General features: G+C 37.5%; 3 protein-coding genes across 23 annotated transcripts in view; 1 reads left to right on the top strand and 2 right to left on the bottom strand.

Annotated features, from left to right (window-relative positions):
• Positions 1–210018: 210018 nt before the first annotated feature.
• FSTL4 (follistatin like 4) lies at positions 210019–701456 on the top strand. 3 transcript variants are annotated; one of them, XM_087955317.1, is made up of 16 exons: positions 210019–210398; positions 231704–231839; positions 248490–248520; positions 385966–386214; positions 491255–491442; positions 503884–504004; positions 614641–614807; positions 650611–650731; positions 679711–679872; positions 681636–681770; positions 683591–683617; positions 687476–687594; positions 688445–688594; positions 690910–691017; positions 693409–693518; positions 697784–701456. In XM_087955317.1, exons 2-16 carry the CDS (start codon positions 231714–231716, stop codon positions 698484–698486), a joined length of 2517 nt encoding a protein of 838 aa, XP_087811443.1. In that variant the 5' UTR covers positions 210019–210398; positions 231704–231713; the 3' UTR covers positions 698487–701456. The 3 variants fall into 3 exon arrangements, with proteins under 3 accessions (XP_087811443.1, XP_087811445.1, XP_087811444.1); XM_087955318.1 differs by lacking the exon at positions 210019–210398 and adding an exon at positions 210791–210863; XM_087955319.1 differs by lacking the exon at positions 683591–683617.
• A 202887-nt stretch (positions 701457–904343) lies between these two features.
• On the bottom strand, positions 904344–1062233 carry RAPGEF6 (Rap guanine nucleotide exchange factor 6). Of its 16 annotated transcripts, none has more exons than XM_026687401.2 (31): positions 1061472–1062233; positions 1020695–1020765; positions 1019309–1019365; positions 1018932–1019015; positions 1008404–1008473; positions 1004814–1004953; positions 967791–967922; positions 955405–955585; positions 953105–953241; positions 952136–952294; positions 949567–949719; positions 946807–946971; positions 945491–945598; positions 944004–944207; positions 943464–943572; positions 942210–942453; positions 941059–941216; positions 938518–938532; positions 937258–937498; positions 936162–936545; positions 934231–934442; positions 933412–933535; positions 932679–932702; positions 928678–928898; positions 927279–927470; positions 925322–925456; positions 924470–924580; positions 918612–918837; positions 916673–917190; positions 911597–911893; positions 904344–909458 (listed from the first exon to the last, which is right to left on the bottom strand). In XM_026687401.2, the coding sequence occupies exons 5-31, from the start codon at positions 1008435–1008437 to the stop codon at positions 909433–909435; spliced, it is 4650 nt and encodes a 1549-aa protein (XP_026543186.2). In that variant the 5' UTR covers positions 1008438–1008473; positions 1018932–1019015; positions 1019309–1019365; positions 1020695–1020765; positions 1061472–1062233; the 3' UTR covers positions 904344–909432. The 16 variants fall into 16 exon arrangements, with proteins under 16 accessions (XP_026543186.2, XP_087811453.1, XP_026543165.1 ...); XM_087955327.1 differs by having other exon boundaries at positions 1004808–1004953; XM_026687380.2 differs by having other exon boundaries at positions 1004832–1004957.
• A 41510-nt stretch (positions 1062234–1103743) lies between these two features.
• FNIP1 (folliculin interacting protein 1) overlaps positions 1103744–1153433 on the bottom strand; it is a 95855-nt gene continuing 46165 nt past the window's right edge. For 2 of the 4 annotated variants that reach the window (XM_087955330.1, XM_026687412.2), the window contains exons 3-18: positions 1144096–1144239; positions 1140290–1140390; positions 1138549–1138623; positions 1138233–1138324; positions 1131924–1132007; positions 1130970–1131041; positions 1130169–1130304; positions 1128822–1129023; positions 1126715–1126800; positions 1115348–1115494; positions 1113148–1113317; positions 1110326–1111748; positions 1108704–1108872; positions 1106068–1106265; positions 1104784–1104899; positions 1103744–1103982 (exon numbers count right to left, since the gene is read on the bottom strand). In XM_087955330.1, the coding sequence (XP_087811456.1) occupies positions 1103904–1103982; positions 1104784–1104899; positions 1106068–1106265; positions 1108704–1108872; positions 1110326–1111748; positions 1113148–1113317; positions 1115348–1115494; positions 1126715–1126800; positions 1128822–1129023; positions 1130169–1130304; positions 1130970–1131041; positions 1131924–1132007; positions 1138233–1138324; positions 1138549–1138623; positions 1140290–1140390; positions 1144096–1144239 (3294 nt within the window). In that variant the 3' untranslated portion in view covers positions 1103744–1103903. The remainder of the gene's footprint in view (positions 1103983–1104783; positions 1104900–1106067; positions 1106266–1108703; positions 1108873–1110325; positions 1111749–1113147; positions 1113318–1115347; positions 1115495–1126714; positions 1126801–1128821; positions 1129024–1130168; positions 1130305–1130969; positions 1131042–1131923; positions 1132008–1138232; positions 1138325–1138548; positions 1138624–1140289; positions 1140391–1144095; positions 1144240–1153433) is intronic. The other 2 variants (XR_015747592.1, XM_087955331.1) reach the window with 2 other exon arrangements.

The following is a 1153433-nucleotide window of genomic DNA, read 5'->3' on the forward strand; positions in this document are numbered from 1 at the left end:
TAAATGGGTATATTAATATATGTATGAAATTATATAGAAAGGTATAGAGCAAGAAGTATATTATGAACATAAGACAAAAGAGTAGATACGACTTTAAATCATATGATACTTTTTAATATAATATTCTTAAGCCTTTATTATTCTGTGGGTTTCTTATAGCAATAAACTCAGGCTTGGTGTTTATACTGTTTCCTTGAATTCATTAAAGGAATTTAAAGGAAAAAATGCATATATAGATCAGGGTGACATAAATAAAATAAATTTAATTCAGTCCCTTGAACTAGTTGAATATTTTTCTTCTTAGCCCTAATTTCTGCCCTACAAGACACCTAACCTGACCTTGGCAGATCTTGAGAAAGTAGGACAAAGTGGCCTTGGTTAGTACTTGGATGAGAGCTCACAAGGAAATTGCGGAACTGAAGGCTAGAATGAATATTTTAAAACAACCAAGAAAAAGACAGTAAAATCATTTCTATATTCTCACCATAAGCATATGTCCACAAAGTCACCAGAACTGGATCACCAAAACTACATAGAACACTATTGTTCCATTAAAAGTCAACAAACTGTGACTCAGCTTTGAAAGTGATCAAATGATGTTAGGTGAACAAAAAATAGGTTGAAGGAAAAATGCATCAAAAAATTAGACGTTGTTGATTAGAGATGCAGAGGAATGAACTATTTAACAATGACTTCAACTGTTATAAAATGTTGAGTTTGCAAAGACATACTTTTGTCACTCTATCCAAAAAATAATAATAAAAGTATTTCCATAGAATGCAATGTATGTTTGAACTAGCTTTGCCTTCCTACTAATGTGGAAAAATAAATCATACTAAATTGGAGAAAATCAAGCCAGTTTTAGAATGGTTCATGGAAGTTGACTTTTGGAATACAGATAATTTTACCAATAAACCCCAAATGTTGGTTTCTTGCTTCTCTCCCAGTCCAAGAAAAAAACAGTAGCTGCTGATAGAAGGAGGGTGAATAAGAAGCTGAGGCATTATAATCTAGTAGCACTGATAGCTGTTTATAGCCTTTCATTCTAAATCAAAGATACATAATCCTAAATTGCATGTGGTTTTTGAAAGCCTTAGTTGAGATCTGTTTTAATTTGTGAAGGAAAAGAAAAATTATAAAACACATAACTGTTGAGAAACATATTTACATTTTCATAGACATTAGTCATATTTATGAAATGTATTTAATGTTTGATTACTATATACATGGAAAATGAAATCATATCCAACTTTTGTTCTAGGGTAAACCTACCTAGGTTTTGCAATGTAGCCCTCAGCTCCTCATTCAGTTTCTCATGACAACAACAACAAAAAGATTCTATCTTAAACAGACTCATTTGTAGTCATAGGTAAACCCAAGCCTGCTTGTACTTTCTTCAGTTACATTTTACTGGTGCTCTTTGAGGTGTCCAAAATGTCATTTCATTTTGATGCACTGATTTTGATTCATAAATCATTTGATACAGACATTTTCCATCTGAAATTTGTGGCTTGCCAGCTTGACCTTGATTTCCATAAAGTTATTTTAGGAAGCCAGTTTCAGGGAGTATGTGTATCCTATACCATACACATGGCTTTACCAACCTGCAACCTGTTCAGGTATGTTCTCCCCACAATTTTCCAAATTCTGAGTAGCATTGAGAAAACTGGAATTTGCATCACAACACATCTAGCATGAGGCTGTTGCAGTCTTAATTTTTGGTGGCCAATTGTATTTATTTTGTACTGTTATATTAGTACTTTTAAACATTTTACATAAGATAATTATTTATGCCAGGATAGAACACTACATATGAATATGCCTATTAAAAATATGCCTACCTACATGTTTTCCTTTTCAAATGGATATTTAATGTGTCACAAATCAAAATAGTGCTAAATTTCAATCTGTATATTAATGTAACTGATTCGGATCAAGATCATAAAAACAAATTCCTTGGTATTTCCTCCTATTTATTTATTTTTAGTATTTATTTATTTTTAATATAATCATTCCATCTTTATGCATTTTCCTTACTGTATTTGGGTATCTCCTATTTAATCTGACTGAAAACCCTAAATACAAAAGCACTTGACACTGCAGATGTGCTTGTTCCCAATACTAGTTGTGGTGGCTTCTTTCCTAGGGAAGATGAATATAATTTATCACTGTTGATATAGTTGCTAGTACTAGGTGTGATGGCTCTTTCTTAGAGAAAAGAGGTATAAATTATCACTGTTGATGTAGATGCTAGATGGTCCGTTGATGGCATTTTATGGAAAGAAACAGACTTTCAAGTTTTCTTACAAATAAATTAATGCATGTTTATAAAATTGGATTTTGTAACACCATAGGAATTAAAGAAGGGCATAGAACGCAAAGGATATCAAAAAGAAGGAAGAGTCTAAAGGGGCAATTTATAACATAGGGTTCTCTAGATAAAGAATAGAGCTAGAAGGACCTTTGGAGTATTTTCAACTAGAAGTCCCTATACCATTTCAGACAGGTGGCTGTCCAGTCTCTTCTTAAAAACGTCCAATGATGAAGCACCCACAACTTCTGAAGGCAAGCTGTTCCACTGGTTACTTGTTCTCAGTGTTATCCTTAATTACAGTTTGCTTCTCTCCTTGATTAGTTTCCATCCATTGTTTCTTTTCCTGCCCTTTGGTGCTTTGGAGAACAAGTCAGCCCCCCTCTTCTTTGTGGCAGCACCTCAAATACTGGAATACTGCTATGATATCACCCCAGTCTTTCCTTTCTCTAGACTAGCCAATATACATATAGCCAATACATATCTCTCCATATACATTCTTTCACTATTTTCACCATTTGCGATGCTGGTGGGAATTGGAATTCAGCTCATCTGGAGATTTACAGGCTGTCTGTTGAGGTAATTCCCCGTTAGGAGAATGAGCGCATACAGGGAGACGTATTTGAGAGGAGTGTTTGAATAATACACACAGAGCACACAGATACACTGTACAGTAAATATAGGTTTTTACTTCCAGAAAGGTTTAAGCAATCCAAAGTCATTCACAGAATCAGTCAGTTTTCATCCAGGGATAATCCAAATATCAAATTCCAGTGTCAAAAACAGTTCAGTATCAGACTTACATTAAATCCAGTAATATCAGTCAACTAGAAGAAATGGAGGAACGGCAATACTTTCCAACAGAAGGAAACAGAGATACTCACTCAGACACACTCTCTTCTGAGACTAAGACTAAACAACCCAGGTTTCTGGCTCCATCTTATGGCTGTCTGAGAAACCACACCCAATTGCATGCTCTTGCATTCCCTTAAAGATATAGTACTAAAATGTTTATCCTGGTTTATATATTTCTAACCCAAATAGCTGTTAGGTGACTCATATTCCTAACACTGTCCATATTGTGATGAAGGATGAGTGTTATTAAAAAAAATACTACGTTAAGTTACAGGAGAGTAATAGCTCATCAATGCTGAACAATTTGCAACTATTCGGATACATTGTTGCTTCTGGGATAATTAGAAAACAAAGTTCATTTAAAAAGTAGAAACACTCTTCTCCCCAAAAAGATCAATGGTTATTTAAAATTCCAAAAGAAAATATGTATTGATCAGATTGCAAAAACAGATGTCAATGGTTCAGAGCACCAAGGGAAACTATAGTAAGGATGTTTACATTACAAGAGAAGACTTATTGTGCCCCTCTGCAATATTCAACACATGCACCAAACAAACTGTCAGATCTTGAATTCAGGATAACAATAGCCTGCTGCTTGCAACAGATCTTTTGATCCCAAATACCAATCATACAAAAGCTCTGGAGTTATCATATGACTTATAGCAGAATAGTGAGTATATCTGAATAAAAATCTCTATAGATGACTTCAATAGACTAGCACATTAAACACGGGAGTAAAACTTTCTTCCAAGACATGTTAAGGAGCTATGCTGGCTGGAGAATTCTGGGAGTTGAAGTCTACAAGTCTTAAAGTTGCCAAGTTTGGAGACCTTGTAGTCCAAAAAGGGCTAGCAACCACTGAATATACCAGAATAATAGCATTTTTAAAATGACCATTAACTTCAGTCAGAAATAGTTGCAGAATTAAATGCTGTTTCTGAATAATCTTCAAAGAAAAAAAACCACATTATTAAAAGTCTAGAGGGTAAGAGCACAATGGTGGCCAGTGTATCTTTTTAAACTGAGCCTGCTTTGAAATAACAATATACTGGGATTCTGGACACAACCAAGTACTTCTACTATAGTAACTGAAATTTTTTGCCAATAGGCTTTCATCACTGGGCATGTCAGATAGTGTTGGGCTTCAGAGTGTAGTGGCTGTGATGCTGGCAATAGATTTCCTGACATTTTGGTATCTTCCAAGCTGAGTTGGTCTGCTGTGCTATGCTGACTACAGGCAACTGAGAAAGGTCTGACTGGGAACCTCCTCTTTATAGTCAGGTGTCCTGATTTCTAACTGGTCTTTAACAGAGTTGGTTTCTGATTGGTGTAGGTTGGTGAGGGATGATCTCTGCTCAGTTCTTTTTTTGTGCTTAATTCTGAATAGTCATTTTGATGGTATTGATTCCTGATAGGTGCTTTGTTCACAGTAGTTTTTATTGGTCATTTCTGGGGAGGGGGGATTAATTCCTGATTGGTTCTTTGTTTGTGCTAGGTTCTGGTTGGTTCATCTGAGAAGCCGAGTCCCAGTTGGGTCCTTGTCCAGGTAAGTTTCTGATCTGCCCATTTGGAGGAACTGATTCCTGCTTTGTCTTGCTTTTCAACAGGATCTTGGTGTGGCACAGGGCAGGTATCCATGAACAAAGGACCAGTCAAGAACCAAGACTACCAAAAGGATTGGGCACAAAGTGCCTCTGAAGATGATAGCCACAGTTGCTGATGAAACATCAGGAAATCTGTTGTCTAGTCCATGGCAATAAATCTTGAAGCCCAACACTGCTCAAGTGAGGGTTTTTTCTTATAAACATGATTGCTCATTTCAAATTTCTGGGACTGTAGAACTATTTCCGATGACTCTTCAGTAAAAAATATCCTTCCTTCCTTCCTTCCTTCCTTCCTTCCTTCCTTCCTTCCTTCCTTCCTTCCTTCCTTCCTTCCTTCCTTCCTTCCTTCCTTCCTTCCTCAACAATTCAGGAATCCGGTTCAAGGGAGACAAGATTGATTCAGTGCATGTGGGAAAATTTTTTACTTCTTTGTAAGCACTGTGCCCTTTTTATATCCTGAAATTGAGTCAGAAATAGTATTAGAATCCTTAATTTGTTTGGCTGCTGTAAAAACTTGTAAAAATGAGGTTGTGTTTTAAAACAAACACATTATTCTCCATGATATTTTTCATAGGGGATTATGCACTAGCAAGTGTGCACTGAAGCGTGAGCTTTATCCAGTCACAGTCCCCTGGTTATGTATATGACATACATATTAGGAAAAAACCCCAGATAATTGTTTTCTTGTAATATTTCTGGAAGTATTTTTTTAAGAGCAGATTAGTTATACAGTAAATGTAATAGTATTACCTTAAATAGCTCTTCTTCCTAGTTTACACTGAAAGTGGTAGTTGTGCCTTTTGTCCTCTGGGTGTCTATGCTGCCACACAGTTTTCAACATGTGAAAAGATGAGAGAGGTGATGAGAAGTTTGTTTTTCTTCAAGGTCAGAGATGCACCTGAAACAAAAGGGCTTACATAATTCTCCCATTCATAGTGTAATACTTTCTTGCTTTGACAAATATGGCCATTAAATTCAGACTACTTCAATCAGTGATCAGATTTTTATCGGTGACTTTGGCATAAATCCTTTGAATTTCCAGAGTACATACACGTACACACTATTTGTCATAAATGCTCATACATCCTTAGGCTTGGTGTATCTACCTTCTGCATACTAGACAACAACTAAAATAGTTTCTTCTCTTTCTATTCTCAGTATCTCAGTTTTTTGCTCAAGTTTCAAGTGGCATTTATGTATTTATTGAATTTATATTGCCATCTATTCGCCCATGGTGACTCAAGGTGGCTTACAGAATGTAAAACCACATTTAAAACAATAAAACTAATAAAAAGAATGAAATAAATAAATATAGTATAACATAATAAAATCATCCCCACCCCAGTGACAGCAGATCACATGAGACATTTAATGGGCTCCATCCTGCTCTGGGTTCCCCAGGCCCACTGGCAGAACTAGGTCTTCAGCGTTTTCCAGAAAAATGCTAGGGTGGGGGCCATTCTAATCTCTGGGCAGAGATTAGATGTTCCAGAGAGAGGGAGCCACCACAGGGAAGGCCCTTCTTCTGGGTCCCACCAGGTGTATCTCCCTTGGGGATGGGACCTGCAACAATATATGGAGATCTTCTCCTTTTTTATCCTTCAAAAACAACTCTGAGAGGAAAGCTGGACTGGAAGAGTGTGACTAGGCCACCATCACTCAGTATGTTCCATGGTCAAGGCAGAACTAAAACTTGGGTTGTCTTGATCCAGTGATTCACTAGCTTCTCCTGCTTTCCCTCTCTCGTTATCTTTGCTACAGATGCCCTTTTAAGCCTGCACATTCATGTGATTGGGATCAGAAGAGCAGATTGCATTTCTTAGCTGTGTCTGTTGATGCATGCAGTTGGTGATTAATATGGTGTGTGGAGGAAGATAAATCTGATTAAAAGGCACAACTGATTCCTCCCCAGAGATGGAAATTTGTATAACCAAGACTTTGCCTCGTCAGCAGAATGGAACTCACCTGAAGTGATGAAAATTAAAATACAAAAATGAAGGTGTTGCCAGTGGTAGTTGTTTTATTACATATGAACATAATCCCATGATAATGAAAACCTGGGAAATGAACAATGAAGAGTGTTCTGGGGATAAGCAGACAGATTCTGTAATGTCATTCTTCTCACAGGTCAGAGTTCATTACAGAACGGATGCTACTTCAGTCATACTCAACAATTTTCAAGTTTCTAAAAACATTTCCTTGAATGTTTGATTAACACTAAATCTCTTTAAGGACTCTTTTCATTGCTCAGGACTTTTGTTGCTCTTGCTTACCCTAAAATGGTTAAATTCTTTATTACCTTTGTCTGAATTCGTGTAACTACTCTAATGTTTGAATATTTGCCTCTTTCTTTTGCCTCCATCAATAGTATCTTCCTATTTTCTCATCTAGTACATGAAATGTTGAGTTTTAGACCATTCTGCATTATTCCTACCTATTGATGTGATGGCGACCCAAAATGGGGGTGGGGGCAGTGAAAAATTGGAAGGGCTACAAAAATTGGAGGAAAATGTTTTGGTTACTGATTTTTTATTTTATTTCTAGTTCTGCTTTCTAGTTCTTTTATTTCACTTGATCGATCCATTTACCAATGGAACACTTTGCCATTTGTGAAGCCATCAAAGCCTGGTTCTGTACCTACAGTAACAAGATTATGATTGCTTTGCTCTGCCAAAAAGGGTTATTGACACCTGATAGAAATTTTTGTGGAGAAATTACAAGTTGGTGATTGCTATGTAACTACAACTGTTAAGTCTTTTCAAATTTAGTTAACAACAGCTTTGTTGTGACCCAAATGTCCCTAATAAGAATTTAACCTCTTTTCCCATCTACACCAACCAGAGGTTGACATTAAGAAAAGTCCTTTTCTTGTTGAGTTGGACAACATCATTCTGAAAGAAACACAATAATCTTGAGATCTTTTAACCAGTGGTGTGTTTCAAATATTTTACCACTGGTTCAGTGGGTGTGGCTTGGTGGATGTGGCATGTGCGTGTGCGCACACACTTTGCGCAGGAGCAGAGGTGTTTTGAGTCACCTCCTGCAATCCTGCACTCTCCCTGATGCTTCAGGAGCTGCTGTGTGGCAATTGCTGTGCTGCGCAAAGTAGCTGCGCTTCAAAAGCAGGACATAAAAGTTAGTATGAGAGCCCGGACGGGTGGGTGGGTGAACCTCAGAGAGAACCAGTTCAGTCTCCACTGCTCATCGCCGCTACCGGCTCGGCAGAACTGGGCCGAACCGGTAGAATACCACCACTGTCTTTAACCTTGTCTTAATTTGAACTGAAAAAAATCAATGATGGTTATTATTTTTTTCCCTGCTGAGGGCCACATTCCTTTAGGGCAGCTGTTCTTAAATTGGGGATAATTCTGGAGACAATGGCCAATTTGCAATTACTTGTCTGTGAATCAAGGATCCAGTCACTGTCACTGCTTGTGGGATGGGGGAAGGGGGTAAAAACATTATTTGAAAATAAGGAAAGAACAATTGGTCAGTTTAAGGGCCTCTGTTTCTGCTAGCCATGAGGTCTCTGGCTGAAGCAAGCACTACTTAAAATCAGAACTATAAGCTGGGAAGACACCCAACATTTCCTTACCTTTAGCATTATTATACCTGATGTTTCCCTAATGTTTCTTTTTCTCAGAATTTATTAAATGTATTTTTCTGCTTGTGAGTTTCTTATATCTTAGTAAAGATTGTCAGCACCAGTAAATTGCTCAGTGTGCCAGTTGTTGGGCATTTTTCTCTTCTGTATATTAATATTTCCCCATGGATGTTTTATATTCCACCTTTATTATTTTTTATAAATAACTCAGGGTGGTGAACATACCTAATACTCCTGCCTCCTCTCATTTTCTTCACAACAACAACCCTGTGAGTGGGTTGAGTTGAGTTGAGAGAGAGAGTCCAGAGTCACCTAGCTGATTTATGTAAACATAATGAACTCATAAGTCGAACACTTCAACACTGCCTATAAATGTGTTATCTAAGTTAACAATTCCTTATCATTTATATCTATCATTGGATTATGGTATCTTCTGTCTATATATATTTTGATGAATAAACTAACAGGCTGATATTGTTCTACTTTACTAATGTGAAATTAGATAAATCTGTGCACCACAGCTTTTTGCAAAGATCCTTTCAATTATTTTTAAATGATAGACAGACAGGCAGATAGACAGGTAGAAACCAGTTTAGAAACTGGGAGACCATGATTTCTAGTCCCACCTTAGACACAAAATCAGCTGGTGACCTTGGGCCAGTCACCCTCTCTCAACCTAGGAAGCAGGCAATGGCAAACCATTTCTGAAAAACCTGCCCCCCCCCAAAAAAAAACCCTGCAGGGAGGGGACCAGGCAACCATCAAGGGTCAAAACTGACTTGAAGGCATTTTGTATGGGTGTATTTTAAAGCAACATGAACAAATGTTGGGTCAGCAACTGAGTCATAGGCTGTATGCTAAGAATCGGGACAATTGAATTAAGCAAGTCCAGATACCCATTTATGCTTTGAGGCATGCAATTAGTAATGCTTTGGGACTATTCAGTTTGTATGAAAAGTGTCAGAAACAGATGAACATGCTAGCATGGGTATTTACATTTATCCACATGGTCAGAAAACTTGCCTCAGAAATCTGAGTTAAGATGCCAAAAAGTATGGGTGTGTATGGGGAGAACAAAGGCTAAGGAAGGATAAGATGTGGAAAACATTGGCAAAGTTGTAATTTTGGTAAAACAAATCATAAAGTTAGTGTTGTGAATCAATAAAAGTGAATAACCTAAATGCAAATTAGGGGTTGAAAATCTGCACACTTGATTGGTCCTTATACAACAACTTGGGATTGGGCCAGAACCAGTCCCTGATTGGCCACTTTTGGGACTGTCCTTATTGGTCAGTAGTTTGAACCTGTTGCACATTTTCATTGGTTAATAAGGCAGCAGCTAACCCTATAAAAGGGTTACTGCTGCCCATAGCATTGCTCTGTTCCATTCTGATTCCTGTTATTATTAAAGAGTTGAAGTCACTGGTCAGATGTCTGGTCTCCGTTATTCTCCATACTTAACAGTTAGTGTGCTAAAAATAAAAATCTTAGCAGGAATCTGTTTTTTCTATAAAGAGAATGAATTTGCAGACTGTTGTGTCACATTCCAGGACCAAGAAACTCAATTATAATAAGTAAAGAAAGATCCTGACAAGATCTGCAGAAAGATCCTGACAAGGAAGTTACCCTGTGAGTATGTTGGAGCTTTAAAAGTCAGCTTTGGTCCCATCATCAGATGATATAAAGCTTGTGGCCCTGCCCTTGGGAGTCATTAATAGTTAATTTGTGAGATGGTTCTCCATTGTCCTCTAGCAGTTTTACCCACTGTGTCCCATTTATCCAGTGTTATTATGTAAGCCATACTGAGAAGTTTTACTCTTAATGATCATCTAAAAATATTTCCAATAATATGAACAAATAAAGATTGCTAAACTTTACCTCTTATTTTTATAGGAGCCATGGAAATGTACTCCAGTTTGACCAAATCCCAGATTCATTTTAGGTAGGAAGAGATGATGCTGATGGCCAGAGTAACCAATACTATTTTACCTTAGGAATAGGCAAGTTTGGGGTAATTGCATGTAAACAGTTGAAGGGCTTCAGAGACACAGTTGACAAGGTGATGATGCAATTTGGGCCATCATGTCTGTGAAATGAACCAGGATTTTCTCAGCTTCTTGTTTTGTTGAGAGAGGTTCCAGCTTTCCTAAATATAGATTAAAACTAAAGTTTTGATTTGCTTTCCATATCAATAATTCAGTGATGAAGCTGGAAGAGGCTCTAGAGCATGGGTATCAAACTCAATTGCGTCACAGACCAGATTGTGACATATTGTGACATTTTTTGCCTTTGCAGATCTGGGATTGGCATGGTCTGCATGTGATGTATCTGGTCCACGGGCCACCAGTTTGACAGGCCTGCTCTAGAGGTTGAAACAAAGGAGCTAGGACACTGTAGGTTGCCTACTCCTATTCCAGATGGTCAAATCATCTGACCAATTTAAAACAACTTCCCAGAATCACATCAGGCTCAGTGAGGAGCAAATTAGTGCCAGCCCTGAGCATAGCTGTTTCAAACAGCGGAATCCTTTTCTTTCATTGGACCCATTAAAAGAGACATTTAAAGCAGATTGTTATGCCTTCAAATCCATTAGTAGAACATATAAAAGCCAGCATTGGTTTAAAATGTTGCTATTTGAGGAAGCAATGAAAGGTGATTCAAGCTTGTCCTCTAGGTATCACTCTTCATTAAGTCTGCTCTTGATCTGTTTTGAGTTTCTTCTCTCTGTGTCCTTTACACTCATAGCCCTTTTCAAACAATAGGACAGTCTTAAACAGTTTGTTACAATTATGTGGAATAAATGTATTACCAGATTGAAGAAAGCCAAGTCCTTAACCTTGTTCTCCTTGGAAGAAAGAAGGAGGACAGAGATAGGACTGGTTCTACAGTATACGCAATTTCAATTTAAGATGCTGGTTTGATTTGGTCTCCATTCCCATCAGTCTCATAACCCAAGGTTGTCATATCTCAGTTAGAAAAAACCACTAGATGGCAGCAAAAGGATAGTGAAAACTCTAGCTCTTTGCTCCCATCCAATGGCTATTGTAATTTTTGCAGCCTATCTATTGTAAGCCTAATGATTACAGTTTTATTCTTCAATAAGTAAGCAAAAATATAAGTACATTATAATTTATCTATAAGGATTTTTAAACTATTGCTAATACATTTGTATTCACCAGAAGCTAAAAAGGGAAAAAGCCATCTCAAAGAAATAGCTGTTCTTCATTAAGAAATCACTGAAGACCAAGGGATTCAGTTTAGGAACCTTACAGTCTGGGAACCCACCACAGACAGACATGGATAACAATAGGCCAGTGATGGAAGTAGTGAGAAGGAAAAAGATAAGATTTTGCTTAGGGCCAAACAAACAAAAACACTCTTATAGATAATGGGAATAGATGGGTGACATTTATGGTAAACAAAATCTAGACATTTTTCTATAAACCTTGGCATTTTTAATGCTCTTTCCTCCTTGAGACATTGGTCTCTGCACAACAGTCAGGATGGACGTTTTCTCTACATATACATCTTCTGGCAAGAACAGTGTCTGGTTATAGATTTATACACAGATATAATCTTTAGAGAAAGCAATGCTGTTACAAGCAGTGAATGACTTTATTTCTTCAATTTAGTCTCTTATGCCTGTTTGTTTGTTTATTTATTTATTTATTTATTTATTTATTTATTTATTTATTTATTTCTTTATTTCTTTATTTCTTTATTTCTTTATTTATTTATTTGATTTGCCAATTGTTTACAAGATAATAAGTATAAGTGTATACATAGTTGTGAATACATGAAATGGGTACATATAAGAAAAATAAAAGAAGAATAAGAGAAACAATAGGACAGGGACGGTAGGCACGTTGGTGCGCTTATGCACGCCCCCTACAGACCTCTTAGGAAAGGGGTGAGGTCAATAGTAGACAGTCTAAGGTTAAAGTTTTTGGGGTTTGGGGAAGAAACTACAGAGTCGGGTAGAGTATTCCAGACATTGACCACTCTATTACTGAAGTCGTATTTCCTGCAATCAAGTTTGGTGCGGTTAACTTTGAGTTTGTATCTATTGTGTGCTCTTGTGTTGTTATGGTTGAAGCTGAAGTATTCATTGACAGGTAGGACATTGCAATGTATGATTTTATATACCATGCTTAAATCAGACCGAAGATGGCGTAATTCAAGGTTTTCTAGTTCTAGAATTTCAAGTCTGGTGGCATAAGGTATTCTACAACGAGTAGAGGAGTGGAGAACTCTTCTTGTGAAATATTTCTGGACTTTCTCAATTGTGCTAATATCAGATATGTAAAGTGGGTTCCAGACTGATGAACTGTATTCGAGTATTGGTCTAGCAAATGTTTTGCATGCTCTGGTTAGTAGTGTGATATTACCAGAGAAAAAGCTACGTAGGATTAGGTTAACAACTCTTAATGCCTTTTTGGCTATGTAGTTGCAGTGGGCTCTAGCACTTAGATCATTAGAGGTGAGTATTCCAAGGTCCTTTACAGAGCTTGGGTCATCAACAAGATCTTGACTATTCAGCTTGTATTTTATTTTCTGATTTTTTTTGCCAATATGTAAGACAGAGCATTTATTTGTTGAGATTTGAAGTTGCCATTTGTTTGACCATTCTGATACATAGTCAAGATCTTTTTGTAGGGTAGCAGTATTGTCTGTGGTATTGAACAACTTTACATCATCAGCGAAAAGAACGCAATTGCTCTTAATATGATCACAGAGGTCATTTATGTAGAGTATGAAGAGAGTTGGTCCTAGAACACTGCCTTGGGGACACCACTATTGACAGGTGCAGAATTTGATAGGACGCTCCCAATTTTGACCATTTGTTGTCTGTTTGACAGGAATGCTTCTATCCAGTTATTCAATTGTCCAGAGATACCATAGGATTTTATTTTTAGGAGTAGTTTGTCATGTACCACTGAATCAAAGGCTTTACAGAAGTCTATGTAGATTGCGTCTATTGCTTTGCCCTGGTCGAGTTGTGTCGTCCATATGTTTTTGCAGTGTAAGAGTTGCAGATTACAGGATAGTTTTTTTCTGAAACCAAATTGTTTATTGGAGAGTAGGTTGTTTGTCTCTAAGTGGAGGATGATGGATTGGTTAATAATTGATTCCATGACTTTACAGGTGACGCAGCATAAGGAGATTGGTCTGTAATTTTCAACTAGGCTTGGGTCTCCCTTTTTGAAGATGGGGATGACTGTGGCTTGTGACCATAGGTTAGGCAAGGAGCTGGTCCTGAAAGATTTTTCAAAGATTATGCTTAGAGGTTTGGCTATGGCAGTGGATAGCTTTTTTAAGAAGTAGGCACATAAGTTTGCTACTTATTGTTTAGTTATGATTCCAGGTCATATCTACATATAGACTCAATAGCTGGAAAACATTGTGCTCCTTCATGTATTTAACATACATCTGTTAAAATGATAAACAGTTTCTAATTTATTTAGGAACAGTGCAATATCAATATAATCCTAATATAATTATTCTGGTGGAGCTTTAATGCTACCCTATTTTTAGCAGCATTCATTACACTGCTGTTGTCAAAACAATAGGTGGAATAGTGCAAGTGTATATATACATGTGTTTATATATACAAAGATCAGAATCACAGGAAATGATTATGTCTGTGACACTTTACCAAAGCAAATGTTGGACTTTAAACAGGCAAAATAGAAAGAGTATTCATTCTTTTGAACTTTGATGGTGAGAGTTATTTGAATACACCAATAGCCAAGAAACAAACTAATGGATCATAGAATCAATCATTTCAGATTTCCCAGTCAAGGCACAATTGACCAGGGTGAAATTATCATAGTTTAGATACTATGCAAACCTTGGCTTCCTTGAGAAGACAATAACGCTGGGAAACAGAAGAGCATGAACACTGGCAAAGTGGATAAATTAATTACAAAGGTGACGAGTGCACTATTGGAAGACCTAAAGGGTAAAAGTTGGATAACTATCATCCAGAAATGGGTCTCTTATTCCCTAAGAGTTGACACTATTGTGATGGCACACAATCGAAGTCAGACAATGTTGAACTAAGTTCATGGTTGCTGATTTCCAAACATTAGGTAGGGGAAGCACTAATTAAAAAGCCATAACAGATAATATTCAAATTACAACTTATTCATACAAGGACTTTTTAAGTTACAATGGCACTGAAGGAAGGAACTTATGGTTGATCCCTGAGTTTCTGGCCATTGCAGTGCCCCATGGTCATGTGATCAAAGTTTGAGCATTTAGCAACCAGCACATATTTATGACCAGTTATAATGTTCTGTGGTCATGTGTTCACCATTTGTGACCTTCCCTGACAACTTCCCACAAGCTGTCAATAGGGAAGCTAGCAGAGAAGGTTGCAAGTCTCCCTCACTTCTGGTCTTTCTTTACTTGCATGCACCACTGCTGCCTCTTTGCATATATTCATGCCTTCAGGCCCCCTTTCCCTGACTTCCCTGATCTCATGCCATACCCCAGCATCCTCCTTCACTTTTGACATGGGATTCCATCCACTTCCTGCTTAATGACCCACCCATCTTGAGATACAACAGCCAGGGCTACCTGGACTGTTGTTGCTAGGCAACATAGACATAAGATGTCCACTTTACAATCACATTGCTTAGCAATGTCAATTGTGATCTCAATTGCAGTTGTAACTTGTGGACTACCTGTGTATGTTAGCTGTTTGTTGAGTATTTTAATAGCATTGTATCAATAGTGGGTTTCAAAAAAATTTATTACCGGTTCTGTGGGCTTGACTTGGTGGGCATGGTGTGGCTTGGTGAGTGTGGCAGGGGAAGGATGCTGCAAAATCCGCATTCCCTCCTCACTCCTGCGGGAAAGTTACTGCAAAATCCCCCTTCCCTTCCCACCGCATTAACCTGCTTTCCAGCTCCGTTCTCCTCTGCAGGGCAACCAAAGAAGAACCAGCCAATGAGCTGGGACTCAGGAGGCAAAGAATAGATGGGGCAGGGCCAGTCAGAAGTGGTATTTGCCAGTTCTCCAAATTACTCAAAATTTCCACTACCGGTCCTCCAGAACTTGTCAGAACCTCCTGAATACCCCCTCTGTATTGGATCCCAAAGGTGCTTTTTTTTTTCCAGAAAACTGGACTTTCTTGTTTGTTTCTTTGAAGACATTTCACTTCTAATCCAAGAAGCTTCTTACAGCTTACCATTTTTATTGAGTTATAAAATAAAATAAGATGCAAAATACAAAAGTAAAGAGGAAAATGGTGGGGAGAAAGAGGGAGAAGTGAGGAAGGATAAGAAAAAAGAAGAAGAAGAAAAAGATACATTGACTTCCGACTCTGTTGCAGTAAAATAAGGCAACTTTTTGTTTTTCATAATAATATGAACAAGTCATTTCGATAAAGATTTATCAATCTAATTGGTAAAACCCCATATCAAAGTTTTATTATTTTCCACAAGCACAAAGTTCAAAGCAGTCTCCATGTGGAAACAAAAATACTTGTGTTCTTTTCTTTAATCAAAATCGTCAATTTTGCCATTTCAGCCAACTCCATCAACTTCTGCAACCATTCATCCGTAGTAGGAATTGAAGTGTCCTTCCATTTTTGTGCATGCAATAATCATGCTGCTGTCAACATATACAGTAACAAAGTTCCAATTTTTTTCTCCAGGTCTTTTTCCATTAGGCCCAAAAGGAAATCCAAAACGTTTATTCAGCTATGACTGGATGGTGAGGAAATGGAAGGATTTATACTCCTTGAAGATAGCTGGTCATTTGCATTCTTTTAGAGAGTCATTGATGCCACTTGGAGGTTTATCTGTCTCCTCAGAGCCATCTGAGTAATGCAAATAGGTATGGAGCCATCTTGGCTGCCCTGTGACCCTTTCCAGAAGACAGAAGACAGGCGCAGACTGTTGAGGATGAGTCTGTGTTGTCTGCATCTCAAACTGAGGTGCAAATGATTCCTGTGGTCTGCAATTTTTCTGGAAATCCATTCATACTCCCATTTGCATGCACAAAAATGAAGGACACTTCAATTCCTACTATGGATGAATGGTTGCAGAAGTTGATGGAGTTGGCTGAAATGTCATTCAAAGGGTGTTCATCCCAAAGTGCATAGCTAAAAGTCTATGGAGATTCTCAGTCCTCTAGGTTATGGTTGTCAGACAACCATTATCTGGATGACTGAGAATCTCCATAGGCATTGGATATAATAGATGAGACAGCAGAATATTGTTAAAAAATGTTTTCTTTTAAAAACAATTTATCTGTTCCTTAAATATAAAAAGTCAACACTCATCTTCACACAGTACACAAACGGGCTACAGAATTCTGTTTGAGACAAGAGCTGTTTGACTAACTGACTGTTGTCTAAAAAACTTATAGAAGTAGTTTAGTACTGCATTTTCAGCTGTAGCGGTAGCCTTTGCTCCATGCCTGAGAGTGACTGAAAATCACTTTTCCAGTTTCAAGATATGCAGTAATTAAAGAATACATGTCTCTTTCCCCAAAATTATTGCTTACCCTGGCTCCAAAAAAAAAAAAGTGTTCATAAAAATTGTCTGAATGAAATGAAGAGGTGGATGAAACTTTCAAGAGTTCAGTTAAAGTCAGGTCAAGAGAATGTGGTTTATGCCTCAGTGGGCACGAATGGACAATTTTGAGACTGTAATCTTACACTTGGGGTGAAAACCTGCAGAAAAGAGAAGGGGGGAAAATGTATCCAGGGTCAGGTGAGGAAAGCAGGCTTATTTAATAGCAAATCCCACTGGGTTTCATGATGCTGATTCCAGGAACTGAACTGCACTCTAAGAATTGCTATTATTATGGTTCATTGCACAGATAGCAAGATGTTTAGACTTGATTTAGCATTTTATCTACCTATCAAGTCCTTTCCAGGGATCTAGAATAGGCAGATATGGATGTTTGATGATGCTAAAGGCATTGCCATGGGATATTATTATTATTACTATGGTTCATCGTACAGCCAGCCAGGTGTTTAGACTGGATTTGGCATTTTTATCTATTACTATTTTGGTTCATTGTACAATCAGCCAGATGTTCAGACTGGGTTTCTCATTTTTGTCTATCCACCTATTAAATCCTTCCTGAGGACCTGGAATAGGCAGATGGTAGATATTGGATCATGTTAAAGGTATTGTCAGAGGATGTAAGCTGTTTTAGTGAAGCTGCCTTTTGCAATTGGCCAATGGTTATTTTGTCAATGGTGATGCCATTGAAATCGTGCTCCAGTTCAATCATCTTTTGTCTGCTCCCTGGAGGTTGAATGCTTTTGAGGGGGATGTCTTGCTCTTTTTGTTTCTTTTTTGGCTTATTGATTGTCTCTATCAAATGGTAAGTAGATGCAATTTATGGCTGTGTGCCTATTGATGGCCGATTTGTCACTCCTCACTTCTACCAGCACTGATGATGTTACTTAGTAACATAATTCTTTACAATTTACTACTTCCTTTTTATTATTATTTTCTTGGATACTAACATCTATAATCATTGTTTTAGGAGTTCTCTTTGACACATTGCTTTAGCTCTTTTTACCTACTTCCATTAAAATGGCCATTTGGAAACCCACCCTCATTAACAAACAAGTACCTAACATGAAGAATGATACCAGACCCACACCCACGAGGGCCACACAAGATGCTACCACCACACTTCCACGTAGAAAGCAGACTCACACCCACACAGAAGATGAGACACGACCATGGACCAGAAGCCATACCGCAGCTGCATCACTACCCGCTTCAAACCCCTCCGACCCATACATGAAGCGAACTGACGCCCACCATGAAGATGCGGCACGACCACGAACGTGAAGCCAAACAACAGGATCACAGCTCACCAGCTCAAATCCCCCAACAACTAAGACTAACCTGAGCACAACCAAGCCCCCACCTGAACAGAACACACCCCCAGCCAATCAGAACACAGCCAAACCCCCAACCAATGAGAACACACCCCCACCCAATCAGAACACAGCCAAGCCCCCACCTAATCAAGTCACACACCCACTAGCAGTTAAAAGGAAGAAGCAGCTGCAAGCTCACATTACTCCGAGAAGCACAAAGCTGAAGACACAAGATGATGAATGAGACTTCATCGAAACGTCGCCTAGATACTTCCAATTTTGTGCAGGAGAAAACCCGAATAACCAAAGATCCATATATATAAATATATAAAATAAAGGGAACAGTTAAACAACACAATGTAACTCCAAGTCAATCACACTTCTGTGAAATCAAACTGTCCACTTAGGTAGCAACACTGATTGACAATCAATTTCACATGCTGTTGTGCAAATGGAATAGACAACAGGTGGAAAGCATAGGCAGTTAGCAAGACATCCCCAATAAAGGAGTGGTTCTGCAGGTGGTGACCACAGACCACTTCTCAGTTCCTATGCTTTCTGGCTGATGGTTTGGTCACTTTTGAATGCTGGCGGTGCTTTCACTCTAGTGGTAGCATGAGATGGAGTCTACAACCCACACACAAGTGGCTCAGGTAGTGCAGCTGATCCAGGATGGCACATCAATGCGAGCTGTGGCAAGAAGGTTTGCCGTGTCTGTCAGCGTAATGTCCAGAGCATGGAGGCGCTACCAGGAGACAGGCCAGTACATCAGGAGATGTGGAGGAGGCCCTAGGAGGGCAACAACTGAGCCTCATTTTGACTTGTTTTAAGGACATGACATCAAATTTGGATCAGCCTGTAGTGTTGTTTTCCACTTTAATTTTGAGTGTAACTCCAAATCCAGACCTCCATGGGTTGCTAAATTTGATTTCCATTGATAATTTTTGTGTGATTTTGTTGTGAGCACATTCAACTATGTAATGAACAAAGTAATAAGAATATTTCATTCATTCAGATCTAGAATGTCTTATTTTTGTGTTCCCTTTATTTTTTTGAGCAGTGTGTGTGTGTGTGTATGTATGTATGTATGTATGTATGTATGTATATATATATATATATATATATATATATATATATATATATATATATATATATATATATATATATATATGTGTTCGGCTTGGTTCGGTATTTTCCCACGTCATTGTAGTTCTTTTAAAGTTGTAGCAACGTTTCAGCAGAATCTCATCTGCCATCATCAGGCTTCTGTATTGTGTCCGTCTGTGGGTCAGACTTTTACAGTGGTTTCAGATTTAAATTTGGGGCAGCCTATTGCTGTGCCAGAATGGTTTTTCTTCATCCTGATTGGTTGGGAGTCTTGGTCTGTGTTTATTGGTCTCGGAGTTTGCTGTGTTCTGCTTGATGGGTGTTTCTGATATCTTCTGTCTGTTTTTTGGCTCTTTTTGTATCTTGATTGGCTGGCAGCATTGTGTTACTTTAATGGAGGCCTTTAGTGCAGCTTGGCTTCGGGTAAATGGACGGCTATCATTAGTTAGGAAGCTGGGTTTCATCTGGGTGCCTGGTTGGGGTGTGTTTGAGCTGGAGGTATCAGGGGATCTGTTTGTGCCCAGGTGTTTGCCTGGCTTGTGGTGTGGAGATTTTTGTTTGTGAGTGCAGGCTTCCAAATGATTGACAGCCTGGTGGAATCATCTCTTCTGTTCATGCTTTCTGGTCTTTTTTCAATCTCTATGGCTTCTCTGATGACTCTGTGGCTAGGGTTTTCCATAGTGGCCAGGGTTTTGGTGCCATTGAAGTTGATGCTATGACCTGTAGCTTCCATGTGTTGGACTAGTGAGGAAGTGTGTTCCAGCTTTTTGACTGCATTTTTGTGTTCATCCAGGCGGGTCCTTATTCTTCTATTGGTCTGTCCAATGTATGTGGCCGGGCATGATGCACAGGGACTTCGTATCGCCTTGGTTTTCCAGGTCAATTTTATCTTTGGGGTTGCTAAGGATGGCTGCTATTTTTCTGTCTGTTTTGAAGGCAGTCCTGATGTGATATCTGTGTAGTACCTTACTAATTTTGTCTGTAGTACCTCTTATGTAGGGCAGGGCAGCTGTTCCATAGGTCTGTTCATCTTCTGGGTCTCTATTATGTTTCAGTGTGTTTTTGTGGATCAAGCTGGTGATTTTGCTTTTGTGGAAGCCGTTGGCTGTCAGTACTTTAGTCAGGGTGCATAGTTCAGCCTTAATGTGTGTCTTGTCTGCCAGGCGTTTGGTTCTGGTAATTAGTGTATTAGCCACGGAGTTTATCTGTGCTGGGTGGTGGTGGGATTGGGCGTTGAGGTAGCGGTTGGTGTGTGTTTTCTTCTGGTATATGGTGTGTCCTAGTGTGCCATCTGTTTTTTGTAGATTAGTACATCTAGGAATGGTAGTTGTTTGTTTGTTTCTGTTTCCATGGTGAACTTGATTTTGGGGTGTGCGCTGTTTAGGTGTGTTAGGAAATTGTTTAGGTTTTCTTGTCCATGGGGCCAAATCACGAATGTGTCATCGATGTATCTTAACCATAGTTTGGGTTTGAGGATAGCATTGGCCAGGGCTCTGGATTCGAATTCTTCCATGAACAGGTTAGCAATGACAGGTGACAGTGGTGATCCCATGGGGGCTCCTTCTATTTGTTTGTATCTTTGTCCTTTGTATATGAAATATGTGTTGGTTAAGCAGTGTTCTGTTAGTTCCATGAGGTGTTTGGCTGGTTGGTATTTATTTTTGATGATTTCAAGGGTCTCTTTTATCGGGACTTGAGTGAATAGGGAAACCACGTCAAAACTTACAAGCAGATCTTCTTGCTCCACGTGTAGATCTTTGATCATTTCCAAGAAGTGGTATGAGTTTTGTACATGTGAAGCTGCTGTTTCAGCATGGGGCTGTAGCTGCTTTGCTAGGTATTTGGCTAGGTTTTGTAGTGGTGCTCCTCTGGAGCTGACTATGGGTCTGAGAGGTATGCCTTCTTTGTGTATTTTTGGGAGGCCGTATAGTTTGGGGCATCTGGAAGATTTCTCTCTGGGTATAATCGTGTGTGGATCTCTTTGCTTATGTGGCTGGTTATAATTTTCTTCTTGGTTAATTTTTCCAGATATGTGGTTGGGTCTGTGTTTATGGGTTTGTATGTGGAGTCTTGGAGTAGGTCTGTCAATTTTGTTTCGTAGTCTTTTCTGTCCATTACTACAGTGGCATTTCCTTTGTCTGCTGGGAGGATGATTATGCTGCTATCTCTTTTCAGGGTTTGTAGTGCTTTAATTTCATTTTTCTGTAAGTTGCTTTTGGGTGGTTTGCTTGTGCATAGGATATTGGTAACTTGGTGTCTTATTTTATCAGCTTCATCTGTATTTAATTTAGTTAGGCTGGATTCTACTGCACATATGATGGATTCTGTGGGGATTTTTTGGGGTGCTATAGCATAATTGAATCCTTTGGTTAGAACATCTGTTTCTGTTTTGGTGAGTTCTCTGTTGGAAACGTTGTGCACTAATTGTTTCAGGTGTTGTTGTGAGTTGTTGGGGTTTTCTTGTCATGTTCTAATTTCTTTAATTTTTTCAATAATTTTTCCTGTTTGTAAATACCTTCAGAATCAGCTCTCCAAGTTGTAAGTTGTTTTATCTTGTCCCAAAGTATCTTGTATTTTATCTTGTTTCAAAGTAGAAACAAAATTGACAGACCTACTCCAAGACTCCACATACAAACCCATAAACACAGACCCAACCACATATCTGGAAAAATTAACCAAGAAGAAAATTATAACCAGCCACATAAGCAAAGAGATCCAACACACGATTATACCCAGAGAGAAATCTTCCAGATGCCCCAAACTATACGGCCTCCCAAAAATACACAAAGAAGGCATACCTCTCAGACCCATAGTCAGCTCCAGAGGAGCACCACTACAAAACCTAGCTAAATACCTAGCAAAGCAGCTACAGCCCCATGCTGAAACAGCAGCTTCACATGTACAAAACTCATACCACTTCTTGGAAATGATCAAAGATCTACACGTGGAGCAAGAAGATCTGCTTGTAAGTTTTGACGTGGTTTCCCTATTCACTCAAGTCCCGATAAAAGAGACCCTTGAAATCATCAAAAATAAATACCAACCAGCCAAACACCTCATGGAACTAACAGAACACTGCTTAACCAACACATATTTCATATACAAAGGACAAAGATACAAACAAATAGAAGGAGCCCCATGGGATCACCACTGTCACCTGTCATTGCTAACCTGTTCATGGAAGAATTCGAATCCAGAGCCCTGGCCAATGCTATCCTCAAACCCAAACTATGGTTAAGATACATCGATGACACATTCGTGATTTGGCCCCATGGACAAGAAAACCTAAACAATTTCCTAACACACCTAAACAGCGCACACCCCAAAATCAAGTTCACCATGGAAACAGAAACAAACAAATAACTACCATTCCTAGATGTACTAATCTACAAAAACAGATGGCACACTAGGACACACCATATACCAGAAGAAAACACACACCAACCGCTACCTCAACGCCCAATCCCACCACCACCCAGCACAGATAAACTCCGTGGCTAATACACTAATTACCAGAACCAAACGCCTGGCAGACAAGACACACATTAAGGCTGAACTATGCACCCTGACTAAAGTACTGACAGCCAACGGCTTCCACAAAAGCAAAATCACCAGCTTGATCCACAAAAACACACTGAAACATAATAGAGACCCAGAAGATGAACAGACCTATGGAACAGCTGCCCTGCCCTACATAAGAGGTACTACAGACAAAATTAGTAAGGTACTACACAGACATCACATCAGGACTGCCTTCAAAACAGACAGAAAAATAGCAGCCATCCTTAGCAACCCCAAAGATAAAATTGACCTGGAAAACCAAGGCGTATACGAAGTCCCCTGTGCATCATGCCCGGCCACATACATTGGACAGACCAATAGAAGAATAAGGACCCGCCTGGATGAACACAAAATGCAGTCAAAAAGCTGGAACACACTTCCTCACTAGTCCAACACATGGAAGCTACAGGTCATAGCATCAACTTCAATGGCACCAAAACCCTGGCCACTATGGAAAACCCTAGCCACAGAGTCATCAGAGAAGCCATAGAGATTGAAAAAGACCAGAAAGCATGAACAGAAGAGATGATTCCACCAGGCTGTCAATCATTTGGAAGCCTGCACTCACAAACAAAAAATCTCCACACCACAAGCCAGGCAAACACCTGGGCACAAACAGATCCCCCTGATACCTCCAGCTCAAACACACCCCAACCAGGCACCCAGATGAAACCCAGCTTCCTAACTAATGATAGCCGTCCATTTACCCGAAGCCAAGCTGCACTAAAGGCCTCCATTAAAGTAACACAATGCTGCCAGCCAATCAAGATACAAAAGAGCCAAAAACAGACAGAAGATATCAGAAACACCCATCAAGCAGAACACAGCAAACTCCGAGACCAATAAACACAGACCAAGACTCCCAACCAATCAGGATGAAGAAAAACCATTCTGGCACAGCAATAGGCTGCCCCAAATTTAAATCTGAAACCACTGTAAAAGTCTGACCCACAGACGGACACAATACAGAAGCCTGATGATGGCAGATGAGATTCTGCTGAAACGTTGCTACAACTTTAAAAGAACTACAATGACGTGGAAAATACCGAACCAAGCCGAACACCATACATGTAAGTACCATAAAACTTAAGAAAACATATATATATATATATATATATATATATATATATATATATATATATATATATATATATATATATATATATATATATATATATACTGTACATAACAGCTATCTCCTTTCATTCATCATTAAAACTACATCTTCACAATCCTGCATGTATTCATCAACTCCACTTTGCAGTTCCATTTTCAATCAGAACTGTAACATCCTTCCTCTTTTTTTTTAAGATCAGACAGCAGCATATTTCATCCCATTCCTGTATTTATGCTCTGTAATTCTTAGTTCTCTTTTTTTCCAAACTCTCATATAACATGATAATCACTGGAATAGCCCACAGATATTGCTCTCTGATATTCATCATTGCTTTGTTCAAATGAAGGTTTCCCAAAATGCTTTTAGTAGCACAGACACAATGTAAACTAGGTATAACTATCCTATATTTATCATTGATATAGTACTGCAGTGTGTTTTTCCTGTGGTGTCTGGATAACACCTTGCAGCCTGTTATTGACCATGCCTAACAACATGAAGTTGCCTATTCCTTCCTTCCATTTTTTAATTTTGTTTGTTCCATTTGGGAGCATCCTCTTAATTCAAGATGACTTTCTTTTTTCTGGGAGAAGAACTGTATCCAGACCATGCCCTAAAAAGTAATTGGGGGTTCCAGAACAAAATCTTAATTTATTTCATGTGGATTTATATATAATTAAATAAACTTAATGAATGAATGAATTCTTTATTGGCCAAGTGTGATTAGACACACAAGGAATTTGTCTTGGTGCATATGCTTTCAGTGTACATAAAAAGAAAAGATACATTCATCAAGAATCATAAGGTACAACACTTAATATAGTCATAGGGTACAAATAGGCAATCAAATCATACTAGGAAACAGTCAATATAAATTGTAAGGATACAAGCGACAAAGTTACAATTATACAGTCACAAGTGGGAGGGGATGGGTGACAGGAGTGATTAGAAAATTAATAGTGATAGTAATGCCGACTTGGACATTGTTGTGGGAATTACTTGTTTAGCAGAGTGATGGTGTTCAGGAAAAAGCTGTTCTTGTGTGTCTAGTTGTTCTGATGTGCAGTACTCTATAGTGTCGTTTTGAGGATAGGAGTTGGAACAGTTTATGTCCAGGATGTGAGGGGTCTGTAAATATTTTCACAGCCCTCTTTTTGACTCGTGCAGTATACAGGTCCTCAACTGAAGGCAAGTGGGTAGTAATAGTTTTTTCTGCAGTCCTAATTATCCTCTGAAGTCTGTGCCTGTCTTGTTGGGTTTCAGAACCAAACCAGACAGTTATAGAGGTGCAGATGACAGACTCAATAATTCCTCTGTAGAACTGTATCGGCAGCTCCTTGGGCAGTTTGAGCTTTCTGAGTTGGCGCAGAAAGAACATTCTTTGTTGTGCTTTTTTGAGGATGTTTTTGATGTTAGGTGTCCATTTTAGGTCTTGAGAACTTAGTATTTTATCTCTCTGGTCATGCATTAATTATATTTTTTCCTTCTGCCACATTAAACATGACGGCATCAGCAATCAGTAGGAACACCAATCAAAGTGTTCCAAAGTTTCATGAGATGCCCCTTTTTCTTCAGAATCGAGGTATATCATTCAACCCTGGATTCATTTTTATGCTGAACAGGTAGCCTTCTCCACCTCTTGCCCATTGATTCTCAGACCATTTCTCCAGTCATTAGCAAATTAAATGAAAGGATGTAGCTATTCTGCAAGTGCAAGGAAAGTTAACATTTTATCCTATCTTTCTTTCATCCCGTCCTTTCTAACAAGTCATTAATGTTATTAAGTGACTCCTTCAATGGACTCCTTTTACTTCTAAAAATGACCAGATCATCAGGATGGGATATATATCGAGGTTCAGTCTCCTTTTTTCCCCTCATATTTCCTGACAAATCACTCTCCTTCACAGTTTTATCTTTATAATTGATGAACTGTATATGACATAATTTACAATCTTGTCAAGCAACCTTCAAAATTGCACACTAGCTTTTTCAATACTTTTAAGTTTGGCTTGCTCAAAGACTCATTCTATTCCTTTGAGCGGTATTTTTCTTCTTTTGGAGCTCAATAAAATAATGTGAGGTATTGCATTTGAGAGAAGAACAAAATTATATTACCGTCCTGGAATATATTTGGATTTCTCAGTTCATGTTTTGATGTGCAGGTCTAGAATCAAGATGCCGCAACTGGTCACAGTTTTATATTCTATCTTATCACACCATACCTACAGAGGGACAAAAGGTGCTTAATCATGCTTAATCTTCAGGCTAAATTGACATGACTAGAATCAAAGGGACATAGCCTGAAGGGCAATACACATAATCCTTGAAAACTTTGTGTATGACTACCATACTCCCACATATGCGAATTAGAAATGTTATGAAGCATGAGGCATCTCTCATTTTTAATTAAGAGCACACAGCAGCTCTAAACCTTTCATTGGAATGTTCTAAGTGATCTTATTCAAAACACAATTTAAAGCTGGTTAAACATTCTGTGTCCCATTAGGAAAAATGTAAGTGACTTCCCCTACCAACTTGGATTGGAGCATATTTTTTTCTTTGATTGCTGCTGTTTCTTGATACTGGTTCTTGCTTATCTGGGGGTGGCTTAATAGGTGTCTGATGAAGAGGAATGTGCTTGAGGTTATTTTCCCTTCCCTTCCATTTAGATAGTAGTTATTTTAATGGGATCATGCCTTGTTCTAATCTTTACTCTAAGTCATTAATGGTGTACTAGTATTTGTATAGTCTTAGGCGTTATCATTAGAATTTTTCAGCTCTTTTGTTGTTCTATTTTCTGTCCTACTGCGCACCTTAAACCGGCAGAATTCTACTTGTCACCCACACTGCTATGATAAGAGGCTAATTTTTAATATTTTTTGAAAATATTAAAATAAAATCCCAGACAGACTATTGAAACAATAGTTTCGAATATGAATTAGCATGTATTTAAATAAACTCCATCTGAAGCATTGAACTGGCATAAAGTAATTTGATCAATAGGCTTCTTTCCAACTGTTCTGACCCAGGCTTCATCAAACTTAATAAAACACAAACTGAATTTAAAAGTAAAACCTTTTTTAATGCAATGCTGGGAATTATTTGCATTCCCAGCCAAAACTCATTATACACAGTTCCTCCAGATAACAGCATGATTTTCAGTGCTGAAGAATGCTTGCCAAGAAACAGAAGTCCAATTAAGGTTTAACATAAACCAACCCAAAAACCTAGAAAAAAATCGACCAGAGTACAGAGCTTCACGAAGGACTCGGATTACTGAACTGCTTTGCTTCCTGCAAAGTTCTTCGTCATTGAGGACTGATTTTTATCCCATATGGGAGGGACAATCACCTCCCAGCCTTACTCCTGAGTTTTCCCTTCTGCTTCAGCTACTCTCGCCTTCTAGCAGCTCTGCGCATGTGCAGGCTCCCCGGGGTCCTCTGCTTCTCTGCTGTCAGACTCCGAAAGCTCCAAAGGCAGCACCCCACTCTCAGATGGTCCTGGCCCCATCCCTTCATCAGATGCAGGACTCTCATCCATGTCCTCACCAGATTCCCTGACTGGTTCCCTTTCGTCCACACTGTCTGATACCTCTGCCATCCACACCAGCTGCTGGCGAACCACAACACCAACTTGTTTAGCATCTTTAAGACAAAGAAGGTATAATGACTGGTGGGTTTTTAATATTGTATTTTCCATGTAAATAAATAAACAAGAGCTCCTTCACTAATTTTATAGTAGACTGATTCCAAATGACAGCTGGTTGGACACTGCTACATAATATGTTCAAATAACTATGTGTTTGGCATATTGTTGGGCTTTTTATTATTCCACATTGGAAATTTGGCACACTATCTGGCACACTATCTGATATAATAAAATGGCTAGACTTATAGCCTCCATTTCACTGTGATTGGAATGACTAGAATACATAGTACAAACTTAAGTTTATATATTTTGGCCAATTAAACTAGCAGAGAAAGTCAAATCCATTACATAACTTGTTCTAAAAAAAGACATACTGCAACATTTCTCATAATACAAGCCTTGTATATGAATATCTTTCGACAACCTAGCTAACCCTAAGAGTCTGCTAATATTAACTTAGCTTAACATCCAGAAAACAAATTAACTTTAATCAGCTGCTGACTTGTAGTACAAGCAATAGCACAAGCATAGCCATTCAATTAGAAATGTATAAGTGCTGATCTGACAAAAGGTAAAATACATATATGTTTTCTGCAGCAAAATGGAAGTAATATAGGAGGCACAAATATCTTATGATATCCTATGAAGAGGAAATATAGGGTATCCTCACTTAACAACCATTTCTTCACTGGCTGTTTGAATCTACAACGGCACTGGATGAGTGGTACTTATGACTGGTCCTCAAAATTCTGGCTATTTCAGCATCCCGATGATTATGATCTGGATATGTGATGACTGGCTCACAGTTACAATGTTACAATGTCCTGTAGTCATGCGATCACCATTTTCAATCTTCATTGCCAATGTCTTGACAAGCAAAGTCAATAGGGAAGCCAGCAGGAGGTCACAAATAGCAACAATGTAATGTTGTGTTTAACAACAGAGTGAAATTTGTTTAACGATGGCAACTAGAAAGGCCAGAACTGCCATTGTGAAGTGATACAGTCACATTTTATATTTGTGTTGCTTAGCTTGATAGAATAAAGTTCACTATATTTTTCCAGAGTCACAGCAGAAGAGCACAATAATCTTGCCTATCAGCCTTCAAATTCTAAAAGGACCTTTAATTCTGACCCCACACTCTCTTCACAGCAAAAACAAACAAACAGATCTTTGAATACATTCAAACTCTTATTTTTATTTATTTATTTATTTGATTTGCCAATTGTTTACAAGATAATAAGTATAAGTGTATACATAGATAGAATTTAGAGGCAAACTAGACTAAACTGATACCGTTTTTGCAGTAAATGCATCATGAACAGCTTCAACAGACCAGAAAATAAAGAACAATAAACATAAAAAAGCACCTCAACCATCCCAGAGTTTTTGTATTTTTAAACACTCTAAAGGCTCTGCAATTAACAGACTACAAGATTGTGCACATCGTGTGATAATATCGAACAGTTCAGCAAATCAACTCTAACCCCAAACTCTGATCTTTGCATTTTTAAATACACTGTGAAAGATGTATCATCAAATACTTAACTATCTAACCTAAGTATAGAAATGTCTTTTTGAAAAGATTATACACCCGCTTGTTGAACTCAGGCCTCCCTGCATACTCTTATGTGCATGTTCTTGTGATGGTTGATGCTGAAATGTAGAATAGATTTAAAAATGAAACAAGTTTTGATATTCAAAGGCAGTCTGAAAGTTCAACATCAGCAGGGCACAATAGCACCCCCAAATTGAATGACAGCATCATCTCTGCAGACCAACTTTGCATTTAGTTATGAATTTATAACACCGAGCACCAGTATTTGTGTGTAAAGCACACACCTTTGCATTTTACTGGACTGTGTCTGCATTTTTAAAACTTTGTTTTATAGAATACAAAGCAGTAAAGCTGAAGACTCCCTGGCCATTCCATGCTCAGGCCAAAGTATGCTAAATTTAATTCAACTTTGGAGTTCAATAACTTCTTGAGTATCACCAATTGTTGGAGAGAGATTGACTGAGCTGGGGGAAGGAGTCAAGTGGGGAACTAGTCTGGAATCATTACATAGGCACAAGAGGGTAAGGTCTGACCCCCCTCCCCAAATGCTGTTGAACCTTATCTAGTCTTGCTCAGGTGTAAACTACCAGTGTGAGAAGACTGCTGTGAAATAGGCATTGAGCAACATAGTAGTTAATTTGAACTCTTCATATGTGGGGGTTGGTTGCCCATGCCTGACACCAGTGGAAAACCACTATACCAGGAAGAACATAGTCCATGCCATTTGACTAGCAGCATGGTATTGAGCAGAAGTCCCCATTAGCAGGGTCTCCTTGTATCTTCTGAGATAAAGTGTTAGAAATGCTGTGAGTTGAATAAAAGTATCCAATTCATCTCAGATATCTGGCTTAGCTGAGGTGGACTACACATATCTTAACTTTCTCTCACTGTGCACTCACGGTACACATGAAAACAATGGAATATTTGCCACCATACATTTCATGCTCAGGTGCAAGCAGGTGACCCATTTTGAGATTGAATTGTGTGTACCTCCCTAATGTGCATCTGCCTTGGCCTTTTTTGAAACCTAATTCACTGTGTCTTTAAGTAGAGAGCAGCGAACAAACTAATGTGCATCTGCCTTGGCCTTTTTTGAAACCTAATTCACTGTGTCTTTAAGTAGAGAGCAGCGAACAAACTAATGTGCATCTGCCTTGGCCTTTTTTGAAACCTAATTCACTGTGTCTTTAAGTAGAGAGCAGCGAACAAACTTGAATAAATGTATAAAACTGATACAAACTGGCAGAGGTCTACCAGGAGCAACACCATGGGTGCTAGGAATCTGGGTATCGAGAGTTTGTAATTAACAGGATATAGAAAAAAGGTCCTGAATATCAAGGTGAATAGAAGAAATGAGTTCTAGTTAAATCCCAGGATGAGATAAGGGGTAGATGAAGTGGAATCTGAAAGGAAAGCAACATTGGGGACCTTCAGTTGGGAAAGGAAGGCTGTCTCATAGAATTGAGAGGAAAAACTGACATGAGAGTTTGGATAAAGAGCATGATACGGTGAGGTGCTTAGAAAAAAAAATCAAGAAACAAGGAGCGCTGGACTTAGGGATTTTACTTGATGCGCACAGGATTCTCCCTCTTTTGACACCTGAAATGGTAAAAGAGGAAGTAAAGAAGAATAAGAATAAGAGAAGACAACACAGGATTCACCCAACAAGACCACATCGGGAAGGAGGAAAGATAATGATTGCGAAAGAATAAAATCAGTTGTGTGATTGCAAAACACAAGGGTGTAAGTATAACCTCTACAACGCACTACAGAACTGTGAAGCAAGAATTATTCAAGACAAGCTTGATTTTATATCTACATACAGTGTCTGCAATGCTACCAACTAGCACCAGAAAATATGTGGGGCTTTTTTTGTTTATTTAATTCATTTGGAGAGTTGTATGCTACTCGAAGTTGGTTAATGGGAATGGTCTATAAGCCCGTAAATAAAAATAAAATAAAACAGAAAGAGAGAAGCTAAGATTATGTAATGACATTTTCCCTTTAATTGAATCTTTCCAATTTCCAGCATTTGTGAAAGATTAATTTTAAGTCCCTTTCCAATGCATATTTAAGTTTTCATGGCTGAGATAGTTTACCAGTGAAAAACAGAAGTGGCTCTTTTAGATGGTGTCATAATGAACATAATAAAGCAAAGTAGGCATGGCAAAATTATGCAGAGCAAGTACTCTGAAATGAATATTCCTGGAACTATCTACTCTTCATTCAGACAATGCTGTGCATTGCATGTTAATATTTTATGCAATGTTATATTGTAATTTTTAATGGAGAAATACTTAGGCTAATTTATTATTCAGTTGGAATGGATCCTTCAGACCAATGATCCGATTTGCTGCTGAAAGGAAATTTAAGCATTGTTAACAGTTAGTTGTTAACTTCTTTCAATGAGGAACCAACCACTCTCCTAGATAATAGATGACACTATAAATCTGTTATTCGAGGAAGTTTTTCCTAATGTTTAATTGGAATCTTCCTTCCTTTCTGCACGTATGTATACTGGCCACTTTAATACAGGTAGTCCTCAAGTTACAATGGCAATTAGGACTGGAATTTCCATTGCAAATACAAAGTGTGATGTCATGTGACTGCTTTGCTTAGGGACAGCATTTCTGGCAGTCCTAGGTGCCACTGTAACCCTAGAACAGCATGGGTTGCTAAGTGAAGACCTCATGGACCATGATGTGAGAAGAGGCAGGATTCCCAATCAAATGGGCTGGGTGGTAAGAGCGTTGGGTGACAACTTTATATAAGGGGGGTGGGTGCTGCAGGCAGGTGCTAGGGAGCATGGGCAGGGGGCCATCTGTTGGAGGTGGACCTAGGGAATTCAGACAGGTGAGTGCTGTTGCCCCACAAGGGAGAAAGGGAGCCAAGGCTACAAGCCTTCTACTCTATGTACCATGACTAGCCAGGGCCATTGTCCCATCAGGGACATTGCTGCCCCCCCCATGTGAGTGGCATGTTTGGCAGCAATTCCTGGTGGCTTCTCAGCCAAGAGCTTCCCAGGTAGCAAAGAGTTCAGAAGGGGAGGTGATGATGAGGGGCAGGGAGTATCTCACACTGCATGGACAACAAAGCCTCTGCACTGTAGGGCTTGAGGCCCATCTGTGCTGGTGATCTCAGCAGACAGGAGGCAGGTGAAGAAGATAAGATTGTTATTTGAGGGCAATGGTAGAGGGGCCATTTTGATAATCTGATCAGGGGGTGCCATGACAGCCAAAACTTTGAGGAATATAGAACATCAGAGTCGGAAGGAACCTAGGAGGCGTTAGTCCAATCCCTTCTCGAGCAGGATGCCATATACCATTTCAGACAAATGGCTCTCTAGTCTCTTCTTAAAAGCCTCCAGTGATGGAGCACCCACAACTTCTGAAGGCAAGTTTTTCCATTGGTTGATTATTCTCACTGTCAGGAAATTTCTCCTTGGGTCTAAGTTGCTTCTCTCCTTGGTTAGTTTTCATCCATTGCTTCTTGTCTTGCCTTCTTGCCTAGCCTGATTGTGTGATTGTGTGTGTGTGTGTGTGTGCTTTGAGGACCATTTACAAGTCCATTTTTTTAGCACTGTCATAACTTTGAGTAGTCACCTGTAAGAAACAAATTAGAATTGCTAAATTTAAAGCCTCTCTTTTTTTTTTCCCTACTGGCAACACTGATATTTATGCTCGCTGCTGAATACCTCTGACCTACTTCTAAATTTCTGAAATAAATACATTCCAGAAACTCAGTAGAGAATAGTTCCATACTGTTTTTTGTTCTCTATTGAGCATTGTTCAGCATTGTTTTCACAACTTCAAAGAACAGTGTAAAATCAACCCACACACACTTCAACAGGTGCTGGTCTTGAAATTAAAGTGCTCCGGTGAGAGAAAGAGCTTCAATTAGTGGAGGATCAGAGTGCCCTGAAGCTCTGTCAAGTTGTAGGGTTACAAGGGAAAAAGAAGAGATTTGTTATTATTTTGTGTACATGGCAGCTGAACTAGTAGTTCTCACTCTCTGGTAGCACTGTGGGAATGGATTAATCCGGAGCTGATTTCAAATTGCTGAACCTGTTTTTGAGGAAATGATTTTAGTAAAGAATAAAATGATTCCAAAATGTTGAGTTATCCTTTCTACCACAATGTTAATGTATTAATTAAATTCTAGATATGTGGAATTCTGAAAAAAAAAAAAAAAGCTGTCAATATACCTATGGGGAAGAAAGTCAGGGCTTCATTTATTTGAATTGCTGCCTTGTACTAGTGACAATTAGAATAATTAAAATAATTAGTAAAATGTGTGTAAAATGAAGGATGATTGATGCCCCCCCCCATGTTTTCCAGAGCAATGTCTCCTTGTTTTCCAGAGCAATGTTACCAAAGGTTAACATTGTTTTTAAGGCAAACAATTCAAAGTTCTCAAAAAATAAAGGCTTTGTTAAAAATTCCTCAATAAATAAAATGAATGAATCAAGATAATGTCTTTGCAAGTTGATCTGTTTAATGTGATCCTCTAATAAAAAGAGACTTCAGTGCAACTTAAGACTAATCAATTTCATTGTAAAGGAACAATATTGAGCCATTGTAGCGTGGCCTTCCTGACTTATGAGGCCACTTGGATTGTCTGATGTCACAGATGAGTTTGTATATTTTTTTAAAAAAATATTGGGATATTAAAGTTCCTCTGTTGGGTTATCAGTGCATACATATATCCTGTGTGTCATGTCAGTGCATATTCTGAATATGTGTCCTAAGTGAGCCTGGATACTAAACTTACTCTTAGTGGCATCTAGACAACAGCATGTTTCCAAGTCAGTTGGTGTACTGTGGTCTAATCTTGTAGAGATGAAATGGTGAATATATGCAAGAAAATAAAGCTATATATTTAATTTTAAATGAAAAGACTATGTGTATGTCTATATGTATGTGTGTGTGCGTGTGCGTATGTATATGTGTATATCAGAAAATATAATTTGGTGCTAAGCTGTGAGTGCATATGAAAATAGGAATACATACTTGTTGACAGTAACTTGATGACAGTAACTTTTTTATGTTTTTATGTTACATACTTGATGACAGTAACTTTTTATGCTTCAGGGAATTGTGATAATGGGAAAGTCAGGTAGGATTTGGGGAAAAATAAGCAACATTTTAAATGACTGAGATCCAGGGGAAAGACTTACCTTGTTAGGACATGAATAAGTTGGTGGAAATATAGAGTACAGAAAAAAGAATTGGTCTATTCAGATGTCCAAGAATGTATGAGAATGGTAATTACTTTATTTAAATACATTGTTTAGGCATACATTTAGAATACAGAATAAACTGAAAAGCACAATTCATTTGCTTGTTTATGATGAATGTTAAGGTTAGTAAAAGAATGAAATTGGACAAAGTAGTCATGGAAGAAAAGAAAGAATTTTTAAAAAGCTTGTTCAGTTTTATGCAGTTCATAAACTTATTGATTTATTTAAAATATTTATATAGTCGCCTATCTTATATTAAACTCTGGATGGCTCCCAATCAATAATTAAAACAACATCAATTAAAAACAGCATAATGCACAGATCTATCTGATAAACATTACATTTCCATTTTATTTCCTTTTTTATTCATTTTATTTTACTTTCTTAAATATCTCTTACAATAAAATAAAAATGTTCAAAAAGAAAAGAGTACAAAAAGGAAATAAATAAATAAACTAAGGTTAATGTACAACAGCTGCAAAAGAGGAAATTGATAGGCTTCTATATAAAAATATATTAGTAGTTAGATTGTTTTATTATATTATTTTATATTTTAATATTTTATTTATTTATTTTATTTTTATCCCACTTTTATTACTTTTATAACTAACCCAAAATGGTGAACTCCTTCTAATACTCTTTCCCCCTTTTCCTATTTTCCCACAAGAATAACCATGTGAGGTGAGTTGGGCTGGGAAAGAGTGACTAGTCCAAAGTCACCAAGTCAGCTTTCATGGTTAAGGCAGGACTCATAAATGAATGCATAATTTTCCCCAACAGAATGAAAAAAAGTGGATGCAATGAAAGATAACATGGAAATTATTTGAAATAAAATGAAAATAATTATATTAAACAGAATAATCAAATATTCAGAATTACCATAATTAGAAGTATGAAAAGGGACACTTAGAATAAAGTGAAAAGGCAGCAGAAAAAAAAATCATATAACAGAATGACTGCTGCAGAAAATGAGAGAAATGAAAGAGGTATTGCTTTGGAGAAGAAAAGAGTAAAGTTGCAAAGAAGAAATTGAAAAAGAACAAGCCAGAGAAAAAAAGAGAAATTGTGATGGAGGTTGGTGAAAAAGGCTAAACAAGGAGCTTCCAGCAGAGTGAATGAAATTAAAAAGTCATGAAATGATTTGGGGTAAAACAGAAGTGAGGAAATGCTGGAATGAGTATTTTGAATATCTGAATAGGAATGATGCTGATATGGGAAAAAATGGTATTGAAATAAATGTTAGGATAATGACAAGAAAAAAAATGAGAAGATACAATTAATGCTTTGAAAATGTTGAAAAACAACATCCTGCTGATGTAGATAGTGCAAGCTTGAGAAATGTTAAAATAATGGTGTGTTTTGCTTATGGAACAGTTGTAAGATTTGCTGTGTGTAAGGACTCCATTCATTCTGACCATTGGATGACAGTAAACAAAATTTAGGAAATGCAGTTTCTTACCAGGTCAGAGAGTGGGTGAGTGGAAGATGAAGAATATATTTGTTCTTCAGCAGAAGATCCAATAATGTATGCATCCAAGAAAGAAAATTTATTGTATGCTTAGCAAAAACATATAGTAAAATAGCAATAGCAATAGCAGTAGCACTTAGACTTATATACCACTTCACAGTGCTTTTACAGCCCTCTCTAAGCAGTTTACAGAGTCAGCATATTGCCCCCAACAATAATTTTACTGACCTTGGAAGGATGAATCAACCCTGAGCCAGTGGGCTTGAACTGCTGCTGAACTGCTCGCAATCAGCAGTCAGCAGAAGTAGCCTGCAGTACTGCATTCTAACCACGGCATCACTCTTGAGTAAGCTGGAATTGTGGAATGCTTTGGGTGAGTCTGAAGCAGGTGTGGAATTCTACCGGTTCGGACCAGTTCTATAGAACTGGTTGTTATGATTCTGTGCAGTTTGGAGAACCGGCAAATCGTGCCCCTGGCTGGCCCCTCTCCTCTCTACCCGCCCCTCCCCTCCCTTCGCCACCCAGTCAGTCCTTATTGCACATGCCCGACATCGCTGACTGCATTCTCCCCCGCCCAGTCACTCCTTAAGGTATTTCTTTCCCCCCTCCTGATGATCAGCTATGCTGGGATCCCCCTCACTGTCTTACTGCTTCACCCAGGAGGCTTCCCTGAGGCCCAGGAGTCAGAAAGGGGTGTGGGGGCTATGCCACCCTGCACTCCATTTTTGCCTTCCTGGGCCCCAGGAAGCTTCCTGGGAGCAAAATGCCCCCAAGGAGGCTTCCCTGAGGCCCAGGAGGCCCAAAAATGGAGTGTGTGGGGAGATGCACACCCCCTCTATTTTTTGCCTTCCAGGCCCCCAGGAAGCCTTCTAGGAGCAAAAATGTCCCCCAGGAGGCTTCCTGAGGCCCAGGAGGCAAAAAATGGTGGGGGGATGCTGCCAAAAAAAGAAGAACCCATACCTAGGTGGCCACACCCACCTAGCCATGCCCACCTAGCCACACCCACAGAACTGGTTGTTAAAAAATGTGAATCCCACCCCTGGTCTGAAGTTGAAGGTTGGTTGCTGAATATGGAACATGCGTACTATAGAATACAAAATAAAATATTTGAGAGAATAAAATGAAATGCTCAGCAGATGACTAGGATATGCATTCTCTCTTTGTTGTTTAATATATCTATGGATAAATGTATAAGGAAGTTAGAGGTGAACTGAAGAATAGATCTGGAAATTAACATATCAAAGACAACGATAGTTTTATTTGACAGAAAAACTGAGCAAAAAAATTTAAGCTATAGATAAAAGGCAAAAACAGAGCAAGTAGATGAATTTGTATACATTAGTCGAATGTTTACTAAGTATGGAAATAGGATTGAAAGAATTATGGTGTGCAAAGGGTGGCAAAAAGGTTTTGGATAGTGTATGATCAGAAAAATATGTTTGTTGAAAGAAGGAGAATTAGTTTTTATATAAATCCCTGTTCTTCATGTTTTAATATATTTGAAATAAGAGTTGAGAAGTCAAGAGAAACATAAAAGTAAGTTGAATTCAGTGTGAGAAAGTTATTTAAGAAGCATACAATGAAACAACACAAGAAGACCAAGTCTAAATGGATGGTGAACAAATGTGGATTTTACTGTATATAAAAATGAATGAGCAGTATAAAAGAAATACACTGAAATGTTTTCCTTATAATGAAAGAACAAATGAGCATCACATCGTAAAACAAGTACATAAACAGATCATTAGAAATGTCTGAGAAAGATAATTTAGCTAGTAGTTATTTCATAATTATTATAATATGAAAGATGGAATTACCCATGCTATGTTCGTTTTGGAAACATATGGGAGCGTACAAATGTATGTATGTAAAAATGATCAAGAAGAACATATAAGTACACAGACTTATAAACAAGGAGCAGCTGAAGACAGAGATTTACCTGACATCCAATCTGGCACCAGGTGAAGCTCTATTTAGTGCCAGATGATGATATATGAGGATTTTCTTCAGGTTTACCTAATCCCTGATGCTAATATTATGTTTTGCTGTACTACAAGTCTATTTTGAGATTTTTTTTTGTCTTTCCTGTTGTGTATATTTGCATATGTGTGGGCATTGGGGGGACAGAGGGATGTATACTGAGATTTTTGTTATCTGCAATCCATAGCTGTTCTTTATATAATAGAGTTAATGAGATGAAATGTGGTAAATAAATAAGCACAAGTATAATGGGAATGTACATGAACAGAGGTGCTACATACTTCCAAAGTATGAATATCTGGAAAATGAGGACTTTCGTATTATGCATTTATATATCTATTGGCTAGATCAAGTCAGATCATTTGTGATCTTAATTGGATTTTGGAGTCCTTGATGTCTCTGAGCTTGGTTGTTTTCTTGCAGATGTTTCGTTATCCAACTAACTAACAACATCAGTGCTAAAATGGAATGGGCTTTACTCTCTGTTTATATAGTACCACTTTATACTGCACTGGTAAGACCACACTTGGAATATTGCACCCAGTTTTGCTCACAATGATACAAAAAAGATGTTGGGGTGACATTATAGCAGTTCGAATATTTGAGGGGTTATCACAGAGAAGAGGGTCTCTCAACTATTATCCAAAGTACTTGAGGGCAGGACAAGATATAAAGGATGGAAGCTTATCAAAGAGAGATCCAACCAGTGACAACAATGCTGAGAGTATTGTTGTCTTCTTAGTAGATCATTGGTTAAGCTGTTGTTGAAGTATATGTTCTAGGAGTTCAAGGTAGGGAATTTCACTTTCCTTTCAATCTTTAGTTTTTATGATGTCTTTTTTAGATTGCTAATATTATAAAGGTCAATGTTCTCCTCGTACATACATGCTAGTTGTTTCTGGCTCTAGGGGACAATGCTCATCTCCGTTACGAAGCCAAAGAGCCAGCGCTGTCTGAAGACATCTCTGTGGTCATTTGGCTGGCATGACTAAACATCAAAGGCACATGGAATGCTGTTACCTTCCCCCCCCAAAGTGGTCCCTATTTTTCTACTTGCATTTTTATGTGCTTTTGAACTGCTAGGTTGGCAGAAGCTGGGACAAGTAAAGGGATCTCACTCTGTCATGCAGTGCTAGGGATTCGAACCACCAGACTGCTGATCTTTCTGATCAACAAGCTCAGTGTCTTAGCCACTGAGCCACCGCATCTATTTGCTAATATTAGGAGATGCCAAATCTGTCTAGCTTGGGCTAAAACTGGGATTTATGGATGTTATTAACAATCCATCCCACAAATTTCCTTGTGACATGGATACTGTATTAAAACAGAAAACACTTCTTATTCTTGGGAAGGAAATCACTGTTAATCATTGAGATTACATAGAACTATTTTAGGCTAGTTTGTGTAGTTAAATTGACAACATAATGGCAGAAAATGGTTTTCTTCTTCATTGGCTATAAATTGTTGAATATGTGGAATGCTGGTTACTTCAAAGAGAAATGTCATATTTAATATTCTCATTCATTTTGTACAGGTTTTCAAAACTGCCTAAATAAATTGTATGCTGTGAAGAAGAAGAAATGCTACCTAGTTTAAATTTAAATGCACATTTGGAACATTTCAAAAATTCATTTTCCCACTCGTTTGTTTTGAAAACCATCCCATTAAAATTTTCCCCAGATTAAGAATTTTGGATTTGGAAAGCTTTGCATTTAATTTCCTGTCTTGTTCTTGAGACTGCTGAAAAATTGCTTGCAAAACAAAAATGCTGGTCATATGCCCTAACATATGCCCATAAACATCATATTTAATATGCACATCATTCCTCACAATTGCCTGCAGGATTATGCCTATTTTAAAAAGCCTTATAGAGTCCACATAGGAAGGTACTCTGTTCATGCTATTAGGTTTTGATGGGGTTATAAAATGATAAAGATGACATCTCTTCCAAATGTTAAAAGTAAAAGTAATTCCTCTGAATTGTGAGAATGGCATAATTTGTTTTTCTTAAATCTGTGAAAGGAAGGATGGATAGCAAAGAGATCCTTGACACCTTGAAAGAAGATTTATTACTGTCAGTGGAATAAAGTATATTCATTAAACATTATTTTATTTCAGCTCCCACAAATAGGATGGATGTAAACTCAGGGCATTTTATATTGCTACTGCCAATAACCACTCTATTGTGTTTTCACTGGTCTATGATTCCATTTCTTCTATATCTACCCTTTTTTCAAAGGTAACTGAATGGAAAGCTGAGCCATACTCAATTAACTTTGACCTTGCTATCTTAGACATTCACATGCTGCTGGGTTAAAGTGTGATCCACTCTTCAGTCAGCAGAAAAGTATCGCTCAGTCCCTTCTCATCTCCCTCCCTTTGTTCTGAATCACTGCCCAACCAATATTGTTCTAATGTGGTGTGTGTGGCATGAAATAAACATAGTGATTGTTCTATTCCTCCAGCTTTCCTGCCCACCATTGTTTTGTACATCATCAGCTGGTGAGAAAAGTATCTTCCAACCATAGTCCTTTAGTAGAAATGGCTACCTGAAGGACTCTTATCTATCATTTCTAAGATCATTCCTTTGCCTTTTCAATTATAACCTAAGATGAATTTTAAAAAATCAAGAGTTTAACAAAGGGAGTTGAATTACAAGCAACAATTTTAAGATTTCCCTGCCATTCCTTTCTTTATAAGACAACAAATGCTGACTTCTGGATTCCTCTCTATCCAATTCTTTAGGGAAACAAAAGCAAAATCACAGCAGACAAGGCTTGCTGGAGTTGGGAAGAGCTGCCTATAACAAGCTCAAATGGCCAATAAGGACCTCTGATTCCACCCATGTTCATCACTTACTCTTTTTCTGATATAATAGATGATGAGACCTAGCAGATGTTGCTCACATTGCAGCAATCATTAAATACAATTGGCTTGAGGGGTGAAACTCTATTTTAACACTTGCTACAGCTCAGGCAAATAAAACTTATCTCAGAGACTGTAATAAGATGAAGTCAACATCATGGGAACATAGATGAAGAACAAGGTTGCCAGAGAATGTGTGACAAGTCCCTTATTTTGTTATGGCACAGGAGTGCCTCAAAGCACCTGATAAACTGACTCTATATTGAGAAGCCTGAATAAATGGAATTCTGCCTTCATTTCCCAGAAGAGTGTCTCCTCTGTGTTCCCATTTATATAAGGGCAGAACTGGTGAAAATTACATTGTCTTTTGTATCTCCATCACAGGTAATTAGGAAGGTGGAGTTAGTCCTATATATATTTGATTTCCTGTCTAGATCTTGGAATGCTTCATCAATGCCCTGGATTGACTCACTAAAGAATAAACCCTTAGAACCACAGTTATGACACGGCAACTAATCCTAACTTCAACAATCTGATTCCCTAGCATTCAGGTTGTTTCTCAAGATCATTCAGTATCATTTGTTTTCCAACATTTATTGAAGACCCCTGAGTTACACTCACACATTCAGTACGCTGGGAAGATGTGCCAAAAGAAAAGACAAATGAAGAAGAGAAAAGAAGGATCAAGATGGCCCTCTTATAAGATACATAAGAAGGAGGCTCAAATCACTCCAACCATCCTGTCTAAGATAAGCATGCAGTCCAATATTTTATATAATGAGGTAATAAGTAATTAACTTATCAAGCATAGTCTGTTGAGTTAATTTGGACATCTGCATGTAAGAAACAAACACATGTTCTCTGTTTCCCATAGCTTTCCCTTTCCCCAAATAAATTCTTGTTTAAGTCTGTGGATATGACTTCATCCATTTTAAAAGATAATTCCTCATTGCTGTGTAAAACTGCCCTCATGCAAGATTACATGGTTAGGTGTGTTTCAAAACTGGCCCCAGATTTGTTATATTCTCTATTTCTAGACTATGGACAAGAAAATCTAAAACTTGGAGAAGAAAGACTGAAGCTAAACACATCGGAGAAGGGGAAGCGAATCTGGTGGCACCTATTTTAATGATCTTTTACCATTAAATCTTGAAAAAAAAGGGTCTCCCAGGAACAGGTTTTGGTTTGTAAAAGTATATTTATATCATGTTTAGGATTAGGATTTAAGTTTATATGAAAGTGTTGAAAGGCAGCATGCCTTGTTAGATGGATGTCACTTCTAAATGATTCCTATTCAGGGATGTTACTGGGCCTGAAGAGATGTTTCAGGATGGAGGTGAATTAATGGCTGTTACTTTGAATAGAAGACAGAATATCTATCATTTGCCATCTTAGAGGGCTACTGCATTTAGGATAATATAATATGGTAAATAACAGGCAGATGATGGAGCCAAATTCTGGCTTAGCTCACATTTAGAAGTATCTCTGACTGGGGAGGTCAGCATGGCAGTGAAGAGGCCAGTATAAACTTTAGACCCTTGAAAATTATCTGCCTCCTGCTGCCTGTTCTAAGTGTGAAAGCATAGATCAAAATATTACAGTATCATATTGTATTATTTATAACAAGAATAAAAATATCCTAGGCAAAGCGCACAAATGTTACCAACCTCTGGGCTCACATTCTAACAAGCATATGAAAATGAGAAAGGAAGGCAAACCTTTTGTGCTTGCTGAAGAAGACACACTAAAAACAGAGAAATATTTTTAGAATGAAATCCAATCTCTGTCTCGTTCCTGCATTTCTAATACTGCTATTCCTTACTAAATGTGACATAGAAGCTCATTTTTCCTAGGAACCAATGGAGGAATGCTGAATAATGACTGTAATCCTTATTTTAATTAATAGGAGTGATACAGCTTAAACTGACTATGGAGAAACAAGTCCATTGATTACATTGACTTTGGTCAATTTTATTTGCATCCTGGCCAGGCTCACTTCTGCTGCCCTCACCCAACTTGACTCCTGCAGAAAGTTTCAGATGGCTCATGATCCAAAATTGTTGCAAGTGAAAAATTGCACACCATATTTTGAATGTTCAAAGAATGCGGCATCATTAAAAAAAACCCTACCATTCATTTTAAAAAGATGGAGCTTTATTGCTTTTTAAAACCAATTATTCCCATGTAATTAAGACAGTTTGTTTCTTTATGCTGCGCATTGCTCCGTACTTTTCCATATGCTACTAAGATCTGAACTATTGGCAACAATTCCCAACATCAAACTTTTAGCCATCTGTTTTCTCTTTTTTTATTCTTTTCTTTTTTCATCACTATATTTTAATGCTATTCAGTATGCACAGTTGATAACAATATTTTATTTTTGTCACAAGATGTTCTCTAAGCCTCAGTTTAACACTTGGTGCAATTTCAAAATTTAGCTTCTTGCTATTTGCCCTAGATCATGAATTAAATTGAATTATTGTTCTCTGAAGCAAGCCAAAGCAAATTAAAGAAGCAAACATCAAGGCTACAAAAAAGACAATAGTAATATATGAACGGAAGACAGAATAGCCCCATCTATTTCTAAAATGGATTTCTATATCAGAATTATGTCATTTAGTTTAGGTGGTATATTTTTATTGTGGTGATGTTGGCAATATATTCAATGTATGGGGGGTGGGGTAGAGAATAGATTGTTTCTGCTAATAAATAACGAGAACCATACCACCCTGTCAGATCCTTGATTCTGAAAATAATCTATTTCCCTTGAGTTGATCCAGAATGGAGCTCATCCTGATTTTGGAGCATGAATAAGGCTTTTTAAAAAATTAATAGACAGGTTTCAAGTTACCATAATTTTACTATCCATCTAAATATTACTCAGTGGAATCACTCTAGTCTGATTTTCTGATCCAGTATCGTTTCCTCCACCTTTCTATTCCTTCTTTTATTCCCTATAAAATTATTTCTCTTAATCATTAGGCAGGAAAGTTTTGTTCACTTCCTCCCCTGCCCCTGCCCAGAAAACTACCTCAGTGTGTGCACTACTTCATAACAGCCATGGAAACAGAACAACATGAAGGATTTTGAATGGGTGATGGGAGCAAATTGCTACCATGCCTGCCTGAGGCAATTAAAAAAAACAACCTGAATTAGCCCCTTGTATACTGAGTTGAAGCTCAACTCTTACACATATCATCCACACAACAGGATGACTTATGTAAAAGGAAGCCTTATTCCTTGTGTTTGTACAACAGTAGAGATTCTGTAGTAATCTATGGGTATGCAGAGACTTCATCAGAAATTACATTGTTAGTAATATAAAATGCAATTAACATGATAGAAACAGTACTGTGGGGTTCACTCAAAAGTGCATATAGCAATTGGAAGGCATAATCCACCAGTTCTTCTAAGGCAGGTGTAGGCTGAAATTTTAGATTGCAATTTCCAAAATATCTAATCAAACAATGGTTGTCAAGAATTATGAAAAACTTAAAAAGTTTTGCTTAATTCTAAGTGAATCTCCTTATATGAGGGGTAGGAAACCTCTAGAAGATTTTGAATCGTGATTCTCATCAATCACTGCCAGCATGGCCACTGATCAAGGATGATAACTTCTCTAGTCTAATAACATAGAAGGGCTTACTATTTTGCTCCTCTTTATCCACAGGAAACTTTGAAAATGACTGAAAACATTACTTGTTCTCTCATGAACGCCCATCTCCTGGCCAATTTTCACATGCTTATGATTTTAGATTTACATAGTAATGAACAATTTTCAGAAAGTTCATCTTAGTAAACATCTATTTATAAAAAAGACAGTGCCTGCAGTATAATTTTATCAGTTTAACAAATGAGCATTTTACACAGAGATAAAACTTCATTGCTACTTGTTAAAAGGTAAAATGAGGTAAAAACCAGAGTTAGTACATCTTCTTTCCTACAAATGGCCTTTCTCAAAATTATCTTCTTCTTCTTTTGGTTAAAGAACAGAATATCACAAAATTACAATAATTGACATTCACCATGCATGTATTCATGGTAATCCTGTAATTTGCATAATAATATCTTAAACCATCAAATATAATAAAATTGGGGGCCTAATCTATGGGCTAGATGTTTAAGGTGATAACTTGTATCAATATATTTGAAAATAATAAACTTCTATGTTATAACTTAATTAGCAATTATTATTTCTTCTATCAAAAATATTAACAACACACTTGTTCCAACACAAGGAGGAGTCAAATTCATTCAGTTGAAAAATTGATAACTCAGAAGCAATCAAACTTTATTTTATCATAACTATAAGCAATATGCCAGTTTGTTCAAGCCTAAGGAAAAGATGAAATTTATTATGTTGAAAAATGAATACATTCTTTTTTAAATTCATACTTTTAGAACCTATAAAGAAACATAATTAAATACCAAAATGTATTCTTTTTAATTTTGCAATGTAATTTGTAATTTTAAAAAACATGCAAAATGCATGTATTGTGGAAGAATGAATTAAATGGTACTCAGAAATCACAATTGGTGCAAATTATAATAACCAAAGTTGCTAATTTGTTTAAAGTACGGTGATCATATGATAGCTGGATTGAAAGAGTTGTATAGGCTCCCAGTTGCCTACATTTTTTTAAAAAAAATATTTATTTATCTCTTTGTCTGTCTGTGTCTGTGACTGTCTGTCTGTCCGTCTGTCATCTATCAACCATCTACGGAATTTATCTATTACATTTGTGTGCCTAACAACTCCTGATGAAATGCAAGGCTTTCATGCTGACCAATATAGTTTTAACTGGTTTAAGATCTCTCCTGCTATGAGTTTGTGACTGTCCCAAATTTACAAAAATGTCCCAAATTTACAAAAATGGCAATGAGGCAGAGGAAGCTTTAGAGTGGCAGTGGGATGACATGAAGCAACATGGCTGCTTGGTTTCACTCTTAAAAGCAAAAGGCCTATGTTACCCAGCACATTAGATCTGAGGGAGTGTTTGCTGGAGTCTTCATGGAGGCAAAGATATCCTTCCAGGGATCTTATAGCCATACTTACAGAGTTACAGATAATCAGAGTTGGAAGGAATCTTGTAGGCCATTTAGTCCAACTCCCCACCCAAGTGGGAGACCCTACACCATTTCTGACAAATGGCAGTCCAATCTCTTCTTGAAAGTCTCAAGTGATGGCACTCCCACAACTTCAGAGGGCAAGCTGTTCCATTGGTTGATTGTTCTCACTGTCAGAAAGTTTCTCCTTGTTTCCAGGTTAAATCTCTCCTTGTTCGGTTTCCATCCATTATTCCTTGTTTGGACTACAGGTGCTTTAGAAAATAGCTTGACCCTTCCTCTCTGTGGCAGCCCTCAAATACTGGAACACTGCTATCATGTCTCCCCTGGTCCTTCTCTTCACTAGACTAGCCACGCCAAGTTCCTGTAACCGTTCTTCATATGTTTTAGTCTCCAGTCCCCTAATCATCCTGGTTGCTCTTTTCTGTACTTTTTCTGGTCTCAACATCTTTTTTATAATGCGGTGACCAAAACTGAATGCAGTACTCAGGTGTGGTCTTACTAAGGCTTTATAGAGTGGTATTAGTACCTCACTTGATCTTGATTGTATCCCTCTGTTAATGCAACTTAGAATTGCATTAGCTTTTTGGCAGCGGCTGCACACTGCTGGCTCATATTTAGCTAGTTGTCCACTAAGACTCCAAGATCCCTCTCACAATTACTGCTATTGAACCTGTTTCACCCAGTCTATATGTGTACTTTTGGTTTTTCTTGCCTAAGTGTAAGACTTTACTTTTCTCTACAATGAATTTCATTTTGTTAGATATGGCCCATGTCCACAGTATTTCGCTGGTCTACTGATGTATTCAGTATGTTGAAGAATGAAATAAGATTGGTTTGGCATGATCAACATGTTCTTAACAAACCCGTGCTGACTGCTAGTTATTACTTTACTTGTTTCTAGATGTTGGCAGATCTGTTTTTATTATCTTTTCCAGTATCTTCCCGGGTATTGATGTTAGGCTGATTGGTCTATAGTTTCCTGAGTCTGTTTTCCCCCTTTTTGAAGATGGGAACACATCAGCTCTTTTCCAGTCCTCTGGTAGTTCCCGGTGCTCCAGGATTTTTGGAAGATATGGTGCAGTGATTCTGAGATGACCTTTGCCAGCTCCCTTAAAACTCAGGCCCCAGTGATTTATTTTCATCAAGATCAGACAGGTATTCCCTTACTATTTTTTTTTTGCTTATTTTAAGTTTTATTTCTGGTCTGTCTTTTACAGTTATGTTTTTGGTGGGTTGAGCTATAGTTTCTTTTTGTATGAAGACCAATGCAAAGAATGACTTAAGCAATTCTGCTTTCTCTCTGTTGCCTGTTACTTCCTTGCCATCTTCTCTCTTTAGTGGACTGACTGTTTTCTTGATTTTTTTTCTTGTTATTTATATGTTGGAAGAAACTTTTAAAATTATCTTTGACTTTTGTTGCAAGTCTTTGTTCGTTCTGAGCCTTTGCTTCCCTGACTTCGTCTTTGCAGATTCTGGCTACCTGCTGATATTCTGCCTTAGTTGTATGTCCCTCTTTCCATTTTTTGTACTTGTGCTTTTTTCTTTCAATTTGCCAGAGAGATCTTCTTGCAGCCATGCTGGTTTCTTCTTGGATTTCTTGTTTTTCTTTCTCAGTGGTATTGTGCTGGTCTGGGCTTCTATGACTGTACTTTTCAGAGTTTTCCAAGATTCTTGAGTTGTTTTCCCCTTTAGGATTTTTCATTCATGGAATCTTTCCCAAGTTCTCTCTGAGTTTATTAAAATCAGCTCTTTTAAAATCCAAGACTCTGGTGTCATTATGTTCTATTACTTGTATTTGTATTATGTTGAATTCTAGTATGACATGGTCACTCTCACCCAAGGTTCCTGCAGTTTCAACTCCTTCTGTCACTTCTTCTCTGTTTGTAATAATTATTCCAGTATGGCTGTCGCAGCTAAGGAGATTGGCCTGTAATTCCATCCTCTACCTTTTGAAGATGGGGAACTGTGGCTTGTCAGCTAGATTGGCAAGGAGCTGGTCCTGAAAGATTTTTCAAAGATTATGCTTAGAGGTTTGGCTATGGCAGTGGATAGCTTTCTTAAGAAGTAGGCACATATTCCATCCGGTCCAATAGATAGAGATGGTTTTAGATTGCGTAGTGATTTTTCGACATTGTCTTCTGTGAAATCGATATGTATTAGATCATTGTTGTTATCTGTGGTACGGCTAGGAAATACTGGGCATGATCCATTGCTGTTTACAAATACTGAGCCGAAGAATGTGTTAAAGATGTTGGCTTTAATGGTGTTGTCGTTGCAGTCTTTACCATCAGGTCCTATCAAGGGAGGGATGGACCTTGAGTCTTTTAGTTTGTTGTTTACAAAATTGTAAAAAGCACGGGTGGAATTGGTGCTTAGAAGGTTTTCCTCTTGTTTAATGTGATAATTGGTGCATTCAGTCTTTATCTGGTGGCATAAATTTTTGTATCGGTTTTTGAAATTGGCAACGTGACCAGATTTGTTTTTCCGCCAGAGTGATCTCTTTTTTGGATTGAAGTTTCCTTATTGATATGGGTAATCTGCTTTTTGTTTTGTTTTGGGAGTTGTTGTTGGAACATATAGTTTGATGACTCTTTTGACTTCAAGTAAAAATATGTTGTAATGGTCTTCAACGGTATTGCATCCAGTGAATAGAGATTGCCAATCAAGGGATGAGAGATCGTTGTCTATAAGATCATAGTTGCCTTTTTGAAGTTACAATAGGGGATTACATCATTGTGGTGATTTTTGTGTGGATGTATGTTGAGACAAAAGTCAATCATATTGTGGTCACTACTGGAAAAGGGTTCTTTAGTTTGTATTCCGTAAATTAAATTCAAACTGTTGCAGAAGATGAGATCGAGGCAGTTGTTTAGTCTAGTGTTGTTGATTACTAGTTGTTCCAGTCCCAGATTTGTAATAGCATTGTAGAAGGTTGTGTGTATGATTTCAGTTGTACAATCATTTAGGGTCCAGTCAATATGAGGTAGATTGAAATCACCAAGAAGGATAAAAGGGTATGGGCAGGATGCAGCCCATGTTAGTAATGTATTTAGCTTGTTTACATGTTCGATGTCATAATCAGGTGCTCTGTAACATAGTAAGAATCGAATTGTGATATTAGAGGATAGTTCACAGATGATGGTTAATATAGTTTTAACTGGTTTAAGATCTCTCCTGCTATGAGTTTGTGACTGTCCCAAATTTACAAAAATGTCCCAAATTTACAAAAATGGCAATGAGGCAGAGGAAGCTTTAGAGTGGCAGTGGGATGACATGAAGCAACATGTCTGCTTGGTTTCACTCTTAAAAGCAAAAGGCCTATGTTACCCAGCACAGTAGATCTGAGGGAGTGTTTGCTGGAGTCTTCATGGAGGAAAAGATATCCTTCCAGGGATCTTATAGCCATACTTACAGAGTTACAGATAATCAGAGTTGGAAGGAATCTTGTAGGCCATCTAGTCCAACTCCCCACCCAAGTGGGAGACCCTACACCATTTCTGACAAATGGCAGTCCAATCTCTTCTTGAAAGTCTCAAGTGATGGCGCTCCCACAACTTCCGAGGGCAAGCTGTTCCATTGGTTGATTGTTCTCATTGTCAGAAAGTTTCTCCTTGTTTCCAGGTTAAATCTCTCCTTGTTCGGTTTCCATCCATTATTCCTTGTTTGGACTACAGGTGCTTTAGAAAATAGCTTGACCTTCTTCTCTCTGTGGCAGCCCCTCAAATACTGGAACACTGCTATCATGTCTCCCCTGGTCCTTCTCTTCACTAGACTAGCCACGCCAAGTTCCTGTAACCGTTCTTCATATGTTTTAGTCTCCAGTCCCCTAATCATCCTGGTTGCTCTTTTCTGTACTTTTTCTGGTCTCAACATCTTTTTTATAATGCGGTGACCAAAACTGAATGCAGTACTCCAGGTGTGGTCTTACTAAGGCTTTATAGAGTGGTATTAGTACCTCACTTGATCTTGATTGTATCCCTCTGTTAATGCAACTTAGAATTGCATTAGCTTTTTTGGCAGCGGCTGCACACTGCTGGCTCATATTTAGCTGGTTGTCCACTAAGACTCCAAGATCCCTCTCACAATTACTGCTATTGAGCCTGTTTCACCCAGTCTATTTGTGTACTTTTGGTTTTTCTTGCCTAAGTGTAAGACTTTACTTTTCTCTACAATGAATTTCATTTTGTTAGATATGGCCCATGTCCACAGTATTTCGCTGGTCTACTGATGTATTCAGTATGTTGAAGAATGAAATAAGATTGGTTTGGCATAATCAACATGTTCTTAACAAACCCGTGCTGACTGCTAGTTATTACTTTACTTGTTTCTAGATGTTGGCAGATCTGTTTTTTATTATCTTTTCCAGTATCTTCCCGGGTATTGATGTTAGGCTGATTGGTCTATAGTTTCCTGAGTCTGTTTTTCCCCCCTTTTTTGAAGATGGGAACACATCAGCTCTTTTCCAGTCCTCTGGTAGTTCCCCGGTGCTCCAGGATTTTTGGAAGATATGGTGCAGTGATTCTGAGATGACCTTTGCCAGCTCCCTTAAAACTCAGGCCCCAGTGATTTATTTTCATCAAGATCAGACAGGTATTCCCTTACTATTTTTTTTTTGCTTATTTTAAGTTTTATTTCTGGTCTGTCTTTTACAGTTATGTTTTTGGTGGGTTGAGCTATAGTTTCTTTTTGTATGAAGACCAATGCAAAGAATGACTTAAGCAATTCTGCTTTCTCTCTGTTGCCTGTTACTTCCTTGCCATCTTCTCTCTTTAGTGGACTGACTGTTTTCTTGATTTTTTTTCTTGTTATTTATATATTGGAAGAAACTTTTTAAAATTATCTTTGACTTTTGTTGCAAGTCTTTGTTCGTTCTGAGCCTTTGCTTCCCTGACTTCGTCTTTGCAGATTCTGGCTACCTGCTGATATTCTGCCTTAGTTGTATGTCCCTCTTTCCATTTTTTGTACTTGTGCTTTTTTCTTTCAATTTGCCAGAGAGATCTTCTTGCAGCCATGCTGGTTTCTTCTTGGATTTCTTGTTTTTCTTTCTCAGTGGTATTGTGCTGGTCTGGGCTTCTATGACTGTACTTTTCAGAGTTTTCCAAGATTCTTGAGTTGTTTTCCCCTTTAGGATTTTTCATTCATGGAATCTTTCCCAAGTTCTCTCTGAGTTTATTAAAATCAGCTCTTTTAAAATCCAAGACTCTGGTGTCATTATGTTCTATTACTTGTATTTGTATTATGTTGAATTCTAGTATGACATGGTCACTCTCACCCAAGGTTCCTTCAGTTTCAACTCCTTCTGTCACTTCTTCTCTGTTTGTAAGAATTACGTCCAGTATGGCTGTCCCTCTAATTCCATCCTCTACCTTTTGGATAACAAAGTTGTCAGCTAGATTGGTTACTTGACAGGCACACATTACGTGTACCTTTATTCAAACCACAATTAAATGGAACTCACACATGACAGTCTTGTGCTCAAGAACAGAACATTTTTTTTTATTATAAGTTTTATTACTATTTTACTTTTCTCCAAAAACTGTTATGTTTTATTTCTATTGTTCTTCATATTAAGAACAGCGCAAATCTGGCCAAAGCATTTGTTGTTCCTTCCTAGAATTGATCCTGATTATTAACAAGAGGATGGTTCATTCTAGGTTTACCTTCACCTTTTTTTAGAGTGATCTAAGATTCCTTAAGAATCGATACAAATAACAGGGCAAAATTATGTTCAGAGAAATTCATTTAACCCATCTTATTTTTAAATGTGAAGAACAATCAATTAACTTAAACTTTCACACATTATTATACTGAGTGTCTAATTAAATATGCTTCTTCCTTTTCTCCCTCCCATTTTCCAGTCATCACTGAAGACTAAGCCTGCAACCTTTGGTCTTGATGTTTTGAACATCAAGAGTAGGAAGAAAGTGGTGTACATTAAGAATGGAAAAAATATCAGTCATTCTTTACAATATGAAGAATCATAACAAAGATTTTCCTTCTTCCTTAACATTTCTGGTAAATTCTTTATTTCTGCTTAGGTAAATACTTTATATGTACATTGTCTAACTGATTACATGCCTTCAACCACATAGATAGACCCCCCCTCCAGACAATCTGTCCTTAACTTGGTCTTTCAGGTCTTCCATTGGTATAACCATCACCATTTTAACTCAGTCCATCTACCTTGCTGCTGATCATCTTCTTCTCTTTCCTTTCACCTTTCCCATGCTAGAACCTTATTCAAAGAATTAGGTTTCCAAATCATAGATCTTAGGTGGGATAATTTGAGCCTGGTCTTATGTATCCTGAGTTTGTCCAATGATTGCTTTGTTTGTTTCAAACAGCCTATACAGATAAGGCTCACTTAAGAGAACCAAAATAATGTTGAAACAATAAAAACAGTAGAACCTGTACTTATTGATGTTTTATATGACAATCATTTCAGTCATGCCCCAATGCTAACAGTTTCAATGAGGACATTTTCTGCGAAAAATAAAAAAATAAAAAATAGTAACACCAGCATAAAGATCAGGTAGGATGGATTCAGACCATTCATCAAGCATTTTTACTCCCTTCAATAGTTTTTTTTTTAAATAAGTAAAAGGTTCCAAGAGCTCAAAATCCCTGACCTGAAGTTTATAACCAAAGTTATTGGGGTAGGTAAGAATAAATACCATATCCTTTTAAAGAAATGTAAGGAGAGTGATATCTTAGGGCAAAAGAGTTGCATATCCATTTTTTCCCAACATGTTGCACACTGCAGCTCCCAAGAATTGGTTTGAAAGGCATACTTGTCCTTGCAAAGACAGGTCTGGAGACCCACAAAAAACAAGAAAAAACAGTTTGGGTAAAGCTTTGCAGGAGAAAAAGGGTAGATGGTGGTATTTTTCCCCCCGCCTGACTCATATCTTCCAAATCCTCTTGGGTGAAATAGGAAGGGAGTTCATACATTGGTGGATCAAGTTGCCAATATAATTTTAAATTATGGTCATTTCTATATACTTACAAGCTTTGATAGAAAACTCACAAGGCAGTTAAACTGCCATTCTGCCTTTGCTTATTGATTGCTAGAAAATTCACAGTGCTGCCTGTCAAAAGCATATGTCTGGTATTATATAGATTTTCCATTTTACTTAATTGTTTCACTGCAATCACTATCAACTTGTAAAAGATTTTGTAGAACCAGAAAGGCAGATTAGTCAGTGAAGAAAAAGCATCGCTTTTGTTTGTGTATGAATCACCACGTCAAGGAAAAATTTTCAGTAGTCAATTATCCATGGGGTATCATTTTTAGCATTTGAATAGGTTTGGCCTCCCTGCCGTTCCCCCACCCACCTAGGAGCTCAGTGGGTTTAAAAAAAAAAAACTTATAATATTATAGCACTGAAGACTGCAAGCAGAGAAGACAATTGGTGAAAATTGCTCCCTCCCTTTCTGCTGTGGGAACTTCCTGACACAAATGATTTATCGTGTCTTCATAGATTCCCTACCATTGTTGTGTAATTTGACACAGTGATGTTTAGAAGAAAGATGCTGTAAGTTGCTAATGGGAAAATTACTTGAGGGAACGTTTGAGAAACACTACTGTCATCTACAAAACTTTTTCACCCAACCTAGCTGTCAGCTTTGGAACCCATATTAGCACCAGAAGCTTCCACATTATTGAGCATGGAAAGCTGGGAGGGGGGATTTTATGGAGCGTATGTGGTTAGACATAATAAAATTCTTCTTTGAAGTCAAGATCATGTTATTCCTGCACCTGGCTGAGGAGTGGTTGAGGGGATGTCTCAAGTTAGGGTGGATGATGATTGGAGCATGTGATGGAATGATGGGTGCAGGGGGTGGATTTGTAATTTTTTATTTATTGGAGAGAAACCCGGAACTTTCTGATTCGGGATTTCCCAGATGTGCCAGTATGCCTATTCTAATAAAAGGAAACTTTGAGAAAATGCTTGTCTCTGAGTTTTTAATTGGAATTGGGTTTTTCTGGAACCCTGACACTAGCCTGTTTCTCTTAAGTTACTTCTCATCTTTGAGTACCATCTCATTCACAAACAGGCAAAATAAAGACTTCCATTGAGACTCCTGATACTTACATGCAGAGGTGGTATTCAGCAGGTTTTGACCAGTTCTGGAGAATCGGTAGCAGAAATTTTGAGTAGTTCAGAGAACTGGCAAATACCACCTCTGACTGGCCCCCACCCCCATCTATTCTCTGCCTCCCATTGAGTCCCAGCTGATCGACTGGGTCTTCTTTGGTTTCCCTGCACAGGAGAACAGAGCTGGAAAGCAGGTTAATGGGGTGGGGACGGAATGGGGATTTTGTAGTAACCTTCCCCTGCCATGCCCACCAAGCCACACCCACAGAACCAGTAGTAAAAAATTTTGAATCCCATCACTGCTTACATGAACACATTCATGCAGTCAGCAGTGTTTGATCTGCAACCATATATTTACATAATCTGTATCTCATTTTATCCTAGTTAGTGCTGCTTGTTTAAAGTTTAAAATTTCTTGCATTTTTACCTTAATTTCTTATAATACCTAAAATGGTAGCTTTGAACTTGAGATCATAGGGATTTAGGAACAGAATGAGATAAAAAACAAAAACATTTCCTTATAAAATTGGGAGTAGGGATGTATCATGAGATGATTAAGGGTATATTACAGGTATTGGTCACTCGTTCAGAATGTGAGAGGGCTAAATGTGGGGTACTTATGACTCGTCTTCAAAGTTACAGCCATCCCAGCACCCCTGTGGTCACATGATTGCAATCAAAACACTTGGCAACTGGCTCACATGTGTGTCCCATAGTCATCTGATTGCCATTTGTGACTTTCCATGCTGGCATCCATAAGCAAAGAGTAGAAGGGAGGTCACAAGACACTTGGTGGTGTTCCCACTCCTTTTTCTTTCTTCCAAGGACTTCAAACTGCAGAGTATAAGATCCACACGTGCACTTTCATCACTCCAATATGGAAGGGTGTCCTCTCTGGGTGATTTCTTAAGCACTCTTCCGCTCAGCATCCTGGACATTAAGAGTGCCCATCTACAACTCTTGACTGTACCTGCAGTTGTAACTGGGCCACTGTGAGCCAAGTCCCCTCTGAGCTATTTTTCTTAGGGCTTGGATAATGCAACCAAGTGAGGTACACGTGCCACCCAGTCCACTCATGCCCATTTTTATACATCCCTTCCCCTACAAGTCTTCCCACATCCAGTAGCCTCTACAAAAATAAATAACAAAGAGGTCAGTTTTCCTCTTCTCACCATTAGCTCTTATAATCAAAACAGAAGAGCATTTTCAAAAATCAAAGAACTCTTCTGTTCTCCGTTTTCCTCTTAGTCAAGCAGTGACAGTTTTACTGCAGAATACAGTTCAATAAACCTAAATGAAATATTTCTTTTGATACTTATAGAGCCCAAAGGGTCATTTTCTCTCATATTTTTTGTCAGAGGAATATATCATTCTAGAATTAAAGCTCCCAATGAGCCAGAAATCTTTCAGTGTCCATGGCTGTTGTTATTGCTACTATGATTATACCACATTATTCTCTAATTCCCTTCTGTCCTCTCATCTCCACCTCATTTATATCAGTGCAGAAATGAACAGTACACTTTAAAATGTATTAGACAAATGGCTATGATTTAACAAGGAATAAATTGGCAGCTTTTCAAGCTCATTTTGAGGACTTATATTTCTCTTTTATGGCAGTAAAAAATTCCAAAGCAATATACAATAACAAAGTAAAGCACAACTGAAGGGGGGATAAAAAAACTAACTGCAAAAACAATGACAGATATAAGCATGCTTGCAAGCCAAGTCTAATAACATGGATGAGCAAGGATGACAGCTTATAAAAGATTCCCACAGATCAAATCAAGATTACTCTTCAGAGAAAAAAAGGGAATAAAAAACAGACTTCTGCGGCATTGCAAATTCTGAATGTGTTTCCTCTAAGGTTAAACCTCTTTTCTATTCAGCAGGTTCATAATTAAGTCATTGTTCCTCTTTATTCCACACCGGTCAGCTGTAGCTGGGATTATGTCTCTGCATTTTAGGACTGTGGTTGACATTGGAGCATGTCTAGAAGAGAGCAACCAAGACAATCAAGGGCTTGGAAGGAAAATCTCTCAAGGAATAATTGGAAATGTTGGGCATGTTTTGCTTGGATGGTAATTAGAGATGATATATACCTGAATTCATCCACTCTGTTGGAGTTGCACTAGATGATTTCCCAGATCCTTCCATCCCTAATATTATATTCATAAAGATTTGAAGACTCTACAAAGGATGAAGTACATTGTTTTTTTTCCAACCTTTCCTTATTAATGACATAATAACATTAAAGTTAGGAAGGCTGAGAATCTGGTGGACATCTTGGTCTTCCCAACATAGGATGAGACCCATTGCAACTTCTAAAGGTAAATTTTGTTATCTTCTTCTCATTTGCATATTTCTTTCAAGCCTTTCCTACTGAAAGCCTTCAACAGGATTTAGGAGTCACCTTTCTAACAACTAATAATGCTTTCTCTCCATTTACAATCACCATGTCATTCAAGACCTCTTACATTGGGTGTGCATGATCTGGAAAAATTCCAGTGGGAAACCCTTTACTGTTAAAGTGATATAAGGGTGTTCATCACTGAACAGCCTCTTCATATAGTCCCTCATCTTATCAAACAGATTATGACCACTGAAAGGAGAAAATGTTACTCATCCCCAAAGTGTCCGGTTTCACTAACCATGCTGGACAGATCCCAATCCACTGCTTGGAAGGACAGTAATGACTAACATGACAGATTTGTTAGTAAGTATATTTGTTCCCATCCATGAATGGTTAATAATTCACTCAGAGGACTAGTTATAAAAATGGGATTGTGTACTAGGGATCCAATTATGCAATCCATGAAGAATAATGTACTCTGAAGCTGTATTTTTATATTAGTAGATTGAAAAATGCAAGATGGAAAGGAATCCAGGGAACTTTTGTATTAAGAATATGTCAGTTTAGGTACATTTTGCATGAACTATTTCCTGCTATATAAATACATACATACATACACACACACACACGTTTATGATCTACAGTACATTCTAGTTTAAGCAAAATATTTGGATAGTGACAAATTTAAGTTACAGAAAGGCAGATCCTGTGATTTATTAGCAAGAATTTAGTTAATAGGCTGTGACTAGATTAAATACCCATTAATGGGCACTTTTTAATCTGAGGCTGCAATCTTATGGTCAGCAGAGCAACATTTTAAGGAACAAAGACTAGATTGGATTTCATCCTCTGAAAGTAGAGAGAGAACTCTGATTTTGAAAGGGAAAAATGTAACGTCAGAAAACTCCTCTTGCCTGGCCTGCTGGCTGATGAGGTTTAATTTCTTAATGTCAGAAACTCCAACGCTATGAACCATGGGAAAGTTGTGAAAGATCCGAGGGTAGGTGGGGCAGAAATGAATGAAGGGTGTGCTGAGATTAGTCATAGATTGTATATGACCAATGCCATTTCAGGGACACCATTTGGCGAATTATTTAAACTCATTGCTGAGTTGGTCTAATACGTTCTTTCTCAGAGATTCTGATGTCAAAACTCTTTAAGATTTTGATTGCTCGGTAAATGATTTTACAATGGCTGGTAATCAGTATCAGTATAATAGCCAGGTCAGATATGAAGAAAAACAAATTTCATGCCAGATTAAAGTTCATTGTGGAATTAATGATGGAGATCTAAGATACTTCTAGATTTTAAATCTTCTGTTTCATGAAAACTCCCAATGAAATACTCAATAGGTTAGTAAATAGATACACTATTTGTACTTTATTTCTTTTATACTGTTTATTCTTCATGAAACAATAGGAGGCCTGCCTGCCTCCCCTTCCTTCCTTCCTTCCTTCCTTCCTTCCTTCCTTCCTTCCTTCCTTCCTTCCTTCCTTCTGCATAGAAAAAAAATTGAACACATAATCTACTGTAATTAACTGAACCTTTTGCAGATTCAGAGCATCAATATGTTTTGGCCTTAACCTGCAGCCAAAGCATTGTAATGTTATTTGTAAACATGTCGATACAATGACATTTAGGTCTGCCTTGTTTTGCCCAGCATCTGTCCTTTATTGATCCGACTGGAAGCACAGCAGATAGGTTACCATCCTCTGCCATATTTTTGCATTATTGCCAGAGATAAGAGAGCATTAGTCAGTGCTATTGCTGATATACATCTTTGGCCCATTAAAATGCAAATGTTCAGGTGTATGACTGATAAGAATCTTTGCCTCTTAAAGCAGTGAAACGCCTGGCTAATTATAACTCTGAACTATTTTTCAGATAACCAAGCAATAAGTCATTATAAAAATGTGTCATGTAAGCCCTTTTATGTCTCTGTGTCCCTGACTGCTGGGCCAGAGATAATCTAATAAGATTTTTCCTTCTGTACAGGGTTTCCAAATTAGTTCCAGAGTATTGTCTTTTCTTTTTAATAAAATTAAAAAACAAACAGCTCTAAGAAATCAACATCTTGTACAGGTCACTGGGGGTACATCAGTATTAATTATTAAATAAGAAGTCAAATGATGCCTACTAATATAAAGCAAGGGAAAAATACTCTTGCTGAAGTTTGCTGTATCACCTCATTCTTTTTAAAGTCTTGACTGTATGATCATATGAGGCAGCATCAGATTGAGTTACAATGTACAATGTCTGGTTATATCTGTAGCATATCTGTCTGGTAAAACATTCTTGTCATACTTTTAACATTCTCTTTGTGGAAATTCACATTGATTGAGGTAGCTCATGAGAAACATACACTGAGAAGCACAAATGCAGAGAAGAGAGAGAGAGAGGAACTGCTTTAAAAACATCTCCCAGACTTGTTTTGGGGACACTGTGATTCTCAGATATATAACAGTGTCATCACAATCATCCTTACCATCACTGCAATGTCTACACCATTCTCTTGTCTAGTTTTTTAAAGTTAAGTTTGTTTCCACTGTAAATAGACAATCTGAATTTAATTTTAATTAAAGGACAAAATTTAAAATAGCAATCATTTGCTCTTTTATTGTAGGTTTTCATACAGTTGGGCTTATCTACTTCATATACTGGAGTTAGGCATGGTTTACTGTAAAGTTCCTTTATAGACTTAGCCTTCCATCCTTTTGAGGTGGGTAAAATGAGGACCCAGATTGTTGGGGGCAATATGGTGACTCTGTAAACTGCTTAGAGAAGGCTGTAAAAGCACTGTGAAGTGGTATAAGTCTTAGTGCTATTGCTATTGCTATATATTCATTTAGTCAAGAAGTCTTTCCTCCTAAAAGCTGCTTTGGGAGATCTCTGGCCCACTTTCAGGCACATTTTGAGGTTGCCGGATGGTGGGAAGGAAATTATGTTTGGTAAGAAAAAGATCATTAGATACCATTTCATTGCTTGTTTCTACTGCCTTTGACAAGAGATTAAATAGTGACAAACAACAGGTAGGAATAAAAATGCCACAGTGAGGAGAAAAAAGGGGGAAAAACAACCAAAATTTTCCTACTGCTTGTGGAACCAGCCCATCCTAAACATTAGCCCTCAATGGGGATGTTAAGAGTTACTTATACATGAGTCATGAATGAGGGTTTTAACAACAATATTTTATTGTGACAACCATTTTGTGTAACAGACTCCCCACTTCCAAGAGTGCCAGTTGGCTCTCACTTCAGCTTCATTCCAAAAAGCCATCAAAGTATCACTTTTTGGTAGGACATTTGAGATATGACTATTCCTGATATCCAGCTGGCATTTATGATTACTGGCTTTATCTTTGCACTGTTTTCCTATTTTGATTTGTCTGCTAGTAAACTGTCATGATTAGCAGTATACAAATAAAGTAAACATTTGGCTCCAGAACAATATTACTTGAGATGGGTAAAAGAAGGCAGTTGTACTTCTAGTCAAGATTGAACTGATTGGATTGAACTGAATCAAATCTAGCAGTAATAAAATGGGAAAAACAATGAACAAGGATAAGCTAGGGTATTTCAGTTCTGGAATTGTGCTCTGGAATTGCACTCTGGAGTTGCAAATTTGAGTCAAAACCTCCCTCTTGTAGCTCAGGTTGATGCACTGAATATAGCAAGATGGTTAGATAGGGTCCGCAACCTACATTTTTCGATGTTAACTTTTCGCAACATTTAGTGATTTATTTCACAAATTTAAATGCTATCTTAACTGAACACTCTGGGTGACTTAAGTATTTCAGTCAAATGCGCTGATTCTCTAAGAATTTGCAGTGAAATGATTCTGAAAAAAAGATTAGGTCTAGTGTAAATGTTTGGAAATTCCATCTTAGACCGTATAGTACTTTATGTTCTCTATCTAGTCCTCCTAAGACATTAATGTATGTTGATACCAGGAATAGATTAATTACCCTTCAGCTATTATTAACCCAGAGATGGCAGACTCAATATGTGTAATGTACTAACAGACCTGAATCTATCTTATCAAGTTAAACTTTTAAGTAAATCTGTTGAGACATAAAGACTGGGCAACTTACATCATTTCTGATCAGGCTTTACAAACATAGACAATAAGTCACAACTAGGGTTGTAACAGACCTAAGAGGGGTGAAAAATGAATGTTAACATGCATGCAGAAATGTATGTATGTGTTTGGACAATAACAACTTTAAAAAAAGAATGTTGTGCACAAAACAAGACAATTAAAGATAACACAATGACTATTTCCTTAAAAGATTTTTTTCTTCCAGTTTACTTCACAAATGGGAAAAGTAATTTTAGATTGAGAAAAAAACATAGCAAAGGAAGTAGATAAGAATGCTTTTTCTGTGTAGTTTTCCCTTTTTTTTTAAAGGGGAAGGATAATTTTAATTTCAGAGTTGTTTTTTTTTCAGTAGCTGTATGTCAAAATTGAAAAAACAAAGCACATTTATTTTCTAGACAAACAGAATGCTTCAGAATAACATGCAAAGAGAAATACATTAAACATTTAACATGTAATTATGGATCATTTGATAAGTTTTCTTTGGGAGTGGGATATTTTCCAAACCCCATTCAGTGTTTCTGATAGACTTAGATATCCTAACATCTAGGATATAATACCCTACAATGCTTGTGTACATCACAGTTTCCAGATCCATTTGAAAAACTCAGGAATAGGAATGCTAGGAAGGGACTTCCACATCTCCTTTTTGCAGCAGCCTTTAAACATACTAGATGTCCAAGGATTCTGAGTCCTTGAAAAAATGGTGGGCTATGAGAGAAGGTAGAAGAGGAAGCAAATACCCAAGAAAAGCAATTTTGCTGAAGGAAAGATTGGATGAAATCCAAATAGGAGGAGTTTCAATATTTTGGCCATAGAAAAATTGGGCTTTTGTGTTTATCCTTCTCAACATCTCTAAATTTCTAGAACTAATTCTGTCAAATTGTTGAATCCACCTATGTATATACATTATCCAGATGTATATACATTATACATCTGGGAGAAATAAAGATCAATTTATTTTAGAAAATGTCTTTAAAAAGTAAGACATTGTTCAAATCCTCAGAGAGGGTTTTTGTTCAATGAAGAACAAAGGTGGCCTTTGTAGAAGTTAACATTCCCAGGAATAATTTTGCCATAATTTTGTTCTTCATTGAACAAAAACCCTCTTTGAAGATTTGATTTCTAGAACAATGTCTTATTTTTTTAGACATTTTCTAAAATAAATTTATCTTTATTTCTTCCAGATGTATAACGTATATAGTCAAAGTTCCAGAAGTTCCATGTTTTAGAATTGCCAAATGTGATTAACTAGCAGTGTGTTGGTATCTAATCTGATTACCTGCTTATGATAAATATCAACGAATAGCTAGTAGTTCCTCCCAAATGCAGAGGTTATATTATTCATCAATGTTCTTTATAAATGTTATGTTCTAATGCAGGGGTCTTTAAACTTGACAGTTTTAAGACTTGTGGACTTCAGCTCCCAGAATTCCTTCTCCAGTCATGTTAGCTCAGGAATTCTGGGAGTTGAAGTCCACAAGTCTTAAACTTGCCAAGTTTGAAGACCCTTGTTCTAATGGCTAGTGGATGCTGTAAAAATGCAATATTCAAGCAACAATAAATATGTTCATTAAAAAAGTAGATAGAGAAAGCTTGAATATTATTATTTAACCTAACTTGTTTGGTATATATATATATTATGTATGCATATATGCTTTTCATATATCAGATTGTCACCAAATTTGAAATTCTGCTATTTATTATCTGAACATTCTATTATCAATAAAGTAAACACAATACATCTCCAGTTCATGGAACTTATTATGTATGGATTGCTGGGTCACCTCCTGGATCGCTCCAAATGTAGTGAAGTTTGCTTCAGACCTGTCCAAACATTATCTCTGGTGAAATCATAGGTTCACCTTCATGTTGGGCATTTAATGTTCCAAGTAACTTATTTAAAAAGAGAGAGAGAGAGAGACAAAGCCTTGCAGAAAGTCTGTGTGAGAATTTACAGTGGAACAATATTAATTCTGCCAACAGATTAAATTCAGCATAGAATATGGAAACAGTTTTACCATTAAGAGAAATAAAACTATGAAAACTGTAAATCCTGTCATCAGGATACTGGCCTCTCTTCAGTGTTTTTCAGTGAGAATGTATATACCTACCTCCTTAGCAAATCTTAGGCTGATAGGGCTGGAGTGTTCTCAGTACCAATTAGCAATGCTATTCACCATTCTGATGAGCTCAATAAGACCTGCTACTTTTTTGATCCTTGCCACCTGCTTTTTATAATAGATGGAAATCCAGCAATATCTCCTGTTTCTTCCTCTTTGTTCTCATTCTCTTATCTGCTATTGCTTCACTTGGTGGAAAAATAGAAGGGTGCAGGCTTGCTATGTCTGGTTCTCCCTTCCCTTATCTTCAATTTTAGAATAAGCCATGCGAGAATTAAAGCTCTCCTGTTCAATTACAGTGATTGCACCATTCTTTTTAAGGCAGGAGAGAATCAATTTTATTATTCATTTAGCTGCTTTGGACAGGGAGTGAGAGCTATGGTGAACAGGTAGGCCAATCACAGATTTATTAGGTATAGTGAACCTGCTGCAGTGGGAATTGGAGATAAAACAAATCCAAAGTTTACAAATGAGAACTGGCAGAAATCTTGGGAGAACAGCAATGGTGGCAGAATCCCTGTTATGCTCCTGAGTATTTCTAGATGGTCTCTCTCCACAGTTAAGGTTTTTTTTGGGGGGGGGGGTGGGGGTGGAAAAAGAAGAGTTCCTTGGACTTCTCACTTGGATATTTTCATCGCCATCTGTGATGGTATGTGGGAATGACCCCGGGTTACAGGAGAAAGATGCAACACTGAGCAATGATCAGATAAGAGGCAGTTCAGTCCACAGGTGGAAGAAAAAGCATGGAGTGCATTTCAGAAGGGGCCCTCCCTAGTTTTGCAGAGACAAGGAAGGGAGAGGGAGAGAAATACTTTCAGGCTTACAAGATTCTGTTTAAAGAAAATATATTGCTGATGCTCCTGGTTGTGCATCTTGTATGAACTACCTTGAAAGGCTAATACTACCATTCACAGCATTAATAATTCCTTAAAATTTAAATTTAGAAACTCAAAAACACTTTCCATCCATGCTAAAGGACTGAATGGTAAAAATCCATGTGAAGCACTCCCATGATGCAGGCAGGAACAAAATGCACACACGCTCAGTAGCTATATGAGCAATGCTACATGCTTCCCATGACTCTTCTCTTTTATGAACAAAAAGTTCACAAATTAGGAGGGTATAAGAGTGCTTCAAGGAAATACTCAGACAAATGGCAAACTTTCTTTCTGCCCACAACTTTTGGATTATTGTGCTACTTTCTTGGACTCTGCGCCTTTGCAAGCAAAGCAAATTGAACAACAAAAGCTCTACTTCCCTGTTGCTTTCCTTGTTCTTCAAACTTCCTGCAAAGCACAAACCAGAAAAGGATCTGGTCAAGCAGTAACATTCTCCCTCATATTTCAGAGCCACTTATTAGGATGGGATTAGACCCAGTGTCCTGCATCCACAGGGTCCTCTTAGATCAGGGGTGGGCAAACTACAGCCTGCGGGCCACATCCGGCCCGTTGGTCTTTTTAATCCGGCCGGCCGAAGATTGGGGCGCCCGATTGGAGCCGGGAGCCGGGAAACAACAGATCCGGGCTGGACAACGGCTTGGCGGCTGAGCGGGGCAGCCAACAGCAGAGGGGAATGGAGGACAGTCCACCTGCCGGCCGAAGGGAGGGAGACTCGCCAGCTGTCCTTCGAGGAGCCGGTGCACTCCCAAGGCGACGGGGGAACCCCGCTGGCAACCGCAGAGCAGCGGGCAGGCATGGGTGACTACGGGTGGGGACAGACTGATGGACGGATGGGGCGGCAGGCTCAGGAGCCTTGCGGGGTCTGCCTGCCTTCCTGGCTGCCTGCCTTCCACGCTGGCAAAGGGAGAGTTTGGGGCGTCCGGGTGCGGATCCCTGGAGAGCATCGAGCCCGGGGCAGCGGGCGGCGGCTTCAGCGCTTGCCGGGTGGATTTCTCCTGTATTCAGGACCGGTGCGGTGGTATCTGACATCCGGGGCTGGCGTGTGTGTTTTGGGTCTCCCCCTTTTTGCAAGGGGAGGTGTGTTACTCGGTTCTCCCGGGCTGACGACCAACCTCTTGCCTTTATTTACGGCAAAGGAAGTGGGGGGTTGGGGGGTGGGGAATGGTCTTGCCGTGGCTGGCTGGGGAGCATGTTTGCAGGGCTGCTCGGGAGGAGATCTGGGGGTGCCCGGCTCCCCAAAGTACCCTAGTTATTTCTCGTGTACATGTTTGTGTGTGTGTAGTGACAGCTCCGATGATGTCATATGCCGCTACAACCTCCGTTCTCTGCACATTTGTTTTGTCCCTTCCGTAAAGAATCTTTCGCTGTCAATCTGGACCGTTGGAGAGAATTGCGCTCGGATTTCCACAATTCCCACCCTTCGTGGACTGGGCTCTGTTTCCAGCCACGAACAGTTTTGTGAGAGCGTCCGCTTGACCATGCTAACCGTGAAAACGCACGGGGTTTACGCCAGGGTGCTTACCGGAAGAAAACCTCTCTTGATCGCTGTTCAAGGTAGGGTCTGACTGACTGACGGGGTGGATTCTGCATTGAAACTACCCCCCCCCCGAGCCTTTTCAAAGCATCTCAACTACAGTGCCCATGATCCCCAGCAAGAAGAGTTTGGGATAATGGGATAAAGTTAGGCATGCTTGGAAAGTACCCTAGAGCAAAGGCCTGCTTGACATTCTTATAGGACCTATAAGAAAAAAGGACCTTTTTTCTGTTTATGTTTGATATGTACTGTTAACAAATGCAGTTTTTTATGTGTATCGTATCTTGTGCTGACCCGGCCCGTCTGTCAAATTTTAAAAGTCAATGAGGCCCCCGAGCCAAAAAGTTTGCCCACCCCTGTCTTAGATCAATCAGATTAGGGAAGATTGTGCCAGGTGAGCATTAAAGAGGTGTATCATCCCTTCTCAAAAAACCCCAATGCAGCTGCACAAGACATAGTGCTTAGCCCCCCCACCCCAAATTTCACAGTATTGTAGATCAAAATAGATTCCAGTAGTAACTTGTGGTGGATTTTTTTTTTCCCTGATGTAAAATGTCATCACTGATACTATTCCAAACTCTTCCTGCCAAAAATCTAATTAGTAGAAATGGAGGAGGACAAGGAGACTAAACAAAAATTTTATAGCTCATGTGGCATGAAATGAAGCCGGCAAAAGCAGACTTAAGTTCCTGTCAAAGACCTCATTCCCTTAGCGTGGGGTGACATCAGAATTTTTATTTAATTTTGGGGTGGTCACCTTGAATGAGTCTTGACTCCTGGCAACAGCCTGGGATAGGTCTTTGCAGTTCTCTTGGCAAGACTGCAGAAATGGTTTTCCTTTGCCTCTTTCCTAGAGCTGAGAAACAGTGACTGACCCAAGGTCCAAACCTAACCAAGCAGGACAACAACTCACAGTCACCCAGTTTCTAGCCTAGTGCTTTAACCATATACCAAACTAGTTCCTGACATCACAATAGTAGGTGAGAATTAAGCAAACAGGAACTATCCAATGTCCAATCTACCTTTTATTATCTTTGTAATGGTCTCATTTCTCTGACCATGCAATTGACTAGCAGATAACTGTTGCCAAATATGCAACTTTTTAAATAGATGTAATAACAGAGTAACAGAGTTGGAAAGGACCTTGGAGGTCTTCTAATCAAACCCCCTGCTCAGGGGGTTTGATTACCATTTACACCCTGATCGTTAAATTAAAGTGAGGGCTTATGTGGTGTTATAGCTGCAGCTATCCTTGGTCTATGGCTTTTCGTATGTTTTGGCTGTCTTTATTTGCATCTTTCACATTAGACTGATGAGTACTTTATTCCATTTTACTGCTTGCTTCCTTTGTCATTCATTTCAGAAAACCATCCTGTTCCAGCTGATGTCCAAAATATGGCTATCCTTGAGCCTCTTTTTATTCAAAGTAACAAACACATCACATAGTGTGGTTATGCATGATGCACAAATGCAGTAAGATAACACGGGTTCTTAGGCAGGCTTTGGTTGTTACTACTGGAACTCTCCAGCTACCCATTGAAAACTGGCAAGTGCAAATTCATCCAGGCATGCCAGATCAGAGGTACCACTTGCTTCTCAAACAACAGTGATGGATGTGCTGTATGACAACTTCTTTTCTAAAACTGGGCAGGAAATTATTCTGGCTCCTTTCTAGTGACAGATTTCAAATTGCTAAATTACAGTGTGGTTTCCTTTCTCTGTGTCACCAGCATTTAAATGTAAACAACATTTTGGTTTCCCCCAGCTCATTTTGGTTTTTCAGTTCTGAAATCATGGGGTGCTCTTTGTAACATTTGGCTTGTTGACTATGGAAGTAAAATCTCACAGAGAAAGGAAGGTAGGCAAATTGAAGGGTGAAAACAACAAAATAGCCTTAGAGAGTTGGAAATGTTAAACTCAAGGCAGCTTACTTTTTCTTCAGAGTAAGAGCGTTTCTTAACCCAACTCTTAGCACTCTTTCTTCCTGTTTTGTTTTTCCGTAGCAGCCCTGTGAGGCATGTTTGGCTAAAGGCTGAGCCTGTTGGGACTTGACCTAGGCCTCAGTGATCCCAGGAGAAGAACCAAAATGTATTGGCTATAGATCTGTAGCTAGATTTCCTCAAGCTCAATCCTGAGGTAAATTAATGCACAACCTTTGTGTCCTATCAGTTAAAGAGCAATAATGTCAGTGGTTCACATGTCTAGTTTGACTCTTAATTACAGAAATACATGAGTTTCATATACAGAATGTGGTGATCTTTCTCAACTAGGCAGTTTTCATCCTAATGGCATTGTCCTGTCATCAAGTCCCCCCCTTCCCATGACTCCAAATATGCAATCATTTTATTTCTTATAGCTGAACTGTATCTGTCGTAAAATGAAAGTGACTTACCAAACTCAGCAGGATTGCTTTATAGAAAGGTGACTACTTCTATGTTTTTCTTTTAAAAATAACAATAAAAGGAAATGTGATATCTAGGAAGTAATACCCATGTGCTAACATTTCTATTCAGATCCCAGCGAACAGCAATAGAATTTGAAAAAGTCCTCTTCAAATTGCTATTCCAGAATTTTTCAAAATCTGGAAGGAGAGAATTGAAAACATCAATACCAGTTAGAAAGTTCTAGGTGGCTTTTACTTTGATTCCTAACATTCTATATTCATAACTGTCCATTTTCCCTCACCCACTCTTTTTCCATTCTTATGTAGTCCATCTAATTTGTGAAGCTTAATTATATGTTTTGAAAACAGCAATCCAAATGAAAGATTATTGTTGTTTTGATGTCGTTCCTGGGCCTGGAGACCTTGGGAACTCAAGTTATTCTTAATTGTTGAAATGCCTTTTCATTCATTGATTAGGAATAAGTACAAACAACAACTCCATTCTCAAAACTGACTCAATGTGGCTGTTTCTTTCATCAGTTCCCCAACTTACACTGAATGTACCATTTCTGAGCCTGCGTGAAAACTGCCTTTTTGAACCTGAGAAGTACAATTTGTTTTCTGTTAAGTAAAGGATGACAATTTCTTGATGCATTTACTGGGATAAACTGGGTTGTGTCCAGATGTCATTAGATTTAAATTAGGCTTACTGAAACAATTGAGACTTGAGCTAGCTGTAAAGTCCCATGGATTTGAATAAGTCAGCCTCAAATATGACAAACTCACTCAACTCAACTCACTGCAGTTACTAGAACACTGTGGACAATGGTGGGATAAAGGAAGCTGTGAAACCTTCAGTGCAAAAGGCTGTTCTCCAGGAGAGCTTTCTGCTGTTTATGAAATTTGTCACTTTCTATCTCCCACCTTCTCACCTCCAACTTGCCACAACCTGGTTGATGAGAAGTATTGGTGATCCCACCCTTGGAGATTTGCTCCACGTAAAGGAGAAAAAAAACCCATCCAAAGGATTCTGCCTCAAGACATGGAAATAGTGAGGGTTTTTGAAATAAAAATGAGGAAATCTTGCTCATCTCTGCAAATCACTAGAAGTGATGATAGTCTTTGAAGATGTTAGGTTTACTCTAACTGACTCTATTTGATATTCTAGAGAAAACCTTGATAAATAGTGTGAATATTTTCTCTATGTATTTGTGAATAAGACAAGATTGTCTGATTGAAATATAAAAAGAAACACAAATTCCCCCTGTAATCAGCGTCTGAACCTGAGAAATGGTAAAAACAAAAACAAAAACTCAGACACTTGCTTTTTAATGTCACAGAATAAAGAAATATAGGTGCAATCTTAATTTTGAATTTTAAATCATTTTGTTATAATCTATATAACAATTCTGGCAAATAGCATAAAGAGTTAATCTGCCTTTCTCTTGGTATCTCTTGTTCAGGCAATCCTACAACTTCCATTTTGTTGCCTTCTTTTGGATTTTCTTAGCTCGAAGACTAGGTTTTTTTTAAAATACTTTTTGGTCTGCCTTTGCTGATACTACAATAACAAAGGATGAGATTCTTCATTGCTAGCATATCTCTTTCTATGACCTTGACTGCCCAACACGATGTATCAAATGTGAATTTTTCATGATGTTTTCTTCCATTTCCAAAACCAAAAAGCTTCAGAGTACTATTGAAACTGCTGCAAGATTTGTCATATAAAGACAAGCTGTAATTCTCTTTTAATGAATAGTTTTGTGGAAAACACATCAATATGAGCAGCTATTCATATTTGTCTCCTTTCTGTTTTCTAAACCTGACACCCACACACTCTTGTACAACTCTGATCACTAGAAATCTTTGAATGGCTCTTCTGGAATACAGGAGCAGAACAAAAGTTTTAAAAACACAAGCTGACATCATGGTATATTTTTGCACATTATTAAAATATAGGTTGGATACTCTGAAAAAAAAAGATACATGTGTACAGGTGTGGGGATCCTCTGTGTGTGAGTCGGTCTGTGTTTGCACATGTATACCTGTGCATATTATATGAATACGCAATATACAATATACACAAGCATGTGTGTGTGTGTGTGTGTGCACGCGCACACACACACACAAACACACACACACACATGATCTCCATGCCTGTAATGTCAAGGCCATAGCTATATGAAGGCTTCCTCTCTTTCTTATGTTGCCTTACTGTAAGAAAATATTTTGCAGAAGTGAAAGTGAGCAGATATTGGAAGACTTCCAAATCTTTTTGTCTGGGATCTTGCTAACTTCCTTTATACAATGTTCATATATTAAGCTTTGCTCTTCAAATGCAGGGTAGACCAATTGTCTCTTAACCAACGTTTTTATTTATTTATGCATGAATACTATAAGATTCAGAAATACAAAAGAAAATAGTAGGAAAGATAAGGGAAGGGAAAAGGAAGGGAAAAGTGTGGGGAAAGGGGGAAAATGAATAAAAAAGGCATTAACTTCTGACTTCCTTTGGTGTGGTAGAATAAAATAATAACATCAAACCTCAACTTTTTAATTTTACATAATAATTTTATTTATTATAGTTCTGATTTATTGTAAAGTGTCTTGCCACCAGGAATCTATGATGGAATCTGCTTCGCTCAGAAAAATAACAAATGTAAGTATTAGGTCAAGATGGATGCTGGGAGTAGAGTGAAGGCATAAGGCAACTTTGGGGACCTTGCTTCCTGAGTGGTAGGCCTGGACCTTGTAGCTGGTGTTTTTATTGTAAATAGCATCTCTGCACAAAAGAGAACAACATTTCTCCAAAATTAAGGAAAGGTAGGCATCAGACTCAATCAGGATATCAAGATTCAAAATCCAGTAACAAGGATAGAACTGCTGCCCATTTAAATGGGTATCCTGTCCCAAGGCAGAGCTGTCCAATATCCAAGCCAATTGTCTCCTAATGTTTTGGCCAATTGCAATCAGCCATATAATGTGCTATCTGTCTTTGTTTTCTCTCCAAATCAGGCTTTCACCTGGAGATGTTTTAGCTACTCTATTTCAGTTTTACTCCTCCTGCAATGAAGACATAGCACATTTATCCTGCCATCTATCTCACAGCTCCAGTTGTCTCTGACTTCTTCCTGCTCTGATATGTTTCTGTATCCTTTGGGATTAATATCTCTGTTGGGGAAAATAACATTACTTAGAGTATCCATGAAAAGAAGACTGAAATATGATGGGTGGTATTGTTCCATGGAGGCACTTTTGTGGGGGGAGATGGGGGGAATGGCAACTGCTGAGAATTGGTCACCAGTAGCAGTAATTGCTTCCTGTGCTACCTTATGTGTGAAATGTTCAAAAATACTAGATTTATTTCAACAGAGGACAATCCTGAATTGAGTATGTTCTCCTATTTCCCCCTAAAAAAAAAGGCAAAAAAAAAAACAACAACAACAACAAACCAAGAAACAATGGGTGGAAACTAATCAATGAGAGAAGCAACCTGGAATTAAGGAGAAACTTCCTAATAGTAATGAAACAAATGAAACAGCTTGCCTTCAGAAGTTGTGGAGGTTTTTAAGAAGAGACTAGACAGCCACTTGTCTGAAATGGTATAGGGTCTCCTGCTTGAGTGGGAGTTGGACTAGAAGACCTCCAAGGTACCTTCCAGCTTTATTTTGACTGAAATTGATTACAAACATCCAAAAAGAGTACTTTTTGTCTCCATGGTTTCAGTAAGTCCATGAGGACCTGGTATTGTAAGGGGGAAAAAATGTTAAGAGAAACTAGGGGCACCATTTTGGTGAGTCATATATTTCCCAGAATCTGGTGATTATTTAGGGCATAATATAATTATTTTATAAAAGCTAATGTTCTGAGCCTTTGCTTGCTTGCTTTTGTTGATATATCTAAGTCTATCTGGCAGATTCATGTTAGGAAATATTGGGGAAGCAGGGACAGTATCCAATTAACCTTGGGAATACAGAGTGCTCAGTACAATAATTCAAGCAGGAAATAATTGAGAAAAAGATTTTTGAATCCAAGGAAGCATGAGCAACAGACTCAGAGTGACTCTACCTTTGTTTTACTCTAGGTGTAAATTGAGCTGGGAAATTATTTGGGGGACCTTTAAAAATTCTGTACATTGCCTTACTAGGCAATCAAGATCTTTCCGGAAATGCAAATGATTCTTGTTTGCTGAATTTGGTAGCCTCGTGGGATTTGACATATAATGTGACTCCTTGTTTTTGGTCTTCAGGGTCAAGTCCATTCTACCTTTCTCAAGGTTTTGCCAGCCTGATTTTGCAGCATATATAGCTCAAGGGGACAGGTAATTTTTGAAGTACACAGCAGTTTAAAGTTTTCTTCTAAGCCAAGGGGCAGTTCAACTAAATTGCCATTAAATAAGAAATAAGCATGATAGTGTGCTAAGGGTTTATGATAAGAAAGCTCTCTCTGTGAATGGATATATGTTTTCATTGGGAAACTAATTCCATGTAAAGTAGCTAACACAGCAGCCAACTAACAACTCATAGTTACCCAGCCTATACATGGTTTCATAGAATGAATGTCAAGAATGAGTGAGAGTGGGTGATTGAATGAACTTGCCCCAAGTTTCCATTATTATGTTTCTAATAATACATTTTTCAAACCAAATTTGCTAACATCTATAGCATTGAAAAACATTTATCAAAATGTTAGCAATAGAATGTAATTTCTGATTGAACAAGGGAGAATACATTAAAATTACACTGCAAGATGATGGGGGGTGTCCTTGGTCAGAAGAAAATAAACTCAGGTGGAAAATCAACTTGATGGGATTTTGTGTTCCTATACAAAAAAGAACAATGGTCTTGGTGTGTTTCATGATCCTCTGCTCTCACTAGATATATCCCATGTGACAAGCATGACAAACAGCGTTGGACAGTGCACCATATGGTATTGTACCCCAAATAGCTAGTTTTAGCTGTTTATAAATAAAACAAATGAAAAATCAGGATATAAATGGCATAAAAAGAGAAATATCAATCGTCTAAGTTTTCTTTTCTTTTTTTACAGATGTTCAAAACATGACCATCTGTAACCTAAAAAAAGTAGATGAAATATAAATGAATGTTTTTGAAACTTTTCCACATGGAGTCCTTGCTGTTCCCTGAGTTTGATTGTTAACTTACAGACATTTCATACCAAACTCAATAACATCATCAGGGCTAGTGAGTACAGAGTATGGAGTTTGTATAGAGGGGCTTTCCCTGCTAATGTTGATGAGAGTGTGGTATTCTCCTTGGTAGTTCTTTGATTAGGGCATTGTTTTCTGCTTGATTGTTTGACTGGTGTTAATCCCTGCTTATCTAAATTTTGGCTGCTGGAAAACGTGTATGTTCCGAATTTTTCTTTTGTTCCCTTGTTAGATTTGAAGAAGGTTGAACTTTTACCCTCTCCTGAATACTGCATTAGATTGCTACTCAGTTTTGACAACTCCAACACCCCAAAACTATTTTTCAGAAGAGGATCCCTGTTAAGATCCTTCGGCATTCTGCCAAGAAGAGTCTTCAAAGATATGTTGATTAAGCCACTCTTCAGTAATCGACAATTTGTGACTGGCAGGAGATTTATTGCCCCCAAAAGATCTTCAGCAGTACATATTAATGTGCCAACTTTGAATGCCATCTTGGATACTACATCACATACTAATTATACAAATTCCTGCAAAACCTCCAGTTGGCGTCCTCTAAGACGGTAGCCTGACTGTTCCTCCTACAACCGGTCAAATTAACCCCCCGCAGCGAGTAACATCTTACCAGGAAGCTTCTCTTGATTTGATCAGCTGGGAAGAAATGGCCCCAAAGGAAGCGACACCAGCCCAGGGCACCCAAGGTTCCTTAGTAAATAAGCCCCAGGTCAGTGCCTCTGGGATTCCATCTATTTATGAGACTGACTTATGTCAAGACAATTTCTGGAACCAGGAGGAGACACAACTCTTCGACTCCTTTTGTGCGCTTCCACAATCAGAAAAAGCCCAAATCATAAAGTGTCTGGATGCAGTCAAATCCAAGCTCTGGAGTCTTTCACTACCTGATAAAGATTCCCTTGGACTTCAGGAAGTCTATACTGATTTACCAATGGAAGTTCACTTGGCGCTCTCTCCAGAATGTCTAATTCGTAAATTTGAAGATCCGGGGCTACTTCAAACTCCGTCTGTTGATGCTGCTGAATACTTGCCAGCTAAGCAACCAATTAATGCCACAAGTATGAACTGGAGTGCACTTAGAGCCCTACAGCCCCATGAACAAGGCCCGCCTCCCCTCCCTCCTTCCCTGCCTTTGCCTCCTAAGAGGATGACCCTGCCACTTAACAATGGGTGTATCTTTTCGGATCCGAAGGGCGCTCTGGGAAAAATTAATCACACAGAATGACTATTAAATCTGGCACACACACCCCTGCACACTTAAGTGCCTTTCGTGGAACATAGCAGGCTGGGGTAGAAGGTGTGGTACCACAAAATTCACCAACTATATTCACTCATTTGATGTGGTCCTGCTTCAGGAGACCTGGGCATGATCCCTTACAGGGTTTATGGTTATTTCCTTGGCCGCCACCAGACAATCTACAAAGGAAGGCCTAAGGGTGGTCTAGCTTGCTTGGTCTCTACTTCTTTGAAAGTGGAGACAGTGGAGCTGCCCCCCTGTGGCTCTTTAGCTATGGTGCTCCTAATTAAGAGAGGATGCAGCAAACTGTTAGTGTTCAATGTTTATCTTCCCCCGATGATGAGGCAAGCTGATACTAAGGCTCAATGGGGCGTGCTGGAGAATTACATTACTTGTATGGAAACTACATTCCCAGCACTGTACATCCTTATAGGGGGCGACTTTAATGCCCGATTGGGAGTCCAAGTTCCCCCATCGATTGAGGCACTCTACTCCCAAGAAACACTCCAGGCCATAGGACACCTGATTTCAGCCAGACATTCTAAGGATGAATTAACAAATTTTGCTGGCATTCAGTTAGCCCTTTTAGCAGCCCAACACAATAAGATAATTCTTAATGGGAGTACCCTAGGTGATCTAGCTGGTGAGTTTACTTTTACTTCCTCACGTGGGAGTAGTGTTATTGATTTTGTGCTGGTATCCAGCTTCTTAGAAAGGCAGTCCGTGCTTCCTATGTGGACTGCCTTACAGAGAGTGACCACTACCCCCTGGTTACAATCATTGGGCTTTCCTCAAATATACATCTCCCTAGGGGTCCCCCGATATTAGATCCCTATGTGGCCTCGTATACAAGGAGGATCAAATGGTCTTCTACTACTGAAAGAAAGTTCCACTCCTTTTTATCATCTCCAGAGTGTCTCAACCTATACAATCAGGCCCTAACAAGTAGTGGCCCAGGAACAATCTCGGCCTTTGAATCACTAATTAATAGTGTTCAAAGGGAGCTAGGAGCCGTCCGTAGGCCCAGAGGCCCATATCATTCAAGAAGTAATTTTTGGTTTGACAAAGAGTGTCTGATGCTCAGGAATCAGATTAATTGGGTTTACCTGCTCTATCATAATCGAGGGGATAAATGCCCACCAGAGGACTACTATCGCTTGAAGAAGAACTCCCCCTCTGCTGTATTTCCAACAGAGATTGGGAAAACCATTTCTTGGCAATTTTCCAGGCGTCAACAAGTTCAACCGTGCTTGGGCCACAGCTGCCTCCTGCAGTTCCTGACTGGCAACCCGTGACTCATGCTGAGATTACCAAGCTTATCTCCAAACTCAAGTCAGGCAAAGCCCCTGGCCCTGATGCTATACCCCCTGATTTGCTAAAATCCAATCCCAAGTGGTGGATTCCTCTCTTAGCAAGGCTCTTTACACATATCAATACCTCTGGCAGGATCCCTACCTCCTGGAGCTTAGCAATTATTTTTCCAGTTTTTAAACGAGGAAATAGAAACACTTCAGCTGACTATCACCCCATAAGGCTGCTCTCTATCATAGGAAAACTGTATGCTAAATATTTCCAACGTAGGCTCCTCACTGGGGTTGAGGAGTCTAATATTATTGGTGCTGAACAGATTGGGTTTAAAGCGGGCTGTGTCACACTGGACCCATTTCTTTGTCTTAGCGCACCTGATTGATAAATATACTACCATGCCAGGTGGCAAACTTTTTACTGCTTTTATCGACCTAAAGTCAGCATTTGACTCAGTCCCTAGGGGACTGTTGTGGTCAAAACTGCTCAAAAGTTCTATTGATAGATGTCTTCTGTTCCTGATTAGATCCTTGTACAACCAGACCTCTAGTCAGGTCAGGTGTGGTTTGCAGGGAGAACTTTCAAAACCTATCCCAATTAAGAATGGAGTAAGGCAAGGTTGTGTTCTGGTTCTTCTTTTGTTTAATTTATTCTTATCTGACTTGGCCTTGAATGTATTGAGTCCCACACCCCAAAGGTGTCAACTACGAAGATCCCGCTTCTCCTTTATGCTGACGATGCGGTCCTCCTTTCATTGTCAAGGCCAGGTCTGAAAAGATTACTTTCTGCATTTGGGTCTTACTGTGCTGAGAACCACTTGTCCATTAATTATGACAAAGTATTGGTGTTCTCTAGAGCTCGGAAATTGTATAACTGGGCTATCAATGGTAATGCTGTTAAGCAGGTTTTCCATTTTAAGTATTTAGGTATTCAATTTCAGAACACCGGTGCTTGGACTAGACATCAAATCCAGATGCTGAATTCGACCTCCTGTAGTCACCAGCAGATTTTAAGATTTTTTTATACCCAAGGAGGTCAGTTTATTCCTTCTACTCTGCATATTTACAAAGCCAAAACTTTGGCTCAAACTCTTTACGGAATTCCCATATGGATACGGGGCTTCAAGGATTGTATTGAAAGAACCCAGGCTGTCTTTCTTCGAAAACTTATGGGTCTTCCTCCTTGTGTTGATTTTACTCCGATGTACCTGGAACTGGGCACTCAATCAGTCGAATGTATGGCATGGATTAACACCTTTAAATGGTGGTTTCGGGGGCTCTTCCTGGCAGTTCCTGGTAGCTACCTCTCCCTGGCATTTTCTGACTCTCATATTTCTTGTTGGGAGAGGGAGCTGATGAAGAAATTATACCTGCTAGGTTTTACGGGGATGCCCTGGGAGATTATGGCCTTAAGGACACCCAATTTAGGGTAGTCCAACGGCTTGTGGACATTGACTTGCAATATCTACGAGCCAGAGCTAACAAAACTTGCTCCCCTCTGATCTTCAGCCAATTTAATAATTGCAGACTGAGGATGGCTTCCTATTTTTATACTCTAACCATTCCCAAGTATAGAAGAGCTTTCTCCCTAGCTCGCTTTAATGTCTTGCCCTCAGCACTACTGGATAGGCAATTTAAGAGGCTCCCAATTAACGAGCGGCTATGCCCCTGTGACAGAGCTGAGGTTGAAACTGTGGAGCATGTCTTTTCATACTGTCCCATGTATAACGCAGGCAGATCTAAGTTACTGTCTCTCCTTGAAACAGACCCTTCTGGACCCAATATTACTAATTTGTTCTTATATTGTATAGGGGATGGCTCCTCATACATCACTTCTCAGGTTTCCATTTTGTTTAAAGAACTGTAACCATCAGAGGAGAACGCTGTAATTCCCCTTAGTTTAGTTTTTGGTGACCAATTGTTCATGACTAATTTTCCCATGTTCTTCTTTTGTTGTACTTGTGTTTTGGTCTGTGACCGCAAATAAAGTATTATTATTAAGTTTTTCTTTTAATTGTCTCTTTTGAATGATGTGTGATTGCCTCTGTGTGTCTATTAATGGCTGATTTCTCTGAAAGCCAAATTCTTGAATTTAGCTTGCTTTAGGATGTTCACAATTTCCCAGTTGAAACTAGGGTTGAGATTTTTCTAGTAAAGAAATATCTGCAAGCAAACAATCAGGCTTAGAGAAAGAACACCAAGGATTGCATGGTTCAATCCTGAGCTACAGATATTCTTTTCTGTTGGAACATTTCCATTCATTAATGAGTGCATTTTGCTATCAATCTATTACAAAGATTAATCAAACTATATTAAAAGTATTATTTGTGGAACAGCTTTTTTTTTTTTTTTTGCATAAAACATCATCCATAGAAAAAAAACAGCTCATGAGCCATGAGAGGATTTTGCTGTTGTTTCCATTGGGACCAGAGATTTATTTCTTAATAAACGATTTAAAGACTAAAATGATTTGACTGAAGAATCTGATGAGAACATGATTAAAATTCAGGAATCTGATATTTGCTCTTTTATAATAATTACATCGATTAATGATTTACAAGTTGCAGGGGAATAATTAGGAACATTCCCCTTCATCTCTCTTTCAGGCTAACAGATTTCCTTATCCTATATCTTAAAACTATTTTTTAGCATTAGAAGGTTGATCTGTTCTCCAAATATATGTCTTTGCACTGTCTTTTGAGATTCTACCCTGCATCCCATCCACATGTATTAGGCATTCATACTGTATTTCAGAAGCTAGATACCTTTAGATAGATTATTGAATGCTTTATGATATTTTGTTTGCTAAAAAGTGTTACATTTTGGCATCAAAAAAATCAGCCCAAAGCAATGAATGAAATAGTTACTGCGTTTCTAGTGATGCAGAAATAAGTAGGACCTGTTACTTTTGCTCAGTGATAACCCATTCATTTCCTGCTTGCTTTTCATAATGACTTTGGAAACCAGTTCAGAGTGTGAATTAGTTATGAGAAGGCCTCGGTGCATATAATAGATCTGCAAAGCTATCCAAGCTATCTGAACTGTGCTCAAGAGGGATTATAGGATGAACCTCTTCCTTAGCTTGATTAACCTCCTCTATATCCACTGGAACTCAGCCAACTGTGGAAGGGAAACCTCAAAACATCTAGGCTGAACCAAAGGAGAAATGTATTGAGAACAAGATATCAGAGATTGAAGTTAGGACTTTAGATAAAGGCAGGATGAAAGGAAAACTGGAACTTGGAATCAAAGAAATCAGGAATAAGAACAGGTGGACAATGAAATACAGAATTAAGAATTCTGAATTAAGGAAGAATTAAGGAAGAACCTATTGCTAAACAAAAGCTTTATTGGCATTGAAAGCCTCTTATTTCTTCCTATGTAGGAGGATTGGTTAGTTAATCATTTGTTAATTAAGGAGAGAACCAACCTAGAATTAAGGAGAAATTTCTTGACAGTGAGAACAATTAACCAGTGGAATGGCTTGCCTCCGAAAGTTGTGGGTATTCTATCACTGGAGGTTTTTTTTAAAAAAAAGATTGGACAGCCATTTGTCCAGAATGTTATAGAGCAGTGGTGGCTAATCTTTTTGGGCTCCGGTGCCAAAGGACTCACATACCAGCACCCAGAATGCAATGCACACGCCCCTCTCCACGCCCCCTGTACATGCACATGCAATCCCCCCCCCCATCTCCTTATCTGCACTGCTCCTCACAGCTGATTTTTCAGTTGGTTTGAGGCCTTATTCAGCCTCCCAGGGGCTTGGGAAAAGCCCCTGCAAGGCTTTTCAGGGTGAATTATAGGCCATTTCGTCACATTCCGGTATTACAGGAAGTGACGAAACAGGCCTATAATTCATCCTGAAAAGCCTTGCAGAGGCTTTTTCCAAGCCTCTGGGAGGCCAAAAAAAGACCTCAAACCAACCGGAAATGGCTCTGCGTGCCACTTGTGGCATGCGTGCCATAGGTTTGCCATCATGGGTATAGGCTCTCCTACTTGAGCTGGAGGTGGTCTAGAAGACTTCCAAGTTCCTTCCAACTCTGTTGTTCTGTTTTGTTATACAGTTATTCTTTCTATGATCACATAAAGACCAAATAAAATCTGGAATGGTATAAGGTTTCCTGCCATGGGCAGGGGCTTAGGCTGGAAGACCTCCAAGTTTTCTTCCAACTCTAGTCTATGTTCTATGTTTTGATTAGTTGAGGTGGAGTCATTCCAAGAACTGAATGTTTATAGAGGATGTAACTGGAATTTTGGTGGGACAGTTTTCCAAAATCCTTAATCTTTCTATCCAGTACCCAAATTAGCAAAAAAAAAAAAATGAATCAAATCACATTCATACCCTTTTCCATCCATATCCACTTCCTGAACTTCCCCTCTGTGTCTCCTCCACCCATCTCTCCTTTTAAATCCAATAAATCCAATTTTGCATTGGGGAAGCTATGTTTCATGGACTCCTGTGGCCTTTCTACCTTACCACAACTGCTTGTTACATCTGCCCTTACCAGGAAAAGATTTAAAGGGAGAGAATTTGGGGGACATGAATCTGGATAATATCTGGAAAGAATCAGTAAGCTGGGAGCTCGTACAATCAGAATGAATTTGACTTTGTCTTAGACCGAAACTAATTTCTTGTTTGAAAGAAGGGAATGGGAAGGGAATGGGTTTTTGAGCTATAGTCATTGTGAAGCATGGAGGGATCAATGATTAGGACCAATTTTTAACAAAGCCTGCATGTAACAAGTAAAAAATAAATAAGTTTTTATAAGTGCCATTTTTTAAAAAAGTATCTCTGATGACTCATCATAGATTACCTTCTTCATCTCTATTTTTCTCTCTCCTGCCCGTCTCATGACTTCATCTCTAAAAAACAGTGTGGCTCATGTAGATGCCTACTTATGATGTGGAGCCAAATTATGTAGTGTGCATCACAATGTTGGGACACAAACTACATGATTTGTGTCTGATGTTGAAATGCAAGAATCAAAGGTCAAGAATTGTGGCATGATGTTACAATGCAATCTTGGTCATTTTTACATCACTGTTTTGTTCCTTTGGTAGTGCTCTGATTAGAATGAAAAATGAGGATTGAAAACACTGGCTGGAAGTCTACCAGTTGTGAAATTTTGGGGGACAATATGAGCAGCCTACTATGATGCAATATATAAGATTTAATTAAAAAATGGGAAGTGTTACATTGTCTTGAAATTCTTGTAGGAAATACAAGATATAGATGTAGTAAATAAATAATTTTAATAATCTAAACTTGGTTCTCCTTGCTGCCTTTTCTTTAAACATGCATAGCATATATAGTAGCTATTCACAATTTCAAGCACATACACACTGAGATTCCTGAAATACTATATTGAAAATGTTTATACTGAACTAACTGAGGCCAATTATGGCATTTTTAAAAAGTTACAAATCTATAAAAAGACAAGATGAGCTCTAAACTATTTTAGAGCAGAAAACGAGCCCAAAATTATTGAACACATTAACTGTGCATGCAATTTTCTTAGCTCTGGTTTAAAACTTGGTTGCTGTGCAACTATTGTACTAAATTATATCTGCATATTTTTTTTAAAAAAACCTTCCTTCTAATCAGTTGCATATAGCAAGGAATGGGCCATCCCTAATACATTTCTGAAATATATATGCAGGTACATTGTCTCTAATCATAAGATGTTCATGATGATTTTAGACATGCGTTTTAATTTTCAGATCAAAAGATCCTTCTATAGTTATTAGATGAGTACAAAAGCACTTACAAGTGCACTCTGGCATAGACTGCAAGGAAGTAATAAGTTAACAGATTTGTCTTAAACACTGCAGCATGGAAGAAGAGAAAGAAAGAAAGAAAGAAAGAAAGAAAGAAAGAAAGAAAGAAAGAAAGAAAGAAAGAAAGAAAGAAAGAAAGAAAGAAAGAAAGAAAGAAAGAAAGAAAGAAAGAAAGAAAGAAAGAAAGAACACCAGGTGATCTGTCCTCTGTTCTCGCACCATGAAGGAAACAATTTGATTGATGAGAATTGTAATGTATGCAAATATAATTGGAATGAAATATTTCCTCTTTCCTGAAATGAATCCTTTCTGTCGGAATATATTTTCCACACAATTCCTTATATGAGAATATGCTGAACATGTTGATTTCTGGAAGGATTATCTTCCCTGATCTGGTTTGATTAGCTGCCTTTTAATTATATCGTCCCATGTGGGACTTTGTCTATGGAGAGACTTTCAAGGAATAGAACTATAGTGCCATCATCTGAGAAGCAGTGTAACTGAGAGTTGTTTGTGAATGTATTTATTCCCAAAGGGAAAGCATGAAACTATATTTGTGCAGAACATTTAAAGAAGTGTGAGGTGTACCCTTGGAAGTGCTGAACAGCCATGTCCCTGAAAGGTTTCAGTCAGTCATGTGAGACAGTTGCTAGAAAGATAAATGTGATTCTGGGCTGCATTAGCAGAAGAACGGTATCAAAAATTTATGAAATAAAGTATTTATTGCCCCATAGTCTGAACTGATAAAACTATAATAGAGGACTGTGTATAATTGGAGATTCCCCAGTTTCAGAATATTAGAATAGAATAGAATAGAATAGAATAGAATAGAATAGAATAGAATAGAATAGAATAGAATAGAATAGAATAGAATAGAATAGAATTCTGCATTGGCCAAGTGCGATTGGACACACAAGGAATTTGTCTTGGTGCAAATACTCTCGGTATACATAAAAGAAAAGATACATTCGTCAAGAGTCAAGAATCATAAGGTACAACACTTAATAATAGTTATAGGGTACAATAAGCACTCAAATCATACTAGGAAACAGTCAATATAGATCATAAGGATACAAGCAACAAAGTTACAGTCATACAGTCACAAGTGGGAGAGGATGGGTGATAAGGAGTGATGAGAAGGTTAATAGTAATAGTAGTGCAGACTTTGTAAATAGTTGGACAGTGTTGAGGAAATTATTTGTTTAGCAGAGTGATGGCATTGGGAAAAAACTGTCCTTGTGTCTAGTTGTTCTGGTGCGCAGTGCTCTATAGCGTTGTTTTGAAGGAAGGAGTTGAAATAGTTTATGTCCAGGATGTGAGGGGTCTGTAAATATTTTCACAGCCCTCTTTTTGACTTGTGCATTATACATGTCCTCGATGGAAGGGAGGTTGGTAGTAATTATTTTTTCTGCAGTCCTAATTATCCTCTGAAGTCTGTGTCTGTCCTGTTGGGTTTCAGAACTGGGCTAGAACCCACAAAGATGATACAGGGATTACAGGACATTCCCTATGGCAGGGCTGTCAAACTCAAGGCCCATGGGCTGGATCTGGCCCACCCTGGAAACAGCAAAGAACCATCCCGTGGTGCTTCTGCAAGTAAAAACAGAACTTGCGAGGACCACTTGCTGCCCCCACCAGCTCTATTTTTTGCTGGCAGAGGGTTGCAGAAGACCGTTGCAGCCGAAAATGGTGCTTAGGAGTCCATTTTCACCGGCAGAGTGCTTGGGCCTCCACAGGCGACTCCCCCAACATGAGTGACATCATGCTGGCCATGCCCACTCCAGTCATCCCCAACATGGCCCCCGAGGTCAAACACAACCCTAATGCGTCCCTCAATGAAATCCAGTTTGACACCCCTGTCCTATGGGGACAGACTGAAGGAACTTGGGATGGTCAGCATGGAGAAATTACTGAGGGAGGAACATAGCATCAGTGTTAAGGTACATGAAAAAAAAATGTATAAGGAAGACCAGGAACTATTTCCCCTGGCACAGAAATTAGGGCCAAAAATAATGAGCACAATTTGCAGATGCTAAATTTCTCTTAAATACAGGTTTGGGGGGGAAAAAACCTTCTGATTGTAGGATCTGTATGATAGTGAAACAGTTTAATTATGAAACTTGTGGGTTCCCCATCTCTCAAGGATGGCCTACCCGGGTGTCCTTTACATTGCAGAGGACTGATTTAGCTGATCCTTAATGCTTTGAGGGAGAGATGCTTCACTCAATCAAAATGCTTTGCAAAACACCCCTCCAAATAGTTTGCACAAACATATTAAACAAAAATGTCCTCATGTTAACAATATACCCTAAAAGTTGCATTGCCAAATATATTTTATCCCAAATTACATATTTTAAAATGCATTTTCAAGCCTGGGGTCACATCGCAAAAATCCAGGGATTATACGCCTTTTGAGAGATGAATGTTTTAATCTACACATTACTCTGGGAGATTGAATCCGCTCAGTTCACTGTGAAATAGAGTCTCAATGAAATCCTGCTGCTGCCTTCAGAGTTGCTGAAAGGAGAGAGCAGATTTAATCTTGGCTTACTTGACTGAAGCTGGGAAATAAATGGCATGATGAGAACTGATTATGAAGGATCCTTGGCAGGGCTTGATCCCAGATGTCGAGGCAGCTGAGAAGATGAACTGGAGAATTCAGGGTGTATAAAATTTGAAATTGCAGGCTAGTTTTTTTTAAAAAACAAAAACAAAACACCATGGTTCTTTTTATAACTTGGTGATCCAGAGAAGGTTCTAACTGAAGAAAGGGGTCATTCCCTAAGAAAACAACCCCCATTCCCATAACCTATGTTTTTATTGCCATAATCCTGCCTATAGATTGGATGCTGCCTGCAGTTCAAAATTTCACCTTTCTGTTGTTGTTTTTTAAAAAAACAAACAGATCAAGATTTCAGTATTTCATAATTGCACTTACCGCTTTCCTCCATCATTAACCAAATTACTAGTTAAAGCAGCCACTGAGTTTTCTTGGCCAGATACGGGTAACTACCATAAAATGGATCCAGCCATCTCAGTGATTTTTTTTTTTACTTTTGCTTTGTTTTGTAATTGACCTTATTGAGAAAGAGAACAAATTATTGATTGATTGATGGCCTTTTGTACAATAAAGATGATGGATTGCTATAGCATGGGATGCAATGGGAGATTTCCATTAGCTTTACTTGAAATGGAGGAGCCAGACTACTTGTGGCATCTTAGGCTAAAGCTCAGCAACAGCTGCCTGATTTCAAGGAAGCTACAATATGGGCTGAAAAATAAAAAAAAGACAAGGCCAGAGAGAAACCAGAGATGATTGTTAAATATGTAAGACACTTTGATCAAATTTCTCTTCTCTTTGTTTGAACTTAGTGAAAATCAAATCAATACCTCTGCAGGTGAAGCAGGGATATCATATCCCAGAAGTGTCAAACTCCCAATATGTGTGCTGGATGCGTCATGCGCTGGCCGTGCCCATGCCCGGTTTAGTGAAGGGGGGGGAAAAGTCATGATATGTCATGTGATGATGCCATGACGCTGTGAGTTTGACACTCCTGTCATATCCCATTCTAAGCAGGGTGCTATTTGGGGCTAATCTTTACTACTTTCAATTAAGTCATTTTCTTCTCTCTCTTCTCTTCTCACATACATATATGCAAGAAGGTCATATTTAAAGCTAGTCATCCTTTGCTGAACAGTCAAGACAAAGAATAGTAGTAACAGAAAAAAGCAGAAGAAACAACTCCTACTTACCTTTGATAGATAATTGAGAAAAGAGAAGATGCTGCTTTTTTGGAAAGGTGCCCATTCAATTAATACTGCATATTTTTCAGCTGTTACATAATTCTTGCTGGGTTGGAGCATCTGTGGCCCCTGTAAAAATAAATAGGTCTGCTAATATTATAGCTCCAGTGTGTCTTTTGTCCCCATTTAGAAATGCAGAAAACTGTTTTGCTACTGTAATCCAAAATAATTACAGTCCATTAACCATCATTCCTATTAGAACATTGAGTGATTTAGACTAGAACTCATTATTATGTCTCTCTAAAGAAAGAGTGTTAGATCTCACCTTTCCACCTTAACTGGATCCTGTAGGCTAATGAGTAAAATATCCAATCACCTGAAAATCAGGATGCTGTTGCTGTACCTATACAAATTATATTAGTATGTTTTTCACATCTTTTTCACATCTTGTTTCCCTAAATGAGAAAATGCAAATGTTGTACCAAGGATCATAGGTGTATAGCATATCTAAATCTTGATTCCCAGATGAATTTGTTTAGCATTTAAAAACCATATATATAGTATCAGTGAAGCATTTTTTAGTTTTGAGTTTGAGCATTCATTTTTTATTTTTAAAAGGATTTTTCCCTTTTGGATTATGGTCCATGGTTTTCTCTGATTGCTATTTCTGTTGAAAAAAAAAAATCAAGTCTACTTTGTCTAAACAATAGAAGATGCTTCCATGATTTTGGAAAATTGGATTCATGAATCAAATTTCTGGATTCATGAGAACCCAGAAAGTATAACAAGGAGTGTGTGTGTTAAATGACATTATGTACATCTTGATGTCCTTACACAAATGTCAGAAAATACATAATTTGCATGATTTTTCCAGTGACATAGCATATATGATGTTATGGCTTGTATCAGATGTCTTTGGGAACATTTTTGCATATTTATAGTATACTATATATTTGTAAGTGGTGCAATCAATCAATCCTAGGCAGCCACAGATGCTTCTCTATCAGGGTGCAAAGAGAAAATATCTGTTGCATACTCTGCGTAGGCATCAGGAAGGGCATCCGGCCAATAAACACTCAGCTCCATTAAATCACCCTGATTCCACCCCAGTAAAAGGGATTACAGCAGGGGTGGGATTCAGCCAGTTCAGGCTGGTTTGGGTGAACCAGATGTTAAATTTACATCTGGCTCACCGAACTGGTAGTTGAACTGACTGGCTGGCCCTGCCCACCCCTCCCCTCCCCTCCCAGGAGTCTCCACACAGCCCATTTTGGATATAGGTAAGTGCAGGGTCTGCATGGAGGCTCTGGGAGGGTGAAAGCTCCGGAAGTCCAGAAATGGGCCTGTTTCCAGCTTCTGGAGGGCTCCGGAGCCCAGGGGCAGCTGTTTTCGCCCTCCCAGAGGCCCAAGGAAAGCCTTTGGACTCTGGGGAAGGTGAAAAATCACCCTCTCAGAAGTTCTGGTAGGCCACGCCCACCATGGTCATGCCCACCCAGCAACCGGGCAGAGAACCAGTTTGTCATGTCCCTGTCAGAGTCTGATTCGGAGGGGGAGGCCAAGCAGCTGACAGGGAGTGGGAGTGTGGCTGTTGGCTGTGAAAGAAACTGGGGAAGGGCAAAGGCTGGCTGGGCAGAGCAGGGGAGAGGTAGAGCAAGAGAGAGGGAATTCAGAGGAAGACCCAGGCCCATCCCTTTTTCATCCTAAGGCATGCGGGGAGGAATGGAGAATAGAGCAACGTGAGTTGTGTGGCTTACAGGGGAGGAAAGGCCCTGATTCCCTTCATTAGCTGCAGCTGGGAACACAGTGTTTAAAAAGAGAGGGTGAGCACAGCAAAGTTGTTGGGAGCAAATTGTGAATTATCTGGTATCGTGGAGGCTTATCTGAGTTCCTGGCATCTTCTCAACTATGTGTGTTTTGTTGGGCTTTCAAGTCTGCAATTCCTTCTCCTGCCCTGTCAAGTTAATAAACCTGCAGTGTGGTTTGTGTGGATTTTTATTTACAGTTTGTATGTATTTTGTTTTTGGACTGAATTTCCTCCACTTAAAGACTGTTCTTGGGAGAGTTTTTTCTCCAGCTGAAGGTAATCTGGATATTGGGGGCAAAGTTGGAGGTATTAAAGGGACTTTTCTTACTTATGTGACTGTGTTGCCTTTGTGCCATGCCCCGGGTCATCCACGGTTGTTGGGATTTTGAATTCCACCCCTGGATTACAGTGTCATAAAATAAAAAGTACAATATATATTTAGAGATTAAATATAATATTAGTATTTGATATTTTAACTTCAGTGTAGAAAGTTGATCTGTAATTTTTTGTTAATAGATAACTTGAGCATTTCACAAAAAAATTCAAGTTGCTTTTTAAAATGGAATGTCCAATCTTCTAATGAATTTACTATTAAAATTGTCTATTTTGAGTATTATATTTATTCCATTTGTAAAGCATATAAAAATTTGCAGCTAAAGTATCTTCAGGAATGTGTATGGGAAACAGACTAAATGGTTTTAATCAAGCTTTTATTAATTTTGGAAACTGCTGAAAAAGAATAAACAGCTGCTTTATAGAAAGGTGCAACATATTTCCTTTCTTGTTAAGATGTAGATGTCTACTTTTTCCCACAATAGTTCCAACCAGTTTCTCACAGAATTGAAATGGAGAAAGTTGAAAGTGGTTCCGTGCTTTGGTGCACATGTCAGATATGAGCAGAGCTCTGCTTTATACATATGTCACAGTAACAGGGGACGCGGTGGCTCAGTGGCTAAGACGCTGAGCTTGTCAATCAGAAACCGCAGTTGGGCGGTTCAAATCCCTAGCACCGCGTAATGGAGTGAGCTCCTGTTACTTGTCCCAGCTTCTGCCAACCTAGCAGTTCGAAAGCACGTAAAAATGCAAGTAGAAAAATAGGGACCACTTTGGTGGAAAAGTAACAGTATTCCATGCGCCTTTGGTGTTTAGTCATGCTGGCCACATGACCACGAAGATGTCTTCGGACCACACTGGCTCTTCAACTTTGTAACAGAGATGAGCATCGCCTCCTAGAGCCGGAAATGATTAGCACTTATGTGCGAGGGGAACCTTTACCTTTACCAGTAACAGTATAATCAAGTTGGACAGGACTCTGGAGGTCTTCTTAACCCTGCTTAAGCAAGAGACCCTATCCCATTCCGGACCTACACATTTTTCACATACTGTCAGAAACAGTGGTTAAAGCTACTGAAAATGCTAGGATCTTTCAAAATGTCCAAAAGATGCTTCAATTCAACACAGTGACCTCTTCAAAGGCACATTGCAAATAAAAGGAATGATGTACTAGGCTACTAAGACTCCAATCAAGTAACCATAGATATTCAATAGATTGTCAATGGCTTCTGGTTTGTTATAGGATATATATAAGGGTTGCAGTGTCACTTCGGAATATTAGTGGCAGGATGGCTGCAGGTTCAGAGACTGGTTGCCAGTATCAGTGTGCCAATCAGCTGGTTCAAAATCAGATCTGTGTAGCAGAGTAGGGGAAAAAAGGGTGCTTTTAAAAGTCAGTTTTGACTCCTGGTGATTATTCCATGCAGGTGTTTTTTTTTTTTTTTTTTTTGCAGCATTTTTCAAAAATGGTTTGCCATTGCCTTCTTCCTAGGGCTGAGAGAGAAAATAAATGGCCCCAAGACACACAGCTCACTTTGTGCATAAGGTGGAATAAGAATTCACAATTTTGTTTCTAGCCTGATGCTTTAACCACAACACCAAACTGGCTCTCAATGAAGGGAAGGGGTTGCGTTTAAAATCTATCCGGGTATAAAATATGCTAGGTACACCACCATGTGATGAAAAGTGTGTTTGTGTGTGTCTCTGTGTCTCTGTGTGTACGTGCATGTGTGTACATATTTTCTGACACTTAGGACATCAATAAATGGCCAATGAACTCTATTGCATCTTTAAATCTGATCTGCCTATTAAAGCTTTGGACTTCATTATTAGATTTCATTGTTTTCTGATGTTTCTAGAATGTTATATTTCTGGGCCTATCTTAACCTGTGATCTACCTCTTAACACCCTGATAGTTGGCTTCAGAGCTCTATCAACCCAATCCAATCTAAAATCTTGGATCTAAACCTTACCTTTATTTCATAATTGGGCAGAACCGCCCAGCAAATTAATTGCATTTATGAATGGCAAAAATGGGATGAACTTGTATGAATAGCCACACAGAATATTTAAGCTTTCCCAGATGGTTTGCATCAAATGTAGCTGTAAAGAAATGTTTATTTGAAATAAATGTTGTACAGTGTTTGATGCCTTTAGGCCTAATGGTAATTAAACTACATTACGCTGATAATAAGACCTTATCCATCTGTGCTCAAGCCAATACTTAATGGAATAATAAGGAATGTCCATCTAATGATCTTGTCAATTAGTCTTACCAACTTGGTCCCAACACATCTGGAATGAAACAGAGCTTAAAGGCAATAGTAGCTGAATGATATAGTTCCAAGCAGTGACATCTACTGGCATAAGTAGACTAAATAAAAAATACAAAAATACAGAGAGCCAGTCTGGCATAGTAAAGCTCGAGGCTAGAAATCGGCAGGCCATGAGTTCTACTCTTAGTTAGCTACCCTGTTTCTCCAACAATATGGCCTCCCCCAATAGGAAGTCCCAGCATGTTTTATAGGCATGAAATGAAATTAAGCCCCTCCCCTAAATTAAGGCCTATATTAAAAATGTGAAATGGGGGAATGGTGGGGGCTTGCCGTTAGGAAGTACTTTTGTTGCACACCCGGATATGGTGCTGCCTGTGTTGACCCCGATACGAAGTGCCCCACCAACGCCGAGGTCAACATCCAAGCCATCGCTGCCCACCTACCCGAAGATGCAAGGGGGGAATTAAGTCACCCCGAAAAAACGGCCTAGCCATTTTTTCAGGGCTCAAAAAAAAAATAAGACCCGGCCTTATTATATGAGAAACACGGTAGATGATCTTGGACCAGTCACTCCCTTTCAACCATAAGATGTTAAACCCCTTCTAAATTCAAGAAAACTGCAATTATTAGAAAATGCTAAATTACATAACTGAGAAAGATTGTATAAATTCCCTTTTTCTGGAAATGTTCAAGCAGGGGCTAGGTTTGATGGTCTCCTGTTGGGAATACTTTCATTGGCATTCATGGATTGAAGAGGGGCTCTACGCCTAGATTGAGGAGATGGCCTAAGTACCTGTTTCAAACTTTATGACTCTATGATTAGAGAGTCCCTACACTTTTATCCTTTGTGCAATGAATTTGTTGTGGTAATTATACAGCTAATTTATAACTTTGTCACCTGCATGGATTCTCCAGAATCCATAAAAAGCAGTTTGAATTCATTATTATGAACAATGTAATTTTTGCTTTAAAAATCAAAATAATTGCAAACTCACTTTGGATTTTATCAGCTTGGATATGTAGCAGCCTCTCATTTAACATTATGTATTTGCTAGATAATGAATGAAGAAATACTATCCTATTCCATTCTCCAATTTTAATCCGATTATCAAGGAAGCTTCTACTATCACTATTGGGCTATCCATTGACATTTCTGCCTTTGTTATATGGATAATACACATTCATGTATTATGATAGCTTGTCTAGTGAAGCGTACACACAACCTGACAACCAGTCTACTGATGGATAGCACAATTGCTTGAAATATCTAATTTTTTTTCTTTCTTAAAGGTAATTGAAAGTATTTTATTATCTGCTAGAGTTCAGTTGCTTTTTCTTCCTTTAGAAAAACATCATAGTTAGATAAGAATATTTAGGACAACTCTGCTAGAGATAGAAGACACAACTTTTTTTTTTGCGCTGTGTAAGTTATACTGTGAAATTGCTCCTCTGACCATGTAACTCTACATCGGGGGTGTCAAATTTGATTTCAATGAGAGCCACATCAGGGTTGTGTTTGATCTCAAGAGTGGTGGTGTTGGTTAGTGGCCAGGGTGGGCATGGCCAGCTCGATGTCACTTGTTGAGGCTCCGTTTTCTGCTGTGATAGCCTCCTGCAGCTCTCTGCCACCAAAAACAGAGCATGCAGCCTCCCTGGGCCTCCATTTTCGATGGCAGAGACCATCACAGCCAAAAATGAAACTTGGGTGGGCCTTACGTGGCCTCCCTGAGGTCTATTTTCACTGTCAGAGGCACCGTAGACTGGTCCTTCACTGTTTCCAGGGCGGCACCGCAGGCCAGATCTAAGCATCCTGTGGGCTGGATCCAGCCCTCAGGCCTTGAGTTTGACACCCCTGCTTTACATGGTCAGAGGAGCAAATCACCTGGTTTACATGTGTATGTAAAATAAAATTTAAATATGTATACTTTTGAATTAACACTTCTTCCTCCTTCTCAAGAATGAGGAAAGAGGATGGAATGAATTCCAGGTGATTTGGCTTGTCTGTCCCTAATTACAGGTGGGTTTGTGTGGTCCACGGGAAGGATAAGCAACAGATGGTGCTCCAGATGGAGCTAAACTGTAATTGCCAGTAGCCTTCTTCTTAACTGGATCTGCTGAGAATAGCAGTTCAGTAATATCTGGAGGAGGAACACACTACCTACCTACTAGCATAATTCAAAGATAAATTAGTGAGGTACAGCATAACTAAATATACAATCATTTCACTATCTTTTACTGGAGTAAACAATTATTTGATTCCGTATAAACCTGACAGGGCTTCTGTCAATATATGGATCTTGGTTAAGGCAAGCTTACCTAATTAACCTTTCAATATGTGAAAGAAACCTTTTAATTTATTACAGTAGGTAAAACAAATGCCAAAAGACGTGCATTAGAGAAAAGTACACACTTACCTATGCCTACTTGTAAAATGTATATGCAAAAATACTTTCCATTATAATTTAGAAAATTGGGTATGTTAAGAACAATGTATGTATGCATTATATGAAATGCATGTAATAAATATCTGCAGTTTTGTGAGCATCTTTCCTTTTTAAAAAATGTTAATGTCAAGTTGGACTAGAAATGGAATGGAATGGAATGAATTAAAATTGAGTGAAATTGAAACTGGCAGAATTACTCACATGTACTTTTGTCTAGATGTCTACTGTCGGGCTGATAATAGTCAAGCAGCACTTAGTCCCATCACAAGAAACACGGTGCCAAAAATAAAATGGGGATGTGAATGAATACTGTGTCAAATAGAGTAATCTGATGCGTTAGGAGAATCAGTTGTTGGTTTTAGCTGAGACTGAAAAGTAACCACATATTTTAATGGAAAGTAGAAAAAGTACTTCACATATTATCTTATGCTGCTGGAGATGCAAAATACTAGAGATGCAAGACTATAGAATATGGAAAAGATCATTCTTTTTCTTCTATTTGGAGTATCCTTTCCCTTCTCCTCTCATCCCTCAGTTATGTTTTTATATTGGCAATGATGGTGCTTTCCAAAAAGCTAAATTAGACAAGTATAATTTGCTATATAAACCTGTTTCTAACCTTTTTTTAAAATTAAGAAATATATTTGGGCAAGAGAAAAGTAGAATCTTTCAAGGAAAAAGGAGGGGGAATATAGGATTTTGACAAATTATGGTTCATCTGCTAGATTGGGAGGGATAGTAATATTTTACTTTTTATAGTACTGAAACAGACAGAGGAACTTCTCTTTTTTCCTGTGGTAAGATACTGGAAGATCAAACAGAAGTATTTGAGTTACTTGAAAAGCAAAAATGATTATATAGTGATCATCAAATATATTGTGCATGTTCAAAGGATGCCTTTGCAATGCTGGGAACATGTTTTAGATCACTTGTGATGATACCATGTGGAAATTCAACTCACACTGCTGTAATTTGATTCACTCGTAAGAGTATGAAAGCTAATATGAAAGGACAAATATTTCAAAATAAATAGTAATTGAAAGATGGCAAAGATATGGTAAACAGTTTTTTTCTGATAAGTTCTTTCTACAATTCTCCTTCCTGAAAGAATATTAATTTGGAAAAAGAAGTTCTTCAAAATTGAGTTTTAATTAGCTAATCTGTCAAAGACTCTGACTTGTTTTTATATATGAGTATATACCTTATATACTAATGGAATGGAACTGGGCATGTTAAATATACCAGTCTGGATACCATTCAGTTCTAAAGATTCATCTCCCACAATTCCCCAGGCAATGGAGCCACTGTTGAGAATTCTGGTCCAAGTCCATACACGTGGAGCATGTCAGTAGGCAGAAAATGACTGCAAATTAAAGTCAATGGATTATTTTTTAGCACCATCATTTTCTATCAAAATAATGTTCTTTAAAAAATTCAGATTTGGGTTAATATATGCTAGACGAATAATACTTGAGGTATTGCGTTATAGTTCACCAGGGCACAAACTTAAAAGTAAACAAAACAATAAGATTGCCACATTTTAGACTTAGAATATACATTAAAATGATATTTCATTGCAAACAGCTCTCAAAGGGTCTTCACCTCTAATATACACTACATAAACATGACAAAATAAATAAATAAATAATTGTGCATATACCCACATATATTGTATGACATGGAGAAACAGCACAGTTTGCTCTGGATGTATACATGTACATGGCAAGAGAAATGAATCTTGTGAGTTTACCAATAGGGAATAAAGCGGTTACAGAATCTGGTAGTCCTGCTAGAAATACTTCAAAATCTCCTTCCAGAAGTGAGCAACAGAAACAGGCCGTGAAGTAGGTGTGTCGGGTCTCTAAGAATGTTTTGAGCTCTAAGCACATAGCTTAGATAGCAGTATCCTGAATATCAGGAAGCGAGCTGCCTATAATCTTCTTGGCTGTCCTTATCACTCTCTGAATGGACTTTCTCTCTGAGGCACTGCAGCTGCAAAATCAAACAGTGATGCAGTTTGTTAAAATACACTCAATCGTGCCTGTGTAAAAAGTGGCCAGGATAGGAGGACAAAGATGTGCTTTCCTCATCTGACAGAGGAAATGCAGGTGTTGGTTTGCACGCTTTACATCAATTTACTGGATTCTCTGTATTATCTTCTGAATTAGCAGTTCTTGCCATTTCCTTCTCAGGACCCACTTCCTATGACTTATTTATTTATTTACTTATAAAATTTATTGGCCACCCATCTTAACACTGAAAAAGTAACTTAATGACCAGTTTACAGCACCCCCATGGTCATGTTGTCATAATCTGGGTGCTTTGCAACCAGCACACACATAAATTTATCTGTATTTACTTCCTTTGTTCATGTTTATGTTCATACCTATACTTGTTATCTTGTACATGTTTGACAAACAAATAAAATAAATAAAAAAAACTGTTGTGACATCTCAAAGTCATGTGATCCTCATTTGCAAGCCAGCTTTTGACAAGCACAGTCAATTTTAGCAGTAAAATTGCTAATGCGAGTCTTGCTTAACAACCGTGTCATTTAGTGATGGAGTTGCCCCTCCCAATTAAAGTCATTCAGTGAGGACTACCTCTAGTTCTTCTGGAATCTGTCTGCTGAATGATACTACAATTGCCTTTTTTATGATGATTTATGGAGCCTGATTTATCCCAGCTAATTTGTCCTACTAACATTTCCCTCACAGAAGTAATATAACACAAACTCAATCCCCAAATTTGAAAATGCAGAATTTAGCTGAAATGCCACATTTATTTCTGCCTTGATACATTCAAAGACATTAAGATTAATTATTATACCTACTGTTTCCCCCCATGTTTCTGCTGTTTTTCTTCCTTATTCTTAAGGTGCTTTAACATTTTTGTGCTTATGTTCTCATGTTTGGTTTATTGTTACAAGGAAAGGGAAGGAGTTATGCTTTTGCAGGATCCAATCTAGGTCAATCACTGGGACTAGAGGTTTAATATTCTGAGCTTTCATCCTCAGAACTCTAGCACAAGTCTGAAAGCTCAGAGGACTAAACTTCTGGTCTCAGTGACCAACCCAGATTGCATCCTGCAACATTATCCTGGGACATATATGCATTTGCCTTTATTTTTAAATTATACTCTTATTCTGGCATATATTTCTCAATCATTCTGTCTCCATGGCTGTCAACGTTTCCTGTTTTGTAAAAGCTCCATGAAAGGGTTTTCCATTCTTTAGGATTTGCCCAAACCATGGGGAGACAAGAAAGCTGCAAACTTCCTGGTTGTGTGCAACATTCCACTAGAGATTGTGGAGCCTTGTTGATTATATTTCCTGTTTGAGGGAGTGTGTTTGCCTGGACACATGGGGTGTTGTGGAGCGGCTGAATAACCTGAGGCAAACACAGAGCAAACTTCAGCTTTTACTTTATTGTAGCAATAAAGGGTTGCTGCGGCTGCCACGCTAACAAGGTAGCCAGCCGGCAGACAACAGCTGATGCCGTTTGACAGCTCCCTTTTATAGCCGGCTGTCAAATGGCATCAGCCAATAGGAACGGTCCGTGTTCCCGCTGGAAACATGGACTGGAGTGAAGACTTTAGCTCAGTCTTTTCCGAACGTCACATGGGGATTTCTCCATATTGGTTGCTTTTTTATGTAAACTGTCCAGAGTCACTTTGGTGTTGGGTGGCTTGTAATTTTTTTAAAATAAATAAATGCTATTTCCTAACTAAATACATAAATCCCTGCTCTTTGTATTCTCTACTCTTTGCTTTATCATTATTTCCCTTCTTTCTCACCACAGTCCAAGACAGAAAGAGCTTAATAACTCATTGACCAAAAAAAACCTGATATTGTCTATTAAATAGAAGTAGGGATAAGCTTCATAAAAGATTGGTACAATTGCCATTCTGCCCTGGGGCATTAACTCTTTGCCAGTCTGCATTATGCTGAACTCCTACCAGCATGGAAAGCTCAAGCTTTGAACCCTGCTTTGAACCCTCTTCTTTAAGGCAGGATGAGGAGCTGCTGAAATTCCATTATGGCTTACTTAGTTTATCAGGAAAACAGATAATTTAAGCTGATGGGATGAATTTCTAGCCCTTAGAAACTGACAAATTATTCATTGTTAAAATTAAGTAATGTGCTAGCCTAGCTGTACACCAGCTGGTGTGAACCTATGATTGGGCAGAGGTTTCAATTCCCCAAGCTGATTTTCATAGAAGAAACATTTTGGAAAAAGACAGCTGCAAGAAACATGGTCTTTTAAAAAGAAAACTGTTTTAAACCTGATCAAAAGTTTCTTTAGCTTAGAATTCTTTTCTCATAGTGGAATACCAGGGGGGGAGGAGAGGAAGTTAGTTGCACATGAGTGAGAATAGCATCCTTATAATATTCTTCCCTAAGACCTGAAAGTGTTGCTAACTCTTATACTGGAGGTAATATATAGTCATCAAGACTGAATCTGTTGAGAATGATCTCCTCCTTCATGAATTTATTTAATCCCCTTTCAAAGCTGTACAAGATGGCAGTCTACATCTTGTTTAATTCAAGAGTTTATTTCAATGTTGAGGAGACTTTCTTAATTTTAATCTGTCTTCCACCATTTCTGAAATGCCCCAAGCTCTAGAATTAAGACAGAGAGAGAAGGAGAAAGGGGTAAAAAAATTATATCTGCTTTCTTCACTCTAGATCTAATCTAGGTACCTATCATTTTACCTCAATTGCTAAACCAGAAATAGTCCCAAACCTTTTCTCAGGGCTGCAGTTAGTCTTTTTCAACCATGTTTTTGAGATACACTGCTACATCATATCACTTTACATGTTTACATCATATCACTTTATATAGTCATTATAGTACTGACTTTTCTATTTCTGATTCCTTTCCTAATCACATCTTATTAACTGCATCAATTTTTAACACATTATATCTCATAGCCCTCAGCCCTACAATTGTCTGCCACAATTGATTCAGATTTCATCAGTTTAAGCAAAGTTTGTGGAATGTGTTATAAGCACATCTCTCAATTCAATTAGTTTTCTTGGTTTTTTTTTTTTTACTCTTTTAAGTTATCACTTCCTTGGCCTGGTTCTAAGCATTAGAGTATAACATAATTTTTATTAAAGTCAAAGGGAAGAGTTTAACCCGATTTAGGTTATACAATATAAGGTACATAAATATACACCAATAAGCATAACTCCTACTTGCTGTGGCAGCTTTTAATAAGAAGAATGGTAGACATATAATTCTCCATCTCATCTAAATTTAGATAAAAGAGTAAAGTTGGGAAGTAATACTGCTTTATTGTGTGGTTCCTTTGATTTTGAAAAAGAAAACCGTTTACATCTATCACTGTCAAAACACATGGTAAAATTCGCATCATTCAGCTAATTCTCTCTATTTGATTGTCATTTTCTTCTCAGTCATCAGGGAAAACAATATAGTATTTTAGTCAGATTCAGTTCAGAATCTAGATAAGATAGAAAGAGATGTGTCAGCATCCTTATGCTTAAAATATGTGTGTATCACACACTATCAGGAGGATCACTGCACCTTTTTATTGCACTATGTCCTGATATTACTGATTGGCTTAGACCAGGGGTTCCTAACCTGGGGTGCGAGACGATATTCCAGGGGGTGCGAGAAAAGTCCAGGTAAATAATAGGATATTGGCTATATGTTGGCATTTTTATTTATTATTTATTTCTGGGGGTGGGAGGTTCGAGTGAAATTTCTTTAGGGGTGCGGGGCGAAAAAAAGGTTGGAAACCACTGGCTTAGACCATTCATTCTTTGTAACAATGAGCAGTATGGATTTCTTCATAAGAAATTATTGTTATCATTCCTAAATTTGGTTATAGAACAGTTGTATTGATTTTTGCTGGCTTAGAGAGTTATTTCTGAAAGAATATGTCAGAAGATTCCCTTTGAACAGTGAGGGAATAATTGAAATGATGAAACATGTTGTTCTCTATTGCCCTTTCTATGCAGGTGCTCACCAGGAATGATTTCCATTCTTTAATAGATATCCTGGTTGTTCTGATTTATTTTATCTAAAGTTTTTATTAATAGATTAGTCTGATTTTATTTCCTTGACCACAGCCATGGGCTGTTCTATAGTTTGTACATTAAGCTGTAGTATTTCTTCTAATCCTTTTTAGATATTTTAGAAAAAATATTTTTTTCCTTTTTTATCCTAATTAATTGTGTTTTATCTGCTGGTCTATGACAGAATAAAGATGGAAGGATGGATGGATTGGATAACTTATCAAAAGAAAACATATTGTACATTGCAATTGGCACTAACATTCCTTATCACCATGAGAGATTACAGAAATTAGTGATTTTAAAATTGGGAAAGTAACTCCATCTTGTTGCTAAAAATACATTTTTATCCCAAGTTAAAAGGAGAAAAAAATGATGTGTGAAACAAAATGAAATAGAAACTAAAATAAAAAACATTGTTTTATAAAATGGATAATGTTGTTTCTTTTAGAATAAGGTAATTATACAAATTCTCTTGAGCAGAAATATGTATATCAATTTTCCAAGCATGGTTATTGGCAATTTGTTATTTATTTAAAATATTTATATGGCCATCCATCTTAGGAAACGGTGGGCAGCTCACAATAACAATAAAATCAATCAATCAATTAATCAAAAAGCAAGGCTTCCTGATCCAGAAAAATGTGCAATTAGTACACAAGACAGATCTGTACAAAGCCCACCCCAGCCACCACTGCCATCTGCTTGTCAAGTAGGAGCCATAAGTCCAAGAGGACCTCCAAGTTACACACAAGCTCAATTTTGGGGAGTGTAATCCCATGCAGCGTCAAAGATGACAAGTCATCAGAACTGGGAGACTGCAAAACCCCCAAGCCTTTCTGTCTTGCCAGGGTTGAGCTGAAGTTGATTCATCCCCATTCAGACCTTTACAATCTCCAGGTAATCAGACAGCACCAAACTAAACTGTATGTAGTTGTTTTACTTAGAATAGAATAACAGAGTTGGAAAGGACCTTGGAGGACTTCTAGTCCAACCTCCTGCTTAAGCAGGAAACACACCATTTCAGACAAATGTTGTGCAATCTTTTCTTTAAAAATTCCAGTGTTGGAGCATTCACAACTTCTGGAGGGAAGTTATTACACTGATTAATTGTTCTAACTGTCAGGAAATTTCAATCTCTTCTAAGTTGCTTCTCTCCTTGATTAGTTTTCATCCATTGCTTCTTGTCCTGCCCTCCGGTGCTTTGGAGAATAGCTTGACTCCCTCTTCTTTGTGGCAACCCCTGAGATATTGGAATGCTGCTATCATGTCACCCTTAGTCCTTCTTTTCAGGGTAAACTAAACAATCCCAATTCTACCCATCATTCTTTATATACTTTAGCCTCCAGTCCCCTGATCATCTTTGTTGCTCTTCTTAGTAATTGAGTTGATTGCAGATTTCCTGAAGAACTATGGAACTGAATGATTATCCAGTGACAAAAATTAAGGAAAAGATAAAAGTGTGCCATTCATTCTTCTGAAATATACGAAAAAACAATCCCTTGGCTGATAGGAACTGCAAGTATTTTTCAGAGATCATTTCTGAATATTGAATTTTAGTCAATAGACCATAGTGGTCAGAAGGATAACTCAATCATGTCAATGTGATAACATGATAATTTTGGAAGGGAATATTGGAGTAGAATTATTATCATCTTTTCTTTTGCACATATATCATTTCATTTTATCATAAAATGAAGGCAAAACTATTTGAAAAACGTTGAATGTTAGCTACAATTAGAAATGGACAGATCTGTCCAATATTTTTCACTTTGATCTTTTTCTGCAGCAGGTTTCAAATCTTTTTTAAAATTCCACACAAAAACAATAGTGCATCTCTAAATGAATTTCTCATCTCACGTTTCTTTATTATTAGTATTTATATCCCATCATCTTTTCTGCTATAAGCTGCTGAGGCAGCACACAGCAAAACTGAAAATAAGCAACAAAAATCAGACAGATGGTTGCTGCACACTAGCATACTGAAAATAATTTTTAAAAGTCATATTGAACTGATATGTTTTCACAAAATTTTAATGATGTATATGTTTTGCAAGTAATTTTCCTAAGGAAATGCATTTTTAACATATGGTTGGGAAGGTAACTGGGCTGGGTGGAGGAATTTCCCACTTTCAGTTCTATCAAAAGAAAACATATTTTGTACAGAAAAAAAAAATGAATTTCCTCTGAATTCCTCCAACAAGGCAAGAACAGGAAAACAATTAAATATTTATTTAAAGAATAATTTAAAGAATATTTAAAGAGCTTGCGCTCATATTCCTTTCCATATCTCTTTTACAAGCTTCCACATGAATACTCATCAATAATGTTTATCTTTAAATTGCTAAACAATTCAATGTTTTACAGAGGCATATATCTCTGCAGATATACAAATCTACCATTCCTGGCAAAGTTGTTGTTACAGAAAATGACATATTTATTTATCTCAAGTCTATTTATTTATTCACCATGCTACAATTAGGTCAGGTCTTTTCTTCTGTTGTGGTCTGTAAGCCTAAACCTGGAAAAGTTTTACTATTTAGCCAGAATGCAAAATCCTGCTAAAGAAAATAAGCCTTATTTCTATTTAACAAATATCTGATGTTTGTGATTAAACTGATGATCCCACCTCCATTTCCTAATCTCTCTTCTTTTGATCTTATTTAACCCTTCACATATAAACCCAATTTATTGAGTCACAAAGAACTTTCTAGAACAAAAAAAATCAAGGAATGTTTGTTATTCACAAAAATCTATACAAGTTAACAGTAGAACTACTTAGATTTCCTATGTCATCTCCACTTGCTTAAAGCATTCCCTGCCCATCCTGATGTTATTTGCCTTTCATTCTTTGTAGCAAGAGTAGAGCTTTGACGTATGTATGAACCAACATCATAGGGCTAAAGGAATAATCAGTCAAAACCTCAGGAGCCGAATGGCATATATGGTCTTTCTCTTCTTTTTTAGCCTGGCTCTTGGAAAGTAAAGCCCAGTTTTCCTTGAGTTGAGCTTGATTCTTGGTGACATGTCTATGAAGTTTCCATGACAAAAATAAGAATGTTTCCAATTTCTCAGTGTATGCCATATAATATAATAGCTCTGGTATTTCCATGAGGTCTTTCCATCCATGGACTAACCAAGGCTACTCCTGTTCTAGAGGTTACCACTATCTGAGTGGAATCATCTATAGCAGGGTATCAAACTCACATCGTCATGGTGGCATCATGTGATGTATCAGGTTTCCCCTTCACTAAATCGGGGCAGGGCCAGCATGTGATGCATCTGGCCCACAGGTCACGAGTGTGGCACCTCTGATCTATAGTGTATATATGAAGGAACAGAGAGTGACAGTGGCATCTGTGCAGAGGGGATGAAGTCAAAAGAATTAAGATGATTCTTACAGGAGCCCCACCCCTTTTGCACATGTGTTGATGCCAGCCCCACCCCTTTTGCACATGTGTTGATGTCTCTGGATAAAAATGCCACATCTATCAACTTGCTTATTTTGATCCTTCTGCAGATACTGTTGTAATGTGAATATTATCAGTACAGAAGCTTACAGGGAAGTGCAGGAAGATTTTAAAAATATGGAAAAGAACTAGAAGATGTAGGAGTTGACTAAAGAACATAAAGGGTTATATGAAGAAATTTTAAAACAGAGAGCAAAAAAGAAAAGGTGTCTTCCAAAATGAGGTTTTCTCAGGATAGATAAGGCAAAAGAGATCCAATGATGATTCAGCATCCAGGATTCATTAAAATATTTTCCTTTTGAAGTAATCTATTAAACTCCCTGAAAGGAAACTTCATTGAGTCTAAACAATACTATTGCTTACTTCTGAGTAAAACTAATTGCACTGCAGTTTGTATTATCTATATAATTTCATCCTAAAATATCCTTCACCTTTAGGGTGTTTTGTAGAAAATAATGAATCCAGCTTTTCTGCAGTGAGCTTGCATTCTTTTTATAATCCACCACTGTGCTGTTAGATATATGCTTCAGATTCCAGCATGTATCTAAAGATGGGTTGGAGTATAATAGAACTCTCATTCATATATCTGTGGCATGTAGAAGGTATAAAATCACCTTTACATAAATGGAGCTATCACATATTCCTGGCTATTCATGCATTTGACCATTTTCTGATGATCCTAATGGCATGTTGACAAAAAGAAATTTATGAAAATGAGCGGAGAGTAATGAACTGCATGCTTCTTTATTAACCGCCATAGCAACAAACAAACTAAAAGAGCTTCATGCATAGACAAAGAGCTACTGTGTAAAAATCAAATATAAAACTGAACCAAAGAAAATACTCTTTTTTTAAAAATCCAAATTTGTCCCCACCATTGCTCCCCTGCCATGAAGGAATATGTAGCAGTTTTTATTTATTTATTTTGTCAAACAATTATTAGATAACAGGTATAAGTATAAACATGGTTATAAATACATGAAATGGATACGAATAAGAAAAAAAAAGAAACAATAGGGCACAGACGGTAGGCACGTTTTGGTGTGCTTATGCACGCCCCCTACAGACCTCTTAGGAAAGGGGTGAGGTCAATAGTAGACACAATGTAGCAGCTTGGAACATGAAGCTGCCATATTTTTTTTTCTGATGCCCAAATAACCTCTTGAGCAGATTGTGGTTCCTGGCTTTTTAAAGTCCTGGGAGCTTCTAGTACAATCCAAAATTAAAGCACACAAATCTGAGATGTGCTTGGAAAAATGGCTCATTGTCACCCATGAATGGTGTCCATGTTAGAATATGGGAAATTCTTGCTTGGGAGGTTTTTTAGGGTTCTGCTCCACTGGAATAAAATCCAAGATCAAGCCTAACTGCTAGCAGGGGTGTCAAACTGGCGGCCCACAGGCCAGATGCAACATATGCAGGCCATACCCATCCCGGCTCTGCAAAGGCAAAAAATGTCACAATATGTCATATGACATCACGTTACACAACTGAGTTTGACACCCATGTGCTAGTATTTAAAAAGGCCTAACAATGAGGAAGGAATTAGACATCCCTAAATCACCATATAATTCCAATCCAGGGTTTGTGTGAACCATGATTTCGTAAAAAAAAAAGAAAAAAAATGGATAGTTTACACATAATACCACATAATCAAGAAGAGCAAATTATAACAAAGTGAAGCAAATGTGTAAAAATTGTGGATGATGTAAAACTATTCAACACCACAGACAATGCTGCTACACTTCAAAAAGACCCTGATTATGTGTCAGAATACTGTGAATGTATTCTATGTGTCAGAATACTGTGAATACTGTCAAACAAGTGGCAACTTCAAATCTCAACAAACAAATGCTCTGTCTTACATATTGGCAAGAAAAATCAGAAAATAAAATACAAGCTGGATGCACAAGACCTTGTAGACGACCCTCATTCTATCAAGGACCTTGGAGTTCTCATCTCTGATGATCTAAGTGCTGGAGCCCATTGTAATAACATTGCCAAAAAAACCATTAAGAGTTGTTAACCTAATCATGTGAAATCTTTTTTTCCGGTAATAGTATACTCCTAACTAGAGCATACAAAACATTTGCTAGACCAATTCTTGAATACAGCTCATCTGTCTGGAATCTGCACTGCATACAATTGAGAGAGTCCAGAAATATTTCATGAGAAGAATCCTCCACTCCTCTACTCACAACAGAATACCCTATGCCTCCAGAATTGAAATTTTAGGCTTAGATTACTTAGAACTACACCACCTTCGGTCTGACCTAAGCATAGTACATAAAATTATCCATTACAATGTACTACCCATCAATGACTACTTCAGCTTCAACCTCAACAATAGAAGAGCACACAATAGATACAAACTCAAGGTAAACCGCACAAAACTCGATTGCAGGAAAAACGACTTCAGCAACAGAGTGGTCAATGCCTGGAATACTCTACCTGATTCTGTGGTTTCTTCCACTAACCCCAAACACTTTAACCTCAGATTGTCTACTGTTGACCTCACCCCATTCCTAAGAGGTCTGTAAGGGCCGTGCATAAGTGCACCAACGTGCCTACCGTCCCTATCTTAATGTTCCATTTTATTCATATCTATTTCATGTATTAATAATCATGTTTATACTTATATATATATTATCAAATGCATGCTTGATAAAATAAATAAAATAAACAAATGCTTTGCTCTATATAATTATAATTCCATATAATGTACATTGTACAAACAGCCAATGAAAAAAATTATTTCAGGAACTTGTATTGAATTCTCTTTCCTAGCATAACATTGCACAAGCACATAGCTACTCCATTTCAATGAATTCCAGGGTATTTTAAATGTTGAAAATGGCCACCTGATAAGGGGATAATTGTAAAAAGGTTATTTAAAGTGCTTGTTTTTAGCATTTAATCCTTTGTGGATCTTGTGGTAGTAAAATGGCCTTGTTCACTCAGATCTCTGGCAGAAGTATTTTAAATAAACCAATCCCATAAATACTGTGCTGTGTTCATACACCCAAAGTGTCCCAAAGTGAATGTCTTAAAATACAGGCTTCTCTTCCCAATTCTGGAGGACTTTCAGGAACAGACAACCATTCTTAAACACATTAACTCAAGGCGTTTCTCTTCTGCTACATTTTTATCTTTCCAATGCATCCTTTGTATTGGCAGGGTGGAGAAATATAGACGAGTCTTCTGAAGAAAGAAACACTACTTTTATTTGTTTGTTTGTGATATGCAATGTTTATATTGTGTTGGTATCTTTTGAGTGGAGCATAACATAACCATGAATATTGGAAAGTTGGTTGCTGTGTAATGAGCTCAAGACAACTGAGGATATCTTAGTTATATGTTGCAAGCCTTCAAGGAGGCTTAAAGTTGACCATTTTAAAAAAAATGAAAAAAAGGGACAGTGAGAGACAATGAATTATTGGTGGAAAAAGACATGAAGGCAAACTCATGGCTGATGGAACTGAACTCACAGCTGAGAAAATAGCAATATTTGATTTAAGGGGAGCTTGAAATGTTGTGCTGATTATTGTAGAGAATAAGGAAATACGTTGTGAGGTTTTGATGGAAAACACAGCCTCAGAAATCTTTAAATACAGGGAATTTGGAGTAAAACTTGGAAGAGACTCAATAATCCAAAACGCCTTAGCAGATGGTGGCATCTAGCTGAGCTGAGCATATTTTGAAAAAAAGGAAGCAAAGATGGTTCAGATAAGGTTAAGGAGCTATCAGGAAATCAAAACATTTAGAATAAATTGGAGGTCCGTAAAATATTCCAAAGAAGGGAAAACCACTTCCATATTCTTGCTAAGAAAACTGCACAGATGTATCCATGTATCCAAACCAGAAGCTGACTAAGTTTTGAGAATTTTTCCTTTCAAGGAAACCAGAATTAGCTGGATATATAGCATTTGTATTTAAGATTAAATGATCAGCTGGGATATTAAATTACGGAAAACTGGTCAATCAATCAATAAAATCTTTATTATAGTCATGGACCAGCATAAGGAGGGTGGGATGCAAATTAATAATTAAAAACTTTTAAAAAATAGACAAATTTAAAAGTTTAAAAATTTTAAAAAACAAAACAAAACCTTGCTCAATTAAGTCCAGGAAAGGTCCCCAGAAACCTAATTACTGCAGAGATCATTAAAAACCATTTGAACTTCTATGCTCCTGCTTTCACCTCAGTCTTTACCTACATAGACATCCGTGGTTGAGCTGCTTGCCCTCATTATTCCCTTATGCAAAAAATGGGAAAGGGGTGATCCTGCTAATTATAGACCAATCGGCCTCCTCAATAAAATCAGGAAAGTCTATGCAAGATATCTATAATGGAAATTTCAGAATTTGCTGGAACAAGAAAATATAATTGCAGAGGAGCACGCTAGCTTTAAGGGATAAGTGATCCAAAGCAAAAATCATTGTGAGAGTTTATTTCTCTGGGTAAAACTTTCTTCCACATTTGTGATGGTAAGTAAAATATATTAATTTATGAGTAGAAAAAAAAAACTTTTTGAAAAGTTTTATTCTGTCCTTCAAGCCAGGACCCTTATTCATGCAATTTTAGTGATCAAATTTACACAGCTGTCCATGAGCAACACTTATGACTCATAAAAGAGAAGCAGACATGTACAGTTAAAGATATTGAACTCTACTGCTCATATTGAAATCTGTTCATTGAAACAGAGTGACCTGATAACTAAGAACAATATGTATTTAACAATACTATTTCATTTTCTTACAACAAGAATATTTTCCTAAGAAACACCTTAATGTTTTTGATCTCTTAACATTTGAATTTTGAAATTTTTCATTGGGTAGCAAGTTTAACTTTGATAACTAATGGAGCATTTTCTCAATCAAAATAAAAATTCATGTGATCAGACAACATGCTTACTAATGCCAGTTAAAGACCTAGTTGTTGCATTTATACAAGTTTAGCTAATTTCAGGAATTTTTTTTTTAAAAAAATGCCTTCTAGTCAGTGTTGGCTGGATAAGTCCCTGCAGTTTTCTTGGCAAATTTTGGAAATGGTTTGCCATTGCCTCCTTCCTAGGGCTGAGGGAGAGAACTGGCTCAAGGTTACCCTTGAATAGGATTAAATAGACTAATTTGAAGCTCTAATCCCCACCCCCACAAATTAGATAACTTTCTCTGTTTGCAGAAACTGAGCTGAGTTAGTGACATATTTTATCCTGAAAATGAAAATCACATGCTATGCTAAATCGAGATTGTTTTCACACATTGTTAGCACACTTCTAGATATATGCAGTGATAAGTGTCAATCTACCACTTACCTTGGTAGTTTTCACATATCCCTGGGGTTTTTTAAGATGCACACTGACTACAGATCAACATTGCTGTAATCAATTTAATTTTGCCAGAAATGACTTTAACTTAGTTTTCTTTCTAATGTGCACTAGGGGAAATATTGTAAGATAAAAGAGATCTTGTTAAAAATATTAATATGCATATGGGATGCATATTTAAGGAACCTTGAGGAATTCTGATTTTTCCAGTATCTGCATGAAGAAATCTGATCTATGCTTCTCTGACTTGACTATCCACTAAATAACACACTTATCTCAATATTGGCATTAAATCTTCAGCAGTTTAAATCTGTTGAAATACACATTTTGAAACATACCACAGCAATGTTTTAGATACATATTTGACTGTTTTTTAAAACATGCTAATTAATGTGAAAGATAAGATATAGTTCTCAGGAATGACGTTGTCTTCGGTTTAAAAACTCACTGTCCCTAGCTGGGAGTGAGAGCCATTAAATTTAATGGAATTTATTTTTAGATTGACAGAATGTTTGTACTATTATTTATATTAATTACATGTGACTCAAGAGGAGAATGAATAGCATTAATATTAAATAATGCAAACATGAAATATTACTAGTGTGATATTAATATTGCTATGACTCTGTAAACTGCTTACAGAGGGCTGTCAAGCACTGTGAAGCGATATATAAGTCTTAGTGCTATTGCTATGATACAAATATTAAGTATTAATCAAAAGTAAAATAACTCCCAAATAAGCCCAAATGTTCACAAAGTATATGGATTTCATTTTGTAGGCAATAGTTAATTCAGAATCATGGGATTTTTCTCCCTGAATTTACAGTTTCCCCCAAACTATTTCATTCCTGCTGTGTGAGGACCACAATTCCCAGAATGGTAGGCTCTGCACAGTAGGAGTCTGGAAGCTATAAAGTGTCAAAGGTGCTGTTTCCAAAAAGCAACAGGACTTTCTTGGTTTTATTTTGAAAACATTTTGCTTCTCATCCAAGAAGCTTCTTCGATTGAACTGAAGAATCAAAGAAGCTCCTCAGATGAGAAGTAAAATGTTTTCAAAGATTAAAACCAAGAAAGTCCAATTGTCTTTTGGAAAAAAGCACCTTTGGCACAACCATGACCTGGATGATTGAGACTCTCCATAGACATTTTTAAAGTATCAAATATCTGGAAGAAAGATGTCTACAAGAAAGGATAAAAAAAGTCAGGATGATAGTCGTAACCATGTGTTCAAAATCTCACCTATTTTTTTTTACACGTTACATTTTGGTTAGATAATGTAGTTGCAATTGACTTCTTGTTTCTTTCAACTTCCTCTTGGATACACATGGTCTGGAAACCACTTGGTTAAGGATGTATAGTATACACTGGAACTTTCAGCAGCCTACTCAGGTAATGATCTAAAAAAAGAAGAAGAAAAAAAAGGGGGGGGTTGGGGGTCAAGGACTGATTGCATTAAGGACCTGGTTTCAATGACACTTCATGTTTTATGATGTCACAAAACACACCACCATGATGGTGCATGATGATATCATGTAGCATGTAATGATATCTGCCTTTGTGCCCCTAAGGGGAATGCCTAAAGCTGAACAAGTAATTTTCATTGTAAGACTGGCTTCAAATAAGCAATGTCCACTTTGCAAATTGCCATCCTTGGCTACACGACATTTTTAGATAGGACAGTGCTGAGGGACAGAAATACCTTAGAAAATACCTAAAAGAACCCACCAAATGTAACTAGAGTAAGCCAGGTTTAAAAGCAACAATAAATCTTAACATTTGTTTTTAGCAGCAGGTGATTTCTTAATATTAATATTAGCAATGGAGGCTTTGGAAATCAGTCTGCAAGAGTGAAAGTAAAAACTAAATTGTCCAACATGCACAATTCTTGTCCCTTCAGAAATAATATCTGTCTACAACATGTCCCACTCTGTGGTTATCCAATTAGAACAGTAATGGATGCAGTATTCTGTCAAAGGAAACAGTGAGAATGAAGTTTTAGGTGAATGGACAAATTAGCTTTGAATTTTCCTGCAGTCATAAAAGCTTTTGCTGTAATTTTCCATTTCTGCTTCTGGCATATTTTCATTTTGCTTAACAATTTATCTCCAGTCATTTGTCAGATATTATCAATCTCTTGTTAATAAGTTAAGACAGCTTACATTAAGTCTTTTTAATATGCTAGTGTGCTCATTGTCTTAAATAGACTTCCTACAGCTCCAGCTGTGCATGAAAGCCATCTCCTGTTGCTTTCATTCACAAGAGGTCAGGAATTAGGAACGGGAATAAATCTTTCACAGGTGGGACGTTAGCATGAAGGATTGGGGTTGATATTATGATCACTCAGGTTGTGCACAAGCTACAGACATGCCACAAACACATTAGGTTAAGAAAAAGTATACAAGGACAATATGGAGAACGAACTTTTTAAAAAGCTATTCAGTGAAAGACATGACACTTGCATATCACTTGAGTACTTTACACTCTACGTAAGTGCCAGAAACTCTCATCACAACCCTGACAATATTGTCAATTTCACTTTTCTTGGGTGAAAAAAAATTATAAACTATTTCTTTTGTCACACTGAATGAGAATGATTAAAACAAAAATAGAAGATAATTTTGATACAGAAAAAAAGACAGGAGGAAAAAGATAATTTTAGTGCACATTCATTAATTCTGAGGATGTCATAGTGTTTACCAAAGTTCTGGTCTCACCCAACAATAATTATTTGGGAACAGAAAATGTATAATAAAACTCTTAAGGTAATGCCTTCAAGGAATGCTCACAAATGGTATGGTAAAGAAGCAACAATCGAATCTCTTTTAGAAGGAATTGCTTTTGCAATCATTAAGAAGACTGTGCGAGGCTGTGATGATGTATGAAGGTACTATTTCATCAGAGACAATTCAAAATATAAATCCCAATCTTGCATAATGAGCTAGAGGAAAATTGAGACTACACGCATTGTGTTATTTATCTAATCAAAAATTTTTCTATAAATGAACTTTCCTTCATTTCTTTAAATTTTGCATTCCATTTGCCCATTGATAATGCCATAATTTTTTCTGATATTGTGTTTAGCACCTCTTGCGGTTTGTCATAGAACATTTTGATGTTTTCCACAACTGGTGTTGCTATATTCTATAAAAAATCCTTACATCTAAAAAATATCCAAGTTACCCAGGAGCTTGCCCTTCCTGAAACCATCATCTGTGAACTATCCTTAAATATCACAATTCGATTCTTACTATGTTACAGAGCACCTGATTACGACATCGAACATGTAAACAAGCTAAATACACTACTAACATGGGCTACATCCTGCCCATACCCTTTTATCTTTCTTGGAGATGTCAATCTACCTCATATTGACTGGACCCTAAATAATTGTACAACTGAAATCATACACACAACCTTCTACAATGCTATTACAAATCTAGGTCTTGAACAACTAGTAACCAACAACACTAGACTGAACAACTGCCTCGATCTCATCTTCTGCAATAGTTTGAATTTAATTTACCGAATACAAACCAAAGAACCTTTTCCAGTAGTGACCACAATATGATTGACTTTTGCCTCAACATACGTCCACACAAAAATCACCACAATGATGTCATCCCTAGTTGTAACTTCAAAAAGGCAACTATGATCTTATAGATAACGATCTCTCATCCTCGATTGGCAATCTCTATTCACTGGATGCAATACTGTTGAAGACCATTACAACATATTTTTACTTGAAGTCAAAAGAGTCATCAAACTATATGTTCCAACAACAACTCCAAAAACAAAACAAAAAGCAGATTACCCATATCAATAAGGAAACTTCAATCCAAAAAGAGATCACTCTGGCGGAAAACAAATCTGGTCACGTTGCTAATTTCAAAAACCGATACAAAAATTTATGCCACCAGATAAAGACCGAATGCACCAATTACCACATTAAACAAGAGGAAAACCTTCTAAGCACCAATTCCACCCGTGCTTTTTACAATTTTGTAAACAACAAACTAAAAGACTCAAGGTCCATCCCTCCCTTGATAGGACCTGATGGTAAAGACTGCAGCGACGACACCATTAAAGCCAACATCTTAACACATTCTTCGGCTCAGTGTTTGTAAACAGTAATGGATCATGCCCAATGTTTCCTAGCCGTACCACAGATAACAATAATGATCTAATACATATCGATTTTACAGTAGACAACGTTGAAAAAGCACTACGCAACCTAAAACCATCTCTATCTATTGGACCGGATGGAATATGTGCCTACTTCTTAAGAAAACTATCCACTGCCATAGCCAAACCTCTAAGCATAATCTTTGAAAAATCTTTCAGAACCAGCTCCTTGCCCAACCTATGGTTACAAGCCACAGTCATCCCCATCTTCAAAAAGGGAGACCCAAGCCTAGTTGAAAATTACAGACCAATCTCCTTATGCTGCGTCACCTGTAAAGTCATGGAATCAATTATTAACCAATCCATCATCCTCCATTTAGAGACAAACAACCTACTCTCCAATAAACAATTTGGTTTCAGAAAAACTATCCTGTAATCTGCAACTCTTACACTGCAAAAACATATGGACTACACAACTCGACCAGGGCAAAGCAATAGACGCAATCTACATAGACTTCTGCAAAGCCTTTGATTCAGTGGTACACGACAAACTACTCCTAAAAATAAAATCTTATGGTATCTCTGGACAACTGAATAACTGGATAGAAGCATTCCTGTCAAACAGACAACAAATGGTCAAAATTGGGAGTGTCCTATCAAATTCTGTACCTGTCAACAGTGGTGTCCCCCAAGGCAGTGTTCTAGGACCAACTCTCTTCATAATCTACATAAACGACCTTTGTGATCATATCAAGAGCAATTGCGTTCTCTTCGCTGATGATGTAAAGCTGTTCAATACCACAGACAATACTACTACTCTACAAAAGATCTAGACTATGTATCTGAATGGTCTAACATATGGCAACTTCAAATTTCAACAAATAAATGCTCTGTCTTACATATTGGTAAAAAAAATCAGAAAATAAAATACAAGCTGAATAGTCAAGATCTTGTTGATGACCCAAGCTCTGTAAAGGACCTGGGAATACTCACCTCTAATGATCTAAGTGCTAGAGCCCACTGCAACTACATAGCCAAAAAGGCATTAAGAGTTGTTAACCTAATCCCACGTAGCTTTTTCTCTGGTAATATCTCACTACTAACCAGAGCATACAAAACATTTGCTAGACCAATACTCTGAATACAGTTCATCAGTCTGGAATCCTTATCACGTATGTGATATTAACACAATTGAGAAAGTCCAGAAGTATTTCACAAGAAGAGTTCTCCACTCTTCTACTCGCTGTAGAATACCTTATGCCACCAGACTCAAATTCTAAAACTAGAAAACCTCGAATTACGCCGCTTCGGTCCGACTTAAGCATGGTATATAAAATCATACATTGCAATGTCCTACCTGTCAATGAATACTTCAGCTTTAACCATAACAACACAAGAGCACACAACAGATACAAACTCAAAGTAAACCGCACCAAACTCGATTGCAGGAAATACGACTTCAGCAATAGAGTGGTCAATGTCTGGAATACTCTACCCGACTCTGTAGTCTCTTCCCCAAACCCAAAAACTTTAACCTTAGACTGTCTACTATTGACCTCACCCCTTTCCTAAGAGGTCTGTAGGGGCGTGCATAAGCGCACCCAACGTGCCTACCGTCCCTGTCCTATTGTTTCTCTTATTCTTTTATTTTTCTTATATGTACCCATTTCATATATTCACAAATATGTATACACTTGTACTTATTATCTTGTAAACAATTGACAAATCAAATAAATAAATAAATAAATAAAACTACAGTGTTGGTAGAGGTATATTTTTGTATATGTTAATATTCACTGGATATCCATCAATTCGAATGGATTTGTCCTGTTGTCTTTTGGGTTGTAGGTAAATGTATACTTAATAATGTCCTGTTTAAGATCATTACTCTTCATTTCTTCATTAAGATTCATGTCAATATCATACAATCATCTGGTTTCAAATGCCCCTTGCCTATATTGGCTTATTCCTAAAACAACCACATTATACACTTAATTTCTGCATTAATAAGGTTAACTATTTTCATGGTTCATACTTGACACATTCTATTTCTAGTTGTTTGTATCCCTCTAATACAAGGAATGCCTCTTTTAGTACTGGCACCATCAGCAAATAGACTTTCTTGCAGCTTTGGTTTGGCCACATCATTACTTCTAGATTGATTAAGGAAAGTTGAAGGTCTTTCCCAGTAATTTGAATGATTTCTGATAGGGTGATCTTATCACCTGGTGGCCTACCTTATCTAAAAGTTACACCCACATTCATATTATTTTCTCAGCAATGATTCCTGTGTCAAGGTTTGATTTGGAATTCCTTTATCTAAGATAAACTGCCTTCTTCTATGCTTACAAAGATCCATCTGTCACCATTATCCTTATCTTCACTTCTTCACTTCTCTCTCTTTGGATCTTTTTGGCAAGGGTATCTTATTAGAAGCTTGCAGTGGCCTTATTTTCAGGAACACTGACTCTGCCAAGTCTTCCCACCACATCAAAAAGGTAATATCTCTGTTGGATGTCAAAAATCTAATGGACATAATCCTACCTGAAAATGAATTTTAGCTGGATATTATTGCTATTGACAGAGAGAGAGCCAGTTTGGACTAGTGATTAAGGCACCAAGCTAGAAACCAGAAGACTTAACTTCTAGTCCTGCATTAGGTATGAAAGCCAACAGAATGACAATGGGCCAGCCACTATCCCTCTGTTAGACTTGGGGGACATGTTGATTGGTAGATTCCTGTAGCAACCAAATGGTTGATCTGAAAAAAACCCTGAACTCTACACTTGTGGGAAAACACTCAGAAGAAAAGGAAAAGTTGTTGCTATTGGAAAAGCAAAGACAGAGGAACCTTGTAAAGAAGCAAAACAAGGGTCAATTTGTCCTTAAAGCTTTATACATTCTGAAACAAGAGTCACTCAAGGAGCATATATAATCAGACTTTTGTATGGATGTTGCCTAGCAACAGATGGAATGTTTGTGAAATTATTTTATGAATTGTACACCGTGTAAATTATATTGTATGTTTAATGCTGCTCTCAAATATATACTAATTCTCTTCTCCTGAGAATACAGAGAATTTTCTTTAAGTTATTTTTTTTTCTCCTATCAGTCTTTTCAGACTACTTTATTTTTGAACAAAATAAAGTATGGGAAATTCTTGTATCATTGAATTTACCACATTTATAAAAAATAATGTGCTAATGTATCCAAATGTAGCTCCCCCCCTCAATATCATCTTGTGTCAGTCAACAGTGAGAGGTAAGTGAATCAGCAAATTCATCACTGAAAGGCACTATGATAGTGTTTCTACCATGGTGTTAGAATGTTATTCTATTTCTCTTCCCATAATCTCTAATCTAATTTATTGGGAGGATGGAACATTGTAGAAAATTGTTTGTGATGCTCATGTTATACAATAAACATAAACCCACATAGCACTGCCAATTCTGATCGATTGATTGATTGATTATGTACCATCAAGTTGATATCAATTCCTAGTGATCAGTGGTGGGATTCAAATTTTTTAACTACCGGTTCTGTGGGCGTGGCTTGGTAGGTGTGGCTTGTGGACGTTACAGGGGAAGGATACTGTAAAATCTCCATTCCCACCCCACTCCAGGGAAAGGATACTGTAAAATCCCCATTTTCTCCCCACCCCACTAACCTGCTTCCAGCTCCATTCTCCTGTGCAGAGCAACAAAAGAAGACCCAGCCGATCAGCTGGGATTCAGGAGGCAGCAAATAGATGGGGGTGGGCCAGTCAGAGGTGGTATTCTAAACTACTCAAAATTTCTACTACCAGTTCTCTGAATTACTCAAAATTTCAGCTACCGGTTCTCCGAACTACTCAAAATTTTCACTACTGGTTTTCCAGAACTGGTCAGAACCTGCTGAATACCACCTCTGCTGGTGACCATATAAATAGATATTCTCCATGATGATCTGTCCCTAACCTGGTCTTCCAGGTCTTCCAATGGTGCAGCCATTAGCAATGTAACTGTGGCCATAGTTTACTTTCCTTCCATACCAATTGTGAGTAAATACCAAATCATATACCATTGAGACTACTCCACAAAGTAGATAAAAAAAGAACAATTAAGAAAAATAACTTTCAGTCTTCAGCTCAGGCCTCTAAGCCGAACAATAATGTCAGAGTGCAATCTTCAGGAAGTTAGGTATGATAACAGTCATGCTAACAGTCTCTAGTAACAACTTTGCAGTTCTTTACCTCTCTGCACCTAATCCAGGAAAAGAGGAACAAATTTGCCCCTATTTACAGGTTCCAAATCAAATGGAAACTTTTCAGCATATTCAGGGTAAGAGTTTTGCCATTGTAATTTTTTTTCCTGCTGCTCAAGTGAGTCAGAAAATATGTCCTCCAGAGATATGCAGAGCGCTACTACCACTTCATTTTGTGTAAAAATCAGAGGTAGTACTGTTCCTTAGCATGTGAGATTAGGGAAAATCTCTGCAGTGAATTTTTATTCCTTCAGTCTGTAGTTTTCAGCCTGCATTTTATGAGCCACTTCAGTACAGCAACACATCATAGTAATTCACTGCATTTTAGGATGATAAGCCTTTCATTGTATTAGTATGCTGAGAGATAAGATCTTTTAAATCCATATTATCAAAAATGTCAATCTAGGCAGCTTACTTCTGACACAAGTCCTCTGAAGCATTCACATTTCTCCAGACTACCCAAAAGACACATGTCCAGCAATATATCTGTCCTCTCAGAAATAAAGTCCTATTGAACACAGCTGGGGGAATATATGACTGTAGTCTAAGGTTACTATCCCAAACTCCATCAGACAGAACAGAATTACTTCTGAATAAATGTGCATGGGGAGAAGAATGTGAAGAAAATTAGACATAACTAAATACAGAGAAAAAACAGATACTGTGGCTCTCAAAGTTTTGTTTTAAAAGAAAGAAAGAAAAGGAAATAATAATATTGTACTGGATGATGGATGTCTGCCTCTGAGATACAGATGATATTTTTGAGTACTAACATGTTGATGATGCGGCTTAAGTAAAGCCTTCCAGATCTCTAACTGCTAATAACGCCAGGCGGGGAAAGCAGACTCCGAAGCAGCAAAGGCAGAATTACAGTGGAAATATGGCACGTAATAAGAAACATGAAGATGGGAAAGCTCCACACAGTGAAAGATGAAATGCATTTACCACACGCTGGCATTGTAAGCGTGAGTGAACCGAAATGGATTGGAATTGGACATTTTTGATCATACTGCGTACTACTCAGAAGATGAAAAATGAAGAAGGCAGTGCTTTGCTTCTGCACAAGCCCTCTCTCTGCTATTTTCCATCACAATGGGGTAATCTTTCTTTAACATTGAGCCATCTTCTATAAAAAAAATTTTTATAGCTCTCTTCTCTCTTCTTGTGGATCACAAGAGGAACTTGGGCTTCAGTTCTCCCAGCTCAGGTTGATGTTTGCTTCAGATTGGCAATAGGCCACCTGAAAGAGTAGGACAGATATTACTTCTGCACATTTTGAAACCGACCTGCGTCCACCTGATTTCTTAGTTCTCTTACTTTTTGTGTGTGGGGGGAGGGTGGGGAGTTTATTATTGAATAAATAAATAAGAAGCAGAAATTGGCAAAGCAAAATGCCAACCTTTAAAATAAACGTACTGCACAAATCAGTCTCTAAAAAGTGAAAATGTGAGCAGTTGCGGTCCAGTGCTTTGAAAATGTATCGATCTGCCCAAAAATAAAAAATAAACATAATTGAAGTGTAGCCAACAACCTAGGGGCTTGAAATGACAGTGTTAAGCAGCCTCTCCAGTTTCCCTTCTGTTAAATTAATGCTTTGTTAATGGTTACATCCACTATTGCAACAATTTAGTGAAATTACTGCCAAAAATCCAACTGTTTCCTCTGGCCTGGGAAAATTCCCTTTCCATGGTCCGAAAAGTCTCCGCTGGAATTGATAAGTGCAATTTTTCCCCTGTAAAATTAGGGAATAACCTTTTTTCATTTTAGCTGTTTCATTCAAGCAAGGATGGGAAAAATTTAATGCAATATGAGACCATTGCATACACCTGAGATAATTCAATTTTGCATATCTCCACTCTTATATTCCTCTTGAAGCTAATTAAATTCAGCTTTGGGACTTAAACATTTGCTATTTTTTCTTCATCCTTTTCCCCTTTAGGTACTGCCTTTCTTGAATATTGAGCATTTTTGAGATCTCAAAAGAATTTGTCAGCGTATTTCAAGTTCTAGGGCAACTATTGGAAAAACTGAAATTAAGTAATAAAAATGAAGTACTGAAAGGTTACACGTTGTAAAAAAAATTAGCCATTTTTAGCCATGAATGTTTAGGTAAATACATCACACCATACATTATAAGAAATTATTGGTCGAGAAGAAGTGTATGTGCATCTGCCTGCCCATTATGTGAAGGAATTTTGAAATGCAATAATCAGAATGTATTTGTTTGTTTGTTTGTTTCTTTTATATTAATCAGTGGAATGATATCAATGAAGGAACAACTTGCGTCCAAAAGTTGTAGGTTTCTCTAACACGTTGGATTTTGAAGAAGAAATTGGATAACCATTTGTCTGAAATGGTTTAGGGTTTCTTGCTTGAGCAGGGGATTGGACTAAAAGAACCTCCAACTCTTCTAACTCTGTTATTCTATCAACAAGAGTGCTGATTTACCACCAGCTTATCAAGTACTTAGGAGCACAAAGAAACAACAGCCAATGACTTAATAGCCAGCCATCAACACCCCAATCAACATCTAAAAAGTCACATACAACAGGCACCACATAGAATAGCCCAAAGTCAGGGTTCACATACCTTCCTGGGCCACGTCCCACTACCGGGCTGTGGCCTGTTCAGAACCGGGCTATGGAAGCGCCAAGCAGCACATGCACAGTTCCACTAGCACATGCAGCATGGGTACATGTGTGAGCACGCATCTTCATTGCCACTTGCTCAAATGGAGCTGTGCACATCTCCTTGCCTTGACAATCCTATGGAACCACCCATTCTTCCTCTCCTGCTGGTCCACAAAGCCAGAAAAGTTGGAGCACACACAACTGATAGAGAGAAGTTCACCGAGGATGGGCTCCAGCAATAGTCCAAAAACTTAGAAGACTAAACCAGAAGACCAGTCCCATTGACTGTCCCAGATTGGTTTCTATTATCTATTATTATCTATTCTTAAAAGGTGAGGGGGCTGAAATCTCCCTATCAGCAGGTTCACTTTTTACTATTTTATCACACTTTGGCTGATTGAAGCCTGATTCAAAAGGAAGCATCTTACTGGCAGTTTGCTTTTTCTCTATTAAAAAGCTGTTAGCTGGGGAAAAAAAGAATTGTCCTGCAATAACGCTGCTACCAGTTATTTTACTGACAGCTGGAATACAGAATAGAATGAATGAAGGAATGCGTGGATTTCTATATCCATTTATAGAACACCAGCATGCATGTGATTACAGACTAGCATATGCCTACTTTGTTTTGTGGTCTGGCATAAGGAACAGATTTCCAATTCAGCAAAATGTATGAATGTGTGCCCATAACAGGAAGTGCTAAGAAAGACTACCAAATTCTCCAAAATACCAGACTTTCAAAACATTTTTTAAAAAGTTAACTCTTGGTCACTTTGTAAGCATCTAAAGGAAAACATACCATCATTAATCACTGGCCAATGTAAGCTTCTAATAAGATATTCTTGTCATCACCAAAGATTGTTGTTGGGGTTTTTTGGGGTGTGGTGTGGTGAGGGAATGATAGAAGTTACAAGTAATCCTCAATTTACAACCACAATTGAGATCTGAGTTTTCATTGCTAAAAAAAGGGAGTTGCTAAGTGAGCTGTGCCTGATTTTATGACTATTTTGCTATGGTTAAGTGATCGCTGCAGTTGTTAAGTGAATTGTTTGGTCACTAAACAAATCTGGCTTTCCCTATTGATTCTGTTTATTGGAAGTTGGCTGGGAAATTCACAAATGACAATCACATGACCCCAGGATGCTGCAGCCATTGTGAATGTATGCTAGTTAGCAAGTGCCTGAATTTTGATCATGTAACTGTGAGAATGCTGCAATGGTTGTAGGGCAAGGACTGGTCATAATTCACTTCCTCCCCAATGTTGCTATAACTTTGAATAGTTGCTAAATGAATGGCTCTAAATCAAGGACTACCTGTAGTCAGAGTTTGGTCTCACTAGCATTCATCTCAGAAAATGTCCACACCCTGAATAATATGTCATACTTCACTTAAACCTCCAGGGAAAGATTGAAGGCAAATGAGGTCCAAGAACATCATGGCTTCAAAATCTAAGGGACTGGTTTGGACAAAACTCAGCAGTACTTTTTCGTGCTGCTGTTAATAAAAATAGGATCGCCAACATGATCGCCAATGTCCGATGTGGGAGAAGAAGAAGAAGAAGAAGAAGAAGAAGAAGAAGAAGAAGAAGAAGAAGAAGAAGAAGAAGAAGAAGAAGAAGAAGAAGAAGAAGAAGAAGAAGAAGAAGAAGAAGAAGAAGAAGAAGAAGAAGAAGAAGAGGAAGAAGAAGAAGAAGAAGAAGAAGAAGAAGAAGAAGAAGAAGAAGAAGAAGAAGAAGAAGAAGAAGAAGAAGAAGAAGAAGAAGAAGAAGAAGAAGAAGAAGAAGAAGAAGAAGAAGAAGAAGAAGAAGAAGAAGAGCTACAACCTTATTACCATAGATTTAAAAAAACTAGGAATGAAAATATGAGTCCTGGGACTTCAAAACTGTTTTCATAAATCCTTCTTGTCCCAATGTTATCCATTAAGGGAAAGAATAATCCAAGGTAATGATCAACCATGCAAATGCTATCCATGGAGATAGCTATTTCATCCATCCCGCATGCACGAGGTGTGCTGCACCTTACAAAAATTGGCAAAAGTGTGTTTGGCCAAAGCATATAATCTTGATCAGGAAGGCTTTAAATTGGATCTTGTGGGGGTTAAGGAAAAATAGCACTAAACAAAGATCTTAGATAGACCCATGTACTTACAAAGGAGTGGGAGTATTGCCATGATGGAACCTATTAAACCTCACAATGAAAAAAATCAGAAAGAACATTGGCTCATAAAGTTAATGGCCTGCATTGTCTATTCACTAATACTCAGATATGGGAAATAAACAAGGCAAGCTTGAACTCTTAGTACAGCAAGGCAAATACTATTTAATAGCTATGATGGAAACCAGGTGGGATGACTCTTATGTCTTGAATGTGGAAACTGAAGTGTATAATCTGTTGAAAAGGAACAGAAACAATAGTAAGGGAGGAGGAAATTCACTGTATATAAAAAGTAGGTTATTAGCTCAGAAATTCAAATCAGAGATTTTGTAATGCCGCCGAGCAGAGTTTTTCATTTTCTGTGCAATTTTAGGGTTCCATGAGAATTTGAAGGGGTGCCTAAGAGACTAAAGGCAAAAAATAGGAAAAAAAAGTTCATTCCAAGAAAGTCAATTGAATACAGGCCTTAGATTTTAAAAAAATGGTTTTAATAAACTTAGAGTGATAGCAAATAAGCCTTCGGTGCAAGATAAGCTAATTGGAAAAGTTGCCCCAAGTGAGTGAATAATAGAATAACAGGGTTGGAAGGGACCTTGGAGGTTTTCTAGTCTAACCCCTTGCTCAAAAAGGAAATCCTATACCATTTCAGACAAATAGTTGTCTGATCTTTTCCTATAAACCTCCAGTGTTGGAGCATTCACAACTTCTGGTGGCAAGTTGTTCCACTGGTTAATTGTTCTCACTGTCAGGAGATTTCTCCTTAATTCTAGGTTGGTTCTCCCCTTGATTAGTTTCCATCTATTGTCCTGCCCTCAGGTGCTTTGGAGAATAGCTTGACTCCCTCTTCTTTGTGGCAGCCCCTGAGATATTGGACACTGCTATCATATCACTCCTAGTCCTTCTTTTCATTAAACTAGGTGTAACCAATTCCTGCAACTATTCTTTGTATGTTTTAGCTATTCTAATTAGTCTTAGACTTAAGATCAGTTACTTCGTGATCTTTCAAAGTTATGGCAGACACCCCTTCCAAAAAAAACCCTACTTATGACTCAGTGTTGAAGTTATATCTACTACAGCAACTCCACAGTTATTCACCTTTACAAATGCACTAGAGAGAGTAATTTGGTGTTATCGTCAACAATATCTTCCAAATATGGATGGGAAGACTCTCAAAATCTGCTTTTTATTGCTTGCTTTGAGAGCAGTCCATGTAAAAAAAAAACACCAGTAAGACAGGACTTCAATCACACTATTGTGACCACCATCATGTCTTTTTATGGACACCCCTCTTTGGGAGGGTCAGCTTCCCAGTTCATCCATTTCCTCTCTAATACAAGAGATGAGACTCTTTCTCTCTCTCTCTCTCTTTTAATCAAAAAAGGAGCACAAGATTAACAAGGTTATCTTCAAATCTCCTTTATTTTTTAAATAAATCAGCCTGGAGAGTTATATTTTTTTGTCTCCCTCTGAATCTTCCTATTACAACTCTGTATTTTAATATTGTGTCATACATAAAGAAAAACAACGGCAGAGATTCTAGTATACAACCTTCACTGGAAAAGTTCTTAAAAATCCAAAGAGACATTCACAGATGTACCTGCCTTGAAAATAGTCTATCTTAAATTGTGTAGCATGGTCAAGCACAAGCAGTTGGGCACAGGGAATACTTTGTGAATTTTATATTATTTCATTAAATGCTTTATGATCATTTTTATATCATGAGATGTTTTATAAAATTTGCCAAATCATAGGTCCTGGATTTTGGACACATTCTGTAAGTTAGCCCAGTTAAGGGACCTTAATTCAAAAATTGTTTCCCTATGATGCACTATTTCACTCAGTTAAAGATTGATAGATATGAGAGTCTTAGTAATACAGTGGTACCTGGTACTCCTTGGTAATTCATTCTGAAAGATGTGATGAATACAAAAAACACAGAAAACCACATGACTTACCACATGACCTGTTATTTTGGTCAGAAGAAATGGTGAGTCATGAGGCAACAGACATCAGCAACTTCTTCTTTTGTGTTGCCTACTGGGAGAAGACAAGTGCCGGGGGAAAGATTTCTGTTTCAAAACACGTTGAATACCAAATATGACGAGTTTTAAAGTGGTCGAGTATTGAGGTATGACAGTATATAGATAAATGCCAGCTTTCAAAGGAAAGGGGAATGCTAGGCAGACATTTTGTTTGTTTGTTATACATTTCTTTTTCTTATCATATATTTCTCTGGGACAAAAGTTGCAAATTGGAACTCAGAATAATTTTTGGCAAATAGTGGGTACTTTTCTAGGGGGGGAAATCCATAAATTATGTTAAATTTAAAATATGAAGTTACATGTCATGATATGTGATTCTGAATGCCAAAATTAAGGAAGAACATTTGCAAAGCCACTTTTCAAATAAGTAAGTAAGTAAGTAAGTAAGTAAGTAAGTAAGTAAGTAAGTAAGTAAATATTCAATAACACTGTGCAAAACTTTGAATGGAAGTTTCGTTTTGATTATGCTTGCAGTGAAATCACCTTTGGAAGCTATTTCAGAAAGTAATGTGTCTCCCTCACCATTTCTAATAGCAAAATGAAACAGCAAGACTGCTCATTTCACCTCTCTTCTGAGGCTGCTTTCAGGTACAACATCTTCCAGACAGCACACCAGGACAAAATGAAACATTGCACTGAGGATAATTCATTCATATTTCTGTGGATAAACAACTTGTGTTGCCTCTGCCTCAACAAGAAAACCACATCTCCTCCATGGAGGAAAGCCCCTCACTTAGATGAATTGAAGCTACACAGAGAGAGAGAGACACACACACACACACACATAGAGACAGACCAGAAGCACATTTTTGAGTGAAGTCCAAAACATTGAAAGTGACCCTGTCACTCTAAAAATGCTGATCCTTTAGTTCTCAAGAAACAACTCATTAAATGAACTGAATTTAGAGAGCCAGCCAAGTCTGGGAAGGCTCTGGAACGTGCCATGCTTGGAAGTGCAACATGATTAAATATCAAAGCTGTCTAGCTTATTGTCATTAAGCAGTAGTTGGAGTTTTTGTGAGCAGTGGCCCCAAACAAGATACCTTGACAATGTCTAAGCTGAAGATAAAAGCACAACAAAAGAACAATAGCTTTAGCTCATAGGACTTGACTATTAAGAACACATGTGCTTATTTAAATATGCAAATACTATTTAAATATAATTATATGTCCTTGTTTGTGAGAGACAGTTTAGTGGAATGGGATAAGGCACCAGGCTAGAAATTTAAAACACACACACACACACACACACACACACACACACACACACACATACTAGTCCTGCCTTAGGCATAAAGCCAACTGGGTACCCTTGGGCCAGTCCCTTTTTCTCAGCCCTAGGATGATGATAATGGCAAACCATTTCTGACAAGCCTTTACAAAAAGTAGTAGGGACTAAGCTAAGTAATTGCCATGGATCAAAAACTGACTTGAAAGTTCATACACAATAAACAAACAAACAATTTCCTTTGGGAATTGACTGCATATTATCATCAGGTATCAGATTATATTTATCTGTCTCCTAGTTTCTGCCTCAAATAAAACCTCAACAAAACTCTATTTAAGATCCTTTCTCACATATTTCCACTTGTGTGGTTGGGAATGATTGAGACACACTTGCTGGGCTTCTCTCTCTCTCAGGGTTCCTGATGGTCCAAAGTTATTACTCATATAGAGAGGCTGAACATATTTCTAAGGGATTACTCTCTACATTCAGTTTGAAGGTGGTTAGGAGGCTCTCTTCCCTTGTATTTGGAGTGAGAAGGATAGGCCATCAGAGATGTAGTGGAAGTGACCTGCCTAGCTGGTACATCCTTTATCCATACCTCCTTTTGTGCAACACAGGATGCTACAGATTTGAACCTCTGGAGAGAGATAGTTTGATTTGGAATTGGGCTATTAGTGAATTTGGGGTATTAAATAATTCCAAACCTCGTGTAAAGAATGAAGCAATATTAGTTAATTGTCCAGATCATGGGTGTCAAACTCACATCATCACGGTGGCATCATGTGAAGTATCTGGACTTTTTTTTCCCTTTGCTAAACTGGGTGTGAGTGTGGCCAGCATGTGACACATCCAGCCCACGGGCCAGGAGTTTGACGGCCCTGGTCCAGATGGTATGAAAGGATATAGAAAACTGCCTTTAGTGTAGGGGTTCCCCCCCCCTCCGGTCCAGAGTCCATTGAGAATTGGGCCACGCAAGTAGTGGATGAGCAAGGAAAGCTTCGTTTGTGCATGCACAAGATTAGGTTGCACATGCAAAATCACCATACACACACACACACACACACACACACACACACACCATCACTGCTGCCACTCCTGCTGCCAGGTCATGGAGCCAGAAAGGTTGGAGACCACTGTTCTAACAGACACCTAGATTTTCACAACTCTGAACTGTTAACCATACTCTGAAGTCTTTCAAACTATATCTCACAGCTATGAAAATACTGCCAGCTTCACTTGTACAACATGAAATGCTACTTTTAAAAAATTAATTGCTTAATTAATTACAAATATGCATGCTTTCATTTTAAAGCTTATTCACATTATCCTGAGCTTCATTCATTTTGTCATGTTAAGGCCAACAATATCCTGAGTTGCACTTTAGACATTTCAGAACCAACAGGGATAATGTCTGAAATGTACCTCCTTTTATTTCCCAGATTTGTGTATGGTTTTGTTTTGTTTTACAATATCTATCTGCCAGCCTTTGAGAGTTTCATTTTTCTTTTTGACTCCTAGGCTGAAATTCTTATGCACATATTTTAATGTAAGTCTCACTGCACAGAGACTTGTAGAACATTGTTCTGTAAATATTGCATTCATGAGTTCTTTTCTCTTTATCTTTGCTAATCAGTTACAAATAATTCACATGTAGGTTTAGATTTAATAGTAGATTTATGAATAGGGCATATTAGAAGAACAAGACATCCTGATTCTTTGGGGCTTTTTGGCTCAATGTAATATAAAGTAAGATATAATATAACATTTATTTTTACTCAAAGATAAATATTGCCATATTCAATGGGACTTTCTTCCAGAATACCTATGTTAATTAGACTGATAATAGACAGAAATCTGAATGATTGTGGATTTTAGCATGGTAGGATTGTGAGTTGTGATATTGAAAATCCAATATTTCCTAATTTGAATGTGTTTTCAGGTGTAGTCGACCCTTTAATTCCTAAATTCTTGCTGTATCCCCACTCTGTCTTTAGCATTGACCAGCCAACACTAAAATGATTTAAATGCTGTCTTATTTCTGTTATTTTGACACAAAGTTAAAAACAACCTCTGTCTGCATCTGTGAGGTGCTGTTTTGTATCTTGTTCTAGTTCCTATACCTTGGAGTTCTGATAGAAAGCCAAATAAATTAAAAAAGAAGAGTCAAAGAAAATCTTGCCAGATTAGAGACGAGGCTATTTAATATTGGCTCAAGTAGCCACTTTTCTTTCATTTACAATTACTGCTAGAATTCTTGACCTAAAGGAACAAAATTCTTGAATTTGAATTATTTCTCCTGCCAAACAAAGACCTTCATGAAATTTAACAATATTATGACTATGTTGCAGCCATGTGCCATCATGGTCCAGATTTTAACCTAAATAACATGTTTCTTGGTAAGATATTTCTTCCCCATTACCTAAGAATAGTGAAATTAATAGTACAGGTATCCTCATTTAACAAGTGATTTGTTAACAGGTGACCATTCAGAGTTATGATGTTGAAAAAGTAACTTTGTTCAGTCAAATGCTGGAAGTGCTATCAGACACCTAGACCATGTTACCATATGTGGTGGACATGTGCAGAAGCCAAAAATACTGGACAAAAGTACACATATGGTTGGAAAAAATGATAAAGCAACAGACAGACTTAAAACCTGAAATATTCCCTTTAGGGATGGTACCTGAAAGCTATCGTAAAGAAAAAGTATATTTAATTAACTGCAGGTAGAATTGTATTTGCTCAGAATTGGAAAAGCAAAAACATTCCAGCAGAAGGAAAGATAATTGAGAAAATATTAGAATGTGCAGAGATGAATAGATTAACATTGGCAATTAATGAAAAAGAAGAAACTGAATACTATATGGTATGGGGTCTATTTTATCAATGGTTGGAAAACAAAGAAATAAAGTTAAAATTGAGTAGAGGAAGATATAGAGAAATCAGTTAAGATAGTTATAAAGATAAAATATGTAAGTGACAATGTTTTATAAAGAAAATGTGATTACTGATATTTTGGCAAGGAAAGTATGCTAATTATAATTGTTGGAACAAAATTTATGTACCCAGTTGACACACTGTTTAAATGAAAGATGGACTTGTTGTAAATATATAATAAAAAACTTAAAAACTAAAACTAAAAAGAATAAAAAGATAACAAGTGATTTGTTAACAAGTGACCATTCAGAGTTATAATGTTGAAAAAGTAATTTTGTGATCAGTCTTGTTATTTATTATCTTCACCAGTCTATAAAACAAAGGAATGCGGAAGTAAGATCATAAGCATAGTTACGGTTTCACTCAGTGACCACTTCACTTATCAACCAAGATTCCGGTTCCAGTTGTGGTCAGTTGTGGTCACTAAACAAGAACTGCCTATATTCAAGATCTTCTTAACACATAGTTTACTTCACCACTAAGTGCACTAGTAGTTATGGCTGGTGATTTGAATGCTTATATTGAGGAATCTGATCCTTTTATACAAGCTCACTTTAAATGGTCTGTTCTCACACTTTGGCCTTTACAAGCTCACCCCACCCCCAAAAGATAATCAATGTAATTTGTCAGGTTTGCTATTAGCCCAGTTTATAGATAGCCTAGCTCTGCTTATATTAAATTACTCTGCTAGGGGAGACGTAAATGAGAAACTAAGGGTTTTGAGGTTCAAAAGACACCAGTGTGGTTGAATATTGGTCTCAACTTTATTCCCAAATTTATTTAACAGTCTCATCTGAGCAGGTATTATAGCATTTTCAGTCTATTGTCCATGCTCTCTAGGCCTCACTATCTAAAGTCCAATCAATGTGTATGAGATTCAACCCTTGGTTTGATGCTGATGTTTATAAATTTTTAAAAAGTCCTCATCTCTGCAGTATATATACTTTCCATCCAACAACTCATTAGGTTCCTTTCAATCACTCAAACAGCAAATGATCCATAACAATATTTTAAATATCTAAGAAACAGAAAGCAATGAGAGAGATTAATTGCAGCAAGCTTAAAATCCTGACTGCTTCTGGCACTTCACTGCTCTCTTCAGGGTAGACATTCAGGTCCTATCTCCTAAACACCTGCAAGTATTTGGAACAATTACTTTCACAACATTTCCAACATAGAATTATTAAAGGACCAATAATGTAATGTACTTTCTAAATGGTAAACTGTGAGTATATAGCTATGGTTAAGGACCTTGTTATACAGAAATTAGTTAGTTGGGATCCTAACTTGATTTACTCATATTAACAGCATACTATATTTTCCATCTAAGTGGAATCAGGCCATCGTCATCTCTTTCTAACAAAATGAGCAAGTTATATGCAAAATACTTTTATTTAAAACTATTGGATTGTATCGAAAGTCAAATATGCTTGCTGAGGAGCAGGTGGGATTCAGAAGGGATGTTCGACTTTGTGATGGACAGAATGGTGAGTTGGCCCAGCCAAACGCTGAATTTGTTTTTTTCTCTTATATAAAGTAGCCAATTGCTACACAAGGTGGAAAATTGCAACCTGTTTATTCTGTACAGCACAAAGAGGTATTATGATCTGGGGACTAAATCACAAATTGAGAACCCCAATACAGTAATTAACGTAGCTGTTATCCAATTTTGGAAAACAAAGGAATATGATCATTAGGAGGCAATATGCCACAAGCAACAAAGTATTCATGCCCCTGGCAGAGGATGGCTTTCCCTGAAGATGGATTCATTACTATAACATTATAGGCCTTGCCCTTCTGTCCCTAATTGTTATGGTTGATTGATCAAGTAACAAGTAAAGGGGAGTTAGCACATTCTAACTAATCCATTTAAAATAGGATGAAGATTCAGCCTTGTTTCCATTGTTATCATCCTTCAGGATGGTATATGTTCTTTGACAAGACTGTCACATAGCCTTCCAGGAATTTTAGGGCCAGGGTAGGAGGCCCAAGAATGAGAGCCCTCAAAGACAAAAAGAACTGAAGTGAAAAAAAAATGAAAGGGTTTCTCTGATTGAAATGATCTATACCACTCCTACACTTGGACCGTTGTCTAGTCTATTCAAAATACAACTCATCCCACCCACCAAAGGCTCCATTGATGTACCCTTTTGTCAATTTCAGATTGGCTTTTGATGTGATTCCAATGCAGAGGCTTTGGAGAAAACTTGAGGGAGACTTAATGCACAAAAGCTTGCTATGTAGGCTGCTTATTATAACACCACATTGACAGGTAGGTGTTGGGGCATCCTTCTGGAAGGGTTATCAGGTAGATAGCAATAAGGCAAAAGTGCATTTTATCCATCCCTATTGTTTAAACTATATGTTGATTTAATAATTCAGGCTTCAACTCATCAACTTTCAATGTTATTGGATCATGCAATTTCAACTTTCCTATATACAGGTGAAATAGTAATTTTGTTGGTCTCCCAAATGGGTCTGTCTCCCAGGAATGACGACGGCGTTGCTCCTTTTGCCTAAAAGAATAGCTTTCAATATATTATAAAAAATGAAATACTACCTCAAGGTCACCTGGCTGGCTTTATGCCTAAGGAGGGACCAGAATTCAAGGTCTCCTGGTTTCTAGCCTTATGACTTAACCATTACATCTATCTGGCTCTCACGTGACATGACTCTAGGATGCATAAATGAGACATTAATGGGACCCAAAAGAGCAGGTGCATAGTTACAAACATTTTGCGGTGCAGTTTCAGGCTTCTTTAACTTATAGACATTTGTCTAATTCACCAATGTTGCTCAGGCATATTTATTTATTTATCAATCAGTCACATTTATAAGCCTGCCCACCTCACAAAAGGCAACTCTGGTCAGCATGCAACAATCAATAAAGCAATAGTTACATAGAAAATAATCTTGATAAAGATAACTAAAACTCATATAAATAATAAATAAAAACTTATTATGCCATGAAACGTAAAATATATTCAAAAATTAAAATGTACAAACCAGTCAGAGAGAGTAAAGCAATCAACCACAATGGAGTCATTGAAGAATGCTTCTGGTACCCTGGGACACCTCCAGGCCTGTTGAAATATCCAAGTCCTGAGGGACTTTTGGAATAATAACAGGGATGGAGCTAACCTGACTTCAGGGGGTAGAGCAGGGGCCAGAGAATGTTCCATAGCAGAGAAGGGCTGACCTCCTGGGCCTACCAAATGTAATATGCACTCTCAGCCAGATCTAATAGGAGAAGCTGCTGCAGTTGGAGAGAGGTGGTCTCTCAAATAACATAGACCTTCACCTTGGCCAAGTTGGGTGTTCTACCTTCCACAGGTATGTGAGACTTTATAAAAATGTACAGCAGCATATATGGCTACTTGGGAACAACTCTGTGGAGTCCCTGAGCCACATATCCTTTGTTGTTTGAGCTACAGAGAATCTCAGATAACATTCTTTGTCGATTCCATTGCGAAGAAATATCCTGGCCATTAGTATGAAACCTACTTGTTTCCTCTCTCTGATCAAGGTTCTAATATATCCACCTTGCAGCTCAGTCTTGTGCCTCTATTTGTTTATCTCACTTAAAACAGAAGAGTAGTATTAAACTTGTTGATTACCACAATTTTTAGTTCTTAATGTTATTTTATCGAATTTCTTGTATTTCTGATTTGTATTTATAGATATGAGGAATATGTGTATGTATATGCTGTATGTATGTATGTCTGCATGCATGTGTGTAAGCATCTAGGCCTAATCTAGCCACATCATAAACATCATTAATTCTCAACACATCTTCAGTGCTTCCTCAGTAGCATGCTGTGTACTCTCCAACTTAAGGCACCCAACATCTGGTACTGTATAGTCAACTACCTTATCTTGTCTATACATATTTTTCAGGGGGTGTAAAATTTAGGAGTGTCATTGCCTGGTCCTGCACAGTAGGGAATGATTACTCTGTCATTGTCATCTGCCTCCAGCATCTTTGCTGCTAGCTGATAGAGGTGTCTGCTTGCTTTAGCTGGCCAGCTGGAAAACCCTTCATGCCTTGGATGATCCTATTGGCAGGATATACTGCAACATTCTTCACTCAACCCTCTGGGGAATGCCCACCCATGCTATGATGAGGAAGCATAGCAAGACTTGAGGGGGGACACTAACATTTGCCCTTAGTGAAAATAAGAGACTAAATGCACGTGGTTCAATTTGTTGGCCTCCTTTCTAAACTTCATTATTCTGCTGTAAATTAGCTTTAGTTACAAAATGCAATCAATAATACTTATCCTCTAAATTTCTGCTTAAGAACTTAAAAATTTATTTGGAGCTTGGTAGACAAGGAGTTTCATAAATAATCCTTAAAAAGATAATCTTTGAAAAGTTCAAATTTTGCAAAACAAAAAGAAATGTGCTTATGTTTTATGAACCAAAGAAACAAAACTATGAACTGTGATTGTACAACCAGAGGGAAAACAAGTGGGGAAAAAATAGTTATGTGCAAATAGACTCCATACCCACTGCCTGCATTTGAGTTATGATAAAATGGGAGTTATGATGGGAGATTCTTTCTTTCTTTTTTCTCTTTCTTTCTTTCTTTCTTTCTTTCTTTCTTTCTTTCTTTCTTTCTTTCTTTCTTTCTTTCTTTCTTTCTGTCTTTCTGTCTTTCTGTCTTTCTGTCTTTCTGTCTTTCTGTCTTCCTTCCTTCCTTCCTTCCTTCCTTCCTTCCTTCCTTCCTTCCTTCCTTCCTTCCTTCTTTCCAACTCCTTACTTATTTTAGGATCTCAAAAGTACTGCTTAATGGAATGCAGTAGAGTGGAGGCAGCAGATTTTGTAGCCCAGAGTATGCTTTCTGTCACTCACCCCAAGTATGCTTTAATAATTGTATGTTAATTTGAGAAAAATGGCAGAGATTGGTATTTTGAAATTAATATTTAGTGAAAAAAGGTTAATCTGGAAAGCAGCAGCCTAAAAAACATAAAAGCTAAGAGAAACTGCTTAAGGGTAAGCAAGAAGCAGAAACTAAAAAATATGAGACTTTTTCTTCCGGTAACATACTACCGAGTCAGAGACCAGAATCTATAGGCAATCTTAGATATGCAGCAGCTTACTGTCTTCCATCTTCCCTGTGTTTATTCACAGTGTAAATGGAAAATCTTTTCAAGTTCAAGAACTGCACAGATCACTGGAGGCACCGTATATATTTTCCTACGTACACATTTTTTTTCTTTTTATGAATCTGTAATCCTTTTTATTGGGGCGGATTCAGGGTGACTGAATGGAGCTGAGCCTTTACTGGCCGGATACCCTTCTTGATGTCTATGCAGAGTTCACAGCAGATACTTTCTCTTTGTTCCCTGATAAAGAAACATCTGCTGTTACCTAGGATTGAACTCTCAAGCTTTCTGAATGGAAAGCAAGTGTCTTCACCTCTAGGCTACATATTTCCTCTTATTTGCATACATTACAGTATATACTATACTTATTATATTTCTTTCTTATCTCATTTCTCTCCTTCCAAATAGAATCCACCAGAGACACTCACTGACTGACAGTGGCAAAACAGTAATTTGGTTGCTAGTAGTTAGCTGGTTAGGGGATCAGATAGTCTGGAAAAATTACTTTATTGTCATGAGTGGCAGCCAAAATCCAGCAGTTCATCTCTTTCCCAGAAAGTGAACATAAGCTGGCTAGTAGAAAAAGTAGGCACGGCTCTAAGGAGCGTGGTGAAAAGTTGCAAATATGTGGTAGCTATTTATGCTCTAGCATCTAGTTTATGCGTCTGTTATTTCTGGCTGGATCAAAGTCTGAATGTATTTTTCTTTTGGAAGCCCTTGAAAGCCCTGTAGCATAACAACAAGAAAGTTTATTTTCCATATAAATATTGTCAAGGATTAGAACTATTTTAAGAGCCATAGCTTAAAGCAGAGTTTGAAAGTATTGGGAAAGAATAGAGAGCTGAAATTTATAACAAGGAACATTCATGTGACAATAAGACATGCAATTCATTGGGCAGAAAAATAAGTAAGCAGATACTTTTAAAAAAAAATGCTCCACTGTTAAATACTTACATTTTTCTCCCCCGCAAAAGTCATGCATTGTCTGTTTACTGCTATTGCTTGTTTTTCTTTCAAGGAACATAGTTAGCAAGTCAAAAGAATAAAATTATTGTTTGCAAGGTAATTGTCAGTGGAACCAGCAGCAACAATAGCAGATACAGCACAATGCAACCTTCTTAAAGATTTTCCCAGTGGGCTGTTCAGAAATGGGTAAATTATGTGGAGGTCAGACATCAATACTTTTTCAGGTAGAGCACAAAACAGTATATATACTGTATTTATATTGGTTCAGAAGAAATACCATAGTATCTTCTGTTTATCTTCTATTACTCTGTTCCTCCAAAACATGTTTTTATACAATTTTCATCAAAGTGTATGTGAAATAAAGCAAGGAAGTGTTACTATAGGCCTTGTGCTCATAATAATGTACACATTTGCACAAATAATAGAGAATAAACAGATGTCAAAGCAAGGACATTGTCCCTAAAATGTAGTGGCTAGACAACAAATTTAAGCATATGTATGTATGTATGTATGTATGTATGTATGTATGTTTTCTTAAGTTTTCGTGGGTACTTAAATGTATGGTATTCAGCTTTGTTCGGGTATTTTCCCACGTTATTGTAGTTGTGCTTTTAAAGTTGTAGCAACATTTCGGCAGAATCTCATCTGCCATCATCAGGCTTCTGTATTGTGTTTGTCTGTGAGTCAGACTATCACAGCCATTTCAGTTTTAAATTTGGGGCAGCCTACTGCTGTGCCAGAATGGTTTTTTCTTCATCCTGATTGGTTGGGAGTCTTGGTCTGTGTTTATTGGTCTTGGAGTTTGCTGTGTTCTGCTTGATTGGTGTTTCTAATATCTTCTGTCTGTTTTGTGGCTCTTTTTGTGTCTTGATTGGCTGGCAACATTGTGTTCCTTTATTGGAGGCCTTTAGTGCAGCTTGGCTCCAAGTAAATGGATGGCTATCATTTGTTAGGAAGCTAGGTTTCATCTGGGTGCCTGGTTGGGGTGTGTTTGAGCTGGAGGTATCAGGGGGGATCTGTTTGTGCCCAGGTGTTTGACTGGCTTGTGGTGTGGAGATTTTTTTGCTTGTGAGTGCAGGCTTCCAAATAATTGACAGTCTGAAACATTGCTGCAACTTTAAAAGCACAACTACAATGACGTGGGAAAATACCCGAACAAAGCTGAATACTATATATATATATATATATATATATATATATATATATATATATATATATATATATATATATATATATATATATATTTAAACGAGATGACACCTCCCGCCTACCAGCCATTTGGAAACCTGCCCTCATGAACAGACGAGTACCTAACATGAAGAATGACACCAGACCCACACCCACGAGGGCCACACAAGATGCTACCACCACACTTCCACGTAGAAAGCAGACTCACACCCACACAGAAGATGAGACACAACCACGGACCAGAAGCCGCACCGCAGCTGCATCATTACCCGCTTCAAACCCCTCCGACCCATACATGAAGCGAACTGATGCCCACCATGAAGATGCGGCACGGCCACGAACGTGAAGCCAAACAGCAGGATCACAGCTCACCAGCTCAAATCCCCCAGCAACTAAGACTAACCTGAGCACAACCAAGCCCCCACCTGAACAGAACACACCCCCAGCCAATCAGAACACAGCCAACCCCTCAACCAATCAGAACACAGCCAAACCCCCAACCAATGAGAACACACCCCCAGCCAATCAGAACACAGCCAAGCCCCCACCCAATCAAGTCACACCCCCACTAGCAGTTAAAAGGAAGAAGCAACTGCAAGCTCACATTACTCTGAGAAGCACAGAGCCGAAGACGCAAGCCTGAAGATGATGAATGAGACTTCATCAAAACATCGCCTAGATACTTCCAATTTTACGCGGGAGAAAACCCGAATAACCAAAGATCCACATACAAATACCCGCGAGAACCTCAGAAAACAAATTTTACATACATATATATATATATATATATATATATATATATATATATATATATATATATATATATATGTATATGTATGGTGTTCGGCTTGGTTCGGTATTTTCCCACGCCATTGTAGTTCTTTTAAAGTTGTAGCAACGTTTCAGCAGAATCTCATCTGCCATCATCAGGCTTCGTATTGTGTCCGTCTGTGGGTCAGACTTTTACAGTGGTTTCAGATTTAAATTTGGGGCAGCCTATTGCTGTGCCAGAATGGTTTTTTCTTCATCCTGATTGGTTGGGAGTCTTGGTCTGTGTTTATTGGTCTCGGAGTTTGCTGTGTTCTGCTTGATGGGTGTTTCTGATATCTTCTGTCTGTTTTTGGCTCTTTTGTATCTTGATTGGCTGGCAGCATTGTGTTACTTTAATGGAGGTCTTTAGTGCAGCTTGGCTTCGGGTAAATGGACGGCTATCATTAGTTAGGAAGCTGGGTTTCATCTGGGTGCCTGGTTGGGGTGTGTTTGAGCTGGAGGTATCAGGGGGATCTGTTTGTGCCCAGGTGTTTGCCTGGCTTGTGGTGTGAGATTTTTTTTTTGTGAGTGCAGGCTTCCAAATGATTGACAGCCTGGTGGAATCATCTCTTCTGTTCATGCTTTCTGGTCTTTTTCAATCTCTATGGCTTCTCTGATGACTCTGTGGCTAGGGTTTTCCATAGTGGCCAGGGTTTTGGTGCCATTGAAGTTGATGCTATGACCTGTAGCTTCCATGTGTTGGACTAGTGAGGAAGTGTGTTCCAGCTTTTTGACTGCATTTTTGTGTTCATCCAGGCGGTACTTATTCTTCTATTGGTCTGTCCAATGTATGTGGCCGGGCATGATGCACAGGGGACTTCGTATACGCCTTGGTTTTCCAGGTCAATTTTATCTTTGGGGTTGCTAAGGATGGCTGCTATTTTTCTGTCTGTTTTGAAGGCAGTCCTGATGTGATGTCTGTGTAGTACCTTACTAATTTTGTCTGTAGTACCTCTTATGTAGGGCAGGACAGCTGTTCCATAGGTCTGTTCATCTTCTGGGTCTCTATTATGTTTCAGTGTGTTTTTGTGGATCAAGCTGGTGATTTTGCTTTTGTGAAGCCGTTGGCTGTCAGTACTTTAGTCAGGGTGCATAGTTCAGCCTTAATGTTAACTTAAGAAAACAAATATATATATATATATATATATATATATATATATATATATATATATATATATGTATGTATGTATGTATGTATGTATGTATGTATGTATGTATGTATGCATATGTATATGTATATGTATATGTATATGTATATGTATATGTATATATATATATTTGTTTTCTGAGGTTCTCGCGGTATTTGTATGTGGATCTTGTTATTGGGTTTCTCCCGCGAAGATTGGAGTATCTAGCAACGTTGATGAGTCTCATTCATCATCTTCAGGCTTGTGTCTTCTGCTCTGTGCTTCTCAGAGTGAAGAAGCACAGAGCGGAAGACACAAGCCTGAAGATGATGAATGAGACTTCATCGAAACGTTGCCTAGATACTTCCAATCTTACGCGGAGAAAACCCGAATAACCAAAGATCCATATATATATATATATATATATATATATATATATATATATATATATGTATGTATGTATGTATGTATGTATGTATGTATGTATGTATATGTATATGTATATGTATATGTATATGTATATGTATATGTATATGTATATGTATATGTATATGTATATGTATATGTATATGTATATATAGGTCTAGGTGTGTTCAGGTCTTTTCCCATGTAAGATTAAGAGTATCTTGGTGATGTTTCGGTGAGGTCCCACCCGCCATCCTCAGGCTGGTGCTTTCGGCTTCGTGTCAGTGCAAGCAGTGTGTGATCAGAGCTGCTGTCTCTCTATAAATACTGGTGGTGGGGGCTGGTGTGCTGGGCTTGTTGGCTGCGCTGCTGCCTCTTGATTGGTTGATGGAGTTGATGTTGGTATAATGGGCTGTGTGATGGCCTTGTGAGTTTTGTTGTGGAGATATCCTGGATCTTGTGCTATAATCTCCTGGGTCATTTATTTTGTAGTGATCTTTTTTCCATGAGCCTCTCGTGTTTTAATGGCTTGGGTAATGGGTTGTGTGATGGGCTTGTGAGTTCTTTTGTTGTGGTATCCTGGGTTCTGCATTGTAATCTCCTGGGTCGTTTGTGTTTTGATCTCTTTTCTATTAGCCTCCTGTGTAGTAATGGCTTGGGTAATGAGTTGTGTGATGACCTTGTGAGATTTATTGCTGTGGTATCCTTGGTCTTGTGCTGTGATATCCTGGGTCATTTGCTGTGTTGCAACTTCTTGAGTTTTTGTGGTGTAATTTCCTGAGTTTTCTGATGTGATATCCTGAGTGGGTGGCTGTGATGTAGCATTCTGGGTTTTAGTCTGGGTTCGAGTTTGGGGTCTGGGTCTGAGTTCTTGTCATGTGTCAACTTGTTTGGTTTTGGGGTTGGGGAGTGCAACAGCTGCCGAAGCAACCGTGGTCTGTTTTCTGGATGGTGGTTGTCCTTCGTTTATAGGATGGGCTTGGGCCTGGGTCTGATGAGGCAGATTGGCGGTGGTGTCCCATGTTGTTTTGGGTTTGGTGTTGGTTTTCGTGGCTGGGACTCATTTGTTGGTGAGGGCTAGCTTTCAGATGTCTAGTAGGCGGGAGGTATCGTCCTGTCTATTCATGTTATGGGGGTGTTTCTCTATCTCGATGGCTTCCCTGATTATTCTCTTGCTGGAGTGTTCAGTGTTGGATATTAATTTGGTTCCTTCGAAATTAATTTCATGTCCTGTGGCTTTTAGGTGCTGGAAAAGGGAGGAATAATTTTCTTCTTTTCTGACTGCATTTTTGTATTCTGTGATGCATGCATTTATTCTCCTGTTGGTTTGTCCAATGTATGTGGCTGGGCAATTGTTGCATGGTATTTCATAAACTCCTTGGTTTTCTAGCTGGGTCTTGTCTTTGGGGTTTCTTAGGATGTTGGCTATTTTTTGGTCAGTAACGAAGACTGTCCTGATATTGTGTTTGTGGAGAATTTTGCTGATTTTGTCTGTGGTGCCTTTGATGTAGGAGAGGAGTGCAATACTGTTGTCTTGTTCTGTGTCTTGGTTTTTTTGGGGTATCTCTTTTCGGATTAGATTGGTGATAGTGTTTCTTTGGAATCCGTTGGAAATTAATATGTTAGTGAGAGTGTGTAGTTCTGTTCTCAGGTGGTCTTTGTCAGCTAGGCATTTGGTTCTGGAGATGAGGGTCTTGGCTACAGAGTTGATCTGTGCAGGGTGGTGATGGGATTGTGCATTTAGGTAGAGGTTGCTGTTTTTTTTTTCCAGTAGATGGTGTGTCCCAGGGAGCCATTGAGTTTTTTGTAAATTAGGATGTCCAGGAAGGGAAGTTGGTTGTTGGTTTCTGTTTCCATGGTGAATTGTATTTTGGGGTGTAGGTTGTTAAGATGTGTGAGTGGGTTGTCCAGTTTTTCTTTCCTGTGTGGCCAAATTATGAAAGTGTCATCTACATATCTGACCCAGAGTTTGCGTTTGTGTTCGGATTTGTCTAGAGCGTTGGTTTCAAAGTGTTCCATGTATAGGTTAGTGATGACAGGTGAGAGGGGTGATCCAATGGGTGCTCCTTCTATCTGTTTGTATCTTTGTCCATTGTGGATGAAGTATGTGTTGGTTAGGCAGTGGTTGGTCAGATCTAGGATGTGTTTGGGTGGGGTTGTATTTGTTTTGGATGGCTGTCAAGGCTTCTTTGATGGGTACTTGGGTGAAGAGGGATATGACATCGAAGCTCATGAGTAGGTCGCTGGGTTGTAGGTTTTGTTTCTTTATTGTTTCTATGAAGTAGAAGGAGTTTTGTACATGTGAGGTGATGGATTCTGTGTAGGGCTGGAGTTGTTTGGCGAGAAATTTGGCAAGATTCTGTAGAGGTGAGCCTATGGAGCTGACTATCTGGGTCTGAGTGGTATTCCTCCTTTGTGTATCTTGGAGAGGCCATAGAGCTTAGGGCATCTGGATGATTTTTCTTTGGGGATGATTCTCTGCTGGATCTCGTCACTGATGGGAGACGCTTTTATTTTGGATTTGGTGGTTTTTTTCTAGGTAGGTGGTGGGGTCAGTATTTAGAAGTTTGTAAGCAGGGTCTTGGAGTAGGTTGGATAGTTTGGAGTAGTAGTCCGATGTGTTCATTACGACTGTGGTGTTGCCTTTGTCTGCTGGGAGAATGACTATGTTGCTGTATATATATATTTTGGTTACTGCCTACCCTTAGATTTATTCACCATAATGAGCAATATCAAGTTTTAAAACATAAAATAAAAAACAGTATTAACAAATAGCTTAAGAACCTTTCCCAGGACATTCTCATTTCCTAATCTGAGTGCTACAGCCATTGTCTTCAAATTATTTTTGCTTACAGCAACCACTCCCCCCCACTAATATTAGCCTGCTATTAGAAATACACTTCCAGAAATGTTCATATGAATGTGTGATCTACCTGGAGATTCCTGGAAATGCTGATAAAGAGAGACACTTCTTGAGAAAACTCATTATTTTTTCCATGCCAAGAAAATGAAGGTTAAAGACCAGTTGGCCACCCTGTCAATTTTTTGAAATTGTGGAATGAAATTTTCTGAAATGCAGTCCACTAAACCTGATGGATTTCTTTCCATGTTAAAATTAAAATGAAAGAAAAGAAAAAACAGGAGCCAAATACTGCCTCGCTAGGAAGTAGACTAGCACCTAGTGATGATTCATGCAAACCTTTTGTTCTTACACCTCTGGATTCTGTCAAACCTGACATCCCCTCCCCTTTGGCTCATCTCTACAAAGCAATTGCCTATTTTCTCTATTTCCCCCCATCCCCCTAACAATTCATGGCAGATGCTAACAAAGCTCTAAGCTGAAGATGGCAGAACTGACATAGTGGTTAAAACACCAGGTTAGAAGCTGAGACACCATAACTCCAGGTCCTGCCTGAAGCACTGGGTGACCTTGGATCAGTTACTGTCTCTTAGCCCTAGGAAGCAGGCAATGGGAGACCACTTCCAAAAACCTTGCCAGCCTCACAGTGACATGTTTACAGTCAACACTGATTCAAAGGCACAAAAAACAAGAACCCAAAAACATCCCTGCTCTTGAAGAGTAACCTTATCTCTGAAGAAGAGAGTGACAGCACTTTCCATTAGAGATGGATGCAGGCAGAACGTAAATTACAGTAGGACTTTGCTTTCTGTAATCATATTCTCCACTTGCCCACTTTAGCAGATCTGAAAATCTTCCATAAAATTCCTTCCATGCCTCATGATCTTCCTCTACCTCTAAATATCTGTGCTGTTCTTTTAGGCATGCCTACTACAATTTCCTTTGATAATACTTGAGTCCATGCCAGGCTATTACTGCTTCTGCTTAATGATCCTGTTCAAGCAGTTTTGGATGGCTAAGCCTCATCTTGGCGTCTCACCTCAGAGATTTAAATAGGCTTGTATATCAAAGCTAAGTCTTTATCTTCTATTTCTATCACCCTTCTAAATCACAAGGATATGAGGGATTCCTCTAAAGCAGCTATATGACTCACTAGCATTAAACAGTACCTACCACTATCAGAAATCTCCCTAAATATGCATGTTTAACTAGCAAATTTGTTCAACTGTAATGTTCCAGTTGCTAAGCAGTATTTTAACAGATCTCAGGAGATATTTCTTTCAGCACTGGTGAGAGCTTCTTTTTCTTTCTATTTCTTTTATAAGGGCTTCTGAACATGAATTTTCATAACAAGCAATCCCAAAAGCCTCCTCATGCATAGCCTTCAGAATTCTGCCTCTGATGTCTTTAGGCCAGCTGGATTCCAACTCAAAGAGCTGTTGTACTCAGGATATATTTACGGATATGATTACAGATCCTACATAGGGCAGACATGCACAATCTTAGACATTATGATCATGCAAAGTTTATGAACCTCCACATTTCTTGTCTTACATTCATCTATGAATTTACATATATACATAAATACAAACCCAACATGCAATTTCTTTTCTGGTTAAGCAGTATAATACACAATGAGAAAAAGAATAAGAAAGAGAAAGTAAAATAAAAGGATAAAAGTAAAAGAAATACAATTAAATATATTGACTGTACCTCTCCATATCTTTCTATTGTCACAAGCCATTAGCATAACCATAACTGTGAATTGCTCATTGCTTTTTTTCCCTTTAATCTTTTTCTATTTGAGGAGCTCCATATGGCAAGTCTTTTTTACTCTTCATATTTTTTAAAAACATTTTTACTCTTCCTATATTTGTTGGCAATTCTGTCCCATTTTATTCTCTTTATATGACAAAATCATAATTACTTCTGTAATAGTCATTCACCTTAGAATTCATTCCACATTCATTTAGCCTCCATTCACTTTTGACCATCTCTTCTTCTATTTGTCATACATGTTGTTTAAGAATCCCATTCCTGTCACATTTAACTAACTTTTCTGAAAATAACCATTTTCAATTGTTTGGGCAAATATTCATTCCCCATACAGGCCACATTCTAATCAACATCTTTTTATCTAGTAGTTTTATATGTTAAAAAAAAACCCTTTTCATCCATTTACCCATCTTTATTTAAACATGTTACCGAGGCACACAAATTCATCTGCTTGCTGTAGGGTTAAACCAATTATATATAACTTGCAATTGTTCACCCCATTTTCCCTGTCAAACAAAAGTACTTTGTTGTTCAATACAATCCAACAAATAATATACTATTTTTAAGATCCATCCTCCACATTATATCATAAAAACTTTCAAATGTTCACTTCAGTTTATTCATGTTTTTAGCAACTATTCAACATTATCTTTATACAAAAGTGCAAGTTGTTAACATTTTCCACAACATCTCTCAAACATCATCACAAACATTCCTTTTATATTGACCTAGAAATGCATTAAATAAGCACGGAGAAATCAAGCTTTCCTGTTTTAGTCCCTGCTCAGTGATGAACCATTAACTATTTCTTTCTTTCTTTCTTCTCTTGGTTCTATCATAGACTACCATTTCATATCTAACATCCAGGTTTTTGTCTATAATTGCATAAGTGAATTATGTTCCATGACGCAAAATTTCCCGTTTATACACTTTCAAGAATCCAAAATTTGGATCATGTGGTCATGGGGATGCTACAACAGCGGTAAGTGTGAAAAACATTGATAAGTCACTCTTTCCAATGTCATTGTAATTTTGAACTGTCACTAAGTGAACTGTTTAAAACCGAAGACTACCTGTACATGTTACGTACCATATATAGTGCTAAAGGATATTGAACAAACATATATGTGATATAGTGCAGTTAATCTGGTGAAAATATACAGAACTAAAGAACTACAAAAATTAAATGATACTATGAGGTTTTCAAATAGATTATTTAGGAAACCAAATTAATAGCTGAAACAGACTACTTGTTCAGTCCAGTTTAATGTACTTAGATCTTTAGTATTCAAGTAAGCTATTTCATGAAACATACAGAGCTATATTTATAGCAGAATAGTGATCATTATTACTAACTAGTCTGTTTCTTAATGTTGGTTTTTATAGTAATAAAAACAGAGCTTTTAATCAGGTGATCTGACAAATGTGCAAGAAAAATTATGTCCTGCTGAAAGTATGTATGTGGAGGTTGAAAAATCTTAGACACCCAGCTAAATGCCAATGCTGTGATCTGGATTATAAGGTAAGTAACAAAGACTCAATAATTATTTATACATTTTTTAAAAATAATAATAATTTGATTAGAGGGGAGCTCAAACCTCAAAATAGGAACCTGATGACACCGACTGGCCTTTGTCACATCTTAGCAAATGCTAAAACAATGCAGTTTTGACACAGAAGACAATAGAAGAGGATATTAATTCTACAAGGCTATGATGCTTCTATCAGACTCCTATGGGCAAGAAAGCTTGAGTTTAGCTCACCCTGTTGTCATTTTTAACATGCTAGATGGGGAAATGTTAACACAGCAGAATGGAATTTAGCAAATATGTGAGGTTTAATTGGACTAAATGTACTAATTTAATTTTAATAGAGGTTTTATTAAAATTAAATCAAACATAATGTAGGATTTTTTTTCCTGGCTTCACCTGCTTCTTGGTCCTAGCTCAGCCAACTCTTAGCAGGTACAAGTGCCAGCATGCACTCCTACCTTTGTTCAGGTATTAGAAAACCAGAGCACACATCAGATTAAAATGCTAACTAAGCTTCATTTCTCTAGCATCACTCAAATTATTTCCATCACCTGAAGACTGTTGTATGTTTGGCATGAATTGTTGGAATAGTACCTGGAACCTCATGAGACAAAACAGGGAATGTCCTCTAATGCATGTTTAAAACTAAGGGCAGCCACATACCAGTAAAATGTAACTCATATAAATATATTTAGTGCATTACTAATGACCAGCTTGATGATACATCATGCTAGAATAATCCATTCATTTGCAAACATAACTAATGAAAAAAAAATCATGCCAGAACGAACCGGAAGACAATTCCATTCCAGACCAGAATTATAATATCAAAGTTGGTCATAAAACATGTGGGAGGCCATGAGAAATACAATCTAGCAATTAATATGCAATTTTCTCATTTTGATGAATAATGACATTGTGGAATGTTCTTTAAAGGTGAACATGTGTCTCAGCATCTGCCTTTCCAGAAGATATTAAAATGGAAATAATGCCCAGATTTGAACTAATTGAAAATTGCTGTACAGAGACTAATGTATTATGCTATTTATGAAGAGAGGAGATGAGAGTTAACTCAGCCTTCTCTCCAGTGATGTACTCTAGATCTAAATATCTTCCCATCTACATTCTCCTCCAAGAGTGGAAATTGTGATGGTTATCCATTCCTATTATACCTGTACCAAGATGTAAATGGCTAAATCATGATATTAACTCTCCTAGTTTATTTTTAGTAGGAACATTTATACAGGATGTAAGTTTCTTCCTATAATATGTATAATCTGCAATTGTACCTATTGTTAAATAAACAAAAGTAATTATTATAAGTTGTGTCTTACTGGTGTGAATGATATCTGTGATTCATGAGTGAGAGAGGGTGAGGGTGAATTAAAGCTGACATAATGGTAAATGAGCAAAATATAGGCATAAACTGAATGTTAGGATTGAAGGAGAAAATAGTTATAATAAACTAAATTGAATTGAAGGAACACATGCTTCATTTATTGCAGAAATTTATTGCAGTTCTGTTTAGATCTTAGTGGTGGCTTGGCTATAGCCCTGCATAGTGTAATGATTCAAGGACTTAGTGGTTCCAAGGACAGTAGTGGCATATGGGTTTGAGTGGCCTGGCCTGGCTGCTGTTTTTCTGGCATGAGCTAGCATATCGAATAAATAAAGGAGAAAAAGCAGATCAATTCTTGCCTTGAAGGGAAGTAGCACTGTCACAAGGCATGATGAGCTGACCTGACTGCTAGCCCGGGCTGGTTAGATGAGATGTCACTACAGCAGTACCATTGATCCAGGCTGGAATAAGTGCAGTGCTGAGAGTATGATGATAAATGAGACCAGAATTTCCATTGCTAACTGATGAGATCATAAAGCGCAATGTCACACAACCACATCATTTAGCAATAGCAATCACAGCAGTTGGCCTCATAACACAGTGAATGGGCAGGTCATTAAGAGAAGACTTCATGTGACTGGAATTCTTGACAATAATGCCAGTAGGCAAGAGCTTTGTCTGGGTGGGTGAGTGCTGTGGGTGGACACTACTGAGTGCAGGCAGGCTGGTGAGGGTCACTTCAGAGTGGACTGGTGTGTATGCATGTGGGGTGCAACAGAGTACAAGATCCCTCATACTCCATAGCAGGGTTCCTCAGGAGAAAAAGTGGTAAGAGCGACTTATGGTAGTGACTTGTGACCTTCTTTGTTAGCTTCCCCATTGACTTTGAACAGCACAGGAACAAGTCTGTGCATGAAATACACTGAGTGGTTGCAGAGAACAGATTGACTAGACCAGGGGTGTCCAACCTTGGCAACTTTAAGACTTGTGGACTTCAACTCCCAGAATTCCTCAGCCAGCAAAGCTGGGAGTTGAAGTCCACAAGTCTTAAAGTTGCCAAGGTTGGACACCCCTGGACTAGACAGAGAAGTTAAGAAGAGAAGATGTCAGTCCCTGTTGGGAAAGGAAAAGGAACGGTCCAGGGATGATCTTCTTGGAAGAAGAGAAATACTCTGAGGCTTAGGATGTGGTAACATTATTTGTCAGAGGCAAGACCTAAGTAAGAGCCCAGTGACTGAATAGAGCTTCTTCCTTATTCAGCATTTTGAACTTGATAAAAAAAAGTGTTAACAACTTTTAATGTCAGCTGATGTGCTTCTATAGTAACTAATTGTTGGTCAATCTTTCTTAAGACTTGTAAATGGTACAAAAGAATTAACTACTCCCTCTTCCTCCAGGAATGATGTAATCAGTAAAAGAAAATAAAGAAGTCAACAATGGACAAAGAGACAGAAAGAGCTGACTATAGGTGTGCAACCATTTGTATTGGTAGCTTTCCTTTCTGAAAAATTGGATTTCAGAGCAATACACTCTTACTTTCTCTTTAAAATATCTCTTCATTTTGTAGGATAAATCTCAGAAATGTTAAGAGTATAACAGAAAAGCTAAAGTTCCAAAATATGAATTGCAAACCTTTTAAATTATAATTTGGAATCTCCATTAAACTTTACTTAACTATCTTACATATGTATGTGAATGTCAAAAAGCTGGAAGGCATAGGAAATAGGTTAGTAGCAAGAGGGGGAAAGAAACTTGGAAAAATGTCCAAATGAGATGAGTGAATGTTTTGGTTCACTTGTCTTATTTGGTATATATGAATGATAATAACCCAAGCTCTTCATTTTAAAGATTACATAAAATGTTTACCCCTTTTGTTTCCCTTAGTCATGTGATGCAATTTAATCTTCCAAACTACAGTAGTTTCCAACAGTCTGCAGTCATTCTTCTTGAATTTACTCAGTCTAATTTCACAATTCTTACACCTTAACTTGAGGTAATATGTTTTTTTATCTAGCATGTCAACAGCAGTTTACAAATTCATTTGCTTATCTGTTTCTTTCTGCCACTATAATGTTTGTTATCGATTTTTATTAGTAGTACTGTACTTCAGTTGTAATTCCTTACTTAAGTATTCTTTCTAATTGCTTACTACATATTTGCTTGCTTTTATTTTTCAAAATACTACTAAGGACAACAGAAAATAAACTCCCTGGGAGGCCATATTATACTTTTAAAAAATGGGGGAAAGCTTTAATTCTGTTTTAATACTTCTTTTAATTCCTTCTGCTTCTTCTCTCAGACAAGTGCTGTATCAGACTAAAGTCTAGACACCAAAAATATCTGCCTCTCTAGTTACATCTCTTCAAGGTTGTCTGGTTTGAAATCTCGAAGGCGATTATTTTGTTCCATTTAAGGAACAAGGGCATCTATTGTATTCTGAAGCTTTCCACATAGAAAACTATATTCCATCATTGTGCTGTGGCCACCTACAAAAGGACAGTGGAAAGTGAATGGATTACAGACTCCAAGAATAATCAGTCTTAAGTACAAGAACGTTTTCTAATCTTTATTGTCAGAAGGACTCTGGATCTCACTGAAGATTTTGCAGTGTATTAACACTGTTTATCTACAATGCAAATCTGGAAAGAATTTCTGCTTCAAACGTTCTACCATCATCCCAGTGCTAAAGAAGCCGTTCATCAAGGAACTGAATGACTACAGACCAGTTGCTCTAACATCTCTAGTTATGAAAATCTTTGAAAGGCTTGTGCTGTCCCACCTGAAAGCCATCACGGATCCTCTGTTAGATCCCATGCAGTTTGCATACCGAACAAATAGATCGACAGATGATGCTGTTAACATGTCTCTGCATTACATCCTACAACACTTTGAATCTCAAAATACCTACACAAGGGTCCTCTTTGTAGACTTCAGTTCAGCATTTAATACCATCATTCCAGACACTCTTCTAAGTAAATTAAACCAGCTTGCTCTATTATGTTTAGTAAACTCAGATTTACCATTAAGATACAGGATTTATTCTTTAGATGCATCACTTTCTTCTCCATTTTTTTCTTTTAAAATGATCCAATTGATTTAAAATGCTAAGCTTTTAAGAACATTTACACTTGGATTTTTTTAATTTGGGGGGGAAAGCCCTCTGATTGACAGTATTAGTTTATATGAAACTTCTTTTAAAATATGACACTTGAGTAATTCTTATTAATTTTTTAAACAATTGGCAGCCACATTTGAAGTGAATGTAGCATGGTAGGGATGGTAAAAAAACCTCTCAAAGCATTCATATCTTTAGCATTGCTTTTCATCTAGCACCAGGGTTGGGGGAAGAGCTTTTATGTAAAAAGATTCATATTAAGTCCTACTAGTACCTAAAATAATAGGGATATTTTATTTAGGAAGACTGAATAAGGTTTTTCTCAAATAAAGTGGAAAAGACAGTATTTGCTCTACATAAAAAATAGAATGGGTGCAATGCAGATAAAATAACATGCTTTGATTTTGAAAATTGTTAAGAGTACAGTCCAGAGAGGCATACCATCCCTTTGATATCAATGGGGGGCTGAGGATCTGTGATTTTTTTTTCTGTGAAAAGTGCTTTTCTTTTTCTTTTTTATGCAGAGCATGTCGATCATCCCATAAGCAGCTCTTTTGATGCAGTACTTGGAAATGATGAGACAGTAATTACAGAATGAATTTAGAACCCTGTATTTGAATTTAGAAGATTTGATTTGAAAGCTATTAAAATTATACTCTCAAGAACATGAATCACAATTTTAAACAACATTTTAATAGAGGGAGAGAGCTTTTCAAAACGTGCAGCAATTTATTCGGTATATTCTTACTGTTACCTTTTTCTTAAAGCCCGAACAGTGTGTTTTCATCTATTTTTCTAGGGATATAGTTTTAAGAAACAAAAGCAATGTACAGTGGCCCCCAGGTAAACTGAGCAATATCTTGTAACAGACAAAAGTCAATAACCAGTTGCCATGAGCACAATAGCCAAAACATGTCCTTCTATGTCAGCCTTTTAAGGTGAGCATAATGAACCTGAGCAAAGTTATTAGTTGAGGAACAAAAACATGGAAAATATTTATGCATTACAAAATGTTGCAATATCCTAATTGCATATGGGATCTCTCTGCATGTAAGCTCTTTTGTTAATGATTGAAAAAGGCAAATCCAAGGTACATATTGTATTCTTATCCATCCTCATGCAAAAGGGCAATGTTCGCTGTTATGATTGATTGATTATGGGCCATCAAGACAGTGTTGGCTGTTAGATAGATTTTCTCAAGGACCATCTGTCCCCAATCTGGTGTTTCAAATCCTTCAGTGGTATACCCATTGCTGTTATAATTGAATCCATCCCTTGCTGCTGCTAGTTTTTTTTTTTTTTATTACAGAAGAATGTAAAAATTATGATGGTTATCTAGGTTGTAAGACGCTGAGAATTTGCCCATAGGACAACAAATAAATACCAGGTAGAGACAAAAATAGAGATGTTTCCAGATGCCTCCAGATAGAGATGTCTCCAGACTCCAACACTGAAGGTTTTTAAGAAGATATTGGACAGCCATTTTTCTGAAATAGTATAGGGTTTCCTGCTTGAGCAGGTGGTTGGACTAGAAGACCTCAAAGATCCCTTCCAACCCTCTTATTCTGTTAGATGTGTGTGCACACATGCGCATACACATACTATCTCTCTTTCTCACACATGCAATCTGTCCAGTTAAGAGTTGGAAGAAACCTTTTAGACTGTAACTTTGTTGCTTGTATCCATACAATTTATATTGACTGTTTCCTCGTATGATTTGATTGCTTATTGTACCCCATGACTATCATTAAGTGTTGTACCTTATGATTCTTAACTCTTGACAAATGTATCTTTTCTTTTATATACACTGAGATCACTTCACACTTGGCCAATAAAGTATTCTATTCTCTATCCTATCCTCTGGGATAGGCAATTAATTTCCCAAGGAGCCACATATCCTGCCCCCTCCCCTTACCATCATTGCAGGCTGGACAAAAACAGCCAAAGAGCTCAATGTACCCCATGGACATAAAATGCCCATACAATTCAATGGCATATAATGCAATGAAGAATGGTTGTCTAGTGCACTTCCAGTTTGCAAAGCTTCGGCAGCGGCAGGAATCCGCGATTGTGCGCAGTTCCTGCTGCGCTCGCTGCTGGAGTGCCCCCGATCCTGCCAGATTTGGGGGCTAATAGTTACCCCGTTGAGGTAACTGAAGATAGGGGAGATCCAGCAGGGGTCCGGGGGAATCGCAACCCCCCTCCTCAGCTGGCTTAACTCCCTTTTCCGAAAGCGGTGGAGCAGCGGTCAGCAATGGCCGCCACAAAGGAGCTTTCATCCGGATAAGAATGTGCAGGAGGAAGCTGTGAAAGTGAAAGTTTTTGGCTGACTGGGATAATAAGTAACATTTAAATACCCTGGAATTTTAATTTCATTAAAGATACATCATTCCCAAAGAAGATCGGAAAAAGCAGCGGATGAAAGTTAAAAGGGAATTTTTTTTTTCTCACTGTCCTTCCTTACGGTGATAGCAGAAGGAAATTGGAAAAACCCGTTTTGGCACCAGCAGGTAATTAAACTTGAAAGTTAAAGCCAAGGGGACATTAAAGATTTCTGAACATTGGGGGAAAAAAGAAAAAAATTTTTTTGCTATAAGTGGGAAGGGAGAGGAAAAGAATTAAGATTAAGATTTTGCGGGAGGAGGCTGCTTGGAACTTATAAGACTAAAGTTAAATTGTAACAAGACTTCTAAAAGATATATTTTGGAACTTTGCAATTGAACTGTGCCCCAGGAAGAGAAAGTATAAAAAGAAGAAAGTGCTAAATGAAACAGTTTGTGTATTGGATTGCTTGGTGACTTTGGGACCTCTGGAAATTATTATTTGAAAGACTAAAAACATTTGGGTTGTTTAAAAAACTTTTTCATAATGGCATTACTTGTTGATGAACTGAAAATGGAATTTAAAAAGCTAAAAGAAGAGGAACAAGAAGGGAAGGGCTCTTCTGGATCTGTTTTTCACTTTTTAGAAATGGTGATTTTTACCTATCAGAAATTACAAGAACAAGAAGGTTGGGATGAAGAAGAAGAAGCCATCTTTAATGGACAAGCAACTTTAGCTGAGGAAGAAAAGGGAAAGAGGGGAAAGAGAATGGAGAATTTAAGACTTAAAAAAACAACCAAAAAAGGGAAAAATAAGGTGAAAAATCGATAAAATGTCAGAAAGCAACAGGAAAGAGTAATACAGAAGAGAGTGGAGATTAAGAGGGTGGAGATCAAGAGACAGGGGGGTAAAAAGGCTAGATTCGAGAAGAAAGGAAGGGAAAAAGGGAAGAGAAGTTACAAAGGTTTGAAACAAGATGTAAAGAAACAGGATTTATTCAGAGATAATGGGTAAAAATATAATTAAAAAGATTCTGCAAAAGTACATAAGTATTTGTATTTGAAATAATGTTAGAAAACTGGAACATTATATGATTATAGAATGGGATAAAATATTAAAAGGAATGTGTAAAATGCTTAAGACTTAATGATAGAGTTTAATTTGCTATGGATTATTGTTTTAATTATATTATAAACTTATTATTTTCCTATTTTAAAATATAGAACATAGCTTTAGAATGTACTAAGCAGAAGCAGAATGAAAATTATATATTATTTTAAGTGTTAAATTTAGGGGAAAGATATAAAGGCATCATACTTCAATCAGTGATTACAGGAGAAATTTTGTGTTAATGAGAAAAGATAATAGATAATTGAAATAGAACAGACAAAAGATACAAGCATAATGATTTAAATCGAGATGAAAGAAATAAAATAGAATTAAGAGAGTGAAAAGAGGGGAGAAGCTATACAGAAAATGTAGAATGGTAAATAAGATATGAAATGGTATATAAAGTGAGCATGAATTTGATTTATGTCTGTACAAAAAGATGTAACCCGGGACTAAGCCGCTTTTCAAAAAGAAGTTTTATGTTTTCATGTTTTGTGTTTTGTTTGTGTATGTTTGTTTATTGAAAATTAATAAAAATTTTATTTAAAAAAAAGAATGGTTGTCTAGTATGGCTGTATTACTATTATCCTTCTCATCTTTTCTATTAGCCCATCTTTAGGGAACTTCTCTCTAGTTTTCAGTTAGCAATAAATGTCTGTCTTTTTCTCTAATCAGAGGAGTCAATTTGGCCATCGCAGTGAGTTCCATCATGTTCATCAACCACTTCTCCATTTCGGTATGGCTGAATCTTTTCAAATTTTTTGCATACATTAATCTTACTGCAGTTATCATATGCAAAAGCAAAATGTCATGACTTTTTCCAGCTATTTGTCCATCAGTCCCAAAAACCCTCTTCCAATTTCAATCAGTGTTTATATATTTGAATCCAAAATTTTGTAGCCTTTTTACACTTCCACCAGGATAAAACATCTCTTCCTGTTTTTCACATTTCCAACCTATATTTGAAGTGCCTTTCTACATTATGGACAATTTCTCTAATGAAATATATACCAACAATACATCATTTTATTTTAAAAAATTCAAATACATACAATATATACATTATAACATAATGCAAATTTCAGTCCTTTTAAACATCTTTTCTCATATTTTCATCTGTATATTGTAACCAAAAATTTAGCCCATTTTGCCATACATTATTTCACTTGCTTATACATTTTAGCAATTACATGTTCATCATTTGTACATGCTGTAATTCCATTTTAAACTGACAATGTTCAAGGCCATAAACTATTTTGTTTATTTTAATTTTTTAATAACTATAAATGAGAAAACAATTGAAACTATCAGTTTGTCCTCAGTTCTTCTGCTTTTTTGCTTTTATTTTGTAGTCCCTTTGACAGACTTCTAGTATTTCACAATAAGTTAGTCATATGTATATATATTTTTTGTCTATGAAATGCTTTGTGTGCTGAGAACCACAACAGGTTTTTTTTGGCTCAGTCTTCTTTTCTCAAAGCTAAATATAACCCATTCCTTCAGTTGCTTATCACACAACTCAAATTTTCTGTTCCCCTAAATGTCCTTCTTGCCTATTCTAAAGTTGTTCTAATTTATCTGACTCCTTATTATATGGTGCCCAGAACTGGACACAAACATTGTGGACAGGAGGGGGTCTGTTAAATGTAGAATGAATTGAATTCACTGAGTGTGGCCAAGAGCTGAATTCCTCCTCCTCCCCCGCCTCCTCTTCGTGACCCATTCCCTCCCCTCACCCTGCCACTCCTCCTCTTCCTCCTTTCAATGTGCAAATTCTTCCTCTATTCTGAACAAACAGCACACATATACATATACGTAGGAAATTGTTATTGAAATATGAACTTTGAATGATATGCCAAATGTATATTATAGTTCTTCCATTCAAACCAGGTGAATTAACTTTATCAAAAATCTGAATGCTTATGATTTAGAATAGCTGTCTTTACCCACGACTGTTAGCCAATTACTTGTAAACAAAGCAGGTTTAATCTATGATATTTCTAATGATATACATTTGCTTGTTGGCTTTTGTGCCTTTGAGTCAATTCTAACTCTTGTTTCTTGACAGCCGTTTCAGAAGGGGTTTGCTATTGTCTGCCTCCTAGGGATGAGAGAAAGTGATTGTCCCAAGGCCACCTGGTGGGCTTTGGCTTAAGGCAAAACTGGAACTCATGGTCTCCTGATTTCTAGCCTGTTGCCTTGACCAGTACACCAAATTGACTCTCGGACATGGGATTAGGGATGTGCAAATTAATTTAAATCTTACTTGTTTTATAATTGCCTTGCAAGACTGATTTCCACTCTTTCAGTTTTATATTCAGGTTTTTAATTTAACAAAATCCAGCTATAAATGAACTGAAAATGAATTTAGGGACGAGTGTATTTCAGAAAACATACAAGATGGCCCTTGCATGGTGTACTGATTCCAGGAAGTGAAAGGAAAAGTTGCCTCTATGAAAGGAAAAGCTGTTTCTATGGGCTGCACAGCCCCCCGACATGCTTTCCATAAAATAGACAAAAGGTTTGTATGTCAACTTTCAAAACAACATATATAAAATCATTGTGTCATACCATCCAGAAAACCATAAAAAGTCTCTCTCTCTCTCTCTATCTTTCTATCTGATATCTATATATCTAGCAATTTATAGTGAATGAAAAGACTACAGTTTTAGGATACCTTCTCATAGCAACAAAACTATGCAATAAATTTATATTTTTGTAAATTGCTCAGGGAATGAATTCAATGATCGATGAATTATGAGCAAGGGGAGAGAACAGAAACTCTTGATGCAGTTTGCAAATCTATTCTTGGATTTCTGCCTCCTTAATCAAATTGCATCCTCCCTTTAGTTTTCTAAAAACAATTGCTAACAATATAATCCTATGCTTGTTGGTTCAGAAGACTTATAGTGTCCTACATAGGAGAAAACATTTTCTTAAGTGGTTTTCACCTTTTTATCACCAACGGATTGTTAAATAATAAATAGGTCAGTGCCATTGTTTGCTTTTGTGAATTGGATGCACTATTTTCTGTTTACTGAATTTTGTAAGTAGAATTTTGTAAATGTTGATTTAATAATTAGTGCTGTTTGAATGCGGCAACATTGATTTTAAAAGATAAATTTTAGAAGCATGAAGCTATTCAATATTTATTTGCTATAATTAATTGCTCCTTCCTTGTAATTGTATTTTAAACATTTTTATTTTTAGCATTTGCTCTTTTTTTAGGTTAGATCTAAAATATTTTAGCTACAAATAATATAAGTCATTGATCAAGAATAGTTCTTGGTAATTGCATTATTCCAGTATTCATTTAAGGTTGCGAATTACAATGGATCCTATATGATCATTGTGTTAATGTACATTCTGAGTTATCAGTGAGATGAATTTGTACATGTATAAACCACACACACACACACACATACATATACATATATACATACTTTTTATACATAAGCATATATACATATATATATTTCATCCATTGATAACTTAGAATGTACATTAACACAATGACCAAATAGGATATATATATATGTATATATATATATATATATATATGGATCTTTGGTTATTCGGGTTCTCTCCCGCGTAAGATTCAAAGTATCTAGGCAACGTTTCGGCGAGGTCCCACTCGCCATCTTCAGGCTGGTGCTTTCGGCTTAGTGCCAGTGCAAGCAGTGTGTGACCGGAGCTGCCATCTCTCTCTATATACAAGTGGTGGGGGATGGTGTGCTGGGCTGGTTGGCTGTGCTGCAGCCTCTTGATTGGTTGATGGAGTTGATGTTGGTATAATGGGCTGTGTAATGGCCTTTTGTTGTGGAGATATCCTGGATCTTGTGCTGTCATCTCCTGGGTCGTTAGCCTCTTGTGTTTTAACGGCTTGGGTAATGGGTTGTGTGATGGGCTTGTGAGTTCTTTTGTTGTGGTATCCTGGGTCTTGCGTTGTAATCTCCTGGGTCGTTTGTGTTTTGATCTCTTTTCCATTAGCCTCCTGTGTAGTAACAGCTTGGGTAATGGGTTGTGTGATGACCTTGTGAGATTTATTGCTGTGGTATCCTTGGTCTTGTGCTGTGATATCCTGGGTCATTTGCTGTGTTGTGACTTCTTGAGTTCTTGAGGTGTAATTTCTTGAGTTTCTGATGTGATGTCCTGAGCAGGTGGCTGTGATGTAGCATTTGGGTTTTTAATATGGCTTTGAGTTTGGGGTCTGGGTCTGTGTTCGTTTGGCTTGAGTTCGTGGTCGTGCCACATCTTCATGGTGGGGTCAGTTCGCTTCATGTATGGTTCAGAGGAGTTTGAAGTGGGTAGTGATGCAGCTGCAGTGCGGCTTCTGGTCTGTGAGTCGTGTCTCATCTTCTGTGGGGTGTGAGTCTGATTTTACGGGCGTGAGTTTCTGGCTGATTTCATGTTGCAGTGTGCTCTGGTTGCTGAGGTGTTCTCACTGTGTGGGCTTCATATAGGTGTCCTTGGCTTTGTGGATCAGGAAGAGGTTGGTTCTTCTTCAATCAAAAAGAAGAACCAACCTCTTCCCTGGTCCAACACCTCAAAGCCACAGGACATGAGATTGACCTTAAAAATACCAGAACTATCGCCAAAACTGAACACCACAGCAGCAGAATAATCAGAGAAGCCATAGAGATAGAAAACGCCCACACAGCATGAATAAAAGAGATGACACCTCCCGCTTACCAGCCATTTGGAAACCCGCCTGTGAACAGACGAGTACCCAACATGATAAATGACACCAGACCCACACCCATGAGGGCCACACAAGATGCCACCACCACACTTCCACGTCTCAGACTCACACCCACACAGAAGATGAGACACGACCACAGACCAGAAGCCGCACTGCAGCTGCATCACTACCCACTTCAAACTCCTCTGAACCATACATGAAGCGAACTGACCCCACCATGAAGATGTGGCACCACCACGAACTCAAGCCAAACGAACACAGACCCAGACCCCAAACTCAAAGCCATATTAAAAACCCAAAATGCTACATCACAGCCACCTGCTCAGGACATCACATCAGAAAACTCAAGAAATTACACCTCAAGAACTCAAGAAGTCACAACACAGCAAATGACCCAGGATATCACAGCACAAGACCAAGGATACCACAGCAATAAATCTCACAAGGTCATCACACAACCCATTACCCAAGCTGTTACTACACAGGAGGCTAATGGAAAAGAGATCAAAACACAAACGACTCCAGGAGATTACAACGCAAGACCCAGGATACCACAACAAAAGAACTCACAAGCCCATCACACAACCCATTACCCAAGCCGTTAAAACACAAGAGGCTAACGACCCAGGAGATGACAGCACAAGATCCAGGATATCTCCACAACAAAAGGCCATTACACAGCCCATTATACCAACATCAACTCCATCAACCAATCAAGAGGCTGCAGCACAGCCAACCAGCCCAGCACACCATCCCCCACCACTTGTATATAGAGAGATGGCAGCCCGGTCACACACTGCTTGCACTGGCACTAAGCCGAAAGCACCAGCCTGAAGATGGCGAGTGGGACCTCGCCAAACGCTGCCTAGATACTTTGAATCTTACGCGGGAGAGAACCCGAATAACCAAAGATCCACATACAAATACCCAGAACCTCAGAAAATATATATATATATATATATATATATGTGTGTGTGTGTGTGTGTGTGTGTGTGTGTGTGTGTGTGTGTGTATGTATATGCATATGTATATGTATATGTATATGTATATGTATATGTATATATGTTTTCTTAAGTTTTCACGTGTACTTACATGTATGGTATTCAGCTTTGTTCGGGTATTTTTCCACGTCATTATAGTTGTGCTTTTAAAGTTGTAGCAACGTTTCAGCAGAATCTCATCTGCCATCATCAGGCTTCTGCAGGCTTCCAAGTGATTGATAATGATTCCACCAGACTGTCAATCATTTGGAAGCCTGCACTCTAAACAAAAAATCTCCACACCACAAGCCAAGTCAAACACCTGGGCACAAACAGATCCCCCTGATACCTCCAGCTCAAACACACCCCAACCAGGCACCCAGATGAAACCTAGCTTCCTAACAAATGATAGCTGTCCATTTACTCGAGCCAAGCTGCACTAAAAGCCTCCAATACAGGAACACAATGTTGCCAGCCAATCAAGACACAAAAAAAGCCACAAAACAGACAGAAGATATTAGAAACACTAATCAAGCAGAACACAGCAAACTCCAAGACCAATAAACACAGACCAAGACTCCCAACCAATCAGGATGAAGAAAAAACCATTCTGGCACAGCAGTAGGCTAGCCCCAAATTTAAAACTGAAACAACTGTAAAGTCTGACTCACAGACAGACACAATACAGAAGCCTGATGATGGCAGATGAGATTCTGCCGAAACGTTGTTACAACTTTAAAAGCACAACAATAATGACGTGGGTACTTACATGTATGGCCTTCAGCTTTGTTCAGGTATTTTCCCATGTCATTATAGTTGTGCTTTTAAAGTTGTAGCAACGTTTCAGCAGAATCTCATCTGCCATCATCAGGCTTCTGTATTGTGTCCGTCTGTGAGTCAGACTTTTACAGTGGTTTCAGATTTAAATTTGGGGCAGCCTATTGCTGTGCCAGAATGGTTTTTTCTTCATCCTGATTGGTTGGGAGTCTTGGTCTGTGTTTATTGGTCTCGGAGTTTGCTGTGTTCTGCTTGATTGGTGTCTCTAATATCTTCTGTCTGTTTTTGGCTCTTTTTGTATCTTGATTGGCTGGCAGCATTGTGTTACTTTATTGGAGGTCTTTAGTGCAGCTTGGCTTCGGGTAAATGGACGGCTATCATTAGTTAGGAAGCTGGGTTTCATCTGGGTGCCTGGTTGGGATGTGTTTGAGCTGGAGGTATCAGGGGGATCTGTTTGTGCCCAGGTGTTTGCCTGGCTTGTGGTGTGGAGATTTTTTTGTTTGTGAGTGCAGGCTTCCAAATGATTGACAGCCTGGTGGAATCATCTCTTCTGTTCATGCTTTCTGGTCTTTTTTCAATCTCTATGGCTTCTCTGATGATTCTGTGGCTGGAATTTTCTATAGTGGCTAGGGTTTTGGTGCCATTGAAGTTGATGCTGTGACCTGTGGCTTCCATGTGTTGGACTAGTGAGGAAGTGTGTTCCAGCTTTTTGACTGCATTTTTGTGTTCATCCAGGCGGGTGCTTATTCTTCTATTGGTCTGTCCAATGTATGTGGCCGGGCATGATGCACAGGGGACTTCATATATGCCTTGGTTTTCCAGGTCAATTTTGTCTTTGGAGTTTCTGAGGATGGCTGCTATTTTTCTGTCTGTTTTGAAGGCAGTCTTGATGTGGTGTCTGTATAGTATCTTACTAATTTTGTCTGTAGTGCCTCTTATGTAGGGCAGGACAGCTGTTCCATGGGTCTGTTCATCTTCTGGATCTCTATTATGTCTCAGTGTGTTTTTGTGGATCAAGTTGGTAATTTTGCTTTTGTGGAAACCGTTGGCTGTCAATATTTTAGTCAGGGTGCATAGTTCAGTCTTAATGTGTGTCTTGTCTGCCAGGCGTTTGGTTCTAGTAATTAGTGTTTTAGCCACGGAGTTTATCTGTGCTGGGTGGTGGTGGGATTGGGCGTTGAGGTAGCGGTTGGTGTGTGTTTTCTTCTGGTATATGGTGTGTCCTAGTGTGCCATCTGTTTTTTTTTTTTGTAGATTAGTACATCTAGGAATGGTAGTTGTTTGTTTGTTTCTGTTTCCATGGTGAACTTGATTTTGGGGTGTGCGCTGTTTAGGTGTGTTAGGAAATTGTTTAGGTTTTCTTGTCCATGGGGCCAAATCACGAATGTGTCATCGATGTATCTTAACCATAGTTTGGGTTTGAGGATGGCATTGGCCAGGGCTCTGGATTCGAATTCTTCCATGAACAGGTTTGCAATGACAGGTGACAGTGGTGATCCCATGGGTGCTCCTTCTATTTGTTTGTATCTTTGTCCTTTCTATATGAAATATGTGTTGGTTAAGCAGTGTTCTGTTAGTTCCATGAGGTGTTTAGCTGGTTGGTATTTATTTTTGATGATTTCAAGGGTCTCTTTTATCGGGACTTGAGTGAATAGTGAAACCACGTCAAAACTTACAAGCAGATCTTCTTGCTCCACGTGTAGATCTTTGATCATTTCCAAGAAGTGGTATGAGTTTTGTACATGAGAAGCTGCTGTTTCAGCATGGGGCTGTAGCTCTTTTGCTAGGTGTTTAGCTAGGTTTTGTAGTGGTGCTCCTCTGGAGCTGACTATGGGTCTGAGAGGTATGCCTTCTTTGTGTATTTTTGGGAGGCCGTATAGTTTGGGGCATCTGGAAGATTTCTCTCTGGGTATGATCGTGTGTTGGATCTCTTTGCTTATGTGGCTGGTTATAATTTTCTTCTTGGTTAATTTTTCCAGATATGTGGTTGGGTCTGTGTTTATGGGTTTGTATGTGGAGTCTTGAAGTAGGTCTGTCAATTTTGTTTCATAGTCTTTTCTGTCCATTACTACTACACACACACACATATACATATACATACACATACACATATACATATACACACACACACACACACACACACACACACACACACACACAAAAAGCAGAACATTAACATATAAGCTAACATAAAAGGAAAAAGAGAAAAGGAATAATACAAGAAAAAAAGTTTTGTTGTATAAAAAAACACAACAAATTACAAACAAATGTATAACCAAGATGATCTCCAGCTTCATTTTTGTCCAGAGATAATATAATTCTATAACCTCCCTCTAAATTTAAGCAAATAATTCCAATCTCTTAAAATGCTAATAAACCTGGATAAATGTCTTGATTTTAAACATTGCTCTAACATTTAAGCTATTGCATTAACACAAGGATTCCAGCCAAGCCAAGCTAACATAAGAATGGAATTCTGTGAATTGTCTTCCTAACAGATCTGCCACAAGGTTAGGGAACCATGAATAAATATTGCTGTTCTCATTTTAAGTATGCAATTAGGACCAACAACTGGCAGCCTCCAAATCTTGACTTCTGCAGATGCTATTATCTTCTCACTGCACTTCTTGAAAACAACTGCAACAGGAGATAATTCAAACATATGCTCTGATGCTGGGTAACTGTGCCTTGAAGCAAAAAGGTGAATCTCTTCTGCTCATTTTTCTCTTTGACATACAAACATACAGCTTTCAGGCATACATTGACCACCGAGCAATAAAACAAGAGGACATAGGATAGTCTTATTTGCAGCCTGTCCTTGGGCATACTGCCATAAATCCCAAACTGTTATATGAGAACTGTAACACTTTGTTACTACCGTGTAAAATGTTATTGCACATTAATGAAGCATTGCGTAGAGATGAGGGTTGAGGAGTGAAAAAGATTGAATTAAAGATTCTTTTTTAAAACATATTAGTGAAACAGAATTCTTCAAGAGGAACAGAGAAGGACCTCTATTTATTCCCCTGGATGCCCTTTGCTTACATTTCAATTTTAATCAAGATAGTCAACCATATCTTGAAATAAGACTATTCCCTCATGTTAAGTTTAATGATCCTTTTAATACCAGTTTAGTTCAAGGGTTCCCCCCCCCCTCTAGCTATCTGCTATGTCTCTTCAGCCTGAAAGCATTAAATGTGAGATTTTTTTAAAAAAAGACTTTTTGGCATGGTTCAGAAATTAGTCAAAAGGTGAAATGGGATTGAATAATCATCCAACATGAAATAAGAAACTAAAAGAGATTAAGAAAGTAAATAATTATATAAATGAAAATTATTTAGCAAATGGTATTCAATGTAAGCAGTTTATCCTATACCTTTATCCTATACATTTTGTGTCCCTTTGAACCATTATACTGCTGCTGACTGCCTGGACAAGTTCCTGAAGTTTTCTTGGCAAGGTATTTTGGAAGTGGTTTGCCATTTCCTCCTTCCTAGGGCTGAGAAGGAGTGGCTGACACAAGGTCAGCCAGTTGACTCTGTGTCTAAGGCAGAACTGGAAGGCATGGTCTCTTGATTTCTAGCCTGATGCCTTAACCATTATACCAAACTGTCTCTCCAAGATTTAGTACATCTCAAAGGTGCTTTTTCAAGAGGCAACTGGACTGTCTGGTTTTTCCTTTGAAGACGTTTCGCTTCTCATCCAAAAAGTTTCTTCAGCTCTGGATGAGAAACAAAACATCTTCAAAGGAAAAACCATAAAGTCCAGTTGCCTCTTGAAAAAGCACCTTTGGGACAACCATGACCTGGATGACTGAGAATCTCTATACACATGTAGGATAGGTTCATCCAGTAGGGGGTTCAATTACTCCAAATGTATGTATGTATGTATGTATGTATGTATGTATGTATGTATGTATGTATGTATGTCAGTGTATTCAGTGAAAATGACATTGATATAATGTTAATGTGAAACATAGAAAAATTACACTGTAGTTATTAAAATATTTTAAATGCCAATTCTGAAAATAGTTTATCATTTTTCACCACATTTGTGATGGAATAATGCACATCTGCAGAGGGCTTTGCTTTCTTTTTTAAAAGGATTTGTCCCTCAAAATCAGGCACCCTATGCTAGACAAGCCTTTCTCAACTTTGAACCCTTCATATGTGTTGGGACAGAAAGTTCCCAAGCAGCTTAATTTGCTGGAAATTTTGCATTGCAAAGGTGATATTGGGTAAGTAGAGTCACAGAGAGCACAAGATTGGGGAGAGCTATTCTCTAAATACTTATTTGGGATTATCTAGGTAATATTACCAAGAACCTGTTATTTCAAATCAACTGTAAGGAAAGTTGGCTAGACAGATGGACATATAGAAAAAGAAAACAGTACTTCTTAAAGCCCAGGGAACACAAGCCCTTACAAAACTTTGTGAACTATCATCACAATCTAGGTGAGTTGTTTGACAAGCATATAATCTTAACATATAGGAAAAATACATTGCAATATATATTATACATTGCAAACTAATGCCAGAATAAAAAAATAAACATTATTTGGTAGATTGAAAAAAAAGGAAAAGTGATAATCATATAAATCTATCTATCTATCTACCGTGTTTCTCCAACAATACGGCCTCCACCAATAGGAAGCCCCAGCATGATTTATTGGCATAAAATCAAATTAAGCCCCTCCCCCCAAATTAAGGCCCATATTAAACATGCGAAATGGGGGGGGAATGGCGGGGGGGGGCTTGCCATTAGGAAGTACTTTGTTGCATGCCCGGATATGGTGCTGCCTGCGTTGGTGGAGCACTTCATATCGGGACACCTTCCGCCACCGTTGCTTTCCCTTCTCCCTTGCTGCCGTGGTGTTACAGCAATGCCGCGGCGTTTGGCACAGCCACGTGCGGCCAGTCAGGGCTCCTCCCTGCAACTGGAGCCCTGAGGAGACACTTGGCTTCAGGCGCTCCTGTTGCCGCCTTCCCTTTGCCTTTGAAGGTAAAGCGAATTATTTTAAAAACCTCCGCTCATCCCACCAGGGCCGCGCCGGAGCGGTGCGCAGAGCCAGGAAAGTGAGCCGCGGGTGTTTCTCCCTTCGCCAGCAGGACTGTGCGCGCCTGCTGCCCCTGCCGCCGCTCCTGAGGCCGTCTGGGGCGGGCAGGTGGGAAAGCAAGCAAGGTGGCTGCGCTGTCTTCTTCCCTCAGCGAAGCGCCGCCACTTGCTGCTGCCACCGCCACCTGCGATGGGCGAGGAGGCGGCGGAGGCACCCGAAATATCACCAAGGCAGTGAGTGCCTCCCCGCCGGGCCCTCCGCTCATCCCGCCAGGGCCATGGCAGAGCCGTGCGGGCTGGGCAGAACCAGAAAACACCCGCGGCTTGCTTTCCCGGCTCTGCCCAGCCTGCACGGCTCTGCCGCGGCCCTGGAGGCACTTCCTGTCAGCCTCAGCTAGAGAAAAGAGCCAGCCTCTCGGAGCACGCGCCGCGTCTTTCCCTCTCTCTCTCTCTATGTATGAAAGAGCTCGCCTCGCTCGGAGCGTTTGGCGAAGTACACGAGTTTCGCAGTCGGAGAGGGAGGCGGCGGTGAAAAGGACGCGGTGGCAACGGCAAAATGCTGCAAGTCAGGACCTTGCATTGAAGCAGCCCTGGGGGCACGTACCCACCTCCCTCCAGCCCACCTTGAGGATTTGCCTTTTGCTGTTGGTATACTTGGCTTCAGGCGCTCCTGTCGCCACCTTCCCTTTGCCTTCGAAGGTAAAGTGAATTATTTTAAAAAACCTCTGCTCATCCCGCCAGGGCCGCAGCAAAGCCGTGCGGGCTGGGCAGAACCAGGAAACACCCGCGGCTCGCTTTCCCGGCTCTGCCCAGCTCGCACAGCTACGGCGCGGCCCTGATGGGATGAGCGGAGGTTTTTAAAATAATTCGCTTTACCTTCAAAGGCAAAGGGAAGGCGGCGACAGGAGCGCCTGAAGCCAAGTGTCTCCTCAGGGCTCCGGTTGCAGGGAGGAGCCCTGACTGGCCACACGTGGCTGCGCCAAACGCCGCGGCGTTGCTGTAACGCCACAGCAGCAAGGGAGAAGGGAAAGCAACGGTGGCGGAAGGTCTCCCGAACATCCAAGCTGTCGCCGCCCGCCCACCCGAGGATGCAACGGGGGATTAGTCACCCCGAAAAACAGCCTAGCCGGTTTTTCGGGGTCAAAAATAAGGCCCGGCCTTATTATGTGAGAAACACATAATCTATCTATCTATCTATCTATCTATCTATCTATCTATCTATCTATCTATCTATCTATCTATCTATCATCTATCTATCATCTCTCAAAGTTAAGTTTCAGATTTGGATACCTCATTCAATAAGAATAGACATGCATGATTCCCTTAAAACACAAAATAGATTGATTCTTCCTGTCTTCCCATTCAGAAAAATGTTTCAGAACAATATTTCTAGAAATAGAAATTATATTTCTATAATTCAGCAAAAAAGTAATGTGATTGATAGCTCTATGTAGATTATGAGTACCAATAAATTTATCTTGAATAAAGTAAAGTTCAGTGGAGTAAATGATGTAAAATGCATAGCACTTTCTATTATACTACGTCTTGTTTGATTTATGCTTTCTTGTTGCCAATTTGATTTCTAATTAAAATGAAAATACATAATATTAATATTGCTATGTTAGAATGTCATTGGAACATCCAATTTGTTTACATTTATATAATCAGTTTATGTGTGTGTATCACATTTCATTTTCAGATAATACATTAATATAGAAATTAAATTGTACTTATTGTTACAATTACATCACTGAAAATAAACATAACCTTTCTCTCTCCCCTCCCTGTAGTTTTTAATACTTTTTCTCTAAGGAAAGAAGAAATAAAGAAACCTGTTGATTCTGCCTTTATTAAGAACAAATGAAACAATATATTTACCAGCTCTTGGTTGTCTTGCTTTGTTTTACAAAATGATTCGTTATAGGATGATCTAACACATGTATTTCAAACTGAGTCTCAGTGAGGTTTTTAGTGTTTTGTTTTGTTTCATTTTATTTATTTGTTACTGGACAAGCCTCAGTGGGGTTTTTTTTTGGGGGGGGGGGGGGAATGTTTTCAAAAGTGGTTTATCATTGCCTTCTTCCTAAAGCTGAGAGAGAGTGACTGGTCCAAGGTCATTCAACTGACCTTGTTTTTTCCCTTAACAGCCTTGCTGTCACCTTTTTGGCCCCAAGTTGTATTAGATCCATCATATTAGTTCTCTCTTCAGATACTCACATACCCAGAAAATGATAGCATGCACAGGCACACAGACACATACACACCAAGCCTGGTAAAACAAGTCAGCCTTCTTCGCCAGATCAACAGTCTGAAATTGAAGAACCCAAAGAAGCTGGAATGAGCTTTTTTATTCCTATGGTTCACCACCTGAGTCTGAAACAGGAATTTGCAAGGCAGGCTAAGTAGAGAGCACAGACACCTCTTCTTTCTGGTGATCAACATCTGGAATGGCAGGAGGGAGTTCAAAGAGACAAGGCTTGCCTTCAGGTGCATCTGATGAATTAGATGGACACACATGCATCCATACAATCTTTTTGTGTCAGGGTAGGCCTTTCAAAGGATTAAATATTCTAATTTCCTTCCCCTCCTGCCCACAAATTGATGTATTCCATTTTGTATTTTTGTTCCTATAAAACAGAATCAGGTAGGTGTAAAAGGAAACTGTAGAAGCTGTCCCTCCCACACAAGGAGAGGACCACAAAACTGGTATTTTCAAAGCAATAGTCAATTGCAAACAAAAGGCCACCAGGTTGATCTAAGCTGTCATGAGGAAGGGGCCAATCAACACTGAACCTATTTTCTTGGATAGATGGTGTTCTGTACAGTCATTTACATACTCGTAAGCGCCGCGTTGCGATTGGCTAAAGCGCGCGGCAACCGGATTGGTCGAGCGAGCCGCACTGATTGGCCCGTTGCGAATCCCCCACGATTGGTGGAAACTAATCGCGGGAGATTCGAAGCGGTGCCATTGGTCGCGGCCGCCGCGGCTTGGGAATAAAAAGCCACAGTTTTTCCCCTCCAAGTTTAAGCTGTTTACGGAGCACAATAAAGAGCAGAAACCAGTCACTGACTCCGAGCTTCCTTCCTGCAACGGACACGACACTGGCGACGAGGATGGGATCCAGGGAATAACCACCGAGCACGTGTCCCGAGGAAGACAAAGACCGACTAGATGGCCAGCATCACCCCGCCCGCGCCGTTCAATCCGGCTACTGAGGATTGGGAATCGTACACAGACCGATTCCTAATGTTCCTCGAGAGTAGCAACTTAAAGGATGCGAACGGGCAGAAGAAAAGAGCCGTCTTCCTGACGCACTGCGGGCCCGCAGTGTTCAAGATGGCCAAAGCCCTCGCAAAATCCGCGGACGTGAAGGTGATGGACTGGGGCGATCTCGAGCCGTTACTTCGAAACCACTACGCCCCCGCCGTGCCCATCCTCATCCGGCGGGATGAATTCTACCGGCGGAACCAGCGGCAGGACGAGAGCGTCAGTGATTTCATGGCTGACCTGCGAGACCTAGGGGGCATGTGTGAGTTCCGGGACTTGGATGATGCCCTCCGAGACCGCGTGGTCCTAGGCCTCAGGGACCCGGCACTGAAGAGCCGACTGATGGCAAAGGGCGACATCGACCTCGACGACGCCCTTGCAGAAGCCACCGCGGCCGAAGCAACCCGGAAGTCAGCAGCCCGGCTTCAGAAGGCAGACAACGGGGACTGCACCGAAAACCCTGAGGCAAGCCGACGAGAGACCACCACCCACCACGGGGACCTGGACTCCGCCTCCGACACCACGGAAGAGGAGGAAGACGTCCATCGGCTCCAGGCAGGACGGGACCGACGAGATCAACGAGGTCGTAAGTCGGGGCCCCAGTGCGCCGGGTGCGGGGGCAGCCACCCTCGATCAGAATGCCGTTTCATCGATGCGATCTGCCGGCATTGCAACAAGAGGGGCCACATCGCCCGAGTCTGCCGACTCAGAAAAACATACAGCCCCCGACGCCGAGACCAGAGCAACCGGAGGCGAGATGACACCCCCAGACCCAGAGACCGCCAAGCCGAAAATAGCTGGAGCCGGGATGCCCGGGGGCGATGAAACGGGGAAGGCCGCCAGAGGGAGGAAACCCACCAGACGGTCACAATCAGTCACGCCGAAACCACCGATGCCCGAAAAGTCTATGTAGAGAAGTGAACATCGAGGGCGAGCCATGCCGGATGGAGGTGGACATACCTCTCTATGGTCGCCTGGAAAGAAATCAAGCGGCTGGTGCCAACCATCCAGAAAGGAGGGCTAGAGAACCAGAAGTTGGTGATCAAGGACTACCAGGGGAACCGCATCCCCGTCATCGGGACCGGACAGTTCGAAGTGACCTTCAAGGGCCGCACCGCAAAGCTTCCCCTGACGATCGTGGACTGAAACCGACCCAGCCTCTTAGGGCTCCAATGGTTCGCACCACTCGGCATCGAGGTTACGGGCATAAACCACATCGCGGAAGCCGACTGGGAACAGCAACTGGCAAAGGACTTCCAAGAAGTGTTCGACGGCACCCTAGGCAAGTACCGAGGGCCCCCTATCTCTTTCAGTCTAGACCCCAGCATCGCCCCCATACGCCTAAAACCGAGGCGGGTACCTTTTGCGCTCCGACAAAAAATCGACGAGCAGATTGACAAGCTCGTCAAACAGGGGGTCTTGCAACCAATCGACCACGCCCGATGGGAGACCCCAATAGTCACCCCAGTTAAGCCAGATGGGTCAGTGAGAATCTGCGGGGACTATAAGGCCACCCTCAATTGCGCCTTACAACAAAGCGCCTACCCTGTCCCAGTAGTGCAACACCTACTACACTCACTGGAGGGGGGGGACAAGGTCTTTGCGAAGCTCGACCTGGCGCAAGCCTACCAGCAGCTGCCGGTCGATGCAGAAACCGCCGAAGCGCAAACAATAGTCACCCACCGGGGAGCATTTTGTTGTAACCGACTCCAGTTTGGAGTCAGCGTGGCCCCGGGAATTTTCCAGAGCCTCATGGACAGACTGCTGCAAGGAATAAAAGGGGTGGTCCCCTATTTCGACGACGTGCTAGTGTCAGCAGCCAACCGGGAAGAACTAGAGGGTCGCCTAAGGGAGGTACTAGAAAAATTCAAAGGGGCCAGGCTAAAAGTGAAGAGAGAGAAATGCCAGCTATGCACAGAGCAGGTCGAGTTCCTAGGGTACCTCCTAGACCGACATGGCATCCACCCAACCGAAAACAAAATCAAAGCCATCAAGGAAGCCCCCACACCCATGAACAAAACAGAGCTGCAGGCATTTCTGGGACTGCTCAATTTTTACAATGTGTTCTTGCCCCAAAAGGCGACCGCGGCGGAGCCATTGCATAGGCTCCTGGATAAGACGGCCAAATGGACCTGGGGGAAACGTGAGGACACCGCATTCAGGAAAACCAAGGACCCTCACCTCGGATGCCGTCCTCATCCAATATAATGAGACTCTACCCCTCGCCGTCACATGCGACGCCTCACCTTTTGGTGTCGGCACCGTTCTCAGCCACACACTCCCGGACGGAAAAGAAGCACCCATCGCTTTCTTTTCAAGAACACTCAGCAAACCAGAAAGGAACTACAGCCAGTTGGACAAGGAGGCCCTGGCTATCGTTGCAGCAGTAAAGAAGTTCTACGAGTACCTCTACGGCTGCCGATTCACCATTATCACAGACCACAAGCCGCTGCTGGGAATCCTGGCTGGGAACAAGGCCACCCCAAACATCCTATCCCCCAGGATGACAAGGTGGTCCGAGTTCCTCGCCGCCTACAACTACCGGCTCACACACCGACCCGGCAAGACGATCACCCACGCAGACGCGCTGAGCCGCTCGCCACTACCCGACCTAGACGCCGACCCAGCCCCCACGACGACCACCCTCAGCATAGAGGCATTGCCCGACCTACCCATAACCGCGTCAGACATTGCCCGAGAGACTAATAAAGACAAACGCCTGGCGTGGGTGTTACATTGGGTAGAAAAAGGGTGGCCGGAACAAGACAACGATAAATCATTCAGGACATTCCTGAACCGGCAAACAGAACTGTCATTACAGAAAGGTTGTTTGTTATGGGGGGACAGGGTGGTCATACCAGAAAAATTGCAAGGGAAAGTATTAAAATTGTTGCACGAAGGGCACCCGGCCATTGTGAGGACAAAAGCCTTGGCCAGAAGTTACGCTTGGTGGCCAGGCATGGACAAGCAGATCGAGGCTTGGGTGGCCAAGTGCTCACGCTGCCAAGAAACCAGACCAAATCCTCCCGCCGCGCCAATCCTAGAATGGGAAACCCCCAGGGGGCCATGGTGCAGGGTCCATATAGACTTTTCCGGGCCCACAAAAGGAAACACATTCCTCATCACGGTGGATGCTTACTCCAATTGGCTGGAGGTGAGCAACATGAAAACCACCACAACAGAAGCTGTCACCAAGGTACTCAGCAAGCTCTTCGCAACCCACGGCCTCCCAGATATCATCGTGTCAGACAACGGGCCCCAATTCACCTAGCTAGAATTCGAAAAATTCCTAGCGGAACGGGGCATACGACACGCACTGACAGCGACGGCACATCCGGTGGCCAATGGTAGGGCAGAACGGATGGTTCAATTTACAAAGAAAACCCTCCAAAAGATCGAACACAGGGAAATACAAGAAAAGATAAATAAAATGCTTCTGATACAACATATAACCCCAAACACAACGACAAACAAAAGCCCGGCAGAATTACTAATGGGGAGGAAACTAAGGCCCCCACTCGACAGATTATACCCCACATACAACCCGGAAAAACCCCCAGACTCATCAAGCAAGCACCGGGTTTTTGCACCAGGCGATGCAGTCTACGCAAAGAACCTTACCGGAGACCCACTATGGGTACCGGCAACCATAACCCAACTGACAGGCCCCCATTCATACCGGCTGCAGACAACTGACGGACAAACATGGAAACGCCACATCGATCAATTAAGATCAAGGACAAGAAACACAACCGACACGCAATCAAACACAGATGACCCCATTAACGCAAACCAAGAGGGGGGGGAATATACAGGGGATCAAGAAATAATAGAAAATAACCAGCAATACTCACCGGTTAACAGCCAGTTCGAAGCCTCACCAGGAAGAAACAGCCAGGCCAGCTCAACCAGCCCAGAAAGACTAGGCGGGAGCAGCGAGAGTCGCAGCTCGACTGACCCGGGTAGACCGGGAGGGAGCTGCAACAAGAGGCCCGGCGACACCTTCCAGGCAGTTCCATCAACGAGACCAAGAGAAACAGAGGACCCGACCGAACCGGCCGAGAGCCAAACAACAACTAACCTGCGCAGGTCCAGTAGGCAAGTACGGAGCCCCGCCTACCTACGGGACTACGTTACGTAGGGCCGAACCAAGAGGGGAGGGGTGTTCTGTACAGTCATTTACATACTCGTAAGCGCCGTGTTGCGATTGGCTAAAGCGCGTGGCAACCGGATTGGTCGAGCGAGCCGCACTGATTGGCCCGTTGCGAATCCCCCGCGATTGGTGGAAACTAATCGCGGGAGATTCGAAGCGGTGCCATTGGCCGCGGCTTGGGAATAATTTTCCCCTCCAAGTTTAAGCTGTTTACGGAGCACAATAAAGAGCTGAAACCAGTCACTGACTCCGAGCTTCCTTCCTGCGACGGACACGACAGATGGAAAGAAATAAAGTGAAAAGCCACCCCAAGTCTTCCAGCGCAATCCTGATGTCCTTCCTAGAGCATTGGCTCCCAATTTATATGTAGCCTTGACCAAATCGAGCTGCTCCCTTCAGGTGAGCTATGCTGCCTATCTCACTTGAAGAAAAAATGGAGGCAAACTGAATCATAAAATAGGAATAAAGGTAAAAGTAAAGGTTCCTCCTGTCATTTCTGGCTCTAGAAAGCAGTGTTTATCTCTGTTTTTTATCCAATGGAGCCAGCATTGTCTGAAGACTCTCCTGGAGTCATGAAGCTAACATGACTATGCACCAAGGCACACAGAACACTGTTTCCTTCCCACCAAACTGGTACCTATTAGTCTACTTGCATTGGCATCCTCTCAAACTGCAGGAGCTGGGACAAGTAATGGGACAAGTAATGGGAGTTCACCTCATTGCATAGCACTGAGATCATGAAGCCAATTTGTCAGCATTCCAGGTATAAGGTCATATGGGAGGCTATGAATGTGTGGGTATTAACCATAATTTCCTTAGTAAACAAATCTGGTGATAAAGGGATGTAAATCATTGTTATATGATAAACATATAATTTGACATATAATTCAACATCACCTTGACACCTTTAACATTCATAAATGTACTTATATATCTTAAAATACCATTCCCCCAAAATTAACAAGTACTCAACAGATAGATTGATGAACCTTCAAATACTTTACATCCAACAAATAAAATCTGATGTCCATCCTTTCAAGTCCATTCTTTTGGGAGCCCAATTCACTCTAAATATATTTTTTGATGAATCAAATTTAATTTCAAATCTGCTGATACCATTTTAATATTTTTAAAGAACATTTATTTATTTTTATTAATTACATGTTAAGCAGCTTAATTCCTAGCATTCTTAAGAATGAAGCCATTGATGGCAGAAGTGGTATTCAGCAGGTTCTAACCAGTTCTGGAGAACCGGTAGTGGAAATTTTGAGTAGTTCAGAGAACTGGCAAATACCACCTCTGACTGGAGATTTTACAGTATCCTTCCCCTGACATGCCCATTAAGCCACACCCACAGAACCGGTAGTAAAAAAAATTGAATCCCACCACTGATTGATGGGCATTATCAAAAATTCCAGCCATGCCAATTTTCTTGGATAAATGCAAAAAGTCCATTTTAAACTTACACTGACAGACTAAAGTTAGCAGAATGACTAATAAACTGTGTAATAAACATTTAATAATGAGAATTTAAAACATAACATAATGGAGAGAGGGAGAGAGGCAATCAATTAATTAACTAATTTGTTATTTTGCCAGTCTAACAACCAATGGTCCAACGATATTTCCTCAGATCAAGCCCAACTCCTTTGGACTTCAGGAAGACATCCATGATATTTTCAAAAGTCTCCTAGAATTAAAGCAGAGACAAAATATTTTGTAAAGTGATAGTCATGCAAAAAGACTAAAATTAAAAAGATCTTTTTAATTCCAAGCCATCTATAACAAAACAAAACTACCTTGAACAGTAATATTCTAGTTAACTAAATCAGCTGTCCAACTATGTAGGATTAGAAAGTTCAACAAAAGTTATACAAATGATGTTCCAATTATCTGTTCCAGGCAAAAATTGATAATAGAAAATATGGATCATAATATCATTTTCCTGTCAATCAGGTCAATTAAACTCACTAGTGATGTATAATCATACAACTTGAACAAAAGATAAGTCATCCGAAGACTCCCATTATTCCATTATCCCTTCCAGGCAATAGTCTGTATTTTGAAAAGCAATTCAGAATACCTACTTCTAAGTGAATCACCTCAGCCAAATTCACTACTTATCCTTAATTAGAGCCTTTGAGAGAGACAAAGACAGATTAAAAATGACTATAGTTTATAGTAAAGGCCTCCAAATGAGTAAAACCTCCAAATGAGTGTGATCATTTAGCCCTTTGTGGAACAACACTAAAAGAATAAGAAGCATAACATATTCATGTTATGCTTCTTATTCTTTGTAAAAGTCCATTTTTGTACCAAATTAGAGTCACTACATGCAGATTAAAAAGTAAATGAAAATAGAACATTTCTGTGTGGAATGGTTAAATTGTCAGCCTTGGAAGCCATTTTTTACTTGGAAGCTTCTAAGGCAGGGGTGGGATTCAAATTTTTTAGCAACCGGTTCTGTGGGCATGGCTTAGTTGGTGGGCGTGGCTTGGTGGTCATATTATTGGCTGGGCGTGGCCAACTCAATATCACTCACATTGAGGCATGCATCTCCTCGCCTGGGCTCTCATGACTGTGGGGATGCTGCAACAGTCGTAAGTGTGAAAAATGGTCATAAGTCACTTTTTTCAGTGCCATTGTAACTTTGAATGGTCACTCCACACATGCAAAGTACCAACAAAGGAGGGGGAAAAACTCCAGAGAAGTTCCTGAGGCAGGAAGTCTAGTCCTGTCAAGAATGTAATAAGGGTTAATGGAGAGGCAGTTTCTGTAAGCAACACCAGAATGTTTCCTTCCTGCCTTCCTTACAGGATTAGGCCAGTAATTTATTCTAACAACCGGTTCTCCGAACTACTTAGAATGTTAACAACCGGTTCTAGTGAATAGATGCGAACTGTTCTAAGGCTGACAGATATTGGCACATCTGGGGAAAACCTGGTGGGGAAATGGCTTCCGAAGCTGACATAAATACTGTTTTAATAACGGCTGTGGAATAACAGCAATAGAGCTGCTGAAACACAAGAATTGCATTATATGGTCCCCCTCCGATTCTCCAGAAGTCAATGGAGATGGGGAAAAAAAGGGAATAAATACAGCAGAATAAATAACTAGCTGTACCAACTAGGACTTTTCGCTTCTCCTGAGCTGATGTGTGTGTGTGTGTGTGTGTGTGTGTGTGTGTGTATGTGTGTGTGTGTGTGTGTGTGTGTGTGTGTCTGTCTGTGTGTCTGTGTCTGTGTCTGTGTCTGTGTGTCTGTGTGTGTCTGTGTCTGTGTGTGTCTGTGTGTGTCTGTGTGTGTCTGTGTGTCTGTGTGTTCTTAACTTTTCGTGGGTACTTACATGTATGGTATATATATATCTGCAAAATCCAGGATTGATCTATCTATCTATCTATCTATCTATCTATCTATCTATCTATCTATCTATCTATCTATCTATCTATCTATCTCCTGGAGTTTGCAGAAAGCTATATTGCAATGAAAGTTGCTTTACCTGTTATTAATCAGTATCCTACTTATGTTAGTTTAACTCCAGAATAAATAAGGATAATTTAAGGCTGTCTCACTCATGCACTGGGAAAGAGATGAAGGCAACATCAAAGGGATATGATATCATAGCAACATCTTTTTTGTTGCTATATTGTGTTAGTGGTTAGGAGGTAGTCAGGAAAAATTATATGTCTAAAAACATTTGCTGAAGCAAAATGACATTTAGCAAAAGAAGTTTTGTGGTTCTTAAAAAGCAAAAGGAAGAGGTACAGGCATATTTTCTGAGCAAAACAACTTTTAGAGCTAACAAACACACTAAATATGAGACATTCTAGGGCATATTTTGTCTTTAAAACATAGTTTAAAACATAGTTTGCACCATGACTTACATTGTAACCATGGTGCAATCTCCTGAAACTTTTCTAAAATCAAATTGTTAAGCTCTTCTGCTTCATCAGTGGTCCACAGAGGATAGAGGAAGAGGAGGAGATGGAGGAGATGGAGAAGGAATTATTTCCTTCCCCTGTATTCTGAAATAGGTTAATCTGTTTCACTTTAACTCACTCATACACTTACGATATTGAAATACATTTCTTAAAGAATTGATTGTAGGTCATACTATATCTGGAACAGGAGAAGGAAAGTAAGATTAACTTAAACTACTTTGAGGTACATCTAAGGCAATGTGTTAATATAAATCTTTTTTTCCCATTTATAAGGGTTTAATAATTGTTATGTTTTGCATAAATTGTGTCATGCTGTCTGATCCTGCATCTGAACTAAAGGAGAAGTCGTGACTTGAACATTCCCTAAGAACAGATACTTGTTGATAGATGAATTGGAAAGGAGAACTGGAAGAAGTATCCTGGAAACTTACAGACGAAGTCTTCTTTGAGTCGAGCTCAACTCCAGATGACTTTACAAACACTTCTACATGGTTTTGTTGGCAAAAAATGTGGAAATTGTTGCTTTCCTCTGGGTTTTTTTTTTTAATTAATTAATCTTATGGCTGTGGGATTTCTTAACAATCTCTCATCCAAGAGCAAACTGATCTAAGCCTGGTCAGTATCTCAAGATTAGGTAAGGTTGTTTTTGATGTTGCCACCTAGTTGGGCTACCTAAGCATATCAGGTATTATCCTGTTAGACTGTGTTCCTTTCCTATGCTTGTCTTTTCAGATGCATTCCTGTTGTGATTCCATATGAGCCCAAGTATGTATGATGTTCCTTATACCCAATTCCAAGAAAAAAAGAGGGGCAAGATTAGTAATTGGGGATGAGGGAGAAATCACACATTTGAGCCATTTCCTTCTGATATGGAAACCAGAATGAAGACTCCAATTTTTATGATATGGTTTTAATCCAAATGTGCACACAAAAATAGTATATGACATTATACTATATTAATGATTATATCACATTACCAATTATATTAGAAAAAAGAATATGAAAATGTATTATTAAATATGTGTTAAGAAAAGTATTGAAACTGATGGTTTTTAAAATGCAATGTTGTACAGAATGAGAAAATGTAAAACTGAAAATACAAGAAATTCCTTTATCCCTGTGAGTGACAACACACTGGCACAAGAGTGAAAGCACACAGACCTTGCAATCAACATCTACCTGTTCTTGAAATGAAGCCTTAGCATAGGTTATTAGTGCATCGGAGCAATGTCATTCTTTCCAAACCCTTTTCCACCCTCCATTTGTAAATTAAGCTTGGAATTTTAACTCTGTTTAGATTATATCAAATCATAATCCAGCTAAAGGCACTTTTTCCCCCTTTGCCTTGTTTATTAATATCAGATGCTTTTTATGCCAGATGTTTTTTATGTTCTGACCCAAACCTGGTTCCAAGAGAGCAAGCACAAGACAAAGGCAGCAGCACAATATTTTAATGTTTCATCTATGAATTCCGTTTCTTCACAGATCAAAGGCTGCTTCCAACTAATTCGCTCCGACAAGAAAGAGCCTTGCCAAGTTTTGGCAAGGCTGCCAAAAAACAACAGATAAGAAATAGTTTACAATACAAGAGTCTTCAAATTCCAACTGTAATGTCCACGAAGCTGAGTTTCAAAACGTCTTTGCTTCCTATAAAGAACGTTCACTGCATAGCTGTCTTTTATCTTCTTGAAGGAGGGGCCATTACCTTGCAGCCTTACTCCCGAGTCGCGTGTGCTGTTGTAGCTGCTCTTTCCTGCGAGCAATCCTGCATGCACGCGCACTTGGCACAGGCTTCTCGGGAACCTCCTCATCACTGCTGCCAGCCCCCACAATCTCTGAAGGAAGCAGTCCATTCCCTAATGGTCCTGGCCCCTCATCTGAGTCCTCGCTCTCCTCAGCCATCCGCACCTGCTGCCAGCTAACCACAACAGCCACAGAGAGATCAAACAGAACTATTAGGCAAGATTTGGCAAACAAATTTTATTAAATAAATTCTATTCAAATTTAAACCCCTCATCTACTCACCATCAGTTAGAATGGTTTCCAGCCAAGTCTGAGTCTGGACCCATCCCTTTTAGAATTCCCTAACCTTCCCTAAAAAAGGAAGGTTAGAAACACCCTAAATAGATAGTTGGGTCAAAGGCTGTTCCCATAAAGAAAGACCATACTAAGGCCCTTTTCAAGAATATCAGCATCTCACTTCTTGTAGTGAGCATAGAGACATATGTGGAGTCCTTGATGCCCTTAGCTGGGTGGTTTGCTTGCAGATGTTTCATTACCCAACTGGCTAACATCATTAATCATCTGATGATGCTATCTAGTCATATAACAGTTTGGTAATGAAACATCTGTAAGCAAACCACCAAGCTCAGAGAGCATCACATCTTGGTAGCACACATTGTGCACAGATGGTGCAAGGATGAGATGGCAGAGCTCATCTCACTAAGGACTGTCCATTTCCTCAGAACTAATAGGTTCAAGCTCTTTCCATATAAATCTTAGACATAACTCACAACAATTCTTTACCTTTTGTTTGTCTGGTGGATGCAAGTGATTTTATCTGAACCAACTCTTTATTCTTCTCCAAAAGGGTCCACATCACCATAAAAGGGGCACTCAAATTACTACAGACTCTTCCACTTCATCATTCATCCAAGAATCCTTTCTGGCCTCCATAAACTTCTGGGTCATTCAGCAATATAATTCTTTTTATTCTTTTGAGCAATGTTTACAGACTGCTAGGAAATCTATCTATCTATCTATTAAATGATAGATATATACATGTGTATGTATGTATGATAGATAGATAGATAGATAGATAGATAGATAGATAGATAGATAGAGTATAATATGCAATTTTTCTGAACCTATGGATTTTCAATTTCAAATGTACTTGAACTTCATACTTCATACTTTCTGATGTAATGTTAACCTTTTATTCATAATAAAATGTTTTAAGTGTTTTAATGGTTGTGATATTGATTTATTAGTTATGGTGTACTGCCCAGACTCAGATTCAGTGAAGTGGGTGGGCATGTAAATTTTTGCTAAATAAATAAATAATCTATACCTTTAATTTCATGCATGCATTCATCTATTCCCTTCCATAAATCTAGATTACCTTTAACTCAATCCATTGCACCTTCCCCTTTCTCTTAGCTTTAGACACAAAATATTAGTTGTAAATTTAGTTTAATCCAATATATTAATTTATGCTTTTTATCAGTTATTCCTCTTATGGCCCACATTGCAATTTTCCATATACTGCAGTCATTATCAGATAGACCTGCAGATATTAGTACACACTGTCCTTCATGACTTTGATCAACTGATGCTTTCAGGGGCTTTCTGATAAGACAGAAAGGTATAGTTTAGGCTTTCAGCCTTCATTATGCCTCTGTCACATGTGGGATTTCTTCCTAATGGTAAGGAAATTACTAGCCACTTTTGGTACATTCTGATCAGGATTCAGCCAAAGGACAGTTTCAGCCCTGACATTCTCACATTATTCTATGCAAAACTGATATCTCTAATACATAGCTTATTTTGCAACTGAATGTACTTTTGCTCAGATTAGGGGTATGTGTAGTATATGGGTACACAAGGTACATATACATTTTTGTATATTTTTAATTAGTATAGTTCTAATAAAATAGACAAAATTGTTTATTTGTGCTGGTAAGTGCCCTGTTAAACATATCAACATATCAGCAAATCTTGATAGTCTTCATACCTATTTCCTGAAGTTCTGATTTCTGCCCAACAATACAGTTGAAGAGCAGTAAGTATGAAAACTGTTGTTTACATTTTATGCACACACTAGCAAAAGCAAAGAAAGAAATTGCTAAATTTACTAAATAAATATATTTACTGAACCAACAGCAATGTACTCTAATACAATCATTTAGAGAAAAGAAGAACATCTCAAATTATATGTGAGCCTTTAAATTGTTTCAACAAACGCAGTGAAATTACAATGCCCATTAAAGCAGCTTTTCTGCATCCAAAGAACTAAGATGAAATCCTCTCATATTAAAGCAAAATAGCTTTGGGTTGAAAATGGTTTTGTCTTCAAAATTGAAAAGAAAACGTTTGTGATGGTAGGGCACTTTTATTTAAAAAACAACGATGCCTTTGATTTTGTTGGATAGATTTGAATTTGATGCATACAGACCCTGGTAAAGAAACTAGACATTTATGTAACATTTATGCTGCAATGTGAAATGCCTAATACTTCTTTAGATATTCTGCTAAAGATTATAACGGGACATTGAAACATGAAAGTTGTCAGGTTTCAAGTAATACAACCATTACAAAATGAACTCAGAGGCATTTCCATTCCTCCAAGAACTATTTATTTTAATTGTACATCTTGGCACAAACTGATGGAAGCCAATACTGAAAGTTTCCCAGGCTTCCATGTTCTTATTTTTCCAAAACATTTAGTCACACTGTCCAACCAGGATAGAATATAGTTTCAATGCAACTGTGCTCCTCTTCTCTCTGGCCGAGCAGCCTTTGGAATGCAGCTGACTCTACAGCCAGTTATGCTGCTTTGGCTGGAGCTTCACCCACCTCAAGTTTCTCCCCCCTCCCTTCCTCAAGTGTGTTAAGTTGAATTCATATGATTCCACCACCAAATTAAATTCAGGCTCGACTAAAGTTTAATTTACCTTAAAAATTATCAGAGCAGTGTTATGATGTCAAAAAAGAATCCAATGGTGGCTTAATGGATTTCCATCATCCTAAGCCGATATTTGAACTGCACGATGACAAAGTCAAGCTGGTTTTCCATTTGTTAAATTATCCTAATAAAATGGAGGAAAAGAAGGAATCAAGCTTTGTAAGTTAGAGCACAATGTTCAAATTATAGAAGGAAATCTAGAAATCCCAGCTTTATGAGTAGAGATTTGGAGGAAAAGTATCATCACTAGAGAACCACTTTGGTGCAGTGGTTAAAGCACCAGGCTAGAAACCAGGATACCATGAATCCTACCATAGGCAAAAAGCCAACTATGTGGCCTTGGACCAGCCACTCTCTCTCATTCAAAGGAAGCAGGCAATGGCATTTTTGATATCTTGCCAAGGAAACTCCAGGGAGTCATCCAGGCAGTTGCCAGGAGTCAATACCGACTCTTCTGTGTATCACATGAATCAGGAGATGCTATATAGTTTCTAGATCAATGATGCAGTGGTGAATGTGGACACATTTGCTAACAAAATAGAAGTATTATGATTACATAGCTCTCTTTTGTGAGAATGCGGGCAAGGGTGCCTGTTCTGGATGATAATCAGGGGGGCTGCTGGGGGTTCGCAGAGGCTCAGAAGAGCCCCTAGCTAAGATTCTGCAGGACTCAGAGAGCCCCTAATAACCTAAGAAAGATAAGCAGCATGGGAAAGCTCTTAATAGCTTAATTGAACTTCTGGGCATTTAGCCAAGAGCATTTCACACCACGTAAAAGTGTTGCAGGCTAGATAAACAATCCACTCAGTGCTTGCTAGGGAGAGCCATTGAGAAAATCAGATAGCATAACCATTAGCCTCCAAATAATAAGAATCATGTAACTCACCAGAAACTCCAAGACTCCAAGATCCCTCTCATAGTCACTGGTATTAAGCCTGGTTTTACCCAGTCTTTTATTTAAGTATTAAATGCACGAAATAATAAACAATTTTTTGGTATATATATATTTTTTTAGCAAATTAGGGCAAAGAAGCAACATCAAATTGGTCACACCCACCCAGTCACATAACCACCCAGCCACGCCCACCCAGAGTCATTAGGGCAGAGAGCCCCTTGCTAATAAATTTGAAGCCCGCCCCTGATGATAGCAGAGCACTTTTGTAGTCTGGAAGTGTTATGAAATCCATAATTATCCGTGAAAGTTCAAATAGCTTCTCTTACTAGAAGTTTTGGCTCTGGCTGGCCCACAGACAGAGACATGGGTGGGATTCTACCAGTTCGCACCTGTTCGCTAGAACTGGTTGTTAACATTCTAAGCAGTTTGGAGAACCGGTTGTTGGAAGAAATTACTAGCCTAATCCTGTAAGGAAGGCAGGAAGGAAACATTCTGGTGTGGCTTACAGAAACTGCCTCTCCATTAACCCTTATTACATTCTTGACAGGACTAGACTTCCTGTCTCAGGAACATCTCTGGCGTTTTCCCCCCCTCCTTGCTGGTACTTTGCTTGTGTGGAGTGACCATTTAAAGTTACAATGGCACTGAAAAAAGTGACTTATGACCATTTTTCACACTTACGACTGTTGCAGCATCCCCACAGTCATGAGAGCCCAGGCGAGGAGATGCATGCCTTGATGTGAGTGATATTGAGTTGGCCACGCCCAGCCAATAACATGACCACCAAGCCATGTCCACCCAGTCACATGACCACCAAGCCATACCCACCACCTAAGCCACGCCCACAGAACCGGTTGTTAGAAATTTTGAATCCCACCCCTGGACAGAGAGGTCTGCAAGGAAGATTAACAATGCATATAAAAATGGGGCCGGGCTTCAATCATGCAGTTACAAGTGCCATCTTGAGTTTTTTGACCACCCATCTGGAGACTCTAGAACAAAATGCAAGGACAAGTAATGAAAGAGAACTACTTACTATAAACTGCACATTTTGAAGGAATGCCAAAAGGTAGCTTAAGATGCTTGTATCAGTAAGTAAAGCTCTGCACAGCTTGAGACTTGGTGGTGTGTGTGAAGGATATCTTAAGGAGTTATACTTCTGCCACAATCCAAAAGACAGCTTGCTTTACATCAGTGTCCCATTTACAGAATTTTCTTCCTGAAGAGCTGAGATTGGAACCAAGTCTTTTTATGTTCACTGAGCTTTTTGAATGAACTTCTACTAATTTGTCATTTGGCATGCTTAGCTTCTGTTGTAATCCAATAGGTTTCTTTAATCTGAAGGTGATCTTCCAACATTTTCCTTGAGCAATCAGTTTCTTTAAACAAACCTGTTGTCAACTTTTCCCTGGAGGGTGGTGCAGGGTGTCTATACCCCGCCCCACACACCTTGTTGGGCATCCACTATGAAAGATATTAACTTCCAGTTATAAACAGTGAAGAACAGTGTTATTTTACTGTTTGCCTTAGTAAACCTATAATGATAGGCAAACACAGCACTGGTGTTCAGGACAAAAATAACTGAAACACTAGGAGTTCTGGAACCCAGTGGAAATGAATCCCCCCTGTGTAACCCTAATGGTGCTTGCTTTGATGGTAGCTGCAAGGAGTGGACTACCATCAGGGCTACTGCTGCAGGAAAAAAAGTTGTGTGCTCTCTCCTTTTTATCTTTTAGACAAAAGTAGACTCTGTATGTGTGTGCCTCTCCCTCTTGAAGGGATTGTTCCCTTATCCCCTTTTTCTCCTGGTTGCCCACTGCAGGCTTATCATCCCCTTTTATTTTTCTATCCCTTACTGACAGTGTCTTCTGCTCATGTCCCTTTTTCTTATGTGTTTCTGCATGTGACTTGCAACTACGACTCCATGGCTTTTAATAACTTTTCTAACTCATCTAATTTTCCTTCCTAACTTTCCTATCTCCCTTCTCTACTTTTGGGGGTGAACCCTGTTACTTCTGCATGTCACCAGCTCTGATTTCCTCATCGGCTCCATGCGGTCTGCCAAGTAGCTCCCTAACTTGCCCCGTGAGCTTTTTACCTCTATTTACTTCAGCCGCTGAAAATACCGTATTTTTCTGCTTCTGACTTCTTCCAGTTATAGATCCCTGACACTAATCAGATTCCTACCGGTCAAGTGCTGTATGTTGCTTCCTTGTCAGTTTGCAACAGAGTAATTTCCCAAGTCTGCTGCAGCTTTCCAGTTACAGATGCTGTTGAGCCCACAGTAGCATTACTACAAATAATAATTATGTAACATTGTAAATATACCTATTATTTATTATTTGGGGAGGTATTCTTTTCTTGTATAAGTGTGTGTGTGTGTGTGTGTGTTGTGTTTTCTGAACTCTTGAACATGTATGTCATTCAGCTACAATTAGTCAGGGAAAGTTGATTTTGGAACATCATGTGTAAAATTCATACGGTACTCATCTCCAGAAATATAAATATAAATTAAATCTCAAACCTATGTCTTACCCCAAAGGTTCAGAAGACAAATCCCATTCATCCACAGAAAATGAGTGCTTTAGGAAGAGAAAATATCTCTGGCCTTGTTCTCATAACATATTTAATTGGGTAATGAGGGGAAATTTATTTATTTATTTGATTTGCCAATTGTTTACAAGATAATAAGTATAAGTGTATACATAGTTGTGAATACATGAAATGGGTACATATAAGAAAAATAAAAGAAGAATAAGAGAAACAATAGGACAGGGACGGTAGGCACATTGGTGCGCTTATGCACGCCCCCTACAGATTGTGCCATGGAAACCAAATTGTGCCATGGAAACCAAATTGTGCCATGGAAACCAAAAGGAAAAAAAACTGGGACAGATGAAACAACCAATTAAGTCTAAGGGTAATTTGTAGCCCTATATAGCCCTCCTGTGAGGCAATATGGAAATAGGCCCTCTAGGCATTTCATTTCTATGACCACTGTTCATTATCTCATACATCTGTATGGCCACAGTAACCCTACTCAACTAAAAGATCTATCTACAATATTGTTAATAAAAATACTGACAGTGTTACTATGCTTCATTTCTTCGTGGAATTATAAATGTTATATATTTTTCCTAAAAAGAAATAAATAATTTGAAATGGTAAATTGAATGCTTTTGAAAAAGAGCTGCCTAGGAACTAGTGCTTGCTCAAAAAAGGATATGCCAATAAGTGTTCTTTAAAGAATGGATTCATTTGCAACTAAACTAGTGAGGGTGTTTATCAAACAGAAAAAATCTATTTTGTATGCAAACAAGAATGTAAATGTTCTAAATATTAGTAGGAAAAGATTCTGTCACCAAGAAAGAATGGATTCTGTCATACATAGTGTGTGTGTGTGTGTGTGTTAATGATTTTACTGTTCTCTTGAGCTAGTGCATTTTTTCAGCTTAAGCCAATGAGATGTCATGAATTTGCTTCTTTTTGTTCATTCTAAATAATGTTAACTGCACATGTTTTCTATTTATGAATAACTTTGTCTACAATGCCAATTTTAATCCTTGTATATTTATAATAAGCAAGCATAGTTTGGATGATTTCTTGCATTGACTTTAGACTCTCAATTAGAGTGGGTTTGTTTATTCCAAAAGCTCAAGAAAATGCCTATAGCATTGTATCATTCCGTCTATACAATTTAGGATGCTGCAGTTTTGTTTTGTTTTTTAAAAAAACCCTTTCTTTTAATTGCTAACATTTTAGGTTTCAGTGGTTCCATACAAGGCCAGTTTGAAAGTACATGGGGGGGATTTATATTCTGAGTCTTTCATGTATATCTAAAACCAGGGGTGGGATGCTACTGGTTCTGCCTGGCTCTATAGCTCTGAAGAGCAGCAGACACTGAACCGGTTTTGTATTTGCTGCTGTTTGGCCCACCTGCCCACCCAGGCTCTTACCTCTCCTTTATTTCCTGCTTTTTCAACCTCAGCTGCTTTGTGCAGCTGAGCTTAAAAAAGCAGTTAAAAAGTGGCTTTTAAAAAACTGTGTACCCTTATCAGCTGTCTGGGCGGCACAGCTTAAGTGTCTGGCGCAAAACATAATCACCGAACTGGTAGTAACCGGTTGAATCCCAGCCCTGTCTAAAACATATAATTGAAAGCCATTTCAGCCATGGTCCACATCACCACAAGTAGGAGAGGTTTTAAAGTTTAAATATGTTGGATGTAAGATCCCTGAAGACGTAATATTTGTACAAACACAACCACAAATATTTGGCATAGGCAATAAGTCAGTCTCATAAAGTAAAAGTTCAGTCAAGAGATGAGTTTTGCATAGCTTCTCATCCTTCTGCTGACTTTATTTTTTATTGGCTACCATCTTGAAACTGAAACTGCTTTTTCTAAGCAACTGTTTACAAGTAGTCCTTGACTTACACACCCACAATGACCCCAAATTTCCATTGCCAAGGAAGACAGTTATTAATTGGGTTTCGCTCCATTTTGCAACCTTTCTTGCCACAGCTGTTAGGTGAACCGTGACAATTGTTAAGTTAGTAATATGGTTGTTAAGTTAATCTAGCTTCCCCATTAACTTTGCTTGTCAGAGGGCCACAAATGATGATCGGACACTGCAACTGTCATAAATAAATGCCACTCTCTGAATTCAGATTATGTGACCATGGGGATGCTGCAATGGTCATATCAATTTTTTCAGTTCTGTTGTAACTTCGAACATTCACTAAATGAATGGCTGCAAGTTAAGGTCTACTTGTACTTATATTTGGCCAATTAGTCTCTCTCATACATGTATTTTATTAACTGCAGATGTTTCATCTCAATAAATCTTATCCTATCATTAGTCAACTAATCAACATCCACTGATAAAATAGCTATTGACCAGTCTATACAACTGAACAAAAAACAAATTCATGCTAGTAGCTCTGACATTTGCTACTGACAATAAATTATTTTTAAAAAGACAGGAAAAGCACAGTGTAGTGGTTGTTCTTGTAAACCAAGGTACATTTGAAAAAGACTTGCAATGTCTAAACTGTATTTATGTGTGCATGTTTGTGTGTGTGTGTGTGTGTGTGTGTGTGTGTGTGTGTATGAAGGTTCCAAACAAAGAAAACCAAAGTGGTTAATTGTGTAATGAAATTCAATTGCTTTTATATACTTGGAGTGAATTTAGAACAGATTCAAATTTCCTGTGTTGATGTCTAAAAAGCATATGTGATGGTTCTAACCTGAGATGAATTTTCAAAGCTAAAGGCTAGATTAAAAATTCAATTTTAATACAGTTGGTTAGATTGTCAAAAAGAAAACCATATGGTGGCAAATACATTGTCTGTATGTGTGATTAATTAGTCAATAGCTATTGCATGAAATAAATATGAAGTCATAATGAATAAGAGACAACAGTGTAACATTATGGCCAAGAATACTAAGGTAATCATAGTTTCCTACATTGCATTAGTAATAATACTTGGAATGCTACAATTATTTTAGACAGAATTGTAGATATGAATGATCCATGCAAGTCAAAATCTAGAGATGTTTATCATTATTAAGTCTCATGTGTCAAGACTTGTCAAGCATCACTATTTTAGGGTTCAATTTATTTTATCACTTCAGACTAGAGTCAATTTCTGTCTATAACATACAAAAAGCATAAAAGAACAATATCTGTAGGAGCCAGGGTGTATCCAAATGTTGATGGAGTTCCATTTCAGATGTGACTATTCTCAATAACATTAATGTATAAATGTTGAAGAAACTTGTAGGAGCCTGCAAAGAAAATATGGAGAACCTGAAAAAACACCTTGGGAAATAATGAACAAGATTGCATCTGAAACCAATGTCCCAGCTTAAAAAATAAAATGAAGAAAATCAGGTAATGTAAAAAAAAAAACTGTTATTAACAAAGTCCATTTGTTCCATATTACATATACAATATTCTTTCTTGAAGTCCACAACTAAATCAAGATTTCCCTAGGTATCAGTATACAAGGAGGGCAAGGCTTTTTTTGAGTTCCTATTATTCCCTTTGTCTGAACAGTAGAATTTTTTTGTGTTTTGTTCAGTGTGGAGTATTTGATTAGAGTTAATTGGTTCCATTAAAACATAGCCTAGCTTGTTTTCTCCCACACTGGGGTTTATTTTTTTTATTTTTTTCTATTTGATGCCTATCCAATCATGTTTTTTTTTTAGCAAAGCATCAGCACTAAGTAAGCATTCAAGATGAAAGCATGTAGACTTTCCATTCAGTTCACAAAAACACAGAATACTGAATGGTAAGAAAAGAAAAACAGTAAACAAGCCAAAATCAAATGAGATAGAAAGCAAACTTTAAAAGGTATGATCCAACTCAAAATGGAAGTGGCGATGGCAGTCATGCAACCTAGAGAGAATGAGAATTATAATTCACAGATCTGAAAGTCACTGAAGGGTGATCAAGAGGATATTGAAAAGCCAATTTCTTTGTTTCTCTTTCTTATTGGGAATATGCTTACTAAGTTTTTTGCCTTTGCTAGCTATAAATCTGGTCATCGCTGTTACTTAGATCTGCAAGTAAAAAGGAGAACTGGGAAGCTGGGAGCAATGCAAATATAGACTGGTGAAGTCTATATACTTGCTATATAGACTAGTCTATATACTTGCTATTCCTGGGAAAATACTATAGATCAGCGATGGCGAACCTTTTCGGCACCAACTGCCAAAAAGGGAGCATGCATGCGCTCGTTGGGGCCACAACCCGGAAGAGGAGCGGCCCAGGGGACATGCGCATGCTGGGAAATGAACTTCCGGTTTCCAGCACTCGCATGTGCACTGGCCAGCTGGTCTTCCAGTTTCTGGCATGCATGCGCAACGATTAGCTGGCTGGCACTCATGCGCACGCCAGAAACCAGAAGACCAGCTATTCCTGTTTCTGGCACTGCTACATGCATGAAGGCCAGCTGATCATTGTGCATCTATGCATGCCAGAAACCCAGAAGAGAAATGGGCGACACCACATGTGCCAATGGACATGGCTCCATGTACCAATTTTGGCACACGTGCCATAGGTTTGCCATCACAGCTATAGACCTTCAAATTAGGCATACAGAAACAAAAGAAATGGCACAATATTAGAAACTATTAGAAAGCAGCAGGGTGCCTGGAGTCTAATTAACAAAGATTCCTCATCAATAGTATTTCTAGTATAGGGTTTTTATGAATATTACAAAGCAATCATTTTGTTTATGAGTTTTGGGAAAAGCCAATGGAAAGAGAGGGTATAGGACAGATTAAGGCATCTTTTTAGCCAATGCAAAGTTTTACAAATGTATACAACTTGTATTAAAGACAAAATATTATTAACTTATTGCATTAAAAATGGTGTGGCAATGGACTAAAGTGATAATCTATGCTGAAATCAAGGTAGATCAACTCACTTTCATTTCTGCGCAGAAAGTATGGAAAATACTTAAAAATACTGCCTTTTCTCATGTCAAAATTATATACAACAAATTATGGCTTCTCCTCTGAATGTTGGAGGAGTTATAATATATAGAGGACTTTGGTTTGTACATATTTTCATTGCCCAGTTGTTACAAATCAAGAAGGGGAATAATTGAAATCCTTATCAGCAAATTTCTTCTTCCAGTCTGAAACACAGATGGCTGTCATACAAACTTGCAGGTAGTTTGAAAGAGAAAATCACTGAAGAGAATGCCATAGATATAAAAATATATTGAGAAAAGAAGATACAACTCATCTCTCAGAAACCAAAGAAGGCCTGGAACATCTGATCAAGAAAATCAAAGAAGAAACTCAGAATTTTGGTCTGTTTTTGGACAGCAAATAGACCAAGCTCAGGACCACTGCAAGGAATAGAAACGTTGAAATAGAAATTAATGCTGGAGAGATAAAATGCATGGAAAAAATCACTTTCCTAAGATTGCAGATGGCTCAGAGCAATGAATACAGCCCAGAAATGAAACATCAGATTACATTGGATCACACCACATTGATGAACATAAACCGAATACCAAAAGCAAGAACATCAGCCTTGAAACCAACTGTAAATTAATCTGCTCTACCATGTTCCCTGTAGCTACCTATGATTGTGAAAGTTGGACTTTAAAAAGCAAGACATGACAAAAATCATCTTGTTTGTGCTATGATGCTAGAGAAGGCTCCTGCATATTCTTTGAACAGCAAATGTGACCAAAAAGCAAGTACATGATACCAGACATGTCACTAGAAGGCAAATCACAAAACTATGACCCAAAATGATGCTAATTCCAGTGTAATTTGTACATACCAATGTTGATGTAAATTGAGAAATAATTACAAGAATGTTAATCGATACATAATACATCACACTAGAGAGAAGTCTAAATTTATTCAGTAGTCATTTTCCCAGCAGTGACCTTATATCTGCGTATCATCTAGAGCAGTGGTCGCCAGTGGGCTGTGAGAAAATTTTGGTGGGCCACAGAGAAATGTCACCCCCAGAGCACCCCCCCAAAGCAATTAATCCAGGCTGCATGGGAACAGAAGGCTGCGCCGCCCACATGGCCCTCCCCACCCACTCACTCTTTACCCGGCAAACTTGCCTGCTAAATTGCTATTTTTCCTTTTTCCAACCATCAGCTATTCTGCTGTGCCAGGAGATTTAGATTAGCTAGGAAGCAGGAAATGGTTGGATTTCTTGTTTTCTAGCTAATCTTTAGATCTTCGGCTCTGCTTTTAAGCATAGCCAAACCTCTCTTAGGACTGAAGGTTCTGTTATTCAGTGCAAACTCATGGCAAGCAAATTTTATGTGGCAGACTGAGCTAGCCAATGGCAGATAGATCGATCACTGAATGAATCTGTGAATCTGTGAGCAACTCAATCTGCCTGCCTGCTTTGCCTGATTTTGGGTAGTTGCTCTTTTTTATATAAAAAATTCAATATTTATATAAATATTTATAATATTTACATACAAGCCATGCCCAGCCAGTCACATAACCATCAAGCCACACCCACAAATTAGGCCACACCCACAGAACCGGCTAGTGGTCCCTGGGATTTAAAATTATGAGTTTGGTGGTCCCTGAGGTCCAAAAGGTTGGCAACCCCTGATCTAGAGTTATCCAACCAAGTTTATGCCAAAATAGTAGCAATGAGACTTGCTTTGTATCCTTAGCAATGTCTGCCACACTTTCAAGTATAGACAAACCATTACAAACACACACTTTAAACATATATGGCATTAATAGTCATCTTTCTTTAGTATAACCATATGTGTATTAGTTTTCCTTGTCAGATCCATAGCTATTTGTAAATTTTTAACTGCATAAACAAATTGCATGATGACTTTGAAATAGAGGGAGTGAGGTTATTTTTTTTCTCTTCTTTCTATTGAATGTCTCTATAATATTATGAATCTAATTTTCCCAACCCATAGTCATGCAAGATACTTATTACGAGTTACTTCTCTTTTGCTTTATATCCTGTCATACTAAAATTTTGGTATTCAAATCTTCTTAGCAGAACTCTCTTGAGCATTTTATATTATTTTTAAGGCAAATGTTTGGAATGTTTGTGTTGTGAATCAATAAAAGTTACTAGCATAAATGCAAATCAGGGTTTGGAAACCTGCACACCTGATTGGCCCTTATACAACAACTAGGGATTGGTCCATAAGTAGTCCCTGATTGGCCACTATTTTGACACTTCTCATTGGTTATAAGTTTGAACTTATTGCACATGTCATTGGTTAATAAGGTAGCAGATAACCCTATAAAAGGGTTGCTGTTGCCCATAGCCTTGCTCTGTTCTGTTCTATTTACAATTATTAAAGAGTTGAAGTCACTGGTCAGATGTCTGGTCTCCATTATTTCCCAAACCTAACAGTCTGTATGCTTATTTTTTTAAATTTGTCAGACTTTAAGCTTTTACATATTGAGAGAGCCCCCAAAATATAACCATCATTCACTCATTTTATGATGGTCCTGTTTTCCTTCCAGATATATATACATTTGGCCACTTAGGGTTGCTATTAGGAAAAACAAGTTTAAAATCTTGTTGATTGTTAGTGTCATTACATTGCCTGTTTATTATTACATAGTCACCAATTTGCATAACATTTTACAGAGTATCAAGAAGTATAAATATTGCCTTAAGAGGATTGTAATCTAAATTTCTGGAACTGGTGGAGGCAAAAGCTGCATTCATTTATTTTGGAATAAATGAAAAATCAAGCTGTACATGTTGCATTTGCGGGATCCAATCTGAGACAGTCACAGGAATCAGAGATTTGGCCTTTGAAGCTTTTGGACTTGTGTTGGAGCCCATCCTCAGGGAATTTGTGTGTGTGTGTGTGTGTGTGTGTGTGTGTGTGTGTGTGCAGACAAAGAGAGAAAAGTTCCCTGATGATGGGCTCTGACTGGATGGTGGAAATGGAAGGATTTAAACTCTTTCAATTTATACTCAAGGAATATAAATCCTTCCATTCTACACCATCCAGTCAGAATTGGAGAAGCTTCTTGGATGAGAACTGGAAGATCTTCAAACAAAAAACAAAAAGTCCAGTTGCCTCTTTAAACAACCATGACCTAAATAACTGAAAATCTCCATAGACATACAGATTGGGTGATTTTACTCAAAAAAAATCAATGGACAATTATAATGTTTTATTTAAGTTAGGTTCTTTTTATTTAGTTTTATGATTTGCATGAAGAACAGATCATATTTCCCTCACATATTTCTTTGTGAAGAAATATTGAAAAATCAAAAAGATTCATACACTTTTAAGTGTCACTATATCCCTCAACTAGGTTTGGTGGTGCTTTTTGACCTATTTCTTTCTGCTATCTATGTTCAAGTGTATGTTCTTCACTCAAGAATAAGTATATTCTTTTTTGTATATATACATTTCTTTTATTTTTACTATTGATAGAAACAGCAACAATTTCAATGGCTATATAAACAGTGTGTTGTCTGGTTACAATTAGGTAGTTTAAGAAATCATCATAATATGCGTTCGTAGTAATCATATAATGACAGCGATTTCTCATCATAACATTAATACTTATTGATTATTAATACTGATTAGCATTAATAATGATATAGTAATAAGCCATTATAATAAAATTAACCCTACTCTCTGGTTTTGAAAGTTCTAACTTCTGTTTCTGTCAGTTATCCATTGATAAAACAAGTCCCATATTTCAAAAAATTCAGTGTCTTCCTTCTTTTTAATTTCAAGTGTTAATCTATCCATTTCTATACATTTTAGTATTTTTTAAATTATCTTCTCTTCTGTAGGGATCTCCACACTCTTCCAATGTTGTGCAAATACAATTCTAGCTGTGGTTAACACACATAATATTAAGTACATATTCCCTTTATCATATTTTTCTGGTATGATACCCAACAGAAATATTTCTGGTTTTAAATCTATATGTTCCTTTATCATTTTTTCTATCCAAGTATGTATTTTTGTCCAGTATGCTTTTGCCTTTGAGCACATCTACCACATGTGATAGTATGAGCCCAGAATCTGATTACACTTCCAACACTTAGCAGACGTACCTTTAAACATTTAGCTAGTCTTGCTGATGGAAAGTGCCATCTGTAAAACATTTTGTATGTTTTCTTTGTGTGCAGTAGACATTGTTAATTTATAATTTCTATCCCACAACTTTTGTCATTTATCCAATTCTGTAGAATAACCAAAGTTTTTAGCCCACACTACCATTGTTTCTTTTATTTGCTCTTTTTCCATTCTAATACTCAGTAGATAGCTACAATTTTTTTAATTAGTTTCTTATCAGTTCCTGTTAGGATCTGGTCCAATTCTGTTAGTTCTTTATAAAAACCATGTGTTTTAGCATCTTTTTCATATCTTGATTGTATTTGTACATGTGGTCATCGTGCTAAATCTATCCCTTGACTATTCAATTCCTGTTTGCTTTATAATTCCCCTTTCTCATTCAAAATATCTTTATATCTTATGATTTTTTTTCTGTATCAACCACATTTGGATGTATCAGTGCCTCCACCATGAAGAGACAGACTGGTATTTTCAAGTAGTGTTTTTCCTTAATTTTTGCCCATACTAAAAACAAAGCATTTCTAATATAATGTCCTTGTAAATATTTGTGTATTTTATTTTTCCCATACCATAGAAAGGTATGCCACACCAGTTGCAAATTGTGTCCCTCCAAAGTTAATAATTATCTATGTCTCAAAGTTATCCATTCTTTCAGCCTCATAAGTGCAGATGCCTGGTAGTATAATTCCCAATCTGGCAACTCAAACCCTCCTCTATTACTAGAGTATTGTAGCAGTTTCAAACTTGGAATAAATATATTCTTAATATTACCTATTTGGGGTTTGGTTGCCACTGATAGGAAGCACTGTCAGAGCAGAGAGATGCTATTATGCCATGTATGGGGATTTAAATGACTTCCATCACCTTCTTAAAATGGAGGAATGTCTTTATTTTATACTGGCCTGGATGAATCACCGTTAAAATATGTTGGTGGCTATCTGCTAGCAAAATCATATAGAGTATTTGCCTCTTCTCTTTTGTTCTTTTTCACCACAAGTCCTTCAGTCATTGAAGTTAATAAAATGTGACCCTTTTAGCCACTGTTGGCTCATATTCTCTTTCCAATGGTTGGAGCAGTAAAAAGGTTGAAGAGTGATCATAGAAAACAAAGAAGGCAATGACCTAAATGATTAGTTCAGGGGAGCAGAACCTGAGGGACATGGGAAAAGCAAGCTGGCTAAATCAGGTCAGGAAGAGTCTTATAAGAAGCTACAGGAAAACCAAAAATTGTATGGAAAGCGGCTGATAAGGAAAGCACTAACTCAGAACAATCTCAGAGTCCTGCCTATGAAACAACACATGCAAGAGTCAAATTAATGAAAATATAAAAATATCAAACAAAAGGATTTTACCTTACCACATTATTGAAAGTTATTTCTAAAAAATATTATTTTAAAAAATATGAATTCTTAAAGAGTAAGAGTGATTTTTGTAATGACTTAAAATGTTAGATAGAAAGGAAATCTTTCTGTAGTAATGTAGGAAAATAAGAATAACTTTCCAACATTATTCTACATCAATAGCCAATTATTTTCCTCTGGATGTTCCGGCTGCCTGCTAATGGATTGACAGTGAATTATCATTTAAAAGAACCCTCAATTCAAAGACCATTTAATTTTGAACTATTACAGGAATTACATTCTTCACTTTTAAGAACTGTATATTAGCTAAGTCATTTGATCTCTCCTTGGACAAAGGTACCTCCTATTTCTAGTTACATTTTATAAATGTGTATTTTATAAACTGAGAACTTGCCGGCAATCCCGAGAGTGAGCAGAGAGAGTAAGAGAAGAGGCCAGGACACCATCCTGAGCGGAAAGTCCAAGACTCCATTCCGTAGGACGCCATTCCGAAAGGGTGAGACCTGAAAGAACTGGGACTGGCGGATAGCAAATAGGGTGATTCCGTGCAGAGAGAGAACAGCGGAAGTGATAAGAGCTGGGACGAGCTGTGATTAGATTAGAGTGGAGAGTGGAGAGCGGATAGAGATAAGAGCCAGGACGATCTGCAATTAGATGAGAGTGTGATTCAGACACTTACAGAGAGACTGATTCTGAGACAGAGCCATTCTGAGTGGCATAGATTGATTGGTGGAGAGTGTGATTCTGAATTGCAGAGAAAGAGACGGAACTGACAGAGGGTGATCCTAAACATCCGAAAAAGTATCAGGATTAGAGGAGAGCAAGAGAGTGTAATTCTAAATGGCCGTGAATTGCAGAGAACTGAGGAGACTCACAGAGAATCGATAGTCTCCATTTAAATCACCCAGCTCCATTTAAATCACCCAGCTGATTAGTCAGCCTGCATTTAAATTCCCACTCAGCCGATTGGACAACTTCCACTTAACCCCCACCTAAATCTCATCCATTCCAAACTCCCAAGTAGATGATTGGTGAGTTCATTCAAATCTTCTCCATACAAATCTATCAAGTAAAACCAAACAATGTGGTTTTAAGGAAAAACAAAGAAACTTTCCACTACAAATGTCCAATACTTCACTACCTCCACTATTTCAGTACCTCAAGACCAAATATTGAAAGATAATGCTTTGTCTAAAATAATTGATTTATCATCTAATAGTATAATAATTAATTGTTAAATGACCATGAATTTACTGATTCATTGAATTGATAGAGATTTAATATCATTGATTATCTAGTCGATTGATTGATTAATTGATTTTTAGTAATAAGTAACCTTACTTTTGATTTGTTCTCTAACATATCAATTAACATTTATTATACCAATGTTCATTAAGTAACTGTCTACCTATCACATTAATTAGCTATTGTAATTGTTTAGTGTACTATTGTCACTGACCATGTCAGCCAAAAACTCCAAATCCTCCCCTACCAAACAACAACAAAAGAATAATATCTCTACCAATGACCTCCCAGACTCCTGCACATGCTTCAGATGTCTTGAAACCATCAATGAAAGTCCAAATCACATCAAATGCCACCTATGTGACAAACAAGCCCACCTTGCCTGCTTAAACTTGAACAAAAGCCTGGGCCTATCTGATCTCCTAAAAGCATCAGATACATTCTCTTGTCTATGTCCATCATGTTTTCCTAAGCTAAACAAACTAAGTACCCTGCCTGACAGAGTTGACAGCACAGAATCACTCATTCACTCATAGAAGAATGCCCAGCAACACGTTTTGAAACAACTATACAAGCAAGCCTAATCTCTCTTGGAAAAAAAAATACAGCACAGATAAGCGAATACCTATCAGCTCAAAACCAAATCCCAACTCAACAACCACTACCACAACTACTACCTCAACTACAATCACAACTACAAGCAAAAATAACCCCTAAACCACAGCCACAAATAATTACTATCCCATCAAATAATTCCACAAATGATATCCCCTTACTCATCAGAGACATCATGGAATGTGATCAGAAATGTCCAAATGCCATCTTATTTGGTCTTGAAGACACCAACGAATCAGATGACATCTCCAAAGTTCGCAATATTATAAGCAACTCAAATACAACAAACATCTCTCCTGAAGATATCATTGAAATAACCAGAGATGGCCTTGAGTTCAAATACAATGACAGCTCGTTGGCCCCAAGAGTTTGTAGAGTTGTTTGTAAAAATGAGTCCAGCAAATGTATATTCATTCATACAATAAATGCCATTGCAAAAACCAATCCCAACCATAAAAATTCAGCTCAAGACTAGACTTATCCATATTGCAAAGAATCTGCTCCCGTAAACTCCACACACAACTCAAAAGACGTCTAGACAATGGAGAGAAGGACCTGTACATTGACTACCATACTGATTCTGTCAAAAGTAAGTCACACAACCCACAACTCCACATCCAACCCTACCTCATCCAACCCACCATCACTCAAAACTAAGCACGCATGCCCCTAACTACCTCAATTCCAACTACAACTGGCCTTAAATGCAAACTACTCAATGCAAGAAGCCTTGTAAATAAAATACCTGAATTTCTCCTCTTACCAAATACGGCTAAATTCGAATCATAGTTGTCTGTGAAACATGGCTTAACGCATCTCTCCTTGATTCCATCACCACACTAAGAGACTATCATGCTTACCGATCAGATTGTGAAATCCGTAGAGGAGGTGGTGTTGCTATCTTCTATAAAAAGTCCCTACATCTAAAAAACATCCAAATTACCCAGGAGCTTGCTCTTCCTGAGACCATTGTCTGTGAACTGTCCTTAAATATCACATTTCAATTCTTATTATGTTACAGGGCTCCTGATTATGACATCGAACATATAAACAAGTTAAATTCATTACTAACATGGGCAATATCCTGCCCACACTTTTATCTTTCTTGGTGACTTCAATCTACCTCATATTAACTGGACCCTAAACGAATGTAAAGCTGACCCCATACATGCAACCTTCTACAATGCTCTAACAAATCTGGGACTGGAACAACTAGTAATCAACAATACTAGACTTAACAACTGCCTCAATCTCATCTTCTGCAATAGTTTGAATTCAATTTATGGAATACAAATTAAAGAACCCTTTTCCAACAGTGACCACAACATGATTGACTTTTGTCTCAATATACGTTCACACAAAAATCATAATAATGATGGGATCCCCAATTATAACTTCAAAAAAGGCAACTATGATCTTATAGACAACGATCTCTCATCTCTTGATTGGCAATTTCTATTCACTGGGTGCAATACTGTTGAAGACCATTACAACATATTTTTACTTGAAGTCAAAAGAGTCATCAAACTATATGTACCAATAACAACTCCCAAAACCAGAAAAAACAAATTACCCATAATAATAAGGAAGCTTCAATCCAAAAAGAGATCACTTTGGTGGAAAAACAAATCTGGTCATGTTGCCAACTTCAAAAGCTGATACAAAAATTTGTGCCACCAGATAAAGACTGAGTGCACCAATTATCACATTAAACAAGAGGAAAACCTTCTACGCACCAATTCCACACATGCTTTCTACAATTTTGTAAACAACAAACTAAAAGACTCAAGGTCCATTCCACCCCTGAAAGGACTTAATAGTAAAGACTGCAACAATGACACCATGAAAGCCAACCTCTTTAATATATTCTTTGTCTCGGTATTTGTAAACAGCAATTGTTCATGCCCAGTATTTCCTAGTCAAATCACAGACAACTACAATGATCTAATACATATTGATTTTAAAGAAGACAATGTTGAAAAAGCACTACGCAATCTAAAACCATCTCTATCTATTGGACCAAACGGAATATGTGCCTACTTTTTAAAAAAGCTATCCACTGCCATAGCCGAACCTCTAAGCACAATCTTTGAAAAATCTTTCAGGACCAGCTCCATGCCAAACCTATGGTCACTAGCCATGGTCATCCCCATCTTCAAAAAGGGAGTCCCCAGCCTAGTTGAAAATTACAGACCAATCTCTTTATGCTGCGTCACCTGTAAAGTCATGGAATCAATTATTAACCAATCCATTATCCTCCACTTAGAGACAAACAACTCTCTAATAAACAATTTAGTTTCAGGAAAAAAACTATCCTGTAATCTGCAACTCTTACACTGCAAAAACATATGTGTACATACCAATGTTGATGTAAACTTGATCAAGGCAAAGCAATAGATGCAATCTACATAGACTTCTGTAAAGCCTTTGATTCAGTGGTACACGACAAACTACTCCTAAAACTAAACTCTTACGGTATCTCTGGACACCTGCATAACTGGATAGAAGCATTCCTGTCAAATGGACAACAAATGGTCAAAATTGGGAGCGTCCTATTAAATTCTGTACCTGTCAACAGTAGTGTCACCCAAGGCAGTGTTCTAGGACCAACTCTCTTCATACTCTACATAAATGACCTCTGTGCTCACATTAAGAGCAACTGCGTTCTCTTCGCTGATGATGTAAAGCTATTCAACACTGCCGACAATACTGCTACCCTTCAAAAAAACCTTGACTACAGATCAGAATGGTCAAACAAATGGCAACTCCAAATCTCAAAAAATAAATGCTCTGTCTTACATATTGGCAAAAAAAATCAGAAAATAAAATACAAGCTGAATAGTCAAGACCTTGTTGATGATCCAAGCTCTGTAAAGGACCCTGGAATACTCATCTCTAATGATCTAAGTGCTCGAGCCCAATGTAACTATATAGCCAAAAAGGCATTAAGAGTTGTTAAACTAATCCTACGTAACTTTTTCTCTGATAATATCACACTACTAACTAGAGCATACAAAACATTTGCTAGACTAATACTTGAATACAGCTCATCAGTCTGGAACCTGCATTATGTATCTGTTATTAATACAGTTGAGAAAGTCCAGAAATATTTCACAAGAAGAGTTCTCCACTCTTCTACTCGTTGCAGAATACCTTATGCCAGCAGACTTGAAATTCTGGATCTAGAAAACCTAGAATGGTCCAATCTAAGTATAGTATATAAAATCATACATTGCAATGTCCTACCTGTCAATGAATACTTCAGCTTCAACCATAACAATACAAGAGCACACAATAGATACAAACTCAAGGTAAACCGCACCAAACTTGATTACAGGAAATACAACTTCAGCAACAGAGTGGTCAATGTCTGGAATACTCTATCTGACTCTGTGGTTTCTTCCCCAAACCCCCAAAACTTTAACCTTAGGCTGTCTACTATTGATCTCACCCCTTTCCTAAGAAGTCTGTAGGGGGCGTGCATAAGCACACCAATGTGCCTACCATCCCTGTCCTATTGTTTCTTTTTATTTTTCTTATATGTATCCATTTCATGTTATATTTATACCTGTTATCTTATAATCACTTGAGAAAATAAATAAATAAAATAAATAAAGTATATGTCTGAATAGTTGTTATGCTCAAATTATTACTTTTTTCACTGTTTATTCATCAGTATGAATACATGTAGACTATGTGTGATTATTTCATAGCAATTGAGGGAACGTATAACTGGTGGCATTCTCCTCTAGCTACAACATAGACCATGCTTAGAAACATTAAAAAAGAACATGATACTGCCAACAAACTCTTAAGGCCAGTATTTTACAATACTGTTTGCAAGAACTAAAGCAGTATCCTATCATTTAATAGGATGGAATATAGCTCTGTGAAACTTTAAATGATTTGGAAGAAGTGCTTTGGTTTTTGTGTTTGAAAATTTTCTATTATTAAAGTAGACATCTATAATAGCTTGAAAAAAATGCTGTGTGTTCTTTAAGAGCCTTGCTTAAAATAGAGCTCCTTAAAGTCAAAGCAACTTTTTTTTCCAGACTTCTGTAGAAGCCAGAGAAGTAGAAGCATGTAGATGTGAGACAGGGAAAGGGATTCTTTTTAATGAACAGTAGAGAGATACTTAGTTCCTCTTCACATGAAGTCCAAAGCTGGATAGTCTTCTGAATTTTCTTTTTTTTAAAAAAATTTAAAAACAATTTTATTTATAAATTTAAAAACATACAAATTCAAAAATACAGAAACAATAATATGTGAATAACACATAATTCTTTACATTGGTTATTGAATTTAGTAAGTCCTAAAAATCAGTATTGGCTAGTACTAATCACATCTTCATTCATTATCACATCCTAAGTGCTAATTAATTCACAATATACTCTATTTATTTTCACGTTGGTTTATAGCTACTCTTCTGTTACGGATACATTCATGTTTTTTAACTAGTAAACAAAGAAATATTATAAATGGCTAATAATAATAATAGTGGCAACAAAGAAAAGAAGATTTAAACCCTTTAATTGTTTTTATATATTTAGTATAAACCGCTGAATATAATTTGGATCTTAGGTTCATTTACGTGTTTCCCCTTTTATTATCTACCCACTTATACCATTTATCCCATATCCGGTAGTAATCTGTATCCTCCTTCCCATTAATTTTAAGCGTTTGCCTCTCCAATTGGGCACACTCATATGTTTTCTGAATAGCAGCCTGTCTCAGTGGTACATTTGGGTTCTTCCAATATTGTGCTAGTGAAATACGTGCCGCAATAAATAAATGGATGGTCAGATATTTTTCTTTAGCGGGGTAATCCCCTTTGATCATTCCCAACAAAAATAATTCCAGAAAAACTTCCGGTTTGTCGGTTTCGCGAGCGGCAGGGATTCGCAAAGCTGCGCGATCCCTGCTGCGCTAGCTGCTTTTGGTGCTCCGATCCGGACGGGTCCGGAGCTAGGCTGCCCTGCAGGGGCAGCTGAAGATAGTGGGGATCCGGAGAGGGGTTTGGGGGTGTTGCAGACCCCCTCCCCGGCCGGCAGAACCCCCTTTTCCCAAGACGGTGCAGCGGTGGTCCGCAATGGCTGCCACAAAGAAGCTGGCAGCCGGGTAAGAATGCGCAGGAGGAAGTGGAGAAAGTTTTTGAAAAGAGAAAGTTTTTCTTGGTTCCCAGGACTCTAAGACATATTTAACAAAATTCCTGAAAATTATGACTTTCTGAATGATACCTTCTAGAAGAGAAAAAAAGCTGCAGTTTGGTGGTGCTGAAAGGAAAGTTTACTCTCCTTCCCTACGGAATTAATAAGCTGATATTAAGAAACCTATTTTTTTTAGGTAAAAACTGGATTTAAGTGATGAGTGGGAAGGGAGAGGATTAAAAAAAAAATATTCGTATGCTAAGACTTTGTTGGAGGAGATGCCTTAAGGATTTGAAGACTGAAATATATTGCAATAAGACTTTAAGAAACAAATTTGGACTTTCTTTTTTTCTGATTGATACTACCCCAGGAGGAGAAAGTGAGAACTCTGCCTTGGTTTGGACTGATTGATAACTTTGGGACTGGTTTTTTTTTTTTTTTTTTTTGGAATATTCTGGTTGTTGTAAGAAGAAAGAAGGGGAAAAGAAAAGAAAAGATTTATAATGGCTTTTTCTGTTGAGGAACTGAGAAAAGAATATGAGCAAGCAAAAAAAAATGGTAAAGATGGTTTGAAAGAAGCCTTCCTTTTTTTAGAAATGGCGCTTATTAACTATCAACAAACATTACAACAGATGAAGACAGCAGAAGAAGAAGGAGAGGAAGCCATTTTTAATGAATCTCAGAATTCGACCAAGAAAGAAGGAAGAGGGAAAGGAAGAGAAATAAAGGACTTAAGATTTAAAAAAACACTTAAGAAAGGGAAAAATAAGGTGCAAAATCAATATAATGATAGAAAACAAAAGGGAAAAGGAACACGACAGAGAAGGGAAGCCAGTAAGGCAGAGGTTAGAAGAAGGGGGGGTAGAAAGGTTTGTTGGGAGAAGAAAGGAAGGGAAAAGGTGGAGAAAAGCTACAAAGTTTTGAAACTAGATGGGAAAAAAGGAATCTTTTTTAGGGATAAAGGGTAAAGTATAATTTCTTCAAAAAAGATTTTGCAAGGTACATAAGATGATATTGTAGCATTGTATTAGAAATAGAAAACTTAAATGGTTTAAGAGTTGATAAGAGATTAAAATGTTGAAATGTTTAATAATGATTGGTTTTAAAATTTAATAATATGAGGGTAGGCTTAGAATATTGAGTTTTAATTAAAGAGTTTAATAAGATTATGGTATTGATGTTATTATAAAATTTTTATTATAGTATTTGTTTTTTGGAAAAGGCAATGGGAATGTTATAAGATGCAATATTTAGATCTATTGTTTAACTATGTATTTAATTATTTTGGATGTACTATTTAGATAGAACGTACCAAGCAGAATCGGATTGGGTATTGGGTGTTATTTTAAATGTTAATTTGATTAATTTAGGGGGGAGATAGAAAGGCATCATACTCTGATTAGTGATTTCAGGAGAAACTCTTTTTTTTTTTTTTTAATAAGGAACGAGACAAAGGGACAATAAAGAATGGACAAAAGATACAAATATAATGACTCAAATTAAGATGATTAATTAAGATAAAATTAAGAAGAGTGAAATGTGTGGAGAAGTTAATATAGAAGATTCAGAATGGTAAATAAAATAAGTAATGACATGTAAGATGAGCATGAATATAACTGAAGTCCATGAAGAGAGAGATACCTGGGGCTAAGTTACTTTCCAAAAAGATTTTTTTTTATGTTTTGTGTGTTGTGTGTATATGTTTTTTTTTTTTTTTGGGAGAATTAATAAAACCTTGCAGAAATATAGAATGAGAATAATGGTAACTAAGTCAGAAAGAAATAGATGAAATAATAATAATGAAATTGAATAAGAGTAAAGAGAAGTAAAGAGAAATTGGATAAGAGGTTTTTGTATGTTTATATGGAAATGGTTTAAAACAGAATTATAGTGTATAAAATAAGGTTTTATCTGACTTGTTAAATTTATAATGGAAAAAGGTTTAAGCATGTAATGGTTAATGATGATTTGTGTGTTTTTGAAAAATCAATAAAACTTGTTTAAAATAATAATAATAATAATAATAATAATAATTCCGGTTTCCACTCCAGCCCACACTCTATAATTTCTTCTATCCACATTTTTATTTTTAACCAATATTTCTTTATCTCAGGACAAGTCCACCATGAATGAAAATATGTACCAAATTGGATGTGAGGGCGATCTGGCTGCGACATCTGTCACCTCATTGATTGCCAGGGTTGATTTGGCTGATCTGGATGGCTAGGCAGGTGTCCCCTTCCTCCCTCACTGCTCCATGTGTGTCCCTCATGAAGCTGCGCACTCGGTGTAAGAGGACGACCATCCCAGATAGGAGTGTACCAATCTTCGGTCAAGGGTATATGATAGCTGCACTCCCCTGCTAGAACCTCCAAACAAGCTCAAAGTCTTCTGAATTTTCATTACAAGCCTTAAGAACAAATGCATATAAAGCCAGAATTGAGAAGACAGCAACAGATAGCAAGTGCCACCTATGCAAAGAAGCTGAAGAAACAGTGGATTACCTGCTGTAAGAAGATTACAGACTGACTACAAACAAAGGCATGACAAAGTAGCAACAATGGTGCATTGGAAGACCAACACAAAATATCATTTGTCTGCAAGTCAGAACTGATAGGACCATAAAACAGAGAAAGTCACAGAAAATGAAGAAGCTAAAGTGTTCTGAGACTTTAAGTGTTCTGTCTCTATTCAAAGAGACAGGCACCTGCCACTTAACATTCCAGATTTAACCATTGTCAATTGTTAATAAGAAAGATAAAAACAAGTCTGGATGTGACAGTACCTGGAGACAGCACAACAGAAGAGAAAGAAGTGGAGCAGATAACAAAATGCAAAGACCTGCAAATAGAAATAGAACGACTGTGGCAAAAAAAAGAGCAAAGGTAATATTGATAGTAATAGGCTCCTTGAGTGCAATCCCAAAACAACTGGAGCACCATATGATCACCATCAGCATTGACAAATTAACCATCAGTCAATTGCAAAAGGCAGCTTTACTTGGAACAGCTTACATCCTGCAATGATATGCATCAAACATTCACACATGCCCATCTTATAGGAAGGACTCAAAAGGAAGACAAAAATGTAAAATCCATTCTGAACATCTGGCTGACTATGCAATAAACCAATATAATAAATATAATATAATATAATATAATAAATATAATATAATATAATAAATATAATATAATATAATATAATATAATATAATATAATATAATATAATATAATATAATATAATATAATATAATATAATATAATATAATATAATATAATATAATATAATATAATATAATATAATATAATATAATATATATAATATAATATAATATAATATAATATATATATAATATAATATAATATAATATAATATAATAATATAATATAATATAATATAATATAATATAATATAATATAATATAATATAATATAATATAATATAATATAATATAATATAATATAATATAATATAATAATATAATATAATATAATATAATATAATATAATATAATATAATATAATATAATATATAATATAATATAATATAATATAATATATATAATATAATACAATACAATACAATACAATACAATATTTCCAATATGTTTTAGAAAATGTAGTAAATTACAGCAACTATTCCTCTAAATTTTAATTTAACCAAGGAAGTATTAGGTAACCAATTTTCTCAAATACATTTCCCAATAATATATATCTGAAGAAAATATTTATCTCTTAAAATATAAATAAATTATGAAGTGATATTCATTTTAATTACTGTAATTTTACTCATCAATTTTAATTCATTCTTAATACAATCTTCTTTAAAAACTTTTAATATATGTATTTAGAAATATTTTATGAATATAAAATCTGAAACAATATCTGTAATCTGTATAATCTTTACATTATTATAATGATATAATATATTAGAACCTAGCAGAAGTAAAAAAAAAGTACCCTAGTTAGTGTTATATTAATAATACAGTATATACATATATTATGCTGATCACATTATTACATTTTATCAGCATATAAAACAATTTCTATTCAAAATTCATTAATGTAATGCCAGTACTATCATTACAATGCCTAGTAGAAATGTCTACAGATTCAAAATTAAATAAAAAAATAACAACGGAGGGCAGCTCTGACAGGTACTATGCTGTATTTCAGAGGCCTGGAAAATCAATCAGACTGCAACAACTCTTGCACAGGGATGCTGATACTCAATAAAATACCCCTAATCTAGGAATATTTTGGAAGCAAGAGCTAAAATTAGCAGTCGTTTCCATTGAATAAGGAAGAAGTTTTCTTTATTTATTACAAATGATTAGCTTCATGGTATATAATTTGTTATGTAAATATTAGAATCAGTAGGAAAAAATATCAAGTTTAATTCAGGTGATTCATTATGGATCTCTAGGCTTGTTTTGGATCAACAAGCAGCTTTCTTGATATGTTTAAGTATATAACAAATAATTTCCTAACACTTCATATTTCAAAAGTTGCCCAATGGCTGGTGGTTTTTTTCTCAGAAATACTAGCTGTAGGTACATGCAAGGTGAATATCACTGTGCTCAGTATTTTGAGCTTAACATCTGTTATCCCATTCATATTCTCATCCTAGGCCCAATCATATCAAATTGGAAGCAGCAGTGTAGAAAATTACGAACAAATCAGAAAAGACTACAGCTGTGAAATGAATCAAGTCACTGTTTCCACATTTAGTATTTCCTTGGGAATAAAAGACTTTAAACATATTTTGGGAGCTTACAACTATTCAGACAAGAATGTGTTTCTTTAATTACAGACTAATGCTGGTTACACAGTAAAGCTCACTCATATTTTAATAACAACAGATGCATAAACATTTTAAAAACAATATTGTACAAAAATTGAAAGATTACATTGTTGACATAACTTAACATACAACTGTATTATGCAAAAATTGTAGTAAAAGATATTCTGCTACAGATACTGAGACTTACTCTTTTAGCAGATTCAATTGCTAATGTTCTTAGAAAATAAAATGGGTAGGGTTTGTTTTTACTCTACTTTAATACCAACTTCTTTCACTGGGGAACACACACACACATACACACACAAAACCCCTCTCTCCAGATTTTGATACTTTTCTCACTCTAACATATTGAAAAAATGTTTCTGTATGTATGTGTATGGTTAATGTGTATTCAAAAGTAACTTAAAAGAAAACTTATAGGAATTAGCATATATTGTGAGAAAAAATCCACTATCTACTTCTGTCAGGAAGACCTAAGAAACAAAAAACATTTCATTGTTTGAACTGGTTGTTATCCAATCATTATTTTGTGGTTTGTACAGCTAGGTGGCAGCATCAAACCAGCCTTGGCAACCTTGAAAAGCTAAAAAAGCTTAGAACAAGTTTGAATAGGAAACCACCAGGAAATCTCAGGTCTGATGGCTGGACTGAGAAGTTAAAAAGAAAATCCAAGGAAAAACAACATTTGTATTGTTGTCAAGAAAACTAAGAGGACATATCCACCAATATGAACATATTCCCATTTTTATAGTGGAAGAAGATTAGTGAGAACCATAGAAGAGATCTAGAACAGGGGTGTCAAACTCACGGACCGCAGGCCGCATGCATCACGCACTGGCCACGCCCACCCCCCTTTTAGTGAAGGAGAAAAAAGTCACAATACATCACGTGATGACAACATGACGTGAGTTTGACACCCCTGATCTAGCACCTTCTAAAAAATATGCAAGGGAATGGAGAACCAGATTAAATATTTGCCAGTGCGTAAATATTAAAATATATGCCCACCCTCTTCCCCTCTTTCTCCCTCTCTCTCTTATATCTTAGTTGATTATTGTTAGTTGGCTTAGCATATGGTATGAAATATGGTTGTTGTAAACCTTCCTTTCCTGGCTGAACTTCATGACAATTTTTTCCCCCACACCATATTTTTTCTGTCCTCAATTGTAATGGAAATTGGTGAAATGGCATTCATTATATCATAGGTAGATCATATTGAAGTATTAAGCTTCTCTTCCCTGGATGCAGAAATCTTAATAAGAATTCTTCTCAAATACCTTTCCAGGAATAATTTTTAAACAATCTTTTGACACAACTTTGAATCATGAAATTAATGAAAGTCCTTAATTGAAGTCCTAGAATTCACAGTATGCAGGGAGTGGCAACTTTTCTATATTTTTGAAAACAGAAACAAAAAGCAAAGATTTGAATGATTTCTTCTTCTTTCTATATTTCAGTCAGGGGCTTCACTATAATATAGCAAAATATTAAAGTGATTCCTATAATTTTTAAAATATCTAATACAAAATTAGTAAATTTGGAGGGGAGAAGAATCCACCTTCCAAATTAGCAGATTAATGTCAGCAATTAGCTTCAACATGTCTACTCACCTAGAATGATAGAATTGTGTTTAGCCTCATTAGTTAGGAGTACTTTTACATACTGACGCAATGTAAAGAATATTAGTTTTTACTGGTTAAAAATTCAGAAAAAAAAAATCCTATTGCTTGGCAATTCAGCATCCTTTCTGCGTAACATACAATGCTTTTGATTTTCCTTCATTTTTCCTTATTTAGGTCCGATTCCAATTCCCATTCATGATGGAACCTGACTTCTAGAAACTCACCCATAATGCAGGTATATGAAATTCCTCCATTATTACCACAATGAATTTCCAAGTTTTGAAATCTTGGTTGATGAATGATGTAAAGAGGGCATAAAAAATCTGATACTATGGTAACTAAAATCACTGTTCTTAGTAATATAATTGAGGTAGGCAGTAGCCATTAATTACCTTCTAGTCTAAACAAGAACGACACAAGGCATCTGTAGAACACAAGATGTTGAATGATTGATCCAATGCAGCAGGATTATTCATATGAACTACAGTCACCTTCTTGTCTGTCCCAATCACCACATACACATTTCTGTTAGGTGTTGCATGATGATTAATGGTAGTTCTAAAAATGTAAGTTCAGGAGATCAGACTTAGTCTAGACTCTAGATTTTCTTTCTTTGTATTAAGTCCTCCCCGCTTTACCTCAATGAACACTCACTCAGCTTCAATTTATTTGCCCAGTTATCCCTGCTTTAAGTCACCCAGGCATTGGGTCCTTTTCCTTCTTTTGGTTAGATGGAATATGAGAATAGATATTAAAAGTCAATAACAAATAAATACCTCATCTCACTTCTTTAGATTAACTGTCATCACTGCTTTCTTAACATCAGTGACTAAAATGTGACATATTACTGAATCATTTGACATGATTCCCTATCAATTCCTCTTATTTTTTATTTTTGTTTTCATTTTGACATTTATATTGTAGCAAATACCTTTGGTAGGATCAGTGTGATGGCAAATAAGGTCTCTTACATAATCTCACAAAGCACAGCAGTGATTTACTTTGACGATTTATGTAAGAAAAATGGCATACTTTATGTTGCAGCTGCTGAAGTAGATCTTGGCAGTTCTGCAAATATAATAATAATAGAGGAGAAATGAAAGGAGAAAGTGGCTTGATAAAATAATGCCTCTAACCTCTCTAAACATGCTAGAAAAAAAATGAACGATTCAGAATGGTGCTGTACAATTTTCAGCCAAATTATTATTTCACTGAAATTAAGGATTCAATGGAACATCAGAAATCTGCATGTCAAATACAGTATATTAAAATAATGCTCCTCTACATTCCAATCACTAATACTACTACTTCTAATGAGTGCCATGGTGAGCTAGACATCCCTGCCAAAGTGGAACAGCATGTATGGCAGGTAGATGCTTGAACCTGGCCAGCGAAATCTCTGGAGAAAAGAGACATCTTGGAATAGACCACATGCATTCCAAACAGTTGCTCTTCAGCCCATTTCTTCTGCAGCCAGCAAGGCTGGATCTATCTGGAGCTCTCTTATCGGCTAGAAAGGCCTTCAGGAAAGGCTTTTAGAAAAGGCCTCTTTAGCAGATAACAGAGCTCCGGATTGATCCAGCATTCTGTTATCAGCTACAGATGCCTTCAGGAAAGCCTTGCCAGCTGCAGCAAAATAAATGGGCTGAGGTGTACTAGACCTGGATGCAACTAAGTTCTAGGACATTATTTGAAGGGACTAAAAAGAGGTTGTTGAAAGTATAGGAAAGAAATATAGAGTTGATTTATTTGATCAAGGCTAAAATAGATATATAATTATTTTTGGTAACTCTTAATAGGCTTTTGTTAATAAGGAATAAATACCAATATGTTTAGATTTTGTTTATATGGTAGTTAACAGGGAGATCTTATCAGCCCTCCCAGGTAAACAGTAAATACTAGATGAGTTGATTCTACTTAATTATATGGATACGTTAACAGAATCTTGCATGTCTGAAGAAGTGATAAGATACTGAAATTGTTTATATTTGTGATGATGAAGGGAGTTATTTCTTTATATCTTTTTTCTTTTTCTACCCTATTTATTCATTTTTATTACATTTTTGTAGTTTGTATTAGTTTGTATTTTTTTCTAATTGTAATTTTTAATCAAAATTATCATAAAAAACTAATTGTGAAGTGTTCTTTTTTGGTGCTTCTGTTAATCTTTGTATAAAACATACATATATTAATATAAAATTTTGTAATAGTAAAATGAACTACTATTTATGCTATTACAGTTTGCCAATACACTTAAAAATTCCTGTATTATTTAGTTGAACTCACCATTCTATCAGTTCAGTATTAAGTATTAAGTTTTGAATAAGAAGTATCAAATATATTTTATCATTTCTTCTACAAACAGCAACTCTTTATTTCAAAACAATGTGCTGCCAAAATTCAGATTGTTGAGTATTTCTAAGAATATGTCTAAGAATCATTATCATTTACTTAAAAAAAATTCTTAAGAGTATAATGCAATCAATCAATAGAGTCATGGTATAGAATAGATGACTAAAACTTTACAGCTATAATTTACAAGAAAAGAGACATTCCTAATTAATTAGTAATAGTGTAGTACTTGGATTTACTTGTACCCAGTAAAAAAAAGTTGTATTTAAAATCTTCCTGTTTTCAGTTCTAGGGTTTTTAAAAAAATATGTTTTCTATCACATCCTTCCTGCTTTTGAAAACTATTTGTCTTCTGTACACTGAGCATTAATCAATATAGATTTTATCTAATAGCCATCTTTATTATAAGAGATAATGCTTCTTTAAGCTGAGCTGGAGTTTTCAAACAACCATATTTCTAATTTAAATGCAATCTAAAGCTGATTTATTGGGGCATACATGCCATTGACCTTAATGGGATTTGTTCCTGAGTAAACATTTATGTATTTACTTAAAAGATTTATATACCTCTCAGCAACACAATTTTCAGGATGGTTTATATAAAATGATACTGTAATTACTTAAGCAGCTGTTGTTCTGAAAACATTGAAATCATATTGTAGTGACCTCATATATGAGGTATTGAAATGATACTTTTCAAATATGAATACTTATAGCAATTATCCATATAATTATTTTACTACAATGAATAAATATGGACTGCTGTACACATATCATCATCATATCTGTATCTTATCATTCAATTACATATCCAAATGCCAATGATAATATTGTATATCTAACATTCCTACTTTGGCACTTTTTAAACATTTGATGTATTTGTTTACATTCTAAATTAAAATGAGTGGAAAGTTTTTGTTTTATTTAAAAAATATTTAGAATGCATTACATATAAGTAATGATCTGCTGCAGTTTTCTTTCTTTCCTCTCTCTTTCCCATCACCCTTTCTCCCTCTCTCCTTCTTTCTCTCCCTCTCTCATTTCTCCCTCTTTCCCTCCCTTTCTCTCTTCTTTTTCTTTCTTTTTTTTTTTTTCTCTTTCTTTTCTCTCTCTCTCTCTCTCTCTTTTTCTCTCTTTTGGCAGAGTTCTGAATATGAGAATCTCTTGAAAATGTAATTCAATGATCCCAATCTTCCATGTTGCACTTGTAACAAGTCTCTTGTCTGCTCATATATGATACAGTTCTAGGGATGAAAGTGGAGATTGCAAGGGTCAACTATATCATTAATATGTGCTCCCTGTAGGTGTCCAATCTCTTTGGTTGTGTAGCAATCAAGACGTTATTCAGCAGAGCAGAAGCAGGTCTTCTCCCCTGCTTTCTCAGTTGTCCTCTCTCTTTCTGAGTGATAAGCAATTCGGCTAGGGATTGGCTCCACTCCATTCCATCTAACAAGAGATTTCACACTCAAATGAGTATGACAAGTTAACAGTTGCTCTCTCCAGCTGAAATTCCTTGCTCAGCCTCTGCCTGTTAATAATAGGATCAGCCCTGGATTAACCATTAAGCAAACTAAGCCTAGGGCACCAAGGGAAAGGGGACAACACAGAGTTTTCCCCCTAGCTATCATGCCCATAACTCTTTCAATACCATACTTGCCTTTAGTTTATTAACCTTAATGTCTTGCCAGTAGACAAGACATGAACAATAGAAAAGATGAAGGGGCTGAGCTTAGGACATCAGTTGACCTTAAATATGTAGTAAATAGGATGGGACTATGAGTCCTCCCTGGTGCTAAAGGGACAAAGGAGTAGACTACCAAAAGTTGAGAAAATTTGCTTTATTTACTTTAATAATTTTCCAGAAGTCATAAAGTTACACATTCAATTAAACCTATCTCAAAACAATGCTATCCAATCCTGTTGTTTGGATGTTTACTATTTCATTTTTGTTTGAGCGATGCCAGAGTGTCAGCTTGCCTTTTAATAAGTTATGTCTAACAAATGTTGCTTCAAAATGCACAAAATGGTTTATAATCTTTGTGTATTTTTCAATTTATGAATTAGATGAAGAAAATATATGAAGCTGTTTATATCTTTACCAAAGCTTCTGCAAGAAGAGAGTTTTCTTAGCCAGTTTGGTCCAATGCTTAATGCACCAGGCTAGAAAACAAGAGACTATGAGTTCAAGTTATGCCTCAGTCATGAAAGCCAACTGGGTGACTTTGGGCCAGTCATTCTCTTTCAGCCCAATCCACCTAATTTTTTTTTGTTTTGCAAGACTCGGTCTTTCAAATTTGCTTTTAGTTGCTGTCAATTGTCAACAGTTTCACAGTCACTCTCAGGGGTCCCTAATCTTCAAGGTTACCCTGCATAGAGAGATGAGGCTTTCAACTTGCTCTTCCAGTACTTTAACTACATTACTCTTGCTGGATAATTCAGCTATTATGAGTCCATCAAGTCCAGTCTGTATTGGCCAGAAAAAAAGCAATTGATCAATCAAGAAAAAGCAATTGCCCCTTTCCGATATCTTTTCATTGCTGAGGAAGGACCTCTCAAATGGTCTCCATAACTTTTTTTATTTCAAAGACACAACCAAAAATCACTTTCCTTTTAAACATTTCAGCAATGAACCTTCCATTGCTTGGTTCCACCCTCCCCCCCAAATAATAATAATAATATTGGTGTTTAAACTAGGTTTAGTGTATTCTGAGAGGCAGTTTGGCATTAGGATTAAGGCACGAGGCTATAAACTGGAAGCTGGTTGAATTCTAGTCCTACCTTAGCCACAAAGCCAGTTGGTTGACCTTGGGCCAGTTTGTTCTTTTTCAGCTTTAGGAAGGAGACAACTGCAAACCACTTCTCAAAAATTTATCAAGAAAACCAGGGACTACTAATTCAAACAGTTGCCAGGACTCGACACTGGGTTGTAAATATATCGCATTCTACAATGATTTATTAAATACTGTAAAGCCCAGTTTAATAAGGATGCATTTTGATTATGCTGTCATTAAACTCATTGAAATCACAGGGGACAGTTATTAACACAAAGGGAGAGATGCAGCAACAGCTGGCTTCCCTAGGTCTCTGAGAGGCAGCCAGTCCACATCTGAGGGAGCTGGCACTGCTCTCTCTCTCTCTTGGTTGGAGCCCTACAGCTGCTTACTTATTAGTACTTAGGTTGGAGCCTGCCATTAGCTAGGATGAGGTGCTGAGGAGCAGGAAGTAAAGAAATAATAAAAAAAACTTTCCCTGGCCTTTCCTACTAGCATCCACCTCTGAGGCAGAGGGGGTTTAAGCAAGCTCGTCCAAGGAAAGGCCCAGAGCCAGGGTGCCACGAGTCACGCAATCTCCAGCTGGGGCCCTTTGGAAAGCTATCGGCCGCCGCCGCCGCCTTCTTTGCCCTTGGCCAACTGAGCCCGACTCCCCATCTTCCCATCTGCCTGGGACTCCCGCCCTTTTCCCTCGCCCTCGGCATTTATCCGATGTCCGCACAGGTGTCAGCGATTGGGTAGAATATGCAAATGCGCCGGTGACGTCACGCAGAGCTGGTCCAGACAGCAGAAATAGGGCAGGAATTCAGCAAAGCAGCATTTACACACCTCTTCGCGCCTGGATTGCGACTGAAGCTGCCGCTGCCTCGTCTTTCTTTTCCGCCTTTTTTTTGTTTTTGTTTTTTGTTTCGCTTTTCTTCCTTCCTTCTCTCTCTCCCCCTCCCTTCCATCCCTTCTCCCCTCCTCCTCCTCTCAATTCAGGCCACTACCACCCCTTCATGATCTCCCCTCGCCGCCCTTCCCAGCGCTCCCGCAGGCTTCGCGTTGCTTTCCTCGAGGACGTTTTTCTTTCGAGAGCAAAAGCGCCCCCAACTCTGACGTCTCCTTCCCTTCAGTCGCGCCGGGCTCTTTTCGCTGGAGGTGCGCCTGCCGTTCTCGGGCTACTCCAGGTAAACCTTCATCTCTAGCGCTGGTGGGAGGAAGCTGGGCGAGAGCAAACACGCTTGCTGTTCTCCCCCCTCGCCGCCCACCAGGGGAAGGAACGACCTAAGTGATGCGCTCATCTCCACTACCCCGTCCGCCCGCATAAACGGAGCAATTCGGGGGGTTGGGTGGCTGGGTGGGGGATGCTCTGCTCTCCTGTCCCCCCTTTTTTTTTGCGGAGGAGGGAAGAGCTCTGCACGCGAGACTTTCCAACTTAGGAGGCAGTTAAAGCTGCGCTCTCGGAATGCAGCGGGCGGCGGGTTGGGGGATTAGGTGTGAGTGTGTGTGTACACGCGAGGTGGCGGGGGGAGAGGAGGAATCCAGCGAGCAAAAAAGAGAGGGGCAAGCTGCGGGAGGAAAGAGTTGGCCCTAAAAGCAGAAGCCACAAGCTCCGGTGGGAGCTCGCTCTCCCTTTCCCACTTGCTGGGAAGGTAGGTGGATAGCTGGATCGGGGAGGGAGAGAAGGAAGAGGCCCCTGGCGCGGAAAGTCTCTTGCTGTATAGAAGAGCTGCAATTTCGAAACCCATTTATCTGGGCGCTTTTGCTTTGGGGAGGCGGGGGAGGCTGGTTGGAGAACTTTGAATTGAATGCGTAGCTTGAGTCCCGCGATTGCGCATTGCCAATGGCCCGTGGAAGAGACTCCAGGAATCGGAGCGGCAGGCTTGGCCGAGCGCTAGTTTGAGGAGAGAGAGAGAGAGAAGAAAGAGAGAGATGCTCTCCTTTAGGACGACCGGGGGTGGGGGTGAAGGATGGGGAGATGCTCGGCTCGCTTTTCGTTTCCAGTCCTGCCCTCTCCGTTAGAGACCTCCCTCGGAGTGGGAGAAGGGAAGCTTTTCCTGTCCCACGATTAACGTGGCGGGTTCTCGGCCGCCCAATTGTCAGAAGCAGCCCAGGTTGTCCTGCGGTGGGAACCCGGAGCCTTTGGGTAGTAGGATCTGTGAGCTTATATAAATGCCTGTCCATCGCATTGCGCCCCAGTTATGTAAATATGAGAAAGGAAGTTAAAAAACAGTGAGCCAAAGAAAATGCAAACGTGAAATAAAATGTAGTGAATATACCAGTAGTTAGTTGTACTGGCAGCAGTCCCTATACCCCACCACTCTTTTCTTTCTTTGCAAATCAGCTATGCTTTTCACCATTTCCATGCTCTGCTTTTCTATACCCAGCCTGTACTTTTCTCACTTTCTGATGGTCCCATCCATTGCATCCAGCCACAACTTTCTCCGACTCCTTGCTCTCCTCAGTTTCGTATATTTGATTTGCAATTCCATCCTCGGGCATACATCTTTTGTACGTTCAGGTCACATTTTTTTTATACTTCCATTGATTCTTGACCTTATCTAGATTACCACAAAACACATTTAAGTATTCCATTCCCAATGCATTCAACTTGTATGTTTCTCTTAATATACCCAATTCTCACATGTAACAAGAGAAGCATAAGTTTTATTGCATATGAAATCATACTGGCTTCTTACAACAAATGCCCCCCCCTTTTTTTTTTTTGGCAACAGACTCTAACTAGCAGCATTTATTTAAAAAATGTTTCCGTTTTCTCTCTTTGGTGACCATTATACCAAGGTATAACAAATTCATCTATCTAAATAAAATACTAGTTTTTTGACATTTATGTATTATCTTTCACTTATTCACTCTATTTTCCTTGTCAATACTGTATATTGTTGGCTGTGACATGAATTTCAGAAGCTTTGTCCCTGTTGTATCACATGTTGCATCATATAACCTATGGGAAATTCACTGCAAAACATTTGGATTCTCAGCCAACAATCTCAATATATACTTTATTCAATATACAAACCAATCCACCTTTAACATTGTTACAAACATTAGTTTTACATTTGTTCATAAATACATTACATAAGCAAAGGGTACATCTTACATTTTTAATTTCCTGCTAATTTACTATGTATTCTATTAATTTTCTTGCAGGTTTTCCCATCTGGTCCTCTTATATTAACCTTCAATTCAATATTAGCACAAAACATTTTGTAACTTAAACTTTTTCATCATGCATCTTTTCTAAACTAACAACTAGAGTCATCTTTCCTATTTTTAGACATTTTCCCAATGACTTTTTAGCCATTCCTCCCATTTTCTGCCTATTCTCTTTCCAATGTATAGTTTCATTGCTCTTCCCAGCTTTGGCTCATTGTCTTTTTAACTGTCTTTTTCAATCAGAATTCTGCCAAATGCCTTCCCAGATACAGTTAATGAACAATTACCCTTGAAGTTTCTGCCATCTGCAACACATTTGTAAAGGGATATATTCTTCCAATGAGGCACATATGTGATCTTCATATCCTTATTTTTCCATAATCCAGTTAGGTCCATCTTTTAACAGGTCTCCAATTATACCATCTACACCTGTAGCCTTACTTAATTTTTTTTTCAAGTAGCTTTTAGTTCCCTTCTTTTCCCTTGAATGCTTATATTCTATAATGTGTTGCTAATGTGTAGCAGTTGTTTTAATTCCACTTGTTGACATGTTGCTATAATGTCTATATAAATCTGTAAAATACTCTGTCCTGTTGTGTTGGCTTCATTTTGGATTATTTCATGCAGTTTTTGATTCCATTTATTCTTCTGGAGGCTTCTTGTTTAGTTCTTTTCATTCAGTCCAAAACGAGTACTTATTCCCCAAAATATTATATGCATTTTTCTGTTCTTAAAATCTCATTCATTATAACTCCAATTCATCCATTTTAACTCTGATTAGTTCATGGCGTTGCAAATTCTTAGTGGTTTCCATATATTTCCTTTTCTAAAATATACTTCATTAAATTTTTTCAAAAATTAAAAAACCGAAGAAAAGGAAAAAGAAAAATGGGGAAGGAGAAAGTGCAAAGGAATAAAGAAAAAAACAGAGTAACTTCCAACTTTCTTCAGTACAGTTACAAATATAAAATGCATTAACTTTTTGGTCTAAATTCAATATTACATTGTATTTCTGTAATCACAAGCCATTATAATAATCAAATCCAAAAATTAATAAAGCACTTCTTTCAGTTTCTAGCACAAAGTCCCGAAATGGTTTCTGAGTAAAAACAAAGCTGGTCAAAGTCCTTTAATAAAAGTAGTTAATTTCACCATCTCAGTGAGTGCCATTAACTTCACCATCCATTTTTCCTTTGTAGGAAGCTGTAAGTCTTTCCATATCTGCATACAAAAGTCTCATTACATTTATCATACAGAACAGTGGTTCCCAACCTTTTTTTTCGCCCCGCACCCCTAAAGAAATTTCACTCAAACCTCGCACCCCCTGAAATAAATAATAAATAAAAATGCCAACATATAGCCAATATCCTATTATTTACCTGGACTTTTCTCGCACCCCCTGGAATATGGTCTCGCACCCCCAGGGGGTGTGAGCACCCCAGGTTGGGAACCCCCTGATATAGAAGAACAAGACTCATTTTGTTTTCTTCAACTGCTTATTCATCAAATTCATATATTTCCATTCATTCATTCATGGAGATAAATCTGCATTTTTCTTATATTCCATTCCTTCAGTTTTATTTTTATTCTGATTTCTTTTGCTTGTATGTCCATTTTCCCTGAAGCCAACCTTGATGCTACCCAAAAATGATTTGTCCTACAGTTACAATTATTTATCTCTTTTGTACTCCAGACTAATTATCCCAGTCTTTCATCATAAGTACATCAGTTATGAATTTTGGATTCATTCCTTTGATAGGTGCTTGTTTGAAGAAATTTATATCTAAACTACATATTTGAAACAATGTTTTTCTGAAAGAGACTCACCTGTCTAATTTAATCTTGCATTTTCAAATTACTCAATCCTTTTTTGCTTCTTTTTTGTCACCTAGCTAGATTATTTACTGTCACATCATATTCATTCAAAACATTGCACTATTTTTCCCAATGGTTATCACAGAAACCCATGTTCATGGTTTTGGTTTGGCATATATGTATAAAATAGCTATAGCAACCATCTAGAGACTTTAATGTGTGATTATATAATATTGCAGGTTATACAGAGTACAAAAGACTTGATGCAGTATAGAGAAGTTCTAAAATATTTCAAATTCTCACTTCCCTTTCAAGTTCTCCTTTTTATTATTAAAAAATTATGTAAGAGCCAAGTTTCAAATGATGCAGTCTGTGTGATTTATAGTATCAGAGACTAAATACCATAGGGTTCAGAAGAAACTTATTTCTAAGTAAAAGCATATTGAAATATACTTTTTCCCCTTTTTAAAATGTTGGTAGACATTATATAACAAGTCACTATGAAATCTCTCTGATGTGTTGTCATGTAAGACATCTTGGTATTCATGGTAAACTTGTTTCTTGTCCTACTAGGTTACTTGGAACTTTTATAGCAAAGATGAGCTGTCCATCACTTGTAGTTCTGAAATCCTTGGAATTGCTGCTCTGATTTTCTCTTTATTTTGCCCCTAGGTGTCGCCTGTGCTGAATTTAAAATTCTGGAGAAAATGTTGCTTTATATTTTTATATATGTACGTGTGTGTGTGTGTGTGTGTGTGTGTGTGTACATACATACATACATACACACACACATACATACATACATACATAATCTCAAGTTGAATAGCAAGGATAGACACCTTTCAGTGTTTGTCTTGCCTTCCTTCTATTAGCATATTTTTTCTATTTTGCACTGATCATTTTAGACATGCTTAGTAATGAATATACTGTTTAAAATCTTACAGGTATTCATAGGGAAATCAGAAAGATAGCAGGACTTCCTTTTAGAGGAATACCATGGCTTATTTTTTTAATGGATACCTTGAAAAGATAGTCATATTATGTTCTACTGCCATGTATTTAATGAATCATGATAATAACTAACATTCATGTGAGAAAGCAGCTGATTGAAGTTTATGGCCTTGAAGTGTCAATTTTGCTTAAAACTGCATCTGAAAAAAGTCTTCTAAAATCCCTTTCACCATATTTTGTAAATAATTAATAGAACTATTACAAAGATTAACATTTGTAATTAGAGCAGATGAGATAAGATCATATGAGAATAACATTGAGTCAATTAATAGTCTAAAAAGCCTGATGAAACTTAAAAGGAAAAAAATTGGCTGCATTAATATATTAATAATTACTGTAACTTTTAAATATAATACATGTATTCTAAAGAAACTTGCCAGAAGAGATTGCTTCACAGATGGTGCACATGAAAACACTTCCTATAAATTACATTCCCTAAATTCAAAGGGCATCCAGAGAAAATGATTCAAATAGGAGATCATTTTATGTAATTATTATTTTTAGACAGATGTAGTATCTTCTAGAAGTGATTAAACATTACTTCTTTGTAATATGCTGCATTACGTTTTAGATCTGATGCTCAGTCCTAATATATCAGAAATGAGTGCATCAGTATGGTGAAATTCACATCTCTCAACTACCTCATTTTCTAATCTCTATTCTATTTTCTGTTCTTGGAAAGCATTTTATTTTCATTATAAATTGAGTATGGCTTATAGCTTTTTCTTCATAATTCTGGGAAGGCAAATCATGGATTTTTGTGCTAATATTTTCTTTTCCTTTGTCTTTTGCTATCTGTCCTGATCCATTAAGGAGATCATAAAGGTTCTTGCTGGTCCAACTAGTTGTAACCAGTGATTTTTCTAGCAGTTTTAAAATATGAAATGATTCAAAACAGTTTGCTCAAAACTGTCATGATGGCATCCATACCATAGTGTTGAAGAAAGTTTTATTAAACGAAAGCTGCAGTTTTTAAAAGCAAGATTAGTTTGACCTTTTAAAGTAAGTCATTCCAAAACTTTTCTGTAATACAGTTTTAATATAATTAGAACAGATTCTATGGACCCCCAAATTTGGGCAGTGAAAAGAAAAGCAAAAGTTAAAATGCAAAAATTAGGAGCTTTTATTGCTTCAAGGTCACTTTAATTATGCAAAATTATAAGGAAGAAATTATGAGGAACTATAATAAGTTCTGGCACAGAAATTATACAACTCCCATTGAATGCATAAATAAATGTTTTTTTTTATTTCTTCAAAAGCTTTCCCTATGGCAAGCAAAGCCATGATTTGTGATCTTCTAGTTATCTGGTTCTACTGACCATTTGTAAGTACAATAATAGCTGAAATGGAAAACACACTTATACTGTAGAAGGGAAAGCTTATTGTATTTCTGTTCTCCTAGCATATCCCTGAAGTATTTTTTTCATGGTTTCAAGAAACCAACAGTCTGCTCTTAAATAGGTAAAATAGAAAACATGAATTGGACTGTTACAGGACAACTGAATCAAAATTTGTCATAAGAAAGAAAAATGGATTTTTTTTTCTTCTGTTCCATTTAGTTTGCTAGAAGTTATTAAAGGTTACACCACCTGATCTACTGTACTTTTGTGCCAGCATGAAATATGCCTTCCTAATCTCTATAGTCTGGTTTGGCTGTAGTGTAACTCACTCAATTCCTTTTAAGTTTTCTCTCCCTCTTTTTTTTTTTTCCTTTTCATACTACCACTGATGATTTTTCAACAATTTAATACAGTTCAAATAACTTCACTGTTACAGTTCAGATGGCATGAAGTTTATAATTTTGTATTTAAATGTGAATTTATATTTCTTTAATAATGCGGTGACTCAGTGGCTAAGATGCTGAGCTTGTTGATCAGTAAGGTCGGAAGTTCAGCAGTTCGAACCCTAGCACCATTTAATGGAGTGAGCTCCCGTTACTTGTCCCAGATTCTGCCAACCTAGCAATTCGAAAGCATGTAAAAATGCAAGTATAAAAATAGGGACCACTTTGGTGGGAAGGTAATAGCGTTCTGTGCGCCTTCGACATTTAGTCCTGACAGCCACATGACCACGGAGATTCTTCGGACAGCGCTGGCTCTTTGTAACGGAGATGAGCACCGTCCCCTAGAGTCAGGAACAACTAGTACATATGTGCAAGGGGAACCTTTATCTTTAATAACATATATGGGTTTTTTCACTTGATTTTATACTGTTTATCTTTCCACTTAATTCTTAGCTATAATTCAGGACAGAGAGGGGATAAAACTTAATTTATTAATTTTTTTTTCTGTACTCAAATATAACACATTGAGACTAGGTGCAGTTAAGGCATCTCATCAAAATTGAAGAGATTAATCTGAGATTATATAGATAATTAAGTGCAGAACTAATGGTATTTTATAAAACCAACAGGCAGTAAAATTATTTTTGAAATTACCCAGCAATACAGCTGCTGCAGCAAAATGGCTTTTAGAAAATGTGCCACAGGCTGACTGTTTTTATGAAAAATATAAAGAAACTATTTACTAGAATGGTAGATCATGGAAGGGATATTTGAGGCATCAAATTCAATGTAAGGATCTACATTATAACATGCCTTTCATTTAAATGCATCCAGTGAAGGAATGTGTATCATCATGCATGAAAATTGTTTCTTTTATCCAACCGCTTTTACTGATAATAAGTTTCTTCTAAGATAGAAGTATCTACAGAATGTTAGCAGTGTCGCACCACAAGCTCTGACTCTTTGGCGCATAGGTATGATGCAGATAGAAAGGGGGTGTGGGCTTGCATTACAGTGGCATGATAATGGCTTGCTTTCCTCATTCTGTCTTTTCTATTCCGTGACTGCTGCCAATCCAATATTTAACTGGAATTTGCCTGCCTGTAAGTTAAATCCCTTAATCTCTATCTGGCATTTGGGATAAGTCAAAAACATATCTTCATCTTCTGCTGTGTAATGTCTTTTCAGGTCTTTGAAAACATTGTTTATATAGACATTAAAACTGTTGCTCTTTCTTTATATAGTAAAAATTAAAAAAATATTTTTAAAAAAGAAAACTCTATTTTGTATGAACACACACACGCACACACAATATAGGTAGTCCTTGGCCTACAACACTTCAGTTAGTGACCATTCAAAGTTACAGCGGCACTGAAAAGGGTGACAAATGACCATTTTTCACACTTACGATCATTTCAGCATCCCCATGGTCACACATTTTACATTTGGCTGCTTGACACCTGGCTCACATTTATGATGGTTGCAGTGTTCCGGAATCATGCAACCATTTTGCAATCTTCTGACCAGCAAAGTCAAAGTGGAAACCGGATTTATTTAACCACCACGTTACTAATTTAACAACTGCAGGGATTTACTTAACAAATGTTGCAAGAAAAGTCATAAAATGGGGCAAAACTCACTAAACAAATTTCTCACTTAGCAATATAAATTTTGGGCTCAATTGGGTTTGTAAGATGAGAACTACCTGTAAAACCTCAATTCCTTGTGTTTCTTGCAAAAGGGTTTAGTTTCTTATTCCAATCAACCACTTCATCCTTCTTAAAACTATATCAAATAATGAAACTTTTTAAAGTATGACCCCATACAGCTGCGTATGATATTAAGATAAGGTCTTACCCATATAAGGTAATGTAGAACCTTTGATGCCTTTTCTTTTCTTTCTGCATCACACTGGTGACTCATGCTTGTTGTGTCATTAGCTACTATTCTGAAATCTTTTTCATAAATATTATTACTGGGTTAGGTATTCTTATTGTATATCTCTACCAAAATAAGAATTGAATATGCTTTTATATTTTCTTTATTATCTGTTAGCATTTGGCATCATTAAGCAGCTGATATATTGATGGTCATTTTGTTTAAAGCAGCCCTTTTTGTTTTTCTTTTTGCTGAACTATCCTACAATTCTGGTATGCTCATCTGTACTTTCTGTGGGTCACTGTCCCTCTTTCTATCTCTGGACAGTCTCTCTCTCTCTCTCTCTCTCTCTCTCTCTCTCTCTCTCTGTCTCTGTCTCTGTCTCTGTCTCTGTCTTTGTCTTTGTAAAAGATTTTTGCAATCCCATTAACAATTTCTTTTATTTTTTCACTGTTGGCAATTGTGGCTTTTGGGTTTTTTAAAGAAACTTTCTTTCACTTTGAACTCTCTCTTCTCCTTCCATGAACTCTTTATTCTGAATTTGCTAAAATTCTCTTTCTTTGAAGTCCAAGATACGTGTTTGATTATATTGCGTTGGCTACATTGCTTTTGTATTAAAATCTTGAAATAACTCCAGTGTTACATGGTTTTTTTTCTTCCTCCCACCCCTCAGCCCAGTTTTTCTGCTATTCCCACTTCCCCATAAGAAATTTTTGCCTATGGATTAGTTTCAGGTTAGAAAGAGTCAGGGATAGCTGATCTTTCTCCACCCATGAAGAAGAAAATTGTCAGCAAGTCAGGGCAATAATTTATTGAAAAAATCATCCTTGGCAGTGTGTCTCCAACAGATATCAAGGCAATTAAAGTCCCCCATCAGTACTATTTCATGCCTATATGAAAGAACCACAATTTGCTTTAGGAAAGCATGAGCTATATATTTTATTTCATTGGGCAACATACCAACAACACCGTTTTTTTTAAAAAAAAATCTGTCCTCTATTTTAATTCAGATGCACTCTCTTAATGCCTATCCCATTCACTGGAATGCATGGTGGATATTTTTAACCTATTGTGGGACATATCCTTTCCTGTTTATTTATTAATCACGTTTATATGTCTGTCAATCTTACACAATGTGACTCTGGGCAGAAACTACTTTATTTTTTTTTAACAAATTGTATTTTTCACTTACTATATTTCAAAAAATTAAGTTCTATTTACATTGATTCTGTAAAATCACTATTTCAAAATAATTGAGAACAAATATTCTGATTTTTATTTTGTAAAAGTACGCATCTGCTAAAAAAAAAGGGCAGTGATATATTATAAATAGTAAGAAACAGTATTAAAAATAAAGATACAATAACTCCCTTATATAAATCAATAGTAAAACTGTATCTGGAATCTGGTGTACAGTCCTGAACTTTTTTTTTAAGGGATATAGTGGAGCTAGATAAGATCCAGAGAAGGGCAATTAAGATCATCAAGGGGCTGGAGCAATTTCCTGGACTTCTGGGGAAGAAATGATAATCTGAAGATGGTTCTGCGATAATCAAAGCCAATGATTGTAGTAGAATGAAGAGAAGACAGTCTCTTTGTAATTCCTCTCTTTACAAGGAGATGACTTGAAAGAAAGTGCTCCAGAGAGTTGCTGGTCATGAGAAGACTGCAAGACAGCAGTTTCTGGTGGGTTAAATGCTCTGGGAGCTGAGGGAATAGCCATCTTTTTGCTCAAATCATGGCCAGCATTTTCTAAAGGACACTGGCTTCACATATTTCCTTTTCTAATCGCTTTGGGAAATTGCTTGTTAACTGCTTTTTACCCCTTTACTTTATTGTTTTATTTTTTGTTTTTGTTTCTATTTTTCCTGTTCTGTACTTTTTATTAGTTCCTTTTGTAATACTTTTTATTGTGGCAATCTTAATTTTTAATAAAATTATTAAAATCCCATGAGGAAAAGTTGCAATATTTGGGCCTTTTTAGTTTAGAAAAGAGAAGAATGAGAAGGGACAGGATTGAAGTATGCAGAATTATGCATGGCAGTTTGACTACTCTGAAAGCCATTTGCTGGGAGACGAATAAGCTTCCTTGTGCAGTTGGTTGGCCACCATGAGAAGAGATGGGTAGAGTAGATGGGTCATCTGTCTGGTCTAGCAAGGCACTGCTTATAGTGTTATGATTTTAAAAGCTGACTCTTGTTAACACTATGCATCTATTCATGTTTTTTGTACTTTCCCTATAGAATAAAATGAAACTGATTCTCATACTAGTTCCATAGCAGAACACCATCAAAAATATCTTTTTAAAAAATAAATGCCTTTAATCTTTCTTACAAAATCCTCAATTTTGAATAATAGTTGACGGCTTGTTTTCCTGTATTATGAAAAAAAAAATCAAGACTAAACTCACTTCTGTATCAGACTGTTAAAATATTCCTCTTAGAAGCATTTTACAAAGAGTGGATCTTGCAATTGTATCTTAGGCATAGGAGAGAAGAAACGTAGTTGGTTCCAGGGCATGCATTTTAGTATAAGCTTAATACAAAATTAATACATGAAATGAAGTCATGTATTATTCCCATTTCCTCCAGAAGTACAAAGTACATATTCTCCTCCCATTTTTAATCTAACAACCCTGTCTAATAAACAGGGTGGAAAGAAATCTGGTGAGTTTTGGTGGTTAAGGGCAGAGTTTAACCTGAGTTTCGATTGAATTAGCCCAGGACTTTAACTACTACATTATACTGGCATAGTGTTTAGAATGAAATAACGAATTAAGTGTGGATAATTTAATACAAGTAGTAGAGGTACTCTAATGGTTAATGGAGTGGAATAAAATTTGAGAAACCCCCCTCCCCCCCACCAATCATCGGAAGACTACGGACTAGTCACTTTCTCCCACCTCAGCCTGACCTACTTCAAATAGAAGGAGGAAGCAGTTTATATGCTTTTCTCTTGAATGAAAGGCAGGATATAAACCATATAATATTTATTTTAAAATGATAATGGAATGTAGATTACTTACAAATTGGCAGTGGGAGAGATAACTACTATATATTACATATTTATGTAATATATGTATCTATTATGTATGTATCTTATGGATTTTTTTTCGATCAGATGTAGCCCAAGAATTCTGTGCAAACCAAAAGACTGCATGCCTCACCAAGACAGAGCTTACACTATTTCTATAATTAACAATTGGGATTGCAATTGGCTAAGTACCTAGGAAAAACAGGGAACTAGCTATATTTTAAAAAATTAAGTAGCACATAACTGAAATAAAGAACTAAAATAATGATGTCTTACGATCCACCCATGCCATGCAGGTCATACAATTTACTATAAAAACACCAAAAAATAAAATAAAATCACACAAACAGCAGAAAAGCCAAAGAATTCCTGGAAGCCTGGCACTCAAATAAATGAGTTACCAACCAATCAATAGAACTGGATACATTCTACAACCTAGCCAGTTACCTGATTCAGGCCACACACAGCAAGCAGATGAGGTTATTCAATCAAAGTAGTAACAACAGTCACAGCAATCAATTAATCAGCAACTTCCAGGAAAATTCCAATCATTCCCCCACCTCAACCCGACCCCTCATGTTCCAAACTTAACATGTCTACAAACACTAAAAGGCAATCCCCATTTTTGAACTGTTGTGCTGAGGAAATCTTCATAGGATCAGGGCAGAATCTATGATAATCTCACTATTGATCTCCCAAAGACCAGGCAATCCAACTACTTAGTATGAATATTGTATCTCTGTGGAGACCTGAAGGATCTATGGACCTGGCATAGGGCAGCGGTACCACTATCTGTCAGGGCAAGCTGGTTTTGTAGGAATAGAGATAAATAGCTTGTAAACATCAATGATGTTTCTAAAAAAAATAATCAAGAAAAATGGTACTTAAGTTATCAATGCATGCTTGAACAATGAACGCAAAATGATTTTGTATTCAATTGCAGTTATTTACTGTATTTACTCTTGCCTATGTTGTAGGTGTACTTATGAATGTTGATCAGAATTTGGTTAAAGTATTAAATGTTTGTAAGCTGATTTTCTAAACAAGTTTCTCAGGGAGCCTTGCCAAATTTTGAAAATATATATTTTTTTTCTGAAAGGGATTAAAATTATAGGTAAAGACAATAGAAATATATTGCATAAAGGACTATTAGTACAAAATTAAATATTAGGGCAATATACTAAAATAGGGGTGTCAAACTAAAGGCCCACAGGCTGAATCCAGCCTGTGGTATGCTTAGATCTGGCCCACGGGGCTGTGCTGGAAACAGGGTCAACCAGCGGTGCTTCTGCCATAGAAAACAGGCTCCCCGAGCTCTGTTTTTCAGCTGCAACAGCCTCCTGCAACTCTCTGCCAGTGAAAATGGAGCTTGGGAGGGCTGTTTCCTTTCCAGCTGCTCTATCACAGTTTCTTTGCCTGTTCCTGAAGCACCAATAGCGAAGCAGCAACACCAGAGACAGAGCCCTGTTCAGCCTGGCTGACTCACCAAGGCTGCCTATGCAGGACACCCGATCTGCTTTTGGAACACTGGGCAGCCATGTTGAATCTGAAGAAGCATGACATTGCATCCCCAAAGGCTGCCGGTCTCTGCATCAAAAGACTTTGCTGGGGAAAATGGAGGCCTGCAGAGGCGCAAGATCCTCTGCTCCAAAACCTTTTGCAAAGAGGATTGAAACTTTTGGGGTCACAATTTCATGCTACTTCAGGCCTCCATTCTCTGCGACAAAACTTTTACAAAGGTCTGTGGAGACCCAGTAGAGCAGGATAAATGGGGGAAGTAATTGTGGGGACACCAGGGGAGCATGAGGAAACTCAGTGGGTTAAGAGAGGCTTTGAGTAGTCTGAAGCACGTGGCCTGTTCCAGCATTGGGCCCCCTGGTCTCCCCCACCTGAGATAATTCAAGTGCACTTAACAATGCAGGGGAAAGTCACGGCAAATGAATATGATCCAATTAATGAATCCTCAAGTTAAGAATTGGCGGGCTCTATTACATTAGTAACTTGAGGATTATCTGTATAGAGAACATGGCTGCTGCTGCAATAAGTGTTTAGCATTTGCAGAGCTAAATGTGTATTAGAAACCGTACAGAGAAAAAAAGATAACTGATCAGAAGTGACAAATTAAAAGAGAAAAATAACAGATAGCTTACTGAATTTTTGTCTAAAACGTTTATAGTAAAAGTAGAAGTGGGGAGGGAGAAAAGTTCAGTTACCTAGGAGAAGAATAGTGAAATATACTATTAGCAATCTTCTCTTATGTACTAATGCATTTTCAGAAAGGTGCCTGACCATTCTATAAATTAGTATAAATATTTGTGTATATAAATTGACCTGTTTAACAGTGTAATTAATCCCATTTGCAGTTTAGTCTATTACTGCTTCGTACATGATGCTTATATGTTGTTATGATCTTTAATATAAGAATAGTCCTTGTCTTAATGACCACAACTGAGCTGAAAATTTCTGTGGGTAAGCAAGACAGTTGTTAAGTGAATTTTGCCTCATTTTATGGCTTTTCATGTTAAGTGAATCACTGCATTTGTAAAGTTAGTAACATGGTTGTTAAGTGAATCTGGATTCCCCATTGGCTTTGCTTGTTGGAAGGTCCCAAAAAGTGATTAAATGACCTTGGGACATGTTAACTGTCATAAATAAGAGTCAGTTGAATTTTGATCAATGTGAACATGGGAAGGTTGAAATGGTTGTAAGCATGAAAAATGGAGGTTGTAAGTGTGAAAAATGGTCATAAGTCACTTTTCCAGTGCTGTTGTGACTTCGAATGGTCACTAAAAGAACTGTTGTAAGTTGAGGACTAACCATACAGTCATTTTAATTACCGTATTTATCGGCGTATAACACGCACTTTTTTCCCCCTGAAAATAGGGGGCAAATGATGTATGCGTGTTATACGCCGATATAATGTTAAGAAGCCTTCGGTGAATGCTGCTGGGATCGGGGATCAAGGACACAAATGAAAGAAGGGGAGGGAGGAAGCAACCGAAGCCTGTCCTTCTCTCTGGGTCAGCTCTCTCAGTCGCTCTCTCGCTCCTCCACCAGCACAGGAAGAAACTGCTTCAAAGAAGCGGGGCTTTCCTGTCGCCGCAGCTTCCCTGAAGCGCCCGTTTCTCCCCACCCCACCCCGTCCGCCCGCCCGCCCGCCCGCAGTGCTCCGTTCTGCCTGCCTGCCTGCCTTCGTTAATGGTTGAATCGGAACAGCTTCGGCTGAGTAAAAGAGGCGAATAGTTATTATTCTCAGCCGAAGCTGCTCCCAAACAACCAGAAACTAAGGCAGGCAGGCAGGCAGGCAGAATGGGACACTGTGGATTGAAGCGCGCGCTGGGTGGGAGTGGGGGTGAAACGGGCGCTCGGAATAGCTGCGGCGACAGGAAAAGCTCCCCTCCCCGCTTCTTTGAAGCATTTTCTTCCTTGGATGGTGGAGCAGCGAGAGAGCGAAGCCTCCTTCTCTTCTCTTCCCCCCCCCCCCGGTCCTTGCAAAAATTTTCTGCTTGAAACCGGTCCCTGGTACAAAAAAGGTTGGGGACCACTGATTTACCTTATAAGTGGTAATAATATTAATTAAAAAAAAGTTCTGAGCTACCCTTATTTTGCTTCAAAGTTTTTATTTAGAAATTTAATTTTTTTTCCTGAAATTTCCCTCTTAAAATGAAGATGCGTGTTATACGCCTGTGCGTGTTATACGCCGATAAATATGGTACAACGGAGGCATGCATGCATCTGTAACTCGGAAGAGTTTTAAAAAGTTAGATGCTTGTGTTTATTTGGGTTTGGGAGTGGGTTTTTAAAATTCCTCTTCAAATTGTGCTCTCCAGCATTATAGCCAGGTAAGCAGAATAACTCAGATCTTTCAGGCTGGTAAGCAAAAGACATTAGCTGAGTCTACGTTCAGTAAAAATAAGAAAATAAATCAAGACTTTTATGTTTTTGAGTGACTATAATGAAACAATAGTCCTTCTGACACAAATGATTAAGTATTAAAAATGACCTTTGAAACAGAATGAATCTCTGTTCATTAGACTAGCAGTTCAATGACCCCTAAAACATTCATCACTCCAACCAAAAATGTAGTTACTTCTTAGAAAAATGCCTATCCCAATTCTGTAAATTTCTTCCAAGTACAATACACAGTCCTATCGGAAACCAAGGAACTGGAACCTGCCTACTGTTCTGAGATTAAATTTCTGATTGTTTTTTATGGATTGGGTTCTAGAGATCATTATTTCTTTATTCTTCAATATTGATATCATAGGTTTCCATAACATTTCCAAGGTGGTAAGAAATTACGGTGAAAAATGAATACATAACTATAAGGTGATTTTCAAAAACAGAGTGATGATTCTGGAGGAAGGTGATGATGGAAAATGTCATTCTGATCTTACGTATTACTGACAGTGTGATTATTTCAACAGATGTTATTTAAAAGATTCAACCTGTTAATAAAGCATTTGAATTTCGGTCTTGTAGAACATTCTCACAGTTTGAAACGTTGACAGTTGAATACTTTACTTCATGCCTCAAAAAAGCATTAGTATCCAAATTACCTCAAGCTTTATGCATTCTAAATATGCAAAAATTAATTATTTTTTAAAACACCAAATGTATGTGCCTGTAACATGTGATTATGATATATACCACTTGTTCTTCAGTGTTCATGTTTTCTCTCAGTGAAATGATTGTAAGAAAAATAGTGATAAAAGGAGACTTACACACACACACACACACACACACACACACACACACACACATATATTTTCTGAGGTTTTCGCGGGTATTTGTATGTGGATCTTTGGTTATTCGGGTTTTCTCCCGCGTAAAATTGGAAATATTTTGGCGATGTTTTGACGAAATCTCATTCGTCATCTTCAGGCTTGTGTCTTCGGCTTTGTGCTTCTTGGAGTAATGTGAGCTTGCAGCTGTTTTTTCTTTTATTTACATTACTCCAAACGTCGCCAAAATGCTTCCAATTTTATATATATATATATATATATATATATATATATATATATATATATATATATATATATATATATATATATATATATATATATATATATATATATGTGTTCGGCTTGTTCGGGTATTTTCCCACGTCATTGTAGTTCTTTTAAAGTTGTAGCAACGTTTCAGCAGAATCTTATCTGCCATCATCAGGCTTCTGATGGCAGATGAGATTCTGCTGAAACGCTACAACTTTAAAAGAACTACAATGACGTGGAAAATACCCGAACCAAGCCGAACACCATACATGTGGGTACCGCGAAAACTTAAGAAAACATATATATATATATATATATATATATATATATATATATATATATATATATATATATATATATATATATATATATATATATATATATATATATGTGTATTTATATGTATGGTATGCAGCTTTGTTCAGGTATTTTCCCACGTCATTATAGTTGTGCTTTTAAAGTTGTAGCAACGTTTTGGCAGAATCTCATCTGCCATTATCAGGCTTCTGTATAGTGTTCATCTGTGAGTCAGACTTTGACAGCCTTTTCTGTTTTAAATTTGGTGCTAGCCTATGCTGTGCCAGAATGGTTTTTTTCTTTATCCTGGAAGATGCCCCAAACTATACGGCCTCTCAAATATACACAAAGAAGGCATTCCTCTCAGACCCATAGTCAGCTCCAGAGGAGCACCACTACAAAACCTAGCTAAACACTTAGCAAAGCAGCTACAGCCCCATGCTGAAGCAGTAGCTTCACATGTACAAAACTCATACCACTTCTTGGAAATGATCAAAGATCTACACATGGAACAAGAAGATCTGCTTGTAAGTTTCGACGTGGTTTCACTATTCACTCAAGTCCTGATAAAAGAAACTCTTGAAATCATCAAAAATAAATACCAACTAGCTAAACACCTCATGGAACTAGCAGAACACTGCTTAACCAACACATATTTCATATACAAAGGACAAAGATACAAGCAAATTGAAGGAGCCCCTATGGGATCACCACTGTCACCCATCATTGCAAACCTGTTCATGGAAAAATTCGAATCCAGAGCCCTAGCTAATGCCACCCACAAACCCAAACTATGGTTAAGATACATCAATGACACATTTGTGATTTGGCCTCATGGAAAAGAAAACCTAAACAATTTACTAACACACCTAAACAGCGCATACCCCAAAATCAAGTTCACCATGGAAATGGAAACAAACAAAACAACTACCATTCCTAGATGTACTGATCTACAAAAAAACAGATGGCACACTAGGACACACCATATACCAGAAGAAAACACACACCAACCGCTACCTCAACGCCCAATCCCACCACCACCCAGCACAGATAAACTCCGTGGCCAAAACACTAATCACCAGAACCAAACGCCTGGCAGACAAGACACACATAAAGACTGAACTATGCACCCTGACTAAAGTACTGACAGCTAACGGCTTCCACAAAAGCAAACTCACTGGCTTGATCCACAAAAACACACTGAGACATAATGGAGACATAGAAGATGAACAGACCTATGGAACAGCTGTCCTGCCCTATATAAGAGGTACTACAAACAAAATCAGTAAGATACTACACAGGCATCACATCAAGACTGCCTTCAAAACAGACAGAAAAATAGCAGCCATCCTTAAAAACCCCAAAGATAAAATTGACCTGGAAAACCAAGGCATATGTGAAGTCCCCTGTGCATCATGCCCTGCCACATACATTGGACAGACCAATAGAAGAATAAGTACCCACCTGGATGAACACAAAAATGCAGTAAAAAAGCTGGAACACACTTCCTCACTAGTCCAACACATGAAAGCAACAGATCATAGCATCAACTTCAATGGCACCAAAACCCTAGCCACTATAGAAAACCCCAGCCACAGAATTATCAGAGAAGCCATAGAGATTGAAAAAAAGACCTGAAAGCATGAATAGAAGAGATGATTCCACCAGACTGTCAATTATTTGGAAGCCTGCACTCACAAACAAAAAAATCTCCACACCACAAGCCAGGCAAACACCTGGGCACAAACAGATCCCCCCTGATACTTCCAGCTCAAACACACCCCAACCAGGCACCCAGATGAAACCTAGCTTCCTAATAAATGATAGCCATCCATTTACTCGGAGCCAAGCTGCACTAAAGGCTTCCAATACAGGACCACAATGTTGCCAGCCAATCAAGACAAAAAAAGCCACAAAACAGACAGAAGATATTAGAAACACCAATCAAGCAGAACACAGCAAACTCCAAGACCAATAAACACAGACCAAGACTCCCAACCAATCAGGATGAAGAAAAAACCATTCTGGCACAGCAGTAGGCTAGCCCCAAATTTAAAACTGAAACAACTGTAAAAAGTCTGACTCACAGACGAACACAATACAGAAGCCTGATGATGGCAGATGAGATTCTGCCGAAACGTTGCTACAACTTTAAAAGCACAACTACAATGACGTGGGAAAATACCCGAACAAAGCTGAATGACATACATACATACATACATACATACATACATACATACATACATACATACATGTTTTCTGAGGTTTTCCCAGGTATTTGACCAGGTATGTATTGTGTCCGTCTGTGGGTCAGACTTTTACAGTGGTTTCAGATTTAAATTCGGGGCAGCCTATTGCTGTGCCAGAATGGTTTTTTCTTCATCCTGATTGGTTGGGAGTCTTGGTCTGTGTTTATTGGTCTCGGAGTTTGCTGTGTTCTGCTTGATGGGTGTCTCTGATATCTTCTGTCTGTTTTTTGGCTCTTTTGTATCTTGATTGGCTGGCAGCATTGTGTTACTTTAATGGAGGCCTTTGTGCAGCTTGGCTTCGGGTAAATGGACGGCTATCATTAGTTAGGAAGCTGGGTTTCATCTGGGTGCCTGGTTGGTTTGTGTTTGAGCTGGAGGTATCAGGGGGATCTGTTTGTGCCCAGGTGTTTGCCTGGCTTGTGGTGTGGAGATTTTTTGTTTGTGAGTGCAGGCTTCCAAATGATTGACAGCCTGGTGGAATCATCTCTTCTGTTCATGCTTTCTGGTCTTTTTTCAATCTCTATGGCTTCTCTGATGACTCTGTGGCTAGGGTTTTCCATAGTGGCCAGGGTTTTGGTGCCATTGAAGTTGATGCTATGACCTGTAGCTTCCATGTGTTGGACTAGTGAGGAAGTGTGTTCCAGCTTTTTGACTGCATTTTTGTGTTCATCCAGGCGGGTACTTATTCTTCTATTGGTCTGTCCAATGTATGTGGCCGGGCATGATGCACAGGGGACTTCGTATATGCCTTGGTTTTCCAGGTCAATTTTATCTTTGGGGTTGCTAAGGACTCACAAACAAAAAAATCTCCACACCACAAGCCAGGCAAACACCTGGGCACAAACAGATCCCCCCTGATACCTCCAGCTCAAACACAAACCAACCAGGCACCCAGATGAAACCCAGCTTCCTAACTTAAATGATAGCTGTCCATTTACCTGAAGCCAAGCTGCACTAAAGGCCTCCATTAAAGTAACACAATGCTGCCAGCCAATCAAGATACAAAAAGAGCCAAAAAACAGACAGAAGATATCAGAGACACCCATCAAGCAGAACACAGCAAACTCCGAGACCAATAAACACAGACCAAGACTCCCAACCAATCAGGATGAAGAAAAAACCATTCTGGCACAGCAATAGGCTGCCCCAAATTTAAATCTGAAACCACTGTAAAAGTCTGACCCACAGACGGACACAATACAGAAGCCTGATGATGGCAGATGAGATTCTGCTGAAACGTTGCTACAACTTTAAAAGAACTACAATGACGTGGGAGAATACCCGAACCAAGCCGAACACCATACATGTAAGTACCCGCGAAAACTTAAGAAAACATATATATACACACACACACACACACACACACACACAAACACACACACATACACACTTTTATTTACTCTAGTAAGAGACTGAAATATTTCAATTATGATTTAAAAATTATGCATATTTTCCACTCAGTTAAAATGAAGTACCTGCTTCATATTTTGGTGTTTTTTCTTGATGGGTAGTTCAAATAAATAATATTCAAACCATGAGTTCAGTTCTGTGTGTTAACTGTATCTGAAACAAACTAAGGTTCCTATGATTAAATGTAATGGGCAAATATAGTCTGTTCGTAATCACATCTAGATATGCCATGTCTGCTGAAGAAGAGAGGAGAAACAAAGGTATAGAAGTCTAAGGATTACTATATTATGACTTTTGAACTGGTCTTTAGTTTGCATCTGCAATTCAATATCTCTCTACTGAAATTTGTTTTACTAATCACTCAATTACCTACAGTAATATGTAAAGTATGGTTTGCAGCAAGATTGGTCAATCTTCAACCCTAATTGCAAGGAATCTCTGACCCTCTCTCCTCCCACCCCTGGAGTTTTCTATAGTCATGTTTATGTTAAAAATGATGCAAATTTCCATCTTCCTGCATGATTAAAAAAGTTGGATGTGTCCCCACCAAAAATTTAATATTGTTTCATAAATAATCATACCCAATAAAGCCAAGAAAGGGTGGTGGTAGGGAAGCCTTATCTACTTCTGTAGTGTGGCCCCACTCTGCAGTATTGCTAAGCCAGTTGTGGCCACATTGCTTGATTCTCTCTACTCCATCGCAATCTGCAGTGCTCATCTCTGGTTTAATCATTTGACATGATGTATAAGCATAATCAAATATGGCTTATTCAATAGGGAATAGAATATTAACACAAACCACCAAGTATTAATTCTTCATGAAAATGCTTTCTCATTTTCTCTAGAATTAGAGCAATGAAATCAAGGAGCATCTGGTTATTCCTCCTATTGCTGGAAGTTTTCATATCAGTGGCTTGTGGATGGATGGAATCAAACTGGAATGGACAATTTTATTCTGATTCTGGGAGATTAACACAAGAGGTAAGATAACATTTAAAATTTACATTTTGGGCAGGAGGGTGTTGTGCTTCAGTGTTCCCAATGTATATTTTCCACTTCAAATTGAGATTTTTTAAAAAAAATTACAAGAATTTTAATAATGTCAACAATTATTAGCAATAATTGAAAACCTGAGTTTCCATATTTTTCAAAAACAAACTTCCATACTTTTAAACACAAAAGATCAACTTTGTATTCTACACATTCTTTCTTTTATTCTTTATTCCTATAGAAGTTGCTGAATGTAGCACATAGTTAGCATGGCCAGTGGTGAGGGATGCAGAAATCTGCAATTCACCAAAATCTCCATCAGTGCTGTAAGAAATTAAGTGGAGCTTACACATGATTCAGTCTTGGCCTTTGTTTTACCAACCACAAATACATAAGGAAATGTTGCCTTCCACAATATTACATAGTATGGTTCTTAACTAAAAAATAATGACATTACATTTCCCATGTTTAACTCAGAAAAATCATAATATAGCATCTTGTAATCTTTGGTCCAGGACTGATTTTCTTACTTTTAAAAAAAGAAACCCAAATCCATAAATTCCCCAACTATAAATCTTGATTAGTAGTAGTGATAAACTGAGTTGGGAAATAATAAAATTCAGTTCAATATGCTGTTCTACAGTTTGGTGGAGTTCTCTCTGTTGTCCATTCAAGTATGCAGAGTATATGTGTACATCTGGTTCGCAAGTGATCCTTTATAACTATAATGTCACATTATAAACGTTTGTTAGGAAGTATCTTGTTGGGATAATGAATGTATTTATTGTACATATATGCAATACAGCTGCCAAATTAAATTCTCAGAAAAAAGGCCATCAGCTATTTTCCCCCTTTGTCACATGCATACATTTGTTTGTGCACACACGCTAATATACTAATGAATTGTTTAAATATTAGTGAAGGCTTTTCCAAGCTGGAGATAAGTAAGATAAAGAAGTTTAAACATGTTAAACTTATTTTTTTAAATCCAGATTATAGAAGGAAAACATCATATTTTTCCTCTCCCGTCTTCAATGTACTGTCCAGAACTCTAAACTAGCCATTCAGATTGGGTCACAGTCCTGAAACACATGTTCTATTCACTTATGTTCTTACCAATTATTTATGCTTATTTTAAAAATAATTAACAGATAACATATTGCAAAATTAGTCCTTTCAATGCTAATAAAAAGAGTGAGAGAGTTCTCCACCTTCTCTTTTGTGCTTAAGTAGCCACATGCTGTGATCTAAAGCAGTGATCCCCAACCTTTTTATGCAGCGGCCCGGTACCGGCATCAGCTGGCGCCGCGACCGGTGCCCGGCATCAGCTGGGCGCCGCCATCTTTTGATGAAAAAGTGCTTCCGGTGACCTCACCAGAAGCACTTTTTCATCAAAAAGATGGTGGCCAACGCTTCGATGAGCTTTCCGGGTAGAAATGGCTTTCTACCGGAAAAGCTCACCGGAAGCACTTTTCATCAAAAGATGGTGGCGCCCAGCAAGCCAGCGCCCGGTAGGACTTGTTCCGCGGACCGGTACCGTCCATGGACCGGTGGTTGGGGACCCCTGATCTAAAGGGTTACTAAAAACTACATAGGGCTGATGGCTTAATTAGCCTAAGATGGCTTTGCGTTCTCTCTCTCATTTAACAGAATAGATTAATAGAAATCCTAATGTATTAATTATGAATCTACTCCTAATAGCAGTAATAATACTACAGTAGTTAAAGCAGCTATATATATATTAGCATAATATTTTAAATTCTGTGCCTTGTGAAGGTAAAGGTCTCCCCATTAACAACCTGACATTTGAAAAAGAACACTGTGACTTGAATGAAATCAGTGGCTGAAATGCCTTGGTAAATGATTTAGCTATAGTTTTTCATATGAAAATTGCACAGAAATATTTATCCACTTGATCTTCTGCAACCCTAAAGTTATTATACAAATTACTTGTTTTGGGTTCATTAAGCATGGATGCACTAGTCCACACACTTAACTATTTAACAATTGGAAGTGTATGAAAATTTGCAGCTCTAAGTGACCAGTTTTATATTGGTATTGATAGAGAACTTCCCCAAAGCCAGCCAAGTTCTTCTCAATCATAGGTAGTTAGCAAATGCCATCTAAATCAGATTTCTCCAATCAGTGTAGAATTTCTAGTCTATGTGACTAATATTTCTAGAGGATACCATAGTGGAGAAAATTAAGTTACAGATTTATCTTTAACTTACTATATATGCTTTTTATCTACATCACAATTTACCTTTATCTTTAACTGAGGCTTTCCTGGAGTGTATTATAGAAATAAATAAGTTTTTAACTACCAGGTTTACAATTCAAAAGAGTGGAAAAGAAGGTGAGAACAGAGGCTTGAAAAAATGAAAATAAAACTCCTTTGTTTAATAAAATGAGCAGTACAACTGTTCAGGGAGAGAAGGAACCATTCTTTCAGCAGTTCTTAAAATAATCCTGCTTTCCTTCTTGTCTGCTTTAATCTCATTAGATTTAATGGATGCCAGTATTCTAGAAAGCTGAAACAATTCAGGCAGCTATTGATCTGATTTTAGCCTTGTGCTTGATATTTACTTCTTCACAGTAAGAGTTGTAGAATGGAGCCCACATTAGTAAGAAAAACCTAATATACAAACTGGTGAAGAGGGAAGCAGTGCTCAAGATTGGTTTGATTTTGAGTAAGGGAAAAATTGCTGAGTTCATGTATAATGAGAAATATTTAACTGGTTCTTATGTATCAAGAAGGCAAAATTGGTAGGTTCATACATCTCCCTAATGGCCAACGATGAAGAGGTACAAACTGGCACTGCACACAATGATGCGAATAATCACATAGTCTTTGGGAATCATATAGCTGGATCTTGTTATGAACAAAGACATTTCAAAGGCCTTCACAATTCCAGACAAAATGAGAGAAGTGAGGCTGTGGTGGTAGATTCCACATCAGAGCTGATATGGAATCCATCCTGAGGCACTTGCATTCAGCCCAGATGGCCAGCAGCTCCAAGGATGACCGAAAAAGCAATGAATGGATTGCCTGCATGACAGTATGCGAGCCATAGGCATATACCCTGCTGATACTGCAGACCAAACAAAGTGGCAGGCGAAATACAAAACTCTGGACCTGGTGATATGATGGAATAACACAAACAACAACAAGAAGAAGAAGACATATCTCACTAATTAAAAAAAACTTGCCAACCAGGTTGTGTATGATTTAGGGTGCCTAAATTGATTCTTACCTGCTAATTCTCCATTAAATCTACCTAAGTTTATTTCTGCAGAATACCAAGTTACATATAGGTGGTTAGCATGGGGGAAAACATGTCTACAGTAGAATGGCAATAGATTGGTTTGGCAGGAAAAAAATGTAGAAGTAGAAAGCAGAATATCTTTCCTGCTTTTAATTTCTCAAAATGGACTTTTATTTTCTGTTGAAAGCAGTCATTAGGCTTTTGTTCCCTTTTGACTGCTAGATAAGATCTACGGACTGAAAAATAAATCTCAAAGTCTTTGTGTGTTAAAATTCAGATTTGTGTTGTTTTCCCCCAAAGTGGGAGTAGGATTTAGTTCCTGGTATCTCTGTGGAACTGGAATTGGATTATACCTGTTTACAACTTATTTAGGCTAATCTTAAAGAGGATTTAAGTACTTTGTGCCGCATAGCCGTATGCAGATCAAACAAATGTAATTATTGGAGATAAACAAAGAACAAGTTGATTATCTTGTTAATTGCTGTAGAAAATCCTAATCCTTTTATTCTCCCTGTTTCTTTTCTGCCAAAAGAAAATATCTTCTATTCTGGTAAAACACAAAACAAGTGAAGGGTCTTTCTGTCCAAACTTTTTAATGCTTTTTAAAGCATAAGTAAGAGAAGGCATTAGTTATGTGTTTTGTTGGAGACTAGGGCTATTTATGTTTCAAAAATGATTTGGAAGAAAGCTTTGGAATCAATAGGGCAGGGTGACTTCTTTAAAAAGTCACATTTTTTTCAGACTCATGCAGAAAACTGAAAAAAGATACATTACTTAAAAGAAGTGTTGCAGGAGTGTCCTCAGGAGTTTCAGAGTGCCATTTCCAAATACATTTTGAAGCCTGCACAGTCATTATAGAAACTGTCTTTAGAACCTAATAAAATACATAGATAGTACAATGGATTTTATTTTGTAATGATTTTTGATTTTGGGAGATAGGACTAATGCTTAAATTGTTTAATTTAGAAAAAAGAAAGTAATAAATATGCTTACTGATTAAATAAGTGATTTATTAAGAGCCCCGGTGGCACAGTGGTTAAAGTGCAGTATTGCAGGAAACTCTGCTCACAACTTGGAGTATGATCCTGAACATGACTCAAGATTAACTCAGCCTTCCATCCTTCCAAGGTCAGTAAAATGAGGACTCAAATTGTTGGGGGTGATATGCAAATAATGCTTCTACATTGTAAACCGCCCAGAGAATGCTGTAAAGTGCTACGGAATAGTATATACTTTATGCTTAAATGCTATGCTTATTCAGTGTGGGTATTCTGGAGCACTGTCTATATCTATTCTCTCTTTCTTCCCCACCATCATTAATGCTAAAAATAGTTTATCTTAAAATTTCTGCAATTATTTTTTTAAAGTTAGGCTTTTCTTATCAAATGGTTGTGAGTTTATATTAGGCAGAATTTAAAAGCAAGGCCCCAAGCAGAGGTGGTATTCAGCAGGTTCTGACCAGTTCTGGAGAACCGGTAGTGGAAATTTTGAGTAGTTCGAAGAACTGGCAAATACCACCTCTGACCGGAGTTTTTACAGTATCCCCCCTGCCACGCCCACCAAGCCATGCCCATAGAACCAGTAATAAAAAAAATTGAATCCCACCACTGGCCCTAAGACCACATTAGTCTGTTATAGTAACAGTGCACAGATATTAGCTACATCAGGGGCCCTCAAACTTGGCAACTTTAAGACTTGTGGACTTCAATTCCAGGAATTTGGGGAATTGAAGTTCACAAGTCTTAAAGTTGCCAAGTTTGGAGACCTCTGGGCTACATCTATTGCCCAGAATTGAATGGGCAGAGAGGGGAAGTATTAACTTTAGATCTGAGATGGATAGGTGATATAAAAAAATAAAAATAAGTTTGAATTTTAAAGTTTGCTGCTTGTTTCCTTCATACCAACATTTTTCCAGTTTCTTTGCTTATGAATCCCAAGCTTCTGCTTGGGAGTCCTATAATTTCAATATTGGTCTGAGCAAAGCCTGTCAGTTGACCCTTTGTAATGCCTTATATTTTTTTAGCCAACAAACAGAAATGGGGATTTAATTATCATTGATCACCTCAAATTTACAAATAGTTTCTGTGTACCTCACTCTCTAAAATCCTAGCAACTCAACCTGCAGCTGTCACCATTTTGTTTGAGACTATCTTCTTTACCAATCAGAATAAGTATATTGTCCTTGCAGAGGATATAGTTTTTAATCTGTTTTGTTCTTTGTTGACATTGAAACTGTCATATTCTTCATGATCTTGTCTAGATTTTTCCTCCCCTTCCTCTGTTAATCTCTTTATTTTTCCAGCAAACCATTAATCTTTATTTACTCTTGAGCCCAAGGAAGAAAAAGCTATCACTCGTACTTATTTGTATTCAGTGGTAATATCGTAAAGCGTATATCATCATTTTTCATTTTTTTTACTTACATAATGTCTATTTCTTCCTTATTTTCAGTTAATGAAGTGTGTAATCTACATGTCTCAAATTCTCAATATTTCTAAAAAAATATTAAAATTTCCAGCTATTATTATTTCTTATGATTTAGAAATTGCATTCTGTGATGCTATTTCTTTTGAAGTTGCTTCAAACTGTTGCCTTATATTCCAACTGCCATTCCAAGATCATTTTCACAAGTGCTGTTACCAAGCCAAGTATCCCTATTCTACAGTACATACATGCATTTTACTCTTTTTCATAGATGATGAAATATGGACTTTTCTCTAGCAATTCCATTCTACTTCTTATACTTTGTTTTTAAGCTATGAAGATCATTTTGAATTTTTCTGAATTCTGGGGATTGCATCATTTGATAAACATTCATTCTAGTTTTTTGCCTTGTTTAGGAATTCTTACTATCTTGAACAAGCTCTTTTCCCCATCACTGTCTCTTGCACGTATCATTTTTCCAAATTTATTAAAATGTCCTTCCTTCCTTTCTTTGAAGTCCTAGCCATGTGTTTGATTCACTTAGGTCTAATTCCCCTTAAAATTAAGGATTATGCACTAATTTTCTCCATGTTTCTACTGCTTTGAATGCTCAACTCTATCTACCTGATAGAATTAATTAGCATCAAATCAAGGATAATGCCTTCTATCCTATTCTCTTCCTTCTGTAGACTGTCAGACTAGAACACTGGGCCGTATCTAACAAAATAAAATTCAGTGTAGAGAAAAGAAAAGTCCTACACTTAGGCAAGAAAAACCAAAAGTACCCATATAGACTGGGTGAAACCAGGCTCAATAGTAGTAACTGTGAGAGGGATCTTGGAGTCTTAGTGGACAACCAGCTAAATATGAGCCAGCAGTGTGCAGCAGCAGCCAAAAAAGCTAATGCAATCCTAAGTTGCATTAACAGAGGGATACAATCAAGATCAAGTGAGGTACTAATACCACTCTATAAAGCCTTAGTAACTAGAGTACTGCATTCAGTTTTGGTCACCACATTATAAAAAAGATGTTGAGACTCCAGAAAAAGTACAGAGAAGAACAACCAGGATGATTAGGGGACTGGAGACTAAAACATATGAAGAACGGTTACAGGAACTGGATTTGGATAGCCTAGTGAAGAGAAGGACCAGGGGAGACATGATAGCAGTCTTCCAATAGGGGAAAATTGAGGGGCTGCCACAGAGATGAAGAGGTCAAGCTATTTTCTACAGTGCCTGTAGGCCAGACAAGGAAAAATGGATGGAAACTGAACAAGGAGAGATTCAATCTGGAAATAAGGAGAAACTTTCTGACAGCGAGAATAATGGGAACAGTTTGCCCTCCGAAGTTGTGGGAGTGCCATCACTTGAGACCTTCAAGAAGAGATTGGACTGTCATTTGTCAGAAATGGTGTAGGATCACCCACTTGGGCGGGGGTTGGACTAGATGATCTATAAGATCCCTTCCAACTCTGATTATCTTTTATCTGAGAAAGTTATCAGAAAGTCAGCTCAGGAATTTCCTCAAAAGACTATGCTTCTCAGAGTCTGTCTCCCATTTGATGTTGTAGTAATGAAAGCCTTTTGTTATTATGACTTCACAAATCCCTGAAACAAAATTCAGATTGCTTTTGATTGGGAGAGCAATAGAAGACATCAACATCAGTATTATGTTTATTATTATTTTCCTCTTCATTTTCAGATTTTTTTTTAGTGATACTGAATAGTTCTAGTATATAACTCCTTCCCCTTTCTTAATGCTTTTATTTTCTTCATTTGCTATATTTCAGTCAAGGGAATATTTCCATCGTATTTCTGTTCTACCTATTAAATCTTATTACCATTCAGTACTGAAGGTTCAAATGCATATTTGTTTTCTAGTCTCTGAGCTTTAGTACTTAAATAGTTGATAGATACGAACTTTGTAGGTCAGCCTTCTTTTTGATTTTTCTTATGTCATTTAGGAGGCCCCATTTCATTGCCATACCTATTTTCTGCAAGATACAAATCTTTACATGAATCCTTCATTTTTTATTTGCACCTCTAACAAGATTCTGTTCACACACACATACATGCACTAACTTCACCATGATTTGTCCTAACACATTTTTAATGGTTTTTATGAGTGGAATTCATCAAGTGCCAGCATAATCTAGACACCCCAGACCATTAAGCCAGAAATTAAAGCTCTCCTGTTAACATAATTCCCATAGTCAGTCATTGATTTCAATATTTTTCTTTCTCTTTTTGTGTCATTGACTTGCCGTATGGATAGAATACCACTTGAATACTCACGGTCTTGAGTTCCCTTTCAAAATTTTCAAAGACTCTAGTAGTAAGGTTGCAGTTGTTTTCTGTACTTATCTTCACATGTATCAACAGGAAGGAACAATTTTCATTGACAGGTCTTATGTATACGATCTTCTTCCTAGCAGAGAGCATGCATTTATTTCATTTGCTTATAATAATACTAATACTTTATGAAGTAAAGGTGAATGTGTTTGAGAAGAACATGAATGTAAAATACTGTATATCAACAAACAATAAGGGAGTGATATAATTCATACATATATGTATTTAAATGAAAAAATGCAAAATGTGTAATTGAAGTATGTACCAATCATTCTGAGTTAGCTTTCGATAATTTACCCCAAAAATTCTATTGCTAAGCAAGGCAGTTGTTGAGGGAGTTTTGCCCCATTTTATGACCTTTTGCTGCAGTCATTAAATGATCACTGTAGTTGTGAAGTGAATCATCATGCAGTTGTTAAGTGAACCTGGCTTCTATACTGATACTACGAAGGATGGAATTGAAATGAATGTCATAAATATTAATATCTAGAAAAACCTGATTACTAAGATGTAGTAAGTTCTGAAAAATATGACTTAATGTGTGTAAAGAGTAGAAAAATGCCTGTTATTATTCTCCTATGCAAAGAGAAAGATAGCTAGAGAATTCAAAGAATCAGCTTATTATATGTTCCCAGGAATCTGTTTGGTAGCATTCTGAATGGAAATGTAGAAGAGAGGACAATGAACAAAGTTAAGAAAGTGCAATTCAATTTTATGCTGGGCAGGATCTGTACAGTTTTTGCTCTTCCAAAAGTGATCATGAAATGTTTGAATTTGAAAAAGTTTATTGTATATCATGGATTTAAAAAGAAGTCTATGATATAGTGGATAGGTTTAAATTATGGGATATTTTACATGAATATGGAGAGTATGTGACTTTTAAATATGGAAAGAATGATACCAAATAGAAGTAAATCATGTGTGAGCATAAATGGAATGCTTAGTGAATGGTTCAACACTGAACCTGAACACAAGGTTATGTGATATCTGCTTTACTGGTGTACTTATCGACAACTGTGTAAGAAATGATTGTGTTGATAGTAAATGTATGTGTATTGGATATGTGTGAGTATGTGTATATTTTTATATGCAGACAGTGATAAGTAGCAAGCAATCTGTTGTGTAGGATGAATGGTGAAAGGAAAGTGGCTGGAATATAAGAATTATGCTTCTGCATGGTTTGTTTTGAAAGTTATAGATTAGTATATCAATTTTCAATAAGTTGAAATGGAAATGATGTACTTAAGCAATCTGTATGATAAAACAAGAGATAGGGTCAAAAATGAATTGGTCAGAAATGAGTGTGAATTGATTAGAAAAGTGAATCACCAAATGGGTAGCCCTCAACATATAACTATAATTGAGTTTAGAATTAAAAGCGTCAAAAAAGTTCATAAGTAGCCTGAGGTAGCTCTCATCAATTTGAGTGGTTGTTTAGTGACTGGTTAAGTTGAGGACTACCTGTATGGAATAAGTATGCTGAGATGGCTTGGTCATTTAGAGAGAATGAATGAGAATCTAATCAAAAGGATCAAGAGAAATGGAGTGTAGACTGCACAGCAGAAACTAGTTAAAGCTGTGATTGAGTGGAATTGACAAGTTCTCAAAAGAGATGAGAACTTTAAAGGACAAAAAGAAAAGAATCGTTGCATGAATGTAGTGGAAGCAATGATGTTTTGCAAGGATAGAAAGATATGGAGATATATAGAGTAGTAAATGGCATTGATGTAAACTAGATTTAATTAGATTCTTCTCCCCTGTCTTTAATTTATTTGGTTCATTATATAACAGAGCAAAGTTTATTGCTCTGAAAAAGAATAGTGCATAGTGTGCATGTATGTTTCTTTCATAATATCCTGTTTTGAAAGCAACTTAGATCTTTCCCTTTTTGAAATGCTGTCAATATTTTTCTTGCTTGGTTTTTACAGAACCTTCCCATTGCTATTCATTTTCTGTTTTGCATAAATTAATCTGAAGCTGAATGGCCTTCTTTCATTGATCTAATATGCTGATTATCCAGGTTGTCTGCACCTACTCTCTTTACTTTTCTATATTTGATACTAATAATTCACAGTCTTCTCCACAATCTGCACTTGGAAATATGCTGATTGACTGTTGTACTTTTTCTGTTTCCTGTTTGTTTTTCTGTTTTCTGTTTACTTCTATTTCCATATTTGATTTCCTTCCTGTGTTGTTCAACAAGTGAGGTCCAAATTTAGAATCTCTGTTTAGGTTGCTTGAATCAATGTTGGCAACAAAGAAATAAATTCTCTTCACAAAACTCTATTAATGTCTCTCCTGCTACAAGCCATTCCTCTTTCAAACATATTGTATTGGTCTTCTTGGAATCCGGATAATTTAAACCTCGATAATTTAAGGGGTTGTTTGCCAGAGATAGATGTAAAAGTATGTATTTGGGAGAACTGCAAACTAAAACAAATGTTGTTAGGACAAATTGTGCATCAACGATGGTTTATAGTCTAGGGCTGTAATCATAAATGATAGGATGATACTTAACTATTTTATACAGAATGTAATATCTGAGAAATGCCATTTATTCAAATAGTTGAAATGTCAAATCCCTTTAATGCTAAGAGGTATATATTCTTCCCTGAAAAATGTATTGGTTTCACTGATACTTTTTATAAAGTATAAAATGTCCACAAATATAAGCAACATAGGAATTCCTGTTCATAGAAATGAAATGAATTAACGTTACACATTTAGTCTAGTATGCATGTTTAATACCATTGGTGAAATAGCCACTTTCCCCTCTAACTTACCTTTACATTTTAATTAATTTCATTATCATGGTGGAAGGTTTAAGTATGGTTTAAGTATGGTACAAAAGCTTATATTTTCTTTTTATAAAAGAAGCATCTTAGAAAATACTGATTGCGAGTTGCAAGTTTTCCTGCATGCACTATATTGGCATTTATTTTTCAGTGAAAAGATTGAGATCCATAATTGTCTTCAAAGTAGACTAAATACATGCAAGAATCTGTAATATGTTCTAATTCACTTCTGTACAGATAGTCCTCGACTTACAACTACAATTTCTGTGGCTGAGTGAGACATTTGTTAAGTGAATTTTGTTCCACCTTTCTTGCCACGGTTGTTAACTAAATCACTGCAGTTGTTAAGTTCGTAGCAAGGTTATCCAGTGAATCTGGGTTCCCCATTGACTTTGCTTGTGAGAAGGTCACAAAAGGTGATATCCTGACCTTGAGATGCTGCAAACATTGTAAATATCAGTCAGTTGCCAAGCGTCTGAATTTTGATCATGTCACCATTGGGATGCTGCAACAGTCATAAGTATGAAAAAAAGACCATAAGTCATTTTTCTCAGTGCCACTGTAAATTTGAATGGTCATTAAATGGACTATTGTAAATCGTGGACCACCTGTAGTTTACTTATGTGAAAGGATAATGACAGGTGCTCTAAAATTAAAGGGTTATAAAGATTAGTTCTTTGCCATTGTTCCTGATTGATTTGACACTCATTGATACTGAAACCCTCCAAAGAGTGGGAAGACCGATTTGGACAAGGGCTTAATGGATCTGGACAGATTCCAAAGGACACTTTGAAAATCTTTGATTTTCTGAGACACTCTGTCAGAAATAAATGATGTGGCAGAAATAAATGATGCCTAGGGCACTGGTGAAAGAAGGCCAGGAGTGAACTGGACTGGATGCAGGCAAGAACACAAGGACCAACTCTCTTCATACTCTACATAAATGACCTCTGTGATCATATTAAGAGCAATTGCGTTCTCTTCGCTGATGATGTAAAGTTGTTCAATACCACAGACAATACTGCTACCCTACAAAAAGATTTTGACTATGTATCAGAATGGTCAAACAAATGGCAACTTCAAATCTCAACAAATAAATGCTCTGTCTTACATATTGGCAAAAAAAATCAGAAAATAAAATACAAGCTGAATAGTCAAGATCTTGTTGATGACCCAAGCTCTGTAAAGGATCTTGGAATACTCACCTCTAATGATCTAAGTGCTAGAGCCCACTGCAACTACATAGCCAAAAAGGCATTAAGAGTTGTTAACCTAATCCTACGTAGCTTTTTCTCTGGTAATATCACACTACTAACCAGAGCATACAAAACATTTGCTAGACCAATACTCGAATACAGTTCATCAGTCTGGAACCCACATTACGTATTGTATTATATTATAACAAATCTAATAATCAAATCCTAAAATCAAAATGTCATTCTTACCCTTCTCAAGCAAAAAGTTCAAAAGTAATCTCCAATTAGAAACAAAGCTAAATAAGTTCTTGTCTTTCACTGAAGTAGTCAATGTCAGTCTCTTATCAGTTCCATTAATTTTACAATCCACTCTTCAGTTATGTATTTTCACCTCTGTGCATATAAAAATCTAGCTCCTGTTCTCATATATAGAAGTAATTCCCATGTTTTGCTAATATATGATACCTAAAAGAAAAGATTTCTGATTTCAATTTTGCATTCATTTTTAATATTTTCTGAATCAAATGAAATATATAATCCCAATATTTCTTGGCAGTCTTACATATCCACCAAATATGTTAAAAGGTACTTTTACACTGATTACATTTCCAACACTTATTTGAATTAAAAACATCATTTTATAAGATTTTTTTTTTCAAATTATAGTTCAATGAAAATTTCAGTCCATTAATCCAGATATTTTCTCATTGATCAAGCATAATGTCCAAAGGTTTTTTACTCATTTAATTATATACTCTTTCAGATTTATACTCCTGATTCATTTTCAACAACAATTTATATACCTTGGCAATGAAGTGTTTATCATTTGTACGTAATTTCCTTCCAAAACCTGTTTTTTTATCTGGAAAAACAAAATGATTTTTGTCCAATTTAAATCTTTCTGCTCATTGAGCATAGGCAAATCATTAACAATGGGCAGAAATATTTCCTTTTCTAATTCATATCTTGTTTTAATTTAGATTCTCAATAAAAACAATATAATAGCATTACTCAACCAAGTTTATGTAACTCTCAAAAAGGTTTCCTGGGAGTGACAGTGCTTTATCTGTTTCAAATGCTCAGTATGGCATGTTTAACAAAGTAATTTTTAAATTTAAATAGACTTAAGGTTAAGAAATGTTTTAAATTTTCTTAATCTTAAGCCTATCTTACCAAAGATAGCTGTTGTGCCACCCAGATCATGTCCCAATAGCCATTATGAAAGGCAATAAAGCAACCTAAACAGCCAATGTAAAGGGCTGAAGATCTACTTTCAACAATAGTATGGGCTTTTTTTTTAACCTAAGCCAGGGCTGTCAAACTCGCGGCCCGCGGCCAGATTCATCATGTGCTGGCCACGCCCATGCCCAGGTTAGCAAAGGGGAAAAAAGTCAAGATATGTCACATTATGATGCTGTGATGACATGAGTTTAACATCCCTGATCTAAGATGTTTTTGGAATGAGGTACACCTGAAATTTTAATTTATATTGTTCTCTATCTGAAAACATTGATAAAGTTACATAGTATATGTGAGAAGTGTATGATTAATCAGTTTTAAATATCTACCATAACATTAGCATTATTTGCGTTAGGCAAAAATCCAGAACTGCTGTATTGTGAATCTCGAAGGATAACAGTGGCATTTTAGAACAGCTTGACAGAGCTTCTACTGTTTTCCTTAACACTTTGTTCTTATAACAGCTGCCACTGCTAAGTGGCTAATGATAATTACAATATAGGTTAAGAATGATCAGGTGCTTAGATATGTAAAAATAAGATGTTGTGTTTTATAGTAAATACATTTAGTTCTTCAGTTCCTTTTGGTATTTGGACATCTCTGTGTTCTCACAATATTAGTATTGTTGGAGATGGTTGAAACTGCCATAAAACTAGGTTGTAGAGACAATTGTGAGATACAGTGTCTCCCATTATTACATTAGACTGGAGATATTTGTATGTATGTATGTATGTATGTATGTATGTATGTATGTATGTTTGTATTTAATTTTTATTTTGTCTTATCTGACCCCCTGGCTTCTGAACTTTAAGAAACACAAGAGAAACATGAGAGAAACACAAGTTTGATGGCTTTGCAAGTTATCCTCAGTAGGCTATATAAAATTAACTAGGGTGAAATTGACAGATGGGTAAAGTGCCAGCCCCTGGAATTCTTTTCCCCATTTGTGTAGAAATAAGATTTCTCTTGCTGTAAAAGCAATGGTAAATAAGAATGAGATATTTTGCAAAAAAAATTCAAAGCAATCAGATTCTCTGGATCAAGTATTCATTTCAAGTAAGCAGAAGCGAAAGCAATTGTGGATAACTTTTTGAAAGTTTGGGGATTAAAGACAAAAAGAATATAACAATGCCTTATGTCTGCTTAAGTGTCACATTATTATTTGATTTATACATTTGACAGCAAACTGGTAGCATTTCTATCTAGAATTCTCTAATAATTTGAAATTATGGGTAGCATACTGGCCGCAACTTGTAAGCATATTATATCTGTATCAGAATCAATAATAACATAATTAGAATGATGGTGAATGTATGTAATTATTGTAATTGGTCTCAATTTAATTTTTTATAGAATCCAGAATAAATCAACATGTTAATGTTCTAAATGTCAGTGTTCCAACTAATCAACTCCAAACCAATAAACTCTGAGACAAACATTCCCTCAAAGTTCCATTTTATTAAAACCCGAATTTGAGAGTTCCAAGTTTTTCCTTCCCAAAAGAAAATCAAAGATCCATTCCCTGCATCCATCAGTCCATCACATTGCCCAATCAAATCTTTGTCCCAACTGGAGACATCCCTCCAGTCACTCCCATCCATGTGCAGGGCAACATGTCCTTGACTCTCTGAGAAAGAATGTTGTTGTGTCTAATCTTCTACCTCACTATGAAATCCCCCCTCCCAAATTCCCAGGCGCTGAATGTGGAAGCCTCGAAGCTCTCAAGAGAAAAATGGCTTCCAAGGCTGACACTAGAAAGTGTTATAGCTAAGGAGCTGTGCAGAAAATATAACACAGCTGTTCTTTTCAGTTTAATGCTTCGTGGGTCCAGATAGTCAGATAGGTGCTTTGTATCATTTTCTAACACCATCATTACAGACCTGTTACGTGTTCTGCACATAATAGGAGACCTATTATTCAAGAGCTTACATGCTTAAATATTTGCTTCACTAAGTGTAGGTACATTAAGACAAATTTTCTGTTATATATATTCAACAGCTTTTATTAATGTTTTAGTTATTATGATTATATAATTTTTACTGAAACCATTACTAAATATTTCAAAAAAATATCATAAGACAGGAGCAAGAGGTATAAAAAAACTTGCAAGTTTATGACCAGTATTAATATGGTGCCAGGATATCTGAAGAATCACCTTTTTCTTATTTTGTCCACCAACCCCCATCTGGACTGGCAGGAGATGCATGTCCTGACTTATAACTATTAAAATACATTATCTAGAACAGAGGTCGCCAACCTTTCAGACCTCAGGGACCACCAAACTCAATTTTAAATCCCGTGGACCAGAGACCCTGGGAAAATCTCCCCAAAAGTCTGCAGGAAAATTCCCCACCTGGTTTTCCTAACAATCGATCATTCCTTATTTGGGATCGCAGGATACTGTCTCCAGCTCCATTCTCGGGGGGGGAGGGGAGAGAGAGAGACTGAGACTGAGACTGAGGCTTTTGGCTTCATGCAAGGAAAGCAGCAGAAGCAGCAGAAGTCTTTCTTTCTCTCCCCCAAACTCCACCAGAAACGAGTCTTTGTGAGACTTGTCATGCTGGCACAACCTCTTGGAGCAGGATGCCTTGCAAGGAAGACTAATTTCTGGTGGAGTTTGGGGGAGAGAAAGAAAGACTTTTGCTGTTTTCCTTGCGTGCAGCCAAAAGCAGAAGAAGAAAGAAGTGGAAAGAAGCACCCTGGTGGTCAGACGAGGCACATGGGGTGAGAGGGGCAAGTCCCCCCCGCCCTTTCCCCTCTCCCCTCACTATCTCATGTTCTCAATGCAAGTGACACAAGCCTTGTGTTTCTGCGCAGCCTGGATTAATTGCTTTTGGGGGGTGCTATAACATTTCTCTGCGGACCACCAACATTTTCCCACGGACCACCAGTGGTCCCCAGCCCACTGGTTGGTGACCACTGATCTAGGAGATCCCAGGAAGGGTGTCTTCCATTGTTGCACCTGTCCTCTGAATCACTATTTCCACTGAGATTAGGTAGCCCCTATCTAATTTTTAGCACCTGTCTGATTGTTCTCCCAGATATGGGAGATAAGAATTTAGGTGAGCCTGTGAAATGTTGTTAATTTATTGCTGATGGTTATCTTTCCTTTCCTCCTTCTTCTTTTGCTTTCTTTCTGTTGTGTATCTTGTTTCATTTTCCTTTCTCTATATTGTTATTTTTAACTGTGTCTACTGCCCAGCCATTTTAATAAGATGGGCAGATATCTAAATCAAATCATATAAGTAATATTAATATATAGTAATGATAAACTTTAATTACAAATGTATTTTGAAGTGATTGTCAAAAGTTGTCTGTTTTTAAGAAAAAAAATATAATAAAATACATATGTATATAATTTTCCTTATAGGAATCAAGAAGGACTGAAGTCACAAGAAAAGGTAAGCAAACACAAATTGTTATTTTTTAAAAAATTAAGTTTATGGTTCCATCAGGTACACAGTTCTTCAATGTGAGTAAACTTAATTTGTTGTTAAAGACTAAAATGAGTTATTTGGGTTTTCAATTATTTTTGGACAATGTATTTTTTTAAAAAAATGTTGAAATGGAAATGTTCCGCTGATGTTTGATTTTTTGGTATACCTTTATAGTATGCAGTAAATTTAGAACTTTGTTGTGGCATATAAAAGTCTTTAGAGTCTCTTGAAGATTGACATAATAGTAGTAAGTATTTTATATACTGATAAAACACAATCTTTTCAAAGTGTAGCTCAAGAACTGTATACAATGGTGTGTGCCTGATGTTTCTTTAAAGAATCTTTATTGAGGTTTTTTTTTTTAACAATATTGCAATATATCTTTAAAGTATCCAGTTTTAATAAATAAATAAATAATCCATCTTTGTTTAGTGTAGCCTTCTCAAATCTGGCAGTTGGGGATAGATATTCTGAAAACATAGTTACAGCACATTCAGATAGAAAGGCTGGACTAATGTAAATGACTAGTAGGTATAATTTAATTGCGTAGTTCAGATAGAAGAACAGGCTTCGTATTTCAGTCACAGCCAAGCTTCATTTTAACCATTTGCTTCACTTATTTTAACTTCGGAGTGAAGGAAGCAAGTGAAACTAGTATAGTGTAGCAGCTGCTCTGATTCCTTTTGTCAACTGCCTCTTGAGTTAAAGCCAAAAGGTTATTGGCAAAATATCAAGACTGTTCTGTGATTGGGTTTTGATTGATGGCTGTCTAAGAATGTGGAAAGAGTCTTGAAGTGCTGAAAAACAGAAGCCACCCCATTTTTTCCTATTCAATGTGCTTTTCTTCTCTTACAAGCAAGAGGTTGCAGTTGGTAGACTGAGAGTCTGTTATGGGGTTAGGGGAGACACAGTGTTTCAAATTTCCTTTGTACAAAACTATAGTCCTTTAATACTAATTGGTAATGGTCAGATGTTGGTTGAAAATCAGCAGACAATTTAAGGTTAATTTTTCAGTTGTGTTTAACAGATGTTCTTGTCAAGTTACAGGTTGAACAATATGTCTGTTTTTAGCAACACTTGGTTCTCAGGGTCAGGCTATCCCATTATTTATTTGTGTCAGAAGCACTTTCAAATTATAGACATAAAATATTCAACATTTAAAAATAGGTCATAGATATATAGCACATGTAAAATGCATGTAAAATAAATAGGGTAAAACTAAATTACATTCACCCAGTAGTGGGCCACATCAACAGCATTTTCTTTTGCCAGCATTAGATCTTCCTCCATACATGTTGAAGGACATCATAAGCACTATAGCATATGTAAGATGGATTGTTCTCCACATTCATACAGAAAATATCCCATACTTTAATCTCACAGAATACAATTATTTCATATTAGAAGCTTCTTGTAGGGCCCTATGTGCTTAGTTTCTACTTTTTTGATAGTATGGAGTAGTTCATGTCTACAAAGTTGAGGTTCATAAGTAAGCCAGAAAACTAGAATAAAAATGATATACACTACAGTAATAGACAAGTTTTTGTTAAGTATGGAGAATAATGGAGACCAGACATCTGACCAGTGACTTCAACTCTTTAATAACAGTCTAATAACCAATAAGAATAGTCCAAATAGTGGCCAATCAGGGACTAGTTCTGGCCCAATCCAAGTTGTTGTATAAGGACCAATCAAGTGTGCAGGTTTTCAAACCCTGATTTGCATTTAAGCTATTAACTTTTATTGATTCACAACAGTTTTGATACCACAGTCTGCATCTGCTGCTTTACATATAAGTACACATTTCCATTAAACCCCTTTCTTAGAAAAACTAGCATTGAACAATGACTGATACAATTACGTTTTATAATTGATCTCCTGGCATTCCTGAACTGCCTAATCTATCTCAATTCTTTATTAAATAGAGCAATACTATTTCCAGTTTTGTTTGCATAGCATTTTGAATTAAACCACATAGTACAATATTCCTTATAATTGAAAGGTTCCATCATGAAAAAAAAAACCCCATCATTTGCCTGTTCTTGCGAGAGGTACTAACAAGGAAGTGAAAAATAATAAACTATGACTGTTGTTGATCAGGCTTTTATTAATTTCAAGGGAATTTTCCAATCTTTTTTTAGAATGCTTTGCCGTACAGGATAAAAATGAATACTCAATAACTGAGAGCCAGTTTGATGTAATGGTTAAAATATCTAGTTCTGCCTTAGACACAAAGTTAGCTGGGAACCTGAGGAAATCATTTTTGAAAATCTTGTCAAGAAAACTGCAGACTTATCCAGGCAGTCTCCAGGAGTCAATATTAATTCAACAGTATACATACATGTATACACATACACATGAACATACATATAAATTATTCATTAATAATAGCATTTTAATCTGACACACTTATTATTGAAAGTCTGAAAGCTTACATATAGTTATGAGAGCATGCCTTTAGTATTGAATAAAATAATGAATCAAAAGAGGATGTGACTAAGTAGCAGAAATATAGGCATCCCAAAGGTGCTTTTTCAAGAGACAACTGTTTGTCTTTTTCCGAAGACATTTTGCTTCTCATCCAAGCAGCTTCTTCAGCTCTGAAATGTCTTCAAAGAAAAATGAAGAAAGTCCAGTTGCCTCTTGAAATAGCACCTTTGGGACAACTATGACCTGGATGACTGAGGCACTTTGAAAGTATAATTATGATATAGCCATGGTAGAGGCTATTGTGAGAAGGTACACTTTCATGTCTCTACTATCACCCTTAATATATTTCTGTCAGGTTTTTGTTGAACAATTAAAATTATTGTTTTTACATGGCTGTTTACAAAAATAAATGTTTCTTACCAATTCTTAAAAGCATTGGTATTATGCAGATGTCAGCCTCATCTGGGTACTGGATAGTCTTGCAAACAAACCATGTTACTCACAGTTTTGTTGGTGAATATTATGGGTTTATTTTCACAAATCCACCCCTGATAGGCAACAATGGAGATCCCAAGTATCTCGGCACTCTTTATAGCAGCAGCCCACCCACCAAACCTAACATTCGCACATTAACCTAATCATCCCCTGCGCTTCCTCCTTGTGCCTACATACGCTTAATCACAGCTCCTAACAGCCGTCCATTAACCTAATCATCCCCTACGCCTCCTCCCCGTGCCTACATATGCCTAATTATCACAGCTCCAAACTAGTCCACCTTCCCCCCTCAGCAAACATGCCAGTGTCAAAAACTCAATGCCAAAAGTAAACATAGATAACACATTGTTCTCCGACCCCTGTCAGCTTTGAAAATGCTGCGGAGCAGCTAATTCATCCTCCACCTGTCAGCTGGCTGTAGAAGAGGCATGTAGAAGCTCTCTGATAATGTGTCAGGCTGCAAGCATGTCCCACGGAACCGGCATACTGCCTGAGCTCGACAGCAGACCTTGTTCATGGTACTCAGCCATTATACATGCTGTGCTGTGCTCTTGGTTTTCCTCCACCTACATTCATTTTATGTAAAGTATGAGCAGTACTGCCTCAACAATCTACAGTGAAAGTACGTGATGATGTGAAAATTTTTTATATGTAATATAAAGTGCTTATTTGCTCATGTAATATATGAACAATAATAATTGGAGACCAACAGCTCCCTCAAACAATAGTCTTATTTCAGACATTTTTTTGTATTAGCAGTGTTAAGCCTTACTTGCAAAAACAATTAATAATATGAATAAAATGATTTAAAATCAGCAGTGACTGCAGATGACTAACTATAGTGGCTAACTAGGTCTCTGGTTCTAAATTCTTTATAAAGGAACCCCAGGTTCCAAAGAATTAAGAGGTTTTTTTTAAATTTAACAACAACTTCCAGAGAAATGAAAACACAGATTGTGAGCCATCAATAATTTTAGAGTAGGAAGCTATAAATAATGCTGTCTTTCAGCATTGAATTTTAATGATAAATACTAGCAAGGAAAGGAAACAATTTTCCCCCATCCTCAACATTTGCAGTTGTAAGTCATATTTTGCTGCATTGTGTTTGCTTCCATAAATCACTTTTTCCCAATACAATCTGTCAAAGTAAGCACTTTTGAATTGTAGACAGCAACACAAACAGTAGATTTGAAGAAATTCTTCAGTGCCAGTCTGAACTTTGCCTCTCTGTAATCAGAAAGTGTTTGAGGATTTACAAGCACTGGCACTGAAGTCAAGATTGGTAAATATATGGTTGATCACAGCTAATATCCCAGGGAATTTGCTAAAAAGATCAGGAGATACATGTTATATTAATAGACTTGGGTCACTTGTCTGCCCCTCAACTCTTCCTATGACAATATCCTATCTAAAATAGGCTGCATTTAACAAAAAAGCAATATAAACAAGTACAGGTAGTCCTTGACTTACAACAGTTGGTTTAGTGACTGTTCAAAGTTACAACTGTGCTGAAAAAAGTGACTTATGATCACTTTTCACATTTATGACCACTGTAGCATCCCCAAGGTCCTTTGATTAAAATTTGAATGCTTGACAACTGACTCACATTTCTGATTGTTGCAGTGTCCCAGAATCATGTGATCACCTTTTGTGACAAGCAAAGTCAACCGGGAAGCCAGATTCACTTAACAACTGTAGTATTAACTTAACAACTGCAGTGATTCACTGAACAAATGTGGCAAGAAAGGTCATAAAATGGGCAAAATTCACTTAACAACTGTCTCACTTAGCAACAGAAATTTTGAGGTCAATTGTGGTCGTAAGTTGAAGATTACCTGAACTTCATTTTTATATTGTTTCATATCTCAGGCTAACTTAAAATGTGGAGCATTCTTGGTTTAGTCAAATCAAATCACTTTTCTATATAAACCATGATATCAGACTCCAGTCCCGACAACGCCTTGAGGTGCGGCGCTCCGTCGTCCTGCTGTGCCAAGTGGAGGTGGCATTGCAGATGAATACTGGGCTGCCACATTGCGTTGCCTTCATACTGATGTCCTGCCTGCGTCCCCCTGGCTGAAGTTCTGTGCTTCCCTGGTGGCTCCTGTCCTTTCCTGACAGCTCCGTTCCTCCCCACAGCCGTCATGAACAGTGGCGGTGATGCGGCCGTGCTTATACGGCCATCGTGCTCATCTTCCCTGCTGGGGTCTTGCTGGGAGGGAGGAGCGAAACCAGATGCTGCAGACTGTTTAGAATATAGACTTGTTTCTTTAAGGCAGAGGTACGGGGTGGAGGAGTGTAAGGATGATTGCAGGGCGCGTGGATGTAATGATAGGGTTGTTATATGTTTATTGGATCACCTGGTGTAATAGGGTTATTGTAAATTACAGGGTTATGCTGTGTTAATTGTTATAAAGTCATTGTGGGGAGGTGCTTGCTCTCAACGCTGACTTTGAACAGATCATTGTTACTGTCAATACTGAATGTCATCTGGAGATTCTACATTAAACCTTTTTCATCATGTTTCACTGACTTGTGAATAACGTGATTTGTGGTAAATGTATCCAGTGCTTAGCAGGCTGTGACACATGACTTAGTTCAGTCACTAAGTCATGTCTGACTCTTCACAACCTCAGACCATAGCATGCCAAACCTCCTGTCCTCCACTGTGTCCCCAAGTCTGCTCAGACTCATGCCCACTGCCACCAATGACACTATCTAACCATCTAATCCTCTGCTGTCCCCTTCTCCTTTTGCCTCCAGTCTTTTCCAACATCAGGGTAGCTTGGTGTAAACACATTATGGTTAAAGAAAACATGACCTTTTCATGAGAATACAAGTTTCACATGAAAGTAACAGGTTTATTTTGTGTTGAATTTCAGGAGGTTTTGGGAATAGTAACAAAAATGATATTAAGTTGTGGTTGTCACAAAATCTAGTGACACTAAGCTCTTTCCTAAACTCTAGCATTTCACTCCTATACTAGGACTTATTTGGAATTAAGTCAGCTGGAATTAAACTGGCAGTTCCACACACCTTTTCTCCTGGTGCCAATATTATTCTAGGAACTTGTTTTGCATGACCAATATCTTTCTGTAATGCTTACTAAGAAATAAAACCCATTTGGCAAATGTCTATTCATGTGGGCATTGGCAAATAAGAGGTGGGAGGTATACTGTGGCAGAAAAAGATAGTGATTTAAAGTCCTGGTTTGTCTGATAATCACTAATTGACTGAGTTGAATTGATTGAATAAAAGGAGAAATAGATACATGTGCTGAATATGACATAGATACATTCCAAGTTCATGAAAAGGCTTGGGGCGAGGAGTCAGTGATATGTAGAAGGGGAAGAGCAAAAAATAGCTTAGACCTCAACCAAAAATTATATTCTTCCCCAAGATTTTGCTTGTGGAATCAGGACAGACTCCTCTTTTCTTAAACAATTCTTTCTGTATCATTGTCCAAGAAGTGATATAACTAATTAGGTATCAATGTGGATGGCCTCTAATCTACTTGCTCAATGTAAATCATATGAAGAACCAAGGTAGATACTTTTCAGAGTTTACTGAAATGTTAGATAACTGCAAGTTACCACTTAGATGTACTTAAATGTATTTTAGCTTTTTTCAAGAGTGGCAGATGGTCACATTATCCAATCTAATTAGTATTACCTTTTGTGTTCCTCTTGGTTGTCACAAATTCTAGTGACACTAAGCTCTTGACTCAGCAGTACCTGCTGCTATCCTGTCCACTGTTTTATTCAAGTGATTTCTCCTTTTGGAGCAGTTTTGCCCTTTTTATTTTCCTATATGCTGATTAGCAGTTTTGCCGGATTACTCATTATTATTCTGCCTTTAATGGGTGCTTCACTTATGTTCTGATTTTGCCCTATTTTTCAACTAGTGAAATAATCCTGTTTCAATTTTAGACTAGTCATTAATGTTTTTCAGAGTTCCATGGTTGCATAAAACTGAACCAGTTCCTCTTTGTGGTGTATCTGAGTCTAGGCTCATAGCCATCCAAGACATTTTATTGCTTCAGGGAGAAAAAAAAACCAAAAATCTCACCTTCAATAGATGGAATTCACTGGTATAATTCAAAGTATAGCATTCTTCATTGCACCTGGATGTTACAGGCTACCTTGGAGGCATATGATGTCTTCTCTGCTTTCCATTCTTTAGTAGTTGCTGCCTAGTGAGTCTGTATAATAAACCTGTCTAATGATGGGATTGGTTCCCACAGATCAAGTGGGTGCCATTTTCTACCAGGCTGTTTCTTAAACTCTAGCATCTCACTTATGTTCATTTTTTTTTTAAAAAAGGAAATCAATGAAATATTGAAATAGACAGGAATCTTTAAAATATTCAATTTACTTCCTATTGGATGAATTAATGTTTTCTGCTAAATTTCATATTTTAGCTTTCTTTTCCATAGTGCTTTGCAAGACATAGTGAGCCCAACATGCTATACCAATGGTGACCTATCAAAGCACCCATTCAGTTGACTTATTAACATTTTTAGTGTCCAGTCTGCATATTTATTGTGAATCTGAAAAAAAGTTACTGACTTTTTTTGCTGATGTCAATGGAGGGTATTTGGAATTCTAAAGGATGACCTGCACCTCAAACAAACACACAAACAACATATGGCTAAATAATTGTACTCAGTTTCTCAGTCTCTGCAAATTGCAGTGGCTATTTGTCAGCGAAGCTGCTAGATGTGTGACTCAGAGTCTTTGGGCATAATTATTTATTTGTTCTTATTTTGCTTGTAGACATTCAAGAAATTGATGTCAGAAGATGATTTTTTTTAAGCCAGTCAGCCAAGAAATGATCAAACCAATCTTTCCATTGCTACTTATCTAACTCTAACAAATTGTATTTATTTGTAAGTTTACCAGCAGCCCTTTTCAGACTGAACTGTGCTGCTGAATGTGTGGCTGACAGCTTCAAAGCCTGATTTCTTAAATATGTTTAAAGCCAGGAAAACATATGCTGCAATTTAACTGTTGAATATCTAAAATGAACACATGCCCATTTTAACAAGTATTTGTAATAAAGTGTTATTTGTTTTCTGGATCGAGTCAAGGGGATATAGGATGCCACCTGACCTTGATATCTCTAGTTGGCCTTGATGTCTATGACAGGAGGCCTTCCTGTAAGCATCTGTTGTATGGTAATTTCATCAGAAATGATGTGTGATACTCCCATAATACACACTAATTAAGATTTGAAAACACTAAGAGTCCAAAAGCTGACATAGTTAATTCCCTGCAACTGTTATGGGGTTGGTGATAGGGAATTAAAATGGGAAAGTTTTTTTTTTTAGGTGAGGAGAAAGAAAGGTAATGTTCTTTCTTCCAACATTGGCTCTAATGTTGAATGGATTGGATATTCATTCTTTCTTTTCTAAAATACTTCCGAACATGTATCCCTGAAGCCATGCTACAAAATTGAAGCAAAATTAATAATAGAGTAGCTTAAATGGAATAGAACAATGAATTGATCCACTTTGTTCATAAAACTACACCATATGCAGTCATAAATATTTCTTTTATTGAAAATGATATGTCATGCCTATTAGATTTTTCATTCTTGCTTAGAAATAAATATTGATTTCATCAAACCATTTCATCAAATCTTTGTTCTTGATATGCTGACATCTGCATATGATAAAATTCCAAATAAAACTCTTTTGCTCCAAAGAAACTGAAAAAGTAAAAAAAGTTTCAATTTTACTGTAAACCTCTTAGAATAAGTGTTGAGAGAATCCATTAGGCCATCAAGTTCCAACTTCTGCACAATCCAAGAATTTAAATTAAACATTCTTAATGGCTGGCTAGCTTGCCCAAACACATTCAGTAAAGCAGAGCACACCACATTTCTGGGTAATTCGTTCCACTGTCAAATTATTCCTACTATTTCTCTTAATGTATAATTGGAATCAAATGTATATATTTTTTGTAAATTAAAATCATTATTCCATGTCCAGTCATTGACCCTCTACTGCATAATACTGCATCCATGCAGGGAAGAAATTTCACATAAAAAGGTAATTGTAGTTGTGTTAGGTTTTTACTTAACATGGTTGAAGGAGGGAACACACTGATACCTGCAGAGCATTCTGAGACCACAGGAATAGTAGGATTGATGACATTCTGAATGATGGGTTGTTCCCAAACATAGCCTTTGGCATACCTATTATTATTAATACATACATCTATTCACATTTTCATTTGTGCATACAATACATATACCAATGAAATTTCCTTGAGATTTCCTTTAGGGGTGACACTTACACTCCTCAGTAATCCTGAACAAGGTTATTGTTTTCCACAACTTGAGAGTGGTCAATTCTCCTCATAGTAAATCTGAAAAATAATGCATAACAACATACTGTTATGATCATTTTAATTGATAGAATTTGTAGAATTCAGCAGGATAAGTTTGATATCTGTGGATCTGGAACATGAACTGAACTGACTGAATTGCTTTATCATGAGGCAGTTGCGCCTCCGTTTCTTTGTGGGGGCGGGGAGAGAAATCACTAATATTTTGTAAACAAGTTAGATTTGCTTAAATCATGATCAGAAGAGGTTTGCTGAATCACAGTATGGCTGCAGGAATGGCTAGCTTAACAAAATACCACTTTAAGCATTTTTTCTCTCAAAGTTTTTTATTTTTTTGTATTTCATAAATTGTCTCTTTTAGTGAACAGTTTGGTTCCAGATTTTTACATTTCCATACAAATATGACCTTAGTTACATCTTCACCTTTCATATTCAGTTTTATATTATATTATACATGTATTTTCTATTAATATCTTAATTTTTCCATTTTTCTTCAAATATTCTCTTATCTTCTTAATACAGATTCTTTATACAATATTTAAAATTATACATTCATTTCATATCATATCATTACATTTATAAATTCTATAAATTTTCTCTAATATTCTTCACATTTATTCCATATATTTCTATTCATGTCTTAACCTTTTCTATTTTTCTTCCAATTATTCTCATTATCCTTTTAATACACATTTCTTTATACAATTTTTAAAATTCTTATTTCTATTTCCTTGTACTTATACTTATATCTGTCATATTTGTAAATTCATCACATATTCTTCATTATTCAAAAAAATCCATTATAACTCCAATAATTAATAAATTCAAAGCCCTCTCCCTTTAATTACTAATTTGAGTGTGCCACCCCTTTATTTTACACATCATTCAATTAGTTCCCCTTGTTCATAATATAGTCATTATTTTAATTATCACTTTAAATTAATAATAATCTCTTAGTTATTACATAATGTATATATACTTTAAAAGGATTCCGCATGGTATTTACCATCTTCTCATTCAGTTATTCTTCCAAATATCATATCATAAAAACTGGTCTTAATTTAATTTAGTTTTTATAACAATCTTCATAGTACTTACATATCTTCCCCTTTTCATTTTTATTCCAATTGTATCTATGTATAATTTAAAATAGCAAATAATCCAATAACAATACAAAAAAAAAAAACATCAGTATAGCCACTTTCTAAATCATTTAACACTTCAAACATATTAATATTACTACCAATTACCTTGCAGAATCCCTTTTTTAAGTCCCTAGCTACCCATTATCTTTGTGTCTCATGACTAAACAATTTCTTTTCATTTTTTTTCAATTCCCATATCCCCTTTTTCTCTGGTTCTTTTTCTTATTGCCTCTTTTCCCCCTTGTTTTCCCCTCCCATTTCTTATTCTGACTTTTATCTCCCTTCCTCTTTAATGCTTTCTTCTGTAATTCCCTTTTTTGCTGTTTCCTTTTTCTTTGTTTGGCTTTCCAAACTTTCCCGTTTTAATTATCTCCTCAAACCTCCAGGGTTCCATTTTCCCCTTTCCACTTCAGTGTTTGTTGTTCCATTTGCTGATGGCAGCTGGCATTTTCTGTAACTGACTCCTCCCTTTCTGGCACTTCTTGTTGTTCTTTGTTCTCCAAAATAGCCATTTCTATACATTGTAAGGCAGTGCAGCACGTTTCTTCTCTTTCCTGTAATATTTCCTTTATATTTCTTAGTTCCAATTTTATTTTTAAAAAAGTTCTACCATTTTATACACTTCTTTTAGTCTTCTTTATTCCTTTCCTTAGTAATTAAGTCCAACTCAGTTGTCCAGTAATTTAATTCCACCAGCGTCTTTGATGTTTATTTCCAACATTAACTGCTATTAAATTCTTTGTTTCAAAAAATTTCCCCAGGTTGTTAAATAGTCCAATGTCCATAAATTCCATTTTAACTATAATTGCCAAACAGTCCTAAAGTATTTTCCCCCACTCTTCTTTAAACTTAGTATTCTTTGTTTCCACTTTCACTTTGCAGGATTCTATTTTATTGTAACAAAGCTCCTCTTATTTTGCAACAAGTTTAATTTTTTCAAGAACCAGACCTCTTTTTTAAAAAAAGGATCACTAATTTTCCTTTTACCATTAGATGGCGCTCTTTGTTATGTCCAATTTCCACCCCCTTTTTTCGTTTTCTTTTCTCCATTTAGGGCTTTTAAGTTTCAAAATTCTAATAAGTCCAAATTTTCAATTTTTAACACATTCAAGTTCAGCAATCTTTGCCTATTTAATGCCAATTCATATATTATCCAATTTAAACATATATTTTCTGACTTCCTCAAGTATAACTCCTTTCAAGGTTCAAAGCCACTTCAAGCTGTCAAAAAAAAAAAAATTCACTTTCACTGGTCACCGCTTTAACTATTTCTTGAAAAATTGTTAATCTCTTAATTCTGGGGTACCTTGTGTCCATTTATTGTGATTCTTTGATCCAGTCTCCACACTTTTCTCTCCTTCTTTGTTCCTGCACACTCTTTGTCCCAGTCAGCTCTTCCTCTTCAGGGTGGCCATTTTGCCACCACTACTGCCATCTTTGGAGGGGAGTAAAATGCCTAGCCAGGGAGGGGAGATGCAACTCCCCTCGACCCAGCTGGCAGTCTCCCCCTTCTTCATCACCCCTACCGAGTGGTTCCAGCCCCCAAAACAGATGGACTGGGCTCTCCAATGGGGTAACATGGTTCAAAGCCATGGATGATCGCAGTCTTCAGTCAGTCTTCGAGGATGGCGCAACCAGAAGGCCCACTTTAAGCATTGATGATGTTGTCCTTGTAATATAACCTATAGCCTCCAGCCACCTTCCTTGCCTTTATATTTTTAATTGGACAGTTGTGCAAATGAAACATTGGAGTGCAGTAGCTCAGCATTTTTTATGTTTAAAGAATGTGAATGAAGCCTATATGGACTCCATTGGCATTTGTGTAAATAGATATGATTGTTTTTCATTTTTATCATTCTGTTCTTTTAATTTTGTTTAAAATTAAAGAAACCAAAGTGTATGATGCTAGTCTCTAATTAGCCATATAGGATCCACTTGGTAAAGTACTTACCTTTTTTTTTGTCTACGGCTTGCAAAAAAAAAGGGTGGGGGGAGAGACAGCCATTTGTCTGAAATGGTATAGGGTCTTCTTGAGCAGGTGGTTTGACTGAAAGGTATCAAAAGTCACTTCCAACTCTGTTGTTCTTTTAACAATTTATTTTTATGAATTTGGCATCACAAATGGTACCATCAGTAACCCAGGAAAATTGCTTAGTAATTCAGGAAAGTAGAGAAAGAGCGAGAAAAGAATTGTTGTCCTTTCCTTACTGTGAGTTTTGCTGTTTCTGCCAGCAAACACAATATTGCTGGAAATCTGATAATGTTATGGTTGTAATGTAACCCATAGTGTGAAGTGTTCCTGAACAATATAGTCAAATTGTAGTATAGGAAGAAAAGGGGTGGGGATAAGATTGTGAATCCTATAGCCAATAGATTGTCTGAATCTCTTCAAGTGAAAAGCACACTCTGTTGCACTGTAAACCAGCCGTTCTTTTGGATTAAGGAACAGTTTATGCCGGAGTGATACCAGCCTCCCCAAAGAGAGAATCAAAATGTTTAAGCATTTAACAAGACAAATAGTACTAATGCAAAACTTTGCCATATACTAATTAATGCATTAATCATTCTGCCCACAAGTCAGGAAACACACACAACCCAGTGCAGATTGCTTTATCAAAAGGAAAAGCAATCATTTTTCTCATTATTTTGCAGCTGCTGTCACATTATAGCCACCCTCTTGGAGTTGCTATTTTAAAAAAAGAAAACAAAAGATTACGATTCAAAAGGGATATTTAACAATGACAAAATAGTAAGAAATAATGTTTACTATTTGAATGTGTAAAATATTGTAACTATTTTTAATACTCCTTATTTTATATTGGTTCATAACTCATAATTAGGCAATCTCATTAAAACCTGTCAAACCTCATGTACAAGTAAGGTCAGGTGCGTCCATAAGTATTTTTTCATTGTTTTTAACCTGAGATCATGATGTTGTGAACAGCTGTCGGTTTCTACCTAACCATCCATTCATGTAACCACCAACCAATGGCTTCTATTAGGCCTTTGAAGACTCCTATTGTATAGGATAATAACTAAGAAACTGGACGATGGATAAAAAAAAAATTCTGCGTGGGATTTTGTATCATTCATGGTTTCAGTAAACAGCTTTAGGCAAATTTATTCTTACTCTCAGATTCTCCAATTTGCAATAAATGAGATGATGATGAATATAATACAATTGTACATAATTGATAAATACATTTTAGGTAGATTGTATGCAATCCATTACAAACTTTACAAAACTTTATAGGAAAATAAATAGTTTTTACATTATAACATGTTAAGAGTGCTCAGTTGCTTTCCCTGGTGAGGACAACTTTATAGAATTCTAGGCATCACCACCACCACCATCATATCATCCAACTAAATTTCCTTTCTTGGTCATATAGAAATCTGATGTTTTTGTACCTTTTACAATTATGAAAACAGTGAGCTTCTTGACTTAAAAGTTATTAGAAAGGTTTTGAGAAAAATACTGAATGATGCTTCTCTTCATAAGAATATTGTGTACTACTCTAGGTACAATACCAGGTTTAGGATGTAGGGGGCTCCTAGGACAATACTGGCTGATGGTGCCACCTTCTGCTGATGTAAAAAATTCACATTTTTAGAATGATTTGGAAGAAGGGAGGAAAGTGGTGCCCCCAGAAGGCCCAGCAACCTAGGCCAGTGCCGGCTTAGTCTTAGCCTAAAGCTGGCTGTGCCTGAGTATATCAGGAACACTGTTTTGAAGATACCAGAGAGTCTGTTTAAAATCAGATTGTTCATACCTTTCCTTCATTTCAGATATTATGAGAAAAATTCATTTGGGATATTATGAGAAAATTTCATTTGCTTGATCAATAACAAGATGAATGCCTACAGCATAATACTTTCTTATACCTACACACCCTTATGAACAAGGAAGAAACTTTTTATTGCCTTTTTTCCTCGAGTGAATAGCTAACTTTTTGTTTCCACATTTCTTCTATCACTTCTAATCTTTTCAGGTCAGGTCTGGTCAGAGTTTCTTTTCTCTCATTGTTTCAGTCTCGCAAAAGGCTCTCACTTCTAACCGTGTGCAGCTGATTTGTGCATATTATGGAGTCCTTGACTTATAACCACAGTTGAGCCCAAAATTTGTGTTGCTAAGTGAGACAGTGATGTGAATTTTACCCCATTTTACTTGTTTTATGAAGATTCTGGCCACAGTTGTTAAGTGAATCACTGGAGTTGCTAAGTTAGTAATGTGGTTGTTAAGTGAATCTGGCTTCCAAATTGACTTTGCTGATCAGAAGGTTGCAGAAGGTTGACCCTGGGCTATTGCAACCATCATAAACATGAGTCAGTTGCTAAGCATCTGAATTTTGATCACGTGATTGTGGGGATGCTGCAACAGTTGTAAGTGTGAAAAACTCATGACACTTTTTTTCAGTGCCATTGTAACCTCAATCACTAAATGAACTGTTGCAAGTGGAGAACTACCTGTATTGACTTCTTCAGAAAAACCTATACATTCCTTCCTTTTGAAAATGAATCCATCTCTTTAAATATTCTTTATTTCCTCAGTATTAAACATTTAAATTCCCTACATTTGAAAGAGCTTTCTGTTACTGCAAAATTGCTCTGACTTAAATGAGAAAATTTTAACCTACTTATTGGAACTATGCTACCATATTTTTGTACAGGGAAGAACATAGTGTATTGCAGTTCTTACCTGATCTGCAAGATGATTTTTAGCATGAAGTTTTGATTCCCCAAGAGAAACCATGTTTGGATCTCAGCATAGAAATTTGAGGGGAGGGGGGAATTGTTCTTAAATCGAAGCTTACATTGCAAAAGTTAATGTCACTGCATGCTTACAATCAATTTAAATGCTATTTAAATTCATTACATAGCAGTAATAAATTTCCAAAAGCAAAACTGTCAAAGGAGCTTTCCAGACCACGAGCCCATCCATTTACCTGGCTTTTAAAATGCACATTTAAATGAATTAGGAATACTTCTGAATTGGTAGCCTTCTTCCCCACCTGATTCATTTATTTAAACAAACAAGTTTCAAGATCAAATCTAACAATCTTAGTTTGCCCTTCTACCCTCAATTCCCATAGTCCTGCAGAGTAATGTAATTTTCCAAACATAGCCAGGAGGTTGGATAAATTCCTTATCTTGCATTACAAGTTGTTCCAAAGAATAAGGATATATACTGAAAAGGCACACCAATGAGCCCCAATATCCCACAGCTCTTGCACTGTAAATATCCTAATTTTCCCCTCAATCACAGAAAATCATGGATGTCATTTTCCTGAGGTACCTGTACACTAAGTCATGTAGAGGTTTAAAGATAATACCCAGCACCTTTAAATCGACCTAGTAGCACATAGATAATAAATGCAGTGATTAATAGCAATAGCACTTAGACGTATATACCACTTCATGGTGCTTTACAGCACTCTCAAAATGGTTTACAGAATTAGCATATTGCCCCCCAAAATCTGGGTCCTCATTTACCGACCTCTGAAGGATGGAAGGCTGAGTCAACCTTGAGACGGTCAGGATTGAACTTCTGGCAGTCAGCAGAGTTAGCCTGCAATACTGCATTCTAACCACTGTGCCACCATGGCATAGGTGTCACATAGGTGTTACAATATTGAACGTACTACTCCCAAGTGGCAGGTAGGCTTCTAAATATTGAGCCAGCTATATCTCCAAGAACAATCTTATATAGAACATGTTACAATACAAAAGACAGCAAAGTTGTGCATCACTGTTGCTAAGGAACCTAGGTGGAAAAAGACCCACAGTTTGTAGTAGCAGAACTCCCAAATCTGGGATGATCCCCACGTTGCATATCTGCTGCTTTGGAGAACCCCGACTGAGACCTAAAGTTGGGCTTTAATCAAGCTGGATCCATCATTGGAAAATGATACTCATGTTTTGTGTTGCATGATTTAAAGTGAGCTTGTTTTGATCTTTACATCCATCAAGCACCAGGTTAGAATGTTTACAGCATTCCCTTTGTTATCCTGGGTGGAGATGTGGAGATGGTTATCATCACTCTGTATTGACAGATTTTATCCCCTATAAACTTCATGTAAATCTTAAACAACCTGTGGAAATCTACAATGAAGAATGATAATTCTTCTAACCCTAACCCATTCTTCCCCAGTCCAATAGCAGTTGGAAGGATTAGTGTCATTGCAATATAGTGCCTCTAAGTTCTAATATTTGCATATTATCAAGAAGGCTGAGATATGTCTGATAGGAGCAGGAAGGCACACTCTCTCTATACAAGACCCAGGAAGGCCGCAGTTTGTCCATGCCTAAACTATCCTGAGTGTAATAGGAAGAAAGGAATCACATTAAAATGGAGCATATAACATTACAATAAAAATTGTCTGCCATATTCCTATTTGCATTCAGCAGTGGTGCTATTCTACTGGTTCAGTCCAGTTCTGGTATACCGGTAGTGCTGAAGATCAGTGGAGACCAAACCAGTTCTGTCTGAGGAGCTGCTGTTGGGCCCATCTGCCTACCCTGGCTCCCATACTGACCTTTATTCCCTGCTTATGAAGCACAGCTGCTTTGCATGGCAAGCCGCACGTCAGCTGCTAAAGCTACAGGGGGAGTGCAGGAGGTGAGGAAGAAAGCCATTGTGAGAGTGCAAAGTGTGTGTTTGGCATGCACGAGCGTGCAAAGTGTGTGCACGTGAGCAAAGCACGCCCACCAAGCCATGCCCACCAAACCGGTGGTAACCTACTTTGAAAGCCACCACGGTTGTTCAGGTACATCTAACAGAAGAACAAATATAACAGTCTGATTGTTATCTTTGCTAAATATTTTTTCCCCCACATATAAGAGAGAAAGCATTTCTCTGCCCTGAGTATTGAACCAATGCATCTTAATAAAAAATTGATTTAATAAATACATAAACAGAATATAATATGCTTCTCTAGATGGTACTTTATAAGACCTTTTGTTAGCCATGTTTGTTCAAACATATCTGTTTCCTATGTAAATGCTCTCTCCAAGCTGTATTATTGCAAACAGGGTCCTGACTTAGTAATTAGAGTCTGTGTTTGTGAAGAAATTTTTAATAATTTAAATCTGTAAATGGTCTAGTCATTTTTTGGAGCCAAGGAGTGAAAAAAGTGCTGCATATTTAGTAATATAATTACTTTTTCAAATAAACTTCATGAGTATTTTATTGTATGCTTAAATACATATTTACTGCACCAAGGCAAACCTGGATGATGAATTCTTACTGTGTTGAATTAATACAAATATTGAAAAGTCCCAGAGTTGAACTCAATTCAATTTCATCATTTCCTTCACTTGTTCTACAAATATACACTGCTCAAAAAAATAAAGGGAACACTTAAACAACACAATGTAACTCCAAATCAATCACACTTCTGTGAAATCAAACTGTCCACTTAGGTAGCAACACTGATTGACAATCAATTTCACATGCTGTTGTACAAATGGAATAGACAACAGGTAGAAAGCATAGGCAGTTAGCAAGACATCCCCAATAAAGGAGTGGTTCTGCAGGTGGTGACCACAGACCACTTCTCAGTTCCTATGCTTTCTGGCTGATGGTTTGGTCACTTTTGAATGCTGGCGGTGCTTTCACTCTAGTGGTAGCATGAGACGGAGTCTACAACCCACACAAGTGGCTCAGGTAGTGCAGCTCATCCAGGATGGCACATCAATGTGAGCTGTGGCAAGAAGGTTTGCTGTGTCTGTCAGTGTAGTGTCCAAAGCATGCAGGTGCTACCAGGAGACAAGCCAGTACATCAGGAGACATGGAGGAGGCCGTAGGAGGGCAACAACCCAGGATCAGGACCGCTACCTCTGCCTTTGTGCAAAGAGGTACAGGAGGAGCACTGCCAGAGCCCTGCAAAATGACCTCCAGTGGACCACAAATGTGCATGGTCAGAAACAGACTCCATGAGGGTGGTATGAGGGTCTGACGTCCACAGGTGGGGGTTGTGCTTACAGTCCAACACCGTGCAGGATGTTTGGCATTTGCCAGAGAACACCAAGATTGGCAAATTCGCCACTGGCACCCTGTGCTCTTCACAGATGAAAACAAGTTCACACTGAGCAAATGTGACAGATGTGACAGGGTCTGGAGACACCGTGGAGAATGTTCTGCTGCCTGCAACATCCTCCAGCATGACTGGTTTGGCAGTGGGCCAGTAATGGTGTGGGGTGGCATTTCTTTAGGGGGCCACACAGCCCTCCATGTGCTCACCAGAGGTAGCCTGACTGCCATTAGGTACCGAGATATCCTCAGACCGAGATATCCTCAGACCCTTGTGAGACCATATGCTGGTGCAGTTGGCCCTGGGTTCCTCCTAATGCACGACAATGCTAGACCTCATGTGGCTGGAGTATGTCAGCAGTTCCTGCAAGATGAAGGCATTGATGCTATGTACTGGCCCGCCCGTTCCCCAGACCTGAATCCAACATCTGGGACATCATGTCTCGCTCCATCCATCAACGCCACATTGCACCACAGACTGTCCAGGAGTTGGGGGATGCTTTATTCCAGGTGTGGGAGGAGATCCCTCAGGAGACCATCCGCCACCTCATCAGGAGCATGCCCAGGCATTGTAAGGAGGTCATACAGGCACGTGGAGGCCACACACACTACTGAGCCTCATTTTGACTTGTTTTAAGGACATTACATCAAAGTTGGATCAGCCTGTAGTGTTTTTTTCCACTTTAATTTTGAGTGTAACTCCAAATCCAGACCTCCATGGGTTGCTAAATTTGATTTCCATTGATAATTTTTGTATGATTTTGTTGTCAGCACATTCAACTATGTAATGAACAAAGTATTTAATAAGAATATTTCATTCATTTGGATCTAGGATGTCTTATTTTTTTTGTTCCCTTTATTTTTTTGAGCAGCGTATTTTTCCTAAGTTTACAGATACATATTTATAAAAATATTTCCTAATTTTCCCTAATCTTATAGAATACACAGATACATACTCACACACACATAGACACAAATAAGCATAATTTTAATTGTATAAAATACAAAATCAACTAAAACATGACGAGAATACACCTGAGTAGGCCCGAGCTCACTTTTCAAAAAATTCCATAATAAAAAGAAAACCCAAAACTGAACAGGAAAAAAGCCTGCCTTGGATTGGACAATGGACTGAAAACTTAAGTGGATGAGACTAAGCAAATATTTGTTTACTGCAATTCTGTGCTTATTTACCTGTCTTTAGTCAGGGCAATTAGGCAACAATTGCCTAATTTTTAGCATGAAAATATTCAAATTAAAATGTGTGTATTTTTTTGGGAGAAGCTCATAGATACCTCTTGAATAGTTAAAGCCTGGCTTGACCAAAGATTTTAATCTACTTTTAATTCATTAAAAAAAGTTAAAATACAAAATTCCAATCTCCTTCAATGGTCTTAGGGAAAACCAATTATCACTTTTCTACTCGGTCAGTTTTCTGCTGTTGTGAAGAATTACAAGCATCAACTTTGGGAAGGCACATGCAATCCACTCAGCTAGTTCAAAGTTTGTAAGATCCATATTTCTTTCAATCTTCTTTACCAAATCTGCCACTTTTAAATCAAATTCCTTTTGTGAATCTGATTTATCTACACTTACCAGCATCTGAACAATTTTTTTAACCATTATAATTTCATCAAACTTCTTTTTAAAAAGCTTTCAACTAAAGATTGCAAGTTACCAAATGGGTTTTTTTTTTTAAATGCCAGCTACATTTGCTTGTCTGTAATCTGATAATTGTTGCTCTGTGTAACTTAGCAACAATAGATAAGAGAACATAGGAACAGAGGCCATTGAATTAATATTCCTCAGAGTGAAAAAATAGATAAAAAAGCAGGGAAGATATTTTCTGGATATTTCAATGCAAAACTAAAAGAAAAAAAATAAGCTTCAAACTTTTTGCAAGTTAATACAATGCAAAATTCCTATGGTGAGAGTCCAGTATAGATGTAAATCAAATGAAAACACTTTCATTATGCGGGAATATACAGTGATTTTTTTTCCCTTTCTGCGGAAGCAAAAGTTATTCAAAAATACAACATAAATCAAAAGGAAAGGTGGAAAAACAGATAAAGTCCAGCAGGGGATTAAAATAGATCAACGCTGAACCAGCCAGTCAATTTTTAAAGTTAAAGAGCAAAGTGAAACAGAAGATTGAAAAAGTGAAGTTAAAACCCACATATACTTAAGAAAACAAACTGCTGAGAGGAAAGATAGATGATTGGGGACTTTCTGACAGCTCCCACTGCAGTCTTCAAGATTCATTTTCCCAGGTGCGTCGATGACTGTCTGGAAGCCATCTTGGGTCTTTCCTAAATGCTCTCATTCAGATCCAGGGAGCGGCACTGCCAAAGAACCAGCTTTGGTAGTAAAATCAGCAAACCTTCAGCAGGAAAAAAGGAAAGTTCCTACTGTTTAGCAGTCATTTTGGGGAGGAGTCCTGAAAGCTAAAAGTTCTGACAACTAAACAAAGCATCCCTCATTACTAGCTATTTGTCCTGTTATCGGTCAAGATCATTTGGTATGTCTTAAGTTACCTACTCCTGAGATGCAGAGACTGCTAGCCTATGATTAGCACTGATGATGTTACGCAGTTGGTTAATGAAAAATCAGATAAAATCAGATGTGGATTGCTGCTTCTACTATAAATTTGTGTAAGATTGCATTCCCCACTAGAGAAAAAGGCATCTGTAGTCTGACTACATTACAGGTTTGATTTTTGTATGGTGTATCTTCTCTTGTGCAGGCAGATGTTAATCCGTGCTGGCACTGAGACAAAATAAGGAATGATTCTGTGCCAGAAATGTTTGGGGAAAGATAGCACAGCAGTTCATAAGTATTGGAAGGATGTATCAATTAGAAGGACTGCTGAGTGAATGCATAGTCCTCACTGAGTGAAAAGGAAGTTGACACCATGGTTCTAGGGTGTGCAATAGAGGGCTGCAGAATTTTCCATTAATTGTGAACATTAATGCAATGGTAAAGTCACTGCTTCAGCAAGCTCTTCTTTTGTTCATTAACATTGCTTTAAATATGATACCAAGAGCCCTTGCAGAGCAGAAGATGATATGTAAACGAGAAGCTTTTAGCCAGCTCCCAATGCAATCAAGTAGCCAAATAGTTTTGGCTTGAGCTGCAGATACTTGGTAATAAGGTTTACTGTTTTTGCATTATGTGTTTCATTCGGCAAATGGCAGGTAGAAATAGCAACGTGGACTAATCCAGTGGGATATTAAGTGCATTCTAGCAATAAGGAATCCTGGATTTCTCTGACTTTGAGCCTGTTGCCCAAAGTGGGCAATGAAGAAAGGTGAATTATGTTGTTTATTCTGTATGACATTAGCATATTATATGTTTGTTTCATTAATTTATATCTTTAGCCAGAGTTAGAGTAAGTATAATTCATCATGGCTGATACATTAGAAAGATTATTGTGTTTATTCGAATCCTCAATAGATTTACCACATCCATGATTTAATAGCTAAAATTCTGTAGGCCATCTTGCTAAACTTCTTGAATTTATGGGCATCAGAAAAAGGATGGTACTATATAAACTAAATGCATGTTCACAGTAGCTAAGAAGTTAAAAAATTAAAGAAATATGAGCAGGAGATAGGAAAGTTTTCAGAATTACTTTTAACCAGGTTCCTGTCTTACAATATACTTCAAGATTTCTGTTTTTAATCTGAGCAGAGCAGAACGATTTTTCCATTCAAAAACAGCAGTAACTAAGTGCTCTTTTTCAATGATATCAATTCATTTTTATTTCTCACTATCTGCATTCTATAAGATCAATAAATTGATAATTCATTACGAAAATAGCAATGCTGAAAAGACTGATCATATCATTTGCATGTGAAAGGAAGCTTTTCTGTCTTGGGAGGCACTGTTTATGGGGAAAAGGTATGTATGAAGAGGAGGTTATACAGTATGTACAGTATATGAGAAGGTGGTTTTTTGTAACTGTGTATATGGAGACTGAGCCTACCTGAACACTTGCATATATGTGTCAGGCTCACGATGGAGATGTTTTGGGAGCCTGACAATCAGGCGTGCTTGTCCTTCATGTCTGCTCCTCACTTGCCCACTGGGGGCTCCTCGTTGCCAGCTGGGGGAACAGCCATCAGCTGTTCAGCGCAGAGAGAGGGTGGACAACGTGCAGAGGATCGGTAGCAATGGACATGTCTGCTATTCTGCAATGTTAGAGCAATGATACTTCTAACTGGGCTTTCAGGGTGGTGGGGGTTGTAGATGATGGTTGTAGATAATGTTTGTTGACATTAGGCGTAAGTAGATGCGGAGTGGAGGCGAAGATAGTAATGGACGGGTGCAGGTCAGCTGGGTGGGGTTGACAAGCAACTATAATAAGCACTGAGAGGCAGTTGCTCTCAGTGCTAGCTTTACTTGGAATTGATCCAGTGTTGCCTTTTGGGACTGTTGTGAGCTTAACTGAGAAAATAAACCCTGATTACTGCGAGTTACCATCATGAGTATTGTGGTTGTTCAGAACAAATCCTTATCTACCCAGCAGGGCTGACATAAAAGCTGGCGCTCCCATTTTACTTAATATTGCTCTTTGAAGTTTGCTCTTTGTAATTTTTTGCTCTTTGAAGTTTTGAAGGAGTGGAAGTCATGGCAGAAGGTAAAGACCCTGGATGGAATGTGGAAGGGGAGGAAACTGAAGTGGCAGAGGAGGTGGTGGAAGATGAAAAGCAACAGTATGAAACGGAAGAAGAAGAGGAGACCATTGAGTCTAAGACTATGAGTAAACCACGGCAGAAGGAAGTTGATGGAATATGGCTAGCCACGCAGGGAGGAGGATGGAGGAGTAATGCCTGTTACCTCCCAGCCTGTAGTGAAGCCAAAAAGGAAAGAGATTAGGCTAAGTGAGCCATTAGGAAAAAAGGTTTGCATAAAGAGGAATGAGGGTTGCAGAGACAACAAAAGGTACAAGCACAAGATTGGAAAGTAGAAAGGTGGCCTAATTTTGAAGAGGGTCAATGGACAGCCCCTGGGAGTGAAACCCTGGAAATGTTGAGAAGACAATTTGGGGATGTTACTTTAAGAGAGACGTTACCTCCAGCCAAAGAAGAGTTGGACTATAGACGTAGTTATCTATCAGTTCGGGATCTTCTATTCAGTTCTAGTCCTATGGGGTTTCAAGACACAAAAGTAGGCAGAGGACTTAAACGTTCTGAGTTAGGAGGCCGGATATGGGGAGGGGTACTAACGTTACTCAGGTGGAGAGTCGTGTTAGGGACCAAGGGGATTATAAATTATATGACCCCTATGAGTGGACCCCAGGGCAGTCTGCTGAGAGGAGTCAGACTTCCCTTTGGTTAGTCATGCCAGACCACAATAGCAGAAGTCCTGTGGCCCTGGGGGTTGCCACCTTAGGGTGGGTGGGGGAGCCCCCCCCTTAAACACAACTTTTGATGAAAGTGCGGATAGAGTGGTCATTTTCCTGGGGCAAATACTAAATCATTTAGACCTGTATGGACACTATTATCCATCTCATTGGGCCATGGTGGCGGCAATAACAAGTGTGCTAGTAGGTGAGGAAGATGAATGGGCAGCCGACGTACACCTGCAAAGATCTGCTGAGCTGGGTGATGTTGGTCTCTTTCTCACTGCCTTATGAGTTAGATTTGAAGATAGGACAAGTGGATAACAAGCTGAGGAAGACGTATTAAATATTAAGCAAAAAGGAAGACCGGCATGTGATTATGTACAAGAATTCTGATGTGTTGCTGGTAAACTATCTGCTTGGCCTGAGAGACTGCTGATACATTTGTTTAAAGAGGGTTTGGACTATGACTTGGGGCAAGCATGTCTTTATCACGCTTTGGCTAAAACATTAAAGGATTGGTATCAGATAGCCATCCAACTTGATGCAGGATTAAGAAGATTAAACATTAAGAGAGGGGGGACCACAGGTATAAGGAAGACTACTGGTCTCATATGTCAACCAGGAATGAGGCGCTCTTCTTCTTTGCCAGTCCAAAGTAGACAAGGGGATTTCAGGTGTTTTTGTTGTAACATGTCTGGTCATAGAGCACTGGATTGTCATATACCACCATTGTCATTGCCACAAACACCACAAACAAGAACAGTTCTAGGTTGGGGTAGTGCCAGACCTTGGGTTTGGAAAACCCATGATGATTCGAGAGGTCTGACCCAGTTGCAAAGCAGTATTGAGACAGATGGATCGAGAGACTCTTCAGTCCCAACAGATGAGTGTGGACCAGAACCCCAACTAGAAGATCCGATGGTAAATAATCCTATATGCCCATTTATAATACTACCACCTCTTACAATACTAGACAACATAGTATCAACAGTAGAGACCTTCAAATTTCTAGGTTCTAATATATCACATGACCTAAAATGGACATCTAACATCAAAAACATCATCAAAAAAGCACAGCAAAGAATGTTCTTTCTGCGCCAACTCAGAAAGCTCAAACTGCCCAAGGAGCTGCTGATACAGTTCTATAGAGGAATAATTGAGTCTATCATCTGCACCTCTATAACTGTCTGGTTTGGTTCTGCAACCCAACAGGACAGACACAGACTTCAGAGGATAATTAGGACTGCAGAAAAAACAGTTACTACCCACCTGCCTTCAATTGAGGACCTGTATACTACACGAGTCAAAAAGAGGGCTGTGAAAATATTTACAGACCCCTCACATCCTGGACATAAACTATTTCAACTCCTTCCCTCAAAACGAGGGAACTGCACTGCACACCAGAACAACTAGACACAAGAACAGTTTTTTCCCAAAAGCCACCACTCTGCTAAACAAATAATTCCCTCAATACTGTTCAACTATTTACAAAGTGTACACTACTATTACTGTTAATCTTCTCACCACTCCTTATCACCCATCCCCTCCCACTTGTCTGTTTCCTAGTATGGTTTGATTGTTGATTGTACTCTATGACTATCATTAAGTGTTGTACGTTATGATTCTTGATTCTTAACGAATGTACCTTTTCTTTATGTATACTGACAGTATTTACATCAAGTGTGTCCAATCACACTTGGCCAATAAAGCATTCTATTCTATTCTATTCTATTCTATTCTATTCTATTCTATTCTATTCTATTCTATTCTATTCTATTCTATTCTATAATTTCAATTGTGGTGTGGAATACACATACGAATATTCATCATGATTCAAGAGGATACATCCTGTATTTCATAGCAGCCTCTTGAAACCCATGGATATGACTAGATTAGAACCCAGGCTTAGAAACAAGCTGGGCATTATGGATTCCTGAACAGGCTGGGCATTATGGATTCCAGAAAACCTTGCACTTAGTTAAGAGACAATTATGGTGGCCTTCTATGAGAAATGATATGGAGAAATATGTCAGAGGGTGTCCTATCTGTGCAACAACAAAAATATGTGTGGGGAAGTCCTTAGGGTTACTGCAACTGGTAGCTGAATCCACCCAACTTCTGAAGAAAAGCTGTTCCACTGTTTAATTGTCCTCATTGTTAGGAAGTTTCTCCTTAGTTCTAGATTGCTTCTCTCCTTGATTAGTTTCCATCCATTGTTCCTTGCCTTGCCTTCTGGTGCTTTGGGAAATAAATTATCCCCTCCATTTTGTGGCAGCCCCTCAAATACAGGAATACTGCTATCACCTACCCACCTCGTCCTTCATTTCTCTAGACTGGCCATATTCAATTCCTCCAACCATTCTTCATAGATTTTTGTCGCCATGCCCTTAATCGTCTTAGTTGCTCTTCTTTGCACTTTTCCCAGAGCTTCAAAATCTTTTTTGTAATGTGGTGACCAAAACTGGTGGTCTTACTAAGGATTTATAAAGTGATACTGATACTTCACGTGGTTTTGATTCTATGCCTCTGTTTATACAATCCAGGATTGTGTTAGCTTTTTTGGCTGCTGCTCCATACTGCTGGTTCATGTTTAAGTGATCGTCCACTATGACAGGGGTCCCCAACCACCGGTCTGCGGACCGGTACCGGTCCGTGGAACAAGTCCTACCGGGCCGCTGGCTTGCTGGGCGCCGTCATCTTGTTTTGATGAAAAAGTGCTTCCGGTGAGCTTTTCCGGGTAGAAAGCTCACCGGAAGCACTTTTTCATCAAAACAAGATGGCAGCGCCCAGCTGATGTCGGTACCAGGCCGTGCCATAAAAAAGGTTGGGGATACTGGGCCGCGGCGTAAAAAAGGTTGGGGATCACTGCACTAGGACATTGCCAACATTACAATACTGTCTTTGAGTGTATCAAATGATTTTTGTTAATGTTATTCATTTGAGCCAGAGTTACTCTAGGTGTCTGCTTGGAGTAATCCCTGCAGTTTTCTTAACGAGAATTTTGGAAGTGCTTTACCATTGCCTTCTTAGAATTGAGAGAGTGTGACTGGCCCACGATCAAGCAACTGGCTTTCTGCCTAAGGCAGGACTGAAACTCATGTCTAATCTCCTGATTTCTAGGTGCCTTTTATCTGGCACCTTAACCATTAAACCAAAGTAGTTCCCATCAAGTGAATATTGATCCTTAATTAATTAATTAACTAATTAATCCATTGCTCTTTTGGCCCATCTGTAACAGACAAAAAAGTCCTGAATGGGTATAAATAGAACAATTCTAAAAATGTATTCAGAAGAAACAGTTCTGCTACATGGTTCTTCCCTGTCTAGCACTTGAAATGACAATATATAAGTGAATGGAAATCTGAATAGCAGAACGTAATCTGGAAAAAGTGTTTCAGGCCCTTATCAGGCTCAAGTGGGAGCAAATATCCTGGCAACTCAATAAAGCATGCTGCATTTTTCTGCTCCCATGGGTGTCTGAAAAATAGGTATTGCTGGTGTAATGAGAATCTCCATTCTGTGTGAATCTCCAAACTCACACAGAAACAAAAAGAAGGACTGATTTAAAGAATTCCAAAGAGGTGCTGGGCTTACTTGCATTCTGAACAATCTTCAACCCACCCATAGTCATATAAAGAACTATTTTGAACACTGAAATTAAATAGGAGCCAAGTGTCCCACTGCTGTCTTCTGACCTGCCTAATTACATTCTGATTGGCAACGGCTTTTTGTCTTTTTAAAATACCTATATCTGAAGTGGTCTCACAATTTGTCACTCTGAAGCACTCTGAAGAGTGATGTTTCCAAACTTGGCAACTTTAAGACTTGTGGACTTCAACTCCCAGAATATTTTGTAGAAAATATTGTACTTAGCATCTCAGGGACTAGTAAATTATGATATCTTTTGATGCTTGTGATTAACTTTATAAATAAGCTAATTGAAATGTAATTTCCTCATTTAAGAAAGAACTGCAACAAAGTGTTAATAGCATACAATTTGCTCTGTAGTATTTCATGTAAGGAATTAGATACAGCTGGGTATGACAATGATACATTTTCCATTCTTAATTTATTTTACTGTAATGTCTTTAGATCTTTTTAATAAGCTGCCTTCAGAGTGTATTCCCAATAATGCTGGGAACCATAATAGTATTGCATTCAGAAAAGACTATTCTTTTTTTTCTTCCAAATGAGAGGTGTGGAGTTGACTAAAGTTTCTTGCATTTATAAGATCAGAGGCATTCAGAGAAAAACATTTAACTGCTTCTACAAGTTTCAGGAAATGAAAAAAAAAGAAAGTTTGTTCATTATTATATTGTATTGGTGTAATGACCATCTTGGACACTTGCATTGTCAATGCTGAAGCGATGGCTGAGGCCATCTTTGAGGCTTTAAGGTTGCCACCAACCTTAGGACCAAGGACATTCCAACAGGTGGCTGGAAAGAGGAGGAATGGGGTAACCAAGCAACTGGCCAGCACATCTATTGGGCAATGTAGCTGATGACTTGGGGGAAGGGGAAACTTTTTCTTTTTAATCTGGTGAAAATTGTGGGGACTTTCAGAGTTGGTTTTCACTAGTTGTGCCAATATGATGTATCCAATAAATTGTTCTTTGAGGAATCTACCTGCCTCAGAGTTCTGCTTTCTATGGGTGAATTACTTGGAACACTGACATGCATTGTGTATCATAGTCACTAGTTACCGGCCTCTCTGAGATTCTCTTGCTTTAAGCAGAATGAAATACAACCAATTTGTATTCATTTATTATTGTTTAGTTTCTAAGTTGTGTCTGGCATGCCAAGCCCCACTATCCTCTATTTCCTGGAGTTTGCCCAAATTCATGTTGATTGATGACACTATCTAACCATATCATTTTTCCAAATATCAGGGTCTTTTCCAATGAGTCATCTCTTCTCATTAGGTGGCCAAAATAGTTGAATTTCAGCTTTAGTATATGTCCAAAGAACAGTCTGAATATCTGAAATATAAGAATCAGAAGAGAGCTGGAAGAGACCATGGAGGTCTTCTAGTCCAGCCCCCTACTCAAGCAGGAGATCCTATACCATTTCAAACAAGTGACTGTCCAATCTTTTCTTGAAACTTCCAGTGATGAAGCACCCACAACATCCGATCAGGTTGATTATCTCCTTGATTAGTTTCCATCCATTGTTTCTTGTCCTGTCCTCTGGTGCTTTGGAAAATAAATTGACCCTTTCATCTTTGTGACAGCCTCAAATACTGGAATACTGCTATCATGTCCTTTTTTTCTCTAGACTAGCCAAACCCAAATTCTGCAACTGTTTTTCATGCTTTAGCCTCCAGGCCTTTAATCGTCTTAGTTGCTCTTCTTTGCCCTTTTTCCAAAGTCTCAACATGTTTTTTGTAATGTGACCAAAACTGGAGGCAGTATTCCAGATGTGGTCTTACCAAGTTTTAAAGTGGTACTAATACTTCATGTGATTTTGATTTTATGTTTCTGTTTATACAACCAAGGATTGTATTAACTTTTTTGGCTGCTGCAGTACACTGCTGACTCATGTTTAAGTGATTGTCCACTAAAACTCTCACAATTACTATTTTGGAGCCAGGTTTTGCCTAATCTATACTTGTACCTTTGATTTTTTTTCAGCCTGGGTGTAAAACTTTGCTTTTCTTCATATTAAATTTCATTTTGTTGGATAGGGCCCATTGTTCAAGTTTATCAAAATCTTTTTGGATCCTGAGCTTGTCTTCTGAGCTGTTGGCTATTCCTACCATTCAGTGTCATCTGCAAATGTGATGAGTTCTCCTTCTATTCCCTCATCTAAGTCATTTATGAAGATATTGAAGAGTACTGGGCCTAAGACAAAACCTTGTGGTCCCCACTGCTTACTTATTCCATGTGGATATGGTACCATTAAGGACTACTTGTTGAGTACAGTTTGTCAGCCAGTTACAAATCCATGACCACTGAATGGTCATGCTGTCTATCCCACATTTTTATAGCTTATCAAGTAGTAGGTTGTGGTCTACTTTGTCAAATGCCTTGCTGAAATCTAAATATATTATGTCCACAGTATTTTGCTGGTTCACTAATTCAATCACTTTGTCAAAGAATGAAATAAGATTGGTTTGATACGATCTGTTTTTAACAAATCCATGCTGGCTACTAGTTATAACAAGTAGCCAGCACAGATTTGTTAAAAACAGAAGATGCCAAACCAATCTTATTTCATTCTTTGACAAAGTGACTAAATTAAACAACACCAGATAGTTATAACTATCTATCTAGTTATAACTATCTCGTGCATTCACAACAGAGTTTTTTATATGTTCTTTGTAGAATACACAAAATGCTGAACATCAGTGTAGCAAATTGCCTCAGCACAAGGCCAGAAGAGAGAAGAGGCCAATCCAGACAATATGAAAAAGGAAGACCATAATAATGTATCTTCAAACAATGCAACCCCCTGCAGTCCTTAATGCCTTGCTACAACAATCAATTGGAATTCCCTTCATCCATCATTACATTTCTCTTGCAAACCAAACCTATAAAAAAGGAGATTGGACAACAAACACTGAATTATGTGGGTTGACCTCCTGAATAATATGGATAGTAATACAAAAGCTACCTTGAAGACTGGCAAGATTTAGTCCATCATCCATCATTCTGCTTTCTATAATGTATATAATGATGGACATCATCTATTTGCAATGTGGTGTAACTTTTTACAATGTTTAGCCTTGTAATCACTAGGATTTTTTTTTTATCAAGATCTAGGTCAAAAATATCACAGAAATTATCTCTTGCTTCTACCTTTACTTGTGGATACATAACAGCAATAGCACTTAGACTTATATACTGCTTTATAGTGCTTTACAGCCTTCTCTAAGCGGTTTACAGAGTCAGCATATTGCCCCCAACAATTTGGGTCCTCATTTTACCCACCTCGGAAGGATGGAAGGCTGAGTACTGTATATACTATTCTCAAATCAGATTTATAGTGGAAGTCTGTATCTCTTTTTGTTTTTTGAAGGAGGCAATGATAATTTCCTAAAAGGGAAACTTTTAAAAAGCAAACCCTTTTGCAGATAGTATGCCAATCATTGTTAGGACTTTCATTCATTGTCTAAAAAGCAGGATTGGATAGCACTTTGTAAGACAGTTTACATATGATCTGGGAATTGCTTTTTCTTAAAATAAAAGCTGAGAATTTGAGGACTGTGACTCATCAAAGAGACTGCTTCTACTTAAGAAAAGACATGATATATTTGTATAAGTCCTTCCATTCTGGCTATTTTCTTTTAGAATTTCTCTCTTGAGTACTCTCAGCTATTTACCCATTTAAGGGGAGTTTGTGTACTGAATTCCATCCTTTGGATGGAATATAAACTTAATATTCTAATTTGGTAGAAATAAATAAAAAAAATCTACTATACTGAAAGAGAAACAAACTAAAAGGCCTTGAAGAGAATAAAATACCTCATTTTTCACTTAAATTCATATTATCAAATATGAATCCACATACCACTGGATTTTTCTCTCGTAATTTGATGCAGGTCAATAGTAAATACATACATGTGATTTATTTTGTGCATGATCTTCAATGTGGATGTCTCTCTCTGCCAAATTAAGGTGAGATACATGTATTATCTTGCATCTTGTGTAAGATTAAATTGCAATGACGGTCTGAGGATGGGGTTTTTTTTTTGACACAGTTGAATTTAATATTAACTAAATTCTTCAAATATAAATTTAGCTTTGCTTATCATGGAAACTAACACAACTGGCAGTGTGGAAGTTGATGCATTTTTATTTGCAAAACTCTAAACTGAATAACATTAATTAGAATTGAGTAATAGCTAATTTAGGAATCAAATTAGATAAGTCTGATGAGTGTCAATTCTTGACTTTTTTTCCACAGCAGAGTCTGCTATAACTCCACCATAAATAATAACAAAACCTTAGAATAAATCCCAGATTTTCAAAGTTCCATGTGATGGTATGCATGGTGACCTGATATAAAAAGCCAATATACATTTGGTTGAATGAGTGAAAAACCATTCATATTTATAGTCTATGCTAGTGGAATTGGAGCAAATTCAATTTGTAACATCCAAGAATATGACTAAATTGTGGAGAACACTGCTTATAACTTTCTCCTCTTGACCTTGACAGCATAATTTATAATTTCTACCCAGGAGGTTGAAAGAGCTTAGATAATTTCACAAATGTCTAAGGGAACCTAAGAAGTTTCATGTTTCAAGGGAACAATTACTGGACTTTTGTTCTTACAAAGAATCCATTTGATATTTTTTTTTGAGTATGGGCAATTACAGTATTGGTCAGCTATTAATTACCTATGAATGGGAAAATTGACTGAGAGAGCATGGCTTCTCAACTGCAGGCAGTCCTATAGGAACATAACATTTTCTCATTTCATATTGGCCTCAGAATAGATTAATGGATGGAAACTGAGAAGAGCCCTCCAGAATGAGTAATTTTCAAACAGTGAACTGCTGGCTAGGAAGAGATTAGCTGCAATATCATTTTGCTTTAAAAATGAATTGAATACATTTTGAATTATCTTGTTTAAGAATCCTTAAGAATTAAATTATTCCTTGATGCCTTTATAAATATACGGGCTTATTGAGACATGTAATAATTCTACTTCTACTTAATATTTTTTTCCTGATAAATGTTTATGAATTTTGCTTTCCTCAAGAGCTTTTTGTTTGTTTCTGATAAATTTATGAGCCGATTGAACTTTTCTATAGTACTTGCTCTTAGGTGAATTTAACTCCTAGAAAGTGGTCCTTAATGAAATTGCATTTTAAAATGCAATATAACTATGTTTGGAAATTAAAAAAAAAAAGATAAATTACAAGTTAAGATAGAAGAAATATGTAAAGAACATGAGAAAGAATGAAAGCTGTATTGAGAACAGTATGTCAAGCCTATTTTTTAAATTATTGCTACAGAATCTTTGTGTGTGTGTGTGTGTGTGTGTGTGTGTGTGTGTGTGTGTGTGTGTGTAGGTGTTCTGTCTCGCCTTTCCTCTTTCCCAAAATATGAAAGAGTACAAGCTCATACCAACCCAGGCAGGCAAGCTGGCTCGGACTTCACAGAGTTAATTCTTTGGAACTGATAATATTCTTGGCATTCCCACATGTCCTGCCTGCCAAGTCCGAACTGATAAAGTTTTACTCACAGAAAATCACAAGGCAGTCCACAGAAATAGTCATTCACGAAGAAAATCTGAAGTAAGGTTAAACTTTGTCCCGTACAAAGTTTCAGGAGAAAACACACCCACTTTTATCCCCTGTGGGGTGTGGCTCAATGACTCAGCTCACTCTCTGACCCTCCCACACCTTCTACGTTGCTGCTCACGTTTCTCCCTATGACGCTGCTTAGGATCGAGCCAACACTCTTCCTCTTTACTCCCTGTCAGGGGCTGCTCCGATATGCCTTCCTCCTGATTAATCTCAGGCTGTTCCTCTCAGTTGTCTGATGGAACCTGAGGCATTATCAGGGAGGAAGGTCCTGGGGAGGAAGGCATTGCCAGAGAGGAAGGTCCTGGGTAGGAAGGCATTCCCAGTTCCTCCTCCTCATCTTCCAAGTCCTCTTCCTCTGACAGCATAGGCTCAGGAATCAGGGCCACAACATGTCGGTGTGTGTGGCAACGTCAATAATTATTTAAATATTAGCTATCCCACAACAGCTTGAGATATTGGGCAAATCCACATTGACTTATTTCTTCCCCTCCTTAAGAAAACGTTGACAACCATTTCTGGAGGAGAGAAATTGCTGACGTTGCCTTCTGTGCATTCTCCTATCAAAGCAATCTCAAGGCCCATTTTTCTGTTTAACTTCTGAAGTACCCTTTTCTGTGTGATGTCAACCTTGAGCATATGAATTCATTTTGAGTGATATGTTTCAGTTTGTTGCAGGTTAATCTTGGCACTTCATTGGCTATTTGGCAGAGAAGGAATACTCTTTCAGCTGTGTCAACTATGTCTCATACTTTTTAAAGCTATCTTCACTAGAAGAGTTGTGTTCATACTTGCCTTTTGGCTTTGAAATTTGTCAACTTTATTGTTTTTATTATTTTTCTTTCCTCGAGATTCTTGCTTTTCCCTGTGCTTTGTTTTAAGGGGAAAGGTCCAGTAGTGCACTCTTTGGCAACTCTAAAAAGACCATACTGAAAAGTTATTTTTCTAGTGTAAGCATTGTTAAAAGAGATATATTTTATTTTGATATTACATATTATAGTATCTCTAGATATGAGTCAACTACACACAAAGTTACTTGAGAGGTCATTACTTTATGATCATCAGTTGCCAGCAGAAATGAATCTAAAGACATAATATTATGTCTTGGGCTTGAGTTCAAGGTAGTGTCATATTTGGTCAAAATGACATATTTTTCAAGTTGAGAATATTGTATACTAGATACAATTAAGTATACAGAGGAAAACCAAGGTTTTTCTACTAAAAAAGCATTTATTTACTGAATATGTCACAAACCTTGAGAGTTTGGCAACACAGTTACAGAAAAAAAAGATCTGAGATTTTTGTCACAAAGCCAAAAGAGCCAATTCTTTCTTTATTGCTATGCTTAATTTTCCAAATATCCAGGTTTTTCACACTGTGGAGCTGATAACTATCTTGGGTTATTAGCAAGGTGGAATCAAAGGTAAAAAAAAAATGATTAGATTTCACCAACCAGGATTCTCCATTGGAAAGTATATATACTAAGCCTGGACAAATTACTAATTTTGATCAGCCTCTGCTTAAGCCCTATTGGAGAAGTGAGAGGAAATAGGAAACTATTCCAATCTTATCAAAAGGAACAGAAGTGCCAACCTTATCTGGATGTAACATCACTGACAGTGATTCTCAGTGTTACTCAGCTACAAGAAATAGGGCCATTTATTATGCGTTTGGCAATGGTCATGTAATGTGAAATCAAAGCATCTTTTCTAATTGAATTCTCTGTAGTTTTCAAGAGTCCTGCTGCACCTCAATTCTGAATGTGGACTGGATTTGAAATGAGATTCAGATCCATCCCCAGTGTTATCCTTTCTCCCAGGCCCTGCTTCCTAAGCAAAATTAACTTTATTAGTATTGGAATTACTGACATTGAGAAAGCCTTGGTAGTGATAGGAATATTACAATTATCTAAGTAATGGGATTTCAAGGGATTCAGTACTACTTCTGGGCTTTGCTTTCCTGTGATTGAGGTCACTCAAGAAGGCTTATGGCATTTTTATGACATACCATTCTTTACCCATTTAAACATTTGAATAAAGATAGAGATTAATACTTTAAATCCTCTGGCAAATATTGCTTTTCAATCAGATGTTGGGGAGTGGAGCAGAGGTACTAATTGTTGTAGTATCACTTAGCTTTCTTATCTGCAGCTTGACTCTTTGGTCAGATTTCCCACAATTGCAATGAGCTATGCTGTCCATTCTTTCTATTCTTACCTGAACTATTTAGGGAATTTTTATGGAAACAGAAATTTGTGGGGAAACTATCTCTTAATTTAGAACTCAGCCTACAGTAGTGGATTGCAGCTTTTTCTTCACATATGAGAACAGAGTCACAATGTGACTCATATCTCTTTTTCACTTCCTGCATTGATTGTTAGAAGGCTAGGACTTTCCATTATAACCGTGACTGAACAGGAACTTTCCAAGCAGAGGATTCCATATAGCCTAGGGATGATGGGAGCTCTAGTGCAGCATATCTAGACAATATCATATTGTGGATGATACTCTTAAATACCATTTTATTTTATGCAGTATGAAGACTCAGTCCATTGAGTTTTCTCATCCCTTGAATGGTGAATACACTCTGGAATATGGCTTACACCAGGGGGTGTCAAACTGGATTTCTTGGAGTGCTGGATCAGCATTGTAGTTGTCTTCCCCAGCCTGTGGGGAGTGGGGGAGGAGACAGGACAGATGCCCTCCTGCATCACCCTGCTGGCCAAAACAGTGTGCAAGGGGGCCACGGGCTGCTGCAGGAGGCTGTCCAGGCTGAAAATGGGCTGTATGTGGCGCCACCTGTGGCCCTCCCACACCCCATTTTAATTAGAAGAGGCACCATGGGCCGGTCCTTTACTATTTCCAGGCTAGCCCTGCAGGCTGGATCTAAGCACCCCATGGGTCGTATTCAGTCCATGGGCTTTGAGTTTCTGCACCATGAAGAAGGGAAGATGAAGTGCTGAGGAGATCTGAACAAGTAGGGTGATAATCTACTGAGGAAGAAGGGAGAGAGGATGCTATATGTGTCAGCGTCGCCTCCCTACCCCTCCGCTGAGGCTCCCTTGACCCTTTCCTTAGCTGCTATCACTGCTGATATTCTTGGCTCTCTATCATACTATTTTCCCTAAACTGTTTCTTCCTGATCATCCCCATTTTGTTATGCACACAATTCTGTTCAATAAGCCAGCTATTTACAGAAGTCCCAGGAGAATGAAGAACCGATGATCCTATTCATTTATAATGTTAAACTTAAAATTCAGTCAATAAATTATACTGTACTGTGAATTAGTTATGGTTTGACCCACATGCTGTCATGTTCTGCTTCTCTTTCTCACTTAGGCAAGGAAACAGGCTACTTTTATGTGATATCCAAATCCAGAATGTTGGCTAACATCTTTTGTCATGCTCACTCGTAATTTTTGTTTTTATATTTTATAATTTGGGAGAGTAGTTCTTATACTTTTTCTTGGTTTTTGTTTTTATCTCCATTGGCTGTTTCTTTTAAAATTCATATTGTATTCTAATTTGTCTGTTCTACTATAAGCCACCCAGAATTGTTCTAGAATTGGATGATGTCTAAACTGAATAAATTATTATTACTGATTTTTCAAAAACTGTTAAAAACTTGGTTGTTCTACTGTGCTTGGGATAGAATGGTGATTGAGCCCCTTTGGATTTTGTTTTTCTTTGGTATTTTTTCATATCCATTTGATCTTTTGGGTTACAGGCTGATCTTCTGGTTCTATTAGAGGGTAATAGTTGTAATTCAAGGTTGAAATAAGGGTTCTTAGGTGCTCTCTTCCTTCGCTATTTTCTCTCAGTCATTTCATTACCCAAACTAGGTAACATCATCAGTGCTGGTAGGGACTGGAGTTTGCTCTCAATTTATATTCTAATGGCTTGCCCCTGTCTTGGTGTTTTTTTGGTTGGGCTGTTTACTCTTAATTTGTTTGACAATTCCTTGATTGGGGTATTGTTCACTTCTTGATTGTTGGTCTGATGTTAATTTTGGTGTTAATCTGTTCATCTTGGTGTTGATTACTGGTGGGGAGGTGTTTTGGTCCTTTTGTCCCATTTTGTTGATTTGAATGGTATATAAATATTGCTTTATCTTTATGTGCTTATTGAGTGCTGGTTTGCTAGAGTAGCAGGTTTCCAGGAATTTTCTAGTGGATTTATAGCTTCTGCATTAAAAGCAAACAACAACAATGCAAATATGACAAGTGTCACATTGGTGAAATCACAAAAATCCTACTTTTACATACTTATGCCCTTATGAATACAAGTATGAATACAAGTGTGTAAGTCATCATATTTGCATCATAATGTCATGACATGCATTCTATCATTTCCCCATTCTTGCTGTCCACAAAGATGCCCATGGTTTATTTGTTATGTACAAGGTTAAGTCCTATCAATCCCAAATCCTACTAATCGCATGAACTAATTACTAATTTAGAAACTAAATAATGTCACATATATGATGAGACAGAACATAAATGGGATAATTGATAATGGAAGGACAAGTTTTAAGTCATAAAGAAAAATCAGAAATGAAGAATAGTATTTCCAGCCTATTTTCAGTATGTAGCCTTATCTGTTAACTAGATAAGATAAGATCAGGAGCTGATACAAAATGATGAGAGGCATTCTAGTTCTTATAATAGGCTGCTGTTTAAACAGGATAGCTACAGTATGCTCTAAGTTTGTATTAGCCTCCACTGACTTTCTCTTTAATTTATGGTGATATTTTACCTAATAGTTTCTTTCAATATGTCTCATAGAAAGACAACTCTTTAAGTTAAACTAGTGATAAGATCACAGGATTTATGGCTTCTCACATTACTTTTTCCCATGATTGCCAAAACTAAGTAAACAGTGTTATCATGCTATTTCATGCTATTTCCTAGAGATTTTCTGGATCAAATATCATCCCATTGCAATAGCATGGTTTATTTTTGTACCCTGCTCTCTAAATTTACACTATAAAGTTTGAAAGAACACTTAAAAACTCTCAACCGTGTAGCTGAATCTCCATTTGAAGCTGTCCTTTAGTGTTCCAGTCATAAGTAGATTTTATTAGCTCTATTCTGAGGGGTGATTTGAAATGTTATAGAATATTTACTCAAATTCAGCTATGCCTTCACAAACCACCATTCCATTATTATATTTTAAATGGATACCAATCAGGCTCCCAGACATAAATCTTTCCCACACTGAAAAATAGCAAAGAGAAAAATAAAGTCAAATTGCAATTTTATTAAAAGATCTAGGGCAGGGCTGTCAAACTCGCATTTCTTGGGCCAGATACATCACAGTCTGGCCATGGCCATGGCTGGTTTAGCAAAGGGTGAAAATGTCCTGATACGTCACATGACGCTGCCATGATAATGTGAGTTTAACACCCCTGATCTATAGAGTCTGCAAAGAACCATATTTTTATGATGCAAAAATCTTTTCTGTAACTGTTTTTTTCAAAATGCTTTTTCTTTTGAAATTCAATTGTTATTGCACTGGGCATGCAATTTACAGGGAGTAAAGTATTTTACATAAAGTTTTTTTAATAACACAAATCTGCAGGTGCTTGGAAAAGCTCCCTTGGAAAGATCTGATAATTTGATGCCACACTAGTATGGTCACGGGCTTCAGAAAAATGCAGGTTTATTGTTAGGAAAATTGCATTTGAAAATTGTAAAACATGCAGATTTCAAGATACGCCTCAATTTCCTAGAAAAAAGAAAAATATTTTCCTGCTGATGTTCACATTGTGATTTTTGATGGCAGGCTTAATTTTGACTGCCACATGCAAGTAGGCATTAAATAATACAGAGGAAAGCTGCAATTTTGGGATCTTGATGCATTTTAAATGACACAGTTTGGCAGAGAGCAATTCTGGAAAATCAATCTGTAAAGGGAAAAAAGCTTTTCCCTTGGATGAGAGCATTAGTTTTTGGTCCAAATTAGAAATTTGCCAAATAGCTAGTACATGCAATCTAACTTAGTAAAATTCACTTCTTCTAGTACTGAATGGATTTTTTATATGATTTGTGCAATCAGAATACATATTTCTATGGAGATTCCTCTACTTAAAAACATAATTCATTGCATCTTATAGACTTTTAAAAAATTGCTATTCAATAAACATGGGGGGAAACCATGTAAGCAAAACTAATGGTATAGCATCACCCATTATGGGATGAAGTTGGAATAGGAAGGAAATCTATCAGCACTTCTGTGGGCATAGTGCCTTCAAATAAACATTATATGAACTTTCTGGAAGGAGCCCAAGAGAAAGCAGAGTTGACATTACTGTAGCAAGTATGAATTATGCATAGCATTGAAACATGGCATTGTATTTTCTTTGACTAAGCTAGTTGTGCTTACAGGGAAAAGGAATGATTACAAATTATACACAATGGCCCAAAAAGTAGAAGAAGTTCATGAATGTATGTGCCTTTATAGAATGTTTACTAAAGATAGGTAAATGGATGGAGAATTTCCTTAAGATCTGCAAATGTTATGGGAAGTAGCGAGTAATATTTCCTCTTGTGCAAGAAATAAACATTTATCAAGAGAAGTCAAAATAACTGAGAGCATGTATCTGCCAACTTTGCTATATGGATGTGAGAGCTTGGTATGTCAGGAGAAACATAAAAGTGAGCTGAATATAGTAGAAATGGAATCTCAAAACAAGGAGAGATAGTATCAAGAGATAGGGTCAAATTCAGTTATGCCTTTTCAAGCCACCATTCCATGATAATATTTTATATGAAAACCAATCAGGCTCCAAGATATAAATCTTGACACAACTTCCATTCCCACACTGAAAAATAGCAAAGAGAATAATAAAGTCAAATGTCAACTTTATTTTAAAAAAAATCTATGCAAAAAGCCATATTTTTATGTTGCAAAATCTACTGGATGATTGTGGACTCAATGAATAAAAGTTGAGTGACTGGTACTAAAGAAATATGTTGAGTTGGTTAGGACATTTTATTCATTCATTCAAATACATATGGGTGTAACTCACAGAGTGTCACATACAGATGGTGTGAATGAAGATCAAATTCTAAAACAAATGGATGAAAGAATGGATGCAGAAGGAGGGGAATATCAATAAAGCCATGGTTGCTTGAGGTTGCTAAGATTGTGGAAAAAAAGAGAGGTGAGACCTTTACAAAAGACAACCCTTGAAGCAAGGTTAGACTTGCAAGATGCTGTTAATGTTGCATTACAATAAAGTAGAATTAGCCTGTCCTGTCTATTAGGAGGTTGGTATAACCATGCAAGTCTGTACTTCTTATCTCTTTCTGAGAAGAGAAATAAGAGACTGGACTGCCATCTGTCAGAAATGGTGTAGGGTCTCCTGCTTGGGTGGGGGGTTGGATTAGATGACCTTCAAGATCCCTTCCAATTCTTTTAATCTGTTAAATCTCCTGCCATCACTTTTTATTCCCCAATAAGTTAGGATAGATCCTTTCTAAGTTTTTTTTTCTCTGCCCATTTTTCAGGCTCCTTCTCCTCTTATCTGATTGTTCCCTAAGTAGCATTTCTTCCCCTCATTTTCCAAGGATTTTCCCACATGCAATTACATGGGCCTTCCCTCTTCAGCTCAGCCCATCACACATTCCCACATGCACTCCTTGTCTGTCTGCTGAGGTTCCACAAACTGACTGTAGCTCACTGTCTCTTACCTCCTGCAAAGCCTGCTATGGCTTGTGGCGTCTTTCCAACATGCTGAAGCTCGCAGACAAGTTTTCCAGGAGCACTTCCAGCATGCATTGTGCAGCTCATATTGGAAGTGCTTCTGGACATCTACCCCATGGGAACCTCAGCAAAGGTCCAACATGAATGAAGCCTACCTTCAGGCTTTCTGCCTGCTCTCTTTCATACCAGTTGCTTCATGGCATGAAGTTGCAGCTGCCCTAGTCCAACTCTGCAATGCAAAGCCCCAGCTGCCCCGACCCAGCCAAGAGTACAAAGCCGCAGCCATCCCAGTCCAGCAGTGCAATGTAAAGCCATAGTTGCCTCAGCACAGCACAGCACTCCGGCATGATATGGAGCCATAATTGCCTGCACTCGCCCTGCAGTCCCTCACTGGAGCAGATTCACTGTCTTGCTCCTTTTGCTTGATGAGACCACCCAGTCTGGCCCTCTGTGAGACAACTGCTGGCCAGATGAGATCCTTTTTCTGAGGTATTGAGTTAAAACTACACATGTGACCATGGGAAGAGGGCCTTGCATGTCCAGTAACTGCTCACAAAGGGCCAGGCCATGAGCAATTTGTCAGCAGTATGAGCAGGAAATGACTGGGCCATCAGAGCACCAGGCAGCAAAGGGATTGAAATGCAGGGGGGCCAAAAGGCAGAGATGAGAGAGAAGAAAGACAGATGGGATAGTTGAGGTGCCCCTGTGGTTGTAAATGCAGATGGTTATAACTTTGAGGAGTGGGCATAGATAGCTACCATTAATTCAATGCCACTGCAACTTTGAACAGTTGCTGAATGAATGAATGGTTATTAACCAAGGACTACTTATACTCTATAAATATTTAAATTTGTCTTATTTCATAATTATTTTGGTTCAATGTGACACTTGAAGGACTCTACACCAAGATGAAATTAATCCTTGAGTAGGTAGTATTTAGCAGTATATAGAGCAGGGGTGGGTTTCTACCGGTTCTGTCCACCTCTGTAAAACCAGTAGCTCTGAAGAGCAGCAGACATAGAACTGGTTCCATGTCTGCTGATGTTTTTGCCCACCTGCCTGCCCGGGCTCTTACCTGATCTTTATTTCCTGATTTTTCAACTTCAGCTGCCGAACGAGGCACAGCTGCAGTTAAAAAAGCAAGAAAAGAGGGCTGTTTCAAAGGCTGCTTCTCTGCAGGCAGCTGCTGAAGACGATTTACAGGCGCGCAGCCTGCAGGGAAGCTCATAAATCCCAAACTGGTAGTTAACCCTGTCGTATCCCACCCCTGATATAGAGCCAGTGAGGTGTTGTGGTTAGAGGTTGAATTAGCATCAGAGAGACCCAGTTCACTCTTAGCAATAAATGTTTATTTGGATAATTTGGGACCAATCTCAAATTAGCCCAACCTATCCCACAGGATTTCTGTGGGGAAAATGGGAAGAGGGACCATTATGAACATCGCTTTAAAGTTCTGAGGGAGCATTAGGCTTTCAGTTTAAGAAATAATAAGCATGAAATAGAACAATGCTTCTCTGGAATCATGTTTGTAACCACCTTTAGTACAGATTTTGCAGTTAAGGTGATTAGTGCTAAAACTGTGTAAAGGAAGTTATTAATACATGCAAAAAAGATGGAATCAAAGAATAATTGATTGGCAGGCTGATTGCTTATGTGCCATCAAGTGGGTGTCAACTCTTAGCAACACACAGCTAGATTTTGTCCATGGCAATCTGTTCATCTGATTCTGATCCTTTTCCAACAATGCACTTATTGCCACTATAACTGAGCCCAGCCATTTTGTTGCTTCATCTTCATTCCCAAAGAATTATAGCTGGAAAAAAGGTGCAAGAAATACCGTTGTTAGGTTCAGAGTTTCATGAGATCCACCAAAAATTCCTTTTTGAAGCTTCTTCAATAAAAAGTATTTGTTATATAGCAACTTACACAATATATTTTTTCTGTCATGTTTCAACCTAGAGGCAATAGCTACAAAGTGTGTTAGTGTGGAAAACTCAAACCTCTCCCCACCCATTCCTCAGGAAAAAAAATGGCCTGTAGAAAATGAGATTATCAGTCATCATAAACATGGACAAACACAACATTCGTAATTTTAAACCTTCAAAGTAGATATTTTATCTGGCAATAATGAGAGATTTGCCTTTGAATTATTATATTTTAAAGAGCGAAAAACATCTGCTGTCTCAAGGATTGGAGGATTAATAGCCCTTGTAACCAAATTTTCTCTTGCTTGTTTTGTAAACATATATTTAATTACTTATACTTGAAAACAATTCACTTTGCAACACTTCTTTGTGTAATACCCTTCAGTATTTCGGATAGCCTTTTAAGCAAACAAGTAAATGAATAAAGAGAGATTTATGTGAAAGATTTTTCATTAAATAGCCAAGGAAATTAATATGCTCAGTTGCAATCAATGTAATATTTTGCAAAATAATACTATTTGAAAGCTTTAACTCAAGTATGAGAAATCCATTTAATAAATTGTGACAGAACTCTGCAGCACAGTTTTAAATTGAATGCATTACATGAAGTAATATTTTGGTATAATAATATATATTCTGACAAATCAAAAGTTTGATAAAAGACTATTTGATTTTATTTTCTTTAAATAGTTCTGCAGGGACAGAAACAATTCTCGTAATGCAAAAGAACCAGAATGGTATAGTTGCTAGTTCTCAGTCTAATCTACCTCAGAGGGTTGGTCACGATTCATAGAATTAAAAAAAAAAAAAATTAACAGTAGCAGCTTCAGTAGAAGGCAGGTGAGAAAAGACCAGAGAGCAGTTGTAATTCTCCCTGGCTATATATACATCTACAGACTTGGCTTATTCATTGATTTCCACAATAGCCACCTCCAACCTGGGGTCTTCCAAATGCTTTGGGACTACATTTTTCAGATCTTCCCGTCCAACAGGAGAGGTGAAAAAGATATCCTTTGAAATATTTAAATTATCCTAAAATCCATCTTGTTCTCCTAAAGAGTTTGCTATGAAGTAGGAAATGCTGCAGTAAAATTGTTCTGATTATGACTGGGGATCTTAAACCAAGGAGGCTTTTCTATTACATATATTTCTGTTACTTATATTTTCCCATTTCAAGCTTTCTTGAATTACTGGAAAAATGAATAACATCAGTAATGTTTTTATGCTGAATATATGTTGAAGAGGAAAAACTGCTAAAAATGAAATGGTGCCTGCAGTCATTCTCTCTTATTTTAGTCCTCCCTCTGTTAGTTTTTTCATAGGATGCAGACAGTTAAAAAAGGAATACATTTAAAACAACCCCAGGCTAGTTGCTTATGAAATTTAGCTATATAAACTAAATTGCAATAGATCTGGGAAGTCCTAAAATTCATTTTGCTTTACCACTGTCACCTCAGAGATTATGTTTATTTTGTCATTTATAGCTTATTTCCCCAAATTCGTCCTGTAGGCTGAGGTGGGACCACAACTGAAATTATTTGGGAGGATTATTTTTTGCTTAGAAATAAGAAAGAAATTCAATACTGTAGTAGCTTTTTAAAAAAGAGTTTTACCATATAACTTTATATTCTCCCTCGAGCCGCTCGGAGCATCCAGACTGTGGGATGTGCTTCTGAGTCCTCTTCTTTCAGGCTGAGCTTTAGACGAGGAAACGCTCCGCCCCTCCCACGTGGCATCGCGCAGCGTCTCCCAGTCTTTTGCTCAGCCTCGAAGAATCAGGCTGCGTTTCAAAGAAGCTCCTTGGCTGTTTCATTGAATCCTCCGTCCTAATAAGGTTTGCTTCCTTCCTCCTCCTGCGCAAAGGGTCAGGACTCAAGGAAATTTTTTCCCTGTCCTCAGGGCGAGTTGCGGGCTCGCAGCGCGCTTCAGCGCCCCCCACCCTTATCAGAACGCGTCGCTGCCTGCGCGTTGCCTGTGGCACGCGCTCCTCCGCTGGATTCCCCCCCCCCTAAACGCCAACCGGGAGGGCTATCGCCCTAGGGCTTTAGGAGCGCCGAGCTGACCGGCCAAGCCTTCCTTTTCTTCCGTCCCGAAGGCGCCCAGGCAGTTCAGCTCGAGGGCCCATTTTGGCTCCACCTCGTGGCCGGGCGCTGAAAGTTTCTTTTTATTTAATATTCAGCTGCGGTGAATTAAATCTCCAGGCCTAGGGTTAAAGCCTAGCTGCCCATCGAACTGCCTGGCTAGTCTTGGTTAGTGCTTGTTGGCCTCCCGCAGCCCTTTGGGCGAAGTTGCAGCCTCCCCTCCGGTTTTTCTTCTGTTGTCTGGAGGCTGGCTGCCAGAGGCCTCCTATTCAACTCTAGGCCTCAGGCGTTATTCGACTGATTTGGCACTGAGAGATATACATCCAAGGAAATAACTATAATAGAATTTATATTTGATCCAAATACAAAAGGAATAATAACAAAAAGAAATAATATTTTTGGTACAGCAATTTTTCTCTTAAGATATTGGATATATCGGAGTACCTGTATATTCAGCTGATATAAAGAATATAAAAAGCACTACAGAAAGGAACAAAACAGGATTACATAGCTAAATATATATATATATATTTCTGTTATCTCTGTACAAGTAAAATTCCAAAAGGGGAGCGGGCCAGCCTCATCCTCACCCGGCCTTATCCAGGCCTGATCTGGGCGAGCCAACCACCCTTATTAATCTCTATTGTTCAATATGGCAGGCGACAATTCCTCTAAACGTCCTTCATTGAAGGCCAAGGCAAAGTCCCACTATTTGCGCAAGCAGGACAAAGGAACCTAAGGGCTCTAGAAAGGACAAGGAACCTTCCAAGGCCTCTCAACGTGACGCCTTAAGGCGCCACAAGGCGTTAGAAAAAGAGTTCGACAGGCGTTCAAGGGAGTCCCGCTCTGAACCGTCTCTACCTCCTCCTCCACCCCCTACCTCTATTCAACCTCTCCCCCAGGCCTTTCTTCCCTACCTAGGCGCAGTTCGCCCCAGGGTCTCCGACCCCGGTCCTACGATGAGTCTGACACCCGAAGCCACTTTTACACCCACGGCTGCTGGTCTGCGCCAGGATGAACCTTCTACATCTGAGGTGCCACCTCACATCAGGGCTTGGATGGAATCAGCCATCCGCCAGAGTGTTATAGAGGAACTACAGCACATGTCCAGATCAGGCTTCTCTCCTCGAGTCTCCGAGCACGACTCCTTGTCTATCAGATCCCTTCCACAACCGGTCCCCCGGTTGCTCAGGTACTCTCTCAGAGGGACAGCCCTCCTCCGGTTGGGGCCCAGGTTGAGGAGGAAGGGGACTTTAGGGATTTCGAGGAGGAGGATTCCCAGATGGGTTCCTCCCGCTACAGTGAACCTCCCTAGAGACTGACATCATGGAGGGGAGATGTCCGAGGACGAGGGCACTTCGACTGACCAACCCTCCTTTGGGGGCTCTTCAAACCACACATGTTCAAGTCCCTCCTTCTTAAGGCCAAGAATGTCTCGGGCCTTCTTTCCCAGGCCCCTGCTGACCTCCCCCATCCCAGAGGGCCCAGAAGATTCCATTTTCACCCAACCAGTGGTTGAAGCTGAGGTCATCCCTCCCCCCCCATATTCGTAGATCTGGTAGCGAAGCAACTATCCTCCACAGGGACCCCTCCCACACCCTCTAGCCAAGACAAGAGGTTCTTTAATCTCGATTCGGCACTGTCCAGCCTCCTGAACATTCCAGAGGTCGATGACCCTATTGTGGGTCTAGCTTCCTCCTCTACACCTAGTGAGGCCCTAGAGGCCTTGAAACCTGAGGATAAGCGGGTGGAGCTGGCCCTGCGCAGGGCCCACCTATCCGACGCCTGGGCCATTAAGTCAGCTACCGCCGCCTCTTTTTCACTAGGTCCTCTATCCGCTGGCTACGTCAGCTCAGGGAACACGTCCCTGCTTCCAACCTGAGGGCGCACCAGGACATCGCGAAGCTAGTGGCTGCAGCGAGTTCTCGGCTGACGCCACTTACCAGTCGGTGAAATTCTCTTCCAGGGCCATCACGTCCCACGTCACGGCTCGTCGCCTGCTATGGCTCAAACACTGGCAGGCGGACGTAAAGAATAAGGTCAAGCTGGCCACTGCCCCTATTACAGGAGACAAACTGTTTGGCCCGGCCCTCGAACCCCTGCTGGTCGAGGGTCGCAGCAAGAGGAAGTACTTGCCTTCCCTTCTTCGAAGATCGGAGACCAGGGCTCTCAGCCCTTTCGGAGGAGCTTTCCCCGCCCTTTCTACCAACCCCCTTCCCGCCCAGATTCCCCGACCCCCTTCCTTCCGATCCCAGGATCGCACGGACTCAGGCGACAGGACCAGGCGAGGGTGGTTATAAGAGACCCTTTCGGGTGGGCAGGAGGAAGGCCCTACCGCAGAAGGTAGAGCCTCCTTCTCCCTCCCCATTGGTGGCCGCCTCAGCCACTTCGCCGCCCAATGGGACAAATCCACTTCCGATGCATGGGTTAGAGACACAATAAGGTTTGGTCTCGCCCTCGAGTTCAAATCCACTCCCCTGATCGTTTCTTCCCATCCCCCTCCTCAGGGATCCCACCAAACGTGCATTAATGGATGCAGCCATCCATCACCTGCTTGATATTCAGGCCATTCAACCTGTCCCTCCGGCTCAGAGAGGAAAGGGATTTTACTCCCATCTCTTTGTCGTGCCCAAACATTCTGGGGCTGGAGAGCCATCCTAGACCTGAAACGGCTCAACCGTCACCTTATCCAGCACAAATTCAAAATGCACACCTTGCAATCCATTCTCCTAGGCACCAGGCGGGGAGACTGGCTGTCCTCCATAGATCTCTCTGAGGCATGCCTTCATATTCCTATCAGGCCCTCTCATCACAAATTCCTTAGGTTCTGTTATAATGGCCTTCACTATCAATCACGTGGCCCTACCCTTTGGGCTGTGCCTCGGCCCCAGGACCTTCACCAAGGTCCTGGCGGCCCTGGCGGCCCACCCTCAGGAGCATTCCCGTCCGCCTCCACTGCTACTTGGACGATATCCTTATCCTGTCCCGTCCAAGTCCCAGGCAGTCAGGGATACCAGGGTCACCCTTTCCGCCCCTACGGGCACACGGGTTTCTAGTCAATTGGCAAAAGAGCCAACTTACCCCTTCCACGAATCAACCACCTGGGTGCCATAATGATTCGGTCTCAGAGAGTTTTTCTCTCCCCAGAGAGGTTTCTTAGCATTCAAACCCTGGTCAAACAAATTAGGCGTTCTAGGAGGGTGTGGCCTTGCTTGACCTCTCTAGATTGTTGGGAAAAATGGTGTCATGCATCTCTATTATTCCCTGGGCCCGCTTACACAGCAGGCCCTCCAGTGGTTCCTGCTCCCGTTCCAAAGATCCGGAAGAAGCAACTCGAAGATCAGAGTCAAGGTCCCTCCAAAGGTCCTCACGTCTCTTCTCTGGTGGACCAATCCCGCCATCAACAGAGGCCACCTCTTTGCGGGAGCCTCAAAGACTCACCGTCACTACCGGCGCAAGTCTATCCGGTTGGGGCGCTCATCTCAACTCACTCTGGCGCAAGGCAAATGGTCCGACCGAACAAAGATGCAGCATCAACTGGCTGGAGCTCCATGCCGTCCATCTGGCTCTGCGCTGCTTCCCCCAGATCCGCAGTCGCCATGTTCTCGTTCTCACAGACAACGTCACGCCAAGGCCCATATCAACAGGCAAGGGGGCACCCAGTCAATTCAACTGATGAGGGAAGCCGGCGCCTTTGCCGCTGGGCAGAGGCCAACCTTCTATCACTAAAAGCCGAACACATCTCCGGGATAGACAATACCCAGGCGGACTGGCTGAGCAGGGCCCACGGTGGACCAAGCAGAATGGCGACTTCATCCATCCCTGTTCAAGGAAGCGTCCAAGATATTCGGCCTTCCAGTGGTGGATCTGTTCGCTTCCCCATCCAACACACAACTTCCACGGTTTTTCTCCCGGTATCCGTCTCACGGGCGGAGAACCACAATGCTCTGCGCTGCCCATGGCCCCCAGGGCTCCTATATGCCTTCCCTCCGCTCCCGCTAGTGCCCAGAGTCATTCAGAAGCTCATTCAGGAGAGGGCAGACCTTCTCCTGGTGGCTCCCTATTGGCCCAGGCGACCGTGGTTTGCGGACCTCCGCAACCTATCGGTAGCGCCCCCATGGTGGATCCCCGGACAGGGTCTCCCTCTCTCAGGGGCCCCTTCTACATCCGGAGCCTCAATGGCTACAGTTAGCCGTCTGGAAGTTGAGCGGATCCGTCTGACTAGCGAGAACCTATCAAGCCATGTCATCGACACTATTTTGGCCGCCAGGCGACCCTCCACTACACGAATTTATGATGCCACTTGGAAGGGGTTCTGCAAGTGGTGTAGTGGGTCCCAGGTTGACCCTCTCTCCTTCCGTGGCTCAGATTCTGGAATTTCTTCAGGAAGGCCTTCGCAAGGGGCTTGCACCTAACACCCTGAGACGACAAGTCTCTGCCCTCTCAACAGTGGTCTCCTGTGATAACTACGGCTCCCTTTCCCATCACCCCCGGGTTAGATCCTTCCTTAGGGTGCCACCAACCTGTGCCCTCCCACTGTTCACAGGTTTCCCACATGGGACCTCAACAAGGTCCTAGTTTCTCTTACACGTTCTCCGTTTGAGCCTTTGAGGGAGTCATCTCTTCAGTTCCTCACCTTAAGGTAGTTTTTCTAGTAGCCATCACTTCTGCTCGTCGAGTGTCGGAATTAGCAGCTCTGTCAGTCAGGAGCGATCTATGTGTGTTCCATGCAGACCGGGTCGTCCTGCGGCCTGACCCCACTTTCCTACCCAAAGTTAACTCGCCCTTCCATAGATCTCAGGAACTGGTTCTGCCAAATTTTTGCCCTAGACCCTCCGGGAACAGGGAGGTTCTTTGGCACACCCTAGATGTTAGGCGGGCCTTGCGTATATATATTAAGCGCACTCAGTCCTTACGAAGGTCGGAATCTCTTTTCCTGTCCTTTCAACCCAAGACACTAGGGCTCAAGGTTTCTTCTTCCACTATCAGCCGCTGGATCAGGCGACCATCGCCAGGTGTTACTTTTCCATTCTCTGCCGGCACCGGTGGAATAACTGCCCATTCCACCAGGAGTGCAGCCACTTCGGCGGCCTGGGCCACACAAGCCCCCATTGCTGACATTTGTAGGGCAGCCACCTGGGCCTCTCCGTCCCCGTTTATCAGGCATTACAAGATCGATCACGTATGCCTCAGCTGAGGCCTCCTTTGGCCGGCGGGTCTTACAGAGGGTTGTCAATGATCCGGAGGGGCCTTCGGGCCAGACGGAGTCCCACCCATAGGACAGCCAAGCTTTGGTATGTCCCACAGTCTGGATGCTCCGGCGGCTCGAGGGAGAATGGGGCGTTGGTCCTTACCTGATACGCCCCTTCTAGCGAGCCGCGAGAGCATCCAGCCCCACCCTAGCATCTCCGTCTGGTGGGGACTCCTGTTTTCAGCCAAGGAGCCAATAGTTGATTAGATAGGATTAATAACTTCTCTTCTCGTTATGCAAAAAACTGGGGAGGCTGCGCGATGCCACGTGGGAGGGGCGGAGCGTTTCCTCGTCTAAAGCTCAGCCTGAAAGAAGAGGACTCAGAAGCACATCCCACAGTCTGGATGCTCCTCGCGGCTCGCCTAGAAGGGGCGTATCAGGTAAGGACCAACGCCCCAATTTATATGGAACTATATATTAAACATATCCTTTCCTTCTTTGAAAGCCAAGTGAATGAACTTGGTAATGCACAGACAAAAACATCTGGATGAAAACAGCAGCAGCAACAACACATTTTGCTGTGTATCATTACCATCCCACTCAAGCCATCTTCTAAATGCACACTAGTTGGAGAGCTGGTAACAAGAAAGCATAAGTTCAGAATGAGGCTAGCAAAGGTTACTAATAAAAATGAAAAAAGGTTTACTTAGATACATGCAAAGTTAAAGGGAAGGAAAAATCATTATGCCTGCTGCTCCATGAAGAAAACACAATTCTAACAGAGAGCAAAGAAAAGGAAGATCTTATTTAACTGCTGTTTTGGTTCAGTTTTTAAAAAAGAAAAAAAAGCAGAAAATGTGTGTACCACCAGGAAATGATAAAGGCAAAAGTGAAGCTTGAAATGGATAGAAACAATGCAGGCAAAATTACTCATTTCAGAATAACAGAATAACAAAGGTGGAAGGGACCTTGGAGGTCGTCTAGGCCAACCACTTGCTCAGACAGGAAACCCTGTATCATTTCAGACAAATGGTTGTCAGTCTCTTCTTAAAAACCTCTAGTGTTGGAGCATCCACAGCTTCTGAAGGCAAGCCTTTCCACTGCTTAATTGTTCTGACTATTAGCAAATTTCTCCTAGGTTGCTTCTCTCCTTGATTATTTTCCATCCATTGCTTCTTGTCCTGCCTTCAGATGCCCCCTCTTCTTTGTGGCAATCCCTTAGGGTCAAATCAGTTAAATTTTCAGGACTGGATGAATTGCATACAGGGTGCTGAAAGAACTAGTAAATGATCTGGTTAAACACTTGTATAATATATTTGAGAAATCCTGGTGAGTTGCTTGATGATAGGAACAAAGTAAATATTGTCTGTATTTTCGAAAGACAGAACATCAAACAAACGGAAACACCAATGTCAGGCTATTTGGTTTGAACTCAGTAGAAGCTATCCAGACAGTCAACATGACATGGTTGAACATGGAACTTTATTGTGTGTTAGCCAGAAGAAACCCAAAGCAATTAATCTCCTTCTGTCAACATGAGGGTACAGTTCTGACTTATGCCAGCTGCAGTTTCAGCTGCTGGTTCCTTCCTCCTTTCCCATGGTTTAAAGAAGCTCTTGAATTGCATTTTTCAAAGTTAGTACTAGGTAGTTCTTGTGGACATAATTGGCATTCCTGCTCTGGGGAACTCTGACCATGTTTTCAAAATGTTGTTCCTCAATCTAGGGGAAAAATCTAGACAACAAAAAGCTGAAATCAATAAGCTTGCCTTGAATTGCTCACGCCTTTCTTCCCAGATTCACTATAATTTTGTTTATTTGTTCCCCCTATCCTCCCCCAGACATGCTTATTTGAGCATGGCGAAGACATTCCGAGTGAATCTGCATGCAGTTTGAGAGCTCAACTATCTGCATGCAATAAATTATGAATGTGTTTTTTCTGACAATATTTTGTGTTTAAGTAAATGGTCAGAAAAGAAGACATAGGGGGAAAGAAACTGTTGATCTTTTTCTAAAGTTGTTACGAGTTTGTTGTGAGCCTCTGCTAACTCAGTTTGTGTTGTTTACTTCTGTTTAAGGCAGGTATGGTTCCAGCAACCTCTAACTTCATAGTAAATTCCACTGAATCTAGACGAACATAGGATCCTACGGCACACAGTGGATGAGTTGGTATGACCTCCTCCCCACCACCCTGCCAAATGGCAGTCTGGAAGAACCAACTATTCTATTTTTTGTGGGGTTTTTTTTTTTGCTGAATGCTCTTTAAAGAGGCTATATTTGTAGGCATGTTTAGTTAGTATGGAAGAAGCTTCACCTGGGTATCCTATCTAGAGTCTTGGAGAGTACAACTGTAGAGATTTGCAAAGAATAGTGTAGTCACTTGCTTCCCTTTGTTTGCTCGAGTCAGTAATCCTTGTGTAGTGTAGATAAAGGAACAAGTTTAAATATCTAAAATATTTGACAGAGGAGCATAGGATTAGCCATCTAAACATTTCTCTAGATTTTTAAACTACCTAATAGCTGAAGTTCTCTGGGAAATTTACAATACTTCTTCTCTAGTTGCCTACATGAAGAGCATCAGGCTTGTACTATGTACTTTGTCTATTGAACATGAATTTTGATCTGGGTTAATTGTTTGAAATTATAGTAAACCTTGAATTGGGCACACTGCATTTTGTAAAACTAAATCTGAGTAGGTACCAGAGGTGCTATTCAGCAGGTTCTGACCAGTTCTGGAAAACCAGTAGCGGAAATTTTGAGTAGTTCGGAAAACAGACAAATCCCACCTCTGACTGGCCCCACCCCCATCTGTTCACTGCCTCCTGAGTCCCAGCTGATCAGCTGGGTCTTCTTTTGTTGCCCTGCAGAGGAGAAAGCAGGTTAGTGGGGTGAGGAGGGAATGGGGATTTTTCAGTAACCTTCTGCCAGGAGTGGGGAGGGAATGGAGATTTTACAGTATCCTTCTGCTGCCATGCCCACCAAGCCACATCCACCAAACCATGTTACGACCACCAAGCCATGCCCATAGAACCGGTAGTAAAACAATTTTGAACCCCACCACTGGTAGGTACGCAGACTAAAACCTTTTCAACATTTTCCTACTTCTGAGTAGACATGCAAAAGCATATCCAGGATCCTTGCTTATTAACTGTCTTTTTCTCCATCCCCCACCCCCCTTAATTTTGGCCTCAGCAAAGATGGAAAACATCTCTCCAAACCATTCCCAAAATAGGGCTGTAAAAACTCCTTTGTCTCTGATATAAAATAAAATAAACATTTGATTGGACCTATATGAACACTGTCCCAAGAAAGCCTCAGAAAGAGATTATATAGCTAGCAAGGGTGTGAAGTTCAAAAAATGTTTTATGCTATCCTATGTGAGTTAGATTAAAATAACTACCGTATATACTCGAGTATAAGCCGAGTTTTTCAGCCCATTTTTTGTGCTGAAAAAACCTCCCTCGGCTTATACTCGAGTCAGATTCCCCTCTGAAAAAAAAATGGTGTGGAGCTCTGGAGCTGGGCAGCCGTGTTTCCTTTGCAACTTGTAAGCATGGGGATAATCGGAAGCAGAAAAGTTCTTGCATGAGGATATATTGTTTTTTTCTTTTTAAACTGTTTTTAGGGGGGGGAAAGACCCACCATCATGTGAGAATGCTCAGACACAAAATCTATCCTCCCGAAAATAAGTGTGTGTGTGTGTGTGGGGGATTTTAACAGAGGGAAGATGTAGGGAGAAAGCAAAAGCAACGGAAGATCCTTCTGGGGAAACTGAGGGGGAGACTCACCCTTGGTCCAGATGAGCCCCCTTCCCCGCCCCTAAGGAAGCAGAGGCAGCCAGCAAGGGCAGGCAAGCCCCACTTTGCGGACTCCATCTGTCCTCGCTCCCACCCAAAGCCACGAAGTCCACCAATCGCGCAGCCCAGATTCGCCCTCCCCTCAAGGGGCAGCAATGACACCCGGTGTTTCCAGAGACAAGAAGCTCCGCCGTGCAATGAAAGCGCCCTGGCTCTAGGCTCACGGGCTCAGAAAACAACGCGAGCCAAGGTGGATTCAGCTCCGCTTGGCTTCGTTTCCTCAGCCCCAGCTGCTTTCAGTCCACTCGGGAGGGGGAGGAGGTGGTGGTGTGGTGGTGGCTCGCGTTTTCTGAGCTCTAGGCTCTAGGCTCGCAGGCTCAGAAAACAACGTGAGCCGCCCCCGCCGCCACCACCACCTCCTCCTCCTCCTCCTTCTCCCGAGTGGACTGAAAGCAGCTGGGGCTGAGGAAACAAAGCCAAGCGGAGCCGAAGGCACCTCGGCTCGCGTTGTTTTATGAGCCTGCGAGCCTAGAGCTCAGAAAACAACGCGAGCCACCACCACCACCACCTCCTTCTCCTCCTCCCGGCGGACTGAAGGCAGCTGGGGCTGAGGAAAAACCAAGCAGAGCCGAAGCCACCTCGGCTCGCGTTGTTTTCTGAGCCCGCGAGCCTAGAGCCAGGGCGCTTTCATTGCACGGTGGAGCTTCTCGGGAAACGCCGGGCATCGTTGCTGCCCCCTGAGGGGAGGGCGATTCTGGGCTGTGCAATTGGGGGACTTCGTGGCTTAATGCGGGGATTTCTGATTCCCCTTACACGCGCATGGATATGCCGCAGGGCATTTTCTTCCAAACGCCCCACTGGCAGAGAACACTGACTTTCATAGTGAGATCGTTTTCCAAATTAATTGATTCACTTATGATCTCTCTCTCTCCGAATAGTCAAGCCCTTTCCATACGCAATCCGCCGCCGCCTTTGCACCTTGCAAATGCAAAATCCCGGGGTTTTGCATTTGCAAGGTGCAAAGGGGCGGCGGCGGATCGCGCCTGCTGGAAAGGGCTTGACTATTCCGGGGAGACAGAGAGAGAGATCATAAGAACGGCTCTTGCATTTTTCTTGCAAGGGAGAGAGTGACTCCTGCCTCCCACTGTCATCATCGTCTTCTTCTTTTGGGTTAGTGAATCAATTAAACCTTTCATGATAGTGAGATCGTTTCCCAAATTAATTATTTTTATTTTTGAAATTTACCAGTAGCTGCTGCATTTCCCACCCTCGGCTTATACTCGAGTCAATAAGTTTTCCCAGTTTTTTTGTGGTAAAATTAGGTGCGTCGGCTTATATTCGGGTCGACTTATACTCGAGTATATACGGTATTTCCTTATTTCTGATTCTGCAGTGTTAGAGGATACATAGGTTCATATGATACAACAAGGCAGTTCTGTTTTTTCAGGCTAAGGAAGTGCCTGATATTTGAACTGAGGAAAAGAAATGGGAAGATTATTATCAGAACAATAGATAATCCTTGAGTCAGTCTTAAAAGTAGTTTTGGCTTTAGAAACATCAAATAAAAAGTGTGCAGGATTTATAAGAAGCACTTCTGAGGATTGTGGTGGAAGAAACATCACACAGCTTTCATGAAGGAAGAGATTTGTATGTACAAAAGTTCCCCCAAAGAAAATAAAGGTTTGTAGAATTGAAAACTTGTGGGATTTAAAAGGAAATATTTCACAGTTTAGGCCTGGATAGGGTATGTTAGGAAAGTTGGCAGTCAGGATTGCTAGGCTGTTCCCTAAACAGGAATAGACTTGGCTGAAGCTTCCCGAAAATTTTACACAGCTAGATCTTTATTTTATCTCAGGACTGAAAACCATCACAAATAACTGAAAGTTGCCGAGTTGTTAAACTGATACTAGAATTTATATCTCCTTTGGATTATAACTGAACACCATGGTTTCTTGTGTTTCCCTCCGTGTAATGGTAATTGAGCCTTTTACTTTTTTATAAGTAGCAGTTGCATGTTTATATTTTCTACATTCTGCTTCAGAAAATCTCTAGCAGCTGATAGTGACTTTAGAGTGATGAACTAAAGCAGAGGTCTTCAAACTTGGCACTTTAAGACTTGTGGACTTAAACTCCCAGAATTCTCCAGCCAGCATAACTGGCTGGAGAATTCTGGGAGTTGAAGTCCAAAAGTCTTAAAGTTGCCAAGTTTGGGAACCCCTGAACTAAAGGGTGGAAATCCTGATAGAAATAGAGCATCTCCTAAGATGGAGAGGGCAACATATATCCATAGATATTGGCTAACCAGAGTTATGGCAGTTCTGTCTAATTGTCACCTTATGCAGTGCTGTAAGCGGAAAAACAGAAACTGGCAGCAGACATCATGCTGCAAATGATTGAAATATCCATTACAATCAATGAGATTTGTGGCAACATAAAGCCCCATGCTGGTCAATTCTTATTGCTATCTTCTGTACTGGTAAAAACAACAACACCCAAAACACCAAAAATATGGTAGCAGGAGTAGTAGTGAAGAACAAAAGGCAATGTTTTAAGTAGTTTAAGGAGCAAAGATAAAAAAAAAAGCTTGGTTAATGTGTTCCTGATACATCTCTGTAAGGTATAATGCTGCCCCAAAATTTCACTGGGTGATTGTTCAACATAGTTCCACAGCCCATTTCTAATCAGTTTGTAGAGGTACTTCAGATGACTTTCTGCATGATGCACTGTAAAAAGTGGTATTGTATGAACTAGCAGTAAAAGTGTAAAAACATTTTAAAGAGACCCATAATTGATTACTAGCGATTTAGTTCCATAGCTTTCCTCCATAATTCACTAGAATGTGACACAGTGGCAATATAGAGCAGAATATACAAAAATGTTGATTCAGAAAGTTAAAAGGTGAAATAGCATCACTTAACAATTTTATACTGTGTCTGTTGACATCCGTCATTTCAATTTGTTGAAGTTTAGCATGAACTGTCAGCTCACAAGATTTTGGAAAGAGTACTGGGCATGCGTTAGTTAAGAAACTCAGCACACTTTTCTACCAAAACTGGATGTACATAAAAGACTGTGGGGGCTGAAACAATTTCCGTTCCAGTTTTTTCCAGTGTTCCGGAAACAATTTTCTTCCTCCCTAATGCAAAAGGACACAGTGATCAGTTTGGTTAGTTTCTTAGTCTACCTCTTTCTTTCTAGATTATTGCTTCTTTATCTCTTAATAACATGTTCACTCCTATGAGAACTCTCAACCTTCTTTTGGTTTGGTTGAGATAGGCAATCATGCAAGTGGAAAGGTCAACAAGATGCATTAACAGAAAGAGGTGGTAATGATATTTGTTTCCTAATGAGCAGCCACTTCTAATTAGAGATTTTGGAAACACTATATTATGCCAACGAATTTGTTTATTTATCTTCAAAGCTGTACACAAAAACATCTTCAATGTAGTGGCATTTTTATTATGTAACATTTATTGACAACCCACAGACCCTGTGGGCGGAAATGTTCCGTTACTTGATTGAATCACCATGCCCAGATTTCCAGCTTTAAACAAATACCTTCTTGCACATACCATAAACTATTTGCTTTCAGACAGCCAATCGTATGAAGCACTGAAAATGAGGGGAAAATATAAGCAAAAGGAAAACTCTATATAGCTTCTTCAAACACCATTCTCTAGGACCCACTATTATTTTCTATCTTTGCTCCTACCATATCCTTAAACCACTTAAAATATTGCCTTTTGTTCTTTCAACTTTTCACTGCTCTCTTTTTGTGGTTTCCATCTATTTTCCTTTCTTCTTGATCAATTCATTTTTGTGGTTTTGTGGTTCAGTTTTCATTCATTCCCTCTAAATTACCAAACTACTTCGCTATAGTTTTTTGTACTTGTCACACACTTCTGATTTTGGTCTATTATGCATTCCACACTCATATATTTTTGACCATGTTTCTTTTGCTTTGCCACACACACTTCTTATCCCAGTCTCGTTGCATTCAAAAAGGAACTCCATTGGGGAAAATATATATATTTAATAAGGACAATGCTCAACATTTCAAGCCAGTGGCTGGGGAAACCGCACTAATTAAATATCTGTTCGAAGAAATCATTTACCAGAATTCCAAAGATAGTCTGAAAGGCTAATGGAAAATAGAGCCAGGGATGGTGTAATCCCATGTTAGGATGCTATTGTGCTATTTACACACAGTTTCTTTACCTCATATCATTTATTCCTGATTTATCTTAATTCCAACCTTATGTAAATTCTGCCTTTACCTATAATTTTCTAAGAGCTTAGATTTTTTTAAGTGAACTAAATCCAGAGACAAACCCATAATCTCCACTCAGCATCCTGCTATACTTGTCAACAGTATTTAGGCCTATCTATTCTGGCTGCAGTTCCAGAATCATCTACATTGCACCTTGGCTTTTAGCTTGCTCTGATTGCCACTCAGCCTTTCTACTTCCTTAAACACACAGCTTGCTGGTACCTGAGCTGGACCAAGGCCACTTGCTAATGCTTCTCAGTGCTGGAGAGGGAGCAGAGAGGAAGAGAAAACAGAAAACTGCTTTCCTTCCTCTTGTTTTATCTAGGCTGCTTATGAGGGGTCACTGATGCTGCTCTCTGATGTGCCTTATCTCTTCAGTGTTTCCTGCTTTTTTTTCTTAACATTAAGCAATTATTTGTTGCAAGCTCCTAAAACTCTCAATCTCATGCTAAGACTTGTTTTGACATCTGACATTTTTCAAAGGGATTGGAGTGGTGTTTGTTTGTTCGAGTGAGGAGAGAACAGCAAAATGATAGGATTTGTGCTGCAAACTTTATCATTGGCTAGGTACAATTATCAACAGTTGGACCAAGAAAAATGTTTTATTTGGCCATGTACAGCTGAAATTTATCAGTACTGTGTATCATAAAGCCTCAATTTCACTGTTTTACTGGAATGGAGTTCCGAATGATATCACGAAAGATTAACTAGTAACATAGTTTATTATCTTATGTAGAGCTCAAAAGGATAAATTACATGCCCTACCTCAACTTCATTATTTTTATTGCAAGTTGGCTCTTTATCAAGATGGGATGCATGGATATAGATTTTTTATTTTCTTCTTATTATCCAAAGTTCTAGCTTTTTGTAACTCTTCACTGATAATTATATATGTTCTAGAATGCAAATTAAACTCTTTTGTTAATTGTTTTAACCATCTCACAATATTTTATCTGCTTTCTTTTTTCTTTTTCCTGTGGTGCCTGATGATTTATGTACTGTTCTTGCATGGTACTCATCCACAATCCATTATGAGCTGTTATTTGCTAGCATGGTCAATGATCAGGTCTAAATTGAACTGTAAAGTTTATTTGCTCAGACATGATAACAGTAATCCTCAATCATTAATAACACAGAAGTCTGAAAAAAGATCCTCTGGAATGAGGTTGCACTGAAATTTCACATTGACATAAATTTTTAGGGTCACAAATCTAAAATGGGTACTAAGCTCCAAATAAGAAGTGAGTGGAATAATGATAAGACATTATTAATTAAATGATTTGTGAGATGCCATGAATGCTGGAAATGAAATGATGTTTATTCGGACAGCCATGTTCTGAAATCGCAAATGCATATATGACAACATGTCCATGACAAATGCCTCAAGATTTCTGCGAGTCAGTTCAAATGATTTGAGGATATCTCGAGTGCTGTGGCCTCTTTTTCTAACTTCTCTGTCAAGATTGCAACACATTTTAATTTACAAGGAAAACATTGCCAGTGCAGCCTATATTTCATAAATATTAAATCAGCTGCTACAAGCATTGCTCATAGCTCAAAATGGAATTTGCATTTGGATGATTGATGACTGCATTGTCACAGATTAATTGCCTGTATTGTCACAGGTAAACAATTTCTAGGTGAGGGACAAATACGTACCTCATTTCATGTAGCAAAGCAAGACTGTCACATGCAAGAGGGGAACAGATAACAGAATAAAGATTAAGAACTAGAAATTAAAAGAAGATTCTAGTTCGATGTCTGGAAAAATGCCCTGACAGTAAAGCTGTTAAGTTCTAAAATCTTCTTAGAACAGTTGTCACTCCCTTTCACTAGAACTTTTCAAATAATGACCAAATGGTTGTATGTTGGGGATGAATGTGTGGACTGAGACATGATCAGTAAGATCTATTGATACATCTGTTTTATAATACTTGCAAAAGGGATATAAAAGATGTTAGTAAGGATTCCTGAAGAATGGAGAAAGTTATGGAGTGGAGAAATATAGCTACATTTTTATTCTTTTTTAAAATATTAAGTTCAAGTTAAAATCAACAATGGAAAGCAGTGTATCTTTAATGGAAAACCATACTTGCTGCAGAGAAGAGAAACAAAAAGATAACTACAGTAGTCAAAATTGTTAAAAACATCCCAGTATATATGTCTTGAAAATATGTTTTTAATGAAAGCATTAAAAACTTCAACTTCACTTTGCAATGAGCCTATTTTGTGCCATAGCACTGCTTTTTCACATATCCATGGAAAAACAGTTTGCGTTTGTTTTTGGATAAAGAGTTGAGAGTAGGGGGTTAGTTTCGATTCTTACAGTATTAGAAAATGGAATAGAGTCTGTTTACTTTCTGATTATTGATTACAATATGTGCTTAAGTTGGCTTAACTGTTATTCACTACCTAGATAGAACTTCTCTAGGACAATTTTCCCCCATATCTATCCATGTGCTTATACCTTCAACTCAGCCTTGACACTTGATGACTGCCTGGGCAAGTCTTTACAATTTTGTTGACAAAATGTCAAAAGTGGCTTGCCATTGCCTTATTTCTGGGGCTGAGAAAGTGACTGGCTCAACATCATCCTAAAGCTCATAGACTCCTGGTTTTTAACCTGGTGCTTTAACCATTACCCCAAACTGGCTCCCTAATAGAATATAATATTTTTTTTATTCCTTCTCACTAGCCATATGGATAATGTCTGAGTATCATCAATGATCATCTGGTTCCAACTTGTTTCTGTATCACTTCTACTTGATATAGGTAGCTTCATGTATTGGGTCACACTGATTGATACTCCTAATGTTCATTTCTCCCATCATCAACATTACTACTACCACTATGAGGCAGAAAAACAGTGTATTTGGCTTTGCTACATAATGCTAGAGAAGAGTAGAGAAATGAAAAGAGTGAAATCTCTTTAGCAATGCTGAAAAGTGGAAGAGCTGATTGCTGTAACAAGGTTTGGCTGATTACCCAAAACAATTATTTCACTCTGTGAAAACTAAATAAAATTTGTTGCAGAGAAGGGGGGGGAGAAAACTGGAACCTGTGTGGCCTTTGCCTGTTTCAATCAGATTCTTAAACCTGCGTACGTACCCTACAACCCACCTGCCATCAATGCTGAAATAATGAAGCTTGTTGGGCAGGGATATAATTATTGAATTAAAAGAGAAACACTATTCCTATGGAGGAAATGCTCAAGATCCATGAGGCAGTAGAATAATGTTTATAGTCTGAAAGATTGGAATCAATTGTTCAGCAGGCTGTGAGGAGCAAGATTATTCTAGGGAAAAAATCCCTAAGGAAAGTTGCTGGTGTATACCTTCTTTTACAATATAGTCACTACAATGCAACTGGAAAGCTTGAAGGGACAGCAAGGGTGGAAAGATAGGGATGTTCATGGTAAGCTACATTGCCATATATGCTTTACACTGTATTTTTATTAAATATTGTACATATTACAAGTTACAAAACTGAGCTATCGCATCAAATTAGCAAAACAATTGATTCCTTGAATGACTTCCATACTTTGCTGTCTGGGATTATAAATTCCCAAATGGTTATAGGAATGAAGTTAATGAGGTAGAAACCAACAATTCCCAGAGAAAACTTTTCTGCCAACATAATCAAGCTTCCAGTTCTTTGAAGAGAACCATAATCTGTTGACTTTGAAAAGTGGTAGGAAAGAGCTAGGATTTAACTCTGGGAGCATACACAGCAATAGCAGCCACATAACCCTAACCTTTTCTTCATTTTATTTTGTAGGAGCAAAGTAGAAACCCTAATTCATATTGCAGACCTGTAATGGATCTATTATTATTGTTATTATTATTATTATTATTATTATTATTATTATTATTATTATTATTATTATTATTATTATTAAAACTGAATTGTCAAACACTGATAACTTAAAGTAATTGGGGCTTCCTGCTTTGATTTTATTATAGTCACAATGTCATCTATTAGGATGATATGTCCATTACAGGCAGTCCTTGACTTACAATAGTTCATTTAGTACCTGTTCAAAGTTACAATGGTACTGAAAAAAAGTGACTTATGATCATTTTTCACAGTTATGACCATTGCAGCATCCCCTATGATCAGAATTTGAATGCTTGGTAACTGACTCATATTTATGACAGTTATAGTGGCCAGAGGTTATATAACCATCTTTTCAACCTTTTGACAAGCAAAGTCAATGGGGAAGCCAGATTCACTTAACAGCCATGTCACTAACGACTGGAGTGATTCAATTAACTGTGGCAAGAAATGTCATAAAATGGGGCAAAACTCAACAACTGTCTCACTTAGCAGCAGAAATTTTAGGCTCAACTGTGGTCTACAAGGACTACCTGTACTTGTATTTTGTCCCTTTGTATTCATTTTTAGATCCAGAAAATATTCATGTTTACAAAGCATCTTTCCTCCCTTTGTGGTAAGCAGATGAACAGAAGAAACATCTATTTCATTTCCTTCTCTTTCTCTCGTGTGCAGTTGCCATTGCAGTGTTCAGCACTCAAGGGTGCGATGTTTATTCAACCATATGTTTTCATTTTCCACATTACCAGAAGCAAAAATATGAAACTCACATGTTGTATTTATTAGATATCGGTTGTGTTTGAATAATTTTTAACCAGCCAACACCATATGTCTGTTTTCAGACTGTTATTTCCTACACTTTTCGGGATGGGTGGGTGGGGTGTTTTTCTTTAGAATAATGATTAAAAAGTAGAACTCTGCCAAATGATTTCTGCCTTTTTGACAAAAAATATATATTAAATGTATGGAATAATGAAAGAAACCAAACTCCTTTTTGTTTCTGACCATTTACCAAGGTAGCCTAGTCAATTATGTAAGAAGAATTTCTCTGCTAATAAGCTCAGAGCCAAGGAAATAGATTCTAGATCCAAGTCTAGATTTGCAATTGCAATTGTAGATGGAAAGGATGTAGGGGGATAGTTGGAAGACCTGCAGCCTAGGTGATGTTCTGATAAGGCAAGGGTCCCCAACATGTGGTCCGTAGCCTGGTACCAGACCGCAGGTCAGTTTGATAGACATCAATTGTAAATACCAAGTATTTTGTTCAGTCTCAGTATTGAATAATTTTTTTAAAAAATGTAGCTTTGATGGACACAATTTATGTATTAAATCTGTGCTTTTGATGTCTGCTTTTACTTGGATGGGCCTTACTTGTTTGCCCCTACAGTTCTTTGATTAGTTTGTGTTACCTGCTTCTCTTTATTCTTCTTGTATTTGCACTTTTTTCTCCCTGGATTATTCAGCAACTTTTCTGGTGATTTCCCCCTTTTTTGCATTCAGTTTGTAGCAGCTTGTTCAACTTGAATTTTCTTGTTGAATTGCAAAGTTCTGGGTTTTTAATGGGTTTTCCCCCTTAAACTTTTCTTTAGTTTATTTCCCATTTCATTAGCCTTTGTTTTTAGTTTAACGCCTCCCTTGAGTACTTTTGTTTTTTGTTTCCTAGTTATTATTCCTATTTGCTCTTGGGAATATGGCCTACTGTAGGCGATGAATATTCCACTTTTCCATTTATTGTTTTAAGCACCAATTCCATCATTGTTTGTAGTAGGTCTTTACACTCTGCTAAAAAGAATTTCGTCATGGAAATGTCCTGGGCCCAAGTGTAGGTTAGGCCAGGAGTGGGATGCTACCGGTTCTGCCAGTTCTAAACAACCAATAGTTCTGAAGAGCAGCAGACACCGAACCGTTTCTGTGTTTGCTGCTTTTTGGCCCACCCGCCCACCCAGGGTCTTACCTGTCCTTTATTTCTTGTTTTTTCAACCTCAGCTGCTTTGCGCGGCACAGCTGAGGTTGAAAAAGCAGGAAAAAAGAGGCTTTTCAAATGCTGCGCACCTGCACTCAGCACTTTTCAGCTGTCCAGGTGGCACAGCTTAAGATTTTTTTACACGGGTGTGCAGCAAAATGTAGTCACTGAACTGGTAGTAACACTGGTTGAATCCCACCCCTGGGTTAGGCTATTTAGATCCTGTTGTTGTTTGATAAATATGTCCGTTAATGTTAGCAAACTTAATTTTAATTATTCACTAAAGCAGAATTCTGGGAGTTGAAGTCCACAAGTCTTAAAATTGCCAAGTTTGGAGACCTCTGCACAAGCTTGGAGTTCCAGGGTCACTTATATTCTCAGTCTCCTCATCTCCCAGTACAGTCCAATTCTTTTTTTTTTTTAATATAAATTTTATTTGAGTTTTCACACACACAAAAAGACATAATACAAATAATACATCTTTTTTTGAGAGTAGCATGATCACGGGTTGTCACTTCTTCATACAGACACAAACTCAATTTCATGTTCATCTTTGTGTTCTATTCCATGTCTTATTACTGTTTAACATTTTCTACATAGTTTTTCCCCTCCTTTGATTTTCTCAATTTTATTTTAATTATCTCATATCTCAATTCAAATCATTATATTTGTACTTTTGTCTGTCCTGTTTCAATTTCATATTATCTTTTCTCATTAAACAAATTTTCCCCTGTAGTTACTAATTGGAGTATGACACCTTTATATCTTTTGGTTTTTTCCATTCAATTCTTATTTAAACTTCAATTTATACCTTTAAGATTATAACATTCAATATAATACATAACTTCCAATCAAATTATGCTTGGTACATTCTTAAAATACACACTATATCCTTATATATATATATATATATATATATATATATATATATATATATATATATATATATATATATTAAATAAACACTCATTCCATTCCAATTCAATTCTATCATTAATATTCATTAAAATCTTAACATCTTTTTCTTTTCAATTGAATATCATACTTCCTTGTGAACACTTATAAACTTTCCATAATTAATTCTTTTTTCCATATTTCTCTTCACTTATATTTTTATAAATCATTAATAATAATTAAAATGTTCCCATCCTTTCCTAATTTCATTCTCATTCTTTCTTTCATTTATTTATTAACAAACATTCCACTATATTACAATAAATATTTTATCCATCATTTTAGTCATCATATTTTCTAAAATTATTTCTTTCTAATATAACGATACTATCTTATGAACCTTTGCAGAATCCCTTTTTCAATTAAATTTTCACCCATTATCTCTGAACAGGTTTGTACTTTCAATCCTTATATCTTTTCCCTGTTTCTCTATATCTTGTTTGTATCTTTTATAACTTTTTTTCCCTTTCCTTCTTCCCCCTCTTCTTCCCCTCCCCTTTTTACCCGCTTGTCTCTCTACTTCTAATTCTCTCTTCTGTAATCCCCTCTTCTGTTGCTTTCTAATATTGTAATTATTTTTCAAACTATTCTTTTTTTGGTTGTTTTTTCAAATCTTAAACTTTTCACTTTCTTTCTCCCCTTTCCTTTTTTTCCCCCACATAAAATTACTTGATCATTAAAGATGGCTTCTTCTTTGTCCAGGTCTTCTTGTTCTACAAGGGTTTCTTGTTGTTTCTTATAGTTCCAGATCCCCATTTCTAGGAATTGAAATACGAAGCCAAAAGAACCTTTTCCTTCTTGTGCATCTTCTTTCTGTTTTTTAAGTTCCATTTTCAGTTCTTCTAGAAGTGATGCCATTTTAAACACTTTTAAACAACCACCCGATTGATTTTAGTCATTTAAATGCAATAGCCAAAAATCCAAAAATCACCAAGTAATCCAAATAATCCAAAGCTGTTTCTTCTTGCTTCTTTTTTCACTTTCTCTTCCTGGGGTTCTATTATTTTGTTGCCAGGTTCAAATGTATCTTTTAGGAATCTTGTTAAAGTTTCACTGTAAATTCCTTTTAGTTCCAGGCAGTCTCCTCCATTTTTCCAGATCCTGCCCTTTTATTCTTTTTTCTCCTTTCCTGCTTCTAAAAGTTTTTAAATATCCAAAAATCTTTATTATCCCTTTAACATTTTATTTTCAGCTTAAATGCCTATTAATATCAAAGTGGATTTTTATCAATTTCTTACTTAAGTCTCTTAGCTGTCATATAAGGAAGGGAGGAGAAAAAATCCCAAATCCTTTCCCTTTCCTCTCTCCTTCGCCGCTTCAAAATCTTCTTTGGGAACAATGTTATTTTTATAGTTTAAATTCCAGGGTACCTTATGTTGTTGCTTTTTCAATTTAACCAAAACTTTCTTTTCTTATCTTCCTTCTGCACTTTCTTTTCTGGTCGAGTTCTTCTTTGAGGTGGCCATTTCTGACCACCACTGCAACCACCTTCAGGAAAGGGAGTAATGGCCAGCTGGGGAGGAGAGATGCGGCTCTCCTCGACCCTGCTGGAGGTCTCCCCCCCTCTTCACCACCTCTACGGAGTGGCTTAGCCCCGAAACCAGCTGGCTCAGGTCTCTCCAGTGGTGAGCACAGATCAAAACCACGCACGATTGCGGATTTCAGTCAGTCACCGAAGGAGCTCAAACCGGAAGACCAGTCCAATTCTTCTTTATGGAAGTGTCATTTGTTGTTAATTCATAAGATTGATGTTCCTTGGGGGGGAAATACTATAATTAGGTTTACTCCAGTTTCAACAGGCTCTATTGTAAACATAGAGTGAGACCCTAATGACCATTCATGGGATGACTTCACCACAGTGCCTTCATTTGGGATAATTGAGCCATTGTCTAAAGAAGAGTTAGGTGATGGTCTTGTTGAAGAGAAAAAAACAATCTGTAATTTTGATTTGGCTTCCTTCTCTTATTCATGTTCTGCTACTCCAGGCTCTGGCTCTAATCCTAGTTTAGAGTAGCAACCTCTTGTGAGAGCCACTATACATAGTTAAATAATAATGGCCTCTCTTCTCATTTTGTTCTCAATCATTTTTCCATCTTCTTGCAGTAAGTAATCATCTTTTAGCTAAGATGCTTGGAATTCCACCTTTTAGTTAACATTTTTGTTATCAGCATACTGCACTTCTGCAATAAACTTAGCTTGACACAGTCAATCCACAGCTCATATTGATGCTCTGTGCTTCAATTGAAAAAATTCCTAAAGTGTATCAGATGGTGCTCAGGTTGGAATATAAGTCTAAATGTGTTTTGCTACTTACAGCCCCCTGTGTGGCCTTCTCACCAGAAATACTGAATGTTGTAGGTTGTGAAGCTCATGATACAAAAGTAGATCAACTTCCAGCTCACCTGCTTTTATCTTGCCTTCCTTTGGTCTTTATCTGTGTATGAGAATTAAGCCTGGTAATTGAGTAAGATTGAATAAGAGTTTCTTACCAATCTGATTTGCTGTGAGAAGAGGCTTTTTAAACTCATTATTGTTCCTTTGAAACTATAGTTTTATTGCATGAAAAGCACTGATTAAATAGATCAGGAGAAAAAAAAACATCTAGCGCATGGGTGTCAAACTCAATCCCATCACATGACATATTGTGTTGTATCATGAAGTTTGTGCCTTTGCGGAGCTGGGGTGGGTGTGGCCCATGCTTGATGCATCCAGCCTGTGGGCCGCTAGTTTGACAGGCCTGATCTAGAGTCAGTGGGAGTATTTGCATAGCAGAAGGAAGGAAGAACCTGGGGAGGGGGGGGTGGAGTGAAAAGAATACCTACGTAGCTACACATACTTGACTGTTCACCCCTCTCTAATTCTAACCAGGTACTGACCATTAGTTGAGATGATTCCTGTGCATAGGTTTTACTAATAAATCAGCTAATCTGAACCTAGTCTTTCATGCCTGACAGTTTGAATCACTGTTAAGGTGACTAGGGGTTACCTAAAATAAATTCAAGATAAAATTCTTGTTGGAACTGATTCAAATCACACAGACTAAACTTGTCGTCTTTAGCATGAATTTGGAGAGGCCTGTTGAAGGAATCCCTCAATGCCTGATGGTTTCATCAAACATATTAGGATGGAAAGGGGGAAGTTTATGACAGTTCTTGCTTCAGTCATGTCACTGAATTGTTGGTCTCTTGATTTTTAATAAAGCATTTCCTTTTCTTGTTAAACATTTTATTGAAGAGCTTAACAATACTAAAGTAGAATACAGATTGAAATCGGAAAGAAAAAAGAATAAAGAAAGAAAAGAAATACAAAGAATAAAATGCAAAAAAGAAAAAAGAAAAAAAGAAAAGAAAAAGGCTCTTGTCTCTCAGGCCCACAGATCAGCCACTGTCCTATATACACTCCCCTGAGCAGGAGCAACCATCTGGAGCACAAATTTATTTATTTTTATTTATTTATTTATTTTTGTCATTTGTTTACAAGATAATAGGTATAAGTAAAAACATAGTTATGAATACATGGATAAGAAAAATAAAAAATAAAAATAAAAGAAACAATAGGACAGGGACGGTAGGCACGTTGGTGTGCTTATGCACGCCCCCTACAGACCTCTTAGGAAAGGGGTGAGGTCAATAGTAGACAGTCTAAGGTTAAAGTTTTGGGGGGGTTGGGGAAGAAACCACAGAGTCAGGAAGAGTATTCCAGACATTGACTACTCTGCTGCTGAAGTTGTATTTCCTGCAATCAAGTTTGGTGCAATTAACCTTGAGTTTGTATCTATTGTTTGCTCTTGTGTTGTTATGGTTGAAGCTGAAGTATTCATTGACGGGTAGGACATTGCAATGTATGACTTTATATACTATACTTAGATCAGACCGAAGGCGGCGTAGTTCTAGGTTTTCTAGGTCTAGAATTTCGAGTCTGGTGGCATAAGGTATTCTGCATGGATGATCGCTCATCCCATCCTTGCATGGAGAGGCTCTGTTGGATCAAATATATTGCTAGGTCATTAGTTTGGGCCACAGCATGATCTCCATTTCTGCTGTGACATCTTACTCACCATTGCCTACAGTGATAAAAGCAAAATGTTCTTTAGGTCAAATCGATTATAACAATTGTGAGATGGACATACTTTCTTGGTAATAAACAAGCTTGAGTTATTTGTAAAAATAATAACAGTGGGATACTAATTAATTAATAAAAAATAACAATGTATCCTACTTTCATTATCATCTCTGAATTAAAATATAAATTCCTGAGCTGCATTGGCATCACCTACATCCTTTTAGTTTTATTCTTTACATTTCCTTTTTGACAGTTTCCATTACAATTTCAGTTCGCTGATTTTACTATAAAAAAGACCACTAAATAGGTTAATAATTTCTTGCCATATTCACCCAAGGCTAAAATATTTGTAAGGTGGTTCATATTTTAGCCAATCTGGCAGAGAAGAGATGAAAATGCATCTGCAGGAGCTCTTAAATTATGCCAATCCTTTTTTCTCTGGGGTTAGACCTGGGATTTGACATGTGATAAGATATTCTTGGTGACAAAGGGAAAAGCAAACCCTCATTAATGATTTTATAAACCTTGTCACCTTCCTAATTATCAGTTACTCTATGAATGGGTCAGTTAATGCCACATCTAAATTATCTCATTCTTTGGTTCTATAGGCCATCCCTCAAAGAATAAAATTGAAGCAGTCTAATGTAATTGTAACGTACACTCTGCATAGATTCATCCAGCAAGGATTTTTTTTGCTTTCATCATTATTTTGAAACATTTTAATGTCAGTTCTGCTAACCGAGCTTTAATCAAAACCCCTCTACTGTATGTCTTTCTCTCTCTCTAGTCACTTTTATCTAGTTTTCACTTACTAACATTTATTTATACTGGGGTTTTTATTTATTTCAGCATCATACATATGAGAAGTTTGTAACTTAAATGAAAACAGGCAGAGACTGGTATAGATATACAGTATTTCCCTTTCATGGTCAATTGGAAGGCTCAATATAGGGAGCTTAAAACTGGTAAAATCTTCTCATCAGCTCATACTGCAGCTGTGATTTTCAAAGTAACTGTTATAGATTTTATATCTTTTCAGTATAACTTATAGGACTGGGGTATTCAATTCCTTAGATTAGCAGAACACCAAAATTTAGAAAGAATAACTTTTTAAATGTCTGACACAAAACACTGATCTGAAACAATTTCTTGTAAGGAAAGATAATAAATCTTGTTCCTCTAAGAAAATATCCTTGTCTTTTAACTATTCTATGCTGTTCCAGCCATGGGTAATACCAGCACTTTTTAATGACACTATTTGTAAATATTAACCCACATCTTTTCTCTCTTGTTCAGCCCATCCATCTCTGTTTGGTCTCCTTATTTGCAATACACGGTTTGCAATACACATTTGTACCTTATTTTGTACATTAAACAAGCATAATTTTGAATTGGAGAATGGCATGATACAATTTAGACAAAGTGTGAATGCTAAATTATGATTGTTGGTTTAACAACTGTGAATTAGATAGTTTCTCATTAATATGTTAACATGTCTTTCTATTCCCAAACCAAGGTTTTTCTAAATGGACATTCAAATATTTGTCTGTAATTCTTATTATAGATTATGATATCCAGGGATTCTTTGGTAAATTGTAAGATGTAAGATATTCTGTTAACTAGTACAAGCCAAAACTGATGCTAATAACTAAAGACCTGTTTATTATAATTTTCACTATATTTATCAGTTATTCCAAACAATATTTCTATAATAATAACACTGGATATGAATAACTTATATAGTGAGGTTTCTCTGGACATTGATCAATGGAAGTTATTAAACTTTACCTTCTGAAGTAGGATAAATAATCTTAAAATAAATGCAATGCCCATGATAGTTTATATTTTACATGGAATTCCTATATACATATCCAGAACATATTTTCAACACTATATGTACTCCTTTTACATTCCTTTGGGGTTTCTGAATTCCAAAGTTATATGTGGAAAAGATACTATTAATCTGAACTATATAGAATGTAAAGTTAATAGAATAAACATTGAGAGAATTCTTCAAGGGACATAAACATTTTATTTTTTAACCCCTGCTTTGCAAGTTGTTTTGTTTTGAAAGCAAAATGTCCTATAGAGTAAAACTGATGTAATGTATTACAAACAGCTGGTAGAGAAAGACAAACAATGTGAAATGTATTAGGCTGGTCATATCTTTGAAGGGGTACTTTGATTCACTGAGGCACTTTCTCAAAGAAATCACAGAATAAAATGGTGCTGCAATTCTGGAGACTGGAGAGTAGTGGCTACATTACTTAGCTTCTTCCCATGCTCAGATGGATGGAATCATAGCAGAGTGTTTCTGCTTTAACCTTTGTCAAGATGGAAAAATAAACCCCCATAAAGCATTTTCTTCATGAAAAATACAACATTCACATAAAAGAAGAAAAAGGCTAACACCTGGAGTTTTATCTAAGAAATACAGGATGCAGATGAAAGAGAAAGATGGGAAGATTTTTTCTAAATATCCTATTTACCATCTCTCTTTTATCCTCCTCTAGAATAACTTCTTAATTTAACTTTCTTTACTTTAATTAACTTATACACTAGATAGAAAGAAGCATCATTAAATTCAGTGAAATCATGTAAATAGCCTACATTAATTGAATGCAGGTTTGATCCTTGGTTGCTTAAAGCAGATCAGTGTTAAATGTAACCTATTTCCATCCCAACAATATAGAGACCATGGAGATTGTGTTCCAACAGCAACATTAATTATTTTATATCTATGAATTGGGGAAATAATTATAAAAAGCAGGTGAAACAATTTATTTTCTAGCCCTTTTTGTTCTCAGTGTAGTCCTATAGCAGAAAATAGAGAATTAGCCACTTTAAAAAGGCTGATATGTATCTGAAAAATATTTTGCATTTTACACCTACATAATATAGATTTAAACTGGTAAAAATATTTTGCCTTTTACACCAACGTAATATAGATTTAAACTAGAGCAGTGAAATAATAGTGTTTTGAGAGCTCTTACTACATAATTCCTAGAATGTTTGGGGAAGCTTTGCTGGTTGTACAAACTCAATATAGATTGGAAAGGTAAATATGTCTCTTGTACAGGGGTTTGTGTCTTAGTCTGCAAACACTATGTCATGTGGAATTGCAAAATAGGTATTGATTAAACTAAGATTTGAAATTTACTCTCAATAGTCATATTAGTTAGGCACCATTAATTTAGAAGCAGTATTAATGATATGGCCCTGTTCCTTTTGGAACAATCTTCATTCTGTAGAGGGATGATTAAACCCAAATTGGAGGGGCAAAACACTTTGTTTTGGTTGTGCAATTGACGATAATCATTGAGCTGCCTGAGGTTTGAGTTAAGTCATTATTATTTTTTTTAACATGGGGTTTATCAGAAAGTCAATTCTTCAGTAGACATGGAAATTATTTTTTAAAATAATTACTTAGGCAATATATGCAGCCAAAATTTAAATTATTTTAGTCTTTCTTCAGACGACTCTATGAAAAACATCCATGCATGTTCCACCACTATTTATATCTTCTAAATGTTTGCAACTTTTGAGGTTTTTTTTTAAAAAATATTTAAACTATGGAGAATGTAGCAAAGAGACCAACATAAATTTCATATTTATTCCATTATAAATGTGTATTCTAAGATAGGTTGAGCCAATATTACTGGTGTTTGTGTTGGAGATTTTAAAGAGCAGGAACTAATTTTTAAGTGCTTCACTTAATTTATATTAAAGTAAGCTGTTCTTGAAATGCATCTTAAGTATTCTGAAAATTGCTACCTTATCATTTGAAGTCCAAAATACGTATGATATCAGTTGGTCCAGGAACTTATTTAAAGGGGGATGGGTTCTAAGAAATCGATCCGGGCTGTATGAAATATGGAAAAGATAAGGAAGATCCAACCCTTTCCCTCCATGTTGTTTTCACATTTATAAAGACCTCACCACCACCTGGGAACCCACAAAATAATGTGGTTTATTAAAAGGGAAATATTTAATGACATGTTTTAATTGTTTTAACTGTATATATATATATATATATATATATATATATATATATATATATATATATATATATATATATATATATATATATATATATATATATATTCAAAACAGACAGAAATATAGCAGCCATCCTAAGAAACCCCAAAGATAAAATTGACCTGGAAAACCAAGGCATATATATAGTTCCCTGATTTTCATCATGCCCTGCCACATACATCGGACAGACCAATAGAAGAATAAGTACCCGCCTGGATAAACACAAAAATGCAGTAAAAAAGCTGGAACACACTTCCTCATTAGTCCAACACATGAAAGCCACAGGTCATAGCATCGACTTCAATAGTACCAAAACCCTAGCCACTAGAAAAAACCCCAGCTACAGAATTATCAGAGAAGCCATAGAGATTGAAAAAAGACCTGAAAGCATGAATAGAAGAGATGACTCCACCAGACTGTCAATTATCTGGAAGCCTGCACTCACAAACAAAAAAATCTCCACACCACAAGCCAAGCAAACACCTGGGCACAAAGAGACACGCCCCCCCCGATACCTCCAGCTCAAACACACCCCAACCAGGCACCCAGATGAAACCTAGCTTCCAAATAAATGATAGCCGTCCATTTACCCGGAGCCAAGCCGCACGAAAAGCCTCCAATACAGGAAACACAATGTTGCCAGCCAATCAAGACAAAAAAAGCCACAAAACAGACAGAAGATATTAGAAACACCAATCAAGCAGAACACAGCAAACTCCAAGACCAATAAACACAGACCAAGACTCCCAACCAATCAGGATGAAGAAAAAACCATTCTAACACAGCAGTAGGCTAGCACCAAATTTAAAACTGAAACGGCTGTGAAAGCCTGACTCACAGACAAACACAATACAGAAGCCTGATGATGGCAGATGAGATTCTGCCGAAACATTGCTACAACTTTAAAAGCACAACTATAATGATGTGGGAAAATACCCGAACAAAGCTGAATACCATACATATAGATACCCGCAAAAACTTACATATATATGAATAGTTGTGTGGCAAAGTACCTTGTAGTCAGAGAGGTGGGGAGCTGACTCATGAGTAACAACAAATACTACACTTCAAAGATGCAGAAAACTTGCCGCCATTTATTCTTCCCAGACCCTTAAGCATTCAGGGTTAGGTGCTGAAAACAAAGCAGTTTCTTTGGAGTGTCAGGAGTCCAAACCATAACAAAAGAAAAATTATCAAACAAAAAATATCAAACCAAGAAAGAAACTGGAACAGGCAGCAGCAGCAGTTTGAGGCTTGTTATGCTCATTTGCAGCAGCAAACTCAAGGGAGCAGACCAAAAGGTTTCCTCCTTGTTATCCTCCTCCTCACCAGCTTTAGCACACAAGCAAACAGATAATTTCCTACTTGTGAAGACTCTGGCCTCTTCCTTATCTCCCATAAGGAATTCCAATAGAGGAATCAGTTCTATTTAATGAAAATGAGCTTGGTCCCAACTAGGTAGCATAGACAGCTCGGGAACCTGTTCAAAGAGGCCTTGTCAGAGAAATTTCTAGCACTTTTTCTGCAGGTTTCTCTTTGTCATGATGTTCAGGTATCTGCCGTCTTTCTCCCCCTTCTTCTCCAACCTCCATTTGTGCTCTTTCATCAGAGCAACCTTTAAGCTTAACCAGCGTGAATTCACAGGCACAGTTAAGAGCTCTGGCAATTCACTCCCTTCTATCCAAGACATAGCATAAAAGTGTTGCTTGACCAGGATCCGCAGTATTGTCTGGGACACTCTGTATCCTCTTCACAACCTTTTTAACTTGTTACCTTCTGGAGGAGGCTTGTGATATCTGAAGCAGAACATCCAGATTCAGCCACAGTTTTGTAAAATATCAATCTTATAAACTCTCAAGCTTCCTCTTTCTGCTATGTATTCAAGATAGTTGAATACCATCTTGATAGATAGATAGATAGATAGATAGATAGATAGATAGATAGATAGATAGATAGATAGATAGATAGATAGATAGATAGATAGATAGATAGATAGATAGATGAGACAGACAGATATAGATATAGATATAGATATAGATATAGATATAGATATAGATATGTAGGTACAGTATTAAAATGTAAGGGTGTAGATATTCACATATGTATGTATATAGCATGTATATATGTGTGTTATGTATGTGTACACTTGAGAGCAAGAAACAGATTTTCATTTTTAATCTGTGCCCACAGTAAAAAAAAAATGACAATAAAGATTCTCTTACATACAAAAAGTATTTTCCTTTTTCCCACCACCCTTCCGTTTCTTCTTCTGCTTTCCCAAACCTCAGACAACTGCTTGTTTAGAATTTAATATGCTCAGCACAGGATTCATAAAAGATGCTGAAAGTGCTTTTGCTGATTTAGACATCCTTACAAAATCACATGAGGGAGGTCTGATTTAGTTGGTGGGATTTAAGGAAGTTGCATCCTCTCTACCATGCACTTCATCTCAGTTATTCTGATTGCTTGGAGATCACAGAGAAACAAGTGATCTGATTTTAAATTTAATTTTCTGGGTTTCATTTGATCTAGCTGATGCAAAACCTTGGAAGAAAAATGTAGCCAACATAGTTTTGCATTGTTCTGATAGTCAGTGTCATTTTTAATCCACATTCATTCTATGAAAACAAGATTTTAAACTTTCTTCAACTGATAGCTTCTTCACTAATTCCTGAACATTATTTATTAATAGCATGATTTGACCATTCATGAAAGAGTATAGACAAGGTGAATGAGGTTATTAGCCTCATCATTTTCCCGCCATCTCTTAGAGAATTAAAACAGAATTTGAATCACATTGGATAGGACAGTATGCACAGATCTGCAGATTAGTAATAATGAATAGGATGAATTCAATTAGAGAGTTGATTATCTGCTATTATTTCATGAGATAGAATTATTTCTTCCAAAAATTATTCCACAGAAAATTCTTAATATCTAATTAGTATTAACTAATTTGCTCATATCATTTTGATGAAGTCTCTTGTAATATCATTGCTTCATAATGAAGTTATATGAATTTCCCTGCTAAATAATAAGAAAAAAAATTAATAGCTCCTGTTTTCAGATTTCATTTCAGATCTTGAAGTACAGTAAAATCCTCTGCTTCACTTAACAGAGCAGAACGAATGACCAATTAACCAAGTTTTTATGTGAACAAAGTAAATTACCACTTACAGTAATAAATAATTGTCTCCATTTATCCCAATGACGGTTAAATTGATATAATACTATAGAGCAATCTTATGTTGTACTTTCTTAACTTGGTGCCCTCTAGATAAATTAGATTTTGACTTCCACAAAATCCCTAGTCATTATAGGCAGAGTCTAAAGATTATCGGATTGACACTTGATATATCCCCACAGAATCAGGTTAGAGAACAGCATTAGAAAGGATAGACTGAAATATTTGTGTGACTTGATCTTAAGTCATCACAACAATTGTAATTCAGTCCTTAAGTATGTGAATTTTTGATATGGAGTTTACCTTAAAGAAATCTTTTTAAAATCAGCATTTAGGTACAATGAACGTGAAAATCACAATATAACATCTGAAAGTGTGAAATATCAGGTATAGTATTTAAAGTTAATTCAGTGCTACTATAAACCTGTTGTGAAAGTGAATGGCCAAATCTAGTTGCATTTCATGTTTTCCAATATACCGTATTTGCCGGCGTATAAGACGACCCGGCGTATAAGACGACCCCCCACCACCACCGGAAACGCCCTCCAGAAATCCCGGGGCTGCAGCGGCAGGGCAGAGTGCCAGGGTCCGTGGGAAGAGCGGGAAGGCTGCAGCCTCGGGCGGAGCGAGGCGAGCGGGATGAAGCGAGAGCGGCGCAGGGGATCAGGAAGCCAGGCGCCGCTCGCTGCGATCAACAAGCATCCAAAAGCCGGCAGTGGATATACACCGGCGTATAAGACGACCCCCACTTGGAGGCATGTTTTTCGGGCAAAAAGTCGTCTTATACGCCGGCAAATATGGTATGTTTCAAAAGGAAACTTTAATATCTCCTCTGCTCCTTCCAGAATAGATCAATGGTTTTAAATTTGAGATACCCAACAAATCTTTCTCTATGTAAACAATTGGTGCAGAATCTGTTAATAAATACATTTTATGCAATACATTTTATTTGAACAAAATGTTACAATTAAAATTGTGATCATGCATTTAATATAATATAAATGGAAGTTGTCTTTGGCAATCTCTGGATGATTCTCACAGAACCTGGAGGTTCCTGGAAACACAGTATTGTGCTTGGGACTAATAAACAACATGATTGGCATATAATTTTCTTTAAAATACATTTTAAAGATATTTGCTATCATCTGAAGTAAATTGTGTTCACTATCATCTGTAGTTAGATTATGGTTAGTTTTCAGAAATAAAATTGGATGAAATGAGGAATTATAGAGATGCATAATGAAAACAATTTTCCTCCAGAAAAGTTAATGAGTATTAAAGTTGATATTTTAAAAAATGCAATTAACTGTATAACGAAGTATTAAAGTTCCTCAAAAGGTCTTCAGTTAATAGGTAAAATGTCATATATCCATAAATAAAAGGTGTTCTGCATTTTCTTTTACTGATAACTTTCCCTTGTACAAAAATGAATATGCCAAGATCACTTTACTAAATGTTGTGAGATTTTTGTTCTTAGCATCAGAGATAGTACCTAGGATCAAACACATATATGAAGAAATAACTAATCTGTGTATCCTTGAAGCTAAAGCTGATAGACCCCCACATCTGTTTTAGGAGTTATATTAAACTGACTACTGTATTGGATTCAAGTTTTAATGTTCATTTCTATTCCCAGATTTCACTCTCTTAAAATAACCAGAAAAATCAATCATGTTAATTCTTCATTGAGAGGTAAGAAAATTGGGGAAGGAACTTTAATGAAATGTTTTAATTACTAGTCTGTTCTCCAATATGATTCCTACAGCTTATCTCTCTCTTTTTCTGTCTTGCACACTCACTCTCATTTTTATAAGCTTGAAATAGAATTTTTTTTAATGAATTTCTGCTTTGAACATTATTTATAGAATAATGGAAGAAGCCTCTAATAAAAGCCATCTGCTTATAAATTGCCTACTTATGAATATCAGAGTGTAATATAAAATACTCAACTTTTGGATTCTGTAACTTATTGAAAGTGATTTGGCTGAAAAAAATCCAAACAGGAAATGGGTTGAATGATAGGTGATTCTCCATTGTGGTGGAGATAGCATCCAGGATTGGGTAATCAGTCACCGTTTGCTGATTGGACTGAGTCTGTCAAATGTTTGAGGACACTCCCCCCTGTTGCTAAGGGTGTCTCAGAAATTGACTCAGTCAGCTAGCTGGACGACGTGTTAATTTCTGCTCCTAAAAGAATCAAATTCAAATCAAATCAATTGGAAAATTAGGAAAAATAATAATCCTGGATACTATCTCATCTGAGAACCGGGCAACCCATTTGACAGCTGTCAAAGACAGCGTGGTTGGGGCTTCGGCCAGTGGATCACCTGAGGGCCGATCTACAATGTATAGAGGTATTACAGTAGCAGGTGTGTAGAAATACCATCCACACCTTCTCTCCACATTTGGCTTGGGAGGGCTCTTAAAATGGCCATCACAGATGCCTTTTTACCGCGGCAGCAGTTAACGGGGGCTGAAGACAGCAACAAAGGCAAGAAAATCCCTTTTGCAGCCTAGTAGAATAGTTGGAGTGGTATTCTGACTAGCGTAGAGCTAGGGAAGCTGCAGTAGTATTTTAGTGAAGACCCCAGTTTACAGCGTCGGGGAGGAAAATGGCGCAATTGCCACAGAACGCTACCCACGCAATCAGGAGAGTGGAGGAGATGGCTCATAGGCTGTCAGGCTATCTCAGCCCACAGCCCCAGATCAGTTGTCTTCCTCTAACAGCCCCAAGTCAAGGGATAAGGCTGCAGGGGCTCAAAAGAGCTCCAAGGCAGCTGAGCGGGACCAGCACCAAAGAGATAAAGCTCTGGAGAAGTTGTGGACTAAGGGACATGAAACAGCCCAAAAGAGTTCAGAAATGGCACCCAACACAGTTTCCCATCTAAATGAGGAGCGACTGTTACTGAGAGGAGACAGGCATCTGCAATCTGACAGGAGAGTAGTAACAGAAATGGCCACGGGGGAGCAGAAGAGCAGGATTTGCTGCAGGAATCCCTTGAAGCCTCTGTGATTAGAAATTTCTTTTCAGTCTGCTCAGCAATAGGGCAACTTCCAGTTACAGCCCAGACTGGCCCCTGAGGCCACGTTTACTCCCATGTCAGCTGGACTTAGACCAGTGGGGGACAAGGGCCTGAATTCCAAATTAATATGTAGGCTCTTTTAGCTGAGGCAGTAAAGCAAGGTGTATCAGCAGTCTTGAAACAGACCAGGAGTTCGCCTTCAGAGGCTTCAATTTCATCCTCAAGACGTAGTAGGAGACACAAGTCTCATTATGAGGATGATCTTTCCCTGCATTCAGGGTCAGGTTCTTATGCTCATGCTGAAAGCTCACACTCCATCCCATCTGACATTGGGCAACTGATGGACAGAAATTACTCAGATGATGAAAGCCTGAATGATTCTGACCAAATCTCTATGCCAGGCCTATTCCAGCTGGCCATATTCAAGTCTCTCCTCTTCAAGGCTAAGAAGGCCACAGGGCAAGGCTTGGTTCTGAACCACAGGAGCCTACAGACAAAGTGATGGGATTCAAATATTTTTGCCACCGGTTTGGTGGGCGTGGCTTGGTGGGCATGCTTTGCCGTATGCACACACTTTGCGTGCAGGCACACACCAAACACGCACTTTGCGCAGCCGCAGAGGCGTTTGCTCAGGTGCAGAGGCGTTCTAACTCACCTCTTGCAAGCCTGCACGATCTCAAGTCGCTTCAGCAGCTGCCACGCAGCACTCTTTTGTGCTGCGCAAAGCAGCTGTGCTTCAAATTCAGCGGATAAAGGTGAGTATGGGAGCCCGGGCGGGCGGCTGGGCCCAACAGCAGAGCAGCAGAGAGAACCAGTTCAGTCTCCGCTGCTCATCACTACTTCTGGCTCACCAGAACCAGGCCGAATCAGTAGAATTCCACCACTGCTACACACCCTTTGGAAGACCCCAATGACTCATTGTTTTCTGAGAAAATAGTTACAGCAGATGTCATCCCTGCACCAAAGATGTTCACCACAGTCATCCAAAGGCAGTGGACATCTCTTGGGTTGGGTCCCAAGCCCTTCTTCCCTGGGCAGAAAGATGGGAGCTGATCTCTCCAAGGCCCTGGAAGTGCCCGCTGTAGAGGCCCGAGTTGTGGCCCTATAAGCCAACACTGATATTCCTGGGGAGCCTTGAGGATTCACTGAAGGCAGAGGACAAGAGGGCTGAACAAATGTTGCAGAGAACGCACCTGTCAGCAGCATGGGCAGTGAGGGCCTCCACAGCTGCATCCTTTTTTAACAGGGCCTCTCTCATCTGGCTTCAAGAGCTGCAAGAGAGAACTCCACTGGATGATGTCAGGTCACACCTGCATATAAACAAACTCTTAGCAGCAGTGGAGTTTTCTGCTGATGCCACCCTCATTACAGCCAGATTTGCATCTAGGGCAATAGTGGGGGCTGTAACTTCTCGCCTCCTGCTCTGGCTCAGGCAATGGCCATAAGTGGAGGTTGGCCATTGCCCCCTTCAAAGGGGAGAAATTGTTTGGAGAAGACCTGGACAAGTTGCTGGTGGACTCCAAAGACAAGGGGAAGATCTTACCCTCCAGATCCAGAAGGGGTGAATTCAGATCGACGCCCTATTTCAGACATCCGTACTATAGGACTCCCAAAGTAGGAGGAGGTTTTTCTAGGCCCCAGAGGCCTTTTGTCCCCAGGCAGGATCAACCCCAGGACAGGTAGAAATTGCCCATTCAGCAATAAGAGGTCCTTTCGAGGGGCTGGAGGTTGTCCCTTCCAACGCCCCAGATAAATCTGATGTCAACCCTCCCATTGGGGGACGTCTGGCCTTGTTTGCCAGACATTGGGAGGAAGTAACCACAGACACTTAAGTCCTGGAGACAGTCTGTTTGGGCCTTTCTCTAGAATTCCTCTCTATACCACCGAGGATTTTCATCCATTGTCCTGTTTCTAAAATCAGAGAGAGAAAGGTCCTCATGGAAACAGCTATTCAGCACCTGCTAGAAATCCAGGCTATTCAGCCGGTGTCTGAGGACAACAGGGTATGGGATTTTGTTCCATCTTGTTTGTAATCCCTAAAGCCTCAGGGGGATGGAGGGCAATTCTGGACTTGAAGACTCTTTAACTGCCGGGTGAAATACAGGCAGTTTAAGATGCAATCTATTCTGGAGGGAATTAGGGAGAGGGATTTCCTGACCTCCATAGATTTAACCGAGGCCTACCTTCATGTCTCCATTCTTCCGGCCCATAGACAATTCCTCAGGTTCTGCTATAACGGGAGGTATTATCAATACAAGACCTTACCCTTTGGGCTTTCATCTGCCCCCAGGACATTTACAAAGCTGTTGGCAGCCCTGGCTGCCCATCTCAGGGCCATCCCAGTTAGAGTCCAGTGTTATCTGGATGACATTCTGGTCCAATCATCCTCCCCATCTAGAGCAACAGAGGACTTGGAGATCACCATTCAGGCTTCTCTGTCAATGAGGCCAAGAGCCACTTCACTCCCACAAATAGTCTGTTCCATCTGGGAGCTTTAATAGATACCATTTCTTGCAAGGTGTCCTTATCCCAGGAATGTCAGGATAGTATCAGGGAGTTAATTGGGCAAGTAAAATCTAAACATAGAGTATCCTTGGCTACGCTTTCTAAGCTCCTGGGCAAAATGATATCATGCATTAATATAGTTCCGTGGGCTAGATTGCATGCAAGGGCACTCCAATGGTTTCTTCTCCCTTATCAGAAGACAGGTTGGAGTTGCTCCCTTTCACAAGTCAGATTAACTCTGCAGGTCTTTAAATCCTTGTGATGGTGGTCATCTGAGGCTCTTTCCCTGGGGCTCTTATTCAAGGACCATGAAAAGATTAGAACTGACCACAGATGCCAATCTTTATGGCTGGGGAGCCCATATCCAATCCAGGGTGGTCCAGGGACAATGGTCCCAGGCAAATTTGAGCTATATTATTAATTGGCTAGAGCTTAGGGTGGTCCATCTGGCCCTAAGGCACCTAGAGGACACAGTCTCAGATAAAGACATCCTGGTTTTGACTGACAATGTGTCAACCAAGACACATATTAACCGCCAAGGTGGGACACATTCATGGCCATTGATGCTGGAAGCAGAACAACTCTGCTTATAGGCAGAGAGACACCATAAGTGAGAGAGAGTTCTTTGCAGGTGTGGCCAATGGCTGACTGGCTTAGCAGAGCCACCATAGACCACGCAGAGTGGCATTTTCATCCTGCTTTGTTTCAGGAGCTGTCGGAGCGTTTTGGAGTGCCAGCAGTGGACCTCTTTGCTTCCAAGAACAACACACAACTCCTGAGATTCTGCTCCAGGTTTATGGTTCTGGGGATGCCTTACGCAGCCCTTGGCCCAGGGAGCTTCTTAATGCCTTTCCTCCTCTGCCCCTCATCCTGAGGGTGATTCAGAAACTGTTGGGGGAAAGAGCAGAACTCATTCTTGTAGCCCCTCATTGGCCAAGAAGACCATGGTTTGTGTACTTAGTAAACGTATCTGTGTCCCACCCTTGGAGGATGCTGGAGGACAGAGTGTCTCTTAGCCAGGGACCAGTATTTCATCTGGAGCCCCAGTGCCTTCAGTTGGCTGCTTGGAGATTGAGCGGGGATCTCTGATCCAGGACCATTACTCCTCCAAGGTGATAAGAACCATCCAAGCCTCTAGGAGACCCTCCACCAATTGCATCTGTGATGCAACCTGCAAGGCTTTCAGCGAATGGTGCTCTAGAGCTGACAGGGATCCTACTGGGGCCTCGATCACCCAGGTGATGGATTTTCTCCAAGATGGCCTAGACAAAGGACTTTCACCCAACACTTTGCGGAGGCAGGTGGCAGCTTTGTCATCGGTTCTCTCCTTGGGGGGAGTAGAATCATTATCTAGGCATCCCACTGACCACAGGTTTCTGAAGGGAGCTACAAACCTGAGACCTCCAGTGGTTCAGAGCTATCCGACATGGGACCTCTCTAAAGTACTCCATTCACTGACTGAGGCCCCATTTAAACCATTGAGATCTACTTCCCTGCAATTTTTATCTTGCAAGGTGGCCTTCCTAGTAGCAATTACTTCTGCCAGAAGGATTTCGGACTTGGCAGTCTTATCCGTCAGGAAGGACCTTTGTGTGTTTCACACCAACCGAGTTGTGTTAAGACTAGACCCTTCGTTCATGCCAAAGGTGAACTTGTGGTTCCACAGAGCCCAGGAGCTAATCTTGCCTGATTTTTGTCCGCATCCTGTACATTCCTTAGAAAAAAGATGGCACACTCTGGATGTTTGAAGGGCCCTATGTTAAGAGGACATCTCCCTTCCGGAGGTCTGAATCCCTCTTTATTTTCTTTCCAAGCTTCTACTATGGGCTGCAAGGTTACTCCAACAACTGTGGGGAAATGGATAAGACTGTGCATATCCAAAGCCTACCAAGCCCAAGGACATCTTGTTCCTCCAAGAATAACATCCCATTTGACGAGAAGTGCAGCCATGTCAGTGGCGTGGGCCACTCAGGCCTCTCTGGAGGAGGTTTTCAGGGTGGCAATCTGGGCCTCACCTTCTCCGTTTATCAGACACTATAAGCTGGACTCTTTTGCTTCTGCAGAGGCAGCATTTGGATGGAGAGTTCTTCAAAAGGTCCACCCTGTCTAGGGGATTGGGACAGCACCAGCCCCACCCATAGGATGGCCAGCTTTGGTATGTCACAATCCTGGATGCTATCTCCACCACAATGGAGAAGGGTCATTGGTTCTTACCTGATATGACCTTTCTCTTTGGGTGGAGATAGCATCCAGTCCCATCCTAATGTAGGTCTGTTCCGAATCTAATGGAGCAAGTTATTGTTACAGGAGAGCATGTCAGTCTGTCACTATTCCTTTGCCAATTTCTGGGACACCCTTAGCAACAGGGGGGAGTTTGACAGATAAAGAATTTGACAGATAAAGTCTAATCAGCAAGCGGTGACTGATTACCCAATCCTAGATGCTATCTCCACCTAAAGAGACCTACCAATGTGGCTTGACTTCAGAATATCCAGCAGAAACTGGACTGAAACCATGACAACAAATGACTTTCTGTACCCAAGCATATCCAGTGTACAAGTTTGTTTAGCAACATGTACTTCCTGTTCCAAAATGTCTTCTTAGTAAGTAGTAACTGTTTCTAGAAACCACAGATGACTGTGAATGAATCCTATGTTTTTTTTTTGAAAGAAATTATTTTACTCATAAATAGCAATAGCACTTAGACTTATATATCGCTTTACATTGCTTTATAGCCCTTTCTAAGCAGTTCAACATATTAACAAATAACAGATAATCAGAGTTGGAAGGGACCTTATAGGTCATCTAGTCCAACCCCCTGCCCAAGCAGGAAACCCTACAACATTTCTGACAAATGGCAATCCAGTCTCTTCTTGAAAGCTTCCAGTGATGAAGCTCCCACAACTTCCGAGGGCAAGCTGTTCTATTGGTTGATTACTCTCACTGTCAGAAAGTTTCTCCTTATTTCCAGGTTAAATCTCTCCTTGTTCAGTTTCCATCCATTATTCCTTGTCTGGCCTACAGGTGCTTTAGAAAATAGCTTGACCCCTTCCTCTCTCTGGCAGCCCCTCACATATTGGATCACTGTTATCATGCCTCCCCTAGTCCTTCTCTTCACTAGTGATGCCCAGTTCCTGTAACCGTTCCTCATATGTTTTAGTCTCTATCCCCCTAATCATCTTGGTTGCTCTTCTCTTTTTCTAGAGTCTCAATGTCTTTTTTATAATGTGGTGAACAAAACTGGATGTAGTACTCTAGGTGTGGTCTTACTAAGGCTTTATAGAATGGTATTAGTACCTCATTTGATCTTGATTGTATCCCTCTGTTAATGCAATTTAGGATTGCATCAGCTTTTTGGCGCTGCTGCACACTGCTGGCTCATATTTAACTAGTTGTCCACTAAGACTCCAAGATCCCTCTCACAGTTACTGCTATTGAGCCTGATTTCACCCAGTCTATATGGGTACTTTTGGTTTTTCTTGTCTAAGTGTAGGACTTTATTTTTCTCTACATTAAATTTCATTTTGTTAGATATGGCCCAGTGTTCTAGTCTGTTCCAAATGGATCTTGAGCCTATCTTCTTGGGTGTTAGGTATTCCTGCCAGCTTAGTATCATCTGCAAATGTGATGAGTTCTCCTTCTATTCCTTCATCTAAGTCATTTATGAAGATATTGAAGAGCACTGGGCCTAAGACAGAACCTTGTGGCACCCCACTGCTTACTTCCCTCCATGTAGACTTAGACCCATTAAGGACTACTCATTGAGTATGGTTTGACAGCCAGTTGCGAGTCCATCTAGTGGTGATGCTATTTATTCCACCTTTTTCTAGCTTACCAAGAAGTAGGTTGTGGTCTACTTTGTCGAATGCCTTGCTGAAATCTAAATATATGATGTCCACAGTATTTCGCTGGTCTACTAATTTAGTCACTATGTTGAAGATTGGTTTGGCATGATCTATTTTTAAGAAACCTGTGCTGACTGCTAGTTATTACTCTACTTGTTTCTAGATGTTGGCAGATCTGTTTTTTTATTGCCCCCAACAATCTGGGTTCTCATTTTAGCCACCTCAGAACGATGGAAGGCTGAGTCAACCTTGAGCCTGGTGAGATTTGAACTGTCAAATTGCAGACAGCTGGCAGGAAGCAGAAGTAGCCTGCAGTACTGCATTCTAACCACTGCACCACCATGGCTCAAATATTTGTATATCCAGTAGAGCTTAGTTTTTAAATACTGGAAATACCGGAAGTGATGAAACAGGCCCATTTTTCGGCCTCCAAAAGGCTGCAGAGGCTTCCCACAAGCCTCTAGGATGCTGAAAAAGGTCTCAAATGGGCTGAAAATCATCTGGGAGGCACGCACATGCACAGTGCAGGGAAGGGGGTGGTGGTGGTGGGAAGCATGCATACATGCAGAGGGGGAATGGGGGGGGGCACACATTGCCTTCTGGGTGCTGGCACATGAGCACAGGAGCCCAAAAAGGTTAGCCACCACTGACCTAGGCTTTAGAGTGGCATAATTACTATTGACGTGTTCTTTACATAGGTATTTTGGTGAACTACTTTTGGTGAACATATATTTTATGTATACTTCCATTGTAGATTTGTCTGTGTAATAATGTGAATGTGTGCTACTTTTGTACATCTGGATCTTGATTAAAAATCACAAATTAAATGACCAAACATTTTGTTCTGTTTTGAATCCTACTGCATTCTGTTGAATAGAAAATAAGCTTGAAAAGTCAAGATACGCTGCACAGTATATACTGTATATATGACTCATCCTTTCAACCAGTCTTGCTGAAGGAATTCTTACAGCTAAGGCACTTTGTGCTGTGATCTTGTCAGGTCCAATAAGCAACATGAGGTTGAAAGCACAAAGTATTTTGAGAGAAGACACTGCAACAAAATTAAAATGCTCTATATGAAGGAATATAGATTTCAAAGCTAGGGACAACTATCTCCAAGCCTCCCTATTTGTCCTTTGATATACATGCAAATAAATTGTTGCATTCATAAGAGTTTCTTTTAGTATAAAATGAATTCAATTTGTGCTTATGGTAACATCTGCAAATAGACACCTGAAGGCTTTCACCTAACCACATCAAAAACATCATTAGCACTTTGAAAGATTCTCTGTAGTATGTTGGTACTATCCAACCCGAGGGGGGCCATCATTCAGCACTATATTATCAATCATTTCATATTTTCTATCAATGTGGTTTTAATGGTAAAACTACTGGAGTAGTTTGCCATTGCCTTCTCCCACCCAGTATGAATTGATGTCTTTACAATTCTTGCTGAAATGATTGTCTGCCTTTGGCATTTTCTTATATTGCTTCTGCCCAATATGAGTGCTGCTTGCTTTAGACCACAAATGCACACACACCTGCCAGGATGAGGCAGCCCAGCATAATTTGTGGGTTTGGGTGGTTGGTTGTGGATCTTTCAATTAACTTCCCATAAACTACTGGATTAAGAGAACCCCTCAAGGGAATTGTGTGAGAATTTGCAGCATAAATTCAAATCCAGAAAACAGACCTATGACTGATTTTTCAGGATTCATTAACTTCTTTATATACATAATAACATATTAAAGTAAAGTTTACAATACCAGCAAAACACAAACAGCAGCTTCAGGAGCTCAGAACAGATTACTAGTTTCACTTTCACAATTGAGAGCATGGAGCTAAGCCACGCCCAAACTCTCAGTCCCCAATTCAGCTCCCATTGGCTGACTTTGTTAACCATGTCTCTGCCAGTTCATGAATATTCTGAAAAATTGTCCTTGGTGTCAATATTTACATAAATCCTAAGGGTGTCAGCCCTTCAAAGTGATTCAGATAGGACTTTTATCCATTTCATAGTGGCCAGAGTTTCATGTATTCCAGACACCAGCTTGAAGGATTACATAATCACTACAGTAGGTACAGATAAGCAATTCATTTTAATGAAATGTCAAATAGGATGCCCATGAAGATGAATTTTCTTATGTTTTATCCCTCAGCAAAAGAATTGACAAGATCAGAAAGTTATGACAGAGATCTATGATTTAAATTCTTCTGCAACTATTGAAGAGAATAGGTAAATCATAGGTAAACCTAAATGACATGTTTACTGATTTCTATCCCCATCTTACTCTTCTGTTTTAGAAAAATATAAATTTCTCAATATTTTTGGTGCTGAAGTTGATGTAGTTATATTTTAAAAGATCCACAGAATTGTATTTTAAGGTAGCTTTTTTGTTTTTGTTTTTAATTCATTTCCTATTCTACCTTTCTTAGTATAAATGAGAAAAACAGAACTAATATAGAAATCAGAACCGGATCACTATAGATTCAGACTTGTTTACTATAACCTGGATAAATTAGAATCTGTTCTGAAGTAGCATCTTTCATGTATCCTAGGCTTTGGCAAAAATCTGATAGTAATGTATATTATGATACCAATAATAATGGGTGTTATGTGCACTATTAAATTGTTCCAGATTTAGTTGCTTTTGGTGTGTTAACTTTTCCACAACAAAAGTTATTTCTGAAGAGGAAAAATTGCAAAAGTCAGTACGACTAATTCATGGGATAAAACCACTTTAGAAAATGCTTCTTACATTACATATAAAATGCTTCTTATATTTGGCCAAAGCCAAAAATGATCTCTCTCTCTCTCTCTCTCTCTCTCTCTCTCTCTCTCTCTCTCTCTCTCTCTCTCTCTCTCTTTCTGTTACAAATAAGCTCCTTTACTGTTTCAGAAACTGTTTTGGAAAATACCCTCAAATCTAATAGCAGTTTGACATTTGGTATTTGCATTTTTAAAATTCTAATCAGTATTTTTGTATTAAAAAAATATCTTGCCTTAACACATTTACAGTTCCATAGTTTGAAACATGTAAAATAATGAGGTAAGAAATTACATTGTTCTTTTTTTTAAAATTATAATTTGAATTTGCATGCACTAACCCAAATGAAAGAAATATAGTACACATATACAAAAATATCAATCCTGATATGTTGGGCAGAAAAACCTTTTCAGAACATTTACAGTAGGTACAATATTAGTAAGTTATAATATACAATTGTGCTGAGCAGGGAAGGTTAAAATTCTTAATAACAACCAAGGGAATATACAGATCTAACAATGGTTCTGCTAATGCTTCTGCTCTGCTTTTTCTCCAAAGTATTCTTTTACTCCATGTATAGAAGTGTAAGATCACATCTAAAGATTTAATATAGAGTAAATGAGTCCAAGCAGAATGGAATATCAAAACTATTCTAAAAATCATAAGAGGAACTCAACCAAGCAACACATATTACTTCCTTAATAGCTAATTAGGATTACTTTGTGCTAAAATAACAACAGGCGCAGTAAAAACCCTAGCACAATTATTTATCTCTTTATTTAAATGTATCTGATTGCCCATCTTATATACAGGACTCTGGGTGGCTAACAATTACAAAACAGAATAAAAGCATAATAAGAAACAAGTTTAAAAACAACAAAAATAACACAGTAGCCAAGAAACTCAGTTAATACAATGTTAATGACAAGCAAGAAAGGGGCTCTACATGCTATCAGAGACACAGGCTTGATGACAAAGCCAAATTTTCAATGCCTAGGAAAAGGCCAGCTAGGTCTCAACAAGGCTCTGGGGGAAAGATGTTCCAGAGGACAGGTGAGCACCATGACAGAAAATACTCTCTTCCTGGGTCCCACTAGATGGCATTCTCACAGTCAGGAATCAGAACCTTCCCCTTGTGTCTCACGTGATAGGAAGACACCATTGACGAGAGAAGGTCCTATATTAGTCCATACCAAGCCATGAAGGACCTTAAAGGTAACCACCAGCACCTTGAATTGTACCCAGAAGCATACTAGTAGCCAATGCAGCCCACAGAGCAGATATATCACATGTGCCAGGCAACTAGCATCCACAACTGCTCACGCCACTGCATTTTGCACCAGCTTTTGAATACTCTTCAAAGACAGTCCCATGTAGATCACATTTCAATAATCCAAGCAGGAGTAAGGCATGACTGACTGTGAGCAAGACCACTTGGTCCAGGAATGGTTGCAACTGGCACAACATATTTATTTATTATTTATTTTTATTTGTCAATTGCTTACAAGATAATAGGTATAAGTAAAAACATAGTTATGAATACATAGATACATATAAGAAAAATAAAAAAAAATATAAAAGAAACAATAGGACAGGGACGGTAGGCACATTGGTGCGCTTATGCACACCCCCTACTGACCTCTTAGGAAAGAGGTGAGGTCAATAGTCTAAGGTTAAAGTGTTTGGGGAAAAAACCACAGATTCAGGTAGAGTATTCCAGACATTGACCACTCTGTTGCTGAAGTCGTATTTCCTGCAATCAAGTTTGGTGCAGTTTACCTTGAGTTTGTATCTATTGTTTGCTCTGATGTTGTAATGGTTGAAGCTGAAGTATTCATTGACAGGTAGGACATTGCAATGTATGATTTTATATACTATACTTATACATAAAGCTATGCAAAAGCCCTGTTGACCATAGTTATCACCTAACCTTTGAGCAGGACCCACAAGTATCCCCAAATTGTATATAGAATCTGTCTGGAGTAGTGCAAGAGGTGGAATGTTCCTAAACTAGATGTCCCCAAACCCAAATCTACTTAGTCTTACTAGAGTTGAACCAAAGCCTGTTTTTCTCCATCCAAATCCTTACTGTTCAAGGCAATGAGACAGGACCTCAATGACAGTGATTTATAGCTGGGAATCATTAGTATATGTACTGATTATACCTCCCTCCAAACTGACAGATGATTTCACCTAGAAGCTCCAGGTAGATGTTAAACAGGAGAGGAAATAGCATCAAACCCTGTGGAATGCAACATAACAGAAACTGCATGCTGGACTTTCTTCCCCTATCAACATTGATTGGAAACAGCCACAAAAGAAGTAAAAAACCAGCACAACAATATGCTGCCCACCCCAAATTCAAAACTGGTTCAGAAGGATATCATGATCAAAAGTCCCTGGGAGGTCAGGAAGATCAAGAACAGGCACATCACTTCCATCCTGCTCTTGTCAGGAATCACCCAAAAGTGCAATCAATGCTGCTTAATCCTATATGTGGACTTGAATCCTGAGTGAAAGAGTTAATTCATTAAGACCAGGGTTGGTACCTCCTTCCTTAAATGTAAGATTGTCTATGTCCTAGTTTAGACTTGAAGTATCAATATACTCAAAATAAAGTTTTGACATCAGGATCCAGAACAGTGTCAAAAAAGTCAAGATGCTAATCACAGCAGTGCAAGAAAATCTTGTTCCTTTTTTGTATATGCATCGATTCACATGTCAAAAGAGTAGGTCTTCAATTGCACTGCTGCAACCACCATCTTGACTTTTTGGCCTCTCCCTGAAAATATTGCTGTTTGACATACACCAATTTCTTCCCCAGAAAGCTTTTCTACAAAAAACAAAAGCACATTTAATTGTGCAATTAGAAAGCAGGATATTTTTTCACTTGTTGCAGGATTGTTAGGCACTGATACCTTCACTGAGAGCATAATTCCTCAGCCATAAGGGCTGCAAAGGACTGTTATTACTATATCATATAATATATACCTGTATCATGATAGATGCAGGTATATATATTACAATGTTGTATTGAAATGTTGTGCTGAAAGTACTACTTAAGTGAGAAAATAGCATAATTAGATACACGTGAACAGTCATAATGTACTGTATATATCACTCAGTCTTATTGGGGACCATATGTCTAGAACATATAGCCAAAGTAATTTTTCCCTTAAGAGGTTGGTTGCTTTGTTGGGTTTTAAGTTGCCACCTTCACGTTTAGCCCTCTCAAGACAACAGTGAGGCTGATAAGTTGAAATCTTACTTTAGGGCATCTGTTAAGTCAAGCAGACAGGTGTGATGTTTTCACGGAGATGCTGAAGTCAGGAAAGGATTACTTCATGCTGTAATGGAGCTAATGGTGTTATGCTCAGGACAGCTGTGGGTACATCTGGTGTTAAGCTACCCTTATTTAAACTTTATGATGTGAGAGACTGCCAGCTCTTCTACTTGCAGCATATAAATTATGTTGATTGCTCATACACTTTTCCTAACCCTCATTTCTCTTGAATTATGAATGATAGCAGGGCAAAAGTTTGCTTTTAACATTCCCATGTGTGGTCTGAGTGCAGTGAACAGCCATCATCTCACTGTACTCAACCAAAAGATGCATAAAATTGTGCAGGCTATGACCATGTAATGTGTATTTGAACCATGATGGTTCTTTTTCATTTCCAAACTGACACGACGTTTGGAGATACTGTGTGTTTATTTTCTCAAAAGAAAATAAGTCAGGGCCTTAGTTTTGTAGAAAACACCTTCACGTAGGATAAGAAATTCAGCTTTATGAATACCACATATAACAATAATAATTTATTTAACTTCTTTACCACCGAACTCCCAACAACTCTTTTGGCCTTGATTGCATCCATTTCTGAAAACAGAGATATTTTCCTTGAAAGGAAAAATATACATGACCAGAAACAAAGCAGATAATTCAGAAGCTCCCACCAATGAGTTCTAGAACTGTACCAAATACAGAGATGCGCAGAATATTTTATATATTTTGTGGATATTTCATGATTATATTCATTGGAATATATTATATTCTGGGAAGATGCCATTATTGTTATGATCCTCCTCCTCGTGATGATGATGATGATGATGATGATGATGATGATGATGCTTCCTAATATTAAATTCTATCATTCTTAGCTCCATGACCAAAACAGGACCTGAGAGCAGTTTTATGACAGAAAGAGTAGTGAACTTACTGGGATTTATTTTTGACTTAATAATAAGTTACTGTAGAAGACATGCATTCAAACTTCATCCCATATAAAAACATGTCAGCATAGATACCAATTTAAAAATTGTAGTCAATTTAACTACAATCTTATACAGTGTACATCTTATATATGTACTGTTGCCTAAAAGAAGATAACAAATCTTATAATTTAGTAAATTACAATCCTAAGAAACAAAGAGTATCCATTATCATATTTTGTTCGGTATTTTAGTAGCTCATCTTGATAAAGTAAGTATATGTTTTTTAACCAACTTTCAGTAATAGTGTACTAATATTTCAGTGTTCTGAGTCAGAGCTTCTGAAGAAAGATGAATAGTTGAGGGAGAAGCTGATATATTTTATATATACTTTTATCAGCCTGCTGCCTTGGAAATTGTACCTGAGTAAAAAGTTGGCTGCTGCAAGTGCTTTGTAATGACTGAAGGAAGAATAGCACTCTGCTATTTCAGAACTTTTTAGTTACTTAAACTGGCTATATTTGACTGCTCTTTGTTAGCTATTGGAGACATAATCATCACTTTTCCTGACTGAGGGAAAATTGCGTGCATATCATTTGAACTATCATTGCAATATATCTTGCAGATGAATATGTAGACTGCCTTTGTTCAAGCTTATTATCTCTGTGAATCAGTGCAGATGTTGATTAACCTTTCTAAAATAACTAGAGAGGCTGGTAAAGTTCATTTAAGCTGGCACCCCAAAAAATGGGGGTTATAAATGCCCACACAACCGAGAGATGAATGTGTAAAATCCTTCTTCCTCTCATGTCACAATTCAGGCTAATAATCAATTCCCTGTTCACCACCATTGCCCATTTCTGTCCTCCCCCCCCCCCGCTTTCAAATCCCCCAAATCCAAGTCTCAAATTCCCCTTCTCATTCTTTTAGAGCAGTGAAGTTGTTTACTCAGGCAGAAAGGAAGTGCTCCTCCTTCATTTCAAGCTATTTATTTACTCAAGTTCCCTTGAAGAGTTGTAGAAAAGGCTGCAGAGACTGGCAGTTAATTTTCCTGTTCCTTCACTTTGACTTGGGGGGGAAATGGCAAGAGTTGTGATTTCTTTTCTTCTTTGCAAATTATCTAATGAAGAAGAATATTCCATGGCTTGTTTCTTCCCACGTTATATTACTCATACGCTTGACACTACAAGCACTTGTTTTGCTTGAATAACAGCTGCCTTGTTCTCACTTGAGTGGAGGTGAGATGAGCATTTTACAATACAATTTGATGTCTAGGGACATCATAATTCATAAACCAATTCTTAAGCTATTTTTCAGGCTGGAATGTGAATTAGTTTGAAAGAAAAAAGATCAGGGACCTATGCTTTAGTTCCAAATATAAATGCTACTAAATGTTGTGTGTTGTGTCTGTAAATATGTCCAGTTGTATTGTGTATTGCATAAAAGAAAGCCAATTTGTGCAATGGTTAAAAGCACCAGGATAGAAACTGAGAAACCATGAGTTTTAGTCCTGTCTTAGGCACAAAGCAAGTTGGGGGACCTTGAGCCAGTCACTGTCTTTCAGCCTAGTAAGCAGGCAATGGCAAAGCACTTCTGAAGTCATGTGAAGAAAACTGCAGGAACTTTTTCAGGCAGTCGCAAGCACTCAACACTAACTTGAAGGCACAAAAAACAAACAAAAATGAAACCATAAAAAAATGAAAATGATTGTAAAATATAAGCAAACAGTTAATGATAGATTTTTAGATTATTCAGGATTAATTTTAGTTAAGCTTCTTTGGAGTACAGTCTAATTAATCAATATATCAATATATAACTTTAACAAGCTGAAAACATGCATAGTTATCTCTATCCACAATGATATAGATTTAAAATCTGCAATCCAGAAGTTTATTGGTAATTTAGCAAAGATGAAGGTGCTCTAATAAAACCATACTTTTCTTTAAATGGGAAACCTTTTTCTTTTTTGGTATTGCAGCAAATCAGATTTACTTGACCAGCCCAGAGACTCCCATTCAAGTAAAAACTACTAAATAAAAAGTCTGCACTAAATTTTAAAGGTTACACTGGTGAGTTTAATATAAAATGCCTTGAAAAATGAATAATCAATTTTCCATTTTATTGCAATGACTCATCAGTTTCAGTTTTCATTTCCTTATACCGTTTGGTACATTTGCAACTACGCCCAATTCTACCACCCAAAAGTGATGACATTATGAATTGAATAAACCTATCTAATGTTATTAACTGATAACAAAAGAAAATAAATTCTGCAATGTCAGGAACAGTGAGTACATGACGTTATTTAGTACAGAGGTACTGTACCTCCTATGGCAATCAGTCTAAGTGCAGAATGTAGCAGGATCTTTCCAAGAGAAAGTCTTCTATTTCAACTCTTATCACCCTGTAACTCATTTCTTGCTAGAAAATTTCCTTTCTATGATCTGTATACAAGAGATGTGGCAGCTAGGCCAAAGAAATTCATTTCTATCTTTTATAGCACTTGTAGGAGCTTGCTGATTTCCTATAGCTCTGTGGTCTCTTTTGCTACTTAGCACATCAGCAAAGGTCATTCCTGCATTTAAAGCAGTAGAGAGAAATAGATTTTTTCCCTACATAATTAAAAAAAAAACTTAGTTCACATGCAGTTAAGCGAAGATTGACTTGTATGAGAATGCAGAGGAACTTTGCAAAGCTTCTATATATTATAAAGCCATGCTCCCTCTGTCAACATCACAGCAACACATGTTTGGCTTAAGGCATGCCCACCTCTTTTCAATTTGAAAATGTTGTCCCCTTTCCAGCTATGTGAGAAGTCAGTGCAGTACAATGCATTGCCTTTTTATGACTTAGGGAGGCTTAGATGGATATAAATTTAAACTTCCATGTGCCCCTCACTGCACATTCATCCTATATTATTTTTATGTGTGTATTATTACTTGCCCATTGAACTCAGTGAACAAACAAACCTTATGATTTCCTTTTAATAAGTAACTTCTTTTCCAGCCCCTCTGCTGTGAGTCCTGAAGAGGGCAAAGATTAAGGGATATTTTCCTCACCCTCCAGCTCCAATGGGAATGCATCTTTATTTTTTTTATTTTTTCCATAACTGAAGATTGCATTAAGCAATATTAGCTATTGAACTCAGTAGAAAGGAATCCTTTCCTCTGCCCCCTGGTCTCAAAGATTTGCTTGGATTATGTCTCTGTCTTTTTGTCATCCAAGACCCAAGTAGAGTGTTTTTTTAAACAATAAATGCCACATTGTAGAATTATTGGTGCCCTCTGGCCTTGGTTATTGCTGGCAAATATTTCATTACCTGATTCATCATTGCCAGGACTGATAATGACTTGCATTGATGATGTTTTCTAGTCTGGCAGTGAAACATCTGTAAGCAAACAACCAAGCTCAGAGAGAATCAAGGGCTTCACAATTCAGTCCTGAGCTACATCTATTATCTTCTATTGCAACTCAGGGTGTCAAACTCATGTTGTCATGGTGTCGCTAAACCGGGCATGGGCATGGCCAGCACAGGATACATCTGGCTCGTGGGCCGCAAGTTTGACAGCCCTGTTCTATTGGAATCATGTTCACATAATTTGACAACCTTATCTGTATTGCAAAAACCCTATAGGACAGTTTCCTCTCCCCTCTGTTGGCTCTTGAACCAATTCTGCTTGCATTTTCTTTCACAGACCGCAATCCCATCAGCTGGTCATTGTTTTGTTTTTTCAATCCCAATCCATTCCCCAACTGTCAAACCCTGACAGTTCCTTACTAGCCATCTTCCCTACAGTGCGAAAAGCAGTCATAAATGTGGGTGGGCCTGAATTTTGTTTATGGGGCAAGGCATAATGTTGCAGGGGCAAGGCAATAGTTGAACCCTTTGTTCACTGCTGTTGTAAGTTCAAATGGTCGAATGGACTTTAATCAAGGACTATAGTATAAACAGTGAATATTTCTTGATAACTCTTGATAGAGTTATCTTTCTTGATAACTCAAGAAAGAATCATAGGGAAGCTTGTGTACCAATGGATCTTTTTTGTCCGGCCTCTTCTTTCTTCATCCAAAATGTTATTTATGCAAATATGAAAGATTATGTTACTTAATCAAATGAGATAGGAATCAGAATATTGTAACTTCTGATCCATACAGATAGGTAAGTAGGTATTTAGGTAATAGGTAGGTAGAAGATAGATAGATGATAGATAGATGATAGATGATAGATAGATACATAGAAAGATAGATAGATAGATAGATAGATAGATAGATAGATAGATAGATAGATAGACAGACAAACAGACAGATAAACAGACAGATAAACAGACACATATATACTATAAAATAGTGTGGTACGTTTGTATGTAGTTGTTTTTATATGTTACTCTATCATGCAGAACAGACTTTATCACTCTTCTTTATTTGAGAAACACAATCAGCTGAGTAAAAATGCACCCCCCAGGGTTGCCCCTGGTTGTTCAGTGAAGAGTAAATGGGGGACAGAAATCCATGCATTGACAACCTAATTGGATTTCTGACTTAGGGAGAGAATTCCTTACTAGCCATCTTCCCTACAGTGGACATATTAGACTGATTCCCTTCATGGGTGGAATTTCATCTAACTTCCTTGTACTCAGATCGTAGGCAAGCAACTCCTATGGGGCACACAGCAAAGATAAAACTTTTGGTGTCCTCCCTTAGTTCTTTTCATGAATAATCTTTGTTATATTTACTCTCTTAAGTGAAAGGCTTTGTCTATTATCTTCCTCTTGTCATATTAAACTGCATGACCCATGAATAAGGCTGTATTTATCCTTTCTCCCTTATTTTCAAGTTTTTTTTAAAAAAAAAACTCACTTCAAACCCTGGAATGCTAGCCACATACAGGTCATCCTTCATTTACAACAGTTCTCTTAGTGACCGTTCATAGGTTACTGAGAAAAGTAACCTATGACTATTTTTCACACTTATGACTTTTGCAGCATCTCCATAGTTGTATGATTTACATTCGGATGCTTAACAACTGACTCACATTTATGATGGTTGTAGTGTCCCAGGATTATGCGATCACCCTTGCAACCTTCTGATAAGCAAAGTCAATGGGTAAACCTGATTCATTTAACAACTGTGTTACTAATTTAACAACTGCAGTGATTCACTTAGCAAATGTGGCAAGAAAATTCATAAAATAGGACAAGACTCACTTAACAAATTTCTCATTTAGCAACATAAATTTTGGGCTCAATTGTGGTTGTAAATTGAGGAGTACCTGTATTTTATTTTTCCCTAGTCATGGTTTCTAGGCTTGGTCATTTTCTGCTTAAACTTTTTTTGCATTAAATCCCTAGGTCTTTCTGTGTGCCTATTCGTCTCCTGCATGATTTCATGTGTATTTTTGATACATTTTTTTCTGGCCCCTTTCATTCTTTCACCTTCATGGGTGCCCTCTCACTCTTATCAGAAAGACCTGATTCATGTTTCTTGGCAGGATCCCAAGAGTCTGATCATAATTTCTTTATATTATCCTGTAATAATCTGTGAAATTTACCTTGTTTACCTCTGCATTCTCTGTTCGCTATTCTGCTTCTTGGTAGTAACAATCCCTGTTCATCCAGGTTCTTAGCAGTCAGATGATTTCCTTGCTTAGCATAGTCTATCCCTACCAGTTCACATCAATTTCATTCATTTCTCCAACTATGCTGCAATCCCTTAGGTTACAACTACTTTTATGTTTATAGCCAGATAAAGGATCACCAGAATTTTTGTAATTAAAATACTGAATGTAGACAATTTCCTGACTCATAAGTGTCAGAAAAATTATATTATATAATATATCATAAAATTATATTATCTTGGTCAAAGGTGTAATTAAGAATGCAAAGCATGAAGGACCAAAGCAAAGGTGAACAATAGTTACTGGCTCAAACCCAATAAGTTTAAACAAAGTGAATAACCAGATGAACTGGATGGCTGGATTTGACTGATTTCTAAACAAATATTAACATGCTTTACTTCTCAGGAAAGTCTTCTGAGATATATTCAGATTCAACTACATGGAAGACAAAGGCTCATATTGTGAATTTTTATCCTTTTTTTCACTGGTAATTTTTTCATGCTTTTTTCTTTTGTTTTCATCCATCTGGAATTCTTGCAAGATATACAATTATCCCCTCTTTGTTTCTCCAATGGCATTGCTGGCTGTGATTCTTGTTTGCATCAGTATGCTTGTTATGCAAACAATGTGTTCAAGGTAATATAATGCATTCTGATTTTAGTATATTAGGTGGTAAATGCATGTTGGGAATCCATTATTGTGATTAAATCCCAAGGACCTTGTATCATGTAAAATGATGTATGCTGCTGAGATTAATTAGTGGATAAATAAAACCAAGTTGTTTCATCTGACACAAAAGATACATTGCCTATTTCAATCACAGCCATAGAGAATACTCTAAAATTATATACCATTATTTAGATAGGAAGACATTCTTCTGCATTATTTCAAAATCTCATGCTGCTGCTTACTCCTCAGGTAATTTATTCCTGAGAGATAGATGGTTTATTCTGACCCAGATTTAATCATCTTTACAATGTGTGAAAAGTGTACGGATTGAATTATTTTTCATAAATCCCTTTGTCTTCCAGGATTTAGAGCCATGAGGTTTACTTCACAAATCACTTTGATTTCTAAATATGTAGAATGAAACTGCCAGAATTTTCAGCAATCATCATGCTGTCTGAGTAAATTCCGAGTATTGAATTCCACTTAAGCAAGGGAAAATAATCAAGAATTCACAGATTCTTATAGGAGGATCTGTGTGTGAGAGGAGTGAGAGGAGAGGTGTGAGAGGAATTGTGGTGTGAGTTCAGCACCCTCAATATGAGGGTGCAAAATGCAGGGAGGCTGTAGTAAAGAAGGTATGGGATACATGTGTGCAATTGCATGAGTGTGGGGTGCATGTATCCATTTGTGCAAGTGCATGGAAGCCGGGCACAGAAGATACAGGGTGTGTGTGACTGAAGAAAGGGACATTTGGTGTGGGGGGGGAGACTTACCTCCATGATTTGTCACCTTCCTTACCAGCTTTCTCATTGACTTTGTGGGAAGCTGCCAGGAAAGGTCAGAATTGGTGATCACATGACTGCATGGTATTGCAGTTGGTCCTAAGTGCAAACTGGTTGCCACGTGGTTTTCTTCATGTGACCATGGGGGGATTATAAGAGCAAGAACTTTGAGTATCGGTCATAAGCTCCTTCATTCAGTGCTGTCGTAACTTGAGTGATCATACTTTGAAGACTACCTGTATTAGGTGGCTTGAATGAAAAGAAGCTTGGGAAAATGAAAAAAAAAATACTTGGGAAATTGATAGAGTTTTAGCCTACAACAAGAAAGCACTTCAGAGGGAAAGCCAACAAATGTAAACTATTATCATGAGAAATCCTACATAAGATGTATTTCATTCCAGTGGAAAGTGACAACATAAACTACCTATTAGCCTCACAGGTGCAGATCACATAAAATCATTCTAAAATTTCCAGATTTCTCAGTCATTGTTGCTCAAGTTCCCAGGCAAGCTTCAGAACTAAATAGCAATTTGAATCCTGGTTACTTGGCTTTAAATTAAATCCTCTGACTACTGTATGAAACTGTATAAATTTAGAATTGTTATTATAAATAAAATTGAAGAGCAAACAAAACTGTTGAATGTGAACAGTTAGACAACCTGACAGGAGTTTTTCTGTTCTGCAGATGTCTGCAGGAAACAAGACAGTCAGCACAAAGACATTAATCTAATAGGTCCCCTGTTCCTAAAGTGCATTAACAGATTGATTTGATTGTGCATTAGAACTAAAAATCTACCATTCTCTCCCCCCCCCCCCATCTTGCCCCCCAAGAATTATATGGAGGACAACAAAAGTGCAGCAGCATCCTAAGAAAGAGCAGGAACAGGTCAGTATAAGTGTGTGGCATGCCAAGCCAAATCAAAGCAGTCAGGCAAATATGGAAGAAATAGACTTTCAGTCCCTAGGCTCTTCATGAATTTAAGTTTCCTTGAAGTGAAGTCAACCACTTAATACCTGAATGAACAAATGTGATGCTAATGCCCTGTGCTTTGTTGTGTGTGATGATCTAATTGAGAATTGATGCATTCTCTTTTGTCCCTTGAATGAACTTGCCTGCACACTCCCTTTGGACAATGCAATACAACTTTATAACAGCAATTTGCTTTTTTAGAACCTTTTCCCCTCCAGCTCAATTTCCCCACCTAGATAGACATATAAACTCTTGTGACTTGAAGTACAAGCTGGGTGGTGGTGGTGGGGACAACAGATAATGTTCTATCGGACAAAAGATTTTAGATTTGAAATAGGGATTGCTAAAATCACATTTATTTTAAAATAGTTCATTTAGCTGTGAAAGTTGTGTTCAGTTTTACCGTGTTGCATGTTTTGCATTTAGGTTATCTAAGTAGCGACATTCATTAACTGTGCCACTGTTTAGTGTACTGCCTTCTCCTTTTTAATAGTTTTTTTTTAAAATGTGAACATTTTTATATATTTTTATTTAAATCAGGGTTGTATGCCACCCAGGGCCACTTTCAAATAAAATGGGCAACAAATATAATAAATAAGCTCCAATGTGTGAATGAAAGAATGAGACTTAAGCAAGACAAAGTTAAGTTTCTGGAAGTCTAAAAACACTCAAAACAAGGATGTTGAATAAGAAGCACAAGATAAAAAAGTTGCAATCTGGAACATTAAAATATGGATATTTTAAGATATAAGATCTATATCTTATTTTAAGATATAAGATCTACTGAGGAAAATAAGATCTTGGAAATGTGCTGCTTAGCTCCTAGAACCAATAAGAAGCAAGGAAACAGAATATGAACTGAAAATGTGATAGGCATAGCCTATAGTATGGGCAGGGAACCATAATCTAGTGGAAGAATATAAGCAAAATATTTGCATGGATGTTGGATAAAGGAAAATCATCAACCCTGGAATGGGATCACTTCTGGTCTGTTTTGAAGGGAATAGAGCCTATTGCTTTGTAAAGAATTGTCTTAGGATATTGCAGAAAGAGGGAACAGTAAAACAATAAAACATAACATTGGAAGGCTTTAAAAATTTGGCTATGTACCTGGGCTAAGCAGCACATTAAGGGCCCCATTTCTTGGCTTTACTGTTAAAAACTTTAACCTTAGACTGTCTACTATTGACCTCACCCCCTTCCTAAGAGGTCTGTAGGGGGCGGATAAGCGCACCAACGTGCCTACCGTCCCTGTCCTATTGTTTCTCTTATTCTTTTATTTTTCTTATATGTACCCATTTCATGTATTCACAACTATGTATACGCTTATACTTATTATCTTGTAAACAATTGGCAAATCAAATAAATAAATAAATAAATAAATAAATAAATAATCTTGGCTGCTGTTTGTATTTATTTTGTTAATGTTTTTACTGTTTTAATGTTTTTAATTGCTTTAATTGTTTTGTAATTTTAGATTTGTAAGCTTCCCATAGTCACTTGGTTGAGTTGGGTGGCTATAGAAATTGAATAAATAAATAAAAGAAAAATAAATAAATACAATGTAGCAAAACAACAGTAACTTGCCTTGGACAACAACCCCAAAATGTGAAACAGTGCTCATTTTCAGACCGTACTCACTTAATTGAACATAATTGCGACTGACAACCCAATACCTAAGTGATCTGGTCATTAAGCAAAATGTCTCATAATTATTCTGCTTAGTGATGGACATTTTTGGCAATCCCAGTTACTGTCATTGAATTAACAGCAGTCATTAGGTGAGGACGTAAGCCATTCTTGAAAGATAGATAGTGAAGTGCCTCACTTCAACTCTCCTCATACACATAACTTCCTCCCCATCTCTACCTTTTTGGCTTCCCACCTACCCACTGTTTCCAGCTGTCTTTCTCCTGCCTACTACCACTGAACCCACTGTTCCATGCACCTCTATTGTACTGGCTGGAGCCTGCACTCATAAAAGGAAGACCTGACCAGCATGTGAGAGAAGGCCCTTGCATGAGAAAAGTTGACATGGAAAAGGGCTCCAGTTAGTAATGATGCACAATGCAGTGCAGCAGATCCAGGCAACTGGCAGCAGTGAGTAGGTGGGCAGCCAAAAAGCAGTCATAAATGTGGGTGGGCCTGAATTTTGTTTATGGGGCAAGGCATAATGTTGCAGGGGCAAGGCAACAGTTGAACCCTTTGTTCAGTGCTGTTGTAACTTCAAATGGTCGAATGGACTTTAATCAAGGACTATCTGTATGTACAGTATAAACAGTGAATATTTCTTGATAACTCTTGATAGAGTTATCTTTCCTGATAACTCAAGAAAGAATCATAGGGAAGCTTGTGTACCAATGCATCTTTTTCGTCCTGCCTCTTCTTTCTTCACCCAAGATGTTATTTATGCAAATATGAAAGATTATGTTACTTAATCAAATGAGATAGGAATCAGAATATTGTAACTTCTGATCCATACAGATAGGTAAGTAGGTATTTAGGTAATAGGTAGGTAGAAGATAGATAGATGATAGATAGATGATAGATGATAGATAGATAGATAGATAGATAGATAGATAGATAGATAGATAAACAGACACATATATACTATAAAATAGTGTGGTACGTTTGTATGTAGTTGTTTTTATATGTTACTCTATCTTGCAGAACAGACTTTATCATTCTTCTTTATTTGAGAAACACAATCAGCTGCGTAAAAATGCACCCCCCAGGGTTGCCCCTGGTTGTTCAGTGAAGAGTAAATGGGGGACAGAAATCCATGCATTGACAACCTAATTGGATTTCTGACTTAGGGAGAGAATTTGATGCAGCTGAAATGGCTTAGTTAAGGATGAAGAGAGATCAGCACGCATTGTATTCTTCCTTATTCTGGCATAATGCCCAAACCAAATGATAATAAATCCTAATTATCCTATTATAAATTTATGAAATCAGAAGACTAATGGATATATGAAAGAAAAAGAGAAATTACTACCCTGGTTTCAGAAATTAGGAATAAATGGAAGTTCCATTACCATGTCTTTGCTGTCTCAAACGTTATAAACAGAGGTGCTTTCTGTAAATGTAAAATCAATATCTTGAGTGTATATGTAGCAATGATAGAGTTAATAATTACAGTTTTCATTTCCTAAGCAAATAATGAGTCTTCACTGTCACAAATAATTCTGTTTTTTGTTAAGACGGAAACATTTACTTTTTAAGGCTATCTTGCAAATAAAAGGCATACTGATAAAATCAAGGGCATATTTTCTTCCCAAAGGAACAGAGTTTTCTAATCCACATACATTTTCAAATGCATCTATTAACAGTAAATATCAGTGTGTCCAAATAACGGACTACAAGTTTGAGCAGATGACAACAGAATCAGGTAGTGAGTTCCAGACCTTGACCACTCTGTTGCTGAAATTGTACTTCCTGCAATCAAGTTTGGAGTGGTTTACATTTAGTTTATATCTGTTATGTGCTCTTGTGTTGTTGCGGTTAAAGCTGAAATATTCATTAACTGGTAAGACATTGTAACATATGATTTTATGTAACTATGCTTAAGTCCAATGTTAGCCGGCGTAGTTCAAGGTTGTCTAAGTCTAGAATCTCAATCTGGTGGTATAGGGTATTCTGTTGTGAACAGAGTAGTGTAGTACTCTTCTTGTAAAATACTTCTGGACTCGCTCAATTGTATTGATGTCTGATATACAGTGCAGATTCCAGACAGCGCAGCTGTATTCAGGTATTGGTTTAGCAAAGGTGTGTATGCCCTAGTTTGCAAATCAGTATTATAAGAGGAGAAGCTGCATAAGATCAGATTTACAACTCTTAAAGCCTTTTTTGTGATGTTGTTGCTGTGAGCTCTGGTGCTTAGATCATTTGATATGAGAACTCCAAGGTCTTTGACAGAGTGAGGGTCATCAACGAGGTCATATCTGCCTAGCTTGTATTTGGTATATTGATTTTTTTTTACCAATGTGTAGGACAGAGCATTAGTTGGTCGAGATTGGGAGTTGCCAACTGTTTGGCCATTCAGACACATAATCAAGGTTGCTTTAAAGGACGGTAGCATTGTTGGTGGTGTTGAATAGTTTTACATCATCAGCAAAGAGGATGCAGTTACTTATAAGGTCATTTATATCGAGTGTAAAGAGTGTGAGTCCTATAACGGTCTCTTGGGGGACACTGCTGTTAACTGGTACAGAGTTTGATAAGGCATTTCCTATTTTTACTAATTGTTCTACTTTTGAAGGGATCTGGAAATGCCATAAGATTGTAATTTTTATAGTAGTTTGTCATGTACCACTGAGTCAAAGGCTTTGCAGAAGTCTATGTAAATTACATCTATTGCTTTGCCCTGGTCAAGTAATGTTGTCCATATGTTTTTGCAGTGTAGAAGTTGCAAATTGCAGGACAATTTTCTTCTGAAACCAAATTGTTTGTTGGGGAATAGGTTGTTTGACTCTAAGTGGTAGGTAATGCATTGATTAATAATTGATTCCATAACTTTGCACATGACACAAGACAATGAGATTGGTCTGTAGTTTTCAACCAGGCAGGGGGCACCTTTTTTGAAGATAAGGTGTTGCTAAAGACTATAGGTTTGGTAATGAGCTGGTTCTGAATAATATCTCATATATTATGCTTAGGGGTTATGCTATGGCAGTGGAGAGCTTTTTTAAGAAGTATGCACATAAACCATCAGGGCCAATAGTTAAGGATGGTTTTAGGTGACGTAGTGCATTTTCTACATTATCTTCAGTAAAGTTAATATCATTGCAGATAGTTGTGGTATGATTAGGAAAAGTGGGGCATGAGCCATTACTGTTTACTAAGACTGAACTGAAGAATGTGTTGAAGAGGTTTGCCTTAACGGCTTTGTGGTATCTGAAGCAGAACATCCAGATTCAGCCACAGTTTTGTTCCATACAGCATCATTCTCGTGAACTCTCAAATTTCTTCTTTCTGCTACGTATTCAAAATGGGAAAAAGTGATTTATATTTGTGTGTGTTTGTGTGTGTGAATGGATGGATGGATGGATAGGTAGGTAGGTAGATAGATAGAAAGAAAGATAGAATGTGTATATGTGTGATATATATGTGAATGAGGTAGATATATACTTTCTTTTGAGAGCAGGCAACAGAATGGCATTTTTAATGTAGATTAGTGTGCTCACAGTAAAAAAATTGACAATAAAGGTTACCCTATCCTATCCTATCTCTTATATCTTATTATTATCTATTATCTTATTGTATCTTATTTATCTATTATCTTCTTATCTTGTACATTCAGTAAAGAAACAGCCCAAAACTATTTCCTAAGAATAAGAACTATTAGCAGCCATTTGTGGCTTCTATTTTGTCATTTCTACAGGTATACTCATCACTAGTTGATTACTTCTCTTTTTTCCCCTAAAAATTCTGGAGCACTCTAATAATTATTATTTGTATTGTCTGCTAAAAATCAAGATACACTTACTTATCTAAAATTTGCAAAAGTTTTGCTCATTATGTTTAAGCTTCACCTACAAAATGTACTAAAATATGTTTATCAGAGTATTTTGTAGTAATAACATAGAAAATTGCTTTTCCATCCTTTTTTAAGGATATTTGAAATGTTCTTTTTAACTAGGTAAATTAACTTTACGTGAAATAGTCATAAACATATTCTCTTTTTAATGAGTCACAGTTTGGATATTAATTATGAACTAGCTTCATTAACAAGTCACAAAATGGCATTTATTAAACTAGTCCATAACATTTCCTGTGTGCATGTCCTCTTAGAGTAGTGTTTGTTAACCTTGGCAGCTTTCAGATATGTCGACTTCAACTCCCAGAATTCCCCAGTCAGCCATACACGTGAAAGCTGCCAAGGTTAAGAAATACTGTCTTAGACCAACTTGGGAATTTAAGCAGGCAATAAAATAGCATGCCTATTTTGTGCTACTGTAACCCTATCCCTGATTGGCTAGAATCAGAATTAGAATGTGTTTATGAATGTGGCTTCAGTTGTTTTTCCATCTTGTGACTGTCACCCCCAAGCATCCACATCACTCACTGCTGTACCTTCAAATGTATTCTCGTACATTGAACTGGAACTGATGTCAGTAGATAGCACCTTCAATGCAGGATAGAAGGGAAATGCTGAGGGTGATTGAATCATAGGGCTTAGTGGGTGAGGGAGCATAATGACTCAGATAATATAATGCTCTTTGCCTGAATTATAAACGTTTTACTTTTCGAAAATCATGGTTTATGTAGGGGAAGGCTCAACCTTTTCTTGTGCTTTACAGAGTTGAACCTTTCAGCAACTGGAACAGAGGCACCATAATTAGATTTAGAATTGAGAGGCTCATTTAGTATTATCTTTGAAGTAGCCTCCCAAAAAGGTTAATTTCCTCTCTGGAGTGTGATGTCTTAGCAAGCGAGTCTGATTAGTATCCATCATGTCTTTGTTCTCCCCACCATAACTAGCAAAAATTCCCATATTCTTAACATTTATAGTTCTCTTTAGTCATTTCTCCTTTCTTTGCTCTTCATCCCCATCATTCATTCATTGATTTGAATGCCAGCTCTATCACTCTCAGATGCCAAGCCTCCCACACTATCCCCTTTCTTGATGCAGTATATTTCCCCAAAAAGGCATTCTCCTTTTATAGAACTATTCCCTATCCTAGTTGCCCCATTGCCAACTACTTGACTGATATTTCTTCCTTCAGATCTGATTCAGAACCTACAGTATATTTTCTATGGAACCATTATCTTTATATAAATTTCTCAACTCTTGTCATTTTCATCTCTGTGTTGTTGCTGCCTCCTCCTCAACCATGTTTCAATTCCTTCCAACCCAATGGAACATAGAAAAGAAATTATGTTAAAGAGCTTTGAAATGTATCTGTCTTATAGCAGATAATTCTAATTTGGTAGGGCAGGAGAACCCAACAAATGAAATATTTTGTTAAAACTTTCCTGTGGGAAAAATATTCAAAAGAAATTTTTCTAATGCATCCCTATGGAAAAAGCATATGTCGTTGGAATTGGAAAGGATTTGAGAAACTGAATTATCTTATTCTAAACTATCTAATTTCTTCTATTTTTTGAGACAAGAATTTCTTAGAGTTTTTCAGACAATCAATTCAAATGCCATGCATGGAAAAACAAGTTAGTTCATATATGTATTGTGATGATTCAGTGAGCCACTGAGTGAACTTGTTGCATGCTTGTTTGTTTGTTTGTTTGTTGCTGCCCATCTTGTACCAACAACTCTGGGTGGCTTACAACATCAAAGCATTGAACATTAAAATAATCAGTCCTAGAAACACAGCCGATAAAATCATTAACAAATAAAATCATTGACATTGGATGGCAAAGGGGTTGCAACAATGATTACTGGCAATTTTAAAAAGTTTGCATAGATACAAGAACCCATTAAATGACCCAGACTGACTGGTTCCTTCTATTGGTGTCCCAGTCCTTCCTAAACAGGTGTTTTAGAATGCTAAGTAAATATTAGGGCTGATTAGGGAACGTGAAATTTCGAAGAATTTGAAAAACAGTTCATCAACAGCCCAATGAACACCATGGCAAAGTACCCATTAAAGCAGCCATCTCCTCAAGAAGATTTGCACAAGCTACTTCAAAGGCTGTCGCCAGGTGTCAGCAAGGTGCACATACAGATTACATTATCCATTAAACCATCACCGAAGCAAAGCTTTCCAAGGGGAAGTGGCTGCGTTAACCTTTTGAAGACAGTTGTGAAGCGGCTCTTTCAAGTGCTTTGCACAGTCCAGCTAAATATTCTAGCAGCTAATGAAAAAGAAATGAATGTCACAAAATTGCTTCTAAAAATAGCCTAGATAATAATGTCTATATTTAAATGTATGAAATTGGGTTTCTTTTGTGCAGAAAACAGATTGTGATGCTTAGCACCACCTCCACAGTGCTTCATTATATTAATTAGTTTTAATCATTTAAAATATTTTGTAGATTATTTTTTATACTTAAAACCAAAACAGGAATATAATCATTTGCTGCTTTTTTATTATAGTAAATGTATTATAACTATGACTCTTCTTCCTTGAAGTCTGCTGGCATATTATATATACATATTTATTTACACACACACACACACACACACACACACACACACACACACACACCTCATAGTAAATATACAATAATCAGTGTGACAAGCTAATAGAAGCCTTGTTGGTGATATAGACATTATTGGCTTGGAGAACCAGTGGTCAGTGAGTTTGTAGTGACCTTTTGTAATGAGTGCTTTTCTGGCAACTGTAACGTGGTTTAGCACTCATGCAATGAAAGGAGAATCCAGGTAGAAATAAAAGTCAAATGGACATTTGTACATTATAAATACTGCAAAAGTCAGATAATCTTTTGAAGTGGTAACAGGTATTATAGCAAAATGCAGCATTCTAGAGCATTACTCTGAAGCTCTGTCAGCAAAACAAGTGCTCCCCAGGTTCCCATGTTTTTAGCAGCTTGAAGCCTTTTTGGTGAATCAGCACAAGATTTTGATACAACAAACATCAACAGGCATTTACAAGAGCATGAAGAAGCCCTGATATTTCTTGAGCTTGTTTCTTTTAGTATTCATAATTATGTTTTACAGCTTCCATCTAATCCAGGCTCAGTAAAATTATGCCGGCAGGTTGGGAAGAGGATGTCAAACTCAAACAAAACTTTGTGTAGTGACCATGTTGACTATGATTTACCATTGATTTGTTAATTAACAGAAATCAGTTCCACATCTTTAGTCTTATTTGAGATTCTGGGTGATTCCATACATTTAGTGGAAGTGGCTTGCGCAAATGTATGTTGCCCAGAAAATCTGTTTATTCTCACTACACTAAATTTATATTCAGATCATATCTCCCATTCTTAAAAGTATTTGAGAACTGGATAAATGATTTGTAGCCAAAAGTAGCCCATCTCTCCACGCTTTCCTATGATATTCCAGCCTTTCCTAGCATGATACTTGTCCAGAATTCCTAGCTGTTAGAAGGCTAGCTGATTTGGGTAAAATGTTACAGTGAAATTATAATTCGATTTTCTAAAATAGGTTATATTTAACCAAAACAAGTACAGCTGAATACAAAAGTCAATTACCAGCAAGCTGGGCATAAGATCGAATTTTGCAAAAGTTACGGCAGATGTAAAGACAATTGTCCCCTCACAACAGTCTTTTTCACTGGCCATCAGTCTTCTGTTCATGTTTTCATTAGCTAGTATCTACCAAATGAAACTGTAACTTTAAGAACCAGTCTATTTATTCAGTGACTCTTTGAACACCTACCTGAGAAGGAAGAGTATTAGATAATTTGCTATTCTAGACTCCTCTAAATGATAGACCAGGAAGGTGGGGAGAGGTCTTATTTTGATTTCTTCTCAAAAATCAACTTGTGGTTTGAGTATGTAATGTGTGATTTTACCTAGAGTTTTTCAACTCCTAAAGCGTATGCTAAATTTAGGAATGATGTTCTGTTAAACAAATATTTGTGTTTCTTTCTAATGTAAAAAATATATATCCCTGAGATATTGATTCTGTAGAGTCCAGAATTCTGCACAGGAATTAGTATGCCATAAGTGATTTTTTTCATAACAGGAACATCTGTATGGATAATCTGACTTACCTATTGTGTATAAGCTATAAATGGGAAATATGAGATATAATCATGATTGATAATTTGCCACACCAGGTTTCTTTTTTCAGCTATAATCATTATTGCTTCCAGGATTACTCCTCCGAATATAGGAATAGCTGTTTTAGACACAGAGGAATTTTAACTCTCTTCCAAAATGGTTAGTTTTAAATGTCAAATGAAGGCGGGAGAATGAGGAGATTTCTAGGCTGGTCTATGATACTACTATCCTATTTTCCATAATTTCTTATGACATGTTCCAAAAATGAGAAGTACAGATGGCTCGACTTTTGAAGATCTTGTCTTGCCACACTGTTCCTCTGCTGTGCATTTTTTGATCAGGCTATGAAAAGGAGAGTCGAAGGCCCAGTCTCAGGCATTCACGCCAGCGAGGTCACCGACGCCATCAAGGCCATGAAAAACGGTAAGGCAACAGGACCAGACGACATCCCTGCCGACTTCTGGAAAAAGGCACTACCGGGCTCGGCATTGTGGCTGTGCGAGCTGTTCAACAACATCGTCTCCACGGGAAAAGTGCCACACGACTGGTACCGCAGCACCACTGTTCCGATCTGGAAGGGAAAGGGCAGCCCAGCGGACTGCTCCAACTACAGACCGGTCAGGTTACTGTCACATGAACGCGTCCTCGATAAGCGCATTCAGGACATCATCGACATTAGCGTCAACCAGGCCGGATTCATCAAGAACTGCGGCACCACCGACGCCATCTTCGGTGTGCGGATGCTGATGGAGGCTCACAGAGAAGAAAATCCCGCTCCACACCGCCTTCCTGGACTTGGAAAAGGCCTTCGACCGAGTCCCGCACAATCTCATCTGGTATGCACTGCGAGATCACGGCGTGCCCGAGCTGCTCGTACAATGGGTCCAACTCCTATACAGATGTCACAAAAGCTGTGTAAAAGCGGCGGCTGGGATATCAGAGGAGTTCAATATTACCGTCGGCGTACACCAGGGCTCTGCTCTCTCACCACTGCTGTTCATTCTGGTGATGGACACAATTACACACGACCTGTACACGCCTGCCCCATGGACGCTGCTCTATGCCGATGATGTGTTCCTGGCCAACCTGCGCAAGGCTGAACTCGAGCACCTAGTCCAACAGTGGCACGACCGCCTCGAGCAGTTCGGGCTCCGGCTGAACCTAAAGAAGTCCGAATACCTGACCACTGACAACGAAACGACAGGCTCCATCCACGTGAACGGGCAGGAGTTACCGCGCGCCTCCACCTTCAAGTACCTGGGAACTACTCTTGGGGAAGAAGGCCTACTACAAGCTGAGGTGGCAGCCAGGATCAACGCAGCGTGGGGCAAATGGAAGTCCGTCACGGGCGTCCTCTGTGACAAGAAGATGCCGATGCGCCTGAAGGCGAAAATCTATAACTCTGTGGTGCGCCCGTGGCCATATACGGCGCAGAGTGCTGGCCGACGACCAAAGAAGTCGAAAGCAGACTCCAGACAATGGAGATGCGAATGCTCCGATGGTCGGTAGGCCTCACCCTACTCGATCGTGTCAGGAACGAAGAAGTGCGTAGACGGTTCAACGTCGTGCCCATCCCCCACGGTCATGAGGCAGTCCCGGCTACGATGGTTCGGCCATGTGAGTCGTGCCAAGGAAGAATCCATCATCAAATCTGCGATGAAGGTGACTGTCGGAGGAGCGAGACCGCGTGGTAGACCTAAGCAACGCTGGATGGACACGATCAAGGCCGATTTAGAGATCGCGAAGGCAGACCCGACATACGTGGCAGACAGAGAGGCATGGAAGCAGTACTCAAGGACATTAGCGGACCTTGCCAGAGCGCGAGACAAACGCTGAAGAAAAAGAAGAAGAAGAAGAAGCTATGAAAAGGAGAGTAAGAAATGTGATTCTTGCATCCTAGATTTAGCATTTGGATTAGGAAATACACATGATATTTGAAGGGAAAAGTATCTACATTGTGCATGCCAATGGATATGAATTATATATTACAAAAAAAAATTAAATAATTATTTGTATTTTCAATATTACCTTTTGGGGGACATTGTTAATGTTAATAGATTCTGCAAACATTATAGCAAAACTGAGTTGTTAAGAGACAAATGTCGATCAGAAATCCCCCTCTTTCCCTCTTTTCTATTGACATGAATTCACTGAGTGTTCTATCTCAATCATCTAATGTTGTATAGTTTGCCTGTAATAAGGTTGGGAAACATTTTATTCTGGGCTGAACAAATCCTTTCAAAAAGTTTTTTATTTCAAAAGTGTACTTCGTAATAAATCATCTCTATAACAGGGGTGTCAAACTCATGTCAGCACGTCATCACGTGATGTATCAGGACTTTTTTCCCCTTCGGGTGTGGGCGTGGCCAGTGTGTGATGCATCCAGCCCATGGGCCAGGAGTTTGACAGCCCTGCTCTATAATATACAGTTGGCTTCATTTTTTTTCTTTTTTTATTCCCAGGAATTATTCTTATTTTTACTCTGTGTTGTTCGATTCTACTCTCCATCCAATTCTACTCTATTTACCATTTATTGTCTATCTGTTTATTATAGTGGTGTATTCCAAAGTACACTAATATTTATCAATATAGTGATATATTGAAAGCATCCCAATCAACATTCCCTTTTTAACTTCTTCAGAATTCTTCATTCCCTTCCCCCCACCACCCCCCACACAATCTTTTACCATAGTTTCTCACATGGTGTTGGTAGATTGAGCACCAACTAGAGTTAATGTCTGCTCCTTTCCTTTCCTTTCCTTTCCTTTCCTTTCCTTTCCTTTCCTTTCCTTTCCTTTCCTTTCCTTTCCTTTCCTTTCCTTTCCTTTCCTTTCCTTCCCTTCCCTTTCCTTTCCTTTCCTTTCCTTTCCTTTCCTTTCCTTCCCTTCCCTTCCCTTCCCTTCCCTTCCCTTTGAATTTAGAATTCTCTATGCTTTTCAGTGGGGTCTTTTTCAATGGGTTTCTCTGCTTACATTACTATAGCCAAACTGTATCTACTGCCATTCCCTCTTTCCCTCCTGCTCCCTAAGACTGAGGAAGACTAGCTGACGAGAGACAAAGGAGGGAGCAGAGAACCCATTCTTCCCAGAGTATAAGCAAGGCAGGTGATGAAATATCTACCATGGTATTAAGATCCATGATAGCAGGATGCATGTATGTAATGACATCCCAGTTTTTATTCAGGACCTTATGTGCAGATTTCCTTTCTTTTACTGCTCCAACATCCCTGGGAGCTAGATTAGGCTGAGAAAGAATGACTGGCCCAAAGTCAGGCAATATTTTTTCATGGCTGAAGGTAGACCCAAGTATAGATTTCCTTAGAACTTTTTCACTATACCACATTAGTGGCTGTCTTATTTATTTATATTGTTTACTAGCCAGTTCAAATGACAATTTACAGTAATAGCATTTTAAAATATCATCAACAATCAGGCCATTATATTTTTTCTCCATAGATGTAGGCTGCATTGGCATTACTTAATTGAGAGTTGCCTTGTTCCTCACCTTATCTCTGAGCACTAGCAGCTCACATTTGGAAATGTCTCAGTCTGTCACCTGGTATCATAGAGTCTTTTCAGTTCTGGCAAAGGGGATTGTCATTTTCCTTCCAACTTCCTGGCTTATTTGTCTTGCTCCAGAAAAAAAAAAGTGCCTGTCTAGAAATTAAACTTGGCGGCATAATGTAGATTAACCCTCTGTTTATCTATTAAGACACATTAATATTCATATGGCACATTAACCCCCTTTCCTCCCTCCCAGCTCAGCTCATATAAAAAGGGCCATAATAAATTTATGAATTGCAGAAGCAGAACTAATCAACTATATAAGCAGAAGTAGACACCATTGTATCCCTGGTTATTTCCTTTAATGCTTGACAGGTTTCCCACCTCACATTACTTGAATTTAAATCTGTTCTGTTAAATCAAATGCTACAATGCACCATCCAGTATCATATTTATTTATAAGAATGGTCCTAGGTTGTTATTGGTTCTGTAGACACTCCTATAGGAAAGGGCACTGTCTGAAACCTGTGCTTTGTTCAATGGCTTTTTAACAGATATTCCAAGCCAACAAAAGAAGACTCTTCCCTTGCATGAGTCCCACTGAATTCTGATTAGGAAGATTTATTAAATAGAATGGGATAAGCTTATGACAATTCCAGCAACTGAATTGCTTTTCACTTAGCAGCAATTTACCCCCTGCACCATACACATTAGGTTGGAGACTTTATATTATTTCTGACAACCCCTCTATGATACAGTGAAGAAATATCTTTATTGGTTTTGGAGAAGCTTGTAGCTGGCTATATACAAAACAATCTCCTGAAATGCTATCAGTCTGAGAATCAGCTGGTCAACAACCTACTCACTGAGACTAGTAAAAGAAAACAACCTCAGTATAAAGAGTAGATGGCAGAGACTGCATTTTGTTGTTAAAATGGCATTTCTGTGACCAGTCCTGCCTGATGGGTCAGCCATTTTTATGAATGATTATTCTTCTGTGGTAACCATTTTTAAGAACATTTGAAATGCTTTCATATGTGTTCATTGACCCCACCCCAAAGGAATGCTTGCTACTGTTCTGGAGAAATCAAAGGCAGATAATAGTTTTATGAAATGATTTTATTATTGGTAAGTAGAAAGAGAACATTTGAACTTAAAACTATTAAAGATTTGGATAAAGAAGACATTTCTGAAGATTTGCTTGCTAATTTAAATATATGTTTAAGCATTTTGGCATAAGTTCTTGCCAGAACAGTTTATAGATATATTTCCTTTTTTAGATGTGAAATGTCAGACACATCAACAGGCAGATTAGATGCTCGATCCCCCATTCTTTTTCTCATGATAATGTGTGTATGTGTATTGGGGGGGGGGGGGAGAAAGAGGGAGGAGGGAATCAGTAAATGGTATATAAGTGACAAACTAGATTTAAACTCCCCCCAAATATAACTGAACAATTATTAGCAGATCAAAGGAGTTTTATTATCCGAAACAAAATATTCAGGGATGAAGAATTGGAAGGTATTCATAAAAATTGTAAAAAAAATGGAATACCCAAAAATAATACTAGAATAGTAGAAGAAGCTCAGATAACAATAATTGGAAATAGAAAGGAAAAAGTTTAATTGTGGTTGAAAAAAAGACATTATGGATAATTAATATGGTAATATGGAATAGTAGAATAGAAGACAAAAAATTGAAGGCCATAGTGTATCAAAATTGAAGTTGTAAGATTATGACATAAAGTAGCCATGGTGGTTCCAGTGATTATTGACACACTGGGTGCCCCACCAAAACTTCTTGAATGGCAATTTCCATCTGTCAGTTACAAGAGGCCAAATTGTTTGCAAATGCACACATTACAACTTCCTAGGTTGGGAAGAACTTGATTCATAGGAATACCTACTAAAGAACTGGCAGCTGTGATTTTCACATTATTGTGCATATAATAAACATCAGGAGCAACCTTTGAATACCATTGTCTTTGACAAAATCACCATCAGTCAATTGCAAGAGGTAGCTTTTTTTGGAACAGCGTATGTTGTGTGACAATACCTTTAGCAACATCAAACAACATCTCCCTATCCAAAATTATTGGGGAAAACTCAATAGGTAAATAAAAATGTTAAATCAAGTCTAAACATCTGGCTGACTGTGTATGAACCATAAAAATAATAAACCACCTCGCTTGGAACAGTCTGTATTCTTAGTCTACCTTAATATTATTAGGTCTTTGGTTAGGACTTGAATTACTGAATTTTTCCACTCATCTTAGACTGTGAATCTAACTGTGGACTATCCTCAAATGCTAATAATAAAAATATGTGATCACATGACACTTTCTTTACTGCCCAATAGATCCTACCATGTAAAATGCAGTATCATATAGCTTTCTATATGTGAAGGAAGGATTCCTCTAGATCAGGGATCCCCAACCTTTGACGCCGCGCCCGGTTCCGGCGCAGCTGGCGCCGCGCCCGGTTCCGCGTCAGCTGGGCGCCACCATCTTTTTGACGAAAATCACTTCCGGTGACGTCACGGAGTGATTTTCGCAAAATGCGGCGCCAGTGCTTCGTGAGCTTTTCGGGTAGAAATGGCTTTCTACCCGGAAAAGCTCACCGAAGCGCTGGCGCTGCCATCTTTTTGACGAAAAATTGCTTTTTTTACCAAAAAGATGGCGGCGCCAGCAACCAGCGGCCCGGTAAGGCTTGTTCCGCGGCCCGGTACCGGTCTGCGGACCGGCGGTTGGGGACCCCTGCTCTAGATAACTTAGATGAGGAGAGGGGGGACTCACATAAGATGCAATTTATGTACCTGAATCAGAAATAAAATATGCTTTAGTTTTTGTACTAAAAAATACAACATTTGGGAAGAAACTCTGCTGTTGGAACAATAAACATTATGAAAATTTCCCTTAAATTACAGAAATTAGAATTTATTATATAGGTGTCTCCATACTATTTTTATAAACTACCTTTCTGCCCCATGCCACTTTAAGAAAATGATTTGCTATCTCAGACATAATAAAAGAAGGAAAACTGATCTGCAGATATAATGCTTAGAAAGATTCTGGCACAATCAAGAGCCCTGGAAAAAATCCAACATTTAAAAAATACGGCTACAAAACAATTAAGCCAGTGTCATTGAAAGAGAGCTCAACTCTCATTATCAGGAAGCATGAGAGGCACATCTGCATCTTATCAGATACTTGGCATATTAAATCCTAGGAACAGGAAAACAAACTCTTGTGATTAGAAAACAGTATGTGAATCAGCCCAGCAAGACCTGAAACAAATGATTGAAGCAGAGCTTCTCCATCAGGAGAGCTGATCTCTATTCTCTTGAGCTTAGCACTCGATCAGCTGCCAGAGCCAGAGCCAGATGAATGTATAAAGGAATGAATGCATGAGTGAAAAGTGAGGACAACAAAATGTTCTGTTTCATTAACACTTTCGTAACCTGTGGAATTTGTTGTGCTTTTGCTATTAAAAAGGTGCTTTTGCTTCTTTTTTAATAGTGTCAAAAGGAAAATAGGTAAAGGAATCCCATTGACCGTTGCATGGATTTTCTCTCTTCATGAATTCCCATGAGCCTTATCATTTTTAGCAGAGGGGTAGACTGAGCAGTGTCTTCTTCTCAATTTTGATTCATGGGAACTGTCTGGACAAGCCCACACACTTTCCTTGGAAATATTTTTGGAAGTGGTTTGCTCTTGCCTCCTTTGAAGTAGGACTGGAACTCAGAGTGACTCAGTTTTGTAGTCTAGTGCAGGGGTCCCCAACCACCGGGCCCCGGACCGGTACATGGAACATTTTCTACCAGGCCGCCGGTTTGCTGGGCGCCGCCATCTTGTTTTGATGAGAAAGTGCTTCTGGGTGAGCTTTTCCAGTTGGAAAGCAGCGTTTGGGTCCTGAAGGAATCCTCGCGCCTTAGTTTCATCGAGGGGGGGGGCGGCTTCGAACGAAACTAAGGCGCAAGGATTCTTTCAGCACCCAAGGCAAGGCGAGCCGAGCGACCGTCCCGAAGCTGTCCCGAAGCCCATCGACAAAGGTACAAAGAAGGAGTTGAAGGTGGCGGGGAGAAGCGGGGGACGGCTCGCTGGCCGGTCTCTCGGCTCACCTTGTCTTGTCATGCGTGCTGATGCCGGTACCAGGCCGCGGATCATTTTGTGATGCCGGTACCGGGCCATGGCACAAAAAAGGTTGGGGGCCACTGGTCTAGTGCCTTTAACCCTACACCAAATTGGCTGTTCCTGTTTAGCACCATAACTGCACGATTTTACCACCTTTAATAGTCATTGTCACTTGTGAACAGTTGATCAAAGTTAATAGGATATTGAACACCTGCTGAAAAAGGAAACAAAAGGGAGAGAGCTTACAAGACATGTGTAATTCATAAAACTATGGGATAAGTCAGAATTTTAAAGGAAGAACTATGCAGCATTTCTCAGTGCTGTAACATCTAGGAAAAAAATGGGGAGAAGAAAGCAGCTCTGACATCTACTTTCCTGGTTCTGTATTAGCCCAAAGTGAGAGAATCTAAAATCTAAAACTAGTGAGGGCACAGAACTTTAACGTGAACACTAGAAGCTGCTAAAATTCATGTAATAACCAAGAAATCAAAGCATCATATTTGATTTCATTAGAACCAGCAATGATTAATTGTAGCAAAATACCTTTTTGTCCTTATCATCTCACTTTGCCTTTATCAAAATAAACTTTTCTTTCTTTCTTTCTTTCTTTCTTTCTTTCTTTCTTTCTTTCTTTCTTTCTTTCTTTCTTTCTTTCTTTCTTTCTTTCTTTCTTTCTTTCTTTCTTTCTTTCTTTCTTTCTTTCTCTTCGTTATTATTATTATTATTTTTAAACATTACTTATTTTTATTAACTCTGGAATGCCTCAAGCAATTTCAACCAAACAGATGACTTACCCTCTGGAAAAAAAAATACTGTGAGGGTAAGACACCCCTAAAATGGCTTCTGCCATGGTAACAGCTTCACCGGGCTCCCTCTTGTGGAGGAATAGAAGAATTGCATGACAGGCAGTACAACAGTGTGAGTCCTGACTACTGGATTTTCTTGTCTAATACAGGATTGGGATAAATAAATACCCAGGCAACATTGGATTATCAGCTAGTACATAATATTAAAGGTAAAGGTTCCCCTCCCACATACATACTAGTCATTCCTGACTCTAGGAGGTAGTGCTCATCTCCATTTCTAAGCTGAAGAGCCAACACCATCTGATGACAATTCCGTGGTCATGTGGCTGGCATGACTAAATGCCAAAGGTGCACGGAACACCAAAGATGGTCCCTATTTTTCTACTTGCATTTTTACATGCTTTCGAACTGCTAGGTTGGCAGAAGCTGAGCCAAGTAACAGGAGCTCACTTTGTTACACAGTGCTAGGGATTTGAACTGCCGCCGACCTTTCTGAATCAACAAGCTCAGAATCTTAGCCTCTGAGCCACTGCGTCCCCTCTATTAATACATAATATTACTCAAACCCAAAATGAATTCCAGGCCTGTAAAATAGGCTACTATTATAATAATTAGCCTTCAGAAAGCAAGCAGAATTTAGGGGAAGTGATCTTACAAAGATTAATATAAACCTCTGTATAAAGTAGTCTGAAGAGGGTATTTTTTCTTTTCTCTCCCTGCTAATTGACGTTATTATTCCAGCTCAGAATAATAGTGAAGGATGATCAGATTTCTTCTAGTATATATGTGTTAAATGTAAGAATAAATGAGCCTTCAAAATATTGAATTTGTGTTCGGGGAAGGAAGGAAATCTATATGAGCAATGAAGTTAAATTGATATAATATATGTGGCGATTAATTAAATGTTGGTCTTGTTGACTGAGCTAATAAAACTATATCTGATAATTTCTACCAGCATCCAGATTAAATGATTTTTTTAAAAAACAACAACACCTTTATTATCATACCACCAATGTTGTGCTATCTGCTCAGGACGCTAACAGTGAGGCAAATGAAGTATTGATATCACACATTTTTAGAATAGCCCTTAGTGTGTAAGTACTCACTGAAATTGTCAAAGGGTAAACTATACCTGAAAAATAAGAGAAAAGAATGGATGGCCTTAGGGTTAAAAATGAAAGCCAGGGGCTATGGAAAGAAGTAATGAAAGATATAAAATCAAACAAGTCAAGCTTTGAGAAATCAGCTACAGAGATATCCTATGCTTTTAGAAACATTTAGCTCTAACAGTTTAATTTCCAACTTTATTATGATCTATATATCCTGCTGCACAGCTAGATTTTTTTATATATGGGTAACCTCTATTTTTATGATAAGGAGAAAAATAAATTGCATATATTAAATAATATGCTAACTTAATTGACTCACTGAGTCGCTGACTAAGCTTTACATTTATATATTTGGTAGTCAGTTGAGTTCTGAAAAGACTTTCTGAGAAAAGTCAGTCAGCTGTAATTTCTCAATCCTGCCAGTAAGTCAATAATAATAGGGTTCTTTTTGGATTTAATTTAATAACATCTTCCTCTTTTGGGACTGAAGTCACAAGTGGAATTCTTCTTTTAGGACTTTTAGTGAACAGCTTGATTGTTGTCCTATCTTTTATCAGTAAACCTTATTAAGTTGTTATATTTATCTTCATGGTGTAAATAACCCCAATTGCTTTTTTCTCCTGTTCTATTTACATTGAAAATCATAGAAATTAGACGGCTCATTTTGTGAGTTGGTTTGAGTTCTTCCCTTGGTCTTCAGATGAGAATAATTCTACGCAAGGACTGTAGAAATTAACTTTATAATACAACTCTGTACATACTTCGCCCATAATAGTGAGCAGCCATATATAGATATGCTCTGGTAGATGGCATTGCTCTATGTATTGCAATTGATATCCAATTCCACATAACAGAAAAGAAATTATTCTTTCCCTTCCCTGTGTTTGCTCTATTGTATTTGTTTTGTAAGATCTAACAAGTAGAACAGCTGTACATAATAGCCAATGAAAATAACAAAATAATACATGAAGTATATTAGGAACTCTCTTGGACTCAATTGGTTTGAGCATTTAAAATTATTCCCTGAGCATTGAGGATAGGAAAAAATAATTTGTGGCATCCTTGTGTTCTCTGAATTTTGATGTTTTCTTGTAGATGTTTAATTACCAAACTAGGTAGCATCATCGAGACTAGCAAATATTATTTTTTATTAGTAAAAAAATAGTAACCTAGTTCTCATTTTGTTTAATAGGAATGATTCTAATTTGACCATGGCAAACTGTCTGTCTAACTAATGGACATAAAAGAAGTAAACATTCTTGGGAGCTTTAAATTCCTAGAAGTAAAACTTTATTGGATACACCATTTCAGCACTGAAGAATTAAAACCAGCTCTGCTTTTTCTGTGCAAAGGTCTGTTTAGTTAAACAACAGCTCCCCTTTCTCCCCATCCCTGGGTATTCACATTGGCCAATTATGAGACATCATTTTGTTATGGAAAAAATCCACGTCCTTCTCAGGCATCTGCAGTCATGACCTTGATGGTCTCCAGGTTCTCACGATTTGTGCACAAAACCTCAGCATTCCATTCTACTCTTCCCTCCCCACAATTCAATAGCAAGTTGAATAGTGATAAGATTCAAAAGGAGCCAAGCAGTTCAATCTTGACACCTAGAGGAAAAATATGAAAGAAAATCATATACAAATGAAACAATTGATTAAAGATATCTCACAGATTCAAAAGATATTTGTTAAAAAAATCCTTTTCTTCTACAGGGTTTTGTGAGCGAATACTAAATACAACAGCTGCTATCAATTGTTGTTAGGTTTCACTAAGGTTGCTTTCCAGGCAGAAGAAAGCATTATTTTTGAATGACGCCTCAATAAATACTGAATCTGTAATCAAGAATTTCCTTAGCTATATTTACTGTATTGGAGAGATTCTTAGCCAAGTTTTAAAAGATTTGCAATTACTCCTACTATAATTCTGGGAAGCTGGACATAAATTATTCTGCATGCAAATTCTACCTCACAATGTTGAAGTGACTTAATTTACTGGTTCTGATTTTTTTAAAAAATAATGTAGCTATTAATAATGCTGGCCCTAGCAATAATAAATCTTCACCTGGATATGTACAAAAGATATGACGTGAAATTAATCAAAATTGCTTGCAAAATATTTTTTTGTTAACCAAATGAAGTTCTTGTTTGCAAAATTTGAAATTAATGCTAGGAAAGAAATTGTTTTACAATTTCTGTAAATTTAGGAAAGAAGCAGGAACTTCAGGGAGATGGAGCCAATTCAATCAACCTGCCCGAGGCATCTGATGGACCCAATGTGGTTTCAGAAGGTGCTTGGAGTTTTCTAAAACTCTATTACATGGTTCAGTCAAGGCTCTTGTTGCAGCTTGTGCCTATGCAGATTCTGTGCGTGTGGATCTCATAAAGCCTCATGGTTTACCAAGGGACTCAGAAAGATGAAGGGATATAAGACATGCTTAGATAGCCACTAGAGGAATACACAGAGTGAAGGTGACTGGACACAGGTAAGAGCCTACATTAACTTCAACTTTGTGGCAATAAGAGCAGCAAAGCATAATTATTTCTATGCACTTATTGTAGGTAGCCAACTGGCAGGCCTGTTTTGGGTAACCAGGTCTCTCCTGGGTAAGAAGAAACTAGGGGAATGTTTGCAGGGTTACTGTGAGGAATATTTTTGACAACTATCAGGTAAAGACACTCAACTTTTCTCAGCATTGGAGCTGGCTGGGCAAATCTCTTGTAGGTGATGGAGAACCATCTGAGCCTACTTATCTGGGAGGAGCGCAAGCCAGCTGTTTTTGAGCAAGTGGGGCTGTGAGTTTCAATGCTTCATGGTTCCTGCTCAAGAAGCAGGTGGCAGCTATGGCTTGGGGGTGGGGGGCATTGCACAGATTTGTCTCATATGCCAATTGCACCCATTCCGGGACCAGAGGGCTTATTCATGGTTACTGACACTCATGATGTCATCTCCCATCTGGATTACTGCAATGCATTCTACATGGGGCTGCTCTTGAAGATCACCTGGAAACTTCAACTGGTCTAGAATGCAGCAACATACATAGTAAGGGGAGTGCCCTAGCTTTGCCCATGTAACATTTCTGTTCCATGAGATGCACTGGCTTCCAGTTTGTGAGTGCAATTCAAGGTGCTGGTCATCACATTTAAAACCCTATATGGGCCAAGGTGTCAGCAGGAACATCTTTCCCTAAGGACACCTATCTGTCCTACCAGGTCATAGAATTGGACATGCTTCTAATCTCCCTTCTCTTAACTATTATCTGATGAAAGAGCTAGGAAGCCAGCCTTTTCCATGGCAGTCCCAGCCCTATGGAACACCTTGCCCCCTGAAGTTCCACAGGACTCCATCCTTTAAGCCTTCAACAAGGCTTTAAAGATTTGGGTTTTCCCTCCCAAGTTTTGGGAGAAGATTACATGACCGCACATTAGAACTGATTGATGCCAGGGTTTGTTGTTTTTAATGTTTTATTCAGCTGAGCTTTATAGAATTTTAAAATGATCTTATATGTTTTTCTTATTTTTTTATTGGGTGCCACCCAGAGTTGGTTTAAAGATAGGAGGCTGTATAAATGTTTGAAATCAATAAATCAGAAAGGGATTAAAAATTAAGATGTCATCATATAATGCCATTATGGTTTGCCTATAACTGAAGTACTGTGTCTAGCTCTGATCCCCATATTTGAAAAAGAATTTATTCAGAATTGGAAAAGTACAGAAGACAGCAACCAAAAAGATCAGGCACTCTAACATCCTCCATATGTGCAAAGATTTTTACTGAGGTTGCAAAATCATATATGACATGAAGAAAGTTGACAGTATTAGGACCAGGCATAAGCAGTGAACCTGACTGAAAGCATATTTTTAATAGACAAATGTCAGACAGTACATAATTAATTTATACTAACATTCATTGCCACAAGATATGATGATGGCCACTGACCTGGATGGCTTTAAAAAGGGTATTAAATAAATTCTAGCCCCATTAAGTCTATTAAGGAGGATGGGCTGGACAGTTCACTGTTACCATGGGTTGAGGACAGTACACCTCCAAATATCAGTTCAGTTTTCTTCATAGTATGAAAGAATATGTTACTGTTTTCGGCTTATGAGCATCTCAAAGATATCTCAAGAGGTCCTCTTCCAGATATACTTAGAAAATAAAAATGGCAGGTGGCACTTTATTTTGAAGCTATGACTAGAGAAAAAGAGAAAAAATAGATAGTGTATGCTAGCAGATGAGATGAAAATATGGAGTGTGTATTGAACCCTTGATATTACCTGAAATACTTTTGATATTTTACTTATGCCTATGCTGCAATTTTGAAGTCAGGGTAGAGTTTTCTGAGCCTCACTTGTTTGCCCTCTATAAAAAGATATTGTGTCCTCTGAGAGGGTCTGTATATGATTGATATTTGGGTCTCTCACTTTACCCTTGCCTTGTATTCAGTTTCTTGGCTCAGTTATTTGTCTTTGAGGCTCAACCATTTGCCTGCTGAGAATTCGGGTTTTTCTGTTTTTTTTCTATTTGGTTATTATGAGCCACTTTGGATCATCATGTGAGATAGGCATCCATATAGGTTCTATGAATAAACCAACTATGTAATCTATCAGAGGACAATGCTTCTGCAGTTTGGAATTCAGATATTACTTTTAATTTTTATTTTAGTTCTTAAGAATTTGTTTTAGTTTCCAGGTGTTGTGTGTGTGTGTGTAAATGTATGGTTTGTGTCAGTATCAGTTATCATGATGCCTACATTATAAGTGTCATGATAATTTTCTTTTAACATTGTAGATGTACCCATTGATTCAAAAACTTTGGAAATTCTTGATCTAGGCAATGCAGAGAAACACGTATGCATTTTTGTGTACAATCTTCAAATTTGTGAGCATATAATAGAGATAGTTCTTTGAGTTCAAAGAAGATATAGTGTTGTGCAATTCATCTGTGGACAGTTTTAGTCTGGAAGCAAAAAGGCTAGTACAATGGTGGAACTGGAAGTAATTGTGATAACTGTGAGTATCCTTCTATAATACCACTCATGTTTTTTGTCAGCTTTTATCAGTGCCTGTCTTCAAATTCAATGGATGCTTCAAAGTACAAAGTTTGCCAGGGGCTTCTCTCATCAGCCACAGCTTCTACCATCCTCTTCTGGATGTCACAGTGGCATAGAATTTCCTTCACAGTGTCTTTTTAGTTCTACATGGACAATTTCAAGTTCTCTTCCCAGTCTCTACTATATTTGGAAGTAACTGGCAAGGAATAAGGTGGACATTCTGATTATATGTCCCACCTACTGCATCTGGGCTCTGACATTTAGGGACTCAATGCTGATAGACTTCATGCAATCCAGGACATCCATGTTGGAGACATGGTCCTGCCAACAAATGCCAAGGATGGAACAGAGAGGGTGCATGTGAAATTTATTTAGTTGTTTGATGTGTCATCAGTACAGAGCCTGGGACTCACATCCATGTAGGAGAGGAGGGTTAACCACAGCTTTGTAGGTTTTCAGTTTTGTGTAGATACAGATGTTGTTTGCAGTCACCCTAGAATCTGGCTGGCCTTCTGATCCTGGACTCTGTTTCTTTGTCCAAAATTCCATTGCTCGAGAGTATACATCCCAAGTATTTGAAACTGTTTTATTTGTCAGCTGGGTGTCATGAATAACGATGATTGGTTCTACGAGGATGGTATTTGGCATGGGTTGGTAAAATACTTCAGTCTTGTTCAGGCTAGTAGTCAGGCCAAAGAGCATAGCAGCATCTGAAATTTTGTTAAGCATCAACTATAGATCATTATCTTTGTGTGCCAGGAATGCACAGTCATCAGGAAAGATGTTTCTTGAATAGACATAGATATGGAGGCACTTTATCTGTGCATTCAAGTAGCAAAGGTCAAAGTAAGAGAAGTCCAATCCATATCTGATGTATGTTCCCTTCATCAGACCCTGAACAGCATATGACGAGATGTAAGCAAAGAACAGATTGAACAGGACTGCTTCATCCCACTGGAAATGGCAAATGCAGCTTTGATATATCACCATTGTAAAGGTCCTGTCTTGTCATTCCATTGTGCAGTAGATGAATCATCTTCACAAATTTCCTGGGGCATTCATAATGTCACAGGATGGTTCAGAAAACCTCCTTGTATACAATGTCAAATATCTTTGTCAGGTGAAGGAAGATAGAGGAAAGAACTCTGTGCTGCTTTATGTACTTTTCCTTGATTTGTCTCATGGCAGATCCCATTTCTGCTGTACTACACTCTAGATGAAAGTCACACTGCTCCTCTGAGAGGTTCCTTTCTGAGACAATGGCAAGTCTGTTCAGAAGAATGCAGGAAAAAATCTTGCCTAAAATGGACAGCAATGAAATATCCCTGTAGTTTCCACAATCTGATTTGTTTCTCTTATTTTTATGAAGAGCCATGGTGGGGAGAACCATTACAGAAGTCACCAGGCATCTCATGTGTGAGACACGTGTCTTCTAAGATACTTAGGAATGCCTGAATCTAGTCATTGGATCTAGTGCTTTGTAGATATCAGCAAGAATGCCATCCTGCCCTGTTGCTTTGAGTTCATCTGCAATATTGCTTTCTTGATCTCATCAGTAGAGGGAGGCAAGTCTAGGACATGCAAGACTTAGAGATGAGGAATATGCTGTATGACAGGGGTCTCCAAACTTGGCACTTTAAGAGTTGCGACCTTCAACTCCCAGAATTCCCCAGACAGCATGGCTGGCTGAGGAATTCTGGAAGTTGAAGTCCGCAAGTCCTAAAATTGCCAGGTTTGGAGACCCCTGCTCTCGACATCAAGGTTAACTCTGCATGGCCTATTGAGTAGATTGGAAAAGCCCAGCAGTTTTTCAGTCCTTCCTGTCTTTGATGAGATTTGCCCCATCAGGTGACGGCAAGGGGAGAGCATCCTAATTTAGAAGGACCTTAATCTGTCTTTATGGCACCAAAGAAGTCTTTGATAGCATGCATGACTGCATAGTGCTACATCTGCTCAACATTCTCTGATGCCATTTGTTTTGTGTTGCTTGCAATTCTGCATGTACTTTGGACTGCAGGTATTAAACTTGTCATTCTTTAAGACAGAATGGATCATTTTGCCAATCTGTATAGGAGTTGCTCTTGGCCTGGAGAATTGCTGAAATGTTTTTCTGGCTTTGATTAAATCAGCTTTAGGGCATCTGGGTTTTCAGTCCAAGTACAGTTGTTTGCAGGCTGCATGATGATATCTTTAAACTGCATCCACTTTTCAGAACAGATTCCTATAAGTGGTAAACTTGACAACATGTTTTTCATTAAGTACATCTTGAAAACGTTGAAAATGGCCTCAGTCTTTCATTGTGCCAGTGTTGAATGATGTTCTGAGAATCCTTGGTTACTTGCAGTACATGCAGATTGATGACCAAATGGACCAGGCTGCAATCAGACCAGCACTCAACACTTCACTCAACATCACATGGGCTGGGTGATGGGGACATTTTAAGATTGTGCTGATACAGTATGACATGGTCAACTAGGTGCCAATCTAGGTTGTTCTGTATTTATTTGCAAGACTGATCATTGTATTTGTGATGCACAGGTTGTGCTCAGCATATTTGCTCAGAAGCAAAAGGCCATTACTGTTTAGTTTTCCTACCCCATGTTTCCCAAGAACTTCATTCCAGTTGTTGCTATCTGTCCCCACCCTGAGTGAGCATATACCCCATTAGTTCAAAGCTTGAAAATTACTGATCTAGGCAGTTTGTAGATCTCTCTAAGCATCTGTGTGTTTCATCCTCAGATTTGTTAGCATAATCCTATAAATTATAGTTGAAAGTTTCTTAGTTCCTCATATAGCTTGTCATGTAATGTACCCTGGCTCTAAATAATCTGTTCCCCTATTTCAATTCCCAGACAATTCTTAAATTTTAAACAAAGCAGATAACATTCTGTTATTACCTCTGAGATTTCTATTACCACTTTCCTGTATAATATTATTTAATTTATATATCAAATTTAGTGCCCATCTCACTTAGGGAAGGACTATGTTGTTATCCTTTTCTGGGACTCAATGCTGATAGCTTCTGAATGCAATCCAGACATCCATGTTGGAGACATGGTCCTGCCAACAAATAGGCCAAGGATGGAACAGAGAGGGTGCATGTGAAATTTATTTAGTTGTTTGATGTGTCATCAGTACAGAGCCTGGGACTCACATCCATGTAGGAGAGGAGGGTTAACCACAGCTTTGTAGGTTTTCAGTTTTGTGTAGATACAGATGTTGTTTGCAGTCACCCTAGAATCTGGCTGGCCTTCTGATCCTGGACTCTGTTTCTTTGTCCAAAATTCCATTGCTCGAGTATACATCCCAAGTATTTGAAACTGTTTTATTTGTCAGCTGGGTGTCATGAATAACGATGATTGGTTCTACGAGGATGGTATTTGGCATGGGTTGGTAAAATACTTCAGTCTTGTTCAGGCTAGTAGTCAGGCCAAAGAGCATAGCAGCATCTGAAATTTTGTTAAGCATCAACTATAGATCATTATCTTTGTGTGCCAGGAATGCACAGTCATCAGGAAAGATGTTTCTTGAATAGACATAGATATGGAGGCACTTTATCTGTGCATTCAAGTAGCAAAGGTCAAAGTAAGAGAAGTCCAATCCATATCTGATGTATGTTCCCTTCATCAGACCCTGAACAGCATATGACGAGATGTAAGCAAAGAACAGATTGAACAGGACTGCTTCATCCCACTGGAAATGGCAAATGCAGCTTTGATATATCACCATTGTAAAGGTCCTGTCTTGTCATTCCATTGTGCAGTAGATGAATCATCTTCACAAATTTCCTGGGGCATTCATAATGTCACAGGATGGTTCAGAGAGCCTCCTTGTATACAATGTCAAATATCTTTGTCAGGTGAAGGAAGATAGAGGAAAGAACTCTGTGCTGCTTTATGTACTTTTCCTTGATTTGTCTCATGGCAGATCCCATTTCTGCTGTACTACACTCTAGATGAAAGTCACACTGCTCCTCTGAGAGGTTCCTTTCTGAGACAATGGCAAGTCTGTTCAGAAGAATGCAGGAAAAAATCTTGCCTAAAATGGACAGCAATGAAATATCCCTGTAGTTTCCACAATCTGATTTGTTTCTCTTATTTTTATGAAGAGCCATGGTGGGGAGAACCATTACAGAAGTCACCAGGCATCTCATGTGTGAGACACGTGTCTTCTAAGATACTTAGGAATGCCTGAATCTAGTCATTGGATCTAGTGCTTTGTAGATATCAGCAAGAATGCCATCCTGCCCTGTTGCTTTGAGTTCATCTGCAATATTGCTTTCTTGATCTCATCAGTAGAGGGAGGCAAGTCTAGGACATGCAAGACTTAGAGATGAGGAATATGCTGTATGACAGGGGTCTCCAAACTTGGCACTTTAAGAGTTGCGACCTTCAACTCCCAGAATTCCCCAGACAGCATGGCTGGCTGAGGAATTCTGGAAGTTGAAGTCCGCAAGTCCTAAAATTGCCAGGTTTGGAGACCCCTGCTCTACGACATCAAGGTTAACTCTGCATGGCCTATTGAGTAGATTGGAAAAGCCCAGCAGTTTTTCAGTCCTTCCTGTCTTTGATGAGATTTGCCCCATCAGGTGACGGCAAGGGGGAGAGCATCCTAATTTAGAAGGACCTTAATCTGTCTTTATGGCACCAAAGAAGTCTTTGATAGCATAAAGTGCTACATCTGCTCAACATTCTCTGATGCCATTTGTTTTGTGTTGCTTGCAATTCTGCATGTACTTTGGACTGCAGGTATTAAACTTGTCATTCTTTAAGACAGAATGGATCATTTTGCCAATCTGTATAGGAGTTGCTCTTGGCCTGGAGAATTGCTGAAATGTTTTTCTGGCTTTGATTAAATCAGCTTTAGGGCATCTGGGTTTTCAGTCCAAGTACAGTTGTTTGCAGGCTGCATGATGATATCTTTAAACTGCATCCACTTTTCAGAACAGATTCCTATAAGTGGTAAACTTGACAACATGTTTTTCATTAAGTACATCTTGAAAACGTTGAAAATGGCCTCAGTCTTTCATTGTGCCAGTGTTGAATGATGTTCTGAGAATCCTTGGTTACTTGCAGTACATGCAGATTGATGACCAAATGGACCAGGCTGCAATCAGACCAGCACTCAACACTTCACTCAACATCACATGGGCTGGGTGATGGGGACATTTTTAAGATTGTGCTGATACAGTATGACATGGTCAACTAGGTGCCAATCTAGGTTGTTCTGTATTTATTTGCAAGACTGATCATTGTATTTGTGATGCACAGGTTGTGCTCAGCATATTTGCTCAGAAGCAAAAGGCCATTACTGTTTAGTTTTCCTACCCCATGTTTCCCAAGAACTTCATTCCAGTTGTTGCTATCTGTCCCCACCCTGAGTGAGCATATACCCCATTAGTTCAAAGCTTGAAAATTACTGATCTAGGCAGTTTGTAGATCTCTCTAAGCATCTGTGTGTTTCATCCTCAGATTTGTTAGCATAATCCTATAAATTATAGTTGAAAGTTTCTTAGTTCCTCATATAGCTTGTCATGTAATGTACCCTGGCTCTAAATAATCTGTTCCCCTATTTCAATTCCCAGACAATTCTTAAATTTTAAACAAAGCAGATAACATTTTGTTATTACCTCTGAGATTTCTATTATCACTTTCCTGTATAATATTATTTAATTTATATATCAAATTTAGTGCCCATCTCACTTAGGGAAGGACATGTTGTTATCCTTTTCTGTATCCGATGTAGATAATATGCCTGAATGCATGTGACTTCCAAATTTCCTCACCACATGAAAGATTAGGCTGTACTTGTTAAACTAAAATCCTGTTGAACTATATAGAAGTGCAATATCATTGAACATGGAATGCTGGCTAATACTTTGTAAGTTTGCATAGTATAAAGTAAGAATTGCATTTGGTATGGATGTATTCTCCTTCTAAATTGGTATGTGATTGTTGCAAAGAAGAGTCATCCTGGATTTTTTTTTTTTGTTCCATTTGTATAATAATTGTATGTATTAGCATGATTTGCCTCTAATGTTAGACCTGAGGCACTTCTCAGAAATTATGTCTTTCTTTTCCTATGGCAGTGACAAAAAGGCATACTTTGGTTTGCTCCTTGAAAAGAAACAAGTTAAATTTACATATGACTAAATTTATAGTGTTCCAAAGCATCATTTTACCTGAGGAACAATTGTAAATATGCATTGCAAAGGAAACCAGAGAAGAAAGTTCCCTTATCAGAATCACTGGTTTGTTATCTTTATAAGCAAAGTAAATTATACAAGGCGAATACAATGGAGACATGCAAGATATTTAAATTTACTATATCAGTAATTACTCTTTACAAGTAATTAATATGTAATGCATGCATGAGAAGCTTTCCTGCAATTAATGTTGTAATGCACACTGGTCTAGAGAAGATTGGTATTCCCAGTTGCCTTCTCTTCACCTTTTCAGAAAGGATACATCAGCCTGTTCTTACTGAAAATACATTTTCAAATGGGAGCTTTCCACAATTTCCTCATTTCTATCTAAGGACACTTCGGCCTCCCTCTAGTTTTATTGACAAGACTATCACTGTTCTGTATGTTAGATTAGCCACTTCGTTATTATTTGAATAAAAATTTGGGGGATGCTTTTCCTAACTGGTGTTGGTGCTGTCTTTTAAATTCCTTTTCATGATGGCTATCAAGAGGCTTCTGTATTAGTTGTTACTCAGTACAGATGTGTAAATCTTATTTATCTCTCGGATAATCAAATGAAGTACATTTTTGAAGCAGTGCCTGCAAAGCAGACTTCTAACCAATTGTTCAGTTTTTTTTTAAAAAAATAGTCAAATAAATATACATTTATTTATTTAACTTATATGCTGCCCATCTCACCAAAGAAAGCTATTATTTCTAGATTTAACAAATGGAGTTTTGCTAGTGTAAGCCTATTAGGTTTATGAAGTTGTGCTATTAGAGAAATGAATAATAAGAAACTAAGCATATTGTTTATGTTCCTATAAAAAGCAATTAGAACAAATTATGGCTTCATTTGGGCTGGCTCATGCCAATTGAATTTAAACATACTTGTTACTAAAATCCAGATATAGTTAACCAGCATTAATCTGAAAACAAATATTTAATGGTACTTGATGAGGGAGGCAAAAGTTGCTTCCTATCATATGACAGAGAAACTCCTATCTTAGGCCATACTTCCTAAATTTAATTAGTGTTAAAAAGTGGCTTGTTTTGTAAGATGATCCATTTTTAACCCTAGAAAATTGCTTTCCTTATGACTAATAAATTAAACAAATTATATCTTTTTCATACACTGTGGTGGGCTCATAAATCCTCCAAGCAGTTAGCTACTAGTTCCACTTGATTACCTTTTTCATTACTGTTTTTTATAATCCTTGCAGGAGTGGGAAATTCATTCGGTTTTAATAACAAGAGAGAAAAATTGATGAGAGGCTTGTTTAATTAGTGAACTACATCCTGGATTTTTTCATTGTCTCACAAGCTGAGAAGTGAACTGATAGACAGATCATTTTTGTGCTTTGGCTGATAAGCTTACTCATCTCTTTTTCAAGTATTCAAGTGTACTTCAGGAGGCACTATGCCTTTAAAGAGATGCATTCTGCTATAAACAGGCATCACCTGGGAGAACAGGGCTTCTGAGACACTTTACCTAATAGAAGACTGAAGTCAAAAGTTAGTTGAGAGCTGTTGCTCCCCACTTCATTAACTAAGAATGCTTTTGAAAATCCTCTTCTGGAGCTTTTTGTAACAGGACCTTCCTGTTGTGAGACACAGCTAAAATAATTCTTATTGCCTGAGTAACATCTCAAACCAAAGCTAGTTTTGTTTAGATATATATAAATATGTATGTTTTTTTCGTACTAGGGTGTTCATTGTGTTACTTCATAAGGTACATATTTCTGAATTTCTTCTGTGTCTGAATATCTAGTTTTGTTTTTTAAAAAAAAATTAGAAGAGCCCATGACTTGAACATGCTTATATCTAACACAAAAATGATGGCCGATAGAGACATCCAGGTGATTTCTTCCCATCATCCTTTCCCTCTTTGGGATTTATTTTCCTGCTTAAAATCTTACACTCTACTACATTTGTGTCCTGTTTTTTGCTGTTCTGTTGGAGAAACTCCATAAGTAGCCATCTCATTTCCCACTCCTTGTCAGTATGAATACAGAAGTGGTTGAGGGATTGTTAGAATCGTAATAAACCGAAGAGAAGCAAGCCGAAAGCGATTAGCTAAACACTGACTGAGGGTGACATTAGATAAGAGAACTAAATTCTAAGTTAGCTTGGAAAAGAGAAAAATACAAACACCATATGGTTCAAAGTCTCCAAATTCTCATTTTATCATTTATTAGGTTTTTGGTCAGCTCAAGGTATCATGCATATCTGATGTTCCTGCCTATGTTCCACACAACAAGAATGTAATCAGGCAGGCTAAGAGAGGGTAACTTGGCCAAAGTCCCTCAGATGGATTTCATGCCTAAGGGAGAACCAGAACTAGGAGAACCTGGTTTCTAAGTGAATATTTTAGTCATTACACCAAACTGATTTTTCCATAATCTCTCTAAATCATTGGTCCTGGCTGGCAGGTAAAAGTGAAAGTAAAAGGACTTAACTCCAAGTGGAACTATGTCTCACGCCACTTGCAGAAAGACAGCAAATGTTTCCTCTAGAACAGGGGTGTCAAACTCGCGTCGTCACTGCGGCATCATATGACATATCAAGTTTTTTTTCTCCCTTTGCTAAACCAGGTGTGGGTGTGGCCAGCGCATGACATATTCAGCCCATGGGCTATGAGTTTGACAGCCCTGCTCTAGAAGAATATGTTAGTTTGAGTTTATTCCTAATGGCAAAGTATGTGGACCATAAATGATTAAGTTAGGCTTTCTGCCTGTGTGCTAATAAAATTCCAGAAGCATGTTTGGAGTTCTGTAGAGATATGATCATATGATCCATCAGCCCATTGTGGATGTACTATAATGATGCTTAACACTCTGGATTAGAGTTGGGTGGCAGAAAAGATTTAGGAAATTTTTGGTTGCATTCTTATAATAGTTTAAAATAGTATTTCTCCACCTTAGCAACTTTAAGATGTGTGGACTTCAACTCCCAGAGTTCCGCAGAATGCCAATTTCAGAACTGATGTTAGAACTGAGCTGAAATTAAATACTTTCAAAGTAAAAAACCGAGAAAGTCCAGATGCCTTTTGGAAAAAAACACCTTGGTACAATGAACATACTAGTGCTTTATTGAAGTTACATTTTGCCCAACATTTTGCCTGTGGTCTATTTCATTTAACTAATAATTGAACCAGTATTTCTAGACCCTGACTAGAGAAATATAAAGGATACCATTATTTCTTCAGTACTTTTAAATGAGGAACATGATGTGTCTATGCAGATTTCTCCACAGTAATAAAAATAGAGTTATTTATGGACAGTCCCATAACAAACACTGAATTCTGGGCATTAGAAAAGATTTGGAAATCTTCCAACCTTCCAGTTTCTTATCTTTCTTTAACTCTCATCACCTGCAGGTGCTGTTTTTGAATGTTGTAGGTGACATTTTTTGATATGGGAAAATGCAGTAAGTTTACGCAAAACGTTCAAATGTGGAAATTTTCACCTGCATTTTCAAGGCCTCTCTAAAAAAATGGAACAGATGAGATGGACTAAAGTTCCTACCAAAGCATTTGTTTACTGAAATATTATATTGTGGCTCAGATATTTTCCAATAGGGACTGGCATCTTGTTTTTGTCTTTTATTCTATCATTAATTTCCAGTGTGATGATACATATTAATATGGCCTTGGGATTAGCAATGCTACATTTTTTTCCCAATTAGCCAGTTGGTTGGTCTATTGGTTAAGGCTACAGGCTAGAAAGTAGGATACTGTGAATTCAAGTTCCTCCTTAAGTCATGAAAACCAGCTGGGTGATTTTTGAGCCAGTCACACACTCTCAATCCAATTCACCTCTCAGACTTGTTGTGGGAAAAATAGATGTGTTGAGTAGGTTTGCTGCCTTGAGTTATCTGTAAAAATAATAAAAGTGGGATTCAAATACAAAACAAAGTACAGGTCGCCCTAGATTCACAAACATTTCTTTAGTGGCTGTTTGGAGTTAGAATGTCACTGAAAAATGTGGTTTATGACTGTTTTTCACACCACTGTTGCATCCTGTGTTCATATGATCAGAATTTGCTTGGCAATTAGCATGTATTTATGATGGTTGCAGTGTCCAGGGGTCATGTTATCACTTTTTGCAACCTTCTGACAATTTTCTGACAAGCAAAGTCAATGGGAAAGCTAGATTCACCTACCAACCATGTTATTAACTTAACAACTGAAGTGCTTCACTTAACAATGGTGTCAAGAAAGGTAGTTAAATAGGGCAAAATTGATCACTGTCTTGCTTCACAATGGAAATTTTGGGCTCAATTGTAGCTGTACGTTGAGGACTACCTATACATTGTAGGTAGACTTTTGCTGTTAAGTTGTAACTTCTTTTAAAAGTTAAGACCCTAAAGGTTAATTCCTTCATCTGTTGCTTCTTTTAAATATTTATTTCTTGTCATTAAGCAATGACCAAAATATTTTGATGAATCATACAATTCTTCCTGCACACATATTTTTGAGGGGCTTCTGGAGAGATTTGGCAAGCAGCCCTCTCTCATCCTCCCTTCTCCAAGAAGATACTTTAGAGTTTCCCAAAGTCTATATTAGTCCAGAAACCAGCTTGAATGCATGTGCTGATTTTTTAATTTAAAAAAAATCTTCAGAAGTAATTATCATTTTTTTAGCGTAATGATGAATTTGATGATTAATGCTGTGCTCATTTTCTTCTGAAGGGCTTCTGTATTCAGTACTGAACAATGTGTTTAAGCATTGTATATCCTGTAATTGGAAGTGACCTTGGCAAGTCAGATTGTATATAGGTTACTATTAGCATTTCCATGAATATTGTTTCAGGGGCACATTGAACAATTAGTAAAGCGAATAAAGGATATTCAGATATGCCACTTAGGGACTGTAATTTTCATGCCACTTGGACACTTTGACCTTCTAGTTTATTATGATTCAGGAAAAATGTCAATACTCCTCAGCATCTTCAAGCCTTGTGGAATTTTAATGAGTTATTGAGTGAAGCAGTTAAGCCTCCAATACCAGATACCTTTCCTTTCAGTCCACAGTGATGAAAATAAATGTTTAACTATACTTGTCAGAAAAATATATACATTTTTCATTTTTAAACATGTAAAGCTATTGATCTATGTAATTTGATATATCAAATCAATATGGGCTTCAGTTAGATTAGAATCTCTGTCTTCTGTACTGAAGCTTTTTGAAACGACGACGTTAAAGCAAACAATATACTGAAAATCAACCATTCTTTTGTTTTTTACATCATCCTTTGTGATGCTCTAACACTTATCATAATTAGCAGTACACAATAATCTTCTAATTGTCAGAAATTATGCTAATGATTGGAAACTGACAATGTCAGTCAATTCAGTTGTATATTTAAAACAAAGCTGTTCAAGAACAACCCAATAGCTTTGTCAAATTCTTACTTTAAAATATTGATTTGGGGAGTGTGTCACCCCAATTTATTCCATCTGCATGAGCATTATTCAGAAACACTGTACATCCACTGCTCATAATATGCTACCAGTATAAAAATACATAAATGCTATAATAAAGCCGAATACCTCTTTTACTAGTCAGCATTTCCCATGTTGATATGGAATGGCTGAAAATGAATTTCAACCAAATTTGGCTAAACAGTTACAACCTGCTTCCAGACCTTTTAGTTTGACATAAAAACTTCCAGAAATGGACTTCTGATTGTGTCAGGCAGCCCTTCCATGTTCTTTCCATGATGGATATTTGAATGCCTCATCGAAGCTTGATTATGGCAAGTATTGTATTTGCTTAACATTTTCTGCAATAACTGCTGTTAATTGTTTGCTCCTTAAAAAGACTTGCAGTGCGCTATTATGGATTCCTGTTTGGAAAAAAAAAGCCCCACTTCTAAACTGAATGAACAAAAGATAATCTTTACTGTGTATGCTAGCATTGCAACTTTAAATATCCATAGGCTTATGGGTTTGTGTTTTGCTAATTAATTATTGATGACAATGAAAAAAAACAGTAACTATGTTGGAAGAAGGATACAAAAATACCAGGCTGATGGCCTGCCATTATTAATAAGAATAAGATGAAATAACAGATTAAATAGCATGGTAGGTTGCATAAGAGACTTAAAAAATATTATATTATTATCTAAAGCCTGATGATATGGAATCTTTTCAAAAAGCCTCTTGTGTGATTTCACTGTTGAGTTTTCATATATATATATATATATATATATATATATATATATATATATATATATATATATATATATATATATATATATATTACCTTATATATTAATATATACCTAATATATATACCTTATTTATTAAGATGAAATCAACAGATGTAGTCTTGCATGTTACATGGATGCCACACTGTGGAACATGTCTACATTCAATACATCTTCCTTGCCATTAGCTCATCAATGCCTGTTGGATACTGTAATGCTCCATTGCCATACAAGAAAAGTTTCCTCCAGTGATTCTGCTTGATTATTCATGCTGGAATTTTTTTCCTTCTTTTTAAGTGCTTTATGGGCAAGATGGGCTCCATGCGTCATGTGAAAAAAAGTATTGTGAACGGGGAAGTCAATGTATTGTGAACAAGGAGACTAATCAACCTGACTGTAGATGCATAGATGATTGCAAGCCCAGTTACATGCCAGTGTGTGGATCCGATGGCAAATTCTATGAAAATCATTGTGAACTGCATCGAGCTTCATGCTTGCAAAAGAAGAAAATTTACATTATTCACAACAAAGACTGTTTCTTCAAAGGTAAAGTACCTTTCTGTTTAGAAAATTTCTGCCGGTTTTTTTGCATTTTATATCATATGGTGCATGATTCTGTCCATGATTAAGCCCAAAAAAATTCACTCATAAGAATTAGATGGTATTAGAATTAGTAGTTAACTTACTTGCATATATTGTATAGTAAAAATATTAATAATAAAAACAAATGTTTTTATTATTTTTCTATAAAGTACTGAAGAAAAGCAGAAGAAATGTAGTATAATCAATTCCTATACATATATTTTGTATATGTAATATATATATTAGCAGAATATAGCACAGAATATTATTTATATAACAGAGAATATGAAAGTATATGTATTTACATAGAATATAAAAGTATATGTATATTTCCTTTGAAATTAACCATGAAGATATTCTTATTTTTCCTGTAATCATGTCAACTTTTAGAACTCTATTCTTTTCTCCAATTATGATGCTCAGAATAAATCAATTACTTTTTTCTATATTTAGTCTAGGGATGCATTTATAAGAGAAGCTGGACAAAGGCAAGTTTTTTTTTCTGTTTTATAGGATTATGAGTTTAATTTGGCTGAATTCTGGTTCAAACTGGGGCAGTTGAAGCTATTCTATCTTTGTGTGTGCATGGGTGTGTGTGTATGAGTGAAAAGTAGTTCCCTCTGAAATATTGACAAATTCCAAGTTCATGAGCAATTTGTTGCTTTGGAGGAATCCAGAAGGATAAGTCTCTCTAGGAAATAAGGCTGTGTTGCTTTCACTTTTTCATATACAAGGGTAGACAACAAAAATTAACTAGACTACTTTATAGTCTCGGGGGGGATTTTAGTTCCAGTGTTTTGGGACTGAATATTTAATTTTGCTGCAATCTGTTTTCTGCACAATGTGTTGGAACATTCGGAGAACTTTGACAGTGTTGGAGACAGGGAACAGTTGTTTAAAATCTATGAATTTTTCTATATAGCTGAATGCAGTTTAGGAATATGCCTAAAAATTTGGATGCATAGTTACTATTAACATGCAGTTGTTTAAAAAGCTGAAATATGAAAACAGTGAATATGGTAATTAGAGAAATTTGGAAAGTCTTCCAGTTGACTGTGCTATTTTTTCCTTGCTGCAAACTTATTAATAAGTCCCCAAAACGATGGACTTATTAGATTTACAATTAAGTAAGGGAAGACAGTCTTCTAACATTTTTACCTGCTTATGTTGTAAATGTTATAGTTTTTCAGCCATCATGGGCTTCTCTAAACCACTCTTTGAGCATTTGAAAATGAAAAGAATTCACTCTTACAGAGCAGAGGAAGTCTATATATAATCTCTAAATGTATCCAATTTCAGCTGGCAATTTCAGCTGTGTGAAAAAGTATTAAGAAATTGAAGTTAGATGTAACTGTTGAAGTCAAAGGAAGTTCTGGAAAACCATGAAAAACCTTTGCTAGAACTGCCTGAAAGGTCAGATCTGCAAAATGATCACTACAAATTACCTACTCAGACCTTTAGCCCTGGTGTAGTAGTAGTTTACAGTACAATGTTGCTTATACAATAATGGCTGTAATGGGAAAGTCACCACAAGGAATGTTTTTCCACTATTATGAGTTATTATCAAACATATGTCAACAACCCAACCAACAACCTCCCACCCCCCAATGCACGCATGCATGTCCATGAGCGTGCGCGCGCGCACACACACACACACAAACACACACACCTTGATAAAATCAGCATCTTGATCATCCTGAAAAGTTTTGGAACAAAGTATTTGGGCCTGATGAAACAAAACTGAACTCTCCAGCGATAACAGATAGAATACATTTGTGGAAAAAAGGGTGACGCATTTAAAGAAAGTATTACTAAATTCAGGGATAGCTCTACTGTGCTTTGGGATAGTGTGGCAACCAGTAGCCTAAGAAATATTGTATGGATAGAGGGAAGAATGGATCCAACTAATTATAAAACTTAATGTTCCACAATCATTGAAGAAATTGATGCTGAAAAAGATTGACTTAGTTCAGCAAGTCTTAAATATACCTTCAGCTCAACCATGAGGAATTTACAGAAAAGGGAAGTTAGAGGTTTTGGAAAGGGCTTCCCTGACTGATTAAAAGTTTTAGAATCCAATATCTCTTGTATGGTTCAATATCTCTAATATCCTTATGGTTGGATTCATTAACTCATACAGTGGCTGGCACTTACAAATATTTATTTCAGCTTCCGGTTTGCTAGCTTTCGGTGGCGGCAGGGATTTGCCACTGTGCGATCCCTGCTGCGTTCACGCTAAGGTTCCCCCGATCCATTTGGATCTGGGGGACACAGCTGCCCTGTAGAGGCAGCGGAAGATAGAGGGATCCGGCAAGGGGTTTGGGGGTGCCGCAAACCCCTCCCCAGCTGGCTAAACTCCCTTTTCCCGAGGCGGAGGAACGGCGGTCAGCAATGGCCGCCACGAAGAAAGCTGCAGCCAGGTAAGCAAGAGCAGGAGGAGAGAGCTGAAAGAGAAGTGAAAGTTGCTTCTGGCTGGGACAAGACAGGAGAAAGTTATTTGGAACCTTGAAAGCTGTTAAGTATCCATTGTTCCTTGCGAGAGTTACAAGCTGCGAATACCCTAAAGGGAAAAGTTTTTTTCTTTGTTCGACTCTCCTTCCTAAAGTGACACCAGAAAAAAAATCTTTTTGGCTGTGAGTGGGAAGGGAGAGTGAAAAAAATCTGAGCAAAATTTGAAAATAAGGAGAAGATTGCCTAGAATTGCAAAGAGTTTAAAAACTTCCAAAAATATACTTGAAAAGGATTTGTGATTACTTTAACCCCAGAAAGAGAAAGTCAAGAAGAAGAAGGTATCTAAAAGAAACAGTCTGTTTGGATTGTTTGGTGATTTTGGAACCTTTGGAAATTATTTCTGATTAAATCATCTGGGTGGTTGTTTGGAAAAACTTTTTCTCTACACAATGGCATCATCTATGGATGAATTGGAACTTATATATCAAAAATTTGAAAGAGAAAAACAAGGAGGTGAAGATGGACTTGGCACTATTTTCCAATACTTAGAAATGGCGGTTTATATTTATGTGAAGCAGAATGAGGATGATGGGGATAAAGAAGAAGGAGAAGCCATCTTTGATGAGAAAAGGACTTTGATTGGAGAAGGGAAAAGCGGAGGTCTTTAAGATCTGGAAAAACAGCCCAAAAAGAGAAGAATAAGGTGGAAAAGGGATATTATGTTAAGAAACAACAGAAAGAGGGAAAGCAGAATAAAAGGGAGGTGGGGAGACAAGGGGTTAAAGAGGACAAGGAGAAGAAGAAGCAAGGGAGAAAGGATGGTGGGGAGCAAGATATTAAGAAGCAAAAGTTTTTCAGAGATAATGGATAAGTCTTATTGTTAATGGGATTCTAGAAGGTACATAAGATTGCATTTTTATATCTGTATTTAGAAGTAATTATAGAAAATTAGAAATAATATGTAGTTTAAAATGTGATAAAATATTTAACATAAACAAGTGAAATTTTGTTAAGAAAAAGGGAGTATTGTAATGAAATATGATCCAAGATTGTGATGTGGGGGGTAATAATCGTGGAAAGCACAAGTGTTCCCACAAAGGCATGACATTCAATTGAAATGGATAAAATGTTTAAGATATAAATGATTGTCAATATTAATAATTAGAAGATGGTATATTAGCAAACCTTTTGTGAAATGAGATTTGAAATAGAAGAAGGAGGAACATTTCAATGAAATATTGAGCTATAATATGTGATGGGGGGGAATAATTTTGAAAAATAGGGCTCTCATAAAAGCATGTGATTTAATTGAAAAGTAATGAGTTAAATATCTAAGATATGTATGAATATCAATATTAATGAATAGATTTGTATTATTTTTGATAATATAGTATAATTTTAGAATGTACCAGACAGAATCCCAATGTAGGTTATATATTTTATATTAAGTACTATAAATATAGGGAAAAAGACAAAGGCATCATACTCCATATAGTGTATAGGAGAAGTACTTCTTCTTCTTTTTAAAGAAGAAAAATAAATGATTGGCTGGAATAGAACAGACAAAGAATAATAAATATTACGATATGAATTGAGAGGAGATAAAAAAAATAAAAATGAAATAAAATTGAGAAAATTTAAAGGAGAGGAGAAGTTATATAGAAAATTGAAAATGTTAAGAAGATATGAAATGGTATGTAAAATGAATATGAAATTCAATTTGTGTCTGTACCAAGAGTTTTGACCGGGACTAAGCAACTTTCAGAAAAGAGATTTTTATACTTTTATGTTTTGTGTTTATGTGTATTTATGTATTGTTTGTCTTGAAAAATAAAACTTGTTTTTTTGAAAAAAATATTTATTTCAAATACTATAGCCTCTAATAGAATGATCTAATAGAATGTAGTATTTGTTGATTTGGGAATGCTGAAAAATAATAAGACAAAAGAAAACAACTCAGATTGAAATAATAATTCCCAAAATCCTTGAAGGAAATACTTCAGGATCTAAACAGAGACCAGGCACATGCAAAATAGACTAAACAAAGATAATTAAAAGAACAAAGAATTAATAGCTTATTAGAATCCAATATGTAGTTTTACAACTTCATTTGGAAATTTCACTAATTGGAATTTTAAAAAATATCAAATCCTGTAATTCTTCTTGATTGACTTATTTTGGAAGGAAATTGATGGAAGTTCTGATCAGATATCATACCCCATAGAAATAAATGATAGATAATAGATAGATAATGATGATTGATGATAGATAGATGATAGACATACATACATACATACATACATACATACATACATACATACATACATTTTTGTATCTTTGATAAGCTAATGGATATTTAAACAAGGATATTTAATTTGCTTATGTGTATCAGAGAAAATTGTTTCATTTTGATCCTGTCTTCTCATCTTTAAATGTTTTGTTGAGTGTTGCAAGAGTGCCTTCCATATCTTACTTCAACTGAAACAATGGATTTGTAATTATAGGTATGCAATGTAATTATAATTATTTTAGTAATTAAATATAGGCACTCATTTCTTTGTGTGTTGTAATGAGATGTCATGGGAGTACTGGAGATTCAAGTTGTACTCTAGTGATAAAAGGTACTTCAATTAATTCTACTAAACCTACTTCCATAAATGTATAATCAATGCAAAACTCATTGAGATTTAGCTTCTTATAATAAGATATATGAATGAATATTATTCGTTAAAATGTCTACCTACTTATTATAGGCTGAACTTGCTAAATATAACTGATTGATTTAAATTATGAAAAGTGCCCAAAATTAAGGTTAGAGCTGCATTTCCTTGTTAACCTTCAGCCATATTCTGTGGATCCATAATGGTCAGCAGTTTGTGCACCAGTTCATTTTCCTGTTAGAGCCAAGTAACCATTAGTCAGTGAGAATATATCAGAATAAGTGCAGTCAGAGCCAAAGGAATTTACAATAGTGTAGGGCAGTTTAAAGTAATTGAATTTTAATCTGGGGAATGGAATCATATGGTGCCTCTCACTCTTAAGCAGTTTGTCATAAATATGCATTTGCATAGTAATAATTGTTCAAGCTATATTTGTATATAAAATTATAGTTGTCAAATGTCTAAGAAACCTAATTCTGAAAGCCTATTAATTTCACTTCTTACACCTTCCCTATTTTGCATATCTATTGGGTCTATTTAAAATGCCTTTAATTGGAGAGTATTCCTGAGAGAGATATTGGCAATGGAAAAGACTGAGATAAGAATAAGTTAAGAGTTAATCTTGGAGTGTGTTGGTTTATATCAAGTAATTATATTCCACCAGCCCATCACCAACTTTGAAAGAACTCATAATAAATATAATATTTATTGTTCTGGAAGGAAAAAAATGCAAAGTATTAGCAGAAGAAAAAACACCTTGTCACAACAATAAGAAAATATCTTAAAATTGAGAAACAGCTGTCAATTTATATAGCAAGTAAACATTCCACACCAAACTCTTTCCCCAATTTTAGAGAAATTGCTATTGAGAATGGGAAATGAGCTTCTTCTTAAAAAAAAAAAGTTTAAGAATAAAGGTCTCAATGAAATGGCTTGGGGGAGGTTGAGGGTTACACAAGAACATCTTCAAATATCAACAGATGAGTTCATTTTTCCAGAAAAAGCAATGTTCAAATATCTCTTTCCCAAACAATTTGAAGATTTAAAAGCCACCATTTGTGTTTTGAATCTATCAAAAAAGAATTGGAAGCCAGTGCAGCTGTTCCACAGGAAGTAATGTTCAACTCTTAATGATTCTACTTTTTACAACTATATAATTGTACAATTATACAGTTAATCGGGGGTGAGTAGCAAAGTGGACTAGGACACTAGTACACTAGGAATCCAAATCTTGTCTCTGTATCCCAATATTAAATATATGAAGTCACATTCCAATACCTCAGGAACATAATCCCTGACTACAGATAAGGTATTCCTTAGGATCCAAACCATGCCCCCAACCTAAGCATTGAGACAGCATCCAAATCAAAAATCTAGATGGACTTGCAGCAAAACAATATTGTCATCATCACCTAGCCACATTTTCATAATATATGCCAGATCTGCTGCCCTATTCACACCAGATCATAGATGAATATCATTTTGTTGCAGACAGATCTGGCATTAAAGCACCTGAGGCCAAGGCAGGGGTGGGATTCTACCGGTTCTGTCCACTTCTGTAGAACTGGTTGCTCTGAAGAGCAGCAGAAACAGAACCGGTTCTATGTCTGCTGCTGTTTTGGCCCACCCACCCGCCTGGGCTCTTACCTGACTTTTATTTCCTGCGTTTTCAACTGCAGCTTCTTTGCACGACACAGCTGTGGTTGAAAAAGCAGGGAAAAAGGGCTTTTCCAACTGCTGCGCACTTGCACGCAGCGCTGCTCAGCTGTCCGGGCAGCTCAGCAGGTCGTAAATTGCATTTGCGTGACTCAGGCGATGTAAGCACGCATCTGTGCGGGACGCAGAGTGACAGAACTGTTAGTTATATTGGTCGGATCCCATCCCTGGGCCAAGGGCACTTACAATACAGCAACTGGGCTCCCAGAATGTTCAAACTAGGTTGGAAGTTGAGATTACCATCAACCTAAAGTCTTCTCTTCCTCTAAATTACCAAACTCACATAACGATTTCACACACCCTTTCTATATAATTGCAGTGCAAGTTCTTTAACCTTCAAGTGGCCTCTTGCTAATTCCTCAGCAGCTCAGGTTTCATCCCTATTTACCTTTCACCTCAAAACTTCCTCTCTGACTCTTCTTACCTGCAGTCAAGATCTCAGATTTGCAAATCAGTGCAGAAAATTTGACTGATAATAATACCAAATAGACTCTGTTGGCCTCTATCTCCCAAATGAGCAGTTTGTTTTTATAATGTTTTATTACAGTAAAACATTGAATCTGAAGAGTAGATAATATACAAACTATATTATTATGGACTGAGATATATACATACATTTCAAGTAATAACTCATATTTTTTTAGACTTTTGAACTGTAATGCATGAATAAATGTAAGACCTCGCAGTAATAAGTATCTAATTCAGTCATAATCCTTTCTTAGATGGTATTTTGGCTTGCCTGAGATTAAAATTGATGGTGTATCCTTTAATCAGAAAAGTGTACTGTTTTAATTATTAAAATGCAGTTAAATTATGATGGTTGTTGAAGGATTTCAGGTTGATGAAATAAACCTTCAATTTGTCCAAATAGAGCTGGAATTTTGATAATGTGACCATGGGGATCAGTGGTGGGCATGGCTTGGTGGGCATGGCAGGGGAAGGATACTGCAAACTCTCCATTCCCCCACTCCAGGGGAAAGGTTACTGCAAAATCCCATTCCCTCCCCACCCCATTAACCTGCTTTTCAGCTCCGTTCTCCTGTGCAGGGCAACAAAAGAAGACCCAGCCAATCAGCTGGGACTCGGGAGGCAGAGAATAGATGGGAGTGGGGCCAGCCAGAGGTGATATTTGCCGGTTCTCTGAACTACTCAAAATTTCCACTACCAGTTCTCCAGAACTGGTCAGAGCCTGCTGAATACCATCTCTGGTGGGGATACTGTTAATAGAATAGAATAGAATAGAATAGAATAGAATAGAATAGAATAGAATAGAATAGAATAGAATAGAATAGAATACTTTATTGGCCAAGTGTGATTGGACACACAAGGAATTTGTCTTGGTGTAAATACAGTCATTAAGTGTAGTAAGTGTAGTCATAAGTCACTTTTTTCAATATCGCTGTAACTTTGAACGGTCTCAAAACAAATGGTTATAACTTGAGAACTACTTGCATCTGGGACCAGGGTTGTGCAAAACATCTTGAATTCACACCATTTAAAATTACCCCGTTTTGAGTTCCAAACAATTGTTTCATGATTCCTTGTTCCATTTTGAAAATGTTTTGTATTTGAGATAAGTTGTTCCAAGATTTGAAACATTTCCAAAACAATTTTGCCAAACTCAAGATTCAAGATAGAATGAATACAAAGTGTTTTGAATGCCACTTGTTGGGACTTTATTTTGTTGATACTGAAAACACTGGAGCCATGATTTAAAAAAGAAAAAAAAAGTCAATGCATTGGTTTCTTCTTATGTATTTGTTTGCATTGTTACTGAAATAATTGATTTCCATTTGAAAGGGAATTCAAAACTAGAAAGGGAAATCAGAAAGGATTAGTTTATCCACATCTCTATAATCCTGCATTATACAGGATTAACTAAATTGTTGTTCAGGATGAATGGTGTTAATTCTTAATGCTCACGCACACTCAGCCTAGTCAGACATTTTGAAAGACTTGAAGCCACTAAAATAAACATTGATAGGTGATAATGAATGTTTTCTTCATGTATTGCATTAGCACTTGCAATGAGAGATGAAACTTACTACAGGGAAAGTGGGAAAATCAAAGCAGAAAATGTTAGTCGAGGTAGGCACTAACTGGTGTTCCTTTGAGAATATCTGTCTTATTATTCAGCACCCTCATGAAATGCAAGACTTGTAATTTACAAGGAAGGATAACATTCTGACAGTATACTAGACATTAAACCAAAGCCTGGCACATTTAATTACTTATTAGATCACTACTAAAATCTTTCAGTCACTTCGTGATTTATATGGCCTGCTATTGAAAACAAAGCAGAAGTGACAATTGATGCAGACTGCAGCCTCTGAAATGTTATAGCAGCGCCCCAACCTTTTGGGCACCAGGGACCAGTTCCGTGGAGAGAGATTTTTCCATGGCTCAGAGGGGGTGTGGTTTTGTATACTGCCTGCATCCTGCAGATGGAGCTTTCCTTGTTTGTGGCAGGCCATGGCCCGGTGTTGCTCCATGGACTGGGGGTTGGGGACCCCTGTGTTATAGGGCTTAATATTCCCTTTCCATTAAATTTAATTTGCATCATTTGTACTGATGTCTCATTTGTTTCCAAGTCCAGTTTAAGATACACTGCTGGCATTAGGCTTTAACATACTAACAGCTTGGGATCAAGCTATCTGAAGGGCCTCCCCTTCAGATAGCTTAATAGGTGGCTATTGATAGTCACTATAATAACCCACCAAACTTTAAGCTGAACAAGTGAGATCCTGTTGTCTGGTTTCTGATAAATTAGAAAGAGATGGGCAAGCAGGTGGCCTATAACTAACGTTTTGTTAACTTAAAAAAGAAGTTACCGCAGACTACAATAAAAATAATTAAATGAAGACTAAAATAAGGATTTTGGCATATTCAGCTGTTTATATTTCTTTCTTATATTGCTTCCTTAGTTGAGAACTAGTTCCTCAGCTTACTTATGCATTACATATTTGTTGCTTTCATGGTCTAATCATTCATTTTATCAATAAAGACTGTGAATCATTTCAAGAAATAAGTTAAAATATTTTGGTTGACAGGCTGAACCCTCTAAAAAAAATCTTGTTTGTCTATCTTCACTTCCATAGGAAGCTGAGAATAAAGAATTTTGCATACATTTTGGTACTTCATGGAATCAAGCATTGCTGGTTGTTTAGCAATTTTGCCTTATGTACTGAACAGGATACTTATTCACGATACAATTTTATTTTTGTTCTTCCTGCAATGTTTATGTCAATTAGCACTATTGGTATAACAACTTACATTATAATTAACTTATTCTAACTATGGAAATTTATACCTATAAGCATCTCCCTGTGACTTAGACATATATTCATGCAAGTGAGTTTGGTTAAAGTTGGGCTTATTGCCAAGTAAATATATTTTGGTTTCCTCTATTAGTCATTGGACAGATTTAAAAATGTATTGTTACTTGTGCTGTGTGGGTATATGCACAAACCATTACAGATCAAATCATGTGAAAGAGTTTTGTGATTATGTCATAGCAGTTCAAACAAAAATTGTTAGAAACCATCAGAAATGTGCAAGCTGTGGTCGCATATATTAATGATCCACTATCATCTTTCAACAATGACAATGGGAACTTGCCATAACTAAGAAATGTGGTCCTATGATGTCACGCTTTACGATCACATTGTTGTGATAGAAATTCCAGTTCCAATTCCCATTGTAACTTGAAGATTACCTGTTGTGACTCCGAGACTTGAACCTGATCAGTCAGCAGATGTGAGTTTGAGCGAGGAAGACGATCTGGCACTGAGATTTGAGCCTGCATTATTAAGTGACTTGGAGGGGAGTCAGGTAGTGGGAGAGGAGTTGGATTCGAGATATGAGCCTGATTTATTGGAAGATTCAGAGTCCACTGAATCTACTTCCCTAATTACACCTCAGGTGTTAACTGTTAATCAGGAAAGTGTATTAGAGGATTCAAGCTGTGATGAAACTGCCGGATGCTGGCTGGATGCCAGAATTAGGAGAAGATTGAGATGTCAATCTCAATTAGAAAAGAGATGTCCAGCAAAGGATTAATTAATGAGACTGACACGCCCTTTCTTAGAGGATATAAGGGAGCGCACGACTTTGAAATATTTGCTGGAAACAAAGTGAATCTTGCCTTGGAAAGACTTACGTCTGATTTACTGCGTTGTGAGTTACGAACTTTACAGAATTGCCAGACAGATTCTAGGAGGATTGCCAAAGGACTGTGATAACAGAGCAATTGAATCTTCTGTCTCCGGTTTTGTTTACGTAAAGTATTTGAACTATATAACTTGAAGTTTCATCTGTGGATACAGGGGGGACAGAACAATTACCTGTATTCATTTTTTTAAGGACTAATGTTTTCAACAATCGGTGCTATTACTCACCTGAGCAAATGTATTAAATTTGAACCAAAAATGATGGAAAAGTCAATTTTCTTTTTTGACTCTATTCTGAAATATATATATTTTTTCCTTTGCGATAGTGGTGTTTCATGTGAATTTCAGATTATTTGTTACCAATAAGGAAAAGCTACTCAGTCTTCCTGATCATCTCATGTGGAATATATTAGTTATGACAAATGTGCAATATCCACTGGAACAGGCTTTCAAAAACAGGAAGATTGTTGTCTCTCCTCATTAGATTAGAAGTAATGCAATTGGTGGTAGCTTTTGTTCACAAACACTTTGCAAAAAAAAAAAAAAAAAAATCCTAAAGTAATTATATCAAGGTACACAAAACCTGATGTTTATTAAATTCTACACTACTCAGAAAAATGCATCAGCATCTTTTGTGCACTTCTTTTTAGTTCATTAAATATACTTGGATAGCAATGTGAAAGGGCAATTTTTGAATGATGAATATGAATGCAAATTCCATCATTTAAATCAATTTTGTACCAGAACAGCCAGTATGTTAACTCAAAGTTACAAGAACCACCTGTATTAATACAATTATTATTTTTGCCCAGAGATCAGTATAAGAGATTATCTGTCCCATATTCTGTCTTTTCTGAATATTTTTCTTATTCTGTATTCACTATATAGTTACCCAGTTGCAAACTTCAAGTGAAAAAAAAATGTACAACAGAGCAAAAAACGAAAATAGAGAGAAACATATTTATTTAAATTTATTATGGATGTCCACCTCCAATGGACTCAAAATAATCCACAAAAACAGATAAAATCAGGCCAGACTAAATAATCCAAAATGATACAAATCAAATAAAACAGAACTTGTTCCCCAGAGTACAACAATATATTAACTCCAAGACTGAGCCTTAAGCCAGGTTGTAAGAGTTTTCTGGAACCTCAGAAGAGAAGGCACAGTCCTTACTCTTGAAGCAATGTTCCTCCAGAGGGGAAAGGCCCCAATGGACAAAGCAAGCATGCTTCTTGCTCCCATGAAATAATATTTAATAGAGAGGAACTGGAGTATATCCAATCTGCCAGATCATTCTAAGTGGACAGAAATAATTAGAAAAGATTGGTCCCTCAGATATCCAGACCTTATGCCATACAGGAATTTGGAGGTAATAGCTAGCATCTTGAGTTGCCCTCAGAAATCAAATGGCAACCAATATAGCTCACATAGCAATTGTGACACATGGGCACACTGACAAGCACCCATTACTGTTTATGTTGCTGCATTTTGAACTAGGTGTAACTTCCAGATGGTCTTCAAGAGCAGATCTATGTAGAGCATATTATAATAATCCAGTTGTGAGTAATCAGGGCATGAGTAACCATCTGAATTTAGTCTTGACAATTAAACAAGGAGAGGAAAACCCTGACTGAAATCATTTTAAGGCCAGCAACGTTTTGGCACTGACAACGAGCTTATGTCTGCTGTTGCTACAGCAATTTCATCACATTTTGGGGGGTTCTTACCAATGAAAGAAAATAATTAGTATGTGAGAGAGACTGCAAATATAACTGGTTTCTACCACCACTTCATTCAGATAAAGTTCTCTTGTACAATGTTCTATGAGTGATCCTCCCCCCACTTTTGTGCCTCCTCACAGGGCAAAGAAATTGCTTAAAATTATATCTTCCTGAGCAGTTTTTCTCCACAGCCCCGGTGCTTCTCAAAAAATGTTAATTGCAAGTTAAGAAGCTCAGCTTGATGACCTTAATTAGTTGATTAGAATCTGCTGCCTGAAACTGGCCAGACCTTAATCAGTTTCACATTGAAGGCTGAGAAGGTTTTTTGGCTGGGGGAGGGCACCTAAATGGCTTGCCAGTGCAGCCACCAAGTACATTAGGCAAAGTATCCATTCCACAAATCTTAATTTAAGTGTCAATACACAAATTATCAACATACAGCTGTGCCAGATTACACTCAATATTGTGTGTGTTGTCAGGTGTACAAAATTTGGTTGTAAATGCATGCTTTGGTTAGAAAATGATTTTTATTATTTATTACCATCATATTGGCTCACTAACTGAGGTAGTCGCTAAAGGAGGAGTGACTTTATTAGTGTTTAGATGGTGGCATGTTAGACATTAGGAATTATTTAGACATTAGGAATTATTTACAACTTATGAACACTGGCACATGGTGCTCACAGTTTAGTCACAGCTTTTTGAAGATTTCTAGCAAGTGGGTTGAAGGTATTCAGTAGTCAATTGTTAGTTATTTTGCTCACTTTATTTTTAAAAAAATGCATTTAGAGTACAGCATGAAATAGGCATTCTGTTTGGAGAAATGTGGAAAGAGTTATCTGATCAGTGAGTGGTTTTAGCAAATACCAAGTTGCATTGTATCTGTGGGTGAACAAAACTTTTTCTATGAGGTGTCCTGATTATTGGACATTCTTTCTCTCAATAATAGTAGCAAAGAACATTTTGAAGGGAGAAAAATGATGAACGACTCCAGCTCTGCAATTGCAGTCAGTTGGAAAAGGTCAGGAAGCACATCAGAGTTCAATTATCCCCAAATTATCTGGTGCAGAACTTTTGATATCCTCATCTTCTCACAAAGGCTGGTCCAGGCACTAAAAATAGTGATGCTGTTATCATGTTCTATATAAATGAACAGATTCATCACAAAAAAGAAGCAATATATTTGGCTGTACCTAGGGTGGCTGCTATCAAGATTTTAAAAATTTTCCTCTTTAGAAACTACAAAGCACATTGAAGTTTCTGCTATGCACCTTTCCCCCCCCTAAAGTAGCATTGCTTCAGTGTGATATTGATTGTGCTGCTTAAGAGGGGAAGCTTTAAAAAAAATTGATCAGTTTTCTATTTGTGCATCGCAGTCCTGAAATCACATCTTGTATAATTCTTCACATTTATCCAAATTCAAGGGCTGACCTTGGCAGAAACACTAGTTTCAGGAATAAAAAAAGTGTAAAAGTTGGGTATAGGTTCTGGAAGATGCTAATTTAAGTCATTGTCCTATGAAGATGGAATTGGAAGTAAAAAGGATCAGCTTTTATCATCATCATCATCATCATCATCATCATCATCATCATCATCATCATTTTAGCCATTGTCTATCCACTGCAGGATGAAAGCCTCTTCCACATGTTTCCAACCTATATGGTCCTGAGCCTTTTTTTTTTTTTTTTTGCCAATTGGGCCGGCAATACGTTGTCGATCCTAAAAACCATTGCTTTAGGTCTTTTTTGTGGACACTTTTTATCTTTTATTCTCTTGATGATATTGTATACTTTTGTTTATTCTCTAATCCATGTACAGGTCTTTCTATCTTGTCTTGTAATACTGAGCATGTATCTTTCCATGGCTCTTTGTGCCACTCTTAGCTTTTGTATCGATTGTGACTTTAATGTCCATTTTTCACTAGCATATGTTAGAGCAGGTAGCACACTAATTGAAAACTTTTCTCTTCAAGCATAGGGTGGAGTTGTTCTTGAAAATTATGCTTAGCTTGTTGAACGCCAGTCAACCACATTTAACACACCTTTCAATTTCCTTTATTGTATCACCTTCCATTGAGATCCATTGGCCAAAGTATGTGTAGTGGTCTTCTTCTTCTTCAGATATTTTTCTTTCTTTCTTTGGTGAATTTATTAAATGTAACCTGGCTCTTTTTCAGGTTTATTTTAAATGAAATGGTTCTCCTGCTTTGTTCAGCTCTTGTATGTGCCTCTGTAGCTCTTTTGGGTCTTGTGAGACCATATCAGCTATATAAATGGTAAATGCCGATGATTTCCTGAGTGGAGGTATGTGTGTGATATTTTTCACTGGAGTGAGAAAGTTATCTGAAAATTACGTTACAGTTTAATTTTTACTTACACAAACACCTTCATGTATTTATCTGTAAGTAAGGTTTCATCCCTCCATAAGTGGCTGTCATGTCTGAAAATAGGATGCCAGATTTTCTTAAACAAGCAAGCAGAAAATTAGAAATTAGTCACAAAGTACCCCAGAACAAAGTTTTAATTCAGAACAGAATCAGATGGGGGTTGAGGAGGGAGGTACTGTTTAAACTAAACAGGCCTCCTATTCACTAAAGTCAACTCAAAATTACAATTTGCAGTCATTGTAGAGTGCTGTGAGAAGTATTTTCTCCAAAATTGTCCGGTCTCTTTTTGTATGGTTTATAATATGTCTGCATGAGAGGTTGTTCATAAAAGAAAATGGTCTAGTTATCAAGGGACCACAGGTAGTCCTTGGCTTGTGTCCATTTTTTCAGTGTCTTTCCAAAGTTATACAGTACTGAAAAAAAATGGATGTACAACCAGTCCCCAAATTTCCAGCCATCACAGCAACCCTGTTCTAATACTGACACTTGAGTGCTCAAATCATGATTATGAAATCTCAAGAAGCCGTGACCATATGATTCCCACAAGAAAAGTTAATAAAGAAGCAAGAAGGGAAGGTTGCAGGTCACTCCAATAAATTGCTCCTTCCTGTAGGTCTTGCCCACCCACCCTCCTCCAGCCTCTGCTGTCCCTTCCAGTGGTGGGATTCAAATATTTTTTACTACTGGTTCTGTGGGTGTGGTTTGGTGGGCATGGCAGGGGAAGGAAACTGTAAAATCTCCAGTCAGAGGTGGTATTTGCTGGTTCTCTGAACTACTCAAAATTTCTGCTACCAGTTCTCCAGAACCTGCTGAATACCACCTCTGACTGAGTGAGAGATACATATGGGTGCCTCACTTAATGACTGCAATGTCTTGCAACCAAATTCTGGATCCAATTGCGGTCGTAAATCAAGGACTATCTTACTTCATTCCAGCAAACCCAGACCAAACTTTTCAGTTACCAAGGACTGCCTGTACAGCACTCTGATATTCACAATGAAGTTAGGGCATCCAGAAAAGTTTAAGCTGAAATTGTCTCCTATATGAGTGAGATTCAGTTTTTATAAACTACCATTTATCAAAAAAACATGAAGCAGTCAGTGAGAGCTTAAATGGACTCTAGGGATGGTAGAGGACAGGAAGGCCTGGAGGAACATTGTCCATGGGGTCATGATGGGTCGGACATGACTTTGTAACTAACAACAACAATCAAAAAACAATTTATCATCCTGGGAATATAAATTCAAAGGGAGCACATATTCACAGAATGTCTAAATTCATATTGAGCAAGGTTTTTGTAAATGTGCCTTCTAAAGCAGGGGTCGCCAACCTTTTGGACCTCAGGGACCATCAAACTCATAATTTTAAATCCCAGGGACCACTAATATAAATTTTGACTGACGGTGCATGCTGACGTTGGTCGGGGAGAGAGAGAGAGAGAGAGATCTGATCTAACCTCTCTCTCTCTCTCTCTCTCTCTCACACACACACACACAGAAACACACAGAGGCAAGGGTGGGATTCAAATTTCTTAACAACTGGTTCTGTGGGCATGGCCTAATTTGTGGGTGTGGCTTGGTGGTCATGTGACTGGCTTGGCATGGTATATATTATAAATATTTTATAAAAATATAAATATTTTATAAAATTTATTTTATAAAAAAGAGCAACTTTTACCCAAAATCAAGCAAAGCAGGCAGGCAGATTGAGTTACTCACATAATCACAGATTCATTCAGAGATCTGTGAAATCAGCTACCTGAGCCTGTCACATAAAATTTGCTTGCAAGCAAACCCATAAAATTTGCTAGCAAGCAAACCCATAAAATTAACTCATAACACGCCATGTATGTAAATATTGAATTTTTTATAAAAAAAAATAGCAACTTCTACCCAAAATCAGGCAGAGCAGGCAGGCAGATTGAATTGCTCACAGAATCACAGGTTCACTTAGAGATCTGTGTTTCTGCCATCAACTAGATGAGTCTGCATTGCTTCAGTCCTAAGGAAGGTTCGGTTCTGCTTAAAAGCAGAGCCAAAGATCTAAAGATTAGCTAGAAAGCAAGAAATCCAACAATGTCCTGCTTTCTAGCTAATCTAAATCTCCCGGCACAGCAGAACAGCTGATGGTCAAGGAAAAGAAAAAGGAAAAATAGCAACTTAGCAGGCAAGTCTGCCAGGTAAGGAGTGAGTGGGCAGAGAGGGTTCCCACGGCCATGTGGGTGGCGTAGCCTTGTGTTCCTGCGCAGCCTGGATTAATTGCTTTGGGGAGGGGGTGCTCTGGGGTGCTCTGGGGGGGGGTGCTCTGCGGACTCTGCGGCCCACCGGTTGGCAACCGCTGTTGTAAAGTGATTAGGAAATTAGAAGCTGATAAACTTTTAATTATGTAGAAGGAAGCTATGAATAATCTTATCACCACATGGCTTTGTACCAAGTGCGGCATGTTCCTGCTAATTAAACAAGCATCTGTTTTCTTCCTAACTTACTCTCTTAATGTTCATGCTGAAATCATGATTGTTACATGTGTCATGATGTGTGTCATAAATAACATATGTTGTTACCAACAAGGAGTCTTGTGGTAGAAATGGTACTTTAAAATAATCCTCTACTCCCAGCTAAATATTTTGAGGTTTTGAATAATTTAGTAGTCAGGAGACATAAACCAAGGTAGAAGAGAGAAAACCATTATTTAATTTTCAGAAAAAGAAGTATGGTCAAGAATTGAAAAGATAGAAGAAGAGGAGGAAGGAGAAGAGGAAGAGGAAAGGAGACTATTTGTCTAAAATCTGTGTTAATGGCAAGTGTTTAAAAAGCAAATAGGCAATCCTGATAAAGAAGCTATTACATCCTACAGTTCTCAAAAAAAAAAAGACTATGTAGTTCTGTAGTTCACATGATAACATGTAGTTCATGTTATCAGCTAAGATATTGTCTGTGTTGTATCTGCTCCTTGGTTTAAACTGTACAGTAATCTCAAAACCTTTTGTTTCTTCATTAAATTGTATAACAATTTATGAACGAAGTAAAGATTAAGATTGTTAGTAGTAAAAGGAAGAAATTTTATATGGGTTTGTTTGTCCAAGATTAAAATAAGACATGTTTCCATAAAGTTCTGGGAATCCTTTACAGACTTTACAGGGAATCCTTTACAGACAAACCCAAAGGAAGATGCTAAGCTTGTTTTAAAAAGGAACCTGAGAATAACAACAGGAATAAAACCAATAGACTTATGTGATTAGTCTGTGATTGAAGAGAAAGGAAACTAAACGAAGGAAAACTGAAAGCCTAGTTTGAATCTTGGAACTAAGTGGGCATAAAGTGGGAAAGCCTTAAAATATATATTTTAAAGATGCTGATTAAAAGCTATACAGCACAAATGCTAATTTTCAAGGAGCATGCAAAGTGGAAATCTGAGGAGCAAATTTAAATTTTAAATACTGGGGAATACCGAAAGCCTCAGAGCTGCTGATGAAATTACTGGCTTAGAAACAAATTGTCTATCTCCTGTCTGAGTGCATTTAATTTCCAAATTTATAGATATTTGACTTATTTTACTTTATTTGGTGGGAAGGGATGTTGAGTCAATGTACATTCAGAGGAAACAATCCTAGAGATGTCTGGGAATCAGATAGATACTGTTTAAAATCAGTTCCCAACTAGAAATCTGCCTCATCAGCTGGTAAAATTCAAGGGCTGCCCTTCCTCTGTCTGTCTGCATATTGCATTAAAGTCATATTTTATTCAGAGGTACATTAAGCCCTCATGTTTAAGATGATCTGTCTGAAGGCTTCTTTTCTGATGTACAGAAAAATAATCTGACATGCTGATGCTTGACATATGGAATTAATAAATACTTCATGAGTTTCACATATCAGAAGCTTGGCTTTGCTAGAGGACAGTTTGCTAGAGGACAGTTAAAAGTGTGCAGAATTTCAATTTAAAGCTGTGGGTTTTGGAAAGGATGACAATTATGACCTTTGCATAGAGGATCTCTCCAAGAAGAAAACCTTGAGTCATCGTGCAGAGAGCCCAGGCTGTGTTTAAAGAGTGGTAAAACTGAAGAACCAATAGTAGCAGTCAATTCACACAGACAGGATGCAATTCTCAGTGATATTCACTGATGATAGTATACTCTTAAGAAAGAACAGCTGATTGGGTAGTTATATATATATATATATATATATATATATATATATATATATATATATATATATATATATATATATGTGTGTGTGTGTGTGTGTGTTTTTAGTTTCGGGTACTTACATGTATGGTGTTCGGCTTGGTTCGGGTATTTTCCCACGTCATTGTAGTTCTTTTAAAGTTGTAGCAACGTTTCAGCAGAATCTCATCTGCCATCATCAGGCTTCTGTATTGTGTCCGTCTGTGGGTCAGACTTTTACAGTGGTTTATATATATATATATATTCATTCATTCATTCATTCATTCATTCATTCATTCATTCATATATCTTCAGTGGTAAAAGGAAAAGATTATTAGCACCTTTCTCTCTCTGCTCTGTTCTGTGAAAGCAGACATACAAATCCATTTACACTAATTTAGGGAAATCAATCATCTATTCAAGCTGATGGCTTCCAAGTGAGACTTCAAAGTAATGGCTTACCTTAATACATAATTATAGTTTATATTTTAGGTACTTTACTCATTAGCTGAGATCATATATTTCCCGTATTTTACCAGAAAAGGAATCACAAAGGGGTTTTTAATGGAAAATGTATGGACTTCCACATTCTTCTTCATACTATCATGAACTATTTTATACACTATAAAATTGTAATGATCAATAATAATGTATTTTGTTTTCATTTTATGTAAAACTTTTTATATATGTATGCTGGGTTTCCACAACACACACACACACACACACACACACACACACACACACACACACACACTTACTGGGATCCCAAAGGTGCTTTTTCAAGAGGCAACTTAAAAAAGAGGCCTCTTGAAAAAGCACCTTTGGGACAACCATGACCTGGATGACTGAGAATATCCATAGACATTTTACTTCCTGCCATGTCAACAAAGTCTATCCATTCATCCATCTATCATCTTCTTAGCTGTTCATCTCCCTCATAGAGGGAGGACTAAAATCTACTGGTTAATTAGGTTCTTCCTTATGGGGACTTTATCACTGGATATGTTTCCTTTGCAGGAACCATTTCTGAGAACATTGTGGGGCATTTCCCCAAGGCAGTGTTCTAGGACCAACTCTCTTCATACTCTACATAAACGACCTCTGTGATCATATTAAGAGCAATTGCGTTCTCTTCGCTGATGATGTAAAGCTGTTCAATACCACAGACAATACTGCTACCCTACAAAAAGATCTTGACTATGTATCCGAATGGTCAAACAAATGGCAACTTCAAATCTCAACAAATAAATGCTCTGTCTTACATATTGGCAAAAAAATCAGAAAGCTTTTTTGTAGATTAGTACATCTAGGAATGGTAGTTGTTTGTTTGTTTCTGTTTCCATGGTGAACTTGATTTTGGGGTGTGCGCTGTTTAGGTGTGTTAGGAAATTGTTTAGGTTTTCTTGTCCATGGGGCAATATATATATATATATATTCATTCATTCATTCATTCATTCATTCATTCATATATCTTCAGTGGTAAAAGGAAAAGATTATTAGCACCTTTCTCTCTCTGCTCTGTTCTGTGAAAGCAGACATACAAATCCATTTACACTAATTTAGGGAAATCAATCATCTATTCAAGCTGATGGCTTCCAAGTGAGACTTCAAAGTAATGGCTTACCTTAATACATAATTATAGATTTATATTTTCGGTACCTGTCAATCAATAGCTGAGATCATATATTTCATATTTTACAACACAAAGGGAATCACAAAAGGGTATATACTGAAAAGTATGTACTTCACATACTTGATATGTCAGGAACTATTTACTACACTATAAAATAGTAGTGGTCAATGATCATGTAATTTGTTTTCATTTACCGAAAACTTTGTATAGTTTCTTCCCCAAACCCACAAACACACACACACTTAGACTGTCTACTATTGACGTCACCCTTTCTTAAAAAGAGGTCTGTTGGAGGCACCTTAAAGGGACAACCATACCTGGATACCGGTCCCTAGACATTTTACTTCGTTTCACCAAAGTCTATATTCATCTTATCTTTCTTAGTATGTCACCATTTCATGTGGATTCAAAACTACTGTATACATTTAGGTTCTTCCTTATGACTTGTATACACTTGGCAAATCATTTAAAGGAAATTTATAAGTACATTATAGGATTTGGGATTTCCTGGGGAAAGTCACATTACTAAAAGTCACACAAGCAAAAGCTGTTCTGGGACCAGCTTTTGCTTGTGTGACTTTTAGTAACGTGGCTGTGTTATGAATGACCCATTATGCTGAAGTAGATCGAAAAGCTTTCTGCCATTATGCATGTTGTCTGCTGTTAAAATCAGCAGTTAGGCTTTCCTACATCCTACTTGGAAGCAGCATTGCAGTGAAATGGCATTCTCATAAACTGTTCTAAAATTGGAAGAAGATATCCAAAAATCAAAAGGACTCACATTTCATCATTGTTAAGGGTGTGAATATTTATGAGTATTTATTGAGTATTTATGTATGTGACACTGTCCATTCTGTTATTTTATTGAATTTGCTCTGCCTTCTGGTTTAATATATAGAATGTCTAACATCATTTATACCAGGAATATAAATACTGTAAATTTAGTTTATTTAAATACATCATTGGTCTATATATATGAACATGAAGCTTATTATTGAAATGTATATGCCACCTGACTTCCAGCGACACTGTGGGCAGACAGGTACTTAAGCAGTTACATACACAGTCATAAAGAATTTTCTTTGTGTTTTGATGTATTGGTATGGTATATTATAACCTAACACAAAGGAAAATAATGTGGATAAATGTCAAAATAAGTATATTTGTCTTTTCAGGAGTCTGAAAGTGGAGCTTAGATACTTAGCTTAGAATTTTGACAGGAATTTCTTGTTTTGGGATGTCAGTGTCAAGTTTTTAAAGTTTGCAAAATTCATTTGGAAATAATTCAAGTTAACAAGCAGAAAAAAAATTGTTTCCATATTCTAGTGAGAATCCTCTGTAAACAAGTGACTAAACATCTAAAAGTTTTACTTCTGATGTTTATAGTTATTTTAAGCATTTTTTTTTTAAAAAAAATGCAGTTTCACAACCCAGAGTGTCTGATTGCATAAACAATTGGCTGTCAGTCTTAGGAGGTAAAGGTGACAAATGTCTTAGCTGTTTCTATCTCAGAATCGTTTTCTTTGATTTGGGAGTTTGTTGAAGAGTCTGTTTTCTTTCTGTCAAATCTCCTTTGGTAAGAAAACTGAAATGACATATTCAGGTATGACTGGAATACTATTGTAGGGCAAATATTTACAGGAAAATGTCCCATTGAATGCAATGGAACTCACTTCTGAATTATCATTCTGAAGATTGTTATCAAATAAACTTTGTCAAAGTCAAACAAAAATTCAGTAAGAGACCAAAGAAAATGGGATACATTTTTCTTACAGTTCCTAAATGAAAATAAAGTTATGGGTACAGAAGAAGCTGCTTGCAATATATAGATATATTGCAGATATATCTGCTAGATTTTAACGGCAATAGTTCTAGTAGGCATGATCAAGCTAAATCAAAAGTAAACATTGAATATAAACAGCATTTTTGCATTGATTTCTTCCCTGACTTCTATTTAAGTTCTTACTGCAAATAGCCTGATGAGAAAATCTAAGATTAACCTGTTCATGGTCATTTGATTTTCCCAGAAAAATAACCTGATTGTATCTTCTTTCCTTTTATTTATATTCTTATATCTCTAAAAATGCCTTTGGACAGAATACTAAATAGTACTAGCAAAGATGAAGGGTTATTTTCTTCTATCTCAGCAGAGGAATGAAAGGTGACAGGTGGGCAAAGTTTGAAGGAAAGAGTCTTCAAGCCTACCTCCACTTTCATTTGTTATAGAATTGGATGGATGAGAAGAACCATTAGCAGAGGTGACAGATTATTTCACTAATTAAATAATTTGGTTTCTATATTATACTATAGAAATATGTTTCCATGTTACTTACTTTTACTCCTAGAGACTTAAAACAGAAGTTCCTAGTAAAGTGCCATCAATATTTGCTCTTTACCTCCACAAAGAAACTTCCACATACCCTTAGTATTTATAGTGATTGTAAATTTTCATAGCTGTAATCAATCAACCAACGATGAGCTTTTGAGTTGAATAACCATGGTCTTTTGTCCTGTTTCACCAGCATCTTCAGAGGCAAAGTGAACTACTTTGTGGTTTACCTTGTGCTGTACCCTCAAAGACACTTAAACTGTGTGGGCTGTTCTATTTGAACTTAACAGGCTGATTTCTGATTGGTCCACATCATGGGAATCCAGAAAACTGGTTTCTGATGGGTTCCTTATTTAGGTAGATGTCCAGTTGACAAGGAAGCAGTTCTCTTAGGGTTTCTTCAAAATGGACTAATTAGAGATGCCAGCCAGAGCTGCTGGAGAAATGTCAAGACAAAAGAAAACTAGACTGTGGGCGTTCAGCCCAAAAGCCTATCATTGATTTATCCTTAACTTGGTTAAACCACAGAGTCAGTGTTGAATGTAGCATTGGATATTCACACCACCTAAAAATTGGGATTTTTGTCAATTGTGAAACATAAAATCAAATACTGCACTATTTCTATCACAGTGTGTTGAGCCCCTGCTCAGCTCCAAATATACAAAGTAGTCCCAGCATGCCATTATCTTTCCACCCACTTCCCAATATTCTAATGACAACTTGTTTTTCTTTTTATTAACCCCAAGTTTTGGTAACATATTTTATTTTTTGATTGGATCAAGGGGTGACCTAGCCTTTTCTCAGGCTCTTCCTCAGAATTGTGGAAAGGAGAGAATTTCCCCTCCCCACTTCCTCTCATCCTTAGTTGATTTAGAGACAGGGCTGGCTTGTATAGTTAGCAGTCAGAGTCTTCTTTATCTTTCTTTACAACTCGTTTATAAGCATTTTTTCCACGACTGATTGATTTTCCCTTTTTTCCCCCTAAAGTGCTTTTATAATAGATAATGCTGAAGGAATGCTGCTGTTCGAAAAGCTCCTGAGAGAACTTCAAAGTACTTTACTTTTATTACAGATTTCTGAAGTCCAGCTAAATTTATAAAAGATATAAAACCGTATATGCTGAGAAAGGACCTTCCTTTGCTGCTACTGTGGCACCTACTCCAAGACTTGAGGCTTATATTTTGAGCTGCTTGTATCTTTCCTTTTCCTGTTTCCCCTCCTCAATTCTCTGTCCTTCTCATTCTGTTCTTCTTGAGGCTTTTGTCTTCTTTCCCCTCCAATTGCTTGATGCCTCAGTCTGTCCTTTCTGCTCTTTGTTTTGTCTCTTGGTCATGAAAAGTAAACAATAGCCCTTCCGTTTATTTTATACTAATATTTGTCTATGTCAATATATGCAGAGGGATATGGACAGCAATATGGAATAATAAATTATATAATTACCTATAACATAAAACATGAATATAATATAAAATAATAATATAAGCAATTGTTAAAAACAGTTCATTACAAATAAAATTTAGTGTCTGGGATGTTTCATATAAATAGATTTTCAAGAGATACTTGGATTATAGCATTCTTGAGCCCTGACATACCTTCCATTACATCCCCATATAAGGTCCTGGAGAAGTTTGAATTCCTCCTTCTCACCCATTAATTCCTATTATATGGTGTCTGTTATCTATGAATTAAGAAAAACAGGGACTTCCTACATTCAGGTCTTCAGTTTATTCTTCAAACACTTTCTCAGCTTCAGTGGCCTGAGAAAGAGCTATTGGGAGCATGTAACAATGGTCTAATCTCAAGATAATAAAGGCATGTGTCATTGTCCTCAAGGCATCCTACTTCAAAAAGGACTATAACTGGCACACCAGGCACTTTTAGACAAAAGTTTATCTGGCCATTGTCCCTATCTGCTGATCAGTTGTTGCTGTTTACATTTCTTGATTTTGTCCTGTACAAAAAATGGGAGGGAAGGAGGGGAAGGAAGGAAGGAAAGAAGGAAGGAAACTTTGTATGTCATCTAGAGGCTCTGGAGTGAGACAGTTTATAAATGTTATAAATATATAAGCAGATACTTATAAATATATAGTGGGAACCAGACAACTTTTAAATATAGGCTTCAATAGAAGGCAAGACTGGAACAACTAGTAACCAACAATACTAGACTTAACAACTGCCTCGATCTCATCTTCTGCAATAGTTTGAATTCAATTTGTGGAATACAAATTAAAGAACCCTTTTCCAACAGTGACCACAACATGATTGACTTTTGACTCAACATACGTCCACACAAAAATCAACACAACGATGTGATCCCCAATTATAACTTCAAAAAAGGCAACTATGACCTCATAGACAACGATCTCTCATCTCTTGATTGGCAATTTCTATTCACAGGATGCAATATTGTTGAAGACCATTACAACATATTTTTACTTGAAGTCAAAAGAATCATCAAACTATATGTACCAATAACAACTCCAAAAACGAGAAAAAACAAATTACCCATAAGGAAGCTTCAATCCAAAAAGAGATCACTTTGGCGGAAAAACAAATCTGGGCACGTTGCCAACTTCAAAGCTGATACAAAAATTTATGCCACCAGATAATGACTAAATGCACCAATTATCACATTAAACAAGAGGAAAACCTTCTATGCACCAATTCCACCCACGCTTTCTACAATTTTGTAAACAACAAACTAAAAGACTCAAGGTCCATCCCACCCCTGAAAGGACCTAATGGTAAAGACTGCAATGATGACACCATTAAAGCCAACCTTTTTAACACATTCTTTGGCTCAGTATTTGTAAACAGCAATGGATCATGCCCAGTATTTCCTAGTCGAACCACAGACAACTACAATGATCTAATGCATATCGATTTTACAGAAGACAATGTTGAAAAAGCACTACGCAATCTAAAACCATCTTTATCTATTGGACCAGATGGAATATGTGCTTACTTCTTAAAAAAGCTATCCACTGCCATAGCCGAATCTCTAAGCATAATCTTTGAAAAATCTTTCAGGACCAGCTCCTTGCCAAAGCTATGGTCACAAGCCATGGTCATCCCCATCTTCAAAAGGGGAGACCCCAGCCTAGTTGAACATTACAGACCAATCTCTTTATGCTGCGTCACCTGTAAAGTCATGGAATCAATTATTAACCAATCCATCATCCTCCACTTAGAGACAAACAACCTACTCTCTAATAAACAATTTGGTTTCAGAAAAAAAACTATCCTGCAATCTGCAACTTTTACACTGCAAAAACATATGGACTACACAACTCGATCAGAGCAAAGCAATTGACACAATCTACATAGACTTCTGTTAAGCCTTTGATTCAGTGATACATGACAAACTACTCCTAAAACTAAAATCTTACGGTATCTCTGGACACCTGCATAACTGGATAGAAGCATTCCTGTCAAACAGACAACAAATGGTCAAAATTGGGAGCATCCTATCAAATTCTGTACTTGTCAACAGTGGTGTCCCCAAGGCAGTGTTCTAGGACCAACTCTCTTCATACTCTACATAAATGACCTCTGTGATCATATTAAGAACAACTGCAACCTCTTTGCTGACGATGTAAAGCTATTCAACACCACAGACAATACTGCTACCCTTCAAAAAGACCTCGACTATCAGAATGGTCAAACAAATGCTCTGTCTTACATATTGGCAAAAAAAAATCAGAAAATAAAATACAGGCTGAATAGTCAAGACCTTGTTGATGATCCAGACTCTGTCAAGGACCTTGGAGTACTCATTTCTAATTATCCAAGTGCTAGAGCCCACTGTAACTACATAGCCAAAAAGGCATTAAGAGTTGTTAACCTAATCTTACATAGCTTTTTCTCTGGTAATATCACACTACTAACTAGAGCATTCAAAACATTTGTTAGACCAATACTTGAATACAGGTCATCAGTCTGGGACCCACATTATGTATCTGATATTAACACAGTTCAGAAAGTCCAGAAATATTTCACAAGAAGAGTTCTCCACTCCTCTACTCATTGCAGAATACCTTATGCCACCAGACTTGAAATTCTAGAACTAGAAAACCTTGAATTACGCCGTCTTCGGTCTGATTTAAGCATGGTATATAAAATCATACATTGCAATGTCCTACCTGTCAATGAATACTTCAGCTTCAACCATAACAACACAAGAGCAAACAATAGATACAAACACAAGGTTAATCGCACCAAACTTGATTGCAGGAAATACGACTTCAGCAACAAAGTGATCAATGTCTGGAATACTCTACCTGACTCTGTGGTTTCTTCCCCAAACCCCAAAAACATTAACCTTAGACTGTCTACTATTGACCTCACCCCTTTCCTAAGAGGTCTGTAGGGGGCGTGCATAAGCGCACCAACGTGCCTACCGTCCCTGTCCTATTGTTTCTTTTATTTTTCTTATATGTATCCATGTATTCATAACTATGTTTTTACTTATACCTATTATCTTGTAAGCGATTGACAAACCAAATAAAATAAACAAATAAAGTAGCTCAAGGATTAGGCTAAAGTTGAACTGTGGAATCCTTGGTGCTCTCTGATCTGCATGGTAAGTTTACTGATTATGTAACCTAGCTTGCAAGCAAACAACCAAGCTTAGAGAGTACCAAAGACTCCACAAATGCAGTTTTAGACTAGTCCTTGCTATCCCTTTGAAGTCAAGTTTGTGATGCTCAGAACAGTGTCATGCACGGAGTATTTTTAGTAGTTTCCACTGAAGTCAGTTCTTCCAAGGAAGCATATACAGGATTGCAAATTAGTTTTCTCTATGGTGGGTGGGGGTTCATTAAAAATAATTATGTAAATATTATGGCAGTTGAATGGAAGCTCTTGTTACTATGGGAACATTATGATCAATTACGAAGAGAAAATCGTTCCTTGATTAATAGTGTTAATGAATAAGAATGCTAGTTTACATTTCAACATGTTGCTTTGGTTCCTCACTGACAAATGAAGAAATGTTTCTGTACAAATAAAAATGAATAAGGCTATTTACATAAATACTTTCATGCTTTTTAACCATCATTGGTTCTGTAGAAGAATTGAATTTTGATTCTTTGTTATTAAAGGCCCTTCTGTGGTTCTTTCTTTTTCTTTTTTTTCTTGGCAAATATATCACAAGCTGGCTTGGTCTTATTGTATGAGTGTTCCAAGAACACAGACTTCGAAATCATTCTATTTATTTCATCGAAACATACCATTCTTTGGCTAGGAAATTATCACTTTGTGATTGCTCAGCTATTATGTTTAGCAAATGCAAATTAGTGTTTTGAAAAATTTTCAAAGAAAAAACAATCCCTTTCAAAAAAAAACCTCATTGTTTTGAAGAATTATAATTCCAGAAGTTTTGGTCTCAGTCCTCAACTAAAGATGAAAATTTCTCCATCCCACCTCGGGCCAAACTGGGAAAGGGGCAAGTCTAGAAAGCAAGAATTTCTTGCTGGACTCCCTTTTTGCTTGCTGGCATCCTACCTTCTATTCTAATAGTATGAATGCATTGAAATCACTATGAACTCTATGGCTACCTCCTCCATGTCAAGCTTCCATTTATTTATTGATACTTGTGTGGAATGGAACTCCAGTAAGTAGTAATTTAACATTATTCATTCACTCTACAAGTTAATATTAGATATTGTTGTAAGGTAAAGTTTACAGAAGAAAAAAATATAGGGTTTAAGTAGGCGTTCTATAACAATCAATGAAAATAAACAAAAATATTCTTGACTGAAAATACAAAATTGTCAGTGAATAGCTAGAACTGTTCTTTGGACTATTAATACAATACTAACCTTTACATGAAATAAAACCACTGTATATGTGGATCTTTTATGTTCCATTTTTGTTCTGCAGTTAAAGTGGTGGGTATTTATCTTCAGTGAAATCTATATATGTTAGGACTTTAGTCAGTTTAGACAGTGCACTTGTTTTCTTTGGTTTTGCCCATTTTAGCTGAGCCTTTGTCCCGAGAAAGCAAATCAGCAAGCTGAGTTATTTTGTTTTGCTTTCCTTTGTTTCTCCTTTTCATTCCCTTAGTAGAACTACTGAAGTCTGCAAAATCTATTAGGAAGATGACATGCATTTTGACTGCAGAGTTTCTGATATCCAAAGAAGAAAACACTGCCAAGGTTTTGATAGCCAAGTTTTAGTAACTTTGATTAACTACTTGTAGTCTAAACTGTGTAGTGGTGTTCCTTTGGGCAAGAGATACAGTAGATCTAAGAATCAGTTCAAAACCAAAAGCAGCACAGAGCCAGAATACCTGTTCATCCTCTAAGCAGCTACCTACTGATTCCATATTAAAATGTTCTAGACAATTGGAAGAATAATATAGCAATTTGTTTATTTTCAAAGGAAAGCACAATGCAACAATGCCTCTCAGTTTTCTCACTGCTTTCTACCAGATCAAATCCCACTTTCTAGACCTCCCTCCTTTTTCCTGTTTCATTCTTCATGCCATTTTTCTTCACATAATCAAAAATATGTGAGACTGGGAAAATGGCACATTTTACCCCTGAAGCCAAAAAAGACGATGTTCCAATCAATGTGAGTGTGACAGTTTAACACAGTTGAGGTTTTGACATTATATTTTCTCCTAATGTCCTCTCTCTCACTCAATTGCACCTAATCTCTCCTTTTTAGTTATGTCAGTTTCTATTCTTTCCATTTGTCATCTCATCTAACCACTTAGAAAATCAGCACAATTGTGCCAATGTCACTGTCAAATCCAAGGCATGCTTTTATTCCTAGAGATCAGCTGAGGAACAAAAGGTCACTTGTACCTAATGTAGGTCCTAAGAAGCTAGATTGAGATGCAGGTTATTTGGTGATTAAGCAAGTAGATAGCAACTTATCAAACATTTAACTAAACATATTTGGTCTGAATTATTGACCCAGATAGCTGAAGCCAATGTTCCCTTGATCTTGCTTTCAACTGGTCAGTCAATTCAAATGCTTCTTTGGTTCCTTAAAAGATAAGTGAAGAAGGTAAACTGTTAAACTATGATTTGCTGCTTGAAGTCCCGGATCTGCAAAAACAGTCAGACAGAATAAACCTTGAAGTTCTTCTAGTCCAACCCACTCAAGAAGGAGACCCTATACCATTTCAGATAGGTGACTATCCAGTCTTTCCTTAAAAACCTCCAGTAATGAAGCCCCAACAACTTTTGAAGGCAAGCTGTTCCATTGGTTAATTGCCCCCACTGTTAAGAAGTTTCTTCTTAATTTCAGGTTGCGTCTCTCCTTGATTGCTTTCCATCCATTGTTTCTTGTTTTGCCTTCTGATGCTTTGGAACATAATTTATTTGAGACAGCCACTCAAATACTGGAATGCTGATATCATGTCATCCCTAGTCCTTCTTTTCTTTAGAGTGGCCATACCCAATTCCTGCAATGTTGCTAGTCATCAAATTATTGTAATACCTTGAATAAAAACAAACACACTTACTTTAATCAAAATGAGCAACCTCATTGGTACACAATGTAATCTGCTCTAGGAGTTGTTCTCCAAGTTTCATCCATTTATTCATTTGCATCTCCCTATTAAAATACAGGACTTATATAACTCTATGAGAGAGTGGTGGGGGAGGGAGGGAAGACTTTAGGGATCTCATAGATCAGTTAGGGTGCCACTAACCAATGCTACTGGAAATGTTCCAAACTTGTTCAGAAAGCCATCATTTGGTTGGGTTGGACCATTTTGATAGTCACTCACTTATGCAGTGAGTGATATTTATATTGGCCATCAATCTAAAACTTACCAAGATTTGTCAATAACAATGGAATCACAAAAGGTCCCACCATCTCCAGTATCTCAAATGTTTTGCTGTTAGATATCATTTGGAACAGGTCTGTATTCATCTTAAGAGGACATTGAAGTCCTGAGCCGCTCTTGGTATGACAGTCTCAAAATCAATACTGAAATTCCTCAGGAAAAGTAAACTAGTCCACTTCAATAATATACCTAAGAGCCTCCCAGCTAGCTCAGAAATAAAGGCTATGTGAAGTTTGAAGGTGAACAGTTCATTAACAATGCCCTGCCCATCCAATACTTTCAGAATTAGAGAACTTCTATATGGAATGTCTAATCAATGAGATGGGATTCTTATTTTTTTCCTATTCTATTTATCTAAATAGGATGGGACAAAAGGATACGCACAGAAATCTTTGCATGCTTTATGTTGCCTGCTATATATTATGATATATACCACTTTGGGTTTAAATGAAACAAAATCAGCATCTTTTAAAGATCTCTGTCTGTTCTTCCTCTTGGAAATACATGTTCCTTCTTACTATTGGATTTCCTGGCCAGCAAGGCACCTGAAAATTAAATGTATGTATATAGTATGGATGTACTGTATGACAAACTGACCAAAGGAAATGAAGACATTTATTTATAAAATTTATTGACAATTATGTAACCCTGGGCGGGTTGCAGTCATAAAAATATATCTACATTAAAAGATAAATAAATTAAAACCAAAGATTAAAATCTAAGGAAATGCGGTGAGGGTGGGGGCTGAATGGGAAAAGGTAAGATCTGTTATTACTTGATCAACCATTTCCACTGGGCTATTCCCTCACTGAGGCCCCAGGTCAACTGGTAAAGCCAGGTCTTTCGGTCCTTACAAAAGGATAGGAAGATTGGGGCCATCCTCACATTAAGATGTTCCAGAGGGCAGGAGCCACAGAGCAGAAGGCCCTCCTCCTGGATCCTGCCAGCCAATAATCGGGCTGACTGGATCTGCAGCATAGCTCCTCTGCCAGCACGAGTGGGATGAACCAATCACAATGGAGTGAGATGTTCCCTCAAACAACCTGGACCTATGCCAAGAAGAGCTTTAATGGTGATCACAACACCTTGAATTGCACCTGGAAGCAGACTGGCAACCAATGCATAGAGCAGTGGTGTTACAGGGGCCATTCTTTGAGCCCCCAAAACTGCTCGTGCTGCCATATTCTGCATACCTATATCCTGCGAACGTTCTTCAAGGATAGCCCCATGTAGAGCGCATTACAATGGTCTGTGAGATGACTAGGGGCTAAATGACTGAGTGCAGGGATTCCTGAATCAAGAAAGGCTGCAACTGGTGCACAATACAAAATTATGCAAAATCTCTCTAGGAGAACCTGCTACATTCTAGCAGAGACAGATATCAAGATATTGCTCAATCCAAAAGGATAGTACCGGGTAGTCCAGGCTGAAAAAACAGGCATAGTGTTAGGCCCAAACCAATAAAAACACACAGGGTTTTTTCTAAGCAGTTTTCTTTATTGTTCATCACCTACAATATAGTATAATCAAAAACCTTGCAAAACTAAAGGAAATTACATCATTAAATATATACTCTGAAAACTTCCAGGGAGGAGCTGCCTTGACTTTCTTCCTCCCAACCAAACTGTCTCTTGTTTCTCTGAAATGCACTAATTCGGACTACATTCCACTATACATGGTAACCTTGGGAATTTGGAGAGCCATGAATTAATCATTATTGGGGAAATTATTACAAATTTACTGGGCAATCTATGGTACAAATGTTATAAAGAAATAGACAAACATGCTATTATCACATGGACAAAATAATGCAGTGTTGTATAGCATGTTTGCAATATTTATTCTGTAACCTGACTATTCAAGCTACAGAAGAGAAATATATATTTAAATAATCAAAAAGTATTAATTAAGTTGTCATCAAGCCCACTATCTACACCTGGCTTATTGGAGCAGCTGCAATGAAGTCTTCTCTGGCTGAGGTTCCTGGCAACCTGATTGTTGACAGCTGCTTCCCCATCCCTACCCCTTTAGATATTTCCATGAAGTCTCAAAATGAGCTGGCATTTCATTTGTGCAAATATATTTTCCATCTTTCCATCTAAATTGGACCCAGATTTTATCAATTATATGCAGTCTACATTGTATCTTACTTTACCTTGAAGTTATCTTCAAAGGCTGCTGTTGATTGATCAAGTGAAGTAAGCAGGTATTTCAATGGATTTCAGCTACAGGATTTCAAGGAATTTCAGGCAATATTTTCACTTTCCTTAAATGCACTTGGGTAATTCTAACAAGTATGGAACTGTACATTTTAAAACCTGCCTGGCAAATGACCCAAATTAATTTTAATTTTGCACGGGGAACACCATTCCTTTCCAAACAAGCATTTTACTTCAACAAAAGTTTAATTTTGCAGTAGTACTTGGATGCTAGCCCAGCTGTCAGTCTTTAGGAATGAGAGTCTGAGAATTCCAAAGATTAAATCATGCTGATTACAATGGCTTATGAAGTCTGCATGGAACTCAGGAAAGCTGATCTTAGATGATCTTATAGAGTATATCTTAGTACAAAATAGGTACTTGGATATTTGAGTGGTCTTTAGGAATCATGTACATTGAAGAATTCTTAAAGAATGGCAGATTAACCATAAATGTTGTCATCAGAAGCATCCTTTCTTAAATCAAAAGCATCTATAATTATCTTGCATCTTCTTTAATAAAATGAAGCCCCTTCTTTAATTTTAAAACCAAACTAATAACTATCCACCCATGGTCATTTTCTGTTTAGGTAAGAAAATATCTCTGAAAGGATGACCTAATGGGTCACGTTTGCCTAGTGAGATACATTAGTGAAAATAACTTTCAGATATGCATTTGAATACAAAGGTCTTTTCAAATGTGTACAATAGGAGAAATACTTGCAACAAAACTGTTTGTGTAGATTTTAATAAAATTCCATATTTATGTGGAAATAAAATGAAGACAGGGAAAAGGAGACTTGGAGCAAACAAAAAGTGACAGATTCATTTACCCTTAGGCAAAAAATTCACTTTATACCGAGTGAATATATTACGGAGTAGTTTCATTACATTTAAGACTCACCTAAATGGGGAATAAGTGGTAACTGATATTTAAAGTAAAGCCACCTTCTAGCATAGAAAAACATCTTTGTTTGGGTATATTTTACAATATGAATAAATATTCCCCTGCCTTCCAACAAAGTAATCCAATATGTTGTCTTTTATAACCTTCTTACTAAAGAGATGGATGATATGTTTTAAGAGCCATGAGGGGAACAACATATAACATTTTAGTGCCTTAACGATTGATCCAAAGTGAGAAAGGCCAGTTCTTCTAGGGTATTTGGGAATTTTTTTTAATATAAATTTTATTTGGGTTTTCACAAAAACATAATACAAATAAAACATCTTTTTTTGAGAATAGCATGATCCTGGGTTATCACTTCTTCATACAGACACAAACTCAATTTCATATTCATCTTTGTGTTCTATTTCATATCTTATTACTATTTTAATATTTTCTCCATAATTTCCCCCTCCCTTGGTTTTCTCAACTTTATTTTTAATTATCTAATATCTAAATTCAATTATATATCTTTTTCTAAGTTTCAATGTCTTTCCAATCATGATATTTATACTTTTGTCTGTCCTGTTTCAATTTCATATTATCTTTTCTCATTAAACAAATTTTCCCCTGTAGTTACTAATTGGAGTATGACACCTTTATATCTTTTAATTTTAACCATTCAGTTCTTATTTAAACTTCAATTTATACCTTTAAAATTATAACATTCAATATAGTACATAACTTCCAATCGAATTCTGCTTGGTACATTCTTAAAATACACACTATGTTAAATAAATAAATAAATAAATAAATAAATAAATAAATAAATAAATAAATAAATTTTCTTAAGTTTTCGCGGGTACTTACATGTATGGCATTCAGCTTTGTTCGGGTATTTTCCCACATCATTGTAGTTGTGCTTTTAAAGTTGTAGCAACGTTTGGCAGAATCTCATCTGCCATCAGAAGCCTGATGATGGCAGATGAGATTCTGCCAAACGCTGCTACAACTTTAAAAGCACAACTACAATGACGTGGGAAAATACCAACAAGCTGAATGCCATCTAATACCGAACTTAAGACATATATATATATATATATATATATGTGTGTGTGTGTGTGTGTGTGTGTGTGTGTGTGTGTGTGTGTGTGTGTGTATGTGTATGTATATGTATATGTATATGTATATGTATATGTATATGTATATGTATATGTATATGTATATGTATATGTATGTATGTGGATCTTTGGTTATTCGGGTTTTCTCCCGCGTAAGATTGGAAGTATCTAGGCGACGTTTCGATGAAGTCTCCTTCATCATCTTCAAGCTTGTGTCTTCGGCTTTGTGCTTCCTCGGAGTAATGTGAGCTTGCAGCTGCTTCTTCCTTTTAACTGCTAGTGGGGGTGTGACTTGATTGGGTGGGGGCTTGGCTGTGTTCTGATTGGGTGGGGGTGTGTTCTCATTGGTTGGGGATTTGGCTGTGTTCTGATTGGCTGGGGGTGTGTTCTGTTCAGGTGGGGGCTTGGTTGTGCTCAGGTTAGTCTTAGTTGCTGGGGGATTTGAGCTGGTGAGCTGTGATCCTGTTGTTTAGCTTCGCGTTCGTGGTCGTGCCACATCTTCATGGTGGGCGTCCGTTCGCTTCATGTATGGGTCGGAGGGGTTTGAAGTGGGTAGTGATGTAGCTGCGGTACGGCTTCTGCTCCGTGGTCATGTCTCATCATCTGTGTGGGTGTGAGTCTGCTTTCTACGTGGAAGTGTGGTAGCATCTTATGTGGCCCTCGTGGGTATGGGTCTGGTGTCATTCTTTATGTTAGGTACTCATTTTTTAATGAGGGCAGGTTTCCAAATGGCTGGTAGGCGGGAGGTATCATCTCATTTATTCATGCTGTGTGGGTGTTTTTCAATCTCTATGGCTTCTCTGATTATTCTGTTGTTGAAGTGTTCAGTTTTGGCGATAGTTCTGGTATTTTTAAAGTCAATCTCATGTCCTGTGGCTTTGAGATGTTGGACCAGGGAAGAGGTCGGTTCTTCTTTTTTGATTGAGTTCTTGTGTTCTTCAATGCGTGCACTTATTCTACTGTTGATTTGTCCGATGTATGTGGTGGGGCAGGCGGTGCATGGGATTTCATATACTCCTTGGTTTTCTAAACTCGATTCTGTCTTTAGAGTTTCTTAGGATGGTGGATATTTTTCTGTTTGTGCAGAATGCTGTCTTAATGTTGTGTTTTTGGAGGATCTTGCTGATTTTGTCTGTAGTGCCTTTTATATATGGGAGGAGGGATTTGCCATTCTCTTGTCCTCTGTCTTGGATTTTGGTTGGGGTTTCTTTTTGGATTAGGTGGGTAATCTTCTTTCTTTGGAATCCATTGGCTGGATTCCAGTACGTTAGTTAGTACGTTAGTGAGAGTGTGTAGTTCGGTTTTTAGGTGTTGTTCGTCGGCTAAGCATTTTGTTCTGGAGATGAGTGTCTTGGCTACGGAATTGATCTGTGCTGGGTGGTGGTGTGAGAGTGAGTGTACATAGCTGTTTGTATGTGTTTTCTTCTGGTAGATGGTGTGTCCTAGGGAGCCATTGGATTTTTTGTATACTAAGACATCTCAGAAGGGAAGTTGATTGTTAGCTTCTGTTTCCATGGTGAATTGTATTTTGGGGTGTAGGCTGTTGAGGTGTGTGAGGAAGTTGTTCAGTTTTTCTTTCCCGTGTGGCAGATTATGAAGGTGTCATCTACGTATCTGAGCCAGAGTTTGGGTTTTGATCATATTTTTCTAGAGCTTGTGTTTCAAAGTGTTCCATGTAGAGGTTTGTGATGACAGGTGAGAGGGGTGATCCCATGGGTGCTCCTTCTATTTGTTTGTATTTTTGTCCATTGTAAGTGAAGTATGTATTGGATAGGCAGTGGTTGGTCAGATCTAGGATGTGCTTGGGGGGGTTGTATTTGTTTTGGATGGCTGTCAAGGCTTCTTTTATAGGAAGCCATCCAAAATAAATACAACCCCCCCTGCTGGCGGTTTCCCCCCTCTTCACCTCTACGGGATGGCTTAGCCCTGAATCCAGGCAGTTCGGGGCACTCCGGCAGCAAGCACAGATCAAAAGCGTGCATGATCGCGGATTTCAGTCCGTCACCGAAGAAGCTCAAACCAGAAGTTTGGTATTTGGGAATTTTATAGTTGACAGTATTGTATATGAACTCAGTTGTAGGATTTACATTGTAGTTTTTGTTGGTTCCTTCCTCAGTATGATGAAGATCCACCAATTTCAGCCATTGTAGTTGAGAACTTTGAACTCCCCAAAAGCCCTACTCAGGACTGTAGATTGCCACCCATGAGTTTATAGTTTCAATTCTGGGAGTTAAAGTTCACACATCTTAAAGTTGCTGAGGTTGACAAATGCTGCTTTATACATTGTATTAACACCAGTTCGTGATAATGCACATCAGAAATAAAAACCCATATTAAGACAAAGTGTGATTTAATTTATTCTTTAATGCAAATAATCAATTAAAGTCAAGTTAAAAATTACCAAGGAACCATTTTATTAGTAAGTAACAATGGTAAAGGGGTCCTTATATGTGTCATTGAAATTAATCCCTATTGGAAGTGAAAGTAGACCAAATGTTATGTTGTAAGATTATGCATATAGGATTACTTGCGCTATTGAGGCACTATTGACCTCACCCCATTCCTAAGAGGTCTGTAAGGGGCACCATCGTGCACCATCGTGCTTTCCGTCCCTTTCCGTCCTATTGTCCCCATTTATTCGTACCTATTTCCTGTATTCTTACTCATGTTTATACTTATACCTATTATCTTGTAAATGATTGACAAATCAAATCAAATCAATAAATAAATGAGAAAGAAAATAGCTATTTATCATATTCTCAAGTGCTTACTCTCTAGAGTTCTAATCTAGGAAAATATTTATTTTCTATACTTACACTGCACCATCAGCCTAAGAATGTTACATTTGTTCATGAATAGGTGAGCAGGGATGTGGTGCTCACATTGTACTAAACTGTAGTATTTTTCCATTGGGTTGCCATTGTGGGTTGTATTGTGCAAGTCATGATTTATAGTTTAGGATGCGTGACCAGGTTTTTATTGCTTTTTCAACCAATAGTGGTTACAACAAATCATGATTCAGAATCATGTCTAAACCCAGTCAGTTTGTACATGTTAATAGCACAGGGTAAGATCTCCTGCAGATCAGAAAAGTCTACTTGCTTTAGTTACTAGGAAAGAAAAAAAAACAGTTTCTTTTTCAGTTCATGATGGCAGCACTGATATTGCTGATCCAGAAAAGTGATGGAATAAGCCATACAATTTAGACTGGGAGGAACTAAGGGAGGGGAAAAGAACAAAAGGCTAATTAAATTAGTGGATTCCATGCTTATCAATTATATTTGGAAACTTTTTAAGATGAACTACTAATATAAAGAGAAATTGGTAGCATGTTCACAGTATAATAAAAACACAAAGTTGAAAATTCCTGTGGACTATTTCTGGATAACAATCCCAGCAGATGGCATTATGAACCTTGGCTATGCTTGAAGAACACTTAGCAAGATTGAACTTGATTAATACTTAGAGGAAATTGTATCAGGGAATTTCAGAGGTGTAGGTTTCACTTACAATTTATAAAAAATACAATCGCAAAATATTATGGAAGCAACCAACATAGATTTAATTTGTGAATGTTAATAGAAAGTAATGGCTGGTGTGTGGTATGTTGCAAGGATTGAATTTGGTTGAAGGAACTGAAAACAGTTGTGTATACAAGTATGAGTATGGCAGGAGAAATATAAAAATAAGTTGAATATAGGAGGGATGCGGGACTTAAGAAATGTGTGTGATGAAAAACAAGAAGGCATAGAGCCAAGAATGAATGGGCAGTGAATTAAGGTAAATTGGACAGAAAAATGAATGATTAATCCATCCAGTGTCCATTCTAATACATTGTCTATCCAAATAAAAATGGTGGACTTGGTATTCATTCAAATTTTCTAAACTCGATCCTCTGTCATTTCAACATCACGGCAAATTGAAAATAGCACTTCACCTCAGCGCAATAAATTACTGAAGTTTTTCAAGCAGAGAGAAAGAAAGAAGAAGCAATCAAGTCCTCTGTATCTTGTAGTCACTCCTTGATCTTCCACAAACTCTTTTTAGTTTGTGGAAAAACACAGGCACTGGGGCAGTTCTCAGCACAAACTGAGTTAGCCCTCAAGTACTACTAATACAAGAGCTGAGATAGAGCATTACCAAGGTAACTATAAACTGCAACAACTATGGCCTAGAGGGTGAATGTTTCTAACTCTTTATGTTAGTCAGGGTTTGTACAGCCTTTGGCTGCCAGAAACAAATCAGCCCTTTTTAAATGGTATAATGAACATATATCTGTACGTACACATTCCCTGCTTGTAAGTTCTGACTCACATTTGAAAGCCACTGAGAGAGCACTTTGTGGAAAATAGGGCCATAGTTGGCAGTGTAACATGCTTTCAGCTCCCTTCCAGCATCATTAAAGAGGATGTCAGCTATATTTGTTATTACATCTGTTTTTTTGTTTCCCTGCCCAAAAGCTTTTCATTGGTTGCCATGCAATGGACTGTAGCAACCACCAGGACAATAAAGCATCCCCCTTCCATAAAGAAATCTTATCGTTCTTCTTCAAAGGCACTATTGTCCGCTTTTTTCTTCTGCCCCCTCTCCCTTGTGAAAAGCTATTTAGGAAATAAATAAATAGTACAAATCAGAAGGAGTCATGATGGGAATCAAGTTGCACTTGCCTATTAGTAAAATATGAAAACATACAATATGCTGCTTTGTGGCTGGAATTGACCTCTTGCCATTTAAGTCTGAATGGGGCTTCTTGTGCGTTGAGAATTCAAGGGAGAGAAGAGATTCTAAAGTAAACAGCACAATAGATTTAGATGTTTCTCTCTTGTATTTTTGTGGATTGTTGTAAGCATGTCAGCATTTTGACTACTTCAGAAACAGAGGTTCAACATGTCACTGGCTTGGCAAAATCCATGTAGTCAAACCTTTGGACCATTTATTGATCTGCTAGTTTGTTCCAGCAGTGAACTTTTTGGAGGTTCATAATGTATCTACTCTACTTTATATGGACATCTCAGTCATGGCTTCTATCCATTTTAATATACAATAGAAATGTTGGGGATTTATCATCATCTTTATTTATTTTTTTATTTTCCTTCCTCTTGTTTCTTTACTTAATCCTCCTTCAGAAATGTTTTGGAAAATTTGACAACTATTTTGTTGATTTGCTTGCTAAGACTATAGATATCGGACTCAGAAACTAAAGTGAAGGGGTAGGAATAAAAGAAAAACCATCTCAAAAGACAATGTGTATTCTATAACTCTGGCCTTTCCTGCTCAAATCACAGTCCAGGTGGAACAGGAATTCTTTGCCTTGACGCTCCACTGAGCAATCACCAGCACCAATTGCTGAATAAAGTAGGGTTCATTTCAAAGTAAGCATGCACAGAGGAAGGAAAATATATTGTTTGCTAGTCTTTAATCTGCATAAATGTTTATCATACCAGTAAAAATCATCTTTACCAGTTAATCAGAAACCACTTAAGCCATTCTCACTTACTTGCATAGTTAATAATTCTTATATCCCTTATTGTATATGTCTTAAATATTTGTTATAGAGTTTACATTAGAATTTGTCAGCTGTGCTGCAAGAGCATTTGTTTATATATTTAGCTCTTATAATAGTACTGGAATAAACTGTTTCACCTCAACAACAGTCATATGTGTTAATTGATCAGAGATAGATAGATAGATAGATAGATAGATAGATAGATAGATAGATAGATAGATAGATAGGCAGGCAGGCAGGCAGGCAGGCAGGCAGGCAGGCAGGCAGGCAGGCAGGCAGACTTAAAATGTTCAGAATGTCCATATCTGTCTGTCTGTCTGTCTATCTAGATAGACTGGCACGAAGCTGAAAGCACCAGCCTGAAGATGGCGAGTGGGACCTCGCCGAAAAGTTGCCGAGATACTCTTATTCTTACACGGGAAAAGACCTGAACACACCTAGACCTACATACCTGTACCCGTGAAAATCTACGAAAATATCATCAGGCTTCTGTATTGTGTTCATCTGTGAGTCAGACTTTTACAGTTGTTTCAGTTTTAAATTTGGGGCTAGCCTACTGCTGTGCCAGAATGGTTTTTTCTTCATCCTGATTGGTTGGGAGTCTTGGTCTGTGTTTATTGGTCTTGGAGTTTGCTGTGTTCTGCTTGATTGGTGTTTCTAATATCTTCTGTTTGTTTTGTGGCTTTTTTGTGTCTTGGTTGGCTGGCAACATTGTGTTTCTGTATTGGAGGCTTTTAGTGCAGCTTGGCTCCGAGTAAATGGATGGCTATCATTTGTTAGGAAGCTAGGTTTCATCTGGGTGCCTGGTTGGGGTGTGTTTGAGCTGGAGGTATCAGGGGGGATCTGTTTGTGCCCAAGTGTTTGCCTGGCTTGTGGTGTGAAGATTTTTTTGTTTGTGAGTGCAGGCTTCCAAATAATTGACAGTCTGGTGGAATCATCTCTTCTATTTGAAATGAACTTTGAAATGAACCTTACTTTATTCAGCAATTGGTGCTGGTGATTGCTCAGTGGAGCGTCAAGGCAAAGAATTCCTGTTCCACCTGGACTGTGATTTGAGCAGGAAAGGCCAGAGTTATAGAATACACGTTGTCTTTTGAGATGGTTTTTCTTTTATTCCTACCCCTTCACTTTAGTTTCTGAGTCCGATATCTGTAGTCTTAGCAAGCAATAGAAGAGATGATTCCACCAGACTGTCAATTATTTGGAAGCCTGCACTCACAAACAAAAAAATCTCCACACCACTAGCCAGGCAAACACCTGGGCACAAACAGATCCCCCCTGATACCTCCAGCTCAAACACACCCCAACCAGGCACCCAGATGAAACCCAGCTTCCTAACAAATGATAGCCGTCCATTTACTCAGAGCCAAGCTGCACTAAAAGCCTCCAATACAGGAACACAATGTTGCCAGCCAATCAAGACACAAAAAAGCCACAAAACAAACAGAAGATATTAGAAACACCAATCAAGCAGAACACAGCAAACTCCAAGACCAATAAACACAGACCAAGACTCCCAACCAATCAGGATGAAGAAAAAACCATTCTAACACAGCAGTAGGCTAGCACCAAATTTAAAACAGAAACGGCTGTGAAAGCCTGACTCACAGACAAACACAATACAGAAGCCTGATGATGGCAGATGAGATTCTGCTGAAACGTTGCTACAACTTTAAAAGCACAACTATGATGATATGGGAAAATATCCGAACAAAGCCGAATACCATACATGTGGATCTTTGGTTATTCGGGTTTTCTCCCACGTAAAATTGGAAGTATCTAGGCGACGTTTTGATGAAGTCTCATTCATCATCTTCAGGCTTGTGTCTTCAGCTTTGTGCTTCTCGGAGTAATGTGAGCTTGCAGCTGCTTCTTGCTTTTAACTGCTAGTGGGGGTGTGACTAGTGGGGGCTTGGCTGTGTTCTGATTGGGTGGGGGTGTTCTCATTGGTTGGGGGTTTGGGTGTGTTCTGATTGGTTGGGGGGTTGGCTGTGTTCTGATTGGCTGGGGGTGTGTTCTGTTCAGGTGGGGGCTTGGTTGTGCTCAGGTTAGTCTTAGTTGCCGGGGGATTTGAGCTGGTGAGCTGTGATCCTGTTGTTTGGCTTCGCGTTCGTGGTTGTGCCACATCTTCATGGTGGGTGTCTGTTCGCTTCATGTATGGGTCAGAGGGGTTTGAAGCAGGTAGTGCTGCAGCTGCAGTATGACCACGGACCACACCCCCACTAGCAGTTAAAAGGAAGAAGCAGCTGCAAGCTCACATTACTCCTAGAAGCACAAAGCCAAAGACACAAGCCTGAAGATGATGAATGAGACTTCATCGAAACGTCACCTAGATACTTCCAATTTTACGTGGGAGAAAACCCGAATAACCAAAGATAGATAGATAGATAGATAGATAGATAGATAGATAGATAGATAGACAGACAGACAGACAGACAGACAGACAGACAGACAGACAGACATATACATATATACACTTTAAGTCTTTTTTAAAAAATCACACCTTTTATTATTTTTATAAATAACTCAAGATAGTGAACATATCTAATACTCCTTCCTCCTTCTATTTTCCCCACAACAATAACTATGAGATGCATTGGGCTGAGAGAGAGGGACTGGCCCTAGTTACCCAGCCACAGCTTTCATGACTAAAGTAAGACTAGAACTCACTGTCTCCTAGTTTTAGGCCAGCATCTTATTCACTATACCAAACTGAGCAAATTGAACATGTATTGTAATAACTGGGTTCCCAAGATCGTTTTGTTTTGTAGTCTTGATCCTTTGATAATTGAAAATTAAATATTTATGATCACTGGCTCTATTATCTGTTCCCAACTATAAAGTTTAACATGGATAAAAACAGAGAATCTCTCAACCCTTCTCTTTTTATGAGACTGTTGCTGGCTGAGGCAGCTGCAGTTTGGATTCTGAAGAAGGAATGGATAAGAGGCACTAGAATCCAATTAGCAACTAAATCCAATTAGCAAAACTTGTTTTGAATCTCTATTTGTACATAAGAGAATTCCTTTCCCAATCAGCTGCAATGAGTGCAAACAGCACGAGATGTCAGCCATGGCAAAACCATCCATAATGGGCTTCCTTTACTGGGCAACTTTTATAATCCTCCAACTTCCTCCACCCCCAACACCCCTTATCTTCAGGAGTTGTTTAGATTATTTTGGGGGAAATAAATCAGGAAACAGTTATGCAGTTTAGGCCACAGAAAAGAAAGATTGCATATTAGTAAAAATTAAATACACTCGGGTGGGATTCTACTGGTTCTGCCCAGCTCTGTAGAACCAGTAGCTCTGAAGAGCAGCAAACACAGAACCGGTTCTGTGTCTGCTGCTGTTTGGCCCGCCCACCTGCCCGCACTCTTACCTGACCTTTATTTCCTGGTTTTTCAACCTCAGCTGCTTTGTGTGGCACAGCTGAGGCTGAAAAATCAGTTAAAAAAAAGGCTTTTTTCAAATGCTGTGCGCCCGCGCGCAGTGCTTATCAAATGTCCAGGAGGCACAGCTTTCATTATATTACACGCGTGCATAAACATGCGTCTGGCGCACATGTACGCAAAGCGCACATGCACACGCAAAACATAAGTACTGAACTGGTAGTAACACCGGTTGAATCCCACCCCTGGATACACTGTTAATCTGGGATCTGGCAGTTAGATTAAAAAAAAACAGCATCACAGAAAAACAACCAGCATCACAGTAGGAAAATGCTTATCACTAGTCTGGGACAAAGCAAAGAGTGTTTCTATGGGTTTGTGTAGAAAATAAGAAGAGACTATGAAGTCTTAGTGCACTAATTAAAGGTAAGGTTCATTCACAGTACACTGCCACAATCCGACTCTGTGGTAATGCAGTGTTGAGCTGATAAATGGAGAAATGCATAACTCTTGAAGGAGGTCCAGCAAGAGGATAGAAATGCAAACCTTTGCACTTTTCCTTAAGTAAATTAAAATTTATTTCAAATTATGCCCTGTTGCTCTTCACTATCTGGGTTCTAGACAAATCTATTGGATGCCACTAGAAATAATTGTATAGATTTATGGACTAAATTTATAGACTACTACATTGTCTATTCAACATAGACCTTATTAGATATTTGTAAGGCATAATTATTGTAAGAAAAGTGTGTCAGTTCATGGAAGTAAAAACAAAACAGACATTTTGAAGCATCTTTTCCCACTAATAATTTTTAGCAAAAAAGTCATTAAGTCATTAAGCTGCACCTCACTTCATCAGATGCCTAGAATGATTATGCTGATTTAGGATTTGAATTTGGGAAAGATGTCGGTGGGGGAATGAGACACAGTTACAGGGAAGCAGATTGCACAAGAGATGAATTACAAGAAACTTTTAAATGAACCGTTGTAATGTACAAAAATACCATTGTTGCTAACCCAGGATTAGTAATTTATCAAAATCCTATTTTATCATGAGAACTACTATATAGGATTGGGTATGTCTATGTAATCATTTCTTTATGAATTTCTTTCTACAACATTCAAACTTTCTTATTTCAGACAATTTGCCATGTCTTTCAGTTAAATTTTCAGATTTTACTTAAATTCTATATTTATTCCCTTCTCACTATGTTTATGATTTTTGATCTCATTTAGAAATGGCTTTTTGATCCAAATTACAAATGCACACAAATTATACACACACACACACACCCCTACTTTATGATTTAAAAAAAAAACATATAGTGGGAATGCATCAAGTTTGCTATTTTGTGCTAGACTTCATTTATTTTGTGCTTCAATTATTTTATGCTATATTACATTACAGTATTTGTATGTACCTGCACATCTGAAACTTATGGGCGATTGTATATGCCATCCTAGAAAAAGATTAGAAATATTTACATTAAATCAGACTGTAGGCAGAATATAAAATCTCTGAACAATAAGGAAATGGATAGTAGGCTTCTCTTCACATAATACCTACTCCCCCGCCCACAGCCTCCAAATGCTGTTCACCATCAAGCATCATAAACAGATACTGCAATCTTAGACCCCGATGATTCAAATTTGGGAGAGGTTTGTGGGGTTTTTTTTGACAGCTTTTGTGTGGGTTCTATAATGTGTAAATAACCCTTAAATTGGGGCAAATTATATCACACAATTTGCAGTTGCAAACTGTAGCTTCACTTCAGTGAGCTGCTCCGCAGCGGACACTTTAAAATGCACTGCTAATTTGAGATCTGGAATATGCTGTTCCCAGAAACTCATTCATAAAATCCATACCTGGCTTTCATTTTGCTTGCCAATCTTCTTTCTGCAGCCATCTGAAAAGTAGCCAATTTCATCTCTGTATAAGTTCATGAACCTATATAATGAGCTGAAATTTATAATGCAGTTCCACAGCCCAGATAAAACATTTTAAGAAATCATGCTGCTCTGAGAAGTGCTTGAGTGACACAAAGCAATATCCCAGGTTATTTATTCTTTTTGTTACAAATAACAGAACAACAGAATGAGTAACTGAATGAATAATAGAATGACAGAAGAGTTGGAAGGGACCTTGGAGGTCTTCTAGGTCTCCTTGCTCAAGCAGGAGACCCTATACCATTTCAGACAAATGGCTGTCTAATCGCTTCTTAAAGATCTCCAGTGACAGAGCATCCACAACCTCTGAAGGCAAGCTGTTCCACTGGTTAATTGTTCTTACTGCTAGGTTTCTCTTTAGTTGCATTACACTACAGCCTTTCTACAGACATCCCACTGTGTCTGAATATCAAAACCACAAGGATGCTTGTCATATGAACCTTCTTTTTCTTCTTCTCTGTGGAATGGTAAAAGCAGCAACCATGCAAATTGAACTTTATGTAAAAGACAACAGGTATAGCTTCTTTTCAAACTGAATGGCCTTCAGTCTGTTTCATCTGTTCAACACAATACGTTTATGACTATGCCTGAGACATTTGCGTCTAAATACAAAATGTCTACAGTTACAAGGTCAAATCACTCTTTATTTAAATGTCTTTATTGTGCACAGGACCCAGCATTTTTATTTTAAAATGTCACAAAGCAACACCAGCATTTAAACATTCCCCCCCCCCCCCAAATTTCAGTCCAAGTCATTTCTCTGGATCTTGCTATTTCTATGGCCATTCATTAAAATGCATTCATTTTTTCCCCTTTCTCTCTAACAATGTAGATGGCAGATAAAAAGGTCTCACTGTTCTTAACTGAAATTGCTCCCATAGTTTCAGGATGCAATGCAAGCTTAAGACATGTGTAGTTCCAGATCCAAATATTTCAGACTGAGTTAAACTATCTCAAAAGAGACCACAAAGATCTTGTATGCATGTTCAGGACTAGATTGAACATCAGTCTGATTACTAAGTATGATCTCTCCAGTACTAACTTCATTTGCAAGTAATTTTGGATATTCTGGAAAAAAATCTATGGATTCTATACCACTTCTTCAAATAGGTACAACTCGCATGAAATACAATTATGATTTTTACATGCACTCCACATACTGCTATTCCAGAAACTAATGATAAACATTTATGAAACAGCAGACTAACTAAATAACTATTACCACTATTTAATGTAAACTTGATAAAAATAATAATCTGAACTTGAAGACTTTGAATAAAATAGGAATAGTGACTATAAAACATTAAGAACTTGTAAAGAAGTAGGTGTAAAATATCCTAGTCACTCAGAAGAATTATTAAGTAGTATATTCTTTACAAGTTAAGAATGCCTAAATGTTAAAGTTATTGGAATACTCAGTTACTGTGTTACTGGCATGGATAACCACTGATTTCATTTCTGAACACTGATATCACTAACCTGATATATCTGTCTCTCAGAATATCTTTCCAAATTGGCTTTTGATTTTTAAATAAATAAATCCCTTGCTTTATTTAAGCTTGTGTTAACAAAGCAGGAGTGTGATTGAAGCATTAATTTATAATGAATAATAGAATAAATATGAGCTAGTTGAACAAAAACTTCCTTTAAAAGCTTTCTATGTTCTATTTTTTTTCTTTTTCTTTCCCTCTTACTTATTTCATTATTATAATCTTGATGCATTATATTGTTTCAATGATGTTTTTATTATTATTAATTAAAATTATTAACAGTCTATTGTTAGATAATTTGGAATATCAAGAACAGAGAAAGAGAAAATGTATTAGTGTATCAATATCAATTACAGTATTCATATTATAAGTATAAATTTATTTGCCTTTTTTCATACAAAATATGAAAGAAGGGTATAAATTTGTAGAAAAAAACTACAAATTACCTCAAAATTTTTGAAGATTACCTCAAAATTTTTGTTATCTATCTAATACTAAAACACTTGTTGTCATGACCATTAACTAGGTGAAACAATGGAACATAGTAAACAATTTTTGAACAAAGATCTGAAATGGACTAATTCTAAAATCCAGAATCCATTTATTTCCAAGGAAATAAAATTTGGAAAAGCTTGGTTGCTTGGTTGCTTCAGCTGCTGCAGTGATGTGATTTTTCATGTTGAATGCTCCATGACAGTTTCCCAGCAAGTCTTCACAATCCCCTGCTTTCTCCCCCAACTACCAACAGCCCTGTTGGTTTTTTAACTGGCCTCTTTTTGTACATCTTTTAATTTGCTATATTGTAAATACCTAAGCCTCCTTAATTATATTTATCTTGTTGCATAATGTGCTTATTGTATGGGAATCATAGTTGCTTAAATTTGATTGGAATTATATATATATGTGAATTGTTTCTTCATGGGTGTGTATTCTTCAAAGCTCCCAGTCAAACATTGCCTGAACTATATCTTCTAATGTGGAATAAAATTTATATTTGCTGCGGTAAGCATATAGCTCATTTAGCTATAATGTTTCTATTCATTTTTTTTTCTAAAATTATACTTAATAAAGAAACATTGTGGTTTCATTTCAAATTTAATTTCAAAATTTTTCTGCCTTGTACTAGGAATATCTTTTCAAGGTCCACCACATGTGATAAAACATTTCTTTTCTTTCACAGCATTGGCAACATTTATTACTATATGATTAATTATTTCTTATTGTTTCATCTATAGAACACTTTGTACTAATCTTCTTTTAAGTTATGTGTAACTTTTCCAGATTTAGTTGAGATTTCTTTCCATTGTTGTGTTGTAATAGTTTCTTTAAAGTTTTGATTCCTTTTGCCCTACAGTTTTTTTTAAAAAAAGTTCTTCTGCTCTGTATCAAGTCTAAGTAAAAGTTCATACATGTAGCCTAATGGATGGTCTTGGTATTGTATGAGTGTTTCAATTTTTTTCTTAATATTTCTCCTTCCTTCTTGAGATCTGATTTTCTCCTTCCACTAGTTTGTAAGTACATCATCCTTGGTATCTTCCAGCCTTCAGTGAGTAGTTCTTACTGTGTTTTAATCTATTTGTAGAGTCTGAGTAAACCATATCTGCATATGTAATTGCATTTTTCTTGCTGTAATTGTCTCCAACATGAAAAGCATTTGAAGGGGAAGCTAAGGATGATATTGTTGAGATTAGTATTCCCTTTTGCAGAATTCAATTGATCAAACTTAGTCTAATAATATGTTCTTTTATATTTTTGTCCTTCTTTGTATCTATAGTACAAATATCTATGAATCCCATTAGCTAAACTGGCTCTTTCCAAAATTGCCAAATACAAACATTTGTCTTCCTATCACTTGCTAACCTATCACTAATATCCAAACATATCTCCTAATTTATAATGCTCCATTTCATATGGTCATACACAAATAGCTCTCAAAAATTATCAAATGTTAACATTACAATGTGACTTTTATGGGCTTGTTTCTCTCCAGCCATGTAAGTATGTCATAAAGGGGAAAAGGAAATATCACATCAGTATTTGTGTAACTCTAATTCAAGGAGTGCAACCTGTGGCTCTAGGTCAATCTTTAATCCAGAAAATCTCAGAGTGACCCCTAACCATAATCACTGAAAATTGGTGATACAGCTTCTTGTTATTTTGAACTAGGGAATGAATAAAAATTACATACAAATCTTAAAATACTAATTTACTTACATCAATTAATGAAGCCTGCCTATCCCAACTCCAAATCTTTATAGAGTCCTTTTCATATTTACTTATGGCAATTTCTCTTTAAAGCATAGACTTCATTGGCCATTTTTTGCTCCCAATATAGATTATTTTTGCATTCTACATCTCCTATGTGCAAATTCTACATCTCCTATGTGTACAGTAGAGTCTATTTCAGCTTCTGTTGACTTTCCAGAAGCAGATAATCTGGAAAAGGCTTGGACACAACCATAAAAGATAATAAGTTCAAATGGCATGCTTTCTCATTCCTGAGTCTCATCTTCATTCTGCTGTGATGAGACAGCTCCAGAAAATGGTTTGTAACAGATCATCCAACTTTTAAAGAAATATTTCTTCCAATCTCTTTTTCCCTTCATTCTTCTTTGCATCAAGAATGTCATTTTCATTTTTCTACTTTACTGTCATGGAATCATCACTTTCTCTTATCAAATATAATCATCTCTCTCGCAAGAGATTCTTGAATAAAAGTATGACAGTTAATGAATGCGTTATCCTATCCAAATACCTAATTGCTTTCCCATAATTGAAAACCAGTTGTCATTAGAGCTCTTCTTACCACAGCCAAAGACAGGTAAACAACTTATAACACCATGTTCATGAACTTGAAAATTGAGAAGCTATTTTCACATTTTGGAAGCTTCCTTAGCTCAAATAGGAGAACAAATTAATGACTGTGAAATTGCTTTTCTGCTGTCATCAGCTCTTCCTTGTTACAACGGACCAGTAACTTTAAGCTGAAGTTCTGTCGTCAAAGAAAGTGAAGTTGTCATTTATGAATCTTCTTGGTTCTTGAGTTATTTCATAATAAAGTCCTGTCTTTTTTGCAACATAAATGTGATGTCTTTCCTCAATTTATAGTTGGGCATATAACAAGCAAGTGCTATTGGTTAGACTTGAAAGTATAAAGGAAGAACATTACTCTCCAGGGATCAGTGTATACAATTAGACTTCCACATGTAGAAAATTCAATTTAAGTAAACCAAAATAGCTTAAAAAACAAACAATGATTAGAAAATTATGGCACTCTATTTTAAAACCCCATTTGCCCATAAAAAGCCTTTATGACTTTATATAGCTCCAGGGAATGGTCAGGTTCTGGGCATTGTCTGAAAGTAGAGACAACTTGCTATTTAATCAAAGCTGTGGAATGTGCTTGGATATAACAACAAATGTCTATTATTTTGTAGTTTGTGTTTTGTAATTTAGTGTGTGTGTTGAGCATAAATTGAGAGATCAACTGTTATAAGGTCCAGTGCAACTCAGCGATGTATTGGGTATATCATTTATTTATATTCAATATTTTTTACAGAGCTGAAAGCATTGTATTCAGTCTATTTGTTTGATCTTCACAAGATTGCAGTCAGGTGTTGTATGTTAGGCAAAGAAATTTGTCATTTTGTCCAAGTTCACTCTGCAACTTTCTTTGACTGAATCAAGATTTGAACCAGCATATCTTCTCGTGAGGAATTGTTGCTGAGAGCCTGCATTAAGCTGCTTTTCTTTCTTCTCCTTCCCTGAGAAGTTGACTTTTTAAAAGATATTTTAGATTTCCTTTTTATGTTTTATAATCCTCATGTTCAGGAAAATGAATTGAAACATTTTAGCCATATTTGTGGAAGTTGTATTGAAAGCAACTGTCCCCAGCTTCAAGCTCAAGAAGTACAAGGCAAATTTATTAGTATGGCATGAAAAAAAGTCAGGAAGAAAGAAAGAAGGGAGAGATTTAAATGGCAGTAGTTATAAGAGATTAGATGTTGATTTAGGGTCATTCATACTCTTAAAATGTCTGTGAGAGATTGTGGGAAGGCTGGGAAAGCAGTGGAGGGAAAATAATTTTCCTTAAAATGAGACATAATCAGTGTAATCCACAGATTAGGAGATTCCACAAGTTATAGGGCCTGTTACGGAGAATTGATCTTCATAAAAACAATTGCAGAGACAAAGAACTTTAAGTGATACTGTGAGCTAATGCAACAAAAGTCTTCAAAGCAATCTTAAATCTTGTTGCCCAACTTGTTAACATAACACAATTCCTTGTAAATACAATATCTTACCTACTTGCTTGTCGTTGTGTTTTAGTAGCCTTATCCTATAAAATTAGTACTGGTAAAGTCTGTTGCATAGACAGTGCTTCAGTTTCAAGAAAACACATTTTTCTAATGGAGGGAAGTAAGCAGTGGGGTGCCACAAGTTTCGTCTTAGGGCCAGTATTCTTCAATATCTTCATTAACGACTTAGATGAGGGAATAGAAGGGGAACTTACCAAATTTGCAGATGATACTAAGCTGGCAGGAATAGCTAACACCCAAGAAGATCCAGATGGATCTTGACAGACTAGAACACTGGGCCGTATCTAACAAAATGAAATTCAATGTAGAGAAAAGTAAAGTCCTACACTTAGACAAGAAAAACCAAAAGTACACATATAGACTGGGCGAAACCAGGCTCAATAACAGTAACTGTGAGAGGGATCTTCGAGTCTTAGTGGACTACCAGCTAAATATGAGCCAGCAGTGTGCAGCAGCAGCCAAAAAAGCTAATGCAATCCTAAATTGCATTAACAGAGAGATACAATTGATATTAAGTGAGGTACTAATAACACTCTATAAAGCATTAGTAAGAACACACCTAGAGCACTGCATCCAGTTTTGTTCACCGCATTATAAAAAAGATGTTGAGACTCTAGAAAAAATACAGAGAAGAGCAACCAGGATGATTAGGGGACTGGAGACTAAAACAAAGAACGGTTACAGGAACTGAGCTTGGCTAGTCTAGTAAAGAGAAGGACCAGGGGAGACATGATAGCAGTTTTCCAATATTTGAGGGACTGCCACAGAGAGGAAGGGGTCAAGCTATTTTCTAAAGCACCTATAGGCCAGACAAGGAATAATGGATGGAAACTGAACAAGGAGAGGTTTAACCTGGAAATAAGGAGAAACTTTCTGTCAGTGAGAACAATCAACCAACGGAACACCTTGCCGTCGGATTGTGGGAGCACCATCACTTGAGACTTTCAAGAAGAGATTGGAGTGCCATTTGTCAGAAATAGTGTAGAGTCTCTCGCTTGGGCGGGGGGTTGGACTAGATGACCTACAAGGTCCCTTCCAACTCTTATTATCTGTTATTTGTTACTTCAGAATCAGGATCCTTAGAAAATTTGTTTCCCTGATATCTTTATATTAGGGATGCTTTCTAAATTAGGTAATGACTGGTTTTGACAGCAGTAACCTGTTTCACCCAGATTTGACCAGTATACTGGTTTCTCATTGTGGATCTTTTCCAATAAGGAAAATATGCTTTATTCATGAGCCATAGCAGTGCATGCACTAACAGGACTATGGATGCAGATGAAGCAGTCATGTAGACAATAAAGGGAATGCAACCAAAGAATAGATTGTAAGAGTACAGGCTGCAGGCATGGAGGGTATGGAAGCAAACAGCCTGTGCCAGCTGCTGGAGATGGTGAGCTTTCTCTAGTTGGTCCCCTGTCTCTTACTCAGAGGAAGTGGAAGAACTTAAAAACCAATTTGCAAGAACCAGATGTAACTGGCTAGATAAGGCCGCTGGCTGAGATTTGAATGTAACACATTGGTGAAATAAGTACTTCTAGTCCTGCTGTTCAGTTTGTTATTTGGAAGAAAGTAAGGGATGAAAGACAAATCATGTGGACTTGCTTGTAGGTAGTGGATTAAAATGGAATAAAGTCCAGTTTTAAAGCAAATTAGCTCAAGTCTTATTCTGAACAGTTATATCTTTTTATTGAGGGACTTTGAAATTCTGGCTGATCATGACAGACTTTGCAATTCAGGGCTATCATGACAGATGATAATGTTTCTCCCTGGTTCCCAGTGTATGTAACTAATAATGAGAAGATTATATGAATGCAGCTATTCTGTTTGTATGGGAACAATTTTCTATTGGCTTTACTTGCACTTTTATCCTGACATCTGTATATACACAGGGATAGTAACACTTATGTATGAACCAAGCAAATAATTTATTAGATCTGTGATTGCTTTCAGCAAAACCTAGCAATTTATTTCGCTTCACACCTTGCATTTCTGTAAAAAACAAAAAATTCTGAAGGCTATGCAAGAAATAGTTCATGATGATGTGTGCATTGAATATATTCCAAACTGAGCAGCAAAGGGGTAAAAATAGATCAAGGACTCATAGTAACAGATTGGATTTTCTTTGCAGCACAGCAGATGGATGACAAATGACATATGTTATCATATGCCTTTGGTGGCAGTTTACAGCATATGTTAAGTACAAGATGGCATGAATTCAAATCACAGCTTAAAAAATGACCCTGTAAAGCAATTCCCAATCTTTCAAGGTTTCCATGAAGTAGAAGTAGGAGAAACAATCTCCAAGCAGAGAACCCAAATGGCAACATTATCTCTGTGGGTGCCTTCTCATAATTGGTGATTCAGAGAAGGACCATTTCAAGACTATACCTTGAATATAACTCCTGGTTATATTCAATATAACTCAAATACAGGGAATTACCCAGAAATAAAGAGTAGATTTTTTTTTTTCTATGACATCATTATAATTCAAGACTTGCTAATGGGCTTGTAACAGATGAGAAGCGTACTGGCTATGCAACTATGTTTTCCAAAGCTTTGTTTCACCGGCATGAAAAGTAATCATTTTGGTTGTGTGTGTCACCCGTAGGGTAAATACTGTTATATCCATTTAGGTGTAGAATTGAATTATTATCAGCATTGTCTTTTGATAATAAAATTGTGTTTTGAATATGCAAATTACAACTGTCTTCTGTTATTGTGGAATATTGTGAGGAAACTTTAATGAGGAATCTCTGTAGTTTAGCTGTTTGTAAATGTTTTCAGGCCAAGTCTTTCCCGATAATTCAAAATTTGCCAATTTTGGCACGTCCCTTAAGAACAATTTAACAAATTTATATTTTAGCACTTTAATTTTTTTATAATAAACCATTTTTTCTGCATGTAGTATGGTTGAAATTCAATTTTTCCCCCTCGTGGCAATTGAAGTTTATGTATAAATATGAAGCATTCAGGCAGTATCAGTAAATTATCTAAACACAGATTGACTGATTGACAGATTATTTGATGGATTATCAGTCAAATATAGTCACTCATATCACTGAAGATGACTCTGAGTGGTGTACAACAAGAGGATAAAATCACATATAGAATTACATTTAAAATCCATAGAAATAAAAAAAAATATAAAAATCACATTAACAGTCATCATCACCAGCCATTCAGTTTTGTCTGACCCTCAGCCATTCTATGGATCAGCACTCTCCATGCCCCTCTGTCCTGCTCTGCCTTCTTCACATCTGCCATGGTCATCCTAGCGTCATCCTTTATAGCAGGAGTGTCATACTCAAGGCCTGCAGGCTGAATTTGGCCCATGGGTGCTTAGATTCCACGGGGCCACACTGGAAATAATGAAGGCCTGGCCCACAGTGCCATTGCCAGCAAAACTGGAGCTCAGGAGACCTGTGCACAGGTCTCACAGGGCTCTGTTATTGCTGGCAAAGGGCTGCAGGAGGATCTCCCCAGCGCCACTGCAGGTGCCCCCTGACATGAGTGACATCAAGCTGGCCACACCCACCACATCCATGCCCATCCACCCCCCTGACATCAAATACAATCCTGATGTGGCCCTCAATGAAATTGAGTTTGCTTTATAATGTCCAGCCAGCAGGTACTATAGCAGCGTCGCCTTCTTTTTCTGCTGATCATTCCCAGCATGATTGACTTTTTGAGTGAGTCAGTTCTCATGACATGACCAAAGTATGACAGCCTCTGTTTGGCTTCAAATGGTATTTAATAGTAAATATAAAAGCAGAGATATAAACCCTAGATGAAGAGGAAATAAAGAAGCCATCTAAGCATGTCTACTGTTCTTTCAGAACCCCAGGTCTGATGACAAAAACAGGTTTTTAGGGCCTTCATGAATGTCAAGCATTTTAATCATATTAACAATATAAAAGAAAGATTGGGATCTTGTAAAAAGCTTCTAACATTTTTTTGCCATAGACGAAAGTTACAGTATACGCCACTGTCATGCAATTCCAGGAAAAAGTGTAGATGCTTTAAAGGCTTCAGGGCTGTATATTACCCTGAAGCAATATATTTTTGGGAATAGAATCTAGCACATTCCATATTCTAATTAATTAATTAATTAATTAATTAATTAATTAATTAATTAATTAATTAATTGTCTTGGTTTTAACCAACATGTATTCAAACAACTTCAGTTGTAATAAATTTGTATAAACATTATTTTCCATTTTTTTTTGACTCAGATTGGTACTGATCTCTGAGATCCGATTGTGGATGGAATTTCTTTTTTTATCCAATCAGACAATCTGGCATTAAAACACAAAGTTGATTTGCTTTTAATGTTATTGCTACCTTTGTGGTACATGGACATTATCAAGTTATTATGTCATTTTTGAAGAAATGTCCATAAGTGTGACAAAAGTAAAATGAAGTTATAGCAAATTTCATATATGTTCATTAATTTCTTCCTAATTTAGGTTTCTTTAGCTGGGAATTTAGAAAATGTCTTGTATTTAATTAGTATTATTTAAAGCAACTGATCCATGAAAATTACCTCAAGAGATTAATTAACAGTTTCACTTTGCCCCTCATATTTTCCCACAAACTAGGATCCTTTGAGCAATGAAAATTACTTGATAGTTTCTTACTATACACTATATAACTTAAAGCTTTTGTATGTTGCTCAAATTTTTTTCACAGAATTCTCTTTACATTCATTCCATTGTATTTTGTTGTCTTTTATGTTGATGTTTAAGCAATTTATATTATGCTCATGACTGAATCTGATTTAACTGAGAGAATAAATCCTCATGTTCACTGAAATAAATTGGGAACCTATCTTTTATTAACTGAGCATGAAGTGTACAGTATTAGAATTCAAAACTTTGCATCTGGTATGGTTTCTCCTTTAATAGGCTTCATATGAGCTCATGGGCACAGAGATACTGGAATGTAAATTTGAGTTAAGGAGATGTATTTATTTATTTATTTTTATTTTATTTATTTTGTCAAGTGATTATAAGATAACAGGTATAAGTATAAACATAGTTATGAATACATGAAATGGATACATATAAGAAAAATAAAAAGAAACAATAGGACAGGGACAGTAGGCACATTGGTGCACTTATGCACGTCCCCCTACAGACCTCTTAGGAAAGGGGTGAGGTCAACCGTAGACAGTCTAAGGTTAAAGTTTTTGGGGTTTGGAGAAGAAACCACAGAGTCAGGTAGCATATTCCAGACATTGACCACTTTGTGGCTGAAGTCGTATTATTATGATTATGATCATGAGGCAGCAGAAAGGTTTTGGCCTTACTAAAACTTTGGCTCTGACTTCCATTGGAATATGAACAATGGGGCTCCATATAAAAAAATGGACAAAAAGTAGCAATTTTGCCATTCCTGTATTTCTTTTGATTTCTGATTCTGATTATTGTGCTGTTTTGTGTTTCTCATCAGTTGCCCTTATTCCTATTAAAAAACAGAAATATTAGGTATGATAAGATGGCATACCTTATCCATCTCAAGTACAGAGGGAATACAAATCTCACTGCTTTTAAACTGCAAAGTTCTAGTTACACTGTGAAAAAAATATTTTCACCTGTTACTCAAAATATTGGATTTTTTTCTGCTCCAGTCTTATTTCAGATTGAACTCCAGCTCTTCACTCGCATACAGATTTCATATTAAATGTATCTATGTACTTACTTGCTATGTACTGTAATTAAGCATCTAATGTATTTCATTACAGGGGTAAATCTTTTATTAGGTAGGTTATATCACATATGGTTTACAATTTAGTCTCAAGCTTGTTTTTGCATGCAATGGAGTTGAGGTTAAGATTGGATTCTCCCTGGATATACAGAGACAGTAAAAGTACTCTAGCCTCCCCACACCCATGTTTTTGCCCTTGCCATTGAAGTAGATCCCATCTGCAATTAGAGTCCATACTTAGGAATAACAGCTTGGGTGCAATGTTCTGTAACGTCAAGTTCTTCCAGAACAGTCAGTCAGTCTTTAAGGAGTGACTATGAGAGGGAGAACCTCATCCAATGGTCAGGGATTGTAACAGAAAAGTCATGGTTCCAGAATCCTGATGGAGTACCCTGTTTAATCAAAGGATCCCAGACTACACCAATCTGATGGGCTCAACCAATAAGGCTGACACTAGAAAAGACAGCAATCATGCCTTATGCCATGTAATGCTTAATTATAACCAGCATCTTAAGTTGTACCTGGAGGCAACTGGATACCCAAACCCAACGTGGTGAATAACAATACCCAATAGTTTCAGGAAGACCTTAAATAAGATGGAAGAGCAGAGCCCTGTTGCACTCCAGAAGGGACTTAAGTAGTGACTTTTCCTTGCCCACCAACTTTAACTGAAACCATCCAAGGAGGAAGGAGGTGAATCATTGTAAAACAGTGCCTCATATTCCCAACTTCAAAGGTGGCACAGAAGACTACTATGATTGATGTTATGGTAAGCCATAGAGATCAAGCAACACAAGGATGTAAGAAGCATCTCTAGCCTGGTTGTGCCATTGATCATTTACAAGGAAAACCAATTTCCCACAATTTAAAAGCTACACTTCTAAAAGTAGAGCCTAAAATTGTATTTGTGTGGTGGGGGCATCCATTTCACACATATCGTATTTCCATCTTATTTTCAGTTTGAAATAGGAACATCAGCAAACTAGCACAAAAAAGTCAGCAAAGTAGTAGCAACAGAATTATTGTGCACCTGAAGATTATACGACCATGAGCAGCATTTTCATCTTCTCTATACTTTGCTTTGAGGATGCTACTGGTTTGTAACCAAACATTATTCCAAGATCATTTTTACAGTACAGTTGCTCAACCAGGGTTGACCCTCCTTTATACTACAGTATATATTTGATTTCCAAGTCCTAAGTGAAGAACTTTGCAGTTGATTGGTGGAATGTACATTTCTTTTGTCTCTATGAAATCTTTTTTGCAGTCTATTATTATGAATCAATATTAAGATTCACTCTAGACTCTCAGTCCCTTATACAGTATAAAATGCAATAAAATATCTACAATAAATAAAACCAGATGCAATATATCATAAAAGAAAAAAACAACTGTCATATATCAAGACCATAACACAAAACATATTTATATCATAACAAAATGTAAAATTACTATAAAGAAAAACATATCAAGAGGACATAAAAGGACATTTAAGAAATGTCCTCTGGAAGGAGTTCATCTTCAGGAATAAGCCATTCTAGCTTTTATGGTGATATTGGTCCAGAGTTCTGAGCTATAATACAAAAACAATGCTTTCTGAATTTAGGAAGTCTCCCTTCACAAAATGGGGCATTTCTCCTAAACTGACAGATCATACAAATTTTATTTTTGCCTTCTATGAATTAATAATTGGGGTTAATTCACTGTGAAATATTTCAAATATTTTTTGGAGAGAGGGTAGAAGCTCAGACTGCTGGGGCACATACATCATACTTATAGAGAACCTAGTTCTATCTTTTCCTGGACTGCAACAACTAAAGCCACATGCAAACTAGACAAAAGGTGTTTTTCATGTGCAAATAGCCCATTAAAGTACATTAAGATAACTGCATTTCCTGTTAAGGAATTTTGCCTCTTTAACAACAACTGAATGTAATGTTTGACAGTTGTTATAAATCTGGGTTATGCATGCAATCACTTCTTAGATGCTCCAAAATAAATTTGTGTTTGTTTGTTTATGGGTCATTCTCAAACGTTGACAAATTTAAATTAAACTATCATCTGATGGCTGTTGTGGTTTTAAAATGATATATATACATATCTTATAGCACAAAATAAATTTGTTTGACAGCCATAAAAACATTTCCTACTTGACTGAGTATAGCTCAAAATTATGTGTAATATTATAGACTCTTGTCACATAAAGCATGACATTATATACTTTTTATAAAGTTTTCAAATGATTGAAGAGTATAATTTTGTTTGAAAGACATCTAGAAAATGTTTTACTTACCTGACTAAAAATTTATCTTCAACATTTTACATGCCTTTTTGAACAAAGAAAATAAATAAATTACTATATTTATCTTGGGAATTGGTTATATCCAATGTGGCTTGCCATTCTTCATCAGAGAATAGATTTTGTATTCAAAATGTAATAGTTGTTTTGCTCTTCCCCTGTGCTTATTTTGTTTCCTATCCGTGCATTATCTGCTAATCTATGGAAGCAATCTAGATGACATTTATTATTTATCCTTCAATGAAAAATACAGGAAATATTAGAATCACATAAAACCTTTATCCCAACAGATTAGAAAGAGTTCATCCTGGATTGCATGTTAAAGTTTCCCATTGGGCTGCCCTCCCACTTTTCTCTTCCAGGAAAGAAATAGCCAATTGCTTTCCTTATTTTGGGAAGGAAGGGAGGGAGGAAAACACATTCTCACTTAATGTGGATAAATATGTTGAAACAAATTCAAATTATATTTATACATGTAAAATTAAAACAATAAATGCATATATGTGCAGGCACAACTGTTCTGTTTTAAGCTGTTTCATACATACACCAACTTGATTTGCAAATAATTCACTGGTGAGTAATTATGCATGGACACTTCAGAAATACCTACAGAAGAATTATGTTTGCCTAAGACCTGGGTAGTTAAACAGTTCAGTCCAGAGTCAAAACATAGCCTGGCTTTACATATATAAGCATAGTTTATAAGAGTCCAAAAATCCATTCACCAAGGAGTTTAGCTGGTTTAGGTCAAAGAATCAAGGTTCATGATGCAAGCAGGAATTAAAAACACAGGAACATGGATACAAGATCATCATAGTCAAAAGGCCAGATGCTGGTGATTGTTGTAAAATAGCTTAGTTGCAGGCATAGCTAAATTAAGGACATTTGCACTTTGCTTCTTAAGGAGCCAAGCAGAGCATCTCTGCTCAACACTATGTGATCCTAATACAACCACTGCATCCATTGGGCTATTAGTCACCAAAGATCAAGACCCTTTGCACCTGCCTCCTCACCGGCTGCCCTGATGATTGCTACCTGAATCAGCCTGAGGTAGTTCTTTGCTCTATGAAATCTGAGGCTGATAATCTACTAGACTACATCCCTTAACAGTTAACTCCTTTGAGTCAGAGGGCACCATAACACAGTTTGCTTTAAAATACAAATTCCTCTTTCTTGCATTCTGCTTTTCCTGAATAATGTATATCTGGCATAGTAATTGAACACCTGAAAGACCAGGTTATCACTGGAAAAAATCTATATGGTTACTAAAAGTTGATATTGACTTCAGGGCATGTAATCATCATAATCATTATAATACTTGCCTGATATGCAAGTAATTCTCTTGAATTACTGTTTATTTTTTCCCTAAGCTTCTTACTTTTCTGTTGGGCTTTTTTAATAAAAGAAAATAATTCCACCACTGCTATAAGTCCACCACTTTTCCACCAGTGATTGGTTCAGATATGCAAAACTAGGTAAGTTTGCATGTAACCCAATAAATCTTTTCCACATGCCACAGCTCTGAATAATTATTTTAAACTAAATGGCTTGGGCAGATTTTTGCCTTGATTTGTCAGTTGGAACATTAAATTGGTTGTTTTTTTTAAAAAAAGAAATAAATGTACAACATTTTAAACTATGGTTTCCATAGGAAACAGAGTTTCTCTTAAATTTAAAGAATTTAAACATTCCTTAAATTCATGCATGGACAGCAGATGTGGAATGCAGCATCCAAATAGTGAATAGCTTTAAGAAACATTCCAATTATAAAATGTTTTGCTGATTTACATTTTCCTTTCATTTTGTTAGTCTTTGTCCTTGGTTATTAAAAATATTTCCAACAAACTGTAAGGGTTTTGTTTTTGAGTGAGTTCATATTTTAATTTCTTCGAGGCCTACATCTTCTAAGTCATTGTGTAGCAAACAGTGGTAGTCTATCAGCTGACTATATTATGAAAAGACCAATAACATTCTGTCATTAACAAAATTTTGTGATGGATTTTAATGCTTGTGATTGTGATTATATCAACTTTTTTTTATTTGAGTCATTATATAATGCTATTTTATGTATTTTACATAAGCACCCATTTAGCCAGATCAGAAACAAAAAACTATAAAGCAATGCCAAATTTTTCATGGGGGTCAAATTGATTTTAAAATTTCTCCTGCTGGATTTCTTTACAGAATTTGAAATTCTGCATGTCATGTCTAACTTTGGAAATGAAAGCTATATATGGGGCACCCTCCATTCCATTTTGAAAAGGTTTTGAAGTTTGGATTAGAAATAATTCTATAGAAGTTTTCACTGATTTCTGTTTCCATGCCCATTGACAATCAAAATCTGAAATTGTACTGGTTAAGACTTGGGTGTTTTTTTGAAATCTATTTTTCTTTTGTTTTCAAATTTGAAATAATATTCACTTTTATCCTTACACTTTACACTATGTACCTCTTTCTCCTCTCTCAAAGACAAAAGCTTCATCTTGGAAAAGGGGACTAAGGTAATAAATATTGGAGAACTTCAGAATGTAATCCTTAAAAGAACAATAAGGAGACAATAAGTATTACATCATAAAAGATATAGCAAAGACAAAGCATAACAAATGCACAATCATAATTGCAACACAGAAAACACATAGGTCTAAACCCTATCCTAACATCTTGCATTCCACACCAATAATGAATAATTTTAGGTAAAATTATCTGAACGTTATTGATCTCTAAATCATAATAGCAACATTTTAGATAGTAATTGCTACAATTTGTATTTTAGCAAAATTTAAATAAATTATATATCAGTTCCTTGGTTTCCTTTGGATAGTGCGCGCACACACGCACACACATACACATAGAGAGAGACAAACTTCAAAAATCTTTTGTATTCTGTCATAACATAGTACTTGTGAATAATTTAATACATATTGTGTTTTCTCCTCCTTTGGGAGATAACAGACTGATACTATCCGATTCATCGTCTCCAGAAGAAACAATACTAAGAACATAAGAGTAGTTTCCTACCAACAGAGAAACCCAATAAATCTCTTCTGTCTTCAGTATAATGTTTTCTCACATGCTATCATATGCATTTACCTAAGTGGAGGCATTTTTCCTCATAGAAAGGTGAATATAAAGATGAGCAAGGAAAACTGCTTAGCCATCGCTCTTAATTACAATATAATTTTTTGAGTAGCTCCACTAATTTTTTTAAATCAGTTAATGCCACCTCCTACCTCCGCAAGCTGGTATAGTTCTTTTATTTCCTGCTCTGGCTTGAACTACCCAGTTTTGGTCCATCTGTGGTATGCTATTGTTATGGAGCCACATTGTGTCTTAATAATTGTAACCTTAATAACAATTGTTGAATCTAATGGACTTTCCACTTGCTTGCTAACCTAAAATAAACTTCAAAGCTCAACTGATGAACATTGATGAATAGATGCACTTTAGGCGAAAATTCAAGAAATCTAATCAATGATAACCTGAACTTCAGCTGTCTAAGCTAGCCATATTAACACTGGTGACACAGGTACTTTGGTACACTCTTAGACTGAAAGCATATTGTCTCTACATGCAATATTGAAAGTTGAATTATATTGAATCAGGTCATTGGTCCTTCTTGACAAGTACTATTAGTATATTTGGGCACCAGAGTTTCCAGGGGGATTTTTTGAAAACAGGATTGGAAGTACCTGGGAGTAAACTTTGGACTTTCTGCTTTTAACACATGTGATCAACCACACATCCATCTGCTTCCTTCTCACTAATCCATTCTAATACCACAAAAGGCTATCTAGGGAATAAAGTGTCTTTTATAGGTCTTGATAAATATTCTAATTTTGAACAAGTAATTTGGTTTCTTTGCAAATAGGAGTGAACCAAACTAATCAACACTGGCTAATAAAATGTTAATGAATTCAACATAACCTATTTCTGAGTTCCATATGGATAGAGACTATTCTGTACAAATAACATGATAAAGTTTTAAAAATAAGGTACAATCCACAAGAGCAACAGACATCAGGGATTGAAGATTAAATCACAGATAGAGAGCATCGTGCTTAATAGAGATGTCAGTGTTGCACAGTAGGGTTTCCTTAAACTAATTACATGTGATTTGCTGAAGCAAGGAGATAGAATCCCAAAACTCAGCTTATACAAATAATTTACTTGCAGCTTTCAGGAGCTATGGAAACATTTTCCTCTTGATAAACAATCTGCTTTGTATGGAGAATATATTAAGAAATATTTAGAAAAGAATATTCTAGGGGCAGTAATTAGCATCCACATAAATAACATTGTGCAATGTCTGAGATGCTCTTTGGGTTTCACAGTTTTGAAATCGGAGGTTGTTGAAATCGGAGTTTGTCATTTTTTAAGAGAATAGCTAACCAACATGAGATTTTGTTGGGCTCTCAACTTCCTTTCTGCAAAATTTATGGTGGGTTCTGTGACAAATAATTTCTATGAAAAAAGGACATTCCACAAGAAAACTCCTTACTATATATATATAAAGTCTTTCTTCCATAACACATGACTATTAATGACATGAAGCCCAGTATGAAAAACTGATATGTACTGAATACTAATTTGCCCACTCCTCAAGTAGTATCATATTCATAAATGTGGCTCACAATTTTCTTGATATGAAGGACTTGAAAATCTGGGAAAGGGTAATAAAATCCATATTTAAATTAAGTTTATATAAATACAAGTGTAGAACCTTGAACTAATTCCAAGGATTATTTGGAGTAGATTTTATTCCTTCATTCATTCATTTAAAACATTTATGTGGCCATTCATCTTATACCAAAATGTGATATATTTTCGTTCTGTGAAGCAGAATGAATGGCTCTAACATTCATGTCCCCATTGAAGACTTTCCATAAAACTTCAGTTTGCTATGGCATTGCTGAGCACTGACATGTTACTCAAAAGAGAAAAAAGAAATCATTATACAGTGGCACTTGGTACTCATCATTAATTGATTCTGGGAAGCATTTTTGATAAGCACCAAAAATGATGAGTACCAATCAATTTTTTCCCATAAGGAATAATGTAAATAATGTAATTCCAAATCAAAGACAATGCACATTTTAAGGCAATATATAAAAAGATATGGTTGCCTTTCATCACTTTACAGGAGAAATAAAGTAAAAGATAATATTTAGATTAAATAAAATAAAACTTCACTTTATGTATACTGATGAGAGAAAAAGGTGAAAAATACACACAATGTCCACAGAAGCTAAGACAAGACTTCAAGGGGATGTCCACAGGGCAAGAGCTACCACATAACTAACATGTCACCCTTTTGGCTGTAAGGCTGTAAGTGAGTCATGAGGCAACTGACACCAACAAGTTCTAGCTTACATGTTGAATGCCAAACAAATGACAAAAACCAGGACAAAATTTTCTCATTAAAATGAGGATTACCAAATTCAATGAGTTTCAAAGGAAATGAGTACCAAGGTACCACTGTATGAGTAAAAAGCCACGCAGGTTGGAAGGAAAGACCACTTTCTAAAGTGTTTCTTGCAATAAGAGAACCATCAATCAACTTAATCAAAATATATTGAAGTATGATAAGTTTCATGGAGAAAGAGAGCATCGCTTATCTTAGACTTAATATAGAATTTTATTTTAATTTAAAAAAAAATTGCAATCCAACTTCATGATTCTGGACTTTTCCTATACCTTTTTATGTTTAATTTAAACATGGACTTCTCATAAAGGATATCTTCTCCAAGACCTTTGAAAAAACAAACAAACCCTGTTCTTTGATAAAATAGGACTGATTTCTATTCTATGCTCACATGACCAGAATTGGAATCTGAGAATGATGGTAGTCCTTTCTTTTTGGAATGAGTTTTCTGTGTGAATGTTAGCATCATACTAAATTTCCCACCATATATTTGGTTTACCTTATTTTTCTTCTAAAATAATAATTAAATGCCTTCTGAGTTGACATTTAGTTTTTATAGGTTATAAATTTCTACTTTTTAATATCATTTAAATCATTTCTATTTCACTAATTTATTCAGACTCTGCTGTCTGTTTGATATGAAACATGATATGAAAATGTGTACCACCCTAAGTTAAATATTTTTTTAGCAAAGCAACTTCATTTTGGCATTTATTGTTAATTGAAATTTGTTATTAAGTATCAGTTGTATGCCTTTTAATGCTCATGGATTTACATTATGTTAAGCATCTGCTGCTGTTCAGCACAATTTTGATAAACTTACAGCAAGCTCATAAATTTAAAGCTGGAGTACAAGAGGTTTCAAATTCATAGGGGTTTAATGTTCTGAAAAATGGGATGGAAGATGACATGCTCCACTGAGAAAATCTGAAGTCACTGCATTTTGCCTAAATTTCAGGAACAGACAATTTCATTATAAAGTTCAGAGCAGCTTTACCTAACTGTGGAAGCAATGTATTAAGTTATTTTCCACACACTTCTAAAAAGAAAAAAATATATCAGAAATATGTCCTGCTCATTTATGCAGAATATCTTGTATGGCTGTGGTAAAGTATAGTCTTCCTGCATAGTGAATATTTAAATGATTTGACGTTCCTTGTCATTTTTTAATTTGAGATTTTTTAAATTTCACTGGTTTTCTGTGATTAAGGAGTTTAGACTTTTAATTGTAGGACCTCAGACTATAAAAAGGAGCATCATATGCAAGGAAGTAGATCAAAATTTACAAAATGGCAGGTGTGACATCGCAAACAAAGCCTCTTTTGACATACAATAGCAATAGCACTTAGATGTGTATACCACTTTATAGTGCTTTACAGCCCTCTCTAAGTGGTTTTACAGAGTTAGCATATTGTCCCCAACAATCTGGGGCCTCATTTTATCCACCTCAGAAGGATGGGAGGCTGAGTCAACCTTGAGCCTGGTGAGATTCAACCGCCAAATTACAGGCAGCCGGCTGTCAGCAGAAGTAGCCTGCAGTACTGCACTCTAACCACTGTGCCACCGAGGCTCTTATGCATCTGATGTTAACACACGTACAAAATGACCAGGGCTTGCAGAATTTGACCTCTCTCCTGTCCCTCACTGCTGCTGATTTCATTGATATTTTGATCATTTAATAAAATATCAACCTGATCTTTTTTTAAAAAAAATAGCATCTCAGTTTAAAATGTTTGCATAAGCTAAGTACTTAACACAATAACACAAAGAGACATTTGCAGTGCATATGATCTGTTAGACAGCTTCTTTATCAGATATATAATAAGTATGAACAGACGCCATCATATGTATTGGGCTTGGTTGAGATTAGAGATAAAAGAGAAATTAATTGTGTTTACATATTAATGCTGACTCACCTAATTTACACTTCCCAAGCAATATCCACACAGACATTTAATTATCCTTTGCTATTTGCTCTTTGGTCAAATTTGGCATTGTGATTTACAGTTTAAACATGGATATAAAATTATACTAGGAAATAGTGTAATTAGGAAATTGTATGCATTGGCAAAACAATGTGCGCTACCTTGTAACTGCAAAAATGATTATGGAAATATATATAGAAGGATATAAAGAAATGCATGCACTAAGAGAAATGCATGCAAAATGCATATGAATTCTCATACATATATCTTTTTAAAAGAACATTTCAAAGAAAAATGTGGAACTGAACTTGCCTGAGTCATCTGCTTATTGGTTTATCTGCCCTGGCAGTAAGAAGAGGATCAGACCACTGGTGCTGGATTTGTTGTGACTGTTTTCACTTGGTTACAAATTGATGCCATACTTCCATCATTTTACTCTGGTGGAACAAAAATAAAATAAGTATGTTCAGTCAGTCAGACTCAACTGTCATTCAATACAGCACTGCTGCTGAACCATCTGCCTTTGCACCGTCTGCTAAGCCCAACTGGTCAGTCCCATATAGGGCTTTAGTCTAAAGGTTCCTCAAATGTCACAGACCTGCCTCCTTTCTTCCCCAAAATATTGTACAAGTGAGACTTCACCATCTCAGCAGGCAGATAGTGATTATTTCCTACACCAAACATCTAACTCTGCAGATGCTGCAGTGTATCAGACAGAGGTGGGATCTGACCAGCATAAAAACTGGTTCGGGGAGCGCGTGCATTTACCTTCTCCAACTGATGAGCGGCACTCGGCTGTGCCACACAAAGTAGCTAAGGAGGAAAATGCAGCCACTAAAGGACAGCTTGAACCCGGGTGGGTGGGCAGGCCAAACAGCAGACCAAAACCACGTCCCAGCAAACTGGTTCGATGCCAGCTGCTCTTCAGAGCTACTGGTTCTATAGAACCAGACCAAACTGGTAGGATCCCACCCCTGTTATCATATATGGCAGTCTTAACAGAAAGAGAGGCAGACAATATGTAGATATGGTATGAGCAGTTAGGAAACTAAGAATCAAGTGAAGACTTTAACGATCACCTCTTCTATCATGTGTGATAGGAGAAATATTTATCTTTTCAGAAACCAATGTGCAGTAAATAAAACAGATTGTATATTTGCAGAATGTGTATTTTTGACTGCTGCTCCACAGTAATTTGTTTTTTTAAAAAAATTTTTATTTATTTTTGTCAATTGTTTACAAGATAATAGGTATAAGTAAAAACATATTTATGAATACATGGATACATATAAGAAAAATAAAAAAATAAAAGAAACAATAGGACAGGGCGCTTATGCACGCCCCCCTGCAGACCTCTTAGGAAAGGGGTGAGGTCAATAGTAGACAGTCTAAGGTTAAAATTTTTTGGGGTTTTGGGAAGAAACCACAGAGTCAGGTAAAGTATTCCAGACATTGACCACTCTGTTGCTGAAGTCGTATTTCCTGCAATCAAGTTAGGTGCGATTAACCTTGAGTTTGTATCTATTGTTTGCTCTTGTGTTGTTATGGTTGAAGCTGAAGTATTCATTGACAGGTAGGACATTGCAATGTATAATTTTATATACTATACTTAGATCGGACCGAAGCGGCGTAGTTGTAGGTTTTCTAGGTCTAGAATTTTGGTGGCATAAGGTATTCTGCAACGAGTAGAGGAGTGGAGAACTCTCCTTGTGAAATATTTCTGGACTTTCTCAACTGTGTTAATATCAGATACGTAATGTGGGTTCCAGACTGATGAGCTGTATTCGAGTATTGGTCTAGCAAATGTTTTGTATGCTCTAGTTATTAGTGTAATATTACCTGCTACGTAAGATTAGGTTAACAACTCTTAATGCCTTTTTGGCTATGTAGTTACACTGGGCTCCAGCATTTAGATCATTAGAGATGAGCACTCCAAGATCCTTGACAGAGTTTGGATCATCAACAAGGTCTTGACTATTCAGCTTGTATTTTATTTTCTGATTTTTTTTTTTGCCAATATGTAGGATAGAGCATTTATTTGTTGAGATTTGAAGTCGCCATTTGTTTGACCATTCTGATAACATAGTCAAGGTCTTTTTGAAGGGTAGCAGTATTGTCTGTGGTGTTGAATAGCTTTACATCATCAGCGAAGAGAACGCAGTTGCTCTTGATATGATCACAGAGGTCATTTATGTAGAGTATGAAAAGAGTTGGTCCTAGAACACTGCCTTGGGGGACACCACTGTTGACAGGTACAGAATTTGAAAGGACGCTCCCAATTTTAATTCAAAATAAAGTTTATTTAAGATTCATATATTTAAAATATTTAAAAAGAAACAAACAAACATATAAACAAATATATATATACATATATACATTTTGCAGCAGGTATTGAGCATTGGTTACATTTTTCTTTTCTTTTTTTCTTTTACCCCATAACATTGACGTGATCTACCTTGTTACAATACCTTCCTCGTTCTTTTAATGTTTTAATTTCACAGAATACTTTATGATTAAACACACATCCTTCATAGTTTCATAACTTATTCAGTTGTCAAATGTTGCTTTTTCTTTAACCATTCATACCAACAGTTCCAAACTTTATAGTATTCACTATCTTTGTTGTTTTTTAGTAATTTGGTTAGGCTGTCCATCTCTGCACACTCGTGAATTTTTTTAATGACCATCTCCTCTGAAGGGACAATAGACAGTTTCCAATTTTGAGCATAACTTATTCTGGCTGCCGTTATATTGTGCAAGATTAAATATTGATTTTTTTTTTCTATTTTTGAGTCTATCATACCCAGCAAAAAGGTTTTGGGTTCAAGCTTTACTTCTTATATTTAGAATCCATTTTTTTTTTTGATATTTTTCCAAAACTTCTGAGCATATGGACAGGTCCACCACATATGGAAGTATGTTCCCTGGATGAAGTTACACTTCCAACAGTTTGGGGGGAGGTTTGGGAACATCTTAGCCAGTGGCAAGTGCCAATGATACACCATTTTATAGAGATTCTCTTTGTATGAGGCTGACATAGTTAGTTTGTAATTTATTTCCCAAATATGTTCCCACTTGTCTAATTCAATACTGTGGCCCACATTTTTTGCCCAAATTATCATACACTCCTTGACTGTTTCTTCTTTTAATTTATAATCCAATAGATATTTATATATTTTACTAATCGACTTCCTTTCCTCTCCATGCCAAATTTTATCTAATTCTTGCTAGGTCATGTTGAAACCAAATTGTTCTTTATCTTTTTTGTAGTGCAATTGTATCTGCGCATAGGGTCACCATGGTATCTCTTTTCCTAAAATTTGTATTTGATTCCTAGCTTTTAACTCTCCATTTTGATGTAATAAATCTTTATATTTTACAATATTGTCAAAATCTAAGACATTTGGATGTGTAAATGCCTCCATTGTAGATAACCACAGTGGGACCTTACAGTAATGTAGTTTTTAATCTTTTCCCAAATAGTTAGTAACACACTCCTTATATAATGCCTTTGAAAGTACAAGTGGTGTTTACTCTTTCCATCCCACATAAATGCGTGCCATCCAAGTTGGAGATCAAAGCCCTCTAATGTTAAGATCCTTTTATTTATCAAATTAACCCAATCTTTGAGCCAGGTGCTTATTGCAGCATAGTAGTATGTTTCAAAATCTGGAAGACCAAAGCGTCCTTTCTATCTATCATCCTGTAATAATTTATATTTTATTCTGGGTTTTTTCCCCTGCCATATAAATTTGGATATGTGTTTATTTAGTTCTTCAAAAAAGCTTTTTTCCAACTTGACTGGCACTGTCTGAAATAAGAACAACAATTTTGGTAAAATATTCATTTTTACTATTGCAATACGGCCTAATAAAGATATTTGTAATTTAGCTCAATTTTTAAAAGTCTTTAAATATTTGGATTGTTAATTTATCGTAATTATCTTTTTAAATTGATGAGCACCTAGCTGTCAGCCATATCCCTAGATATTTTATTTTATTTACCACCTGTATCCCTAATCTCTTTGTTGGTTCTTCCTTTTGTTCATTTGTACAGTTTTTTGTTATCACTTTTGTTTTTTATTAATTTTTAACCCTGCCACCTTTCCATATTGTTCTATTTCTTTCATCAAAATAGGTGTCATTTCCAGGGGATCTTCCAGTATAAAGGCCATATCATCAGCAAATGCTTGAAGTTTGTACTCCTCTTTTTTAACTTTTAACCCCCCGATCTCTTGATTTTGTCAGATTTGTACCAGTAGTGTCTCTTCTGCTAATATATAAAGTAGGGGAGCCAAGGGGCATCCTTGTCTTACACCATTACTTATCCTTATATTATCTGTATTTTCCCCATTTATTAATATTTTTGCAGTTTGGGTATTATATATTGTTTTAATAAATCTAATTTTTTTTGCCAAATTTCATGCCTGTCAGTTGTTTAATAAGAAAATTCAAATTCAAATTGTCAGAAGCCTTCTGAGTGTCTAAAAACATCAATGCCATTGTTTTAGTTGTGTGTTCTTAATAGAATTCTAAAACATCCATAATTATTCTTATATTTGTCTTCATTTGTATATAGGGCAGAAACCCATTCTGGTCAGTATGAATAATCCTACTTTAATCTTTAATCTTTCTGCCAATATTGTGGCCAAAATCTTGTAATCTACGTTTAAAAGTGATATTGGCCTATAATCTTGAATTTTTTGTGGGTCTGATTGCTCTTTGTGAATAAGGGTTATATATGCTTCAGTCCATGACTTTGGTATATGTTTGGAATATAAGTCACCTAATAGGTATTTGGGTTGGAAATATATAAACCAGGATAGACATTTTAATACTGTCTCTTTAAGGCAGGGGTCCCCAACCACTGGTCCACGGACCGGTACCGGTCCGCGGAACAAGTCCTACCGGGCCGCTAGTTGCTGGGCACCGCCATCTTTTTTTGATGAAAAAGTGCTTCCGGTGAGCTTTTCCGGGTAGAAAGCTCACCGGAAGGACTTTTTCATCAAAAAAAGATGGCGGCGCCAGCGCTTCTGGTGAGCTTTTCCGGGTAGAAAGCCATTTCATCAAAAAAAGATGGCGGCGCCAGCGCTTCTGGTGAGCTTTTCCGGGTAAAGCCATTTCTGCCGGAAAAGCTCACCGAGCGCTGGCGCCGCTTATTGATGAAAAAGTGCTTCGATAGTCACGGAAGCACTTTTTCATCAAAAAGATGGCAGTGCCCAGCTGATGCCGGTACCGGGCCGCGGCGCCCAGCTGATGCCAATACCGGGCCGCGGCATAAAAAAGGTTGGGGATCACTTCTTTAAGGGAATGCAAAAACTGCAATTGGGTGTGGTTCTGCAAATGGCCATAAGATGGAGCCAGAAACCTGGGTTGTTTAGTCTCACTTAGTCTCAGAAGAAAGTGAATCTCTGTTTCCTTCTGTTGGAAAGTATTGCCATTCCTCCATTTTTTCTAATTGACTGGTATTCCTGATTTGATATAAGTCTGATACTGAACTGTTTTTGACACTGGACTTTGTTATTGGATTATCCCTGGATTGAAAACTGAATGATTTACCTGTGAATGACTTTGGACTGTGCTTGAACTTTGCTTAAACTTTCTGGAAGTAAAAACCTACATTTACAGTGTATCTGTGTGCTGTGTGTGTGCATTATTCAAACACTACTCTCAAATACGTCTCCCTGTATGCGCTCATTCTCCTAATGGGAAATTACCTCAACAGTATATTAGCACTATCCAAGGCTTCATTATAAGGTCTGTCATTAACTCCTCCAATAACTCTTGAACTCCTTATAGAATTCAGATGGAATTCCATCCAGGCCCCAGGTTTTATTTAGTTTTTGGGCTCCAATTGCCTTTCTAATTTCTTCTGTGGATATTTTATTATTTAAAATACATTTCTCTTCATCCATAATTTCCGGTAAAAATTTTTCCTTCAAACATTGATTGATAAGTTTTTCTGGTACTTCTTGATTGTATAGATTTGTAAAAAAAGTCCTTGGCAATATCTTTCTTTTCCTTAGCCTGAGTACATACTTTCCCTTCTTGGTCTTGGAGAACTACAATCGTTCTTTTTCCTTGTTCTTTTTTTACTTTATGGGCTAACCATCTCCCTGGCTTATTTGCATTTTCAAAATAATTTTGTTTTACTAATTTAACTTTTTGGGCCAGGTCTTGCTGCATACTTAAATTTATCTTATGTTTTACCAAATCTATTTCTTTACTAGTGTTTTGATTATTCGGATCAATTTGTCTGCTTACTTCTAAATCTTTAAGTTTCTCTCTCCACTCATTTTGTTGTTGCCTTTTTTCTTTATTCTTTTTAATATGATAGCCAATAGTTAAACCTCTCACGTAAGCTTTTGTTGTATCCCGGAGATTTTGAAGGGATGTATGCTCTCTCTTATTTATTTCAAGAAATATTTTCAATTTTTTTCTCACCATTTCAATATATTCATTATCTTTTAGTGTACTATTATTAAATGTCCATCTTCCAATCATTCTCTTTCCTTTCCACTTAATTTGAATAGGCTTATGATCAGCCCATACATTTGGCAACATCTCTATTTTCAATGTTTTCCATTAAGCCTGGGTCCATCCAAATCTGATCTATTCTAGACCAAGAGTGATGGGGATTGGAAAAGTATATTGCTTTTTAGTTGGATATAGTTCTCTCCACACATCCTTCAAATTTAATTCCCTCACCATGTTATTAAAAGAAGATGGGAATAGTCTCCTTTTATTTTTATTTTTTTTAGAGCTTTTATAGTCTTTGTCCTTGTCTGAAACAGCATTTAAATCTCCTACAATACATACACTTGTATATTCAGTTTCTACTATCTTGTGATGGAGTTTATTATAGAATTCTTTTTGACTTACATTCGGGGCATATACTGTAACTAACAGAATCTTTTTCTGGTTTAATATTATTTCTATAAATAACATTCTTCCTTCATCATCCTTATATACTTGTTTGTGTTGCAGCCAATCTTTTATATAGACTACAATGCCCCTTTTTCTTTGATTTGAAAGAGCCCAATACATTTTCCCCAAATTGGTATCCTTTAGGAGGTCTGCCTCTTTATCTATGATGTGTACTTCTTGTATACAAGTTATGTCTGCATTTTGTTTTTTAAGTTTTTCAAATGACTGTTTTCTTTTTAATGTTGAGTTTAAACCATTGATATTAACTGAAAATAAGGTGATTTCTCTGTTTGTGTTACTGTCTGTGTGGAGCATTTTTTGTTTGTTTTCTTGTTCTGGGTTCTCTTGTACTTGGTCTTCTCTAAGTTTCTGAGATTCTGACTGTGGTGCAAGTTCTTTCTCTTCGGAGAGTTGTTCTTCCTGACTTCTTGTATTTAAATCTCCACTTTCACGTTCTCCCTCAGGTCCCAGATATTGTTCGCGAAATTGATGCACTTTCTCTATTGTATCAATTTTATATTTTTTATCCTGCCATGTTACTAGGAGCCCTTCTGGGGTGAGCCATTTGAACAATATACCATTCTTAATTAACTGAGATGACAAAAACTGGTAGCCCCTTCTTTGCTCCCTAACTCTCCTAGATATTTGCTTCAATGTTACCACTTCATGATCTTTATATATCAGTGGCTCGTCTCTGATCTTGCTGTATAACATGTCTCGTATAGTCTTTCTCACAAATCTGATGTTGATTTCTTGGGGTAGTCTGTGTCTTCAGGTGTAATGGGTATATACTCTGTAGACCTCATCAATGTCATTCTCAATTTCTTGTTTGTCTTTCTGTAGGGCTGTTGCTATCAAATTCGCCATTATTTCATGTAGATCTTCCTTTTTATCTTCAACAACATTCTGGAATCTCAAATAAAATGATGCTTTTTCTAATGCTATATGCACCACGGAATCCCGAAGTTCACAATATAAGACTTTCCAATTTTGTTCCAATTCCTCTAATCTCTTTTCCACCACCTCTGTTCTTGCCTCTACTGTGTTTAATTTTTGTTCATTTTTTGTCATTGTCTCCTGCATCTTTCCGATTTTGCTATCCAAATTTTGTATCTTGTTCTTCACTCCTCCTATTTCAGTTCTTATTTCTTAAAAAAAACAAAACTTTATTGATTACAAAACCAAAATATCAAACAAACACAACACACAGAAGAAGAAAGAAAAGAAATAGAAAAAAAATGATTTAAAAAAACTAACAATTCTACTATCGACAGTCTATGGTTCCTTGTTTGTTATCAATATTGGTGATACATTTACAAATACATCTTATTGAAAATATATAATTATGATTTACATTTTACGTTATTTACTAATATATTTTCTATTTTTGTTCTATCCAATCATACCAGCATTCCCAGCTTCTATAATATTCTGATGTTTCTTTTTCCTTAAGTGCTAAGGTTAACTTGTCCATCTCTGCACAGGCTGTTATCTTCTGTATAACCATCTCCTCTGTTGGAATATTGGCTTGTTTCCAATACTGTGCAAAGGTTATTCTGGCTGCAGTAAGAATATGCAGTATTATATATTTGATATTTTTAGGAATTTGTCTATTAAATATCCCCAATAGGAAGAATTCTGGTTTTAATTCAATTTGTTCCACCGTTATTTCCTCTAACCATTTTTTTATTCTATGCTGGTATCTTTGGGCTTCAGTGCAGGACCACCACATATGAAAAAATGTTCCCTGTTTCTTTTTACATTTCCAGCAATTCGGATTCATGTTAGGAGACATTTTCGCTATTCTCAAGGGTGAGAGATGCCATCTATAAAACATTTTATAGGCATTTTCTTTAGATGCTGCTGATCTTGTAATTTTATTACTCCTTGTCCAAACCTTTTCCCATTCTAATAATGTAATGCTACGTCCTATGTTTCTGCTCCAAGCTATCATGTTGTCTTTGACTACTTCCTCTTCTAATTCCGTCTCTAGTAAATAATTATAAAATTTAGTTATATCTTTTTTATCTGGACCTAATAAAATTTTATCTATTTGTTGTGACTTAGTATAAATTCCAAATTTTTTCTGTCCTGGCTATATCTATTTTGAATTTGCAAGTAAGCCCACCGGTCTACTTGTAGCCGCTGTTCTTGGAGATCTTGCCATGATTTTAAAGTTCCTTGCGCGTCAAGAAGGTCTTTGTATTTTATCATTTTATTAAGATCTAGATTGTTTGGATGTATCATTGCCTCCATCGTTGAGATCCAAATTGGGATTTTTAAATAATGTTTTTTTGTTGTTGTTCCAATTAGCCAATAAGGAATCTCTAATTATATGTCTGTGGAAATACTTCTGCTTAATTTTCCCAATGTCCCATAAAAATGCATGCCATCTCCTCTGTAAATCATGGCCTTCTAAAAATAAGGTCCTTTTATTCGACAGATTTACCCACTCTTTCAACCAGAGTAAGGAGGCTGCAGTATAATATAATTCCCAATTTGGGAGTGCCATACCTCTCCTGCTCTTCATATCTTGCATTGCCTTTAGGTTTATCCTCGGGTTTTTCCCTTGCCAGATAAATTTGGTGATTATCTTGTTAAGTTCCACAAAATAATTTTTATGTATTTTTATTGGTATTGTTTGGAATAAGTAAATAAATTTGGGCAGAATATTCATTTTTATAGTGGCAATCCTCCCTAATAAGGAGATTTGCAATTTAACCCAAATCTCTAAATCTTTTTTAACTTGCTGTAATAATTTATTATAATTATTTTCCATTAGAATTTTGCATTGAGCCGTCAATCAAATTCCGAGGTATTTAACTTTTTTTACAATTTGTAATCCCATTATCCTTTCCAATTTTAGTTTTTGTTTTTCTGTTAAATTTTTAGTCATTAATTTCATTTTTTCCCTATTAATTTGAAGCCCTGCAACTTCCCCAAATTGATCTAACTCTTTCAGTAATTCTTGATCTGTTTCAATTGGTTCCTCTATGAAAAATACCATATAATCCGCAAATGACTGGAGTTTATATTCTTCTTTTTTATTTTTTAGTCCTTTTATTCCTGGGTTCTGTCTAATTCGTGTAAGCAATGTTTCCAAAGATAATATGAAGAGCAGGGGGGGATAATGGACATCCCTGCCTGACTCCTTTCTCTATTTTTATTGAGCACGTGTACTCTCCATTAATTATAATATTCGCCTTTTTTGAATCATAAATTGTAGTCACGATGTTTTCAAACTTAGTGCCTAGATTCATATTGTAAATTTGTTGAATTAGGAATTGCCAATTTAAATTGTCAAAGGCTTTCTGTGCATCCAAGAATACAAGGGCTATTTGTTTTTCTGGGTGGGCTTCGTAGTATTCCAAAACATTTAATACTATCCTTAAATTATTCCTGATTTGTCTATTAGGAAGAAATCCATTTTGATCTTTATGTATATATTCATTCAATATTTGTTTCAATCTATTTGCTATAATTGTAGTAAATATTTTATAATCAGTATTTAACAGGGAAATTGGTCTATAATTTTGTATATGTCGTGAATCTGAATCTTCTTTCGGAATCAATGATATCAATGTCTCCTTTCATGAATCCGGCATTCTTGCTGCTAGTAGGACCTCATTATATACTTCCACCATGAGAAGTCTTATTTGTTCTCCTATTTTTTTATAAAGTTCCCCTGGTATCCCGTCGGGTCCTGGGGTTTTATTGTTCTTTTGGTTTTCTATTGCTGCTTTTAACTCGGGCCATGTAATATCTCTAATTAACATTTCCTTCATCTCCTCCTTAATTATTTTATCTTTAGTAATACCCAAATAGTTTCTTATCATATCCTCATTTACCTCCTTCTTTTTATAAAGATCTTCAAAAAATTTACATGCAATTTCTTTTTTCTGTTCTATCCCTTGTTGGGCATCCCCGTTCTCATCTATTAATTGGTAGATCAATCTTTTTTTGTTTTTCTTTTTTAAGTTTATAGGCCAACCACCTTCCTGGTTTATTGGCCTGTTCAAAAAATATCTGTCCGGCTGTATTTAACTTTGAGACCATTCCTTCTTGTTCAATTAAATTTAATTTATGTTTAGTTATTATCATCTGTTTTTTCAATTTGCAATCTTGTGGGGTGTTTTGCAGCTGAATTTCTAATTCTTTGATTCTTTGTTCTAATTTATTTTGTTGGGCATATTTTTCTTTATTTCTTTTAGCAGTGTATGATATCATTATGCCTCTTATTACCGCCTTCATTGTATCCCAAATATTCTGTTTTGTAGTTGCCTCATTATTATTTTCTTTTAAAAAATAGTCTAATTCCTCGTCAAGTTTATTCATAAATTCTTTCTCTTTAATTAACTGTGTATTTAAGGTCCACTTTTTCCTTGGTTTCTTCCTGCCTTTCCATACAATCTGAATTGGGTTGTGAATCGCCCATTCATTTGGTAAGATTTCAATCTCTTTTAATTCATTTACTAATTCACCATTCATCCACACCATATCAATTCGTCTCCATATCAATTCGTCTCCATGATTGGTGAGGGTTGGAGTAAAATGTAAATTGCTTTTTCTCAGGGTTTAATCTCCTCCACATGTCTATCAAATTTAGTTCAATCATCATTTCTTCACATATTTTTGGTAGTTCTCTTTTTTTCTTCTTTTCCCCCCCACTACTATAATCTTTCTGGTGGTCCACAATAGCATTGAAATCTCCCAAGATACAAATATTCCTTTTATCTAATTCCACTAATTTCTCATGTAATAGTTTAAAAAATTCCTTTTGGTTATTGTTAGGGGCATAGATTACCACTAGTAGAATTAGAATTGATTTAATCCAAATTTGTAACATCAGAATTCTTCCATTGGGGTCTATCCAAATTGGCTCTGCTTTCATATCGTCTTTCACATATACTGCTATCCTTTTCTTTTTCCTAAAATCTGCTGGCGACGTATACAAATTCCCTAGCTTGGGGCATTCTAAATATTTTTCTTCTTCCTTCCTTATATGAGTTTCCTGTAAACATATTATATCTGCATTTTGTTTAATTAATTTGGTTAATATTCTTTTCCTTTTTATCCTAGAGTTTAGGCCATTTATGTTAATTGATAGTATTTTTTTTCTTCATCCATCACCTAATTGACTCTTGCTCTTTGTCTTGTAGTTACTTCTGTCTCTCTTTGTGGCTGATTGTGCGTCTTCTGTTCTTCTCTCTCTTTATGTTGTTTATTTTTTGAATTCCTACAATTCCCATCTCTATTTTTTTGGTAGTCTTGGTCGTCTTGCAAATTCATTTCTAACTCGTCTCTACTACTCAATTCTTCATGGCCTATCAATAGTTTGTAGAATTCTTGGGCTTTTTCCACGGAGTCTACTTTAATTTTTCTTTCTTCCCAAGTGATTAGCATTCCCTCTGGGATTAGCCATCTAAATATGATACCTTTTTGGTTTAATTGGTTCACCAAGAAATTATAATCTCGCCTCTGCTCTCTCACTCTTCTTGGGATTTGTTTAAGCATCAAGATTTCTTTCCCTTTGTATGTAATTGTTTCTTCTCTAGAAATTTTATATATAATATCTCGAACTTTCCTTCTGGCAAATCTCACATGGACCTCTTTTGGATGTTTATGTTGTCTTGCATAATTTGTGCTCACTCTGTATACTTCGTCTAACTCTTTCAGAATATAATCCTTATCTTTTTCCAATAGGTCTGCTAATATTCCTGCCATCACTTGTTCTAAGTCCTCTTCTTTAGATTCCATTATATTTTGGAATCTGAGATATGCTGCGGCTTTATCCATTTCCAAATATACCAAGGAGTCGTCCATTTCTTTACTCACATTTCTTAATTGCTGACCAACCATTTCCAGCTTCTTTTCCGTTTTTTCCGTTCTTTTCTCAACCTCCTTTATTGTTGATTCATTCCTTTCTAGTGCTTGCTGTATTGTTTCAATTTTTTGATCCAGCTTTAGAATGTCTAATTTCATTTCTGCCTATAAGTTTCCCATCACTTCTTTTAGTTCATTTGTGTCAGCTCTTGATTCAATATGATTTTTTACCACTATTTCTTGAAGCTTCAGCATGGACTCTTGTAAAGTAAGAAGGGTCGATTGAATATTGGCATTCGTGATGATAGGTTGTTTTTCTCCAGATAAAGTTTCTTCAATTGTCTTTTGTGCCATCACTGAGGTTGATGTCATTGAAGTTGTTTGTATTGAAGAAGTCTTCTTTCCAGTTTTAAGCGTTGTATTAGTGACGGAAGTAATTTCTTGTAAAATTTGTTTTTGTTTTTGTATTATATTAAATATGTTGTCCCAAATTAACATTCACTATTAAGAAATATCAACTATAAATGGCCACTATGCTAAATAATATGATATGTTACAGGATTAACCTCTCTTATCAATATATGTATATTTTCCAGAACACTTTTACAGCTAATTTCTAAATCAAATATCTGGATTTGTAATTCTTAATAATATATCAAATTCCTCTATTTAAATTTAAATAATATTAACCTGTATATCTATAAATACTATAGAATCCCAAATCTCAAAATAGTGTTATAAAATAATATTTCAAATATTTACAAATCTAAATATAGATATATCAACCTTACTATACAATAATTAATTAGTTAATCTATAATAATCACAATTAATCACAATTAATTAGTTAATTCAATCTACTCAATGCCTATAATCAAATATCTATACTTAAATAATTAATTAATTATCACCTCCCTTTTTTATGTGTGTTATAACCAAATATAAACTACAATATTACCAACTACAATATTACCAGTATCAATTAAATATATATAAATTACATTGACCACATTCAAAAATCAATTAAGTTGGTGTCAAGAAATAATTGTTGCAATCCGCAAATTTAAATGCTTAGTGTCTTAATATAATTGTTCAGTTCTTCAAGATTCCTTCACCGAGCACACCGGAAGTACAGAGTTGCTGAGTAATGTCTCTGATTTCACTATCTCACCACACTTTCCGCTGTAGTCGTTTCTCCTTTCGTTTGAAAGTTTAACAAGTCAATTTTTAGATTCAAATAGTCTCTTTCTTTAATAAATCTTCTCCACTTACTACAGCTCCAGTCTAATAATCCAAAAGGAGACTAGTAAATTATTCAATTTTGTTTGTGGTATATTTAAAGTTGTAATTTAATTCCTTACTTCAAGTCTCCCCCCATCTCAAGTTCATCCTTCCAATTTTCCCCAAAGTCCACAATTGAAATCCTTCAAAGTTCCCTTAAATTAAATTATTGTTCTTTCTTTCTTCTTCTTTTTTCTCTCCCCCAATTATTATCAGTCTCTCAGATCCCTCCGATTCTCTTATCTTCTCTGTCCGATCGCTCATGTCCTTACCCTCTTCCATCTCACGAGCCCTTTCGCTTTCGCCACTGCTCGTATCTGCTTTGGTCGCTGTTTTTGGGATTCGCTCCGACTAAGATACTCCAATATTCAATGCTCAATCAGGATTGCAAATTCTTTCACTCGCTCTCTTCGTTCACCACAGTCTGTCACTCACTCGCTTCCTCTTGTATGCAATGATCAAGGCTTTAGGACCGCCATTGCTGACAGTCTCTTGTTGTCGGTCTCCACAGGGTTTCTCTATGTTGCGATGAGAATAGTTTTTCCACACCATGACTTGAGTCTCCCCACACTGGCACACTTTTCTACAAGATGCGTGCACCCCTAAGGGTCACTCCAACAGCAAGAGGAGATAGTATGAAACCCAGAGTGAGCTTCAGCACCTCCGTTCTCCCATATCTCGTCACCCTCCATTCTTATTTCTAATTTCATGTCTTTGCGATTCCTCGCTATCAATTCATGGGTTTTTACCATCATTTCCTGCATCATAGCAAGTGTTGACTGTACTGCCTGAAAACTTTGGGCAGAACTTGTCTTTTTCACCAGTAACATTGCATCAATCGATCTCTGTCCCAGTGGTGAAGATGTCACTGTTGTAGGTTTCTTCCCTGATTTTACATTTGTAGTTATTGTTGCCATTTTAACTATTTGTAGAAGCTCTCTCCAATCCACCATCAACTATCCCTAGTAGAGTTATATTGTCTTCTCCTTTAAATACAGTATACGTATTTATACATATATTGTTAAATAAGAGTTTTCTATTATAGATAGTCCCAGACAAATCTTACTTCTATTTCTTAACTGGTCAAATATTCTAAGGTTTAGAGAGTTAAATATTAATCCAATATATATGTAGTTAATCCACTATAAATACAGTTAAATAGATACCAGTATGCTTAACCAGAAAACACCAAACCTATATAATCACGCAATTAATGTAAATAGTTAAAGCACCCAGCTCATTAATATATTTAAATATATGAATTTATTTCCTTGAGGATATATATTTAATCGAAGTAAGTAAGTCTAATTTCTTTTTTCCCCCCTAGATTTCTTATATAGTACTTTTAAACAAAAATTGATTGGTGTAATTGATCAGTAGAACAATAGAATGAAAATAATAATACTATATAATTATTCTTTGACCATCTAATTCATATGCTTATAGAATCACTTTCCAACAATTATTCAATTAATCCAAAAAGTTCAATCAGTATTAAGCAATATTCTGTATACATATTTCTAATATATTTACCTCTATCAAATTAGTTTTCTACCAATGCCACTTAAATAGGTTTGTATCTTACCAATATCTATTAAATCAGGTCCAGAGGTTTTTTTTTGTTAATTGTCTTACAACAACTCTTAATTCCAAATGTCCTCATTCCAAGTTGCACAGTCACTTTCTCTGTTTGTGTATTTTCTTGTTACTCTTTTGTTCTTTTATTCCCACACAGTCACAGTTCCAGTTAAGGTGCACTTATGAACCTTAAACAAATCTTTCTTATTTTGTTGTCAGGATTGTCTATTAATATTTATCAAATTAAAGTTTCTTTTCCCCAGTCCTTTCTTCTGATCTTTCAATGCGTCAAAAGTTCATTTCCAAGTTTTACACTCTTAATTGTCCTTTAGTTTTCCTATACCACTTAATCACTTTCACTTCTTCTTTCTTTCCCCACTTCTCAAATAAATGGACAATAAGGTTCTATAGTTCACTCCTCCACTCGCAAAGCAAATGTTATTATCTCACTCTTCATATCCTCAGGTTTCACGATTCCATTAGTCAGCATAAATCTCTGCCATTGTTTCAGTAAGCGCTCCTATCATTAACTCCACCACTTCACCACATCACTCAATTTGGAGCTTCCTTTACCATATACACCAATATTCTGAAAATCTTCTTTAAATACGCCTTTCCAGCACTCAGCCTGCTGTTTCCCTCTTTTCGCTTCTTTTAATTGGCTGGGCTGCTGTGGATGCTCCCAATTTTAACCATTTGTTGTCTGTTTGACAGGAATGCTTCTATCCAGTTATGCAGGTGTCCAGAGATACCATAAGATTTTAGTTTTAGGAGTAGTTTGTCATGTACCACTGAATCAAAGGCTTTACAATTCCAGCATCCATCCTGTGAGCTAATTATAAAACCTGTTTTCAGTCTAAATGAGACTTTGAACCAAATACTGTAAGATACATATAGATAATAGAAGAAGAAGAAGAAGAAGAAGAAGAAGAAGAAGAAGAAGAAGAAGAAGAAGAAGAAGAAGAAGAAGAAGAAGAAGAAGAAGAAGAAGAAGAAGAAGAAGAAGAAGAAGAAGAAGAAGAAGAAGAAGAAACATTAAAATGCTTTGATGTTGTCTTTCTGAAACCATTTTAAAACTCTGTGCTGATTTATGGGATTCAAGTTGTCCATTAGAGCAAGGGTCCCCAACCTCAGGATACTACCAGGCCGCAGCCTTGTCAAAACTGGGCTGTGTAGGCAGCAGGTGATCAAGTGTGCACATGCGAAGCTCCCCTCATACAAGCAGCAGCCATCTTGTTCTTGCACAGTTTCCCTTGCACCACTGGCAGCTGTTTTGTGCTCGTGCACAAAACTTGCCTTATGCGAGTGGCAGCTGCTTGCACTCATGAGCGAAGCTCTCTTTACCTGTCTACCACTCACAAGCAACTATCCCCTCTTCCTCTCCCCCTCTACCAGGCCTCCAAGCCAGAAAGGTTGGGGCCCACTGCATTAGAGATATTGGGAACCTTTAGCCTCTAGAAGCAAAATCTACAAAGGATTTGATGGCTTGTCTTCAAATTTCTGAAGGGTTATTATGTAGAACATAGGCAAGATTTGTTGAGTTGTACCAGAAGATAGGACAAGAAGCAATGGGTTTAAATTTACAAGGATTTAAATTTTGGTTGAACATCAGGAACAATGGTAATGGGAAGAGCTACTCAACAGTGAAACAGATTGCTTCAGAAGATAGTTGACTCCCATTCATTGGAAGTGTTTTTGCAAAGACCGGATGGCTATCTGTCTTGGATTCTTTAGTTGTGGATTTTGGTACTTGATGATATTGAAGGCCCCAAATATAAGAAACTTAAACATTTTAGCTGCCTTTCCACTCAGTTAAATAATTGCCATATTTAAGTAAACTTGTGGTCCAACAAATATAGCAAGCAAAAATAGTTATAGTATAGTACTGTGATCTGACAAAGAAATGACACATTAAAGGCAACACTTTTCATGCTGTTGAAAATATTCATCTTTAATGTTATTTGATATGCCAGGGATTCTAACTCAAACTCAGCATTAGAGGAGAGTCCAAGTATTATAGAAAAGCTGATGTTATGATAACTTCTCTCAAAAGGATAGCCTCCCTGCAATGAAGCCATGCAGAGCCCTCCCAATTCCTTTACAGCTGAGTATGCAGACAGATAATCCTGGATAATGTAGCAAGCAGGCTGGAGGTTGACAGCTTCTAATGCAATTCCCAGTCATGACATTCTAACTTAACAATTTCAGAATACAATAAAAATGTGCTGAATTACCAAACTACAAATAGGTAGAAATTGCACTGAAACTTCAAGAAAGATATATGTTTGCAAATGCCATGTAAAGGGATGTAGTATTTACATCCCACTAAGGTAGGTTATCCTTACATAAGTCTTTTAAAATGGGTCATCCTATAGAATATTTCCAAATGAAAATGAATTATTTTATTTAGAATTTGAATTGGTTCATACTTGTGTATCTATATGGGGGCGGGATGTTACATTTAATTTCTTCTGTGGTTTTAATATACAAATTCATCCAAAATAATGTAATAATAGATGAATGGTGTCTGTGCAGATTTCTGAAATTGCCAAAGCATTTGGGGAAGTTCCTACAACCACTGGAAATGTTGCATTAAGATTGAGCCATGGTGGCAAAGTGGTTAGAGTGCAATACTGCAGGCTACTTCTGCTGATTGCCAGCAGCCTGCAATTTGGCAGTTCAAATCTCACCAGGCTCAAGGTTGACTCAGCCTTCCCCATCCTTCCGAGGTGGGTAAAATGAGGACCCAAATTGTTGGGGGTAATATGCTGATTCTGTAAACAGCTTAGAGAGAGCTGTAAAGCACTGTGAAGTGGTATAAAAGTCTAAGTGCTATTGCTATTTCCTTGCTGTAAAAGGCCATGTTGCTTCATACAATCCCGCTAATTGAGAGAATTCCTTTAAATAATTAGCATAAAATGCCTCCCTATACAGTTATTTAATTCAATAACCAGTTGTTGGATAACAGTAATTATTCAAAATGCCAAAGGTCCCACATAAAGGATAATTCAGTAATGATTTAGTAGTAATGTTTTGATAACAACATCCTTCTTCCCCTGCCTAAATTAGATTGGAAAGGTTTTACAATTGAAAGCCTTGAAAACTAACTATGACTATGTTAAATGAAACATTGTGCTGATGAAGCTAGATTGATCAGCATTGAGCAAATAAACAGAGGAAACTAAGAGGAGTTTGCTAGGGAGTTCAACAGGAGGAGAAGAGAGTGGCCACAATAGTTCAAAAAAATTGTGTACTGAGCTGTGAAGCATAAAAATATCATATTCTGAATAGCTGCTGATTATAGGGAGTGAGTCTTGCGGAAATGAACAGAGATGTTCAATAGGATAGGAAGAATTCCTTGTAATTTTTAAGGCTCTATACTTGGAAAATTTGAGAATAGACTGAGAGAAAGGGGAATAAAAGTCTTTTTTCATTGGTGATGCCCTAGGAAGAAAAAGGGAAGATGAATAACCAGAATTCTCTAGTTATGATCTGAAAAGTTTGTGAAATGTATGTTTCCTATCTGAAAGCAACCTGACATATATTTGCCATAAATGGAAGATTACAAAAGTCCTTGAGGAAGAAAAACAAAAAATGAAAGGATTGGAAAAGCAAATGGCTATCTTTCATCTGATGAGAAACAACAAAGATTTTATCAGTTCAAGAAATCAGCAACCATCAGAAATAAGAGAAGTTGAAGATCTTCTGCATGACTAGAAACTGGAAATGGTTTTTGTGGTGTAGGGTAAATGGAACCTGTTGATGTTTAACTGTGAAGAAGAACCAATGTTAGACAGGTGTGAAGGACATATAGTCCAGAAATATTTCACAAGAAGAGTTCTCCACTCCTCTACTCGTTGTAGAATACCTTATGCCACCAGACTTGAAATTCTAGAACTAGAAAACCTTGAATTACGCCGTCTTCGGGTCTGACTTAAGCATGGTATATAAAATCATACATTGCAATGTCCTACCTGTCAATGAATACTTCAGCTTCAACCATAACAACACAAGAGCACACAATAGATACAAACTCAAAGTTAACCGCACCAAACTTGATTGCAGGAAATACGACTTCAGCAATAGAGTGGTCAATGTCTGGAATACTCTACCCGAATCTGTAGTTTCTTCCCCAAACCCCAAAAACTTTAACCTTAGACTGTCTACTATTGACCTCACCCCTTTCCTAAGAGGTCTGTAGGGGCGTGCATAAGTGCACCAACGTGCCTACCGTCCCTGTCCTATTGTTTCTCTTATTCTTTTATTTTTCTTATATGTACCCATTTCATGTATTCACAACTATGTATACACTTATACTTATTATCTTGTAAACAATTGGCAAATCAAATAAATAAATAAATAAAATAAAATAAAATAAATAAATAAATATTTTGAGGTGACACAATATGAAGGAACTGGAAGGGAGGAGTTAAGAAAAATAAAGCAGTTTGTGTTATATTCTGGGCATGGGTGCAAGTAACTGAGACGACTCAGAGAATAGTGAACTTCAACTCTTTATTAAGGATCAGGAACAGAGCGAAAACCCTTGTGCAGCAGTAGCCCTTTTATAGAGCTAGCTACTGACCTGTTAACCAATGACCTGTGTCCAAATGCTTAACTTTTGCCCAATGAGAGATGTTAAACTATAGCCAATCAGGTTGCTCCATGAGGACCAATCCCAGTTCACTATCCAAGGGCCAATCCAAAGTGCAGGATTTCAAGTCTGCTTATCATGAGGTTAATAAGTTTTATTAAATGGTTTTTGTTAGTTCATAACACCCCTCCCCCCTAGGTTCCGTTTGAGGGGTGCGGTAACATACTTGCGTAGATATGCAGGTGGTTTCACCTGCCTGTTTGATTTTCGCAGTTCCACCGGTTTTTGTCTGCAGTCCGATTCTGGTGGAACGCGATCAAGAGTTTCTGGTACGGCTAGTTCCGTTTCCGCACGGGAGGACTCAGCGTGGCTCTCGTTGTTGTTATCCCAGTCTCCTAGGCTTACTTCCGGGTCCCGTGGGCTTGCCTCCCTCGTGCAATTTTTGGGCGGAGATATCACCTCGCTCCCTGATTCTTGTTCAGGTTGCGCGTTTCTTCGGTTAGGTTGCTGGGTCCCCGTGATTATGTCGTCATCTGTTCCGTTTTCGGCCTCCACGATATCCCCTCCCCCTTTAGTTTGTGAATTAGGGGAGTCACGGGAGGTGGGTGCCAATCTGGATCGAAGTTGATCTATATGGCGTTTCCAAGCTCTCCCGTCATTAGTCTGTAGGCGGTAGGATCTGGGGCCGGTGGGTTGGGTAATAGTTGCAGGGACCCATAATGGGTCTCCTGAAAAGTTTTTAGCAAACACCAAGTCGCCTACCTTGAATTCGCGGCACTTTCCGCTGGATCCAAAGGTTTTTTTTTTGGTGAATAAGAGGGATGGAGGCAGTCGAGGTGAGAGCGAAGTCTCCGCCCCATTAGCAGTTCGGCAGGCGTCTTATTCGTGATGCTGTGTGGGGTGATGTGTTGGAGCAGGAGTATTCAGTTGAGCTTGTCGTCGATGTCCCCATAGTCCATTTTATGTAGGTTTTTTTTGACGAATTGTACCATTCGCTCCGCCCTTCCGTTAGCCGCAGGGTGCACTGGCGAGGTGAGCGCGTGGCGGATACTGTTCAAAAGCTAGGGCCGTGAACTGGGGCCCGTTATCGGAAACCAAAACGTCTGGTAACCCATGTGTTGCGAATAATTTATTCAGTTTATTAATGACTGACTCTGTTGTGGTTGTCTTCATCTTCTGGATTTCTAGCCAGTTTGAATAGGCGTCAACTGTTAATAAAAACATGTGTCCTTTGGTGGGTCCCGCAAAATCAACGTGGATACGGGACCACGGACCCCGCGGGGTTTCCCACTCGGTTGGCGTCGCTTTAGGTGGGGTGTTGCTAACGTCTTGGCACTTCTGACACGTGGTTACCCAGGCTGCAATCTGCTTATTGATGCCCGGCCACCACGCGTAGCTTCATGCGAGCGCCTTCATGCGCACGATGCCCGGATGTCCATCGTGTAATACTCTTAAAACAGTCTGTTGTAGCCTCTCTGGGACGACTACTCTATCCCCCCAGAGAACGCAACCTCTCTGGGAGAAAGGCTCAGTCTGCCGATTCTTGAATGGTGCGAAATCATCGTGGATTTGGTCGGCTGGCCATCCTCGTTCGACCCAGCTGAGGACTCGTGCCAGGACAGAATCCCGTTTTGTCTTGATCGCGATGTCTCTCGCTGTTAGTGGCGGCGAGTGCAGCGTTTCGATTTGGAGTGTCGTGAGGGTTGGAGCTGGGTCGTCGACGGCTTCCGGAAGTGGAGAACGACTCAACGCATCAGCGTGGGGAATGGCTTTCCCCGGGCGATGTTGCAACACATAATTGTAGGCAGCTAGGAACTCAGACCAACACGTCATTCTTGGCAATAATATATAGGGGGTTGGCTTGTTTCCCGCTATAATACCAAGCAATGGTTTGTGATCTGTCACTATCGTAAATGCTCGTCCATACACGTATTCGTGGAAGCGCTATACAGCAGACACAACAGCAAGGGCCTCTTTATCGAGTTGGCTATAGTTCCTTTCGGCCTTTGATAATGTTCATGAGAAAAACGCAATAGGTGCTTCATTGCCGTTTGGTATTAAGATTGCTCCCACTCCAAACGGTGAAGTGTCACAAGTAATAGTCAAGGGTAAAGTCTCGTTGTACTGCATCAAAACAGCGTTGGAGGTTAGCAAGTCTTTCACTTGTTGGAAGGCGCATTCCTCTCGACGTCCCCAGACCCAGGTGGCTCTTTTATCAAGAAGTCTGTGTAAGGGCTCCGCTACAGTCACCTTCTGGGGCAAGAAAATGTTGTAGAAGTTAATGAGCCCCAGAAAGGCTTGGAGGTCTGTTCTATTTTTGGGCGTTGGGGCATTTTTAATCGCTTTTAGCTTGTTATCAGTGGGATTGATTCCTTGACTATCGAGAAGGTATCCCAGGAACTCCACCCTTTCAGTACACAGTTGACATTTATTTTTTTTAACCTTCAGGCCGGCGTCTTTAAATCTCTTTAGAACCATTCTGAGACGCTTCTCTAAGGTGTCCTTATTAGGAGCAGCGATTAAAACATCATCAAAATACGGTACGACCCCTTTTATGCCTTGTAAGAGTCTCTCCATTAAACTTTGAAAAATTCCCGGAGCTACGAATTGGAGTCTATTGCACTTAAATGCGCCTCTATGCGTAACGATAGTTTGTGCTTCTGCAGTTTCCGCATCAACGGGCAACTGTTGGTACGCTTGTGCCACATCCAATTTAGCGAATATCTTCCCACCACCCAGGGAGTGGAGAAGGTGTTGAACTACCGGTACTGGGTAAGCACTTTGCTGAAGTGCGTGATTCAAAGTGGCCCGATAATCCCCACAAATTCTTAACGATCCATCTGGTTTAATGGGTGTTACAATTGGGGTTTCCCAACGGGCGTGGTCGGTTGGTTCTAAAACGCCCTGGGCTATTAATTTATCGAGTTGCTCATCGATCTTTGGTTTTAGTGCAAAAGGCACCCAATGAGGCTTAAGGCGGATGGGAGCTACTTCAGGGTTGAGGTTAAATGATATTGCGGTCCCCTTGTACTTGCCTAGTTAGTCTGAAAAAACGTCCTGGAATTTTTGGACGAGAGACTCCTTCCAGTTGTTGCTCTCAGCTCGGTGGACGCCGGCTATCTCGATCCCGAGCGGGGCGAACCATTGTAGGCCTAATAAACTAGGCCGGTCATGATCGACGACAGTCAGCGGTAGTGATGTGATACGATTCTTGAAGGAGACTTGGACTTGGCTGGAACCGACGACCGGGATTCTGTTGCCCTGGTAATCCTTGAGTATGATCTTTTGGGGGCTGAGGTCCTGACGACGGATGGCCGGGATTATTTGCTTGAAGGTTTCCCAGGAAACCATTGAGAGGGACGCACCCGAGTCGACTTCCATCACGCAAGGTTGGTTCTCGATGGCGACCTTTACTCGGATCTTTCTTGCATCTAAGGATGTAGAGTGGCCGATGGTAATGGTTTGGTGTGCCTCTTCCCGTCGCGTTGAAGAGGCAGGTGTTTTATTTCTGTAGGAGTGGTTGTTCCATTGGTGGTTCGGGTGGTTCCAATTTGCGGACACAAATCCTGAAGACTGGCTGCAGTTATTCTCCCTGCGCTTTGGACTGTGCCCTCGCTTGCTTCTGCAGACCTTTGCAATGTGGCCTCTTTTTCCACAGGAACGGCAGAGTGCATCGAGTAATTTGCAATCGGATTGTGGGTGGTTTGCCCCACAACCCGCGCATTGTCGCGGGAATCATTGGTTTTGTTGGTCTCGTTCGGACCGGAGTCGGTTGACCTCTTCCTCATCACTTTCTGATGGGGATTCCAGGTCTTCATGGTGCGTCGTTGTTGAGTGCCTCTCGGGGTGAGGCAAGATGTCATTCGCGAGTTGACGGAGCGGTGCGTTGGTGCGGTGCATTCGAGCGGCCGACTTCCTGGTTGCTTCTGCTGCAGTAGCGTCTGCGATGGCATCGCAAGATCGATGTCCCCCTTGGCCATGATCTTGCTCTGTACCGTCTGGTCATCTAATCCCAGAACTATACGGTCTCGCAAAGCTTCTTCGAGGTTGGAGAACCCACAGAGGCCTCCCAAGTTCCGGAGGTCAGCGATGTAGTCTGCGAAACTTTCACTTTTCCGTTGGTCCCTCTGGTAATATTCGTGTCTTCGTACAAGTGTAGGCACTGTGGGTGCATAGTGGGCCTTTAGGAGTGGCGCGAGGGCGTCCCAGTCCATTGATTTCACCTCAGCCGGTTTTGCAAGTGATTTCGCCATCTTAAATACGGCTGGCCCGCAATGGGTCAGGAATATTGCTCGTTTCTTGCCGGTTGTCGCGTCCTTTAAGTTATTGGTCTCCAGAAACATCTGGAACCGATCCATATATGAGTCCCAGTCTTCGTTTGCCGGGTCAAATGGAGCGGGTGGTATAGCACCGCTGGCCATGTTGCCGTCGTTGATGCGTGTTCAGCCACGTGCTCTGTTTGGCGCTCTTTAGTGTTCAGTCAGCTCTATCATCTCTTGCATCCCATCCTCGTCGCCAGTGTTATATTCTGGGCATGGGTGCAAGTAACTGAGACGAGTCAGAGAATAGTGAACTTCAACTCTTTATTAAGGATCAGGAACAGAGCGAAAACCCTTGTGCAGCAGTAGCCCTTTTATAGAGCTAGCTACTGACCTGTTAACCAATGACCTGTGTCCAAATGCTTAACTTTTGCCCAATGAGAAATGTTAAACTAATAGCCAATCAGGTTGCTCTGTGAGGACCAATCCCAGTTCGCTATCCAAGGGCCAATCCAAAGTGCAGGATTTCAAGCCTGCTTATCATGAGGTTAATAAGTTTTATTAAATGGTTTTTGTTAGTTCATAACAGTTTGTGTGCAGAGAACTCACGTGTTAGGAGCATTATTACAAAATACGACATTTTTCAGCCCCTTGCAGATGAAATAGGTTTTAAATGTTCAGATACTGCAGAACAAGAATTAGAAAACTGAATCCCTAAAGGGTAGAGATGAAGCAACTATTCCCCATAAGAAAAGCAAAGAAAAAAGTTCTCAGTCAAAAAAGTGCCTGATTATTACAAGGACTGAAATAAATATACATACCAACCAGACCTATCAGTATGTGAGTTATGCTGATTGCTAGAAAAATTATCACAAAAGTGACAAATTAACTTCCACTGACAATAATTCCTTCTTGCTAATACATGTGGGGACAAATAATACTTCAAAGAACAAGTATAATAATACTGTAATGGAACTTGAAAATCTTAAGAAGAATTTTAAGAACTTCAGTCTGGTAGTTTTCTCATCCCTCATTCCAGGCCATGGAAGAAGACTGAGAAGACAAACACTGAAAATCAGTGACTCACAAATAAATGGGTAAATATCTGGGACAAATCATTTTTATCAGTCCTGGTAACATGCCTGGAAAACTCCACAGCCAACCTGGCCACAGTGTCAAATAACCTTCAGGTAAGGCCATGAAGAGCTGAGAAGGCAGACACTGAAATCAGGACTCAAAAAGAAATGGGTAAATATCTGGGCATATTTTGTAGTCCTGGTAACATGCCTAATCAACAGAGTCTGGCACATGTCAATTTTCTTAGGTAAGGTTCCCAGCGGGGCTGATGGCGGTGCTCTGATATCCTGGTATCCCCCTGGGAGGGAGTCTCACTTCGATTTCTTACATCTTGAGCTACCCTCAGGTCTTCGCGGTGCCAGGTCTGAAATCTCAGGGCATTTAAGTCTTGAGGAACTCAACTTCGGCAAGCAGTCAGCAAGAGTCAAGAACTCCAGGTAGAAATACTACTAGAAGTACTGAGGAAGATAAGCAAGCAGCAATCCCCACTCACCCCTACAGCCCAGATTCACAAAGAGGGTCTCATATCTGGTTATATCTGGAGCAGGGCCCTGAAAGACAACTAGATGCCTAACTTACAATAGCTATTTCCCCATCCCTAACCCAGACTCATGGCTGGTACCATGCTTAATACCAGGGAAGTCACATTTCAGAGAGGACAACAATGTCTTCCCTTCCCAACCAAATTTCAGTGATGCAAACTAAGAGGAAAAATAACTTCCACTTTCAAGTGCTTCTTTGCTGTTATAGAAATAAAAACTTGACATTGTAGTTTGGCAATTAAATCTATTGAGTAGTGGCTATGCTGGAAGGCTAGAATTTAAATTTACTAACATCTGTGCAATTAATCTTTGCAAGATGTTTTAAAAATATTCTGAATTCAATAATATTTTCACAGACTTCTGAATCCAAGAATGCAACAAAGGCTAAGAAAAAGAATATATAAAGTTTTTTTTAAAAAAAACCTTGTATGTGTCATGTTAAGCACAGGAGACAACTCAGCAAACAAAACACTAAACTGGGTGGAGTGGGGGGAATGAAAAGAGATATGCCACATATTGAGAAGGTGCTGAATTCTTTCCTCTCTCCATTCCATTACAATGCTTTCCTGGGGAAAAACCTGTCATGAGCATTATGTAGACTAGTTGTTGTCATGTTTTGATGATATTTAAATAATTGTGACTGTAACCCTTCATCCTGCTACTGAGAAGAAGCCCTGCTGAATTCAGAAAGACTTGCTCCTGGCTCAGTTTGTTAAATCTGCCAGGAGTGTCATATCCTGAAACTGATACTCATATATCTTTGAATGTTGAGATTAAAAAGAAAATCCCACCAGTTTTGGGTTTTCCACTCTTGGCATTCTGTTGGGGGCCGGGAAACTCAGTGGGTAAATTGTTTTTGTATTGTGATGGAATTTACTGTGTCTTCTGCAAATACAGAACCCTTAGCACCTACTGATTGATATTTGAATACGGTCAAAAGATTGGTGTGACTTGATTACAAAAAAAAAAAAAATCATTCCAAACGTAGAAAAAACCTGAAAAATACATGAATACAAAAAAATGCAGGTTCTATAGGAACATATTTGTTTAGCTTACTTCACATGAATCTTTTGGGGAGGAGGAAAATGTAACACATAGGAAGTTTCCACTCCAAGTCAGATCATTGGCCAGAATGTTCAAGTTGAGATTTCCATCCATTTTTTGTCCCTTTAGGTTACTCTCATATTCTGGACACCAATAATCAGGCATTTTGCTAAATGAAGTTTTGTAGAAAAGTTGATTGATTACATGAAAAAAACATTTTGAATCCTGATTATTTGAGACAATATCAGGAGATTCTCTGTACTTGTAAAAATGACGCATTAAAGGCTTTGGTTTTTAAAACTGAATTACAGAGAGAACTGAGGAAAAGGGATGTAAAGATAATGAAACTAAGTTTAATCTTTGCCTTAGATATCAAGTATAGCAAAAGATGGAGCAAATGAATATGAAACATGCAACAGGCTTTGTAAATAAGCAGCAAACCTCGAGTTCATCAGCCATTCAATAATTAGATGTTTCTCACTTTACTTTTTTTTTTTTCTCAGAAAAATAAACATCTTTATTGCACAACAAAGGGGTGGCAGAGACCCAGAAGGCCGGGTGGAGGGGATAAAGGGCACCCCCAGACCATGGGATGGGGACCCCCATTAAGTTCCAAATGGGATCCAAGAGGCAGATCCCAGGCCAAACCAAGAGAGATCTGTCTTTCTTCTTCTCCAGTGGCCAGAAAGGGAACCCACAGGCCCATAATCCAAATCCCTTCCCCCTTCAAGCCAAGGATGTGGCTTCCTGCTCTGGATAACCTTCCATTAACTGACGACCGGAGGTCCAGAGATTGGATGGTCAGGGGCTGTACAGCCTCCACAGCAGCTGCAGGGACTTCAGGCAGACCCCTCCTCCTTTTTTGGCTCTCCGGAACAGGACAGAACAGGGTTATCCCCAACATCCCCCCCCACGGCTGCAGCCCACTACTGTGTCTTGACCCTTTCTCACTTTTCTAATGGCATTGACTATACCTGCCCTTGATATTATTGCACACTTGGGCCATGATCTGGTTTTATGAGAAATGTATAAAAGGTGCTCAGAAAAGATATTTTAATAATTTGCATAGAAAAATCACAGCTCCTGGATTCTTCCTGTATTAATATGCTTTCAAATAGAAAATAAAAAAGCACATAGGTGGGTCTCCCTTCTCAACCTTAATGTTCACCTACATTCTTATTGATATAGAAGATGTTTCAGATGATGGGTTTAAGCTGAGCATCTCATTTAGTCGGGTCCAAGACTGCTGAGCACTACTACCCCATAGAAGCCACAGCTGAAAATAAAGATTAAGATTAGCAGGGTAGAGTTTTTTTCTATTACTTCTCCCACAAATGAGACTAATGTTAAAACACGAAGAAAAATGATTTTAGCCTTGACAGTACCAACTATATAATTACAGTATAGCAAAATTTCAACAAGTACATTTTTATTGTTACCACTAATCAATATTCCTGTGGCATAAACTCTATAATAGGAACAATCAAGTGGAGAGCAGTACGTGCAAATAAATAAAATTTAAAACATCAGCAGAATTTCTAAATCATCTCAAGCATAATAAAGAGAGAAAAATACTTCATTTTGGACAATGACCAGCCTGTAGAAAGATAAAATACCATCTTCTTGTTCTTTGTGTTATTCCTGCCATATTATAGGGTCTGTGTTTTAGCTTCTTGTTGGCCACTTTGTCCAATCTGCACCATCCCGCATGTCTGCATCTCAAAAATTGTGTCAGGTTTGGTGCACAATGATGTGACATTGAAATCACAGCTGACTTGTCACAAATTCTGATGCCTCTTTTCTCATCTGGGCGTGGGACCAGCAATGGCAGAGTTGGGACCGGTAGTGACGGAGTTTATCTAGTAAAATATAGTAAAAGATTCATGCAAATATGAATAAAATGAACAAAATATGTAATTCCAAACATTACATTTATAAAATAAACTACATATTTATAAAATCTAAATAACAAAAAATAATCAGTTAACTTGGTATATAAAAACCAACATTCATACTTAGGTGCTATAAAATATGGTGTGTACATTATAATACCCAATAAAACAATATCTAACAGAGATGACATTCTATACAGATTCTATAAAGATAAATGAATGCTTCCTTTTCATATCTGCAGACAACATAAAATTTAGAGAGATTTGGAGAGACTGCATTGCTTCTACTAGACAGTAGATACCAAAGGTAAAATAAATTTGAATGCATGTTATTTGAGGCACATCATGATACTTGGCAGATAATTCTCAGAAATGTAGACTGAAAGATCTCCACCAGTGAAATATATTTATAGGATCCTGTTGCTACAACATACTGAAGTTAGGTTTTAGAAATAAATAGTTAATTTATTATACATACATTATTTATTATACATGCTGAGAACTTATGCACCGGAGAAAAATTCCTTGTGTGTTCCAATCATACTTAGCCAATAAAGAATTCTATTCTATTCTGTTAGAGATAAATACTTTAATTTATTGTGGGGCATATGCTTCTCAGCAGGATCTATCAGATATTTGAATATCCAAAGTTTATCTTGGTGCATACTGTAGAACATATTCCAGCTTCCTATAGCATGGAAGACTCTTCACAAGGGTTGGATAATTGTATCTCATGTCCATTTAGCTTATATCTATGAATTTAAAGCACTTTGCAAAAACTGCAATTTTGGTTTTATAATAATTAATCTATGTGCATTATTCTACAAGGGAACATAACATCTCAGGTCAATCTGGGTCAGTGCCACTACAATTATGGTGCATAGAAAGGATTAAAACATATTTATATGCCATTTTAGGAGGGATGATATGCCAAATTATACAAAGCTGAAATCAGACTTATATAAATGTTAAAAGTTTGGGAGCCATGATATAGTTCTGTGAAGCTCCTTTAGTGATCAGGTTTTTCTTAATATAATGGGTCTGCATAGATTATTAAACTTTACCTTAGATGTATCTTTAGAGTTATATCAATTTTTTTTGTAATAATAGAAGCTAGCATCTACTGATGGAGGATTATTTCATTTGTCGCTGTTATAAATTAAGTTAAAAGATGTTTAACACCTACAAAGGTAGTATATAACAGTGAATTAGGATTAACGATATATTTTTCAATCAAGTATCAAAACTTGGTTTATATTGGAGAAACCTTCCCCAAAGCCAGCATGCTCATCTGCCAATATGTGTTCTACCTCAACTTAATCCAATAGTTTCTCTCTTAATTGGATAGCATACATCTTGCTAATAACATTGAGCAAGCTAATAGATCAATAATTAGAAGGAACATTCTTTTTACCTTTCTATAAACAGAGAGTATTATTGCAAAACCACATCCCCAAGAGAATCTTGCAGTACTATCTTTATGCGTAAAAAAGAAAAGCTAATACAGGACTCCACCAATCTAATTTCCTATGTATAATTTCTGTAGTAATAAAATCATTTATCTAGTGCTTGTGTTTGGCCTGAGATGCACTTCTTGCCTTTGGAAGAGCCATTATATTCTACAGATGTCAGATGAGGTTGGCTTCCAGCTACTGGGGTACAAGAAGACATGTTTTCAACATAACTATTTATATGTGGGTATATATTGATATGTGTAGCATTATCTGATTCCTCACTAAAATATGGATTGGATCCAGAAATTTATTCAGTCCTAGAAATGGCCTTGAGTATAATTACTCAAAGAATACCCCTATTTGGTAGTCTTCACTGTCACATCCAGGGGTGGGATTCTACCAGTTCGCACCTATTCACTAGAACCGGTTGTTAACATTCTAAGCAGTTCACAGAACCGGTTGTTAGAAGGAATACCTGGCCTAATCCTGTAAGGAAGGCAGGAAGGAAACATTCTGGTGTTGCTGACATAAACTGCCTCTCCATTAACCCTTATTACATTCTTGGCAGGACTAGACTTCCTGTCTCAGGAACTTCTCTGGAGTTTTTTTCCCCTCCTTTGCTGGTACTTTGCTTGTGTGGAGTGACCATTCAAAGTTACAATGGCACTGAAAAAAGTGACTTATGACCATTTTTTACACTTATGACTGTTGTAGCATCCCCACAGTCATGAGAGGCCAGGCGAGGAGATGCATGCCTCGATGATATTGAGTTGACCATGCCCAGCCAATAACATGACCACCAAGCCATGCCCACCAACTAAGCCATACCCACAGAACTGGTTGTTAAAAAATTTGAATCCCACCCCATCCCTAAGTTTTGCCTAAACCTCCCCAAAGGACATTTGGGTTCAAATAATACTACAGGGAATACAGGGCTGAAGGTTGCCTCCTTCCCTATTTATCTGTAAAAACATTCAAATTATGTGAAAGGCTGTCTGTCAAAAAAGAGACAAAGCTCTCTGTCTAGGTAGGAAAAGAGAAAAAAGTTTCAATTCTGTCTCTGTTTAGGATGCCAGGTGGCAAACTTCAAAGATATACCCTAAAGATACAAAGTGAGTTAAGGTGTAGCTTCTGGGAGGGACTCCAAATATAAAATAATCTGGAGTCTCCAGAAGCTGTTAACAAGGTAAGCCAGTTGTGAGCTATCTATTAATAAGATATACCAATGAGGATTTTTTTAATGAAATAAATTGTTAATAATGGCTTTCTGTTCTATACTTTAAAAAAATGCTTGAGTGTAGTTAACAAAGCAGCTCCACAATGGAAACAAATGAGAGTACATGCAGTTGGTATTCCATTGTTTCCTTTATTTTAGCCATCAGGACGAGAGTGCTAGAAAAATGTGCATGTGTTTAAACATGTTCCTACTAAATAAGATCTGGAAAAACCAGAATCTTTAGCAGAAAAGATTTATGGGCTCCAACAGATTAAGAGAATTGCAAGTGCCTCTGGTAATGGTAATGGCAAAGGGTCAAGGCAAATGATACGGCAAGAATAGTTTGCTAAACCCTGTACACACTCTTCAGATAGGATATTAGGAAGATTCATGTGAAGAAAAAGAAAGTTAAAAAAAAATCAAAGGAATCCATCTGACTGAATAATGGAAAGATACTTTATTTTAATTTTAGAAATTAGGATAATGTTTTTGATGAAATTGAAGCTGGTTGATAAAATTGATACTAGGGCTATGCACACTTTGCAAATGATTCAGAAGTCATTTTAGGGGGAAAAATGTTTTTATTCTCATGTGAATTTGTTCTGAAAATCTTGGATGAATATGTTAAAAATACCACATGATACATGAATTATTGCTTCTTTTTTTGACAAAGTGACTAAATTAGGAGATCAAGTACAATGAGAATTCCTGAGGTTTTCAAAAAAATTCACCATAGCTTCTTTCTTTATAAAATAGAAAGATATGAGATAAATATTCCCACTACCAGATTGGGAGTTGGTTGAATAATCATATCTGAGAAGGATATGGGTCTTCTGGTAGTCTACAGATTAAATATGAGCCATCAGTACGCTGTAGCTCTAAAAGATATAGTGCAATCTTGGACAGATCAACATAGGTTTTGCAATAGTGATGAATATTCTAAATAGAATATCTATCTATCCATCTATATCTTTAGATGGATATCTATATCTATATCTATATCTATAGATATCTAGATATATATATATCTATATATCTATATCTATATATCTATAGATATTATAATTTCTATTTTCAAACAAATCAATAAACAAAAACATTTAATGTGAGATATTGACCATCAAACTCTTTATACATTTTTTAAAGTGCTCAGTAAAAGAAAACTATTATTGCACTCAGTGTGGTTAAAATATTATAATGTTTATCTGGAATCCCTCTCTCAAATAAAAAAATGAAGGTGAAAAATGATAGAACTCCAAATTAGGTTTGTGATGGATACTGAAGTGATGTGGGGCCAGAATAGTTGACTTGTTCCATTCCAAAAATATCTCTTGTAAGTATATTTGTCATATCATAATCTACTAATTCATGATGCTTCTCATGAATTAGGTACTGATATATCTAATGTTCTTGCTGAAATATTCATAGGCCTGACTGCTATTAATCTCCAACTGTCTTATTCTCTCAGTGTGTGACTTTCGGGTAAATCAGTGGTCTGTGATCTGTGACTGCCACAGTAAATGAATGAAAACTGTTGACATCCCTGGATCATAGGTTTGCATCATTTATTAAAAAATAGCCAAGCCAAATTCAACCCACCAGTTCTAGTGTACTGATTGCCCTGATTGCATACTTTGGCATATAGCAAAAATGGGCCACTGCATTTGATTTGTATGCAGGAGCAAGATGAGCCCATAGTTGATTTCTGTCTGCTTTTAAAATATTGGTTGATATTCCATATTCTATCACCATTGCTAGCCAATTGAAAAAACTTTGAGCAAAAAAAAAATAATGCCATAAATGCGACAGAGATAACCAGAGTTAGAAGTAGCAATGCATATTAACATGTAATGTGCAGAAATCTTGAGTTACCACATTTGGGCTGCAAAAATTCAAACAATTATTAAGTGGCAATAAGAAGTTAGAATTTTGTTCATCACTGTTCCAATATAGTACTTGTCTGGCAATCATAGAAAGTACCATGAAGTCTAAAATTGCCTAAATTCACTGAAGATTTGGGGAAGAATGAGGCTGTGGTTTCTAGGCTAAGAACATGTAATTCTATGAGTTGGTGGTACATGATAGAAATATCATGTGTGCTTTTCTTCTGTTTTGGTTGTCTCTTAGATACCAGGAGAAAACATTATTCTCTGTTATATATACCATGGTGCCTTGGAGTACCACAAAGATGTTTCTACTTATTTTGACTTCTTTCCTATCAGTGCTATTCTTATTGTTGCTTTTTGTTCTATTTTTAATTACCTTCTTACATTTATAAGACCACTGGCAGAGAAGGCCAGGTTGGATAAATATATTTCCAGCTCTGTCTAAACAACACATAAGTATTTTTTCCAAATCTGTAACTTTGTGGGGACATAACTTTCAAATTCTTCTTGTAGCACGACTGGAAACAATCACAATCCTAGATCATCTCTCCTGGACATTCCCAGTAGTGACATAGTAGTTCACAGACAGACAGATAACACACACACACACACACACACACACATAATTTGTCTAGAACAACCTCTCCACTTGGGTACTTTCCAGATGAATGGGATGCAATTCACTGATAATTGAATCCCAATCTTCTGGATAGTACCCAGTTGAGGAAACTGTTCTAGGCAAATTTAGTTTAAAACAGCTTTATGTGTGTGTGTATTCTACCATGTCTGTTGTTTCTCTTGCTTATTGCTATTTAGTTGAACAGTGAAGGGACAATTTCCCTCTTTTATTATCTCCTATGTTAATAATATTTTTTTTTGCCAAGGCCACACAAACAGTTCATGGCTAAAGTTTGACTGCCCTCAAATCCCAAAGCTAATTTGACCACTTTGTTTAAAAATACCCCATATTGATAATTCCCACAGCACTTCCAGGTTTATGTCATTTCTCATTACCAGCACTCTCATTGGATTGAGATACAATCCACTGCATATTTAATCAGTAATAAGCCTTGCTGTATTCAGTGCAGAATTCAGTGAATACAGTGTTTACTCCTTAGTAAGTATGTTTAGGAAGATAGCCTAAATGGTAATATGGCTGTCATTAGTCATGTGACTTGCAACCAATTAATGAAATTGTTAAGCAATTAGATTTAAATGGCTGAAATTATAGTTGCAAATTGCAACCATCTCAATAAATTTTGAGGTACTGTATATTGAAGGGTATAGTAATTTACAGCCTGATAAATCAATGCATATTTTAAATGATGGTTAAAGTATAAAGGGCGCCTTTTAATATTTTCTTTTTTTAATTCCCTATCAGTGACAAACTAGAGCTAAAATGGCATGTGTGCTGTTAATTCATGTTCACGCTGATGAAAATTGGAACTTACTGATTAGAAGTGGTGTCCTTTGATTAATCGCCTAAAGCTTTAGCTGATTAAGAAGCCAATTATAGCTCATAGCTCTACTTATTGTTGGAGTAGAGTTTATAAAGGAAGTGTTTTAGCTCACTTGGTATTCTTATGTACTCATGAATGGAATTTTACCAAGTGCAACCTGGAGGAGAATTCCATAACCAATATATCTCCCATAATGGAAAACCTATAGCTATAAGTTTTAGGTATAAGCTTTAGCTACTGTATAAGAAAAGAAATGGGAATAGCACTCACTGATGCTTACAAAGTATCTTATGCTGACTTTTTTTTGTTCAAAAGCTCTTTTTCCTGTTGTAGTGAAATATATGGCTTATCTCTTAAACATGCAGATTATGTGTTCTTCTCATCTTTTGTCCTTTTCCCCTAAATCTCTGAGAAATAATATTTACACATCTTATATATGGTAATAAGGCCATGTTTCTCATACTGAAGCTCACAGTATCAGTGATAGATCTTATATCTATTACAGCAAGGAATGCAATAGAATTTCATTCTCAAGACCAGGTATCTTAAAACAAAATAAGTTTACCCTCCAAACCCTTACACCAGATATTCACTAGAGAGTTTTTTAGATGAGCCTTATATTTTCATATTTCTACTTGGAAAATAACTTTTATTATACTGTATTTCCTGAAAATCCTCCTGTAGGAATATTTCATGGGGGATCTAAAGATATTCTCAGTCATTCAGGTCATAGTTGTCCCAAAAGTGCTTTTCAAGAGGCACCTGAATTTAAAGTCCAGTTGTCTCTTTAAAAAGCACCTTGGGACATAGGGGATCTAATTTTAACTTCATTCAGGTCTCTTCCTTGACATTTGCTCTGTTTAGAGCAGGTATAAACAAAAAGGAAACAGAGAACAGTGAAACAGAGCAAATGGCAGGGAAGAAGCCTGAATGAAATCTAAATGAATCATAAAAGTAAATCTAAATAACAGAATTACTTCTATGGTCTTTTAATCATTCTGGATATTAGATATGTTTTCAGTGGCCATTTCTCCAACCTCCATTGATAGGAGAAAGACAAAAGATTAACAATAGTCTAATATGAGTTTTCTAGGTAATAAAGAGCTGTGGTGGTACAGTCGTTAAAATGCAATATTGCAGGCTGATTCTGCTTACTGCCAGGAGTTCAATCCTTACTCAAGGTTGACTCAGCCTTCCATCCTTCCAAGGTCAATAAAATGAGCACCCAGATTGTTGGGGGCAATATGCTGACTCTGTAAACTGCTTAGAGAGGACTTTAAATCACTGTGAAGGGGTTATATAAGCCTAAGTGCTATTGCTATTGCTAGCAAATTATACTTGAGGTCATACAATTTTAATGCTGTGTTCTTGTATTCTAATCCTGAATTCATTCAGGAAATGTCTAGATAAAGTAAAGTGAGATGTTCGGATTGATGCATTGTGTTACCAGCTTTTATAGGAGGAAGTTGTTTTTGAAGCAATTACAATGTTCATCACCCAAAAAAGCCATTGGAACTTGTACTATACTGAATAGTCAAAATATATATCTTAGAACTTGTACTATACTGAATAGTCAAAATATATATCTTAACCCATCAGAAAATATGGAAAGTATGCTATGCCTTACAAAACAGGTCAGTGGAGATTTAAGTGTATGCTGGGTTGATTCAAATTATGACAACACTCTTCTCACAAATACCAGCCGATTCCCACCCCTTTAGCCTTCAGAGAATCATGACAAACTGATTGTTTCTCCTGTTGCTGGGATAGGAGGAGACTGGAGTCCAAGAATTATTTGATTTGATAGTTTGGATATTATGGGCTAGGTGTCTGGTTTTCTAGGTTTCTTGTCTTTGGTCTTTATTATTTTATTTTTATTTATTATTTATTAAAATTTAATGCCACCCATCTCCCCCATAAGGTGACTCTGGGAGTCTATTATTGCTGTGAGCCATTCAAAGATACAAGATATGCAGCCAATAAAGTCTTTTCAATAATAAAGAAAAAAGCACAGGCACCATAAAAAGTTGCAATGTATCGAAAGCATTCCCGTATTTTAAAATAAATTATTATTCCATAATAGCATGTGTCTGGAAAATTAAGGATTTTTCATTTGGAAATCTGAAGCCCAGCATTCAAGTTGTATTTTCAAAGGTGAACATAGAACTTGATAACTTAGTATTTACTTTTGATAATCACTGCTTCCTGCCTGAAGACCTAGAGCTCATTTTACTGATGTTGTAAAAAAAGAAGCCATTCAGTAAGTCAGGAACATGAGTTCAAAACATTGTATTTTTTTTTTTTTTGCAATACAGGGGGGTGGGAGTTGGATTGTGCCATGGTAATGCAGAAGTGGATTAAAACTGAATTTACTTAGGGGTGGGGGGAATAAGGACAATGATTCTGAATCATATAATTTTGTTTTTGTTCTTCGGTCACACAATCTGTGCATTTACTTTTCAGAAATATCTACAGCAAATGTAATGCAACTTGCAGATTACTCTGTTTTAAATCTGTCTGCTGAGTACAGTTCTATAATTTGATGAACTTTCTTGGAAGCAGGGTTTAGAAGGGGGATTTTTTTAAAAAAACCTCATCTTTAAAGGAATGGATTTCTCACGGACAATCTTGAAATCTCATAGCAGCTCGTTTTATTTCTTGGGATCATAGCCTTGGAATTTGTCACACAGAAGCACATAGACAGGTAATGATGTCTTGTCTTTTAGGTGATGCTTGTACAATGGCAGACTACAGTCAACTAAAGGGGATCCTCCTGGATCTTCAGTCACATCGCCAGAGGCAGCAAAACCAGCCAGGAGAAGACAGAACCCAAAAGCGCTTCTTAGTCGAAGATATGTTTAATTACTTGGATATAAATGGTGATGGGCACCTCAGCAGCTCTGAATTGGCTCAGGTTAGTTGCTGTTTGATGAAAACTGAATTAGGAAGTGGAATCGCCTTTTCCACCCAAGATGTAAACTGAATGTAAACACACACAAAAACTATTTTGATAATAGCCTTTTGTTAAATGCTGTTCAAAAATTAGCAACAAAACGCTCTCATTGTTGCTGAAAGCTTTTTCTTGATTTTGTAGTAGTAGTAGTTTTTTATTTGATATTCATAGTTACAGGTAGTCCTCAACTTATTCTGAAAATTCCAGTCCCAGTTATGGCTGTAAGTCGTTGTGATCATGAGTCAAATAGGATCAGATTTTATGACCATTTTTACAATGACATTAAGCAAATCACTGCAGTTGTTAAATGAATCAATCACCTGATCTTCAAGTAAATCCAGCTTCCTCAGTTTTTTGCCAGAACTCAGCCAAAAGGTGGCAACTAACAATTGTGTGACTGCAGGATGTTGCAATCAGTTGTAAATGTGAGTCAGTTGCCAAACATCCATATTGTGCTTATGTGACCATGAAGGTGTGTGACAGTTGGAAGTGGAAGTTCAGGTCTTAAGTAACTTTTTCCAAGACTGTCCTAATTTTGAGCCATTGTTAAACACATGGTCATAACTCTAGGACTACATGTATACTATAAAATATGAAGTAGAATGTGACATTTTTCCTCTTTAGCAACAATTGATCGGTACCAGATTTTTTTTTCAAACATGTCTTCCTTCTTGAGAAATGTGTGTGTGTGTCTTTGCATGAAATTATATCAAAACTAGAACATAAGCTAATGTAAAAATTTCATCCTTTTCTAAAATAATTTAATATATAAACTTTACAACACTATTATTTATCATCTATATATACAATATCATTTTATGGTTGGAAAAGTGTTAATTAACTATAAAAAGAAAGCAGGGTTTCCAGAAATATTGTTTTTATAATGATCATGATTATACTGTGGCTCTAGCACTCTGAGCAATATCTGGTTATAGTCAGAAAGAGCATGATGGATTACCCAGACCAGTTATCTTAACCATGTATTTATATACTATAATGAGATGACATCAGACACAAATCTTCACTACTACATGTGTGTCACATAGCAGATAATCCTTGTTGCTCCTAATTTTCCTCCTTATGCTATTATTATAATTATTGCTTCCTCCCTAACATATGGGAAAGCATATATGTTACAAAGTATTAGATCATCAAAACGTATTTTGAAGAATTTGAAGTTTCACTTAGCATTCCTTGATTTGAAGTTCAAACTTTGTTGAATTATAATAATTAATTACAAAATAAAGTCCTTTCCTGTTCCATATTTCAGATCCACTCATTTGCTTTCCATCCTCGTCCCTCCAATGATCTGTGGCTCTTCAATCATGCAACTTCTCACTTTGCTGCTACAAACTGCAAAAATAATCTCTGTGCTGAAAAAAAAAATTCCATTCCATTCCATTCTTCCCTAATCTGGAGCAGAAAAGCTTTAAAAAAAATAGTCGATTTGGAACTGAACAATAGGTGGGAGACAAAGAGAAAGATTAGAAATTCATCGGGGGAGAGGATTAAATTATTTTGCAATCCTGATTGACAGAATAAGGAGGTCCAATTTTCTTGTCTCCCTGAATTTTTTTTAAATAATTTTATAATTTTAATTCTAAAATTTTACCTTTAACATTTTAATTTGTATATATTGTTTTAGATTTTGATGCTGTAATGTATACCACCCAGAGTCCCTCAGAAATATGCTGACAAATTGAACAGATGTTGACACATGCAATAGAAATAAATAGAAATAAACAATGTACTCATACTTTGAATAAACCAATCTATAGCTCAGTTGGGGGAGATGAACTGGTTTCCTTCAGTTCAAGAGAAATGAAAGGAGGGCCGATCATAATGAAGGCCTTAATGTATGTGCAGAGTCTTGGAAGAAAAAATTAAAATCAGAATATTATCAAACAGTAAATTGGTTTTAACAGTATCCAAAGCAACACGTTTTTATTAATGATCATTCTAGACCACAAAAGTAGTAGTAGTGTGAGCCGTGGTGGCATACTGGTTAGAATGCAGTACTGCAGACTACTTCTGCTGATTGCTGGCTGCCAGAAGTTTAGCAGTTTGAATCTCACCAGGCTCAAGGTTGACTCAGCCTTCCATCCTTTTGTGGTCAGTAGAATTAGGATTGTTGGGGGCAATAGATTGACTCTGTAAACCGCTTAGAGAAGGCTGTAAAGCACTGTGAAGGGGTATATAAATCTAAGTACTAAGTGCTATTGCTACTAGTAGTAGCAGCAGCAGCGATATAATTTCTCATCTTTCATTCTATATCAAGATTTCATTACTAGTAGTATTTATAGCATTATTATGTATGAAAAAGAATAAAGCCTCAGGCAGGCATCCAAGAGTACAACCACAGTGGAAAGTAAAGCAAAAGATTTGCAGATCATTGCAATCTCAGGCTTACACAGCCAAGTCATGATTATACCACATTTGGGACAATCAGATCATATGTCACTGCTTTTAGCACCAGCATACATCCCTCTTAAGAGACAGGCTCTGCCTATAATAAAGACAGTGAAATCTTGGCTAGAAGATGCTTCCCAACAACTTCAGGATTCTTTTGAGAACACAAATTGGGACATCTTTTACCACCCCAACCTAGAGGAACAAACTGCAACTGTTCTGTGCTATATCAAACACTGCACAGATACTATCACTGTGGATAAACGTATTAGGATCGATCCCAATCAGAAACCCTGGATGACAGGACCAAGGCCTTAGGTCCAGTGATGGGGCAGGATACAGTGTAGCCAGAGCTAATCTGAAGAAAGGTATTCGAAAAACCAAGACTGATTATAAGAAGAAGATTGAGGATAATTTTTATAGCAATAACATGAGGCAGGTGTGGCGAGGGATTCAACAAATTACCAACCATCAACCGACCAGTGTCATCCCTGCTCAGGGGAATGCTTCATTGGCAGAGGAACTGAATCATTTATTTGCTCGCTTTGAAGTGGAGACATCAGAGACAGCTAAAATACAATCACCAGCCAATTGTAGCCCCCACCTCATTGTGGAGGAACAGGAGGTGAGAAGCATTCTGAGGGCTGTGGACTCTAGAAAGGCTGCCGGTCCTAACGGTATCTCTGGCCAAGTGCTTAAAGACTGTGCTGATCAGTTGGCTGGAGTCTTTACCAGGATCTTCAATCGGTCTTTATCCCATTCCACTATTCCATCTTGTTTAAAGGCTTCCACCATTGTTCCACTGCCAAAGAAATTCCCTATCAATAACCTCAATGATTATAGACCAGTGGCACTCACTCCTATCATCACGAAGTGCTTTGAGAAATTGGTCTGCTGGCACATCATTTCTGGTTTTCCACATACATTTGATAAACACCAGTTTGCATACAGAAGAAATAGATCTATAGAGGACGCTATAGCCATCACTCTTCATGCTGCTCTGATTCATCTAGAACAGCAGGGGGGCTATGTGAGGATGCTTTTGGTAGATTTTAGTTCTGCATTTAACACAATTCTTCCACATAGGCTAGTATCTAAACATCTGGAACTTGGATTTTCTTATTCAATCTGCCTTTGGATTATGGATTTCCTGTCTGGACACTCACAGAGGGTCAGATTAGGTAATCATACCTCTTCAGCACTTATTCTTAACACTGGTATGCCACAGGGGTTGCGTGTTGAGTCCCTTACTCTATACTCTTTATGTGCATGACTGCATTCCCATTCATGTTAGTAATACCATTGCTAAATTTTCAGATGATACAACAGTGGTGGGACTTATCTCCAGGCGGGATGAGTCTGCCTACCAAGATGAGGTGGACCAGTTGCTTTCATGGTGTGGAGACAATAACATGGTCCTCAACACCAATAAGATCAAGAAACTTACAGTGGACTATAGAAGGAACAGATCAGACATCCAGCCTTTGCTTATCAATGCAGACCGAGTGAAGCAAGCGGCCAGTTTTACGTTTCTGTGTGTTACCATAAAAGAGGACCTGACCTGGGGTGCTTACATTGCAGCACTGGTCAAAAGGGTCCAGCAGAGATTATACTACCTGAGACTTCTCAGAAAACAACAACGGAAAGAAAAACTGCTGGTGACCTTCTACCACTGCACCATAGAGTGTATCTTAACATACTGCACTAATCAGAATGATTGGGGCTCTCTGACAAAAGAGCACGAAGGATAGCCGCAGAGAGTTGCGATCTACCGTCCGTCGGCGAGGAGGCTCCGCCTTCTTCCTCTGTTTGTGTTTATTTCCATAGTCACGGTCATGATGTGCACTGAAGATGGTGTTTGATTTCGTTGTACGAAATTAAACTAAATTATATCTATGTACTTGAGGAAATGTGAACATACTTGTTCTTTCTGAGCAGTAAACATTCTAGAAGTTGCACTACAGTGTTCATTTCCATTAGAATGAGGGAGTTTTAGGAGCATTATGGTAATATTTGTTATGTTTATAAATATTCAAGCAGCAGATCAATTGGAAACAAATGTGTACTATTAAAAGATCAGTAAATCATAACTAATTAATAATATGTCACTTGGTTATCTACTGTGTATTGGCACATTTACCAGGACTAAACAAATTCTGGAAAAGGAGTTTTAGAACTCAAACAAGTCTGTCTTGCTTGGTGTGTTTTTTTTTTTTTTTTTTTTTTAGCGTATGGGATGTGTTAGCCAGGGATCACTGAGGTGGCTGACTACCTCTATGAAAGGAATTTTTCAAGTGGTGTTATCTTTACCCGTGGGACACCTGAATGCCAGTAGGCAATCGAGGAGCTCCTTGTCCCTACTTGGTATATTCGCTCATAGGAATTGAGCCACTGACCTCTGTGGTGTGCAGGCCCAGTGTGAGCCACCACAGCTCCCTAAGTAGTAATATTATTATTACTCTTGCTTGTGTCTCTCATTTATTCGTTACAAGAGCCTTGTATATATGAGCCCATGTAAAATATTCCACTGCCTTAAGAGTCACAAGCTTCCTTAAAGCAATGGCATCTTTTTTTTCAGGTTCACGTGGTAACCTGAAGAAAGTCAGGTTACTAGAATGAATACCAGAGAAATGCTAAGTTTATTAAGGACAAAAGTGGGGATAAATCACACAAGCAAATATTTATACAAGCAAGTCAGACTTGGACATGGTTCAAAGCTTTCTTTGGAGCCATTTTCAAAAGCCATGATATGACCCAACATGATCACCAGAAGCTCTGAAGACTCTCTGTAACAGCCAGAGGTTGACTTTGACAAAGTTCTCGTCAGATCTGACCTTCTAATTATGGAATGAGCTCCTGGAAAAGATTGTCCGGCATTTACATTAATGACTTTGCCTGTCATGTGAGGCAATAGGTTCATCACCCCTCATAATACCAAGTTAATGTCATTTTAACAATATTTTAATATATTTTAGAATGATTTAAAATGTAATACTTTTGGTATAATAATAAATAATAATTCTTTATTGTCATTGTACGTATATACACAATAAATTTATTGTGTATGTATATACACAGTAAATTAATTAAAAGATACTGGTTTCTGGAGTGTCAAGCCACCGCACATACATGTGCCGCCATCTTGCTCATTAAACCCTGGTTAGGGCAGTTAGCGCTTTTACCTTTAGTTAGTTTTCTCTAATGTGTTATTGTTTTATTCTTTACAAAATGTTGAAAAAATACTCTGTAAAGAGAATTAGGATTTGGTTTGTCTGTTTATTCATCTGTGCATCAGCAGGAAAAAGTCTCTGAAAACAGAACTGATTGGGGCCAAATTTGGTAGGGAAAGATAGAGTTCAAAATGGTTAACATTGAGTACTTTTAAGTGCTCTACAGAATATCAGAAGCAATTAGGGTCTTTTTTTTGCTTCCTTATCTATTCTTGCACTTTTTGCTTTCTGTTTATTTCTCTTATTTTTCTTTTTTCTTTACTGGTCTATTTGTGTTAGTTTCTAATTAAAAACTACACTTAAAATGATTAAAACTGAGATATTTTTCCAAAATTCACCCTTGGCGGAAGGTAATTGGACAATGGATGGGACTCTTTCCAGCTGCTGCAGAAGTCCTGGTTCTACCTCTAATCTGATCATTTGTTCCAGAGCAAAGTTGCTATTGAAGGGTTGGGGATGGGAATTCCATGTTCTGCTGTGCAGGATGTCTGTACCTGGATTTATTATTATGTCAGTCAGCCAGATGATTAGACTGGATTTGGCATTTTATCTACCTATTGAATTTTTCCCAAGAAGCTGGGATAGGCAGATGTTGTTTGATGGTATATTAAAAATACATTACTAATATTATTTATAATAGTATAGTTTGTTTTGTGGTTTGGGGTACATGTTATTTATGTTGTATGTTGATTTCCCTCCTATCTAAACATCATACTTACATACAAAACTACCATGCTAAAGTCAAAAATCTCTAACTGAGAATAAGTTTTATTATAAAGATGACCATAGTTGCTTTGCAACTTTTACACAAATGTTGGCAGTTTTATGTTAAATCTTTGAATTGAGAATGAAAGACACCAGAAAATTCTGTGTATTCCTAGCTTCAGTATTGGGAGATCGAAAGAAAACTGTTGGAAGACAGTAAAAATGAACTTTCATGATTGCCATTATATTTTTGCAAGAAATAGCAGCCAACTATTATGATTCCTCTCAGAAGCAATATATTTCTGTCTGCTATCTTTGGAAGGGATGGCAGATCATCATTAGGAATTAGACTCTGATTAGGTCTGTTCTGTTTAACTTTCCTGTTTAATTTCCCAATCCAGTGAATATACTTCCAAACTTTAATCATACATCCAGAGGATGATTTGTCAGACTGAACATTATTGCTATCAGTCAATTTGAGAAGTCTTATTTTATTTTTAACAGTCCAGCATGTTTACACAAACAATCTTTGAAAACCTTGCTTTTTTGAACTTTATTCTGGTTCTGCTTTCACTTTCTAAAATTCTTACTTTGTTTCAATATTTCTGTAATGTTATATCCACACCAGTTCATTCAAAAATTATTTGTCACAGGATGCTTTCCCTTTTATTTCAAGAACCAAATTTTTATCAAAAGGTGACACTCTCCATTATACAAAGTCTTCACCTTTTTCCCCTATTTTTTTATTTAAGGTTTTTCGAACCTCAATATTCCAACACAATCCAGTCTCCAATTTGTAAACTTCGTTATTATTATTCTTTGACAATGTTAAGTCCAGCTTTAGTTTTATACTTGTTTATTTCCAAATTATTTTAGTCCAATTTCATTAAGTCTTTAATTACAACTTCTTCCTTTCCCGGTTCGAAGCCCCATTTAGCTGTCAAAAATGTTTTTCTTTTTTTCTCTGTCCCTTTGTAATTTCGCCGCTCACTTTTCTTTTCTTAAAAATTCTATGTTACCTTAATCCCGGGGTACTTTTGTTTAGTTATATTGCCCAATTGTCCCGGTTCAGATGTTATCCACCTTTTTCTTCCCTCCTGCACAAATCTTAGTCGAACTGAGTCCTCCTCTTCGGGATCGCCATTTTAGACCACCGCTGCAGTTGTCTTTGGGAGGAAAAAAAACCAAGCCCGGGGGGGAGATGCGGCTCCCCACAATCAGGCTTGCTGCTTCCTCTTACTCTGCTGCCCCTCCAAGGCAGTTTCATCCCCTAATCAGAATGATTGGGGCTCTCTGACAAAAGAGCACGAAGGATAGCCGCAGAGAGTTGCGATCTACCGTCCGTCGGCGAGGAGGCTCCGCCTTCTTCCTCTGTTTGTGTTTATTTCCATAGTCACGGTCATGATGTGCACTGAAGATGGTGTTTGATTTCGTTGTACGAAATTAAACTAAATTATATCTATGTACTTGAGGAAATGTGAACATACTTGTTCTTTCTGAGCAGTAAACATTCTAGAAGTTGCACTACAGTGTTCATTTCCATTAGAATGAGGGAGTTTTAGGAGCATTATGGTAATATTTGTTATGTTTATAAATATTCAAGCAGCAGATCAATTGGAAACAAATGTGTACTATTAAAAAGATCAGTAAATCATAACTAATTAATAATATGTCACTTGGTTATCTACTGTGTATTGGCACATTTACCAGGACTAAACAAATTCTGGAAAAGGAGTTTTAGAACTCAAACAAGTCTGTCTTTGCTTGGTGTTTTTTTTTTTTTTTTTTTTTAGCGTATGGGATGTGTTAGCCAGGGATCACTGAGGTGGCTGACTACCTCTATGAAAGGAATTTTTCAAGTGGTGTTATCTTTACCCGTGGGACACCTGAATGCCAGTAGGCAATCGAGGGAGGCTCCTTGTCCCTACTTGGTATATTCGCTCATAGGAATTGAGCCACTGACCTCTGTGGTGTGCAGGCCCAGTGTGAGCCACCACAGCTCCCTAAGTAGTAATATTATTATTACTCTTGCTTGTGTCTCTCATTTATTCGTTACAAGAGCCTTGTATATATGAGCCCATGTAAAATATTCCACTGCCTTAAGAGTCACAAGCTTCCTTAAAGCAATGGCATCTTTTTTTTCAGGTTCACGTGGTAACCTGAAGAAAGTCAGGTTACTAGAATGAATACCAGAGAAATGCTAAGTTTATTAAGGACAAAAGTGGGGATAAATCACACAAGCAAATATTTATACAAGCAAGCCAGACTTGGACATGGTTCAAAGCTTTCTTTGGAGCCATTTTCAAAAGCCATGATATGACCCAACATGATCACCAGAAGCTCTAAAGACTCTCTGTAACAGCCAGAGGTTGACTTTGACAAAGTTCTCGTCAGATCTGACCTTCTAATTATGGAATGAGCTCCTGGAAAAGATTGTCCGGCATTTACATTAATGACTTTGCCTGTCATGTGAGGCAATAGGTTCATCACCCCTCATAATACCAAGTTAATGTCATTTTAACAATATTTTAATATATTTTAGAATGATTTAAAATGTAATACTTTTGGTATAATAATAAATAATAATTCTTTATTGTCATTGTACGTATATACACAATAAATTAATTGTGTATGTATATACACAGTAAATTAATTAAAAGATACTGGTTTCTGGAGTGTCAAGCCACCGCACATACATGTGCCGCCATCTTGCTCATTAAACCCTGGTTAGGGCAGTTAGCGCTTTTACCTTTAGTTAGTTTTCTCTAATGTGTTATTGTTTTATTCTTTACAAAATGTTGAAAAAATACTCTGTAAAGAGAATTAGGATTTGGTTTGTCTGTTTATTCATCTGTGCATCAGCAGGAAAAAGTCTCTGAAAACAGAACTGATTGGGGCCAAATTTGGTAGGGAAAGATAGAGTTCAAAATGGTTAACATTGAGTACTTTTAAGTGCTCTACAGAATATCAGAAGCAATTAGGGTCTCTCTCTCTTTTTTTTTTTTTTTTTGCTTCCTTTTCTATTCTTGCACTTTTTGCTTTCTCTTTATTTCTCTTGTTTTTCTTTTTTTTTACTGGTCTATTTGTGTTAGTTTCTAATTAAAAACTACACTTAAAATGATTAAAACTGAGATATTTTTCCAAAATTCACCCTTGGCGGAAGGTAATTGGACAATGGATGGGACTCTTTCCAGCTGCTGCAGAAGTCCTGGTTCTACCTCTAATCTGATCATTTGTTCCAGAGCAAAGTTGCTATTGAAGGGTTGGGGATGGGAATTCCATGTTCTGCTGTGCAGGATGTCTGTACCTGGATTTATTATTATGTCAGTCAGCCAGATGATTAGACTGGATTTGGCATTTTATCTACCTATTGAATTTTTCCCAAGAAGCTGGGATAGGCAGGTGTTTTTTGATGGTATATTAAAAATACATTACTAATATTATTTATAATAGTATAGTTTGTTTTGTGGTTTGGGGTACATGTTATTTATGTTGTATGTTGATTTCACTCCTATCTAAACATCATACTTACATACAAAACTACCATGCTAAAGTCAAAAATCTCTAACTGAGAATAAGTTTTATTATAAAGATGACCATAGTTGCTTTGCAACTTTTACACAAATGTTGGCAGTTTTATGTTAAATCTTTGAATTGAGAATGAAAGACACCAGAAAATTCTGTGTATTCCTAGCTTCAGTATTGGGAGATCGAAAGAAAACTGTTGGAAGACAGTAAAAATGAACTTTCATGATTGCCATTATATTTTTGCAAGAAATAGCAGCCAACTATTATGATTCCTCTCAGAAGCAATATATTTCTGTCTGCTATCTTTGGAAGGGATGGCAGATCATCATTAGGAATTAGACTCTGATTAGGTCTGTTCTGTTTAACTTTCCTGTTTAATTTCCCAATCCAGTGAATATACTTCCAAACTTTAATCATACATCCAGAGGATGATTTGTCAGACTGAACATTATTGCTACAAACTTTGAGAAGTCTTATTTTATTTTTAACAGTTAAAAAGGCCAGCATGTTTACAATAATGCTGAGATCTTTGAAAACAAGACATTTCTTTTCTTGAACTTTCAGGCTGGTCTTTTAAACCACTTAGCAGTCATATAAATGTTTTAAATCTGTAAGTCAACACTTGCAGACTATCTCATGAAAATATTCTCATCAAAGTTAATTCTGCATCCCATGATCATGATGAATATTATTTGTCACAATGAGTACTGCAATATCATAATAAAACAGCAGCTCAAAGAATAAAGAATATGGATACTCCATAGTAAAATGATAATTGACTCTAATAGACAGATAAATAGCAGCCAATATCAGCTGCTTTATGGGCTGAAAGTACTCATTTCAATCCTATCAAACTAGCTTTGGAAAGACAAGCTGCCCATCTTAATTATTATAGTAGCATGGCATACATTGAGATGTTTTTAATGGGTTGTTTAGCAAAATCAGCTCCTTGGCTGAATCGTTGTGATAGATCAAAGCAGGGCAAACTAACAGCCAATATGCCTTTTAACTCTTGACTGAACACTAATTGGTTGAACATATATGTGATAATATTTGTCTGGCTTAGAATACCACAAAATGACCTTGTACTGTGTGATTGAATTATAAAGCAAAGTGTAAATGTATTCTTACATTATGCCCAACTATTATATAGTATAACTATACTAATAGAAAAATAGATCTTCATTATTTTATTGGCAAAATGCCCATCATTATAGTTAGAGTGTGTTAGTGGGTGCATTTGGAGAGATGTTTATATATTGCTAGGCTGTTCTTTCATTCAGATTCCCTTGTGATGGAGAGTGAGACAATCAGTGTCTTGACTACTAAGCTACACAATTTTACCTCCCCCCCCCCCATATAAGCCATTAATTAGAACTGAGGAAAGTAAAGTCACACTAGTGAATTATGAGCCAGATATAGTCCCTGGAGCTTCTGATTTCTGCTGTTGAGAATTCAACTTCCTTATATTTTGACGGCTAACTCCAGGTCTTTTCTTTCTCATCATTGTAGAGTAGTCTTCTCCAATTTGCCATTCTTCAGATTTGTGCCCTATGGATTCCTGAGTTTGTTGCTCCAAATTATCTAGGAAACACCAGGCTAATGAATATCATACAATCTAATTTGAATCACAAATTATTTATGAGAGATGGAGAGAGAGAAGGGGGGAGAGAGAGAGAGAGGAGGAGGAGTTGGATGTGTCATATTCATAATCTGTCAATATAAGTGCTGGGATGTGCTATGTGTCTAGTAAGGCCTTACAAGTATATATATGTCATAGAACTTTCCTCTCTATGTATACAACACGTTAAATGAATACGTATGAGAGTTCCTGAGAGCAGGAATCTTAACTTAAGCAAGGATTAGCAAAGTAGATTTTATAACCACAACAGACAGTGGAAATATTTGCAAAAATACATTATAGGGGATAGGGAAAGCTATATACACTTAGCTAACTACTGGGAAGAAAGACATAAGGAAGTTACCTAAGATCAGCAGATAAGTAGGAAAAAAACAAAAAAAGAACTCAAAGTAACTATCCCTCTATTTTCCATCTTTCTCTTCTGCTCAATAAATCATGAGATGCTAAAGAATTGCATGACCAACAAGCTTATGGAACTTCTTAGCTCATCTCTCAATGACCTATTTTGAATATTTTTAATATTTTTAATTTTTCATGCATTTCCCATTCAGAGTTTTCCTTCCCTTTTCCTTCTTTCCTTCCTTCCTTCCTTCCTTCCTTCCTTCCTTCCTTCCTTCCTTCCTTCCTTCCTTCCTTCCTCTTTCTTTCTTTCTTTCTTTCTTTCTTTCTTTCTTTCTTTCTTTCTTTCTTTCTTCCTTCCTTCCTTCCTTCCTTCCTTCCTTCCTTCCTTCCTTCCTTCCCAATTCCATAAATGCTCTGCATGGATTAAAATATTTAAAATAGCAATAAATATTTAAATAATTTTAAGGAACATGACCCCCTGTCAATCATATAATTAAAATGAGAGCCACATGTGAATAATTATATTGCTATCTTTTTTATTGATAGTTGAAAAAAAAGGAAGATCTGGAAGACGATTTCTTGAATTGTACTCCGGAAGATCTTCTTCGTTTCGATGATTACAACCATGATGGTTACCTAACCCTGCAGGAACTTTATACTGCATTCCGTAAGTAATAACTTATCTCTGTGTGTATCTTTCTCTTTCGCTGTTGCAGAATGTAGGGAGGATAGAAAATGGCCTTCTTTTCTTGTAGGGAGCCAGTAATATTTGTCTTCGTTGAACTTTCCCAGATCTTCCTAGGCAATGGTTAATGCATGTTTTGTGTGCCACCATTTTTAGTAGCAAATGGCTACCAGCAGTGAAGATCTGAGAGGGAGAGAGGATATTTGATTAGTGGAAGTAGATTAATACAATCAGTTCAAGGAGCTGTATGCTCACTTCCTGCCTTTGCTTTAGGGGCAAAGGGATGTTAAGAGATCATGCAGAGGAGAGGAAATCTGATCATCACTTTTTATTAATCAGTGAAGGCAAGCCAAACGTTCACTGTGGTTCAGAATTTCTTCTATAATTTTACTTAGTTCATATTCTTATTCTAATCTTATTTATTTGTCTGTTTGTTTGTAGTAACATATTTGGTAAGGTATACATTCTTCTTAAAGAATTATCGTATTTTTTATTCCCATTGCAAATGCAATTTGGCTTCTTTATGAATAAATAGCCATTTAAACCTAGAGATATGGGAGTGATTTCAATGTAAGTAGTAAAAATATATAGGACTCCTTTTTTTGTCAGCAGATGTATTGTTAATAATAATTTACGGAAACAGATGTCCATGGAAAATTGTTTTAGCTTTGATTGTTATTGTTCACTGTTATTTGCAATATTTGCAATATTATGTAGAAAGTTATTTCTTGTTATACACATGGAAAAAACAATTTGCTGGTGTTAATGTTCAATTCCTCTTTGTCTACTAATATAAAGAATCTTTGTGGCACTTGGTTTGTTTTAGCACTGAAAAATATGAAAGTTTGCCAGGAGGTTTATGGGTTTTCTTTTAATATCTATCAGAGAATTGTGTCAATATAATTCTTTACTTGTCTATATTGTGAATAAGTAACAGCATTTTAAGAGCCTCTTAAACATGACTTTTTAAACAATTTTTATCCAATAAAAAAGCCACATTATTTTTATGTCAAAAGATCATTTTAATGTGATATTTAATGCTACAATGATGATGATTGAATCACTCTCCAGGGTTCACATCAACTTCAACTCTCATAAAATCCAAGTGTATTTCATAATAGATTTGTCCCTTTCCTAGTTACTGTGATCTGCACTCAATTAATTTCAGTTTTGAACTCTGATATTTTTGAATTATAGCTTCTATGGCCTCCTGGTTCACTTAATCTGGATCACATAATTACAGTGGAAAGTGCATTTAGACCTCACAGACAGCAAGAGTCTATTATTGTCACCCTGCCTCTATTCTGAATCCCTAGCATTATTGTATAAATTTGTTTTAGAAGAAGAATGTAGCATGGAAGGTTTAGAGATACTTCCTCCCTTTGACTCTTCTTGGCAAATTCCAAGAAATATCACAACATTTTTGATAGTTCTTTAAGGAAGCAGAGAAATAAAACAAGATGAGTTCAGCCAGGCACAGTTATTTATCACTAGTTCAAATATTGCTTTGTAGAATTTAGGTCCCTATAGAACTTAGTCAACTGTACCCAGAAGTATTTTCTGTAGGATTCTGATGTTAAGAATATATATATCTCAGGAAGACAATATTAAATTCTTTGAGATGTTTCTGCTTTAGGAGTTATGAAGACATACATTGATTTAGTCTCCCTTTGATGTTTGGAATTTGAAAATGAAAGTTCTACTTTTGCCCTGGGACTTATGTAACTAATGGTATTTTATATCATGAATACCTTTCTGTTCCAGATTTACCATGTAAACATGGAAAAGACTGTGAAATAGATTTTAATCTTTTTTCCAATGCTTTGTGTTTTGTTCCAAATTATTCTCAGACAAAAAGAAAAGAGAAGCCTCTTGTTGTTATAAAGCCATTTAGAGGGGTTGTTTAAGGATCTGGAAAACTGTCATGTTTAATTATCATACAGGATTTGTTTCATGTTTTTACATGTTTTTATTACTGGAAATAATACACTGCCAGGTTTCTAGAATAAAAGCTATGGCACAAAAAAGAAGGTTTTGTGATAAGGTGATGTAAGAAAACACTTTGAATTGGAAATATTCTTTAAATGCTCTAAGTATGAATCAAAACACATCTTTTGAAAGTTTTATTTCAGGGTGCAAAAAGAACCCCACAGGGTGAGTAAAAAAATTGTGTGTTTTGAATCTTCTGGCTACTCTGAAGACTGTTGTAGTTGGGCTGTAGTTTTATAGCTTGCAAGAGGCAGCTCTTTTTCCATCGCAAACAGCAGCACTTGTCACATCACTGCTGCTATTGGCTTAGATTGGGTAGGATGATGTGTTGGTAGGTCACTTAGAGGAAAAAGCACAACCAGACCAAAGAAAGCTGCTTGTAATTGCATGATTGCCAGCTTTTCTTGCAAGTGGTTGGATTTCTTTTTAATGCTGCAGGAAAGTTAAAATTCATATGAGTATATATGCATGTATACATGCATGTATGAATGTGTGCCTCGGGTCAGTCTTGACTTCTGGCAACTGCCTGAACATATCTCAGGCAGTTTTCTTGGCAAGATTTTGTATTGGCTTCTTCTTTCTAGGGCTGAGAGGGATTGACTGACCCAAGATCACCCAGCTAGCTTTGTGCCTCAGACAGGAATAAAACTCATATAAAACTAGCTTTGTGCCTTAACCAGGCTAACAACAGACTGGCTCTCTTGTTGCTTATATGATTATTGTTCTGTGTTGTGTTGTGTTGTGTTGTGCTTTATTTTGCAGATAATGCAAATATGTCTCTACATTCTACTTTATTTCACATAGAAGGCTTGCTAATAACTGCAATGGTTTTGTAAAGATGATGCATTTTGGTTTGGTTGGTTAAAAAACCCTTTTCCATAGTTTTGCAATAGGTGTGTACTTAGGAAGCACCAGCGGTGTCTCCCACCCCCACTTTTCTTTTATTATTTTGTTTACAGCCAGCAGCCATCCCTATGTGCAAAACAAAAAAACAAAACATCAGGGAAAACAACACAACTCTTTTTGCTGGGCTTGTACATGGCAGGGAAGCAGCAAAGCAAAACTATCTGTGCTTACAAAAAAAAATTGGCCAAAGACCTGGATTTTAAAAAATGATATAAAAAGCACACACATATATAAAAATGTGTCAATTAAAAATGAATATTATTTAAAAAATTATCTGCTCCCTGTTACGGATTCCTCTCATTCTATCGTCAAAGGGGGGAAACTAGTGGATTCTCAGCATTGGTGTGGGAATGAACAGTTGTCAGTCTGCTGGGAGTTAGTTCAAACCCAGAACCAATGGCTGCTGATTCCGACAGTGAAGAGTTAAATCCTGCCTCAAGAAAGTCTTGCCAATGGAGATCTGAACAACTTCTGTAGGGAAGATGGCATAAAATTTCCTAACTAAGCAATCTGAGAAACATTGACTATATAAAAACATCCTCCAGATACTCTCCCATTGTTGCAAAGGTCTCTTCCTGATTTCTGTTCATGTGTTCTCACTTTCCAAGTTGGTCCAGTTCTTTGTCCTGTGAATGGACCTGTGGTTTGATAGTGACATGGCTTCTGTGGCTTTCTCTAGCTTGTTTCTCAAACTTTGCTTCTCAGATCACTTTTCACTGCCCTCACACCTTTCCAGTCCATATTCATTGTTATCTAAGTAAGAATTCTGTTGTGCCCTAAACAGATCTCTGCCTCATTTATGATTCTTTGAAATACATTATCTCTTCTCAGCTACTCTGAGTAATTTATGGTAACCCAATTAAAGCTAACAGAATTGTAAAGCACCTGTTTTGGCCTGTTTTTAGCCAAAGCTTTGCACAGGACACTGCCCTTGTCCTATAATCTGTTGAATTAATGATTAAGAGGATTTGTTTAAAGAAATTGAAATTATTTTTCTCTGTTCTTTCTGTTTGGAGGTGGAGTTTTTCTAATATCAGATTCCAAATCAAATATATTTTTAGGTAAATATGATATAATTGTCTTGCCATTGTTTTCTATAGGGATTTATTTTATTGTTTTCAAAAATATTTTAAAATTCACGCCCTCAGTCAGTTTTATGCAATTTTGATGTTAGGTAGCAGTACTATCTATGCTTATGGTATTGGAGTATATTTATATCAATAGTTCTCAAAGGGAAGGATAGGGTAGAGTGAGTTAAATTGCAACATTTTCAGTTTGTCTAGAAATAGGCAATGAAATCCGAACAAAAGTTCAAAAAGTTATGTAGAGCTAAAGTCTTAACATTATAAGTTAAACATAAAATGAACTGCAGTACCCTATTATGAGCTGTGGTGGCACAGTGATTAGATTGCAGTACTGCAGGCTACTTCTGCTGACAGCTTACTGACTGCAATTTGGTAATTCTAGTCTCATTGGCTCAAGGTTGACTCAGCCTTCCATCTTTCCGAGGTGGGTGAAATGAGGAGCCAAATTGTTGGGGGAAGTAGGCTGACTCTGTAAACCACTTAGAGAAGGCTGTAAAGGGGTATATAAGCCTAAATGCTATTGCTGTTGCTAATAAATAATACTTGAGGTGATTAAATTAAATAAATAGTGCAACATTTAATGGAATCTCCAAACCCCCGAAGTCAAATAGAATAGCCACATTTTTATCACATTCCCAAACACTAAAAGTATAGAAGACATCTGGACTTCAGGAGTTAGACTATTTCAGAATAATGGAGCTATGACAGGAAAGCCTTGTTGCTGAGCTCATGTCCCTCTAAAATCTCCTGGTAAAGGGACTCAAAGCAATGATTCCCAGCCTAATACCATATAGCAGGCTGACTGTATTTGGCAAAGATAGTCAGTCCCCTAGGTGACATGGATCCAAGCCATATGATTTCATAAATCAAAACAAGAAATATACTTTCATGTAATGCAACATCTATCATATAAGAGCTGTGGTGTTGCAGTAGTTAGAATGAAGTATTGCAGGCCAATTCTGCCAAATGCCAGCAGTTCGAATCTCATCAGGCTCAAGGTTGACTCAGCCTTCCATCCTTTATGTTAAAGACTGCACTGAAAACTTTCACAGGACTATAGCAATAGCACTTAGACTTATATACCACTTCACACTGCATATTACTATCATAGGACTATAGCATATCATATGACTATACCTTCTGAACTGATGGGATAGGGACAGAAGGATTGTCAAATATTTCTCTCCCAAATCTCTCTGTTTCTTTATCATCTGACTCCACCCTTGAGATATAGGCTAGGTAATTTTTATTTCCATCATCTATCTTCAGGGTGAGTGGGTACTCCATTTGGCATCTACCAAACCTACTTTTTAAAATTCTCATCACCTTTGTCTAGGGAGATTCTCAATCTTTCCCCATCATTCAGTTAGAACTGAAGAAACTTCTTGGATGAGAAGCTAAACATTTTCAAAGAAAAAAACCAAGAAAGTCCAGTTGCCTCTCATAACCTTTGTAAAATTTCTGACAGTTTAAAAATTAAGTTGTTGAACTATGCTCTATATTGCAATCCACATGTTACATTATGTAACTTAAGAGTTATATGACTCTAGATTTCAGCATGTCTGCCCTATCCTTCAAGAGGTAGACTACACAGCCAGAAATAACTTTATATTTTTTTTTTTGGGGGAGACTGTAAAATCATTTTAAATGTTAAATATTCAAAATGTTAACATTCAGCAGTGAAGTAGATACAGTAAATTAAAGTTCTATTCAAATTATGAGGGAAAACATGATTTAAAAAGAAAATTTTATTAGAGAAGATTTAATACTCCTAGGAGATCATACGATATCACTGCTCTTCCAATAAATGAGCATTCTCACAGGATCTATATAAAGATACGGGATGAAAATTTTAAATTAATTAAATATCAGAAAAGATTATAAAGATAATTTATTTTTTCATGCACATCCTGTGGCCCTACATAAAAGCCTGAAATAAATCCAATTACTAAACTTGTTTGGAGAAATAAAAACAACAGGAAATGTTAGCACAGCACAGTAAAAGAAATTATTAGCACAGATTTCTGTCTAAACTTATTATCTATTTCTTAGAACTAACATATCCCTGAAACAGATGTCATTTCTATCTTTATTTACTGGGTATTCTCCAGTTCCCTGGCAAGTTCAAACTTTAACCAGAAGCTGTATCTTTTTGCAGCTCACAGCTTCTTTTTCCCTTCCCTTCCCTTCCCTAGTTCTGTCTTTGTCTCTCTGTTGTTGTTGTTTTAAGGATTTAAAGTTTCTATGTCCATCAGGAGCTGGGTAGCATCTCTCTCTGGCTACAAGACCAAAAAAGAAAAAGGCAAAAACAACAGGTCTCTTTAAGGCATTGTGGATTTTAAGTCTGTGCTGCAGGAGATGTTGATTAGGATTGTCTCTGTTTTGGAATGGAACTGTTATATATTGACAATGTGCATGTTATGGTTCAGTGAATAGTAATAGTGGAACATAATTTGGAGATCAAAGGGGGAATCTTCTCTAGCAACAAAATCCTTCCCATTGGCAGGCAAGTTCTGTTGGATTTTATCCTGTTTTCCTTGCCCCATTACTCCACCAATCTTTCTTACAGCAGTTCTGCCTCCCATCTTTCCAACTAACCCCTTCCCTTCCATTCAAAGTCATCTTTTCATTCCTGATTAACTCAGTGGTAGAAATTCAAAAATAGCAGTTGGGATTTATCTCTACTTTTTCCTGTTCTTTTTCTTTTGGAGTGGAATGCAGTGCAGATGACTGCCAACAGACTAGTAACAATGAGTTGTTCCTAAGAACTTTCATGATGATATTGATGCAGAATAGAGAGAAGATAATAAAAAAAAATATTTGTATCAAGTTTGCTAGGTGTCAAATAAAGGAGGAAGTCTTCTATTTTTAAAAATATTTATACTGGAAAAGTATTTAGAAATCAGTGTCATATTTGAGACAGGAATTACAGCCTTAAGACACAAATATTCAAGTTCAGAAATGAAGTCTTGGAGACATCACAAAAATTGTTTTGGAAACTATCATCAGGAGAAAAATATTGTATAGTAAGTATCAGTGTTCAGCTCTATAATCTGTTTAATTCACTTGGAACAGAAATACAGTTGTCCAAAAGCTGTTCTTTCTGATTGTTTAGTTAGCATTATTTATGCTGTCTTCTCTTCCAGTTTTTAAAAAGGATAGTAAAGTGTGATTTTTTCCCCACTACATTTCCGTGGTAGGCACAGGCCAGTTGAGCGCTATCATTGTTCATATGCATAAAGAAAGAAGTTGGCTTTACTTTTTTAAACATTGGCAAGTGCATTAAAAATAATTGCTCAGCAGTCTTTGAAATCTAATTAATAACATTGCTCAGTGACATCACCAATTTTCAAGGTTTCTCAAAGTTGCAGTCTTACACTTCTTTCCGCCTGTTAACCTTTGTTACACTGCTATTCTTTGAAGGAAAAATGAAACTGGCCTTGTGGATTTGATGAGCAATATTATTCTTTTTTTTCCCACTACACTTGGTTTCTGAAATTTCCATTGTCTGTATTTGCAGATGAAATTGTGAGAGTATACCTTAAAATTCCCTTTTGTTGTTTCCATTTTGGTATGAATCACTGTAAAAATTTTAAACAAAAGATGCGGCTTTGAAACACACCCACACTTTTTCCTAAACTGAGATACCAATTATCAACTTTAATGCCATAATACCACTAATAGCATCTACCAAAGAAGATGTTGTAAAGTGTATTTGTACTTTAGTTGCCTTCTCATGAGCTAATAGTCTGTGGAGATTCTCATTCATCCAGGTCATGATTGTCCCAAAGGTACTTTTTAACAAGGAAACTGGAAAAAACAAGAATTTTTTCTTTCAGGACATTTTGCTTCTCATCCAAGAAGCTTTTTCAGCTCTGACTGAAGAAGTCAGAGCTGAAGAAGGTTCTTGGATGAGAAGCAAAACGTTTTCAAAGAAAAAAACAAGGAAATCCAGTTGCCTCTTAAAAAATCATCTTTGGGTCATGACCTAATCTTTGAACAGACTTCCTGAATAAAATAAAAAAAGATTATAATTCTTATTTTACCTAGATAATAATCATTATAAAAAACACTGAAATAGAAAGATAATGGAATAAACTGGCAGTGGTGGTCCCAGCAGTTACTGGCACGCTGGATGCTACAAAAAGCCTTGGTAACACTTAGAAAATCTGCACATTGACAAAAATTCCTTCTGTCAATTGTAATGCCACACTGCTTGGATCTATGCATGTACTACACCACTAGATTATGACTTCCAATGTTCTTGGGAAGAACTTGATGAGTATGAAGGCCAACACCAGCTAAAGAACTGGGAGCTGTGATTTCACAATTTTATGTATAGAATAGAATAGAATTCTTTATTGGCCAAGTGTGATTGGACACACAAGGAATTTGTCCTGGTGTAAATACTCTCAGTATACATAAAAGAAAAGATAGTATATAATAATAATAAAAACAATAAAACATTTTTATACCACTAGACTCTCAGAAATTCTCATGATTAGCATGACTATGAGTATTCTGCCTGGAAATGATACAACTTCTAATTCAGTATATCTGGAAGTCATCAGATTGGTTGCCTGTTTATTGCACGATTTGCAAGGCAGCATGGAGTTAGGGAATCCCTGGGTAGATAAAGGAAATCACCATAATCACCACCAGCCATCATAAAGGAAATCTATCACTCTCTGAGACAATCTATGCAACTTTGGAATAATCCACCATTATTCTGCTTCCCTTACTAGATAGGTGACACATATTTCTTGGTCATTGATTTTATTATTTTATTATTATGTCAAATATAACATAAAATGTTTGTGGTGTTTGGTTTTCAGACATGCAAATCATTACTTTAGCTTGCAATTGCAATATGATGACTGTGCATACATCAAACAACTTTTGTAGGTAGGCTGGTGATATAAAGTTGCCTTTTTCCATATTGGACCTAACAATGAAGAACAGCTAATAATAAATTAGAGCACAGAATAATCATAACTAACTGGCTTGGTAACAATGTAGTAATTTGAAAAGCTCATGGCTCAGCTGAGATAGACTTTAAATATGCTCAGATGACTGCTTTTGAATAAAGCTATTCCGATTAAATTTGACTGAGGGTCATTAAAATTAACCAAGTCACTTTTGACTTTAATTTTATATCAGTCTCTGATGAAATGAAGAGGGAAATTTTTTGGCAGATGGGATGTTCTGGCTGAAGAAATAATAATGCTGTCTTCCAATGCTAATCAATGTGGGCAGGTCAATTAGCAATACAAATGTGTCAGAAAGAAGGAAAACGTGTATTCAGTCACAATGATTCCATCTTGTCAACATAGAGGGAATTAATAACATATCATTAACTTGAAGTTAAAGTCTGCGTAAATTGTAACTCACTGCTCATTAGAATTCTCAAAAATGGCATTCACTTCTACCAGCTTGGGCCAAGCAACAGAATATTTACAGGAACTCAAAAGCTCATTAGAGTATATGATGACCTCCAATACATTTTAAAAGAAAACATTTTTCTTAATTGTAGCCACTGATAACACAGTAAAGTAATCCATAGTTACAATATATTCCAGTTTACTTTTTTTAAAAAAACAATGAATATGAACACATTCAAATATAGTGTCGAATATATAGTTCAGGAGTGTAAAACTCACGTTGTCATGGCATCATCATGTGACGTATCGTGACTTCGCTAAACCGGGCATGGGCATGGCTAGTGCGTGATGCAGCCGGGCTGCAGGCCGTGAGTTTGACACCCCTGATATAGTTAGTTCCTACAGAACACTTTACAGCTAGCTAGCTAGCTAGCTACTTACTCACTTGCTTACTTACTTACTTACTTACTTACTTACTTACTTACTTACTTACTTACTTACTTACTTTTGCAATTCCCTTCCCAACTAGTAATACTGTCAATTGATCATTTACCATCAGGCTGTTATCTACTCTTAGTGCCCACATGGGTAGATTTTCTCCATGATGTTCTGCCCTTAACTTGCTCCTTTAGATTTTTCAATGGTGCACTCACCATTGTAATCCATACAAGTGATCCTCTTCATCCCCTTCCTTCTATCTTTTCCAACACTGGAGTCTTCACCATAATGTATTCTAAAGTAGCATAATTTGAACCTGATCAGTTGACTCAAATGAGAGTTCTGAATTAACTTGTTTGATGATCCATCTATTAGTTTTCATGGCTCTCCATGATATTATCAAGAGTTTTCTGTAATACCAAAACTTTAAATACTTTTCCCACCTCTGATGATTTTAGAAAAGGATGTGTGAGGTCAAAATATTAGAAATAATAGGCCCAGAAAGAGTAATTCCTTCTTTCTTGAAAGCCTGCACTGAATGACTGGTCCCCATCTTCACCTGGATCTTTAATAAATCACTGGAGATGTATTATGTCCCCTCTTACTTCAAACACTCTATCATCATCCTAAGAAACCCCCCCCCTCCCCAATCAGGGAGCTGAATGATTATAGGCCAGTTGCACTGACATCTGTAGTTACGAAGATCTTTGAGAGATCATTGCTGGGCCACTAAAAATCATCATGGAAAACCCTTGCAGTTTGCCTACTGAGCAAATAGGTTGGCAGATGATGCTGTCAATATGGCACTGCACTACATCTTTCAACATTTTGAATCCCTGGGGACCTATGCATGGGTCATTTTTGTAGACTTTAGCTTAGTATTTAATACCGTCATTCCAGAAATTCCACTCTAAACTGATTCAGCTAGCTGTGTCTCTTCACGCTTGTAGGTAAATTATTAGGAAGCAACAGGTAAAGCTAGGAAAAAATACTCAGCCAATTAGCACAAGCACCACTCAGGGCTGTGTGCTCTCTCTATTGCTGTTCTCTCTATATACCAATGATTATATCTGTAGGGATCCTTCTGTTACAGTACTGAAGTTTGTATTCAAGAATGATGGCCTCATTCAAGACTGTAATGTGTCTGCATATAGAGACAAGGTTGAACAAATGACTGTGTACAGCTGAAACAATGTGGAGCTGAACGTCTTTTAAACTGTAGAGATGAGACTGGATTTTAGAAGTAGCCTTTCTATTCTACCACCTCTTACTATATTTAACAGCACAGTATCAGCAATAGGTTCTTCAATGAAATCTTCTGAGATTCCATTTTTTTCTAAGCAGTTTGCATGGTTTGACATAATCAACACCATGAAAAGGCTTTTCTATAATCAATGAAGAACATGCTACCTTCTCTTTGTATTCTTGGCTTTCTCAATTATGCAGCAGGCATCAGTAATGTCTTCTGTTCCTTGTGTCATCTTGAACATCTGGAATCTCATTTTTCTTGTAGAGTTCTAATCTTTGTTAAGTCACCTTAAAGATTAGAAATGGTCCAAAATATTTATAGCTTGAGTGGTAGATGTTGTTGGTGGTTTGTTCTGTTTTACACATGGCTACTTTGAAGTTATAGTCATTAAGTTAAATGGACTTCTTTCCAAGCAAATGCCTAACATCCAGTTTCTCATAGCTGCAATTTTTGGTTCCAAAGAAGAAAGTAATTATTATTTATTGTTATTGGTTCATTCCCCCTGTATGCAATTGCTATAACTAAGCTTCAAAGGTATCTTAGAAATCAAGGATGCATCAGTCCCCCAACTCAGGTTGGGACAATGTTGGAAAATGGTACTCAAGACTCCTGACGGGAGAAAAAATGAAGTTTTCTTCAAAGTTATTGAAGCAATTTTCTCTGAGCTATATTTGCCTCAAAATGTACTCTGCAACAATGTTATTAAACAGCCTGTTTATTGAATGCATCCTAGAAGAATGAATTATAATAAGTTTAGTGGTGTTAACTCTATTCTCCATTGACAAGATCAGGGAGAAGAATATTCTCTGAAATTTGAACGTACGAGTGCCTACATATTGTTTCAGAAGTGCTTGGCTTTAGTGGTGTTTGAAACTCATACACTGGAATTTCATTAACTCTCATCTATAACACTTAATGTTACTTGAAGGCATAAAAACAGGGGCAAATATACCTACCAGCGTTCAATAAAAATATAAATATGGCAGACCGAAGCAAAATAATTGCTGGTAATTCATTGATATTTCTTTCAAATCCTGTGAGCTATTTTCTTCCTATCTCCGTAGCCAAAATTCAGTATTACTGTTTAGTGCCATTTCGACTGATCTTCAAAATATTTTATTTTCCAAATTATTCTGATAAAAGAATAAAAGGAGAACAATTTATACTATACACACATTCTTAATAGCATTTGCAGCAAAATTGCCTGGTTGAAATTCTGACTGGGAAGATTTAGTTTCAGTGACTCTACCTGGCTAGGGGACTGGATTTGTTAACCCAATCTGTTTCATGCTCCATAATTTTACAACTTTGATGCATGAATAGAAAATTCTGACTTTCCTCTAGCAACCATAAAGTCACAGACACTACCATTCATCATCCAGATCCAATATTAATGAATGCCTAGGAAATATTTATGGAACTGTGGATTTGTGTGAAACACATTTGTCATTGCTGGTTACTGTGTTGTCTTTTTGTCCTTAAAAAGGCTGATTCTTTTATTTATCTTTTAGCACATAGTGGAAAGAATATGTATTCCAATTCTAATAACGATCCAGATGTTACAGCTAATGAAAACTGTAGGTGCTGTTTTTCTTAGAGAAAAAAACTAAGGGGTTTATTAAAAATGATTTGGGAAAACATAAAACTCCTTCCTGATATTGGCTACCTAAATATTACTATTTATTTCATAAGCTCTAGAGAATGAAGTGAATAAAAGAGCTCATGACTAGTGGAATGAATTGTGTTTGCAAGCTAATCACTATTATGTGCATTTATTATGATTATTTGATATTATCATAGCACAATACACTGAAACATTATGTAAATGTTTCCAACACATGATTATCTGAATCAGGCCATTACATTCAAGAAATTAAGTTGGAATAATCATTAAACTTTGTACCTTTATGTATATATAAACATAAAATATTATCACAGTTTACAGTGATTACATCTAATCTGTAGTAAGAAAAGTAAAAGTGTTTCATTAATTTTTTTAAAAAATAGATTCATCTATTTTAAACAGAGTTATAAGTCTTTTAATTTTCTTCACATGATTTTTATTAAGCAAAATGGATCAAAAAGATCTTTTTCCCCATGATTTTGGCTATTTACAAAACTGTTTCTTTGTCATGGCATAAATCACAGTATTTTATTAAATGCAGTATTGTGACATGTGACACCACATAGATCAATTGCTACCAAATGAATTAGGCCAAAAATGGCAATGGCTTTAAGTACTTTTAGCACATTCATATCAGGAATAGAACAATCCATTCTTGACAGATCATTTGTTTATCCCACAACCCCACTAACATTGAAAAATAAAATGCTGAAAATTGAAGAAACAATTTTCCAGTTTTTCAATAAGAGAGTTATGTCAGTCTTTTGATGGACTGAAGACAACTATATTAATCTTAAAGCCAACACACTAAAAATTAAAGTAATAATTAATAATAAAAATCTAACCCATATTTTACTCTTGATTTTTTTTTTAAAAAAAGCTTCTCCTTTGGGAATTAAAAGTGGTCTGTGCATAGCTCACTCTGTATAGATTAAGCTACCCCCACCCTCAGCAACAACATTGTGGTGGAAGTGGGGAGGTTAGGCAGACTGGCTGCCCCAAATCATCCAGTAAATTTCTATTGCTAACAGTAGGTTTAAATCTGACACTTCATGATCCTAGTTTACTTTAGCACTAGGCTGACCATCTCTGCTATGGGCAATCATAATTGTTTCAAGTGCTGCCATGCAAACTGCACTCATAGAAATAGGAAACAGCTTAGACTGCAGGAGTCTCCAACCTTGGCAACTTTAAGACTTGTGGGTTTCAACTCCCAGAGTTCTTAAAGTTGCCAAGGTTGGAGACCCCTGGCTTAGAGTTTTATGATTGTATCAAATTAGCATTTGCCTATTGATGAAAAGGCTTTTTTGAAATCTGTTCTAAAAGTCTAGGAAGTACAAGAGAAAGTCATGTTTCATTTCATAAGCAACAACCTTCTTTAAAAAATTAGTGCATCTCATCATCAAGGTATAGCAGAAAGGAATCGTTTGCCTTATCCAAAGTCTACCTGTGAACTCATCCAGACATCTTTAACATGCTTCTCTCCGTTTCCTTTAGTTGGGAGAACACTGTGTCATAAATTGCACTGTGTCACAGCCTTTTACCACACCTCACCAATGAGATTGTTGCTGACTTCACCCAACATAATGTAGGAGATTCAGGGCAGCAATGATGGATTCTCAACCATCTTGCACATTCTACTTGTTGACCACTCCTGATAGAAAACCAGTGACCAATCATTGTCCTAACTGATTGTGGTAGTGCAAAATTGAAGCACCTGGAATAATCCCATGCCCTACTTATGGTTTACAATCCAATTTGCCAGAATATTTTTCTAGAAACTGGTGGGTTGATTAGAGTGTAGATTGCACAAGCTCTTGATGATATGGAAGATAAAGAAGGTGCGAGTGGTGGCAGATAGGCTGATGACAGCAGCAGTATGATGTCATTTCCCAGATACCTAAAATTAGTATTGCTGCTGGAATTCCTGAAAAACAGTCAGGCCAAATCAATTCAAGCCTCTTCGTGTCTTCCAATCAGCACTTATGAAAGGAGCAATATCAACCTTCTGCAAGACTGATATCCCAATGTGAAAAGAAAGGACAGAAGAGAAAAGAAAAGACCAGTCATTCTTGGAAAACCTCTTTGTCTTATTTGCCATCCAAAATTGATGGATGATCTGTTGACCTTTCCAGAATTGTAGGTAGAGATGGGTATCATTTGATGCTCCTGTTCTTCTTTGGAAAGAGGAAATGCCTCATCCAACCTGATTACAAAGCTGTTGAATGATAGTGGCAATCACTATCAGAAAACTTGAATGAGACTGAATACTGTTTGGTCTTTCCATTTTAACACCAAAGTTTGAATAATCTATTTTCAATCTTTTAACAATAACTGGAATTTTAATTATGGAAGTTGGGGGGTGAATGCATGCTATGGGAAGCCTTTCCTACCATACCCTCCCACTCCAGAGCAAAAGCTCTGCTTCATGCAAGAATAAAATGTGAGCCAAACATTCCCTCTGCCAAGAAAGAAATAGGCTGCACAAGCCAGGAATCTGGTCTTTCTTACAGATAACACCAAAAAGGCCAAGGAGGACAGTGCACAAGGACAGTATCTTTTTTCCATGCTGAGCAAACCAATCATTCTGAAAAAAATGCTTGAAGGTCACTGCCCTATATTAACATAAATTGTCCAACTGAAAAATAAACTGTGTTATCTACTCTGTATTTCTTCAGTTTTATAAACTAAAGAGTTGGATTTGCTCAGATGTCTTTAATTCACCATCTTCTTTTGAAGAGAGGAAAAACCTGTTATTGGTTAGCCATGAAATAGGAAAGAAAAAGCTGTGGAAAGGAATGATCATCTGCCAATCTGTTCTAGCATATGATTCTCCATTTCCAAAGCCAATTCTTCAATTTGAGCCAGTACATTTACTATTTGAATGCATGAATTGTGTATCTCGTATGTTCAGGCAGCCTGACAAATGCCATAATAAAGAGACCAATATTTCAAATCAAGTCCAATTTTGTACCTTTTGCTGCAGTAAAAAGGGCCAGCACATGTTCTTGCTATTTGAAGAATAGATATTTATTTGGGGGAGGGGGGGAATAGTAAAACAACTTGTAGGCTTGAGGTCAGTTGAAGAACATTTGGGGGAAGGTTGTCATTCACATTGCTCACTAGCTCATGTAATCATTTGTTGGAAAGGAACTTAGTCTACTTCATAATGATGATGATAAGCATGAAATCAGCTGCCTAATGAATTACAGGTATTACAAAGTACATTAATCAAAAAGCACAAAGGAACTTGAAGAAAAAGCAAAAACCTGCTAAAAAGAACCTAAGAAAATATCAAAATATTGTTATTGTTGTTGATGATGATGATAATGCTTAACTATCAGAGAAAAGGTGCAAAATATATTCAGATGGATGCAAACTATAAAGAAGACAAAGAACAAAGCATAAACAAAATAATTGAGATTTAATTTTTCTGTATTTCATTTTGTTATATTATCTTCTTACCACTTTTCTTTTGTCTCTGAATCACATGAACTGTAAACTTGGCTTTAACATATCTTGCTTACTTAATTGGAACCCTAGCTCAGAGTTCAGATGCGTCACAACAGAAGGATTTTGCTAGTCTGAAAAACAGCCTCACGGATCTAAATGTGATTCTTCCCCTCTCCTTTTAGCTCAACTTCCACAAAATAAGGTCTCATTCAAAACATTATTCAATTCATGGGATTGCCTGATTTGGAGTCATCTGTGGCAGCAGCTATATTTCTAACTAGCAGTTGTGGCTTTCCACTGGTGAAGTATTGGTGGTTGAGCTCATCATACGATTACCATTTATTTATTTCATTATATTTCTGCAATTTATACAGCTGTCCAAATCACAAGAATTCACAGTGGCTTACAACAAATTCAAATGAATAATAAAACAATGAACAAATTCAAATGAATAATAAAACAATGTGTATCAAAATAAAGAACAACAATGCAATCCTGATTATTCATCTTAGAGTGGAAGAGGGGCAGAGATTGCAAGCTAGTGTTCCGGAAGCCGCAGCCCACTACAAAACTTGAAATGGAGGAACTTTTGCCCTGCTAGCTGTTGCTCTAGTATCTGCCATCAGTGCCACAAGGGTGCAAGAGTGAGAAGAAGGGAGGCAGGGGAGAAATCCAGAATGTGTCCAATAACACAATTGCTTTCTGTGGATGACCTTGATGTGACCTAGATTTTGAATCAGTTGTAGCTTCTCTTTGGTCTTCAAAGACCACCCAGAATGCTTTAATGCACTAATCCAAGCAGTAGGTGACTAAGGCATAGGTGATTCTGAGCAGGAAGTTCCAATGCAGAAATTGACATAATCAACATACATGATGAAGTTGTGCAAAGGCTCTCCTGGCCATGCATGCCATCTTCATTTTGATCAACTGCCACCTGCTCTTCCATACGCCAAATTGTTCACTAGTTCTGCCTGGGGGGAAAACCTCCAGAACTAATAATTGAAAATCCCTGGCATTAGAAGGACTTAATACCCAGAGAATGTACTAGCATTGAGCCAAATATATTCTTCTCCACGGCTTCCTGACTCAGAGAGAAACTTGTTCACATCACTTGATCAACCAAGACTACAGATCAGGGCTACGTCACGTGATGTATCAGGCCCTTTTCCCCCTTCACTAAACTAGGCATGGGTGTGGCCATCCAGCTCACGGGTCGGGAGTTTGACAGCCCCGCTATAGATGCATTACTGACTATGATCAGCATGTTGATGATACTGTTGTTCAACCAGGAAAAAAGTGTGGGGCCCATATCAGTTTTCCCACTTAACCAATCCAGGAGGTTGTGGAGGAGTAAAACAAGTCTCCAGTAAAATGTAATAGAAAAGTAGACTCCCACAGGAAAGCTAAAAAAAGGCAGCAGTTTTTTAACCCATATTATTTTTAGGTTACAATATGATGTACATGTGTGTGAAAAAAGAGAAGGGAGGTTGTGTGTACTATCCCCCACACTCATGTTAGGGGAGGAGAAAAAGTAAGAATGTGATGATACCGGCTCACAGTTTTCATTTTCACCAAAAGCATATTTTGGGGTAAATAAATGGGTTCTAGTTGCCCATTAAAACCTAAGCTATCACAAAATACTTTGTATTTCAACAAGGATAGCGCAGAACAACAAATTGCAGCTGAAGAATTTATGTTTCCCAAGCACTATGAGGGAATAGGGAACATGAGGAGACATATGGATAATAAATAATATAATTGTCCTTGTTAATTAAATGGCCTGGGATCCTGTCAATATGAATCCTGATTCTAATACAGTGGAAGCAGTGCTAGTACTTAATCATTATGTGACTAAAGACCTAGCAAGTTGAAAATATATGGCTTCCTGGAATGAATGTTCTCTGAAAATAGTAGGGCGATAATGAATTCCATTCTATTTTATGGAATAAATCAGTTAGGCAGAGTTGGCAGTACAATTGGGGGGCCCTTATTGAAAAGTTGCCAGGCCTTACCCAGCATCAACCATTACCAACTAAAATTTAAGATGTTCACTAATTGAATTGGCCTGTTAATTCACAGTCACTAGCACCTAATGGGGTCCAAAATCACTGGATGCTGTTGCACCCCAGTAGCTGCCAATCTTCTTTCTATTAAGAAGGCTTATTAAATTTGAATGTGGCAGTTGTACAGTGTTCCCTGGCATTCATTTTGCTTTGTTTTTATTATTTTTAATTTTATTATTTGAATTTATATGGTTATTCATCTTAAATTCATGACTAGGTGACTAACAGCAACTAAAACCTATGTGAAAAACAAAAAACAATATAAATATCATACAAATACAGTTAACAGCTGGAGTACAAAACCAAGAACATGGCCACTGCCATACATCCAGATTACCACCATGCCCAGTGACAGAACCATGTATTAGAAATGAAACTTATGAAAAGCCAGTAAGGTCTCTTCCTTTCTTTATGGAAAACCTCTGGATTAATAGATAATAGATAATCAGAGTTGGAAGGGACCTTGTCGGTCATCTAGTCCAACGCCCTATCCAAGTAGGAGACCCTACACAATTTCTGACAGGTGGAAGTCCAATCTCTTTTTGAAAGTCTCAAGTGATTGTGTTCCCACAACTTCCGAGGGCAAGCTGTGCCATTGGTTGATTGTTCTCACTGTCAGAAAGTTTCTCCTTATTTCCAGGTTAAATCTCTCCTTGTTCAATTTCCATCCATTATTCCATGTCTGGCCTTCTGGTGCTTTAGAAAATAGCTTGACCCCTTCCTCTCTGTGGCAGACCCTCAAACACTGCTATCATGTCCCTGGTCCTTCTCTTCACTAGACTAGTCATGCCCAGTTTCTTCATATGTTTTAGTCTCCAGTCCCCTAATCATCCTGGTTGCTCTTCTCTGTACTTTTTCTAGAGTCTCAACATCTTTTTTATAATGTGGTGAACAAAACTGGATGCAGTACCCTAGGTGTGGTCTTACTAAGGCTTTATAGAGTGGTATTAGTATCTCACTTGATCTTGATTATATCCCTCTGTTAATGCAACCTAGGCTTGCATTAGTTTTTTTGGCTGCTGCTGCACACTGCTGGCTTATATTTAGCTGGTTGTCCACTAAGACTCCAAGATCCCTCTCACAGTTACTGCTATTGAGCCTGGTTTCTATATGTGTACTTTTGATTTTTCTTGCCTAAGTGTAGGACTTTACTTTTCTCTATATTGAATTTCATTTTATTAGATATGGCCCAGTGTATATATCTGTGTGTCTGTCTCTCTGTGTGTGTATGTGTGCATCAGCATAATCATCTGTTCCCTATTCTAGTGACCCTCATGTTTCCTGTGCATTCAACTGCCCTTGTTCCACACTGAGCAACCATGCTCTAAGGATTTTACTAGCTAAGGTAATTCCATTACTTCTCATCCACTAGCAAATGTCTGCAAATGCCAATTCTCTATAGAGACTATACTATTATGGGAGTGAGACTTTTGCCTTTTCCTCCCATCCCCTTTCCTGGCTGAGAGAAAAGTGTTGATGTAATACAAAAATAGGATAACATTTCCATTCCACTTCTTGTGGAACCCATGGCTTTTAATAAGGCTAACATTCTGGGGGGAGGGAGGGAAATAAGGTCAATTCCTTAGAAATTTATAAGCTCATTTGTGACTATTGTTCTGGATACAAGCAGAGTGTAATTGCCCATAGAGCCTGGGTAATTGGACATTCATCTGAGCAGCTAGTTGTTTAGCTGGGCAGTGGCAAATTGATAATGGTCTTTGCCTGTGGGAACACCTGCAGTTCTTTCTTTTCTAGGATGATGATATGTCCTTACTTATTCTGATTTACAAATAATGATCTCGTCTCTATGTAATGTCCCATGATTTCTTTCAGATACACAACCACAGGTACACCCAGAAAGCAGTAAATTGTGCACTTTTGCTTTCTGTTTATAATGCTGTGATTTTTTTGGGGGGGGGAGGAGTCCTTTAAGGATATGTTCTTAACTATAAAGAAGTGTTACAATAAAAGAGCAATCTAGCCAGTATTAAAGAAAAGATAAAGTGGGAAATAAGCCATTAAAAAGAGGATAGGTTTGGTTGAGATAGTGTGAGCATGGTACATATTTCCTCACTGCATTAGCAGAAGAGGGGACAATATATCGCCTCTTTTATTAAAGGAAGATTCAAAGAAGACTTGTATCTTTTCTTTGTCCAAGTCCCTAGATGTCATTCCAAGTGTAGCTATGGCCTATATAAGCTGCCTCAAGGTATAAATCCATTTTTCTTGTACTTGCATAGTTCAATAAAACCATGGGCCTTTCAGATTTCATTGTTTTCAGAATATGTTAACTCTTATTGAGGTAGAAGTATAGTTTTTCCTTCCATTGCCGTGATCTTCAGGGGCAATCTTGTTCAAATAATGAAACTGTGTGTTGAGTTTTGTGCCTGAAAAGCTCAGAACAGTCAATACACTATGCCATTTTCTTTCCTTGCTGAAAGTCCACATTGGTAAGACAATTCTATTTTAAAACTTCTTTTTAAAATGCCACTCACATTAATAAGTATTCGTTCTCATAACCACCCTTATGTGAATGGAAGGAGATGACTTCACAGCTGTATATAAATCAATGGATATGATCCTATAGTCATTTACTTTGTTCTGTCACTTCTATCTTGAAAGGCAAGATATAAATAGGATTTTTTTTAAAAAAAAAGTGACTTCAGTATTGACGCTTAAGGATGGTTATTGTTGTTACTGCTGTAAAATAGTTTATTATTTGAACATATCGGTAATGCAGTACTGATGGAGACACCCTTAATCAGAGCTGTGTGAATGCATCAGAGATAGGCTGTAATCTTATCCCATTCATTTTGGTGATCCACCTGTTCTGGAAGAATCCCACGTGCTTAATAACAACAATAAATCTTTTTCGATACCTAAAAAGAAAAGAGGTACCCTTGTGAATACAAATTGATAATGACAATAAAATGTTGCTTCCCTGTATAGAAAGTCAACAAACAAAGCCATCCAGAAAACAAATAAAAGCAGCTGAGGGCGGAAAAATAGAAAATAGAAAAAGGCATATGCAAACAGATATATTTTGAGGTGTATCTTTTTCAAAAAAGAATAAAGAGAAACTAGGTTATGTTATTTATTTAAGTCTGCAGATCATAATAAACAGCTCAGAAAATCTGAATAATTAAATGAAAGAAGGCATTCCTTTCCATTTACATGCTTTTTATGTTTTGCGGGGAACTGGTATATTCACCTTATACACACCTCAAACCTGCCAAATCGTGAAGTCTGCATATTTCAGTCATGGCTTTTCTCAGCAGAAATGCCACACCCGGAAAATAAGATATATGTTTTTTTTTGTTCATCATTGATATGTAGTTGGTATATTTTTTGCTGTAGTATCTTTATTTTGAAGAGCTCATCTACATCTATGAAAAATGTACCAGATATAAGATTACGTTGAAAATGTCAGAATGATTGCCTTACTGATCTGCAATCCACTTCCAAAACTCGTGTTTCAAAATTGATTATACTCACGTTTCTACCTTCCCTGCCATCTTTAATAAATTAACCTATTAAGAAATTAAAATCATACCATAGAGCTGGAATATTCCTTTGGTAGAGACTTTGTTTGCATGTACTTACAGTCATTTCCATCACTGCAATCAAACATTTAAGAAAATGGTAGATGATGGTAGAGAACCATCTGTTGCCATCAGAATTTTACCTCATGTTAGACAAAAGGAAGAAGGCAGTGTGCTATCATCTCATCTGCAGCTCTAGCAGCACACTGGCAAGATTTCAGAAGTGGCTTGCCATTACTTTCTTCCTAGGATTGAGAGAGAGTGAATTGTCCAGGATCCCCCAGCTGTCTTGGTGCCTAAAACAGAATTAGAACTTAAAATTTTCTGGTTTTTAGCCCTGCTGTTTTTACCATCATTGCTCTTCTACTATGATCCTAATAGAACTTAGATCACTGTAACTGTTGCACTTAGAATTCTGTTCTAATGGTTGAACTAAGGGCACAAAATGAAAAAGTTTGTCACAATACCACTGAGGAAAAAAAACCAAGAAATCCAAGAAAAAACCAGCATGGCTACACAAAGATCTCTTTGGTAAATTGAAAGAAAAAAAGGACAAGTAGGAAAAAATGGAAAAAAGGACATACAACTAAGGCAGAATATCAGCAGATAGCCATAATCTGCAAAGACGAAGTCAGGATAGCAAAGGCTCAGAACGAACAAAGACTTGCAACAAAAGTCAAAGATAATTTTAAAAAAGTTTCTTCCAACATATAAATAACAAGAAAAAAATCAAGGAAACAGTCGGTCCACTAAAGAGAGAAGATGGCAAGGAAGTAACAGGCAACAGAGAGAAAGCAGAACTCATTCTTTGCCTCTGTCTTCACACAAAAAGAAACTATAGCTCAACCCACCAAAAACATAACTGTAAAAGACAGACCAGAAATAAAAGTTAAAATAAGCAAAAAAAAATAGTAAGAGAACACCTGTCTGATCTTGATGAAAACAAATCACTGGGGCCTGATCTATTACATCCCAGAGTTTTAAAGGAGCTGGCAGAGGTCATCTCAGAACCACTGCACCATATCTTTCAAAAATCCTGGAGCACCGGGGAACTACCAGAGGACTGGAAAACAGCAGATGTGGTTCCCATCTTCAAAAAAGGAACAAAAACAGACCCAGGAAACTATAGACCAATCAACCTAACATCAATACCCGGGAAGATACTGGAAAAGATAATAAAAAAACAGATCTGCCAACATCTAGAAACAAGTAAAGTAGTAACTAGCAGTCAGCATGGGTTTGTTAAAAGCAGATCATGCCAAACCAATCTTATTTCATTCTTCAACACAGTGACTAAATTAGTAGACCAGCAAAATACTGTGGACATAATATATTTAGATTTCAGCAAGGCATTCGATAAAGTAGACCACAACCTACTTCTTAGTAAGCTAGAAAAAAGTGGAATAGATAGCACCACCACTAGATGGATTCTCAACTGGCTGGCAAACCGTACTCAATGAGTAGCCCTTAATGGGTCTAAGTCTACATGGAAGGAAGTAAGCAGTGGGGTGCCACAAGGTTCCGTCTTAGGCCCAGTACTCTTCAATATCTTCATTAACAACTTAGATGAGGGAATAGAAGGGGAACTTACCAAATTTGCAGATGATACTAAGCTGGCAGGAATAGCTAACACCCAAGAAGATAGGCTCAAGATCCAGATGGATCTTGACAGACTAGAACACTGGGCCATATCTAATAAAATGAAATTCAATATAGAGAAAAGTAAAGTCCTACACTTAGGCAAGAAAAACCAAAAGTACACATATAGACTGGGTGAAACCAGGCTCAATAGCAGTAACTGTGAGAGGGATCTTGGAGTCTTAGTGGACAACCAGCTAAATATGAGCCAGCAGTGTGCAGCAGCCACCAAAAAAGCTAATGCAAGCCTAAGTTGTATTAACAGAGGGATACAGTCAAGATCAAGGGAAGTAGTAATACCACTCTATAAAATCTTAGTAAGACCACACCTAGAGTACTGCATCCAGTTTTGTTATAAAAAAGATGTTGAGACTCTAGAAAAAGTACAGAGACGAGCAACCAGGATGATTAGGGGACTGGAGGCTAAAACATACAACAAACGGTTGCAGGAACTGGGCTTGGCTAGTCTAGTAAAGAGATGGACCAGGGGAGATATGATAACGGACTTCCAATATTTGAGAGGCTGCCACAGGGAGGAAGGGGTCAAGCTATTTTCTAAAGCGCCTGTAGACCAGACAAGGAATAATGGATGGAAACTGAACAAGGAGAGATTTAACCTGGAAATAAGGAGAAACTTTCTGACAGTGAGAACAATCAACCAATGGAACTTTTAAAAGCTTTTGGTCAGGATTCTTCCCCATCCGGCATGCATTCTTGTTCCTCAGCTTCATTCTAGAAAACTAGACGTGCAAGTAGGATTCCTTTCCTAAGTAAAAGACCACATTCAATTTTCAGTTCCATGATTCTTGACCTAATTATGATTTTCAATTTTGCTACAGCTGAAGACAACCAAAGTGACTAAAATCATAATGAATTGGGAATAAAGTATGCCGTGCTCTTTATAGAAACCAAATCAGGACCCAATAGCCATAAAAATGACAAAAAGTACAACAATACCTTGAACTTCTAGTTAAATCAAAATGATGTGAACATTTCTGAAGATGACCTTCCATTCAGAATAATTGACTTGGAGTGTTGGGATTCATTTATAAATGAGGCATATTGTTATATGAGCAATTCTAGGAGGACTTAGAATAACAGAGGTACTGAAAGGCACTTTTTAAAGAGTTTTGTTCTTTTTCTACCCTATATGTTCAAATCATTTCAAATTACATTTCTCTGTTGAGCTGCCAATAAAAGTATTGATTATTATGTATTCATAGCTCTGTATGAATCAAGACCATTAATACTTGCTTTCAAAATTTAAAGCCAACATTGCTTATCTTTTAAAATGTTAGATGAAGCGCTGCTCATAGCAGTATCTAGCTGAAGTAAAAGAGCTTCTTTATTTCAAGGACTGGATTAAATTTCATTGTCACTTAGAATTAGGGAGTGTGAACATTATTCAGCATAGGAATATTGAGTTAGACAGTAGCTCTGCTTTTTTTTTTTTGGAAGGTAAACAGTAGTCCATCAAGCATTAAACAAACATTTTGTTAGGGACCAAAAAGAGAGAAGAGAGAGAGGTTAACCTGAATTTTGAAAAAGCTGCATTTGACTGCTGTAGGAGATATTCTAGTGGAACCAAAGAGGCAACAAATGATATAGCTCATCCATCAAGATCAGGATGCCTAGTAGGACTTCACATACCAGCTGTGTTCTAGTTCAAAATGTTATTTCAGTTCAGTGATTCTTTCCAAAATAGTATTTGGATTAGAAAATAATGGGTGACACCATTTTTAAGCTTCAAACTTTTGAAGTGGTTTAAGTTGCATTATTCATCTTCATGATTTGGAGGTGAAGTGCACAAAATGCCCTACTGAGCGAATTGGACATGAAAATTCTATACTAGGTGATGCATTCAGTTCTGATGATCTGATAATCTTATTAGGGAATCTTATTTTGGTTTTGATTTGTTTTGTACTTTTTTCACCAATCATTGTGGGTTTTTTGTCTATGGGAAAAAAACTAGCCTTTTTATAAATTATTTCTAAAAAGGTAAGAAAAAAAACAGTGGTATCTGCAATCACAAAGCAACTCTGACCTAAGGTGTTTTGTTATATTGAAGATGAAGGGTTAGACTTATATACTACTGATATCATCATATCTGACTGTTTGTAACTTCCAGTTGGGAAGGCATAAAACCTACCTAAGGATGAAGAGAGGGGTTAACTTATACATAAGCAACTATGTTTTATTCCAAGGGCCATAGCAACAATTTTCCAACCAAGGTACCTCAAATGGACTAACTTACAGAATGCCGGGACCAATTATTCCCATGGGAATGAACTTTGGGAGAAGCTCTGACTGTTTCAGTGCCACCACACTGTTGCTGCTTACGTACTACCAAGCTACCACAGTCATACACGGTCACCCGATTGTCATTTCTAATATTCTCTCCCACAAAGGGAAAAAACAAGACATATAAACTTGTCTAAGATTGCTCACACCCCTTGCCAGCTTGTCTTGCTTTGGGAAGCTCTGTTGCATTAGCAACAGAGAAACTGTCAGGGAAGGTCACAATGCTCAAGTAAGTCTGCCTTACCTGTGCAACATCCCCAGCCTCTCAGTGCTCACACCATGGTGGCTACTCATACATCCCCATGCACCCTTGCTGACTGCACACTCTCTCCAATTTCTATGGCACCTCTCGCGTACTCTGATACACCTTTCCCAAACTGTGCTTCATGCCTGCATGCCCTCTCCAATCCACACTGTACCACTTGTGAACCTTGTTCACTCTTTCTGACCCACGCTGCATTCCCATGCACCTTTCTGATCCAGGTGACATCTCTTGCACACACCCACTTATCTGTTCATCCTCCTTGACTTGCACAGCTTCTCTTATTCTTTATTGTCAATGGGGAAATTAACAGGAAATCCAAACTCAGTGTGGGTGGAAGGAGGAGGCAGGGAGAAAAAAGGGGTGACAGGAGAGGAGAGGACAGGACAGCAGAGGACAGGGAGGTTTCCAATGTTCCATGCCAACTTCCCACTAAGAAACTTAATGGGAAAGTTGACCAGAAGTCAGAAGTTACTTCATTTCCATTTATTTTTCGCCCACCTGTGGTCATTCGGTTTCTCTGTTTAAGTTAGAAAATGTCTCTGAAACAATGATCCAGTGGGTCACAGGTTGTCTAGTATATCACTAGTGATAAACAGGAAATAAATTACAGAGTTAGGAAGATTTTGTTAAGGACTTTAACCTAAAATAAATAAAACTGACATCCTTTATATCACAATATAAAGGATGTCACATTCTATTTATTTTAAAATTTAAAAGATGAAATACAGGTACACAAATATCCAAAATATTTTAAATCTACCTTCTTATTTTTTAATATATAAATTAACTTGTTAATGAGTCTCAATCTTTTTCCTTTACTTTCCTTGATTTTCCAGATTTGAAAAAGTGAATTTTCCCCAACAAATATTCCTTATATGGCATGCATATTTTACAATTTTCAAATTATCAAACACTAGATGTTTCCTCCCACACACAGAGAAAGAGACAGAGACAAATAATAGTTGTTGAAGATATAACATCTTTTTGTCTTTGATCTTGACTTTTAATGATTGACATTGCAAATGATAGGTTTCTAGGTAATTGTCATTTTGCATAAGTTTTGCATTCCTTTGTTCAAACTTATAGTTCGCAATTCTTTGTATCTTGTAAGAGTATTGGTGATTCAGAGGGGAGTTCCGGTTTGAAGTTTCTTCGGTGACAGACAGAAATCGTGATCGTGTGCGGTTTCGGTCTGGGCTCGCCGCTGGAGTGCCCTGAGCAGGCTGGTTTTGGGGCTAAGCCACCCCATAGAGGTGGTGAAGAGAGGGGAGACTGCCAGCAGGGTTGAGGAGAGCTGCATCTCTCCTCCTCAGCTGGCCATTACTCCCTTTCCTGAAGGCAGTTGCAGCGGGGGTCAGAAATGGCCACCACAAAGAAGAACTCGACCAGAAAAGAATGTGCAGGAGAAAGATAAGAAGTGAAAGTTTTGGCTGACCGGGTTAAATTGTAAAAGCAACAACTAAGGTACCCTGGAATTTAAACTTACAAAAAAAATAACATTGCTCCCAAAGAAGACTCGGAAGCAGCGAAGGAAAGTGAAAAGGGAAAGGTTTGGCTTTTTTCCCCTTCTCTTTCCTTCCCTATACTGACAACTAAGAGACTTAAATAAGAAATCGGAAAAATCCGCTTTGACATCAATAGGCAAAGCTGAAAATAAAACAAAATGCCAAAGGGATAATAAAGATTTCTGGACACTATTTTTTTTTCATAAGCAGGGAGGGAGAGAAAAAGAATAAGGGCAGGATCTGGAAGAGGGAGGAGACTGCCTAGAATTAAAAAGAATCTAAAGTAAAACTTCAATAAGAATTCTAAAAGATACATTTTAACTGAAACTTTGTAACTAAACAGTAACCCCAGGAAGAGAAAGTGAAAAAAAGAGCAAAAAGAAACAGCTTGCGTGTATTTGGATTATTTGGTGATCTTTGGATTCTTGGTTATTACATTTGAATGACTAAAATTAATCGGGTGGTTGTTTTAAAATTTATACAATGGCACCACTTCTGGATGAATTGAAAATGGAACTTAAAAAGTACAAAGAAGATGCACAAGAAGGGAAGGGTTCTTTTGGCTTCATTTTTCAATTCTTAGAAATGGAGATTTGGAACTATGAGAAACAAAAAGAAACGTCTGCAAAACAAGAAGACTGGGACAAAGAAGAAGCCATCTTTAATGAACAAGTAATTTTATGTGGGGAAGAAAAAGGAAAGGGGGGAAAGAGAATGGAGAATTTAAGACTTAAAAAAAACAACCAAAGAAAAGAAAAATAATTCAAAAAATAAGTATAATACTGGAAAGCAACAGAAAAGGGGAATACAGAAGAGAGAAATAGAGGTAGAGAGACAAGGGGGTAAAAAGGGAGAGAGAAGAAGAGAGGGAAGAAGGTAAGGAAAAGAAGTTACAAAGGACCAGAGCAAGATATAGGGAAACAGGACCTATTTAGAGATAATGGGTGAAAATATAACTGAAAAAGTACATAAGGTACATAAGATTGTATTGTTATATTAGTAATAGAAATAACTTTAAAAAATTGGAAACAATGTATGATTAAAATGAGGGATAAAATAGTTAGTTTAATTTAGTGAAATGTTTCTGAATAAAATAAGTGAAATAAAATAAATGAGAAAATTGAATTAGGAAGGAACGGGAACATTTTAATTAGTTAATGCTTTATAAAATATAAGTGAAGAGGTGGCGGGAATTAATTATGGAAAGCTTATAATTGTTCCCATAGAAGTATGATATTTAATTGAAAAGTAATGTTAAAGAAGTTAAGACTTTAATGAATATTAATATTAATAATAGAATTGAATTGGAATGGAAAGTGTGGTTTTAATTACATACATTTATAATTTTTTTCTTTTTTTAAGAATATAGTGTGTATTTTAAGAATGTACCAAGCAGAATCCGAATGGAAGTTATGCATTATATTGAATGTTATAACTTTAGGGTATATATTGAAGCCTAAATAAGAGTTAAATGGATAAACTTAAAAGATATAAAGGCGTCATACTCCAATCAGTAACTACAGGAGAAATTTTGTTTAATGAGAAAAGATAATAGATAATTGAAACAGGACAGACAAAAAATATAAATACAATGATTTGAATTGAGATGAGATAATTAAAATAAAATTGAGAAAATTAAAAGAGGGGAGAAGCTATGCAGAAAATGTAAAATAGTAATAAGATATGGAATAGAATATAAAAATGAGCATGAATGTTCCTTATATGACAGACACTGAATTTGTGTCTGTACGAAGAAATGTAACCCAGGATTACGCTACATTCAAAAAAAATGTTTTATTTGTATTTTTTTTCTCTTTGTGAAAACTCAAAATTTACAAAAAAAAAAGAGTATTGGTGATTCAGTGGTTAAAGTGCAGTATTGCAGGCTAGCTCCACCCACGTCCTGTAGTTCAATCCATATGGGGCTTAATGTTGACTCAGTCTTCCACCCTTCCTAGGGATGAGTGTTCTCTCTATAGTAATACTTCAGATTTTATCTGATACATTGATGATGTTAATAGAGTATTTATGATATAGATTATTTAAGTTATAATTGGGAATAGTATTGCTTAACCTGTTGACTCAACCTTCCATCCTTCCGAGATTGGTAAAATGAGGGCCCAGATTGTTGAGGGCAATATGCAAATAAGGCTTTGACATTGTAAATCATCCAGAGCAGTGATCGCCAACCAGCGGGCTGTGGCTGTGGCCCACTGGTGGGCCGTGAGAAAATTTTGGTGGGCCGCAGAGAAATCTCACCCCCAGAGCACCCCTCTAAAGCAATTAATTCAGGCTGTGCAGAAACACAAGGCTGCACCGCCCAGATGGCCCGCGGGAACCCTCCCCGCCCACTCACTCCTTACTCGGCAAACTTGCCTGCTAAATTGCTATTTTTCCTTTTTCCAACCATCAGCTGTTCTGTTCTGCCGAGAGATTTAGATTAGCTAGGAAGCTGGAAATGGTTGGTTCGCTTTCGATGGTTGGATTTCTTGCTTAGCTAGTCTTTAGAAATTTGAGTGAGGCAGATAGAGCACAATGAAACCTCCTCTTAGGCCTGATAAAGTTTGCTTGTAAAAAAAAATGCAGTACTCACAGCATGGTGCAAAGCAAATTTTAGTGATGGCCGATGGCAGATAGATAGATCACTGAATGAAACTGTAATTCTGTGAGCAACTCAATCTGCCTGCTTTGCCTGATTTTGGGTGAAAGTTACTCTTTTGTTAAAATAAAAAATTCAGTATTTACATGCATGGTGTGTTGTGAGTTAATTTTGTGAGTTTGCTTGCTAGCAAATTTTATGTGAAAGACTGAGCTAACCAATGGCAGATAGATAGATCTCTGAATGAATCTGTGATTCTGTGAGCAACTCAATCTGCCTGCCTGCTTTGCCTGATTTTTGGGTAAAAGTTGCTCTTTTTTATAAAAAAAAATCAATATTTATATAAATATTTATAATATTTACATACAAGCCATGCCCAGCCAGTCAAATGATCACCAAGCCACACCCACAAATTAGGCCACGCCCACAGAACCAGTTAGTGGTCCCTGGGATCTAAAATTATGAGTTTGGTGGTCCCTGGGGTCTAAAAGTTTGGCGACCCCTGATCCAGAGAGTGCCGTAAAGCACTATGGGTGGTATATAAGCTTAAATGCTATTACTATCTATTAAAATTCAAATTAGAGCTTGTCTGGTAATTTCTAATAAACTCATTCTTTGGAATCAGGGCACTGATTATGCAGGGACACATTTTTCTTATAAATTCTAAATAACTCTCATCCACACTCCCTAATATGACTTCTTTTCACAATTCTGTTTCCTTCTAAAACTCTCATATAGTTGATAGTTATTTTCTGTTGACTTACAGGGAAGGTTCCCTCTGTTTGAAAGTTTTGGGGGCAAGTGAATTAACATTTGATAACATATCTTGATACTCTTTCTTAATGAGAAGTTGCAGAGTATATATTGCTATTTAAATGTTCTAGATATGTCAGTGTGCATTTCTCAAAATATGAACATGGAAGGAAAAAGGGGAAATGAGCATGGTTTGGCATATGACAGACCACTAAACCAAAGCCATAAAAACAGAGCACTAAAACAAAGTCTTTGCTTTATGTACAGAATGTACAAATTGGCATCAGTGAGTGTGTCTTAGATACATCCCTTGCTTGATCATGGAACTTACTGCTTTCTTTGGGATTAAGCCAGTTTGTTCATGAAACTCAGTGTTGCCTGTACATCAGCACCTCTTGTTTAATATCACATTGTATTAAAAGGTCAGATGTTATGTTTCTGTTTTTGCATCTGAGATAGTGAAACAGATTGATTCTTTCTGGCCAAAGAGTAGAGATTCTTAGGAACAGCATAGATTCCAAGAGAGATTTGCCCTATTCTTAGATTTCTTCATGAGATAGTAGCCACCAAAGGAAGGAAATGGCTGAGGGAGAATGCCCTATATGTCTGCCTTAAGATGAAGGACAGGATTACTGTATGTGCCTATTCCCTTTCTTGTACTGAAGTTATTGAATCTACCTGGAGGATTAAAAATTAGTGATTGTCTGTTTTGTTCCCTAGATAAGATAGAAGGGAGGGAGGGGGAGAAAGAGAGAATATGATCCTAGTGTCTTTTTAGCTTTTAAATTATTTGATATGCTTAATTTAAGCTTGTAATCTTGTTGGAAGAAATATCCTTCTGGGTTCAGTTCCAAGTGGGGAAGAAAGACACTGGAAACATGGTGACTGCTTGGAAAGATGGTTTAAATGGTGGACAGGATCACATGCTTTGGAGCTCCTGGGTGAAAAGAGAAGAGATGCTGAGAATCCCTTGGTTATATAACTTCTGTTGGGCCCCACCTTAATAGTTCCTGTTCCTGTGCAGGAAATATATCCCATTGGCTGTCAGACTCCCAGGGGTTAGCTAACTTCGTAGGCTTTGTCTGGACCACATGGCTTCACCTGAGTTCTGGCTGATGCAATCTTCCAGGCCAGGTGGTGAGATGGCCAGAGGCCTTATTATGTAGAATACTCTGGCCTACAGGCCTTAATGGCCCACCCATTAACAAAGGTGAGGGTGAGCTTCTGCTTCTGAGTTTCTACTTCTCTTTTTAGAGGAAATACTCCGCCTTTTTAATATTTCATTTTCCTAGGAGAGGGGTGGGTTTTAACTTCCAACAATCTGAATACCCATCTTTATAAGCAAGCATGTTAGAATTGCATTCAGATTGAACCTAGAGAAATATCTTGTTAATTGGAGGAGACTTTTTCAGGCCACAAATCACTTATATTGGAAAAAATTAGTAATGGATTACTGATTTCTCAGGCTGGTAGAAATATGTTTTTTCAAGAATGCTTCATAAATTGGTTGCTTAAAAATTAAAGTGCAACCAACTATTTAGAAAGGCTGCATGATTATTATAACTTGAAAGTGCACACTTATGAGCACTGGTTGGGAGCTTCTCAGGGGTTCCTGGTTGGTTACTGCAAAATCCTCAGTGCCGGACTAGTAAACTATGATGACTCTTAATCCCTTGCAGGGTGGAGTCTGTCTGGGCAACTGAATGGAATTGAGTGTTTACTGGATGGGTGCCCTTCCTGTTGTCAATGCAGATATTTTTTTCAACAGATATATTTTCAGTGTGCCCAGGGAGAGAGATATCTGCCTCTACCTAGGATCAAACTCACAACCTCCTGATTGTGAGGGGAGAGCTCCAACCTCTAGGCCACCACACGTCTCGCATTATCCTCTCTTATAAAAATAAATAAATCCATGTCTAATTCAGCAGAAGGCACTTAGATGTAGATATTCCTGTCTCCCTTTGTGAGAACATTGAAGAATGTAAAAACAAAAACAAATGTATGTTTTGTTTCTTCAATAAAGCCCTCTTTATAATAGAATCAGTGATATTGTTACCATTTCACATTTGTCCTTCATTGCCTTTTACATGAAGTTTAGCTTGGAAAGTTTCTGGAAATTGCATTACTGCACAATTCAAGGGCCAGCCTGCTGATCTATGCAAAGTATAGGGATCATCTGTGTGTCCTCAAAAATCTGCACTTGCTGCCAATTACTTACAGTCAATTACTTAAGCACAATTTACTTAAGCACAATTTAAGGTTCTGATGTTCACCTTTATAGCCCCAAAGGCTGATGGCCCAGTTATATTAGAGAACGGCTGTTCTCTCACTATAAATCTGTTAGGTACTTTCTATCAGCTAGAAAGGTTGTTTGAGTTTTGAGTATGTGGGAAGGAGTTTTTCTGTTCTCAGTAATGGAATGCATGTCTTAAGAAGGTACATTTGGTTCTTGCTGTTTAAGAAGATAGTAAAAGTTATCTTTTTCCTCAAACTCTTAGTTGTTAATTTCAGTTATAAATTTGACTTGCATTAATTTATATTTATGTGGAAAGAAGACTGATTTCCAGACAATTATTTCTTTTTTTCTGATGCCTATGATTCACACAAGAGAATCTTGAAAGCTACCAGGAGATAACTAAAAACACACGTGCTCTCATATGATGGCTGAAGCCATGATGTCAAAAACTCAGTTATGAAAAATGGCTATATGGTTTGTTTTGGTTTTGAAAGCTGGCATGCAACAGACATTTAGGAACAATAAACCACACTCAAGATGCATGAAACCTTTTAACTAAACACGTGTTAAAGAAAGCCTTGGGCAAGCATGGGCTTCCACAAGAGGAACAAGTCGCTGGAAGAGGAATGATAAAATATGCACAGCAAGATTATTGTGCCAATGCCATGGCTTATGTATGCAAATATACTGGAAGAAAAATGTGCAAAATATTTATTATTCTAAAGGAAAATTTCCATCCAAGCTTAAAAGAAATTCTGAGCTGATGTAGAAATGGGATAGAATCAACTTAAAAGTGAGTGAACTGACTGATGAGTCAATCTGCTCAATGCTGATATCAGCACTTGGCATCCCATGTTCTGGACAAGCCCATTACTGACAGCAGCCGGAGCAATGCTGGGGACAAAATTGGGACTAATCGCCACTTTAATTTTCTACAGTGCTTTCAATCTAGTATCATTCTGTTTCTTCCCGGCAGGAAAACTTTCCTGCTAACACAAAGGGTTAGACTAAACAGCAAGATGGTCAGATCAGTTTTAAACTGGAAGTTGCTCCTGAAACTTAGTCTTTCTGACTCAGTTGCTGTAGAAGTATGACTCAGCATTTTCAAGTTACATCTCCAATCTCTGAGAAGAGTGGTGCGGTGGCCTAAAGGTGCAGCTTTTGACCTCACAATCAGGAGGCTACGAGTTCGATCCTAGGTAGTGGCAGATATTTCTCTCTCTGGGCACACTTAGAATATATCTGCTGAACAACACTCCGCATTGGCAACAGGAAGAGCATCTGGCCATTAAAACACTCTGCTAGCTCCATTCAGTTACCCAGACTCCACCCGTAAGGGATTTATTGGGTTGTTAAATGAAGATTTATCTCCAGTCTCTGAGCAAACATATGCTATTATCTGAAATTGCAAAAATAAAATCTGAAACTTAATCTTTACTCAACCTTACCTCTGGAAATGTAGGTAACAGGCAGGCAGGGATCCAGGTACAAAAGGAGCAAGAGAGTTCAAAAGCCACAGCTGGATAAGCTTAATTGCTGCTGCATCAAATTCCTTTATTTATGTTCTATTAAACCAATTAGCAATGAGAAATTTGTAAAACAACAACCCAATAACCTGCAGAATCAGTTTGAAAATCAAACCCAGCTGAGTATGCTGCCTAGAGTAATACTTCAGATCAGATACATTGATGGACATTAATGGAATATTTACAGTATAGATTATTGAAGTTATAATTGGGAACAGCACTATTTAACATGTTTGCCTTTTTTAAAAAAACAACTCACTTTTTTACTATGCTTGTTTATATTTGGCAGCAAATTATACTGACACTTCTATAAAGCAGTTTTTACAAACTTAACCACAAGCTTTTGTCTTTTCACAACTGATTATAGAACATTGTCAAGTTAAAATGAAGTTTCTTTAGAACATCAGTATTATAAAGAATTTTGTTTTACCTCTAACACTGTAAGGCCAACTACATACATCTCTAAAATGAGCACAAAGTTGAATTTATCCTTTATAAAAGTAAGATGAGGATTTGTCCCCAAGGTAATATATTGATCTTTGATATTGTACATTGTTTTTGAGCAATGCTGAAAAATTTCAGCCTGGAATTATAGAACAGATTTGTTGATGTTAACTGGGGTTTTCCATTGAGAGAAAGATTTATAATAAATGCTGCCTCACCCCAGAAAAACAGGTGTTTTGATTTATGATTCTACCATAAATGTTTCATTCTTGTTGGGCTTATCATTCAGGATTTAGCTTGGAAGAGGTTAAATTGTTATAAGGGAAAGAGCACAACTGACTTGATAGATTATAACTTGCTGTTCATTTGCAGTAGTAAATAGACTCAACAAGCTTCTTGTCTGGCCAACTGCTGAGATAAAACTCTGTTTCATTCATTTAGCGTATTCACATTCACACAGGGTAATACCAAATAATTAATCTATGGGTGGCTTTTGTGGCATATACAAACTCTTTGCCTCAAACACAAGAAATTTGTGTGGTTGCTTTACAAATTGACTGCTGGGGATTTGTTCCAAACACTCATTTTTCATTTTTGACTCTCTCTCTGTCTCTTTCACCCCTTTGAGGGGTAAAAGGCTTTATGTGTACTTTCATGTACTGCATAGTAAAGTCAGAAACAATATATTAACAAAGGATGGAGAAAGTTACTTTTGCAGCTTTGGCATAGCAAATCCCATTATGAAAATGGCTCTTATCAATAGCAGTGCATTGTTTGTTTACTTTCTTGCTTTAAAAAGAAAAAAAATGGAAGTAGAAATGCAGAATTTCCCATTTTGCTTAGTTAAAGCAAACCTTTTTATGAAGCATCCAGTAAGCAGGTGTATGTCTACTTACTTTAGAACACATATTTGTGATTCCATGCATGAATGTGAATTCTGTGGAAATCCTGTTAGAATTGGTTTAAGATGGAATGTAATAACTGTTAATATCCCCTGCCCAAATGTTTGTGGAAAGGATGTGAAAAAAATTCATTTGGATTGCTTTTTAATATTCAGGCTTTAAAGGGAAAGCAAAGCTACTGGAAGAATGACAGCTCTTATAAGGCAACCCTGACATTAAAAACTCACTGCTGTAGTGTTAAACAGCCATTAAGTTGAATTAAGACAATTAGCTACTTTCTTTCATAATAAGGGAGAGAGGGAAATTGGGAAGTGTGAGATAGATTGTCTGATATTTAAATGAAAAACAAAGCACATTCTGTTCAGCAAACTTTCTAAATATTACAAGAACATGCATTGAGTAAGCTTAGACTTGTGTTCCATTTAAAGCCTGAAGGTATGTTAGCCAAATGGCAAATACATTCACAAAACAAATGGATGGTGATACTGACATCTAAAAATGCAGGCACGTAGACACACACAAAAGCTAGTGGACTGCACTCAAAAGGGTTAGAAATATTACAATTTATGTGAGTCTGGAGAAAGGAATCAAAATCAGTTTAAGAGACACAGAACTATCATTAGGATTCTTATTTCTATATTGACAGAAAGCCTACAAAGGAACCAGATAAAGTCCTTTGGTGTTGATTTATTCCATGAGTGCAAACTCTGAAAAATACCTTTGCCAATAGAAGAGAATATTTATAGTTCAGGGTTGAACTGCAGAGTCCTTGGTGCTCTCTGAGCTTGGCTGCAGACATTTCATTACCCAGTTAGGTAACATCTTCAGTGCTAAAACAGAATAGAGTTTACTGTCTATTTTTACAGTATATAGTGGCTTGCCTTTTCAATATTTGTGGGAGTGTTGTTTTCTCCTTGGTTAAGCTGTTTTTTATGGTTGGACTGTTTGTCTTAGTTGGTAGTTCCATGGTTGGGATATTGTTTACTGCTTCTCTGTTGTTCTGGTTTTAATTCTGGTGTTTAAACTAGTATTTGTCTGGGTATTGATTGCTGGTGCAGAAGTGTTTTGGTGTTTTTGTTTCCTTTTTAGATTTTTGATTGTCTCTTTTGAATGGTATGTAAATGTTGTTTATCTCTAGGTGCCAGCTGATGGCTGATTGTCTGAGTGCCAGGCTTCCAGGAGTTCTCAAGTGTTTTTTGGACTTGGCTTGGTCTAGGATGCTCACACTTTCCCAGTTGAAACTATGGTTAAGTCTTTTGATGTGTTGTGCAATTAAACGGTTTTCATCATTTCTTTGGACTGCTAGTTGTTATTTATGGATACACTCTGCTAGCCTCCTGCTATCTGTCCTCCATAGTGACTGGTACAGTCCTTACACGGTATGTTGAAGGTGATTCCTGTTTTTATTGCTGGGTCTTTTTGGGTTACTTATGATGTTTTGGGTTACTTATGAGGTCTCTGATCTGGATGGCTCCCACCCTACTGATATTTCAGAGGGCCTTGAAGTCTTGGTTGTTCATATAGGTCTTTGGCTGAGCTAATTGAAGCTCCTTCTGAGTAAAGTGAATATAACTCTCATTGCTGCCCATTTTCTTACCAACTTTTGTTCCTCTGTTCCTTTGTATTGTTTGTTATTTTTCTGTATTTTTACTTTTTGAACCACTCAGAATTACTTGGGGCTAGGTGCTGTACAAATCAAATAAGTATTTCATATGGAAGAATGGAAAAACCTATTGTGACAAAGACTAATATATTATTATTGTGATGTAAGATTTTGTGGAACAAAGATTAGCTAATCAGAATTCAACCTTTAAGATGCCCTTTAAAACAAACTAAACTAGCTAACCTCTAGGAATGTTTATCAGTATGAACTTGTTATGACATATAAAACTCTGTCTTGCCTTTATACAATATGTATGTATTGTGAGATAAAGGCCTCATTATACACTAGGCTTCAACAAACTGAAGGCTTGCCCTGGAAATATTTTGACAGTGCCCCACTGGTAGCATCATCCAAGGAGAGCTTCAAAGAGAATTGCTTCCAGGAGAATCTCGGGTGGGCAGGAAGTAATTGCCTGGACTGAGAAAACAGGAGTGCAAAGTTTATAAACATCCAGCTTTCCACAGATGAGACTGAGATAGGTAAGAAAAGAAAAGCTAGGAGTTTTATGGATACATAAATGTGGCTGAACATTTTCAAAGCGTGAAAAAGATGCCGAGTTTTATTCCTGTTCTGATAAGAGCTAAATTAGAATTGGGCTTGTCCTCAAATTCAAGCCCTATATTTTGATGGATGTGATTGTTCATAGTTTTTGGAGAAATTGTGGTAGATTTTTTCCTTTTCTGTTGTTGTGGGAATATCTGTGGAACATAAGATGTCTACCTAGACTAAAGAGTCTGGATAATGAGACCCTCAACTCTTCTCATTACTTAAGGATGAGGACATCTAAAAGCCATCAACCTCTCTTGTCCCCTCACCACTTATCTGGTGGCATGGCTTCTGATCTACAGCTCCTTCATATTATTCCTGTTAAGTTCTGGGTTACAATAAGACCCCACTCATCAATGACTTGATGTGGATTAATATATATCATGTATTATATATGAAATTGTTCTGCTCGGTTGTGTTTACTTGGTGTCACAGGGCAGCATTGATCCAAACAAGGTTTAGAGAAGTGAAATTATGTTTTATTGCAGAAAACTGTTTTGAGGGCTTTTAATTGGCATTGGACTAATGACTAGTTTGAGATACTCTTGGTCTAGTATATATCCTGCTACCTAAAGCCTTCTTGACTAAGTGAATTGATGTTATATCAAATTAAATGTTGGATGATTCCAAAATTATGGCTTTGAAGGCCTTAACATTCATAATAATATTCCTTTAGGAAGGCCAGATTATAGTTTCATGGCCTCTCAAAAATCCTGGATCATGGATTTTGGAAGGCGTAGTTTTCAAAAGTCAGAACTGGAGAATCCACTGAAGTACTTCTTGACTAATGAAATGAAATTGAATAATCCATTAACAACATCCTCAATTCAGTTCCATTTCTAGCACTGTGGAATTGGCATTGTCCCTGGGTTTAGTGGAGCTTTAGTCTACAAAATAGGCTGAAAGGTGGGTAAAAAAATAAATTGTTTAAGTTGAAATCTATTGTGTGGTTGTGATGGCCACAAAATCGATTCATTTATAGAGAGCCATGAAGGTGAGCTTGGAGAAATTGCTAGAATGATGGCAGGTGCAGAGGAGAAAGCATACTGTATGTTAAGATTCAGAGAGTATGACAAAGACATTCAAACATGAAAAGTATAAGAGGGAGAGGAGGAGGGGAAAACACATGAACGCTTGCCTGATTCTGTCAACTCTCAATGAAGGAGAGTTCTATTCTAGTGAAATTAGTTTCCTGATCTGGTCCACTTCATAGGACTGACATTACTAGAGTTCTTTAAAAATGGTCAAAGCCTTGTTGTTATCTTGTAGATTCCTACAATGAGAATTTCATGAAAAGCATTGTAGAGGATAGGACATATTTCAAAAACAATATGTCATGCTGATTGGTTTCTACAGTAATGGTTGTATAAGAACTTTATCTGTTTATTTGCTGATTAAATTAGGACTTGAGCCAGACATTGTGGTCTGTTTTCAGGGTTCGCCAGCACTATCAGATAATTGGGAGAGTGGTTACTGTTATTTTTCTGCTAATAAACAAGTCAATTAATGTTTGTAGCAAGAGACAAAAAAAAGTTGTGTGCAATTTGCTTTTCACCTACAGAGTTTTTATCCCCATTTTAATTGTAATTAAGCAATAGTCATTAATCCTGGAATTAATGTTACTGGAATAGCTCTCTTCCAAACAAGAAGTATAAATACAAGAACCAAAAAACAGAACCACTCCTTTTCACTTTTAATAATAGAGAATAGAATGTTTGTTGTAACATTGTATCATTCTTGATAGAAGCCCTTGATTCCTGATTCTAATCAATTTCCAACAATGTTGTCAATACCTATTCATTATTATAAAAAGTCATATTCTCATGTTTTTGTAATCATATTTGTTGGCTTCTGGTGTTGTAAAACACCATTGATAAAAGATATCTTGCAAACTGGATCAAAAACAATTAATTTAGTTTTAAAGAATTATATTCCATTTTCCTTAGAAACTAACCAAGATAAAAAACATTATCTACATTTTTTGCTGACCAGAAACCTCTTATGGACTTTTTGTATAAAAATGAACTTGTGAATTATGTTTTTGATTATTAAATAAGATAGACTATAGAAACAAGAATAATACAATGTTGTAACTTTAACAAAAGGTCAAAATATGTACTTATAACTACCGTGAATATCAGAAAGCACATTCTTTTTTCTCTATTTTTCTTTAACTATTTTCCTTTTCTTGAACTTTTTGCTTTTTCTTTGATTTCTTTTTGCTTTCTTATTTTCTGTTAGGTTTTATCTTCTTGTTTAACAGTTTCAATGAAATAATTTAATTAAACTGAACAACATCAAGAAGAAATTAAGGTTTAATTTAAAATTCATGAAATGGACAAACATAACACCATAATTTCATATTTTTCACACTTGTGGCAGAAGAATTTTTTTATCATATTTCTGCAATTATTAAAAATCAGATATTTGAGATAGTGGAAAACAGCCCATTTAGGAGTACAATGTATAATTACAGAAGCTGGGGCTTCTGACATAATTTATATTATATTCTTGATAAGGCCTAATGGATTTCTAATTGCTATATATATCCAAAGTTATAGCCAGTGGCTCTTTCAAACTTGAATCTTTCTTTGGTCTCTAAAACATCATTACAAAAGAGGACTGATACCCAGTGTTCATTAACCCAATGTTATGATTTTTCATTTAAATAACTCATGATTGTTTCTACTGAACCTGGAAACTTCAGTTGAGTAGCAAAGTAAATAGATCAAGATAACATATTGAAGTAGACAACTAAATGACTATATCAATTTTGATAAATCATAGACAAATTGTTGTCATTGTTGTACTCCATTACAGCACCTAAAGAAATTGAAATAATGAAACAAAACAGTCTGAATGTTTTATAGGGAATACATATATAAATGTAAAAGAAACTAAACATTGATATTGATCATGGTATGAAAGTATGAAAGCTGCCTATAAATTTTCTGTTTATATGAGTACCTGGATCATGCACTGGAGAGTGAAAGAAAAAAGAAAAAAGCTAGGTATTTGCAGTAAACAGTTAAAGAAGAAATTTACTGCCTCCAATCTCATGGTTTTAAAGATTATTAAATAATTGCATAAATATAAGATTATTAATAACCTGTTAGTCTTTACAGGTAGATAGATATATTACTATGTCCAGAATCCAAAATTGTTGATTTAAATACATCACATGATTTGGTGTTTTTGAACTATAGACAATTTGAATCATAAAGAGATTTCTTAAATAACTGGTTCTGTTCTTGTTCAAGTATTGCTTAAATCAGCTTGATTGGTTATGTGCCATAAAGTCATTTTCATCTCCTAATGACCACATAGATTTTCTCTATGACTTAAAGTGGAATATCCAAACAACTTAATTTTGGATGTTTAGAGATCTAAAATCTTGAAAATCAATTTCTGATTGGCAAATGGAAAAAATATATTGGGAGTTAGAACGCGGTAAGTTTTGTGTCCTTATAATTGGCCTTATCTGGTCAAAATATTCTTGTTCTGCTATCTCCCAAAAAATATCCATCTTTCAAAACACTACTTCAAAAATATTGCAAAACAATTTTTCAGGACTGCTTTTTAAAAATAGTTATATTGTTGTTTTTCAAATAATACTGTTAGCAAAAGTATGCTGAAATTATACAGAAGCTAGGAACACATTTATAGTTTACTTGTTTTAAGTGTAGAGGACACAAGTGATCTTCCAAGTCAATATTAAGTAAAATGGCTTCTCTTTCATGAGATAGATTCAAATGGCTCAGAAATAAGGATGGTTGGCAGAATTCTGTATGAAATAATCTGCCTTTAAAATACAGTATAAAATGCCTGTTTCAAAGACTGGATTCAATTTTAAAAAAATATGTTTTGATTGACTAGTTATGTGCTGTCAAATTTGTGTTTACATAACTAAACCTGTTCTAGGATGATGTCCTTAACCTTGCCATTAAAAGATGCCATATTATTTTACTATTAAAATGAGTAATCAATTTCTTTCAATGAAGGCACTAAAATAATTTTATTGTTATATAGTACATGATAAATTCTGAAACCTGAGATCCTCCTGATGTATTGCTACTACAGTGGTAAGAAATCTCAGCACTATTAATATTGGAAAAACTGAAAGTCTTGGAGTTCACCAGTTTCACTATACTTTAAAGCTTTTTACACTATATTATGAATCAAAAATCTGTAAAAAAAAAGTAAGCAATTCAGGATTTTCTTATTAATATGATGAAGGTAGTACTAGTCAGTTTCTATGACTTCTCTGTTTCCTGAGTTACCTCTCAATGAGTGGAGCAAAATGGATTTTTGTGATTTTCTCCTATTGTAATGCAAAGTACTTGTAGGTGACTTACAGTAATCTCTAACAGCAACTAAAACCTCACAGTTTTACAAAGGCCCTGCTCCTGGCAAAGAAAAATCTGCTAGAACTAGATATGTTGATCCTTTTCTTTCCCTTTCTCATACATATTTCCTTCACCAATAAAGAAAATGGATTTAACTTATTTCTCTTTTGGGCCATGAGTTTTGCAGTGTTATTACTGTAGCCAACGAGGTTAATACAAGGCATGATTATTGCTAATTGAAAATTGACCCATGGAGATAGACTTTTTTTTCCCCAATATGGGTCCAGTGAGCTTTTGGAAGACTTTTGCATATGTGTAAAAATAATGAAGGCAAGATACAAATAAACAAACAAGGCAGTCTTTTAGAATATCACTTAATGCACATACTCCCACCATTCTGTAGCTTCAATGATCCAAGCTTCAAGGAATGTGAGAGATGCACCTCTAATCAGGTTGGGTTCAGATGGATAAGTGTGTTGGGAGATTGCTATGCTTTCTCCAATATAAATATCAGTAATCATGTATAACTAATTATTTAAAGTCCTACAACTTTTAATTGAAGAGCTTCATAAGCTTAAAATGGAACTAATTTTACAAATGATACTGGTTATGATGATGATTTGATCCTGACACTTAAGTTCAAAGCTGATAATGATACTTTCATTCTCAATGCAGATAAAACCCATTTTTAATTCTTCATAATTCTGTTGACTTTAAAGGTTGACCATTACACAACCTCACTTCTCCTACATACATTTTAAAACTTGAATCACAATATATTCTTTAAGATAAAATAATGTGATGCTTTTACCTGTTATCTGCTTAATTTAGTTTACATTGTGAGTAGAGATGTGTGAATTGATTGTTTATAAATGATTGTGTACATGTATATGTTCTGTATTTTTGACAAGTGGGGGAGAGAGAAAGAGAGACATCTTTGACACTTGATATCATCAACACATTTCACATCATTATTATAGATAGGAACACATTTAATAAATTCATTTAAAATAGTTTTGTATCTATGACTTGGGTAGTAACATTTTTAAAAAGTCATGGTCAATTTCTTTCCAAATCTGTATTTTAAAATAATTTTAAAAAAATTATCAAAAAATTATTAGCCTCACTAGGCAGCCCAAACCAGGAAATTTACTCCAGAGGAAGGCTAAAAGTATTTTAGAGACAGGGTGTGGTACAGAATTTAGCTAGTTTGATTGTGCTTTTATGCTTTCTTATAGATAAGTGATTAGGGAGGTATCTTTTGAGACACATCCAAATTAATATACCAATATTAATTAATGTTGAACTGGAAGATATACACTTTAAAATGTTTCAATCCTTTTACCTAAGCAAGAGTTTTTGCATATTTTCGTCAAGGTCTTACCCTCTATAAATTAATTTAAACTATAGTAAGCCAGGATTTAATAAAAGATGGGGAAAGTTTTTACTGAAAATCCAAACTAAAGTCAGCTCTATCTCTGACCTGCAAATCTGATAACTGAAAATATTACAGCATTGTTGCTAGCTAACTTCTTTCAGGAAGATTTAAAGTAGTATAGAAGTGGCATACTTAATATATTATAAAACATACAGTAGTATAAATAAAAGAAGAAATAAAAGAAATCTTCTTCCCTGTAATGTTTGCTAAGTAGTTTTAGTCTTACCTCATAGAAAAATGACTCTCATCTGCTATACAGCAATTTTTCAAATGTTTGTAGAGTACTATTGTGTATCCACTTAATATTTTTAAATACAAAGTAAACACATCTTTTGGAGATTCCTCATGTGATTTGTTTGCTTACCAGCCTCGCTCATTCTTCTCTTGATGCACAGTTTAACACTCAGAACTGAACATAGCAGTTTGAGTGTAGCAATACAACAAAGAATAAAGCCATTATTTTCAATGGGAAGGACATAGTATATCTATTAATATAACATACAATTATATTCAATTTTTTGCAGCTACATCTCAATACAAGATTAATGTCAGGACTCCAACAAATCCACCTCCATTCAAATCATATCATATCATTGCATCTCAGAGAAAATAAAATTGATTTATTAGAAGTGGACATGTTGGTATTGGCTGGATGCAGCTGATACTAACATGTCCACTTCTAATAAATCAATTTTCTTTTCTCTGAGATGCGGCTAGAGACTTATGATTTGAATGGGGGTGGATTTGTTGGAGTCCTGACAGCCAGCCAATACTAAATGACACCATTCATTTCCCCCTTGACCCTGGTCTTCCCCCACCCTCTGGATGTGTATTCTCCAATGGGATACATCCATCTCCAAGAGTCACCAATCATGCTCTGTAGTAATTTTCTTGCGCTCTGGGTGATTATCTAGGCACTTAAGGAATGCACTGTTTCCCTCCATTCCCTTTTTCTGGCAGCTAAAAAGACCAAAGGAGTATCTTTTTAGTTGACAATTAATTTTTAGTGTGTGATTCACTACAACATCTATTTTCTCTAGCATGATGAGATTAAATTCACTTGAATTTTCAGTATAATCCAATGCTAGCTTAATCCATGTTCAATCTCACATAAAAGTGGAAATACTTCCAATAAAGAAACAAGATAAATAATAGCAAAAGACAGATTATTTATTTGTGTATTTTCATTCATTCAATTTATATAATCATCCAAAATCACAAATTGACTCAAGGTAGCTAACATAAAAATTAAAAGCAACATAGGAAAATCACAAACCAAGATTCTAAAAAACACATCAAAGCTATTTTCCTTAGGATCAGACTCACCTAGTGTCTTGGCCCAGTTTCTGAATAAAAAGTACAAATCTTCAACTCCTTGGAAAAGGCCAGCAGGGTCAGCACCATCTGCTTCTCAACCAGTGCACTTTTCTATATGACAGATGCCAGACAGAGAAGGCACGTCATTTGGTGACTTTGTTTAACAGAAGAGAACCAGAGAATACTCACCTTGCTGAATCTTGTGGAATAGGCCACAGTAAGAGTGATTACAGTAATAACCTGATCCTATGAAAGAGTATATAGATGATGATCAGTATATTATATTGTGTCCAGAAGCTTACCGAGATCCAGTACAGCTTATAAAGCAGTGGTGTTACATGGACTCATTGAGGTGCATCCATAACTACATGCTCTACTGTAATCTGGACCATTTGCAGCTTCCAATTGGTATTCAAGGAGACCATGTAGAGCATAATACAAATGGAACAAGTGGCACTCAAGATGCAAACAAAGGCCATCCTGGCCACAATTGCCACATACTCTTCAAGATGGAAATGAGAGTCCTGGAGGAACCTCAAATTGTACACTAATTCTACTTGGGCAACTTGATTTCCTCTCTGGAATTAATGAAAAGGAAAATTGTCATACCTGGGATGCTGTAAACTTCTTGGCCATTTAGTCATGTTAAAGTTGAGCCTAAGTCTGTTCTTCCCTGTCAGGTCTCCAGAAGCTCCTGACACTGAGAAAGAACATTTATAGCACATTTGGCTAGCCAGGGATCAAGATTTATAGCTGACTATACCTTACCCCCTGTTCAGTGCCTTCAAACACATTTTAAATATGAACACAGAGAGAGTAGAGCCTGGAGAAAACCTGTAAACCAGGGACTTTGGTCTACACTTCTCCAGCTCCTCATCAACCAGATTAGAATTGATCCTGGAAGAAAGAAGAAAATCATTACAATACCGTGCATGTGCTTCCAATCATTCCAGAAATGTGCTATGATTGATAACATCAAAGATTACAGCAAGATCAAGAAGAGCCAGGATAGATGTAGCATCACCATTCTGTTCCATTGGATATCATCTGCAACCATGATCAATGCCATATTCAAGGCCTGAAATACAGTAGAAAAAGGTCTAAATTATTTGCTTCTTCCAGGATCTTCCAAACTACAGTGGGATGAAAATTGTCTAGTAGTGGGACATCTAGCAGTGGATTCTTAAATAGTGACAGAAACTATATTCTTAAGTGCAAGATATACCAACACCTTCCCTCAGAGATAAATTGACCACCACCTAAACCCAACCACACATCATTGCCTAGAAAACTTTAACCATTGAGGATTGATCTAGATATAATACATAGGTGGCTGATAGCTCTGAAATACTATCCACTGATAGCTCTGAAATACTATCCAGTTTGTTATGGTACAGAATAACCCTTGAGTAACAAGGATATGCACATGGAAACATTTATGAGAATAATTATTAATAATTATCCACACAGATACGCTAAATTGAGTTAAAGTTTACTTTAAGAAATAGCAGAGTCCAATAAACAGTCCGGGTCACATATATTTAACAGTCCAAAGAATATCCAATTACAAAGTCTTTTTACCGGTTGCCTTTGTCATTTACAGTAAACAAAGATATCAAAGTATAAGCACAGCAACAGAATGTCAGAGAGACAGAATGTCAGAGAGATAGAGCATGTCAGAGAGAGCAAATCATGATCTTTAGCTCCCTCTTATGACAATTCACAATACAATCAACCAATCAGAACATAGTACAAATCAATACAGTGACTCTGTCTTAAAGCTACAAACATACATTGTTGGTTTATATATTGCCAACCCAACTAATTGGTGGACAGATTCCTAACACAGTTCCTCAGGGCTAACTGACTCAAACTCTTCCCAGATATGAGTTAATTCCTCTGTTAATTTCATAAGACTGGGCACTACCTCAGAGCTGACTTAATCTTTAGGATACTTCAAGTAATTCTCACAGCTCTTCTGTAAATAATCTTCTGATCCCCCTTTCTCCCTTGGAAGCTCTAGATTGTCTTAAACATAGAACTCTCCTCTATCTACCGGTACCTGTGGATGTGATAAGTGTCATATATGACCAAATATGGCCAAGGAGTGGAGTCGGCTAACAGACTCCACTCATTGACCCAGCCACTGGCGGGAGAAATGAAGTCCCATCAGTAGCTGAAGCTTTGGACAACGCCGGCTTTAAAAAGCCAGCGCCTGCCGCAACTGAGCGGCTTTTTGGATTTAACTTCAATAAATACTAATTACCAGTTTCTGCAGTGTCCTGCCTCTCATTTATGTGTGGACCCATCTAACACTGGCAATGAAGGTGGGATCCTGAACTGCAAAGAGAACAAAGGACACCTTGTGGGATTTGGATGCCATTTCTGCTGACCTGTGAAACGATCGCCACCTGCCAACCGACATGGCACAATGCGCAACCAGCCTGGCCCACCGTCTGATGGCAATCCCTTATGATCCAGCAAAGGAGAAATGGTCATCCTACATGGGCCATTTCAACCTGCACCTGGAAGTAACAGACTTCAAACAGCCCCTGATGCACAGAAGAAAGCACGATTTCTGACTTACTGCGACATCAAAATCTACGAAATGGCAGACGCCCTGGTCATGGACGACTTACAAACTGTATCCTGGGACAAGCACCAGCACGCTCTCCAGGAACACTAAGGCACTTCTCCCTCCTACCTGGCCAGTCATTACGATTTCTATACACGTAGCCAGAGAGAGGGAGAGACAATCAACATGTTTGTGGCAGATTTGCAGAGAATCGCAAAAAAACTGCAGATTCCCACACACCGAGAGGATGATCCTGGACCGGATCATCCTGGGGACAAAGGAACCTGCACTCCAAAAGAAACTTCTGGCCCACGAGGATGGCTCGTTCAAAGAGGTGGTCGATGAGGCAAGAGCCGCAGAATCATCCGACAATTCAGCGGTGCAGATCCAAGGGATGGGGAAGATCCATGCGACCATGACCGATTGCCACCTTCACCCAAATGAATCCACCTCCAAGACCAGTGATGACAATTATGGAGACGTGCACAAGCTGAAATCCAGTAAGCCAGGCGGGAAACCAGGAAGCAGAGAGTGCGGGGGTTGCGGTGGAAACCACCACAATTTGGCATGCTGATTCAGGGACATTGTGTGCCGGAGATGTTAGTGTTAGTGGCAGAGGCCACATCGCGGAAGTAGGCCATGCAGTGCAACCGACCAAGCAAGGCAGATGAACAGCGTCACCAGCAAAACAATATGGCCACCAAGGGGGGGGGGGCAGAAGACCCTGGTGGGAAATTCAAAAAGAGGGAAGACACCAGGAAAGAAGAAGCCCATTTCACGTTCGTGGGCTATGGGCAGACCTGGGTAAGACACACCAATGTCTTAGGGTCCAACAAGGTAGTGGCTACTGTCACAATTGAGGGCAAGCCCTGCCACATGGAGGTGGACTCAGGGTCCTATATATCTATGATATTGTGGGACACCCTTAAAAAACTCCAACCCAAGCAGTGGCATGACCAGTTGGAACCACAGACCATCACCTTAAGAGACTACCAGGGCTGCCACATACCAGTCCTGGGAAAGAAGACAGCCCACATAGAGTACGGCACATTCCTGGGAGACCAGCCACTCACAATAGTAGACCAGAACCTGCCCAGCCTGCTAAGAAGAGAATGGTTCCAGCCACTCCAAATAAACGTCACCAGCATCCACGCAACGGAGACCATCACCCCAGTCTGACAGCAGATATCGCAGAATTAGAGTGGGAATTCAGTGACATCTTCAATGACAAACTGGGCAAGTACACAGGGACCCCCATATTATTTAATCGAGACCCCAATATTGCTCCGGTCCACCTCAAACTGTGGCGAGTCACATTCGCCCTCCAACCAAAAGTCGAAGAGCAACTAGATAAACTAATAGCCCAAGGAGTTCTAGAACCAGTGGACCATACCAAATGGGAGACCTCAATCATGATCCCAGTTAAACCAGATGGATCTATAAGAATCTGTGCTGAATATACCCTCCAGCAAAGCGCTATTATATAGTTTAGCACCTCTGCACTCCCTGGGCCAAGGGACTATATTCACCAAATTAGACTTGGCCCAGGCCTATCAGCAACTGCCTGTCAACGAGGCAACCATTGAGGCGCAGACCATCATCACACATCGTGGGGGCATTCAAATGCAAGAGACTCCAGTTCGGAGTAAGCATAGCACCGGGCCTGTTCCAGAGCATCATGGAATGGCTGCTGCAAAATATCCCAGTGGTCATACCCTACTTCGATGATGTAATCATCTCAGCTGGTAGCAGGGGTCAACTAATGGAGTGGCTAAGGGCAGTCCTGGGGAGATTCCAGGAGGTGGGGTTGAAATTGAAGATGAATAAATGCCATATAGCAGTCGCACAAGTGGAATTTTTGGGGTTCCTAATCGACACCGCAGGCATTCAACCCACAAACGGGAAGCTTAAGGCAATACGGAAACCCCCCATACCACAAAACAAAGTGGAACTGCAAGCGTTCCTAGGATTACTTAACTTTTACAGTGTCTTTCTGCCACAGAAAACAACCATTGCAGAACTGCTCCACAGGCTGCTCGATAAGATGAGTTGGACCTGGGGACAACGCGAGGCCAACGCATTCAAAAAAGTAAAAAACACATTAACATCCTATACATCTTAGAATACCAAGGTCAGGAATCTCACACAGTTGCCTTGCTGTCCAATTGGACCACTGACATGTCTGGCTCTTAGTCCTCTAGTCATACCTTCCTTCTAAGTCACCCAGAAAGTTGCTCTGAAAACTTTGTACCTCTTCTTCTTCTTCAGCTACGATGAAGCCCCCAAATACCTGATTGTGATTTGGGCGCATCCATTGGCCCTCCAAACCTTTCTCACCCTTCCATAATGTCCACACATCATCTTCAATATTATCACCAGTCTTCTGTATCCCATCACTAATTTCCACCCAGCGTCACTGTCATTACAGGAAAGTATTAGTACTTGGCAGCAAAAACAATAATCTGCAAATGGTTAAAAGGTGTAATAAAATTACTGTAGCATGAACTTTTTATACATTTACTGGTTCATCAAATGCTATTAAATTCAGTTACTTTTCTTGTGATAATTCTTCTAAGTGATTGGTGATTAGGTACAGGACCAAATGCTGGTGCAAAAAAAAAAAAAACAGCTGCTAACTTTTAACGTTTGGCTGAAAATGTAGGCAAATATTTCCTTTATATTAATTGATAAGATAGTTTAGGTTGACTTTACAAATACCAGGATTCTAAATAACAATGAAGCAAGTTAGTGGTTTCCTCAAGTGCCTCAGAAATTTCAGACCACTAAAAAAAAAAAAAAAAAGAAATCCAAGAAGAAACCAGCATAGTTGCACAAAGATCTCGCTGATAAACTGAAAGACAAAAAGGATAAGTACAAAAAATGGAAAAGAGGGACACATAACTAATGCAGAATATCAGCAGATAGCCCGAATCTGCAAAGATGAAGTCAGGAAAGCAAAGTTTCAAAATGCAACAAAAGTCCAAGACAATTAAAAAAAGTTTCTTTCAACATATAAATAACAAGAAAAAAGTCAAGGAAACGGTCCATTAAAGAGTGAAGATAGCAAAGAAGTAACAAGCAATAGAGAGATGCTAGAGCTACTTAACTCATTCTTTGCATCAGTCTTCACACAAAAAGATACTTTTGAGACTTTGGAAAAAGTGGAGCAACTAAGATAATTAAAGGCCTGGAGATGAAAACATGAAGAATGGTTGCAGGATTTGGGTTGGCTAGTCTAGAGAAAAGAAGGGGTAGGTCATGATACCAATATTCCAGTATTTGAGAAGCTGCCACAAAGAGGAGGGTGTCAATGTATTTTCCAAAACACCAGAGAGCAGGACAAGAAACCACGGAAAGAAACTAATCAAGGAGAGATGCAACCTGGAGTTCAGGAGAAACTTCCTAACAGTGAGGACAATTAACCAGTGGAACAGCTTGCCTTTAGACATTGTGACTTCTTCATCACTGGAGATTTTTAAGAAACTGGATAGTCACTTGTCTGAAATGGTATAGGGTCTCCTGCTTGAGCAAGGGGCTGGACTAGAAAACTTCCAAGGTCCCTTCCAGCTCTATTCTGATTCTGATTTTATATTAGATATTGAGAGAAAGAAAGGCAAAATGTCAAAAAAATATCATCATTTGTACCAAGATTGTTATATATCCATAGTGTATTTTAAAAAGCTGACAATTATTGATTTTTGTCTTTATTAAGCTAAGAGAAATTTCTAATAAATTAAAACAGGTTTTTTAAAAAGCCATAGATGGCATCTTAACTATTTTAAAATGTCAGTGTTTGTCATAATTTTTTTTTTAGTATTTATTTGATTTGGCAATCGCTTACAAGATACAGGTATAAAAATAAACATAGTTTTGAATACATGAGATAGATACTTATAAGAAAAATAAAAAGAAACAATAGGACAGGGACGGTAGGCATGATTTATGTGCTTATGCACACCCCCAACAGGCCTCTTAGGAAGGGGATGAGGTCAATGGTAGACAGTCTAAGGTTAAAGTTTTTGGGGTTTGGGGAAGAAACCACAGAGTCAAGTAGAGTATTCCAGACATTGACGTTGCTGAAGTCGTATTTTCTGCAGTCAAGTTTGGTTCGGTTAACCTTGAGTTTGTATCTATTGTGTGCTCTTGTATTGTTATGATTGAAGCTGAAGTATTCATTTGCAGGTAGGACATTGCAATGTATGATTTTATATACTATATTTAGATCAGACCGGAGGCGGCATAGTTCTAGGTTTTCTAGGTCTAGAGTTTCAAGTCTGGTGGCATAAGATATTCTGCAATGAGTAGAGGAGCGGAGAACTCTTCTTGTGAAATATTTCTGGACTTTCTCAACTGTGTTAATATCAGATACGTAATGTGGGTTCTAGACTGATGAGCTGTATTCAAGTATAGGCAGGGGTGGGTTTCTACCGGTTCTGTCCACCTCTGTAGAACTGGTAGCTCTGAAGAGCAGCAGACATAGAACTGATTCTATGTCGGCTGATGTTTTTGCCCACCCACCCACCTGAGCTGTTACCTGACCTTTATTTCCTGATTTTTCAACTTCAGCTGCCGAACGAGGCACAGCTGCAGTTAAAAAAACAAGAAAAGAGGGCTGTTTCAAAGGCTGCTTCCCGGCACGCAGCGTGCTAATGACGATTAACAGGCGCATGGCTCACAGCGGGCAGGGAAGCTCGTAAATCCCAAACCAGTAGTTAACCCTGTCGTATCCCACCCCTGAGTATAGGTCTAGGAATAGTTTTGTATGCTCTAGTTAGTTGTGTGATATTACCAGAGAAGAAGCTACGTAGGATTAAATTAAGAACTCTTAATGCCTTTTTGACTATGTAGTTACAATGGGCTCTAGCACTTAGATCATTAAAGATGAGTACTCCAAGGTCCTTAACAAAGTTTGGATCCTCAACAAGGTCTTGATTATTTAGCTTGTATTTTATTTTCTGATTTTTTTTGCCAATATGTAGACAGAGCATTTATTTGTTGAGATTTGAAGTTGCCATTTGATTGACCATTCTGATATATAGTCAAGGTCTTTTTGGAGGGTAGTAGTATTGTCTGTGGTGTTGATAATGTAAGAAGCAGCTTATATTATAATGTAAGAAGCAGCTAATACATACAGTATTTGTACTGTATGTATTAGCAGGAATTCAAAAGTAAAACAGTTTATTAGAAATTGCCTGAATGCAATGGCTAAATAGGTGCTTTTCTATCTCCATCTTGTGAGGAAATAGAGTTAGTTTCATGTTCATATGAATGGCTTCCTATCTATTTCTAACCAGTGAATTTCAAAAAGAATAAATTTCAACCAACTCTGTAGCAGATAAATCAATCTCAATAGTAACTTAATTTGAAGAGAAAAAAGAAAATATGATTTCATTATTACAAGTTATACCTACAGTACAGTTGCTGTAGATTTCTTCCTAACTTATTTCAAATATAAACGAGAAAAAAATTAAAACCTTAATGAAGGTATTTGGTATAGACTTGATTGCACTGCCTATCTATCAGTTTGATAATACTTTTAGTTCAATATAAACAGGAACATGGTCTACAAAGTTTGGATGAATTCATATGTGTAATATATATATATAGGGTTTACTCATCATTAGACTGTTTAGGGAAGCTTACCATATATCCCTAGTAATAACACATTGTTCTGGTCACATATTACAGTAAATCATAATATGGCTTGTTTTCCCAGACATTAATTTATAATACCTTATGGCAACATTCCCCAACTTTGATGGTCTCCAAACATGCAGATTTCAATCCGCAGATTTCTTAACAATGACCATGCTGACTACAGAACTCTAGGAGTTAGTTCAAATACCTGGATATTCCTAGGCTGGGGCAGTCTAGTTTATAGCTTAACATTATTTGTGAGTCCACAATAAACCTTAGCTAAATCAGGTAATGATTAGAGTTTATTTGAACATGCTGTGATACTAATAAAAGCAATCTGGTAGTGCATTGGTTTGCTTTGAACAGTCATTAATTGTAGTTGGTTGATCTTTATAGCCTTTAGTTATGGTTTCTATGAAAATAGTAAACATTAGTCCTTTTAGGAAGATAATGAAAGTGTGTTTGTGTGGTTTTTTTTAAAAAAAAATCTGGTTTAAAGGAGGTTTTTAAGGGGAAAACACCTTTAATTATTGTATCAAGGCTTGAAAAGGGTTAGGGATCAAGAAACCAGATTATATGCTGCTTATTATGAATCTGATAAAAAAATCACCTTCAGGAGATAGATATCAAGAAAGGCTAATGAAGAAAGTAGGTTGCATTTTTTCCTAACTATGGCTGTTTTGGGCTTTGGAAAAAAAAGACAGATTTAGGGAAATTTTTTAAATTAGATTGACTGCACTTGTCTTTGTTGCTTTCTTAGGATAGGAGCTCCTGTGTTGGGGATATTGATCATTATGATTCAGTACAGACCACGGTATGTTATTTATAATGGAATTGCTATGTGTTTGTCTTACTCTGTTTTTGTGGAGACAAGTCTTTTAAGGCTCACTGCAATTTACATGGCTTTTCCATCTCAAAGGGGGGGATGGCATCAGAATTATTGGGGAGGGTGGAACAAATTTGCAGAATCTGAATTCAGACTCATAACAGGCCAAATTCCTGGACATAAAGATGTTCACGGGACTCTGGGGCTACAAGTTGTCCAGCTCTGACTTAAAATAAGGAGTTAGATCAGAGTTCCCTAACGTTTCTGGCTTTGAGAACTGGTGGGGGGGGGGAGGAGAAGGGATGGTTCCATGAGAGGCCAGCAAGTACAAACATACACACACAGCTCCATTTGTGTAAGCAGTGTGCACGTGCACCTGCCACTCACACAAATGGAGCACACACACTCACCTGTTGCCCATTCAAATGAGGATGCCTGTGTGCATGCACACACCAGACATTTTGTGGCCCGGTTATAATGTCCTCACAGGCCACAGGTTGGGGACCCCTTAACTGTCACCAAGTAATATGATGTTTTGTTATAGACAATTGCACATTGTTTTCCAAATTTAATATGCAGTATATGACCAGAATCCCCTTCCCACCTAAGCACATTTCCATCAATAACACACCCAGAGGTTGCAGAAGATGCTCCAGTACATCACAATGCACAGCTTCTGAATCCTTTTGAGTTCTGTTGGGTTCCCAGCACTGAACCAATCACTTTGCCCAGTTTCCCAAGTCTTCAGTGAGGGATTTCTTCTTTAAAAATTCAACATTACCTCATGGTAACTTTATTCAACTTAATTACCTGTAATTTTATTCACTATAAGTGGCTGCAGTGACTTCAGCAAACTGATTCAATAGGTGTTGGTTCAGCACTTCACAAGGATCACTTGATGTGTAGCTGCACATTAAAACATTGCTGTGTGTTCAATTCACATAAAAGGAAGATTTTGTGCAGGGCATACAATCATGTCAACTGCAAATAATCAGGTAAACTGCTACAAATTAATTTTCACTTTGGAAATGAATAGTTTTTACATGTGATGTATTCCTTCTTTTTATTAAGTGATAATACAGTTGCACAGCAAGAGGTACTGGGAATTTTACAGAAATCTTTAGCAATAAGACTAGTTCATCAAGCAGTGGCAATTACTTGTGGAAATACAGTGAACCCTGCATTGACAGGTGATTATAGGCTAGGACTTAGAAAAGGAATGTAATGTTCTGTTATAACAGAATAGACCTGTTCCCCTAATGGAGATGAGAAGCTTTTGCTTTTTTGTTGCATTTCTGCTCTATGATCACTTACCCAGCATAAAGAGGTAGGGACCATAGAAACTCTACCTTGGATAATGAAGGCGATTTATTATAATTTCCCTTGTCATTGAAGGCATGCATAAGTGTTTGTATCATTTGCATCCATACCTCACCACTTCTACAAAGCTTCCCTTTCTGCAAAATAGAATCCACAAGAAGGTGAATTATGAAAGAGAGAGGGAGGGAGGGAGAGAGGAAGGAAGGAAGGAAGGAAGGAAGGAAGGAAGGAAGGAAGGAAGGAAGGAAGGAAGGAAGGAAGGAAGGAAGGAAGGAAGGAAGGAAAGTCCTGAAAGAGTAGAAAGATGAAACCAGGTGCCTTCGTGAACCCACAGTCTTCCACCTGCTCTTTCATGTATAAAGGAATACAGTATGTACAGTTCCCTAATAAGATGCTTATTCTGTCTTTTATATACACTGATTGATTTAAATAAGAAAGTATTACTTCCGCCAACTGCTTTATTTTTATTTTTTAAGGAAACATGTTTTCATGCTTTACGCATTTAATAGTTTGGAAAATCTAGACTGGTTCAGGTTCATGTCAACTTCTGAAAAAGGATGAACTCTCAATGAAACCAGTCTTAAAATATGCATATACCATAATGCCAAGACTTAGTGAAAATCTTTACAGTGGAGGAAATCGGCTCCCTTTTAAATGTAAAGATTGTTAAATTGCTTCCTTCCCTGTTGTTTTGGGTTTTGTTTGTCTTTTTCCTCAGTAGGACTGAAATTACTCAACTACTTACTTTGTATGTCTTTCTCTTATTCCTGACCTCACTGCTTGAATTTTCCTTCAGCCTCTCTCATTCATTATAAGCAGCAGGAGCCAGTGCTCAGTGAAGCTGGCAACTCCTGTAGCCTGACAATCAAAGGATGGGAAAGGCGTGCCTGTATGACCTTTCAGGTCTAGGAGAGGGAGATATATGGGATGTTGCAGTACAATTGTCCAGGAAGTAGGTCACTCCTGCTGACTCAACAGCCTGTTCTTCTCAGAAAAACCATCAATTAAGCAAATATGTGGTTGCTTGATGCACTACAAAGCTGTCCTCACCACGACCTTATGTAACCTTCCCACACTGAAAAACAAGGGCAGAAATTTGTCTCCCAAAACTCTATTCAGCTGTCACCATTATACCCTAGAGTCAGCTGGAAGTGTTGGGCATAGATATGGTTTAAATTGTTCTAGAGACGCACAACCATATCCTCATTCACCTTTCTTTCATGGTTATAAGTGATGTTTTATCATTTTTGTTCTTTGTATTCCAACAGAGCAGTGGAAGGAAATTATATAAAGAAGCATGAAATTCTGCCTGCCCATCTGTCTTTCTGTCAGCAGGTTGGCTCTCCAAAAACAGGAGCAAACAGGAGAGGAAAGATTAGATTTAAAACAAAAAATCTGCCACATCAGGCTGGGGAAATTCAGAAGAAAATTCTAGAAAAATCTCCCATTGAGTCTCTATGGGAGAGCAGCTGGACAGCCATCTAGAATGTGGCAGGCTATTCCAATTTAAACAAACCCCCTTCCCTCCTGGATAAATGTCCTAGACTGTAGCATATGCAGTCTTTAAAAACATGCCATGCATACATCATAACTTTTTTTCTTTTAGAAAAGACATATTCTGTTGTTCAGAAAGTTAAAACGATACTTTTGAGTTTGATCTACATGATGTAGAGGATTACTCTCAGCAGTTTTCTAAATTGGGAATAGACTGCTTAAAATCTGGGCAAGATACAGCACTTTAAAAATTCAGCAGCATGCCACATGGGAAAATGATATTGTTTTGACAAGCGAAACAATCCTGCCCTGTTATTTCAGGCTAGTGAATGTAGATTTTCGAAATTAAGACCAGCAGGGAGTTTCTAGCCACTCAGTTTGGTAAAATCAAAATAAATCTTCAAGAACATTGTGATAATTGCAGAATAAGCTCTCCATTGAAACTGATGTGAAGGATGGGCACAATTACTAGCTCTGGTTGTGTAGGAAGAAATCCGCCTTCATTTGGCAGCTCCAGACGCATTGACACAGTGGTCTGCTTACACATAGAAGAGGAGGGTTGGCATTTGAGGGAAAGACAAGGAACTGTATTCGCTGATGCTGCCACTCCCTTCCTGGCTGTCCCATTTCTTCATCGGCTAAGATCAAATCACAGCTATAATTTAACAATCTTGCCTTCTTTTCTTCCTCAGAACAGGCTAATAGATGCTGTTGTCTTCACCATTTTTTCCCTTTTCCTTTTTAAGATTTCTTGATTTCCACTGTGGCAGTTTTTTTTTTAATTTTTGCCCCTTGAAGTTTGACGCCCCATCTCTTTTCAAGGCTATTTCACCTCCATAAGCCCTTTCCAGTTTCTCTTAGGTTCTCCCCATTGTGCTTCAGCTCTTCCTTTGTACTTCTACCAATATTTTCAAACCTTCCCACCTTGTGTCTCATTTTCTATCCTAGCATTTCTTTAGGCCCTCTTTCTTCCTGCTTCATGTCATCTGCTATTCCTTTTTTTATTTTTTATCTCCATAGATTCTTGTTTTTCTGTTTGCATGGGCAACAGATATTCTGATTGCTTAATGTGAATTATTACAGTTATTATTAGAAGGTACTGAATGTCTCAGCTAGTAAGAATAATTTTATAATTCCCAAAAGCTTACATTTTTGATAAAATTAGTAACATAGAAATCCAATTTGTTATTGGATGTCTTGGCCAGTACAACTGTCTTCCACTTTTCTGAAAGAAGCTGTCAGTGTAAGGGAAGATACAGAGGAAATTACATTAGAGCTAAATTAGAAAGCATTGGAAGAAAAGGAAGCGGAGAAAGGAAATTTGTTTTGAAAATGTGTTGCAAATTTGTATTGAAAATGTGTTTACAACCAACCATTTTAAGAGAAAATATTTTAGTGCAAAGGCTTCACCTCTGAGCTATTCTTTAGCCAAGCCCTTTTAAATTTATCTTATTTATGAAACTTTAATGGGAAAAGCTGATATAGAAAATAAGAAAACTGCCTTCAGCGTTAGTCCGAAGGCTCGCTTGTCCAGACTTGAATAAAAATTTTGAAAACATATTTGATTGCCTTCAACTATTCATTTAAAGGGAAGTGCTGATAAATGCCTATTTTCCTTGTTGTATAATGTACCTATCCAGTGTCTCTTAGCCTCTATTTTCTCAGCTTCTACTTTGTTTATTTTTTAATCCTGTTTTTAGCCAATCTTTCAGCATGACGTGAAAGGAGAAAAGAATAGATTCTGCATTTGATCCTTGACAAGCTCTGTTGGATTAGATAAGTCCTGTTGGATTGGACCACCATATAAGCCACCGTATATAAATAAAAATAATACATAAATCAATAAAGTCTGAAAAACCAGCAATGTGTAACATATTTACTTGGAAGAAAGAATCATTGAAGGTACTGGGACTTACTCCTGAAGAGAGAGAGAGAGGTGCCACTCTTTAATGACTACACCAAACTATTTCTCAGACATATATTGCAGAATATAAATTCCAAAGCAAAATTATTGCCAAAGCTCTTTTTGATTATAGCAGGTTTGTGTGTGTGTGTATGATTAATTGTGTGTGTGTATAGTAATTTGTGTATGTATATGAGGGAAAGAGTAATGTGAACGAATGAATCAAAAATAGACTTTTGTTTTGGAGATTTTGAATTTGTGCTTAGAAGAAAGGTCATTATATGGATTTGAAGTTTTCTTTATAAAAGTTGGATCCAAGTGGATCTTTATAATATAATAACAATTTAAAATCATTGTGCATTCATAATTCTGATTGGGCTCCAGAGAATGACCATTATGATCACAGATATGAAGTTTTCTAATATTACCATGTTGCATAGATGAATCCAAAGAAAGTATTCCCAATACTTACCTTGATTTTTCCATGGGATCTAACCAAAACACCCACTGATCTGACACTTTTCAAGCATAAACCATGGATTCAAAGCACAGCTCCTCATCAATCTTCTTTATTCTTGAGATTACTTGAAAACTTAATTAAATTATATTTCACAACCAGATGCATGGAATGAGCCTCAACAATCATATTATAGATACAGCTTTAAAAATAAAAAGGATCTATACAGTTATGGAAGGAACAATCTATTCTGCTTTTTTGTGTGAGAAAATAATCTTTGTGTCAGAGAATTTTATGTATTTGTCATATTTACATCATAAAAAGATAAATTACAAAATAAATAACAAAAATTGCAAATGGCAACTACTAGAAGGCAACAAAGGATTATCAAAGATATATAGAAAATCCTGATTTATTTGCTTCCATATTATGGTTGTCAAGTTTTTGATTGATATTGTCAACCCTGAAGCTGACCTGGCTACGTCCATTTTCTTTTCTGTGGGTTTCTTTTTTCTATTGGGATTTCTTTTCACATGGCTTCAAGTTTGACATAGTCTGAACTGAAGAGGGGTAGAGATAGATGAGGTTTTGTAGCCAAAACAAAATAGTTCTCTTATGAGTCAGGGACATTCCAACTGCTCGCTGGCCAGAAGAGGAGGAGAGAAGTAACCAGACAACCAACCAGTACCCAGATTGAACAATGCGACTTATTGTTTGGGGGGAAAGGGAGCTTTCACTTTTTAATGAGGTGGAAAGCATGGGAGCTCTTAGAATAGGCTTTCCACCAGTTTGTGCCAAGATGATATCTCCTAATAAAACTGTTCTTTGAGGAACCAACTTGCCTCGGAGTTCTGTTTGCGATGGGTATATTACTTGGAACCTTGCCTACCAAATATAGATAGCCTTTCCACATTTAAGCACTATATTAATAATAAACTATCGTAGTTATAAAAAGTATGCAAATTCAATAATGTAAAACTCAGGTTGAGAATACAGCTTGTTCCAGTTTCTACTCATGCTTCAAAACCCAAAGAAACTGAAATGTAATAACAAAACCATCCATTCTGTTTAATATAAGATGTGATGACTTTATTCTATTCTAAATATTATGATGAATTTACAGAGTTCCTGCACCCAGTTTTTATTTAGGACAATCTTTGATTGAGAGTGAATGCATTTAGACAAAATTTGTGAAGGTAAAGCATCTTCATTCACTTGTTCATCCATAGAGTTTCTGTTGAGGTAATTCCCCATTAGGAGAATGAGCGTATACAGGGAGAAGTATTTGAGAGTAGTGTTTGAATAACACACACACAGTACACAGATACACTGTACAGTAAATGTAGGTTTTTACTTCCAGAAAGTTTAAGCAAAATTCAAAATACAGTCCAAAGTCATTCACAGGTAAGATCAGTCAGTTTTTAGTCCAGGGATAATCCAATAACAAAGTCCAATATCATAAACAGTTCAGTATCAGACTTACATCAAATCCAGGAATAGCAGTCAATTAGAAAAAATGGAGGAACGGCAATACTCTCCAAAGGAAGGAAACAGAGACTCACTCACTTCTTCTGAGACTAAGACTAAAACTCTCTGAGACTAAACAACCCAGGTTTCTGGCTCCATCTTATGGTCAAATGCAGAACCACACCCAATTGCATGCTCTTAGAGATACAGTATTAAAATGTCTAGGCTGGTTTATATATTTCCATCCCAAATAGCTGTTAGGTGACTCACATTCCTAACAGTTTCCCTTAATAAAATTATGAACATTTTATCTGTACAAGACCTTTCCCAAAATTCTGCTTACTCATGATAATTATCCCAACAAAAATTCAACAGATCACCATCCAACTAAATTAAATAATGGAGTTAATACATGAATGTGTGGAAAGGAGGTCAATTTAATTAACCTATATATTAACTATCAAGGAGAATTTAATTTTCCATAAAATATTAGTTTGTCCTTTCACACTTCCCTTAGTCAATGTGTCAGAAAAAAATAATAAGTCCTAATCTTTAATGCAGATTTTGGATCTTAAAGATAGAAATTGCAGTAGCACTTAGATTTATATACAGTTTCACAGTGTTTTATAGCCCTCCCTAAGCGGTTTATAGAATCGGCATATTGCCACCAACAATCTGGGTCCTCATTTTACTGATCTGGGAAGGATGGAAAGCTGAGTCAGTCTTGAGCCATTCAAAATTGAACTTCTGGATGACACAAGATTTTTTTGTGTGCTGTTTGTATATATGTATGTTGCTGCAACAAATGAATCTCTCTCTCGGGAAAATGTTTTTAAATTGACAAAGAATGAATAATTGTTCTATATTTATAATCTGGCTAAAGCATTCTGACAAACTGTAGTGTTTAATAGATTTTAGAGGCAATTCCTCATTACATGGGCCCACATAATAACCCAAGTTATTATGAGCATGACAATTTTAAAACTTCTGCCACATTTTCTTAGATGAGCCTGCAGTTTCAGTTGCTAAGGCAGAATCTTAAAATTAAATAAACTGCCTGCTTTATTATCAAGTTATAAATTATGATTTGCAGAATAATTTTGGGTAACCAACACATACAAAATGCCACCATTTCAGTTTGCGTTAATCATCTTCATATAAATTGTGGGTCCAGAAATTGCTTTTGTTCATTCATTTGGAAGTATAACACATTTTTAGTTAATGACTATTCATTTTATAGCAATGCCTATGGCAAAGATACCTGTAATGTCTGTTGTTTTGCAAAGATTCAGCATAATAATTTAAGGAAAACATCCTACTGTAATGGGTTTGAAACGCATCTCAAATAGTTTTTCACTTAAGTATTCCATTTATTTTATTAATGTTAAATGAAATTGTAGAAAGCTATAATGTTGTTTGGTACTTGTCCCAAAAAACATAGTTCATTTCACTTCTCCAAATTGTCTCAGAGGGTTTTGGTCTTTCTGTCTCTCAGTATCTACCTAACATTTTAGATAATCATTTTGCATATAGAAGTGACTATATTTCTCTGTTCCAGTATATTGAATTTTATTACATTCACCTACATAGTCATGTTCCTTCCCGATCCAGCTAATTATGTGCTAATCTAATGTAGTTGCAAATCATTTATATTACTAAGAAAGACTTTTGTTATAGGAATACTCCATTGGCTTTGAGTTAGCCTATGATCAAGAATTTGCTTAATCCATAGTTTCACTTTGTTGTTCTTCTTAGTAATCAAACCTATTTACCTCATTCCACATTAATTATTTCTTGTAACTATTAATTTAGAGAGGAAAACCAACATTAAATGATGTACACATTATTTTCTAATTCAGAAACAACACAACATTTACATAATATACATCAGTCCTCAATGACCCTTTTAAACTCTGTGATTCTGAACTATTTACCAGGGGAACTATTTACCAGGTGTGCATTTGAACTTTGCCACAGCATTGTTGGGTAAATAGTCATTATAAAACTATAGTTATGGAGATGTAGCTCAGTGAAAAATGCATGCTATGTGCAACAAGAGTACCCCAGGTTCAGTGGTGGTATGCTATTGGTTTGGCCCAGTTCTGCCAAGCCGGTAGTGGTGATGAGCTGCAGAGACCAAACCGGTTCTCTCCGCTGCTCTGCTGCTGGGCCCGCTCGCCCATCTAGGCTCCCATAATCACCTTTATCTTCTACTTTTGAAGCACAGCTGCTTTGCGCAGCACAGAAGAGTGGCATGCGGCTGCTGCTGAAGCAACCAGGACAGTGCAGGCTTGCAGGAGGTGAGTTGGAACGCCTCTGTGCCTGAGCAAATGCCTCTGCACCTGCGGAAAGTGCATGTTTGGTGTGCGCACACGCAAAGTGTGTGCACGCACATGCAAAGCTTGCCCACCAAGTCACACCCACCAAACTGGTGGTAAACGGTTTTGAATCCCACCACTGTCCAGGTTCAATCCTTTACATCTTTAATAATGGGTGGACAAAACTTGTGTGGAAAGTTTTGGAAAACTGCTACAAGAGTGGGCTAAAGGCCTGTCTCACTGTAAGGCAATTGATACCACACAATGATATCTGGCGGAGAGAAAACCAGAGATATTCATAAGATTCAGATGAATAAAAGTGAGAGGATTCAGAAGAGGTTATGGTCCTCCAATGCAAATAGGATTTCTTTTGATGTGATGAGAACTGACTTGACTTTCATAAAGTATCATTTTCTTTGCTTTTCTTTATATGGTGAATGCCAGAGTGACAGACAGAAGAAGGAGAGAAGATATTATTAAACCATATGGAATTGCTTTCTAGGGTCAGTCAATTAATAATGAATTGGAAGATGGAAGTGAATCTTATACAATCATTTCCATGGTCCTTTCAATTCTATCGGCTTTTCTGCCTTTATTGAGGTATTTTAGCAGTTTCAAGAATAGAGGAGATGGGTTGCTCCTGGTTCCTGCTGTTCCCTGATTTCTTTTGTGAGGTGACACCACAATTTGCATTGTTGTGTTGAAGACTTTTCCACTATTCTTTAAAGTGAATATTAATGGTGACAAACCATGTGACGTCCCTATGGATAAAAAAGCTAAACTTTTGCATACAGAAGAAACAGATCTACAGAGGACGCTATAGCCATCACTCTTCACACTGCTCTGACTCATCTAGAACAGCAGGGGGACTATGTGAGGATGCTTTTTGTAGATTTTAGTTCTGCATTCAACACAATTCTTCCACATAGACTGGTGTCTAAACTTCTGGACCTTGGATTTTCTTATTCAATCTGCCTTTGGATAACGGATTTCCTGTCTGGCCACTCACAAAAGGTCAGATTAGGTAATCATACCTCTTCAGCCCTTATTCTTAACATTGGTACGCCACAGGGTTGTGTGTTGAGTTCCTTACTCTATACTCTATGTGCATGACTGCATTCCCACTCACGCTAGTAATACTATTACTAAATTTTCAGATGATACAACAGTGGTGGGACTCATCTCTGGGGGAGGATGAGTCTGCCTACCAAGATGAGGTGGACTGGTTGCTTTCGTGGTGTGGAGACAATAACTTGGTCCTCAACACCAATAAAACCAAGGAGCTTATAGTGGAATATAGAAGGAACAGATCATATATCCAGCCCTTATAACAAGGGAGAGTGTGAGCAGGAGATGGGAATGATTCCAATAGGTAGGCTTTATCAATTTATATTTCCAGATAAATAATTACCTTATATTATCTTAAAGGTCCTTGACCTATGACCATAATTGAGCCTGATATTAGAATCGTAAGTTGTACCAATTTACAATTTATGTCAGCCATGTTTGCATATTGCTTGACTATTTGGAAAGATTTGAGGTTGAAAACTTATCAAATTTTGCATGCTCGGGCCTATCATACACTAGAATTACCTAATTGCATTTAGCAGATTTTCCCAATTTATTTCCAATAGGTCTGGAGTAAGAAAACATCCTGTGTCTGCTGAACAGAAATATTAAAGATTCCCAATACATGATTGCTTAGAAATAGATCTTTCAGAATCATGGACAGATCCCGACATGAATGCAGCTTAAAAAATACTTTAAAAATTTAGTGCTGTTCTTTACTCTCCATATCTTTCTTTTATTGTTTTAAAAGATGCAACATTTCACCAGAACTTTTTCCCGGATGCAGATGATGGCACCCACATGACACTATGTAGAGAGGCTGCAAAGTCTAAGCTCAGATTCACAAGGTCTCTCCTTTTCTAGGCATCTTCAACTATACTGTGTTTTTCACCTCTAATTATGTACTGTGGATAGTGGACAATGAGATCATAATAAAACTATATCATAAAGATAGCTTGAGTGAATGAAATCTTTAATTTTAACTAAGGCCACCTACCCTGCATTATCACAGTGGGTTCGTGTACAAAGACAACTGAACATTAACAGATTTAATTACATAACCAACTAATTAAACTACTAAAGAAGACCTTAGGCTGACAGTAGGCAATTGTGTAAGCAGAAATCTTAACATTGTTTCTCTGGGAAATATATTATTTCTTTGGATTTTTTTTTCTTGAAATTTTGTAAGCAAAATTACATGGTATCATGAGAAATATAATGAGGAATATTTTAGGTATCACATAAAATATTATAACTATATGAAAAAAAATTGTATGAAATTTTGTATGAAAAATTCTACATGAAAAATATGGTGTTGAGCTCATGAAGAATCCTCATTTGAAAAAATAATAATGAAGTTTATCAAAGGGCTCCTATTACTAGCATTTAATTATTACAAAATATTCTCACAAAGATTAAAAATCACACAACTGATTAGAAAGACATTTTCATCAATGTTTGTTCTATTAAGCTATTTCTTTGCATTCAACTGTTTTTAAATTAAAAACACCATAAAAGGTTTTAAATTTTATTATATTTACTTAATTTCTTTAGAAATGATAACTTTCCTTTAAAAACCATAGACCTTGCTCAAATATCTTGCCTAAATCTTTTAAAGGAAAAAAATCTGTCTCATGATTCTAAATGTTTGGATAATAGTTATTTTTAGTTAATATTATTATTTCACCTGGTTTTAGTAACTCCTTCCCTTCCCCCTTCCTACATTAAAGCTTATAACTTTTGTCAACTTTTGAAAGATTCTGCAAGGCAATACCTGAAGTGGGTTGGCATCTTTCCCCTAGCTGGTGATGACGCTCATTCATCCACTCAGTTAAAGAGCACAGATGGCATCACAGAAAAGTTAATGTCACCATTTTTTTAATTAGATTTTTTAAAGATGAGAATAGATTCGGGAATTTTGAGTGTTAGAGGGGGACTGATACCTGGGTATATCTACTTCTGTTTCCATTTTTATTTTTGAAGGAGGAAAATGTGCTGTCAAAAATCAGTAATATTTTATAATGTACAATTAATTGTAAAAGCAGTGAATTATAGGGAAAGATTTGTAATACTTCAGCAGTTGGTCATAGATGTCACTACTATCACATTTTTTACATTAGCAGCAGTACTGGTGTTAGAATGTGTGGCAATGGCAATAGCAGCAGCAAAAGTTACTATGCTTATAAATATTTGATACTTTAGGACTGTCACTTTAAGCACACATACTTGTGCCACAGTTCTTTTTAAACAAAATGGGTGATAGGGTAGGAATGATAATTTTCCTTCCTCTTTCCTTGTTGCTGACTAGCTTTTTTTATGCATCATTGAAATTTATTTATCTATGGTTACACAGCTGAAGAAACAAAATTACCTGTCAGTTCCAATGATCAAATTCTTTAAATCTTGGGGTGGGGGGAAGCAAACTGTTCTCTTGAGTTTGCAAAACATTATTAACTTTTACATTGTCCTGGGAGCTTGTCTTTTTGCCTTCAACACTGGAGCTGAACTACTCTGCATCTTGAAAATAAAGTGTTCCCATTAGGCCTCTTAAGTGTTTAAGATTTTAAAAATATTACTTTAGTCTTTCTTATTTTCCCCAAGGTAGGGTGCAAAAAAGCACATAAAATATAATTTTCAAAAAGGAAAGTGCTAATACTATAGCATGAGTTCCTGTCCATAGAGGAGGTGAAAAATATATTTTTGCTAAGAATTGTGGTTGGTGTGCTCCATGACTTCCATTAAAAACCTTGTCAATTACTTTGGCCTTTCCTATACAATTAAAGGGGATCACTACCACCTGCTAACACTTTCTCCAGATCCAAGATAGAGCGTTTTATTGTGAGATGATGACAGCTGATGGGGAACCAGGAAAAAGAAGAATGTATGATTCCCCCTACTTCATGTTCTGTGTTTTATTTTTGTGCTATCCCTCATAACTAAACTGATAACTAATAAACTCATAACTAAACTGAGCCTCGCAATAGAATGTAAATGAATCTTGATCCTGAGATAGAGCAATGTGAATTGGAAGGAATACAATGCCTTTTCATTACATTTGCATTAAAAAAATCTATTACTAGGACCCAGCCTGTCTACACTCTTCTATTAGGTTTTCTTTTTATTCAAATTCCTTAGCTTTGGGAACAAATAAAAAGAAAGTTAGAATGCAAAGTGCATGCTGACTTTATAAATGACCATTCAAAGTGCTAAACTTTTGCTACTTTATAAATGAGCATTCAAAGTGTTGGACTTCCAGTTTGGGCTTCTTCGGCGATGGACCGAAATCACGATCATCCACAAGTCACACCCCCACTAGCAGTTAAAAGGAAGAAGCAGCTGCAAGCTCACATCACTCTGAGAAGCACAGAGCTGAAGACAGAAGCCTGAAGATGATGAATGAGACTTCATCGAAACGTTGCCTAGATACTTCCAATCTTACACGGGAGAAAACCCGAATAACCAAAGATCCACATACAAATACCAGCAGAACCTCAGAAAACAAATATTGCACCTCTACGGGAGGAAACCCACCATCTGACCAGGACTTATGAAAAACTTGAAGTCCAAAGAGCTTCCATTTTATGTGACCTCGCATTCCTATGCAACTGCCGAGATCAAAATTTAATTCCCACAAGCTTCCAATTGAAATTCCACACCAACACAGCAGCCACCAAACGCATCCTAAAAAGAACAGAATTGGCCCTAATTAGAAATGAACTTCACACAAAAAGATTTCTCCTAGACCAAATCAACAAAGATCTCCTCACACTTCACCTCAGACTCAGCAACAAGATTCACCCTTTACTTTGGGACAAATCCAAACAACTTGCTGTCTGGAGAGCCGAAACACAGACCACCCTCAAGACAGACACACACACCAACAAACTCAGAAAACTACAACAACGCCAGAAAGCAACTCCTCCCCCTCGCAGCCACATGAAACAAACAGTGCACAACATCTCAGACAAGATCCTCACTGAAGCCAAAACCAAGGTCCTTTCTAAAGGATTCAACTTTGCTGTCGCTCCCAAACACATCCCCACAGAAACCATCATATGCGGAGTTGAAACCAGCCTGACCAAAACCAACCCTGATGATGCTAATAGAATCAGACTGAAATCACCAACATCCTCTGCACTAGCAAACCACCCAAAAGCAACTTATCCAAAGAAGAACAAACTGCACTACGTAACCTGAAAGAAGACACCAGCATAATAATCCTACCAGCAGACAAGGGCAACACGACAGTGGTTATGAACACATCTGACTACCAAACCAAGTTAACCAACCTACTCCTAGACCCCACATACAAACCCCTAAAGACAGACCCCACCACCTACCTAGAAAAAAACCACCAGATCCAAAATAAAAGCCTCCCCCATCAGTGAAGAAATCCAGCAAAGAATCATACCCAGAGAGAAATCATCCAGATGCCCTAAGCTTTATGGTCTCCCCAAGATACACAAAGAAGGAACTCCACTTAGACCAATAGTCAGCTCCATAGGCTCACCTCTACAAAACTTAGCCAAATTTCTCGCCAAACAACTACAGCCCTATGCAGAATCCATCAACTCACATGTAAGAAACTCATTCCAGTTCATCGAGATCATAAAGAAACAAAACTTACAACCCAGTGACCTACTAGTGAGCTTCGATGTCATATCCCTATTCACCCAAGTGCCAATAAAAGAAGCCTTGACAGCCATCCAAAACAAATACAACCCCCCCCCCCCAGCACATCTTAGATCTGACCAACCACTGTCTATCCAATACATACTTCACCTACAATGGACAAAAATACAAACAAATAGAAGGAGCACCCATGGGATCACCCCTCTCACCTGTCATCGCAAACCTCTACATGGAACACTTTGAAACACAAGCTCTAGAAAAATATGATCACAAACCCAAACTCTGGCTCAGATACGTAGATGACACCTTCATAATCTGGCCACACGGGAAAGAAAACTGAACAACTTCCTCACACACCTCAACAGCCTACACCCCAAAATAAAATTCACCATGGAAACAGAAGCTAACAATCAACTTCCCTTCCTAGATGTCTTGGTATACAAAAAACCCAATGGCTCCCTAGGACACACCATCTACCAGAAGAAAACACATACAAACCGCTATCTACATGCACTCTCACACCACCACCCAGCACAGATCAATTCCGTAGCTGAGACACTCATCTCCAGAACAAAATGCTTAGCTGATGAACAACACCTAAAAACCGAACTAAACACTCTCACCAACGTACTAACAGCCAATGGATTCCAAAGAAAGAAGATTACACACCTAATCCAAAAAGAAACCCCAACCAAAATCCAAGACAGAGAACAAGAGAACGGCAAAGCCCTCCTCCCATATATAAAAGGCACTACAGATAAAATCAGCAAGATCCTCCAAAAACACAACATTAAAACAGCATTCTGCACAAAAAGAAAAATATCCACCATCCTAAGAAACCCTAAAGACAAAATCGAGTTAGAAAACCAAGGAGTATACGAAATCCCTTGCACTGCCTGCCCCACCACATACATTGGACAAACTAACAGAAGAATAAGTGCACGCGTTGAAGAACATAAGAACTCAATCAAAAAGAAGAACCGACCTCTTCCCTGGTCCAACACCTCAAAGCCACAGGACATGAGATTGACTTTAAAAATACCAGAACTATCGCCAAAACCGAACACTTCAACAACAGAATAATCAGAGAAGCCATAGAGATAGAAAACGCCCACACAGCATGAATAAAAGAGATGACACCTCCCGCTTACCAGCCATTTGAAAACCCGCCCTCATAAACAGACGAGTACCTAACATGATGAATGACACCAGACCCACACCCACGAGGGCCACACAAGATGCCACCACCACACTTCCATGTAAAAAGCAGACTCACACCCACACAGAAGATGAGACACGACCACAGACCAGAAGCCGCACTGCAGCTGCATCACTACCCACTTCAAACCCCTCTGAGCCATACATGAAGCGAACTGACCCCACCATGAAGATAAAGCACGACCACGAACTCGAAGCCAAACAGCAAGCTGCAGTGCGGCTTCTGGTCTGTGGTCGTGTCTCATCTTCTGTGATGAATGACACCAGACCCAGCCGCACTGCAGCTGCATCACTACCCACTTCAAACCCATCTGAGCCATACATGAAGCGAACTGACCCCCACCATGAAGATGTGGCACGACCACGAATTCCAGGTGTAGTGCTAGCAAATCTTTGTTTAACTGATCTAATTGGAATCTCTTGCTGTGGAGCTCGTTCCTTAGTAGAGCCATTTCAGTTCTTTTCAGCTGGGTTTCATCTGGGTGCCTGGTTGGGATGTGTTTGAGCTGGAGGTATCAGGGGGGATCTGTTTGTGCCCAGATGTTTGCCTGGCTTGTGGTGTGGAGATTTTTTTGTTTGTGAGTGCAGGCTTCCAAATGATTGAACACAGACCACATAAACACATAAACACAGACCACATAAACACATAAACACATGAACACATAAACACAGACCCAACCACATATCTGGAAAAATTAACCAAGAAGAAAATTATAACCAGCCACATAAGCAAAGAGATCCAACACACGATCATACCCAGAGAGGTATGAAAAACACATCCCAACCAGGCACCCAGATGAAACCCAGCTTCCTAACTAATGATAGCCGTCCATTTACCCGAAGCCAAGCTGCACTAAAGACCTGCAATAAAGTAACACAATGCTGCCAGCCAATCAAGATACAACAAGAGCCAAAAAACAGACAGAAGATATTAGAGACACCAATCAAGCAGAACACAGCAAACTCCGAGACCAATAAACACAGACCAAGACTCCCAACCAATCAGCATGAAGAAAAAAACCATTCTGGCACAGCAATAGGCTGCCCCAAATTTAAATTTGAAACCACTGTAAAAGTCTGACTCACAGACGGACACAATAGAGAAGCCTGATGATGGCAGATGAGATTCTGCTGAAACGTTGCTACAACTTTAAAAGCACAACTATAATGACGTGGGAAAATACCCAACAAAGCTGAAGGCCATACATGTAAGTACCGTGAAAACTTAAGAAAACAAATATCAAACCTCTACGGGAGGGATTAAACAGCCAGATCAAAACCTACGAGAAACTGGAAATTAAAAGAGCAGGAATACTATGTGACCTCCAATTCCTCACGCAGCTGCAGAGATAACAATACTACACCAACCTGCTTCAAATTAAAATTTCATCAAAGCACAGCAGCCACTAAACGTATCCTGAAAAGAACTGAAATGGCTCTACTAAGGAACGAGCTCCACAGCAAGAGATTCCAATTAGATCAGTTAAACAAAGATTTGCTAGCACTACACCTGGAATTGAGCAGCAAAATCCACCCTCTACTTTGGGACAAGATAAAACAACTCACAACTTGGAGATCAGAATCTGCAAGCACTTACAAACAGGCAAAGCTCTTGAAAAATTAAAGAAATTAGAACATGACAAGAAAAACCCCAACAACTCACAACAACACCTGAAACAATTAGTGTACAATGTTTCCAGCAGAGAACTCACCAAAACAGAAACAGAAGTCCTAACCAAAGGATTCAACTATGCTATAGCACCCCAAAAAATCCCCACAAAATCCATCATATGTGCAGTAGAATCCAGCCTAACTAAATTAAATACAGATGAAGCTGATAAAATAAGACACCAAGTTACCAACATCCTATGCACAAGCAAACCACCAAAAAGCAACTTACAGCAAAATGAAATTAAAGCGCTACAAACCCTGAAAAGAGACAGCAGCATAATCATCCTCCCAGCAGATAAACGGAATGCCACTGTAGTAATGGACAGAAAAGACTATGAAACAAAATTGACAGACCTACTTCAAGACTCCACATACAAACCCATAAACACAGACCCAACCACATATCTGGAAAAATTAACCAAGAAGAAAATTATAACCAGCCACATAAGCAAAGAGATCCAACACACGATCATACCCAGAGAGAAATCTTCCAGATGCCCCAAACTATACGGCCTCCCAAAAATACACAAAGAAGGCATACCTCTCAGACCCATAGTCAGCTCCAGAGGAGCACCACTACAAAACCTAGCTAAACACCTAGCAAAAGAGCTACAGCCCCATGCTGAAACAGCAGCTTCTCATGTACAAAACTCATACCACTTCTTGGAAATGATCAAAGATCTACACGTGGAGCAAGAAGATCTGCTTGTAAGTTTTGACGTGGTTTCATTATTCACTCAAGTCCCGATAAAAGAGACCCTTGAAATCATCAAAAATAAATACCAACCAGCTAAACACCTCATGGAACTAACAGAACACTGCTTAACCAACACATATTTCATATACAAAGGACAAAGATACAAACAAATAGAAGGAGCCCCCATGGGATCACCACTGTCACCTGTCATTGCAAACCTGTTCATGGAAGAATTCGAATCCAGAGCCCTGGCCAATGCCATCCTCAAACCCAAACTATGGTTAAGATACATCGATGACACATTCGTGATTTGGCCCCATGGACAAGAAAACCTAAACAATTTCCTAACACACCTAAACAGCGCACACCCCAAAATCAAGTTCACCATGGAAACAGAAACAAACAAACAACTACCATTCCTAGATGTACTAATCTACAAAAAAACAGATGGCACACTAGGACACACCATATACCAGAAGAAAACACACACCAACCGCTACCTCAACGCCTAATCCCACCACCACCCAGCACAGATAAACTCCGTGGCTAAAACACTAATTACTAGAACCAAACACCTGGCAGACAAGACACACATTAAGACTGAACTATGCACCCTGACTAAAATATTGACAGCCAACGGCTTCCACAAAAGCAAAATCACCAACTTGATCCACAAAAACACACTGAGACATAATAGAGACCCAGAAGATAAACAGACCCATGGAACAGCTGTCCTGCCCTACATAAGAGGCACTACAGACAAAATTAGTAAGATACTATACAGACACCACATCAAGACTGCCTTCAAAACAGACAGAAAAATAGCAGCCATCCTCAGAAACCCCAAAGACAAAATTGACCTGGAAAACCAAGGCATATACGAAGTCCCCTGTGCATCATGCCCGGCCACATACATTGGACAGACCAATAGAAGAATAAGCACCCGCCTGGATGAACACAAAAATGCAGTCAAAAAGCTGGAACACACTTCCTCACTAGTCCAACACATGGAAGCCACAGGTCATAGCATCAACTTCAATGGCACCAAAACCCTAGCCACTATAGAAAATTCCAGCCACAGAATCATCAGAGAAGCCATAGAGATTGAAAAAAGACCAGAAAGCATGAACAGAAGAGATGATTCCACCAGGCTGTCAATCATTTGGAAGCCTGCACTCACAAACAAAAAAAAATCTCCACACCACAAGCCAGGCAAACACCTGGGCACAAACAGATCCCCCCTGATACCTCCAGCTCAAACACATCCCAACCAGGCACCCAGATGAAACCCAGCTTCCTAACTAATGATAGCCGTCCATTTACCCGAAGCCAAGCTGCACTAAAGACCTCCAATAAAGTAACACAATGCTGCCAGCCAATCAAGATACAAGAGCCAAAAAACAGACAGAAGATATTAGAGACACCAATCAAGCAGAACACAGCAAACTCCGAGACCAATAAACACAGACCAAGACTCCCAACCAATCAGGATGAAGAAAAAAACCATTCTGGCACAGCAATAGGCTGCCCCAAATTTAAATCTGAAACCACTGTAAAAGTCTGACTCACAGACGGACACAATACAGAAGCCTGATGATGGCAGATGAGATTCTGCTGAAACGTTGCTACAACTTTAAAAGCACAACTATAATGACGTGGGAAAATACCCGAACAACACCATACATGTAAGTACCAAAACTTAAGAAAACCATACATACATACATACATACATACAATAAATATACACACACACACACACACACACACACACATATACATATATACTTTTTTCTTTTAAGAATTTAGTGTGTATTTTAAGGGAATGCACCAAGCAGAATTCGATTGAAAATAGGTATGTGTTATAAAATAGAGGTTAGAAAATGAATGTTATAACTGTAAAGATGTAACTTAAATTTTTAAATAAGATTTGAAAAAAGATACAAAGGTGTTACATTCCAGTCTAGTAATTACAGGGGAAAAGTTGTTTTTTGAGAAAAGATAATATGAAATTGTAAACAGGACAGACAAAAGTATAAAAACATTGGTCAGAAAATTTTAAAAATTAGAAAAAGATATGTAATTGAATTAAGAAAGGAATGAGATAATTTAAGATAAGGCTATAGGAAGTAAAGGGAAAAGCTATTGAAAAAATTATGAAAATAGTTATAAGATATGGATTAGAATGTATAAGATAAGTATGTATTGAGTTCATCTCTGTATGGAGAAGTGATAACCCGGGGCCACGCTGTTCTCAAAAAAAGATATTTTATTTGTATTTGTATGTTTTGTGAAAACTTAAATAAAACTTTTATTAAAAAAAACAAAGTTAAACTTTTGCTACTTTTTTCATGCTAAATAAAGGGAGAAGAAAGTCTAGTTTAGTAAATATTTCCCAGGTCTGGACAGCAAATTAACTATAACTCTCCTAAGGTTGGCCCAGATCAACTGCAATGTGGCTAGAGCAGTTCTGGTCACATAGAGGAGATTTGGTGGTCTGTAATCAGTTCTAATTGTTTTCTTCTTGTCTGAATGAAATGTATAACTAAAGGCTATGGCTTATAGGGTTTTGGGAAAGGGTTCATACATTATATTATACCAAAATTGAGTCATTCACATTACAACTTTGTCATTCATGAGAACCTGGTATTTTTTCTGGATGAGTCATTTTTTGGCTATTACTCTGCCTGTAGTCTAAAAGTGAGAGACGGGTAGTTTGTAAGAGTTGGAAAACAATTAATTCACTCTGAAAGTTTTTAATCGAATACAAATGTTCATGATGTGTTAGATTGTTTCAAAACTGTTAATAGACTAGGAGCAATATTTCTGCTTTACACCATTAATGAAACAACGTGCTTATATACTCTGGCATATTTGTAATATTCCTGATACTTGCACCTTGACAAAATATCATTTCCACTAGAGCAGAGAATAGTTCATGCATAACATATAATTTGTCATTATTTAAGATTATTTTAATTATATTACATTTCTTGGCACATTATGCACTTGCAGGTTTGAAGAGAAAGCAATGTGCCTGTGTTTCATCATGTTCAACACTTGAGGTGTGACCACAGCAAGCTTTATATGTTCATAACTTAAAGGGAACTAATTTTCTAAATGCAAATTGTAATTTTAATAGTTATGCATGGTCTTTGAAAAAATCCAAATTGTGTTTATTGTTTTAAATTACATCTTTATTTCATTTCTAAATGCTGTTGATTTCACTTGGGTGGCTCTACAAATAACCATAAATAGCACTTTATTGTTCTAGGGAGAATAGGTAAGCAAGGCGTTTAAATAAACATGGTGGAAAGGTCATCTCTGTGAAATATATGGAGGGATGTTCAGAGAGGAAAATGTTGCTGTAGAAATGAAAGGACAGCCAGAAACATTACCCTCTCATGTTCCATATGGCTGAGTATGCGCGGGCACATCCTTTCTCAACCAGATAAGTAAGTCAAAAGTGTTTTTCCCCTATCTCTCGTTGTCTGACAAGGATGGCTTTTTGAAGTACAGCAGAAAAAGTGGAATGTAACTTCTCTCCCCTCCCTTTCCTGCCCAAGATTGCTTCTAAGTGGCAATTTAATTTCATAACAAATGGACCCACTTATTTCTCTGCATGGAGAGAAGTTGATGTTTCCGTACATTTTTTTCATTTCAATATTTGTAAGGCGACCCAACTCAGACCTGATTCTGGCCAATCAAGAAAAATCATGGAGAAAAAGCCTAGGACAAAGAGAAAGAGAAAAAATGGGGAGAAAATGGAAGGGGATAATAAAGGGAGAAAAACAGAGAAAGGAGGGGAAAACACAGAGGAATGTGAGAAATAAATAAAAGGATAGAATAGCAAAGAAAAAAAGTAGATATCAATTTTTTTAAAAAAACAATCTTATTTCCCTACTAATTTGGACTTTCTCCTCCTTTATCAAATTAGCTCCATTTTATATATATAATTCTGCTTGGCCTGAATCAATAGCTGACTGATACTGCAGGATTTTAGAGCTACATCCCCAAAGTAGACAGATTAAAACAAAGACCAAAGTGGGTTCAATTTAAAGTAGAATGTAATGAACATTTAGACATTTAAGTCAAAAGAGTTTGCCTCTTTTGCTTCCCACATATTCGAGATAATCCTCACTTCTCTGGCACTAACCATTACAATTGGGTGGCAATTTTGGGATGGGTTCTTGGCTCACACTCCACCCTTTTGGAAACCACAGGCAGCTCTCAACCCATCTTTTAGTTTATATGATGCACCTGAAACATCTGTGAAACAAGGATGGAATCCTGCCTCTAGTGTGAGAAAAGTTCCTAAACGTTTTTCATATATCCATCTCCCTTATCAACCACTATAGAGAAGGTGTTTATTGTGCATAAAGATAAAACTTTATTTAAGCATTGGGAGCATTATATATTTTGGACCTTCCAACCAATGCTTCTCAGGACCTAATCATTTGTATGCTTAAGACTGTGATGTGTAATTTTAGGCACACCAATCAAGGAATGAGCCCCACCAAACATAATGAGACTTATTTCTAAGTAAATAGAGGTTGGATTGTGATATTAGTATGCATGCAGAACTCCAGAATGGAACTAGATAAAACACAAGCGATACATTTCTAATGACATGCAGTTTTAACTGCGTGGTGCTTCATGTAGATAGTACAACATATGCATTAAAGTAATTGTATTTATTCTGCTGCAGGAACATATTAGGAAACCTGATTAGAAACATGATGTATATTTATGTAAGCCAAGCCTAATATAATCTTCAGGGGCACAATATTTGCACAATGTCCTTTCTGAAATAATTGTTACTTTTGTAATTGTAATTTTTATTTCCTCAATTTTAGATGGCCTACCTTATATGTTTTAGTAATTAGGAATGTTTAAATGATATTAAGTGATAGTTCCAAGATATTATGTATTGATTAAATAATCTGATAATACTTTAGTCTTTTCATGTAATGCAGTTATCTAAATGAGATTTTAATATTTCACAGGCATATACTGTTTAACAAATTCATTTTCATGTTTTTATTACATATTCTAAAAGAACATACATTCTCCTCCCCCACACACAATAAATGTGACATTCATAATAAAACTTAAGTGAGAAGGGATATTAGAATTAAGGTTTTATGTGATTTTTCTATTAATCCTTCATTAGGCATTTTCAAGACTCTACAGCCAGCACAGATGAAAGCCATGGATACAGGAAATTAACTGCTCAAATTTCTATGAAATGAAAATTGCATTTAGCACTGTAACATTGGAAGGGAGACAGACAAACCTCCCCGTCTTCTCAGGGGACTAATGCTAGGAATGATAGTCACCTAACAGTTAGGTTGGAAATATATAAACCAGGATAGTTAATTTAATACTGTATCTTTAAGAAAATGCTGTACTTGTGATTGGCTGAGGTTCCTCCACCGGCCATAAGATGGAGCCAGAAACCTGGTTTGTTCTTTTCTTGCATTTTTCCTGTTGCCTTTTGCCCGAATGTCATTCTGCTTGGATTGCTGTGAGTCTTGCAACTGTTATCAAACTCTGTTTACTGAACTTTGTTTATGATACTAGACTTCATTTTTGGATTACCCCTGGATTGATGCTAACTGCTTTAACCACATATGATTTGGACTGTTTGTTGGACTTTGTTTATCTGTTTACTGGAAGTAAAACCTACATTTTACTATTCAGTGTATCTGTATGCTGGTTGTGTGTTATTCAACATTACTCTCACTACGTTTCCCTGATTGCACTCATTCTCCTAACAGGGAATACCTCAACAACTAATGTTGAGATGATGTTAATAGTGATCCTTGGAAAGGAAGAGGTCTATTTAATTTCATTTTCGAGAATCACTTTAAATTCATTGTCATCTTTCTTTCAGGAAAATCATTTTGTTTTCCCTTTTATTCAACAATTCTCTGAATTTCAGTAATATAATTAAGATGTTATAGTTGAGAAAGTGAAGCAAAGAGAAAACAAAATGGAGACAATTATGAATCCAGATCTTGTGTGCTTCTTGGATATCAGGTCAAAATGTTGCTCCTATAATCACAAAACACACATTACCTTGTAGTTGTATCTTTGAGAAAGAATATGATGGAGAGGTGAAAAGAATATTATGTTTCACAGACAGCCAAATTTTCTTATGGTAATCTGTGTCAAGACACATTTTTAATTTTTGGTATAAATCTAAAAATAATGAATGAAACAATAATATCAGCAAACCCAATAATAACATAATTAGATGCTGGCAGTTGTATTGCTGTGCTAATCCATTTCCCTATTGTGAGTGGAAAAAAAATTGTATCTGCACTACATTTGTTATTTTGTAATATTATCAAATTACACAATCAGTTCTTCTGGAAAGCCCTCCTATTTATTGTGTTTACAACCCAGCCAAAGAAAATCCAAGTATTCACTTTCCACTATTGTAACTTGTCCATGTTTTCCTTGAATTCACACAAATTAAATGAATTTTCAAGGAAAGCAAACAAATGCTGTTATTTCCTTTCATTTAATCAATATTTATGTAATGTGCTTTTTAATATGACTACAGGTAGTTCTTGATTAATGACCATGTTCAGTGACTGTTTTTCAACATAGCTGTTGCAACACCCTAATTCAGGGGTCCTTAACCCCTAGTCCATAGTCCAACACCGGACCATGGCATGCTAGAAACCAGGCCATGCAAGCAAGCAAAATCCATCCATGGGATGCAAGCAGAAAAAGCCCTCTCCACAGAACTGGTCCCTGGTGCTCAAAAAGTTGAGCACCACTGCCCAAGTGGTTATGTGATGCCCAAGTGGTTATGTGATAAAAAAAAAAAAAATTAGGCACTTGGCAGTCTGCCTGCCTTTACAACCAACTGCAGTGGCATTGCAACTTCCCCCACCAACTTGTCTCTCCTCCCAATCTTAGCCACCCACATAGCTCACCATTGTATACAAAGCTGTTGTGATCCTGGAAATCAAGAACTCCTCCCCACCCCACCATGACTAGGAAACCTGAGCCAGTTACAGGGCCTAGCAGGACACATAATGGTATCATGTATCACTACTTAAACTTACTTCTCCATGGAATATTTTGAAAGATTATTCATTTACTCATTCCCCCCCCCCCAAGATCATAACTCTAACTCAAAATGGTTGGTGTTTCTTAATATTACAATCAGGACTGTTGATGGGATAGGGGTTATAAAGATATCAAAACAATCAAAATGGCAGATGTGAAAACAGTTCTGTTTTGATATGCATCTTTGTGAAATATGACATAATTCCCATTTCTTAGATGACTGTGCAAATAGAATAGGAATAGGAATAGCAATAGGTATAGGAATAGGAATAGAAGCTGGAAGGGAGTTTGGACGTTTTCTAGTCCAGCCCCCTGCTCAAGTAGGAGAACCTATGATATTTCAGATAAGTGGCCGTCTAGTCGCTTCTTAAAAACTTCCAATGATGAAATGCCCACAATTTCTGAAGGCAAGCTATTCCACTGGTTAATAGTCCTCACTGTTAGGAAGTTTCTCCCTAATTCCAGGTTGCTTCTCTCTTTGATTAGTTTCCAACCATTGTTTCTTGTCCTGCCCTCTGGTACTTTGGAGAATAATTTGACCCTCTCTTTTGTGGCAGCCCCTCAAATACTGGAATATTGCTATCATATCTTCTTTTCCTTAAATTAGCCACACCCAAATCCTGCGGCCATTCTTCATAAGTTTTAGTCTCCAGGTCTTTGATTATCTTAGTCTTCTCTGAAATTTTTCAAAAGTCTCAATATTTTTGCAGTATGGTGACCCAAATTGGTTGCAGTATTCCAGGTGTGGTCTTACTAGGGTTTTATAAAGTGGTAATAATACTTCATGTGATCTTGATTCTATGCTTCTGTTTATACAACCCAGGATTATATTACCTTTTTTGGCAGCTGCTCCACACTGCTGGCTCATATTCAAGTGATCATCCACGAGGATTCCAAGGTCCCTTTCACAGTTACTGTTTTTGAGCCAGGTCTCGCCTAACCTGTACATATACCTTTGATTTTTCCTGCCTAAATGTAAAACTATGCTTTTCTCCACCTTCAAATTTATTTTGTGGATAGGGCCCATTGTTCAAGTTGCTCAAGATTTTTATGGATCCTGAGCTTGTCTTCGGGGGTGTTGGCTATTCCTGCCAGTTTAATGTCATCAGCAAATTTGATGAGTTCCCCTTCTATTCCCTCATCTAAGTCATTTATGAAGATAATGAGTACTAGGCCTAGGATGGAGTCTCGTGGTACCCCACTGCTTACTTCTCTCAATGTGGATGTAGTAGCATTAAGGACTACTTTTTGAGTATGGTCTGTCAGCCCGCTACAAATCCATCTGGTGATGATGTTGTCTATTCCACATTTTTCTAGCTTACCAAGAATTAGGTTATCATCTTCTTTGTCAAATGCCTTATCCTTTGTCAAATGCCTTAGTTATACTTTTCTGGATTTGCAATGTAATTCTTGGCTTAAAACTACCTCTGTTTGTGTGTGTGTGTGTGTGTGTGTGTGTGTGTGTGTGTGTGTATACAGTATATATTATATGTTTTCTATGTATGTTTTCTATGTATATTGCATACACTTGTGTATAAAAACCAACACATTTTTTATCTCTGAGCTTGATTGTTTTTTTGAAGATGTTTCATTGCCCAAGCTAGGTAACACCATCAGTGCTAGTGTTATCTAGTTACTTAGAATTACCTAGATGTCACCTAGTTTGGATAATGAAACATCTGCAAGAAAAAAAATCAAGCTTAGAGAGCACCAAGGATTCTTCATTTGAGTCCTGAGCTACAAATATTCTCCTTTGTTGACATTTTTCTTGTTGTTGTTTTTAACATTCACAGAAAATATAGATATTTAATTAAAAGAAGGATTGTGATTTCCCTATCCTTAGATATCCTCTGTGCAATGTAAAACTTTTCCACATCATTGTTTTAAGATCTTTCATTATTATTCTGAGTTGGATCTCCATTGATATCCATAGCCATGGGATATAAATGGAGGGTAGAGAGAAGGGACCCAAGTGACAGAATTTTCATCTGGGCTACTACTTCATTTGATATTGATACAAGAAAGTCCCATTATATTTATGTTGTACAGTTTGTGCATTCTTACAGCCACTTTGCCTCATGCCTGCCATTCTGACACACACCTTGTGGGATTTCTGAAAGGTATCATAATAGGCTGCACCAATTAGCATGTTTGGTAGCACACAACCAACTAAGTTCTGTGACTGCAGCTGACAGCCCTTTGAGATCCTACCAAATGGACAAAAGTATCTCATGCAGGGTTGTCTCAAACATTGTCCTACTAGGTAGCCAATTTCAAAGTCTCAAAAATATGAAATGAACGGAATAGATAGATGCAGAGGAGAGATTCTTTTGCAATGAAAACTCGTCTTAACTGTTTAAGTCATAAGACTATTTTATGCTGCTTAAAATATAATCAATACAACTTCTTTTGAATTATAATTCTTTTAAGACTAAGATTCCTAGTCCTGTTTTAATCAGTTTTCTGTAGCTGGTACCTGGCACCTTGCAAGTGTCAAAGGAATGGCAGACAGATTTATTGCAAAAGCATAATTTCTGTTGGCATGTTGGATGAAAGGTTAACTAGTTACTCTCAATTGTCTTGCATCTTAGAGATGATAGATTTCCTGGCAGCTTTCTAATTGGTGGAAGATAATTATTGTGGCAAGGATAAATGTTATTGCTTATATTAAATCCAATAATACAAATAGTCTAACTTGGAATTACAGCAGTCAAAGTTCCTTGCCATGAGCTTGGCACCCTGATTAGAAGGACACATTTTCAAAGAGTTGCCTCTGTAAAATCATTTTCAAAACCCAACCAAAATTATTTCAAGGCTCAGAGATGTAATTAGCAGTTGATTGCAGGTATCTGGAGTTGGGTGAGGGTGTTGTTTCAAGGAAGAAGAAACTTAATTACAGCAGCTCAATATTCCTCAAACTTCAATTCTGCCGACCGTTCAACATCAGTACAGGCCTTGGTAAGCAGTTTCAGAATTACCAATAAAGGAAAATATTTGTAGCTCAGGGTTGAAAGGTGGGGTCCTTGTTTTCTTGCAGATGTTTCATTACCCTAACTAGGTAACATCATCAATGCTAGTAAGAAGCAGAGGTGGTATTCAGCAGGTTCTGACCAGTTCTGGAGAACCAGTGGTGGAAATTTGAGTAGTTTGGAGAACCAGCAAATACCACCTCTGACTGGAGATTTTACAGTATCCTTCCCCTGCCACATCCACCAAGCCACACCCACAGAACCGGTAGTAAAAAAAAATTGAATCCCACCACTGGTAAGAAGTGCTGTTTGCTATAAGTTTATATTCTGGTGTCTTGCTTCTTGGATGAGAAGCAAAACAACTTCAAGGAAAAACAAAGTCCAGTCCCTTTTATATACACTGCTCAAAAAAATAAAGGGAACACAAAAATAAGACATCCTAGATCTGAATGAATGAAATATTCTTATTAAATACTTTGTTCATTACATAGTTGAATATACTGACAACAAAATCACACAAAAATTATCAATGGAAATCAAATTTAGCAACCCATGGATTTGGAGTTATACTCAAAATTAAAGTAGAAAAAAACACTACAGGCTGATCCAACTTTGATGTAATGTCCTTAAAACAAGTCAAAATGAGGCTCAGTAGTGTGTGTGGCCTCCACGTGCCTGTATGACCTCCCTACAACTCCTGGGCATGCTCCTGATGAGGGGGCGGATGGTTTCCCCAGGGATCTCCTCCCACACCTGGACTAAAGCATCCCCCAACTCCTGGACAGTCTGTGGTGCAACGTGGCATTGATGGATGGAGCAAGACATGATGTCCCAGATGTGCTCAATTGGATTCAGGTCTGGAGAACGGGCGGGCCAGTCCATAGCATCAATGCCTTCATCTTTCAGGAACTGCTGATACACTCCAGCCACATGAGGTCTAGCATTGTCTTGCATTAGGAGGAACCCAGGGCCAACTGCACCAGCATATGGTCTCACAAGGGGCCTGAGGATCTCATCTCGGTACCTAATGGCAGTCAGGCTACCTCTGTTGAGCACATGGAGGGCTGTGCGGCCCCCTAAAGAAATGCCACCCCACACCATTACTGACTCACTGCCAAACCGGTCATGCTGGAGGATGTTGCAGGCAGCAGAATGTTCTCCACGGTGTATCCAGACCCTATCATGTCTGTCACATATGCTCAGTGTGAACCTGCTTTCATCTGTGAAGAGCACAGAGTGCCAGTGGCGAATTTGCCAATCTTGGTGTTCTCTGGCAAATGCCAAACATCCTGCACAACCCCCACCTGTGGACGTCAGGCCCTCATACCACCCTCATGGAGTCTGTTTCTGACCGTTTGAGTAGCCACATGCACATTTGTGGCCTGCTGGAGGTCATTTTGCAGGGCTCTGGCAGTGCTCCTTCTGTCCCTCCTTGCACAAAGGAGGAGGTAGCAGTCCTGATGCTGGGTTGTTGCCCTCCAAGGCCTCCTCCACGTCTCCTGGCTTGTCTCCTGGTAGCGCCTCCATGCTCTGGACACTACGCTGACAGACACAGCAAACCTTCTTGCCACAGCTCACATTGATGTGCCATCCTGGATGAGCTGCACTACCTGAGCCACTTGTGTGGGTTGTAGACTCCATCTCATGCTACCACTAGAGTGAAAGCACCGCCAGCATTGAAAAGTGACCAAACCATCAGCCAGAAAGCATAGGAACTGAGAAGTGGTCCGTAGTCACCACCTGCAGAACCACTCCTTTATTGGGGATGTCTTGCTAACTGCCTATGCTTTCCACCTGTTGTCTATTCCATTTGCACAACAGCATGTGATTGATTGTCAATCAGTGTTGCTGCCTAAGTGGACAGTTTGATTTCACAGAAGTGTAATTGACTTGGAGTTACATTGTGTTGTTTAAGTGTTCCCTTTATTTTTTTGAGCAGTGTATATATATATACATAAAAATTTTTATTTTTAAGACAAACATTTACAAACAAAACATAAAAACATAAAACCACCTTCCATTTTATATACATACAGTGTGTCAGTTGGTTACAAATCTTTTGTGCTATCCTTTCATAGTCATTACTCACAGTTTATATAGATTTTCACATTGTCAAACTAACATATGCTTATATATTTATCAGTTATTAATCATCCATGACTAAACTATTTATTCCATTATTTTTTATGAGATATTCCAAATTTTATTTTGAAATTTATATTGTACTTTCATCCAATGGTTATATATGTCTATATTATATTTTAAATAATCTATTGAACTTCTATTACAAAATTATCTAATCTATTACATTACCATGTCTTTTTGTCCAACCATTGATAAAACAAATCCCATATCATATAAAATTGCTATCTTCTTGCTCTCTAATTTCAAATGTCAATTTACTCAGCACAATCCATAATTTTCTTTATAACTTCCTCCTGCAAAGGTATTTTTTCATTTTTCCAATTCTTAGTAAATACAATTCTAGCCGCTGTCAAGACATTTACAATCAAATATTTCAGCTCTTCATTGAATATTTCCGGTATAATTCCCAATAAAAAAAATCTGTGGTTTAAAGTCTATGTGTTATTTTATCATTTTTTTCCAACCATGTGTGGATTTTAGTCCAATATCTTTACATCCGAGCATGTCCACCACATATGGTAATATGAACCAGATATCTGATGACATTTCCAACATTTATCCGATTTGTTCTTAAACATTCTCGCAATTCTCGACAGGGGTAGGTGCCACTTGTAAAACATCTTATACAAATTTTCTTTATATGCAGTAAAGTCGGGTCACTTTTTGAAAAAGCACCTTTGGGCAACCATGACCTGGATGTTTGAGAATCTCCATAGACACTTGTTACAAGCTTGATTTATAGTAATATCAAGACCCCCCAAAAATCCGCATCATCTTTATAAGAGATAGCTTTTTCCAGAAAATGTGTATTTGGACAAAAAATATAGCACCATGACAAATGAGAAGAGAAGAGCACCTTAAGCTGGTTTTAAATTGGAAGGCCAGTTCATATAGAATGTTCTGAATAAAACACCCAACATTCAATAAAATATGTCCTGGGGCTATAGAGTCTGGACAATTTATTGTGTATTCAAAAACTAAAGATTTTTTTCTTTTAAGATTTCTACATCACAACAACTGATGTTACAATGCAGTGTAAACTTAATGTGCCATCCTCCAATGTGTTTTGCATTGTAATAAATCATAGTGGCAAAATTTGATAAGCTCCCGATATTTATAATGCATGAAACTGATTGCAATTGCAGCTTTGAAAAGAACAAACCAATCAGCATCATAAAACAAACATGGGTGGGGGTGGGAGAATGTCTAAAGCTAGACAAAATGTGTAAATATTTGCAGTGGGGCTTCTTTTCAGGGGCACCATTACCCTTTATTGTTCCAGGAGCAATGACGTATCAATGGGCATATGAAAATCACAACAAGTGGTTGGAGCCATTTCGTCCAGCTTCATGCTCCATTAAAACATCCCCATCAGTTGATTGTTCCTTTAAGGATATTAAATACAATGAAACTCGTCACAAGAATTATCTACTGCTTCCTAGTTTTACCACTAGGAAGATTTATTATAATGTTCAATCAGAATCTGCCTTCCTACAGCTTAAGTCCAATGTCCTGTGGTTTGAGATGCCCAAATAAGGTCGAAATCTTCCTATGGAAATCCTTCCAGTATTTAAAGATTGCTATTCTATTGCCCCTGAAGGCTTTTCTCATAACTTAATAGATTGAGAGGCCTCAATCTCTGCTTGGTAGTGTTTTATTAGCTCTACTTATAATGCTATAAACTGGTACACTCTAAATATGAGAAAAGTGGGAAATGTACACTATGTTCTCCATTCTTGGCATCCTCCAATATTTTGGGTTTCTACTTAAAAAATCCCTAGCAAAATTCTCTATGTTGTAATTTACACACATCTGTAGTGCACCAAGCTTGAGAAAGGGTGTTTTTTTAAAACTAAATCTTTTCAGAATATAGATAACCAATAAATGGTGGTAGAACGAGTTGTTTTATTGTTATTAACTCTTTCCTGCCACCTTAGCAAAACCATGGTGGCACAGTGGTTAGAATGCAGTATTGCAGGCTAATTCTGCCAACTGCTAGCAGTTCGATGCTAATCAGCTGAAGATTGACTCAGCCTTCCATCCTTCCAAGGTCAGTAAAACGAGGAGCCAGATTGTTGGGGGCAATATGCTGACTCTGTAAACCACTTAGACGGTCCTGTAAAGCACTGTGAAGTGGTATATAAGTCTAAGGGCTATTGCTATTATAATTCTGTGTTTTTGCAAATTTGGTAACCCTAGTAAAGAATCATATGCATGTAATAATATGCATGCAATAAATAATACATGCATGTCATCACTGATCTTTCTCTATAGAACAAGTATAGATGCAGACTACAACTACAGCACAGGTGGGTTGCCATTTCAGTCATTATATTTCTCTTTCTCTCTCTTTAAGTACAGTAACCACATGCACACTTGCCTAGAAATGCAGCTTTAAAAATAAAGATTATGTGGTGTAACAAGTCAGAAAGGGAGAATAATAGCATTTGGCTTCCAGCCGACAACAGCTGTAGGAAATAAAGCTCAGATAAGGGGGTGGGAGATAAGACACCTGGTGAGCGGAAAAAGAAGCTTAAACTATATCAAAGGCAATGATGTTTGAAAAGAGGGTGAGATGGAATGATTGCTGAATGCAATGAAAAAGAAGACAAAAACTGGTATCAGTAATAAGAAAATTCAAGAACTGGTTAGTAACGGGGAGGTAGTTTCAATCCAGAGTATCCTCCCTCATGATGAGTCTGGGCTCACCAGGATAAGGTGGTATATGATTTTCCCATTGAAATAATTGCAAGTCCTTCAAATCAGAATTGTGGTCAGTAATTCACTTCTGTGATACAGATATTTTATAGCCTTTTGAAGGCAGTATCTTTGCCATTGTGAAATGCCAGCTTGATTATAGAATAGTATTTTGTATTTTTGTGTATCTTCAGAGGCTGCAGTTTTTAAATGCTCTTTTACTCTATATTTTTAATAACATCTAACAAACATGAAGCTACAACTCTAAGTACCCTGCCTGTCTTGTTTGATGGATATCACTGGTGAATATATCATGAAAATCTTAAAAACTAAATGGATTCGTAGGTTTGGAAAATTATGGAAAATCTTTCAAATAACTATCGGGCCATGGCCTGTTCGGAATTGGACCACGCAAGCGATTTGTGCGAGCAGTGGGCTGGTGCGTACATGCAGCTCAATTTGCACGCTGGTGTAGTAGATACAGGAAACTTAAAATATGCACATTTTGTAGAACAGCAATTTTATCTGCCTCTTACCGATTGTTCCTACTACATTAATATTTGAGAGGATAGTTTCCTTTTCAGAAGTGGCTGCAAATGGCTTTGTAAGTTGTGTTTGTACAGATGCCAAATACAGGAGCACTCTCAAGATCATATGAAAACCATTCTTCAGGGAACTATAATTATAAACATCCATTTAAACTGGCTAGTTACTGCCTTTCTTATGTGGATCAATTTCAGCCTGAAATAAATACTTAGGAAAAAGTCTCCCTAGCCTCATTACTCCCAAGATTTTCTCACAAGATTTTGCCATTTTGGCTTCAAAGAGTTTGGCATTAGCTAGATGTGTATTTTGCTTTTTCTGAACCAAGTTTTGGAGCAATTAATATTTCGTAATTACTGCTACACTGAAAAGAGCGATTTCTTAAGAAATTTTAGTATTTGGGGATGATAGTGTCATTTGTTCCTGATAAATATAGTAGGCAAGTCAGAATTTTACTCTTTAATGAATAATCAGAGTTGAAGGGCATCTAGCTGTGGCATCTGTCATCTCATTAATCATCAGAGTTGATTTGGGTGCACTAAGTGCCTATTTGGTGGGGTCCCCTTCCTCCCTCAGCTTTCCATGTCCTTCTCAAAGCTGTGGCTCCATGGAGGAAAAAGACTCTTCCCAATAGGAGTTTCTTTGGGAGGCATACCGAGTCTCTGTCTTCCCTTGCAAGAAGCTCCAAATAACCTAGGACCAATTACTTACATTTACTTAAAATGTTGACACGCCTCTATCTTGACTCAGCGAGAAGTTCCATTTCTTCCTTAAGGGTATGAGTTGGCAAAGTTTCCTGGGTTTAATAATACTTAAGAACATTGCAAAATTTCCACCATTCTCACCAGGCTACTGAATGAGCCCTCACTGAAGGAGAGGGCAGAGATGGGGATAAACAATGAACACATCCAAGTGAATGAGCAACTAGGCTAGAATAAGACAGCTTCAACATTTTTCTGTGGAAGATTCTGAACTTGATTTGCTCAGCTTACAGGAGCATGAATGCCATGATGGAAAGGCACAAAAATACTAGGCAACCCCAGGGTATTAACCACTCCCTCAACATTGACTTACCCAGAAGAAATGGATCCAAAATCAAGCATGTTAATGTTGTTATTTATTAGCTTTATTGATTAGCTAATATGGATGCTTATTAACTTTAAAAAAGGACCATTCAATCACATATCAGAAGAGCATATATTGCAAGTATCCTTTGAGAATAATCAGAAAACAGTTTGGTGTAATCCTAGAAGAGTTGCCAAAAATTTCCTGCTTCTGACTTGATTGCCTTTTTGCTAAAGCTTTTCAAACTGTCATTGAACTTTCTACATAGAAGTGGGGCTGATAAGCTTAAATTTATGTATAGAGTATTATGTCTCTGTATGACAAAATTACAGATTTTACAGCATTTCGTTCTTCAATAGTTCATGACATAATCCCCTTTCTACATACTTTAATTCAAAGATTATGTCTGGTTTTCTGTGCTATGGTCATGTTGTAAAAGTAACAAAACTAAGTCTGTGACCTTAAGGTGAAATTTTCCTCACTTTTTGACTAATTTTAAAAGACTCTAAATAGATTTTTTTTTTTGCAATATTAACAAGATTGTGACTAAGTGGCAGAAGGAAGCTAACACAATACTGACAAATTAGTTTTTATTTTTTTATAGTGGCAATTTCATTCACAATTCTTTGCTGAAAATTAATGGTGCTGAAGAGTATTCAACTCTTACTAAGATGAAAACTTTAGCTTTTATCACTGTATTTTCATTCCCATCACAAATGCAAAGTCTATTTAGGATTTTGAAATCAAGGTAATTGAAACCAATTATTTTTACTATTAAAACAGATTGAGAAATATATGCTTAGTCTTCTTAGATGCACTTCAAAATAGCCACATTTATTAAAATTATATCTTTATGAAATCTTTTAATCATTATTATGTTCCTTTAATCATTAATTATGCCAGCATATTTCACAGAATCATTTTGCCCAAAGTGTTTACTCCACCATGAAATAATTTTCCTAAATTTAGCAAATTGGAAAGGTTTTTGTCTTGGAAATAATCAAGATTAAATTTAACAGGTTATTTAATACATGAACCTTCAAAACCGATCCAGCTCTTTGTGATTTTAGGAGATTTTCCATAAGGCTTGTAAAAAGAAACAAAAAGGATTACTCAACAGGTAGTTAGCATTCCTGTATCTTTGTCAAATAAAAGATATATCAGATTAGGGATAATAAATAATTTATTAAATCTTGAAAGCAAATGGAAAACCAATATTTAGATCTAGGTTTTAAGGACCATGAAGTTAACTGTAGTAAGAATTACCACAATTACATTCTTTTTCAAAAAGTGATATAAAGTAGATCATAAACAATCTTTACAGCAGTATGAATTCAAATGCTCAAAACTCTATGAAATTCTGCTGGATCCTTTTCTAATAGTGATTTCTTCAAAAATATCTTCTAACTCAAACTCTGCTAACTCTGTTTTTTCATTCATTCTTATATGGAGGCAACAGAATAGGAATTTCTGACGAACAGCCACAGCCTGCATATATCTCAATATCCGTTTTTTTATTATTATTATTATTTACAGAGCATTATATTCCATCTTGAAGCAGTCACAGCATAGCATTTCACAATTTGCAAAATTTTGCACTTAGAGTTTATTGTCACTTATTGTGGTTGAAAAAGAAATGCAATATAATTTAATATTGTAACACATCACTTCTAATTAATTGTATTTTCCCACAGGATGCATCAGAGCTAAGTTGTTTTAGAGGATGAATTTGCAGTCCAATTATGTTAGCACTGAAGGATTATTTATTTATTATTAAATGTATGTGCCACCCATCTTGTCCAGGGATGATTCTAAAAAAAGAGAGAGTTATAAAAAACTAAGAACTAATTTCTTGATATTATGTTTTTATGTCCTCTATAAAAGGACATAATTTATGATTAAAAAAAACTGAAACATTTCTTAAACTAGTTTAGTGTTTGCACATGGAACAAAGCCAGTAAACTAAACAATTAAATTATCTAAAATATGTTCAGGCACTTCTTTCCAAACTCTCATGTCCAATCAAAAATATAATGAATTGTAACAATGAATAAATGATCACATTATACCAATCATGTTTTATTAGTTCCACAAATATTGTTTTGGGTCATTCAATGAAGTACTAAAACACACACATGCATGCGCGCGGGCACACACACACACACACACACAAATGAAACAGTGAGTACTGTTTCTAATAGGGTACAAGGTCCATCAGTTTTAATATCTTGAAAATGTTCTTTTCTGCATGCAACCAATTTTACTGTATTCAGGGCATTTTAAACTAATAGAAATGAAAGTCAAATGGCTGTAAGCTTTGAGGTTAGATCTTAAATTATATTATAGAAAAAAAATGTCATCATGAGAAGATCACTGAAAATCTAGATCACTGAAATTAGTTCAAATGCAACACGCAAGCTTATTATTTTGGTACATGAGTAGCATAAAGATAGGCCTGCCTCCTAGTGACAATCTAGGCCAAAGTGGTCAGATTAATTAAGAATATTAAAATTGGATGTTTAAAATCCATACTGGTCTCATTATATAGCAATGTTAAAATATTTAGCATCTTACTGGTTTCAAGCACAATTTATATTGAAATTTATGTGGATTTTGATTTTTAGTGTAGGCATTATATTGAAAATATAATCACTCTCTGGTTGACTGAAGGAAGAAAACTGTAGCTTATAGTTTTGGAAGGCAAGCACTACCCTCTATTTCTTAATAATATAATTTTAACTTATAGTTTTGCAAACAGCTGCAGTTAGTGACAGTGGGATTTTTTGAAGTGAAAGAATAAAGGCTTAACCCTGGCCCAACTCATATCACCAAACTCTCCACTTATGTGTAGTTCTTCTGAAGATTCATCTCCATGTTGCTTTTTTCCCCACAGTGTGCCACAATATGAAAATGGTGGAAGGAAAAAAAAAGCTCAGAAGACAGGTTGCAAGGTTAAATGTTAGGGTTTCTCACCTTCTCCCGTTCAACATATTAAATGCAGAGAAGATTGTCAGGTGGCAAGAGTAGCATCTCCAAAATATTTATTTGGTACATTTTTAAAAGGCAAGTGGGTTTCAAGTCTCAGACATCGCATTTATTTCTAAGACTATGCCTGGGTTTTATAAATATTACTGCAAAATAAAGATGGTGACAGGCTCTGTGGTCCAGGGTTCAACAGTGTGGCTCATTGCTCGGAAAAAAAGAAAAACAGGTGAAGAGAGAACTTTGGACTGGTATAATGTGGATAGGATTACCACCATCCATTTGTTTTCTGTTCAATAGCTATTTTGGATTATAAAGTCATATATGGGCTCTATAGGCATATTGCTGTGTATTGTGATGTATTTCACAGCTGCACTCTACCCTTACCCCAAAACAGGATGAAAAAGAAATGATTAAATGAAAAATAATATTTTTTGACAAATATATTTTTGTCATGATGTCCCTAACTTTCTGAAGTATTTGCAAATATCTTTTATATGGTATTTATTTTATTCCAGGAGTTGTATAATAATTCTGCTCTGTGACAGCCATTGTCAGAAATGCACTGACCTATACAGCGATTTGTGTCTTCGAGACAAATATAATGAGACTGGTATGGATTTGTTGAGCTTCCCAAGTGGTGGCGTAGAGTTGGGTCGAAACAGTAATCAGTGCTTCATTGCAGGAGAGATTGTTCCACCTGCTTCAAAGGACACAGTGATGCAGCCCCTTCTCATGAGGCTATCCTTGGACCCAAAAGCATTGGATAACTTTTGTTCCCTCTCCAGGTTTCCCTTTTAAGAGAAGGTTGTGGAAGAGGTGATAGGTATTTAACTTCTGAGATCCATCAATGAAGTGGATTACCCTGAGACTGTTCATTCAGGCTTCAGATCCGTTTACCATTTTCTGAAAACATTGGTCACCCTTTTGAGGACTGGGGATGGAGATGATGTAACCATCTTGGTCCTCCTGAATTCTTGAGGCATTCAATACCACTGACCATTGTATCTTTCTGAGCCAGTTTCTGGTGGGGGACGCCATTGTTTTGCAGCTATTTCATATCTATCCATCTAATCTTTATCATAGTATACTCCAAGTATTAGGAGGGGAAGAATACATCAACTGAAGTGTTTCATAATATGCTTTACTAAAAGTCTAGTAGATGTATATATTATCTATTAAAATATAGCTATTTTACTAGGAAATTAAATACCACATTACATAATACGTATATAGATTAGAGACAAACCCATCTCCCAATTAAACACTAAAGCTTTGAAAAGCTTTTACACTCAGTGATAAAATTATAGATAATAAATATTTTGCTTTGGTTTCCCTATAGTTAGGAAAAATCAGTTTGGCTTTCCATATTCAAAGAGTTTATTTTTTTCAAACTATACTCATCATAACCTGTTATTATATTTTGTGCAAAATAATCATTTCCTATTCCTCCTATGTTTTAAAATGGGGGGAAGAAGAGAGGAAGTAAATGTGTCTCCCCTGGCATTGTTTTACAACTCTGAGATAGGGAAAATGATGAAAGAATAGTAATAACAAAAATAATTAATACCTAATTCATAATATAAACCAAGCAATTTGCAAATGCTTGACTGATATATAAATTAAATATTGTTTTCTTCTAAAGTATGACTTGAAATAGATCTGAACATCCATGCATTTTCTGTGTTCAGCTCTGAAAGTCAACTGCCTTTATTTTATAACTAGGGCAACAGGAGGAATAACATTCTGTGTTAAGGTATTACAAAGGAAAAAGATGTAAAGAAATCAATCATTGGATAAAGTAAATGGCAGTAATCAAAATGAGACACAAGGCAAGAAATTAGTGTATGTGGTATTGAATAGGGAAATGTCCCCTTAATACATGCTTTCCTTTCTTAGCATTTTAATCTTCAGTTTCCTGCATTCACCACAGTTAGTATATGCTTATTCCATAGTTTTCTCTCTCTTTTATTTTACTTCTGTTGCATACAAAAGCAGTACAAGCATTTCACCTGAATGAGCATATTTACTTCTACCATATGACCTCTGTTAGCTTTTGTGTCTCTTTCCAGAACAAGAACAATACAGATCAGTCATATTATAATGGCAGTAAGTATATTAACCCAGCATCCAGTTTGATCTAATGATGAAGGCACAAGGCCTTCATCAAGTAAGAAACCATGAGCTCAAATTCCACCTTTGCCATGAAAGCTCTCTGGATGACTTGAGGCCATTCATACTCTCTCTCTCAGCCCAACCCACTTCGAAGATTACTGTTATGGGGGAATTAGGAGGACTGTATGTGTATACATACACATACATATATAAACACATACACGTGTGTATGTGTACTAATATAGACTTCAAAACTTAAGAATCCCCAATTGGAATGTAATGATGTTATATGTTACATTAATTCTATCCAAAGAATTTCAGCTAAAACTCCAGTGAAGCCTCCCTGCATCTTAATTTTCAAGAATGCATTTAGATTCCAGTTTTATAGAAAAAGAAGCTGGCGGGAAATTGTTGCAACTTGATTTGCTTGACAATAGCATCTCTATTCTGTGTGAATTTTAAAAATAAAGACGTTAATGCAGCACTGTGATCCTTAGTGAAAGAGCTTGGTTTGTAGAAGACTCAAACCAGGGATAACATCTTTTTATTTTTATTTTTGCAGCTCACTCAATAATTATATCTAACAAAAATTACATCTAACAAAGCTTCCAAATGTTCAACAGGAAGATCAAAGCACTTCCAAACACGGCAGGGCTTTTGAAATAATTATACTGCATGCATCTTTCTGTAAGCTACTTCCAATATCTAAATAGGATAGCCACTTATTCATATGAAATAAGCCAACATGTCAAAAAAGAAGGCATCCATTTACAGAAAGTATTTAAATAGTAATGCACATTTAGAAAGAATTTTTGAATTTAAATTTCATAGCAGCCAAGCCAATTTCCCATCTATACCATCACCCTTAATGTGTACACCACTTTCAGTGTAATTCCCCCAAACAATGGGTATGCATCTCCATCCAATTAATTCATTTCTTGGGATTCCTGACAGTATCTCCACTCTCCCCTTAATGTTATCAGAAGCTGAGGGCCTTTTGATATAAATAGTGTGCAACTGTTCCTTCTCCTGAAATTAAACCTTTGTGATTTGGGAACTGGAGCTAATGGATGAACTGCAAAGGTGTTGCCACAAGTAGCCTCAGTTTCTGCTGTCTTTTCATGTGATGTTGGAAGAAAGATGCCACATTATTTGATGATCTTTGGGTCTGTTAACAAAAAGACCATAAGTATCAGGACTATTCCTATCCCTTGACTGTCAAAGTTTAGTGGATGAAAGACAATTAAATCTTTTCAGTGTTTCATATAAAGGAAGATATCTGGCCATTACAGTCACAGCCTAGTTCACTAATTGTTGGTCTTTACCAACTGCTTCCTTGGCCATTTACAACACAAAAATACATATTAAGAGTTGATCAGCAAAGAAACTGGCTTAATTACCCATCCTTAGGCCCATATTTGACAAGCAAGATTTGTCAAAAAGTTATCTTCTTGGCACTTCTACTAATCTTGCCTCTTATACTAAGAAATATTAATTTAGCTTTTCAAATCTTTGTCAAAATTATCAGTCTCATCTGAGTCTTTCTTTCACTGAGAATTCACTGAAAATTCCAGCATTCTCCATGGGGACTTAACCCACTGAAAGCAATGATCACTTTGAAATGCGGATCCAAAATTTTATTTACAGCTCTGGGTGCCTGCCAAGAATCAAATATAAAATCTAATAAATTTTCTCTTCACTTTATGAAATAATGTCAAAAGTTCTTAACTTCAGGGGTTTGAAAAGATTTAATAGTAGCAAAACTGTGTTTCAACATCAGATGTGCTGATAAAACGAATCCTATGAATTTCCTTGGGAATTATTGCTTTTTCATCTGTTGCCCCTCCTGCTTTAGGTTTATTTATTTATTTATTTTGCAGTGATGTAAGACTTACCCCTCTGCTCTCTCTTTCCTTTCTTCTTACTTTTTTATCTGTCTTGTTTTAGTCATGCTACTTCAAATATGCAAGCCATTCTTGCATATATTGGTACGTATATGAGCTATGCAATTTAAATACATGTTTGTAGCACATGCCAATTTCTAATTAGAATAAATTGCATCATTGCCTACTTACTACAAAGAGACTTGTAATCCAGCAGTTAAGATATGAGGCTAGGATTGGGGAGCCCAAAGGTCCAGTCCATCTTCAGCCATAAAGTCTCACAGTGAGTGATTGAATATTGGGCCAATTACTCTGTCTCAACCTAATCTGCCCAAATTTATGAGGCTATTTGTGGGGAAAATTGAGGAGTACTATGGGACTCCCTGGAGGAAAGGTGGAATAGAAATCAAATAAATAAAGGGATCACTGCTTTCAACAAAACCTCAAAGTAAACCGTCCTAGGATTTTTTTAAAGTGGGGGGAGGGAAACCCTAGGAAAACATTGTTAAATATTCAGAAGGCATGGAAATGGTATAGAGGTGTGAGAGTTTGCAGATTTAACCAAATGAACTGGATCAAAATGTATTGCTGGTGCAGTCAGTGTTTTGCATTTGCTGAAAAGTTACTGAACTGTGAAGTGGAAATATTTAATAAAAGAGGAAAGTCATGAAAGCTATATTTTTCATGAGGTAACTGTCACATCTTATCATAAATTGGCAATATGAAATGTCCATCATATGCTAGTTGAACACAGGTGACATTGGTTTACAATGTATGGGGGGGAGTAGTGTAAATTATGGATTCGAAATTTCCCTTCTTTAGTACATGAATTGTGCCCCTCAATAATATAATCACATGTTATTCTTCGAACAACAAACCATAGACTAGTATCAGACTATTCTAAATGATGGATGTGTTGGAACTAATAGAGGATTTTTTTTCATCTTGTGCTCTTCCAACACCTTGTAACTTCTTGTCTCCCTTTTTTCAAAATAATTGATTTTGCTGTCACACTGACATCTGGTTAATGGGATGTCAATATATTTATGATAAACCATATAGGTTTATGGAGTAGCCATATAAACTAACTCAGGGATTAATGAAGCCCCACAATCAAGTGCGGTAAACTAATTTTTTAAAATAAACCAATATAATCACAAACCTAGATATTAGTTATATTTGGCCAACTCTGCCCAAACTGTCTGATATTATGTCATTATCTTTAGCAGAAAGTGTGGCCTTTGGAAATGTGAGTACTACATCAATGACTGGAATAAAAATATTTTGGGGGATATATGTATGCAGAGTAAAAACATATGCAAGTTTTTCTTCCTCTCTTTCTCCCTCCCTCTGTCTCTCTCCCTTTCTCTCTTTTCATGCCACAGGAAAGGGGAGCAAATGGCAGGAAATGAGTATTTTCTGATCAGTAAATACTGATTAGTATTTAAAGTTAGCAGTAGCTCTCCAAATATGTTGAGTAGTCATATAATTTCTACTTTTATGTACCAGAATTTGCTCCTACTCTTTTATCTTTTCATTCTCATGCTGATCCAATGAATTACATAGTAACAATCTCTTCTGGAAATCATAGAGAAGTCTGCCATTTGGTTGTAATGGTGAGTGGTAGGAGGAGGATTGTGTGAAGCCATTCAATAGACAGACATACTATTTCTCTAAACAAGTTCTTCCAATCTGAAAGAAAATCATTTTCACGTCAGCTGAATATTTCAAAGAGACATCATTTACAATTGTGAAATGTGAGAACTCAACTAAACTTTAATTCCTAAATTGTATTTGCTTTACTTGTATCTGGGATACTGTGTGTATTTTTTCTTAACAACTGAACTTACTGAACACAGAAGTACAGTGTTGTGTATCTAATCCACAGAACTATTGTAGGTCAACAATGCTCTGGCAAAATTAGGATGTACAAATGAAATAGAAGTTTTGGAAGTTGTTTAACCATTAGCAGCCTTATATTATCATGGTTGTGATCAAACTGAGGTGATTTGTAGAGATTAAGTTTTAAGGAAGGCAGCTTTTATTGTCATGGAAACAACCAAAACATAACTACAGGCTATGTGATGGTAAAGAAGGCAGACAGAGTAGGAGGAAGACAGTTTGTAAAAACAATTCAATATAAAACTGCCTTGTTGGTAAAGAAGAAACAATGGAAGACTAAATCCTTCAACAACTGAACCTCCATCTAAGCTAAGTGGTACTGGCTACGTGTTGCTCTGTGATTCAAATAGTGGCATAATTGGTTGCGGCAACCCTGACAAGAGTTCTCAGCAACAAAAAACAGCCATCCAGTTCCTTGTTAGGATTCTACTATTTGTAGCTAAACAGCTAGAGCAGGGGTGTCAAACTCACTGCCTGTGGGCCAGATGCGTCATGTGTTGACCTCAGCCACTCCTGATTTAGTGAAGGAAAAAGTTGTAATACATCATGTGACAACAACATGCCATTACAAGTTTGACACCCCTGAGCTAGAGGCTTGGTGGCTCAGTGACTTGATGACACTGGAGATGGTCCCAGCATAGGGTGAGCTCCTATCATTCTCCTCAGTTTCTGTCCACTTAAGTGTTTGAAAGCATTTTCTATGCAAGTAGATATATGGATATCACTTCAGTGGGCTTCTGTGCAGACAGTCAGATTCCTGGCAGTTCTGAACCTTCCCAGTTGCAATGTCCATTTGCAAAGCAACTCCAGGAAGGATGGGGGCCTTGGGTGACACTGCAGGAAGAGCCACTCATCTCTCTCTCTGGTGCAAATCCAGCTCACCCTCCTGGTGACACATCTTGGAAAGCACGCAAGTGTTCCCTATAACATGGCTAGTTATTTGACAAGCCAAACTACTACACTGCTCAGAGATCATAGACACTGTTGAATAAACAATTGAATAAATTGTCAGATTTTTATATCCTAGCACAATTAAACCTCAAGGACAGTAAAATGACACATACCTGATCTGCATGCATATTGGCATTTATACTTATAACAACTGTATAATGATATAATCATGCAGATGCCATCATTGCTTCTCCCATCTCCCCCTCCCCACCAATGCTCTTGTGTTCTTACTATATTGTACATTTAATAATGATGGCTTGTGAAAAGAAGACTATGATTCAAGATTTGAGGAAAGGAAAAGAAAAACATGTGCATGTTATTACTTGCCATAGTTACCTGGTCATGCAAGTGACAAAGAGAATTAAAATTAAAATCTTAATTATCTAGTGGTGGTGCAATCTATTCCACGTTTTTCTAGCTTACTAAGAAGTAGGTGATGGTCTACTTTGTTGAATGCCTTGCTGAAATCTAAATATATTATGCCACAGTATTTTGCTAAATTAGTAGACCAGCAAAATACTGTGGACATAATATATTTAGATTTCGGCAAGGCATTTGACAAAGTAAACCACAATCTACTTCTTAGTAAGCTAGAAAAAAGTGGAATAGATAGCACCACCACTAGATGGACTCGCAACTGGCTGGCAAACCATACCCAATGAGTAGTCCTTAATGGGTCTAAGTCTACATGGAGGGAAGTTAGCAGTGGGGTGCCACAAGGTTCCGTCTTAGGCCCAGTACTCTTCAATATCTTCATTAATGACTTAGATGAGGGAATAGAAGGGGAACTTACCAAATTTGCAGATGATACTAAGCTGGCAGGAATAGCTAACACCCAAGAAGATAGGCTCAAGATCCAGATGGATCTTGACAGACTAGAACATTGGGCTGTATCTAACAAAATGAAATTCAGTATAGAGAAAAGTAAAGTCCTACACTTAGGCAAGAAAAACCAAAAGTACACATATAGACTGGGTGAAACCAGACTCAATAGCAGTAACTGTGAGAGGGATCTTGGAGTCTTAGTGGACAACCTAAATATGAACTAAATATGAGCCAGCAGTGTGCAGCAGCAGCCAAAAAAGCTAATGCAATCCTAAGTTGTATTAACAGAGGGATACAATCAAGATCAAGGGAAGTACTAATACCACTCTATAAAGCCTTAGTAGGACCACACCTAGAGTACTGCATCCAGTTTTGTTCACCACATTATAAAAAAGATGTTGAGACTCTAGAAAAAGTGCAGAGAAGAGCAACCAGGATGATTAGGGGACTGGAGACTAAAACATATGAAGAATGGTTACAGGAACTGAGCTTGGCTAGTCTAGTGAAGAGAAGGACCAGGGGTGACATGATAGCGGTCTTCCAATATTTGAGGGGCTGCCACAGAGAGGAAAGGATCAAGCTATTTTCTAAAGCTCCTGTAGGCCAGACAAGGAATAATGGATGGAAACTGAACAAGGAGAGATTTAACCTGGAAATAAGGGGAAGCTTTCTGACAGTGAGAACAATCAACCAACGGGACAGCTTGCCCTCGGAAGTTGTGAGAGCGCCATCACTTGAGACTTTCAAGAAGAGATTGGACTGCCATCTGTCAGAAATGGTGTAGGGTCTCCTGCTTGGGCGGGGGGGTTGGAGTAGATGATCTACAAGGTCCCTTCCAACTCTGATTATCTGTTATCTGCTAAAATGCTGATGGTGTTATTTATTAAGGATATAATGCACAACATTCAGTTTATAGGCCTTTTGACTGAATCACCCCTTTGATCTTAATCTTCCTATCAAATAATTGATTCCATATTTTGGATCAGATGCTTTTGAACTGATCTGATGATATGCAAACATACTCATTTCTCCTGAATTGAATCATTATTCAGTTCAAGTTGATAGCCTCAGTATGATTTGGAGTGACTCACAGAACCCCTAATTTTTATTTCATGAGCCTATAGATGAAAGTCCAAGACCATTGTCCTACCTCCTTTATCTTTTGAATGTAGAGATGTTTGTCGAGGAGGTTGCAAAAGCTACAAAGTTGACTTTTTTTTTAAAGAAGCGCTCAGGTGTGAATGTTGAGAGATCCTCAGCTGGACTTATTTTATGGAGGGAAAGTTGACAGAATAAATTTTATACTTTTTAGTGAAAGATTAAGCATAACTCAAAAAGTCATAGCCTATAGCCTATATCATTTATTTACAAATAAATGATAAACAGAAAAGTCTTAAGATGATAAATTCTTTGTCATGGTTAGAAATAGTCATGCTTTTCTATGACTCAGAAAATACTGTGACTAATTTAGTGCAGAATTTACTATAAAACATTATTTGAAACAGCATGCCTATGGGAGGCAGAGTGTACATTACAGTAATAGTTTGAATTATGGCAATTACAAAATATAGCTTAGATGAGCATATTTTCTTAGGATTTAAAAATAATCTTATTTCAGACACATATGGGCTCATTTATGTTCCTGCACTTAGAATGCCTGATGGAAATAATAAAATGGGGAAGATTTTTAATTGACTCTGACCTGGGCCTCTGAAATACCTTTCAGGGTCTATAAAAAAAATCAATATGCTGATATATAAATACACAGAAAAACAAAAATAGATTTTCTCATTGCATGAATTTCATGCCTATCACAAAAACTTCTGAACCTATTATTATTGATGGTAGTAGTTTTCTTGTTCCCTATTTAACCATTTCCTCAGATTCATTGCACGAATTATGCTAACAAACCTGCAGTGAGTTGAAATGTTAGAAAGCTAAGCCAATTCTTCCTGAAACAAGAATTTGGAGCATTAGAGCACTAGTACTGATTCCTTGCTACCTTCAGGGATTATTTTTTAAAATGGAGAAAAAAATGATAATGTGAACAAATGAACAGGATACACAAATTCCTTTTCACTGGTTCAATGTTAATTTTCATATTTATTATTAATAATTCAGTCAGATGCAGTCTACTTTATGAGTCACTTTCATGAGTGGAAGGGGCCGTCATCATGGCACTGAATCCAAAGAGATTCCTGAATTTACTGCAGCCCTTCAATGGTAAAACAGGGGGAGCCATAGATCGCACTGTTTCTAATGGAATAGGTTTTTTTTCAGCATTCTATCTGGATATTTGATTAACATAAAATAGTCCCAAATATATAATTTGCTTTCCAATATAATTCAGGGTGGATATATTTATAGATTTGCATACTGTAGAATTTACATTTAGCCATGGAAGCTCATTGAGAAGTTCTAGTTGTTGGCCCCCAAACCAATACTCTTTTTGGGTTGCTCTTTTTGGGGTGCGCGTGGGGGAGGAATACACTGCCATAAATTTCTAGAGAAAGGTGGAATGTAAATCTAATATGTAAAATGTAACCTCACTTCCCCACCCCCCACACACACACATATACGCACACTGACAGACAGAAAGACATCAAACGTGTACTGTATATACATCACAGAGTTGAATGGGATTGCACAGATTTCTTTGGCTCAGTAAAAAGGCAGAGGACAAATAAAGATTGGTTCAAGCATCCCTAATTAGAAATGTTTTACTGATTGATAAAGCAGATGCTGAGAGAAAAGTCTTGGCTTGCATATGCCCTAAATTAGGATAGAACCTATTTATTGAGACTAAAATCTAATGCAAAGTTCATGCTCCTTTACTAATTGGAGACAGAATACATTAAGAGCCTGTGCCATGCAATGTAATAAATAAATGCTGTGGAATAACCTACATTCTTTAATAAGATGCACATCTGCTGAAACCTAGAAAAAAATACTACATTATTTCATGTATAGGAAAATGTCTGTGAGGAAATGGGAAAAATAATTAAAAAGCAGTAAAACATACTGCAAAATGTTATATCAGGAGTTTAAAGTCAAAGAAAAAATCTAATTAGAGATACAAAAATCATTTTCCAAATCAAATGGAATTCTGCATGCAATGTACTCCTCTTGCTGAAGGAAAGATGACCCGTACTTGCTATGTAAATTATCTCTGAGCTATGCTAAATCAATGAGTTTTGTTCTGTAGATGCTCATTCCAGATTGCTCCCTGTAATGACCTCAATTATATATGTCTTCATTGTGAAATTATGATTGCCGTTGCTTGGCTTCAGATGACAGCAGAGGAAAGATTTCCATGATAAAGAAGTATAAATGGTACTATCTAACTAAATTAGCATGCAGGACTTGCTATTAAAGATTATTGCTATTAAAATCAGTGCAGTTCATAAAGACCATGTGATTGAGTAGTAATAACAATAATGACAAAGTAGGAACAGTGGTACATTGGGATGTCGCTAAGAAAAAAACATTTGCCTGCAAGCAAGAACTGGTAGGACCACAAAATAGACAACAGTTATAGAAAAAGAAGAAGCTAAATTGCTCTAGGACTTTACAATACAGACAGGTCTCACCACATCAAACTCCTAACTTAACCTTTGTCAATAAGAAAGACAAAAAAAATCTGGCATGTATTTTTTATTTTATTTATTTATTTTTGTCAATTGCTTACAAGATAATAGGTATAAGTAAAAACATAGTTATGAACACATGGATATATATAAGAAAAAAATAATAAAAGAAACAATAGGACAGGGACGTTGGTGCGCTTATGCATGCCCCTTGTACTTGGAGACAACAGGAGAGAAGCGAAAGAATTGGAGAAAAGTAGAATTTTTCCGCAAATAGAAGTAGAATGACTGTGGCAAAGTAAAGTAAAGGTAGAACCAATAGTGATAGGTACCCAGACTGCAATCCCAAAAGAACTAGAAGTCCACTTGAATACCATTGGCATTGAAAATACCAGTCAATCAACTGCAAATGGCAGTTTTTCATGGAATGCTTTACATCCTGCGATGCTACGTTTAACATCATCAAACAACAAACATCTGCCATTCCCACATCCTTGGGAAAGATTCAACAGGTAGATAAAAATTGCAAATCCAGTCTAAACATCTGGCTGATTGCATGATAAACCACAATAATACAATTGGGAGGCAATATTATATCATGGTTATAAATCAATGTAAAATGCTTAATAGTTTATACCAAGTATATATGACTTGAGATGCTTACTTGCAACAGATATCCTGCCTGTATGATTTCTTTCTTAACCCCCAAATTAAGAAAATTATCCCGCGAGTCAAGTTTGACTTCTGGTGACTCCATGCATTACACCCATTTCGTTTTTGCAGCTAAATGTAGAGGCAATTTGTTATTGCTTTCTTGAAGAATACTTTTAAACTTCTCAGTCTATCCTCCAGCCCTGGTGTTCCCTGTAGGTCTGTTTCCTAGATGAAATCTGAGCAGACTTGGTTTCTAAACCCATGTAAAATCAGCTAATTGTTGCCATCTGCTCAGATACTACTGACTCATACAGGATTACAATTAGGATCTATGCTGGTGAAATTCTAACAGCATTTGTTTGATCTTCTTACTCATCTTTAACATCTGTGAGTTTGTGTTCTCCAAAAGCACTTGCAATAAATAAAAGAATGGTTGTGATTTTGTAGCGTATATCTCTGTGTGAACACATGAGAATGGTCAGCCGATTGTGAAAGACTAATCGTATCATGCACAATTTTTCTAAGAAATATTTTTCCTTATTCTTCTGTGAAACTCAATATTTGTCATGTTTTAAAAGGAAATGTTACAACAATGCACTTGAAAGAAAAACTATGAGATAATGTTAAAAGTGTTTCATAGAAACCAAATCATTCCAAGAAAGCTATTATTAAGGGAATGCCATGAAAAAACAAAGCCAATATAATTCCCTCTTCTGTCTTATCTTTTTAAACAAAAAGGATCTTCATTAAAGACACTAAATTTTATGTGATTTGCTAATTGTTTTTTATCCTATCAGGTGCATGTATAATATAATTATTTTCATCAAAAGAAGAAAATGTGCCTCAACTTTAAAAATGGACTAATGTTACATTTATTAGTGTCAGAAATCACTGAAATATGTGTTGTGAATATTTAGAAATAATTGAAACAAAATGTTATAAACTGTCAATGCAATCAAATCTCAAATATGTGTGAATAACAATAGGCAGAAGAAAATCATAATCTGGCCAGATTATAGGAATCTAACACAATCCGTAATATCTCTTTCCAGAGCAAAAGTTTGCATAGAGTCTCATAGCTGACCCAAAGTATTTTATACCTGGTAATTGGCTTAACTGTACAATTTTCTGCTCTTTTTAACTCATTATAAGAGAGCTACCTTCTGGTGCTTTACATATTCAGCACTTAATATTCCCCAATAAAAAGTGCACAGCTTCAGTAAATTGGACACTTGTTTTTAAATGGTGTGCTGCAGTGAGAGTCACTTTGGGTTTGGCCTTCAATAAGGTGTGCAGAAAATAGAACAAAAATAATAGAAAGGAGCTCTCTGCAAACTATAAGCAATTTAGAACAAAATGTGCATTGGATAGAAACTGTGAAGTGTTCAGAATATAAGAACATGAACAGTGCCTTGCTGGATCAGACTCCTGGCCCTTTTAATCCAGCTGTCTTTTCTCACAGTGGCCAACCAACTACACAAAGAAGACCATTGGTCTCAGCCTTCAGAGACAGCCATCAAGAGTAATATGCATTGGTCCCCAGGACTTCCTTAAATTGGAGCCAGGAAAGCTGGTACCCAGCACCACATGTCATGGTTATGAATTCTAAATTTGAGTTATTCAATGTATTTTTAAAAAATTGTCCATATTTCATTTCTCTGGGTGACCTCTGGTTCTTGTATTTGGGGAGAGGAAAATATCTTCTTATCCACTTTATTCACACCATACCTAGTTTTGTGTACTTCAGTCATGTGCCCTCTCCATCATCTCTTTTCTAGACTAAAAAGCCCCCAATACTATTATCTTTCATTACAGGGAAACTTCTCCAGCCCCAAAGAAAGTTGCCCCACTCTGAACCTTCTCTATCTCTTCTCTGTCTATTTTGAGATGCAGCAACCAGAACTGCACATAATATTCCAGATGTTATCACACTATTGATTTATATAAAAGTATTATGCTATTGGCATCTCTAGTTTCAATATTGTTTCTTATGATCCCTATTATCAGTTTTTTTCCAGTGGGTGCATGCTGTATCAAATCAGCATCTTCACTGAACTGTTCACCATGATTCCAAGATCTCCTTTCTCATCTAGCTCTGCTAGCTCTGATCCCATTAGTTTGTGTGACTGGTTAAGACTTTTTGCACCAGTCTGCATCATTTTCCACTTGCTCATCTTGAATGACACCCTGCCATTTTGACACCTACTGCCCTAATGCAAAGTGTAGAGATCTCTTTGGATTTCTTTACAGTCCCTTCTTGTTTTTAGCGCTTATTTTTGCACAATTTAATGTTATCAGCAAACTTGGCTATTCTACTAGTCACACTTGATTCCAGATCATTTAAAAATATGTTTAAAAAATATCAGTCCCAGAGTACCTCCATTAATTACATTCCTCCATTTGAAAAATATCCACGAACTCCCACGAACTGTTTGTTTTCTATTCTTTAGCTGGTCATTTATTCACAACTGGGCCTGCCCTTATATTTCATAACTGTTAAAAATTACTGATAAATCTTTGATAAGATATTTTATCAAAAGTTATTTTTGAAAATTTAATAGATGATACCTACTGACCTGCCTTGTCCACATGTTTATCCACACCCTCAAAAACTAGTAGATTAGTTAGACAAGACATTCACTTCATGGAGCCATATTGTGTATCCTTGAGCAAAGTGAATGTCTCCAAATGTTTAGTAAAATTATCTGAGGTAAAATTATCCAAGCATGAGGTTAATGAAGGTGCCTGTCTCACAATACATGTATAGTTTTTTTGAGAAAAGGCTAATCAAGGTTGCTTTAAAATTGAAGATGGTATCCTTTCAATTAATTTAATAAAACTACAGAAACAATTTTCTATTATTACATCTGTATTTAGAAAGCTTTCAAACACAAATGATAACTGAAGGGAGATATTGATGACAGGTCATTGAAAACAAAATGAAAAACTAATATACTTAGCTTATATTTTTAGCAAAGTTGTTGGAGTAAAATACTTTAAAGTTTGATTGTGTATGTGGACTTTTTTAAAAAATCATCCCTCCTATTTGGTAAAATGCCCTATAAGACAGTTATTTTAAGTATATTCTATATGTCTATAATACCTGCTGAAATTTGATACAATTTTAATGGAACTGAATATTCATACCAACTTGCACATTGATGCTTGAAGGAAAGAAAAAAGGAATTATATCTCTGGATAGTCTGATCAGGCTACTGCCATTCTGAAGAGCAAATGTCAATTACCTGGTCTATCTTTTCTTTATATCAACCAGAACATTGATAAAGTATTTTGCTACTCAAGTAAGCCCAGGCTGTGTCAGGTTCGCTGATCAGTATTTCAAGGTGGATTCTTAATTTCTCTGCTCATCAATAAAGGGGAAAGGAACTGAAACAGTAAAGAGTAGATGACTGGATTAGTTTCAGACGGTGTCTTTTAAAGGTTAATCAGCCCTGACACTTATAAAGAAAATTAGGTATATGCTCACAGTTACTTTCCAAGATAGTCTGAAACTTGTGTTTTGTGTGTCACAGAAAAGTTGGGCATGTGTGATTAATGGTTCTCCACCCAACTTAAAGTCTAAGCTGCTTGTTTGCTTGAACCATGACAACAGTTTTGCTTTCTTGTGTCTTTGTGGGAGCATGCCTTCAAATCAGTTTGGACTCTTGGTGATTGTCTTGACAAGTCCTTGCAGTTTTGGGGGAAAGATTTCAGAAGTGGTTTGCTATTGCCTGCTTCCTAGTGCTGAGATAAAATGGCTAGCCCAAGATCATCCAGGTGGAATTTTGCCTAAGGTGGACCTATAACTCACAATCTCTTGGTTTCTACCCTGGTACTGTAACCACTACAAACCAACTCTCAAAGCATTGTTACTGTTGTCAAAAAGACTTATTCTTTCAAACAGTTCCTTTTAATCATGATAAAGCTTTTGTAAATTCCAGCCAAGATCTTATTTCAGGAATGTTAATCACCAGTGTCTTTCTTCTTCTATATCACATGATAGTTGTTTTTCACTTAGCAATATCCACCCAACATCTCTCTGTTCAGTACAGGTAGTACTTGACCTACAACCGCATTTGAGCCCCAAAATATCTATTGATAAGCAAGAAAGTTGTTAAGTGAGTCTTGATTCCTTTTACGACCTTTCTTGCTATAGTTGTTAAGTGAATCACTGCCGTTGTTAAGTGAATTGTTTGGTCATCTAGCAAATCTAGCTTCCTTCATTGATTTGTTTGTCGTAAGCTAGCTGGGAAGGTTACAAATGATGATCACATGACCCCAGGACACTGCAACTGTTATAAATGCATGCTAGTTGTCAAGCATCTAAATTTTGATCATGTGCAACGGTGTAAGTATGTATGAAAAGTATGAAAAGTGCCTGGTCAACAGGGTGTGGGTTGGACTAGATGATCTACAAGGTCCCTTCCAACTCTGTTAATCATTAAATCTGTAAATAGTGATGGACTGTCTCACTAGCACAGGGGTCAGCAATCTGCAGTTCTGGAGCTGCATGTGGCTCTTTCATCCCTCTGTTGCAACTCCCTGTCGCTCAAAAAATACGTCACAACTGTCAATGTACGACACCTGTTGGCACATGATTTATTGAGCTTTTCAACCCTCAGTAGACCAACCATAGATAAATCCAAGAAAAATAGATGCTGTGAGCTAAGATTCAGGAGCAAAAATCACATTAATTCTCCAGTACATATAATAAAAGGATGACGGCACACAGAAGCCAATATCTGTTCTTCTGAAAGTCTCTCTACACTTTTTTTTCATTCTTTTTTTTTTTCATTCTTTACGTTGCTTTCTGCAATACAATCTTCTTTCAATTCCATTTCAGGGTCAGGGTCTTCATGTTCTGAGCCTGTAGGGACTTATCCTCAATTCCATTTTCTGTGGACACTGATCAATTTAATGTGGTTCGAGCTACCACAGTTATGCTGTACACTTCTAGGTGATGACAAAATAGCCTCATGTCTTAAAAATTTTCTGTATCTCTTGACTTCCCTCTATTGGACAAGTGAAAATTTGCAGCTTAATTGGCTGCTGTGATATGCATGATTTTTACATGTATCTTTCTCCTGAAGTCCATGTATTTGCTATATTGTTTGTTTGCCAACCACAGACTAGATCAGTATTGCATCAGATGGTATGTGATAATAAGTTATCCTCTTAAATATCAACTTAATGGGCTAGTAATGTGAAAGTTCCACTTGGAGCATTTAACTGTTGCATAGTCTGGAGTCAAGAACAGATATCTAGGGAATGATAGAGCTATAAATGTTTCAGATTTGACAGTTGCCACATTACTTCATCACTTCTCATTCTATTTAGTTAAAATGCTTAATAATCATTCTCTTCCACTGACAGTAATTCCACCATCAATAACTTACCTGTTCATGCATCAAAGCAAAGTGTGGTTGGCATATTTTACAACAGTTACCTATGCAAATAATGCTATTATTGTGGAGTTTTGAGGGGATAAAATGTACAGATATCACAATTTTGGCTATATTATTTTTCTCTTTGGTAGTATTAATCAGAATGCAGTGCCAAGTAAATAATAAAAAAAAAACCAAAAGCCAGTTCATACAAAGAAGTTTAGAATGGAATAGAATACCATGTAATTAGAATAGAATGGAATGAAATTAGAAAAGAATCATGGTGAAAAATATCATTTTCTGATGTAAGAGGTCATTTGGATGACTTTGGATAAGAGGTCATAGGCATAGCATTGTCTATCTTAATAAAACTATCTTATACACATATGGATAAACCAAACCATAGAGAAACCAACCCTCAACATTTTTATCAAAATACCATGAGAGATATGCAACCTGCAGAAAAGCCAACCTGCTTTTTTCATGGTATTTTGGTTAAAATTTTGAAGAACAGTTTATCTATGGATGAGTTCATCTGCAAGTATAAATGGGAAATACAGTACATTAAAAATATTATCATATTCTTAGAAATACAAGTCTTTTCCCCATGGATAAATTGGAACCCAATTTTGGATTTAATTTGGGACTTCTGGATGTACAATTGAGTGTACAATATACAATATTTTTTCAGGTTATTAGATTATTTGTTTGTTTGTTTATATTCAGATCATATATGCTATATATGGCTTTTCCACCAAGGGGTTTAGTCCAGTTAAGAAAGAGTATCTTTGGATGGTTTTAAGATTGTATTTGATTATCATTTTATATTTTACATATTGGGTATGTTTTAAATATTAGGTGGGAGGTCTTTGCTTTATTGCAAGTTTTTGCTATATGCTGCCTAGAATCATACCAAAAGTTTTAGTTGGGTAGTTCTGCCAATCAGACAGATGAAATAGAAATAGATAGATAGATAGATAGATAGATAGATAGATAGATAGATAGATAGATAGACAGACAGATAGACAGACAGACAGAAGGAAGGATGAGAGGGAGGTTTCACATTTCTTCATGAGAAACAATTAGTCCAAACAAATTTGCCTCTCAAAAATGTGAAAGAAAAGTATATGCTAATCTCTTTAATATGAATCTGATGTCGGCAAGCTAGTAAGACTTATATTATCTTATGTCTAACAACCTTGAGGATTACCTAATGGGCAGGGAGTATTTGGGTTTATATTTGGGGCAGCCAATGTTTTAGGTATTCCTGAAAATCCCTTAATCGTTTTTATTTAGGAGATAGTAAAAAGAATAAATTGCCTTTTGTGATTATTTTCACAGAGGTGGTTCAACTCATACTCCCCGAAGAGCAGAAAGTCAGCATTACCACAGTAACTGTTGGACTAAGCACTGTATTGACTTGTGCCATTCACGGACCTCTGAGGCCTCCAATCATCTGGAAACACAATGGGATTGTGTTGAACTTCTTGGATTTGGAAGATATCAACGTAAGTCTTCAGTCGTAATCATGACTATACATTGGAGATCTCACATACTGTACTTTGGATGAACATTCAAGTTTTTGGAGAAGTTAGTTGTTCTTTATTCTCATCAGTTTGCATGGATGTTATATACCCTCCAAGAGAAGTCCTTTTGTGAACAAGTGTGTCTCTCCTACCAGCCACCCTGTGACAGTACACTTCATTTTCTCCTTGTTTAGAATGTGCAAATGAGCCCTGCTACAAGTCTGTGCTTTAAGCAAGTGTGGGAGATCCAGATTTTAGTATGGTGACAATCAGATTAAAAACTTTGCCCAGTTTTGATCCAGATTCAGCCCTTTCCTCCAGCTATTTATTAGATCAAACCATTCTACTATTTATTTTTTGATGAAATCAGTGGTAGGATACATCTGCTTTACAGATTTGTAAAGAGTGGACATGTACAGGCTGTTGTACACCATGAAGTTCCTCCTACTCACCTCTGTTAACTCTTCTAAATTCTCTTTTCTAAATTGGGCTAAAAGTCACATTGGACAATCAAGCAGTTGGAAATAGTGCTTTATTTCTCTTCTGCTAAAGTCCAATTCTGCATTACTCCATGTTATATTTAAAGGCATAAGGGGAAACTATGCTTCTTAATGCAGTTGAAGTCACTTAATTACATTGTTTCTATTCCCAGTCTTTTAGGATGCCCCAAGCAGCAACTCAATTGCTTATTTTTACTTTTCACAATAAGGCTAGCAATTTAGTTAATTGGAAGTATAACAGGAGATTAATTGTACTTTTTAACTTCAAGAACATCTTCCCTGCTTCTGGCACGACTTAATCACATACAAGTTTAGAGGCATTTTCGGACATTTTTTAAACAATCATACATTATGTTCCAATTGAAATAATGCCCTGTCAAAATTTAACAGACAGCCATCAAATAATATCAAAATAAATGATGTTGTTATGCCCCACATCCATGTCTGTCCTGAATAGAGACAGGCAAGTATATGACATGCATCAAAATAAATATCAGTAATACTTGACAATAAATCACCAATTCTAAGTGTGAACAAAAATTAAAATTAGGAGAGTAATTTATTTTTGGGTGGCCTGCTGCTTTTGTGCACTGTTTTGACTGGCAATTAAAATTAATCATTTCTCTCGACTATTTAATGAGAGACTTATAAGCTGCACAGTAATTTCTCTTATCTACCAAGACCTGAATATTTTCATCACATAACTCTTCCGAAAGTACCATCTGAATGACTCATATAATTAATTCATTTTATCCTTGTCCCTAATATTCAAGGTTGCCTAAATTAACAAAATAATATTTAATACTAATGAATACCTTAGCTATTTGGGATGCATATTAAAAGAAACCACTTTTAGTCATGTATTCATTTTATTACACTTACAACTCACATTTTCTTCAGCCATGCAGTGTTTAATGCAATAGTTATACATATAGTAGTCTGCCTAAGAATAAAAAATAATAAGGATGATTTTAAAAATAAATAATGGAAAAGTCTTGTAATTTTATGTGTTTCTTATTTTCCTGAAAGGGAAATTTAAAATATCTTTTAAACATGTATAGTTTACTAGGAAAATATCTAACACCTAGAGAAGGATGGATCAAATTATTTCAGGTCCATCTGAAATAATTTACTCATAGATTAATTCTGCATTTTCAACATTTCAACATTTCCTATCTATGATGAAGGAGCCCAGGTTTAAAAAAAATGGATCTCTTGATAATCGAAATCATAAGCTGCATGTTTTTAAATAAGTCTTGTCTTAAGTCTTGCATCTCTCAGGAGGTACGATAGGATCACTGGAGAGGGAATAAAAGCAATTTCATGAGATAAATGGATCTCATGAAGGGCATTCAGCTCCTTTGAATAGACTTTTCAAGATTATTTCTAATGTTTCAACTTCAGCTTTTGTTTAACAGGTTGACCATTGGTTAGCCTGGCCTGCTCCTTGGGCATATGTTGCTATCCTCCCTCCCTTCCCATTTACATTTTCCTCATTTTGGATAGCACTGTTGCTTTCAGTCTAAATGGCAAATTACCTTCTATGTTCTTCTCTCAAGGTATCATACTGGAGATTGTGTCACATATAGAAGGTAAGCAACTGGCTGATACTAATTAGCTCACAATCTGGGTCTCCTTGTTGGGGGGTCTGGATTGCTTCTCCAAAGGAACTCCTTATGTATTTATGTTCACAAGGCTAGCTACAGTTTTGATGTTCCACATTTTCTCACAAATCCATATTTTGTTATTAGTTAAAAACATTGTTATCTTAATTTATTCATCTGATATTATCTAGCTGTCCAACTGACACATAACTCAGGGTGGAACTCAGGGTGAAATTAAATTGTGAGCTGAATTGTGACCCAGAGTCATTTTCTGGGATGGATGGTTATAGAAATCAAATCAAATCAAATAAATAAATAAAATAAAATAAAAAATAAAATAAATAAATAAACTAACTAACAATAATGACTCAATAAAAACAGCACAATAAAACTGTAAAAAAACTCAAATAGAAACACATGAACATGTTGGGTATTTTATTATCTGTGGTGTGCTTTCCTCTCTTTACCCCCATCACTTACAGACATCTCTTCCTGCAGCTGGTTTGAGGAATTCTACACTCAGACTGTTGCCCACAGCATATACTTCCTTCAGCCCCTTCTTTGGAAACACTGGTTGGCCTCTTCCCCCCATCTTTGGCTCTATCTCATCAGGTCTTTTCTTTGAAGCAGTTGCTCCCAAGCTTGGGTTATGTTTGCTTTCCTTTGGCTTCACGTCTTTTAAAAAAAGGCAACTATGATCTTATAAACAATGATCTCTCATCCCTTGATTGGCAATTTCTATTCACTGGATGTAATACTGTTGAAGACCATTACAACATATTTTTACTTGAAGTCAAAAGAGTCATCAAACTATATGTACCAATAACAACTCCCAAAACCAGAAAAAACAAATTACCCATAACAATAAGGAAGTTTCAATCCAAACAGAAATCACTTTGGCGGAAAAACAAATCTGGTCATGTTGCAAACTTCAAAAGCCAGCACAAAAATTTAAGCCACCAGATAAAGACTGAATGCACCAATTATCACATTAAACAAGAGGAAAACCTTCTATGCACCAATTCCACCCGCGCTTTCTACAATTTTGTAAACAACAAACTAAAAGACTCAAGGTCCATCCCACCCCTGAAAAGACCAAATGGTAAAGACTGCAACAACGACACCATTAAAGCCATCCTCTTTAATACATTCTTTGGCTCAGTATTTGTAAACAGCAATGGATCATGCCCTGTATTTCCTAGTTGAACCACAGATGACTACAATGATCCAATACATATCGATTTTACAGAAGACAATGTTGAAAAAGCATTACGCAATCTGAAACCATCTCTATCTATTGGACCAGACAGAATATGTGCCTACTTCTTAAAAAAGCTATCCACTGCCATAGCTGAACCTCTAAGCATAATCTTTGAAAAATCTTTCAGGACCAGCTCCTTGCCAAACCTATGGCCTCAAGCCACAGTCATCCCCATCTTCAAAAAGGGAGACCCCAGCCTAGTTGAAAATTACAGACCAATCTCTTTATGCTGCATCACCTGTAAAGTCATGGAATCAATTATTCACCAATCCATTATCCTCCACTTAGGGATAAACAACCTACTCTCTAATAAACAATTTGGTTTCAGAAAAAAACTATCCTGTAATCTGCAACTCTTACACTGCAGAAACATATGGACTACACAACTCGGTCAGGGCAAAGCAATAAACGCAATCGACATAGACTTCTGTAAAGCCTTTGGTTCAGTGGTACCCAACAAACTACTCCTAAAACTAAAATCTTATGATATCTCTGGACATCTGCATAACTGGATAGAAGCATTGTTGTCAAACAGACAACAAATGGTCAAAATTGGGAGCGTCCTATCAAATTCTGTACCTGTCAACAGTGGTGTCCCCCAGGCAGTGTTCTAGGACCAACTCTCTTCATACTCTACATAAATGATCTCTGTGATCATATTAAGAGCAACTGCATTCTCTTCACTGATAATGTAAAGCTATTCAACACCTAGACAATACTGCTACCCTTCAAAAAGACCTCGACTGTGTATCAGAATGGTCAAACAAATGGCAACTTTAAATCTCAACAAATAAATGCTCTGTCTTACATATTGGCAAAAAAAATCAGAAAATAAAATACAAGCTGAATAGTCAAGACCTTGTTGATGATCCAAACTCTGACAAGGACCTTGGAGTACTCATCTCTAATGATCTAAGTGCTAGAGCCCACTGTAACTACATAGCCAAAAAGGCATTAAGAGTTGTTAACCTAATCCTACTTAGCTTTTTCTCTGGTAATATCACACTACTAACGAGAGCATACAAAACATTTGCTAGACCAACACTCGAATACAGTTCATCAGTCTGGAACCCGCATTATGTATCTGATATTAACACAGTTGAGAAAGTCCAGAAATATTTCATAAGAAGAGTTCTCCACTCCTCTACTCGTTGCAGAATACCTTATGCCAGCAGACTTGAAATTCTAGACCTAGAAAACCTAGAACTACACCGCCTTCGGTCCAATCTTAGTATAGTATATAAAATTATACATTGCAATGTCCTACCTGTCAATGAATACTTCAGCTTCAACCATAACAATACAAGAGCACACAACAGATACAAACTCAAGGTAAACTGCACCAAACTTGATTGCAGGAAATACAACTTCAGTAACAGAGTGGTCAATGTGTGGAATACTCTACCTGACTCTGTGGTTTCTTCCCCAAACCCCAAAAACTTTAACCTTAGACTGTCTCCTATTGACCTCACCCTTTTTCTAAGAGGTCTGTAGGGGGCATGCATAAGCGCACCAACGTGCCTACCATGCCTGTCCTATTGTTTCTTTTTTATTTTTCTTTCTTTTATTTTTTGTATATGTATCCATTTCATGTATCCATAACTATGTTTATACTTATACCTGTTATCTTATAATTGCTTGACTAAATAAATAAATAAATAGATAGATAAATAAATAAATAAAAGTCTTCGTGACTGAACTACTTTCTCACCATACACTGAGCTTCTGGTCTGGGAACATTCTCCAATTAAAGAGAAAATAGGGCTGTTTTAAATCTCTTTGCTAAGTAACATCTCTAAATCTTAGGAAAGAAGAAGAAATGCCTGCTCATTTGAGACTGTGAATTTATCTTTTCATACTCACATTTCAATTTTCTCTAAAAGAAATATATATATATATATATATATATATATATATATATATATATATATATATATATATATATATATATATATATATATATATATATATATGTGTTCGGCTTGGTTCGGGTATTTTCCCACGTCATTGTAGTTCTTTTAAAGTTGTAGCAACGTTTCAGCAGAATCTCATCTGCCATCATCAGGCTTCTGTATTGTGTCCGTCTGTGGGTCAGACTTTTACAGTGGTTTCAGATTTAAATTTGGGGCAGCCTATTGCTGTGCCAGAATGGTTTTTCTTCATCCTGATTGGTTGGGAGTCTTGGTCTGTGTTTATTGGTCTCGGAGTTTGCTGTGTTCTGCTTGATGGGTGTTTCTGATATCTTCTGTCTGTTTTTGGCTCTTTTTGTATCTTGATTGGCTGGCAGCATTGTGTTACTTTAATGGAGGTCTTTAGTGCAGCTTGGCTTCGGGTAAATGGACGGCTATCATTAGTTAGGAAGCTGGGTTTCATCTGGGTGCCTGGTTGGGGTGTGTTTGAGCTGGAGGTATCAGGGGGATCTGTTTGTGCCCAGGTGTTTGCCTGGCTTGTGGTGTGGAGATTTTTTTGTTTGTGAGTGCAGGCTTCCAAATGATTGACAGCCTGGTGGAATCATCTCTTCTGTTCATGCTTTCTGGTCTTTTTCAATCTCTATGGCTTCTCTGATGACTCTGTGGCTAGGGTTTTCCATAGTGGCCAGGGTTTTGGTGCCATTGAAGTTGATGCTATGACCTGTAGCTTCCATGTGTTGGACTAGTGAGGAAGTGTGTTCCAGCTTTTTGACTGCATTTTTGTGTTCATCCAGGCGGGTACTTATTCTTCTATTGGTCTGTCCAATGTATGTGGCCGGGCATGATGCACAGGGGACTTCGTATACGCCTTGGTTTTCCAGGTCAATTTTATCTTTGGGGTTGCTAAGGATGGCTGCTATTTTTCTGTCTGTTTTGAAGGCAGTCCTGATGTGATGTCTGTGTAGTACCTTACTAATTTTGTCTGTAGTACCTCTTATGTAGGGCAGGACAGCTGTTCCATAGGTCTGTTCATCTTCTGGGTCTCTATTATGTTTCAGTGTGTTTTTGTGGATCGAGCTGGTGATTTTGCTTTTGTGGAAGCTGTTGGCTGTCAGTACTTTAGTCAGGGTGCATAGTTCAGCCTTAATGTGTGTCTTGTCTGCCAGGCGTTTGGTTCTGGTAATTAGTGTTTTAGCCACGGAGTTTATCTGTGCTGGGTGGTGGTGGGATTGGGCGTTGAGGTAGCGGTTGGTGTGTGTTTTCTTCTGGTATATGGTGTGTCCTAGTGTGCCATCTGTTTTTTTGTAGATTAGTACATCTAGGAATGGTAGTTGTTTGTTTGTTTCTGTTTCCATGGTGAACTTGATTTTGGGGTGTGCGCTGTTTAGGTGTGTTAGGAAATTGTTTAGGTTTTCTTGTCCATGGGGCCAAATCACGAATGTGTCATCGATGTATCTTAACCATAGTTTGGGTTTGAGGATGGCATTGGCCAGGGCTCTGGATTCGAATTCTTCCATGAACAGGTTAGCAATGACAGGTGACAGTGGTGATCCCATGGGGGCTCCTTCTATTTGTTTGTATCTTTGTCCTTTGTATATGAAATATGTGTTGGTTAAGCAGTGTTCTGTTAGTTCCATGAGGTGTTTGGCTGGTTGGTATTTATTTTTGATGATTTCAAGGGTCTCTTTTATCGGGACTTGAGTGAATAGGGAAACCACGTCAAAACTTACAAGCAGATCTTCTTGCTCCACGTGTAGATCTTTGATCATTTCCAAGAAGTGGTATGAGTTTTGTACATGTGAAGCTGCTGTTTCAGCATGGGGCTGTAGCTGCTTTGCTAGGTATTTGGCTAGGTTTTGTAGTGGTGCTCCTCTGGAGCTGACTATGGGTCTGAGAGGTATGCCTTCTTTGTGTATTTTTGGGAGGCCGTATAGTTTGGGGCATCTGGAAGATTTCTCTCTGGGTATAATCGTGTGTTGGATCTCTTTGCTTATGTGGCTGGTTATAATTTTCTTCTTGGTTAATTTTTCCAGATATGTGGTTGGGTCTGTGTTTATGGGTTTGTATGTGGAGTCTTGGAGTAGGTCTGTCAATTTTGTTTCGTAGTCTTTTCTGTCCATTACTACAGTGGCATTTCCTTTGTCTGCTGGGAGGATGATTATGCTGCTATCTCTTTTCAGGGTTTGTAGTGCTTTAATTTCATTTTTCTGTAAGTTGCTTTTGGGTGGCTTGCTTGTGCATAGGATATTGGTAACTTGGTGTCTTATTTTATCAGCTTCATCTGTATTTAATTTAGTTAGGCTGGATTCTACTGCACATATGATGGATTCTGTGGGGATTTTTGGGGTGCTATAGCATAATTGAATCCTTTGGTTAGAACATCTGTTTCTGTTTTGGTGAGTTCTCTGTTGGAAACGTTGTGCACTAATTGTTTCAGGTGTTGTTGTGAGTTGTTGGGGGTTTTCTTGTCATGTTCTAATTTCTTTAATTTTTTCAATAATTTTTCCTGTTTGTAAATACCTTCAGAATCAGCTCTCCAAGTTGTAAGTTGTTTTATCTTGTCCCAAAGTAGAGGGTGGATTTTGCTGCTCAGTTCCAGGTGTAGTGCTAGCAAATCTTTGTTTAACTGATCTAATCGGAATCTCTTACTGTGGAGCTCGTTCCGTAGTAAAGCCATTTCAGTTCTTTTCAGGATACGTTTAGTGGCTGCTGTGCTTTGATGAAATGTTAATTTGAAGCAGGTTGGTGTAGTATTGTTGTCTCTGCAGCTGCGTAGGAATTGGAGGTCACATAGTATTCCTGCTCTTTTAATTTCCAGTTTCGTAGGTTTTGATCTGGCTGTTTATTTCCTCCCGTAGAGGTTTGATATTTGTTTTCTTAAGTTTTCGTGGTACTTACATGTATGGTGTTCGGCTTGGTTCGGGTATTTTCCCACGTCATTGTAGTTCTTTTAAAGTTGTAGCAACGTTTCAGCAGAATCTCATCTGCCATCATCAGGCTTCTGTATTGTGTCCGTCTGTGGGTCAGACTTTTACAGTGGTTTCAGATTTAAATTTGGGGCAGCCTATTGCTGTGCCAGAATGGTTTTTCTTCATCCTGATTGGTTGGGAGTCTTGGTCTGTGTTTATTGGTCTCGGAGTTTGCTGTGTTCTGCTTGATGGGTGTTTCTGATATCTTCTGTCTGTTTTTGGCTCTTTTTGTATCTTGATTGGCTGGCAGCATTGTGTTACTTTAATGGAGGTCTTTAGTGCAGCTTGGCTTCGGGTAAATGGACGGCTATCATTAGTTAGGAAGCTGGGTTTCATCTGGGTGCCTGGTTGGGGTGTGTTTGAGCTGGAGGTATCAGGGGGATCTGTTTGTGCCCAGGTGTTTGCCTGGCTTGTGGTGTGGAGATTTTTTGTTTGTGAGTGCAGGCTTCCAAATGATTGACAGCCTGGTGGAATCATCTCTTCTGTTCATGCTTTCTGGTCTTTTTCAATCTCTATGGCTTCTCTGATGACTCTGTGGCTAGGGTTTTCCATAGTGGCCAGGGTTTTGGTGCCATTGAAGTTGATGCTATGACCTGTAGCTTCCATGTGTTGGACTAGTGAGGAAGTGTGTTCCAGCTTTTTGACTGCATTTTTGTGTTCATCCAGGCGGGTACTTATTCTTCTATTGGTCTGTCCAATGTATGTGGCCGGGCATGATGCACAGGGGACTTCGTATACGCCTTGGTTTTCCAGGTCAATTTTATCTTTGGGGTTGCTAAGGATGGCTGCTATTTTTCTGTCTGTTTTGAAGGCAGTCCTGATGTGATGTCTGTGTAGTACCTTACTAATTTTGTCTGTAGTACCTCTTATGTAGGGCAGGACAGCTGTTCCATAGGTCTGTTCATCTTCTGGGTCTCTATTATGTTTCAGTGTGTTTTTGTGGATCAAGCTGGTGATTTTGCTTTTGTGGAAGCCGTTGGCTGTCAGTACTTTAGTCAGGGTGCATAGTTCAGCCTTAATGTGTGTCTTGTCTGCCAGGCGTTTGGTTCTGGTAATTAGTGTTTTAGCCACGGAGTTTATCTGTGCTGGGTGGTGGTGGGATTGGGCGTTGAGGTAGCGGTTGGTGTGTGTTTTCTTCTGGTATATGGTGTGTCCTAGTGTGCCATCTGTTTTTTGTAGATTAGTACATCTAGGAATGGTAGTTGTTTGTTTGTTTCTGTTTCCATGGTGAACTTGATTTTGGGGTGTGCGCTGTTTAGGTGTGTTAGGAAATTGTTTAGGTTTTCTTGTCCATGGGGCCAAATCACGAATGTGTCATCGATGTATCTTAACCATAGTTTGGGTTTGAGGATGGCATTGGCCAGGGCTCTGGATTCAATTCTTCCATGAACAGGTTAGCAATGACAGGTGACAGTGGTGATCCCATGGGGGATCCTGAAACGTATCCTGAAAAGAACTGAAATGGCTTTACTACGGAGCGAGCTCCACAGTAAGAGATTCCGATTAGATCAGTTAAACAAAGATTTGCTAGCACTACACCTGGAACTGAGCAGCAAAATCCACCCTCTACTTTGGGACAAGATAAAACAACTTACAACTTGGAGAGCTGATTCTGAAGGTATTTACAAACAGGAAAAATTATTGAAAAAATTAAAGAAATTAGAACATGAAAAACCCCAACAACTCACAACAACACCTGAAACAATTAGTGCACAACGTTTCCAACAGAGAACTCACCAAAACAGAAACAGATGTTCTAACCAAAGGATTCAATTATGCTATAGCACCCCAAAAATCCCCACAGAATCCATCATATGTGCAGTAGAATCCAGCCTAACTAAATTAAATACAGATGAAGCTGATAAAATAAGACACCAAGTTACCAACATCCTATGCACAAGCAACCACCAAAAAGCAACTTACAGCAAAATGAAATTAAAGCGCTACAAACCCTGAAAAGAGACAGCAGCATAATCATCCTCCCAGCAGACAAAGGAAATGCCACTGTAGTAATGGACAGAAAAGACTACGAAACAAAATTGACAGACCTACTCCAAGACTCCACATACAAACCCATAAACACAGACCCAACCACATATCTGGAAAAATTAACCAAGAAGAAAATTATAACCAGCCACATAAGCAAAGAGATCCAACACACGATTATACCCAGAGAGAAATCTTCCAGATGCCCCAAACTATACGGCCTCCCAAAAATACACAAAGAAGGCATACCTCTCAGACCCATAGTCAGCTCCAGAGGAGCACCACTACAAAACCTAGCCAAATACCTAGCAAAGCAGCTACAGCCCCATGCTGAAACAGCAGCTTCACATGTACAAAACTCATACCACTTCTTGGAAATGATCAAAGATCTACACGTGGAGCAAGAAGATCTGCTTGTAAGTTTTGACGTGGTTTCCTATTCACTCAAGTCCCGATAAAAGAGACCCTTGAAATCATCAAAAATAAATACCAACCAGCCAAACACCTCATGGAACTAACAGAACACTGCTTAACCAACACATATTTCATATACAAAGGACAAAGATACAAACAAATAGAAGGAGCCCCCATGGGATCACCACTGTCACCTGTCATTGCTAACCTGTTCATGGAAGAATTCGAATCCAGAGCCCTGGCCAATGCCATCCTCAAACCCAAACTATGGTTAAGATACATCGATGACACATTCGTGATTTGGCCCCATGGACAAGAAAACCTAAACAATTTCCTAACACACCTAAACAGCGCACACCCCAAAATCAAGTTCACCATGGAAACAGAAACAAACAAACAACTACCATTCCTAGATGTACTAATCTACAAAAAACAGATGGCACACTAGGACACACCATATACCAGAAGAAAACACACACCAACCGCTACCTCAACGCCCAATCCCACCACCACCCAGCACAGATAAACTCCGTGGCTAAAACACTAATTACCAGAACCAAACGCCTGGCAGACAAGACACACATTAAGGCTGAACTATGCACCCTGACTAAAGTACTGACAGCCAACGGCTTCCACAAAAGCAAAATCACCAGCTTGATCCACAAAAACACACTGAAACATAATAGAGACCCAGAAGATGAACAGACCTATGGAACAGCTGTCCTGCCCTACATAAGAGGTACTACAGACAAAATTAGTAAGGTACTACACAGACATCACATCAGGACTGCCTTCAAAACAGACAGAAAAATAGCAGCCATCCTTAGCAACCCCAAAGATAAAATTGACCTGGAAAACCAAGGCGTATACGAAGTCCCCTGTGCATCATGCCCGGCCACATACATTGGACAGACCAATAGAAGAATAAGTACCCGCCTGGATGAACACAAAAATGCAGTCAAAAAGCTGGAACACACTTCCTCACTAGTCCAACACATGGAAGCTACAGGTCATAGCATCAACTTCAATGGCACCAAAACCCTGGCCACTATGGAAAACCCTAGCCACAGAGTCATCAGAGAAGCCATAGAGATTGAAAAAGACCAGAAAGCATGAACAGAAGAGATGATTCCACCAGGCTGTCAATCATTTGGAAGCCTGCACTCACAAACAAAAAATCTCCACACCACAAGCCAGGCAAACACCTGGGCACAAACAGATCCCCTGATACCTCCAGCTCAAACACACCCCAACCAGGCACCCAGATGAAACCCAGCTTCCTAACTAATGATAGCCGTCCATTTACCCGAAGCCAAGCTGCACTAAAGACCTCCATTAAAGTAACACAATGCTGCCAGCCAATCAAGATACAAAAAGAGCCAAAAAACAGACAGAAGATATCAGAAACACCCATCAAGCAGAACACAGCAAACTCCGAGACCAATAAACACAGACCAAGACTCCCAACCAATCAGGATGAAGAAAAAACCATTCTGGCACAGCAATAGGCTGCCCCAAATTTAAATCTGAAACCACTGTAAAAGTCTGACCCACAGACGGACACAATACAGAAGCCTGATGATGGCAGATGAGATTCTGCTGAAACGTTGCTACAACTTTAAAAGAACTACAATGACGTGGGAAAATACCCGAACCAAGCCGAACACCATACATGTAAGTACCCATGAAAACTTAAGAAAACATATATATATATATATATATATATATATATATATATATATATATATATATATATATATATATATATATATATATATATATGTTTTCTGAGGTTCTGGTATTTATATGTGGATCTTTGGTTATTGGGTTCTCTCCGCGTAAGATTCAAAGTATCTGATTTGGGCGAGGTCCACTCGCCATCTTCAGGCTGGTGCTTTCGGCTAGTGCCAGTGCAAGCTTGCTGGCACTATAGCTGGGACTCCAGCGTCTTATACGAATCTTCTGGAGAAAATAACAAGATCCATATATATATATATATATATATATATATATATATATAAATCCCATTTAAAATGTATTGAAATAATAATGTAAAATAGTGAAGTCTTAAATATTCAGGAAATGTGATGAACATATGACATCAGATAAACTAATAATAATGACATAATGATGACTTTATGGGAAGTATACTACCATCCAAAAAATACATTTAGTTTTAAGTGATTTTCAACTTTAAAAGTTTTTTTAAGAAAAAAAAAAGGAATGCCAAATAAAAACATTAAAAATAACAATCCACCAAAGGGGAGAGAATCAAGCAAACAAAAAGTGACAAAAAGCTTGCCTAGTAAACATATTAAGCTTTGAAAGCATGTCAAGAGAAGCAACTACCAGACTATCTCAATAAAGAAACTTTACACAGCAGTGCCAAATACAGCATCAGAGGAGGAGATGAAGAGGCATCTCTAAGACACAAAATGTATATTTCAGAAATAAGTTTTTTCCACCAACAGAGGTTTTTCCTGTTTACCCTCAACATGTAATAAGATTATTGTAATGACTGCAGAATATAAGGTGAGATGAGATGAGAATGCAACCCACACAGAAATTAAATAGTACAAAAACCTGTGTTACAATTCAAACTATAAAAAAATATTTCTGGGTTTAAAGGAGAGTATAGCAGAAATAGCACCTAAATGGTAAGAAAGAATTGTATTCACAATTCAGAAATAAATTCAATCATTCTGTATTTCATCCCTTATGTATATCTATCGCCAGGGTCTCATAAAGAACATAGTGGATGATGACCTCCACTTGGCCACCCTAGAAGGACAAAAGTTTGATTCCATTGGGACTTTTTAGAAGCTCCCTAGTAATCTGATAAAAGCCTGGCCTGAAAGAGAGCTATGTAAAAGCCTTCCTTATGGAGCACTGGTAATCTAAACCAGACAATGGAGATACATTTTTGTTGCTTAAAATAGAGTGAAGACTTTGATGACTGTATCACAAGGGCATCTCTACTAGCATCCTATTGAGGGAAATGATATCTAATATTTTCTCTTATTCAAGAACTAAGCTCCCCGTGGAAGAAAAGAGTACAGTATATTTTGGGCCGCTACTAAAATAGTGGATAGATATGTCCCACATTCAAATGTCTTATAAAAGAGATGTATAGCTATTTGAAAGAGATGCATTGTACTATTTGTTGGGCATCAATTGAACACCCACAAAGACAATTGCTAAGACAAATCATAAAGTATTTTGTTTGCTTTTCTTTTCACAATAATCAACAATCCATCCAATACTCTCTAAGGCAGTCTTGATTAATGATGTGTGCATGTCATTAATATCAGTTAGAATTGAGATTTTATATCCATTAGTAAATGTTGTGGTTCGCTGGCAGCCTGTGCAGACAGCAGCGGAATCAGACAATGGGGAAGAAAGGGGATCAGTCTGAGAGTCTGGAGAGGACTCGGACAAGGGTCCTGCACCCGATGCAGAAATGGGGCCATCTGGAGTGGGGTGCTGCCTCTGGCGCCTTCGAAGTCTGGAAGCAGCCAGGCAGAGGACCCAAGGGAACCTGCTCCCAGTGTGCGTGTGTGCAGAGCTACTAGAAGCGAGAGCAGCTGAAACAAAATGGGCAACTCAGGAGTAAGGCTGGGAGGTGATTGCCCCTCCCATAAGGTATAAAGGACAGATGATGAAACCTTTGCAGGAAGCAAAGTCGTTCGTTCGGTTCAGATTTATTCTTGAAGCTCTTTGTACTTCGCTTGTTGTTTTTTTCTTGTTCAGTGGACATTTCTGTTATTGGCAGCACTTCACAGGAAAGAAAGGTGGGTGCTTATCTCAAGGGACTGTTTGAGATTCATTACCGGCTGGGAATGAAAATAATTCCCAGTGTTGCAATAAAACAAGACTTGTTTTTAAAATAAGCATGTGTAATTACGGTCTCAGAAGCCTTGGTCAGAACAGTAAGTGGAAGAGAAGACTTTGCCACTCCACAGCCAATACAATATAACATATGTAAAAACTGAATAAAAAAGGAATGAGTAAATAGCCACAGTGAGGCCTGAAGCTGGATATATTTTGGGGTGGCAATCACATATTTATTGACTTTTAAAAACTTGCTGATGGATTACACAAGGCTGCTTGGCAGGCTGCATGTTGTGTTGTATGGGCCTGTTTTGAGGTTTTCCAGTATCCTTCTACAAACCTTGGTTAATTAAATAATGTGTCATTTTGGGAATGCATCTTTAGTTCTCAAAGGTTAGTTGTATTAACAGTACTATTATCTTGATCACTGAGCTGGCTCTGTTAATGTTTACCACTGAATATGCAGTGCATCAGATGAAGCAGTAATTGCCCAACCCAAAGTAGCATTTAATTCCACAATTTACTGCATTTTCTTACCAACCTTCATATGTTGGCCTTTTGAGGCAGTCCAGGCAGAAAATCAGCATCATGGCTACTAACACTGCCTTTATTGTATGGTTACAGTAATTGAATCTTCTAGTCTGCCTCCCCCTGCCTTTACTTTCCAAAAAACTAGGGAGTTGCTTTCCCCCCCTCCCCCTCCCATCTCTTCTTTGGCCTCAGATTTCTTTCATCAGACCCTTACTTAGGCTGTGGTTCTTTCTCCTGTCTCTCAATGCTATTCTCACATCCCATTACATCCATAATAATTTACCCGAGGCTCACAAATCTATGACTACATACAGAGACCTACAAACAGAACCTTCTATTGAACAGAATTAAAATAAGTTAGCAATGGATGGCTGAAATGGGCCTTATAAATGAGTTGTATGTTCTGCACCAATATTTCCCTAAAGTCTTCCTGCAGCTGTCTGCTATTGCTATATGGATTTAGAAATAGCTGCACCAGCTCTGGAAGCAGCTGCCAATTTGCTTTGGCGTAACCTTTACTTAAAGCCATTGACTGCTCTACTTGCTAACAAAAATGAGCTTGGTGGATAGGATCTCTGTTATATGCTGAGTGAAAGGGATTTGGAAGGCCTGCAGGGAGATTTGGCCACCTGAAAATACTGCATCCTTACAGCAAGTTGTGTTGAGATAGTGAGTGAGAAATTCACCTAGTTCTTTGTTGCCCACTCTAGGAATGTACTAAATTCTAAAAACCTTTGCATGCAATCAAACATCCAGGGATTTTATTTTGTTTATATATCAGGCTCCGTCTGATTTGAAACACAGATGGCTAAAGTACAGTTGGTAGATTGGCAGCAGCTTAAGTGCTGACTCAAATTATAGGATTCAAACATGATGGCTTTACACTCATGTAACAAATTAACTAATCTCAGACTGACATAATAAATTATATGCGTGGTTAATTTATTCCAGGCAAGGTATAGCTTCATTTACTGAAGAGCCATGGTGGTGCAGTAGTTAGATTGCCATATTGCAGGCTAATTCTGCTGACTGCTAGCAGTTCGAGTCTTACTGGCTCAGGATTGATTCAGTCTTCCATCCTTCCAAGGTTAGGAAAATGAGGACCCAGATTGTTGGGGACAATGTGCTGACTCTGTAAACTACTTAGAGAGAGTATAGCACTGTGAAGCAGTATATAAGTCTAAGGGATAAGCACTATTGCTATCTTTTGGATATGCTGAATAATAGCTTGTTAATTGTTTAGGGAACTTCTTTGGGACAAGAAGAAAACTCAGGTTATCTGCAAGTGGAACTTTGAATAACCTCACTACTTTTCTCATGGTGCTTTCTCAATATTCTTAGCTATCATTTCTAGAATCTCTAATATTGATTTACAAGTAGTTAGTTCAGTAGGTCAGCACTATCCTATGCAGTGGGCCTGAAAACCACTTTCAAAGCCAACTTATAGGCTCCCAAGGCTGTCTTCTTGTTAAGATAGCATTTAGTAATGGCTTGAAGATTATTTGGCCTACCGGGAATGGCAGTGAATCCCAGATTTTAGTAGCCCAAGTCAAGATAGTAGTTTCTTGTTGACGGCTGTCCTGCCTAATGGGTTGTAGAATTCACTGGTTGTGGAGTTGGCTTTCCTGGTGGCAAGTCACCTGGAAATTGGTGATGTGCAAACTGTGGTCTACCATATTTTCCTTAGACATATTCTCTACCTAGGAATTGCTTTTGTTTTAGTTTAACCAGTGTATGACTCTTTCCCACTTTCTTCTCGTTTGTATGACCACCTTCAACCTACATAGTCAGGGAGAAGGATCCCTTGACAGCATAGTTTTTCTGTGGTCTTATTCTGTTTAATAATTTCACAGGTGGCAGACAAAATTACTATGCAAAGGTTTCTTACCCACTCTGCCAGTTACTGAAACACTGGAATAAGCTTTGTTTTCTTTTTCTGTCCTGTTTATCCTCCAGCTGCCTTCTTCATACATAATCAGAAAGAAGTATCAGCAAAAGTGCCTGTATGCATTGTCACCACTGCAAAAAGCAAAACTAGATACTCTGTGAAGGCAATATGAAGAGGGGCATTGAAAATTAGCTTGCCTATTAAGGCATAGAGTATAAATATCCAAAAAGAAAATTGCCGTGGGAGAAGAAGAGAAAAGTACTCATATTGAAAACAAAGATAAATGTCCTTCCTCTGTATTTTGATAGGAAACAATCACACTAAAAAGATTACACATATCCATCAACGGACCATCTACACCCTGGATGTCAAAGTCGTTTTCAATGAGGGCTGCATTGTTTGACCTCAGGGGGCTGGGTGAGCATGACTGGGGTGGGCATGCCAACTTGACAGGACTCGTGTTGGGACAGGGCTGGGGGGGGACCCACTGTCTCCATTGGAGGAAGGCAAGACCAGGGAGAACACCAAACCCTTGTCCTCCAAAGGAGCCTTGCCATCTGCTGGCGTCCACTGATAAGATAGGACTTTCCTTCCTTCCTTCCTTCCTTCCTTCCTTCCTTCCTTCCTTCCTTCCTTCCTTCCTTCCTTCCTTCCTTCCTTCCTTCCTTCCTTCCTTCCTTCCTTCCTTCCATCCACTTTCTTCTCCCCCCCCCCTTTCCTTCTTTTTCTTTCGTCTTTTCCTTTCTCCTTTCATGTCCCTTCTTGGATGTTCAAATGCAAAAGAGGAAATATTTCTCCTTTTGTTTTTCTTTTAGTTTGTTTTGCTAGCCCTCTGCTAGCAAAAACAGAGCCTGAGAGGGCACATGCAGCCCCCTAGGCCCCGTTTTTGGCCTGGATGGCCTCCTGAAGCCCTCCGACAGTCCCATTTTCAGCCTGGATGGCCTTCTTTTTTTTTTTTTTTTTTAAGCAAATTTTATTGATTTTAAAGACAAACAAACCATCATTAACCATTGAATACATAAAACCTCTTTCCATTATTAATTTTACAAGTCAAGTAAAATATTATTTTATACAACATAATTCTGTTTTACACCATTTCAATATGGGCATATAGATATCTCTTAACAAATTTCTCATTATTTCTCTTTTCGTATTCAATTTCATTATTATTATTATTATTATTTTCTATATTTATCCAGTTTATAATCATCATCTACATTTCTCTCTGACTTGATTACCATTATTCTCATCCAGCATTCCTCCGAGGTTTTATTAATTCTCAAACAAAACATGAACACACAAAACACAAAAATATAAAACTTCTTTTAAGAAAGTAGTTTGGCCCCAGATTACCTCTCTTTGTATGGACTTCAATTAAATTCGTGCTCATCTTATATACCATTACCTATCTTATTTACCATTCTATATCTTCTATATAACTTCTCCCGCTTTTCACGCTTCTTATTTCTATTTTATTTAATTCATTTTAATTTAAATCATTGTATTTGTATTTTTTGTCCATTCTTTCCAAATTATCCGTTTATCTCATTCCCTACAGTAAGAAAAAAGAAAGGATTTCTCCTGAACTGATCAGAGTATGATGCCTTTCTATCCTCCCCCTAAATTAATATTTAAAATAACGCCTAGTACCCAGTCTGATTCTGCTTAGTACATTCTACCTGCTAACCTTTAAAAAGAGAGAAAAAATAATAATAAGTCCATAATAATTAATATAATTAAATAATAAATCTAAATATTAAATCTTATAACATTCCAATTGTCTATTTCAAAGGACAAGTGCTACAATAATGAGTTTATAGTAAAATCAAAACAATAGTCAATTAAACTTTTTAATTAAACTCAGTATTTTAAACATTCCTTTAATATTTTGTTAAATTTTAAAATCTGTCATTACTAAACATTTCAATATTTTGGTCTTTTATTAATTCTTATAACATTCTAGTTTTCTATTTCTAATACAAGTACTACAATGCCATCTTATGTACCTTGCAAAATCTTCTTTTTTAAATAAATTATACATTACCCTTTATCCCTAAAAAAAATTCCTTTTTTCCCATCTTGTTTCATACCTTTGTGGCTTTTTCCTCCCTTTTCCCTTCCTTTCTTATCCCACCTGGCCTTTTTACCCTCCCCTCTACTAACCTCCGCCTTTTTAGCTTCCCCTCTCTGTTGTATTCCTTTTCCCTTTTGCTTAGTAACATTGAGTTGATTTTGCATCTTATTTTTCTCTTTCTTAAGTGTTTTTTTAAGTCTTAAGTCCTTCATTTTCCTTCCTTTCTTTCTCTTTTCTCTCTTAATTAAATTTTTAAATGCATTGAAGATGACGTCTTCTTCTTCTTCTTCTTCTTCTTCTTCTTCTTCTTCTTCTTCTTCTTCTTCTTCTTCTTCTTCTTCTTCTTCTTCTTCTTCTTCTTCTTCTTCTTCTTCTTCTTCTTCTTCTTCTTCTTCTATTTCCTCCATCTGTTGTTGTGTTTGTTGATAAATAGCAAGCGCCATTTCTAAAAAAAGGAAGGCTTCTTTCACAGCGTCCTTGCTTTCTTTCTTTATTTCTCCATATTCCTTTCTAAGTTCATCAACAGGTAAAGCCATTGTGAATCTTTTCTTTGTTCTTCTTCTTAAAGCAACCAAGATGTTTCAAAAGTTAAAACAATTCCCCAAAGTCCCAGAGACATCAATCAGTCCAGACAAAGCACAGAGTTCTCACTTTCTCTTCCTGGGGTGGTATCAGTAAAAAGGAAAAGAAAAAAAAAGCCCAGTCTGTATTCCAAAGCCTTGTTGCAATTAATTTCTAGCCTCAAGATCTTCAAGGCATCTCCTCCAGCAAGATCTTAATATTTTTTTTGTCCTCTCCCTTCCCACTTATAACAAGAAGCCAAGTTTTTACCTTTTATAAAGAAAAGACAGGTTTCTCAATGGCCATTTGTTGATTCCATAGGGAAGGAGAGTAAACTTTCCATTTCAGCACCTCAATTTTGCCGCTTGAAATTCTCCTCTGGAAACAAAGTATCATTCAAGAAGTCGTATTTTTCAGGATTAGACGCCTCTTAAAATCCTGGGTCAGCCAAAAAACTTTCTCTGAAACTTTCTCCTCTCTTCCTCCTGCTCAATCTTACCCAGCTGCTGGCTTCTTTGTGGCGGCCATTACAGACCGCCGCTCGACCGCCTTGAGAAAAGGGAGTTTTGCCGGTGGGAGAGGGGGTCTGCAACACCCCCAAACCCCTCACCAGCTCCCCCCTATCTTCGGCTGCCTCTGCGGGGCAACCTTAGCCTCCAGATCCGTCAGGATCGGAGGCACCAAGACGGCTAGCGCTGCAGGGATCGCGCAGGATCGCGAATCCCTGCCACTGGCGAAGCCGACAAACCGGAAGTCAGCCTGGATGGCCTTCTGAAGCCCTCTGCCAGCAAAAATTGAGCCCAGGGGGGCTGTGCATGGCCCCACAGGCTCTATTTTTGCTGGCAGGAGGCTGCAGGAGTCCATCCAAGCTGAAAAACAGGGGCTGGGAGGGCCATGCATGGCCCTCTCAAGCTCCATTTTCATTGTCAGAGGCACTGCAGGCCATTTGCCATTTCCATGGTTGTCCCATGGGCCAGAATTAAGCACCCCGCAGACCAGATACAGCCCACAGGCCTTGAGTTTGACATCCCTGATCTACACACTTTTTAATCTGATTTTTAAAACTACTAGTAGCAATGCTTGTTATCTTTGTTAGACAGAATGTAGCGGAATTTGCTGTAGTGGAATAAATCCTACCATAAGGCAAATTCTCTGGTAAATTTCATTATGAATAATAAGGCACTTTTTTATTATGTGGAATTGATCGTTGAGAATAGGGTGGGAAGTACAAGAAATTAATTTTGTTCTTTCCCGTTAAAATAAACAAGCCAGACTTTTCCATAAAAAAAGTTTATGAGCTTTCCATAAAAGAAATTGCACAAAACATAATCAACCAACTGCTGCAAATGAGGTGAAACAGACAGCAAATTTGAAATTCTCTCTTTTGAAATCTCTCTCCCTTCCAAGAAATTTGGATAAAGTGATTTGCACACTTTATAGCCTCATCACAAGGTCAGCCTGACATTACCCCAAACCAATTAGTCATTTAACCTAATATTCTCTTCCTTCCTTCCCTGTCATTTAACAAACACAAGCTTTTCTCCTTGTTTTTAGCTGGGCTCCAGCTAAGCATGAATCCTGCACATAATGCAGAATAGGGCAATTTCTAATATTCTAATAAAACTCACTTAAATCTCTAATTTGACTTGTAGCCAATTCTCTGCCTCATTGTGCTGGAAAGGGCAAGATGTTCTTTCCAAAAAAAGAGGCATTTTTTTAAAAAAAACATGTTTCATGTTTGTTTATGCAACATATTGGTAAGGATAGTTAGAGTAGACACAGTGATCCTTATTAATTGTCCCAATTATACTTTTTGGACAGCTGGTTATATTTCAGGAAATACAGTAACTTGATACCTACTTACTTCCATTGCAATAACAACTTGTTCTTTGTGATAAAGTATATGACATCCTTTGTAAACTTCAACAGATTTCTTTTCAGTTCATCATCCTCATTCCCATTTTTGTACTAGTGCTTTTCAGTGAGTTTCTTTCTCTAACTTTCCATTTCTCTCCTTTCTCATCCCATTGTTTCCCTTTCATTCCCATCATAAAGTAGTCCAGTATTCAAGCAATTCCACCTAACCTTTTCTCTGTGCTCATGGTTTCCCTTGTGGGTCAGGAATAAGGAGAACTGTGTAACACAATGCCCCCACTCTCAAATCTTGCAATTGGCTTTAAAGGGTACCATAATTGATAACAAGGCACTAAGAATTCAAGGAGCACTAGGATGGATACATGATCTTCATCTTGCTTCTACCAAAAGAGCTTAACAAGCACAACTAAAATGCCATTTCACTGTTATATGTGAAACCTTACTGGAATAGAATCAGTCTGGTATATGTTGTTCAAGCAAAGGATTGGATCTCCTGCTCAAGCAGGGGATTGGACTAGAAGAACTCCAAGAGCCCTTCCAATTGTGTTATTCTGTATTATGAGACCCAGATGATCCATTTCCTCCAGGATCATCTGGAGCTATTGTCTGTCCATCTTCTCAACAGCCTTTGTTCAAAAGAGAGGGTTGACAGGACAAAAATGGTCCAGAATCTAACATCATTGTTCTGGTCATGACTAAGAAAAAGACACATTAATGTCTCCTTCAGGACCAAAAGAATCACTCTCTCAAATATACTGTTTCATTTGACTTTTATTATTATATAAAATTTACAATAGCATAGAGATTTTAGGCTTCTATACTTATTTGTAGTTTAGACTTATGTCTAAATGCAATGTATAGGTATACCATGCTAACCTTACTTAAAGCTATTAACAATTAGCACTCCAGATATAAAACGACTGAATTGATTTTGTTTTATCTGTTTTACATGTTTTGCTGGACCAAATAAAAAAAAAAACACCAATGCATAAATATCAACCATCCAGTTGATTAAGAAATGAGTAACCCTCAGGCCACTAGGGCATATATAGGTGGAAGAAAAGTATGTAAGATTTGAAACTATGGCTTCTTATGTATGGGTACAGAGTTATAGTTCGTAACTGCTGATTTTGTGTTTCAATTATGGTGCGGTTTTTAAATATGGGCAATAAAACTAGGTTATCAAATAGCTTTGTCTTTAATCTCTCCCCACTGGCCTTCCAGTTCAAGCAAAAGCTGCTTTCACTTTGATATGTTCTTTGCCAATTACAAGGCTGGTTGTTTTACCTGTTGTCATTAGTTCAGTTGTCTTTAGATTTAATTTTAGTCTCATTTTTTCACTTTGCTCCTTAACATTTTTTACTAGAGCTTGAAGATCCCTTGCAGTTTTGGCTATCAGCGTAGTATCATTAGCATGGCGCACGTTACTTATATTACTTTATTCAGTTTTCAAATTACATTCATCTCCTTCCAATCTTCTACTCTTAATATATACATATTCAGCGTACAGATTGAATAAATCAGAGGTGGATATGCAGCCTTGTCACATTCCTTTGCCAACCTGGAGCCAGTCTGTTTTACCATATTCTGTTCGTACCTTTTGGTATTATTATTTTCTTTGCATCTACTATAATGTCTTCTGTTCCTTGGCCTTTTCTAAAGCCAAAGAGTATTCTGCATCTTACCGTCTATGTAGAGCTCTAAACTGTGTTGGAAGATCTTAAAAGCATTATTTTGCTTAAATATGTGATTCAAAGCCATACCTTTTCCAAAATGGAAATCGTTCACTTGAACTAACTTTATTATACAATGAAATGCAGTAGGTTAGATCTCTGATTCAGTCCCTATTAGAAAAGGAGTTAAACAAGGCTATATTATAGATGCTCTTTAATGTCTATATTAATGCTATTGTCCATCATCTAGCTAAAAGAGAATTATATTGCAGCTAGGCCCATAACGATGCTGTTATAAACAGATGATGCATTGATCTTATTATCATCAATAGGGCTAAAGAAAACATTTTAAGTTTTACCTCCTTTTGGAGGCAACAGGAGCTACTGTCAATTAATAAAATGTTTATATTCTTCAAAAGATGCTAGAAACTGATCTGTGTCATTAAATGGAATTAATATTGAACAGATGACATCAGGGGTGGGATTCAAATTTTTTAACAACCAGTTCTGTGTGCGTGGCTTAATTGGTGAGTGTGGCTTGGTGGTCATGTGACTGGGTGGGTGTGGCCAACTCGATGTCACTCATGTCAAGGGGCTCTTCTCCTCGCCTGGCCTCTCATGACAGTGGGGATGCTGCAACGGTCATAAGTGTGAAAAACAGTCATAAGTCACTTTTTTCAGTGCCATTGTAACTTTGAATGGTCACTAAATGAACTGTTGTAAGAAAAAGATTACCTGTACAAAAATACGAAAAGCTTCTTTGTTTGCAAAAAACTGCCCTAAATACCAATCATTAGATTAAAAATACCTGCAAGCCAGAGTTACAAATCTGGCAGGGTGCCAGAGCACCTTGAGGAATTAAAATAGTTAAAATGCAATGATAACTATCAGCAGCCAACTGTTGCTCATAAAGTGAAAGACTTTAGCAGAGAGGTCATTTAAGCTCTCCAGAAAGAGCACACCTAGGAAAAGCAATCCTTAGATCCATTTGCACCACTTAAAGATACCAGCTGGTCTCACTCACTTCACAAAATATCCTAAGGAAATCATCCAGATTTAAGGAAAGATCACATGCCCCCCAGAAAGGCAGTAAAAAAAATCAGTGCCAAGCTTGCATTCTGCCTCTTAGAAGTACACCCCAAAAGGACAGTGCCAGATACCACTAAAGCTTCTCCCGGGGGACGAAGTGTTTCATGTTTCCTCCCTTCATGAAAAGCCCAATGCCACTTTCTCCTTTGGTCGCAGGGAGACCCCACAGCCCAGTTCCCTTTCCCGATCAAGAGGAGAGCCTTCTGTTGTCTGCAGCCCCACTGACTCCCAAAAAATGGGGTGTTCCGATCCAGCACAGGAAGCCAGGAAAGCCAGTAACCTCCAAGGATGATGCAGGCAACGGAGGCCGGAGCATACTGCGGCTGTGCCTTTCTTCCTTTCCCCCTGGGAGAAGGAGGATGTGGGCAACGGAGGCCAGAGCATGCTGAAGCCATGCCTTTCTTCCTTTTCCCCCGTGAGAAGGAGGATGTGGGTAGTGGCGGTCCCGGGGACAAAAGGAAGAAAGTGAATGTCCGCAGCAGTGGTATTCCGGGAGGGCGAGGTGGGCAGAAGTACCAGAGCTGCTGCACATGGGCACCTCTGCTGCCCCCTCAGCCCCAGCACAGTAGAGATGCCCCCCAAGGGCTGACTGCCCACCCACCCACTGGCCAGGCTGGAAGCAGCGCGTCCCCTGGGAGAAGGAAGAAAACAAGCAGCACTGCTGCTCCGGCCTCCGTTGCCCATGTCCTCCTTTTCCCAGGGGTGAAAGGAAGAAAGACGTGGCCACAGCATGCTCCGGCCTCCGTTGCCCATGACCTCCTTCTCCCGAGGGAAAAGGAAGAAAGGCACAGCTGCAGCAAATTGCACATGTGCAATTACAACATGTGCAGCCCAGGACACCCGCCTTCCTGGTCCCACCAAGTGAGCCTGGGGATGGGGGGAACAGCTAGCTAGGCTGCCAGCACTCCCACCTGAGATGGGGCCGCACCAGCAATGAAGTGAGACAAGCAACCCCGGAAACGGGGGGGCTTGGATGCTCAGGATATGGTGGGGGAGGGGGAGGCAAGCCGGGGATGCTAGGGAGGGGCTAACGTGACTCGCAGGCTTACCTGTGAGCAGGAAGATCAGAGCTGCTCAGTTGGGGCACAGGGCCACGGACCCAGTGTGGAGTGAGGAGTAACTGGGCGGGGCAAGCTTCAGGCAGGGTGAACAAGAATTGGATGGGCAGGGCAAGTGAGTGAGCTGCGACCGGGTGACAGGGGCATGGCCAGCCAGAAGTCACTACCAGTTTGGCGACCCATGCCAAATTATCACTACCGGTTCTCCCGATCCAGTGTGAACCGGCTGAATACCATCTCTGGTATGTAAACTCACATTTGAATGTCAAGCTTTCTAGCTAGCCAAGAATGTCACTCATCTTGGTTCCTTGTCATTAAAAAGCTTCTTTCCGCAGCTCTGCTTCCTTATTCAATTATTTCTTCAAAGTGCTGATCATGGCATGCCAGCTGGAAGTATTTCCAGGGAAGTATTTCCTCCCAAAAGCAGTGTAAAAAGCTTAAAACAACCCTTCCCCTTTAAGAAAGTATCAGGAAAGAAAGAAAAGAAACCTCTTTCAGAGACAGTAAGTCTAGGTATACTGCCAAGAATATAATAAGGGCGGGAAAAAACAAAAGATTTCTTCTAACTACTCTCCAAACTGCTTAGAAAGTTAACAAAGGGTTCTATAGTGCCCATCAAAACCAGTAGAATCCCACCCCTGGATGATATATATTTAGACCTCCTACTCATTTGGAAATAAAAATCGTACTTTTCATAGGTGGCCCAGAAAGCTCAAAGAAAAATTGTAGGTATTTTCTCTCCCATCAATTCAAGGCAAGTTCAGTATATTCCAACTTGTATCAAGCCTTTTGGGACTAAACCCCTAGCATTACTGCATGTAGTTGAATCAGATGTAGAAGATAAATCCCCCTTCTATTTGAGATTATGAAAACCAGCTTTTTCCAGGAAAGAGGTCAGGATATTTAATTTTAAGTTTCAATTTCTCATTCCTGCCCCTCTTAATTCAATTCCATGCATTCTAGAAACTGAAGATAGAGCAGAAAATTCTGCAGAGCGATACTGGTGTGAATTGGTTTTAACCAAGCTGAAGTGGGAAGAGGAAAGTTGAGTCTGTGAAAGGGATCTGGTTGCACAGTTCTCCAGACAACACAGTATCTCTGCACAATCACTCTTGTATATTTTGTATCTCCACTTCAGCAATTATTAAAGAAAAAAGAAATGCCACCAGTGAAAGGCTTTGACTGTATGGAGAAATTGCAGTGTAATTGGTACTCTATATCATTCTGTATGCTCAGTGCTATGAGAACACTTGTAGCACTATGATTGCCCTCCTAATAAAAAAAACATGTCTCCCATTATTTCTGCTTGACCTGTAAGTTTTGGTAGGATGGGTACAGTTTATGTCCCATTGATTAATTCAGGGCTGTCAAACTCTCAGCCCACCAGCCAGATGCATCATGCACTGGTCATGCCCATGTCAGGTTTAGCAAAGGAGAAAAAAGTCCCAATTTGTCACGTGACACTGCCATGACAACATGAGTTTGATACCCCTGGATTAGGAAACTCACATTCTCTTTTTTAAAAAAAATAGTTTATTTATATATTTTCTTTAACATACATAGGTGCTTTATGAACAGCATATTGTCTGGGTTAATTTTCTTACATAATAGTATCTAATATAATAATATATTAAACATAAGACATACAGAATAGTATTTTTCAAATTTCTAATTCTATTGTCTAATCATTGATAAAATAAGTCCCATGTATGAAAATATTCTGCCTTTTCCTTATCTTTTATCTTTAATGTCAACCTATCCATTTCTGCACAATCTAGTATTTTTTTAATTAAATCTTCTTCTATGGGTGGTTCCTAATTTTTCCAGTGTTGTGCATATACAATTCTTGCTGCCATCAAGACATGTAACATTAAATATATATTCCCTTTATCATATAAACCAGAAATATTTATGTTAGGCATAGTACCAGAAACTCACATTCTCTATTGTACCACTTGCCCTCCCCTACTTACAAGCCTTTAGATATTCTGGGGGGAAAACTCTGCTGTTTTCCCCAAGCTCCATGTTAAATTGGTACTGTGCACGCTTGAAATCTTTTGGTTATGATATGAGTTTCCTCCATTACATTCTGTTCTTCTGGAATTGTTTTCTTATTTTTAGGTATTGTACTGATTTTAATTATATGCCAATCATTTTTCAGTAAGATCAACCTTATAAATTGAAATAAATAATTTTTCCAGATTACTTTTAATTAAACTGTCTACTGGCAGATTAAAAAAAATTCTTAGCAAGCAGCAAAATACAATTTACCCAGTACAGTACTTTTGTAAGGTGAAGTAAAAAGTGTAGGAAAGTAGGAATTAGTTGCCTTCATTTTATTGTGAATTGTATTTTATATTGATTTTATGAAATGTTAGTGTGTGTGTGTGTGTGTGTGTGTGTGTGTGTGTGTCTTTTATCTTGTATTACCTTCTGGAATGATGTGCAAAACCTTTTATATTTGTCTGTGACACTAATAAATTTTAATGAATCTAATGCAAAAAAAAAGATTACCTTTAACTTCTTTTTTTTAAGTTCAAGGAAGCATTTCTTATTTGAAATGGTTCAGATTTAAAACATTCAGCATACTATTTCTAGTCACATCACAGAATAGTTAATAAGTGATCAACGCAGTTAATTTATGGTGGAAATGCAGTTTAGAAATTGGAACATTAACACAATGGACTGGTTTGCATTTGTCCTATTATTGTCTCATTTGGTACTTAAATCCCCCTATTTCTTATAATGCCTTTAGAGTGATCATTGCTGATTAAGGATGCATATGTTCTCCTTATCTATATCCCACAATTTGGAATTTGTAGGATATTAAGAACTATGGATCCTTAGTATATGGATTGATCAAAGGAATTCATATACAGATAAAAGAGAACATATGCATTCTTAATCACTCTAAAGGCATCATAAGAAACATGAATATGAATTCCTTTGGTCACTCCATATACTAAGGATCCATAGTTCTTAATAACCTACAATAATGTAATATAATATAACATAACATAACAATATAATATATAATTAGAAGGATGTATCTACACCCTGATTTGCATCAAAGAACTGTCAACATCTGAATTAAAGTTCTTTTGACAAGGGCTAAGGGGGAGGACTTTACAACAAGTCAAACGCATTTTTGGTAGTTGTAATTTAATCAATTTCTGCATGGTTTCCTTTTTTTTTTTTTTGTTAATTGTAGTTGGATCTCATTTTTAGGTTAGTGCTTTTACACACACACACACACACACACACACACACTTTATTATTTATATAACTAGTGTAAGGTGGTGAACTCCTTCTCTTATTTTTTCCTATAACAATTCAGTGAGGTGATTTGGGCAAAGAAATAGAGTGACTGGCTGGTCCAAAGTCACTGACCTGGCTTTCATGCCTAAGGCAGGACTAGAACTCAATTTCCTGATTTCTAGTCTGCTGCCTTAATCACTAGACCAAACTGGCTCTGTGTTATATATTATTTTTTTAAAAAAAATTAAGAACTATTTATTTATAAAGAGCTGTGGTAATATCAAAGAAGAAAATGTAAGCTCTCTTAATCTCTCTTGATAGTTTAAATGGATGTGAAAAGATTTTACTTTGATAAAGTAATATTTTTTGTATAACTGTAAACTTCATTATACTTTTTCTTTATATTATTTTATTTATTTTCATGCGTATTTTTTCCTTCTCTTGCTTTGTTTTTCAACTAAAAACATACAAAAAAACTATACAAAAATGGTTTCAGTGTACAAAGGTCCTTCTCCAAGTTTTGCTAACTATTTTCTAAAATAATTTCAGACAAAGAACATTCCTGGTTGAGATGTATATTTATTAGCTCAGCAAACCATATCACTTTCTTCCTCCTTTGCATGCCATGTTTCCTATCAAATGAGCTCTGATGCTCTTAAAATTTCAGCCATTAACTCAGCAATTATTGGTAATTACTGTTAATAGAAATATTTGACCATAAATATATTTATAATCTGACAAAACTTTTCATGTCACCCTTCAAATATGCATTTAAAAGCCAATTTTAGTAAGAAAGATATTAAGGAGACATATAATGTGGGACAGCGGGGCATAATTTAGATGAAATCTCTACTTCTATGGAGGAGATATAACCCATACTATGAAACAAAAGACTCATGCAGACTCATCCATGATAATTCCAAGGAAGGGTAGTGGGAAAATACATGAATGCTTTAATTTTTCTTTGTTCAGGCTAATAATGTCCACTTTTCCTCTTCTAATAGGAGTATTCTCCATTAGCAGCTTTGTTACAAAACAGCATTCAGAATAATGTAGAAACACAATAGTATGAGGTATCTTTGGTTGATGCCAACTTCATCAAACTTTTTATAGATTTGGAAAGTTCTTTGGAGGTCTTCTAATCTAACTCCCTTTTCAAGCAGAAGACTGGTCTATATTATTTCAGACAAATGGCTGTCAAATCTTTTCTTAAAAACCTCCAGTGTTGGAATACCTACAGTGGAAACAAGCTATTCCACCGATTAATCGTTCTGTCAGAAAATTTCTCCGTAGTTCTAGGTTGGTTCTCTTGTTGATTAGTTTCCATCCATTGCTTCTTGTTCTGTTTTCAGGTGCTTTGGAGAATAGGCTGACTCCTTTGTGGCAGCCCTTTAGATATTGGAACACTTCTATCATATCACCCTAATCCTTCTTTTCATTAAACTAGACATAGCCAATTCCACAACATTTCTTCCTATATTAGTCTCCAGTCCCATGATCATCTTTGTTGCTTTTCTCTACACTCTTTCTAAAGTTTCAACATCTTTTTAATACGAGGGCTATCCACAAAATAGATTACGTTTTCATCTGTAGCAAGAAGGGGCGGAGCTAGCACGACCATCTTTGGTCTGTGCATCCGCCGCTCAGTCTGCATCTAGTTGTGCTAGTGGGAGGTTCGTATCGTTGCCCATTATTTCACAGCAAACGTTTGAAATGTGTGCTGCAATTGAAAATCCATCGAGTTGTGAGGTGCGATCAGTGATAAGGTTTTTGTTGGCAAAAAACCATAAACCGATTGAAATTTTTCGGCAATTGTGTGAAGTGTACGGGGACAACATCATCACTGAAGTTGGAGTGGTGCATTAAGTTTAAAAATGGCCGAACTACGGCACTCGAGAAGTCCTGAATGCTTTCAAGTGGGAGATTTTTCCTCATCCGCCCTACAGCCCCGATCTTGCACCAAGCGACTACCACTTGTTTCCGAGGATGGCTTGGAACACAGCGCTTTGATGCCTGAGATTTGAACCAGTCAGTCACGCCCGCCCGCAGTTCCGCATCGTCGTCAAAGTGCTGTGTTCCAAGCCAGGTCTTCATCCTCGGAAATAAGTGGTAGTCGCTTGGTGCAAGATCGGGCTGTAGGGCGGATGAGGAAAAATCTCCCACTTGAAAGCATTCAGGACTTCTCGAGTGCCGTAGTTCGGCCATTTTTAAACTTAATGCACCATTGGCGCACTCCACCTTCAGTGATGAAGTTGTCCCCGTATACTTCACACAGTTGCCGAAAAATTTCAATTGGTTTATGGTTTTTTGCCAACAAAAACCTTATCACTGATCGCACCTCACAACTTGAGGGATTTTAAATTGCAGCACACATTTCAAACGTTTGCTTTGAAATAACGGGCAATGATATGAACCTCCCACTAGCATGACTAGATGCAGACTGAGCGGTGGACGCACAGACCAAAGATGGTCGTGCTGGCTCCGCCCCTTCTTGCTACAGACGAAAATGTAATCTATTTTGTGGATAGCCCTCGTATCATGGCAACCAAAACTGGATGTAATATGCCAAGTGCAGTTGTACAAAGACATTATAAAGTGGTACTAACCCTTCACATGATCTTGATTCTATCCTCTGTTAATGCAGCGTAGGACTGGGTTGGCTTTTTTGGTGGCTACTGACATTACTGTCTCATATTTAAGTGATTGTCCACCAGGGCTTCAAGATCCTTCTCACAGTTACCACTATTAATCCAAGTGTCACCTAGTCTAAACCTGTACATTTGATTCCATCTCTTTCTTTTACCTACATTTATCCCCCAATCTTCTCAGTGTCACTTGCACTAAAAATCATTGCCACAGCTTCTGCTGTTGTGAGAATGAAATAATGAACAGATGTAATGCAAAATCTAAACAAGGTTTTGCATACGAGTGTCATTTACAGTATTTCCATTCTCAAAACCTAAAATAGCTTTTGCATAGTTTTAAAAATAAATCACCAGTTCAGGTTGTTGGGTTGAAAGCACAGTCTCTAGTCCATTCTTGGCTATGCGGGGCAATTATTCTCTATCAAATCTACCTTGCAGGTATGTTTCCACAGAGAAAACATAGGTGAAGGAAGCTCTGTGCTTGCTAACCTGAGCTCCTATGTGAAAAAATGCTACTACTAGTAGTGATATCATCATTGCCCAGGAGATGCCCAGTTAGGAGTTCCTTTCATGCCCCCATTAAGCTGCCCACCAAAATGGTACCCATCTATCTACTCACAATTGTCCACTTTCAAACTGCTGGATTAGCAGGAGCTGAAGCAGATACAGGAGAGTCACTGTTCTCAAAGCAAGGCAGGTTGATCCCACTGGCACCAACTGAGATCCACTTATTTTGTGGCATAAAGTGGCATCTCACCGTGAAAATCCCCTTTGTTTTGTAGTCTATGTATAATTTGGGAGGGGGAACCAGTAAGAAGCACTTAAATCTCCAGTTAAAGACCATTGGCCCCTCCCCCCAAAAAATGATCCAAAAATAAAGCATTGGGCAACCTTATATGCTGAAGGTCCACCAATTGGTAAAATCAGATACCTGATCCATTCTTGAAGTAAATATCCTGAAGTTTAAAAAAAGAGAGTGCCCCAAATAGAAAAGACTGTTCTTGGAAAAACAAATATCTGCAAGGAATCATGAAAGGAAATGTGATATGGAAAAGATATCTGACAGCCAGCCAGATATAGTTTTGTTTCTTAAATTGTCTGTGGATTACAGAGGTTTAAAGGATTACAGAATACAAAAACGAGCTGAGATAAATCTGGAACACCAGTTTTTAAACCAACAAAGCTTGAAAGCGTTTCGGGATCATTTCAGCAATATTTTTTCCAAAGGAATTTGTAAAAAGCAATTCACCAGAGGATACAAGCTTTTATTTCAGAGAAGAAAAAGTGAACCAAACCAAAAAAAGAAGCAGTTTGCCATCTGACACTATATGAATATGTCATTAAAGAGAGCGTGATTTTATTTTACTGTAAGACATAGTATGTAATGCTAGAGAGGCCAGACTTTGCGTAGGCTTATGAATGGATAAAAATCTGAAGAGTTCTTTCCCATTTCCTAGGATTCCTTATCTAGAACTTTAATGTTTATAAGTATCTCAAAAGCAGCAGTCCCCAACTTTTGCAGCTTGGAAGCTCGGCTGGGGGCTGGGGGAGGGAACCTGGCCATGTGAGCAGTGGGCTGACATGCACAAGTAGCTGGCTGGCTGGAACGCATGCATGTATATGCCAGCCCATCGCTCGTGTGAGTTGAACTGTGATGTGTGTGCGCACCAGCCTTCTGCTCACATGAGCTGAGCTGTGTGCATTTACACCAACCCACTGGTCAGTCAAGTTGAGCTGCCTGCATGCAGGTGTGTACACCAGCCCACTGCTCATGCGAGTTGAGCTACACATGCACATGCACACCGGCCCACCACTCACATGTCTCAGTTGTGAACAGGCCAGGAGTGGGCTGCAGCCCAGGAATTGGGACCCTTGACTTAAAGGACACTTGCATATGTGCAAACCTTCGGAATTGGAACACAATTAATATGTGATGTGTTGTGTAATCATGCAAGGATTCAAAATCAAACTATTTTTAATTTGTCTGAGCTAGGATACATTTTGATCTTGTTCAAAACCAATGAAGAAGCCACACAGATTCTGATTAAAATTGAATGTAGGATATTTCCTACCTATTTTCTACCTACCTACATATTTAATGAAGAATATTCCACATGCTATCTCAAAGTTGTAGAATTGAACTGTTTCCCTTATGAAAAAAAATCTTGTTCTTGCAAAACTACAGCAGTAAGGAGGCTGGGATACTGGCCTACAAATAGGAAAAAAAAGTTACATACATACATACATACATACATACATACATACATACATACATACCTGGCAGATCCAAACATCAACCCATGTTAACAGTGTGGGGAGGGAGATTCTGGAACAGTGGAAGGACCAGTGTACATTAATCTGAAGATTTAGGGAAAAGATTTAACAGAAGATTTGGGGGACAGCAAGAGAGAGTTACCTTCCAATATTGGAAGGCCTATCATACAGAGGAATGAATAGACTTGTTTGTTTGCTTATCAAATTTGGAAAGCTGCCTATTTATCTGGGCATTGAAAACATCAGTCATAAAATAAAGCAAAACCCAGGTCAAGGTCCTCTTATTAAAAAACATAAAACATCTTCCTATATCACCAAAACTAATGCCTGGAAGAAATACCAAGCTTCTATGGCTTCCTGAAAGGTCACTAAGGTTGAGATTGTCCATATTTGGAGAGGGCTGTTTGATAGGACAGGCAACATGACAAATTAAGCATACTTTCTAATACCCAAAAGGTGATATTGTCTCATCCAGAGGACCTAAAGCTTGTTCACTGCCACATCAGATGATACAGGTTGAAGCCATAGGCTGAGGTGTTCCCACAAATAACCTGGGCCCATAAATGTAGATCTTTAAGGATGTCAACCAGCAACTTGAATTGCGCTTGGAAGTCTACTATTATATGTGCATGCTATGTTTTGTTTTTCCAGAGATTAGGACTGGAATTAACAGGTGGACAGGTGGAAAGGACATAAAATGGATGTTGCCAAAAAAATAATAATAATAAGCAAGCAAACAAGCAAAATAAATAAATAGGGAATAACTGCAGGGAAACTATTTGGCAGACTATATCTGAAAATCAGCCAACCACACATTACTTATGTGATCCATTTCAAATTGCACATGCAATTCTGGGAAGTTGGGTACAAGCATGATACAGAAAGTTGCCTAATACAGCTCTATTTCAAAAGACTTTACTCCACCTGGAATTTGGTGATACATATGGCATAAGAATACAATAAATAAAAAATATAGAAACAGCTTCACAGCTTGATAAGACTATGAGAGCCCTGGTGACGCAGTGGTTAAAATGCAGTATTACAGGCAAAATCTGTCCACAGCCTGGAGTTTGATCCTGATGGGACTCAACCTCTTTCCTAGGTTAGTAAAATGAGGAGCCATTTGTTGGGGGCAATATGCAAATAATGCTGACATTGTAAACCACCCAGAGATTGCTGCTAAGTACTATTGCTATATAAGATCATTGATGACATCAACTGACTATATCAGCTTTGGGAGGTGATGGAGTTTGATTTAGGGAGATGTTTAAAGAAAGCTTGACCTTTTTTCAGATATAATGGAATTGCAGGATTCTGTCCTTGACCAAGGAGGTAGAATTAAATGTCTACTAAGACCTTTTTCAGCTCTAACATCCTATAATTTTATGTATCAGTTCTGGAACTCCTGAATTTCTTTTTTGAAACTGAGAAGTAAAAACGGTGTTATTATTTTGCGTCTGATATATAAGAGAACATTTTCTTTTTCAGCATGAAAGCTCTGTATGTAAAAGGGTACATTTTGCACATGTCATCCCTAAGCTAATTAAAACCAGAAGATAATTCTTTAAGCTAATTAAGTATGGTTTTTAAATGTATTGTTGTGGGTGGTGTATAAAAGTATAAGCAATTCAGCACAGCAAATTTTGCATACTAATGAAAATAGAAAAACAGCTGCTGCCTGTGTTTATTCATCAATATACAAGCTCGTATAGCATCATTTGGAACAATGTGATAAGGCCAACATACTTGTATTTGGAAATCTCACAAATATTTCAATTTCTCAAGCAGAATTATCATTCTGAATTATACAATAAGCAACCAAAGTAAGGAGGAAGGGTTTTTTTTCCCCATATGAGATAATCCATAATATAGGTAATTAAAAATCAGAAGGTTTTGTTTAAAAGAGAAACAACCTTCTTATCCCTATTTAATTACTAGCTTTGGCGGGAGAAAGGGATGGAAAAATCGATTTACAAAAGTATTTTTTCAGATAACTGAAGCCAGTTCAAGTATTTCATTTAATAGATAATGCATGGAGCTTTCATTTCCAGTCTCTGTATACTAAAGCCATCCCCCAGAGTAGTTTGCCTTGTAATTTGTCAAATCTTCCATTATAGACTCAGCGTATTGAATTTTATGTGTGTATGCTTTTTCTAGAAATCAGAAGCTGATAGTCAGTTGCAATATTTTTTCTCATTTTGGCATTTGCATGTGGCCTCTTATTCATTTCACCAGCAAATCTACACATATTAAAAATGAAATTCAGAGGGCAAAGCAATTGTCAAATGCAACCAGTGTTAGCTTAGCTTCTTGCAGCATTTCAAACACATTTGCTAAATGAGAGGTTTCTCCTCCCCCCCACCCTCTTTTTTGTTTATTTACAGGATTTTGGAGAAGATGACTCTCTCTACATAACCAAGGTAACAACTATTCACATGGGCAATTACACGTGTCATGCTTATGGCTATGAAGAATTGTATCAGACCCACATTCTTCAGGTGAATGGTTAGTAAATGGCACATATGACAATTCGCTGAACATTACTATTTTTCATACAAAAGTAGCAAAAACACCCACCATATTGTATCATTTCAGTATTAGTTGTATATGGGAAGATATCTCTCAGTTAATTTCTCTAGAATAGAAAACAAATACACAAGAAGAAATATAAGGGGTGTGTGAATGTGTGTTTGTGTGTGTGTTGATTTGTTAGCCTTTTAAAATATTATTTTGTTACTGTAATAAAAATATTAGGAAGTGAGAGTTATGAAAATATGGAATACAGATTGTAAATAAACAAATGGTTGCACAACAAGGTTTTTCAGTGAGACACTTTACTCAGTGAGGGAAGGCATGTAATACACACAGATCGCTTGGTCTGTTGTGTGAGGGTGTGAAGTAGCCACAACTGCTGGCGGGCTCAGCATAGCTATGTTCTGTGCATTAATCCAACAGAATAATTGAAGAGAGAGGTAAAGGAACATCACAAGTTTTCAAGTATCTTAGAGTATTTCATGCTTTGTACTCTATATCCAAAGGAGGACCAGATAAAAAAATCTTGCCCTGTTTCTAGCTAGCAGAGAATAATATCAGCATTCTTAGAGTAAAGCTTGGTTTTAATTGCAGTTGTGGCAAACTGGACAAAATATGTGTTAACTTATCTATATTGGCAAAGGTATCACTAAGGCTGATTAGTCTACATTTCTGTATATTATGAAAAGGTATAACATAGAAGACCTAATTGATTAAAGTGAAGGTGGGCATAAGAAGGCAATACCTATTGGCCCGCCTGTTGATGATAGTGGCATAAAGACCATGACTTGAAGTGTAAAAAGAGTAAGAGGTAGAACAGGATGAATTAATACATTATTAAATGAATAAAATAAAAAAGAAAGCTATAATTAGATCTGAATGAAGGTGCTCTGAGTGAGCTAAATGAATATATGCATAGGGTATGAAGATTTGGACTTGAATTGCAAAAGTAAATCTCTAGAAGCATGAAGTGACGTCATCTGCTGTACTGATAGTTGTAAGTGTATGGAAGTAGGACTGTATAGGTTGGTGATAGCTATATGATACTCCTGTGAATGATGAAAATGAAATAATTAAATATGAGTTCTGAGGAGAAATTGGGCATGTTCTGAAAAATGTGATTCAAAAGAAGAAAAATGTCTATGGAGATTCTCAATCATGGTTGCCCCAAAGGTGCTTTTTTCAAGAGACAACTGGATTTTCTTGTTTTTCTTTGAAAACATTTCAATTCTCATCCAAGAAACTTCTCCAGCTCTGACTGGATGGTGGGAAATGGGAGGGTTTACATTCCTTGCAGATAGCTGGTCATATAGATTCTTTCAGAGTCGTTGAGGCCATTTGGAGGTTTGTCTGTGTCCTTAGGGTTACATGAGTAGTGGAAATGGGTGTGGAGCCTTCTTGGAACTGTTGAAAGAACTGTGTTGTGGAGCTGTGCTTTTCTGCAGGATGTTTTCTGCCCTGTGTCCCTTCACTGTTGAAGGGACAGGCTGTTGGGAATGAATGTGTGCAGGGGTGGGATTCAAATTTTTAACAACCAGTTCTGTGGGCGTGGCTTAGTTGGCGGGCATGGCTTGGTGGTCATGTGACTGGGTGGACATGGCTTGGTGGTCATGTTATTGACTGGGCATGGCCAACTCAATATCACTCACATCGAGGCATGCATCTCCTCGCCTGGCCTCTCATGACTGTGAGGATGCTGCAACAGTCGTAAGTGTGAAAAATGGTCATAAGTCACTTTTTTCAGTGCCACTGTAACTTTGAATGGTCACTCCACACAAGCAAAGTACCAGCAAAGGAGGGGGAAAAAACTCCAGAGAAGTTCCAGAGACAGGAAGTCTAGTCCTGCCAAGAATGTAATAAGGGTTAACGGAGAGGCAGTTTCTGTAAGCAACACCAGAATGTTTCCTTCTTGCCTTCCTTACAGGATTAGGTCAGTAATTTCTTCTAACAACAGGTTCTCCGAAATGCTTAGAATGTTAACAACCGGTTCTAGCGAATAGGTGCGAACTGGTAGAATCCCACCTCTGAGTATGTGTTGTCTGCATCTCAAACCGAAGCGGAAATGGTTCCTGTAGTCTGCAATTTTTCTGGAAATCTGTTTATACTTCCTCACCATTTGAAGGTTGTTTATCCCAATGTGCATAACTAAATGTCTGTGGAGATTCTCAGTCATCCAGGTCATGGTTGTCTCAAAGGTGCTTTTGGCTCCAGTCAGAGCTGAAAAAGCTTTTTGGATGACAAGCAAAACATCTTCAAAAAGAACAAGTCCAGTTGCCTCTTGAAAAAGCACCTTTGGGAAAAAGGAAGGAAATTTGACTAGTTGATAAGAATGAAGGCTGGGAACAAAATGAAATTGTTTTGCCTTTTTCACAAAGACACCAGAGTCAGGATTACACTTTTCTGCTGTTTGCTTTACTCCACTCTCCAGAATTAACTCCAGTCTTAAATCTTAATTCACATTTATGTTTATGAAAAAAACGCTGAGAGCGAATTAGTGTAGGATACAAGAATGATGAAAATGGTGAATTTACTACAGCTCATTTTTCATAAAGCCTATCTGGTATAGTGAATGAAATAAAAGGAAGGAAGTAAAAGAAAGTAGGTCTCTAGACCTCTGCCCCACACTCCTAGACTAAATTCAGGCACTTCATTAACATTAGGTAACATTAGAGTACGAACACAATCTGTCATGTTATCTTCAAAATGAGAAATACTCAAGTAGTCAGTAATCAGTATGTACCAATGTCTTAAAATAGTTCTATGTTCTACCTTAAAATAGAACAACAACAACACCAATAAGACAAGAACTCTGAAACTGTGGTACCATGATATTCTAAAGGTTTCAAATGAGATTAACATTTCTCTTCACCTGGATGTGACAAATTCAGATATCTGCCCTAAGTAATATAATTTACCTAAAGTTAAATTGGTACCTTGAGAAGTGCAATGGTTTGGAATGTAAGACTGACAGAGCAAATCTTCCATATAAAGAATTCCTTTGAGATGAATGACATTCTTGGTAATAAAATGTTAGAGAATTTGGTCCTGGCTTTTGTACTCAAAAAAGTAAATACATAAAAAGAAATAACATGGTAACCCTCCTGAGTATGTGTGGTGAAAGGATGAAAAAGTGAGGAGATTTTTTTTTGTTGCATTTAAATGCCTCTTTAAAATATTGTTGAATTAGTGCATAATTATATAATTAAACCTATTTTTAAGGCTTTATTAGTCAAGAGGAATCAGCTGCAGTCCTAAAGTCACAGGCCATGCATCTCTTTAGAATTGGTTTGATGTAGTATAATTTTGTGCCCACTCTCCTATGTTCACATAAAAATGTGGAACAACTTTTCATACCAAAACCATAATGATGGTTAGTTCTATTAAGTTCTATTAAAAGGGAATCAATAAAAATATTCAGTTATGTGATTAAGTCCTAGTATTTTCAATGCAATTAGAATTAAGCCAACATGTCAGAACAGCATAACAAAGTTGGAAGGGACCTTGGAAGTCTTCTAGTCCAACCCCCTGCTCAATCAGGAGACTTGATAACATTCCAGACAAGTGGATCTCCAGTCTCTTCTTAAAAGCCCCAGTGATCATCCACATAGAAAGAAGTAAGCAGTGGGGTGCCACAAGGCTTCGTCTTAGGCCCAGTACTCTTCAATATGTTCATAAATGACTTAGATGAGGGAATAGAAGGGGAACTCATCAAATTTGCATATGACAGTAAACTGGCAGGAATAGCCAATGCTCCAGAAGACAAGCTCAGGATCCAAAAGGATCTAGAAAAACTTGAACAATGGGCCTTATCCAGCAAAATGAATTTTAACATGGAGAAAACTAAAGTTTTACATTTAGGCAATAAAAACCAAAGGTATAAGTACAGATTAGGTGAGACCTGGCTCAAAAACAATAACTGTGAGAGGGATCTTGGAGTCCTAGTGGATGATCACTTGAATATGAGCTAGCAGTGTGCAGCAGCTGCCAAAAAAGCTGATACAACCATGGGTTATACTGTATAAACAGAGGCATAGATTCAAGATCGCATAAAGTATTAGTTACACTTTATAAAACCCTAGTAAGACCACACCTGGAATATTGCAACCAATTTTGGTCACCACACTACAAAAAAGATGTTAACACTTTGGAAAAAGTTAAGAGAAGAGCAACTAAGATGATCAAAGGCCTGGAGACTAAAACATATGAAAAACAGCTGCAGGATTTGGGTTTGGCCAGTCTAAAGAAAAGAAGAATTAGGGGTTACATGATATCAGTATTCCAGTATTTGAGAGGCTGTCACAAAGAAGAGGTGGTCAAATTATTCTCCAAAGCACCGGAAGGCAGGACAAGAAACCATGTTTGAAAACTAATCAAAGAGAGAAGCAACTTGGTATTAAGGAGAAACTTCCTAACAGTGAGAACAATTAACCAATGGAATAGCTTACCTTCAGAAATTGTGGGATTTCCATCACTGGATTTTTTTAAAAATTTTTTATTGTTTTTAAGACAAACATAAACAAATGCAACATAAAAACATCGAACCATCTTCCATATATGTACATACAGTGTGTCGGTTGGTTTACAAATTGTTTTGTGCTTCCACTTCGTAGTTTTCAATGACAATTACATTGTATATGTTCTCATATTGTCAATCAAATATTCCTAAATACATTAATATCATTGTTAATTGATCATTTGACTATACTATTATTCATTCATGTTTTACAAGATAATCCACATTTTACTTAATTTTTTTATGACAGTTCATATTATCATCTCGAATCTATCCTATAATCATTTTGTAGATATAATAAAAATACAATGTTTTATTGTCTAACCATTGATAGAATAGATCCCAAATTTTATAAAATTGTTTATCTTCTTGTTCCCTGATATCAAATGTCAATCTACTCATTTCAGCACATTCCAATATTTTCTTAATAACTTCCTCCTGTGTTGGTATTTCCTCATTTTTCCAGTTTTTAGCAATTCTTTACTATATATTTCAGGTAAAATTCCCAATAAAAATATCTCTGGTTTCAAGTCTATATGCTTTTTTGTCATTTTTTCCAACCATGTCCAATATTTTTTGGCATCCGCACATGTCCACTACATATGGTAATATGAGCCAGGTACCTGATGACATTTCCAACATTTTTCAGATTTGTTCTTGAACATTCTTGCTATTCTTGTTGGGGGGAAATGCCACCTGTAAAACATCTTATACAAATTTTCTTTATATGCTCTTGACATTGTCATTTTATAATTTTGAGACCACAATTTTTGCCATTTCTCTAGATCAATCCCATATACAAAATTCTTCCCCCAAGCAATCATTGTTTCTTTAACTTGTTCTTCTAGTTTAATTTCTAATAAGTATCCATACAATTTTTAAACACCTTTTCATCAGTACCTGTCAAAATCTTATCTAAATCAGTCAATTTATCATAGAAACCTTCTGTTTTAGAATCTTTACCATACCTTGAATGTATTTGCGCATAGGAAAACCAATTCATCTTTATACCTTGTTCCTCTAGTTTTTGCATAGATTTAAGTTCACCCTTTTCATTCAATATTTCACCGTATCTAACTGTTTGTTCCTTTTGTATATTATAGGATAAGAAAATGCTTCAATAGTCGATAGCCAGACTGGAATTTTCAAATAACATTGCCTTTTAGTCTTCTCCCAGTTTAACCATAGAGACTCCCGTATGTCTTCTAAAGTACCCCTGTGTTTTAGCTCCCTTGTACCATAAGAAGGCATGCCACCCCAACAACAAATCATGTCCTTCTAATGTCAGCAATCTAGTATTTCTTAATGTTATCCATTCCTTAACCCACATCAAATTTGTAGCTTGATAATACAACTCCCAATTAGGCAAACCAAATCCTCCTCTTATTCTAGCATCTTGCAAAAGTTTTAATTTTAGATCCCTCTCACAGTTACTGATATTGAGCCAGGTTTCACCTAATCTGTAGCTGTACATTTGATTTTTCTTGCCTAAATTTAAAACCTTACTTTTCTCTACACTGAATTTCACTTTGTTAAATAAGGTCCAGTGTTCAAGTCTGTCAAGATCCATCTGGATTTTGAGCCTATCTTTTGAGGTGTTGGCTATTCCTGCCAGTTTAGTATCATCTGCAAATATGATAAATTCCCCTTCTATTTCCTCATCTAAATCGTTTATGAAGATGTTGAAGAGTATTGATCCTAAAATGATACTTGGGGTACCCCATTGCTTATTTTTCTCCATGTAAATATGGTTCCATTAAGGAGCACATGCTGAATGCAATTTGTCAGCCAGTTGCAAATCCATCTGGTAGTGATGCTGTCTATCTCCATTTTTTTAGCTTATCAAGAAGTAGATTGTGATCTACTTTGTCAAATGCCTTACTGAACTCCAAGTACATTATGTCCACTGAATTTCATTGGTCTACTAATTTAGTTGCTTTGTCAAAGAATGAAATAAGATCTGTTTGGCATGATCTGTTTTTGACAAACCCATGTGGGTTCTAGTTATAACTGCATGCTTCTAGGTGCACACAGATCTGTTGCTTGATTATCTTTTCCAGGATCTTCCCAGGCATTGATGTCAGACTGATTGGTCTATAATTTCCTGGATTTGTTTCCCCCCCCCTTTTTTTTTGAAGATGAGAACCACATCAGCTCTTTTACATTATTAATGTAGTTTCTTGGAACTCCAGGGTCTATCAAAGATATGCCTCATATTTCTCTTGCTATGAAAGATATAACTGACATTTCTCTTGCTCTTCCTAAACAAGCTGATTGGCTAGAAAACTCCAAGTATAGTCCTGTCGGATTTTACAAAACCTACTTCTCTCTCAGGATCTTTGTCCTTCAACTTTGTCTGGTTCTTGAGCCTGGAAATTTATGTTCAGGTTCTTGGTATTTTACCCATCAATCATACTTTGAGCTTCTCCTAGTCTTTCGCCTGTTTTTCCATGCAGCTCTGCATTCAGACTGGCTGTATGTACTTAATAGTGTAAGTATTCATTATACAGTTTATCATACATCCCACTGAGCTCATTATACAACATGATCACTAGAAAAGAGAATGTGCTGGGCAATCCTGCAGAGAGGTTACATTAAATTTAAATCAGGATTATTTCTAGTATGGTGAGATCTTGATTTCTCTACTTTCAATAATAGCTTTCCAAAGTCAGGGGTTTGGCTTTGTAGATGAAAAGGAAAGTGAGTTCTCTGAAGCATCTTCTTATCAAAAGAAACCATTACAATGTACACTCAGTTTCATGGACCTCAGTTTAGCAGAGTTTGCATGATGTATAATATCGACTCAACACTTTATGCATGCATAAATTCACACTTTCCATTTGAGGTATTTTTAAAATTCAACTTGTTATTTAAAATCGAATAGTGGTTATTAAATTGAGGACTTACCGCATCCACATTTATTTCATTTATTTATTTAATTGGCCACCTATCTTACCACAGGGCAACTCTGGGCAGCTTGCAATGTTAAAAAGATAAAATTATACATACCCTATGAACAACACAGATAAAATACTATGAAAATACAAATACTCAGTCTTAACTAAAAGATGGAGAGGGAGGACGTAGGATGAGCTAGGGAAGAGGTGGGAATCTGTTATTAATCTATCCACCACCCCCATTGGGAAGCCCACCATTAAAATCCCACACCAACTATCAGAACCAAATCTTTAAGCTCTTGCAGAAGATCACTGACCTCCCTTGGGGGGAGCGGGGGCAAGGCATTTCAAAGGGCAGGAATGTCTTCATTTGCCTTCTAGTGTGCCCAAATAACCACAAAGTGCTAGCAAATGTATCAAGCGAGTGGACATCCTTTCTGACAGAATGCTGTAGGCTGTGAAAGATATTAGCCTTATGCTGAATTGAGGGTTTCTCTGTTTCCTCTTGAGATCTCCTCTTAAAGTAGCTTCTTGCGGCTCTTAATGTGCTTCACCATATTCTACATCTCTCCTTTTTTCACTTCAGTGATAACATATTCTGGCAACCAGTTTTTGGGAAAATAGATCAAAGTGTAATGGGTAAGGAAAAACTGTTTCACCTACAAAAGCCTCGTAGTACAAGATAAATTCTTCTGGGATCTCTTGTAATTTATGTTTTAGCAATTATGGGATAAAGCCTCTGATGTTTCTCTGGAATGAAAGATCACGAGCTAAATAGCCAAGTAAAATGCTAAACAAGATGATAAGATTCTCTGACTAACTGGACCAGGATAGTTTGCATAAAAAATTCATGAGACCATTAAAAGAAGTTTTAAATATATTACAATGGATGATACTTTTAAAAAGAGCATTAGGATCCCAAATCTCCTCTTTTTTTCCTACATTTATAAATTGAAAACTGGCAGAAGAACCCAAAGCATCAGTACTTAGGACAGCTGCCAAAACCTGCCCCTTCTAGAAACCCTTTTGTGGAATTGATGGTATGTTAGGGTCCCTCCTTACAAAAGGCAAAATAAATACAATTCATATAAAAATGATAATATTTTAATTAGAATAGCAATCCATTAACTGAGCATTGTCTACAGTGACTGGTGGTACTTCTCCATGTTTGCAGACCAGAATGTTTTATGCTCTGTATCCTTGTATTTGTGATCCTCAAATGGTGGGTGCTAAATGCTAACAACAATTAAATACAATGGCCATTCTTTGGACCCTAGGTTTGTAAACTCCATAATTCTAGCAAAATTCTTTTCTGTCACAGAATCTAATACACAAATAATAAACTACCTTGAGGACTTCTGACTTGCCCTAGGTATCTAAGATTTGTAATCCTTGATTTAACCATTCATTTAGTGACTGATGTTACAACAACCTCTCCAGGGCTTTTTATGACCTGGATTTGAAGTTCCCACAGCCCCCCCACACACACACACACTGTGATCATCTGATCACATTTTTGGGTGCTTGGCAACCAGCCCACATTTACAGTATCACAATGCCACAATGTAAGATATATTTTTTGCCAGAAACAGACTTTTACTTCTGGTTTCCAGCAAAAGAAACAGACTTTTACTTCTGGTTTCCACCATTTCAAACAATTGACTGGCTTAATAACCACAATGTTCACTTAAGGTTCTCCACAAAAAAGGTTGTAAAATTAGGCATGATCACATGGTAACCCACTTAACAACCAGCATGACTTATGGTCATAATTCCTGGTTCAATTACAGAAGTAAATCAAGGATTTTCTGTAGTGTCACCCAATACAAGACAATTTAGAAGTCCCATATAATTTAATGTATCTTTTCCCCAATCATGGCGTATAGGATGAAAACATCAATCATACCATCAGTGGTGGGATTCAAATTTTTTTACTACTGGTTCTGTAGGCATGACTTGATGGCCATGGTGTGGCTTGGTGGGCATGGCATGGCTTGGTGGGCGTGGCTTGGTGGGCATGGCAGGGGAAGGATACTGCAAAATCCCCATTCTCTCCCCACCCCACTAATCAGCTTTCCAGCTCCGTTCTCCTGTGCAGGGCAACAAAAGCAGACCCAGCCAATCAGCTGGGACTCGAGAGGCAAAGAATAGATGGGGGCAGGGCCAGTCAGAGGTGGTATTTGCCAATTCTCCGAACTACTCAAAATTTCCACTACTGCTTCTCCAGAACTGGTCAGAACCTGCTGAATACCACCTTTGCATAACATATATCACTCTGTATTATGAACCATATGTCCAGGCAGTTCTCTTTCTTTGTTGAAACTTTTTTGAAAGAATAGTGTAATCCTTTCCGCCCCACAACTTGGAAATAGTATAAAGCTGGCTGGTTAAGTGTCCATACCAGCTTTTCTCTTAGAAGTAATACATAGACCATAAGACACATCCCTTGTTAGCCTACAACTCACAATGTCACTGTACTTTCAGCTTACAATTTGCTCTTTGACTCAGACAGCACTATTTCTTTTTTATATGTGGATGTTTATGTGAATTTGGGTATGAGTGAGACTGGCAGGCTACCTTTTTTTAATCTAATAACGTTTCCATTAAAACACTCAGGACAAATCATTTCATCATTAACTTCACTTGAAGAAATATCTATCTGTCATCTTGAGTTTTAGCCAATATTTTCCACCTAACAAAGAAAATTTGTCTAGCAACCATATTTCTATTAAGATTAAGGGCCAGTATAATAGAATAAACATATCATAGAGCATAATTGTGTCATAAATCATAAAAAAAAACATTTTAGAAGACAAAATGTATCATCCTAAGGTCTTTTCCCTGATCTTAGCTATAGTACATGAAAACTGGCACAATAAATGTATTTCCAAGGTTGTTCCATCAATATTAGAATATTTGAATCATGAGGGACAGATCTCATCCACTGTCTTTCTTAGAAGACTTTTCTGTGGGGCATGATGGCCTCTATCTGTTTGATCAAGGCTAATAACATAGCCAGAAGGAAAAATCACATGCTGCAAATATTCTGTAGTATAATGTCGAAAAGATATAAGCATTTTAGAAACTGGCTGTGAAATGAAATACAGGAAATCTTGCTTACTGCAATTTTAACCAATAAATACCAGTAAATAGTAAAATTGAATTCAGCTGTCTCTCATACTATTTTTGTTAGAGAAAATGGATTTAATTCAATGTGCCCAGCTTCCCTGCCTGCTTAATCAAAGTCAAAGTCAGAAAGAAAAGTAACATTCTTTTCCTCCAACAGATTATGTGATCATATCACACTAGAGGTTTGCATTTTAAACATCGTGTTTAGTGAAAGAAAAGCCATTTATCTTTTCTAACACAATGTTCTTTCTTGGTAAAGAATTTCATAAAACAATAATCGGCTATGAAAATGGATAGTTTGCAAACAAAAGACTCCTTAATGCAAGGAATCATTTTCTTTGGTTGCTGCATTTTACAATAAGCTGACATAAATCATCACATTTTCTTTGAAAATGGTTGCCATTGGCTCCTCAATCCAATTTCACAGATTCCCTTGAAGTATTTTCTAGTAATAGGTATCTATTTTGAACACTATAATATACAACAATCTAGAGTTTAGAATAGCAGTAAGCTGAAAAACACCCTCAATTTCTTCCCTCCTAAAAAAAAATCACAACATTAAAGGCAAATGATTGATCTGTCAATATAAATAACATAGAAAAGTGATTCAGTTGGCTTTAAAGCTGAGTCAGTGGTCTCGATCTTATCTATCCATTCTGGATGGCAATTCTTTAGTCTTCCTAAAATATGTCCTAATGCAATAATCTTTCATCCTTGTTTACTATGTTATCTATATATTAGCGCTAATAATATACTAATTATTGCAAATTCAAATTGGTCCTGATTCCTGGTGATTGTCTGGGCAAGTCCTGGCAGATTTTTGGCAACTTTTTGAAAAGTGGCTTGTCATTGCCTCCTTCCTAGGGCTAAGAGAGAGTGCATCGCCCATGGTCACCCAGCTAGCTTTATGCCTAAGGTGGGACTAGAACACACAGTCTCCTGGTTTCTAGTCTGATGTCTTAAACATGGCACCGAACTGGGTCTGGTAGATACTGATACCAATGCAAAAGAGTTCTTGTATTGCCCTTAATTCAAATCCCACCAGACTCAAGGCTGATTCAGCTTTCCATCCTTCCAAGGTGGGTAAAATGAGGACCCAGATTGTTGGGGGAAATATGCTGACTCTGTAAAAAAAAACATTTAGAGTGGGTTGTAAAGCACTATAAAGTGGTATATAAGTCTAACTGCTATTGCTATTGCTTAGCTATAAGTATGTACCAATAAAAACAATAAGTACTTTACTGTAAAAGCCTACCATTTAAGCCACGTGGTTGGGTCAAGTTATTACTAACATTCAATTATGAAGAATGCTTGTTGGTGCCAAATAAGTTTTAAATGCAAACTTGAACAAGATTAATATGACTAAACTATCTTGACATCAGGTCTATATTGTGTCTATATTGTGTAGAAACATATATGGCTAACTAAACTGCATTAATCCTAAACCAATAATATCACACTTAGAATTTCCTACTTATACCATTGATGAGGGTTCTTAACATTTGCCGTGGTGGTGCAGTGGTTAGAATGCAATAATGCAGATGACTTCTGCTGACTGCCGGCTGCCAGCAGTTCAGCAGTTTAAGTCTCATCAACTCATGGTTGACTCAGCCTTCCATCTTTCCGGGGTCAGTAAAATGAGGACCCAGATTGTTGGGGGCAATATGCTGACACTGTAAACTGCTTAGAGAGGACTACAAAGCACTTTAAGTGGTGTATAAGTTTAAGTGCTATTGCTATGGCTTTGGAACAGTTCCTTCAGAAATAATATGGATAATTCAAAATGCCAAATTCTCAGTGTTGGAAGAAACTAAACCTTGGATCATATTCCAAAAGGCTTTATATTGTCAGTGTCAACAGCTCTTGTGGTCTTATAGATGTGTCCCCAAATATGGACTGTTTGTATTTATTCCTAATTATATTCATTGCTCATTTTAACTATTTTCCTTAATAAATACATCTAAAACTGTAAACCATATGCATTAGAATGGAGAAAACACTGTTAGTACATTGAGAATTAATCACTAAGCACAAGCTCTAGCTTTTATTAAAAAATATTTTTTTCAGAGTTTCCAAATAGAGAATAAATAAAGAATACAGAATCAAAATGTTGATATGTAGGAGGTAGTTTTAATGCTTTTAAGATAACTTCTTCTGCATTGTGTTCATGAAAACTTACCAAATATACAGGCATGTACAAATTCAAATCTATTCAGATTTCAGATAGCTTGAAGGAGGAAAAGTGTAGGATAAAGTTAGTTCCAAAATAATCATCACCTTAAAGACTGTCAGGAGATATTAAACCTATGTTCATCTAATAACTCCTAACCAAATACTGTATTTAACATCTCACATGAGTAATGGTTTTCTTTAAAACTGCAAAGACAAGCAGTGTTAAAATTTCCTGAAATTACATTGTAATTATATAAGGGCACTTGCAGAGAGCATGTTAGAAATTGGATCTATTTAGCCTCAGACACAGTTCTCAGAAATTTAGATTGTATTGCTTCAATTGGGGTTAAGCTATGATAGTAACAAATCTATACTCTGAGACAAGTGATTAATTGTGGAGAGTAAGGAAGATCACCTTGACAGAAATATGCAAGAATCGTAACAAAGGCAATGGTTGAAACATTTTTAAAGTCTGAAACAATGAGATAACATTCAGGTGCCTCCCTGATTCATTGGAATTTTCGTCTTCCTATGGAGTTGATCTTCCTGTCCTGGCGAAGACATTAATTAATGAATATATGATATGTAAATGTAACATTCAATTAATGAAAAAAATATATGTAAAAGAAATTTGATTCATACTCCCAAGGCAAGAGTTGGACAGTTTGACATCAGGACCTAAGGGATAAAGTCAGGCATGGATAACAATAAAAAATATGGTATTCATCCCCTAGTGTCTAGTTCTTGTTTATGTTTCCCTTCACACCAATGCACCCCTAGGTACAATATCAACTTTATTATTGTTGTTGCAATGATTACATCATAAGTAACATGTTTTTGCAGATTTCCTGCATGATTCTTGGGCATAGGAAAGGTATTTTATTGTTTATATAAATAATCAGGAAAAAATATTCAAGTAACTGAATTCTGTTTTTCAACTTATGATCTTGTAAATGTGTTTGTCTACAATTTATTTTTAATTGTTTTTTTTAATTACCCATTCCAAGTTGTTAGAAAGTCATTGCTGCCACTGCTGCCTTGACCTTCTTATGTTCATGCATTTGATTTTTCTTACCCAAATATTCTTACCCAAATATTAGATTTGTAATTGCTTATGCTGAAATTCATCTTGTATGGGGAATTCTGGGAAATGAAGTCCATACTTAAAGTTGTTGAGGTTGAGAAATACTTCTCCAAAGTGTTTTCCCACACACTTTGGGTCATCTTCAAATGTGATAATTATTTTCTACTCTTCATTTAAGTCACATATACTGTAAATATGATGAACAGAACAGGAGTTAGAGTCCTTTGCTATCCCACACACCACTGGTGCTACTGTTGAACTAGTATAGTTCACAGCAGCACTAAAAATGTATCAGCCTTAAAACTCCAGTATCATTCAAAATATCTGTAGACTCAGGGCTCAAATATGTGAATGAGTATATTTTATTCTAACAGTGAATTACTTGAAGAAATTAATTAGCTGTTTAGCAATTTCCAAGCTACCTGTATTTATTCTGTATTAAGAACTGTTACAATTTGACCTCAGTATGTTACCATCCATGTATAATTTTGCAATCCTAATAATATTGTTCATATAAACAAAATTCTGGAAGAGTTTATCCATTTTTATAGAGATCTTCCATAAAACAGTTGATTTAATTCACATGCTATTAGAAAATATAATATGTCCCGAAATTAATTACTTATTGGGTGTATTAGGAATCATTCCTGAGCATAATGCCATTAATATATTGAATTCCATTCATATTAATTTACCAAGTAATTGAATCTTTTTTCTTCAGGGAAAAAAACCCTCTGTTTAACTAATCTGGCATATATTCTTTCAGACAGTTCTTGATTATTGACTTGCTAAGGTCAATATGTGCATTGCCAGCCTGGTTAGTAAAATTCTGTACACATAAAGCATTCTTTAATGAATGACAAAATATATCTTAGCTGTGCAGTTGCAGCTGATAAAATAAATCCAAATATCCAGTTCACTGATATAATAAATCCAAATGTCCAGTAGGTTGAACTACCCACATGATCAGCTCCCAGTTCAGATTTTCTATACGTGTATGAGATCATTTCAGTTCCAGATGAACTGGGTTTTACTCTCTGAAATCAAAAGGACCAGAAATTTCACTATTATTTCCAAATAATTTGCAGGATGAAATGGTTTTGTTAAACTGAGAAACATTCTAGAAATCACTCTAAGAGAATGCATTCTACAACTGTCTGTGGAGATTCTCAGTCATCCAAGTCATAGTCTTAAAGGTGTTTTTTTTCTTCAAAAGGAAAAAAGAGGGGTAAAAGAATCCATCTATGTTAGAATTGAACACCACTCTGGAGTGAGAGGAATAAAATCCCACCTATCTCCAGTTTACAACACAGCTCTTGCAGAAGTTCCAAGAAGATTCTACAACTAATTGTACCCTGATTCAGGTGACTCTGAGGGCACAGATAAACTCCCAAGTCCCCTCAACAACTCTCAGAGAGTGTAAACAACCAGATGACTGCAAATACATACAATATTTCCTTCCATTTCCTCCCACTCCCCTCATCCTAAGAGAACTTATCTTTTCATCTCCTCATCATCAGAACTGAGGAAACTTCTTGGGTGAGAAATGAAACATTTTCTTTTTCCTCCTCAAGGGAGGAACTCTGACAATTTCTAGTCGGAATGACTAAATGAGATCTTTCAATCATATTTAAAGATCAACTCAGTTATTTTAGAATATCCATGCCATTTAAATTAAACTTCTGCTGTTTATAATTTTACCTTCTCTCTGAACAGGCTTTTCTTTAACCAGAACAGGTCAGAACCACTTTCAAAGTGGAGACTCATTAGGGAATATCAATCAGATTGAGAATACTACTTCTGCAAAATCTACCTAGCTCCAAGTAAACTGCTACTTCAGTCATTTTTGAAATAGTGCTATCTCAAAAAACTTTAAATGTGTTGTGTTCGGAGATGCCAAGGCAGTTCTTTTTTTATTTTGTTTACTGTTTTTATGAACCCTAGCCCAATCCTCTGGAAAATCTTATGCCCTGTTAAATTGGAAAGCATTTGAAAAGTCATAAAACTCTTTTGTCTTTCATGAGTTCAGCCTGCTTTTCAAATTTACTGAAACCTACAATATGTAAAACTCAAAATGGTAAATAACATTTTCACAATGCTTGTCAACAGAAGGGAAGCCTATTTTTATTTTAATATAAAATGGAAAGGCAGAATATTTTAACAGCAGCTATAATCTTACATAGTCTTAGCTGATCAATAAATGTGTACTTTCTGAAATGGCTTATTAGACCAACCTTGTAGCCCCTTAGAGAAAAATGAATTAACATGATGGCTTTTATTGGACTTCCTCCCATTTTCACATAAGCTTTTGATCTTTTCAGAAATGCACTACAAGAAGGAAAACAATACATTTTTCAGCACATTGCTTCAGGACAGATATAATTCTACTGAAGTTAACAAGGTTAATTTGTGTGTGTGATCAAAGATTAAACTCAGATTGTAAATGTGTCCTGTATATATTTAGCTGACTAATTACACAGCTCAGACATCCTATGTTTTTTCACTTTTTCTTTTTAAAAAAATCTACCATTCTATAGTGCTGGTAGTTTTAGCTTTAATTTAAATTAACAAATTGGATTTAGATAGATGTTGTGTACCTTTTTCTCTTGTATGCATGGTGCACATTCCTATGCAAAGCTTAAACACATAATACAGGATTACATTAGAATTGTAACCAACCCAGACTCACTTGGTTGAGATGGATGGCTATAAACACTGAATATATAAATCGTTTATTTTAATTATTAAAGGGTATACTTGGGTTGTACTAGGTTTTGCCCCATGCTGTATAGAGTACAGTGATGGTTTTCCAGTGTCGATCTATGTCACTTGGAAAATAAACATATCTTAACTTTGAAATGGTACCATTGTCACTAGACATAAAAAATATTTTTAATTTAATGGTCTCATTTTGGCAGAATTAGATAATACATTTGAAGCAACATATAAGATGACCTTGTTTCTGGCAAACTCCAGTGAGATGGGACCATTGAAAACAGGTGTGAGCAATGATGGTCTGGAGTAGGGGTCACCAACCTTTTGGACCTCAGAGACCACCAAACTCATAATTTTAAATCCTGCAGACTACTAATATGAATTTTGACTGATGGTGGCTTGCTAATGTTGGTGCTCCTCCAACCAGGTGCACCGGCCTGCCATGGACTGGAGGAGCTGCTCTGGGATGACCAAAGGGCCAGTTTTGTGACTTCTGCAGCTCTGGAATATGGGACCAACTTTCCCTTCCCTGCCATTGGTCTTACCTTCCAGTTTTAGCTCACATGGCTCTACTCTGCAGACCACCACAATTTTTTTTATGGCCCACCAGTGGTCCCCGGCCCACCAGTTAGTGACCACTGGTCTGCAGCTCATATAACCTATTCAAAAACTTCAACACAGACCTAACTGGTTTAAGGGATTTGAAGATTCAATCCAGTATAATCTCTTGAGAAGTTCCTGACTAGCAGAAGTTTAAAGTCTTCATTTGTCTTATTATATTCTTGAATATTAGAATAGTATACAATAAAGACTTGGAAGGGATCTTGGACACCATCTAATCCACCCCCCTGACCAAGCAGGAAACGCTATACCATCCCAAATAAGTGGTTGTTCCGTCTATTTTTGAAAACTTCCAGGGATGGAGTACCCACAATTTCTGGAGAGAAGCTGTTCCACTGATTAATTGTTCTCACTGTCAGAAAACTTCTCCTTAGTTCTACATTGGATCTCTCCTTGATTAAGGAAGCTTTTGCTGGTCCAACTTGTTTAAGGCACTTGTCAAGGAGCAGTTCTATAGTTCATGTCCTGTGCTAAGCACATTGAGCTACAAGTGTTACGAACTAAGCTAACGCGTTCATTAACAACCCTAATAGTTTTACTTCAACAGCAGGCTCGTAATCCTGCACTTCTGATTGGCCCGCGAATAGCGAGTCGTGATTGGTCGTTTCTGGCTGATCTGATTGGCTGACAGCGGGTCGCCTCTGATTGGACATTCCTTAGAGCGGTAAACTCAAATCATTGGTTAGAGCGGTAAACTCAAATCATTTGACCCGGCAAACGAAGACTGGGACTCGTATATGGACCGGTTCCAGATGTTCCTGGAGACCAACAATCTGAAAGATGCTACGCCTGGCAAGAAACGAGCGGTATTCCTGACCCATTGCGGGCCCGCCGTTTTTAAAATGGCTAAGGCGCTTGCAAAACCCGCGGAGGTGAAGACAAAAGAGCTGCTGCTGCCCAAGTATTTTGCTCTGTTCTGAAGTCACTAATAAAGAGTTGAAGTCACAGTTCAATGCCTCGTCTCCGTTCCTTGCGCCCATGCTCAGGACATAACACTGGCGACGAGGGTGGGATGCGGAGACGATAGAGCTGACTGAGCACTCATCGAACAATACAGAGCACGTGGCTGAGAGCGCAAACAACAAACGGCAGGATGACCAGCGGCGCCATACCACCCGCTCCATTTGACCCGGCAAACGAAGACTGGGACTCGTATATGGACCGGTTCCAGATGTTCCTGGAGACCAACAATCTGAAAGATGCTACGCCTGGCAAGAAACGAGCGGTATTCCTGACCCATTGCGGGCCCGCCGTTTTTAAAATGGCTAAGGCGCTTGCAAAACCCGCGGAGGTGAAGACAATGGATTGGGATAACCTCGTGCCGATCCTCCGGGCCCATTATGCACCCGTGGTGCCAACACTTATCCAAAGACACGAGTTTTACCAGAGGGACCAACGGAAAAACGAGAGCATTGGAGACTTCATCGCGGACCTCCAGAACCTGGGTGGACTCTGTGGTTTCGCAAACCTCGAGGAAGCCATGACAGACCGAATAGTTCTGGGATTAGATGACCACACAATACAGAGCAAGATTATGGCGAAGGGAGACATCAGCCTCACAGATGTCATCGCCGACGCTACTGCAGCAGAAGCAACCAGGAAGTCAGCCGCTCGAATGCGCCGAGCGAATGTACCACACCGCCAACTTGCTAGGGACAGTACGCCTTCCTCTGAGAGGCACACTACTACCGCCCATCATGAAGACCTCGAATCCTCATCAGACAGCGAGGAAGAGGAGGTCAACTGACTCCGGTCCGAACGCGACCAACGAGACCAACGGAACCAAAGACTCCCGCGCCAATGCGCTGGTTGCGGGGCAAACCACCCGTGATCAGACTGCAAATTCCTCGACGCACTCTGCCGCTCCTGTGGAAAGAGAGGCCACATTGCAAAGGTCTGCAGAAGCAAGCGAGGGTCCAGTCCAATCAGGAGGGAGAATAATCTCCGCCAGGCTACAGGCAACCCACCTGTAAATCGGGACCGCCTGAACCACCAATGGAACAACCACTACTACAGAAATCGAGCACCTGCCACTTCAACTAGACGAGAAGAGGCACACCAAACCATCACTATTGGCCACGCTTCGCCCCTGGATGCAAGGAAGATCCGAGTAAAGGTCGCTATTGAGAATCGACCTTGCGTGATGGAAGTCGACTCGGGGTCGTCCCTATCGATGGTCTCCTCGAAAACCCTCAAACAGCTGATCCCTGCCATCCGTCGCCAGGACCTCAGCACTCAAAAAATCATACTAAAGGACTACCAAGGAAACAGAATTCTGGTTGTCGGCTCCAGCCACGTCCAAGTATCCTTCAAAGATCACACCGCAACCCTACCTCTGACCGTCGTCGATCGTGACCGGCCCAGTTTGCTAGGGTTACAGTGTTCGCCCCACTCGGAATTGAACTAGCTGGCATCCACCAAACTGGAAGCAATGACTGGGAAGAGGCCCTCATCCAGGAATTCCAGGACGTTTTCACAGAGAAGCTAGGCAAGTACAAGGGGACCCCTATATCATTTAATCTCAGCCCCGATGTAGCTCCCATTCGCCTTAAGCCTCGTCGGGTGCCCTTTGCACTCAAGCCAAAGATTGACGAGCAACTGGACAAATTAATAGCCCAGGGTGTGTTGGAACCGATTGACCACACCCGATGGGAGACCCCAATAGTAACACCCATAAAGCCAGATGGATCGTTAAGAATTTGTGGGGATTACCGGGCCACCCTAAATCACGCGCTTCAGCAGAGCGCTTACCCGGTACCTGTGGTTCAACACCTTCTTCACTCCCTGGGTGGCGGAAAAATATTTGCGAAATTGGACTTAGCTCAGGCGTACCAACAGCTACCCGTAGATGCGAAGACTGCAGAAGCCCAGACTATAGTCACACACAGAGGTGCCTTTAAGTGCAATAGACTCCAATTCGGAGTAAGCATGGCACCGGGCATTTTCCAAAGTCTGATGGAGAGACTATTACAAGGCATAAAAGGGGTCGTGCCTTATTTTGATGACGTCTTAATAGCTGCCCCTACTAGAGAAGTATTAGAAAAACGACTCAGAATGGTTCTCCAAAAATTTAAAGACGCTGGCCTGAAGGTAAAAAAGACAAGTGTCAACTTTGTACGGAGAGAGTGGAGTTCCTTGGATACCTTCTTGACAGACAGGGAATCCACCCCACCGAAAAAAAACTAACTGCAATCAAAAATGTCCCAAGACCTAGAAATAAGACAGACCTCCAAGCCTTCCTGGGACTCATTAACTTTTATAACATCTTCTTGCCCCAGAAGGTGACTGTAGCTGAGCCCCTACACAGGCTACTCGACAAGAAGGCTTCCTGGGTCTGGGGACATCGGGAAGAACGAGCATTCCAACAAGTAAAAGACCTCTTAACCTCAGATGCTGTATTAATGCAGTATAACGAGACTTTGCCTTTAACTGTCACCTGCGACGCCTCACCGTTTGGAGTGGGAGCCATCTTAAGCCACGTCCTGCCAAACGGCAATGAGGCACCTATTGCTTTTTTCTCCAGGACCTTATCAAAGACTGAAAGAAACTATAGCCAACTCGATAAAGAGGCTCTTGCTATTGTGTCTGCCATTAAGCGTTTCCATGAGTATGTATATGGAAGACCATTTGCCATAATCACCTATCACAAACCATTGCTTGGCATTTTAGCGGGAGACAAACCAACTCCCCACATTTTATCGCCAAGAATGACACGTTGGTCAGAGTTTCTAGCCGCATATGATTATCAACTGCAACACCGCCCGGGGAAAGCCATTCCCCACGCTGACGCCTTGAGTCGTTCCCCGCTACCTGAAGCCATCGACGATCCAGCTCCAACCCTAACTGCACTCCAAATTGAAACTCTTCCCTCACCACCGCTGACTGCACGAGACATCGCCACAGAAACAAAACGGAATCCTGTTTTGGCACGAGTCCTCAGCTGGGTGGAACGAGGTTGGCCTGACAACGAATTCAATGACACCTTTGCGCCTTTCAAACATCGGCAGACAGAACTATTCTCTCAAAAGAGCTGCATTTTGTGGGGAGACAGAGTCGTCATCCCAGAGAAGCTACAACATAAAGTTTTAAAACTATTGCACGATGGTCATCCAGGCATCGTGCAAATGAAGACACTGGCAAGAAGCTACGCGTGGTGGCCAGGTATAGATAAGCAGATAGAAGCCTGGGTGGCCACATGTAGCAAGTGCCAAGAAATTCGCTGCCCCACCAAAAGCAACTCCAACTGAGTGGGAAGCACCTCGCGGTCCCTGGTCCCGCATCCACATCGATTTTGCGGGACCCACAAAAGGGCACACTTTTCTTATAACAGTGGATGCCTATTCCAACTGGCTCGAGGTCCACAAAATAAAGAGCACCACCACAGAAGCAGTCATTAAAAAATTGAATAAATTATTTGCTACGCATGGATTGCCGGACATTTTAGTTTCAGATAATGGGCCCCAGTTCACTGCCCTGGCATTTGAACAGTATCTAGCAGACAGGGGCATCCGCCATGCTTTAACATCGCCGGCTCACCCTGCGGCCAATGGCAGGGCTGAGCGAATGGTCCAATTCGTGAAGAAGACCTTACACAAAATGGAACATGGGGACATTGACGACAAGATAACCAGAATGCTTCTCCTCCAGCACATCACCCCACACAGCACCACAAACAGAACTCCGGCCGAACTCCTGATGGGCCGGAAACTTCGCTCACACCTTGATCACCTACACCCTACCTACACGCCAGAAAAGCCTTTGGGGTCCAGCAGCAAGTGTCGTGCGTTCAAGGTAGGCGACTTAGTCTTTGCAAAAAACTTCTCAGGTGACCCACTGTGGGTCCCTGCTACCATAACTCAACTCACCGGGCCCAGATCCTACCGTTTGCAAACGGATGATGGAAAATTATGGAAGCGCCACATAGACCAGCTTCGCTCCAGACTGGCACCTACGCCCATCTCGTCCCCTGAATCCCAAACCAGGGGGGGGAAGGGACATCGAGGAGGCCGAAGAAGAAATAGCAGACGACCTAACAATTGGAACTCAGCAGCCTACACAAACAACCATGGGATACTCACCTCCAGAAGGAGAACCGAACCGGGTGATTGCCTCACCACATAGCAGCACCGCGATGCAAGCGAATCCAAGGAACCCCGATGACAGCATTGGCGAAAGCGGTGAGGACAGCCCCGAGTCACACAACGGAGCAGCGGGACCGTCTTCGCCATCCAGCTCAGCAAGCAGCCCACCGGAACCAGAGAAACCGGTGGAACAGCGCAGGTCAAGCAGACAGGTGAAGCGACCTGCCTACTTGCGAGAATACGTCACCCCACCCTTAAGACGGAACCTAGGGGGGAGGGTGTTACGAACTAAGCTAACGCATTCATTAACAACCCTAATAGTTTTACTTCAACAGCAGGCTCGTAATCCTGCACTTCTGATTGGCCCGCGAATAGCGAGTCGTGATTGGTCGTTTCTGGCTGATCTGATTGGCTGACAGCGGGTCGCCTCTGATTGGACGTTCCTTAGAGCGGTAAACTCAAATCATTGGTTGTTTTGACAGCAGCCAGCTCTATAAAAGAGCTGCTGCTGCCCAAGTATTTTGCTCTGTTCTGAAGTCACTAATAAAGAGTTGAAGTCACAGTTCAATGCCTCATCTCCGTTCCTTGCGCCCATGCTCAGGACATAACAACAAGCATATTCCACAGTTCTCAATCCACAGCTACTATAGTGACAGGACAAATAATAACAGAATATTGCTTGCAGTATTCCAAGTGTGGTCTTACCAAGGCATTATAAAGCAGTATTAACATTTCATGTGGTCTTGATTCTATCCCTCTTTTAATGCAGCCTAGGACTGTCTTGGCTTTTTGAAAAAAATGCCATTGCTGTCACATATGATGTGATGATGTTATGTTTTTATATTGCCTTGGACTAAAGCCTTAAGTACTCATGTTTTACTCTGTAGGCATTGCTTCCAAATCCTAAAGAATATGATTCAGTCCCCAATGGACTTTTATATGTCAAGAGAAGTATAAAGATATACAAAAAGATCTGGTGAATCTGATTAAAACCTAGTTTGTTAGATATTCTGTCCCTAACGATGGGGACACATGTAAAATGTTTAATAGTGGAGGGTATAACATCCACTGGAATTGGGCTGCCAATAAATTTAGATAAATAAATAATCCCCTATAAATTGACTAAACCTCAAGTTTCCTAAACTGGAGAATATCACAACATACATTGCAATATTATCACTGTGCAAAAATATCTTCATTGGTCTTGAGTCTCTTGCCATTCAACTTAACTGACTGAGCTGGGGCTCTGCATAATGTTGCTTATGCCAAAGGAAATATTGTGATACCCAAAGTCTTAATACAGTTTGAAATATGTTATGGAGTTAAATTACTCCATAACATATTTCAAACTATATTAAGACTTTGCCAATTACTGTGAGAGACATAAAATGTTTAAGGTGAAACCACTAGGATAGGCTATCTCAGGGTTTTATGGTTGTAAGATATTTATTGATTCTAACTCCAATCAGTTATAATTGAAAATAAAAAGACACTACTTTTTTAGTGTAAATATATTTATTATTTATTTGAATCAATCTGTTTTTGTTTCTAAAATATAGAGTAGGGGTATCAAACTCAAGGCCTGGATCTGGCCCGCAGGGTGATTAGATCTGGTGCACAGGACCACCCTGGAAACAGAGAAGGATCAGCGCTTGGTGCCTCTGCCACAGAAAATGAAGCTTGGAAAGGCTGCGTGCAGCCCTCCCTAGCTCTATTTTTGCTGGCATAAGGTTGCAGGAGGCCATCCCAGCAAAAACTGTGCTTATGAGGGCTGCACATGGCCCTTTTGACCTCCGTTTTCGCTGGCAAAGAATTGCAGGAGACCATCACAGCCAAAAACTGAGATCAGGAGCCCGTTTTCTTTGGCAGAACACTCGGGCCATCTCAGGCACCCCCAGCACAAGTGATATCAAGTTGGCCATGCCTACCATGGCCATGCTGACCCCCCCCAAGGTCAAACACAACCCTGGTGTGGCCCTCAATGAAATTGAATTTGACACCCCTGATTGAGGTGTATTGTATCTGTGAATATTAGATATAACATTTTATGCTAAATAGATCAACTTCTAAATGGTTTTTTTCTGTGTAAGAGCACAGATATTAGGCCATTCAAGAATATTTAAGGTCTGAATAAAAACATATCATATAATTAATCTATTTGCAGATAATGTACTTACAATGTCTTAGAGATCAAAATAGAGATATATCTCAATGACAGTTTGAATTTAATTCGGTGGCAGATTTAGAAGTTCAACTTTAGTAAATCATCTGCTACGTTAATTAATACTGAGAAAAATTCACAGAAAAAACTTGAATAAGATATGAAACTTTACATCAATCCAGGTAGATTTATATTTTTAGGAATACTTATCACAAAGAACCAGCACCGATTAAAAATATTATTATGATTCCTTTCCCTGCAAAATAGGAAGAAAATTTAAGTTTTCTTTTGAACACCTTTTGTATTCATTTCCTGGCATTTAAAATGAGTCCTTCCAAATAGCTATTCTTAAAAAATCTTCATTCTCTTGTCTTGTACTTGTCTTTGCATAGGGCAAAGAATTATTACCCCATTATCATTTTGGTAAGCAAGTTTTATAATTGTTTCACTTAATAACAAGAGAATATCACTGATATTTTGTGAAAGTTCTGTATTGAACACAAAGTTTATTGGTGCAATTTTTGCTAATAGATTTCCCATGTTTACACAAATTTCATTATGGATAGAAATGCTGAATATGTTTTAAACATTTTAAACATCCCAAAGATTATATGTAGAAAGTGAAAGTGGGTGGATATTTCAATTCTTTTGGTTTTTTCTCAGGTTACTTTTCAGTTTCTATTATTATCAGTTTGGGGTTGAGAAGGGGGAGTTCTTCAGCATAATCAATTTTCGAAGAAACAAAAGTATGAGTTGTATAGAATGAATGAACAAGCATAATTTTCACCCTTTTACTTTATATCTTTGTTCCCCTTGAAGTACATCTCCAGACTGAGCAAAGATAAAATTTTCAGACTGATTTTTTTCCCCTATTGGAGAAAGTTTGGGTTTTTTAAGGAGTAAAATGGATGCCTTCTCAGAAGTTCAAGATACCATTTTGAATCTTAAATTTCCCATGTAGTGAGAAAATGGCCTGTGGTTTTAGATTTTGGTGTTTTTTTAAAAAAAAAGAGCTGTATCTTTCTTTTTAAACTTTCCTTTAAAAATGGGAATGGAAGATTCAGGCTGCACATTCTGAGGTTATGAGGCCATAAAGAGGATGATGTGGAGCTGTATGTGGCTCCCCAGATGTCACACCTGCTCTTCACAGTCTGTAACATTTGCTCTGGACTTGATCCCAGCTGATCAGACAGGAAGTTTGGAATTAGGATGGCAACTGTATCTGAGACTCCATTGCCATGTTCGCTTCAGTTCTCATTAAAGTTTCTTCCCCAAACCCCAAAAACTTTAACCTTAGACTGTCTACTATTGACCTCACCCCTTTCCTAAGAGGTCTGTAGGGACATGCATAAGCGCATCAACGTGCCTACCATCCTTGGCCTATTGTTTCTTTTATTTTCTTTTATTTTTCTTATATGTATCCATGTATTCATAACCATGTTTTTTTTTACTTATACCTATTATCTTGTAAGCAATTGACAAAGTTCAGAAGCTGCCATTCTTTTATGAAGGAGACCTGGACCTATTCAGTTGATTCCTGCAATGGCTCGTGAATAAAACAGTCCTTCAATATTTTTAGAGAATTTCCAGTTGAGAATGTTGAAATCTTGGGCTTACTCTGAAATTCTGAGCTTGAAAGGGCCATAGATTGTTAATCCCAACTCTACATCCTCATGTTGTACAGCATAACTTGCTCTGTATGTAAGGTTTAGCTGTAGTAAGATAAACAAAACAAACAAGACTGAACAAGATTTGTTCACATCTCACACTGGGTTTGAGTCTTAGTAGATGATTCTGCAGCTTTTCACCAGCAAGCAGGATTGAAATAGACAAGAGGGATATAAGAATACACAAACTTTTAGTTATTGTAGAAAAGCAAAGAAGCTGTATTGAAAGAATTCCAACCACTGCTGTGTATGAAATCTGATTTCTGTTTATACTATAATCAATGATAATATTCTTTTTCCTCTTTCTGTTGCCCAGACTATAAACAGCTACAGGAAAGTCTCTTTGGTTTTATGTTGTGGTAACAGATTGATCAGCTGTCAAGCTGTTTTCTTTTCACCGTGTAAAAACTAGGTCCCACTATAAACTCAGGTGGAAGATAATTACTATATAGGGTCAAGTTTGTGGCAGTGTCCGGTGGCCATTGTTGTATCTTTGAATTGCTATCCAGTAGAGTTGTTTAGATTGATAAAATATTTACTAATAGTTAAATACTGGAAATCGGATGTTTGTTATGAACAATTTTCAGTACAATTCCAAAATATTTTCCATATCTACTTCGACCTTGATAACCCCATAAGAACATGTCCTATATATATGTATCCAGAATTTTTCTGTTCTGGTTGCCTGATACTGGTTTCAATTAATTCAGCCTGAGGATGCATATAATTAATTCAATTAATTCAGCCTGAGGATACATCTATTAGAAGTACCATCCATTTCAGCTAATTAAAAGATAGATAGCTTGGGGGTACATTAGATCCAGGGTTTTTTTTCATTAGAAAGTAAGTGACCTCAAAAGCAGTTATTTTCTTACTTTGGGCACAAATATGTCAAAACAATGACAACAGAGATTCATACTTTGCCAATTGTATTAATATGATATGTTATACACAGGACAGCCCTTAAAACATTGAAAGAAATGCCAACTTGGTTAACAATACACTAAACAGAATATACCAAGGTTTAAATGAATGTGAGGTATTTAATTCAAAATGCTTGTACTTATATTGAATTCCTAAACAGTCTGGACCCGGCATATATTCCTGTGATTAAAAATATGACTTGTTATGTTTTGTGCATATGTAATCATAAATAGGATGAATGGATTTATAAAAAGACTAATTTGGAAGTAAACAAGAAAGGAGATATCTGAGATCAGAAAAGAGCTAGAACTTGGGGGATGACTCACTAAGAAAAATCCTAGATAGAGCTTGACACAAGTCCAAATTAATGGTTTTTCATCCAAAAGTACTAGGACTTTTGGAAACTAGGAGTGAGATTTAAGCAGCTTCTGAAGTTTCACAGCTCTATTTGATGACCAAGGAAAAGCAATTTACTAAACACTATGGGGCAGCAAAAATTTCTGTCCAGTTTGGCAAGTATTACCTTTAGCAGTGAAGCAGTAGGACCTTCCTTCCTTCCTTCCTTCCTTCCTTCCTTCCTTCCTTCCTTCCTTCCTTCCTTCCTTCCTTCCTTCCTTCCTTCCTTCCTTCCTTCCTTCGGCACAGTCATTGTGAATTAATATTCCCCTCCATGAAATGTTTCAGAATGACTCCCCCTCTAAAATAAGTAAAATAGTTGGACTGACAAAGTAATTGGGTTACCAGGTTTGAATTGCATTTAGGTGGTTTCTGTGTGGTTGTTAAGTGTTGACAAAGACTTGATGGCACATAATGGAAAAAAAAATCAATCAATTAAATAGTGGGAAAATGGTACAAAACTCAAATACTTTGCTGCCATCCAATAGCCATTCAGATTTTTGAAGCCTGGATATGTTAAATACTCATATATTTAACAGTTGATAATATCTCATATTAGACTTTGCAACCAGCAACAAAATGTAGAATATTCTAATGTTTTGACAGATAGCTTGTTTTTATTTTTCATTTCATTACATTATGTTGATTTGAACAATAATAGCATTTGCTTCCAGTTTTTAATACCAGAACTCAGGATGGTTTAATTCCATCTGGCAAGAGGTAGGTTCTTTTCTAGTCTTTGAGGTAAAACATAATTAGATTTATATTAAGTGTGCTGCCCAGAAAAGAATTATTTTTTAAACACCAGCTTCATAATTTAATAATGTCCAAATATACTATATATAATATATTAATTTAAACTGTCTTAGCATTGATTATTGGCTTATTTTTATTACAAAGGCATCTGCACTTGCAATCAAAAGCACAAAACTGGTGAAAAGAGAGTTTTCATTTGTTCAGACAGTGATTTCATTTAAAATTAAGAGAGAGAGAAAAAGAGAAAGAGAAACAGAGGGAGGGAGGGAGGTAGAGGGAGGGGGAGGGAGGAAGAGAGAGAGAGAAAAGAAACCACAATTGAGCCAACATTTCCATTGCTAAGCAAGTCAGTTGTTAAGTGAGTTATGAGTTGTGAGTTATGAAATTTTTGTAACACTTGTCAGGCAATCACTACAGTTATTAAATGAATCATGTGGTTGTTAATCCTAGAGTCATTTGTTTTCTGTAACCGGTGATAATATAAATTGGATGGGTGGATGGATGGATGAATGGATGTGAGTGGGCGATGGATGGATGGACAGGATGGTGGAAGGGTGGGTGGATGAATGGAATTACTCAGTTAATACAAAATCAGTGTGGTCCATGTACATGGAACTTTAAAATATAAATCACAAGAAATGAAGAGCTTCACATCCAGTGCTTAGTTTTTTACTCATCATTGCCCAGGTTAGAAGCAACCCATCCCTTGGGAAAAAAACATGCAATTATACAAATCACCTGAATTGGCTTTGCATACAATATCTGATGTTCTAAGAGCTGCAAAGCTTAATTTAATGTAATTTGAAGTCATCAGTTCCTGTTTTTTCTTCTCATAGTGCCACCAGTGATTCGTGTCTATCCTGAAAGTCAGGCACAAGAACCAGGAGTATCAGCAAGCCTCAAATGCCATGCAGAAGGCATTCCAAATCCCAAAATGTCCTGGCTAAAGAATGGCATGGCTATCACATCAAAATTATCCAAGCAGCTTCTTATTTTAGGTAAGGGTAAAAAGAATGTGAGTTTTATCTATCATTGGCAGAGTCTCAAGGATTTTTCTTTTAATTTTTTTTTTACTAATATGTGATCTTACATCATTTAGATATTACTTTGCCTTTGTGCTATTCATATAACATATACCTGGGCCTATATTGTTGGTTGATTTATTGAAGCTCTTTTTTAAATGGTTCTATGTATATTATGCACTTCTCTTTTGCTAGAGAATGAAGACAGTATTCAATTCTTTTCATCCATTATCAGTTGAGTGATTCTGTTGCTGATCATTGCAAATTAGCCATTTTGAATAGAGTCAGTAGAGTTTTCAGCAATATACTAAAGAGCAGTAGAATGTTTCCACTGATGGACACACCTAGCTATCCTTTTCAGAAGTTAATAATTTTATTTGGATCGGAAACCATTAAGGAATACCTGGTTTATAAACATCATTGGGAAGTTGGGGAAAAAATCTGGAAGAACATCATAGCAAACCCCTTGCATAACAGTACAAAGAAAACTGCACGGATATCAGAGGTGGTATTCAGCAGGTTCAGACCAGTTCTGGAGAACCGGTAGTGAAAATTTTGAGTAGTTTGGAGAACCAGTAAATACCACCTCTGACTGGCCCTGCCCCCATCTATTCTCTGCCTCCTGAGACCCAGCTGATTGGCTGGGTCTCGTTTTGTTCCCCTGCACAGGACAACGGACCTGGAAAGCAGGTTAGTGGGGTGGGGAGGGAATGGGGAATTTGCAGTGTCCTTCCCTGCCATGCCCACCAAGCCACACCACACCCACCAAGCCACGCCCACAGAACCAGTAGTAAAAAAATTTGAATCCCACCACTGATGGATATGCTCAGGAGATCAATCTTAACTGAAGGAAGAGGTAGAAGTAGTTGGAAAGTAGCAACCTAAAGCAAAAAAGAAATGACATAGCATTAGAATATTACATCTAGAATCAATTCCAATATCAGCTTTGACTGATTGTGAACAAGCATTCTTATTATATTAGATTTTTCTTGCTGTATTTTTGTAAGCAGTTTTTTTAACTTGCCTGTATATCTTTCAAAAATTTACAGGATTGAGATGATTTACAAATATTGTAATATAAAGAAAGCAAAGAATAAATGAGGGGAGGATGACTTTCCATTGCCAGAGGTGCTATTATAGCGGAACATGGTACTGCCCTAATATCTTCCTCTAACAATTTTAATTTCTTGAATACTTTCAAGCAAAGTCTGCTCATTAAACAGTTGGAGAATTACCAGGAGGTTCAGGGATGGAGCTGTAGTATCTACAACAGGCCTCTGTGGTCTGCATATTACTTGAGGGCCAAAGATTGCCCATAAAAGGGAAAAATAAAATACGAAGTATATTTCAATCAAATTTCAGAATTCCCCCATAATTGCCATTTTTACACATACTCAAAATGACAGCATACCTGTAAAAATGCAATTAAAAAAAAGGGATTCATAAAAGTTCAGAAATGTTAACTCTATGGATGGATTTTTCAATTGTCCTTTCCTTATTCTGACAAAATATATCAGTGTGGATATCTGCAGGATATTCAGAATTTTCCTTCTGTAGGCCATCTCACCTCAAAAAATATTGGACAACAGAATCATTTTGAGACTGGTCTATAATCTCTTTGATTTCATCAGAGCTCTCCAGCAAAGTAATATGCTCAGGAGAGGATCCTGGCAATTGTTCAGGTTCTGCAACCTTTTGCATTTCCAACTCTTTATGCATTTCTTTTGGTGGTGCTGCAGCAAATGGAAGTGAACTTCATATCAAAAGTGTTCGATATGAAGATACAGGTGCCTATACTTGCATTGCTAAAAATGAAGTGGGGGTAGATGAGGACATTTCATCTCTCTTCATTGAAGATTCAGCAAGAAAAACCCGTAAGTTTAATTTATATATCTACTTTCTAATTATATATCCTCTTTTGATGGACTTGAGTGATTTGAGCCAAACTGGATTTTGCCTGCATAAAGGACCACATACTGAGGTCTAATTTCAGAATGACTTTCTAGTTCACATTGACCACTAGAAATAAGAATTATTTACAAAACGTGATAGTTTCTTTTCTATAGATTTCTAAGTTATGGAAATTTATATAGTTTTCATTAGTAAGGTAAAAATTCCAGGAGTCCTTGAACTTAATGCTTTCAAATTTATTTCTGAAATTGTTTATGGTATATGAAGAGTACAGTGTTGGGAAACCTTCCCCAAGGATCAATTAAAAATTGATTGATCCAGCAGATTGTCTTTGGAGATCTTTTCAAGCTATTCTTTCTGAATTACCAGCTAGCATTGGTTTTTGGCCAAAGTGCTTCAAAATTATGAAAATTGTAATTTCAACCCCTTTAGGTATCAGGCTAAACCATTGTTTTAAATTAAATTAAATTAAATCTAAATTAATTGAATTAATTAAATCCAATAATAATAGTTAACAGCAGCAGGATTGCATTAGCCTCAGTTGTCTTCCCAGCAGCCTTTGCTCTTTTCAGCTCATGACTATGAAGCCCTTTGCTTTGCTTCACATTCACTAACTAAACTACAATTCATGATTTGAAGAATTGTCCCATTCAGGTTGGAAAGACAATAAGATATAATAAACCCTCTACTTCATAATTATATATCCTAAGTCATAAATTATCTGCAAAACTATGTTCTGGAATGTGAAACTATGAGATTCAATATACAGGGTAGGAAATAATAGTTCCAACTACATTTCTTAAGGCATTACTCAGGTTAGCATTCATTTTCTTTAGATAAAATTAACGATGGCAGTTGAAGCTGTCTGTCTTAGTTGGATTGCTTTAGTTGCCTTCATCATTCATGCACATTGCCTGTGACAAATTCCTTAAAGATCAATTTACACATAACTTTTTAAAAAATTACCTGTGAGATATTTTACAGATAAGTGCAAAAATGTATGGCGTTAATTCCAGTGTGTATATCACAACAAAATAAACAGGAGAGAATTGGAATTGAATACATCTGCCTAAATAATTTGTTTTCAGCAACAAACAGAATGTTGCCATCTTATGTTAGATGGCAGAATAGCCCTAAAGTCTACAACTGGAAGAGGCCAGGAGTGCATTAGCTATAAGGTAGCCACTATATTAGATATTCCAGTTTACATAAAATAGTGCGATTGTGCTTGGAGGAAAACAGATTATGCTTGTAACATGCTGGCCAACATGCACCAAGCTAACCAAGGCTATTTTGAAGAGCATCTTGGTTCCAAAGACTGTATTAGATCTTCCACATTTAAAAAATCATTATAGAGTTTAAACATATTATCATCACTATTAGCAGAGTAATATTTTGACCTGTATGGCGTTATATATAGCCTAGACATGATTGTGTTTGATACACATGCTCTATGTGATTACAGTGAGTTGTCCCAAAGATTACCACCCTTTTTGCAGGCAAACAATCCAAGATACTTTGGTGAATTTGATGGTTTTCCTATGTACAAATACTTTGACTGGGAGGGGAGGTGGGGTCTGGTATTCTAACACAAAAATTCAAAATTGGTGAGGTTCTCTCCAACAACCTCATTTCTCTGGAAAAATGCAATCGCTTACTATAGAAATTGCTATTGTGTAAGAAAAGAGAAAAAGAGTATTAACATCATTTAACTGCTACAATGAAATGTTGACAATGTTTTTTGTTTCCATTTTCTGGCTCTCCCATTTCTCTGATACTGCAGTTGCAAACATACTGTGGCGAGAGGAAGGTACTGCAGTAACATTGTCTTGTTGTAGTGATAATGTGCTTGTCTGCTTTAATAAATCCATAAGAAACCATTCTCTACTGATTTTACACTCATGTTAGCAATGTTGGCCAGTCTCAGTTTAAGGCACAGGCAAACCAATTGCATAATTGGGACAATGTGAATATAGTAATATACATTTTCAAAAGGGCGCCTAAGACATAATAGGCCAGGCAAGTATTGTGCCACCTGGACATTTTCTACCCATATGGACTTCTACCCTCAGAATTCTTCAACTACATAGTCATTATTAAATATTCTGGAAGTTGAAATTCACCCCTCTGAAAAACATCCTGTTTGGGAAGACTGTATTAGATCTTCCATATGTTAAAAAAAAAAACCATTATTGAGAGTTTAAACATTATCATCATCATTAGCAGAATAATATTTATTTTTGACCTATATGAAATATATTTTAAATTATAGCAACCAGTCCCTGTCATTTTTACTTCACAATTGTATTTGTACAGATGGTTTAATTAAGCCACATTCTTCAATGCCATATTTCCTCAATATCCTGTACATATTGGGGGGTGGGGTCCCACTCATTTCTTTAAGCAAAATAGAACATTGCTTACTATCCATGCCTGTTTATTTGGCAATTATGCATTCAGTTTTTGTACACAGCTTTAAACAATCAAACATTTTCAAAATTCAAATATTCTTTCTATCTCACAATAGGGTTGGAAGGCATACACCCCTGGCCTTATTCCATACTATCATACTTGAAAAATATATGGGGTTGCAAAATAAAACAGTCACTATGAAATGTTCCTTTGGAAAGCAAACATTTCAGATCTAAAGATATTATATGAAAATATAAAATATATATTCATCCATGTATCAAAGTATAATTTTATGGAGTATAACTGTTCTTATATATTTGCACATGCAAAAAAAATCAGCATGGGAATTCTTGTTTAACTTTTTGAACTTAACAAATGCTGATTACGACCAAATGTGTTCACGGCTAACTTTCTAGGCCTTTGGCAGACCTATAAACAGCTTGACATCCTGCTAAATTACTGAAATAATCCATATTGATGGCACCCTGTGATGAAAGGCTGTATCCTTTAGCCCTTAGCATCATAAGGCTTCTTAGAGTGTTGAGAACTCTTATTAAAGACATCAGTAATAGTGATATAACAGTGAAATGAATTTTGCAATAAAGAAAACACAAGGTAATACACTTTCAGGATCTCCTACAGTCTTCAGCTTGGGCTCAGAATGCCCTCCTTCCTTTCTTCCTTCAATTCTCTAATGTCCTCATTCATCTCTCATGATATGAAAGTAGAAATAATCACATAGGATTAAGTAGAGAAATAGCAAACAGACAAGTAGACATATAAAATGTCTATTACAAAATGCTGAGAAAATCAGAAAGGCAGTTTTAAGATTAATTTCAAATACGGTAAATGTAACATCATAGATGATGGCAATGAATGTTGCACTGCCTTCTCAGTTGTTATGTCAGTTATTCCTGAATTTTTAAATTTGCTCTACTGGATATTTCAGAAAGAGGACAAGACAATCAGACTGCAAATAATGAAAACACAGCCCGATTACAGATATAATGATAAGACAAAATTAAATTTTGCTCATCTGCAAAAAGATTGTGAGAACCATTCTTTGTTTATAACACTCTGCTGTATTGCAAGTTAATATCCCTGAGAGAAAACTTATTCAGTCATGGGGCTACATTGTCTTTATTTGAAATAAATTCAATAGGATAATTCAAATGGGAAAAAGAAAAAAGAAACAAGCATGTTCCTTGGAAGAAAATGCTATGTGAAATGAAGAATTCTAAAAGCCCATTTGGAGTTAAACTCTGTTCAAAATAAAAATAATTGAAACGGAATACTGTACTTTATAAAAGTAGATGTAATTTTTAGCAATTGAAATACTGGTTCTAGTGGAATTCAGAGCACAACATACAGTATTCTAATAGAAAATGTATTATGAATGTGTGTTTGCATCACTAATCCATAAACAACATTAAATACATTATTGGTATTACCATTAGCAACTGTTTTAAGAGTATGACATATAAAAATCTAGAATGTAGATCATGTGTTTTTATCAAAACAGTCATGTACAATAGGAAATCAGTGTGCATGAACTATTCATAATTCACAATTATACATAAATCACTGCATGATTGTTACAATTTGATTAAAAATCTCCCAATTTTATATATCTGCAGAAATGTGCACTCATTTCATCAGAGGCCAAACTCTACCTTCCAAATGTGCATATTTAAATCCCTGTTGAAAAGGTTCTCAATAATGAACTGTTACGTAAGAAACTTTGAGCCAAAGACTTTAACTGATCCACAGCAATTAAAGCTGTCAGGCATTAGCTATGCTTTCAGAAATGCATGGTTCCTCACTCCAGCATCATATTTAAGCTTCATTCTTCTAGATCCATTCTGATGAACTGGGGTATTTCTGTGGTATAACTAGGAGGCTAAACATCATAGGCTAAAACATAATAAGATTGAATAATCCAGGTACCATAGTGTTTCTTTGCTCTATTTTTCTGCAAGTTCACATCCATTAACCAAGAAAATAAGTATTATCTGGAACTGTTCTTTTTTTAAAAAAGCAATTATCCCAATCAAAGACCTTAAATTAAATTATTAAATTATTAAACTGTCTCTGATTCTGACAATGCACCCTCAGTTGTAGTAATAGCATGAATTGAATTATCTCTCCTTGAAATAAGTGGGAGTGAAAGTGGTTAACCTAAACTGGATTAATTTCTAGTCCTGGAAGCATGTGATCTTCTCCAGAACATTTCTAGTCTGAACAGGACTTGGAATCACTAGCTGAAGCAGAATTACTATCTACAACAGCTGATATTTTAAATTAATATATATATGTATATTCCATGCAAAACCAAAAAAAAGTAGTAAAACAAAATTTGACCACAACAGAACTATGGATGTTGGGCAGATAAGTACACTATCAATATCACTTGGAATGACAGTAGCCATTACAAAACACCCAGTATAAATCTGTATACTCTGATCATGTGTATTGATTGGATTGCTGAAAAATGATGGAAAAGCTGCTCAATACAGCATACAATGTATTTATTACTGCTTCTGCATGTAATGGAAAATGAAGTCCTCTGCCTAAGTCATGGGACATTCTGATTAAGCACAAATGTAGAATGCAATCTTTTACTAGCAGCTCATTGACAAATTATTTTTCTCAAACTTCTGGAATGCCCCAGTTTTCACAGATGAGTGCTGTTGCAATGCTAAAAGGTTCCATAGTTGTGAATTAGAGTTTGCAAAATTTCAAAAATGTCTTTGCTTTGGTGGCTATGGTAACTGACCAATTCCCAAAGTCTATTGGACATCAAACAAAATATTCCCTGAAAACCATAGATAACACGTGTTGCTTCAGTTTGGAACTATGCACAATACATTATAGGATTCCTGCATTTGAGGTGTTTTCCTGAAAAACCAACATGGTTAGCGGTCTCTTTTTTCCTGTAAAGGAAGGAAGCCTGCTTGTCTGATCAACAGATCCATGACCCCAGTTTCTTATTTGAAGTTTTTACTGCTACCACCAAGGCAAAACATTTTTGGGTCTACCTGTACCTCTTTTCCCACACCTTGAAGCCGTACTTGTGATATGAACTTTAATTTTGTGAATGCACCAAAAGCATCCTAATTTTTAGGTGTTTTTCCTTTTCCTTCCAGCTTTTCCTTGTTAGTACTTTCCTTTTCTGGTTTAGCTTTCATTTTGCTTTTAGACATGGGAAATATGACTTTTCTTCCCTTGCTCTTTTTGTTCCGCTTTTTTCTTGAAGGGCTCAGTGTGGGAAGTATGTTCTATGTCTTTTCTGAGGATGGAATCACAATAATTCAGCCAACTGACTGTGAGATCCAGAGACATATCAAACCAAACGAGAAAGTGTTCACCAGTTATGTAAGTCTGGGGTCATGATTAATATCCAGAGTATTGATAATGTTGATCTAACACAAGGATTCTTAAACTCTGTAGATATGGTGGCTTCTGACATAAGTGATATCTCTCCTATAAACAAAATTTCCTTGATGATATGTTGAGGAAATAAATACACTTCTTAGTTTTAATAATTAAATCTTAATCTATATACTACATGGATTTGCAAATTTTTGGGTAGTGTAATGGATTTACAAAGGGAGCAAGCACAAAATGTATTTTTAACAGTGTCCCTTCTTGCCTGTGCAAGGCACATCAGAGGATTAAAAAAAAGTATTGTGACAACCTTCCCCCAATTATCTCTAAGGTAGGATCCCTCTGGAGGGCTTAAACTATCAGGTTTCAAGCCACAGACTGAGAAACATGAGCCTAATTTGAACCTCACTTAATTGAGAAACCTGAGCCTAATTAAATCATGAACAGAGAGAACAAGTTACACAAATGTGTATGAATAAAAAAGTACAAAGATGAGTTTGGTGCTTGTTTGTTGATAAGGTACATTGCACTTGGCTATAGAAATGCAATTTTGAATGCAGAACAATAGATCCAATCTGAAAGTTCATGTTCTTGCTGGAGAGAGATGCTTTGAGTTTTGTGTGGGAAGGTGGGATTATACATCTAAATAATAAATAAAATAAATAAAATTTATTAATAAATTCAAAGTATTGCATACTAAAGAGCACAAGACTGTTTCTAGTACAAGTAAGAAAATCCCTGTACTTTAGTGCATAAATAAGTGCATAATTTTTACTTAACATCCTCAGGTTTCGGGCTTTGTGAATATGTTTGACAGAGATTCTTTTTTTTATTTCAGGCAGATATCTGTCCTACTCTTGAAGGTGAAGTTGTTCAGTCTTGCCTTTGGGCTTCTGCAGTCAATGTTAGAGACAAATATATTTATGTTACTCAGCCTAAGTGGAATAAAATAATGATCCTTGATATTCAGACACAGAAAATCATTCAGGTAATCTTACAGTGACAAGTAGTTGTTTTAAGATGGCAAAAAATAGCCCTGACAGTGCAAAGAATTTTGCTGTTTCCCTGTGGAGATTCTAGCTACTGCCTTAACCATGGCTTGCAGTCTACTGTTTGGTCTGTTTGTTGAGGGGGGAAACCTCTATTTGCAATTTGTTATAAATATGGCAAGGTTTCTATTACAAGCAAAATAAAATGGCCAGTAGAAAAGGAGTCATTATTACATGAACACTTCTAATGGGTTCTAATGGGTTCTAAAAAAATAAGTGAACATATGCATGTACAATTCTAAGGATTTGCTAAGACTAAGATTATTTTGTTATACCAATATTCAATATAACATTGCATGTATGTGACCAGATCCAATGTATAAGTACATCAAGATCCTATCCTATTGCAAGAATGTATGTAATACATGAAGCCTGCTCTTTGCACATCATCCTTACTTAAAATAGATCCTATTGAGTACAATGGAAACCAATAATAAGGTTTTCTACAGTGATGACTTCATATGCATTAACTTCCAAGTAGTCATTCCATTCCATTGACTTCCACCATGACATGGTGTAATATGTGATGTGTTCTTCTTCATCTTAGGTTGTATTTACCTACTTTTAAAAACCAGATGATTTTTACTGTGTCCTGATGCATTAAACCATAGAACTCAAAGAAGGCGTACTTTCTTTTTCACATGAGAGTCTCTCTCTCTCTCTCTCTCTCTCTCTCTCTCTCTCTCTCTGTGTGTGTGTGTGTGTATGTGTGTATGTATCTATGTATCTATGTATGGTATTCAGCTTTGTTGGGGTATTTTCCCACGTCATTATAGTTGTGCTTTTAAAGTTGTAGCGACGTTTCTGCAGAATCTCAGCTGCCATCATCAGGCTTCTGTATTGTGTTTGTCTATAGATATAGATATAGATATAGATATAGAGAGAGGGGGGGAGGGAGGGAGGGAGGGTGGGAGGGAAGAAGGAAGGAAGGAAGGAAGGAAGGAAGGAAGGAAGGAAGGAAGGAAGGAAGGAAGGAAGGAAGGAAGGAAGGAAGGAAGGAAGGAAGGAAGGAAAGTTCAGAAAGAGTAGAAAGATGAAACCAGGTGCCTTCATGAACCCACAGCCTTCCATCTGCTCTTTCATGTATAAAGGAATACAGTATGTACAGTTCCCTAATAAGATGCTTATTCTGTCTTTTATATACACTGATTGATTTAAATAATAAAGTATTACTTCCTCTAACTGCTTTATTTTTATTTTTTAAGGAAACATGTTTTCATCTTTATCCATTTAATAGTTTGGAAAATCTAGACTGGCTCAGGTTCATGTCAACTGCTGAAAAAGGATAAACTCCTAATGAAACCAGTCTTAAAATATGCATATACCATAATGCCAAGTCTTAGTGCAAATCTTTACAGTGGGGGAAATCAGCTCTCTTTTAAATGTAAAGATTGTTAAATTGTTTCTGTTATGTTCGGTCGGTGGGTCCCAAGGATAGACGAGGCATGAATAGTGAACAACAGCTCTTTATTAAGCAGATAGATTCTGAGACAAAACCCCAGCGCGCGGCAGCTCTTCTTATAGAGCTGGCTGCGGCTAGGCAGCCAATGACAACTCTTTGAGTTTGCCGCGCTTGGTTTTAGCCAACCGCGGCAAACCCTGTATGAGCCAATCAGGAATGTTCAAGCCGTCCAATCACGATCCGGCTTGTCTGGACCAATAGGAATGCAGGGTTTCAAGCCTGCAAATATGGAACAGTTTCCTTCCCTGATGTTTTGGGTTTTGTTTTGTTTTTCCCTCAGGAGAGAGAGAGAGAGAGAAAGAGAGGGAGGGAGGGAGAGAGGGAGAGAGGGAGAGGGAGAGGGAGAAAAGCTTTTGGAAACAGCAAGCACTTTACAGTGCAGGGGAATGTTCCAAAGCTCCTCATAGCTGGATGTAATGAACACTCTATGGAGAAAAGCCACTAGACTTAGGTCTTTTGTTGATGTCAATGGCATGAATCTGGAGGCAAATTCTGTATGTAATAAGGATGTTGGGAGACCATCTGCAGGATGATATCATAGATGACATTAGTACTACTAATATAAGGAACAGGTCTCAGTAGGCTATGAGGTCTTCTACAGGGCATTTATGGTAGAAATGGCAGGCTATGTTGTCTCATTTTAATAGAAAATGGAAAGCATATCCAGCAATTCTCATTAGCAGTTTGTTAACTGTGTTAGTTTCCACATTCAGAAATTGCATTCCCTCTTCATGGAAAAAAAAAAAAACTAATACAACTGGTTTTTGTCGTTGTTTTGTTGTTTCTTTGAAGTCTCTGGATGTTGATCCTCTGCCAGTGAAGTTACATTATGATAAATCACATGACCAAATATGGATACTTAGCTGGGGGGATATGAAGAAATCCCATCCAACACTACAGGTAAATTTCTAATGAGTTTAATAACTAAATGTGTATTTATAGTTTTCTATAAACAGGATTTTAAAAATAGAAATATTATTGTTCATTTGCATACCAATTTTCCCCCTCCTCCATTCCTCTGTTTAGAGTAGTTCCATCTTTTGTTTTATTTTGAGCTGTCTAAAAACAGAACTGACAGCCAGAAATCTGCGTGTTGAAAGGTACTGACAATTTCAATGTCACTGGGTGAAGATATTCCAACATCATTGAGCAGTTTTTGATCTCCAAGAATTATCACCTAATGAAAGAACAAGAGAATACACTTTCTGTTGATTTGTCCTCTTCTGCAGCCTCTTGCTTCATCCTCCTTAGTTTTGGAGGAGATCATCCCTCAGAATAGATTCTGGAAATGGGGGCAAGGAGAAGATGAAGGAAAGCAATAGCAACCTCTTTCCTTCTCTTGCTTGCAAGATCTCCACTAGATCAAAAGCTATCTCTCAAGCATAACGGGATTGTAGAAGTCTACCACCAATTTTTTTTATCATCATAGAAGTCCACCACCCATTCTTCTTATCATTTAAGCAGACATCACTTTTAATTATTTGCAGTTAATTTTAGAGTTACCTTAAATGCTAGCTCTCTCCTTTTATTTCTTTTATTTTGCATTATTTTCTTTCTCTTCTTTCTCTTCATTTTCTCCATCCAGAACACACATCATCCTTCTCTTAATGTACCACAATCTAGTTGTGAATTGCAAGCCACCACAAAAGGCATCCAATTTAAAAAATTTGGAGTTATGGAATTGATTCCCCCCTCCAAAAAATTGATGGGTCTCATGGACAATCTTAAATAAGCTTGAATCCTTGAACCAAACTATTTTTCCTTTGCTACAAAGAACATGCTTTGTATGAACGCTCTTATTTTGCCAGTTTCCTAGGTATTGTAATTTGCATTATTGAAATAAACAAAAAAAAAATGAATTTTAGAAAGACAAGATTCTGTTCGTGTAGATTACCTTCCAGCACTGTGGAGACAGAAAAAAAGATGTCCCTACACAATTCTAGCATTAGCCCTACTCATAGCCTGCCATTTATGCTCATAAAAACCTATGGATTTGTGCTGCTTGTTGTATGATAAATGATAGCTTCAATATCATTCTCTGTCTACCCATTGTAATAGTGGCAAAGCCATCTCTATATGCAAATGATCATGGCACAAAAAGTAAATCACTGTGAATACAAGCTCCTAATTGTCTGAACTGTAACACTTTGCAAATTATTTCACACAAATTGTAGAATTCCTAGGATTTTGTTAGGTGCACTGCATTACTCTAATTTTGCTTATATTGTATTAGGAAGGAAGGATAAAATATACTGTATTTTCCTGATTATGTTAAATCCCCTCATCAAGAAATATAATATTTTTAGCAGTATAATGAAGAAAACTTTAAATATACCAAACAAAATATTTGAAGCAATTTTTTTTAATGCTTCAGCAGTTTTGATTGTGAATTCTTTAGCTGGACATTCTAAAGCATCGGTCCCAACTTTTTTGGCACCAGGGGCCAGTTTTATGGAAGACAAGTTTTATGTGGACCGGGGAGGTGGTTTTGGCTTTGCTCACGTGTCCACCATACACCTCTAGCTGTGCAGCCCAGTTCCTAATTGTCAATAGACTGGTACTGTGGCCCAGAGATTGCAAACTCCTGCTCTAAAGCATTCCTGCTCAACAACAGATTTCTAATGAGTTTACTGATGAGTAGCTATGCTGAATCAACAGCACCTTCCTACAAAAGAATCTCAGAATGTAAACACTTTCTTTAAGATTTCACCTTTATGTTTTGCTGATTTTAATGGAGGAAAGGAGTTTCCATAAAAATAAAGAATTTCATGTTTAAAGTTTAGACTTTTTAAAAAAATAGAATAGTAAAAATAATTTTCTTATTTCCATACCTCATCTTCTAATAGCTATATTACATATACTTTTATAGAAATGATTACATACTATAACTTTGCTGTAGACATTCAACACAATGAATTGGCCTTGTGTAGTTTCATTAGATTAAATAAACATGAATATAGCATCTGTGTTCATTTAGCTAGTGTGGAAAAATTATTGCAGGATTTATGTGGGACAGTTTCAAGTCCTGCATGACTGCATTGTATACAATATAAACATGTTGAAAGTAAATTGAAATTATTCTCTGATCTTACAAACCTACACAGAGATGCCATTTCATTAACATACTTATTTTTAGGAACTGATATAACCACCATTTTGGCTTATGGAATACTATTATGCAGATGATCACAATCTTGTTGGTCTTGTATGCATTTTAGGCCTTCTAGATATTTATTTCAGTACTTTTTTTCTTGCTCCTATCAGTGGCCAATGTTTGTTTATTCATGGTAGGTAATATCAGAAGCAAGTACAGGAGAGAACCAGCAGGTCATTGGTACCCACCTGACTGGAATGGATGATTATTTTATTCCACCTACAAATCTGATTATCAATCACATCAGGTAAGAGTTCGCTAACAGTTGTACCTTCAGTCTAACAATTCTTCTGAATCACAGATAATACTAGTTTAATTTTGTACTCTTGCCAAAAAAAAGATCCCTCATGAAGACATAAAATCTTCTGTAAAACCCCTTGTGAGTCTAGAAATGGGATATGATATCAGATGGACAGAATGGACTCCAAGAAGCAATGGAGCATGACTAGCCTGATAGAATTATCCATTAGTTCATCCATTCTCAAGATTGTTACTGAGTTTTAATTTAATTGAATGAAAACTTCAACCAATGATTCTTATTTTAAGTTTTGGTATAGCAGCAGTCTAATAAATTTATTTCAACTTTTGCAGTCTGACGCATATTCAGGATGTTTTCAAGAAGAAAATTGGTAATGCGATTAAGTTGGAATACCTCCCCCCGTGTTAGAACATGATTCGAGGAATTCTTATCTACATCTTTTTACTCTTGGCTTAGAGCCACTGCAAATGCAAATGTGCCATCTAGTCCAGGGGGCCCCAACCTTTGGCCCATGGCCCACTACCAGGCCTTGAGCTGTTCTGAACCAACCCATGGAAGTGGTGGGCAAGCACACATGCGCATATCCACACTTGTATGAGCAGCAGGCAAGCATGTGCACGTGTGCTCCATTTGCACAAACAGCAGGTCCACATTCCTGCTGTGTGCACAGAACCATCCCCGCCAGTCTGCAAAGCCAAAAAGGTTGAGGAACCCTGATCAAGTCATGAAGCAGTATCATCAATATTTATGAAGCCAGTTGATTGTACAATATCCAGAATCACTTCCAGTGAGTTGCCAAAAGTTTGCCATGACAAAGCTTTTTTAATTTCAGAAATTGTATATGTTTTCTTTATACATTTGCACAGCCAATGGTAACATACAAATTATTATCATTCATACATGTATACAGATACAAATATGTATACTAATATTCCAATTCCAGATGTTTATTTTAATTTTAATTATGGCATCTACAGAGGTCATGCAGATATACAAATTCAGATTAAATAAAGCATCATAATATATATATATATATACATGTGTGTGTGTACACACACATACACACACATGTTTATATATGTACATATACATGCACACACACACAGAGTATATGTGTGTGTGTATAAAATATGTGGACAATACATTTAATTTAATAAATTTAATAAAATAATTTAATAAAATATTAAATTAAGATAAAAGCATAATAAAATCATCATAATATGGATCTATAGAATTACAATGGGATTCCAGGTGTAATCTAAGTGAAGTAGGGTTTTTCAGTTAAATTAAATTGTTGAATTAAAGGTCAGGAAGCCCAGGTTTAAGTCATGCAAATTGCTAGATAACTTTGACCTGCCTCCCTTCCCCATCCAAATCATATAACAGGTTTGCTATAGTGGGGATAACCTGAAATGGAATCCCTATGTCAATTACTCTGAGGTCTTGGAGGAAAAGAGTAATATAAGTGTAATAAATTGAGTTTGATCATGATTAGACTTGTGATCTGACATGACAAAGGTAGCTTTCCCTTCTTGCCACTGCTCTGATGAGAAAAATATGTCTGGCATGTTTCAAGTCAGACCATAAATGACTTGGAATAGGCCCATCACTACCATGGTGGCCATGAACTCCCAGGTTGTTGCCAAGGCCAGCCCCAGGGAGAGCAAATTGAAGTCCTCCAGGATTATAAACCTGGAGAATTCCACAGCCAACCCTGAGATGGCATCCAGCAGTTTAGGCAGGGAGATTACTATAGAATGCTGTTACAGTAACACCAATCCCAAGTGATCTTGCAAGCCTAGCTTCAATTTTTGCAATTTAGATTTCAAGTAAGAAGTTCACACACATTTGCGTGTCAACTCAAACAATGATTTAGCACAAGTTCCAAAACTGGAGTGAGCTATAGTCAGCTAAGACAGGAGGTGGAGTTTGGAAGAATCCCTGTACTATATCTTATTGTCTCATATGGAATGACAAAAGTATTGATGTCAATATAAATTAATGATCTTTAAAGCTGCCTCCTTGAGGAAATCATAATTAGTATTGTTCAAACTCTGGGTTTGAACAACAACAATGAAATCTAGCCACCAAGAGGAAAGAAATGGAGGGAATGTACAGTAAATGCTTGAGTGCTTATTTAATAACAGCAGGTGTATCATTGATCTGTTTCATTCAACTGACAATGTAACCCTGGTTATGTCTCCTAAGAAATCTCCTTGAGCATATAAATCCGACTACCAGATGTCTGTTTAGACCTGTGTTTCTCAAACTTGGCAGCTTTTAGGTGTGTAAACTTCAACTCCCAGAATTCCCCAGCCAGCCATGGCGAAGGGAGTTGAAGTCTTTATGTCTTAAAGTTACCACTGGTTTTTATGCAACCTTACATTTATTGTAAGCAAAGAAGAGCTTAAAGTATTTTTTTTAATGCACTTCAATGCATCCTGATACAAAGGAACAGCAGGCATAATCTTATTATTCCTTAGTCACACACCATTTTCATTTTCTGCACGAGATTTCTTTTTTAATTTGTAATTGATGCAAGAAGAACTAAATTCCAGGGTTATTTGCAAGATCAAAGAATATAAAACCTTTTTTCTTAAGAAATGAATTTCTATGCATGATATTGTGCAGCTTTCAACTCTATTTTTTTCTGTTTACATAATTATGCACTATCCACCACAATCCCAAAGCTCTTTGTGGTTTACAATAATGATTATTATTTGGAGAAAGAATGAGTTTCTGTGTACTAGAACAGTCAGAAATATGGTTTTCAATCAAAGGAATTGGAATATTAGGACCATGTTTTTTCTGTAAAAAAAATCAAAAACTGTATAGATTGGGTTTGAGAAATTACAAAAACCCATTCCAAATTAATGCTGCTATATATCTGGCCTTTGTGGTCGTCCAGATTTGGTAATCCAAATACCATAATCTTGTTATTTTAATCTCTCAGGTGGAGGAACCATCCATGTAGAACAGGGGTCCAACCGGGTCGCGGACTCTCCATAAAGATGGGGTAAGCCATTTCTCCTCACAGAAGCTGCGCCGCATCTTTATGCGCTCGTGAGGGCGGCGCAGTTCCATGTCGGAACCAGGCGCGGTCGAGGTTGGGGATCCATGTAGAACATTTCCTATTAATTCTTTTGAATTCAAAACACAATGGGAGATACCATCTTTTCAGTTCAAGAAAGATTGCACCGTTTAGTGTTTCTTCATCTCTTCTAGCACTCTTCCACCTCATTCTGTTTAATAAGCATTTTCTGCAAAGGAAGGAAAGGTTTAAAGGGTATCAGGATATACTGTCGTCTGCCTCCCAAAAAATCTACCATCATATGTGTCCCCAGCTAGTTCTTCTATATAGACATTTATATTTTGCAATGGGTGTAGATTTAGTAAACCCTTTGATTTCAAATGTCTATGCTACCAATGGCTAAAAACAACTCAATGAGAAAAGACTTGCATATCTTGAAAAAATAGCTTTCTGTATCACTTATTGAGGTCAGGTTTATGTTAGTCTAATATATTTAAAAATCTTTATGCAATGTAAACATACATTAAGACACCGAAAAGCAATAACCAGAAGGATAATGTTATTTTTTTTGCAGCAAGAGACTTAAAGCAAATGCTAGAAGCAATGATCTTCTGCTATTACCCAAAAATGTCCATGGTACAAAACTTGACAGTGTGTTGTTTCACCTTTAATGTCTTTTCCCTGAATACCTCTGTGTCCAACTAAATATACTCTATTGCAGCTCAGAATTAAGCTCTAAGATGGCATTAAACAAGGTAAAATTTATTTGCCTCATTCCTTCCCATGATCAAAATATAGTGCGACATTTGATCTAAGCAAGGTTGGGTAAGATGAGGCTCCAGAATTGGTAGCTGCCTAAAGCTTCTTCAGGGTTTTCATCAAACTGTAATTTTCACTGTGACAGATGAGACGTTATTAAAGATGTGGCAGTGGTCATCATATTAAATATTTGAAATCAATTTATAGTTCATGGTATCTAATTTCTGTTCTCACTTCACTCATTGTTTATGATGGTCACTCCTAGTTTTTTGAAGGTGTGTTGCAGTATCTCATACCTGAGACTGAAGTTTGGCATTTCACCCGAAAATTGTGTGCTCTTGCATGTCCTTACTTAAATAAGGTTTTGAGCACTCGGGCACCATAAACTTGCTCACTCATGAATGGAACCCACATTTCTTAAAGTGCATAGTTAGTTATACCATGTTTTCCTTTTTGTTTACAGGTTTGGTTTCATCTTCAATAAGTCAAAGGCTGCAGTTCACAAAATTGATCTGGAAACCATGGCTCATATCAAGACTATCAGCTTCGGAAACTACTGCTGCCTGCCCCAGGCCATGGCCTACACTCACTTGGGAGGTTATTTCTTTGTGCAGTGCAAAGCAAACATGTCCATACCAAGAATTCCACAACTTATAATTGACAGTGTTACAGATTCTGTTATTGGTCCCAATGATGATGTATCAGGTACTCCCTACATCTCTCCAGATGGACGTTATTTGGTCAGTGCAGATGAAGAGAGTAGGAGGATCAAAGTCCAGGCCATAACAGTCCAAGGGAAAATCAAGTTGATTTATGATTTGCAAACCTCTATGCACATATCCCACCTGACATTCCAATCCTCTTTCACCGAAGCCAATCAGTATTATATTTATGCTTCTTCACATTTGCAAACAGATGTGCTTTTTATTGAGTTGTCGACAGGGAAAATGGACCTCTTGAAGAACTTAAAAGACCCTATCAGATCTAAAGACTGGCCCTGGAACAGCTTCAACAGAATTATCCAAGACAGTGGATTATTTGGTCAATACCTTCTAACACCTGCAAAGAATTCACTCTTTATAATCAATGGCAGACAAAATAAATTACGCTGTGAAGTTTCAGGAATCAAGAAGGGCAACACAGTAGTCTGGGTAGGAGATGTATGAAAAATATACGAAAGGAAAAAGAAACCAGAACTTTCAGGAAAAAAAAAAAAGGACTGATTGAACATTTAACTGCAGCAAAAAAAAAAAAAAAAAATATGCAGTAGCATTGTATATTTTTACACTGAGGGGGGAAACTGGTATACATTTCACAGTAGAAGACTGGCCTATTGCAAATAGGGTATGAGCTGCTAATTGGAATTGGTTGTATTAGGAATCTAAGTTGAGTCCAATTTAATGACTTAATGTATGGAATATACCCTGGGAAAGGAATGATTCACCTGAGATGCTATAAGTAACATCCTATAGAGCCTCACTTTTGACTTGAAAGGCTGATCCATCTTTCAGTTCTCTCTAGGCAATCAGTTTTCATTCTGTTATTCCAACATAACATTTTGTATACAACATTGTGCCATGTGGCATGAGATCAACCCTGTCACTTAGATATTTTATTTTTACAAGGATGGCAGAGCTGGAGGAATTTAGACTTTATAGAGCCATTCATGTCAAAGATTTCTGGAATCATTCTATATAACAGATAATATCAAGGCAAAAGGTTTGCATATTTTAAAAGGCAATATTTCCCCTCATCTAAAAACAGGTGAAAAACTGGACTGTGTTGTTTCAACTTCTGCTATTCCTACATATTTCAGGGGTGGCAGCCTTTCCCCAGTCCCTCTCTTCCAGTGAGAGTACTGAAGACACTGCAGTTAATACTAAAGGCAACACTTAAGAAGTGACAAATCAAGGATAGAGAGGGAAGTATGAAATTGATTCAGAAAAAAACAGGAAAAAAATAAATACAGGATTTAGTCCAGATGTAATCATGCTTGGAACAGACCAACCAAAATTGTTAGGAATAGGATTTCCATTGTAAGCCATGGTTTTCTCTTTTGATAATACAGTTCCTTCAAAGGCTAAAATTTATATGCGCACACACGCACGCACATACACATGTATATCCAAATGATATTGTATTAGATTTTTTTTCTCTCAGACGTAACCCACACACGTGTATCTGATGTAGTTGGAGTTGCAGAACCTCCCAATCTAGGAAACTTTGTTTAAGGTGTCAATAAATGAACAAATATGCAAATATCTTCTATGTAAGCCACAAAGAGATATATTAGTTTATTTTTTGAACAGCATCAGCCATACAAAGTGTACAAAAATAAGCTGCTATTTTAGCATTAGAGAAGAGAAGCAGTACTGTTTCCAGTGCAGAAACATTTTTCAGAAAGCATTTATTCCCCTTCATTTAAAATTTACCATTAGTCAAAGAAATTGGGCCCTTTGTAGAAACAATAGATACATCTTTAAAAACACTCTTTTTAATAGCATATTTTTGTGCAGAAAACTTTTAGCTTTTATATAAATCAGACATATCTGTCATCTAGGATTTTAGGAAGAAAAGCCTTTTAAAAGAAATCTATCTATTCCATTTTGCTGTTCTTCTTCACATTCTTCTTTCATTCACAATGTCCTCATTTATAGTCAATTAGCATTTAGTTATGAAACACAGAATAAAGTAACACTCAATTGAATGAACTAAAAGGGGAAGGGGATGCCTGTAAAAGTAAACCATCCATTTAATCAGAATGGGATTTTATATCGGCAGATTTTACACATCTATACATGCATAAAATGGGAATATGGATTTACACATGCATAATTGTACGCATGGATAAAATGGTGCATGAGATTTGTTATGCATGTGTAAATGGAAAATGGGCTTTTATACATGCACAGAACCATACAATATTTTGGCAGATTTTGTTTATTGCATCTGAAGTCCATTAAAGCAAAATTTTACTGCAATTTAGCAGAAATTAAGATATACCAGTAATGCGATGACACTAAGGCTTGTGCATTGACTCAACATATAATACGAATACACTTGCCCATTTAAAAAGCTATAACGTAAATGCATCTTTTTAAGAATGGAAACTCTAAATAATTACATTTGGAATATAGTTGCACAAATACAAAGTCCCAGTGTATTTTAAGTCAGGAGAACTTAGATCCCTTTATCTGATGCTTTTATTCTTGATGCATTTTAAAATACAACTTCAGTTGGGTTTAATTTATTTTCCATCAGATTTGGTGAGTTTTCCATAATGTTGGCGAGTTTCCTCCCACCCCACCTCCAAAGGGATTTTGTTTACTGGGTTTAATATTTATTCAATATATATGGTAATAACTAGAAAAGTACCCTCTTTAATCATTTTTGCAAGAAATGAAACCACTGTGTTTTAGAAGCACAACATTATTTCTGCCAAGCAGACAGTAATCATCTTTAATTTGATTGATGATTATGTGCCAAGGGCTTTAAAGTGTATATCTATGTGCGCTAAGATATTCTGTTCCAAAGGGGATCCCTGCTTCTATGGACTAAATATGCAGAACATAATACCATGGATGCCCCATAATCCTTCACCTGTTTTAAGGCAGTCTTATCCACTCTTGATGACTGATGATTTCTAGGAGTTGAAGTCCACGCACTGGGGGACTGAGGAGACAGATTGGGCAATATTGATAAAGACAGGTATTTGAACTTCTAAGTGGTTTGATATGCTTAGTATCAAGAACCCAAATCCACTTTTTCAACTTGATGGAATAAGACAAATATTTCTCTATTACTTACCAGCCTTTCCTGAGAGATTTCTATCTCTGACCATCTACTGCTGGATATCTCAGGTAGACTGAATCCATATTATAAATATAAGCCACTTCATTCTATTAAAAAGCTTTGAGAACCATAATCATACTTGGGGATCTACAAATTGTTGACTAAGAATTCTTAGTGTAGCCTTCCCTCTACTCATCATACTTCCATTTTCATTATTCACTCATGGGAGCACCTAAAGGTAGAAACCAAATTCTGAAGTATTGATACAACTTAAAAACAAATTATTACATTTTTGACAGAAACAGGAGAAGAATGAGATCTTCTAAATTGACGAATAACAGAATTCTTGCTTAACTTTCCAGAAATTGCTTAACTTTCCAGAAATTTCTTAAATTGCTTAACTTTCCAGAAATTTCTGGAAAGTTGCTTAACTTTCCAGAAATAAAGTAGGATATGAGAGCTATTATAAAAAAGTACAATAGTAGGGGTTGTGCCCTCTCTTGTCCCAATGTGATCAGTGATAAAATACACTTTTTCCCCAAAAGCCATTTTTTTTTTCCTATAAGCCATAGGAGGTTAGAATTCAGATATTTAATGTCTGAATTTGGAAATATTGTAAAGTAAAGCTGCATCCGATTTATAGTCAAGGTGACACATTGAGTGCTGCTTTATTATTCCATTATTATTTTTGAATATGTTGAGTTGCCCATCAATTAAAACTTTTGTGACATAGATGCAGAAAAAAATGTTTATCTTCTTTTTAAAAAAATTCTTGTAAATATCTGTTGAGGTTAATATTCTTGAAATTCAGATATGAAGGGTGTGTAATAAGCTTCTCTGCTTTCTGTTTACTTTAATACACTGGACTAGAGTGAATTCAAATGTTAATTTTCCAAAGATGCCTCTGTGACTTTCTTCTTTCGCCCTCAAGTTCTATTGATGTGTTTTCTAAATATCCAAATGACCTCATCCTACTTAGAAAATGATAATTAATTTAGGTGCATCACATAACTTGTGAACAGTTCCAATGATGTTTGATCTAACTGATAAGTGTGCACATTTCATAATCATAATTCTGAGATCACAATTTCTCTGTACCACAAAAGGTGAACATTGAGTTTGTTTCCTTACGACTCTTGTTTCTCAAGCTTATTAAATCTCATTTGGTTGCATTTCCTGATTTATTTCTTTTGTCTGCCAGCACATGACATCTGGGTACCACTTCCTATTCTTTCTCAGCCAAGAAATTAATAGTCACAGTTATTAAGGGGAAATAATTTAAATTGAAATAGCATGTAATTAGCTACCCTAACATGCTTATATATCATTAAAAGTTTTATTGGACGGATGATGATTTCAATGAACAAAGTAACTGATTTAAGATAAGGATCAAAATAAAGGACAGTATGAAAGAGATGTCATGATTTACTTTGGTATTAATAGTTCCTTTTTCTTTTTAAAGAAGAAATTGCTAAAACAATTTACTAATATTAACCTAGCAATTTATCTGTTATCTCACTTTGTGCCATTCAGAATTAAACAGACTACTTTGACATTTTGGTACAGAAGACAAGGATTAAGCTCTAGTGTGTGTGTTGATATGAACATGCCCATTTCATAGTGCTCCACAATACTTTTTTTTTCTTGATATGCACGCAGAAAGCGGGGAGTCATTATAAACAACAGGAAGTTAGAACTGTGAGCAATGATTTTATTGTTTTATTGTTACTCTTTTATTATATTTACTTTATGTTTCTATCTCTTTAATTTGGTTTGGGAGCAGAGGTGGGATTCACGCTGCGCGCGCATGTAAAAAACCTTAAACTGTGCCGCCTGGACAGCTGAAAAGTGCTGTGCACGGGTGTGCAGCATTCAGAAAGCCTCTTTTTCCCTGCTTTTTCAACCTCAGCTGTGCTGTGCAAAACAGCTGAGGTTGAAAAAGCAGGAAATAAAGGACAGGTAAGAGCCTGGGTGGGCAGGTGGGCCAAACAGCAGCAAACACAGAACCAGTTCTGTTTTCTTCTGCTCTTCAGAGCTACTGATTCTATAGAGCCGGGCAGAATCCCACCCCTGTTTGGGAGGGTGTTTGCCCTGAGAAATGTCTTGGAAATATTATTTTAAATCAGTGGTTCCCAATCTTTTTCAATCCACCACCCCCTTGGTGTGCTACAAACTCATCCTCGGTGCCCCCCACCCAGGGGTGGGATTCAAATTTCTGTGGGCATAGCCTAATTTGATGGCGTGGCTTGCTGGTCATGTGACTGGCTGGCGTGGCTTGTTGGCTGGGTGTGGCTTGCTGGTCACATGACCGGGTATGTGTGGTTTGGTTGTCATGTGACTGGGTGGGTATGGCCAGGTGACTGACAAACCAAATGGCTAGTTGTTTAGCAAGTGTTCTAATTTATGACTGGCCTCCCTAGAGCTACTTGACCTGTTTTGGGAGTTTGATAGCCATGCACATGCACACACACACACACACTCCCTTCTAACCCTGCTGGAGCAGGTCATTGGACTAGAATCGGCAAAGCATTTCTGATTAGATTCTAGTAGTGAATAAAATCTAATCAGAGATTCTTGTTGATTTGTTTTATTTTATTTCTTTATTTTATGTTGCTGAATTACATTGACGTGTGTCTTGTGCACAACCGAGAAGCTTTTGTGATTCTTTGCAGCAAAAATTACTGACCTCTGGCTTTGTTCGACTTTTCAAATGTACCACCACTGCTGCGTTTTAGGTGCGAACCCCACAGGTCCACCCCATTGAGCCCACTGCACCAGAGGGACCTGCCCAAGCAAGTCCAAGTGAAGGGATGCACCAAATCAATGGGGTGAGCCTGGGAGAAGGAAAGAGAGAGAGAGAGAGAAAAGAAAGAGAGAGAAAAAGGAAGAAAAGAAAGAGAAAAGGGAAAGAAAGAAAAAGGGACAAACAAAGAGCAGGGAATGGAAGGAACAGACAGAAAGAAAAAGAAATAAAGAGGGAGGGAGGGAGGAGAAAGATAATGAGATATCTATTCTAGTCCAATCACCTGCTCCAACAGGGTTAGAAGGGAGTGTGTGTGTGTGTGTGTGTGTGTGTGTGTGTGTGTTCTCCTTGTAATTTACCAGTACATTTTGGTTTTGCCTTCTTCAGAATTGGCACTGTAATACATTGGAGAAAAGTATTCTTTTAGGGTGGAGGTTTGGTCCAATAGATCCTGTTTAAAGCCTCAACAAAATGTGAGAGCTTCCTGATAGTCTTGACCATGTTTCATCTACAAAATCTTTAATAGAAGCCAAAGATGTTTCAATATGGAAAAAGGCCTCAGTCTAAACTAGGCCTCATTTCAATCTGATGCATCAGCTCTCTCTCTCTCTCTCTCCCTTCCTCCCTCCCGCCTAGACTGGCTTTGCTCTACTTTCCCGATGTGCCTGCTGGGCCAGCACTTCGAACATGGATGGATGGATGGATAGATAGAGAGACAGGTAGGTAGGTAGGTAGGTAGGTAGGTAAGTAGGTAAGGAAGTAGGTAGATAGGTTGTTAGATATATTGGTTGGTAGGTAGGCAGGCAGGCAGACAAGCAGGCAGGAAGACAGACCTTTTGTATGGATGGATACATAGGTAGGTAGGCAGATAGGTAGGTGGGTAGGTAGGTAGATAAGTAGGTGGGTAGGTAGGTAGAAAAATAGATGATAGATAGATAGATGATAGATAGATAGATAAGTAGGTGGGTAGGTAGGTAGAAAAATAGATGATAGATAGATAGATAGATAGATAGATAGATAGATAGATAGATAGATAGATAGATAGATAGATAGATAGACAGATAGATCTATATTGGTAGATAGGTAGGTAGCTAGCTATGTAGACAGAAAGACAGGCAGGCAGGTAGGTAGATGGATAGGCAGGAAGGCAGGCATACAGACAGACAGACCTTTTGGATGGATGGATGGATGGATGGATGGATGGATGGATGGATGGATGGATGGACGGACAGACAGACAGACAGAATGCGACAGCGGTGGCACTTTGGGAATGTAAAGCAAAGCCGCCGCCACCGCATTTGAAGCGCCAGCTCTGGAGTGGTGCAGCAGTCAATGGGGTGAGCCGGCGCCTCGAGCCTGCAGTACTGCCACCTTTTAGCACCCCTCTGCCGGTTCCCTTGGGGGCACTAAGGCGGCGGGGGGGGGCGTTTGAGGCTCCGGCACCGCAGGCTCACCCTATTGACTGTTGCACCGGAACGGTGCAAGGGGCTTAATGGGGTGACCTGCGGAGCCAGAGTGTCGAACGCAGAGATGGCACGTTGCAAAAGTAGAGCAAAGCTTCCTGCCCTAGGCTTCCTCAATCCTGCCCTGCTCCAGGAAGGAGGGAACAGCACTGCCTTCTATGACATGAATGCCCCGGGAGGGGGGCAGATTGGGAGGCTGATTCCTGGTGGGAAGGACAGCCTGTGAACTTTCTGTCAGGCACGGTAACTACAAAGAGGGGCGGGCTTGGCTGAGTGGGATCCTGGATATTGGGCATGTGGTCAAAGCCCTCCTTCCTCTGCCTCACCCTAGGTGATCCACGGATGCCATTGACTGTTGCACCGGAGCGGTACATTGGAGCTATCGCATTCGAGGCGCTGGCTCCGGAGCAGTGCAACAGTCAATGGGGTGACCCTACGGGGCCGGCGCCTCAAACACCACCCTGCCACCTCTTAGCGCCCCCTGCTGGCCCCCTTGCCTCTTAGCTGGCCCCCTAAGGCATCCCACCGCCCCAGGGGGCGGTACTGCCCACTTTGGGAACCACTGTTTTAAATTAACAACTGCAAGAACAAGACATCCCTCTTCCTTGATAATTACTCCTGTTATGAGAGTCAAATGAAACAATGGTAGGATCAAATCATTGGAAAAATAATTAAAACATTTTTCTTTCCCATTCAGGTAATAAATCTTGACCATAAATCAAGGACTAAATTAAATAGTTGCTTGCTAGGGACTAAAAGCTGTGCATTATGGGTTCACATTCTTTCCTTTGGAGTATTAGGATAATGGGCATTTTCTGTTCATCATCAATTTAGATAAGGGTAGAACCGGTATACACTGTCTCTCATGCATCATAACATTCCCATATTCTTACAATATTGAATTTCTCATTGCTTACAATATTTTTGTAAAAGTAATTTGCTACCAGGCAGGACAGGAAAACAGACTTCTATCAGAGGATTGTTGTCATGAAATCCTGATTTACCTTGAAGTAGGTAAATTGAGTTATGATCCAAATTAAAGAACTGAATGAACCATCTGTTGCCCATAACATCTTAGGCTACATCTTGGAAAAAACAGATGGTGTCATTGTAGCCTAAGGAAGGCTTGGAATGACCTTCAAACAGACTTATTTTTCTTCAAGGCTAGTTTAATTAAGTACTTCAGCACATAGGCTACTGCCCTGCGTGTTGTCTTCACTTCAGCACTTGTCATCCCAGTCAGATACAGTCAGTCAACACAAAATGACAGACAGAAAGCTAGAATGAGCTCAGTGAGCAAAGCAAAGTGCATTTAACCTTTACTAAACAAGTCTAGGCAGAGCTTGACAAATTACATCAAATTCCAATGGACTTTATCCTTGGAGGGTTGCTATTTGTTGAAACTCAAGGTAAATGAATTGTTTCAGAACTGTTACAGGCATTCCTCCTGATTTGTTTTTCCAGCAACATCGGCAATCCAAATCTTATCCATAAAAATTGACCAAATTACATTACAAGCTCTTTTGTTAAAGGTTGCTAGTGAAAATGCAATTATTTTTTTGAGTAGCTCCAACAATTAGCATTCCTGGATTATAGCAACCAAGCAACAAAGATATGGGCTTCTGGTGAGACATCTGCCCACTTCAAGTCAAGAAAAGACTATGAGGAAATATTGTGACATACTGGTATCCCTGGATTGAGATGTGTTTGTGATACTCTAACATTTCTTGGAAAATATCTGGACAAAAGCTTATAAAACTTTGGTTCAATGTATCCTTGGAAAGGCAAAATGTGGTGAAAGTTAAAGTGCTTTATATCTGCATTAAGCAGACGCTGTATTGTTCCTGAAGTTTCTTTCCCCCTTTTTTTTAGTGCAAATGCATGGTCAGGGACAGGGAACCAATCAAATGTATATGCCTCAAGGAAAGATGTAGGTTTCTTTCAATGTATCATTTTATTTATTTATTTATTCATTTATTCATTCATTCATTCAAATTCTATAGCTGCCCATCTCAATCCAATTGATCCAAATTCTGCCCATGAAGGTTACATTATTAATCACAATATATTCTGCAATGTATGTGTCTGTGTATGCATATGTGCACATAGGCTCACCTTAGTATACCAGAGGGAGTGTGGAATCCAGCATCCTGAATTTTCATAAAACCAAGTTTCCAGTTCTTAAAAACTGAAAAAAAGATACCTGTGGCTATAGTTTCATTAGCTCGAATTTCACTCAGGGAGGATAAAATTTGTATTACAATCCTAAATTCTCAGTCCCAGCAACAACACCAGTATATACATTAATTTAATCAAACTCATGCAGCTTTACTAGCACATAAAGTTCCATTGTTCAGAAACAAAGAGCTGGAAAAAATGTTGTTGTGCCAGTGGTAGGTGTATGAATAAGTTCACTCTTATATTCTAAATTATTCCACTGAGTAAACCTTAGTATCTAGACTTTCTGCTTTCTCAACAATGTTTAAAATATTAAAATGCCTTATATCATTTTTATTCTTTTTCTCAGGCTCCTCAAATCCTTTATATTTTTCTTCCTGGTATTGTTTGAATTTTCATAGTATTCTTGGTATGTGGCCAAATTTTTTGGTCATATTCTATTTGAATGATACATAAAATCCAGCAAGCACTTGTTTGCATCTTTTATGGACTGGGTCAGCTATTTCCATTTTGCCATTTCAAAACAAAATCTTGGTAGAACATTTTCCTTCTTTTCTCCCTATTCTTTGACTATGAATGCACATAGAATTTCTCTGTATGTGCTGACATGCATTATAGGCTGTCCTCTACTTAATAACAGTTCATTTAGTGGTCATTCAAATTTACAATGGCACTGAAAAAAGTGACTGTTTTTCACAGTTACCATTTTTGTAACTGACCTACCAAAACTTACCCCAAACCCTTAGAACTCAGTAGCCCCAAACATATAAAGAATGGTTGCTGGAATTGGGTATGTCTAGTTTAATGAAAAGAATGACTGGGGGAGACATGATAGCAGTGTTCCAATGTCTTAAGGGGCTGCCACAAAGAAGAGGGAGTCAAGCTATTCTCCAAAGCACCTGAAGGTAGAACAAGAAACAATGGGTGGAAAATAATCAAGGAAAGAAGCAACCGAGAACTAAAGAGAAATTTCCTGACAATGAGAACAATTGATCAGTGGAACAACTTGCCTCCACTGGAAGTTTTTAAGAAGAGATTGGATAACCATTTGTCTGAAATAGTATACGGTTTCCTGCCTAAGCAGGAGGTTGGACTAAAAGACCTCCCACTCTGTTTATTCTATTCTATTCTATTCTATTCTATTCTATTCTATTCTATTCTATTCTATTCTATTCTATTCTATTTTATTCTATTCTATTTTCTATTCTATTCTATTCTATTCTATTATATTCTACTCTACTCTATTCTAAAACAGAGGCTTCATGTTGATAACACATGGTTGCACTTTAATAAATATTGTTAATAATGACTGGTGGTGGTTCTCCAGGAATGCCAATACCATGTCCAAGAGGACTTGCTCTTCGTCCTATGGCTGAATTGTGTCCATTCATTGGCTAGAAATCAAAGTTTAGCAGGCTTTTCCAACATTTGGGGGAGAAAACAAAAGGAAAATTCTACAATTCTGGATTTCGTTTGAGTGTATTATACGAAACTATGGTGATTTTGACACAGTGATTGTAAAATGCAGTAAGCTTCCATTCTAACTATTTTGAATATGTCTTTTTTCATAATGTTAATTATTTTCAAAACCCCAGGCTTTTTTTTTGCAAGTCACAAGGACTAATCATTGTATTAAGAATATAATTTTCACAATACTCTTCAAACAACAATGAAGAAAATTTGTCATTAATCCATAACAATAACTTACAGTCAGCAACATGTATGACTGCCAGTATTTATTGCCAATTAAAACACAGACCTGTTTTAGTAACACATTCAACCTGAAAATAGAAACATTATGACAGACAAGAGACATGACTTCTGGTTCTTGGATCTCCTCAAAAAAATTTGAGGGCAGCCCTCATCATATACTATGAAACTGGTCACCTTGGATTTAGGAGAGATGGTCATAAATCCATCCTTCAATTTCTTGTCTAACTATCTGAGAAGCTATCCACTAAAGCTATCCACTAAAGTTTGTAACTAACCGGATTTTCAGATTTTCCTGGCCAAGGACAATGATATATGCTGTTATCTCTTTCTCTTTTTGGTGATCCTTTTGCCAACTTCTCCAGCCATTTTCACGAATTTCTCCACAGATGCTAAGTGAAAGAACCAAATAAATAATATTTATATGCTATTATAATGCAAATGGCCTAATTCATCACCAGTTGCATTGCTAGTTGTTTTAACAATACAAGATACATGAAAAGGTACAGAAAATAAAACAAATTAAGCTTCTGTTTCTTTGTAGATATTTATACTTACAATCATGAACAGAGTAAGGAGAAAGATGGAAGACCATACTGGTGATGGATTACTGACCTTAATACTGAATGTGAGGGCTGATGGTCAGAGAAGGACCAATTGCTGCCTGCAAGGCATTTTTAAATGTGTGCTGGATTTTTCCTTCTTCATAAAAATAAACAAAAGGGGTCACAAAGGCAATACAAAGTCATGTTTGTAAATCAGAATATGGGAAGAAAATGCCTCCCCTAAGAATAGGTTGATGGTAGTTTTAGATGTTGTTTTGAGTTTTTTGTCGAGGAAAATGTTCACTGAGTGAGAGAAAATATAGTGAAATGGTTGTAGTTAATCTCTCTCCCCTGCTCCCTCTCTCTGGCTCAAAGGCACAAATCATCCTCATTTTTCCCCTTGCATAGCTTTGAGAATATTAAAATAGGCTTGTTCCAGCATCAGTGGAATAGAGTTGTTTGGGCTTCTTTCAAGAAGAGCAGCTGAATATTAGTCTAAAGTCAGGATGATCAAAACAACCTCCCCTGCCCTCCAGACTGGATTGTTAACTGTTACTCAACCAAACAAGGCTGAAAAGTCCAGATAGCTAAGAAGTCTCCAAATTCTTGGATCTTGTTCCTTATCAAGCAGTTTGGTGCAATCAGCATTAAATATCAATGATCCAAAGGTATAGATTGGAAGAAATATTGCCAAAGCTGTCAGAATCTCATGTGTTTCCACTTGTGTTTGGTGCATCTGCAATGCCTGATATCAGTGCAGTCTTGATGCAAACATTTGACCAAAACAAGGACACATGACCATCTCTGAAATATTACCATGCATCCTTCACAAGTGTAGTCATTTTATTTCTGTTTCTATTGTATGTAGAGTCAAAAAAAAGACCAGTTTTGCCACATGGAAAGTTGCTACACAAACAACAATTTAGAAAACTTCCATGTGAATTGAGAATGGACGATATGTAAATGGATTTTCAAGTACTAGCAGCACTGACAGATCTAGGCCACAGCCAACTCACCACAGGACAACTTGCCACCTGGTGTGTTTTTAAGTTTGACAAACTGAAAAAAAAAAACAAGCTGGAAGAAAACAGCAGCACAATTTTGTATTATTGCCAAGAAAATTACATGGACAATCCAGTGTATTCGGTTGTCAGCCAAACACCAAAGATGGAAACCAAAGACATTCAAAGTAATGCTACTTTTATTATTAGATTATAGGAGCAGAATCTTGGAATTCTGAATGTGTTCATCTTTCCCCCCATTTCCTGTTTTCTCCCTTACTATCAGAACCAGAGAGGGTCATGGGTGAGATGCTTTCTTATATTGCATTTTGTCCCTGGAGTCAGATTTTTTTCACCTGACCATTGTTTTGGTTGCAGCTCTTACTTCTGTTCATCAAGGTTATTCCTTCTGTCTATTACATCAGCCTGAGAGAGCCTTTAGATTTGCTTGTTTCTGTTTGCATTTGTATACATGTGTATGCATGTGTACGTGTGTGTGCGTGTGCAGATTTAACCTCAGTAGATTCAAGTGCAGCTTCTTTCTGAATAAAATGTTTCCAAAATAAAATATACATTGGAACAACCTCCCACAGCGATGAATGGGCCTGCTGTAATAATCCGTATCTAAGATGTCTACTCAAAGGTCTGCATTTGCAACTTAGCTCAAAAACAAACCCTCTTTACTTTGAATAAGCTTAAATCTCCAGGACCAGATGAATTGAAACCTATGATAATGATGGTCAGGCTGGACCTTTATGTATAGCAGTTAGTCTCATTTTAGCAACTGGTTTATTTAGCAACCATTTGCAGTTACAATGGTGATTTTTAAAAGTAACTTTGCAATCAGTCCTGACATTTACAACCCTTGTACATCTGTAAAGCAAAGCTGAAATAAGATTGTAAGATCAGTTGCCACTTTACTTAGCCACCACTTCATTTAACAACTGAGTTACAAATCTTAATTGTGGTCATTAAACAAGGATTAGCTATATCTTTAAGTCATCCTGGAGAACTGAGAAAAGATCAAATGATTAGAGTAGAGTAAAGGTCCTTATTGTCTAAAAGAAGAAAAGGATATTTCCATAAGATATTTATCTTGTGGGTTATATGTAAAGGATCGTCCAGTTATTTGCATAATTTGATTGCAGTTTATGTTTCTGGTTTTCAGTTTGATTGTACAAACAGAGTCACCTCTTTTCCCATATGTGAGAAGGGTTACATTCTCCCATTTAGTATCTAGTCTTTAGAAACAACTTTTCTTCAAATGATTTCTGAAGCTTCCTCATGTCCTGAGGGTTTTAAAAAAGCCCTTTAAAGTGCTTCATTTTCAGTACTGTATGTTTATGAAGCTGAATTACTTTTCAGTTGCAGTACTTAATATCAGCTTAAGTTATGATACTGCTAGTATTAAATGATGCTATATTTATGTACATATTACAGGTAGTCCTCAAGGACAGGTTGCTTAGCAACCATTCATAGTTATGATGGTTCCCCCAAAAGGTACTTATGACCTGGTTCTAAAGTTAAGATAAATTTATAAATAGAAATTTTAGTAGGATGAAATTTAAATAACAGTGAAGCTCAATAGATAAATAACATTTCTTCACTTAGGAAGCAAACTCAGATTCACACATATGGGTGAGGAATACTAGTTTAAAAACAGTACTTGTGTAAAAAGATCTTGGAATGTTAGTGAGTGTGAACTGAATATAATCCCAACAATGTTGGGTAGTTCCAAAGCATTCAAATTTTAGGCTTCATAATTTCCAAATCACAGGAGGCAATCATTTCATTTTGTTCTGCTTTGATCAGAACAAGAGTTGTGTCCAGTTCTGAACATCACACTTTAAGATTTTTTTAAAAAAATGGAACTTATTAGAAGAACACAAAGATGATTGGGAGACTAGACACCATGTTTTAGGAAGAGAGATGAATAGGATAATTTTAGCTTCAAGAGTAACTGCCTAAGGAGGTTATAATAGCATTATTTAAATATCTGAAAGGATGTCACATGCTTAGCTCCTGATTTAATAAAGAAATTATAATGGGTTCATGAGGTTGGCTCTCAGAGAAATTACCCAAGCAGGATCCTTCTAGCTCTTAGCCAATTTATTTAAAATAATTCTACTGAAAATCTTTCTGCCAATACAATTGTGTATAGTTTTCCATATGTCAGGCAGAAAGAGAATGAGAAAAAGAGAAAGATATTCCTACAAACATGAATTTTGAGAAATCTTCTTTACTGCTTGAAGTCTTTAAAAAAAATAGCAAAACAGATCTATACAGAAGCTCAAGAATCACTTTAAACAACAGTAAACTAATGAATTCAGACAGAATGTTCTAGTATCTCGCAGACAGGCTTTCTAGAGCTACCAGAACATGCATCACATTCTCATTAGGAGCAGAATCAAAATTCTTCTTCTTCCTCCATTGTAGCAGGTGTTACCAAGCCAAAAATTATAAACTGAAGCTCCATCCTTAACCTTCTTAACACCATCATGCACATGAGCGCATAAGCACACAAGCACACATTTGTTGTCATAAAAGTTCGGCACCAAACAAAATCTGGCCATCCTGTTTTTCTCAAAAAAACAAAAACAAAACAATAAAATAACACTTTCAGTACTGCATAATCAGGGGTGGGGATGTCTTCGCGATGCTGGGTGGTTTTTTTTTTCTCCTTCTATCCAATCCCTTCCAGGGAAACTGGAGGAAGATCCATATATCCCTCTGCGTGCAAAATGCACAAAACAAAATAGCCTTCACTGCAGAGATAAATTCAGGGCTTTCAGATTCATCTCTTTTTTAGCATCCAAAAGTTATGAAAACTCGTTTGTTAAATTCTCCATCCCAACCCAAAATCAAGGTATTACAGATCAATGTTTCATGGTAAGAATTCCAATACAGAACTGTAAAAGAGATCCCCTGGGTGTGAACATTTGTTTTGGACCGTGCAACTGTTTAAGGTGCCTCTTATCATTGTCCCCTAAGTTACCGAAACCAATTCCATTGCAGTTGCTATGGCAGAATAAAGTATGAATTAAGCTACACTCTTTTCTTTTGCCATTGATGTATGTGGACCAATCTGCTTTAGGGGGAAAACTTCCTGCGAGTCCTTTATGTCTTTTTGTTTGATAGCTTTCATTCTGTTACCTGCAGGCCTTTTATGGATCTTCATAAAAGGTGCTAAAACTCACACTAAAATGCATGTGGTGAAAGGACAGGAAAATAATTACTATTAGTTGTCTCACTAAAGGGATCTGCCACGATAGCTAAAAATGGCTTTAGGCTTAGTTCTCTATCGTTGGCTTAGAAGAGACAGAATTAGCAACAGTTTTGGGATTGTGCATTACCAGCTCTTAAAAATGTTCTGCCTCTCAAGCACCAAAAATATTCCAAGCTGCAGTCAAAACATGAATTAACTACAGTGTCTCTCCTTGTTCCATTTTTAGGAACAATCTGGCAAAAAACCCAGAAATTATGAAAAACAACATACACTTATGCTTAGATATCTAATAATAGATGATGGTGGTGATGATAATGATAATAGATAGATAATGATGATGACACATAAAGATAAGACAGATACTGTGGATGAGAGAGCGAGATGATAGATGATAGATAGATGGATAGATATGATAGATATAATGGGTAGATAGATATAATAGATAGGTAGATAGATGATAGATAGATAGATGATAGATAGAGATAGAGATAGAGATAGAGATAGAGATAGAGATAGAGATAGAGATAGAGATAGAGATAGAGATAGATAGATGATAGATAGATAGATAGATAGATAGATAGATAGATAGATAGATAGATAGATAGATGATAGATGATAGATGATAGATATAGATAGATAGACAGACAGACAGATAGATGATAGAGAATTTGTGTCTTCTAGTCCATCTTTACTCCTGGCAATTGTATGGACAAGACCCTGCAGTTTTCTTGGCAAAATTTTCCTCCTTGCCAGGGCAGAAAGAAAGTGAATGTCTAGCTAGCTTTGTGCCTAAGAATTCAGTTTCCCAGTTTCTAGCCTGGTGCCTTACCCAAGACACCAAATTGGATTTCGCCCTTACGTACAGTGTTACTTTTTTCTATAACAAAATTACAAAAGAAATACAAAAATGCAATAAAAAGCAGAAGCAACAAACAAACATCTAAACAGACCAAAAGAAAATAGAAGGAACAGAAACAAATTACTGAAAGGGGTAACTTAGGTTAAGTCCCCAATTCAGCAATCCATTTCAAAGCATCATTGTTGTGAATATCCCAAATATTTTAAAATTGAAGGTAATGAATCAGGTTTACTATTTTCCCCTCCTATTCCGAAGATTAGACTACCAAAGAGCTTCCCTAGCCTAATTCACTTCCTTTACACAGATTTCAGGTTTTTATTTAGAAATTTGGTAGTGCACTTTTATTTTAAAAGAGTATCCTGTCAACTCAGAAATGGTCAAGACATGAGCAGTATTTTCTGAGATGAAGAATTATGGAGTCCTTAATGCTCTCTGAAGTTAATTGTTTTCTGGCAGATGTTTCATTACCCAATTAGATAACACCATCACTATGATGATGATGACACCTAGACAGATAATGAACATCTGCAAACAAACAATCAAGCTCTGAAAGCATCAAAGACTCCATAGTTCAACCCTAAGCTACATGTATTCTCTTCTATTGATATGAAGAATTATGTTGTAAATATACTTGCTAAATTTAATACTGCTTACTTGTTTATCAAGAGAGACTCTTGATAAACTTGTTTAACTTGAACCACTCATTTATCAGGTGTTTAAATAAAGAAGGAAGAACACGTTATTTCTGTTTATATTTTCAAAGATATAAGGTACCATGGTGTAGCTAACATATACGATTATACAACTTAAATCTTTAAAACAGGCTGAATTGAAAATTATTGAACAATGCTATGCTTTCTCAACTTAATGAAGCAAATTATTGGAGTATCTTTTTTCATTCTCATTGATTTTCTAGGTCTAACTCATTTTTTCTTTCTTTTCTTTTTTCCTCTTTGTAGCTTTGCAGTATGTATTTGTCTAAAGTAACCTTGCCAAGAACTGGGAGCTGTCTGCTCATCCAACAGGAAAGATATTGAAAATGCCAAATGACCCATAAGAAGCAATTAAATAGAGTTTCAGTTGATAAAAGAAAAAGAGCTATGGAACCCATTGATATGTTCCTTTTCATCTCAGTTGTTTATTCTGTCAGTATCTTCTGTCATCAGACATGGTCCTAGAATTTTCACAATCCTTCCAGAAACTTCACTGAGATCCTTATACATATTAATACCTGTCCCAAACTTAATTTACATAATTACTACATTTTATTGCTTAAGTCTTTAGTTCAATTTTAACTGATGTCAGACTCACTTAGATACCGGACAAACCACTTTTCACAATCCATACATCTGTGGTCAGGCCTTCCAGACACTACTGGGTATTTAAAACAAAGAGATGTCCCCATAAGGACCTAAACTGAAAAACAGTAAAATGCATATCAGAATAACAGAATAGGAAGGGACCTTGGAGGTCTTCTATACAATCCCCTGGTATAGGGGACCTTATAGCATTCCAGATAAGTGTCTGTCCAGTGTCTTTTTAACAAGCCTCCAGTGATAGAGCACCCACAACTTCTGAAGGCAACCCATTCCACTTGTTAATTGCTCTCACTGTTAGGAAATTTCTCCTTATTTCCAGGTTGTTTCTCCCCTTAATTAGTTTCCATCCATTGTTTCTTGTCTTGCCTTCTGGTGTTTTGGAAAATAGGTTGACCCTCTTTTCTTTGTAACAGCCCCTCAAATATTGGAACAGTGCTGTCATGTCACCCCTAGTCCTTCTTTTCACTTGATAAACCCAATTCTTCATATGTTTTAGTCTCCAGCCCCCTAACCGTCTTTGTTGCTCTTTTCCATCATGTAACCAGAAAATGTAGGAAGCAGGACTAGACTCAACCTATAACTTCCACTCAGATGATTGGAGCATATAAAGTATAAGTTTTATCATTCTTTCAAACACTGACAATGAAATGCAAGAGACAGCACATAGCATTCTTGTCAAATTACTGTGCTGTGACCAATTGCCCTATGACCTGGGATATACACACAAGAACAAGAACAAGAACAAGAACAACAGCAACAACAACAACAACTGCAGAATCTTGACAACCATTAGATGGCAGAAAGGACTTACCATTTTATGTATTTCTTTGCTCCCATTTTGTCATGGTCTTCATTTCTGCAGTGCAAATCTGTTAGCCTTTATTTTCAATGATTTGTTCAGGACAGGCAGGAAAAAAATTAGTTCTGAAAGAAATTACACTTCACCTTAGTGTTATGCTAACACTAAAACAATTGGCTACAATAGTTTAAAAATACAGACTATAACAACATACTGATAAACTCAATGAAATAAATATAAGTATTGTTACAATCAGAGTAGCAGACATTTTGCTCCTTTTGGTTTATCTCCTCTCTCATATTTATGATTACAGATGAACGTATATCAGAATCTGAGTGGTACTGTAGGCTGTCAGATCTAAGCTTCAGAAATCTGGATGGCCATTTAAGGCATCAGAGTTGCAGATTTTATAAAAACTCATATCGGTATACCCCTAGGCTATGTCTGGGAGATCATTACACTCATTCACTCTAGCAAAAGTAACTATACCTGATACTGAACTTTTTCATCTTTGTGTAGGGAACTGTAGCCCAAGAAGTTACAAAATATTAAAAGGTTATGTCAGATATGAGGTGCTCATGTCTTTCAAATAAATTTAATAAATACATAAATTGGACCAGAATCTTTTTTGCATTGTAGCAGCAGAATAATTTTGAAATATTGTCCCTTTAAGAGTACCTAAGTCTTTCCTGAATAATAGCCATAATTTAGGCTGAGCTGGGCACTTTCTTCAGCCTACTAAGGTTATGTACTTTAGCAGAGAGAAATCAAATATTGGTATATGTGTGCTCTTTAAAAAAAAAATCTTATAATAAAAAATCTTATAATAATTTAATTCTTTATGGCAAAAAGTTCTCCAGGAATGCTATTTTCCTGCTATGCTTTTTTTCCACAATTCAACAGTAGAGCTGGGCAGAAGGCCAGGGAGATATTGCATTTTGATGAAGTTTCAAGCAAAACATTCTCTCAAAAACCATTCAAGATTATAAATCTGATCTTTTTCCTGAATAAGAAATTTTTTTCAGTCCAGGAGTCAGTTTTCAGAATCAGTACAATTCCTTCTTGTCTGTGTTGAGCTGCAGTTGACTTCCCACATACAATGCTTTACCACCTAAAAATATGAAGAGACTGTGGAGACATGCAACCCAAAGCTTGCAGGAAAGAGTATTAGAATATAATCATCATATAGATGGGAAGTGAATAAATTTTCATGAATCTTTTTATAACTAGTAAAAAATCTTTAAAACCTTGTGTGCAAAGGTTTAATTCTTTGTCCACAACATAACAGAGACACGTCTTCACAATAACTGAAGACATGTGCAAAGCATCTCTTGCAAGAAGATTATTGTTACATGACTGGACATGTCTCTATCCAGGAGCAGGGTTCTACACAAACACAAAACATACCCAGAGCTAATATTGTAGGCATACACTGAGAGGACAGGGCACAGTTAAGTATACAAACATATCTAATTAATCTAAGCAGCACTATGCCAGATAAACATTTGTCACTTGGTAAAAGGGATGTTGGTTAGATGTCCTGACACATCTAGGCAAAAACAATAGGCCTTTTTCTAAGCATCACGAAGGCTCATTTGTTTGATGTAAAATCTCTGCTCTTATAAAGTGAAAGCCTAGAACACTATTTCTCAACCTCGGCAACATTAAGATATGCAGACTTCAACTCTGGCAGTTGAAGTCCACACACGTTAATGTTGTTGAGATTGAGAAAGTCTGGACTAGAAAAAGAGACACTCCTGAACACACTCCTGAACTATGCAGCCCTTTGAAAAAAATTCACAGGATTCACAGTAAAGGATCAAAAGAAAAATCATAGAAATATATAGTACTACTTCAGGTTAGTTCTAAAGCCACTACTTTATTATTTTGTGCTGCTTTTAGAAACTGTGAGTCTCACGAATGAGCATGACACAAATTCCGAAAGCCTTTATCATAAAAACCCTTCAGCACTGTATGATGGGCTGTCTATCTCAGAAGGAAGAACAGGTTGATGGCTGCACTGAATCAGAGCTTATTAAAAACATTTTGCTCTAGTCTTTTCAAAACTCAAGGTCCTTTGGCTCATCATAAATATTTCTACCAAACTAGATAAATTATATTTCATGAAAGGCAGTTTCATTGAACTGGCAACCTTCATATGTTACACTAAGGAGGACGCTAATCCACTTTCAATACTGTCAATTGCTGGGGCCAAATTGCTGAAAAGGCTGGTATGTCAAGCTATTGGCCCTGCCAAGATGTTAACATTCCTCCACTGAATTTTATAATAAAAATATTTATTAAGAGGAAAGAAAATCTGTTTTATTCCATTTGCTAATCCTGTTTAACTCTATTACACTGTAAAATAGACAGACACAATTTAATCAAAGCAAAGCAAAATATTACCCAAATCAGTCTTCTTGGGTCCAATTGGTTTTACAAAAGTGACAGGAATTTAAGTCAAATGCAATTAGTTTGTGATAGCAGCCTGAGGCATAAAGGTAGGACCATCCATACATGAATGTTTCAAGAGCATGAGGATTAGCCACTATATGTTTGTACTAGTTTCATAGCTAAGAAGACCTTTTTTTAAAGAATATATACAATTCATATAAATAGTTCATATGGCGGCTTTTCTGAGAAATAACCTTGCCAAAGGCAAAACAGTATTTATGAACTTTTTTCTTTTAATAGACAGTAATCTCAGATTTACAATGTCTGAAAGCAGATGAAGGTAATCAATTTTCATAGAAATAAGTATCAGTAAATTGTCTGAGCATTTCTTTGATTTTGGCGGGTCACTTTCCTTTTTCTTAGTTTTTTTCTGGTTGAATGAAGTTTGCTGTTTTGTCAATGCCCTTTAATGCACAATAGGTTCTTAGAGGGAGTTGCAGATTTCTACAACTTTACACAGCACATGGAAGATTACTACGTAAAAAATGTCCGCTGCCTTTTGTTGAGCTTCAAACAGGTTTAATGAATGAGATATTCAAATGTGCTATTGTGATTTTGCTGAAGTTTGATGTTATGGAATTATTTATGATCTCTTGAGCTTGGTTGTTTCTTCTTGTAGACATTACATTACCCAACTAAGTAACATCATGAGTGCAAGTGAGTATGGGGTGGGGTGGGGTGGGGTAGGGTTTCTGCCTGGTATTTACTGCTTTAGGAAAAGAAAAGACTGGATCACATCTCCTCTAGAAGCCAACATTCAGACAAGCAGAATCAACACCAGACAAATAATGAGACAGAAAACAATATTCTAATTGAAGAACCACCAAGAAAAAAACCACTGCCCTGCTAACTCTGGCAGGGAACCTACTGTAAACTTCACAGTCACTTGCACTGAAGATGTCATGTAACTGGGTAATCAAATGTCTGCAAGCAAACAACTAAACTCAAGACAACCAAGAATTCCACAGTTCAGTTGCTGAACTGCATCCTTTTTCCTTCATTGGCAGTCCATTTATCACCACTATGTCATAATGCAAAAATGTAGGTAGAGGATTTCCTAGAAGATGTGGAAAGTACAAAATATGGTAATTGTTTTGCCATGCTACATTCAAAGATCATACCATTAGCAAAGGAGGAGAAAACTATTTGTAAAGATAATCACTGGAGATTTAAAAAAAAGATTGTCCAATATGGAATAAGAACTCCTGCCTTGGGAGGGAATTGCAGTAGAAGACCTCAAAGGTCCCTTCCAATTCTATGATTCTGTAAAATATGGAATGACACATGTGGGATCTATGTTTTTAGCCCTGAAAAAAAAAACTTACAAAAGAAAATATGGGCAGTGCTATAAAAAGGTTGAGTATGGGAGATATTTATGTTTTCTGACTCCATTACCTATAAACATGAGATGCTTATTTTGAATGTTATCAGGAAACAGGAGTCTACTTACCAAATTGTGTCTATGTATTCATTAATTCAACATATATAGCTGCCCCTCTCACAAAAATGACCCTGGGTGACTCACACATCTATGCAATGAATATGCTGGAAAAAAAAGATGTGGTGAGCTGCTATGATGTTGAGTGCCTGGTTCAGTTGGTGAATAGACACATGCGCACCACATAATCAATCAATCAAATCAATCAATAAATATCCTGTCATTGTGTGATGTATTTTCCTCTCCCACAACTCCAAGGGATATGATGGCTATCTAGAGACAGATGATTTGTGAACAGATCCAAATCGAACTCTTGACTCAGGTAGTAAACTGCTCTGAATTTTACAGCCACAAACTGCATTAAGATTTGGTTTATTGATAGTCTCCGTTTCTTGCCTCTTAAACTAATTTTTCCAAAGTGTGGTCTTTCGGAGTATCAAGGAGTAGTTCCCTTATTAGTTCTAACCACTTTGCCACTATGGCCCCTGCATTTTAAACAAATGAAAATGATAATATTCTTAAAATGCCTGAAAGGAAATCATGCAGAGCACTGCAGAAAGTCAAGGTTTAATACCTTGAGTAGAAACAATCTACTATCTAGCCATGGTGGCACAGTGGTTAGAATGCAGTATTGCATTCTAATTCTGCTGACTGCCGTTTGCCAGCAGTTCAAGCCTCACTGATTCAAGGTTGATTCATCCTTCTGAGGCTGGTAAAATGAGGACCCAGATTGTTGGGGGACATATGCTGACTCTGTAAACTGCTTAGAGTAAATCACTGGGAAGTGGTATATAAGTCTATTGTAAGTGCTATTACTACTGCTATCTACAATATATAAATAAGAACACTTTTTGGGGGATTCCATTATCCAGAATGTTAGGTATTTCTTTCTTGGGTTATATTCAAGCCAATCTGATCTGCTGAGGATCCTTTAAACCAAATGCTTACACTTGAGAGTCAAAAGCAAAAAAAAAAAAAGCCAGAGAATGAGAAGACGGCTTTTAGGAAACAAAGTTCACTGCTGCTGATCCCCAAAACAAAGGAACATCTCTACTCAGAGAAACTCTGGTTCTCCAATTATCTCCCATAACAAGTATGCTAAATCAGATGTTCCACTGCTATAAATGAAGAACTACAACACATTGTCTAGGTCAGTGTAGGTGAAACTTTTTGGCACTGAGTGCCGAAACGGGAGTGCACGCATGCGGCAGAACACCAGAAGAGCAGCTCCCAGCACGCAAGCGTGGGAGTGCCAGAAACTGGAAGAGCAGTTCCCCAATGCACATGCGTGCAGTGGGAAGCTGAGCTTCCAGTTTCCGGTGTGCACATGCGTACCAGGCACCTGGTTTCTTCTGGTTTCTGGCACGCATGCATGTGCAGAAGACCAGCTGGCCGGCATGCATGTGCATGCTGGAACCTGGAAGAGCAACGGGTGACAGCTGGCATGCCCAGAAAGATGGCTGTGCAATACATTCCGGCAACACATTACGGCACATGTGCCATAAGTTCGCCATCACGGGTCTAAGTGGAAATGAGCACCTCACTTGGATGCTTCTGGATTGAAAAGATTAGCCAGCTATAAACTGTTGTCCAGGAAATTGCTTGAATGTGTTAATAGCATACATTCTTCATTTTTATTGTTTTTGCAATTGTGGTGACATGCAGAAAACACCTATGTATGTGTACCCCGATTAGTGTACATTTGTGGACCTTATGGCAGTCCAACAGAATGCAATTAATGTTGCTGGTTTCTGGTCAAGATCTGTTTTATTTGTACATATCTGTACATATTTTAATCTTTTGTACTTTAAATTTTATGTCATATAGTATGCTTTTTTTAAATTGTGATGCACCTGGCATGAATAAACAAATTCATTGTCTAAAATCACGATTTCTCTAGTACAAACTCTGCAATACAAGAAAATGAAGAAGTATTCAAAAAGAAATATATATTCTGGAAATTGGGCATGAATTAACATATAACTTCAGTTTTAAAATGTGTGGTTAGAGATGTTGTTTATATAAAAAAGAAGTATATCAGGAAAATTTCCATAAAAACATATCCTGAAGAAATTTACTTTGGAAATAATGCATATTGGGAAGTTGTACAGAGAAGTTCCAAGGAAAAGTAAAAATCAGATGTGGATATTTTATAGATTTCAATTTAAAACAATTAAAATGCATTGCCTTCCTGAGAAGAAGAATAAAATAAACCAATTCTGTACTGAATTCTAATGATAAGCAACAGAAATAAACACCAATAAGTAAAAATTGTGAACATTCGGCATTAACTCTGCCTACCTTCATTTTTTTAATCCTGCCACTAAAAACTATAATTGCCATTATTTGAATCTAGGTCTATCTCATTTTTACCAGCCAAATGGAGTGTTTTCAAAATTCCTAGCCATAAGCAACACAGAATTCATTGCTCTATACATGCCATGTCTTTTTTCTTTATTCTTTGCAAACACTACACAAATGTGTCTCTTCTTAATAGTTTAAAAATACAAATATGCTGCACACTGTCTTAATTATAGCTTGATTTGAACCAAATTAATAATGTTTAGAATAGTTTCATTAACACCAGAATGACTCATTTTCAACATTACTTCAGCTTCTTCTTTTACTACACTGTTTCACCAAAGGTGCACAGAAGGACACAGTCAAAAGACAGCCTGATACAAACAGGCCATTTAATGTTTCTGGTACCCCACACTATGTTAAAAACACTTAAAAATAATGGACTGAGTCAATGTGTTAAGGTTGACACAAATGATGCAGGGAGAAAAAAACAGTATAAGGTCATTTTCAGCTATGAGAACTTGGGTCTGAGTTTGGTTTGTTTGTTTGTGTTTTTGTCTGTTATGGAGACCTGGGAGCATGTAATTAGCACTAAGGTATTGGTAGTAGAAAACCAAATGTCAAAAGCAATAGAAGTCTGCAAGTTAGCTTTATTGTGCACCTGTTGTTATAAACACTAGAGACAAAGCTTGTCAAAAACATCAGGTGTGGCAGATACCACATCAATTTTCAAAGGATACATACAAATAGAAAACAATTTCACAATAGGAATAGGCACAGGAATGAAACAGAACAGAATGTGAGGAGAAAAGTACATTGGATATACAGTATTATCAAGGTCCTCATATAATAGTTACTTTTGTAGTCAATTATTGTTATAAACTTCAGAATATAAGCAGTGCCTGGCTAGATCTGAGCACTAGCCCATCTATTTTGGCAATGAGTTTTCACAGTGGCCAAGTACACAAGGAAGCTCACCAGTGGTGGGATTCAAATTGTTTTACCACCGGTTCAGTGGACGTGGCTTGGTGGACATGGCTTGGTGGATGTGCTTTGCCTAAGACCAGCGCGCAGCTTTCCCCACACCAGCTGAGACTTGCAACCCCAATCAGCTAAGAGGATAAAGAAGAGAAAAGCGCAGAGGCAGGTGGGAGGGCCAATCCTGCACCTTTCTTTTTCCTCTCAGCCCATTGTAGAGGATTTTTTTTCCTCCTCTCAGCTGATTGTAGAGGACTTTTTTTCCTCCTCTCAGCTGATCTTTGGCTTTTTTTTACTACCAGTTCAGCCGAATCAGTCTGAACTGGCAGCATTCCACCATTGAAGCTCACTAGTATTCAAGTAGATGGCCTTCAGAGGAAGTTGGACAGCCATCAGGGCTGATAGCCATTGATCCCCATGACTTACATAAATTGGTCTAACCCCTTTTTGAAACCATCCAAGCTAGTAGCCAGCACCACATCTCATAGAAGCAATATGTCATCATTTCTACAATTGCTACATTTGGGGAGGGGGGGTCAAAATAAAGTTAAAGTAATGAGATTTCAGAAACAGGAACCAAACCTGTTGGGATTTTATGATGTACTTTAATAGCGATATGTAAAGACTTCCCAAAATCTGAGGCCATTTGCATAATCTCATGAGTCCTATGTACTCTAGGAATTTTTGCCCCTGCCCCTCAGTTTGCCTCCAGAACCCTTCTTTGATTGGCCCAGTTTTTTTCCAGCCAGCAAGGTGACTCACATCCCACTAGGAGAACCAGACCAAATACACTTGTTTTAATGTCCTACAAAGCAGCAGAAAACTAAAGTCCAAGAGAGCAAGGTTCTGAAACTTGTTTTGTCCAAAGAAAGGAACAGTTCTTAAAGCTACACACTAACACTGAAGAATCGCTTTCTTAAATGTATTTCCTTTAAAAAAGCAGTATCTTTTTCCTGCATTTCCAATATTACCTTCAATCATTCCTTTGAATGTACTGACAGATGGTTTTCATTTGTACTTAAATCTCTTTGGTCAGGTTGGCCAGCTGTTACTAGCAGCAGTGACAACTAATTCACGAACCATAAACAATTAATTGTGAATGTGAAGATATGTTTGTATGCTCCTAATCATTAGATATCAGAGGACATCTACTATTTCACATGTTCAATCATGCAGACAAATCTCTAATTAACACTGACAATGTGCTAAAGCCCAAACCACATTATTAGGTCCTATTATCAAAGGAGAAGTATGCTGCAGGAATTATGGGAAAGCATCATATTGAAAAAGCTAGAATACATTACCAAGAAAAATCAACGGCTTTGTAATGTTACCTTGTTTTTTGGAAGAAATTCAACAATATAAGCAAGTTTAAATGAAACTATGGCTAGCATAAATTTTGCATTAAACAGGGAGAGCTGCTTTGTAAGGATTCCATTGCAAGAGAAGTACTACAGTATGGATGGCAACAGACAGCTCCAAAAGACTGATAGCTATGAGTTGAATTACATGACTTGAACTTTATATATTTCAAACTAGCTCCCCTATCATGTTGAAAATTTTCATCCAAGTCTCCTGCCTTGGCACAGCAATCTTGTTTGGCTGCCATCTTCTCTGGTGGCATGAAATTTTTTGAACTAAAATGATATAGCACAAATGGAACATTTTTCTTTAAAATTACATCCAACGCTCAGAAGGGAAAACTTTCATCCAACAATTTCAGTCTGCCATATTCAATTCAAGCTCATTTCTCCAGGTTTTTTCCAGTTCTGCCAGGACATGTTTATCATAGCACTTTACTTAGGAAATCTTCATTGCCAGGCATTTAGGCCAATTTCAATTAATCAATCTGAGAGCAGCTACAACAGTAGAGAAGGGCAGATCTCCAAGAAAGGGAAATGTACAAACCATATGATCCCAACTTACTGTAAGGGCGGGGAGGAGTAACCAGAAAAACCTTTTTTCCAGTTGATACATACAGGTAAAACTCAAAAAATTAGAATATCGTGCAAAAGTTCATTTATTTCAGGAATGCAACATAAAAGGTGAAACTAATATATGAAATAGACTCATGACATGCAAAGCAAGATAGTTCAAGCTGTGATTTGTCATAATTGAGATGATTATGGCTTACAGCTCATGAAAACCCCAAATCCACAATCTCAAAAAATTAGAATATTGTGAAAGGGCTCAATATTCTAGGCTCAAAGTGTCCCACTCTAATCAGCTAATTAAGCCATAACACTTGCAAAGGGTTCCTGAGCCTTTAAATGGTCTCTCAGTCTGGTTCAGTAGGAATCACAATCATGGGAAAGACTGCTGACCTGACAGTTGTGCAGAAAACCAACATTGACACCCTCCCTAAGGAGGGAAAGCCTCAAAAGGTAATTGCCAAAGAAGTTGGATGTTCCCAAAGTGCTGTATCAAAGCCCATTAATAGAAAGTTATGTGAAAGGGAAAAGTGTGGAAGAAAAAAGTGCACAAGCAGCAGGGATGACCGCAGCCTGGAGAGGATTGTCAGGAAAAGGCCATTCAAAAGTGTTGGGGACTTTCACAAGGAGTGGACGGAGGCTGGAGTCAGTGCATCAAGAGCCACCACACACAGACAGATCCTGGACATGGGCTTCAAATGTCGTATTCCTCTTGTCAAGCTGCTCCTGAACAACAAACAACATCAGAAGTGTCTTACCTGAGCTAAAGAAAAACAGAACTGGTCTATTGTTCAGTGGTCCAAAGTCCTCTTTTCTGATGAGAGCAACTTTTGCATCTCATTTGGAAACCAAGGACCCAGAGTCTGGAGGAAGAATGGAGAGGCACACACTGCAAGATGCTTGAAGTCCAGTGTGAAGTTTCCACAGTCTGTGTTGATTTGGGGAGCCATGTCATCTGCTGGTGTTGGTCCACTGTACTTCATTAAGTCCAGAGTCAATGGAACCATCTACCAGGAGATTTTGGAGCACTTCATGCTTCCTTTCACAGATGAGCTTTATGGGGATGCTGACTTCATTTTCCAGCAGGACTTGGCACCTGCCCACACTGCCAAAAGCACCAAAACCTGGTTCAATGACCGTGGGATTACTGTGCTTGATTGGCCAGCAAACTCACCTGACCTGAATCCCATAGAGAATCTATGGGGCATTGCCAAGAAAAAGATAAGAGACATGAGACCAAACAATGCAGAAGAGCTGAAGGTCGCTATTGAAGCATCCTGGTCTTCCATAACACCTCAGCAGTGCCACAGGCTGATAGCTTCCATGCCACGCCGCATTGAGGCATTAATTGCTGCAAAAGGGACCCAAACCAAGTACTGAGTACATATGCATGCTTCTACTTTTCAGAGGTCTGATACTGTTCTATGTACAATCCTTGTTTTATTGATTGCATGTAATATTGTAATTTTCTGAGATTGTGGATTTGGGGTTTTCATGAGCTGTAAGCCATAATCATCACAATTATGACAAATCATGGCTTGAACTATCCTGCTTTGCATGTAATGAGTCTATCTCATATATTAGTTTCACCTTTTAAGTTGCATTCCTGAAATAAATGAACTTTTGCACGATATTCTAATTTTTCGAGTTTCACCTGTATTGCTCCCTCTCCTCAATCCTTGCTTTTTAGGCCCTCAGTTGGATTTGCTTTGGAAGTTATCCCCAAATACTTGCCAATGTTGCTCTCAGAAGGAAGAAAACAAATTGCTTTGTGAGGAAAAGAGGATAATTTGTTTGGTTGTTTGCTTTGGGAAAACAGGATGACTGAGCACCTGACTCTTTGATAGCAAGGGTTGTGAACAGAATTGGTTTATCATCTGACATTTGTGCGCTTCAATTCAGTTTATTTGAAAGGTGAGAGAGTGACTGCCTGCAACTGTGAAAGAAAATGGCTTGTCAGAAGGATTGCTCAAAACCTATGAAGCTGTCAGTAGCACCTGACTGTTTCGTTATTTCCTACAAGTGTTATATAGTGAAGCTAAATCTTCAATGTACTGTGGTTACCATGCTAAGGACATTGAAGTTCATTGCTTAAAGGTATTTAGCTGGGTTGAATTGTAGAAATTTACACGGCAATAATGTTCCATAGAAAATCAATGTACATTAGTTTGGATCAAAATGTGAAAAAGAATTTTATGGCAGAGTATGGCAGGGAAATCGTTTCTAAAACTCCTAGAGTAATGTTCCCTCAACCTTGGTAATGTAAAGATGTGTAGACTTCAGCTCTCAAAATTCCCTAATCAGAAGCCTGGGAATAAATTTTGGGAATTCTTGGAGTTGAAGTCCATGCATCTTAATGTTACGAAGGTTGAGGAAACACTGTTCTAGAGAAATAGTTCCCAATTACGATGCATCTACTGGATAATAATAACCCCTAACCCATGATAATTGAAAATCCCACGTACATTCCAATATTTTCTTAATGATTTTCTCCTGTGATGGTATTTTCTCATTTTTCCAGTTTTTAGCAAATACAATCCTAGCCGCTGTTAATACATTTACAATCAAGTATTTCAGTTCTTTACTATATATTTCAGGTAAAATTCCCAGTAAAAATACCTCTGGTTTCAAATCTATACGCTTTTTTGTCATTTTTTCCAACCACGTGTGGATTTTAGTCCAATATTTTTTAGCATCCGCACATGTCCACCACATATGGTAATATGAGCCAGGTATCTGATGACATTTCCAACATTTTTCAGATTTATTCTTGAACATTCTTGCTATTCTTGTTGGGGGGAAATGCCACCTGTAAAACATCTTATACAGATTTTCTTTATATGCTCTTGATATTGTCATTTTATAACTTTGAGACCACAATTTTTGCCATTTCTCTAGATCAATTCCATATCCAAAATTCTTCCCCCAAGCAATCATTGTTTCTTTAACTTGTTCTTCTTCTAGTTTAATTTCTAATAAATGTCCATACAATTTTTAATCACCTTTTCATCAGTACCTGTCAAAATCTTATCTAAATCAGTCAATTTATCATAGAAACCTTCTGCTTTAGAGTCTTTATCATACCTTGAATGTATTTGCGCATGTGAAAACCAATTCATCTTTATACCTTGTTCCTCTAATTTTTGTGTAGATTTAAGTTCACCCTTTTCATTCAATATTTCACCATATCTAACTGTTTGTTCCTTTTTATATATTATAGGATAAGAAAATGCTTCAATAGTCAATAGCCAGACTGGAATTTTCAAATAGCATTGTCTTTTAGTCCTCTCCCAGTTTAACCACAGAGACTCCCGTATATAATGTCTTCTAAAATACCCCTGTGTTTTAGTTCCTTTATACCATAGAAAAGCATGCCACCCCAACAACAGATCATGTCCTTCTAATGTCAACAATCTAGTATTTCTTAATGTTATCCATTCCTTAACCCACATCAAATTTGTAGCTTGATAATACAACTCCCAATTAGGCAAACCAAATCTTCCTCTTATTCTAGCATCTTGCAAAAGTTTTAATTTTATTCTCGCTTTCTTATCTTGCCATATATATTTCAAGACAATTTTATTTAGATCTTCAAAGTAGTCTTTTCCAAGTCTAATTGGAATTGTTTGGAACGAATATAACATTCTGGGTAATATATTAATCTTGATTGTTGATATTGTCCCTATTAATGACAGTTGTAAATTTTCCCATTTTGCCAAATCTAGCTCTATCTGCTGCTTAAGTTTGATATAATTATACTCTTTTAGTGTGCTGCATCTTGCTGTCAAATGTATCCCCAAGTACTTGATCTTATTCGTGACCTGAATTTTCAATAGATCTGCCAGTTCTTCCTTTTGTCTTGATAGCATATTCTTTGTCAAGATCTTTGTCTTATCTTTATTTATTTTCAAACCAGCCACCTTTCCATATGCCTCTATCTTTTCTATCAATTTTGATGCTGTTTCTAGTGGGTCTTCTTCTAAAATGAAAACCAGATCATCTGCAAATGCTTGCAACTTAAATTCTTCCTTTTTAATTTTCATCCCTTTTATATTCTTTTCTTCTCTAATATTTCTGTTTAGCACTTCCAAGGTTAACACAAACAACAGAGGTGATAGTGGGACCCTTGTCTTGTTCCTTTCCTTATGTCAATAGAGTCTGTCAGTTCTCCCTCTATCATTACCTTTGCCATTTGCTTATGATATATAGCTTCTATTGCTTGAATAATTTTTTTAGCAAAGCCCATCTGTTCCAGCTGTAATAACATAAATCACCAATTCACATTATCAAATGCCTTGTGTGCATCTAGAAATATCAAAGCCATTTGTTTTTCAGGATGTGCCTCGTAGTATTCCAAAGTGTCCAAGATTCCTCTCATATTGTCTTTAATTTGTCTCTTTGGTAGAAATCCATTTTGATCAGGATGGATAAAATTGTTTAAGTATTTTTAAGTCTTTCTGCCAATATTGAAGCAAAAATTTTATAATCTGCGTTTAGTAAAGAGATAGGTCTATAGTTCTTGATTTGTAATGGATCAGCCTCCTCTTTTGGGACAAGTGTAATATAAGCTTCTGACCATGATTTAGGTATCCTCTTCTTTAACATAACTTCATTCATAACTTCTAGCAATGGAAGGTTCAACGATTCTTGTAATGTTTTATAAAATTCTGCCAGAAGTCCATCTGGGCCTGGCGCCTTTCCATTATTTTGCTTCTTGAGTGCTTCAGTTAACTCCATCATCGTTATATTGCTTTCTAACATTGTTTCAATCTCTTTAGGTATCTGAGGTAAATTAGCATTCTGTAAATACTGTTTAACTCTTTCCTCATTAATATTCTCTTGTGTGTATAGTTTCCCATAATAGTCTCATATGATTTCCTTCTTCTCTTTACTACCATAGCAAACTTGGCCTTGGTCATCTATTAATTGCAATATTTTCCTTGATTCTTTCTCCTTTCTCAATTTATATGCTAACCATCTACCTGGTTTATTTGCATCTTCAAAGTAGTTCTGTTTAGCGCCTCTGATTTTCTGTGCCAGTTCTTCTTTTTCTATTAAACCCATTTTATGTTTAATTATATCCATTTTTAACTTAATGTCCTTTTTCTGTGGCATTTTCTGTAGCTCTTTTTCAAGTCCTATATACTCATCCTCTAATGCCTTAGAGACTAATCTTTTCATGATATTTCTTTTCCTTGTATAGTCTATTATTAAGCCTCTGACATATGCCTTCATTGTATCCCATATGTTCAGGATTGATGTATCTTCTTTTTTGTTTTCTCTAAAGAAGAAAGCCAGTTCTTTCTCCATCCACTGTGTGAAGTCTTTTTCCTTTAATATAGTATTATTTAACATCCATCTAGATCTTCTTCTTTGTCCTTTCCATTTAATTGTCATTGGATTGTGATCTGCCCAAGTACTTGTTTCAATATTTATTTCTTGAATATTAGTTAATAATTCTGTTGACATCCATATCATATCTATTCTGGACCATGATAAATGTCCATTTGAGTAGAATGTGTATTGTTTAGTTTTAGCATTTCTTTCTCTCCATGTATCTTTTAAATTTATTTCATTTATCATTTTAAAAAAGGATTTAGGGAGAGTCTTTCTGTTTTGCTTTATTGTTTTCTGTGCTGTATAGTCCAGTTTATTGTCTACAGTTCCATTAAAATCTCCCATCATAACTATATTAGCATACAAGAAGTACATATCAAAAAGCAATATGAACAATTGTTGATACAACCACTCCTCTTTTCTTACATTGTGTCAAAGAAGTAAATATTTTCCCTAATTTTGGCTGTATCAACAATTGTTCATATTGCTTTTTGATATGTACTTCTTGTAGGCAGATTATATCAAATTTTAATTTCTCTAATTTATGGAAGGTTTTCCTTCTTTTAACAGCTGAGTTAAGTCCATTAATATTAATTGTAATCAGTTTTTTCTCTTCCATGGTTATATTTTGTAGTCAGGTTTGGCAGCTCTCGTAGATCTTGGTTCATGTTGTTCTTTGGCTTCCATCTTTCCACCTACTGCACCTTCTTCTTTTTCAGTCGTCATTTGGCAGTCCTCTTGAAATTCGATTAGTGAAATTTCTTTTTCTGCCTATTCCTCTTTCCCTCCAAAAAATTGTGTGTAAAATGATTCAGCTTTCTCAATTGAGTCAATTCTACATCTCTGTTCTTGCCATGTGAACATTAAACCTTGTGGAATCAGCCATCTATAATTCACCTCCTTTTTAAGTAGCATTTTGGTCAGGAATCGGTATTCTCTTCTCATTTGTCTCACTCTTCTGGGTACTTGTTTCAAGACCACAATCTCCTTGTCTTTATATTTCAATGTTTTCTCTCTTGCCATTTGCAATATTTGCATTTTAATGGCTTTCTTTGTAAATCTGATGTGAACTTCTCTTGGTAAGCTATTTCTCATTGCATATCTTGTGAAGACTCGATAAACCTCATCTATTCCATCCATCATCTTCTCTTCAGTTATTTCCAAGTCTTCAGCCAATATTTCTATCATTATCTCAGCTAGGTTTTGTCCCTTTTCTTCCTCTATGTTTTGAAATCTAAGATAAAATTCTGATCTGTCCATCTCCCATCTCAGCATACCACTTTTATCTTGTTCAACCACAGTTAATCTGCTATCAATATCTGCAATCTTCTTATCTCTTTGTTTATCTTCTTCAATTTTTTGAAATCTCTCATCATACTTCATCATCATTTGTTGAATGTTCTCCACCTTTTCATCAGTTTTACCTGTTCTTTATTCAATGTTCTCTGTTCTCTTTTCAATATTCTCTGTTCTTGTTTGAATATTTTGAATTCCTTGCATAATCATCTGCAGGGTCACTTTTTGCTGTTCTTTTTCTTGACGTAACATTGTCTGTATTGAACGTTGTCCTCCAGATGGTGGAGAGGAAGAAGTAGAAGTTGAGGAACCAGGGGCTGTTAGTTTCCTACTCATTTCAAGCAATTCAAAATCTTCAGGTTCTTCTAGACCTTAATCTAGTTGTGAAATAACCTATTGCAATTCCAAATGAAAATAGTAGGAAAAAAGAAGCCAAATAGTAATAATAATAATAATAATAATAATAATAATAATAATAATAATAATAATAATAATAATAGTAGTAGTAGTAGTAATAGTAATAGTAATAGTAATAGTAATAGAAAACAAATTCCTTCAGGTTCTTGTATACCTTAATCCAATCAATTGGTTAAATAGCAATAAAAACTCAAAAATGGAGGAAAAGACCATAAACACACACAAAAAAGAAAAAGTTATTAAATCCTGAAAAAGGCGGAAAAGTGAAAAATAAAAAGCTAAAAAAGAGGTTCTTCAACACCTTAATCCAATTAAGAGGTCTCAGATATAAAAGGATGCATAAGAAAAAAAAGAAGGCCAGAAAAATAAAAAATAAAAACAACCAATATGGAAGGCAAATGGAAAGAAAAAAAAATACCAGGGAGGGAGAGAAAAGAAAAGAAAAAAGACTACTCCCTTAAAAAGAAAAGGAAGGAAATAATACTAAAGCTTTTCCTTTAAAATAAAAAGCAAGCGTAAAAATTTAACTTCAAAAGACAAGAAAAAAAAAGACAAGTTCCAAAGGGCCAAAAATCTGAATAGCTATTACAAAAAGTAAACTGATGAGGAGGGCTAGCGCAGCTTAGAAGAAATAAAAAGAGCACACTGCACTTTGTTTAATTATCCAAGGCTCTTGTTATAACTCTCTTCTCCAGAGACTTATCACCTTTTCTTTTCCTATAAGCTTCAATGCCAGACTCCAGCTGCTGAAATGACATTTGAAATCAGAGAACAAGATGATAAACAATTTTATAAAATTTGGGATTTATTTTATCAATGGTTAGACAATAAAACATGGTAATGAAATATGTAGATTCTTAGAAAATAATAAATATATAAAGATGTATTCTTTTCTTATTATATCTACAAAATGATTCTAGGATAGATTTGAGATGATAATATGAACAGTCATAATAACAAATTAAATAGAATATGATTATTTCGTAAAACGTGAATGAATAACAGTTACAGTCAAATGACTGATTAATAATGATATTAATGTATTTAATACTTGATTGAAAATGCGAGAATATATACAATGTAATTGTAATTGAAGACTACGAAATGAAAGCACAAAACAATTTGTAAACCAACCGGCACACTGTATGTATATATATGGAAGATGGCTTGATGTTTTTATGTTTTGTTTGTCTATGTTTGTTTTAAAAACCAATAAAAAAAAATTTTAAAAAAAGAAAATCCCACGTGAAAATTATATGAGTTGGGCTTCAGAAAGCCATTCTCAGTTGCTGCAATTAAAACTGAGCTAAATGAATCAATAAGCTGATGAGTTATAATAGAACTCTTAGTATGTTCCTAGATGGAGCAACACTACGTAATAATAAACAGTGATTCTCATTTTGAAGAGGAGAACTTCCATACTCAAAAAGCAACAAGATTATATTTTAAAGACTGCCGGGTTTCTAATAATCATTTACTCCTGCATTCTATTGTTTTTTTTTACCATCAAACATTTCAATTTTGTAGTATCATTTCTCAATTGAAATATTATTCAATTGTCTCAACTGAAATATTACAGTTTTATAAAATGAGTTGAGGGTTTCCTTTGCAAGTGGTATGTAAATATATAAATACTATAGCTATTTTAGTCATTATTTCCATTTTAAAAATTGATGTAAGAAAGAAAAAACCAGGTCTAGTAATAGTTTTAATAACTTATTTCATAGAACATTTATGCTTATATGTTATCATCTATCTTTAATTGTAGACATTCACCCATACAAATGGATTGGTATCAATTTGTACCTCATACATTAATCCTTTTCATATCTTTGAAGTATAATATTTCAATAAAATTAAGCTAAGAAGAAAAGATCTATTTGTGTGCTCATGTTCTCTGCATGATCCTTTTTTATTTCTTGCGAAAGATTTTTTTCAGGAAATAAAATTAGCTTTTCCCTTTGGCAACGCACCTCTTGTCATAGTGAAAGAAGAAAAGAGAAGTGCAATTAAGAATTACGATTAATTCAGAAGGTATTATCAAAGTAGCTATAATTCATCTCTACATGTCTTCAATATCACGTAGTGTCAGCTCATACCAAATAAAAATGAACTACACTCTTCTAAGCTCTATAAGGTAAGTCTATTTGTTTATTTTTCACTCGCTCACTGCAGTCTTTATTCACTAGGGAGAAGACTGAGCATTAAAGTGTTATATTAATTGATAGACTCAGTAACCAGAATTCCATTTTTTAGTCAGTCAGGTGTTACACGAAAAAAGGTGTCCTCATGAGTACAATGAGATTGAAAACCTTGACCTTTGGTTCCACTTTACCAAAGCAAGTCACACTACATTGACTTGATGTATGAGCGCAGAATAGGGTATTAGGAAAAGCAAGGAAATTTTAAAAGAGATAAATAGTACCTCCAACGCTCTCATATTTAACAACTTGCTTTAAAAAAAAAACTCCTTGGAAATCCAGATAAATAAGATGTTTGGATTAATCCATTTCTTTCCTTATTTTTCTTCCATTTATCATTCTGCTCTCTGTTCCTGTGCTTAGAGAAGTTATTGCTGTGAAAAATAAAAAGAATGGTAAACTTCATATAAAGGCCCTATGTAGTGTATTCTAAACTAAACTTTTCCAGGTGTGCAATGTTATTATTAGTAGCTTATTACAAAATAGAAAGGTTTATTTGAAATTTTATGTATCCATTTCGCACACATTTTGTAGCCTCCATTGAAAGCCACCAACTTATAGGTTAAACATGTAAACACCCTATGATTATTCAGAATGATTAAATTTAAATTAAAATATAATCCTTGACTTACAACCACAAGTGAGCCCAAAATTTCTGTTGCAGAGAGAGATTTGTTAAGTGAGTTTTCCCCCATTTTATGACTTTTCTTGCCACAGTTGTTAAGGAAATCACTGCAGTTGTTAAGTTAGTAATTCAGTTGTTAAGTGAATATGGTTCTCCCCATTGATTTTTCTTGTCAGAAGGTTGCAAAGAGGGGGTCATGTGACCCAGGACACTGCAACCGTCATAAATATGAACCAGTTGCCAAGTGTCTGAATTTTGAATTTTGATCACATGACCGTCGGGATGCTGCAGTAGTTGTAAGTGTGAAAAACAGTCGTAAGCAGGGGTGGGATGCTACTGGTTCTGCCTGGCTCTATAGAACCGGTAGCTCTAAAGAGCAGCAGACACTGAACCAGTTCTGTGTTTGCTGCTGTTTGGCCCACCCGCCTGCCCGGGCTCTTACCTGTCTTTTATTTCCTGCTTTTTCAACCTCAGCTGCTTTGCGCAGCACAGCTGAGGTTGAAAAAGCAGGAAAAAAGAGGCTTTTCAAACACTGTGCACCTGTGTGCAGCACTTTTTAGATGTCCAGGCAGCACAGCTTAAAGTTTTTTTACATGCGTGCGCAGTGTAATCATCGAACTGGTAGTAACACTGGTTGAGTCCCACCCCTGGTCATAAGTTCCTTTTTTCAGTGCCATTGTATCTTCAAACAGTCACTAAATAAACTGTTTTAAGTCGAGGACTACCTGTAATTCCTGCTTCAAGAATTGTATTATTTTAGTAGAAGAAACTAGGGCTGTTACCTAGCCACTTCAGTTCAACTTATGCAACCCAATCTTAGTTTTTCCTCTTCCCTTCATAAAGAGGCATAGACCCAGCAGGATGGGAGTTGAGTAGGCATGCTAAGCTGGAGAAATAAGAGGTGGTGTCACCAGCTGCCTGAGTCAAATACGGAGGTCAGATGGAAAGGGAACTAGAGTCAGATGGAGTACAGTCAGCTAAGGATGTGAGGAATGCAAGAAAGGACCAGCGTTAAACGATTGTGTTATTGAAAGGGGATGTATTTGTTTTCAGATTCAGAATATAATTCAACTTTGCAAGTTCTATTATTACAGCCATATGTGCTCATTTATAAATGCATGGTTCCATACATTGATAAGTCCTGGTTATTAAATATTTAGATAATTCTCATTCTTAAGGGCAAAATATAACAGCATTTATTTATTTGCAACCATGGGTTTTAACAAAATTCATAAAATTCATTCATAAAATTGCAACAATCTGTGTCAGTTAAGTGTATCCCCTCCCTAAAATTATCCACACTGTCTGTCAACAACTGAATCCATACCTTTCTGGAAGGCTTTACAAAGAATGGAACTTTTTTGTGATATTTCCATATATACTAGCACATAAGAAATTGATTTTTTTTTCCTTCTATACTGGATTGATTCAGTTGTATTAAACAAAGGAATAATAAATCTAGCTCTGGGTTCGTGATATGATTTGCAAGAAAGTAATGGATCGGATCTTCTACCTGTGAATTATCACAAATGCATAAATGTGTAAAAGTGTGTGTAATTGGAAATCTTCTATAACCTCTATCCAAGTAGTTTATTGGCTTTGTTTGAAGATTAAGTTCTGTGAAAACTTGTCTCCAGGAATGAGATAAAAGGCATTACACACACTTTTACACATTTATGCATTTGTGATAATTCACAGGTAGAAGATCCGATCCATTACTTTCTTGCAAATCATATCACGAACCCAGAGCTAGATTTATTATTCCTTTGTTTAAATAAGATGACATTCCTTTTCCATCTTTAAGTTATTGATACCACTTGGCCAACTTAAACTTGTGTAAATGCTGTATTTTGTCTAAAATAGTTTAAAAAATAAATAATATCTCAATTACATGTGGCAATTTAGGGCATTCAACAAATCCTGAACCAGTGAAAATAGTGACAATTAATTTAGATTTAAATTCATTCATCCACTACTATTAAATTGTTCATGGGAGCTTTGTCTTACCAAATAAGTGTCGGGCATGAGAACTAATAACCTATAATATAAATGTATTGCTTCCTTTATCTGTATATAAATTTGTGAAAGGCCCACTTTTGATCTCAACATCACTGCCAGTGTACATGGGGGTGAAGCTAGAACCGATCTCATGAATTTGTTCTGCATCATCAGTAATTCTTGTAGTTTACTTAAATCCTAAATGGGAACCTCATATGACAACTGTGAGATTGTTTCCCCCTGGAAGATCAAGAGATCTGGCTGCACTGAAAAATGTCCTTTGGAATAGACAGACAAGGGGACAAATGGCTCTCATTGATCTCATAGCCATTGTTATTGAGATACAATACAAGTTTTTCATAGTACTGTTTCAATAAAATGGATACCCCAACACTTGAAAGATAAGATGAATTATTGGTGTCCGGTTTCGCGTGGCTTCGGCTGCTGCACTTGCCGCCAAGGTGCCCCCGATCCAAACGGGTCAGGGGGATATGGCTGCCCTGTAGAGGCAGCCGAAGAGAGAGGGGAGCCGGACAGGGGGTTGGGGGTGTCGCAGACCCCCTCCTCATCCGGAAAAACCCCTTTTTCCCAAGGTGGTGGAGCGGCGGTCAGTAATGGCCGCCATGAAGAAGCCGGCAGCCGGGTAAGATTGTGCTGGAGGAAGCAGGAAAAGTGAAAGTGCTGTCTGAGCCGGGTCAATCAACAACTTTTAAACACCCTGGAAACTGAATTGTTTGAACTGCTAGAAGATACATTGTATCCCTAAGAAGATCGGAAAGCGGCGGAGAAAGCTGTCAAGGGGAAAAAAACCTTTCTTTTCTTAACTCTCCCACCCCATAGAAACAGCAGATGAAGATTTGGAAAATTTATCTGAGCACTCAAGGAAAATTATTTTGAAAGTTAAAGCCAAGGGATGAAGGATTCCTGGACATTGGATTTAATAACTTAAGAAATCGGAAAACCCTTATTGGAGGTATGGATTTCTGAATACTTAAAAGAAAATTGTTGTAAGTGGGAAGGGAGAGGAAAAAAAAATTGGAGCAGAAGTTGAAAAAGGAGGAGATTGCCTAGAGCTTTAAAGAAAGATATATTGTAATTGGATCTCTTTGATTAAACAGTAACCCCAGAAAGAGAAAGAGAAGAAAGAACTTTGGTAACTTTGGAATTCTTTGCAATTATTTTTGATTAAAAATACTTGGGTGGTTGTTTTGGAAAAAGTTTTTCTCTTCACGATGGCATCGCTTGTGGATGAACTAAAAATTGAATATAAAAAATATAAAAAAGAAAAACGAGATGGAAAAGATACTTTGGGCACTCTATTTCAATTTTTAGAAATGGCGGTATGCACTTATGAAAGGTTGACTACGCAGCAGGACGACTGGAAAGAAGAAGAAGCCATCTTTGATGAACAATGGGTTCTTTTTGGGGAGGAGGAGAAAGAGGAAACGAAAAAGGGGATTTTAAGGTTTGAAAAAACAACCAAAAAAGAGAAAAAGGAGATGAAAGGTGGATACAAGGTTAGAAAAAAACAGAAAGGGAGTAAGAAAAGGGAGGAGAAGAGACAAAGGGGTAAAAAGGGCAAGGAGAAGAATAAGCAAGAGAGAAAGGAGGGGATGAGAAGCCTTAATGGTGGGAAGCAAGACTTAAAGAAACAAAGCTTATTTAGAGACCATGGGTAATTCTAATTGAAAAAGGGATTCTGGAAGGTACATAAGATTGTGTTTTTATATGTGTATTTAGAGTAAAATGCTTAAGATATAAATGAGTATTAATATATATATGATTAGCTTCTTAATGAGATGGATAGTGGTTATATATGATTTTATTTAGTTATTGTTATGTTTTTACTCCTTTCATAAAATTTATTGTGTAACTTTAGAATGTACTAAACAGAATTCCAATATAAATTAAGTGTTATATTAAGTAACTTTAAGCTAGGGGAATGAGTCAAAGGCGTCACTCCAATCAGTGTACAGGAGAAGTATATTAAAAGAGAAAAGATGAATGGATAGATGGAAACAGAACAGACAAAGAATGATAAGTATTATGAACTGAATTGAGATAAGATAAATAAAACAAAATTAAGAAAGATAAAAGAGGGAAGAAGCTATATAGAAAGTTGAAAATGGTAATAAGATATGGAATGATATATAAAGTAAATATGATTTTTGAACTTGTGTCTGTGTGAAGAGTTTTTAGCCTGGGATCAAACAGCCTTCAGAAAAGATGTTTTAGGTTTGTTTTTTGTTTTTTATGTTTTATGTTTTGTATGTTTATGAAAGGCAATAAAACTTTAATTAGCAAGAAATATAATTTGGATAACAGAATGAAAAGGAGAAGTTGGGATAAGATACGAAGTTGAATAGATAACGTAAATATCAATATTACAATTTGGAACTATTTTGTACGTTCTATTGGTTTTCTTGGAAAGGATTTTTTATGTTATTATGCCTTGATTGTTTGTGTATTGTTTTTGTAAAACTAATAAAATTTGTTGGGAAAAAAAAAGAAAGATAAGATGAATTATTATCTGAACTGTTTGTAAACTAATGCAGATAATACCTCTGAAATACCTCCCACACATTTCAGCAGAAGTGTCCAACAGATCAAAGGAGATTTTATTTATTTATTTTTATTTGATTTGTCAATTGCTTACAAAATAATAGGTATAAGTATAAACATGAGTAAGAATACAGGAAATAGGTATGAATAAATGGGGACAATAGGACAGGGATGGTAGGCACGATTGTGCACTTATGCATGCCCCTTTCAGACCTCTTGGGAATGGGGTGAAGTCAATAGTGGATAGTTTGGGGTTAAAGGAGTGGGGGTTAGAGGATGTAACAACAGAGTCAGGTAGTGCATTCCAGGTATTGACCACTCTATTGCTGAAGTTGTACTTTCTGCAATCAAGTTTGGAGCGGTTTACATTGAGTTTGTATCTTTGTGTGCTCTTGTATTGTTGTGGTTGAAGCTGAAGTAGTCATTGACTGGTAGGACATTGTAGCAGATAATTTTGTGTGCTACACTTAAGTCTAATCGTAGGCGGCATAGTTCAAGGTTGTCCAAGCCCAAAATCTCAAGCCTGATGATATAGGGTATTCTGTTGCAAGCAGAAGAGTGTAGTACTCTTCTCGTGAACTATTTCTGGACTCACACAATTGTATTAATGTCCGATATACAATACGGATTCCAGACTGATGAGCTGTATTCAAATATTGGTCTAGCAAAAGTTTTGTATGCTCTAGTTAGCAATTCAATACTTCCGGAGGAGAAGCTTCGTAAGATTGGATTTACAACTCTTAATGCCTTTTTGCAATGCTGTTACAGTGAGCTCTAGAGCTTAGGTAATTCAATACTCCAAGGTCCTTGACAGAGTGAGGATAATCAATGAGGTCATATCTGTCTGATTTGTATTTGATATACCGATTTTTTTTTACCAATATATAGGACAGAGCATTTGTTAGTCAAGATTTGGAGTTGCCAATTGTTTGACTATTCAGACACATAATCAAGGTTGCTTTGAAGGACAGTAGCATTGTCAGTGGTGTGGAATAGTTTTATGTCATCCGCAAAGAGGATGCAGTTGCTTATAAGCTGATTGAAAAGGTCATTTAAATAGAGTATAAAGAGTGTGGGTCTTAGAACGCTGCCTTGGGGGAAACCACTGTTAACTGGAGAAGGGTTTGATATAGCGCTCCCTATTTTACTATTTGTTGCCTGTCTGACAGAAACACAGTAATCCACTTATGAAGGGATCCAGAAATGCTGTAAGAGTTTAGTTTTAACAGTAGTTTGTCGTGTACTGCTGCATCAAAGGCTTTGCAGAAGTCTATGTAAATTGTGTCCATAGCTTTACCCTGGTCAAGTAGAGTAGTCTATATGTTTTTGCAGCGTAGGAGTTGAAGAAGATTTTCCTCTCTTGGGATGGTTATGTTGGAGCCAGCCCATAGCATTTCATTGTAATTTATTTCTGTGAATAAATATGGATATGATTCAAATAGTCTGTTTATATGGTAACAATAGGTCACTGCTGAAAAACTACCAACCATTCTCACGTCAGTGGACTAGAATATCCCTTCAGAAAACCATTTTTTGTGCCAAATTTTCCATCTGTTGTCTGTGTGAGAAACAATCAGTAGGGAACTTGCCATGTGTTGCAATTTTATTTATGCCTCTAATCCAGGTTTCCTCCTTCTTTCCCACCCCCTTCTGTTTATGAAATGGAAGTTCTTTTTCCAAGTAGCACTTGCAACCTGCTACATGCTGACTTGGGAAGTAAGAGGTCTATGGGAAAAATAAGTGCCAGCATAAGCAATTCAGGCCCAGAACAAGTCAAACAAAATTGTGTTATCATCAGCACTGCAATGTGCTCTTGGGCTGATGACTGCAATCATAATTGTTATCATCAGCACTGCAATGTGCTCTTGGGCTAATGACTGCAATCATAATTCTTTTGAGAAAATATTCTATTTCTTCAGGTCTCTAGTCACAGCAAATACAAGTATTCTTATGATAATAATATCTAGTGACATTAACAAAAAGTTTACTACCCAAATTGTTTGATCCAAGTTCATTCCCAGAGGTTTTTGAAGGGCTCTTGGTTGGATGGTCATGATGAAATCCCCCACCCTCCAAAAAGGCCCAGCTCCTCCATAATAGACAAAGAAGGGAACAACAAACAAAGTAACATTGTCATTTCATACATTGCCAGAATATCTTAAAAGCTCAAGAGGATTTTCAACCAACACCTGAGATGGTATTCAGCAGGTTCTGACCAGCTCTGGAGAATCGGTAGCAGAAATTTTGAGTAGTTTGGAGAACCGGCAAATACCACCTCTGACTGGCCCCACCCCCATCTATTCTCTGCCTCCCGAGTCCCAGATGATTGGCTGGGTCTTCTTTTGTTGCTCTGCACAGAAGAACAGAGCTGGAAAGCAGGTTGGTGGGATGGGGAGGGAATGGGGATTTTGCAATAGACTTCCCCTGCCATGCCCACCAACCCATGCCCACAGAACCAGTAGTAAAAAAAATTGAATTTCACCACTGACCAACACAATATGCATACACATCTTAAACACCCAAAAACACTAAAGCAGAAATTTGTCAGTCACAAATTGTCAAATTTGTCAGGCACAAATTGAGCAATGTAATATATGCAGTACAATGCAGTGAGACGTGCAGATCTGTATATTGGAGAAACAAAACAAACATTTCACAAGTGCATTTCACAACATCATAGGAGATCAAACCTATCAGGACAAGATTCAGAAGTCCATCTGCATTTGAAAGACAAAAGTCACTCTTTAGAGCAAAGCTGGCTGAGGAACTCTGGGAGTTGAAGTCCACAAGTCTTAAAGTTGCCAAAGTTGGAGACCGCTGCTTTAGAAGACAGCAAAGTCCACATTCTGGACAAAGAGGATCACTGTTTGAAATAGGTGTCAAAAGGGCAGCTTATGTTAATATTGAATAGCCCTTCCTCAAGAGAGGGATCTGGCATCACCTATCTTCTGTTACAACTGAACTCCTTTCAGCAGTTCCAAGAAGGTTCCATAACCATTTGCATTATTCAGATGACCCTGAGGGCACAGATGAATCTCCAAGTGGCTTTAACGACTCTCAGAAAGAATGCAGAATTCTCCACCATTCTGTCAGAACTGAAGAAGCTTCTTGGATAAGAAGCAAAATGTCTTCAAAGCAAAACAAAGAAAGTCCAGTTACCTTTGTAAAAAGCACCTTTGGGACAACCATGACCTGGATGTCTGAGAATCTCAACTGACTTGTTTGAGGGAAAGAAACTTTTTTTGGATCTAAGTAATGGGCTTCATTCACTGAACTTGCTAAGTTGCTGGTTAGTAGAATTTCTACTTTTAGATTGCACTGAGCTTAACTCAAAAATCCTGCAAGATGTCTCTGTGATTAACATGACTTAAAAGTAGCCACTGCATGATTCTTAAACAAACCATGTCTGAGTAATTTTGTAGCTGTATCACTCAGAGGGAAGAGTGTATGTGGTTCCTCAATTCATTCCTTTAATAGGTATGGGTAAGGTAAGATCAAGATAAACATAATCAAAACATTTGCCTATTTCACAAGATTGCTAGGCTAAAGCAGAAGATAAATTAAGCTTTTGGAGAACATCAGAAAGCTATTTCAAGAAATACTGATAAATTCTATGGAATAATTAGAAATGTCTCCACTCTCCAAACTATTTGTAAACGTGCATATTCTACTAATAGAAATGCCAGATTAGGACTGGAAAGAATCCAATCAAATTAATACTTACTGTCAACTCTGAAGCTGGCCTGATTGAGGCCATATTGGAGGCTTCAGTGTTGCCACAATGGCGCTGAGGGATAGGAATGGGGGAATAGAGATAGCTGGAGTTTTGTAGCCAAAACAAAATAGTTTCCCCTAAAAACCAAGAACATTCCCAAAGGTGGCTGAAAAGAGGAGGAGTGAAATTTCCAAGCAACCAGACAGCACCTTGATTGGACCGATTGTTTGGGAAAGGGGGGAAAACTTAATTAGGTAAAAACCAACTCAACCTTTAGAGTCAGTTTTCACCAATCTGTACCAATATGTTATGTGCAATAAACCTGTTCTTTGAGAAACCTGCTTGCCTCGGAGTTCTGTTTGCTATGGACTTATTACTTGGAACCCAGACACTTACTGCATATTGGCCCTGACACCTTTTTGTGATGGGCTAGAAGCAAGTAGAAGCTTTCCAGAAATAGTTGCAAACATGCCATTGATTAACTTCTACCCTTAAAACAACTCTATAAGGCACTGCACACCACAACAACTAGACACAAGAACAGGTTTTTTTAGCGAATGCCATTACTCTGCTAAACAAACAATTCCTACAACACTGTCAACTTATTAAATAAGAGTGTATTACTATTATTCCTCTACGACTAGATTATAATAACACTTCCTAGTACCTATCTCTTCCCACTTATTACTATAACCATGTTGCTTGTATCTTTACAATTTAAATTGGGGTTTTTTTTGTTTACTGGTATGACTGATTGCTTATTAGTAACCTATGACTATCACTAGATGTTGTATCTTATGGTTCTTGATGAATGTAGTTTTTCCTTTATGTACTGAGAGCATATACATTAAAGACAAATTCCTTGTGTGTCCAATCACACTTGGCCAATAAAGAATTCTATTCTACTATATTCTATTACAATATCCAATTAGATTTTTTTTTATTTGCCAAATTTATAGGGTCACCCATCTCACATAAGGTGACTCTGAGCAGCATACAATAAAACAATATTCTTAGACCAGTCTTTGAATTAGAGCCCAAGTTAAGAGCTAGTATGAAGGAGAAGGTTGATGCACTGCTTCCTCTGCTTCTTTAATAAAGGACAGTATGAGAAAAACAACAATGGGATGTATTAAAATAAGAAAAATGTGTTTGCTTGACTACATGAACTGCAATGTCATCTGTGATGACCTGAATTATCATATACTAAAATCTGATTACTGGTATTAACCACTTGGACATTGGAAAATTGACTCATCTTTGGTACAACTCATCATTTTGGGTATGAAATGAAGCCTTTTTCCTAAGATGTTGAAGACAAAATAAGACTTGGTCACTGTCCTTTCAAATGGGAAACAATAAAGAAAAGCAGGAGATTCAGTATCTACAGACTTTGGACTGGGTGAGGATAGGGTAAAAATGTAAAGATGGGGGCTACAGTCATGCAATCAAAGCTTGTCCTTGTGCTTTGCATGCGTGATGTGGTGAGCCTTCAATACTACAGTCATGTGCCACTATCTTAATTTTTTCTAACCGGTCTTCTGAATGCCCCGATACTGTGATCTCATTGTTGGTCTTCTTCTTGCCAATATAAAACTGAAAAAAGGATTCTACCCTCCATGAATACTTGTATCATGTTTTGCTTCAAATGGAAACAAATAAACAAAAAAGGAATAACGGGAGAAGGCATATCGGGAAAAACCAAATGCCTTTTTCAGAGTTTTGTGAAGTGCCCTGCCTCTCTCTCATCATCAGTAACTGTCTCCTACTCTATTATTGTTAATATAAGCATTATAAATAGGAGACTAATCTTTTACCATAAAAATGACACAGAATATAATTAAGCTCTTACCCAGGCAATTTCACTTTAATTTCAAATAAAAATGAGAGGCTTGGCCTGCTAGTAATTAAAATACATCAAAATTTTCTAATCCACCAGCTTTGCAGACTCTAATCTACCATTTTAAAAACAGTTGATCACTTCTCCTCTAATAGCAAATAGCAATGGTACAGTTCTTTCGAATTACAGGGTGAGAAATTTGAATGCTGAGTTGGATTTTTGTTTGAACAGAAATGCAGTCAAACCTTTCTTACTCTTTGTTTGCCTAATAATCTAGACATTTTATTCTATCATACAAAGACAGTATAAAACATTACATGCAATCCTTATATTGCATACAGCTCGAGCTGACCTTGACTGATCTCAAACTGCTAAATAGCAACAGATCAGATTAAGACTTTGATGGGAGAACAGCAGGAATTCTCAAGATTGCTTGCTAGACTGAAAAAGAAAAAAGAAATATTGGAAAAAGGTTTATCAAACCATTCCCATATTGTTACCAAATTCACGTAGTCAATAGTCAAGACACAGAAATCTGATTGACCATCATATGAAGAGGTGCCCAAAACTCTATACTATTCATAGTTTTGTGATTCACATTTGGTACCCTTGATACAACTCTACTCCAAGATCAGTTTACATTTACAAGGTCAAGATAAATGGGACATGGGGATGATGATGTCAACATTCTGCAGCACATCTGGATACAGAAAATAAATAAGAAAGATGTTATATGTTGTGTCAGGCCAAATATAATGAAGATCCCACCAAGTGAGCCAGGAACACAATCAGTTGCTTTTTGGCTATTTTATATCAGTTCATATTCTGTAAATTTACACCTGCATACATTTCCATACATACTGTATACATATCCTACAGGAAGAAAAATAGAAAGAGAACCTACTCTTCTGTCCACTAGTCAAGTAGTTGAAAGGAAGTTGGGAGTTGCTGAGAGTTCAGTTTCTCCAATGTCCAGCTCCCATCTTTTATAGCTGATGGCATCTGTGCTGATTCCCACAGCAAGTTTTCACACTTTGTTCTGGTCTCAGACCTTTCCTCCTTGTTCTGATATGCCAGTTCCTTTTCAAGAAAAAGCTTGTTTATACTATGCAATCATGATAGTTTCTACATCTCACTACACAAACCGTTCAGAGAGTATGAAGGTATTTCAAATCTGTGGTGGAAATGTGAACAGTACAAGGAGACATTTCCTCATGCTCGGTGGACATGCAAAAAAACTAGAAAATTTGGATTCAAATATATACTAATTCAAAAGATTGTAAAGGTTAATATACAATTGAAACCAGAGACTTTTCTTTTGGTACTAACCAAATAATTAGAAAAAGGTTATAGAACCTTGTCTTTATGCATGATAACTGCAATGAGATTATTATATACATAAAGGTGGAAAGATTCAACATCAATTACAATGGAGGAATAGATGGTGAAGATATAGAAAATGACTTCTTTGATCAGAGAAAAGGCATTATCTAAGTTTATTGTTGACTGGAAATCCATTATAGACTTTTTTTGCATGAAACAGAAAAAAAGCAACTTTTGATAAATGGTTTTGATGATTAGAAAAAAAGATAATAGAAAAAAATGAAAATTATGATGTAACCATATAGTTAGATGTACAGTAAATGTGTATATTTATCACTGCTGTAAACGATTTCTTTATATTTTGGGGGGATGCACTTTTGCTTTGTCTTTTTTTCCCTTTCCATTCTTTATTCTGTACACTACTTTCTGTTAGTTTTGATCTTTATTAAAATTCTAATGAAGTGATGGAGGAGATAGATAGATAGATAGATAGATAGATAGATAGATAGATAGATAGATAGATAGATAGATAGATAGATGAATAGAGGATGGATGGACTTCTTACTTTATCATCTTACTGCTGTCAATTTATTCTTCAGCAGTCTTATTTCATTCTTCTTTTGTTCCACTTTTCCTTTTCGTTTCTGTGTGCTTTTGAGTCAGTCTTGACTCCAGGCAACTGCCTGAACAAGTCCCTGCCATTTTCTTAGCAAGATTTCAGAAATGGCTTGCACTTGCCTTCTTCTTCCTAGGGCTGAGTGAGAATGGCTGACCCAAGGTTCTTCAGCTGGCATTGTGCCTAAAGCCAAATTAGAACAACCGAGCAACTCTCAGTTGCTAATCTGATGTCTTAATCACTACACCAAACTGGCTTTCTCCCTTTCTCTGAATGGTACCCTCTAAGGAGAATTTGAGATTCAGGGGGTATGTAATAAAAAAGTCTACAGAAACAGAATAAAGAATAGAGATATAGATAATAAAGGTGTAGATTTTGTATCATTTGGGATTATAGGTTCTCTGTCCTTGCTGTAGATATTATAAATGTTCATTTGAAACTATGGCGTCTCAAATCATGAGTTGAAATGATATAATTCAAACCACCTCTTCAACATTCCTTGGGCATCCAATACCTCCATTCCCAATTTCATACTCCAGAGTTTCCATGTGACACAAAGGACACTACAACAGCAAGAAAAGAAAAATTTGGTTAGGGAAAACTGGTGGGAAGATGGCATCCTAGATTTAACTCTTCCCCACATTGCCCCTGGTAAAGTTTGGACTTTATGGATGGAGAAATCCATCACCATTTATTTTATGCAACTCTGTTCCATTATTATTTATTAAAATGCAATAATTTTTCCATTGTTCCACCTCATCCACCACCATCACCCCATCTATCCATTCTAAGGGAAAATATTATTACCCCAGAAACCAATATTCCAGCATTACTTTTAGAATAAAACAAAACTGTGCTCAGTTGCCTTTTTTAAACAAAACAAACAATTTGACTGCATTTTCTCAATAAATGATATTGATTCTAACATAGGTCCAGGTTTCATTCCACCAAGGACAATAACCAGCTGTCCCTACATTCATTTTCACAAACTCCAAAAGGAATTGATTATCATCCAACACTTCTTGGTAGCACCAACTGGATACTGTGAAACCTGGCAGCCGTCTTATGACAGCATTAAAGGGATAAACAGTCTCTCCTTCCAATAAAGCTTTTTAACCTTCCAGAATCAAGTGCAAGTCTTTATTTAACTTTTTCCAGAATTATGGTGGCATCCGAGAACCTTAATGGTATAAGCCCATTCTTTACATGATTTAAGCAAGCAAGATATATTTACGAAGGCAAATATATGTATCCCAGGATATGTCTTGGATCTTGCAAGATATATTTAATTGGCTTTAGGCAGAAGAGGGGGAAAATAACATTGGAATATAGCTGATATACCTTCAGCATATTGCTTACAAAATACTGGTTTCTTCCTTTTTTATGAATCACATTAAATAGTTACTGTTTTTTAAAAAATAGGTTTGTTTTCTGTTTAGGTATGACTGATAATGCAAATATTTATTTTATTGTATTTATTTGATTTGTCAATTGCTTACAAGATAATAAGTATAAGTATAAACATAGTTATGAATACATGGATACATATAAGAAAAATAAAAGAAATGATAGGACAGGGATGGTAGGCACGTTGGTGCGCTTATGCACGCCCCCTACAGACCTCTTAGGAAAGGGGTGAGGTCAACCGTAGACAGTCTAAGGTTAAAGTTTTTGGGGTTTGGGGAAGAAACCACAGAATCAGGTAGAGTATTCCAGGCATTGACCACTCTGTTGCTGAAATCGTATTTCCTGCAATCTAAATTTCCTGAAAAATATATTCTTACTATCACAGAGCTAGAGGCTGCTCTGCCCTTTCTTATAAATAAAACCTGCCTCCCTCTTATAAATTATATGACAATTAGAACCCTGCTCAACAGCGTTTGGAGTTCAAACAGCTTTTAGATCTCTCTCAGCTACAAAGCATTTCAAAGCAGAAATGTTATATTAGAGATCGAATATGCTGACAGAAAATATGTTCAGAATATTGGAAAAGCTTGCCTGTGCTTCAGATCTGTTTTTAACTCAAAGGGAAACATAGATTGTGTACTTGATCTGGTAGCAGAAATTTTGAGTAGTTTGGAGAACTGGCAAATATCACCTCTGACTGGTCCTGGCCCCATCTATTCTCTGCCTCCCAAGTCTCAGCTGATCGGCTGGTTCTTCTTCTGTTGCCCTGCACAGGAGAACAGAGCTGGAAAGTAGATTAGTGGGGTGAGGAGGGAATGAGGATTTTGCAGTATCCTCCCCTGGAGTGGCGTGGGAATGGAGATTTTGCAGTCTCCTTCCCCTGCCACACCCACCAAGCCGTGCCAACAGAACTGGTAGTAAAAAAATTAGAATCCCACCACTGTCTGAGGATGTTGGCAACCCGGTTTATATGTGGAATAGGTTGGAAGCCTTCTTGTCTTAAGACAGTTTTGTAAGACAGATGGTAAGCCTCCATCAAACTAGTTGTGTTGAGAGGAAGATGTAGTGGAATTGTGGGGATAAGGAGGGCACCCTTTTTGCTGTATGTATGCTTGTTTTCTTTTTTCTTTTTTTTCCTTTTAAGTGATAAGGGCATCTAAGCTACAAACTACCTAATGGATTAAACTTAATTTTTCTGCCTTTGCTTTTAGGGAACATTATAATATGACAGCAGGATGCAAGTATTTATCTCAAAACTCCAATCAATGATAGCAGCATAAATGATCTCAGAACTTTGTGATCACAAGGTTAGCCTCCAAGGGTAGGAAATTAACCAGTATGGTTGGATGTGTTTTATTTTTCAAGGCATATAATGGAATGTCTATGATACATATACCAGCATCTGGGAATATATTTTTCTTAAACCAACAGAAGCAAGTAATTAAGAAGAAAAGCAAAACATTCTCTAAACCATAAGAGACCATTCTAGCTATATTGATCTGGGGAATCTGCCTTAGTCGAAGATTGTGGGATTCTAGCTACTATAGGAATGTGAATCCTGTGTTTATACTCCTCTATTGAACATTTTGTTTTATTCTTTTCTTTGTGGATTTTTCCAGGAGATATCATGCTTTTGCAGTTAAAGGTCTTTTTCTATGCTTTGCTGAATGTATTTTTTTCAGTTTCTACTTCATTTGTGCACCTATTGCTTTTGAATCCACAAACTGTATTTCTGTTTGACAAAACCGAAGAGAGGGTAGCTGCAGTTTCCACTGTTTGTGCAGACTATTTATGTAGACACCCAAGCTTTGTAGTAACTAGTTGATAAGAGTAGCTAAGACAAATGAAAGTTGAGTTTCAACATTCTCATTGGAAGAAGAAGAAGAACTCTTGAGTTAGCATCAGATCTGGAGCCTTAAAATTATCCCAGGACTTTCTGGAACTGGAAAGAACTTGAATAGAGTTGAAGATAGGCAATATAGCTTATTCCATCAGCTGGATGGGGCATATATGGCTGGATTCAGGAAGTGATTAATGTCTTCTTAAGGAAGAGGTTACAACATGGTTGGATTCAGTTACAATGGCAATGAATGCATCATTGGAAAGCCTTAAAAATGAGGTTAGGGACAGCTTGTCATGGAGAAAACCTATGTAGTTGCTAGGAGTTAACAGTGTCTTGATCAGGGATGGTATTCAGCAGGTTCTGACCAGTTCTGGAGAACCAGTAGCGGAAATTCTGAGTAGTTCGGAGAACTGGCAAATATCACCTCTGACTGGAGATTTTACAGTATCCTTGCCCTGCCACACCCACCAAGCCACGCCTACAGAACGGTTGTAAAAAAAAAATTGAATCCCATCACTGGTCTTGATGTCACATAATCAATCAAAAACAAAGGGGATGTTGCCATCTGCCTTAAAAGAAACAGGAGTTTTGCCTCCTTCTAAGAACACCAATTCTTGATCCTACCAACCAGCCTCCAGCCTTCCATCTTTCAAGAGAGTCCTAGCTGATCCTGTCCCTAGCAGGAGTATAAATATAGACAATGGGGACAACAACTTTTATATTGATATTTTTTTCTGATTCAAGGATGGGTGCATGGAAATTTATGTCAACAGCAGAGAAAGCCCTAAGAAATAAGCAGTATACAACCTATATATAATCTGTATCCCATGTATACCACCTGAATTTCCTTCTAGAATTCTGGCCTAATCATTTAAATTCTGGGCTGGGATAAACATGCCTTTAGTACTTTGGAACACTTTTATGAAACTTTAAATCAAAATATATATTTCTGAATGGGAGAAAGCAATAGCCACTGGCCAAATATCCGAGATAAATCCTGGCAATTTATCTGCAAGATTCCCTCTTATATTTCACTTTATTAATAGCTATTTAAACATTAGTGCTCAAGAGAGGGTAAGAATCATATTGAAATATATCACTAATTGAAAGTTAATTAAATATTGTCTATTGAATCTTTCCTAATGGAATCAGGGCTTTAGAAAAGGGAAGCTATCCATTATAAAATTCTTTTGTCGTGTATTGTTTGCCACATCAGTAATTCTAGATCCAACTGTTGGGATACAGATATTAATGTTTTTAAAATTCAGTTTAAATTCATTCTAATTTAAAATGTTATGTGACTCGCCAACAAATTGACAAGAACCCTGCCTTTAACATCTGTTCCTAACAGAAAACAAGGTGAGTTAAAAACAACAATAACTAAGGAATTGAAAATGCATAACAGTGCCATTATGAGCCACTCAAGTTGCCGTATCTCCTTCTCTCTTGTCAGCTGGCCTGTGGATAGGAAATCTAAAATATACTGAATATAGATTAATTGTCAGAATGCCTAAGTAACAAGAGTGGAATAGAAAATATTTTCACTAACTCAAATCAGATGTATCTGGGCAATCTAGCTAATAAAAACATCTCTCTTAAAAGATTACAAAACAAAAGGCATTGAATCAATATCTTGATTTGGTACTTTACTACATTAGTTCTTTTTGAAAAAAAATAAGTTCACATAGTTATTGTGGAAAGCAGAAGTTGCTGAAATGACTAAAGTCCAAGCTAGGAGATGAAGAGGCCAGCCAAACAATAAACAACCCGCGCTCACAGCTTTCAGCTCATCTTTAGTTTCTTCAAATGACTTTATTTTTACTTTAGCATATTTTCCATAGTGCTACTTGTGCCCCTCTTGTGTCTTATCACAAAGCCAATGCAAAGCCCCAATCCACAAAAGGCCAAATGTCAAAACAGAGGACCAAGAAGGGCATCCATTTGGATGGAATTTGCATGCCAGAATTTTGGAACAGATGCAAATGCAGCTATATTACAATTTCAATAGAAATACACAGTATCCCACTATATTAGAAAGGACCTGGCTGTGAATGGCTAAACTTCATGTTTAACAGGGGTGTTTTTAAAATTGCTTTCTAAGGCCATATCTGTATTTGGTTCCTAAGATTCATTATACTGATCTTTTAATATCGTGCAGTCTTTTGTAATGTTAAGGAATGGAAGTCAGCTGCCTATGCACTGCATTTAATTCCATATGCCAATGCAATAGTATTGCAACTGCAATAGGAATAGATATTTATTATTTTGCAGCTGATTCACCCTTGTCCTAAGTATTGCAAATGTCAGGCTGGGACCCACGTGCATACAGAACAGAGCTTTGATGTTGGCACCTAAAGTGAGGCTCTATATTTGGCCTAAATAATTGTACTGTAATAAAGAATAAAGTATGGGTGATTGATGTGGCAATGCCAGTAGAGAGTAGAATAAAAGACAAAGAATTGGATGAGATCAAGAAGAATAGGATCTGAAAATTGAAACTGAAACATTATGTCATAAACAGTTTGTGGTCCCAGCAGTTATTGGCACACTAGATACCATACCAAAAAAACATGAACACCAAGAAGAAAACTATCAATTACAAATTACCAAATCCAATCTCAACATTTGTCTGACTGTGTTACCAAACATAATTCATTAATTTTATATGCCACTCGTATCCCAGCAACTCTGCACAGATATCAAACGTATCAAACCTTTTTCTTCAAAGGAGTAGTTACTCATTTACAATAGCATTTCAATAGATTGGTATTTTGGGTTTCACCACAAGATTTCATCCCAAGATAAATTCAATGGAGAGAGGGAACTATGAAGAAAAACTACATGAAGAAAGGATGCAAGAAGAAAATGTAAAAAGTAGGGCTGTCTCAAATGAACCTTCTGCTTCTAGGTTCTCACAGATTTTGCATGTTATCCAGAGGCAAACTCAAGAATGATTTTTAAAAAATAATGGCAGTCACAATGGTTGCCACAACTATATGACCATAGCCCACCCCCTGTGTGTATGCATCACACAACACACATAAAAGGGGTGCGGCTTTGATCACAGAAATGCATTATCTTGATTTTCATCCTCCTCTGGATACCTAATACATCTATGCCAGACTAATTTTATATTCCATTCCCAAACAGATAAACTCATTTGCAACAGACCTCAACAGAAGTTAATGGATACATGGACCACAAATCAGAGTAGCTGTTTCTCTGTTGTAAATGTCCCCTACCTGCACACAAGGATATAAAATCGTCATTCAACATGGCTTCCACATTCTTCTTCTCACAAATGAGAAGAGAAGAGAAGAGAAGAGAAGAGAAGAGAAGAGAAGAGAAGAGAAGAGAAGAGAAGAGAAGAGAAGAGAAGAGAAGAACTTTCTGTCACTTTAAACATACACTAATCAGCATACATTAAAATGATATTTCATTGCATACAGCTCTCAAAGGGTCACCACCTCCAATATTCACTACATGAACATGACAAGAAAGTAAATATACTTATGACACAGAGAAACAATATAGTCTAGTTCAGCTGTATACATGTACAGTACATGGCGAGAAAAATGAATCTTGTGAGTTGACCAGGCAGATGGCATAGGGAACAACGCTGTTACAGTATCTGGTAGTCCTGCTAGAAATATTTCAAAACCTCCTCCCAGAAGGGGGCAACAGAAACAGGCGGTAAAGTGGGTGTGTGGGGTCTTAACGATGTTTCGAGCTTTAAGCACATAGTGCTTATAAGCAGTATCCTGAATAAAAGGAAGCGAACTTCCTATAATCTTCTTGGCTGTCCTTACCACTCTCTGTATGGACTTTCTATCTGAGGAACTGCTGCCACCAAACCAAATAGTGATGCAGTTTGTTCAAATGCTCTCAATCAGAGAGTGCCTCTGTAAAAAGTGTCTCTGTAAAAAGTGGTCAGGACAGAAGGAGAAAGATGTGCTCTTCTCATCCAATGCAGGAAATGCAAATGCTGGTTTGAATGCTTCATTAACATGACGTGTGGAAAGACCAATTCAGATTGTTAGTTATCTGCACCCCCATTTTGCAATTTGTTCCCCACTATCTGAGTGGGAAAACAGGCTCTACTGATAATAGGATCTACATTTGTTTTCAGGTCAGCCCCTTATGCCTCATTTAGTAGCATCTAATCCCTGGTTTTGATTGCCTGGCATCTCTCATTGAAGAGTTTGATTTCTGAACAAAGTTGTTTAGAACGTTGGGCCATCTGCCCTCAAAGTAGACATGGTAAAGTCCACTCTCATTGAAAATCACCGAAAGCGCCATCAGAGGTAACTTGACTTGCTGGCTGAAACTCTGAGCTGTTCCTCTATTGAACTTTAGTCATGAAAATTATCTGGCTATTTGCAAAGCTCTCTGTTTGACATACAAAACTACCTTTAACATGGTGTGTTTATTCTCTCCTGAACCACTGATTGCAGAGGATATGAGAATGCAATAGACATAACCCAGGGAAAGTCTTTGGCATTCATGTCACTTTATGTATTGTTTTAACAAGCAGCTGTCTCTGCCAGGGCAGGCAGCATTTTAATGCTGGACTGTGTTTCACAGAGATGGAGAAGCAAGGTAAATAATCCTACCAGATTATTTACCTTTCCAAGTGTTTCTTACCCTAAGTGGATTATTGGCGACTAGGATTTCCCCATGTATTTTCCCATGCGACTAGGATTTTCCCATGTATATGTAGATAACACAGCCTCAAGAAGGATGCACCCTCCATTTTGAATCCATTTTGCACTCTGAATTCATAGAGACTTACCTCTAAGTGGATTTTTGGTGAATGGAATTTTCCCATGGGTTTTACCAGAAAATGTAGATAAAGCAGACTTGAAAAGGATGCACCATCCTAACCATACTAGTGAACTCCGAATCCAATGGTGATGTCCATTTTGCTTTCTGAATTCATTGATACCTAACCTTAACCCTAAGTGGATTTTCTGTGAATGGCATTTTCCCATGTATTTTGCCAAGAAATGTATTTAAGGCAGACTCGAAAAGTATGCAACTTCCTAACCATACTAACAATCTCTGAATCCAATGATGATGTCCATTTTGCTCTACAAATTGATAGAGACCTAACCAACCATAACTATAAGGGGATTTGGGGTGAATTGGATTTTCCTATGTATTTTGCCAAGAAATATATTTAAGGCAGATGCCAAAAGTATGCAGCCTCCTAACCATACTAGTGGGCTCCGAATCCAATGGTGATGTCCATTTTGCTCTCCGAATTCATGGAGACCAAACCCAAAACCTAAATGGATTTTCTGTGAATGGGATTTTTGCCTGTATCTTTCCAGGGAACATAAATAAGTTAGGCTTGAAAGGTATGCACCCTCCTAAGCATAGTAATGGACTGTGAATCCAACGGTGATGTCCATTTTGCTCTCTGAATTCATAGAGACATAACCCTAACCCTAAGTGGATTTTCCACAAATGGCATTTTCCCATGTATTTTTCAAGGAAACATAGAAAAGGCAGACTCAAGTATGATGCTAATGGGCTTTGAATCCAATGGTGCTGTCCATTTTCCTTTCTGATTTCATGCAGACCTAACCCTAAGTGGATTTTCCATGAATGGGATTTTCCCTTGTATTTTGCTAGGGAACATAGATAAGGCCAGCTTGAAAAGTATGCACCCTCCTAACCATACTAATGATCACTGAATCCATTGGTGATGTCCATTTTGATGGACAAAATACATGGGAAAAATCACATTCACAGAAAATCCATTTAGGGTTATGGTTAGGTCTCTATGAATTCAGAGAGAAAAATGGACATCACCATTGGATTGGGAACCCATAAGTATAGCTAGGAGGGTGCATATTTGTCGAACCTGCCTTATCTACGTTTTCCAGCAAAATGCTTTGGAAAATCCCATTATCTGAAAATCCATTTAGGGTTAGGTCTCCATGAATTTGGAGAGAAAAATGGATATCATCATCGGATTCGGAGCCCATTAATATTCCTTATCTACGTTTTCTGGCAAAATACATGGGAAAATCCCATTCACGGAAAATCCACTTATGGTTAGTGTTAGATCACTATGAATTCAGAGATAAAAAATGGACATCACCATTGGATTCAGAGCCCAGTAGTTAGATTAGGAGGGTGCATCCTTCTCGAGTCTGCCTTATCTACTTTTCCTGGAAAAATACATGGGAAAATACCATTCTTGTAAAATCCACTTAGGGTTAGGGTTAGGTCTCCATGAATTGACACAGGAAAATGGACATCACCATTGGCTTCAGAGCCCATCAGAGACCTAACCCTAACCCTAAGTGGATTTTCTGCAAATGGGATTTTCCAAAGTATTTTGCCAAAAAATATATTTAAGGCAGACTCAAAAAGTATGCAACCTCCTAATCATACTAACGATCTCTGAATCCATCAGTAATGTCCATATTGCTCTCTGAATTCATGGAGACCTAACCCTAACCCTGTGTGGATTTTCCACAAAAGGAATTTTCCCATGTACTTTGACAGAGGATATAGATAAGGCAGACTTGACAAGGATGCACACTGCCAAGGTTATTAGTGGGCTCTGAATCCAATGGTGATGTCCATTTTGCTCTCCGAATTCATAGAGACCTAACCCTATTTTCATTTTCCATGAATGGGATTTCCCCGTGTATTTTGCCAGGAAACCTAGACAATGCAGACTCGAGTATGATGCACCTCATAACCATGCTAATAGGCTTTGAATCCAATGGTGCTGTCCATTTTCCTCTCTGAATTCATGCAGACCTACCCCTAAGTCGATTTTGCATGAATGTGATTTTCCTATGTATTTTGCCAGAAAACAAACATAAGGCAGGATCAAAAAAAATATGCATCCTCCTAACCATACTAACGATCTCTGAATCCATCAGCGATGTCTATTTTAATCTCTGAATTCATGGAGGCCTAAACCTAACCCTAAGTGGATTTCCTGCGAATGAGGTTTGCCCATGTGTTTTATCAGGAAACAGATGAAGCAGGTTAAAATCTAAAATTTAAATCTTTCTTAAATATATTTCTTGGCAAAATACATAGGAAAATCCCATTCTCGGAAAATCCACTTAGGTTTAGGGTTAGGTCTTCATTAATTCAGACAGAAAAGAGAGCAAAATGGACATCACTATTGGATTCAGAGATTGTTAGTATGATTAGGAGAGTGCATACTTTTCGAGTCTGCCTTAAGTACATTCCTTGGCAAAATACATAAGTATAAATCTTTCCATTCCCACCATCCAATCAAAGCTGTAGAAGCTTCTTGGATGAAAATCGAAACATTTTCAAAGAAAAATCAGAAAGTCCAGTTGCCTCTTGAAAAAGCACCTTTGGGACTTTATTGCTATGCCATACATTTCTCCCCTATCAATATGCTATAATGCAGTAGAGGTTCCCATCCCCCACAAAGTGATTTCTGCCTTGAATACAGGTGTTTAAGCTATGATAAGGTATTAAGCAATATAACATGTGGTTCTGTAGAAGAACACAGGTATTGCATTAAATTCAGGTTCAAACAAATTGTAAACGTTTAAGAAACTGTATACCTAAAAATGTAGGCTGGCATGGCAAAAACATCGTCATACCATAAAATGTTAATTTTGTGAAGAGGAAACAAGCTCATTTGTTTCAACATGAAAACACTTATTTACTTTTTTAAAAATTATTATTTATTTATTTTTATTTGTCAATTGCTTACAAGGTAATAGATACAAGTAAAAACATAGTTATGAATACATGGATATATATATAAGAAAAATTAAAAAATATAAAAGAAACAATAGGACAGGGACAGGAGGCACATTGGTGCGCTTATGCACACATTATTACTTACTAATTATTATTACTTACTAATGTGCAAGCTGGGAAAATAATATTCAATAGGCTAAAGACAGATGAGTTTAAAGTCACAAAGAGTATATTTTTTGCAATTGGCTAGATGAAAACATTTTGATCAATAAGGCTGCACCTTTGTTCATTATGTTTATCACTCATACAGAGACATAATCTATTTTGCTCCCACTCCACTTAAACTGGAAGACAACTGGAAATAGGAAATGCTAACCTGAGTGTAAAGTTATAACTAATGTCCACTTATTTATTAAATATATTTTCACCTCAAATTTTGGGAAGTAAATGGAGAACTAATTAAAATGTTTACTTATGAGCATTTGTGTGAGTGTATCTGTGTACTGCATACACACTGTGTATATGTATATATACATATTTACATGCACAAAAAGGGAAATTGGAAGAAATGAAAATGACAAAGGCCCCAGACAACAGATACAATAAGAAACAGAAGAGAACACTGCAAAGTTAGGCACAACAGGTATTGACTTTTAAAGTTTTTGGAATAAATATGGATTTTAATGCCTAATGTGAAATATAAATGAAGCAGCTGCTAGAAAGAAATAAGAAAGAAAGAAAGAAAGAAGGAAGGAAGGAAGGAAGGAAGGAAGGAAGGAAGGAAGGAAAGAAAGAAAGAAAGAAAGAAAGAAAGAAAGAAAGAAAGAAAGAAAGAAAGAAAGAAAGAAAGAAAGAAAGAAAGAAAGAAAGAAAATTATTTCACTATTTGAAAAAAATTAAAACAGGTAGTTTGTTTACAAGAAACTTATATTGGAAAAAGGGATACAAAATATTTGATCTGCAAAAATTTGGTTGGACAGCTTATCTCAACAGGAACGGAAAAGGAAATGGAATTATTTTGTACATAATTTTATACTGGACTTTCTGGTTTTTCTTTGAAGATGTTTCGATTCTCATCCAAGAACAACCCAATTACAACCAGAACTGACATTGACTAATGATTATGACAGATAACTACTCTGAATGGTAATAGCAATTTATGCTTCCAAATGAGGATAAAGTAAGATTTTATAATTAACTTACTACATGAAAAGTAGTGTTTAATGGGAAAGATTGGAATGAGTAATTTGTCCACAAAAAAATAGGACTTCTGAGAAAATCATTAAGTACTGCAATATAAATTATCAAAAGTTTTTATTTTATATATTTTATAATATATATATAGTATTTTATATATCACTTATTTTTCTAAAAGACATAAATTTTCATGAAGAGTTGATATGTTTTGGCTACTAGTGCTTATGAAACTAGAGCTCCTGCCAAAGAGCTTTTCATATCACAACCCAGTGACTTTAGCATTTAAAAGGAAAATTATTTCCTTCACAATGAAATGAAACACTGAAGGAAACCACAATGAATTTTTTTGTAACTATCTTAATAAAGATATAGACACAAGGATGAATTGGGACAGGAGTAAAGTTTTCATGAGGTGCCATTTCATACAACATAATGGCAGGATTCAAGAAAGAGACAAGAGAAAATACAAAATTTCTAATGATTTAGAAAAGATAAAAACAAGGAGAATTAAAGAAAACCCCAGTAAATTAAATTAATTTATTCTTATAATAGCTATTGTCCATGTTAACAGTAAGAAAAATGGAAGTAAAGATGAACTACAGGTAGTACTTGACAACTACAACTGGAAACAGAAATTCTGTTGCTAAGCAAGGTGATTACTAAGTGAGTCCACCATTTATGGTGGACTGACATTCGAAATGAGACACAGGGAAATGTCTGAGAAAATGCCAGCCCTGAGTGAACTCAGGTAGCAGTATTTATTGAGAAAAAACACAAGCAAAAATACAGTATGCATATTCAGAAAACAATGACCTCAACAGGAGATTACTTCACCAGCATGAGAACACACAATCTTGGAAAGTCCCAGATGTTACCTTACTAGGATGAGATCATACAGCCACGGAAAGTCTCATGGGAAAGTTTGGAAAGTCCCATGAGAAAGCACAACTGTGTACCTTGAACTTTCACCCATTTTCCTATTCCTTCTAAACTTGCAGAATCAAACAGGATGAGACACTCATGAGCAAAGGTACTCCTACCCCCACCAAGAATGTCTATATCCCTAGACTTATTGCTAGTTATTCAAAGGCCTTACAGAAAATGATAAAATGATCAATAGATTATATTACCACATTCCCTCCTTTTTTATTTATTCAAAGATAGGGGGTGTTTTAGTGGCATAGTACACAGTTCCCTCATGACCTGATCCCACACGCCGGAAGACTGAGGTACACATTTGTAATAGATTAGGAATACATTGAATAAAACAACATAATAAGATACATATAGCAATAATAATAACAACCCCTTGCAATAAGGAGCGAAACCATGATCCATCAGGAAGCCAGGACCACAGACTGTCCCAGAATGATGCATTAAACCCATCGGCTCCAGATTGATGCTGAGCAATACGATCTTCCATGTCCTGAACAGTCTTTGTAATGTTTGGCTCATAATTATGTATAAAAACACAACAATGCGAATGAATTAAAGCACAAACTCCTCCTTGGGCAGCTAACATAATATCTAAAGCATATCGATTTTGCAAAGTAACTTTACGAATTTCAGACATTTCTACATTAATCATCTTAATATTCTTTATAGTATCATTAAACATAGCAACAGTAAAATTATTTAAAATATGAATATCCCTATAGTTCATAGCAAGAGAGTCTGTATAATGTAACTTAGGCAACTCCAATTGACACTGATATTGTCCATAGTCTGAAACAGAAACATTAAACAGGATCAGAGTTGTTGCACAGGCTGAAGATATAATATCCTTATCAGGTCCCGAGTAAAGAATGTCTTGATCCTTATGCCAGGACCAATATGCTGGAAAAACCAAAGGATACCGCTGTTTGCAGATTAATTTAGTCCGGTTCCCCAAAGAAACCTGCTGCATACAAGTTGGTAATCTCAGGTAAGCAGTCATCTTTTCCCAGTCTTCACAGCGCCGCGTCCGAGCCATCGGCATCAAGAGAATCAGGAACCACAGGTACACCATCTTGCTCCTCCGAAACTTCCTTCACGGGTGCCTGCGAATGATCAGGTCGAACACACCGACCAGGAACCCAACGAATTTGACCAAGATGTTCAACTGCTGCATAACCACGTCCCCACGTTATCAGCTCAGCAGGAACCCATGCTGGATCCGGAAGAAACCGCACCAACACCCGTGGTCTCACCGCATCTGTAGAAGGAGAAGAAAAATGCCTGCTGGCCGCGCTCACAGGGGGGTTACCAGACAAATTTAAAAAATTTAAAGTATATAAAGCTAGATTTAATTGATCTTGAATCGCCGGAAGCCCCAGGAGCTTCCCTCCTTTTTTATTTAATTTAGTCAACATGGTCTTGAGCGTGGCATGTGAGCAACAAAACACACATTCACACGCTGCTCCAAACATCCTTGTAACAGCAAAAGCAATCTTAAAATATCAGGTGATATTCCAGGAGACAAATAAGAACCTGCTACAAAGGGTAACAAATTATACACATACAATGAATCCACTATTAAATTAAAATCCTGATTGTGAAAATTTTGAAAAGCCAAAACTACAGCAGCAAGTTCTGCCTGCTGGGCAGACTTCTGCTCTGAAGTCACTTTTGTATGCCAAATTCCAGATTTATCTTTCCAAACACAAGCACCAAAACTTTCCCTCCATCAGTAAAAACTGTAGGAGCATCTGATATGCCCAATGGTATCCTTTCTTACATTTTGGGCACACTGATTTAGGACGAACACCCTGTCCCATTGATCTCTTATTCTGCTGATTTTGACCTCCTCCAGGAGCCCGACATTGCGCTTTAAAATGTCCAGGCTTCCCACAATTGAAACAATTCCCCTTTTGAGCATGTCCTGCTTGTAAAGCCAGAGCTAAAGTTTCCATGTTAAAAGACTGACTCCCTACCTTCCTACATGCATTAATCAAATCCGCGATTTCTCGCTCTCCACTTGCTACAAGTGGATTTAAGATCTTTCTGCAATCTGTGTTAGCTTGTTCTACTGCTAACTTAAAAAGCAACTCTTTCTGGGTGAATTGATTATCAATTTGTCTTTCTATAGCCAATTTCAGTCTGCTAATGAAATTTTCATAGGGTTCATTGTTCCCTTGTTTGATGTTAGTAAAGGTCTTCTCACCACCTTCGCCATCAGGGAGAGCCCCTATGGCTTGAAAAATTAATTGTGGGAGAAGAACGAACCCCTCATCAGGCATACCATCTCTCTGTTGTTCCACTGTTGTAAAATTACCAGCTCCGTAAAGCTGATCTGGGGTAACATTTGCTGTTCCCCTCTGGACTGCCAGCTGTCTCCATTTCTGATCTAACACCAAATATTGAGCTGGAGTTAAAATCATATTCAACAGAGCTTTCCAGTCAGCCGGAATCATTTTATTTCCATAACCAACTGCTTCTAACAATGCCTGAGTATATGGCGATCTAACACCATATTCTTTTGCTGCTTGCTTAACTTCCCTCAAAATCCTGAGAGGTAAAGGCTTCCACTCCCGCTGCGGATTCAACGCAGCATCCATGACAATTTCCACTGGATTAAGTTGAACTTCTACTCCAAACTCCACCAAATCATCTCCTGATAATTCCCCTCTATTCTTTGCTTCTTGAATAGCTGCAGTAACTGCATCCACCTGAACCCTTAAAGGTAAACTCTTATCCTCTGACAAAGTATTTCTAGCGCCGGACAGTCCCCCAGATTTATCTGGAGGTGCCGTCGGCGGCAACAAACGTACCGCATGGTAAAGCGGCAAACCTTCTTCGGGGGGTGCTAGGAGCGGTTGTTCATAAGTAGCTAACGCATCCATAATCACCCTCCAGGTTAACAAAATTGAAGAAGGGGCACGAGGTTCCTCGTGCAAAAATTTCCCTATCTTTTTCCAGGACTCTACTTTAATACTACCTCCCTCCGGATATGACTTAATATTTTTCCAAACATACTGTAGTAAGTCCTCAATTTCTTTCTTTCCTACAGCACAACCCCTACTGCCAATTCCAAACCCAAAACTATTCCCAATGATCCCTCTCAATTCCCTGATGTGCTCTTTCTGAGCCTTCGAGAGATCTCCCCCCATACTCACGAAAAGAATCTATCTTCGTCCAGCGAAGAAGATGAGGGCCCAGTCGACGTCCGCGACGATGAGTATAGGATGCGGGAAACGTATAGCCTTCCAAGCTATCACGTCGGGGTCACCATTTATGGTGGACTGACATTCGAAATGAGACACAGGGAAATGTCTGAGAAAATGCCAGCCCTGAGTGAACTCAGGTAGCAGTATTTATTGAGAAAAAACACAAGCAAAAATACAGTATGCATATTCAGAAAACAATGACCTCAACAGGAGATTACTTCACCAGCATGAGAACACACAATCTTGGAAAGTCCCAGATGTTACCTTACTAGGATGAGATCATACAGCCACGGAAAGTCTCATGGGAAAGTTTGGAAAGTCCCATGAGAAAGCACAACTGTGTACCTTGAACTTTCACCCATTTTCCTATTCCTTCTAAACTTGCAGAATCAAACAGGATGAGACACTCATGAGCAAAGGTACTCCTACCCCCACCAAGAATGTCTATATCCCTAGACTTATTGCTAGTTATTCAAAGGCCTTACAGAAAATGATAAAATGATCAATAGATTATATTACCACAGGTGATAAGGAGTGATGAGAAGATTAACAGTAATAGCAGTGTACACTTTGTAAATAGTGTGATCACATGACTAGAAATACATCCAGGTTACAAGCACCTGCATTTTGATCTTGTAACCATGGAGTTGCTGTGAAGGTCTTAAGTGTGAGGACCAATTGTTAGGAATGTAAGTAACCTAACAGTTGGGTTGGAAATATATAAACCAGGATAGACATTTTAATACTGTCTCTTTAAGGGAATGCTAAAATTGTAATTGGGTGTGGTTCTTCAAACGGCCATAAGATGGAGCCAGAAACCTGGCTTGTTAGTTCTGTTCTGTTGTTGCTAGATGTTCTGATGTTCGATGTTGGTTGGTTGGCATTTCCCTATTGACTGTTGCTGATCGTCGTTATTCTTGGATTTGATGTGAGTCTTTTACTGAACTGTTTATGATACTGGACTTTGTTATTGGATTATCCCTGGACTGAAAACTAACTGCTATAACTGTGTATGACTTGGACTGCTTGTTGGACTTTGCTTAACTGTTTACTAGAAGTAAAAACGTACATTTTACTATACAGTGTATCTGTGTGCTGGTTGTATGTTATTCTCACCACTCTCACTACGTCTCCCTGTGTGCACTCATTCTCCTAACAAGGAATTACCTCAACACCTATCATAAATCATTTTTTCAGTATCATTATAATTTCAAACAGTTGCTAAACAAATGGCTTTAAATCAAATCATTTTGTAAAATGAAAGAAAATTGAAATTGCAAATAAGCCAGGAAAATGGTTGGTGTATAAATTGTGGAAAGAAAAAGAAAGAAAAGAATAATATTAACAATTATAAGATTGGAACAACACAATAATGGACACTTGAAAGATGAAAAGGGTATTTCAATATTATTCTAAATTAAATAAGGGAGAAAAAGTTTTCCTGGCAAAGTTGATGAATACTTGAGGAAGTAAAACCTATCAAAGATTACAGAAAAGTAAAATCAATGAACCTACAACAATAAGGAACATTTGTAGTCATAAAACAGGCAAAAATAAAGCCAGTTGGTTTACATTTACATTTTACATTTTTACATTTTATTTGATTTGTCAATCGCTTACAAGACACAGGTATAAGAATAAATATAGTTTTGAATACATGAGATAGATACTTATAAGAAGAAAAAAAAAACAATAGGACAGGGACAGTAGGCACGATTGGTGCGCTTATGCATGCCCCCTACAGGCCTCTTAGGAAGGGGGTGAGGTCAATAGTAGACAGTCTAAGGTTAAAGTTTTTGGAGTTTGGGGAAGAAATCACTGAGTCAGGTAGAGTATTCCAAACATTGACCACTCTGTTGCTCTAGTCATATTTTCTGCAGTCAAGTTTGGTGTGGTTAACCATGAGTTTGTATCTATTGTGTGCTCTTGTATTGTTATGATTGTTATGATTTACCAGCCTTTTATTATAAATATTTTGAAGGTATATTATTACAAATTACAAAAAAAATTATCAGTTCTATTTTATTGAACTGAAAGATACTAGATAGTAAAATAGAGACTAGTATAGCATTTATACATAAGGTCTACATTTGACTTTACCTAAAAATTATCACCCAATATTATTGAATAATGATAATATTATTAAAATAATGATTAAAATGATGATTATTTTACTCCCCTCCAAAAATATTTGAGAGTTGATATCAAAATTGGGTTGGACATTTTGAAATATCTAGAACAACTTTCAGAAAAGGCCTTTGATCATTGACTGATCCTCAGCCCAAGTATTAGCTTTTAAGTAGGCAAAATATATTATCCACAACATAATGAAGAGCACTAATAAAATTCATACCACCATGATGCAGTCTATACCTTTGTCTGGAACCATAACCGTGCATATGAGAAATCCAGCTATAGAAAAAATGCAGAAAGTGCTTTTATTGTACATAAAACATAAGTCCAGGAATAAAAGTGCTAAAGTGACATAGTGACATAGCACTTAAAAACAAGCCCCTGAATATTTATGAGCATTCTAGTCAATGCATTTGGGTTATAAAAAATTGACACTCTTTTTCTCTTAGGTTGAGTATTTTGAGAGAGAGAGAGAGAGAGAGAGAGAGAGAGAGAGAGAATGCATGATAGATATAGATGATATAGATGTAGATGATATAGATGATATAGAGGGATAGTAGATAGATGATGGGGGGTGAGATAGAATACAAATTGATGCTAGAATTCAGCATTATGGTTAATGCTACTAAATACTCCAAAGCATCATTGGAAAATTAAAAATAATAGCTGGCTGCAACTGAGTTTCTTGCTTTGAAAAATGCCAGGAGGGGCGGGACGGGAGTTAACTTTTCTGCTATTTCTTGATTTCCATATTTGCTGGGTCAAGCATTTAAGTGTGTCATTTTTGATCTTGACTGTCCAGAAATAATGATTTGGTTCATTTTAATGCATGTATGCATTTAATTTGAAACACTTCAGAAAATTCTCTCTGAGGTGCTATTACCAGAAGATGAAACAGAATGAAAACAATTGGTTTGTACTATGCATGTTGATATTTTTCCCAGATTTAGCTGCATGTGAATTCCTTGAATATGTTAAAAGAACTCTTGTGGAACCAATCAGTGAAATATTATCTCAGGATGACTGAATGAAACAGCAGGTTTGTTCATAAAGTCTGCAATGTATGGTCAATAGAATCTTTCATGTTTGCATTCTGTTACAATACTAGTGTCTGTGCTTAATTGGGATCAGAGAAAAAGAAGAAGGTTTGCTAATACTGACCTTTTCCTCATCATCACCACACAATGTGCTCCGGGAAGGTGTCAGAAATGACTCTAGGCCCTTGGTAGTTTGGAGCAGGTTGGCTGGGATTGAAATAATGGGATCAGGGTACTCTCTCTTAAGAATATTAATTTAGTGATGAGAAAAATAGATTAAAGTTATTAAAGGATATTTTACACCCATCACTTTAATACAAATTGAAAAGGTAATGTTAGATGAACCATATTCCACAGATAAATCCTTATAAATCCCACCCAGTTCCCTTTCACATAGTACATGTTAAGGCTTCCATCTGCTAATACATCAAGAAAAGAAAACCCACACAGTAATTAATTTTCATAATGTGCGGTGATGCATACAGATTACCAGAGAGCACGATAACTCTCTAAAGGCACATAAATATTTGACAGAATTGTGTGATCAAAGCAGAAGTCATTGAGAACTTCATTCAGGTCCATTATTTTGTTTGTAAAAGATAAGCATCTTAATTACTCTGATCTCCTTTGCAGAAAGCAAAAGCAAAAAAAGGAAGCTATATTAATTTGTGAAGTAGGGATCATAGGAATGTCAAGGCTTGCTAGATATTCACATTACATTCTATTTGAAACAAGCAAGATTAAACATCATTGTCAGATGTCTCTTGAGGCTCCTGCTACTTGCTACTATTTTAAATCAAACTGATTTGCAGATAGGACATAGGAAATTATATTATGATAATTTGGATTTCTGGTGTTTTTGGTTCAGTACTGGCAATTTTGACTGGCAATGGCTCTCCAGAATGTCATAGTGTCCAATCCATTATTCAGCACACAAACCCAAATTAAATATTTCCAACAGACATTTATTTAGAACTACTTGAGTCCATCTGGTGAAGAGAAGACATCCACTTCTGAATAAGAGGTTCCATCATCAACTGCTTTTGCTCTTATGAATATTACAACATTCACTTGGAACCTGCTTTCCTATTACTTAAGTCCATTTTCCATGTCTTTCATTTTGAAATGATAATGAAAAGGTCTTGATCTTCTGTATCCTTTCAGATATTTGAAGAATGCTATCATATTCCCATTCAGTCTTTTCCTCTCAAAGCTAAATATATCCAGTTTCTTCAGTCTCTCCTGATGAGTCTGTTTTTACTCCCCTCATTGTTGTCACTGTAGTTTTCTCAACTGGTTGCAGTATTGCTGAATCTTTTTTAAATTGTAGCATCCCAAATTGGACAAAATTCTCCATGTGGCATCTAATCTATCTAAACATACCAATGAACCCAAATGGAACTTTTATAGAATTGATTCCTACAATCAGAATCAACTCAGAATCAACTCACCCAAGCATTGTCTATGGAGATTCTCAGTCATCCAGGTCATGGTTGCCCCAAAGGTGCTTTTTCAAGAGACAGAAGAAGAAAGAAGAGAGAAGAGACCTGAAGAAGCTTCTTGGATGAGAAGCAAAAGGTCTTCAAAGAAAAAACAGAAAGACCAGTTGCCTCTTGAAAAAGCACCTTTGGGACACCCAAGCATTCATTCCTAAGGAAATTGCTGGTGAACCCCACCACTACAAAGTATATCAAAATGAGGCTCATGGACACTATTGTTTTGGCAGCAGATATATTTGGGGAAAGCACACACACACACACACACACAAATGAACACACACTAGGAAATCAGGCTGTTCCCACATTGATTACTTTCTAGTGGGGGAATCAAACTGCTAAGAATCCAGTTCACTCCAGCAGGATTGGATTGGACTGGATTGGACTGAATTGGATTTCAATAAACTAATTTCTAGTACAATTAAGCTATCCCTTTCTGCTTTCTGTATATTTTTATTTTTCAAATATTTTTCAGAGTCCATTTTCATTCCCTGGATGTATTCAAGCAGTCATCTATAAAGCCTTCCAAAGGACAACAAACTCCAGATAATAAAGAAGTTATCATGGAACGTCTCTATCATCCTGTCAGGGATATTGTAAAAGGTAAATAGAAAAAAACACTTTTTAACTTCAGAGCAGTACAAACAGCTTTATCTAAAAATCCATAAATAGGTCAAGCTATTGGATGCAGGAAATTTCAGCAGCAGCTTATATATGTAAGAAAAGCCAAATTTTGCTGAACATTAGGATCCTTTAGTGCTAGGTAGTCCTTTCTCTAACATCAAACCAGGGAATTGATCTTTAGCTGTCTGATTTGCCTTAGTATAGGATACATCAACTTGTTTTCATCCAAAATATAGATACTCCAAAGTTGAATAAAATTACCAAAAAGAAAATGTAGGACAGAACGTATCACCTTCATGCTGTTCACTGAAGTCTGCACATAAAGGGATTTATCTGCTGGCAATATTTGCTTTATTATTACATAAATATCCTCAGCCTCATCCCATATTTTCACAAGATGTACACAATTTGTTTGTTTACTATGCTCATTTACCCCCAGATTTAAATAGTACAGCTAATCTTTGACTTACAACCACAATTGAGCCCAACATTTCTGTTGTTAAATGAGACATTTGTTGAATTAATTTTGCCCCATTTTGCAACCTTTGCCACAGCTCTGAATCACTGCAGTTATTAATAATACGGTTAAGTGAATCTGGCTTCCCCATTGACTTTGCTTGTTAGAAGGTTGCAAAAAGTGATCACATGATCCCAGGACACTGCAACCATCATGAATATGAACCAGTTGCCAAGCATCCCAATTTCAATCATGTGACCATGGGGATGCTGTGACAATTGTAAATGTGAAAAATGGACATAAGTCACTTTTTCCAGTGTCATTGTAACTTTGAATGATCACTAAAGGAACTGTTGTAAGTCAAGGACTACCTGTATAAGATCCAGCATAAACGTCATAAAACATAAAATCACTATTAAAAAAATTTAAAAATCCAATTTAAAAATACAGAACAAAAAATATAACTCAGCAAGATATGTGTTGGCTTCAGCACCATCTAACCAGGCAACGCTAACTCCCAAAAGACCATATAATGGAATTCTGTCTTAGCAGCCTAATGGAAGAGCATCAAGGTCGCTACAAGATGGATGTCTCTGTAGCAAGCTGTTCCCAAGGAAAAGGGTTACCATAAAAAAGATCTATCGTTCCTCTTCCAAACACAGCAGAAATCTTCTCTATACAGGACCTGCAGACAGAACAATGTTGAATCTAGAGGAAACAGTCCTAATGACACTTACATACAGCCATACAGGGTTTTATAGAGTAACGTCCATACTTTCAATTGTACCCAAAAACCTATCCAAAAACTCATATAGTGTCCCAGTATAGATATTACATGGGTAAAGAGAGTGTCATTTACATTAACTGTTGCGTTTTGCACCACTTTTCCCAGCATCTTCAAAAGCATCTTCATAAAAGCACATTGCAGTCAACTAAGTTTAGAGAACTAAATATAGGAGTCTAGTAAATTACTATGTCAGCCAACTGATTTCCCTTTTTTGTTCTCTTCATGGCCTGCATTCATGAAACAGAACATCTATTTTAAAATGTGCAGAATAGTTATGTAGTTCTTTTTTTGTTCACATGGAAACTTGGGAAAATTAGATCTGTCTTCAGGCCAAAAACATACATTTTTCTCCTGTAAATTGGACAAACTTCACAAAACCAAAATAGACAACTGGGAGATACAGGAATACTAGTCTTGAGATGTTTATAAATCCAAAACAAATAACAATTCTAAGACCAAAAAAAAAAAGTTGTGAAGATACCCTTTCCCAAGCAATTTTGTGAGTTTATTTTCAGAGGATTTGGTTTCTCTCCAGTCAGTATCATGCATTTCTAAAGTTATTTGCTGGATCCTTTTGTCTTAAAGTGCATAAGTAATAGGCTTGGTCCAAGTTAGGACATTTGGGTCAACCCAAAAGTATCCTTCATCTTTTATCATTATAAGGGTTTTTTAAATGTATTTATTATAGTGGACCAATATTATATTCTGCATACAATCTTGTACAAACCCAACCCATTAACAGAATGACAGAGTTGGAAAGGACCTTGGAAGTGTTCTAGTCCAACCCACTGCTCAAGCAGGAAAAGCTTGTTTAATATTTTGAAGTATATGGAGCATGATCTACAATTTGATCCTCCTAGCCATTACTCAGAATTGCAGGTGGAGAAATACGGCAAAGGATGTATATTCAAACTAATTAAAACCCTCCAAAATGTCTTAAGTAAACAAAAATATCCAGGAGCCAAAGAAGAAGGAAAAAAAACCTTGATGAAATCTCCTTAATTTTACAGCACATGAACAGTCTTAACCTTAGCTGGGAAACTTTGAATATTGTAGACCAAGCTAAAGCCAAAAATTCTAAAGAATTCCTGGAAGCCTCAGGAAACACAGACAACTCAGCAATCAACAGGCACATAAACATCATTTACACACCATTCAGAACAGAATAAAACGGTTAAGAAAGCTAAAAAGACCAGAACATTTTTTGCTATCACTCAGCTCTTAGGTAAGCAAGGATTTACACCAGGATTAACATCAGATAAACAATCAACAGTAAACAACAACCCAATCAAAGAGCTACCAAGGAGAGAAAAAACCCACCAACTCTGACTGGCCTAGCTATTTTTTTTATAAACAGGGAGCACACCCTATTTCCTTCAAACACTAAAGATGTTAGCTACAGCAGAAGAGCAGGCACAGCTGGGGGTGGTGGAGTTAAGTACATCATCAGTTTACAGTCATTGCATTCCTCCAAGCATTCCAAGTCCAACCCCTCCTGAATTCTGTTGACCCTTATCTGGAATCAATTTAGTTTTTTATTGACCTGATTCTTGTGTATAAGCTGGAATAAATCTTCTATGCTGCAACCTTATGAATGATTCTTTGCTCCTGATTCTTTGCTCCTGACAGCTAGTCAAGTAACACAAATGTCTGCAAGAAAAACAAAAGGAGCTCAGAGACCACCAAAGGCTCCACATTTTGAAATAAATATGTTTTTGTCAAGGTGAGATCTTGAAACTTGTTTGGCAAAATGGCATCCATACTAAAAAAAACCCCATCAGATTTCATTCATTAGAAAATTCCAGCTACCTTGTCAGCTACAAGTCAGGATACATTTCTGATTTTAAAAAAGCATTTTTAAGTCTGTAAAACTACTGCATTAAGGATAAATATATATCTAGCAAATCAAGCCATTATGTTGTATATCATTAAGGCAGAAATATTATTGAATATAAATATGATAAACATGTTGCTCTAGGAAAATAATGTATGTAAGTCATTGTACATCAAAGTGTACCAACTCTTCAATGATTTACATGGCTTATTTAGATACATTTGAATATTTTTTCCTATATTATAGAAACCCTAGTTTTTATACCACTGTGCTTTCTTTCAAACTGTTACTAATGCAATGTGTACTATTTCTTGTTCAACATAAAAACAATATCCTATGCATAATGCCTCCTGCACCATAACACAGCATTCCTTTAATTTTATGTTCATCTAGAAAAAACAAGAAAACATCATGTGCAAATATTTTTCATTCTCTATATAATTTCAACAAATCACTTAAGAAGAGAAGGAAAGATCAATATTAACAATGAGAGAACCATGTATCACCATCTGCACACACCATGATGGCAGACAGCTCCATAAAGGAGAGTCATAAAAATTGTGGTTTTCAACCCTAGCGTTGGAAATAAAATTGAAAAAAAGAAAAGATCCAATTAAACTGACAGTCTGGCTGATCATCTGAATGCAATTTAACAAAATGAGTTCAAACCCAAAACAATACACTAAGATAATGCTGTCAGGCAGATGACTGCTTCTATATGTTTTTATGGCTACAGATCAGTGAAAAGAAAACTTTTCTCTATCATCAGTTTGTCTGTCTGTCAAATTTCTATCTTGCCACAGTCTAAACAACACTCTCTCAGCAGTTTACCATAACAATAAAAAGAAAATATTTAATTATACAGAATCTAAGATGGTAAAATCCATTAATCACAATCAAACAACAATGTACCCCAAATATCATTCCAAAGTGTTCTATTTCCTGTTCTATTTTTGGAAAGCAAATCAAGTCTGAGGTAAATGAGCCTCCAATAGGAGGCCATTCCAACAGGCCAGCCCTGTTATGGAACCCCATTCCACCCATGACCTCCCAAAAATAGAGAATAACCAGTTGTCTCTCTCGGAACAATCAAATCAACAAGTCCAACTCCGAATGTGGCCAAGCTATAAGAGAACTTTAAAGATTAAAACCAGCACTTCAATTTTCACAGTTTGGAACATTATTTAGAAGATTGTTGGTCAAGAGTTCCAAAGGCTTCTGAGGAAATGAATTATCTGGATATATTTCATTTGAGCTTCAGGCCACAATACAGTCCAATATTGGCTCCATTTATTGATGACTTTTGGCAGATCCAGGATCAGGGTAGTGTATCCATCTTTTTGTGCTCCTTGATCTCTCAGCAGCTTTCAGTACTGTTAATAACTGTATCCTTCTGGATTGACTGCAGGATTTGGAAGTGGGAGAAATGATATTGTAGTGGTTCTCCTCCTTCCTCTTTGGTTGGTTCCAGTTTGTGTTGATGTGGGAAGAAGTCAGTTTTTTTTTTTCAGAATAACAAAGTTGGAAGGGACCTTGGAGGTCTTCTAGTCCAACCCCCTGTTCAAGGAAACCCTATACTATTTCAGACAAGTGGCTATCCAATCTCTTCTTAAATACTGTCGAGCTGGAACATCCACAACCTTTGGAGGCAAAGATTATTACTCAAGATTATCAAATATTTCTCCTAGGCCACAATAAGAATTTAGTGTGATTTTAATTCTTTTTCAGAACCATAGCTAGTTTGGGGCCATGTCCAGGACTGTAATTCCAGCTTTATTCCCTTACAATATCATCTTCTACTCTTGATGTCATATGCAGAATTCCATTTCCTTGGCAGAATCAGAAGCCTCCATTTACCAAATGATAATAACTGGAGAAGTTTCCCCAATAGAAATGCCCTGTATTTATAGAATAAGAGTCACATTCTGTCCTGTGTCTGTAAGTGTTCTGGTTCTTTATCCAAATAGCAGCAATCAGCACTCTGATCATGGTTTTTGACTGTTTAAAATGGTTACATACCCTAGTCTTTGCAGAAACGTCATAGCATACGTCAATGGTGTTGAGATAATAGCAATAGCACTTAGACGTATATACTGCTTCATAGTGCTTTACGCCCTCTCTTAGCAGTTTACAGAGTCAGCATATTGTCCCCAACAATTTGGGTCCTCATTTTACCAACCTTGGAAGGCTTAGTCGAGTTTGAGTTGGTGAGAATCGAATTGCCAAACTGCTGGCAGTCACCAGTTGCCTGCAATGCTGCGCCACCATGACTCATAATAATGTCATGTCATGTCTATAGTCCCTCACATGTGGAGCATATCAGGACTTGGCACATTAACTCATTTGGTTTAACAATTACATTAAGCTCCTGATTATGGTAATGTGTTGGTTTAGTATCTAATGTCATCATATATTGATATAGTATATCACAATCCCAGATTGCTGAGGTGACATTTTCCACATCCTGACCAGTGTCTGGAGGCTGTACAAGTCTGGATGGAGAGAAGCAGGCTCAGGCTTAATCCCTGCCAAGACTAAGTGGATGTTACAGGTTGCCCTACTCCAATCACTACTCCAGTTCTGATCAGGAGATTGTGATTGCAGAGGCCATCTTTTTTTGCCACTCAACTCTGCTTCTTCACCCACTATCTGAACAGACTCCATGAGGCTCCATATTCATCCAGCATTACAACAATAGGTCCAGTACAGTAGTGCAATTCAATTTTTTTTACTACTGGTTCTGTGGGTGTGGCTTGCTGGGCGTGGCAGGGGAAGGATACTGTAAAATCTCCAGTCAGAGGTGGTATTTGCCAGTTCTTCGAACTACTCAAAATTTCCACTACCGGTTCTTCAGAACTGGCCAGAACCTGCTGAACACCACCTCTGGTCCAGTAAGCTCAGTCTCAGTGGTGGCTGTGCCAAGGTGCTTCACTGTTGAAGCCAGCACAAGTGCCACTATTAGATCCTTTCTGAGACACACTTTGGACTAATCTTACTTGGAAAAAAGTATTCTGAGATCTTTTTCGTTGACAAAATCTTATGGAATGTTGCCACCAACTGGATTGAATGAACCAAATGTGCTTGGACACATGCCTCTCATGTTATGCTACTTTATTATACCTCTTTCTGCCTGTCTGTCTGTATATCTCTTTCTCTCTGTCTGTCTCTCTGTCTGTCAGTGTATCTGTGTGTCTCTATGTGTGTTATAATAGTTAGAACCAATTTGGTACAATGTTTCTCATTGTAATCATATCACCAGCCTATGACAGAAGACCTGAGAGTTGTTCAAACCCTCTTTGAAAAGAGAGAGCTAAGCACTATGTTTGGCTGTTTCTATCATCAGTATTCTTACATTTGTTTATGTAGTCCCCTATTAATAATAATCAGATGCACAAGGTCCCTTGCATGAAACCTTGTCCCGATACAAAAGGGATTGGGAAGTTTTTTGTACAGACATTGTCTGCCCTTCGCAGAGCCACTACAGAGGTGTAAAGTGGATTGCTAGGCTCTGATGACTGACAGAGAGAAGGGACCATTAAGTGCTTGAAATAAGATTAAATGCTTGTGATGGGATTCCCTTCCAAGTAATTTAACATAAGCTTTATTGTCTGCCTTATACCATAGATGGCATCATGGTGCAGATTTAAGATGGATTTGATTACAATACAGATGCTACCTAATCTGAGAAAACAACAGGTTTATGCTAGGAAAGAGAAAGACAAAGAAAACTCTCAACTTCAAATTCTACTGCAAAAACTTCCAAAAAAATAACAACAACCCATAATTCACGTTTCACTCCTGAGAAAACATTGCTGCAACTTCTAGTTTTACATGGTGATGGTGGTGGTGGTGGTGGTGGTGTGTGTGTGTGTGTGTGTGTGTGAGTGGTGGGATTCAAAAATTTTTACTACCAGTTCTGTGGGCATGGCTTGGTGGGCGTGGCAGGGGAAGGATACTGTAAAATCTCCAGTCAGAGGTGGGATTTGCTGGTTCTCCAAACTACTCAAAATTTCCACTACCGGTTCTCCAGAACTGGTTAGAACCTGCTGAATACCACCTCGGGGGGGGGGGTGCATTTTAAGCAATGATGCCAGTTCTGTGGTTTGCAGATTGTAATCTGTTGGGATGACCCTTTAGTTAAAAAAAATGCATTGCTTAAATAGGATGGCTTGTTGTAGGTGCAACTTTCAATTATTTTTTCACAGATATCCTCTGCCCAATATTACTACCAATGCTGCCAGTTAACCATACCTCTTTATAGGATGCTGTGATACATTTTTAAAGGGAAAAAACCATGTTCTAACCATACACTGGATTTCAATCATTTGCAAATCTGCATTTAGAAGGAAACTTCATTGAACTGGTATGCTCCTGTCAATCTCATCAAAGTAGGCCAAACCAGCCAATGATTAGGAGGTTAAAAATACTTTCTTATGGCAGAGCAGACAAAATTTAACATTCTGGAAGCGTTTATGTCTCACTTTCTCTTTTCTAAACCAGACATGTCCCCCCAAAAGTGCTTAGTATTCTGCTTAAAGCAATGAACTCACTATCAATCTTTAAAGGAGAGGCTATAAGCTTAGCCCTGTATCTTGGACTCTGCAATTTAAAGAAATGTTACCCTTTAAAGTTTTTTTTCTTTTAATTGAAAAGTATGTCAGCCATTGTTTGGCCCTTGCAGGCTGGAAGATACAGCTTCATTCCTTAAAGAGAAACTCACCCAAACCAGCTCACCTACCCTATTCTTTTGTGTAGTAATTAGGCTTGTATGCCAATATATATATGGTATATGGTATTCAGCTTTGTTCGGGTATTTTCCCACATCATGATAGTTGTGCTTTTAAAGTTGTAGCAACGTTTCAGCAGAATCTCATCTGCCATCATCAGGCTTCTGTATAGTGTTCGTCTGTGAGTCAGACTTTCACAGCTGTTTCTGTTTTAAATTTGGTGCTAGCCTATTGCTGTGCCAGAATGGTTTTTTTCTTCATCCTGATTGGTTGGGAGTCTTGGTCTGTGTTTATTGGTCTTGGAGTTTGTTGTGTTCTGCTTGATTGGTGTTTCTAATATCTTCTGTCTGTTTTGAAGCTTTTTTTGTCTTGATTGGCTGGCAACATATATTTATATATTTTCTTAAGTTTTTGCGGGTATTTATATGTATGGTATTCAGCTTTGTTCGGGTATTTTCCCACGTCATTATAGTTGTGCTTTTAAAGTTGTAGCAACGTTTTGGCAGAATCTCATCTGCCATCATCAGGCTTCTGTATAGTGTTCGTCTGTGAGTCAGAATAGTTCATTAGACAGACTTCCATACGTTGTCAGTGAATAACATAAAGGAGATAGCCTTTATACTAAGTTGATAACATAAATATGTTAGATTGGTAATAAAATATGGTGTGTGTGTGTGTGTGTGTGTGTGTGTGTGTGTGTCTAGGAGTAATGCATCTAGTAACTGCTCCAGAAAATATTTCTGAAATAGATTTATATACCATGCATTTTCAAACCTTTAAAAGTACATCAAGGCAATTTTGATATTAGAGCCAATCATAAAATCATAAGAAATCTATTCTTTTTTTTTTTTTTGTAAATTTTATTTGAGTTTTCACAAAGAGAAAAAAAATACAAATAAAACATCTTTTTTGAAAGCAGCATAATCCCGGGTTATATTTCTTCGTACAGACACAAATTCAGGTTCATGCTCATTTTTATATTCTATTCCATATCTTATTACTATTTTACATTTTCTGCATAGCTTCTCCCCTCTTTTAATTTTCTCAATTTTATTTTAATCATCTCATCTCAATTCAAATCATTGTATTTATATTTTTTGTCTGTCCTGTTTCAATTATCTATTATCTTTTCTCATTAAACAAAATTTCTCCTGTAGTTACTGATTGGAGTACGATGCCTTTATATCTTTTCCCTAAAGTTGTAACATTCAATATAATACATAACTTCCATTCGGATTCTGCTTGGTACATTCTTAAAATACACACTATATTCTTAAAAAAAGAGAAAAAAATTATAAATGTATATAATTAAAACAACATTCCATTCCAATTCAATTCTATCATTAATATTAATATTCATTAAAGTCTTAACATCTTTAACATTACTTTTCAATTAAATATCATACTTCTATGGGAACAATTATAAGCTTTCCATAGTTAATTCCCCCCCTCTTCACTTATATTTTATAAAACATTAACTAATTAAAATGTTCCCGTTCCTTCCTAATTCAATTTTCTCATTTATTTTATTTCACTTATTTTATTCACAAACATTTAACTAAATTACACTAACTATTTTATCCCTCATTTTAATCATACGTTGTTTCCAATTTTCTAAAGTTATTTCTATTACTAATATAACAATACAATCTTATGTACCTTTACAGAATCCCTTTTTCAGTTAGATTTTCACCCATTATCTCTAAATAGGTCCTGTTTCTCTATATCTTGCTCCAGTCCTTTGTAGCTTCTTTTCCTTTCCTTCTTCCCTCTCCTCTTCTCTCTCCCCTTTTTACCCCCTTGTCTCTCTACCTATATTTCTCTCTTCTGTATTCCCCTTTTCTGTTGCTTTCCAGTATCATACTTATTTTTCGAATTATTTTTCTTTTCTTTGGTTGTTTTTTTAAGTCTTAAATTCTCCATTCCCCCCCCCCTTTCTTTTTTCTTCCCCACATAGAATTACTTGTTCATTAAAGATGGCTTCTTCTTTGTCCCAGTCTTCTTGTTTTGCAGTCTTTTCTTGTTGTTTCTCATAGTTCCAAATCTCCATTTCTAAGAATTGAAAAACGAAGCCAAAAGAACCCTTCCCTTCTTGTGCATCTTCTTTGTACTTTTTAAGTTCCATTTTCAATTCATCCAGAAGTGATGCCATTGTATAAATTTTTAAACAACCACCTGATTGATTTTAGTCATTCAAATATAATAACCAAAAATCCAAAGATCACCAAATAATCCAAATACATGCAAGCTGTTTCTTTTTTGCTCTTTTTTTTCACTTTCTCTTCCTGGGGTTACTATTTAGTTGCAAAGTTTCAGTTAAAATGTATCTTTTAGAAGTCTTGTTGAAGTTTTACTTTAGATTCTTTTTAATTCCAGGCAGTCTCCTCCCTCTTCCAGATCCTGCCCTTATTCTTTTTCTCTCCCTTCCTGCTTATGAAAAAGAAAGTTTTTAATGTCCAGAAATCTTTATTATCCCTTTGGCATTTTGTTTTATTTTCAGCTTAATTGCCTATTGATGTCAAAGCGGATTTTTCCGATTTCTTATTTAAGTCTCTTAATTGTCAGTATAGGGAAGGAGAGAGAAGGAAAAAGAAAAGCCAAACCTTTCCCTTTTCACTTTCCTTTGCTGCTTCCGACTCTTCTTTGGGAGCGATGTTATTTTTTGTAAGTTTAAATTCCAGGGTACCTTGGTCGTTGCTTTTACAATTTAACCCAGTCAGCCAAAACTTTCACTTTTTATCTTCCTCCTGCACATTCTTTTCCGGTCGAGTTCTTCTTTGTGGTGGCCATTTCTGACCACCGCTGCAACCGCCTTTGGGAAAGGGAGTAATGGCCAGCTGAGGAGGAGAGATGCGGCTCTCCTCGACCCTGCTGGCGGTCTCCCCCCTCTTCACCACCTCTACGGGGTAGCTTAGCCCCGAAACCAGCCGGCTCAGGGCGCTCCAGCGGCGAGCCCAGACAGAAACCGAAAGCCCTTCAAACCGGAAGTCCTCTGATAAGAAATCTATTTTTTATCTGGCTCAAAAAAACTCAGGAGCAAACAAGTATGACAACAATCAATGATCCCAATATATGTTCATCATAATGTGAATAAATAACAAGTTTTTAGGTGATTTGCAGCACCAATTAATGCAATCAATAAGAAATGCACAGGCCTTACTCTTAATTTAATTATTGATCCATAAGTACAGGTATACCCAAATTTGAAGCAGGATGGACATGAGACCTGTTTTTTCCCTATCGGGTTCATCAAATTGGCTGGTCTAGTAATCCATGCCATTAAATTAATCCAACTATCTGCTTACCAGCAGGTACTTTTGAAATGAGCAGGCAGCTATTCCAGCCTTACTTCTCACAATCGTAAAGGAACAAGGTTGCACAAGTTCTTTGGGGAAGGACAGAGAGAGAAGAATAAATTCTGGATCAATGACTGACACAAGGGAAAATCATAGTAATAAAATTATAATTACAGTATATTATAATTGTATAATATATTTGTCTGAAGTGGTGTAGGGTTTCCTCCCTAAGCTGGGGTTGGACTAGAAGACCTCCAAGGTCCCTTCCAACTCTGTTTATTCTATTCCATTCTATTCTATTCTAATTATATATACAATGTAATAATAAGGTTAGCATAGTTCATAAGTGAAGGACTCCCAGCTTACTTAGATCAGCAGGAGAGAGACTTTTGAAGATAGTTCCTTCCCCTCCCAGATACACACACAAACACAGCACACATACTGCTCCCAGAAGCTCAGCTATTAGGAACACAAAACTTTTCTTGTAGGGTTCCCAAGATCTGGAAGTGCATTTGGCTTTACTCTTCCATATTTAGGAAAATGGGGAAAAAACATAGTTTTGTCAATGATCTATTAATGGGTGTTATTCATTTTAATGCTTGGTTTTTATTTTAATCACACTAATTTTATGGTTATCTTTGGTTTGTCTTTATAGGTTATATTTTTATATTTTTAAATTTTGCTTTAAAGCAGAAGCAAAGCAAGTTAAAAATAATAATAAAATCAGGATCTCCAAAAGCAAAAACATGATTCAGTCTTATTTCTAAACAAATCACCAAGTCTTGAGCATACAAATAAATTAAATAAGTCCTCTCATTATACTGATAAATAAAATAGAATAGCTCAAAAATAGAAAGTGAACACATATTTGTATTCCAAGAGTTATATATTCTTGCTTTTTCATTGTATATCTCCTTGAGTCTTTGAATAAATAAAAAGGCATTGTAACAATGCAATAACTAATAATAAATCAATAGAGTTCATAATTTGTATTATATAAAATCACATAAACCATATTATAATCAGGAAATCTTCAAACAAGATACATATGTAGGTTACATTATGTTCTAATGCTGCTTATTGTTTTTGACTTAGCATGAACCAGCTATTGTAGTTTGTAATCTATAATTGATAGCGTAATATTCAAACCAGGCTACTATGAAGTGTTCTAGAAGCCATGATATCAATAACCTGTGATTTAACAGAATGTGTGACTTCCAACCACATGTGGTATTCCAAGGTAATTTAACTTGAGGATTAAATTTCACCTGAAGCATTAGATCAGGGGTGTCAAACTCATGGCCCATGGGCTGGATGCGTCACATGCTGGCCCCACCCCTGCCCAGTTTAGTGAAGAGGAAAACAGTCCCGATACATCATGTGATGCCACAATGACAATGCGAGTTGGACAACCCCTAATCTAGATTGCTGTGGAAATGGATGTTATGCCTTTCTTTCCTTCAATTTTGTCAACATATTTTCCATTTTCATTTCAGGAGACTTGGCCTTGAGAAACTATCATGAATTAATCTGGACTCCCATTTTCAGAAACCTCTCTAAATAAATTTTATCCTGGTTTCTTCTGTGCTTTATTTCTTTTTAAAGGAAATATATTGCTGAGTTGAAAAAATCTATCGGTCCTAATTCATCCTATATATTATTTACCAGTGTCTTATTGCATTTTCTAAGAAGTTTTTCAGTAGCCAACAACTTTCCATCTTTTAGCTATGATCAGAAACTGCCTGCCCTGTTAGAATAACAAAGTTCCATTTATTGAAGCTTTGACAGAGTAGAGTGTTTTTATATATCTAGGATACTAGGATTAAAAATAAGGAAACTGCTGATCATATGTTTCTTCACATAGCTATTTCCTTGTTTGAAATTCACCCGAGCTCAAATTTATTAAGTTTTTTGTGGGAATGTGAAAAACATGAAGGGTAATTTTATCATGCTTGGTGGACTAGTAAAAAGCTAGAAAATTTTGGTTTCAAATACACACAGTGATACAAAGAATTTTAATGATCCTTTGTACTGAAATATAAAACAAGATATATTTTTTCTGGGACCAATAGATAGACAATTGAAAAGGAGTCCTGGAGATTGTTTTTGCATATGGTAACTTCAATGAGATTATTATATTGTAAAGGTAGAAATATCCCCAGTATTACTTGGTAAAGACAACACAATAGGAAAGAGTATATGTAGCTCTTTATGCAATAATGATGTTACCTAGTTGGGTAATGAAATGTCTGCCAGCAGAAAACCAAGTTCATTGAGCACCAAGGACTCCACAGAAGATGACACAATTTGCAAAGAGGGAGAAATTAACTTGCTTGATTAGGAGAAAGACAACAATTACATTGTCTAATGACTAGAAACCCTTGGAAAAAATAAGTTTGTGATGTATTTGTCAATAAGAAAAGGTAAAATATGGAAAGAAGGGAGCCACAATATAACTATGAAGAGAGACAGGATAAAATATAAATGCATTTATAATTGTTGTAAAGAAGATTGAAACTTTATATCTTCTTTTTTTCTTTTTCATTCTTTTCTTTTTTCTTTCTCATTTATTTACTCATCACTTTTCTTCTTTAAAATTATGTTGTTTTTACTCTGTTAAAAAATTCAATGAAAATTAATTAAAAACAAAAATGTGATGCAAGTCTTATTATCTGTGTGAGAGGAATAAACCATTTATCATGTGGCAATAAAATATAAGTATATTGCATATTTCCAGGCTGATAAAGATTCAGGACACAGTTATATAAAGGACTACTGCAAGCTTTTCCATTATGAGTGATCACCTGATTATAGGAAGGCTGTTAAAAAAAATTAAAAAATTATTTTCCATAATGAGGACATGCTTAAAGGGCTACACTGCTAACTATTTTTATCCTCTCTTTGCCTCTCTTCTTTTTTATATAATACAGTGTGTGTGTGTGTGTGTGTGTGTGTGTGTGTGTAAAAGTGTGTGTGTGTGTGTATGTGTGTATCTGTGCATTTTTTTGGTATGTAGTTTTACACATGTTGGACATCACTTTCGATGAGATGGATGACTATCTAAGATAGCTAGCTCACTATTTAGCAACAGATAGCTACGATAGACAGAGAAAGAAAGAGAGAGACATAGAGATAAATGATAGATGATAGATAGATGATAGATAGATGATAGATAGATAGATAGATAGATAGATAGATAGATAGATAGATAGATAGATAGATAGATAGATAGATAGATAGATAGATAGATAGATAGATAGATAGATAGATAGATAGATAGATGATGGATGGATGATAGCATGGGGATGAATTGGTTCTAAATGTTAAGTGTCTGAAATTCTTTTAACTCCAATCTTTGTATCTCATTCTTCATCAGAAAGAACATTTCAGGCTAAGGCAACAGTCAAAGATGGCACTTGGCCTATCACTAAAGGGTGAGTGGAGATCATCCATTTTTATGTTCCAGCAAACTTAACCTTTGATCTGGGGGATCCTAAAGGTAATTGGCAAAGGTGCTCCTTCCCTAAGAAATTTTATCCTTGCCATTTGAATTTAAAATAAAAATATTCTTGATGAAATTTCTGTTGATTTCTTGGATATCTCTGCCAACTTTTTCTGGCCAATCAAATTTTGGAAGTGGATTCCCACTGAATTCTTCTGGATGTTTTTTTTTTGGGGGGGTTGTTCCAGAATAGTGTACACCCCTGTTGTTCTCTGGAGCCTTCCCAATTAAACCTTACCCAAGCCTGCTCATGCTTTGTTTCCAAAGGAGATTCATCAGGTGCTGACCTTCAGAATCCAGTGCCTGAAACACAGCTGCATTACCTAACAGTGAGTATAGACAAACTCTCTCTCTCCAACGGTCAAAGGCTGTAAGGTGAACAGTGACATAATGACATCACTGAAGAGTTTAAATAGGATTTTCTGCTCATGGTTTTCCCTCTTAGGGGTTTTCTTCTTGCCCAACTTTTATATTGGTGTTCTAAAATTAAGTCGTGAACTCTAGAATCCAATATTCTCATATGAGCGAATAGGCAGAATTGGCTTAATCTTTCACAGAAAGCCAATAAAATAAGCCATCATAAATGGATTTATTCAAGCTCCACTGACTTAGGAGGGACGACATACGACTCATGGGGTAAGGATACATGTTCTACATCAAAATGACCCTCTTCCTGTATTCTAACAGATAGGACACCTCTATCATTTTATAATCGGGAATCATAAGTTGTTAAAATATTTCAAAGTATGCTTCACAACATGCTGCATACAAAACTACTTTGCTTCATTCTCCCTCATCCCAAGTGTATGTGTGGCACATGTATGCAGAGATAGTTTGGAGCAGCTTCTACAGTAGCAATGCAAGCCTAGGAAAGGATGTGACTGCTTTAATGCTTTTAAAAGAGGAGCTGCATTTATAGTTCTATGAGTTCCAAACAGAGGGGATATTCAGCAGGTTCTGATCAGTTCTGGAGAACCGGTAGCGGAAATTTTGAATAATTCGGAGAACCAGCAAATACCACCTTTGACTGGCCCCGCCTCCATCTATTCTCTGCCTCCTGATTGGCTGGGTCTTCTTTTGTTGCCCTGCACAGGAGAATGGAGCTGGAAAGCAAATTAGTGGGATGAGGAGGGAATGGGATTTTGCAGTAACCTTCCCTGGAGTGGAGTGGGAATGGAGATTTTACAGTATCCTTCCCCTGCCACACCCAACAAGCCATGCCCAACAAGCCGTGCCCACAGAACCAGTAGTAAAAAAAAGTTGAATCCCACCATTGGTTCCAAAGCACCTATTTTGAAGATTATGCATAGCCCTAATATGAATGTCTAGGTAGAGATAGTAATAGTACCCAGGGGACTAAGGGAAACAACCAAATCAGGCTGGATTACCTTTCAGGTTTTCTTGGAAAAAAGATTGAATTCTGTTGAAGACCACTAAATAGGAAAGCACAAAAATCTGAAATAATACCAATTGACATGAATCTTTACAGTGTTGTGATGTTATGGAGGATTCTATCCAAGCCACCAAAGGAACTTAGTTATCAAGCTCATTCCGAGAGGCATTGCAATGAGAAGAATATTTGCAAAGATGTTTTGATGACTTACAGCCGGGCTATCAAATTCCTGGCCTGGGGGCCAGATGTGTCATGCACTGGTCATGCCCATGCCCAGTTTAGCAAAAGGGGGGAAGTCCCAATATGTCACGTGACACCACCGTGAAGACATGAGTTTGACACCCCTGACTTACAGTATGTTTCAGAGATGTAAGAGGAGGAGGAGGAGGAGGAGGAGGAGGAAAAGGTATAATACCAGTGTGTTTCGGGGTGCAATTCAAGGTACTGGTGGTTACTTTAAAGCCCTACATGGCTTGAGATGGGTTACCTGAGGGATTGCCTTTTTCAAAGAGTCTCTGACTATCCAATCAGATCTAGCAGAATGGGAAAATCTCATCAGCCAAAGAATGTTAATTGGCAGGAACTAGAAGGCAAGCTTTTTCTGTAGTCACCCCTGCTTTATGGAACAATCTCTCTTCAGAGATTAGAATGGCCCTAACCCTGTTAGCCTTTCATCAGATCTGAAAACCTGGCTATGAGTCACTGTGGGAGAATAGGCGACAATATAAATTCAATAAATAAATAAAATGGGGTGGTGACTGTGTTAAGGGCTACTTTACCTGGCTATATTGCTAACTGATCAAATATCTCAGCTGCTATGTATATTTAATTTGGATATTTTGATTGTTTTTAATTATTTTTATTGTTTTAAAGTGTTTTTATATTTTAATAATATATTTTTGAATTGTGAAATGCCCAGAGTCATTGAGATGGGTGGCTATAGAAATTAAATAAGTAAATAACACATTTAGTTGGCTCGATTCATATCCTTTCTCCAAAAGCAATGCTACGACTTATGTCGAGCTGAGAGAGGATGATTGATCCAATTGTACTCTATTTTTAGCTGATTTCATATCCCAATTTAGGATTCATTGACAACTTTTCTTTTACTAAATCATTATCTGAAGCATACAAGTCTCTTCCCTGGTATTGTGACTGACTATAAAACCTAATGTTAACATCCACAATATAAATCCTGGCTCCATAGTACATTTTAGAAAAGTGTAAAGGGTTTCCATTCTACTGGAAAAGCAAAGATGCATAAAGCCTCTGTGTGTACTAGATTAGGCAGTAAATTCAATACATTTACAACCTGAGAGATATGGAGGACTATCAGGAGTGAGAATCTGAACTAGCCTCGTATCTAACCTGTAATACTAACAATGGATTAGATTGCAGTATTGTAAATATGACTGTATATATTCTTTTTGCTTACCCATGAAACTTTTTCTATTATGAATCTATCAGAATGGTATCTACAGTCCAGCTTCCCTTAAGTCCTCAGAGCAAAGAGATAGGGTTGTTATATGATGTGCTTCACACACATCCAACCTTTATGATGAATAACTGTTATTTATCCAAAAAACACACACAATGGATCTATTAAGGTTCCTTGTGAACTGTGACTCACATACTTAATTATGTTACTTTGGCCATGGCAGCACATTCTAGTACTTCCAAACCAGCTTGCACAACACTGGAAGCACTACTTCCCCTGGCATCTTGCTTCAGAAATTTGCCAACGCAGTAAAACAGTGCTAGAGAGTAATCATTTTATGCTGACTGCATGTTTGGGTAGGGAACAAGAGTCAGTGATATATTAGTCATATAATTAGAAACGGGAAAATACAGAAAGCAGCATTTTCTCCAAGTACATTAATCAGCCAGATGTTCCAGACCAGTCAAATTCTAGAGCAGTTTATAACATATTAAAGCTGCCTGGCCAGCCAACATTCTTATAAGTTTTCTGCCTCATCCTTACGATGTGCCTTTAACTACCATTGAAAAGACCTGGGAAGTTTGATGGTACCTCTGAAGTTTTACATTGTTGACAAGATATGTTCCTTGCATTTCTTATTTACTTATTTAAACTCTGGAGGTATCAAATCAAATAAGTCTTTTTTTCCACAAGAGAACAAAAGGCAATTTGCATAGGCTACCTCTTCTCATCAAGCCAAACTAGGATATCTCATGATTTCTTTAACTCAATTCTGTGCAAGTTCTATGCAAATGAATTCCCCTAATCTTCACAGGAGAAATTTTGAAGTGCCTGTTGAAACTGAAGGGTATGAGAATCAGCTCCTAGACCAATAAAAGGTATGAGAATCAGCTCCTAGACCAATAAAAGGACGAGCAGCGATGAAATAATGAGATGCACATCTTTCCACTTTTACAAAAGAGTAAAGCCTTCTCTTCCCTTTGCAGCCCTCCTCCATGCGGGAACCAGAGGTGGTATTCAGCAGGTTCTGACCAGTTCTGGAGAAGCGGTAGTGGAAATTTTGAATAGTTCAGAAAACTGGCAAATACCACCTCTGACTGGAGATTTTACAGTATCCTTCCCCTGCTATGCCCACCAAGCCACACCCACAGAACCAGTAATTTAAAAAAATTTGAATTCCACCAATTGCAAGAACAGGAGAAAACAACTGTTTTCTTACAGTAATAGTCTCTTACACACACACTATCAACCATGCATAGAGGCTTCATCTGAAAGTAAAGCACTGGCTGGAATGTTTATATCTTTAAAGCTTTCTTCTTAATGCATCTAAGTATTATGGGCTTTCGATTAACTGTTTCTGGTCTGTGTTGCTACCATAGAAGAGTGACACCAAATTCTTAAATTTCAAAAGCCATGCATTGAAAAGATGCTCTCTTCAAAACAATGAACCCAGATCTAGTTATTCCCCTGCAGTAGTGGTTCTTTGCGTGCTCATCTGAAATGAGTGGGAGATAAGCTGTTCGAACATTCATAATGAACATTTTGGAAGCAGCATGAGAAATCTGTAGGAAGACTGCAAATGTAAAATTGCCACCATTGCCTGTCAGGCCACCCATGGCTACTCTGAAGTATCAAGCTGAGGTGACACATTCTCCACTTTCAGTATCAGAATGGGTGATTTGTGCAAGTTCACAAATTATGCTAGACAAACTAAAATTGCAGATCATTGCGGATCACTTGTAGATGAGTAATCAACTAACTTATCTAGAGAAGGGACAGAAATTTATGAGAACATGAAGCAAAGTTGTTTCAACCTAATATGTCAAGATCTCGGCTCTAACCAATACTTCTTTATCAATATGAAGACTGCGATAAATATATACAGCAAGAAAAGAATCCAGTAAGTGTGCAGACATAAAGGTTAGTGCCAAGATGGGATAAAATTCCAAAGACTGTAGCCATTTCTTTTGTGAGAACACAATGCCTATGTTTCCCAAAGCATCTGAAGCAAGCCACAATTTCATCACAATGTTAAATATGAATGATGACATCATAACACATGGTCTTCTCTTGCTTGTGACTTCACAATGCATACTCAATCATCTATTTTCTTTTTCTCTTCCCTTGTGAATACTTAAGTGTGCTGCTGACAAAATATTTGACAATGCCATTAAATTTTTACCCTCCTGCAGACATGTCAAATAGTTGGGTGAAAATTCAAATGTTCCATTTGCTGGTTATACACACCGAATAGTTCTGATCAAACTGTAGAATGGGAAAAGAGTTCCTGCATCCAAAGAAGGGGGAGAACATTAGGTGATACAATGGTACTGTGTGTACTTTGCTATGTCCCTGAAGAGTGATGGGTATATGACCCATTCAAATATCTGAGATGTGCCTGCTTTCCTTACATTTCTGTGATTCCATATGGTGTCCACAGTGTCTCTTTTCTTTTTTGAAACACACCTTGTTACACAAAGGGAGGGCCGGCTCTTTGTTCCTTCTTTTTTAAAAAGTTTTGTCATCCTATAGGACTGAGGAAATATGCCTTGTTCTGTGGTTGCTCCTGCTCTGTGGGACAATCTCTTCTCTACCATGTGATAGGCCTCCTTGCCATTTCAACAGCCCTTAAGACCTGTCTCTTCCACCCAGGCTCTAGGGGTTGACTGAGTGGGCCTTTTCTTCTCAGATTTGTTTGTTCTATGCTTATTTGCCATTTTATATTTTGGTAATTTATTTATTTATTATTTGTATCCTGCCTTTATTAATTTTACAAATAACTCAAGGCTTCAAATGTATCCTACACATCTTCCTCTTCCTATTTTCCCCACAAGAACAACCCTGTGAGGTGAGTTGGGCTGAGAGAGAATGACTAGTCCAAAAGCACCAGGGGTGGGATTCAAATTTCTTAACAACCGGTTCTGTGGGCGTGGCCTAATTTGTTGGTGTGGCTTGGTGGTCATGTGACTGGAGTGGGCATGGCTAGATCACTCTCACTCTCTCACTCTCTCTCTCTCATAACTCTCTTTTTTCTTTCTCTTTCTCATCTCTTTTTCTTTCTCCCTCTCCCTCTTTCTCATCTCGCTGTTTCTCATCTCTTTCTCTCTCTCATCTCTCCCTCTCCCTGTCTCTTGTCTCTTTCTCTTTCTCTCCCCCCTCCCTCTCCTTCTCCCTCTCCCTCTCTCTGTCCCAGGGGGTGGGGGGAGGAACATCTGAACTGGTGCTAATGGTAGGAATCTGACGAGCCAGTACTGAAGATCAGATGGCTGGCAGGGAGGTGGGGCAATCCTGGAATCTCCCCAATCAGTTTTATGTAAATCAATGTTGTTGTTTTTTCTATCCATTAAACAGATGTGGGAGAACTAAACCAAAACATTAGAAATAGTTTCCAAAGTGTATTTATATAATCACAACAGATTTGCAGCTCTCTTGAGGTCTGGAATTTTATTAGAAAGACTATCATGGATACTTCATTCTTTTAAACTGAGATTAAGGATCAAATTACATATGAATAGAAGAAAATACAATTCAGTTCTGCTGAGCAAATTCTCTTTCACTTGAGAATCTGAATCTCCATGGCAAATATACTGTATCAGATGGATAATATATAGGCAAAATTTGGCTCCCTCTTTGTAAATGGACATGGCCAGGTATTCAAAATTCAAAGGAAGATTCACATAAAAATTCAGGTCATGTCTGTACCTGGTGATGCTGTTTTTTTAGTTTTTGCATCTGTATTACTTTATGCTGAGTTGGTATATCTATTGGTTTTATGGCGGCTGTTTGTCCTTGTTGTGAATTTGTCACAGTACATTGTGCTATTAAATTATTCTGCAAAGTTCCCAGAGAAATGTGAGCTGTGAGGTATTTAAATAAATAAATAAATAAATAAATGCTTCTATGTGAACTTTGTATTTTCAAGTCTGGAATTATGCTGCATTGTTTTATCAATGAAATTATGAATCGCCAAGTTAACTGTGAGTCTCAAGACACTTAGCTAGCCAGCGTTATTTGAAAAGATCGCCGGCAGAGAGGTTTATTTATTTATTCAATTTCTCTAGCCTCCAATCTTAGTCAGTTACTCTGGGTATATTCCAAAACTATAAAAACAATAAAAAACATCCAGAATAAATATACACAGCAGCTGAGATAGTTCACCAGTTAACAGTGAAACCAAGAAACAAGGCCCTTAATATATTCAATACCCCAGGATCGAGAACAAAGGCAAGTTTTTAAAGTTTTACAAAAGGCCAACAGGGTTCAGTCTGTTGTAATCTCTGAGTGGAGAATATTCAATAAAACAGGAGCTATGCCAGAGAAGGCCTATCTTCTAATTCCTTCCCCCCCGCCCCCCCGCCCTGGTGTCGCCGCCAATGCTTTTTGGTTGTCTGCTGGGATCTGCAGTATGCCCAATCTGCTAGATTGAAATGGATGGGTAGTGATCCTTGAAAAAAGGCAGATAACTTAGTCCCAAACCACATGGGGCTCTCAAGATAACACCAGCCCCTTTAATTGTACCCAGAAACATACTGGTAACCAATGCAACTCAAACAGTAGTGGTGTTATATGTGCCATATACTGTATCTGGCATCATTACCTGCTCAGCCACATTCTGCACCAATTGAAGTTTATGAACGTTCTTCAGAAGCAGCCTATGTAGGTTGCATTTCAATAATCCAATAGAAAGGTTACAAGGGAATTGATGATGATGAGCAGGGTTCCCCAGTCCTGGAATATGTGCAGCTGGCATACCGCCCAAAGGTATGCAAAGGCTTTCTTAGCCACAGCTGCCACCTAATCCAAGCAGGAGCTCTGAGTCTAGGAGAACCCCCAGATTCCACATTGTCTCAGGTTGGGTAATACAACTCCATCCAGAACCAAAGGTGGTATTTGGACCAGAGGCTCCAAATACCCACAGCCATTCCTATCTTGCTAGAGTTGAGTCAGAGCTAAATGTCCCAATTACACCCATTTTAATGGTGACAGAATGACCCAGTTGCCTCAGGAACAAAAAGGTACTGAGAAGATGACTCACTTAAGCCATTCTTTTTGTCCAATCAACTTCTATGTATGCTGAGTTAGAGGGCAAGTGGTAATTAGCTTTAGCTGCTTCAAACAGATGCTTCTAAAAAAATCTCCAGGAGGACATAATGATGAAGTCTTGCCCGTGTTTCTGCCCATTCATCTAGTACATTTATGTATACTGTCTTTGAGTAAGCACTTTTCAATTATCTATCATGGCTGGCAATTTTGGATTGGCCCAGCCTCTACTTACATCACTTCAGAGGTGGTATTCAGCAGGTTCTGACCAGTTCTGGAGAACCGGTAGTAGAAATTTTGAGTAGTTCGGGGAACCGGTAGCGGAAATTTTGAGTAGTTTGGAATACCACCTCTGACTGGCCCCATCCCTCTATTCTCTGCCTCCCAAGTCCCAGCTGATCAGTTGGGTCTTCTTCTGTTGCCCTGCAAAGGAGAATGGAACTGGAAACCAGGTTAGTGGGGTGGGGAGGGAATGGGATTTTGCAATAATCTTCCCCTGGAGTGGGGTGGGAATGGAGATTTTACAGTAGCCTTCCTTTGCCATGCCCACCAAGCCAAGCCACACCGACCAAGCCACACCCACAGAACCGGTAGTAAAAAATTTGAATCCCACCACTGCATCACTTACTCCTTTCTAAGCTTCTAAGCTGTGGCCCTCCGTGGGCACTCTGCAATCATATTATGCCTTTCTGAAAGAAAATAAAAATCTATCTACTGGGGTGTAAAGGAGACCCTTGGAGAATTGTAAATCCAAACTTGCAAGATTGATGTCAGACCAGACAGGAAACATGACCAGATAAGGTAATTCTATTTTATTGTAAAGCTACACTGATGGAACCTGAAAGTACAATTCTGTCACCCATCTGTCCCCTTTACAGCCTGAGAAACTAGAGAGGGTCCCTTCTGATCCTCTTACCCCATCTACTATCTAGTTGCAGGTATCCTATTTCTTATCTGACCATTCCAGTGGTGGGATTCAATTTTTTTTTACTACTGGTTCTGTGGGCGTGGCTTATTTGGTGGGCATGGCTTGGTGGTCATGTGGCTGGGTGGATGTGGCTTGGTGGTCATGTGACTGGGTGGGCGTGGCTTGGTCATGTGACTGGGTGGGTGTGCTTGGTAGTCATGTGACTGGGTGAGCATGGCCAACTCAATGTCACTCACATCAAGGGGTGCTTCACTTGGCCCCTCCCCTCCCAGCCATTTCTTGTCACCCAGCCTCAACTTATCTATAGTTCTGTAAAATTGTTGTTCACCTTTTTTGACTTTATTATCTGCATACTATAGATGTACTTTCATGGACCACTAAAAGGAGGAAATGGCTCACATGCTTTGACCAAGAGTGTGATAGGCAACAGGCTTTTAAGGGGATGCCACAAAGAAAGGGGGACAATGTATTTTCCAAAGAAGCAGAATGCAAAGAAGAAGCAATGGATGGAAACTGAACAGAGAGAAGCAACCTAAAACTAAGGAGAAACTTCCTGACCGTGAGAACAATTAACCCGTGGAACTGCCTGTCTCCAGAAGTTCTGGGTGCTCAATCACTGGAAGTTTTAAAGAAAAGACTGGACAGCCATTTCTTTGAAATGGTATAGGGTTCACCCCAAGGTCCCTTCTAAGTATTATTCTGACATCTTTCCCAGGATCTCTACTCAGAGTTTGGCATCCTCAGTTTTCTTGCCTGAGCTGGGGGTTGGACTAGAAGACCTCCAAAGTCCCTTTCAATTCTTATTAAACATGTGTATATTTTATGCTCTGGACTATTGACATTGAATGCATGTAAACCCTGAAAAATATGTGGTAGCCCTGGGCAAAAGAAAGGCAGAAAAATCACTCTAGGTGTAGGGACAATGTAAAATATTAACACATGATAAATAATGGAACAATTAAAAATAATAGTACAGAGTTTTCTCTCTCTCTTCCTATTTTTTTTTCTTTCTTTTTCTCCCTTCCTCTTCCTCTTCCTCTTTCTTTCTTTCTCTCTCTCTCTCTCTCTCTCTCTCTCTCTCTCTCTCTCATACACACACATACACACACACACACGGAGCACTTTTGTAGCTTAACATGCATTTTGAAGCAGCTCCTTTAAATTTCTCCAAGGCTGGAGTGGATTCCCCCACCCGCTCTGTCAGACCACACTCCCTCTCATTCCAGGAACTTTAACTCACATGGGGAAAGCGATACTTGCAGTGTCCATGCCTTTCTTCCTTTCCCCCCAGGGAGGAAGAGGACGTGGGGAACGAAAAGCTAGGAGAGTAATGGGCAAGTGAGTGACCGGGCGACCGGGTTGGGGGCATGGCCAGCCAGGGGTTGCCACTGGTTCAGCAACCCACGCCCAATAACCACTACCGGTTTGTCTGAATAGGTGCAAACTGGCTGAATACCACCTCTGGACCATTCCCTATGCAGCATTTCTTCACCTAGTCTCCCAAGGTCTTTTCTGCATACCATTACAGAGCCCTTGGTGCCCACTGCTTGACAGCTGCCTTACACAAGAAAACAAGCTGTATTAATCTGTCATTCTGTGCAGGATGTAAGCCTTTGATAACTTACTTACAGATATTTCCTATTAGCATAAACAGACCAATGTATCACCCAGCCTCCCTGTCCCTTCAGAGGAAAAGTTGATTTATATGACTCCAAATTAACTCAAGGTGTTGACTAATTTGAGACATCCTATTCCATTACCAAAATGGCAGCTAGAATATTCTTATCTTGTGCAACCATGCCGAGTTTATAGCAAGGACAGAATTTGAAAAAGAAAAACTAACAATGTTTTTCCTTCTTAACTTGGGCTTTTTTTCATTTGCACAACAATTTGGGATGAGAGCAGGATTACTAACCCTCTTTGTTAATGTTAACTCCTCTCCTCCCTTTATTAGCTTGTATTAAAATGTGATATACATATATATTTGCTTGCTAGCACAAAAGCTCTAAATAAAAGAGAATGTGGATTGCATTATAACATTTCCTCATCCATTAAGTACAGCAGATGGTTCCCAACAGCTAAGGGGTTTTTGTGTGGATGCATGTGCTTTCTGATAAAGAACCTGGCTATTTCCATATCATAACATTTTTCATTTTTAAACAGTTAGCTTCTTTTCTCTAAAAAGAAACATAATGTTTAGGTAATAAATACTGCAGATCCAAAGCTCAGCAAACCTGGAATAAAATGAGTACCAAAGCATTCTTATTTCTGTAACAAAAATACAGGACTCCTTGACTTACAACCACAATTGAGCCCAAAATTTCTGTGGTTGGCAAGACAGTGGTTAAGTTAGCTTTGTACCAGTCTACAACCTTTCTTGCTACTGTTGTTAAGTGAACAACACTGCAGTTGTTAAATTAGTAAAACAATTGTTAATCTGAATCTAGCTTCCCCATTGATTCTGTTTGTCAGAAGGTCACAAAACCTTGTTTTAACTGCAACTATTGTAAGTACATGCCAGTTGCCAAACATTTGAATTTTGATCATGTGACCATGAAGGTGCTGCCATGGGTATAAGTATGAAAAACAGTCATGGGTCATTTTTTTTCCAGTACCAGAGGTAGTATTCAGCAGGTTCTGACCAGTTCTGGAGAACCGGTAGCGGAAATTTTGAGTAGTTCGGAGAACTGGCAAATACCACGTCTGACTGGAGATTTTACAGTATCCTTCCCCTGCCATGCCCACCAAGCCATGCCCACAGAACTGATAGTAAAAGAATTTGAATCCCACCACTGTCTAGTACCATTGTAAATTTGAACAGTCACTAAATGAATGGTTGTAAATTGAGGATTATCTGTAATAAAAATCATTCTCCAAAAAACCTTTGGCACTGTTTGCTCACCCCAGCTACCTTTCTATATAACTAACACCAGCGTGAAGCTGTGAAAACATTCACCAGCAAAGCTATACATAAATTCATAGAATCTGGAAAGGAGAAACTGTTATTTAAAAAAAATAACTGTATACTGAACTTTCAAATTAATCTTACCTAAACTAAATGTACTGTCTGCATTTTGATTTTTTTTAAATAAAAAAGGCATGTGTGCTCTTCTATAGAATATATAGCATAATGATTATCCTATTTCTGCTTTTTTATTCCTAAATTGAGATTCCAAGAAGATCATTAGTAAAACTTCCTGGCATGAGCTGGAAAAAGCTTTGAGAAACTCACACAAAGCCTCCAGCACTGCCTCAGCTCATCAGGACGTGGTTTCACTAATCAGTCTCACTGGGTACTTGTTTAGGGCAGCTTAATAGCTGGCAGACCAATTCTAATTCCATGTACTTTGATTCTCTTTCAGTTCTTCCATCCAGCCATAGTTTTTTTTCTTCTTCCTGGAGTTTGTGACCAATAGAAAGAGCAATGGGCAAAAGTAGTTTTACCTTGAATCTCTGTGCTAAAACAACTTGGAATCAGAGCAGAGTGGGAAATGAATCGACATGGTAACAGTCGCCAGCAGGAAATGGACCTAATCAGACATAATATACCAGCCTTCCCAAATCTGGGAGCGTACTGCCTGACATAGGACATTGGCCAATTCGGTGCCTTGGTACATTTTTATAAGTTTCATCCCCTAAGAAGGTCAGAACAATCTTACTCAATCAGTAATGGAAAGCATATTCAGAACCACATTTTTTTTTCAACAGCACTTAAAACATTTGGCTATGTGAAGTCCATTAGCCCTTCTAGCCCAAATTCCCCAGCTACTGGCTTTCAGAGGTACATTGCTTCTGACATCAAAAGTGATATTTTTATCTTTTATCTTGGATTACAATTGACTATTTCATAATTGGATTAAGGTTCAGAAGAACCTGAAGAATTTTTCTCTCTTTTTTTTTTTTTTACTACCACTGGGCCTTTTACTCTCTACCATTTTTATTTCCCACCTTGGATTATAATTGGCTACTTCACTAACCGGATTAAGATCTAAAAGAATTTGAAGATTTTGAATCGTTCAAAATGAGTAGGAAACTCATACCTTCTGGCGCCTCAACTTCTACTTCCGCCTCCCCACCATCTGGAGGACAACGTTTAATTCAGATAATGTTAAAGCAAGATAAAGAACAAGAAAAAGTGACTTTACAGATGATTATGCAAGGAATCCAAGACCTTAAAACAAAATCAGACACTATTGAAAAGAGAATAGAGAACATTGAACAAAGAACAGAGAACACTGAACAAAGAACAGAGAACATTGAACAAAGAACAGGGAAGACTGATGAAAAAATTGAAAATATTCAACAAATGATGGTGAAGTATGATGAGAGATTCCAAATGTGATATTATTTAGCTGCCATAACTAGTTGTTGTTAGTTGTCCGACCCATCGCAACCCCATGGACAACGTTCCTCCAGGCCTTCCTGTCCTCTGCCATCTTCTGGAGTCCATTTAAGCTCACGCCTACTGCTTCAGTGACTCCATCCAGCCACCTCATTGTCTGTTGTCCCCTTATTCTATAGCACTCAATCTTTCCCAGCATTAGGCTCTTCTCCAGTGAGTCCTTCTTTCTCGTTAAGTGGCCAAAGTATTTGAGTTTCATCTTCAGGATCTGGCCTTCTAAATTCCAGATCCTGACTACTGGATAAGACTACTAGCTATAACTAGTAGTCTAATCCATATTTCACTCCTCCTCCATGGGGTTAAATCAATCACATAGAAGATGAAATTATATTAAGAGACAGAGAAGGAGAGAAAGAAAAAATTAACTCCTCTCTTTTCACACTGTATTAAAATGCAGACATTTAATGTAGAATGAGATAATTATAGAACTGTTCAAATCACAATAATACCAAGCAAAAATTAATACAAACAAAAATGCAAAAGAAAAAGCAGTATTCCGATTTCTACAAACAAAGTACCTTTGGCCTCAAAGTACCTTTAGATAAGTCACCAAAATATCCTGCAGTAAAAAAAATATGTACAAAAAGTTACCTGAAACCATGATGAAGTCAAAAATTAAATACTGCATTCAATTCTACAACTTTTAATGAGATATAAACAAGACGGGGAGGGGATTTTAAATGCAAGTGGTCCTCTCTTTCCGTTCCTTGGTTTCTCCAGCTTCTTATATTCACATCCAAAGAATGGAAGATTTCCTTCATGGACTTCTCTGTCCCCATTAACAGAGAAAAGGCCTTTTCTTACATCCAGTAAAGAGAGGAACTGAAGTAATTGGACACTAGATTTGCCTACATGACAAAGAGTCGTCCCTCATGAGGGATCCTTAGTGCTCTCTGAGCTTGGTTATTTTCTTGCAGATGTTTCATTACCCAACTAGGTAAAATCATCAGGGCTAGTAAGGAGTGGGGTTTGCTCTCAGTTTATATTCCAGTGGCTTGCCCTGTCAGTGTTGATGGGGCTGGTCTGGTTTCTTTGGTTGGGCTGTTTACTTTTGGCTATTCCTTGATTGGGATATTGTTTACTTTTTGAGGGTTGGTCTGGTGTTAATCTTATTTTTTTTTTATTTATTTATTTGGTTTGTCAATTGCTTACAAGATAATAGGTATAAGTATATACATAGTTATGAATACATGAAATGGGTACATATAAGAAAAATAAAAGAAACAATGGGACAGGAACGGTAGGCACATTGGTGCGCTTATGCACGCCCCCTACAGACCTCTTAGGAAAGGGGTGAGGTCAATAATAGACAGTCTAAGGTTAAAGTTTTTGGGGTTTGGGGAAGAAACCACAGAGTCAGGTAGAGTATTCCAGACATTGACCACTCTGTTGCTGAAGTCGTATTTCCTGCAATCAAGTTTGGTGCGGTTAACCTTCTGTTTGTATCTATTGTGTGCTCTTGTGTTGTTATGGTTGAAGCTGAAGTATTCATTGGCAGGTAGGACATTGCAATGTATGATTTTATATACCATACTTAGATCAGACCGAAGACGGCATAATTCAAGCTTTTCTAGGTCTAGAATTTCAAGTCTGGTGGCATAAGGTATTCTACAACGAGTAGAGGAGTGGAGAACTCTTCTTGTGAAATATTTCTGAACTTTCTCAACTGTGCTAATATCAGATACGTAATGTGGGTTCCAGACTGATGAGCTGTATTCGAGTATTGGTCTAGCAAATGTTTTGTATGCTCTAGTTATTAGTTTGATATTACCAGAGAAAAAGCTACGTAGGATTAGGTTAACAACTCTTAATGCCTTTTTGGCTATGTAGTTACAGTGGGCTCTAGCACTTAGATCATTAGAGATGAGTACTCCAAGGTCCTTTACAGAGCTTAGATCATCAACAAGATCTTGACTATTCACCTTGTATTTTATTTTCTGATTTTTTTTTGCCAATATGTAAGATAGAGCATTTATTTGTTGAGATTTGAAATTGCCATTTGTTTGACCATTCTGATACATAGTCAAGATCTTTTTGAAGGGTAGCAGTATTGTCTGTGGTGTTGAATAGCTTTACATTGTCAGCAAAGAGGATGCAGTTGCTCTTAATATGATCACAGAGGTCATGTATGTAGAGTATGAAGAGAGTTGGTCCTAGAACACTGCCTTGGGGGACACCACTATTGACAGGTACAGAATTTGATAGGACACTCCCAATTTTGACCATTTGTTGTCTGTTTGACAGGAATGCTTCTATCCAGTTATGCAGTTGTCCAGAGATATCATAAGATTTTAGTTTTAGGAGTAGTTTGTCATGTACCACTGAATCAAAGGCTTTACAGAAGTCTATGTAGATTGCGTCGATTGCTTTGCCCTGATCGAGTTGTGTAGTCCATATGTTTTTGCAGTGTAAGAGTTGCAGATTACAGGATAGTTTTTCCTGAAACCAAATTGTTTATTGGAGAGTAGGTTGTTTGTCTCTAAGTGGAGGATAATGGATTGGTTAATAATTGATTCCATGACTTTACAGGTGATGCAGCATAAGGAGATTGGTCTGTAATTTTCAACTAGGCTGGGGTCTCTCTTTTGAAGATGGGGATCACCGTGGCTTGTGACCATAGGTTAGGCAAGGAGCTGGTCCTGAAAGATTTTTCAAAGATTATGCTTAAAGGTTCGGCTATGGCAGTGGATAGCTTTTTAAGAAGTAGACACATATTCCATCCGGTCCAATAGATAGAGATGGTTTTAGATTGCGTAGTGCTTTTTCAACATTGTCTTCTGTAAAATCAATATGTATTAGATCATTGTAGTTTTCTGTGATTCGCTAGGAAATACTGGGCATGATCCATTGCTGTTTACAAATACTGAGCCAAGAATGTGTTAAAGATGTTGGCTTTAATGGTGTCGTCATTGCAGTCTTTACCATTAGGTCCTATCAGAGGTGGGATGGACCTTGAGTCTTTTAGTTTGTTGTTTACAAAATTGTAAAAAGCGCGGTGGAATTGGTGCATAGAAGGTTTTCCTCTTGTTTAATGTGATAATTGGTGCATTCAATCTTTATCTGGTGGCATAAATTTTTGTATCGGCTTTTGAAATTGGCAACGTGACCAGATTTGTTTTTCCACCAGAGTGATCTCTTTTTGGATTGAAGTTTCCTTATTGTTATGGGTAATCTTTTTGTTTGTTTGTTTGTTTTGGTTGTTGTTGTTGGTACATATAGTTTGATGACTCTTTTGACTTCAAGTAAAAATATGTTGTAATGGTCTTCAACAGTATTGCATCCAGTGAATAGAGATTGCCAATCAAGGGATGAGAGATCGTTGTCTATAAGATCATAGTTGCCTTTTTGAAGTTATAATTGGGGATTATGTCATTGTGATGATTTTTGTGTGGGTGTATGTTGAGACAAAAGTCAATCATATTGTGGTCACTGCTGGAAAAGGGTTCTTTAGTTTGTATTCCGTAAATTAAATTCAAACTATTGCAGAAGATGAGATCGAGGCAGTTGTTTAGTCTAGTGTTGTTGGTTACTAGTTGTTCCAGTCCCAGATTTGTAACAGCATTGTAGAAGGTTGCGTGTATGGGTTCAGTTGTACATTCATTTAGGGTCCAGTCAATATGAGGTAGATTGAAGTCACCAAGAAAGATAAAGCGTATGGGCAGGATGCTGCCCATGTTAGTAGTGTATTTAGCTTGTTTACATGTTCGATGTCATAATCAGGTGCTCTGTAACATAGTAAGAATCGAAATGTGATATTTAAGGACAGTTCACAGACAATGGTCTCAGGAATAGCAAGTTCCTGGGTAACTTGGATGTTTTTAGATGTAAGGACTTTTTATAAAAGATAGCAACACCACCTCCTCTACGAATTTCACGATCTAATCGGTAAACATGATAGTCTCTTACTGTGGTAATGGAGTCAGGGAGAGATGTGTGAGCCATGTTTCACAGACAAATATGATGTCGAATTTAGCCATATTTAGTAAGAGGAGAAATTCAGGTATTTTATTCGCAAGGCTTCTTGCATTGAGTAGCTTGCATTTAAGGCCAGCAGTAGTTGGAATTGAGGTAGTTAGGGCGTGCGTGCCTAGTCTTGGGTGATGGTGGATTGGTTGAGGTAGGGTTGTGGTTGAAGGTTCAAGCTGAGTTGTGGGTTGTGTGAGTTACTTTTGATACAGTCAGCATGGTAGTCAATGTACAGGTCCTTCTCTCCATTGTCTAGACATTTTTTGAGTTCAGTGCGGAGTACACAGGAGCGGGCTTGCTGTCAATCTATGTTTATCTGGATATTGATTGCTGGTGTAAAGATGTTTAGTCATCCTTCAGTCTTGGAATATGGACTGGGCTTGCAAAGAAGTATTTTCTTTTGTCTTTTATTTCCCATCATTCACTGAATCTCTGTCTCTTTCTCTCTGTCTGTCTGTCTCTGTCTGTCTGTCTGTCTCTGTCTCTGTCTCTGTCTCTCTCTCTCTCTCTCTCTCTCACACACACACACACACACACACACACACACAGGGGGCGAGGGAGAGAGGGAGAGAGATCCTATTACACTGACTATTTTTCTTTTTTATTATCTCTACACAATTTATACACAATTTATCATATATAAATCCTGAAATTTTTCTTAGATATTTGTTTGTGGACACACATACTCAAAAACTTGAAGCATATTTTTAATATGAAAATTGATCCAGCTTATGATCATTTTATGTGCTGTTTTGCGTACCTTCTCCATCTCTATGACTTTTCTTGATTGATGTGAATAAACTTGGCAAAAGTGGATGTATCTGTAAGATCATTGCATTCAGGAAAGATCTTGTTAGACTTCTTCCATAACACCTAGTGGCTCCCCTATGTACTCAGAGTCATCATTCTTCCAAGACACTTCCTAGCCAATTCACTGAATTAAAAGGTAGAAAAAAAGATAGGTCCCTGCCTCCTGCTGGCCCTAAAATATAGTTCGTGGCACTATATTAGCCACAAGGTTGGCCATTTATGCTTTGCATAAAATGTGCCTATGTTAGTTTGCATATAGAAATACAAATTAGGAAGTAATTACTGTAGTTCAAATTGAAATATACTTTGCCTCCCACAGAGGAAAAGACTGCCCTGAATATTTCTTCAGATGGTAGCTTGAAGTGGCAATTTTCAGCCTCATCTGCTCTATTCGGATAGTGTTTTCTCTTTAAAGCGGATATAAAATGGTCAGTCTGTCTAATGATGGATGCCTTTGAATAAACATATGGCAAACAAGGCCAAATGGGGAGAGAAGTGGCAGTAAGTACAAAATGATGCTGAAATCAATGTAAGGGTGACAGATGCAAACATCTAGATAATCAATAAATGGTCAGAATGAAATGCATTCTCAGCATTTGTGGCCATCTAATGGTTGCCTAGATGCTTGCAGCCCAAATGTGATAACCTTAAAGGAATGAATGAATTCTTTATTGGTTAAGTGTGACTAGACACACAAGGAATTTATCTTGGTGCATATGCTCTCAGTGTACATAAAAACAAAAGATACATTCATAAAGAATCATAAGGTACAACACTTAATGATAGTTATAGGGTACAAATAGGCAATCAAATCATACTAGGAAACAGTCAATATAAATTGTAAGGATACAAGCAACAAAGTTACAGTCATACAGGCACAAGTGTGAAGGGATGGGTGATAGGAGTGATGATAAGATTAATAATGATAGCAATGCAGATTTAGTAAATAGTTGGACAGTGTTGTGAATTTTAAAACAGCACTGAGTTCAAGTTGCAGTTATTGCAGACATATTTCTGAAATTTCAAAACTCATCTAATTCCATAGCACCTATGTAATAAATCAATTTGCACAACTGATGTTTTTGGGTTTTTTGTACCAGTTGTCTCTCAATTGAAGAAAGAATTTGTGCCAGGAATCCTTCCAGATTTGAAGTGAATTTCAGAGTAGAGGAGAATATGATATTCATGCATTCAAATAAATGTAAGGACTGCTTGTGATTCAACTGTTTATAGCAGAGGTCTCCAAATTTGGCAACTTTAAAACTTTTGGACTTCAACTTTTGAGTTGAAGTCCACAAGTCTTAAAGTTGCCAAGTTTGGGGACCCCTGGTCTGCAGCCTCTCTGATTTCTCTTAAACCCTGAAGTGAGACTTGAAGAAAAGATCTATCCAGTTCCTGTGGTGGTTGGAAATAATGAAAGTATTCAAGCTGATCTTTGCCCCAAAAATGGTAAGAATGATTCCCAGATTAAGAGTATTGATGCAGCATGTTTTAGAGCAAGAATATGGGTGATATATACATTTGCAGTGTTAATAGAATATGATAGGCACTTCCATAGAAGTGCTGTCTTGAGGGAATAAAAGTCACGTACAGGAAGATTGATCACCATCAGTTATGCTGAGCCCACCAAGATATTCTTTGCTGTAGTCTTTAAACGATGCAAGTAGACAAACTTCCACATGGGACTGTATGAAGTTAGCACCCTCCCAGAAAAATGAAATATCCTAGGAAATATTAAAAAGGCAGAATATTTCCCCTAAAAAGAGTAGAAACTCAGAAGCAGAAACTCACTCAGAAGTAGAAGTTCACCCCCACCTTTTTAATGGTGGGCCATTAAGACCTGGGCCAGAATATTTTACATAACAAAGATCTCCAGGTAACGCTATAGCAATTGCTCAAAGCCCTTTTCATAACATCATCATCATCCAGCAAGGCTCAACCAAGCCTGGAACTCAGGACAACCTACAGAGTTGCCCCTGCATGTCCCCATGGGAGTCTGACAACCAATCAGAATATAAGCTCCAATTCAAATCCCAACAAAGTTTATAAAACCCAGGCACTCTCAGCATATCAGCCCTTCTTGATCTCTTCCTTCACCTTGAAGCATGTGATCATCCTTTCTTCTTTGGAGCTCCAAGCCATGTGGTCCTGTCCACCATTAAACCATCTTTCCAAACAGCCTCCATGTTTCCAGTGTCTTTTTCCCCACTTGGAACTAAACCCAGAAGGATAATTCTTCCAACAGGACTATAGTTACTCAGCCATTTTTTTTTAACTTTCTAGGACACTTCTGAAATATATGATTATACAGTCAGACCCAAAGCCATTCTTGTGAATAATTCTTGAGGCTGACACTTTGCAATTGTTGTTTCAGCATGACAAATTTCTTGTGAATTTTTAGAACCAGAATAATATATATTAAAGTTGGCCTGGGTATTTGTGCTAAATTGGCACCAAACTGCTTGTCTCTGACTGACAATGATTCTACTGAATTTCAAGGAGATACCTTTTTTACCCCACGCATTTTGGAGCTTTTATCAGAGAAGCCAGAGATATAAAAATAGATGTGGTGAATGGATTACTACTGAAATAGTAGATGGCCTAACTTGCTGGTATTATGATAGTGTTGAAAAGATGGCAAGATCTTGAATATAAAAAATAAAATCTGCATTTGGATGAAAACTATGAATTATATGATGTTGGAAGTTAAAATTAAACAGTCAACTATAAGCTCTGTTCTCTTTCTTTGTTTTGCACTATAGCTGCTATGGTTTAATCTCTTGAACAGCATGTTGCCCTTATCAGAATTGGAAGGAACCTTGGAGGTCTTCGAGTCCAATGCCCTGCCCAGACAGGAAACCCTATATACCATTTCAGACAAATGTTTGTCCAATCTCTTCTTAAAAACTTCCAGTGTTGAAGCATTCACAACTTCTGGAGCCAATTTGTTCCACTGATTAATTGTTCTATCAGGAAATTTCTCCTTAGTTCTAGGTTTTTTTTTGACCTTGATTAGTTTCCATCCATTGCTTCTTGTTCTGCCTTCAGTTGCTTTGGAGAATAGGTTTATTTATTTATTTATTTATTTATTTATTTGATTTGCCAATTGTTTACAAGATAATAAGTATAAGTGTATACATAGTTGTGAATACATGAAAAGGGTACATATAAGAAAAATAAAAGAAGAATAAGAGAAACAATAGGACAGGGACGGTAGGCACGATGGTGCGCTTATGCACGCCCCCTACAGACCTCTTAGGAAAGGGGTGAGGTCAATAGTAGACAGTCTAAGGTTAAAGTTTTTGGGGTTTGGGAAGAGACTACAGAGTCGGGTAGAGTATTCCAGACATTGACCACTCTATTGCTGAAGTCGTATTTCCTGCAATCAAGTTTGGTGCGTGTTTACTTTGAGTTTGTATCTATTGTGTGCTCTTGTGTTGTTATGGTTGAAGCTGAAGTATTCATTGACAGGTAGGACATTGCAATGTATGATTTTATATACCATGCTTAAGTCAGACCGAAGGCAGCGTAATTCAAGGTTTTCTAGTTTTAGAATTTCAAGTCTGGTGGCATAAGGTATTCTAACGGTAGAAGAGTGGAGAACTCTTCTTGTGAAATATTTCTGGACTTTCTCAATTGTGCTAATATCAGATACGTAATGAGGGTTCCAGACTGATAAACTGTATTCGAGTATTGGTCTAGCAAATGTTTTGTATGCTCTGGTTAGTAGTGTGATATTACCAGAGAAAAAACTACGTAGGATTAGGTTAACAACTCTTAATGCCTTTTTGGCTATGTAGTTGCAGTGGGCTCTAGCACTTAGATCATTAGAGGTGAGTATTCCAAGGTCCTTTACAGAGCTTGGGTCATCAACAAGATCTTGACTATTCAGCTTGTATTTTATTTTCTGATTTTTTTTGCCAATATGTAAGACAGAGCATTTATTTGTTGAGATTTGAAGTTGCCATTTGTTTGACCATTCAGATACATAGTCAAGATCTTTTTGTAGGGTAGCAGTATTGTCTGTGGTATTGAACAGCTTTACATCATCAGCGAAGAGAACGCAATTGCTCTTAATATGATCACAGAGGTCGTTTATGTAGAGTATGAAGAGAGTTGGTCCTAGAACACTGCCTTGGGGACACCACTATTGACAGGTACTGGATTTGATAGAAACGCTCCCGATTTTGACCATTTGTTGTCTGTTTGACAGGAATGCTTCTATCCAGTTATTCAGTTGTCCAGAGATACCATAGGATTTTATTTTTAGGAGTAGTTTGTCGTGTACCACTGAATCAAAGGCTTTACAGAAGTCTATGTAGATTGCGTCAATTGCTTTGCCCTGGTTGACTTCTTCTCTGTGGTTGACTCCTTCTCTGTGGCAATCCCTGAGATATTGGAACACTGCTATCATGTCACTCCTGGTCCGTCTTTTCATTAAACTAGACACCCAATTCCAGCAACCATTCTTTATATGTTTTAGCCTTCAGTCCTCTGATCATCTTTCTTGCTCTTCTCTGCATTTTTTCTAGAGTCTCAACATCTTTTTTACATTATGACATCCAAAACGGGATGCAATATTCCAAATGTGGCCTTACCAAGGCATTATAGAGTGGTATTAACACTTTACGTGCTCTTGAGTCTATCCTTCTGTGAATGCAGCTTTCAATGCAGGTGCATCCATACCTAAAGTTGGTACCTTTGAGCTATGCCAGATTGGACCACCAGTGTAGTTTGTGAATTATGGGAAATATAGTCCAAAGCATCTGGAAAGCATCAGTTTCAGTGCCTCAGAACATTGCAAGATGCCCTTTCCTTTTCCCTACAAAAACATCAACAGTCCTTGTCTTAAGAGGAAAATTGCAGGCACTGGTTTGGTGGATTAAAGGAGGCAATTAAATTCTGGCCAAAGTTCTAATTATCTAGATTAGCTTCTGAAAGGCTATTTATAGTGTATGTGAGAGGGGATTGGGAGAGAGGCCCTACTTCTGGCAGAATTCAAGTAGAATGATGCTTACAACATTCTCCTGCAATCTGAAAGTTATGACACTGGCCCTTCTCCTTTCCTTATATACTCTATTTATGGTCTTCAAAGCAAAAACAGCTTTTTCACCAGCATGCTTCTGGAATCAAGCCAGAAAGCACTCCAAACCTTGTGTGAGTACTGACACAACACCTCTCTGCTGTTCATTACAACAGCCTGACTTGTTTTAGGCTCCCACGCAGACCTCGAGGAAAAGAGGCCATAGATTTAAGCATCACATCAATCTTAATTTCTGAAAGGTCGACAGATGTTCCTTTCCTTTCAGGCTCAAGCTGAAGCTCGAAAAAGCATTGGGCAACTTTAGCAAATTGAGCTGAAAAGTATGGTGCTGATGTGAGTCCTAAAGACTTCTCCCACATCCTCCTTGAAGCACCTTAGGTCTAACACTGAGTGAAGATAATGCTGACATCAGTAGGGAAAAAAAAGACTAGCTGGGGAATGGTATTATTCCCTCTTTTTTCCCCTCTTTTAAATAAGATGAAAATAGAGCACATCCTGCTTTTATTTATTTATTAGATTTTATTATGCCTATATTATTTTATAAGTAACTCAAGATGGCAAACATATAAGAGCCGTGGTTGCACAGTGGTTAGAATGCAGTATTGCAGGCTAACTTTGTCAACTGCCAGAAGTTCGATCCTGACCAGCTCAAGGTTAACTCAGCCTTCCAACCTTCTGAGGTTGGTAAAATGAGGACCCAGATTTTTCGGGGCTATATGTTGGCTCTGCAAACCACTTAAAAAGTGCTGTAAAGCACTGTGAAGTGGTATATAAGTCCAAGTACTATTGCTATATAATACTCTTTCCTCCTTCTCTTTCCCCGACAAGAATCCTGTTAGTGAGTTGGGATGAGAGAAAGTGACTGGCCCAAAATCACCCAGCCAGCTTTCATGGCTAAGGTGGGACTACAACTCACTGTCCTGTGTATGGAGATTCTCAACCATCCAGATCATGGTTGTCCCAAAGGTGCTTTTTCAAAAGGTAACTGGACTTTCTTGGGTTGTTGTTTTTTTCCATTTGAAAACATTTCACTTCTCATCCAAAAAGCTTCTTCAGTTCTGGATGAGAACTGAAATTTCAAAAGAAAAAAATCCAGTTGCCTTTTGAAAAGCACCCTGGGACCACTGTCTCCTGGTTCTAGACCAGCACCTTAACACTATCTCAGACTGATTATTTGATGTTGTAGTGTGTTCCAAATGTTCAAATTTTCTAATTATAACATATAAAAGATATTCGTGTCATCCTGGGCAGCTTGTCCATTCTGCGTGAAAAAGTCAGAAGATAATCTGATTGTATTGTCCTCAACAAGTAACATTTCACAAGCCTAAATGTTCAATGCACACTCCGCTATAGGGAAATGCTGACAACACTCTTGAGTAAATAAAATTTCACTTTGAGGATATATTTTACCCCATGCTGTTTGATCAATTGGAATAAGGAAGTTTCTAAATGGAGAACATTTCATATTTAAATTCTTAAAAAAGATCACGAGTTTTCCTCCTCGGGGGACACCTTTTGCATGCCAAAGAAATGCTTATTGAAGCTTTTGAAGACAAAAAGAAAGAAACAGAGCAGAGATGAATGGACACCTAGAAGTTGTGAAGGCAAATTATGCTAACCATCTGTAGTCATTCCCTAGGGTGGAAGGAAATGACAAAACATGTGTTGAGACATTGTAATGCAAAATTGCATGCCTTAGATAAGGGTGTGGGGTGTCGTATTGCAAATAAGAATGTGTAGCGAGTTGGCTGGGGCAAGTTGGCTGGGGCAGACTGTCCCATTACGGTGCTTGCATCAAAATGGCACAATATCATTTTGCCTAGCACAGGAAAGAGAAGGGAGGCAAGAAGAATGGTAGAAAAGGATCACTCTGGGTAAATACAGACATACCTACAGGGGTGGGGCTGCTGGGGGTTCACAGGGATTCGGGAGAGCCCCTAGCTAAGATTCTGTGCACTTCCGAGAATTCCCAAATCCCACTCCTGTCTGTCCTCGACCATCCCACCCCTTCCAGGAGCCCCCACGCAGCCCATTTTGGATGCAGGGAAATGCAGGGAAATGGGCCTGTTTCTGGCTTCCAGGGAGTCTCTGGAGCCCGGGAAGGTTATTTTTGCCCTCCCAGAGGCTCGAGGAAAGCATCTGGAGCTTGGGGAGGGCAAAAATGTCCTTCACCCCCTGCCTTGGTGCAGGAGGCCAACTAGGCAATGCCCACCATGGCCGGGCCCACCCAGCAACCGAGCAGAAAATCCTTTGCTAAAATTTTTGAAGCCCATCCCTGCATATATAGTATATACACAACATGGAATGAGCCATCACCAAGATGGCAGCATCAACAGCAGATCACAGCTATAGTTTACCAATAAGAACTGGATTGTTTTGTCTCTCTCTTTTTAATTTAAAAATCATTTCAGGACAGGGCCCGAAATTGGAAGCAGCAGCATATCAGATGAGAAAGACTAGGGGTTACTAGGAGGATGCTTTCTGTCTGCCCATTTGCCTCCCATATGCCTTCGAATTGACTGACTGACTTTTGCTGCTATAAAGGACAGTCGCTCCTGATTGCTGGCAAGCATAGCACCCAAAACCAGACAAGTTACCTCAAACTATCCACTATTGACCTCACCCCATGCCTAAGAGGTCTGTAAGGGGCATGCATAAGTGCACCATCATGCCTCCCGTCCCTGTCCTATTGTCCCCATTTATTCATACCTATTTCCTGTATTCTTACTCATATTTATACTTATACCTATTATCTTGTAAGCGATTGACAAATCAAATCAAAAATAAATAAAATAAACAAAGTTATTTTCACACATCAGACAAACAAATCTGAAAAGCTGGTTACCCTCGGTACAGATAAAAACAGAAGACCAACACAAATAAATTAAACATCTTTCTGCTTTTTCATTATTATCTGTTAGATTCACCACTTGCTTTTCTTCCAGAGCTCAAGGCGGTTTGAAAAGATTCTTTGCTTCATTTGATCCTCACAACAAGAATCCTTTGAGATAAGCTGAGCAGAGGAGGAATGAGTGGATCAAAGTCACCGAGAGGCTAAAAGTGAATTGAAATCTGGTTCTCTGCATCCAGCACACTGAACCCAGTGGCCAGTTCACTTTGCCTTATAGATAGGATGGTTCTGAATAGGTGAGACACTGATGAAACGAGCAACTCTGCTTGTCTTGTACAGTGTGAATTACAGGAGGAGCAATACCTGCTACCGTCATGTTCAGGTTTCATTAAGTTTGCTAGGCAAAAATTGAAAATGACTGCTTATCTTGTAGGTGCCCCTGCTTCAGTTCATAAAATATGCATACATTCAAAAATGAGCGTGCTTTCTGCCTGCTCATTTGCCTCCCATCTGCATTCCGATCGACTGACTGCAAGTAATATGCCGTTTATTTGCCATAATAGTCTGATGAGGTTCAACTACTGGGTCCCATTGCATTTTCAGAACACGATGCTCGCTGATCCTTGAAAAGGCCACTGCTCTTTCATAAGTGGCACTGCTTAAAGTTACACGCATGGCATCCCCTTTCTGCCATAACAGGTGGAAGAGCAAAACATTTATGTTGTGTTTTATTGCTATAGTTGATTCATCTCATTAGCTTTGAACACCTTGACCCCATTATCTCTTTTTAAAAATCAATTATTAAGAAAAATGACTTTCAAGTCAGGCGTAGATGCAATCATTCTTTGGAATCAAACAGGAAGGGCATTTTGTGTTTAAGATAGATTGGGTAAGGGTCTCAGTGCCAATGGATTTAAAGGACATTAGAAAATTTGTGGCTGTTGGTATGGAAGGTGCTGGATTAGGATCAGGGAAGCTTGATTTCTACTCCTACTTTAGGCATAAAGCCAACTGAGTAACCTTGGGCCAGTCTCTCCCACTTGACCCAAGGAACAAGGCAATGGTAAAGCACTTCCACTTGCAAGGTCTTATCCAGATAACCTCCAGGAGTCAAGTCTGACTTAAAAGAAAAAATAATTAAAGCATGGCTGTTGATCATTATGACTACATGGAGTTTCCCCAGTAGAAGTTAGTCTTTCTTTCAATGTCATTGCTGAGGAAAGAGGTTATTGCTTTGGAATTTCCCCCACATTATATTCTCACTTGGAAACAGAACGCTGAACTCACCTGCCAGAAGTAGAGTTGTTAGTGAGTTTTTGACATTCCTTCCCCACCCCTACCCCCAAACTGGCTCAGCTATTCTCCAAAAAATAATCAGTTTTTATTGTAACTAGATTATCCTTTGAATCTCTCATCTCAACAGAGAGTAAAAGTGATCTTTCCCTCAAAGGTAAAAAAAAAGATAGGCTGGAAGTTCATCTACAACAATAACAATGGCAGGCACGTCTTCCAGTAATCTGATATGTACCTCACTTGAACTGTTTTTCCAGGGCAGTTAGCGGTTCAGAAATTTGAAAGATTACTGCAAAAAACTTATTATTCTGAACTGGCTCAGGAGGTTGGGAGCAGGAGACCTCATGGTTTGCTGATTCTCCTCCGTTCTCCAGAGCCAGTTCCAGTTAGCACTGGTAAGGGAGAGAGGTCAAGTCTGAAGCCCTTGCTCTATGGGGGTCCTCTGAGCTCTACCTTTTCCCACTCAACATCGACATTAACCTACTGGGCAGGTTCATATGTCAGGATGGGGTTCACTATCATAAATACATCACTGATTATACATCCTAGTTATACATCTCCTCCCTGGGCTGACCAAGCAATGCTGTTAAGTTGCTTTCCCCATGCTTGAAAGCTCTGGGTATGCTTCTCCAGTAAGAGTTAGTGCACAGTTTAGGGATCCTCCTGGACTGTCATCCCTTACTTGAAGAGAAGTTACATCCCTGACCAAGGGTACTATTGTACAGATTCATCTAGTGCACCGATTGATCCCTTTCCTGGGCTAGGAGGCTTCCTTATGGTTTTACTCATGCCTTAGTCCTGTTTGGATTGCCGTTAAGCGCTCTACATGGGGTTTCCCTTGAAAAGCACTGAGAAGCTGCAGCTGGTCCAGAATTTAGGAATGAGGAGTGGGGTTGGTGCTGTGGCATTTCTCATTATATCATGTCATACTGCTGGCTCAAGGAGCTTCAGTGATTCCCAGTAAGTTTCTAGGTGCAATTCAAGATACTGATCATCCACTATGATGTCCTCCGGGCTATCTGTGGGATCATCTTTCTTCAACTGTTTCTACTCACTCTGCCAAATCTAGCAGAAAGGGCATGCTTTAGGTCCCTTCTATCAAATAATGACATCTGGTTGGACCCCGGAATTGTGCCTTCTAAGTGGCACCACCTGCCTTATCGAACAGCATCCTCCTGGAGATTTGGATGGTCCCAACCCTATTAACTTTTCACGAGGCATTGAAAACCTGGCTGTTTCCAGGCATTTGGGTCAGGTAGATGATGAATTCTGCCACTAATCACTACCACTTTTTTGGGTGCTGAGCAGTTGTGTAGGTTTGTGTGTTTTAATCCTGTAAGATACCCTGGGTCATTTGTATGAGATGGGCATCTGTACAAAGCATATAAATACATACATAAAACCCCAGGATTATAGTTAAAGATTTATTTTTTTGTCTCCTCTCACTTATTTTTAATTTTAGATCATCGTTGAAGAGGGTTGGCTTAATTGGTGGTTGTTGGTTTCAATACTCGATATATTTTATATTGTTTTCTAGTTTTATTGTTTATAATTTTCTGACTTTTAACTACTTTGACATGATTTTTTAATACTGAAAAGTGAGATAAATATTACTTAAATAAATACACTTGAGAAGAAAAATGTGCACACATGAATGACTTGCCATCTGTCTTAATAACAGTTTTTAAGCTGCTGTTTTTAATTCAAACCTTTAAAATTGTTATTTCAAAATGTTTTGAAAGCAGCCCTTGGAATTTTTTGGGAAAGCACCATAATTTGTAAGAGAACTAATTAATAATTAGATCTATAAACAATCTGTCCTCTTTTTTTAATTCTTCCTTTGCTAATTTAATCAAACCTGATTTAAGTTGATTTCAAAAGAATGCTGTTTAAAAGAAAATACACACAAATACACTTGACTACTTGTCCAATATCTATACTTTGAAGTTTGCTGCTACACATTTTATGTGTTATTTTCCTTGGTGGCCTTCAGTGGGCAATAAAAAATGTCCTTTGCCCTATGTTAATTAAGTTAAAGTTTGACTGGATTTTTTAGATTTAACATCTAAGGAACATAATATTATGTTCCTTATGGTATATGTATATATACCATAGTAAGTAATCAGTAATGGGAGTGAACTATTGGATATTTGCACAGTACTCTTAAGTGTACAAAGATTAGATATGATAATTCTGCTCTGCTCTATTTCTTTCTCTATTCTTAGGGTATTCTACTCTATCCCATTCCAATATCAGCCACAAGGGCATTTGATAAGGTTGAATGGCTGCAGAATGTATGAATAGAGTAATCTGTCACTGCACAGAAGAGAATGTATTCATTATCAAGGTTAATTGGGTTCCTAATTACTATGACTCCAGACATCTGTGATCAACTAATTCTATTTTTTTCTTTGTGCAGAAAACGAAACATAAGTTTCTTGATGATGGGATACTAGATAAACACACATCTAATATCTCACCAGGCATGTTGGTTTATATATTCCAAGGCATGAAATCCATTTTAAATAGCTTTTAAGTGTGCAAAATATATCTTTACATCATTAGCAGTTTTACAGTTTGTTACATTTGCCAGAGAGTAGAAAGCTCAGTATCCAACTCAGTCTTCTATTGCAGCAAATCAATATATGGATTTTTCTGGCTAAGTGTTTCATTATGTTAATGAATAAAAATAGCTACTGTTTTATTACTTTTGCAGTTATTGAATTGGATCTGGACATAGTCATTCTTACAACAGTTATTGCAATTAATGGGAAAGCAAAATCCCATATGTTTCAATTGATCTAAGGATATTGCCTGACACTATTATTTTTCTCTGTGAAATGAGGCAGTGAAGAGATACATCAATTCCTGAATGAAGGATTTTAGAGGCATGCTTCTTTGGCAAGAACAAGCAGGTTTGAGTCCTAGTTAGATAAAACTGAACCACTAAACCAATTACTACAGAAGGGTGTTTATAGAGGAAAGTCACATAAAGGTATCAATATATCATTTGAGATAACCCAAACTTTACTTTTGATACCAAATCCCATTTCCTTATTTAATAATTTATCTTCATGGCACAATAACATTACACTCTGTTTATTCCTTTGGTTCCATCACACAAACATCGCTTGTTCCATCACATCTGATTACCTGCAGAACAATGCTTCTCATAATGGGTCTCCTAGGATCTCCTAGAGAACATCTGTCTCCTTAGAGTCTCCTAGAGCAGGGGTCCCCAACCGCCGGTCCGCGGACGGTACCGGGCGCGGAACAAGCCTTACCGGGCCGCTGGTTGCTGGCGCCGCCATCTTTTTGGTAAAAAAGCAATTTTTCGTCAAAAGATGGCGGCGCCAGCGCTGGTGAGCTTTTCCGGGTAGAAAGCCATTTCTACCCGAAAAAGCTCACCCGAGCGCTGGCGCTTATTTTTGGGCGAAAAATCACTTCCGTGACGTCACCGGAAGTGATTTTTCGTCAAAAAGATGGCGGCGCCCAGCTGACGCCGAACCGGTCATGGCGCCCAGCTGACGCCGGAACCGGGCCGCGCGCGTCGAAAGGTTGGGGATCCCTGTCCTAGAGAACATCTGTCTCTCCAGCACTCTTCGCCTGGGATCAGGACTGATCCAATACATGAATCTCACTGAGTGGGACTTTTTCTTCTTGGCAACATGTCAGGTCTGCCCTCTCATCCATAATCAAGTTATGTATAAGGTTTGATTACCAACACACCTGGTGTTCAGAAGCCCATAGCATCCAACAATTATATATCATTATGTCCAAAGCTTATCAAAGTCCAAAGTCCAAAAATCCAAAACTTTTTGTTCATTTGGACATTCAACAGTGATCACACATGTGATTTTATACAGTATGGAAGGAAAATGCCAAAGTTAAAAACAGAAGAAAATACCATAAGACTACCAATGGCAACTGATCACTTTATGAAAAGATAATTTGTATCCTTTCAGAAAAACCGAATGATATTTTGCAGTCTTATTTGTTGTCCATTTTTACTTTACCACTCAGTAGGAAGTAAACTTCAGTGGTACTTATTCCTAATGTTACCTTATGCAAGATTGCAGCTCTAATAATAGCAACTGGAGGGTTGATTACAGAGGTGATATTCATTAGGTTCTGACCAGTTCTGGAGAACCGGTAGTGGAAATTTTGAGTAGTTCGGAGAACTGACAAATACCACCTCTGACTGGCCTCACCCAGATCTATTATCTGCCTCCTGAGTCCCAGCTGATCGGCTGGGTCTTCTTTTGTTGCCCTGCACAGGAGAACGGAGCTGGAAAGCAGGTTAGTGGGGTGGGAGGGAATGGGATTTTGCAGTATCCTTCCCCTGCCATGCCCACCAAACCATGCCACCAAGCCATGCCATGCTGACACCCATAAAAATAAAGTCCCTGTGCTGACCTCAATTCCTGACTGCAGCATGGCTTTCAATGATACTTCCTTAGAAACAGTATAGAAAGGGTTTGTCACTGTCTTCTTCCAGGATTTTTTTTCCTCCAACTTCTAAGGTCCAGCTCTAGAATTGCCTGGAGCGTCTCTCATCCAAGCACTAACCAGATTTGATCCTGATTAGCTGCCAAGCAGCGACAAGGTCAGCTATATGCTGAGTCAAGCAGCTAACGATGAGACAACTTTAATTTTAAGATTGCACTTAAAGTCCTTGTTATTAAATTAGAAACTCTTAGTTGTGGAAAACAGCTGTTGAATGGACATTATGTCATAAAGAATTATCTTCATTTTGTCCATGTTTGATTCAATGTGTTCATGACCTTGTTTCTCAATATTTTCTTATAATCTTCTATGTCAAATAGAAGTATGTGTTATGTTATTTTCTACCATTACATAAAGCAATTCCCTGCTTTGATTACCTATCTGCCAGGACAAAACAAGCCATTAATCTGAATGGGGAACAGATTCAGTAAGTTTCTGTTACTACATGATGATGATGGTTCAAATTGCTATTTTAGCAGTCAATTCACAATCACTTTTCTGAAAGCTGAATCCTGCAAGGTTTGAGGTTATAGATCAGAGGTCTTCAAACTTGGCAACTTTAAGACTTGTAGACTTCAACTCCCAGAATTCTCCAGCCAGCATAGCTGGAGAGTTCTGGGTGTTGAAGTCCACAAGTCTTAAAGTTTACTTCTGTCTTTAGATTTCCTGGAGATGTGTCTACATGGAAGATTGAGTAGTAGGTCCATCATTCATAACTTTGAATGGTGACTAATCACCTGTTTATAAGTTGAGGACTACCTATATGTCTCATTTGTGAAGATGTGGAATTGAAGTAAAGTGAAACAAATACACACAAAGTAGAGGGGAAGGTATTTCATCTTAGTGGCTGAAGGAAATGTATCTGCAAAAGAAGACTGTCAGGATGTTTTGAGTATCCTGTGGGTTCAAAGGCTTAGCAAAAGTAAGACAAGAAGAATGTTCTTTGCAACCATCTCATGAAATGTAAAGCAACCATTGATCCCCTTCCCAAATGATTAAAGAAATTATTTTACTCCTTGTGAAAAAAAAATATGAGGCAGAAAGGCATATATTTGGGTGCATCAGTCAAGGGAAATTAGAAAGGAAATAATTTATTTAGTGACTGCTAGAATGCTTGGGGCCAAATAATAATTATGAGTTCTCATTACCTTATAAAGTAAGTTGCACTGATAATATAGTTAAATGCTTTTATTATCCAGCAATGGGAAATCCATTTTTATATCTCTATTATTCTTGTATGTTTTCAGTGTTATTACAAGGTGACCCTTGACTTCTTTCACTGTCCTGTTGATTTGAATGTTTGTTGTATTGTTTTGCACAATAGTTTTGTTAAACAAAAATGGATATAGTTAAATCTTGGTAATTTTTATTCCACTCGTGTCATAGGATGAAAAGGAAAAGCTTATATAAGTAGGGAAGCAGAATTCAGTTTTACCTCTATAATAGAAAATCATAAAATAGATAAATATCATAGAAAACAGGTCATTTCCCCACACAAGAGTTTTCTTTGCTATGGTGTGTATGTCTATTTTAATTATAGTAATTGTTTCTAAACTTACTTGTCCGTCTGATTGTCTGCCTATGTGTAATGTCAAATGTTCCGCAAATACGTTATTTTATTTGACAATATATAAATATCTACTTATATGTACATTCCTCTGTGTGTGTATGTGTGTGTGTGTGTGGGTGTGGGTGTGTTGTCATCTCATTGTGCTACACACAACACAATCTTGGCTGCCCATTCTGCCTTAGAAGACTTACCTATAATTTGGAAGCTAGTTTTCAGACATGCAGAAATGACAGTGGCCCTTTTTGGTAGGAAGCAGTGGTGGTATTCTACCGGTTCACACCCAGTAGTTCCAGTGAGCAGTTGGTCCTGCCCATCCGCCCCGCCCTTTCCTGTCCTATATTTTCCTGTTTTTTAACTCAGATGATTCGCGCAGCACAGCAGATTGCCACCTTTCAGCTGTTCTACTCACAAGCACTGACATAGAAGGTACGTTTTTAAGCTTAAAATGGAGTTTTTGAATGTTGGCGCAAGGCGCACAAAGCATGCATTAAGCATGGGCACGTGCACCGAACCGATTGTTAAACCAGTTGCATCCCACCAGTGGTAGGAAGGTACGTACTATAAATCCCTCAAAATTATGCATGCTTGATTTTGTTATAGGGGGGCAGAATTATTATAACTTCCAATGAAAACCATCCAAGATGGATTGAACTACAGTATTGCAGCCAGTATTTTCACAAGAGATAACTGGTACTGAGCTCTATAAACCTTCTAGAACTCTCCTGAGTGTTTAACTCTCTTCAGCACTTTTAAAATATGCATTTTAATGAAACCCATCTTTTGACCACTGGCATTTAGTCATGAGGACACATAAAAGCAAGGCTAATCATATTAATTTAAATCTAGCCATAGAGTAGCAAGCAGATAAAAGAGTGGTCTTATTTGAAGCTACTACATTGCTCATACACTAAGTCTGTAGCCTAGGGGTGTGGGAATAAAACTTTGGATTGGGTTTGGGTAATGATTACTCTAATATTTTGTACATACATGCTTGTTTAAAGGTCACTGAGATAGTGCAAGGAAATTAAAAACAAACACTAGAAACAATCAAGCAGCTCAGACAACTGTAAACAAGTCTGTACTATATCTAATTATTGTAATCCACAATGTGATTATGCTTGCTATGTTTACCATGTACTAAAATCTCAATAAAAGGGAGCACTGGAATTTGCTCTGGGCTCTCATCCCGAGAACACTAGCTTGTGTCTCATTTTTCCATGAGGGACCACCACAAGTGGTGACCCCGACGTGATCCACGGCAGGTGGTACGTGTCCGGACCTCCGTGTTTCCTCGCCTGGAATAGGTAAAGTACGTACTTAACTATTGCTGGACAATAGGATTTTTCAGGGAACATGGGGGGAAAACTTTCTCAGCCACAGGAACGTCATGTTAGTGAGCTGCTGAAGTTAGTCAGGACAAATTTCTTTCTCTTTAAATCCTCTGGAGGGGAGCATATAGTTCTTTCAAAAGGTAATGTGAAAAATCTGCTGCAAGAGATCTGGCGGCAATGCCCCTGGTACTCAGAGAAGGGCTCTTTAAAGTTAGACACGTGGAGGAGAATTGGAACTATCCTTCATGAGGAACCACGGGCAACAGCTGAAATTTTGACATATTGGAAGGTTGTTATGACTGCTTTAGAGACCCAGCAACAACCTCTTTTAAAACCTTTAATAGAACCTCCTCCTTATAAAGGAGTTGTGTTGCACCCTCCGACTCCAAAACTGGAGTATGTTTTCTCACCCCCAACAGCGCCTACGCCTGTGGAGGAGAAAAACCAGTCACAAATGGGAAAAGTTCAAGCTATGATGCATCAGGCTTTCAATGAGGGGAAATTAGAACCTGATGAGATTCCACAGAAGAATTTGTTTCCAGTTGATAGGCGAGTAGATGCTCAAGGCAACATGCAGGCAGAATGGGTTCCGATTCCGTTGGCAGTACTTAGGGAAATCAAGAAAGCCGTTAAAGATTATGGTATTCAAAGTCCTTTTACAAAGGGGCTCCTGACAAGTTTGGCTACCTCACGCATGATCCCTAATGACTGGAAAGATTTAATGAGAATGATATTGAGTTCTACTCAGTATGTGGTTTTTGATTCAGAGTACCAGAGGGAAGCTATCACTAGGGGACGGAATTCAGGAGGGTTGTATACGCCAGACCAAATCTATGGGGCAGGTTTGTTTGAATCCACTGCTGATCAAGCTACTAATTTGCCTGATCACGTATTTCCCGTGGTTATGGCAGCTGTCCTTGGGGCGTTGTCCCGCATCCAGGACGTGGGAACCCCGGCACGGTCTTTTTCTCAAATTAAGCAAACAGCATCTGAATCCTATAACGATTTTGTGGAAAGGCTACAATTGGCTATTACCAGGCAAATTTCTAATGAGGAAGCGGCAAAGAAACTTTTGCTGAAATTGGCAGTCGAAAATGCAAACGCTGACTGCAAGCGTATCTTACAGCCTTTGGTGGCTAGAGGTGAGGTTACTCTGGCTGATCTGTTAAAGGCATGTGCAGTGGTGGGTTCTCAGGCTTACAACATGGAGACTTTGGCTATGGCATTACAAAAGGGATGAAACCTCACGGGAACTGTTTTAATTGTGGGAAGCCTGGCCATTTTAAAGCCCAGTGCCGAGCCCTGGGGGGAATGGCGTTTAACAAAAACAAAATTAAGGACGTCCGCCCGAAGTCAGTCTGTCCAAAATGCAAAAAAGGGTTTCATTGGGCAAATCAATGTCGCTCTGATCAGAACCAAAATTCGGGAAACTAAATTTGGGGCGTGCAGCTAGCCCCGCTCCCAAGGCTGTCACAAAGGTATCGCCTGCAACTACCAGGAGTGCAGGTTTGTGTTTTAAAATGTTGCACTCGATTGATGTGACTTTTCCTAATCAAGTGTACATTGAGGACACTCATTTGCATGGGCCACTGCCAGAAAAAACAGTGGGATTGGTACTTCCTCGGTCTTCTGCATCAAAAAAAGGGTTCTTTGTTATTGCAGGGGTTATTGATCAAGATTATAAAGGGGTTATTAAGGTACAATTGTACACTGATACTCCTGCATCATTAATAGCCGGTGACTCTATTGCCCAGTTATTATTGCTTCCATACATTCCTATGAATCCTTTAATTGGGATTCCACGAACTGGCGGTTTTGGGTCCACTGAAATGGCCAGTTCTCCAGTTGCTGCAGAATTGCTAGCACTGACAAAAAAGTTGACTACAGACCAACCTAAAATGACAATTGAAATTCAAGGAAAATCATTTAATGGCCTTATAGATTCCGGAGCAGATGTCTCTGTGATACATCAAAAGGAATGGCCAAATGAATGGGTGCTTGAGGACTCTCCGGCTGTTCGTGGAGTGGGTGGTATGCAGTTTGCAAGAAGTAGTGTACATTGGTTGACGGCATTGCATAGAGCAACTGGCGAGACCGCAAGAATTCAACCTCTTGTGTTGCCCCTGCACATAAACTTGTGGGGTAGAGATTTGCTGTCACAGTTCCGCACAAAAATTGTTATTGGATAATGGAAAAGTTACAACTGTTAACCTCTCAGCCAGTTTGGATTGACCAATGGCCACTCACACAGGAAAAGCTTATAGCTTTACATCAATTGGTAGCTGAGCAGCTACAATTAGGCCACATTGAGCCAACTTCTAGTCCGTATAACACTCCGGTGTTTGTTATCAAAAAGAAAAATGGAAAATGGAGATTTTTACATGATTTGAGAGCTGTCAACGCCATCCTTCAACCAATGGGAGCGTTACAATGTGGTTTGCCTAACCCGAACCTGATCCCGCGCAATTGGGATCTAGTTGTAGTAGATTTGCGGGATTGCTTCTTTTCTATCCCTTTGCATGCTGGTGACAAGCAATTATTTGCCTTTACCGTACCTGAGTTGAATAACAATGCACCTACCTTTTGTTATCAATGGAAGGTTTTGCCACAAGGAATGCTAAACAGCCCAACGATATGCCAGTCATATGTTCGAATGGCTCTGGTTCCATTTAGAACCTCCCATCCTGGGTGGAAGGTTTACCATTACATGGATGATATTTTAATTGCAGCTCCTGGCCCACCGGGAACGGTTAAGGCAGCGTTACCTTGCCTTAAAGAGGTATTATTGCAATTTGGACTTCATATTGCCCCAGAAAAAATTCAAAGTCAAACGCCATATGCCTACCTAGGACATAAGGTCCTTGCAACCTATGCTCATCCGGTCATTCCGGAAATCAAAATTGAGGAAAAGATTTCTCTAGTAAAATTACAACAAATACTAGGAACAATTAACTGGGTTAGACCCTACCTGGGGTTAAATACAGTGGTACTCCAGCCCTTGTTCTTGGCCCTAAAGGGCTCCGCGAGGCCGGATTCTGCTATAACCTTATCAGCAGAACAAAGGGGGGTACTGGCACATGTAAATGCGACTTTAACGCAGCGTTGGGTTGATTGATGCATTCCCGACACTCCATTTGCTCTGGCAATTTTACAAACTCCAGCCTTGCCTACGGCAGCTTTATTTCAATTACATGAGGCGCAGGTTTATATCATTGAATGGTTGCATTTGCAGAATACTCCTAGAAAAACAGTTTCTACTATGGCTATGCTTTATAGTGAGTTAATCATCAAAGGCTGGAATCGCAGTATGCATTTATATGGCATAGATCTAGTTCAGTTATTTTTACCTATCTCCCTCACTTTGTGGGAAACTTGGTATAGTCAATCCATTGAATTGCAAATTGCTCTTGAAAATTGGCCAGGGAAGATTTCTTGTCATACCCCCAGTGACCCCCATTTCCAGTTGCTTCGAAACGTATCTGTAAATTTTAATTCAGTTATTGCTAAGCAGCCAGTTGAGGGCATGACCGTTTATGCGGACGGTGGTAAGACCTACGGCGCTTGTGCATGGAGACAGGAAGGGGTATGGAAAACAAAGATTACCCCTCCTCAGCAATCAGCACAAAGGGCTGAATTAGCTGCTGCTATTTTGGCCTTACAGGAATTTGCGCAAGAACCGCTAAATCTAATTGTAGATTCTCTTTCCGTTTATCAATTAATACTTAACATTGAATTTGCTTATCTTTCCCCATCTGTTGATGCTAATCTTATGAGTTTGTTTTTAGCCCTGCAAAGCTGTCTTCATTCTCGCACACATTCTTTGCATATCGCACATATTCGCAGCCACCAGCCACTTCCCGGGGAGCTGCAGGAAGGGAATGACGTGGCTGACGCGACCGCCTCGGCCATGTCCTGCCTCTCGCTTTCCCCTATTACTCCGTGGGACTCACATAGCTATTTTCATCAAAATGCCAAAGCTCTTTGTAAACAATTCGGGCTCACTGCTGCAGAAGCAGAAGCTATTATCCAGCAATGTCCTAGTTGCAGTGCCCAATCCAGTGCTCTTCCTCAAGGAGTAAATCCTCGGGGGACATCTGCTTGTCAGCTATGGCAGATGGATGTCACACAACACCCTCCTTTCAAACCATGGCACCATCTGCATGTCACCGTTGATACCAATTCAGGATTTATTATGGCAACACCTCAACGAGGAGAGGCTACAAAACATGTAATCAACCACTGTCTCCGTACCTTCACATATGTGGGGCCACCAATGGAGATAAAAACTGATAATGGCCCTGCTTACATCAGCACCGCCTTTGCGGAATTTTGTCATCGATGGTCAATTATACATAAATTTGGCATTCCCTATAACTCCACTGGTCAGGCCATTTTGGAATGAAATAATCAGACACTCAAACAAGCATGTATGTACAAAATATTAGATTAATCATTACCCAAACCCAATCCAAAGTTTTATTCCCACATAGGGGGAACATATGCTTCCTTTCTTTAAAAGATGTGAAGAAAAAGGACAGAAGTGGATTCAGCAGCAATAGGTTATTTAATGTAAAATGCAGAAAGAGAGTATAATTGAATGTTTATACTATCCTCCTCAAAGAATCTTCATATACTATGCAGGGGTCTTCAAACTTGATAGCTTGAAGACTTGTGGACTTCAACTCCCAGAATTCCTTCTCCAGTCATGTTAGCTCAGGAATTCTGGGAGTTGAAGTCCACAAGTCTTAAACTTGCCAAGTTTGAAGACCCTTGCTATATCAAGTAGATTTTTCTGTTTCAAATTTCCTTCAGCTATTAGTTATAATCTAGAACATTTGGCTCTAAAAGGATTTGAAGCTTTGATAAGGCCATTCATTTGGCAAGGAATGATGGTCAAGCAGCAGAGATTAACTTAGTTTCAGGAAAAATTGAACCATATGCATTTATGGAATTGATAAATCATTCCTGTGCCCTCAGCCAATCAAAACACAGAATTCTATTGTATTTCTCATCTCTCATTTTCATCATATGCTTTCCATTCTAGAAAATTAAATACCCAGTGTGCAAAGTCTTACACAGGAAGGTATTGGAAGCATATTTCTCTTTTCAGGCAAAAAGATATATAATTCTGGAAGGTATCAGTTGTCTGCAAAAAGAAACACCCAGCCTCCATTTTTTAAAGAAAAAAGATGGATGTATGCTTCAAACCAATTTGTGCTACTTTTTCCTATTTTGCTGGACAGAAGCTCAGAATCATTGAATATCAATAAAGGAGAATGATGATTCAACCACTTAGTTACAATAAACTAGTACCATTGCTCTAGTCCTTTTGCAGCATTGAAATATGAATCAGTAAAATGAAGGACTTTGCAAAGATTCTGAGCAATAAAATTAAAAGAGGAACAGTTTGGTTATGAAATGCTATTATAAGCCATATATTTCAAGATAATGGAAATCCTTCAAAGTCATTTTTACTTCAATATTTGGAGCTAAATTCCTGAGTATTCAGGAAGATAATCTACCAGCAAAATCAGCTGGCTGGTAGTATCTAGTGATACAAACTGAATATATGACATTAAACTTTAAATTTTCCAGGCTTAGTTGACTGCTGAAGTAGAATGAAATTATGTTAAAGCATGTCTCAAATATTATGGTTTGGATCCAGACTTAAGCATGATTAAAGAAAACCTTACTGAAATTACTTGGATTAAACGAAATCATAGTTCAGGTAATTCAAAGAGGTCTGTTCAAATATAATCAGGTCTGAATACAACCAAAAGAACAAGGGAAAAATTATATATCTCTTTTATAGCAATTAGTTCTTGCTCAAAAGTAAAGAGTTCTTATAAGCTGTTACTGTTTAATCAGCATTAATACTTTAGCATCATTTCTGTATTATAAAAGAGAAAAACTGAGGAAAAAAATAAGTTAAGACAACAAGTGTTTCCTTTTGTAATAACTCACAAGGCTTTCACTCCTAGGCTTTTATCTATAGTCATTCTGTTAATTAATTGTTGATCCAGAGGTGATATTCAGCAGGTTCTGATCAGTTCTGGAGAACCAGTACTGGAAATTTTGAGTAGTTTGGAGAACCGGCAAATACCACCTCTGACTGGCCCTATCCCCCATCTATTCTCTGCTCCCAGCTGATCGGCTGGGTCTTCTTTTGTTGCCCTGCACAGGAAAATGGAGAACAGAGCTGGAAAGGAGATTCGTGAGGTGGGGAGGTAATGGGGATTTTGCAGTATCCTTCCCCTGCCACGCCCATCAAGCCACACCCACACCCACCAAGCCATGTCATGCCCACAAAGCCACACCCACAGAACTGGTAGTAAAAATATTTGAGTCCCACCACTGTTTGATCTGATTATCAACACACTTGTACCTATTCTCTAAGTTGATTGGAAAAGCCAGACGTGTTGGATCACAAAACTCTTTGCAGTTTCTATATTTCTTCAAAAAAATAATAATAATAGGAAGGGGGAGAAATAGCAGCATAGCAAAATGAGACACAGAACAGACAATGAAGGATTAAGTGTTAAAAGGGCAATGCAGAGGGAGGAGGAAGAGCAGCTTTGCCTTCCAGATCAGGTTTCAAACAAGACAAAGCAGCTCCCTCTGCATCGCCTTTTTAACACTTAACCCTTCATTGTCTGTTCTCCGTCTCACTGCACCAAGCTCTTGTTTCTTCCCCTTCTTTCTAAAACTTTTTTTTCACAAGGAAATATAGAAACTGCAAAGCACAAACTGTGACTCATTATCCTCTTTTGAGTTAAAGAGGCCATGCACAAATGCAGAAGGCAGGAAGCTTTGCAATATCTACATAACAATAAGTCTGATTTTGGCCCATACAAAAGCCACTTGGCACCATCTCAAGTCCCTCAGGCCAATTCACCTAGCCATAGCAATGCCTGATCATGGTTTTGGAGAGAGAAAGAGAGGGAGGGAGGGAGGGAGATTTGTTTATTCATTTTCTCACACAAGTGACTCCAGGCAAATAACAACAATTTTAAAAAACCAAGAAAAAAGCAACTAAAAATACTAAATAAGTAGACATCTGGCAGCTGAAATAACAACAATGCAAACATCAATATATATGCAATACAAATAAATTAATGCACTGCCTCCAATAGGTACTCTGATCCCCAACCCCAGGAATGAAGCCATGTCTTTAGGTCTTAGAAAAGTCTAAGCGGTTGGGGCCAGTCTGATCTCTAAGAGGGATGATGTTCCACAGGGACATGTATGAAAGCATACATCAATACACATCAATGAAAGTTTGTGAAATGCTCTTGAAACTTAATCATAAAAGAGAAAAAAAATAGGCCATAGTACCAAAGAAGGTTGGGTCCTAATGAATTTGCACTGATGTATCCGAAGGGAATAGCATTCCAATTAAAATCGTTTTCCTATAGCCCTCAGTTAATTGATTGAAAACCTTCTTCCTTTAGCTCTGCAAGAAAAGACAGCAAATGCTGTCCCCATGGAAAAGAAAACCTAAACAATTTCCTAACACACCTAAACAGCACACACCCCAAAATCAAATTCACCATGGAAACGTAAACAAACAAACAACTACCATTCCTAGATGTACTAATCTACAAAAAAACAGATGGCACACTAGGACACACCATATACCAGAAGAAAACACACACCAACCATTACCTCAACACCCAATCCCACCACCACCCAGCACAGATAAACTCAGTGGCCAAAACACTAATTGCCAGAACCAAATGCCTGGCAGACAAGATTCACATAAAGACTGAACTATGCACCCTGATTAAAGTACTAACAGCCAACGGCTTCCACAAAAGCAAAATCACAGGCCTGATCCACAAAAACACACTGAGACATAATGAACAGACCTATGGAACAGCTGTCCTGCCCTACATAAGAGGTACTACAGACAAAATCAGCAAGATACTACACAGGCATCACATCAAAACTGCCTTCAAAACAGACAGAAAAATAGCAGCCATCCTAAGAAACCCCAAAGATAAAACTGACCTGGAGCACCAAGGCATATGTGAAGTCTCCTGCACATCATGCCCTGCCACATACATTGGACAGACCAATAGAAGAATAAGTACCCGCCTGGATGAACACAAAAATGCAGTCAAAAAGCTGGAACACACTTTCTCACTAGTCCAACACATGAAAGCCACAGGTCATAGCATCGACTTCAATGGAACCAAAACCCTAGCCACTATAGAAAACCCCAGCTACAGAATTATCAGAGAAGCCATAGAGATTGAATAAAGACATGAAAACATGAATAGAATTGACAGTCTGGATGATTCCACCAGACTGTCAATTATCTGGAAGCCTGCACTCACAAACAAAATAATCTCCACACCACAAGCCAAGCAAACACCTGGGCACAAACAGACCGCCACTGATACCTCCAGCTCAAACACACCCCAACCAGGCACCCAGATGAAACCTAGCTTCCTAATAAATGATAGCCGTCCGTTTACCTGGAGCCAAGCTGCACTAAAAGCCTCCAATACAGGAAACACGAAGTTGCCAGCCAATCAAGACCAAAAAAATGTTACAAAACAAACAGAAGATATTAGAAACACCAATCAAGCAGAACACAACAAACTCCAAGACCAATAAACACAGTCCAAGACTCCCAACCAATCAGGATGAAGAAAAAAACCATTCTGGCACAGCAGTAGGCTAGCACCAAATTTAAAACAGAAATGGCTGTGAAAGTCTGACTCACAGACGAACACAATACACAAGCCTGATGGTGGCAGATGAGATTCTGCCGAAACATCACTACAACTCCCTGCAAAACAGAACAATGGAACTAGGGAATGTTTTGGGGCATACAATGGCATGGATTAAAAATTATCAAATGAGAAAGCAAAATGTCTATTATTTGTGCTTGGTGCGCCTCCATTCCTCTCTGCACAGAACTTCCACTTGAAATGTGCCTAATTCACCTGACGATGATTATTTTGGCTTCTCAACCAGTGTAATTTATGGTGTTTTTTAAAAATGGAGTGGGGTGGGGATGTTATCTGGTGCAGTTCAACAATTTCCTTGCTTGTAAATTGATTGAACTTATAAAATAATAGGTCTGCTGGAGCCTAAGCTAACCAAATCATTAATGAGTTCAGTCAGGGGCAAGTTGTTACAATTGTATGTTTCTACAATTAATGGGCAGTCATATGTATCTGTATTCTGTTGGGACAGAAGAGAGTATGGAAATGAGAACTCACTGTTACTTAGATTCATTATTTTAACAAGTTAAGAGGTTTCTTTATCAATTTCATCGGATAGAGCAAGATGCAGCAGATCTTATCAATTACTCAGAGGAAGAAAGAATATAGAATGTAGAAGCCCAATCACCAGTTTGTGATTTAGTAAACAAAAGCAATTCTCAGAGAATTGTTTCTTCCGACATATTTATAGCATGACTCCATATTAAAGTGACTACAATTGCAATTACTTTCAATGAATACATTGGAAATAGTGGGAGTTTCTCTAGCATTAGTAAATTAAAATATGCTTTTTCTCCTGAAGAATAAAATGTGTTTTCAACATTACTGAGAGCTATATGTGTTCAGGGAGAGGGGGAAAAAGTCACTTCCAACATTATAGTTTTATTTTTCAGAAATGCCAGTAGAATCAGCAACGCTTGAAAGTGAAATAGCAACATGTAGAAGGAAGGTTGAACAGTAAACCATGGCAACTTGAGTGGACTAGAGTTTATCAGTTAACAGAATAACAAAGTAAGAAGGGACCTTTGAGGTCTTCTAATCCAACTCCATGCTGAAGCTGGAGACCCTATCATTTCAGACAAATGGCTGTCCAGTATCTTCTTAAAAGCCTCCAGTGATGGAGCCCCCACAATTTCTAAAGGCAAGCTGTTCCACTGGTGAATTGTCCTCACTGTTAGGAATTCTAGGTTGCTTCTCTCCTTGATTAGTTTCCATCCATGGTTTCTTGTCTTGCCTTCTGGTGCTTTTGAAAATAGGTTGACCCACTCTTCTTTGTGGCAGCACCTCAAATATTGGAATATTGCTATCATGCCACAACTAATCCTTCTTTTCACAAGACTAGCCATATTAGACTAACTATCCAACTGCAACTGTTCTTCCTATGTTTTAGTCTGATGTTGATGAATCATCCAACAGAAACTCAGTAAGTATATCCTCTTTGATTTTCAAGTTATCAGGCCTCATACTTCTGATACAAATAATAAAGTTTTGCGGTATTATGGCAAGTTATTTTCTACTTTACAAATTTACATGCTTCAAGAACTATTTTTTTCCATACAAGAAAATAGAAAAGCAATGTAAATTACAGGATTTGTAATCTATGGGACTGAATATAATGGTTGAAGCATGTAAGTTTACATGTATGTCAGGGGATTTGGTACTTATGTTTTGCACGCATATGCGCACTTCATGCACATGCATGCATGTAATACAACGAAAGCTGTGCCTCCCGGATAGCTGATAAGCGCTGCACGCAGGTGCGCAGCATTTGAAAAACACCTTTTTTCCTGCTTTTTCAACCTCAGCTGTGCCGCTCAAAGCAGCTGAGATTGAAAAAGCAGGAAATAAAGGTCAGGTAAGAGCCCGGATGGGCGGGTGGGCCAACAGTAGCAAACACAGAACTGGTTCTGTGTCTGCTGCTCTTCAGAGCTACCAGTTCTACAGAGCCGGGCAGAACCGGTAGCATCCCACCCTTGATGTATGTTCCTCCATTAATATTCTTGTTTTCTGTTACAGAATAAGGAATTAATTCTTGGTAAAGTTCAGGGTCATTTTATATAAATCTCTGCTTTTTTGTAGTGTTCAAAAACCATTTTGCAATGTCTGTGGAGAGAGAAGGGGGGAGAGACATGACAAATGACTAAAAGAGTAAAATATGCATGATAAATACAAACAAGTAAACAAGGAATCTAAATGTCACAGAGATTACACTTTTTCAATATATCATTAATTTATAAAATTATCATTATTTATCTTTAAGCTAAGAATATATTGCTAATATAATATAGATAAATTAACTCAAATTAGAAATTATAATAAATTGAATCAGTACTAGATAGATTCCCAAAGTTAAAATATAGGCACTATATTTCTAGTTCAGTATATTTTGAAGAATTAAAGTTTACTAAAAAAAAATTGCAGTTTGTAATGTGAATTCAACTTTCAAAATTGAATTCAACTCCCAAACCGTGGAGATTTACAATATTGCCACCAAACACAACAACAACAATAATAATAATGAAAATGAAGCCATTTTAAAACAAGATTGTTTGCAAGTTATAGTCAGTGTGAAATAGCCAGGTTAGTTAAAACAAACCTGTTGTTGTTACAACCGAAGCCAGACAAATTTTATATTATTTTTCCTAGTACATTTACAAAATATATTTTATTTTTCTAAAGTATAATAGGAAAACCAATTTGATGCTTTCAAATTTATTTCTTAACCTGCCTTAAAGTTGACATATTACCCCAGGTTTCTTTAAATCATGAAGGCTAAGGAGAGACATAACTGAAGGTAAAAATAAAGATTAAAAATAAAAATAAAAGCAAGTCTGATTTTACAGAAGCTTATATGGGCTATGAAACCTCATTCACAAAGGACAATTAAGTTGAGGAAGTGTAACAAAAGATAGGAAAAGCAAAAGTAGAAACTGTAAATAATGTTAATATAAACATTGAAATAAATCATATGCAGAAATTCTCATAAATAACAAGCAAGTAATTATATAAAATTATGGGGACACCTAAACAAATGACAATGAGGGCAATAATTCATGGACAAATGAGGTACAAGAAACATTCATCATCTCTTTCTGTTTGTTTCCCCTGATGATAATCTTATTTCTCTCGTAGCTATGGTCCATAAACCTGGAGTCCTATTTGATTTCTCCCTTAGGAGTCATATTTATCATGCACTAAAACTGCCATGGCAGCATTTTAGGGCATAGACCAGAGAGTGACCTGTGCTTTCTCACTAAAAGCCTGAAATTGTTATACCTAGTTATACTTTATGATGTCTTCTGCAAGTTACTTTATCCAAAGGCTGACTGGCTGGCTGGCTGGCTGGCTGGCTGGCTGGCTTTCCTTCTTTCTTTCTTCTTTTCTTCTTTTCTTCTTTCCTTCCTTCCTTCCTTCCTTCCTTCCTTCCTTCCTTCCTTCCTTCCTTCTTTCTTTCTTTCTTTCTTTCTTTCTTTCTTTCTCTTTCTTTTTTTTTCTTTCCTCTTTCAGGCTAAAACATTAGACGTAAAAGAGGGAAAATAACAGTTCTGCCCATTTCTTGATCTCATTCTTGAACTACAATGTTCCATGTAAGATTTGATCAAAACAGAACAGAAAACAACAAGATTTCACAATCTTATACTTCTGTTGCGTGATCTGTAACTGAATTATTCTAGGCAATGGCATTTCCTTCGACTTGTGCAGAATTGAGGATTATAATTTATTCTTCCCTTATTTGCATTGTATCAGAAAAGAAAGAAGGCTTAATTGATCATTACACATAGGCATTAGGACAGAAATCACAAAATAAATATTGCAAAGGATCTATTGTTTACTTGTGATAAATGGTGAACTAAATTTGAAGTAAATGAACTTGTTCTAAAATAAGTCATTTTAGCACTAAAAAAAATAAGTGTTCGGGTTCTTATTTTTGCTGGTGGAGGTGAAAATCTCTGAAAGTAGAAGTCCTGAGCGAACTAATATCCTAATTTTTGCTTGGCTCAGCAAGGTCATCCTGTCAACTTTATTCTCTTAAATATATAATAACCTCTAGACCAGACTGGCATCAATTTGTGTATCACCTACATCTGGCAATGACTCTTCTGCAAATAACAAAAAAAGCTGATGCAGAGATATGAAAATCTTTAATATAGGCAGCTGGGAATTTGCCACGCTTCCCAGACAGTTGCCCTTCTCTTATACTGACATTCACAAGAACACATTTCCCTCCCTGAATTTGTCATCATGTGCGGGCAAAGTAATGACAAAGAGCAGCAGTGTGTTCTTTGGGGAGAGTGGTATGTTAAAGAACAATCAACTTCACCAGGGCATATCATTTTGCCTGGCCTTCTTATACAAATATGTCCAAATATTAGCATACGATTTGTAGACACATAGCTGGAAGAAAAAAAGAAAAAAAAATCCAAGGAAGTTTCTGTATCTTCCAGGACGGAATGGAACAACTCACTGTGACCAACTTGCTATGGCCAACTTGCCACAGGACAACTGATTATGACCAGCTTACCATGGGGTAACTCACCACACCCAAGCCGCTGCCGGAGAACTTGCCATGGGACACTTTAACAAGTCAGTGTTATTATTGAAAATAGATTTTAAAAAATATTTTAATTTTTGTCATTCATGTTTCATTTTGCCCCACCTTTTGCATCATTTAACGATTCTATCCCATCATTTCTTTGATATTAGTGTAACTCTTTTCCTGCAGTGAATTGTCCTGTGGCGATTTGGCTGTTGCAAGTTGGCCTCAGCAAATTATCATATCCAGCCACTATGATAGTAATCAGCATCAAGAGCAAAATAATTCCATGATTTTTTTTAAATTGCTGTAAATAATCATGGCATTTGAAGATGACACTTTGCGGCATGTGAAATGTTAGATTGGTCAGGAAGCCTAATGGGCATTAGGGAAAATGTTTTTTAATACATTAGCACTCCCAATAAAGAACCTGCCTCCAGATAATGAATAAACAGAATTCAGTTCTCCCACTTGTCCAATCTCAAAACACTGAACCTGGCCATTTCACCACAAATGACTTATATCATCTTCATAGCATAATAGCAACAAAATTAAAAGTTCTCTCTGCAAAAGAATTAGAGCCTAAGACACCATTACCTGAACTCCAGAAAAGGGTATCTACATTTGATCAGACATTCAGCCTACTAACTCTCCTACAAATGGGGAAAGAGATTGGAAAAAAGGAAGATGATAGCTGGGGAAATAAACATCTCAATTGCAACTTGCAAATCCATGTTGATGAACTGTTGGTGAAATCTGTGAGTTCTAAATGTGAGAAGGGCTGCAGTCTAGAACTTTATTGGGAATTATGCCAAATCATCCAGAAAAGCAGCTAGACTAGGGGTGTCAAACTCAGGTTGTCAAGGAGGTGCCACATGACATATCAATGACTTTTTCCCCTCTCACTCAACTGGGCATGGGCATGGCCAGTGTGTGACTCATCCGGGCCATGGGCTGCATGTTTGACAGCCCTGAGCTAGAGGGACCTCAGCAGATTTTTTTTTCTGATCACGCATGCCATTGTGGTGAACGTTCTATGAAAATGCCCACATGCAGTGCCCACTACATGAAATTTATATGGGCAAGTGTGAATGTGTATCCCCATTCTATACCAGCATGCAATGAGAGTGAAAATAACAATAAAGTACGAAAATAAAAATGCCACTTCTAAATGTTGTTATATTGCTCTGTTATTTGTTCCAACACCAGGCTGAGAAAAGGATGGAAGAATCATCCTGAGGAGAAGTCAAGCAACTAAAGCCCATTATTTAATTAACACTATTTTAAAACTTTTTGCCTAAGGAATCAATAACTTCTAATTCCACTACAGTGCATGCTACCTATGTTGACAAAAAAGAGAAATACAAGGTTTCATTTCTGAGTCATAAAAATATTAAAGAAAGAAGTAAAATGTGAATGGGTTGGAAAACATGTGTTGCATTTGAAGTGCTTTCTGCCTCTTTAAATCAATGACAATTTGACAGAGTAGACTATTTTAAGGTTTCTGCAGCAAAATTCTGTCAAATAATACATAATTATAGACTTTAAATACCTATCATAATTAGAAATTGCCCACAATATTTTCTACTTATGGCACACAATAAATGAAATACCAGGGTGTACCAATGCTGGCAAAATAGCAATATCCAACTAATGGCTCCATCTAAGAACCATGTCTGGTCTTGCAAAGCTGAGCAGGGCCATGCCTTATCTTATAATTGGTGAGAGAGAACAACCTGGAAATTCCTGGGAAGTTGAAAAGATATCCTGGGGGTGTGGGGTAGACAAAGGACAATGGCAAACTATTCCATTCTTGTGCCAAGAAAGCGACATGGCTGTGTCCCTGCAGTCACCAGCAGTCAAGCTAATTTCAAGGAAGAATTTTAATATAGCAATGCTGGTTTTCATGTTACTATAGATAGCATTAATTTTTAGAGAACCTTTTTTTTAATTTAAGCTTGAAGTTCGTGAGGACAAGTAGGGTGTTATTTGTGCTATTCATCATTTATTCTGCTGTGGGGGGGAGTTTATGAAAGCTAAACAAATGAAGGACACTGTCTGCCTATAGGTGGCCTCATGTCATGGGATTCTTGACACTGAAATATATTTTATCTACAAATTGCCAGAACCCGAATGCAACTTTTCTTTGAAGACCATTTGGAAAGAGGTCACAGCCTGGAAAATTCTACAGTTCCCCGTGGTGCCAAGTTCACTTTGGCTGTCCCAGTTGAAATCTTGTGCTGAAAATAAATTTCCTTCTGAAGAACAAAAAAAAAAAAAAACAGATGCAAAAAATTCCAGCAGTTTTCTGGCCTGTTCAATATCATTGTGAGATTTAGGTCCTAAAATGAATAATAAATGGGCCAATTTTGTTCTGCTTAATGGAAGACTGTTTATCAAGCAGATCTGGGAATTCTGTTTGTGCCAGCTGGGATAATAACCATAGAAATACTGCATGGTTTATAACACAGAAATAGTTAGATTAGTTCATAATGATTTTTGTACAAGGTCAATGTTCCAAAAAAAGCCCGAGACCTTTGTTATTTATATAAATCAACACAAAGCAAAACATTTCCATTCAAGCGTAGGGAGCATGAAATCAAAACTAATCTGAGTGTAGAAATAATCAAATCATTACGTCACATTTGCATGATTATATAGTATCAACTGAAGGCAAATGGGCATAGTCTCATCACCCCAAAACTCACAGTTCAAGTTATGGGAGTAAATAGCCTCTCTCGTTTCACAGCTACAATTCAGACAGTCCTACCCAGCCTTGGGCTATGCCAGTTCATGAAAGCTAGATTATAATCAGTTGAGTTGAAGGTCAGGGACTATAGAAGGTGTTCTGTGGATGTAAGATCCAGACAGATAGATTCTAAAATCCTTAACATTAAAAATTGTTTATTTGTAAGGAAAGAAAGCAAGAGTTACAGATTATAAAAAGAAACATTAATTTAAAGAATGGGTCCATCTATTCTGAATAGGCAGACCTCATTTTGTTTCTTAACTATCCTTCCTGAACTGTTTTAAGACTTTAAAAAAAAAATCTATTTATTTTGGTGGAACCTCAAAAATATTCCACTGCCCACTGTTTTCTATAAAGTGTTGTTAATGATAAATGCACATATATGCTATAATAAATCTAGAATAAGTCATCTCAATGTGTTCCAGAAAACTTCTACCATTCTTTGCCATTTGCTGTGCTGATTGGGATGAAGGAAGTCAAAGGTATCTTAAGAGCATCTCAAGGTGCCTGTTATAATAAATTATTTCAATATCACCACATTAGTCTCCACACCTGTTAACCTACAGCCTCTGTCAGATATTATTTTTTTAATCTGGAGTGAAGGTTATTTTGGGTAAGCTGGAAGCAGTTACAGAATATATTCACACTTATAATGGCCACCCTTATGTTCTACTTTACTAAAGACAATCCTGTGTTTGGATTTATCCTCTCTGTAAAAGATTTTTCAATGCAAGCCACTTTGAAAATAAAAAAATCATAAAGGAAGAAAAGAAGGGTCAGGAAGATGTCTTTCAATTTTCAGTACCAGTTTGCGGTGGTGAACACATTAATTACCTACTCTATCTTCTGCATGAAAAAGCTCTGTTTTTTATTGGCTTTATAAAACTTACTTCCAAAGTTCCATCACCGTATGAGTGGTGTTAGCACAAGCAACATTTTAATCCTCTTTGCTTTGGTGGCCCATAAGTAAATATCCCATCATCCATGCTCCAATAATAACAATATTCCTAATAACTGAGATGTGCAGAGATCAATGGATGTTATATTTATTGCTACCTTTTTACATCATGTAAATGTTTCATGTAAAATTCATGTTTACATTCACCACTATCACAAACAATCATGTAATTTTTGTTATCTCGTGGCCACCCATGTTGTTTCTTCTTTATCACTCTTGTACACATTTCCAGCAAGTTTCTTATTCATGCTTATGGACAGTGCTGCAATCATTGTACTCTGCACTCATTATAAAGTTCTGATCCCCACAATATCAAAGGGAAGTGTGAACATTTTCAACATGTGAGCTACCTCAGTGACAAAGGGCCTGGAAACAAGACTTAGTGAAATGGTTAAGGGACATGTTTAGTTTGCCAATGAAATAGTTGGAAGAGCTTGGCGTGTTTTGCTTTTGAAGTAAAAAAAACTAAGGGGAAATATGAGAAAGGTCTACTTCTATTTAAAAGGTACAAGAAGTGGAAGACCTGTTTTCTACTGAAACTGTTAGCCAAGGTCCATTGGGTTAATATCAAAAGAAAGGAGATTTCAGCTGAACATTAGGTGGAATGTTCTGAAAGTAAGAGCTGCAAAGCAAAGGAATATTCTGCCAAGAAAGTGTCCAGGAGATCCTTGAATAGGAGTCAAACAGTCATCTTCTAAGGAAGGTTTAACAGAATGCTGCACTGAGCAGTGTCCTTTCAAACTCATGCAGATTATAATTCTTTGATTGTAGACAAGAGTTAGATCTTCTCTCCGAGCTACCCACATACCATTTTTATCACAGCCTCTGTGCTTTTGAAATGTCAGAACAAATCCAGTTTTCTTCACTTTATTTCAAAAGTAATACTCTTAACATAAACGTCAAAGGGATCAGTACAAAAATAAAACAGGATTTATTTCTGTTGCTGAACACCTTTACCTGGGAATGAGCACTAGCTTATTACAGAAAATAGTTTTTAGAAATTAAGGAAAAAGCATCCATAATTTGATTTATTCTATTCCAAAATAACAATGGAGGGAGGGAGGGAGGGAGGGAGGGAGGGAGGGAGGGAGGGAGGGAGGGAAGGAAGGAAGGAAGGAAGGAAGGAAGGAAGGAAGGAAGGAAGGAAGGAAGGAAGGAAGGAAGGAAGGAAGGAAGGAAGGAAGGAAGGAAGGAAGGAAGGAAAATTTAGATGCTATACTATGAATCTATAATCCCATCAACTGTGTACTCTGAATGGTTGATAAAAAAAATTGGGGGTGGACTGTGGAGCTTAGACTTTCTTCCCAAATTAAGACAGTTTTTAATATATTTATGTGAAATTAAAACACAGCATAATTCAAGGATTTCATTTCTGTCCTTACTACCAATCATTTCCTGTGGGGAATTGTAGAAAAGCAAAATTGTGTTCTATTAACTTGGAAAGATTGTGTTCTATTAACCCGGCTATGGGGAAAGAATTGTATATCATCAATACAGAGAAAGTCACAGAGGATGAAAGATTTAAAATGGGAAAAGAAAGGTGTTTTCAGGGAGAAAAGTCATTTTTTCCTTGGAGGAAAGTTGTGAAAGTGATTTATAAACTACTGCAACTTTCAGCTTTGAAGATTTTTTGAGCTTAAAAAAAATTATAGGCAGCCTCTTGTTTTTACAGCCTAAAGCAGAATTATACTACCAGCTAGGATTTGATATCCTGAGCCAAAAAAAGAATATCACACATATAATAAACTATCAAATCCTCTAATCTATTCCCCACTCTCTGATCACAGCACTGAGCATTAAAAACATGAACCCTTTCAATTCTTTAGACACTGTTATGGCTCGTGCTATCACTTCTTGGACTGAGCTATCTTAGCAGCAATTATGCAATTTTTTTTCAGACATTTTAACTTTTTTTTTCATGTCTGATTCTTGGAGACTGCCTGGACAGTCCCTACAGTTTTATGACAAGGTTTTTTGAAAGCGGTTTGCCATTGCTTCCTTCCTAGGGATGAGAAAAAGTGATTAGCCTAAGGTCACCCACCTGGTTTTGTACCTAAGGCTTTATGGTCCTCTGGTTTCTAGCCTATTGCTAGAAACCCAACTGACTTTCTTCATAAATCATAAATATCACAAATTTCAACCTTAAAGATATTTTTCAGTTCTGGTATAGGTATGAAATCCATTTGATTTCCAAAGTAGACTCAATAAAAAAATGAAAGCATCTCGTATTTCTGAGGCATCGAAAGGATTAGTTCCATACTGAAGTATCAAAACATGTTTGATTTGATTGAATTGCCACTGTATTAGGCAAAAGGTTGCTGCCCAACTTAAGGAAAGAAACTCCATACATTTATTTAAGCCAAGTGGGTACAGCATAGGAAAAGCTGAATCTGAGGATTCCTGCATAAAGCTGTTACTTTTCTCCTCTCCCAGGCCTTCCGCCCTAGTCATTTTTCTAGTTCCCAATAAAGTTCAAATTAGTTGTTTTCAGGGGTGGGATTCAAATTTCTTAACCAGTTCTGTGGACATGGCCTAATTTGTGGGTGTGGCTTGGTGGTCACGTGACTGGATGGGTGTGGCTTGCTGACTGGGCATGGCTTGGTGGTCACGTGACTGGCTGGGTGTGGCTTGTATGTAAATATTTATGTAAATATTGATTTTTTTTATTTTAAAAAAGAGCAACTTTTACCCAAAATCAGGCAAAGCAGGCAGCTAGATTGAGTTGCTTGCAGAATCACAGATTCACTCAGAAATCTATCTTTCTGCAATCTGCTGCCTGAATCTGCACTGAAAAATAGAAGCTTCAGTCCTAAGAAAGGTTCAGCTCTGCTCTTAGCTTAGCTAGAAAGCAAGAAATCCAATGATCTCCTACTTTCTAGCTAATCTAAATATCCCTTCACAGCTGATAATTGGAACAGCTGATGGTCGTGGAGGGAAGGAAAAATAGCAACTTACCAAAAATTAGGTGAAGGCACAAGGCAGGCAAGTTGCATGGCATGCATGCCAGGTAAGGAGTGAGTGAGCAGAGTGGGGCCAGCCAGTGGCGTGATTTGCCGGTTCTCCAAACTGCACAGAATTATAACAACTGGTTCTATAGAACCAGTCCGACCAGGTAGAATCCCACCCCTGGTTGTTTTAGTAACAATTCTGAGGTTTGGCACCTCTTTGACAGTGGTCGCATTTTGTTCCTATGCCTGTGTCCTTGGATCATTCAACTAGTGGCTCTGGTTGGCACTTCTAGTTCATGTAATACCTCCCTGTATTGCCGCTTCCCCCCATATTGTATGGCAGGCTGAAATCAAAGCAGAGCTGAGCTGAAGCAGCATGATGGCAGATTCCTTAAAATAATAATTATAAAAGCACTTAATTTAAACCTCTTATTTCAGAACTTGTCCATTCTCTCAAGAGAACATCCCACTCCCAATTTTTAAGTATAACTCTTCCATAAAAAAATATGGAATATCTCCAAATCTGAATGACCTAAACACCCACCGACATTACTCATGGTAGAATTGAGTTAGAGCCAGTTCCTCCTCATCCAAACTTCCATAGCCTCCAAGTACTGGGACCGAACCTCAGGCAGTACTCGACTTGCAGCAAGAATTGAGCCCAATATTTCTGTTGCTAAGTAAGAAATTTGTTAAGTGAGTTTGGTCCCATTTTACGACTTTTCTTACCCCATTTGTTAAGTGAATCATTTCAGTTGTTATATTAGTAACACGGTTGTTAAGTGAATCTGGTTTCCTCATTGACTTTGCTTGTCAGGAGGTCGCAATAGGGATCACAAGACCCAGGGATACTGCAGCCGTCATAAATGTGAGTCAGTTGTCAAGCATTTGAATATAAATCATGTGACCTGGGGGATGCTGCAACAGTTGTAAGTGTGAAAAAGATCATAAGTCACTTTTTTGTTAGTTGAGGACTACCTGTAAATATCATGCACTCATGATATCCCAAACAGGGCAAACCAAACTTTGGTTTAGGAAATTTGGATCTCTGTTTGTTTATTCTGTCTATAATTGAAAATCAATAACTAAATCTCCTTCAGAGGATTTTCCAGGTTGCGGGTGGCGTTGTCACATTTTTATATCACAGAAATGTCTGTAAGAAACACAACTGTAAACCTTCAGAAGAATAAGTGCTGGAGCTAGAATAAATGATTGGAAAAAGAATTGTGTGTTATGTGTTCAGTTTAGTTAGCACTAAAGTTCCATGAAGTGTAACATGATCATAGGATATTGCTGAAATCGTCCTTATTCCGGTTCTAGCAAAGTTCTAGATTGTGCTACATTTAAATAATATAACTGTACTAATATAATTTATATTTCTTAGGATTCTCTCTATCTGCCTCTTGAAGACAAAGATACACAAAAGCATTGCAATTACCTGCTTTAATTGTCATGATAGCTTTTTATGCCTTTAGATTACACAAGAAACGGGATTTTTCTTGCTGTTAATTATATGTAAGACTAGATCTTAAAATATAACTTGTTTTGTAAATATTAACTGTATTTGCTTTTACACTATATCTCATAATACCCAGAAATACTCCTCAGGAAATATTCAATGAAGATGGCTGAAAAGGGAGTGGAAAAGAGAGAAAGGCTTTTCTCTAAATGTTGTCCTTCCCAATCTTTCTCTGTTTTCACAGTGTTATCCTTTGGTTGTAAGAGAATAAGACTCTTTTAAGCATCCTTCTGAATTGTCTTAGCTCAGAGAACATGGAGTTTACCAGGGGTGAGCTTCAAAAATTTCAGCAACCAGTCCTCTGCCCAGTTGCTGGGTGGGCGTGGCCAGGGTGGGTGTAGCCTAGTTGGCCTCCTGCACTATGGCGGGAGGGCGTTTTTGCCTTCCCTAGGCTCCGGAGACTTTTCTTGAGTCTCTGGGAGGGCAAAAATAGCCACCCCTGGGCTCTAAAGGCCCTCCAGAGGCTGGAAACGGGCCTTTTCCAGCTTTTTCCCCCCTCCCCGAGCCTCTGCACAAGCCCTGCACTTACCTCACATTCAAAACGGGCTGCATGGAGACTCGTGGAAGTGGTAGGGCGAGGGAGAGGGGCCAGCCAGGGATGGGATATGCCGGTTCACCAAACCGGCCATAACATTAGCTACGGATTTGCCCGAACCCAGGCGAACCTGAAGCAGCCCACCTCTGAAAAAAGATAAAAGAGTTTTATCTTTTTTCTTTCTTTCTGCCTTAGAAGGTGCTAGTGCAATTTTAAAACCTGCTATTTCTTCATTAACATCAAGCTAGAGCATTGAAAACTCTTCTGTTTTTATCCGTACATCTTAATTATTAATCGTTCTGTACCTTAGTTTTTGCAGTTAATTTAGTAAGTGAAAACATGAGCAGAACAATCCGCACCCTTAAATAATTTAAAGCGTTAATGGTGCCTGATAATTATGGGAGTGACTCATTATTACTAATTCTTATTCTTCAGCAACTTGTAATCAGTGAAACTGATTAACGTACGTGCCATTTTCCATTTTCCAGGTGTTTAGTAATAATATACATTTGCTTTAAAAGAATAACCTATCTGCATATGTTTTGAAGCTATTAGTTTAGTTTTAATAGAAATTGATTTCATTCTTAAACACTTGCTCATAAGTATATGTATTAAAGTTAAATGAGATGTCTTTATTATGCAAAGCCTAATATAGATAGTTTCACTTTATCAGAAAAAAAAGAACTAAAAGTAACTCAGTGCCAGAGCTAGCAAACAGGCTTGCCATTATTGAGACAAGATTTCCATTTAAATATTGGTGTTTAAACTGAGGAATGAATAAAAAATGGAAATGGAAAATCATTCAATTTCAGCCTGGAACAAATAAGGCAAGTGCATACTGAAAATCAATATGACACAAATAATGCCATTAATATTTTATTTGGCATATGCTTCCTCACTGAAATTGACATAAGTTTACTACTAGGTCTACAATATTCCAGTCAGAGAAACAGTGAACACATTATCTAAGGATTAAAATGACACGAGGGATTTCAACACAGAATTATTCAAGCACTTTATACCGTATTATTGGTTTCCAATCCAATCCAGCAGGGCTAGCAATTTTCCAATGACTAAGGGCCACTCTTAACATCCAGGAGGAGTCTGGGGGCTTTGGTGGTAAAATGGTCTTTTCATTTGGTTTTGTCTTCGAAATGGGAGAAAACTATACCATCAACTTTCATTGATTAGGAGCAGGCAAAAACCCAGAGCTATTGACAAAAGGGTTGCAGGTGCTCTAGGTGCTAGAGGTCTGTAGAGATTCTCAGTCATCCAGGTCATGGTTGTCCCAAAGGTGCTTTTTCAGGAGGCAACTGGACTTCTTTGCTTTGTTTTTTTGGGAGGGGGGTTTGCAAAAAATCTTCAAAAGAAAAAACAAGAAAGTCCAGTTGCCTCCTGAAAAAGCACCTTTGGGACTAGCTATTAGAGCTTTCCCATCCCTCCAATGCAGGCATCACCCAAGTATGGCTTGTAGATTTTTTTTCTCCATCTACAACTCTGATTGTTGTAGTTGAAATATTCTGTTGTCGTCATCATCAGCCATTTAGTCATATCGAACCCTCAGCACTCTATGGATCAGCACACTCCATGCCACGCTGTCTCACACCACTTCCTTCAGATCTGCCATTGTCATCACAATCTCATCCTTTATAGCAGGGATCCCCATCTCCTAGTTCGTGGAACAGTCCTAGTCCACGGCATGACAGAATCTGGCAAACAAATGAAGCGCCATCCATGGGATGCAGGCAGCATGTGAAACCACAGCCTCTCTGGTCCACAGAATAATCTGTCTCCAGGGAACCAGTCCCTGGTGCCCAAAAGGTTGGGAGGCGCTGCTTTATAGTGTCCAACCAGAAGGCACTAGAGCAGCCCCTTCTCTTTTCCACTGATCGTTCCCAGCATGATTGACTCTTCGAGTGAGCCATTGGGTTAAAATTGGTGGTAGGAATATCAACAACCTCCAATATGCAGGTGTTGTTTGCTCAAAGAAGGCAAGGAGGGTCATGAGTGGCTAATCCTAAGAGTCAAAGATAAATGTGAAAAAATTTGAATTGCATCTTAACATCAAGAAAACAAAGTTAATAACAACTGCAGGGAACAACACACAGATCAGAATTCAGATTGACAATGAGACCATCAAAACAGTAAAGGAAGATCTCTTCCTGGACTCTAAAATTGACCTAAGTGGTGACTGACTGCAGCCCTGAGATCAGAAAGTGTATCACAGTTGCAAGAACTGCAATGTCTGGCATCAGAAAAACTAATTTCAACTGACTTTCTTTCACATGAAATGTACAGCTGCATAGCAAGGACAAAAAACCTAACCATTACCCAATATGACTTTTCCCATACATTATTCATTCTTTTAAAAACATAGCTTTATAGTTTGAAACTTGCCACACATAAAATAGGAAGACAAGATTGTGAATAAATTGAGACAAAAGTATAAAGAAATTGCTTCTCTGAGTATAACCTTACATATAAGTATCCAACTGGGGACCAAAATATAATATCTAATTCAAAGAAAGAACTTACCTGAATAGCTATATAATTTATAGATCATAATCTTATATACAATAGCAATTTAAAAATGCACTGGATTCAGTTGAGCTCATTTTGAATGCCGAATTGCAATTTTCCTATGAACAGAAAATTAGAAGAAAAATGTAGTAGAAAAATGTCAGAAAGTTTTACCCATAGATTGGATAGTCCAAAAATTGAGTTGATTTACATGAACTCATTGCACATGAACTCATTCAAAAAGTAAAACTGTTTTCCATGTCTGTAACAAAACTGGAGGGATGACAGACATTGAGCAGAAAATCCTTAAACTCATCCAGGAAATTCATGATTTATGGCACATACAATGAGCACACGGCTTTGTCAAAAGTCCCATTTATACAAGCTAGATGTTACCAGACATTCATACAAACACATGCTACATTGTACGTTGAAATTTCAGGCAATCTGGTTTGGCAAAATTAATGTTGCACTGCAGAATCCCTTTAGAAATGTCCCATAATCATGAACTGGCACGGAAAAAACAGTTTGCGAAAAACTGCCAGCAGCTTAGCCAATGGGCATGGAAACATGAAGTTCTGTCTTGGTGCCTCTGTGACCCACTGAAAGAGGAATTGAGTAAACATAATTTCTAAGGCTTAACCTTGAAAGATTAGACATCAAGCTGCCATCTTTGCATGACAAAAAGAGTTGGCAGCAAAGTCCAGGAGTTGGGATGTCATATTATTGTGCAGACTGAAGTTTGATTTGCTTTGACTATCAGAGAACAAAGGATAATTGCCATGCAGTATTAATACTGGAGTTTCAAATAAGCCACTGTCATGATGTACTTGGTTACTGAAAGGAAGATTTGGTATAATCTTTTGAAAAAGCACAGCAAGATGATTACAGATATTGTTTCTTTTCCAGAGGAAAAAAATCAATACAGCAGTGTCCCCATATCTTTGATATTCAAAAAATACTTTCGTAGGGGGAATTGTGTATTTAAGCTCTTCGTGCGTATTTTCAACACACAGTGTGAGTTTATGAGAAGCTGTAGGAAGGGAAGAAGTGGATGTTCCTGATTTTACTAAAACTTGTAGCTTTATAGAACTGCACTTGAAGAAACACGTGTGCAGGAACTTCCGGTTTGTCGGCTTCACGAGCGGCAGGGATTCGCAAAGCTGCGCGAGCTGTGCTAGCTTTTGGTGCTCCGATCCGGACGGGTCCGGAGCTAGGCTGCCCTGCAGGGGCAGCTGAAGATAGGGGATCCGGAGAGGGGTTTGGGGTGTTGCAGACCCCTCCCGGCCGGCAGAACCCCCTTTTCCCAAGACGGTGCAGCGGCGGTCCGTAATGGCCGCCACAAAGAAGCTGGCAGCCGGGTAAGAATGCGCAGGAGGAAGTGGAGAAAGTTTTTGAAAAGAGAAAGTTTTTCTTGGTTCCCAGGACTCTAAGACATATTTAACAAAATTCCTGAAAATTATGACTTTCTGAATGATACCTTCTAGAAGAGAAAAAAAGCGGCAGTTTGGTGGTGCTGAAAGGAAAGTTTACTCTCCTTCCCTATGGAATTAATAAGTGGATATTAAGAAACCTATTTTTTTTTAGGTAAAAACTGGCTTTAAGTGATGAGTGGGAAGGGAGAGGACTAAAAAAAAATATTTGTATGCTAAGACTTTGTTGGAGGAGATGCCTTAAGGATTTGAAGACTGAAATATATTGCAATAAGACTTTAAGAAACAGATTTGGGCTTTCTTTTTTTTCTGATTGATACTACCCCAGGAGGAGAAAGTGAGAACTCTGCCTGATTGATAACTCTGGGACTGTTTTATTTTTTTTTGGAATATTCTGGTTGTTGTAAGAAGAAAGAAGGGGAAAAGAAAAGAAAGGATTTATAATGGCTTTTTCTGTTGAGGAACTGAGAAAAGAATATGAGCAAGCAAAAAAAAATGGTAAAGATGGTTTGAAAGAAGCCTTCCTTTTTTTAGAAATGGCGCTTATTAACTATCAACAAACATTACAACAGATGAAGACAGCAGAAGAAGAAGAAGGAGAGGAAGCCATTTTTAATGAACCTCAGAATTCGACCAAGAAAGAAGGAAGAGAGAAAGGAAGAGAAATAAAGGATTTAAGATTTAAAAAAACACTTAAGAAAGGGAAAAATAAGGTGCAAAACCAATATAATGATAGTAAACAAAAGGGAAAAGGAACACAACAGAGAAAGGAAGCCAGTAAGGCAGAGGCTAGAAGAAGGGGGGGTAGAAAGGTTTGTTGGGAGAAGAAAGGAAGGGAAAAGGTGGAGAAAAGCTACAAAGTTTTGAAACTAGATGGGAAAAAAGGAATCTTTTTTAGGGATAAAGGGTAAAGTATAATTTTTTCAAAAAAGATTTTGCAAGGTACATAAGATGATATTGTAGCATTGTATTAGAAATAGAAAACTTAAATGGTTTAAGAGTTGATAAGAGATTAAAATGTTGAAATGTTTAATAATGATTGGTTTTAAAATTTAATAATATTAGGGTAGGCTTAGAATATTGAGTTTTTAATTAAAGAGTTTAATAAGATTGTGGTACTGATGTTATTATAAAATTTTTATTATAGTATTTGTTTTTTGGAAAAGGCAATGGGAATGTTATAAGATGCTTAGATCTATTGTTTATCTATGTATTTAATTATTTTGGATGTACTATTTAGATAGAATCGGATTGGGTATTGGGTGTTATTTTAAGTGTTAATTTGATTAATTTAGGGGGGAGATAGAAAGGCATCATACTCTGATTAGTGATTTCAGGAGAAACTCTTTTTTTTTTTTTTTATAAGGAACGAGACAAAGGGACAATAAAGAATGGACAAAAGATACAAATATAATGACTCAAATTAAGATGATTAATTAAGATAGAATTAAGAAGAGTGAAATGTGTGGAGAAGTTAATATAGAAGACTCAGAATGGTAAATAAAATAAGTAATGACATGTAAGATGAGCATGAATATAACTGAAGTCCATGAAGAGAGAGATACCTGGGGCCAAGTTACTTTCCAAAAAGATTTTTTTTATGTTTTGTGTGTTGTGTGTATATGTTTTTTTTGGGGGGAGAATTAATAAAACCTTGCAGAAATATAGAATGAGAATAATGGTAACTAAGTCAGAAAGAAATAGATGAAATAATAATAATGAAATTGAATAAGAGTAAAGAGAAGTAAAGAGAAATTGGATAAGAGGTTTTTGTATGTTTATATGGAAATGGTTTAAAACAGAATTATAGTGTATAAAATAAGGTTTTATCTGACTTGTTAAATTTATAATGGAAAAAGGTTTAAGCATGTAATGGTTAATGATGATTTGTGTGTTTTTGAAAAATTAATAAAACTTGTTTAAAAAAAAAAAAGAAACACGTGTGCAGCAAAAGAGACTATCCTGGAACCAAAGACTGCACATAAGAAACTTTTTTTTTTAAAAAAAAAAGCAGCATTTGTTGGCAGTTACAGAGCCCAATAATCTACATTACTACATGGCATGGATCATTCCATGTTGCTTTAACAGGGGAATTCACATATGACTTTCTTCTCTTTTTTATTTATACTTTCTGAAAGTATATCACCGAGATCCGTAATGGCAAACCTATGGCATGCATGCCAGAGGTGGCATGCAGAGCCCTCTCTCTGGGCACACAAGCCATTGCCCCAGCTCAGCTCCGCCACACATGCGCATATGTACCTCCTGCCAGCCAGCTGGTCTTCGGGTCTCGGGCAGCGGCGCGCACATGCACGGGGGGCATGTGTGCATGCGCAGGGAGCAGGACGCATGTACAGGTTGCATTTTGGGGGGGTGCTGCTTTAGGCACTTGGTGCCAAAAAGGTTAGCCATCATTGACCTAGATAGAGCTTCCATTTGACTCTGGTAAATAAAAGAAAAACTTCTGGAATTCCTACAAATGGCTTTCTCCTTAATTTAAGAGGAATTTTCTGCTTCTCATATTAATATCATCCAATCCTACTGCATATGTCCAATCCAAATTGAAGATCTGCTTCATTGTTGTTGTTTTTAATTAAACAGGCAAAATCCTGAAGACATGGAAACATATCAAGATTTTGATGGGGTTAAAGTAGAAATTTTGTGGCCATATTCTTTTTTTGTTCCGATCTCTCATTTGTTGGGTTTGTACAACATATTAGAGTAGGCCAAAATGGCATCAGGTGGTTCCTGAATATTATGTGAATTAAACCACTGAGTCCAGCCAGTATATTGTTCATTTGTTTGGGCAAAGTATGTGATGTGAACCTAACCAATGTGTGATTTCTTTTGCTATGGTAGCCTTAACATTACGGTCACCTGCTTGAAAGCAATTGCAATTGATTGTAAGCAGGATCCCCTCCTACCGTGTTTCTCCAACAATACGGCCTCCACCAATAGGAAGCCCCACCATGTTTTATTGGCAGCAGGTGAAATTAAGCCCCGCCCCCTAAATTAAGGCCTATTAAAAGCATGTGTTTCCCTGCCATTTCTCACATCGTTCGTTAGAACTACACGAGGTGAAGAGAAATGGGGGGAAAGGGCAGGGGTGGGGGGGGCAGAAAACTTGCCTTTAGGAGTGCCCTGCAGGTAGCCTAGGCTAGAATACCCTGATAGCTGATAGAAGCTCCCTTGAAGGCAGAATCACCAGCCACTTCGATCGGCCGGTAGAAGCGGCCTGGGGTGAGCGTGCACACACACTCCCCTCGACACGAGGCCGCTTCTATCTGCCCATCGAAAGCTCCCTAAAGGACACAGTCCCCAGCTGCTTCGGGCGAGGCGCGGGTGCCCCTGTCCCCTTGCCTTTAAGGCAGACTTTTCCACGAGGGAAGCTTCCTCATGGAAAAGAGTCTGCTTTAAAGGCGAGGGGACAGGGCAGCCGCGCCGCCTCGAAGCAGCTGGGGGCTGTGTCCTTTAGGGAGCTTCGATGGGCAGATAGAAGCCTCACGGAGAGATACGCGCACATGGGCCGCTCTAGGTGGGGGAGGAAATTAAGTCACCCCCCAAAAAGACGGCCTAGCCGTTGTTTTAGGGGTCAAAAAAAAATAAGGCCCGGCCTTATTATGTGAGAAACACGGTAAATAGAATCAAAACTCTGAATTAGGACTGTGCAAAGTATTACAAAGAAACATTTTGCAGCATATATTAGTGTTAAACAGCCATATCCTGTAGAATACTCTACTATCTCAGACAAAACCCCTGGCTTTGTTATCTGCCTGTATAATATATAGCCACCACTAGGTCACAGTTGAAGTATTACCTGTTCGTGTGTGTGTGTGTGTGTGTGTGTGTGTGTGTGTGTGTGTATACATTTGTGACACATCCACAAATCCCACAAAACCTGAAATAGCCTTTTTAAGCAACCACACAAACTTTCCAAAGGACATAACTGCTTTAATGCTTGAAGAAGGATAGCTTGATCCTGCTGATATGCTTCATGAACTATTCCTTTTGAACTGTTTTACAACCACACGTACTCTTATTAACTCTGCATAGCCTACCTTGCTTCCTTTGCATCTTTTGATGTATACATCTCTAATAATCACCTATGGCTAAGTACCATTAATAAATCTGATTCGGATCAAAGTTAATGAGATTAAAAGGAGCTGTTTGCAGATATTATCTATAACAGCCCTTTTATTCTTAGTGTTCTAGATTTTGTGTAGCAGATTTAAAACCAATGATGGAACCTAAAGAATTTTTTTCTGCATATGAACATATTGGTAGGTTGTGTGTAAGAGAGAGAGGGGGGAGAGAGGGAGAGAGAGAAAGAGAGAGATGGTCACAACTGTGAATACATAGCTGTTGTACTTTTGAACTGTTGTTAAATAAAGGATTGTAAATTGAGGACTACCTGTATAATTCTCAGTTGGATAAGATATGAATATATATCTGCTGTTCCACATACACACATTGGTTGCTTAACCAGAGCAAATACCGGTACTCCATTTTAATTGCTATCTTTGTACCAACTTGGTAAAAAAAAAGGGGGGGGGGTCTACAAACACCTTGCTGCAGCCAATTCGCCACTTTCACCAATTTGTGGTGGTCAACTTGCCATGGCCAACTCACCACAAGGACAGCTCACGATGGCCAACTCTGCTGCAGGACAAGAGTTACGCTAATATTGAAGAAATGGTAGAATAGAATCATTAAAGAAAGGGTGCCAAATATGAATGATAAAAAATAAAGCAATTCTTAAATTATTTTAAATAATTAAATTGAATTGTCCCACAATGATTTGTCCATGGCGAGGTGGCCATGGTGAGTTGGCAGTGGCAAGTTGTCCCATTTCATTAAAAAATAGAATTAAAGGTCATTGCACTTAACTGCAAGATCTTAAAAAGCAATTTCCTGTTTACTGCTCAATCACAAACCATCTATTAAGTTCTGAGCATTCTCAGTGGCCACCAAATATGGACTCTAAGGGAACAGAAAAGTAATAAGGGGAAAGTAAGGGAAAGAAATATCATAAAATAAGAAATGACTGGTTAATATTTTGCACAGGGCCACTGCACATTGCAACAATAAGTTTAATGCTAACATCCCTAGGCCACCTCTGTTTGGGGCAATAGGTTAGTGAATACCATTTGCTGAAGAGTTCTAGCAGAAAAGGAACACTAGCAACCTTTATGTCTTGTGAGAAGTTTCCTGGAGTTACTTGAGGCAAGCAGGATGTTGGATTAAATAAATCTTTTACCTGATCCAGCTGAGCTTCTCTTTGCTTTCGAACTGAAAGGGAACTCAAAGAATTCTGCTGCTGCCATTGCTTCTACACGGGGAGCGCGACAATATGACCTGAGGCTCAACAATGTACTTAGCATCATACACCGCAGGGGCTTCAGATGACTCTTGAGTGGAATTCAAAAGACATTTATGCTAGCTGGTGCCTAATCTCCTCTGTCTCCCATGTTAACGATTGGTATCTCTGTTCCTCCTGAATAGTTCCGAAACCCTAAGTCAATATATTCAAGACCGATCTGCTTCTGCTTCTGCTTCTGATGCCGACTTGCTCTTCTCATGCTTGTAAGAGATAATGTAAATTCATTCCGGTGCCATGCTTAGAACACAGAACCAGCTTAGAATAAGAGCCAGGTCCTACCAGCCCAATCAATAAGGTTCTGAAAGAATGGTACCCTATCCTACTTTTATTTTTAACATTAACAGGGTGCACATACAGTAAGTTGAAGGTAAAGATTTGTTCTCCAAGCTTATGGGTTGGTTTCTGAACATTTTGTTACCAGGCTAGGTAAAAACTTCAGTGGACTTTCAACTCCACTGAAGATGTTACTTAGCTTGGTAACAAAACATTTGGAAACCAACCCACAAGCTCGGAGAACAAACTTTTACCCTCATACTATAGCCAAGCTACAGATATTCACCACTATTGCAAAACATACAGTAAGTCTTAACCCAACTCCTGGAATAAAGCTTTTACAGGTCATGTGATAGGATTAGGGTGAAAACAAAAAGGCACTCACTTCCTCTTTTATCAAGAACATTCAAAAGTTCTTTGGGCCATAATGGAAATAAAAAGAAATGACATCATATCATGACAATGTTTCTCTGTTCCTCGTAAGCAGCAGCCTAATATTAAGATAGACAACAGACAGAAAGATCAGCTATTAACTCTGAGATGTTCAGTCGTCCAGGTCATGGTTGTCCCAAAGTTTGTTCTGACCAAAGCTTCCTGAGAGAGCAATAATCATATGCTGTTCCCCAAAACCTTGTGTTTATTTCAACGGCCGTGAAATATATGCATTCACAGCCCATAATGAGTCCCAAACAGTTTATGAATAGTCCAACAGAAGTCTGCCACAGGACTCAGATGAGGGATAAGGCTGATAAGCACCACCTTTATCTCCCTTGAAATGCTGCCAATGACTAAATTGCCTATTAACAAAGCTTCAGAGTTTATACTGACCAGAACGAACAAAGTTGCTTCCTGCAAAGGCTCATGTCCCTTTGTTCTTCCTTTATGTCTTATGGGAGGGGCCAATCATCTCCAAGCCTTTTTCCAGAGTTGCCCCTTTTGTCTTAACTGTTCTTGCCTTCTGGCAGCTCTGTGCAAGTGTGCACTGGGAACAGGCTTCCCCTGTTCCTCTGCCTCGCTGATGTCAGATTCTGGAGGCTCTGGAGTCAGCACATAACTCTCAGATAGCCCTGGCCCCATCTCTGTGTCGGATGCAGATCCCTCAACTGAGTCCTTCCCAGACTCCAGGATTGGCCCACATTCCTCCCCACTGTCCGACTCCGCTGCCAGCTCCGCAGGATGCCAGCGGACACAACAAAGTTGCTTTTTCCAGGCTGCAAATTTCCAGATGATTACTAGGTGACATCACCTTGTTATCAGAGGTAGTATTCATCAGGTTCTGACCAGTTCTGGAAAACCAGTAGTGGAAATTTTGAGTAGTTCGGAGAATCGGTGGTAACCTTCCCCCAGGAGTGGGGAGGGAATGGATATTTAACAGATTTAACAGATAATCAGAGTTGGAAGGGACCTTGTAGGTCATCTAGTCCAACCCCACTCCCAAGCAGGAGACCCTACACCATTTCTGACAAATGAAAGTCCAATCTCTTCTTGAAAGTCTCAAGTGATGGTGCTCCCACAACTTCCGAGGGCAAGCTGTTCCATTGGTTGATTGTTCTCACTGTCAGAAAGTTTCTCCTTATTTCCAGGTTAAATCTCTCCTTGTTCAGTTTCCATCCATTATTCCTTGTCTGGCCTACAGGCGCTTTAGAAAATAGCTTGACCCCTTCCTCCCTGTGGCAGCCCCTCAAATATTGGAAGACTGCTATCATGTCTCCCCTGGTCCTTCTCTTCACTAGACTAGCCAAGCCCAGTTCCTGCAACCGTTCATTGTATGTTTTAGCCTTCAGTCCCCTAATCATCCTGGTTGCTCTTCTCTGTACTTTTTCTAGAGTCTCAACATCTTTTTTATATTGTGGTGAACAAAACTGAATGCAGTACTCTAGGTGTGGTCTTACTAAGGCTTTATAGAGTGGTATTAGTACTTCCCTTGATCTTGATTGTATCCCTCTGTTAATACAATTTAGGATTGCATTAGCTTTTTGGCAGCTGCTGCACACTGCTGGCTCATATTTAGCTGGTTGTCCACTAAGACTCCAAGATCCCTCTCACAGTTACTGCTATTGAGCCTGGTTTCACCCAGTCTATATGTGTACTTTTGGTTTTTCTTGCCTAAGTGTAGGACTTTACTTTTCTCTACATTGAATTTCATTTTGTTAGATATGGCCCAGTGTTCTACTCTGTCAAGATCCGTCTGGATCTTGAGCCTATCTTCTTGGGTTAGCTATTCCTGCCAGCTTAGTATCATCTGCAAATTTGGTAAGTTCCCCTTCTATTCCCTCATCTAAGTCGTTAATGAAGATATTGAAGAGTACTGGGCCTAAGACGGAACCTTGTGGCACCCCACTGCTTACTTCCCTCCATGTAGACTTAGACCCATTAAGGGCTACTTGTTGAGTACAGTTTGCCAGCCAGTTGTGAGTCCATCTAGTGGTGGTGCTATCTATTCCACTTTTTTCTAGCTTACTAAGAAGTAGGTTGTGGTCTACTTTGTCAAATGCCTTGCTGAAATCTAAATATATTATGTCCACAGTATTTTGCTGATCTACTAATTTAGTCACTGTGTTGAAGAATGAAATAAGATTGGTTTGGCATGATCTGTTTTTAACAAATCCGTGTTGCCTGCTAGTTATTACTTTACTTGTTTCTAGATGTTGTACTGTAGTTGTAATACAAAGGCAACAATATTAAGTCATGATATTTTCAGTTCTACATAACCCAGGTTTTCTTCAATGTCAGTAAATGGTAATTGAATAATATACCCATCAGTCAATAGACCTTCCAACTTCTGTTTACAAGCATCTATTCATAATCAATTTACAATGGTAGCTAGCCTCCCAGCTTTAAAAGACAACTGTGCATTAGCAGGCCTATTGAAAGATTTGGTCTGGAGGTTGACATTTTTGTTTTTTATGAAATACAAGGCCTCTCTTTTCTTTTTAGAAAATATTCTGCTCTCACACAGATTTATCTTCATGGCTGAGCAGGTTTTAGCCTTAATTGGTATTTTTCAGTTTCTGCATGAAATACTAACTGCCTTCCTTCGCCCCTTTACATATGAGATGGGACTTGAAATTAACAAGCAATGTAGCTGGCAATGTACTTACATGCACTTAAGATGTAGATCTTTCTACTTTGTTGGATGATCTAAATGTAGCAAGGTCTGAAACCAAGTAGGTAGCACTTCCTATCTAAGACTGCTTAGAGCAGAGTTCTACAACCTGAAACACTCAAAGAGCCATTTGGACCCATTTCCCACAGAAAAGAAAACACCAGGAGCCTCAAAACCTGGGTGGGCATGGCCAACTCAATGTCACTTGCACCCGGTCACATGACACCCCCACGCCTACCTAGGTTGTGGCTCCTGATGTTTTCTGTGGGAAATGGGTCTCTCTCTCTCCCCTCCCTCCCTCCCTCTCTCTCATTTCTGTTTCTGTGTTTTACCTTCTCAGGCCAGGTGAGGAGTGACTGGGAGGGGAGGATGAGGGGCATAGCCAGCCAGTGGTGGGATCACCCAACAGGGAGCCACAGCAGAGGGCCCAAAGCCTTGCATGCTGCTCCAGAGCCACAGGTTGCTGACATCCAGCTTAGAGTAATATGATGAAATTGATCCAGAAATTAGGAATTAAGTCAGTAACATTTCAGTGAATGCAGTGTGCCTACTGCAGAACGTTTCTCAACATTCTGTTGCTACTACAGGTAGTCCTCAACTTACAATTTGGGATGAACACCCTTGGAATGGTGTGTACAATTTGGGATGAACACCCTTGGGATGGATTTCCAGAGGAAAAAAATTGCAGACTATAGGGATCAGGAGCATCACTCAGGTGACCTCCAGGTGCTTCAATGACCCTCTAAAAGGATGCAAATGACCAGCTGTTTGCAAGGAATATAAATCCATCCATTTCCCACTATCCTGTCAGAGCTGAAGATGCTTCTTGGATGAGAAGTGAAACATCTTCAAAGAAAAAACAAGAAAGTCCAGTTGCCTTCAGAAAAAAGCACCTTTGGGACAACCATGACTTGGATGATTAAGAATCTGTACAGACTCCTCAATTTACAGTTCATTTAGTGACTATTCAAAGTTACAACAGCACTGAAAAAAGTAACTAATGACCATTTTCACACTTATGACCATTGTAGCATTCCCATGGTCACATAATAAAAAGTCAGACACTGGGCAACTGACTCATATACAGGTGAAACTCAAAAAATTAAAATATTGTGTAAAAGTTCATTTATTTCAGTAATGCAACTTAAAAGGTGAAACTAATATGTGAGCTAGACTCATTATATGCAAAGCAAGATAGTTCAAGCTGTGATTTGTCATAATTGAGATGATTATGGCTTACATCTCATGAAAACCCCAAATCCACAATCTCAGAAAATTAGAATATTGTGAAAAGGTTCAATATTCTAGGCTCAAAGTGTCCCACTCTAATCAGCTAATTAAGCCATAACACCTGCAAAGGGTTTCTGAGACTTTAAATGGTCTCTCAGTCTGGTTCAGTAGGAATCACAATCATGGGAAAGACTGCTGACCTGACAGTTGTGCAGAAAACCATCATTGACACCCTCCATAAGGAGGGAAAGCCTCAAAAGGTAATTGCAAAAGAAGTTTGATGTTCCCAAGTGCTGAATCAAAGCACAGTAATAGAAAGTTATGTGGAAGGGAAAAGTGTGGAAGAAAAAGGTGCATGAACAGCCTGGAGAGGATTGTCAGGAAAAGGCCATTCAAAAGTGTTGGGGACTTTCACAAGGAGTAGACTGAGGCTAGAGTCAGTGCATCAAGAGCCACCACACAGAGACGGATCCTGGACATGGGCTTCAAATGTCATATTCCTCTTGTCAAGCCGTTCCTGAACAACAAACAACGTCAGAAGCGTCTTACCTGGGATAAAAAAAACCAAACCTGGTCTGTTGCTCAGTGGTCCAAAGTCCTCTTTTCTGATGAGAGCAACTTTTGCATCTCATTTGGAAACCAAGGACCCAGAGTCTGGAGGAAGAATGGAGAGGCATGCATTGCAAGATGCTTGAAGTCCAGTGTGAAGTTTCCACTTGAAGTCCAGTGTGAAGTCTGTGTTGATTTGGGGAGCCATGTCATCTGCTGGTGTTGGTCCACTGTGCTTCATTAAGTCCAGGGTCAACACAGCCATCTACCAGGAGATTTTGGAGCACTTCATGCTTCCTTCCGCAGACGAGCTTTATGGGGATGCTGACTTCATTTTCCAGCAGGACTTGCCAAAAGCACCAAAACCTGGTTCAATGACCATGGGATTACTGTGCTTGATTGGCCAGCAAACTCGCATGACCTGAACCCCATAGAGACTCTATGGGGCATTGCCAAGAGAAAGATGAGAGACATAAGACCGAACAACGCAGAAGAGCTGAAGGCCGCTATTGAAGCATCCTGGTCTTCCATAACACCTCAGCAGTATCACAGGCTGATAGCTTCCAAGTTATGTATATAGCTTCCATGCCATGCCACATTGAGGCAGTAATTGCTGCAAAAGGGGCTCAAACCAAGTACTGACTACATATGCATGCTTCTACTTTTCAGAGGTCCAATACTGTTCTATGTACAATCCTTGTTTTATTGATTGCATGTAATATTCTAATTTTCTGAGATTGTGGATTTGGGGTTTTCATGAGCTGTAAGCCATAATCATCACAATTATGACACATCACAGCTTGAACTATCTTGCTTTGCATGTAATGAGTCTATCTCATATATTAGTTTCACCTTTTAAGTTGCATTACTGAAATAAATGGACTTTTGCACGATATTCTAATTTTTCGAGTTTCACCTGTATATGATGGCTGCAGGGTTATGTGATCCCTCTTGCAACCTGCTGAGAAAATCAATGGGGAGGCCAGATTCACTTAACAACTGTGTTACTAACTTAACAACTTCAGTGTTTCTACATATATTCTACATAAACTGTAATTCTTGTCTGTCTGATGGAGTTCCTAACCCTAATCCTAACTCTACCTTAATATTGTATAGGTTGTCATATACTGCTAGTACAGGCCTCTATATATTTGTACTGGATAGAAGGAATAATCTTTTTTAAAAAAAACTGGAGGTACAACTTCAACTGAGACAATAGTCAGATAAAAGAAATCTTTGTTCAGGGCAGAAATGTAATTTGTCAAAGACATTAATTTGTTTCAGACATTACTCTTCCTAGTTCTCATGAAGATGAGGAAGCACATCCACAGTTGCAATGTAAATGTTACAGTAGCCTTATAATGAAAGCAATATTAGTTTGCATATGTGGGGTCCTTAGAGCTCTCTGAGCTTGCTTGTTTTCTTTCAGACTTTTCATTACCCTAACTAGGTAACATCATCCTAGTTAGGGTAATGAAATGTCTGCAAGAAAACCACCAAGCTCAGAGAGCACCAAGGACTTCTCATTTCAACCCTGAGCTGCAAATATTTTCCTTTATTATTTGGCATATCTTTGGTTCCCAAACTTGGAGATGTGATGACCCAGGGTGGGATACAAAACAAACACAGTCACAAAAATCAGGTGAAGCCGCTTTTATTTCTTGAGTTTGCTTCCAAGCTCCAAATATTCTTGACGGAAGACAAAATACTCCCACACAAACAGTTACAAGAAGAAGAAAAAAACAACACAAACCAGGCAAGATAAGGGCTGGAGGACATCCACAGATAACACACACTGGGAAGGATGACAGACTCAGAGAGGAACCATAAACTAGAGATATTTCCACGCTTTATTTCCAGCGTTCGCCCGTACGCATGTCCGTCCTCTTATTCAGTTGTCACAGCTGCAGCCCATGAAGAGGATCAAGGCCCTCTCCTCCCGAGTAGACCATGTCTCTCCCTTATCCTCTCCTCCCTGCGTGCCATAGGATGGAGACGGGATGGGCCTGGGTCCTCCTCTGACTGCTCAGCCAGCCTCTGCCCTTCCCCAGCCTCCTCCACAACCTCCAGAGCCACACTTCCACTCCCTGTCTGCTGTTCCTCCCCTGCCACAGAGTCAGTCTCCACCAGGGGCATGACAGGAGAGCTGAAAATATCTCAGTATGAAGTACCTACCACATATAAACGATATCTAGTATGGCTGTGCCCAATATGAATTATTCTACTTGGTGTATCTTGGTTTGAACAGAATATGTCTGGCCTTTTGAGGCAGCAATACCAACCCTATATGCTATCGTAATATCCCTTCTTCCTCTAGATGTTAACAATAGCATCAGCATCGGGTTATTATTTTATGTTCATGGCCGTTCACAGTTTTCCCTCTGTCCCAATTTTCAATACAATTTGTATGAAAATAAATAAGTTATTTATATGCATAACCCTTCTCTGCTTCATCTCCGTCAAGGGAGGTTTTCTCCTACTGAAATGTTGCTATTGTATAACTGAACACTGGTTCACCTAGAAAGGGAGTTACATTTCTCACAATATCTTTTGATAAGGAAATGCAGCATTTTCTGATCATGGCAAATCCCATGGCCCTTAATGAGTTGCTACCCAAACAATCTTTCCAAGTTATGTATCTACTTATACCAGTTTATACTTATATGTTTATACGTTATGTTCACACTTGTTTTCTCATACATGCTTGACAAACTAAACTAACTAACTAAAATAAATAAAAGTTTCCACTTCAGTGTAAAATTTAAAACAAAATACGGATAAAATAAGCAAAGGATCCAAGGCTACCGTGTGAGTTTTTGTATGTTTTCCTCAATCTTAAAAATAAAAAAACACTACCAAACTAGAGCACTCTCCAAAAATTGTACACAATGGAATTCAAGAGCATTGGAAAGAAAATACATGTAAAACAAACTTCATTCCAAATAACAAATAAAAAAGCAAGGTATTCTACAGAAAATAAATATAATTGCCGCATCACTCCTATGTTAAAATGAAAAAGGCATAAATATTACTTGTCAAACAAATTATTTAGCACAATACAAAGTCTTTGGCTCTAATAATACACTGCATAACAATTTGCCATAGCTGTGTATTGGAACACACACACAAAGAGAAAGACAGACACACAAAAGCTGGAAGCACAAACTAAAATGACCCAATATATTTTTCAGTACAGAAAATTCCAGATTGCAGCAAACATCCTCTACAAACTCCCCAGTTTTTAGATTTATTTTATCACAGTTTGTCATCCAAAAAGTCTGCATGTGCATAATGTATTCTAATCAAATGAAATATTTCTCCCAAACCCATTGCATTTAAAAAAAACATTGCTTAAGTCTTACCACAAATCCCTACATATATTTTTCAAGAATGTTTATCTATGTCTATTAGTATAATTTCAGGATAAGCTACAGCAGTTATATTGAGTTATTTACTTTTGTCTTTCAACCAATGATACTTTTCAATTTTGGTGGTTTGCAGCCATTTTTATAAATTATTGTGTGAGTAAACATAGATGGTTGAGTGCCAAGTGGCTAGATCTTAAAACTGGACCACTGAAAATTAACAATAGTCTGATCAGGTATGGAGAAAGAAAACAACAAAAAGATTTTATAGCATATTTGATTACTTCTACAAACCATGGGATTTTGATGGCTTCTAGGTCTGTTTCATGAGCCATGAAGAACTTACCGATCTCTGAAGAAAGGTGTGGCTGTTTGCCTCATTAGCTAAGAGTCTAATCTGGAGGAAAGAATATTAAGCTAGTTCAAGAACCCATATAATATGAAAATTGATGCAGAGTTTTGTGCAGATGAGTGTTGGCTCATTATTTACATTTAATAAATATAGTTCTTAAGGCTAGGTAGAATTTTCTTGTATTGTATATATTATGTTTCAGAGATTATCACAAAGCTAACAGAAAATGAAGAGGGTTTTTTTTATTTATGGTATGACTTTGATTCTGCCTATTGCAGAAGAAATACTTTCCACAAATTTCCCCACTAGTTCATTTTAACCCAGAAAAACAGTACACAATTCATTGAAGCACAGATTGTTTATTACGGTACCAAAGGCAGAAAGACTAACCTAAATAGGAGGGCAATTTTCAGTCCCTCTATATAGAATTATGCAAATTACAGTATATATTTAATCTATACAGTAGAAAAAAAGATAGGATTATAGTAACATGTGCCTGTTAATGAAGGCAGGATGGTGAGGTAATGTGGCATTACAAAAACAAGAGTTTAACAAGAGTTTAATAAAGTAATCTTCCTTGAATAAATTATTTTAATAAGTTATTTTTTCTAGATATGGCTTACCTTTGAAGGGAATGTTACTGTCTATCCTGACATCATCTTCCCACCATACAATATTAGTTGTATCCAATTGCAAATATATGCAAAATTACACTACTCTTTCTCTAAAGGATTGATCTGCAAATTCTGATAGGGTCTCAAGAGGTCACCATAATGGGAAACTGTTCCAGACAAATGACATTCATTCTAATTCTAAGTGGGAAAATTACATTTCTCACTTTTATTTGGAAGGAGTCATCAGATCAGAAAATCAGCTCCAGAGAAAGATCAGAAATATTCTTTATGGAGATTGCTATAGAAGGATGGCGTGCCATAACTCCCCTATACTTCAGTGAATTGTGGCAAAATTTCACTTCTGAGCATGATCTTGTTTCCTAGGGCTTAAAAACTGTTTCGGCCCACTTTGCCTAGGAAACAGTTCTGCCATATTTCTATCAAAGCCTCACTTCACTAGAGTGCTAGATTATGATCTGACCTGGAAATAGAGTCACCCACTATTCAAAACAATAGGATCCATGCAGTTTTGATGTTCAACATGATTATTGATGATTGAGATAGCTGTTTTATATTTTATAGATCCAAACACTGTTGCCAATTCTTCAGGCCCATTACTGATGGATCTGAAACGTACACCAAAAGCCCCGAACAAATTCTTTTATACACTGGAGACAAAAGACAAGAGTTTATATGGTGAATTGCAACTACTCTGATTTTAGCAACAGATTTTCAATGTGCTAATTTTCTAATCCGCTTTTTCATATTAAACCTCTCCAGAAATTTGGCAGAGTTTTTCCAAGGCAGACAAGTTGATAAAAGTTTCACTTGCTTTATCAACTTTATAGACGTTGCTTTTCTTCAAAAAGTAGAGACTTTTTTTTTGTGATCTTCAATAAAAAAAAATGTTGACAACTAGGCAGAATAACTTCTAGTAACATTTTTTCCTGCCATGGATCTACTAGAAGCAAAATATCCCATTTCTTTTCTGTGTTCTAGGAATTTGATAACTTCATATTCTGCTTTCTACACAACACCACAAAATACAGAGAGCTATGAAAACCTGACCTTGCTAGTCATAATATGTGATCAGTATGTAATGTCTGGATTAACAAGATAGCTTTCATCTTGTATTAGCACCAGCAAATTTATTATAGATTAATCTATAATGCAAGGTAATAATTGAGGTGGGCTATTGGTGCTAATGTAACTATTTAATATTCTTTCCCAATTTGTCTACAAAATAAGACAAGAACTGTGGTACCAACACATCTGAAAAATAAGTTGGGATGACTACTCTAGGAGATTCAAAATTCTCCCTTGGCATGGAAGCTGACATTCTGCTTGACCACTGCTTCAGTTATGACATCAAGAGCACTAAACAACTATGATTTTATTGCCCTGGTTGTCTCATTGATATTAGTAAGGAAGGGAACCTTTCCAAAGCAGAACTTGCTGAATCAAAGCACTCAGAAAAGCAAAATATTTTAAACTCTAATTACAAGGAGGTTTGCAAAACCTGAATATCTAAGATACAAACACTTTCTGCCAGTATAGCTGAGTTTGTAAAACTCAGTGTAGAATTAGATTTTAGCCTTAAATTGAAATAGCACCGAAACGTCATAATGTTTTTCATTTAGCATATAAATCACTATTCTGTCTAGATTAATTACAGATCAGATAATAGATGGAGAACTTCCAGTAAGGTAAATGAGTTTGTACTCTTCTCTTTTTCAGAAGTCACTGCTGCCTTGAGCTACTTTGAAGTCCTCCATAGATCAAAGCATGGGATCTCTTGCCTCATCACATAGCAGAGAATCGATATCTTTTATTTTGTTAAGTTACTGCAAATTTCAGATGAACTATTTGCATACATACACACCCTATAGAGATAAGTACAAGAGTTCGATCAGAACCATTCGAGCTAGTAAGCACAAGGCCACTAAACTATTTCTATTGAGTTCTGAGACTTTGCTGAGCAGTTCTCACTCAGGTCCACATTTCCAGCAGGAATGCGGACTGCTCCTATTGGCTGATGCTGTTTGACAGCTGACTATAAAAGGGAGCTGTCAAACGGCATCAGCTGTTGCCTATCAGCCGGCTGCCCTGTTAGCTTGCGGCAGCCACGGCAACCCTTTATTTTTAAATAAAGTTTCTGCTGAATGTTGCTCTGTATTGCCTCCGTTCTTCCCACCGCCTATTTTATACTTTCGTCAGGCCCAATCACATCTTATCTACACAATGTCCCCACGAAATAATTCCACTGCAGAGTCAGGTGTTCTCGTGTGTATGATGTACATGAGGAAAGGGAAGACAGATGAAAATATTGGCTCCACTTCTCATCTACCATTGGCCTCCTTGCTTTTAGGGGAGAAAAATGCTTGAATATAAGTATAAGATCCATGACCTGTTCTTAATATCCCATCCCACTTACTGCCTTATATACTGTGGTGCATTTTTGTATCATGTATTCCAACTGGGCGGGGGTTTGGACTAGATAACCTACAAGCAGTGGTGGGATTCAAATATTTTTGCCACCTGTTCGGTGGGTGTGGCTTGATGGGCACACTTTGCGCCCGTGCACACACTTTGCATGCATGCGCGCACCAAACATGCACTTTGCGCAGGCGCAGGTGCATTTGCACAGGCGCAGAGGCATTCTAACTCACCTCCTGTAAGCCTGCACAGTCCTGGTTGCTTCAGCAACTGCCGCTCGGCACTCTTCTGTGCCGCACAAAGCAGCTGCGTTTCACATTCAGCAGATAAAGGTGAGTATGGGAGCCTGGGTGGGTGGGTGGGTGGGCCCACCCGCAGAGCAGCAGAGAGAACTGGTTCAGTCTCCGCTGCTCATCGCTACCAGCTCGCCAGAGCTGGGCCGAACCGGTAGAATACCACCAACTGCTTACAACCACCCTTCCAACTCTATTAAATCTGTTATGTGAATGTCCCCAAGTAGCATCCACATTTATAAACCTGTCTCAGGATTCAGAACAGATGGATACATAATGCTGCTGAGGTCAAAGTGGAGCCTTAGGCATCCATAGGGAAGGAGAGGGAGGCATCACATGCCTGATATTATGGTTTTTCTCAGACCTTTATGAACATGACCGTCCCAGATCAGAGTATGATGAAAATAATTACACTATGGGGTGGAGGTAGTCTTTGTGTCCTCTTCCCTCTCCTTCACCTTACATGTCTACTTCACACATGAGGAGAATGCCTGAAGAGGGACAAATATCTTCTGTCAACTTTATTATTTTGTGCTATTCAGCAAGTTCCCAAGAAATAGCAGAAATGTAATGGAATAAGTCTCCTTGTTAGCACTAATTAAACAATCATGAGAAGTATGGTAAAGTTGGCTGTGCCTCTTCACTGTAATTTTAAAAGTTCGGGTTTTCTTGTTAATAATTTTATTGAAGTTTTTAATAAGCATAGTAAACATCAGTGAAAATTAAATCAGAAGAAAAAGAAAAAGTGCTGAAAAAAGAATAGAAGAGACGGGGAAGGGAGAAGAGAAAGGGAAGGAAGGAGAGGGAGCGGAGAGGAGAAACTTCCAACCTTCATCAACTGAGCATAAGCTGATTTACTAAAACGTCAGCCTATTTGAAAGTTACAAATTAAAAAAAAATCTCCTCTCCTTCCCATAGCTTATTTTTTATTTATAAGCAATCCAGAAATCAACATCTTTTCAATCCTACTTCAGCAAAAAAAATAATACTTAGGCGTTTACCAAGTATTCAAACAAATAGTTTATCCCTGGGTAAATAATCCAACTTTATATTCCTTTTTTGTTTTCCCTCTCTCTGCATTCTGTCGACCTTTAAATCATTCTCACAGCATCACAGATCTGATCTTTCATTACTCTTTGGCATTTAAAAGGAGACTTCAAAGTTTTCACCAGCCTACTTTGTAGCCTACTTTAAAGAGGCATAAGAGGATTTCTTCGCAGTGGTCACCATGTCTGATCATTCACGGACACGTCTTCTGTCCGCTATGACTCACACCAAAAGCTCTAAAAAATTTAATTCATAAGAAAGCCACAGGCAGTTTTGCTTACAGACAGATTACTAACATTAAAACTGGCAGCATTATCCCATAGAGAAAACACCTGGTTATTATTATGGGATAACAGAGCAACATGAACTTTCTTCTCCTTTTGTAAAGGTAACATTTTTCTCTAACATCAGTGACCCCAAATGACTAGTTTAATAATCCCATATTGAATTGTTGAAAAGTCTATGCCTCCTAAAGGCCTGTATGTATGAGAAAAATAACAGGTGTGTAGCTGCAACTCACAGAAATAAAAAAACAAATACAGAGCTATTATGGCAGTTGACTGTCTAATTGCCTCAAGGAGTTCAAATGGAACAGAAATATTCTTAGGCTCACCAAAGGAACTGCTTGATATTTAAGATACAAAATCCCAGCATTTCTACTAGGGTCACACAGGATTCATTTTCAGCATGTCTAATTTCCTTCTACATTCTCCAACTTCAGAGGCAATAATCTTCTACTAGTAGTCAAACATGGATATGATTTCACATTTGATTTTCTAACCATGATCAGTTGCCTGGTTGTTTACATTGTTTATATTTATTCTATTTTTATTAATCCAATATTTTCTAGGTGGATTAAAGGGAGAGGAGTGGAATCCAAAGAAAGACACAGTGAATGATAGCATCATAGGAAATAAAAATGATGCTTTGAACCACACTTGACTTAAAGTGATTAAGTGGGTATGTCCCTCTAGTTTTCTCAGTAACGCTACCAAAGAACAATATTCCTGCCATTTTCTGGATTTTTCTTTTCTTTCCAGCCTAATTTATCCCCCTGAGACTTCCTGATGATTTCCTATTACCTTCCCCTATTGGTGTTTTTAATTGTCACTTTGTTGTTTGTATGTACACTGAGAGCTTTTGCACCAGAGACAAATTGCTTGTGTGTCCATTCACACTTGGCCAAAAAAGAATGTGATAAATACTAACTGGGTCTGACTTTGCTTAGCTTTATTTGAGATTGGTCACAGTTGACTATGTGCTATCCTGTAAGATGGGTAGAAATAGGTAGAGAATACAGTGTGGGAAAGTCGTCATTCTAACATAATGTATTAAAATGCTCTGAAAGGTGAAATATCCAACTTTATCTCAGATCTAAGCAATATTCTCATCTGGCATCAAAAAGACAGTTATAGTGATTCAGGGGGACCTCCTGGGGAGGCTCTATCACAGAAGGTGTAGCTGAAAAGATTCTCATTCAACAAGAAACCATGGCCATCTTATGTTCACTTAGCATGGAATCACAGGAGAATCTAGAAGTCCAGGCAAACTGGTATAAGTGTATGTTACTAAACCTACATTAGAAATTTTAGATCTTTCAGTTCCAATATATATTCTCATTCTTAGATTTCATTATTATTTAAATAACCACTTCCACTTCTTTAGGACATCATTTTCTAAAGTTGTTTGCAGTGGTGTGCTGGAGCCAGCTCATACTGGCTCCAATAGCCAATTGTTAAATTTTGGTTGAGAGGAAAGCTGAGCCACAACGGCTGGCTCACCAATCACCTGTTTGATGGGAAGTAGCACCACGTAGTGGCTGCAGTAGAGGTGACAGTGCCTGTGAGACCTGGAGTTGTTGGAGGAGCTCAGCACTGTGCCTTTCAGAGCGAAGGTTGCTGCAAAAGATTAAATAGCAGCAGATCAAATGTATCTCTTGATACATTTCTTTTTGGGAGAGTCAGTTGTAACTATTTGCCACACGTCACCCCTTGTCAGGAACTGATTCTTTGACTTTGGAATGCTCCTATTTGAATCATCGATGATATTGTCTCTTCACCTTGACCTCTAATCATTCTCTTTTTAAATTCCTTTCACTTTTTCCAATATTAGGGTCCTTACAATTACTCTTACTCAAAATATCTAAGTGTAGTTTAATCATTAGTGCTTGCCACGAGGAACCCTCTTTTACTTCATTTAGAATTGAACTTTTGTTCTTGTGGTCTAAGAGATTCCCAGTAATTTTTTTTCCAGCATTACAATTCAAAGACATCCATTTTGCTGTCTATTTCTCAGATATTTGTCCCAATTGAACAATATGTACCTATCTTGTCAGTGTGATGCTTCTGCACCTTAATATTTTGTTTGATTCTATCTGTCATGCTATTGCTTTCATATAACAATATTCCTGCAGCTGTAACTACAGTTCTTTACAAATCTGATATTCGAGTGGAATTTATCAGGTTTCAAATTAGACAATAGCAGTGCCCAATTCAGTATGTCCATTTGATGTAAAGCAAACAGATGCTGGAAAGACATCTGCAAAAGACTGTGAACCCTAGATTGGATTTCCTGTCCTGTCCTGTCCTGTCCTGTCTAGAAGCTCATTAGAATGGCAGTCTTGATTTCCTTTAATTCCATGCTTTACACAGTTTTACAAGGACATTCCATTAATCTATTGGTGATTATTCCTATGTACCTATGTAACTTAATTACTTATCAAGTAAGGCTCATAGCTCAAAAGGATTCCATTTGTAGGTAATAATCTCAGTTTCATCCAATTGATATGTGTCTTTTGTTTATATTAGGAGAAGTTCTGGACCCAGGAGAATTATAATGGAAAGAGACAATGGGGCTGAAAACAGAAACGGTAGAGCTGCCATAACCATCAATTGATGGTTTCTTTTTTTTCTTGTACATTTCCAGTGCAACTTATGCAATGCTCCCTTTCCTTTGTGTTAGACAGAAAAATAGCATGCTTGGGTGACTATGCCTGTGAGTGCCTTGTAAAAAATGAACAGACCAACTATGGGTACCTTGAATTATCCAAGCCCTTGGCCCAAAGTTCATCACAGTACCCCGTATCCGGCCCATCACAGTATCCAGTAAGGAATTAACATTTGCTATAGCATTTCATCATGGATGATCAGAAGATGTAATGGCATTAGAAAGGGTGGGGGGGGGGAACAGAGGAAAAATGTATTACCCCCAAATTCTTACCCCCAAACCATTCATGTCTTAGGATTTATAATGGTGTACAAAGGGAAAACAGCAGATAAAAGATTGAAGGGGTCCTTCATGGCCATGTATCTCTGTTACTGAGCAAAAAGAACTTTCTCAAAACAGCAATGCCATTGGCTGTATTTCATATCTATATAGTCCTATAGGACAATGGGTTTGAAGAAGTAAGTGACATAAAAACTGTATTACCTCCAAATTCTTACCCCCAAACCATTCATGTCTTAGGATTTATAATGGTGTACAAAGGGAAAACAGCAGATAAAAGATTGAAGGGGTCCTTCATGGCCATGTATCTCTGTTACTGAGCAAAAAGAACTTTCTCAAAACAGCAATGCCATTGGCTGTATTTCATATCTATATAGTCCTATAGGACAATGGGTTTGAAGAAGTAAGTGACATAAAAACTATAGTTTGATGGCAAACCATAGTTTGCAAGCAGATTCAAGATTTTATTTCTGGAGTTTTTCAATAGGTCTGGGAAATAAAAGCCACAGAGCTGCTGCCACTTAATTTTGACAATACTGAAGTAAGTTGTGCAACAATGGTCTGGATAAGTATAAGCAGCATCCAGTGGGTCAGATTCTGTATCTTATTCTATAAGTCATAAATACTACGCATAGCGATTCTCAAAGGGTGGGGGAAAGATAAAGGAGTAAACATTTCCTTTACTAATAGCTCCTTTACTATATTTAGTTTTTGATTTGTAAATAGAGCAGCAGATTAATTCTAGGCAGTTTGAAGTCTATCAACTAAAGGTAATACCCATGCTCCAAACACCAGGCACTTATTATTTATGACTGTTCCTTTCATGTGTTATTTTGAACCAAATAATGTGATTTTATTTATAGCTATTTTTTTCCTAGTCAAAAGAGGTACAGCAGAAGCTGTTGTTTGGCCTTTGCAAATAATGGGGTTTATTTTACAAAAAAAGCCTTGCAAAAACAACAAATTGAGAGAAGCTCAATAAGAATTAATGTGCGTTTTTTGCAAGAGAAATAGAAAAACAGTGCCATCTTTTGGCTCAGGGAGATAGGATTCTAAGCTGGACATCTCTGGCTATAACCATTTCTCTCTTCCAGTGAACAAAATGAATATAAACGGTGGCTGTGCAATTAGAACAATTTGATGCATCTGCAGTTCACTGCATGATAGCAAGTGCTTTCCCCATTCTCTGCATTGTGCTCCTCTCAAGCAGAAAGTGGTACATGTGAAGCAAGCATTTCTAGTTATTGCATCTCCAGAAAGAAGCCAAAAAGCTGCTGATGAAAGGGAACAAAGGGAATCTTCACTTACCAACTGCCTTGTCTGGTGACCATTCAAAGTTAGAATCATGTAAAAAAAAAATAGTTTTTGTAAGCAATCCTCACATTTATGACCAGCGCAGCATTCTGCAATCATATGATCGCCATATGTATGTTTCACAACTGGCTTGAGACAAGCAGAGGTAACAGAGAATGTAGAAGTAAAATTGCAAGTTGTGGTTACATGATGTTTCACAGCAATTAGCTAAACAGTCAATGAGAAGTGAGATCATAGGCCCATGGTGGTCATGATTTTCCTCTTAGCAACCGCAGGGCTTAGCAATAAAGTTGCCAGTCCCAATTGTAGTGATTAAGCAAGGTGTCAGCCTCAAGATATCTTCCTAATAAGTATATTCTGTCTTCTAACTATTGCATATCTGCTGCTATGCTAATTTACTTCTTTCGGCTGTCATGAAACGGTGGGAGGGGGGAATCTTGGAGGGGAAGAAGGCAGGAGGTGTTTTGCATTCCTTTGCTGGGTTAGCAAGGGGAGGGGGGATTCTTTTCTTTAACTTTCCATTTCTTCGCTAGCCTCTGTCCTTTTTTGCGCAACTGCGAACTTTTATCAAAATATGTCAAGGTCAACTGACAATAGCCTCATCCCCACCTGGAGATGACCACATGATCATATTCAGAAGTTTTAATTGGAAGAATCATTTGAACTTTGGGGGGTGGGAGCAATTCTATTCCTTTGTATATGTGTTCTACCTGCCAATTTCTTACTTTCGGAATTGGCTCTGTCGTTTCCACTTTATTTCCCAGTAAAAGGATGACTTTGCTCTACACCATGGAGTCTGAGTATTTCTTTCTTGGGATTTAGAGGGAGCACAGACTGACACAAGGACTACTTGATAGCAATTCTATTAACATAAGAATGAGGACATGTGTCAAATCTGCATGCACGACTTTTGACTGTTATGATTACCCTTTTTATTTTATTTGTTTTGATTTGTCAATCACTTACAAGATAATAGGTATAAGTAAAAACATAATTATGAATACATGGATACATATAAGAAAAATAAAAGAAACAATAGGACAGGGACGGTAGGCACGTTGGTGCGCTTATGCACGCCCCCTACAGACCTCTTAGGAAAGGGGTGAGGTCAATAGTAGACAGTCTAAGGTTAAAGTTTTTTGGGGTTTGGGGAAGAAACCACAGAGTCAGGTAGAGTATTCCAGACATTGACCACTCTGTTGCTGAAGTCGTATTTCCTGCAATCAAGTTTGGTGCGGTTAACCTTGAGTTTGTATCTATTGTGTGCTCTTGTGTTGTTATTGTTGAAGCTGAAGTATTCATTGACAAGTAAGTCATTGCAATGTATGATTTTATATACCATACTTAGATCAGACCGAAGATGGCATAATTCAAGGTTTTCTAGGTCTAGAATTTCAAGTCTGGTGGCATAAGGTATTCTACAACAAGTAGAGGAGTGGAGAACTCTTCTTGTGAAATATTTCTGGACTTTCTCAACTGTGCTAATATGAGATACGTAATGTGGGTTCCAGACTGATGAGCTGTATTCAAGTATTGATCTAGCAAATGTTTTGTATGCTCTAGTTATTAGTGTGATATTACCAGAGAAAAAGCTACGTAGGATTAGGTTAACAACTCTTAATGCCTTTTTGGCTATGTAGTTACAGTGGGCTCTAGCACTTAGATCTTTAGAGATGAGTACTCCAAGGTCCTTGACAGAGTTTGGATCATCAACAAGGTCTTGACTATTCAGCCTGTATTTTATTTTCTGATATTTTTTTTGCCAATATGTAAGGCAGAGCATTTATTTGTTCCATCCAAATGTTAAGACTATGATTTGTTAAGTACCACGTGGATTGAAACTTGCTTTGTTTGAAGTCTTCCTGAACATTTAACTTGGGGAAAAAAAGTATATTTGCTGTTTCACCAAGTATGAGAGATATTTATATCTTGTGGAAAAAAACACCTTTCCTCTCCAAGATTCCTAAAGAAACTGCTACTGTGAGAATGGGATGTGACCTTAACATCACAAAACTCAGTTCACCTCAGAAAACATGCCTCCGGCTCAATATATTTGTTCCTTAAGAGTCAGAGTTCAGAGCACAGAACATACACCACAAACTCCATTCAAGAAACATATTTGGTGTTTGGAGTGGTACTCTGGGTTACTGTTGCCTTTTCTGCTGATCTCTGGTTTTCACAGCTTTACCACTGTAATTATTTACTGATAGAAATCAGAGAAGGGTTGATTAGTCTGGCCTGCTAATTCTGTTGCTAAACTCACATGAATGCTTAATTTATTGTTTCAGCATTTTATCTCTAGAGTTTATTAGACTTGGCTCATACACTTCTTTATACATTCTTCTGATATGTCTCAGTTTGTATAAAACTGTATCTCACAGACTACACATTCTTCAGGAAGGAAAAAATTAAGAGTGCAAAAATGTCACATTCTCTGAATAAAATGTTTTTAGTATTAGACTGAGCTCTTACTTTAATATTAAAACCATTTTGGCACCACCCTAGCATTTTAAGTGCATTGCACTTCTTTATGGATCAGTTGTTGCTTTGTCATTTGACACCTGTCTTTTTATTGTTACTCTTTTTGTAACCTTGCTATGCCTTTGAAGTAAACAGCCTAAACAAGTTAAACAAATCCCTCTGATGAAATTAGCCTAAAAGCACCAGTGAACACAAAACTGGATGAAATTACCTTCGCTAAAATGCTTCATTAACCCTACACATGTTAATCAAACTGCTAAATATGAAAGGCTATTTAGATACCAGACATAAGAAAGATTATCAACTAAAGTCACCCTCATTTAATCAAAGGGCACACTAAACCAAGGATGATGGGCCTGGAGTCCAATGGATAGCAGGATACCTGAATCAGAGAGATATTCCATATTCAGGGTCAGTAAAAGTTACATCAAACAACTTAATTGGAGTGGCAGGAATAAGTGTGAAGGGAAACTATGCAATTACTTCACGTGCATATAATATTTAAACCAATCAGCATACACTTGGTGTCCCACTGAAAAGATTCTAAAAATCCTATGAAGTTGAATTGGATGTATAGCAATAAGGGCAATTTATACTACTGTTAAGACTGTAGTAATTAATGAATGTATTGGATGTGGTGGCAGTTTGATAGTTTGGATGTAGTGCCATGCATTTTACAGGAGCAGATAATTAAAAATTGAGCTATATACTATCGTTCAAATGTCAAATATTACTTCATAGTTGAAAAACAATTTACTGCAATGCACATCAAATTAATTCAAATAATAAAAGGCCAACAATCCATTACATCCATTGCAAACTCAATATTGAAATGAAAAGATACAATTACAATGAGTTTATAGTGTGTACAAAAGCAAAAATAATAGCAGCAGTAAAAAAAAAAGGAAATAGTTAAACTCTCACTCCTAGTGCTGGTCTTACTGCACTTTAAGAAGCTACAGTAGCCAAGCTTAAAGAGAGATTGGATTTTTAGAGAGTTGTTTCATAGTTTATTCAACTACATAATCCTAGATTTATCTCTTGAATATTTTGTGGCCAAGAATACGTAGTTGCACAGAGGCTCTGAATCAATGGACTTCGTAAAAAGTGCTTTCAACTAATTTAGTTTAAAATTTCAAGAAGCAGGAACTAAACTAGGTTGGCAAGGTAGATGGCCAAATTTCACCTTTGGATGTAAGCTACTTAATGTGGAACTAGATGTAAAATTGTGTGGCAATACTATTTAACAATAGGCTTCCGCATTTAATTTTTTCATTTTGTGATTCAACTTCTACAACGCTGATAAGTAAAACCTATTTTATCATTCTGTGGTTGTATCAACTTAAGGATTGGTTGCATGTTTTCAAGGTCCCTCTTGTTAGATTATCTGTGATGGGCTCCATACGCGATGTGCAGTCACAGATACTGATCATGGTATACTAAGTTTTTTATTTCATGGCATGCTAGATTTGCAATCCCTTGAGATTTGCATTCACACAATGTCCCTTTCAGAAGTGCATGTTTTTTTTAAAAAAATCTGGGGCCACTAGGCAGAGAAAGGCAGTTGCAAAGAGTTGCTTAAGCAAGGTCCTAAGGATGTATATGAAATTAAGTCTGTTTTGCGTGCCCTGAGATATTTTCTGTCTCATTTGCAATGGTCCTTTATAATAGTTGAAACAAATGTGGTCAGTCTAGTCCAGGAGTGTCAAACTCAATTTCATTGAGGGCCACATCAGGTTGTGTTTGAGCTCAGGGGTGCTGGGTGACCATGGCCAGAGTGGGCATGGCCAGCTTGACTTCACGCATGTCAGGGGCGCATGTGGCCTGTGGTGGACCGAGTGCTCTGCCAGTGCAAACAGGCTCCTGAGCTTTGTTTTTGGCTACGCTGGCCTCCTGCAGCCCTTTGCCAATGAAAATTGGCTCCAAGCTCTGGTTTTGTCTGTGCCAGCCTCCTGCAACCCTCTGCCAGTGAAAATGGAGCTTGGGAGGGCTGACCCTAGCTCTGTTTTCACTGGCAGAGGAGCTGCAGGCCAGTCCACTGTTTCCAGAGTGGCCCTGTGGGCCAGATCTAAGCACCCTGTAGGTGGGATTTGGCCCGCAGGCCTTGAGTTTGACACCCCTGGTCTACTCAGACATTTTGCTTTTAACTTCAAACAAATATTTTGGAAGCTCTGTTTTTCATAGAAATGCTATAAAACACCATGTAAATATCTCTGGGTACCACCCTTATTCCATCTCCATTTTTGCACACCAAATATGGAGCTATCATGAAGACAGGGAGACACAGTTTTTCATCACTGACACTAGAAGGGAATAGAGATCTACACACCCCATGTACACTATTAGACTTAGCAGTATCCACTTCTAACTGGCTAGTTATCATTTCTATCCCTCCAAAAAACTCTAAGCTTGGTTCCAAAATCAAGAGTGACTCATTTTTTTTTAGAAGACATGAATACTTATCAGGCAATTAAGAAGCTAAATTGGCTTTAGATTTCATATCAGGAAACCTATTAACTGCTAGTGTAGACAATATGTATTTGATACTGGACTGACACATTGCATCTCAGCACAACATCTTAGTAAATGACAAAATACAGAGGTACAGTCCCTCTCATGTTGCAAGGAGAGCTTCTAGCTACAGGGAATAGAAGCAAAGTCTTTTTCCTTCTCTGAATCTGCTCCAGTAAGGATCAGTTAGTCTTAAAGTATTCCTAGAGCTTGACACAATATTTGCAATGAAATATTGAGAGCACAGTGGAAACATTACCTTCCATAATTTGAAATTGTACTGTAATTCACTGATGCAGCCTGAAATTGCATTTGCCTTTTTAAGCAGCCATATCCTTCTGCTGACCCATATTCAGTTTCAGATTTTCACTTTCATCTGCTGTGTTTGCTCCTTTGGTTTGTTTGTTTTTAACTGTTTCTTTGCCAGCTGCTCTTGTAATATCTTTGTAACTTGATCTGATAATCTTCATCCTAGCTGAAATATAAGTAGTCATTGCTCTAGTGCTCTTAACTTTTCTTCAACTACCAGTTATTTGGGGCACTAAAAAGTATAACTTAATGTAAGTTTTTTTAAAGCATCACCAATCAAAATGTTTGCATTATTGCTTGTTCTCTTCACAATTCTCAGAATAGTCAAATTTGATTTAAAGGGGAGGGGATTTCTTACAGATCTTTTCTCTAAACTCTACTACCAAACTTCTGTTGGTTCTTTCAATTCACTTATTTACAGGAAACTCGTGGCCTTATATTCTTCTAATAGTCATGCAGCAGCTTCCACTGACTCAGCTGAAAGCAGCCACTCAATGACCTACAAGAGAAAATCAGAAGCTCTTCAACACTTCAACACTTAGCATGCAGTTCATCAGTAACAGACAGCTTTCTGAAGGAGAAATTTTCATTTCTAGGGTGGATTTAAACTGATTAAAAAACTATTATACTGAAGGTCAAATAGATTTATTGACAGGCTCAGTATAGGAAGCATTCACCTAGAGAGGGATGGGGTTACAAGTCCTCTTTATAAATTACTTTTTTATCTAGGTAGTCAGTCATCTTACATCATACATGTTACATCATACATGTAATTATTATTACAAGCAACAATGCCACAGTCATTATAGTCATGATTGAGTTAAATCAGGCATCATATACTGCATATAATAGGAGCAGATAAAACGATATAGTACTTCTCTAACAAAGTAAAACCTTTAAAAAAAAACAAAGAGGCCTCATAATCTACAGCAACATTGTTATTTTTACTAAACTGTTATCTAAAAACTTGGTTTCGGCTGCTTAGGGCTAACCTACCATTGCCTCTTACTATTAACTTTCAACCGCAGCCTTGCCTTCCTTGTTGTTAACACTTTCATTACCATATTAGCAACTATTTACCTCAGGTGCTGCTAAATAGTCCACAGCATTAACTGCTTTTTGCTGAATCTACCATATTATTTATAAGAAAGTATACATGAATTGGGGTCTCAAATCAGACACTTAAATTTCTGTCCTACTCCTTCTCTGCTGCCAAACTTTTTGGTCAGTTTGCATACTCTCTAAAACTTTCTGCCTTATATTTTTCCATTTATTTTACTTTATTTACTTTATTTTCTCCAGCCTCTGTAATGAACATGAAAGGTTTCTGAAAACCTGACAGCTGTCATGCATCTGTCAGATACAGATAATCAGATACATGTAATGACTATGCTTTTGAGAATATTATGATCTGAATCTATTTAGGAAAAAAAATCTGAAAAGAGTTACTTGAGATTATTATTAAATAGTTGGGCGCAATTAAAGAATGATAACCTGTGCTGCCCCACTCTCTCGCACACAGAAATACTTGTGGTTTAATGAGTTTATTTATATTATCCAGCAATTCCTTTCACCAAAACCCAGAACTGTGCCAATTAAGTCCAGCCACGAAAGACTAAGGTTAGTCTACAGAACAATAGCCAACTAGTCCACAAAGCACTTGAAAGTTTCTCAAACAAAATAACTTCACCAGACAAACTTAAATCCACCAAGAAAACTTAAATCCACACACAAGAAAGCTCACAAGGCAAGAAAAGTCCAGAGTTTCCAAGGCACAGATTCTATTCCAAACACTGTGTCAATCCGTCATAAGGCAGGAATCACGACAACTAGAAAACACACAGCTAGGAAACAAACACATTGTTCCCAGCAACACCTCCATCCGTCTGCTGTGATAAATAACCAGCTTCTGGTGCAACAATATGGGCAGGGCTTTCTCCACTCAAGTAGTCTGACTGACCTTCTCTGCTTCTGCCTATGTGTTCTTGGATGAGATACAGAAGGCAGTTCCTCCTCCTCTTTGCTGGGCGTCTGCCACTGCAAGCCTTCCCCAGCTGGAGCCTCACCTTTCCAGACGGCCATTCAGAGCCATCAATCAACTCCATTCCTGATATGCCAGGAATTGGTTCATCCTCCTTAGAGCGGACATCTAAAGAGGTATCTGGTAAAGATTTAGAAGAAAAATCATCAATTTGCTTCCAGAACTTACGATGAAATCTTGAAATAGAGATTCAAAAGATTGAACAAGAAATAACTTAATTTTGCAGCAGAATTTTAGCTATTATTAAATCATTATGACTTTTGACAGTTTAATTTCAGGCCATTTTAAACCATTATTTCTTTGGGCAATGAATACAGAACTGGACAAGAATTAAGTAGAAACAGGTTCTTTCTTTGGAATATCAAGCCCTTATCAAAGATTTTAACTAGCATGGAGTGGTGCCGTATTTTGGTACACACTGTAAATGAAGCATCACTCCCTCTTTCTGACCACTTATCCAAATTTTCACTTGTCAAATATTTTCTAGGAAAGGAAGCTCTAGAAAATAGTATTGGCAACCTTATGTATGCTGGAGCCATGGTAGTGGAGTGGTTAGAATGCAGTACTGGAGGCTAACTCTATATTTCACTGCCAAGAGTTTGATCCTAACTGGCTCAAGGTTGACTCAGCTTTTCATCCTTCCAAGATCAGCAAAATGAGAACCCAGATTGCTGGGAGCAATATGCTGACTCTTTAATCCTCTTAGAGCAGGGGTGGGCAAACTACGGCCCGCGGGCCACATCCGGGCCGTTGGTCTGTCCAATGCGGCCCGCCCTGAAAAAAATCGCTGCCATTGGTCTGTCCAATCCGCCCGCCCCTGAAAAAAATCGCTGGGCGTGGCGTATTGCCCTGTGCCGCGTGGCCCCCAAAGCTGCAAAACAGTGCGGAGCGATCTAGGGGTAGGAAAGAAAAGAAATTTGCAAAGGCCTCGGCTGGGAGTTTGAAATCACCTTCGAGTGCGACCTCTCCGAAGGTGAGTCTCCGCCGATCCCCTTTTTTTCCGGGGCTTCCAGGCTTAAACTTTGCAAAGGCAAAGCTTGCAGGCTGGAGCGTCTTCCTGCCAAGGAGCGGGAAGGGTTCCACCCGGGCGGGCGGGGCGGGCTGCTTGGAGCCACCTAAAGCTAGGCCGCTGCTGGTGGAGCCTTGCCCTGCCTTGGTGCCCCGTTTCCCGGCTTGGCAGTCCTGCTCGGGCGGCACTTTAAAAGCCTGCTCCCAGCACCCGAGCAACTTCCCAGCAACTTTGCGCTTCGTTTTAACTCGCGGGCTTCGTTTTAACTCGGGAAGCCTGGCGGGCGGGCGGGCAGGCAGGCTGCTTGGAGGAGGCGACCCGGCGGCGCTCCGGGCTTCCCTCCACCGTGCGGCTCGGGGCGGGCGGGAGCACCCGCGAGTTAAACGAAGCCAAAAGTTGCTGGGAAGTTGCTCGGTTTTCTGGGGCTTCCAGGGCTTTGCAAAGGCAAAGTTTGCAGGCTGGAGCATCTTCCCGCCAAGGAGCGGGAAGGGTTCCGCCCGGCGGGCGGGCGGGCTGCTTAAACTTTGCTCGGGCGGCACTTTAAAGCCTGCTCCCAGCACCCGAGCAACTTCCCAGCAACTTTCGGCTTCCTTTAACTCGCGGGCGCTCACGCCTGGCCCCGAGCCATGTGGCAGAGGGGAAGCCCGGTGGGTGGGCAGGCTGCTTGGAGGAGGCGACCCGGCGGTGCTCCGGCAGCAGCAACAGGCAGTTTCGCCTGGGCTCCGCTCAGGTGTCCGGCTGGGGCTGTCAGGAGTTGCTACCGCCGGCGCAGCTCCGTGCGGCTCCAGTCCGTTGCCTTGGGAAGGAAAAGGCAAAACCAGGAGCCGCTGAGCCTGAGCCTCCGGTGCCGCTGCTCCCGTTGCAAAGCACCGCCGCGCTCTTCCTTTTTGCCTTTCCCTTCCCGAGGCAACGCGGGACTGGAGCCGCCAGCGGTAGCAACTCCTGACTCGGGGCCTCCGAGGGGAGGAAGGAGGAGAAGAGGGGGGAGGGGGCGATTCCCAAAAATCTTGTGCTGACCCGGCCCGTCTGTCAAATTTTAAAAGTCAATGCGGCCCCCGAGCCAAAAAGTTTGCCCACCCCTGTCTTAGAGAGTACTGTAAAGCATGATGAAGCAGTGTATAAGTCTAAGTTGCTACTATTGCTACTGTTATGACCATGCATTGAAGACACAGAGCCTAGAATGCACTGATGACATTCTGGAGTCAGTGATGGGCTGCTGCCTGGTCGCACTAGTTCAGGTGAGCCGGTAGTTATGATCGGTGGCTGCGCCCAGCCACCCACCCCTGCGCTATCCTTTCCATTTATATCCTTTCATTTTCTGGCTTGTTCCCCCCACCCAGGCTGCCCATCTGAGTTCCACGCCACCTCTGCTGTACTCACCAGAGCTGCCTAAGTTGATTGGCTGCATGTTTGAAGCAGAGTTTCACTCCCCAAGGGGCGCGTGCGAGCGGAGCAAGTGCATGTGCACACTCACAACCAGCGAAACTGTTGTTAACGTAAGTGCAGCCCACCTCTGTCTAGAGTTCTTCCAGAAAGAGACCTTTCAGCATACATTGTGAGTGATCCAAAAACTGCCAGTCTGGAAAACATTTCAGAGGACTGCTAAGAAGAACCTTCTTTTTCAACACTGACCCAAAATGGCTTAAGGCCACACAAACAGCTTCACTGAGGTGAATAAGGTTGCCTCTTCATTTCAGCAAAGACTCAAGTGGTCTTCCTAGCATAAATCAAGTTGTCACAGTGACTTTAAGTCACTCCACACAGGCTTAGTTCTTAGACATTTATGCACCTGTGGAATAAGTGTTCTTGATAGGTGCTGTGGAAAGTACATAATTTCCCAGATATTCCTAATTTAGAAGCTTTAAGAAGAGCATGAATAATAGCAACACATAAGGACAATAAGAGACCAATGAGCCTTAGGAGTCCAGGAGTTGAACAAATCATGAAAGCGACTCAAGGTTTAATGGATTTGAAAATAAAAGAATCTAAATAAAAGGCAGCTTATTTTTTTAAAAAAGCATAAATAGTTATAAACACATCTGGAAATAGATATGGTATGCAACAAATAGTGATGACTGCAAACAAGAGGATAGATTTGTAGAATCATTTTTCTTGAAGAGATTTCTCTGAAGAAGCTCAAACAGTAAAGCTTTCGTATCCATCCTTTGCTAGAAGGGCCCTTTGCTCCTTTAGAATTGATTCAGACCATGGATTACCCAAACAGTTATTTTCTTAGTTTTTTTTAAGGTGAAATTCATATGTGCTGTCCCCACGCATGTGTGCATGCCCCTCCACGCATGCAGCCCACCCCTGCACATGTGTGTGCATCCCATGCATGCGCCCCGTGCATGCTCAGTAGAGACTCGAAGACCAGCTGGCCGGTGGGAGGCGTGCATGCAAATGCAGCAGAGCTGACCTGGGATGACAGATCACATGCCCACAGAGAGGGCTCTGTGTGCCACCTCTGGCACATGTGCCATAGATTCACCATCATGGTCCTATAGATTTGTTTTTTTTTAAAGAAAAGTAAACTCAACACTCAACACTCAGCAACATGATGCCCTAAAGAGAAGTTCTTTCTAGGGCACTAGAAGTGGGGTGCTGTCAAAAAGACTTACCTAGCTATATCTAAAAAGAGACAATGGATATTTATTTCATATTTTCCTTTTTTTAAACAGATTTGCTGTGGTGGGGAGAAGAGGAAAGGAACAGGAAAGTACAGGATGGTTGCAATAGAAGATGCCATCATTTGCTTTCTCCTCCATAAAATAATCTGAATGAAGCAGAGCAAATGCCATTTATGGAGTTTCCCATGTTTTTAATAGGATCTAAGGGCAATAAAATGAATTGGGGCATATTTATTAATTTGCACAGCTATGCACACTTGGAAAAGGATTTGGAAGATTCACGCTTTGAATCTTGCATGAGTGCAGCATCTGTCATTTTCAGCATGTTGCTACTTTGACAGCCACATTAAAGAAGCATTGCTTTCATGGCCCCATTCATTAAAGCAATGGCATCTTTTTCCAAGGAAAAACTGAAGATAAGCAAAGCTCTACTTGCAGAGGGTCCACATCCCATCTTTCAAATCATTTTCAAAGGATGAAAATCACCATTTATTTCCTTGAAGAGTCTCTCAGACCTTTAAAATGATGGTGAACTATGGCAGCCTAAGGTCTTCTATGTACTGTAGACACAGTCTTCGATCCCAGTCACCTGAATGATTTTTAACATTTTGAGGAGATTATAGTATTTTTATCTGAGTTAATGTTTAAACAAAACTGTTTGCTTTGAAACTTGGGACTTCAGAAGAGGCCTGAATCAATAGGTTTCCAATATAGATCAAGTCCCACATCTTTTCACACAAAGCATCTCCCATCCCCACCTGCTGTTAATACCCAGGGATGCGATTGTGAAGTACAGAAGGATTTAAATGATACCTGTATTAGCTTGTCTTCATGTTGTTTTAATTACAGGAGGAAAGTAAAGTTAAAGGGTTTGCAGACAGAATGGAAACAACTTTATCTAGTCCTTTATGTCAACATTTCAATTTTATACACCCATGCTTTTATTTATTTATTTATTTATTTATTTGATTTGCCAATTGTTTACAAGATAATAAGTATAAGTGTATACATAGTTGTGAATACATGAAATGGGTACATATAAGAAAAATAAAAGAGGAATAAGAGAAACAATAGGACAGGGACGGTAGGCACGTTGGTGCGCTTATGCACGCCCCCTACAGACCCTCTTAGGAAAGGGGTGAGGTCAATAGTAGACAGTCTAAGGTTAAAGTTTTTGGGGTTTGGGGAAGAAACTACAGAGTCGGGTAGAGTATTCCAGACATTGACCACTCTATTGCTGAAGTCGTATTTCCTGCAATCAAGTTTGGTGCGGTTAACTTTGAGTTTGTATCTATTGTGTGCTCTTGTGTTGTTATGGTTGAAGCTGAAGTAGTCATTGACAGGTAGGACATTGCAATGTATGATTTTATATACCATGCTTAAGTCAGACCGAAGACGGCGTAATTCAAGGTTTTCTAGTTCTAGAATTTCAAGTCTGGTGGCATAAGGTATTCTACAACGAGTAGAGGAGTGGCGAACTCTTCTTGTGAAATATTTCTGGACTTTCTCAATTGTGCTAATATCAGATATGTAATGTGGGTTCCAGACTGATGAACTGTATTCGAGTATTGGTCTAGCAAATGTTTTGTATGCTCTGGTTAGTAGTGTGATATTACCAGAGAAAAAGCTACGTAGGATTAGGTTAACAACTCTTAATGCCTTTTTGGCTATGTAGTTGCAGTGGGCTCTAGCACTTAGATCATTAGAGGTGAGTATTCCAAGGTCCTTTACAGAGCTTGGGTCATCAACAAGATCTTGACTATTCAGCCTGTATTTTATTTTCTGATTTTTTTTGCCAATATGTAAGACAGAGCATTTATTTGTTGAGATTTGAAGTTGCCATTTGTTTGACCATTCTGATACATAGTCAAGATCTTTTTGTAGGGTAGCAGTATTGTCTGTGGTATTGAACAGCTTTACATCATCAGCGAAAAGAACGCAATTGCTCTGAATATGATCACAGAGGTCATTTCTGTAGAGTATGAAGAGAGTTGGTCCTAGAACACTGCCTTGGGGGACACCACTATTGACAGGTACAGAATTTGATATTTTTCTTCATGCCTTGGAAATCCACTTCTATTTCTGATGGTGATTTGTTCATAGTTATTAAGAAATAAATATTGCAAACCTATACCTATACATACACAGAGGGCTGGCTTTAGACATTTTGGCACCCTGGGCAAAATCATATTCTGATAACCCTTGGTTTGGGCTCATTTTATCATTTTGTTAATAATTTCAAAAAGGCATCCTCTTTTTTTCTTGTGTTTTTGAGCTTTATGCTTATGGTTTTCAGACCCAGACATTTTCTTTTCTTTTCTTGGACATTTTCAACCTATTTGCATTTTGAAATTATATATAACCTTCAAGTGGATATGCTGGTACACAGCAGTGTTACTGCTTCTCGTTCTGTTTATTGTGTTTTTCAGAAGACCCTAAAATTTAGCACTCCTAGGCTGGTGCTGATTCAGCCTTCACCTAGAGCCAGCTCTGTACACATACAGACAAACACACCCATGAAGATACCCTCTAAAATTTGATGGGTTTGTTAGAATGACAAATTTATGCAAGCTCTTCACTTTATGTACCTTCATATGAGGATGTTGCAAGTAGGCAAAAGCGACTTGCAAATGAATGTGATAAAGGTATTATAGGTGGGACATAAGAGAGGAAAAACTGTATGATCATAACATGTACAAATCATGTGTCTTTTACATACCATGTTCAATATTTCATTATTAGTTGCAGAGTAATCTGCTTCACAAACACCCTGGTGTGTAATGTAATATTCACAGAATTCAAACATTTGCATTTTTGCACTTGAGTCATATAGATTGATGCTTTTTGCACCTTTCTAGGTTGAGAATATAAGCACCCAAAAATGGATTGACGCAGAGGTGGTATTCAGCAGGTTCTGACCGGTTCTAGAGAACCGGTAGCAGAAATTTTGAATAGTGAAGAGAACTGGCAAATACCACCCCTGACTGGAGATTTTACAGTATCCTTCCCCTGACATGCCCACCAAGCCATGCCCACAGAACCGGTAGTAAAAAAAACTTTGAATCCCACCACTGGATTGGCGGCTATATAAATTAAGCAACAGCCAGTTTCAAAAATAAGTCATCATGGGAGATTTTAATATCAGCAATACCAAGTTGCTTGGTAGTTAAAAAAGCAGGATCTTTTTTTAAAAAGCTTATATAATTTCCACAAACTTTTTTTAAAATGGTGAATCACAATAACATTTGTATAGAGAGTCTCAGAGTATGTGATCCCATGATCTTAAAATTTCAAATAGGATTGATTTTCTCCTCACCATGATATTCCATATCCAGGAATCAGCTCTAAATAATAAATTTTAATGTTAAATTGAAATCCTTGAGAAAAATAGCATTTCTAGAATTTAGGATTGACATTCTTCCACATAAAGAATTCCTTGTGAACTGAGTAACACTTCTTGATAATAAAGAAGTTAGAATAGTTATCCTATTTTTTTGTACTTGAAGAACAAAACATTAGAACATGAGGATAAATAGTTTGGTATCACTCTTGGATAAAAGTATGAATGCTTAGAGAGATTTTAAAAAAAATACTGGAATACACATTATACAGTTAATTAATTAAAGCAGTTTCTAAAGTTTTATTCAAAAATGTATCAATTGCAATCCAAACCCATTGGCCATGCTTTAGCTTAGAACTGATTTGATGTAGTATCATAATATTTTGTGCCCAGAGTCCTATTGTAGTAATTAGGAATAAGCACAGATAATATTTGGGACAATTTTCCATCTCAAAACCATCATAATATACACTATTAATTCTATAAGATACTAATCAATATAAATTAATTTTTCTTAAGTACTTAAGTATTTTCAATACCATTACAATTAAGCCCAAACCTTACATTTTTCCTGCTCTGCCTGAACAAAAGTGCTGCCTGGAAAACTTAGAAAACTTAGAATACAAGCCTGATCCCATCAGATGCATTCCAGGTTTTCCTTCTCACTGTGTCTGAATATCAAAAAATAATGTGAAATTTTGGCTTAGTGGCTGTAATAAGTGCACAGTTATATCTACCAGTTCTCCTAAATTGGACTAACATCCCTGTGGTAGCTTTTTTATCTGGTATCTGAAGACAACTATGTATGCAAACAATTCTAAGCAGGTGTTTTATCTTGAGGATACTATAGTTGTGCAATTGTGTATTGTTATTTAGAATGTAAAAGGAAATGAATGCTATGCTGACATCTGTGGTTGTTCACATTCTTTGGATGGCAGTGAAAATAGTCCTGGAGTTCTGACATTTTTCTCTTTGCAGCCAGCTTGAGAATAATACAACGAAGAATGATTCCCCAAGTATTATCTAGCCAGAACAACAACTTGAGTGTGTTTGTTGGATATAGGGGGAGTTGTAATCCAACACACTTAGTTGGGAAAGTCTACAAATTGGCCCAGAGAAAGTGGCTTTTATGTAAAGTCAAAAATATCAAAGGTTTCATCAGGTGGAATTATTTTTCTATTCCAAAGGTTTTACCATTTTTACAAGTGATGACTGATTTAACACTTTAGCAGTTTCTACCTGCTATTCAACAAACCCATCCATAGCTGCTTGCTCAATTTTTATTTTCATAAGGGATTGTATTCACAACATGGCAATTGCATAAAACACTACATCTCTTATTTCACATTAGGCATGATACATCATTTCATGCACTCTTATACTTTTCCCACTGACTTAACATTAGGTACAATTCATCACTAAATCAGTTTTTCCAAGCACACAAATTATACTTTGGGGGGAAAATGTATTTAAAGTCTGTTTACATTCAGCCAATGGCTGTAGAGATCAAGTCCACTGCACATCGTTGCTGATACTGACATTACTGTCAAAGTAATGTCACTAATCATTTGCTCAGTGATTCCTACAAATGTGGTAGGTATTTCTCGAGCCAGACTTTAATGGCATCAGGTGAATTATTCATACAGCAGTGTGTCAACTTAGCATGTCAGTTTCTTGATGAGAACATTGCAGGACAAATGGAATGTGCAAGTAGCAAAGCAAATGGGTGCTTTGAAGTTGTATATGGAGAAGCCCTTCATGTGCTCATAAAAACTGCTCAGTCATATTACAGATTTTAAGAGTTAGCAACAAAACTATGCACAATAGCAATAGCAGTTAGACTTAGACTTCATAGTGCTTTATAGCCTCTCTAGGCAGTTTACAGAGTCAGTGTATTGTCCCCAATAATCTGGGTTTTCATTTTACTGACCTCGGAAGGATGGAAGGCTGAGTCAGCCTTGAGCCAGTCAGGACCAAACTGCTGACAGTTGGCAGAATTAGCCTGCAATACTGCATTCTAACCATGACTCTTGAAAAACAAAATCCATGACTCTAGAAAAACAAAAAAGAAAATAGACTATTTTCTTTTCCTTTTTAAATAAATTTTATTACAAGTTTTAAAGAGGAAATTAATACAAACTAATACAAAATTTAAAAAAAACTATAGAAAAAGAGAAAAAAAAGAACAGAAATATAGTAAAGAAAGAGGGGAAAAAATAGAAAGCTTCCAATTACCTCTGTACAAATAAGATTACAAAATTATCTCTTATTTTGTGATTACAAAAGAGCTCACTTTTTTCTATTATCCTTTTTTTTCTAGCCATCAAAACAACAAATCATAAGTGCACTTTTTCTCTTTCATGCAAAAAGTCTATACAGGGCTTTCAGCCAACTATAAATGTAAATATTGTATTTTCTCTTATCAAGAAGGTTAATTTGGCTATCTCTGCAAGCTCCATCATCTTCACCAAACATTATTTCACTGTGGATAGTGTCAAACCTTTCCACCATTGATAGCAATAGCATTTAGACTTACAGTATATGCCACTTCACAGTGCTCTCTAAGCGATTTACAGAATCAGCATACTGCCCCCACAAACTGGGTTGTCATCTCGGAAGGATGGAAGGCTGAGTCAACCTTGAGCCTGGTGAGAGTTGAACTGCCAAATTGCAGTCAGTTGGCAGTCAGCAGAAATAGCCTGCAGTACTGCATTCTAATCACTGTGCCACCACAGCTCTTGATTGTGTAATAGTCTATGGCAGGGGTGTCAAACTCGCATCGTCACAGCAGTGACACATGACATATCGGGACTTTTATCCACTTCGCTAAACTGGACAGAGGCGGGGCCAGCATGTGACACATCCGACCCACAGGCCACGAGTTTGATACCCCTGGTGTATGGAGTCCCTGATGCACTGAAGATGTTATGTAGTCAGGTAATAAAATGTCTACAAGAAAACAACCAAGCTCAGACAGCACCAAAAACTCCATAGTTCAACCCTGAACTACATATATTTTCTTTCATTCATACAATTGTCTTGCTGCAGTTGTCATACATAAAAACAAAGCTCCATGGCTTTTTTCTAGTTGTCTGTCCTTAATTCCAAAAGAAAAGACTCAACTTCCAAAAGAAAGGGTTTCAGCTATACTTCTGAATTAATATATGGTATTTGTATCCATTTTAAAGCTTTTTTTAACATGTTCAATTCCCTTTATATAGTCTGCCAAAACCAAAATCAAGACATCCACAAAAACTCTTAACTTGTATGATTCTTTTTAACCATTACTTTCACAATTTCTCTCATCATGCCTTGTATCTCTATTCAATATTTCAAGAACTAAAATAAACAAGACAGGAGACAGTGGGCTGTCATTGCCTTGTCCCTTTTTGTATCTGATCTCCATTAACACTTATTTGTGTTTTCTGTGAAGTGTAGATTAAACTTACCCATTTAATAAAATCTTCTCCAAAATCAATTTCTTCCATTTTTTTTAAATAAGAAAGCTCAGTTCAAATTGTCAAGGGCCTTCTATGCATCTAAGAAGATTAACATGGCTTGTTTTTCATTATGTTGCTCCAAGTATTCTAAAATGCCCAACACATTTCTAACTTTATCCTTTAACTGTCTTTTAGGAAGAAGCCCATATTACTTGCAAATATTCTTCACAATTATCAGTTACTAACCCCCTCTATATATTGTAGGTTATCATTAGGGCTCACCACGGACCCAGTGAAGTTTTTACATATATGAATTACCAGGAACATCATTTCATTATTTCAAACTAGATACGACTCTTACTTAGATTTTACTACCAATAGGTAGAAAAAGTGATTAAGAAATTAATGGAAAAATACTTTTGAGAGTTTAAGAGGCAAAATCTGCACATTTCATAAGTAATCTCTCTCACCCCATTCAGCAATATATTTTAAGTATTCATATTACTTCTATTGCTATGTTCACTTACCAATACTGGGTAGCTTTTATAACATACATTATAATTTACAGCAACCTGCTATTGTGCATCTGACTAACCCTCTTGCAAACAATTGTATAATATTACACACAGTTGAGATCCATTCTTCAAAATAAATTATGTTTAAGTAATATAATATTCTCACTGGAAAAAATAAAACTGGACCAAATAACCTGCTTGAAAATCAGAAGTTCATGAAGGTTACACTAGCAAACACCCTACACCTTTTTAAATGACACATATATGTATCACAGTTTCTATTTTTAATGTATTACTATTGCTAACCTGCCCATAGTTCCTTATTTAAAAATATAAATTTACTGTCTTGATTCCGTGTTACAAACATGTCCAGAATCCAAGAAATATCTTGAGTTAAATGTCTTGCTCAATTCCCCAAAGTACCATATGGCACCATTGCTCAACGCACCATTGCTTTCTAATAATGAGCTTGACTTTCTAATAAACTTGATGATGCCTAACTGATAAGTCAATTATCTTGCATACTCAACAAGGAGCTAAATACAGATGTTTGAGTATTAAAAGTACGTCCTGTGATTGCAAACTATAGATATAGTTAAAGCTTTCATTTTTATTGATGCTCTCAAATGGTAAATGCAACTCAGTCTACTGTTTGAAATTCATTTGTTTCCACTTATCCTCATGTTCTTGGAGCCAAAATGGATTTACTTAGTTGTCACCCTAATAATTGCTGCCTTGATAAATATATGGATATGAATATAAACATTTGTTAAGCCTGATTAACATTCTCCTGAGACCAGAGAGGAAAATATATCACATACTGCAGAATCTGGCAGACCAGCAAAAGAAAGATCCTTGAGAAAAGGATTAAAATGGATATCTCTGTCTCTACATCATCTATACCTATGTCGATATAATAACCATATCATTTGCAATGGAATGGGGAGTTTCTACCTATTTGTAGCACAGTTACACATGATTGTCATGGCAATAATGGCAAATATTTTTGTATCTATACCTATATGTTTAAGTACAAAACATGATTGAATCTCAACAACAGGGCTGTCAGGCTCAAGGCCCATGGGCCATATCCAACCCATGAGGTGCTTAGATCTGGCCTAGGGGGCTGCCCTGGAAGCAGCAAAGGACTGGCTCATGGTGCCTCTGCCAGAGAAAATGGAACTTGGGAGGGCCACACATGCCTCCCACCAGGCTCCATTTTTGCTGGTAGAGGCAACTCAAAACCAAAGAAGAAATGTTTCCGCTTTTGCATTTGAGCATGCAAGAAGGGACAAGAAAGAACAAAGGGAAAGAGGGAAGATAAAGAAAAAGAAGGAAAGATGGGGAGAGAGCAAGGAAGAAAAAATAAGGAAAGAGGGTAAGGAAGAAGGAAGGTGAATGAAGAGAGAAGGAAAAGAAGAAAGATAAGGAAGGAAGGAAGGAAGGAAGGAAGGAAGGAAGGAAGGAAGGAAGGAAGGAAGGAAGGAAGGAGGGAGGGAGGGAGGGAGGGAGGGAGGGAGGAAGATTATAATGAGAATGAGGGAGAGATTGGGGAAAGTCCTGCTTTCCTGACACAAATGACATCAAATTGTCCATGCCCATTCTGGCCACGCCTACCCAGCCCCCTGAGATCAAACACAACCCTAATATGGCCCTCAATGAAATTGAGTTTGACACCCCTGCTCTATAGAATCTCCACATTTCTACAGAACACCGAGAGAAGAATCTGTAAAAGTTCTAACCAAACAATGCCAGCTAGGAAAATAACACTTAGGATGATAAGACGCAGATAAGAGTCCTAAATGAAAAAAGAGGTGGCAGGTGTTCATGCTGGTTTCAGAAAAGGCTAAGAAATAAGAGATCTTATTACCAATGCATGCTTGATAACCGAGAAAACCATGGAAAAAAGCAACTCCTTTGCTTCCTCTGCCAGCTCAAGGGCTGCTCCCCACTTGGGATAGAGCCCTTTCATTTTACTGCAGCCAGTTCATTGGCTGTGTTGCAGAGGAAAGACCAGCTGCATTTTAGCTTTATTATTTTTACTTTGGCCACATCAGGTAGGGAAATTGGAACTCACTGGAGAAAGTAATGTTATTGGGAAGAGTTAGTGGTAAAAAGAAACCAGGCCATCAAAGAACACAGTAAGGTAAAGTAAAGGTTCTTTCTCCTCACACGGAGTTCCGGTTTGTCAGGCTTCGGAGGCAGCAGGAATTTGCGTTTGTGCGCGATCCCTGCCGCGCTTGCTGCCGGAGTGCCTTCGATCCAGTTGGATTGGGAGGCTATAGTTATCCTGTAGGGATAACTGAAGAGAGGGAGATCCGGGCAGGGGTCTGGGGGCATCGCAACCCCCTTCCCCAGCCGGCTTAACTCCCTTTTCCAAAGGCGGTGGAGCGGCGGTCAGCAATGGCCACCACAAAGAACCTCTCAACCGGACAAGTTTTGTGCAGGAGGAAGTTGAGAAAGTGAAAGCTTTTGGCTGAACCGGGACGACAAGCAACATCTGAATACCCTGGAACTTTGGCTCTTTAAGTCAGGGGTCCCCGACCGCCGGTCCGCGGACCGATACCGGTCCGCGGAACAACTCTTACCGGGCCGCTGGTTGCTGGGCGCTGCCATCTTTTTTTGGTAAAAAAGTGCTTCCAGTGAGCTTTTCCGGGTAGAAAGCTCACCGGAAGCACTTTTTCATCAAAAAAAGATGGCGGCGCCAGCGCTTCCGATGAGCTTTTCCGGGTAGAAAGCCATTTCTACCTGAAAAAGCTCACCGGAAGCGCTGGCGCTGCCATCTTTTTTGACAAAAAAGTGCTTCCGGTGAGGTCACCGGAAGCACTTTTTCGTCAAAAAAAGATGGCGGCGCCCAGTTGATGCCGGTACCGGGCCGCGGCGCCCAGCTGATGCCGGTACTGGGCCGCGGCGTCAAAAAGGTTGGGGATCCCTGCTTTAAGTGATACATTGTTCCCAAGAGGATTGCAAAGCTGCGGTTGAAAGTGAAAGTGAAAGCTTTTTTTTCCTCCTCACTTTCCTTCCCTATGGAGACAGATGGAAATCGGAAATACCCACTTTGGCAGCAGAAGGTACTAATTTTGAAAATTAAAGCCAAGGGGACATTAGATTTCTAAACACTGGCATTTAAAAATTAAAATATTTTTGCTATAAGTGGGAAGGAAGAGAGGTAAATGATTTATACCAAGATTTGTTGAAGGAGACTGCTTGGAGCTTATAAGATCAGAGATTAAATTGCAATAAAACTTCCAAAAATTACCTTGGAATTGTGTAATTGAATTCTACCCCAGGAAGAGAAAGTATTAAAAGAAGAAAGTGATAAATGAAAAAGTTTGTGCTGACTTTGATTGTAAACTAACTTTTGAAAGACTAAAAAAACATTTGGATTGTTTAAAAAAAAATTTCATAATGGTATCTGTTGAAGAATTGAAAATGGAATTTGAAAAGTTAAAAGAAGAGGAAGAAGAAGGCAAGGGCTCTTTTGGATCTATTTTTCGCTTCTTAGAAATGGCAATTTCTACTTATCAGGGAATGCAACAACAAGAAGGTTGGGATGAAAAAGAAGAGGCCATCTTTAATGGACATATAATTTTAATTGAGGAAGAAAAGGATAAAAAGGAAAAGAAAATGGAGAATTTAAGTTCTAAAAAAACAACCAAGAAAGGGAAAAAATAAGGTGAAAAATCGATTTAATGTCAGAAAGCAACAGAAAAGAGGAATACAACAGAGAGGGGAGACTAAGAGGCTGGAGATTGAGGGGGGGTAAAAAGGCTAGACTTGACAAGGAAGGGAAAAAGTGAAGAGAAGTTATAAAGGCTTAAAACAAGATGTTAAAAAACAGGTTTTTTTCAGAGACAAAGGGTAAAATATAATCTAAAAAGAGATTCTGCAAAAGTACATAAGATTGTATTTGTATTTGAAATAGAGTTAGAAAATTGGAATAACATATGTGTTAATAGAACATTGTAGGGAATGTGTAAAATGTCTAAGAATTAACTAATAGAGTTTAATTAATTAATTTGTTATGGAACATTGTTTTTACCATACTATAAGCTCATTATGATTTTTATTTTAAAATGTTATGTAGAATGTACTAAGCAGAATCAGAATGGAAATTATGTATTATTTTAAGTGTTAAATTTGGGGGAAAGATAGAAAGGTGTCATACTTCAACCAGTGATTACAGGAAAAAGTTTGTATTAAAGAGAAAAGATAAATAGATAATTGAAAAAGAACGGACAAAAGATACAAGTATAATGATTTAAATTGAGATTAAATAAATAAAATAGAATTAAGAGAGTGAAAAGAGGGGAGAAGACATATGGAAAATATAGAATGTTAAATAAGATATGAAATAGTATATAAGGTGAGCATGAATTTGATTTATGTCTGTACAAAAAGTTGTAACCCGGGGTTAAGCCGCTTTCTAAAAAGAAGTTTTATGTCTTTATGTTATGTATTTTGTTTGTTTATGTTTGTTTATTGAGGATTAATAATGTTGGATAAGAACATATGAAACAGTAATAATATGAAATATAGTTATATGAAATAGATGAAAGTATAAGTTTAATAAAATTGAACAGAAGTAAAGGAAGAAACAGTGAGAAGTTGGAGAAAGAGTAATAAGATATGAAGTTGAATAGATAAGATGCATATTAAATTGTGTTTGTATGGAAATGTGATAATTTAGAATTATGTATTTAAATAAGATGTTTTATTTGTTTTGTTAAGTAGTTCTTAGAAAAGATGTTCTATGTTCTTACATTTTATGTTTATGTTTATGTTTTCTTTGTCTGTGTATTGTCTTTGAAAATTAATTTTAAAAAAAAATTTTTTTTAAAGGTTCCCCTCACACATACGTGCTAGTCGTTTCCGGCTCTAGGGAGTGGTGCTCATCTCCACTACAAAGCCAAAGAGCCAGCGCTGTCCAAAGATGTCTCCATGGCCATGTGGCTGGCATGGCTATATGCTGAAGGCATATGGAACGCTGTTACCTTCCCACCAAAGTGGTCCCTATTTTTCTATTGCATTTTTACATGCTTTCAAACTGCTGGGTTGGCAGAAGCTGGGGCAAGTAACAGGAGCTCACTCCGTTATGCAACACTAGGGATTCGAACCGCTGAACTGCTGACCTTTCTGATCAACAAGCTCAGCGTCTTAGCCACTGAGCCACCATATCCCTAAGAACACAGTAGCTGGACACTATCAAAGCTGACACCAGCTAGAGCATAGAGAAACTCAAGGAAGTAGCACAAGACTTACAGAAGATGTAGCCCATAGAATCATCAAAAGTCAGACATGACTGTATGGATAATATCATCATCACCTTTTAGATCAGTGAAGGTGAACCTATGACAGGTATGCCACACATGGCGTGATATTTTGGGTGACGAGCTAATATTCACCAATACCTGGTAACAACTATTCTTGAAAGCAATCCCCTATTCTTCCATGATATTCAGAGGCTGTGAATTCCATGTAACAATCTTGTGTGGCCACTGGAGCCTTCGAAAATTGCGCCAGAATGAGGTGTGCTTTTGCATGGTGGAGTCCACAGAGGACATGGAAGAGCATTCTCTGAAGCTGCTTCTAGAGCGAAGGCCTCGTGTGATTTGAGGTTGCATTGTGTGGTCATTGTTGCAGCCTGTCAACAGAAAGATAGGCATTGACTGAAGGTAAGTGGCACTTGGATGAGCCTGGGGATCACAGACCCAATTGGACTGTATTTTTTTAATGAATGAATATGTAAATAATCATTTTTCTTTTGCTTGGGGGAGGAGAGGGTGAAATGCCAGCAGAGTCAAGGGAGGCATTTTCTGAAGTTTTGACACTCTGAACCCACTGTTTTAGATCCTGCCTGCTGCAATAGAATAACCCTCTATTACCTCAAAGGCAAAGTATTGCTGGTTTAGCCTATTCGTTTGGTTGTTGTTGTTGTTGTTGTTGTTGTTATTGTTGTTGTTGCTTTTTTCCTAGGTATCCTCCTTTTCCACTTGCTTTCATACTTAGTTTTCTAATAGTGCTCTTCAAGCATTATTACCAATTTTCAGATGCCCTTAAGTAGCAGACTATCTTCTTCAGCTTTGATATAGTGTCAAGCTCAACTGAAATAAATATATGTTTATTGTATGCTAATGCTCTCTAGGAGAATCTGAACTACCAACAGTCAGAGCAAATACATGGTAGATAAGAATCAATGGAATTCAAGGTGGCTGGACTTAGATCTCTTGTGGGCATGAAGGGGCTCGGGACTGATGATGCATTTGACCTTTCCCTTGGGCTCAGCCTGGTCATCTCCTACACATCACTCAAATATCTTATTGGCAGTTTGGGAGCTGGGGTGAACAGTAAATACCAATCTGCCCATCTGTTCCAGAGGAAGTGTTTTGATTCGTTTAAGTCTCTTCTACCTAGAAAATGTAGACCAGGTATTGGAATATTTGGGGGTGGACAGGGGTGGGATTAAAATTTTTAAATAACTGGTTCTGTGGGCATGGCTTAGTTGGTGGGCATGACTTGGTGGTCATGTGACTGGGTGGGTGTGGACAACTTGATGTCACTCATGTCAACAGGTGCTTCTCCTCACCTGGCCTTTCATGACAGTGGGGATGCTACAACGGTTGTATGTGTGAAAACGATCATAAGTCACTTTTTTCAGTGCCATTGTAACTTTGAATGGTCACTAAATGAACTGTTGTAAGTCAAGGATTACCTGTACAAAAATATGAAAACCTTCTTTGCTTGCAAAAAGGTGTCCTAAATACCAAACATTAGAATAAAAATACCTGCAAGCCGGAGTTACAAATCAGGCAGGGTACCTTGAGGAATTAAATAGTTAAAATGCAATAACAGATAACAGATAATCAGAGTTGGACGGGACCTTATAGGTCATCTAGTCCAATCCTGCACCCAAGTGGGAGACCCTACACCATTTCTGACAAATGGCAGTCCAATCTCTTCTTGAAAGTGATAACTATCAGCAATGATAACTATCAGCAGCCAACTGTTGCTCATAAAGTGTAATCCTTTAGCAGAGAGGTCATTCAAGCTCTCCAGAAAGAGCACACCCAGGAGAAGCAATCCTTAGATTTCACCAACTGGTGCAAAGACACCAACTGGTCTCATTCACCTCACAAGATATCCTAAGGAAATCATCCAGATTTAAGGAAATATCATATGTCCCCCAGAAAGGAGGTAAAAAATCAGTGCCAAGCTTGCATCCTGCCTCTTGGAAGTACACCCCAAAAGGACAGTTTCAGATACCACTAAAGCAGTGAAGGAAGACCCCCTCCTCAGATAGAAAAAGAAACCATGAGTCAGGAAAATATTCAAGCACAATACAAATAATTAAATCACAACAGTAGTTGTTGCTTGTTAAACCAATTACCAGAACAAATAGACACAGGAACTAGCCAGATTTCTCAACCCAGTTTCTTTTTAGGAACAGAGATGAACCTTTTCCCTTCCAAACAAAGCTGAATAGGGAAAATTATCTCATCAATAAACACAGGATTAAATGTCATCAAGGACAGAATTAAACTTCACCAAAAACCAGTTTTAGACCAAAACACAGAAAGAGTATGTAAACTCACGTTTGAATGTCAATCTTTCTAGCTAGCCAAGAAGCCTTGCTGAATGTCACTCATCTTGGTTCCTTTTCATTAAAAGCTTCTTTCCGGCAGCTCTGCTTTGTTATTCAATTATTTCTTCAAAGTGCTGATCCTGTCTGGAAGAACTCCAACAGGGGAGTATTTCCTCCCAACAGCAGTGTAAAAAGCTTTAAACAACCCTTCCCCTTTAAGAAAATACCAGCAAAGAAAAAAAAACTCCTTCGGAGACAGTAAGTCTAGGCATACTGCCAAAAATGTAATAAGGGTGGAAAAAAACAAGAAAGTTAACAACTGGTTCTAGTGACTGGGTGAGAACCGGTAGAATCCCACCCCTGGGTGGGGAGGGTCAAAGGAATTTGCTGCCTGATAAACAGCAATAGCACTTAGATTTATATACCACTCCATAGTACTTTACAGCACTCTGTAGTGGTTTACCAAGTCAGCATATTGTCTCCAACTATCTAGGTCCTCATTTTACCAATCTTGGAAGGATGGAAGGCTGAATCAACCTTGAGCTGGTCAGGACTGAACTCCTGGCAGTAGGCAGAGTTAGCCTGCAGTTTGGTATTCTAACCACTGCATTACCACTCCATAGGTTTGACCTTCACTGCTTCTAATTCTCCAGCCATCTTTACTAGTTTTCATAAGTAGCCTAGGATCAAATTCACCTGGCCCTGAAAACTTGCCTTCATTTAAATTAGCTACAAATTATTTTACCCTCTCCTTTCTATTCTGACAACAGCTCCTATCCTCTATTAATGGTGCAACATTTGCCATCTCACCTTCTGAGACAAGACAGATGTAAAATAGAATATAAGATAGTCTGACTTCTTGCCATCATTTGTTATGAAATTACCTCTTTCCTACCTCTTGGAAGATATCAACTTTTTGCCTTTCCCTTTCTTTCTTGTGCACCTAAAAAGTCCATTTTTGTTATTTGAGGCATTTCTCATTCAGTAATTCAGATTTTCTGACAGAATCCTGACAGTTTCTGGCAACTGCCTTGGATCTTTCTTCAATTATATACCCCTCTTTCCATGACTGGTTCTATCTTAGAACAGCAGGTACTATTTATTCATGCTTATAGAAGCAGTGATAATAGCATAGCTATATTTAATCTTACATAATTATGTTCATCCTAATTTGATAACAAAATTCTGCTCCATAGACTTTTCATCCACCATATACCAACATGTTCCCCAACTGCCTAGAACAAATAATGACATCTGGCAGGTCAATTTTTTAGAATTTGTTTTCTTGTTGGTTGATGGTGCATTACATTTTCCACAGCAAAGGAAATTAAATACTGCAATCTTAATTTAATTTGCCACTTGCAATGTAGACAAAGCCATTTGATACCTGCATAACTGGATAGAAGCATTCCTGTCAAACAGACAACAAATGGTCAAAATTGGGAGCGTCCTATCAAATTCTGTACTTGTCAACAGTGGTGTCCCCAAGGCAGTGTTCTAGGACCAACTCTCTTCATACTCTACATAAATGACCTCTATGATCATATTAAGAACAACTGCATCCTCTTTGCTGACGATGTAAAGCTATTCAACACTACAGACAATACTGCTACCCTTCAAGAAGACCTCGACTATTGACCTCACCTCTTTCCTAAGAGGTCTGTAGGGGGCATGCATAAGCGCACCAACGTGCCTACCGTCCCTGTCCTATTGTTTCTTTTATTTTTCTTATATGTATCCATGTATTCATAACTATGTTTTTACTTATACCTATTATCTTGTAAGCAATTGACAAATTTAAAAAAAAGTATACATCTGAGCATCCTCCAGAGGAGTAGAAACCAATAGACAAATACAGAAAACTGAGGCGGTTTAGAAATAGGAAATATAAATATAAATAATTTATAATTTATAAATATTTATATATTGCCTGTATATAAATATAGGCAATAGGAAATATAAATAAATAAATGAATACAAATAGAAATACAGATTTTATTCCAAACGGAGTGCTTTTCCCCTTCCAAACTGGGTGAGATTCCCAATAAATTGTATGTGTTTATGTCAGCAAACTACAGTTTGTTTGCAAAACTTGCTTGTGTCTATGGAATACCACCAAGTTTTGAGCATGTTATTATACTTCATTGGCAATAAATACTTACCAAAACAGGATCTTACCAAAAGAGTGCTCAATATACTTACCTTCCATTTTTCCTTCAGTATTTTTTACAAGCCTTGTTTCAGTTACTACATATGAAGTGTATATGCAGTATTAACCAGTGGTGCGATTCAAAATTTTTTACAATCGGTTCTGTGGGCGTGGCTTGGTAGGCATGGTGTGGCTTGGTGGGCATGGCTTGGTGGGCGTGGCAGGGGCAGGATACTGTAAAATCTCCATTGCCACCTCACTCCAGGGGAAGGTTACTGCAAAATCCCATTCCCTCCCCATCCCACTAACATGCTTTCGATCAGCTGGGACTCAGGAGGCAGAGAATAGATTGGGGTGGGGTCAGTCAGATGTGGTATTTGCCGGTTCTCCAAACTACTCCAAATTTCCGCTACCTGTTCTCCAGAACTGGTCAGAACCTGCTGAATACCACCTCTGGTATTAACCAACATTACTCCAATCAGGTACTTTTCATGGATCTTAATGTAAACACTATACTCATATTTCAAAGACCAGGGACTAGAAGCAGGGATACTGGAGAATTATTCATTCTCCATTCTGTAAAAAAGATCTGATCCTCATCTATAGTTATTTACATGTGCAGTCATTCACCTACACATTATTTTATGCAATTTTGATGCATCTATACCAAAATATGTGTACCATTCATATTGTAAGGAGAAAAATATACAGACATTTATATTCTGCAAGAAAATATCTAAAGTGCTTCGGGCTATTCTGTGTACTTTGTTTTAAAAAGAATGTGGATAAACTGGAATGGGTTCAAAAATTATAAGGGAGGATCAGGGAACTGGAAATTGACTTCTACAAAGACTGATGGAAGAATAAATTTGCTTGGTTTTGAAAAAGCATAACTGAAGGGAGTTTGCCTCGTTCTAAAACTTTGTCATACAGAAGGCCCTGAACAGAATGCAGATTACAGAACATAGGTCTTAAAAGTACAAGAGGGTCCAGTTAAAATGTTAGGAAAGCAATTTAGGAAAAGTCCAGTTGAAATGTTAGAAAGCAATTTAGTAGGAGTATCGGTTACCCAGAGAGAGGCTGGGCTCCTTTTAGTGGATTGTTCGGACAGAAGATGGAAAGCCATCAATCGGAGCTCCTTTAAGTTGGATTTGATGACCTAAATGCATGGGTTTCCCTAAGGGGAAATCTGAGCTGCAGTATAAACTCCGCCCTTATCTACTTGTATGCATAATATAAAAGGGTGGAGCTTGCTTTATGATGTCATTAAGACAGGTTTTGTAACGTTGGTATCGTTCTGTCTACCTGTAGATACCTCTGCCTAAATGTCTCCTTCCAATTTTATGATTCTGTAATTCTATGATATATTCAAAATGATATGTTTAAATAAAAATTAATATGCATGTTTTAAGTGCAGATATTTTGCATAAGAATACATGCAAAACAGTTATTCTCTTGGATTAAAATAACAGAAAAAGTTTAAATGTTACAGCTTTGTTACCCAAATCTCCTCTTAACAAATTAGACTTTCAGATGGAAAAGAATAAAGATAAAATTGAAACTGTCACATCTGCAATCTTACACAATTTGAAATTGTGTATAAGAAATGTTAGATGAAAAGGATAGTTCTGAAGATGCTTTAACTTTTTTCTTCTTTTTGTTGCATATATATGGAAATTTTTAATGATGGGTTTTCAATTCCAAATGCATTGCCCCAAGTTATTGAAACCTGTTTTATCACCTGTATTAAAAACAGTATCATCCAAACAAGTGTTAACATATGAGAAAGAACATGCTTGTATCAAAGCACTTGTTAAGTCCAAACCTTTTATAATTAAATGGCTTCTTGTTAATTAGATTTTTGTTCCATAAATTGCTCATTTCAGTGTTGCATTAATTCATATCTTTCAGAAGAAAAAGAAATATACCTGTTTAAAAACACATGCACATTCAGATTAAGTAAGTGCTGGCTTAAATTGCCACTTTGCAAAGCTAATTAAAAAAAAGAACATTGCAAATGAAAACCTTGCTCATTTATTTTGTTTCTTCAAGCAGCTGTCTGTTGAACAAGACATATATCTAGCAACAGGTAAAGAGTACAACCTGTCCTGCCATTCATTTCAAAACTCTCCATTCAGGAGAAATTCCACTAAAAGCTGCCTTGTTGTAAAAAAAACAAACCCTCTAATTTTGCATAAATCAGTTTTATTAGCACAAGGCGATTGTATGGTTGCACCTGATGCTCATATATTTTCTGTTCTCAACCTGAATCCCTCTGAAAAAGGTGGGCTATTTTGAATTTCGCATTAAGGAAACCCATACCCCAGAAAATCTGCATGATGGGGGAAATAAACTTGATGAAATGTAACTTTTTTTTAAAAAAAATCTAATCTCTATTAATTCTAGAAATGGAGCTATAAAAGAAAAGTTAAGATCCCCCTTTTCCTGTTTTATAGTCATTTTCACCAACGAATGAACAGTCCAGTGGTTGACATCTTCTTTGTTTAGAGGAAAGTTGTGGTTTTTTTTAGAAAAAATTCCCTGATGAAAGTGATGGCTGCCTCCTATAAAAACAATGCAGAAATCAAGGATTTTGAGTAGTCTTAATACTCTATTTAAAAATAAAGGGAAGAAGACTCAAGGACAGAAGGAATGTGGAAGCAATGCAGTCTATAAAGGATTAGGGGAATTTCTGGTTTCTGCACAATGTTAAGCGATATCTTTTCTCTTTTTTGTTTTCCTTCTGCTGAGCCAACTTGGGATATACCAGCTGGGACATATACTATAAGAAATTCTATTGAAAAGACAGGCAATCCCTTTTGGGTCAAATAAAGCAGAACCTAGGAGTGGAGTAAAGTGAGATTAAGAGGTCCTACCTGGTGGAAGAATGTCTTTTGATATTATATTGATATACTGTCTTTCACTTCAAAATGGCTCTCAGGGAATCTTTGGCCTGTCTTTGGATTTCCTAGAACATCTCTGTCTCATTTGTACTCATTGGTGGGATTCAAATTTTTTTACTACCAGTTCTGTGGGCGTGGCAGGGGAAGGATACTGTAAAATCTGCAGTCAGAGGTGGTATTTGCCGGTTCTCCAAACTACTCAAAATTTCCGCTACTGGTTCTCTAGAACTGGTCAGAACCTGCTGAATATCACCTCTGTTTGTACTGATTTGCTTTTCATTATCCATTCCATGCTTGGTGTCTCTTTAGAATGTATTTCTTCTTGAGACTTCTGGATTCCTGGTTTACTTGTTGAAGAAGAAAGGGTAGAGTAAATACAGCTAAGTCTCAAATCTCAAAGTACGACCTTTGTACTTTGCTGCTAGCTCATCAGAATTATTAGAAAATATAGACTTTGTCTTTTACATCAATAAATCCCTTTTTAAAAATAATTACATATGCAACCAGACACAAAATCTAAAGTTCCAGGAATAAGTTTTCAAAGGGCAAAAAAGTTTAAAACTTCTTAGAAGTACCAGAACACAGATTTCAAAAGAAAGAACTATGAAAAAGTCAGAGCAGGCAGCCAGAAGATGGCAGTGGTGGGGAATCTTCTAAGTTTGGTAAGAGGTGCTGCTGGAGGGAGAGGTCACTGGATGAGGCAATTGAGCAGATCTATCAGCAGATGGGAGAGATAGTAGTGAGAGGATCCACTACTAGGGAGAAGAACTCACAGAAAAGGGCCAGCAGGAAGAAAATGCAGCTGTGGATTCAAGACTGTAGAAGAGCAAACTCCACATGATTCTAGGGCTGGATCACTGGGAGTATTAAGAAGAGAAACCTTTGGCATTTTAAGCCTGTAGATAAATAAAAATGGATGGGGAAGAAACTAGCAACAAGGCATTTTTGTATTCAAGCACAATTGGACAAATGTAAGTCATTCAGTTACGTTCCAGGTATGAAGTTAGATGTTAGTACATTTTTATATTTTTTCATGCTAAATGGATACACATGCATACATGTGTTTTTGCATGTGTATAAACGTATGTACCTAAAGTCATATAAATACACTTTGCACTATATTTCATAGTAATAAACTGCACTGGCTTTACTTGCTAGCTGCTCATGTGTGTACTGGACTTTGTTCCTTTGTTCTTATCCATTTTCACCCTCTGATATATCTACATCTACCACTTTTTAATTTTTATTTTCTGTTCAGAAATCATGATGCAATCATGATTTTTAAAAAAGGGATTACCAAAATGTTTCCTTTCTTATGGATACGAATGGAACTTTGCTATTGTATCAGAAATCAAATATTTTGAAACAGCACATTCAATTCTAGAGAACATGTATTATTCTTATAGGAGGTGAAGAATAATATATGCTTAACTTAAGAAGTTAAAGACACATTCTTAGTTAATACCTATAAATTGAAGATTTATATTCCATTCGGCAGCGGGGTGGGGGAATACTATGGGTGAATGGCAAAGAAGAAAGAAAGATGAAAGGATGTACATACAACCTCTTTGACTAGACTCTCTAGATCAAACATTCACTGAATTATTTTACCATTAACTCAAATCAGAACATGAAGGATGTAGCCTGAGTCATTAGTTGACAAAGTACTCCCAATGAGCCATTAAATTGTTCCTTTCCAGTGTATTGCTGCACAACATAAGGCAATTGCTGAGATGGCAGCTACTTTACCAATCCTCCTCCATCTATATGGTGTCATTGGAAAAAGCCTGAATCAGCTAATTCAGAACAGCTGCCAAATCTATGAATGATCATTAATCCAATTTAGTCCCTCTTCTTTTTAAACCAATGGTATCTTTTCCTGGTATTGTGCTGCAGCTGCAGAAGTCACCGTTGATTTAAAGAGTTTCAGAAGTGCTATGTGTGCATCTCACATTCTCTGGAGAAACTTTTTTGTTTTTGAACCTGAAGTGCAATCCAAATACTTAGGCCTCCATTTCTTTTCCTTTTCCTTTTTTGTATCACAAACCTATTGGATAGGTTAAAACAAGAGATGAAGATTGGCTCAGTCTTCTACTGAGCTTCCATGGTGGGCTTCAGCTTGTGTCTTTCAGGTTTTAATTCAAAATCTTAATCACTGCCCAAACTGGCTTTCATTGACTTACTTGCCCTCCACAACCAAGTTGGTTGTCTTCCTTGCAGCTGATGGACAACGAACATGCATAGTGTGTGGACACCATGTCCATAGAGTCTTCTTTGTAATTATTCTCCCCCTCACTCATGAATCATGAAAAAAATGTTTTTTTCTAAAATCTAGGAACAATCCTCAAGAGCAGTTCTTTCTATACAAGTGACATAACAAGGTAACGCTAGAAAAATAAACTTTGAACATCTTGATGAAGGCCAACCTAACAACACCCCCCCCCCAAAAAAAAACCCAGTAATATGGCTGATATGATGGTCAAATTAGAAAGGTATAGTTTTGTGGCTTAGATATATATGGAAAGGAAGAAAAGCAGAGATATCTTTTTTTCCTTATAATTTTTAGTTTTAGCCCTGAATACATTATAAAAGGATCCGCTGTGGAGAAAAAAGGAGAAACAATATGCCATGCTGCCCTCTGCTGGTAGGTTATTTTTGCTGCTGTTACATTGCTATCTAAATTGTTTAACCGAGCACGTAATGCACGTGCTGTTTCCTATATTGATAACAGTCCACAGAAGTTTCAAGTTAAAGCATTTAAAGGACACTGTAAAAATGTGTGTTTTAAAGAAGCACTGTCCATATTACATCTCCCACAGAGTATTTGTATTAGTCATTTCTTTTCTATATAAACATAATGGAGTCCAATAAATTCTAAATATTACTTTTTGTTGTGTATTGTCATAGTTTAAAGTCAATTGATATTCTTGCTATATAAGTTAAGACACTCTTGCATTGTCTAGGCAATATAGGAGTGTCTAATTCTTTATTCTACTCAATTTTGGGCATCTGAATATCAAATTGCCAAAGACCCAGTTTGGCCTAGTGGTTAAGGCACCAGCCAAAAAAGTAGGAGATTTTGAGTTCAAATCTTCCTCAGGCGTGAAAACCAGCTGAATGACTTTGGGCCAGTTACTCTCTCTGAGCCCAAACCTACCTCATAGGGGAACATAGGAGGAGAAAGGTATGTTGGATGTTTGCCACCTTAAGTTATTTATAGAAATAATAAAGGCAGGATATAAATACATAAATGAAATGAATGAAATTGATTTATTGATTAACAAATACTTATAATAGGGGGGTTTGGGTTTAAAGAATTTGTGGTGACCCGGGGCTGGGCACAGAAACAACATAGCCAGAACAAAGACTTAACTCCCCTTTATTGTTCCAACTTTATCCCAAAAGTCCCACCATTCACTGCAAGTCCAGGAGCAAAGCTCTAAACATGCACCTCCAATAGCACCTGGCTGCTATTAGTCCAGAGGAGCAGTATGGTTCTGAGAGTTTGGTTGCAGAAAGTCCTTGACACAGGAAGAGTTCTCTGGGACTGCAGCACCACCTGGAGTATAACTGAATCACTGCGACCTTGCACATAGCCAGCCAGCATGGCAAACAAAGCAAACAATATAAATTAATCAGGGAGTTTTGAGAAAACTAAACCTGTTTAATGCAGCAAACATACACTGTTTATATATTTTGTCATAGGCTTTTTCAGTGTCTAATGATAAACTTACAAATTGACTTTTTCATGCAAATCTATTAAATCTACAACTAATCCAATGTTGTCTGCTGCTTGCCTACTTTTTATAAACCATGGTTATTCTTAAGAACAAACAATATCACTTGCTGTAATCTATTTGCTAACACTGCTGTAAAGATCTTCGTAGCAACATTAAATCAATGAGATCGGATGAGAATTAGCACACAGTCTGATTCTTTATTTGCTTTTGGTATAACTAAAATAAGCCTGATTGAATGCTGCAGATAAAATTCCCTTAGCAAATACCTCATTGTACAATTCATGAAGTTTTTGCACTAAAAATAATTCATGTAACACGGTATTTTAAATTATGTGGCAGCTCTTTATCTGTGCCTCCCATCTCAACACCCTATCCACTTAACTAGAAGAACTCCCTTTCAAGTTAGTTGGCACAGTCAGTCTGTTCTAATTAAGCCTAAGTTGATGGCCACTTTTTTATTGCAAAGAGAAATCCGATTCTTTATTGTTCTTCAGTTTCTATCTACAGGTAATCCTCGACTTACAACCATAATTGAGCCCCAAATTTCTGATGTTAAGTGAGGCATTATTTTGTCAATTGAGTTTTGCCCCATTTTACAACTTTTCTTGCCCACAGTTAAGTAAATTGCTGCATACATTAGTAACCTAGTTGTTAAATGAATCTGGCTTCCTCGTTGACTTTGTCAGGTCGCAGAAAGTGATCACATGACCTTGGGACACAGCAATGGTCATAAATATGAACCAGTTGCCAAGCATCCAAATTTTGATCACATGATCATGGGGATGCTGCAGAGGTTGTAACTGTGAAAAATGGTCCTAAGTCACTTTTTTCAGTGTCATTGTAACTTTGAATGGTCATCTCAGCCAGTCCTTGAGTATTGAGGATTTGTCCTGAAATGAATACATACTCCAGCTCCTTTGTCGTGCAATGGTTGTTTATTCATTAGCTCAGCAAATAACAAATATTCTTCTCTGACAGGGCTAAAAGCCAGGCAAGACTAGGTTTGAGTTTGCTCCCTTTCCTTTTATTACCATTATCATGAGACACACCCCACCACACCCAGGCCTATACGCAGTTCTAATTCTGGCCACGCCTAACCCATTATCCCTAAATGCTATTAACCCTGTGACATGTCTACATCCCTAGCCTATTCCGAACCTCACTAACTGATCCCCACCTGGTGCCACCTTCACCATGTTTTAACCTGTCCTAATTACCACCTATGTGTCCCAACCCCCCCCCCCCTTTAACAATATGCACATCAATACATGAAAAGAGCCATTTCCAGCAGCCCTGCAGTTGCTTCAGAATCCATCCTCCATCCCCGTAGTTGTTGCAGAATCTATCCTCAGCTCTTCTGAGTCATTCCAAAGCCATCGGTCAGCACACAAGCAGAAATACAGATCCAGCAGCAGCAGAGATAAGGTGACATGGCCAGCTGACTTGCTGCAAGGCATATTAGGAGCTGATGCACTCAGAGTGAACTCAAGAGCCCGACAAGTCACTAAACAAACTATTGTAAGTAGAGAACCACCTCTGCAGTGTTAAAATTATTTCTGCTTTCTCACTGGAATGCGGCTACTTACAGTTAATAAACCAATGCAAAAGAGCACTCTTAGAATATCATTGCTAACTGCATTAACAAGCTGATCTCCCAATAAGAGTCCTGTCACAAGCACTTGTAAATAAGCTTCATTTTAATTGAATGAGACTTGCTTCTTGGTCAAGAGTTCTAGGTAGGACTAAAGTATGGAAGTGATCCAAATATTTATGGGGGAGGGGCAGAAAGAGAGAAATGTTGAATAAAAATTAACCCACGCACAATCCATGATAAGTTTGTTTATTGGTTCCAACATCATTAGTAGATTGGATATTAAACAATACTTTTAAACATTCTCTTAACCAAAAATATAACAAATATTTACAATCACCCAGTAAAAATACAAAAAAGCATACAGAGGCACTGTCTTTCTAAAAGACATAAGTGTAAGAGGTATAAAAAAATAGAAGACAAACATTGCTTGTTACAGAATACTTTACAATCACTGATTTGTGCAGTTTTACAATTGCCATTGGAATACCATTACAACTGTGCAGTTTTTGCCCATATGCTCACATACGCAAAATGTCATGAATACTAAGCTAAACTGCATTCCATGTATATATAAAGAAATTAAAGACACAACGACAAGTACAACTGGAGGAAAAGGGAAAGGAATGAACTGGAGGTGAAATTTGTTTGTTACTCAAGAGTTTAAACTGTTGGCATTAAACGTTTCAATCAATGAAGAAGTTTTTTTTTCCTGATCAGTTTTTGGAAGGCAAGTGCAATGTTTTTAAAATTGCATTTCAGATAATATGAATGACATGGACCTGTAGCACTCTTTCCTATAAATTATTTGTGTGAATGCAAGGCTGAACAGATCAAGCTTCTTTCATTTACCTCCTGAGATACATTGACATAATGGGTTCTTATTGAAAATCCATTACTCATCATTTGGAATCGCCTCAGCTGTGCAGCAGGATCATTTCTCAATAAGTGTTTTCAAAAGCCGAAATGAGACTCAGCTTTTTTAGCATTAGTGCAAAATTCTCTTAACTTTAGAAGACAAAGGCTGGCCATGTACTTAATTCAAGTGAAATCAAAACCTTTTTAATTTACCTTAGATGACACCGCGTGTCAAGGTAACCGAAGTGCACCTTACAAATCACTGCTTTGGAAAATGTAGCTCAGTATTATGCCTCCTTTCACAACTTAGTTTATCTTTACTATAAATGCTGTGTCAAAGAGCAATCAAATAGCAAATTATATACAGGCCTACTTACATATTACAATACAGGGTTTCCTTTTCCTCCTATTCATGTAAATTAAAAACCGATGCTTGTTCCACGTGTGAGATTTTTAAACATTCCTATTGCGCTTCTAGCATAAGGCCAACTTCCTCACAATACAATTTAAAAAGAATAAATGTTATATACAGAGAAGCATTGGCCCTTTCAAGAGCTTGAAAAAAACTGACACGTAATGTATAATGAAGAAGAGGCAGCACATGCTAGTAATATGTTGTTGTAACGAATAAGCATTATGTAAACAGCACAAAATGGGGTTAAGCAGTTTTACAATGAATAGCTTTAAAAAAAATCTATCTCCTTGGGTTCACCCAAGCTCCATTTCAGTTTGGCTACTGTCCCTGACTATTCATCTGGAAAAAACAAAAACTAAACCAAAACCCCAAAGGATCAGAGCAAGGACAGGCTGAGGCAGTTTACACTGTGCAAAGAGGAAGCAGTTAAAAGGGCTCGCTGATCCGCTGCATATTTACGCTCTACAGGTTCTGCATTTTTAAAAGAATGTATTAAAAGACGCCCAGTGATTTCAAAAATAATGTAATCTTAAAAGCAAACATCTTCGAATGCCGTTGGTACAAATGCATCAAATTTAAGAGGGCGATTTTTGGATCATGAGATTTTCAACAAGACCTTGAGGTGGGTTGGTAATCTAACAAAAATTACTACCAAAGAGAAAAGGCGTAAAAAATGTTTTGTATCTATAAAGTGAAACATTTGAAATGAGAGAAATGCTATAATGTTGGCCCTTAAGCATATACCATCTAGAAAGTTTAAAGTTAAGTTTGGACTTATAAACTGCATGAAACGCCGTGTGAACTGGACTTGCGGAGAGCTCAGCACTCGATTTTAAAACTTTATTTTTGACAAGCGTAACTTCCTTCTCTGGCAGCCCAGAAATATCTGGCAGAAGGCATGTCCATACCGCAGACATCCTTGTTCATCAAACACTTTTTAAACAGAATAACAGCACATCTATTTGGTTGGACATTTGGTTGAATTTCTAGGAGACGATCCATAAAAAAAACTTTTCACAAATCTATGAAACAATGGGAACTGTACTACTATGGAGTATGTGGTGGTTTGTGTGCAGGGAAATTTCAACTCTGTTGTGCCATTATTCATAACATTATTATGGTTTCCTTAAGGTCTTGGGGGCAGGGGGAGAGAGAAAAGAGCCCTGATGTCTCAACTATTTATTCCAGACATTTAAGTGGTAACATATATTGTGTAATTAATAGTTGAGTTAGGTTATCAGTTCAACGTTCAGATTTGCAATTTCATGTTTCAAGGCATTGAAGAAGTTCTCCATTAAATTTGGAACAATCCAACGGACAAGCATATTTCATATAGGCTTTCTGGGAAAGCTATCACTGATTTCATATTCAAACAGAAAATTTTGATTCTTGTACATACAAGCAACATTCACCTTGCACAGAAATGTAAATCTGAAAATTATTTATAACTTGAAGTGTAAAATATAGAATTGACTTGAGGCACCTTTAAAACAGACAGACATCCTTCCTTCTACCCTAGACTGTAAACATTTATGATATTAAGGTTTACAAGTAAACTTTAAATATACATTGAGACATTCATGTCCACTGATTATGTTTGACTAGGCAACCATTATGCAGTAGGGGAATAATATAAACACAAATAATAACTCCAGTTTTTGCTATGTACTCTGGTTGGCTAAGTAAAGCTGCCATGTCATCCAAGTCTTTCATTTTTTATTTTTATTTTTGCATAATACACATGAAAATGTGCATTATATATGAGTCAGTGAATCATCTTCCTCTGTAAATAGCACCTTTGTAATCACCCCACCCTGCAGGACAGCATCTCTTCCAAGGACATGTGGTGTGGAACTAGAACTGCCTGCAGCTTCACTGGATTTTAAAATGTTATTTGAAGTGATATTTGTTGGGCATTTCCAAAATCCAGCATACGAGCTTGAGATAAGAGAGTAAATTCCATCTTGCAATTATACCAGGCACTTGAGAATAAGTAGTATTGAAGTTTCACTCTCCACTCCCCCCCCCAACCACCCAAAAAGCTTAGAGCAACAGCACTCCTAAGCCTTGTCTCTTTCTATTTTTAAAAATGTGCTTATTAGGGGTGAGTGACATCAGTAGCAACAGATATGTTTCATTTTACAAGTTCTCAAATTTGTACAACTATATTTTAAGCATTCAATATGCTCATTGTAAAATCTGGGATGATCCAGAGCAATTTTCCTCAACATGGTAACTTGTTGGGATGTCACATGGGGATCTGGAAGATTATCCATCTCCAATGTATTTTAAAATCACTGAATCGGTGGGAATCTATTACTTGGGACTTTGTTGGTGATGTGTGCAGGGAAGTTTAACTCTCAATTGTCCATGACATAACATTGTTATAAATGTTGAAATTATGGATGTCAAGCTTTAGTATATTCTCATTGTTGGTTGCTCTTGGGGGAATAAAAGAAGAGTTTTGATATCTTAGCTACTCATTCTAAACATTTAAGGTTAAGTAGTAAAATAAATTCCATTAATAATTCTTGAATTAGATGGGTTGTCCACTCCCTTCAATATTCAGATTTGTAATCACATTTTAGATATTCATATTTCATAATTTTTAACTTGCTCGTTGGAATGCAAGGAGTTTTTACCCAAATACACCGAGAGGACAATAGGTAGAAAAAAGTTGATATAAAAGCTGTTATGCATTATTTTTGGCAACAAGAACAGTAGTCCAAAAGGCAGAAGTAGTCATCAATGGCTTAAAGTGTTGAAAAATGCCTTCCATTTCAAATCTGCAAAATTCTTTGCCTTTTTGTGTTTGTCAGGCACTCAGAACTACCTTTTTTTTTTTTCAAATGCAGGAGGTCTTCTTGGATTTAATAAACATAAAAAATTATGAACATTTTTTTAAGTACCGGGGGGGAAAGACTTACAACCAAACTGGTCTTACAGAATGGGGAAAGTTTCAAATAAAATTGGAAGTCCGAAATAAAATACAGACTTTACTATCATCACCATCATCAACACTACCATCAACTAATGGCCTTTTTACTTCTATGATTTTGCTCCTAAATTTGCAAGTTTGAAAATTTTAAGTTAAATTCTGTTGGATACTATTCCAATGCAAGTCTTGTAGAAGAAGAAAAAATTGTAATGATACAAATGTTCCATGAAACTGTTTATAGACAAGGGGGAAGAAAATGGAATGTAGGAAAGAAGAAGAAAATGCAACTACTCCCTTACAATAATTATTTGGCAGCTGAAAAGAAACTGTGTGCGTTTCACTGGTTTTAAAATACAGAATCAGTAGGTGGCAGTATTTCACTACTGTACACACATCAAATCACACTCAATATATACTTCTGAGGGCTTGATATTTTACAGATTGACTTGGCCGATGTTGCACTGTGTGTAAACCTCTAGCTGCATTCATGAACATCCAGTTCCTCAGAAATCAAGTGTTTTGCTTAGCATAAGACATCACACTAACACCTAAACAATTTGCTTCCTTATTTTCTTTGAAAAAGCATTCACATTAGCCAACCAGAGCATTCAAATACTTTACAAAAAAAAAGAACCTTATATAAATTCCAAATTAATAAATTACTCTTCAGATTGTTGCAGAAGTTTCTTAAGTTTTGTTGTAGTTTTCCAATTCAGGCAAGTACATAAAATAACTTTCTTCAATTGAGAGCCATAATAGTTATAGAGAAAATATCTGAACAAAGTCTACTTAAAAGATTCTATAGTTCTTCTATAGAAGATTGCTCCCAAGCTGGCCCCCACGCGTCGTGTATTAGGTCCTTCTTGATACTGCAATACAGGGTCAGTATTTCTTAGAATGAGTATTTTCTCTTTCCAACATCGAATTGATTGCAGTGGGCTGAAGCAAATTCAAAATTACAATCCAGATAGTTCATCCTACTAGTTGAAGAGAGCAAACACAATTCTTTGAAGTCAATAGCAGCAAGCTGTCAGCTATAGCTGACAATACTGTAAAATTCCTTCCTCCAATGTTGTAAATTTTGAAACAAGTTTCACAGGAAGCACAGAGACTAGACTGCAGATACTTGCTCATCTTCTGTGAAATAAAACAAAAACAAAAACGTGAAATCTTTGTGTCATGAACATACAATATATTTCAATTAAAACTGTGGCATATCTATCAGAAACCTAGGATTATTTTTTTCTGAGTTAAAATAGATCCTTTTTTTAAATTAAAAACCGTTCTTTACTGCTATCACTGTTGCTTATGCAAGGAATGATGAATGTTTTTCTAAAATTTATCTAATTCTAAATCATAATGCCAATTTAACATGATGCAGCTCATAATGCTGGAATTTGGGATAATGATTCATAATAGCCTTCAGAGGCCTTAAAGATAGTTGGCTTGGCTTGTGCCTTTCATACTGAAATGCCAACAACAACAAAAAGTGAACGTGGTAAATTAAACTCAGTGTTGACTCTCAGCCACACTCTGCAAATCAGCTGACAAAATTCTCACAGAATGAGACAGTGTAGTAATGTAAACTTCAATGTCTAGGATTGGGGAAGACCAGTCAGTCACTGAGTAACCCTGTTATTAATCATAGTTACACGTAATGCAATATGCAATTAAAGGATAATTTTGTCTTAGTGGCTATATAATCTATCCTAAGTGTCTATTTGGTATGGTGGTTAAGGCATCAGTCTAGGAACCAGAAGAATTTCACACAGTTTAACTGTGTGACTCTGGTCGTCAGTATATCTTCTAGGAAGGAGGCAATGCCCAACCTCTTCTCCCAAAACATTGCCAAGAAAACTACAGGGACTTGTTCAGGTGGTCACCAGGACTCAGAACTGACTCAAAAACACAAAATATAGAAGTAAAATCCATCTTAATCTATTGTTTTTGAGCTCTCTAGCATGAAGGTCAGGAAGGTTGACTTATTCTACTGGGAGGGGAAATGCCTGATGAACTGATGCTTAGAATATTTCATAGAAACCTAACACTTTAAACAAATGTTTGTCTTGGTTTAGCAATATATATTCATAGAGAAATACGCAAATTGGACCCACCCATTTTTTAAAAAACATTGTGCTCTATAATGCGACTTACAAGCTGCTTTTGTACAAAACAACAAAATGATTTCAAAGCAAACTGGACAAGATTATACTAAAATTCCACAGCAAAATCTGTGAAAAGTGTTCAGATTCATGGATGCAATTAAAAACAGAGCCAGACAAAGCACAAATAATGGGAGACAACAGAAAATGGAATGAAAATGTCATGGAAGTCAAAATTGCTTATTTCCAAGGAGTAAATGAGCAACAAATAGAAATGTGAAAACACCAGATTCAAGTTTTTTTTTAAATAGTCTTCATTTTATAAATTCTGGTTTCTTTTAAATTTTGCTACTGAGGTTTAAATGGTTCAGAACAGAGGTCAAGTATAAGGTATCAATGTGATACAATTAGCGGGTCTCTGTGGATTTGATTTTGTCCAGTGAGCAATTTCAAGTCTTATAAATAATTGAAATTGCAACTTAAAGCCTCAGCTGTTCTGCTCTTTTTAATCTAACAGTATTCTCTTAGAACTTTATTTGTGGAAGCTAATAACTATGTCCTGCTTGGCTGCCCAGTACGTATACCTACAACACTTAACTGAAGGGAGAGGCATCACACTGAGATTTTAGCTAGATTAATAATGCTCTATTGAGTGGCATGTTAGGAAATACTCAGCTTCCTGCATAACAGGAACCTGCATCTGATAGGTTCTGTACTCGTTTAGAGTTGCTTCATGGAACTCCATGTAGCAGAGATAAGACACTGCTAATCATAATTCTGTTTATCTCTTTAGTACATAAAAGCATAGCTAATGTAGCCACTTTCAAAATAATTTCTGTTACATTTTAAATTGCTGAAAACAATTGTTTTCTTCTTTTTCTTGTGGGTAGGACAAGTCATTTGGAACCTGTTTCTTCCAAATATTCTAGCTAATAATTAGTGCCTAATACACTTTCTGTTTTTTTGTTCCCTTTAGGATCACTTTATTCTCACATAAGCATATGTAAAGCATATACAAATGAACAAAGAGGGAAGAAAAGGGGAGAAAAGAATCACTGAGGCACATTCATGGAGAGGGTTGTAAGGTAAAGACAGACTGTGCACTTCCCAAAACTTAAAATAAATCACATACGACTTTACTCAACAGCTATCAAAGGAGATCTTTTAACATACCATCCTCTTCACTATTTGCGCCAGTCATATCTGCTAGCTTAGGATGGGACGGTTGCCGGCCATGCCACTTAGGCATCTTCTTTGGAAAACAGGCCACTGGTTCGCTACTCAGAGGAGTGGAGGAGAGCCTAGACAGCATCTTTGACCTCTGCACCGCCACACTATAGTCTGGAGGCTTTAGGTGTGGGTGGTGGGATCCTTCTTTTATGTCCGCTAAAGAAATCCCCATATATCCTGGCGGGGTGGGCGGTGGCTCCCTATATCTAGTGTCTTCCTTAGATGAGGTGACACAGTACACTAGCACAAGAAATAAGCAATGGAAATGTTAATGAAGGAAACAAAGACAAAATAAAAGCATTGTTTTAATTTAAAAAAAACAACAGTGAAATGTTATAATGATTTAATAAAAAACTTAATTAAACAAAAGGTAAATGAAAATCACTCATAAAACTTTATTTTTCTAGAAAACATTCAGATATTAGGTTAACTGCCTCTGGTCTTTAAAAAATGTATTATTTTGGAAAATTTTCTCTTATTGGCTGATCTATTAATATATCAATAGCAAGTCACAATGACACCAAAATGATGACATATCTGTGGTGATATCATCTCACAAATGCCATCCTTACATACTTGTGTCAAAAACTGAATGCAGGTAGGTGAATTGTAGCATTTGATGACATAGTCATACATGATATATCTGTCACAAACATTCTTCTAAATAAGGTGCCAAGATACCATCCAGAAAAGTCTTGCTCTAAAGATTCTTCAATATCGTTTTTGTTTGGGCAAACTGTTCATACAGGGGAAATTTGGATTATGAAGTGTCTCTGTTTTTGGAGTTGTATTTTTAAGTGATTGGCACAAAAACAAGGCAGACATAATAAATAATTAATATTGACCTGAACTATTTGATGACTGGAAGTTATTTTTCAAAACCCTACTTCTTCGAGCACCAGTAGATTACAAACTATTTTCATAAGTAACTTGATTCCCAACAATCTAGCATTTACTGACCAAAGTATTTAAAAAATAAAAATAAACAGCACATACTGCAACTAAATGCAATTTAGTTTGTCCTTTCCACATCCAAAAATTAACTATACTTCATACATTTTATACAGTCTATATTTTAATTCTAGCAACATTTGTATTGCTATTGATATATTTGTAGAAGTCCAAGAAATTAAAATACCCAAGTACAATTAAAATCATTGTTTGCCTTCATAAAATTTTAATGTGGTTTTGTTGGCAAAGCTTGTCATTTATTTGTCCTCAACTTTAAAGCTATCTCATTTTTACTGTAAGAGACATCCACATCTGCAAAGCACATTAAAAAGGGACAGGGTTTCATCAGCTTCATGTGCCCACCTGCCAAACTGACTTCTTTTGATGCTCCTGAGTGTGCTCTCTCTTACAAATTTGGATTTGCAATCTTGCATTTTCTAAAAAGTTAACTCAGGACCCTAGAATGCTATGTATTTCTTCCTTTGGAGACAAGGTGGAAGGACTGATCTTTGGAGAAATATGAATCAAAAATTTCCACGGATACTGGAGTAGGGGTAAGAGATTACTGGGCTTGTAAGGCCAGTTCAAAACTCTGAATGCTTCCAAATCTATTACAAAATTTTCCAAGTATATTCCAATATTATATAATTGTCAGTTATCTCTGGTTGTCTCCTATACTGGTTGTCCTCAACTTACAACAGTTCATTTAAACGACCATTCAAAGTTTAAACAGCACTGAAAAAAGTATGGCCATTTTTCACACAATCGTTGCAGCCTTCCCATGATCTCGTGATCAAAATTTGGAAGCTTGGCAACTGGTTCATACTTATGACCATTGCCATGTCCCAATGTCATGTGATCACCTTCAGTGACCTTCTGACAAGCGAAGTCAGTGGGGAAGCCGGATTCACTTAACTGGTTACTAATGTGTCAACTGCAGCAATTCACTTAACAGCTGTGGCAAGAAAGGTTGTAAAATGGGGCAAAATTCATTTAACAAATGTCTCACTTAACAACAGAAAGTTTGGGCTCAATTATGGTGGTATGTCAAGGACTGCCTGTATATAAAAAGGCAATAAATGGAGTCTGAAATCTTGAAAAACCTACTAATGGGGTGGGAGGAGTAAAAAAGGATACTGAAATATTATGGTATATCTTACTCTTCCTACTCTACACCCAGTCTCATCTACAAAAGACAAATCGGAGTGCATTGCTAAAGCTCTTGAAGTTTCTAGGTCAAGTTTATTTACTGTGACAAGGCATGCAATTTGCAGCCATTTCAATTCTAAAACAGCTGGTTTCCAGAAATGGTGTTTTAAAAAAAACTCACTGCCAAATGACAGACTTCGTTTTACTGAAACCATTATTTTATTGGAATGGAGTAAGCCTCTTTTAGGATGTTAAAATAAAAAGTAACATTCCATTATAAATAGGTATTTTGATTAAATAGAAAGCAGATGATTGCATGTCGTGTTCTAATTCTCAGCTGTCCTATGAATCTGAGTAATTCTTTTTAAAGTGTAGCTTAATTCTGCATCCTTAGGAAAACAAAAAAAGACAGCTGCTAAAATTAGTAAGGTAAAAACAGGGTCAAAGCTGTGAAATGGTAAATTTGACTGGGCAGACAATATTGGATTTACGAAGTTCAGTTATAATCCTGCACAAACTTTCAGCAATGATAATTTTGCCTTTATGAATGAAATATATGGCCTCTTGCTTTTGGACATGAAAGCAAATTGTTTATAAATTGGGTTTCATTCTACCTATTTGTTGAACGGGTTATTGTTACATTGTTATCCCACTTTTTAAAAATATGTTTTGATCAACTCAAGGCTGTGAACATACTCCTGCCTCTTTATTTTTCCCACAACAACCCTGTCAGGTGGGTTTGGCTGAGGGAGAATGACTGGCCAAAGTCACTTAACTCAAGGGTCCGCAACCCCCAGTCTATGGACTGGCACAGGTCTGTGGCATGCCAGCAACCAGGCTGCACAAACAAGCAAAGCCCCATCTGTGGGAGGCAGGCAGCATGCAAAAATGGTCCGCGGAAAAGCCTCTCTCTACGGAACCAGTCCCTGATGCCCAAAAGGTTGGGGGCTGTTGAACTAACTGGCTTTCGTGCCTAAATAGGGACTAGAACTCACAGTCTCCTGGTTTCTCGTCCAGTGCTCTTACCATTAAACCAATGAGCTCTTTTCTTCCTTTGCTAAAAGCTTAATATTCCTGCTTTTATCTTTTCTTAAACAAAATTAATTATCTTTGCTAATTAAATTTTTTTCTTTACTTAACATGTCAGCAATTCTCTTTCTATGGGCATTAAGAAATTTGGAACTCTTCATCCACAGGAAGCAATATAGAATTTTTAAAAACCTAAACAAACTGGGATGCATGGAAAAAAGGAGAGAGAAAAAAACTAGGTGCTAGTGAACAGTATTTCTCAATTTCTCAATATTTATAATCTTCTGTTTCATTTACTACATCCTTTAATGGAAGCTATTATTCTTTCTCTTCTATTATCAGAAGATTGTGGATCCATGCTGTCAAAACTGATTGACAAGCATGTGACCTAACAGGCAAAGGGTACAAAAACAACCTAATATGGAAATCACCAGAAGTATATAACAAATGACAAATAGAAAGGTCTGTTCAGTGAAATACGTTTTTCAAAAGCATTTGAAAAAGAAAGGGAATAGGTTTCAGGGGATGGACCCTAAACTTTAAACAAACGGAACTCTAGAAGATTTTTTTTCTGAAATATCTAAATTGCTTTCCCCATAGCCATGTCATTCATACTCAGTTCAGATGTTGCTGGTAGACTATGAAATTACTTCTGGTATAAATATTGGGGAACTGGAGAGTAATTAATAGATGGGTAGCTGATTAAGTTAGGCAAACATAGCTTTTCTCACAGAATGTGCAAGGTACATTTTGGTACAGTGATTATGATACTATGATGCCGCATACGATTCATTTAAACATCAGTTGAAATCTGAAATAAATATAGATGTGAAAACAGCATCTAGGAAACCACTGGACACTGAAAATAAACACTTTTTTCCTTAAACACTGAGCACAATCTACTGTTCCTTTCTATGCATTCTTCCCATTATGTCTGGCTTTCTAATATCTTAAAATATTGCTTTTGCATCCCCTTCCACAGTATATGGGCGTGATTTATGTGACTGTGGAAGTGTCACCTTCTAGAATGTATCACCCCATAAATGCCCTTTAAGAAAGGGTATTCAAAAGGGGACAATTCTTATGTACACCTAATAGTGTTGCACTTTCTTAATCTACAAAGAGAAATAAATACATGGTATGCCTGTGCCATAGTTAATCTTTTAATGTCTACCCTACAGATAGTCTATTCTATGTTAATATTCAAGGACAACATTTTGATTCAGTGCAAGAATAATAATTTCTTAAGCACCCTTTTGTCTGAAAGCAATGCTACAAATGGCTCAAGAGGATATTTTATGTGACATCTTTCATCTTCAATCAAAAAATGGAATTTGGCATGGAGTCTGCTTCTTCTCAAAATAGTTGTTTCCTACAATAATAGGTGTTTGATTGACGGCCAATATGACAAGCTTGGGAAATGATACATGAAGATGATTTCCTTCCTGTCTTGAAGGCAAAGCAAAAAATGCATACACTGCCAAATTGCTGGAGAGAAAAATATCTCAACTGGATTTATCCATCACAAATTTTCTCCCCATGCTGGTGATACTTAGTGTGAATGATTAAAAAAAATCAAATTCTTAACAAAAGAACTGCAAGAAATTTCTTATCAGAAAATATACAAAAAGTCCCAAAGTAGCTACACAAGTTGTCTCTCTTCCCTGCCAGTCAATAAAACATGCTGTCTATTATTTTAAATCCCACCCTTCCCCCAAGGAGATCTGGAGACACTCCAGCAGAGGACTTGAGTTGATTGAAGACATGTGTACAAGAAGAACTTCTTACATGCAAATTGGCCATGAGGGCTGTTGAAACCTTTCCTTAACAGCTCAACTACATAATACACAACAGCTGTGAAAACATCCACTGGCTTTTCATCACGCTTACCTATGAGGCCATGTTCTGTACTTGAAGTGACAGTTTTGTAAGCTGCATCACTGCCTGTTTTAGCGTCCAAAACTTCAGCTTGCTCTGCTGTTAAGCTCTCCAGTCCTCTTCGTTTTATGGTCCCATAGTTTGTTTCGTGCATGTCTGACAGGGAAGTAGATGAAGCCCAGCTGTGTCGGGACTGGTCAAAGTCCATGCCAGTTTTGGGTTGCCGACTACCATCTGAATGGCTGTGTGACTGCAAATGAGTCTCCTCAGGACAGCAGCTGGATGGCTCCACTTCAGCGATGGCCCTTTCTAAATGAGCATGGCGGTAAGAGTTTAAGAGGTCCCACCCCTTTTGGTTCTGTATGTTTTGAAAATTATCATGAGAGTTACTCGAACAAGAGGTCCAGCTTCCACGGCCACTATCTGCTGCTTCTATTGTGAGGTGCTCATGAGAAATCTCCTCGGTGCTCATGGAAGATGGGACAGGCAGCCCTCGGATCATTGGAGGTCTAGGCAGCGGCCAGCTTAAACTGAAGACAGCACAAATTAGAAGGAAAATAAAAATGCTGTTGAAATGACCATGCAAGCAAATCGGTAGGGACAGAATCAGTGTTAAAATTCAAAATAAAATAGCAAGGAAATATATTTTGCACTTCCTTTAACATTTTAAAAATATTAACTGAATGTGGCAATAGTCTTAATTATTGTTTGCCCAGTTTTTCTTCTGAATAAAATAATTGCACATTTCTGCCAAGTTTTTCAAAAGTCAACAAATATAGTTTATCTTTGTTTCTCTTTTTCCAGTGAGAACTGACCAGTAATATTCATATGTTCCTGTTTGTAAATAACAGAAATTTCAAACATATTTATAAACTCATCTTTGTATTTAAAAGACATCTTAGAAGCAAACGATTCTTAAACATTCCATTAGGGGATTAAATATTGGGATCTTTGTTTTGTAAAATCCTTTGGTAAGGAATATGTTTGTTTTTCACTTATAAACTGCTCAGTCACTTAGACAGCGAAATGGGTAGTATGTAAATTTGTTAAATAAAAAGTAAAAAATGTTCTTTGCCAAAGGCAGGGAATAATCGAAAGAAATTAAAACCCAGGGTTGTACTGTGTTTCAAAGAATATTATGTGAATGTGCCTAGGATTTTGTTGAGAGACCAGGGCCACCAAAAATACTTTTTAAGGTTTTAAAACAACAGCCATTCTTCAGCCTTCTGCTGACAGAAGTTGTAACAGAAATAGTCAGAAGGGTGACTACATATAATGGGCACATGCCTGGAAATGCATTTCCTCCTTGCATGGCAGAACTATGAAACAACTGTCGCCAACCACTGTATCATGTTGTAGTTTGAACAAAAAAAACCTACACCTCTTTTGTCTTTTTAATATGTTTGAAGCATGCTATACCAGAGGGAAATTATTTAAATCTCACTTCCATTCATTTTCTCCCACTTACATTATCACACCAATTGAAACTTTTCCAATAGGGGACAATTCTAAAGCTGGGTTTCTTTCAACAGAAGCTACGGCTTTGCCCTTCTGTGAAGTGCTAAACGGCTTTTCAGCAGGCTAATAATCCCCTTGAGTGTGATGACACCACAAGCAGCAAATGACTTGAATGCAACATCTCGATGCTTTTGCACACCAGTCAATTATCACCACCTGCCCTGTGCAAAGGGTCTCTTAAAGTGGGAAGGAGGCAGGGAAGAAACAGGCATAGACCAACCCAGAAGCTGATTGCAGCTGGCCCTTTTCTTATCCTCCCACAGGGCCATTAAACCAAGGGCCACGGGAAAGACCCTAGAGATTTGTTAATTTATCTTAAACATGCTATGGGATTTTCAATGTATAATTGTTCAAATGGTTTATGAGCTGCTTTTTTTAAAGTCCTAAAAGACAGGCTATCAATAACCATCCTGGAGGAAGAAATGATTCTTACCCAGGGCAAGATTGGTTGTATTCAAGTGGTGGCTGAAAGGGCTCTCTCCTTTCCCCTGCCCCAACTGCATCCATCACCATCGTCTGAGGCAGACACCTCTCATCTTGAAGGGCTGCAGACATGGAGTCAGCAGAACAGTTGCTGACAATGCTGGATCGTGAGGAGATCTCACTGTGGCTGGAATCGGAAAAATTCTCAGATTTGGCAGACGGGATCAGGGCATAGCCTAAACATGACAGGAGAAGACAGCATTGAGAGAAAATGTAAGCACACCACCATTTATTTGAGAAATAGCTTTTCGGCGTTTTATCTCTTTTCTTACAAGACTTTTCGTCATTTGTTTTATGCGAGTTCCTTTTGCTCAATGGAAAACAATAAAACGCAACAGAAGGGAATTGATTTCTTTATGAATTAATTTTAACGTCAAGGGACAAAAACTGGGTAACTTCTTTCACCGATCTGTTTCAGAGATGCTGTTATGTGCTAAACCAACCAGGACTTTCAAGGGCAGCAAGTACGGCTTCTTCAAAAGCTAGACAAACCCCGAGGAACCTTGCCTTCCAGCTGATCAAATAAAAAGATACTGCAATCAAAAGCAATGAGCCGACTACAGACACAATAGAATCGAGTGTATATGCTTTTTCTGCAGGTTAAATGCTTTCTCCCAAAGAAGCTGTTCTGTTTGCGCAGTTATACGCTATGCCTCCTGCATTGCTTCTATTTCATCAACATATTGATTTAGCTATGCAAATACAGCCTGAATTCTGAAGTTTTGTTTCACTGTATTGGCAAACTTGGTAAAAGTGCTAGAGGATTGCCTTTGTTTCCTGAAAGACCAGATATTTAACAAAATATCTAATTATATAGAATTTTAATTTTGTTTTTCATTTAGCATATGATGGGATTATTGGTCTAATGTCTTAATTGTGATTAATTGTCTGAAACTATCTCTTTTTCTGCTATGGAGACGGTTAGTTAACTGTGGTTTTATTAGAATAGACTGAGATATTCTAGTAGGTCTTTGGGTGATTTATAATATACAATGGTTTCTTATTATCTAACCATTATTTTTTCTAAAGTCATACTTTTTAACCCAATCTTAGGTTTCTAAAATGAAGAAATGTGGTGAAGAAGCTGAAAAAAGTAAGTTAAAAAAATGGCCTTGATCCAGCAGAGTCTAGAGAGAAATAAAAATGTGCATCCTTTTGGTGTCCTCTGACAAGAAAAGCAATTGTTAGTATGATGATATGTCCTATATTCAAAGCACTCTTCTTCCTGGTCAAATGATTTGAGAGAAAACTGCTACTTGAGGAGTTGGAGAGAATTCTAAAAGCTTTGCTTTACCTGCTTTACCTACTACATTGTATGGTATTCTATATATAATACACTGTAAAATAATGTGTGTACACCTTAACATACTGAAAGTAGAAAAAGAGAATCATTTGACCTGGTTATTGGTTGGAACTATACAAATATTTTACCTATAAGCTGCATTTGAAAATGGGGAAACATTTTATCTTTTTCGATTGTTTGTGAAGACCAGAACTAAATCTTCAAAGCATTACAAATTATTTTTGGATTTTTAGATAACAGAAAAAAAGGTCATAAACAGTTTAATCCATCATTTTCATTGTTTAAAATGAATTTAATTTAACATGTTGCTGGGGAATCTTCAAAGTAATATAAATATGGGGCAACCAGAAAGAAGAAACATTTTTGGCTCTGCTGCTTCTCTAGCATTTCAGTTATCCGTAACCTGCCTAGGTGTGGGAAATCTTTGTTTAAGGAGGTAAACAAACTGAACTAATTCTCTGAACTGAGAATTATAGGGGACAAGAAAGGAATATAATATATATGCAATAAGGAAAAATTAAACACAATGACTATAGTTCATCTGAAAGTCTACTTTTTCAGTAAATTTAATTAAAAATAAATGGAGAGTGAAATATAAGCTACCTCTGCCTGTTTCTAGTATTCCTCTGGGAATATCTGTCCTGGCATATACAGTTATTTTTTTGTGAATGATACATGCATTACTGAAGATGTCCCTTTACCTGCCAGTACAGGAAAAGAATAATCTCTTCTATTGATGTGAGTATCAATTATCATTAGATATCAACCTTAGAGCTGACTCACAGTATGTCACTGTGCGGGATTCCTACAAATTTAAGCTACATTAAGTTTCAAGCTTTTTAATCTTTTGGACTATATATGTTAAAACTTGTATGTTCTGTTCTAGATCTTAGCTTTAAAAAGATCAGAACATACGGGTTTCAACATTCGTATTCCATTTTTCTATTACTTAAACTGAGTCTCAGGCAGTTAATTTCTTATTTGAGATTGCAGCTGAAAGCTGATTCAGAATTTAAGGGAAATTTCATATTACATAACACATTTATAGTTTTGGCTTTAGCTGATATACTATAACAGACCCTGTAACAGGTGTAGAATATGAGGGTCAAATATAAGCATAATACGGAGTTTTGAATGTCTTTTCTTTTTTACATTAAAAAGGTCAAACACAACAAGAGTCGCCTGACAGTGAGATGGGAAGCACAAAAATTAAATAAATAAGTTCAGAAGGATTATTTAATTCAGTTTTCCCCTTCTGTTGTTCAACTAAAACTACTAATCTCTCCAGATCTGCCTGGAACTTTTGTGCCTACCTCCTGATAAGCAACTGGAAATGTTGCCATTCCAAACTATTATTTACCACATTCAAGCAAGGCCTCAACATCCATTCAGGGGGTCAGAACACCTAATATATTCCTTACTACTCTCTCACTCGCTCTCTTCTCTCTCACAATATTTCCTCTTCAGTGATTCTGTTTACTGAGAAACAACCTAGAATATGAAGTTAAGATACCCTAATACCTAAGGACACGTCACGTTTCTCACAGTAAGTTTGTGTCTTCTTTGCTTATGTATGCAAATGCATATAGGTGCTATATATCTTATTAAATATTGCTATTCCCAGTTTAGAATTAAAAAACACCAGCTTATTTAGCAAAACTATGCTATGCAAAGGAAAACAAACACAACATGTCTCACAGTGTTTCTCCTACTGAACAGTACTATGTTTTAAAAATATTTTATGGGCTTGATGATTGCAGAAAACATCCCCCACAATATGTACATTATTTCTCCTTTATGTCTTTTAATAACCTTCTCCAACCCAACTATCCCTCTAGGTATGTTGCTCACAGAACTCCCATCAACCTAACCAATGGTTGTGATAAAACAATGGGGAAGGGAAGGCTGCCAAATATTTTTATTCACAAGTTTCTTTTTAAATTTGGGGTAGATAATGAGTTTGTAGATTAAGTGAAGCAATCACTAAAATACATTCCTCCCTAATATACTGTGATTCTGAGGTTCATAGATGAGATTTGTTCCCCCATTAAAAAATAAAGAAGTTCTCAAGTCAATCTCAACTCCTTATGATTAAATTCATAAGTTCATTTACTTCGATATTCTTTTGGCTGAATTTTCAATTCCCAGGTCCAACTATTAAGCAGGGCCCACTCTTTGCAATGGTTGAGATCGATCAACCAAGCTCAACTATATGCTGCCACTACCATGGCAATGAACATTTGTAAAATATTTCATCTGCTGTTTCTAAAGGGCTTAATACCTCTATACAATGATCTGGTAATCTCAAATAAAAAAAAAATATTAATTTATTACAGCCAAATATAAAAATCTTCCAATTTTAAGAATTGTTATGAAAGGGAAGTAAAACATTGATTAATCATGACTGAGCTATTCAAGTGAGGGTAACATTACTTAAAAGGAAATAGATACGTTTACAGTAGTTATTTGGCTGTTATGGTGATATACAATTTAATATTGATATAACTAATATTTGTATTTATCCATTAAAATCATATCTAGAATGTGAAATTAAATGATCTGATTACATAAGTTATGCAAAAAATATTATTTAAAAGTAAATAATATACAACTGTATAAATTATGCTCTATAAATTACACGTTATTTCAAAGACATGCACTTCAGATAAAGAAATAACTGTATATATGTTTAGCATACCATACTGATGTTATAATAGTTTACGAAGTTTTTAAATACCGTATTTATCGGCGTATAACACGCACAGGCGTATAACACGCATCTTCATTTTAAGAGGGAAATTTCACCCCACTCCCACCCCACGCGCGCTCAATCCACAGTGTCCCATTCTGCCTGCCTGCCTGCCTGCCTTAGTTTCTGGTTGTTTGGGAGCAGCTTCGGCTGAGAATAATAACTATTCGCCTCTTTTACTCAGCCGAAGCTGTTCCGATTCAACCATTAACGAAGGCAGGCAGGCAGGCAGAACGGAGCACTGCGGGCGGGCGGGCGGGCGGGCGGACGGGTGGGGGGAGAAAGGCGACAGGAAAAGCCCCCCGCTTCTTTGAAGCAGTTTCTTCCTGTGCTGGTGGAGGAGCGAGAGAGCGACTGAGAGAGCTGACCCAGAGAGAAGGACAGGCTTCGGTTGCTTCCTCCCTCCCCTTCTTTCATTTGTGTCCTTGATCCCCGATCCCAGCAGCATTCACCGAAGGCTTCTTAACATTATATCGGCGTATAACACGCATACATCATTTGCCCCCTATTTTCAGGGGGAAAAAGTGCGTGTTATACGCCGATAAATACGGTATACACAACTGAAAATTTTTCCTCTTAGATAGTAAACTACAAAACACAATCTGTATATTGTAACGACTGGGTTTGTAAATAAAATATGAAAAGTGACCAATCCATGCTTATGTTATTTGAAAATTCCTTGGGCTTCCTTTGGACTTCTTTCCAAGTAAATATAGACACAAGCCAACAGAAATGCTTGAATTCTCCACTTAAATTTTATGTTTATAGCTTTAAATATTTCAAGCAGCATAGCAGGCTTTTTCTGCAACTGTTTATTTATTTTGCTAATATAACTGCATTCTGCATGAATTGTCTTTACCAATAAAACCTGCTTCATGAAAGTAACCAGCTATGTGACAAAGCAGCCACACCATTATTAGCACAAGTGAATGAATTGCATATGGTACCATATGATTGACTAAGGGCTAGAAAGAATGATAGTAAATGCATATTTAAACCAGAATGTTATGTAGCCTATTATTTATTTACTGGCTTTTTGCCTGCTACACACAGCTAACCAAACTCCACGGAAAGAAAGTCATAACCTGATACTTAAGAAGGGCTAAGCTTGGTTTCCTAAAATATAGCTGGAACAATCAGTGATCACATCAGAATCATCAGGATCACCATCAGAATTTGTGGCATGTTTTTTTCTAAATCACCTAAAGAGAGGCAAATGCCCCCCACTTCTACTAATAGATTCATATGAATATTCAAAGTGAACAAGATATAGAAAAATATATTTTATCATCTGGCTATTTCCATCTCTGGGGGTGGCGGGGAATGAGAACAATAAACAGAAAATATTTAACATCTATGAAAACTAGTACACAGCAATGCCATGAGCTGAATGAAATGACATGTCATATTGTCTTCCTTCTTTTCGGTCTGAACTGTGGACACAACCACATCAATGAGCTACTGTTTCCATGGCCGCTGGCTGTATGTCCCTCGATACTGGGCCTGTCCTTTTGCTTCTCGCTTCTATCCCTCTCTCGTGTGCATGCTGGCTCCATACGAAAGGTGAACGCTGATCTTTCCCTGGAGATACTTCTTTCCCTGAATCTTCCAAAGGGTGACCCCATTCTTTTCCTGGCTTTGTACAAAGGCTCAGGCTTGCCTCTATCCTCCTCACTTTCCTGCTTTTCGATACTGACTGATCTTTCTGCTGTCTTGCTAGTCATCTGCTGGATTTTCTTTTGCAAATAAGCCCCACCTATGCCATAGCTGCGATGTCCACTGTTCTTGTTGCTTGTTTCACTTGCAAGAGAGGAAGAGGAACCAGACAGATTAAGCTGGCAGTTTTCAGACCTCTGTGAGTTATTAACTATAAAGAAAAGAACATATAAAACAAATCACATAAACTGCTTTTCTTCAATATACATAATGTTACATTTGGATAAAGTACAGAAAGATACATAAAGCTCTGAAGTTAAACAGATAGTGACAAAACTGTGAATGTTTCATTACTTAAAAGGACAGATAATCTAATTTTAGTTCTGTAATGAGATGCTAATCAGTGCATGGGGCTACTTTTGTCAAACAAAGTCTATTCTTAAAGGAGAAAATCCTGACAAGCAAAAAATAATAATCAGTCAACAAATGTAAATAGCAACCTTAGAAGCATAAGAAAGTAAACTAAAACACATGTTTACAGAGATGAATTCTAGCAGAAGTAAAGTTTGGGGAGTTCCAATGAAATGCAACTTGCCAACTAACCATTCAAACAAAAAATGTGCACAAAGTTTTCTGGCTTTTATTAAATGTGTTAATTTTTAAAGCACACAGAAGAACACAGCAGATTTGGAAGGATATTGCAATCAACAGCAAATGTATCTGTAATTAGGAAAGTATCCAAGGCATTAAGTTCCAAGCCCAATCATAAAATATCTTGGACACTGTTTTAAAATACTTTAAACACATTTAGATATTATACATAATAAGCTTTCCATAAATTTATTAAGTTTATCTTGTTCTCCAGTTAAAATGTGGCCCAATATAAATGCCTAAAATATCCTGAGTGTACTAAAGTCAGATCAACTATGATGCAGTCTTAAGACGCTCTTACCTTTGCGTAGAGATTCCTGAGGGGAAGCAGGAGGGCTGGAATGCAACGATGATACCACAGACATGTCATCTTCTGTGTGCTTTTTACTGCTTGGTTCTTCAGATAAACTAAGTGACTTTTGAGGTGAACCTGCACCTATGGAAGAAATGTTTACATTTATAATTCAGCCTGGAATATTCCTACAAATGATTGTTTTGTTTCATTTTGTTTCCCCAGAATACTCTCAATGATTTTTGAACTCTTTCATCAAGTAAATCTGATCAAGACATAATTTTGCGGAGGGAAAAGCAGCAAAATATGATGTTTATATATATTTACAAAATTGCAAAACACACAAGATAAATTAATCATATTCATTTTAGTACTAAGAACCTATTATATGAGTTATAATTTAAAGAGCTCTACTTAATTTGGCCTTTTTAAAATAATACTGAAGAAACAAATATATATTTTTGACCAAACAGAAATCCTGACGTCAATATGGTAAAGATGCAGCTCTCTGAACTATCTCTACAAAAAAAAAAAAAAGTAGAGCAAAACACTTCACCCTAGAGTTAACAGAATTAAACTAAATTATCTTGTGATATTCCTTACTCTGAACATCTTTTACCATGTTATGTAAGAAAGCTGGTTGCAGTTTAATCTGCCCTTATGAAATTCAAATTCTGTCCAAATACAGCTACTTCACATCAGTCATTCCTCCATCCTTCTTCCTGTTTCATGTCACTTCCCTTTTCTTAAACTAAATAGTTTAAACCAGGTAGTTCTTGATGAGATCACATTTCAAACACCTGGCCAGCAGAGTTGCTTGATACTGACTTATAGGTAGCTATCAATGTAAATAACAATAACAATATTAGATACATAGATACATTTGTCCGTCGAAAATACTTAAAGTTGGCTTAGAAGGAGTCCAGTTCTGAATGGCATTTGCCATTTGACAGGCAGTCTACAGAATGAGAGAATACCAGCCGCACTTTTATTAAATTTGCATTTGGGGGGAGTTTACTATGTACTACTTTCTCTTCTCTCTGTATATAATACCTCTACTTTCAATCCCAGCACTATCCCAGGACTTCAAAAGCACAGTTTTAAAATATATTTCCCATATTCCTCTCAAATAACTCCCACTATAATTTTAATTGCAAATCAAAATTTATATGTAACTGGGAATGGTTTTCTATTTTCCACTTGCAGCCAAAACATGAAAAGGGACAGTGCTTGTAGGGCAGGAAGAAAAATCCAAATTACATTTATCCAATTTTGAAAAAGGAAACGTTTTCAGAATTGTTTCAGGCTACAATCTGTCAAAAAATATTAAACAAAGGATTGAAGATGATTTGAATTTCTGGGATTATTGATCATATATATTAGCTATTTGCCTAAATTTATCGTAATGAAACAAAGACAAATATATGTGCTCAGAAACAGTTTTGATCAGATAAATTAATGATTTTAGGACAAGATGAAATCTCCATCAAGGAGAACTCAAGGTGATTTTTCCATAGGTGTTTTTTCAAAAGACAACTGGACTTTGCTTTTTCCATGAATACCTTTTGCTTCTCATTTAAATGTATTTAAGAAAGAACAAGGTACAGTTGTCTTTTGGGGAAAAAAAAACCTTTGGAACAACCATGACCTAGATAACTGAGGGTCTCCATAGATATTCAAGGTGATTTGATGATTATTCCTGGACATTATCATCTGTAAACCTTATTTTCCTAGACCCAAGATGCATTTCAAGTCCAAGAAGTCAGAAAACACTTGTACGCGAAGCAGATTAAAACTGCAGAGGTTAACAAACTGCAAGTTTAGATTCAACTTTGATCAGTTTCAGAAAAACTTTCTTTTTTTTATGCTATGTTTTGATATTAGGTTTTTATATATAAATAAAATAAAAATATATTTTATTGCGTGTATGAGCCACCAAAGAGAACAGTGTAGAAAAAATACTCACTAAAAGCAACGTGGTCTTTTGTTGGCCCTTTTTTCCGAATGGGGTACAGATTAACTGCTGGAACTTGAAGAACTTGACTCATTCTGTTTTGCTGATGTAAGTGGGCTTTTGTGGTTTGGCCAACAGACCTCAGTGGCATCGGAGACATCTCTGATGCTTTTGTACCTCGTCTTTCACTTAAATTTTTGGTCACTGACATTGGAAAGAAAAGGAATAATACCCAAGCATCACTATTAAAACATTAAATGGGATGCCTATTGAAATAGTAAACGCCATGTTGAGTGTAGTACCTCTGGAGCCAATAATACAACAAGTTGTGCCCACAAAATCAGGAGAATATAACACAACTATGATTAAATGGAGTCCCACTGATGGCTATAGGTCCACGCTCCTATAACTAAATCTAAATCCAGTTTCCTGATCTGAATGCAAAACTAAGGGACATACTTATTCCTCAAAAGGTGTATCCATATTTCCACTAGATGGCATACTCAACCCACAACAAGTTATTGTATTTCATTTTTCATTACTGTTTTACACAAGCATTAACGCATATTGAATTCTACATTTGTTGCTATGCTACCAGGAACAATAGATTCCTCATGTCCTTTTTATTTCTAAGAGACTAAGGTTTTAACATTAGAAAAATAAAAGTATAGCTCTAAGTACTCAGTGAATTGAATACCTGATGTTACTGCAAATTATGAAGATGTTGCTAATAAATATGGAACATACATGGATAACTACAATGAAATATACAATATATTCACCCTTTACTGAACTTTATACAAATAGCAGAGCATCAAGCAAAGTCCATTTTCAAGAAAATGGCTAATAACTACATAATGCTTGATGGTCTGTGATTTGTATAAAACTAAGTAATTTCTAAAAGTAACTATCAATTAAGCATTCTTGCATTTCTGTTATTCCTTATATATAGGAACCGAAAACTACATTTTGGAATAAATTACCAAAATATGTGTAAGCTTTATTATTACTGTAATATACATGAATGCATTCTAAATACACTATTTACATATTAAACCTATGATAATAAGACATCTAATTTTTCCCATTTTGTTATAAACGTATAATTAATGTTCTTTTGTGATGATATTTCATCCTTTCTTTTTCTTGGCATTCATACTATATTACTTTTATTATTCCTTAATTCTGCAAAGTGCTAACTTGGCAACAGTCCAATGTACTAAGAGAATTTTGGCAAACATGAAGATTGAAAACAACCTTTTCAATTTTATGCAAACTCAATCAAAAATCAAATAATTACAATACAGATCAGGTCTTTTCAGAAAATTCTGAATAACATTCTGTTTTAAATGATTCACATATTTATTTAGTGAAAACATCGCCTTCTTCCACACTTTTTTTTTTAACTTACAAGTGCTGTATGTAGGCTCACACTGAAGTGACATTATCTGGATCTTTTCTTCATCTGTTTCCACGTTTAAGTTGGATAGGTACTGTTTGACTTTCCTGGCCATCTGAGCATCTTCATACAACTTTTTTGCATTTAAAAGAGAGCTGCGTCGAGCACGTTTCTTGTGAGCCCCTCCTTGAACATCCAACATGTTTGAATTTGTGCTACCCTGACTCAGTGACCTGAAAAATAAGACAGCCATTATGTTTTAACTTTGCTTTGATTACGAGGAATCAAAGCAGAAAACACTGAGGCAAAACGTTCTTCTATTAAAAGCGCATGCTGATGTCAAGTTAAAAAGAGATGGAATGTTAACACATTTGTTCCAAAGTAACTTGCAAAACCGGTAACAGAATCCAGAAAAAAATATTAAATAAAGAGTGCAATAAACAAAAACTGGGCAAAATACTACATAGGTTCCTTCTAGTGAATGAAGCCAGGGTCCTTTCAACTGAAAACCTAAATATGGAGTTAAGTTTGTAATGGAAGATGCATTTTTCTAAATTCAGTGATATTAAAAATAATTTGGCCCAGCAGTCTGAAGTAAGTACAAAATGATTATTAACTATATTTTCTTTCCATTCTGTTTCTGAGCTTGAAAAATTGAAAGGACAATATACTATAAATATCATCATTTCAAAAATAAGGAGAAACTTCTTCATATTATATTCAGTTGCTTGTAACAATATTCTGCATAACAGAACATTGGTTCAGTATTTTTAACATCTTCATGAACAAACTGAATGGTATCGTTGTTAAGAAAGATTAATTTGACAGTTTCCTGAGACTTGTTATAATTTACTATTCTATTTCTCAAAGGGAGCAAATATATTTCCTGGATGAACAGATTTATGTATGAAAGACCTATGTGTACTACTGGACAATCTTCTTTGTTATTTTATGCCAGTTGTCAAGCTTGGAACTAAAGACTTTGTGTTGAAGTTCAATGGGGGAAACTGCTGGGGAGAAAGTAAATACAATGCCCCTCAGCTACATGAATGGATTATGATTTGTGCTTGTAGATCAGAGATGTTTTGATATGAACAATTTTACCTATTCTTATTGTATCTAAAATATAATATGGACAACTGTGAATATAAACAAGCTGTATTACTTTTCAAGCCCTGTACTTTCACAATTCACAATCCTCCACATTTTCAATTATAAAGTACAACTGAGGTTTCACTTTGCTCAGTTTAAACAATATGATTAATATTAAATAACTTAGTAATATTTGGCATGAGCTGCAGTAACACTGATTCTCTACCAGCAACCCCTACATCCTTTAAAAATCAACTATACAACATAAATCATCTTCAACAAGAACCTGAAATTCACCAAAGGGCTTTGCTAGTTCTTGCAGAGGGCAACAGGGCTATTTTAATAAATATTTAATGTTTAATATTTTCTTCTATTAGTATTGAATGTTCTTTATATTTTTCTAGCAAGAGTTTGGAAAAAAAATATGTTTATCCTTAAATAAAGCCATCTATTCCAATATGGCAAATAAATAGTAATTAAAAACTACAAACATACATTTTAAAGAGGGCATAGATACAAACATTTCACAATAAAAGTGATGAATCTGAAGTTTTCTTCCTTTTTTTAAAGGCAAGAGAAAAAGAATCAATAATGGGTGTTCTGGTAAGCTGTCGAAGATCTCTAAATTACGATATAGGAATGAAGAATTATTTAGAACCTCTGTCATACAATGCAGTAGAAGGAGAGAAGTAAAACTAAATAATGATTGAATTCTAGACTGTAAGGCTGGGAAAGCTGAAAAAAAGGAGAGGAGCAAATATCAGATTCTAAAATGTGAGTTTTATAAGAAAGATTTCTTGTTCATTTTGATAAAGGCTATTAGAGTTTCAGATGTACTCAGACTCCTTATGATTTCTCTTTTAATATTTCTGAAAACGAAAAAATAAGAACTAATTTCAAGGCTACAATTATTTCAAGTTGATGCTATGTACAACATGTGCTTCAAAATCTTCTTTGGAAGATAGTCACTTATTACTTTCTGATATGCTTATACAAATTCAAAGTTAAAAACATAATATTAAATACAAACAGAGTGTAAATTCATCAACCAAAATATCTTATCTGCATGAAAAAGGTTTTCAAACTTTGGAAGCATTTATTCCAGCACAGCAGTATTTCAATGGCATATCCTTTAAAATACTTGTGCTGAACAACAAATGCTAGAAGATTTTGTAAAGGTAAACGATATATGAATCTGAACTATGGGAAGGAAAAAGGGATATTGAATTAACAAGCCATACAAAGTTAAGTTAATACACATAATGGAGAAATGGGGTTAAATAAATGCAAAACTGTAACATTATGAAATCTGATTGCTAATTTATTAACATTAGAAAAAGCAACAGGATTAGAATGTTGCACACATTCTTCATAAGAAATTTCACAAACCACAAGCTGAAAAGGCGAAGCAACTAAAAAAATAACATTCAAGATTATAAACCAATTTACCTGAATGATATGTGATATATTTTAACAGCTCGCCAACTGAAAGTTGGCATGCATATTTTTCTTAAAACAATATTATTAAGCTCATGTTCTTTGATTTTTACAAAGTAACCATTTATACTTGTTGGAAGGAAAAGGGATTTTGTCCCTTGTTTTTCTACTCTATAAGCAATCAAGAATAAATAACTATTCATTCTTTGCAACACCTTCACCTGTCCCTGTGGGAATACAAAGTTTCAAGTTTAAAATACAAATAATCTGAAGGAAGTTCTCACTATGTTATACTTTATTTCTTATCATTTATATATTTGTATCCCGCCTTTATTATTTTTACAAATAACTCAAGATGGCAAACATATGCAACATACTTTCATCCTCCTATTTTCCTCACAACATTGTGAGAGGGGATGGGATGAGTGAGAGTGACCGGCTCAGAGTCATCTACCTGGCTTGCAAAACTAAGGCAGAACTAGAACTCACAGTCTCCTGGTTTCAAGCTTGTTATCTTAAGCATTAGACCAAACTGGCTATTACTCAAGAATCTTTGATATACACCCAGATGGTCTTTGTACAGTACTCATTATATACTATTGTGTCGGAATAGCAAAAAGACTGCATATATTGGTCTGGTCACTGCATCATTAAATATGATTTCAAGATGTGGATGGAGTACATTATGTTTTTGCTACTTATACAAAGATGGAAAGAAAATGAATCATAGTCCCTAAATTCATGTGTATAATAAATTGGAGCTGATTTTGTTTCCATGAAAGTAACACAGCTGAATTTCATAAATAATGCCAAATTTTATGTACACGAATATAGCATTTCAGATATGCCAAGTGCAAATACGTTCGGAAATAAATTTATTGTGTCTTATCGGAATTCCTTTGTTTTAGCAGGATTGCTTCCATAATGGTCATGGTTAAGCTTTTGAAGATACTTGTCTTAATCTGTGGGAATTGGGCATTTCTCAACTTCAATACAGGCCATTCTTGGCACTTCTCATTTAGTCATTTTTTTCCCACTCCTAAGCAATAAGCAGGCTTATTTTTCAAAGAAATTATAAGCTATTTAATTTCTCTAAAGTTCTGGTATGTGTGTATGTGTTAGATATCCATTAACAGATAGTTGTAAATGTGTGGTCTGTATTTTTTAAAATCTTCAACCAACACTTAGAATAAATCAACTGTCAATAAAAACATTTTATCTGCGCCTAAATTGGGTAAATTTCAAGGACTTTATATGCAAATCATAGTGATTTTATTTATTTTAATTTTGATTTTATTAATGTGTGGGTTCCAATTGTCATCATAAGCCTGTGTTATCTTAAATTTGGAATTAGTTAGAACAACGTATTGCAGGGTTAATAAAATGCATGCTGTTGTTGAAGTGCATGCATTAATGATGATGCAGAATGTTAAAAGTTGCATAATTTTGTTTTAAGTCTTAGTTGCATTAATCTCTGCACTTACCCCAAACTCCTCCACCTCTTCTTCCTGTAACCAAGAGCCATATACAATGAAGCATGTATTTAAAAAAAGAAAGCAAAGGGGGGAAAATCACAGTTGAGAGTCAGAAAGGAAAAAGATGTAGACAGGAAAAATAAATGAAAATTTTGATCACATAAAAACACTTTTCAAACAAGTAAAACCATTTTTTACAATGGAATACAGAGACAAAACTTGTTAGAATACATGGTGAACACAGAACACACAAAAAACAAAAGATCTGGGCTTCAAGGACCATGTTTGAGGAACAGGACAACAGGCAGAGGAGCTTCCAGCTAAATGTGGGTATAGTTTTCTAGAAATAGTCCCTTTTTCATCTATTTTCATATGGAGGTTCAAAGGTAATGAACACTTTCTGTTTAACATAATTTTAAACACAACAGTACTATTTTTAAAATATATTGAGTTACAAATTTATCAATTTAAAAATGATTTAATTTAGACATGCTAAGTTATGTTCTAGTTTGTGCAAGATAGACTCCTAATCTAAAATATTATCCACTGTAATATATCAAACATAAAAAAGATTTACTAGCTATATAAGCATTTCAGACCTCAATGGAAGTATTGAAAATTAACAGAACATGTTTGCTTTCCATTCACATTTACATAACAATGAAATTAAACGAAAGATAAACATGGAAATACAAACATGCAATTATTTACATTCCACGTTTTTCTATTTCCAATGCCATACCTTTGTCTGAACATCACAGCAGGATCCATATTAGCAGAAGTCATTCTGACCACCTGGCGTATTTCTTTCGCAATCATTCTCAGTTTCTCAAAATTTACCAAACCATCCACCTTTGAATCATTTCCTGTACAAATAAAATATGTGGGGGAAATGTTTAAGATTTTTGAACATACTTCTAAGGCTGTCAAGTTATTTCTTTTATGTATCACAACACATTATTATTACATGTTAATATTCTTGAACGCAAGCAAGAAGTCGCAATAAGCTTTAAGGGAGAGGTGCCAATCTCCCAAAATATCCACACCCATTCTTTTAAACATCAGCAGTTGTCAGCAAAAAGAACATGTAACAATAGATCTGAACCGCCTTTGAATTTTCAACAATAAAAGGAACTGATAGCAAGGGAGTTATCTTAATTTCCACTGCTACTTGTAGTTTGGGAAAGGGATGTTTATTTTTCCCAGAATTTTCAACTTTTTCAGTCTGAGAATCGATTCTTAAATACAGATCCCAATCCAAGAAACATTTTTTAATTACACATACTTCATTCCTCAAAACATCTGGAAGCCAGGCAGAATACAAGTTTAATAAATAATAGTAAAACGTCCCAAGGCATTGGGAAGGACTCAATAGGTGTACCAAAATGACAAATCTAGTCTAAACAACTGCTTGATTATGAGACTAAGTATAATATATTCCATAAGTAAAGTAGGCCTCTATTCATAGCGGAAAGGTGAAATTCAATTTTGGTGGACTACAGAACTTTAAAATAAAAATAACTGAATGCATTATATTTTTAATGTGTGTGTCCAGACTTGCCTTCATGTAGAAATGTAATATCTTTCTTGACCACTGGGAATAATGGAATAATTGGAGGCTGCATACTCTGACTGCTAAGGATATTGCGATACTTTGCCATGTTCCTAGATGGATCAAAAAGATCCTGAAGATCTCTAAGGTGTTTTTCATATTTGCTTGGTAACTTTTCCCATGTACCTCTGAGTCGAGCCACTGGTGCCAGATTAAGACCACTGCAAGAAATAATTTAATAGTTAGTATTGTACTGATGTGCTTTATCAAAAACATATACTTTTAAAAGAGCAAAATTTTAACAAGAGCTTTTAATATGTGCTGTAACTACTTTCTGTTGGAGAGCCAGCAACTCCTACCTGCAAATGTTAGGGAAGAAAGAATTTCCTACAAAACACTGTACAGAAATCCCTCTGAGCGTTGAGAAAATTATTTCTTGCACATTAGCATCTTACTTAGATGAGATTTTGCAATCAGGAATGACTGATGTAACAAAACCATTCTCTTTTCTCCTTACATCTATGTAGTGGAAGATAGATTTCCACCTCAAACTGTGGTTAATATTACACTGAAGGTGATAAATAATATAGTTATACTGTATTAAGTAAAAACTCTGGATAGCCTTAACTGAGATAATAAAAAAAAACTCTTGCCAAAGCATTGCTATTATTTTATGGCTTTGAATCAGTTTGAACTCTTGGCAACTGCCTTCTTCTTATTAGTGAAAATGACTGATCAAGGACACATAGCTGGCTTTGTGCCTAAGACAGAGCTAGAATTTACAGTCTCCCAATTTCTAGCCTGATGCCTTAACCACTACACTAACCTAACAATGTATTACTTTATGATTAAAAATAGTGACAGAACTGTGGCTTGTAATCTCTGGAATACTTAATCATATTAAAACATTGGCAATATTTAGCTATAAATAATTTCAACCCAAATGAAAAATAGTAGATCTAATTGTTAATATTTTTGAATATAAAGATTCTTTTGAGTCAAGCTCGAATTTTTAGGATTACATGGACATGTCCATTTTCTTGGCAACAATGTGGAAGTTGTTGTGGGATTTCCCCTCCACCCCTCCCCCAGTTTCCAGGTCTAGCCCAAGGTCTACAGAAACTCCTTGATTGCCATGGCAACTGGGAATTTCTATTGCTAATTGATGCAATTGTAAAGTACATGACTGCATCATTTAGCGATAGAAATCCCACCATTCCCGGTTGCTGTCATAACCCTAGGACAGGAGTTGGCAGCTTTAAACACTTAAAGAGCCACAAAGGTCCTAACTGGAACCCCCCGTTCAATTCTGGAGTCAACTGGAAGTCCAGTCCCCCCACCTCCGCAGAGTCTTCTCCAAGCACAGCGTCCTTTTTCCTCTACCTGTCCTAACCAAAAGCCCTATCAATTGTAGAGCCGACTGGCAACAGGGAGCTGCAGCAGAGGGATGAAAGAGCCACATGCAACTCCACAGCCATGGGTTGCTGACCCCTGCCCTAGGAGCACACTGGTCATTAAACAAGAAAAAGGGAAATCCATGCAAGGAACATTGGGGAGAGAGCAGGATGTGTAGGTGCGTAGGTGGACACTAAGGAGCGTGAGCACTATGGAGCACAATCAGGCCAACAGGAGCTACGGGAAGGCATTAATTTTCAAGATCAGCCAACCTCCTGAAGTAAAACTCAAACAAAAACTGTTAGAGGCTTTCAAATTGATTTCTACTCCATACATCTAAGTATCCACAACTAATTTTTTAAAAAATCTAAATCAAAAATTTAATTAATTTCACTAATCATAAATACATATTTAGGTATCACGTTCAACTTAAATTTGCAAATAACTTTTCAATTTGTTGGATTAAAGTCTATGATCTTCAAATCCACTTATATTCTACTTCAGTTTCCTACTACTCTATTATTTTTTAAAAGAAAATAACCAACCTAATAACAGCAAACATAGAGTTGAAATTTTTGCATTCTCTGCAGTGGAGAGCAATTTTTATGAAATGTTTTACAATCTTCATCCTTTTCAGCTGATTTGTTTCAGAGAGAATTTCCGTAGCAACCCAAAACGTTTCTTGATTAATAACATCCTCAAATTGTTTCAGGTTAGTATTTCCTGTTTTAGAATCCAGCTTATATAATTCATCAATATACTCGGTAGGCTCAATGTTTCGAAACAATTCAAAGTCTCTCATTGAAAGCTGAGTAGCCACTTCAATAGTACTCAGCTGTAAAAGTGAGATTTGGCTCTCTCTTAGCAATTCTTGAGCATCTTCATCTGAGCAGAGAGTCTCCGTTTCCATATTATTTTTCAAATAATACCTAAAAATACAGTGAGAAGCATATATGATTTAATAGCATTAATAACTTTGCAGAATTCTAGTCCAATTTAATAAACTAAATAACACGGAAGAAACTGCCTCTGTCAAAGACAAAATATTTCACCCTGCTGCCCTCAATATCCTTTTAAAATTACTGTGGTTAGATGCAGATTTGTAGAATGAAGGTAAGAATAGGAGAAAAGTTCATTAATACAAATGGAGAGATTGGGTATTTTTGCCCATTACTCTTCATTACCAATCACAAGGCTTTTATATAAATTACTCGTATAAAGTATGCTTGCCCTTCCACAAAAACATCATTAAATGTCCACACTATTTTCCCATGGCTACATTTATTCTCTGGGAGTTACTTTTAAAGCAGATTTTTCATTTTCCCAGAAACCATGTTCCTTTTTGGAATGCATTAGTGTACAATCTTAGGGTTAGAACTAGGTTAAGTCAATATTTTATCTCTGATACAGTATTTCTCAGCTATTATTTTGTTGTTGTGATTTTTATACTTCATGTTGTGAGCTATCTATATTTTAATTATAAAATACCTGTTGATGTAACACTTAATTTTTACTTTGGTTTACTTAACATAAACTGGCAAGTATGTATCAAATCAAGGCAATAAAATCTGTTTACGGTAAGAAATGCGGACTCTTTTTAGTATTTTCTTCTCTATCTCAATTGCAAAATAAAATATTTACCTCCCATTGAGCTGAATTCGGTCTGCTAACTTTGAGAACTGGTCGGGAAGCCTTCTCTGTTTGATGACTCCTTCAGTGCTCACAGAAACTTCACACAGAGAATAGGTCTCTGGGGTTCCTGTCAAATTGAATTCATGTACCGCGTGGCTTACAACTTCTTTTGCTGTAGTGTCTTTGCTGATGATAATGTAACAACTCTGTTGATCAGCTTTGAAGACTCTTATAACCTGATCAGGAATATCTGAGATTAAAACAGAAGAGTTAACATGTTGACATACTTCCATGGATAATATATTATTTCTATTTTTAATTATACATATTTATTTTTTAATCTTTATAGAAAACTGACTTGCAATAAAATATTTTACATAAACTTGTATTTATTATTTTGTTCTTTGATAAAGAAAGTGGACCTTGCCCTGTACATCATTTCTCTGAGATCTAAACCCCTTTTAAAAAGCCTTTTAAAAGCCTGTAACTATTTTGGATGTTTGACTCCTCCTAATGGCTATCAACTAGGTTACTGTTTATCTGATACTTTGCTTTGTAGTATTACCAGGGAAAGAACTATAATTGTTAACCTGACGTGGATTATGAGAAGAAATAAGTGTCTCATAAATCAATAAAGCTTACTAAACTTCAAGTATAGTGTATTGATTGCTTTTTCCTTATGGATAATTCATTCTTTGTTAAACAGCTTTTCTACATGATATACCTTCTGGTTTGGAAAAGTCAACAGAGAGAGGGCAAGGGCATATAATTTAAATGGACTGACATTTATTTTCTTCTAATGTTTCTACTCTGAACACACATGAATATACAAACTTCCTGCAAAAGACTGAATTTATAAAATAACCTTTACAGACTGATATACAATAGCCAAGCACAATTCTATCTTAGAATCTAATTCAGATATGCAGAGAAAATGTAAGGATGAAATCTTTCTCACTGTATTCCAGTTGCAGATTTAGAAGAGAGAATCATATTCATAATCTCTATTCATATAAAAACAATTTCCCTACATACAGAAAAACATTTAGAAGGCTTATCTAAATGTTTGTTTTCCTGACATGGTAGCTTTAAAAAAATACATGGAGCATCACTGAAATCTACTATCTGAAATAGTGTGATCAATGAAGACTTGAGATGAGGTGGGCGACAAACAATTTTAATAAATAAAAAATCAATAAATAAATAAATGCTACTATTAAAATATTCACATTTTTTAAAAAATACCCAATGGGATGTTGGGATACTTACAGTAAAAGCCAACTGCTGCAGAATGAAAAAGGGGGGAAAGTCAGAATCTAAATGTTATGCCATGAATAAAAATATTTACATAATTTCCTGAAATAAAAATCTAAATGTTCTGTACAAGTCAAACATAAAACACTTGTGTCTGCCTTTGAGTCAATGTTGACTCCTGTCGACTCTGCTGTTTTCTTGTAAATATTTGAGAAGTGGTTTGCCATTGCTTCCCTACAAGGGCTGAGAGAGAGTGACTGGCCCAATGTCACCCAACTGGCTTCATGCACTGGACTAGAACTCCAGTCTCTCGGTGTCTAACCTGTTGGTTTAACCACTATACCAAATTGTTTCTGTTATGCACACAAATGGTGCTGAAGTTGTATTTAAAGATAAAAATGTAAACCAGGAGTGTCAAATTCATGACATCATGGCAGCGTTACATGATGTATCGTGACTTTTTCCCCTTCACTAAACTGGGCATGGGCATGGCCAATGCATGATGCATCCGGCCTGTGAGTTTTGACAGCCTGGTGTAAACAATATACAGAAACACAAGCAGGTCAAATATTTTTTTTATGAAGCTCTCTCTCTCATAATAAACTTGCCAGGAATTAATATGAAAACAGACATAATGAGATTTTTAAAAACCTGGCCTACACTTGGGAATGAGTTTAGATAAGGAGCTCACTAGCTTGCAAATTAATGAATAGTCTCTAGAGTAGAAATCATGAAAGTCATGTGGTTGGTAATAAACAAATAACTATAACTTAAATTGAATGGTTTGTCAGTTTCAGGGAAAGCCTCCCCCCCCCCAATACTGTAATCCATGTTTCTTAATAACTTTTTCCTCTCAGGACCCTCCTTCCTACTTTTAAACTTTATGGAGGACCTCAAACAAACTGTCCCTCCCCAAAGGATTATCTTGGATATTTACTGCATTAAAAATTAAAATTACTATCATTTCTCACAATTATTTTATAGGATTTTAGATTTTTATTTTTATTTTCAACATAGCCTGGCATATAATTTCGATTTCAGAGACCCTGGCAGAGTCTTGGGGAACCCCCAGGGGTCCTAGGACCACACTTTAAGACTATTGTATGGCATGAGCAGAGAACCTGTAGCCTTCTGATATTGGTGAAGCAGAACTTCCAAAATGCCTGATAAGGCACAGTAGATCAGCAGCATCTAAAAGGCCACAGGATCTTCCTTTCCAGTTCAGGCATTTTGTGATTAATGCACTTTCTTTTAAGAAAACATTTTACGTAATTTACTCTGTTATGGGAATTAGCAGACACCTAATTCTCAGTATTTCATATTCTCCAGATTCTACAAATTTTATTATAGAGTGTACCAAAAGTCAGGTCCCACAGCCAATTTATTATGTAAATTACATTAAATGTCCAATTTAGTTGCCATTTTCTTCTAAGCATTTTTATTTTTTTCAATGCATAACCTTTTTAACATTCCTAAGTACATTTTTCTCTGAAAAAAGTATTAATAAACACATTGTATTGTATCTGGCCTATTGGATCTGGCTTTTAGTACAAGCTGTGAATTAAAGACTTTAGTAATTATATAAGTATGATTAACTTTTCCTATAAATGCATACATTTAAACAAATTCTGTTTAAATATTGGTGCATTTTACTCTTGTCCATACTTAACTACAGAGTATTGATGTTACCTAAACATGTTAGAAAAAATGATACTGTAAAGCTACGGTTTATCCAGATATATGAAACTGCTGGGAGAGTAGCTTAAAGTGAGATTATCAATATGTTAATGTCATCCACAGTGACATCCTAGCCAAGTCAGTGATGCCACTAAAATCCTGAATTGGATATGGCAAACCAAACACAGCTTAAATCCCTTTGGATCAGAGTTGACAGCCATCAATATTTGAGTAGTTTAATAACATCAACTGTGGTAGTTATTCTTGATTGAATCACACTAACCCCCAAATTACTGTGTGAGTTCCAGGTTCTTTGGCTCCTGTTGCCAGTTTCCGAATTGTTGATATTTACCTGGGAGGCCCTTAATGGAGCAATTCCAGGACATGTCATAAAAATACTGTGCCTGAATTGAACCCATTCAATCCATGATCAAGAGAGGAGGGCTTATTGCAGCATCACTCTGCTTGAACATTCTTAACATGTCCCTCGTGTTATCAAATATCCCTCTCTAAGTGTACCCAATCCTGATAATATTTTATAAACAAGTTAAAGCAATTTTGCTCTACTGTGAGTTTGTCCCTTAGAACTAGAGTAGCTGGTTTTAAGGATATCTTAAAGGATAAGGATATCTATGAAGTTTATTAATGGCTTTTAATATTACTTTATGTTATACTTTTACTTTCATTCTTCTATTTTGCAACTGACCTGATTGCACTGTCCAGAGTCCATTAGTTTTAGGTGGGTTATAATCTTGGCAAAGTACGCCATTAATTTATTCACAATACTGATTTACAAAACAACCATTAACAATTAAGGCTTTTTTTTCAATAGAAGATGAACTTTGGACACATATCACAAGAAAGAGAGACTTATTTCACCTGAAGGATTCGAAAAATCCAGCATGCTAGTTGTGGGTTGTAGGAGATCAGGACTGCTGGATGAAAGTGTGCCAGGAATAGGCATAATTGCCAAACTGTGTCTGCACTGTCTTGTTCCCACAATGCTGTCATCTTGTGACTGGCTTACACTGCCATCACTGTAAGAGATTGTTAGAAAGTGTCAACATAGATGATCCAGAAACAAAATTATTTTAATAAAGACATGTGATGGAGGAACTCGAAAAGTATTTAGAAGTGCTAAAAGTCTGGAAATTAGAGACACAGAGGGAAATATTACTTGTACATAAACATTCATGTTATTAACATAAATGAAGAAATAGATTATTTATGGAACTCTGGATTAAATAGGAACATTTATTCTACTTGGCCTTCTTAGAATTGGTATAAAAGACAAGACTATGATACAGGTGATTCTTGTTTAACAATTACGCATTCAGCAACCATTTAACTGTGCAATGAACAAGGGTAATTATAAGTCCTAGAAGTTCTAGCCAGAGCAGGACCCCATGTGACTGTGATCGGCGCCTTCAGCATTTGATCCAGATTTCCAACCGCTGCAGTGCCCCATGGGCATGTGACCACAGTTTGTGGCCTTCTCTATAAGTCAGTGGAGAAGCTGGCAGGAAGCTGGATCATTTGAGTTCCTCATTAATGACCCACATGTTTCTTGCTTAACTAGGGACTGCCAGAGCTGCTGTTGCTAAGCGACACGGTGATGTGACCTTGTGCTTTATGACCACGGTGCTTAGCAACAGAAAATTTATCCCAAATACCATCATTACCTGTAACCTAAAAGAGAGCAAATTCCTTTTGTACAACACTGAATTGATAAACCTTCCCATGAATGCCAGTAAGATAACTTTTAATTCTGTTTCTAAATCTAGACATTATGTTCTTGCCTATGCATTGATATTAACCTATTTGGAATACTGAAGATGGGTTCTTTGGTGTAAAATTTCTATATTTTATTGGCACTACAGCTGAAGAATTTGATTAGCAGGGATTTCCTTTAAAAATCTCATGAACTAAATAAAAGATTGTACAAAGTTGAATCAACTGTAGTACTCATTTTAACACACCTCAAAACATTTTCAGTTGCCTTGAAAAAAAGGTGTAATATTTTATCATACCTGAATAGTTTTGGAGGCAAGATACTGAATCGTGTTTTGTCTAAAATTTTCTTGATTCTGTTTCTTCCTCCAGACACAGTGTTTGCTTTCATTTTCTTGTTTGCTTTCTCACGTGGAAACATTTGTTCCACATCTCCGGGAATATCTGGGATGGAGTAACGATTATTTTTCTTTTCTGCTATTTTGGGAATATGTGGAACTCCATTTTTCTCCTGTCCTATCCTGCTAAGTAGTTCTTTGAATACTGTAAAAATGTAGAAAATATATTCTTTCATTAGAACATAGTGCTTGTTTAAAAATGTATTTAATAGCAAAGGTATTTAAAATTCACAGTAAGTCAAAGAAAACAGTAGTAAAACTTATCAAATTCACTCTATAGAAATGTTGCTGTACATTAGTGCCAATTTGATGATGTGCAACATGACAGTTTTATTCAAGTTTTCCAGCTGATGACCACCCATTTATTTTTAAATAATTAAGCATCCACCTGTCCCAGAAGTTATGGCTAATGATGTTATATTAAACTAGACTAAATTAACTTTAAAAAAAATAAGATGTTATTTTAATAATGGTAACTTCATAGCATACATAACCATGAGAGAATTCACAATGTTGAAGAGAGAGGCTGAAGGAGTGAAATAGGTGTCTTAAATCTCATACCTTAAACTCCTTCTCACAATGCTTTAGCTGTGCCCATTCTAAAAGTGCTCTAGGGGTCCCCAACCCCCAGTCTGCAGCCCTCTGCTAGGCCAAAGCCAGCTTGGAACTGGGCCGCAGAAATGGTGGACAAGCATGTGCAAGGCTTTATTTGTGAAAGTGTTATTTACATGTGTGAAACAATCCCTTCTTCCACCCTCCTGCTGCTGTTGCTGCCACCTCTGCCAGTTCACCGAGTCAGAAAGGTTGGAGACCCCTGCTCTAGATAATAATGAAGGAATACTGAAGTGCATACACTACACATCTCTGATGGAGTACATAAAGGAAAAGATATCTCTGAAAATATCTGGAACTAACTCTGAAAGTTAATCATGCTCAACTTGCTGTATGCCAGTCCAGCTTAAAAAAAGTGTGGTCCTTATCATAGGAAGCTTGTGAATTAGGCTATTTACACCTTGCAGTCTTAACTGCTATGACATTTACCTGTTGTATTAGATTAGAACATTCCCCACATTTATTTTATAATTTAAAAATGCAGAATTTTTTTTAAAATAACTGCAGTTAGGATCTTGGTCAACATCTCTACAAGATACTCACCAAAAATATTTGTTTTTACAGTGATGGAAAGATGAGTATTGTTTCTCAAGATTTCAGTAGCTTTTGAAAATGTAATGTTTTCAAAGTTTTGCCCATTTACTTCCATTACCTATAAAATGATACAAACAAGTTAAGACTGTAAGACACCAGGCTTCTCAAATACTTTAGTACCTGATAACTTTATTATTGGCTCAGACTGAATTTGAAATTTGATTACACAAAATCACATTTTATTCATCTTAAACATCATCAGATTCAGTTCTTTCTTTTTTTTTCTCAGTACATAAGAAAGAGATTTAATGCTTTTATCCAATCATAGTTTGGCTTCACCGAGAAATGAAAGCCACAGTTTAACAATGTTTTCTAATTATGATTGGAATGAAAATGTTGCTCTCTTTGTTTTTTGTTTTTGTTTTGGCAGGGGCATTTGAAATCAATAGAAAATTTCTTGGTCAGTATATTCAGCTGAATGTGTATGCCTATCTGTGTGTCACTTAACAAAATAGATTAAAAAATATAACTGTTAAAATTTAACCTCACCTGATCACCACGTTTAAGCCCAGTTTCTGCTGCTTTGCTTCCTGATTCTACTGACTCTACAAAAATACCAAAACCTTTTTCGCTTCCTCCAAGAAGACTGAAGAAAAGTGGTGAATCTCTAGAAGGCTTTTGCAAGGTGACTTGTCTCCACTTTGCTTTTGCGGCACATGCAATGTTTAATAACCTGAGATGTCCTTTCATTTTCTGTAAATGGTCAGACAAGCAAACATGTACGTTCAACATGAAATCCTAATTATGAAGGAGGAGCTTCTATAACCATTAATACTGAACCGTAACTGAATTTCTCTGATTGGAGATTTGTGAATTAATAAATAGGAGTTTTAAATTTGCAGTTTCAAAATCTTCTCGATCAGGAATGTCAAACCAGGCAGCCTGTGGGCTGGATGCATCATACACAGGCCACACTCATCCCAGTTCTGTGAATGGGAAAAACGTCACAAAATGTCATGTGACAGCAACATGATGCTACGAGTTTGAAACACATGTTCTAGATTTTTGACAGGAATCTTGTGCACCATGGGTATCAATCATGATTAGGCACATCTCTTATTATTCCTGTCAGTTTCTAAGAGTAACACAATGGAACCCTTAGAAGGAATTTTGATACTAAGTAGGTGGGGGAGAGAGTGCAAACTTAAATTGCTTCAGTTAGGAACCAGTTTTCATTGGTATTTGTCACCCATATTTATGGATAAATATCTACCTTATTACATGAATTAAAAACAGCTATTCCAAAGTCTGCATCTCTTTGGGATTGGAGGCCCATAAACAGTGTTGAATACAAATAGAACACTGAGCCCTGGTAGCTGCATTACATAATTTCAGCCCCACAGTTCTTGTGGACTGATCTCAAGATATTAAGTGGGAACTGCTGCTTAGTTGGCTCATAATAGTTTAGAAAAATGATGGGTAAAGACTCCCAATCCCCTTGGAATATCAAGAACAAAGGCCTGTGAGTTTGGAATTAAGCTACTCTATACAGATTGAAAGACTGGAGAGATCTTTCAACACCCAAAGTTAACAAATGAGCAAATGACCAGTTGAAGAACCATTGAGAAGAGTGGAGCCCTGCCCAACCATCCTGAGGTACTCATGGATTACAAGACCCCACCAAAAACCTGTCAGCTCCCCCCAAAAAAAAATGGAATGGAGCTTTGTATATGCAAAAAATACCACATTGTGAATCGGAGATCGCAGTGAAGAACTGTCAAATTACACAATGTAATAATATTCAGATTGCACAAAACTATCCTCCTGATGACCTTGATTCTGGGTTATTTGCCAAAACTGTGACATGTGAAAGAAAAGTCCAACAGGGCTTAAATATATATACTCTCCTGAATGGCATTTAAAACACAAATATGAATGGCTAAAATGTTTTGAACAGTTTTTTTTTATTTTTAAAGAGGTCTTAAAAGATATAGATACAAAATATATAATGTATAATAGTTTATATTGGGTCCTACCGCATTTTCCAAATGTTTTTCAAATTCTTCCAAAAATCTTGTCATGGCTGGATCTCCTTCAAAATCATTAAAATGGTTATTCACCCATAGCAGTACAACTCGAGTAACCTAAGAACAAATACAAGTTGACATTTCAATACAATTCTACTGCTATATCTAGATAAAACAATGCTTAAACAGTTTACCCTTTCATTTTATGAGTTTATCAAAGTTTTAAATTATGAATTTAAAGAGGAGAAAAATCATTAATAAAATACAATACAGTAACCCCTAGAGACCCAAGGATCTATGTAGTCTCAAAAGGATTTGAGAGCAGCCTTGAGATAATTTAAAATTTATAATTTATGACACTCAGAGCAAAGATTAAATACATGAATTAAATATAATAATTTTAAATAAATATTATTTCAAATTGAAAATTCTGTAGGTTTATGGATTTTTTCTTACAACTTTCAGACATTTTAAATACCCAAAATTTCCAAATGCTGTTAGAATAGAATAGAATACTTTTATTGGCCAAGTGTGATTGGACACACAAGGAATTTGTCTTGGTGTAAATACTCTCAGTATACATAAAGAAAAGATACATTCGTTAAGAATCAAGAATCATAACGTACAACATTTAATGCTCTTACGCTGATAATGAGTTCAAAGGCCTCAATTTAGCACACATTACAACCCAATTACGTCTATACTGGCCATTTCCCAGTTACTTTATCAATCAATAGCAAGAAATACCCAGTCACATAAAATGTTACTCCAGGTTTTGAACTGCAGTAACTTTGTATACAGAATCAACATTGTTTATGTCTTCACACTTTGTTAAGTACGCCAACTAGTACGTTTAAAAAAATACTTTATATACATATAGTGTCCATCTGAATTAAATGAGGGATCATGAACTACTTTCTTTTCTGTCCAGGAATGGCATAGCCTATTACAAAGGTCAGAAGGAAATCCCACCAATCTTTATTATTCATTGATTGTTTTTTTGACAATATAAAACATGTCCACTTTGAATTTACACTTTTTTTTAAAACAACTGCAACCCTCCTTTGGCAAAAGCTAATTAGACTGAAGTATGTTTATTTAAATTAAGAACAACTAGAATAAGCTTAATTTGGGATGCTACTTTTTGATAGTATAACATGAATAGTTGCATAGAATTTGTTCCTGTTATAATCTCTCAATATATTTCAGAAAAGATCAAACACATCCAATAAGGTGCAGCAAAAAATTCAACTAGTTTTCATCAATAGAAGTAACATTTCAAACATATGACAATTAGAAAAATAATGTCTAATTTAGGAACCAACCTTGTCCCTGAGACTGTCAACCTGAAACCATTCTAAAAGTTTGTCTCCAACTTCCAAAGGGCTTGACAAAAATGTTCTGAATGTTAATAAAAAGTCTTCAATGTAAGTTGGATCCACAATAGAGTGCTCTTCTATTAAATGCATGATGAGGCGTTCAGGTGTAGCCTTAAAACAAAGAGACTGCAGTGAACCTCCTGACAACTTAATTCTGTAGTATTAACAACCATGATACAATTCAGAGATAATGACACATAAATTCAATTCCTAAATGTCATTCATAAACTTTTATGCTAAAACAACATTTGCCCACCTATCCTTCAAATTCTTCATATTAAAATCCTTCCTTATAAATATTTTATTATTTCATGATAAACTCTGCCATTATTTTCTCACCCATGCACTTAAATGCGGTAACTACCTGTCCAATTTCTGATGCATCACTAATGCATTTCTAACCTAGCTACAATTATTTTTTAACAGCTGGGCATGAGAAGCAAGATGTGGCAGTTTCTTAACCCCACACTCATTGTAAGAAGAGATATAGATATGATCATCTAAATTGAGAGTTTGGAGATGTTAGAACAGAAAACCTGTATTAGCTTCCTTTTTTGGAAAAGAAATATATTTACTGTTATTTGTCAGTTGCCCAGGTAACAACAGGGATATCTTATTTAACATCAACAAGATACTAGAATCTTAGCCAAAAACCAGGTCAATATAAGCTATAATAACTCATTTTATTCATAAATCTTAGTAATAAATACTACAAATAAACATTTATTTGTACAAATGTTCTATTTATTTATTTGGCATTATAATTCATACCGTTTCTACACATTCAAATACAAAATTCCTTTTATGGTATCTATGAATCAAAGAATTCCTTTGTCAGGCTGGTATAGGCAACCCCAAAATTGCTTGTCCTTGGAGACTTCAATTTATTACCCTGCCATGTTGAGTTACAGTCATCTCAGGAATTTATGGCCTCTATGGTAATCATGGATTGTCCCAAACAATAGAAGGCTGAATGCATTACTGGGGGTCACACATTGCATTTGCTTTTCGTCTCAGGGCAATTGCAATGTGATCTGGTTTTGAAGATATTACCATTAGTCTACTGATCATTTTTCGGCTGCTTTTGATAGAATCAACTATAGTATCCTTTTGGACTGGCTGTGGAGTTTGAAATTGAGGAACACCATTTTACAGGGGTTTTCCTCTTTGGCAGCCAGGTTCAGTCACTGTTGATAGAGAGGAAGTGACTGAGCCCAGAGACTCTCACTTATGGAGTGCAACACATCTCAATACTCTTGCCTCTTTTTTTACATGAAACTGTCAGGTGATCCAGAGTTAGATATGTTTTAAATAAAGAAGTAAATCACCTATTGGCTTATTTTAGACCTTGATTCTGAACCAAGGAGATGATGCTATTGGAGTCCTGTCCCAGTGTCTGGAAGCTATGTGAGTCTTGAAGCAAACAGATTAAGACTCAATCCTGACAAGACTATGTGGCTGTGGATATCTGAGTCCCCTTACATATGAGAATTTTTCATCTTTGCTCTTGGATGGGATTGCATCTCCCAATTCAAGACTGCTGTGTGATCTGGGGATCATCCTGGACCTGCATCTCAAATGACAGTAGTGGCCAAAGGGCTTTTGCACACCTAATTTCACCAGTTGAACTCTTTTCTGGAATGGAGATCCTTCAAATTGTCACCATAGTCACCTCATGAATGGACTATTGTAATGCACTTTCTATGGGACTGCTCTTGAAAACTTCTAGGAAGTTCAAGCTGGTCCAGAATGGAGTACAGGTGGGCATACCTCAGTATGCCTGTGTGACCCCACTGCTCCATGAAGGTGCACTGGTTAACTGTAAGCTTCTGCATACAATTCAAGGTATTGGTTATCCCCTATAAAGCCTTTCATGACATAGGGCCAGATGGTTTGTCTGATATAAATTGCCTGGCCCTGATATAATCCGCTCACATGTGCAACAGCACAATGTGCTATGCAGCTTACTGCCGCAAGTGGCGGCACCGGTGTGACAAGCCACACGATGTCTAGCCGCAAGTGGCAGCACTGGTGCAACGAGCCTTGCTACATTCTGCCGCGAGCTATGAAGAACTCAGGCAGTAGTGTAACAGGTTTCAGAGCATGGGAGGCGTGGCTGTTGTGGTCCTAAGGTAAGCAGGTAAGACATCCCCTGAATATAAGACCTGGTGCTTATTTTGGGACAGAAAAGAAAATGAGACAGGGTCTTATTTTCAGGAAAACACAGTATCTGATAAACCACCTATCTCCTGCAAACTGGTGAGATTGGAGCACAGTGGATCAGGGGTTCCATTGATCAAGCAATGTTGTGCCTTGTCTGTTATGTACCTGCCTCTAGAATAATATCCTCCAGGAAATTTGGATAGCTTCCACTCTAATGATGTTCAGGAAGCTATTAAAGACTATTACACAGGTGGATAGATGGAGCCCGCATTATGTGATTTTTGGTGTTGTTGTCTTCAGGCCACTTATGTATTTTCTTTCCTGGTATTATTCTTGTTTTTTTAATTGTAAACCAAAAGTTATTAAAAGTTTGGCAGCCTTTAAGTAATTTACATAAATAAAAAAGATACAGTAATCTAGTTATTTGACTTATTTAATAATCCTTTATGATAAGAAACAAGATTTATCTTGAAAACCAATCTTATGATATTCACAAAAGCTGGAGATTAATGAATTATTAGTAAGATATCATTTTTTGATTACCTTAATGACAATGTGTCCTTTTCTGGTTCCACTGCGGTCTAATTCTCTATGCTCCTTCACCATAACAATTTCTCCTTCTTCCTCCACTTTATGTGTATTTTTTTCAACATGGTTCAAAATACGCCAGTAGTCCTGCTGGGCTATGCATACAAACTGTTCCAAAACAAAAAGGACATTTAAAAAACAGCAATATTATGTAAAAAAAAAATTATTGCCAAAAATTCTTTTAATCTCTCTCTATATATAAAAGCAAAATACCACTCCCGCATCACAAAATCTCCAGAACTGTAAAGCCTACAAACTTGAAATTTGGCACATATGTTCCTCTTGGCTTCTAGGTGCTCACTAAGAAAGGATTTTTCAAAATGACTAACAGAGCATTAGTATTTCCTATATTATTATTAACACGCTCTGATGCTAAGGAGTTCTACTCCCCATCCCCACCAGAAAAGAAATATGTTCCAAATGAACAACACAAGCAGAAGAGAGGAGTTTCAGTTTCAGTTTTAGTTTCACAGCAGAAACCAGCTTTAGTACAGAACAGCTGAGCTAAGCCATGCCCAGGCTCCTTGTTGTCTCCTTGCTCACACAGCAAATACCGTTTCAGTTTCCTCAACTCTCTCACACAGTGATAGGACACTAGCCAGATGAATATCAATGGATGCTGGTAGGCAGAGGCAGAATTTTTTTTCCTTATTTTCCTCACCAAAAACTAAGCCTGACCACATAGTTTGGTACTGAAGCATGGATATCGAACTAGTACAATGAATAAAATCAGGTCATTTCCAGGTAATTTCTTAAACATAACTATGTGTTAAGTTCAGTAACAAATACCGTATTTGCCGGGCGTATAAGACGACTGGGCGTATAAGACGACCCCCAACATTTCCACTCAAAATATAGAGTTTGTTATATACTACGCCGTATAAGACCCCCTCTTCCACACACCTTCCACTTTTGCACTTTTTTTTTTTTTGACGCTTTATTTTCCTACACAAGGTCACACCTACTTTTCCGCATTCAAAGGACAACCTCTCCTCACCACCACCACACACACACACACACACAATACCCGCCAACAATGTTATGGGCATTAATCACCATTGCTACATTAACCTGGTAAATTTATACCCTGCCTCCCCAGTGTTGCTTTGACGGCAGGATTTCACACAGCGGGGCGCTGCGCTCGCCTCTTCTCCGCTCTCCCCACCGTCGCACATGTTGGAAGCACCGTAAAACCTGATAACCCACCCGGGGCTCCCCATCCTTAACCTACAGCCGCCCGCATGCAAAACCTGCGTGCAAAAAGAAAAAAAGAAAAAGTACGCCGCACGTGAGGATCTTCGAATCCTCTCCTCCCCACACAGCTAAGGAAGGAAGAGGGGGAAAGGTTGCGCAGCGCGTGGCGAGTGACACCCGCCACACACACACACACACACACACACACACCCCCCGCTCCCCCAGCCTCCCTCCCGGCTGCAACTCAAGCTCAAGTGGGAGTCGGAGTCCTCCGGCGTATAAGACGCACCCCACTTGGAGGCATGTTTTTCAGGGCAAAAAGTCGCTTATACGCCGGCAAATACGGTAATACATTCAATAGAACAGATCTGATTGAGAAGTGGATTTTTAAAAAGAATATGGTTCTAGTCACATTTCAGTAGAAGACAGCTGTCAATTAACCAAAGATTAAATAATAAATGTTATTGAAGAAGTAGTGTTATGAGTAAAAACATTATAAATGAAAGTTATAATATGTTTCTAGAGTCTATTTATACTGTGAACCTCTCCTGTCTTTCTTCAATTAGCCAAAATGAACACTTACCAGAACAATTTTCTAAACCAATGTACCTCAAATGGGCTAACTTAAAAAATGTTTTCAAAGTCTGGACCCATGACTCCCCTGGAATTGAAATTTCAACTATCTTTACAAAAGTTGTATTTGCAAACTTATGGCCGCTGCAGCACCGCTGCAGTCAGTTGTGACCCCATGGCTGTGATCTCTGCCACTTACCCACAAGCAAAGTCAATGGATAAGCTGGCAGGAAGTCAGAAGTTGCTGCCACTCCCAATGCTTTATACCCCAACATTTTATTTTAATCAAGCTACCTAAAATCCATTAAGTTAAAGAATATATAATAAATCTAGGAATCATTACTCCTGTGGAACTGAAATTTTTCCATTGTTCAGACCAGTGTTATTCTTGTGTCAAAGTTCTAGTCATTGCAGCACCCTTGTGGGGGAAGCTGCCAGGGAGATAGAAGTCGATCCTGCTCCCACTGCTTTTTTTGCTTGCCCATGGTCATGCTGTTGATTTGTTTAGGTAAGGAAGTATCTCTGAAAGAATGAGCCAGTGGGTCATGGGGTAGTCTAAAAATGTTACATCCAGCATCAGGTAAATGGACTTCTAGTCACAGAAAATTGGGAATGGCCAAGAAAGCAGCAGAAATTTGACTGGTATTAGGGCTGTCACAGTTGGAGAAATTCTTGATTATTTTAAAGGATCATATATTATGACTTATAACAAGCTTCACAAAGATAAAATATTTTATTCTTATATCATCTATCTTACCTGGCAATCATCTACTTTGGTCCTAACCACACCATTCATGTGTTGCTTTTCCAGGGATGGGGTAATTCCAAAACTATTTCCCATACAAAGACTTTCTGTTTTCCCATCAGGATAGCTAATTTCCACAGTGCCATTTAAAATAACATACCAAGAGTCAAGCTAAAAAAACAAACAAACCATAAAGCAATCTCAGTTATCTTGCTATGAATCAAAAAGTCTCACTCAGCAGATATACATGAGATTTGATACAAGTTCAGTTTACATTGCAACAGTGATATGACAATTCAAGAAACAATAAATAGATTAAATTCAGTTAAGTTAATGATCATTGCCTTTATTACACAAAAACAATCAGAAATCAATACACAATTAAGAATCTCTGTCAATTGCCACACTCTACAAAATCTCATCTTATAGTAAACAGCCTGCTCTTGTATGACACCTAACCCCACTGATAATTACAAATGGATAATGGGCATATTATTGTGGGTAGGCAGAAAATATATAGCAGAAGGATTTGAGAAACTAAACATAAGATTTGTAAACATGAATATAATATTTTCAGAGTAAGTTACATAAAATTAAAAAGTACATAAAATTAAAAAGTATAACATATCCAAATACGTTAATAGAATCAACATGTTCAGTGGTACAGAAATATTTGCATATACGAGAGCTGGGGAATCTAAATATTCATTACAAACAATGGCAAGAGTATATAGCTTAGCTATCCTTATGGATATTTTAATGTGCTTGTCAGCCAAAAAAAGTATATATCCACCTAATCTGACCCATTAGGGAATACTAACATTGAGAACGTCTCATTATATATGTAATAATGCTAAAGACTTGTATGTTTCAGTTAACATGATTCAAATGGTCATCCTATTTGCTCAATAGAGAAACACAAAAATATATGTATCTCATGTATAATACAGTAACATTTCCATGGCAACGTGCCCTACTTACTTCTTGCCCATCTTCAAGGATAATGGCTCCTGCTTGCTCTACCACTTCAAATATCATGACTGAACAAAGTTCTCTTCTTACTGACATAGTCATGTTTGCAAATGCTGGAAGCTGATGCATAAATTCCAGTAATTGTTCTACCGGAACAAAAGTTTTATGTTAAATGTAAATGATATACTTTATAAGGCAAAACTATCATGTACATTGTCAAATGTTATTTAATTTTTATAACAAGACTGAATTTCTATCTGTATCATCCATCAACTCAAACTAATTAACATAGATAATTTCACTGACTTGAAATCAATGCTAGCTTTATATATTGAAAATGTACTTTAAACATATGGAAGGGTTATTATGTACTACATGTTACACTGAGGGAGAGAGGGAGGAAGAGATTAAATGCATAAGAACGAGACTTACCATTAAGCACTATGCAAAAAGGCTGTAGCAATCATTTTCCTACATTAGCATTTATTTGTATGCATGCATGCATGCATGTATTGATTTAAAAAGACTTACACAGCCGCCCATCTAATATACAATAAAACTGAGCAGCAAATAAGGACACAATAAAACATAAAAACAATTCCCAGTAGTCCACCACTCACATTTACCAGGCTCTAACCATTCACTAACCCAGACAGTCCTTGGGGAGAAAAGCCAATTTTCCAAGGTTTTCCAAAAGGCCAGAAACACTGAAGGAGGGTGTTTCATAGGACAGAAACAGCTGTAGAGAAGATTCATTGCCTAGTCCCATCAGATGACAACATTTAAGGGAACATTTAAGGGAGCATGACCATTCTATCCTATCTGGTGGAACAGACAGATACCCTTAGAGAGAGGCATTGAGTGTTGCAGTAATCCAATCAGGAAGTGATCAAGGTGTAGACAACAGTGAGCAGAGTTTCTAGGTTCAATTGTTGCTCAAGATAAATTTGTACAAAGGCCATCCAGTCATGGCTGACACAATGTAGGGGGTGCTTTCCATTGCTTCATCTCCCACTGCATTTCTATACAACAGGATCCACACTCAGAGATTCTGCATAGAATGATCCAATCAAGGCCCTTGTCACATGCCTATCTCAAGCAGCAACCTGGATTTCAGCTGGATAGTGTGTGTGTGTGTGAGAGAGAGAGAGGGAGAGAGAGAGAGGAGGGGGGGAGGGAGGGGAGGGGAGGGGAGAGGGAGGGGAGAGGGAGAGGGAGAGGGAGAGAGAGAGAGAGAGAGAGAGAGAGAGAGAAGAGAGAGAGAGAAAGAGAGAGAGAGAGAGAACTCCAGGTCCAGAGAAGGCAGGTAGAAATCCTCCATAAACATAAGCCTGGATAAATCTATCAGCAAATTGGTCAAAAAGTTGAAAATTTGAGTAGGGAGGAAGCTAAGCAAGCAGCAGTCCCAAGTGACCTCTATAACCTAGTTTTATAAACCTAGTTTCCCAGATCTGGCCATGTCTGAGGTAGTATCTCTAAAGCCCACCTGGACCCCTAAATAACAACAGCCACATTTCATATCATGCCCTAGACTTGCAGATGATGAAAAACCCAAAATCTAGGTAGATAACATTTGTGAAAGAAAACAGCACTTTCCATACTCAATCGGGTTTAAAGAATACATGCCATGAGATGAACTTTATTACAAAGAAACCTAAGGTTAAGCGGCAACAGCCAGAGAATCCAGAGTTCCTAAATCTTCAGGAATCTTGGAACCACATATAAGAGACTAAAATGTAGAATTGGTTTCAGACCCTTAAGCCACTTTCCTTTAGGGCATGACCCATCATATCTCCTACCATACCTTCAGGATCCCATCATCCCTGCTCTCTTTCTCCTACATAATTTATTTCCTTCCCCATGCCATTCCACTCCCAAGTTGAGTGGATCTATCCATCCAACCAATCATCAACAAATGGGATAGCTCCAGACAGAATTCCAGAGCTTCTTTAAAACACATTTTGGACAGCTCCTTCCTACCACATCATCCAACCATCCAACTTCACTCTGTTCTCTCCTTAACCCTCCAGGCACTCTACTGTGACTCAGGCCAGAATCAACTTTCAGTTCTCAACTAAACTAACTATTAACAATAACAAATCATATCTTAAGTCATTGGTTCATCCACCAGTTGTACTTTCACAGTCTCTTTGGTTGGCTGATGCCTATTGCCACTAATATGATATCCTTTAACTTTTATAATCATTACTGTTTGGGTAAATTATTACTGCATCTTTATGTATTAATTGTAATAGCTTGTACAACAATATAACAGATTTATTTATGGAGGCAATATTTTTATTTCTCACCAATATCATCATCTGTTTTGTCAGCAGGTTCTTTTTCAAGACACTCCCGAACAACATCTCGTCCTAGCAGAGGATCAGATGTTCTATCTATGTCTTCATCTTCTTCTTCATCATCTTCAGAATCTACAGGCGCTTCTGGCAGACCAGTTAAATCTACATCTCCCATCTCACTTTCTGTAGCCTAAACATACAAACAATAAATGATATTTAAGTTTCTGAAATTTAAACATTTATGCATGTGATGCTGGCTAATTGTCTATCTTTTATTTCCCAAGGCAATAAATCCTATGATCCAGACGTCAAACCACTCTTAGGGAAATCAAGTAAAACCCATTATCATTAGTTAAACAAATACCAACACAAGTAGTTATGAATCTGTATCTTACAAATGAACATTTGAGTAACTTGCTGGATTCTAGATTATTTGTTTTTAAAAGTTACTTCAACACCGTTTAACTCTGCAATCAAACAATTAAAACATACTCAACAACAGGAAAAAGTTATTTTAAAAAATATTGGTTCATCCCAAAATGATTTTATTAATAGCATGGGTGATATCAAAAACAGAAAATATTAATACAATGAATTTTAACTAGATCATATAATTTGCCAGAAGAAAAAAATTATTCATATGGTGATAAGAGGAACTATATATTCAAATATCGTACAGATGAGCATTGTTTAACAGCTACTCATTCAGCCACCAATCAAACTTAGAATGGCATTGAAAGAATGGTACTTATGTGTAGATCTCATACTTATGACAGCTAGAGAGATCCCACAGTCACATGATTGCCATTTGCCACCTTCTTTGACAGCTTCCTACAAGCAAAGTCAATGGGGAAGCTGGCAGGAGGTCATAAATGGTCACCACATGACATCCTCAAGTACGGATCATGATGTATTTAACAACCGCAATCAGACTGAAGGATTTTTGTTGCTAAATAATACAATCACATGTTCCTAATACTGAGGTGTATCCAAGAATTTTCTAGCCATAAATTATTTCAGGCATTAATAAGAGGTACCAGAGGGATGGGCCAATGTTTCTGACTACATAGCCTGAATTAGGAAAAAAAGTAAATATGGTATGTTTCAATTGTCTTATTCTCTTATTTTGCTACTCTAATATATTCTAACCACAAAATAAAACTTAACTGATCTGAAAAGGCACAGAGGCAAGAATACATGATTTAAGTTGGGGGGAAAGATAAATTCCAATGCTCAGTTTTCCGGGGAAGGGGGGAGTTAATACTTCTGGAAGAAGGAAACCTTCTGTTGAATTTGTATGTGTTAGAGTAAGGTAGTCTAACATTCTTAATAGGTTCAGAAGAAAATAACATCATAACTAGAAAAAATAAACTAATATTCCAGGATTATTGAGACCTAAGTTTGAAAACATTTGAAAACATTTAAGACCATAGTACTACAGAAGTTAAGAAGCTTTGCATTAAAGAAATATTACTTCCCATTTAAAAGTCTCATTTAAGAAAAAATATTAATACGACCAATAATTAGTATTTGCTGGACAGATTACATAGAATAATATAAAAATAAAATCTAAATCTGTCCATAATTAATATTTTCCCAACATGCTAGTGAAGGCCTACCTACATTGCCAAGAAACCCTGGTTTGATCAGGATTAACAAGTTTTAAAATTTATACAGCAAGCAATTGTTCCCTTGCCAGAAGTTAGTTAATTACACATAAAAAGGTTTTATCCCTCCCCCTCTGCTGAGAGAGGGCTGTTCAATTTTGACATAGATGGACTCTTTGAACCCTCTTTCAAACCAGCAGTCCTCTCTGTTCAAAATGTGGGCTTTGTTGTCTTCAGAAGAGTGGTCTTTGTCTTTTAAATGTAGATGGTCTGCTGAATCTTGTTCTCCTATGTTATGCCATGAATTTAAGAAGTGGTTGTTTTGTTTCCCTAATGTACATATCTGCATGTCTCACTGCATTGTATTGCATATACCACACTGTGCAGCTCTGTACATTGGCGAAACAAAACAACCCCTTCAAATTGATTCAAAATTGAAATTGAACAACCCCCTCTCAACAGAGGGGAAGGGATATGACATCATCTATCTCCAGTCTACAACATGGTGCTTTCAGCCAGAATGCTCCACACCCATTTGCACTACTCAACTGACTCTAAGGACACAGATAAACCTCCAAATGGACTCTACGACTATCTAAAAGAATGCAAATGACCAGCTGTCTGCAAGGAATATAAATTCTTCCATTCCCCACCATCCAGTCAGAGCTGAAGAAACTTGTTGGATGAGAAGCGAAACATCTTCAAAGAAAAAACAAGAAAGTCCAGTTACCTCTTGAAAAAGCTTCTATGGGATAATCATGATCTAGATGACTGAGAATTGCCATAGATATGATGATGGATGATATTACCCAACGCCTCATATAGATATTTTAAACTGGAGCCAAGAGAGCACCAAACCCTGCAGAACACCACAAAGTAGGGTCAAGGATAGGACCTCTCAGTCTGATCAATTGGAACTGACTCAGAGGAAGAAGATAATCAGCACAATACAGTGCCATTCACCTCCAATCACTTCAGCTGATCTAACAGGTCACTATGGTCAATAGTATTGCAGGCTGCCAAGAGATCAAGAAAACTACTCTACATCCAATTTACTCCAGGGGATTGCACAAAAGAATGACAAGTGCTGTCTCTGCCCCACATTTAGGTCAATATCCCATCTTACAATCTTTAATATATAAATACACACATGGATAACAGCCCTTATATGTTTAATTTATTGACTTAAAATGAGCTTTTAATTCTATTCCAAGGGACAGATTCTGGTGGAAGCTATCCCTCATATTTATTGATCAGAGGAAATTTTATTTATATCACAACTTGTTCCAATAAATATGAGTAAGCTTACACTATGCAGTGCAGTCATTTCATGATTTATCCTTTTTAGAATATACATAATCGAAGGATCAGGTTGCAATACAAACAAAAAAATGTGTCTTCAGAGTCAATAAAGAAGTACAAATATTATAACTCTGCTACGGTCCATTACCAAGTTCACTTAACCCAATGGTTTAAAGATAATTTGGGATATATCTTTTCAAAATTAGGATGTTGTGTGCCTCACTTGGTAGTGGTGATGGTGGGATAGTGAAGCACTGCTAGCAACATTTGATGTAGAATTATTTATTCCTCAAATATGAATATAATCTCCATGCAAAAATTAAAAGGAACATAAGTGGGATTTGTTTAACAACTGTCTCATACAATGACTGTTTGAAATTACGCCAGTGAGGAAAAAATAACTCTGCAACCAATCCCCACATTTATATCTATAAAGCAAAGGAATACTGACATAAGATCATAAAGTGAAATGGTGTAGTTGCCATTTCACTTTAGTGGTCCTCTTTGCTTAACAGCCAAGTTGCCAGTCCTAATTATGGTTATATGTTAAAATATTCCAAACCTCTATTTTTTATAGCATTATATTACTGTTTTCTGATATTTAATATTTGGGGGCTACTTTGTGAACCAACAAACAGTTATGGCAGCAAGTTTAACAACTGTGGCACAATGGATTCATGAGTCAATATTTCTAATTAATTTTCATCTACTGGATATTGATTATGTCAAAAATCTATTGTTTTTCTATTCATTTCTTTTTTTTTGTAAAAAGTTCTTTATTTTTTCACATTTAAAAACATTTTTTTAGTGAACAACATGATTACAGGTTTTCACATTTCCATACAAACATGACCTTGGTTACATATTCATCTTTCACATTTGATTTCATATAATATCATTACATTACATATTTTCTATGTAATTTTTCTATGTAATATGTAATATTTTCAGAATATTGTTTCTTTTTTCCTTTTTTTTTTCTTTTTTGGGGGGGACTTTTGTTTTTTTTATCTTTGTATGTATATACTCTTTTTTTGTGGCCATGTTTTTTTTTTTTTCTTGAGATTTCGCAATTGGATTAAGGTGTGAAGAACCTGAAGAATTTTTCTTTTCTTTTCCTTTTATTATTATTGTTATTTTTTTTTAATATTATTGGGTTTTATTCTCCTTTTGACTATTGTAACTGAGGATTAAGGTCTAGAAGAACCTGAAGGAAGAAATTTTTCTGGTGGCAATTTTTCTTTTTTCCTTGAAACTTTTTTTCCTTTTTAAATTTTGGGTTTTTTGGTTTTTTTCTACTGATTTTTCTTTTTTACGTTTTTCTTTTCCCTAATTGGATTATAATTGTTACACTGCCAACTGGATTAAAAGAGTGGGAAGATTCCGAGTTATTCAAATGAGTAAGAAAGTTCTACCTTCTGGCGCATCAACTTCTGCTCCTGCCTCCCCATCAATTGGAGGACGACTTTCAACAATGGCGAAGCAAGATAAAGGACAAACGGATCTAACGACGGTTATGCAAGGAATTCAAGAACTTAAAATGAGTATTGAACAAAGGATGGGGAGTATTGAACAAAAAATTGAAAATATCCAACAGATGATGGCGAAGTATGATGAGAAACTACAAAAAATGGAAGAGAAAGATAATCAAAGAGATGAGAAATTGCAAAAATTAGAAGAGAAAGACAATCAAAGAGATGAGAAAATTGGAAATATTGATGACAGAGTGACAACGCTTGAACAAAACAAGAATGAGATGGTGAAGTGGGAGATGGATAGATCAGAATATTACCTCAGATTTCAAAATATAGAGGAAGAAAAAGGACAAGATCTTGCTGCAGTAATGATAGAAATCTTGGCTGGAGCTTTGGAAATAACAGAGGAAAAAATGATGGATGGAATAGATGAGATATACCGAGTTTTTACAAGATATGCATCGAGGAATAAGTTACCAAGAGAAGTTCATGTTAGATTTACTAAAAAATCTATCAGAACGCAGATATTACAAGCGGCAAGAGAGAAGACATTGAAATATGGAGATAAAGAGATCGGGGTTTTAAAACAAGTACCCAGAAAAATTAGAGAGGTGAGGAGAGAATATCGTTTCCTGACTAAAGTATTATTGGAAAAGGAGGTGAATTACAGATGGTTGATTCCAGAAGGATTAATGGTTACATGGAAAGAACAGAGATACAGAATTGGCTCAATTGATGAAGCAGAATCGTTTTATAAGGAATTTTTTAAAAGAAGAGAAACAGAGATAGAAGAAGAGACTACCTTAACTGAATTTCAAGAGGACCAAATAGAGATGGGAAAAGAAGAAGGTGCAGTAGGTGGACAAGTGGAGACTAAAGAACAACGTGAAGTAAGATCAACGAGAGCCGTTAGACCTAAATATAAATCATAACTATGGAGGAAAAAAATTTGATTTCTTTGAATATAAATGGATTGAATTCAGCTACTAAAAGAAGGAAAATTTTTCATAAAATAGAGAAATTAAAATTTGATATAATTTGTTTACAAGAAGTACACATTAAAAAACAACATCAACAATTATTGGTGCGACCAAAAATAGGGAAAATTTTTACTTCTTTGGCCCAGTGTAAGAAAAGAGGAGTGGTATTGTATATTAAAAAGAAACCATTTCAGCAAAATTGATTTATACTGATGAAGATGGAAGAGTATTAATGGTTGAAATAGTGGATAACAATACAAAGATACTTTTGGTTGCAATCTATGCTCCGAATGATAAACAAAAAAGATTCTATAAAAAGTTACATATGAAAATAATTGAACTGGACTACGCTAATATATTTATAATGGGAGATTTTAATGGAATTGTAGACAATGAATTGGACTACACAGCAAAAATAACACGACAAAATAGGAAGATCCTCCCTAAATCCTTTTTTGAAATGATAGAGGAATTAAATCTAAAAGATATATGGAGAGAAAGAAATACCAAAACTCAACAATATACTTTCTACTCGAATAGACATTCATCATGGTCCAGAATAGATATGATCTGGACGTCAACAGAATTATTATCTAATATTCAAGAAATAAATATTGAAACAAGTACATGGGCAGATCACAACCCAATGACAATTAAATGGAAAGGACAAAAAAGAAGATCTAGATGGACATTAAATAATACTATTTTAAAGGAAAAAGATTTTATACAGTGGATGGAAAAGGAACTGGCCTTCTTTTTTAATGAAAACAGAAAAGAAGATACTTCAATACAGAATGTTTGGGACACAATGAAGGCATATGCAAGAGGATTGATAATGGAATACACAAAGAAAAAAAATATTAGAAAGAGGCAAATGATTAAAACTTTAGAAGATGATTATAAAAAATTGGAAAAAGAATTACAGAGAATGCCACAGAAAAAAGATATTAAATTTAAAATGGATATAATTAAACATAAGATGGATCAAACAGAGAAAGAAGAACTGGCGCAAAAAATTAGAAGTGCTAAACAGAACTATTTTGAGGATGCAAACAGGCCAGGTAGATGGTTAGCATACAAACTGAGAAAAGAGAAAGAATCAAGGAGAATACCACAGTTAATGGATGAACAGGGTCTAGTCTGTCATGGTAATAAGGAGAAAAAGAGAATTATTCGAGATTTTTATGCGCAATTATATAAGCAGGAGGATTTTGATGAGGGGAAAATTAAACAGTATTTACAAAATGCCAACCTACCCAAGATATCTGGTGAAACTGGGAAAATGTTGGAAAATCCTATAACAATGATGGAATTAACTGAAGCACTTAATAGACAGAATAACGGGAAAGCACCAGGACCAGATGGTTTCCCGGCAGAATTTTATAAAACATTACAAGAATCACTGAGCATTTCAATGTTAGAAATTATGAATGAAGTTATGATAAATAAGAAAATACCTAAAACATGGTCAGAAGCTTATATTACGCTTATTCCAAAAGAAGGGACTGACCCATCACAAATTAAGAATTATAGACCTATTTCTTTATTGAATGCAGATTATAAAATCTTTGCTTCAATTTTGGCAGAAAGGCTTAAAAAATACTTAAATAATTTTATTCATCCTGATCAGAATGGATTTCTACCAAAGAGACAAATTAAAGACAACATGAGAGTAATTTTGGACACTTTGGAATATTATGAGGCACACCCTGAAAAGCAAATGGCTTTGATATTTTTAGATGCTCAAAAGGCATTTGATAACGTGAATTGGAGATTTATGTTATTATTATTGGAACAGATGGGTTTTGCTAGAAAATTTATTCAAGCAATAGAAGCTATATATTATAAGCAAACAGCAAAAGTGATGATAGATGGAGAATTTACAGACTCTATCAATATTAAAAAGGCACAAGACAAGGATGTCCACTATCCCCTTTGTTATTTGTATTGACTTTGGAAGTATTAAATAGAAATATTAGAGAGGATACAAATATAAAAGGAATGAAAGTTAAAAAGGAGGAATTTAAATTGCAAGCCTTTGGACGATTTGGTCTTTATTCTGGAAGATCCTTTAGAGACAGCTTTAAAACTACTGGAAAAGATAGAGACGTATGGTGAGATGGCTGGCTTGAAAATAAATAAAGACAAAACAAAGATTCTGACAAAAATATGTTATTAAGGCAAAGAGAAGAGTTGGCAGACTTATTGAAAATTCAAGTTACGAATAAAGTTAAATACTTGGGGATAATTTTGACGTCAAGATGTACTACACTGAAAGAGAATAATTATATTAAACTTAAACAGCAGATAGCATCTGACTTGAAAAAATGGGAAAATTTACAATTATCTTTGATAGGTAGAATCTCAACAATTAAAATGAATATTTTACCCAGAATTTTATATTTGTTTCAAACAATACCAATTAGGCTTGGTAAAGATTATTTTGATGAATTAAATAAAATGGTGTTGAAGTATATATGGCAAGGTAAGAAAGCGAGAATAAAACTAAAACTTTTACAGGATGCTAGAATTAGAGGAGGATTTGGCCTTCCTAATTGGGAGTTGTATTATCAAGCTGCAAATTTAATGTGGGTTAAAGAATGGATAACGTTAAGAAAGTCTAGATTACTGGCACTGGAAGGACATGATTTATTATTGGGTTGGCATGCTTTTTTATGGTATAAGGGAACTAAATCGCAGGGTTATTTCAGAAGGCACTATATACGGGAATCGTTATGGTTGAATTGGGAGAAAATTAAGAAACAATGTTATTTGAAAATTCCAGTTTGGTTATCAACTATTGAAGCTTTTTCCTATCCCATAATTTATAAGAAGGAACAAACAGTTAGATATGGGGAAATACTGGATGAAAAGGGTGAACTTAAAACGATGCAAAAGCTAGAAGAACAAGATATAAAGATGAATTGGTTTTCATATGCGCAAATACACTCAAGGTATCTTAAAGATTCTAAAACAGAAGGATTCTATGATAAATTGACTGATTTAGATGGGATTTTGACAGGTGCTGATGAAAAAGTGATTAAAAAACTATATAGTTATTTGTTGGAAATTAAATTAGAGGAAGAACAAGTCAAAGAAACAATGATTGTTTGGGGGAAGAACTTTGTATATGGGATTGATTTAGAAAAATGGCAAAAATTGTGGTCTCAAAATTATAAAATGACAATGTCAGTAGCATATAAAGAAAATTTGTATAAGATGTTTTACAGGTGGCATTTTCCCCGACAAGAATAGCAAGAATGTTCAAGAATAAATCCGAAAAGTGTTGGAAATGTCATCAGATCCCTGGCTCATATTACCATATGTGGTGGACTTGTGAGGAGGCCAGGAAATACTGGACTAGAATTCGCATATGGTTGGAAGAAATGACAAAAAACATATAGATTTGAAACCAGAGATTTTTCTATTGGGAATCTTACCTGATACATTTAATAAAAACTTAAAGTATTTGATTGTAAATGTGTTAACAGCGGCTAGGATTGTATTTGCTAGAAATTGGAAGAGTGAGAAAATACCATTAGAGGAAGAAATTATTAAGAAAATATTGGAATGTGCTGAAATGAGTAGATTGACATTTGAAATTAGAGAACAAGAAGATAAACAATTCTATGAAGTTTGGGATCTTTTTTATCAATGGTTAGATAAAACAATATAATAATAGAATATATATATATTTTGGTTTTGATAATATTTTTTAGAATATTATATTAAGATAGATTTGGTATGATTTTACGATTTGTTATAAATTAACTAAATTATAGTTATCTCGCTTAAGCATGAATTAGTTAAATTATAGTCAAATGATTGTTTAATAAGGATATTAGGATATATAATTATTGATTGATAATATGAGTTATTATGTAATATAATTATTATGATGACTATGAAATAGATGCACAAAAAGAAGTGATAAACCAACCGATACACTGTCTGTAAATTTATGAAGAATGATGATGTTCTTATGTTATGTTTTATGTTTTGTGTGTTTTTATTTGTTGTTAAAATCAATAAAACTTTTAAAAAAAAAAAAAAATATCATTACATTACATATTTTCTATACCTTTTCTCAAATATTTTTCTAACTTATTTTATATATTTTCTATTCATTTCTTAACTTATTTCTTTTTACTTTAAATAATTCTCATATTTTCATATTCATTATACTTTATATTTTTATCTGTCACATTTGTAATTTCATCTCATATTCTTATTTTATTATTCCAAAAATTCCATCCTAATTCAAATAGTTCAAAAAATTTCCTTATAATTACTAACTTGAGTGTACCACCCCTTTACCTTATACATCATTGAATTAACTCCTCTTTAATTCCTAATAATAATTTATCACTTTTTAATTATCACCTTCAAAATTAATAACAATAATCTCCTAACAACTACGTAACATGTATGCATTTTAGGCCAGAATCCGCATGGTCTTCGGAACTACCGGTTCGCCAAACAGGATGTACAATTAACATCTGGATCACCCGAAATGGCCCGAAACGGTAAAATCCCCCCCTGCTCTGACTGCTTCTTTGTTTAAATCAGATACCCAAATTCAAAATTCACATACCAACCGTAAGATTCTTCATAATAAAAATACTAGAAGGATCATCTTGTGACATAGACATTTAGAAAGGATTAGTGAGATTTTCACATCCACAGCTGGAAGTAATTTGCTAATAAATTTAATTAAGGTGCAAATATCATATGGTAGGATATGATAAAATTATTATAAACAAGCAGCCCAAGTTAAGAATTACAAAATTTATGTCTCATCCATTTCAATTGAAAACTTAAGCACATAACTGTATATAAATCTGTCCACTGGAAATCCATGAAACTAAAGATGCTTAAACATCTATCGAATTATGCCCAAAATAATTATAGAAATATAAACATAATATCTCTGTTGAACAGAGATTTATATTGCAATCTATGTAGGCAGATTGAGTGCTACATATCTATGCATATGTAAGCAATGCATGCATTGAGCTTCTGCCTTAGATATTATTGCATCAGCCTTAATAAAGTCTTTAAATTAAAAAAAAGTAAGGCTGAGTACATGTAAACTATAACACATACTGACCCACTGTTCATTTGACTAAGTGTGGGTAAACAGAAAAAAATCAATATATCCAACTGTAATCAATATACAATTGTATCTATGCCTACTCTGTGATTTCCTTCCAGGTCTTTTTAAGAGATACAAGAAATAAAATTTAGTATTCTTCTACATGATGAACAATATTCTATCAATAAGCAACATAAGTTCCTAAATAAAATTTCATTTTGTTTTGCTTATAGTGATTTATGATATTTTAATGCCACCCAACTTCAAAGAGCTCCAAGCTGATTTGGCATTTTTCATTCACTATATGAATTTCTATAGGTTATTAAGTAATATATGAGCAGGTAATACTGTAGTTCAAGCATCTCATAGTTTAGTAATGTGAAGCACATGACCTGTGAAGAATTTATTCACATGCATAAACCTGATGTTTAAAAAGGTTTTCAAAATAAGCAAGTTTTTCTGCAATCTGACCATTACCATCACTACCATTATCAGCACTACTGATTTAGTCTGATAAAGCAACTTGTAACTTACTGCACAGCTAGTAACTATAGAATAGAATAGAATAGAATAGAATAGAATAGAATAGAATAGAATAGAATAGAATAGAATAGAATAGAATTATAGAATAAAATTATAGAATTATAGAATTATAGAATTATAGAATTATAGAATTAGAATTAGAATAGAACAGAACAGAATTCTTTATTGGCCAAGTGTGATTGGACACAGAAGGAATTTGTCTTCAATGCATAAGCTCTCAGTGTACATAAAATATATAAATGATAAATCATGATCATAGTCATCATAAATACATTCATCATGAATCATAAGATACAACACCTAGTGATAGTCATAGTCTATGTAGCTCTTACTTCTACTGTCTGGCACTTCTATGGTTTTCAAGATGTGTTAAAAGTTCATTCTGTGTAATCAGTACATCCAGTTGTAATCAATATACAATTGTATCTATTCCTACTCTTCCTTCTAGGTCTTTTTAAGAGATACAAGAAATAAAATGTAGTATTCTTCTACATGACATGTACAATATTCTATCAATGAGCTACATACATTCCTAAATAAAATTTTGTTTTGTTTTGCTTATAGTATATGTTCTAGTCTTATCACCTCTGCCCCAACAGCATGGGTAGAAGGAGTTTGCTGAATTGGGGTAGGAAACCAAATATAACGCCAAATGAATCTTGGTTGGATTAACCAAATTCCTAAGCTTGAGTTAACAAACATAGCTGTGTCCACACATTTCCATAATACAGTGAAATGTTAACTACTCCACTCTATTTCAGTTTAGCCTAGCTTGTCCCTAATAGTCAACTGACTAATGGATTCCAGCAACTTCATCTTTACAGATTCAAATCTTTAGCAATTATAGTATTACACATTTTTAAACACCTATTTTCTTTAAATATCCTTATCTTTCCTTGCTATTTATTATGCAAACAGCATATGCATTGCAAAATTGTCAGCACTAATGGATCAATAAAATCTTTTCCATTTAAACTATTTCCTAATTAATTCCATGGTTAAAAACTTGTGAGATTTAGTTTTCAGTTAAAATTACTTGCAAAAACAAAAAGTGTTCCTTGAGCCTGGTTGTTTGCTTGTAGATATTTCATTTTCCAATTAGGTAACACCATCAATCAGTGCTATTGTGTGATCAGTTTGTTTACATGTAGTAACTTGCCCTGCCATTTTTGGTGGAAGTGTGTTTTTCTCCTTGGTAATGTTCCTTGATTAGGCTATTGTTTTCTGATTGATTGATAATTGATTACTTCGTGTTAATCCCTGCTTGTCATTATGTTGGCTGTTGGAGAGTAGAGGTCACATTTAACAAAAAATAATTACACTTTCTCTATTCTGTGGAATATTTCAATAAACAACACCTATGGTTATGAAAATAAAAGAGCTTTAAGTTTACCTGATAAATGTCTGATAAACTGCTGCTCCCAGAATCACTGGCAATGCTGCAGCCAGACTGACTTGAAGGGACATGTGTCACCTGTGGATGTTGATTATCTGTGAGATGCATCTTGGTAAGGTCTGCTGGAAGCTGGAAAGAGGTGGGGAGAGGAGAGGGGATAAGTATAAAATAGAGTTGCAGATTCAACCAATTAATATTCTCTCTGGAAATAATTTGACAGTAATTTAAAAAACATAGGTAAACAATTTATTCTTCTTCAGAGCAGAAAGTATCTTTTCAGTGAGAAGAATGTATTTACTGGCAATATATGAATTTATCTCTGAAAGGCAAATTTCTGTGGATAAGAATACTGGGTTGCCCTTCCCAAGGGTTTTAAAAATTAGCAATTGAAGAAAACAACAAAGAGACACATTTTCAAAATGAAATTTTGTTGTAAATTAAACATTTGGAGAATTATTCTTGCCAATTGACTGAAATCATCAAGTATAAGTAGAATTACAATTGAATATTCGTTAAACAATAATCAAAATTACAAATTTTCCCAAATGCCACCACTCTGCTAAACAAATAATTCCCTCAACACTGTCCAACTATTTACTAAGTCTGCATTACTACTATTATTAATCTTCTTATTGTTGCTATCAACCATCTCCTCCCACTTTTGACTTTATGACTATAACTTTGTTGCTTGTATTCTTACGATTTGTATTGACTGTTTCCTAGTATGATTTGATTGCTTATTTGTACCTTATGACTATTATTACGTGTTGTATTTTATGATTCTTGACAAATGTATCTTTTCTTTTTATGTACACTGACAGCATGTGCACCAACACAAATTCCTTGTGTGTCTAATCACTTGGCCAAAAAAGAATTCTTCAACATCCTTCGTTATATATTAATTCTGCAATATTTAACATAGTAATGTTCTACCTATTAATTATACGTTAACATAGTGATATTCAATATACTAGTCAAAATATTTACTTATCTCTTTAACATATTTTCTTTATTTTGTTTCCCTATTTCTAACTTCAATTTTTATTATTTAACCATTAATAAAATAGATCCCATACCATATAGTATTCAGTTTGCTCTCTCTCTCTTTAATTGCCAGTGTTAATCTATTCATTTCTGCACATTCTAATATTTTCCTAATCACATTCTCATCTGTAGGATCTCTTCACTCTTCCAATTTTGTGCAAATACAATTCTGGCAGCAGTTAATATATGAATAACTAAATATGCATTTTCCTTACTATATTTTTCAGGTAGAATCCCCAATAGAAATATTTCTGGTATTAAATCAATATGTTGTTTTATCATTTTTATCCAACCATTTTTTAAAGTTTGTTAAGATTTGTGGATCTTTCCCAAAATAATACTGGACACAAATTAATTTGTAAACTACTTTTAGAAAATAAGATGGTGGTGAAACAGCAGCAAAAGGAACAAACAAGTACAAGATAGTGTCCATGTTGGTATTTTAAAAATGAATAGCTGAAAATAGTACTTAGGTGTTATTTCTGTATCTTTATAGATTGGTCCCTATTGCTACTTTGCTGCTGGAAGTTAAGTGTCTTAGTTTGCAGTTCAATAAGTCTTTATAAAGGATATTTGTGTGGTTGGATATTTGTGGCTGTGTTGTACATTCCTTTACTACTAAGAGATAAATGGTTGAGTCATCTGCTGTCTACCAGCCATTTCAGGACATTTAGCATTTTAGGGATAATTGGAGGTAAATTTTAAATACAAGGATTACTTTGTTCTTAGGAATGAATACCTGCCTACCAAAAGTAAACTCTGAGAAATGGTATTTCTTTCAATGGTTACACGAAAATACTTAATTATTATTTCTATGTTTATGTATTTCATTTATATGTATACAATATATACACATGTATATTTTATACATGTATTAATATTAAAAGCTTGAATATTTTAATACTGATAAATTTTTACATTTACAGATTAAATTTTATTTTAGTTTCATTTTCAATATTTGCTTTTATTTTGAGCTTTATCCAGATAAGTAATGTGAACTGACTATGCCATTGTCTATTGCAAAGTAGACTGATTATAGAGTCATTGGACAAATAGTTAATAGCCCCCATACTGATGGCCCAAATACCAATGTTTAATAGATTTATGCCTATAGAAATAATATGTTACAAATGGACCTCTAGAACTTGATACGCAAGTGACCCCTTGGAAGCTTCAGCCTCAGTTTTAAATAATTGCTAATCCAAATCCTTAAACATGGTGGTAGTATAATTTGATATTGAAATTCTTAAAGAATTACTCAGAATACAATTCTTTATAGGAATCGTTGATTCTAGCTTACATAAGTAAAAAAAAAACATAGATTTTTAAAATAAATTCACAAATGTGATCATTACTACAATAATGGTTTACTTTTCAGCACATCAAAGTATATTTTTAAAAAAGAAATTTGGGTAGAAAGATATTTAGGAGTACATTAGTCGCAAAAAGCACCAAGTTGCCTTTTGTTGGACTACTTATATTTTAGAGCATTGTATGTATTGAGATATTTCATTTGTTTTAATCTGTTCAGTAGACCATGTGGATATTGAATTCCATAGCCCTTCAGCCCTCTTGGCTACAATTTGAAATACCAGAAGCTATAATTCAACATCCTCTATAGTCACAGATTCCACTACACATACACACAAACATAGTTGCTTAAGCAAAAGTTATTTTCAAAAAAAATCATTCCCAGAAAATACATTATCATTTGAAGTCAAGCCAAAGTATGGAATCATCTTTAAAATACTTATTTGCAGAACATTTTGCTTTCTAAATTTTATGAAAGTTTGCAATTATATTGTACTCTCATTTTCACAGCAGCTTAATAGTATATTGTCATATATATCAGTAAAATATCAACTATGATGTGGAAGATAGCAAAGCGGTAGATAGTTTCTGATTTTCGGGATTAATGTTCAAGATTAAAGGAACACTTAAGAAATGTGCCATCTGGTAGAGCCTTAGAAAAAAATATTCAGACCCCATGAAATATCTACACCTACAAAAATCAGAATAGTGGAAACAATATTTCCTCTGACACAAGTGAAAGTTGGTCTTTAAAAAAGCAGTATAGGAAGAGTATTAACACTGTTCAAGTGTTGTAGATGACTTGAGAATACCATGGACATTAATAAACATATGGATCCATATTTCTAACCAGAATTCTAACTCAAATTGTCTTACTTTGAGTTAGAAATATGGTTTGTTTAATGATGGTTTGAGCTTTCACATTATGTGAAAGCCTAACTATCTGGCAACGGTGAAAGGAAGAAAACATTACATCACCGGTAGACCTGAAAGGCCTAGTTAAGGACAGACTGTCATGAAGAAAATCTATCTTTATGGTTTCTAAGAATTGACAACTTGATGGCACGTAATCAAAATTATTAAAACCATTATTATATCCTTAAGACAATATATACAAGAGATGTCATCTCAATTTTGAAATATTTTCCATATTTTAATATAAAATTAAAATATCTGGTTCAGAAACAGAGTGTTCTGCATGATTGCTATTCAAATTTGCATTTTAAGATACACATTAGTGTCTCTATTTGAGATGAGGTAGTGAAAAGATTTCAAATGTGTTCTGAGTTCTTCAGTTTAGTTCATTTCAAAACCAGATGAAAAGTGTGAACTTTAAAAAAAAGAAAAGAAAACTGAGCTCAGACCAGAAATCTCTAAAATAGTATTTTCCAGAATACTTCTGCTAAGGAACAACAGATGCTAATTAGTGAAATTGTTCCAAGGACATTAGGAAGTTTCCAAATTTGGATAGTAAAAGTAAAATCAGCTTCCAACAGATTGGGCAGAATGTCAGTCTGCTTAAAATAACAAGCAAGCAAGCTGGGGGTTGGAAGGTGATCATTTCCCTGACTGAGAATTGGATTGCAGACTTCTCATCAGATGACTATCTGATATGCATTGATATGACCTCTTTAGGGAACCACAAAGTCAAGTCTGAACCATAACACCCTGTATATAGTACAACATCCTAACTATTCTCTTTGAATGTGCCCTAATACTAGCTCATAGAATTATCGTGGGAAATCATGCAGCAATGTGTGAACAAATGAGTTAATAATTCTAGCATAGTGAAAGTTACTACACATATGTTAGCATTGGGTAAACATATGATGATCCATCAAAACTGCTTTTACAATAATTCACAAAGTAAAAACAAAAATAATGTAATGGCAGTATCTAAAACTATACAGCCAACTGTAAATGTGTTTGTTTTGAAATTAGACTTCTGGTTATTTTAATGTGATAAATGCCTCTTACATCTGAGTTGGAATAACGTTTTAATTAGATGTTTAAGAGTAACAATATCTGGCTGTTATTCTAGAGGAGTTTTTAGGTTAGAATTCCTGCATTCTGCCCACAAAATTGATATTATGTTTAAACTGTCCAATTACTTTACAAATACTTTATATTTCCTGCTGTTCTAGTATCTCATCCCAGTGTAAATTTTTCTGTATTTATTTATTGCTCATATGCTGAACTACCTGTGTAACTGAACTATACTGTTATAATAAACATGATGCCAATGGGTATTTTTATTTAATTATTAAATTTATATCCATTTAAACACTTGTTAAAATGAACTGTAGAGTACTGTAAAGTTTACAGTACTCAGTAAAATGCAGCCTATTTATTTATTTAAGTGAATATCTGAAAAGACAAACTGTGTTAATGCTTTGCAGAAGATTGGCCCCCAGGCCAGATCATTACCTCACTTTAAAATCCTTCTTACAAGCATTCTTCCGACATAGAGTTATTTGTTCAACTGCCTGAAAAAGTTTATTTCATATGTATATTCCATTCCCTCCTTTTCAGTGGTATTATTAATATATTACACTTCATTGTAATTATTTCATAAACTTTCTCACTTTTTTTGAAGAAGAATATTCTGAAAGATCCTTCTGCATTTGCCCTTACTGGCAGAGATGTCTACCTTACTAGAAATGTGCAAGGGACAGTGAATGTTTCATCATAACTGTTAAATTATTTTAGCAGCTAGTTTAGTGTTGACTTTCATTTTTTATTTCATTTTTGATACTGTTCATTTTTAAAACTTTGTTAACCACCCTGACTACTCAGTAAGATTTAAAGGCGAGAGTGTAAATCAAACAAGTAAGTATTTGCTTTTTTTAGATTATGGGATATTTATAAATTGATATCCCACTTCAGTTAGATTTTATCACTTTCTCTAATTTCAATTTTCAATATATGCCACGTTGTCCAAAAACTATTTCCTTCACTTTTCTGTATTCCTCATTACAAGAAATAAATTTTGAGATGGCTGCCAGCTGCTTGATTGTCTCAAGATCATCCATCCTTCTTTGTACCACAGCTAACTTGCGTTTTATGGACATCAGGCATCTTTAAACTTTTTATATCTTTTAAAGTAGATTTATTCACCTCTTTTTATGAAACATGTGGGTAACATGAAAACAATTGCCCCAAGGCTCTATCTTTATCTTCCATTCATACACTTTCTCATTGCAAATATCACAGTGGATCCGTCAACAGTGACTTTAAATTCAAGAGTCTTGAATGAACTCACCAAGTGAATTTTAGTTTTGCCTCAGTTCTATATGGGTGATATCACTGATCTATCTCAAAGGATTATTATGAAATTCTTTAAAAGACATGCACAAGCAAGAATTTTCACTTTTCAGAAATACATTAATAAAAATATTTCCTTTTCTAACCAAATGGTGCTTATACAATCAGATTTGTTTTGTATTAAATAAAATATTAATCTACATTCTATTTCATCCAATGTATAAAATTATCTAGAAAGTATTAGGAGCATACCTTTGTATTTTATAATATAGGGTACTTAGCAACTACACAGTGTCCATTTGAAATTGTCATGGTGCTGAACAAGTGGCACTTACGACCAGTCCCTTAAATTTTGGCCTTCACACCACTCCTGCAGTCATGTCATTACGATCTGGGCACTTGGCAATACAAAAGATGCAGCACTCCACAGTCATGCGGTTGCCATTTGTGACTTGTCCTGCCAGCTTCCCACAAGAAAAGTCAATAAGGCAGCCAGCTGGGAAAGTACTAGTCACTCTGTAAATCTCTCCTGCCCAACAGCAGACACCCCCAATCTTGCCACATCTCATTGTTTACCCATGCATGCTCCCTTAACCAGCAGCAATACTCCCAGGCCTGAAATTGCTCACATGCACCATTCCACCTACCCATGTGCTTGCCCCATACAGCAGCAATCATCCCTGGTCTCATTGCTCACATGTCATTGAACCCACCTGTATACCCAGTTCCACCATTCCTGGGCCCAAAAGTGGTGTGCACCACAACCTACTTTGACCTACAAGGAAGCAGCCATTTACCTGTCTGTTGGCCTGCTTGCAAGCTACCTAGGTCTTCCAACTTCCTGCCAGTTTCCCCACTGACTTCGCTTGTTGGAAGCCAGCAGGAAGTGAAGAGGTCCTAGCTTAATATCTATGATTCTCGCTTAATGATAGAAACTACTGCCAGGATTGTCATTGCTAAGATCATGTGATATCAGACTTTCTGACTGCATTGCTTAGTGACTGAATAATTATGTTAAAAGTCAAAATCCATGTCCACTCTATGTAACTTAACAGGCTACAAAAAGCAGAATGATTCACTATATGTATTGTGAAAGAACCTTTAAAAAATCATATAGGTAAATAATGACTTCTCCTAGTTAATATTGACAAAATATGGAATCTGCTGTGCAAGATCTACATCTGCCATCATGACTATAAAAACTATAAACTGCATACTAGTACAGTAGGCTAAATATAAGTATGTATACAGACTATGATACTTGAATGTAAATTTCTAAACTGTGTCCTCCAAATACCTACAGATTTATTTGATCACACCAAAAAAAACTACAGATAATTCAGTGGTAAGGAAAAATATATCTCTATAGGAAATAAATAACATGCTAAAAACCTACAAGTCATCATATATACTCAAATTCTGATGCTATAGTAGACACACACAAAAATCATATTGTTATATTTTTATTCTACATTTTTCATATACAGAGCCCCAGACAATTAGACCTATTTTTTGCATACATAATTCAAATATCAGATACTTACAATTAACTGCAAATATAGCATCCTTTCACTGCATAAGTGAACTACTTGGAAACTACTTTTAATTTCTGTACAGTGAGAGTTCAGAATGACTGCATTTTCCATGAGCAGTATATCTGGTTATAATTCCCACATATTACTAACCTGACTAACCATACCATTACTTGGTATGTTGAATTGGTTTAGGGTAAGGGTCTTCAAACTTGGCAAGTTTAAGACTTGTGGACTTCAACTCCCAGAATTCCTGAGCTAACATGACTGGAGGAGGAATTCTAGGAGTTGAAGTCCACAAGTCTTAAAACTGTCAAGTTTGAAGACCCCTGGTTTAGGGAAAACAAATGATACATCAAATAGAAAAACCCACGATATTATTATAGTGCAACCATTTGCCATTACTGCATCTAACAGATTGTTTCTCCCATACAAAGCATCAGGCTAATCTTACTTGGAATTATAAACTAGATTGAAAAACTGAAGAAAACATTTAAAAGTCAGGGTCAAACTACTTCGTACTGCTGCCAAGAAAATGACACAGATGCTTTTGTAAAGTCATCTATTTGCGAAGGAGATTTTATTTTTTACATCTGTAAATTTTTAAAATCTATAAAAACAGGTGTGTTGATTGAAAATCAGAAATATTTCATTTAGTATTGTTTCTTTTAAATAATCTAGGAAAAATGGAATTACATATTCCACCTTCTCAATAAATTATTTTTTTATACAAGAAATAAGAGAATTTGCAATTCCCACATTTAGGTTTACACCTGAATGCTGCCTTACATGGAAACATTATGCTTTCCCAATTGAAAAGATTATGCTTTCCCAAACTGGTAGCAGTAGTCTTGAGAATTCAATTTTTTATATATTGGAGTATCTCAACATACATAACTGAGTCTACTGTATCTTGTGCAGCTTCAGATTTCATAGTAACCATGACAACCATGGAGCAATTTAAATTATACTGTGCACAATCTATGTGGCAATATAGAGAATGAAGCTGGTTTTCAATACTGAATGAAAGAGTAAGAGATCTCTGATTAAACGATGCAGAAACATAAGTGAATTTACTCAACTTTAGCTGGTAGCTGCAATATTACTTTCTAATATTCTTACCAAAATATGGAAAGAATACACATTATTTATTAGAAAACACATTTCAAGTATCAGTATGGGGTTGGGGAGTATATATACTAATGACAGAAAATTGACTAAATTATGTGTGCAGGTGAGTAGGTAAAAAAGGGAAAGAGAAAGAGGGGACTGTCAACTAATCTGCAATTTGTAAAATTCAAATGTATAAATGGAGAATTTTTTTTTACTATAGGCTGTTCTTGAACTACAACTATCTGTTCAGCAACAGTTTGAAGCTACAATAGTGGTACTTACAACCAGACCATGGAGTTTTAGCTGTCCCGGCACCCCATAGTTTACAAGCCCATGATACTTACAACAGCACATAAGTGCTGCTTGATCATGATCTGCAGTATTATTGGGGACCTTATACATCCCCTCCATGACCAGTTTTTATTATTGCCCTTTCGAAGGAGGCTTCATGATATCCAAAGCAGAACAACTAGATTCTGCAATAGCTTTGTACCTTATGGTATCAACCTTGTTAATTCTCAAGACTCTTTTTTCCACTATGTATTCAAAAGGTACTGTGATTTGTGTGTGTGTGTGTGTGTGTGTGAGAGAGAGAGAGAGAGAGAGAGAGAGAGAGAGAGAGAGAGAGAGAATGAATGGATGAATGAATTTTGGTGGCATTTTTGTATAACTTGGCATTTTTGGATGCTGCTGGTGTTATTATAGTATTATCTTTGGAATGGTGACCTTGGGTGGTGGGTGGTGTTCATTTGAGAGCAGCGCATTGGAATTTCATTTTAATGTGTGCTATCATATATACAGGAAAATGACAATAAAGGTTATTTTAATGTATGATCACATGATCATCATTTGCAACTTTTACTGCCTGTTTCCCCAGAAAGTCAATGGGGAAACTGGCAGGGAAGCACACAAGTTGCTGGAATGAGTCTTTCCCATTCATCTACCTTCCACCAGCCTCTCTGCATTTAAAACACACCTGACACTCACACATCATGAGACATTCTCCCAACCCTCGCCATGCCTTCCTCACATCATTGCATACTCTCCTTGACCCATGATGCATTTATCGCACATATCCTCACAATCTTGTACATGCTCAATCCATACTTCTCTGACCTCATATACCCCCCTTCCCAACATGTGCCATATCTCCCATACACCTTCTGATCCTCCCCTGTGCCCTTCCCTCCAGTTCCTCCTCCATCAGCAGAAGCCATTTGGCTGCCTGCTAGGCTGAGACTTGTAATTTTCCACTGACTTTGGTTGTGGGAAGCCAGTAGGAAGTTGCCTGTGGGATTCAGTTGATGGCCTGTAAGTGAAGTGAAGCAATGGAAATTCTGGTCCCAATTGCTGTCATAAGCCAAGGTCTACCTGTATAGCATAATGGAAAGAAACAGAATACCCAGCAGAACTCAAAAGGTTATTTAAAAAATCACTTTGAAATTTCTTAAAAGCTTTTATAAATTCCCCAGTATTTGAAAGATGGCAGCAAAGAGATGTTTTAGATGAAATTCAGAAAAATATGGATCAACACTTAAAGCATCCTTTTAAAATGTGCATGCTTTTCTTCATGTTACACCTAAGACAGCCCTGTCAACCACTTCTGATTTTAATTCATTGCTTACACTTTAGGATTTCTACCCAGGGTCAACATAAAATATGGTAAAAGATATGCCCATGTTTGTGGTTGCTCTAAATTATTTCTTATAAAACAGTCTACTCAGGAAAAAAAATAATTTAAAAATCTTCTTTTCAAACACCTCCCACCTCTGAAATCATATCACTGAACTCACTGCTTCCTAAATCCTATATGGCATTTCCTCTTTCAGCTTTCAGAGATAAGTTAAAAACCTGCTATTTTTCAATGCCCTTAGCTTCTTAATCAGGGAAGGATGAGAAGTCTTTCCTTTTAATTGGTATGTATGTATAATTTCAATTACATAAATATAATTATATTATATAATTTAAATCTGGTTTTAATTATTCTTGTTAGTCCCTCAAATCTTTTAGCAGAAAAGTGGGATAATAATTATTTCAACAAAAATAAAAATCAGCAACAATCTAGCCACAATTCTGAAGTTTGACTCCAATGTCCATCATCTGTTATTTTAAAATTTTCAATGAAAATTAAACCAAACCTCAAAATACTACGGTATATAATTAAAACACTTTGCATGGTTACCTGTCTCCATAAAAATGTCTTCCTACGTCTTTAATACCAATTATGATTAATAGAGGATTACAATATATAGAGTGAACAAAGACTATATTTAACATTAGACTTTTTAACAACTTTGATTTTAGAGTTCTGAGAATCAGTAAGAGTTCTTTCTATATTCCTTGTACAAATACTCTTATCTTTATCTTAGTCTTGTAGGAACCAGGTTTTGCTTCCACTCTAGGAATAGTGCGGAAAATCACTTCGATATATAGGATTTTGCTATATCAATAAAATCCTACTAATATACTTGGGAATCAGACAATACATATTCTACAAAGGAATGCAATGTTTAATATACTTTATATATTTTAATATATTTTATATTTATATCATGTATGAATAAATATATCATGTATGAATAAATATACTTTATAATTTGAAGACTGCCGCTAGGGATATTTTTTCCTTCTATACGTTGTTTTAATAAATAAAAATGCCTGGGCTATAATTAAATAATTCCTCACACTCCATGCAATTATTATTATCTGAATGCCTGAAAAATATAAGTGTGATCAACTGGCACAATTAGCCTAATCTGCATGATACATCTGTAATATATCCACAGCTGTGCCATAGGTCTATTATATACTTTGTGACATTCAGTGTTTCTATGGTAGATCTGAATTCAAAAATATTTAATAATGTTTACTTTCAAACTGATGTCTTACAAGCTAAGAAGTAAAACCAATATCATAGAATACAATCAAGATACAAAAGGTTTTTTGATAGGCTGAAACACTGGGCCAAAACCAACAAAATAGAATATGAGCTAACAGTTTGATATACTGTAGCAGCTAAAAATAAAAAGAATGACTTAAATTCCATTGATAGAAACAACTTTTTACTTTAACTCAATCATCATGTCACTTGAAGACTAGAGACTAGAGTAGTATTTCTAGTTCTGGACATCATGTGTTAAATTAGTTAAAATGTTACAAATTAGAGTGTACCCAAATAAGGTGGGCTACAGTTCAGTGACAAAACTCATGTTTTCTTTAACAACTTAATCGCTTGATGAGAACTGAAAATTCTTATTTAAAACCTAGACAGATGATGATAGTCAGAATTAACAGCTTTTGATTACATGAGCCAAGCATCTGATTCAGTGTATGGCTGCTTTCTTTATGTCTAACAGGATGAGTGATGAGTCTACCAAATCCAATGAGTAATTGTTGAAAGTGTTTTTGAAGAAGATTAAGAATAAATTTGAGTGTAGATGGTAGATGATGGAATTGAGTTCCCTATTATTAGACAACTAAATTCAATGGGTGAAATATTTTAGAAGTTTCCCAATTAAAAGAACTATTTTATAGTGGAATAGACTATTTTAGGAGATACTTAAGTTTATAGCATGTGATTTATTGACTGAAGAATTTACAGCATGAGAAAGATTTTTCATTCAATAAATAGTTTGAGACAAGAATTTCCAGATAGAGTATACTATTTAGACTGATTAGGTAGACAACTGAGTAGACTTGATATCAAAAGAAATTAAAATATGTAACATTTCTGAAATTTCAACAGTTTTTTGATATTGGTGTATTTATATTTACTTTCCTATCAGATGGAATATCTGCAGATAACACTGGCACATATTATATTCAGTCCAATGAATTCCTCTATCAACATTTTTAAAATTATACAACAAAGAGAAAGACTTATTGTCTTACACAGAGCAAAAACATTGGAAGAACTAGAACTTATATATTTTAATTCAATTCTAAAATTAGCACTGGCAATCCATTTGTTCTTTTATATTTTCACATATTTTTAGGAAAGGAAGAATATACATATTTAGCATTCAGAATAAAGATATAAATTTTTGAAAATAATAAGCGTATATATAGCACGATAACAGCTGTAGGAAAGACAACTCTAATTACAGTCATTGCAAAGCTATTTGTAGAAAAAAATGTAGAATTTCATGAAGAATTTCGTGAACACAAAGAAGTAATTATTCATTCAAAATGTGTAAGGAAACATTCATATACTGTTCACTGTAACCTACAATGAATTGAAATATTAGATACATGTATAATTTTATTTGCATTGTTCTTTTCCAAAGTGTATACTTTTTACCTTACATGCAACATTAATTATTTTGGATGAATTATAAGGATGCTTATCCATATTGTTCTACATTTCCTCTATTAGTTTTAACATTATTTCAGACTCCATATAGTAGATTTTTCATCTTGTGATTGGTATTTTTAAGCAATTATACTACAATTGCTAAACTTTAACAATGTTTCTGTTTCAGAATTGTAGTAACTGTTCTACTATAATTTGAAGTAATGCAAAAGATATATACCATATGGACTCTGGGTTGTAAAGTATTAAGGAAAGGGATGAAAAAGTATAATTTGTCATCCATCAGATAATACTTATAGGGTGGCTCTTTATTTTGAAATAAAGAAGGGCGGGACATATTTATAGATAATCTACTTAGCTCTTTAGAAACTTCAGGATTGATTCTTACATAAACATTCCTAAGATGCAAGACAATTATCAATTATCCAAATGGATGGTTGAAATGTTAGTGACAGTTGGTCCATCTATCTATAGATATATAAAATTTATCGCTCAGTTGGCAAGTAAATCAAGAATTCTTAAGTTACTATCTTAATTATAGCCCTTCAATTAGATGCAAATTAAAATTTGTATTGCCTCCTTGATTTCTACTATCTATTTATTTGTCTGTCTGTCTATCTATCTATCTATCTATCTATCTATCTATCTATCTATCTATCTATCTATCTATCTATCATCTATCTATCTATCTATCTATCTATCTATCTATCTATCTATCTATCTATCTATCTAATCTATCTAATCTATCATCTATCTATCTATCTATCTATCTATCTATCTATCTATCTATCTATCTATCTATCTATCTAGAGTTATTAATCATTATGGAGAAAAAATTATCTTTCATTCTTAAATGAGCCATGGTGGTGCAGTGGTTAGAGCGAAGTACTGCAGGCTATTTCTGCTAACTGCCAGATGACTGCAGTTTGGCAGTTCAAATCTCACCAGGCTCAAGGTTGACTCAGATCTCCTTCCAAGGTGGGTAAAATGAAGACCCAAATTGTTGGCAGCAATATTCTGACTCTGTAAACCTCTTAGAGAGGGCTGTAAAGCACTGTAAGAAGTATAAAAGTATAGAAGTCTAAGTGCTAATGCTCATGCTAGTGCTAAATATAACTCCATTATAGAGATGGCAGAACACAATATTATAGCTATGCTCCCTTATGTAATTATGTAAGCTATCATGGAGGATATTTCTTATGCTCTGCTGCTATAATTAGACTTTTTTTTAAAAAAAGTACTTTATTATATTGAACATCGTTTCAATTCTACTATCCCAAAAGACATATATGAGCAGCATAAAGATATACATAATATTCACAAGAGTAAAAAAAATACTATAACAGTTTTTCCCTAAAATATATGGAACATTAAAATAATTAAGCTAACCAAATTTTAAGAACTTTTCAAGGGAAAAAAAAAGATAAGGTCATTCCAATTGTGGAAAAAAAGAGTAAAATATATGACTAAATAAAAGCATCTATACTTTTCCACAGATCTTCCATCTGTTTTTAGTTACTGCAATCTTATAAAACAAAACACAAAGCAATGCACAGGAAATCAAACACAAATATTTTCAATTAGGAGACAATGTTTTAGGATAAAAATATGAATTTTCGAAACGATCAGAAGTGAACTCCCCAATTTATGATCTCTGGACACAAATTCAACTTTTACTATACAAATTAATTGGTAGTTATTGGTCTGAATTCCACACAGACAATTTCAAAAACGTACAACTAATATTTTACAATGATACAAACATTTACAAAAATCATGACCTATCATCTTCAAATCACAACAGAACCTTTACTCTGCCCTCAGTTTTTCTACATACAGACACATTAATACTGACAAGAGTTGAGCAACATTTTAATTGGGAGTAACTAAAATAAGTATTTGCCAATGAACCAAAAGAGCTATTTTTAAAATTATTTCTTAGTGTCAGAAGCTTTGATGGGGATTTCTGCTGTTATTAAAATCTTCTTACTAATATACACTGTTTATCGTGTGATTATGAATGTCCTTAAATGCATGTGCACATCTGAACACATACAAAGTTAATGTGTATTAAATTATTCTGCAATAGCAGCCCACAATTCTTTTCAGGCTACATATTGAATGGTGTTTGTGGGCCAGAATCACTAGTCAGGTCTGATTCACTAGTCAGGTCAGGTCTTGAAAGAGACAGATTTGAAAGCTTGAAGGATAAAAATGAACACTAAAGCATAGGAGACAGTGTTTGGGGAAATCATCCCCCCTTTCCTGTTAACAGTCGTTATCTACTGATTTTTTTTTTCATGAATATAATGCCAGTTGTCCAAAATAATAAATATAATAATGTATTCATCTTGGTTCGCAACAAGAAAGGACTCAATCAGAATTCTGTTTCTTGCCAGGGTGTCTTTTCTTTCAATTTACTTTCAAAAAAAAATTTTTTGACTAAGGAGCAGCTGACTGGGAATCTACATAGTAAGAGACGCACATATTATTTTTTAACTTTGTAGGTGAGGTTATTCCCAAGTAAGCCCATGACTTTCCAAAATGGAACACACCACCACTAAAACTGAATTATGTGTAAATAGTTAGGATGTTATCTAAATTAGATAACCACTTCCAACAACCTTCCATGCCACTTCTCTCTTTTGAATGAGCTCTGCTAGTCTGAACTGACCCCACCTCCTTTTGATTGTCTCCCCAACCAAGAAGTCCAATGGAAAAGCTGTTGTGATTCACATCTGTACCATGGAGCATAAAGAAGCAATAGACAATCTAGGGCCATTGCAAGTACCCCTTCAAATGCCAGCTGGAGACTTATTGTCATGTGAAAAGTAAACCACTTGTTTATTGTATCTCTAGCAGTTGTTAAAACTGAGTGTTTGCCAGGATTTTATGATCAGTTGAGAAAGGGCGTTGGTACTTACCTGATACGCCCGTTCTCTGTGAGCTGTGAAGAGCATCCAGAAGTGGGAGGTGCTTCAGTCAATTCTGGAAAGGCTGGGCTTAAAACTCCGGGACGCTCCTCCTCCTCCACGGGACACCTCCTCAGCGTCCCCCAGTTTTGCGAAGACTGAGTGCCAAAGTCCGGGACTCATCACCTAATCTAGATCCCTGACTGGAACGGAGCCCCACCAGATGGAAAGAAATGGGTGGGGCTGGATACTCTTCACAGCTCACAGAGAACGGGCATATCAGGTAAGTAGCAGCGCTCTTTCTCCCATGAGCTGTTCAGAGCATCCAGAAGTGGGACATACAAAAGCTTGGCCTGTCCTTAGGGAGGGACTTCATCTGGATCGAAATCTATTCCTAAACTCTGTGGACCCTCTGCAGAACTCTTCTGCCAAATGAAGCGTCCACTGAGGCATAGACATCAATTTTATAATTTCTGACAAAAGAAGATGGTGAAGCCCAAGTTGCCACTCTGCAAATTTCGTCTATGGAAGCCCATGTGGCCCATGCTGCTGATGTTGCTGCACTCCTTGTTGAGTGGGCTGTAATGCCCTTAGGAACTGAGATGGACTGGCATTTGTAACTTTTAGCTATGGTGGCTCTCAACCATCTAACGATGGTCGTCAACGACACCTTTTGCCCTAAAGTGGATGGGTTGAAGGATAGGAATAGAGCCTCAGATTTTTGAAATGCTACCAACTCCTGCGCTCTGTGGAAGGCTGAATTTACTTTAGGAGTGAACGATGGATCCAATCGGAGAATCACTCTGTCCGCATTAAACACGCACAGGTCCTTTCTCATTGACAATGCTGCCAATTTGGAAATCGTCCTTGCTGATGTGATTGCAATTAGGAAGGCCACCTTATATGTCAGGAATTTAAGACTAGCGGTTCTTAAAGGCTCGAACGGGCCAGTTGTAAGTGCGGTTAACACCTTGTTGAGGTCCCAGGTGAGATAGCGGTGAATTACAGGAGGTCGTAAGTTTGCAGCACCCTTAAGAAAGCTGCGGACATGTGGATGGTGCGCTATGGAACGGAGGTCACCCCAGGCTATCACCGAGGCTAAAGCCGCCACCTGTCTGCGTAAAGTATTTGGAGATAGGCCCTTGGTCAACCCCTCCTGTAAAAAGTCCAATAATTGTCCTATTGATGGGGCAGTTGGGTCGATCTTAGACCCCTGGCACCAGTGACAGAAGGCGGACCACATGGCCTCGTATATACGATTTGTTGAGGACCGTCTGGATGCTTGAATGGTGGCAATAGCATCCTCTGAAATCTGTTGGGCCCTTAAACGGCTCCGCTCAACCTCCATACGGCTAGACTGAGCCATTGTGGGTTCGGGTGAAGTATTCCCTTGGGAGAGGGAAACCTTCAACAGTGGAATTTTCCAAGGTTGTTCTCTCGACATCCTGTAAATCTGCAAACCACGTTCGCCTGGGCCAGTAAGGATCGACCAATATCAATTCCACTCGTTCCTCCAATAACTTCTGGATCAACCTGGGTATTACCGGGAGTGGAGGAAACACATATAGAAGTCCGGGAGGCCACTGACATCGCAGGGCATTGACGGCCTCTGCCCCCTGAGTCGGGTACCTTGAAATATTGGGCGTTGAGAGGAGAGGCAAATAGATCGATCACCAGTTGCCCAAACCTCCGCAGTGCTTCCTGGAAGACAGATGGGTGTAGGCGCCACTCTGCCTGATCTATCGTGGCCCTGCTGAGCCAGTCGGCTTGTGTGTTTAAGGCCCCTGCTATGTGTTCTGCCTTGAGCGAAAACAGATTGGCCTCGGCCCACTTGAACAACTTGGCCGTCTCCAGCATCAGAAGTTTGGAATGGGTACCCCCCTGTCTGTTTACGTGGGCCTTGGTTGTGATATTGTCTGTCAAGACCAGAACGTGGTGTGATTGGAAAAGGGGTAGAAAACTGCGTAAGGCCAGGTGAACTGCTCACAGCTCCAACAGGTTGATGTTTTGTGATTGTTCGGAAATAGTCCAAATTCCCTGCGCAGTGTGGGATTGGAAGTGAGCTCCCCATCCTACCAGGTTGGCATCGGTTGTGATCGTTGCCCTGTAAGGTTCCTTGAAAGGACACCCTTTGTTTAGCGTTTTTTCCGACCACCAGCGGAGCGATCGGAGAACATTGTGCGGTACCTGTATCCGGACGTTGGAAGTGTCTCTTCCGGATCACTGGAAAGGTAGCAGGAACCATTGCAGCTCTCTAGAATGGAATCGAGCCCAAGGCACAATGGAAATACAAGAAATCAGTTTCCCTAACAGTTGAGACAGCACTGCCAGAAAAACCCTCTTTAAGGCTGTGATCTCTCAGGCCAAAGACTAGATACTGTTTAACCTGTCCTGAGAGAGAAAGACCTTGCCCTCCACGGTATCTATCACTGCCCCTAAATGAACTAACCTAGTTGAGGGGATCAAATGGCTTGTATCCCAATTTATGGAAAAGCCATGACCCTGAAGGGTCTCCAGAGTAATCTTGGTATCCAATTTTGCTTGATGTCTGGAAGATGACAAAATTAAAATATCATCCAGATAACATTGTAAGCGAATAGATTTGATCCTGAGTGAGGCAGCCAAAGCCGTGAGGACCTTGGTAAAAGTCCTAGGGGCCGAAGCCAGACCGAATGGTAGGGCAATATATTCATAGTGCCAATCACAATAGCAAAATCTAAGATATTTGTAGTGAGCAGGTCTAATTGGTATATGTAGATAAGCCTCTGTGAGATCTATAGACGTCAGGACATCGTTCTCTCTGATGCTGAGCAGAATGAACTGGAGAGTAGTCATCTTGAATTTTCGATAAACCAATGATCTGTTCAGATGTTTGAGGTCCAGAATTGCCCTCCAGCCCCCCGAACTCTTTGGGACCACAAACAGTAGAGAGTAACAGCCTTGACCCTGCTGTTCAGATGGGACCTCTCTAATGGCCCGAATATGTAGAAGATGATTGATAGTCTCCTGCATCAACGCCCTCTGAATGGGGTCCGTGGACCTAGGGCTCCTAATGAAAAAGTTCGGGGGGGAGGATTGAAACTCTAGTGCCAAACCAAACCTAATAGTGTCCTTGACCCACGCATCAGAGGTGGAGCTGTCCCATTGATAAGCAAACAATTTTAGCCGCCCTCCAATGGGAACTGCTGTCAAGGACTCACTTGGGGCGACGAAAAAATCGGCCTCCGGTGCCTCTGGGGTTTCTTCTGTTTTGGCCTCCCCGCTGACCTCTATCGGAAGATTCAGACCTATCCTGTCTAAAACTGGGCCTGTAGCCTGATGTTCTCTGAGATCTGGGAACATATGGACCTTGATAGTAGGGCCGAAAGGAACCCCTTCGAAATGAATGGGGCATTCTGTTTTCAGACCTCCGAAAAAGAGGGGGAAGCACTTTTATCTTGTTTCTATTCTCTATAAGGAGGGGCTCCAAGACACTGCCAAATAATTTATCCCCCGATATTGGGGCTGATGCCAACTTGCATTTATGCTTGGTATCCGCCTGCCAATGCCTGAGCCATAGCAATCTCCATGCTGATACGCGAGATGCTATGGCCCTAGACGAGAATTTGACTGCATTAAATGTGGCGTCGGAGGAGAATTCTGCTGCTGCAATAATTTTAGCTATGTCCTGGTGGGCTCTGACATTTGGCGCTGGCAATATATCCCTCAAGTGGAAGAGCCATCGTAGGGAGAACCGTGTAAAAAAGGACACCGCTGTAGCTGCCCTAATGGCCCAGGCATCAGAAACGTGCGCCCTACGGAGTGCCAACTCTGCTCTCTTTTCTTCCGGTCTCATAGCTTCCTCGGCCTCGTTGGGAAAGGTTGAAGAAGAGGCTAATGCCACGATGGGCTCATCCACCTCCGGCGTTTTGAGAAAATTTGAAAACTCTGGTGCCAAATTATAATATCATTCATAGTACCCTGTTGGGACTGGGTATGATGCTGCTGATGCCCATTGATTTTGTACTAATTCAGCAAACATACGAGGGACAGTAATAGTTTCCGCCTCATTAGCCGGTTGTGAGAATATTAGATCCTCGGATTCGTCCTGAGACCCTGTTGACAATGGATGAGGGTTTGATGTGCCTAGTTTAGCAGTGTTCTTTGCCTTGAACAGTAAGGATTTAAAGAGGTGCGGGCAAAAAAGGCCAGAAAAGGTAGGTTGGTCCGGAATGAGGCCTTCGTCGTCCGACATTCCCCGTTCTAGTGGGTCAGCCTCTGACAAGGCCAAGTCCATCTGATGGATCGACCCCCCCTCCATGGGAACATCCTGATCCTCAAATTCCACCTCCTCCCGAAGACCCTGGGCTGGTATGTTAGGAATATTGGGGAATACCTGAGTTTGATGTTGTCCCATATGCGCAAAGGATCGAGCGGACAGGGATCCCACATCCGAAGCGGCCGAGAAGTGTCTGGTCCTGATGGATTGCTGAACTCCAGCCGCAATGCCCCTTTGAATCACCATCTCCATCCATTGCCTCATTTCGATGGGGATAATCTCAGGTAATCCCTCCTCCTGTCTTAGGCCGGCGACCGTAGGGGTGAAGGTTGCCTCTGGGATTAGCCAGGCAGTGCTCATTGGAAGAGATGTGCCTATGGGAGTTTGTCCAGAAACAGCCTGCCTGGGCTGGGTAGATAAGTCCAAGGGCCCCATCAATGGACTTGGGTCCTGATCAGATTGTTGTCTCATAGACATCTTGTCTGCCTCCCTGGCTTGTTTCTGCAATTGCCTTTCCAAAGCTCGGTGCCGTCTATGGGCATCCTTATCCGCCGCCTTAGAGGCCTTTTTGGGGCCCACTGGCTTATCTCGGGACTTATTTGACTTGGAGCGGAAAGCGTTGTCACCTTCCATTGTGGATGACTGATTCTCTTGACTCTGACTTTAATTTTTAATTAATTTTAATAATAATAATAATAATAATAATAATAATAATAATAATATTTGTACTTTGGGGTGATTCCTTCCCCTGTGGTTGAAAGTAGAACGCTCCTCCAGGAGAATATGAATATGAATATGAATATGAATATATATATATATTACAAATACCAGAGAACCCGAAACATATATATATATATATATATATATATATATATATATATATATATATATATATATATATATACACACACACACACACACACACACACACACACACACACACACACACCCATATACATGTGCCTATATCTATATGTAAAACTGTGCATATGGTAAACAGTATCTAAGGGCCCCCAACAAGGGAAACCCCCAAGCGCTCCAAGCAAGGACTTTCTGGATCCCTGGTCCCCAACAAGGGAAATCAGCTATACAGGATCTGAGGTGGATTCTTTCATGTCAAAACAAAACATCCCGCTGTTTAAAATGGCACTTGCGGTTTCACTCCAAAGAAATGATCCAAAGGCAATTGCAAGGAAATTCCTGTTTAATGACTAGCCTGCTTATCCAACGTCGGCCAGACAAGGGAAAGCTAAACCCAGGGAGAACGAAGTGGGAAGGTACTGCCCCGGTCCCCAAAAAGGGAAACCAGCAGGGAATGGCGCCTGTGATATTTAGGCGCGAACTTGAGCCAGCTGTTGAAAAAGGCGAAAGCCAGAATCTCCGCCGCTAATGTCTGAGAAGTCTAACGAGCCGCTGCTGCTGAGGCTTTAACTTGCGAGTTAAATGCTCCTGTCAGATGAAACGGCAAGGGGAAGTGAGCCGCGGCTGCGAGCACTCCGTTACGATCGCAGAGAAGACGATCGGAAAGTTAGATAGGGTAATTGCCTGAGGCAGTCGCCTCAGGCTGCCCGCGGAGTGGCAGGCTCCGCTAGTTACAAAGAAACTGCTAGTTACAAAGAAACTGTTTTTAAACTGATCGAGGCAACCTAATAGAGGCACAAGCCTGAAAAAAGCCAAATTAAATGGGGAAGATTTTTACAAGCCGAAATAACCCAAGAGCAAACCTGAATCAGAAAACCGTTCCAGTCAGGGAGTGCACAACCTCTTACCACGAAGGCTGAGCTAAAACTGGGGGACGCTGAGGAGGTGTCCCGTGGAGGAGGAGGAGAGTCACGGAGTTTTAAGCCCAGCCTTTCCAGAAGAGACTGAAGCACCTCCCACTTCTGGATGCTCTGAACAGCTCATGGGAGAATTATAATACTCCTAGCATGACTGTATCCTTGGACCCTAATATGGGACATTGATGTACAGCATTATTGGACTTGTCTTTCCCAACTCCCTAGCTGTTAAATTTTCTTAACAACCAGAGCAAACTAATCATATTACATACCCAACAATACTTCTCTTCTTTTCCTACCTTATTTAATCCTGACATGGACTCTCAAAAACAGCTTTGGGGTTTTCAGGGACCTTCCAGAGAAAATGTTATGTGACTGTAAAAGAACGGATTCACACTTTCCAATTCTGTCAACAGGAATTGTTACTTCTAGTAAAAATGTGTGTTGAGTTTCATCTTAAGTTTTCCTCTGTATTTAAGTAAAGTATTTCAGACATACTCTTAAGAGGTAGATGGTGTTAAAACAAAAAACTTCCACTGTGCCAGGTGAAAATTACAAGAGTAATATTAGACTTTCATTAGTAGAACAGGTATAATGTTTTTGATTGTGTAAATGACTTTTACAGAAATGTTAATATTAATTTCCTATCTTCATCAGATCTATGATATTAAAAAGATTAACTTACCAAATAAAGAACATGATAGAATTCTATGTGATATTCAGCTTGTCTCATGTGATCAATGCTCTAAGAATCAACACAGATTACTTAAGGAAGGCTCCTTAATTTACAATTCAAATGTTATTTTAGTACAATGTTAAAGAAAAATAAACCAGATAAATCGGTTAAAATATATTTCATTTCTTGTGATCTGCATTTCATGTATCAAAAGGAAAGTGTTTCATGTACATAATTGAGTTTTTAATAGCTCTTATAAGCACAGACAGCTCAAGGAATTCTGAATGCCAAATGCAAGCAACCTGTATCCCCAGAACATCAGAAAATCAGAACAAAAAATGATGTGCCATAACTCTTAGGTAATTTTTTTTTAATTAAATGCAGTTTTGAACTTCAGACCAAGTTGGCAAGATGCAATCATCCAGGATAAAATAAGTAGGACTACTAAACTAAACTAAAACTGGGAGTAAAATCTATATGTTGACTGCATCTGGACAATATGTGATTACTGCAACTTATGATTAAATTCAAGCACACTAGCCTGGGGCCAATGGGTTTTCCTCATAGACACACCCTGCCTTCAATCACTCCAGGCATCTTTCAATATCAGTGTATCATCTCTCTTTTTTACTTTAGATTTGTTTCTCTAGTTGAGAGAGAGAAAATGAGATTAGAAGACAGACCAAAGGCATCTTAGCTAACTGAAATTATATACAATAATGATACAAATATAGTGAGGTTATGAGGCAAAAACTGTCCTTACATATTTGGTCCTAATATCTGATGCAAGTACTTTTTGTCATAATGTTTTTGATTGTATCGCCATGAATCTTTCAACACTTGTCTATCCCTGACCCCTAGCATCCCTATGAGTCAGATGTTATGTTAAACCAGCCTTTCCCAACCAGAGTGCAATTCACATGTGTGGATTTTCAAAACAGATTTCTCAGCAATAACCATATTGGCTTGAAAAAATAAAAGACAGGTGGTTGTCCAGTCTTTTCTGGAAAACCTCTAAAGATGAAGCTCCTACAACTTTTGAAGGCAAGCTGTTCCACTGTTTATGTTCATCCTTATATTACACATCCAAGTAGGCCCAAAGTACAAGTCTGCCATTTTAGGAGTGAATAAATATTCACTCAGAATTATTTCAAGACTCACTGTTCTCAATCTGCTTTGACTTCTTTACATTATCAAGCAGCTATATGGCATTATCTTCTCTGACACAGACTAAAAATCTTGGATGTTTTTAGAACTTTTTAAGCCATTTACAACAATAACAAATGAGGTAACAATGAAGAAAGCAAAATATGAAGTGAAACCAGAAAACATTTAGGACGCAAACAAGTCTTTATGTGAATAACCGTTTACCATTAAAAAAGTGTGCTTTAGAAAGTAGCTCTAGAGTAACAGAAAAGTGTAAATTGCCATTACTACTCTAATGCCGATACATTGACAGAATTTATTCATTGTCTAAATAAATCATAATTATCTTTGCACAACATATTAACAGTGTTTTACAAACCCAGAATAACTAAACCAAAACGAACCAAAGGCTTAATCAGTCTTCAGTCTCAGTTTAGAACTATAGTTCAGTGTCTCTGTGACTGCAGTCAGATCTTTCTGTCTTACTGGGCTAGTAACCTGTTCTTTCCAGAAAGCAAGGTCAGAACTGATTAAATCAGAAAGGGATAACAGTTCTCATCACTTTAATTCACCTGGCTAGAGAAATATAACAGTACAATAATAATATTGGTTACATACTGTTTTCTGTCTTTGCTCTCATTTCTAGGGACAAAGCCAGAATGAATATGTAGGATGATCTTGACAGTTGTCATAGCACAGGAAACACAATGTTGTGACAGACATTGGAGGAAGGGATCAGCAGGAGACAAGGGATGGGTACAGAAGAGTACCCACATTGAAATGACGTTTTAACCATTAGGGATTTCTTGGAGGGGTTGGCAAGGCTAGTAAGAGATAAGAGGTTTTAGCTCTTAACAAGAAAATTACCAGGATACAGTTAGATTGAATAGAAAATATGCCAATTATATGAAATAGCCCCCAACTTTTACTGTCTTAAAACCTACCAAAGAGCAAAGTTAATAAATAATGACATCACTTGTCAGTGGATGCTTATTAGGCAACAGCTTAAGCTTAGCATCAACACAGAAAAAACTTCTAGAACTAATTAATTACTATACTGAAGATGCAAATGAAGAAAGTTTTATGAAGGCATAATTTTTCACAAAAAGGATTATACAAATTGTGTAAAGTTTTTTTCTATAACATTGCAAACAGATGCTCTTAAACACACGGTCCCAAGTATATGCAAAAACTGAACCACAAGGCTACATTCCAGAAAAGATTGATAACTAGGTCAAAGAGCAATATTAAACATTAATGCACCCTGCTAGATTTAAAGATATTTCTCTCATAGTACTGACTCAGATAATATCAGTTCTGCAGTACAAAGAATTTCAACATCAGAAGAAAACCAACAGAAATTACATATATGAATACTTTTCAAGTTTTTTTTTTCTTACTTTATTCAGTCAGAGGAAAAACCTGCTTATAAATCCTTACTTACTTTAGAGGCCCATGGCTGCAGACAATTGGCATAACAACGAACAAGAAAAGCCATTTCCTGTGTTAAAAAGGAAAGCCTCCACTTGCAAACAAAAATCAAAACAATAAATTAAGTAAGATCCTTGGAAGATTCTTTTTATAAACTATAAATCAAAAAAGGTATGTATCTTCAGGCACATGATTAGTCAGATTTTATATTCACAGTGATTTTTTAAAATTATCATTCAGCAGTTTTCATCTTGCAATGATTACTGCAAAAAAAAATCAGTCCAATTTCAACAAGCAGGTAATTTCACACATTCAAAAAATTTAGCAGTACTTCTCATTTAAAATATTAACATCAATGAGAACATGCCTGAAACAGCAGACATAGAGTAAATTCAGGAACAAGCTGAAAGTTCATACAATGATTATGAAAAGATGAATATTAAATTCCTCTTAAGATCCTTTTTTTCTGTTTCAAGGCACAATTAAAGCTGGTTAGTCTTCAGTTTCCCTTTTCCCATATTCACATTTCAAAAAGCAGGAACAGTTTTGTTAAGAGTCTTCTTCATTAAATCTTGGGTAACCAAAGAATCCTTCATATCAAAGTTTCTTTTTCTTTATACTCCTGCCCATCAAAGCCGCAATACTGAATCCACACACAGCCAGTATCTTCGAATGCAAAACGTGAGTGAGTGTATGAGGTCTAACAGGTTTGCAATGTAGAATTTCTCAAAGCTTCTGCAATCAAAGCCCTCACACCCCCAATGCAGAATTTAAAATACTGCAGTATAGCTAAGAATTCTAATGCAACAGCCAGATACCATGGTTAATCCAAATCTAGCATTTTCCAATTAAAACATTTCTAATGCATTGCAAAAAGCAACATCCACGGCAAGACTGAAAGGTCGAGTCCTAATTCCTACTATCTTTGCTCGTTTCTCAGCAGCTCCCTCAGGAAAAGCTCTCATCGATTGGATGCTCCGCAGCTAGATGAAATATCTAATAAGGAGGGGAGAGTGTGGGAGGGGAATGGAGCTAAAAGGATGACATCACCTGTATAGAAAGCCTTCAGAAACTGCATTAGATCAATTGGCTACTGTATCTGCAGATGCACCCAAAGCATCTTTATTGACCTAGTATAAACACATCTCTGTACAACAACAATTCAGCAAAATGCAGTATGTTACATTTCATATCACTCTGCTAATCTGACATTGCACACAATTCCTTGGGGGGGTTTATTTTTAACCACTTAATCTTGAAATCTGTGCATCTATACACATGTTTTTCCCCCTAAGGTGTATTATAAGCAAAGAATATTTCTAGTTACTGTGATTTAAAATGATTAAGATATTTCCTTCATTATATACATACCCATCATCTCTCAAAACAATTTAAATTGGAGAGCACAAACTTTTCCTAATATTGTAACCTTGAATAAAATCCATTTTAAATTGGAGAACTAAAATATATCATGCCTTAAACTATATCAAAGCTTCGATATTTGAAGTCTTAATATTAAAAATGAGAAACAATGTTGTTAGCCATTATGGCAAAGAGCCAGACACTTTAAAGGATTTAATGGTGTGGATTCAAAATGAACATACATATCTTCTGTACAATCAGTTAAGAGAGAAATACATCAACACCCTAGCTACAAATAAAACAAACCTGTTGCCTACAAAAGCACAAAAGCCAGGTTTTTCATTAAATAAACATTTTTATTTCTGGAAGCAAATTATTATTATTATTTTCATTTCTTATTTGGAACTCAAGTATTGACCAAGTGTTCATATTTCATCTGAATCCTAAAGACAGATTAACACTGCTTTAATGGTCAAAGCAGGACATTTCATGGTTGGCAATGAATGCCATTCATTTACAAATTCACATCAATCCAAGATTAATTTCATTTGTATCTTCTAAAAATTTAACAATACTCTCAGTTGTCTAGTGATCAATATGCACATATTATTGAAAAAATGTTTGATTTAATTATCTGACACAAAAAACAGGAAATGGTCATATCAAAAAATTTCTTGATGTCTTTCTTGGAAGCTGTTCAATCCAACACATGTTTTCATGAATGAAAAAAAGTTTTGTTTTTTTACTAATAAAAGTATTTTATATTTATAGACAACTCTCTCCCTCCCTCCCTCCCTCTCTCTCTCTCTCTCTCTCTCTCTCTCACCAACGTTTGACAATATCATAGAACGATCAGCATTTAAACTGTTTTTCTTCATAAGAAAAGGCAAAACCATCATCAGTATAGTAGCAACTCTGTTTAAATAAAGAGTTGTGTGAAACTGTTCCAAAGTTTGCACATAGAACATCTAAGCAGAGCACCATGTCTCCAATGACTTAAGGCAATTATTTAGCAATATATAGTTCTTCCTAAATATAACTTGTTGAAATACACATAACTTCTTCTATTACCTAAATATTAGCAAATAGAATGTATAGCCTAAAAGTTGCCCTGTAAACACATTTTATTGTGCTATGCAATTCAGTCTATTAAAGAGTATGGCATGAATGCAATATTTCACAGCTACTATGACTGTGAGCCCAATAATGGGTGAAAATTCTATTTCCCCTTTAAGTGAAGATGACATCATCCTTTTCCCTTTCTTACAAATCAGACTGCAGCTACTGCAACTCCCTGGGGAAGATTTTACATGCAACACTGCCAGCCTAACAGCTATGTGCAGGGGGTAAGACTAACCTAATTCTGTGCTAGACTTTAGAAATTATTTTTTTAACACTACTAAACCAAAATTTTATGAAGAAATAGTATATTGTGAGAAAATGCAAAATGATCAAAATGCATTTGCAAAGGAAGTAATATTTTTACAAATATTTTGCACGATTTATTTCAAGCAAATAAGTCTAACTTTAAAGATACAATGTGCCATACTAAGCCTGTCAACAATAATTTATTTAATAAAATTACAAATGCAAACAGTATACTTTATTAATTTAAAAATATAATGAACTTTAAAAAGAAGAACAAGTTCAAGAGTCTACATTAGACATGGGTGGATCATAGACAGAAAGACAGATGTCAAGCAGTTAATTTTTATTCTAGATTGTATTTTAATAAATACAGGTACTTCAAATGTTTGTTCATATTTTTAATATTTCCACCAGAATTTCTCCAAATGCCCCATATGAAAAAGCAATTCCAAAAGAAAAATGAGGACACGCTATATATGAAATTTCTGGATCTATACAGTAAATAGTAATATAGTTTCAATAAGCCATTTTGCGCAAAATGGAATTCAAGAAGCTAAAGACTCACAGCACCTGATGGCAAGCTGAAGGACAGGTTACAAAGCAATGTAAAAATCTTTATAGTTTGGCAAACAGAAGTGCTTAACATTTTAATGACAATGAAGGTTATCAAAAGTTTATTGTAACATATACAAGTATCAGTTTGAAATGTGTTCTGGAAGAGAAAGGGCCAATGGTGAAAATGATTACTGGCAGATGGGACAACATCTGGCAGCATTTCCACTATGCACTGTGTCTTCTGTGATTTAGAATAGCTAAAACACCTACATCATTTAAGCTTCTGTATCTCAAATTATTTTATTTTCAAGGTTGGAATTATAATTATTGCATTTTAAAAAAAACTAATACTATTGCAAGGCTTTGTATCACAATTATTAAAAATATCTCAATGAGCTATCCACAGTTTCTTCTTTACTATAGTACTATTATGATCCAATATTAAACAAGGAATATGTGTTAAATTTCACTGCAGTTACAGCATTTATGGTCTAAAAATCCTACCAAAATAATGGTATAATTCAATAATAGTAGAAACATATAACCTATCCTGAGAGAAAGAAAAAAAGAAAGAAAGGGGAGGGGAAGGGGGAGGGAGAGAGGAGGGGAAATGTAAGCAAGAGGCTGTCACTAGAACAAAAATGATGTAAGCTTCTAAAAATAGAACTGGAGATACAGAGAGAACAATAAAAAAGGACCATAGATTCAATTTCCCTCTAGGCATTGTAAGCTCCTTTTCTTCTCACAGGTAATATACTATATATTTAAAAAGTCTTTTCTTATTTAGAGTATTGACATTTATAGCTGCATAAATTCCATCTGATTTACTTCATTCACTGTAGATTCATGTATTAACCATATCCATACGCCATATGAACAAACAAGTCATTCCTTACATTACTTACACCGTTTTGTAAGTAACATTGGATTCCTCTTTAGAATGTTACTGAAAATTATAATTATTTAATCAATTTTAAATTAATAACTTGCAGGTTCAAAAGCTTGCTTCAACAGAATTAAAATAGCAAAAGTATAAAAATGTATGCAGAATAAAAGCATACGGGCAGCAATGTTCCCTCTAAGTTGCATACATACTGTTTGTGACCCTCACATGCTCAGTTATGAGATATAGTTCCCTGCTCACTGTCAGAGATGATGCATTAATACATCAGGAGGGAGGGAGGGAGGGAGGGAGGGAGGGAGGGAGGAAGGAAGGAAGGAAGGAAGGAAGGAAGGAAGGAGCCTTTCATCCAGGAAATAAACTGAAGGCCAAAAATAATCTTCTGGGATCCAAACCAAAAGAGATTAAGCCTGAGCAGCAGCAACAAAGAAAGCAGGAAGCAAAAGGAAAGCAAAGGGGAAAGGAAAAGAAAGAGAAAGGAAAGGGAGGCTTCTATCCAGATCTAAGCCAAAGCCCAGAAACCTTCTGCCAGGCTACACACCAAAGGAATTCTCACTGAATGATACTAGGAAAGAAAGACAGAACAAAAGAAACAAAGGAAAGAGAAGACAAAGCAGAGAACAAGATACAACTTCTCAATTTTTAAAAAATAATTTGAAAGCTTATAAAGTATGTTACATGCTATTTTTCAAAAATATAGCCCTCTTGGGCCAAATCTGTCCTGACCAACTCAACTGTTGCTTAAAGATATGACTTGAGCATCTGCTTCTCTGGCTTAGAGGGAAAACTGATTAAGCTTTGCTTTTATTCTGGCAAATTCACTAGAATTCCATTCCCACCATCCAGTCAGAGCTGAAGAAGCTTCTTGAATGAGAAGCGAAATGTCTTTAAAGAAAAAACAAGAAAGTCCAGTTGCCTCCTGAAAAAGTACCTTTGAGACAACCATTCTCGGATGACCGAGAATCTCCATAGACTTTTAGCCATGCACTTTAGGATGAACACTCTTCAAATGGTGTGGGAATATGAATGGATTTCCAGGGGAAAAAATGCAGACTATAGGAACCATGTGCATTATCAGATGACTCTGTGCACACAGATAAACCTCCAAGTGCTTCAATGACCCTCTAAAAGGATGCAAACGACCAGCCGTCTTCAAGAAATATAAATCCTTCCATTCCCTACCATCTAGTCAGAGCTGAAGAAGCTTCTTTGATGGAAAGAGAAACATCTTTAAAAAAAAAACAAGGAAGTCCAGTTGCCTCTTGAAAAAGCACCTTTGGGACAACCATGACTGACCTGGCTGACTGTGAATCTCCATAAACTAGAAGAAAAATTATTAGAATATACCAAATTCATTTTTTTCCTAAATTTGAATGAAGAAAAGTTTACATTTACTTTTGAAACACTGCCAATCTCTCAAATCCCTGAGTAAGATTTAGCTAGTGAAAAACTAAATCTCCTTCTGGGTATAAATATTATTTTTATCATATATAAAAATTAAATTAAAATTATTATATGACCATCCTTCAAATCTCATATAGATGTGGCATATTTAACTGTAATGGAGGTAACATTTAACATATCATTTATAACAGAGATTATTTTTTAAAATATCACCAAGAATTTTACACAAAACACAACACAAAATTTGGCTGCTTGGAAGATGGCATAAGAACTCATGTCTGTGGAAGGAGAAAATTATAACAAGCTTCCCAGTGCCCAAAAAGGTAAAATAATACAAAAAATAATGTTGCACATAAAGTACAATACAAAAGGAGCAATATCCAATAGTTATCACTGATCCTGTTCCACAAAACCAACCATTTTCATTATATGGTACTTTACTGAATTCTCAACCAATGTAGATGGAATGGCATTAGTTGGGCCTTTAAAAAAAGCACTTCAATACTTGGACAGAGCTGGAGCCTTCAGTAACAGGCTGGTTGGGTGCCTAGAAATTACATGTCCATGCTTTGATAGTCTAAATTAGCATTTGCTAGATCAATTTGCAGTTCTACATCTGTGATACATTACAAAAAGTCCTTTTACAGGGCATAATTCCAAAAAGCTCTGATGACAGCCCGTATGACAGGGTGTTTTGTTTTTGTATGAACTATCTTTTGCCTAGCTGATTGGAAATTATTAGATAAAATTAATTAGTGGATATGGTTTTAAGCCAGTACTTGTGAACAGAGTGTTTATCATATGTTTAAAAAAAATTAGACATTCATCATGCTATCTTAGTATAGGGTAATTCATCACACAGTGTTTTGTGCATGACACAAAGAGTTTCAATTGAGCAAATCCATTTGTTTCATGAAAATGTTCCTTGTATGTGGAAGCAATTATTTTATTAGGGCAATGCAGCACTTTGCAATCAAAGAGGAAAAGACACATCATATTTTGTAAAGCTAGTCATAAAGCATGCCGGCCATTCCTGAAAGAAGCTGTGTCTTTATTCCAGGATGCCATGATTCCAGAAACAAGTGTATTTGATTTAAAGTGCTCCTTACAATTGCTACTGGGCTTCCCCTTATACTCTGTATATCAATATATTTATTATATTATATTATATTATATTATATTATATTATATTATATTAATTATATTATATTATATTATATTATATTATATTATATTATATTATATTAATTATATTATATTATATTATATTATATTATATTATATTATATTATATTATATTATATTATATTATATTATATTATATTATATTATATTATTATATTATATTATATTAATTATATTATATTAATTATATTATATTATATTATATTATATTATATTATATTATATTATATTAATTATATTATATTATATTATATTATATTATATTATATTATATTATATTATATTATATTATTATATATTATTATATTATATTATATTATATTATTAATTATATTATATTATATTATTATATATCATATTATGTAAACCTTTAATGGGAACAAAACATGCACAGAAGCTGATTTAAAGAGGATCTCCATGAGAAAGACAAATTCACACCAGGCCATATTTTCAAGTACATTTCATTCCTTAGGCAATTGTATCAATTTAACATGACATCAGTTCCAATCCACATAAAGACACCATAAATTAGAACTGGTGCTCAAATGTATAATAGAATATGGAAACAAAAGCAGGATGAAACTCTGGCTGGATGACATATTCAAAAAATAAAGCAAACATATGTTTCAGAGAACATTTGATTTTCAGTCCTATTTCTTAGACCTAGAAATATTTTATTTCCAGTAATTACTAGGCTAGAGTAAAATAGATTCATAATTCCAAACATGATTACATTCCAATTAAAATCAAGATGGTTTGGGAAATGTATGCCAGATTATGCACATTACTTTTTCACTTATATATATCAAGTTTCTCCTATTTCTTTCAGTTTTGATATTATAAGATTGCAAAATCAGAAATGGACAAATGCACATCCCCTCCCCAACTTTGAAATATAGTACATTCTAAGATAGGGCAGCACCATCTGTTATTTTATTTTAAAAATAAAAAAGTTTGAAGCTGACCTGTCACAGCTGAGGGACCAAAAATTAACCCTCAGTCAGTGATCTCCCTGATAACTAGCGTTGGAACAATTTGAATGAGCAGGCTGTCAAAGGCCTGGGGGCGAATTGTCAATCTGCCCTGAAGACGCCTGCTTGCAAGAGGCCTGAGAGCGAATTGCCAACTTTCAAAAGTCGCGCTGCCTGTAAAAATAGGGCCTCAAAGCAATCAGTTGGGCTGTCAAAGACGAGCTCACAGACAGAAGCCTGGATAGTAATTTTTTAAAAAATAGTAAAGGTAGGTTTTGTTGATGCAAAATGGTGCCGGCTGTCAAAATCCTCGGCACAAAATTTGAATTCAAAATGGCATTAGTCATTAGAAGTCTCGGCGCAAAAATCATATCTAAATGCTAAAAGAAGCTAAAAGAAGCTAAAAGAAGTTAAATGAGCTCAAAAACGTTGTGCCGAGTAGTGGAACTGTGCCAATGCGCTTCTCGCTCAGGTCAGCTATTAACAAATTGCCTCTTGGCTGCAAGAGGCTTCAGCGGAGGAATTGAGCTCCCGCTCTTCATGCCACTACGGCCCGCTGTTAAGGGCCTGTTGCAACCAATGGTCAGCTGGAAAAAGTAGCGTTGGTTGTCAGCATCTTTAACAAAAAAGCTCAGGGTTCCACTGTAGAGTGCTTGCTGCTCTCTGTGTGTGTTTGGTTGGTTGCTTGTAGACATTTCATTACGAAATCAGGTAATATGATGTTACTTCAGTTGGGTAATGAAACTTCTGCAGCAAACAACCAAGCTCAGACGGTCCAAGGCCTCCATATATAATGGTTGAATTAGCAATCTGAAATATATAGCAATAAAATGTTCTTTTTCAATATATTTGAATCAATGCGATTTAATTTGATCTCTCAAGGAAGGTGGATGTGCATTAAGAGTGTAGAAAGCTTCTTAATGAGGCAATGAAATAAAATATATTTTATTTTACTCACATATTAAAATAGATGAAATCACAATACCTCTGATAGTAAAAAGGGGGCATGCCATTGCTCCTTAATGACTAATTTAAGTGTGATCCAGGCTTGTTTTTTTCTGTTCTAGTAACAAATACCCAACTTCTTTAAAATGATTTCATGATATATATTTCTTTCAAAAATAAACTACTAAAAGGAAAGATAATTTCTTATTAACTTGTCAATGAGATGACTATTCTTAAACTGCTTTTTTTAAATATCTGATATGTTGCTTTTGAATCAGTAATCTGGCATTCAGCTAGAAAAGCAACTTCCTGTAAACAGATGACAACATCAGTTAACACACAAGGACAGACAGGACTATCAGCTCTCCACATGATGCTAAACCAGTCTGCAAGCATGTTTTTTTAAAAAATTGAAGGGCTCTGCCCACTCTGCTCAATCAATAGAAAATACTCAAAAACATAATTTTGCAGCATTCCCATGCAATGGTTTGCTATATATAAGTCAAAACAAACACTTTTTTTTCCCTTTTGAGCACTTGGGTAACAATAATTGAATTTTTTTAGAGATGGCATACTGAAGTAAATACCCACTTTAATGCTGTTTGGGAAATTACTTCATAACAGTTATGTCTTTCTTTTGTAAACAAATTTGAAAGTTGTTTTAATGCAACATTATCACAAACCACAAATAAAAGCCTGAATTGGTATACAGCTGGTATATAACTGAAGTCCTTTTAATTACATGTTGAGCTCAGGTGAGATGAGCAAGAACATGAGATGACCCAAAAATATTTTAGAAGGAAAACTAAAAGAGCATTATTTTTCCTTTCTCAGGTTTTTCTCAAAAATAGATGGTAGGTTAAAAACTTTTATTTTTTTAACAATAAAGTTGAGCATAGGTAAACTGAAATGAAGAAATTTGAAATAAATTATTCATGAAACAGCATTTACTAATTTATCATAAAAGCATATATTCAACAGCATTATTCCATATTATAAGAAATCACCTTTCTTAAAAATCATTATATAACATGTCTTAAAACCGCCAGTAACACAAAGATTATGCACTGCACCACTTCTCCAAATCATTCATAATTTTATACATCTTTATCACACCTTGTTTGTTTCTTTTTTGCTTTCTTACTTTCTTTCTCTCTTTCTCTTCCCTCCTCTCTTTTTGTAAACAAAATACTGTAGTCACTTGTAACTTTTTTTCTAGGAATAATTTCTATTTACTTCTCTTACAAGCTTGCAATGTTATTAAAATTAAATGTATTGGGGTAAATTAACCAATAAAGGAACCTAACATAAATCTAATTTATAAGTAGTAATACAAACAGGAGAAAAATAACATCCAATAGCAAAAAGCTATTTGTGCATATACAGGGTTATTGAGAAAGCACATTTAAAATATCAAATACATTCAAGGAAAAAATCTTAGTGCGTTTATATCTTAACATATTAAAACATTTTTAAAACTTCTCATCTTTTATTGTTTTTAAAATAAATGTTTTGCCAGAGTATAAAAATGATCATTAAGAAATTAACAGTTGTAGTTTGGATGGATATGATCCTAATGTAAAAACTTATTTGAAATTATCTTGGTGTTATACACATCTGATTTAATACATTAAATGGAACATAAAGATATTATTTAGTACACACAGATATATATATATATACAGACAGACAGACAAGACAGACAGACCTTCTTACCAATGCACCATCTCAATCAAAACAAATACCATATAACACTCATAATTATATTATAATCTAAATTATAAAAAATATCTGTATAACAGATGGAATATTTCATCTAACATTACCTTAAACTAATCTCAGCTATATAGACTAAAAAATTTTTTACCTAACTTAACAGGTTTAATAGAGTACTGCAACTCACTGGGAATTTGTTTAATACCAGTTTCAACATATCTGGAAGAAATTAGTTTTTATTTATTTGTTTAACAATATTTAAATTCTACCCCAATGTGCAAGAACTCTGAGAAGTCTGAGAAAAATGTATTTATATCCTTTCAGTTCCTTTGATCCTTGAACAAAATCGAAATTTAAGGATTTGAAACCAGAAAGCAGTTTTAAATGGAATAAGATAATTTTCAAAATTGTTTTTGCCTGTAAGGTGGATGTGCCATATTAGAATAGTCTTATTAGAATATTTATGGTATCTAATAAAGGAAGGATGATTCTGGAATGAACTCTAAAATTCTGGAATTCTCTTGCAGTGACTGAACAATCCATATGTTTCTTAATTTATGTTTACTTTGAAATCTTCTCCCGTTTAGAAGCTGGAATACTGCAAAGCATAGAACCAATCACAAGCAACACCCTATTTCTAAAAATTCCTCTAGACTTTAAAATAGCCCTATGGCTTCTCTTTAGAAAACGATTGATAGCTTAACCTCAGCACTTTGTTTGAAAAGATCTTTTTTATAAACAAGCAAGCTGTATCAGCAGAGCACTCAGAGCATATTCTCCAAATGTAACAAGTGCCCAACAGCACAAAAGGGTGGAGGGCCTATATTTAAAAAAAATGAAGAATATAAATATAATCATATACAAGTTTTAAAAAGGGAATTATCAGCTACTGCTGAAAGACTGAAATATAATATATATATATAAATATATATAAATAACTGAATAAATCTGCATCACCTTCAATATACCTTTTAATGATCAATGATCATTAAAACAAGTACATTCATGAAGAAATATTCTATGCATTATATGGATAAAAATGCAACTACCTCCCCCTTATGAAACATTCTTCTTGAAACATGAACATCAGCAAACTTCTAATATCTTCAACCAAGACTAAAAGCAAGTACTTTCTCATTCTATAAATCATTCCCAAAAACAACTTGAGAATTCATCTCACTTCAAGAAAGTGGGGGGATGGCTTGAAATGGAAGGCAGTTTCAGTCTCTGGTCTGTTGTAGTATATGAGGAATTCCTGTTTTTTCTTAATCAGTTTTAACATTTTGTTAATTATGTTTATAAAGATTTGTCTAATTTCATTCCTGATTAATCTGAGCAACTGTAAAACTTTTGGGTCTCTGAGTTAGGCTGATGGAAGGTAAACAATCTTGGAAGTTCATTACAATTTGATTTGTCAGAAGTTATTGTTTTTCTACGATGCTGAAAGACATTACAAACTAGGACAAAAGAAATACACTATTAAATTAAAATTATAGCTCATTTGACACAAACAAATGAATTACCATGCTAAGCATGGTTGTTTTTTTTCATGGTAGCTAAACTTCCATAAAATATTTCTCAACGTATTTCAATGTAAAAGCTCTCATTGTCCGAAAGTACTGAATTGCTGCAATGTTGATCTTTAGAGTTTATATAGCATTAGAATGAATCTGACAGACCTACAGCTGCTTTGAAGTGTTAAATAACATTCTATTACTCTAATTTTATAAAATCCATTTTACAATTTTATGTATCATTTGTTTCAATAGAAAATCAAACACAGAGAGCGATGAATGCAGGTGGGTAAATAATTAACAGTAGAGAATATACACTCACGGAAAGGTAGCTACTAACATCCACATTATCTGTAATGGTCTGACGTTCTCCCCTCTGATTAATCTTCCGAAACCTCCGGCGAGATTGTCGAAGAGGCACTTCCCTCTGCAAGATATTGTCTTCATTCTCTTTTGAATTATCTACCTGGAACACATGTTCAGGATCTTGATTAAACATCCAGTTCTTCCATATCACTGAAAATCTATGTAAGTTTAAAAAATTCATGAAGACAGGCTCAGCATGAGTTAATACTGTTACTGTGTCATAGGAAATCTACACAAGTTCCTGAAACTAAAGCAACACTACTTCAATTACTCACTACAATGAGCTGAGAGGCCACAATTTCCTTCCGGGAAGCAGTGTTGTTTAAAAAGAAAAGAAAAACCTAAGAAACGCTACGTATCTATAAAAACTATTCACTGTATTTGAAGTTTTATATACTTAAAATGGCTACCTAGACAAAAATAAACTGTACTATTATGACAGTTATTGCTACAAACAGTTACATCTGTAAAGCCTACTAAACCACATATGTTGAAATAAAAAAGTATCAGATTCACTTCATATAAAGCTAGAGTACTGCCTCTAGTTTGTTTCATGACATACAAATCATAAAAGTTTTGAACTAAATTTGAGCAATGTTGATAACTTGTTCCTTTTCATGTTGATTTATGCTATAAAAAGAAAGTCTACATTCACATTTCCTTTGGAACTCTCAGCCGGAAACAGCAGAGACAAACATATATATACAAAGGACTAACAAAAGGAGACATGAGATAATTCAAATATGTGTAAGAGATATGCAACAATATATATATACATGTATATTTCAAAATAAGCTTTCCTTCAATTTTCTGTAATATGAAAATTTCAAAGGCCAAAGGTAAAATATATTTGTATAATTATTTCCAGAATAGGGGGAAATCCTTTCATTGCCTAGTCTTTCATCCAGGAATTTAATGAGAGTTCTGTGTTTTGTTGCAATTACTGTTTGACTGAATTTTTGAAACCATTATTAGATAGCCACAAAGTTAGCACATGCAAAAACAATTGATTTCAAACAGTGAATTAAACAGACACCTAAATGACTTCTACTAAGTTAATGAATCTTAAAAATGCAAATCTTTGAAAAAGACTGAATAAAACATAATAGTTACTTCAGGAATGATCCATTTACGACAACAGCAATGTATTTATCCATTTATCAGATAAATGGGCACTACAATATCCAAGTGTTCTCTCTATACATATAAATATCTATTAATTGTGTAAATTATTCAAGCAAACCATATTCTTACTTTCTTCTTTTATTAAAAAAAGTAAAGTATACTTTTAATCCATCAAATTACTCATTGTTTTATTCTAAATATTATTGCAGATGTGCCTATAGTTATCATGCCACACAACATGCTGTCATAAAGTCATGCAAGAGGCTATCCTGGTTGCTACAACAGAGCCCAGAATTCAAAACAAAATATAACATATAAATAAGGTTGCAAAATACAGCTTACTGTACTTGACACATCATACACATCATACGCTGTTGATCCTTTTACAAAACCTTTGAGAACAGTAGCTAGGCAATTATCAGAAATATTATCAGAACTATAATTCTGTTTCAAAAGTTTTCAAAGAAGATTGAACTACATGAGTCGAAATTGCTTCTGATTCTATGTTTAGTGAACACTGAAAATGTAGTAATTTCCAATTAATAATATGCTGCCTTGCAGGGAAACCCCCAATGTCAAAAAAAAAACAACCCATGAAATAACTCAGAAAATCTTCCAGCAAATTCTAAGGTTGCATGTGTATGTGTATGTATGTATATATATGTATATATATGTATGTATATGTTTTCTTATGTGACTACATCATAGCAAAATTCCAAATAGAGGCTATGTAATCTGAAAGCATAATATTAAGCATGGTTGTTACCAGAAAAATAAACACAATGAATTGTTATCAAGAACTATAGAAGTACATCCACCTGCTTCCTTCAGATATTGTCAGAACTATGAAACTACAAACATAATAAAAAAAGTTTAGAGAATTCTTGTAACACTATATTTGCCTCAAATTCTATAAAATAATGTTTTCTAGCTACTGCATATGGTAGCATATGCTATACAAAATAACTAACAAGTGATAACATTTTTTAAAAAACTCAATGTAATGTCAAAGTTAGGGTTTTTTAAAATGTAAAATTTCTGATCAAGTGGTAGAATTAAGTACTTCCTACCCTTCCACTACTCTTCCAGCGCTTGCAAACATTACTTTTCTTACACACATTTCTTAAAAGGCATAAAAAGGTATACACCTGCCTTTCCAATACCATTGTAACCAAGGAATATCCAAAATCCAAGACATGATGAAATAGTTGAATCAAGAAGATCTTACATGGACCAGAAAGCTAAATGCTTTAAAAAGGTTTGACATTAAAAAAAGAAGTAAAATCTTTGACAAGTTAAATATATGGAAGAATCAATATTTTTCATTTCTATCAGCTTAATCTTCTCCAAGCTAAGCAAACAAGCACATTTGGATAGTCTCTGTTGCTGACACTAAGATATACAAAATAACAAAATGCAACTGCAAAATCTAGACTATATCAAATTGTCAATAAAATAAAAGAAACAATGGCAGAAAAGAGAAAAATAAATGTATTAGCTAAAGTTTAGAAAAATTCTCTGAAACTATGTAGCTGGTAACTGGATTTCAGTGAGTACCATAACACTATAACAACAAAACAAACATGTTTTATTTATTTATTTGGTGTGTGTGTGTGTGCGCGCGTGCGTGCAACTCAGGGTGGTTCCAAATCAAAGAACACATAAAATCATATTAAAACTATGAAATTAAAACACAGGTATATTTTCAGGGGGGAGGGGAGGAAGGAAGGAAATGTTTTATTAATTTATTAAAGTTTGCCACCCATCTCGCTGCCATACAACTCTGGGTGGCACAACATTAAAATGAAACTATATATGTATATACGCAAATACTGCAAATATATATATTTGGCATTCAGCTTGAATGAACACTATACAGAAGCCTGATGATGGCAGATGAGATTCTGCCGAAACGTTGCTACAACTTTAAAAGCACAACTACAATGATGTGGGAAAATACCCGAACAAAGCTGAATGCCATACATGTAAGTACCTGCGAAAACTTAAGAAAATGTATGTATGTATGTATGTATACACACACACACACACACACACACACATTCATACTTACACATATGTATGTAGGCAGGTGGGTGGGTATAAAATCACAGTAAAATTCCAATAAAATATAAGTTATAACTAAATATAGGGAGGAAGATAAATAAAGAAGGAGGGAGTTACAGGCCACATAGACAGCAAGCATTATATATACTTTGGAAGTTGGAACACTGATATTATATTTATGGCATATGTATTCCTTTAAAAACTTTCAGTGCTAATATAAGAAATTACTAACAGAAAATAGAACAAATCAGTGGAAAGCACAGATTCATGAGATACTTTTCTGTGGCCATAGCCACAGGAATGTAAAATGAATAATTCCTTCTTCCTCAATCAATTATTTTAAAGAATGGTCCTTACCACAATCATTTCTGAAGGTTCCAACACAATGCATTCACAACCTCGTTTTCCTCCAGATTGCTTGCCAAAGCTGTGAAGAAAAATGGGAAAGTGTAAACCCAACATTGCATAGTAAGTAGGCAGGGCAGAAATAAAAATTAGTAATAGTAAAGTATTGTGCAAAACAGAAAGGTATCTTGCATTAAATTCCATACCACTATTTTAAGGAACAATGTAACTTTTTGGTATAACAGCTATGTTTTTTTACAATTCATTAAAACATCAATTTAGAAAAGAAACACTAAATATAATAGGGCTAATACTATAAACAAAAAATGAAAGCAAAATAAAGAGAGATAATCGTATTAATAACAACCAGTTTGATGTATGGTTAAGGCAGTTGCACCTTACATACAAAGCCAGCTGGTGACCTTGCAAAAGTCGCTCTTTCTTAGCCCTAGGAAGGAGGCAATGGCCAACCCCTTCCAAAATCTTGCCAAGACTGCAGGGACTTATCCAGAGAGTCACCAAGAGACAAAAGCACACATAAAAAGTAATATTAAAATGTAGCAGCAAAACTAACAGAAAATCTCACAATGTCTTATACTACAGTATAACATCAGCTTCTATAGTGGCATTAGATGATTGTAATATTAATTTGTGATAAAGATATAGAAAGCATGACTTGTAGAATAGAATGTATAATGAGGTAAGAGGGAAATAAAGCAGACATGAACTAGCAAATCAAGTTCCCTCTTTTTCCCTATAATCTCTGGGTACATTCCCAATAAAACAGCTTCAGCAGTTAGAAGAACCTTTGGGGAAATTTTAGTGAGTCGATGTGGTACAACAGTGATCCCCAACCTTTCTTATGCCGCGGCCCGGTATCCCCAACCTTTTTTATGGCGCGGCCCGGTACCGGCATTAGCTGGGTGCCGCCATCTTTTTTTGATGAAAAAGTCTTCCGGTGAGCTTTCTACCTGGAAAAGCTCACCGGAAGCACTTTTTCATCAAAAAAAGATGGCGGCGCCCAGCAAACCAGCGGCCCGGTAGGACTTGTTCCACGGACTGGTACCGGTCCGCGGACCGGTGGTTGGGGACCCCTGTGGTACAAGGAAAAGGAAAACTCCAGTTAGATGAGCAGATGCTAAGTGCAAAGAATTAGGAGCATATCTTAAGTCGTAGTTAAGATTTATTGCTCAAGCCTATACACAAGAATCTAGTCAACTAATCCTAACCCTGAGCTAACATGACTGGAAGAGCAATTATGGGAGTTGAAGTTCACAAGTCTTAAAGCTATCAAGTTTGAAGATCTCTGAACTATAAGATCATAAGAAGATAAATTTTCTCTAATTCCCGGAGAGGGAGGGGGAGAAAGACTTGCTGGTGCAGATTGATATAATACATATATTTGGACAAAAATGAATTCTATTGACAGCTCAAATGTCATTATTTATTTCATTAGGGAAAAAGAAGAAACAACTTTGAATACTAAGGAACAATGTGAAATAAGAAAAAGTCTAAAGACAAATTATTATGCACACATCACACATTGACAGAAAATATTTTACCATTTATTGTAGTAACCTAATAAGTATAATAGTAAGAAGTAAGAATAAGTAATTTTTCTTAAAAGGTTCTAGTTTTTAGCGTAAAACTCATCTTGCATTATAATATTTAAATATTATTTTCAAAGTTCTAAGAAAAAAGGTGGAATCTACCATTCATTCAACAGGACCCTTTAAAATCCCAAAAAGTGGAGAGGGATTGCTAAAATTGCTATTAGAGGTATAGATGTACAATATTTAAGAAATAAGTTTGATGAAACCAATCCAAAAATGTTTTGGATAATTCTTTATCATAATGATTGTAATGAATATAAAGCAGGAAATTAGCATAACTAGCAAGGATAAATTTCCATTTTATCAGACATCATATACAGTAGAATATGTAGCTTTAAGTTTATCTGTCTTGAACTTGCATATACTACTAAATTAGTCTTTTCATAGTGAAAGATAGGAAATGATTATTGTGTTAAAAGAAATTATTTAGGTTGCGCATACAAAAGTTAAAAGATTACTAAGGCAAAAACTACATTCTGTATAAGCTGAAACTACTATTCTGCTCAATATTAGTGACGTCAAAACAGTAGTGATGTCCATACATTTCAGAGTTAATAGTTAACACATTATTTAAAAATAATTTTGCAGTAATTCAAACCTAAAATAAATGAAAAGTTCCCCCACAACCTATTTATTGAGTGTTTCAGGGTAAGGTACAGATATATGAGGCTGTAAAATGGTAAAAACTTTTTATTTAAATTAGACTTGGTATAAAACATCGATAAATCACATCACAGGCTCAAATACTAACAAAACAGCTGTCCACATGAAATGAACTATTTTGACATTTTATTAACTACCTTACATTTTATAGAAAAGGATTTGTAACAAGGCATTGTATACATGCAATACTTATTTACTGAAAGTCATTGGGAGTATGAAAGAAGCATTATTAGTCTGTAGAATCTACTTTCAATAAATCAGAACTAGTGTATTTATTATAGTTCAAGATCACCCAAAAGAGTTCTTGCATATAAGGAAACTAGCTTGATATCCGTGCTTCACTACAAAACTATGTGGTCAGGCTTAGTTTTGGGGGAGGAAAATGCGGGGGGGAGGAGAATTCTGCCTCTGCCTACCAGCATCCATCGGTATTCATCTGGCTAGCATACTGTCAGTGTATGAGAGAGTTGTGGGCTGTTTGGAAAGTGAAACAGTATTTGCTGTGTGAACAAGAAGGAGACAGCAAAGAGCCTGAGCGTGGCTTAGCTCAACTGTTCTGAACTAAAAGCTGGTTGCTGCTGTGAAACTAAAACTGAAACTCCTCTCCTCTGCTGTGTTTTGTATTTGGAACAAATTTCTTTTCAGATGGGGAGGGGGAGTAGAACTCCTTAGCATCAGAGTGTGTTAATAATAATATATGAAATACTAATGCTCTGGTGGTCATTTCAAAAAAATCCTTTCTTAGTGAGCACCTAGAAGCCAAGAGGAACATACGTGCCAAATTTCAAACATCTAAAGCATCACGGTTCTGGAGATTTTGTGATGATGCATGAGTAGTATTTCGCTTTTATATAGAGAGAGATTTAAAATATAACACAAACAATAGTGACATCCATATATTTCAGAGTTAATTGCACTAAATTAGAAACAGAATATCATTTCACTAATAATAAAGATCATAAAAATGATAGAAAATAGGCTTGTGCAAAACATTCAAAAAGGTTCCTTTGCTTTAAAAAAAAAAAAAAAAGCTCACTGCAATGTTTCCCCTCAAAACAGCCACATCCTCTAATAGGCTTGGTGTGCTGTTTTGAAGGCTTACCGGAGCTGTCTGCACATGTGCATGCATGCCCAGCTGCTGTGCTTCGTTGCAGTTTCAGCAGAAATGTGATTTATGCATCCATATTTGCATGTGTGCATAAACATGTGAAGTTTAAAAAAAAAACTACAAAAGATACTGCACCATGTCTTCCAAAAAACTGTTGCCTTAACACTTTGAGGACACGTCCTTGTTTGTGCCAACATGCTTAGCAAAGGACTAGTATACATTCTATTGCTTTGCAAAACCATATCAGTGAACACACACTGCATGCATTGGCTTCCATATTTAATTCCCATCACCTTCCAAATATTATAAGAAAACACCACTATTGAAAATCTGGAGAGTAGCAATAAATAGCTGCATGAATCAAGATCTACTTCAGTATCAGACACTTTCAGAAAAAATATTAGCAACATTACTTTGCTTAAATGTTAAAAGAAAAAAAAATGAGCTCAGTCTTCTGGTTAAATAAAATTATAATTAGAAACACTGTTAACTGGAAATGGTGTCTGAAGTTTTAAATTTATTTATTTTTTCAAATCATACACTCAATCAGTGGCCTACTCAGCCAGCATTTCAACCTGCTTACGCATCCTGCATGCACACATACAGATACTGCACGCTAAGCAGGATGCATTTGGAGTCCTAATGGACAATCATTTAAATATGAGCCAGCAGTGGGCTGCAGCTGCCCAAAAAGCCAACACAGTTCTAGGCTGCATAAACAGAGGGATAGAATTAAATCACATGAAGTGTTAATACAATTTTATAACGCCTTGGTAAGGCCACACTTGGAATAGTACATCCCATTTTGATCACCACAATATAAAAAATATGTTGAGACTCTAGAAAGAGTACAGAGAAGAGCAACAAAGATGATTAGGGGACTGGAGGCTAAAACATATAAAGAATAGAATAGAATTGGATATGTCTAGCTTGATGAAAAGAAGGACTAGGGGTGATATGATAGCAGTGCTCCAATATCTCAGGGACTGCCACAAAGAAGAGGGAGTCAAGCTATTATCCAAAGCAAAGGGATTATTCCCAGAATTAAGGGATTAAACACACACACACAATTTTTTCTTGTTTCAAATATCCTGTGCTACTGGCCAGCTTTGATACAGCACTAAGTTGATTGTTACAATGCTGCCATTAGTTTTAATGTAAAATTTAGGAAGCCCTGGTCCAACTACAATGGGTATCTAAGTAAACAGACATTGACAGAATCTCAACCTGGTACAAAATATTTTCATATTTCTGAAAATTTAAATGCATATTAAATGATATTTAATTATTTACAGATTGAATATGGCAGGTGCAAAATTTGGACGCCCTTGTAGGCAGTTATTTCTTTTATAGAAACAATGGTTTTCAGCCAGCCTGCTATTTCTGATTTTGGAGCATTTTTCCCATTATTCCTTGAAGAATTTTCTGACTCAGAAATATTATTAAATCTTGCATGTACTATATGTTTGAAATATCCCTATTCAAGTTTATGAGCTATAAAGGGTATTTCAAATTCTTTCTTTCTCTTTTTGGGAATTACTTTGTGCTTGATTTGGAAATAAACTTCCAATCATTCTCTTGCTGATATCCAACTTTTTTCAGCTTTGATTTGTTAACTAACTAGGCAAGATGAGCTTCAAGACTAAGAACTGTTAGAACTGGTCAATCAATTCAAATATCTCTGCAGATGATCTGCCAAAGAAAAGCTGACACTGAAGTAGTTATCTGCTTTATTTGCTTGTATAGCTAAGATCTGCATGGAACAGACCTCCAGAGGAAAACTTTAGCACCTCATCATAAACATTGTGTAACAGAAAATCTAGATTAGTCTGAAGTGTTCAGAAACAGAATTATTTTTGACTGATGGAACAGTCCAATAACATCGAACGATTTGGTCAGAACCACAAAATACAGCTGTGCTCATAAGTTTACATACCTTGGCAGAATTTATGATTTCTTGGCCTTTTGTCAGAGAATATGAATGATAACACAAAAACTTTTCTTTCACTCATGGTTAGTAGTTGGCTGACGACATTTATTATCAATCAACTGCGTTTACTCTTTTTAAATCATGACAACAGAAACTACCCAAATGACCCTGATCAAAAATTTACATACCCCAGTTCTTAATACGGTGTATTACCCCCTTTAACATAAATGACAGCTTGAAGTCTTTTATGGTATGTGTGGATGAGGCTCTTTATCTTCTCAGATGGTAAAGCTGCCCATTCTTCCTGGCAAAAAGCCTCCAGTTCCTGTAAATTCTTGAGCTGTCTTGCATGAACTGCATGTTTGAGATCTCCCCAGAGTGGCTCAATGATATTGAGGTCAGGAGGCTGAGATGGCCACTCCAGAACCTTCACCTTATTCTGCTGTAGCCAATGACAGGTCAACTTGGCCTTGTGTTTAGGATCATTGTCATGTTGGAATGTCCAAGTACACCCCATGCGCAGCTTCCGGGCATGATGAATGCAAATTTTCCTCCAGTATCTTTTGATAACATATTGCATTCATCTTGCCATCAATTCTGACCAAATTTCCTGTGCCTTTGTAGCTCACATCCCCAAAACATCAGCCTCCATGTTTCACAGTAGGAATGGTGTACTTTTCATCATAGGCCTTGTTGATTCCTCTTCAAATGTAGCATTTATGGTGGTGGCCAAAAAGCTCAAATTTGGTCTCATCACTCCAAATGACTTTGTGCCAGAACATTTGAGGCTTGTCTCTGTGCTGTTTGGCGTATTGTAAGCAGGATACTTTGTGGCATTTGCGTAGTAATGGCTTTCTTCTGGCAACTCGACCATGCAGCCCATCTTTCTTCAAGTGCCTTCTTATTGTGCATCTTGAAACAGCCACACCAGATGTTTTCAGAGAGTCCTGTATTTCACCTGAAGTTATTTGTGGGGTTTTCTTTGCATCCCAAACAATTTTCCTGGCAGTTGTGGCTGACATTTTAGTTGGTCTACCTGACCATGGTTTGGTTTCAACAGAACCCCTCATTTTCCACTTCTTGAGTAGTGTTTGAACACTGCTGATTGGCATTCTCAATTCCTTGGATATCTTTTTTTATCCCTTTCCTGTTTTATACAGTTCAACTACCTTTTCCCGCAGATCCTTTGACAATTATTTTGCTTTCCCCATGACTCAGAAGCCAGAAATGTCAGTGCAGCACTGGATGAATGATGCAAGGGTCTGTCAGGAGTCCAAGAACTCATTGACCTTTTTATGCACACACACTAATTACAAGCAAACAGATCACAGGTGAGGATAGTTACCTTTAATAGCCATTCAAACCCCTTTGTGCCAACCTGTGTGCATGTTATCAGGTCAAAATCACCAGGGTATGTAAACTTTTGATCAGGGTCATTTGGGTAGTTTCTGTTTTCATTATGATTTAAAAAGAGTAAACACGGTTGATTGATAACAAATGGTTTCAGCCAAGCACGGACCATGAGTGAAAGAAAAGTTTTTGTGTTATCATTCATATTCTCTGAAAAATGGCCAAGAAATCATAAATTCATAAACTTATGAGCACAACTGTATAGGAAGAAGGAGTGAAGAAAATACACCTTCCCAACCATTAAGCAGAGTTCTTTTATACTTAGGGACTGTGAGGCAGCCAAAAGTATAAGAATTATGTGGGTAGAAGCAAGAATGAATTTAACTAAATATCAAAATTTCCTTGAAGCTACATAGTAACAGAATTGAGATTGAAAAGAGATATGAGATGCTAACAATCAAAAAGAAGTTTTGTGAATTTGGCAAAAGAATAACATGTAATTAGTGGAGTCGCTGGCTCCACCTGGTCCCCGGAAGCATAATTCCGACTTTTTCACTGTTAAAACAAGTCATCTTACCAAAACACACAATTCTCAATCTCTCAAACAAAAGAGATAGCAAAAACACAACTAACTCCAACGAGGGACTGAGTCAAAAGCTGGCAACGGAGGCAAGGCTAACAGCTTGACAGATTCAGTCCCATGACAAAGGAGGCGGAGCCTACCCTGAACTGGACTCTCGCAGCAGTCTAACAGAGAAAAGCAGAATAATTCAACATATTATTTTAGTTCAGAATATCCTGAGAAGACTGCATTTACTGCACTATTAAATTGAGATTTGATTGAAGAGGCAGGATTCCTGCTTGACATTATTGGACATTAAGTGGGGCGATCTACTGCTCTTTCTATTACTATTTCTGCAATTCTGTGGAGGTAAATGCCTTGTGAAACCTAGAGACAACTTCTTTCTTTCTCTTCCACTTGAGCAATCTTCTTTCAGACAGTACCCACAGATCTGACTTCTAGTGAAGCAGTTTGAGAGTTTTGAAAGTTTTATTTCCCTTATTAAATGATGTTTTGGTTGAAACTCCAATTCAAATGGGACATAGTTCTTTAAACTATATTTTAAAGATAGTTTAAAAGAGAGTTCTTTAAATTTCCAAAATTTCTCTATATCCACTACGGTGTAACTAATTTTGAGATTCTGTTGACAATACTTTGTTTTAGAACATGCTATTAAAATTGATAAAACATGGAAGGCTTAAGAAGTTAAAAGGTAAAGCTGAGAATAAGGCAAATACGAACATGCCTGTTGTTACCCAAGACAAGTGAGATATAAAGAGCTGATGGCCTGCCAAGAAGCACTGGACCAGATCCAAGGTCAAGCTAGCAGAAAAACAAATAACCTTCTAAATTTTGCTTATCTGAAACATAAACTTTGGCAGAAATAATAAGGACATTCTTATTTTAAAAAGTGGATTCTGTTATGGAACAATGCTATCCCAAGAGGTTAGCTGAAGATAATTTGGGGAGAGATGAATTTCTGAACTTGTTTCAGTTTAAGAATGTTGTATTTATGGTATACATCATTCATTTACAGTACAAGTCACTACTACCCCCTGCCACAGTCAATTTTGCAAACACCATGGACATAACAGAAGATAAAACAATGCTGAGTCTTTCATTTATGGGTGACTTTTCTGTTTTTGTTTTCCTTTACAATGGAAGAGAGCATGTGCTACATATTTTAAGGCATGCTTATGTTTTTTGTAAATAATTATTGTCATGATTGTTATAACAATGCTCTCATTTTTGGTATCTGACTTTTACAAATATAAATTTTTAAACAAATAATCTTTGTCTGATTACTTGCAACTGTATTTGGCAGGCATTCTATTTTAGGATTGTACTGAATTTCTTTGAAAACAATTCTTTTGATATACTATAAATTAAGTTTCTGGGTCATATGATAAAGAGAAACTAAAATAGCTTAAAATAAACTTGCACTCAAAGAGGGGCAAACCCTCTTGACAATTAATCTTATGAAGAATATGTAAATAAGAACCCAAGAATTGGTTAACCACTTGTACTAACACACAATGTGATTTACTTGATTTTGACTTAGTATATGTATAAACTCAATCAAAAGAAAAAGAAGGGGGTGGCAGAGAATGAGGTGGCTGGATGGAGTCACTGAAGCAGTAGGCGTGAGCTTAAATGGACTCCAGGAAACGGTAGGGGACAGGAAGACCTGAAGGAACGTTGTCCATGGGGTCACAATGGATCGGACACAACTTCGCAACTAACAACAACAAAAACTCAATCAATTGTACTTTAATCCAAAAAACATGACTAAACAAACCATGATTTAACTCAATATGTGAACCAAGAAAGAAACAAAACATCAGAACTTCCAATTATCTGATTACACTAGCAAACAGTAGCAGCTTTTTATAAAGTGAGATAAGAGCTTACTTTATCTTAATGTGAATAATTCTATAATTACTATAAATCGTATTTAAGTTACTATTTTAACAAAATTATCAATAAGCTTAATCATTTTAGTTCTATTGACTTAGCTCAAATATATTATCTGTAAGTCTTTCGATAGTTTTCATTTTAAAACACTACAGATAAATATCAATTTCAGTCAAATCTTTTTCTTCCTTTTTAAAACTGAACTACATATCAATCACATTATTCTATTTTGGGGCCAAGCAATATTATTCAAAGCTCCATTTCATCATCATCATCATCATCATCATCATCATCATCATCATCATCATTATCATTGTAAGATAAGAAATAGACTCCATTATTTATCTGAACCAAGACATGTGTTGGAACGAAAATCTACCTGGTTCAGTTCCAAGCCGGGAAAAGGGCACTGGAGTCAAAATGGAGGCTGCAGGTTGACTGGAATGAAGGTTTAATGATGAAGCAGAACCACACAGCTGCTGACCTCATGGAGTTGAGAATGGGAGTTTTTTATACCTTCTCTTGGGCTTTGAACTTGAGCTTCCTGTTCCTATGCAAGAACATGTATTCTATTGGCTGTTGTCAGACTCCCATGGGGTCATGTAGGGGTCAGTTTGTCTGAGCTAAGTTTGGTTGGAATTTGCTGGAACTGAAATGATGCAATGAAGGAGCTTGTGTTCCGAAAGGGTGTTGGGCAATTCCTATTATGGCTTAATGGCTTTGTCAAGTGGTTTGGATTTTGAGTGTAGGCTAATCCTATCATTCTACCAAATTCTGTCTTTGTTCAAAATATCACGTCTTGAATGGATTACCAAATCTGCATTTCTAAAAGCTGGCCTAGCTCAGTATCTGCTTGGGGGCAGGGAGCTGGGGCTCAGCTTCTGTCTCCCTTTTAAGATTTTTTATTTCTCTTTTAAGGGGAAATATTTTATCCTGCCTTTTTTTAATATTCCTCAAAATATTTCATTCTTCTAGGAGGTGGGGGTGGCTTCCCACACATGCTATTAAATTTTTGGTGTGTTTTTCTAATATGTCGTAAGCGCAATCAAAGCCCAGTTTTACACAGTACACGCATTACATTCCAGGTGTTTTACTCTAATCTACAGACTATTTTGCAAGCAATATACTTTCACCCAAATATCAACAATTCGGCATTACATGCAGTGTACAAATACATGCATGCTTTATTCTATGTTATAGTCCTATGCTGGTCTATGACTGTGACAAAGATTTGATTTTATAATCCATTCTTTTCAAGTAAACATTATCTATGACATTTCCAAGAATTTTAAAAAATAGATTAAGTGTACAAACTTATTTTTCTCACCATGCATTATGTGTATTTAACTGGGTTATCAAGATTATTTATTTTTCCTTATCAACACTGATTTCTTACATACCTGCAGGGTGGCAAAAACATAGAATCCTTCATAAGCACAGATCCAGAAAGAAGAATATACCAGCATCTTGCAATAGTATCAGAGCTAAAGAAAAAAAAACACAAATATACATTATCTGCTTCTTCTATCAAGAACTCCCAATTAAAGCTTTTCAAAGATGTTTTCCTATTCACTCTTTATTTGTGCAAGTATACACGTGCAGAAGAAAGGCTCGAGTCTTAAGTGTCAATTATAAATTTAAGTTTGTGGATAGTCTAATTTTTGGGGTCTTTTATTTGGATAATAAAATGTACATGCATTACAAAGATGTAGATATGATTCTTCTGATACCAGTTATATGTTTTGCTTCATTTCAAGTAATGATTAAATGTACTTACCAAAATAAAACTTGATTTCCATCATATCTTTTATACCGTGCACTGGAAGTCATAATTCTAAGAAGAAAAATTTAAGCATCAACATATAACATTCACATCTTGCTAGAAATAATCATTTCTATATCAGATTTTGTAACATTTCATTTTCTTAAAGGATCATGCAAAATCTCACATCTGGAAGAGAGAGGACTTATTTTATACTTGAAAATACGAAAGTTCTCCCTTTGCAGTGAGGCCTGAAGTACATTATAATTGCCCAGAAATAAGTTCCACTGATTCCAGAATCAGCCCCAACTAATTTGTTACAGAATTGGGAAGAGGGATTTTTATTTTGTTTATTTTTAACTGTACTCTTCTCTGTCGTTGTTTACTGCTTGTTGTATCCCATGATTTGGAAAATTCTCCAAAACTGGAAAAAAGTGTATATAATGCATGCTTGTATTGTGTAATACTTGGGGTTTTTTCCTCTTGCCTTGAGATAATATTTTAAAAGTAAAATTAAAGGTAAAGGTAAGGAAAGTAAATTTCAAAATGACCCAGGCGCCAACTGTCAACTGTCAAAAATAGCTCCAGCTGACAAAAATTCTGGGCGCTAAAAAACCCCCCCACCTTTTGCCACAAGTGTGGCAACCAGCAGAATCGCACTAACGCCCTTTTCTCACTTAGGTCATGCAGTTTTCTGGCTGGCTTGAGTCTTTTCTGCCGAAGCTGCTAAAAGGTTTTCTTGTCTCAGCTATGCTTTGACTGTCAATTCCAGCTTTCAAAAAAAGGTGCCTACCGCGGCTTTGAAAAACGACCTGCTTTTAACCAAAGACAGGTTGCCTCTCAAAACGCTGCTCCAAAAAGAACCAGCCTATCAGTGGAATTGAGCTCCTGCTCTTCTCGTTGACTTTTTTCAAGGCTGGCTGAGCCAATCGAATATCGGCCGTCAAAATGGCACCCGCTGTCAAATAGCACTAGTTGTCAAATGGCGCTGTCAGAGGGATCGTGCTAACACGCTTCTCTTTAAACGAGTGGTTACCATCCAGAAAAAACTCACCACCCAACACAGTATTCACAGATCAGCAAAGAAGTTCAAAGATGGTCCTTTACTCCCCCCAAAAAACGGGTCTGAAGAGCTCCCAGTCAAGAAAAAACATCTAATTGAACAACAGACTGAGCAAAAAACTGGGGACAAGTGTCAAGGAAGCGGGTCCTCAGAACTTTGCTCAGCCTATCGAACAGCAAGACAGAATCATTACCCTGGCCTGGATGCTTGGAACAGCTCACTGGAGAATAAGTTACTTTGCATATCAAAGTACCCATGCTATGAAAACCTAACTGTATAAAATGAACATTGTAGTAACATATTTAAACATCCCATTTTCATTGATTAGCTACCCTTACCTTAACTGATGCTCCCTGAGATGAGATAATATATCCATTCCATGAAGATAGTAATAGATAGTATTTAATTCCTGAAAATAACAACAACAGCAGGTTAATTCATGCAATTTTGAACAAGAAATGGAATGTCAATCTAGAATACAAAAAGGTTAATACAGTTTTTCCTGGTGCTACCACAGCGGGCATATACCAGACTGAAGGAAATTAACAGAGTATGTTCTTCTGAACTTGATTTTCCATTTCTTCCTTTTTCTACAATTTCAGAATGAAAGCAAAAGGACCTCCTGATTTCCAATAATAAACTGAATCATGATAGTTTCTCAGTTCCACAGAATAATTTAATAAGGAAGTAGGCCAAGTAGTTTGTATCCTTTGCTTCTGGGAACAATGGTGGTATATAAAATATTAAGAACCACACTAACAGAGAAACATAAGTCATAATGAGTAAATAATTTCAAAGTGGAACAGCAGTTGGCATTGCATCATTCCTAGGGTTGAGAGAAAGTGACTGGTCCAAGGTGGCTTTAACCCTGAAGCAAGACTAGAACTTATGGTCTCCCACTTTCTAGCCTGATGTCTTAACCACTAGATCAGATTGTTTCATCAATCTTACAACTCAGAGCTAGTTTGAGTGTATTCTCTTGGCTGTGCTTTTTCTACAATTCAGTGTTTGCTGCCATCAGGACAATCACCACCCAACCAGTCTCAATAAAGTGTGGTGGGGGTGGTCTTGGATGAGTGTGAATCATGGGTGCCGAAGTGATTCGGAGTGGTTCCTGAAGGGGAGTGAGGTAGCATAGCGTCCTCCTGCCCAAGTGGCAGTTACAGAGCTTTTGTAAATTTCAGGAGCTTCTGCTGCAGTAAATGGCAATGCTGTCAGTTACAGATAGTTCTTTTTTCCTTTGACAATGGTTCAATTATGATTGCTTTGGAAAAGGTAATCACCCCCGCAGTCACATGGTTGCATTTCGAGTGCTTGGCAACCAGCTCGCATATTCAATGGTTGCAACATCTTGCAGCATCACATGATCACAATTTGTACCCTTCTGAGATGGCCTCTGACAAGCTAAATAAATTGGGGAAGCTTGATTCACTTAATGACTATGTGATTCTCTTAACAACAGCGATTTGCTTAATGCCCATGGTAAAAATGGTCATAAACTGGAGTCCAGTCACGTGATGACCTGCATTGCTTAGTGACTAAAATTCCAGTTCTAAATGTGTCCATAAGTCAAGGGTGGTAGACAGCAGCATGTTGAAAAAATATAGCTATCTCCTTTTTCAAAATAATGAAACAATTCAAAGGTAAGAGCCATGCAAAAACCAGTCCCAGCAGAGAGAGCAGAAAAATTATATTGCCGTCCCTTGGGACAAAACCAGAAGAGCAACTCTCACGGTTTAAATCAATTTGCATTCCTGTGTTTTACTGATAGGTCTATTGAACTTTTGAAAGTGAAGATGTGATTAATAACAAGCATAGTGATTTTCCAGACACCTGGTATGCTTTGCAAAGAATGAGTCAGATACTGTACAGGGAGATGACCAGGGGCTTTGGTCAGAACAGTAATGAATTCTCAACACTCTCCTTGTTCCTATTTAACATCTACATGCAGCTGTTGGGCAAATCAATATGGTCAAGAATCTACAGTTTTCCAGTGTTACCCAGTTTTACATTTCAACCTCAGGCAAAAAGATGACTCCCACTGAGGTACTATCGCAGTGCCTGGAAACTTAGGGCCTGAAGAGGAAAGGTCTGATCCCAGCAAAATGGGAGTAGGTTTAGTGTCAAAAGCCATCCAGTTCCACAGAAAGAAGCATCATTAGTTTTGACAGGATCATACTTCCCTGTACAGAACCAACCCTTCACAATTTCATCATGAATGAGGTATTGCAAACTATTTGTCTGCCAAAAGATAACAAAAGACATTGTTTTAGAAGTACAACAACTGAGCACAAATTTAAGCTTCCTCATGAGAACACATCATCTAAAAATAGTTGAGGGGGGGTGTTTTTTTCCTGCTATTTGAAAAATGCATGAGCTTTCGTTCAGGTATGTGAGGAAAAAAATGTGAAACTGCTCCATAATCTTTTAAAATCCATTAAACTCTTACTCTACAATTCTGATGTTCAAATTAGACTGTCTGAGTTGTAACACTGCTTCCTCTTAAACAGAAATAATGCAATACAAGGGAATTTTACAAGAGTCAAAGCAAGAAAGTAAGCTGCATTGAATCAGAGACAGAATCAACTCTTACCAACCTTATAATTTTACAACTTATAACATTATGTCAAACAAAAAATATCCAGTTAGTAATATATTGAATTTTTCGGACTATAAGACGCTCCGAAGTATAAGATGCACCTTGCTTTTGGGGAGGAAACCAAGAAAAATAACCTGCCTCTGCCTCCCAGCAATTTGCCTCCTTGCAGCAAACAGCAAGCAGTCTGGTCAGCTTCAGCACTGCCTAATTAGCATAAGCAGCTGATTATCGGTTGGATTGGCCTCCCGGCGATCAGCTGTTTCAGGCTGCAGGGATCGCCATCCCCTTTTGCTGCCTCTGCGTGCCCCATTTTTGACCTCCAGATCCTGTTTTCGGCCTCCACATACCCCATTTCCAGCCTCCGCATGCCCCATTTTTGGCCTGTTCCAGGTGGTGATCAAAACAGGTTTGGCAACATTTGTTGTATAAGACGCGCAGACATTTCCACCCACTTTTGGGGGGAGTTCGTCTTATACACCAAAAAATACGGTAATCCTATACTACCCTGTTTCTCCAACAATACGGCCTCCCCCAATAGGAAGTCCCAGCATGTTGTATAGGCATGAAATGAAATTAAGCCCCTCCCCCAAATTAAGGCCTATACTAAAACATGCGAAATGGGAAGAAATGGCAGGGGGCTTGCTGTTAGGAAGTACTTTTGTTGCGTTGACCCTGATACAAAGTGCCCCACCAATGCCGAGGTCAACATCCAAGCCGTTGCCGCCACCTGCCCGAAGATGCAAGGGGGAGAATTAAGTCACCCCAGAAAATACGGCCTAGCCATTTTTTCAGGGCTCAAAAAAAAAAAAGACCTGGCCTTATTATATGAGAAACACGGTATTAAGATTATTATTTATATACTATATATTATTTTTATTTTATTATTATTATTTCCTATTTCTTTTTCTTTATTTTTATTAAGTGATTAGTCTTACTACTATACAAACATTGAAATACTGTACAGGATCTAACTCCAGAATAAAATAGATACAAATAATGCAGCAATAAAATAGATATGTGGCAAATACAAAATCCAAATAAATATAACATCTTTATGTCCTATCTGTTCTTATATAATGGGTTCTTAGCTGAACTGTCTTAAGTATAAATTTAGCACTTCTGCTCACAATGTATACATTAGATGTATACATTGACAGTCAAACAAAACATGCACAATATCTTTGATAGCTGGAGTACTACATATACACATCCTCTCATGATGGCAGATGGTGGAAGTGCCCATATTTGTTGATGGTAACCAGTAACTCAAATCTTGCTTTAGCATAGGTCCTTCTTAAGAATTGTGCCAAACTCATTGACAGGTATTTTTCAAATTGTAAAACAATTTTGTTCTTAACCAACCAATATAAAGATTTTTTTAACCAGTAAAACCATGTAAAATTGGAACTGATGTTCAAAACTCCCTGCTTAAAATTTCCCTTGCCTGGGAGAAAGTTGAGAGTAAATACAGGATGGAAAACCCATACTGTGAAATAACTTTGTCAGCTTATTTCCTAGACAGGGGTGTCAAACTGGACGTCTTCAAGGGCTAGATCAGCATTGTAGTTATCTGCAGGCCGCCTTGGGGGAGGAGTGATGGGACAGACGCCTCCTGCAGCACCCTGCTGGCCAAAATGGGGCACGGGGGTGCTTATTTTGGCTGCCAGAGGCACCGCGAGCCAGTCCTTTGCTATTTCCAGGCTGGTCCCACGGGACAGATTTAAACACCCCATGGGCCGGATGCGGTACGCAGGCCTTGAGTTTGACACCACTGCCCTAGACTGATAACCCATCCACATCTATAGACCCTAGCTACCAAAATGTGGGGAAAAATGTTTTTTACAAATGTTTAAATCCCATTAATTAAAACTTATAAAACAACTGAAATCAAAATGAAAATGTGAAACTAATAACAATAACATTTTATAATAGCTAGTTAAATATAGGTTAAAAACATGCTTCACATGCTTCATGGAATGTGACTCCAAAAGATCAGGAGAGAAGAAGGACTTATCTGGAAGGCATGATGCTGCTGTGTGTTTCAAAGAGACAGGTGTGCCACTAAGAAAGCCTCCTTTTGAGGTCTGTCCAAGGGTGGGATTCTACAGGTTCGCACCTATTTGCTAGAACCAGTTGTTCACATTCTAAGCAGTTCGGAGAACTGGTTGTTAGAAGAAATTACTGGCCTAATCCTGTAAGGAAGGCAGGAAGGAAACATTCTGGTGTTGCTTGCAGAAACTGCCTCTCCATTAACCCTTATTACATTCTTGGCAGGACTAGACTTCCTGTCTCAGGAACCTCTCTGGAATTTTCTTTCCCTCTTTTGCTGGTACTTTGCTTGTGTGGAGTGACCATTTAAAGTTACAATGGCACTGAAAAAAGTGACTTATGACCCTTTTTCACACTTACGACTGTTGCAGCATCCCCACAGTCATGAGAGGCCAGGCAAGGAGATGCGTGCCTCGATGTGAGTGATGTTGAGTTGGCCACACCCAGCCAGTCACATGACCACCAAGCCACAACCACCAACAAAGCCGTGCCCACAGAACCGGTTGTTAAAAAATTTGAATCCCACCCCTGGGTCTGTCCCCTAAAAATGCATTATGTTTGAATAATACTTAGCAGATGAATGTTCCAATTCAATGGGGTCAAAATTAATACGTACCAAATGTTGGTAAATAGGAAGTATGGATAAAACAAAATGAAGAATTATAGAAGGCTATAAGAAACATAATGATGCATTACAAAATGATTACAACCATTACAACCAGAACACAATATCTAACTAAAGATTCAATGCTCAAAATGCTATTTATCTATTCCAGATATTAACTGTCAAAAAGCTTATTAGCCAAAACATGATTTACTGTTCCAAGGGAAACTAGTTAAGCATCACGTATTAGACCTCCCAGGATCTACTGTCAAAACATTCTTATCAAGAATTATAGTTTATTGACTTACACAGTTATAGTTATTGAAATAGCAAACGTTCTTTAATGTATGCTTGAAGAGAAATCATACAATTGATACTTTGCAGCTTGAATGTAAGCTACAAGACCTGCATCTACAATATCCCAGCAAAACTACAAATGTCTCAGATGCCAAAGAGTTGCATGTGCTCCATTACAAAACAAACTAGCAACCCAACTCTGTTAAGGACTGAGGTAGTTAACTGATAAACCATGGTGGCGCAGTGGTTAAGAGTGCAGTACTGTAGGCTACTTCTGCTGACTGCTGGCTGCCTGCAATTTGGAGTTTGAATCTCACCAGGCTCAAGGTTGACTCAGCCTTCCATCCTTCTAAAATGGGTAAAATGAGGCCCCAGATTGGTGGGAGCAATATGTTGATTCTGTAAAACCACTTAGAGAGGGCTGTAAAGCACTGTGAAGCGGTATATAAGTCTAAGTGCTATTGCTAAGTGCTATGGTAACCAGGTAACCCTCCTTTAAGAATACCTCATTGCCATCTGAACCTGTATTTCTATCTCACTTAGTAAAAGCCTATGACTGCACTTCGCTTGCAAACCTGCCAATTAATTCTCCATGATGATGAAGAATCCGATGTCTTTCTAATTTTTTTTCTGAGCCAATCTTTGCCACATACCTATCGGGCCAAGACTGAGTCAAAAACTGGAACAATGACAGTTGACAGAGAGGCATGGCAAACAATTGAGGACTCAATCTCTGGGAAGAAAGGCATGTGTCAACCGAGTGTGGATTCTCCAATCAATGTGCTGCAGAAAAGCAAATTACTGGTGGCTGAGTGGAATATCCAATCCTGGGATATCTACCTGACTTCAGCATTAATTCTTAATTACTGACTGCAAAGGGTGTTATTTTTCACAACTGATTTATATGAAATTTAGCCTTTACTAGCTTCTAGAAGGCTATCAGCAAGAAGACCTGTTTTGGTTCTTGAGGCAGTCTATTCCAAAGAACAGATGCCATAGTTTAAAAACAATGTTTTCAAGTCTCAGTTCTCACAAAAATGGGCTATCACTAGCAACATATTCTACAAGGATCTCCTTGGCTGGATTGACATTTGGGTGGAATAGGCAGTCCTGCAGTACCTGAAAAACTCTTAAGATGGATCTACTACTTTAATTTCTACACTATCCTTCTCATCTAAGCAACTTTGGAAAGTTTATAAACAATATCTTTAAATGAACCTCGCCTAGTATGCATGTTCATTGCACAGTTTAGGCTTTTCTTACAAATAAAACTGGCTCTAAAAGAGGCATTCCCCCCCTCCCAAAGAAATGTATCATCCAGGCAACAAATTTTAAAAAGAAATATTTTCTTGCTGATGACTAATTATGTAAATGACAGGAGCAGAGCAAAATGTAAAAAAATTCCATTCTCCAAATCCATTAGTTTTGATTGGTCCATAGGAAAACAAATGTGAATAATAGAATAGAACAATAGACTATATGTTTAGACTCAAAGCAAGCTTTTTTGGCTTGCCTGCCCACTTCCTTCCTGATCAAAATACAGCGACTATATCTAAACTAGGCCAGCATATCGATATACCAAGATCTAATTTTTGTTTTCATTTTTTAACCATGAGTTCCACAAACCCTACTTTTAAACTATTTAATATGTCTACCTTATATATATATTTTTTAATTTTCCTTTTCATTATCTCCTTATCATTTCTACTATATTCTTTCACAGAATATACATCCATTATTAGTCTAAAACACAGTAGAGTTCTTCTTCAGAACTCTTTTTAATCATCTTATTTTCTTGTGTCTTTTGCGCTTTCCCTGAAGAAGCAGTCTAATCCACATTTCCTTCAAATTCTATTCTATTTTGCCCAGTGCCTAACACCTTTTAAGTATTTTATCCCAAGATTCCTAAACATCTTTTCTACCTCTACTGACCTCTTCAAAATCCTTAATCATAACTTATGTGATTTTTCAGTCTAAGCATAAATGCTATTCCTTTTTATTGCAGGAGAACAGTCAGTTTTAAGCCAATTAATATTCCATGTTACCACAATGTGGAGTGCTTCACTCGTGCAATATGAATTAGCTGATAGCTAACATAGTATAGATCACTGCAGCCAATGGTTCTGTTAAAAAGCTACACTGATCTCTGAACAGCTTTATCTAGTTAGTCATACATTTTTTCACTCTTTCAAAAATATTTATTATTTTATTAACAATGTAATAATTATTATTTTCTCTTGTGCTTATTGCGACTACCTGTATGCTAACATGTATACAGGTAGTCCTTGACTTACAACAGTTCATTTAGTGACCATTCAAAGTTACAAGGGCACTGAAAAAAGTAAATTATGACCATTGTTCATACTTAAAACCATTGCAGCATCTCCATGGTCATGTGATCATAATTCAGATGCTTGGCAACTGACTCATAGTTATGATGTTGCAGTGATCCCAGGGTCATGTGTTCACCTTTGGTGACCTTCTGACAAAGTCAATAGTGAAGACAGATTCACTTAACAACCATGTGAACAACTTAACAACTGCAGTGATTCCCTTAACAACTGTGGCAAGAAAGGTCGAAAAACAGGGCAAAACTCACCTAACAGCTGTCCCACTTAGCAACATAAATTTTTGGCTCAGTTGTGGTCATAAATCAAGGACTGCCTGTATTACTGAACATAGGTTAGTGCTTACACATAGCTCATTTCTATTAAATGGCATCATCACAGGCAATAAATGTTAATGAAGACTCAAAATATTGATACTTCAGTCAGATATTGTTTCTTTTAAGTTTCTCCCCTGCCCCTAAAAAGCAGCATCACAAGATTGCTTACAGAAAAAAGCAATGATACTCTGCTTCTTTGTCAAATATTGCTTTTCCTTATGTACACAGATCTTACATGAGCCTCTCATTTGGCACAGAGAAGAAAAATCAGTCATTTCTGCCAGTACCAAATGGATGCCTGATCATGCTTGCTCATGTTCCATGCATGCTTTTCATAGCAGAACTGTAAGGTGTTTTTTTAAACTTTTCAATATTCAAATAAACTTATCATAGCTGGCATAGCTATTATAACTATTTTGAAAACATCAACTGATTACAAAATTGCTCCACAATTATGTAAGAATACTTGCATTGTATAACAAGAAATATAATCCACAATGTCTTAAAAAATTTTTTTAACCTGATACAAAAAAAGACACTTCCAGTTAGAAGGGACTGCAGATTGTGTGGGCCATCTAGTGGGAAAGCATTGTAACTCCGTTCAAAGCTGACATTCTAAAGAACGAAACACTCAAGTGTGTGTATATGTGTGTATGTGTGTGTGTTAGTTACATAAGGTTAGTTTTATAATAGTTAAGAAATATGATGGAGCTTATCAAGAAACAAAAAACATAAACAAGTATGTATACTGCATTTTTAAATTTTATTTTGGTTTTTTAACCTTTGTCATGTTTAGTGGATCACTAATGTTAACCTACTTTACATCTCCATTTTTAATAAGTCACTGGTTTAATTGATATTATAGTCTTATGCGCTAAGCATCCCATGTTTACATGAAAATAAATCAGAGTGGGATTTAATGAAGTGTAACACTGCATTGCTAATCTTAAAAGTGTAAATAGCTAGTAGAGAAGATCTAATCTTCCACAAACACACTATACAATTAATGCTAGATGCACAAGAATTTACATTTTAGCTGATTAAGCCAAAACCTGTAACCACAGAGTCCATTTTCCAAGCAAGTCAAACAACACCTTTCTACTAGCCTACATTTTCATTTATATATTTAAGAAAATAAGAAAATGTATATGGCCACCCAATTCAGTGACTCCAGGCAGCTAAAATATTTACATACATTTCAAATAGGCATTAGCATTTGGTTTATATATAAAAAAAATTTCCTGATGTAAAATATTATTAACTTCCAGGTTCAGTTTCAATGTAACACCTCTCCTAAGCATCCAAGAATAAAATAAGAGAACACCTTATATATCACTCTAAGTTTATAGAAAAGAATACCAGATAATTGTGTCAAATGCAAACAAAATAATAAAGGTTATTTATATTCTGTGGCAACATTTCTAGAACATTTGCATGTTCTGTCAATTAATATGAAGGCTGATTCAGTTACAGGAGAAAAGAAAACCTGCAGCATATGAAGCAAGCTTTGTAATATTGCTACTGCCTTAAAATATATATTTAAGTGTATTTTAAATACTGATCCAATCAGTTGCTCTAAATTATTTCATACCTTGCCCAAGTGTTCTTCTTTCCCTGGCTAAACCAGTTTTGCTTCAAAAATGTAATAATTTATTGTGAGACCTAATTAAAATGTAGGATTTCATAATTAACTATTTACATCCCTCCAAAGATTTTCAAATAGTAAAAGGAAAAGGAAAATTAAAAGCAGGATGGTTTGGGTGAAGATTTTCAGGGGAGTAATCAAGTCCAGCAATCTTGCTGCTGGATATATTTTTTTTCTTTCACTTTTACCAGCCTTATAGACTTCTCTGAGATAAGTTAAATATTTGTGTTAGATCATTTGTGCTTTGTGTAAGAACCTGAATTGATTTATTATAAAATCCATTTTTTTGTTTTCTTGGCCACCCATGGTATTCTCAGGTATCTTCTCCAACACCAATGTTCAAAACCATCAATATTCTTTCACTTTTATAGTGTGTCACAGGGAAAACCACTCTGTGGATGCTTCAGATAATTGTAGGTATAAGCACATCATGACATCTTAATTTCCTTTCCAAAGTTTTCATTGATATTCTATTGAGTGCTGGTCTGTTGCATATTTCTTTATGAAACAGAGGGTTGTTTATAAATGGGAATGATTGATTGAATGAATGAATGAATATTACAAAGATTTTAACAGCAGTATTAGCAAATAGATTATAGCAAATGATATTGTTCATTATTAAGATGATCAAGCATGGTTTATAAAAACTAGGCAAGCAGCAGACATTAATTATAGATCTAACAGTTTTGATTAAAAGTCAATGTGTAAGCATATTATCAAAGATGAAAAAGTTTTGAAAAAATACATAAGCAGTATACTAAATACATTTGGAATTCCTTTGGAATTCATATTAGATTAAGATACTATATAAGTCACCCAGAATTAAAGTGAAGGTTAATTGCATGTTTTCTTCTACTTTCCCACTATTTACAGGAAATAGACAAGGATGCTGCTGAGAATGTCACCCTTGTTTGTTTTAAAACCTGCGTGGAACCCTTGGCTTGCACTATTAGTCAAGATAGGGAGATCTATATAGTACATAACTTGATTGAACACAAATTGTTTTTATTTGCAGATGACATTCTTTTGTTTATTTCCAAACCATATACTAGCTTCCCAGTGTTGATGCAAAAAAACAAATGCCCTTATTGAAATAGCACAATGATCTATTAACTGGTCCATATCAGAACAATGCCTATAAGTGAATTTTGTTATCCATCCATTTAAGGAATATCAACTCTGTATTTGTACCAAATCCATTAAACATTTAGCTATGTCTATACCAAAGGATATAACTCAATAACATATAATACAAATAAAATGTATAGACAGGTTTCTTCATAGATACGAAGTCATTAAAGCTTACATAAGATGAACACTCATGTCATCATCACCTGCAATTTTCCCTGCTGGCTTCCTGACATGCCCTGTTGTATTTGTCAGCACTCTGCTGTAGTTGCAACTGAAGCAGTCACCTGTGATCTTTGATGTATTTGCACTTTGTGGCAGTACCCATTCAAGCAGCCTGTTGTACTTGCATAGCATTAACAGTGTCCAAACCCCCTGTTGTAGTTGCACTGCCCCACTGCATAAACACTGTGTGGCCTTGATCACCCGCATGCCCCACTGCACTTGTGCCATGCTGTTATTACCCAGCTCATCTGCACTCTGCAGCACTTACCTGCTCATCAGCCCATTTGCAAGCCACCTAAAGAAAGGCTTGTCATGATTGGGACTTGAAGTTTCCTGACAGCTTCTCCCTAACTTTGCTTGTTAGAAGCCAGCAAGAAGTCTCAAGTTCTTGGTCACGTTCTTGGTCAAGATCAACATAAATGACCCACATTCCTTGGCAATGGAGATTGCCACGATTGCTGTTGCTAAAAGATGCACTCACGTGACTTAACACTTTACAGCCATGTTGTTTTGTGATGGAAATTCCAGTCCCAATTACAATTATTAAGCAAGGACTACCTGAATCATACCACCTTTGTTACTGTACGGCATCATTCTAAAAGGCTGAAGTCAATTCAATGTTAAATACAATCCTATCCTTAGAAAGGCTCAATATCTCTATCTTGAGGACATCTATTTGCAGAAATTTGCAAGATCAAACCAGCTGCAAACACAGTTAAAATACCTCAGAACTGGCAATGAATGAAAACTTAAGATAAAGTGCACAATATGCAAAAAGGAAATGACATCTCAAGAATAACATTGGTCACTACAGAAAAAATATGTAAGATCAATACAGAAATGCATAAATTTTGAGATATGAATTACAGGATAGACAGCTGAAAGAACTTTAACTGTTATCCCATCCCCCCGAAGTAGCAGATGAAGTGAAGCAAAAGCTTGCCAGGACCATCTGCAGGTGTTCAGGGTATAAGGACACATCTGTTTACAATGCTTATTAACATACTGACATAACCAACCATTTTCAAACTGTCAAAGACTCCAACATTGCAGCATTTAGGTACCACATAACTGGACTTTTTAGTGTGTGTTTTTTTCTTTGAAGACGTTTCGCTTCTCACTCAAGAATTTTAAAGAGCTGAAGAAGCTTCTTGGATGAGAAGTGAAACGTCTTCAAAGAAAAAAAAACAGAAAGTCCAGTTGCCTTCAGAAAATGGGCGTTGGTTCTTACCTGATACGCCCCTTCTAGGCGAGCCGCGAGGAGCATCCAGACTGTGGGATGTGCTTCTGAGTCCTCTTCTTTCAGGCTGAGCTTTGAGACGAGGAAACGCTCCGTCCCTCCCACGTGGCCCTCCCACGGGGCTGGATGCTCCTCGCGGCTCGCCTAGAAGGGGCGATCAGGTAAGAACCAACGCCCCATTCTCCCTCGAGCCGCTCGGAGCATCCAGACTGTGGGACATACCAAAGCTTGGCTGTCCTATGGGTGGGACTCCGTCTGGCCCGAAGGCCCCTCCGGATCACTGACAACCCTCTGTAAGACCCGCCGGCCAAAGGAGGCCTCCGCTGAGGCATACGTATCTATCTTGTAATGCCTGATAAACGGGACGGAGAGGCCCAGGTGGCTGCCCTACAAATGTCAGCGATGGGGGCTTGTGTGGCCCAGGCCGCGGAAGTGGCTGCACTCCTGGTGGAATGGGCAGTTATTCCACCAGGTGCAGGCAGAGAATGGGAAAGGTAACACCTGGCAATGGTCGCCCTGATCCAGCGGCTGATAGTGGAAGGAGAAACCTTGAGCCCTAGCGTCTTGGGTTGAAAGGATAGGAAAAGAGATTCCGACCTTCGTAAGGACTGAGTGCACTTAATATATATACGCAAGGCCCTTCTAACATCTAGGGTGTGCCAGAGAACCTCCCTGTTCCCGGAGGGTCTAGGGCAAAAATTTGGTAGAACCAGTTCCTGTGATCTATGGAAGGGCGAGTTAACCTTGGGTAGGAAAGTGGGGTCAGGACGCAGGACGACCCGGTCTGCATGGAACACGCATAGATCGCTCCTGACTGACAGAGCTGCTAATTCCGACACTCGACGAGCAGAAGTGATGGCTACTAGAAAAACTACCTTAAAGGTGAGGAACTGAAGAGATGAATCCCTCAAAGGCTCAAACGGAGGACGTGTAAGAGAAACTAGGACCTTGTTGAGGTCCCATGTGGGAAACCTGTGAACAGTGGGAGGGCACAGGTTGGTGGCACCCCTAAGGAAGGATCTAACCCGGGGTGATGGGAAAGGGAGCCGTAGTTATCACAGGAGACCACTGTTGAGAGGGCAGAGACTTGCCGTCTCAGGGTGTTAGGTGCAAGCCCCTTGCGAAGGCCTTCCTGAAGAAATTCCAGGATCTGAGCCACGGAGGGAGAGAGAGGGTCAACCTGGGACCCACTACACCACTTGCAGAACCCCTTCCAAGTGGCATCATAAATTCGTGTAGTGGAGGGTCGCCTGGCGGCCAAAATAGTGTCGATGACTTGGCTTGAGAGGTTCTCGCTGGTCAGACGGATCCGCTCAACTTCCAGACGGCTAACTGGAGCCATTGAGGCTCCGGATGTAGAAGGGGCCCCTGAGAGAGGGAGACCCTGTCCGGGGGATCCGCCATGGGGGCGCTACCGATAAGTTGCGGAGGTCCGCAAACCACGGTCGCCTGGGCCAATAGGGAGCCACCAGGAGAAGGTCTGCCCTCTCCTGAATGAGTTTCTGAATGACTCTGGGCACTAGCGGGAGCGGAGGAAGGCATATAGGAGCCCTGGGGGCCATGGGCAGCGCAGAGCGTTGTGGTTCTCCGACCCGTGAGACGGATACCGGGAGAAAAACCGTGGAAGTTGTGTGTTGGATGGGGAAGCGAATAGATCCACCAGCGGTAGGCCGAATATCCTGGACGCTTCCTCGAATAGGGATGGATGGAGTCGCCATTCTGCTTGGTCCACCGTGGCCCTGCTCAGCCAGTCCGCCTGGGTATTGTCTATTCCGGAGATGTGTTCGGCTTTTAGTGATAGGAGGTTGGCCTCTGCCCAGCGGCAAAGCGCTCGGCTTCCTTCATCAGCTGAATGGACTGGGTGCCCCCTTGCCTGTTGATATGGGCCTTGGCCGTGACGTTGTCTGTGAGAACGAGAACGTGGCGACTGCGGATCTGGGGAAGCTGCGCAGAGCCAGATGGACGGCGTGGAGCTCTAGCCAGTTGATGCTGCATCTTTGTTCGGTCGGCGACCATTTGCCTTGTGCCGAGAGTGAGTTGAGATGAGCGCCCCAACCGGATAGACTTGCATCCGTAGTGACGGTGAGTCTTTGAGGCTCCGCGAAGAGGTGGCCTCTGTTGATGGCGGGATTGGTCCACCAGAGAAGAAACGTGAGGACCTTTGGAGGGACCTTGACTCTGACCTTCGAGTTGCTTCTTCCGGATCTTTGGAACGGGAGCAGGAACCACTGGAGGGACCTGCTGTGTAAGCGGGCCCAGGGAATAATAGAGATGCATGACACCATTTTGCCCAACAATCTAGAGAGGTCAAGCAAGGCCACCCTCCTAGAACGTCTAATCTGTTTGACCAGAGTTTGAATGCTAAGGAACCTCTCTGGGGAGAGGAAAACTCTCTCTGAGACCGAATCAATTATGGCACCCAAGTGGTTGATTCGGGTGGAAGGGGTAACTTGGCTCTTTTGCCAATTGACTAGAAACCCGTGTGCCCGTAGGGCTGAGAGGGTGACCCTGGTATCCCTGACTGCCTGGGACTTGGACGGGGATAGAATAAGGATATCGTCCAAGTAGCAGTGGAGGCGGACGGAATGCTCCTGAGGTGGGCGCCAGGGCCGCCAGGACCTTGGTGAAGGTCCTGGGGGCGAGAGCCAGCCAAAGGTAGGGCCACGTATTGATAGTGAAGGCCATTGTAACAGAACCTAAGGAATTTGTGATGAGAGGGCCTGATTGGAATATGGAGGTATGCCTCAGAGAGATCTATGGAGGACAGCCAGTCTCCCCGCCTGGTGCCTAAGAGAATTGATTGCAAGGTGTGCATTTTGAATTTGCGCTGGATAAGGTGACGGTTGAGCCGTTTCAGGTCTAGGATGGCTCTCCAGCCCCCAGAATGTTTGGGCACCACAAAGAGATGGGAGTAAAATCCCTTTCCTCTCTGAGCCGGAGGGACAGGTTGAATGGCCTGGATATCAAGCAGGTGATGGATGGCTGCATCCATTAGAGCATGTTTGGTGGGATCCCCTGAGGAGGGGATGGGAAAAAAGCGATCAGGGGGAGTGGATTTGAACTCGAGGGCGAGACCAAACCTTATTGTGTCCCTAACCCATGCATCGGAAGTGGATTTATCCCATTGGGCGGCGAAGTGGCTGAGGCGGCCACCAATGGGGAGGGAGGAAGAGGCTCTACCTTCTGCGGTAGGGCCTTCCTCCCGGTCCCCGAAAGGGTCTCTTATAACCACCCCGCGCCTAGTTCTGTCGCCCGAGTCCATGCGATCCTGGGATCGGAAGGAAGGGGGTCGGGGGAATCTGGGTGGGAAGGGGAGTTGGTAGAAAGGGCGGGGAAAGCTCCTCCGAAAGGGCTGGGAGCCCCTGGTCTCCGATCTTCGAAAAAGGGAAGGCAAGTACTTCCTCTTACTGCGACCCTCGACCAGCAGGGGTTCGAGGGCCGGGCCAAACAGTTTGTCTCCTGTAATAGGGGCAGTGGCCAGCTTGACCTTATTCTTTACGTCCGCCTGCCAGTGTTTGAGCCATAGCAGGCGACGAGCCGTGGCGTGGGACGTGATGGCCCTGGAAGAGAATTTCACCGACTGGTAAGTGGCGTCAGCCGAGAACTCGGCTGCAGCCACTAGCTCGCAATGTCCTGGTGCGCCCTCAGGTTGGAAGCGGGGACGTGTTCCCTGAGCTGACGTAGCCAGCGGATAGAGGACCTAGTGAAAAAAGAGGCGGCGGTAGCTGACTTAATGGCCCAGGCGTCGGATAGGTGTGCCCTGCGTAGGGCCAGCTCCACCCGCTTGTCCTCAGGTTTCAAGGCCTCTAGGGCCTCACTAGGTGTGGAGGAGGAAGCTAGACCCACAATGGGGTCATCGACCTCTGGAATGTTCAGGAGGCTGGACAGTGCCGAATCGAGATTAAAGAATCTCTTGTCTTGGCTAGAGGGTGTGGGAGGGGTCCCTGTGGAGGATAGTTGCTTCGCTACCAGATCCACGAATATGGGGGGATGGGATGACCTCCGCTTCAACCACTGGTTGGGTGAAAATGGAGTCTTCTGGGCCCTCTGGGATGGGGGAGGTCAGCAGGGGCCTGCGAAAGAAGGCCCGAGACATTCTTGGCCTTAAGGAGGAGGGACTTGAACATGTGCGGTTTGAAGAGCCCCCAAAGGTGGGTTGGTCAGGAGAAGTGCCCTCGTCCTCGGACATCTCCCCCTCCATGATGTCAGTCTCTAAGGGAGGTTCACTGTAGCGGGAGGATCCCATCTGGGAACCCTCATCCTCCTCCCCGAAGTCCCCAAAGTCCCCTTCCTCCTCAACCTGGGCCCCAACCGGAGGAGGGCTGTCCCTCTGAGAGAGTACCTGATCAACCAGGGGACCGGTTGTGGAAGGGATCTGATAGACAAGGAGTCGTGCTCGGAGACTCGAGGAGAGAAGCCTGATCTGGACATGTGCTGTAGTTCCTCTATAACACTCTGGCGGATGGCTGATTCCATCCAAGCCCTGATGTGAGGTGGAACCTCAGATGTAGAAGGTTCATCCTGGCGCAGACCAGCAGCCGTGGGTGTAAAAGTGGCTTCAGGTGTCAGACTAATCGTAAGACCGGGGTCGGGAGACCCTGGGGCGAACTGCGCCTAGGTAGGGAAGAAAGGCCTGGGGGGAGGTTGAATAGAGGTAGGGGGTGGAGGAGGAGGTAGAGGCGGCTCCGAGCGGGACTCCTTGAACGCCTGTCGAACTCTTTTCTAACGCCTTGTGGCGCCTTAAGGCGTCATGTTGAGAGGCCTTGGAAGGTTCCTTGTCCTTTCTAGAGCCCTTAGGTTCCTTGTCCTGCCTGCGCAAGTAGTGGGACTTTGCCTTAGCCTTCAATGAAGGACGTTTAGAGGAATTGTCGTCTGCCATATTGAATAATAGAGATTAATAAGGGCGGTTGGCTCGCCCAGATCAGGCCTGGATAAGGCCGGGTGAGGATGAGGCTGGCCCGCTCCCCCTTTTGGAATTTTACTTGTACAGAGATAACAGAAAAATATATATATTTAGATATGTAATCCTGTTTTTGTCCTTTTTTTAGTTATTTTTATTTTCTTTATATCAGCTGAATATCCAGGTACTCCGATATATTTAATATCTAAGAGAAAAAAATTTCTGTACCAAAAAATTATTTCTTTTTTGTTATTATTCCTTTTGTATTTGAATCAAATATATATTCTATTATAGTTATTTTTTTTGAATGTATATCTCTCAGTACCGGCCGAATCATTCGAATAACGCCTGAGGCCTAGAGTTGAAGAGGAGGCCTCTGGCAGCCAGCCTCCAGACAATAGAAGAAAAACCGGAGGGGGGCTGCAACTTCGCCCCGAAAGGGCTGCGGGAGGCCAACAAGCACTAACCAAGACTAGCCAGGCAGTTCAAAATGGGCAGCTAGGCTTTAACCCTAGGCCTGGAGTTCCAATTCACCGCAGCTGAATATTAGAGAAAAAAAAAATTTTTTGGCGCCCGACCACGAGGCGGAGCCAAAATGGTGGCCGCGAGCTGAACTGCCGGGACATCTTCGGGACGGAAAGGAAAGGAGGGCTTGGCCGGTCAGCTCGGCGCGCCTAGAGCCCTAGGGGCGATAGCCCTCCCGGCCGGCGTTTAGGGTGGGGGGGAATCCAGCAAAGGAGCGCGTGCCACAGGCAACGCGAAGGCAGCGACGAGATCTGATAAGGGTGGGGTGGGGCGCGTCGCGCTAAAAGCGCTGCGAGCCCGCAACTTCGCCCCGAGGACAGGAAAAAATTTTCCTTGAGTCCGGACCCTTTGCGCAGGAGGAGGAAGGAAGGCAAACCTTATTGGGACGGAGAAATGGAGGATTCAGTGAAACAGCCAAGGAGCTCTTTGAAACGCAGCCTGATTCTTCGAGGCTGAGCAAAAGACTGGGGAGACGCTGCGCGATGCCACGTGGGAGGGGCGGAGCGTTTCCTCGTCTAAAGCTCAGCCTGAAAGAAGAGGACTCAGAAGCACATCCCACAGTCTGGATGCTCCTCGCGGCTCGAGGGAGAAAGCACCTTTGGAATATTCATTCAGTAATTGTTCAAAACTTACAAATGGTGCTGAACAAATGGCACTTATTACAAGTCCTCATAGTGATCCCAGCACTATGTATCTGGTTCACAGTTACAATGTCACAATAAGTTATAGTCATGTGATCAGGATATCCAACATTCCCTGCTGGCTTACCACAATATATATAAGGAGTTGGCAGGAACTCAGACGTTTGATCACCTGAGGCCCTTGCTTAATGACACTTAGACTTCAGGTTACAATGGCACATAGAATTGCTGCCAGAATTGTTGTTGCAAAGTGATGTTGCACTTTGCAACCACATCACTTCATAAAACAGAACTTCTCATTCCAACTGTCATCATAACCTGAAGACTACCTGCAGCATCAAAAAAAAAGTATATAGTAATATCAATTGTTTTGAATTAAAAATATTATGAAGGCTGAGTACAGAAAGTAGTACACAATGAGAATGGAATGCTTAATAAATGGTTAAACACTGAGCAGGGAGTAAATTATGGGTGTGTGATACCCTTGGTTCTTTAACTATGGATAAATGTACTGTATAAGGAATGCTTGTGATGAAAGAGGCACATTGATTGATGATGTCCAGGGGGTGGGATTCTACCAGTTTGGACCGGTTCAGGCAAACCAGATGTTAAAGTTACATCTGGTTCGCCGAACCGGTATTTCAACTGACCGGCTAGCCCCAACCACCTCGTCCCTCCCCTCCCAGGAGTCTCCACATGGCCCATTTTTGATGGAGGTAAGTGCAGGGTCCGCACGGAGGCTCTGGGAAGGGGAAACACAGGCCTTCCAGAAGTCCGGAAAATGGCCTGTTTCCGGCTTCCAGAGGGCCTCCAGAGCCCTCCAGAGCCCTCTGAAAGCTGTTTTCATCCTCCCAGAGGCCCAGGGGAAGTCTCCGGACCCTTGGGAGGACGAAAACAACCTCTCCCGGGCTCTAGAGGCCCACTGGAAGCCAGAAACAGGAACTTCTGGTAGGCCACGCCCACCATGGCCTCACCCACCCAGCAACCGGGCAGCGAACCGGTTGCTGGGATTTGAATCCCACCCCTGGTGATGTCCTTGCATAAAGATGATGTTGCACTGTTGCCTGACAACTTGAATGCTCTACAACAAAGATAAGATAAATTGTATAAAGCAGTAAGAAATATAGATTTGAAAATCAAAGTATCAAAGACTAAGGTAGTTTTCATTTTTTTTCTGCAAGTCAGATGAAGTGGGGAGCCTGAAAGACAACCCCATGTTAGAAAACAATGTTTCAAAGTTTGCTTCCCGTAACTCCACAAAATGAAACAACCAGCTGCTTCTCCTACTCAATAGGGTGCATCCTTATGATTCAAAGCCAAGCACAAATGTTGAGGTCAAATAATTATAATTTTGTCAGTTGTTTGTAATTACAGTTTCTTATGTTTCAGTAATCATGGGGAAAACTCAGATTATTCCATAATCTTTGTATTTCAAATGATTAAGTATTGATATTTTACAAAGTTTTCCAGTTCCTTTTGCACTTTAGTGTTTTGGCATTAACATGTCTATATTTTTAATTCATTTTTTTAGCTACAGTGATGTTCAGTATGTTGTGTGTACATGGCTGCCCATCTGAATTTGGAAAGCTTATAAGCATTTTATGTGATCATTCTCGAACACTTTTCCAACACTCTATAAACAGACCAATAAATCCATACTTTTTGCATAAATTGCAATGCATCATATTTACTATATAACCATGTTGTCTTGTTTTATAATCTGCCCGGGCAATTTCATTAAAGTTGCTGATTATATGGTCAACAATCCCATATTTCTTTTTTATCTACTTTACATCTGTTGTTTTTCCAGTTTTTTAAATTTTTATTTTTATGACATTTGTTGTTAGTTGTGATGACCCAAGGTAGGATACAAAACAAACACAGTCACAGAAAACAGATGAAGCCCCTTTTATTCCTTCAGTTTGCTTCCAAGCTCCGAATATCTTTGACGGAAGACAACACTCCCACACAAATAGTTACAAGAAGAAGGAAAAAAGCAACACCAACCAGGCAAGATAAGGGCTGGAGGATGTCCACAGACAACACACACTGGGAAGGATGCCAAACTCAGAAAGGAACTATAAACTAGAGATATTTACACGCTTTGTTTCCAGCGTTCGCCAATACGCAGGTCCATACTCTTATTCAATTGTCACAGCTACAGCCCATGAAGAGGATCAAGGCCCTCTCCTCCCGAGTAGACCACTTCTCTCCCTTATCCTCTCCTCCCTGCATGCCCTAGGATGGAGATGGGATGGGCCTGGGTCCTCCTCTGACTGCTCAGCTGGCCTCTGCCCTTCCCCAGCCTCCTGCACAACCTCCAGAGCCACACTTCCACTCCCTGTCAGCTGTTCCTCCTCTCCCTCAGAGTTAGTCTCCACCAGGGGCATGACATTAGTGCTCCGTAGTCTGCAAATATAAAATCTTCCACTTCCTTTCTGATGAATCTAATCTGAAACCATTTGCAAGTTTTGTTATTCACTGTGCCTTCAATTTATTTTAGATATACAGAGATTTGCTTTTTCAATTTTGCATTTGCCACTGTAACTATTCAGCTTTATATGTCAACTTTGATTCAGTGACATACAAAAGAATATCTTTGCAAATATTTATTAACCTTGTCTCTTTTCTTGCTTTTATACGTAATTATTTGCACCTCTGATTTTATCCCCATTGTCAACTCCACTTGCAACAAACCAATTTTTTTTGGTAAATACAAGTGATCTGTCACTTTTTGGGTATACAGTGTTGACAGCATGAATAATTTTTTTCACTTAAATATATGGACCATAATTTACAACACTGACCCAGTACGGCAGGTAATTGTTTTTTAATTTCACAGGGGGTAAACACACTCAAAGACATCCAGACTTTGGTACTCAGGGAACTAAAACCCGAGTCTTTTCACCATTCTGTATCTTTCCTATATATGTGTGGGTACAGGTACGTTGGCCAAACATGCATAATAAGAGTTCATGTATACATTAATATATAGCACCATTAGATAACTGGATTATAACAATTATATATAGATTAGAGGTATGTCCTGTCATTACACTGATTTGTAAATTGTAATATATTAATTGTGAAAAACACATTTTGAATCTTTTTCTAATGTCACGTTGATGCTGTAGGATAATCTAGATTCTAGACACTAAAATTGATTTTAAAATCCTGCCAAAAATATTTAGATGAAAACTGGGATTTTTACTTTAGATCAATTACAGGATGATATAATACTATATAACACAGCCACCTGATAATATTTTACAAGTACATCAATTGAGATTTCAATGTGGACCAGCAGCATTTTCAGTTTCACAGATATCTAATTTATTAGAAGCAATTACTAAATCCTATGAGACAAAAAGCCCATGCTTAAACTTTTTATAGTGTTAAGCAGCGTGATAGGCATGATATCAAAGACTGAATGGAATAAGGAATTAAGAGACCCATAACAATGCAAAACTATTTGAACCTCAAAATCTAACATTTCATCTTAGATTATAGCTGATCTCCCTTCCCCACACAAAAAAATTCAACCTCATTGACTTTATATAATTACAAATGAGTAAATAATGATGATGTTAGGTGTGCCCATGAGAATAATGTGTTACATGTTTTATAATATCTTACAATTCTTATGTTTGGGGAGAAATAATTACATGTATTCTTATTTTTAGATCAATTTTATATGAATTAGAAGCCTGATAATGTATTTTCATTTCTAATGTGTTAAAAATAAGTTAATTGGTAAGATATTTGAAATTTGTTTCACATGTAACCTGCACCTATATAGCCAACTTGTCTTTTCCTCCCTACTTATTCTCCCCCCCCCCACAAAATCTCATCCCAGATTAAACCCTACATCAATTTAACCACTCTATTACATCTGACAAAGTGAGGTGTTGCTCTTGAAACGATGTCTTTTAATAAAATTTGCTGGTTTAAAATACTGCTACTACTCTTCTCCCCCATTAAAGTGAATTTTTACCTACAATATAGAGTAAGGAAAATAAATGCCATTATAGTCCCTTCTCTACAGGTATTTTCAAAAAAATAAATTAATGAAAGATTCAAACCAAGATCATTCTATTATATTTTTCTACATGAGAAGCAGCATACCCTCAAACATTTAAATAAATGATCAAGAAGCTTCTCTAACTTGAATACTAATTACTTTAAGAGCAGAAATTAAGAGTTTGTGTACTATGACAATAAAAGACTGAAACTTGGTCATGTTTCTACCTGCTGAATGTAATTACTTTTGAAATTCATACTGTATTACTCAATTTGCATCTCAATTGAGAAAAGGAGAAAATTTGCTTGAAGTGAAAAAAAAAGTAACTTTGATTTTGGATTTTGCTGATTAGATAGGTTGCTATTATATAAATGGCTAGTACATATTATTATATAAAAGTAAAAGGTTGAGGTTGTATAGTTATTACCTTATTCTATTGTGCCAAAAAGAGTCATTGGTCAATGTTTTTCTTTTTCTTCTCCCTTTTACCCTTTTACCCTTTTACTTTTTTCCTCTTCCCTGTTTCTTCCCTTTTTTTCTCATTATTTTCATTTTTCTTTGTATCTGTATTTTATATTTTGATATACTAATAAAACTATATGTGGAGAAAAGGATGAAATTATTTACATTTTCTGAACATGAGCATAATTTATTGTATTTATTCCTCTTTATCAATTTATAGTGGAAGAAAAAAAAAGGCTTCTCAGTAAACTGCAACTAGGTGTTAAGAACAATAAAAATCTTTGGCACTTTTGTTGAAATTAATTCATTCTAGTCAGTAGTTGAGAGACCATAACAGGAACATGAGCAGGGAAAGTTCAAAATCTATTAAATGAGAGATAACTATAATTAAGATTGGATGCTTAAGACCGAGACATAAACTCAGCAGCCCAGACAGAAGCATGGTTATTAGGAAGTGTATCATGCTTACAAGCACATTGCTGAGAAGGGAAGTGGTATCACTTTCCCTGGAGAGTTTTTGTTTTCAATTGAAATAATAGTTAGGGATGACTTACGTTAAAAACAATGCTTTAACAGAGCTCAACAACTTAACACAACTGTGAGTGCACGGCAAATCATAATATTTGGGGTTCCCAGAGATCTGGTGAAAAATGGGCTGCAGAACTCAGCAAACAGCAGCTGCAGGATGACAGGAAGAAAAGTTGTGAAAATATACAAAGATTGAAAACAAAGAAATAATTATCCTTTATTACAAATCAAATCCAAAGACAAGAAGATATCTAAAAAGAATGCACCAGTTCTGTAAAGAACAACATCCAGAATCAGAAATAACAGAATAGAGACTACCAGTAGCAAATCAACATTGATTTATAACATGAAATAAAATATTCAAAGGAACAGAATTGAAAGAACTGCAATGATCTATCAAGGGCAGAGAAATTGAAGTCTTGCCAAAAGTAGGTCAGACTACAAAGACAAATTAGGGGGAGTCAATAGTAGAGGAAGCCGTCACATTTACTGAATCATTTTCATTCCCAGGCCAGGCTTCTTTTTTTTTCAAACCCCCCAAAATTGAAACAAACAATGAATTAGCATCTATAATAACATAAAAAGAATACAATAAGGTTGCCTGCATCAAAGCTTGTTCCAAAGAAACAGCTAGCAGTTATTAAAATATCTCAATACTGTAATATCAAATGCAAGCACCAGCTCACTGCAAGAAACATCAACTAATATCAGAATAGAATAGAATAGAAGTTGGTCTTACCTGATATGCTCCTTCTCAGTGTGCTGAGAGAGAATTCAAAGAATGGGTTAACTCCACCTTTCCGCCCAGAAACTACTGAGTCCTATTAAAATTTGTAGCCACACCTCTTTGACTGTGTCCCAGTTTTGATGAAGGCGCAGCGGTTGATTTGACACACTTCTGTTCTTATTGTCCACTTCTGGACTCTGGACCAGACGGTCGCTAGGGTGGGGTTGAAATCTCTTTCAGCACACCGAAAAGGAGCATATCAGGTAAGACCAACACCCCTTCTCCAGTCTGCTGACAAGAAAACCCAAAGAATGGGACATATCAAAGCCAGCTTGTCCTAAGGGTGGGCCACGGTCTGGTCCTGAATCCCTTGGTCTGTGTGCACCTTCTGGAGAATTCACCTGCTGAAGACTGCTTCAGCAGAAGCGAAGGTGTCCAGTGTGTAGTGTCTGATGAACAGGGATGGCAAGAACCATGTTGCTGCCCTATAGAGTTCCTCAATAGCCATTGTGGCCGTGCTTCTGGTGAAGTGGGCCATTACTCGCCAAGGCTATGGAAGAGCATGAAGCTTGTAGGCTTTGGCGATGCATGCCATATCCACTGGCCTACGGTCGACACTTGTTACCCAGCGTTGAAAGCTGGGTGACAGGGACTGTTTTCCTGAAAGAAGCAGTTCTCTTGATGTAGATGCAGAGGGACCTCCAAGGTGTACTACTTCTTTTCTAGGGCATGGGTCTGGCCCGGGCAGAAGTCTGGCAAGATTATTTCTTATGCCCTGTGGAACAAAAGAATTTACCTTGGGAAGAAAGGTGGTATCCAGCCGCAGAACCACCCTGTTTGAATGGAATGCACACAAGTCCTCCCTTATGGAGAGGGCCGCCAGCTCAGATATTCGTCTGGCCTTGCAGGTGAGGAAGTACAGGCTGGCCGACTATAATGGCTTGAAGGGCACGGAGGAAAGAACTTGCAGGACCTTGAGCAGGTCCCAGGTGGAATACCTGTGTACCATCAGAGGCTTTAAGTTAGTTGCTCCTTTAATGAAACTGCACACGATAAGGTGTTGATCAAGGGACTCCAGATTCCTGCATGATAACACTGAGGACAGAGCTGCCACCTGCCTGCATATGGTATTAGGAGATAGACCCTTGTCCAGCCCTTCCTGAAGGCATTCCAGGATTTGAGCCACTGATACAGAAATGGGATCAATATTGCCTTTGGAGCACCAGCCACAAAAGACCTTCCAAGTTGAGTCATAGATTCTGTTAGTTGATGGCCTGTCTCCGTCGTTCAGCTTGCCTCTCAGTTTTGGAGATTTTTCTCTCCAGGGCTTTTTGATGCCCCTGGGCGTCCCTTTCCTCAGCCTTAGAGGCTTTTTTGGAATACAGGGCATTTGTCCTTATTCTGGCAGCTACTCCTTTACTGGCAGCTTTCGGCGCTGGTCAATCTGGGACTGGACTGGGACACCACTGTCATCCCCACTCATGTGAATCACCTCATGGTTCTCTGATGCCCAGAATCCCCCATCCTGTGTTTCTCAGCCCTTTTCCCCCACTTTTGAAAGGCAGGCTCATTCCGATTAGGAACCCTCCTGCCATGGCTTTCCCTGCTTCACTGCTACGGAATATGTACCTGGAATTAAGCGGGCAGTGACTCCAGTCCCCTGCACTGCTTCAAAGGCATCAGGGCATTTGCGGCTGGGAAGGCACCAGGTCACTGGCTCTATTTGGATGAGCCGGAACTTGGCAGCTATACCAGATGAACTGGGGGCGCCAGCCAAATCATTTTGGTGGCTATGCCTGACAGACCGGGGGAGCCAGCCAAATAGTTGTGGCAGCTATGTTGGACAGACCGGGGAAGCTAGCCAGGTCGGAAAGCCAGTCTAAGCAAGGTGGCTATGCAGGACAGACCAGGGAGCCAGCCAAGGTTTTTGCCATCTTGCGAACGGATTGTGATTCCAAGAGAATCCAAAGAATTAACTCCTTAAGAGAATTAACTCTGCCTGTTTGCTCTGAGGAGCTGTCTCCAAAAGTTTCTCTTGGGCTAAGAATGAGTCAAAACTGCGACACAGAGGCGTGGCTACAAAGTTTAACAGAACTCAGTCTCTGGGCAAAAAGGCAGAGTTAACCCATTCTTTGGACTCTCTCGTCAGCATACTGGAGAATAGAATAGTTTATTGGGAAAGTGTGATTGGACACATGCATTTATAACTGACATGCAAAATCAATGAAGAAGGGAAAAAAAACCCAAACAGTGCACTACCAAAATAGAAGGCCAGCCTGGAAAATAAGATCAACATGCTAAGATCAGATGCAAGCAAGCTATTACAGATGCAAGAAAAACAAGAAGAACAAGAAGACCAAAAAGTACATGATCAAGAAATATTACCTAAAAAAAGAAAGCACTGGAAAAAACTGCAAATAAAAATGGCATATCAGCAGATATGAAGTTCTGCACATTATAGGCAAAATTTCCAATTTCAATCACGTCCAATAATGTTTCATCAATGGAGAGGCTGCAATCAAGACCTGAAAATATTTAGAACAGTGCAGTTCTTGGTGCAGCTAACTGTAGGGCAGAGTTCCCCAATCTCTGGGCTGCAGTCCACAACCAGGGTGTGGCCTATTTGGAACTGGACCATGCGCACATGCACAACTTGAGTTACACAAGTTGAGCTGCATGTGCATTTATGTGCATACCTGCCTGCCACTCGCACAAATTGAGCTGCACATGCATGCATGCTGTCCCGCTGCTCATGTGGCCCAGTTCCTCTCTCCCCAAGCTGAGCTGCCAAACCACAAAGACTGGGGACCACTGAGCTGTGGGGCAACCCAAAGAAATATAACATGAATGAAGCTTGGATAAAGGAATCAGACAAAGATAAATTTTAAAATGAGAGGAAAACTAAGTATTGGTCAGCATGAGCTGAAGATGACAGGTCAGGATTCCGGCAGTTACTCCAATTAAATCATGAGCCTCGAGCCACACTCCCAAAACTAAAAAAGATTTATTTGAAGTTAACATTTTACGTCCAGCATTTACCTGGGCGTAGCCAACTCTGAGATATGTAATTCACTGTCACCCTTGATCCTGCTTCCCCCCCCCCCACCCCTCTGGTTGTATCATCCACTGAAAAACGTCCATAGCCAGAAGTCATCAATCATGCTCTCTAATTAGATTTTTGCATGGCAGAAGCTTCAGTCATCTAATCCAGGGGTCGCCAACCTTTTGGACCTCAGAGACCACCAAACTCGTAATTTTAAATCTCGCGGACCAGAGACCCTGGGAAAATCCCCAAAAAAGTCTGCAGGAAAATTCCCCACCCCGTTTTCCTACCGATCGATAATTCTTTATTTGGGATCACAGGATACCGTCTCCAGCTTCGTTCCCAGGTGGAGAGAGAGAGAGACTTTTGGCTTCATGCAAGGAAAGCAGCAGAAGTCTTTCTTTCTTTTCCCCAAACTCTGCCAGAAATGAGTCTTTGTGAGACTTGTTGCGCTGGCGCAGCCTCTTGGAGCAGGATACCTTGCAGGGTCCCAAAGACTCATTTCTGGCAAAGTTTGGGGGAGAGAAAGACTTTTGCTGCTTTGTGTGCAGCCAAAAGCAGAAGGAAGAAGCAGAAAGAAGCAGCCCGGTGGCCAGGCGAGGCACGTGGGGTGAATGGGGCAAGTTCCCCCCTCTGCCCTTTCCCCCCTCCCTTCACTACCTCATGTTGTTTGTAATGCAAGCAACACAAGCTTTGTGTTCCCGCGGGCCATGTGGGCAGTGCAGCCTTGTGTTCCCATGCAGCTTGGATTAATTGCTTTGGGGGGTGCTTTGGGGGTGACATTTCATTGCGGATCACCAAAATTTTCTCACGGACCACTAGTACTCCTCGACCCACTGGTTGGCAACCACTGATCTAATCAGTCTTTGAAGAAAATATGAATGGAATGTACTTTAGATTCCACACTGCTGCCTGCCCTTTGAAACTCTCCCCCACTCCTTCTTTCTGTTGTCAACTATAAAATATGCATACAAAATGTTTTATGAGTTGACAACAGGTAGGTGAGAAGGGCGGTGTGGAAATAATATAAATGAATGGTTTTTGATTGAAACATCTGACTAATTCATTGCCAAACAATTTAACAACATACTTCAAGAAGATGAAATTAAAGATTTGTTAACATCTGGCAAAGCCTGACAATGAAAGATCCAACAAAAGGGGCAGCACCAGGTAATTACAGGTCAATTACACTGGACTCCCTGCCTTGATTGGACAATCAGATGCCTAGGAATAACAAGAGTCAATAGGAACATCAGAGGCTTTATGCAAAGATCAATGGCCTGATGCAAGACAAACTTGTTGGTCAATCATAATAGATTGGAAAAGGTGGATATCAAGAGAGGAATCTTTCAAGGGTTCTCACTATCACCACCATTGTTTGTCATTGTATTGATACTTCTGTGAACAATATTGAACAAGTCAGTCCATAGCCATCAAACATCAAAAACATCTATCAGACTATCTCGCCTCATTTACATGGATGATCTGAAGCCGTATAGAAAAACACTATTTGAAGTAAAATCCCTGTTCAATATTGTCCTTATGTTCAGCCAAGATATTGCAATGGCGTTTGGACTAGACAAGTGTGCTGCCCTCATCACCAATAGGGAAAAATAGAAAAATCTAAAGGAATCAAAATACATCAAATCAAACAAATAAGATCAAGAGACTGGTTGAAGACAGCTATGGGCAATTTCAGTCATTAGATACGCAGCTGGAACAGTGGACTAGACTCAATTAGAAATAAAAACCCTGGTTAGGAAGGCCAGAATAATAAAGGCAATGAATCATGCCCTTCATCCATGCAGCAATGTTGACAGACTCTACTTACCAAGGCATGGAATGTTGCAAGTACATCAGACAGCTGAAGAAGAAAAAAGAACATTGAATCATTGAAAGACAGTGAAGAAGATGCTCTGAAGCTAATGTTAGGAAAGCTTACTGAGTATTGGAGAGACCAAACAAAAGACCATGTGAAGAATGGAAAAATATTACATGGTCAATACAAAAAAAGAAAGCAAGAAACAATTAGCAGGTAAATCAGATAATAAAAAGATGGCTAAGAGCTGGAAAGTTGAAGAGATAGAGAGGCTAATACCAGCTGCATAAGACCAAGCCTTAAGAAGAAATTCATACAAAGCCAGAATTGAGAAGACAGCAACAGACAGCAAATGCTGCCTCTGCAAGGAAGCTGAAGAATGGACCACCTAGTTAGCTGCTACAAGATCACACAGACGGACTACAAACAATGGCATGACAAAGTAGCAAACAATGATGCATTGGAATAACTGCAAGAAACATGATTTGCCTGCAAACAAGAACTAGTGTGTCCACAAAATAGACAAAAGAATAGCAAATAAAGACACTAAAGTGCTCTGGAAATTTTAAATTCAAACAAACAAGCATCTGCCACATAATATCCCAGATGTAAAAATTGTTGATAAGAATGACCAATATTCTGGATAGTGGATATTGCAATACAGTAGCTAGTGACAGCAGAAGAGAAGAGAAAGAACTGAAGAAAATTACAAAATACAAAGACCTGCAAATACAGGTGAAACTCAAAAAATTAGAACATCGTGCAAAAGTTCATTTATTTCAGTAATGCAACTTAAAAGGTGAAACTAATATATGAGAGAGACTCATTACATGCAAAGCAAGATAGTTCAAGCCATGATTTGTCATAATTGAGATGATTATGGCTTACAGCTCACGAAAACCCCAAATCCACAATCTCAGAAAATTAGAAGATTGTGAAAAGGTTCAATATTCTAGGCTCAAAGTGTCCCACTCTAATCAGCTAATTAAGCCATAACACTTGCAAAGGGTTCCTGAGCCTTTAAATGGTCTCTCAGTCTGGTTCAGTAGGAATCACAATCATGGGAAAGACTGCTGACCTGACAGTTGTGCAGAAAACCATCATTGACACCTCCATTAGGAGGGAAAGCCTCAAAAGGTAATTGCCAAAGAAGTTGAATGTTCCCAAAGTGCTGTATCAAAGCACATTAATAGAAAGTTATGTGGAAGGGAAAAGTGTGGAAGAAAAAGGTGCTCAAGCAGCAGGGATGACCTGGAGAGGATTGTCAGGAAAAGGCCATTCAAAAGTGTTGGGGACTTTCACAAGGAGTGGACTGAGGCTGGAGTCAGTGCATCAAGAGCCACCACACACAGACGGATCCCGGACAATGTCGTATTCCTCTTGTCAAGCCACTCCTGAACAACAAACGTCAGAAGCGTCTTACCTGGGCTAAAGAAAAACAGAACTGGTCTGTTGCTCAGTGGTCCAAAGTCCTCTTTTCTGATGAGAGCAACTTTTACATCTCATTTGGAAACCAAGGACCCAAAGTCTGGAGGAAGAATGGAGAGGCACACACTGTAAGATGCTTAAAGTCCAGTGTGAAGTTTCCACAGTCTGTGTTGATTTGGGGAGCCATGTCATCTGCTGGTGTTGGTCCACTGTGCTTCATTAAGTCCAGGGTCAATGCAGCCATCTACCAGGAGATTTTGGAGCACTTCATGCTTCCTTCCACAAACGAGCTTTATGGGAATGACTTCATTTTCCAGCAGGACCTGGCACCTGCTCACACTGCCAAAAGCACCAAAACCCTGGTTCAATGACCGTGGGATTACTGTGCTTGATTGGCCAGCAAACTCGCCTGACCTGAACCCCATAGAGAATCTATGGGGCATTGCCAAGAGAAAGATGAGAGACATGAGACCGAACAATGCAGAAGAGCTGAAGGCCGCTATTGAAGCATCCTGGTCTTCCATAACACTTCAGCAGTGACACAGGCTGATAGCTTCCATGCCACGCCGCATTGAGGCAGTAATTGCTGCAAAAGGAGCCCAAACCAAGTACTGAGTACATATGCATGCTTATACTTTTCAGAGGTCCAATATTGTTCTATGTACAATCCTTGTTTTATTGATTGCATGTAATATTCTAATTTTCTGAGATTGTGGATTTGGGGTTTTCATGAACTGTAAGCCATCATCATCACAATTATGACAAATCACGGCTTGAACTATCTTGCTTTGCATGTAATGAGTTTATCTCATATATTAGTTTCACCTTTTAAGTTGCATTACTGAAATAAATGAACTTTTGCACGATATTCTAATTTTTCGAGTTTCACCTGTAGAAATAGAACAACTGTGGCAAAAGAAAGCAAAGATAACTCCAATAGTAATAGGCACCTTGGGTGCAATCCCAAGACAACTGGATCACCATTTGAATACCATCAGCATTGACAAATCACCATCAGTCAATTGAAAAAGGCAGTTTAACTTGGAACAGTTTATATCCTATAATACCATTCAACATCTGCCTTTCGCAGGGCCTTCATAAAGTTGTTTGTACAACTACACATAGGCTATTAAATAATTAGAATTAATATTAAATTTTACATTAAAAATGTGCCAAATTGTATTTAAAAAAGAAAAGTAGTAGTTTTAGGGTGGGAAATTCTCAAAAATATTAAAGCCAGCTCAGAAAATGTATAGGAATACAATGAACGAAGAGCCCATGTAAGAGCATACTGACACAAAGTAGGATATACAGTAAATTTTAAAATTAATTCAGACTAAAAGTTTTAATTTTTTTAAAATGATAATTTTACCCCTTCTGGTAGATTAAGGGGGTCTATAGCCAAAATATTTACCATCAAAACATATTTAAAGAATTTAAATTAAAACAAAAATGCTAAAACATTTCCAAACTTCCTTTTTAGGTTCTTTTTAAACCCTAACAAAGACATCAGTCCTCTTAAAGCAAAGGGAACCCATTTAAAGAAATGGGGCAACTTCAAACAAATTGGACCTTAAATAATTGCTAGGCAAATCTGTAGCTTCTGTAAGGGAAATTCTACAAATGACCTCAACAAGTGAACTATTTTCATTTATGCATTCTGTATTCCTGATTTAAAGAGCCTCCATTACTCTGGACATATACAAAGCTGCAGAGCTAGTTGCTCAGAACATCTAAAACCCAGGTGTCAGCCCCCATCCATCTTGGAACGCTGGCAACAGGATTGTCACATAACAAATAAGTGTTTCTTATTGGGATAAATATTGTCAGAATCAGAATCATAATAAAGCTGTGCCATAACTCACCAACCTCTCAATCTCCGAGGGTCATGGAAAGTAATTACCCAAATAGGTAAGTCTGATAACAAAGAGTTTTTTTCCCAATAGGTTAGAGCAAAGTTGAACAATGAAAGGCAATCATCTTGAATTTTCAAGCATATTTTCATATCGGGCATCTTCCTTCTTGCTCACATCACAAATGACACAATTTGACAATGTTTTGGTGCGGCATTATAGAGAAGATGAGAGAAGGCCACCTCTGCTGATATGGACATGCCTTGAGAGCAGCACCGTCCACTGTTGCCAAGACTGCCTACCAACTAGGAATCAATAGTCGGTGACATCGTGGGCACCCAAAACAAAGATGGCAAGACACCATCAACAAAGATATGCAAACCACGGGCCTGCACCCTGGAGATGCAGCTGATCATGCAAAGTGGCATTAAATTATTCAAAAAGTGGGCCCTGCACTTGCGCTACGAAGATGATGATGATTCTGAATTTTCAAGCCATTTTTCCTTCATTTTGTGAAAAAGACAAAGGCAAAATCAGAGGTAGACATTTACATTCTCTTTGCATAGGTAGTTAATGAAACTACATCAGATTTATTCAACAATGGGAATATTTATTTATTTATTTATGAAAACAAGGACTAAGACTTATTGCACCTACAAAATATATGGAAAAAAAGTTATTGGAAGCTTTGAAAAAATTCTACTTCAAATACCAGTTATTTCTGGAAACAAGAAGCAGATGTTTTCTTCTGTTTGGCTGAACTATGCAACAGAACAACAGGCCCTTTGTTACGCTGTCAGCAAGAATGTTATTTCTCCCTTTTTAAAAAATGTCTATCATTAAAGAATCTGGTTGCGTGGTACGCTGTATGATAAATGGGAATTAACTATAATGGTTTAGACAAAGAACAGTTGCAATGTGAACTATTTCATTAATATTCTTCCATGATTTTAAAGGACGAAAGAATCATACACGTGGTAAGAAGCCAGCAAATATATTTTAACAGGAATAACAAAAATAAAGGTTTTAAGACCCAGGATATCCCAAATTATATTATGCAATTTGAGCTTTATTCCCACTAGACTGTTCTAAAAACTAAACTGTTGAAAACTGCATTCCCTTTTATTTTGAAATTTATAGAATGATCGTGATTCAACAAAGTTACAAAAGGTCACTGGACATTTCTTTGCATGGAGAAGTACAGTAGTTCCAAACAACAAACATTTTTTAAAAAATTTTTCCCTTAGTTCAAATTGATACCACACCCTTGTAAACAAGACCAGAAACATAAAGAAAAAGATGTGGAATAAAAACTGTATTCATATATGGTAAATAATGGGAATTAAACAAACCTCAACTTCAGATTCCAACTCCTCACAGCCTCAATAGGTATAAACCACAACAAAAGTTATAGTTCAGCAACATGTCAAAAGAGTCGCAGAAGCATATATTAATGAGAGTAATAGTAATCTCGTCTGTTTCCAAGTGCAGTTCAAGGTGTTAATCTCTAAAGCCTTTAGAGGCATAGGTACCATAGGATACCTGATGGACTCCTCGTCCCATTAGGACAAGCCCATCTCCTTCTGCTGGCAGAAAGGGCCTACTTTTGATCCTGTCAATCAAAGAACTCCAACTGTAGGGATCCAGAAGAGCCTTCCCTGCTGCAGCACCTGCTCTTTGGAACATCTTCCCCTCCTCTTGCTCTCTGCTCTCCACTCATCCATCTTTTTGGTTATCATATTGATGTGTTTATTCTTGTTGTGTTCCTCTGTCATTATTTTATTGTTCTATTATTTTACTCCTATTTATACATCTTTCATTTGTCTTTCTTTTTTAATAATAACCTCTGACAATGAAAATAGCTCTATTTTGCATCTTGTCTTTGTTGTATCCTATATATAATTCTAAAGATTGATAGTGATAGTGTAGCATTTTTTATTAAGTTCCATATAGTTTAATCTCCTTATTTGTTGACTGCGGTCAAGTGTTTTTCAGCAATTCACAATAGTAAAGTACAAGAAAAATAAAAAGTCCATGGTTTTTTTTAAATATAATAATCATAACAAAATTACAAATCCAACCTAGGCATCATCCATAACCACAGACCTTCTGGAATTGCTTCAAGAATGAGACTGTTCCATAGTACAGGCATTGTCACAAAAAAGCAGCAGCTACACGCTTCTGAATAATACCTGGAAACAGGTTTGCAATTATGTGTTGTTGTTTTTACAGAACACATGAGAAAGTGGCCCTGGAGATACCTTGCTACCAAACATAAAGGGCTTTATAGATAATTATCAGCACCTTGAATTTCACTTGAAAGCTGATGGCATATCTGGAAAATAGTACCCAAAGTTTATTAATTGTAAGCCAGGCCATTGATCTATGCAGTTATGTTAAAGCCCTTTCCTCAATTGGTCAGACTTAACAACAGTTAGCTATGACTTAGTTATACCACATCTGGAGTTCATCTGATACTGAATCATGATTTAAGAAGTGTCCGGAAGTTGCAATTCATACAAAATAAAGCAGCTGGATCATAATATGTTGTATTCTGGGCTTAGAAGCTAATCAGGTTGTGCCTCATTTGCACTTGTTATGGGAAATCAATTCTGGAAAAAGATTTCATTAGAAAGTAAAGATAAACTATTTCCATATTGTTCCCTATCATGATACAACAATACAGTCATTCAGGAGATGACCCCGACATAAGAGAATCTTTAATTTTAGACTGCTAATTAGTGGAAGGTACAGGGATTATATGATCCCTATATTGAAAGGCTTTTACAGTTTGCCAATTGCTTACTGCATACTGTTTAAGGGACTGCATTAACCATTAAATCCCTATATATTAGGCCTTACTATTTAAACAGTCTCCTAGTATACTATGAAATTGACCAGTTATATATAACCTGCTATTTGAATATGCCCTTGCTGCCACAGACCCATCATTTTGGCACACATAACAGAGACTTTTCTTATAGTGGCTCCATGCTATACAGTGTACTCTATCAGGAGCTGTGTTGACAGTCTTGCCTTTTAAAAAATCTGTAAAGTCAAACGTGCTTTTCCTGGTTTTTCAGTGTTAATTTTAGCATTAGTCCTGATGTTAATTTTCATCGAAGTTTAATTTTTAAGTCGATTTTGTTTCAAAATGGTAACCTCCCCTTAATTAAATAATTTCACAGGGTGGTAATTCCAAGCTAGACCTGCCAAAGCCTTTCTGAGATCTCTATCCTGCCTGAGCTGGATTTGGGGGGGACGGGGATGCTTAGGTGAAAGAACTCCATCTGGGCAGTGGTGAAGTTGCCACTATCAATTCCTGGAAAACTCAGCAGTCCCCAATCTTTCTGGCTCTGTGGAACAGAAGGTGTGTACTGGTAGACCAGAAGTTGGGGACCCCTCTATCTTAACTGAAATCTCACAGGAGTAAAAAAAAAAAAAAGATCCCCCTTCTTAAGGAATAAGCTTTTAAATCAATAGCTCAACCTTTCTGTTTTTATCCTTTCATTTTTCCCCCTTTTTACCAGAATTATCAGACTCACACAGTCCTGGAGCCCATAGAGATACTATGAATGCAACACTGGGTTATTTTAATATCTGCACAAAAAGGACTTGAGAAATAAAATAAAATAGTTCCAACAAGTTATAGAATGGCTAGGTCAACATATAAAGAACCATTTCAGTGTAGTGCTTACGGCACCAGCTAGAAAAAGGGAACTATGAGTTCTAATCTGCTTTTAGGTACAAAACTAGCTAGGTGAACTTGGGTCAATCACTCTCTCCCAGCCCTAGAAAGAGACAATGGCAAAATCTTCCAAAATCTTCCCAAGAAAACTACAAGGACAAATACAAGGAATCACCAGGAGGGTTCAAGACTGACATGGATGCACCAAAACAAAGTCAACACATAAAAATTGGAATTATGAAGCTGCAATCAGCAAAATAAAAACAATTAAGGGACATAAAATGGGAACAAAGGTAAAATCACACAACTGAGGAAATCAGAACTGAACAAAAAAATCAAACACCCCTAATGTTTCTCTATATGTTTCCCTGCCAGCTTTATCTTATTAGCTTCCCCAAGGCTTCTGGGCAGGAGGATTGAGTGCCAGCCCCAGAGAGAAAATCTGATGTTTCTCTCCTAGCTGCTTTAAATATCTGCACCTATTCACACAGAAGAAAACAAAACATTTTGCTCCCTTTGCCAGCCTGAACCATATCCCACTGCACCCAAGGCTTTAAAACTACAGCTATCCTGTAGTACTCTAAACGAACTATAAGCCATTATTGAGAATGGCAGAATCTAATTTTTAACACAAATAAGTATTCCAAATAACAAGTCTAATAATTCAGTGATGTAATAACTGGACAGCTGTTAACATTGGACAATGTTATGCATTTTTGCATAGTGAAGAATTGGCACTGCATCAAAAAGGTTTCTGCAAAATAATGTTTATTAGAGTTCTGCAGCACCAAGATGTCATAGATACAACCATCTTTTTTCCGCTTCACCCCAAAAGGAAATAAATTGATATTAACCACTCTGCCCATGTTGCTATATAGCTCAATAGTAAACAATGGTTTGGGAGAAGGCAAAAGTGCCAGCATCCTGCCACCATTACTACACAAGAGTAACTGAAGAGACAATCACATTACATTGGCAGTACTGTGATCAAAAGTCTTGTTTCTGGTATCTCTAACCATAGTGCATGTTAGTGGAACAACTGAGAGGCAAGAGAACAAAAAACTAAGTCTTAATTAATTCAGACAGCTTCTGAATTCTAATTTGAGTAGACTTTTGTGGGATTACACTCAAATAATTAAAATTTAAGCAACCTATATTTCTAACAAATGTGCAGAACAATGCAAAGGCCTATGTTTTAATTTGATTTGCTGATAAATGTTCCATAAATTACTAAGAATATGCATAATTGCATAACAGCAAAAGGGAGATTATCTATTGGGTCACAGGTATTCCAATGATTACATTTAAGCTCTTATTATTGTATTCTGTTAAAACAATGGTCATTCCTGACTGCTTTACATTGCTATCAGTCTTCTTATATTGTGCAAGTTGTAGGTCTTCCCTTTCTTTCCAGCAATCCTATTAAGGACACAGAACACAACTATCATGTATCCATATAAACTGAAGTATATGCACATTTAGAGATGCATAGCTCTCAAGTCCTCAAAATATAACAATAGACTCCAAAATTTATGTTGCTGAGTGAGACATTTGTTAAGTGAGTTTTGCCCCATTTTATGATTTTTCTTGCCATAGTTATAAAATGAATCATTGCAACTGTTAAATTAGTAACCTGGTTGTTGTTAAGTGAATCTGATTTCCCTATTGACTTTTCTTATCAGAAAGTTGCAAAAGGTGATCATATGACCCAGGACACAGCAACCATCATAAATGTGGACCAACTGCAAAGCATCCAAATTTTGCATGACCATGGGGTGCTACAATGGTCTTAAGTCTGAAAAACGGTCATAAACTCACTCTTTTCAGTGCCATTGTAACTTTGAACAATCATTAAATGAACTGTAGTAATTCCATGACTATTTAGTGTAGTTGTTACTGTACCTGAGTTAATAAAGTGCAATTACAAACTAATAACTAAATAATGCATGAATTCTTTGAAATAAATTTTTCAGAACTTATGGGAGCATCTATAAATGAAATTAAGTGTCTGTACATGCACATGCACACAACGACATCCAAGATTTGCTCCTGAAGCAGCAGCATGAACTTGGAAAGGATGTAATTGCTTTAACAATACTAAAAGGGGTAATTTAGACACACTTCTGCATGTTACAAAGCACTCTGTAGAATTTGAGCAATGTTTCTAATGACTACCAAATTAAGCAATGATTAGTTTCTTCTGAAAAATGAGATGAGGATACAGAAATGGAAAAGTACAGACATTTCTGTAACAGCATTTTTATTTTTGTGTTTCTTTTCCATTCTGTAAGAGAAATTCATTTTAGAAACAAAGGGAGTAAGACAGATATAAAATATTGGCAAAATGGCTCTGTTCCTTATCAGTTCCCACATCAATACTTTCACAAAGAAACCCAAACTCTGAAATGATTGATGCCTGTAAAAAAAAAAGATAGCAAAGGCGGGAGAAGGGAAGGCGGCGGGGGTGTGTACCTTCTTACAAGCAATAGGGCTCTGCAAACGTGCTTTACCGGGTCCCGGACGTGGGCGCGGGCGGGGTGGCGAAGGGGGCTCGTGGCGTTCACGGGCGCGTTACTCTAAAATTGGCTAAGATACCAGCTGGAAAGAAAGTGTCCTGGGGTGTGTACCTTATTACAAGCAATAGGGCTCTGCAAACAAGAGGTGCTTTACAACACACAGGAATAGGCACATGTGAGACAACTGACTACTTTCAACACAGCTGCCCCTAAGTGTTGCAAAAGATATAGTTATTTTAACAGGAGATGCCTTGTTCATGCTTCTGCACATTGAAAAACACCTATTTTAAATGTTTAAATAGCTCATGACTGGACATGGGAAATCTTTACTTTTTAACAGGCAAGTATGACTACTGCCTTTTTATTTGAAACAATAATTTAATAAACTAGGATTGCATACTGCTCAAAGTAGCTTTTTCACAAAAGTGATTCTGATAGAAAATAATATAGGTTAAAGATTTTGAAAAGTCTATCTCAACTTACTTGGAATTTAGATCAGCATTTTCTATTTCTTAAAATATATTGCAGCATCAATTCTGGATTGATTTTGAGAAGTATTATTGGGTTCAGTAATGATGAATCACAATGCATATGGCTTCCAATTACTAACATTGGTGAAGTTACACTGTTATTTACACACTTATAAAAATATTTTATAATACTTTCCTTAAAAAGAATATGAAATGGTGAACATGTGCCAGGAATGGAGTATTCTCGTGTGCTTCTCTCTTCACTTAGTGCTCTTTAATATGAAATACCTAGTTTGTGTTAAATCAGAATTTCCTAGAACATTCTTACTTATGTCAGTTAATTAACCTAAATCAGAAACAAATCTATAGACAATTCAACAACTTTTAAAGGTCCAAAGACAGTCTGATCTTGTGCCATGAAGTCAGATAACTTTCACAAAAGAGTATATTTCTTCAATAATACACAGCTTAATGTTTTAATTCTGGCTTTTAGAATTATAACTGATTTGGTTTGATTTGATTTGTTTAAATATCTATGAACTTTTAGATTATTTAATGCAAATATATTTTATTCAAATTCTGTAACATTCATCCTCAAAATCCAGAATGATAAAATCAAAACAAGCAAGATTATTTATCTTCAATATTTCTCCTAAATACCACTTCCAAAAAGACTATTTGGAAATAGTAAGAAGCATTAGAAAGAAGGAATCTAATGCTAAGTTTTAAAATCAGAATATTGAACAGGAAAAATGGAAACATCAGTATTTAGTATATCCTATTTTATCAGTTTTTCAAAAAAAGGATCTTATGATTCTTTGCTTACTGAGAACAGAAGCTTCCCTGCTTCCCTTGAGGGTTAACATGGACCCAGCTGAATCTTCCCATTCTGAGCTTTCCCTCTACTCTACAGCATGCATAATCTAAAAACCTAGTACAATTCAAAAGTCCAAAATTGTTAAGAAAATATTCTAGTAAGAAAATGTGAAATCTTATTAGTAATTTGCCTAACATAGGTTACATTAAATGCACATTTCTGCTGTTTGGCCATTAGTATTTTTAACCAAATCATACTTGTTAAGTTATATTTATCTACTTAGCAAACAATTTATTTTGGCATCATAAGACTCCAATGCTACAACCCAATGGATGAAGCTTGTAACAGAATAGAAGGGATTTTCTGAGTTCTTCAAGTGATAACAATGACAGAGTCTGAATGGGTAGCATAAATCAGACAGCAAATGCCCCCTCTGACCATCATCAGTCTTCAAATTTTGCTCTTTTTAAGATTAAGAAACACAACCCAAAATATCGCAAAAGGGAGAGTGGTAGAATCTGACCATTTTCATTCTCCAACAAACACACACACACACCTAGTAAGTACAGATTACTTCAAGAGCTGGGCTGAATAAATTTACCACCCACTGCTTAGAAAGAGCTTTTTGTTTTCTAAACAGAGTGGATGGAAAGACTATGCCTTCACTCCTGCTCTCTTGCACACTGCAAATCAGAAGCAGCAAAAAGACATTTAGATCGTTCTTACTGACTGCAATCCTGTACTAATTCAGACACGAGTGCCTTCCCATTCAAATATGCAATTTTCCTAGAATTGTTACATGTCATTCAACAACACATCCATTCTATAGTATTAGAGGACTTTCACCCACCATAAATGTAACGATTTCACATGCCTAATTTTTATAAAACTCACCGAAGTTCAAGAGTTAAAACAATGTTTTTAAAAAGACATCGGGCACACTATTTTTTTTTCTTTTTAAATCACAGTCGTTGCAAAATGACAAAAGCCTTTATCAATATAACTTTCTAAATTTAAAGTATGTTTGCCATACTGCAGAACATTTATGCATGTTTTACCATATATTACAGTCAGAAACTCAGCAGCAACCCCTAACACAGTCGTGTGTTTTGTTACCTGGGATAATGTAGGCATAAACTCCACTGCACTTAAATATCTGGAATTTTTTTTTGCTTCTAGAACCAAGCAGCAAGAGTCATAAAACACGAAAAGAAAGTAAAGTTACCTCTTGAGTCCTTTCAGATGGTTTCTTCCTCAAAGCTAGTTTAATCCTGGGATCTACAAGGGATGTCATCCTCTTACTCTTGTTATCCAATTACAGAGTTCTTCAGAGTTACTTTATGAAAGCGAGCGAGGGAAAACAATACACGAGCTCGGGAGCGCGATTTTTTTCCCCTTCTTTTTCAAGTCCAGCCAAACCCCCGAGTTAAAATGACGCTGGCTTAAAGATTTTCTTGTTCTTCCTCCTCCTCCTCCTTTCTTCTTCTCCTTTCGCAACTAATCCCGAACTACTGGCAAACTCAAAGATTTCACGAAAAGAGGGCCGTAGCCAGCCGAAGGAACCGGAGATCGATCCACCGCCAGCCGGGCGTCCCGCCCGCGGTCCCTCTTCGGCCAACCGGGCGGCTGCGGCTCCCGTGGGCTTTCTTCCTTTTACTCTCGAGGAGCCCTGCGGAGTTTCTCTCACCGCCACCCCTCCCCGGCTTTTCTCCGTCTCTGCTGGGCGCGAGAAGCAGCCTCCCCAACCGCAACGTCCCAGCCGGCCACACTTGCAGGAAGTGCCTGCAAGTCCGGCCGGCTGGGACGGTGCGGCTGGAGAGCGAGAGGGAAAGAAAATAATTTAAAAACAAAAAAACAAAAAAACCGACGCCGGGCCACCTCCTCAGGAGCCGAGAAACTCACCTCGCGGCAAGCCTCCCCGCACCCGAAAGGCAATCAAAGGCGCCCACCCACCGCCGAGCTCTCGGGAAGGAGCCCAGCCTCAACTGGGGAGGGGAGGGGTGGCCGGGCAGAAGGGCGGGCGGCGGGCAGGAGGGGGGGGGGAGAGAGGTGGCAGCCAGGTCACGTGGCAAGGCAGAAGACGCCCTCTGGCTGGCCAGGCCCGGCCCGGCCCAGGCTGACATTCAGCTCGAGAGGCAGGGCGGAAGGGGAGAGCCCCACCCCTTTCGCCAAGACGGTTGCGTTGAGGGGGGAGAGAGAGAGAGAGAGACTTGCAAGGGGTATAAAAGGCTCAGTTGGCGCGAATAGTCAGAAGGGGCGTCGTCTGTGGAGGGAAGAGATGGTTATTTGATTGGGGGCTTATAATGTGTGAGCGTTTTGGGGTCCTGCCGCTAGAGAGCCGGAGCGCTGAGGACTCTTTTGCGGCCCTGGGCCTCTGTACTTTCTGGGGCTGTACTTTCTAGGCACGCCCCGCGAGGCGGGTCGCTTTGGGGGTTGTGGGGAGCGGGTGTCTCCGCGAGGAGTGCGCTGCTGTTTACAAAAGCAGGGGAGTTTGGGGAGGGGTGGGGAAGAAGAAGGTGGGCCTGGGATGGGGAGCCCTGCATCGGGTTGCTAGCAGGAGCGGTGATGCAATCCGCTGGAGCAACTTTCTCCGGAGTTGCCAGCCTGCGAAGTTGGAAGTTGACTCAGGACAGTAAAACCCGGAGAGGATAACCGCAGATCCCTTTCGAGTCCCGCGGGCTAACCGCCGCATCCGCTTCTTTCAAATCGCTCGCACGGTTATAGCTGGGCCTGGCGGACCAGACGCATCTGGAAGGCACCTGGTTGGGGAAACCTAACATTTTTTTCCATGGGTCAGCTCACTAAATCAATAGCAGCCTGCTGGTCTTGTTTTGCCGATTAGCCTAGTTATTTGCATTTTGAGCTTACTGTGGGGGTTGCATGGCTATTATTACAGTATTGTGCAGATCTTCGGGAAAGTTTCAGTTTATTGAAGGCTCCAGGAAAGTTCCTTTTAGAAAATAGAAGTCTTAAAAATGTGCTTCTCCTATGGGTTTCTATAGAGAAACCAGTAGAGTCCATAAATCCCACTTGAGCTTTATTGGGCATTACTAAATTTTTGGGTAACGATACTTTTCCATATTGAAGCAGGTCTCTTTACACCTCCAGAGGCAAGGCTGCTCATTAAATATTGCAGAGATCTAATGACTGTTGACAAGTTCCTGCATTTAAAAATTTATCACTGTACCTATGTGGGATACTTGATTTTCTTTGGCAGACTGATCCCTTCGTCAAAGTATCAAAAAGCACAATTACAGCAGTTCTTTAATAATGGCAAGAGAACAAATGGGCTATTATGAAGTTTTCCAAAAGAAACCAAGAGGAGACAAAACCCCATGTTTTCAACTAAAATTACATTAAATGATGATCATGCTGCAGCATGGAAGACAATTTTTCCCCAGTTCAGGATGTACTTTTTCAAATTTGCACTCTTTTCTGTTTGAGCACTCCATATAGCTGATAACGGTTGATGATGCAGCCTTGGTGCATGAAGCCAGGAATCTGTTTTGCTATTGATTTAATGGCAAGAGGCAATATTCAACATGATATATTCTGTATACTTTATAGGGATTCTTTCTTCCATGTTTTAAAAAAACTGCAATCCATCAGCTCTTACGTATTTTGATTCATAATTACAGATTCAGTAACTAGGAAAACTAACTATGATTTAAAGAATTATTCGGACCCCATAGGTACCAAGATTATATTGTTCTCTTATTTGTTTCTTCCATAAGCAGAACTAGAAGGAATAAATATATGTACAACTTCAGATGTTTTATATATATAAAAGAATATCCATAGCCATCATTCCAGGAAGAATTTGTGGAAAGAAATCCAAGAAAATACTTTTCAAATACCAAAAGACTCAAATAAAAAAAACATTTTGGAAGAACTGTGAAGCATCTATGACTCCAGGATGAAGAATATGTTTTGAAGTAGTTTTTTTTTTTTTTTCCACAAATGCCAGCGGTTTCAGCTATATCGCTGAGAGAGAATAAGGATTTCTAGGACAAACATGGGCCAGGGGACATAGAACAGTGTGTTGGTTTTTAGCCTTTGGGTTCCTGCAATCTGCAGTGTATGCAGATGTTGGGAAAAGATGGTAACAGATGTTAGGAGAAGGATAGATGTGTTTGTGGCTGTGTCTCCATTTATATGAACAACTGTCTAATGCTTTGATGTGGATAATGAAGTGTAAATAAAAAGGGTGTGTGCTAATAGTCTGGTTCTCTGATGTGCATGTGAACTGAGAAGAAAATTCTTATTACAGGGAAGAAAAATTCATATGTATTTAGGACTCATCCAGAGCCCCAAAACATATTGTCTACCTCTCTCCAGAATTTAATTTAAACTTCAATGTTACAGAAAGACATTTAAATATACACAGGAACAACCATAGTTATTAATTAAATTCAGCTTATCTCCTAGGTCTGTCTACAGTTAAAGTATGGCTCGAAGCTTGAAAAATAATGTGCACCCTTTCTGGAAGGCTATTTGAATCCATTTCAGCGAAGAGCATGAGAAACACAGTTCCATAACCATAGCAAAGGTGTCAAACTCATGGCGTATAGAGGCTTTTTTTCCCCTTTGCTAAACTGGGTGTGGGTGTGGCCAGTGTAACACATTCAGCCCACGGGCCGGGAGTTTGACAGCTCTGCCATAGCACATTCTGTTTTTCCTTGGCTTGGCATAGAGTACAAGCCACCCCAAAGAAAGAAACTAAGTTCTATAAACTGCAGTGTCTGAGCTTTTGTCTAGTGCTTTAGCACGTCAAGCCAAGCCCCAAACAAACCACATTACAGTTTAGTGTGATGTGTGACCAAGGGCAAAGACAAACAAGGGAAAACTTAATTGTGAGCATTTATGAACACAAATGCAACAATTGAAATAAGCCAGATGGGCATATGCAGTTTAGAGGACACCTAGTCAAGTCAGTGGATTAGTCAGTTCCAGATGAGTTTGTTTGGTCAGTCTCTCCTGCTTGAATGCAATTTGTGCTTGAAGTGTAAGCCAGCAGCTTCACTCTTAATGCAAAGAGAACCTTTCATCATTTACAAAGTAAGGAAATCAGTTGAACACTAGGAAACATTGATTAATATTTTTCCAATTTTGTATGGGGTAAACTAGATAGTTTTAAGCTTTGGCTGGAAATTCAACCTTAGCACACTAACTAGTGCTTTGGGTTCATATTACTGTTTCCCAAGGATAACTGTTTACAGTTATTTCAAGATCCTCATTAGAAGCATTTCCATTGCTAAGCAATGCAATTATTAAGTGAATCATGCCCAATTTTACTAAAAAAATTGCCACGTTTGTTAAATGAATCATCCAGTTATTAAGCAAATCTAACTTCCCTCATTGAATTTGCTTTTTGACATTCATGAATCCCTCTGGGAATGTCACAAATGGTGATCACATGATCTTAAGATAGTGCAACCAGTTACATGCCAGTTTCCAAGAGCCCTAATGTGGATCATATGACCATGGACCTGTGCAATGGGTATAAGTCACTCTTCAGCACACTTGTAATTTGAAGGTTGCTAAACAAAGGTCTGTAAATCAAGGACCAGCTGTATTTGGCTTGCTGCCTAGTTTTTGAAGTTTAGCAAGGCTTAGAGCAGAGATGTCAAACTCATGGCCCATGGGCCGGATGCATCATGAGCTGGCCATGCCCACCCCTGGTTTATCAGAGAAAAAAGTCATGATACGTGACAACAATGTGATGCCGCGGGTTTGACAATCCTGGCTTAGAGTGTTCTTTTTTCAGACTGAAATCTGTTATTTTGAAGAGTAGTAACAAAGGGGACTTTTTTAAAAATGCCAAATTTCTTTGAGTTTTGTGCATAAAATAATTTTACAGATTTTTTTTCTTTTTAAGTTTCATATATAGCACTTATATTAATCTGCCAATTTAAACCATATAATTTGTTACTAGTAATACCTTATTGACATTATTAGTAGTTTGGGGTGATTAGTATTTCATGTATTTTTAGTTAAATACTTTATGCTGTCTAAATTCAATATTGTTAATCCCTTCCCAAGCCAAGTCTGCATTATACAGATAAAAATACTAAAGGGTGGTAGAAATATGAAATAGAGATCATATTGTGAGATTGCATAGTCTATGCTTGTCATGTTACAAACAAAGCCTTAATCTGCCATTGCCACTGGTCTACATTAAAAAATTTGTCAAAATATTTTTTTTTCTTCTGACACAAAAAGCCAAGTTTTTAGCCACATTTTTCCACATGCTAAAACAGGTTTGAAACTATGCTCTTTTTTGTATCTTGTTGATGAGGAAAGAAGTTTATTTTACCATTGTAATGAATGGTTATAAAATAACTGTTAAAATGTGTTAAGCCCATGTGAAACCTCTGTACAGGAAGTCCTCAACTTACAACAATTCATTTAGTGACCATTTGAAGTTACAACAGCACTGAAAAAAGCGTTATGAAAAAGAGTCTTTTTCATACTTTTGACCGTTGTGGCATCCCCATGGTCACATGATTTACATTCAGATACTTGACGACTGATTCATTTATTTATGACAGTTGCTGTGTCCTGGAGTCACATGATCCCCTTTTGTGACCACCTTGACAAGCAAAGTCAGTGGGGAAGCCAGATTCACTTCACAACTGCAATGATTTGCTTAACAAATGTGGCAAGAAAAGACGTAAAATTTTAAATCTTTTAAAATTTGTAAAATGTAAACGTTAAGTGGGGAAAACTCACTTAACAAATTTTTCACTTAGCAGCATAAATTCTGGGCTCAATTGTCATAAGTTGAGGACTACCTATATTCTTCTTTTAAACCTAAAAATAGATAAGACCTAAATATTTTTCAGTTATTAACTGAAATATTGCTGATATGAGGTACCACTAGTAGGGAAATTTAACCTGTTTATAATGGTTGTTTTTTTACCATTCATACTATCTCTCCAAAATTATTTCCAAATATTCTATTATGTGTTGTGCAACTATTTTCAGAAGGTGAGGTGGAGGTTTATATAACTTTATGATAGTTTCACCAACATCTGGGGGAGTGATCACAAAAATAAAATCCGCCTTGTTGCTTGAGAAGGGAATCTCACAATGCAATGATACACCTGGATGGGGGGAAAACCTGTTTCTCTTTGAGGAACTCCTGTGTCAGCATAACCTGTCATATCAAAGTTAACATGAAAATCAAGCAGGATATTTAACATCATTGTAAGGCAGTACTTCTGAAATAAGATATTTATTATCAGTGGCTCTTAAGATAAAATTTGGATTCCTGAGGAAGTTGAACTGATCCTCTGTAATGTAATGACTGCCAATCATAGACTGGATAAATGTCTGTCCTAGGGTGATCCACTTGTCTTGATTTAGGCAAGGTCAGCTCTTTTAGGTAGTCTAGCCAAGAAACCAAAGGACTAATTCTACTGAGGACTAACCCCAGCTTTATTGTAAGGTTATAGTAACAATCTTGAAAATAAAACACTTCTTCCCTCTTCCTTACCTTAATTTTCCAGAGGACAAGGGGAGGTCTTTTCTGTGACACTTCCTGCACCCCATTTTTTCTGTGGGCTGAGATATCTTTCTCTTCTTTAACATCTATGTAATATCTAGAAAAGTTCATCCATTGGCTAAAAGTTATTTATGAGCAATATGCTTATTACACTCAGTTACAAGGCTGGAGATGCTATGAAGACCTTGAACCAGTTTCTGGAGGCTGTCAGGAACTTGATAGGATGAAATAAGGTCAGATGAAACGATAAAATTGCTATTCATCTACAGATATCTTGGTAGAGCATTGGTAGTAAGCCAAGATTTCAGCAAAATAACATGAATCACAAGGTTGTAATGCAAGCCTTACATCTTGTTATATTTGTGTGTAACATAACACAAATACCAAAGGGTGGAGTTTATATTGTGATGTTGAAGTGCACATTGTGCCATTTGCTTCTCCCTGTGGAAGCCTATGCATCTTAGCCTCCCTGAAATACTGGTTTCAGTTGTTTTAGACCAGTTTATGCTTCCACTAAACGAGTAGCTTTGTGCCTTGGCAAGCCTCATGGCCTTGCAGCTCCTGTTGGACCAGCAGATGGAGTCTATAGCCAAGGGGCTTTTAACCAGCTTCAACTGGTATGCCAGTTATGGCCCTACCTAAACCAGAAGGCACGCATAACAATGACTCATGCTCCAGTACATACAGCTGGATTACTACTGCATTGCATACTGCATGAGAACCCTCCTGAAGCTACAACTGGTATAAAATGTATTAGCCAGTCAGTTGGGAGGGATATTCTACTACAGAAATAACATCATTTTATTATTTATGGTACACTGGCTGCCAGTAGAGTGATAGCTATTACCTATAAAACCTATACATGTTAGTGCTCAATTGAACATCTCCATCATCTTAGTCATCAAAGATGGGATAGTTCAGGATGTTCACCTCCATATAAAGTTGGGGTTGGGTCAGAAGAGAAGTCCTCTTTGATGGCAACTAGAATTGTATCAAACATGTCCTGAAAAATTATTTGACCTCCTCCCTAACCCTTTCAGGAAGCTTCTGAAAAATTGATCTTTTGAAGCAAGTTTTTGATGCTTATTGGGAAAGGAGGGTGGCCATTTTTTATCTGGGTGTTTTTGCTTATATGACTTTGTTAAGAGTGCAACAGTGTTGAAAATTTGTAATTATTGTCCATTGAGAATGAGGCAGTTTGTAAACATTACTTAAACAAATGGAATACTTAGTATTTTTTTTCTACGTGCATCGCTATATTTTCTCTTCATAATTTTAAGTGAAGTCCTTCCCTCATATTAAAATATGAATACTTTGTTTTACTATTTCCGTTTATATGATTCCTCTTTTAAGCAGTCCTTCATGCTCTCTGAGTATGGTTGTTTGCTTGCAGATGTTTCATTACCTGAATAGGTATCATCATCAGTCTAGTGAGTGTGGGATTTGTGCTTATTTAAATCTAGTTAGTAATGAAGATTGTCTCCAAGCAAACAACCAAGTTCAGAGAGCACCAGGGACTCCACAGTGCAGCCCTGAGCTACATATATTCTCTTCTGTTGGATTCTTCTTTTGCCCAATCTGGATGGAAGAAAATAGTCTATTATTTTACAAATTTTCTATTATCTTTTTTTAAAAAAACCTCTCCCTTATGTCTGACATTTCCATTATCAGTAGAGTGGAAAGCACTGGATAATTTTTAATGTGGTGTTGTAATTAAGAAGATGGTTGATTCATTTTTTTCAAACTAATTTTAAATGTGGATGAAATGATGCAAATTGCTGTTAAATATTTTTTTTCTAAATTCTGAAACCAACCAACTGTCCGCTATAAGCCATCCTTAATGAATGACAGTAGTCATAGGAATAAAAACAAGAATGGGAAGATAACAAGGGAGTACAGTACCAATATAGAAGTTGGGTAAAATTGTTTCAGCCCCAACAATTCTATATGATTAATGAAAATGTGTTGAAAGAGGATCATAGGGTGATTCCTGTGCTATTATTATTCTATTTGGTCTGCATCTATTTAGAAACAGCAGCTAAATCAACTGATTCCCCATTGTTTGCCATTATTGGTAGTTAGATGTGGTTTTCTGTTGACAACATTTTTAATGTTCACAACTGTAAGGTAAAAATGAATTGAACATCAAAACAACATTATGTGCTATATTCATGTGCTTATATTGATTTCCAAATTCCAGCACGGCTTTTTCAAGAAGCAAATATCTTTTTGTATTTGTGTGTTCCAGTAAAATAATAAAACTATTCCATGAAGTAAACTTCTCAATATAAATGCAGAATTTATAATTAAAAAGGATCTTGGTTCTAAAAGGCAATACTAATATTTGATCCAATTTCCCTGATTGCAATTTGAATTAAATGTTTAAAAAATCATTTCCAATGCTGTTTAGTACATGTATACTCAACACTCATAAGTTCAATGAAAATTATTCTTAAGAAAATGTGAATAGCAGATTTCTCCAGCTTTGTACACCCAAGATACATACAGACAACACCCAAATTGCCAGCCGGTATAGTCAATTCATAGTTGTACTGTTTCATAATTCAAGGTCTGGGTTGCATTAGATTAGGGAAGTGGCTATATGATTGCATCTCACATTTTTCATTTCATAGCAATTATATTGTTTATCTAAGGAACTTCAAGTGGCCTCATTGTAGCTTCACAACAAGTGAAGAGAGCCTGATTGCCCAATGTCATCCAGTGAGCTTCATGGCTAAGTTGAAATTTCTCTTAGCCAGAAATGGAAGATCTGGTACCCTCCATATATTTTGGAATTCTATCTCAGTCAAAAGGCTACTCTTGAAAAGGATACTGACACAAATTATAGTTAGCTGAGGATGATGAAGTATGCCCCCTCAGTATTAAAAAAAATAATATTAAAAAATAATAGATGGAATGTGGACTTTACTTTCAGACTGTTGGAGATTTTAATTACCTGGGTTGAACGCTAACTAATGTGTTGCTACTGGTAGTGAATACTGTATTATGAGTATAAAAGTCTATGGAGCTTCTCTATTTTTTTAAAAAAGTCCAGTTGCCTTTTGAAAAAGTATCTTTAGGACTTTTATGCATATAAAAGTTTCTATTTACAGAAAATTTACAGGTAGGAACTGCATCATCTCACTTAAAAAGTGAATGCACTTTTTTCTAGTAAGCAGCAATTTTTACATCCATACGTATTAGCTCTGCCAATATAGAATAGTTCATGACCTCTCTGATAGCAAACTGATTTGGGAACAAGTCATGATCTCGAGCATAGCTACTACCATAGTCTGGTAAAGGTAGCAATAGCACTTAGACTTATATATTGTTCCATAATGCTTTACGACACTCTGAATGGTTTACAAATGTAAGCATATTGCCCCCAACAATCTGGTTCCTCATTTTACTGACCTCGGAAAGACGGAGGGCTGAATCAATCTTGAACTAGTCAGGATGCTGACAGTGGACAGAGTTTGCCTGTAATACTGCATTCTAATCATTGCGTCACATATTTTTAAATGCAAGAAACACTGAAACCATTGAAATTGCTTTGCATGAGTTCCCTCATGCCTTTCCCAGAGGCTGGCATTGTTGGGTACAACCCACAGAGATACCTTGCGTTTTCACTGAGAAATCGTCCTCTTCACTGAATGTGTTGTTGTTTTCTTGGTTTCAATATTAAAAACTTTCTAAATTGAAGAAAATATGTCTGCCCTGGATGCTTGCCAATAAGAATTTCAGAAGCAATCCCATCACAATGTAGTTTGTGACTTCCTGTAACCTTTTAGCATTTTATACCCCATCATTTCTCTTTCCTGATCCCCAGAAACTAAACAGATTTGGGGGGGGGGGGGTAAAAATCACATAATGCCAGTATCTTTCATAAGATTACACTATGAGAAAAGTACAAAATGCAAGGAAAGCCTTCTTAGCCAGCTAGCTTTGTTATCAGGTTTTTAATCTTGTTGCATTGTGGGGGGATGGGGGGGGGGGGAGAGAATTGCTCTGCAGCCCAATATAATTCCAGGGCAAAAGCAAAGATTGTTTCATTAGATGTACTTGCTTCCTGCCCCTACTGAAACATACAGACCTATGCAGCCCTTGTCAAATAAGAAGACAGTGGAAGAACTTTGGAATTCAGCTTCAGTGTAAGGGAAATAATTGGGCAACAGAGCTGTACTTAGTAATAGAGCCAAAGGTTCATTTATCAAAAAAGAGCAAATGAAACGTACTCATTTGGCATTCTCTTTTCCTATCCAGTCCTACTAAACTCCTCTGAGAGGCATATTAAAATACTGTTCAGACCAAACCAGTTCATCTGATCAAAAGTGAAATTAAACCTAGCTATCTGTCACCCATTTTCCAGAATTGAATTTTAAAAAATGTGTATTTATATGCAGATTTCACTTTTAGGTGATAATTTTAGACATGAAGTCACTTTGCAGAAGTTATTAGCTTAAAACAAAGTATCCGCAGTCAGCTGTAGGTTAGCAAAGGATGGGTGCTTAGGTGGTATTCAGCAGGTTCTGACCAGCTCTGGAGATTTTACAGTATCCTTCCCCTGCCACACCCACAGAGCCGGCAATAAAAAAAATTAAATCCCACCACTGGATGGGTGGGCAGCTTCATCTTTTTTGGAAGCAATCTGCTTCATTTCAATGCTAAATATGGAATTTGGGCAGCAAACAAGACGGACTGTTCGGGGATAAAGATGACACATAATGGGAATGACACAGCTTGAAAGAAGCCCAGGTCACAAAGTCGAAGTGTTCAACTTATTGGAAGCTAATTCTGGATATATCTGTGCAACATTAGTTTGTCTGGAAAGTTGAATCAGTTTTTTTTAATACTGAAGGAGGGCAAAATACAATGACTTGTTCCTTTCTCTCACTGCAAAAAGCAAGCCTGGTGTATTGTCCTATCTTGTAATTCGGATTCTTGATATTCAGATCAAGCAGGCATGTTGATTTGCTCTTCTTTGCTCCAATCATCCCCCACAGACCTTCAATTATCCCAACCAATTTTCACACATGAATATTGGGCAATTATATCTATATAACAACATAGGCTATGATTCAGGTGCCATAAAAATAAATGGAAGAAGGGAATACATTTCTTCAAACTCCCACTTGGATGGAGGCATGAAATAATGTGGAGATATTTTTGTAGATGGATATAAAGAAACTTTTCACTTTTAAACACATACTAATTAAAAGCATTTATCAGTATTTATTCTCACACAGTCAGTGAGAAACCAGATAAGAGCAAGGCAAAGGGCAGCCTGGTCAAAAGAGAGGGCCAAGTTCTCCATTAGATAGGGTAGAATGAACTAGTTATAAAAAGTTTATATTTGCAGCTAATTCTGGATTATCTATAGCTGCTGAAATTCGTTGGATATTGCTTTTAACTTTCTTCAGTAAATATTACTCTCTGTACGATCTTCTTGTGGGATTAACTAAGTGGTTCCAGCTCAGCTTTCAAACGAAGCCTGACACATCTTTTCCACAGACTTTGGCATTTCTTCAGGCTATCTTTGATATTGTGCTGTGGTGACAAGTCTTCTTTGCTGACTCTTTCCCTTATTAAGAGCTTCTTTGTTTAAAATATCTAACAATTCATTGTTATGCCTTCTGAGATGTGCAGTGGGCATCCCTTCCTTGAGCCTCTCTGCTTACTGTCCTTTTTAAGCATAATTCTTGGAAAGTCATCATTGTATTGGGTTCCAGAACTTAGTGCCCTTTCTCTCAGGACAGTTTTTTTTTAATATTACTATTCCACATTCAGAGGGACTTTGATCTCCTGTGTTAATACTAAAGAAGCTCATGCTTTTTCACAGGCATCAATATAAGGGTTATTTTTTTAACTTTCCCTTGCTTTATAGTGACATATCCTTTGAAGAAAGAATGGTACAAGTTAGATGTCAGGCCATTAAGATTTTCTGTTTCTAGAATTCAGGAGTTCATGTTCTCCAATTTCCTATTTGTTTTCTTTCAGCAGTGGAGAATGACCACAGCAGCGCTATTCAGATGCATCAGAGTGTATGTGAATCATGCCCCACCTATAGGTATAGCATATCAGATTGAAACATTTCCTAATGAAAAACATTCTGACAGATAAGAGCCAGTTTGGTATAGTGGTTAAGGCAGCTGGCTAGAAGCCAGGAGACTGAGTTCTAGTCCACCTTAGGCATGAAAGCCAACTGGGTGACTGGGTGAGCCGATCATTCTCTCTCTCTCAGCCCAACTCACCTCACAGTGTTGTTGTTGTGAGGAAGTAGGAAAAATATGAATAGCAAGTGTCAGTCCATTGCAAAAAAAAAAAATATTAATAATTAGCTGGAAGGTGGGCGCAGTAGTTAGTGAACAGCAGCTCCTCGCTCTCAACTATGGTCCTTGGACAGAAGAAGAAAGACCGCCTGGGAACACAAAAGCAGCAAAAGCTGGACCCCCACTGAAGCTACAGGTCATAGCATCAACTTCAATGGCACCAAAACCCTGGCCACTATGGAAAACCCTAGCCACAGAGTCATCAGAGAAGCCATAGAGATTGAAAAAGACCAGAAAGCATGAACAGAAGAGATGATTCCACCAGGCTGTCAATCATTTGGAAGCCTGCACTCACAAACAAAAATATCCACACCACAAGCCAGGCAAACACCTGGGCACAAACAGATCCCCCTGATAACTCCAGCTCAAACACACCCCAACCAGGCACCCAGATGAAACCCAGCTCTAACTAATGATAGTCCATTTACCCGAAGCAAGCTGCACTAAAGGCCTCCATTAAAGTAACACAATGCTGCCAGCCAATCAAGATACAAAAGAGCCAAAAACAGACAGAAGATATCAGAGACACCATCAAGCAGAACACAGCAAACTCCGAGACCAATAAACACAGACCAAGACTCCCAACCAATCAGGATGAAGAAAAACCATTCTGGCACAGCAATAGGCTGCCCCAAATTTAAATCTGAAACCACTGTAAAAGTCTGACCCACAGACGGACACAATACAGAAGCCTGATGATGGCAGATGAGATTCTGCTGAACGTTGCTACAACTTTAAAGAACTACAATGACGGGAAAATACCTAACCAAGCGAACACCATATATATATATATATATATATATATATATATATATATATATATATGTATGTATGTATGTATGTATGTATGTATGTATGTATGTATGTATGTATGTATATTATGATCTGTCACTTTTCAATCAGGCCTCTAAAACAACAACTCAGAATATTTCACTAATGTAATCCAATGTTTGGATCAGGAAATGTTAAATTTGTATTCACTATGCAACACAGACATATGTCAGAAAACTTGCAAATTTCCTTTTGTTAGTTATCTGAGAACTAAGAATGGGCTAATCTTTCAGCTATTAGAAACTGACTCTTTCCTTCCTATTAGCTTCTTAGAATCTTCAGATATTCCATAGCTTCTTACTGTTTACAATTCTGGGGGCTAGGGATTTTTTTTTCTTAAGAGACACTATGATTGGGGAAATACCAAATGTTCCTCCAATATCAAATTCTGCCTTTGCACTAATGCATTTTCTCTGTACTCTTCTTTCCAAGACTGATCAACAATTTGGATAAACTGCATTTCCACACAATTACCTGTTTATCCGGGAAGCAGTTACCATTTTGTAGAACCTCTGCAGGTTATTGCCTTCATTCTGCATTGTTCCTTATCCTGCGGTAAACAAAGACACACTACTGTGTTTTTAGTCCTGATTCATGTGCATTTCTTCTTACGAAGGACATCCTGCATCTATGTTGCTTTCAAGCGCCACTTTGTGTTTCCTCACTAGCTTTGTAAAGCTCCAGCTGCTTACTCTTGACGTTTTGAAAGCAGGCATATGGACAAATGTCTATCATCCATCACTGAGTGTGATGGGAGAAATTATATTTCCAGGACAAGGTAATTTTGGAGCCAGCTCCTAAATTGCCAATTCAGCAACATTTTTTAATGCTTCCTGCTATCCCAGAACAATCTTGTGTCTGAGTTTCTAAATAGTTTGGGTTCTGGGTTATTTTTAATTTATTTATTTATTTAAATTTATATAGCCGCCCATCTCACAAAACAAGTGACTCTGGTCAGCTTACAAGAAAGTTGAAAACAATAGTTCACAAATAACCATGTTTATTATTATGGCTGTTTGCATAGTCAGGCAGATACTTAGTGTTCAAGTGATGGTGTTCAAATGGTATTCCAGGTATTTGGGGATTGCACCTACTTGTATTTGCAGTGATTTTTCTCCAGTTCTTTCTCTTCTCTTCTGCTCTCTCTGGGTGCTATGAAGTCCACTATTCAGATTTTCTTTTTGGTCTTTCTTATCAACAGTTCTTAAGTCTGGGGTATTAAGTTGCATGTGCTTGCCTGTTTGAATTCTAAATTATAGTGGTTCGTCATGCAGTCAGCCAGATGTTTATAATGGTTTTGGCATTTTTATCTACCTATTGAGTCTTTTCCAAGGATCTAGGATAGGCAGATGTTGATGTATGATGGTATTAGATGTATCGTTGCAGGATGTAAGCTGTTCCAAGTAAGACCGTCTTTTGCAATTGACTGATGGTGAAACAATGCCAATGGTTATTATTAATAGTCAAATCATTAAAATGCAATAAAACAAATAATGGTTGAAGGGATGTTAATAATAACAGAGCCATCTTATTCATTTGCCAGCTCTCTGGATCCCCAGGCTTGATAGCACAGCTAAGACTTGAGGGACTTTCAAGAAGTCAGGAAGGATAGTGCCAGCCTAGGGCCTGCCAAATGTAATGTAGCTCACTAAAATACCAATGTCTTTGGTTTTTCACTTAATCCTCTAATAGGTCATATAACAATGTCAGTGCCTTTATTAAAAACAGGTTTCTGATGCTTACAAAGAAATTTAGAAGGTAGATTTTTAATTTCATGAAATTGTGGAATCAAATGCTATTTTAGTTGATGATAAAGTGATGAAGTTGTGCAGAGCCATTTAAAGAAGGATAACTGTTCCAGTTTGCTACCATAAAACATCTATAAACATTTGTCATGTAAAATGTGAATGAATAGATCTTTCCTAACACTTTAATGTGTTTGCCCTAACCAATGTGAAACATTTTGCCTTAATCATGTATTTGCTAACAAACAACTAAGCAGAACTCTCTTTGCTCTCAGACTTATTTATTGCTGCTATAATTATTGCTGTCATTTGCTGCTGCAGCTGCTGTTGTAGCAAACTCAGGCCAAATTAACACAAGTCACCAAGACAATACTCTTTGCCATGGTTTCTCCTTATATCTGCTGGACTTGTTTTCTTGAAAATTCCCCCCAGTCCATTCACATTTCACATACACAAAGCTAATATTACTTCAGGACATTAATGAAAAGATAGCCTGCCTTCATAGCAACTGTTTGTATTATTATTATTGTACAGCCATATGCCCAATATGTTCTGCATACTTACACCAATATTTAGCATACATTTCTGCACATTCGCAGGCATGTGACAATATATTGTTTGATTTTACAGTCAGCTTTGGTTGTATCACATAGCTGAGTAATGTCATGATTAGAGCCAGATCGAATAGATTTAATATTTGATATTTTTTAAAGTATATTGTCTCATTTTGGAGCCAAAGCCTTTCAATAGCTATTTATAAAATCTGGAATCCTAAAACTTGAGTCTTCCATTTGCACACTGCATTTTTCTGTGACTTTAAAAGCCAGCCTTCTGTACTTCCAGATGGACACAACTGAACCCTTAACTAATACCCTTTGCCTTTGTTTTCATCCAGCCAGTAATTCCTGTGTCTCTGTCTTTCATTGCTTAAAACTGTTGCCAAAATAATGTAATTAACTGGAGAGTTACTTCATCAGGCGCTAGCATCTGTATGTGAGTAAGCAAAGGAAGGATAATACTATTAAAATCTCAACCCTGAGGAGTTTCAAATATTCCTACATTTCTGAGACTGCATCTCAGTTCTGAGGTGCTGAAACATCTTGGATAATCACATGGTGGCTGAAGTATGACAAAATAAATTACTTTTTGGCATGTGCTGCATCTTATTATTTTTAGTTCTAAAAATACACATGCAGCTGACAGCTCTGCTAGTTTGTGCTAGAGTCTCTCAGATGCTTCTAGCCTTATAATGCTATCCAACTGGGCCACCTATCAGACTGGGAAACCATAGATCAGATGCTTGAAATTGTCTATGTATATTCACAGGATAAATGTTTTGCAAATTCTCAGTTGCAGGTAAATGGTTAAGGTGCTAGACTAGAAAAAGGAAGGTTTGGGTTCTAGCTCTCACTTTGGCATGGAGTGTCAGCTTGGAAGCCATTTTTCTTTGAGGCTTCAGGGCTGCCACATTCAGTGCCTGGGAATTTGGGAGGGGGATTTCAAGGAGTGGTGGAAGATTAGCCACAACAACATTCCTTTCTCAGAAAGTCAAGGACATGTTACCCTGCAGCTGGAGAGGAGTGACTGGGCATAGTCTCCAGTTGGAAAGAAGTAACGATTGAACCATATCATGGACAATTGAGTGCAGGGGTTGGATTTTGGGTTTTCTTTGGGCTAGGGAAAACCCGGAACTCTCAGATTTGGGTTTTCCCCTGATGTGCCAATATGACTTCTCTAATAAAATGGATCTTTGGTAAGATTCTCAGAGGCTTTGGAGGTTGTTACTTGGAATGCTGACATGGAGGTCAGTTAGGTGAACTTGCGCCACACACTCTTTTTTAGGTGAAATCAATTTCAGAGTCTGCTGGCTGAAAAAAACACAACGCTACATTGCATTTTGCATTGGACAAACTTTGCTGTAATAACTAGGTGAGCCCAATGCAAAATAAGCGGACTCTGCAACTAAGTGGAGCAAATGCTAAGAAAAACCAGAACAAGGCAGCATTGTAAATAGTTTAAACTAATCTCTATTCCCCACAAATTTTAGACGTATTTTGGGTATTTCCTATAAGCTTCTTAATTCTCTGATCCTTTCCATGAAATGAAAAGTTAAAGTAGCTATACTAAAACTTAGTTTATACAACATGTATAGCTGTTGAAAACAATAACATTGGTGACAATAAGATAGTGTGAGAAAAATAAACTTTCTCTCCAAGATATCCAAGATCTCTCCTAAGGCTCTGTTAGGAACAACTAATGGTGTCTGATAAAACTTCCTTTGAATTAAAAAGAAAGTGCTGTCTGCTCATTTATCACTTTCCTTTCACAACACAGTACTTTTCCCCCCCCCTCCCCTTTTTTTTTTTTTTTTTTGACACAGCTTAACAGCTTGATGGCACTTTGAAGAAAAGGTTTGTGGATCTTTGTGCAGATGCAGAATTCAAATGCAGCAGGTTTGGACCTGTTCACTCTGCACCCACTAAATGGAAATCCTTCTGATTTCCTGTACTTTGCCTTGGGATTTGGTTCTCAGCCAAAAATGATATATAACCTGGTATTCAAGGAAGCATGTACTTTAGTTGGCAATGCAGAGGGAAAAAGCAGGAAGTAGGATGAAATCACACTTTCACTGCTTTCTTTCAGCTAGAGTGACCACTAATTTTCTAAATCTAGTTTTCAGAAGTGGAGTGCTGCAAGTCCATGAATCAAACCAATGGCAGCCATAAAGTGAAAAACAGAAAATGATCAGGAGAAATGCATTCTTGGTCTCAGTACATTCAGTAAATATTCCACTGACAATGCACACATCATTTTCTCTGAACATACAAATGCCCCAGTGTCCTTAATTGGGAAAGATTAGCAAATACAGTAAGATCCCATAGATGCTGCTAGTTGCTCCTATGAATGGGATACAATCTGATGCCTAGCCATCCTATCTAACTCAGTAGGAAGGGCAGATACATCCTACAAGCAATCCCACAAGTCATCTGGCCCTGTGCCCTCTAGAGCTTTAAAGATGATAACTAGCACCTTGAACTGTAACCCCACAATCATTCCATCTAGCTTGGGTTGAGTCATAACCAGTTGCACAACCGCTCCATCTCCAGGCTTTTATAACCTTCAGGCACTGAGACAGCACCTCACACCATCACATACCCAACACTGGGTGAAGATGTATAAATGGGTACCACTTGCCTTTTGATTATTGTGAACCCCATGCCATTGGATGACCTCTCCCAGTGGTTTCATAGATATGTTAAATAGGAGGGGAAAGAAACTCAAGCACTGACACACCACTCATAATAGGGGCAGTTGGACCTCTCCTTCCCCACCAGTATTGACTGGTACTAAGCATGGAGAAAAGAGGAGAATCACTGCAAAATAGTGCCTCCATTGCCAATCATTGCAGCTGGTCCATCAAGATACTATGGTTGATGGCATCAAAAGCTGTTGAGAGATCCAGAAGGACCTTGATGGACCCACCACTCCATCCTGAGTCTCCCAAAGGTCAGCCACAAGTGTAACTAATCCTCTCTCAGTACTATAACCTGGTCTGAATCACAACTGAAAAGAGTCCAGATAATACAGAATATAGTAACAGAGTTGGAAGAGACTTGGAGGTCTAACACCCTGCTCAAATAGGAGATCCTATACCATTCCAGACAAATGGCTATCCAATCATTTCTTAAAAACTTCCAGTGATGGAACACCCACAACTTCTGGAGACAAACCATTCCATGATTAATTGTTCTCACTGTCAGGAAATCACTCCTTAGTTTGATCTCTCTTTGATAAGTTTCCATCCATTATTTCTTGTTTTGTTCTCAGGTGCTTTGGATAATGGGTTGTTATCCTCTTCTTTGTGATAGTAGTCCTCCCATATTTGAGAGGCTGTCATTTCACCCCTAGTCCTTCTCTTTGTTAGACTAACATACCCAGTTTTTCATTCATCATATGTTTTGGCCTCCAATCCTCTAATCAACTTTGTTGCTCTTCTCTGCACTCTTTATTAAGTCTCAACATCTTTTTTTATATTGTGATGAATGTATAAAGCCCTACTGAGAAATGGAAATCATTGGGGTGCTTTTTTATTTTTGAAGGAGTGAGGCCATGTATTAAACTATGCCCTGTATATTTTCTGCATTTCTTGGCCAATATAGGAGTTTTAATTTGAAAGCAGCTGGAACCGCCAAGATTGGAAAGCTGGATTAAGCCAAAAACAAATTGGAGTATCATGTATAGGAAGGTAAACTGGTTTAAACAATTGCACTGAAGCACTAGAGGAAGGAAACTAGGGGTGATGTAACAATAGTGGTGACTGAAGCGTAACAGGAAAACAAAAAGATAGACATGAAATCATCCATTTGATTGTGAGTCATGTGTGACTTTAAAAAAAAAAAGCATACATAGTCTCTCCAACATGGAACATTCTCCTTACAAGAGCAGTTCTGGTAATTTTCTCAAGGTTATTTCCATATATTTATTTAAAAAATGCTGTCTATTCAATGGACATGCACAGAAGTCCAGTGAGTAGGCAAAATGAAATGATCTTCATTCATTATTTTATAGTACAATCTGGTATGTGTCTAAAAGTTATTTCCACTTGGCACAAATCAAGTCATGTTCCTCTGTCTTCTGCATTGTTCAGATAAAACTTATAATGGAGATGGTGTTAGACTTCCGGAATAAAAGAGAGGAACCCGCCCCACTTTACATCGAGGGGGGCTGTGTGGAGAGAGTTTCCTCCTTTAAATTCCTGGGAGTCTACCTCAGTGAAGATCTCACCTGGAAAATCAACACAACCCAGGTGACCAGAAAGGCCCAACAGAGACTCAAGAGACTTCCTTAGGGTCTTGCAAAAGAATAAAGTGGAACAACGACTGATGACCTCCTTTTACCGGTCCACAGTAAAAAGCATTCTCACATATTGCATTACGGTGTGGTATGCTAGCTTGACAGCCGCAGATAAAAAGACACTAGAGGGTGGTGAGCACAGCACAAAACATCATGGGCTGTTCCCTGATACCACTAGATGACATTGCTGGGTTCACTGCCTTAGAAGAATGAGGAAAATTCTCAGGGACGACTCACACCCCGGTCAGCACTTCTTCACTCTCCTACCATCAGGTAGGAGATATAGAAGCATAGTCAGCCGCACCAACAGGCTGAAGAACATTTTCTACCCGTGGGCTGTCAGACTTCTGAACAGAAAATAACTTCATGTCAACATAGTATGGTAGACTTGTGGGGCCGGCACATTGTGCAACAAGGTCACATAGTGTAATAAGATTGGGACTGGGTTGGGGACTTCTGTCCTCACTGTGAGTTGTGTTTGGGGGGGGGTACATGAAGGGAGGCTCAGCCAATCTCATTGTACACATGTTGTACTCTGACAATAAATGTAATAATAACAATAGAAGGGAAAGCATGTGGAGAAGATTTGGAAGTGTTAAATATGTTTAGCCTGGAGAAGACTCTGATAACTGTCTTCAAATATCCGAAAGGCAGCCATGTAGATGATGGGGCAGAATTGCTCAGCATTGTTCCAGAAGAGAGGACAAAAAGCAATAGATGTGGATTACAAGGAACTACAATTTAGCTGAATTTAAGGAAAAATCCTCTTAACAGTGAGAGGTGTTGAAGGATAGAAGAGAGGTGTCTCAAGAGATGATGGAATATCATTCACAGAAGATTTTTAAATGAGGACTGGATGGCTATCTATCACAGATGCTGTAACAGTGACTTGGTTGGAAATTGGAGTAGATGTTCTCCAAGATATAGTACCTTCCAACCCCATAGAACAGGGGAAAAATTTGGCTCTTAAATGTTGATAATTACAGTTCCCAATCGTCGTTATTAATTGTGGAAGATTATTGAAGGCAAACATTCAATGAATCCTGGTTTCTAGGATGCAGCATGCCTTATCTTCTGAGGAAGGTGTTCTTAAAAATTTGCTGAAAAAGTAAATCTTTTCAGGTCTCGCACAGTTTATATCTGTATAGAAAGGGGTAATGTTAGAGCTTTCATATGGTAGTAAACCAATTCTGTCCTATGGCATAATTTCTAAACATGAAATGTAACACTTTACATAAATGTACAAAATAGAAATATATGTGAAGTCGTCATTTATAGGGAAGAACAGAGTAGGGCATGCAGCGAAAAAAAAATGGGAAGGAGATCATAAGACTAAATGACTCATATTCTGATGCTAACTGGCAAATTCAGTGTTTGGTGCTCCACCCATATAAACCAGATCCATATGAAGCCTGCAAAGATGTATATATTTGCTGGCAACTCAGTCTAATCATAAAAAAAGGTTTTCTAGACAAAACTAGCTGCTCCTGCTTCTATTTCTGCTTGTTCTGTTTTCGTTCTACTTTCTTCCACTTCCTTTATGTATTTTACTTGACAGATACCTCAACTTTTGTGAAACAAAAATAAAATATTAAGGATATTTCTTGAAACAATTCTGATCTGATCCATCTCAATGGGAGCATAATTTATGATATGAATCTATATTTTCATTGTTTGAAAGTCCATATATCATGTTGGAGTGTGAAAATAAGAGGTCTTTATTTCTCTCTATTTCCTCATTCTCAGTAGATTTACTTCTTAGTTATGATTCCACGGGGTAGGGGGATAATGATATCCATATCTTTTTTTTAATTGTAGTAGTGGTGTCTGGGCAAGGATTTTCAGTGGAAAATTTGCTAGGGGGGACAAATTTGAAACAGCCCTTCTTCCTTTCTGATTTTTACACGTATTCCCTCTCTCCCTACTCTATTCCATCCCACCCCACCCCCATTGTAGGAGAGTGTTAAAATGTCAATGCCTAGAGAAAGATACCCGGAATTCCATTAAGTACAGTTGATCTCTGTGTTTCAATTATAATGTGATGCATTTGGCCTTGGCTTAGCATTTTATAATAACTTGGAAAATAGCAAATGTAATAACAGCAATTATTTGCATGTAACTGCTTATACTAGTCTTCTGACATGCCTGTTTCAAAAATGTCATACTGCAAAACTGTAGCTAATACTTAATGAATTTTTCAACAGAATGAGTTCCTCTAGGAAAAAAAAAAAAAACACTTGGAATGCTTCCCCTAAAGTGCTACTGTTTATGTAATGAGACATGATTACACCACAGCATGTTTTCAAGGAGAGCTTCTTCAAATAACAAAATATGGCTAGGGATAAGATACTTTTCAGTGGCTTTGCATATAAGCTTTGTAATATGTGGATGACAGTTCTAAGAAATATAATCAAAGAGTTGATTTGGAAGGAGCTTTGATCATAAAACTCTTCTCCCAGACCTACATTGCACCCAATCTAGTTTTCTTCAAGATAATATTATTACAAACAGCTTGAAAATAATGGAACTTAAAGACTTGGCTTTGTGCCAAGATCTGGGGCTCCAAATCTGTGCAAGGACCTGCTTCTTGGTTATATTAGTGATTATGCTGGGTGATTTATTTTTGACTACAAAGCATTTTAATTTTTCTATTTTTGCAATTGTTATTATATTTTAATTTTGTTTGCCATCCAGAGGCACTTGTTGAGATAGGTGGTCATATAAATTGAATGAATGAATGAATGAATGAATAAATGAATGAATGAATGAGGCAGGTAGCTAAAGCAAAATAAGATAATGATAGTTTTATTAGCACTATTTGGAGAAAAGCTGTCTTTAGTTCTTGCTTTATTTCAAAAGAAAGCAAGACTCTTCACTGAATTCAATGGCTTGATTGAATTTGGAGAGTTCATGATTTGTTTTTATACCAGACAGTCTTTGTATTGCCCTGTTGTGTAAATTGCCTGGAATTTATATACTGAGGTGGCATTCAGGTTTGAGTGAATAAATAAAGAACACAACAGAAGTACTTTGGAAGAGGCAGGATTCTCTACCATAGGTCTAGAGCAGGGATGTCCAACCTTGGCAACTTTAAGACCTATGGACTTCAACTCCCAAAATTCATCAGCTAGCATATCTGGCTGGGAATTCTAGGAATTGAAATCCATGTCTTAAAGTTGCCAAGGTTGGACATTCTGCTGTAGAGAATTTCAGAACATGTAGATACTCTTGGGTCAATTCCCATAAATAAAGACAATTGTAGCAACAGATGACACATATCACACGTGCACGCGTGCACACAAACACATGCATATATTCAAATTCTAAACAGATATGTATGTTTTATTTTATTTATTATGATTACATATCTACTGGGAGTTATTCTAGTGCAATATCATATGTTTAACATGACAAAAAAATTTCCCCTTTCAGCTACTCTTGAGGTGGCCCTGACTGAGAATTTTGAAAATTGAAGTTTACACATCTGGAAGTTATCAACTGTTGGGAGACTGAACTATACTATATTATATTACAGTACTGTATATAGTATGCAAATATAATCATAATTATATTTTAGCCAGCTACATTGCCCAAGTAATCAAGCTAGTGTTTTATTTCACATGGAACAGAGATGGTAAGAAAACACAATTATTGCAAAGAAGTTTGGTGCTACAAAAGAAGATTCCTTACCCATAAGGATTTAAGACTATAAAATAACGTCAAATTTATCCAGAGCTTTGTTTTTCCCCTTCATTAACCTCTAATTCCAGGAGTGATTAACACATTTATTTTCCATTTGTATTCCTGGAGTTCATTGCAGATGGATGAGTTTCAGCAGAATGTTTACTTTTCCAGAAATGCAGTTTAAAATGACAAAGCGCAAGGCCTTCATTTAAATTATTTGTGCTATTTGAGAAAAGTGGATTGTTGAACTAAAGTGAATACAGTCATTAATAACTGGAGCACAGGCTACACAGCTGTAATTATCTTCATCTGCATTTACATATTAATCTACACAATAAAAGAGCATTTACTTATCTTTTGTTCTCATCTGTAAACAGCAAGCGTTGTACATGTTTTTGCAGCTTCCCTGCTGTTAGCAAAACCAACTGCTTTAAAACCTACTAGTGTGTTTCACAGGATCTACTTCATTTTGTATGCTGAGGAAAGTTCAATTCCATGAATGGGATTGGAAAGCGTAATGGAAGATGTATTGCTTAGTATACATATTTATTTATTTATTTATTTATTTATTTATTTATTTATTTATTTATTTGATTTGATTTGATTTGATTTGATTTGATTTGATTTGTCAATCACTTACAAGATAATAGGGATAAGTATATACATAGTTGTGAATACATGAAATGGGTACATATAAGAAAAATAAAAGAAACAATAGGACAGAGATGGTAGGCACATTGGTGCGCTTATGCACGCCCCCTACAGACCTCTTAGGAAAGGGGTGAGGTCAATAGTAGACAGTCTAAGGTTAAAGTTTTTGGGGTTTGGGGAAGAAACCACAGAGTCAGGTAGAGTATTCCAAACATTGACCACTCTGTTGCTGAAGTCGTATTTCCTGCAATCAAGTTTGGTCCGGTTAACCTTGAGTTTGTATCTATTGTGTGCTCTTGTGTTGTTATGGTTGAAGCTGAAGTATTCATTGACAGGTAAGTCATTGCAATGTATGATTTTATATACCATACTTAGATCAGACCAAAAACAGCATAATTCAAGGTTTTCTAGGTCGAGAATTTCAAGTCTGGTGGCATAAGGTATTCTACAACGAATAGAGGAGTGAGAACTCTTCTTGTGAAATATTTCTGGACTTTCTCAACTGTGCTAATATCAGATACGTAATGTGGGTTCCAGACGAGTTGTATTCGAGTATTGGCCTAGCAAATTTTTTGTATGCTCTAGTTAGTAGTGTGATATTACCAGAGAAAAAGCTATGTAGGATTAGGTTGACAACTCTTAATGTCTTTTTGGCTATGTAGTTACAGTGGGCTCTAGCACTTAAATCATTAGAGATGTGTATCCCAAGGTCCTTTACAGAGCTTGGATCATCAACAAGGTCTTGACTATTCAGTTTGTATTTTATTTTCTGATTTTTTTTGCCAATATCTAAGACAGAGCATTTATTTGTTGAGATTTGAAGTTGCCATTTGTTTGACCATTCTGATACATATTCAAGGTCTGTTTGTATTGCACAGCTTTACATCATCAGCAAAGAGAATGCAGTTGCTCTTAATATGATCACAGAGGTCATTTCTGTAGAGTATGAAGAGAGTTGGTCCTAGAACACTGCCTTGGGGGACACCACTATTGATAGGTACAGTATTTGATAGGACTCTCCCAATTTTGACCATTTGTTGTCTGTTTGACAGGAATGCTTCTATCCTGTAATGCAGGTGTCTAGAGATACCGTAAGATTTTAGTTTTAGGAGTAGTTTGTTGTATACCATTGAATCAAATGCTTTACAGAAGTCTATGTAGATTGTGTCTATTGCTTTGCCCTGATCGAGCTGTGTAGTCCATATGTTTTTGCAGTGTAAGAGTTGCAGATTACATGATAGTTTTTTCCTAAAACCAAATTGTTTATTAGAGAGTAGGTTGTTTGTCTCTAAATGGAGGATGATGGATTGGTTAATAATTGATTCCATGACTTTACAGGTGATGCAGCATAAAGAGATTGGTCTGTAATTTTCAACTAGGCTGGGGTCTCCCTTTTTGAAGATGGGGATGACCGTGGCTTGTGACCATAGTTTTGGCAAGGAGCTGGTCCCAAAAGATTTTTCAAAGATTACGTTTAGAGGTTCTGCTATGGCAGTGGATAGCTTTTTTAAGAAGTAGGCACATATTCCATCCGGTCCAATAGATAGAGATGGTTTTAGATTGCGTAGTGCTTTTTCAACATTGTCTTCTGTAAAATCGATATGTATTAGATCTTTGTAGTTGTCTGTGGTTCGGCTATGAAATACTGGGCATGATCCATTGCTGTTTACAAATACTGAGCCGAAGAATGTGTTAAAGATGTTGGCTTTAATGGTGTCATCGTTGCAGTCTTTACCATTAGGTCCTATCAGGAGTGGGATGGACCTTGAGTGTATTAATTTGTTGTTTACAAAATTGTAAAAAGCGCGGGTGGAATTGGTGCATAGAAGGTTTTCCTCTTGTTTAATGTGATAATTGGTGCATTCAGTTTTTAAATTTTTGTATTGGCTTTTGAAATTGGCAATGTGACCATATTTGTTTTTCCGCCAGAGTGATCTCTTTTTGCATTGAAGTTTCCTTATTGTTATGGGTAATCTGTTTTTGTTGTTGTTGTTGTTTTGGGAGTTGTTATTGGTACATATAGTTTGATGACTCTTTTGACTTCAAGTAAAAATATGTTGTAATGGTCTTCAACAGTTATTGCATCCAATGAATAGAGATTGCCAATCAAGGGATGAGAAATCGTTGTCTATAGATCATAGTTGTCTTTTTTGAAGTTATAATTGGGGATTACGTCATTGTGATGATTTTTGTGTGGACGTATGTTGAGACAAAAGTCAATCATATTGTGGTCACTGCTGGAAAAGGGTTCTTTAGTTTGTATTCCGTAAATTGAATTCAAACTATTGTGGAAGATGAGATCGAGGCAGTTGTTTAGTCTAGTGTTGTTGGTTACTAGTTGCTCCAGTCCCAGATTTGTAACAGCATTGTAGAAGGTTGCATGTATGGGTTCAGTTGTATATTTGTTTAGGGTCCAGTTAATATGAGGTAGATTGAAGTCACCAAGAAAGATAAAAGTGTGTGGGCAGGATGTTCCCCATGTTAGTAGTGAATTTAGCTTGTTTACATGTTCGATGTCATAATCAGGTGCTCTGTAACATAGTAAGAATCGAAATGTGATATTTAAGGATAGTTCACAGATGATGGTCTCAGGAAGAGCAAGCTCCTGGGTAACTTGGATGTTTTTTAGATGTAAGGACTTTTTATAGAAGATAGCAACACCACCTCCTCTACGAATTTCTTGATCTGATCAGTAAACATGATAGTCTCTTACTGTGGTAATGGAGTCAGGGAGAGATGCATTGAGCCGTGTTTCACAGACAAATATGATGTCGAATTTAGCATGTTTAGTAAGAGGAGAAATGCAGGTATTTTATTCACAAGGCTTCTTGCATTGAGTAGCTTGCATTTAAGGCCAGTTGTAGTTGGAATTGAGGTAGTTAGGGGCATGTGTGCCTAGTCTTGGGTGACGGTGGATTGGTTGAAGGATTGTGGTTGAAGGTTCAAGCTGAGTTGCGGGTTGTGTGACTTACTTTTGATACAGTCAGCACGGTAGTCAATGTACAGGTCCTTCTCTCCATTGTCTAGACGTTTTTTGAGTTCTGTGCGGAGTACACGGGAGTGGGCACATTGCTGTATGATTAGGTCAGGGTGAGAACGGAGGTTCTTATGGTTGGTGCTGCTTTTGGCAAGTGAATTTGTAGTATAAATGAATTTACGTTTGCTTGATTCATTTTTGCAAATGACCCTGCAGAAGTGTGGGGCCACAAAGCCATCTCTGTTTTTGAGCTCTCGGCCAATGCGGGAAATGTCAAGTGTTTCATCAGGGGAGATGGTTGATGCTTGATAATCACTGATGATGTTTTGGACAGTTGTGATGTCAATATATTGTTATGGAAAAGCTTATAGCTTACTCAAAGACAGTAGTATTTAGCCAACTGGTGTGGTAAAAAGGGAATGGCGTTCTTAACCACTGAAGTAGCTCATCCTAGCATAAAACACAGGAATCTAGGCTAGCCCACCATTTGATAATTAAAATTGAATCTCCGTGTACATAGTAATCTGATTATCACCAATACCCAGACTACAAATCAAAGATAATAGATTTACAAGTGATTAATATGGCTTTTCTCAGTTTTTAATAATGCACGATGGACAAAATCAGCAATGGTTTATCAGGACTATATATACGGAGGTCATCTTAAGCTTTCAGTTAGTTCCGTATGAGGCCCTTCAACACCTAATATACATAATCTCCATTCATGTCGACAGAAATAGAAATCAGGGCCAACATGGATGTGGAGAGGGTAGGATTTTAACAAAAAAAATGAGACTGGTTTTGAGGGATTAATTTGTGAGGGTTTCTTTTTCCTTTTAATTAAGATGTGATTATTTCAGGGCTTATGCTACTGTTTTTCTTTGTTTACATCTCAACATGGAAGGAATCTCTGCTTTATATTTCATCAGTCAGAGGGAGCCCAAAGCTTACCCAAAAAAAAAAGGGGGGGGGAATTCAGGAGCCAGAAGCATTTCAGGAACCACGAATTGCCCATTATGTATGTTCTGAAAAGCATGGGGTGATGGAATTTTTTTTTTCATTGCTAGAAGAAGCGGTATCACACAGAGAGATTCAGTAAAATATAGCACTTTCTATTAAGGAAAACAAGCTACCATTTTTTTCAATGGAGAGTTAGTATTGCCTAAAAATAATCCTTAAAGCTCCACCTTCTATAGTAGAACATCAAAGGAATGGCAGAATTATTTGTTTGTTTGTTTATCTGTCTATTTATATCCCACCTTTATTATTTTTACTAATAACTCAAGGTGAAGAAAACATCCAACATACTTTCCTCCACCTATTTTCCCCTCAACAACAACCTTGTGAGGTAGGTTGGGCTGAGAGTGAGTGGCTCAAGGTTACCCAATTGCTTTCATGGTTAAGGTGGTCTCTTCCGTTCTAGCCTGGTACCTTAATAACTGACTCTACCCTTCAATAATACCAAATCATTTCAACAAATTACATTTTAGGCTTTATTAATTGCTATATGCCGTATGTATATTCTTTTCATCCACCTTCTCTTATTGCTATTCAATACATGACAACCCTGTAGGAGGAAGACAATAAAGCACTAATAAGGTTTCCATTTCATTGGGGAGAGTAGTGAAAGAACCATCAAAGAATATCAGCTGTGGTTAACTTATGATCCTTGCAGGTTCAGATGCATGGACAGCAGGACAACAGCAAACAAACATTCAGTTTTGGCTAAGCTAAGGAAATTGACCCCAAAATAAGCATACCACCCACAGAAGAAATGTTAGGAATGTCAGAATGCCCTTGCAAAAATAGCGTGCATGTTCTGATTTCATTAAACATGCATTGCAAAGTCTTGAAAAACAGATGGGCTGAGATCTGGAAAACAGCATGATAAACAACTAAGAACCTTCAAGTCACATGAATTTACATTAAGGAGAAAAAACAGGAATTGACTCCTACAGCAGTTGTTACCTAAAATTCCCTCTTTAGTCACTTTTCTATAAGCCAGAAAAAGACCACAGGGATTGTCAATCATTCTGTCTATGTGCAGTCAAAACTGATTTTGAACTGGGAGAATTGGAGCATATTACATAAGCCAAACTGGACCAGGAAAGAAACCACAATTTACAAATCTTAGATGCAACTTCTGACCTCTAGTGGTCCCACGTAGTTTCCGCTTAGTATTCCTGTAACCAAAGCAGTAAAAAGGGAAGTGACTATTCTGGAACAGAGGTTAAAAAGCACATCAAAAGGAAATTGTAAGGAAATGGCAATGAATCAGATGTGGAGAAAGTCAGTGTGATGCTCCACCAACAACTGTGGTTTATAACATAGGAAATGAAACTACACGTCACATTGACAGAAGAGAAAAGTGCAGGAGACAGGATCATGGGTGCACATGGTTGAGTAGGCAGACTCAAGCCATTTCCCATTTTCTGCAGCAGATGTGCTGATGTAGTTTTACTAAGATCTCAGAGACTCACTGTATTAAAGAAGAATACTTGATGAAGCAGCCAACTCACACGAGATCAGAGGCTTCCCACCCACTACCAATAATAACAAGAAGATTAGATAATAATAGCAACAGGATGTTAGTGAGCTATCTCCATAGCATGCTATTGAGAACCACCATTAAAGCAACTTTCTTCTGTATATTAATTTCCAAGACGCATTATGCTCAACATAGTTGTTCATAAGCAGGGTTGGGTTCTTTTTTCAAAAAAACAAAAAGTCAATTTCAGATATTAATGCTACAAGCATTATGATTTTTTTCAGAATTTTGAAGAACATTGTATTTTCTTCAAAATTGAATATGACTTTGGAAATGAAATGAAAAAGAAAGGACTAGCTTACACCAAGGTATTTGATTAATAATAGAAGTTTTGGTCATAAACTTACTTGTTATTAAAACCTCCATCGTGTTGTTGAAATATCACCTTGTCCCAAAATTAAGAAGATGCAGCAATAGATGCTCCAGATTGTCCAAATTTAATAATATATTAAAGGATGAACTGGTTCCATACTTTTGGGGTAGATGTGCTAGTTTCAACTAGCTACATGCGTTCCAAAAGCTACATGTAGGCATCTGAAGGCACATTTGAGACTACTTCAGTTGTATTATTATCATTTTCTTCATATTTCCAGATGTCTCTAGGAGCTCCATGCTCCCACTTAGGGCACAATTCCTCCTTCATTCCCTTCCACCACAGCAACCCTGCAAGGTAAAGTGACTTGAATGAGGATCATTTAAGCCGATGAGGGCTTGTTCCGCCGATCGGCCCTGGAGTCCCACCTGACGGCCCATCTCTGCAGCCTTCCACCTTTCCTTTTCCGACTGCTGCCCCCAGCACCTTTCTTCATTTAAGAGCCATGGTAGCACAGTGGTTCAAATGCAGTGTTGCATGCTAACTCTGCCCACAGTCTGAAGTTCGATCCTGAAGGGGCCTCAAGGTTGACTCCACCTTCCATCCTTCTGTGTACATTCCTCCAAGTCAATTTTAATTCCAACATGCAAATCCATGATGTTTTCTTGGCAATGTTTTCTCAGAAGTGGTGGCCCTTGCCTACTGCTTAGGTGAAGAGAGAGAGCTTGACCCAAGGTCACCTGACTGACTATGTGCCTCAGATGTGACCAGTGATGGGATTCAAAATTTTTTACTAGTAGTTCTGTGGGTGTGGCTTGGTGGGCATGGCAGGGGAAGGTTACTGCAAAATCCCCATTCCCTCCCCACCCCACTAACCTGCTTTCTGGCTCTGTTCTCCTGTGCAGGGCAACAAAAGAAGACCCAGCCGGTCAGCTGGGACTCGAGAGGCAGAGAATAGATGGGGGCGGAGCCACTCAGAGGTGGTATTTGCCAGTTCTCTGAACTACTCAAAATTTCTGCTACCGGTTCTCCAGAACTGGTCAGAACCTGCTGAATACCACCTCTGGATGTGACCCCTCCTGGTTTCTAGCTCAGAGTCTTTAACAACCACTGCACCAAACAACATTATATTCTAAACTTCTGTAATGTGAAGTTGGCATTTCATCCTTTCAAAAAGTTGGCAGATGCCTAAAGATTCAGAAGCCGCCAAGACGAAGGGATGGGAACAGCTTACAGTTATTTAGCACGAGCAGCTGCAGGACTTTTATTCAAAGAATACATATTTTTCATTATATAAGGCTATACTTTTTCCACATGTGTTGACGGAGTTTTCAATTTGTTTGGTCCAGGAAAGGGAAACACAATTTTTAAAAGGATAAAGAAAAAAGTGGCAAAAAATAGAATTTTTCTTCCTTCTTTTAAAATATGTGCTATATTTGGAACCATTTTACAGGAAATGTTTGCTAATCAATAACTGTAATAAAGATTTTGATTCCAGGAAATAAAAAAAAGAATGAAATGAAACTGGAAAATTTACTGATCTCTGCTACTGTTTATTCCATTGCAGATTTTTTTTTACCTTCTTAGTTCTAGCTGCAATTATTATTATTAACCTTGTTTTAAAAAGCACTAACAGATTTAAACAATATGGTGGTTATAACTCTGAGTATTATTACTGGGGAGCAACTGGGAAAGCAATAGTATCGTTATGTTGTGATCTAAAGACAGACTTTTGTAGCCCATATATAATCAAGGATGCTGGACCGGATGGGCTATCTTGTCTGCAAATTTTAGGAATAGTAGCCTCAAAACATATGGAATATATTAAGTAGGGAAAGGTATTTGATCTGATACAGATGGGATGTTATATTCTCAATGTTTCTGGGGATTTGAGAGGCCTCAAACGTGTCCACTCTGAATCATGCTGTAAGAAATTACATCTTCAATAGCTATTGTTCATGGGACATTTCTTGTGATTTTGCAACTTGGCATTATTGTGTCAACTTTGCTGAAGTATCTCATGTATGCTTTCATCATACTAAAAATTCCAAGTATGAATAAGAGTCTCTTTGCTCTAAAGTTCTGTGTCCTTATAAGTATGGTAGTTTGATCCAAGTAAGAAGCTTGACAAATATTACCACCCTGCTATCATACAATTCAATATTTGTGAGGATTCTTTGCCAGTATAGTGTCTCTGGGCAGATTTATATTTATAGGAATTTCTTATTATTCCCTTATCCAGGGTCACAGTAAGAGTACCCAGCCCATAATAGCTGTTCTTCAGAATAATCTACAGGAATAAAAAAAATATCAGTATTTACATTTAATTACTTACTACAAATAATTCTGAAATAATTTTAGTGCTTCCAAGAAAGAGATCTGAAATATTTTACATCCTTATTGTAAACAATCCTGTTGACTTCCTTGGAAGATACATACTGGGAAAATGACCTTTTTCTCTCAAGGTTTAAGGTAAACATATTTAGTTAGACTAATAACCTTCTATTTTCTAATTTAACCCAATCCTTAAGCCAGTTTACTATAGCAGCATCATAATATAATTTGAAATCTGGAAGGCCAAATCCTCCTTTTTTCTTGGCATCCTATAATAATTTATATTTCACTCTGGGTTTTTTCCTCTGCCATATAAATTTAGATATACATTTGTTTAATTCTACAAAAAAAATCTTTTCCAACTTGACTGGCACTGTCTGAAAAAAGAACAACAATTTTGGCAAAATATTCATTTTTACTATCGAAATACGTCCCAATAGCGATAACTGCAATTTGACCCAATTATCTAAATCTTTAGCTATTTGTGTTATTAACTTATCATAGTTGTCTTTTTTAATCGACGAACATCTAGCAGTCAACCAGATCCCTAGGTATTTTACTTTATTTACCACCTGCATACCTAATTTATTTGCTAGTTCTTCCTTCTGCTCCTTTGTACAGTTTTTTGTTAACACTTTTGTTTTTGTTAATTTTTAACCCTGCCACCTTTCCATATTCTTCTATTTCTCTTAGTAGTATAGGACTCGCTTCTAAGGGTTCTTCTAATATAAATGCCATATCATCGGCGAATGCCTGGAGTTTATATTCCTCTTTTTTAATTTTTAGTCCTCTAATTTCCTGGTTTTGCCTAAAAGAGTCTCTTCTGCCAATATATACAATAGAGGAGCTAGGGGGCAGCCTTGTCTTACTCCCTTATTTATCTTTATGGCATCTGTATTTTCCCCATTTATTAATATTTTTGCAGTTTGCATGTTATAAATTGTCTTAATGAATCCTATAAAATTTTCACCAAATTTCATGCCTATCAGTTGTTTAATAAGAAAGTTCCAATTCAGGTTGTCAAATGCCTTCTGGGCGTCTAAAAATATCAATGCCATTGTCTTGGTTGTGTATACTTCATAATATTCTAATATATCCATAATGGTTTTTGTATTTGTTTTTATTTGCCTATGGGGGAGGAAGCCATTCTGATCAGTGTGGATAATTCTACTTAATACTCTCTTTAATCTTTCCGCCAATATTGTGGCCATTATTTTTTAATCTACATTTTTAAGTGATATTGGTCTATAGTTTTGAATTTTTTGTGGGTCTGATTGTTCTTTATAAATAAGAGTAATGTATGCTTCCATCCATGATTTAGGCATGTTAGCATTCTCCAGGGCTTCATTGTACAAGTCCACCAACATCTCCTCTATTATTTCTTGGAATTCCTTATAGAATTCCGAAGGAATTCCATCTGGGCCAGGGGTCTTATTTGCTTTTTGTGTTCCAATTGCCTTCCTAATTTCTTCTATAGATATTTTATTATTCAAATTTTGTTTCTCTTCATCAGTAATTTCGGGCAAGTTCTTTTCATTCAAGTATTGATCAATAGATTCTTCTGGTATTTCTTCCTGTTTATACAATTTCATAAAAAACTCCTTAGCAATTTCTTTCTTTTCTTGGGTCTGCGTGCATAATTTCCCTTCCTGATTTTGGAGAGCTATGATCGTTCTCTTTTCTTGTTCTTTTTTAATTTTATGGGCTAACCACCTCCCCGGCTTATTTGTGTTTTTAAAATAATTTTGTTTTGCTAATTTAATTTTTCAGGCCAGATCTTCCTGTACATTTAGATTTATCTTATGTTTTACCAGATCAATTTCTTTCGTAATGTTTGAATTGTTCGGGTCCTTTTGTCTACTTGTTTCCAAATCTATCAGTTTCTCCCTCCATACGTTTTGTTGCTGTCTTTTTTCTTTATTCTTTTTAATATTGTAAGCAAGTTAGACCTCTCACATAGGCTTTGGCTGTATCCCAAAGATTCTGTAGGGAGGTATGTTCTCTTTTATTTTATTTCAAAAAATACGTTCAATTCTTTATCATTTCACTATATTCTTTATCTCTTAATATGGTATTGTTAAATGTCCATCTTCCAATTTTTCTCTTTCATTTCTATTTAATTTGAATGGGATTATGGTCAGCCCATAGATTTGGCAAAATCTCGATCCTTTCAATATTCTCCATTAACCCAGGGTCCATCCATATCTGGTCTATTCTGGGCCAAGAGTGGTGGGGGTTTGAAAAAAGGTATATTGTTTTTTATTTGGATTTAATTCTCTCCACACATCTTCCAAGTTAAGTTCTCTTACCATATTATTAAAAGATGAAGGGAGTATTCTCCTTTCCTTTGGGGGTGGGGTGGGGGGGAAGTTCTATAATCTTTATCTTTGTCTGGGACTGCATTATAGTCTCCTACAATGCATACATTAGCATACTCAAATTCTGTTCTCTTATGGTGAAGCCTATTATAAAAGTCTTTTTGGTTTGTATTCGGGGCATATATTGTGACTTTTTCTGGTTTAGATATATTTTTATAAAGAGCATTCTCCCTTCTTGATCTTTGTAGATTTGTTTATGCTGCAACCAATCCTTTACATATACTACAATACCCCCCCTTTTTTTGTTTGTTTGCAAGTGCCAAATACATTTTATCCAAATTTATATTTTTTAAGAGGTCTGCCTGATTGCCTGGAATATGCACTTCTTGGATATAAGTTATTTCAGCGTTTTGAGTTTCTCAAATATCTCTTTTCTTTTTGATGATAAATTTAAACCATTGGTATTGACTGAAAATAAAGTGATTTCTCTATCAGTGTCACTGACTGTGTGAGGCATTTCTCATTTCATTTCTTGTTCTAGGCTCTCTTTTTCTTAGTCTGTTGCCTTTCCCTTCTTCTCTAAGATTTTGGGGTTCAGAGTGAGAATCAGATTCTTTTTCTCCGGAGAGTTGTTCCTCTTGGCTTCTCGTATTTAAGTCGTCTCTACTTTCTTGTTCTTCCTTGGGTCCTAGGTGTTGTTCACAAAATTCCTGTGCTTTTTCAATTGTATCAGTTTTGTATTTTTTGTCTTGCCACGAAACTAAAAGCCCCTCTGGGGTGAGCCACCTAAATGGAATACCATTTCTAATAAGTTGAGTTGATAAAAACTGGTAGCCCCTTCTCTGCTCTCTAACTCTCCTGGGCATTTGTTTCAGTGTAACCACTTCATGATCTTTGTATACAAGTGGTTCATCTCTGGTCTTACTACAGAGCAGGTTTCGTGTTGTCTTCCTCGCAAATCGAATGTGAACTTCTCAGGGTAGTCTATGTCTCCTTGCATAGTGTGTATATACTCTGTAGATCTCATCTACATCATTTTCAATTTCCAGTTTGGGTTTCTGTAAGGCCGCCGCTATCAGATTCGTCATAATTGCACGTAAATCTTCCTGTCTTCCACATTTTGGAAACTAAGATGAAATGATGCCTTCTCTAATTCATATTGGAGGTTCTTTTTTAACAATTGAATTTATCTGACTCAGAGTTCTATTAGAAATCTTCTCCCACCTTATATAGAAATGCTAGGATGAACTGGTAACTTCCAGGACATATAAATGCTGAGTTATTTTACACCATGATAATATGTGTATCTGTGTATCGAAGTGAAGAGGGGAACAAAACTACATGTACATAAACTTGAGGGAACAAAAGGAAAGAGAGATAAGTCCTATGCAGGTGTTAAAAATGCTAATCTTCACCAGGAACAACTGTTTCAAAGGGATCTTTGCTTTCCAAGAGGAATGTCTAATGTTTTGCACATTCTGCCCATTTAAACATATTCTACTGTTCTCATCAGATGACCTCCATCCATAAATAATTATTTAGGAGAAACTTCTTGCTTTCCTATCAGTAAGGGCTGTAGTTGGATATTCACCTTAAAAGATGAGGCCTCAACTTTGACGCATCCAGCCTGTGGGCCAGGAGTTTGACAGCCTAAAGCATTGCACAAATGGGCTAAGAAAATATCAGTTTGCTGAAGGAAACCTTGGGGCTCCAGGTGATAGTACCTAAGATCATATAATCATGTTGCTTTTCTTCCCAGCCAGCTGGTTCTGAAAGCCTCTGAGAAGAAAGGAGAGGGATCTAAGCCACTTGTGAAGGCCGCAGTGGTTAGAAATTGCAAAGGACACAATTAGTTTTGTGTCGCTCTCCAAAATCCAAGGTAGATAACTGAGGTGTTCTAAAAAATATAGATAATACCAGTTCATATTCCTGATATGCATTTCCCCCCTTGATTCATAAATAGCTCTGCATCATTACTTGCAGCACTATTGCAGAATGGAGGTCAAAACAGCTATCACAATCAAAGTCTTGTCCTTCTCTATGTGTATGTGAAATTGATGCTGGTACAAGAGGGGTTGGACTTTGATATTTGAAATAATTCTAGACTATGGCTTTTTCTTTTACCAACAATCTGCCACCCTGAATAAGACAATGTTAATGACTAGCAGTTAAAGGGACAAACTTGTATTTATTGCACAAAGTTCCCCTAAAACTGGGAACAGTTATTATAATACAATTGCACAGCTCAAGATATGTATGTACATTTGTGTATATGTATGTGTGTGTGTCTGTACACACACACACACACACACACACATATATATATATCAGAAAAACACAAAAGATAACAATTATGTACATTTTATCCAGCATATAATACATACCACCATTTACATAATTTAGAGAAGATGGAAAACAAGACAATTAAAAACCTTTTTTTTAAAAAATCTGTTTTTAACTCAACAGATTTTAAAAGGCTACATTGAAAAATCATGTTTCAGATTCCCCTTTCCCTTTGTTTTTGTTTTTTTAAACAATCTTGCATTTGCAAGTTAACAGTGGAAATAAATTGGTTAGCATTTATGTGCAATGTACTTAAATATTTTCAGCCTTAAAATTAAGACATATTAATGGGCATTAGAAATATTGCAAAAATCAAGATTAGTCTTGTACATACATTGTTCTGAACAGCATGATATGAGGTCAATGCTACAGTGCTGTTATTCTTCCCTTAGAAAAGAAATTAAAATCCAGATAGATCTATGCAGTACCTTGATATTTCATGTACCATATACAAGTTATCAGTCACAAGAAAGCATGCTCTCATGCCATACCTTTTGTACAGTAACTATTCCCATTACATAATTAGAATGAGTAACAAAATCATTAAAAAAAACCCAATCCAACCAAATGCTTGGAATTGAAGGATAATGTTTAATTATCTAATAATTTTGGAGAAATTCATCAATGGTAACACTCATTACTTGAAGAAATTACCAAGGTTTCTTGTTAATCTAGTGTTTCTCAACCTTGACAGCTTGAAGATGTGTGAACTTCAATTGCCAAAATGGCTGGTGGTGAATTCTGGGAGTTCACATATCTTCAATCAAGTTGCCAAAGTTGAGATATACTGGCATGTGCAAACCTTTAAAATTGCCAGAGAACATATAGTTCACTACTGCAGTGGAAAAACTTCCCACTTAGAGCCCCTGCTTAAGAGTTCATCCAGGAAGCCATTTAAATGGATGCCTTCAAATCACCAATAGCCACCATCAAGAAAGATAAACAGAATAACTGCATACGCAGCTGTCACACAATGCAGGAACAGAGAGGGAACAAATAAGCAAATTCTTCGCTCCAATAAGATTTCTTGTATTTTACAACATGAAAATAGCATACCAGAATATTTTAAATCCACTTGTACTGTACAAACACCTTTGCAGCCGAGAACAGAAGCCCTTAGAGGAACAGGAGAGCTGTAAGGCCAGGTAATACAGTTACAATCAACAGCTTAATATCTCAATACCACAGGAGGAAAACTAAGATGGAACATCGTTTGGGATTCTAGCTTTAATTTGGAAATTAGAAGACAAATTGGCCAATCTATATGTGGCAAGAGTAGACTATCCTAGCTTACTGTGAATCACACAGGACCACTTTTAGATATGCAGTTGATTGTTCATCTTCTATCATTTTGAGTATTTATGACCTTCACTTCAGAATAATGAAGGAAAGAACATTGACTGGAGATAACAGAAGCTTACAGTATAAACTCTCCTATCCTTTGGCAAAAAATGTAGTCACAGAATCTGCCATGAAGCTGCAGCGTGAAAACTCCTGTGGGACTTAACATTTGAGTTAAAATTATGACTTTCAGTACTGCAGACTTTTATCAGTACGTCCAACACATTCATCACTTTTCTCAACTTGGAAATCCTTGAAACCTGGTTTCTTTACTAAACATGTTCAAGGTGATTGTCTGCAAGACATATGGGGGTGAGGGGTGGGAGACAGATTTATGTTCAAACTGGAATGCAAATTATTTCTCAGTTGGGGAAGAACCACAGAAAGTATTATAAACTAGGTGTCCTTGACTATTGAAAAACCCTTTTCCCTTTCATAGTTGTAGCTTCTGTTTTCAGGCATTCTTTTATATCCCATTGTTAAAAAAATTAATATTAGCACAATTATAATGTAGTCAGCTAATGAGAACCACCTAAAAACCTAACCATACATTTATTTTTGCTCCAATTTCCTTCTATGAAGATATGAGGAACAATTGAGCCCGTGTTTGCTGTTCACTGGGGCTACCTTAATGACCAGCCCAAGCTTAGTTAATTTTAACTACAATAGGCAAATCTATGTCCACTTAATTATAACATTTAGTGCAGCCATTAGTGAGTGACATCTGTATTAAAATCAACCTGAGCTCTAGTGTTCACATGTTACTTACTGGGGAGACAGCCTGATTTGCAAAGTTTATATCTTTCCATTTGTTCTGAAGAAAAACAACGGCCCGACAATTTAAATACTAAACCCACCTACTTGCATCTACCACTGCAAAGGCCCAGAAGACTGAATGCTAATGATTACACTGTTAGCTAATGTGTAAGTATAGGGATGAATTATATTTATATCTTATATCTTGCTATAATTTTTAAATGTTTGGAAAGCTTAGGGCATGTTAACAGGTAAGTGAAAGGGGAGGCGACATTTATCTGTGTGCTCCTATGGAAACTAAATATTGTTTTATATGGATTTCTATTTACTTCTCAAGTATGCTACTAAAATTGTTCCTTGATTGTCAAGGAACAAGCATTTGTAACATGGAAGAATAGCCTGCACATATTATTATGACTTCATTATTTTATCATAAACATTCAAATAAAAACTAAATTGTTATTTATTTTTAATAATTGCTTTCTGTAATATTAGCTCCAATCCTGCCTATTGCGGCAAGTATTTGAAAATAATGGAGTAAAAAAAAGTGAAAATGAAAAAGAAACAGAGAAATCTTTACAATGTAAGGTAGTGATTTTGTCCATTTTTAAAAAAAACAAGGACACCAAATGCTGGAGAAGCAATCAAGTAGTAAGAAGTAGGGAAGCAGGGACCCTTTAAGGAGCAATAAGATTTTACTAGAGAAAATAGTTGTAGCCTCTGTCCAATTATTTTAAATTTTAAATTTGAATAGACTGCACAAGCTACTGTGCAATAAAATAAATGATTATGTGTAAAGCTGCCCTATACATTCTCCAGTTGAAATGGTTTTAAAGTTCCCAGATGAATTTAAAATGTAGGATGGGGTTTCCTCCTATTGATATCACAGACCTAATACAGTCATAGTACGTAGCAATAGCAATAGGAAAGTGTTTTTATTATGGATAAGGGCAACGTGAATATAATTTGCGATATGCTTTCCAGCAAAGGCAAGGAGGAAAGACTCTAGCAATCTTCCAAAATAGACCAAAAGAAAAAAAACTCAACAACTAAAAGGCTTCATGTGTGTATGAATTAAGAAAAAATGTGATTTGATTTCAACTGAATCAAAATCTCACAAAATAAAGCAATTCGCTATGTTGTTGAAAAGTATTAAATGTTTTTAATGCCATTTCTCCTTATTTAACTTGAGGTAGTAAAAATGATTCAAAATAATATCATCACCCCCAAATTAAAAACTACTACACCTTTTGGAACTACAACTCCCCAAAAAGTCCATGTTGTCTGAGAATTCTTAGAATTGTAGCTGCAAGACATCTAGAGGGCTCCTCAGATTGATTTACAATATTATACATTTATAACTTACAGGTCCCATACCAGAATTCTTTATTGCTTAATCATGACCAAAAATGATAGCATAGGATGGCACAGTTGCCTTTTCCCCACTTCATATTTCCAGATTTACTCCCAAAGACTGTAAGTGGGCATAGAGTGGTTGCTAGAGGACACAATTGGTTAGAACTTGTAAATCCCATTAAACTCCCTGGGACTTACTTCAAAGCAAATATGCATATGATTAGATTGTAAACCAGTTCTTAATAAACAGGTTAGAAAAGAATAGCCTAATAATTAATACAATGCAAACAAATTGAGTTTTAAAGCTTAAAATTTGTCAGGATAGTTAAAGAATCCCCCCCACCCCAGCAATTTAACTCTATTATAGAAATTTTATAATTTCTAGGGCATAAATTCATTCTCTTCTGGATTTTTTTGAAAAAATATGCTGAAATTATTGGAACACCAATATGTAATAAAGCTCTGACATCCTCTTTTAACAAAAAGGTTTAACAGCACCTAGTTTTTCTTTACAGCATCCCAAATGAAGCATGATCAAAATTCTTGTTAAAAAAACTAACAAAATATTAAGAACATTTGTTCAGCTTTTTCCTTTTTTTATATAAAAAACCCCAAATATTTGTTTTCTGTAGTCTTTACAGTAGTATTAACATCAGAAGATCAACAAGCATAAAGTCAATTTTGCATCCAAATGAGGGTATGTATGTATGTATGTATGTATGTATGTATATGTGTGTGTAGGATATATATATATACACATACACACACACACACACACACACACACATACATACATATATATGGTATTCAGCTTTGTTCAGGTATTTTCCCACGTCATTATAGTTGTGCTTTTAAAGTTGTAGCAACTTTCGGCAGAATCTCATCTGCCATCATCAGGCTTCTGTATGGTGTTCGAAACATTGCTACAACTTTAAAAGCACAACTATAATGACGTGGGAAAATACCTGAACAAAGCTGTATATACATATACATATATATATATATACCGTGAAAACTTTATATATATATATATATATATATATATATATGCACACACACACACATATACATATACATATATATATATACACATACATACATACATTCATTCTCAATCAATATCAAGCATCCATACAAATATTACACCCAGGTCTCCTCCGATGGAAAGAATTGCACACTACCTTCCCAACTCCAACCTGCCATTAACAAATTAATCTTTGCACTTCTAACACAGTTGGTTACAATCCTGCCTGCCTTTAACAAATAAACATTTTGTTGTACTTCTAATGCAGTTGAATTGATTACAAAAAGAGCTTCACTTTTATGCCTTGTAAATATACTATTAATTGGCTTCAAACATTCGCTGGTTCCAATCCCTTGTACAAGCCCAAACAGCCCTTTGGAGGCCACAAAGGAGCTCTTCATTCTGGTGATCCTGTAATTCAACAGTCTACAGTTACAATCATTTGGGCAATCCTTGTCCAAACCATGTGCAGTACTCCAAGCTCTAGTGTCTTCTTTAGTAATATGAATCTCTGTTCCGTTGGTTGGTTGGTTGGTTGGTTTTTAAATGAATAGGCAAGGGGGGAAAAGAGGAACATGTTTGTACATTTATGTGTTCACTTGCAGAGGCACATTATTATCAAGCCGGCAGGTTGTTCAAGTCACTTGCCTGCAAGCAAGAATGAGTCTGGAAAATGGAAGTTCGTGTCTGTTTCCTTGTCTTCCGTTTTATAAAAATAGAATTATTGTCTTTGCCCTTTTGGTGTTTTAGAGAAGAATCTGGGCAACATATGGAGAGTGGGTGCTTGCTACAGCTGCCAATAAAGGGAGGTCGCTGGATTCAATCCTACAAGACAAAGAAACATTATCAACAACCACCCTGACTTGAAAAGTTCTGAAGCTCATTATGGTTTTCTCCTGTAAAAGTACTTATAGCTATGAAGGGACTGATGGTCACAAGAAGCAATTCCCCCAGGACCAATCTGACAACAGATCTGCTTTGCTAAAGATTTAATTGTTTCAGCTGTCTTGGAAATCAAAAGTGGACAGATACAATCCTGAACATTCTCAAGCACACAATTTTTGATCACTGGGTTTAAATTTGGAACACTTTCTTAAAATTAGATATGAATAAATAGGAACCAAAGAAAAAGGAAAGCATAAACTAAGAAAAATATATCCTTTTGTATTGGCCTGATTTTATATGTTGCCTACAAATATAGCTTTAAGGATTGGCCTTATAGTAGATTCTTCTACTGCATAAGAACAACATATTGAGATATACTGTACATACAAACTTTTGTTCTTCCAAAAATTACCCTGTAATTTACCAACAGTCAGCTCTAATTGCTGCCCTTAGATAGATCCTTCTTGCTTAAAGTTATCTTTGTTTCTCACAGGAGTTAATAGCCAAGCAGCTGGTGAAACCTATCTTCCCTGCTCCAAGTAAGTTATAATTTAAACTCTGCAACTCGGGACAGATGCTTTCCTAGTAAAAAGTTCAGTGTGAAAACAAATGAGATCCGAATTGCAGGTCAAGTCAGTAATGCAGTTCCTGACTATGAAACATTTGTTGCAAATAGCCCTACAAGTTATGTATTCTAAACAAAAAAACTAAACAGGACCAAGAATTAGATAGAAAGCATACCCCAGTACTACTCCTAGTTCTTTCACATGAACCCGCATTTGGCCTTTGAGATATTCCGACAACATTTTGCTCTTAAAATACAGCTCCTGCAACCGATCTTCTAGGTGCATGATACACTAGGGACAAATGAAAAAAGAAACAATAACATCACAATGTTGGCCAAGAAGTCTTTATTGTAGGCACATACACATCTGAATATGCTTACATGTTGTAGTCATTATAATCAGTAAAAATATTAGACATTAATAGCATTAACTCTTGATAGTTGCCGAAGTTTGATAGCTAACTTAACCAAATATAAGTCTTCCAAATAAGATTCTTGTGCAGCTTTCATAATCAGGCTTATTGAGTGAGGAAGAACAGGATACAGGAATTTCAGGAACTAGATTCTTACCTATACAGAACCTGAATAAAAACGAAAGCTGACACTGTTTCTCTTAACAAATGTCTTGTGAGGAGGCAAAAAACCTGGCAGCTGTCTGTTTATCAAACCATCTCCTTAATCTTTTTCAGCCTCTGAACTAATGCTTACCGTAGGTTGCACAGCTGAATATACCACCTCCTACTTGGGCTTGTGTGTGTGTGTGTCTGTGTCTGTGTCTGTCTGTCTGTCTATGAATGATTTAGTTACATGAAGATAATTTTAACTGATTTTTGCCATTATTATCAACTTTCAAAATAGCCTCTGATTGGATACATACCATACTCTTTAAACTTTCAAAATCAAGAATGTAGAAATTATAAGAAAAGTGGGAGTGTATGTGAAAGGCATAGGAAGAAATAATGGAAAAGAGGCAAGCAGTGAGTAAATATTAAATTGTTGCAAAGTGGCTAGTTGTGGCCACTGACAGATTTTCTAACATTTTTTCAGGTATTGGGGTTATAAATTCAAATATGAAAACTAAATAGTCTGTAGTCTGCAAATTCCTGTTTATTTAATATAAGAAACAAAACCCGAGAGTGGGAGCTTTAGATACACTGGTAATGATATTTTTGGACTATAATCTCCATCCACTTCTGCTGCTCTGTTCAGAAACAACCAGAAGTTGTTTCATCCACTTCTGCTGTCTTGGGAAACAACCAGAAGTTGAAAAATTGCTAAGTTTGCTGGGAAGTTCCAAAGTTTGTAAGAATAAGTAGAGTTCACATAAAAAAATAAAGTCAAAGGTAGTCAAAGGAACTAAAGACATTTTGATTTTTGAAGGGAGAGGGCAAATACAGTAATATAGCGCAGTGATAGAAATCTCAGGATTCCATTCACAGCTCAACTGTCCAAGTACTTACAAAATTTGGAGATAAATTATGCTTATAAAGTTGAAGAGTGGAATGAAGCAGGTTGGAGACAAGGTTAGAGACAAGGACATCTTTCCCAAGTTTGTTGTCGATGGTTCGTCTCTGGCTACTGGCCACTTGCACTGTCCATTTATCAGTATCTGCGATAATGCAGACAGCTTCTGCAATTGGTTCATCCAGAACAGGATGCTAGAAGTCAAACAGATACATGCCATTTAACAAATGTGACTTTGGTATTAAAAGTATTATAGCCAACAACCAATGGTGTAGGACAGGGGTAGTCAACCTTTTTATACCTACCGCCCACTTTTGTATCTCTGTTAGTAGTAAATTTTTCTAACTGCCCACCGGTTCCACAGTAATGGTGATTTATAAAGTAGGGAACCAAACTCCTACTGCCGACCATGAAAGCTGGAATGCCCACTAGTGGGCGGTAGGGACCAGGTTGACTACCACTGGTGTAGGAGAACTTTCTCAGTAAACTTGATTTGAGAATGAAAATCTCAAAACAATTTAGCATCAGAGGTCAAACAATGTATCAGCAATAGCAGAGATGCAGTGTTTTAGGGAAAGCTGTAATTCCATGAAAGGCAGCATATAATTTAATGAAACAAAACAAATTCTCAGTGTATTCACTGCAATAAAGACACAGGCTACAAGCAACTACAAAAGTCAGCCTACGCATTCAAGACCATTTCGAATTTTGAAGATCAGGAACAGCAGTTCTGTTGTATAAATAAGCTCTGAAACTTATTTAAAGATCTCTTTCTCTTCCTTTGTACTTTTGTGCAAGAATGCTTCAGTTTGCATCAACTACACTGATGTACATCAAAGCACCTTAGAATGGTTCTATCTCTCTTTTTTCATTTTGCAAATGGAGTTGCCTAAGGATGTCATCTTCCAATTCATATTGAGAAATTATGAAGTTGCAAGCCACAAGCCTGCTTTAGGCACAAATGCCAGCAGAGGGAGCAAAAGAGAAGCACTTGTAAAAGAATGAGTTTGAAGTAGTTCTGAAGCAGATCAAATGTATCCAAGTTGTTTACATTTGAACCACAAAAGCCTAAATCGGGTCTCCAACCGTGGCAACTTTAAGACTTGTGGACTTCAACTTCCAGCTGGCTGAGGAATTCTGAGAGTTGAAGTCCACAAGTCTTAAAGTTGCCACAGTTGGAGACCTCTGGCCTAAATGATTGAGGCCTTCAAATCACCAATATTATATCCATTCTCTCTCACAGCCAGTGTTATGTATGGGAACGCCTGTCAATGTAAATGGGTGGTCTATATATTGCATATTATCTCATCACCCTTGGTCATTTGTGATGTTGGAAATTATACAGGTAGTCCTCAACCTAGGATAGCTTGTTTAGTGACTGTTCAAAATTAGCACAGCACTGAAAAAAGTGACTTGACAGTTTTTCACACTTACGACCATTGCTACATCCCCATGGTCACATGATCAGAATTCAGATGCTTGGCAACTGACTCATATTTATGACAGTTGCAGTGTCCTGGTGTCATGTGATCACTTTTTGTGACAAGCAAAGTCAATGGGGAAGCCAGGTTCGCTTAACAATGGTGTCACTAATTTAACAACTGCAGTGATTTACAACAACTATGCAAGATAAGTTGTAAAATGGGGCAAAATTCATTTAACAAATGTCTCAGTTAGCAGTAGAAATTCTGGCTCAATCGTGTTCATTAAGTCAAGGACTATCTGAAACTGAGGGGGGGTGGAAGTTCCCTTTTGTTTGAAAATAAACGGAAAACATCCAATTCAAATCATAAGCCAGAAAATGATGACTTATATTTCCTGAGTAATGTTAATCTTTAGGTCACTACTGCAGAGGAAGTTGTTGGACAAAAATACAACCAGCTGCTAACCTTACAAAGCTATGGGACATGTAAAGTTAATTTTAAGGTCATATTTAATATACATGTTCCTGTTCATAGTTCATTACGACTTGTCTACATTAGTAACAGCAACACCCTATTACACCTTTTAGTGCCAGTAACAAGTGGAAAAACTTAAATAATAATTAAAAATATAAATGCTCCCTTTGTGTATCAGATTATGAATCCTATTAATGTAGAATTCAGTTTAAACAAGGGGCTAACCATATGCCTCTAAAACCTTCTAGGCAGGACAGGAAGACAAGTTCTTTACCACTAATACCTATTACTCAAACATAAACATTTAATCAATGGTTACATAAATAATATCACTAAATAGTGAATGAAATAAGATTAGCCTCAAATTTGAGAATTAAACGTTACCTCAAGGAAGAGAACATCTAAAGCAGGGGTGTCCAACCTTGGCAACTTTAAGACTTGTGGACTTCAACTCCCAGAATTCCATTCCAAAGCTGGCTGAGGAATTCTGGGAGTTGAGAGTTGAAGTCCACAAGTCTTAAAGTTGCCAAGGTTGGACACCCCTGATCTAAAGATTCTTAGCCAAGGGTTCTTAGCCTATGTCGAACAAGTCTTTCATTTTTCTATCCAATGATAAGAACCTTTTCTAAGTAAGATCATGAAAATTAAAAACCCTCCTCTAGCAAGGCTTCAGAAATATTTCTTTTTGTTGTCTTTTGAGATATATTTCATCCGTTGAATATAGTTTAAATTACCTGCACAGCATGCGACAAATCTGACATCAAACAGTGTCTCAGTTTCTCATCATTTCCTAGTCCTTGCAAAACAAAGTCAGGTACGTAAGATGGACAGTAGCCACCTAGCAAGGACCTTCCAAAATTGGCAATACTGGGCTGGACAGAGTTCACTTCAATTAATTTTGACCTGAAAAAAAGGTATAACATGGGCATATATACTATAGCTAGCACTGATTTCTCTCTACTTCACCAAAACACTACAATGGGCAACTACTGCATCAACGCCATCAGCATTTCACTGATTTCAGTGGGACTTACTTACACATATATACAAGCTCTGTAAGTTCCTATACAGCTTGTGTCCTGTTATATTATACCCTCTGTAAGGATCCTAGGACCCACCTTCCCTAGAAAAACACCTGGAAAATTCTGATCATTTCTAGGCACAGTTTTGATTATTCCATCAGCATGACTGTGTTTCCTTGAACATAGCCAAATTTTAAAATACTACCTGTGAAATTAGATATATACTCCAACTGTCTACCAATGAATCTTCCACCATGTAACATTCTTATTCTGTTTTGTGTTTTTATTCTTATTTTAACATGTTTTGTTTTCAACTGACCATAATAAAGTCTGCCTACCATGTGTAAGCATATGATGAATTTTAGTGCAAATTGGATCATATTCACTGTGGATCAAGGTTAGAATACAAATTAAAGAAACTTCCAGTTGGATCATAGAATAGAAAGTATGCAAACCCGATTAATAATAGACATAGTATTTTTTTTAAACAACCATGTTTCTTTAAGTAACTTATCCTAAATTAAGGTTATACTCCAAGAAGTGTGAAAGGTAATTAGAGACACTTTTAAATTGTAGCCTCAGTGAAATAAGTATCATTTGCATTACTGCATTTCTTAAAGTAATATCAAGAAAGAAACACAGTTAAAATAATTAAATACATAGCATTTTCTCCATAGAATATGTGTTTAATCATTACACACATACACCTGCAAGTCTGGTTACTACCTTAAAGACCACTGTTTGGGAGTAATATAATAAATCACTGTACAAGGAAGAGAGAATGGCCTTGAGGAAAAGGAAGAAGAGTCACTACCAAGACAATGGTCAGATAAAAGAGGGTCAAGTCCAAGGCCGATAGTAATCTGAGAACACATCTCAGACAAGACCCTCCCTAGTTCTCACAAAGAAAAAGGAAAGGAGGGAGGGGGAAGCACATTCAGATTTGCATGATTCTGTTATTATTCACAGTGAGCCAGGGTGGCACAGTGGTTAGAGTGCAGTACTGCAGGTTACTTCTGCTGCCTGCTGGCTGCCTGTAATTTGCCAGTTCAAATCTCACCAGGCTCAAGGTTGACTCAGCCTTCCATCCTTCCGAGGTCGGGTAAAATGAGGACCGAGTGTTGGAGGGCAATATGCTGACTGGGTAAACTACTTAGAGAGGGCTGTAAAAGCACTGTAAAGTGGTATATAAGTCTAAGTGCTACTGCTATTATTATCTGTTCAGTGAAAATACTGGCTTACAAGACTTTGGTTTCCTCATTTGGTCTACTCTGAAGGGCTGACAATCATCCAGATTTGAGAAAGTGTACATTGCTACAAGAAATACTACCTACCCAGGAAATGGTATGTCCTCTTCTTCTGTCCATTCTTCTTGTTCTGCCCCATAATAATTGCTGCCTGTCCTTGCAGCATCATGAGCTGCATCCTCACTTTCACTGTCACCAAGAGCACTATCAGAACTCTCATTCCTTGGAATGTCCCAATCCACCACTGGATCAGATTTTTTTCCTAAGTTCTCTCTTTCCCCATGGGGGATAAATATGGAGAGTTTTTCTCTTTGGTCCTGCTCTGTAAAACAGCTTTTACAAGTCTCTTGACGAACAGATTCCATAAACTTACAAAATTCATTAGGGGACTTGTTATTCTTTGTACTCAAAGTTTTGGGTGGAAATTCTAAGCTACTATTAGAGTCTATAATGTCTCTTGCTGTTTCCACTGGAATATCATCTATAGTCCTGGTTACAGCAGAACCTTCTTCAGTAAAATATTCGGTAAGCAAATTTGTACTTTCCGCTCGGTAAGGATTCCAATTCTGGACCTCAATGGCAACCTGAGGGAACTTTTCGGGCATGTTCTGATCTCTTGTTTGGTCCTCAAGGGTTTGTTTTTCACAGTTCTGTTCAGCAGTTATTCCTTCTTCGATCTCCATATGGCTGCTGTGCCTGGACATCTGCTCTTCAGCCACTTGACTTCGCACCTCAATATCTGAATCAGGGGACATAGAATCTCCAATGAGGAAAGTCACCTTTGTTTGAACCTCAGCCACACCACAAGGAATTGCATGAGACGACATTTTATCAGGTGGCTTCTTCTCTACCATTGTACTGGTTGATCTCAATTGTTCAACAGGCTGATTGTCAGAATCCATCAATTCTTTGTTCTGCCATAATCCACCAGTTGGTTCCAAACTGGACTCTGGCAACACACACGTTTCCACAGATGCTGATCCCGTGAAGACTACTCTTTCTAACTTTATTCCTGCACAAGGCATCGATGCGTCTTTGCATTTAACTTCAACAGACTTTTCTTGAAAATTAGAAGGCTCCACACTGCTTTCACACGAAGCAGCTTTATCCATCTTTGGGGTGTTCTGTGAATCTTCTTTCTCTAGTCCCGAAACAGTGTCTGCTTTTTGATTAGGATTAACAGGGCATCTGCAATATTTACAACCGCAGTCAGAAGTTCTCACTTCTTCAGACTCTTGAAAGGATAGACTGCTTCTGTTCTTGTGCATTGTGACGAGCACATATTCAGATTCCTCCACCTCCCCTTTTGCTAGTGTTGTGGTGATGACTGTACCAGGCATTACTATGGCTTCATCCTCACCATTTTCCAAAAGATGAGTCTCTTGCAACTCCGAGCATCTTATGAAATAAGTAAGGAAATAAAGTAAACGTTGCACAAGATCTTGCCTTTTGCCAACCACAACTGTTTTTGACAGTCTCACAGGTGATCCAATGGCTCCATACAGATCTCCTGTGAAACAGAATATAAAAGCAGCATGTTGTTATTTTCAGTTTGGAATTGAATAATTGAATTATAATGGAGATCTTCTGTACAGACTAAGAGTGGACAATTTTTTCAGCTCTAAGCCAAATTGGTGCAGGGAACACAAATCTGCATATACACAGAGAGATACACATTATCTATCTCCTAATTATAAAATTATCGTTAAGGGACATTGTCACTGTTGAAATTTATGAGAAGGCAGAGTATTTCTATTTCCCAACACTTAGAACAGGAATAACCATCTGGAGAAGAACCTCTGTGTAAGAGAAGAAAAGCAAAATAGCTTTCCATTCACAGATTTCCATTCACAGATGCAATTAAGAGAGAGAGAAAAAAATGCCCACCAAACTGAACTCTAGGGCTGGGCAAATCATTCAAAGTTGCTCCTTGAAACCCGATTTAGCATTTCTGAGATTATTTATAAATGTCTGGATATGCATAAAAAATTGATTGATGGAGGGTACCCCTCAGAATAGTTTGCAAAAGGACCCTGGTTGCATTGGTTTGTTCTATCTCAAATTGTTACTATCAGATGATTCTGTTCTACTTTAATGATTATAGCCAAATATTGTTCCATAGTATGTACAATATGCCGTAACTTCTCTTCAAACATCTTTTAGACATTCTCTGTTTGGAACTATTTCAGATGCAGCTGTTTATATAAGAATGTATTATGGCCTGTTAATTGATTCTTACTCCTGTCCTTTTTTAGCTCATTTTGACCATCGCTACAGATAAGGCCCAGGCATAATAAAAACAAACTGGCAGCTGTCTTGAAACTTTGCATATAAAAACCCCACAGAATGTGATTTTGCTTAATGCATAACAATGCTGAATCCATTAGGATCAGCTGGATAAAATTCCAAGGTTTTGCACTTCAGAATTCATAATTTATCATAATGCTATTTCTGAATAAATATGCATAGAATCAGACTGTAAGAAATTTGATTAACAAACTTGGAAATATAGATAGTCCTTGAGTTACAACAGTTCGTTTAATGACCATTTGAACGGCACAGAAAAAAGTAACTTATGACCGTTTTTCATACTTATGACCATACCATCATCTCCATGGTCGTGTGATTTACATTGGGATGCTTGACAACTGACTCACAATTATGATGGTTGCAGTGTCCCAGGGTCATGTGATAACCTTCTGCAACCTTTTAACAAGCAAAATCAATGGGGAATCCAGATGCATTCAACCACTGTGTTACTAACTTAACAATTGCAGTGATTCACTTAATAAATATGTCAAGAAGTCATAAAGTACTAATACATCTGTTTTAGCAATCAGGAATTAAACAGCTTAGCAAAAGGATATTTTGTTCATGGAAGAAATATACTGAGGTAGCTTAAAACATACCTAATTGTGCCCACAGTGGATTGTACGGGTGACTCTTGGCCAACATGTCCACTGTCTGTGAGGAATGCTTCTCTAGAAATATTCGAATTGGTGGCTGGCCATTTGGCATGACAGTTGGAACCCAGGCCAGATGGTTTGTCAAAACTGCAGTTAGAAGAGCAGGTAAAAATCTGGATGGGAAAAAAGGCACATACTTTAGAAACTGAGGAACTGTACAGGATTTTGGATGAATTTACTTCTATAAAAGGAAGCCTGTAGTACACTATGTCCCTTATGTAAGAGAGAATTCAATTAGCATTTCCAGATCAGGGAACAGAGTCTAAGTTATTTCCAAAAAGCTGACATAGTATCATGTTGTTGTTTCTGTTTCAAAATGGTACACCGGGGAACAGAATCCAGATGGTGTGTTCTACCAACACATGGAGTTTCTCAATTGAACCATTAAATACAACTCATTTGGATTTTTTTTTAATTCTACAATGTCCAGTTTTTGTAAGAAACCAAAAGGTGTAATGGTAATAATTTTTAAAGGCAACTAGAATTTCAAATGTACTTCCCCCTGCCTTTTTTTTCTGGAAGAGAAGATGCATTAGAAGTTTAAAAGGACTTTTGGCTTGGCCTACATCACATTGTGCTGTCAAGTAGCGAAAGAGGATCTTCAGTCAGTCACACCTAGGTCGCCTCTTGACTGGATTATTGTAACATCCCTGCTGCTTCTCAAGCTGCACTGGCTGACAGCTGGTTTATAGATATAATTCAAGATCCCCATTATTTCCTCTAAAATCTTGCATGGGCCTGATTATGTGAGGAACTGTCTCTATCCATATGTCTCCTGGTCCCATTAATTAAACAGTGACATCTTGTGGAACCTCAGAACTATCCCTTCTCAGTGATAATTCCTGTCCTGTAGAATGATATCCACCATCATCCTGAGATTTGAACTGCTCCCATCTTTTTGACTTTCTACAAATTGCTAAAGAACTGATTGTTTCCCCAGATTTCAGTTTAAGGTTGTGCTTGTTTTGCTGTTTGGTTCCTTGGGATTTCTCCCTGGTCAGTTGTCTTCTTGTTTCTTGATCTTAATGTTTTATAGGTAAGTCACTTAAGAGTTGCCAGGGATTCAGGCAGCTTCAACGTTGGAATTTGTAAGTAAATAAATAATATTCTTAAAGAAGCTTTGAAATCTGGATACAATATACCATAGAATTGCATCAGTTCATCTGTCTGCCCTTTTAGTAAGGCAAATTCAAGAAACATAGAAGGTAGGAATTTCACGAATCTTCTTTATTGTTGGAGGGTAGAATAAGAAAATCTTGAAAGTCTATCAAGATGGATTTTCTCTATGCTCCACCTTATATTAAAGAAAATTATAGCTTTTATTTAGCTATGTTAAAACCATAGCATAGTTTATTTTGATTTGCTTTCTTGTGGTTTCCTCTTTCTCATGCTGAGTATTTTTTTAAAGTCCCCCCTTAAGCTTTGCTCTTTTCTTCACCATTCCCAAGGGCAAATCTACATTCCTTCCCCCCAGCCCCCCCAGCTAAGAAAATGTAGTTAACATATGATATTGGGCAGCTGGTAGCTTTCCAGCATCTGGTTACTGAGCACTTTGGAGATTATATGGTTTGGCAGTTCATCTTAAGTTTTCCTTCCTGTTTATGCAAATCTGTATTCTTTCAGTCAGCCATCAGGTCTCATTGGCTAAAATCTTTTACAGCAACATTAACTATTCTTTTTTAGAAAGAGAACTGAAACGTGACTTAAAGAGGCTAAAACAAGACTTAAAATATTTACAGGTTGTGTTTCAAGTTATTGTTGGTTTTTAGGGTTATATAATAAGTATCGATATTAAGCAACTGTATTCTGTTTCATTTGTTGTTGTTTAAATGGTAGTTTGTGGTTTAGAATGGAAAATTATGCTACACTTAATAAAGATTTCAAATGTTAATTCAGCAGTTTAAATTTTGCTTCAAAGAGAACACTGAAATTTGTTACCAATTGAGATAACTTTTTTTTAGGTTTCTACCCTTCACTGTCACTTGAGGGTACATTTTTAGATCCTGATAAATAGCATCCTTTTCCTTATGGGTTTGAGACATTTTTATGAAGAAAAAAAGACACTGTTATGCATGTGATCCTTAATAAACTGCTACAAGATTTAAAAAGCAAAAAATATATATGTAATATAGAAGTGCTTTACTGGTTCCTGGAAGCTTGTTCCATTAGGAAAGTAAATTCCTTCATAAAGTGATGGCAGAGTTGGTTCTTCTCAGGCATCCCCGACATCATTGTAAGCCAAACTGGTTCTGTGATACGTGGCATAGTATAGAGATTGCAAATTGTTGTTCTAAATGGTGAAAAAAGACAAGATTAAGATTACCAACATAAATGTTACATCACATGGCTCAAAGAGGCATTTTATATGGGGGCAAACTGTCTTTTTTTTTTTTTTTTTAGTCCCAATCCTGAGAAGCTTCGCCTCCCTGCTTTCAGCATCTCCTGCACACTGAAGATACTAAAGCACCTCATTCAACCTTAGAACCGCGTCTTCTAGCCTACTCTATATCTCCAAGTGCTTCTCTGATATTTCTGTCTGGATGCCTCATTGTCAGCTCAAGCTTAGTATGTGAAAGACTGAACTTCTCATCTTTCCCTTCTCTATTCATTCCATCTCCTTATCCATGTCTTTCAACTTGCCACTTATATTTAGTTGAATGATGACCAGATGGCATTACTTCAAAGTAATTTATATTATTAAGATTTTATTCTTTTTTAACAATATAAGCCTTTTAAGAGCTCTCTTCAGACCTAAGCAACTTATAACTATTTTGTCATGCCCCCGTCGGAGTCCGAATCCAAGGAGGAAGATGAACAGGCATTGGGGAGTGGGAGAGTGGCTCCGTTGGCTGTGGAGGAAACTGGGGAAGGGCAAAGTCAGGCTGGGCAGAGCAGGGAAGAGGTAGAACAAGGGAGAGGGGGTTCAGAGGAAGACCAAGGCCCATCCCCTCTTCATCCTAGGGCATGCAGGAAAGAACGGAGAAGAGAACAATGTGGGTTGTATGGCTTAGGAGGGAGGAAAGGGCCCTATTCCCTTCACCTGGGGAGGGAGTTTAAAGGAGAACCAGTTGGGAAGGGTGTTTGTCAGGAACAAATGTTGAGTTTATCTAATGTTGGCTGCTGTTATCTGAGTTCTCGGCATCCCCCCAACAGGTTTGATTTACTGCCATGTTACTTCACTTCTAGAATTCCTTATCTTGCTTTGTTGGATTTATAGTTTAAAGTTTTCTGTTTACACCATTTTGGATTGGAATATGTGCAGCCAAAGGCTGTTGCAGGTTCCTGGGAGAGTTTTTCTCCAGATTGGAAGGCAACCAAGACATTGGGGACAAAGTTGGAACTAATACAGGGACCTCTACTTATTATTTGGTTGGATTGCCTTTGTGCCACACCCCAGGTCATCACACATTTACTGTAGAACATCTTCCTTTTTTAAGAATCTAAATGAGATTATTTAAAATGTATTAAAATATGTTAATTATCTACAACCACATTAAATATAAAACATAAACACTGTAACTATATTAATCAATTAATCATGTAACATATTAATATACTATTAGTAGCATTCAATATGACTTCCTATATAATGCCATGATGAAGTGATAATTTTTGTCTTTATGCTAAGTATTTGTGTAAGTGGCCACATATGAAAAATGAATGAAATGAGATTCAAAACAAGCGAGAAAGGAAAATAAGTTTCCTCTAGAAGATTTCAGAGTATGCAATATATGGAGAATGATACCTTCGAAGAAGATATGGGACAAGGTTTCTCAAACAAGAGAAAGTCACTATGTAAACTAAATGAAACAATGGCACGCCCACAGAAAGATACAAGGATGTATGAGAAAAGAGAAAAAAAGTTATAAAAATGTAGCTTTAAAAAATGGTAGAGATTCTCAATTATTATAGAATCCAGTCCTAACTTGACTACCTAGACTTAGAGTTGGATAAATATGTACAGTTATGTAAATACACAAGTTAATACAGTTTTTCATTCACAAAGTGAACAACAAAAATTGTAAAGCTGAGTTTCAACATGTTCTGAGATTTGGGATTAAAAATAAAAGAATAAGTAACACTGGAGAAACTCTAAAGATCTTTATAATAGTGTGACTGCTCATCTTGAACAAACAACCCTACTAAACATCTACTTGTGCTAATTGACTAGAGAGATTTTCCTTGTATTATTATGTAGTTATTGGTTCAACTTAACAAGTTTTTGTCTATTGTTGTGTCTTATTTAGGCAGTAAATAAATACAATTTACACACAGTATCAAATGCTGTCAGTAAATCTAAAAGCTGCAAACAAATTTAGATGTGCCTACAATATTTCATCATTATCATAACATTCATCATTTTTGCAATGTTTATCAATATTATATTTCAACTTGTTTTTCATGGCCATGTTAGTTGGAAACACAGGGAGTTGAAATCCAACATATTGAGGACCTGTATACTGCACAAGTCAAAAAAAGGGCTGTGAAAATATTTACAGACCCCTCACCTCCCGGACATAAACTGTTTCAACTCCTTCCCTCAAAACAACGCTATAGAGCACTGCACCCCAGAACCAATAGCCACAAGGACAGTTTTTTCCTGAACACCATCAATCTGCTACACAAATAATTCCCTCAACTCTGTCAAACTATTTACTAAGACTGCACTACTATTTCTATTAATCTTCTCATCACTCTTACCACCTATCCACTCCCACTTGTGACTGTATGACTGTAACTTTGTTGCTTGTATCCTTATGATTTATATTGACTGTTTCCTAGTATGATTTGAATGCTTATTGGTACCCTATGATTATCATTAAGTGTTTTACCTTATGATTCTTGATGAAAGTATCTTTTATTTTTATGTACACTGAGAGCATATGCACCAAGACAAATTCCTTGTGTGTCTAATCACACTTGGCCAATAAAGAATTCATTCATTCATTAAGGAAAGCTACTCTACTGTGATTAAAATAACGTATTAATCATGAAACTAACCACTTATTCTTCTCCTGTTCACTTTATATATTTTCCTTTCTTGTTTCCTTATTTTTTTTCCCACTGCACCTATTTTCAGGATGTTACTCGCCTGGGGCAGGGATTGTCATAGTTAGACAGTATCATGTAAATAAATCAATAAAAACAACTTTTCTGTTTAACAAATTCATGTAAAGTGAAAGCAATACATAGAAGAATAGAAAATCACTTATTCTGCAGACAAGAGGATATTATTTGAAAATCCACAAATCCAAGGGAAAAAAAGAATCCCAAGGACAGAATACTATTAGCATAGTTACTGTGCCATACTTTTTAAAATCACACAAGCTCTCAAGCTTTATTTACTCCGTTTTTCCAGTTACTACTACATGCAGTTCAGAAACTGCCACAGTAGCCTGTTTGAAGGTCTCTCGCCAAATACTAATATATCATCCTTAATGATTTCTGAAACAATGTGTGGGGATTCCATGAGCTCTATACTATCCAACCTGGAATTCTTTAAATGACAAGCTAAGAAGTTTCTCATAGAGAAAAGAACCTAGCAAAACTGGTCCTTTGCTAAGTGCAAGTAGTCCAGTAGTAGGATTCATTTTTTTTTTACTACCAGTTCTGTGGGCGTTGCCAGGTGGGCGTGGCAGGGGAAGGATACTGTAAAATCTCCAGTCAGAGGTGGCATTTGCCAGTTCTCTGAACTACTCAAAATTTCCACTACCGGTTCTCCAGAACTGGTCAGAACCTGCTGAACACCACCTTTGAAGTAGTCCTCAGCTTACAACACTTCATTTAGTGACTGTTCAAAGTTACAACATCACTGAAAAAAGTGACTGATGACCATTTTTCACACTTACAACTGTTGCAGCCGCCCCATGATAATCTGAATCAGAATTCAGACGGTTGGCAACTGTCTCACATTTACGACAATTGTAGCATCATGGAATCACCTTTTGTGACCTTTCTGACAAGCAAAGTCAGCCAATAAACCAAATTCACACAACAACCCTGTTACTAACCTAACTACAATGATTCACTTAACAACTGTGACAAGGTTGTATAAAATGGGGCAAAACTCACTTAACAAATGCCTCGCCTTCCAACATAAATGTTGGGTTCAGTTGTGGTCATAAGTTGAGGACTACCTGTATTAGCAATACCAATGTGATTCAAACTAAGTCCCATGTAAAAGAGAATTAATATTAGCAGCACTAAAAAGCCTTGGAGATTATGAAAGTTTGGAAGACATAAAGGAACTGTCCATCATTAGAAGGTGTCCTCCAAAATAGATTGACAAGTGCTGATATAGGTAGTCCTCAACTTACAACAGTTCATTTAGTGGCCGTTTGAAGTTACAACAGCATTGAAAAAAGTGAGTTATGACCATGTTTCACACTCACGACTGTTACAGCGTCCAGATGGTCATATGATCAGAATTCAGACGCTTGGCAACTCACTCATATTTATGATGGTTACGGTGTCCTGGGGTCAAGTGATCACCTTTTGTACCTTTCTGACAAGCAAAAGACAATGGGCCAGATTCACTTAACAACCACATTACTAACTTTAACAACTGCAACAATTCACTTAACAACTGTGGTAAAAAAAGGTCATAAAGGGTTAAAAAAAGGTCAAAAATAAGGCAACTGTTCAACAACTGTTTCACTCAGCAACAAAGCTCAAATTTGGAGCTCACTTGTTGCCGTAAAGTCGAGGATTACCTGTATAGAAAGCTGTTCTGTAGTATTTTTTCTATGAAGCGTAATATTGCTTGCTCTTTCATTAACAAAGCCTCATAACTGGAGAATTCTGGGAGTTGAAGTCCACATTCCCTCCCGAGGCCAAGGCTGGGAAACACTGATCTAGACTCACAGCTAAACATAAAAATCAGAAGAAAACTACAGTTCTCTCAGGGTGACTTTGGCTTTCCTTGACTGCAATCCAGATCTGCCATCTATCCATCAGAATTCCCACCACTACCAAAACAAAAAACAAAAAAACTGAAGTGGAAGCTGTAACTTGCATAACAGAAAACCAGCCCATTTCACAAAGCTGAAGTGGAATTCAAAGTTTTCAAAACAGCCTCCTGGGTCCCATTTCAGCATATTCAAATCCACCAAAGCAAGCTTTCAGAAAGCTACCTCAGTCTGAATAGTCCATAGGTACTTCAAGGGCGGGAGAGAAACAGGAGGAGGAAGCAAGAGCGTCTGTTTTAAGCCAGAGATATTAAACATTTGTTTTCGTTGAAAGGCTAGCTCCAGTCTTGTGACTCCTTATTTACTATTCTGGTAACTGTGGCTGCATCTGCAACTGATAGTGTTTCCTCAGAGAGATCAGATTCCACTGGCCGCTCGCCAGCAGGCATGTGACTGCAGCGAAGGGAACCCTCTGTGCCAGATATAGAAGTAATTTGCACAAAACACTAGGCAGAGGATTAACTGGCCAAGGGCGGGTGGACAGCCTGCCTTGCATTTCTCCCCGGCTCTGTCTCTGAGGATAAGCAAGCAGCAGGAATCTACCCCTTCCCTCCTCAAAGAAGCATCACAGGGCACAGCCAGAGATTATGTAAGGCGCAAAGCACGTCACAGACTGTTTCAATCCTTTCCTTACATTTGCATCTTAGCAGTCTCTGGGAAATCTCTTTGCCTCTTTTTCTGAGGAAGTTCTAAGCAAGCCGACGTGGCCACTACCCAGTAAGAGAGTGGGTGGGGTGGGGACATGGTCACGGCTGGGAAAAAGAAGCTATGCACAACCAAGAAGAGGAACTGGGACGAAAAAGAACATAGGCTAATTGTAGAAATGTACATATATCTACAAGTCTAAGCCTACCTATAGTCAATGTGGGTGAATAGTAGGGCAACTTAGTCACTTGTCCAGGTGTTGAAAGCAAAGTCAAGGCCGTTGGAGTTTCTTCTTTTGGTTCCTTGGGACTATACCAGTTTTAGACCAGAAAGAAGCTGTTCCCCCTTCCACTATAATGATAATGATAATTATTGTATAATTAAACACAATGTTTGGAAACAAGGCCACATATTTACAATCCAGCCAAGCTCATCTTTATAGAGAAAATCCTCTTGGAAGATAAAGCTCAGAGCTTATGTCTATGCTGTGCTTAAAAGCTTTGGTACTCGCAATCTTTCCCACAGTTGATAGGACAAAATCTTCTTATTATGAAGGAAATGGGAATGGGGTTGTAGCAGCGCTTTTGCATTTCTACACCGGATTTGTCAAAAATTGTGGCTTTAACTCAGCATCCCAACTCAGACTCTTCTGGGTGTATTGGGAGATAATTTCCATCATCCCAGATATCGTGGTCAAAAATATTTAGGGACTGGGATAGTAACAGTCAAATCCATCTAGCAAGAAAGGGACAAGACTGGGGGACATTATTTTAAACGTGACCACATTCAAATTTAATAAAAAGAGATTAATATAATGCAGTTCTTAGGATACTAATTTACTTATCTCCAATTCAGTATCTAGTTGAAAATCCTGCAACTTGCAGTAATAACACAAATATACAAAGTTGGGGAAGGCTATTTTAGGCACTAATGTCCCTTTTAGAATACCCCCTTACGTTTTCTGTGATGTAGATCTACCAATTTTGCAGACTTTCCCACAGATGATACAAAAGTAAAAAGCTGCCTATTTAATGAAGGCCAACCATTTTGAATTTGGAAAAGCCGAAGTGCTGTTAATAACCTGATTTATTTTGTGCTTATTTTTCCCACTTGATCTGATCTTAGCCCAAAAGCTGGAAAATTTACCCTGGAAAGAAATAATTAAATTCATAATGTTGAAGTGTGCACAGGAAAGTGTTTCTTTTCTTTTTTGGCACTGAAAAATGCACAGGCACTTTGTAAATTAAAAAAGAGGTCATGATGCACAATTTGTTTTTTAATGTAAAGATTCTCAAGAGAATGATGGGGTTTGCTTTAAAACATTGTGCACACTGGCTTTCAAACCTCATGAGATGTTTCCTATTTGCAACACTTCTTTCTTTTTCTGCATATTTTCCTCTCCCCATATGGTTATTATTTAAAAATGTAATAGCCACTGAATGCACACATACCAGCAAAATTATTGCATAGACCCTTGAGTACTGGCTGCTTAAAGCTTGGATGAACTCATCTTTGACAGGCCTCTCAGTGACTAGTTTAAATTCTGAAACTCATTTCCTCCCTGTTATGTTTTGATGACAAAAGCTCCTTTGCTGTTTCTTTAGTACATGAAACACTTTGATGCTAACCAACCCTTTTCAGTTTTTGTCAGCAACTCCAATGAATCATCCCCACCCACCAATTTGCCACAGACCTGATAGAAACATCCATACGCTAAAAATAAAACCTGTCTTTATATAAGGCTGGTTTCCTTAAAAAACTAGCTTCTTTTGAAAGCAAGGTAGACTCACATCAGCTGACGACTACTTCCCCTCTGCCAGCGTACTCAAATAAACAAGACAAAAAATCGGAGGCAGAGTCTTTTAAAAATATATATATAATCAGTGAAGAACAGAAAAGTAAGAATGATGCAATGTTATGACAGGAGTAAAAACAGGATTCCTTATATTAGAACTCTTGGTATCCCAGTCCTTATTTTTTTACATTTTTCAAGCTATTCTGTAACTTGTAGTAAGTAGAAATAAGATTATAAGAGACTCACTTGCAGAATTTATGAAAAGCCTGTACTTTCCACAAAGAATATTTCCTCCTAGGTCCCCACAATATGTGTTTGTCTAAAGAAAAGTGCAAAAATGGAAGAAAGCAGCAATGCTATCTTGCAGCATTCTTCTAGCACATGTACAGGTAGCCCTCGACTTACAACAGTTCATTTAGTGACCGTTCAAAGCAACAATGGCACTGAAAAATGTGACTTATGACCATTTTTCACACTAATGACCACTGCAGCATCCCCAGAGTCATGTGATCAACATTCAGGTGTTTGGTAATTGGTTTGTATTTATGACCCTTTTGCAACCTTCTGGCCAGCAAAGTCAATGGGGAAGCCAAATTCACTTAACCAGGTTACTTACTAGCTTATCAACTGTGGTGGTTTCACTTAACAACAGTGGCAAGAAAAGATGTAAAATGGGGGCAAAACTCACTTAACAAACATCCCATTTAACAATAGAGATTTTGGGCTCAATTGTGGTTGTTAAATTGTGGACTACCTGTATAAGAACATCTATACAGGTTCATGAATTGGCATCATTAGCTGCTGGTTCATTTGCTAATAAAGGGTTGGTCAACTTGCAGGTCTCCAGCCATTGGCAACCACTTTGGTCCTTTTCATAGCACTCCACTCTGCATTTCATGAAAACGTCAATGTTAGCTCCCCATCATGTGGGAACAGAAAAATACTAGTTTAAGTCCTGATACAAGCTTGATAGGTTTTTCTTTTAAGAAACAAAGAAAACATTGTATGCCTTGGCATGCTAACTCTTTAGACAGAAAAAAGATTGGAAAGTGAATTGGTTACTCTACTGCTAATATAAATACTCGATAAACTGTGCAGTTTGCAGAACTCCAAAATTCCCACTAAATCATCAAACACTCTGGGCAACAGTAGCTCTTCTACACATTAACACCATTAGTTAAACAGTAAAATAACTCAGAGGTAGTTTCATCCCTGTAATATTTTGGTTTCTATGCACCCAGCTCTGCTGCTGTAGAATATTTACTGTACTTCAGAACTCTGGGCCTATTACTGGCCAAGCACTTCTCTATTTTCCCTCCTCCCAACCCATTACATAATCAACATATCATGTGCTTAAAGATTTAGTCAACAAATGTCTCAATTATATACAATACAGAGGATTGGATTTTTTTCTTTTTGAAATGTTTTCACTTCAGTTGCTCTTTCACTTCAGTAGCAAGCCACTCCTTTTTATTTAATATTCTCCATGAAGGTAAAAGGGGCAAGCCAAAAATCAGTTCCTAAACATAAGCCCAAGGCAAGCTCAATCAAAGATCAAACGAGAAATGCTCCTTCTAGAAGATAAACAAAAGAGGAGTTAGCAATTCCAAGCCAAATCGGAACTGCAGAGAAATCCTACAGTACTGGAGTGCTGCTTATCCTGTATATGTCTGCATGGTAGCAGAACTAATAATATTAAAAAATTTACAATGCAGTACAAGTAAACACCTCCTCTCTTTCAAAACCTCCCGAAGTCCATTTCAGGATACAATGTGCTGCATCTTACAGATACTTGCAGATTTATTCATGTTAAGTAGCCTTTTGGGGGAAGAATGCCAGACCCCTTTAATGACACGAACGCTGCCAGTAACAGCAATTCCCTAAAGACGTCATCCTTTCCTTGTAGCCATCAGCAACAATTTCATACTAGAGAATAAAAAGGGAGGCCAGAAAGGCACAAGGGGAAGTAATTCTCCCACTGAAGCAGAAACATTCAGCCATTAGCACGTGTTTCCCTCCCCAATTCTAACGGTTTCCTTGTTGCATCTGCTTTTGCAGTGAAGAAGAAAAACCCAAAAACAGAATGTGGGGAGCATGCTAAAACTACCATTCCAACCACTTCTACACAATGTCAAGACACTGTGGCGTTTTGACTTCAGGAAGAAAGAAAGAACTGTCTCAGATGTCAGCCGGCAGATCAAAAGGGAAATTCTTGCCAGTGGGATCCTGCCAGCCCTGTATCTCTAGAGAAAACGGGTCTTCAGAATTTCCTCTGTAGCATCAGTTGGGCTGAAAGTTAATTAGCAGAAGCCTTTAGAAGCCAAAGGGAACATGGGGACACAGGGATGTGGTAGTAAAACCAGACTGGCATTATTTAGTGTTCCAATGTAGAAGGAGTTGTGTGATATTAAAACATTAATATGCCGACAGTCTCCAGTGATAGACTGTTCCTTGTTTCCACACAATCCTAATCTTAGCTCCACATTCCAAGGTGGTATTGGATTTAGAATGGGGTGTCCATCTTCCAGGAGAAGAGTCTCCTTTAAAAATCATGGTTATACCTGCAAACGTGGCTCAGATCAAAGGCATCAAGCGACGATTCTGGCTTCAAAAGAAGTGGCCAAGGGGAGAACTCTCAAAGGCTATGCTAAGTAAAGCATTTTCTGTTATGTCCCAATTCCACTGAATAAAGACTATACATGAGATGGCCTCGTGAAATGCTTTGCCATTGTACTGTGCATGCCTGACAATCTAGGCTTGGATTGTGTTGGCCCATCAAAGTCTGTTCTGCCTCCACTCTCTCAAGCAAACTAACTCTGGCATCTAAAAAATCCCGTGGACGGGGTACGTCAAGAACCGAAACTGGGACTGCACATACTTTCTGCTCTGTTCCTAAATAATCAGAACCTCTTCTGCTTTTCCCTAGAAGCTGATGCAAACCATCCCCAAAGCGCCAAGTCTGTTCCAAGCCTCAAGACACCACAGATCAGCTGATTTCTTGATTTAACATGATTTATGTTTCAAGGTTCAAATTTTAAGAGGCATAACATATATGGAAGCAAAGAAAGCAAATAAAAGGAAGAATCAAATAAGAAATAAAATAAAAACAAGAATCCAAAATCCATTCTACTTCATGCTTTTCAGACAAACAAATACCCCAAAATGGCTGATTTAAATTTACTACAGAACTACATTTTAAATCCCTCAATATTCTTTTCTCAAGTAAACTTTAAACTTTGCAAACTGTGCAAATTAAAGGCAGATGGACAGTAGATGACAGGTTAAAGGCTTTGCACTCAAAATGTAGTTCTGAATTAGTTTTCTGTACTGGATAGCTTATGAACTGCTATAATAGCAATCATTTTATTTGCATTATTTCCTCTTAGAAAAGTTGGATTCATTTAAATATCTCTAAGAAAAGGCAACAGATTTGCTTGCACATGACAACTAGAGACTGAATCACTGCAATTGATCACATAAAAAGCATTCACATATATGAAGGTGTTTCTCCCATTCTCTAGGAAAGTTCTTGATGCCTCCTGTTGCACCACAACCTTCTAGGATAGGAGTGTCTGCAGGATCCACACCTTTTGTCACGATGAAAACAACATTGTACTGTAAACACCCATTTCTTAAGTGCACGTCATCTCCCCACACTTGTAGAAAAGGGGTGGAGACTGGGTGCAATGCTGCTTTCATCATTTGCCCCCTCTTTTCTTCTGCAGAAACCTCTGTTCCCGGGGTTCTCGTGCATTACAGATTCACTACAGACCACTCAGATTATAGATATTTGCTTTAGAACAGTAACAGGATTGAAAATCTGAAGTCTCTAAATTAAAATGTCCTTTAGATCTAAAAATAAACAACCAGAAGCCTACTAGTTTCCCCAGCCAGAACATCTGGATTCAGAACATGTAAAGAATATAAGTTAACCACCTCTGTTCTAAACAATAGTGGACGATGGCTTTAATTACTGCTCTTCAGCAAAGAATAATGTGAATTGAGAGTTTATTTTCGGCATTATACATTTGTTACCAGAAGCATTTAAACACTTGTTAGAACTGAAAAAAGTAGTAAAAGAAAAAGAAAAAAAACCCCTTACCTGAATTCATTTAAGGCATCCACAATCCTGTTATATGCCAAACTCCGTTGGCTGGCATCAGCTGACCGACGGCTTGTTTTCATAGCCTTGAAAAAAATTGTTTAAACTAGTGTCAGGCAAAACTCCAAGTCATATGCTATGTTTTATCTAAAGTGGACTTGAGCAGACAAACAGAGGGTGGATTTCTTTTTTTGTTATGTCTGTGTGTGGACTTCTTTTTAATGCGAGAAATATTATTCCTTGATATTCAAGATAGAGATATGTGAAGAACAAGTATTTACACTGTCCCTTTTTCCTACACTCTTGCTTGCAAGAGGCTATACAGAAACAAACAAATCCTTCAACTAATTGCCTGCACCCAATAGTAAATAGAATTCATTGTTAGAGAGGTAGGATTTGTTCTGTGAACAAGGGGCAGAATGCAGGTTAATGGGAGTCATAATCCTAAAGTAATCAGATCCATTGTTCTCACCTCTTTATCACTTTGAAGCAAGTGACTAGGACCCAATTCAGAATTCACATGGTGTTCCATCATGTGTTCCCCACTATCACATAGATATTCTCGTATCTGATTTAAGCTCTCTGTTGGCTTTGTGCAAATAGAAATGTGCACAATGCACTGTATTCATGTAGGACTGTAACACAGGGCACTTTCCACCACTAAAATACAGTACAGGAGCTTAATAGGCGCAGTCATCTATCTATCATCCATTTTAAAGCCATGAAGGATTTCGATGCAGAAGATATAAGAGGAGGCCACGGGTTCAAGGAAGAGGGAATCTTATTCTGTAAGCAGAAGTCAGTTTCCACAGCTGTGGGTTTTTGTATAATTTTAATATATGCAGAGGAGAGAGAATGGCAGAACTATTCCTTCAACTCACTAAGGCCAATTCCAATAGCCATGCCCTTGTTCCATCTCAGAGCTAGTTGGAATCCAACCTATCCTACATTTGGCAGCCTTTGTCTAACATGTGCTGTGCACTCACAGTCAGTGTACCCAGTGCTGCTGACAGTATCTATAGTATATACAAAGCAAGACTGCAGAGACTTGTGTCATCTGCTCACTCAAGGCGATTGCCAACTGGCACACTGATTGCTTTTCAAAGGTTTTTTGTGATTATTTCAAATGTGCTGATGATGAAGTGCCCTGTATCATTTAAAAGGGTGGGGGGGAAGTACTATGGTACAGTCTCCCACACAGGCAAAACAAGAATGGGCAGTGGGGTCACAGTGTTCAGGGACTAGAGGCAAGGGGAACAGTCCAGGATCACAGCAAAAGAGTCCACAAAAGACTGATGCAGAACATGTTATGGCAAACTCTCCCATGCACATCAATGCACCCCACGCTGTCGGCATTCAGTGACTTGGGTCCCAGCAAAATAGTACTCACTATTTGAGTATCAGAAAACCTAAACCTGTCTTTGGCCCGAGTCAGCCACTGGTTGGCCCGAGTCAGCCACTGGGTGGCCCCAAGATGGAGAGGACATGCAGACACGGGTTCATGGAAGGGTTGCAGAGGCACCTTTACATCAGGGTGAGGAGAATATGCTAATGTACCCAAAGACCCCTGTCTATGTCAATGGCATGACTATAATTCCTATGCCGGTTTTTTGGGTGTAAATATTTTTCAAAGGGAAGCCCTTGGCAAGATAATTGAGCAGAGGAATTATAACTAGGAATTTAGCTCAGAGACCTATAGGCATAGCTATTAAACCATGTAACTCAAAAGTAACTAAATTAGTTCAGCACAGTCTTTCCTTCTTGGCTACTTAAGAGTGATTTCAAGACCTTTATGCATTACCCTGAAATAAGGCCACTTCCCAACGTTAGCATTATGGAGTCTGCATGTGCATCGCCAACTTGGTCTAACGCAGTCTTTCTCAAACTTAGCAACTGAAAGATATGTGGACTTCAAACTCCCAGAATTTTCCAGCCAATATGTTTAAATCCACACTTTTTAATGTTGTGAAGGTTGAGAAGCACTGGTCTAATGCCTCTAAATAATAAGCCTCAACCTTGCAGATTAAACTGATAAAAGTCATATCGTAAAACTAGAATTAGCAAATATATTAAAAGTACATATACTGTAGGTGATGATAGTATTTACCTGTTCTATTGCACTCTTCAGCTTATTAATATGACTCTCAAAAAGAGGGAAGTGTGAGAAAAAGAACTCATTAAATTTGCTACTTTCTTCTTCATCCTTTGAAAGTGAGAATATCACCCCAATTGCTATCTTCTTTTTCCTGACAATTCCTGGATTTGGGCTGGAGTTGTCGTCTGACAAGTTAAAGCTTTCTTCCACTGACCTTTATAAGAACCAAAAAATGAAGAACTGTAAATTTGAAATGTTTCAAACTATATTGCAAGTAGAACTTTGATACAATTGTCTTTTTTTTTTTAATGATAATCTGAAATTAACATTTCACCCAAATCAAGCATGCTTGTTCTAGGCATCTGCTATTAATGCCCACAGTTCTAAATATCATAGAATTGTGGAGAACAATTTAAATCACAGATTGTGCTGTGTATAGGAATCCAATTCAAGTAATCACAACAGCCCAACCTCTAAACATATCCTGAAAACAGCTCTTGCAGGTAAATTTTCCACAAGATTCAGATGGAATATTTTGTCATGTTAAATCTCTTATTCCAAATAGAATCAGCCCCCTTAACATAACTGCATTCTCTGTTATATCATTTCAGGAATTTGAAATATTCCATCACGTTTTTTTCATCTTTTCTTCTCCAAGCTAAACATTCCCAGTTCTTTCCATTTTTCTTCATGGGACTTAAATTTTCATTGTCTTTGTTATTCTTTTAAGAAATTGCTCTATTGTCTCCAATTCCTTCTTTTAGTGCCCAGAATTGGACACAATAATGGAGGTGGAGCTGACCCAATAATAAATATAGTAGAATGATAATTTCCCAATATTTGGAAGCTATCTCACACAGCCAGTTCACATTCAGCTTTCTCACAGGTAGCTTTGCCAGTCTCCTCCATCTCCTACTTGTGCTTTTTGTCTCTTTGCCCCTTCTTAACACATATCTTCATGAAATTTTATGTTGCAATAGGCCTACAGTCTATCGCAACATGAATGTCCCATAAAACAGTATGCTCTGGTTTTCTTTCATAACTTTTCAAATAAGATGGGAAAGGGGGAAGTAAACTCCACTGAATTAAAAGGAGTCATTTAGATACTGGGAAATAATATGGAACAAAGCAACTGGGGTAATTGCGTTTCAAATTATTAGGTGCCTAACTCTAATGCACAAGGGAAACCCGCACATAAAATGAACATGAAGCTGTGTTCTATGCTCACACCATTATCCTAAAACATTTACTCTCTTGCAGGAGCATTGAAAGATGCACCAAGATGTTGGATTCCAGGCAATCAGCCAATCACACCCTATACACATGTGGAAATTCAAACAGCATTTCCAACCTGCTCACCATCTAGGGAAGACTCCATTCTCCAAGCTTGTCGTCTGACTGCGACGCCAGCGCCGTTGGTAACTACTAGCACAGCTTCTATTCAGTGAAGAACCCGGAGATGGAAAAGGAGTGATAAGCAGGCTGCTAAGAGATGCTGTAACCATAACAAAAAGGGAAATTACATTAAAAAAAACATTTCATTCATGACAAATAGGTTTATTTTGTGAATGTGAGAAGCAAAATCTGAACATAGGTAACAATTATTGCTCACAAGGCGTTCTCCTTTTTGTGGTGGTTATATGCTTTTTCTTCTTCTATAAAGGAGACTATTAAGTAACCCGGATATCAGACACACACTACCATCCATATTATCTTTCTTTTTCTTTTTGGATCCTGTCTATACACTGATACGCACAGGATGCACCGTAAGAAATGTCTTTTCAGCGGCTGCCTCCACTGACAAACACTTTTCTTGAAATTACCTAGCCCCACAGCGATACCTTTTTAATAGAATATTTCTTTCTGTTAAAACAAGATTGAGTCTTTTCAAGCTGCAGCATTCAGCAAACTGTTTGACGAGTTATTCTTAAGAACGCCTAATACATTTTATGCTTCTGCTGAACTAGCAAGGAATATTATGCTAAGCCATAGGTTTGCTTACCATTAATGAAAGAACAATTGGCTAGGTTCAGTATTGTACCAGCAAAAACAAAAAACATAATAAGCCTTAGTAATCCATCCAAAAAAAGATATACAATGACAAAATAGATATATAATAAAGAAAACCCAGGCCCTTATGTTACTAATAAACAACTTTACCAGATCTTGCAATTCCACTGTCTCTGTCTTCATTCAGTTCTCTGCCAGGCATGTCCATAGGGTTGCTGTGAACTATGAAGAGAAGACCATCCGTTAATCCAAGTTCATAAAACTTTCTCACCATCTCATGCTCCATTTAATTTACCAAATAATCATGCTCATTGGTAACTTCATTTAGAACTTTGAAAATAACAGCAAGGCATACCCAATCACCAAAGAAGGCTGCAAAGCAGATCTAGTCATACACAGTATGTAGCTTCACAAAGGTTCAGGCAGTATTTGCAGCCCACTTCTTCATTTCAACAGAAATGAAATATTACTGAAAAAGGGAGGTTAGCCATGGAGCAAAAGCACTTGGTACCAAGCTATAAGCAGTGCTAGAATAAAAAGAAGAGTATGACAAGCACTATATGATGGGTGTTCTATGATGCATCAGATCTGGATTTGCACTTCTATTGCTTCTTCAATTAAGCATGACACTATCTGCATTTGCAGCCAATTCTTATTCACCAGCGATGAAATTCTAAGCAGAAGCTAGAACTCCAATCTGCCACAAATCAAGTTTTCTTGATTATAATTATTTCAGAAATCATAGATTTGCAGATCCATGAAAAGGAAAAAAAAAAAAAAAAAAGGTCTAAATCAGCCATGGAAATAAAACTCGGATAATGGAAAGCCAAACAGGAGCAGCTTAGTTCAGGTTTAGGCAAATGGTGAAATAAAATTAATTCGGTTTTGCAGAAACGAACAAGTAATCCCTATATTGTTAGGGATTTCCAAATCGCAAAGGATTTCCTCAGTTTGACGTGAATTGAAGATGGTTTCACTTTGGGAAGGAGTGGGGGAGAGCTTATCCTCTCTTCTGTGACTATGGGGTCTTATTTCCAAGGCCAAACTATAGATCCACTCGGTTTGGTCAAACCAACTAGACTATCCATACAGCACATAGCAAACCTGCAAAGAAAGAGGCGCTCCGGATCAGTCGGAGCGGACCTTGTTCAGAGAATGCCCGCCTAGGGCTGCAAAGTTGTGAGAAACCTACATGGCAAAATGTAAAATACACATGAAAGAATGAGGTTAGTAAAGCAGAACAGATTCCGTGGAGGGGAAGGGAAGATGTAAGCCAACACAAACGCAGACCCACGAACACAGCAAAACCCGCACCTTTTACACCTGAACACAGTATAGGACTTCAAACTGCACTTCCTTCCCAGATTTACATATCAGTTTTAATGCAGGAGGTTTCTTTATTTTTCATTATGAATAAATCAGTACATGAGGTAAAAGCTTCAAATAATTATTAATTACAACACGACTACACATATAGACGGTCCTGATTTTTTTTGCACGTTTGTAACAGACTTGTATTAGTTTGATGATGCATCAAGCATCTAATAATTTTACAAACACAGAACAATTCTCTTTATCTACCAAAGCAGTTATTTTCTTAAGTTGGGCTGAAGGGATGCCTTTTGCTTTAGATGTTTATATGTACCTGTGCAGAGAATAAACCTTATTTAATAAAAATCCTCTTTGTAAGGTTCAGAATTCTTCCCCTTCCCCCAATTGTCTCAATTCACAAATCCTCATAGTAAACCCATAAGTAATCTACTTTGAAAGTACATTAAAATCTTTTAAAGGAACTACAGGTAGTCCTCAATTTACAACAGTTCATTTAGTGACCATTCAAAGTTACGACACTGAAAAAAGTGACTTATGACCAATTTTCACGATTATGACCACTGCAGCATCCCAATGGTCACGTGATTTACATTCGGATGCTTGACAACTGGTTTCATATTGATGACAGCTGTAGAGTCCCGGGGTCATGTAATCACCTTCTGAGACTTTCTGACAAGCCAAGTCAGTGAGGAAGCCACTTAACAACGGTGCTACTAATTTAACAACTGCGTGATTCACTTAATACATGTAGTAAGAAAAGTCATAAAATAAGACAAAACTCACTTAACCAATTTCTCACTTAGCTAACATAAATTCTGGGCTCAATTGTGCTCGTAAGTTGAGGACTACCTGTAATTTACATACTTCTACACGCACACATATAACTTCCGCATATAAAATACGACATGAGGGAGGCAAATCATTTTGACAAACTCAGAGCCCGGATTACAGCCTTCTAACAGGAGTTGCCTTATTGCCCTCTCACCATTTTCACAGTAATAGAGCCGGAGCTGGCAAAAAAAAAGACATAATCCCCAGGGCACAGTTCTGAAATATCCCTTTGACATATGGACCCTTCAAAAGATGATCCACAGTCTTGCCTTCTATCCCAAAGTCTCAGTTCAGCCCAAGTTTCCAGCTCTAATGAATAACATTTTTTTTTCTTAGCCTCATCCAAATCCTTGCGTGATTGATTTATTGCTGGAAAATGAAATGAAAGGAGACCTTTATCTCCCTTACGCCTCTGACTAATTTTACGTTCACATCTTGTTTCTAACCAAAAAAATGTCATAATATTTTCACCAAAGCAAATGGAAGCTAATACCACCTGCTGTGCCTGGAATTCTGGCCCTGTGTGTGAAATTTTTTTTCCCTCTTGCAAGAAAGATAAAAAAAATGTTTTGAGTTGAAAGAAAAGCATTTCTCATTTCTTGTACCTTCTCTTCTGTTGTCAGAAAATAAGAACATTATCTTTTGATCACGGATTTTAGGTGTAAATCACTAGTAGCACAGGGAGTTCTCAACTTATGACTGGCCACTTAGTGACTGTTCAAAGTTACAATGCACCCCCCTTCCCCCCAAAAAACTATTTACGACATTTCCAGAGTTCTGAGGACTACCCGTGGTCATATGACAGCATTCCAGGCACTTGCCAACCTACTCATCTTTACAGCTGATTGAAGCATTTTTTGATCACATGACCACAATGTATGAGGTCTTTTGTATGATGTGCTTTGTCGATTTCTGGCATTTTCAGCTGGTTTTCAACAAAGAACAGCCATATTAATATATGGAATGGTGAGCTCGCATTATATAACTAAATTGATAATGATAGATAGATAGATAGATAGATAGATAGATAGATAGATAGATAGATAGATAGATAGATAAGCTAGCATTATACAGCTAATGCAAAATTGATAATTTTGTATATGTGTGTGTGTGTGTGTATGTGTGTGTGTATATATACATATGTGTGTGTGTACACCCCCCCACACACCCCAATATTATAAAGCTTCTGCCATAAAAAAGTCATAAAGTTAGGCCTGGTCACACAAATGTCATGATTTGCGACAGAAATTCCAGATTCCATTGCAGTTGTAAATAAAGGACTACCTCCATGAATAACAGAGCAATGACTGTTGAACCCTTCTCTCTCTCTCTCTCTCTCTCTGTGTGTGTGTGTGTGTGTGTGTGTGTGTGTGTATGTGTAGGCATGGATTTTAATATTCATACAGCTGCACAGTGACAAAAAATCTTTTCTAGTTTCTTCAAATATGGTAAGCACAAGTACTAAGTAGACAGAGAGATGGGCTAGAAAGCTAATTTACATACAAAAGCACAATAACCTTTTAAAAATCCAAGAATTGGCAAGAATCAATGAGTCATAAGTATTCGTAAGTATTCTTTCTATTTGATTCAGCATCTAGAACTGCTCTGGTTACAGATTAACTCATTTTTGTACTGCCTGACTCTGAAGCATGGACTGTAAACAAATATTGATGAGCGGATTATGCATTAATCTAGGTTTGCATGTTTTCTAATATGCAAAACTACAAGAAATAATTATCTTTCTTAATATACTGGGTCAAGTGATATATAGAAGTAAAATCAGTACTTTTCTCTTTAGGTTTTAAAAATACATACAAATGGGCTGTTATTAAGTAAGTTCAATGGTTAGCAAAAAGCTATTTCCTTTGTTTGGGAGACTGTAATTATTCCAGTGTATATATAGGTAATCTTAGACATGCTACTATTAGTTAATGTAAGTCTAGAATTCCAGCAGTCTCAAAAAGGATGCTTTATGGCCCATAAAGAACTTCTGCCTGTTGCAGAATGTTGCGCATGCGTGCACACACACACAGTCACATTACAATCTGGATGCTTGGCAACTTATTTGCACTTGTAATTGGTTCCCAAGCACCCCATGATCATGTGATCATGATTTGCTATCTTCTCTGATGGTTTTCCCAGAATATCAGTGGAGAAGCTGGCAGGAAAGGGTGTAAGGTAAGGGTGCCCCCCACCAAGATAGCTTCCTCTCATCTTTGGAAGCTGGCTGAAAGAGCTGCTTGCAGAGAGGAACTGAACTCATTTGATGGGGTGCAGAAATGGAGCTGAAATCCTAAAGATTCTTCAGAATTTCAGCTCCATTTTTGCACCCAGTCAAAGGAATTCCCTTCCATGCAGTGAAAGGGCTGAATTCCTTCAGCAGGGTGCAGAAACAGACTTGAAATTCTAAAGATTTTAGCTCCATTCCTGCATTCCACCAAAGGAATTCCCTTCTGTGCATAAAGGGGAGCTGAAATCCTTTAGCAGGCAGCTCTTTTAGGCAACCCCTAGAGATAAGAGGCAGCCAAAATCCAAGCAGAAGGTGGAGAGAGAACCTGGTACAATAAGTGTGGAATGCCTCAGGTGGGTGGAAGAGGCCTTGGGAGATCCAGCCTAAGCCACGGACAAATGTCTCTTTACTCAGGTGCTGAAAATGCTGCTTGGATTTTGGTAGGAAGGGTTTTCAGCTCCTGAGTGGAATCTCTGGGGTCTTTCCCCCACCAAGATACCCCATGTTCCTTCCCTAGAACTTTATCCAATTAACTCATGAGATGGCTTAAAAACCACAATCAGAAGTGCCCAAATCACAGTTGTTGAAAGAAACAGTCTTGTGTGATTCACTTAATGACCGCTTTGCTCAACATCCAAGATTCTGGTTCCAATTGTAGTAGTAAGTCAATTGTAGTGATTCATTCAGCTATTTGCACTAGCCATTCATTTTCCATTTCCTTTTGATATTACAAACTTACATAACTGTTAAGTCAATGACTCTTAAACTGGGCATAGATAAGTAAGCAGCATTAAGGAATACAATACCTAGCAGCTTCAATTATGCTACTGTTACATTATGTAATTACAGTTTAACACTCATTTTATAAATCTAGGTTATACTTGCAAATCCTACCACACTGACATTGTTCCATGTATACAGTGCCTAGTGCACACAAAGCTTCCTTTCCATGCCAATGGCCACAGTACCAACACATTTGAACATAAAACTGGCTTGCAATTACACTTTAAATCAGAATTGCAACCCTTATCCATTGTAGTGATCTACCATTTTCTGCTGGGGAAGTTTAAATTTAGTAAAGGATAGAATGGAAGGACAGCAAGAGTTAAGATGAACGTGCATGTTGTAGTTTGCAGGGATCAGAAAGTTGTACTTCAATTATTTCAAGATGTACATGAAAGCAATAAGGTTGCACAAGTAAAACACAAATTGCTTTGTTTTATGTTCTTGATCTTTTGCTTTCTATTAAAACCAAGTCGGATTCTAAAAGGTGAGTGATGTTGATTAAATAAATGGGTTAAAAGGGTGTTGAGCAAATCATTCATCCAAGGATGAAGCAATCCCAATATATAAGTTCAGTATGCATTGATTTTTTTAGCCAACCTATGGGTTTTGGCAGGAGAAAGCCAAATAATTAATTTTAAACAATAAACAACTACATAAACTGTGTAGGTGCTTAGTCTGAAATGATTCTGCTCAAACAGATGGTGCCTTAGGTAACAAACATAAATGATATGCCATATAGGAAAAGGAAAGGATTTTGTCTGGATCATCATATTCTTGGCAGAGTGCTATTATTGAAGATTAATTAGGCTGCTGAGGAACAGCTGTATGAGTAAGGGCAGCAAACTGCAGCCAAAAACCCCAGTAAACATGATCATGGTTAATAAAACTCATTCTTCTCATTTCCTTTGTGTATGTGTGTGTGTGGGGGGGGGGCGGGCTTTGAGTCAGTCTTGATTTCTGGCGATTGTCTGGGCAAGTCTCTGCAATTGTCTTGGCAAATATTTTGGACATGGCTCGCCTTACCTTCTTTGCAGGGCTAAAAGAGAGTGACTGGCTCAAAGCCATCATCTGGATTTGTGCCTAAAGCAAGAATAAAACTCACTGTCTCTTGGCTTCTTGGCTTTAAACCACTATACCAAACTGGCTCTCTTCACATTTTCTAGGCAATGCTTAAAAATAAAGGGTAACTAAACCAAGAGTGGAAATGCAAGGCACCCGGCAGAATTCCTGCAGCTTCTCTGAATAATTATGCAACATTACAAAGGTTCCCTGAACTCTGAAGAGCAGCATTTGTAGGGGCACAGGAGGCTGCAGCATGGTATGAAGTGGGAACCGCCGAGTTCAACTTGACTGTCTTGTCCCCCAAGTCTTATCCCCTTAAAAACTTTGGGAAGAACAAATCAGTCTTCTGGTTTGAAAACAACGGTTAATTTTCCTCCTCCTGCTATCATGTGTCCAAAGCAGTTGATGTGAGTTATGTCATGTATATGGTATATGAAACATATTCTTGGATCAATAGATCCATCATTGTCTGCAGGCTGTGATGACATCCAAGGTCAGCAAGGATAATTTTTATCAGTGGCAGTGGGGGGAACTATCCCATATCAGTTTTTTTAGCATCTTTTTTTGAAGTATTTTTCTTTACCAGAGGGACTACATGATTATCCTTTCACCATCTATGGTTCTAAAGACACCTGCCTGATGCCTGTATTACAATTTTTATTTATTACCAGGTTTAATATTTTAAGATGTTGTATTTGTGATATTGTGATTGCCCTGAAATGCAGAATGAAAGTGAATGTATTTACATATAAGTATTTAAGATAAACTTAACAAACAATTGAAGAAACCAACTGGAACTATGAACTGTACCTCAGATATCACATTCTTTACATATTCACATAATAAATATGTAATAGTATTTTGTTGACATGCAGATGCTTAAATATTGAAAAGTATAGTTTTATCTAACTAAAATATAATTCTAATAAGGAGAACATTTTGTAATATAGACTGTTGGTTATTCTCATCATAAAGAGATTTCAAGCAATTTCATCAACTTCTGATAGTCACACCACAGTAAACATTTTCAAGAGTCATGAGCTGTGTTTGAATTGAGACTAATGGCTGCCTTAGACCCAAATCTATAGAATTTCTTTTAAAAATATTTTAATATGGGTCAGATTAATCGGTGTCAATCATTAAAGGTCTTATCTGACAAATAAGAAAATTACCTATGTTCATAAGCAATCCATTCATAACTGTGGTATGATCTGGCTTCAAAGTATTATTATCTTGATTAATAAATTCAAGACTGTCTTGAAGCCTACAGGAAAAAAAGAAAGAAAATAATTGTGCTTTGATGTTTGCCTTAGTTATCAGTTTTGTCTTACCTTCCTTTTCCCCTTTCCCCACCTGCACCCTTATGTCTTCTGAGAATGAAAGAGGAATCCTTAGAGGAAAAAAAGGAACTAGCAACAGACAATCTATTCTCCTGAAGAAACCAAAAGCACCAGTCTCTGTCATGTCCTAATGATCACATGTACTCACGTGTTTAAACTTCCATAAATACTGCTTCCTGTTCGAGCTGTAAAAACTTTGCTCAGCATAAGCTGTGGAGGAGAGCTGTGAAGCCAAGAAAATAGGAATGAAAAGATGTCCTCACCAAACAGCAATCCCCATTCATCGGGCCACTAGCGTCATAGTCTCTCTAAGGCAATGCTTCTTAACTTCAGCTACTTTTAAGAGGCGTGGACTTCAATTCCCAGAATTCTCCAGTAGGGCTAGGGGATTCAGGGAGTTGAAGTCCACACCTCTTGAAAGTTGATGAGGTTGAGAAACATTGTTTTAAGGTACTAAGTTTTACTAAATTTGTTAATAAATGAATATTGCAAAGCATTCTGCAAAAATAGTGGGCTAAAGAAATAATAATAATAATAATAATAATAATAATAATAATAATAATAATAATAATAATAATAATAATAATAATAATAATAATAATTTATTTCATTATACTAAAATAGAATTAATTTGTTTTTTCCTCATGTCAGGTAATCATCACAAACATATCTCAATGTTAGGCATACTAAACACCATAAGCCAACAATCCTGCCCTGAATTTTAAGAAAGAAGCACTCATGCGACAATACTTTTCTAAGAGCCTTATTTTCCAGAAAGCTCACTGTAAAGTTCAATTTTATTCTATAAAATTATTGCAGGATCCAATCAGGATTAGTCATTGGGACCAGAATCTTCCAAGCTTTCAGACTTGTGCTGGAGCCCATCTTCAGGGAACTTCTCTCTATAAAATTATTGGTAATTGCCTCAATATATGTGTCTACTATTGCTCTTAAATCCCATCAGAATCAATCTTAGCTTCTGTAGACTCAACCTGCCCTGTGAATGAGCTTAACAGATGGCAGCATTATTATTTTTTTGTAAAAATTATATATTCCATGTTTTTCCACACTGAAGGACAACTAGGGTAATAATGGAACAGCCTGTCTATTTGTGAGCTGTGGAATTCTGGCTTTAAATGAATACAGATGAAAAGCACATAAAGTAACTAGCTGGGAGGAGGGGTAAGCATATCAAAACCACATAATATTATTCTGCAAATACTCAACAATATAAAATTCTGTAAAGAAGTACTTTACTACAGCAGGGGTGACCAAGGGCTTTGATGTCATTAAGGGAATGAAGGATACAAAAAGGACAGGGCCACCTGGGAGGGTCTTAGTAAGAGTTTTAGAAAGTTTGGGCCATTTTTAAATAATTCCGTGCTTAGGATTTACACTCCATATTTTTAATTTCCCACCTCATATTTCCCATAGCATCCAATTGTGTTGTCAATTTTCAGTAATCACAATCAATTTGGGTTTCTGGGCTAAAAATGCCTCTGGAACATCATGCACACCTGACTGTCCATCTCTGTTCCACTACTGGCACACTATACACAGTCCAATATACATAGCTATTGAATTTACCATAAATCCCTGATAAGAATTGCAGGGTAGGAAATATGTTTCATTAGGAGGATGTATGGGAAGTCCCCTCCACCCCAGTTTTGAATATGGGATACAAAATCCAACTGCCACCTCCAAACCCCAAAGGGATCACATTTCTTCTCCCTACACTGTCGTTTCTATATTATCTTTATACTACAAGAGTTAATATTACCCCAGAAGTCTGGTTGCAAGGTGAAATAAGATTCTAACTTCTGGAGAGAGATCTGAGAAGAATACATATACATATATATATAAAACAAAACAAAAAAAGGAATTTTTACCGAATCTGATGGATTTTTAAAGTTGAACCCTTGTAGCTCATAGCCACAGAACCAAACATCATCTCCCCAAGCATGTTGGCATCTGAAGAACATCGAGAACTCTGAAAAAAGACACTGCTAATAATTATGTTGCACGGTGATCATTTTAAAAACATTCTTCAGGTAGGGCATGGAAAATGAAGGAACATCACAACTATAAATGCATTCCACAAAAGATGAGTGCATGTGTTACGCACACACAAACCCCATCTTCAGGTACCAAGATGTTTATGCGGGTTCATGTTGGCTCTTTAAATTCACAGATCTAAATGTTGCTGTAGATGGCAGCTGTCCCTCATGCTGAAAATAATCTTTGGGCAGAATCCAAATCTTCTGCAGCTGCTGCTGTTCTCCACACATTATCTGTTGTGATTTTATGGCAGGTGTGGATGCCAAGGGCTCCAACATATGTGATGCAAAATGAATGGGATCACATCACACATGTGGTAGGGCCAAGATTTTATTCGGTGTTTGAACATGTGAACAGAGTTTGTTTTCAGTTTTTTTTCCCCCCTTTCCTTTTCCCTTGATTTGCACTAAGCTTGAGGGCTTACACTGCAATTTTCAGACTTAGCATTTCAATATAGGAGGAAGAGCTGCTCCTGACATTTGACCAGAGGGGACTTTATGATGCCATACGCAGCCCCAGAGTAACAAACTGTTCACCTCTATCTTACAGCTTGCCTTGCAGGACATCATGTGCCTCAAAAGCCTGATCTACTGTCAGTTTTCCTCCTCGCTTCTTATCTTGAGCAAACACTCCAGCACATGGACTTTGATACTCTCTTGGTATTTGGGCATTCTGTCTTAAAGAATGTAAATTGATTTGATGGGAGAGGTGCCTGTTGGAATTAAATCCTGTGAGAAAAATAACAAACCCAGTGTAATGTAAGAGTCTATTGCCCCATAGATATTTCTGCCTGTGGATTTAAATCAGTAAATACAGAATGCACAACTCTTTGAATAGCTTAGATCACTGTATTGTATCTGCTTTTAACATGAACACAGCAGCTTCTGCACTCAAGGGCTTCAAATCTCACACTTTCCATACCTGGTGTCAGAGCACTTCAAATTATTAGGCAGTAATCACATATGTCACACTACAAGATAATATGCCATGATTATCCTGTAGGTAATGGCATTTTGTACCATAATGGGCAAAATGTTTTTAAAGTAAAAGGTGCAGAAAATTATTTTAATGGTAAACAAGATTCTAGGTTATTTTTCCATCATGACTATAATAGTTATTTCTGTCAGTTACAATCAAAACAGCCATTTACACCAAATTGTAAAATCAAATATAATAAGATGAATTGAGAAAATGTAAAACAAAATAAGCTTGTATTTGACTATTCTATATAAATGGTGTATGAAGTTTTTAATACATTATTTAAGACAACAGCTGTTACTAGATTTAGGAGCTTTGAAGAACATATTTAAGCTATAAAAAGATTTTCAGAAAAAAAATCAGAATCAAAAAACACCCCCAAATAATGGTTTGATAAATCCTTAGGCATCAAGCTAGAAAACATGCTAGATTTTTCTCCTTTCTGGAAGAAAATCCAGATGATTGGGGAAAAAAGTGGATTTACATGAATTACTATAAAACCTTTCTTATAGAACAGGGGTGTCAAACTTGCATCATCACATTGTTGTCATGTGACATATTGTGACTTTCCCCCCCTTTGCTAAACCAGGGGTGGGCGTGGCCAGCACCTGATGCATCCGGCCCACGGGCCGTGAGTTTGACACCCCTGTTAGAGAAGCTATGTATCCCATGATGCACTTCATTTGTTCTAGAAATGCATTAGGAGATAATTAAAATTTTCCAGTTCACCCAATTTTGCCAATTTCAAAATTGTGTGAAATTTTCTTTACAAATAATTCTAAATATATAATTCTTACATGTAACTGACCATGCTGCCCAGTCAGATTAGAAGCAGATTTTACGTAGCACGCAAATAAAACATGTAGCTGTTTACAAAACTTAAACTTGCTGTTATACTAATGATCACAGAAGTAGAGGCAAATACCTATATTTTAGATTCCTGCAAGACTGATTTTAGCAATTTTTCTATGACAGACAAAATATGGATGAATAAATTTATAATAATTTATATTGGCTTCCACATATTAATATCTCTACCATTGCTTTTATCCCATGACTGTTCTATACAGTGACAAATACCCAATTCATGTACATTGAAAAAAGACCCATTGTCAATCCATCCATGTTGTTCCTTCATACATCTTATTATCATGGCATAAGTATAGATCACGAGAAAACATGTTGCATATTACTTCCTTGTCATTCCATTATAGAATGAAAACAAATGTTCCCCCTCTATTAATAGGCTGGACTGGGATAAGAGAAGTTTTATTAATGAAGTTTGCTCTGCTACATAAATGTTAATCTTACTATCAACAATGTCTAATTATGATGGCTGTTGGAATCTCTGATTCCAGAGACACTAGATCCCTGAAGATCAGTGGCTGGTAAGAGTAATAGGAAAAAGCTTTGCTTGTAAACTAAAAATCTTATGTCCATTCTACATTTTACAAGTTAACTTTGCAAATTGCACAACATTTATTTATGAAAGAATCAAATTCCATTGTGTTAGTTATTTACATACAGTTCCTTATATTTACATTAACTACTCCCTCTGCACCTCTTAAGGTATGTATGTGGTCTGCCTCTTTAATTCTGGATGCAGCACATTCACTGAATATGGGACTACCTGCCAGAAAGCACTGATTCCTTTAACAAAATTCTCTGAAATGGAAGTTAAGTGAGGTATAACAAGGTGCAAAATATTATTCTTATTTTCTATTCTAAGAACAGAATTCAACATAATCCCCGTTCTTTCTTCATCAACCCATACATTTGCCCTTGATGAAGAGATTTTTTTTAAAAAACAACAACTAGTGTTTTCAATTTTACTAGTGCAATACAAAGAAAGATATTGTGTATTTGAGACCGAAATACAAAGTGTAAATGATAAAATGGGGAGGCTAACGTTTTCTTAGCAAAGTTTTGCTTAGAGATCAGATCCACCACTGGCATCAGTCAAGAAGTCCTCCAGAATGTGTAATGTTCAGACTGTCTTAATCAGAGAACTACTCCACTACAAAGAATAGAAAGGCTCAACTCTATTTTAGGAAGGCTTAATAGAAAATACTTCTCTCAGCACAAGGTGAGATGACAGAAATACATCAGTCAGATGACTGGCTACACTAGAAGCCAAAACCTCTCTTAAAGTGTAACTCAGGTTCAGTGAATGCCAGTTCATAACCTTTTTAAAGTGACAGCAAGCAAACATCTATCGTTTAACATGTTCCAACTACTTTTCATAAAATGAACTCTATTGTACAAGCTTTTCAAATATTTAAAATAAGAAAACAAGCATGCTATTTGTCAAGCCAGCACCCTAACCCCTCGAGCCTTCATGCCCCTTTCCACAATAAAATTTTAGGGTATGCATATTTTAAAAAGCTAAATTTATTTCTACAAGCCTCACTTCCAGGTAAACATAGACTGTGAAATTGGTTGTAGAACTGGTTGACAACTAGCCGTTATTCTTCATCATTAATGTTTCGTTCACCGGATAACATCCATTATTCAGGTAACTGTCTTATCCCAGACTCAAATGATATCAACCACCTGTTCTATTGAACAATCACCCAAAAAAAGTTGTTCTTGACTCAGAGTCTCTTCCCAAAGCCGCAGCCACTTCTAACAAGTTTAGCACAATTCAAAGGATTCTCACCTGAAATTTTGGACAGTGTTCTTTTGTTTCAGTAGAAGAAGAAGAGGAATTGATTGAACTGTCCAAAGAAGATGAACTATCTCCTCCAGGTTTGAGCTGGCAACATTTTCCAAAGACTTTCACTGGTGCATCACTGCAGAGTTTCTGATGGAGGAAAAAGATGCAATTGCCAAATTATACTTAGCAATCTCCAGACCATTGTTTAACTAATACCTCCCACATACGGTGATAACTGGGAAATTTCATATTAACAAAAGCATTTCAATATTAAAGAAATAGAGGGGATCATTAACTAAGATGAGCATTCAGTAGGTTTTACTTGTTTGCTTGATATGATTCTTCTACGGCAGGGGTGTCAAACTCACGGCATCACATTGTCGTCATGTAACGTACTGCAACTTTCCCCCCCTTCACTAAAACGGGGGTGGGGGTGGCCAGCATGTGACATGTCCGACCCATATGCTACACGTTTGACACCCATGTTCTACAGGGACATCAGAAATGCACCTCCTCTCTAACTATGCTTGCCCCCTGGAAGAAGGTTCCTCCCAAGACCCAGATGATCTCCATTCTGCTGTTGTTTAAAGTAATTGGCTTCTTTAATTAAGAATGAGCCCTTCACCCTGGTGTTTTGTAAAGCAGTGATCCCCAACCTTTTTTACGCCGCGGCCCAGTATCCCCAACCTTTTTTATGGCGCGGCCCGGTACCGACATCAGCTGGGCGCCGCCATCTTGTTTTGATGAAAAAGTGCTTCCGGTGAGCTCACCGGAAGCACTTTTCATCAAAACAAGATGGCGGCGCCAGCTCGTGAGCTTTTCCGGGTAGAAATGGCTTTCTACCGGAAAAGCTCACCGAGCGCTATGCCCGCCATCTTGTTTTGATGAAAAAGTGCTTCCGGTGACCTTTCTACCCGGAAAAGCTCACCGGAAGCACTTTTTCATCAAAACAAGATGGCGGCGGCCAGCAAGCCAGCGGCCCGGTAGGACTTGTTTCACGGACCGGTACCGGTCCGTGGACCGGTGGTTGGGGACCCCTGTTGTAAAGGACAATGAGATCCTCGCTTCATTGCACTTGCTAACTTTTATCTTTATCTTTTATTTATTGATACAGTTACACTTCTTTTTAATTGCTGTGAGCCACCCAGGTTATTGACAGTCAGACGGCATACAAGTTTAATAAATTATTACAGTTCATCACACAGTCGGTCAGATGTTTAAATTGAATTTGGCATTTTTATCCACCTATCCAGTTCTTCCCAAGGACCTGGGATAAGCAAATGTTGTTTGAAGGTGTTAAAGGCAGAATGTAACCTGTTGCAAGTAAAGCTGCCTTTTGCAATTGGCTGATGTTCATTTTATCAATCCTGATTCCATTCAAGTAGTGCTCCAAAAGTTTTGGGATGGCACCGAAGTGCCTATTACTATTGGTATTATCTTTGCTTTCTTTTACCATAGTTTCTACTTCTGTTTGCTGGTTTTATATTTTGTGATTTTTTTTCTCCATTATTTTGGAACAATATTTGAAAAGTAACACATTACAGCTGAGGAATACTTCAAATTCAGTTTTAAAGATGGACAGGAACACACATTTATTATCTATTGGAACTTATTAAAACATCTGCATCTTTTCCCAGGATGTTTGAAAACATGCATGTCTAGTTTAAATGAGTTGTCAATAGCAATTGCATTTGTGCTCCAGTACACTTTAAAGTACTTCTTCTAAATTAAATCCAAAGTACTATATGCATATTGACATAGATAAACATTTCCTGGTTTTAAAAATAGAACTACCTTAAAGGACTACCTTAAAAGAAAAACAATGTTAATTCATTCTATATCACAGGTTACTAAACTTTTTACCATCGTACCTCTTTTTAGTATAATAATGTCCACACCTTTCCAAAAAATTCAAACACTATAATTAAATACAACTGGAGAATAAAAACAACACAACAAAACTTTGGCAAAATGGATTTATTGCAACAGTATAACTAAAACAATCTTTCCTTGAATCTGTCTGTACCTCTCTGAGAGAGATACACCTCTGACTTGGGAAATCCTGTTCGATTTCATAGATACTGTATTAGACACTTTTTGATCCATTTATTTTAAATATAGTCTATAAACATAACTCAGTGCTGCCATTACAACTGGCAACAAATATGGCAGCCAAGAGCCATTTGCAAGCATGTCTTTTCAACTGATGATGTCACATTTGTGACACAACACAGTTGTGTTTCCATTTGTTGCATTTTAATCTCTATCATACAAAGGCTTTTTTAAAAAAAATAACAACAATTATGGCCACCAAGTGAATGTTCTCTGTGTATTCTGCTATCATTTAAAGGTGGGATAGAACTATCCCCACTTCCCCAAATATTTACTGTCTTCTCCAAGAGCTTCCCCACCAAACTGTAATTTTTAAAAATGTCAGAAGAGCAATGGTACTTAATTGACATGAAATAATCATATTGTATCAAATTCAGGGTTGATTATTTTATCCTGATCTTTTTGAATGCATCCCTCAACTTAACATTCAAAGCCACAAAAGGATCTTAGCCCTCCAATAAAGTTAATAAGCCTGGTTTAAGAGACTGGGAGAAAAACCAAAGATCCCATAATCTGATGCAAATTCTATCTACAGGTAGTTCTTGTTTAGCTCTTGATGACCAGTCTTCTCATTTATGACCTTCACCGGCCTGTAAAGCAAAGAAAGCCGAAGTAGGATCAAAAGCACAATTGTGATTTTGCTTAGTGACTGCTTTGCTTAACAACTAAGTTGCCAGTCCAACTATGGTCACTAAATATGGACTTCCTGTGGGTGGTCAACGAACTTCTTAATCCTTAAGTTTTTGGTAGAAATGGTCCCAGCATTAAGCAAACAGATGCTGAACAGGCAGAAAGTAGCAATGAAGGGCTACAGGTTGTTATTCAGCCCCACAAGCAACTCCCAGTGCTGTGTCCCACCGCATGTGCTGAAGTGAAATTTAATTACCATATTGTCTTTCATTTCGACCAAGCAAGTATCTTGGCTTGTTCCTAAATTCAAGCCAGCAGTTTTTAAGACAGTAAATGATACCAGCAAGGAAGATGATATGCAGGCTTCCCTATTCCTTGAAATGGAGAAGCTATATAGAAACATGAGAAAACCCAGTTCCCAGCCAGACATTAAAAATGAGCTTTTATTCTAAAGAGATCTGACATTTCCACAAAGTTTGGGATCAGGGCTTTTTTTTTAACCGTCTTCAATGAAAATGATTCACAGAAATTCAGACTGTATTTAAAACAGTGGAAGTACAGCTATTAATTAGAGATTCTTCTCCCAATAATAACATTTGCAAAGGGAAACTTTATTGGGGTAGAAGGAAATAAATCAATATGTAATTTTTTTAATGTATGGATTTTAATTCCCCAAGAAGTTGTTACTAAAACTCAGGTGGAACATCTGCATCAGAGAAGATTAGGAAGAAGCCCTGGGATTTTCGGCTTTTGCACTGTCAAATTCAGTTGAGAACTAGAAATTACCAAGGCCAGCTTTTTAGAGCCCTAAACTATAATATTATTACAGAGAGAAACTGACACTGATTTTATGAAGGAAAAATAATCCATTATTCAAAATCCATCTTTCTAATCTCTACCACCTTCAAGGCTTACAACACTTCTTACAACACTTTTCTCATTCTTTAACTGGAGGCAAAACTAAATACTATTGGGGAATTTAGTCCCATAGTTTAAGAAGTGCAGACCCAGATAATACAAGGGCAGTTTTTTTTTCCCAGAGCTAGAATTTAAGATTGCACTACTTCTCCCAAGAACAACCTCTTATTATGACAGGCCGATGATTAAAAGGACAAAGCTGAACTCGTGCACTGTTAGAATTGCTACTGGCTTCATTTTTTTTTGTTTTTTGGCATGCAACAGCTAAAAACATGTGAATAGCTATCATATGATTTCACTAGGAACCCATGAACTAGAATTGCATTTTATCTCTGACAAACAACAGCGTCTTGGACCAGGCTCTGCATCATGTGATAAAACCACACCGAATCTAAGAGTTACAGCATTTTTGTTCAGGCAAGTCACAGTGTAGCATTCAGCTGATGTCGAAAGGTTTGCTTAATCATGCTTGGTTGCAAGCAGGCATATTTCAATGTGAAAAAAGGAAAAGAACTTAACCTGGAATGATAGAATATATTTCCTCAACCATACATTTCCAGGCTTAACCCAGCAAATCTACAGTATATAATATATGAACTGTCTTTTTTAAAAAAAAGAAGTTCTCCTACATACTAGTTTTTCACAAAGCTCTCCCTGAGCACTGTATCTTGAATGCAACTTTCTTGACCGAAAATACTGGGAAATGTTATATCTTTGGCCTTTACTGTGGAATGCAGTGAACCTCAGAATCCCCATAAAGAGAGAGGTCAAATGGTCACCATCTTTTGGATGCCATCTGTCAGCAGCTTGCCAGAGAGCTAATCATACTGAAAATGTGGAAGCCAGACAAATTTTAGAACATGCAAATTTAGAAGCAGGCATATGCGCAAAATCAACTCACTGGACATCTGGATCAAATATCTGATATGCAGGAATGGGATTTGACCGGTATAACTACTGGTTGTGTCGCTCTGCGTCACGTGCGCATGCGCGCAAGAGAGAGAGTCGCGCAAGTCACGCAAGTGCAATTTACAACCTGCTGAGCTGCACGGACAGCTGAGTCGCGCAAGTCACGCGAGTGCAATTTACAACCTGCTGAGCTGCACGGACAGCTGAGCAGCGCTGTGTGCAAATGCGCAGCGGTTGAAAAAGCACTTTTTTCCTGCTTTTTCAACTGCAGCTGTGTCACGCAAAGCATCTGAGGTTGAAAACGCAGGAAATAAAGGTCAGGTAAGAGCCCAGGCGGGCGGGCGGGCCAAAACAGCAGCAGACATAGAACCGGTTCTATGTATGCTCTCTGTCTTCTGCTTTTCATAGCAACTGGTTCTACGTAAGTGGACAGAACCGGTAGAATCCCACCCCTGCTGAGATGCTCCCTCTTTTTTTTTTCTTTGCAAGGTTTTCAATTCTGAATGTCAATGAAATACAAGATGCAACAAATTGCCAGAGATGATGCAACAAAGGAATTGGCTCTTGGCTGCTTCAAGCACAGCTCAAGCAATGTTTCCAAAATTATAAGGAGATTAATGACTAAATACTACATATAAAGGAAGCTGGAATTTCTGCTCCTAAACAAACATACAATTGTAAAAAGTCAACAAAATAGGTACCATATTGCTATGTCCACTAAAACCACGAGGCAAGTAAACAGTGATTCAGACTGGAATTAACACAAGTTTTCTCAATATTGCGGGATCCAATCTGAGTTTGTCACTGCAACCAAAGATTTAGTCTTCCAGGGTTTCGGATTCATTCTGGAACCCAACCTCAGTCAATTTTTCTTATATGCACATATATTGGGAAATTCCCTGAGGAATTCCAAGCATGAGTCCGAAAGCTTGGAAGACTAAATTTCTGGTCCCAGTGTGACCGACTCAAATTGGATCCTGCAACATTATCCTGAGACATGTGTATTTGCCTTCATTTATTTCTCAAAATTGAAATGAAAGCCATTGTGCTACTCCAGCTTCTATTGTGAAGATCTCAATGATCATGAGGTGCTGCTAACCATGTGGAGATTCAGAAGTGAAACAAATAAGAGAGATGGATTTCCCCCCCCCCCCCATTCCCGATATGTTTGGACTTCATGTCCAGAATTCCCAATCAGGGTAGAAAAACTCTAAGAGAAATTGAGTAGTTTTAACCACATATTCTGAATAATGTCAAGTTAGGACTGAAGTATTTAAACTGAAATTTCACTTACTATCACATATCTCATTTTCAGACAAATCACTTAAAATTAAAGAATTCATTTAAGAGATCACATTATTAGTCATATCATATTGTCCACAAACTGTTCTCAAACTACTTGGAATTTGTAAAAATCTATCAAGCTTGGATTGTGACTCATTTATCAATATGGGATGCAATTGGGTTTTAAATGCTATTACAATGCTGCCTTGTTCAAAGAGGACTAACTACAGGTACACCAACTCAGGAATGTCCTCTTTTAAATCACAATTTTTAAAGCCCTCCTCTTTCTGTATGAGTGAACTGAAGCACATGGATATCCATGGAGTATCTACACTATTTAATTATAAGAAAGCAATTGAAAGGGAAGACATAGGTATCCCCTTCATAATCAAGTCACTTGAATGATGAAAAACAGAAATTCCCAAGCTCATATTCTGTATGCCATGGTCATCACCAGATTGGCCCACTGATCTTTCCTGCCCAGCAGAGCTTTAGCTAGCTAATCAAGGATTTCATATCACACTTAGAGTAACACAGAGTAAATGCTGAGTTTCCAGCCTTAATCACATCCATGCCACATGCAGCATTCCCTGTTAATGACAACAATTAAGCTGGCCAATTTTGGAGCATTTTGACCAAGTATCACAGGCTCATCCAAATTTTATTCCAGACACATTCACATTATTTTTATGCAAGATGGTATTTCTAAATTGGAAGCTACTTTGTCGCCAACATACTGTTGCTCATAGTCATCAAAAATGTGGTACATGCACTTATACACACTATGCAACAATTCTGATGTGGATGGAACAAGCCAAAAAAATACCTCTTGTAAACAAATAAGTTGTCATGCAGAATTTCTCAGTCCATTAGAAACAATGGACTACTTTCACATAAACTCACATTTTAAAAGAGCAGTTTGATATTTTTATGAGGGAGAGAGGGAGTAAGCACGAGAGATTTTCAAATGGAACATTGTTCAAGCATGCACCTGGATAAAAAACAGCAAGTCAAGGTTTTTACAAGGTTTTTCTTTCATCTATGTAAACATTACAATATTTGGCACACATATTGAATACATCTGTATAGTATTTTTCTTTAAAATTACAAATGTATGCATCTTTCATGCATATGTTGAATTTCCTTTCAGAATGCAACATATTTCCAACAAATTTAGCACTGGGACAATTTAGTTCTGGGACGAAAGCTAGCTTAATGTTCACAAAAAACAATTACATGTCATTTAAAACCTTAAAATACACATTTTCGGAATTGGCTTTCATGAAAATATTGTATGATCACAATCATGGTTTTTTGTTACCCTCACTGCAGAATTTCTCGAATTACTCACTAGTCACAGCAATTACAAAGATTTGAGTTTTTCTAGCAGAGTGAAATTCATGGCAGGAATGTGCTGGTTGCACAAATGTGACATGAATACACATCAACTCCATTAAACTTGGGCCCTCCTAACTTTGAAGGCTGAACATTTCTTTGTGTCCAAGGAAAATCAGATGAAATGCAGGGAGACAGACTTATTTACACTCTCACCTCTACTAGGCAACTACAAGATAATAAAAATAACAATGATGTCAGGATCACAATGAAATTAAGTGGACACAAATCCAGCCCAGCACAGGTAAAGTGGTCAAATATGGAGAACATTCCATTGAAGATAGTATACTTTTCAGGGCTGTAACCATCTTCTCAGAAGTGCATTTAATTCATTAGGACATATTCCCCAGTTAGTCTAGTGCAGGAACAGAGTGACGTTCTTGATTTTCTCCTTTCACTATGGCTTGAGAACAGATATTGTGTTACACTCCTTTAAGGAAAGCCCAATACAGCAGTGCTATAGGGTAAGGAAGTCTTATGAGCTTTGCCTTTTGGACTCTGCTGTTTTGGAAGCATTTTTAGATGAACTTTTGAAACCATCATCTGCTCGTGACTGGAGATTTATTGTAGTATCATATGATACAGTCCATGGTTCTTTGTTTCTTTACATTCCAATTTCTTTTTGGTTATGATTTTATACTTCTTAGTCAAATGTTGTCTTGAATCATAGACATGCTGGACTTTACCAACCAACTAAAAATAAATAAGCAAGGTAAATACATATAACGTATCCTTGATTGCTTTTATACTAGATAAAACTGGAGGTTGCTCTCTACTTATCAAATCAAACCTTTATTACGATCAAGGAACAGCATAAGGAGGGCAGGGTGCATAAAAATACACTGAAGTCTAAAAATAACAATTATAAAAAGTTTAAAAATATAAAACAAACACACATACACATTCAAAATTTTAAAAAAATCTAAAAGAGATAGGAGCATTAGATGGGCGTAGGAGAGCACAAAAGGTTATTATGGGACAGATTTATAGATCTATAGCAATAGAGAGCACTCTAAAATGATGAGTTACTGTAGATATTCATTAAGGCTGTTTATGGTACAGGTCATTTTTTGGTGGATCTTGAGTGCTGCTGTATAGAATTTGGCAAAATTATATGTTGTAGCAGAGTTAGTATATGAGAACTGCAGAAATGTACAAAATATCATGTGTGCCCTGTATATTTATGCAGTGAGATGGAGGTTAGTATAAATGTCTCTGAAATGCAGGCACAGGAGAGATACATGTTCTATCGTCTCTGTGTGTCCAGTGTCATAACAGCCTTATTTCCAGGTAGGGGACCTTTCTGTATTGGCCTTCGGGTGGTTAGGTACTTCAAGATTGTTTAAGTATGCCATAGAAGGGGCAGACACTTGTTCTGTTCACTAGCAATAAAGGTTGGCATCTGGCTAATTCTAGTTGGTGCTCTGTGTGTGCTACACACTGTTTAATGAATGTTTTGACTTGGTCATATCCCATGCTAAGTAGAAGACCTGAAGAAAGCCCAAACAGAAGATTCTAATTCTTTTTCCATGTGGACTGTAAATCATCCCTCATAGTTAGTAGGGGAAGGAGAGTGCCACAGGAATGTAGTGGCCATCTCTTCTTTTAAGAATGGCAGATGAGCTCCTCCGTGCATTTTCAGTAACATAGTCCCCATGACTATTTCCTACTGTTAGCAGAATGAAAACTTCCAGATACCTGAAAGAGGAGACCTGCTAATCTTGTGGCTATCTGTGCTCCAGTAGTCACCTTTTGGCAAATATCATGGTCTTGGTTTTCTACTGGCCATAACACTGCATTCTAATATTTAAATATTTAAAACATTTAAATATTTAAAACATACACACAGACAACTTTCACCCATTTCCAAAATACTAGTTGATTGTCTTCTATCGCCTTTCTCTAAAGTTGATCCAATTTTTCTGAATCCTCCTTAAAAGTGTGTGTTGCCCAAATCTGGCCACAGTACTTAAGGTCTGACCATAGCAGAACAGAAGGGGACAGTTACCTCCTGTGATATGCAAGTTGTATTTCTGCTGATACTCTCTAAGATCAGTGTTCGCCAACCCAGTGGGCCGGGGACCACTGGTGGT

Source organism: Notechis scutatus, chromosome 2 (assembly GCF_049901735.1).
Source record: "Notechis scutatus isolate UNSWTSFEM ecotype Mainland chromosome 2, rNotScu1.2, whole genome shotgun sequence".
Taxonomy (NCBI): Eukaryota; Metazoa; Chordata; class Lepidosauria; order Squamata; family Elapidae; genus Notechis; species Notechis scutatus.

What these genes read in the sequence shown, in the direction of transcription:
- RAPGEF6 (XM_087955320.1), bottom strand. Translation starts at nt 1,061,540, where the DNA reads ATGACATCCCTTGTAGATCCCAGGATTAAACTAGCTTTGAGGAAGAAA. An exon ending in CCAAAGTAGATGATTGCCAG is followed by an intron (nt 949,720 to 952,135) that starts GTAAGATAGATG and finishes GTTTTGGAACAG; the next exon opens with TTTGTATGCATAGCCCAGCA. An exon ending in CGCAAATAGTGAAGAGGATG is followed by an intron (nt 909,459 to 911,596) that starts GTATGTTAAAAG and finishes TTTATTTCACAG; the next exon opens with AAGATGAGCAAGTATCTGCA.
- FSTL4 (XM_087955317.1), top strand. Translation starts at nt 231,714, where the DNA reads ATGAAATCAAGGAGCATCTGGTTATTCCTCCTATTGCTGGAAGTTTTC. An exon ending in CCACATTCTTCAGGTGAATG is followed by an intron (nt 650,732 to 679,710) that starts GTTAGTAAATGG and finishes TTCTTCTCATAG; the next exon opens with TGCCACCAGTGATTCGTGTC. An exon ending in AATCCCATCCAACACTACAG is followed by an intron (nt 691,018 to 693,408) that starts GTAAATTTCTAA and finishes TATTCATGGTAG; the next exon opens with GTAATATCAGAAGCAAGTAC.